The following is an 883,416-nucleotide window of genomic DNA, read 5'->3' on the forward strand; positions in this document are numbered from 1 at the left end:
ATCTTTCCAATAGGAAAAAAATATTTACCTTATTATGAGTTCCATATTAGACCTAAAATATATAGCAAACAGTGTATTCTTATTAGCAGGATATTGAAGTATTTCTCCCCTATTTCAGCCTACTGAGAGATGTTTGCAGAAAATTACATGGGTCTATAAAGGTCTTAGAGGCTCTAACTTTAGGGTTGGCTTGTAGAGTAGAATAGAGTTGGTAGGGGGAGGGTCAGTGTTCAGTGGAAACTTATCTTCTGAGGTGGCAGAACAGTCTACATCTAAAAGTAGCAAAAGATGATATCCAAGATGGCTACACACTACTATTCCACACACCTATTCCCAGAGCCAAACTGGATATACAGGTAAATTAAAGAGAAATCAACCTGAATGACCAAAGTGAAGGTCAGCTGAACAGGAGTATTATGCTTAATGATTTACAGAAGAAGCTACATAGAGACTGGTAAGAAGGGTCCCAAACAAGATGAACATAAAAAGACCAACACCAAGACACATCATAATTAAATTGGTAAACATGAACTACAAAGTAAGAATCTTAAAGGCTGCCAGAGAGAGAGAGAAAATTACCTCCAGAGGATCTCCTGTTAGAATATCAACTGATTTATCAATAGAAACACACCAGGACAGAAGGGAATGGAATGAAATATACAAAGTGATGCAAAGCAAGGGACTGAATCCAAGAATACTATATCCAGCAAGGCTATCATTCAAAATTGAAAGTGGAATCAGGAGCTTCACAGATAAAAAAAAAAAAAAAGTTAAGGGACTTTATTACCACCAACCAGAAATGCAAGAAATGCTAAAGGGAATGCTGTAAAAAGAAGAAACAGAAAGGCAAGAAGGAACGTGAACGTAAAGAATAATAATGGCAACAAACGAGTACTTAGCAATAATAACATTAAATGTAAATGGATTAAATGCTCCAATCAAAAAAAACACAGGGTAGCTGAATGGATAAGAAAATATGGCTCATATATTTGCTGTCTGCAAGAAACCCATTTCAGAACAAAGGATTCACAGAGGCTGATAGTGAAGGGATAGAAAAAAATTCTTTTAGGCAAATGGAAATGAGAAAAAAGCTGGGGTTGCAATATTTATATATGATAAAATAGACCTCACAGTAAAGGCCATAACAAGAGATAAGGAGGGCCAATTCATAATACTAAAGGGATCAATTCAACAAGAAGATATAACTCTGGTAAACATATATGCACCAAATACAGTAGCACCCAAATACATAAAAATTCTTCTGGAAGATATCAAGGGAGAGATCAATAGCAATACAGTCACAGTAGGGGACTTTAATACCCCACTGACACCACTGGATAAATCCTCTAAACAAAAAATCAGCAAAGAGACATCAATCCTAATGGATGGAATTAACTGACATCTTTAGAACATTTCACCCCAAAGCTACAGAATATACATTGTTCTCAAGTGCACATAGGACATTTTCAAATACAGACCACATTTTGGGACACAGGCAAAGTCTCTTCAAATTCAAGAAGATAGAAATCATATCAAGCATCTTCTTAGATCACAATGGCATAAAATTAGAAATCAACTGCAATAAAAACAATGGAATAAAAGCAAACACTTGGAGGCTAAATAGAATGATATTAAACAATTATTGGGTTACCAAAGAGATAAAAGAAGAAATAAAAAGCATCTGGAAACAAATGACAATGAAAGCACAATAATTCAAAATCTACGGGACACAATGAAAGCAGTCCTGAGAGGGAAGTTCATAGCTCTACAGGCCTACCTCAAAAAAATGCTAATAAATTTTATAACCTTTCAACTTAAAGAATTAGAAATAGAGCAACAAGAAAAGTCCACAGTATCCAGAAGAAAGGAAATAATAATAAAGATCAGAGCAGAAATAAATGACATAGAGACAAAAAAAAATACAAATGATCAATGAAACCAAGAGCTGGTTCTTTGAAAACAAACAAGATTGATGAACCTCTAGCCAGGCTCACCAAGAAACAAATAGAAAGGACCCAAATAAACAAAATCAGAAATGAAAGAGGTTAAGTAAAAACTGACCCCACAGATATACAAGGGATGGTAAAAATACTACAAACAACTCTACTCCAACAGACTGGACAACCTTGATTAAATGGACATTTTCCTAGAATAATACAAACTTCCAAAACTCAATCAGGAAGAATAAAAAGACTTGCATAGGCCAATAATTACTGATGAAATTGAAATAGTAATCAAAAAGTTTCCAGCAAACAAAAGCCCTGGACCAGATGGCTTTACAGTGGAGTTTTACCCAACTTTCAAAGAAGGACTAAAACTAATCCTTCTCAGACTATTCCAAAAAATTCAAAAGGAAGGCATACTTCCAAGCTCTTTCTATGAAGCCAACATTACCCTAATCCCAAAACGAGATAAGATACTGCAAAGAAAGAGAATTATAAGCCAATATCCCTGATGAGCATAGATGCTAAAATCCTCAACAAAATTTTAGCAAACTGGATCCAGCATTCCATAAGAAAGATCATACACTATGACCAAGTGGGATTCATTGCAGGGATGCAAGGCTGGTACAATATCCACAAATCAATAAACGTGATACATCACATAAACAAATTGAGAGATAAAAATCACATAGTCATATTAATTAATGCAGAAAAACCTACAGCCAACATCATACTCAATGGGAAAAAACTAAAACCATTTCCCCTAAGAACAGGAATAAAACAGGGATGCCCGATTTCGCCACTCCTGTTCAATATAGTACTGTAAGTGCTAGCCACAGTGATCAGACAAGGAGAAGAAGCAAAAGACATCCCAATTGGAAAAGAAGAAGTAAAATTGTCATTATTCACAGATGACATGATACTGTACATAGAAAACCCTAAAGACTCCATCAAAAAACTACTAGACTTAATAAATGTATTTGGCAATGTAGCAAGATACAAAATTAACACCGAAAAATCTATGGCATTTTTACACACCAATAGTGAATTTACAGAAATAGAGATTCAAAAGCAATCCCATTTACATATCAACCCTAACAGAAAGCTTTCTGATCTGTTTTCCCAAGCCAAGGTGGCCCCACCCTGCTGAGCCCAGTTATACAGGGGAGAGAGAACCCCACTGAGAGATGGGATCTTCTGAGAATGTCTAGGTCTCTGATGGTGCATCTGTGGAGCAAAGGAGAGGAGAAGAGCTTGCCCCCTCCCACAGGGTCACCTGGCACCACCCCCAACAGAAGACTGCCTTGATTTGTTTTCCCAAGACTCAGTGGATCCACTTTTCTGAGCTTAGCTCAGTGGGAGGAAGAGAATGCTGCTCAGAGCTGGGACTTCTAGAGTGGGTCTTCCTCAGAGGCTGCAGTATGGAGCTTGAATTGGCAGACTATGCAACTGAGGGGAGGTATAGAGAATCTAGCAGAGATTGGGTGGTATGACTCTAGAGTAGGGGCCATATTCACCCCACTGAGAGCATGACCTTGCTTTCTCCAATTATAAGACCCTATAGCTTCATCCTCTTGACATGGTTGCTCCACACTACCAAACTTGAGCTGAGAGGAAGGATCAATGGAGTATGGGTAGCTTGGACCCCACTCTATAGTACTTCCTCATAAGACTCTGGAGGAAGTCCATACAAACTCGGGGGTGGGGGGTGGAATAGCCAAAAGGTGGATTTTGACCTCAGGGAGATTTTGACCTCAGGGAGACTTGGACTTTTATTGATCTGCTCCGCAGATCAGAGCTGCAGGAAACTGATTCGTGTATACAATGTGGCCCATCCTCCACACACCCAGGCCCAGTAGACATAGCTACAAACAGTAAATAGTCTAGAGGCTCCATACCAGTATACCAAGGCTGATTACCCACAACATCTGACATTGACCTGAAGCAGAGCCTTAGCCAAGTGGGTCCAGAACCAACACAACCAGTGGGGGGATTCAAATCTCACCAGAACTTGACCCAACTACCCACACAAATGGTACAGCCAAAGGGGAACCAAAGCAGGAACCAGAAACTGCTGGGAACAACTCTGTCTTGGGGGTGGAGGGACAACCCCTGAACAGTGACTCATACACTGTGAACAAAGTCTGTTCTTATGGATAGCCAACCTGAGGGTTAACTCCAAACTCAAATGGGTCAATAACATTCAAGGCTCAACTACAAGTGGCAGTGGGCACATAATCCACAAAAGAAACATTCCTGGAGCACCTAGCTCAGATGATCAGAAGATTGAGCCACTGAGACCCACAATGCATCTACATCAGAAAGCCCTCAAAATGAGTTGAAAATCGTAGCAGATTTATCTAATTCACAGAGAAAAACACAAAAAGGTAGACAAGATGGAAAGACAAAGAAATATGTCTCAAATGAAAACAATGGAAATCCCCAGAAGAATAATTAAATGAAATGGAAGCAACCAAGATACCAGATGCAGAGTGTAAAATGATGACTATAAGGATATTCAAAGACGCGAGGAGAAGAATGGATAATCTTAGTGAGACGTTAAATAGAGATAGTAAGCATTAAAAGTGACATAGAAATGATAAAAATGCAACTCAGAAATAAAGAATACAATATCTGAAATGAAGAACACACTAGAAAGAATCAATAAGTTAGATAAAGTATATAATTTAAGCAGCAATTTAGAGGAAAAGATAAAAGTAAGCACCCAAGCAGTGCAACAAAAAGAAAAGCGAATAAAATAATGAAGAAAGTTTAAGGGACCTTTGGGACAAAATGTGAAATGACATTCACATTATAGGGGTGCCAGGAGATGAGAGTAAGCAAGAGATCCAGAACTTGTTTGAAGAAATAATTCCTGAAAACTTCCTTAATCTGGTGAAGGAAAAATTCACACAGGTTCAGGAAGCTCAGAGATTTTCAATCAGATTGTACCCAAATAAGCCCATACCAAATCATCATAATTCAAATGGCAAAGGTTAACGACAAAGAGAGAATCTTAACAGCAGCAAGAGGAAAACAGTAACTTACAAGGGTGTTCCAATAAGGCTATGGGCTGATTTCTCAACAGCAACATTTTAGGCCAGAAGGTATTGGCATAAAATATTCAAAGTGATGAAAAGCAAGGACCTGCAACTAAGACTACTCTATCCAGTAAGCCTATATTTAAACTTGAAGGTGAAATAAAGAACTTCTCAGACAAACAAAGTAGTTCATTACCAACAAAAAAATATTACAAGAAATGTTAAAGGTCCTGCTTTAAGAAGAAAAATCCCCCAAGAATTAGAAAGAGGGGAACCTGGTGTAAACAATAAGATGACAATAAATACATACCTATCAATAATAACCTTAACTGTAAATGAATTAAATGTTCCAATCAAAAGACATAGGATAGCTGAATGGATAAGGAAGCATGACCTATATATATGCTTCTATAAGAGACCCACCTCAGAATAAAATATACACAGACTGAAAATGAAGGAATGGGAAAAATATTCCATGAAAATGAAAATGGAAAAAATAACACCTGGGATAAAGATAATTTTATCAGACAAAATAGACTTTAAAATAAAGTCCATAATTAGAGACAAAGAAGGACATCACATAATACTAAAGGGATCAATTGAAAAAAGAGGATATAACTAACCTCTTTATATTATGGGGGAGACTGACAGTAACACAGTCATAGTAGGGGATTCTAATACCTCACTGTCTTCAATGAATATGTCTTCCAGAAAAAAATACCAATAAGGAAACAGTGACCTTAAATGATACACTAGAATGGATAGACTTAATAAATATTTATAGAACATTTTATTTCAAAGAAGCAGAAATTACTTTCTTTTTAAGTGCACATGGATCAGTCTCTAAGAGACCACATGTTAGAACATAAATCTTAATAAATTCAAGAAGATTAAAATTATATCAAGCATATTTTATAACCACAAGGGTATGAAACTAGAAATTATAGCAACAACAAAAACAATTGAAAAACACTTAGACAGATCAAGGAAATCAAGAAGGAAATTGATAGCTACCTGTAGAAAATGAACACATAACAAACTCAAACTGATGAGACACAGAAAAGAAGAAGTTTTGAAAGGGAATTTCATAGCATTACAGGCTTATCACAAGAAGAAGAAAAATCTCAAGTAAATAATATAATAATACATCTTAAAAACCTAGGAAAAGAACAATAAACAAAACCCAGAGTATGCAGAGGTAAGGTTATAATAAAGATTATAGTGAAAATAAATGGCATAGAAACTAAAAACCAATACGAAAGATCAATGAAACCAAGACCTGATTCTTTGAAAGATAAATAAGATTGAAAAACCTTTAATCTTACGCATCAAGAAAAAAAGAGAAGACCCAAATAAATAAAATCAGAAATGAAAAAGAAGAAGTAACAACTGACACCACAGAAATACAATGAATTTTAAGAAAATAATATGAACAACTATATGTCAAAAAATTGGACAACCTATTTGAAATGAATAAATTCCTAGAAACATGCAATCTTCAAAACTATATCAGGAAGAATCAGAAAATCTGAATAGACCAATTACAACTAATGAAATCAAAGCAGTAATAAAAAAATTGCCAACAAAAAAATTCCTGAACCAGATGGTTTCACAGGTGAATTTTACCACAGTCAAAGAAGAACTAATACATATCCTCTTCCAACTATTCCAAAAAATCCAAGAAGAGGGAAGACTCCTAAGCTCATTTTGTGAGTCCAGCATTATCCTAATTCCACAACCAAATGAAAATACCACAATAAAAGAATATTATAGGCCAATATCTCTGATGAATATCCATGCTAAAATCCACAACAAAATATTACCAAACCTAATTCAGCAATACATTGAAAGGATCATACACCATGATCAAATGGGATTCATTCAGAAGATGCAAAGTTGTTACAATAGTCACAAATCACATAATCAAAGTGAAGGATAAAAATCACATGATAATATCAATAGATGTAGAAAAAAGGATTTTATAAAATCTATCCCCATGTTTATAATAAAAACTCTCAGCAAAGTGGGTAGAAGAATCATACCTCTATATCATAAAGGCCATGTATGACCAGCCTACAGCCAAAATCATACTCAATGGGCAACAACTAAAACTTTTCCTTTCAGATCAGAAGCAAGACAATGAAGGCTGCTTTTACCACTCTTGTTCAACATAGGACTGAAAGTTCTAGCCACAGCATCTGACAAAAATAAGAAATGAAAGGCATCCAAATTGGAAAAGAGGAAGTAAAATTGTCATTACTCACAGATGGCATGGTACTGCACGTAGAAAACCCTAAAAGATTCCACCAAAAAGTATAAGAACTGAGAAATATATTGAATTTAGTAATGTAACAGGATGCAAAATTAATATTCATAGGTCATTGGCATTTTTATACATCAATAATGAATTATCAGAAAAAGCAATTGAGAAAACAATCCCATTTACTACTGCAACCACACAAAAAATGGTACCTTGGAATAAATTACACCAAGGTGGTAAGACCTGTACTCAAAAAAGTTATAGGATACTGAAGAATGTACCTGAGGAAGATACAAATAAGTGGAAGCATATTTTGAGCTCAAGGATAGAAAGAATTAACATCATTAAAATATCCATACTACCCAAAACATTATGTAGAAAATCTGAATTCAACATAATTCCTATTAAAATACCAATAGCATATTTCACAGATCTAGAACAAATATTCCAAAAATTTATATGGAACCACAAAAGATCTTGAATAGCCACAGCAAGCTTGATAAAGAAGAACAAAGTTAGAGATATCATGCTACCTGATATCAAACTATACTGCAAAGCCATTACTGGTATAATCAAACAGCCTGGTACTGGTATAAGAACAGGCATATAGATAAATGGCACAGAACAAAGAGCCCAGAAATAAACCCATGCCTTTATGGTCAATTAATATTTCACAAAGGAGGAAAGAATATACAATTAAGTAAAGACAGTCTCTTCAATAAATGTTGTTTGTAAAATTAGATAGATATATGCCCCCCTAAATGAAACTTGAACACCAACTTACATCATAACACAAGAATAAACTCAAAAGGGTAAGACTTAAATGTAAGTTGAGAAACCATAAAAAATCTTAGAGGAAAATATAGGCAGTGCAATATCAAACATCTCTCAAAACAATATTTTTGCCAATATATATCCATGGGCAAGGAAAAGACAGAACAAAATAAACAAATGGAACATCAAACTAAAAAGCTTTTTTAAAAATATATTTTTATTGATTTCAGAGAGGAAGGGAGAGGGAGAGACAGAAACACCAATGATGAGAGAGGCTCATTGATCAGCTGCCTCCTACATGCCCCCCATTGATCGAGCCTGCAAACTGGGCATGCGCCCTGGCTGGGAATCAAACTGTAATCTCTTGGTTCATAGGTCGATGCTCAATCACTGAGCCATGCTGGCCAGTCCAAACTAAAAAACTTTTGTACAGAAAAAGAAAACATCAATAAAATGAAAAGGGGGCCCACTGAATGGGAAAATATATTTTCCAATGATACATCTGGTAAGGGGTTAATTTCCAAAATGTATATAAATAACTTATTCAACTCAACACAAGGAAGACAAACAACCCGATTTTTTAAAGGGCAAATAACCTGAATAGGCACTTTTACAAAGAGGACATACAGATGGCCAATAGAAATATGAAAAATTGCTCAATATCATTAACCCTCAGAGAGATGCAAATGAAAAGTACAGTGAGATATAACCTCACACCTGCCAGAATGGCTATCATCAATACATCAACAAACAACAAGTGCTGGCAAGGATGTGGAAAAATGGGAACCCTCATATACTGTTGGTGGGACTACAGACTAGTGCTGCTACTGTGAAAAACAGTATGGAGTTTCCTCAAAAACTAAAACAGAACTTCCTTATGATACAGAGATCCCATTTCTGGGAATATATCCAAAGAAACCTGAAACACAATTTGAAAGAATGTATGCATCCCTATGTTCATTGCAATGTTGTTTACAATAGCCAAGATCTGGAAACAGCCCAAGTTCCCATCAGGAGATTAGTGGATAAAAAAAGCTGAGATACATTTACACAGTGGATACTACATGGCCCTAATAAAGAAGGAAATATTACTTATTTCACTTAGCATAATACATGGAGAGTATTATGCTAAGTGAAATAATCCAGTCAGAGAAAGACAAGTACCATAGGATTTCACTTATATGTTGAATTAATGAATAAAGTAAACTAACAAACAAAATAGAAACAGATTCATAGTGTTACTATAGGACATGTAACTGTCTCTCTCCGTACCACACTGCGCTTTGATTTATCTCTTAGATGTAGAAATATTGGATGGTGGGTTCCTGTTATACTTTCATTGCTTTTTATTCAAACTTTCCTATAATTTATTCCCATCTTAAGTTATCAAATCTTATCTCCCATTATATCAGGAAAATAATTTTTACTTCCTTATAGTGTTTTCTTTACTGTTCCAAGGACAGTAGACACTAATCTAATTTCTTACTCTTAGTGTGTTAGCTAGTGCTATCTTATTTTCACTTTTTAGTCCTAAGTTCCACTTGTTCTCTAGAGTAGTAGTCAAGTTAAACAATGCTGACCCATTATTTGTACATATAACATGTTCTCTGTCTTTTACCCTTTGCTCCATACATATTTGGACTTAATTATTTAGCATTTATAGTGACTTCTAATTGTTTATATCATAAACCTGTTGCTTCAACTGCATTGGAAGTTTCTTGGTATATAAAGAATTATTTTCAATGTTAGATATTGAGTTGTACCTAAATACTTGTTTTTAATTATCCCTTTTGACTAATTAAGATAGATTTTTTTGATATGTTCCTGTTGCTCTGGAATTTTAAAAATCTTCACATCCTATTAACTTCAAATGGCATAGCAATCCAAGAGCCAATATCTATCAGATTTTTTTTTGCTTAAAGTATTACAAAGGGTATTACATATGTGTCCTCCCCTCCCCCCCGCCCTTGACAGTCCCCTAGCCTCCCCTATCCCCCAGTGTCTTATGTCCATTGGTTATGCTTATATGCATGCATACAAGTCCTTTGGTTGATCTCTTACCCCCCTCCCTCCTGCCCCCCAACCCTCCCCGGCCTTCCCTCTGCAGTTTGACAATCTGTTTGGGGCAGCTCTGCCTCTGTATCTATTATTTTTCAAAAGTTTATACTGGTCTCTATTATCCATGAATGAGTGAGATCATGTGGTATTTTTCCTTCATTGACTATTTTACACAAAGTATTATGAGGTTGAACTTGGTTTTTAAAAAAGTCATCCAAAGGTGAAGAAATACTCCCTCAATCATAACATAATGGAATATCATGCCATGCCTGAAAAGTTTATTAGGTAACTTCAACTGCATTTGTGCTTACTGTAGTGTTTACTAATCACCACACTTCCTGATTCAATTAAATGAGGGAAGTTGTTGAGAATAGGGAAATTACAAAGATTTTAATAAATATGCTTGATAACTTAGGCAGCGTTACCATTGCTAAATCAGCACATTTGCCTTACTGGAATTTCTGCTTCCCTTACTTAGAATGTATCAGGACTTAAAACAGGGTCCCAGGTCTGTATTCTCAGTTCTTCTATCCTTTAGTTTAAAACTAGAAACTTTAGAGGATTGAAATGCAACTCAGATAAGGTATAAAAAAAAGGCAAACTTTTATATGGCCAGGATGAGGTTGATAAAGAGGACTTATTGTTTAAATCATTAAAGAATTCAAGTGAATTATTTTAAATGTTCAGATTTGATTTAGTAATTCATCAATAAATAAAAGCAGATGTATTTTGTGTGTATATACTGGGTTCATGACACATGTATGCATACGAGTGTTAATAGGGATAAAACTCTGCTGATTCATTTTACATTACCTGTGACATATGAAGGATTTCTATCATTTTAAATAAGGAGCTGCTTAGATGTGTGTGATTTGGGGTTTTCCTCCATCAAGTTTATGTTGAAGTGGCAAAACTTTGGTGGTTCAATATCAATTCTGACCTTTGTAATATTGAGAGCTATCTAGCAAAAGAAGTAGCCCCTTGTCATTATAATCATTAGAGTAGTAATTGTGTGTCAACCTTTGAGATATGAGACAACTGATGGTCTTCATAAACCCTCCTACTCAATCCATAATCTAAAATTCAATTATAAGTTATTTTTGGAATACCATTCTCAGAGACACTTTTCCCTGAGTAAGAAGGCACAACTTGAAGTTTGTTGGTAGAGTGGGGCCTTTATTGCCAAATCCCTTAAGATATATATTAGTTAGCTGAAAAGAGTGATAATTGAATCACCAAAATGGTTAGGTGCTTTGATTTAGTATGGGAAGACTTCCTTAAACTACAATTGTAATTACAGATGAAGATAATATGAGTATGTCTGAAGGTGGAAGCAGTTGTGTTCCACCACTACCTCATGAGCAGTGAACATAAGATTAGAGTCCCTGAAGTTTGTGTGAGGCTGATCTAGCCACAGTTTCAGGGTAAATATAAACTATATTATCCAAAGAGAATGCAGGGGAAATGGTATAACATTGGTCCTCCCAACCTTAAAAGAAGGTTTATACCTGAGAAAGAATTGATATACAGTGAAACCACTACTCTACAATGAATATATAGTATTTCTATCCTACCCAGACTATTTTCTTAAGGCTAAGATTATTATGTTGGAGGAGAGAGGAAGTGCTGAGGAGGAGGATATAGAAGTGTGGTCAAAGTGTTTCATTGAAATGGCAAGCAATCCTCTAGCAGGAAACATGGTAGTGCAGAGTGGGCTTCACTCCCAGTATTTTCCTTGCTGTTTCTCTAAATGGGCCAATGAACTGGGCTCCAAACAACTAGGAGATTCTTTTTTTAAATATATATATATATATATATATATATATATATATATATATATATATATTTTAAAATATATTTTATTGATTTTTTTTTTTTTACAGAGAGGAAGGGAGAGGGATAGAGAGTTAGAAACATCGATGAGAGAGAAACATTGATCAGCTGCCTCCTGCACATCCCCCAATGGGGATGTGCCCGCAACCCAGGTACATGCCCTTGACAGGAATCGAACCTGGGACCCCTCAGTCCGCAGGCCAACGCTCTATCCACTGAGCCAAACCGGTTTCGGCTTAAATATATTTTACTGATTTTTTACAGAGAGGAAGGGAGAAGGATAGAGAGTTAGAAACATCAATGAGAGACAAACATTGATCAGCTGCGTCCTGCACACTCCCAGGATGTGCCCGCAACCAAGGTACATGCCCTTGGCTGAAATTGAACCTGGGACCCTTCAGTCCACAGGCTGATGCTCTATCCACTGAGCCAAACCATTTAGGGCAACTAGGAGATTCTTATGGTCGCTTCCATGTCCCAAGGAGTCCTAGCCATCATTCGACCCAGAATCAAATCACCCCCATAAACGTTAATATAGTGTGGATAACTACACCAGATGAGGCTAAAACACAGACAGTATTGGGTACCTGAATCCCTGAGAATTTGGGGAACTAATGGCACAGGCTTCCTCTGGTTATTACATTAAACATTCAATAATGTAATATTACATATCATATGCTTGACTATTTGGTACCCTGCTTATTGTGCTGTTTGTGGAGGGCATACTACTAGAGCAGGCTTGCTTAGCCAACAACAATAGCTTGTAGCCTTCTCAGGACTCTTAAAATTTCCATAAATAAGGATGGTGAAGAAAGAAGTGGTGGTGTGGGAAACATCTGTGGAATTAAGCAACATGGTTCCAAACTAGAAGACTCAAAAGTTTTTGCCTGACTAGCTAGAAGCACTGTGAGATACAATATACTATTATCTTTCACAAGATAAGGTGAGGAGTGGAAATGCTACTGTGTAGAAAAAACTAAGAGGCTCCTTGGTGAACCAGAATTTGGGTGGACTTCAGAATTTTACTGGAAATGAACCAAAGAAGTGGTGCAGACAGATTAGGTAAATTGTAAGGCAAGGCTATGGCATTGGGCACTTAAAAAAAATATCTAGCCTTGATTTTCATTAGGTATAATGGATATTGTGAGGTACAGGGAGACCTAGAATTTCTTTGGGTCAGAGTAGATATATGATCCTTTCTGATTGTTTGTTTGTTTATTTATTTATTCATTTATTTATTTATTTATTTATTTATTTATTTATTTATTTATTTTCTCCACTGAAGTTGATTCGAGAAGAAACATTTTAGTAAAAAACAGAAGAATTTTCAGTCTTTTTTTAAAAAAATATATTTTATTGATTTCTTACAGAGAGAAAGGGAGAGAGAGAGAGAGACAGAGAGAGAGAGAGAGAGAGAGCTAGAAACATCTATGAGAAAGAAACATTGATCAGCTGCCTCCTGCACACCCCCCACTGGGGATGTGTGCAACCCAGGTACATGCCCTTGACCAGAATCGAACCCGGGACCCTTCAGTCCGCAGGCCGACGCTCTATCCACTGGGCCAAACCGGTTTCGGCAAGTTTTCAGTCTTGATTCACCACGTTTTTCCTGATTCCCCATATAAACCTTCCTCCTAGAAGCAGGTTCACTAAGCATACAACCAGAAATAGGAAATCTAGTGTGATTCAATAGAACAATTGAGGACAATACTATTGGCTTATTTAAACAGGTGAACTGAAAATAAGATGTAAGTTCATATTTGTTTGAAAGTAACCAAACCAGTGGAAGTTTTCCAAATGCTTTCATAGTTCTTATATTTTCATTTTGCTCTATGGCTCGTCTTCAATGACTGCAGTTGGCAACTTGAAAATAAAAACTCAATGACAGTCGACAAAGTCAAAATGCTTTTATTTATACTGAAGTTTAGCAAGTACATTTTTTAAACAAAGAAGTTGTACTTTAACTTAATATATCATAGAACAGAGAAACATACATATAAATTTCTAGTCTCTAACACAATACCACATTTTTTCTTTTAAAGACAAAAGGCCAAGCTGAAGTGAACATAGAAAAGCATCAAATATGGTCAGGTTACTTAAACCATGAGAATTTAGCTCATAGTCTTAAACTGGTCAATCTAATGCGAGGACAAGTTCACATCATTACTTTTAAAATGCACACACATTCCTTTTTTATAAATCAATTTAGACTGAATAGCTGTTTTAGTAAACAAAGCGTTGCTGATAAGTATAACTGAAATAACTCCATGCTGTGGAGTTTCAGAGATAAATTGTAATCACAAGCATCTTCATTTATGTAAAGCCAGCGAGGACCTTTCAGGCTGAATAAAACAGTTGTGACATTACTAAACAGTAACAGTTACCTCCTCGAAAGAAAGAAAGAAAGAAAGAAAGAAAGAAAGAAAGAAAGAAAGAAAGGAAGGAAGAAAGAAAGAAAGAAAACAAGTTAGTTCTTCTGAGTAATAATTCTGATACGTGCTTAAAAACCACTAACTTTCTACCTCCAGAAACCTAAATGATCTGATGTAGCTAGCTTGGTTTATTATTGGTAAAATTTTAAATTTCTTAACATTTCTATATGTTAATATGCCAGTTTTCAAAGATGTCTCAAGTTTCATGTTACAGCTTTTCTTTCCATAGCACTAGAGACATAGAAGACTGATGGTTCTTTTCATAAACTGTTGTCTCTAGCTATCTACATTACTTTGGCTTTTGTACATAATGGCATATTTGAGATCCCTAGGCTTTACCAAAACAGAGAGAAAGGAGTATCCATTCATGATGTAAGGTAATGACTTATTTGTACATTTAGAATTTCCTCTCCCCAGATTAACCCTGGAACTGTGTATATTGCATGAAGGGAGAATAGGTCTGATTATTATTTTAATCAGTGCTTAATCAAACCAGTATCTATTTAAATGTTGGTAATCAAAAGAATACATACCATTCTAGAGTTAGAAAATATTTGATGGTGTGGGTAAAACTATAATTGGAAAAATTTTCAAAAAATGATTCTACCTTTTTTTGTCTAACCTTGCACTCTTCCAGAGTCATGGGTTATGGCTTGAGTTTCTAGCCAGCAACCTCATAAAAATTGGTCACAAAAGAAAATCCAGAAAAGAAAGTGTGGATGATCAGTACAAATCCATCACCCATGCTTAAGAAACACTAAAAATTTATGTGTGTTAAATATATCATCTCACATATAAAGGAGATTTGAATTATCATTCTTGAACTGATATGTCTACTCTAAAATATTAGTTCAATCTCGTCAAAACAGCATTGTCAGGAGGAAAATATATCCCTTTTAAGCCTTGTGTATAATATATTTAAAATAGTTATTCTTTTGTGTAGAAGGTATTACGGGGTGTCAGGGGAATTTTGTGGAGAGTACCACTGAGTCAAAAATAAAGATGTGGTAAGGAATAGAAGAAAAAAGGAATTTGTGTTTATGTTGGTCAGATGGCCTGGAGGGTCAGGCTTCATTAGAGGGCAACCAGTCAAAGAGCCTATGGAATTCACCTGAACTTTCCCAGTGACCAGAAGAAAACAAAACCTAAATTTTTGGAAACTGTCTAGTCATCAGCCACAGCCGGAGAATTGTTCAGACTCCCGAGTGTCATCTGAGAATACTCATTTTGATAAAATTCACCAGATAGTTGCTCAGTTTTCCAGTCTACCTCATCTTCTGTATACAAAGCCTAAATGTCAAAGGAAAGTTCTTCAACATCAAATGGCAGACAGTTATTTTACCATGATTTAAGGTATACAATGTAGCTAAAGCTTAAATCATGCCATACAAATTGTGAACATTACAAACGTGAAAGCAATGAAAAAACAAAAATAAATCCTGTGAAAAAGGTACCTAAATATAGAACAAATGACAAAAAGCAATCATCATTTGTCATTTAGAAAAAATGAAATTTCTGAAAATCTCCCTCCTTTTTATTTTTAGTTATACTTCTTATTTAAAAAAAGACAAACATTTCTGTTCACAGCCTTCATTAAATGTGCCAGTTTATAAGGCCTATCAGGAACTCTTCCCACAGCAGCTCAAAAATCCAAAGAAAAACTAGGCCAGCAAAAAGAAGACAGTATCAATATGAATGATTTTTTCTACCCAGAATACAATTAAATTGAGATTTCATAGTAACAAAACTTTTTCTCTTAACTTAGAGAATAGTAGCAAAATAGACTTTTGTGTAGCATGCTGTATAATGTTGACACAGATTCTGTTATTGTTTTACATATACCAAAGCAGAGTGATCATAGGGAGGAGCCAATATTGACCTGCTAACTGACACTGAATCTTGGAGCAATCTCTTAAGTTTACCACATTTCAATTTCAAAATGCATTTCAGCTATAATATGAGTGATTCATCATTTAGTAGTAGCTGTCAAAGTAAACTCCTAGATAAAAACATCTGGAAACATAAACAGAGGAGAGCTGTAGCTGAATATTAATCCAAACCCGGCATGCTCATTTCATTAGGAATAGAAAACAGCTAATTAGTAGTTAAATGTTTCATGTTTTTATGAGGGTTTGTACTTGAGCTCTAAACAGAGATGATCTAATATGCATTTTCGATGTAAACAAGATTAAATATCAGGAGGAGCAAGGAACAAAGCCTCTCTGGAGGAATGTTAGGGAGCTTAGGAACTTATAAGGAGTGACACAGACATTTGTGGAGAACTGACAGAGTTTATTGCGTTAAAATTTATTAGATAAGTAAAAGGGGGAATTTGATACACACAAATGTGACCATTGTAAAAATAAAAATGAAAGCCCAAACAGTCCTTCCCTTAGGACAGTACTGCCTGACATAGGCAAACCCCATGACACAGGAGATGAGCCTCTGCTGATCACTTGAGTTATCTCCAAAGGGCCACATCTGACAGTACCAAATTTAAATAAGTGTGAGACTTGCCTTATGTGGTATATATCTGAAGCTAATGCAAAGGAAAACGCTAAAATCAGGTGTCATAAAGGCCAGAAGAAAACACGAGTATTTGTTATAGTTCAACCAAACTCAATTAACCATACCTATTTGTAAAAAGACAGTTTGTTTTTAAGTGATTTAGTTAATTTGAAAATGCTGTTCAATTTCCCCTATAGTTCAATATATGCTGTTTGCTTATCAAGTAATGAGATATTTATGGTTGTTATATTTTAAATCATTAATCTGTGTTATTCAGTTCAGATATTTGGTATTAATAAATTTTAAAAAATAAATTTAAAAAATTATTTGCCTCAGTCCTCCATGGCTTATTTCTAATTTGCATTATTACACTGACTTCAGTTAAAGCAGCCCACCTACTCTATACAAGTAGACCTTCTACAGTCTGTAGAGATCACCTGAAGCCAAATGCCTATGCCATAGGAGGAATTCCTTGAGATCATGGAACAACTGGGATGTCATATTGATATAAATTAATGTAATATTTAGAAGTGTGTAGGGTAGGTGGCCATCTCAGCAGAAACTGCATGTAGTGCTACAGAGAACTGATTATTGTAGAATGGTTAAAACCTCAGTTGGCCTTTCACATAAGATGAGTAGTGCTTCTGTTACAACAACTTAATTCTTAGGCAGATGTAGAAATAACAATGGATTACATTTCGCTTGTGTAAGGGTGGAACTCTAGGAGGGGCATTAAATCTTTTTGATCACTAGAGTAACATTTGACACATTGTAATACTGTTCTATTAGATTCTTAGGAAGCATAAAAATAATGAGGACAAGTATTAGCCATCAACCTTTTGGCCAAGTCTCCATTAAGTACTAGTAAACACTTAAACATATGTGAGGCCATTTCCTGGATAATTCAAGCCAAACAACCCATTTGGTTCTAATCACTGGAACATTTTAGGCATCTTGCCATATGTAGAGCAGAGGGTGAGCAATGGAAAATATCTATGATGCAACTGACCCATCATATCTGACTTTCTCCTTTCTTATGTCCATACATTTTTCAATTGTTTGCTTGATGATAGCTTAATACAGAGGAAGCAGAATTGAAGATGGGATGAGATCAGAAAAGAATTAAAGGGGCATTTTTAGTAGCTTGGGTATGTGGTTATATCATTGTCTTCTTTACAGATTAGGGATGTGCTAGTAGAAAGGGATTGGTTGAGTTGCTCCACCATCAACAGATTAAAGGAAGAACTAGGCATGGTAATAACTACAAACTAGAGCTCTCTATATTCTCTTTGAGAGCACTACAAGCAACGTGTATCTTTTAGAAAGGTGAGCGCTAAAGCAGTCATAACATATATTGATCATTTCCACAAATGAATTACCCCCTCACATAATTCCTGATAAATCCAAGGTCAGCCAGATTTAAAGCTATTTCATAGTAATCAGAGCTTGAAGTGGTTATGCCTACATTTTCATTTCTGTCATGTCATTTAGAAATAGCATTTTCTCTGTCTTAAAAATTATTTCACTTTCTTACCCACTAAGATGTTGTGTGGATTAACATGATAATCTTTTTGAAGCACTATGAATTCCATGGAAGAAAGGGATTATAGAAATGTAAAATATCAAAATTAATCATCATTATGATTATCTGCTAAAAATGTGTAAAGCCCATTCTCTAGTACATTTTTCCTGTACGTGCAAAGTTCTATTTACTGGTAATGAACAAACAGTAATTGGCGGTTCCATGTTTTAAGAATTTGAGTACGAATTCTTAAGAATTACACTAGATAAGCAGGTAACTGCTACAGCACCCTATTCGTGCCTATGATCAGTTGGAGTTCTGGCATCAGTGTTCAGGCTGTAAAGAAAAAAATAAAAAAGACTGTATCAAAATTTCATTCCAACAAAATCAAATCTAAAATCTACTCAATGAACTTCACTGTAAACCACAAACTGGCTTTATAGTATGTTGCTGTGCTATATATGTCCAAGATTTTAATAAATCTGTGTACAATAAAAGTATTATTTTATTAGGCTTATTGCTTAATCATATATTCATTGATGTGAGTCTCATTCAATTAAAAATGAAATTATACAAAGGCGAGCAAACTGTAGATTTACAGTAGTTTAAACTTAACCTTAATCTCTGGGGTGATATTGACAATATAAAAGCGGTATAAATGATATTCCCTCACTCTAAAATATGCTTATGAGCCCCTTGTGCATGTTCTACTGCTTTACAACCTGCAGTGAAATGCATAACTAGCTTAATAAGCAAGGCATCTGGAAAGTTGTTTTTTTGTGTGTGTTTTTTTTTTTTTTTTTTTTTTTTTTGCCCCTTCACAGACTGAAACATGAGTATAGATCCACACCATTTTCTCTGAGTCAAAATCTTTGTTAATGATTGCAATTTCCCCTGAGGATACAATTTCCTTCCCTGACAGAATGGTTATTTAAAAGTAACTTCTTACTATTTATTTTTTAAAACTACCAATAAATGTGTCTATAATGTTTTAGGAAGGTTTAAATTTATGGTTAGAAAAAATTATTTTCCCTATCCAGGACTATGTTTATTTGTTTTTTTTGCTCCCACTACCAAGTGCTTAATCACCTCTTATTCACTTTTATAAACAACATGATTTTCTTATCACAAGCATACTTTGGGCTATCAAACCTTTCTTTTGAGGTAGCTAACTTATTCATGAACAAATGGCAATATTTTATACATGATTTCTTTTTTTTCTGGTAATTTCTCAATCTTTCTCTCCAGAGAACAGCTTACAGATAACCCTGCTTCAACCAAATTTGGCCCCTCTCTTTGTAAAGACTCATAATCCCAGGAAAGATAATTCTATTGACCTAGCTCAGGTCAATCAAGCATCTTCACTATTTTTTAAAATACCACTCATCTTCTCTACCCGAATCCTGAATCAATTCAGAATAACACAAAGAAATAAGGCCAAAGAAGATGAAGTATCATATGTATTATGGAGAAGTCATATATATATATATATATATATATATATATATATATATATATATATATAATTTATTTAAATTGAATGTATTGAGGTGACATCCTATCTAATAATAGACAAACATGGTAATTGACCGTGCCTTCGCTATGCCTCCCATTGGCTAATCAGTGCAATATGCAAAGTAACTGCCAACAAAGATTGTGGCTAATTTGCATGCTGCAGGCAGGGAGGGTCAGCACCATTCCGCCTGCCCCGCCCTTATCCAGGCCTGCTCTCTGCGACCCCGGCGTCCCCTGTGCAACCGGACCCAGGGTGGCCGGGTGGTGCAGCAGCGATCGGCCGGCCCGCCCAGCTGCCATCCGGGCATCCCATGTGAGACCCAAACCAAGGTGGTGGGGTGGGACAGCATGGCTCCTCTGTCACCCCAATTTCCTCATCACAGCTCCCTTGGGGGCCTAAGCCTTTAGTGGACATCCCCTGAGGTCTCCCTGGCTGCCAGAAGGATGTCTGACTGCAAGCTTAGGCCTGATCCCCTGGGGAGTGGGCCTAAGTCGACAGGTGGACATCTCCCAAGGGGTCCTGGACTGCAAATGGGCTCAGGCCAGGCTGAGGGACCCCTCCCTCCACTGAGTGCACAAATTTTTGTGCACCAGGCCTCTAGTTTGTTAATAAAATTATACATATTTCAGGTGTACAATCCTATAATACAATGTCTGTATATTGTATTGTGTGTTTATCATCCTAAGTCAAGTATCCTTCCATCACCATTTATCCCCCTTTACCCTCTCCTATTTCCACCCATGCCCCCTTCCCTCTGGTAATCACCATACTGTTGTCTGTGTCTATGAGTTTTGTTTTTTAAATATTTTTATTAATTTTTAGAGTGAGAGGAAGGGAGAGAGATTGAAACATCAATGAGAGAGGAAGATCACTGATTGGTTGCCTCCTGCATGTCCCCTACTGGGGATTGAGTCTGCAACATGAGCACTGCCTTGACCAGGAATCCTACATAGTACTGGAGACCTCCTGGCTTCTGGCTGATGCTCTACAGCTAAACCACACCAGTGGGCTTTTTTTTTTTTTTTTTGCTTAATTTCTTTACATTTTTCACTCAGTTCCCCAGCCCTCTTCCTCTCTGACAACTGTCACTCTCTTCCGAATCTATGAGTTTGTTTCTGTTTTGTTTGTTATTTTTATTCATTAGATTCCAGGTATCAGTGAAAATAGGTCAGTGTTTTCCCTATAAAAGTTTAAGATATATGGTTTCTCTATTAGGTGTAGTGCCAGTGGAGGAAATGGTGAGTAACATGAATCAAATTCTCCCAGGATTCAAATTATGCAACAGTTGTAAAATGTGTACATTTGGCAGATGCATTTTGTGTGTTTTTTTTAAGTTGCTTAATTAGTGGTGTGTTTTAATTTTTAAGTGTATACTATATTATTTGGCATTAAACAAGAACACACTAGAAAAATCATGTTTTCTAACCTGAAAAAAAAAGAGATAAAACAATGTGATGATTAATGCTCTACTTCAATCTTAGTTTCAATTCAAATTAAACATGTAATTAATTGCATAAACTCTACTTCCATTGTGGAAACATTTTCAGAATGTGACATTCTCAGAACAAATGAACAACAGTAGTGAGATTAGTTTGAGGTAGTATTAATATGAAGCTACCAATCTGAGAATAGGAAAAGTAGAACATTGCAAGATAAGGGCAGATAAAATAAAATAGTATTTGATTTCTCTTTGTCTAGAGCAGTGGTCTACAAACTCATTAGTCAACAGAGCCAAATATCAACAGTACAACGATTGAAATTTCTTTTGAGAGCCAAATTTTTTAAACTTAAACTACATAGGTAAGTACATTGTTATTAACTTAATTAAGGTACTCCTAAGGCTTAGGAAGAGCCACCCTCAAGGGGCCAAAGAGCTGCCTGTGACTCACGAGCTGCAGTTTGAGAAAAGCATGGATTAAAGTCATTTTTCAGAAGGGTTGATTTCTTGCCCTAGTTGGTTTGCTCAGTGGATAGAACGTCAGCCTGCAGACTGAAGGATCCCAGGTTTGATTCCAGTCAAGGGCACATGCCTGGGTTGCGGGCTTGATCCTCAGAGGGGACCTGAAGGAGGCAGCCAATCAAGGATTCGCTCTCATCATTGATGTTTCTATCTCTCTTTCCCTCTCCCTTCCTCTCTGAAATCAATAAAGACATCTATCTATCTATCTATCTATCTATCTATCTATCTATCATCTATCTATCATCTATCTATATATATATATATATATATATATATATATATATTCTTAAAAAAACAAGGTTTCTTGAAAATAACCACTTGCCTTTTTATCCTTAAATTTTTCATACATATTTCAATCAAAACAAATAGTACAGTTCATCTGTTCTTTATTAATTCTATCATAATGAACTACCAACCTCTCTTACTTGCTTTTGAACACTTTGCTTTTGTGAATTAATTATTTAATATACCCTTTCCCATTATTTATTCTCTAGTTCTTGTAAGACCCACCCTGAAAACAGAGCATTGATACTCATATTCTCTAATATGTGGATAAAATATAATCTAAAGTGGCCTATACCAAGATACAGCATAATTAAAATGCCAAGGGTTAAAGCCAAAGAGAAGATCTTAAAAGCAGCAGGAGAAAAGCAGTTAGTTACCTACAAGGGAGTGCCCATATGACTGTCAGCTGATTTCTCAAGAGAAACTGCAGGCCAGAAGGGAGTGGCAAGAAATATTCTAAGTGATGAATAGAAAGGACCTACAACCAAGATTACTCTATCCAGTAAAGCTATAATTTAGAATTGAAGGTCAGATAAAGAGTTTCACAGACAAGAAAAAGCTAAAGGAATCCATCATCACCAAACCAGTATTATATGAAATAATGATGGGCATTTTTGAAGAAGAAGGAGGAGGAAGAGGAGGAGGAGGAAGAGGAGAAGAAGAAGAAGAAGAAGAAGAAGAAGAAGAAGAAGAAGAAGAAGAAGAAGAAGAAGAAGAAGAAGAAGAAGGAGAAGAAATAAGAAATAAAAATATGAACAATAAAATGGCAATATATAGATATCTATCAATAATTGAATGTAAACATTAAAATAAACAAGCAAGGAATCTAATGCACAAAATAATCTGAAGAATAAAATGAAACCAGAAGCATGGAAACATGGAACAGACTAACGAATCTCAAACAGAAGGGGGAGAGGGGGTGGGGAGAGATTAACCAAAGATCTTATATTTATATATGCAGTATCTGTGGTCAGAGACAATAGGGTGGTGAAGGCCTAGAGCAGAGTGGGAACCGGGTGGAGGGGGACAATGGGGAGGGGAAGGGGGCACATCTGTGATGCTCTCAACAATAAAGATTTAAAAAATTAATATATATATATATATATATATATTTACTATAACTATATACTGAAGACCATATGTTTTAGACAAAGTTTTATACATCAATTATATGCCAAATATATCACCCCTACTAAAATCTACACATGTAAGCATATGTTATGTCATATGTATTTTACAGGGCATAGTAATAATAATATATTTCATCTGTCACACTTATCAGAATATCAATCTAACTTATTGATGAGGAAGCTTAAGCAAATATTATTACTATTTTACTAAAATTAAGTCAGAGAGAGGTTTAATTTCTCAAGGTTAGTGATTGAGTTAGCCTGTTAGTAACTGAGAAACTGTGGCTAAAAGGCCAGTGCTTTTCCAACCACTTCATTGTGGTTCCCATAGACTAGTTATAAAATGACAATAAAAGTGCATGTGTCCAGTACACAGACCAGCAATATATATATATATATATATTCTTTATTGTTGAAAGTTTTACATATATCACCTTTCCCCCCCATTGACCTCTGCCTGCCACTCCCACCCCCCAGCACATGCCTCCACCCCCCTATTTTCTGTGTTCATTGGTCATGTTCATATACATGGATACAAGTCCTTTGGTTGATCTCTTACCCCACCCTTCACCCTCCTCTGCCTTCCCTCTGAGGTTTGATGGTCTGTTCGATGCTTTTATGTCTCTGGATCTGCTTTTATTTATCAGTTTATGTTGTTCATTATATTCCACAAATGAGTGAGATCATGTGATATTTGTCTTTCTCCAACTGGCTTATTTTACTTAGCATAATGCCATCCAGGTCCATCCGTGCTGTTGCAAATGGTAAGAGTTATTTCTTTTCTACAGCAGTGTAGCATTCTATTGTGTAGATGTACCACAGTTTTTTAATCTGCTCATTTGCTGATGGGCACTTAGGCTGTTTCCAAATCTTAGTTATTGTAAATTGTGCTGCTATGTGCAACTTTTGAACCTAGAAGTACCTGAATTCTACTTTCCAGTAGGGAAGATAAAGGCTGGAAATGAGAATTAATAAAAAAGAATATTTATAGAACACTGACTATGTTAGTAGGTACATGTAACTTAACCATTCTAAGCACTCATGCCACATGTGAAATGAATTCTTTCACTGCTTCTTGTTGATAATGTCATGGTGAAAAGTAGAAAGCTACTTGTATCTCTATGCCAAACCTCTAAAATAATCTAAGGTCATATCACACACCTTTCAGAAGTAAGTTGCAAATGTTTTGTAAAGGTCAAATTTATTTAGGTTTTATATAGCATGCATATTGAAAATATTTTTATGTAAGATTTAAAAGCACAAAAAGTCTCTTTATACATTTTTACTCCTTTTGAATATCAAACTGATAGAAAAAAACTAGAAATTCTTATTTCAAAAGATTCGAAACATGAAGGAAAATGAAAAACATTAAATGTGTACTTAAACAATATTAAAAATGCCCATATCCAACACAGTCATTGAAGTTTGAATGCAGTTACTGATACTGTTATAATTAACCCAGTTAATTAACTAGAGGCTGTTGCACGAATTCATGCACCAGTGGGGTCCCTCGGCCTGGCCTGTGAGATTGGGCTAAGACCGGCTCTCTGACATCCTCTGAGGGGTCCTGGATGGCGAGAGGATGCAGGCCAGGCCGAGGGACCCCACTGGTGCATGATCGGGACTGGGGAGGGATGCAGGAGGTTGGCCAGCTGGGGAGAGACTGTGGGAGCGCTCCAGGGCATGTCCAGCCGGTCTTGCTCAGTCCCAATCTGCCAGACCCCAGCAGTAAGCTAATCTACCAGTTGGAACATCTGCCCCCTGGTGGTCAGTGAACATCATAGTGAGCAGTTGAGCAGCCTTAGCATATTATTAGCATAGTACGCTTTGCTTGGTTGAACAGATGACTGGATGACCGGACACTTAACATATTAGGCTTTTATTATATAGGAAAACAAGAAAGGTGCAAAGGGAAGCTGCAATTTAGACACATGTTCCGTAAAGCCTAAATAACTTACAGAGGGTGGTTGTTTGTCAGTTACACCTGGGAGCAGGTCATTGGCCAGAATAGGCTTGGCTACTGCAAGTGAATGAAATCTCAGAAACATAAGCTCCAGAACAAAGGAGTTCCTTCAGTTCTCTCTTGCTGCTCTTGCCTGACTTGGGTGGCTGTCATACTCTGTACTCGCCAACATGGCCCACAGCTATGTGGACCCCACATAAAATGGACTGATGGACTAAAATTAGCCTGATGGGCTGGCTGGTGTTGCTTAGTAGTTGAGTGTCTACCTGTGAACCAGGAGGTCATGTTTTGATTCTCGATCAGGGCACATGCCTGGGATGTGGGCTCAATCCCCAGCAGGGTGGTGCAGGAGGAACCTGATCAATGATTCTCTCATCATTGATGTTTCTATCTTTCTCTCCCCCCTCCCTTCCTCTCTCTGAAATCAATAAAAACATATTTTTTAAAAAATAAAATAAAATTAGGTTGATGCTATGCCAGATTTAATTCCACCATAGAACAGAAACTTTGGACACAAACTTTGCTTCTAACTCTACTGAAGACCCAGCTATACCTTTTCCAGGACTGCTTTAAGGAAAATGAGGGATATAACTCCATAAAAATAAAGCTTTCTACCATATCTCTTCCTCCTATGGGGGCCTCCACAAATTCTCATCGCAGGAGTGTACCAAAAACCCCACTCTCACTAGTAACAGAGAAATTCCACCTGCAATTCTCCAATAAACATTACCAAGATATTGTAAATTTTGAATTGCAGATTTTTCCTCATTCATCTTAAATGGTTACTCACCAATGCTGAGATCAATAACATTCATTTGTATTGTTTTCAAGAAAATAAAAGCCCTCAAAAATTTACATAAGAATAGGGAAATAGAAAAGGAACACATAAAATATGCATTTATAGAAGATTTGGTAAAAATGTTAGTCAAATAATGATTTACATTACTAAGATAAAATAGATGCCATCTTAGGTATGTGGTTATTGCCAATGTTAATGTTCAAACATTAAACAAATAAATCATAAGACTGTTAATAGATTGGGGGATTTGAAAGAGGAAGGAAGTCTGTATAAAATTCTAAAGAATTTTTTTTCTTTCTTTTTTTTAAAATATATTTTATTGATTATTTTACAGAGAAGAAGGGAGAGGGATAGAGAGTCAGAAACATCGATGAGAGAGAAACATCGACCAGCTGCCTCCTGCACACTCCCCACTGGGGATGTGCCTGCAACCAAGGTACATGCCCTTGACCAGAATCGAACCTGGGACCCTTCAGTCCGCAGGCCGACGCTCTATCCACTGAGCCAAACAGGTTAGGGCAAGAATTTTTTTTCTTAAATCACTTTAATTTTTAAAATGGAATGTTATGTAGCTATTATGAGAAAGGGTTCCCTAGGATGAACAAATAAAAATTTATGTTAATGACTCACTGTATGAAATCCTAGCCAAAAATTATATAGCTGAGGATCTGTTGAGGTCTAGTTCTGATAGGGTGATATGAGTCTACAACACACAAATATAAAATGTCCTATTACTATTTCAACTTTTCTATGCAGTTTTAAATAGGAAAAAGAGATGCATGGTAGTAGTGTAATTTTTCTAAGTATCACCCCAATCTCTGCAAAGTCTTAAGGCATTGTTGATTATTAAATTACTAGAGTCCCAGTGCACGAGAATCGTGCACTGGTGGGGGGTATGGCCTGCAGGGATTGGCCCACTGTGGGAGTTCCACATCCCAGTCAGCCAAGTGGCTGTGGACCCACCCTCTGAGTGGCTGCTCCCTAGTCTGGCATCTGTGGAGCTGGAGCACTCGCCTCTCCAGGGGACCTGGTCTGGGCCAGGCCCAGGGACAATAGCACTGAGAGGTGGTGGAGTAGGCCTCAGTCCTGCAGCAGTCACGCACCTGCCTCCCAGCCTCCAGGGTTAGCTCTGTGAGCCCAGTAGTGCTGCTGCACAGCTTGTGGGAATCTGGAGGAAGTGGCAGCGAGTGAGGAGGAGGAGCCTGGGATAAGGAGGCAATGATGGCAGCCCAGGTTCCTGCTGCTCGGCCTGGTGTTTGAAGCAGGAGCAGCCATTCATCCCAGTCAGCTGAGAGGCACCTCCACTGTGGTAGTGCACTGACCACCAGGGGGAAGCTCCTGCATTGAGCATCTGCCCCCTGATGGTCAGTGTGTCTCACTGCGACTGGTTGACCGGTCATTCTGGTCATTCTGCCATTGGATCACTGGGCTTTTATTATATAGGATACTTGGTTTTAGATTGTTTTGGTTAATTAATTACAAACTAGAGAAGGCTTCCCCCACCCCAGCCCTGATGTGTTGTTTTGCATGGATAATATTGTATAGTCCAATTCAATTTACCCTGCTAACTGTGAGATATTTTTAAATGTATGGATTACAAGTAATATTATAAATATGGAATGATAGTGAGGACAATGGGAGAAGGAATTAAGATTCCTGTGTTTCAGAACCCACTGTCAATAGCAAGCCAACTAAGTTATTTCCCTACTTACAAAATAGGGGTTATGATATCTTTCTTAACTATCACATAGAAATAATCCTGCTACAGGATGTGTGTATTAAGAGTGGCACAAAGACAAGCTCCTCTTTCTGATGAAATTGTTACCAATGAGATAGCTAGCAATAAGACAGGGCTTGTCATATTTTGTGCAGTGGAATAAGAAAACTTAGCCAAAACTAAAAATAAATAAATAAATAAATAAATAAATAAAAATCAAAGTCGTCAAAAGGAAGAGAAACTGGAGAGTAATGAGAAGAGGCATCTTGAATGGATTTTTAATTATCTTATATTCAGGCATTATTGAATCTATATATGAAAGCTTCACTTAAGTGCCCTGAAAAGTTACCTTTTTAAAAGTACATCCTCCCAAAAGAAAAGAAAGGCACAAAGTTCACCAGGCTACCCCAATAAGAGGTATTATCTTACCCCCTACCCACTATTCCAATTTTAGACTATCAGTTCTTCATTCCAAACACAATGAGTAACTTAGCATAGAACTACCACACAGCAGCAATGTATATGTGGCAGCAACATAATAATTCTGTTTTTTAAAGTGGTGTGAAACAATGGCATATGATTACAGGCTTCTATGAAAATGCTGTCTGTTTTCTTAATTAAAATACAAGTGTGAAAGTGAATAAAAAGACTTAAAGACTTAAACTTTTAATCAGAAAAAGGATTTCTTTTTTTCATGTTTCTCATCAGATATATCTGGGATAGGGTAAATCCTATGCTTAAAAATTGTATCGCATATGTAAAGAGGATGAGGCCTAAAGTAACTGGTTAAGCAGTTATCAGAATTTAGGTAAACAACACTTTCTATGTAATAGAAAGACATTTTAATTAATAAATTCATTTTGTAGATTCCAAAATGCTGACTAGCAGAACAACATATTTTGGCTTTCAATCTTCCTATCTTGCTATTACTACAACTACAATTTCATCAATTATGTGAATGAGATATAACTAGAATTGTAAATCTTAGATCCGTAGATGAGATTTTATGCTATCATTACAATTAGTGTGACAGAATTTCAGTCATTGCAAATATTCTATTAACAATGTAGTGATAAGTTCTGCAAGAAACCCCATGACAATCAGGGCCCAAATTATCACATAATGTAAGCTTTTCACATTCTTCTAAGAAAGAAGTATGAGAATATTCTATGCTATAATCTGAAAGGTATTTCACAGGAAAAGATATGGTTAAGAGATAGCATCAATCAAGTTTAAAAACAAAACAAAACATGAGTAGGGGATGAAGAAAATGAGAGATAAATAGTTCCTGGGGAAGAAAGTGAAAAGAGGCTATCAAATGAACCTTACAAGGGAGAAAAATCTGCTGCTTTAGAGAAAAAATTCTTCTGTGTAAGGGGTATGTTGGAGCCTTTCCTACTCCATGATGGTGGTTGCAATAAAAGTTTTTCTGGACATTAAAAGGCTCCTACTCTTACAAGAAACATTTAGGAAGAAAAAGGACCCACTTCTCACAAATTCTCTAATGTCTGACATGCTATATAATTTACAAGAGAACATTTCCATTTTAAAATGGGAATATTAGAGTGCCTATATATGTCTTCCAACAAGGTAAGAGACACCAAAGGAGAGGGAAATTAATGATTAATGAGAGTAGGGCAAGAACTAGTTTGTGGGAGTTAGGAGAAATTCCTATAGAGAAATTCTACCTGCTCTCTTTTTAGTTTTTCCTGTCATATCACATACATGGAAGTAAATCACATGTAATTTATAATCTCCAGTCCCCTTACTTGCTCCTACCATTAATTTCATTGCTATTTTATCAAATTCTACAATGACAGTGTTAGCCCAATGGTATAGTTTGCAATAGGTTTTGGCATGGCATCTTAAGATTTTTTTGGAGGACTGCTGTTCTAGGTTTCCAAGAAAGCAGAAAAGAGAGAAGATAATAAGGATGCTGCAAATTAAGGAAGAGTATATGCTGTTCAGATTGATTTTGAGATAATAGATAAGAATATACATATTCATATAGATTTTATAGTATAAATATATGTTAAATATTATATATATAAAACCTTAATATGCAAATAGACTGAATGGTGGAACAACCGAACAACCGGTCGCTATGACATGGCAGTCGTTGGCAGCAGGTAACTGAGTGCGGAACATGGTAGGCATCTGCTGCAGCTGGATGGTAGAGCAGGTGAGCAGAGGCACCAGACCAAGGTAGGGCACCGGTTGCTATCATCAGGGCAAGCCTCTGGTGGTTACTGAAAATTCTTTGCTCCCACATGCCATGGTCCTGCCCGGCGCTCACACCTGCTGCCAGCACTGGCCCCGCTCGCACCCACAGCCAGCACCAGAGCCACTGCTCACACCTGCTGCCTATGCCTGGCACCAGTCCTGATCACTTGGCACTGTCAGCGGGTGCGAGCATTAGCTACTGGCCCCAATCGCCCCCGAGGGCTTCTCCACCTCCCCCTGCTCCTGAGGGGTGATCAGGGCAGCAGCTGCCACTTGCACCCACTGACGGCACCGGCCCTGCTCACACCCGCTGCTGGTGCTGGCCCCAATCCCTCCACACTGTCAGCAGGTGTGAGTGGGGCTGGCGTCATCAGTGCATGGGAGCAGCAATGGCGGGAGCAGGGCTGCCAGCAGAGAGGAGACCACAGGCCGCAGTGGGAGGTGCCAGATAGGAGTGCAGAGGATGGGCCGAGACTCGCCCCTGTGCCCACCACAGCCTCACAGCCCACAGTTCCTTTCAAGGTGCACAAATTCATGCACTGGGCCTCTAGTATATTATAAATATATGTACATTAAATTCTGCTTTAAAATATAATATGCGTGTTTTTAACATTGTGATGTTAAAATTGTGTCTGCTGCTTTTAGAGTCAAATATACTTTAGTCACTTTGGTTTGAATTCTTCCTTGACACCTTAACAAAGTTCTGAATAGATAAGATTATGCATTTTATATTTTGGATTGCTCAGTCTATAATTGCTGAATAAGCTCCCACATTTTTTTTAAACAAAAGTGATTCAAAGGGAAATTAAATAGGTTTATCTTTTACATCAAATTTTGGTTACTTTTGACATGTAGATTGGATTTAATATATACTTATGGAATGTTAGCAGCAAAAAAAGGAAAAAAAAATACTTAAGATTCTACCTTATTTATGGGAAAAGTAGAGGCCTGGTGCATAAAATTTGTGCGCAGAGGGGGGTTTCCCTCAGCCCAGCCTGCACCCACTCCAATTGGGGACCCCTCGGGGGGTGTCCTACCACCAGTTTAGGCCTGATCCCTGTGGTCAGACACCCCCTTCACAATCTGGGACCTCTGGCTCCTAACCACTCACCTGACTGCCTGCCTGCCTGATCGCGACTAACCCCTCTGCCTGCCTGATCACCCATAACTGCTCTCCCCTGCCTGCCTGATCTCACTCCAAACTGCCCTCCCCTGCAGACCTGATCTCGCCCCCAACTGTCCTCCACTGCTGGCCAATTTGGTTCTGATTGGTCAATTTCTTTGCCAGTCAGCATCAAAAGCTCTGCCTCCTAGGCAGCCATTGGCTTTTCACAGTAGACTCAGATTTGGTTCTGATTGGTCAGTTTCTATTCCAGTCAGTGTCAAAAGCTTCACCTCCTAGGCAGCCATTGGCTCCTTACATTCACCCAGATTTGATTCTGATTGGTAAGTTTCTATGCCAGTCAGAGACTCTGGGCCTATAAAGAGTGCCTGATCAGAAAGATGGGGCTGATCAGCAGCCCCAATGGAGGCCTGGAGAGAAATGGTGATGAGGCTTTTGGACAGGCCAAGAGAGAAAGAGAGGCAAGTTCTGATCAACAGCTGCTATAGAGGCTATGGATCAGACCCTGCCTCTCTCTCTGCAGGCCTCTCTCCGGGCCTGATCCGCAGCCTCCTAGGCAGTCAGTGATAGGTCAGGGCACCACAGCAACCCAGCACTGACTTCCAGTCTGGTCAAGTCTTCAGTAGTTACAACCCTGGCTCTTTATTATACAGACTAGAGGCCCGGTGCACAAAATTCGTGCACTCGGGTGATCCCTCAGCCCAGCTGGCACCCTCTCGCAGTCCAAGAGCCCTCAGGGGATGTCCAACTGATGGCTTAGGACCACTCCCCCTTCTCCCCCCGAGACTAAGCCATCAGTTGGACATCCTTAGTTCTGTTGGGGAGGTAGGAGATGCTCCTGCCACCACTACTGCACTTGCCAGCCTTGAGCTTGGCTTCTGTCTGAGCAACGCTCCCCCTGTGGGAGTACACTGACCACCAAGGGGGAGCTCCTTCATTGAGTGTCTGCCCCCTGGTGGTCAGTGTGCATCATAGCAACTGGTCATTCCACCATTCGGTCAATTTGCATATTAGCCTTTTATTATATAGTGTGTGTGTGTGTGTGTGTGTGTGTGTATTTCTGTTGGTAACACAGGTAGAGCAGGACCAGAAGTTGAACAACCATCTCTCTCTCACACACACACAACCAACAATAGCACCGGCTCCCCACTCCATGGACCCCATCTTAGGCTAACCAGCTCTGGGCCAGGTGTAGAAGCTAATGACTGTCTTATATCTCATGGTCACTTTTTCCTTGTAAATATCTTGTAGGCCCATCTAAGTCAGATTGCTGGGCCATTCTGGTCCTAGTGGAGGTGGAGGATGTGATAGTTTATTGCTGAGGTAAGATGTCCTTAGGACTTAATTCATATGCTAAGACTACTGGCGCTTCTTATACTAAACTAGAGGCCCAGTGCATAAAATTTGTGCACTTGGGGGGGGGTCCCTCAGCCTGGCCTGTGCCGTCTCGCAGTCCAGGAGCCCTGGGAGGAGGTCTGACTAATGGCTTACTGAGCCTAAGCCATCAGTCAGGCATCCTTAACATTGCCTCAGAGGCAGGAGAGGCTCCCACCACTGCTACTGTGCTTGCCAGCCATGAGCCTGCCTTCTGATTGAGTGGTGCTCCCACTGTGGGAGTGCACTGACCACCAGGGGCAGCTCCTGCATTGAGTATCTGTCCTCTGGTGGTCAGCATGCATCATAGTGACCGGTCATTTCACCATTTGGTCATTTGCATATTAGCCTTTTATTATGTAGGATATGCTGTAGATGAGGTCCCCTAGAACCATAAGAAATGCAAAAAATTCACTGTTAACTCATTCTTGAATTGTCCCTATTTACAATAAAATTGCCCCCCCCCATCCCCGTGGGGTGTGTGCTGCATCTTGGGAACCAGTGAGCTTGACACTTTTCCTCTCTGAGCTCATTTCTGAATACATACGCATATACCATGGGGATTATAATCTCTTCTCCGTCTACCTCACTGGGTTGTCATGAGGAGGTTCTGAGCTAATAAACCTAGAAATGTTTTATCAAGTAAGTGATGTTTAAAGGGGAAGGGGTTGTTATTTTTAAGCCCACGGGTACCCTCACAGATAGCAGGTGCTGATTAGGGGAGGAGGGCATGATTGTTTCCTGGGACTGTAGCTATAGAAGCTTTGCAGAGGGTTCCATAGGCCTCAGAGGGGCAGGCTCTGGCCAGCAGCCCTATAGCGGCGGTCTTCACTGGAAGTGCTGGCAGGGGGCAGGGCATTAAGGGGGTGCAAAGGGGACAGCAAGGCCAAAGGGGGAGTAACTGTCAAATCTTCCTGCTTGGAGCCATCCTTTAAATTGTACATGGCTGTTTCGCAGCTCTACCTGCTCAGAGTGGGGCTCCAATCTCCTGGAGTGAGGTGGGGGCCAGGCCAGGGTGGAGCCAGGTGGGCTAGAAGGGAGGGTTTAGCTGTGCCCCCAGCGAGGTTCAATGTGCTTCTTCTGCAGAGATGGTGCTGCTGCTATGGGGGAGGGGGAAAGGGTCTGTCTCTGGGAGGCCACTCAGGCCTACCTCCAGCTGGGGTCTGGAGCTGTAGAGAGGGGCCCCAGCAGTGGTGGGCCACGGGCCCTGGGGGCGCTGATGTGTGGTTGCCAGCATGCTATTGTTGTGGGCACCCCTGATGGGGGTGGCGGGAGAAGGGATGGAGAGTCAGAGGTGCGGGCTGCAGCTACCCCTGAGGCTGGCCCTTCTCCCCATCTGATCAGCCTCCCTGTCCCCTCGGGAGTGCGGGGGCTGGGGTAGGGTATCTGTACAGGGGGATTGGAAGAGCTCCCCATGACCATTTCTTTTTCCTTCTTTGCAGTCTGAGCTCCTGTCAGGCAGTCTCCTCAGACCCCCAGGAACTTGGCTCTGTCCGCCAGCCCCCTGCTGTGTGTGGATCAATATGCAAATTGGTTGTTATGGGGACACCGTTATGGAAAAATTAGCATGTTACCTCTTTATATGTATAGATGTCAGAGGAAATATATATTCCAGTGTTAAATGTATATTCTATGTCAAACATGTAAGCAAAACAGCAATTATAAAAAGTAATCAAAGAGATTGACATTACTCTTGACAAAGCAGTTCTTAGCTTTTTGTCTAGTTTTGTTTCCCCAACAAATGCAGTAGCAGAAACAAGAGCAATGTGTCACTGTGTCCTTGTGCTTTATGATGTTATCTCCCCTGAACTTTTATTTTATGTTATTACTAGGAAGTTTGTGAAGGCTGCTGTCTGTTTTCTAAAATTTACAAGCTCCATATACTGGGTTTGTTTTATCTATTATTATTAAAACAAAGATGTCAATTTTCAAAAATTTAATAAATATTTACTATCAACTGTACCAATAGCCCCTACTAATGAAATAGAATCATACAAAAGTTAACTAAGGTATAAACATGCAAAAGGGAAGTCTCCCTGTGATCATAAAATGATGTTATTTTCTGTTCAGCAATTCATGTTACTGCTGTTCATACTAATTAATTAAAGGAGCTGTTGGTGTAATGTGCAAACAGGGAATCTGAGAAACTGAGAGGGCTTTTAGGTCTCCAAGTGAAGGTAAGTCAATCTGGGCACGGGCAATCAAATGTAATGAAATCACTTGTCAGTGCTAAGCTTGCAAAAACTGTGAAGTTGGACTAGGGAGTAAAAGGATTATAATTAGATTTCCAATAGGATAATAACTAAATGGCAGAACACAGTAAAGAGAAAATATTACTTTGTTAGCTAATGGCACTGCTATTTAGTTTGAGATTTTTATCAGCGCATTTGTAGTTGTGTTAACTTAATTTGCTTTTATCAGCAAAAATGCACTGCTCAAATGGTACTTGAATGTCATTTACAAAAATCATTGATCTGAAGGTGCACCTACTGACACCTGGTATGTTTATTTTATGTGAAATGGAGATTGGTTGATAAGATGGTTGATGTGCTGTTTTGCAGGTCCCCAACCGAGTTATGGAAATCTAGGTGGGAGGATATTAGTATATATATTTCACAAAATTCTTCACCGCCAGCAATAGTGGACACGGCCATCAGAGTATGTATGTATTCATTGCTTGATCACCTTAAAATATTTAGGAAGCCCTAACCGGTTTGGCTCAGTGGATGGAGCGTCGGCCTGCAGACTGAAGGGTCCCAGGTTCGATTCCGGTCAAGGGCATGTACCTTGGTTGCGGGCACATTCCCAGTGGGAGGTGTGCAGGAGGCAGCTGATCGATGCTTCTAACTCTCTATCCTCTCTCTTCCTCTCTGTAAAAAAATCAATAAAATATGTTAAAAAATATTTAGGAAGAGTTGCTATCATAGACTGCTAAAATACAAAAGATATGGAAACCCTTTTATCAGATGGTGGTCTATGTACGATATCTTGTCTGTCAAACAACATCCAAAGAATAAAAAATATTAGATAACTAAGCTAATTCGATTTCAAATAGATGTATTAATACTAGTACATGGGCAGTTTACCTGTACTGAAATCCAAGTGGAAATTATAATAAACTGTATATAACTTTATTCCTTCTCAGGATGGTCAAGCAACATTCTTCCAAGTCCTTTTTAAACTCTGAAGGAGATGTCACAGTGATACTAATTGAATTTCAAAGGGAAAGCACTAGGTAAATGACAGATTTTTATCCAACAGAGCTATTGATAATAGGAAGAGAAAAGACATCACTGATGCTGGAATTGTTTGCTTGTGATGGAGAGGGGTTTTGGAAATGGCATTAGGCTAGCATACATAAGTAGTACTCATAAATAATACTAGGAAATTATCCTCCTGTTTAAAAAGTGGGTAAGTGAAAAAGATGAAAACAATATTAAAATAGGTTACAGAAGAAAAACACTATAATGCACAAGAGCAAAAATATTAGGAAAAATGGGAAAACCATGATTGACCTTACATTTTATGTTTTCCAAGCATTATAAATTTTCTGAAGTTCATACATACATATAAACATAGTCTTGAAATTCTGAGAATCTTAAATAATAAGTAATACTATTGATATTTTTCAGGTAAATTTTAAATTGATTAATTTTATGGATTATACTTAAAATAAGTTCTAATACTATTTTCAGAAACCAATATTCCTAGCTAATAGAATAAATATTTTGTTAAAATATTTTATATATTAAATTGTGACTCTACAGTCATATTAACACACTGCATTCATCCTATAAGTTGATTATAGGAACTTTATTATACTACTTAAATTCTGTCATAAGAGAGGTGAGAATATGTGCTTTTTCATTTTTATCATGTTTACAAGAACATTATTTAATATAACATAAAAGATAGATGTATAGGAAGGTAATTTTACCCACCATATATTTACAATATTAAGCACGAATAGCTGACAATTTGATTTGTCATTTGAAATAAAAAATAATAAAAGTTAATTCCTTAAGTCTAGACCAGCGATGGCAAACCTATGACACGCGTGTCAGAAGTGACACACGAACTCATTTTTTGGTTGATTTTTCTTTGTTAAATGGCATTTAAATATATAAATTAATATCAAAAATATAAATCTTTGTTTTACCATGGTTGAAAATATCAAAAAATTTCTATATGTGTCACGGCACCAGAGTTAAGTTAGGGTTTTTCAAAAGGCTGACAAGCCGAGCTGAAAAGGTTCACCAGCACTGGTCTAGAGTAGACAATAAGGTGGTGAAGGCCTGGGGTGGGAGTTGGGGTGGGCTAGAAGGGGTCAATGGGGGAAAAGGGAGGACATATGAAATATTTTCAACAATAAATATGTTTTAAAAATAAAATAAGTTCCATCTCAAGCCTTATAAAGATATATCTAATTATTTTATGCATAGCCAGCAAGTCTAACAGGGGTCCTCAAACTTTTTAAACAGGGGGCCAGTTCACTGTCCCTCAGACCGTTGGAGGGCCAGACTATAGTTTAAAAAAAAACTATGAAAAAATTCCTATGCACACTGCACATATCTTATTTTGAAGTAAAAAAAATAAAATGGGAACAAATACAATATTTGTATTTGCATGTGGCCCGCGGGCTGTAGTTTGAGGACCCCTGGTAGTAGAACGTATTCAAATTATACTTAGTGAAAACAATTATTAAATGTGGCCTTCCTTAATCACAAGTTAATATGCAGAAACCATTTTTATAGGCTCCATTAAAATTTTAAAAGTATTCCAAAAAGATAGTGAATGTACCTTTTGCTTATATCACATAACTGACCTCCCATGAATAAGATATCTGGTGTTTGGTGCATGGAAATGAAAACCTTTAGGACAGTTCAAAAGCTTGTATTTATCTCATAGTGGGGAAAGATGTTGACACTGTGTACTAAAACCATCATATAAATTAAACACATAGTGATGAATTGGGAATCTATAATAATAAATGTGTAATATGCTAATTAGACCAGACAGCCAAACCACCTTAGTTAATGCATTAGTTATGTTTAGGCAGCTACATTATCAGAAGATCCATGAGCTTTGACACTCTTGATTTTGTAAAGATGACATGCAAAACCACATTAATGAGGGTTTCTAAATTTTGTAAAGCTGCCCCATAAAACGGTGACTCTCAGATTAACCCAAATAGAACTTTTGGTCACATCCAGGATGTTGCTTTCACCAGACAGTGTAAAGCACTGATTACTCAAACCTACAACAAGCAATATATTCATAGTCATCTACCTTTTTGAACATTAGGAAGCCATTTTCTCATGGAGATGCCTTTTTTATTAAAGTGAGACTTTTTTTTCACAATAAATATGAAAATAAATATAAACAGCATACAAGGGGTTAGAAAACTTCATTAAATTCGCACTGGAAAAACTCCAGTGGTCAAAATGTTTTAGGTGCTTTTACACTTTAGTGAGACTCTATATTGATTTGTTTCATGTATTTTCTTACCACTAAATATTCGTATTTAAATGATTTAAGCATTTACTGGAATCTTGCAAATCATAAATAACAACTTGTGCTCTTTTTTTTCCATATTTAAGCAGTTTCTAAAATTATTGAAATTTAGCATCAAAATTTAAAGGTTGATAAAAATGTTGTCCAGAACAATTAAAATATCAATTGGTTATGATTATTGTACCCATGGCTTTTACAAACGTTAGTGAGATTTTTAAAAGCACATTATGATACTACTAAAAGTTAAATTGTATTCACATTTATGCATTTTTAGAATATGCCTAGCATATAAATGTACATCATTTTAATAGTTAAACATACAATGACTTTGCTCAGGTTATATATGTAAAATATTAGTTTATATACACACATGCATGATTATTTGTAAATAATCTTCCTCTCTCATTAAGTAAGAAGAATTAAGCTTATTCATTTTACTTAAATTAAGAGTATGAATATAGGAGCTTATCCCTGCCCCACCTCTAGGGGTCATGAATTAAGCAGTTATAGAAAGAAATGTGCCATTTACTGTACCTTGCATAGCAGTACTGTCATGAGGAGTCCCGTTGTTTTCTATTTCAATATCTTCAATCCCAGTATCTGAAAAAAGTGACATTCAGGATTAAGGTACAATTCTTTTTTCTTCTGATTCCTTTTAAAGAGAAGCCTATCAGTAAGCCAGTACTTTGGTCCTATACATAACACAAAAAACTTGGATGGAATGTTTGTTTTTGTTTTCTAGATGTATATTTGTTTTTATGTTAGGAAGGAGAGTTATAAACTGTAGCTGAATTCTACAATTGGGCATATATTTTCAGCTCTATAGTAAATACTTCTTTATGCATTTCATTCTCTAGAGATAAATCTCAGAAAATTAATTTATCCAAAAAATCACCTTAGACTATCAGGTAACATGTCTTGACTGTGGAATATCTAAAAGATGGATACAATTGCATAAGTGGAAGTGCTTCATCCTGATAGTATATTTTTCTTTTGTAAAATGTGATAGATGATGAGATTATCTCTATGCTAAGCACTCATGAACACCACAACACAGTTTACAGCTTGTGGTCTTGATTTAGTATAGGCTCTAATGGCAAAAGAATACATGAATTGCTTAAAAATAACCTGAAGAAAAGAAACAAGGAGTTGGGTTTTTATTTTCAATTTTAAATATAAAAAGTAATTATCTAAAATTATTCATATACATCAAGTAGAGCTTAATATGGGCATTTCTGCATATAGACATTTGCTCAGACACATTTTTGTAATGTTATAACAGATGCCAGTGTATCACCCATTGCCATAAGGGATGCACATGACAAGGAAATTATCTGAATACAAGGTACCCATCATACTTATAAGCAGCTGCTTTTCTTTTACAGTTAGGAAAACTGGAGCTAGAGTGGAGATCACTTATGTTTGGATTTCTAAAACGTTTAAAAAAAAAAGCCAAACTGCCTCAGAATTACAAGTTTAGGACCTCAAATAATAAGACTGCACAGAACATTTCTTCTATTGCTGGGCAGAAATTATTTTTAAGACTGAGTAAGCAAGGATGCTGGTTCCCGCTGTCTGAGATATCCCATTGTGTGAAATATTAATGTAGTATTATTATTTACATTCTCTCTTCTTTGTCTCAATGAGGCATGGTTGATATGAGCTAATAATCTAGCACTGTATATCTATTGATTGTGAGCAGAATGGTCTAAGAGAGTCATAGTAAAAAAAGGAATTGAACTTTTGGAAAGGAAAGAATACAATTAAACTGTTGCAAAACTCCATTATTCATTCTTAGCATAGGACAGTGAAGCACTTCCCTGTTAGTTAATGTGTATGTAATATGTCTGCAAGGAGTATGTGTAAATCCTATCTAATAAAAGAGAAACATGGTAATTAGCATACATCCGCTACCCTTCCCATTGGCTAATCAGGGCGATATGCAAATTAACTGCCAGCCAAGATGGCAGCCGGCAGCAAGGCAGCTGGAAGCGAACGTGAGGCTTGCTTGCTTCAGTGAGGGAGGACTCCAACGTTCCCCACCTGCCGCTGCCGGCCTCTGAGCTGCAACTCGTAGCAACTATGTAACAAATATAGAAGCTACACAAAACCCCAGAAACCTGCTTTAGTCCACCGGGCTTCAGCCAGCAGGATCGCAACATTGTAAGCAAAGGCCAGAAACCTACTTTCAGCAGTGGAGGCCTAAGAGCTGGAGCCAAGCCTCAAAGCTAAAGCTGGCCCAGAATAAAAAAAAGAAAAAAGAAAAAAAGGAGACGTTGGGAGCTTCAGTCACCCTCAGCCTGAAAACAGCCCTCAGCCCCTCACCCAGACTGGCCAGGCACACCAGTGGGGACCCCCACCCTGAAGGATGTGTGACCAGCTGCAAACAGCCATCATCCCCTAACCCAGGCTGGCCAGGCACCCCAGTGGGGACCCCCAACCTGATCCAGGACACCCTTCAGGGCAAACCAGCCAGCACCCACCCGTGCACCAGGCCACTACCCTATATAGTAAAAGGGTAATATGCTTCCCAGCACCGGGATCAGCGTGACAGGGGGCAGCGCTCAAACCCCCTGATGGCCCTGCGGCTCTGTGTGTGACAGGGGGCGGGGCCACAACCTCCCTATCCACCTGCTCTGTTCGTGACAGGGGAAGGCGCCCCAACCCCCTGATCAGCCCTGCTCTGTGCCTGATAAGGGGGAGCTCCCCAACCCCCTGATCGCCCTGTGGCTCTGTGTGTGACAGGGTGTGGCGCCCCAGTCCACCCCCCCCACGGGCCCTGCTCTGTGTGTGACAGGGTAGAGCCATAACCTCCCCATCGGCCCTGCCCTGAGTGTGAGAGTGGCGGCGCCCCAACCCCCTGATCGGCCCTGCTCTGTGGGTGATAGAGGGTGGCGCCCCAAACCCCTGATGGGCCCTGCTCTGTTCGTGACAGGGGGCAGTGCCCCAACCCCCTGACTGGCCCTGCTCTGTGCGTGACAGGGTACAGAGCCCCAACCCCCCTGATTGGCCCTGCTCTCTGCGTGACAGGGGGTGGCGCCACAAGCTCCCCATTGACTCTTCCTTGAGTGTGACAGGGGACGGTGCCCCAACCCCCCAATTGGCCCTACCCTGAGCGTGACTGAGGGTGGCATCACAACCTCCCAATCTCCCCTACTCTGTGCATGACAGGGGGCGGCGCCCCAACTCCCCAATCGGCCCTGCTCTGAGCCCAACCAGGGGCTGCAACTAGGGATTGGGCCTGACCTCTGCCACCCGGGAGTAGGCCTAAGCCAGCAGGTCATTATCTCTTGAGCGTTCCCAGACTGCGAGAGGGCACAGGCTGGGCTGAGGGACCCCCCTCCCCCCTGAGTGCACAAATTTTTGTGCACCGGGCCTCTAGTATGTACATAAAATCCTTAAGCTCATCCTTGTTATGAACACACTAGAGGCCCAGTGCACGAATTCACGCATGGGTGGGGTCCCTCTGGGTGGCCTGCAGGGATCGGGCCGAAACCCACAGTCCAATGCCACCTGTAGCTCCTACCTGCTGCTTCTGCTCATCCCATCCCCACTGTGCTTGCCACAGGCTCACACCCAATCATCCCAATCAGGAGAGGCTCATGCTGGCACAGTCGTGCTTACCAGCCATGAGCCCTGCATCTGATGTCCTCCCCATGGGAGTGGCATGCGGGATCGAGCTCAAACCTGCTCTCTGACATTCCCCAAGGGGTCCTGGATTGTGAGAGGGTGCAGGCCAGGCTAAGGTACCTCACTGGTGCATGATCAGTCCAGGGAGGGACCACAGGAGGACTCCAGGGCATGTCTGGCCCATCTCACTCAGTCCCAATTGACCAGACTCCAGCAGCAAGTTAATTTACTGGTCGGAGCATCTGCCTCCTGGTGATCAGTGCATGTCATAGCTACTGGTCAACCAGTTGACTGTCTGCCCCCTGGTGGTCAGTGCACATCATAGCGAGTGGTTGAGCAACCTTAGCATATCATTAGCATATTATGCTTTAATTGGTTGTTCAGTTGTTCTGCCGTTCTATTTGCATATTACCCTTTTATTATATAGGATATTAAATATAGGAGTGGTCAATGTGCTATGAGAGGAGAACCTGACTATTCTATGAGGTGAAATAATGTTGTTGAGTTTCATAATTAAAAATTGAAATAAACCTGGCTGCCATGGCTCAGTGGTTGAGCATTGACCTATGAACCAGGAGGTTATGGTTTGATTCCCAGTCAGGGAACATGCCTGGGTTACAGGCTTGATCTCCAGTGTAGAGCATGCAGGAGGCAGCCAATTAATTATTTTCTCTCATCATTGATGTTTCTCTCTCTCTCTCTCCCTCTCTCTTCCTCTCTGAAATCAACAAAAAAATATTTTAAAAACTAGAAACAAAGCACTGGCCAATGTTGCCAAGTAGTTGCCAGGGTTGCAGGTTTGATTCCCACTCAAGGGCCTGTACCTGGGTTGCAGCTTTGATCCTTGGCCCTGGTCGGGGCACTTGCTTGAGGCAACTAATTGATGTGTCTCTCATATCAATGTTTCTCTCTCTCTCTCTCTCTCTCTCTCTCTCTCTCTCTCTCTCTCTCTCTCTCTCTCTCCTCCCCTACCGCTATCTCTTCCACTCTGTCTAAAAGATCAATGGAAAAAATATCGTTGGGTGAGGACTAAAAAAAATGGAAACAGAAAAGTTTGGAATTAAGAAATTTCAGGCCAAACCGGTTTGGCTCAGTGGATAGAGCGTCTGCCTGCGGACTGAAGGGTCCCGGGTTCGATTCCGGTCAAGGGCACGTACCTTGGTTGCGGGCACATCCCCAGTGGGAGGTGTGCAGGAGGCGGCTGGTTGATGTTTCTCTCTCATCGATGTTTCTAACTCTCTATCTCTCTCCCTTCCTCTCTGTAAAAAATCAATAAAATATATTTTAAAAAAATTTCAGAACAAAAGCACCTCTTCTCAAAGGATCTCCTGGGATTTACTTGGAACATCCTTTTTCAACCAGAACCTCCTTAAACCCTCAATACTGATGCCATCTGCTTTAAAAGTACCAGCATTGTTTAGTTCATTAAAATAGAGTACACTAAATATCATCGTATTTTAACATTAATGGACCTGTAACACTTACATTTTAGGGACAGGGAAGTTATTAGTACTACTTTTTTTTTCTACTGCAAAAGCCAATAGATTTTCTTGTTATTCCTAAACTATTTATCTCCCAGAATACAGATTATTTTGACAGATTTAATTAATGACCTAAATCACTTGGCCTCACATTGATTTTTAATAATTCATGCACAAAGTCTTTTCCTTCTCTCTCTTTCTTTCTTTCTTTCTTTCTTTCTTTCTTTCTTTCTTTCTTTCTTTCTTTCTTTCTTTCCTTCTTTCTTTCTTTCTTTCTTTCCTTCTTTCTTTCTTTCTTTCTCTCTTTCGTCTTTCCTGTTTTTTAAATGGGGTTTTGCTTTGAGTAACTTGAATGTGTTTAAGTCCAAATCAGACATTACCTTTCAACATCCTCAGGCCACTGTCATTACTAGTGGTTTGTTTAAGGGCTTGTTCCACTTGCTCCCGGCGTTTTGATTCAAATTCCAAAGCTTCCTGCAGTTTTCTCTTGGATTTTTTCTCCTTCTTCAGGCGCTTTTGCATGGTCGCTAAAATGTGAAAAGCTAAACAGCTTACAAAGCCTTGGTCAGTGAAAGAGGGTTGTCAATTTTGATGGATAATAAACTACTGATAGAGAGAGATATATAAAAGTATCAGTCGAAATATGATTAGTTTCCTTTGATTCCAGTTTTCATTAGCTCAGCCAAGTAGTGCTTAATCATAGCACTGCCTTGTTTTTGCTTTTGTCTTTTTAATGTGTATGCTCTTTAATACACACACTTTTATATAGTGGTGGTAGTAGTGCTGGAAACTTGTTTTCTATTTTGACTAGCAACATGCTTCTAATAATAGCATTAAATATTTTAGAAAGCTCTTAAGAAAGACATTCTTATTATTTATCAGGCTATTGCTATTCATATTTTAAAATGTAAAACTGATATGTTTTTTTAAAATTTAAAGTTTCAAGTATATTTTTCTATCATCTATCTATCTAGCTAGCTATCATCTATCTATCTATCTATCTATCTATCTATCTATCTATCTATCATCTTTCTTTCTATCTATCCATTCATCCATTTTAAAGAGAACAATTTTTGGCAACCTTTAAAAGCACAACATTTTTTTGTAAGCAGAAAGAGTAATGAAAGCTAAAAAAAACAAAAAAAAAACAAACAAAAAAAACTATCTTAACTTGCAATGCTTTACATTTTGGAACTCAAGAAGGAAAAATCATTTTATGTGATCCCAAGAAGGAATTTATATGCTGAGATGGACTACCCATGATCAACCAATGACCCAAATTTTATGGATTATAAGAGCCTAACAGCATTTGCTGAGCTTGCTTCTGTAAAGGGGACAACTGGCTGCACCAAACCTGAACCTGCAGCTCGCTCCTCCTGTTTGAACTATACTTGAAAACACTGGCAGAGACTGAGAAATATGGCTCTGGAGTAAGTACCACTTTCTCCTCATTGAGTGTCTGGTCATGTGGCCCCCATGTATGGGACACAATAGCCACATCCTTCTGACCTCAGTCACACTACATTAACAAGCCCGCAACCTATTGAAGGGTCGGTGAGTTGTGGTAAGACTGGATCCAGTCTACATTGTTTCTTTGGAAGGCTCTGGGGGAGGATCATGTAACCTCAGGGTAAGGTGGAGTAGCTGACAAATGGAGGTGAACCTCAGGGAGCCTCAGACAATTTATATACTTGCTCCCAGCACTAAGCTGGTGGAAGCCAACACCTTTACACAAATTGGCCCCTCCCACACACACCCAGTCCCAGTAGATGCAGCCATAGTGAATAACATGATAGCTCCAGACTGGTAGCTCAAGGCTGATTACATACAATATTTGGCATTAACCTGTACCTGAACCCCACCCAAGTAAACCCAGAACTAATACAGCCTGTGTGGACTTCAGAACACACCAGAGCTGCACCCAACTAGCCACACAAGCAGCACACCAAAGAGGGATTCCAGCAGGCACCAGACCCTGCTGGGAATAACTCTGCTTTGGGATGCAATCACTTTAGAGTGTCTCCTATATGATGATCTAAATTTATCCTCATAGTCAACCAGCCTGAAGGGTTAACTCCACCCACAAAAGGCCAACAACACTCAAGTCGTGATTACTACAGGAGGGTACCCATAGCAGACAAAAAAAACCCAAAACATTCCTGGAGCATTAGGCTCAGGTGATCTGGAAGATTGTGGCAGTGAGTCCAACAAGATACCTTCATCATAAACCCATTATAAGAAGTTTAGGAGTCATAGCAGATATACCTAATATACAGACAGAATGGAGAGACAAAAAATATGTCCCAAATAAAATAACAAGAAAATTCTCCTGAAAAAAAAAATAAATGAAATGAAAGCAACAAAAATACCAGACACAGAGTTTAAAATAATGCTTATAAGAATGCTCAAGGACCATAGGGGCAGAATAGATAATCTCAGTGAGGAATTAAACATAGAGATATTAAGCATTAAAAAGGACATAGGAACTATAAAAAAAAAACAGTCAGAAATGAAGAATACAATATCTGAAATGAATATATTAGAAGGAATCAACATCAGGTTAGATGAAGCAGAGGATAAAATCAGCAATTTAGAGGACAAGGTAACAATAAGCAGATACACAGAGCATAAAAAAAAAGATAATTTAAAAAAAATGAGGGAAGTCTAAGAAACTTTTAGGACAACATCAAGTATAACAACAACTGCATCATAGGAGTACCAGGAGGAGAAGAGAGTGAGCAAAGGATAAGGAACCTGTTTGAAAAATAATGGCTGAAAACTTCCCTCACCTGGTGAAGGAAAAAGTCACACAAGTTCAGGAAGCACAGAGAGTCCCAATGAAGAGATCAACCAAAGGACTTGTATGCATGCATATAAGCATAAACAATGGATACAGGCACTAGGGGGGTGAGGGCATGTGCCAGGAGATGGGAGAGCCCTGGGGGAGGTCAATGGGGGAAAAAGGGGACATATGTACTACTATTTGTAATACTTTAAACAATAAAAATGATGAACCTAAAGAGGCCCACACTAAGACACATCATAAATCAAATGGCAAAGATTAAAGACAAAGAGAGAATCTTAAAAGCAACAATAGAAAAGCAGTTAGTTATCTATAAGGGAGCTCCCAAAAGACTGCCAGCTAATTTCTCAACAGAAGCTCTACAGGCCAGAAGGGATTGGCATGAAATATCCAAAGTGATGAAAAGCTAGGAGTTACAACCAAGACTAGTCTACCTAGCAAGGTTCTCATTTAAAATTGAAGGAAAACTAGCCCTAACCGGTTTGGCTCAGTGGATAGAGCATCGGCCTGTGGACTGAAGGGTCCCAGGTTCGATTCCGGTCAAGGGCATGTACCTGGGTTGCGGCCACATCCCCAGTAAGGGGTGTGCAGGAGGCAGCTGATCGATGTTTCTCTCTCATTGATGTTTCTAACTCTCTATCCCTCTCCCTTCCTCTCTGTAAAAAATCAATAAAATATATTAAAAAAATAAAATTGAAGGAAAAATAAAGAGCTTCCCAGACAAAAACAAAAACAAAAAACAAGCAAGCAAAAAAAAAAAAAAAAAAAAAAAAAACTAAAAAAAAACTAAAGGAGTTCATTATCACCAAACCAGTATTTCAAGAAATATTAATGATCCTGCTTTAAGAAAAAGAAAAAGAATATATACAGAGAAGAATATAGGTATAAAAAATAAATAAGTACCTATAAAAAAGAAAATTGAATGTAAATGATTTAAATGTTCTGATCAAAAGACACAGGTTAGTGAAATGGATAAGGAAACATGACCCATTTATATGCTTTCTACAAGAGACCCATATCAGAGCAAATGATACACAAAGACTGAATGTGAAGTGATGAGAAAAAAACTTTCATGCACATGGAAACAAACAAACAAAAAACCACCTGCAATAATAATACTCATATCTGACAATATAGACTTCAAAACAAAGGCCATAACAAGACACAAGGAAAGTAACTACCTAATACTAAAGGAATGTATCCTACAAGAGGATGTAACCCTTGTAAATATATGTGCACCTTAAGTATATAAAGAAAATTTTCTTGGACATTAAGGAAGTGATTGATAGAAATGCAGTCATAATACAAGATTCAACACCCCAATGACATCATTGAATAAGCTTTTCCAGACAAAAAGTCAACAAGGCAACAGCTACCTTAAACAAAACACTGGATCAGATGGATTTATTTGATATTTACAGGACAATTCATCCCAAAGCAATAGGATATACAATCTTCTCAAGTGCACATGGGATATTCTCAAAGATAGAGCACATGTTAGGACATAAATAAGTCAATATAAATTCAAGATGATTGAAACTATATGATATGAAAATAGTAGTAAATTACAATAAAAGAACTAAAAATCATTCAAACACATGGAGACTAAGTAACATGTTTTTAAACAGCAGGTGTTTTAAGAAAGAGATCAAAGAAGAAATAAAAAGTTACCCAGAAATATCCCAACTGGCATGGCTCAGTGGTTGAGCATTGACCTATGAAGCAGAAGGTTGAGTTTCAATTGCCAGTCAGGGCACATGCCCAGATCGTGGGCTTGATCCACATTGGGGGGCGTGCAGAAGGCAGCCAATCAATGATTCTCTCTCATCATTGATGTTTCTCTCTCTCTCTACCTCTCTCTTCCTCTCTGAAATCAATAAAAATATATTTTAAAAAAATATCCAAATGGCCCTTGGCAGCAAAAGGGTTCTTCCCCCCTGGTCTAGAATGTTAAAATAACTCAGGAACTCTCATGCCCTTTCGTAGCTTACTGAATCTTCAAGATACAGGTTCACATGTGAGCATCAGGAAGTTTTCCTCAACTATCTACCCACTCACCACCACCAAGGTATACTAACTAGCCTCTCTCTACATAACCATATATACTATACTTCATTGCTCCTGCCACTTTTTCTTGAAATTAACTGGTTGGTTGTGCTAGCCCTCTAAAATGTAAATCTCTCAAGAACAGGAACTGACTTTTATTTAACTTATAACCCCAGAATCTGAATTTGTTAGATTATCTACACACAGGTAGGTGTATTTTATAAAATTGTAGAGAAAACTAGGAATATTCATGGTTCCAAATCTGCAACTGGAATGAAATTCATATCTAATTCATTGTTTTTATTATGAAAAAATAGACTAAATATCTTACCTTGTAGATTACAAACAGTATTTGATTCCTAGCTTTCATTTGTTTTCAGCATTTCTAAGCTATCCCTAAAAATATTTATATTACTATTGAAAATATCACCAACACAGTATTCATTCCATAATTGATCTTGTTAAACTTACTTCTGCTTTGAAGCTCAACTGCGAGTTGTCTTTCAATGTTTTCTCTAATTTCTCTTTCTCTATAGAGCTCCATTCGCAGTTCCTTTTTTTCTTGTTGAATCTGCTTCTCCTGGATGCGAGCATTATCCAAAGCCACTTTCAGTAGACCCTGTCAAAGTACAGCAAATGGAATGCGGTTCATCTTATATGTTTTAGTTCTCAAATATGACATAATATATGTAGGTGCTAATGTCTTGTATTACATTTATTTTGTTTATAGAAATATTGTTGACCTGAATGTTGGTCAACAGAGTTTCCACAGAAGACAGACTATCAGCAAAAATGAATGGTCCAGGGAATCCAGGAGGCAATGCCTGCCCAGGAGTGAGTTGGATCTTGTCCAATGTTGACTTCATCATTGGGATTTGAACTGGTACCTCTTCTGAAAAATATAAAATTAACATCAGAAGATTCACAAATTAACAACTTAAAATGTTCAGTTTTATTCACTTTTAATAGCATCTATAAAGATTTTGATTCTAAAACTAAATAAAAACTCCTAATTGGAAGTTGTGCATATATAATCCCCAGCTCCCTCTGATTTCTCAAAATAAGTGTTTCAGAAAAGAATCATTGCAAATAAAACATTTACTGCTAAAGAGTAATGATATTTGGAGAAACACATTTAAGATATGTTTATTAATACCTACAAACTAAATAATCAGACAATTTCCTGGTAGACTTTAAACTGCTTTTTTTTAAAAAAAATATATATTTTATTGATTTTTTACAGAGAGGAAGGGAGAGGGATAGAGAGTTAGAAACATCGATGAGAGAGAAACATCGATCAGCTGCCCCCCGCACACCTCCCACTGGGGATGTGCCCGCAACCCAGGTACATGCCCTTGACCGGAATCGAACCTGGGACCCCTCAGTCCGCAGGCCTACGCTTTATCCACTGAGCCAAACCGGTTTCGGCTAAACTGCTTTTTAATTGTTTCTCTTCAAATCTATCTTTCATCTATGTATCTATCTATCTATCTATCTATCTATCTATCTATCTATCTATCTATCTTTTATCTATCTATCTATCTATCTATCTACCTCTATCATCTATCAACCTATATCATCATCTATCTCATTCATTTTAACATTGAGAAATATTTCATATACAATAAAATTCACCTATTTTAAATGTATGCTTCAATGACTTTTTAGTAAATTTACAGAGTTGTGAAACCATCACCACAAATCTATTTTAGAACATCTCAATCAACCCAAAATACCCTTCATGCTCATTTATAGTTCATCTCTCTTCCCACACCTGGCTCCTAGCAACCACTAATCTACTATAAGGGTTGCCTTATCTGGATATTTTCCATAAATAAAATCATATAATGCATGGTCTTTTGTGAATGGCTTCTTCCACTTAGCATGTTTTTGTGTGTGTGTGTGTGTGTCTGTGTGTGTTTAACAGTGAAAAAAGTGAAGGGATTGAGAAGTGCGGATTGGTAGTTACAAAAGAGTCAAAGGGATGTGAAGTACAGCATAATATTTAGAGGTTCATCCATGTTGTAGCATGAGTCATTGGTTTCTTCTTTATTGTTGAAAATGATTCAATTGCATGGATATATTGCTTTTAGTTTAATCATTCACTAGTTGATGGACATTTGGATAGATTCTAGTGTTACCTTTTGTTTCCAATAATATTTCTCATGAAAAAAATAATTTGTCTTGTAAAAAGAGATGTTGTATCATTTTCCCCTTTTAATTTTATTTTCTTCTCCCATATTCTCTTTATTTTAATAAGATTTTTTTCTAAATCTCAGATAAAGAGATAAAATAAGATGTTTCAAAATGATTTTGGATAGATATATCAAATTATAAAAGGAATCTCTTCTTACTTTGAGAAGCCAACTGTTTGTCTATCCACTTGAATTCTGGTTGAAAATATTTTATGTGAGATGTACGAACCAGATAGCAAAGTTTCCTCTGCAATTAGGAATTGGGATTTTTTGACATATGTAAAAGGAAACTGATTTAAAGAGGCATTCTTGCAATGTACTCAAACAAACCCTGGTATTCTTAAATAGCCTCAACAACATTGTATGATGGTGTGAATCATAGCAGCTCAAACAAAATTACTCTACTCACTACAGTCTCTTTATTTCAGTAACTGGACATAAGCAAAGTTTGGAAAATATGCTTGTCTCTAGTCAAAAGAATTTTCAGTAACTCCATATGTTATGAGACTAATACAAAACAAAACACACACCAAAAACTAGGCTTGTATCCAGACTAACCAATTTTCACAGGGTTTGAAAACACAAACCTAGCTATTGGTTCTGGTTCCTGTAGGGAATATAGATTTGTCATACAGTTAGACTTCATGTTTCAATTGTAAGCATTCTATATATGTAATGTGCAGAGTCTTGAACCCCATTTATTTCACAGTCAACATGGTTTTTATGGGAATTCTTATGTGGGAAGCTGTGGCATAGAATTGTGGGAACCTTCTGTGAGATGGGATAGCATTATCTCTGAATAAAATGCTTTTAATATAGATCACCTTTACAACTTTCAATGTTTTAAAATCTATAAGGATAAAAATGCTCAGCAACTATTTTTAGAGAATCAAAATTATTTTCACTAAAGCTTCATGTTATTTATATCCAAAATGTTATAAAGAGCATTTGTTTATCTGTCTTAATTCTATTAAATGCATAAATAAACCTATTAATTTTCTTTTAACAAAGGAAGCTACAATGAACATATTTTTGGAATGATTTATAGTAAATCTTAAAAATAAAATTCTGATGTATTAGATAATTGTATACCTAAAACCAATGTAAGTTTATTAACCAATGTCATACCAATAAATTCATTTTTAAAAGCTGATGTTTAAATATACAAATAATAATAAATTTTAATCATAAACATGTGATGAAAGTGTTTTCTATAACTCTCTTATAATATTAACTCTAACATTTTTTTAAATATATTTTAATCGATCAGCTGCCTCCTGCACATCTCCTACTGGGGATGTGCCCGCAACCCAGGTACATGCCCTTGACCAGAATTGAACCCGGGACCTTTCAGTCAGCAGGCCGACGCTCTATCCACTGAGCTAAACCAGTTTCGGCAACTCTAACATTTTATAGAACATTTCTTCCTTTCCTCTCTGTCCTTACTTCTCTTTCCCCCTTTCTTTTCTTTCCTCTTTTCTCTATCTTTTTCTCTCTCCCTCCCTCTCTGTCTTCGTTTCTATCTTTCTTTTTCTTCCTTCTTTTCTTCCTTTCTCCCTTCCTTTCTCCCTTCTTCCCTTTCTGTCCATGGCAGTTTTGTAAGAGGTGAAGAAATTCAGAGGAAATGAGCACATTATCACAAATTTTGTGATCTATTTCAACTACAAGATTTGAACACTTGAAATATCTCAAAAAACAGCAACAAAAACACCCTAAATCTTAAAATATGTCTTAGGCAACAGATCTAATGTTTTTAAAGTACATTTCTCAATAACTAACCAGGAGATATTATGCTTTATTTGTACTGTTTGAATTCTGTATTATCTAGTATTTTGTCTTTTGCACATGAGTGCATTAAATGGATAGAGTGACTTCATATGCTCTACCAAAATTAATAATAACAGAAGAGGTTCTATGCATTTTTATTGATGTTTATAAATCTTAAAGTAAAATTTTATGTAGCCTAGAAGGTCTATTTTTAAAAATGAACTGTTACAAACTTAGAACATTCACTTCCTGCTAATTTGGAGATTTTAATATTTCCCCTGAATAAATATTTTGTATTAGTGGCAGAATTCTTAAAATTAATGGATTTCTTGTTATGTATTGCTCTACACATACATTCAACTCAGTGGTAACAATCTGAGAAGTACTTTACAAATAAGATGCTTGAAAAAGAAGCAATACATTCAGTATGCATAAAACAAAATTATAACCACATTAAAATTGCCCAGAGTTTTCTATTTGGAGATGAAAGAAATGCCACTAAATTGGTTAAAAGGAAAATTACTATTGTCTATGAAGACAGGTTGTATGGTCTATGGTTTGTGTTGCTGTACAGGAGATTGAAGTTTCAAATAGTATTACTCTTCTTTAAAGAGATAGACATGGTTGAATTAGGTGTTACTGGCTGCAGTGAGGATCAAATGCAAAAAGAATCATATTTCATCAGACCTAGTCAACACCAGGAAAATAAATAGAAATATAAGAGGTATGCAGGCAATGATTCATTTTGATAATCTGGCCCAAGAGAGACACATAGAGACAGGCACACAGATCTAAGCTTCTACCAAAAGACAAATAGGACACGGAGGGTGGGAATTGCGATGACAGTGTAGCAGAGGTCACATTGATTTTCAGCAGCAGTTTTCACACAGATGAGATAACCCTGGACTCTATTTGGCCCATTGTTCATATCCTACCTGTCCCACAAGCAATAAATTTCCTAGTCCTAGAAAAGGGCTGTAAAGAAGAAGGATTCTACTAATGACTTCTTATGATTAAGTTTCTGTGCTAACCAAACATGTTTTCTCAGACCAAGGTCACACTGCATGTTAAGGTCCATAATAGCCCCAAACTAGTACAAGTGTATTATGTTTCAGTGTATATGAGTGGGAACTGTCAAGTTATTCATCTTTTTTTTTTAAATCACATGCTACAAAATGAATGATAAATGATTAGAAATCTGTTTTAATCTTGTAATAGGTCTTCACATCTGAATGACACCTACATTTTGCTCAGAGTTTGTGGGAATTTATTACATAGGCTTAAAAATACTAATTTGTAATGGAATTGAATATGGGGAAGTACAAGAAACACAGCTTGTCAGTTAAATAAGAGCATCCCTTTATAATCCATGGAGAAAGGGTTTTGAGTGTTTTTATTTTATTTTATCTTAAAGGCTGGTGTTTGAAATGTATATTTTAAAACATTTATCAACACATATGATGTAATAATATAAACTAAACACTAAAGATAGGATAACTGCTATCTAACTGAGGAGGTGAACAACTTCTTCATTTATTGAAGCAAAGTGGAGACTGCTTTTATTAAATTTCTTAAACCTACCATGCTTTGTAAAAGCATTTGGGAATCCATTTAGAAAACAAGCTCTTAATTTTAACTTCTTGCTTAGAGCCCAGATGACTATATATAAAGGTTAACAAGAACTTTGTAGAAAAAATGAGATAAACATATGGTAAATGCTCAGAATGGAAAAGTCCTTCTAAAAATTAAAGTCAAGGCTGCTAGAGACTTTCTATATGACTCTAGTGCTTACTTTCACATTTTTCTTGGGTTAATTCTTTCCTTTGGGCTTTGGTGATGGTGACATAGAAACTGAACCCAGCTGACTCACTCAGTAGTGGAAGAATACAGCCACCTACCTGGTCATTAGTTTTTATTTTTTAACAAACAAATTATACTTTATTATTTGATTTGAGAGTTTTGCCCTAAATACAGCTGGCTCAAGGGACTCTCCTTTGTTGGTGTCATTGAGATTACATTCAGCACAAGCAAGATTCCTGTTTTCCTCTTCCAAATTGAGGAGCAATAACAAAAACAAAATAACCAAGTGTTGTGTAATAACCTGACCTGCATGAATATAAGGAAGTGTCCATGCTCTGAGTGGAACAATGACTCGTGTTGCCATCATCAAATGTGGAAAAGAAACATTTTATTCAAAAATTCTTACATATCTTTAGGGAGACAGAACAATAAATGATGCTGATAAATGAAAATAGAAAGCTAATAACAAAGGAATGAACAGTCACCAGCCTGAGAATATGAGATAGAACACTTCAAAAACCAATTATGGCCCTGTTTTACTCTAGATCAGTGGTTCTCAACCTTGGTTGCACATTAGAATCACCTGGGAATCTTTTTAAAATCCTGATTTCTGGGCCTCATCCTCCGGAAATTCTGTTTCTTTGTTATGGGGTGGGGCCACAACATTAGCAACAAAGAAACAGAATTTCCGGAGGATGAGGCCCAGAAATCAGGATTTTAAAAAGATTTCCAGGTGATTCTAATATGCAGCCAAGGTTGAGAACCACTGCTCTAGATCCTTATATTAGCACTTTGACAAAACAAGTTCTTATAAATTATGAATTAGAATAAATCTTCTTTCAGATAAAATGTCATGCTGATAACAAATACTATATCCATGAGAATCTGGAAGATGTATGATACCCAGTCCCTGTCATTAAGGATATGTCACATTATTTTGGAAAAAAGTCAACAAGTTACAGAAGTGGAAAATTAAGTGTGAAATGATGTGGCATAGATTGTTAAGTGTCTTTAAGAATTAAAAGAAGGAGAGATCACTGTGGTCTGCAGTAAGCATTCAAACTAGCTAACCTGAAAAGTATTCACACTGGCATTAGAAGAAAATTCCATGAAACTTCCACAGGATATCAGGTGTGCCAAAAAGAAAATATTCCTTGTTCAAACTAGTGTTAAAAAAAAATGGGTTAAACACATTTAAACAGTTTTTCTTAAAGCAAAGTTTGGTGGAATAATTATAGGGTGCTCAGTGAAGATTGAATTTTAGATAAAAAGCAAATGATTTTTTAACAAAATATTCCACCGGACAACCTTATACTAAAAAATGATTATTTGTTTATCTGAAATTGAAATTTCACTGGGTATACTGTTTTCTATTCTTTTTTTTAATTTGCTAAATGTATTCAAGCAGAAAATCTCAGGGTCTTTAAAATGTTAATGCTAAATATTAACACACGCTACATATTAATTTAGGCAGCTGAGAGCATACTGATGAAGAGCAAAAAATGATGGAGCCTGACTGTTTAGGTTTGAAACCCTGCTCTATGATTTGCAAGCCCCTAGGTAAATTAACCTTTCTGTGACTCAATTTCCATATTTGTAAAGTGAGGATAATAATCTCTCTCTCTCTCTCTCTCTCTCTCTCTCTATATATATATATATATATATATATATATATATATATATATATATATATAGAACAAGGGTCCTTAACAACAGAGGGCTCACCAAACACTGGAAGTCAGTGCTGGGTTGCCATGGCGACCCAGCACTGACTGCTGAGGGGCTGTGGATCAGGCCTGGAGAGAGGCCTGCAGAGAGAAAGGCAGGGTCTGATCTGAAGCCTCTGTGGCAGCTGTTGATCAGCTGTTGCCTCTCTCTTTCTTTCTTGGCTTCCTCAGCAGCCCGGGACTCTGCAGGGGCTGCTAATCAGCCCTGCCTCTTTGATCAGGCCCAGAGATAAGCCAGGAGATGCTGAATAGCATAGAAACCAACCAATCAGTACTTAATCTGGGTGAAGTGCCAGGAGCCAATGGCTGCCTAGGAGGTGGAGCTTTTGATGCTGACTGGCATCGAAACTGACCAATCAGAACCTAATCTGGGTGAACTGTGAAGGCAGAACCTAAGGTGGAGGCTGAGGAGGGGTTTTAAGGGCAACAGCTGTTTGGTGTAAGTTGTAAGAAAGCGGTTCAATTTTTTAATGACCAGTTTGGCAGTATAGTGCATATGGCTGGCTATCAGTCCAGATATAGGGATTATGTGCTTTTGTCTGCCAAGAGCATTTTCTGCTGAAAAAGGCTTCCCCCCCATTTAAGCAATCCTATTCTATATAATATATCTATACAAATGAAAGGGTAATATGCTAATTAGACCGGGTCGACCGGCCATCTTCTGGATGTCCGACTTCCTTCAGGACAAAGCCATCTTGGTGGGGGCCGAGGCAGAGGCCATTAGGGGTGATCAGGCCGGCAGGGGAGGGCAGTTGGGGGTGAGATCAGGCCGGCAGGAGAGGGCAGTTGGAGGCAACCAGGGAGGCGGGGTAGGGCAGTTGGGGGCAAGATCATGCCAGCAGGGGAGGGCAGTTAGGGGTGACCAGGCTGGCAGGGAGGGGAGTTGGGGGCAATCGGGCTGGCAGGGGAGCAGTTAGGCATCAATCAAGTCAGCAGGGGAGTGGTTAGAGGGTGATCAGGCTGGCAGGCAGAAGCGGTTAGGGGCAATCAGGCAGGCAGGTGAGTGGTTGGGAACCAGCAGTCCCGGATTGTGAGAGGGATGTCTGACTGTCAGTTTAGGCCCGATCCTGCATGCAGTGGGACATCCCCCAAGGGGTCCCGGATTGGGGAGGATGCAGGCTGGGCTGAGAGACATGCCCCCAGTGCACAAATTTCATGCACCAGTCCTCTTGTATACTATACATGAGAGCAGGAACCTTTGTCTGTTTTTTATTTTACTACTGCTGTCTCCTTGTTATCAAGAATACTAACTATCTTGGTACCAAAACAATTATAATAACTTTAAATAGGTAGATTGTTATTCTTAAGGCTTGAGGTAAGATTTCTGATCATCAGATTGATCCCATTATTTCACTGTATTAAAAAAGAAAAGATTGTACATGAATATAAAATTTTAAAAGTTTTTACAATTATGTGGTGAGGTGAAGGAAGAAAGAGGGGATGGAGGTAGAGAGTTTCTGGTTAACTCTTAGCCTTTTCAATAATATCAATGACTAATATTGTCTACAGATATTATGACATACTGAAATTTTAAAATTTGAAAATAGTTGATATCATTGTCATAGCAGGCCTACTGTGTATTTATTGAACTTGTCTACATATCATAGTGCTATCAGAGAAATGTGTGGATTGTCTTTTTCTGTTTCTATTGGGAGTGGGCTCCTTACGGTATCTTTAGAAAAAGAATTATTTGAGACTTGCATGGGAGGATGAGTGACTTTTATCTGTGTGGAATTACATCCTTCAGTTTCTCGAATTTCTAATATAAACAGCCAAATAATACCAAAGGCATGTAAAAGTCTCTTCTCCAGAACACCAGCCTGCCTACCTCTGAAAAAGGTAGTAGAGAAGAGAGCATTATATGAGTGGAGAGTAATAATGTTACTGTCTTCAGAAATTGGGAAACAAGAGGCACAGAAGTAAAAGTGGGAAAGATGCTGATCATTAAAGAGATGTGTCTAGGAAAGATGGGAGGGGAGGGCACACATTTACATCAATTACCTGACCCTTCCAGGTGATAATGTTTTGTTACCCTGACTTATCTGTAAAATGTCCTCAGGGTGCCAATATAACCCTGCTTTTAAACTTCTTAGGGGTTTAGTCATTTTGCTGACTGGAGAGGCTGTAAAGCAGATTTTTCATTTTGCTTCCCTGCCAGGAAATGTGCAATCCATTTCATCAACCAGGGAAGAAACCTTTCTTCTTAATCTGGCTCAAATCAGGAAGAAAAAATTACTGCTCTAACTGGGAAATTCAGGTGCTAACTTTAAAATAACTGCTTCTTTGCTTAATTAACATATCTTAATAGAGAGGATCAATGTAAGGTACAAAGGAACAAGTTATTGATCCATCACCTTAACAGCAATGGTTCTTAATTTTGTTATGCATCAAATGTGATATAAGTCTTTCATAAAAAACTAGAGGCCTGGTGCACAACATTTGTGCACTGCAGGGGGGGTCCCCTCAGACCAGCCCGCACCCTCTCACAGTCCGGGACATCCCCTGAGGGGTCCTTAGCGCTGCTTCGGAGGAGGGAGAGGCTGCTGCCACCACTGCTGTACTTGCCAGCCTTGAGCCCGGCTTCTGGCTGAGCAGTGCTCCCCTGTGGGAGTGCACTGACCACCAGGGGGCAATCTCCTGGTGGTCAGTGCACGTCATAGTGACTGGTCACTCCACCATTTGGTCAATTTGCATATTAGAGTTTTATTATATAGGATGTTCTCAACTTCCAAAGTTTGTGTGATTCAATAGGACTAGGGTAGGACTTGGCGACTGGAATTTTTAAGTGCCAAATTGATGATTGATATTCTGGTGTGAGGACCACAGTTTGAGAAACCACTGAGCTATTACATAAAAGTCAAATTTTGCTCCATTTAAAGATGATTAATATTCATTCCTATAATAATATCTTTTTAACTAGTTGACTTAACAAATTCAAAACAAATTAAAATTATATCTAATTTTAAGTATATATCTTCACCACTTTAACAAATTGCATAACAGTAAAGAGACACATCAACTACCATGTTCTACATACCTAGAGATTCTGAAAATCAACTTACATTGCATAAGGAAAAAATGTGTAATGGAACCTATTTGTAACACAGAATTAGAAAACAAAATATTAAAACACTTGAGTTTATACAGGTAGTGATTTTCTCTAATACAGTGGTTCTCAACCTTCCTAATGCTGCGGCCCTTTAATACAGTTCCTCATGTGGTGGTGACCCCCCAACCATAAAATTATTTTTGTTGCTACTTCATAACTGTAATTTTGCTACTGTTATGAATCGTAAGGTAAATATCTGATATGCAGGATGTATTTTCATTGTTACAAATTGAACATAATTAAGCATAGTGATTAATCACAAAAACAATATGTAATTATACATGTGTTTTCTGATGGTCTTAGGTGACCCCTGTGAAAGGGTCATTTGACCCCAAAGGGGTCGTGACCCACAAGTTGAGAACCGCTGCTCTAATAGATTAGACAAATACAGTTTGCCTATATGACACAGGGAAACAATTTTAAAAAGTCTGTCAATTATAAAGTTCTCACAAATGTATCATTCAGTTCAACTTCAATAATCATTCAAGAGTTATCACCAGATACACCCATTTTCTTATTTCAATATTTTCTCCCTGAAGAGATGAGTCTGAACAGGACTGAATATCCCTGTGTCTTGGGATATTACATCTCTAAACTTCAGTGTCCCTATTTGAAGACTAGGAAAAATTACCTCAAAATGTTTGTGGCAGGTTTAAATGACAAAAATAAAGTTGAAGCTCATATCACTGTCCTTAGTAGACCCTCAATAAAAATTGGCTGAATCTGAAGTTATGCTAGCTTTCTAGGAATGCAGTGTTTTAGACAAAGAATTTCGTTGAATGTAAACTAATTTGAAGATTTTCCTATGAAATTTCTTTATTTTTAAATTTTAAATCATCATCCAAGGATATTTTTTCCATTGATTTCTAGAAAGAGTGGAAGGGAGGGAGGAGGGAGAAAGAGTGAGAGAGAGAAACATTGATGTGAGAGAGACACGTTAATTCTCTGTCTCCTTCATCCCCCTTACCCCCGTAGCTTGGTTAATGTAGCAAACATTAAGTAAGGTTTTTATAGTATTGTATTTTGTTTTCCTGATAATAAGACAAAAAAACAAAACAAACCTACAATTTTGTAACAAATCTCTCAGTTTATTTTCAAGGTAGTTAGAAGACTTTAGGCTTATGGTATATCAGTAACATTTTTCTCCTTAAATTGAATTTAGGTTAGATTTTTATTCCTATTGAGAACTGCACATTCAAGATAAGTGTGTTTTCTACTGAGATTAAAAAAAAAAAAAACAGGGAAAAATCTATCTCAAATTTGCTTATTTTATTAATGGTGAAATTCATTTACCTACTATTTGTTACAAATATTTATGGATCCATATGGAATGAAAAATGTTGAAGCAAAGGCACTGTAGATATTTTTCACTTTTACTAATAACTCTAGTTCTTGGGGATTTGTTTTTCATTTTCTATATCCTAAGAGCTTTAGTTGGAATAAAGAATCTAATGCAGTCACTAAACATTAAAGTAAGAATTATTCTCTCTCTCTCTCTCTCTCTCTCTCTCTCTCTCTCTCTCTCTCTATATATATATATATATATATATATATATATATATATATTTCATTTCAAAGCTTGAAACAAGAAAGAAAATATTATTTGGGTAGTTTAAATTACTCTAACTGCCCAAGCCTATCAGAACGGCACAGATACCTTCTCAGTTTTTAACTTTCAGTGATTAGTTATTTCTGATTTTCTCCCCTTTTCTTTCCCTGTCTGATCCTATCTTTATTTTAAAAAGTATATTTTATTGATTTTTTACAGAGAGGAAGGGAGAGGGATAGAGAGCCAAAAACATTGATCAGCTGCCTCCTGCACACCCCTTATTGGGGATGTGCCTGTAACCAAGGTATGTGCCCTTGATCGGAATCGAACCCAGGACCCTTGAGTCCGCAGGCCGACGCTCTATCCACTGAGCCAAACCAGTCAGGGGTGATTCTATCTTTATACATACTCATAATCAATGATATTTCTTTAGGGCAAAAAGTTTTTCAGATTTACTTTGAACAAAACCCAACAAAAATCAACACCTAATATTAAATGCAGTTGTCTAATGTTTTCTACTTCTTTGAATGGTTAAATATTATGAGGCAAGTCAGAGAAACATTGTACTGGGAAAAAATGGAAATAATGAAAAAATTAAGTACTATTATCTAGTATCTTGCAAGGCTGAAATCTTGTAATTGGATTTGACCAAAGTCCCCCAAACTTGCTGTCCTAGATTCTAATTCAATGAAATTGTTCTATTTTTATGATTCACTTACTTGGATAAAGTGTTTTAAGGATCAACATTATAACATTTGATTCCAATGAAGTTATATTCAGTTTAGTAGCATATGTTAGCCATTTCTGCATTTGCCTGTACCTGTCTTCATTTTTGCTTCAGATGATTGAAATAATATGCCTCCATCCCTTCAGCATCTGTATATAGCATTTCCCTTAGAGATTGTCATTTTCCTAATCTGAGTTGATCATTAGGGAAAATAACTTTGCTCACTGCCTCTCTGTCCATTGTCACCTCCCAGCCATTATTCAGTTGCCATGTGAAAGTATCATAATTTTTTTACACAATTGAAATTACTTCCTGTTCCTGGTTACTGACAATAGATTCTATCTTACCTTTAATTAAAAGATAGTGGACACTAGACAATACCATTCATGATTGTATGTTGCTTTATTGCCTCAGCTAAAATTTCCCAGAAGATACGTTCTTATCTGTATACTTATAATAAGTGCTATATCTTCTCCCATTCACCTAAATATGGACTCCGTGGTTAGTAAAAATTTATTAATGACACATCATAGCTTTGTAAGTTCTTCCAAAGCCTAAGGTATATAGAGGCTGCATTTTCAAGTCCCACATAATTTCTTATTTACTTTTCAATAGAATAAAACATGTTATAAGGAACATTTATGCTATTATGTCTTCCCCTGCTTTGATTTCATACGTATGCCCCATGTGACCCACTAAAGTGAAAAAGTGCAGACACAATAGTGGTATTTTTACACAGATATAAAAAAAAAACACTTAATGAAATAGAAATATAAAACAAAAACAAATTACTGAGGTCCACCTTAATAAAAGAGTGGCCTTAAACCTGTATTACACTTAAGATAATGACATTCCCATTGGCACATTCTGTATACCTTGTCAAAGCTGTATATACTGTTTGAAATGAATGGTATCTTTTTGCAATACTGTGTGTGCACAAGCAGATACAAGGTTTGTAGAAAATGCATCTAGGGAGCCATAAAATTGGTGGAAAAATATTTCTCCATGATATTTTAGTACTTTAAAAAATTCAATCACAGGGAAAAGTGTTTTGCTGTAAACATCTTAAAAGCCTTATAAAGGCAATGGCTTCCCAGAGCACTTATTTAAATAATTTTAACAGCTAGAATAGAATAGTTCTTGTATATCAAAGCTCATTTTTTATTTCCTTGATTTTTCATAGCAATTGTTTTTGTAATATAATTATATAATTTTATTAAGCAATGTCAACCCAATAAATTCAATAAAAATTAAAAAATAAAATAAAAATATAGTAATTTTTTTCTTATGATTTTATGTGCAATGTAATCTGTATGTTAGTGTGATCATGCATAATCTGGCTACCAATTGGCAATATTATTATGTTTACCAAAGTGAGGCCACTAAATGTATTTTCCCTTCAACATAAGTTTAACTCTTTCTGTATAGGGTATTGTTTGATGATGATAACTTAGCTAAGAAAAATAACATTTTACATGCTGAATGTTCTGTATATGTTAATGCAAGGTTCTAAAGAGCCAAAGTAGGGGAAAATGTCCTATGCATTCCTCATGGTAGAGTAAATTAGGGTTTAAATTAGAAGCCAAGAAAGTTGAATCCTAAATTCAGTATTTTTGAGTTGAAATTTGGTAACATATGCCTTTGTTTTTAGGCTTCTTTAATATTTTGAAAAATCTTAGGAATAAATACAAATTAAATTCCTCACTGTTATATGTTGTCTTCTATTCAGTCCTGGTAAATTTTTTTCCATATAAGTGTACAAGAAATGTGTGTATGCATGTGTGTGTTTTGTCTCTTACCATCCTATATAATAAAAGGGTAATACTAGTATGCAAATAGACCAAACAGTGGAATGACTGGTTGCTATGATGTGCACTGACCACCAGGGGCAGACGCTCAATGCAGGAGCTGCCCCCTGGTGGTCAGTGCACTCCCACAGGGGGAGCGCTGCTCAGCTAAAAGCCAGGTTGACAGCTGGTAAGGCTAGTGAGTGCAGTGGTGGTGGCAGGAGCTTCTCCCACCTCCCAGCACTAAGGATGTCCTACTGCCAGCTTAGGCCCGCTCCACGAAGGCTCCCAGACTGAAAAAGGGCATAAGCCGGGTTGAGGGACCCCCCTTCCCCAGTGCACGAATGTCATGCACTGGGCCTTTAGTTTAAGATAAAGTTAAAGGGTACCTTCTTTATCCTTGCTTAACCCAGAGTTTATTCTCTTAAATGCATTTCAACAATCAATTTTATTAACTTGCATCTTTCTTCAAAATTTACTAGAAGTACCTACTTGTTATTTTTTAAGTAATACAGGTATGATTATGAAATATAAAACCTGTAACAACTACTTCTTATCCAACTACCTTTATTTTTTCAATTTAGTGATCCCTCAATTTTGCAAACCTTGATTTAAAGGACTTCAGATTAAATGGCTTCTGGTCCATATGTCATGTGTTAAAATTAACACACTATTAATTTTAAAATTCTTTTAACCAAGATTTGATTATCATTAAATTAGCAGATTCATTTTTGTTATTAATTCACTGTTATTTTAACAAGTTTAATGAATAGGCCATACGTTGGAAAAAACACTAGTAATTTCTTTAACATAAATAAATATTACATATCTCAACTATAGTCTACATATTTAAATCTAAGAGTCACCACTTCTAAAGAATGTTCAGTGAATAATTAGCATGTGATCACACCACATGGCGCTCAGTAATTGGTTCTATTGTCCCACGGCATGATTTTCTGCAGCAGTTTGTTTGTTTTTTCAATCCTTGCCTAGTATATTTTTTTCCCATTGATTTTTAGACAGAGAGGAAGAGTGGGAGGAGAGAGAGAGAGAAAGAAACATTGATGTGAGAGACACATGGATTGGCTGCCTCTTACTCTTGCTTCAACCAGGGCCTGGGTTCAAACCTACAACTGAGGTATGCGCTCTGGACCAGGAATTGAACCTGAGACACTTTGGTCTGTGGGCCAACCCTGTAACCACTGAGAAAAACCTGCCAGGGCTCTGCAGCAGTTTTAACATGTGCCAGTCAGTGTTCCCACTTGCGCAAAGCCATACCCCAGCACTGTGCATTTGTTTACTTGCAGTGAGTGGTGAATACATGCATTTACTAGACGAATTGAGTATAAATTTAAAATCACAGTAATAAATACAGAAAACATTTCTGTGAAATTAAACTTTTTATACATACTTAATTTTAATTACACAAATGTGTCTACATAAGTAAAATAGGTAAACTAATTCGTCAATTTTTTAGCATATGCATTTGGAAAACCTACTTTATTATATAATGGACAACCCTTAACCTGAATTAGTCCATTATATTGAGGTTTTACTGTTATGTTAAATGTCTGTCAAAATGTTGGAACCTTGCCTAGCTGGGTGTAGCTAAGCGGTTGAGCGTCGACCTAGGAACCAAGAGGTCACTGGTTCAATTCTCGGTCAGGGCATATGCCCAGGTTGTGGGCTCGATTCCCATTTGGGGGCATGCAGGAGGCAGCCAATCAATGATTCTCTCTCATCATTGATGTTTCTATCTCTCTCTCTCCCTCTCCCTTCCTCTCTGAAATCAATAAAAATATTAAAAAAAATGTTGGAACTTTTTAAATTCTCATAAATATTAATCATTCCTTTCTATTAAAAATGTATACAATACTGAAGAAAGAAAAGGTATAGTAACATATTGTTTTTCTTTGAAAGAGAAAAAAATAAGTAAAGTCTACTGTAATCTATGATTTTAACAATTATATTTACTCTGAATTCCATTATTGCACTTTACACATCTATTGGATACTTTCACTGGGATATTCTATCATGGCATGAAACTATTGAGTAAGTAATATTATCATTTTATTAATGTCACTTGTAATCTAACCACAGGCCTCAACCAAATATTGTTTCATATTGTGATTCTTAGGTAATTTTCACCATCACTTATCAAGGCTTGACCCTCCTAATCACTTTTACTTTTCTCTCCATTTTTCTTCTCTTATATCTAATTTATAGACAGGTCCTCTTAATACTATCTTTAAAATATCTGCTGTTCCAACCACCTTGCCCTTGGATAGTTGGCTGGAGTCCATAACTTTAGTGTTGGAGGTTAAAAATAGCAGTGGAGTAAGTGAATGCTTCACGGACATGCTCCCAGAACCAAACTGGAATTACAACTAAAATACAGAAAAACTTCCTGAATAATCAACAAAAGACTCACTGGAGAGAACCCTGATAACCATGGACAGAAAATGGAGACCACATAGAGACTGGTAGGAATAGCAAAGGTGTGAAAGGGCTGGCCAGGCTCCCACAGACAGCAACTGAAATTCCGGAGTGATATTTCAGCTGTGGGGCATTGCCACTGAGAGCTGCTGGGCTCCCCAGCAGAGAGCATCAGAACTGAGAAGGGTACCCACATAAAATCTGGCTGTGAAAAGCAGCAGAGTTGTTGTCTGCCAGAAAGAGAAGGCTGAAAATTGAGGCACCCTCTAAAAGGGCCAACACATAAAATTTCCTGTGGAGCCACCACCTTGTGCTCCAGCAGAGGGAGGGCAGAGTGGACTGGAGCTGTGTGAGCAGAAGCCAGGATATGGGGCTCTAAGGTTAGAGCTCAGAAGGCAGACACTCCAGTTTCCTGTGCTGAGTCATTCCCTCACACTGTAGAGGTCATCTTTCTCATGCAGACATTTGCTATACAGGCAACCTTGCTGGAGAGGAAGACAGTTGACCCACCCTAGTAGACAACACCTTGCCCCATAGTGCAGTGTGGAGTTGCTCAGGCCCATTAAGAGACTGAGAATAACAATTAGCCTCCAGGCAGAAGCAATTGCCCCACCTGGTTGAACAAACAAACAAAACAAAACTCTTGCCACACCTGTGGACAATTGCCTGAGGGCAATTCAAGACAAAATTTTATCAGTCTATAGACCAGTGGTTCTCAACCTTCTGGCCCTTTCAATACAGTTCCTCACGCTGTGACCCAACCATACAATTATTTTCGTTGCTACTTCATAACTGTAATGTTGCTACTGTTATGAATTCTAATGTAAATATCTGATATGCAGGATGGTCTTAGGCGACCCCTGTGAAAGTGGCATTCAACCGCCAAAGGGGTTGCGGCCCACAGGTTGAGAACCTCTGCTGTAGACAGAGCCGGTCTCTGGAGGCTTTGAATTTTTGCCTGATCTAATTAGCCAGAAAAAGTGTTAGACACTGTCCTGCACTAGACATTGAGAGGCGTAGCAGATCTACCTAATACATAGTCACAAACCCAAACAGGCAGCTGAAATGAGGAGGCAAAGAAACAACTACCAAATGAAAGAACAAAAAAATTCTCCAGAAGAAGAGATAAATGAAATGGAGATAACAAATTTATCTGATACAGAGTTCAGAATAATGATGCTCAACATCGTAAGAAAAGATATAGTAACCATAACTTTAGTGTTTCCCTACACTATTACATTTTGGAGAAAATACTATATTAAATTGCCCCAAATTAATTTCATTCCCTATGAACAAACTAATAGGCCCTCAATAACCTCCATAGTTCTACCCCACCTTTCGTGCTTCATTCACAAATACTTTCCTACAAAAATTCAGCTGTAATCAACCTGTTTGACTGGCTATTAGCTACTATTCATAACGCTTTCTCATTTTTATAATTTTTCTTCAACACACATGTCTAGAATATTTTCTCATTCTGTGCACATTTCTAAATTCCATCCCCAATTAATGTCCTCCATTAAAGCTTTTCCTGACTATCTCAGACCATAATAACTTTCTACTTCTCTAATAAAGAGTTAATTTTTATACCAAGCATAAAGAAATTTGTACCATGTACTAAAATATGTCTCTCATAATGATATTTACTAAATATTTTATTAGTAATTAAATATTCACATGATAATGCCTTAAATCCCTAATTATACATTAAATTATTTAAGGAAGGATATTTCCTACTTATTGTCCTTTTTTCCCTCTCAGAGGCTGCCATTTTCCTATATACACTGTTTACATTCAATACATGTGTGTAGTTTGAGTTCTAAGTTGCATAGAATGGGAAATACGAAGAATGTTTGGGGTTAGGGCTATCTAAAGAGCACACAACTTAGCATAAAGATAAATAGATTCCTAGACTCTAAATCCTTGGAAAACCGTCTATGACCCCCAATTAAAAAAAATGCACTCAACATCTATTTTGTGGCTGAACTGGTATTGTTAAAAACTGCGGACATGTCTAGTGGTTCAAAAATCATAAATGAGAGTAGAATTTTGAGGTATTGATTCACCTGGGAACCAATCCCAATTTCCTGAATCTAAACCAAATAGGTTTTTATACATGGAAAAGAAAACAAATGATTTTTCTAGCATTACTTGAGAACATGTCTTTAAAGCAGCATTCTATGCTTGGTGGCGACTAGGTTCTGTTCTCTGACAGTTGATTCCTTGAGTATTTTCCATTCTTTTTATAACAACATACGAATGACAATTTAAATTATAGTTATTCTTCAATTCAACTTTTAACATTTTGAAAAAGTAAAATTTGAATTTGTGGATTTTCAGCTTTTATGTACTTGTTCTTTATTATTATATGCAAGTTAGAATGATTTAATTTTGAATGCTACACTTTCAAAAGAGGCTAACCATAGTTATATACAACTTGAGCTGTGGCTACATATAAAACTATTTTGATCCTTTTTGCTGGACCAGTTTGGTATAAAACATTTAGTAAATTCAGATAAAAAGAAACCAAAACAATTATATTACAGAGTTGACATGTTTTCAGATTAAATTGATTGTCTAATTAAATTTTAATGGCCAATTTCTTTGTGAACATGTGCATGAGTGAGAGAGTCAAATGCATATAAAACTTGAAGCCATCTTCATCATTTCTACCAAGAAGTATAGTACAAATGTGTTATATTTTTCCTATGAAAGAATTCCTGTAGCACTAAACTATTATTCTAAATTGAATTACAGCCCTAACCAGTTTGGCTCAGTGCATGGAGCATCAGCCTGCGGACTCAAGGGTCCCGGGTTCAATTCAGGTCAAGGGCATGTACCTTGGCTACGGGCACATCCCCAATAGGGGGTGTGCAGGAGGCAGCTGATCGATGTTTCTCTCTCATCGATGTTTCTAACTCTCTATCCCTCTCCTTTCCTTTCTGTAAAAAATCAATAAAATATATTAAATTGAATTACAACTGGAAAATTCAATTATTGTTTTATTTTTGTTTATTCCACTCTTCCACTTTTGTCAAATTGTACATCAGGTGGAAAATAAGTGACACATATTTCTGGTACCTTATGAAAATTATGAATCCTTTAGACATTGTACTGTATATGCAGAAAAAATTGTAATTCTATGCAGCAGTATCTCTGTATACAAACAAGGCATTTACATATAAATGTATTTACCTGCCTTTTGTCTCTTATCTATTTTCAGTGCTATGTGTATAGCAATATCTTAAAGCTTGCTCAAATTCATTTAGAAGTACCAGAATAGATCAAGTTGTATGCTGTTCTTTAAGGTTTTAATAGTTAGCCTGTTTTTTTTTCCTCTTAGACTTTTTGAATAAACACAGTGTTATTAACATTGTGTTGAAGATAAAAGGCAGAGATATGTTTTCCAAATTGTACATAACATTTTAAATTGGCTCAATCTATTATTTTTGCAATTAAAAGCATTATTGATACCAGATGTAACTATTTAGGCTTCAACAGTTTTCAAGAGGTTGTTACAATCTAAAAGTTAAGGGAAATTTATCTGTGTTAGCTATGCAAACAGAGTACAATCCAAATAGTCAGTTACTCTTTCAAGACCAAACCTAGTATCAAATACTTGAAGATGAAAAGCCATGCAGAAATATCCATCAGAGTCAAGGGTGATTCTCTCCTTTCATGAGGAAGATTAAATTACCTCACAGGAGCTACTGTCCTTTTCCATTATTAAAACCACAAAGATGCCTCTAAAACAGTGGTTCTCAAACTTCCTAATGCTGTGACCCTTTAATACAGTTCCTCATGTTGTGGTGACCCCCAACCATAAAATTATTTTTGTTGCTACTTCATAACTGTAATTTTGCTACTGTTATGAATCATAATGTAAATATCTGATATGCAGGATGTATTTTCATTGTTACAAATTGAACATAATTAAAGCATAGTGATTAATCACAAAAACAATATGTAATTACATATGTGTTCTCCGATGGTCTTAGGCGACCCCTGTGAAAGGGTCTTTCACCCCCAAAGGGGTCGCGACCCATAGGTTGAGAATCGCTGATCTAGAATGTAACCATTTGCAATAACAATAACAACTTGTTTCATGAATTATTAATCACAGTTTCACATATTTTTATTTGCATGGTAAAAAATTATCTAGAGTTACAGAAATTTGAAATAAAGATTCGGCCTAAAAACTTAAATATAAATCCCCAAATGTAAATATATGGAATTATTTTTCAAAAAGACATCTTGAAATTCTCATAAGTGGGAAAGCTAGCCCCACATGTAAGCATAAATCAGAAAGACAAAAGTGTAATTTGACATACTTTAGGAGTAGAGTCAGACTGTGCCAAAAAAATAGACACTTAGACACAGACAATAGTGTAGTGATAGCCAGAGGGAAAGAGGGGTGGAGGAGGTGGAAGTAGGCAAAAGGGGTATAAATGGGGACGGACAAATACTTTGCTTTGTGCAATGAGCACATGATGCATGTGCAGATGATGTGTTGTTGAGTTGTACAATTGAACCCAATAAATTCAATAAAAATGAATAACTCCTATATATTCTTAGAACCTCATTCAACTTTAATTAAATATTATGTTTTATCAGGAGGAAAAAAAAGTAAATTTTTGAGTTTCCAGTGACCTAAAGGTGCCTTCTGTGTTACATAAACATAAATAAATTTCCTTTTATTCTACTTGTTTCTGAATTATCATCTCACCTCACCTTTCCTTTAAATAAAAGTAAGAGACAGGAAAATCCTCATTAACTTAAAGTGTGGGCATTATCAACTAAATAAAGAAATCTGGGGTGGAGGTGGGCTAGTAGAGGTCAATGGGGGAAAATGGAACATATGTAATACGCTCATCAACAAATTTTTTTAAAAAATATATTTTATTGATTTTTTACAGAGAGGAAGGGAGGATAGAGAGTTAGAAACATCGATCAGAAAGAAACATCGATCAGCCGCCTCCTGCACACTCCCCACCGAGGATGTGCCCCCAACCAAGGTACATGCCCCTGACCAGAATCGAACCCGGGGCCCCTGAGTCTGCAGGCTGACACTCTATCCACTGAGCCAAACCAGTCAGGGCCAACAAAATTTTTTTAAAAAAGAAATCACCATGGAGATTATAACGATAAAAAAAGTAATATGATTACAAATTTTTGAATCATTGTAGTTTAACAATTGTGACAAGGCATGTATGTAAAAGCAAATTCAACTCCATTGAGTAGGGTCTCAAGTAATATGGTCCATGAGAGTTAGATGCTTAGGAGCAAAACATATTATTTGTTATGTGTCACATTCTAGCCAGTGTATCTCCATTTATTTTACTTAGTAAAATAAACTTTAACACTTCCTCTAGCCCCAGCAGAGTAAAATGAATCTTTTGCCCTAGCTGGTTCGGCTCATTGGATAGAGCATTGGCTTGTGGACTGAAGGGTCTCAGGTTCAATTCCAGCCAAGGGCATGCACCTTGGTTGCAGGCTCCTCCTCAGATGGAGCCTTAGTCAAGGGGCATGTAGAAGGCAACCAATCAATGTGTTTCTCTCACATGGATGTTTCCCTCTGTCTTTCCCTCTTCCACTTTCTCTAAAAGATCAACAGAAAAATATTATGGGGTGAGAATTATCAATAAATAAATAAATAAAATGAACTTTTGTTTATATAAGTTTCAGATATACAATTCTACAATACATCATCTGTATAATGTACTGTGTGTTCACCACCCCAAGTTAAGTCTCTTTCCATCACCATTTATCCTCCCTTTACCCACTTCTACCTCCCCCCACTTCCCTTTCCCTCTGGCAATGACCATACTCTTGCCTGTGTCCATGATCTTCCTTTTTCTTCCTTTGCTTAATCCCTTCAACCTTCTCATCAAGCCTCCAACCCCCTCTCCTCTGACAGCTGTCAGTCTGTTCTTTGTATCCATGAGTGTCTCCATTTTGGTAGTTTATTTGAATCTTTTAATTTTCATTTAAAAGTGTCAAAGCACACAAATATTTTTCCATTTAAACCTCCAGAGAAATGTTTCTATGTTGGCACTAGATTTTGGTGACAATGTCTGAAAAATTTTTTTCAAACCCTCATTAATGGCAGGGATCCCAAAAACAAATTATTTCTGGCCTGGTTGGCATGGCTCAGTGGTTGAGTGTCGACCTATATCGACCAGGAGGTTGGGATTCAATTCCTGGTCAGGGCCTGCAGGAGGCAGCTGATCAATGATGATTGTCTTTCATCATTGATGTCTCTATCTCTCTCTCCCTCTCCCTTTCTCTCTGAAATCAATACAAATATTTAAAACATTATTTCTGGAGGAAAATATTTAATGCATTAATCTTAAATTTGTCCTCAGCTCATGTTCACTAAATAAAAAGGGTTTCCCAATCCAATAGCCACCATGGTGTATCACAATTGGCACATGAGATACTAAAAAAAAAACGTTACTTACAAGTATTTATAAGCGGATTGTAAACACTTAACCAAGACTACTGCGAGCACTTGAGATGCTTTTACTTTTTCTTTTATCATAAAATCATTTAGAATTTTCATCAGACTAATTTGGACATGCTGTTTCCATCTACATCCTCATCCATCACTTAAAGTAATTAGCTTGGCTGCCTTTTTATCATGATGATAACCATGACACCAGCACTGACTGCTCGTGGCCTGGTCCCTGCAGGTTGCAGATGTATCAGCTGTGATATAATCATTACCAAGCACTCACAACCTAATGGGCAGCAGCTTGCTATTTAAGTCCATACGTGCATGTGCATCTCTACTCTCCTACTTACTATTCAAGGAACTCCTGGTATTGCTCTCTGTTCTCTAGTTTCGTGGAAGAGGAAAGGGAGACAAGATGCATATTTTATTTATTTCAATTTTATTTTATTTATTTCAATTCTGTAATTTAACTTACAAGTGATTAATTTATCTGCCTCTCTTTCCTTCTGCTTTCCTTTCTTCTATCCTTCCCCAAAAGCCCATAGCCCATTACCAAGTTTTATATGGTAGCATAATGTTAGAAAGTAGTTAGTGATCTGTATTTGGGATTATAGAAAGAAGGAGAGGAATTCCAATTTCTTGTCTTCATGGTTTCTCCTGTATATTACTATAAAGCCTCCTGTATATGCCTATAAAGTTTTGCTTCTTATGATATGACTATCTAATTCTAAGATATAAATAACTTACTCTTGTACATAGCCATCTATGGACCTAGCTATCTTAGCTTGTCCTTTTCTTGAAAATTATGAGAAGAAGATTCTCTGAATTGTTATTTGGAGAAATATACATGAAGTATACATGGTACATATGTGGCATAAATAAAGAAATGCCTTTAGGATTCTCAATTCTTCAAACTATAGCTCTCCACAATTTCAACTCTTGTCTCCTAGTATGAAGTGAGCTTCTAAAGTTTTCTCATCTTTGAAAGGACCTTTCATTAAACCATATCCCCCAATTATCCCACTACTTTTCTTAATTTCTGTAGAAAATATCATTGAAAGAGTTGTCTATGTTTGCTATCTTTGATTCTTTTGTGAACATACTTCATTTAAGCTTTTTCTCCTGCCCAGCTTGTATGGCTCAGTTGGTTGAGTGCATGCCCCCTACTGAGGATCAAACTCGCAACCCAAGCATGTGCTCTGACTGGGCATCGAACTGATGACCTCTTGGTTCATGAGTGATGCTCAACCACTTAGCCACACCATCTGGGCCACAATTATTATTTCTTGACAATGTTTTACTCCATTTTATTTTGTACAAGGTAATAATATAAGAATGATATCTCTAAATTTTACATACAAAACAGCCCTGTTTCATGAGCTTATACTCACCACACGCACATAAATGTATCATCATTTGTATGTACATATATACAAACACATACATACACACTTATAAATAACAATATCATGAATATAGTTTCTTTCTCAATAAAAAAGTAGAACTAAGCTAATAGTTCCATAAAATAGAACTAAGCTAATGCCTCCCACTTACCATTTCCACTGAAATCATAGTTTGTAGCTTGTTAGTGGGGAAGCACTATGTAAAGGATTTAAATCACTGTGTTCAGAAATGCCATTGATTGTCTTTATTACAGAAATAACAACCCCCCCAAAATATAATACCAAGTAATATGATCATTGCCCTTGGCAGCACCATTCAACTGAGCAGTGAACTATTTCAAATAGCTGTGAGTGTTAAACATTAGTTCAGACTTAAGTAGGTTGATTTTAACAGCCAAATGTGCACTGCAATCTATCTGAACATTAAAAGCACCTTTCAAACTTAATTTTACAGAAATGTTAATGACCAGAACAAACTATTGAAGGCAGAAAAGAAAAGTAATTATTTCAACAGATGAAAGGAAACAGTAAATGAAGGCTCATGTTTTAAAAGGGTGGCAGTAACATCTCTTTTTAAGGAAATGTCCTAAACTCAAAGCACCATGGAGATATTTAAGCTGTTATTTACATAGGAATAACTATCATTTGCAAATACAATTTGCAGGGGAAAAATTAACAGCTTCTCTAAATTTGAGTTACTTAGTGAACACCATAGGAATATTTCTTTTCAAAGTGGAACTTAATTAGATTTTAAATACCTAATTTAGGCACTTTCTAGGGTGATGAGAAATAGGAATAAATTACAAAGAAATAAATGGGCAGAATCAGAAAGGAAAAAACTACAAAATTTTATGCTAAAAAGCTCTGATATGTGGAGGTAGAGGTGCTGACAGTGAGATATAAAAGTCTAATGAGTTTACTGCCTCTTCCCAATACCACCAATAGGTGACTGAGAATGTGTTGAAATATTAAACAAATATCACTTTCTTAGAATTGTTCTCATTATTGCTATATTGATGTTTACAAGTGGATAGTTCAATATGTAAATTTAAATAACAAACATGTAAAAATAATCAAATCATGATATTAAAAATATTTTGAAAGAAACTGAAGACTTATTTGCCAATAAAATACTCCAGCTAAAATAATATTTGCAGTAAACCAAGTCTAAAGCTTTTGCATTATATATAAACAAAATAATTTTAGCACTTCATTCTATCAGATTTTTTCCTTCAGAAACAATGTATGTTTCACTAAAACCAATACCTTGAATTTCTATATAGAATTTGAAAATTTCTATATAGAATTTGAAACAGTGAAAACTAAGTCAATTACCTAGGTGTTCTTGCATCCTATGCATTCATATTTCTAGCCAAGATTCATAATTCTTCATTAAAAACAATGAGAAACTTTTTCAGGTCTTAATAAGTTTGAGTAAAACCTGGAATGTTTTTCAGAGTATTAAATGGGTTCTAGTGGCTTAAAAAATTAAAAATTAACCTGGCTGGAATGGCTTAGTTGTTTGAGTGTCATCCCAAGCACCAAAAGGTAGCTGGTTCAGTTCCTGTTCAGGGCATGTACCCAGGTTGTAGGTTTGATCCCCAGTTGGGGCACCTACAGAAGGCAGGCAACCAGTCTCTCTCTCTCTCTCTCTCTCTCTCTCTCTCTCTCTCTCTCTCTCTCTCTCTCCCTCTCTCCCTCTCTCTCCTCTATCCTCTCTTTCTCTCTCCCTCTCTCTAAGCATGTCCTTAGGTGAGGATTTTTTAAAAATTACAAATTATGTGAGCTGTTTACCCACATAGATTTGTCCTTTGCATTAAGAAGAAGCATTACCATAGTTAGAAATATTTTAAGGTTGGATTTCTAGAGGAAATTTTACTTATATTAGTTAGATTTTTCCATTCCTGGTAAGAAGGAGATAGACCTGTGTAGTTCTGGTACTCCACAGAAACATCAGATTAAAAATGTAATGTATGTGGGCTTATAGGATGATTTCTTTAAACAACAGTAACACAAATATATCTGTCTCATATAGTAAGCAAGAAAATCTATCCTTAGGAATTCTATCAACATATTTTACTGATGATGATGATGTGACTCCTTTAAGAAAATTCAGACCAGGATTTCTTTTCACATTGTGTATTTAGTGAAGCCATTTCAGAACAGTGATGCTGTGCGATGAGAGTAGAAATATACTCTGGTATTTCTGGCAATTAAAAAAGTAATAACAACTTTGACAATTTATTTTTTCCGTATGTCTCTCATCTTTCCAAATTCAGTTGACTCTTGAACAGCACAAAGATAAGGAGCGAGGACCCCCCCCCTGAGCTGTCAAAAATCCTCATATACCTTTTAAAATTATATTTTTAGTGATTTCAGAGAGGAAGGCAGAGGGAGAGAGAGAAACATCAATGATGAGAGAGAATCATTGATTGGTCAGAAGCCTCCTGAATGCCCCACACTGGGGATTGAGCCTACAACCCGAGCATGTGTCCTGACCAGGAAACTAACTGTGACCTCCTAGTTCATAGACTGATGCTTAACCACTGAGCCACATAGGCTGGGCCTCATATAACTTTTTACTCCCACAAAACTTAATTCCAATTAGTCTACTGTTGACCTGAAGTCTTACTGGTAATATAAAGTCAGTGAACACATATTTTGTAATGATATATGGATTATATGCTGTGTTTTTACAATAAAATAAGCTAGAGAAGAGAAAAAAATTAAGAAAATCATAAGGAAGAAAAAATACAACAAATATTGAAAAATACATATATAAGTGGAACCCACACAGTTCAAACCCATGTTGTTCAAGGGTCAACTGTACAGTATTCTATCACCATTATTTGCAGATATAGGGAAAACAAAACACTCATGCCTTATTTTTATAATGATTTAACAATCTCCATGTTTTCTCAATGTTGCCAAATATATATCATGAGGTTGAATGGGTACTTTGGGCTCTGTTTGTATAATTCTTTAAGGTTTATATTAGACAAAACAAAAAATAAACTAGGTTTTTAAACTCAGAAGAGGTAAGACTGACTTCTAGCTTCTTGTTAGCAGGAAAACTAAATGACTTAAGACAGATAGTTGTTTCCTCTACTAATTCAATATTTAAGCATTCTTTTTTTCTTTCTTTTTGGTGAGCACAATATCAGATTAAGCACGATAGTAATAGTAATAAGTGCTAAGTATCATGTGAATAATTTTACATTCATTATCTCATTTAATGCTCATAACAATAGCATAGGTTTGGTATTATTTATTTTCCCATTTTTTAGCTGAGGTAACAGGTTTTGAGAATTTAAAAGATGCTTACCAAAATCACAGAGCAAATCTCAGAAGTAAACTCAGTTCTGGCTCTAGAGTCTGACCTTTTAACAATTGTCTCTTAATTACAAAACATAATGCTTAGCTCATGGTACACTGCACTATTATATCAACATTTCACAAAACCATATATTTATATTCTGAAAAAGGACAGCTGCTGGGACAATCATGCTTTGGTTTTTGAGTTTTCCTTGTGTCAAAGATTCTCAGTCATGCTTGCTAATAGGGACATGCCTAAACTATATATTTAAATAGGTGAATAGAATTTAGGAAGCCAAGATACAAAAACCATCAGATTTAGCTGTATCTATCAATGTACATGTTTATTTAAAAACAATGTAAAATGCGATCTTCCACAAAGAAGCAGTGTCATGAGAAAACTTGGGTTTCAAGTTTTGTAAATGCTGCATTTTCAATATTACAGTGTCAGTCTTCATTCACTCTTTGACAAGGTTGTCAATCAAGTAGCAATCTAGTTTTGTGAGACTTTAAACAAAAATCAAAGCAATGATACTGCTGAGTTAACAATATCTTCCCCTTTAAACACTTTTATACTATAGCATCAATATTAACTTCAAACTATTCTTTCAAAGCAAACAAAATAGTATAAACTTTAGTATCTCTCTTGCCCACGGAAACCATAATTTTTAGGTCTACTTAAGATATTTGTGAAACAGTAGCTTGAATTTATATTTTTGAGAAATTATAATGTAGAAAAAAATGTTTTAAGCATTTACCTTCAAGGATTTTGTATATTTTGTTTGGCAATAAGAGATACTATAGTTAAACGTGAATATCATTTTCATTTCCACTTTAAATCAATCACACATGAAAGGCATAAAAATCAATTTAATAAGGAAATAAATTTATCAAACAAAAGCAGTAGTAATGCAATATCGGCAGCTTCATCACCAAGTTGACTTGCGAACAAAACTAAGCCTGGATTCTATGTCACTATGAGCCTCGGTTTTCAGCCAGCCATATTACATTTTCATGAGGCCGAGATTAAAAGACCGTGACTAATTTTGTTCTGCTTCTCAAAAGTGTCACCTGGTAAATGTGACTATAAACTCAGAAATCTACCACAACAATAAAATAGCTTATATGGGATGTAAGCATTCACCGATGTTATATATTAAGAGATCAATGATTGAGAATATTAGCCTTTTCCAGTGAACTATGCACTGAGCAATTTACAAATTTCTTTATACTTAACTAATATTTGGTAAGTATTGCCAAGGATATGGGGATATGTGGTGCTGTTTTGGGCATTGACACATTAACTGAAAATGAGGACCTGGTCCTCAAGGAATGCTTTGTATTTTAGTTGGTATTTAGGGACCCTAGAATATTCCAGAACTAAAACAATTTTGAATCTATTCTTTGGTTACAGTTAAATTATGCCCCCAAATGGCCACATTTGGGAGTTTGACCTTGCACCTGACTAAGGTGATAAAACCGTCATCTAAGATACAATCGCTAACCTGACCAATGCGTCTCAGTGGTTGAACATTGACCTATGAATAAGCAGGTCATGATTCAATTCCCAGTCAGAGCACATGCCCAGGTTGTGGGCTTGATCCCCAGTATGAGTCATGCAGGAGGCAGCCGATCAATGATTCTCTCTCATCATTGATATTTCTCTCTCACTCTCCCTTTCTCTCTGAAATAAATAAAAACATATTTTAAAAAAGAAAGATACAGTTTCTAACTATCGCTGAGTAAAGACATTGATAGATTTATATATTGTACATCATTTATCCTTAGGGTTAAGAGTTGAGGAGGAAGAAAAGGCAGAATTTTATTTTATGTTTACAATTGACCTCCGTGGTCGGCAAACTGCGGCTCACAAGCCACATGCAGCTCTTTGGCCCCTTGAGTGTGGCTCTTCCACAAAATACCAACTTCTGTGCATGGGCCATGAAGTTTCAATCGCACTGTACGTGCACGCCTGCATGTGGTACTTTGTGGAAGAGCCACACTCAAGGGGCCAAAGAGCCACATGTGGCTCGCAAGCTGCAATTTGCCGACCACTGGACCGAGTGATATAAGTTAATCTGATGCGAGGAAACCAAAGTGAATTTCTTACAACTACCTGAAGTCAAAAGCAGCCAAGTGTTCTTCACAGCTCTCCAAAAGATATTCTGAAGCTTTGGAAAAATTATATTTAAGAATTCTTTGATGCCTTGTTTTAGGATTCTTCTTTGGGCTCCACAGTTTTCTTAGAGCCATGGATGTTTCACAATAAAAAATTCGCTATAAAGATATAGCCACCCACATGAATATATGAGTATATTAGTGTTTGGATGAAAAATAAGTAGAAGTTAATATATAGTCACTGATGAATGTGTGTTGTTGAGTGTATGTGTGCTTTAAAATTCCTGGTGACTTCACTGAGCAGTCCCCACATAAAATGAGGTAGACTAAAGGGTCATTGTAATTACAATTTTCTGCTACTGGAATACCAAGGAATCTCACACACCTTATGGTATCATTTTGGGTGTCAAAATCAATAACAGCATCTTGGCATTAAAATAATAAATGTAATTCTTAAGGTGAAATGACTTTACCCCAACTTACTGTGAATTTAGAATTGAGAGAATGAAATTTGTCAAGCCTGGGAATGTCTGTCTTTGATTCCTATATGATGATATGATTATATGCCCAACTGATTATCAATATATGCTCCTAGAATTTTTTAAAATCACAAAATGATATTATAACAATCATTCTTTTTTCCAATTATATATGTATTTGGCAAAATGTGGAGAATATATATATATATATATTTTTTTTTTCCTGGCATTTTTCTAAAACTTAGTTTGAAAATAATTTTATTATATGATATATAGATTTATCATTTAAGTCCACTTTATCATAAGATTACTAAATCTTTTGCAAGATGAATTATTTTCAAATAATTTCAAGAAAACTTTTTCTAGATTCTGCTGTTTTTCCCCAAAATAGGAAATGATAATTAGAAAAACATGGATTATAATTTAAACACAAATGACAGTTTTCAGAGTTTTATCTAGAATGATTTTTAAAACTTGCAGCCTTAAATAGGAAATGCTATCTAATAATAGACAAACATGGTAATTGACCATACCTTCGCTACACCTCCCATTGGCTAATCAGCATGATATGCAAATTAAACACCAACAAAGATGGTGGCTAATTTGCATACTGCAGGCAGGGTGGGACAACACGAGCCGCCAGCATGCCGCCAGTGCGCTGCCATCCAGGGCAGGTCCACCCCTGCCTTGCCCCAGAAGCCCCAGAAGCCCCAGAAGCCGCCTGATACGGTAGTAACTCTACCAGTAAGCACTCTGAAAGTCAGTGGCATAAATGCACCAATTAAAAGACAGATTATGAGGGTGAATCAAAAACAAAACTCACTTTAAATATAAAGACACATATAGATTAAAAGTAAATGAATTAAGTTGCAGCCTGTTTTTCTCAGTGGATAGAGCATTAACCCATGGACTGAACAGTCCCAGGTTCGATTCCAGTCAAGGGCATGTACCTCAGTTGCTGGCTTGAGCCCCAGTCCCTATCAAAGCATGTGCAGGAGGCAACCAATCTATGTGTCTCTCCCTTTCCCTTCACTCTTTCTAAAATTCAATGGAAAAATATCCTTGAGTGAAGATTAACAAAAACAGAGTAAATGGATTAAGTAACATTAAAGAGATTATAAGAAAAATATATTCCAAATTTTGTTAGTTGTATAATGGTTATGTTTGAATTATTAACACCTAAGAAATTGGGTGAAGGGTATATATAATATGCTGTAGTATTTTATAGTTTTTTTTTACATGTATGAGATTATTTCAAATTAAAATATTAAAAAATTAAAAATTAATAAAATATTAATTGATATGTATCTGTATTACATGAAAAATCTCCTAATTGCTTCTAGCATAATTAAATTGTTAAAATTTACAAGGGTTCAATTAAAACATACCTTAATTCTAAATGATATAATAGAAAATATATAATAGTGCAGTTATAAGCACTTATCTGAAAATAAAAATTTGAAGAAGTGAATTTAAAGAAGGAATTAGCCAAGGAAAATATATGCACAACCCATGGACACAGACAACAGTATGGTGATGGCCAGGGAGAAGCAGGGGGCAAGAGCTGGGTAGAGGGGGCAAAAGGGGGGAAATAGGGACATCCTATATAATAATAATAAAAGGCTAATATGCACATTGACAAAAGGCAGAATGACCGGTTGCTGTGATGCACACTGGCCACCAGAGGGCAGATGCTCAATGCAGGAGCTGCCCCCTGGTGGTCAGTGCACTTCCATATGGGGAGTGCCACTCAGCCAGAAGCTGGTTCATGGCTGGCCAGTGCAGTGGTGGTGGCAGGAGCCTCTCCCACCTCCGTGGCAGCACTAAGAATGTCCAACTATCAGTTTAGACCCGATCCCTTGGTGGCCTAAGCCTTTAGTTGGACATCCCCCGAGAGCTCCCTGACTGCCAGAAGGATGTCTGACTGCAAGCTTAGGCCTGATCCCCGGGGAGTGGGCCTAAGTCGACAGGTGGACATCCCCCAAGGGGTTCTGGACTGTGAATGGGCTTAGGCCAGGCTGAGGGACACCCCCCCCCCCCCCCGAGTGCACAAATTTTTGTGCACCGGGCCTCTAGTATGGATATAATTACTTCTGAAAGATGACATTACTAGTCATGAAATTCTGCCATACCATCATTTTCTTTATTGTTTATATTGATAATTTATTGGTCTTACAAAAAATCCAGTAATTACTTTAGAAATATCAAATGTTATAATTCATGTTTAAGTTTGGCATGAAGCAGTGAATGATCTGTTACTTAGAAATGCTATTTTGTATACTACCTTATAGGGAATATATTTATCATGAGATAGTATAGCAATACTTAATTATCAGTACAAAGGGATGGTGCCAAAGAAAAATCCCATATGGAGAATAATTCAAAGCAGTGCATTCTGATTGTGAAGCTTATGATTTTAAGAGAATTTTCCTAATTGCTTGGCTTAAACTATAACATGCTCCAAAATCTCAATTTTCTGAGCAAACTCATCCTAGTTTTTCCTCTTTTAATCCATCTTTCAAATGACAAACAGATTTACCTTTCAAAAAGAGTTTGATCACACTGGAAGACCTGGAAGATAAAATATTAAACCCCTTAACCTGAAAATCCTGACATTCTACAGCTGGATCCCACGAACTTTTCCTGCCATTTCAACTACAAGTCTCTAATGAATAAACCTTTTTCCCTCCCTTCACATGAGAAAACAAAAAGCTAATTTCATATTCTAGTGTAACACTTAATAGCTATATTAGAGTAGCAAAATTGATGAATTTTTCTGTTCCAAAATTTTCTTACCTAGTTTTTTAAATAAAATATACCTATTGTGTTTTGTGTGTATTTCTTTTTTTTAATTAAATCTTTATTGTTCAGATTATTACATTTGTTCCTCTTTTTTTCCCCCATAACTCCCCTCCTCCCAGTTCCCACCCCACCCTCTGCTCTCACTCCCCACCCACTGTCCTCATCCATAGGTGGACAATTTTTGTCCAGTCTCTTCCCGCATCTCCCACACCCCTTTCCCTCCCAAGAATAGTCAGTCCATTCCCTTTCTATGTCCCTGATTCTATTACAATCACCAGTTCATTCTGTTCATCAGATTATTTATTCACTTAATTCTTAGATTCACTTGTTGATAGATGCGTATTTGTTGTTCATAATTTGTATCTTTACCTTTTTCTTCTTCTTCCTCTTCTTAAAGGATACCTTTTAGCATTTCATATAATACTGGTTTGGTGGTGATGAACTCCTTTAGCTTTTTCTTATCTGTGAAGCTCTTTATCTGACCTTCAATTCTGAATGATAGCTTTGCTGGATAAAGTAATCTTGGTTGTAGGTTCTTGCTATTCATCACTTTGAATATTTCTTGCCACTCCCTTCTGGCCTGCAAAGTTTCTGTTGAGAAATAAGCTGACAGTCCTATGGGTACTCCCTTGTAGGTAACTGAGTTTCTTTCTCTTGCTGCTCTTAAGAGTCTCTCTTTGGCTTTTGCTCTTGGCATTTTAATTATGATGTGTCTTGGTGTGGTCCTCTTTGGATTCCTTTTGTTTGGGGTTCTCCATGCTTCCTGGACTTGTAAGTCTATTTCTTTCACCAGGTAGGGGAAGTTTTCTGTCATTATTTCTTCAAATAGGTTTTCAATATCTTGCTCTCTCTCATCTTCTGGCACCCTTATAATTCAGATGTTGGTACGCTTGAAGCTGTCCCAGAGGCTCCTTACACTATCTTCGTATTTTCGGATTCTTTTTTTCATTTTGCTTTTCTGGTTGGGTGTTTTTTGCTTCTTTGCATTTCAAATCTTTGACTTGATTCTTGCCCTCCTCTGGTCTGTTGTTGGGAGTCTGTATAATATTCTTTATTTCAGTCAGTGCATGCTTAATTTCTAGTTGGTTCTTTATCACAACATCGAGGGTCTCATTAGATTTCTTGAGGATCTCACTATATTTATTGGCGGTCTCACCAGTCTTTTTGAGGGCCTTACTAAATTTATCAGAGGCTTCTAGACAGTTCTTGAGAGACCTTAAAAGTGTGGTTTTGAACTCTATATCCTCCATTTCTGTCATTTCTGCCCTGTTTCTTTGTCTCCACACTTTTTAAGCTTTCTTGGTACACCCCCTAGTGGTCTTTGTGTGCAGTCTTGTTGTAGTTAAGCCTTGATTGTTGTAGGTAATACTGGGGGGGATTTGACCTCCAGGCCAACTGGCTGTGAGAATCAGCTGTGTCTGCAGTGGGTGAACTTCTGTCCTCTGGGGAGGTGCTAATCTAGCTTTTGCCTGAAGCTATCCAGCAAATGCCTCTGTGCCAGGCTTGGGCAGGTCGGGTCACAGGGAATCAACAGGGTGGGTTGAGGGAGCAGTTATGGCTTCTCTCAGTCCTGTCCCCAGAGGCTCTGCCTCTTAGTGTCCCAGCAACCGCTGCAAACCTCGGAGAGAAAGCCGCCCTCGAGTTCTGACCAATTCCAGACAGTCCTGCTTCTCCCATTTGAGTCTGGGTCCCCAGAGACTCTCCCAGACCTGGAGCTCAGAACCTGAGACTCCCTCCCAATTGAAACAGACAACCGCGCCCTCAGCCGCCAGCCCGCTCTGTGCACACCTCCACACCTTTGTATTTTACTTCAGAACTGCACCTCCTCTGAGTCTCGGTATGCTTTTCTCTTTCCTTCTAGTTGTAGAATTTCCCCTCAGCCAGCCTTCCTGTGGTTCTTGGTGATGTCCATTCCATCTTTTAGTTGTATTTTTGAAGTGGTTGTGCGAGGCAGCTATCTCTGGTGTTCACCTATGCCGCTATCTTGGTTTCTCGTGTGTGTATTTCTTGATTGATTAATTTATTCATTGTAGATAAATATAGCCTAGACCACTTGAGTAGGATATGATTTAAATTTGTGAAAGAAAATTCACAGAATGGCAAAGAAAATGTCAAATTAAGAGCAGATACTGTGCATTATTATATAATTCACTTAATAGTACTGGGCGGGGGGAGAAATCTCTAAAAGTCTGAACTCTTATACATTATCAGAGTACCCATTCACCCACATTTTTGGCAGGTGCACTTTTTTCTGGATATGTTCTAGGGAAAAATGCAATGTCATTTGAATACTTAAGGGACATTTTTTTCTTTAATATATTTGCTTAAACTAAGCAAAGAAGGAAAGACATATGTTTAAATAATGCCACAAGTAAAATACAAATTAGCAGCATTAGAGGGAACAAATTTTGCTTCAGAGGTTGTGGTCAATGGATTAAACTCCTTTCATATCTGATTCATTCCCAAAGTAGATAAAGAAAAAGGGTTTTTTGGTATAAATTTTCCCACAAAAGCAAAATTTTATGGTCAATTAAATCCATAATGTTAAATTAATTACAAAAGACAATTGTTCACTGGAAAAAATTCATTGGATGTAGATCAAGTCTACACAAGATTAAACAAATTTTTTGGGGGCATATGGGTGATCTGTTTCAGGAAATCTTGGTTCTATTACTTTAAAGATGGGGAGCAAGATAATTTAAATGTACCACTAGAATATATCAAACAATATTGAACAGTTGCAAGTGATAGGTCAGGCTGCCTATCAGCTATCAGTTTGTTTCAACTGCAAGCATTAAAACTATAAGCAAGGCTCTGGGTTTAGTACTGCTCAGAAGAATAACAAATCACTGGACTCATTATATTTAGCATCTTTATGATATAGAAAGATAGGGAGGTTTGGAATTAGTAAAAATTAACTCAGAGCAACATAGCATCCAGTAAGGGAGAGACGATACCTTGAAAATCTTCAAGGAACTGGGCCTTGAAAAGCTCAGATGGAAGGCAGAGGAGGGTAGGTGGGTTGGAAAAGATAAACCAAAGAACTTGTATGCATCTATGCATAACCCATGGACACAGACAATAGGGTGGTGAAGGCCTGGGTTTAGGAGAAGGGGATGGGATAGAAGAGGTCAATGGTGGAAAAAGGGGTACATATGTAATACTTTCAACAATAAATATTTTTTAAAAAGAAAAGCTGATTATAATTTTAGTAGGAAAAGGTGGATTGTGAGACTTTTCCAAATTTACTCACTAGCATGAACAAAACAGTAATGCATAAAGCAAATAGGTAGAAATGTGTGGTTTATATTCAGCAAATAATTTTAGTCTGATTTGGTGAAGAAAGATAAGGCTAGAGATAAAATATAAAGACATGTGGTAAAGGCAGTGGTATATTGGAACCAGCTCACACCAATGCAAGACAGGTGACTATTAGCATCTCTTCTCCTGTCTGCATTAAGTGACAGCTGGTCACAGTAGGAGAATTTCTACCACAGAATTTGGTAAATGTTATAAATCAGGTTTATTCATTTATTAACTTTATTTGGAGCCAATTAATGAACACCTTTTATGATACTGCTGTGTTTAGAATTTGAATGCCAGGGTCAGGTAAATATTTATCTTAGGGCATAAGATTGTGTCATTGAATATTTCAGAAGATAAATGATAGGATTTGAGATTCATTTCCCTAGAGCAGGATTATCAAGAGGAAATTATTTAGAGAAAGAAAGTTTTGAGGAAAGAATGTTTTAGAACATCTAACCTTGGAGGAGGGAAAGATGCTTACCAATGAAATACTGAAAAAGAGAAGCCAGGAAGGAAAGAGGAAGAACAGTATAGAGCCAAGTTATAGAAGAAAGAAATGCTCCAAGAATGAACTGCTAGAGAGAGACCAGCAGGACAGCAGTGAGGGAGAGAGTGTGAGTGAATGATGGAGCAAAAGGGGAGTGTGTGGATGTGTGTGTGTGTGTGTGTGTGTGTGTGTGTGTGTGTGTGTGACTGAGGGACATTTAGATCCTTCAGGAGTCTCCAGGCTGGCAGACTGGGCTCTACTAGACAGGGAGTCCCTGCGACTACTGCAAGCACTCCCAAGGTGGCCAACTGTGGCAGAAAAACCACACCATCTTGGAGAGGAGAGCTGCTGTAATCAGGAACACAACCTCACCACCACCCAGATTGTTCTCAAACACCATACTGACTGTACAGCCACTTGGGCCAAAGACCTGCTACTTCATCTGCAGACCCACAGATTCCAGGACTCCAGCCTCCCCAGCCACAGGTTCCTGTGAGTCCCAGAGTGCAGACCCTCCTGTCTATCCTGCCACTTTAGCCACAGGTCCCACATGATTTGGCCCCTGGACCCTACTGTGAGAGCAAAAATGAAGAGACAAAGAAACATCACCCAAAGGGAAAAAAAGAGGCATTGCCAGAGAAAGAACTAAATGAAATGAAGGCATGCAATATTTCAGAAAAAGAATTCAGAGTAAGGGTCATACAATTTCTAAACCAGCTGGATGAGAAAATCAACAACATATGTAAGAATCAAGAGGATATCAAGAATGATATAACTATAACAAAAAACACAATGGAAGATTTCAACAGTAGACTACCAGAGCATGAGAACCGAATTAGTGAGTTAAAAGACAGGGCAGAAAAACAAACCCAAAATGAATAGCAATTGGAAAAAAAAAATTAGAAAGAAGGAGGAGAGCCTAAGGGAGCTTTGGAACAATAAGAAATGAAGTAATATCCATATAATAGGGGTGCCAAAAGGCCAAGAAGAGCAAGAATTAGAAAACTTATTTGACAAAATAATGACAGAAAATTTCCCTGATTTGGGGAAGAAAAAAAGCACATAGAGTCCCAAACAACATGAACCAAAAAAGACCCACACCAGGACACGTAGTAATTATGATAGCAAATGATAAAAACAAAGAGAGAATCTTTTTTTAAAAAATATATATTTTATTTATTTTTTACAGAGAGGAAGGGAAAGGAATAGAGAGTTAGAAACATCGATGAGAGAGAAACATCAATCAGCTGCCTCCTGCACACCCTCCTACTGGGGATGTGCCCACAACCAAGGTACATGCCCTTGACAGGAATCGAACTTGGGACCTTTCAGTCTGCAGGCCGATGCTCTATCCACTGAGCCAAACCAGTCAGGGCCAAAGAGAATCTTAAAGGTTGCAAGAGAGAGAGACAGAGAATTATCTACAAGGGATCTCCTATTACATTATCAAATGATTTCTCAACAGTAACACATCAGGCCAGAAGGGAATGGAAGGATGTATAAAAAGTGATGCAAAGCAATAGACTGAATCCAAGAAACTGTATCCAGCAAGGCTATCATTCCAAATTGAAGGGGAAATCAGGATCTTCTCAGACAAAAAAAAAAAAAAAAAAGGCTAAGGGAGTTTATCAATACCATGCCAGCATTGAAAGAAATGCTATAGGAACTGTTGTAAAAAGAAGAAATAGAAATTGAAGAAGGAACACAGGCATAAATAATAAAAATGGCTACAAACAAATACCTATCAATAATAACCTTAAATGTAAAGGGATTAAATGCTCCAATCAAAAGACATTGAGTGGCTGAATGGATAAGAAAACATGACCCATATATATGCTGTCTGCAAGAGACCCACCGCAGAATAAGGGACTCACAAAGGCTTAAGGTGAAGGGATGGAAAAAAATTTCTGGCAAATTACAATGAAAAAAAAAAAAGCTGGGGTAGCAATATTTCTATATGACAAAATAGACCTCAAAGTGAATGCCATAACAGGAGTTAAGGAAGGCCACTTCATATTACTAAAGGGATCGATACAACAGGATATAACCCTAGTAAACATATGGGCACCCAATGCTGTAGCACACAAATATGTAAAAAAAAACAAAAAACAAAAAAAAACTTCTGGAAGATATCACAGGAGAGATCGATAGCAATATTGTTATAGTAAGGGACTTTAATACCCATTGACATCACAGGATAAATTCTCTAGAAAAAAATCAACAAAGAAACAGCAATCCTAAATGACTCACTAGATCAGATGAACTTAATTGACATCTTCAGAACATTTCATCCAAAGCTATGGGATGTACATTCTTCTCAAGTGCACATATTGGGACCCAGGAAAAGTCTCTCCAAATTCAAGAACATTAAAATCATATCAAGCATCTTTTAAGATAACAATGGCATAATATTAGAAATCAACTATAATAAAAACAATAAAAAAATTCAAACTTTTGGAGACTAAATAGCATGTTATTCAACAACAGTTGGGTTACCAAAGAGATCAAATAAGAAATAATAAAAAAAAAATCCTGGTAACAAAGGACAAAGAAAACACAACAATCCAAAATCTATGGGATGAAGTGAAAACAGTCCTGAGGGGGAAGTTCATAGCATTACAGGCCTACCTCAAAAAAAAACAAAAACAAAAAAAAAACACCAAAACACAAAACAAAACAAAGAAACAAGAAAAACTGGTAATAAATTATCTAACTCTACAACTTAAAGAATTAGAAAGAAAGCAACAAGAAAAGCCCAGAGGGAACAGAAGGAAAGAAATAATGAAGGTCAGAGAGGAAATTAATGCCATAGAGACAAAAAAAAATCAATACAAAAGATCAATGAAACCAAGAGCTGGTTCTTTGAAAGGATAAACAAGATTGATGAACCTATAGCCAGGCTCACCAAGAAGCAAAGACAGAGGACCCAAATAAACAAAGTCAGAAATGAAAGAGGCAAAATAACAACAGACCACACAGAAATACAAAGATTGTAATAAAATAAAATAAAATAAAATAAAATAAAATAAAATAAAATAATAAAATAAAATAAAATACTATGAACAACTTTATTCCAACAAACTGGTCAACCTAGAATTAATAGACATATTCTTAGAAGAATATGACTTTTCAAAAATCAATCAGGAAGACTCAAATAATCTGAATAGGCCAATAACTATGGATGAAATTGAAGCAGTAATAAAAAAAAACTTCCAGGAAACAAAAGCCCCAGGCCAGACAACTTCACAGGGAAGTTTTATCAAACATTCAAAGAAGAACTAAAACATACCCTCCACACACTATTCTAAAACAATTCAAGAGGAAGAAACACTTCCAAGGTCTTTCTATGAAGGCAGCATTACCCAAATACAAAATCCTGATAAACACACAACAAAGAAAGAGAATTACATGCCAGTATCCCTGATGAATACAGATGCTAATATCCTCAACAAAATTCTGGAAAATTGGATGCAGAATTACATTAGAAAGGTCATACACCATGACCAAGTGGTATTTATTCTGAGGATGTGAGGATGGTCCAATATCTGTAAATCAATAAATGTGATACACCACATAAACTCATTGAGAGACAAAAATCACAAAATTATATCAATTGAGGCAGAAAAAAACATGTAACAAAATTCGACACACTTTATTGATAAAAACTTTCAGCAAAGTAGGAATAGAGGGATCATACCTCAACATAATAAAAGCCTTACATGACAAACCTACAGCCAACATCATAGTCAATGGGCAAAAACTAAAACCATTTCCCCTAAGAAAGGAAAACAAAACAAAACAAAACAAAACAAAACAAAACCAACAAACAAAAAAAAACAGGGATGTCCATTGTTACCACTCCTGTTCGGTACTGGAAGTACTAGCCATAGCAATCAGACAAAAAGAAGAAATAAAAAGCATCCAAATTGGAAAAGAAGTAAAACTGTCTTTATTCACAGATGACATGATATTTTACATAGAAAACCCTAAAGTCTCCATCAAAAAACGACTATACAATAAATGTATTTGGCAATGTAGCAGGATACAAAATTAACACCCAGAAATCTATGGTTTTATAATACACCAATAATGAACTCACAGAAAGAGAAACTTAAAAAATAATCCCACTTACCATTGCAACAGAAAAATTAAGATACCTAGGAATAAACTTAGCTTAGGAGGTAAAAGACCTGCATTTGGAAAACTATAGAATGTTGAAAAAAAGAGCTAGAGGAAGACATTAACAAATGGAAGAATATACTGTGTTCATGGACTGGTAGAATCAACATCATTAAAATTTTCATACTATCTAAAGAAATCTTTGAAATCTCCATTAACATACCAATGACATATTTCACAGACCTAGAACAAACTCTCCAAAAATTCATTTAGCCTTAAAAAAAGACTCCGAAGAGCTGCAGCAATCCTGAGAAAGAAGAACAAAGTTGAAGGGATCACAATATCAGATATCAAATTATATTACAAATCCACTGTTCTCAAAACTGCCTGGTACTGGTACAATAACAGACCTCTAGACCAATGGAACAGAACAGAGAACCCAGAAATCGACCCATGCCATTATGTTCAATTAATATTTTACAAAGGAGGCAAGAGCTTGCAAAGGAGTCAAGATAGCCTCTTCAATAAATGGTGTTGGGAACACTGGATAGATACATTCAAAAAAGTGAAATTAGACCACCAACTTACACCATACACAAAAATACACTCAAAATGGATAAAGGACTTAAATGTAAGTGGGGAACCATAAAAATCTGAGAAGAATCCACAGGCAGCAAAATATCAGACATATGTCATAGCAATATCTTTACTGATACAGCTCCTAGGACAATGGAAACTAAGAAGAAAATAAATGGGACTGCATCAAAATAAAAAGCTTCTGCACAGCAAAAGAAACCAGCAACAAAACAACAAGAAAGGCCACTGCATGGGAGAACATATTTGCCAGTGTTATATCTGATAACAGTCTAATCTCTAAAGTTTATAGGGAACTCATACGTCTTATCAAGAGGAAGATAAACAATCCAATCAAAAAAGTGGGCAAAGGACCTAAATAGAAACTTTCGAAAAAGGAAATACAGAAGGCCAAGAGACATATGAAAACATGCTCAAAGTCACTAATCATCCGAGAGATGCATATCAAAGCCAAAAATGAGGAACCATCTCACACCTGTCAGAATGGCTATCATCAACAAATCAACAAACAAGTGCTGGCAAGCATGTGGAGAAAAAGGAACACTTGTGCACTGCTGGTGGGAATGCAGACTGGTGCAGCCACTGTGGAAAACAGTATGGCGTTTCCTCAAAAAATTAAAAATGGAACTCCCATTTGACCCAGTAATACCACTTCTAAGAATATATCCCAAGAAAATAGAAACACCAATCAAAAAGGATATATACACTCCTATGTTCATAGCAGCAAAATTTTCAATAGCTAATATTTGGAAACAGCTTAAGTGCCCATTAGCAGATGAGTGGATTAAAAAACTGTGATACATCTATGCAATGGAAAACTAAGCTGCTGTAAAAATAGAAGGATTTTTTACTATTTGCAACATAGTTGATGAAATTGGAGAGCATTATGCTAAGGGAAATAAGCCAATCAGTGAAAGATATATATCACATGATCTCACTCATTTGTGGACTATTAAGAACATCATAAACTGATGAACAAAAATAGATACAGACACAAAGAAGCATCAAACAGATTGTCAAACTTCAGGGGGAAGGCAGGGGTGGGTTGGGGGGGATGGATACAAGATCAACCAAAGGACTTGTATGCATGCATATAAGCATAACCAGTGGACACAGACACTAGAGGGGTGAAGACATGTGCTGGATGGTGAAAATGGCCAGGGAGAGGTCAATGGGGGATAAAGGACACAAATGTAATACTTTCAACAACAAAGTATTAAAATAATCACTGAAGATATGAAGGGAAATGCTATGAATAATGAGAGTCAATAGAAAAAATAAGCTACAAAAAAGACCACCAAATAATTCAGATATTATATGACATAGAATATTTATTTTTAAAGATATAAAAGTAGTTATCAAAAGTATGTTGAAAGAAAAAGATACTATCAAAATCCATCCTGCACATTTCTAAGATAATTAGTTAAGAGAGGGGTAGAAACACTGAGAAAGTCCCTTTTCTCACGCACACAGAGCCTGTCTAATACCGAGGCTGGGGGAGGAGCAGAAAATAGCAACCCAGCTTCTACTAACCATGAACCTTACAGCAAATAACAACCAGCAGTAATCTGTCTACCCCTAGGTAAGATAGTGCCTGGGGCCCCGGTACGCAGCACTGCCTATACACTGAGAGTGGACCAGGAACATGAGAAAGCCCTCCTGCTGTCTTCTATCATTATAGCAGCAGTCCGCCATTGGAGTAATTGGAAGTCTCTGGTGTACTCATAGTAACTACACCAACAACAAAATTCAAATTCAGCTCAACTACTGACAATACTGACACAATTACCTGTAACCTGTATTTAGGGCCTGAAAGAAAAACAAAAGTGACTATTTATGGATTTTAATATTATTTACCTCAGTCTCTATTGTTATTTTATACTTGAGACCTGACATTCCATTTAAAAATTACTAGACACAAAAAGGAAAAAAGTCATTTCTAATAAATGATACAGTAAACAGAACCAGACTCCAAGGTAGCCCATTGGTAAAGAGCAGAGAGGACATTTAAAATAATTAAAAATATGATAAGGATCTGACTGAAAAAAATTATCAACACCTGCATTGGAAGGGAGGGGGATTTACCAGTGAGATGAGAAATATAAAAAGAGTCAACTGAAAATACATGAAACATAGAATAAAGCTACAGACTTGGAAAAAATATTTACACAACATACATCCAATAAAGGAACCTATATCCAGAACTCTATTTAACAGACAAATAAAAAATTAGCAAAATTTTAAACAGACTTAACAAAGGAAGCCTCATGAATGGCCACAGACACATGAACTGTTCAATAACACTGCTTATCAGAAAAATGTAAATAAATCCACAAAGAGAAGCTACTATGAATCCACTAGAAAGGTGACCATCAAAAAGATGGATAACATAAAATGCTGGAAATAATGTGAAATAAGTGCAACTCTCACACATTGCTGGTAGGAATCCAAAATTGTATATGTACTTTAAAAAACAATTTGTTAATTTCTTATAAAAATGAAACAAGTACTTAAACTATGAGCCAGTAATTCCACTCCAAGGCACTTATCCAAGAGAAATACAAATATATGCCTGCACAAAGACCAAGGATTGTATAGCACCTCCATATACTAGTATTAGAGCCATAAATGTAAACAACACAAATTCCCATCAATGGGTGAATGTACAACAGAAAGAGTAGTATATCCATTTATTCAACAGATTACTACTCAGAACCAAAGCAATAAACTACTGACAAACTAAGAATCTAAAATCTCAAAAGATTTATTTAAGTAGAAGACATAAAAGACTAAATACTATATGATTCTACTTAAATGACATTCTGCAAAAGGCAAAACTGTAGGACAAGAAACATATTGGTGGTTGTCAGGTACTACAGTGGAAAGAAAACTGTTTTTGTTTTGCTTTTTAAATAAAACATAAACTAACATTTCAAAACCAACTACAAATAAAAATATATTTAATTTAGTTATTCAACCAATACTTAGTTATGCCTATAATATGGCAGATAGTACTCTAGATACTGTACAAAAAATGTTTCTTTTAGTTGAGCAGTTTGAATTTTCAGAAAAGTAACTGAGAACAAATGCATAAAAACTCATGTAATACAAGTTTTCCACATGTGGACTGAAATGTTATCAATCAGATCTCAAGACTTTTTCCATCTACTCACCAGATTGTTACAAAATATCTTATTTTCTCATGAGAGTTTATTATATATTAGAGGCCTGATGCACAAAATTTGTGCAAGGAGCTTGGCCTTTGCAGCCCTGGCTGCCTTGGCCCTCATGGCCCTGGCTGCCTCACAGCCCCATCCACTTGTCATTCCAGAAGGGTGTTCTGCTGTTTGGTCTAATTAGTATATTAGCTCTTTATTATATAGGACTTACTAGAGGCCTGGTGCACAAAATTCATTTATGGAGCAGCGGAGGAGGGGTCTCCTCAGCCCAGCCTGCACCCTCTCCATTCTGGGACCCCTCAGCGGATGTCCCACTGCCAGGATCGGGCCTAAACTGGCAGTCAGACATCCCTCTCACAATCTGGGACCTCTGGCTCCTAACTGCTCACCTGCCTGCCTGTCTGATCAACCCTAACTGGTCCCCCTGCAGGCCTGGTTGCCCTCAACTGGCCCCCCACCAGCCTCATTGACGCCTAATAGCACCCCCCACTGGCCTGGTCACCCCTAACTGCCCCCCCACTGACCTGGTTGCCCCTATCTGCCCCCTTCTGCTGGCCTAGTCACCCCCAACTCCACCCCCCTGCCGGCCTGGTCACCCCTTACAGCCCCCCCTGCTGGCCTGGTCACCCCCAACTGGCATCCTCTGCTGGCCTGGTTGCCCCTAACAGCACCCCTCTGCTGTCCTGGTCTCCCTTCGCTGCACCCCCTACCGGCCTGGTCACCCCATGCAGACTGCTATTTAGTCATTTGGTCGTCCCTCACTAACCTCCCTATGGGCCTGGTCACCCCATGCAGACTGCTGTTTAGTCATTTGGTTGTCCCTCACTAACCCCCCTGCTGGCCTTGTTGCCCCACGTAGCCTGTTGTTTGGTCATCTGTCTAGTTGTTTCAGTTGTGATGGAGCCTGGCTTTTAATATATTAGGATCAGGGTGCATCATATGAAAATTCAGTGCAACCAATAAAATAGTTCTATGTTTCCATAGACAGGAACTCAAGTTAGAAAACTGTAAAAGTTATGAGTTTATGTCACACCTTCTCATTGTAATGCAAAATAATCAATGATTGAATTTCTAGTCAAAACACCTGACACTTTTTGTGAACTCTTTTTTTTTTTAAATGTTTATTTCAAGTACTTTCCCAACATCTGGAGTGAAATGTGTTATTCATCATATAAATAGAAATGATTACTATGGAGACCTAGCTGACCTCTGGCTTCATATTTCTAATATAATAACTAAAGGATAACACAATGCTTCCCCCCCAAAAAAAAAACAAAACAAAAAGAATGGACTGCTAGCAGTGAAAGAAATTAGCAATCATGTATCAATTAATTTAGTTTAAAAAAGGCCTTGGAGGAAAATAATAAGCAAAGGGACATGCTAGGGGTCCCATAGACTATTAGGTTTATGTATATTTACTACACAAGTATTATACCTTATACAAATACTTTACATATTGAGAAACCAAAGATCACTATGCATCAAGTGTAGAATGTGTTTCCCTAGACCAGCCGTGGGCAAACTACGGCCCGCGGGCCAGATCCAACCCGTTTGAAATGAATAAAACTATTGAAAAAAAAGACCGTACCCTTTTATGTAATGATGTTTACTTTGAATTTATATTAGTTCACACAAACACTCCATCCATGCTTTTGTTCCAGCCCTCTGGTCCAGTTTAAGAACCCATTGTGGCCAAAACCGGTTTGGCTCAGTGGATAGAGCGTCGGCCTGCGGACTGAAAGGTCCCAGGTTCGATTCCGGTCGAGGGCATGTACCTGGGTTGCGGGCATATGCCCAGTAGGAGATGTGCAGGAGGCGGCTGATCGATGTTTCTCTCTCATCGATGTTTCTAACTCTCTATCTCTCTCCCTTCCTCTCTGTAAAAAATCAATAAAATATATTTAAAAAAAAAAAAAAAAAAAAAGAACCCATTGTGGCCCTCGAGTCAAAAAGTTTGCCCACCCCTGTCCTAGATAGTGATTAAGGTCTAGAATAATTTCATTTTATTTTATTTTTTAAAATATACTTTTACTTATTTTAGAGAAGAAGGGAGAGGGAGAGAGATAGAAACATCAATGATGAGAGATAATCATTGATAGGCTGCCTCCCGCATGCCCCACACTGGGGATCATGTGCCCTGACCAAGAATCAAACCATGACCTCCTAGTTCATAGGTCAATGTTCAACTATTGAGCCATGCCAACTGGGCTAGAATAACCTCATTTTAAATAATAATCCTATATTTAAAAAGGCTAACATGCAAATAGACTGAACGGTGGAACAACCAAACAACCAGTCATTATGACATACACTGGCCACCAGGGGGCATGCATGGAACATGGTGGGCATCAACCACAGCAGAATGGTGGAGCAGGTGAGTGCGGGTGCTAGACCAATGCGGGGCACTGATCACTGTCATCAGGGTGATCCTCTGGTGGTTGCTGAAAATTATTTGCTGCTCACACCTGCTGCTGGTGCCCAGTCCCTGCCCTGATTGCTTGGCGCCATCAGCAGATATAAGCGGCAGCTGCTATCCCCAATCACCCCTCAGGGCTTCTCCACCTCCCCCTGCTCCTGAGGGGCAATCGGGGCTGGGGGCTGGCAACTGCCTCTTGCTTCCACTGCTGGCACCGGAGCCACTGCTTGCACCCACTGCTGGCGCTGGTCCTACTTGCCCCCGCAACCAGCTCTGGAGCTGCCACTCACACCCGCTGCTAGAACCTGGCGCCAGTTCTGAATGCTGGGCACTGTCAGCCAGTGCCAGTGATGGTTGCCATCCCCAATCGCCCCGAGGGCTTCTCCACCTCCCCCTGCTCCTGAAAGGCTGATTGTAGCAGTAGCCACTGCTCATACCCATGGACAGCACTGCCCCTGCTTGCACCCGCTGCTGGCACCGGCCCAGTCACTCTGCATCATCAGTGGGTGTGAGCAGGGCTGGTACTGTCAGTGCAAGGGAGCAGGGCTACCAGCAGACAGGGGACTGGGGGCTGTGGCATGAGGGGCTGGGTGGGGATGCCGAGGACGGGTCAAAACCCACCCCTGTGCCCACTGCAGCATCGCAGCCCACAGTTCCTTTCAATGTGCACAAATTTGTGCACTGGGCTTCTAGTGAAATCATATGGTTCTTGACTTTTCCTATCTGACTTATTTTTCTTAGCATGATTTTTTCATGATCCCCAGTGTCACAAATGGTAGTATTTTATCTTTTCTCATGGCTGAGTAGTATTCCACTGAGTAGTATGTACCACATCTTCTTTATCCAATCATTTATCAAGGGATAGTGGTTGTTTCCATGTCTTCGTCAATTTGAGTAATGCTGCAATGAAACCTAGTTCTTCTTGTGTGCAACTTTGGGTAAGAAGATTTACCTCTCTGAATCAAAAGAAGAAAAAAAAACAATTTTATCTCTCTGGGCTTCTGTTATCTCATGTATAGATGAAAAATGTAATATGAGGATTAAGTGAGATAGTCTGCCAGTATGAAAAGCACTTAAAACAATGCATGGCACATAGTTAGTACTATCTACTTTGATGACTGCATTGTGGAAGGCAAAGACCACTTGCTGACACTTGACATTGTTTTTATAGTATAGACCTTAGATATTTCTGGACTGATGGCAAGTACTGGAAAGTACTACCTGCAGTACTATTCATGCAGTCTCATGAATCCACTGAGGGTTTTGAAATACTAGTATGTTCTGCATGGATAAGGGTGAGACTACTGTACACTGACAAGACATTGGGGTATTTAACGGTACAGATGTAAGTCACATGAGAGATAGAAAGAAGACCTTAATAAGTATGAACCTCTTTGTATTGAGTTTTATATTAAAAATCTGATTTTAATGGTTTATTTTACTAATAATTATGAAAACAATTACTATGGCAAACAATATGGAGGCTTCTCAAGAAGAGAGTTACCATATGACCCAGCAACCCTTCTTCTGTGTATCTATCCCCAAATTTTAAAACCTGCATTCATATCTAGTCAATGTGGCTCAGTGGTTGAGTGTTGACCAAAGAACCAGGAAATCACAGTTTGATTCACAGTCAGGGCATATACCTGGGTTCCAGGCTTGATCCCCAGGGGAGGTGTGCAGGCGATAGCTGATCAATGATTTTCTCTCATTATCTATCTATCTATCTATCTATCTATCTATCTATCTATCATCTATCTATCTATCATCTATCTATTTATCTATCATCTATCTATTATCTATCTATCTATCTATCTATCTATCTATCTATCTATCTATCATCTACCTATCTATCACCTATCCTCTGTCTCCCTTCCTCTCTAAAATCAATAAAAATATATTTAAAAAACACATGTATTCCAAAAGGTATATATTATATACTAGTAGCCTGGTGCACAAAAATTTGTGCACTTGGGGAGATCCCTCAGTTATTAAACATTTATCAGCACAACAATGACCACATTGGTGGTGGTGGTGGTCTTGTCAGAATGTGTTATATTATGCAGATGAAAATCTATTTAAACAGATTTGATGTAGATATTTTCAAAGATGGAAGAATTGTCCCTGTCAACTATTTTAGTTGATTCATATCTTCAGTAATTGTCATCATTGCAAAGTTTTCAGTCCCCATATGGATTGCTGGATATAATAGGTCATGCGCTGTCCCTGTCCTTTGTATCCTTTGTTGCCTTAAGGTCTCGAGTTTTCCATTTATATGTTTAAGTACCAACCTTACCGGCTTAAAAAGGTAAGCTTTTAACACTGCTCTCTCTGTTCTGTATCCTTCCGATGAAAAGTGGAGTTGGGTTGCAGCACAGGAGAGAAATTCAGAAGCGGAATATTGAAGTAATGACTGCAGTAAGAGAAGAGGGAATCTATTTCCCTGGCCACAGGCGCTGGTGCCCTGGACCACAGGGTTGGCAGCTTCTCCAGGTGGCTGCAGCCTGGGACCTCGGGAAGGTGGCTTCTCCGTCTCCTGGGCTGCAGCCAGCCACAGGCGCTGGCACCTGGACCAAAGGTGGGCGGCTTCTTTTTCTGGCGGCTTCTTCTTCTTCTGTGCTTCCAGGAAGGGCAGTCAGTTATGTGTATATATGTGTGCATGCAAACATAGGCGTGTACACGTGTGTATTGGAAATCTGCTGGGCAAGTCAAAACCATAGAAGAGTTGCCCCCTATCTCTTGAATCTTTCAGAGATATCCCCCACTTTTTTATTCTATCACTACTGGAGAGTCAGTATTTGCAGCCAGCCAGCCAGTGACTCTCTCAGTGTCTATTTCTTCTTTCCCTGTCTGTCTTCCAACTCCTAATCATATTTCCACCTGGATGCATCATTTTTACTCCCAATATGCTGTATAGAGAAGGAGTCAGGATGCTGTTTTCCCATGAATAGTACTCAGTAACAAACCAATTGCATTTTAGTTGGGCAATGCCCCTACCCACCCTTCAAATCCCTTCCACCATGCAGTTCTGTTTCCCTTTTTGTTTGTTGGATTGTTCTGCTGCTCCTTCTCCTCACCCCACCACCCTTGGATCATAATGTAAAATTATTTTACCATGTCAAGAAATTATTAAAAATACAGGTACTTTGGAAAAAAAAAAATACAGGTACTTCTCTGAACACCGGCCGCAGCCGCTCTCCTCTTCCCTGGCCACCCTCCTGCTTCTCTGGTCACTGATCCCCAGCCAGGGGTGGGCAGGGAAGAGGCAAACGCTGGCACCCGCCTCTTCCCTGCCCCCTCCTGCTTCTCTGATCACCGGCTGGCGGGGGGCGGGGCAAAGGCGGCCCGGGTTTTCCTATCCAGGGCCAGGGGGCAAGGCAAAGGCGGCCCCCAGGGACACCTTTGCCCTTCCGCCCAGCTCTTGCCTGCCGCCTGGGTTTCCGATCACTGTCCTTCCCCTTTTGGCTCCCATCATTGTGCCTACATATGCAAATTAACTGCCATCTTTGTTGGTGGTTAACCGCCATCTTTGTTGGCAGTTAATTTGTATATCACCCTGATTAGCCAATGGAAGCATAGTGAAGGTATGGTCAATTACCATGTTTGTCTATTATTAGATTAGATCCCTATGTTCATTGCAGCATTATTCATGGTGGCCAAGATATGGAGACAATTGAATTTTCCTTAGATAGAGGATTGGATAAAGAAGATGTGGTAATATACACAATGGAATACTCCTCAGCCATAAGAAAAGATGAAATACTGCCATTTGCGACAACATGGATAGATCTTGAGAATATGGTAAGTGAAATAAATCAGTCAGAAAAAGCTAAGAAACATGATTTCACTCAAATGTGGGATATAAAAATGAAAACAACAAATGAGCAAACAAACAAAAATTCAGAGAGACAGACAATAGTAAGGTGGTTACCAGAGCGAAGAGGGGTGGGATGTAGTAAAGGGTAAAAGAGGTAAAATATATGATGGTGAAATTTGGGTGTTGGGCACACAATGCAATATACAGATGATGTATCATAGAATTGTGCACTTTAAACCTATATATTCTTAATAAACAATGTCACCTAATAAATTTAATTAAAATATAAAAATAAAATAAGTAAAAATAAAAGATGCTCAACATCACTAATCATCAGAGAAATGCAAATTAAAACATAATGATATATCACCTCACACCTGTCAGAATGGCTATCAGCAATAAATCGACAAGCAACAAGTGTTGTGGAGGATGTAGAAAAAATGGAACTCTTGGGCACTGTTGGTGGGAATGCAGATTGGTGCAGCCACTATGGTAAAGAGTATGGAGGTTCCTCAAACATTAAAAATTGAACTTCTTTTAGACCCAGTGATCCTAGTTCCTGGAATTTATCTGAAGAAATCCAAAACACTAATTAGAAAGAATATATGCACACCTATGTTTGTTCATTGCAGCATTGTTTACAATAACTAATATTTAGAAGCAGCCCAATGTCCATCAGAAGACAAGTGGATAGAAAAGCTGTGGTACTTTTACATAATGGAATAAGACTCAGCCATTAAAAAGAAGGAAATATTATCCTTTGTGACAGCATTGATGGACCTGGAGAGTACTATGCTAAGTGAAATAAGTCAGTCAGAGAAAGACAAATTCCATATGATTGTACTCATAAGTGGAATCTAATGAACAAAATGAACTATCCAGCAAAATAGAGATCCATAGACATAGAGCAGACTCACAACTCTCAAGGTGGAGAAGGATGGAAGGACTAAAAAAAAGAAAAACAAAATTAAAACATAGAATTAAAAGAACCCTAATAATAATTATGAAGAAATTCTATCTTTAACACTTTTATTTTTAAAGCAAAAATACTACCTTACATATAAATAACTACATTGACAATGTAAAAAACAGTCTCATATCAATCAATATGAAATCATTTTCAGAACTACACTTAGAAGCCACATATTATTCCCATTTTACAGATAAGGAAATTAAGGTTTAGAAAGTTTAATTTGTCCAATGTGTCATTAATTAACTCCTTACATAATTTATTCTACATTATCCAGGGTCAATTATATCTTAGATACAATAGGTAGTATGTGGAAAAGCTGTGACAAGGACTTATAAGTTTTAATTCCAAATGTAAGTTCCCACTATACTGTTTGCTTCTAATATTATATTTTAAGTGGAAGTTTGACTTTTTAACAATAATTATGCCTTTCTTTTTCTGAATTAGCAACATGTAGACAGATATCTAATCCTTTTAACCATTCTAGAGAATAAAAAATACTCAATTTTCCTAATTATCTAGGAGCTTTCTTCCCAAATCCAGGGACTAGCAAAACAACTTATAAATGGAAGGCCCTCAAGAAAGAATATAAAGGGGGAGAAATAAATTAACATTTTTCTCATTTCTACATCCACACAATAGCACAAGATGCATGAGAATTTATAAAAATATTTATTTTAAAATAACTGCTCTTAGATACTAATTTTGGGATATAAAATCTTTAGATCATTATTTTTCAAATGATCTAAGTAATGGCTTTAAGGTTATAGTTGTTTGGGGGGATCTTTTGCAGTGAATTCATGAGCGACTTAGTCACTTCTCACTTTTGATCCATTTGCAGTTAAATGATAGTTTAAACCCATGATGGTTGAAACTTTTGTTCGTTAATTTGTTTTTAGTTTAAAATGTGTTTGTTTGTTTTTTAGAAACAACTTTAAAATAATTTTGTTTGCTTCTCTTCTATGTAAAAAACTTTTTTTTCAAATGCCTTAGACATTATGACATTATGTCAAAAGATGAACAGCTACTTGCATTTATTTTTAATAAGTATTTCTTTTCTTTAGCTTGGAAGGCAGGATATTAGATAAATGTGTATAAATATAGATAGAATATTACACTTAAAACAGATTTATATATGTATGCAACAAAATGCATTTATATGAACATTGTTTTCTCATAACATTCTATATCTTCCAATAGAGTAACTTAATGGATTTTATGTTTAAAGGCTTTCATGTCTTTACTTTTCATTTATTAAACTGCCAATTTTTTTCCATGGGAAGAAATGTACTCTTTCAGACAGGAAACTGTGGTTAAAATTCACTATATGCCCAAAGAACAAAATAACTAAGCAAATTAATAATTTTAAAATGGTCTGCTGCATACAATTTTGATCAAAAATGGTGTTAGAGATGAAAAGTAGCATACAATGAAATAAAGACAGTCTCTTTAATAAATAGTGTTAGGAAAACTGGACAGGTGCATATAAAAAAGTGAAACTAGACCACCAACTTATACCATACACAAGAGCATATTCAAAATGGGTAAAAGACCTAGATGTAAGTGGCAAAACCATAAAAAGTCCTACAAGAAAATATAATATAGGCAGTAAAAATCTCAGACATCTCTCATAGTAATATTTTTGTCAATATATTACTTCCAGCAGTAGAAAGAAATAAACAAAAATATGAACAACTAGGACTATATCAAACTAAAAAACTTTTGCACAGCAAAAGAAAGCATCAAACCTCAGAGGGAAGGTTGGGGAGGGTTCGGGTAAGAGGGAGAGAGCAACAAAAGGACTTATATGCTGGCATATAGGCCTAACCAATGCACACAGACAACAAAGGGGTAAGGGCATGAGTTGGGGAAGAGATGGGGGGTAATGTGGGGATAAGGACACATTTGTAATAACTTAATCAATAAAGAAATTTTTTTAAAAAAAGAAAGCATCAATGAAAAAATGGTGGCAAAGTAAGTGAAAGGTACATTGACACTTTCCCAGGACCAAACTGGAAATACAACCAAAATACAGAAAAAACACCATGAAAATCAAATGAAGACTAGCTGGAGAGAAACCTGATAACTGAGGATGGAAAGTGGAAACTGCACAGAGACTGATAGGAAGTGCAGAGGTATGAAAGGGCTGGCTGGGCTCCCACAGACAGCAGCTAAAGCTCCAGAGGGATATCTCAGCTGTGGGGGTTCACACTGAGATTTATGAATATGACTATGAGACCATTAATGCAGAATTAGTAATAACAGGTAGGTTTATCTTATTTGAGTTCTCACATTTTAATTCAATACAATCTCAAATGTTGCTTTTAGAATTTAGCTCCCTTGAAAATGTGAGCAGACACACACATTCACAGTTCATTCATTATCTAAGAAAGGCTCTTGGCTGAATGAACAGAAATATACTCTGATTATGTCCAGTTTGTTTTACATGTTATTACTATTTTTAAGCTGTTGGTCTAAATATGAAAGATTGAAATTATAACAAATTTATACATCAGGTGCAAATAGTTTTTAAAAATTGAAAGCCTGTCATATTGATCAAAACAGGTCAGATAGTGTCAAAAGTGTTGCAGATGATACTGACAGATTTTAATACAAAAGGGAAAAAAGACCCAAAAAGTGGTTTCTAAAAGTTATAAACTAGTTACTTGATCTGTCTCATGAGAGATTGTCAAATTATTCCCAGAAGCAGCTTTCATGGTAACCACGTTTTATAAATAGCATCAGACTATGTTCTAACATGAATTTCAGATAAGGTAATATAAATTGAGATAAAGTTAAAGTTATTTCAAACTCCTTATCCTTTTAATATGCAATGTTAAATTATTTATATTAAAGGCTGTATTTTGTGATGACCTTACAAAATGGGAATTGGGTGCTTTAATCTGGAGATATAAATAGATTTAAAGATATATATATATATATATATATATATATTTACCAGCAAAAATATCATGGAGGACAAATATAAAAGCATGTTTTGAACTATTTATCTGAAAAATGGCATGAAAACAAAGTCTAGCTCACAGATCAAAACCATCCAAAATAAATAATAAGCCAAACATTTGCAGGTGTTGAAAATATCATTGTGTTTTTAAATCTTTCAGTTTAATGTGCATCTTGCTTTCTTAGCTAATTGCTTATGGCTTGTTCACCCCATCTGGATGCTTTTAGTTTAATTGTAAGAAAACTTCTGGAGAACTAATCCCCATGTCACATTTGTCTATTGCTGTTTCAGGTGTTGTGCACCTGTTTCATCTATCCTTCTTTCAACACCATAAAAAATTAATTCTCTGTTGTCAAAGTAATACCTCAAAGTGTACAATATACTTTAGCACTAATGATATCTGTGATCTTAAAATGAAGGTAGACAATACTTTCCAACTAATTCTATAAGGCCAGCATTTCAATTCATCCTATGAGGCAGTAATTCCCTGATGCCAAAACCAAACAAAGACATCAAAGAAAAGGGGGAGGATTTCAATTAGTAATATATATGCAAAAATGTTTAACAAATTATAAACAATTAAAATTCAGAAACACATAAAAATGATTATACAAATGACCAAGAGGGTTTTAACCAAGGACAAAAGATTAGTTCAACATACAAAACAAAACACAATAATATTATCTTTTTTCATATGACATAAACTAATATGTAGAACACTCTAAAAACTCCACATAAATACTATTAAAACTAATAAATAAATTCATTAAAGTTGTAGGATACAAAATTAGTGTATAAAACTAAGTGGTGTTTTTACACAAGATAATAGTATGGTATAGGCCAGGGGAAGGGGCAGGAACAGTTTAGAGGGGGTCAATGGGGGGGGCAAGGAGACATCTATAATAGTTTTGACAATAAAAATAAGTTTTAAAAATGACTATCAGAGAAAAATTAAGAAAACAACCCCAAGTATAATTGAATTAAAAATAATAAATTATCTAGGAATAAATGTAACCAAGGAGATGAAAGACTTGTGTACTGAAACTACAAAATGTTGATGAAAGGAATTTTAAAAGATACAAATAAATGGAAAGAAATCTCATGTTCAGGTAGTGGAAGACTTTACATAGCTAAACTGTACACATTTCACAAAGCAATCTACAAATTCAATGCAATCATTATTAAAATCACAATGACATTTTTTAAGTAACAAGAAAAAACAATCTTAAAATGCACAAGGAACCAAAAAAAAAAAAAAAGACCACATAATCATATTACAAAGCTACATTAATCAAAACAGAATGTCACTGACATAAAAACAGACATGTAGATCAATGGAACACAATAGAAATCTCATAAATAAAGCCATGCATATGCAGCCAACCAATCTTTGACAAAGATGTTAAAAATACACAATGGGCAAAAGATGGTTTTGGGAAAACTAGATATTCACATAAGGAGTAATGAAATTAGACCCTTATCTTATACTATAACAACAACAACAACAACAACAACAACAACAACAACAACAAAAGATTCAGAAAGGATTAAAAACTTGACCACAGGACCTGAGATTGTAAAACTCTTAAGATGTAAACAGAGAGGAAAACCTTGACAACTTTGGTCTTGGCCAAGCATGTCAAACTCAAAGGCTAACAAGAGCCAAAAAACAAGGTTTAAGTTTATGTGGGCCCCCAAAAAACAAAATCTTCAACTTTCATAGAAACGTAGGTTTATTTCAATAGAGACATGCTGAATACAAAGGGCTGAAACAAATGAGTCATCATTAACATAAAATAGAACATTTTAATAAAAATTAATATTTTTTCTTGAACATTAACTTACCAGACACTGAATAACTGCACAAATTAATAAGTGTAAAGCAAATAAACTAGTTTTTCTTGTTCTCCAAAATCAAAATATTTCCTGTTGCACACACCAGACAAGTCAGTACAAGATTAATGACATAGCAATCAGCTGCTAAAATATTCGCTGCTAGTATTAGTGAAGAGAAATGGTCCGACTGCATGTACCAGTAAGGCACGTAAGGGAAATGAATGCAACACGATTATAGTAATCAGTTATTAGCAAATGTTGTAATTAATTATTAATAATATTATATAATAAAGAGGTAATATGCAAATTGACCCTCACTCCATCCTGCCATCACAAGATAGCTGCGCCCACAGCGGAGGTGGGCTTCCCGTAACTAGCCGTAACGAGCGATCAGCAGGCACCTGAGCCTGCGTGGTACCAGGCCCGGGGACCTGAGGCTGTGCCCCCCACCAGGCACCTGGCTGGGGGGCCTGAGGCTGGGCATCCTACCCAGCGGGGCTTGATGGTGGACCTGAATATAATGAGGTGTGCCCATGCCCTTCAACTGCACATCCCCACCCCTCCCCCCCAAGAATGATATCATAGATGAAGGCTCATTGGAGATTAAAAACTTTATTCAGGGTTAGTAGCAATGAGGCCAACCCCATCACACCCATTGTCAATAGAGACTACCTGGAGAGCCTAGACCAGGGGTGGGCAACCCCTGGCACATGTGCCAAACATGGCACGCCAATCACTTTTGCTGGCATGTGAAACCCTCTTTTATAATCTTCCATTTACAATTTTTGTGAATATTTGAATGACTTAAATGTTAAATTACAAGGAACTGGCAAGACACTTGATGTTATGTTTGGTTACATAAAGGCCTTTGAAAAGAAACTGGAAGTCTTTAAGAGGGATGTGGATGGCGAGAGATTTAGATATTTCCCAAACCTCAGAGGCACATCAAAGACCTCGCAAAAGATGACAGAACAGACTGTCAAGGCCTTCAAGTCAACTATTGAGCAGTTCTTCTCAAGATTTGCGAAATTCAGAGAACTGGAAGAGATAGCAAAATTCATGAGGTTTCCAGACAGCATGAAACTGGAGGAACTAAACTTACAAATGTTTTCATGGATAGACATGGCTGACTTTGAAATGCAGTTGATTGAATTTCAGAGTAGCTCAATTTGGAAGCAGAAATTTATTGACCTTAGAGTTGACTTGGAAAACATTGAAAAAAAGCGATTAGGGACAGGAGTACCAGAGAGAAGTGTTGAAAACGAACTATTGAGGACTTGGAATGCCATTCCAGAAAATTTTTTTCTGTTTAAAAACTTTGCAACATCTTTACTCTCCATTTTTTTCATCCACATACACTTGTGAATCTTTGTTCTCAGTGATGAATTTTGTTAAGTCTCGTAATAGGAGTAGCCTGATGGATGAAAGTAGTAGTTCGTGCATATCTCTGAAGGTCACGAAATATAAACCTGATGTAAAATCTCTGTCATCAGCGATGCAGCAGCAAAAGTCCCACTGATAATATCAAACAGAGTCATAAAGTTTTCTGTCGGACTATCAGTGTACATGTATATATTAAAAAATAAATGTATTTTCCATCATCATATACTGTGTTTTTGTCGCTCGGATGAATTTTATTATTTCTTCAAGGGTCTTCACATTCGTACACCTTAAGAGATATCAAGTAGGTGTAACATGTTCTCAAAAAATTAGGGTTGGCACGCAGAAGAATTTTGAGTCAGAGATTTTGCTGGTTTGGGCACACACTCATAAAAAGGTTGTCCACTCATGGCCTAGACTAATACTGTCTATCCAGGACCCTTCATTTATACCTGAGGTAGTATCAGAGAAGAAGTACTGGAAAGTCAAGACTTTCACCACTGATCAGTGGGAATGAGACAACAACATAAGGGAAGGACACATGGGAGAATGGTAAACCATTCCAAACAGAGCAATAGCAACAGAAGGGGAAACCTTAACTTTTACCCCCACCCAGAAGTAATGCAGCACCCAGGATATCAATAGAAGAAGAGTGCAGAATCTAGATGCCCATCCACACTTGATAGAAATGAGATAGTGTTGCCTCCCTTAACCCACCACAGCTGTATGAGAAAAATCAAGTTTTATCCAGAGTCTCATAATACCTGAAATGTCCAGGTTTTAAATTTTTTTAAAAAGTTCACATGTCAAACCAAGAACCTGGAATATCTATATTAGAATTATGAAAGAAATGAAGAGTCACCAACACTAAGATTTCATAAATATAATTATCTTAAAAGGATTTTAAAGCAGTCATTATTAAAGCCCTCCAATGAACAGTTACAAAGATATGTAAAACAAATGAAAGCATAAAAAATACCAGCAAAGGATTGAAAAGTTATAGCAAAACAATATTGAAAATAAAAAGTTTAAGAAGATGAAAATTTTAGAACCAAAAACTATAATAACCAAAATTTTAAAATTCAATGAATATAGTAGAGAAGGCAGAGAAAAAATTCTGAAGTAAGAAAAATATAAATTACCTAATTTGAACAAGAAGGGTGAGAGAGAGAGAGAGAGAGAGAGAGAGAGAGAGAGAGAGCAACAAAGTTCTGTGGGACCATGAAACAAGATTTTTAAATTTAAAAACTTCCCAAAATTAAAATTCTGGAAATAAATGGTTTCATTTTATAATTTTACCAAGCATTTTAAAAAGAATTATCACTATTATGCATAATTTCTTCCAGAAAATGGGATAACACTGAACACTTTCTAATTCAATAAGACAAGTGTTACTCTGATACAAATCCATTACAAAAACCAGACCACAAGCCAACGCCTCCTGAACATAGATGCACAATTCCTAACAAAAAATTAGCAAAACAAATTAGCAATGTTTAAAATGCATTATAAACTATGATGAAGTGTGATTTATTTCAGGTGTGCAAAATTGGTTTAGCATTGAGAAATCACTGTGTTTATATCAACAGGCTGAAAATGAAAAATTATATTAAGAAAATGTATTTGACATAATCCAATACCATTCATGAAAAAACTCTCAACAAGATGGCAATAGAGATAAATTGCCTCAACTTCATAACGAGTATCTGCAAAGAAATCTACAGATAACATCATGAATAACATAGACAAGCTCAATGCTTTTCCTGCTAAAAAGAAGTCAAGAATGTCTGCTTTTACATTTAATATTCAATGTAGTACTGAAAGTCATAGTCATTACAATAAGGAAAAACAAAGAAAATAGAAGGCATAAAAATAAAAAAATGCAGAACTGAAACTGTCTTTATCTGCAGATGGCGTGGGCTGACTATGTATAAAATGCCAAAGATTAATACACACCAAAAAAACTTTAAGAGATAATAAGTAAGGTTAAGTAAAATTGCAGAAAATAGGAGCAACATAAAAATGGACAGTATCTCTATACACAATGAAAGAGACAGTGTGAAAATTGAATTTGAAAACATAAAACCATTTATAATTATTGAAATAATGGGATATGTAGGTATAAATGTAACACATCTTGCATATTACTTGTGTGCCAAAAGCAAAATTTTCTGCTAAAACAAATCAAAGTAAATAAAATTAATGGAAAGACATACTGGATTCGAAGACTCAAAATATTAAAGATGTACATTTTTTCCAAATTACTCTATAGTTTTAAGGCAATATCTATCAAAATCCCAGCAAGGATTTTTATGGACAAAGACTAGCTTTTATGAATGGTCATGACAATTTTGAAAAGAATAAAGTAGAAGGAATAATCCTATATGATATTATAGCTTCTTATGAAGTTTGAATAAATAAGACCATGGAACTGGCAGAAGAATAAATATATAAAGGACACAGTTAACAATGAACAAGTACAGATTGTTAAATTTTTTGGTGTTAATCCTCACCCGAGGATATTTTTCCACTGATTGTTAGTTAGGGAGAGTAGATAAGAGAAGGAAAGACATAGAGAAACATAGATATGAGAGAAACACATCGACTGGTTGCCTCCTGCATGAGCCCTGACCAGGGGCCGGGCCAGGGAGGAGCCAGCAACAAAGGTACATGCCCTTGACCAGAATCAAACCTGGGACCCTTCAGTCCACAGGCTGTTGCTCTGAGCCCTCTAACTTTAATATGTTGGCTATTGTAAATAATGCTGCAATGAACATACGGGTGCATACATATTTTCAAATTATTTCGGGTTTCATTGGATATATGTACACAGAAGTGGAATTGCTGATTCATAAGGCAGTAAACTAAGTGCCCATAAATAAGAAAGTGGATAAAAAAGTTGTGGAACAGCCATAGCTGGTTTGGCTCAGTGGATAGAGCATCAGCTTGTGAATTGAAGAGTCCTGGGCTTGATTCTGGTCTAGGGCATGCACCTTGTTTTCAGGCTCCTACCTGGCCTGGGCTCTGGTTGGAGCATAGGCAGGAGACAACCAACTGATTTGTTTTTTTTTCACATTGATATTTCTCTGTCTTTCCCTGTCTCTTCCACTCTTTCTAAAAATCAATGGAAAAATATCCTCATGTGAGGATTAACAAAAAGTCGTGGAACATCCACCAAAAAACTACTAGAACTGATAAAATGAATTCAGTAAAGTAGCAGGGTAAAAAATTAATATTCAGAAATTGATGGCCTTTTATATACCAATAATGAACTATCAGAAAGGGAAACTAAGAAAACGATATCACTTGCAATTGCATCAAAAATACCTATGAGTAAACAACCAGGAAAGTAAAAGACCTGTACTTGGAAAATTATAAGGTAGTGAAGAAATAAATTGAAAAAAAAGATACAAAAAAGTGAAAGCATATTCCATGTTCATGGATAAGAAGAATTAACATCATTAAAATGTCTATACTACCCAAAGCAATTCATGGATTCAATGCAATTCCTAACAACATACCAATAGCATATTTCTCAGAACTAAATCAAATATTCCAAAGTTTATATGGAACCACAAAAGACCCAACATTGCAGCAGAAATCTTGATAAAGGAAGAAAAATGTTGGAGGAATCATGCTACCTGATATCAAACTATACTATAAGGACATTGTAATTAAAACAGCATGGTTGTGCCATAAAAATAGACATATAAAACAATAGAACAGAATAAGGAACCCAGAAATAAACCCATGTCTATATGGTCCATTAATATTTTGCAAAGGAGGCAATAACATACAATGCGGTAAAGAGGGTCCATTCAATAAATGGTAAAATTGGACAGACACTTGCGAAAAATGAACATAGACCACCTTCTTACACCATATCCTATATAATAAAAGCCCAGCAACCGAATAGCGGAACAACCAGAATGACTGCTCAACCAGTCACTATGACACACACTGATCACCAGGGGCCAGACACTCAATGCAGGAGCTGGCCCTGGTGGTCAGAGTGCTCCCACAGCAGGCCAATCCTTGCAGGCCAAGGCCCCCACCAGTGCATAAATCTTGTTCACTGTGCCTCTAGTCCTATATAATAAAAGCCTAATATGAGAATTGACTGAACGGTGGAACGACCAGTTGCTATGACACACACTGACTACCAGGGGGCAGATGCTCAATGCAGGAGCTGCCCCCTGGTGGTCAGTGTGTTCCCACAAGGGGAGTGCCGCTCAGCCAGAAGCCCTGAGCCAGGACATCCCCCTAGGGCTCCAAGACTGCAAGAGAGCGCAAGTCTGGCTGAAGGACCTGCCCGCCCTGTCCCTGAGAGCACAAATTTCATGCACTGGGCCTCCAGTACATGAATAAACTTTTAAAGGGATTAAAGGTTTAAATGTAAAATATGAAGCTACAAAAATCCTAGAAGAAAACATAGGTAATAAAATCTCTGACATTTCTCTTATTAATAATTTTTTTCTGACATATCCATTCAGGCAAGGGAAACAAAAGAAAAAATAAACAAATTGGACAACATCAAACTAAAATGAATTTTCTCAGCAAAGGAAGTCACCAACAAAATGAAGAGGGACTCTAACATGGCAGCAGATAGTACCTGAGTGAGGATGAGAGTGAGGGAGAGAGGGAGAGTGTGAATGTGTATATTTGCCTGTGTGTGTGTGTGTGTGTGTGTGTGTGTGTGTGTGTGAGTGTGTATGCCATGAGGGTCAGTCATATCTCAGGCAGGAGTCTCATGGGAGGGTAGTTCAAGCTCTCCTGGCCCCAGAGCTCCTGCTACAGCCACAGACCTCCTCTGGTGCAGCTCCAACATTGAGACCACATCCTGAAATGTTTATATAAGGTCCTCCTGGGAAGGAGGCTATGTGTAGCAACAGTGGCTTAGCCCCCGGTCATGCCACCCTCTGGGACTCACCTCAGCTGGCCCTGAACCCATGCACAGACCACCCTAAAGCCTGAACACCCACCAGACCTGCAAGTCTGCCACAGACACTGCCCAGAATTGTGTGCCCATGTTAGACACCCCCTGGAAAGAAGACACCTCCAGGACACCTCCTGAATCCAAGCACCCTCCACTGACCTGGCAGGACTCTTGCCCATACTATGGACTTATGACTGCCATTGCTACTGTGCTTTCACCATCTCCTTAGAGCCCAGCTGCTCTGCTCCACTGCCAGGGCTCAGGGGCAGGAATTTCCTTGAAGGCTGAGAGGTGGATATAGTCTCCCATGACCTGGAACTACTGGAACTGAGGATCTGAGGGACTTAGGCTGCAGATCGATAGGAACTCATGCTGGTGAGCAGAAAGGGGACTGGGCAGTAGGACCAGGAAGGGGGATCAGCCCTGCCCCCTGAATGTAGGAGAGGTGCTCTCTTTCCCATCAGCAAAATAGTTGCTTATTTAGATAGATTATAGATAGATAGATATTTTATTGATTTCAGAAAGGGAGGAAGAGAGAAAGAGAGAGAGAGAGAGAGAGAGAGAGAGAGAGAGAGAGAGAGAGAGATCAATGATTAGAGAGAATCACTGATCAGCTGTCTCCCACACACCCTACACTGGGGATCGAACCTGCAACCAGGGCATGTGCCCTGATCAGGAATCAAACCATGACCTTCTGGTTCACAGGTTGATCACTGAGCCATGCTGGCCATGCCAAAACAACTGCTTCTGACCTGACCTGCAGTGACCTGAGGTAAGGGGAACAGTCTGGGGCAGAAAATCTGTGCCCCTGCAAGTGACAGCAAGGGGAAGCCAGCAAGCCAGGCAGGACTGTGGCATTGGAAGGAGATGAATAGCCCATCCCCTCTTCCTACACTGTATTGGCCCTATTCCAAACACTAGTCTGATCAAACCATCCCAGCCAAGACCAAGATACCCACACAGAACCCATGTATGTGGGAGAAGGGAGAACAGCTCAGAACAGGGACAATAAAGACTTGAGACTCAAGGCAGACCCAGCCTCTTGGCTAAGGAGGGCCCCCCTTCCCCTGATGAACTACTATGGGTTTCAATCTATTGGGCCTCAATCAGGTTGCCCAGGGCCAGAAAGTGACAGTGACTCACATCGGCCTGCATCAGAGAAGCTCCCTGGAGACCAAAGTAGACATACCAAGGGACCCAAATCAACACCAGAGCAAAATCCAGTGAGCCTTGCAAGTAGCAGACCCTAAGGTTTTTGAGTGGGTTAGTATGTGTGGTTTTGGGTGTTGTTGTTGTTGTTTTTTGTGTGTGTCGTGGGGGGGGGCAAGGGGCTGTATTTTGTTTTGTTTTTTGTTGTCTGTTTTCCCCCTTTTTTCTTTCTTTTCTTTTTTCTTGCATATCTGATGTCTCTCTTTCCTTTGATTCTATTCTCTTTTTGTCTCTTTTTGTTGTTATTATAAATTTTTCTGATTTTATTTTATTTTTCTACTCTTTCCTCTTTTATTTTTCCATTTAAATTTTCCTATCTATATCTTAATGTATCCATTGTTACAACATTTTAAATTCCTTATTATTAATTAATTTATTTTCTGTGTCCTTATTTTTCATTGCTATACTAGTTCTTTTAGCTTCCTTCTTTCTCTCATGTTGCCATTTTCTTCTTCTTCTTTATCCCTTTTTTCTTTATAGCCCATCTAAGTCTTTGATCTTATACCTTTTAGTATTCTTTTATTTTTTCTTTGCTTTGCTTTCTGTTATTTTTCCTTATTAGTCTTTCCTAATGGTGCTTTGTGCAGCTATATTTTCATGGTGTTTTTGGTTCAGTCCTAGTGTGTCTTGGTCTGTCCTATAACCACATGTATAATAGCTGGCTTGATGAGGATGGGGTTGAGCCTCACTGTCAGCAAGTCAGAATGGAGATCCATACCATGAATGGAACATAAATAATAAAGTTCCATGTACAGCAGGAGAGCCCAAACAATGCACACAAGGGGGGAATCCTAGAGAATCAGGCCCAGGAAATCAAAGAGAATGCACCAAAGATGCCTCAAGAAACTTTCTACAACAGGCCATCCCACAGAGACAGGGATAAATAACAGTTCTATCTAATACATAGAAACAAATACAAAGAGAAAGCTAAACTGGAGAAACAAAAAAACAACCCCCAAATAAAAGAAAAGGAGGAGTCTTTAGAAAAAGTACTAAATAAAATAAAGGCAAGCTACCTACCAGACCTAGAATTCAAAGCAATGGTAAAGATGCTTAAGGAACTTAGTGCAAATTACAACAACATGAAACAGAAAATAGAAATCATGAGCAAGAACCAAACAAATGAAGAATAACATATATGACATCAAGAACAAACTGGAAGGAATTAAATGTTGATTGGATCAAGCAAGAGGATCAAATCAGTGATTTAGAAGACCAGAAGAAATAAATACCCAATTAGAGGAGCAAATTGAAAAAAAAAATATTAAAAAGCAGGAAGATAGCTTAAGGGAGCTCTGGGACAAAACAAAATGTAACAACTGTCATATCATAGGAATAGCAGAAAGGGAAGACTGTGAGAAAGGAACAGAGAAACTGATTCAAGAAATAATGACAGAAAACTTCCCTAACCTGGTGAAGGAAATAGTCACACAATTTCTGGAGGCATAGAGAGTCCCAATCAAGATGAACCCAAACAGACCCACACCTAGACACATCATAATTAAACTAGAAAATGTTAAAAACAAATGAACAATTTTAAAGGCAGCAAGAGAGAGATAGAAAATTACCTACAAAGGAATGCCTATTTGAATGTCAGCTGACTTCAGGCCAGAAGGGAATGGTATGAAGTATTCAAAGTAATGAAAAGTGAGGGAATGATTCCAAGACTATGGTATACAGCAAGCCTATCATTTAAAATTGAAGGTGAAATAAAATGCTTTTCAGACAAAACAAAACAAAACAAAACAAAACAAAACAACAACAACAAAAAATGGTTAAAAGAGTATGTTACCAAGAAACCAGGAATGAAAGAAATGTTAAAGGGACTACTTTAAGAAGAAAAAGAGAGAGGATCATAGGTATAAAGAAAATAAAAATGGCAATAAATAAATACCTATCAATAAAAACTTTAAATGTAAAAGGATCAAGTGCTCCAATGAAAAGACATAGGGTGAATTAATGGATAAGAAAACATGACACACATATATGCTGTCTACAAGAGACCCACCTCAGAACAAAAGATACACACAGACTGAAAGTGAAAGGATGGAAAAATAATTTTCACACAAATGGAAAGGAAAAAAACTGGGGAAGTAATACTTATATCTGAAAAACAGACTTCAAAACAGAGGTCAAAACAAGAGACAAAGAAGTCCACTACAAAATATAACCCTTGTAAACATATATGCACCCGATACAGGAGTACCCAAATATATATTACAAAAACACACAAAACAAACAAACAAAAAAAACTTTTTATGGACTTTCAAAGAAAGATCCACAGCAATACAGTAATAGTAGGGGACTTTAACACCCCACTGAAATCACATAATATATCTTCCAGACATAAATTCAACAAGAAAATAGGTCTTAAATAACACACTAGATCAGATGGATCTAACTGGTATTTACAGATCATTTCACCCTAAAGCAACAGGATATACATTCTTCTAAAGTGCACATGGAACATTCTCAAAGATAGACCATATGTTAGGATACAAAACATCTATACAAATTCAAGAAGATTGATATAATACCAAGCATCTTCCTGGCTTACAATGGTATGAAGTTAGAAATCAAATACAATGAAAACCTCAAAAGACATGAAGGCTAAATAGGATGTTATCAAATAACTAGTGACCCAGTGCACAGATTCATGCACATTGAAAAGAAATTAATTAGAAGGTGGCGGCAGGGCGGGACTGGGTGAGATGGGCCAGACACGCCCTGGAGCCAACCTCCCATGGTTCCTATTGGCCAACCACACCTGGGGCAGAGCTGCTGCTTGAAGGGCATCTGTGGAGTGAGTGGGGTCCCTCCAGCAGGTGGGATCCCTAGGCCTGGACTGTGGGGATCAGGCCGAAACTGGCTTTCTGACATCCCCTGAGGGGTCCCGGAGTGTGAGAGGGCACTCTGCAAAGTTGCTGTAGTAGAGGGTGTGGAATGAAAATGCAAGTGTGCAGTAAACCAGATCCTGGATCAACAGTGCCCCATCAACAACATAACCCATGGCCAAAGGTGGAATCACTTGGCCCCTTGAGGATCAGGCTCCCTCCTCTCTGGTTCTGGAGTGCATCAACCAAGAACCACCACTGCCAAGTCAGCACAGGTCGGGAGCTCCTGCATTGAGCGTCTGCCCCCTGGTGGTCACTGCACATCATACCTACTGGCTGGTTGGATGGTCAGATGGTTGGAAGGTCGCTTCACCATATATATATATATATATATATATATATATATATATATATATATATATATATGAGAGAGATGATGATGATAGATGATAGATAGATGATAGATAGATAGATAGATAGATAGATAGATAGATAGATGATAGATAGATAGATAGATAGATAGATAGATAGATAGATAGATAGATATTAGATAGATATAGATGAGTGGAGTACCAATGAGCTTAAGCAAAAAATTAAAAACTTCCTGGAAACTAATGAAAATAAACGAACAACCACCCAAAACCTATAAGAAACAAAAGCAGTCCTGAGCGAGAAGTTCATAGCATTACAGGCCTACCTCAAGAAACAAGAAAAAGCACTAATAAACTATCTAACCCTACTCCTAAACAAGTTGAAAAGAGAATAGCAAGAAAAGCCCATTGTAAGTACAAGCAAGGAAATAATAAAGATCAAAGTGGAAATAAATGACATAGAAACGAACAAACAAACAAACAAAACAGTACAGAAGATCAGTGAAAATAAGAGCTGGTACTTTGGAAAGATAAACAAGATTGATCAAGCCTTAGCCAAACTCAACAAGAAACAAAGAGGAGGACCCAAATAAATAAATCAGATATGAAAGAAATGATATCACAATGGACACTGCATACATTCAAAGGATTGTTAGCAAATATGCTGAACAACTACATGATAACAAACTGGACAACATGGGCAAAATGGACAAATTCCCCCCCAAAAATACAATCTTCCAAAACTCAAACAGGAAGAATCAGAAAAGCTGAGTAGGCTAATAACAACTGATGAAATTGAAGCAGAAATTTTAAAAACTCCCAGCATACAAAATCCTGAACTGGATGGATTTACAGGAGAATTGTATCAAACATTCAGAGAAGAACTAACACCTGTTCTACTCTAACTCTTTCTAAAAATTCAAGAGGAAGGAATAATTACAAGCTATTTTTACGAAGCCAGCATTATCCTTATAACAAAACCAAAGGCACTGCAGAGAAATAAAATTACAGGCCAATATCCCTGATGCACACAGATGCTAAAATCCTCAACAAAATATTAGCAAATAGATCCAGGAATATATTAAAAAATCATACACTGTGATCAAGTGGGTTTTATTCCATGGATGCAAGACTGGTATAATATTCACAAATCGATAAATGTGATACACCACATAAACAAACTGAAAGACAAAAACCACATGATCATATCAATAGATGCAGAAAAAGCACTTGATAAAATCTGACAACTGTTTTTGATAAAAAAACAACAACCTCTCAGCAAAATGAGAATAGATTGATCACATCTAAACATAATAAAGGCCATATACGTCAAACGTACAGCCAACATCATACTCAATGGGAAAAAAACTAAAAGTGTTCCCATTAAGAACAGGGAAAAGACAAGGATGTCCCTTTAACCACTCTTTCAACATAGTACTGGAAGTCCTAGCCATGGCGTTCAGACAAGAAGAAGAGATAAAATATATCTAAATTGGAAAGGAGAAAGTAAAACACATTATTTGCAGATGACATTATATTGTACATAGAAAACCCTAAAGTCTCCATCAGGAAACTACTAGACTTAATAAATGAATTTGGCAAGGAAGCAGGATACAAAATCAACATCCAGATATTGATGGCATTTTTATACACCAATAATGAATCCACAGAAAGAGAAACTGAAAAAAACAATCCCTTTATCACTGCAACAACAACAAAAATAAGATACCTAGGAATAAACTTATCCAAGGAGGTAAAAGACCTGAACTTGGGAAACTATGGGACTTTGAAAAAAAGAAATAGAAGAAGATAAAAACAAATGGAACAGAATACCATGGGTTGGAAGAATTAGCATAATTAAAATTTCCATACTACCCAAAGTAATCTATAGTTTCAATGTAATCCCTATCAAAATACCAATGGTATACTTCACAGAACTAGAACAAATACTCCAAAAATTTATATGGCAACATAAAAGACCCCAAATAGCTGCAGCAATCATGAGAAAGAAGAACAAAGTTATTGGGATCACAATACCAGATATCAAACTATGCTACAAAGCCACTGTAATTAAAATACCCTGGTACTGACACAAGAACAGGCATATAGATCAATGAGACAGAACAGGGACCCTGAAATTGACCCACTCCCATATTTTAAACTAGTATTTGACAAAGGAGGCAATAACGTACAATGGAATGTAAACAGTCTCTTCAAATGGTGTTGAGAAAACTAACAGATATATGTACTAGTAAAAAGGTGAAACTAGACCACCAACTTACACCATACACAAGAATAAACTCAAATTAGATAAAAGTCTTAAATGTAGCCATGAAACCCTGACCATCCTAGAAAAAAATAGGCAGTAAAATCTCAGACATCTCATGTACCAGAACTTTTGCGGATATATCTCCTAGGGCAAGAGAAACAAAGGACAAAATAAACAAATGGCACTATATCAAAATAAAAATTTTTGCACAGCAAACGTAACTACCATCAAAATACAAAGGGAGCGCTAGCTGGTTTGGCTCAGTAAATAGAGCATCGGCCTGTGAACTGTAGGGTCCCATGTTCAATTCCAGCCAAAGGCACATACTCAGGTTGTGGGCTCGAGACCCAGTGCAGGGCATGCAGGATGCAGCCGATCAATGTGATGTTTCTATCTCTCTCTTCCTATCCCTTCCTCTCTGAATTCAATAAAAATATATTTGTATTAAAACTGCAAAGGGAGCCCACTGTATGGGGGCACATATTTGCTGATGATACATCTGATAAGTGATTAATCTCCAAAATATATAAATAACTCATACAACTCAACAAAAGGAAGACAAACAACACAATGAAGAAAAAAAATGGGCAAAGGACCTGAATAAACACTACTCCAAACCACAATGAGATAACATTTCACACCTGTCAGGATGGCTATCATTAATAAATCCACACACCAAAAAAAAAAAAAAATGCTGGAAAGGTTGATTCAGCGATCACACTTCTGGGAATATATACTAAAATCCCTGAAACACCAATCAATAAGTATATATGCATCCCTATGTCCATAGCAGCATTACGTATAATAACTAAGAGCTGGAAACAGTCCAAGTGCCCATCAGTAGATGAATGGATAAAAAACTGTGGGACATTTACACAATAGAATACTATACAGCTATAAAAAGATGGGTTTCTTACCCTTTGAGACAGCAGATATGAACCTGGAAACTATTATGCTAAGTAAAATAAGCCAATCTGAGAAAGACAAATATCACACGATTTCACTTATTTGTTGAATATAATGAACAAAACGAATTGACCAACAAATTAAGACCCAAAGCATGGATGAATGGACCAGTCTGACATCCCTCCAAGTGGAGGTGGGGGGACAAGCAGAAATAAACCAAAGATTTATATACATTTATTCATAGCCCATGGACATGAAGAATAGGGTGGTAAAGACCTGTGGGGTTGGACAGTGGCTTGGCAGAGGGAAGTAAAAGGGGCGGGGGTGGATGGCAGACATCTGTAATACTGCCAACAATAAAAGAAAATAAAAAAGAAAATGAAGATACAACTTACTAAATGGTAGAGAATATTCACCATTGATACATCTGATAAGGGGTTAATTCCCAAAATTTATAAAGAATTCATACTACTCAAAAGCTATAAAACATACAATCCTATTAAAAAATGGGCAGGAGACCTGAAGAGACATTTCTGCAAAGAGGGTATACAATAGGTCAATCCTATATAATAAAAGAGAAACATGCAAATTAACCATCCCTCTGCTATGCTTGCCAGCCAGTCAGAGTGAGTATGCAAATTAACCCAACAAAGACGGCGGTTAATTTGCATACACAGGTGTCAAGCGCCCCAGGAGGCAATGGTGGCCGTAGGCTCCTGGGACCATTGCTGGCCCGGGAGGTGAGGCCTGCTTTGCAAAGCCAGGCCCTCAAGCTCCCAGGACATTCACTGGCCCCTGGTGGCCAGGCCAGGTGCACCTAGCCACACCTGTGGGCTCCTGGGACCTTGTCAATGGAGAGCAGAGCAGTTGAGCAGGCGGAGAGTGGGAGGTTTGGAGGACTTGGCAGAGCAGGACATAGAGCAGAGCGAGAAAGAGGGCAGCTTGGAGGGTGCAGCTCCCTCTGTCACCCCAGCTTCCTCATCACAGCTGTGGAAACTGACAGCAGGGAGGAGGAAGTCCCACCCCCACAGAATCAGCCAGAATCAGCCTTTGGTCAGACAGCTCTCAGCAGCCTGACAGCCAGGACTTTCATTCACCTGCATCTCAGACCGTGACAGTACAGAGGTGGGACTATGTCTAAAGAACAACTGTTGATACAACGTAGCTCTGCAGCTGAGAGAAGCCAGCGTTATTGACAGAAAATATCTGCAGAGTAATGTGCATCTGATCTTGAAAGAAGGCGGCACTTGCAACAGGATGTATCTGAATACCAGCTCCTGGAAAAACGTCGCTCTGATGCCAAAAATCACCAGTGTTATCGACAGAAAATGTCTAAAGACAAAGGTGCCTTTGAAATTGAAAGAAGGCAGTGGCAACGACAGAATATGTCTAGAGAACAGTCATCAACAAGTACTACCAATACTGGTAGGAACTGCCTTCTCAGCAAAAACGGAGTACATGAGGATGCAATTCTCGAACATAGTTGTGGTGGAATGACTGTTCGATGTCAATTTTGCCTATCACTAAATTTCTCGGATGAAAAACCATCCAATTGGAAATTTATTTGATGTAGCAAAGGGAAAGTCTGTTCAAATGATATACATTTTCCAGATTACCTGGCATATTTTAAAAGATTAATGACAAATGAAGATTCTGAGAGTAAAAATTTCATGGAAAATATTCATTCCATAAATAGTTCCTGCATCGCCATCAGGATATGGGCCATACTGTTTCAGAATACATGGGCAAGTTTTTCAGCATACTGGAATTTTACATCCTTTGGATGGTGTTTCTAGGAAGTTTGCTCAACTCTATATTTTGGATACAGCCGAAGTTACAAGTCAGAAATTAGCAATGCCAGAAAACCAAGGCTGCTCAGAAAGACTCATGATCAACAACAACAACAACCTCATGCATCAAATAAATGAATTAACAAAATCGTACAAGATGCTACATGAGGTAGAAAAGGAAACCCAATCTGAAGTAGCAGCAAAAGGTATTGCTCCCACAGAAGTAACAATGGCGATTAAATACAATCGTAACAGTGACCCAGGTAAATATAATTCTTCCCATGTAACCAAGGTTGCTGTCATATTCAGAAACGAAGATGGAGAACCTCCTTTTGAAAGGGACTTGCTCATTCATTGTAAACCAGATCCCAAAATCCAAATGCCACTAAAATAAAACAAATCAATATCCTGTTTCCTACATTAGGTGCAATGACATATCCTATTCTTTTTCCACTTGGTGAACAAGGCTGGGGAACAGATATTGCATTAAGACTCAGAGACAACAGTGTAATTGACAATAATACTAGACAAATGTAAGGACACGAGTCACACAAACGAAGTATTATGGATTTCATCTCTCTGTGTCGGACACGTTCAATCCTATTTTAAATGCAGGAAAATTAACTCAACAGTTTACCATGGATTCATATTCAAAAATGGAGGCCAATAGGGTAAATTCATCAAAGCAAACCAATCTAAATTGAGAATTGAAAAATATAGTGGTTTGATGGATTATCTCAAATCTAGATCTGAAAATGACAATGTGCCAACTGGTAAAATGGTCATACTTCCATCATCTTTTGAGGGTAATTCCAGAAATATGCAGCAACGATATCAGGATGCTATGGCAATTGTAACGAAGTATGGCAAGCCCGATTTATTCATAACCGTGACATGCAACCCCAAATGGGCAGATATTGCAAACAATTTACTACGCTGGAAAAAAGTTGAAAACATACCTGACTTGGTAGACAGAGTGTTTAATATTAAGCTGAATGCTCTTTTAAATGCTATCTGTAAATTCCATTTATTTGGCAAAGTAATAGTTAAAATTCATGTCATTGAATTTCAGAAACATGGACTGCCTCAAGATCACATATTATTGATATTAGATAGTGAGTCCAAATTACATTCCTCTAATTAATTCCCTTTCAATGTGCATGAATTTCATGCACTGGGCTACTAGTAGACATATAGAAGGATGCTCAAGCTCACTAATTTTCAGAAAATGCACATTAATACCACAATTAGTTATAACTTTACACCTGTCAGAATGGCTGTCATAAATGTATCAACAAATGACAGGTGCTGATGAGGATGTGGAAAAAATGGGAACCCTTGTGCACTGTTGGTAGGCATGTAGATTGGTACAGTCACTATGGAAAACAGTATGGATTTTCACAAAAAATAAAAAGTAAAAATGGATCTGCCTTTTGATCCAGTGATTATACTTCTGGGGATTTTTACAAAGAAACCCAAAACAGTAATTTGAAAGAACATATGCACCTCTATGTTCATTGCAGCATTATTTAAAACACCCACACTATTTAAGCAACCAAATTGCCCATCAATAGATGAGTTGATAAAAAAAGCAGTGGTACATATTTACAATGGAATATTACTTGACCATAATAAAGAATGTAATCTTTCCATTTGTGATGGATTGATGGACCCAGAGTTTATTATGCTCAGTGAAATAATTTATTTAGAGAATTACAAATAGCACATTATTTCACTTATATGTGGAATCCAAAGAACAAAGTAGATGAACAATCAAAATTGAAACATATTCATAGACACAGAGAGTGAACTGGTGTTTGCCAGAGGGGAGAGGGTTTGGGAACTAGGTGAAATTTATGATTGGATTTAGAAGCACAAATTGGCAGTTACAAAATTATCATTGGGTATGTAAAAGTATAGGGAATATAGTCAATAATATTGCAATAACTATGTATAGTGAAAGTTGGGGTACTAGACTTATACAGGGAAACACTATGTTAAGTATATAATTGTCTAACCACTAAACAGTACACTGAAACAGTACACTAAAATTGGGAGAAAAAATGAAATGTAATGTTGCACACACATCAATAGAAAAGTACAATCTAATTAAAAAAAAAAACAGTAGTGGTACCTTTACACAATGGAATATTATTTGGTCATATAAAGAATGAACTCATCATTTATAACAGCATGGATGAATTTAGAGCATATTATGTTAAGTGAAATAAGTCAAAGACAAATGCCATATGATCTCATTTATATGTGGAATCTAAAGAACAAAATAAATGAACAAACAAAACAAAATCAGACTTATAGATGCAGAGAACAAACAAATGGTTGCTAGTGGGGATGGGGTTGGGAGAATGGGTGAAAGAAGTGAAGGGACTAAGAAGTAAAATTTGGTCATTACAAATTAGTCATGGGATGTAAATTTCAGCACAGGGAATATAGTTGATAATATGGTATTTGAATTATTGAGGGTTCACTTTGTAAATTATGTAATTGTCTAACCACTATGCTGTACACCTGAAACCAATATAAAGTAATATTGAATGTTAATTGTAATTGAAAAAAAAAATAAAATTTTAAACAAATAGTGCTGGAGCAGAGAAAATGATCCTTGACCTGATATCATGATCATAAATGTAAAAAATAAAATAAAACTTGTAGAAGAAAACATAGAAGAAAGCCTTCAGGACCTAGGGCTAGGCAAAGAGATTTCAGACTTGACACCAAAATTACCATAAAAGAAAAGAATGACTAATTTGATTTCATCATTTTTAAAATATTGCTCTGCATAATATCCTTTTAAGAGGATATATAAACAAGTTATAGAGTGATGAAAATATTTGCAAATCACATAGTTAACAGAGGACTTGTATCTAGAATATATTAAATTTTTCTCAAATTCAACAATATGAAAACAACAAAACCAATTAGATAATGGAGAAGAGACATGAAAAGACAATTCACAAAAAGAATATATATTGCCGAAACCGGTTTGGCTCAATGGATAGAGCGTCGGCCTGCGGACTGAAAGGTCCCCGGTTCGATTCCGGTCAAGGGCATGTACCTGGGTTGCGGGCATATCCCCAGTAGGAGATGTGCAGGAGGCAGCTGATCGATGTTTCTCTCTCATCGATGTTTCTAACTCTCTATCTCTCTCCCTTCCTCTCTGTAAAAAATCAATAAAATATATTTTAAAATAAAAGAATATACAGATAAGGGGTTCAGTATCACTAGCCATAGAGATATATAAATTAAAACCCCAATGAGATATCACTACAAACACCCATTAGAACAACTAAATTTTTTAAAGTACAACACAAAATACTAATAAGGTTGTGGACAACCTAAACCATTCATATATTGCAGATAGGAATATAGAAATGGTGCAGCCACTCTGGGAAATACTTTGGCAACTTATAATAAAACTATACATACTATTACCATATAACCCAGAAATTGCACTCTTTGGCATATATCCCAGAGAAATGAAAAGTTATACCTACATAAAAAAACCTGTACATAGATGTTCATAGAAGCTTTAATAATAATAAAGACTGGAAGTGAGATAACTAGAATGGATGAATGATTACACAAAATGTGGTACCTACATTTTGTGAAATAGTACTATGCAATAAAATGGGCAAAAACTATTGACATATACAAGAATTTGGATAATATCAAGGGAATTATGCTGTTTGAAAAAAGATAATCTCAAAAAAGTCAAATGCTGTATGATTTCATTAGAACATTCTTAGGATGATGGAATTATAGAGTTGGAGAACAGAATATTGGTTATCAGGAGGAGTCAGTAATCAAGGTGGAGAGGGGGCTAACACAGGAATAGCAGGAAATCCACCCCTGTGGTCATGGAACAGTCCTATATTTTTTTATTGAAGTATAATTGAGATACAACATTACACTAGTTTCAGGTGTACAATATAACAATTTGACATTTATATACACTACAAAGTGATTGCTACAGTAAGTAAAACCACCATCCATCACCACACAATATTGAAGTTTTTTCTGTAATGAGATCTAGTAATAATTGATCTCACTTATTTGTGGAATCTAATGAACAAAACAAATTGGCCAAGAAAATAAGACCCGAAGCATGGAGGCATGGAACAGACTGACGTACCTCCATGTGGATGTGGGGGGACAAAGAGAGATAAACCAAAAACTTATACACTTACTAGAGGTCCAGTGCACAAAATTTGTGCATGGGTAGTGTCCCTAGGCCTGGCCAGCAATCAGTGCCGATCAGATTCCCCGCCTTCCTGCCTCCTCCTTCCCTTTCTCCCTAGCACCCTGCCACCACAGCTGGTCACCCGAAATGTTCTGCACCGCCTCCTGGTGGTCAGCATACATCATAGCGAGTGATCAAACTCCCAAGGGGACACTTTTCATATTAGCCTTTCATATATATATACTGGAGGCCCAGTGCACTTGGTGTGGGTGGGGGGGGGGGGTCCCTCAGTCTGGCCTGTGCCCTCTCGCAGTCTGACATCCTTAGCATTGCCACGGAGGCGAGAAAGGCTCCCACCACTGCCACTGTGCTCACCAGCCATGAGCCCAACTTCTGGCTGAACAGCGCTCCCCCTATGGGAGCACACTGACCACCAGGGGGCAGCTCCTGTGTTGAGTGTCTGCCTGCTGGTGGTCAGCGTGCATCATAGGACCAGTCATTCCACCATTTGGTCATTTGCATATTAGCCTTTTATTATGTAGGATACACTGTAGATGAGGCCCCCTAGAACCATAAGAAATGCAAAAAATTCACTGTTAACTCTTTCTTGAATTGCTCCCACTTAAAATCAAATTGCCCCCCGCCCCTGTGGGGTGTGTGCTGCACCTTGGGAACCAGTGGGTTTGACACTTTTCCTCTCTGAGCTTCATTTCTGAATACATACACATATACCATGGGAATTGTAATGTCTTCTCCACCTACCTCACTGGATTGTCATGAGGAGGTTCTGAGCTAATAAACCTAGAAATGTTTTATCAAGTAAGTGATGTCTAAACAGGAAGGGATTGCTGTTTTTAAGCTTATGGGTACCCTCACAGATAGCAGGTGTTGATTAGGGGAGGAGGGCATGATTGTTTCCTGGGACTGTAGATATGGAAGCTTTGCAGAGGGTTCCACAGGCCTCAGAGGGGCAGGCTCTGTCCAGCAGCCCTGTACCGGTGATCATCCCTGGAGGTGTTGGCAGGGGGCAAGGAGTTAGGGGGGAACTAGAGGGGACAGCGAGGCTGAAGGGGAAGTATCTGTCAAACCTACCCACTTGGTGCCATTCTTTAAATTGTAAGTGGCTGTTTCACAGTTGTACCTACTCAGGGTGGGGTTCCAATATCCTGGAGCAGGGTGGGAGCCAGGCCAGGATGGAGCCAGGCAGGCAAGCAGGGTGGGTTTAGCCCTGCCCGCAGTGAGGTTCAGCGTGCTTCCTCTGCAGAGACAGCACTGCTGCTGTGGGGGGAAGAGGGGGTCGGGTCTGACCCTGGAGGGCTGCTCAGGCCTGACTCCACCTGGATCTGGAGCTGTAGGGAGGAAAGGCATGCCTGGCCCCAGTGGAGGCCCCAACAGGACCCCAACAGTGGCAGGCCACAGGCCTAGGTGCCACAGGGTGCTGAAGGGTGGTTGCCAGCATGCTATTGTTGTGGGTGCCCCTGGTGGGGGTGGTGGGGGAAGAGATTGGGAGTCAGAGGTGCGGGTTGCAGCTACTCCCGAGGCTGGGTCTTCTCTCCATCCTGTCAGCCTACCCATCCCTCTGGGGGTGCGGGGGTTGGGGTAGGGTGTCCGTACAGAGGGATTGGAAGAGCTCCCCGTGGCTGTTTCTTCTTCCTTCTTTGCAGTCCAGGCTCCTGTCAGGCACTGTCCCTGCCCCCAGGGAACTTGGCTCCCGTGCCCGCCCCCTGCTGTGAGCGCATAAATATGCAAACTGGTCATTATGCAGACAACTTCACTGACAAATTAGCATATTACCTATTTATATGTATAGATATAGATATGCATAGCCCATGGACACAGGCAATAGGGTATTGAAGACCTGGGGGCTGGGTAGGGCCTGGGAGGAGGGGGGGAAAGGAGGATGGGGATGGGAAACATCTGTAATATTATCAAAAATTAAATTAAAAAAATGAATGAATAAAAAATTAATCAATTATTTAAAAAAGGAACAAGCATGGTAGTATGTCATCTATTTGTACATGTTGTAACTGCTATGATAAAACTGGGTATAGTCAACAATTTAATGAAAATTTTGGAACATCAGTCATGGTTGTCCCACACAGGATCAATAAAAAAGATTTACTTTCTTAGCAATTTTCAAATGTTCAATTTAGTATTATTGACTATAATCACCGTCGAGTACATTACATCAACATGACTTATTTCTTTTATACATAGAAATTTGAAAGTCTTGATCTCCTTCACTCATTTCAGCTCACTTCCATTCCCCCTCACTTTTTGCAACCACCAATCTGCTCTCTGTATCTATGAGGTTGTTTTTTGTTTTGTCTATTTATTTATCCATCTACTAGAGGCCCAGTGTGCGAAATTGCCTGGCCCTGCCCACCTGCATGCACCCCGCCCACCCCCTGCCACACCACCTTGACACCCTAACCTCTCCACCCAGAGCTCGAGTATGCCTGGCCCTGCCCCCACCCCCCGCCCTCTCCAGCCTTCTCTGGCCACTTCCAGCCCTGCCCTTGGTCTTGCAAGTCATCTTGGACTGAGCCCGCCTCCTCTGGCGCCTCTCTACTTCCATCCTGTTCCTGGAGCAACTTGGCGGCTCTGCCCCGTCATGGCACCAGAGGAGAGCATGGAAGCCTCGTGCCTGCTGTAGAGTTTCAAGTCTGCTTCCTGGCAGCGCATGCACTGTGCTCCTTCCCCTGGCAGGTGGGTGGCGGGGCACTCTCAGTGTGAGTGGTGGGTGGTAAAGGACTGGTGAGGGGTATGCTACAGGCTCTCACCCCTGCCCTCCCCACTATGGAATGGTCCTGTCTCCTCGGGGAGCCTCCCCACTTCTGCCCTGTCTCCAGAGCAGCACAGGGGCTCCACTCTGCCATGCAAGCATCCTCCTGCTGAACGTTCCTTAAGGCATGAGGGCATCACAACCATTAGCATATTAGCTCTTTATTATATAGGATTTATAGATTCCACATATAAGTGAAATTATACAGTGTTTGTCTTTCTATGTCTCACTTATTTTACTTAGCATAATGTCCTCAAGGTTAATCTATGTTATGGCAAATGGCAAAATTTTATTCTTTTGTATGGCTGAGTAGCATTCCATTAAATATATATACCACATCTTCTTTATCCACTCATCTATCTAAATAAACAACTAGGTTGTTTCCATATCTTAGCTATTCTATCTAATAATAGACAAACATTGTAATTGACCATACCTTCGCTACACCTCCCATTGGCTAATCAGTGTGATATGCAAATTAACTGCCAACAAAGATGGCGGTTAATTTGCATACGTAGGCTCCAAGCCATAAGCGAAGTCTGATGGCTCCTGGCAGAGAAGCCTAAGGGAAGACCTGTGTGTTTATGTCTCCCATCAGGACGCAGCAGCCCCAAGCCCCACCACCTCGGTACTAGGGCTGCCGGGGGCTGGATTGGAGACACAAACATGCAGGGGAGCCCAGCACCCCGCAGCCCCAAGACACTCCAGCGGGCCTATCGTGGACCTGGCCAGGAGCGGTGGTCCGAGCAGCAAGGAACAACCCACCCACTCCTGTGGGCCGATTGCGGCAGTGTGGATTAGACCAGTGGAGGAACGCGGCACTGCTGGGTACCCCAATGCGGCGGTTTGGTGAAACTCCTGGCGCTGACTGGGCCTCACTGCAGCCTGCACACTTGAGAGGCCAGGACTCCTGCTTCTGCCTTAGCCCAAAAACAAGCCTGAGCCCGCCCCGCCCTACCCCCAGTTCTTGCCCCTCCCCCATGGGGGTGCACACCTGCCCGGTGAGTGCAAGCCTACCACCTGTTCCCCAGAAGAGGAGGCCATGGGGGGCGAGGAGGAAGGCATGACCTGCCCATTCCGGCAGGTCGATGCAGCCTTGCCTCTCTGCCGCTTCCACAGCTGCAGTGTTCGGACCCAGGCCCCCTGCCCTGGGATCCACTCAAGGAGGGGCTCCGGGCCTGGGGTCTACTAAATTTTACTGGAGCTGCTCCCCACGCCCCAGTCCCTGCCCCAGAACCACGCTGTCCGCAGCAAGGCACCCTGGCAGCATTCTGACAGGTGGGCGGCAGGAGAGCCTAGTAGAGCTGGGGCTCCAGGGAGCCACGGAAGGGTGGGGCCGTGGGAGCCAAGCTCTCGGGGGTCTGAGGAGAGAGCCTGAAAGTAGAGGAACCTTCAGCAAAGCGGCCGCCAGGAGCCACGGCCATGGGGTCTGTAGGCACGAGGACAGGCCTCTGCCTGATGGGCGGATCCTAGGCAAGCACCATGGCTTCGGTGAAGCGGCTGGCCAGGAGGCAGGCAGCCCAAGGGGTGCAGAGCGGTGCAAAGGTGGGGTGCACTGGAGGGGCCTCAGGCCTGGGCAGGGTGCTGGCAGGCGGGGATCTGCCTCACCCTCAGAGAGCGAGGTTCTGTTGTGGCCCCGATAGGCGGGAAACAAGAGGCGATGACTGCAGGCCTGGAAGGACGCCCAGGCAGAGGGGCGCAGACTTGCAGCCCTGAAGCAGGGGTGGAGCTGTGGCGCCACCTCAGTGGAGGAACACTGCACTGCTGGGTACCCCACTGAGGCGGTTTGGTGAAGCTCCTGGGGCTGACCAGGCCTCACTGCAGCCTGCACACTTGAGAGGCCAGGACTCCTGCTCCAGCCTTGGCCCAAAAGCCAGCCTGCCCCCAATTCTCGCCCTGCCCCGCCCCATGGGGGTGCACACCTGCCCATTGAGTGCAAGCCTACCACCTGTTACCCAGAAGTGGGGACAGTAAAGAATGGGGTGGGGGCGGAGGAGAGGAAAGAATGTGGAGCATCCATGATGAAGAGGTGCTTGAGAATGAGGCTTGGAAGCCTCAGGAAGAGGTTTGTTCTGTTTGCCCTGAGGCTGTCCCTTAGGAAACGTGGAGAGCATGGCTGTGAGGGCTCCTTGCGCGCAGAGTCCAGTTCCACAGCCAACTGGAATTGGCCTCAGTTTCCTGGTCTGTAAAATGGGTTAAGCGTGTCCCAGTGCCTTCACTGAGCTTTGAGGGCCAATTGAGATACTATAGAAAGAAAATGAGGGAAGACATGAGAAAGAAAAGGAAGGGCAGGCAACACACACACAAAAAAAGATTGGAAGGAACCTGTAAACCTATTGTCACTTAAATAGGGAATAGAGTCAATAGTGTTGTAATGACGGTATGAAGCCAGGTGGGTACTGGAAATATCAGGGAACACTTTGTAAAGTATATGATTGCCTAACAACTATTCTGTAACTAATATAAAACCTGAAACTAATACAAAATAATATTGAATGTAAATAAATGAAAATAGGAGTGAAATTTTTCTAAATTTCAAAGTTTAAATAAAGGATGTAAAGGAAGGAAGGGAGGGAATAAAAACAGTGTTTTTCATTTTACCACTTTATTGTCTTTTGAGTATATGAAAAAGACAGTTGTCTTTATATGGTGCTTTTATGCTTTTCTAAGTCATTATCTCATTTTATGTTCAGGGCAACTTAAAGACAAGATAGTTATTCCCTCCACTATTCAAAGAAAGGAAATCTTGGTGCCTGGCCCCAATGATTCAATCATCGGGCCTTATTGTAAAACATGGTTAGTGAAATTTTCTGTGAAGGATCATATCTATACTAATAAAAGCCTTGGGGGTGATCTGGCCAGGATCAAAGGCGTAGACGGAGTCAGCGAAGAAGGAATGACACAGAGACAACGTTCAGTTGATCAGCAGCCTAGCCAGGATCTCTAGCCAGGATCTCCAGCCAAGTTCTGGTCTGGATCTCCAGCGAAGTTCTGGTTAGGATCTCCAGCCAGGTTCTGTGTCCATGTTCTCTTGCTAGGTTCCCCAGGTTCTCCAGCCAGGTTCTGTAGCCATGTTCCCTCGCTAGGTTCTCCAGCCAGGTTTTGTGTCCATATTCTCTTGCTAGGTTCAGTCACCAGGTTCTAGTCAGGTTCTCTTGCCAATTTCTGTAGTCAGGTTCAGTCCAGGATCTTTTGCCATGTTCTCTCCAGCGAAGTTCTTCTGTCTCTAGGTTCTGTGTAGGTTCTGTCTTCTAAGTTCTGTGTTGTTACATCTGTATTTATACCAGTTGATTCCAATCCTATCAATCTCTATTCCAAAGGTTAGGGCATTTCTTATCTCCATTCCAGGGAGTAAAGATTATGTAGCTTAAGCATGATTGTTCATAGTTAAAGTGATTAATTACCCGCCTGGCACTTAGTTAAGAGGTTTTATTCCCTCCCTAACTTCAGGGGAAAATCCCTACCTGGGGAAACAACCTTTCTCAGAGACCTTGGTTAAAACACATAGTGCCAAGAAGGTGAGCAAACATATTAAGAACAGTATGCCATATATGCCAGGTCCCTTGAAACAGCAAGGATGGACTGGCTCCCGGCAGTTCCCCACCTGCCGCAGCCCAGCTCTGAGCCTGAAAGCAACAGAGTTTCAATTATAGAAGCTAAACAAACACCATATACCTGCTTTCAGCCGGCCACGGCCTCAGAGCTGGGAGCACCAGTGACGGCAACAATGTTTCAATTATAGAAGGTAAATAAATCCCAGAAAAAAAAATGAAAAGAAAAAAGGAGAGGCTGGGAGCTTCAGTCCCGGCCAGCCTGAAAACGGCCCTTAGCCCCTCACCCAGACTGTCCAGGCACCCCAGTGGGGACCCCCACCTTAAATAAAGGGGGTGTGGCCAGCCTGAAAACTGCCATCAGCCCCTCATCCAGGCTGGCCAGGCACCCCAGTGGGGACCCCCACCCTGAAGGAGGTGTGACCAGCTGCAAACAGCCATCAGCCCCTCAACCAGGTTGGCCAGGCACCAAGCGGGACCCCCACCCTGATCTGGGACACCCTTCAAGGCAAACCAGCTGCCCCCCACCCTTGCACCAGGCCTCTATCCTATATAGCAAAAGGGTAATATGCAAACTGACCCTAACAGCAGAAAGACTGGGAATGACTGGTCACTATGACACACACTGACCACCAGGGGGCAGACGCTCAATGCAAGAGCTGCCCTCTGGTGGTCAGTCACTCCCACACAGGGGAGCTCTGCTCAGCCACAAGCCAGGCTGATGGCTGCCAGTACAGAGGTGGTGGTGGGAGCCTCTCCTGCCTTCTCAGCAGTGCTAAGGATGTCTGACTGCAGCTTAGGTCTGCTCCCTGCTGGCAAGTGGACATCCCCCGAGGGCTCTCGGGCTGCCAGAGGGATGTCTGACTGCCATCTTAGGCCCAATCCCCTGGGGAGCAGGCCTAAGCCAGCAGGTGGTCATCCACCAAGGGGTCCCAGACTGCAAGAGGGCACAGGCCGGCCTGACGGACCCCCCCACCCCCGAGTGCACAAATTTTTGTGCACTGGGCCTCTAGTAATTACATAAGATATTGCCATTGGGAGAGACTGGTTGAATGGTACATGAGATCTCTCCATATTCTTTTCACAACTTATTGTGAATGTATACTTGATTATAAATAGAAAGTTTTATAAAAGAAAGTAATTCAAAGAAATTTTCAATTAAGATATGTTCCCTGTTTTTCTCATTTATATTTAGAATTATTGAATGATATAAAATGCAAAAAAATGTGTATTTTACTTTCCGTTATGTTTTTTTTATTTTTTATTTTTTCAATTCAGTATTATTCTGCATTAGTTTTAGATGTACAGCAAAGTTTTTAGAAAACCATGTACTTTTCATAGCAATTCCCCCAATGCTTTAAACACTCACCTGGTCCTATATATAATTATTATGATATTATTGGTTATATTCCCTATGCTATAATTTATATCTCTGTGACTAACAAATTATACTGCTTAATCCCTTCACCTTTTTCATCCAGTTCCCTAAAATCCCTCCCCTCTGACAATGGTCAATTTGTTCTCTGTATCTATGAGTCTGTTTCTCTTTTGTTTGTTTATTTTGTTCCTTAGATTCCACATATAAGTGAAATCACCATTATGTATTGTAACTTCATCGTAAAGTACATTTGCAATGATGTATATATTTTAATTGCACCAGTGCATCATTCTACCTTATTCAAAAAATAACATTCAAAATATATATTTCTCATTTTAATGATGGTCAATAATCATTTCCTAGCACCTGAATAGTGCCACTAGGTCTTAAAGATTCAGTGTAGCACTAAATTTTCTCAGGAACAGATAAAGAGAGGTATCTTATAAAATACAGAATATTTAGACTATTATAGTGTCAATATGTATCCCAAAACCTCCTCTAAATTAAAATTAGCCTATCTGCATATGAATAAATATAATACTTTTATTCAAGATGAGATATGCTTTAAATTCTTATTAAAAGGTGTTAAAACTGGTAAACTTTTCATCTGTAGTTTGTGTATTGATTTTAAATGTAATGTTTCAGAGGACTCAAGTTTTGGGCTAGATGATAAATTTATTACTCCACTATTTCTATAGTATTTAAGAATTGATCATCAGTGCTTCTTGCACATACATAGTTTTCAATAAATATATTCAATACAAAATGTAAAATATTAAAAGCCCCTATTCTTGCTAGTTGTTTGAGAGACCAAAGACTGTCAAGAGAAGAGGGTCTTGCTTTGTGTCTGCTTTTACATGGGTAAACTAAGGAGGATTCTCCCAACTATTCTAACTCTAAGAATACCAGAGCTGTTGAAAACCATGTAACATAATGTAACATGCAAATTGACTTGGTCAATTTGTTTGACAAAGTCTGTGGAAAGTAAAATCAAAGGCTTCACTTAACTGACCAGATGGTGTAGTCAAAATAAAGAACTTGAGTCAAACTAGAGTTTTGAGTCAAAATTCAATAGCTATTTTGGTAAGTCATTTTTGACGCAGTCTAAATGGATATTACTGCCAGGAAAGGCCAGATAATAAAAACTCGAATAGTACGCATATAAAAATTTAACACAAAATGAAAATTATCATTTGAGATATGTATCACACTGTCACCCAATTTTATAAGGTGCAGTAAGAGACAGACTACATGATATTTCTTCATTTTCTAAAAATTTCCACATAATAGCAAAGCTGGCACTTTATAATTTCCAAAGCTATAAATCATTTCTGGAATCATGATGATATTACTCAAAACAGATGTGAAAACATATGTTTGCCATAGTTGTATAAACTGCTTACTTGTCATACTTAATAAATGTTGAATCTTCTACTTTAACTACATTCCATTTTAATAACAAAATTTATTTGAGGAAAATATAGTTTGTCTTAATATCATAACTCTAAGTGGCAGTACTAGATATAGACCACTTCAATTAAAAGAAAGCTTTCCATTATAACCTGGATTCACTTTAGTATGCCACTCCTGTCTATTAATGTCTTCATCAGAATGTGTGATAAACCTCTTTGAATTGAGTAAAACTATGCCATTCTGTAGCAAGAGATTCAAAAGTGCCAGTAGATACCACTGTGTAATTTATGAAAATCAGTGACCTGTGCATCTATCTGTACAAGTGTTCCAGCTGATTTCTCATTAGACAGAAATATGTACTTGAGCACTAAAGCATTCAGGCCAGTCTTAAATGCCATTTTGAATTAAGGGGTTTGCAGTTCCAGTGCCATCAGGTACAGGTTGATATGTTTCGAGAAAAGCTGTCTTACTACCAAGTTGTTCTTTAAATAGTCATGATGTGGTTGGTGGGAAAGGTCTCAGGAATGAACTATTATTGGGTTATGAATGAAGGTTTATCTTTAACTAGAAGTTCATTACCAGTGTAAAAGTTTTGGGTAGCTTAATATGCTGAGCTTGACTTCTTCCTTTTGTAGTATTCTGAAAGCAATGATTTACATCTCAGAGCCCCAGAGGATATAGCCATTCAGTGCTTGGATGAAAAATACTACTAGTAAACATGTGGCAAGGAAACCAACCAGGGATCAATGAAATTAAAATAACACATTATTCCAAATTCTAACCAAAATACTCATCTAAGTTTTAGGAAGTTTAATCAAGAGAAGAAAGAAAAATGTATCCATTAACTCTTAGTTCATGAAGTCTTTTTTTCTATATCTTAAGAGCATCTTTAGTAGAGAGAGAAAAAATGCACCCTATTGTGAAGTACCAACAAATCATCTGTGATTGGATAGATTACATGTTAGTTTATGTTCTTTGGCTTACAGCTACTGTCTAACTCATGGTGACATTCATAACGCATAACTTACAAAATATGCTTATAACCATTTGAGGTTAATTGATATATTTCCAAAAATATTTTGAAATATGCTGATATATTTTACCTTTTTCTTACCTTTGCAGCCTTTTAAGCAAGGCTGTATGTACTCAGCTTTCATATGACATTGTTACTCTCCCTATATTTTTAAACAGATATCCTAAGAAAAAACTGCCTACTGTGCAGATGTGATTAATGCACTTCAGTTGCTCAAAAGCTAGAATGGTGTCATATCTACCAACATTCCAGGTAAATACTTTATTGGAGTACCTTGCTTAGTTTTCATTTGAAATGTCCAAATTAGCATACATACTTTTGTTAATTTAATATTTATTTATTTTTATATATCTTTATTGTTGAGAGTATTACAGATATCTTCCCCTTCTTTGTTATTTATTTATTTTTATTTGTATATATATTCATTATTGAGAGTATTACAGATGGTCTCCCTCCTTTCAATTAGTGTATACTTCATTCATCACCCGCCCCCCCCACCCCCGCCTTACTCTCCTCCAACTAGATCCCGACCCACTGCAGGGCTTCATCACTCTATTGTCTGTGTCTATGTGTAATGCAGGTATGCATATAAGTTCTTTGGTTAATCTCTTCCCACCCATCCTCCCCCCTTCCCTCTGAGATTTGTCAGTCAGTTCTATATGTCCACACCTCTGGTGCTATTTAATTCATCAATTTATTTTGCTCATCAGATTCCTTGATCATTTATTTTTAGATTCAATTGTTGATAGATACATATTTATTATTATTTTATTGTTCATATATTTATCTTTTGTCTTGCTTCTTCTTAAAGACCTTTCCACATTTCATGTAATACTGGTTTGCTGGTGATGAACTCCTTTAGCTTTTTCTTGCCTGTGAAGCTCTTTATCTGACCTTCAATTATAAATGATAGCTTTGCAGGGTAGAGTAATCTTGATCCTTACTTTTCATCACTTTGAATATTTCTTGCCATTTCCTTCTGGCCTGCAAAGTTTCTGTTGAGAGATCAGCTGACAGTCATATGGGCACTCCATTGTAGGTAACTAACTGCTTTTCTCTTGCAGCTTTTAAGACGTTTTCTTTGTATTTAAACTTTTCATTATGATGTGCCTTGGTGTGTGCTACTTTGGGTTCATCTCTTTGGGACTCTCTGCACTTCCTGGACTTGTAAGTCTATTTCTTTCACCATGTAGGGGAAGTTTCGTGTCATTATTTCTTCAAATAGGTTTTCAATTTTATAGTCCCTCTCTTCTCCTTCCAGCACCACCATGATGTGAATGCTGGTATGCATGAAGTTGTCCCAGAGGCTCCTTGTGCTATCTTCATATTTTTGGTAATACTTTCTTTTCTTTTCTTTCCTCTTCTTTTCTTTTCTTTTTTTCTTTTCTTTTTCTTTTTCTTTTTCTCTTCTGATTAGGTGTTTTGTTTGTTTGTTTTTCTTTGTGTTTTTGCTTCCTCATATTCCAATTTGTTGATTTGATTCTTGGCATCCTCTACTCTACTGTTGATTCCCTGTAAATTATTCTTCATTTCAGTTAGTGTATCCTTCATTTTTGACTGATCCTTTTTCATGTCTTTGATGTTCTCACTAATTCCCTTGAAAGTATCACTAAATTCCCTGACATTTTCACTGTTTCTTGAAGTTATCATTAAGTTCCTTGAGCATCTATATAACTATTGTTTTGAATTCTGTATCTAGTAGTATGCTTGCTTCCATTTAATTTAGTTCTATTTTTGGATATTTCTTCTGTTTTATCTTTTTTGACATGTTTCTTTGTCTCCACATTTTGGGTGCTTCCCTGTGTTTGCTTCTACATATTAGGTAGAGCTGCTTTGTCTCCTGGAATTGTTAGAGTCCCTTGTGTAATGGGTGTCCTATAAGTCCCAGTGGCTCAACCTCCCCAGTCATCTGAGCTGGACACTTTAGGTGCATGCCTGTGTGGGCTGTGTGCACTGTCCTGTTGTAGTTCAGCCTTGATATATGTGGGTGTCACTAAGAGAAATTGACTCCCAGGCCAATTGGCTGTGAGGACCTGCTGTGTCTACAGTGGAAGATCTGCTGTGAAGGACACACCTGTATGGAGCAGGACTTGTTTCAGTGGGGCTTTGGTGCTCTATGTGTCTGTCCCATGAGTGTATTGTTCATGCACATGGTAGAGGTAGAAGCTGGTATCATCTGAAGCTGTCCACCAGGTGCAGTGGCTCTAGGGCCTCTTCAGAGGTGCAAAGTCAGCCACTGCCTTTGCCCTGTCTGGGGGCCAGCCAGCATGAGCTCCAGAGCATTTGCAGATGGCTGCTATTGTTTTGGGTTTAGATATGTTCAGGAGAAGCTAAGCTGTGAACCTTGGCCAGCTGCTGCTAGTGTCAGCCTGTGGCAACGTACCAAGAAGTATGGGGCACACTGAGTACAGCTGCTGCTTATTTGAAAGATTTTAGGAAAGCCTAAATCCTGAGCCAGAATAGACCATTTGTATGGAAAAGACACTGCAAACAACTTGGGTATGGCTGCAAATTGGGTGGGGAAGAATCTCATGGAATCACCCGGTTGGGACAAATAGTGTGGGCCAGGTAGATGGAATCTCAGATATAGTACCTGCCAGTCAATTCTATAAGGGAAATTCCCAGCACTTTAATGGGGAGAAAGCTGCCCCTGAGTTCTTGTGCTGATGCCACACAGTTTAGTTCATCCCCTTATGTCCCTGCACTCTTCGAAGCTGCTGCCACAGTGCTGGGGCTCAGAGGAAATGAGTCCAGGTAAGTCGATGTGCAAGTCCTTTAAGAGAAACTGACTGGTACTCCTGCAGCCTCTGTGTCACTCCACCATAATCCCTGCTGGCTTTTACAGCCCAGAGATATGCAGATGCCTCTTCCTGGCTCTGAGATTCTGGGATAGGGGACTGGTGTGGAGCTGAGGCCCCTTGTTCCTCATGGGAAGCCTCCTCAGCCAAGATATCTCTTCTGATTAAAAACACACATATGTGGGTGTCAGACCACCTGTTCCATGCCTCTGCTCCCCCTGCCCAGTCTGTATGTGTTTTCTTCTTTAACTCTCTCAGTCAGATTTGTGGTGTTTCTGAATGATAGTTGTTCTGTATTTTAGTTGTAATTTTGATATGATTGTGGGAGGATGCAAGTACCACCATTTCCCTTCATTGCCATTTTGGTTCCTCAATTGAAATGATCTAGCAAACGTTCTTAAAATCACTTTTGAGAATTGATGGGAATATCTCTCTTTCATGACAGCAACTCAGTTTTTCAAACATAAGCCTCAAATGGTGACTCATTTAAAAATGTACAAAGTGCATGTAAAATTGTAAAAAAAAAGGTCAGATGTCTCTAATCAGGCATAATAAAAGGGCTTCAGGATTATGTTCCCAACCACAGACACAGACATATTTCAGGCTGATTATGTAATTTATAACATCAAATAAACAAACTTCAGGTAAGCACTATTTTTTACTATAAAAATAACTTATCTAAAGCCAATATGAATCTATTCTGGCTTGAGGAAATATATATGCAATATACACTACTGGGATGTTAATTGAATTAGTACCTGACCTTTATATGTACACCAAATAAGCAAAAATCATTTTACCTTTATTATCTCTTTGGAATTTTTTGATGGTTGGTCCATTTTCCTGATCAACAATAACTTCCTCTCTATTATTCGACATCATAACTGTAAATAGAGATATGACTGAGTGATTTTTTTGAAAATCACTCAAAAGAAAGGCAAAAAAGCATTATTTAAATGGCTATTTTATTTCAATAACAACTAACATTAATTTTATGTACTTCTTTTAAAACAATAAAAATTTGTGTTGATCTGATAATATAATTTACAAATCAATTAGCTGCTTAATTATGTGATTTTTAAAAATAAAATTAATGTATTAGATATATAACTGCCAACATAAATCCTTTTGTAAAAATATATTTTTATTGATTTCAGAGAGGAAGGAAGAGGGAGTGTGAGAGGTAGAAACATTAATGATGAGAGAGAATCATTTATTGGCTGCCTCCTGCATGCCCTCTACTGGGGATCAAGCCCACAACCTGGGTATGTGCCCTTAACCAGAATTGAACCCAGGACCCTTCAATCCACAGGCCGACTCTGTATCCACTGAGCCAAGGCAGCTAGGGCCAACATAAATAATTTTAAATATTTCTTTTTTTAAATGTGTATGAAAATTAGCTATTTACCTCTGTAATTAATATTTCCCAAAATGCTCCTGAATAGAATTTACCACTTAAGTTCATGAATTAATATAAGTATGCATTATGTCACTCTATAGAGTCTTGCACCTATATGCAGTAAAATTAATAGATAAAATAGAGCTTTCTGTTAATTATTATGTGTTTCTGCACAAAATTTTATATTTAAAGAGGGAAATCATGCCAATTTTCATAGGTTATCATTTAATTTTCTTTAATTATATTTTGTTAAAACATTACATAGTTCTATAAATAGTATATGGTCACTTTAAAATAAAAATCCTCAATCCTTCTTTTTCATGTATAGACAACCTCACTATTCTGCTTGGATGATTTGGGATGTGATTGAAAGACTACTGCCAGAGAAATAGAAATGTTTTATGTTGTCAGAATTTTTTAAGAATATTATATTGCTTTGGAAATACTTGATTTTACTTCTAAGTGTAAGATATAATTCTTTTATGATATATCCATCACAGAGTACATTTCCCTATGTGCTCTGCTTTTAGCCAGAACTCCATAAATAATTATCTACACACACACACACACACACACACACACACACAAATAAATAAATAAATAAATAAATAAATAAATAAATAAATAAATATCTCCCTTTCCTCTCTTCTCAGTTACTCATTAAAACAAAGAGTATCTCCATAGAAGAAAATATGACTTGTTTTTTTTATTCATCTGTGGTTATCCATTTGAATCTGATTGTCTTACACAGACTCCCTCCTACCAGTTGCACACAATGTCGTAACTAACGGTCTGGTTCCACAAAATAGTAAAGTTAGGAGATCGCTGTCAACTCTTCCAGGAATTAAACTTACTCCCTTAGGGACATTAGCCCCAAGTTCTAGCTTAGTGGTTCTTAACTCTGGCTGCACATTAAAATCTTCTAAGGTGATACTGAAAAGCAAAACAAAACACTGCGTCCAGGCTCTAGTCCAGCCCAGGTAAATCAAACTCTTAACATGTGGCCTGGGTCTTCAGATTTATAAGTGCTCCAAGGGTGATTATAATGAGGATCTAGATTTGAGACCCACTGTGCCCACTGTAAAGCTAAAAAAGCTATAAACAGCATGTAATGTTGACAGGCTACGCAAGACTTGGATAAATTTCCACAAGAGAGAAATCATATTCATTCTTCCCCAGAACAAAATCAGAACCTAACACCTTCCCTAATCCCTCAGTTCTTCTCTTCCCCACCTCACCCCATCCCTGGGGGGGGGGGGGAAGCATTATTTTGGAAAGGCTTGAAGAAATCATTATTGGGAAATCTAAAAATTTAGAGTTCAAATAAAGAATGCCCCTATAGTAAAACTAAAAGAAGCCCAGAATTCATTTTTCTCTGAAGGAAATAGATACTTAGGAAATTGGATTCTGTAGGTACAGAAGATTAACAAAGATTTTACCTAGCTCATAATTATATACTAAATGAGAATTTGTTACAATTGAATGAATGCACTTAGTAATGTCTGTATACCCCAGTAAGATCAGACAGAAGGACATGATAAACAAGGTAAAGGAACACATTAAAAAAAAATAGTGTTTATTCCTCACTTTTCCCTATCACTTTAAAATTGTTTTTCCACATATTATTTCATTTGACCTCACAAAAATCCACTCTATTAGACAGGACAGTAATTGTTTTCATATTAGATAAAGAAAGTGGTGGTGGTTAAGTGACATACTCAAGATTTCCTACCTATTTAGTGCCAGAACTATGGATAGATTGAAGTCTTTAATATGCCACATCATCAACAGTAACAGTATTCTGAAATTGTGTCTATGGTGTAAGGTGTCTAAGACAATTAAAAAATTGTAGGGAAAAGCATATCAAATATTTGTGATCCAAGATTTGAAATTGTAGCAAACTATATATTGATTGACTCTTTAATCGTTGAAACAATAAACTGCCTAAAGGACATTTTAACTTCAATTTTAGTTGTAAGACACCACTGCACTCGGACCAGCCTTTAACTTCAATTTTAAAAGATGTTGTGAATATAAGAAGATATTGTATCACACTAGCTGTTAAATACCAACATACTGAACTAACAAATACTCTATAAAATTACCATCATATTATTTCCATGAGATACAGTGATGCAGTAAATGAAAGCCCTACCAGAAAACAAACTTTCAATATTTTAAGTTTCATTTTGTTATTCATATTGCTTCAGCAATAAAAAAAATACCACTTCAAAAAGCCATTTATACTAAGGCAGCATCAGCCCCTCCAGCTTCCTTTCCCCCTCTGTATTACCTAATAAAGGATTTCTTGAAAGAATATATTTAAAATCATTTCTTCAGGTGAAATACTCACCCATTCTGTCTGAATGGTGATCCATCTGAGAGGGAGAGCTGGATATACTGCTGCTGGGGTGGGAGGAGGTCTGGCTCCCAGGGTGATGATTCTCTTCCAGAGAGGGAGCAGGAGAAGGACTCTCTGGGATCCTTTCCTGACACAAAAGAAAGCAAAAAAGGAAATTCCATAAGTGCACCAAGATTTTCATATTTGTTGAATCCATAACATTTGAAATTTTGATCTCTCACTTATCCTGAAAGCATGCTCATCCACAATACCTGGTCTTAAAAACATATCTTTAAATAAAAGCTTATATATTTTCTTATAAAATTAATGGAATATAATGAAAGTTCAATAAGAGAAGAAAGTAAAAGGACTCTGTGCTATGTCAGATATATAGTAGTGGCTCAATAAAAATTTGCTTCCGTTTGCTTTCCTAGAAAATTAAAAAAGATTATAAATCCGGGGGCATGGTGAATGTTTATTGTTATTGTAAGCACTTCCATTGACATAAAGTTCATGCCAAGGCCTGGAGAGTGATCCTACTGTCTAAGTAAGAAGGCGATATCTCAAAAGTAAACATTTGAGAACTCTGGAATGAAACTTGCAAATATGGCAATTAGTACATGTTTAGCATTCCTGCACAGACAAACAATATGGACTTAATATACCTGCAATATATCAGACCTTAAGAATTTATGTCAAATTCTGAAAACAAAATGGTTTGGTTGTCATATATGTAATTAATGTGACTGGGAGATAGATATGATGGGATGGAGAATCTTCTTTCTATAAAATATTTAATCCATTTATAATAAATTTCTTAAACGTTGTGTCTATAATTACAACATCAGTATTCTATTCATCATATTACAAGTTAATTTGTTAAATATGTGCTTGTATATTTTCACATTGATTTTGCATGAGTTGCCCAAAATTTATATAAATCCCGTAAAGAAAAACTGGTTGGGTGATATAAAGGAATTGTAGCATGTGAGATTCCCTTGGACTCTCCCTCTGAACTTTCAAACAATTTGAACAGCTAAAACTCAACAAAGGATTCCCTGCTCAACATACAGACACACTGAGAGATCCACATATTGAAACATCAAAAGGTGGGCAACTAAGATGAAACAGGTGAGACAAGAAGGGATGAGGGCTTAGAATAGCAATGGATGCAGCCCTGCAGTGAGGAGCTCAAAGCAATGCTCATCCCAGAGAAGGGGAGGAAGTCAGTTGTGGCTCATTCTTCCTTCAGCTGGGAGAAGCAGAGAGACTGGGTGGGAACTCTTGTGGGAGTGAGCAGTACAAGTTGCAACTGAGCCAAGAGACCTGGGAAAGGACAGAGCAAAGGGGTTCTGCCACAGCTTTTGGATGGTTGACACTCCAGACAAAGAAAGAAAGCCATAGAGCTTTTTATACCAAGTGGCTGAGCAAGTTATCTGTAAACCCGAGAACTGTTTCTACAGAATCACTATTTCTCCTCAGCAAAGTGTACACTCTGTGACTTATTCAAAGTTGGGGCACACTGGGCAGAGGTCCAAGGTCACCATTACCAAGAAAGCAAAACAAAGAAGGCAGCCAAATACCCCCAGACAACACCACACCCAAGTATGGCAGCCACACTGACAGCAGCCATGGGCATTAGCTATGGGTTTTCACAGAGCTAAAAAATTTGTGATTCAGCACCACCTACTGAAATATAATAGAAAGAACTCTTCATAGTTGACATAATTGATATCTAATTGTCACTCATATGTAGATGTCTAGACAGAGAAGGAACCCATCAAACACCATGAATAACCATGGTAGCAAGGAAGCTCAGAAAGAAAATAAAAAATCTCCAGTAAGCATGTTTGAACATATGGAAATATGTGATATAAATGACAGAGAATTCAAGATTGCATTTCTTAAAATACTTAATGAGATGTGAGAAAATACAGAGGCAATTTAATGCACTCAGAAAATAAATTAACAAGCAAAACAAGTACTTTACCAAATAGTTTGACATTTTTAAAAAGAACCAAACAGAAACCCTGGATATGAAGAATTCATAAAAGAGGTCAGAAATAAACTTGCAAGCATAAGAAATAGAGCCAACCAGATGGATGAAAGAATTACTGATATCGAAGATAGAATTCTAGAAATGACACAGAGGGAAGATGAGAGAGATGTGAGAAATCAATCAATCAATAAATATAACTCTATCAAACTAAATCACAAAAAGTGATAAAAGAATAATAGACATACCAGAAGAAGAAGAGAGGAAGAAGGGAAAGGAAACCTATTAGCCCAAAAAGTTAATGAGGACTCCCAGATCATATGGGAAAAAAAAACTAGATCCTTGAATTCAAGAAGCAAACAGAACACCTGGTTACTTCAATCCAAAGAGGCCATCTACAAGGCGCATTGTATTAAAAGTGTCAAAAGTTAATGACAAAGAAAAAATTATCAAGGCACCCAGGGAAAAGAAGGAAGTGCCCTATAAAGGAAAGCCCATCAGGTTATCATTGGACTTCTCAGCAGAAACTCTATAAGCCAGAATAGGGTAGGACCAAATATGCAAACTACTGGAGGAGACAAATTACTAGCCAAGAATAATGTATCCAGCAATGTTATCTTTTAAATATGAAGGAGAAATAAAATATTTCCCAGACATACAGAAGCTGAGGGAATTTATCACCAGAAGACCTCCATTGCAGGAAATACTCAAGGGGGTGATTCTACCTGAAACAAAAAAACAAAAGGTCACCACACTACTAGTAAGTTCACCAACAAACTTACAGCATAAACAGGGATAATCTGTGACAACAAAAACATAAAAAGGGAGGAGTAAAGGGTCTGGATTTGCTAGGAGGATGGTGATCAGATGCATTCAAAAGAAAAAGAAAAACCTATTGAGTAGGTCCTACTCTATATATTAAACTTTCTTTTTTTATAAACCTAAAGATAACCACAAAAAACCACTGAGACACATCGTTCAAAAAAAGATGAAACAGGAAAGAAGTATGGAATATCACCAAATAAAAACATCATTTAGAAACACAAAAGAAAAGAACCAATGGAGGCACAGAGCTATCAGAAAATAATAGATAAAATGGCAAAAGGAAATCTTCATACATCAATAATTGCCCTCAATGTAATGTCCTGAATTCACCAATAGAGGGTTCAAGAGTAGGAGATTGGATCAAAAAACAAAATCCAACCATATGATGTTTATAAGAGACACCTTTAAGCTGCAAAGACAAGGGTAGATTCAAAGTGAAAAGGTAGAAAATGATTCTCTAAGCAAATAACATCCACAGAAAGCCAGATGTAGCCATACTTATGTCTGACAAAAAGATCTTAAGATAACAAAAGTAGCAAGAAACAAAGATGGACATTCTATAATGATAAAGGGGACACTACATCAAGAAGACATGACACCCCTTAATATATATGTACCAAATCAGTGAGCACCAAAAATATAAAGTAACAACTAATAGAACTAAAGTGAGAAACTGACAAAAATAATCATATTAGGGGACCTAAATACTCCATTAACAGCTCTAGATAGATCATCCAAAAAGAAAATAAATAAAAAATATCGTCTTAAATGACACATTAGACCAAATGGACATAATTGATATTAACAGAGCCTTTCATTCCAGAGAATCAGACTATACATTCTTTTCCAGTGTATATGGAACATTCTCAAGGATAAACCATATGTTGGGTCACAAAACTAGCCTCAACAAATTTAAGAACATTAAAATCATACCAGGCATATTGTCTGACCACAATGCTTTGAAATTGGAAATCAACTGCAAAAAGGAAGTTTAAAAAAAAACCCCACACAGATATGTGGAGATTAAATAGCAGGCATATTGTCTGACCACAATGCTTTGAAATTGGAAATCAACTGCAAAAAGGAAGTTTAAAAAAAAACCCCACACAGATATGTGGAGATTAAATAGCATACTACTGTATGATGGGTCAAAAAAAAAGAAAAAGTGAAATCAGCAGCTATATAGAGACAAATAAGAATGACAATATGACATATCAAAACTTCTGGGATGCAGGGAAAGCAATAATAAGAGGAATATTTATCTCATTACAAGCCTATCTCAAGAAACAAGAGAAATCCCAACTAAACAGCCAAACAGTATGTTTTAAAGAACTAGAAAAAGATTAGAGGAACCAAGATGGCAGCAAAGGTAAATGCTGATACTTGTATCCTACTACAACCACACCAAAATTACAGCTAAAATACACACCAACCATCATTCAGAAACCACCTGAAATGTGACTAAATGGAAGTCCTACAACCAGAGAATTAAAGAAAAAAACACATTGAAACTGGTAGAAGGGTGGAGACACAGAACAGGCTGTTCTGACACCCAGGTGTGGTGTGTTTTTATTTATTTATTTATTTACTTACTTACTTATTTTTTCTTTTTCTTTTTCTTTTTATGTGTGGCGTGTTTTTAATCGGGAAGGATATCATGGCTGAAGAGGTCTCCCATGAAGAGCAAGTGATCCCAGCCCCACACCAGGCCCCCCAGCCCAGGGTTCCAGTGCTAGGAAGAGAAGTTCCTGTAACTTTGGGCTGTAAAAACCAGTGGGAATTGTGCCTGAGTTGTTACTGGTGAGAGGAGAAGCTGAGAAGCCCTTGGTTTTTGTCTTCAAAGGGAAAAATTTCAATCAAGAGACAAAATATAGAAAACCAAGCAAGAATTTATTGACCTCAGCAAAAATATATTTAGGAAAGTGAAACAAGTAAGGGCATAGAAGAAGCAACAGGAGAGTCTAGGCTGGGCTGCATAAGCTCTGGGCAGTTAGAGGATGGGGGGGGTGCTTTGCTCCCCTGGTTGCAAGTCTCATGGGATCCATTAGAGGTTAGGGGTTACATGGGGTAGGAGGAGAGGGGGAAGGGAATGGCACACGTATATTCCTGAAGGGAGAGCACGCTGGGACCTTCATTTTGAGGAGTTTTAAAGGCTCGGCATTTAGGAGATGTCTTAGGAGCAGATCAATAGAATATTTATCAGTTTTATGCTGATGTACCAAAATGAGATTTATTCTCTTAATATGTCTGTCCTTGGGTGTGGTTGGAAAATGACACTTAATTGGATTTCTGTTACCTGCCTCCCTGAGTAGGGTGATTTAAGCTATATACCCTCTGGTTGGGAAGGAGAAGTGCAAACCATTTACTCTGAAGTGTCCTTAGTTTAGGGAAGATAGGATATACTAGGTAGTTGCAAACTGGTGCTACATACACCACCTGTCTTAGTTTCCCTATTCCTCTTGTTGTGGAATTTTCTTAGATTCTAATATTCTATAACATTCCCCATTCTGAGACTTCCACCGCTAAAATATTTTAGCAATGATGAGGGAAGGTGGTCTGTCTTCAGTAATTGCTTTGTGTTGAAAATTGTCATAGTCCCTGTCAACATTAGCGTATGAAAGTCTCTCTACCTGTCTGATCTAAGGGCAACAATAAAATGGGATTTGAGACTGAAATAGAGAGGCCCTTGGTTGATTCTTCTAAAGTAGGGATGGACTAAAATTCCTGAAATATCATCATTTCTACATGGAGTCTCACTTCAGCAAATCTACAGATTCAACAAAAACCCTATTAAAATACCAACAGCATATTTCAAAAGTCTAGAACAAATGCTCCAAAAAAGTATATGGAATAAAAAAAATAAAATAAAAATAATAAAAAAACTCAAATAGCTGCAGCAATCATGAGAAAGAAGAACAAAGTTGGAGATGTCATAATACCAGATATCAGGTTGTACTATAAAGCCACTGTAATCAAAACTGCCTGGTACTGGCACAAGAACAGGCATATAGATCAATGGAACAGAGACTCCAGAAATCAACCCAAGCCATTAAGCTCAATTAACATTTGACAAAGAAGGCAAATGCATACAATGGAGTCAAGACAGTCTCTTCAATAAATGGTGTTGGTAAAACTGGACATATACATGCAAAAAAACCCAAAAAAAACTAGACCACCAACTTATACCATACACAAGAATAAACTCAAAATGAATAAAAAAATTAAAATGTTAGTTGTGAAACCATAAAAATCCTAGAATAAACCATAAGCAGAAAAATCTCAGACATCTCTGGTAGCAGTATGTTTACGGATATATCTCCTAGGGCAAAGGTAACTAAGGAAAAAATAAATGGGACTACATCAAAATAAAAATCTTCTGCATAGCAAAAGAAAATATCAACAACATGGAAAGGAAGCCCACAGTATGGGAGAACATATTTGCCAACGATACATCTGATAAAGGGTTAATATCCAAAATATATAAGGAACTCATATAATGTAACCAAAGGAAGACAGACAATCCAATTAAAACATGGGCAAAGGACCTAAATCGACACTTTTCCAAAACAGACATACAGATGTACAAGAGACATATGAAAAAATGCTCAAAGCCACTAATCACCAGAGAGATATGAATTAAAATGAAAACGAGGTAACACCTCACACCTGTCAGAATGGCTACCATCAACAAATCAACAAATGACAAGTTCTAGCAAGTATGTGGAGAAAAAGGGAACCCTAGTACACTGCTGGTGAGATTGCAGATTGGTGTAGCCAATATGGAAAACATTATGGAGTTTCCTAAGTAAATTAAATATAGAACTGCCATTTGACCCAGTGATCCCACTTCTAGGAATATATCCTAAGAAACATCAATCAGAAAGAATGTATGCATCCCTATGTTCATAGAAGCACATTTTACAATAACTAAGATCTGGAAACAGTCCAAGTGCCATCAGTAGATGAGTGGATAAAAAAGTTGTGATACATTTACACCTGGAATACTATGCAGCCGTAAAAAAGAAGGATCTCTTACCCTTTGAGATAGCATGGAGGTACCTGGAAAGTAATGGGCTAAGTATAATAAGCCAGTCAGAGAAAGACAGATATCACATAACCTCACTAATATATGGAATCTAATGAGTAAACTGATGAACAAAATTGATCCAGAGACATATTAGTACGGAACAGACTGAGGAAACTCAGAGAGAAGTCTGGGGAGGGTGGGTGGGAAGAGACCAAACAAAAAACTTGTATGCATATATGCATAACCCATGGACACAGGCAATAGTATGGTGAAGGCCTGGGGCAGGGGGTGGGGGAAGGTTAGAAGGAGTGAATGGATATAAAGGGAGGGGCATATGTAACATTTTGAACAATAAAGATCTAATTTTTAAAAAATAAGGAATATGCCTATGAAGACAGAATGAAAAACAAAGGTTAATGATCACAGCAAAATATAAGCCAGTTTGTACTTCTGTAAGAATGTCAGAAAAGAGAGATTAAGGTTTCTTTTGATAGAATCAAAATGAGCAATGACTATTTGATAGCATCAGATGCTCAGGTAAATTCTGTATGGTTGAAATTGTATCAGAAGGTCTTAATAATTCTAAGTCAAAGGGTAGGGGGGAAATTAAGCATTAGCTTGGAGGGTGAAGACAACTAGAAAAATTGAGTAATTACTTATTTATAGGTAAATATAAAAACTTAGAGACAACCTACTACACTAGAGTCAAATATCCACATTTGGGCATTGTGTTCTCCATTGAAACAGAATTTTTCTCCCTAATATCACCTTCATTTTTATCAAAGGGACTGCATTAGATCTAGTTTTAATTTGACCTGATTATTTGTATAAACACAATAAAAATAGCAACTAATTACATAGGCTTTTTAAAATCTGCTTTGCTGGCATTTCATTCACAAGAAATCTTCAGACTGTACTTTATTCAGCCCTTTGGGAGCACAGAAGCCAAGCCACGCATTTCCCATCCAGTTTTGCTTGCAATGTCTATAGATTTGGGTGGATTTCTCAAGTTCTTGGGATCCCCCAAAATGTCTAAGGTTCTTTCTTTGCCATCATCTCCAAGGAAAGCAAACTTCTTTCCTTACCTGGAAAAACTACCATGAACCATGTGAATAAGCAAGGTACCTGGCCATTTTCCCCAAAGGGCATTTACTGGCTTTAAAGTCAATCTCAATTCCTTGTCTTTCTGGTGACATCCAGAGTTCTGGTATCTCTCTCTCTCTCTTTCTTTCTCTCTCTCTCTCTCTCTTCTTTTTTTCTTTATTGATTAAGGTATTACATATGTGTCCTTACCCTCCCATTGCCCCCCCATGCCCTCAACCCCCTAGTGTCTGTGTCCATTGGCTATACTTATATGCATACATACAAGTCCTTTGGTTGATCTTTCCCCCTTGCCCCTACCCTCCCCTGCCTTCTCTCTGAGGTTTGAAGGTCTGATCAATGTATGTCTCTCTTGATCATTACGTTCTAGTCAAAGATTTGGTTAATAAAACTGTGAGGGTTAACTTGAAACACAGGCAGATAGGGCAGGGGTCCAGTGAAAAACAAAGGCAGGTGGGACATAGGCAGGGGCAGACATGGCAGTTTGAGCAGCCTAATCACAGGAACCAATCAAGCAGAAATTATAAAATGTTTCTGGACTCAAAGAGGGAGGCATGGGAAACCAAGGGAGGGCCTGCAACAATAAGGTGTACTGACACATAGAAACAGAAAGTTCAGCACAGGAACAGAGAAAGAACACATAAAAACAGGGAACGTTCAGTTTCGTTGCTGGGGAAGAATAATTGAAGGAATCAATCAGGTGATGACATGGATAGATATAGAAGCAGGCTTATAGTAAATATATACCCCTGGCATACAAGGCTGTATGGGGCAGCCAATTATTGGCCCACCCTCCCCATGTGGGGAGTCTAAATCTGCTTGTAATAAATTTTCCACACTTTTGCTCAAATCTTCTGGTCTGCGAGGCTCATTCTTCGGTGTTGCAAGATACGACCCTGGGGGAAAATATTAGCTAACTGTTTCAGTTATCAAAACCACAATTGGAACCTGGTTTTATGTGTCCTATTATAAAGAGAACAGATTTTTATTGGATTTAGGCAAACAAATATATTGACATGAAAATATTTACTTACTGAGAGTTGTCAAGTTCTGGAGGTATTAGGTAGAGAGAAAAACATAAAATGTCTCAATATTGCTTATGAGGGTATAGTTTATCAAAATGCTTATAGGGAAAACAAAACAAGCTTAACTAAAAAGTAAGAAACCAGCATTCCTTAGATTGGCATTAATGAACACATTTCATAAACTCAATTGGCAAACACACTCACTTTCAAGAAACTATCTCCAAAAAGCACAAGACATTCATCAGCTCCAAATCCAATTTACAGATTTTCTGTAATAAAAAAGCTAAAAGCAGGCAAACTTAAGACTTGTCTAGAACTCAATCTTTCAGTATTTCATGTTATTTAAAAATATCTAAATACTCAATAACTTCAATTAAAATCCACTTATTTAGAAAGGAATAGTTGAAATAAGTTAAAGTGGTTTGTTTAGGTGACAAAGGTTTTTTTTATATTTTGACTAGAAGCCCAATGCACGAAATTCTTGCAAGGAGGCAGGGAGGAGGTTGTCCCTCAGCCTGGCCTGTGCCCTCTCACAGTCTGGGAGCCCTCGCTCCTTACAGCCTGCCTGCTCTGTGCTCCTTACTGCTTGGCTGGCTGCTCCTTAGCACTGCCATGGAGGTGAGAGAGGCTCCCACCACCGCTGCTGTGCTCACCAGCCATGAGCCCAGCTTTTGGCTGAGTGGTGCTCCCCCTATGGGAGCGCACTGACCACCAGGGGCAGCTCCTGCATTGAGCGTCTGCCCCCTGGTGGTCAGTGCACATCATAGTGATCCATCATTCCGCTGGTTGTTCTGCCATTTGGTAGAGTTGCATATTAGGCTTTTATTATATAGGATAATATTTACATTCCAGAGCTTTGTATTAAAAAAAAAAATGACCCAGAGAGGAGTTTATGGTGAAGTCCAGGTATTTTCATTTCAAAGGTCCTGGGACTTTGGTTTTATAAATCGTATTATCTATAGGCCTCTTGAGATGGATAGGGGAGGTTTGGGGGAGGTAAAAGGATTTGGTGGGCTTTGAATTGTTTCTGGAGCCACACCTCTGGCCCTGTGAAGACTTCATTTGTAAAACAAAGACGGTGGTTTTTAATGTATCAAGAATTAGATTGCCACCCAAGTGTTGGCAATGGACTGACAAATTTAACTACCCATTTTTAGAATATTTCTTTCCATTTGGGTGTATTTTTCTAGTTACAGACATCACATAGCTTAGGGTAGCCTCCAAGCCATAAAGGCTTAGATACATGGAACCTCTGTCCATTTCCCTTGGGAAGAGCAAAAAATGTCCTAGCTGCAAGATAGTATTGTCCCATAACATTTCCTGCCTGGAAGGGGACAGGCTCTGATTTAAAGTCAGACATTGATTAAGTATTTTTTTGCCATTTGTATAGAGGCTTTACTTTGAAGGAAGAGGCAACTTAAGTTGGGTGTGGTTAGGAACAGATAAAGTAGCCCCAGTATTTTTAAAGGCCTTTGTGGCTTCCTTTTTTATTATAATTTTAACTTCTCCGAAACTGTTATGGAAAAAGGGAAATAACCTTGGAGCAAATCTATGCTTGCTTCTGATTTCTTTTCCCTTTCTAAGTCCCATTTCAGTTTTCTACAATTCTTTTTAAGGTGATCTGGTTTTATACAACACAAACAGACTCTTCTACAGTTTCCTAGCAGACCCTATTTAGCAGTTCTGTTTCCTTGCTCTCAGAAACCACTAGGTATATTAATTGGAATAGGTTATAATAATTAGGATTGCATGTTCTAACAATTAAATTTCTTTGGGAACCCATCAGAGTCCCTGAGAAAATTGGGTACAGTTGCTGGCTCCTATTTGGCTGAAACAAGCTTTTTCCAAAGGGAATTGTTAGAATTCCTATTCTCATTGTCCCTTAAATCAATAGGGAGTAGTAGTAAAGATACAAGGGGAAGGAAGAAGGGAGTGGAAGGGCAAGTCCAGACAAGGAATCTCAGAGCAAAGGATATAGTAGAGGAGCTATAGAAGGGAGAGGAATTGGTTATAGGCTCTTATTAGTTTCAAAAGAGTTCAGTATCTAACAAAGTGTGGACCAAGATGATTATTATATCCTTCCATGTTATTTCATAGGCCAAAGATATATGTTGGAAAGCATTGATATAGGTATGGGGTTATCAGAGTAACTCCCGAGATGAGCCTTAATTTGTTTTAATTTTACAAGTGAAAAGGGTTTATGGACAAGCTGTGGGCTGCATTAAGGGACATACCCTGGCAGGGAAAGGTACAGGCTGTTTTGGCCTTTCCAGTTCCTTTGACTGGGAGTTGTTTGTTTGTTTGTTTTGTAGGTATGGAAGCAGGGTCAGATAGAGAGAGAGTTTAGGCAATGGAATGGGGGTATAGCTAGGGGAATTCTGTGGGCCATTAGCACAGGGTTGTGAGATAGGGTCTTTGTTTAGCTGAAATACAGCCAAATGTGGATAAAAAGGGGCCACATGCTAACCTAAGTCCGGGAAGGACTGGGTGGTAGCCTTGCAAACTCAGAGACCTAAAGCAACCACACAGAATGATCTGAAATTAAAAATGTTTAACTAAAAAGCAGTTTATAGTGGATAGTCATGTCTAGGCTGGTATCTTTCCTGACAAAGATCAACTTTGATCTTAACTGAGCCTATTGTATTTTTGCATTTAGATAACATTCTTTTGGAATGTCAGAATAACTTGTTACTTTCCTTTTTCTGGACCCCCCCAATGCATCCAGGCACCAGGGCAGAGACCACAAATTCCCTCATTATTATTGTTATCCTGTTAATTGTTGACTATTAACTATCCTGTGTCCACCTATGTAAAGGAAGCATGAGTCTATCATTTTACTTTTTATCCAATCCCAGAGGTTTCCCTGCTTTGCTTTCTCTCACCTCCCTAATCTATCACCAATGGAGTTCATATAACCCACTTACATCTCCTCCTTTGATGGTAATTTATAAACATAGGTGAAAAACCACCATTCTCTGGAGCATTATCTCAATACATTGAGATTTTGCTTCTTGGCAATTGTCCTCAGTTTGGCTCAAATAAACTCACAAAAATTCTTTACATGTTTGAATGTTTCTTATGTTAATACAGAGTAGTCAATTTATATTTCTGGAGGAGATCCTTTTGTTCTCTTAATAGAAAAAATGTGTGGATATAAGGAATTTCTGACCATTTTCCCTGCCATTTGCAGAAAATACCTAATTGAAGCATGGTGTTATGATTAATGCTATTGTTTTGAGTCTATGACTACCTATACCCAAGTTTATATTATGGCCATACTGAATTACAGTAGAAAGTCTTTTCTTTTTTTAAGATCTGGGTGGCCGAATTGTGACCAATTAGCCAAAATACAGATCAGAGTACTCCTATCCTGCATAAAAGGTTGAATGTCCATTTGGAAGTTAGCAACTTGAGAGCCCAGCATTTTGGGGTCAATTCCAGAGCCTGGAGTCCCAACACTAGATGGCTATAGTCTGATCTCTAGGCCATTAAGAGGGGATGAGACATGAAGGGTGCCATGTGATCTCACCATAATCTTAGGTTAGGAATTAGAGAGCCTAGCATCCTGGGTTCAATTCTGGAGCCTGGCATCCCAGCCCTTGAGGGCTAGAGTCTCATGTCTCAGGATTCTAGCAGGGATGAGACCATGTAATCTCACCATATTCTCAGAGGATGGAAGGTCAAACTTTACCGAGTGATGGGCATCTCTGCAGACCTTGTTGGAATGGGATATATCTAGGAGTCCAGAAGCAGTCAAGTCTGCTCAACCAGGGAAAAGGAGCAGAAAAGAAAAATAGAGCTAGTGTATCCATAGGAGAAAACAGAGTAAAGGGATTTTATAGATGGGGGGGGGGTTGCTAAAAGGATAAAAAAAGGTAGTAACCTATAAATGGAATGACTAATAGTGAGGTACATTTAGGGTGCCATTTACCTCTTAGTTGAATTGTACATTGGACTTCTACATAATATCTTATGGTTTGTGTGTCTCCCATTCCTTTGATTATGTCTATGCCATTTCTTCTGAACCCCTCTAGGATCCACTATGATAGGGTGGGCCCCTACTCTGAGAATTCCAGATTGTGGGAATGCTGTGCCTGCCATAACCCATTATACTGTAGAAATTCTACCAGAGTACTTCCAGTGAAGTGCTGTAGAATCTTGGCCTAGTAAACCTGAGAGATTTTGTAGGTGATAGACAAAAAGATTTACCCAATAGGTCTGGCTGGAAGAGGACAGATAGATTTCCTAGATGCAGTAGTAGCTAAGAGGCAAGCTAGAGTTTAGGTCAAGCAGTCTGGTTGGGCAGGTGAGATGGTGTGTTAAATCAAAACAATGCATGGATGGCAGAATTATACCCTGAGAATGTGGGCATGGAGGGGTCATGACTGCAAGTGAATTCTTAGGAATCAATGTGCCAGTTCATCACCAGACACTCAGGGTTAATTTAATTTTCCATTCACAGGCAGTCATCTCCTATTAACTAGAATTACTGCCTTGTCCTCTTGATCCTGGACAAGAAGGAAAAGTAAAGCAGCCCTTTCTCTGGCCTTGTGGCCAGAGGACTTACGGTTTGTACAATCGAAGGGCTGCCATCAAAATGATGTTACTGATTGGGGTTAATGGCTGGGGTCTTGGTTCTTCTTATCAACACAAAATAGATTATAAGGTAAACAAAAATGAAGGTAATAAGCCAGTCAGAGAAAGATAAATATCACATGATATCATTCATTTGTGGAATATAATGAACAACATAAACTGATGAACAAAAACAGATCCAGAGACAGAGAAGCATCAATAAGACCATCAAACCTCAGAGGGAAGGTAGGAGAGGGTGGGAGTAAGGGGGCATGATCAATCAAAGGACTTGTATGCCCGCATATATGCATAACCAATGGATGCAGACATCAGGGGGGTGAGGGGGACAATGGGAGGATAAGGACACATGTGTAATACCTTAATCAATAAAGGAAAATAAAAACTTCATATAAGTGGAAAAGAAGTGTAGGTAAAACACAGTGGGATAGGCCAGCTGAGAAGAACAATAGCCCTGAACTCCTGGGTTATATGGTTTAAATGAGGGATTTTCTGGGTGGATGCTTTCATTTGCATTCAGAGTGACAAAGATGCAACCTGAGACCCAGGTAGTTACTCCTAAAGGGCCCAAGCATGAAATTACTTAAACTCACTCCCTTTGAGCTCCTGCAATGGGGCAGCAGCTTGAAAGAATTCACAGACAAACGGGAAGAAACTAAATTGTCTGTCATCAGGGCAAGAAGTCCTGGACATTTTTCTCCCAGAAAAAAAAAAAATTGCTGGGAACTCCCTTCCACACACACACAGAGAGTTAACTGGCAGGTACCATATCTGAGTCTCCATATACCTGGTCCACACTATTTGTCCCAACCTGGTGATTCCCTGACATCCCCATCCAATGTGCAGCCACAACCAAGCTGTTTGCAGTGTCTTTTGCATATGAGTGGCCTATTCTGGTTTAAGCTTTAGACTTCCCTAAACTCTATAAAACAAGAAGCTGCTGGATTCAGTGTGCCACATACATCTTGATAAATGGCCACAGGCCCAGCACTAACAGAAACTTGCCAAGGTTTACAGCTTTGCCTCTCCTGGGCACTTCTAAGCCCAACACAAGTAGCAGCCATCTGCAGATCCCCCTATAGCAAGACAAAGGCAGTGGCTGACTTTGCAGCTCCTGGGAGGCCCCAGAGCCAGTACACTTGGTGAACAGATTCAAACAACATCAGATTCCAATGCTACCACATCTGAGAGCAACACACTCAAGGGTCAGACTTGGAGAGCACAAAAGCCCCACTGAAGCAAGTTTTACTCCATAGGCGTGTCTCATGCACAGTAATTCTTCCCCTGTGGTCACAGTTGGTCCTCACAGCCAATTTCTCCCAGAGACATCAACAGTAATCAAGGCTCAATTACAACAGGACAGTGATCACTGCCCACAGAGGGGGACACCTAGAGTGTCCAGCTCAGGTGACTGGGGAAGCTGATCCACTGGGCCCTAAAGGACACCTACTAAGCTGGGTGAGTATACCAATTCCAGGAGATACTGCAGCTCTACCTAATACATAGAAACAAACACAGAGAAGCAGTTAATTGTGGAGATAAAACAAAACAAACAAACAAAACATGTCACAAAGGAAAGAACAGAAGAAATCTCCAGAAAAAGAACTAAATAAAATGATGCAAGCAAACTATTAGATACAGAGTTAAAAGCAATGGTTATAATGATGCTCAAGGAACTTTATAAGAGCTTCAAGGGATTTACTGAGAATGACAATGGACTTAGTGAGAATTTAAAAGAAATTAAAGAGAGCATCAAAGACATGAAAAAAGACCCGTTAAAAATTAAGGATATACTAACTGAAATGAAGAATAATTTACAGGGAATCAACAGTAGAGTAGAGAATGCTGAGAATCAAATCAACAATTTGGAATATGAGGAAGCAAAAACACCCAATCAGAAGAGAAAGAAAGAAAAAGGAATCCCAAACTATGAAGATAGTGAAAGGAGCCTCTGGGACAACTTCATAACTTCATAACTTTTGGTATGCACAACATGCATGTCACAGGGGTGCTGGAAGGAGAAGAGAGGGAGCATGAAATTGAAAACTTACTTGAAGAAATAATGACATGAAACTTCCCCTACCTGCTGAAAGAAATAGAAAAAAGTCCAGGAAGTGCAGAGAGTCCCAAACAAGATGAACCCAAAGAGTTCCACACCAAGACACATCATAATTAAAATGCCAAGGATTATAGACAAAGAAAGAATCTTAAAAGCAGCAAGAGAAAAGCATTTAGTTACCTATAAGGTAGTGAACATACGACTGTCAGCTGATCTCTCAACAGAAATGTTGCAGGCCAGAAAGGAGTGGCAAGAAATATTTAAAGTGATGAAAAGCAAGGAACTGCAACCAAGATTACTCTATCTGGCAAAACTATAATTTATAATTGAAGGTATTATAAAAAAGAGCTTCCCAGACAAGAAAAAGCTATGGTAGTTCATCAACACCAAACCAGTATTACATAAAATATTGCTTCTTTAAGAAGAGTCTTCTTTAAGAAGAAGAAAAGATAAAAAATATGAACAATAAAATGGCAATCTACACTAATAAAAGACAAAGATGCTAATTGACCATACCTTTGCTACGCCCAAGCAATGACCACCAGCCAATCAGAGCAACTATATGCAAATTAACCCAACCAAGATCGCGGCCGGCAGCCATGGAGCTGGAGTAAGCAGGAAGCTTGGTTGCCCCTGCAATGGAGGAAGCCAAGCTTCCTGGCTGGCTGTGGCATCTGTGAAAGGCAACACAGTTTCAATTATAGAAGACAAATAAATCCCAGATACCTGCTTCCAGGCAGCCTCCACTGGGAGCTTGGGTGGCTGGAGGTTGTGGCTAGCCTGCAAAAAGCCATCAGCCCCTCACCCAGGATGGCCACACCCTCATGGTGTGAGGGTTCCCACTGGGGGCCTTGGCCAACCTTCAAACAGCCATCAGCCCCTCACCCAGGCTGGCCAGGCACCCCAGCAGGGACCCCCACCATGAAGGGGGTGTGGCCAGCCTGAAAATGGCCCTCAGCCCCTCAACCAGGCTGTCCAGGCACCCCAGGGGGGACCCCCACCCTGAAGGGGCAGCTGCAAGTGTGCAAAGAGCCACCAGCCACTCACCCAGGCTGGCCAGGCACCCCAGTGGGGACCTCCACCCTGAAGGGGCTATGGCCAGTCTGAAAATGGCTATCAGCCCCTCACTCAGGCTGGCCAGGCACCCCAGGGGGACCCCCATCATGCTCCGGGACACCCTTCAGGGCAAACCAGCTGGCCCCCACCCATGCACCAGGCCTCTATCCTATATAGTAGAAGGGTAATATGCAAATTGACCCTAACATCAGAATGACTGGGAATCACTGGTCACTATGACACACACTGACCACCAGGGGGAAGATGCTCAATGCAGGAGCTGCCCTCTGGTGGTCAGTGTACTCCCACAGGGGGAGGTCTGCTCAGCCACAAGCCAGGCTGATGGCTGCCAGCACAGTGGTGGTGGTGGGAGCCTCTCCTGCCTCCTCAGCAGCACTAAGGATGTCCGACTGCAGCTAGGCCTGCTCCCTGCTGGCAAGTGGACATCCCCCAAAGGCTCCTGGGCTGCCAGAGGGATGTCTGACTGCCAGCTTAAGCCCATTCCCCCAGGGAGCGGGCCTAAGCCAGCAGGTGGTCATCCCCCGAGGGGTCCCAGACTGTGAGAGGGCACAGGCCGAGCTGAGGGACCCTCCCGAGTGCACAAATTTTTGTGCACTGGGCCTCTAGTAAATATATATCTATCATTAATTGAATCTAAAATAAAAATAATTGAACAAGGAGTCTAAAGAACAAAATTAACTGATGACTAAAATAGAACCAGAGGCATGGAAACATGAAAAAGATTGAGAAATCTCAGAAGGAAAGTAGTTGCTGGGGAGGGGTGGTTAAAAGTTTAATTAAAGAGTGTACTTGCATATATGCATTACACATGGACACAGAAAATAGGGTGGTGAAGGTCTGGGGTGAGGCAGGATCTGGGTGGAGAAGCACAGTGGTGGGGAAGGAAGGGATCTGTAATATTCTCAGCAATAAAGATAAAGAAAAGAACTAGAAAAAGAAGAACAGAACAACATAAAGTCAGTAGAAGACAGGAAATAATAAAAATTATTGCATAATTGTATGAAATAGAGAACAAAATGTCTATAAAAATTAATACAACAAATAGCTGTTTATTTAAAAAATTGATAAAACTGGCAAGACCCTAGCTAGACTCACTAAGGAAAACGGATAAAAGACCCATAGGAAAAAAAATCAGAAATAAAAAAGAAGTTACCACAGGCATCATAGATATATAAAAGATCATAATAGAATGCTGTGAAAGACTATATGCTATGAAATTTAATAACCTAGAAGAAAAGTATAAGTTCCTTTAGATGAATAACCTTTCTAGACTGAATCATGTCAAATTAGAAAATCTTAATAAATAGGCCAATCAGGAGTGAGGAAATTGAAACAACTTTCAAAAAAATCCCCCCCAAAATTCTAGGACCAGATAGTTCACTAATGAATTCTACCAAACATTCAAAGAAGATCTGAGACCTATCCTTCTCAATTTTTCAAAAAAATTAAAGAAGGGTCAAAACTTCCTAACACATTTTATGAGGCCAAGATAACCCTGATACCAAAACCTGGCAAGGATAACACACACACAAAAAAGGAAACTACAGACCAATGTCTCTGATGAATATGAATGCAAAAACTCTTAAACAAAATACTACCAAATAGATTACAATAGTACATCTAAAAGCAATACACTATGGCCCAGCTGGCATGGCTCAGTTGGTTGAACATCAATCTATGAACCAGGAGGTCATGGTTCAATTCCAGCTCAGGGCACACGCCCAGGTTGTGTGCTTGATCCCCAGTAGGGGAAATGCAGGAGACAGCCTATCAATGATTCTCTCTCATCATTGATGTTTCCAGTTCTTCCTCTCTTTCCCTGTCTGAAATCAATAAAAATATATTAAAAAAATAATACACTATAATCCAGTGTGGTTTATTCTAGAGGCACAATTGTACTTGAACATATGCCAATCAATCAATGTAATAATACATAACATTAACAAAAGAAAGGATAAAAGTCATATGATTGTATCAATAGATGGTGGAAAAGCATTTGTTAAGATAGCAACATCCATTTATGATTAAAACACTCATTAAACTAGGCATAGAAGGAAATTACCTAAACATAATAAAGGCCATGTATGAAAAACCCTCAGTCAATATCTTACTCAGTGGTGAAAAACTGAAAGCTTTTTCTCTAAATTCAGAAACAAGAAAAGAATGCCCACATTCACCACTCTTATTCAACATAGTTCTGGAAGTCCTAGGCAGAGTAATCAGGAAAAATAAATAAATAAATAAATAAATAAATAAATAAATAAATAAAAGGCATCCAAATTAGAAAGGAAGAAGTAAAAGTATCACTTTTTGCAGATGATATGATTCTGTATATAGAAAACCCTAAAGATGCCACCAAAAATTATTAGAAACAATAAACAAATACAATAAAGTTGCCGGATACAAAACTGATGTACAAAAATTAACTGCTTTCCTATATACTAACAACAAAACTTCAGAAAATTAAATGGAAAAAAACACAATTTATTTTGCAATTGCAAACAAAATAATAAAATACCTAGAAATAAACTTAAGAAAGGATGTGAAAGAACTATACATTGAAAACTACAAAGCATTATTAAAAGAGATTTAAAAAGACACAATGAAATGAAAAGATATTCAATGTTTATAGATTGGAAGAATCAACATGGTTAAAATGTCCCTATTACCCAAAGCATTATACAGATTTAATGCAATCCCCATAAAAATCCCAATGTCATTAAAAAAATAGAACAAACAGAAATCATCACATTTTCATGGAAACACACACACACACACACAACAAATAGCCAAAGCAATCCTGAGAAAAAAGAATAAAGCTGGAGATATCACACTACCTGACTTCAAATTATTCTACAGAGCCCTGGATGGTGTGGCTCAGTTGGTTGGAGCATCATCTGGTACACCAGGAGTTCATGAGTCTGACTCTGGGCCAGAGCACTTACCTAGGTTGAGTGTTCAATTCTTGCTCAGGGAGCATAGGCAAAATAACCAATCTATGTATCTCTCTCACATTGAAGTTTCTCTCTTTCTCTCTCTCTCTCTCTCTCTCTCTCTCTCTCTCTCTCTCTCTCTCTCTCTCTCTCCCTTTCTCCCTCTCTAAAATCAACAAAAAATAAATGAAGGCAGTCAGGGAAAGACAAATACCATATGATTTCATTCATATATATGGTATTTAATGAACAAGCAAAATAGAGACAGACTTATACATAGAGAGCAGGCAGAAAGTTCTGGTGTGGAGGGTGTTGTGGGGGATGGAGGGAGAGAGAGAGCGAGCGAGAGAGAGAGAGAGAGAGAGAGAGAGAGAGAGAGAATGAGAACTCATGGCTATGGAAAACAGTGTGGTGATTGGGGAGGTGTGTACGTGGAAGAGGGCAATAGAGGGGATAAATGATGATGGAAAATATATTTTAAGAATTATACTATAGAGCTATCATAATCAATACAGCATGGTATTGGCAGAAAAACAGACACACAAGTCAATGGAACAGAATTGAGAGCCCAGAAATAAAACCACATGTATATGGTAGGGAGAAAAGAAAGCCTCTTCAATAAATGGTGCTGGGAAAATTGGAAAACCACATTCAAAAGAATGAAACCAGATTAGTTTGTCCACATGTACAAAAATTAATTCAAAATGGATCAAAAATCTAAATATAATATCTGAAATAATAAATTACATAGAAGAAAACAAAGGTACAAAACTTAATGTACTTTGGCCATAGAGAACATTTTATGAATTTGACCCCAAAGGCAAGGGAAGTAAAAGGCAAAAATAAATGAATGGGACTATATTAAACTAAAAAGCTTCCGTACAACAAAAGAAACCACCAATGAAACAAAAAGGCAACCGACCAAATAGGGGATGCTATTTATAAACAACAGCTCTGACAAAAAGTTAATATCCAAAATATATAAAGACCACGTACAACTCAAAACCAAACATATAATCCAATTAAAAATGCGCAGAGAACCTACCAGACACCTCTCTCAAGAAGACCTGTATATGTCTTCCCCTATCTCTTTTTTCAACGTCCTGTAGTTTTCTGAGTAGAGGTCTTTTACCTCTTTAGTTATGTTTATTCCTAGGTAGCTTAATTTCTTTGGTGCGATGGTAAATGGGATTGTTTTTGTAATCTCTCTTTCTGAAAGTTCACTATTGGTGTATAGAAATGCCTCAGATTTCTTGGGGTTAATTTTGTATCCTGCTACATTGCCAAATTCATGTATTAAGTCTAGTAGCTTTTTGATGGAGTCTCTAGGGTTTTGTATGTATAATATCATGACGTCTGCAAATAAGGACAGTTTTACTTCCTCTTTTCCAATTTGGATGCCTTTTATTTCTTCCTCTTGCCTAATTGCAATGGCTAACACTTCCAGTACTATGTTGAACAGGAGTGGTGAGAGCGGGCATCCCTGTCTTGTTCCTGTTCTTAGGGGAAATGGTGTTAGTTTTTGTCCATTGAGTGTGATGTTGGCTGTGGGCCTGTCATATATGGCTTTTATTATGTTGAGGTATGATCCTTCTACTCCCACCTTGCTGAGAGCTTTTATCAAAAATGGGTGTTGAATTTTGTCAAATGCTTTTTCTGCATCAATTGATATGACCATGTGTTTTTTTTTCTTTCAATTTGTTTATGTGATGTATCACGTTTATTGATTTGCGGATATTGTACCATCCTTGCATCCCTGGGATGAATCCTACTTGGTCATGGTGTATGATCTTTCTGATGTACTGCTGGATCCGATTTGCTAAGATTTTGTTGAGGATTTTGGCATCTATGTTCATGAGGGATATTGGCCTGTAATTCTCTTTCATTGTGTTGTCTTTACCTGGTTTTGGTATTAGGGTGATGCTGGCTTCATAGAATGAGCTTGGAAGTGTTCCTTTCTCCTGAATTTTTTGTAGTATTCTGAGGAGGATAGGTTTTAGTTCTTCCTTGAATGTTTGGTAAAATTCCCCTGTGAAGCCGTCTGGTCCTGGGCTTTTGTTTGATGGAAGCTTTTTGATGACTGCTTCAATTTCTTCCATAGTTATTGGCCTATTGAGATTTTTAGATTCTTCCTGATTGAGTTTTGGAAAAGATATAGAGGAAGACATAAACAAATGCAGGAACATTCCGTGTTCATGGATTGGTAGGATCAACATCACTAAAATGTCCATACTACCCAAAGCAATCTATAAATTCAACGCACTTCCCATTAAAATACCAACGGCATACTTCACAGATCTAGAACGAACTCTCCAAAAAGTCATCTGGAATAAAAAAAGACCCCGAATAGCTGCAGCAATCCTGAGAAAGAACAAAGTAGGTGGGATCTCAATGCCAGATATCAAGCTGTATTACAAAGCCACTGTTCTCAAAACTGCCTGGTACTGGCACAAGAACAGACATATAGATCAATGGAATAGAATAGAGAACCCAGAAATTGGCCCGAACCAATATGCTCAGTTAATATTTGACAAAGGAGGCAAGAACATACAATGGAGCCAGAATAGTCTCTTCAATAAATGGGGTTGGGAAAATTGGACAGATACATGCAAGAAAATGAAACTAGACCACCGACTTACACCATACACAAAAATAAACTCAAAATGGATAAAGGACTTAAATGTACGACAGGAAACCATAAAAATTCTAGAAGAATCCAAAGGCAACAAAATCTCAGACATATGCTGAAGCAATTTCTTCACTGATACAGCTCCTAGGGCACTTGAAACTAAAGAGAAAATGAACAAATGGGACTACTTCAAAATAAAAAGCTTCTGCACAGCAAAAGAAACCATCAACAAAACAACAAGAAAACCCACTGTGTGGGAAAACATATTTGCCAATGTCATATCTGATAAGGGCCTAATCTCCAAAATTTATAGGGAACTCATACAACTTAACAAAAGGAAGATAAACAATCCAATCAAAAAATGGGCAAAGGACCTAAATAGACACCTTTCAAAAGAGGACATTCAGAAAGCCAAGAGACATATGAAAATATGCTCAAAGTCACTAATCATCCGAGAGATGCAAATCAAAACAACAATGAGGTATCATCATCTCACACCTGTCAGACTGGCTATCATCAACAAATCAACAAACGACAAGTGCTGGAGAGGATGTGGAGAAAAAGGAACACTTGTGCACTGCTGGTGGGAATGCAGACTGGTGCAGCCACTATGGAAGACAGTATGGAGTTTCCTCAAAAAACCAAAAATGGAACTCCCATTTGACCCTGTGATCCCACTTCTAGGAATATATCCCAGGAAACCAGAAACACCAATCAGAAAGGATATATGCACCCCTATGTTCATAGCAGCACAATTCACCATAGCTAAGATCTGGAAACAGCCTAAGTGCCCATCAGTAGATGAATGGATTAGAAAACGGTGGTACATCTACACGATGGAATACTATGCTGCTGTAAAAAAGAAGGAACTCCTACCATTTGCAACAGCATGGATGGAACTGGAGAGCATTATGCTAAGTGAAATAAGGCAGTCAATGAAGGGAAAATACCACATGATCTCACTCATTCATGGATAATAGAGACCATTATAAACTTTTGAACAGTAATAGATACAGAGGCAGAGCTGCCTCAAACAGATTGTCAAACTGCAGCGGGAAGGCCGGGGAAAGTTGAGGGCCAGGAGGGAGGGGTATAAGAGATCAACCGAAGGACTTGTATTCATGCATATATGCATAACCAATGGACATGGGACGCTGGGGGGTGGGGGAGGCCAGGGGATAGTCAAGGGCGTGGAAAAAAAATAAAAGACACATATGTAATACCCTTTGTAATACTTTAAGCAATTAAAAAAAAAAGAAGAAGACCTGTAAATGGCCAGCAGATATATCAAAAGGTGTTTGACTTTACTAACTATTAGGGAAATGCAAATCAAAACTACAATGAGATACTACCTCATACCTATTAGAATGGCTACTATCATCAAGAAAAGTAATGTGTTGGAGAGGTTATGGAGTAAAAGAAACCTCATTCACCACTGGTGGGATTGTAGACTGGTAAAGCCACAATGGAAAACAGTCTGATGGTTCCTCAAAAAAATTAATAATAGAGTTATCATATGACCCATCAATCACTCTCCTGGGTATATACCTGAAAACCTAAAAAAACGTATTCCCAAAGATATTTGCACCCCTATTTTCATTGCAGCATTATTCATGGTGGTCAAGACATGGAAATAACCACAGTGTCTATCATAAAGGATTGAATAGAAATGTGGTACATATATACAATAGAATACTGCTCAGCCATAAGAAAAGACAAAATACTGCCACTTGGGGCAACATAAGTGGACCTTGAGAATATTATCCTAAGTGAAATAAGTCACTCAGAAAAAGCTAAGAACCACATGAATTCATTCATATCTGGAATATGAAACTAAAACTCATGGATACACAAAACAGTGTGGTGGTTACCAGAGGGAAAAGAGCGGGGTGTGGAGGGGGCTTAATGTATAGTGACAGAAGATGGATTGACTTGGGTGGTGGGCACACAGTGCAATATACAGATCTTATATCATAGAAATGTACCCTTGAAGCCTATATGATCCTATTAACCAATGTCATCCCAACAAGTTTAATAAAAAACAGAAAAAAGAAAAACTGTTTAATGCAAAAGTAATGGCATGAGGGTTAAAAGTTATTTCATTAGGAGAAGTTAACATTTTTCAATGTCTGTCATTGTAACAGGCAGAATAATGCCTCCCCCCCCCCCAATGTCCAGTCTACATCCTAGTAGCTAGAACCGGTGAATATATTAGGTAACCCTAACCCTATAACTTGCATGGCAAAATGAACTTTTTAGATGCGATTGAAAACCTTGAGGTAGGGAAATTACTCTGAGTTATCTTGGAGGCAGAAAGTGAATGCAAGAGGTGATATGATTATGGACAAATGATCAGAGAGATGCAATGTTGCTGACTTTGAAGATGAAGGAAAGGAACCAGGAACCAAGAAATGTGATTGACCTCTAGAGAAGTTGGAAAAAACAAGGAAACAGATATTTTTCCTGGAAGCTCCAGAAAGAAATGCAACCCTGCCAGCAACCTGATTTTAGCTCAGTGATACAAGTATCAGAAATCTGAGCTACAGAGCTGTAAGATAATTAATGCATTGTTTTAAGCCACTAAATTTGGCATAACTTTTATAGCAGCAATAAAAAACTAATAGAGTCGTCAATGTAGTATGTTCATTTTTAAATGTTTTTGTATTATTGTTAAACATTTGATACTTTTAATGAAATGAGTAGTAGACTTTGAGTGTATTAGCTGCATATTATATACCAATTAAGTACTGATGCAGTAAACCCTCATTTTCCTTAATTTTACTTTCTGAGGTTTTAGTTACACATGGGCAACTGTGGTCCAAAACTATTAAATAAAAAAATTCTAGAAATAAACAATTCATACGTTTTACATTATGTGTCATTCTGAGTAGTATGATGACATCTCACTGTCTCACTCTGTCCTTCCTGAGAATTGAATCATACCTTTGTCCAGTGTGTACATATTGTATATGATACTCACCTGTTAGTCACTTAGCAGCTATCTAAGTTATCATATCAGCTGTCATGGTATCGCAGTGATTGTGTTCAAGAAACTTATTTTAGTTAATATGGCCACATTCACATAACTTTCATATAGTATCTATATATATATAAAAGCCTAAGTGACCGTCCAACTGGAAGTTATGGCACATAATGACCACCAGGGGGCAGATTCTCAATGCACAGGCATAGAAATGTGGAACAGACTGATGAATCTCAGAGGGAAGGGGGAAGAGGGAATAGTAGGAAAGATTAACCAAAGATCTTATATGCCTTCTAGAGGCCCAGTGGCGGAGTCTCTCTGCCTGGCCTGCGGGTCCCTCGGCCTGGCCTGTCAGGATAGGGACAAAACTGGCAGTCTTATATCCCCCAAGGGGTCTCAGATTGTGAGAGGGCACAGGCAGGCTAAAGGACCCCACCGGTGCACGAATCCATGCACCAGGCCTCTAGTCTTGTTATAATTGATCTATATTATAATTATTGTTATTAATATCTTAAAGTACCTAATTTATAAATTAACTTTATCATATGAATGTATGTATAGGAGAAAATGAAGTATATGTAGGGTCCAGTACTGTCTGAGATTTCAGGCATCCTCGGGGGGTCTTGGGGGAGAAACCCAGGAGCCCCATGGATAAGGGGGGACTACAGTAATTGTAAATGTATATTATCACACAATCTCACTCATATGTGGAATCTAATGAACAAAATAAACCAACGTGCCCTAGCTGGTTTGGCTCAGTAAATAAAACATTGGCCTGCGGACTGAAGGGTCCCAGGTTCGATTCTGGTCAAGGGCACATGCCTGCATTGCGGGTTCAATCCCCAGTAGGAGATGTGCAAGAGGCAACCAATCAATGATTCTCTCTCATTACTAATGTTTCTATCTCTCTCTCCCTCTCCCTTCTTCTCTGAAATTAATAAAAATATATTATAAATAAATAAATAAATAAATAAACCAATGAACAAAATGGATTCAGATACATAGAACCATGGAACAGACTGATGAATTTCAAAGGGAAAACGGGGGTGGGAGATTAACCTGGGAATATATATGCATATATGCTTAGCGCGTGGACACAGACAATAGTGTGGTGAAGGTTTGGGAGGGGCGGGTGCAGGGGCAGTGTGGAGGGGGTCAATGGAAAAAAAACAAAGGGGACATCTGTAATACAACCATAAAGATAAATTAAAAAAACTTTAAAGGCTCTATAACTTATCATGCTCTAAAATAGTGAATGTTGTACAATTTATACACATATTTTGGCATAAAATAATTGAAACTATACAAAAGCAAAAGGCAAAAAATATTTGATTTTATATATAAAATTACTTGCATGTATGTGTGTATGTTCATGTGTACCCATACTATTTAGAGAATATATTTTTAAGGTCAGAAAAATATACATTTCACTTATTCTTAGTATACAGATAAATATCTAATTGTAACACCATGTGTATAGGGTAAAAATCAAAAGAAACATATAAGCAAAGCAGAAGAAAAGAATTAAATTCTTTTTTAAATAATTATATTTGTATTTTGGAGGAATGATAGGGGATGAACAGCAAGATGTAGAAAGCCATTATTGCACTTCCTTTTACTTTTTGAAAAGACCAGTTCATCAGTTGTGAAATTCAACCTAAACTGTCATGATTAAAAATATATTCTCTAAAGTATGGGTACACATGAACATACACACATACATGAAAGTAATTTTATATATAAAATCAAATATTTTTTGCCTTTCACTTTTGTCTAGTTTCAATTATTTTATGCCAAAATATGTGTATAAATTGTACAGCATTCAACATTTGTCTTTGAATTATAACATTGGTAATTTGCTGAAAAAGTATGTAATTCTCTGAACTACGTTTATCTCTACTGAGCCTCTGAATGAATGGATAGGGACGGAGTATAGCAGTTACTGAGCAAAAATAGAACTGAACAAACAAAATCAATGTGTAATGGCAAACAGGAATCACACATGCAGTGATATATACTACCATAATAAAAATGGAAAACTTTTGAGTGTTTCATAGAGTTGAAAGTTTGGAAAATCAATATAATCCAGCTGACAGTGATACTCGCTCTTGCTCATTACGTGTAATTAAAAAATGAAAGTGCATTTTAAATGTTCAAAAAAATTGGAAGGCCTTGGCCAGTGTAGCTCAGTTGGTTTGGCATTGTACTTTTACCAAAAGGTTGCTGGTTCCATTCCCGGTCAGGGCACATTCCCAGGATTTGGGTTTGGTTCCTGGTGGGGGGCATGCAGGAGGCAGCCAATGGATGGATGTTGCACTCTCACATTGATGTTTCTCCCTCTCCCTTCCTCTCTAAAAATTAATATACTATTTTTAAATATTGGAAGAATATCTACACAAACAGAAAATTCTATGAATGAGAAAAATACAATGCTATAAAGACAGATCCCAAAAATATTTAAAATTATCATGTGATAAAATAATATGAACACAAATAAGCTCCTTATTTGACATTTTCAACAGCATATTAGGCAAAACAATAAACTGACTTTGAAAATATGATTTAGAGTGGCCATAACATTTTGCACGAAGTAATCTTTCTGCTTTAAGATTTTGTGGTCTACATTTTTCCAAATTCAATCAAGGTTCACTTCATTGTTATTGTTTCCTAAGGCATCACAAGGTCAGACCTTTTTTGTCATATAAGCCATATTAAATTATTCCAGTGCTTTATGTTGGTTATGAATTAGGTGGGTTTTGAAAATTCTATGTGGATCTGGTAATGTGTAATTTCTCCTAAAATAATAAATAGTTCTATGAACACTTTCTTCTTTGCAAGTAAACAGATCCATTTTTCAGCCCTGTAATCAGACTGCACCTATTTAGCTACTTAACTGCCATGTGCTTCGGTTCATTAGGTGGCTACTGTTGTGTCTCAGCCTAGTTAAAATTTCACAGCAAGTTAATCTGTTTTATTACAAATGAGAACACAAGTGATAATGTACTCGTCATTTGCAACAAATCAATAACAGCATTTGAAAGGGAATATTGCAAATATAAGGATGGACAAAAGTAAGCTTACAATTGTTCATATGAACATAGTACAATAATTAATAAATAATAATACAAGGAGAAACTTGTGTACTCACAACTGTAATCCTAACTTTGCCCATCCCTGTATAAAACCCTAATCATTTTTACTCATTGCTGACTTCATTTTATTTGGCATTTATGACTTTTACAACTTTGTTAATCTTCATGTATTTTATCCATACTCTATCAAAAACAGCTGTAGCTCTTCTGAAAAATAGCAGATGTCTTCTCCATATTCAAATTAGTGGAGGAGAGAGAGTTCCAAAATTAATACACATTTACTCAATGAAATCCCCATTTTCCCCTGAAATTAATAAAGTTATCTGCATATACTTATATAGCTCAAGGTTCATTCTTTAAAAGAAATATATTATAGAAATCATTACTAATTAGTACATGATATTCCATTTTCTGTCATACTGTTTCCTTTTGGGGGGATATCACAAGTGGTCAAAGGAAATGTTCATCCATATCAAATAATATGAAAATACATTTGGACCTTAATAAAGAGCAAGGTCAATGCTTACAAAATGTAGTTTTATCCCTAGCTGGTTTGGCTGGGTGGATAGAGCGTCTTTCAATAGCTACCATCACAATAATAAATTGTTGCCTCTGATATTTTATTATATTGATTTTTTAAGCATTCAGTAGGATTATGCAATATATAATTTGTCTTTTTATTTTTATTTAATTAGGATTCAACTCTCACAGTAATTACTCTTCCAAATGTTAACCTATTAATGAGTTCCTAAAGGATTTAATGACATTTCATTGCTGAGGAGTAGCTTTTGGAAGTTTATCTGAATGCTAGATATTTTATTCATGCATTTGTCTTGATAGTTCATATTTAATTGACGTGTTCCTTCTGTACTATCACCAGAGTTCTGCAGAAACAACACATTGCAACTTGACAGACTTTAATAATAAAACCAGAGACACAAAAACTAAAAGTTTATTTATTGTTCCTGCTAACTTGGTTTACTATTAAAGCTGAGGAAGAATTTGATGTCCAATTTCAGTACCTCTGAATACTATTGGAAGCATGATACTTTATAGATATTTCTGAATCAATTTAAGAATTAGTCTGTGTTCCACAGACCAATTTACAATTGTATTTAAGTTAACATAGATGGATATGGCAGTGTTTCCAGTAATTTAGAAGAAACAGGCAGATTAAGGATGCATCTGGAACATGTAACCATGAAAAAACCCAAAATTATAGGTGCACCCTATATGTGACCTATGGATATTTGGAGAAAGGACCTTCTCACCTCTGCAGGGTGATCAGCTTGTTCTGGAAGAGGATTGAAGGAAACAGGCAGAGTTTCTGCTCATAGCCTGTAAATGCCCTCAAATGGAAGAATGAATAGACGAATAGTTCATTGGGAAAATGCATGGCTTTCAAATTACATTGTGGACTTGGACCTCTGCCACCTACCCAAACACACACACACACACACACACACACACACACACACACACACAACCTTCTATTTTCATTCAGTGTATCTTCATCTCATGTTCTAAAAGATAAAAATAGTTTTGTCTTTCCAGAGAGCATTTAGAATAATACTCAACTAGTGATTTTTCAGTGAATTTAAATTATCATAAAAAACCCCTCTGCATTGACTAATTTTAATACCAGATGTTCACATGCTAATGCCACTGCCTTGTGACCATTTCCTATCAATTCATTAATTGCCAGCTGCTCGGGCAAACAAAAAACACAGCTAATCAGATGGTATTGGGAAAGAGCCAAATAACCACTTCCTACTTAAATTTCTTACCAGAGAAAAATATGGCACAATGATACTACAAAGTTTTCCACAAATACAGAAAAAAATGCTTTGTAAGATACTTAAATGTTGAATAAGAAATAGATTTCATACCAGTCAGGTATTTTAACTATTTTGCTCTCAGTATTGTCAAATTAATAATAATGCAATTTTCAATTCATGTTATAGCTATATTAGTTATTAGCTACAAATGCTAATAGCTGAGCCAACAATAGAGGGCTCTGAGCCAGGCCTAAAGACTATGTTCCTAAAGTAACAATATTCCCAACCTAGCTTCTGCCAAAAACCAAAAACAAAAACTAACAACAACAGTAACAAGAACAAAAACAAATGTGTTCACAACTTGTAATGTCTTTTCAAGTTTTTAAATTAAAGTCTGCATCACTAATGCTCATTTATGTTGGAAACACTCCCAAACGTTTAATATCCAATTAATCATTAGTTTTCATTCATTCATGCAACAGATACATATTGAATCCTTAATGTACCCATTGGAGATGACAGGAGAGCCTATCGTTATTTTCATATGGCATTTAGATTCTTATAGTTCAAACTAAAGACAAAATAATCCACATGTAAACATTCAAAGACAATTTAAAATAAAATTCAAAACAGATCAATTTTGATAATAGAATCATCACCCATTTTCAGTCTCCACCAGAACCCTAATCCTTTTTTAGAGGCGATGAGATCAAAGCAGCCATTACAGGTAAATGAACACTCTAGAGGGCTGGCTCAATACCTGTATAGCATATGCATCCAATGGCGGGGGAACTCTTGGTCCTGGTACTAAGAGGTTACACAGAGGAATGTGTATAAGGGGAATTATTCCTTTCTCAGGCTAACTTTTGACAATGATATTGATTTCTACTTATTACTATTTCTATGTGGATTCTTGAGTGTAAAACATAAAATAATATTAGTTAATATACACTGAGTATTTACTAGGTGCTAATTAGTGCTCTCATTTAATATCTTGTTAATACTATAAGGTAAGTACAATTATTATCCCCATTTCATTGGGAAATGAGGCAAACTGAATTACAGGTAGATTAAAAAAACTTGCCCAAAGTCACATAACAAAGAATGGTGAAATCAGGATCAAATGCAGGCAGACACCCTGACCTCAGAGCCCATGTTATTACCCATTATGCAATACTAGAGGCCTGGTGCATGAATGTTTGAATGTTTACATGTGGATTATTTTGTGCACGGGGGTCCCTCAGCCTGGCCTGCACCCTCTTGCAATCCAGGACCCCTCGGTGGGTGTCTGACTGCCAGAATTGGGCCTAAGCTGGCAGTCAGACATCCCTCTTGCAATCCAAGACCGCTGGCTCCTAACCACTCACCTGCCTGCCTGCCTGATCGCCCCTAACCACTCGCCTGCCTGCATCAATGCCCCTAAAGCCCTCTGCCTGCCTTCCTGATCACCTCTAACCCCTCTGCCTGACTGCCTCCTACACACTCCACACTGAGGATCGACCCCACAACTCGGGCACATGCCCTGACCAGGAATAGAACTGTGACCTCCTGATTCATAGTTTGATATCAACCACTGAGCCACACTGGCCAGCCCAGTTTTATGATGTATACTTAATTCAAATAAATGCAAACATAGAATAAAGTATAAAGAAAATGATATCAATTTTACAGAAAGTAAAATATCAAAACATTTGCTCCCAATTCCTTTGATGAGAAATGCTAAACACTGGAAATTAATTATGACTTATACAGTCAGTCATTCACTAATTTGATATCCTCTGTCATATAGTCCTAATATTTAAAGCACATACTGCAAGACCAGCTTCCAAAGGAATTGTGGTCACAGTCTTATGATCAGTGACAAAGCATAGGCATCAAACTATGCTAACGAAGAGTAGAAAGTGTTTAGATGGATTCTGAAATCTTGTTTCAGTATCAGAGTGTTTTGTTGTTTTTTATTTCTAGGGACTGTTTAAAATGATATGAAAAAGAGGAAAATTTTACTGGAAAGTTCAAAAATATTAAAGGGCCCAGCCAGTGTATCGACCTATGAACTAGAAGGTCACAGTTCGATTCCTCGTCAGAGCTCGATCCCCAGTGCGGGGCATGTAGGAGGCAGCCGATCAATGATTATTTCTCATTATTGGTGTTTCGATCTCTCTCTCCTTCTCCCTTTCTCTCTGAAATCATTAAAAATATATTTAAAAAATAAAAGGTATGCAAACAATAAGAATTTAATAAAGTTTGGTATCACCTTTGGTGACATTTCATAAATTTTAATAAAAGTAAAGACATATTTCTGGAATTTTTTGATAATGTGTCCTAATCTCTTACTGTGTATTTCAAATTTTTGATATAGATTTGTTTTTCTACAGCTGTGTTTTAAATTGAGGAAAGTAGGGATATATAATGGAAATATTAACAGCCCTTTCAATACAGAGATGTTGGCCTAGGTGACACTACAATCACATTGGATTGCATATGCAATGGACAGAATGTCCGTCTCCCCAAAATTTGTATGTTGAAACCCTGATACTTAATGTGATGGTATCTGGTGATGAGGCTTTTGAGTGGTAATTCCTCATGATGGTGGAGCCCTCATGACAGAATTAGTGTCTTTATAAGAAGAGGCAACAAAGCGATTTGTTCCTTCTCTTTTCTCTTTGCCATCTGAAGACATGGTGAGAAGAGCTTTCACCAGGAATGGCATTAGCAGGCACCTTGATCTTGGACTTCCCAGCCTCTAAAACTATGGTGGCTCAGGAGGATGTTAACAAAATATCATAACAAATACCACAAACTAGATGACTTAAACAAGAGAAATTCCCACAGTGAAATAAGGAAGAAATAAAATTTCATAGTTATGACATTTCCTTCTAAATATTAAATGGTAAACTTCTGAACATTCATATTTTGGAAGAAGAGTTTATCTCTAAATAGTAACTATAAAATATCCGGTGACTTCAATTAAAATATTTTGGTAAAACAGTGCCTGATACTAATTTAAATATGTTTTTTTATGCCAAACTGCTAGTATAAAAAAAAGTCTGTAAATGTAAATAGAATTAAAAAAAGTGTTTTTGTTTGAATGGTTCTTTTATGCTCCAGGTAGTAGTATATGACAAAGATTCAATACATAGCTTTGCCTACTGCCTGCGGGAGTCTAATAGATTGAACTTTGAAACTGTGATTCATGAATAAGCACACTGAAACAAATTTCTTTTGAAATATACATCAACAGAGGTGTGAAATTTCTGCCCTTACAGTTGGGTGTCATATAACTACTATCATGTTAACTGTTCTTGAAAGAAAGAGTGAAACTGTTAAACATATTGACACCCATTTGTCAATTAATTAGATTTTTATCATAGTATTTCCTGTGAATTATTATTTTAAAACTAATAATGTTACCATTATACAATAGTGCCCTAGCAAAAACAAACAAAACTTGGTAACTATGACACAAGCCTCTCACTATTCACTGAATAATTATTTTAAAAATATTTTTTCATTTTTTAAAAATATATTTTCATTGATTTCAGAGAGGAAGGGAGAGGGAGAGAGAGATTGAAGCATCAATGATGAGAAAGAATCATTGATCGGTATGCCCCACACTGGAGATAAAGCCTGCAACTAGGCATGGAACAGACTATCAAACTACAGCTGGAAGCCTGGGGAGGGTTGGGGGGCAGGAGGGGTGGGGAAGAGATCAACTGAAGGACTTGTATGCATGCATATAAGCATAACCAATGGACATAAGACACTGGGGGATAGGGGAAGCCGGGGGAATGTCAAGAAGGGGATAAAAAGGAGACATATATGATACTCTTTGTAATACTTTAAGCAATAAAACAAATTTTTTTAAAAAAAGAAAAATTTTGAAAGATAAAAAAAAGCCTGCAATTAGGGCATGTGTCCTGACCAGGAATGGAACAATGACCTGGTTCATAGGTCGATGCTCAACCACTGAACTATGCCGGCTGGGCTAAAATATTTTTTTCTTTACTTCCTTATCATCCTCTGATGAAAATCTACTTCTATAGATTTGAATATAAATTTTATCATCAAAGGGAATGCAAAATAAATATATTGTTTTCAACTGATTTTATTAAAAACTAGAGGCCCAGTGCATGAAATTTGTGCACAGGTGGGGTCCCTAGTCCTGTCCAGCAGTTAGGGCTGATTGAGGCCTTCAGGCTGCCTGCTGGGGCCTTCCTTCCCCAGCTACTGGCTGCTGGTGGTCAGCGCACATTATAGTGAGTGATCAAACTCCTGGTCGAACTCCTGAGAGGACACTGAATATTAGCTATATATATATATAAAATAAAATTCAATTTTCTTGAGCATGTGTGTAATTGCAGGACTTAAGCATGTGATCAAATGCCAACTTTTAAAAAGTAGCACCCAGTTTTATGTTTATAAGTGTTCTGTCTTTTTTTATAAAGTTTGCATTAAAATAGAAAAATCAGCAATAAACAAAAATATAGTTATACTGTTTTAGTACACTAATAATATTTGGATTATTTAAGGAGAAGACAATTGTGTTTTCCCTTTCCATCATCATCAGCACCAATGGTTATCTAAGTCATGAGTGGCAACCCCAAGTACCTCTTTGCATTAAGTTCTCAAAGCTTTCAAAAGTCCAAATATTCAACCAAAATGTAGCTGATTCAGTTTAAGTTAATAATCATTAAGAAAACTAATTGAATGTACTTTTGAAGAACCATAAACATGCCTCTACTGAGTGTATTTTGTCATCATTTCAAAACAGGTATGAAAATTCCATTAAACCATGCTTTGTTTTTCAATAGTTTCCCAGTTTTATGTGGGATCACATATACTTAGTAGACAGCTGGTTTCAAAATCATAGGAAACTTATTCCGTCTTTTAAATAATGTCCGTGGGGGATTTTTTCCCCTCAAAGACAACTCTGATTCCTGGTTTATGCACTGATCAAATATTCAAACAGCAAAGCTCTTATTAGTTAGGATAGACTGAGGGTAGGAATCACACTAATACTTAGCCATAGAAATATAGAGAGTGTGATACAAATTTATCAAATTTATTAATAATTTTTCTTTCCTATGAAGTTTATGCTATAAAATTTCTTCATTGTTTTAGAAGCTCCCAATACTGGAAGCTAATTTAAAATTGAACAAAAATCTCCAGAATCTCAAATTTCTTTTGCCTTCACTTCTCTCAACCCTATGTGCATCTATTACAACGTATCAATAATGCAAGGCCCAGTGCAAATCCATAAACTGTAATGCCTTTTGTGACTCCCTGCCCCTTCTCTTCTCCATACTAGGTATGTTCTTTCCCTCCTCCAAATTCCAATATACTTGTCTTTTTAGTGCAGTTTACATGAGTATTTGTTGTTGTCTCACATTTAGTTTGTGATTCCTGGAAGTTGGGTACTATGTCTTATTTTATCTATTTCCCATATTGCCCAATATGACATTTACAAATTTACAAGTTGAATAAATAATGTAATAAAGAATCAATGGGTTTCTCTGATTAACTATAACTTTGCTCTTATATATCCTTATGTTATCTCCTCACATAAAGAAAAAATGTATTTAAAAGGCTAGTTTACATGATACTTGGAGAGAGGGCATGTGCCAAATTAATAGGAGACAGAAAGAGAGGTTATGAGATGTGATTTGTTTCATTACCTGGTGGTTATGAAATTTTGAAAAACAGTATTATCATTGTGATGATGTGCTCTAAATTATCACAAATATTTGCTTAATGTTTCAGTTTTTAACATATGTATATATATATTTTTATTGATTTCAGAGATTAGGGAGAGAGACAGAAACATCAATGATGAGAGAGAAACATTGATTGGCACCTCTTGCATGCCCCACACTGGGGATTGAGCCCACAACCCAGGCATGTGCCCTAACTGGGAACCGAACCATGACCTCCTGGTTCATAGGTCTCCCCACAACCACTGAGCCAGGCTGGGTGGGCTTTAGCTTTTATTTTACTCATATTATCTCCAGACAGCCAATCACATAAGAAAAATAAATTAATACTATGACCTTTTCTTTTTTGCAGTTGAGGAAAATTTTCAGGCAGATTAAATGTCTATACAAGGTCATTCAGCTCTTAAGTGACAGAATCAGAATTGAAACTCCAGTTTGTCTGACTACAAGGCCTGCATGGTATGTACTACCACACAACTGCCTTTAAAATATCAAAAAAAAATATAGTGTGTACTTTATTTCACCCCATCAATGTGAATTGTTTTTGCATACTTTTCTCTCTGGTATTAGTCTGGCCAGGCCTCCCAAACACTGTGCTCATTATTGAAAGAAATGAATCCTGAATTAAAGGTGAGATTTGTGATCATGGAATGAAAACAAACAGCAACAATAAAACAACAAACAAACAAAAAACCAAACATCTCAGCAATCTTAATCATAAATCAAACCCATCAATACTATATGCTAAGCAATGAGTCAATGAGTTTATGTTTTTACTGAAGAATCAGTAGTATTGCTAGTATTTTATCAAAATGTATATGTAATTAATGCCTTTGTCCTCTTCTAAATCATCATTCTTACCTTTATAACAGAGGCCCCAGCTCTAGAGAGTGGGCTGTGAATCTGAGCTGCAGCAGCCATGTTGGCAATAGTATTTAGATGGTTCATCTGATTCATTGCCATGGCAACTGATGCAGGAGGTAAGCTGACTGGAAGTAGAGGATGAGGCATCATCATAAATGGCAGATCTAGCCCTAAAAGAGACAGTGCATGCTAAATTATTACATTTGTAAAATTATTTTGACAAGGTGAAATCACATCAAAATCACATGCAAAATTGATGCAAAGAAAAAAAATAAATTTATCTCATTGGATTTCTTAAAAATCAACTTTTATTATATTCTAGTATCTCTTTGAGTAAATAATATTACTTATGAGCTTTAATATTGTTTATAATTTTAAAATTGACCTATTTCACATACTACTATTTATTTTTTAAAATATATTTTTATTGATTTCAGAGAGGAAGGCAAAGTGAGAGAGATATAGAAACATCAATAATGAAAGAGAATAATTGATTGGCTGCCACCTGCAGCCCCCTACTGAGGATTGAGCCCACAACTTGGGCATGTGCCCTTGACTGGAATCGAACCTGGGACCCTTCAGTCTGCAGGCCAAAGTTCTATCCACTGAGCCAAACAGGCTAGGGCCATACATTTCTTGTCCTTACTCTCACTCCCAAAGTATTTATAAGATGCAATCTGTTTACACATAGACACAAACAAAAATCTTTAAGCCAAGCCTCATTCCTTATCTAGCTAAAAGAAACAACTACCTTTTTAAATCATTATAATATATTGATGTGTTCATAGTTTCTAGCTTAATACTTTCTTCACAAAACATAATAGTGGCACTGGTAAGACAGGATGTAGATTCTCTAGACTCAGAATTATTGAAGGAATTAAGACTTGGAATACGTTCTACCCTGTAGTTATAAATCTTTAACATGAATGCCTATAGCTCAAATTTGAAGCCTTTGTCAATAAGAAATTACTTCCCTATCAAATGTCAACCTGTTTTCCAGTTTAATATAAATTTCAAATATTTTGAGCAGTATCTAGAATTCTGTTTTTTCCTTATGCAAAGTGAAATAATTTCATACATTTTAAATTTTTAAAAGAATATTTTTCAAGTATGAGTCACATTTACACTAGTGGTAGCCACGATGTGTCATAATGAAAAACGTAACACATTTAAAGAGTTGTCTAGTTACAACTTATGTCTTTGAGATTTGTGAGGAATCACCTTTGACCAGAGGCTAGGGAAAGTTAGCTTAACATAATGCATGTTAACATGACTACAGTAAGGAAACCATAGGACTTTACAATGTATTTTAAACTATTGTCTTGACAGTAATCTTGCATTCTTTTGGACAGAAGCCCAGAAACCAGTAATCTTTAACAGATGTTCTAAAACATCCTTGCCTATAATTTTTCTAAACTATTACATATTATATAAATTCTATTATAGGTGATATTTATGTTGGTTTTACACACAATAATCAACTATTCATAACATCCCTTTTACCTCTTTGCTATCCCTTAAATTTTTTGCCTCCCATATCACAACAGCAAGTGAAGAACAATGAATCCATAGGAAATATATTCAGAGGCCCCCTAAATTTGATATCTCAATCAACAATAACAGTAATACAGACAAACATTGAAAACTCATATATTTGGGACAAAAAGGAGGCTAGAAGGGAGAAATAATGTTAATTGATTTGAGATACATCTCCTAGGTTAATCAATCATGGCTGAATTAAATCATGGCTGAACTAACAAAAATAACTCAAGGGCAGCACAATGAAAAAAAAAAGACACTTTCAGATATGACAGGTTTCATACAACACTAATGTGAGCATCTCAATAAATAAGAAAAGTCATCAATATTTCTGCTAGAGATAGCCACAAAATGCAGTTATCAGAATTACACAAAGATTAAAAAATAGCTAGAAACTTAATTTCTGCATGGAGTATAAGAGGGGAGCATACTCTGTACTCCCTATTGGTCCAAGTTCCCAAAGAATATTAAAAAAAGTATTTTAAATGTTTACCCTATCACTTAACTTATGACTATCTATAAAACTATAAATCTTTTTTTTTTTTCAGAGGCAATCTACCAAACCAAACTTTTCAATTAGGAAACATTTCTCCTGTGATTATTAATTTATTAGAGAAGCTTCAAAACTGTAAACACTGAATTCAAATTGTCCTTCTGCACCCCCTTTTAAAGTAGTTTATTTTAAGTTAGTCTTCCAAAATTACTTTGTATGCATTTTTTACCTTACCCATCATACAGCTTTGCTATAATAATTGCATATCCCATAACATACAATAAATTAATCACTGCCTATATTTCCCCTAAAACCTTCACTTCATGTTCATTAGCAACTATCAATGACCTAAATAGGTTTCTATATAAGGCTCCCATTCACCACAAACCTAAGATAATTATAAACTTAAATTCTTCATGTACTCAGTGTTTTAGTAGCAAATTGATCAAACTGTAGATGATAAGTAGCCAACTGTGCCTCCTTTTACCACTCAAATCTACCTATCTATAATCTATCTATCGATCTATCTATCTATCTACCTACCTATCATCTGTTTATCTATCTATCTATCTATCTATCTATCTATCTATCTATCTATCTATCTGTCTATAAAAGCCTAAGCAACCTTTATGGTAGAACAACCAGAACGACTGGTCACTGTGATGCGCACTGACCAACAGGGGGCAGACACTCAACACAGGAGCTGCCCCCTGGTGGTCAATGCGCACCCACAGAGGGAGCGCCACTCAGCCAGAAGCCGGGCCCACGGTTGGCTAGTGCAGCTGCCACAGCGGGAGCCTCTCCTGACTCTGTGGCAGCACTACCAAGACATGGCAACAGGCTCAGCAGATGGGATGAGTGCAAGTGGTGGGGTGCCTGGCCCCTATTTGGGTTCCTCCCTGGCTGCCTTCTGCTTGGCACACTGCTACATCCCCTGAGAGGTCCTGGACAGCAAGAGGGATGTCCGACTGCTGGCTTAGGCTCGATCCCAGTGCCATTCTCTGTAGAAGGCAGTCAGTCTGAACAACTCTGTGACTCAGGGAAGGGCAAGGAACTCAGGGTGAGCCTGCCTGCTTGCTTGACTCTCCCACTCGATGGTTTTCCCAGGACAGACTGTGGTGACCCAGCCTGTGCATGTGTAGCAGCTGCTGAAGCTCAAGCAGCAGGCTGTGCAGCAGCAGAAGGCCATCCAGCCACAAGCCAGCAGGTGAACATCCCCCAAGGGGTCCCAGACTGCGAGAGGGTGCAGGCAAGGCTGAGGGACCCCCCTCCAGTGCATGAATTTCATGCACCAGGCCTCTAGTGTTTAAATAAACCTTTGTTCAATTTATACTTTCCTTAACAGTGTAAAAATTTTTCCTTATTCTCTAAAGATTTTCAGCATCATCCAGACACCATCTGTCTGCATTAAAGCATAAGTATACTTAAAGTCCAATTGACAGGCAAACTAAATGCAAAGAACAAGCACAATATAACAGCCCATTGCCAGTTTTAAAATCTAATTCATCCAACAATTCAAATGATCATGAAAGACTTAAAGGTCACACTTTCAGATCATGACCTGCAATAACTAACCATCATTTGACTTTACTCCCCTATACTCTAAGCTAATATTTACATTATGGTACACTTGAGCAGTCACCCCACTTGAGTTACACATGCAAAACATATGCAAATATTGAGTTATGTAAGTCAACCTTTTTCCCAAAGATGAAAACATTAAATTGAGAGCCATCAATAGTATACAACATTCCAGAAATCTGGCTCATTCAGTCAAATGGGAGAAATATACATACTTTTTTTTTAATATGGTAATGAAAACAAATTCTTTTTAAAAATTACCAAAATATCTCATCTTTTTCCTGTCAACAACTCCTATAACTTTTATGTAAGTTCATCACATCACTTCCTCCTAACATAAAGACTAAAAACTTCAGTAATGTTCTAACCCTTCCTCTAACATACCACATTCATTCAATTTCCAAGTCATGTCGACCTCTGTAATATCTTGTCATTCCTACAGTCAGGCACCAATTCCATCATACCTGGTTGGTACTCTGTCTTCCTGGTTGGTTTCCCTATGCTGTTTCATTTGCTTTTCCAAGTCAATTTTTATACTTTCAGTGGCTACTTGGTGTCTCCAGAATAAAATGTAAGTTCTTTAGTTTCATGTTAAATTACTTTTCTAGCTTTGATATCTCAATTTATTTCTCTATGTATACTGCACTCTGGTTTCATTGTGTCCCATAGATTTTGTATTGTGTTTTCATTTTTTTCCAGAACATTTTTTTTATTACTTCTTTGGTAACCCATTCATTGTTTACTAGCATGCTATTTAACCTCAATGTGTTTGATTGTTTTGTTTTGTTTTGTTTTTTAATACAATTGTGATCTGAGAAGATGCTTGGTATGATTTCAACCATCTTGAATTTGGAGAGACTTTGCCTATGACCAAATATGTGGCCTATCTTTGAAAAAGTCCCATGTGCACTTGAGAAGAATGTATATTCTGTAGCTTTGGGGTGAAATGTTCTGAAGATGTCAGTTAATTCTATCTGATCTAGTGAATTATTTAGGATTGATGTTTCTTTGCTGATTTTTGGTCTAGAAGATTTATCTAGTGATGTCAATAGGGTATTAAAGTCCTCTACTATGATTGTATTGCTGTCAGTCTCTCCCTTGATATGTTCCAGAAGTTTGTGGGGTTTTTTTATGTATTTGTGTGCTCCTGTATAGGAGGCATATATGTTTACCAGGGTTATATCCTCTTGTTGAATCAATCCCTTTAGTATTATGAAGTGATCTTTATCTCTTGTTATGGCCTTCACTTTAAGGTCAATTTTGTCAGATATAAGTATCACTACCCCAACTTTTTTTTTTCATTTCCATTTTTCTGAAAACATTTTTTCCATCCCTTCACTTTCAGTCTGTGTGAGTCCTTTGTTCTGTGGTAGATCTCTTGGAGATAGCATATATATGGGTCTTGATTTCTACTCCATTCAGCTACTCTATGCCTTCTGATTGAAGCATTTAATCCATTTATGTTTAAGGTTATTATGGATTGGTACTTGTTTGTGTCCATTTTTATTCATCATGACTATGTTCCTACTTCCCTTCCTATTTCTTCTTTTTACAGCAATCCCTTTAGTCCTTACATTGCTGGCTTGGTGGTAATAAACTACCTTAGACTTTTTTTATATTTTTTTTGTCTGCAAAGCTCCTGAGTTCACCTTCAATTTTGAATAATAGCCTTGCTGGATAGAATATTCTTGTATTCAGTCCCTTGCTTTGCATCACTTTGTATACTTCATTCCATTCCCTTCTGGCCTGATGCGTTTCTTTTGAGAAATCAGTTGATAGTCTAATGGGAGACCCTTGTTAACTTTCTGTCTCTCTCTGGCAACCTTTAAGATTCTTACTTTGTCATTAACGTCTACCAATTTAATTACAATGTGTCTTGCTGTTGGTCTTTTGGGTTCATCTTGTTTGGGACTCTGTGTGCTTCTTGGACTTGTGTGACTTTTCTTCCCAAAGTTAGGGAAAAGTTCCTTTAGACTCCCCTCCTCCTTTTTTTTTAGTTTTTTTTTTTTGTGTATGTTTTTTGTCCAGTTGTTGCTTTGCTTGGGTGTTTTTTCTACCTTGTCTTCTAACTCATTGATTTGGTCCTCTGTTTCTTCTAGTCCACTGTTGAAACCTTCCATTGTGATTTTTTTATGACAGTTATATCATCCTTCATTTCCTCTTGATTCTTACACATGCAGGTGAACTGCTTATCCAGACATTTGAGCATCCTTATAACCATTACTCTGAATTCGTTCTCTAACAAATTGCTTGCCTCCATTTCATTTATTTCCTTTTCTGATGATTCCTCCTTTTGTTCAATATGGGGATTTTTTTTTCTCTCCTCATTTTCTGTTCCTTTGTGATTATTTCCATGTATTATATCAAATTGCTATGTCATCCACATTTTTGAATTTGTCTTATGCAGTAGATGTTTTGTGAGATCCAGTGGTTCAGTCTCTCAGGTCTTCTGGGTTGGGTATTCTAGGGATTCCCCCTTCTTGAGACATTTGAGTTCTCTTGATGTAGTTGGGTCTTGAATGTTATTGTCCCATTTGTGGATGGAGTCTCCTCTCAGGGTATCTGGTTCTATAGCTTGAAATCTACCACAGCGTGACAACTGTTGTGGAGGCACTTACTGAACAGCATAAAATACAACAAGACAAGACATGATACAGAAGGAACAGAACACAAATGTACACATGACACCTATAACCCCAGTAAAATTGACCATCAGAGAAAAGAGAATTAGGAGAGACAAAAGAAAGCAAAAATGATAGCAAAAAAAGAAAGAAAAAAGAATGAATGTGGGGAGAAAACAAATAAATAAACCAAAAATTGCAAATAAAAACACCCAGAAAAAGTGGGGTACAGAATCTGTAGAGGCAGAGGTTAAACACAGAAAATAAGTTTAAGGAATTGGATAAATAGGGGAAGGGACACAGTTTAGTGTAGAGGAGGGAGACCAAGAAGGAGTGGATAAGAAGAAAAAATTTAAATGTTTGAAAATTATTTATTTATTTATTTATTTATTTATCTATTAGAAAGGAGACTAGAGGAGAGAGCAGATAGGCTTGAATTTAGTAAGTGAAACTAATTAAAAATTAGGAGAAGAAAAGACCAAGAAAGGACAGGAAAAAGAGGAAAAAAATGAGTAGCAAAGAAAGAGAGAAAAGAAGGTAAATGGAGTAGGAACAGGGAAGAGGAAATTAGATATTTAAATAAGCCAACAGAGACTATCTGATATAATAAAAGCCTAATATGCTAAGTGTCTGGTCGTCTGTTCAACCAATCAAAGTGTAATATGCTAATGCTATGCTAAGGCTGCTCAACCGCTCCCTATGATGTGCACTGACCACTAGGGGCAGATGTTCCAACTGGTAGGTTAGCTTGCTGCTGGTGTCCAGCCAATTGGGACTGAGTGAGGAGCAGGGCTAAGCCATTAGTCAGACATCCCCTGAGGGCTCCTGGACTGTGAGAGGGCACAGGCCAGCCTGAGGGACCCCCTGCCCCTGAGTGCACAAATTTTGTGCAATGTGCCTCTAGTAATAATAATAACATCAATAAAGCATATAAGAATGATCAATTTTTTAAAAGGGGGTAAAAGGAAAGAAAAGAGGAAAAATAAAGTGGGGAAAGAAGAAAAACAGGATGAAAAAGGGAGAAGTGAGGAAGAACAACATGAAAAAAATGGAAAATTAAATATCAATAAAAATATAAAATAAAATAAAATAAAATAAAATAAAATAAAATAAAATAAAATAAAATAATACTAAACATTTTTCTTTTGTAAAAAATATTTTAAAAATGAAAAAGTGAAGTGTCGGTCACTACAGCTGTGTTTTCATGCCCATGTGGGCTGGTTTAGGAACCCACACTTCTGTTCTGTATGCCACTTCTGGACTTCCTGTTAGGTAGTTAGGTGCTGACCACTGCCAGGCACTGTCTTTTGCTTTTAGCACCCTGTTGAAACTCCAAACGATCCACTGCTCCTCTGTTTGTATCTTTCTCCATGGGCTGTGGCTGCAAGAAGTTGGGACCATTCTGCTAGCTTTTCCTATCTGCCAACTGCCAATCTTAATCACTCAAGCTTTAGGGCTTTAGGTGGGGGGTCATGCTGTTTCGCTTTCCAGGAATCAGATGAATGTTTTTTTTCCCCCTTTACCTGAATTATTTCTCCATGAGTGGCCCAAAATATTACTCTCACCTTGGTTGGTCAGAGATCCTTGTTGGAGACCAATGGTGTTGGCTGGCATCCTGGATGTTTTATCAGTCTGGTTGCCAAAATAGTGAGGTGGATTGGCCTCTCTTCCAACCCAGTCACTGAGGGCTTTTTGGGGGCTATTCTAACCCTTTGTTTCCCCTGGCTCCAAATGCTGGCAGGGTGTGGCAAGCTGTATTACCTTCCTTGAAGCTATTGGGAGGGGCTAGCTTTTCAGAGGAGAAATGGCCACTTAGGTTTGGAAGGTTATGAATGTCCCAATGCCTGAGTCCTGGTCACGTCTTCCTGCCCTGCTTCCCTCACCAGCCTCTACTCAGGCACCTCAAGTCTGTGCCTCTCTCTGCACACTGCAGCTTCCAGTGAGTGTTTGCAATTGAAAAGTCCCATGTTCTGGGTTTAGCGCATAAAAGCAAATGCAAAACAAAAGCAAAACAACCACAAAAATGCAGGTCCCCACCCCTGCTCCCAGCTACTTGGGCCATTTTTTCAGACTGCCTTTCAGGGCTCAGTTTTTTGTGGCTGTGGTCTTAGGTTGAGATTCCCAGCTGCCTGCAGCCCTGTGTCTTTTCCTTTTCTCTATTATGTTAAATGATTTTTTTGTATATTTTTTGCCAACACCACACTATCTTGACTACTGTAGGTTTATAGGAAATCTTGAAGTAGGGTAGGATCAGTTGACAGACTTCGTTTTCTTCAATGTTGTGTTGGATATTTTGGGTCTGTTGATTTCCATATGAACTTTAGAATCAGTTTGCTAATAACTATAAAATAACTTACCTGGATTTTGGTTAGGATTGCATTAAGTGCATAGGTCAAGCTAGGAAGAACTAACACCTTAATGATAATGCATTTTCTTATATATAAACATAGAGTATTCCTCATTTACATAGACACTATTTTACTATATTCATCAGAGTTTAATAATATTTTTAAAGATCATATACATATTATTTTGTCATGTTTACACCTAAGTATTTAGTTTTTTCTTGTTGCTAACTACAATGGCTTTGCATTTTTTATCTCAAAAAATATTTTTTCATTCCCAGTTTATAAGAAAGCAATTGACTTTCTATAAACAACCATGCCATAATCCTTTATTAGTTCCAGTAGATTTTTGTCAAAACTTTTGGATATTTTTACATAGACAATCATGTTATCTTTGAATAAAGACAATTCCTTTGGGATTTGTCATATTATATTAGCTATGACTTCCAGTACAATGATGAATAGGTGTGTTGAGAGGAGGCATTCTTGATGTTCCTGATCTTAGGGGAAAAGCACATAGTTTCTCACAATTAGGTGTGATATTAGCAGGAGAATTTTTTGGTTGACTTTGTTTATCATGTTGAGGAAGTTCCCCTTAATTTCTATATTTCTGAGAATTTTTATTAAGATAGGTTATTTTATTTTGCCACACCCTTTTCTGCATCTATTGTTAGAATCATATGATGTTTCTTATTTAGCCTGCTGATGTGACAGATTACATGAAGTGATTTCCATAGTTGAATCACCCTTGCATACCTAGAATAAATCCCACTTATTTATGGTTCATAATTCTTTTCCTACATTGTTAGATTTGATTTGTGAATATTTTGTTGAGGATTTTTACATGTATGCTCATGAGAAATATTGGTCTATGGTTTCTCTTACTTGTACTGTATTTTTTTAGTTTTGGTAATTGGGTAATGGTGCCATTATAGCATTCCTGGTATTTCTATTTTTTGGTAAAGATGTAGAAAATTGGTATATTTTCTTCCTTAAATGTTTGGTAGAGTTTACTAGTGAAGCCATCTCAATGTGATGCTTCCTATTTTATTGAGATAATTTCTTTAATAGATATAAGCCTATGCATGGTATCAAATTCTTATTGTATGAGTATGTATATATTAAATATTTCAAGTAATTGGTTCATTACATTGGGCTATCAAATTTGTGGATACAGAGTTGATTATCCTTTATTATCTTTTTAATACAATAGTATCAGCAGTGTTGGCCCCACTTTAATTTCAGATACTAGTATTAATACCTTTTTTCTTCTCTCTTTTTCTCAGTTTGCCTGGATAAAGTTTTATACATTTTTAAATACTTTCAAAGAACCAGTGTTTTCTTTCATTGATTTTCTCCTTTGACTTTCTATTTTAAACTTCATTGATTTCTGTGCTGGTTTGTATTAATTACTAGAGGCCTGGTGCACATCATTTGTGCACTGGAGGGAAGAGGGTCCCTCAGCCTGGCCTGTGCCCTTTCATAATCTGAGAACCCTCGGGGAATGTCTGACTGATGGCAGTCAGTTGGACATCCTTCGCGCTGACGAGGAGGCAGGCCGCTGCACTTGACAGCCGTCAGCCCAGCTTGTGGCTAAGCGGTGCTCCCCCTGTGGGAGCTCACTGACCACCAGGGGGCAACTTCTGCATTGAGCGTCTGCCACCTAGTGGTCAGTGCACATCATTTGGTTGATTTGCATATTACCCTTTTATTATATAGAATTTCCTTCTGCTTTGAATTTAATTTTCTTGTCTTTTTCTAGTTTCCTAAAATAGGAAATTGTGGATTTTATCTCTTTTTGTTTTACTCATCCATTCAATGCTATAAATTTCTAAGTACTGTTTTTGCTACATCCCCAAAATTTTGATATGACATATTTTTCATTTACTTTAAAATATTCTTGAGATTTCTGCTTTGACATATTTCACTTAGAAATTTGTTGTTTAATCCCCAAGTACTTTTTTTTATATTCCAGTTGTCTTCCTGTTATTAATTTTTAGTTTTATTCCATTATGACTGAGACTAGTTTGTATGATTTCTATTCATTTAAAATTGTTGAAGTATCTACACTAATAAAAGAGAAAGATGCAAATTAACCATCACTCCATCACTCTGCCACTCCGTCATACCCACAACCTACACCTACCAGCCAATCAGGAACGAGTATGCAAATTAACCCAACTAAGATAGCGGTGGCCACAGAGCTGGAGCGAGCAGGAGGCTTGTGTTGCCCCCGGCGATAGAGAAAGCCAAGCTTCCTGTCTGCCCTGGCAGGCCCTCAGCTCCGCTCAAGGCTACAAAGTTTCAATTACAGAAGATAAATAAATCCCAGATACCTGCTTCCAGCAGGCCATTGCCTCTGCTTAAGGAGGGACTGGGAGCCTGGGTTTCCAAGGGCAACCTAGGCTTCCAGCCAGACCTAGGCTGCACTCAAAGCTACAAAGTTTCAATTATAGAAGATAAATAAATCCCAGAAAAAAAGGAGAGGCCGGGAGTTTAGGTCACCAGGGGGCATGGCCAGCCTGAAAACGGCCATCAGCCCCTAACCCAAGCTGGCCAAGCACCCCAGTGGGACCCCCACCCTGATCCAGGGCAGCCTTCAGGGTAAACCAGCCGACCCCCACCCATGCACCAGACATCTATCCTATATAATAAAAGGGTAATACGCAAATTGACCCTAACAGCAGAACAACTGGAAATGACTGGTCACTATGACACACAGTGACCACCAGGGGGCAGACACTCAATGCAGGAGCTGCCCCTTGTGGTCAGTGCACTCCCACAGGGGGAGCTCTGCTCAGCCACAAGCCAGGCTGATGGCTGCCAGCACAGCGGTGGTGGTGGGAGTCTCTCCTGCCTCCTCAGCAATGCTAAGGATGTACGACTGCAGCTTAGGCTTGCTCCCCACTGGCAAGTGGACATCCCCCGAGGGCTCTCGGGCTGCCAGAGGGATGTCTGACTGCCAGCTTAGGCCCAATCCCCTGGGGAGTGGGCCTAAGCCAGCAGGTGGACATCCCCCGAGGGGTCCCAGACTGTGTGAGGGCACAGGCCAGGCTGAGGGACCCCCCAAGTGCACAAATTTTTGTGCACCAGGCCTCTAGTATTTTATAGACCAAAATGTGGTCTATCTTAGTGAATGCTCCATGTAAATTTAAGAAGAAAGTGTTTTTTTCCTATTGGCATGCTAGTCAGTTCAACTATACCCTTCCTAACTTTCTGCCTACTGGATATATCCATTTCCAATAGATGAGTATTGAAGTCTCCAAACTTTATACTGGATTCATCTATTTCTCCTGAAAGTTCTATAAGTTTTTGCACCATATAGTTTGACACTCTGTTAATAAGAGAAAATACAATAAGGCTTATACAATTGTCCTTTTTGTCATTATATAATGCCTCCCTTAACCCTAAGAATCTTCTTTGTTTTTGAAAACTCTTTTGTTTGAAATTAATATAGAGAGTCCTGCTTTATTTTATTAGTGTTAGAATAGTATATATTTCTTTAATTCTTTAATTTTAATCAATATGTGCTTTTATATTTATATTTTTTATTGATTTCAGAGAGGAAGGGAGAGGGAGAGAGAGATAGAAACATCAATGATGAGAGAGAATCATTGATCAGCTGCCTCCTGCACACCCCCTACCAGGGATCAAGCCTACAACCCAGGCATATGCCCTTGACTCAGAAGCCGACACTCCATCCACTAAGCCACAAAAGCCAGGGCTACACTTTTATATTTAAAGTGAGTTTCATATAGACAGCATAAAGTTCAGTGTTCCTTTGTTATCTACTCTAACATTCTCCATTATTATTGTTGTTGCAGGTTTGTATTGCTTTGTTTCTTGCTTAACACATGATTATATAAAACTAGAGGCCTGGTGCACAAATCTGTGCATGGGTGGTGTCTATTGGCCTGGCTGGCAATCAAGGCTTATCTGGTGGCCAGCTGGCAAGGGGGAGGGACCTCAGGTGGTTGGCAGTCTGGCCCCCTGATTGGGGCTGATTAAAGGACCAGCTGGCTGCAGGGAGGGGCCGCAAGAGGTTGGCTGGCTCGGGGAGGAAGGGGCCATAGGAGGTTGGCTGTGGGAGTGCACTAACCACCAGAGGGCAGCTACTGTTTTGAGTGTCTGCCCCCTGGTGGTCAATGAGTGTCATAGCAACCAGTCATTAGGTTGTTCAGTCATAAATGTCACTTAGGCCTTTATGTATGTACTAGGGGCCCAGTGCACAAATTCGTGCATGTTGAAAGGAGCTGTGGGCCACAAGGCTGTGGTGGCCACAGGAGCGGGTCTCGGCCCATCCTTTCCACCCCCGTCCAGCCCTTATCGCCACAGCACTCAATCTCCTATCTGTAGGAAGCCCTGTTCCCACTCCCATGCACTGATGGCTCTGGCCCTGCACGCATCCACTGATGGCGTAGAGTGACTGGGGCTGGTGCCAGCAGCGGGTGCGAGTGGGGCTGGCGCCTCCAGTGGGTGCAAGCAGCAACCACTGCCCGGATCACCCCTCAGGAGCAGGGGGAGATGGAGAAGCCCTCCGGGGTGATTGGGCTGGCAGTTGACATTCACACCTGCTGATGGTGCCGAGCAATCAGGACTGGTGCTGGGCACCAGCAGTGGGTGTGAGCAGCAGCTTCAGCCCAGACTTCGGGTGAGAGTGGGACCAGTGCCGGCAGCAGGGGTGGGTGGGCCTGGCACTAGCAGTAGGTGTGAGCGCAGGGTGGAACCATGGCATGTGGAAGCAAAGATTTTCAGTAACAACCAGAGGCTCACCCCAATGACAGCAAGTAGTGCCCCACTTTGTTCTGGCACCCTCGCTCACCTGCTCCACCATCCCGCCACAGCTGATGCCCACCATATTCTATGCTCTGCCACCTGCTGCCAACGCCTGCCATGTTCTGCATGCACCTCCTGGTGGTTAGCACATGTCATAACGAATGGTTGTTTGGTTGTTCCACAGTTTGGTCTATTTGCATATTAGCCTTTTATTATATAAAAAGATATATGTTGCATTTATTTATTTAATATTTTTTTTACTGATTTCAAAGAGAAAGGGAGAGAGAGAGATAGAAACATCAATGATGAGATAGGACCATTGATTGGCTACCCCCTGTATGCCCCACACTGGGGATTGAGCCAGCAACCAGGGCTCAAACCGTAACCTCCTGATTCACAGGTCAACGCTCAACCACTGAACCATGCTGGTGGGCCTTATGTTGCATTTAAATAATGGCAGAGACATCAACATCCCAGGTCACTTGAGGACATGGGACAATCTATGCTTTCAGTTGGTATATTTTGTACAATAATATTTAAAGTGATTACTTACAATTGTATAAGGATTTAACATAATTGTTATTGTTTCCTATTCATTTTTCTTCTTAAAAATATTGTCTTCCACACTTTTGTTATTTTCTCTGGTGTTATGTGAGCATTTTATATGATTCCTTTTTCTTTTTTCTCTTATATTAATTATACTTCTTTTAAAATATTTAAGTGGACTTTCAATACTATGTTGAATAGGAGTGGTAAGAGTGGACACCTTTGTCTTGTTTCTGATCTTAGAGAAAAATCTTTCCACTTTTCACCATTGAATATATTAGCTGTGGGTTTGTCATATGGTCTTCATTATGTTGAAATTTGTTCCTTCTATGCCTAATTTGTAAAGAGTTATAATCATGAATAGATGTTGAACTTTGTCAAATGACTTTTATGTGTCTATTGAAATGATAAAATGATTATTTTATTTCAATCAATTAATGTAAGGTATCATATTGATTTGCATATGCTTAACCATCCTTGCATTCCTTGGATAAATCCCACTTGAGCCTTTTAATGTGTTGCTGAGTTCAGTTTGCTGGTATTTTATTGAAAAAAATTATATGTATATTTTTCAGGAATATTGGTTTATTTTTTCCAGTAGTATCTTTTTCTGATATTAGTATCAGGATAATGCTTGCCTCATAAAATGAGTTTGGAAATGTTCCCTCCTTTCAACTTTTTGAAGAGTTTGAAAATTATTGGTGTTAATTATTTTTTAGAATATATGGTAAAATTCACCATTGATAGCATCTGTTCCTAGGCTTTTCTCATTTAAGATATTTTTTATTACTGATTCAATGTCTTTACCAGTAATTGGTTTATTTAGATTTTCTTTTTCTTTCTGGTTTAGACTTTTTGAGTTGTAGTTTTACTTTAATATATTCATTCAGTAACACTCTTCTTCTCTTTATGTAGATCCAAGTTTCTGACCTATATCATTTTCCTTCTCTCTGAAGACATTCTTTTAACATTTAGTACAAGGCAGATCAACTGGTACAGTTACACATTTCCTCAACTTTTGTTTGACTGAAAATGTCTTTATTTCTTATTTACTTTAAAAAATAAATTTCACTGGATACAGAATTATAGGTTGGTGGGTATTTTTTTTCTTTCAACACTAAATATTTCATATCACTCTATTCTTGCTTACCTGGTTTCTAAAGATAAGTACTGCTGGGAGCCGGTCCATGCTTGCTGTTTCAAGGGACCTGGCATATATGGCATACTGTTCTTAATATGTTTGCTCACCTTCTTGGCACTATGTGTTTTAACCAAGGTCTCTTAGAAAGATTAATCCCAGGTAGGGATTTTCCCCTGAAGTTAGGGAGGGAATAAAATCTCTTAACTAAGTGTCAGGTGGGTAATTAATCACTTTAACTACAAACGATCATGCTTAAGCTACATAATCTTTACTCCCTGGAATGGAGATAAGAAACGCCCTAACCTTTGTAATAGAGATTGATAGGATTGAATCAACTGGTATAAATACAGATGTAACAAGACAGCAAGACAGAGAGAGACAGAACCTAGGCACAGAACCTACACAGAACGTTCTCTAGAGACAGAAGAACTTTGCTGGAACTTTGCTGGAACTTGCCTCCTGCAAGTCCTCCACCAGGGATCAAGCCCGTAACTGGGGCATGTGCCCTGACAGGGAATCGCACTTGTAACCATTCTGTGCATGGGATGATGCCCATTGAATTGAGCCACATCAGCCAGGGTGAGTCATTGTTACTTTAAATAGTTTTTCTGTTACATACCCTCTTTCTTGTTCTTCTGGTATCCCCATTACATGTTGTATACTACACCTTTTGTAATTGCCACATAGTTCTTGAATATTCTGTTCTTTTTGTTTGTTTGTTTCCTTTTTTGTTTTTTGCTTGGTTTTTCAATTAGGACTTTTGATTGACATATCTATAAAGTTAAAAATTATTTCCTAAAGCATGTCCAGTGTACTGATGGGCACAGAAAAAGCATTGTTCATTTTTTTGGACATTTTTTCCAGAAATATTATATTTATTTTTTAACTATTTATTGTGAGAGTATTATAGATGTCCCTCCTTCCCTCCCCCATTGCCTCCTTCCACCCAGATCTCACCCTGCCATAGGCCTTCACCATTCTATTAATTGTGTGTGTGCATGGATAATGCATGTATGTATGTAAGTTTTTGGTTAATCTGTCCTCGTTCCTCCCCCTTCCCTCTGAGATTCATCAGTCTGTTCCCTGTCTGTGTCTCTACTTTATTCATTTTGTTCATTAGATGCCTTGTTCATTTATTTTTAGTTTTAGTTTCAATTGTTGATAAATATGTATTTATTGCCGTGTTATTATTTTATTATTAATATTTTTAAATCTTTTTTTCTTTTTAATCTTCTTCTTAAAGAAGACCCTTTAACATTGCGTATAATATTGGTTTGGTCATGAGAATTCTTTTAGCTTTTTCTTGTCTTTGAAGTTCTTTATCTGTCCTTCAATTTTAAATGATAGCTTTGATGGGTAATCTTGGTTGTAGGTCCATGCCTTCTATCTTTTGGAATATATATTTCCTGGTATTCCCTTCTGGTCTGCAAAATTTTTGTTGAGAAATCAGCTGATAGTTGTATGGGTGCTCTCTTATAGGTAACTAACTGATTTTTTCTTGCTACTTTTAAGATTCTCTCTTTGTCTTTAAACTTTGGTATTTTAATTATGATGTGTCTTGGTGTGGGCCTCTTTGGGTTCATCTTGTTTGGGATTCTCTGCACTTCCTGGACTTGTAGATCTATTTATTTTACCAGGTAAGAGAAGTTTGCTGTCATTATTTCTTCAAATAGGTTTTCAATTTCATGCTCCCTCTCTTCTCCTCCCAGCACCCCTATGATGCGCATGTTGGAACACGAAGTTTTCCCAGAGGCTCCTTACAGTATGTTATATTTTAGGATTTTTTTTCTCTCTCTCCTGATTGGGTGTTTTTTATTTCCTCATATTTCAAATTCTTGATGTCCTCTATTCTATTATTGAGTCCCTGTAAATTATTATTTTTTTCAATTAGTGTATGCTTCATTTCTGACTGGTCCCTTTTTATGTTATTGATATTCTCACTGAGTTCCTTGACATTCTCACTAAGTTCCTTGAAGCTATTGTTAGGTTCTTTGAGCATTATTATAACTATTGTTTTGAACTTTTTATCTGGTAGTTTTCTTGCTTCTATTCCATTTAATTCTTTTTTCTGGACATTTCTCCTTTCCTCTCATTTGTGACATATTTCTTTTTCTCAGCATTTTGGCTACTTCCCTGTGTTTGTTTCTACGTGTTATGTAGATTTGCTATGTCACCTAAACTTGATACAGTCACCTTGTGTAGTAGGTGTCCTGTAGGACTGGTGGCTCAGCCTCCTCAGTCACCTGAGCTGGGCACTCCAGTGTGTGCTGCATTGTGAGGTGTGTGTGCTGTCTTATTGTAGTTGAGCCTTGATTGAATTGCATTACTGGGAGGGTTGACACACAGGCCAATTGGTTGTAGGGATTGGGTATGACTACAGCAGAAGAGCTACTGTGCAGGAGCTGATCCTGTGGTGCAGAACTTGCTTCAGTGGGGCTTTGGTGCTCACTGAGTCTTCCCCTTGAGTGTACCACTGGTGGACTTGGTTCATTTATAATCTGGCAAATGAACTCAGGTTGAAGCTGACCACTGGGTGTACTGTCTCTGGGGCCTCCTGGGAGGTGCAAAGTCAGCCTCTGCTTGTTCCCTGACTGGGGCCACCCAGCATGAATTACAAAGCAATCTGCAATTGGCTGCTGCTTATATTGATCTTAGAAGTACCCAGGAGAGACCAACCTCTGAACCTCATTGTGCTGCCACCAGTGCCGGGCCTGGCGCAACTTTTTGTGATATAAGAAGCATGCTGACACCAACTGCTACTTTGTGTTTTCTTTTTTGTTTGTTTGTGTTTTTGTTTTTGTTTTTGTTTTTGAGACTTTAGGAAAGTCCCAAGCATGAGACAAGAGAGACCAGTTGTATGGAAAAGCCATTGGAAATGGCTTGGATGAGCCTACAATTAGGGAGGAGTGGGATCTCAGGATATCACCAGGATGGGTTGAAAAGTGTGAGCCAGGTTGATGGCAGCCTATGGGCTCTGTTGGGGGAAGGGCTCAGCAAAGGAACATTGGCCTTTGCTAGCACTTCTGTCTGGGAGATAGCTGCCCCTCCAGCTCTTTCCTTGATTCCAGGCAAGTTAGTTCTTCCCCAAATGTCCCAGGTTCCTTTCAAACTGTTGCCCAAGCATCAGAAACCAGAGAGAGTGGTTTTGTGTAAGATGAACTGCCTGGGACTCCTGCAGTCTCTGTGTCACTCAGCCACAATCCTCACTGTTTTTTAGAGACCAAAGCTGTGGGGAGTTCACATCCTGGCACAGGTAACCTGGGCTGGAGGTGGGGGGCCTGGTGTGGGGAATGGACCCCTTGCTCTTCACAGGAGGTCTCCACAGCTAAGATATCCCTCCTGATTTTAAACTGCCACACATGGGTGTGGGACCAGCCAGTTCGAAATTCTGTCCCACGTCTCCTTTCCTCCTATCAGTCTCCACATGCTTCTTCTTTAGTTCCCTAGTTGTAAGACTTCCGTTCAGCTAGATCTAGATTTTAGGTGGTTTTGAATGATTGTTATTCTATATTTTAGTTATAAGTTTTGATGTGGTTTTGTTAGGCAGTGAGTATCCAATGCTGCTATCTTGAGAAAGTTGTTGGACACTTTTTTATTGCCAAAATGCCTGGGTCCAACCCCAGCAGGTCCAGGGGTCCCCAAAGGTGTGGACGGAGTCGGCGAAGAAGGAATGACAAGGAGGCAGCTTTCAGTTGATCAGCAGCCTAGCCAGGATCTCTAGCCAAGTTCTGGTCAGGATCTCCAGTGAAGTTCTGGTTAGGATCTCTAGCCAGGTTCTGTGTCCATGTTGTCTTGCTAGATTCTCCAGCCAGGTTCTGTAGCCAAGTTCCCTCGCTAGGTTCTCTAGCCAGGTTCTGTCCAGGTTCTCCAGCCAGGTTCAGTCACCAGGTTCTAGTCAGGTTCTCTTGCCAATTTCTGTAGTCAGGTTCAGTCCAGGATCTTTTGCCATGTTCTCTCGCTAGGTTCTGTCTCTAGGCTCTGAGGCCAGTCTCTGTCCAGGATCCCTTGCCATGTTCTCTCCAGCGAAGTTCTTCTGTCCCCAGAGAATGCTCTGTGTAGGTTCTGTGCCTAGGTTCTGTCTCTCTCTCTGTCTCCTTACATCTGTGTCTTGCTGTCTTATTACATCTGTATTTATACCAGTTGATTCAATCCTATCAATCTCTATTACAAAGGTTAGGGCGTTTCTTATCTCCATTCCAGGGAGTAAAGATTATGTAGCTTAAGCATGATTGTTCGTAGTTAAAGTGATTAATTACCCACCTGGCACTTAGTTAAGAGATTTTATTCCCTCCCTAACTTCAGGGGAAAATCCCTACCTGGGGAAACAACCTTTCTCAGAGACCTTGGTTAAAACACATAGTGCCAAGAAGGTGAGCAAACATATTAAGAACAGTATGCCATATATGCCAGGTCCTTTGAAACAGCAAGGATGGACCAGCTCCCGGCACCAAAAGTTTCTTTTAACTCTTTGAATTTCCACCTTTAAATTTCCCATCTGTTTTTGTATATTTTCTAGTTTTTTTTTTCATTCTATTAATATATTAATTATTGTTAACTTAAATTCTAGGTTTAATAATTTGAAATATCTACTGTAATTTTGGTTTTAATGATTGCTTTATCTCTTCAGACTGTGATTTTTTTTTGCCTTTCCCATAACTTTTAATATTTTTTTGTTTACAGCCAATAATGATGTAGTGAGGAAAGGTAACTGCGGTATACAGGCCTTTAGTGTAAGGTTTTATGTTTATCTGGCTGAGAGATAGGCTGTGTTTCCTGTTTGCTATAGCTGTTGTATTAATAGTTGTAATATACTTCCCCACCACTGTTTTTCATTTCCCATAGAGAATCCATATTAAATAGAACCTGTTTTCCGTTTAATTCACTATTATTATACAGTCATATTGTGGAGATGGTAAAATATGTAGGGAGGATAAGCACTCTATAATTTTATTGTTAGTCTTAGTCTCTTAGAGAGCCTGTGTCCTTAACGCTGTAACTTTCACAAGTGCTACTCAACTTTTTTCCCTTTTAGGTGAGACAGGAAGGCTAGAGGGACCTAGAGTTGTGTGATTCTCTTTTCACATGCAGAAGGCTAGAGGTGTTGGGGCTGTGTAATTCCCTTCCTTCACATCAGTTGCTACAGGATTTTGGAGTTTACTATATCCATTTCCCTAGATCAGCAAGGCTCTGATAATACCAATTAGTCAGGATAAAATTATTTCCTTTGAGGGAAGGCATTTCTTAAGAAGAAGATAACACACTGGGAGTATTTTGATATGGTTACTTTTCCTCCCCTCCTCCCCCCACCCTGCTGCCAGAATCACAAGATCATAAGTAGGATTTTCTCATGTCTTCACTTGAAAAACCTGATGGGGCTCCTGGAGGTATAAATCATGAAAGTGTAGGGACTCCCTAAATACCTTTAAAGCTATTTTCACATTCAGTCTTCATCACTCAATTACTCTTTAAATGCTCCTAACATATCCAGCTGTTGCTATTATTCCCTATATGCTATCGTTCTCTGCATCTGCCTATATTTCCTATTTGGGGGATAGCTGGGCCCTAGGAATTCAACCTGAGATGGATTTAAGAGTTGTTGATTCTTGACCTACCAGTTTGGCTCAGTGGATAGAGCATCAGCCTGCGAACTCAAGGGTCCCAGGTTCAATTCTGGTTAAGGGCATGTGCCTTGGTTTGTGGGCACATCCCCAGTAGGGAGTGTGCAGGAAGCAGCTGATTGATGTTTCTCTCTCATGGATGTTTCTAACTCTCTATCCCTCTCCCTTCCTCTCTGTAAAAAAAATCAATAAAATATATTTTTTTTAAAAAGAAGAGTTGTTGATTCCACTTTTTTATTGTTATGAGGACAGGAGTGACAACTTCTAAGCTCTACATGTCAATCCATAAACCAGAAGTGTAGAGAGTGCCTGGGAAAGGCCCCTGAGCTGATTGTTGTCTGAATCCAGTGGCACCTGGCAGAGCCATGCCCTGGAAACATACCTTGCCAGAAGCAGGCGTGTTGTCAGTCTGACCTTTAGCTCAGGTGCCAGGGGGTGGATTTCATTATCTAAATCCGGCAGGCACCAGGAACAAACACAATTATCGGGGCCCACCCAGAAGTGATGATTACAAAGAAGCCACAAGAATGCACATATTTTCTTTATCTTAAACTTTAGTAAAACTTCCTGGTATCTTACTGTATAAAATAAATGCACTGTATTGGCTCTGGGTCACTGTCTCTCTATCAGAGGACAGCTGTCCCACCTGGTCCCAGCTTTCCCTACTGTTTTTGTGTCTGTCTCTTTCATTTTCTCAATCCCCCTTCGCCCTTACTCAGGACTCCTGTACACTCTCTAGCCGTGCTGGTTGTGGAAAAGAGAGAAATATTTATACAGAAGCCCTCTAAACTTCTCTCCTTTATGACATGCCTACCTTAGTCAGTCCTTTTTGACTTCTCATAACATATTTATAACTTTCCTGGCATTAATTTTATTTGCCTTTGCTTAATTAACGTTCAATTTTTATGGGAGATTTCAGTCTTGAGATTCTAACTTCTTTACAGTAAGACACCATAACTTATTTTTTATGCTTAATAATTTATGAATTTCATTAAAATTTGGTGCATATTAAAATATTTCATAATTACTTTGTCTTGATCCTAGGTTTTAGTGAGAGAACAAAAATCTTAGGGAAAAATAATGGACCCCTTCTCTCAAATTTTCTATTTGTAAAAAGAGTAAGATTTTAGTCAAGCAATGTACATAAGACCTGCTTTCCTACAGAAATAATTCTGTCTTTGACATTTCTAAAAACAGCATCTAAAACAGAATTTGTATACATAAGCATTAGTTTGATTACTGAGTAATAATAATAGTTATACAGTACTTTACTGCTGGCAGCACTTCCTTTATTATTGTTGGCCTCACAAGACCTTCTAATGAGTGGGTATATTTTTATTTCTACTTTGTAATTGTGGACAATTAGACTTGGAAAAGTTAGCTGACTTCTCCAAAATCAAAAAGTGATGTGAAATTCAAAATATGTGGACTATAAACCCAAGTTTACATGACTATAGATAACATTCTTAACTACTCTGCTACATGTAGCACATACTTTTACTCTGTTACATAACCTTTCAATCTATCTCAACTCTATAAACCCTGCACTTTCACTGGGTTGAGGATCCAGATTACTCACGTGGTACCACAAAAGCACTGCTAAACCTTACCCTTTTTCAAATAAATTTGTCTTTATCTACCCTTCTGACTTAAAATTTAAAACCCTTATTGAAGAGAAATAGACTAGCATTATTGGCCCAAGGTTTCCATTTTTTTCAATACACCAAGTTTTTGGAGGATAGTATACGTACTATTGGTCAGCAGGTGGTTCTGCTGCAGTGGATTGAGGGTAGGAGCACCCCCAAGGCCTGGCTGGCTAGCCAGGGCTCCATGAGTAATTCCATGTTGAGGTCCAGGAGCAGCAAGAGGAGACTGCATCTTATCCTTATCCCATGAGCATTCACTTCCACCTAAAAAAACATTCATATGAACATATTGTTATTTGACAACATTCCATGAAAAAGATGGTTAAAAATTCCTTTTTAGGATTATAATTATTAATATTACTTCTTAAAAATATTATTAAACATTGTAAATCATCATTGTTTTCAAAGCTTTCAATAGTCTTGGATTTAACCTGCTTCGGAAAAGACTAACAACTCTCACTAATAATATGGGGCCGCTTGTATTACAGGTAGTCTAAACAAATCTGGAATCATAATGAATAGCTTTTGAAAGCATTTATCTGTTGAAGGCCATTAACTGAACACTACTGGCTTCAACCCTATGAAAGACATGTGCTATATTTTAATGAAGAACAGTTGCTCTTCATTCAAAAAGAATACACTCATTTTTAAGAGTATGATAAAATTCAAAAATATTTAAGAGACTAAATGATCAGTTATTTTGTTCTCAGGTCCAGCCCTCAAAAGGCTAATCTCTTCATACACATCAGGCTTTTGAACAGAATAAGCTGGATAAAATATAAAACCATGGCCCCCAATTTAAAATTGTACTTTCCTTTTCTCATCCATGCTAGAGAGTGAAGTAATGTGTGCATAAATACAGACTACTATATTATGGCAGTGATCTAAAGTGGTATAGCTATTTCACTTGGCACTTGGCATACTATGGGGATGGAACCATTGCTTAAAACCATATAGGAAACAACCACAGAATTATTTCCTCTCACATACTTTTAAGGAAAAGTCTTTAAACAGAGGGGTACAGGGTTTAATTCCAGTCACTTCAGTTGCAGATAGTCTGGCTTTAGAAAACAGAATGGTTGTGTGGACAGTTCCATCTATATGCTTTATTTGGCTCATTCATCTAGGGGTCAGTGGTTCAGCTCTCATTCCCATGCTGGTATTGTGACATTAATATCTCTACCTGGTTGATTATTCCATATGCTGCCTGAAACATTGATGTTGTTTTGTGGTGGAGTTTTAGCCTGGGAATCTTGGGCACTCTGTAAAATATGTGCATTGACTGAAAAAAAAAAGGTAAAAAGAAATCATCATGCTCATATTCCTAACATTCAACATTGTACTTATTTTCTTTTTTATAAACTTTTTTTTTAAAATATATTTTATTGATTTTTTACAGAGAGGAAGGGAGAGAGATAGAGAGTCAGAAACATCGATGAGAGAGAAACATCGACCAGCCGCCTCCTGCACATCCCCCACCGGGGATGTGCCCGCAACCCAGGTACATGCCCTTGACCAGAATCGAACCTGGGACCTTTCAGTCCGCAGGCCGACGCTCTATCCACTGAACCAAACCGGTTTCGGCCATTGTACTTATTTTCACTTCCTTGAGTTCCCTTCCAGGCTTTGTTCATGGAGATACTCATTTTAACATTGTAAAAACTCTGTTATGTTGCTTCAGATATCATATTTACTAAGTGTAATGGCTACATAGTAATCTACTGAGTTTAATGTACTAAAATTTATTAAACATCAGACTTTGAGTTTGTTTCAATATTTTTACTATTATAAATTACACCATAACAACATTCATTTGAACTATTTCTTTAAAGTCAATTAATTTATGAGTCAAAAAGGTTGAATATTTTTATACTTTTTCTCTCAAGTGCCACATTTACACAGTTTCTAGAGTTGAACATTTTTAAGGGAGTATTTTCAGAGCCAATTGGTATTCTTCCTGAAGATTTAAAATTTATTTAAGAAAACTACCTACTAGAATCTCTGCCAGGCTTTTTTTTTAAAACAACAACAACAACAACACACACACACACACACACACACACACACACCTTTCTACCCATTCATTGACTCCTATGCCAGCTCTGGGAATCTACATCCTCCTAAGCACTATTTCAATACCCCTTGTGTAAAAGTCAATCACTAATCCAAAATGGGGGTCTTAGCAAGAACCAAGATGGTGGCATAGGTAAATGCTGGTACTCATTGCCTCCCACACTACATCAAAATTACAACCAAAACCCAAAGCAACCATCATCCAGAACTGCCTGATCTGGCTGAATGGAAGTTCTACAACTAGAGAAGTAAAGAAGAAAGTACATTGAGACTGGTAGGAGGGGCAGAGGTGCGGAATATTCTGGTATGGCACCCACTTGTGCTGTGTTTTTAATTGGTAGAGATATTTTGGCTTCAGAAGCCTCCCATGAGGAGCAAGGGGTCCCATCCCCATACCTGACCCCTAGCCCAGGGTTCCAGGGCTGAGAAGAGAAGTATCTGCAACTATGGCTGTAAAAAACCAGCGGGAATTGTGGTTGAGTGACATAAAGGCTGCTGGAGACCCAAGTAATTCCTCTTAAAGGACCCATGCACGGACTTACTTGGTCCTGCTTGCTCTATGCTCCAGCATTGGGTGGAGGCATTGGAGGAACCAAGGACATTCAGGGAGGAACTGGATTGTCTGGCATTGGGGCAGGATCTCAGGGGAAGCTTTCTTCTAGCCAGGGGTGCTCAAGGGGGTAATTGTTCCTATGTTAGGACCTTCCCCATCTCAGAGCTAACTGGCAGCCATATCTGAGTTCCCACCAGTGTGGCCCACACTGTTAGCTCCACTGTGGTGATTCTTGGAGACCATGCCCCATCCAACTTGAAGCTCCAACTAAGCTGTTTGCAGCAGCTTTTCCATATGAATGGCCTGTCCTGGCTCAGGCTTCAGCCTTTCTTAAAATCTCTTAAACAAGCAGCAGCTGGCATCAGCGTGCTCCACACCTATCAATAAGAGGCCCAAATTCTGGCACTAGCACCGGCCTGCCTTGCTTCACAGCTTGGCCTAGTCTGGGGACTTCCAACTCCAATACAAGTAGCAACCATCTGCAAATTGCTGGGTAGCTCCTGCTGGGTGGCCCAGTTAGTACCTGACTTTGCACATCCTGGGAGGCCCCAGAGTCAGTGCACCTGGTGGAGAGCTTCAGACCATACCAGATTATAACTACACATCCACAAGCAACACATTCAGGGGCAGACTCAGTAATCACCAAAGTCCCACTAAAGCAAGTCCTGCTCCATAGGGGTGTCTCCTGCACAGCAGTTCTTCCATTGTAGTCACAGCTGGTCCTCCTAGCCAACTGGCCTGGTGATCAATTCCTCCCAGTAAAGCCATCAGCAATCAAGGTTCAACTACAACAAGACTGTGCACACATCCCACACAGGGGTGCACCTGGAGCATCCAGCTTATGTAACAGGAGAGGTTGAGCCACTGGGATCTACAGGACACCTACTACACAAGGCCACTCTATCAAGTCCAGCATACCTAGCAGCTCTGTATAACATATAGAAAGAAACACAGAGAAGCCACCAAAATGCAAAGACAAAGAAACATGTCACAAATGAAAGAATTGAAGAAATCTACAGAATGAAAACTAAATGAAATGGAAGCAAGCAAACTACCAGATACAGAGTTCAAAACAATGGTTATAAGGTTGATTAAGGCCCTAGCCAGTTTGTCTCAGTGGATAGAACATCAGCCTTCAGACTGAAGGGTCCCAAATTTGATTCAGGTCAAGGGCACATACCTCAGTTGCAGGCTCAGTCCCCGGCCCTGGTCAGGACACATGCAGGAGGCAACCAATTTATGTGTCTCCCTCACATAGATGTTTCTCTCTCTGTCTCTCTCCTTTCTACTCTCTCTGAAAATCAATGGCAAAATGTCCTTAGATAGGAATTAACAATAACAACAAAAAGTATGGTTGCTCAAGGCTTTTAATGAGAGCTTCAAAAGACTCAAAGAGAGTTTCAAGGGACTAAGTGAGACTTTCATAGATCTTAGTGAGAATTTTAGACATGAAAAAGGAGCAGTCAGAAATTAAGCATACACTAACTGAAATATATAATAATGTACAAGGATTTAACAGTAGAGTAGAGGATTCTGAGAATCATATCAATAATCTGGAATACGAGGAAGCAAAGAACACCTAATCAGAACAGCAAAAAGAAAAAGGAATAATCCAAAAAATACCAATATACTGTAAGGAGCCTCTTGGACAACTTCAAGCATATCAACATTCACATCATGGGGTTGCTGGAAGGAGAAGAGAGGGAGCATGAAATTGAAAATCTATTTGAAGAAATAATGACAAGAAACTTCCCCTACCTGGTGAAAGAAACAGACTTACAAGTCCAGGAAGTGCAGAGAGTCCAAAGCAAGATGAACCCAAAGAGGCCCACGCCAAGACACATCATAATTAAAATCCCAAGGGTTAAAGACAAAGAGAGAATCTTAAAAGCAGCAAGAGAAAAGCAGTTAGTTACCTACAAGGGAGCTGATTTCTCAACAGAAACTGTGCAGGTCAGAAGGGAATGGCAAGAAATATTCAATGTGATGAAAAACAAGGACCTACAACCAATATTTCTCTCCTCAGCAGAGCTATCATTTAGAATTAAAGGTTAGATAAAGAGCTTCACAGACAAGAAAAAGCTAAAGAAGTGCATCATCACCCAACCAGTATTACATGAAACATTGAAGGGAATTTTTAAGAAGAGGAAGAAGAAGAGGAAGAGGAAGAGGAAGAGGAAGAAGAAGAAGAAGAAGAAGAAGAAGAAGAAGAAGAAGAAGAAGAAGAAGAAGAAGAATATGAATAATAAATGGCAATAAGTACATATCTATCAACAATTGAACCTAAAAATCAAAATAAATGAACAAAATTAACTTATGAATAAAATAAATAAAACCAGAGGCATGGAAACGTGAAACAAACTGACAAATCTCAGAAGGAGGAGGGTCGGGGGGGGGGCAGGGAGAGATTAATTAAAGATCTTATATGCATATATGCATTACCTATGGATACAGACAATAAGGTGGTGAAGGCCTGGGGTGGGGCAGGAACCGAGTGGAGGGGGGCAATGGGGAGAGAAAGGGAGACATCTATAACACTCTCAACAATAAATATTTTTCAAAAATGGAGGCATTTGCCAATCTCCAACCAGATGAGTTCCAGATAAGGAAAGACCAGATTTTGTAGCATCATATGTAAGGGCTGGGAAGTACCTGCTCCTGCCTGTATGGACAAAGATTTTCCAATCAAATAAAAAGTTATAAGTAGCTAAATGTTCAGTTCTTGCTATAAGCCATTCATATTCCATGCATGGAAGCTTAGAAGGTAGGAAATTTGGTTGAATTGGATATACTGGCTTAATGCACCAGAAATCTTTACCTTAATCATGCTGAGGTTTGGTGTGTTCATTCAAAACGGGCAACTCCCTATGATTACACTAATTGTTCTCTTTTTATATAGATGTCTGTTGTTGTATAGTTATTGGCTAAGAGCAGGGAGGCAATTTATGTTTGGTGCATTGACATAAATCAGCATTCACAAATTTGAAATTACAATTAAAATCAATAAGACATTGTTATGCTATAATGAGCAGGAATGGTGTAGGAAGGGGAATATTTTAATAAATGATGAAAGTAACCACATTGCAATGCTGAGAATTCTTTATAGTAACATTGGGCCAATAAACATGATTATTATCAGAACATACAAAGATTAAAAAAAAAAACACAATTGTTGAGAAAAATGGAACCACTCCATCATTTAGCACTATGTTCAAGATATAAATCGCCTTACCATTACACAATTGTAATTTGTAATATTATAAGTAAAATATCAACAAAGAAAGACATTTGGAAGATACTAAATTATATCACAAATATTAAAATGGTATTTCACCATCACAGCAGCAATGGCATACAGCAATACTCAGGCTGAGGCTACTTCCGTATTTATTTTATAAATTGAGAATCTTTTAGTCTACATTCAGTATTTAACAGTGGTTTCTGTATTAGTCTAATGTTTTATAATCATATATTCCAAATAATCTGGAATATAAATATTTTTTCAATCATGAAAGGATTCCAAGGTGTTTTTGTGTGTGCTTTGATGAAAGCTTTAGATTAATTTATCTGAATTCTCATCTCTTTAACCACTGTGTTAAAAATGATAAGAGGGTAGTTACAGGCTGTTCCCATTTCTACAGAGTATGGATATAAGAAATCATCCTATACTCTGAAGCCAACTGAAGAATGTGGGGCATCCTTGATATTTGCATCACAATGGCATAACATTTCTGGACATATTTTTGTCTTTTGAATTAAAATTATTACCAGTTTTCAGTTTATGCAAACTGATTTATGACTTAGTTTGGAAGTTTCTGTAGCCAAAAAATATGCATTGCCCTATGCCCCTTTATCAGTTTGTAATAACATGCATTGTTCTTAAATCTATCAAAATACTTCAAAAATATTTTACCAACTAGTGTCAATCCTTTTTTTTATCACTATGTGAAAGGTTTGGGTATCCACTGTCCTTTTCCTATCTAAGTATCTAGATATCTATTTATCTATCTATCTATCTATCTATCTATCATCTATCTATCATCTATCTATCTATCTATCATCTATCTATCTATCTATCTATCTATCTATCTATCTATCTATCTATCATCTATCTATCATCTATCTATCCATATATCATCTATCTATCATCTCTAGATGTATTAGTTTGCTCAGATTGCAATAACAAAATACTATAGACTAAATGTTTGTGTCCCCCCTCCCATTCATATGTTAAATCTTCATCCCTGATGTGATAGTATTCAGAGGTGGGTTATTTCAAGTTGATTGGGTCATGAATGGATAAATGCCTTTACAAAATAGGCACGAAGAGCTTTTGAGCCCCTTTTGCCATATGAGGAAACAGAAAAAACATGAATGTCTATGAACTAGGAGGGGGGTCCTCACTAGGCAATGAATCTGTCAGCATGTTGATCTTGAGTTTCTAGCCTCCAGAATGGTAAGAAATACATTTATGTTTTTTTATAAGCTACCTAGTGTGTGGTATTTTTGGCAGCCTAAATGGACTAGGACACCACAGACTGACTAGCTTAAATGGCAAAACTTTATTTTCTAGTTGTTCTAGAGGTTAGAAATCCAAGATCAAGGTGGCAACAGGTTGAGTTTCTCCTGAGACCATTTTTCTTGACTTGCAGATAGCCACCTTCTCCCTATGTACTTACATAGTCTTTCATCTGTGTGTGCAGATACCTGGTGTCCATTTGCATGTCCAAATTTCAACTTCTTACAAGGACACCAGTCAAACTGGATTAGGGTCCACTATTATGGCTTCATTTTAACTTAAATACCTATTGAAAGAATGTGTGATCACATTCTGAGGTGCTGAAGGTTAGGGCTTCAACAAATGAATTTTGGGAGGAAACAATTTAGCCCATACCACTAGAGTATACACCTTTTACTGAACCAGGTCATAGTAGCTTTGTGAGGGAATCCATCCAGTAAAGAGGATAAAACTTCATAGCATTTCAACAAGGCATAGTTAGGAAACCAAGTAAGCAGTGCGTTAGGGAAAATAGAGAAACCTCATCAAAATCTTCATCTTTACTTCAAGAAACTGTATTAGGTATAAATCTAACCCAATACAGTTATAAATAGAGAAAGATAATGTAAAAAGAGCAACAAATTCTGAAGAATTGAATTATTTCAGCTTTCCACATCAACTACTTATCACTATTTTTGCTCAATGTTTAGTAAAACTAAAGCTATGAAATAAATAGTATAGAGGCAGTCACTGCATTAATGCTATAGATAATTAATTAATTTAATCTTAACTTTTCCAATGAGAAAACTAGAGAGAACTACATTTTTATAAGCCCCTACCTAGTAGAAATGTATATTCCTAATTAGAATCAGTGTAAGAATAACAAAGTGATAAATTTAAGGGGAAATATTAATTTGACAATGCATTTGATAAAAGTCCATTGTCTTAGTTAAAATTCTTAACTTTGAAATTTTAATGTTTTTTCTTTAAAACCATTGTAAAATACTAAGTTCCTCATAGGATTGTTTATGTTTGCTGCTTTTTCTTTGTGGGAGATGTGGCCAGAGGGCAGAGACCTCTGAATCATAGGGTATTTACAATATACAGAATTTCAGAGATGGTAAGGACCTTTATGTCCATCTACTTAAAATAAGATTTTTAAAGCAGCAGGAGCATAAGATGAGTAGATGAGTAGCATCCAATGCAGTATTTTAATTTGCCAAAATTTTGCCTTCTTATTGCTCTTCCAACCCCCATTCTAGTAACAGAATGCTTACAGGGTCAGGTTTGTAAAAAGTACGGAAAATATTGTGTGTTTAAAAAATGATCATAAGCCTAACAGACCAAAACCTAAAGTATTTAAAATGGATATAAAATAAATCCATTAGTAAGACTCTACACACAAATACCAAACACCATGCTTAACCTTGATACTTTCATATTATCAGACTACTGGTCCTCACGTTCTTAATGTGCTTAGCTGTTAAGAATGAGTAAAGGAAGATGATAAAACATTGGTATCACAATGAAGGGTATCAGGATAATTTTATAATGAGTGTTCATCATCCTTCCTTATGGTTGGTAATCATATATAAAATTATAAACTACTCCTTCTGAGGGTTTGAGTTTCTAAGACTACTGAGTTTATTTTAAATATATTTTATTGATTTTTTACAGAGAGGAAGGAGAGGGATAGAGAGTTAGAAACATCAATGAGAGAGAAACATTAATTAGCTGCCTCCTGCACACTCCATACTGGGTATGTGCCCGCAACCAAGGTACATGCCCTTGACCAGAATCGAACCTGGGACCCTTGAGTCTGTAGGCCAACACTCTATCCACTGAGCAAAACTGGTTAGGGAAAAGACTACTGAGTTTAAATGAGTCATATACAAAAAAAAATAAGTGAGTCATATACAAGGATTTCATATTTTCACAAATCTGACCACAATAAGCATTCTGTTATTAGATCTCTGTCTTCTGATTCAAGTAGGGCATATCTTTTGATGTTTAAGAGGAACAATATAGAAGGAGTTGCTATTATAAATTGAAAAGCACAAATGCAAATGTTATCTATTATGAGAAAATGTAAGTTAATTATTAAATACAAAAAAACGGGCTTGGCTGTGGAAAGTATAAATGTCCATAACAGCTGTCTTTATTTTCTGCCTTCTGTAGCTACAACAAAACACATTACTCAGATTATTTGAAAATATGGACCTAAATTGATCATGTTCTCACTAATCTTATATACATAAGGCACAGAGCAAGCAGCCAAATGGGAAGCAATCAACTTCTATGTAACATATGGCCTAAGTCAAGCTTGTTTTCTCATTCATAGAATATTTTGTTTAACTAATGTCCTAGATAAATGCACATTGCTTGATGAAACTAAATAGCATGTAACCTTTGGTAGTAAAAAAAAAATTAAGTCATAATTAAACTGGTAAATGCTTCACTGCTTTCTCTAAATAATAATAATATAGTGTGTGTAGAGAGAGAAAGAGAGACAGACAGACAGAACAGAAAGAAACAGAGAGACAGAGAGAGGAAAACTAATTTACGGTTTAGAACATTCCAAAGTACTAATACATGAATAGAGAACTAAGAATATATGTTCAGATATGTTAAAATTACAAACATTGTCATATTATATTTTGAGTTGGTTTTCTTATATGCATTCACAAAATAGTATATTCAGCAATTTTCTAGATTGATGCAGATTGGTAATGAAAGCATGTACTGTAGCTGGAATTTAAACTGATATTTGTAGAAAATACATAGCAAGTATTCATCTAAAACTGTTGAAGAGGTCTTTTTTAAAAAAAAAAAAACCACACACACACAAAAAAAACCAGTTTGTCTTTTAACAAGTCCCATCCTAGTGCTATGTGGGCTAGGAGTTTCAAGTTTCTTCAGAGATAAAATAATGGTTCATTGCTGGGCCTCTACTGATGCACTCTCCAATACAGTAGCCACTTTGCACATGTGGCTATTTAAATTTAAATTTTCATAAATTAACATAGAATAAAATGAAAAATTCAGCTCCTCAGTTGCACTAGTCCCATTTCAAGTGTTCAAAACTCACATATGGATAGTAACTACCATACTGGGAAGTGCATATATTGATAATTTTCTTCATTGCAGAAAATTCTATTAGATAGTGCTATTCTAGATTATAAGGGGTCACTGGTTAGTTTTTAGTAAAACAATTTACTACAACATCTTCAGTTCAACATACCCAATAATAAAAAGACTATTAATCAATTAAAGAGATCTAGCTCTTTTATTCTCTATATCTGGAATTTGTAAAATTTGTTTAAATTGGAAAATTTTGAGTTCCTAATGTGTCAGGTGCTATTCTATCTAATAAGTATCACTGCCATCTCTTCACCTTTTTGTTCCCTGCTAAAATTGTGAAATTCCTGGAATGTATTTTGTATTGGTTTGATTTCCATTCACACTGCCACTGCCTTCATTTATACCCTCATTCCTCTTTCATTTGCACTATCTCAAGAGCCCCTTAACTGACTTTTTCTACTTCTATGCTCTTCTCTGAGTGACCCTTGTCACTATGGGAGAGGGTGGGTAGGTGGGAAGTAATTAACCAAGGATCCTGTATGCATATATGCATGGCCCAAAGACACAGACAATGGGGTGACGAGGACCTGGGGTGGGAGGCAAGAGTGGGCTGGAAAGGGCCAATGGGGGAAAAAAAGAGACATGTAATACTTTCAACAATAAAGAATTATTTAAAAAAAAAAAAAAAGAACAGAGGCTAGCTTTTGCTCATCTTTACATTCCTAGTGCTGGTAGTGTTACTAATGTGGAGTTATGTGTACATTAGTCAACTCAAATGTTTGCTGAATAAACTTAAAAATGGACAATAAAATAAAGAAGATCGATTATCAGAAAGGAAAATTGGAAAAATGGGTGAATAGGTGTGTATGGGGGGAGGGGGAGAGAGAAGGACTGAGCAGAGCAGTATCCAGAAAGCAGGAATATCTTGTTTCCATGCTCATAAAGTTTACATGCAATAAACACTAGTAGTGGAGAATGAATATAGGCCAGAATGTTCTACCACTGTTCTATTAAGGAATCAACATTACTCTAATTAAGAAAATAACCATCTCTACACTTTTATTATTACCACTAGAGGCCTGTTGCACAAAATCATTGCAAGAGTAAGCCTTCCTTCCCTGGCTGCTGGCACTGGCTTCCCTTTGGCACCCAGGACCCGGGCTTTCCTTACAGCCCTGGCTTTGTCTGAAAGGTCCTCCGGTTTAATTAGCATATTATGCTTTTATTATTATAGATGATCATTATGATCATCATCACCATCATCACTCTAAAGGATATAGAGTCAAGTCCAAAAGTTTTAAAATAGAATAGTTACTGTAAAAGTTTATAACTTGGATTTAATGGAAACTGTTGCTTAATAGTATACTTAAGAATAAAAAATTAAGTATTCACCACAGGCTTACCCAAATAAATTATACCTAACTCTTATAACCTTCTTAGAATTAGGCTGTCATGTTTCAGTAAAAAAATGTAATCCTGGCCAGTGTTGCTCAGTGGTTGAGTGTCAATCTATGAACTAGAAGGTCGTGGTTCGATTCCCAGTCAGGGTACATGAGCCAGTTGTGGGCTTGATTCTCAGTGTGGGGCATGCAGGAGGCAGCCAATCAATGATTCACTCTCATAATTGATGTGTATATTTCTCTCTCCCTCTCCCTTCCTCTCTGCAACCAATAAAAAACATATTAAAAAGAAAATGTAAAAGTCAAAGTCTCAGTATATTTGTTTCTAATAAAAATGCTACAAGATGTACATATTCCCTGCGTGACACTTTAAAGCACAGTGGATAAAACCTGAACGTTGCATTTTTGAGATTCAAAGATTAATTCAGCTACATAGGGAATTAAATCACATGTAATGAAGGCACAGTGCTCTCCTATATGATCTGCTGAGTGTGATGACAGGGTTGAGGAAATGCTTATAAACTGTTAGTTTTGCATAACTTGAAAAATATTCTGATTAAAACCAATTTTGCTGTAGACATTGGAAGAAAATGGTGCTCTTCCTGATATTATTTTGCAATTCCATATATTAACATCATCCCTACAAGTATTAATATTACCTGTCATAGTAGTCTTTACAAGTATAAAAAAAAATTCCTTGGGGGAACCATAAAGTGGTCTGTAGGCAATAGAATTCATTTTGTCCAAAACTTAAAATGAAGCCAGTATGATCTTTTGCAGCAAATGAGTAGAGGTAATTATTACTCATACAACTTTTCTTAGGATTTCAGCTTTCTGTATTCTATGAAGTAGTGACGTTAGAGTGATCTTATTTAGGAGACAATTGTCAATTGGCAAAGTTCTAAAAAAATAGTGACAGATAGAGACAGATGCAAAATAGAGAGAGAAAGACTGTATCCTCCCAAAATTATGATAGTATAGTAGAAATGAATTAGACAGACCTGGGGTTGAATCTTGGCTCTGTCAATTAATAGATCTATGTGTTGGAAAGGATATTAAAGCTCTTTGATTCTAAGTTTCCTGATATTTAATATGGATATTATAATATCTACCTACTTTGTGGTTGCTGTAAAGATTAATTGAGAAAGAACATGTAAAACATTTAGCACAAAATTGGGCTATGTTAAGCACTAAATGTCATTTAAGTTATTGGGAATATAAAAGACTAAATATTTTAGCTATTAACATCATTAACTTGTCTATAGAATACATTATTTTAATGATACTACCACAAGTGACCCCAGTAATTAAGTAAATAACCCACAATGGTAAAAATCCATTATTTTTGCAAGTAGTACATTTATTTGTATGGCCATATATATTTTAACATAATATCATTAAAATGTATAGTCAGGTATGTACTAAAAAGCAAAAATGCCAATTGTGACTTTACTGGGCTACTTCCAACAACGTATCAAGTGGTTCAGTAGATGTAATTACTGCCAAGCCTTGCCAAGAATTTGAAATATGCCCATTAATTCAGCAATTCCCAATCTGTACATCAGTCAGTCACACTTAAAAATATGCCTGTCACCATGTGGGCGATGAATTTATTGATAATTACACAATAAAATCTGAATATTTAAAGGTATACGCTAAACTTTTTTTTTCATAAAAAACCCCATCATATTAGCTAAATAAACTTTGTATCAGAATCACATATAAGAAGATACTGAAAATATCAGGTATTTCACAAATTTTATTATATATATATATATATATATATATATATATATATATATATAGTCACAAAACAACTGAGTGTATTAAGGAGGGGGAGTGACATATAAACAACTATGTACAGCCTGATCTTCTCTTGGGAAAGAGAGGCAGATGCTTCTTTTTATTCTGTGTGTGTGTGTGTGTGTGTGTGTGCGCAGAGGAGATAGAATTTGTCTGGCAAACAGTGAATAATAATCCTAGGATTTCTTGAAAGAAGAACCATAAGAGAAGCATATTGAATAACGTGGAATAAACACTAAAATTAAAAGAAGGCTGGTAGAAAGAATGCATTATACATTTTTTCAAAAGTTTTCATGTGACTCTAAAAAAAGTAGGCCTATTAAATACACTTGAAATTACATGGGAAGCTTTGCAAAATAAAATAATAATAACTCTGGTCTATATGTATACATATATTTTTATTAAAATGAATGATCTAGAAATTTTATTCTGCTCTAGGAAAGAACTTACAAAGATTCAGAGCCAAGTTCAAACAGGGAGCTCTCAGAGGTAGCGGGTGTCCTGTTGGTGACATTGAGCAAGCCAAGAGTGATGGTTCCCTGTGGGGGCAGTAGTATTCTGGGCATTTGTGGTTCACACATTGGGGCATTTATGACTCATTTCTAGTGTTCAATGCACACTCCCAATGAGCCATGTGCAGTATTTTAAAATCTTGCATATTATTTGTTCTTATATATTGAAATTGTGTATTAAATCTAAAAATTTGATTTTGCATTATTCTTTTTTTTGTTATTTTATAATAATTATTATTTACCAGGAAATTGTTATCTTGGAATGTTATATCTTACAGAAAAGCAACATTTTTTTTTATCAATTACACTATAATCGTGTCTATAACCATGTCATTTTGTTTTGTTCTTTATAGACAGTCATTGTTTTACTCTGATGCATTTGAAAAGATGTTACATCTTTGGAAAGGCTCGTGAAAAGGACTCTGACAATCTAAATTACAGGTTTCTAAACAGGTCAGCTTTTTGAAGTACATAATGATTTATGGAGCTCTAAGGAATAACTGGATTCATGGAAATATTTGTGAATAATCAAGACAAAAATTGGTTATATGAGTTGAATGAACTGATAAAAATTATTATTCTTATAACTTTGTTCAAAATATTGCTTATTTTTTAAAATATTTTTGTTTTCTAGATATAATGAAACTTTTTTCCCTAAAGCAATTTGGTAAATTATACCTTCACTAGAGGCCTGGTGCATGAAAATTAGTGCACTGGGGGGATACCTCAGCCCAGCCTGCCCCCTCTCACAGTCCGGGAGCCCTCAGAGGATGTCTTACTGATGGCTTATGCCCACTCCCCCCAGGGACTTAGGTCCAGGGAACAGGTCTAAGCTGCAGTCTGGCCTCCCACTGCGGGAGGCGACCAGCAGATGAGGGGAAGGCACCACCCCCATCACCCTGATGTTGCTGCCACTGCCAGTCACCACAGCTGCAAGGCCTGAGTCCCAGGCCTCTGCAAAAGGGGCCAGAGCACTGGACTGGCACGTGGCACCGGCCCACATTTCCTGTGTGGGCGCTGGCCTGCCTCTCTTGCGAGGGCACCGGCCACCCATGCTGCCAGTCTTTGGCCCTCACAGCTGCTGTGGTTTTGTCTGGATGGACATCTGGAAAACATACTAATTAGCATATTACCCTTTTATTAGTATAGACTAGAGGCCTGGTGCACAAAAATTTGTGCACTCAGGGGGGGAGGGAGGGTCCCTCAGCCCGACCTGTGCCCTCTCACAGTCTGGGACCCCTTGGGAGATAACGACCTGCTGGCTTAGGCCCACTCTCGGGTGGCAGAGGGCAAGCCCAATCCCTAGGTGGCTGCCCTGCAGTCCCTGGTTGGGCTCAGAGCAGGGCTGATTGGGGAGTTGGGGCACGGCCCCCTGTCATGCACAGAGAAGGGCGGATCAGGAGGTTGCGATGCTACCCTCAGTCACGCTCAGGGTAGGGCCAATTAAGGGGTTGGGGCGCCGCCCCCTGTCACACTCAAGGCAGGGTCGATGGGGAGGTTGCGGCGCCACCCCCTGTCACACACAGAGCAGGGCGGATCAGGGGGTTGTGGTGCCACCCCTGTCACATACAGAGCCGACAGATCAGGGGGTTGTGGCGCTGCCCCCTGTCATGCACAGAGTAGGGCCCATCAGGGGGATTGGGGCTCCGTACCCTGTCACACACAGAGCAGGGCTGATCAGGGGGTTGGGGAGCTCCCCCCTGTCATGCACAGAGCAGGGCCAATCAGGGGATTGGGGAGCTCCCCCCTGTCATGCACAGAGCAGGGTCGATCAGGAGGTTGTGATGCCACCCTCAGTCACACTCAGGGTAGGGCCAATTGGTGGGTTGGGATGCCGCCCCCTGTCACACTCAAGGCATGGTCAATGGGGAGGATGGGGCGCCACCTCGTCACACACAGAGAAGGGCCGATCAGGGGCTTGGGGCACTGCCCCCTGTCACACTCAGGGCCGGGCTCATGGGGAGGTTGTGGCTCCACCCTGTCACACACAGAGCAGGGCCGATCAGGGGTTTGGGGAGCTCCCCTCTATCAGGCACAGAGCAAAGCCAATCAGGGGGTTGGGGAGCTTCCCCCTATCAGGCACAGAGCAGGGCTGATCAGGGGGTTGGGGCGCCTTCCCCTGTCATGAACAGAGCAGGGTGGATAGGGAGGTTGTGGCCCTGCCACCTGTCACACACAGAGCCACAGGGTGATCAGGGGGTTTGGGCATTGCCCCCCGTCATGCTGATCCCGCTGCAGGGAGGCCTCGCGGCTCGCTGATCCCGGTGCTGGGAGGCATATTACCCTTTTACTATATAGGATAGAGGCCTGGTGCATGGGTGGGGGCTGGCTGGTTTGCCCTGAAGGGTGTCCTGGATCAGGGTGGCCGTCCCACTTGGGTGCCTGGCCAGTCTGGGTGAGGGGATGATGGCTGTTTGCATCTGGTCACACCCCCTTCAGGGTGGGGGTCCCCACTGGGGTGCCTGGCCAGTCTGGGTGAGGGGCTGAGGGCCGTTTTCAGGCTGGCGGGTGACTGAAGCTCCCAACCGCTCCTTTTTTCCTTTTTTTTTTTTTTTTATTCTTGGATTTATGGCTGTCACTGGAGCTGAGAGCCGGCTTTAGCTGTGAGACCTTGCTGCTGAAAGCAGGTTTCTGGCTTTGTTTACTTTCTGTATTTGAAACTTTATTGAGACTCCAGCTCTGAGATCCTGGCTGGCTGAAAGCAGGTTTCTGGGACTTTGTTTAGCTTCTATATTTGTAACAATGTTTCTAGCAGCTCAGAGGCCGGCAGCAGCAGGCGGGGAACGTTGTAGTCCTCCGTCACTGAAGCAAGCAAGCCTCCTGTTCGTGTCAGTAGCCTGGCTGCCGGCCTGCATCTTGGCTGGCAGTTAATTTGCATATCGCCCTGATTAGCCAATGGGAAGGGTAGCGGTCGTATGGCTAATTATCATGTTTCTCTTTTATTAGATAGGATAAGTAATACTGAAGCATTTATATTTTTCTCCTTATCTAATTGCTCCAGAATTAAGAACATAACTATATGTTTGTTTGCATAAATCTAGTAAGAATCTGTTCTCTTTATAATAGGACACATAAAACCAGTTTCCAATTGTGATCTTTGATTGGATTGTCATGGTCAAGAGAGAAATGCCTAACCTCTGAATGTTACCAGAAAACTTTAGGAAATAAAGATTGACCAAGAGGCCAATAAAAGCACCTTGGAAAAGTGGCCTGGTACCTTGTTTATTCATTCATAGTTCATGGCTGTCTCTCCAGTTTAGGAGTGAAGGTTACTTTCCTAGAAAATGACAAAGAATCTCAAGGCTTTTGGGGAACCTCAAGAACTTGAGGAATCCATCCAAACCTATAGTTAGTGTAAGCAAAGCCAGATGACCACTGTGTGGCTTGGCTTCTGTGCCCTGAGGAGCTGACTAAAGCTCAATCTGAAGATACCTTGTAAGTGAAATTCCAGAAAAGCATAATTTTTAAAAATTTATCTTTATTGTTAAAGGTATTACAGATGTATCTTTCCCTCTTCCCCAATTGATACCCTCTACCCTGCTCCCTTCCCTTCTGCATGCTTTCCCATGGGCTATGCATATTTTCATATAAATTCATTGGTTAATCTCTTCCCACTCACCTCCCTTCCCTCTGAAATAGATCAGACTGTTGAATGCTTCAATGTCTCTGGATCTTTTTATTTCATCAGTTTATTTTGTTTGTTAGATTCCACATATAAGAGAGATCATGTGATACTTATCTTTCTCTGACTGGCTTATTTCATTTAGCATAATACTCTTCAGTCCCTCCATGCTGTCTCAAAAGTTAAGAGATCCTTCTTTTATACAAGTGCTGACAAGGATATGGAGAAAAAGGAATCCTAGTACACTGTTGGTAGGAGTACACACTGATACAACCACTATGGAAAACAGTGTGGAGTTTCCTCAAACAGCAATCAGAAAGAATATACGCACCTCTATGTTCATAGCAGTGTTTTTACAATAGCTAAGATCTGGAAACAATCCCAGTGCCCATCAGTTGATGAATAGATTAAAATATGGTGGTACATTTACATAATGGAATATTATGCAGCCAGCAAAACAGATTTGAAAGAGCCTATATAACCAATTGTTATTTTGTTGTATTTATGCAAATAATCAGGCCAAATTAAAACCTGACATAATAAAGTCCCTTTAATGAAAATGATGGTAATTTTAGGGGAAAAAGCTGTGTTTCAATTAAAATCACAATGCTCAGTTGTGGATATTGGACTCTAATGCAGTCAATTGTCTTCGAAGTTTAAAGTTTTGTTCTTACCTGTGAACTGAACTAGTTCTTGAATTTTTCTAGTTGTCTTCAACCCTCCAAGCTAATGTTTCATTTTTTTTCTCCCATCTTTGGACTAAGAGTTATAGGGAACTAATTTTTTTTCCTAAGGCTATGTCTGTGTATACTATAGAGAATTTACTTAGCACCTGATGACATCATCAGGGATGCACAAACTACAGACAAAAAGGATCTATCAAATTGTCACTGCTTAATTTCATACGACCAAAAGCCTTCTAATCTAGAAGTCTCAACTGACAGACTTGTGATTTGCTGTGTTTATTAACCTTTGTGTTCTTCTTTCTGTTTTCATATGGTGTATACCTATGACTTTATTAATTACCTGATTGCTTGTTTATGCAATATAGGTCTCACTTTGGAAGCCCATCTGCATCACTGCCTCCTTAATTAAGACTCAACAATTTCACTGAACTGACTTATTTTCAGGACTAAATAATTGAGTCAATGAAATATGAGGCACCTGCCAACTTCACTTCTAGGATGATATAATTCCACTAGAGGCCCACTGCACAAAATTCAAGCACTCAGGGCAGGGGCCCTCAGCCTGCATTGTGAGAGGGCACAGGCCAGGCCAAGAGACCCCACTGGTGCATGATCAGGGCAGGGGAAGGATGCGGGAGGTTGGCCAGCTAGGGAAGGATTGTGGGAGGGCTCCAGGGTGTGTCTGGCCCGTCTCACTCAGTCTTGCTCGGCCAGACCCCAACAGCAAGCTAACCTACCAGTCAGAGCATCTGCCCCCTGGTCAGTGCACATCATAGTGAGTGGTTGAGCGGCCTTAACATATCATTAGCATATTATGCTTTGATCGGTTGAATGGCCAACTGGACGACTGGACACTTAGCATATTAGGCTTTTATAATATAGGATATCAAGATGGTTATGCTTTAGGGAATCTAGATTATCCCTACTTTGGAAAAATCAGCTAACAGCCTCTCTATTGCAGTCTCTGATCCCATTCCCTTGACCCCCTTAGATCAGGCAGTGAGAAAAATCCATACCCTATATAGGCGGGGACCATAGCCCTTGTCAGAATAAAGCTGTCACTAGAGACAGACCATCCTTCCTCATTGGCCTTAAAAGATTCCAAAGATTGAAGTCCCTGAGGGTTTAATGAAATAGGCCACTAAGCCATGGCAAGTGGAATAGAGAGACTGAGGCAGATAGATAAAGTTTGCAGCCATCTAGTAAAACCTATCTTCCCTAAACCAAGGACACTTGTGATTAAATGGTTTGCACTTCTCTCCCCAATCAGAGGGTAAATAGCTTAAATAACCCTACTCAGGGAGACAGATAGCAGAAATCCAATTAGTGCCATTTGCCAACCACATCATCAAAACCTATTTTAGATGGAAAAAGAGTGTAGAGGAACATAGGTTTTAAAAAATAAAAAGAAATAGAAAGAGGGAAATGAAGTAGGAAAAGGGAAATTAGTAATTATAAAATCAAATTAACAATAACAATACATAGCAATTATAAATTTAATAAGAAACATTTAGTAGTTCTGAGTTCTAATTTTCACTTCTATTATGGGAAGACTTCTGAGTTACCATTTATAGTATCAAAGAGGTTCATAAATGGACTTTATCATTATGTTGAGTAATTAAAACTACAACTAGCAGTTATGGCTACTACTTAGAAAAATTATAATATATAAGTTTAGTATCAATGGGAATGACATTCTTTGAACACTTACTATGTGCCAGAAAAAAATATTCAAAGGACATTGAACTCTTGATATGTGCCAGAAACTATTCATATAGTTCTCCTAACAACACTATATTGTAGATAGTATAGTAAGTCATATTTCATAGACATGGGTTCAAAATGGTTAAGTAATTTGCTCAAGTAAAGAATAAAATGTATGCATCCAGTGAAGAATTAAACCAAAACAGGCTTCAGAATTTACGCAATAAACCAATATCATCAACTCTTGCTTACACAAGGCATTTGATATAAATACTTTTAATGCCTGGCCTGCACCCTGTGGTCACCATGGCGATCGGAAGGAGAGATAGCCGCATCAGGATCGGAGAGCCGGGGCACAGGCGAGGTGGCACCCCAGCACCCCAGCACCTGACATGCAAAAGTCGGGGATGAAATGACTTTTCCCAACCACATCGGCAAATATCCTGGGGAAGGCATCTCTGAAGAGTTCACAACAACTCTCCTACATGCCCTTTACTGGGGATCAAGCCCACAACCCGGGCATGTGGCCTGACCTGGAATCAAACTGTGACTTCCTGGTTCACAGGTCGATGCTAAACCACTGAGTCACACCTGCTGGGGTCAATTCTTATTTATAAATTCATTCCAAGGACATATACAGCTTGAAAAGCTTTGGAAGTAGTTTCAAAAAAAAACTGTCTTGTAAGTAACAAGAAAACAGTTATAGAAGAAAGTTTAAATTAAAAGAAAAAAATTGTTTTAATTTATTCAAGAGTGGGAACATCCTCCATGAAAATGTGTACCTTGACTGTGGATGGCTGGGAGGCCTTATCACACCTTAGGAATTCAAATGCTTTTTACAATGACAAGAAAGAGAGTTTCATCTCATTTCTCTCCCAGGGTAGATGTCTGTCAATAGAAGGTGGACATCAATAAAAGGAGAGGCTTGCACAATCAATCCAGAAAGTCAGCAATCTATGAATAATCCAGAACCAAGTATTTATCTCCTCTGCCTCACACCCTCCCTCCCAGCCAGTGAGTAAGATGATTACTCTCAAGTCAAGCTAAGTGCCCCCCAGTCACAGTGGCCCAATGCTGACATACAAAGCATACAAATAATTCTCACTCTGGCATAAAAGTGACAACTTTCTTGGAAGAAAAGCAGATACTGTAAATTTTTCAAAGTCTTCCTGAAACATTTTTTAAAGTAATTTTTTCTTCTTTAGAAAAAAATGCATACATGGCAAACCATCTGTAATAAAAGGCCCATTCTATAAAATTTTACCTGGTCCTACTCATATCTGCAATCATAACCATATTTACAGACAAATATATCTATACTAATAAAAGAGTAATATGTTAATTAGACTGGGAGACCTTCCGGGAAACCTTCCAGATGTTCTTCTGGACAAAGCGGGGCCGAGGTAGAGGCAGTTAGAAGCCAAGAGGGGAGGGAAGTTGTGGGTGATCAGGCTGGTGGGGGGTGGGGCCGTTGGGGGTAAGCAGACCAGCAGGTGGTCCAGTTGGGGGCAAGCAGGCCATCAGTGGGGGACAGTTGGGGATGAGCAGGCCAGTGGGGAGGGAAGGTAGGGGCGAGCAGGCCAGCGGGGGGGGGGGGCAGTTTGAGGTGATCAGGCTGGCAGGGGGGCTTTTGGGGGCAAGCAGGCCGGCAGCGGGTGGGGGGGGGCAGTTGGGGGAGAGCATGCTGGCAGGCAGAGTGGTTAGAGGCAATCAGGCAGGCAGGCAGGCAGGTGAGCAGTTAGGAGCCAACAGTCTCAGATTGCGAGAGGGATGTCCAACTGCTGGTTTAGGCCCGATCCCTGTAAACTGGCAGTAGGACATCCTTCAAGGGGTCCCAAATTGGTGAGGGTGCAGGCCAGGCTGAGGAACTCACCCTCCCCCGTGCACGAATTTTGTGCACCAGGCCACTAGTTTAAAATAATTTTTTATTTTTAATTAGTTTACATACAAAATTATATTAGTTTCAGGTATACAACAGAGTGATTAAACATTTATTTTATATTTTTACTTATTTTTTTACAAATGCATTTCATTGTATTTTTTCCATCTGTAATATACCCCCCTCCATCCATGCACCCCCACCATCACTAAACTGTTGTCTGTGTCTATGAGTTATTTCTCTTTTTCTTTTTTGTTCAATCCTTCTATGCCGCCTAACATTCCCCCACCACCACAGAGCTTTCAGCCTGCTTTGTATCTCTGAGTCTGTCTTTATTTTGCTTGTTAGTTCAGTTTGTTCATTAGATTCCACATATGAGTGAAATCACATGGTACTAGTCTTTCTCTGACTGGCTTATTTCATTTAGCATAATGTTCTCCAGAACAATCCATGCTGTTGCAAAGAGTAAAATTTTCTTTTTTATGGCCAAGTAGTATTGCATTGTGTAAATGTACCATAGGTGCTTTATCCACTCATCTACTGATGGGCACTTGGGATGCTTCCAAATCTTGACTATTGTAAACAATGCTGCAATGAACATAAGGGTGCATATATTCTTTTAAATTAGTGTTTTGTGTTTCTTCATATAAATTCCCAGAAGTTGAATCACTGGGTCTTAAGGCAGTTCCATTTTTATTTTTGTGAGGTAACTCCAATGTTTATACATTTATATAACTAATAAAGTGATCACCCTGATAAGACTAGTACCCCATCTGGCACTGTACGTGGTTATTGCATTAATGACTAAATTTGCTGGGCTGTACTTTATACCCTGCAACTTTTTTTATAACTAGCAATTTGCACAGCATAAAGCCTTCCCCTTTTTCACCCATTCTCCAATCCCCATCCCATACGACAATCATCAAAATGTTCTTTACATCTATGAGTTTGTTTTTCTTCTGTTTCTATATTTATTTTGTTTTTTAGATTCCACATGTAAGTGAAATAATATGGTATTTGTCTTTCTCCATCTGACTTATATCCCTTAACATAATGCCCTCTGGTTGTAGCAAATGGCAAGATTTCATTCTTTTTTTGGCTGAGTAATAGTCCATTGTACCTACAGCCACATCTTTTTATCAATTCTTCTATCAATGGGCACTTGAGTTGCTTCCATGTCTTGGCTCCTGTAAATAGTGCTGTACCGAACATAGGAGTAAATAGGTCCTTTTGAATTAGAGTTTTGGATTTCTTTGGATAAAAACCCAGAAGGGGAATTGCTGTGTCTGACTTTGTCTTTTGTTATATACAAGTAGCCTTTGTTTTAATATAAATATTTTAACTGAAGTTTTTTATTGTGAATGTGCACACTGTTTTGACTATGATGAACAGAATGTGGCACTTCATGAAAAGAACTGAGAAAGTAGTCATTTCAAGGTCAGGCTTACTAAACTGGCCACGATTTGTAGTGAGTGACCTGTGTGGGTCATGAAGTAGAAAAGCCTTGAAAGAAAATGTTCCAATTGCAATTAGACAGGAAAGCCACCTTTGAATCTAGGTTCCTTTTTTAAAAGCAAGTCTTTTAAAAAATATAAATCATAGAGGCTAACTCTGGTAGGGTTTTCTTGAAAGTGAGGGTGAGACTGAAAAACAAAGGAAGAAAAAAAACAAATTGATGTCTGAAGAGAAAAAAGAGTGGAAAAATAATGTCCTATACAGTGGGGCCTTGATTTATGAGTGTCCTGACTAATGAGTTTTTAGAGATACGAGCCATCTCTCGGACGATTTTTTGCTTTGAGTTGCGAGGTAAAATTCGGGTTATGAGCCAGCTTCAGATACCCCACCGCTAGTTGGAGCAGTGAACGTCACAGTGAAAGCCACACAATCAGCCTGATTTAACATACGAATAATTTGAGTTACAAGCTCCGTCACGGAACGATTTAAACTCTTAAGTCAAGGCCCCACTGTATTTGAAATCAATCACTGAAAAGAGGAACAATATATAAGGCCTAATACCACAACTGAAAATAACAATTCTAGTGGAAAAGGCAGAATTATTGCATCCAATATGATTGTCAACACTTGTTTAATTTTCAGAAAAAAAAGATGCTAAAAGCAATGGGCTTATGGTAATGAAAATATACCTAATTCAAATACAAGGAAAATGCCACAATTAAATAGAACTTCCTAGGTCATTTTTTTACACCTCAATTTCCAACCTCTATTTAACCAGCTGGAACAATTTTTCTAGTACATTAGAAATAAAGCTCTTCTGTTTTCCTGAATAAAGAAAGGAACACATCCTTTTAGTAGCTCATTTTTTATATTAAATGTTTATTATATCATAAAAGAATAAATTCAAGAGAACCATATAAGGCATGACAGAATGGAGTCAGACATACAGAGAGATTTCTGAGTATGAAACACATGGTCTCAACTCTATGACTGGGTCCTAGATAAAGAAGTATCCAATTATAAAACCAAGGAAAAGGAGACATTGTGTATAAATAATTAAAATAAATTTACTGGTTGAAAAAGCTGCTATTTTTTTTTAACAAAGTATAGTTAAGTGTAGATGAGATATACACTAAATTTTCAAGTGATCAAGAAGCATTACTAATTAGCTTGCCAAATGGCCATTTAAAGCACCCTAGAAAGATAGTAAGAAAACAAACAAAAAATATTTGCTAGTTAGTTCTGACTACAGATCATTTTTTTGAATGTATTTTTCTTTTTTTTAAAAAAAATTATTTATTGGTTAGGGTATTACAAATGTGTCCTCATCCCGCCATTAACCCCCAACCTTCCCCCCACCTCCTGCCGCACTCATACTCTCATCCCCCTGTTATCCGTGTCCATTGGTTTGGCTTATATACATGCATATAAGTCTCTTGGTTGATCTCTTCCCCTTACCCCCACCCACCCCTACTTTCCCTCTGAGGATTGATAGTCTGTTGCTGTTTCTCTGTCTTTGGGTCTGTCCCTGTTTATCAGAGTATGTTGTTCTCTATATTCCACAAATGAGTGAGATCATGTGGTATTTATCTTTCTCCGACTGGCTTATTTCACTTAGCATAATGCTCTCCAGTTCCATCCATGCTGTTGCAAATGGCAAGATTTCCTTCTTTTTTACCACAGCTTAGTATTCCATTGTGTACATGTACTACAGTTTTTTAATCCACTAATCTGATGATGGGCACTTAGGCTGTTTCCAAATCTTAGCTATGGTGAATTGTGTTGCTATGAACATAGGGGTGCATATATCCTTTCTGATTGGTGTTTCTGGCTTCTTGGGATATATTCCTAGAAGTGGGATCACTGGGTCAAATGGGAGTTCCATTTTTAGTTTTTTGAGGAAACTCCATACTGTTCTCCACAGTGGCTGCACCAGTCTGCATTCCCACCAGCAGTGCATGAGGGTTCCTTTTTCTCCACATCCTCTCCAACATTTGTTGTTTGTTGATTTGTTGATGATAGCCATTCTGACAGGTGTGAGATGATACCGCATTGTTGTTTTTATTTGCATCTCTCATATAATTAGTGACTTTGAGCATGTTTTCATATGTCTTTTGGCATTCTGTATGTCCTTTTTCGAAAAGTGTCTATTTAAGTCCTTTGCCCATTTTTTAATTGGATTGTTTATCTTCTTTTTGTTAAGTTGCATGAGTTCCCTTTAAATGTTGGAGATTATGCCGAAACCAGTTTGGCTCAGTGGATAGAGCATCGGCCTGCGGACTGAAGGGTCCCGGGTTCTATTCCGGTCAAGGGCATGTACCTGGGTTGCGGGCACATCCCCAGTAGGAGATGTGCGGGAGGCGGCTGATCGATGTTTCTCTCCCATCGATGTTTCTAATTCTCTATCTCTCTCCCTTCCTCTCTGTATAAAATCAAAAAAATATATTTTTTTAAAAAAAACACAAAACGTTGGAGATTAAACCCTTATCGGTGATATCATTGGCAAATATGTTCTCCCATGCAGTGGGCTTTCTTGTTGTTTTGTTGATGGTTTATTTGCTGTGCAGAAGCTTTTTATTTTGATGTAGTCCAATTTGTTTATTTTCTCTTTAGTTTCAAAAGCCCTAGGAGCAGTATCAATGAAGAAAATGCTTCGGCATATGTCTGAGATTTTGTTGCCTTTGGATTCCTCTAGTATTTTTATGGCTTCCCATCATACATTTAAGTCCTTTATCCATTTTGAATTTATTTTTGTGTATGGTGTGAGTTGTTGGTCTAGTTTCATCTTTTTGCATGTATCTGTCCAATTTTCCCAACACCATTTATTGAAGAGACTGTCTTGACTCCATTGTATGCTCTTGTCTCCTTTGTCAAATATTAATTGGGCATAGTGGTTTGGGTCGATTTCTGGGTTCTCTATTAGATTCCATTGATCTATATGTCTGTTCTTGTGCCAGTACCAAGCTGTTTTAAGAACAGTGGCTTTGTAATACAGCTTGATAACTGGTATTGAGATCCCACCTACTTTGTTCTTCTTTCTCAGGATTGCTTCAGTTATTCGAGGTCTTTTTCTATTCCAAATGAATTTTTGAAATGTTCATTCTAGATCTGTGAAATATGCTGTTGGTAATTTAATGGGGATTGCATTGAATCTATAGATTGCTTTGGGTAGTATGGACATTTTGATTATGTTGATTCTACTAATCCATGAACATGGTATGTTCTTCCATCTGTTTATGCCTTCTTCTATCTCTTTTTTCAGTGTCCTGTAGTTTTTTGCATATAAATATTTGACCTCCTTAGTTAAGTTTATTCCTAGGTATCTTAATTCTTTTGGTGCGATGGTAAATGGGATTTCTTTTTTAGTCTCCCTTTCTGCAAGTTCACTATTGATGTAAAGAAATACCTTAGATTTCTTGGCATTAATTTTGTATCCTGCTACATTCCCGAATTCATTTAAGTCTAATAATTTTTGGATGGAGTCGTTAGGGTTTTCTATATACAGTATCATGTCATCTGCAAATAAGGACAGTTTTACTTCTTCTTTTCCAATTTGGATGCCATTTATTTCTTCTTCTTGTCTGATCGCAATGGCTAGTACTTCCAGTACTATGTTGAAGAGGAGTGGTGAGAGGGGGCATCCCTGTCCTGTTCCTGTTTTTAGGGGAAATGGTTTTAGTTTTTGCCCATTGATTATGATGTTGGCTGTGGGTTTGTCATATATGGCTGTTATTATGTTGAGGTATGATCCTTCTATTCTTACCTTGCTGAGAGTTTTTATCAAGAAAGGGTGTTGAATTTTGTCACATGCTTTTTCTGCATCAATTGATATGACTATGTGATTTTAATCTCTCAATTTGTTTATGTGATGTATCATGTTTATTGATTTGCGGATATTGTACCATCCTTGCATCCCCGGGATAAATCCTACTTGGTCATGGTGTATGATCTTTCTGATATATTGCTGGATCCAATTTGCTAAAAATTTGTTGAGTATTTTGGCATCTATGTTTATGAGGGATAATGGCTTATAATTGTCTTTCATTGTGTTGTCTCTATCTGGTTTTGGTATTAGGGTGATGCTGGCTTCATAGAATGAGCTGTGAAGTGTTCCTTCCTCTTGATTTTTTTGGAATGGTCTGAGGAGGATATGTTTTAGTTCTTCCTTAAATGTTTGGTAAAACTTCCCTGTGAAGCCATCTGGCATGGGCTTTGTTTGCTGAGAGCTTTTTGATGACTGCTTCAATTTCTTCCATAGTTATTGGCCTATTGAGATTTTTAGAATCTTCCAGATTGAGTTTTGGAAGATTGTATTTTTCTAGGAATATGTCAATTTCCTCCAGGTTGTCTATTTGTTAGAGTAGAGTTGTTCATAGTATTTTTTAACAATTCTTTGAATTTCTGAGGGGTCTGTTGTTATTTCACCTCTTTCATTTCTGATTTTGTTTATTTGAGTCCTCTTTCGTTGCTTCTTGGTGAGCCTGGATAGAGGCTCATCAATCTTGTTTATCCTTTCAAAGAACCAGCTCTTGGTTTCATTGATCTTTTGAATTGTTTGTTTGTTTGTTTGTTTTTGTTGTTGTTGTTGTTTTTTGTCTCTATGTCATTTATTTCTGCTCTGATCTTTATTATCTCCTTCCTTCTGCTCACTCTGGGCTTTTCTTTTTGTTCACTTTCTAATTCTTTGAGTTGCAGAGTTAGATGATTTACTATCATTTTTTCTTGTTTTCTGAGGTAGGCCTGTAGTGCTATAAACTTCCCTCTCAGGACTGCTTTCAGTGTGTCCTATAGATTTTGGATTGTTCTGCTGTTATTGTCATTAGTTTCCAGGGTGTTTTTAATTTCTTCTTTGATCTCACTGGTAACTCAATCATTATTTAGTAACATGCTATTCAGCTTCCAAGTGTTTGAGTTTTTTGGATTGTTTTTATTGTGGTTTATTTCTAATATTATGCCATCGTGGTCTGAGAAGATGCTTGGTATGATTTCTATCTTCTTGAATTTTGGGAGACTTTGCTTGTGATCCAATATGTGGTCTATTTTTTAAAATGTCCCATGTGCATTTGAGAAGAACGTACATTCCGTGGCTTTGGGGTGAAATATTCTGAAGATGTCAATTAAGTCCATCTGATCTAGTGAGTCATTTAGGATTGCTGTTTCTTTGCTGATTTTTTTTCTAGAGGATTTATCCATTGATGTCAGTGGTGTGTTTAAGTCCCCTATGATGATTGTGTTGTTGTTGATCTCTCCCTTGTTATTTTCCAGGAGGTTTTTTATGTATTTAGGTGCTCCTGCATTGGGTGTATATATGTTTAAAAGGGTTATATCCTCTTGTTGTATCGATCCCTTTAGTATTATGAAGTGGCCTTCCTTATCTCTTGTTCTGGCCTTCACTTTGAGGTCTATTTTGTCAGATATAAGTATTGCTACCCCAGCTTTTTTTCATTTCCATTTGCCTGAAAGATATTTTTCCATCCCTTCACTTTCAGTCTGTGTGAGTCCTTTGTTCTGAGGTGGGTCTCTTGTAGACAGCATATATATGGTTCATGTCTTTTTATCCATTCAGCCACTCGATGTCTTTTGATTGGAGCATTTAGTCTGTTTACATGTAAAGTTATTATTGAAAGGTACTTGCTTGTAGTCATTTCTATTCTTGTGCCTGTGTTCTTTCTTACCTCTATATTTCTTCTTTATACAGCATTCCCTTTAGCATTTCTTGCATTGTTGGCTTGGTAGTGATAAACTCCCTTAGCCTTTCTTTGTCTGCAAAGCTCCTGATTTCCCCTTCAACTTTGATTGATAGTCTTGCTGGATAGAGTATTCTTGAATTCAGTCCTTTGCTTTACAACACTTTGCATACCTCCTTCCATTCCCTTCTAGCTTGATGTGTTTCTGTTGAGAAATCATTTGATAACCTGATGGGGGATCCTTTGTAGGTAACTCTCTGTCTCTCTCTTGCATCCTTCAAGATTCTCTCTTTGTCTTGTACATTTGCCATCGTTATTATGATGTGTCTTGGTGTGGGTCTTTTGGGGTTCATCTTGCCTGGGACTCTCTGTACTTGTGTAACTTTTTTCTTCCCCGTATCTGGGAAGTTTTCTGTCATTATTTATTCAAATAGATTTTCTAATCCTTGCTGCTCCTATTGTCCTTCTGGTAGCCCTATTATGAGTATGTTACTTCGTTTCATGTTGTCCCGAAGCTCCCTTAGGCTCTCCTCCTGCTTTTTAAATTTTTTCTCCAGTTGCTGTTCAGATTGAGCTTGTTTCTCTACCTTATCTTCTAACTCAGTAATTCAGTCCTCTGCTTCTTCTAGTCTACTGTTGAAACCTTCCATGGTGTTTTTGATTGTAGCTATATCACTTTTCATTTCTTCCTGATTCTTTCATAGGTTGTTGATTTTTTCATCCATCCAGTGAATGAATTGTACAACCATTACTCTGAATTCTTTTTCTGTCATGTTGCGTGCTTCAGTTTCATTAATTTCCTTTCTTGGCGACTCCTCATTTTCTTTCCTTTGGGGTTTGTTGTCTCCCCGTTCTGATTATCTCCAGATGGTTCAAACGTCGAGTTGCATGGGCCTGGGCCGTGTGCAGTGGGAGCCTCACCCCACGTTAGTGTCACTGAAGAGCTCTGACAATAAGATGTGTGGTTGTGGTGGGTTGGTGAGAACCAGGCTCGCTCATAGTCCGTGTTACTAGCGTTCAATGTGGCCTCATGTGCGCCCTTAGAATCAGGGACCCTGCCTGCATCGTGCTGAAACAGAGACCCACCTGGCGTGTGTTGAAAATCAGAGCCCCCTAGCATGCACCAGGAGTCAGAGGTCCCCAAGAATCCAGTATCAGAGTTTCAGTTGCTTCGCGCAGCCTCGCATTGAGAATCAAGGTCCCTGTGTGCCCATGCACCAAGAATTTGAGTCACTGGCTCTTAATATGAATGCACAGGGAGTCAGGGATCTCAGGAGCAGGTGATAATAAAGACAGTCAAGTCACTGGTGCTTGGTGCTGCCTCCTGCCCAGAGAATCGGGGTCCCGGGGCCCGCACTATGCAGGACCAGTTCCCGGTGTTTGTGGACTTCCAGGCTAAAGTTCCTGTAGCAGCACTGAGGCCAGGGAAAGGGGTGGGTCTATCAGTTACTATGGCATTGCCCGTGAGTCCATGGGGAGGGGGATGGGCTCTGTTACGGATCTGCCTCCGGGATTTCTGGACTCTTGGTGTCCGTGGGTCTATAGCTGTGGTTGCAGGTCTCTTTCCCCAGTGGCTGCAGGTTCCTGGTTTGCATCTGAGACCAGACTGGGTGGTTCTGAGACCAGGATCCTAGTCTCAAGCAGCTTTGTTTCTCAATATGACGTGGTCTCTGTGCCTGTGCTGGCTGCCCAGAAGTGTCCACGCAGGAAGCGGGGTTCCGCCGTCTAAGACTGCCCGGTTTAGCAGCCCCTTAGAAGACCTGCAGAATCTAACTGTCCCTAGCTCATACATACACACACCACACACATCCACACACTCCTCTATCACTACCTTGTGCTCTCACACTCTCTCCCTCCCTACCTTCCTGCCGGTTGCCATCTTCCTTCTATCTGAATGTATTTTTCAAAGAAGGAAATAAAACATTGCATAAAAATACTCAAGACATTAAAAATTTAGCTGCAATTTTTATTACAGAGAGGAAGGGAGAGTTATAGAGAATCAGAAACATTGATGAGAGAAACATTGATCAGCTGCCTCCTGCACACCCCCTATTGGGGATGTGCCTGCAACCAAGGTACATGCCCTTGACCGGAATCGAACCTGGGACCCTTGTGTCTGCAGGCTGACGCTCTATCCACTGAGCCAAACTGGTTAAGCTTAGCTGCAATTTTTATAACAATATAACAGGCAGATGTTTTAAAATATAATGATATATTCTGCACTAATGGCTAAATATTCCTTAGTTATCTTTAATAAGTTTTAGTTTCTCAGGAACAGTGCAATAGTTAGAGAAGTTTTAGAATCATTCAGTTATGGTTCGATATTCATTTTCAAGGTTCAGACAGATTTGGAAAAACAAAATTGTCTTTAAAATATAAATACAATTTAATATGTTTGGGAATTTTAAACATAAAAAATTAGTTTATTAAATTATTTGAATGGACTCTCCATGGTATGTGTGGTATACTCAAAAAAGGCAGAGTAGAATTTAAACAAATGATTCTATTTTGCCTAAATATGTATTTTGAATGTTATGAATTATTAATAGACTACATATTCTTTGGCATACAAGCCCTGATTCAGTTGTACAATATAATTTAGTTTGAGACTCTCTATTTATTGTCTATTGGTTACTAAATCCAAACATGTAACCATCATTAAGCTTAGACTCATTAACGTAAGGGTGAAAGGATCAATATGCACTGGCACACCACACAGGATCAGCTAATTAGGGCTGTCAGTGCAGCAAAGGTAGCAGACTTATAGCCAAAGAATGTGTGGTGCTTTTGGCCAATTTACAGACTTTCATTTCCAAGGCTGAAAATCTGGCATGACGAATGCATTTGGAGGGTAGGGAACATCCTGGCATTAAAAGCAGAGTCATATTTAAAATTTTAAAACTAGCCTTTTGAAGTTTTATAAAATAATGTTAGCTTCAAAATTATTGACATTGTAAAACTATAGACACCATAAAAGTTTTAATTTGTTTACAATTTTTGGCAGTAAGTTGTTAATAGAAGTAATGTATAATTTTCCCACTTTTTAGAATAGAAAACAGTAGAGACCAGGATTCTAAATAAAAAGTGGAATTAACCCTTGATAGATCTGTATGGGGAATATCCTTATGCATATACACAAATTTCCTAGGCTTCCAACCTAGCACTGCACAATACAAGTGCCCTTGGAAATTGAGTTTCAAATCGAGGAGACTCAAGAGCAAGTTTGAAAAAGAGACTAGAGATTATGTTTCATGTTCAATTAGCAACTCAATTTATATACGTTCATTTCATGCAGTCTAGATAGTTCAGACATATTTTCAAAAGTATGAAAAATCTAAATTCTGTAGAAACTGAGATGAAAAGGAACATTTCTGGGGCATAACTTAGCTCGGACTCTGCAGGAAATAGAGAATAATTTCAGATAAAGTAGCCCAGGAGTCACCTAAGAAGAGGAAAAGGACATGGAGATCTGGAACCTGGAAAGTGATGGAGTAGATAGCTCCGTAGTTTTGTCCACTTTCCCCCTTCTCTGTCACTGACCAAAGGTATGTAATTTTCCCTCATTCAATTAAATTCAGCATTTAGTATGTAGGTAACAAATATGAAAGAGACACCCGTTCCTTAAGCTCTATTGTAGAAAAAGCCAAAGATAAATCTATTCAGCAATGGAAGAGAACAGAGACACCAGAAATCAACCCAAGCCATTATGCTCAATTAATATTTGACAACGGAGGCAAGAGCATACAATAGAATCAAGACAGTCTCTTCAATAAATGGTGGTGGGAAAAATTAGACAGGTACATGTAAAAAATGAAGCTACACCACCAACTTATACCTTACACAAGAATAAACTCAAAATGGATAAAGGACTTAAATGTAAGTTGTAAAACCATAAAAATCCTAGAAGAAAAAATAGGCAGCAAAATCTCAGACATCTCTCACAGCAATATGATTACTGATACATATCGTAAGGCAAGGGAAACTATGGAGAAAATTAAAAAATGCAACTACATCAAAATATAAAGCTTCTGCACAGCAAAAGGAACCATCCACAAATGAAATGGGAATCCACTACATGGAAGAATATATTTGCCAATGATATATCTGATAAGGGATTAATATCTAAAATATATAAGGAACTCATACAATTTAACAAAAGGATGACAAACAATAAAATTAAAAAATGGGCAAAGGATATAAATAGACACTTCTCCAAAGTAGACATACAGATGACCAAGAGACATAAGAAAAAATGCTTAAAGTCAGATAGATGCCAATTAAACAACAATAAGACATCACCTCACACCTGTCAGAAGGTCCATCACTAACAAATTAACAAATGACAAGTGCTGGTGAGGATGTGAAGAGAAAAGAACCCTAGTACACTGTTGGTGGAAATGAAGACTGGTGCAGTCATTACGGAAAACAGTGTGAAGTTTCCTAAAAAAAAATTAAAAATGGAACTACTTTTGACCCAGTGACCCCACTTCTAGGAATATATCCTAAAGAACCCGAAACACCAATCAGAAAGTATGTATGCACCTCTATTTTCATTGCAGCAGCTCAATTTATAGTAGGTAAGATCTGGAATCACCCCAAATGCCTATCAGTAGATGAGTGGATAAAAACGCTGTGGCACATTTATACCATAGAATACTATGTATCAGTTAAATAGAAGGGTATCTTACCCTTTGAGACAGTGTGAAGGGACCTGGAAATTATTATGCTAAGTGAAATAAGCCAGTCAGCAAAAGACAAGTATTACATGATCTCACTCATATGTGGAATAGAAAAAAAAAATAAACTGATGAACAAAATAGATCCAGAGACATAGAAACATGGAACAGACTGATGAATCTCAGAGGGGAGGCAGGTTGGGTGTGTGGGAAAAGATTAAGCAATGAACTTATATGCATATATAGTTAACCCATGGACACAGACAATAGTGTGGTGAAGGCCTGGGGTAGGGGGCAGGTGAGGGCTAGAAGGGGTCAATGGGGGAAAAAAGGGTACATCTGTATTACTTTCAACTATAAAGAAAAATTTTAAAAAAGATAAGTTCACTAAATCTTATAAAAATATCTTTGACCAGGTAATAAAATATACTAAGGTGGCCTATTTTGCTATTTTCCATTTCATTTCAGAGGTCACACTTACTTATTTATTTATTTAGCCTGCTACATCTATGTAAAAATGCCTGCAGATCATATGCTTCTGAAAGGTAAATTCATAAAAATATACTTGCTATGTAATTATTTCTGTAAAAAAACAAGTTTGTTGATCAAATGAAAATAAATTATTTACATTTCTACTACTGGTATTTTGTAAATAACACAAAAATTTATTATTCATACTTTTATCAAATAAAAAAAAATTAAATATTTCCAAATATTGTTTTCTTACTAATGTGTTTTCTTTTTAATGTTTAGTTTGTTTTCCAATTTTGAAGCATATTTTTAATTTGGCAGTAGACAAAATAAATATTGTACAGTCTGTTATTTGATTGGGAAGAAAAATAAATAGCATTTTGTCTTTGAATACAGAATGTGTGTACCTTGCTTCAAATGAAAATATGCCATTTATTGTCAAAATATCATGGACTAAAAGAATTTCAAGGCTATAGTGCTTGTTGGGAATATACCATCTAAAAATGTATTAATATTTTGATATGTGAACACCTCCAACTTTGTATTTTTTCTTTAAAATATGGGTTTCAGCCTAGCCAGTGTGGCTCAGAGGTTGCACATTGACCTATGAACCAGGAGGTTGTGGTTAAATTTCAGGTCAGGGCACATGCCCGGGTTGCAGGCTTGATCCCCAGTGTGGGGCATGCAGGAGGCAGCTGATCGTTGATTTTCTCTCATAACTGATATTTCTATCTCTCTCCCTTCCTCTCTGAAATCAATAGAATATATTTTAAAGATAAAATAAAATATGGGTTTCATTTTTAGCATGTGCCACCTTGATTATATATAAAAAAATATTAACAGCTTGCATACTCATATCAATGCCCAGTTACAAATTCCAAATGTTTTGTCACATTTCTTGTAAACAATGCCATCTGCCAGAGGTGGCATTTCATGGCTGTTTACCCTGACTCCCTCCAAGAATTCATTTGCCACTATCTAATGCTGCCTGAATAAAGGGGATTAAGACTCTGATGCAACAGAGACTATTGATAATTTGGTATAATTGGGAAGAAATGAAGATAAATGAGGTTGAGGATGGAGAGGCAATTAGTTGAGCCGCCTGTACAGCTGTGTTCTCAGCCCAGTTCCCCTGGCCTTTTCCTTCAGTAAGGTATGTTCAAATTAACCATAATGACAAACACACTCTTCCCAAAGCTCTTGTACTCTATAAAACTTGAGAATTCACTTTTTACTCCTGATAACTGAGTTAGTTGTTTGATAAAGTTATTTTAAGATGGTCTCCTAATGTCCTTATCACATAGGACTACTACACCTGGAATAATCAGGAATAATCCCCTCACACACACACACCATTTCCACATTTTCAGTTGATACTGGGCTACTATTTACAACCTAAGTATATCAAAAGCCTCTTTTACCTTAATTATGGCCCAGTGTTTAAGACAGTTTGGCCATGCTTTCAGTTTTGCTTGATTAGAAGCCAAGCGAACTCTTCACAATCAATGAAAATAAGCTTCTCTTTTAATTTTAGGAAAACAATCTGCAAATAGTATTCTTTTTGATAATTTTCCATGAAAAGGCAGGGCCGGCTTTGCAAACAAGTTGTAAGGAATCTGTAGACATTGGCAAAACCAGTATTTTCAAGGATAAAATTTACATATTTATGGAAGATCCTTATTGTCATCATAATTATGCTTTCTAAATGAAGATGGAAACTCAGTACAATGTTAACAACTAAAATGTTTAGGCACTGATTAATTTAATTCTCAGATGCCTTTTTCTACCACAGAATTGATTATGCCAGGTATTTAGTTAAGGATGCTATCACAGGAACTAAATATTTTAAGGTCTAGTATTTCTATAGGTAGCTTTGACTGTATTTGTAATTAAAATTACTATTATTATGCCTTGTGCTTAATGAAAATCATGTCATTGTGTGTCTCTCTGTTGTTACTCCTTATGGGAAAACAGAAAATCTACACTAATAAATTTAGAATATATTACTGAAATAATAAAGTGTGGAATGATAGATGTCTTTCTGCATTCTATAAAAATGATGTGTCAAGAAGATACAAACTTTTTTTCAGGATGTTTTTTTTCACTCACAAAATAAACTAAGCTAAAATTGGTTATTTTAAAACAAAAATAAACTAAGCTAAAATTGGTTATTTTAAAACAAACAGTATACTAATTACAAATGCTTATCAACTCAGGCAAAACGTGTCCAGTAGGATGACTCTTTATGGTCACATCCTTATTTCTTGAAAAGCAGCAAATTAAACTTTTATTATTTGTGTGAGCTGTCCAATAGTAGACATTAGAAACATGTTGCTATATAAATTATTTAAACAAATAAAATTAAAATACTCAAGCATAATAGCCATATTTCAAGTGATATGTGATCACATATGGCTAGAGGCTATCATATTGAATAGCATTGAAAAACATTTCCATAGTCACAAAAAGTTCTATTAGTCATTGCCAGTCCATATTTCAGACTTACTATCTTCCCATTAATACAAATTATTAAGGTTGAACTGTGGGCAAAACTATGAATTGAAGAACAAATAAACCAAATACCAAGTTTTCAATTTACAAGGGTTGATTCAGAATTCCTTTAATTTCCTGAGTAGGAGGGCAAGATGCTCCAGTTTAAATAGCCTCAGTTGATAAACAATTAGAAATACATCATGGTGTGTTTACAAAGCACCCATGTCTTTTTAAAACTTTACTACAGGTTATTCTTTAAGTAAATTAGTACCATTTTACCCAAATTTCCTTTTACACAAATCCGGTAGTTAAAATATGAAGTGTAAGAATGAGAAGCTATCAAAAAGAAATCTCAGGTTATCAATTATATAAGGAGATGACTGTGATAACAAAGAACTAATATGATACAATTTCTGGGGACTGTTTTGGAAGTTAATACTATACTTAGCTGGTCTAAAAATGCACACAGAATTGAACTTATCACATTAGCTGACTAGTTCCACCTACTAGTTTAATGTGTACAACAATATAATGATTAAAAAATCAAAGCGGATTAATATTTTCATCAGAAATAATTTTTCATTGAATTGTTTTTTTTAAAAGAATTTACTCCTCAGGTTTTTTTGTGTTTTTTTTTTTTAATACATCTTATTGATTTTTTACAGAGAGGAAGGGAGAGGGATAGAGAGAAACATCAATCAGCTGCCTCCTGCACTCCCCCTACTGGGGATGTGCCCGCAACCAAGGTACATGCCCTTGACCGGAATCGAACCTGGGACCTTTCAGTCTGAAGGCCGACACTCTATCCAATGAGCCAAACCGGTTCTGGTTACTCCTCAGTTTTAAAGTTTGTTACTTTATAATAGGGCTGATACTCTGGATTTATAATATAATTCAGAGACTAATATATAATACATATAATTTTGATCTATAAGCAACTTTTCTTTAAGTACTTTCATATATATATTTAATTTTTAGAAGGAGAAAAAAAGCATCATTTTATTTTGAAAGAAAATTATTAAGAAAAAATAGCAACTTGACATCCTAACATTTTTAAAGAAATCAAAAAGATCACATCTCTTGAGGAATGCAGTTTCAGGGCCTGGGCTTCTTGCTTAGCCTTCATTAATTCAACCCTTTACCATTACACTTAAAAGTACCTTGATTTATTTTTGTTCTTTTGAATTTTTAAGCTATAAATACCCTTAATTGGAGAAGTATAGCACTGAGTTTTATTAAGTGTTTTAATACCAATTATTATTATTGGAGTTATCAATAAATAAAGAGTAAATTCATAGAATTTTAGCATTTTTTCAAACTTCCAAGTGATTAAATTTACACTAAAAAGCTAGACATCCTCATTCTGTCTTCTATGAGTTTCAGTTTCTCTTATATAGATGAATGAGTTGAGCTAGATGATCTCAAAGGTGCACTCCAGCCTTGGCATTTAATGTTTCTGTAAATAAATGTTTACCTTAAAACAAGTAATGTAAAAATGCAATGAAAAGCAAAACACAAAAATTTGGTGAGTGGTTACCTTTTATGAGGAGGTAGAGGAACAGGAAAATGGATGCAAATTTTTAATTATGTTTCAGTTCTTGAGATGCATAGTGGGTTCACTGGCATTTATATTATTACTAGTAGCCTGGTACACGAAATTTGTGCACATTAAAAGGGAATTAATTGTCCTAACTGATGTTCAGTGGATAGAGCATCGGCCTGCGGACTCAAGGGTCCTGGTTTTGATTCCGGTCAAGGGCATGTACCTTGGTTCCGGGCACATCCCCAGCAGGGGGTGTGCAGGAGGCAGCTGATCAATGTTTCTCTCTCATCAATGTTTCTAATTTTCTATCCCTCTCTCTTCCTCTCTGTAAAAAATCAATAAAATATATATTTTTAAAAAAGTGAATTAATTAGCAGAGATATTTTAACATTGCTATTTGCCCTATCTCTATAATAGAAATGTGAGAGATGAAAGGAAATTAGTAAAAAGTATATGAAAATAATATATAAATTTATTAATAAATAAACAGTAACAAAAGGATATAACAACAACAGAGGCATGATATAAAAACGACAAAACATGATATGAAAACAACAAAAACATGATATAAAAACAACAGTGATGCAAACAATGACTGATAAAGTGATTAAACTTATTCTAATATCTCCCTGTACACCACATTAAGAGTGAAAACACTTTCAGAGTGCTTGACTAATTTCCCTTGTAATGAAGTACTTAGAACTTTAACTGTAACATTACATGCTCTTCAAACTCGAGAGAAAGCAACATATAACTGACCATGTGCAAAAACGGGTTCAGGTAGGAACATGCCACTCTGTCTAGAGTTTGTCCTTGTGATTTATTAACAGTCATCACAAATGCTGGCATCACGGGAAACCATCGTTGAAACAATTTAAATGGGAGGCCAGTGTCAGATGGGGACAAATTAATTCTTGGAATCAGAACAGCCTCTCCCTCTGCAGATCCTGTTAATACTTAAGCTTCGATAATATTAGGTCGTAATCTTTTGATAATAAATCTGGTACCATTACAAAGACCCCATTTACGATTGAGATTTCTCAATAGCACCCACTTTCAATTTTAATTTATGACACAGCATTCCCGAAGGAGTAATACTATTCAGAAATTCGATGGGGAAATTTTCCTTTGTTTCTTTGGTATGGGGTGGAGCCACAACATTAGTAACAAAGAAACAGAATTAAAACTTTATTGTGGGGAGCCGCTACAGTGTTTTGGACAGGTTCAAGCCTTGGACTGATGAGAGGGCACAGTCCTCTCATTGCCACGTGCAAGTCCCAGCTTGGAGGGCAGGGCCCTCCCAGCACAATTATAGCCAACAGCTGTAGTTGTAAGCTTGAGCCTATGGTCCGAACACGTGGCCCCACATGCCTGAGTGATGTGGGCTTGAGGGAGTTCAGGTGCATGTAGTTGAGTAGGATTGAAACTCAGGAGAACATTTGTAAACATCTTGGTCATGCTCCTACTTTGCCTTGTAGCATCTGCTATAAAATAAAGGCATGGCTGTGGGCGTTGTCGCTGTCTCTCAGAGAAGCAGCGTCCCACTGAGACCGGGCTTTCATTCTCTTGTCTGTCTTTTCTAAGCCTTTCAGCTGCCCCACACAGGTTCACCCTGTGCTGGTGAGGCACACTTTAGAAAGATCTGACTCCATGCTCCCAGGGCGGGTTCCTGCCTCAAACTCTGCCCTTACAAGAAACAGCTCCAGGAAACAGCTTGGGGGAAGGGGAGCAGCCATTGCAAGACAACCCCTGTAGGACTGACTTCCTTCCACTTGGTCAAGGCTGTTCGTCTGTATGTGACGAACACCACCCATGGTTTTTATATAAGTAGATACTTTAATTTTTACATATATGTTACCAATTTTTTTCAAATATTTAGAAACATATAATAAAGGGGAAATAACCACAATGACCTCTACTCTATTTGGCTCTAAGAATGAAATTATTTAATATTAGCATGTGCTACATGTGCGGGGCAAAACTTCTTTTAAGCGAATACTGATAGGAGAGGAGTAGTTGATGTGTCCAGATTGTCTAGAGTGCACAAAACTAGCTTGAAATACCTGTCATTCCCTTATGAGGTATAAATCTCATATTTTCATCAGTTTTCAAATAAGACAAACCAAAATGCAGAAGATAACTGATTTGTAATTTGTGCAATAAGTTATTCCCACGTCAGAAAGGATAAGCACTGGATACCCCCAAAATTTATATTCACAATGATGTTACTTATACATTTAAGTTCAACATCTTAATAAGCAGGCATTAATATATAGCAAACCAATCTAATCTGCTCTTTTGACCATTCAGCTGCAGAAGTTAAACCCAGCTCTAACTATACACCAATAAAATCAACTCAAGATAGAAAAAGCTCAACAGTGGAGCTTTTACAGTCTTCTTTTCTTTGACGACACTTGGACATTTACGGTTTGTAAATTTTCAATCACCACATATTTCCTGAGCCTAGAGGCTAGTAAAGTGCAATGAATTTTGACTTCCAAAGTTGTCTTGAAAGGTGACTTCTAAACAAGAGTAATAAATAATACCCTCTGAATGCACATGGAAAAATGAAACAATGATGAATTTGGCTCTGGATGACAGAACAAAGATAAGAGCAAAGGTCTGCAACAAGTCTTTAGAGTTCAAGGGAATTATATAGAGAACAAAAGCATCAAAAGAGTCTTCCTCTATAATATTTTGGTGTCAAAGTTAATGTGCTAAAACTAGTTTAACTGATATTACTAAATAATGCTTTTTTAATAGACAAGTTAATGCTGAATATAGCTGATCTTATTATCATTCACATATACATGTTTAGGATCACTGAGAACTGCACTACTAGAAAGTAATTTATTTCCAGCTTCATTTAATATGTTTTATTCTGATAGAGTAGATATTATTTACAGAGGTTTTTGTCACTGTATCAAATGAAATGCAATTGTTATGTCACTACAATCAAGGGAACAATTCAATGCAAGTGAATACACATTAAGAATTTGGACTATGAGGCCATTATTATTGACATCTATAATATATCTTTTTGAAAACACCCTATTTCCATTTATTTCTCTCACTAGTAATTCAATCTGCACCAAATGTCTACCTAGCACTGACTATTCAGAAAAAAATATCTGAGGCACATTAAGGGGTAAATTACGTGTTGCTTAGCTTGGTCATGATAACATTGTCCATATCCTATTCATTCATGTTATAGATAGAAAAGAAACAACGAATTTTTTTTTTATCCTCACCTGAGGATATTTTTCCATTGATATTTAGAGACATTGGAAGAGAGAAGGAAAGACAGAGAGAAATATCAATGTGAGAGAAACACATAGATTGGTTGCCTCCTGCATGAGCCTTGACCAGGGTCCAAGTCGGGGAGGATTCTGCAACCTAAGCATATGCCCTTGACTGGAATACAACTCAGGACCCTTCAATCCACGGGCCTAGGTCCACTGAGCCAAACTGGCTAGGGAAACAAATTCTTATTTATATTTATAGTAACAGTATATTTCAGCTGGAAAACCCTTTTAAAATGATCTATTTTAAGAATAAATAACCCACCAATTGACCCAAATCACTATGCCCAATTAATATTCGATAAAGGAGGCATGAATATACAATGGAGTCAAGACAGTCTCTTCAATAAATGGTGTTGGGAACATTGGACAGATACATGCAAAAAAATGAAACTAGACCACCAACTTACACCATACACAAAAATAAACTCAAAATGGATAAAGGACTTAAACATAAGATGGGAAACCATAAAAATACTAGAGGAATCCACAGGCAGCAAAATTTCAGACATATGCCGAAGCAATTTCTTCACTGATACTGCTCCTAAGACAATGGGAACTAAAGAGAAAATAAACAAATGGGATTACATCAAAATAAAAAGCTTCTGCACAGCAAAAGAAACCATCAACAAAACAATAAGAAAACCCACTGTGTGGGAGAACATATTTGCAAATGTTATCACCAATAAGGGTTTAATCTCCAACAATTACAAGGAATTCATACAACTTAACAAAAGGAAGATAAACAATCCAATCAAAAATGGGCAATGGACCTAAATAGATACTTTTTGAAAGAAGACAGAAGGAAGGCCAAGAGTCATATGAAAACATGCTCAAAGTCACTAATCGTCCAAGAGATGCAAACCAAAATGAAAATGAGGTACCATCTCACACCTGTCAGAATGGCTATCATCAACAAATCAACAAATGACAAGTGTTGGAGGGGATGGGGAAAAAAAGTAACCCTCGTGCACTGCTGGTGGGAATGCAGACTGTTGCAGCTACTGTGGAGAACAGTATGGAGTTTCCTCAAAAAACTAAAAATGGAACTCCCATTTGACCCAGTGATCCCACTTCTAGGAATATATCCCAAGAAGCCAGAAACACCGGTCAGAAAGGATATATAAACCCCTATGTTCATAGCAGCACAATTCACCATAGCTAAGATCTGGAAACAACCTAAGTCCCCATCAGCAGATGAGTGGATTAAAAAACTGTGGTACATCTACACAATGGAATTTTACGTTGCTGTAAAAAAGAAGGAATTCTTACCATTTGCAACAGCATGAATGGAACTAAAGAGCATTATGCTAAGTGAAATAAGCCAGTCAGAGAAAGATAAATATCACATGATCTCACTCATTTATGGAATATAATGAACATAAACTGATGAACAAAAACAGATCCAGAGACAGAGAAGCATCGTTCAGAACGTCCAAATTCAGAGGGAAGGTAGGGTAGGGTGGGGGTAAAGGGGAGAGATCAACCAAAGGACTTGTATGCAAGCATATAGGCCTAACCGATGGACACAGACAACAGGGAGGTGAGGGCATGAGTGGGGGGGATGGAGGAGTAATGGGGGGGATGAGGACACATATGTAATACCTTAATCAATAAAGAAGTTTTAAAAAAGAAAAATAAATAAAATGATCTATTTTAAATGGGGTAACTTGAGATGTAGGTGAAGATCATACTGCCACTATTTAATTTATTGCTAAAACTTGTTTTTATTAATCAGTCAAAAACGTAGAGTGGTGTGTGTGCACTAAAATAGGAGAGGGATCAAGCTTAGGCTGGGAACTGGGGTAGATTTCATAGGGGGTATGAAGGAGGCACCTGTCCTCTGGGAAGTAAAAATTTCCCCATTCTTAAAATAAGTAAATCCTACATTTATTTTACCATTAGAATTTACAAATTATATTTCACATCCATCATGTTATCTGATTTTCATAACATAAAACCATGATGGATATAAAACTGATTTAGAACAGAAAGTTCTATACAGCTATAATATGTTATTGCAATTATACATAAAATCATATTAACCACTTTTCCTCCTACATACTAGTATATTTCTCAGAATTAATTTAAAAGTAAGGAAAAATGTGGTCATGAGTCCTAGATCATTCAAATGAACTGTTTGTATACACTATCCAAGTTTATGAAATAATAATCACACATACTGGCAGTTTGCAATAAAAATGCTTGACATTAGTAAAGCATTTTTACTTTTGAAAGCCATTTTCAGATCCATTCTCTACAACAATTCTATGAGTATCTCTAAGGAATGGACTATGTCTTATTGTTCTCCAGATTAATGACACAATATAGGCAATCAATAAATATTTATTGAATTAACATGAATTAGGGAAAAGAAGAAGAAATTCATTGGGTAGATGTTTAAATGATAAAAACACAAATAGTTTATTGTTTTATTTTAGGGTATATTTTTGGCAATATATTTGTAATCCATCTCTCTAATTTATATTTATAATGATGTTTCATTATCTTTGTGTTTTTTGTCATTGTTCCACATATTTATGCATTCATAGATTACTTATTGTATGTGCCTTGACCAGAGATCAAACCCACAACCTTGGCATATGGGGTTGATGCCTTAACCAACAGAGCTACTTGGCCAGGGATCTGTAATGATGTTTTAGATGGCTAAGTGTATATAATCTTGTCCTTAATTTTTTCTTTTTATTTAATTGATTGGTCTGACATCGATCAATTAACAAAAATATGTAGGTTTCAGGGGTATCCTATCTAATAATAGAGAAACATGGAAATTAGCCGTACATCTGCTACCCTTCCCATTGGCTAGTCAGGGTGATATGCAAATTAACTTCCAGCCAAGATGGCGGCCGGCAGCCAGGCAGCTGGAAGCGATCATGAGGCTTGCTTGCTTCAGTGACGGAGAATTCCAACGTTCCCCACCTGCCGCTGCAGGCCTCTGAGCTGCAAACCTAAGCAACTATGTTACAAATATAGAAGCTAAACAAAACTCCAGAAACCTGCTTTGGTCGGCGGGCTTCAGCCAGCAGGATCGCAACATTGTTTCAAATACAGAAGGTAAACAAAGGCCAGAAACCTGCTTTCAGCAGTGGAGGCCTAAGAGCTAGAGCCAAGCCTCAGAGCTAAAGCTGGCCCAGAATTAAAAAAAAAAAGAAAAAGAAAAAGACGAGCGGTTGGGAGCTTCAGTTACCCACCAGCCTGAAAACAGCCCTCAGCCCCTAACCCAGACAGGCCAGGCACCCCAGTGGGGACCCCCACCCTGGTCCAGGACACCCTTCAGGGCAAACCAGCCGGCCCCCACCCATGCACCAGGCCTCTATCCTATATAGTAAAAGGGTAATATGCCTCCCAGCACTGGGACCAGTGCAGCTGCGAGGCCTCCCATCACCGGGATCAGCATGACAGGGGGCAGTGCCCAAATCCCCTGATCAGCCTTGCTCTGTGCCTGATAGGGGGAAGCTCCCCAACCCCCTGATCTCCCTGCAGCCCTGTGTGTGACAGGCTGTGGTGCCCCAACCCCCTGATCAGCCCTGCTCTGTGCCTGATATGGGGGAGCTCCCCAATCCCCTGATTGCCCTGCGGTTCTGTGTGTGACAGGGTGTGGTGCCCCTACCTCCCCCCACGGGCCCTGCTCTGTGTGTGACAGGGGGCAGTTCCCCAACTCCCCTATCGGCCCTACTCTTTGAGTGACGGGGGGAGCTCTCCAACCCCCTGATGGGCCCTGCTCTGTGCATGACAGGGGGTGGCTCCCCAACTCCCCAATCGGCCCTGCTCTGAGCCCAACCAGGGGCTGCACCTAGGGATTAGGCCTGCCCTCTGCCACCCGGGAGCAGGCCTAAGCCAGCAGGCCGTTATCTCCTGAGGGGTCCCAGACACCAAGAGGGCACAGGCCGGGCTGAGGGACCCCACCTTCCCCCTGAGTGCACAAATTTTTGTGCGCCGGGCCTCTAGTTTTATATAATAAAAGGCTAATATGCAAATCAACTGAACAGTGGAACAACTGGTCACTACAATGTGCATTGACCACCAGGGAGCAGATGCTCAACTCAGAAGCTGCTCCCTGGTGGTCAGTGCATTCCCACAGGGAGAGGGCTGCTCAGCCAGAAGCCGGGCTCATGGATAAAGGTCTTAAACATTGTGGGAGCCTTTCTCACCTCCACGACAGCACTAAGGATATCCCCTGAAGGCTCCCGGACTGTGAGAGGGTGCAGGCCAGGCTGAGGGACACCCCCAACCCGAGTATACAAATTTCATGCACTGAGCCTCTAATAATTCTATAATACATCATCTACACACTGTATTGTGTGTTCACCACCCCAAGTCATCCCCATGCATCACCATTTATCCCCCTTGTACTCTCATCCACCTCTCTTAATCTTCTGCTTCCCCTGGCCATTATTTTGCATGAGTATTGTCGTTTCAGGGCTATTTCCTTTCTGTTTTAAATTGCATTCCTATCTTTAGGAATACTCTTATTGTATAACTGAAATCAAGTCAGACATGATGAGATTCTCTGAGTGCTTTCACAAATAAGTGAAGAATGTAGATATGCTTATACTTGTTTTTGTATATTTTTCCTTTGTCTATTTTACTTACCATTCTAATAGCATTCCTAGAATTTATTTTATTTGAGCCTCTTTTATATTAAATATCATGTAAATATCATGACTTTTTACAGATTTCAATGATTCCATTTCAACCACTGACTTGCTTTTGAGATATCAAGGCTCCACTGGTTTGGTTTATGTCCTTCCAATTCCTTCTAAATTTATATCTATTGACCAATACCCACTAATACTCTCTTCAATTCACTCTGACACATGCTATCCAAACCATCAGCAGCTACATTATGCTAAGAGATAAATCAGACAGAGAAAGACAAATACTATATGATATCACTTATATGTGAAATTTAAGAAAGCCAAATTCCTAGAAATAGAGAGTAGACTGGTGGTTGCTGGGGGCTGAGGGGTGGGGGAAGCGGGGTGATATTGGTTAAAGAGTACAAACCTTCAGTTATAAGATGAATAATTTCTGGGGCCTAATGTACAATATGATGAATATAGTTAACAATACTGTGCTATATAGTTGAAAGATGTTAAGAGAATAGACCTTAAGTGTTCTCACCACACCAACAACAGGTAACTATGTGAGGTGATGGCCATGTTAGCCTTATTGTGGTGATCATTTGGTAATACATATGTGTATCAAATCATCATTTGTATACCTTAAATGTATACAATGTTATGTATCAATTATATCTCAATAAAGCTGGGGGGGGGGAATAAAAAATTATCTACAACACATCAAATTATCTTATACTCTATTATTCTTGTTAGTGTAGCTAGCTAGTTAGTATTAATAAAGGAAAGGAACAAAGGTAAGCAGATATTAAATAAAATAAACTAGGAAGCAGATTTGGAAAATAAGCCTGCTTCACCAGGAAATTGAATCAGTCATAGGCTCCCTAGGGGACCACTGCATCCTCCCCTCTTCGAACCTAATCCTAAAGAAGATAGTAATTAGCCAGGATTACTGAGGGTAGAATAAAAACAGCAGCAGAAATTCCTCTGCTTGGTACATGTCCAGTAGAAGCCAAGATGACAACGGTAAGGAGGAAGTATCTAGCCTGGAAAAAAGATCGGATTGGATAAGGGACACAGCCCTGGAAGGTCCAGGAAATGGACTGGTTAGGGCAAGGGATCAGCACAAGTTTAGGAAGAATTATGAAATTGATTGGTTAGTTTGAAAGAGAACTGGTCTCTCCCAAGCCCAGGGTAATATAATCAAAACTTAACAAAGCTCTCATTCTCTCTCTCTTGTTCTCTCTCTCACCCTGTAATATGGGTTTAATTGCCCAATCATTTGCATATTCTCTCTCCATAGCAACCATAGGGGGCTCAGCATTTGCATGGGGCCCAGGCAGGGCTTTAAGTTTGGATCTGGGAGCTGCACAGGCTCCACACATGGCACCAGCTTGGGTACTGGGTAGTGAAATGCAGCACCGGTCTGAGTGCAGCTGGGAAGAAAGAATTGGATTGAGCTTTGGCATGGACTGAACCAATAGTACAGAATTTCTGGACTCTAGTCCTGCTTCTGGGCTTGATAAAAATAAGGCTGAACTTTTTCCTCAGAAAGATGGATGGAGATGAGACATTGGGAACCTGGGGAAATCTTTCATATCTATTCCAATAAATCTTACCATTATATTAAATCCTTCTATTTGTGGGTCCCCAAAATGTTTTTCTTATGACTTTGTGGAAGGACCCAATTTCAAACAGAAACACTCTCAGTTATTTGAGTTTTCTCAAACATCTTTATGTTATCATTTTTGTGTTATCTGTTATGCCTGAAACCTGAATATCCTTTTACTAATTCTCCCATCAGGTAAGAAAAAGTTTATTTTTTTTTAAATTGGAAATAACCCAAAATAATCTATTTATAAGAATTGATGTGACTTTGTTTACAGTATTAAATTACAGCAAAAATCTAATATTTTCTTTTCAAGTTTCTAAGTAGAAACTTGTTACAGAATTTTTCATTATAATTACTTTACCTTTAAGTAACAGGGTAAAGTATAAACTATTTAGAAGAAAAAAAACACTAGTTATAAAATTTCAATTTATGTTTTTATTTTGTACTTCGCAGGAAAACACAATTCCTTATTTTTATTGACAAAATAATTATGAATAATGAGGACAGATGATTTTTTTTTCAGCAGGAACTTTGCAGAAGGGAAATTCACAATATATTCAAAGTGATAAAAAGAGAAAACCTACATATAAGAATATTCTACCCAGCAATATTATCATTCAGAATTAAAGGGGAGATAATTTCTCAGACAAGCAAAAGCTAAAAGAGTTCAACACCACTAAACCAAAACTACAAGAAATGTTAAAAAGATTTCTTTAAGGGAAAAAGAAAATGACAAAAATAAAAATTAAAAAATTGTAAGAAGTAAAAAAAAAATCATTGATAAAGGCAAATATTTAGTAAAAGAAGTAGATCAACCAATTACAAAATTAGTTTGAAAGTTAAAATACAAAAATGGTAAGAACATGTGAAACTACAATTTTAAATTAAGGGATGCGACACACCTAAAAGGTGTAAAATATGATGTCAAAAACATAAACATGGGAAATGAGTAAAGTTTGAAGTACTTTTAGAATATGTTCAAAATTAAGTGAACATCCACTTAAAATAAATTGCTATACACATTGTTATATATGAGTCTCATGGTAACCACAAACCAAAAACCTATAATAGATCACAAAACAATAAAGATAAGGGAATTCAAACAAATAACTAAAGCCTCAATATACAAGAGAAGACAGCAAGAGAAAAAGGAAATAAACAAAGAAAAACTACAAAAAATCCAGAAAACAATTAATAAAATGGAAATATTTCACACTTACCAAAAATTAGTTTAAATTTAAAGTACTAAATGTTTCAATCAAAAAACATAGGGTGGATGCATTGATTAAAAAAACAAGATCTTTGTATATGCTGCATACAAGGGACTCACTTCAGATTGAATGATACACACAGACTAAAAGTGAAATTATGGAAAAAGATATTTCAGGAAAATGGAAATGAAAAGAAACTTAAGGTAGTGACTATATCAGTCAAAATAGACTTTAAAACAAAGACTATCAAGAGATAAAGAAGGGCATTACATAATGATTAAAGGGATCAAGCTAACAAGAGTATATAACATGTAAACATCTATGCAGTAAATAAATAGGAACACCTAACTACATAAAGAAAATGTTTCTTAAAATATATTTTTATTGATTTCAGAGAGGAAAGGAGGAAGGGAGTGGGAGAGAGAGATAGAAACATCAATGATGAGAGAGAATCACTAATCGGTTGCCTCTTGCATGCTCCACACTGGAAATCAAGCTCCCAACCCAGGCATGTGCCCTAACTGGATATTGAACCTGACTTCCTGGTTCATAGGTTGATGCTCAACCACTGAGCCATGACCTGAGCCATAAAGAAAATATTGACAGACATAAAGGGAGAGATCAACAGTATTACAATAATAGGGGACTTCAACACTCCTCTTACATCAATGAATGGATTATCCAGACAGAAAACAAGCAGGGAAATAGTGGCCTTAAGTGACATATTAGTCCAGATGAACTTAATATATATTAACAGATTATTCAACCCCAAAACAGAGTACACATTCATTTCAAGCACACATGGAACATTTTCTAGGATAGACCAATATTTGACCACATAACAAGTCTCAATACATTTAAGAAGAGTGAAGTGCCATTATAATAACCTGCTTATTGTGTAACAGGAAAGGAGCAAAGGAGATGCTAGATAATATAGGCATGCCATTTATACAGCTTTCCCAGGAAGCAGCAATTAACATCTCCAAGTCTATTTCCCACAGATCAGTGTAGGAAGGGACAGGACAATAGACACATGCTCAGTAAGGTATGGGTGACTTGGGAAGATGCTTACCTATAAATCACACCTGGGAGTGAGTTAGTGTCCAGAATAGTCATGACCACTGCAAGGACACAAAATCTAAGATATTTAATTCTTAAAGAAAGGGAGTTCCCTCTTGCTCTCTCACTGCTCACACCTTACTCCTGGCCTAAAGAGCACACATGCTCTGTGAGCCATTGGGACCCACACAATGGATTAATGGACTGAATCTAACCTGATGCTACCAGTCCTTTATCCCAAGCCACCATCTGAGTTTCTACCAAAGTTTAGTCACCATCTGAGTTTCTACCGAAATCTTCCCCAGGAAACAGAGGGTCCCTTAAAGTCACTCCTGGGCATAACCAGCAGACACTTCCACAGGACCAGAATATGGAAGTATGGTCTCACCATCAATCATAATCCAGACTCCCCAGGCTGGTGCTGTAACAATAGGAGTGCTCTTCTCTGAGAGAATGTGGTCTGAGTCTCCCAGGAAGACTGAATCCACACTGATTTTCCCTGCCAGATGATACAGGGCTCCTCCTCTCATCTCTGTTGCTATAGGCTGGGAATCTGTGCATGGGGTTGAGATGGAAGGAGTTTTGTAGCTACAATATCCCTTGATCTTCTCAGCCACAGCCACAGCCACACCTGCATGTGGGAGGGATCCCTTTCTGCATCTCTGCCCTTCTTACCAGTCTCCCTGTGGCTTCTTCTGTAATCCTTGGTTATACTATTTCAGTTCAGTTAACCTTCAGTTGGTTGTTAAGATTGATTGTTCTGTAATTTAACTGTAAATCCAGTTTGGGGCCAGGAGCAGGTGGGTGCAGCTTCCACCTATTCTGTAGCCATCTTGGAATCCTCTCAGTTGCATTTTTATATACCAATAATGAATTATCAGAAAGAGAAACTAAGAAAACAATCTTACATACTAGTACAATTGCAACAACAACAAAAAACAAGGTATCTAGAAATAATTTTCTTAAAAATTTAACCAAGGAAGTAAAAGACCTGTACTCAGAAAATTATAGGATAATAAAGAAAGAAATTGAGGAAAATGCAGATAAGTGTAAGCACAGACCATGTTCATAGAAAGAATAAACATCATTAAGATGTCCATACTACCCAAAGTATGCCATAGATTCAATGCAATTCCAAAATCTGGAAACAGCCCAAGTGCCCATCAGCAGATGAGTGGTAATAAAGTAGTAGTACATTTACACCATGGAATACTATGCAGCTATAAAAAAGAATGATCTCTTGCCCTAGCCGGTTTGGCTCGCTGGATGGAGCCTCAGCCTGGGGACTGAAGGGTCCTGGGTTCGATTCCCATCAAGGGTGCATGCCTGGGTTGTGGGCTTGATCCCTGTGGGGGGTAGGGTATGCGAGGTAGCTGATCAGTGGTTCTCTCTCATTATTGATGTTTCTCTCTCTCCCTATCCCTTCTTCTCTGAAATAAATCCTATATAATAAAAGGCTAATATGCAAATAGACCAAACAAACAACCGATCGCTCACACCCACTGCCAGCACCTGGCACCGGTCCTGATCACTGGTGCTGTCAGTTGGTGCTAGCAGTGGCTACCAGCCCTGATTGCCCCTCAGGGCTTCTCCAACTCCCTCTGCTCCTGAGGAGCAATTGGGGCCTAGCAGCTGCCTCTCACACCTGCTGCCGGAGTCCAACACCGGTCCTGATTGCTCAGTGCCATCAGCAGGTACTAGCGGTGGCTGCCAGTCTGATCAGCCCTGAGGGCTTCTCCACCTCCCCCTGCTCCAGAGGGGCAATCGGGGCAGCAGCTGCCAGTTGCACCTGCTGATGGCACCGGCCCTGCTCACACCTGCTATTGGCTCCAGCCCCAATTGCTCCACATTGTCAGCAGCTGTGAGTGGGGCCAGCGCCATCAGCATGTGGGAGTGGTGGCAGGAGCAGGGCTGCCGGCAGACAGGGGACTGGGGGCTGTGGTGGAAGGGGGTGGGGAGGATGGGTCAAGGCCCACCCCTGTGCCCTCTGCAGCTTTGCGGCCCACAGTTCCTTTCAAAGTGCACAAATTTGTGCACTGGGCCCCTAGTAAAAATATATTTTTAAAAAAGAAGTATCTCTTACCCTTTGAGACAGCAAAAGGGACCTGGAGAGTATTATGCTGTGCCTAATAAGCCAGTCAGAGAAAGATAAGTATCACATGATATTACTCATATATGGAATCTAATGAACAAAATAAACTGATGAAAGAAGAGACATAGAAGCATGGAACAAATTGATGAATCTCAGAGGGGAGGTGTGAGTGGGTGGTGGGTGGGGAGAGATTAACTGGGTAACTTATATGCATATATGTGTAGCCCATGGATACAGACAATAATGTGGTGAAGGCCTGGGGGGGGGTGCAGGGTGGAGGATGGCAATGGGAAAATAAAAGAGTACATCTGTAATACTTTCAACAATAAAGATAAATTTTAAAAAACACAATGAGATATCCCTCCATGCCTGTCAGAATGGTGATCATCAATAAATCAGCAAACAACAAGTGTTGGATAGCACATGGAATAAAGGCAACCCTCTTGCACTGTTTGTGGGAATGAAAATTGGTTCAGCCATTGTGGAAAACAGTATGGAATTTTCTCAAAAAATAAAAATGGAAAATGGAACTACCTAATGATCCAGCAATTCCATTTCTGGGAATGTCTCCGAAGAAACCTGAAACACTAATTCTAAAGAACATATGCACCCTACACTCATTGCAGTGTTATTTATAAAAGCCAAGATTTGGAAGCAGCCCAAGTGCCCATCAGGAGTTGATTGGATAAAAAAAAAAAACAACTGTGGTACATTTACACAAATGAATACTACTCAAGGGTAAAGGGGAAAAAAGGGAAATCTTACCTTTTGTGACAACAAGGATGGACCTTGAGGGTATTATAAAGAAGGGAAATAAGCCAGAGAAAGACAAGTACCATATGATCTTACTTATATGTGGAATCTAATGAACAAAATAAACTAATGAAATAGAAACAGACTCATAGATAAATGGAACAGACTTAAAGCTGTCAGAATGGAGGGTTTTGTGGGGAGCTAGGTGAAAAAGTTGAAGATATTAGAAAAGAAACAGACCAGACGGAGTGGCTCAGTGGTTGAGTGTTGACCTATGAACCAGGAGGTCAGGATTAGATTTCTGGTGAGGACACATGCCAGGGTTGCAGGCTCAGCCCCCAGAGCAGGGTGTGCAAGAGGCAGCCGATCAAAGATTCTCTCTTATCATTGATGTTTCCATCTTTCTCTCCCTCTCTCTTCCTCTCTGAAATCAATAAAAATATATGTTTAAAAATAATAGAAACAGACACAGACAACAGTATGGTGATTATCAGATTGAAACCAATATGAAGATTCCTCAATCCTTTTAAAATAGAACTACTACATGACCCAGAATTTCCACTTCTGTGTATTTATCCAAAAAATAAAAAAGTGCAAATTCAAAAAGATATATGCCCCTCTATTTTCACTGCAACATTGTTGGCAATAGACAAGATATGGAAGCAACCTAAGTGTTCATTGATAATGGCTAAAGATGTGGCATACATATACAGGAGTTAGCAAAACTAGGTTTATAGCCATGAGCACATTAAACACAGTTTATTCTTGTATTATTTATTTATTATTGTATTATTTATTTTTATTTGTCCTATTATTATTGTTATTATATCATATACTTAATTATGATTTGTCTTTTAAGTAATGGTGGTCAATAATTTAATCTACTTTTGCCCACACCTGTACAATGGGATATTGCTCAGCCATAAAAAAAAAATTGAATTCTTGATATTTACAACAACATGGATTGACCTACAGCATATTATGCTAAGTGAAATTAGTTGGACAGCAAAAGACAAATACTGTATGATATCACTTATATGTTGAATCTGTAAAACAAAACAAACAAACAAGCAAAATGAAATAGAAACCCACATAGATAGAGAGAAAAAATTGATGGAGAGGTAGGTGATGGGGATCAGAAAATCTAAAGGAGATTAAGAAGTACACATTTTCAGATTGAAAATGTCTTAGGAATGTAATGTACAGCATAATAAATATCCTATCTAATAATAGACAAACATGGTAATTGACCATACCTTTGCTATGCCCCCATTGGCTAATCAGCATGATATGCAAATTAACCACCAACAAAGATGGCGGCTAATTTGCATACTGCAGGCTGGGCAAAACATCGCCATCCCGCCTTCCCCGCCGTCATCTGGGCCTGCTATTTGTGACCCAGGGTGGTGGGCATCAGTGTGCGACCCAAACTGTGGTGGCCCCCCAACCCCCGGATCGGCCCTGCCATGTGTGTGACACAGGGCAGTGCCCCCATCCCCCCGATTGGCCCTGCTGTGTGCGTGACCTGGAGAGGTGGGGCAGGCACCGAGGGATCGGTCCTGCCATCTGCCACCCGGGGAGCGGGCCTAAGCCAGCAGGTGGTTATCTCCCAAGGGGTCCCAGACTGTGAGAGGGCACAAATGGGGCTGAAGGAGATCCCCCACCCCCCTCCCTCGCCAGTGCACAAATTTTTGTGCACCGGGCCTCTAATAGTCAATAATATCACAATAACTATGTAACTATGTAAGATGATAGATAGTTACTGGACTAATTGTGGTGATCACTTTGTAAGGAACATACGTGTTGATTCACTATGTTGTAGACCTGAAACTAATATAATATTGTATGCCAACTATAATACCAATAACTAGTGGGTATTTAAGGCATATTATTGTTATTTCTGGCAATAACATGTGTCATGTTAAGAGACAGCTAAATTTTCCAACTACTATGTGAATTCTCTTTATTCAAGATATTTTGTGCTTCTCACATCTTTCAACATGGTAAGTGGCAAATATAAATGTAAATCAACATATGGGTAAAACAAACATACTTTAATCAATAAAGCAAATTTTTAATTTCTAAAAAAAATAAGACAGCTAGATTTACAGTATGTCCTACATTAGAATAATCCATAGGACTCTCAATGTAAAATATAGAATACAATGGCACTTTACATAATCAGCATTCAGTATATATTTATTGAGAACCTACTATGTGCCAGGAACATCTATTGAAGTTTATATAACTGATCTGTTTTTTATATATTTTTCATGCCAACTTTATGTAAGACAGTATTCTAGGCTAAGGAACATAAACAAGGAAACTAGACAATTAGCATGTTGCTGCATAATTTTAAGGAACTTTCTAGTATTTCATAATGAAGCAGCTAGAATCTCTCAGTTAACTGGTGCACTGGAGCTTACGCAAGTCATTTTATTCACCCATATAGCTAATGGATTATGTGTACAAATAACAAATACATTAATTTTAAAAAGTAGGGTCCTAATTGTTTTGCTCAGTGGATAGAGCATTGGCCTGCGGACTCAAGGGTCCCAGGTTCGATTCCGGTCAAGGGCATGTACCTTGGTTGTGGGCACATCCCCACAAGGGGGTGTGCAGGAGGCAGCTGATCAATGTTTCTCTCTCATCGATGTTTCTAACTCTCTATCCCTCTCCCCCCTCTCTTTAAAAAAAAATCAACAAAATATGTTTTTAAAAGTAGGGAAAGAAAATCTAATGAAAACCTGAAATACAAATATGGTGGTGTTTGCAATATATTGCAACAGGGTAGGTAAAGTGCACATGCCTTGTTTTTAATCTTAAGAAACAAGGATTTTATAATTGTTGCTTTGTCACCGATACGGTCTTTGATTTATTTTGCAAGAAATAAAGTGACAGTCCTACGTTTCATAAAAAAATATCCTAGTAAGCATAGTAAATAAATTATTCTGTTCACCGTCTCTGAATTGAAACCTACTCCATTGCTTTGCAATGTGACCAAGTCATGAACCCAGAGTTTGGGGAAATTTCCATTCTAATTACATTGTGTTATTACCCATTATGAAGTCACCAAAATTTATTAACCTGTAAATTGATGGAACCATATGCATTCTTTCTTTCTTTTTTTTTTTTTTTTTTTTTTTTTTTTTTTTTTTTTTTTTTTACAACATGAGATATTTTGCTATGGAAGAATGTTGGTTTTTGGAGTTAAAAGTAATATATTTGACCCATATACTATCTTTTTGAACTTTACCAAATCTCTGAGCCTCTTTAAGCTTTGGTTTCTTCAACTACCAGAAAGGGATAATGATAGTACCTGTGCTACTTAGTTTACAGGATTTTTTTGATAATCAAAGTCAATAAGTAGGTGTGAAACTGCTTTGCAAAATAAATTACTAAACAGGTTTGAGCTTACTAAGAAATTACCCACTTTTTTCTCTTTTGCCAAGTCTTAGATCTACTAAAAAGAGTAGAATATATGAATTAGGAAGCTAAGAATTATAGTAATACCTACATTTATCATCATGTACTATTAATCAAAATCTCCAAGGAAGTGTCCAAGCATTCTTACTATCATAAATGGCAATAATACATGAGTTTTGAAGGGAATATGAAACCTAGCCATAATACATTTAATTTCTTTGCAAGTCTCTGTGTGGCTCGTAGAGTCCATTAGCATTATATTTAAAATACCTATTACCTGTAAACACTACTAAACTTTAGTGACGAAAATGATGTGTGACTAGCATTTAATGACAATGAAGAATATAACGTACTGAACAGCTCTTGCTTTCAGTTTGTTCACCATTTAAATTAGTTGTTTGAACATAAAATTGTTCTTGAAACACAGTATTAATTATTTGGTATACTCAAACTAATGTATAATACAGGCTTCAATGATAGGATCTCCATCACTTAATTAAACTTCTCTACCCAAATTTTGCAATAACATTCAAAAATCATTATCATGAATAAATAAAAAATCTAAAACACTTGTTTCCTAAAATTAAAAACAAAGTGCATGCACTTTCTTTCCCTCACTGCAATATATTGACAGTAACACTAAAATATTGGAATTGGAAGTTTTTATTAGATATTATTTTTCTCCTTTTTAAAATTGATTTCTTTGTTCCTTGCACACATCTCCTGTCAATAAAATGAAAAATGATATAGATTTAGAAAGATAGTGGTCTCAGTGTAGCATCTTTCATATTATTATTCCAGTATCATCTGTTACAAAGTAAGACCAATTCCCACATCTAATTACAAACAGGATTTCAGAGTCATTAAACAAAATACATTTCCATTAGTGCTGCTGTAAGAAGATAGGGGGGAAATGAAGATTAGTTCATGTTGCATCTCTGTTTCTCAAGCTTTGAAGATTTAGACCTATGCACTTAGAGACTATAAATTTTAAAAGATCAGCAACATGATAGACATGTGAAAATGTCCCATTCTAAACAGCTTGTCTGTGCTGCTTACATTTTTGCCATTAGATTTGTTGCACTGTCTTTAATTCTTATAGTAAATATAGCACAAAACTGAAATGTCCCTTCCCTATTACTTGGCAGGTACCTGGAGGTATTTCCTTGTGCTCTAAAAAGACATGTTTTTTTAAAAAAATTTTATTGATTAAGTTATTACATATGTGTCCTTATACCCACATTACCCCCCATCCCCCCACTCATTCCCTCATCCCCCTGTTGTCTGTGTCCATTGGTTAGGCCTATATGCTTGCATATAAGTCCTTTGGTTGATCTCTCCCACTTAGCCCCACCCTCCCCTGCCTTCCCTCTGAGGTTTGATGTGTTCATAATACTTCAAAGTAAATTTGGTACAACAAAGCTTATATATGAAAATGAATTACTTGCAAGTAAGTAGGCAATTTTGATTAAACGAGACAAAATTATTTTGCTGTTATGAAAACACTGTACTAGTTCTTAGAATGCAAGGAGGATTACAGACTAGATAAATCAAGTAAAGTAGATCATGTAATATGCCTAAATAGCTGATATGCAAATTATGGGTGTATGTTTTCCTTCAATGATAAATTTCTGATTAATGCTAGTGCATCTAGGGAAGACTATACCCTGAAGCACTGTTGAATGGCTGAGGTATACAATATATTGCACTTTATTTAGTTACAACTTTTCTTATGGAAAGTCTGTTCAGCTAGACTGAAGAGAGCTTCAAAGTGTTTTTGTTCATAGTATACTGAGTCATGTAACTAATGGAAATTAGAGGTATCCTAAACTGAAGGTAGACAAATATAATTGACCTGGTCCTACAGACAAAATAGAAAGAAGGCTTCTCATTTGGATTTTACCTTTTTAAAGAACAATGATGAGCCCAATTCTTCTTCCAATATATATTAGATTATTACTTTTACCCTTTTATTGTGGGTAGAGGGTTTTGGACCAGGGCCACTTTCAGTGTGTACTGTTGAGATGCATTACATAGCAATTCAGTATTATCTAATACATCTAAGAAAGATGTATTCTAGTTACACTAGAAGCCTGATGCGAGGGGAGGGGGGTTGACAATAAAACCATATTTGGATTACTAGTTTCCTAAAATTCATTTACAGGCCATCTCCGAACTAAATAGCCACCCTTACCTATATGTGGAACACGTGTCTAGCCCCCTTCTAAAATTAGAGTGCTAGGACTAACTGCTTACCCTATGCACAAAGGTCAATTACCACAGTTGGAAATTTTCTTAAAAGTCATCTGATTCCACTTCTTATTTTTATACATCAAAAAGAGGTAGAAGAAGAGAACTGCTTAAGGTCTCACAGATAATTCTAGGCAGAGGTGGTTCTAGAAACTGGTTCTCCTAACATCTAACAATCAGCTAGCTTCCTCTGCAAGTTTCCCATTGAATCTCAAATACACCTTCTTACTAGTATTTTACCTCATTCCCAAACAATCTCGGCAGTTTTTGTTTTTGGTTTTTTGCTTGAGGACAGGGTTTCAGCCTTATCAGTTATCTGCAATCAACATAACTATTTCATAAAGTGCAGCATGTACCAAATCCATTTTCATAAGTAACTATAACAGATAATGATAGAATCCAAAATAGAAAAATAATTAGGAAGCCTGCCTAGGAGGGACATCTTTCTAACCCTCTTCTCTTCTCTTTTCTCTTCTCTTCTCTTCTCTTCTCTTCTCTTCTCTTCTCTTCTCTTCTCTTCTCTTCTCTTCTCTTCTCTTCTTTCTCTCTCTCTCTCTCTCTCTCTCTCTCTCTCTCTCTCTCTCTCTCTCTCTCTCATACACACACAGACCTCGAGAAACATTACTACAGTATATGAAATTCCCTTGTTAATATATCTGGCAGTTCACTAAAAAGGTAGACACAACTCAGATGTGGAATTAAAAAAAAAACTTTAGTAAAGAGGAAAAGGAGGGGATAGAATTGGAAAGTATCAAGGGACAAAGAGAGATGGGCAAAAGGGGAGGAAACAGAGACATGTGTAATAGTGTCAATAATAAAAATAGAGTTAAAAAAGAAATAATGAATAAAAATACAGAGGAGTTTGCCAAAAGTGATCATTTAGATCTCAGACAATGTCATAAGTAAACTGAAAATATTAATTTAGCTTTCTGAGTGTTTCACTTATTATGATTTTGTTAGTGGAAATAGGAGATAATGGTGATGATGATTTTTTTTCCTGAAAATAAAAAAGTGTAAGTTGGTGTTCCTAAGGGAATCTTGTATTGTTATGTAAAAACCACAAGAACTTATGAAAAGAACTTTTAACCATCTATATGCCAAAGTATGCACATCTCTCTTCATAAAAAAGTTAGAAACCTGGAAAACAGGAAGAAAACATCTTTTCTATACATTCCCCCTATTTATTATTGCCAGAAGGATTATAATTTTCTAATAAAGTAATGTGCAATTTTAAATTGGGACACTGCATTAGAAATACAACCCTACAAGTGATCTGTACAGACTTTTCTAGAATACAGATGACAACAAAAATCTTAATTTCCAATTCTAGGTCATCACTCCTCTTTAGTTAATTATGTGCTTTTTCCTTCATTGACTGTAAATTAGCTATTATGAAATAGAAGATATTCATTGTTTTCTGTCATAAAGACAATTAAACAGTCATAAATATATAGCTACATTTGTAGAAAAGTCGGGGTGTAACCGCAGCATAGAAAACACATTAGGCTCACTCAACTGAAAACATGAGGTTTTGTCTCTATGACCAGTAGCTTTCTCCTGTTGTAAGACTGTGTAACCTTAAGGAAAGTACTGGATATGTTTGTGGTGTTCTTTTCTATGATAACAGAAAGAATATTGGTTTATTACTTGCTTCACAGGAGTAATATAAGGGCATGCGGAGGTCAAGTACAATATTTTGACACTAAGATACTAGAGATGAAGCCATTGTGTATTTAATAGAATTATTTTAAATGCTGATATGTATAGTATCTGTATGCTCATTTTTATGTTAGTAAAAAATGAAACTTTCATGTTATAAGTAGTGTGATAAAAGCACTAAAAAAGTGTTTCCTCCTGTCTGTTGAAAGCAGAATGGGTCAGAAATACTTTATTCATGGGATAAATGTATAAATATAATACCTACCTTAACCTCAAAACACTCCTGGAAAACCTGCACAAGCACTCACAGAGAAGAAAAGCAGTCTTTCTTTGTTCTTGTCATCTTTATTCTAATACTAAAATTAAAACCTAGACATTTTGCTTTTTAAAATAAAATACCTACCTCTTTTGCCTTTTGCAGCACTTGAAAATTTAAAAGAGAAAAACTAAAAAATGCTGACCGGGTAATAGCTGACTATTCACGCTGGGTGTAGAACATGAAAGGTTACAATATGGATCTGTGCCTACGCGTTTCTTTTCAACTTGAGAAGCATCCTCCAGCTTCTGCTAACTCGGCAATCATACAGCTGACAGATTTCTGGTTTTCTAAATAATGCATGGGCTTTTCTTTTAACATGTCAGTGCAAAAGTATCAATTCAGCCCCACTGTTTTTCGTGATGCTGATTTGACTTGACAGCATTCCATTAAACCAATGAGTTTTTTCCCCTCCTGATGGTTCCTTAAATATTCCTCTGAGTGATGTATTTGTTGTGTTTTAAACAGATTGTGAAGGATGTTTGCATTTCTGAGAAAACTCCATGGCAGCTACAGTTAGAAAAAAAGCTACAATAAAACTTTACAACAGAACACTGTTTCCCATTTTCTTGATTCCTCAAACACTAACCTTTCCTCCCACCACACACACACACACACAAAGGTCTATACTCAAAACATTTGAACTTCCTAAGGAAATATCATTGACATATTTAGTATTCCTTGATATCTATCTTGGGAAAGCAAACCCCCTTTTTATTAAACCATGCATGTTAACTTCAGAAACTACACAAAGAAAACAAATGCTTTGTTCCATTGTCAGTTCTTTATGGAAGCAGGTACAGTCTCCAGCAAAATGCACTGATGTTCTATTGATTATGTCCCAGCAGGACAAAGCTGGCTAAAAGCCAGGAAGTTTGAAGAAAAGAACACTTGTGCTCTATTTTTATAATAACGCATATATTTTTCATAGAAGCTGCTGCCCCATAACATGCAAAAGTTGAGCATTTGGAGAAAAGGACATTTGCCTCCTGGTTAAAAATGATTTAGGTGCAAATAAGTCCTATAGGTTTCTTTACCAATTTCTGCCAGCTATTTAAGATAAATATCGGGATCTTATAATGATCACTTAGAGGAGGTACTTGTAAACATTCATGACCCAGCTAGAGAGGTTTGACAATTAGATTCATATAGAAAAAGAAATCTGGTCTAGGAATGCATTAGGATAAGTACACATGAACTCTATTTGCCTATTTGCATGTGGAGAATAATTCTTATGGAGTGACTTTAATTTTTTTTTCCTTTTGATAAGAGAAGTTAGGTGTCTTAAATAAAATTTATAAAAAACTTTCCTTGTGAAGTGTTGTGTATTCAGAAAAGAATGAGGTAAACTGTGAAACAGGCAGAGTGTTTGGACCCCTAATCTTCAGTTCCCTTTACTCCTGGTTGTACACAATCTTTATCCATTAAGCTTTGTCTGGAGAACACCTACTTCTCATCAGCACCAACTTTCAAACTTTCATTTACACTGAGATATAAACAACAGATAAGTGTGAAAATTATAATACCTTGGAGAGCTTTGAAATTAACTTTATACTTCAAATCATTCAGATACTAGGAGAGTTGGCAATGGCAGAAACACTGAATTCTCAGAGTCCATGAAATCATCTTATAATAAGGCCAGTTCTGATGAAATACCTTATATTACTTAATTAATTAAATCCAATTTTGTTAAATGAAACATGCCCATCGATAATCTATGCCCAATCAATGGCCCTTATGTAGTCAGAAGCTAAAACTCACACAAAGTGAAATAAATATTTCCTACACAGTGGATACCTACATTAAGTTACTATATAGAGTTTCTACCACAAGAGCCAGTGGCCTTAACTGAGATTTATAGAAAGTTTATCCAACTATATTCTTCTTTTATTGCTGGAGAGCTACTGATTTTCATTGTATATACTCAGATTTTGTTTGTTTGTTCCTTTGCTCTATATTTTACTGCTTAACTATTTGTTAATAAAAATTAAGTAGAAATATATTGAGCATATTTTGAAATTAGTCATCTTATATATAAGCATTATCCATTTATCATTAGCATGATATATCCTATCTAATAAAAGGGAAACATGGTAATTAGCCATACCTCTGCTACTCTTCCCATTGGCTAATCAGGATGATATGCAAATTAACTGCCAGCCAAGATGGCGGCCGGCAGCCAGGTAGCTTGAAGCGAACATGAGGCTTGCTTGCTTTAGTGATGGAGGACTCCAACGTTCCCCACCTGCCTTGCCAGCCTCTGAGCTTGCAGTTTGAAACATTGTTACAAATATAGAAGGTAAACAAAGCCCCAGAAACCTGCTTTCAGCCAGCCAGGATCTCAGAGCTGGAGTTGAAACAGTGTTTCGATTATAGAACCCAAACAAACCAGATACCTGCTTTCAGCAGCTGAGGCCTAAGAGCTGGAGCCAAGTCTCAGAGCTAAAGCTGGCCCAGAACAAAAAAAAAAGAAAAAAAGGAGCAGTTGGGAGCTTCAGTCACCTGCCAGCCTGAAAACAGCCCTGAGACCCTCACCCAGACTGGCCAGGCACCCCAGTGGGGACCCCCACCCTGAAGGGGATGTGACCAGCTGCAAACAGCCATCATCCCCTCATCCAGGCTGGCCAGGCACCCCAGTGGGGACCCCCACCCTGATTCAGGACACCCTTCAGGGAAAACCAGCCGGCACCCACCCATGCACCAGGCCTCTATCCTATATAGTAAAAGGGTAATATGCCTCCCAACACCGGGATCAGCGGAGCCGAGAGGCCTCCCGGCACCGGGATCAGCATGACAGGGGGCAGTGCCCAAACCCCCTGATTTCCCTGCGGCTCTGTGTGTGATGGCTTGTGGGGGGCACAACCTCCCTATCCGCCCTGCTCTGTTCGTGACAGGGGAAGGCACCGCACCCCCCTGATCAGCCCTGCTCTGTGCCTGATAGGGGGGAGGTCCCCAACCCCCTGATCGGCCCTGCTCTGTGTGTGACAGGGTGAGGCACCCCAACCCCCCCCCCCAAAGGCCCTGCTCTGTGTGTGACGGGGTAGAGCCATAACCTCCCCATCGGCCCTGCCCTGAGTGTGACAGGGTGTGGCACCCCAACCCCCTGATCTGCCCAGTTCTGAGTGTGAAAGGGGGCGCTGCCCCAACCCCCCTGATGGGCCCTGCTTTGTGAGTGACAGGGGGTGGCGCCGCAACCTCCCCATCGACCCTGCCTTGAGCGTGACAGGGGGTGGTGCCCCAACCCCAAAATCGGCCCTACCCTGAGCGTGACTGAGGGTGGCATCGCAACCTCCCAATCTGCCCTGCTCTGTGCATGACAGGGGGTGGCGCCCCAACTCCCCAATTGGCCCTGCTCTGAGCCCGACCAGGGGCTTCTCCTAGGGATTGGGCCTGCCCTCTGCCACCGGGGAGCAGGCCTAAGCCAGCAGGTCGTTATCTCTGGAGGGGTCCCAGACTGGAGAGGCCACCGGCCGGGCTGAGGGACCCCCCTTCCCCCGAGTGCACAATTTTTTTGCCCCAGGCCTCTAGTATATATATAATTATATACAGATAAATACTATATGTATGTGATACATAAATATAAATGTGTGTTTAGTTTTTGGTGTGATAATTCCCTTGAAAGAGCTCTTATTTAACTGTTATATTTTTTAATATTCAATCTTAACTCTCCATGGTAGGCCAGTAGAGAAAGGAAAAGTCCTAAAAGGATATAATAGCTCTTTTGAGAACATACCCCAATCCATGAATAATGAATATTAAGATATTGCACTCAGTGATAAACACTCCAATATATGATTTAGTCTCACCTGGTGTTCATGTTCATGTTATTTCGGCAGGAATGTTTTTCACAAACCTTCCCCCATCCCTCAAGTCAAATATGCAGGCCTACATTCCTGCTAACAACATTCTTCTCATTCTTATTAACCTTGTTATTTCTGAACAATTTTACCTCCATCTTTGACCAGTAGCCAAAGTTTAAAATGTCAGGCTAATTTTAAAAAGATTGCATCTACAAGAACATTGGTTCTAATGACAATACTGTTATGATGAGCCCTTTGTGGTACCATTTATTATTGGTATACCGTAAACTTTAGAGAAGTTATAGGTTAATTCTTCTCTCTCTACATCAACCAAACTATCATATTTCACTTCTTAAATTTATTTAAAATCACAATGTTTGCTCTTATTAACATTCTTGGAGCACTGGAGTTTTTGCTACTCAGCAAGATCAACTTGCCTCTGAAAAGGGGAATTCTAATATTGGAATGTCATGAAATATCTATAACAGAACCATAGAGTGCAGACTATCCAGGAAATGCATGAAAAATTAAAACCTAATTTTGTAATCCAATCTGTGAGATATGTAATTCACAAAGTTCATAGTGGAAATATAAAATGTTGCAGCCACTTTGTAAAACACAATTGCCAGTTAACCCAAAATTTCCACTTCCAAGTATGTATCCAAAAGAAATAAAAACATACCAACTTCATATCCAAAAGAAATAAAAACCAACAACTTGCACATTGAACACTGATAGCAGCATCCTATCTAATAATAGACAAACATGGTAATTAACCATACCTCTGCTACGCTTCCCATTGGCTAATCAGCAGGATATGGAAATTAACAGCCAACAAAGATGGAGGCCAGCAGCCACGCAGCTGAAGCAAACTTGAGGCTTGCTTGCTCCAGCGATGGAGGAAGCCAAGGTGCCACGCCTGCCGCAGCCGGCTCTGAGCTCCAGATACAACAACATTCCACTTACAGAAGCTAAACAAACCCCAGGTACCTGCTTTCAGCTGGCAGCGGGCTCAGAGCTTAGAGCACCAGTGATGGTAACAGAGTTTCAATTATAGAAGCTAAACAAACCCAGATACCTGCTTTCAGCCAGCCACGGCCTCAGAGCTGGAGCCGGCTCTCAGCTCCAATGACAGCTATTGAAGGTAAATAAATCCCAGAATTAAAAAAAAAAAAAAGAGGCTGGGAGCTTCAGTCACCCGCCAGCCTGAAAACAGCCCTCAGCCCCTCACCCAGACTGGCCAGGCACCCCAGTGGGGACTCCCACCCTGAAGGGGGTGTGACCAGCTGCAAACAGCCACCTGCCCATCATCCAGGCTGGCCAGGCACCCCAGTGGGGCCCCCCACCCTGAAGAAGGTGTGACCAGCTGCAAACAGCCATCATCCCATCATCTAGGCTGGCCAGGCACCCCAGTGGGAACCCCCACCCTGAAGGGGGTGTGACCAGCTGCAAACAGCCATCAGCCTGTCATCCAGGCTGGCCAGGCACCCAAGCGGGACCCCCACCCTGCTCCGGGACACCCTTCAGGGCAAACCAGCCGGCGCCCACCCATGCACCAGGCCTCTATCCTGTATAGTAAAAGGGTAATATGCAAACTGACCCTAACAGCAGAAGGACGGGGAATGACTGGTCACTATGACACACACTGACCACCAGGGGGCAGATGCTCAATGCAGGAGCTGCCCTCTGGTGGTCAGTACGCTCTCACACGGGGGATCTCTGCTCAGCCACAAGCCAGGATGATGGCTGCCAGTACAGTGGTGGTGGTGGGAGCTTCTCCTGCCTCCTCAGCAGCGCTAAGGATGTCTGACTGCAGCTTAGGTCTGCTCCCTGCTGGTAAGTGGACATCCCCCGAGGGCTGCCAGAGGGATGTATGATTGCCATCTTAGGCCCAATCCCCCAGGGAGCAGGCCTAAGCCAGCAAGTGGTCAACCCCAAGGGGTCCCAGACTGCGAGAGGGCACAGGCCGGGCTGAGGGACCCCCTTACCCCCGAAGTGCACAAATTTTTGTGCATTGGGCCTCTAGTTATTTATAATAGACAAAAAGTAGCAACAACCCAAATGTCTATCAACAGATGACTGGGGAAACAAAATGTAGTATATTCATATAGTATATTCATATGATGGAACATTATTTGGGCATTAAGAGGAAAAACGTACTGATGAATACTACAATATGTATGCACCTTGAAAACATGTCAAATTACAGAAGAAAGATGTAAAGGATCACATATAGTATAATTACATTCATATGGAACATCTAAAGTAAGTACATCCATAGAGACAACATAAAGCATTAGCAAATTAGTGGTTGCCAGGTGCTGGGGTGTTGGAAGGAAATGGGGAGTGACTCCTAATGGATAGAGTTTCTTCTGGGTGTAATGTAAAATTTATGAAATTAGATAATGGTGATAGTGGCACAAATATGTCAATATACTAAAAGCACTGAATTGTACACTTTAAATGCGTAAATTTTATATGTGAATTATACTTTAGTAAAACTTGTAACAAATAATTTTGTGCCCACATGGATGAAACTTGATGGCATTATGCTAAGTGAAGTAAAATGTAGATAAGACAAATACCATATGATCTCAATTTTATGTAGATTTTAAAAAACAGAAAACAAAACTCTTAGCTCATAAATACCAAGAACAGATTGGTGGTTTCCAGAGTCAGGGGAGAGATGAAAAATGGGTGAAAGGAGTCAAAAGGTACAAACATTCTTTATACAATAAATCAGTCATGAAGATGCAATGCACAACATGGTGATTATGGTTAGCTAGAGGCCCAGTGCATGAAATCATACATGGGTGTGGTCCAGCTGGGCTGCCTAGATCAGGGCCAATCAGGCTGGGCTGGCAGGGGGAGGGGTCACGGTAGGTTAGCTGGCTGGCCCTGCCCCTGATCAGGGTGGGGGGGTGATCAGGTGCAGGGTCAGCGGGGGGGGGGGGTGTCTGCAGGCAGTTGGCCGTCCAGCCCCACTCCCTCATCAAACTCCCTATAGAGGAGACAATTTGTATATTATCCTTTTATTATATAAGATAATATTGAATTGCATATTTGAAAGTTGCTAAGAAAATAAATCTGAAAACTTCTCATCATGCCTGGCTGGCATGGCTCACTGGTTGAACATACACCTATGAACCAGGAGGGTACAGTTTGATTTCTGGTCTTCGGGCTCAATTCTCAGTGGGGGAGGGGGCATACAGGAGGCAGCCAATCAATGATTCTCTCTCATCATTGATGTTTTTATCTCTCTATCCCTCTCCCTTCCTCTGTGAAATCAATCATATATATACTAGTAGCCCGTTGCACAAAATTCATGCACATTAAAAGGGAATTAATTGCCCAAACCGAGTGGTCGGCAAACCCATTAGTCAACAAAGCAAAATATCAACAGTACAACGATTGAAATTTCTTTTGAGAGCCAAATTTTTTAAACTAAACTATATAGGTAGGTACATTGTTATTATTTTAACTAGGGTACTCCTAAGGCTTAGGAAGAGCCACACTCAAGGGGCCAAAGTGCCACATGTGGCTCTCGAGCCGCAGTTTGCTGAGCACAGCCCTAACCAGTTTGGCTCGGTGGATAGAGCATCTGCATGCAGACTCAAGGGTCCCAGGTTCGATTCCGGTCAGGGGCATGTACCTTGGTTGGGGGCACATCCCCAATGGGGAGTGTGCAGGAGGCAGCTGATCAATGTTTCTCTCTCATCGATGTTTCTAACTCTCTATCCCTCTTCCTTCCTCTGTAAAAAAATCAATAAAATATATATTTTTTAAAAAGGGAATTAATTAGCAGAGATATTTTAATATTGCTATTTGCCCTTTCTCTATAATAGAAGTGTGAGAGATGAAAGGAAATCAGTAAAATGTATATGAAAATAATATATAAACTTATTAATAAATAAAAAGTAACAAAAGGATATAACGATAGAGGCATGATATAAAAACGACAAAAACGTGATATTAAAACAACAAAAACATGATATGAAAACAATGAAAACATGACATAAAAACAACAGTGTTGCAAACAATGACTGATAAAGTGATTAAACTTATTCTAATATCTCCATGTACACCACATGAAGAGTGAAAACACTTTCAGAGTGCTTGACTAATTTCCCTTGTGATGAAGTACTTAGAACTTTAACTGTAACATCACATGCTCTTCAAACTCGAGAGAAAGCAACATATAACTGACCATGTGCAAAAAAGGGTTCAGGTAGGAACATGCCTACTCTGTCTAGAGTTTGTCCTTGTGATTTATTAACAGTCATCACAAATGCTGGCATCACAGGAAACAGTCATCGAATCAATTTAAATGGGAAGCCAGTGTCAGATGGGGACAAATTAATTCTTGGAATCAGAACAGCCTCTCCCTCTGCAGATCTTGTTACTACTTCAGCTTCGATAATATTAGGTCATAATCTTTTGATATTAAATCTGGTACCATTACAAAGACCCCATTTACTATTGAGATTTCTCAATAGCATGATGATTACACCCACTTTCAATTTTAATTTATGACACGGCATTCCCAAAAGAGTAATACTATTAAGAAATTATATGGAGAAATTTTCCTTTTCAGCATCATCTGTGGGATCAATGGAATCATCACTCAAATATGTGTGAAAATCTCCATCGAGTATATCCAAATTTTCTTCATTTAAGTTTTGAACATGCTCATTTTTTCAACAAAGAAGTGCATGTTTAGATATATTTTTAATATTATCTATAGCAGTGGTTCTCAACCTTGGCTGCACATTAGAATCACCTGGGAATCTTTTTAAAGTCCTGATTCCTGGGCCTCATCCTCTGGAAATTGTTTCTTTGTTATGGGGTGGGGCCAAAACATTAGTAACAAAGAAACAGAATTAAAACTTTATTGTGGGGAGCCACTACAGTGTTTTGGACAGGTTCAAGCCTTGGACTGATGAGAGGACACAGTCCTCTCATTGCCATGTGCAAGTCCCAGCTTGAGGTCAGGGCCCTCCCAGCACAATTGTAGCCAACAGCTGTATGTGTAAGGTTGAACCTATGGTCCGAACACGTGGCCCCACATGCCTGAGTGATGTAGGCTTGATAGAGTTCAGGTGCATGTAGTTGAGTAGGATTGAAACCCAGGAGAATGTTGTAAACATCTTGGTCATGCTCCTGCTTTGCCTTGTAGCATCTGCTATAAAATAAAGGCATGGCTGTGGGCGTGGTCGCTGTCTCTCAGAGAAGCAGCATCCCACTGAGTCCTGGCTTTCATTCTCTTGTCTGTCTTTTCTAAGCCTTTCAGCCGCCCCACACAGGTTCACCCTTGGCTGTGCTGGTGTGGCACACTTTATAAAGAGATGCCGCCACGCTCCAAGGGCGGGTTCCTGCCTCAAACTCTGCCCTTACAAGAAACAGCTCCAGGAAACAGCTCAGGGGAAGGCGCAGCTGTTGCCAAGACAATCCCTGCAGGACTGACTTCCTTCCACTTGGTCGTGTTTCTGGTGGTCGTGATGAACACCACCCAGGGTTTTTATATAAGTAAGTAAATAAATATATATATATATATATATATATATATATATATATATATATATATATATGTATGTATATGTATGCACACACATACACACACACATATATATATATATATATATATATATATATATATATTTAAATTTCTCATCACAAGAAAACAATGTTGTAAGTATGTATGGTGATGAATATTAACTAGATTTATTGTGGTGATCATTTTGCAATACATAGAAATATTGAGCCACTATTTTATGCACTTGAAATTAATATAATGTTACATGTCAATTATATTTAAATTAAAAAGGTTAGATTATTCTGTTTTCTAATACAAAAGTGCACAAAAGAGTATTTGTGGGTGATAGACTAATACTAAGTTGATCTGCAAAGTGAAAGAAACCTTCTAATAATTGCTTTCACAATTGTGTCTGCATACTAAAAACTTTGCTTGAAAGACCAAAAATAAAAATAAGATAAAAGACCCAGAAAATCACTTTGGCCCAGCCAGCATAGCTCAGTGGTTGAGTGTCAACCTATGAACCAGGGGTTCATGGTTCCATTCCCAGCCAGGGCATATGCCTGGGTTGCTAGCTTGATTCCCAGTGTGGGGCATGCAAAAGGCAACCAATCAATGATTCTCTCTCATCATGGATGTTTTTCTCTCTCTATCCATCTCCCTTCCTCTCTGAAATCAATAAAAATATATATTTTTTAAAAATCAGTTTGGATTCTAGAAAACTTTAAAACTTCCCAATTAAGCTACATATATTTATTGAATTTGGGTTCAACACATGCAATAGGTTTACTCTATGCACTAGTCGTATTATTACTGCAATAATGTTAATATCCAATTGTCATAGAACCATAGAGAATTAGAGTTTAGAAAAAAATAGTGATTGTTTCCACTCCAATTCCCTTACACTAATATATCCACTAAATATGAAAATTCTTTAAATGTGAAAATGTTTAATATGCCCAACTCTATAGTAAACTGCCTTTTATAAGGGAAATAGAAACAATCATGATAGTGCATAATGAATATTACTTTAATTTTTAAATATACAAATACTCATAAGAGGCAGATATATGCTGTAAATCAGCTTTTGAAATCTGGACTTTAATTTTCTTAAATTACTTTTGAATTTTTGTCATGTTCCACTTAATTCACAAATTCCCTTTTCTAGAATGATAAAATATAGCAATAGTCAGCTATTATAAACTCTATTTGTGAATACAATCTCCCAAGTAACATGTATAACAACTCATTTGCGATAATTTCTCCAACAGTTTTATAGAATGGAAATAAATTCTATTTTTCTAGGTCCAGTTTAAGAACCTTTGCTCACATTTTCCTTTTCTATTATTTTTCACCTGTTTGCATTTAATCTCTAAAGAAAACATGTGTTTCCTAGAAGATATTACAAATCAATTTGCAAACACCTTGAAGAGAACACTATACTGGGTAAAACTCAACATGGCTTCCTAAAGATCAAGTCTTGTCAGACCAATCTAATCTCCTTCTGTGACAGAATGACAGCCTGAGAGATAGAGGGAAGCAACAGATGTAATTTATTTTGACTTTATCAAGGTTTTTGAGACCAGTCTAAACAATGGTTCATCAATAAACTGTGAAAATCCAGGCAATTATCTGGAGAGAGTTCTCTAGAGGCAGGAAAAAAAGTACCCAAAGAGTAGTCACCTATGGATAAATGTCTATGTACAAGAATCATAGAAATGAAGATAAGAATTCACAGACCCCTTCATTGTAACTAAAGTACAAAAAGAGGAGGCGACTTATTCAAAAATCACAGACTAAGACTGCACCAGAGGTAGTTATTTAGCATTAATATACAAAACACAGAAATACTTAAGGAGTGTAACATGTAGGGACTAAGACAGGTCCAATACTGGTTAGATACTTCCTTAGAAGTGGAGTTCTGCTGTTTGATCTAATGATAGTCTAGGTAGAGGCAGGAAGAAGGTGAAGGATTAAGAAAAAAGACAGAATTATTTTACATTGGCCATAAGAGCTATAAGGACCTATCACATCATTTCAAAATATTTATTGTGAAGAAAAAGAAGAGATAATGCTAGTATCAATTTGGAGGTGTTTTTATACAAATTGCTTTAACACTGATAAAACAAGAAATTCTTATTCTACCAGATGAGTTATTAAAAGTAGACCTAGTAAATAATTCCCCAATAGTGAGGTTTGCTCACTCTTGGAATAAGTTTTTAGAAGGTTCTTTAAAAGTACAATGGGTCTCCTGACTTACATTCCTTTTTAAAGGTCCATAGGCACGGAAGAAAGATGAAAGGAGTGCTAAAAAGTTTACAATTCTTGAGAAAAGCCATTTAAAAAGAGTTCTTGGTATCAGATTCTAATAAAAACAAGCATGCCTCATTTGATTCTCTAGAAACATCCTGCTCCATATCTAATGAGGTATTTGAATAGCATAAAGAAAGAAGGTAACATTGAGATTTTATAATTCAATTTTGCAAGGTAATAAACCGCATATACTTTGATCTTTTTCACTATGAATTATATTTTCTAAAAGGTAAAATACTCATAACATCTGCTCAGAATTTAAACTAACACTAAAGTCAGAACAGGCGGAAACTCTGAGGATAAAGATTTACATGGTTACCATCTTGGTTTCTTCAGAGGAAGTCACTATGGATAGCAATGCGATTTTTTAAAATACTGCTTATATTTCTACAAATAAAAAGACCACCCTCAAAGTCTTTGTTATAGTTAAAAAAAAAGGGGGGAGGGGCGCTGCTCTGTTGTATAACTGTATTTCTGATTTGACAGCTACAATTGTAATTGTTTAGGCATCTATTTCCCACAAACTTTCCACAGCCATAACCTTTAGTGATTAATTATAAAGCTCCAGGAGCAATGGTACACAAACTAATTTCCTAAAACAATAAAAGACAGAATTTCTCATTTGGAGCTAAATGAAACATGAACTGGTTGTTATTCATGCTGAAATCTTGATGCAGAGTCATGTTATAGCCATTATAGAAGCTATTAAACAAAACATCAAATAAAAGAAACTATAGGTCTGTCTTCAAAAAAGAAAATGCTGTTCTTGCTTAAGAATCTACTAACTTCTATGTTTGTGTTTCCTTTTAAGTCTAATGTTATTAATTATATTTTAATTCTTTCCTGCCTCTAGCGTTACAGTCATCAAAAAATATCAGTTTTAACCCAACTGGAGGATATATAAGAATTCATAGAAGGAAAATTTCTATTCATTGTCATTCAAACATCTCAAGTAAATACAAGCGTTCTATCTTGCTTATTCCAGGATATGTCAAAAGATTTAGAAATTATCTTCAGTCATATAATATACTAGTGACCCAGTGCATGGATTCGTGCACATTGAAAGGAAATTAATTAGAAGATGGCTGGCAGGGTGGGACTGGGCCAGAGGGGCTGAACGCGCCCTGGAACCAACCTCCTGCGGTCCCTCCCCAGCGTCTGCAGAGTGAGCAGGGTCCCTCTGGCAGGTGGGGTCCCTTGGCCTGGCCTGCAGGAGTCAGGCCAAAACTGGCTCTCCAGCATCCCCCGAGGCACCCTGGAGTGCAAGAGGGCACTCTGAAAAGTTGCTGTCATACAGGGTGTGGGACACAAACACAAGTGTGCAGTAAACCAGATTCAGCGCCAACAGTGCCCCAGCAACAACATAACCCAGGACCAAAGTTGGAATTGCGTGGCCCCATGAGGAATCGGGATCCCTCCTTTTGGTTTCGGGGTCTGTCACCCAAGAAGGGCCACTGCCAAGTCACTGCAGCTGGGCAGCTATTGTGTTGAGTGTCTGCCCCATAGTGGTCAGTGCACATTATAGCGACTGGTCAGATGGTCTGACACTTAGCATATTAGCCTTTTATATATATACTAGAGGCCCAGTGCACAACAATTTGTGCACTGGGGGGGGGGGTCCCTCAGCCCGGCCTGTGCCCTCTCGCAGTCTGGGAACCCTCGGGAGATAACGACCTGCTGACTTAGGCCTGCTCCCGGGTGGCAGAGGGCAGGCCCAATCCCTAGGTGCAGCCCCTGGTCAGGCTCAGAGCAGGGCTGATTGGGGAGATGGGGTGCCACCCCTTGTCATGCACAGAGCAGGGCGGATTGGAAGGTTGCGATGCCACCCTCAGTCACTCTCAGGGTAGGGCCGATAGGGGAGTTGGGGCACCGCCCCCTGTCACACACAGAGCATGGCCAATCAGGGGATTGGGGAGCTCCCCCCGTCACGCACAGAGTAGGGCCAATAGGGGAGTTGGGTCACCACTCCCTGTCACACACAGAGCAGGGCAGATCAGGGGGTTGGGGCGCCGCCCTCTATCACCCACAGAGCAGGGTCGATCAGGGGGTTGGGGCGCCGCCACTGTCACACTCAGGGCAGGGCCAATGGGGAGGTTATGGCTCTACCCCATGACACACAGAGCAGGGCCCGTGGGGGGGGTTGGGGCACCACCCTCTATCACACACAGAGCAGTGCCGATCAGGGGGTTGGGGTGCCGCCACTCTCAATCTCAGGGCAGGGCCGATGGGGAGGTTATGGCTCTACCCCGTCACACACAGAGCAGGGACCATGGGGTGGGGGGGTAGGGGCGCTGCACCCTGTCACACACAGAGCCACAGGGTGATCAGGGGGTTGGGGAGCTCCCCCCTATCAGGCACAGAGCAGGGCCGATCAGGGGGTTGGGGCGCCTTCCCCTGTCAGGAACAGAGCAGTGCAGATAGGGAGGTTGTGGCCCCGCCCCCTGTCACACACAGAGCTGCAGGGCGATCAGGGGGTTTGGGTGCTGCCCCCTGTCATGCTGATCCCGGTGCCGGGAGGCCTCGTGGCTCTGCAGATCCCGGTGCTGGGAGGCATATTACCCTTTTACTATATAGAATAGAGGCCTGGTGCATGGGTGGGAGCTGGCTGGTTTTCCCTGAAGGGTGTCCTGGATCAGGGTGGGGGTTCCCACTGGGGTGCCTGGCCAGCCTGGGTCAGGGGCTGAGGGCTGTTTTCAGGCTGGGACTGAAGCTCCCAACTGCTCCTTTTTTTCTTTTTTCTTTTTTTATTCTGGGCCAGCTTTAGCTCTGAGGCTCCAGCTCTTAGGCCTCCGCTCCTAAAAGCAGGTATCTGGCTTGTTTAGGTTCTATAATTGAAACTCTGTATCAACTCCAGCTCTGAGATCCCAGCTGGCTGAAAGCTGGTTTCTGAGGTTTTGTTTAGCTTCTATATTTGTAACTATGTTTCTTAAACTGCAAGCTCAGAGGTCTGCAAGGCAGGCGGGGAATGTTGGTTTCCTCCATCACTGAAGCAAGCAAGCCTCATGTTCAGTTTAAGCTGCCTGGCTGCCGGCCGCCATCTTGGCTGGCAGTTAATTTGCATATCACCCTGATTAGCCAATGGGAAGGGTAGCGGTCATATGCCAATTTCCATGTTTCTCTTTTATTAGATAGGATATATAAACACTCTGTGACTACTCTACTTGTTTTTTTAAGGAATAAAAATGTGCAGTAGCTGATCTCATACCCTCTAGGAAAATGTTAAATTTCTGCATATTTTCTTGTTGAATTTAAATATGGACAAGATGATGTTTCACTCCATATATAAATAAAGCCTATCATAAACAAAGTCTAGAACTTCCACAATTAAGTAAAAATAGTCAAGAGGATAATGGAAGATTGAAAGAAAAAGTTATGAGAAATGTTCATAGAAAATAAAATACGATTCTTTTTAAAATGGCAAGATAAAGATATTCAGACCAGCACAAAATTTTAACTCAATATTTGATATGTTTTTTAAGCTGCCCTACTTTGACCTCTGGGGATTTAGCAACTAATAACAATGATGAAATTGAATAACAATCCTGCCACAAAATGGCATTTAAAATAGAGCATGCTTCTTCTAAAATTAAAGAAAAAAACTCTTCTTTGAGTTTTCTGGTTATATAGCTCATTGTGAAATGGCTTATAATGGTCAAAAAAAAAATTCTCTAAGGTAAAATGGTCACATGGCCACGAATAAACAGAATAAAGAAATATCCATTTCTATTTATAATTTTCCTTTTAGAAACAAATGTTGCCCTTGAGGGAAAAAAAAGAAAAATTCACTCAGATTAATTTGTGACCTGGGATCAAAGTCATTGAGTTTATACTTAATGATGATGACAAATCCTAAATTCTTTTTCATCATTTGGAATATCTGTGGGGCTTGCATATTTTTAAGGTTTGATTAATTGGATCCAGTTTCAGAATTCCAACCATTTCTTTCCCATACCACACTTAATTTTGGGGAAGGAATAGGATATCAAGAAAAAGAAAAACCTATCAGAGATATAGTCATAATAGTAATGCTGACATTAGTTTCTGAGGCCTAGTTAAGTCTAACCTGATGTCTGATATCTATCTTGTAAACAGAACCTTGGACAGGCCAAATTAAGGGCAGTCTCACTATCAACTTCATCTCCATCTTTAAGTTTATTCATTGAGACTCAATAATAAGAAAATAAATTTCATTATGTACCTTAGATTATAGTGGAAAATCAATGCAAATATCAGAGGCATAATTTTATAGTAGAAAGATTAGTGTCAGCTCTTTTGTTACCTATCTGTGTGACCACAAATAAGAAAATTTCTCACCTTCCAAGCATCATCTGTAGTATGAAGGGTTCTACTTAATTATTTTAAGTTACTTAGACATCTAAATTTTAATTTTAGAAATACTTGTCAGCATGATTGTAAACAACAGAAGCTTTACATTTAGTTAACCAAAGAATACAATTAAGTTTTTTTAGTTATCAAACATAATATTTCTTCAAGCCAAATTCTCAACTCTTACCCAAATTTCAAGACATAGGCTGAAGGCTCTGAGAACCACTATTTGAAAATAACTGCCCTGGAAAATCAATTGCACAGTCTCCTTAACACATCATTCAATGCCATCCATATTTTCACTTTCACATTCTTCAAAGACTAGTTCCAATGTCACATCCTACACTTGAAATTCCTTCCTGGTTTTCTTATTCCAAAGAAATTCCCCCTTTCTCTATATTCTCACAGTACTTAGTTCCTCTCATTGCTTTTTATCACATTCCATGTAAGAGTATAATAATTTACACATTGATTGATTTTTAAGAAATTTCTTCTCTTACATCATAAGCATTTGAAAGCAAGTAATTTTTGTCTTTTTTCCCCATAGTGCCAACATATTGACTCTTCCACTGTTGGAATAGTGTACATTGTGGATACAAACTCAATTTAGTTGAGAATCATATTCAAGAATTACTCTAATCCCTTATGGAGTAACTTATTAATGATGACTAGCCACACTGCTGAGTTCATTCACATACTGGAGGTTTACAGAATCTCTATTATTTGCTACTCACTTCAACTCTACCATAGGAATTCTGTGTAAACAAAGCTGAAAATAACTACATTAGATCATAATATAATGCTCAGCCTCTAGATCACCACGCAAATTATATGAAACATTCAATATATTTTCCACATATGATACCTCATAACCCACTGGATAGAATATTATTACTGCATTCACTGATTTTCCTTTGGCTTATTGAATGTAACATGTATCTTATAAATAGAACCTGAGTGATTCTCCAATAACAAGCTTTCCTTTGGTTAGAATGTCTGATTTACCATTTCTACTTGAACCATAAACATTCAGGAAGACCATGCCAATAAACATTAATCAGACCATAAACATTGTTAACTGACATCTCCCTTGTCAATACCCACATGCTTTTTTTCTTTTCCTCTCTCTCTTCTTGGAAGGCACTAAAATAAATCAAAAGATTAAAGCCATGAACATTAAAAAAAGAGAGAAATCAATCAGTCTTTAATTTCAAACAAGACCATAAACAATTCAAATTCTGAAGTAGGATACCCAAAGGGGATCAAAGACATGCCAGTCCCTGGGTTATTAAAAATATATATTTAAAATTATTGATATGAATCTCTATTTGCAAGTGATCACTTGAGGAACTGTAGCTTAATTTCCAGTAAGCAGATAATCCATTTACCCAGACTTTTCCCCACATTTATTGAAGTATAATTGACAAATAAAAATTGTACATACTTAAGGTATAAATTTAATTATTTAATACTAGAGGCCTGATGCATGAAATTCATGCACGGGAGGAGGGTGTCCCTCAGCCCAGCCTGCACCCTCTCCAATCTGGGACCCCTCAAGGGATGTCCGACTGCTGGTTTAGGTCCAATCCCAGGGATCCAGCCTAAACTGGCAGTCAGACATCACTCTCACAATCCGGGACTGCTGGCTCCCAACCACTCACCTGCTTGCCTGTCTGATTGCCCCTAACCGCTTCTGCCTGACAGCTTGATCACCCCCTAACCACACCCCTGCCAGCCTGATTACCCTCTAACCACGCCCCTGCCAGCCTGATCAACACCTAACTGCTCCCCTGCCAGCCCATTCACCCCCAACTGCCCTCTCCTGCTGGCCTAGTCACCCTCAACTACCCTCCCCTGCTGGCCTGATCACCCACAACTGTCCTCCCCTGCTGGCCATTTTGTGACCACATGGGGGCAGCCATCTAGTGTGAGGGTGTGATGGCCAATTTGCATATTACCTCTTGATTATATAGGATAGGTATATTTTGTGAAATAATCACAATATCAAGTGAATTAACATATCCATCACCTCACATAGTTAGCATTTTTTTATTTTTTATGTTGAGAACACTTTAAATATTCAATACAGTGCTGTCAACTGTAACCACATTATCGTACATTAAATTTCCCAAACTTACTCACTTTGTATAACTGAAACTTTGTACACCTTGACCAACATCTCCCCATTTTCCCCACTCTCTAGGCCAGGCATGGGCAAACTACGGCCTGCGGGCCGGATCCGGCCCTTTTGAAATGAATAAAACTAAAAAAAAAAAAAAGACCGTACCCTTTTATGTAATGATGTTTACTTTGAATTTATATTAGTTCACACAAACACTCCATCCATGCTTTTGTTCCAGCCCTCCAGTCCAGTTTAAGAACCCAGTGTGGCCCTCGAGTCAAAAAGTTTGCCCACCCCTGCTAGGCCCTGGTAAGTACCATTCTACTCTCTGCTTTTTTATACCAAAGTGGTGGTTCTATTTTTAATATTTGGAAAAACCTCCATAATGTTTGAACAACTTACATTACTGCCAATACTGTACAAGGGTTCCCTCCTCTCCACATCCATGCCAATATTTATCTTTTTTGTCTTTCTCTTTTTTGTAAATATATTTTATTGATTTTTTACAGAGAGGAAGGGAGAGGGATAGAGAATTAGAAACATCGATAAGGGAGAAACATTAATCAGCTGCCTCCTGCACACCCCCTACTGGGGATGTGCCCACAAGGTATATGCCCTTGACCGGAATCGAACCTGGGACCCTTCAGTCCGTAGGCCGACACTCTATCCACTGAGCCAAACTGGTCAGGGCATGTCTTTCTTATAATAGCAATTTTAACAGGTGTCAGGTGATATCTCATGGTTTTAATTTGCATTTCCATAATAATTAGTGTAGTAGAGCACCATTTTAAATAGCTGTTGGTTATTTGTATATCTTAATTTGAGAAGTGGCTATTTAGGCCCACTGTCAATTAAAAAAAAAAAAAAAAACTTTTTTTTTTTTTTAATCTTCACCCAAGGATATTTTTCCATTGATTTTTAGAGAGAGTGGAAGGTCAGGAGAGAGTGACAGAGAGAGAGAAAATTGATGTGAGACACATAGAATGGTTGCCTCCCACATGCTACCAGGGCTGGGGATTGAGGCTGCAGCTGCAGTATGTGCCCTTGACCTGAATCTAACCCAGACCAGTTTGTGGGCCAATGCTCTATCCACTGAACAAAACCGGCTAAGTTGGTTGGCAAACTGCAGCTCGTGAGCCACATGAGGCTCTTTGGCCCCTTGAGGGTGGCTCTTCCTAAGCCTTAGGAGTACCCTAATTAAGTTAATAACAATGTACCTACCTATATAGTTTAAGTGTAAAAAATTTGGCTCTCAAAAGAAATTTCAATCGTTGTACTGTTGATATTTGGCTCTGTTGACTAATGAGTTTGCCGACCACTGGTACGGTTTTAAAAATATTTTATTTCTTTCTTTTACATAATTGCTCTGGTGAGAACCTTGAGTAGTATGTTGAACAGATGCAGAGGAGGGTGGGGGTATGGAGAGAGATCAACCAAAGGACTTGTATGCATGCATATAAGCATAGCCAATGGACACAGACACTAGGGGGTGAGGGCATGAGCGGTGGGGTGGGGAGACAATGGAGGAGTAAGGATACATATGTAATACCTTAATCAATAAAGAATAATTTAAATAAAAGAGTGGGCATCCTTGCTTTGTACCAGAAGGTAGATGGAAAGCTTTGCTTTCCCTGCATGGGTTATGATGTTGGCTATGGGCTTTTCATATATGGCCTTTATGTTGTGAGTTATGCTTCTTTTCTACCTAATTTGTTCAGACAATTAATTATAAATGGATGTTTATTTATTTAATTTTATGTTTCAATTACATTTTACATTCAATATTATTTTGTAATAGTTTCAGGTGTATAGCATAGTGATTAGACAATCATATATTTTACTTGGGGTGTCTGCCTTCTGAGCTCTAGCCCCAAAGTCCCCAGTCCTGGCTTCTGCTCTCACAGCTCCAGTTCACTTCACCCTCCCTCTGTCAGAGCACAGGGTGGGTGGCTCCACAGGGAATTTTGTGAGTTGGCCTTTTAAGAGGGTGCCTGAATTTTCAGCTGTTACTCTCTGGCAAACAGCACCCCACTGCTTTTCACAGCCAAATGTTATGTGGGTACCCTCCTTGGTTTTGGTGCTCTCTGCTGGGGGGTCCAGCTAGGGGATTAGATCCCTGAGTTCTCAGTGGCAACCCCCCCCCCCAGCTGAGATATCTCTCTTGGACTTGAACAGCTGTCTGTGGCCTGACTGGTAATGGAAATGGAAACCTTTTGGTGCATGGGACAAGGTTCAATCAACTGAGCCACACCAGCCACTCAGTGCATTTTCATTGGTGACTTTAATTTACGTATACTTAAAGGAACTAATGGTAAGTAAATATATATTGTTTCCATTTTGTGAATTGTTTTCTATTTTGAAGTTAATTTGCCCCTCTTTCCTTCTCTTGCTGTCTTCCTTTTTTATTGGTTTATTTTGGTACAAATTTGCTTTCCTTCTTCTTTTGTGTATCTATCATAGTTTTTTACTTTTTGTTTAATTCAAGACTTATACAAAACATATACTTTAAACCTTAATTTTAAGTTTATAACTTAACTTCTATTGCATACAAAAACGACACTTTTACTCTCACCTACTCATTTGTATGACTGTATTCAGAGTGTTCTTCTTTTCATACTTAGTATCAATTAATTAATAATCTTTTATCTCAACTTTTATATTAGGGTTGGTTAAAAGTAATTTATGCACAATGTTGCATTGCATTAATGTGTATTTGTCTATATATTTATATTTGCCAAAGAGATTTATGCATGCATCTGTTTGCTTCTGCCAATTCTTTAAATATATTGTTCCAGTCTCCCCTGTTCTGCAAATCTACTGCTGAGAAATCTGCTTATAGTCATATGATGGCTTCTTCATATGTAACAAAGCACTTTTATCTTGTTGTTTTCAAATTTCTCTCTGTAATTGACTTGACAATTTGATGATACAGTCATGTGCCACATAATGATATATCAGTCAATTATGGACTGCATATGCATATGACTATGGTCCCATAATTTATAAAAGAGCGGAAAAACTATCATCCAGTGACATCATAACCTTCGTAATGCCATAGGACAATGCATCACAAAACAGTAATATCTCAGCCTTCACATTCACTCATCACACACTCACTGACTCATCTAAAGCATCGCATCCTCTAGTCCCACAAGCTTCACTCATGGTAAGTGCCCTAAACAGGTGTACCATTTTTATTTGTTAAACTGTATTTTTGCTGTACATTTTCTATGTTTAGATATGTTCTGATACACAAATAAGTATCATTGCATAACAACTGTCTACAGTATTCTGTAAAGTAACATGCTGCACAGTATGTAACCTAGGTACAATAGGCTGTAGCATATAGCCTAGGTGTAGTAGGCTACACTATCTAGGTTTGCACTCTAAGTTATTTGCACAGTGAAAAAATCACCTAAAGATGCAAATCTCAAAACCTAGCTCTGTATTTAAACAATATATTACTGTAATGTTTCTCAGTGTGGTCTTATTTGGGTTGATTCTATTTGGACATTTTTGAACTTCATTAATGTGGATGTCAATTTTCCTCCCTAGATTTGGGAAACTTTCAACCATTATTTATTTAAATGAGCTTTTTATTCCTCCCTTTCTCTCTCTTTTCTCCTTCTGGGTTTCCCAAAATGCATGACTGTTTCTTTGCGGGTATCCTATATATCTTCAAGTGTTCTTTCTACTTTTCCATTCTTTCTCCTCTTTCTTCTCTGACTGGAATATTTCAAATGACCTATATTCAAGTTCATAGATTATTCCTTCTGATTAAATGAGTTGTTATTGAAGCTCTCTACTGTGCTTTTCATTTTTGTCACTATATACTTCAGCTCTAAAATTTATGCTTGGTTCTTTTTTTATGATTTATATCTTTTTGTGAAATTTCTCATTTTTTTCATGTACTATTTTGTGGGAAACCACCTATTGTCTTCACTAGCAAAGAGGTGTAGACAGAGAACCCGAAGGCTGGTGATCCTTCAAGCCCTTGCAAAGGTCAGGGCTGTGTACCCATTGTTAATCCAGACAATTGTAGCTGAAGCAACTTCCCCATTTATTATTATGTAAATCCTTGCTGATGGGCTAGTCTGCCCGTTACTGGAAATTGCCTGCCTAAGGACTATGGGTGTATCCCAAACCAATAAAATGTTGGCTGGCATGGCCCGAGCACCAGGGAAAGTCTTTCCTCTTGAGTTGGACTTACCCGCCTGCCCCCCCAATATTTCCAAATTATCTCTTGTCTCTTCTCCTTCATTTGTGTGCGGCTCCTCTTCCAGACCCTGAACCCTGAACCACGCGGGACGTGGAGGGAAACATTTGCCACACTATTTTCCTGATGTGACTGAATTATTTGTGTTCTCTTGTAGTTTTCTGAGTTTCCTTAAAACAATTATTTGAATTCTTTGTCAGGAAATTTATAGACTTCCTTTTATTTGGGGTCAATTATAGTGTTCATTTGGTGGTAATATTTTTCTTAACTTGTCATGTTTCCCTCTCAACAATGCCTTGCATTGTTGTCTGCACATTTGAAGCAGCAGGCAGCTATCTCGCCCTTTATTGACTTACATTAGTAGGGAAATATCTCCACGTGTGGGTAGATATTGGCTAGTGGGGTTCAGTGGCTCTGGTTCTAGTTGTTACAGTGGAAGCCCCATATCTGGGGCCTGGGAAAGAAACAGCATTGTTGTCTTTGTACTGAGCCATAAGCTGAAGTAACCATTGGCAAAGACTCTGAGGACATTTAACAGGCAAGAATCTAGGTATCCATGGAGGCCATGAAGGCTGCTGGAGTCCTCAGTGGCAAAAGCTGCTAAGGTCTACTTGCTCTCTTCTTCATTCACAACATATAATTATAGCTTAGAGAATTCCTCTTGGTAACAGGACCGGGTTTACAGGTGTGGTCATGGCAGCAGTGTTCATTGATAAACTATAAAAACCTCAAAGACTTCTTCATCTATTTATTATTAGTACTAATAGCCTGGTGCATGAAATTTGTGCACATTAAAAGGGAATTAATTGCCCTAACCAGTTTGGCTCAGTGGATAAAGCATGGGCATGCAGACTCAAGGGTCCCAGGTTCAATTCCGGTCGAGAGCATGTACCTTGGTTGCAGGCACATCCCCAGTGGGGAGTGTGCAGGAGGAAGCTGATTGATGTTTCCCTCTCATCAATGTTTCTAACTCTCTATCCCTCTCCCTTCCTCTCTGTAAAAAATCAATAAAATATATCTTTTTAAAAAGGGAATTAATTAGAAGAGATATTTTAATATTGCCATTTGCCCTGTCTCTATAATAGAAGTGTGAGAGATGGAAGGAAATTAGTAAAATATATATGAAAATAATATATACATTTATTAATAAAGAAACAGTAACAAAAGGATATAACAACAGAGGCATGATATAAAAACGATAAAAACATGATATGAAAACAACAAAAACACCTTGTAAAAACAACATTGATGCAAACAATGACTGATAAAGTGATTAAACTTATTCTAATATCTCCCTGTACACCACATTAAGAGTGAAAACACTTTCAGAGTGCTTGACTAATTTCCCTTGTGATGAAATATTTAGAACTTTAACTGTAACATCACATGCATATAACTGACCATGTGCAAAAACGGGTTCAGGTAGGAATATGCCTACTTTGCCTAGAGTTTGTCCTTGTGATTTATTAACAGTCATCACAAATGCTGGCATCACGGGAAACCGTCGTCGAATCAATTTAAATGGGAGGCCAGTGTCAGATGGGGACAAATTAATTCTTGGAATCAGAAAAGCCTATCCCTCTGCAGATCCTGTTAATACTTAAGCTTCGATAATATTAGGTCGTAATCTTTTGATAATAAATCTGGTACCATTACAAAGACCCCATTTACTATTGAGATTTCACAATAGCACCCACTTTCAATTTTAATTTATGACACAGCATTCCCGAAGGAGTAATACTATTCAGAAATTCGATGGAGAAATTTTCCTTTTCAGCATCATCTGTGGGATCAATGGAATCATCACTCAAATATGTGTGAAAATCTCCATCGAGTATATCCAAATTTTCTTCATTTAAGTTTTGAACATGCTCATTTTTTCGACAAAGAAGTGCACGTTTAGATATATTTTTTAATATTATCTATAGCAGTGGTTCTCAACCTTGGCTGCACATTAGAATCACATGGGAATCTTTTTAAAATCCTGATTCCTGGGCCTCATCCTCTGGAAATTGTTTCTTTGTTATGGGGTGGGGCCACAACATTAGTAACAAAGAAACAGAATTAAAACTTTATTATTGGGAGCCGCTACAGTGTTTTGGACAGGTTCAAGCCTTGGACTGATGAGAGGGCACAGTCCTCTCATTGCCATGTGCAAGTCCCAGCTTGGAGGGCAGGGCCCTCACAGCACAATTACAGCCAACAGCTGTAGTTGTAAGCTTGAACCTATGGTCCAAACATGTGACCCCACGTGCCTGAGTGATGTAGGCTTGATAGAGTTCAGGTGCATGTAGTTGAGTAGGATTGAAACCCAGGAGAATGTTGCAAACATCTCGGCCACGCCCTTCCTTTGCCTCATAGCTTCTGCTATAAAATAAAGGCATGGCTGTGGGCGTGGTCGCTGTCTCTCAGAGAAGCAGCGTCCCACCGAGACCCTGCTTTCATGCTCTTGGTCTGTTTTTTCTAAGCCTTTCAGCAGCCCCCACTCAGGTTCACCCCTGGCAGTGCTCTGAGGGCAGGTTCCTGCCTCAAACCCTGCCCTTACAGGAAACAGCTCAAGAAAACAGCTTTGGGGAGGGTGCAGCAGTTGCCAAGACAACTCCTGCAGGACTAACTTCCTTCCACTTGGTTGAGGTGGTTCTGGATGGATGTGATGAACACCACCCATGGTTTTTACATAAGTAGATATTGTTATTATCATTATCTTATATCTGCTTACCTTCATTACATCAAGACAAGGGTAAACTATTTTTTGCATGATCACAGTTACTACTCTAATTCCATTTCTATAACATCAAGTATAACATTATACACATATGGAAACCTAATACTTTCTTTTATCACAGTGATGGATATTTTGGGTTAAGCCAGATTATATGTAGCTAAGGAAATTAAATATTTGCTATGTTGGAAATTAGGTCACCAGTATACATCTCAAAATATTTAATACTGTCTTATTATAAAGTTACAACATTAAAATCTGTACAAAATCTTTTTCAGAAACTGGTATATCTGAGAAAATAATGACCTAGTTACTTCTTAAGCTCCCACTAATATTTATTGTTAAAAAATATTTTTTATTTACAAGAGAATTCCTGTCAACTGTTGGTTACTTCCAAGACACCAAGATTTGAACCTAGTATGAGTTAAGAGATGTTTAGTCGAGGAAACTGATCATCAGTTCATCACTGTATCGTCATCTTTTATTCAAGAGGGTTGATAAAATTAAAACCGTATTACAAAACAGTGCTGAAGAGAAGGAAGAACGTGGAAAAGGCAAATACTTTGCACTTAACCAGACATGGGATTTAAACAGCTCTGCTAATTACTAACTTTGTGTCTCTGTTTCCTGATTTACAAAATGGGATTATTGAAAATGCTTTCCCCACCTGGGAATATGGTAAGAATTAACTGAGTTAACACAGGAGTTAGAAGATGAACAAGTTCTCAATACCTAATGCATGGTATTATGATTGTAGTTAATAATACCTTTATTATATACTTAAAAGTGATTAAGAGACTATATCTTAAATGTTCAAAAAAAAAAGAAAAAATGATGTGAAATTGTGAAGATGTTGGATAATGCTATGGTAGTAATAATATTATATATTGCAATATATAAGTGTATCAAATCAACATATTGTGCACCTTAAACTTATACAATGTTATATGTCAATAATATCTACATTTTAAAAATTAAACTAATGGAAAAAATCATGGGAGATACTTAGTATATAGTAACTGGTAATTTCTTTCTATTATTATGTTTTGCTTAATGTTAATTTTAACTATGTCTTGCTTCTAGTTACATGAATCCACAAAAGTATGCATTTTTCCCTTATTACCTACTGTGAGTACTGATTAAATACTATTTCTCATAAATCACCATGAACTTTTCAATTTTAGATGAGGAGGATGAAGAGAGCTACACTGCATTAAATTCAGAGTAAGTTTATCATACTGATTTAATTCAAGAATTCCCCCCTTTGCTTTTTCCTCCAAGATAAGGACCACAATACTTGAACATCTAGGAGCCTAAAAGAAAAGAGAAGAGGCTGCTACCAATCTGCTTATCACATTATATTGAATTCACCTGAAGTGTTAGATTGGAAACCTATGGCCCCTCAGACCATCTTTTGCCACCCTTTATTACTCCCCACTAAAATTAAATGGTATTTATTTATTTAGTTATTTGTTTATTTATTTAGACATTCATAAATGTTGAGAGTTATAATCCCACCTAATTCAAAAAGAGATGTGAGGGGTGGTCTTATAATCAAAGATAAGGAAAAATTATCACAGGTAAAGAAGAGAAAACTAGTAGTAAAAAGGAAGGGGATATTTCAATCCACAGGCATCTTTCTCTTCCTTCCATCTTTTTTTCCTTGCTCTTTGTTCTTCCTCTTTTCTTTAGCCACTGCTAACAATACCACAAGTCTTCCAGCACCTTCACTTAGCTAAGGAGGTGGTACTCCAACTAAAGAGACTGCAGCCTGCCCAAGGTGGATTCTCAGAATTATCGTTCAGTGGTAAATTATTTAGAGAAAGTTGAAGTAAAAAGCTTGATATGAAGCTGAAGGGGGCAGCCTTTAGCAGGCAAAAGATGAAATAGCTAGCAAGATAAAAATTAGTATTTAATTCCTCTACAACAAAACAATGGACATAATTCAGTGTTTCCTCAAATGGGATTCTGACCTGTAATGGTTTTCTAGTTTCAATGTACAAGTTAGAGGTAGGATTAAGTATACTTCTTTAGTAACTGCTTAAAATTGAAGTATACGTATTATTTTCCTGCTCCCCTCAGCCCTCTTCTCTCCCATCACAGAATAAATCAATGAGTCACCTGCCTTGGATTTCTGAAGACACTTACCTGTATTACAATTAAGATCATCAGGCTCTGATTCCGTTCCATTTTGGCTTCCATTTCCCTGAAGAGTGTTCACAGCTATAAGCTTCATCTTCTGTAGCTTCATTGCCTCAGCCATGGCTGCAGCTGTTATACCTAAAACCAGAATTATCCCTTTTAAAATTAGGACAATGTAATGTAATTGAAAGCTTTATTTTTCTTTATCAGGCTTATGCTACACAGCATAAGCAAAAGTAAGTCCACCTCTAATTTATAAATAATATTCTTTAACAAAGTGAATTTCAATTCCCATAAATTACTTCATCTTGCAATGGACTCTTTGAAAATCTAAAAATGCATTGATATGGTTGGATCCCCAATTCAAAACACAGAAAAACACAAAGAGAGTAATATGAAGATTCTTTTAGAAATTCCAAAACTCTTACTAATGTGTTCTGGTGTCTGTTAAGATTTCTAGAGAGTTTTTTTGTTTTTGTTTTTAAGATAGAAATCACCTTATACTAAATTTCAACTGAAACAATATTATCAGAGGAAGCATACTGAAATGTTAGAAGGAACCACTTTCTAATGAATATACTGTTGGTGCCTATGAATGAAAGATTGGAGGGGGGAAGGTGGAAAAGAAGATTTCAAGTAGTCTTTCTCCCAGTTTGCCCTCCTCATCCTTATACACTGAGGGATAAAATAAATATAAACATATCATGCCACATATGAAAGTTTGCCAGCCCCTGTAGTATAAAGCAATTACATTGTTTTGTATTAATATAAGTAAACTAGAGGCCCAGTGCACAGATTCGTGCACCATTGGAAGTCTCTTGGCCTGGCCTACAGATTGCAAGAGGGCACAGGCCAGGCCAAGGAACCCCACTGGTGCACCATTGGGGCAGGTGAGGAACCGCGGAAGGGCTCCAGAGCATGGCCAGCTCATCTCACCCAGTCCCAATCAGCCCGACCCCAGGAGCAAGCTAACCTAGTGGTCAGAGCGTCTGCCCTCTGGTGGCCAGTGTGTGTCATAGCGACTGCTAGAACAGTCAAATGAATAGTCAGACACTTTGCATATTAAGCTTTTATTGTATAGGATTATTTTTAACTCTATATAATGGTATGAAGAGGTAAGAATAAAAAAACCAAAGAGAAAACATGAGTGCTGAAGTTTGAAATTTTGTCTCCTAGGAAGTTTATATTAGGCTAAAAATATCTAAGGCAACAGTTTCTAAAAATAGAATCAATATTTCAGCAATGCTCTCCAAAAAGTCTAGGGAATTAAACTTAATTATATGTAGACTAGAGGCGCGGTGCACAAAAATTTGTGCACTCAGGGGGAAGGGGGGGCGTCCCTCAGCCCGGCCTGTGCCCTCTCGCAGTCTGGGACCCCTCGGGAGATAACGACCTGCTGGCTTAGGCCTGCTCCCGGGTGGCAGAGGGCAGGCCCAATCCCTAGGTGCAGCCCCTGGTCGGGCTCAGAGCAGGGCCGATTGGGGAGTTGGGGCATCGCCCCCTGTCATGCACATAGCAGGGGGGATCGGGAGGTTGTGATGCCACTCTCAGTCACGCTCAGGGTAGGGCCGATTGGGGGGTTGGGGCACCGCCCCCTGTCACACTCAAGGCAGGGTCGAAGGGCAGGTTGCGGCGCCACCCCCTATCACGCACAGAGCAGGGCCCATCAGGGGGTTGGGGAGTTCCCCCCTGTCACTCACAGAGTAGGGCCGATAGGGGAGTTGGGGCAGCGCCCCCTGTCACACACAGAGCAGGGCAGATCAGGGGGTTGGGGAGCTCCCCCCATCAGGCACAGAGCAGGGGTGATCAGGGGGTTGGGGCGCCTTCCCCTGTCACGAACAGAGCAGGGCAGATCGGGAGGTTGTGGCCCCACCCCCTGTCACACACAGAGCCAAAGGGCGATCAGGGGGTTTGGGCGCTGCCCCATGTCACGCTGATCCCGGTGCTGGGAGGCCTCTCGACTCCACTGATCCCAGTGCTGGGAGGCATATTACCCTTTTACTGTATAGGATAGAGGCCTGGTGCACGGGTGGGGGCCGGCTGGTTTGCCCTGAAGGGTGTCCTGGATCAGGGTTGGGGTCCCCACTGGGGTCCCTGGCCAGCCTGGGTGAGGGGATGATGGCTGTTTGCAGCTGGTCACACACCCTTCAGGGTGGGGGTCTCCACTGGGGTGCCTGGCTAGTCTGGGTGAGGGGCTGAGGGCTGTTTTCAGGCTGGAGGTGACTGAAGCTCCCAACTGCTCCTTTTTTTCTTTTTTCTTTTTTTTTATTCTGGGCCAGCTTTAGCTTTGAGGCTTGGCTCCATCTCTGAGGCCTCCTTACATCAGTTCCTCTGACTAGCAATCCAGGACTGAATCTTGACTGTGATAATTATGAAATTACTAGTTGTTTCATGACTGGTAATGTAAATAGTGGATTTTTATGAGCAAAATATGGATTCTGACTTTATGAAAAATAAATCAACAAAATACTTTATAGACAAGATATTCCAAGTAAAACGTGTATCTCATACAATGACACTAAGAAAGTGAATGAGGAAGAGTCCTCTAAAAATGTTTTAATTCATTGAAAAGATTGTTTCAATATCTGTCCATTCTTTCAAGCAATTGCTATCTGCTTCCTTTTGAAGAAAAACTCAATGAAAAAAAATCAAAAAATAATTTTCAGATGATAAAAATAATAGTATTTAGGAGCCCTCAAAGATATTTAGGAGCCATCCAGTTCAATATCCTCATTTTGAATATGAAAAAAAATTCACAATAACCTGTCATAGGTCAGTTATTTTGGGAAAGATATGAAGCAAAACCCAAGTTTCCTCATGGAAGCTTGATGTATTAAAGTACTGAAGTAATTCAAACATGAGTTACTGAAAATGTCTAAAGGGCACTGGCTGCTGTGGCTCATTGGTTGGAGCATCAGCCTGTGCACAGAAGGATCTTGATTTTGAGTCCTGGTCAAGGGCACATGCTTGGGTTGCTGGGTTGTGATTCACTCCCTGTCCCCTGGTTGAGATGCATGCAGGAAGCAAGCGGTCAATGTGTCTTTCTCACATTGACGTTTCTTTCTCTCTCTCTCTCTCTCTCTCTCTCTCTCTCTCTCTCTCTCTCTCCCCTCTCTCTCTCTCTCTCTCTCTCTCTCTCTCTCTCTCTCTCTCTCTCTCTCCCTCCCTCCATCCCTTCCACTCTCTCTGAAAAGCAATGGAAAGGATATCCTCTGGTGAGGATTAACAAGAAAAATATCTAAAGGGATATGATTCTCTTATCAAACACAGTCTTATATTTTTAATTATTTTTCTATAGCTTCTTGCATTTGATTCAAAGTTTAGAGATTTAACCTCTAACTCATATTTTGTATTGCCTTATGGTCCATATTGTAGTGACTTTAAACTTAGGAAATTTTAAATCTTATTTGTTCAGTCTTCATTACAACACCAGAATATCTATGTCTTTAGGTAAAACCATAATCAAGCAAATGGAAAGCAGTAGAAAAGATGTTTGATTTGTTTGACCTTTCACTAGCAATTTATCCTTTTAGTCAACTATTTGGTTAAATTCTTAATGTCACAATGCTCCTCAGTGTAACACTGATGGATTTAAAACAATAAATCATCTCTTAGCACCACATTCCCAAAATGCAGCCCTGGAAGGGCATGCAGAAAAGAGCATTCTGAGGAGGAAAAATAGTGGCTGAATAGGCAGACATGACGTACACCTCGTCCTGGGGCCAGACTGGAAATACAACTAAATCAGAGAACATCCACCCAGAATTAACAAATTAGACACAGCTGAGGAGACAATTTACAAGGAAGGGCAGAGGATGCCTGGAGACTGATAGGAATGTGGATGTGGGCTTGAGAGGAGCAGCTGGCAAGCAGGCAGAGAGGGTGAGAAGGAACTTGCATTGCACCAAAGACAAGTCCTTTGGCGACAGGCATAACATCCAACTGTGAAAAAAAAGTCACAGGGATGCTGGCTTCTGGGGAATCTGGACCCAAGACCACAGCCACGAAAAGCTGCACTGCAAAAGGTGGCCCTAGCAGCACAATGTGTGAAAGTGGGGGAGGAACCTGCAGTTTCATGATTGTTTTGTCTTTGCTTTTATCCTCTAAACCCAGAACACAGAACTTTTTTACTTACACTCACAGGAGGCTTTGACACAGGGAGAGAGGCACAGAGTTGAGGTGTCTGAGGAGAGGCTGGGGAGGGAAGCAAGACGGGGAGACATGGCCAGGAATCCTGCATTTGGGCATTCTTAGGCTTCCAAACCTACACAGCCATTTCTCCCCAGAAGAGCCAGCCCCTCCCAATAGCCTCAAGGCAGATAATACAGCCTGCCACACCCTGAAGTTTGAGCGCTACAGAGGAAATAAAGGCAGAGGCCACACTTATGGTTCTGAATAGTCACAAGGGTCCCTCAGTGACTTCATAGGAAGAGGGGCCATCCATGCTGCTATTCTGGGAACCAGACTGATAAAAACTGCAGGTTGCCAGCCAACACCATTGGTCTCCATACAAGGATCTCTGACCAACCAAGGCAAGAGTAATATTGTGGGCCATTCGCAGAGAAGTCATTCTGGATCAGGAAAAAACACCCATCTTATTCCTTGAAAGCAAAACAGCACCTCCCCATCTAAAGCCAGGTCAGAAACAAATGTTTGAGTGATTAAGATTGAAAGCTGGCAGACAAGCAAAGAGGGAACTTTTCTCTGGTGGTAACTTTTATTGGGGTTATAGGTATCTTGTGTACATTTGTGTTCTGTTCCTTCTGTGTTGTGTCTTGTCATGTTGTGTTTACTTCTGTTTGGTCAGCACCTCCACAATGGTTGGCACGATGTGGGACAGAGTGAGCCACATAATCAGACACACTGATAATATACTCCATCCATGAAGAAGACAATAACATTCAAGACCCAAGTACATAAATAGAACCCAAATATCTCATGTACGTGGCCTCTCTAGAACACCCAGTACAGAAGACCTGAGAGAATGTACCGCTGGATCCCACAAAACATCTACTACATAAGACCAATTTAAAAAATCTGGGTGGCATAGCAGTGTGATGTAACATATAGAAACAATTACAAAGGAACAACAAAATGGGGAGACAAAGAAACATTCCCCAAATGAAAGAAAAAGGAGGAATCACCATAAAAGGAACTAAATAAAATGGAGGTAAGCAATGTATCAGATAAATAATTCACAGTAATGATTATAGGGATGCTCAAACCTCTGGATGAGAAATTTACCAGCTTATATTAAAATCAAGAAGAAATGAAGAATGACTTAGTTGCAATAAAGTACACAATGAAAGGTTTCAACAACAGACTAGAAGAAGCTGAGGACAGAATCAGTAAGATAGAAGACAAGGTAGGGGGAAAAAAACACCAGAGCAGAGCAGCAACTGGAATAAAAAAATTACAAGCAGGAGAAGAGTCTAAGGGAGCTCTGGAACAGCACGAAATGAAACAACACCTGCATAATAGGGATCAGAGGAGGACAGGAACCTGAGCAAGAAATAGAAAACATGTTTGAAGAAACAATAACAGAAAAATTCCCTGACTTTGGGAAGAAAAAGTCACACAAGTGCAAGAATCACAGAGAATCCCAAATAAGATGAACCCAAAAAGACAGACACCAAGACACATCATAAACAAATTGGCACATGTAAATGACAAAGTAAGAATCCTAAAGGCTGCCAGAGAGAGACAGAAATTTGCCTACAAGTGATCTTACATTAGCTTATCAACTGATTTCTCAACAGAAACATATAAGGCCAGAAGGGAATGGAATTACGTATACAAAGTGATGCAAAGCAAGTGACTGAATCAAAGAATACTCTGTCAGCAATGCTATCATTCAAAACTTGAAGGGGAAATTAGGAGTTTCACAGGCAAATAAAGGCTAAGAGGGTTTATTACCACCAAGCCAGCAATATAAGAAATGCTAAAGGGACTGTTGTAAAAAGAAGAAATAGAAAGGGAAGAAGGAACACAGGCATAAAGAAAAAAATAGCAACAAGTACCTATCAATAACAACCTTAAAAGTAAATGCAATAAATGCTACAATCAAAAGACATAGGGTAGGTCCAGGTCAAGGTGGCAGCAGGGAGGACAGCAGTGATGGAGAGAGTGTGAGTGAGTGAGGGAGCAAAAGGGAAGTGTGTGGACATGTGTGTGTTTGTGTGTGTGTGTGTGTGTGTGTGTGTGTGTGTGTGTGTGTGAATTAGATCCTGCAGGAGTCTGTGGGGCTGGCAGAGCAGGTTCTACTAGACAGGTCACTGCTACTGCTGAAAGCACTCCCGGGTTCGCCGGCTCAGCACAGAAACCACACCATTTTGAAGGGGAGAGCTGCTGTGACTAGGAGCCCAGCCTTACCACCACCCAGACTGGCCTCAGACACCATACCAGACTCTACAGCCACTACAGCCTAAAACCTGATACCTCATCTGCAGACCCACAGACACCAGGACTTGAATCTCCCCAGAGTGGGCTCACATCCCACCAAATCACTGCTTTAGCTACAGGCCCTGCATTACCCAGTGCCTAGGCTATCCAGTGAGTCTCCAAGTGCATGACCCTCAGGCCAATCCCACCACGTCAGCCACAGATCCCATGTGACCTGGCACTTGGGCCCTCCAGTGACTTTCAGAGTGTGCTACCCCCCCCCCACCACCAAGCCCACTGATTCAGCCACAGGCCCTACGCAACCCAGCATCTGGGCCCTGTGATGAGTCTTAGAGTGTGTGACCTTCCTGCCAAGCTTTCTCCTTCAGACACAGGCCTTATGCAACCCAGCACCTTGGCCATTGGTGAGAGCAAAAACGGGGAGACAAAAAAACAACCCTCAAAGAAAGAAAAGGAGACATCATCAGAAAAAGAATTAAGTGAAATGGAGGCTGCAATATGTCAGAAAAAGAATTCAGAGTAAGGGTCTTACAGTTCCTAAAACAGCTGGATGAGAAAATCAACAACTTATGTAAGAATCAAGAGGAAATTAAGAATGATATAACTACCAACAAAACACAATGGAAGGTTTCAACAGTAGACTAGAAGAAGCAGAGGACCAAATTAGCAAGTTAGAAGAAAGGGTAGAAAAACACAACCAATCTGAACAGCAATTGGAGAAAAAAAAATTAGAAAGCAGGAGGAGAACCTAAGGGAGCCTTGGAACAAAGTAACATCTGTATTATAGGGGTTCCAGAAGGAAAAGGAGTAGAGCATGGTTTAGGAAACCTAATTGAAGAAATAATGACAGAAAATTTCCCTGATCAGGGGAATAAAAAATTCATACAAGAAGAGAGAATCCCAAACAAGATGAATCCAAAAAGACCTCCACCAAGACATGTCATAATTACAATGGCAAACATTAACGACAAAGAGTGAATCTTAAAGGCTGCAAGAGAGAGACAGAGAGTTACCTACAAGGGATCCCCATTACATTATCAAATCATTTCTCAACAGAAATACATAAGGCCAGAAGGGAATGGAATGAAGTATACAAAGTGATTCAAAGCAAGGGGCTGAGTCCGAGAATACTGCATCCAGCAAGGCCATCATTCAAAATTGAAGGGGAAATCAGGAGCTTTTCAGACAAAAAAGGGCCAAGAGAATTTATCACTACTCAGCCAGTAGTGCAAGAAATGTTAAAAGGACTGTTATAAAAATAAGAAACAGAAAGGGAAGAAGGAACACAGGCATAAAGAATAAAAATGGCAACAACCAAGTACCTATCAATAATAACTTTAAATGTAAATGGATTAAATGCTCCAATCAAAAGACAAAAAAGTGGCTGAATGGATAAGAAAACATGACCCACGTATATGCTGTCTACAAAAGAACCCACCTCAGAAGAAGGGACTCATACAGACTGATAGTGAATGGGTAGAAAAACAAATTTTGAGGCAAATGGAAATTTAAAAAAAAAAAGCTGGGGTAGCAATACTTATATCTGACTAAACACCTCAAAGTGAAGGCCATAAGACATAAAGAAGGCCAGGTTGTAATCCTACAGGCATCAATACAACAAGAGGTTATAACTCTGGTAAACATATATGCACCAAATGCAGGAACATCTAAATATATAAAAAACTTCTGGAGGATATCAAAGGAGAGATCAACAGCAATACAACCATAGTATGAAAATTTAATGCCCCATTGACATCACTGGATAAATCTTCTAGACAAAAAAAATCAACAGGGAAACAGCAGTACTAAATGATACTTTAGAACAGATGGAACTATTGACATCGTCAGAACAGTCCAACCCACAGCTATAGAATATATATTCTGCTCAAGTGCACATGGGACATTTTCAAAGATAGACCATATGTTAGGACACAAGCTAAGTCTCTACAAATTCAAGAAGATTGAAATCACATCAAGCATTTTCTCAGACCACAATGGCATGAAATTAGAAGTCAGCTACAATAAAAACACTCAAAAACAATTAAATACACAGAGGCTAAACAGCATTACAAAAAAAAAATAAATAAATGGGTTACCAAATAGATCAAAGAAGAAATAAAAAAACATTATAAAAACAAATGAAAATAAACACACAACAATCCAAAATCAATGGGACACAGTGAAAGCAGTTCTGAGAGGGAATTTCATAGTACTACAGGCCTACTTCAAAAAACAAGAGAAACTGATAGCAAGTTATCTAACATTAAAACTTAAAGGATTAGAAAGAGAACAAGAAAAATCCAGAACAAGTAGAAGGAAAGAAATAATAAAGATCGTAGTGGAACTAAATGACATAGAGACCAATAATAATAATAATGATAATAATAATAATAATAATAATAATAATAATAATAATACATATGATCAATAAAACCAAGAGCTGGTCCTTTGAAAGGATAAACAAGATTGATGGACCTTTACCAAGGCTCACCAGGAAACAAAAAAGAGGATAGAAATAAACAAAATCAGAAATGAAAGAGGATATAACAATTAACCCCAAGGAAATACAAAGGATTGTAACAAAATACTATGAACTACTTTATTCCAACAAATGCGACAACCTGGATGAAATGGCCATATTCATAGAAAAATGCAACATTCCAATACTTTGTCAGGAAGAATCAGAAAACCTGAATAGGCTGGTAACTACTGATGAAATTGGAGCAGTAATAGAAAAATTCCCAGCAAACAAAATTCCTTTTCCAGATGGATTTACAGGAGAGTTTTACCAAATATTCAAAGAAGTAACACTTCTACTACTCAAACTATTTCAGAAAATCCAAGAAGAAAGAACACTTCCAAACTCTTTTTATGAGGCTGGCATTACCCTAATTCCAAAACCAGATAAAGAAAATACAAAGAAAGAGAATTACAGGCCAGAATCCCTGATGGACAAAGACGTTAAAATCCTCCACAAAATATTAGCAAATAAAATCCGATAATATATTAAAAAGATCATACACCATGATAAAGTTGGATTTATTCCAAGGATGCAAGGCTGGTAAAATATTCACAAATCAATAATCGTGATTCATCACATAAAGAAATTGAAAGACAAAAATCATATGGTCATATCAATAGGTGTAGAAAAAGTATTTGACAAAATCCAACACCCATTTTTGATAAAAACTCTCAGCAATGAGGAAATAGAGAGAGCATATCTCACCATGATAAAGGCCCTATATGACAAACCTACAGCCAACATCATACTCAATGGGCAAAAACTAAAACCATTTCCCCTAAGAACAGGAACAAGAGAGGGATGCCCTCTTTTACCACTCCTGTTCAACGTAGTTCTGGAAGTCTTGGCCATAGCGATTAGACAAGAAAAAGAAATAAGAAGCATCCAAATTGGAAAAGAGGAAGTAAAACTCTCACTATTCACAGATGACATGATACTGTACATAGGAAACCCCAAAGACACCATCAAAAACTACTAGATTTAATAAATGAATTTGAAAAATTAGGATACAAAAATTAACACCCCAAAATCCATAGTCATTTTATACACCAACTAGAGGCCCAGTGCATGAAATTCTGCACTGGTGGGGGTTGTTTCTGGCCTGCACCCTCTCACAGTCTAGGACCCCTCGCTCCTTACTGCCCACCTGCTCACTGCTCCTTATCACTCAGCTCGCTGCTCCTTAGCGCTGTCACAGAGGCGAGAGAGGCTCCTGCCACCATAGCTGTGCTCACCAGTTGTGAGCCTGGCTTCTGGCTGAGCGGCACTCTTCCGGTGGGAGTGCACTGACCACCAGGGGGCAGCTTCTTGCATCTGCCCCCAGTGGTCAGTGGGCATCATAGCGACTGGTTGTTCTGGTCGTTCTGCCATAAAAGTTGCTTGGGGAGAAACTAAGATGGTGGCATAGATAAACACAGGGAAATTGCCGCCTCCCACAACAATTGAAAAATACCGCAAAGGACAGAGCGGACATCATCCAGAACAACAGGAAGGCTGGCTGAGTGTAAATTCTACAACTAGAAGGAAAGAAAAGCACACTGAGAGTCAGAGGAGCTGCGGAGGTGAAGTGCAGAGGTACGGCGGCTCGCGTGCGCGCGGAAAGGGGGTGGCACCTGAGGACACGGCTGTCTTTTTGAATCACAAGCTCCCGACTGCTCTGAACTCCAGTTCCAGGAAGTCTCTGGGGATCCAGGACTCATACAGGGAGAAGCTGGAATGTCGGGCAGTGGGCGAACTTGAGGGCGGCTTTCCCTCAGAGGTGCTTGCAGCAGTTATTGGGTCACTGAGACCCGTGACTCCTTAGGGCTGGGCGGAGAATCAGCCATAGCTGCTTGCTCCTCCCTTTGACTCCCTGAGACCCTGCCCCACCCAGGCTGCGGCAGAGGCTTTTGCATGTGAATGTACCTAACTGCAGCCGAGCCAGGCAGACCCGGAACTTCCAAGAGAAGGCACAAGGCCCCGCAGCGGCTTGCATTGCTTCACAGCTGAGCCTCTTCGTGGCTCCTGCTGTGTGGCCTCAGGCAGAGGCTGAATTAGCACCACCATAGATCCAGGAGCCACTGTACCCAGTGGTCAGAGGGGGACCATCCAGATTGCAACTCCTCAGATCCATAAGGGACACACTCAGGGAGCAGACTCAGTGAGCACCAAAGCCCCACTGAAGCAAGTCTTGCCCCCGAAGGGTGTCTTCAGCACAGAAGTTCTCCCACTTCAGACACAGCTGATTCCCACAGCCAATTGGCCTGGAGGTCAATTCCTCCCAGTGATCCTACAACAACCAAGGCACCAAGAGTGCACCAAGAGTGTCCACCTCAGGTAACTGGGAAGGCTGAGCCACTGGGCCCTACAGGACACCTGACGCGCAGGGCCACTCTATCAACACAGGGAAGCAGCCAAAATGCGGAGACAGAGAAACAGGTCACAAATGGCAGAAATGGAGGAAAGCAAACAACTGGATATAGAGTTCAAGGCCACGTTTATAAGGTTTTTCAAGAATTTTATGGAAACCACCGATAAATTTAATGAATCCCTCAATGAGTATAGTGAGACCATGGAGGACATGAAAAAGGACCAACTAGAAATTAAGCATACACTGACTGAAATAAAGAATAATTTACAGAGATCCAACAGCAGACAAGAGGATCCCAAGAATCAAGTCAAAGATTTGAAATACAAAGAAACAAAAAATACCCAACAGAAAAAGAAAAAAGAAAAGAGATTCAAAAAATATGAAGATAGTGTAAGGAACCTCTGGGACAACTTCAAGCATACCAACATCAGAATTATAGGGGTACCAGAAGGATAGAGAGGGCAAGATATTGAAAAACTTTTTGAAGAAATAATGACAGAAAACTTCCCCTACCTGGTGAAACAAATGGACTTACAAGTCCAGGAAGCACAGAGAACCCCAAACAAAAGGAATCCAAAGAGGACCACACCAAGACACATCATAATTAAAATGCCAAGAGCAAAAGATAAAGAGAGAATCTTAAAAGCAGCAAGAGAAAGACAGTCAGTTACCTACAAGGGAGTACCCATACGACTGTCAGCTGATTTCTCAACAGAAACCATGCAGACCAGAGGAGAGTGGCAAGAAATATTCAAAGTGATGAATAGCAAGAACCTGCAACCAAGATTAATTTATCCAGCAAAGCTATCATTCAGAATAGAAGGTCAGATAAAGAGCTTCACGGATAAGAAAAAGCTAAAGGAGTTCATCACCACCAAACGAGCATTATATGAAATGCTGAAAGGTATTCTTTAAGAAGAGGAAGAAGAAAAAGGAACTCTTGCCATTTGCCACAGCATGGATGGAAATGGAGAGCAGATAAATACCACAGGATCTCACTCATTTGTGGAATATAATGAACAACATAAACTGATGAACAAGGACTGATCCAGAGACGGAGAGGCATTGATTGGACCGTCGGGCCTTGGAGGGAAGGTAGGGGAGGGTAGGGGTAAGGGGGAAAGATCAACCAAAGGACTTATATGCAAGCATATAGGCCTAACCAATGGACACGGACAACGGGGGGGTGAGGGCATGAGCGGGGGTGTGGGGGTAGAGGGTAACGTGGGGATAAGGACACATATGTAATATCTTAATCAATAAAAAAAAAGTTTCTTGGGCTTTTATTATACAGATAGTGAACTCTCAGAAAGAGAAACTAAAACAAACAAACAACAACAACAACAAAAAACCCCATTTACCATTGCAATAAAAAAATTACGGCACTTAGGAATAAACTTAACCAAGGAGGGAAAAGACCTGTACTCTGAAAACTACAGAATGTTGAAAAAAGAGATAGAGGAAGATATAAACAAGTGAAAGAAAATACCATGTTCATGGATTGGTAAATCAACATCATTAAAATGTCCATACTACCCAAAGCAATATATAAATTCAATGCAATCCCCATTAAAATACCATTGGCATATTTCACCGATCCTGTCAACCTCCATTCCCCCCACAGGCAGATCCAGCCTCAGCACTCGGCTGCCACTGGAGTGTCAGGTCCTGTCAGCCCTGAAGGGGGGAGTGAGTAGCAGGGGCCAAGCGATGAGGCTGGCTCCACCCCCTCAGGCTGATCCAGCCTCGCCACTCAGCCGCTGCTGGAGTGTCCCGTCCTGTCAGCCTGTCCAGGGGGCGGCTGGAGTTCCCAGTCCTTTTGGTTTCTGCAGCCTCTGGACTGGAAGCAGAAACCAAGAGCATGGAGAGCACCAGTAATTCTGAGAATCATAGTTCTGGTAGCAGCCCCTGGACCAGAAGCAGAAGCCCAGAGCATGGGGAGCACCAAGAATGCTAGGAATCGTAGTTCTGGTGGCAGATGCATTGGGCGATCTCCTAGACACTTGAGCAAAGTGAGCTTGGAGCAATTACTGTTGCGGGTGGGGAATGGAAGGAAAGCAAAGGTGAGAGACATAAGTAAAGTCAGAGTGTTGAGGAAAAATTAAAAGGAAGATATCCTGCAACTTCTAGGAAATCTCCACCAATGGAGCAAAGCAAAAACAAAGACCTATATGATTCTGAGAACACCAAACCAAACTTGGCTGGGGCCTCACACAATTTGCTCATATGATTGCAAAGACAGACAAACTTCACTCTTTTATGTACCCAGGCAGATACAACGCACAACATGCATGTTTTCATGGAAGAGGACTTAACAGCACCGTTTGCTATACACCCTTTGGTAAGTCACCTTTTTGGTGGCCATCTGTGTTAGTTAATTGCTATAATCAAGAGTAAAAATTATAACTTTTCTATCTCTATAATAAGCAGGTCCTTACAGTTTGGAGCAAGGCAACTATCTATAATAATAAAAGTGTAATATGCTAATTAAATTGTATAGCCAAAACCTTCCGGACATCAATCCAGATGTCCTTCCAGATGAAGCTGTGGTGGTGGGGCTGAGGCAGAGGTGGTTAGGGGTGATCAGGCCGATAGGGGAGCAGTTAGGGACGATCAGGCAGGCAGGTGAGCAGTTGGGGCAATCAGGCAGGCAGAGTGGTTAGAGGCAATCAGGAAGGCTGGCAGGCAAGAGTCCCGGATTGTGAGAGGGTGCAAGCAGGCCTGAAGAACTGCCTCCCCCCGCTGCACAAATTTCCTGCACCAGGCCTCTAGTCCTATATAATAAAAGGCTAATATGCAAATTTTCCCCTTGGGAGTTCAACCAACCAGGAGTTTGACCACCTGCTATGATGTGCGCTGACCACCAGGGGGTGGCACAGAACAAAGGAAGGCCCCAGCTGGCAGCTGGAAGACCCCGATTGGTCCTGATAGCTGGCCAGGACCCTACCCATGCATGGATTTCATGCACCTGGCATCTACTACATACAATAAAATATATAGCATCTAAACTATAACTTTATAGAAACAGATACCCACAGAAAAGAGTCACATTCTTAGAAGAAAGCTGAAAAAAAATACCAATTCATTAACTGAATTTACTTTTGATTTGAAAATCAATAGTAACAGTAATTGATCAAACTTAAGCCTATATTTGGATGATTTTGGCATTGCTCTGCAGCAGGTATCAACAATAAATAAAAAAGATAGAGAGAGTATATAAGCATTAACAGCATTAATAAGAGATAAAGACAGACAAACAGCTAAAATCAAATACATAAGAAAAAAATTAAGAGAGTTTCCAGATTGGAAAGGAAATTGAATTTACTAAAGTTATTTTGGAATATGCATTTTATAAAATCAAATATTTAGGAGGATATACTTCAAGACTTCTCACTAAGGATATTAATATTAAAAAGTGATTAATGATTTCTGTCTTCACTGTTTGTTCTGCTTACTGTCGCTATAAGACTTGTATTCCTTCTGTGTTTTGGAAAGCCGGTTCTAAGAAGCCTTTGTGGAAAACCAGCAACACATTTTGAAATTAGTTCAAATAAAATATATTTTGTTTAGAGGACAAATTCAAGAGGAAAACTTCCTTTCCGTTTTCTGTTAAAAATAGAATAAATAGGAAATTGGTCTCAAATTAAAAATCTATTTTGGTCTAAAATTAAGCTATAATTCTAACTGCTATGTAGCAGCTAATGAAAATTTAAATGAATGTTGTGCTTGTTCAAATGTATCAAACTGCACCTAAGAGAATATTAAATATTGATAATAAACCACCTTCCAGAAATGTAATTGGCTTCCTGAAGATCACTGACACTCATAGATTTGAAGTAGCTAGTCTTCCCTTGGATATGCCATGTAAGTGCCAGAGATTCAACTGTGCAATCAATTCTCCACTCTTCTGGATAGTAGCTTTCAAATGTTGCCATGTTTTGTTGCCCCAGAGAGCTCCTACAATGATTCTGTTTTTTTCATTAAACATTATGACATTTTGCATTCTAAATATTTATATACTACTTAAAAAGCAAAATTAAAAAATCCAACAAAACATATAAAAATGCTGATTGGTCAAAATTGCATTTTAAAATAATCTACATATTGAAGATGATAAAGGGTATAATATATAATATCAGGAAGGATCTCAGAAAATTTTAATGATAGTGCTTGTCTAGTCCAAATTGTATTGGAAAAATATTGCATGAGGAATCAGAAGGACTAGATATTACAAACTGATTTATTTATAGCTAGTTATATTCCTCATTGAATCACTTTATCCCCTCTCAGAATCAATTTCCTTTTCTTTAAAACGAGGTTAAAGGAAGCAATCAAGATATCCTTCAGTAGGTGAATAAATAAATAAACCATGGTACATCCAGACAATGGAATATTATTCAGCACTAAAAAGAAATGAGGCACCAGTGCAATATAACAGATCTTGTAACATAGAAATCCACACATGAAACCTATATGTTCATGGTGACCATTGTCACCACAATCAATGTAATAAATAAATAAATAAAGCCCTAGCTGTTTAGCTCAGTGAATACAGCATCAGCCTACAGACCAAAGGGTCCTGGGTTTGATTTTTGGTCAAGGCACATGCCTGGGTTGCAGGTTCCATCCCCAGAAAAGGGTGTGCAGGAGGCTGCCAATCCATGATTCTCCTCATCATTGATGTTTCTGTCTCTCTCTCCTTCTCCCTTCCTCTCTGAAGTCAATAAAAATTATATATTTTTAAAAAGAACATGAGGTAGCAAATCACAAAAAGACTGGAGGAACTTCTAATGCATATTATTAAGTTAAAGATGCCATGCTTTAATATGCTACATACTGTGTGATTCCAACTATATGACATTTTGAAAAAAGTAAAACTATAGCAACTATAAAAACATCACTGGTTGCCAGGGATAGGCAGGCAGGGAGACAAATAGGAAGAGCACAACATTTTTATGGCAGTGAAAATATTCTGTGATATTATAATTATAATTATAATTATATATACATTTTCTCAAACCCATAGACTGTACAACAAGAGTGAACCCTTAAGGTAAACTCTAGACTATGGGTGATAATGGTATGTCCATGTAGGTTCATCCTTGGTAACAAATTTATCATTCTCCTGAGTGGTATTGATAATGTAAGAGGCTGCACATGTGTGAAGGTAGGGGTTATACTGGAAATCTCTATAACAGTGGTTCTCAACCTTGGCTGCACATTAGAATCACCTGGGAATCTTTTTAAAATCCTGATTTCTGGGCCTCATCCTCCTGAAATTCTGTTTCTTTGTTACTAATGTGGCCCCACCCCATAACAAAGAAACAGAATTTCCGGAGGATGAGGCCCAGAAATCAGGATTTTAAAAAGATCCCCAGGTGATTCTAATGTGCAGCCAAGGTTGAGAATCACTGCTCTATAACTTCCTCTCAGTTTTATTGTGAACCTAAAACTGCTCTAAAAATACTGTCTTTAAAAGAATGAGATTCAACCCAATGTTAACTTTCAATGAGTCTACATGGATTACATTACTTCCAAGATAACCACTTATTGCCTTGTCATTTACTAATTTCATATATGAGTTATGTCTCCTTTACCTAAATTATGTATTACTCTTTTTTAATGTATAAGATTATTTATTGCAGATTTTTTAAGAAGGAAAAATTGGAAACAAGCAAAATATCCATTGCTAAGAAATTGATTATCAAAATGTGGTACATCCTATATACTCATTAAAAAATGAACACATTCTTTGTATACAAATTTGGAAGGATATCTAATATTTTTGTTAATATTAAAAGCAAAGTATGAGACATTGTTGATGGTCTAATTCATTTACATAAAAGCATATATGGCCCTAGCTGGTTTGGCTCAGTAAATAGAGTGTTGGCCTGTGGACCAAAGGGTCTCAGGTTCAATTCCCGTCAAGGGTTCGATTCTGGTCAAGGGCACGTACTTTGGTTGTAGGCTCCTCCCTGGCCTGGACCCTGGTCTGGGCATGTGCAGGAAGCAACCAATCAATGTGTTTCTCTCACATTGATGTTTCTGTCTTTTTTTTTCTTTATTGATTAAGGTATTACATAAATCTCAGAGGGAAGGCAGGGGAGGGTGGGGGGAAGGGGAAGAGATCAACTAAAGGACTCGTATGCTTGCATATAAGTATATCCAATAGACATAGACACTAGGGGGGGTGAGGGCAAGAGCGTGGGGTGAGGGGGACAATGGGGAAATAAAGACACATATGTATTACTCTTAAATTTTGCATTTGTTGGTGCCTGCCACAGTAGTGAGTGGTGGTGCCCAGGGAATGACTATAGAATAACCAAATGGATGCTATGAATAGATGCCACCAGGGTGAAGAAAAAGGGCTACCTCCCCAATACTAGTAATTGTGCATGACTTTCTAGTAGTAGGTTTTTTATGCATTATCTTCACAATCACATTCTGCCTTAACTTCCTGCCAAGATATAACAACAAATGTAAGAAGTGGGCAAAGACAGAGATGGTTCACTAAAACACTGATAGTACCAATATTTCTGTCTTTTTTATGCTCTTTCACTGTGTGATGGTGCCATTTTTTATCAACAGTTTATGCTTACCGTATACCTCAAGAATCTGTTTTAGAAAGCAAACCAATACGTTATATTGAACATAGTTATGTGAAAAATTTTGCAACAGAGCTTGTCTTTTCAGTTTAAGAAGCACATGAATTTAGCAGTACATGTATTGATGTGAAGGTAGGAATTAACGTATGGTCACTTATCAGACCCTTCCATTTGTTAATATTTAAGGAAATTTGACTGCTTATTCTATTAAATCTAAAACTTTTAAGAGATTAATTCTAAACTTTCAGAAAACAAGAGATAAGGTAGAAAATCTTAATTATGCCCACTATAATAATTATATTAAACTATATGCTATGAGATATGAATAGTGATAACTATGTCTCTGTTAGCTATCTGTATGTATAATCACTTAAAGATACCGGAAACAACCATCAACATGAGTATTTATTATATGCGTTATGGGGAGAGTAAATGAATATTATGAAAACACTAGAGGCCTGGTGCATGAAACTTGTGCATCGGGGAAGGGGGTCCCCTCAGCCCAGTCTGCACCCTCTAAAATCTGGGACCCCTAAGGGGATATCCGACTGCCAGTTTAGGCCTGATTCTGACAGTAGGACATCCCCCTCATAATCCAGGACCACTGGCTCCTAACTGCTCACCTTCCTGCCTGCCTGATCGCCCCTAACTGGCCCCCCAGCCAGCCTGATCAACCGTAACCACCTTTGCCTGCTGACCTGATAGCCCCCAACTGCCACCCTGCTGGCCTGGTTACCCCCAACTGCCACCTTGCTGGCCTGGTCTCCCCTCACTGCCCCTCCTGCCAGCCTGGTCGCCCCACACAGCCTGCTGCTTAGTCATTTGGTTGTCCCTCACTAACCACCCTACTAGCCTGCTTGCCCCATGCAGCCTGCTGCTCAGTCCTTTGGTCGACCCTCACTAACCACCCTGCCAGCCTGGTCGCCCCACATAGCCTGGTGTTCAGTTATTTGGTTGTCCCTCACTAACCCCCCTGCCGGCCTTGTCATCCCACTCAGCCTGTTCGGTCATCTGTTTGGTTGTTTCAGATGTGACAGCCCCTGGCTCTTTATATATATATAGATGGCTCTTATCTTTGAATCTTCAACATACACAAGGTATCAGCAAGAATATTTTTCAAAACTTAAATTACTTTCCTCATAAAATACAGTGTGATAACTCAACATTTTCATCATTTTTTAAACTCATCAGTCTATTGCATTTTTAATAACCAAATATAATAAAAGTTTGTTGGTGTTATTTTCATATTAAAAATACACCAAATTTCTAGGACCAGAAAAACCTTGCTGCCAAAGTGGCATGAATTACATAACATGTTGTTTTAGTTAAATAGTCTTTCTTCTGAGAGAAGTATCACTCCCAGGATGGGCAGGGTTTAGGGAATTATGACATATTGATATACAAAACTAAAAAAATAAAATCTAATGGGCATGATTTTCTCCTAAAATTGTGGTGAAAAATGTATCCTCAGTTAAGACACTGAGTTGACATGTTTGAACTATAGGCATCAAGTATTTTATTATGGCCTAGTAGGAAATAAAAGGAGAATTTTGACCTTATCCAGCATGCCCATGTTACTAACTGATATATACGAGTTAGTGCTTGAATAATATAATATAAAAATATTTCTTAAATAATTAGGCCAAGTTACTAATTGAGGAGATAAACACACACACAAACATGCACACACAATGAAAAGGATGCTGCATGGAGCTGGGGGCTAATGGATGTTTTATAAGATGGCATATTCGTTCTGGTTTCCTGAATTCTGTACAGTCCTATTAACAATAAATTCAGAAAGGGATGCATAACATTTTTTTCTACTTGCAACCAGTAGGTCGTGGTTGCTAAAGGGGTACACTAACTCAAATGGATCAAATGAAACAGAAGCCACAAAGACAATTATAGCTTGCCTAATCTTTTTTTCACTAAGAATTGCAAATATTTTGATCATAATATGTGTGATCACAAAACTGTCATAGCTAGAGATAAACAAACCCAAACAGCTGGGACATAGATGAGGATGGAATAATCCAGCACAATGTTAGGAACACTACACCATCTTAATGATGACTCAATGAAATAGATCTTTTGTGGCTTTGTGAATTTCAATGGCTATTGTTTATGTGAATAAGATAGTATGTACAAAACCAATAAAATGAGAACAGAAACATCATCTCAGATTCTAGTTCAACAAGCTATGTTCTGGTTATTCCTTTTCATTTCAACCATTTTTTTCCTTTCCCTTTGTTATTCTGCTAGGACTTTGATATTGCAGGAAGGCTGTGTTTTCACGAAGACTGTAGTAGTTGTACAAAAAAATAGGCATAAATCATGGGCTTTCCCAATTCAAGGGTATAATTTCAAGGAGATACATACCACCATTCCTCATGTTGGTTATACTGGTAGTAAAACTTTTTCAACTCTGTCAAATTCAACTTCCTCTTAACCAGTTATTACTCTATTTTTTAAAGAAAAGAACACTGGATCTTAGTTTAGCTATAGGTGCTATTTTTTAAAATAATTACCATGTATCTCAGGTAGGATTGATTCATTTAAAACAAATATTTGCTCTGGATGGTGGCATTTTAACTGGGAGCACAGGAACTTTAGAAAGTTCATGTGAATTTTTTTAAAAATTATCTTTATTGTTGAAAGTATTACAGATGCCCCTCTTTTTCCCATTGACCCCCACCCCCTTCATCCCTCACCCACCCCTCCCAGGCCTTCACCACACTATTGTCTGTGTCTATGGGCTATGTATATATGCATATAAATTCCCTGTTTAATCTATTCCCCCCTCCCCTCCACACACACACCCCTGCCTTCCCTCTGAGATTCCTCAATCTGTTCTATTCTTCTATGTCTCTGGACATATTTTATTTATTAAATAAAATACATAAAAGGGGGTAGCTTAACATAAAAAAGAAAATTCCATATGAAATAGTCAGATTATACATAAAGTGAATTTTAGTTTGAATTCCTCTACCAGTAATTTTGAATACAACAGAAATTTTCCATAGCAGATTTAAATAGTATTACTTCAGAGTCAAACATTATGAATCTAAAAGGGATATCTTGACTCTGTAAAATGAACTAAGAATTTCACAATCACTTTTTAAGAGGTTCTTCCTTCTCAGCTAGACTACTTGAAGAACTTCCCAAGTGATCATCCTGCCCCTAATTCTGTCCCTCTCCAGTTTATCCCATTCTCTCTTATCAGAGATATTTTGGTAAAAAGCAGTATTTTCACATTCCTTGCTCACACAAATATGGTTAGTGGTTCACTACTACCTGTAGAATAAAGTCCAGAACTCTAAATCTGCTATTTGCAAACTCCCACAATCTACACCCAACCCATCTTTAGAGGCAAAGCTCCTACTCTTTTCCATCATATACCTACTACTCTAACCAGACTGAATATTCTGTTACCCAGGCACACTCAGTACTAGCTCTTCTTCACACCTTTGCAGACTGTCCCTTTTGCCTGGAATGCGTCTATCCCTGTCTTGCCAATTGCAGCCTAACCAATCTTTAAAGCACACCTTATATGCCATCAACTCCAAAAGGCCTTCTTTAATTCTCACAACTGGAAATAATTCTCTTCTTTAAAATTTCCCCAATACGTCACTTAGATATGTTTATATGAATATATTTATCACTTTTCTGCATTTTTCCTAGGATTATGTCTTTAAGTAGGTCTCAATTTCCCACTTAAAATGAAGGCTCTGAAAGCTTCTGTAGAGCACCAACTATGCCTTATTCAGTTTTGTTCTCATAACAGGATCTAAAATGTCTTGCAGGTAGACAGTACTTAATACATGTGTATATACTGAATTTACCATTTTATAGAATAGAGATTTATAAAGTGTGATATAAAGATTGTCAATACTTAAAATATAGTCATATATTTGGGTAAACAGTAGTCACATACCTATACATACACTGATATCAAATACCATTTTCTTTCTAATTCAACTAATAATCATGTTTTGTCATGTTTCTTGTGTGTTTAATACATCATGAAAATTTCCCTATAATTTATTTAATATATAAGAAAGAATAAAAATGTATAATCCTTCCTAGTGGTTTCAGGATATTTTTAAAGCAAAGTTTTAAATTAAAAAAATATCAATGGAGTAAAACAGGTTTGTCCCTGAGTAATCATGGAATAGTTATGACTGGTGAAGAGAAAATTACATTACAAATGAGCAGCTACCTGTTATGAAATTACAAGGTATTTTCATCAAAGGACCTAAAAGGCAGCAGACTGACCAGTTAACATGTTTCCACTGACCTGGGAAGATTTTTTTTCCAGTTAATAGCTTCTGAAGAATGCTTCCTTTTGATGTTTGTCTCTGACACAAAAAATGATGGTCTCATTTAACCAGTCTTCTATCACATATATCAGAGAATCCTATTTACTCACACACTACTGGAACATTAAAACACAATAGAGTGATTGTGTCTAGAAGAAAAATTTAAGGATTGACTTTTTTTTTTACCCCAAAAGGGGGTTGAGATCAAAAGCTGACTTTAATAGATGTTTGACTAAGGTCATACTCCTAGGAAATGGAACGCTGAAGATGAAAGAAAAGAAATAGGTTTGGCTTTTGATCTCAGCCAAATCCATTTGGCATTGTTTAGCTTTTATATATAATACTTTAGTTTTAGGGGATATCATGACTTTAAATGAATTGGCTTTCTTCTTGAGGATCAAATAGCTCTGTATTACTTAGGTATTAAGGAAAGTTTGGTGAAACACATTCTTAATTTGTTAGCTGGTATTGCAATAGTAGTTGTAAACAGCTTTTCTTAATCTATAAGTATATCTAACATATAATGTCTATGGCATATTTTTTAAAATGTGAAAGGGAGGTCAAAAACCAAAATTTTCCTATAAAATGTTCTTCAAAGAAAGTCATCATTAAAATCATTACACATTTTTAAATAGCAAAGGGTCTTCTTAATTTTAAGCTACACTATTTTTAATGTACATTTCCCATGAACTACAACTACTTACTACTTTGTAGTACAGCATTGGACAAAGCTAATGTGAGAGGGGGGAAAAAGAACTATTATTGAATACCTACTAGTATATTTCAAGCACCATTCAGATAAGATAATGTTATGCACATTATATCATTTAATATATTATCTCAATCATCAAAACTACTTTATGAAAATGCAAGGACCATTATGCCAATTATACAGAGGAGGAAAGTGGGAGTGGAAGAGATTGATTAGCTCAGGCAAGATTACATAGTGAATAAATAAGAAGGAAGTGCTTTGAACCAGTCTTTATCTAATTTCAAAGTTCTATTCTTTCCATGCTGCTTTTGAATTATTAAAATGCTAGAACAAACAAAAGTTCTTTTATTTTAAGTTCTGTTAATTAAGTGATTCTCAAAACTATAGCACTAATTTAGATAGGCTTATGCATACAATATGGGTCATTGTTTGAGATGTTGGCAATGAACTCTACTACTGAATTTATTAAGCATTTATCTAGATAATAGGTGCCCTCCCTCAAATTAACTTTTGTAAATAGTTACAGATTATCACTGTGAAAGTTAGGGTATTATGTTTTTATTTCTTGAATTATCCTAATAATTGTCTCAATGTGCCACTTCTCTTAGCAGGTGTGAACGGTCTATAAGTCTGTACATCTTGAAATGTTTTGGAAAAAACATAACAAGAGCTTTCTAAGTGACAACCTCTTATCATCTATCAAAAGACATTACCGGTAGATTTTTTTTTTTTAAAGAAAATGGCCACTGTAAAAGTTCATTGATTCTAATGAGAAGCTTGAGTTTCCAAATTAACATATTAGCAAATCTTTTTAGAGAGAAAAAAATGGTCAGAAAACATCATATATAACAGCCTCTTCTTAACAGATCTTAAACATTTCAGCTTTATTAAAAGATAGATCCATTGTTCTTATGTCACACTAGCCTCTAAAAAGGGGATGTCAATCAAAAAGATTAAGTGTCCTCTGTACTGAAAACTGACAGCTACCCAGAATTGGAGATCTCCCTCAAATCGACTTGTCTTTGAAAAGCACGGGGCAGATTAGGATATCCTCTTTCTCTTAGTTATGTTATGTCATGTTATGTTTGCATGAATGCATGTATGTGTTTATTTATTTATTTATTTATTGCTTGCATGCCAAAAGATTGTGTAGTGCTATTTCTTCCCCTCTTGTATTGCTTCCACTCCTCTATCCGCCACCCTAGCTCTTTCATAGTTCATCTAAATCACAAACAGAAGCCACAGTGGATAAAATAGTAAAAGAACTTTGTAACTGTTCTCTGGAAGAAATCAAAATTTAAATGTCTGAGGAGAGAAGGCTCAAATTAAAACACATTTGAGACACAGAGTTTACAATATGTTTGGCATTTCAGTTTCAAAGAAAAAGTGTATATTTATGTATAAAATGTTAAGTGTATATTTTCTGTATTTTACAACTGCTGAACCACACTATCCAGGCCTGGAATCATTTTATTTTCATTGTCAAAGGGTGGAAGTGGAGGAAGGGAAATGGTAAATTTCAATCATTGAAGTCCTAAATAAAATTCAACCACTTTAATTTTATGGATACTTGCAAGAGAATAAGTTTGAAAAATCATCCTTCAAACAGACTTGGCTATGTTTCCCCTACTAATCAAAGTTGATTTAAAATTCACAACTTATATAATATGGTCAGTAAATAAAAAGAAAAATTTTAATTTTGCTGCATTTCCCCCATAAAATCTAGGCATTAGAAAGCTCGATAGCTATATATATATATATATATATATATATATATATATATATATATCTGACATAAGTACATTTTTGTTTAAAATATTTATTAATATTAAAATTGTGATGAAAATGTAACTAATAAAAACATTTTTTATCTTTTGCCCATTTTATTGGAACATTTTATATTTTAGCGCTAGAGTCTTAACAAATAGAATAAGATTTCTCCTCATATCTACCTTCCAACTGCATTGTCATTTATTTATTTTTTAAATATATCTCTTTATTATTTTTTAAATATATTTTATTGATTTTTTACAGAGAGGAGGGGAGAGGGATAGAGAGTTAGAAACATCAATGAGAGAGAGAAACATCGATCAGCTGCCTCCTGCACACCTCCAACTGGGGATGTGCCCGCAACCAAGGTACATGCCCTTGACCAGAATCGAACCTGGGACCCTTCAGTCTGCAGACCGACGCTCTATCCACTGAGCCAAACCAGTTAGGGCAAATATATTTCTTTATTGGTTTCAGAGGGGAAGGGGGAGGGAGAGAGAGAAACATCAATAATGAGAATCATTGATTGGCTGCCTCTTGCCCGCCCCCTACTGGGGATCAAGCCTGTAACCCTGGCATGTGCCCTTGGCCAGAATAGAACCTGAGACCCTTCAGTCCACAGGCTGACGCTCTAGCCACTGAGCCAAACCAGCTAGGGCTGTAATTTCTTTATTTATAATGAGTTGGTATTGTAAGTACTTAATGCATGCCTACATTAGCATACTCTAAACATTTTCATTTTTTAAATGTTATTGAACTATCAGAATGATTATAATGCAACAATTAGTGGTAGAATTACTAAGGCAACATATTGTATAATCAGCCCAGGGACAATTGATACTGTATCTTCCTGTTCATTCAGCAATTGGCTTGCACAGCTTTTTTAGAGAAAAGATGATAGGTGGGTATTATGCAGAATCTCAAATCCTAAGGACCACAGTTTATTTAATAACAATGTCAGCCAGGAATTATGGCTTGAATAAATCTCAAGAATTTATGGTTAATGCCACAGAAAGCATAGGATGATTTTCAAAATAGTTTATTTCTTATAGATAATCTTGAGATAAATAGGATTATGTATTTTACAGGTATTTAGGGCACTATGTTAAAAGCATTTCTCCCCATTTTGCCTTATTCTTGCTGACATTTGTTAAAAAAAAAAAACAAAAAAAAAAACAAAAAAACAAAAACAAAAAAAAAACTTACACAGAATAATATTTTCCTGGGGATGCTCTTCTGGTTTTCAGGAACATTTGGTTAAATGTAGAGAAGACAAAATATTACACAGGTCAATTACTCAAGTCTAAATCATAGATATTCAACTAAACAGGCGTGGGCTATATGAAGGAAATTTCCACGTAGGATTATTATGCATCTTTATGTGGTAGGGTTCCTAAAAGACTTATTCAAACAAGTATTTTAATATCTCATCTTTTCTTCTTTTACAGAAACATTTTTAAAGGTCTCAGTTATATCTGATTATCAAGTTTCTTTCCCAGTATTGACAAAAACATTTCCAGTTCAAATTAATTTTAAACTATCAAGTATATTTTCATAAAAATTGCAAATGATATGAATAGCTGGAGAATATGGGAGAAAATATATGACAAAGGATGATATTTTAAAAGCGAGAATTGCCGAAACCGGTTTGGCTCAGTGGATAGAGCGTCGGCCTGCGGACTGAAGGGTCCCGGGTTCGATTCCGGTCGGGGGCATGTACCTGGGTTGCGGGTATATCCCCAGTGGGAGATGTGCAGGAGGCGGCTGATCGATGTTTCTCTCTCATCGATGTTTCTAACTCTCTGTCTCTCTCCCTTCCTCTCTGTAAAAAATCAATAAAATATATTTTAAAAATAAAAAATATAAATAAATAAAAGCGAGAATTGAACCTAAGTCATCATGAGAGACAATAGTGTATACACTAAAAATTGAGCAAATAGATGTAAGTCAACTAAAAATCATGGCAGGTAAGCCAAGTCTACAGTGAAATTCCATGCAGTTTATAGAAATGTATAAATGAGCAAGTATAAATTCTTCTTCCTTTCCAAATAGCCAAAACTTTGCATTTATAGCACATATTTCCAAGTAACTGAAGTACAACTGAGATTTAGATGAAACATTAACCAGTTAGTTATAAGAAATCTAATGTAAAGGACAAAAAGATAAGACTACTTATATAAAATCTGAAATTCAAAACATTGCTATTTAACTTCTCATACTAATATGTAATATCTATTTAGTTATATAAAAGGTAAATATTGGTTTTTAATGGGTAGTTCAATTGGTTAGAGCTTCATCTTGATACTCCAAGAGCAATTGAATTGTCTGGCTTCAGATAGAAGGCTGGAGGAGCAGCTCTCCCTACCTAAATTCCTGACAGGCACTAGAGTTCCTTTGCTGAGCCTTCCCCACACCAAGCCTTCAAGCACAGGTGGGCCCCAAATTTGTATTCCCATTAACCTGGCTAACAGTTCTCTCACATCACCCTGGTGATTCTCTGAGACCCAGATCCACCCAGTTCACATTGAGTGTGAACTTCTTTAAGAAGGCTAACCACAGAAGCTGTTTGCCTGGGCCTGAACTGTATACTTTCCTAAAATCTCTTGAGAGTCTACAAACCCTAAACAAACACCAGCTGGTCTCAGTGAGTCCTGTACCTCTTTCAAATGACTCAAATCCTGGTAATAGTGGCAGCTGGCCTGAGTTCACAGCATAACAATGCCCAGGCACCTCCAAGTCCACTACAGGCAGCTATCAACCTCCAAGTCCAGTTCTGGCAGCTAGATCACTTTGTAGCTTCTACCAGGTGGCTCTGCACCAGGCACAGGAAGCTGCTGAATTAGGCCTGCACTAGAGTACCTCCAAAGAGACCCTGAACCAACATATATAGACCCTGCTTCAGACTGCACCAGAGCACCATCCACTTACTGCCAGACACAAAGAGTGGACATAGCAGGCATCAGAGCCCCATTAAAGTGATTGTACTCCATGGGTTCAGCCCCTCCGTAACAGCTTTGTCACAGCCATTCCTCATAGCCATCAGCCTGTGGATCAGTTCCACCCAGTGACATGCCAACAGCAGTCAAGGATCAACTATAACAGGTGAGCACACATAACTCACATAAGGGACACCCATAAAGCACACAACTCAGGTGAACAGGGGACTGTGCCACTAGGCTCAACAAAACACCTACATAGGGCCACTTTGCCAAGACTATAAGATATTGAAGATTTGCAATAAAAAAATACAGGGAGGCAGCCAAAATGGAAAGACAGAGAAACATGTCACAAATAAAAGAATAGAAGAAAAATCCAGGAAAAAAAAACTAAACAAAAAAGAGACAGAGTTAAAAATATAGGTTATAAGAATGCCCAATAAACTTAGGAGAAGAATAATTGAGAACTTCAGCAAAGAAATAGCAAATATGAAAAGGAGATAGAAAACATTAAAAGAACCAGTCAAAAATGAGGACTACAATAACTGAAATGAAGAAAACATTAGATGGAAGCAACAGCAGGTTAGGTAAAGGAGAGGATCAATTTGTAAGACAAGGTAGTGGAAAACACTCAACAGAACAGCAAAAAGAAAAAAACAAAGATAGTTTAAGGGACCTCTGTTACAACATCAAACACATGAACATTTGCATGATAGGGGTACCAGAAGGAGAAGAGAGAGAGCAAGGGATTAAAAACTTATTTGAAGAAATAATGACCGAAAACTTCCCTAACCTGTTGAAAGATATGCAAATCCAGGAAGTGTAGAGTCCCAAACAAGATGACCTCAAAGAGGCCCACACCAAGACACATCATAATTAAAATGCCAAAGGTTAAAGACAAAGAGAGAATCATAAAAGTAGCAAGAGAAAAGCAGTTAGTTACCTACAAGGGAACTTTGATTAAACTCTCAACAGAAACTTTGCAGGCCAGAAGGAATTGGCATGAAATATTCAATGTGATGAAAAGCAAAGACCTACAACCAAGATTATTCTACCCAGAAAAGCTATCATTTAGAATCAAAGGGCAAATAAAGACCTTCTGAGACAAGAAAAAGCAAAAGTAGTTCACCCCCACCAAACGGGTATTACAAGAAATAGTAAAAGGACTTCTGTAAGCAAAAGAAGGACAAAATATCAAAAATAAGAATAAGAAAATATCACAGAGAAAAAAAAATTCTCACTGAAAAAGGCAAACACATAATAAAAGCAGTAGGTCTACCAAGACTAAAGCTAGTATACAGCTTAAAAGACAAAAAAAGAAAGTCATTTGTAATTATAACAGTAAACAAAGGGATACACACAAGCACACACAGGCAAAAGGAGGAAAAATAATGACAAAATCATAAATGTGGAGGGGGTGAATTAATATAGTAGTGATTTTAGAATGTGTTCAGACTTAAGGGACCATCAACTTAAATAGCCTGATATTAACATAACTTGATGTATATGAAACACCTCGTCACCAAAACAAAAAATGTACAAAATATACACAAGAAATAAAGAAAAAGGAATCCAAACACAACACTATAGAAAGTCACCAATATACAATAGTAGAAAGAAAAAGAATAAAAAAGGAACAGAAAAAAAATACAAAAATAATAAAATGGCAATATCTGCATACTCATCAATAACTATCTTAAATGTAAATGGATTAAATGATCTACTCAAAAGATAAATGGATAAAGAAGAAGTGATACATATTACTGAGATATTACTTAGTCATAAAAAGAAAACAAAATCTTGCCCAGCCAGATGGAGAGGGTATTAGGCTAAGTAAAATAAGTCAGGCAGAGAAAGACAAATACCATATGGTTTCATTTGTATGTAGAATCTAAAAAAAAAAAATAGTCTGGCTGGTGTGGCACATGGATTGAGTGTCATCCATGGATTAAGAGATCCCAGGTTCAATTTCTGGTCAGGGCACATGCCCAGGTTGCAGGCTTGATCCCCACTGGGGGGGCATTCAGGACACAGCTGATCGATGTTTCTCTCTCATGAATGTTTTTATCTCTCCCCCTCCCTTCTTTTCTATCTAAAAACCAATAAAAGCATATTTAAAATAAACAAGCAAACACCAACCAAACAGAAACAAACTCATTGATACAAAGAACAAACTGGTGGATTGCCAGACACAAAGGGGTTTGGAGGCTGGCTGAAAAAGTAAAGGGATTAAAAAGTACAAATTTTTAGTTACAAAATAGTCACAGGGATTTAAAGTACAGCACAGGAAATATAGTCAATAATACTGTATTAACTATGTATGGTGTCAGGGGAGTACTATACTTATCGGGGGATCATTTCATAAGTTATATAAATATCTAATCACTATGTTGTACACCTGAAACTAATATATTGAATGTCAACTATAATTAATGTTTTAATTAAAACAAGAAACTGAAAATGGTTATCCCATTTTAAAGGTAAGAAAAGTGAAACAAAGGGAAGTTAAAATCTTGGCCCATTCACATAGCTAAATGATTGTGGAACCCAAATTCAATACATGGTTTTTATTATAAGCTAATATTTTAATACAACAGTCTACTCCAGGATGCACTGTTTAAATACTGAATTTTTTAATCTAAAAAATATTATGTTGAGAAATCATGATTTTATTTTTTTATTTGAGATACTTTTGATGTTAGAAAAATACTTCTAATCATATTTCACTACTTTATGTGTGCTTAACATGTACCATATGAGGTTTATATAAATGTTTACTAGTATTTGTAGAAAGTAAGCTATTATCAATGTTTGTAGAAAACAAACTTACTATGAACAAACTTTAGGCAGTAAAATGGCAGCTGTCCTTATATAAAGTCAATATGCTACAGAGGAAAAATTATATGCTCTGACCAAAGAAAAATTTGCATTCAAATACTGTTTTAGTTACTTCCTGGATATATGACCTTGTAGAAATTCTCAGTATTCTTATAATATAAAGAAAATAAAACTTTCTTTACAACTTGTGAATTTGCTGTGAGGCTTAAGATCCATTATGAAAATAAAACATCTATATACAGTGGGAAGTAAAAAATATATATATAACAGATTACAATTATTATCTATATCATAAAAGGCCTGTGGTTGTCACGCCATTACACTGAACGACCAAGGCTGGACTCACAAGGAGGCCTGGGTGGGTGTGTGTGTGGGGCTGCGAGTGTGGTTGGGCGGGGCTGTGAGTGGAGCTAGATGAAGGTGGGCAGATGGGCAGGGCGCATGCAGGTGGGTATGGTGGGGCGCTCACGGGTGGGCAGGGCTGCATGATTTCACATGCTGGATTTCTAGTTAGTCTATAAAATATGAAGTCCAGTTTCTACCACCACACCATAGTGATCTGGAGACATATAAATCTGGCTTCAAATTTCAGCTCTAACACTTTATTTTGGCCAATTCACTTTACCTGTCAGAACTCCAGTTTCCTCAGAGGTAAATAGGGGCAACAATATCCATCATTCACATATAAGTGAGATAATATGTTATTTCTTTCCCTATCTGACTCATTTCACTTAGCTTAATATTCTCAAGATCCATCCATGTCACAAATTTCAAGATTTCATTCATTTTTATTGCTAAGTAATATCCCAGTGTATATATATCACTTTTTTGTCAATGGTGTATAAAGGTTCCCTTTTCTCTACATCCTTGCCAGCATGGGTTATTTGTTGATTTATTTATGACTTGAGGACAGATGCATTAAATTCATGCAAGGGGCTCATGCAGCCATGGCGGCTACCTTGTCCTTTGAAGCTGCAGTGGCTTTCCTCAGCCCTTGCAGCCCCAGCTTTCTCTGGAAAGTCATACAGAAGGACACCTGGAAGGTCTTTCAGCTGTCCAGTCTAATTAGCATAATATGTTTTTATTATTATAGATGGACATGCTAACAGGTGTGAGGTGATATATAATTGTGGATTTCATTTGCATTTCCCTAGTGGTAAGTGATGTTGAACATCTTTTCATATATATCTTTGCATCTATATGCCCTTATAGGAGAAATGTCTATTCATATGCTCTGCCCACTTTTAATTTGATTTGGGGGTGGTGGTGTTAAGTTGTATGAATTCTTTATATATTTTGGATACTAAACTTTTTAAAAAATCTTTATCATTGAAAGTATTACCTATGTCCCATTTTTCCCACATTGACCTCCCCCACCTTGCTCCTGCCCCACACCCCAGGCCTCACCACCCTGTTATCTGTGTTCCTGGATTATGCATATATGCATACGAGTTCATTCATTGATCAATTCCCACCCACCCACCATCCCGTGCCTGACCTCTGAGACTTGACAGTCTGTTTGGTGCTTCTGTGTTTTGGGGTCTATTTTTGTTTATCAGTTTATGTTGTTTATTAGATTACATTGAACGACCCTTTCACAGGGGTCACCTAAGACCATCCTGCATATCAGATATTTACATTATGATTCATAACAGTAGCAACATTACAGTTATGAAGTAGCAACGAAAATAATTTTATGGTTGGGTCACAACATGAGGAACTGTATTTAAAGGGCCAGAAGGTTGAGAACCACGGACTTAGCATAATGCTCTCCAGGTCCATCCATGCTGTTGCAAATGGTAACAGTTATCATCAACAAATCAACAAATGACAAGTGTTGGCGAGGATGTGGAGAAAAGGGAACCCTTGTGCACTGCTGGTGGGAATGCAGACTGGTGCAGCCTCTGTTGAAAACAGTATAGTTTCCTCAAAAAATTAAAAATGGAACTCTCATTTTGACCCAATGATTCAACCCCTAGGAATATATTCTAAGAAACAGCAAACAGAAATAATATATGCACCCCTATGTTCATAGCAGCACAATTGACAATAGCTAAGATTTAGAAATAGCCTAAGTGCCCATCAGCAGATGAGTGGATTAAAAAATGGTGGTGCATATACACAATGGAATACTATGCAGCTGTAAAAAGAAATAATTATTACTATTTGGATACTAACCTTTTATCAGATGCATAATTTTTTTATTTATTAAATTGATTGTGGTGATACTGGTCAACATGAACATATAGGTTTCACATGTGGATTTGTGTTACCAGATATGTATTTTGTATCATGTGCCCACCACCCAAAGTCAAATCTTCTCCTGTAATCTTCAATTAGGACCCCCTTCTCCCCAAACCACCTTCCTTCTGGCAACCACCACTCTGCTGTTTGTGTTAATAAGTTTCAGTTTTATATCCCACATATGAGTGAAATCATGTGGTTCTTAGCTTTTTCTAACTGGCTTATTTCACTTAACATAATGTTCTCAAGGTCTATTCATTTTGTTGCAAATGGTGCTATTTCATCCTTTCTTATGGCCGAGTAGTATTCCATTGTGTATATGTACCACATCTTCTTTATCCAGAGGTATCATTTGTGAATATCTTCCATCATTCAGTAGGTTGGTTGTCTTTTTATTTTGTTGATGGTTTCCTTTGCTGTGCAAAAGTTTTTAGTTTGATGTAGTCCCATGTATTTATTTCCTTTTGATTGCCTTGCTTGAGCAATATCTTTTTAAAAAGATACTGTTAAGAGCAATGTCAGAGTTTACCACTTATGTTTTTTTCTAGAAGTTTTCTGGTTTCAGTTATAACATTTAAGTCTTTAATCTATTTTGAGTTTATTTTTGTATATGATAAAAGAAAGTGGTCCAGTTTTATTTTTTGCATGTATCTGCCCAATTTTGTCAACACTATTACAATAAAAGACTACCCCAAGCAAAAGGAGAGTGTGTGGATGTGCAGGGAGTGCATGTATTTGTGAGTGAGGAACAGCTATATCCCACAGGACTGTTGGGTACTAGCAGACCTGGCTCCCTGGCTGGGCAGCCTCTACTACTGCTGAAATCTCTCCTAGAGCAGCCGGGTCTGCCGCAGAGACTGCACCATTTTGAAGAGGAGAGCAGCTGTGATTGGAAGCCCAGCCTTACCTTCAACCAGGGAGAGCTCAGATACCTCCTGGGACCCTACAACAACAATACCCATGGACCAGCTGCCTCAGCTGTGAAAACATGAACAATGAGATTCCAGCCTCCCCATCCGCAGTCACCTAAAAAATTTGTCCAGGGGGAGACAAAGCAGTGCCCAATATGCCAATGGACCGTGCACCTTCTCACAGAGCAGATAGAAGGTACAGCTGAATTGAATAACATCCACCAGGAACTGGCAAATTAAACACAGCTGGTGAGGCAATCCATGGTCTGAATGGTCAGATATCACCTAGAGCAGTGGTTCTCAACTTTGGCTGCACATTAGAATCACCTGGGAATCTTTTTAAAATCCTGATTTCTGGCCCTCATCATCCAGAAATTCTGTTTCTTTGTTACTAATGTTGTGGCCCCACCCCATAACAAAGAAACAGAATTTCCAGAGAATGAGGCCCAGAAATCAGGATTTTAAAAAGATTCCCAGGTGATTCTAATGTGCAGCCAAGGTTGAGAACCACTGACCTAGAGAGAGCTCTGCCCCTTCAGATTCAGCTGGGTGTTTGTTGATTGCATTTTTTGGATTAGCTGTTGGTTTTTTGGAGTTTTCTCCCCATCTGCATATATTTCCCCCTTCTTTTTTCTTCTCTTTCTTTTCTCTCTTACATTTATTCCTTTTCTCAATATCATTTTTGCACTCTTTTCTCTCCCCTAATTCTCTTTCTCTGTTAGTCACCTTTGTTTGGGGTTATTGGTATTGTGAATACATTTGTGTTTGGTGCCCTGTGTGTTGTGTCTTGTCACATTATATTTTGTGCCTTTAAGTCAATGCAGGAGAGAGAGAGCACTACATAACCAGACACACTGAGAGGAGTGAACATGGGGAGACAAAGAAAAAGCCCCCATATGAAAGAAAATGAGGAATCACCAGAAAAGGAAGTAAATGAAATAGAGGCAAGCAATATGTCAGATAAATAATTCAGAGTAATGGATATAAGGATGCTGAAAAGGATGGAAGATAAATTCAACAATATGTGTAAGAACCAAGAGGAAATGAAGAATCAAGAATAAATGAAAAATTACATTGCTGCAATAAAGAACACAATAGAAAGCATCAACAGCAGACTAGAAGAAGTGGAGGACCACATCAGTGATCTAGAAGACAAGGTAGGAAAAAATACCTAAGCAGAACAGCAACTGGAAAAAAACCCAAAAACTAATAAAAACAGGAGAGCCTAAGGGAACTTTGGGAAAACACAAAACGAAACAACATCCACCTAATAGGAGTACCAAAAGGAGAAGAAACTGAGCAAAGAATAGAAAACCTGTTTGAAGAAATGATGACAGAAAACTTCCCTGATATTGGGAAGAAGAAAAAATTCACACAAGTCCAAGAAGCACACAGAGTTAAAAACAAGATGAATCCCAAAAGACCAACACCAAGACACATCATAATTAATTTGGCAAACATCAATGACAAAGTAAGAATCTTAAAGGCTGCCAGAGAGAGACAGAAAGTTACCTACAAGGGATATCCCATCAGACTATTGACTGATTTCCCAGCAGAAACACATCAGGCCAGAAAGGAATGGAATGAAATATACAAAGTCATGCAAAGCATGGGTCTGAATCCAAGAACACTGTACCCAGCAAGGCTATCAATCAAAATTGGAGGTGGAGTCAGGAGCTTCACAGACAAAAATGGCTAAGAGAATTTATTACCACCAACAAGCAATGCAATAAATGCTAAAAGGACTGCTGTAAAAAGAAGAAACAGAAAGGCAAGAAGGAACACAGGCATAAAGAATAAAAATTGCAACAAACAAGTACCTATCAATTACTTTACATGTAAATGGATTAAATGCCCCAATTAAAAGACATAGGGTAGCTGAGTGGATAAGAAAAACTGTCTACAGGAGACCCGCCTCAGAACAAAGGACTCACACAGACTAATGGTAAAGGGATGGAAAAAGCTTTTTCAGGTGAATGGAAATGAAAAAAACAAAAACAAAAAAACGCTGGGGTAGCAATACTTATATCTGACAAATTAGACCTCAAAGTGAAGACTGCCGGGAGCCAGTCCATGCTTGCTGTTTCAAGGGACCTGGCATATATGGCATACTGTTCTTAATATATTTGCTCATCTTCTTGGCACTATGTGTTTTAACCAAGGTCTCTGAGAAAGGTTGTTTCCCCAGGTAGGGATTTTCCCCTGAAGTTAGGGAGGGAATAAAACCCCTCAACTAAGTGCCAGGCGGGTAATTAATCACTTTAACTACGAACAATCATGCTTAAGCTACATAATCTTTACTCCCTGGAATGGAGATAAGAAACGCCCTAACCTTTGTAATAGAGATTGATAGGATTGAATCAACTGGTATAAATACAGATGTAACAAGACAGCAAGACTCAGAACTTAGAAGACAGAAGAGACAGAAAGAGAGACAGAACCTAGGCACAGAACCTACACAGAACGTTCTCTAGAGACAAAAGAACTTCGCTGGAGAGAACATGGCAAAAGATCTTGGACAGAAACTGGCCTCAGAACCTAAAGACAGAAACTAGCGAGAGAACATGGCAAAAGATCCTGGACTGAACCTGACTACAGAAATTGGCAAGAGAACCTGACTAGAACCTGGTGACTGAACCTGGCTGGAGAACCTGGACAGAACCTGGCTGGAGAACCTAGCGAGGGAACATGGCTACAGAACCTGGCTGGAGAATCTGGAGAACCTAGCAAGAGACCATGGACACAGAATCTGGCTGGAGATCCAAAGCAGAACCTCTCTGGAGATACTAACCAGAACTTCGCTGGAGATCCAGACCAGAACTTGGCTGGAGATCCTGGCTAGAGATCCTGGCTAGGCTGCTGATCAACTGAACGCTGTCTCCGTGTCATTCCTTCTTCGCCGACTCCGTCTACGCCTTTGGGGACCCCTGGACCCGCTGGGGTTGGACCCCAGCAGAAGACCATAGCAAGAGATAAGGAAAGAAATTTTATAATACTAAAGGGAGCAATTCAACAAGAGTATATAACTCTGGTAAATATATATGCACCCAATACAGGAGCACCCAAATACCAAAAAACAAAAAACAAAAACAAACAAACAAAAAACTTCTGGAATATATCAAGAGAGAGATTAACAACAATAAAGTTATAGTAGGCGGCTTTAATACTCGATTAACACCACTGGATAAATCCTCTAAACAAAAAAATCAGCAAAGAAACATCATTACTGAAGGACTCACTACATCAGATGGAATTGACATCTTCAGGACCTTTTACCCCAAAGCCACAGAATATATATTCTTCTGAAGTGCACTTGTGTCATTTTCAAAGATAGACCATATATTGAGTCACAGGCAAAGTATCTTCAAATAAAAGAAAATAGAAATCATATCAAGCATCTTCTCAGATCACAATGGCATAAAGGTAGAAATCAACTACAATAAAAACAATGAAAAAAATCAAAACATCTGGAGGCTAAATAGGATGCTAGTAAACAATGACTGGGTTACCAAAGAGATCAAAGAAGAAATTAAAAACATCCTGGAAACAAATGACAATGAAACCACAATAATCCAAAGTCTATGAAACATAGTGAAAGCAGTCCTGAGGGGGAAGTTCATAGCTCTACAGTCCTACCTCAAAAAACAAGAAAAAATGGTAATAAATTATCTAACCCTACAACTCAAGGGTTGGAAAAAGCGCAACAAGAAAAGCCTAGCATAGGAAGAAGGGAGGAAATAATAAAGATCAGAGTGGAAATAAACGACATAGAGACCAAAAAAACAATACAAAAGATCAATAAAACCAAGAGCTGGTTTTTTGAAAGGATAAACAAGATTGATTAACCTCTAGCCAGGCTCACCAAGAAGCAAAGAGAGAGAACCCAAATAAACAAAATCAGAAATGAAAGAGGTGAATTAACAATCGGCCCCACAGAAATACAAAGAATTATGAAAAAATACTATGAACAACTCTATTCTAACAAAATGTAAAACCTAGACGAAATGGACATATTCTTAGAAAAATACAAGCTCCCAAAACTCAATCAGGAAAAATTAAAAAAAAAACCTGAATAGGCCAATAACTACCAAAGTAATTGAGGCAGTGATCAAAAATCTTCCAGCAAACAAAAGCCCTGGTCTGGATGTCTTTACAGGGGAGTTCTACCAAGCATTCAAAGAACTAAAACCTATCTTCCTCAGACTATTCAAAAAAATTCAAGAGGAAGCAACACTTCCAAGCTCTTTCTATGAAGCCAGCATTAATTACCCTAATTCCAAAACCAGATAAAGACACCACAAAGAGAGATATCTATAAGCCAATATCCTTGATGAACATATTTATTTTGTCTGATGTAAGTATTGCTACTCAAGCCTTTTTTTCATTTCTATTTGCATGGAATATATTTTCCCATCTCTTTACATTTAGTCTGTATGTTTGCTTTAATTTGAAATCAATCTATTGCAGGCAGCATATACATTGAACATGTTTGCTTTTTTTTAAATACGTTTAACTACATTATGTCTTTTTAATGGAGCATTTTATCCATTTACCTTTTATTGATAAGTATATTCTTATTGCCATTTTTTGAATTGCTTTTAGATTGCTTTTAAAATTGTCCTCCGATATTTCTTCTCCTTTTGATGTGGTTTTTCTCTTATTCTTCACTATTGTGTTTGGCTATCTTTCTCATTGTTCTTTGTAGCTCTTTGGTAGGTTATTTATTTGTGGTTACCATGAGGGCTATGCATATTATTATTTATCTACAGCAGTCTATTTTAAACTGATAAGCATTAAAACTTGAGTGTATTTTATAAGAAGTACATTTTATTCCTTAACCCAGTCTTTGTTTTTGGTGTCAAAAATTAGATATTTTTGTGTTGAATATCTCTTAAATACTTATTGTCATTTCAGGTGAGTTTAATACTTTTTTCTTAACCTTCATAGTAGCTTTTTTCTTTTGTTTTTAATTTACTTTTTATTTAAGTACTAAAGGCCCAGTACACAAATTCATGCATGGTTGGGGTCCAACTGGCCCACCCAATAGGGGGCCGATTGGGCCAGGCTGGCGGTAGAGGAAGGGGATGCAGGAGGTTGGCCAGCCAGCCTGGCGCCCAATCAGGGTGTGAGGAGCCAATTGGAGACGGTACTGGTTGAGGGGAGGGGCTGCCCCCCCCCCATCAGGCTAGTTGGCCAACTGCAGTGCATGTCATAGCAACTGCTCATTCTGGTCATTCCAGTCGTTCCAGCATTCTAGTCGCTTGGCATATATATATAGCAATACTTATATATAAGTAGCAATACTTATATATAAGTAGTAATATATATATATATATATTAGTACTAGAGGCCCGGTGCACAAAAATTTGTGCACTTGGGGGGTAAGGGGATCCTTCAGCCCCGCCTGTGCCCTCTCGCAGTCTGGGACCCCTCGGGAGATAACGACTTGCTGTCTTAGGCCTGCTCCCAGGTGGCAGAGGGCAGGCCCAATCCCTAGGTGCAGCCCCTGGTCGGGCTCAGAGCAGGGCCATTTGGGGAGTTGGGGCGCCGCCCCCTGTCATGCACAGAGCAGGGCGGATTGGGAGGTTGCGATGCCACCCTCAGTCACGCTCAGGGTAGGGCCGATTGGGGGGTTGGGGCACCACCCCCTGTCACACTCAAGGCAGGGTCCATGGGGAGGTTGCAGCGCCACCCTCTGTCACGCACAGAGCAGGGCCAATCAGGGGGTTGGGGCATTGCCCCCTGTCACGCACAGAGCAGGGCAGATCAGGGGGTTGGGGCGCCACCACTGTCACACTCAGGGCAGGGCCGATGGGGAGGTTATGGCTCTACCCCATCACCCACAGTGCAGGGCCGATCAGGGGGTTGGGGCGCCGCACCCTGTCACACACAGAGCAGCAGGGCGATCAGGGGGTTGGGGAGCTCCCCCCCTATCAGGCACAGAGCAGGGCCAATCAGGGGGTGGGGGCTCCTTCCCCTGTCAGGAACAGAGCAGGGCCTATAGGGAGGTTGTGGCCCTGCCCCCTGTCACACACAGAGCCGCAGGGCGATCAGGGGGTTTGGGCGCTGCCCCCTGTCATGATGATCCTGGTGCCGGGAGACCTCGCAGCTCCGCTGATCCTGGTGCTGGGAGGCATATTACCCTTTTACTATATAGAATAGAGGCCTGGTACATGGGTGGGGGCTGGCTGGTTTGCCCTGACGGGTGTCCTGGATCAGGGTGGGGGTCCCCACTGGGGTGCCTGGCCAGCCTGGGTGAGGGGATGATGGCTGTTTGCAGCTGGTCACACACCCTTCAGGGTGGGGGTCCCCACTGGGGTGCCTGGCCAGTCTGGGTGAGGAGCTGAGGGCTGTTTTCAGGCTGGGACTGAAGCTCCCAACTACTCCTTTTTTTCTTTTTTTATTCTGAGCCAGCTTTAGATCTGAGGCTCCAGCTCTTAGGCCTCTGCTCCTGAAAGCAGGTATCTGGTTTGTTTCGGTTCTACAATCGTAACTCTGTATCAACTCCAGGTCTGAGTTCCCCGCTAGCTGAAAGCTGGTTTCTGGGGTTTTGTTTAGCTTCTATTTTTGTAACTATGTTTCAAACTGCCAGCTCAGAGGCCTGCAGCGGCAGGCGGGGAACGTTGGAGTCCTCCGTCACTGAAGCAAGCAAGCCTCATGTTAGTTTCAAGCTGCCTGGTTGCCGGCCGCCATCTTGGCTGGCAGTTAATTTGCATATCGCCCTGATTAGCCAATGGGAAGTGTAGCAGTCGTACTCCAATTACCATGTTTCTCTTTTATTAGATAGGATTGTCATTACTTCATTGAATATTCTTGTCTTCATTGTGAAGTATTAATTGGCCATAATGGTGTGGGATGATTTCTGGTGTTACTGTTCTGTTCTATTGATCTATATGCTTGCACTTGTACCAGTACCAATCCAATTTTATTACTATGACTTTGTAATATAATTTGATATTCAGTAATGTGATCCCTACAACTTTATTCTTCTTTCTCAAGATTTCTGTGGCTATTCAGGGTCTTTCTTGGTTCCATATAAAGTGTTGGAATATTTGTTTTAGATCTGTTAAAGATGTTGTTGGTATTTTAATAGGGATTGCATTGAATCTATTGCTGGCTTTCTGAAGTATGGATATTAAATTATGTTAATTCTTCCAATCCATGAACATGGTATATTCTTCTACTTGTCTGTATCTTCTATTATTCGTTTTTTTATTTTTAATATATATTTTTATTGATTTAAGAAAGAGGAAGGGAGAGGGACGGAGAGAGAGAAACATCAATAATGAGAGCAAATTATTGGCCAGCTGCCTTGTGCACGGCTCCCACAAGGAATCCTGCAAACCCAAGCATGTGCCCTGATCAGGAACCAAACCATTCACGGCTTCATAGGTCAATGCTCAATCACTGAGCAACTCTGGATGAACCACAATTTGTTTTTCAATGTCCTTTAGTTTTCCAAGTACAGGTCTTATACCTCCTTGGTTAAGTTTATGCCTCGGCGTGTTATTTATTTATTTATTTATTTATTTATTTGCAATGATAAATGGGATTGTTGTTTTAGTTCCTCTTTCTGAGAGTTCATTATGGTTGTATAAAAATGTATTCTTTTCAGATGTTAATATTGTATCCTGCTACCTTGCCAATTTCATTTATTAAATCTAGAAGTTTTTTTGTGGAATCTTTAAGGTTTTCTCAGTACAATATCTTGTCATCTGTGAATAATGACAGTTTTACTTCCTTCTTTCCAGTTTGTATGTCTTTTGTTTTTTCTTCTTTTCTGATTACTGTAGCTAGCACTTCTAGTACTATATTGAATTAGAGTGGTGAAAGAGGACATCCGTGTCTTGTTCCTGTTCTTAGGAGAAATGGTTTGTTTTGCCCACTGAGTATGATATTGGCTGGAACTTGGTCATATATGGTACTTATTATGTTGAGGTATGATCCCTCTATTCCCACTTTGCTGAGAGTTTTCATGAAAAATGGGTATTGGATTTTGTCAAATGCTTTTTCTGAAACTACTGATATGATTATGTGATTTTTGTCTTTCAGTTTGTTTATGTGATGTATCATATTTATTGATTTGTAAATATCGTACCAGCCTTGTATGCCAGCAATATATCTTACTAGGTGATGGTATATGATCATTTTAATATATTTTTGGATTCAATTTGCTAATATTTTGTTGAGAATTTTAGAATTTGTGTTCATCAGGGATATTGGCCTGTGATTCTCTTTCTTTGTAGTGCTTTTATCTGGTTTTGGAATTAGGATACTGTTGGCCTGATAAAAAGAGCTTGGAAATGTTCCTTCCTCTTAGATTTTTGGGATATTTTGAAGAGTATAGGTGTTAATTCTTCTTTTAATGTTTGGTAAAACTCCCTTGTGAAGCTATCCGGGCCAGGGCTTTTGTTTGCTGGGAGTTTTTGTTTTGATTTGTTTTATTACTCCTTCCATTTCATTAGTTGTTGCTGGCCTATTCATTTTTTCTAATTGTGCCTACGTTTTGGAAGATTGTATGTTTCTTATAATTTGTCAATTTTATCCAGGTTGTCCAGTTTGTTGGCATTTAGTTGCTCATAGTATTTTCTTACAATTACTTGTATTTCTGTGGTGTTAGTTGTTATGTTGCCTCTTTCATTTTTTATTTTATTTCTTTGGGTCCTCTCTCTTTGTTTCTTGTTTTTAACATTTTTAGTGATTTCAGAGAGAGGGAGAGAGAAAGAGAGAGAGAGAGAGAGAGAGAGAGAGAGAGAGAGAGAGAGAGAGAGAGAGAGAAAGAAAGAAAGAAAGAAAGAAAGAAAGAAAGAAAGAAAGAAAGAAAGAAAGAAAGAAAGAGAGAGAAACATCAATGATAAGAGAGAATCATTTACTGGCTGCCTCCTGCACTCCTTCTACTCGGGATCGAGCCCACAACCCAGGCATGCGCCCTGACTGTGAATTGAACCATGACCTTCTGGTTCATAGGTTGATGCTCAACAACTGAGCCATGCTGGCCAGGCTCCCTTTGTTTCTTGATAAGTCTGGCTAGAGGTTCATCAATCTTGTCTATCTTTTCAAAGGACCAGCTTTTGGTTTCATTGATGTTTTTTGTTACATACAATGGACTATTATGTAGCAATAGAGAATAATGAAATCTTTACTTTTTATCTGCACCTGAGGATATGTTTTTTATTCATTTTAGAGAGAGAAGGGGGGAGAGAGAGAGAGAGAGAGAGAGAGAGAGAGAGAGAGAAACATCAATCATTCCCTCATGCATGTACCCCAAACAGGGATCAAATCTGTAATCTAGGTATGTGCCCTGACCAGAAATAAAACCTGTGGCCCTTCAATGCATGGGATTCTGTTACAATAAAGCGAGCCACAAGGAGCAGTGCAATATATTGCTATTTGTGACTACATGGATGGATCTAGATCGGTGGTTCCCAACCTTTTTTTGGCCATGCCCCACCTAAGCATCTCTAAAATCCTGATGTCTCCCCTGTGATATATAATTCTTACTATTCAAAAAGTGAACTCCTATTTACATGGAGGAAGCCTAAAAGATCATTAACTTGGTCTAAACAAGCTTCCAAAGGACATGGATGGCATCCATGATAGAGAAAAATAAAAGAATAGTTGAGGTACTGAGGAAGAAATCACTAAGAAATTGTTTAAAAAATAATAATATGAAGTGATATGAAAAATAACAAATAAAGTTTTAAAGCATATACTAGATAACTGAAATGCATAAATATGTCACAATATATTTATATACTGTTTATGAGGCCCCTATAACCATAAAAATGCAAAAAAAATTCACTGTTGATAACTCATTTTTGAATTTACCCCTTTAAAATCAAATTGCCCCATGTTGGGGACCACTGATCTAGATGGTGATATGCTAAGTGAAATAAGTCAGCATAGAAAAGCAAATTCCGCAGTAGCTTTGTAAACGTCAGATTTTTAAATATCTATTGAGTTTCTGGCTTTATCTGTGATGTTTTTCTCTTTCTTCTATTTCATTATTTATGGTTATGGCCTTCTTTCTTCTACTTCAAGAACACCCTTTACGTTTCTTGTAAAGCTGGTTTAATGGTGATGAAGTCCTGTAATGTTTGCTTGTCCAGGAAACTCTATCTCTCCTTCATTTCTGAATAATAACTTTGCTAGCTAAATTATTCTAGATGGTAGGTTCCTGGATTTCAGCACTTTAGACATGGCCTGCCCCCTCCTTTTGGCCTGTACAGTTGCTCATGAGAAATCAGCTGTTAGTTAACCTCATAGGTATGTAACTCATTTTTCTCTTGCTTCCCTCAAGATTGTCTCATTATCTTCAACTTTTACCATTAAAACTACAGTATGCCTTCGTGTGGATCTCTTTGGGTTCCTCTTTGTTTAAACTCTGCTTCCTGTATCTGGATGTCTGTTTTCTTTCCAAGGTTAGGAACATTTTTAGTCATTATTTCTTTAAATAATATTTCTGTTCCTTTCTCTCTTCTTTTCCTTCTGGGATCCATAAATGCAAATATCTGAGTACTTGATGGTATCCCAGAGGTCCTTAAATTATCCTCATTTTTAAATTATTATTTTCTTTCTAATGTTCTGTTTCATTCATGTACACTATTCTGTATTCCAGATCATTGATACATTTTTCTGTGTTAGCTAACCTGCTGTTGATTCTTTCTAATGTAGTTTTCATTTTGGTTATTGTAATCATCTTGTGCGCGTGGATCTTTACTATACTTTATAACTCTTTCTTGAAATTCTCCCTAAGTCTCCATATTCCACTTTTAAGTTTGGTGACCATCCTTATGACCATTTCTTTGAATTCTTTACTAGAAAAATCATTTATTTTTGTTTCTTTAGTTTTGTTTTGTTTTGTTTTGTCCCGCCCCCCCCCCCGCCCCGGATATTTTACTTGTTCATTCATTTGAGAGATATTCTCCTGTCTTTTCATTTTGTTTGACTTCGTGGGTTTGTCTATATGAATTAGACAAAATAGTAGTCTCTTCCTTTCTTGAAAAAGTGGTGTTATGTAGAAGCAGGCTCTCTAGATTATATATAAGGTCATTTTGGTGGCTAGTAGGATTTAAGCAGGAGCTTGAAGTATCCAGGGCACTGGTCTACTGAGACAGAGCATCTTTGAGTGGAGAGACCAGATGCACATAGTAATAACCTGTTGATCCTGTTTGCTCCCTCTTTACAGGCTGAAATGGGTTCAAACAATGTGTCTGTGAACACATTACAGTGACCCTGCTGACAAGCCAGAGCACCTTGATAGAGTCCCTGACCACCCTATGGAGGTGGACAGGGACATAAACAATGACCCCTGAGAATCCCAGCAGTCTCCTGCGGCTCTCCAGTTTCCTTTATACAGTCTCTGTCCCATTTGTTGTATCAAAAGTATTGCCATGTAGATGAGACCTCTGTATAGCCTTTATGTGCCAGATTGTGTTGGGAAGCCACTTGGAGCACAGCAGGCACTGAGTCACTAGCCTGCCTAGGCCCTGAGCCACTCTTGGCAGGGAGGCAAGGTTGGTGTGGTGATATCTTGTTGTTATTGCTTGCTCCCTTTTTTGGGAGGGAAAAGGCTCCAGGCATTGTAGCTGTGAAAGCCTTGCTGTGATACTGCAGGTAGAAGAAAGCACCAGAATAGAGGTACAGCCCACCCCATAAAACTTGCTTGTTAGAGATACAGTTCAAGATTATCAGTCACTATAGAGTTACAATTAAGTTAATGAACCCTAACATAATTATAGCTCAATAGTGATGAATATTCATCTATTCATCTAAACCATACAGTTATTTGGTTAAGAATCCTTAAAAAAAAAACAATAATAGATTTTTTCCTCCAGCGTTAAGTTTCTCACTTGAAAAAGTAAACATGTTTCTTTAAGAAAATTACATTACTATATTGTAGTTTGTCTTTGGGTAGAATGCTGTACTGTGTAATACAGTTAGCTCATTTTAATGTTTGAATGCACATGTGCACAGTAATGTTTGTCATAAGACAATATTAATTTATACCCAAAAGTATATTCTGCACCTTTCCTTTATTAATTATATGAGAATTTGGGAGAAATAGGCTGAGCTACATTTTAGGAATTAGGTTTTAAGTATGAAAATAGAAGGATCTGCCCCAGATGGAACAGGCCATGTGACAGATTCATGCCATTGGTCTTAAATTATTGATACATATGCTTACATATTATATTTTATAAGAGCTATCAAGGGACCACACCATCTGGCAAAAAGGCATCAGTGATAATATCTTATTGTCAGTAAGCACTAGAATCCAGATAACTCAATAAGTAATCATTTTTTAAAATTATGAGGAACTGCCAAGGCAGATAAAACTAAAAACTGGAAGCAATTTATTTTACCTTCCCAAATCCAAGAAGTTACCCACTGAGCAATTGTTATACTCCACTGGGAAGTCATTGCCTATTGAGTTTACCAAACAAGATGATAGTCTATTCTTAGATGAAAAAAGTAATAATAGGTTTCATAGTAGGTAGTAATAGGATGATGATTTAAAGAGAAATAGTGTAAAGATGAGAGTATTTATGTACATTCAAGCACTGAAATACAAAGGTGGTAGAAGCAGTAGTGAGTACAGAATATATATGAGATACACAGTTGGAGAGAAAGCTGAGAGTAAGAGGAACACTAGCACTGACAAAAGCTGAAAAGTAGAAAAGACCTTCCTGAAGGCTTCCCACCTCAGTGACATAGATTTTTTTTTAATTACAAATAAAATACAGATTACTTAAAACAGAAAACTTCTAAAAGGATAAAGCTTATAATTTGCTGATAAATGACCATGAAATAGTTGTATTAAAAATTAAAGAGCTTGCAAGTTTAGAAGATTTTATATAACAAAATATATTGCACTACTTAGTCATGTGAACATATATTCAAATCCCAATACATAAACCTAGATGTTTAGTAAGGAAAACAACATTGAAAAAATGTATATCAGTTATAAAGTTGGATTTCCTGATGGTATTATGAATCTTTAAGAAATGAGTTCAAGTCCTAGAACAATGAGTAAAAATATGCCTATCTTTTAAAACTAACTGGGATAACATAAGCTCTAACACTGCTGCATAGAGATTGATAATACAGCAAGTTCCAAATAAATAGTTTCTTTGTTTCTTCTATTCTTCCTTCAAGGGAAAATATATTTCTTAGGGATAAGTTGGAGTATTTAAATAATATGTTAATTCTTCTATGTACCTATAGATCGTTTAATAGCGAATTATTTCCAAAAGAAAAACAGAATCAAAGAGCTTTGAGAAGTATCTGAGAAATAATATGCACTGGGAGAATTTGACTGGCCTTGACCTCTGAGGAAGTAATTTGTCATGTGATCATTAATTTGAAAATTAGGATTTTGTGAACTACTAACATTTTCCCAGCAATAACACATGGAACGGTATAGAAGAACATACATTTGCCTGCCAGTCAGAACACATGAATGCTAGTCCTGGCTTTGACACTGATGCTTTCTGTAAACTTAGTCAAGTCACAATTCCATATATGTGTCTTGTAGCCTGATCTGAAATATAAGAGGGTTAAACTAAACAGTTTCCAAAATGGCTTTCCAGCACCAAGACATTGCAGATAATACTATTTTACTTTTATTACTCTGTTATCACAAATAGCTGACAAGCAAATTCTGTCAACTTCAAATTTTTCCAATAAAATTGAGACCATGAGTAGTACACATTACAATTCAGGTGTCCATGAATATTCTACTTAAGGGGTTTAAATTGACTTTAAGCACAATTTGCATAAAATAATGCTTCTATAAATATTAATTTCTCAGTCCTTATATTACTATCTAATTGTCAAGGTAGTAAAATACTTATAATCAATGGTTCTATTATCAGAAATGATTTATTTTCAGATACTCTTATAGCCTTCAGAATAAACTACAAACCTCCCTGATTTTCAAAGCTATTAATCCTGCCTTCATGTTTTACCTCTATAATTCTTTTTAAAAATATATATTTTATTGATTTTTTTTAAAGAGAGGAAGGGAGAGGGATAGAGAGTTAGAAATATTGATGAGAGAGAACCATTGTTCAGCTGCCTCCTGCACACCTCCTACTGGGGATGTGCCTGCAACCAAGGTACATGCCCTAGACTGGAATCGAACCTGGGACCTTTCAGTCCACAGGCCAACGCTCTATCCACTGAGCCAAACCAGTTAGGGCACTTCTATAATTCTTAATCTACTGTCCAAATTCAGTTCTTATATTTCTTCTAATATTCCAGGCTCATTTCTGTATCTAAATTTTTACATTTTTTTTGAACTACATAAATCATACTCATCATTTAGTAACTGCTTCAGTCTTATCCCATGAAATTATTCCCAACAATTTCATCCTACATTCTTTTATGAATACTTTATGAACATTTTGCCCAAAATAGCACTATTTTTTTCATTACCTAAAATGCAGGGAGAAAGACATTATATTGTAAAGTTGGCTTTCCCACTATCTGGTTATTTGCCTGTCACTGCATCTCTGAATTTTTTACATCTTAGTTAATTAATCTGTCAGAAGAGGAGTTTAGATCAGTTTTCAGGTTTAGAATATATGTTTTATTTTACTAAATATGTAAAGTATTAAATTGCTTCAACTTATTCATAAACTTTTCTAAAAATATAACAATACTATTCTAATTATTTTGTGACCTTTAACATACCATTAAATGCACAATAACTAATTGAAGAAAATGGAAATTATTAAAACAGAAATGCATTAATTTTGTATTGCTACTATACCAAATTGCACAGATTTAGCATCCTAAAATGACACAAATTTATTATTTCCCAGTTCCTGTAGGTCAGAAGTCTGACACCAGACTTATAGGGCTGGAATAAAGATGTCAGAGGTTTGAATTTATTACTTAAGGCTCTGGGGAAGAATTAACTTCCAAGATCATTTAGGTTATTATTTAAATTAAGGTTTTGCAGTAATAAGACTGAGACCCCTCCCCTTTATTTTTGCCTTGCTGTCAGCCAATGGTTACCTTTAGCTCCCAAAGGCTTCTCTTCAGTCCTCACACAGGGTTCCCTATGCAGTGGGGCCTGGACTTACGAGTGTCCCAACTAACGAGTTTTTCAAGATATGAGCCATCTCTCAGCCAATTTTTTGCTTTGAGTTGCGAGCTAAAATTTGGGTTATGAGCCAGCTTCAGATACCCCACCGCTAGTTGGCGCAGCGAACGTCACAGTGAATGGCACAACATCAGCCCAGCATCACGTGTATCACTCGTCCACTTTTTGATTTGACATACGAGTAATTTGAGTTATGAGCTTCATCACGGAATGAATTAAACTCGTAAGTCAAGGCCCCACTGTATCTCAAAACCAGCAACAGTGTTTCCGATATTTCTCATGCTTGGGATATCTCCGACTATCCCTTCTGTGTTATCTCTTTTGAATTTCTCTTCCTCTACATCTCTCTGATAATTCTGCTTTCCTAATAAGATTTTAATGAATAATATGATTGCTTTAGGCTCATCAAGATAATCCAGAATAATCCCCCTATTTTAAACTCAGCTAATTAGTAACCTTACATCTTCAAATATTTTCAGGGCAGTACCTAAACTTGTGTTTGAACAACCAGGAGACAGGAATCTTGGGGACAAATATTTAGGTGCAACATTTTAAAAAATAACATATAAATTCAAACACTGCCTCCTCATGCTAAGAGGGTGCAGGTTGAGGGAGTGGGACCATTATCCAGGAATGAGGGATGGGATCACCAACCTTTGGGCCCAGAGGACAGAGGGTAGAGCCAAAAGGGATTATTCTCAAGCCTTAAAATCTAATTGAATTGCCCCTGCTACATTTCTGACTTGCTTGTGAACCACTGAACTCTTTCTTCCCTTGATTTCTCCCTTTTGGAATGGGAAAGAATGTCCATCCTATGCCTCTCCCACCCTTGTATTCAGAAGCAGATAACTTGCTTTCTGGTTTCATATGGTCATGGCTGGAGAGGAATTTTGATGCACAAGATGAATCATTCTCAGAGTCTCACCCATAGCCAATATAGATGTGATTTAGAGGATATATGGGAGTTAGAGTTTGGAGAAGTTGGGAGGGGAGTGAATGTGCTTTCCATGGGAGAAGGACATGAATTCAGGAAGAGGAGAAGGCAGAGTGTTATGTATTTAATTGTGCCTCTCCAATTCATGTGTTGAAGTCCAAATCTATAGTACCTTAAAATAATGAACTTGTTTGGAGAAGAGGTCTTTATAGAGGTAATTTAGTTAAAATAAGGTAATTTGAATGGCCTCTCATTCAATATGACTGGTATCCTATAAAAGGGGGGAAGTTGGACATGGAGACATGTACAGAGGTAAGACAATGTAAAGAGATATACAAAGAAGGATATCAACATAACAAGAAGACAAACATGAAATGATCTCATTCCCTCACAGCCTTCAAAAGGAATGAACTTTGTTCACACCTGGATTTGAGGCTTCCAACCTTCAGAACTGTCAAAACATTAAGTTCTGCTCTTGAAACAGCCTATTTGTGGTACTTTGTCATGATAGCCATAGCAAACTAATATAATAGACCTATAGTAAAACAAAACATTATAAAATATTTTAGAGCAACACATACAAAATCTTGTAACCCTGGATTAGGTAAAAATTTTTTAGATAAAATGAAAAACCATAATCCTTTACAAATTATAAATTGTGTTTCATCAAAATAAAAACTTGGATTCTTAGACATTGTTTTAAAAATGAAAAGGCAATTCAAAAACTGAGATAAAATATTCAAAAATAACTGTATTAGGCATATATTAACTTAATAATGAAAAAATTAACACAGTAAAAAATGACAAAGGATCTAAATAGTTTCCCAAATATACAAGGATGGCAAAAAAATACATAAAAAGATGCTCGGGGAGATCCAAGATGGCTGCCAACAGGACAGCAGTGAGGGAGAGAGTGTGAGTGAGAGAGCAAAAGGAGAGTGTGTGCATGTGCAGGGAGTGTCTGTGAGTGAGGGACAGTTATATTCCACAGAACTGTTGGGGGATGGCGGACCAGGCTCCCATGGCCAGGCAGCCTCTACTATCACTGCAATCTCTCTCAGGGCAGCTGGCTCTGCTGCAGAGACTGTGTCATCTTGAAGGGGAGAGACTGTGACTGGAAGTCCAGCCTCACCTCTAACCAGGGAAACCTTGGACACCACCCTGGACCCTACAGCCACACCAGCCAGGGACCAGTTGCATCAGCTGAGAACCCATGAACACTAAGACTCCAGACTCCCCGACTGTGAGCTCCTAAAAAGTTTGTCCTGGGGGAGACAAAATGGCCGCCAAATAGTCAGACGGGTCCTGTGCTGTCTCATGGAACAGATAGAAGAAACATCTGAGTTAAATAGAATCCACCTGGAATTGGTGAATTAAGCACAGCTTGTGAGACAATCCGTGGCCAGAAAGGCCAGCAATTGCCTAGAGAGGTGAGATCTGAGAACCAGGCTGGGGGGAGAAATATGCGCAGCAGGGTCACTAGAGGGTCAGAGGGAGACTGCGCTGCACCAACTCTGCATCCCTTGGGGACACATGTAGTGCTCAACTGTGGAAGAGGGTCCACAGGGCTGCTGATAGTGGGGGACTCTAGATCTAAGCCCACAGCCATGGGAGGCTGTGCCCAGAAAGGCAGCCAGAAGTTCTGCGCCTGCTGCACCGTACTGGGGGGAGAAAGAAACACAGCGGCACAGTTGCTCTGTCTATATTTTCCTTGCTTTTACTCCCTAAACCCAGTGTGTAGGATCTTTCAATTATAAACACTCACGTAGGCTGTGGTGCAGGGGAAGGTGGTTTAGTGTAAGTTGGGGAGCAAAATAGGAAGAGGAGATCAGGAAGTCAGCTCTGGGACAGTCCGATCCCTCCAATGATGAACAGAGATTTTTTTCTCCTGAAGACCAGGCACCTCCTAGCAGTGCAGCCGCACCCAGCCTTGAGCTCAGCAGGGAAACAAGGATTCGAAATACCCCCAGGGAGCCCTCAGGGATTGGGTTGAGGGGCCATTTGGTCCTGGAAAATAATACAGAAACACTGCCACCTAGAGGCCATATCACAAATACTGGTAGATGCTTGTGTAAATAACTGAAAGCAGGAAGAAAAAAAAGCAGGCAGGTTGACCCTGCCTGCTTGAAACCAAGGCTGTAGTGTCTGAAGCAGAAGAGTGGTGGATAGATGGGAACTTCAGCACAGTGCTGACTACCTAACAGGAAACTGAGACATGGAAGACAGAACAGAAGAGATTGGTCTTAAACTAGTCCCCCTTGAACATTAAAACTCAGCTGAAGTGAACAAACTTCACTACTCCACTTTTTTATTTTTTATGTTTACTTCAGAAACAGTTTTTTTTCTCTTTTCTTTATTTTAATTATTTTCATTTATTATATTTTATTTCTTTGGATTAATGTTCTACATTCTATTTATATTTTTATTTTTATCATTATTCTACTCAATCTCGTTTTTTTTTCCTTTATGCCAACACTTTCTTTCTCACTCCCCCCCCCTTTTCATCCTGTTTCCCTTCTCCTGTATCTGCTTTAGTTTTTCTCTCTCCTTTCTTTTTACTCCTTGTTAAAAATTGATCTTTATCTGCTTTATTGATGCATTACTATTATAGTAAACTCTGTTGGCTTACTCATATATCTACTTTCCTCTCCCCTTCTCCAAGTCCATACATCCTTCTATTTTCTCTTTCTTCACTAGCCAATTTTCTTTTCTAGTTGTTTGTTTGATCATTTGTTAGTTTGTATTTTTGTTTTTTATTTTATGCTTTTGTTTTTCCTCTCCTTGCTTCTTTCTTCTACTAATAGTTTAATTAGTTTCACTCACCAAACTCAGGCCTATCTGCTCTCTACTTTATTTTCCTTTTCCAAAAATAGATGAATATGTAGATAGATAGATTAAAGGGGAAATTTTTTTCATATATATATATGAAGAGATTCGTATAATAGGCCTTCCATCCCCTGGCTGCCGCCACCGGTTTTCCTCCAGCACCCAGGACCCAAGCCTTTGGTCAAGCCTCAGTGAGGCTTGGCTTCTCTGCTGCAGTCTTCAGTCTTCAGTCTTCAGTCTTCAGTCTTCAGTCTTCACTCCACACATGCATATGCAAATCAACTGCCATCTTTCTTAGGTTAATTTGCATAGTCACTCTAATTGGCTGGTGGGTGTAGCAGAGTGACACCAATTTGCATGTTTTTTTATTAGGGTAGATATAAATATATCCTATATAATAAAGAGGTAATATGCAATTTGACCATTACACCCTCACAAGATGGCTGCCTATTACCAGGATGTCAAGGGAATTAGTGAGGGATGACCAAACGACTGAACAAGTAGGTTGTGTGGGGTAACCAGGCCAGCATGGGGGGCCATTGGGGGTGACCAGACCAGCATGGGGGACAGTTGGGGGTGACTAGGCCAGCAGGGGTGGAGTTAGGGGTGACCAGGCCAGCAGAAGGGGGAAGTAAGGGATGACCAGGATGGCGAGGAGGGCAGTTAGGGGCAACCAGGGAGGCAGTCAGGTGAACGATTAGGAGGCAGCAGTCAAGGATTGTGAGAGGGATGTCCAACTGCCAGTTTAGGCCTGATCTTTAGGATCGGGCCTAAACTGGCAGTCAGACACCCCTAAGGGGTCCCGAATTAGAGAGTGTGCAGGCTGGGTTGAGGGGACCACCACTCCCATGCATGAATTTTGTGCACCAGGCCTCTAATATATATATATTTACTTATTATTACTTTTACTTATTACTACATTTAATTAATATTATTTCATTTTTATTGAGTATTTTGTTTTTTACTTTTCTTCTTATACACTCATTCTCTTTCTACCTCCTCTATAATGAATCGTGACCATTCCCCCATTCATTCAATTATTTTACCTTACCATCTGGAAATAAGCTCTACCTCTTCATATTCAGCTTCCCTCCTTGTTTTATTGGTGTTCATTGTTTGCATCTTTAGGTTAATTTGTTGGTTTTGTGGAGTTTTATCACCATATAAGTATATTTTTCCCCTTCTTTTTCTATTCTCTTACCTTTTACCTTTTCTCAATATCATGTTTGCACTTTAGTCTCCCCTAATTCTCTTTTCTCTGGTGTTCACCTTTATTTGGGGTTATCAGTGTCATGAAGACATTTGTGCTTTGTTCCCTCTGTGTCGTGTCTTGTTGAGTTGTATTTTGTACCTTTTGGTCAATGTGGTAAAGAGTGAGCCACATAACAAGAAATTCTGAGAGGAACAAAATGGGGAGACACAGAAAATACCCCCATACAAAAAAAAAAGAGGAATGACCAGAAAATGAAATAAATTAAATGGAGGCAAGCAATTTGTCAGAGAAAGAATTCTGAGCAATGGTCATAAGGACATTGAAAAGGATGGAAGACAAATTCAACAACATGTGTAAGAATCAAGAGGAAATGAAGAAGAACCAAGAAGAAATGAAGAATGACATAGCTCTAATAAAGAACACAATAGAAAGCATCAACAGTAGACTAGAAGAAGCTGAGGACCACATAAGTGAGCTAGAAGACAAGGTAGAAAAAAATACCTAAGGTAGGAAAAAATATCCTTGATGAACATAGATGCTAAAATCCTCAACAAAATTCCAGCAAATCAGATCCAGCAGTACATTAGATAGATCATACACCATGACCAAGTGGGATTTATTCTGGGGATGCAAGGATGGTACAATATCCACAAATCAATAAATGTGATATATCACATAGACAAATTGAGAGACAAAAATCATATATTCATATCAATCGATGCAGAAAAAAACATTTGACATAATCCAACATGCTTTCTTGATAAAAACTCTCAGCAAAGTGGGACTATAGGGATCATACCTCAATATAATAAAAGCTTTATATGACAAACCTACAGCCAATATCATACTCAATGGGCAAAAACTAAAAGCAACTCACCTAAGAACAGGAACAAGACAAGGATGCCCACTTTCACCACTACTCTTTGATATAGTATTTAAAGTGTTAGCCATAACTATCAGACAATAAGAAGAAATAAAAGGCATCCGAATAGGAAAAGAAGAAGTAAAACTACCATTATTCACAGATGATATGATACTGTACATATAAAACCCCAAAGACTCCGTCAAAACACTACTAGACTTAATAAATGAATTCGGCAGTGTAAAAGTATACAAAAATAACACCCAGAAATATATGGCTTTTTTACATCCCAATAATGAACTCACAGAAAGAGAAACTAAAAAAGCAATCCCATTTACCAGTGCAACAAAAATTTTAAGATACCCAGGAATAACCTTAACTAAGGTGGTAAAAGACCTGTACTCGGAAAACTACAGGACATTGTAATAAGAGATAGAGGAAGACATAAACAAATGGAAGACCCTACCATGTTCATGGATTGGTGGAATCAACATCATTAAAATGTCCATACTACCCAAAGCAATATATAGATTCAATGCAATCCACATTAAAACACCAATGGCAGGTTTCACAGACATAGAACAAACTCTCTAAAAATTCATCTGAAATTAAAAAAAAAAAACAAAAAAAAAAACCGACCCTGAATAGTCATAGCAATCCTAAGAAAGAAGAATAAAGAGGGATCACAATACCAGATATCAAGCTATATCTCAAAGCCACGGTTCTCAAAACTGCCTGGTACTGGCACAAGAACAGACATATAGACCCACAGAACATAACAGAGAATCCAGAAATTGATCCAAGCCATTATGCCCAATTAATATTTAACAAAGGAGGTAAGATCATACAACGGAGTCAAGAAAGTCTCTTCAATAAATGGTGCTGGGAAATTTGGTCAGATACATGCAAAAAAATGAAACTGGATCATCAACTTACACCATTCAATAAAACAAACTCAAAATGGTTAAATGACTTAAATGTAAGATGGGAAACCATAAAAAATATTAGAGGAATCCACAGGCAGCAAAATCTCATACATAGGTCATAGCAATATCTTCACCAATTCAGCTCCTAGGGCAATGGAGACTAAGGAGAAAATAAACAAATGGGACTACATCAAAATAAAAAGCTTCTGCACAGCAAGAAACAACAAAAAAGCCCACTGCATGGGAGATCATATTTGCCAATGCTATATCAGATAAGGATTTAATCTCCAAAATTTACAGGGAACTCATACAACATAACAAAAGGAAGATAAACAACCCAATCAAAAAATGGGCAAAGGACCTAAATAGACACTTTTTGAAAGAGGACATACAGAAGGCCAAGAGACATATGAAAACATGCTCAGAATCACTAATCTTCGGGAGAGATGCAAATCAAAACAAAAATGAGGTACCATCTTATACCTGTCAGAATGGTTATCATCAACAAATCAACAAATGACAAGTGTTAGCAAAGGTGTGGAGAAAAAGGAACCTTTGTGCAGTGCTGGTGGGAATTCAAACTTTGCAGCCACTGTGGAAAACGGTATGGGGTATCCTCAAAAAGTTAAAAATGTAACTCCTATTTGACCCAGTAATGCCACTTCTAGGAATATATCCCAAGAGACCAGAAACACCAATCAGAAAGGATATATACACCCCTATGTTCATAGCAGCACAATTTACAATAGCTAAGATTTGACAACAGCCTAAGTGCTCATCAGCAGATGAGTAGATTAAAAACCTGTGGTACATCTACACAATGGAATACTATGCTCCTATAAAAAGAAATGCCGGGAGCCAGTCCATCCTTGCTGTTTCAAGGGACCTGGCATATATGGCATACTGTTCTTAATATGTTTGCTCACCTTCTTGGCGCTGTGTTTTAACCAAGGTCACCTCTCCGAGAAAGGTTCAATCCCCAGGTAGGGATTTTCCCCTGAAGTTAGGGAGGGAATAAAACCTCTTAACTAAGTGCCAGGCGGGTAATTAATCATTTTAACTATGAACAATCATGCTTAAGCTACATAATCTTTACTCCCTGGAATGGAGATAAGAAACGCCCTAACCTTTGGAATAGAGATTGATAGGATTGGAATCAACTGGTATAAATACAGATGTAACAAGAAAGAACTTAGAACACAGAACCTACACACAGAACTTAGAAGACAGAACCTACACAGAACCTAGAGACAGAAGAACTTCGCTGGAGAGAACATGGCAAAAGATCCTGGACAGAAACTGGCAACAGAACCTAGAGACAGAACCTAGCGAGAGAACATGGCAAAAGATCCTGGACTGAACCTGACTATAGAACATGGCAAGAGAACCTGACTAGAACCTGGTGACTGAACCTGGCTGGAGAACCTGGACAGAACCTGGCTGGAGATCCAGACCAGAACTTCGCTGGAGATCCAGACCAGAACTTGGCTGGAGATCCTGGCTAGAGATCCTGGTTAGGCTGCTGATCAACTGAACACTGTCTCTGTGTCCTTCCTTCTTCGCCGACTCTGTACACACCTTTGGGGACCCCTGGACCTGCTGGGGTTGGACCCCAGCAAAGAAGTAATTTTTACCATTTACAACAGCATGGATGGAACAGTAGAGCATTATGCTAAGCGAAATAAGGCAGCCATAGAAAGATAAATATCGCATAATCTCACTCATATGTGGAATATAAAGATCAACATAAACTGAACAAAAATAGATCCAGAGACAAGATAGCTTTGAACAGACCACCCAACCTCAGAGAGAAGGCAGGGAAGGGGGGTAGAGATCAACCAAAGAGTTTTATGCATGCATATTAGCATAACCAATGGACACAGACACTGGGGCTGTGGGGGCTTGCCCTCACACATGGGAGTGGCCGGAGTGGTCAATGGGGGAAAAAGGAGTCATATGTAATACTTTAAACAATAAAAACAGTTGCTCAGCATCCTTAGTCATTCAGTAAATGTAAAATAATACTATAACTAGATATCAGAACATATCCATTAGAAAAAACAAACAAACAAAGCCCCCAAAACTGACAACACCAATTTCTGACAAGGATGTGAATCAATTGGAACTCTCATTCATTGACAGTGGAAAAGTGAAATGAAACAGCTACTGAGGAAAACAGTTTGACATTTTCTAATAAAATTAAACATGCATTTACCATATAACTCAGAATTCTACTGATGGATATTTATCTAAAGAGTACAAAGATCCTCACAAAAATACCTGTACATAGATGTTGATAAAAAATTTATGCATAATTGCTAATACCTGAGTATGAAGCCAAATTTTGTTATTCACTGAGTGTTTGTCTTTGCAAATTATTTTACTTCCCAGGCTTTTTCCCCCCACTGTAAACAGTATAATAAGAATGAGGTTGAAATAAATATAAATCCTATATAATAAAAGCCTAATATGCTAAGTGTCCAACTATTCTTTCGATCATTCGACCAGTCGCTATCATGAGCAATGACCATGAGGGGGCAGACCCTACAACTGGTTGGTTAGCTTGCTGCTGGGGTCAGGCAGAACAGGACTGGGTGAGATAGGCCGGACATGCTCTGGAGCCCTCCCACAGTCCCTCCCTGGCCCATATCCCTGCAGGCCAGGCCAAGGGACACCACTGGTACACAAATCCATGCACCGGACCTCTAGTATTATATAAATAAATATGAAATGTTAATTCAATAAATATTAACTCATTAGCAATTATATTTGTGTTTGCAACAATGCCTAGAATTGTACTATATAATATTATAGTCTCTAGCTCAGTTATACATGTCATGTTTCAAGTGCTCAATAGCTACATGTGAATAGTGCTAGTGTTTTGATCTGCATGTATATAAGACATCTCCATCATAAAAAAAATGTTCTAGGGTACAATGCTGGACTAGCAGAATATTTTTATAATACTTAGTGTTCTTGCTGAACACAATAAAAATTAAAATCAAGGCGATATTTTTTTTATTCTTATAACCAATAATACTTTTTAAAAAATCTGCTCCAAGAAACCATCAACAAAACAACAAGAAGGCCCACTGTATGGGAGAACATATTTGCCAATGTTAACACTTATATGGGTTTAATCTCCAACATTTACAGGGAACTCATACAACTTAACAAAAGGAAGATAAACAACCCAATCAAAAAATACACAACTGACTTAAATAGATACTTTTCTAAAGAGGACATACAGAAGGCCAAGAGACATATGAAAACATGCTCAAAGTCACTAATCATCTTAGAGATGCAAATCAAAATAACAGTGTGGTACCATCCTGTCAAAATGGCTATCATCAACAAATCAACAAATGACAAGGGCTGGAGAGGATGAGGAGAAAAAGGAACCCTTGTGCACTGACAATGGGAATGCAAACTGGTGCAACCACTGTGGAGAACATTATGGAGTTTCTTCAAAAACCTAAAAATGGAACTCCCATTTAACCCAGTGATCCCACTTCTAGGAATATATCCCAGGAAACTAGAAACACCAATCAGAAAGGATATATGCACTCCTATGTTCATAGCAGCACAATTCACCATAGCTAAGATTTGAAACTGCCTAAGTGCCCATCAGCAGATGAGTGGATTAAAAAACTGTGGTATTGCCGAAACCGGTTTGACTCAGTGGATAGAGCGTCGGCCTGCGGACTGAAAGGTCCCAGGTTCGATTACGGTCAAGGGCATGTACCTGGGTTGCGGGCACATCCCCAGTAGGAGATGTGCAGGAGGCAGCTGATCGATGTTTCTCTCATCATCGATGTTTCTAACTCTCTCTCTCTCCCTTCCTCTCTGTAAAAAATCAATAAAATATATTTAAAAAAAACAAACAAAGAAACAACAGCATCTACACAATTGAATACTACCCTGCTGTAAAAAAGAAGGAATTCTTACCATTTGCAACAGCATGGGTGGAACTGGAGAACATTATGCTAAGTGAAATAAACCAGTCAGAGAAAGATATCACATGATCTCACTCATTTATGGAATATAATGAACAAAATACACTGATGAACAAAAACAGATCCAAAGTCAGAGAAGCATCGATCAGACTGTCAAACCTCAGAGGGAAGTTAGGGGAGGGTTGGGGATAAGGGGGAGAGGTCAAAGGACTTGTATGCATTCATATAAACCTAACTAATGGATACAGATACCAGGGGGGTAAGGGCATGAGTGTGGGGGGTGGGAGGGAAATGGGGGGATAAGGACACATATATAATACGTTAATCAATAAAGAAAAAATAATAACTAATTGATATGCTAAGGACAGTAATAGAAAAATTAGGTGAATAATGTATGCAGAAAAATGAACACTCTAAGAAATATACAAAATGAAATGCTAGAAAAAAACGGTAACAAAAATATTGAATGCCTCTGATATGATCATTTGTTAATAGACATGGACTAAGAATCAATGAGCGAGCATGAAAAGAACACAATATGAACTTTGCAAACTTAAACTCAAAGATAAAAGTAATGAAAAGAATGCAACAGAATATCCAGGAACTCTGGGGAGATCACCTTAGGCACCAGATAAGCGTAATGGCAATATCAGAAGAAAAAGAAAGGCAGGAAGAGAAAAAATTATTTAAATAGTGAAATGCTTATTATAAATATCACACTACATTTATGAGAACTCAGAAAATAAGTAAGCAAGGTGACTATATTCATTTTTTTTCCTTTTTCCACCACAGCTTGGCATAATATATTCAAACTGCAGAAAATCAAAAAAGAAAAAGAAAACTATAAAAGGAGCAATCAGGTAGAAAACCATAGCTGTAGAGAAGCAAGGAAAATATTTACAATAATCAGTCTTCTCTAAAAAAAAACAAACAAACAACAACAACAACAAAATGCAAGGCAGAGTGGAGTGCATTTGACATGTTGAAAGTAAAAAAAAATAAATAAATAAACACCAGTCCAAAATTCTTACTCAGTGAAATTATTTTTCAAAGGTAAAAGAGAAATAAAAATTTTTGTCATACAAACAAAAATTTAGGAAAGAATTTTACCAGCAGACTAGCCAAACAAAAATATGTTAAAGTGAGTTATTCAGAAAGGAGTATTAGGAAATAGGTACGAAATTTGGATTTATATAAAGAAAGGAGTAGGATTAGAAAAGGAATAAATTAAGGTAAAATAAAATGTTTTATTTTCCTTATTCTTAACTGATGTAGAACTTAACAGTATATTCAGAATAGTAATTGCAACAGTAAATTTGGCAACTTAAAAAAAGAAGCAAAATAAATGACAGCAATATTATAAGGGTCAGCAGAGAGGAATTAGTAACACTGCTTTTAGTAACTGCACTAACCATAAGATATTGGACATAGCATTATTTGAAAAAGTAATTGGATTTGTCATAAATGTATGTTGCAAACTCTAGCACAGCCACAAAAACAGCAAAATAAGAAGTATAATTGTAATGCTAAAAGATAAGACCAAATGAAATTATATACAATGCTCAGTTAAAACCAGAGAGGTAGGAATGGGGGGGTGGGGTGGGAAAGAAAACAGATACCAAGTACAGGGGAATGAACAGAAAATAGTTACAAATATGATAGATATTAATCCAACTATTTAAATAATCACTCTAATGTCAATGGTCTAAATACATCTAAATTAAAAGACAAAAAAACTACCAGAGTGAATAAAAATACCCAATTATATCTAATTTATAAGAAACTAAATCTATATATATAAGAGCCTTAGCGACCATTACGACCAGTGAACCAAACAATTGAACAACTGGTCGACCAGTTGCTATGATTTACACTGACCACCAGGGGGCAGATGCTCAACACAGGAGCTGCCCCCTGGTGGTCAGTGCTCTCCTACACTCAACCTCCTGTGGCTGGCCAAACTCCCATGTTTCCTCCCCCTGGTTGGCCCCAATTGGCTCCCAATTGTGACTGGGCAAGATGGCCCAATTGGCCCTGATCACCAGCCAGGCCGAGGGACCCCACCTGTGCATGAATTCATACACCAGGCCTCTAGTTTAAATATAAAGAGAGATGGGTTAAAAGTAAAGGGATTGAAAAATACAGAGTATGCTAACACTAGCCAAAAGAAAACTGGAGTTGTATTGATTTCAGGCAAACCCAACTTCAGAGCAATAAAAATGATCAGGGATAAAGAATGTCATTATCTGTATATATAAAACCCTAATATGCAAATAAGCTGACTGGCAGAACACCCGAACAACTGAACAACCAAACACCCGGTTGCTATGACGTGCACTGACCACCAGGGGGTACACATGGAACATGACAGGCATCCGCAGCAGGCAGCAGAGTGTGGAACATGGCAGGCATACGCCCTGGCAGGATGGTGGAACAGGTAAGTGGGGGCACGAGACCAAGGCAGGGTGGCAGTTGCTGTCATCAGGGCAAGCCTCTGGTGGTTACTGAAAATTCTTTGCTCCCACAAGCCTCAGTCCCACCTGGCACTCACACCTGCTGCTGGCGCTGGCTCCACTTGCACCTGCTGCCAGTGCCCAGCACTGGCCCCGATTGCTTGGTGCTGTTAGCGGGTGTGAGCAGTAGCTGCTGGCTCCAATTGCCCCTCAGGGTTTCTTCATGTCCACCTGCTCCTGAGTGGCAACTGGGGCTAGCAGCCAGCTCTCACACCCACTGATGGCGCCAGCCCTGCTCACACCCGCAGCCAGCGCCGGTCCCAATTGCTCTGCACCATCAGCAGATGCAAGTGGGGCTGGTGCTGTCAGTGCATGGGAGTGGGGCTTCGGGCAGACAGGGGAACGGTGGCCATAGTGGGAGGGGCCAGGCGGGGGTGTGGAGGATGGGCCGAGACCTGCCCCTGTGCCCAGCGCAGCCTTGCAGCCCACAATTCCTTTCAAGGTGCACAAATTCGTGCACTGGGCCCCTAGTAAATAATAATAAAGGCATCAATTCTTCAAAAAGACATAGCATTCCCTCAGGTGAATGTGCTTAACAACAAAGCATCAACAGATGAGAGTCAAAAACTGATAGAACTACAGGCAGAGAAAAAAACTAATTCACTTTAGTAGTTGGAGACTTCAACACCCATCTATCAGTAATTGACAGATCCAGCAAGCAGAAAATGAGTAAGTACAGAGTTAAGCTGAATAGCACCATCAATCAACTAGTTCTAATTGACATTTATAAATTCTTTATCCAACAACAGCAGAATACACATTCTTCTCAAACTACTTTGATCATTCTCCAAGACTAAAAACATTCTGGGCAATAAAACATGGCTTTACAAATTTAAAAGAATAGAAATCATACAAAGTATGCTCTCAGATCCAAATAAAACTAAACTAGAAATCAATAACAGAAAGATACCTGAAAACCCACAATACATAGAGATTAAATAGCATACTTCTACAGAACACACAGGTCATAAAGAAGTGCTAGACAAATTCCAAGTATTTTAACCAAATGAAAATGAATATAACATTTATCAAAATTGGTAGAATGTGATTAATGAAGGGCTTAGAAGAAAGTCTATAGAATCGCATGTATATATTACAAAGAAGAATGATATCAAATGACTTATTGAAGACCAATAATATGTATGAATTTATAACCTGGCTAACCAAGAAAAAAGAGAGAAGACATAAATTACAATATTGGAAATGAAAGAGAAGTCATCACAACACATGTTATAAAAATTAAAAATTAATAAAGGAATATCAGAAATAATTTTACACGCAAATCTGATAACATAGGTGAATTGGAACAATTCCTAAAAAAAAAAAAATACTAAAACCCATACAAAAGCAACAAATAATCTTAATAGGCCTATATCTACTAAAGAAATCAATCAATATTAATAACCTCCCAAAACAGAAAACTGCAAGCCCTAATGGGTCTGCTGATGAATAATACCAAACTTTTAAGGAAGAAATTATACCAATTTTCTACAAGTAACTAAAGAAAATACAAGCAGAGGGAATTCTTCCTGATTCATTCTATGAAACTAGAATTATACTAATACTAAAACCAGGCAAAACATTTAAAAAATTAAAAAAAAAACTACAGATGCATATATCTCATAAAGATAGAGCAAAAGTCTTTAACAAAATATTAGCAAATGGAATCCACCAATGTATTAAATACATTATACACCACAATCAAGTAAGATTTATTCCAGATATTCAAGTTTGGCTCAACATATAAAAATCAGTTATTATAATCTGTCACATCAAGAGGATAAACAATAAAATTATATAATCCTATATCATAAAATGCTAATATGCAAATCAACCAAATGGCAGAATAACCAGTCACTATGATGAGCACTGACCACCAGTGCTCAACACAGGAGCTGCCCCCTGGTGGTCAGTATGCTCCCACAGGGGGTGTGCCACTCATCCAGAAGCCGGGCTCATGACTGGCAAGCGTAGCAGTGGTGGCGGGAGCCTCTTCCACCTCTGCGACAGAGCTAAGGATGTCCAATTGCCGTCAGTAAAACATCCCCCAAGGGCTCCCAGACTGCCAGAGGGTGCAGGCTGGGCTGAGGGACACCCCACTCCTGATGAGTGCAAGAATTTCGTGCACCAGGCCTCTAGTCATATAAATAAATGCAAGAGGCATTTGGCAAAATTCAAAACATATTTATAATAGTAATGCTCAATAATTTGAGATAGAAACTTGATAGAAACTTCCTCAACTAGATAAAGAACATCCATGAAAATCCTACAGCTAACATTATACTTAACTAGAGGCCTGGTGCATGAAATCCATGCACTGGGGGGTGTCCCTCAGCCCAGCCTGCACCCTCTCCAATCTGGACCCCTCGGGGGATGTCCAACTGCTGGTTTAGGGATCAGGCCTAAACCAGCAGTCGGACATCCCTCCCACAATCCAGGACTACTGAGTCCCAACTGCTTGCCTGCCTGCCTGATTGCCCCTAACCACTCCCCTGCCAGCCTGATCAATGCCTAACTGCTCCCCTGCTGGCCCAATCACCTCCAACAGCCCTCCCTTGCTGGCCTGGTTGCCCCTAACTGCCCTCCCCTGCCTGCTGGCCATCTTGTGACCACATGGTGGCAGCCATCTTGTGTGAGGGCATGATGGTCAATTTCATATTACCTCTTTATTATATAGGATGATGACAAATGCAATGTTTCTCTGCTGAAATCAAGACTAAGATAATGATGTCTCCTATTACCACTCCTGTTCAACATCATACTGGAAGTCCTAACTAATGCAAAAAGACAAAGAAAGGAAATACAAGGTATACATACTGGGAAGGAAGAAATAAAACTGTCTTTGCTTGTTGATAACATAGTTCTATGTGAAAAATCCCAAATTACCAATAGAAGAACACCTTGTACTAATAAGTGATATAGCAAGGTTGCAGAACACAAAGTTAATATACAAAAGTAAATTGCTTTCCTACATACCAGCAATGAACAATTTCAATTTGAAATTAAAAAAAAAAAATAAAACAACTAGCACCAAAAAATAAAATACTTAGTATAAATCTAACAAAGTATGTATAAGAAATATAGGAAAAAAACTATAAAGTCAAAGGACTGACACTATTTAAAGACTTAAATGGAGTATTAAATGGAAAAATCATAGTGTTTTCAACGAGTGGTATTGGAACAGTTGGACATCCACATGCAAAGTAAATTACTCTAGGTACAGACCTTACACCACTCACAAAAATATCACTAGAAATAGATAGTAGACTGAAGGGCAAAATATGAACTTATAAAATTCCTAGAAGGTAACATGGGAGAAAATCTAGGTTATCTCAGATTTGGTGGTGATATTTTAGACACAACCTACAAAAGAAAAAAATGATAATTTGTACTTCAAGTTAAAAACTTATTCTCTGAATAAGTCAATTTGGGGGATTTCTTTCAGATTTGGGGAGAAAATCTTGCAAAAGACTTGTTCCAAAATACACAAAGAATTCTTAAAATTCAACGAAAGGAAAACACACAAACCAATTAAAATTTAACAAAAGACCTGAGCAGACAATTAACCAAAGATGCACAGATGGCAAATAAGCATATGAAAACATGTTGAATGTTATATATTATTAAGGAACTGCAAATTAAAACAATAATTATATACCTGCAATATCTGTTAGAATGGCCAACATCTAAAACACAACACCAAACAGTGGCAAGGAACTCATATTCACTGCTGGTGGGAATCGAAATGGTACAGCCACTTTGGAAGACTGATTGGTAGTTGCTTATAAAACTAAACATACTGTTACTATATTATCCAACAATTATGTTTCTTGCATAAGAATATTTATAGCAGTTTCATTCCTAATTGTTAACATTTAAAGGCTATCAAGATGTCCTTCAATAATTATGGATAAAGAAACATCCATACAGTGGAATGTTATTCAATAAAAAGAAATTAACTATCAATCTATGAAAAGACATAAGGATATCTTACATGCATATTGCTAGGCTAAAAAATTCCAACCTTAAAACACTGCATACTACATTATTCCAGCTATATAACATTCTCAAATAGGCAAAACTATGGAGACAATACAAAGATCAGTGGTTGCCAAAGGTTTGGAGGAAATAAAGGAGGAATGAATAGGGGGAGCACAGAAGATTTTTAGGTCAGCAGAGTTATTCTGTGTGACACTGTAATAATGTATACATACTATACATTTGTGAAAAAAATCAAAGAACTGTAATTATAAAAAGAATGAACCTGGAATCCCAGCAACAACACAGCGCCGGTAACTAACTATTACGCAGCCAGCTCTGGGCAGTGAACTTCCACTGGACAGAGAGGCCCTATAGCCTCAGAGGCCAACCCCAGAACACTGCCACCCAGAGGCTGACCCACAAACTGACTCTTTGCTAAACACAAAATAAGGCAGTCTGGGAAACAAATGCGGCTTGCTTTAAAATAAGGACTGTGGTTTACAACACAGAGGAACAGTGTATCGCAGGGAAACCCAACACTCTCCTGAATACCTGGCAGGTCTAAGCAGATCGAAGCTACAGCAACCTCCAGAGCACCACACCCTCTGCTGAGGAACAGCAGGTGTATGTGAAGCCTTGCCCCACCAGCCAGAAGAGCCACCTCAGCTGTGAACAGCACCCACCAGAGGAGCTGCTGCCAACTGAAGAGCAGCTGCTACCGCAACCGCCCGAAGAGCAACCACAGACCAAGGAGTCACTGCCACCAAGGGAGCAACCATTGAACGACTCAACGTCTAGATATGTCAGTGAGATCAAACATGGGTAGACAAAGAAACCCCCAAAGGAAAGAGAAGGAGGACTCTCCAGAAAAGCAGCTAAGTAATACAGAGGCATACAACATGACAGACAAAGAATTCAGAATAAGGGTCCTAGAGTGCATAAACCGGATGGAGGAAAAAATCGACATCCTCTGCAAGAAGCAAGAAGAAACAGATGAAAAAATCGATAACATATGGAAGAAGCTAGAAGAAACAGATGAAAAAATCAACAACTTAAGTAAGACCCAAGAAGAAATGAAGAGTGATATAGCTGCAATGAAAAACTCCATTGAAAGTATCAACAGTAGACTAGGAGAAGCGGAGGACCGAATTAGTGAATTAGAAGACAAGGAAGCAAAACACACCCAAAATGTACTGCAATTGGAGAAAAAAAGTAAAAGACAGGAGGAGAGCCTAAGGGAGCTTTGGGACAACATGAAACGAAACAACATACGAATAATAGGGGTACCAGAAGAACAGAAAGATGAACAAGGATTAGAAAACTTATTAGAAGAAATAATATCAGAAAACTTCCCTGAGGTGGGGAAGAAAAAAGTCACACAAGCCCAGAGAGTCCCAAACAAGGTGAACCCGAAAAGACCCACACCAAGACACATCATAATTACCATGGCAAATGTTCAGGACAAAGAGAGAATCTTACAGGCTGCAAGAGAGAGACGGAAAGTTACATACAAGGGATCTCCCATTAGATTGTCAAATGATTTCTCAACAGAAACACATCAGGCCAGAAAAGAATGGACAGAAATTTACAAAGTGATGCAAAGCAAAGGACTGAATCCAAGAATACTCTATCCAGCAAGGCTATCATTCAAACTTGAAGGGGAAATAAGAAGCTTCACAGACAAAAAAAGGCTAAGGGAGTTTATCACCACCAAGCCAGCAATGCAAGGAATGCTAAAGGGACTGGTATAAAAATAATAAAAAGCTCAGAAAGAAAACAGCCACAGACACAAAAAAAGAAATGGCTACAAATAAGTACCTTTCAATAATAACTTTAAACGTAAACGGACTAAATGCTCCAAATAAAAGACATCGAGTGGCTGAATGGATAAAAAAACATGACCCATACATCTGCTGTCTACAAGAAACCCACATCATTAGAAGGGACTCACACAGACTGAAAGTGAAGCGATGGAAAAATATCTTTCAGGCAAATGGAAAGGAAAAGAAAGCTGGGGTAGCAATACTTATATCAGACAAAATAGACCTCAAAGTGAAGGCCATAACAAGAGATAAGGAAGGCCACTTCATAATACTAAAGGGATCAATTCAACAAGAAGATATAACCCTGGTAAACATATATGCACCCAATGCAGGAGCACCCAAATTCATAAAAAAACTCCTGGAAGATATCAAAGGAGAGATCAACAACAATACAATCATAGTAGGGGACTTTAATACACCACTGACAGCACTGGATAAGTCCTCTAGACAAACAATCAGCAAAGATACAGCAATCCTAAATGACTCACTAGACCAGATGGACTTAATAGACATCTTCAGAACACTTCACCCCATTGCCACGGAATATACATTCTACTCCAGTGCTCATGACACATATTCAAAAATAGACCATATATTGGGTCACAAGCAAAGTATCCCCAAATTCAAGAAGATTGAAATTATAAAAAGCATCTTCTCAGACCACGATGGCATAATATTAGAAATAAACTACAATAAAAACAACCCAAAATACTCAAACACCTGGAAGCTGAATAGCATGCTATTAAATATTGATTGGATTACCAATGAAATCAAAGAAGAAATTCAAAACATCCTGGAAACTAATGACAATGAAAACACAACAATCCAAAACCTATGGGACACAATGAAAGCAGTCCTGAGAGGGAAGTTTATAGCTCTACAGGCCTATCTCAAAAAACAAGAAAAAATGGTAGTAAATAAGCTAACTCTACAACTCAAAGAATTAGAAAGAGAGCAACAAGAAAACCCCAGAGTGAGCAGAAGGAAGGAGATAATAAAGATTAAAGCAGAAATAAATGACATAGAGACCAAAAAAAACAATACAGAAAATCAATGAAACCAAGAGCTGGTTCTTTGAAAGGATAAACAAGATTGACAAACCTCTAGCCAGACTCACCAAGAAGCAAAGAGAGAGGACCCAAATAAACAAAATCAGAAATGATAGAGGCGAAATAACAACAGACCCCACAGAAATACAAATGATTGTTAAAAAATACTATGGTCAGCTCTACTCCAACAAACTAGACAACCTGGAGGAAATGGACAAATTCCTAGAAAAATACAACATTCCAAAACACAATCAGGAAGAATCTAAAAATCTCAACAGGCCAATAACTATGGAAGAAATTGAAGCAGTCATCAAAAAGCTTCCATCAAACAAAAGCCCAGGACCAGACGGCTTCACAGGGGAGTTTTACCAAACATTCAAGGAAGAACTAAAACCTATCCTCCTCAGACTACTACAAAAAATTCAAGAGGAAGGAACACTTCCAAGCTCATTCTATGAAGCCAGCATCACCCTAATACCAAAACCAGGTAAAGACAACACAATGAAAGAGAATTACAGGCCAATATCCCTCATGAACATAGATGCCAAAATCCTCAACAAAATCTTGGCAAATCGGATCCAGCAGTACATCAGAAAGATCATACACCATGACCAAGTAGGATTTATCCCAGGGATGCAAGGATGGTACAATATCCGCAAATCAATAAACGTGATACATCACATAAACAAACTGAAAGAAAAAAACCACATGGTCATATCAATTGATGCAGAAAAAGCATTTGACAAAATTCAACACCCATTTTTGATAAAAACTCTCAGCAAGGTGGGAGTAGATGGATCATACCTCAACATAATAAAAGCCATATATGACAGGCCCACAGCCAACATCATACTCAATGGACAAAAACTAACACCATTTCCCCTAAGAACAGGAACAAGACAGGGATGCCCCCTCTCACCACTCCTGTTCAACATAGTACTGGAAGTGTTAGCCATTGCAATTAGACAAGAAGACGAAATAAAAGGCATCCAAATTGGAAAAGAGGAAGTAAAACTGTCCTTATTTGCAGACGACATGATATTATACATACAAAACCCTAGAGACTCCATCAAAAAGCTACTAGACTTAATACATGAATTTGGGAATGTAGCAGGATACAAAATTAACCCCAAGAAATCTGAGGCATTTCTATATACCAATAGTGAACTTTCAGAAAGAGAGATTATAAAAACAATCCCGTTTACCATCGCACCAAAAAAATTAAGCTACCTAGGAATAAACTTAACTAAAGAGGTAAAAGACCTCTACTCAGAAAACTACAGGACATTGAAAACAGATATAGAGGAAGACATAAACAGATGGAAGAACATACCGTGTTCATGGATTGGTAGAATCAACATCATTAAAATGTCCATACTACCCAAAGCAATCTATAAATTCAACGCACTTCCCATTAAAATACCACCGGCATACTTCAGAGATCTAGAACGAACTCTCCAAAAATTCATCTGGAATAAAAAAAGACCCCGAATAGCTGCAGCAATCCTGAAAAAGAACAAAGTAGGTGGGATCTCAATACCAGATATCAAGTTGTATTACAAAGCCACTGTTCTCAAAACAGCCTGGTACTGGCACAAGAATAGGCATATAGATCAATGGAATAGAATAGAGAACCCAGAAATCGGCCCGAACCAATATGCTCAATTAATATTTGACAAAGGAGGCAAGAACATTCAATGGAGCCAAGATAGTCTCTTCAATAAATGGTGTTGGGAAAATTGGACAGATATATGCAAGAAAATGAAACTAGACCACCAACTTACACCATACACAAAAATAAACTCAAAATGGATATAGGACTTAAATGTACGACAGGAAACCATAAAAATTCTAGAAGAATCCAAAGGCAACAAAATCTCAGACATATGCCGAAGCAATTTCTTCACTGATACAGCTCCTAGGGCACTTGAAACTAAAGAGAAAATGAACAAATGGGACTACATCAAAATAAAAAGCTTCTGCACAGCAAAAGAAACCATCAACAAAACAACGAGAAAACCCACTGTGTGGGAAAACATATTTGCCAATGTCATATCTGATAAGGGCCTAATCTCCAAAATTTATAGGGAACTCATACAACTTAACAAAAGGAAGATAAACAATCCAATCAAAGAATGGGCAAAGGACCTAAATAGACACCTTTCAAAAGAGGACATTCAGAAAGCCAAGAGACATATGAAAACATGCTCAAAGTCACTAATCATCCGAGAGATGCAAATCAAAACAACAATGAGGTACCATCTCACACCTGTCAGACTGGCTATCATCAACAAATCAACAAACGACAAGTTCTGGAGAGGATGTGGAGAAAAAGGAACACTTGTGCATTGCTGGTGGGAATGCAGACTGGTGCAGCCACTATGGAAGACAGTATGGCGTTTCCTTAAAAAACTGAAAATGGAACTCCCATTTGACCCTGTGATCCCACTTCTAGGAATATATCCCAAGAAACCAGAAACACCAGTCAGAAAGGATATATGCACCCCTATGTTCATAGCAGCACAATTCACCATAGCTAAGATCTGGAAACAGCCTAAGTGCCCATCAGTAGATGAATGGATTAGAAAACGGTGGTACATCTACACGATGGAATACTATGCTGCTCTAAAAAGGAAGGAACTCTTACCATTTGCAACCTCATGGATGGAACTGGAGAGCATTATGCTAAGTGAAATAAGCCAGTCAATGAAGGAAAAATACCACATGATCTCACTCATTCATGGATAATAGAGACCATTATAAACTTTTGAACAATAATAGATACAGAGGCAGAGCTGCCTCAAACAGATTGTCAAACTGCAGCGGGAAGGCTGGGGAGGGTTGGGGGGCAGGAGGTAGGGGGGTAAGAGATGAACCTAAGGACTTGTATGCATGCATATAAGCATAACCAATGGACATAAGACACTGGGGGATAGGGGAGGCTGGGGGACTGTCTAGGGCGGGGGGATAAAATGGACACATATGTAATACCCTTTGTAATACTTTAAGCAATAAAAAAAAATAAATAAAAAAAAATAAAAAAAAAATAAAATGCCCCCCCCCCCAAAAAAAAGAATGAACCTGAATGTAAACTATGGATTTTACTTAATAATGTGTGAATATTGAATTTGGCTAATCAAATATACTAAGTGTACTAAACTAATGCTAAATGTTTAGCATAAACTAATGCTAAATGCTTAGCATTAGGGAAACTGTGAGTGATGGGAAAGTGGAATCTGAGAACTCTTTATAGTTTTTTATTCAGTCTCTCTGTAAACTTAAAATTGGCCTAAAAAGAGTTAACAGATAAAAAAAAAAAAAGACAGTGAGACAACACCACCAGGATGGATATAATCAAAGCAAAGCAACAGTTAATTAATTAGTACATGAATGTTCATAGCATCTTTCTTCTTAATAACCAAAAAGTGAGAAAATAAAATAATGTCTATCAACTAATAAATGGATAGACAAAATTTACTGTATCAATAAAAACAGAATGTATTTTGGCAATAAAATAATGTAGTTATATTTGCTATAACAAGAGTAGTTGTTGAGAATTTTTTGCTAAGGAGATCGAGAAAATGGTGACCGAATACGAAGACCTTTCCTGCACCTCCTCCCCAGGCCAGACTGGAAATAAAACTAGAGTAGGGAACATACACCTGGAATTACCAACTGAGGTCCAACTGAGGAGGAGACATATCAAGGAAGGACAGAAGACACCTGACACCTGGTAGGAAGGGTGAGGTCCTGAAAGGAGCTGACCCAACTTCCAGGGGCAGCAGGGCAAGAGTGAGGAGGAAGCTCTGGGCTACAGCAAGATCTGTGCCCTCAGAAGATTGAAGCTCAGAAAGAAGGCTGGGCTCCACAGCCTGGAGCACCAGAGCTGAGACCAATGGCCCAGGTAACATCCAACCTTGAAAGGAGACAGGGCAGCTGGCCTTGGGGGAATCTGGAGCCCATAGACTGGAGCTGGTCTGAGAGAAAGCTTCAGTTTCTGTTTTGTTTTGTTTTTAATCTAGAGAACAGAAGTTTTGTTTGCAATTACTCACCCAAAGCTTTGGTGCCACGGGGGGGGGGGGGGGGCGGACTCCAGGTGCCTAAGGAGAGGCTTGGGTGGGAAGCGTTCTGGGGAAATGTGGAAAAGCATCAGCCAGGCATCCTGCATTCAGTCAGATCCCCCCAAAACGAAATGGTAATTTTTCCTGAGAGGAGTTAACTGCTCCCAGTAGCAAGAGCCCAGGAAAAGGGGTGGGGGAAACCACCCTAGGTGATAGAGCCCAACCTCAGGAGCCCTGCCTACCACACCCTACATTTTGACCTTTTCAGAGGAAACAAAAGCAAAGGCCAAGCCTATGTGTTTGAACAATCTCAGGGAGCTTCAGGACTGGATTGAAGGAAGGGCCATCTACCCCACTATCCTGAGAACCTGACAGGTACTTTCCCCACATGGGAGAACTGATAGAAACTCCAGGTTTCCAGCCAATCCCACTGGACTGCATAGAAGGATCTAAGCCCAGCCGAGGGAAGAGTAATATTTTGGGCCACTTGCAGAGGAATACCTCTGTGACAGGGAAACACATCCACCACATTCTCTGGAATCTGAACATCTCCCCCAACTATGGCCCTTTCAGAAACAGACTTTTGAGTGATTTAAGATTGACAGCTGGTTAGCAGGCCAAGGCTGACAGAGGCAGAGCATGAGGAAACTGGGGAATTTTGCCAATCCAGCTCTGGGCCCCATGCTGTTAAAAACCCTGCTTTAGAGGGCAGATTGGCCCCTCCTGCTTTCAGCCAAGTCCTGTGGAAACAGACACAAACTGTGGATCACTTGGAGTTTCAAGCAGGTTGCTGAAAACCAAAGAAGGACATTTTCTGACAGTGGTTAGCACCTAAGTACTTCTGGGGAAGCTCAGAATTGTTAGACAGAACAGTCAGCAACAATAATCAGAAGAATAGCATCCAAAGGGAGCTCCCATGAGGCACTAAACTCTGCTGAGACAAATGCAAATTCACTTTTTTTCCAGTTTTCTATTTTCTTCTTTTTCTCTCTTTTTTAAATTTTCTTTTATTCTTTTTCTCTTCTTTTTGTTTTCCTTTTAAAAGTCATCTTCTTTATCTATCTGCTTTATTGATTTGTTATTGTTTTAGTATCTATTGTTTCTTTCATAGAACTAATTTTCCTCTTTCTTTTCCCTTGGTTCTATCTGCTTTCTCTTCTATTTTTCTTCCCAACTTTTTTTTCTTCATCTTTTATTTTACAGTTTTCCTTCCCTTATTCCCCTAATACTTTATTCTTATTTTCTTTATTTCAGCTCTGCCCCATTATATTATATTATATTATATTATTATATTATATTATATTATATTATATTATATTATATTTATATTATTTTTCTCCCCCATCTTTTTTGTTTCTGTTCCTTTATTTCTTTGTTTGTTTTGTTTTTTCCCCTCTGGTCATATTTTTTTTTCTTTCTTTTCTTCTATCATTCTTGCTTTCTTTCCTCTTTCCTAATTCTCTCTTCTCTGATTGTTACTTTTGTTGTTGCTATAGGGGTCTTGTATATGTTTCTGTTTTGTTTCTTTTGTTTAGTGTTTTCTTGTATTATATTTTGTTCTGTTCTGTCAGCACCTCCACAAAATCTTGCAAAATATGGTCAGGAGTGAGCCTCACAGTAAGCCAGTCTGAGAGGAGATTCCATCCACCACCAGGACAACATTTAAGACCAAATTACAGAAGAACCCAAATAACACAAACAAAGGGCTTTCCTAGAGCACCCAGCTCAGGAGATTGAAAAAACTGCACCACTGAGTTCCACAAAACACTTACTACATAAGACTACCCTACAAAGTCTGGGAGTCATAATAGTTTGATATAATACAGAGAAAAAATTTTAAAAAACATCAAGAAAGGGAAGAAAAATAAACAACCCCCTGAATGTAAGAAAAGGAGATTATATATATACATATATACATATATACATATATACATATATATATATGAATTTAAGTTGCAATTAAATACAATTGGAGCTAATACCATATATATATATATATATATATATATATATATATATATATATATATAGCCCGATGCATGAAATTCATGCAAGGGGCTCAGCCCTCGCAGCTGCCGTGGCTTGCCTCAGCCCTCCCAGCATTGGTGTCATCTGGAAGCTCATTTGGCTGTCTGGTCTAATTAGCATAATATATATATATATATATATATATATATATATATATATATATATAATCTCCTGAATATTCAACTTAAGACTACCTGGTGAGAACCATGATTACCAATGGTGGATAGTTGAGCCAGCATAGAGACTGGTAGGAACTGTAGAGGGGTAAGAAGGTTAGCCTGGCTCCTACAGATAGCAGCTGAAGTTCCAGAGGGATATCTCAGCTGTGAGGAGTTCCCATAAAAAAGTCTGGGGTCTAAACCACAGTATGACACCCCTGCCCAGAGCACCAAAACTGAGAAAATTGTCCACATAATATCTGGTTGTGAAAAGTAGCAGGTTTGCTGTCTTCCAGGGAGAGATGGCTAGAAATGCAGGCACCTTTTTAAAGGGCAAATGCACAAAATTTCTTCTTCAGCCACTCACCTTGGGCTCATGCACAGGAAGGGCAGAGTGGACTAGAGCTGTGTGGAGAGAATCCAGGGTTGGGGGTTCTGGGGTTAGAGCTCTAAAGACAGCCATTCTTATTTTCTATGCTGTGTCATTCCCTCATAATGCAGAGGACTTCTTTCCCAAGCAGACCTCTCCCATCCAGGCAGCTTTTACAAGTGAAGGGAAGCAATTGCCCCACACTGATGGAAAACCTCTCCACCCATGCTGTGGGTTCTATGCCTTGCTGTGCTTGATAGCCAGAGGTTAATTAAGACTGATAATAACAACCAGCCGGCAGGCAGAGACAGATCTCTAGAAGTTTTGTCTTTGCCTGATCTCCTTCTGGAATGAGGGCTAGGAAAATCAGGCCTTGGTGCACATCCTGGTTATTTACAAAGGCACCTCCCCCTATCAGAGGAAGCCAAAAGCTGTGGTTGGCTGATAGCTCCAAACATATCACTCAGGGCCAGTCACCAACATATCTGACATTGTTATGCACTATAGACAGGGAGTTCTAGCAGATCTACCTAATACATACACACAAATCAAAACAGGGAGCCTAAATGGCAAGATAAAAAAATATGTAAAATAAATATCAAAAACATAAGTCTTTGTTTTACTATGGTTGCAAATATCAAAAAATTTCTATATGTGACACAGCACCAGAGCTAAGTTAGGGTTTTTCAAAATGCTGACACGCCAAGCTCAAAAGGTTTGCCATCACTGGTTTAAATAGTCATTTTTCCACAGAAGACATACAGATGCTTTACAGATATGTAAAAAGATGTTCAACAGCAATCAATATTAGGGAAATGATAATCAAAACCACAATGAAATATCACCTCACACCTGTTAAAATGGCTACTATCAAATGGACAAGAACAGGTGTTGGTAAGGATGTGGAGAAAAGGGAACTCTAGTGCACAGTTGGTGGGAATGTTAATTATTGCAACCACTATAGAAAATAGTATGGCAGTTTCTCAAAACATTAAAAATAAAATTACCAACTTATCCAGATACTTCACATCTTGGAATTTATTTGAAGAAAACAAAAACACTAATTCAAAAAATATATGTACCCCACCATTCATTGAAACATTATCTACAAAATCAAGACATGGAAGCATCTTGTATTCTATGGTGTACACAAATTTAGGAAAAACATTTATTTTAACAAATCCCAAAAGTATGTATGTTTTAAAATAGAATCCCTTTGTGAAGTTAGGGTAAAGTATGCTAATTCATATTAGGCAAAATTAGAAACCATTTTCTTACATCTAGCTTTATCCTTCATAATTCATGTCTTGATCTCCTTAAAAAAATACCACTCTTTCTGTTGCCACTCTCTCATAGTATTTATATTCAATATTGACTATGTGTGAATAACCCTAGACCCCTAAAATGTTAAGTTCTTTAAGGACAAACACTATTTTGTTCATCTGTTAGTGCACCATGTTCAGCACCATGCTTGGTCCATAAAAGGCATGAAATACTTGTTGAATAAATAAACAAGTGGATGAATAAATGAATAATTATAAGTTAATGGTATCATGTTTCTTTTGAGCATTACACTTCAAAGAGTAACACTGGCCATAACTGGTTTGCTCAATGGATAGAGCGTCAACCTGCGGACTGAAAGGTCCCAGGTTCGATTCCGGTCAAGGGCATGTACCTTGGTTGTGAGCACATCCCCAGTGGGAGGTGTGCGGGAGGCAGCTGATCAATGTTTCTCTCTCATCAATGTTTCTAACTCTCTATCCCTCTCCCTTCCTCTCTGTAAAAAATCAATAAAAAATATATTTAAAAAAAAAGTAACACTGTGCAGGTTCATTGTGCTTCTGTATGCACATATGTGAAAATAGTATGTGGTTTTCCACAGTAATGGAGATAGATTTTAATTGTTCCATTTATAGTTTATATAACCCATTTTTCTGTGACCATTACCAGATATTTGTAAAATAGCTAGTTGAAAGGGGATACAATCTATGAGCATGTAACTAACTGCCTTAAAAGTCTTACAACCTGGGCCATATTTTAATGGAGTGAAGCCTAGATGAACTGAATAGCCATACCCTAATGTCAAAGTACACAGGAATTTCTCTCTAATATTGCAATTCAATAAACAATTACTTATTGTGCATTATTTTTGTGAGTAGCCTTGTATTTCTAATGTGTTATAATGTGGTTTTCTTTTATTACCTCAACTAGAGGCCCGGGGGGAGGTGTCCCTCAGCCTGGCCTGTGCCCTCTTGCAGTCTGGGACCCCTTGGGGGATGTCCACCTGCTGGCTTAGGCCCGCTCCCCAGGGGATTGGGCCTAAGGTGGCAGTCAGACATCCTTCTGGCATCCTGAGAGTCCTCAGGGGATGTCCACTTGCCAGCGGGGAGCAGGCCTAAGCTGCAGTCAGACATCCTTAGTGCTGCTGAGGAGGCAGGAGAGGCTCCAACTACCACCGCTGTACTGGCAGCTGGCAGCCTGGCTTGTGGCTGAGCAGAGCTCCCCTCATGGGAGCGCCCTGACCACCAGGGGGCAGCTCCTGCATTGAGCGTCTGCCCCCTGGTGGTCAGTGTGTGTCATAGTGACCAGTCATTCCCAGTTGTTCTGCTGTTAGGGTCAATTTGCATATTACCCTTTTATTATATAGGATAATTACCCATCCCTTCCTAGGCATAAGAAAGATTCAGGATTTAGGAAATTCTGTTATGATGAAATAAAATATTATAGTGGAGTTTAAGAAAAGGCTAAGATCATCACATAAAATGCATTTGAAAATTAGGTAGAGTATTCCTCAAAATTATATCTCCATAGGCCACTCTGTTAAATGGCACGTGCAATCTAACTAAAATTCTGGATGAATCACTTGCCAACTTTCATTGGAATCATAGTCATTGTTTGTGGTTTTTAAGCACCCCCTACCCCCAAATTGCCAATGAACATAATTAACAATTTGTTCTAATTTGCTGTAACTCTAAAGAAAGCCAGATCAATTTTTTGGTCATTAAAATTTGTAAAGAAAAAATTACTCTCAAGCACCAAACCTATTATAGAAAAAGTTTAAAGTTGGCATCAGTATTCATAGATTATTTTTAAAGCTCACTAAAGTAATGTTTATAATGAAAGCACAGATCTTTACCAGCAAATGCCCAACATGGCACATAAGCAAACCAATGAATCACATTCAGATTAAAAAATTCCTTCCCTCAATTAAATAAATACATTTCTCACTTATTTCTCATATTAATTTAAGAAGAACTATTACATTTTAATCAAAATAATTATTAGGTATTAAATGTTTATGTGCTATTTGTGTTTTATCATGAGAGTGTTCTTTTAATTTGAGATTTATTGTTCTCCCATCAACTACTAACAAAGATATCTACACTAATAAAAGAGAAAAATGGTAATTGGTGTACGGCGATACCGTTTTCATTGGCTAATCAGGGCTATATGCACATTAACTGCCAACTAAGATTGGCAGTTAACTGCCAACTAAGATTGGCAGTTAACTGCCAACTAAGATTGGCAGTTAACTGCCAACAAGATGGCGGCTAATTTGCATATGTAGGCACAATGCAGGGAGGAGAAAGGGAAAGCAGGAAGAAGCCCCCTGCCACTGACAGTGATCAGAAACCGAGGGGGGACCTAAGAGCTGGGGGGCAGGGCAAAGGCGGCCCTGGGGCTGCCTTTGCCCTGCCCCCCAGCCATGATCATAGAATCAGGTGCCTTTGCCGCCCTGGCCAGTGATAGCAGGAAGTAGGGGTGGAGCCAGCGATGGGAGCTGGGCACGGTCGAAGCTGGCAGTCCCGGGAGCTAGGGGTCCCTTGCCTGGGCCTAAAGCGAAGCCCATGATTGCGGCGCCCCCTGCTGCCACTGCAGGTCCCCGCTGCCTGGGCCAGACGCCTAGGCCAGAGGCATTAGGGCTGGGCAGGGGCGGAGCCTGCAACCCCGAGGAGCTGGGGGGCCCCTGCCCAGGCCTGACACCTCTGCCGGAGGCCTCAGGCCTGGTCAAGGGGCCGATCCGGTGATTGGTGATCAGAGGGTGATGAGGGTCAACTCCTCTGGCTGAGGCATCAGGCCTGGGTGGGGGGCGGAGCTGGGGATTGGGGGGATATGATGGTCCCCTTGCCCAGGCCTGAAGCCTGGGTAAGAGGCATCAGGCTTGGGTGGGGGTTGTAGCAAGCGATCAGAGGGAGATGGGGGTCCCCTGCCCAGGCATGATTCCTGGGCCAGAGGCCTCAGGCCTGGGTGGGGGCCAGAGCCAGTGATCGGGGGGAGATGGGGGTCCCCTGTCCAAGCCTGACACCTCTGGCGGAGGCATCAGGCCTGGGCAAGGGGCAGATCAGGCGATCGGAGGGTGATGGGGGTCAACGCATGAGGGCTCCCAGTATGTGAGAGGGGGAAGGCTGGGCTGAGGGACACTCTCCCCCCACACACACACACACCCAGTGCACGAATTTCATGCACCGGGCCCCTAGTCCTATATAATAAAAGCCTACTATGTTAAGTGTCTAGTCATCCAGTCAGCCATTCAACCAATCAAAGCATAATATGCTAATGATATGCTGAGGCTGCTCAACTGCTCACTCTGATGTGCACTGACCACCAGGAGGCAGATGCTCTGACTGGTAGGTTAGATTGCTGCTGGGGTCTGGCCGATTTGGACTGAGTGAGATGGGCTGGATATGCCCTGGAGCCCTCCCATGGCTCCTCCCTGGCTGGCCAATCTCCTGTGTCCCTCTCCAGCCCTGATTGTGCACTGGTGTGGTTCCTCGGCCTGGCCTGTGCCCTCTTGCAATCCAGGCAGAGAGATCCCCCGCTCCTCCAGTGCAGAAATTTCGTGCACTGGGCCTCTAGTTTTAAATAAAGAAAAAATAATTAACTGAGTATAAAAGAAGGTTTCTGCTCAGCCTTTCTTGCCTCCTTTGTAACCTATCTTAATCATTCTTTAATATTTGAAAGTATAGGACATCTTTGGCAATGGTGGTATTGAATGTAGAAATGAAACATGTCAAAACTTATGTTTGGTAGTTTCATGAAGAAAAGAAGAAATACTTATCAGGTCCTGAAGGCCTGTAAATAAAATGACAGGGAATAGCAGTGTGTTTAAATATTTTATCATAATCTCACCCTTCAAACTTTTATGCTTTCAGGGCTTCACATAATAAAATGTGCAATTTTTAAAAATAAATAACAATTTACCTGCCTGTACCCCCCAAAAAATCATTTACTTTATTTTTTAATAATTTTTAAAATTTTTAAATTACAAATTGACATGGAATATTATATTAGGTTCGGTGTACATCCCAGTTAGTAGACATTACATAACTTGCTAAGTGATCATCCCAATAAATCTTGTACCCTTCTGACACTATATACCAGTAGAGTAATTATAATATTATTAGCTATATTCCCTATGCTGTACTTCACATCCCCGTGACTATTCTGTAACTACCAATTTGTACTTCTTAATCCCTTCACCTGTTTCACACATCCCTCCAATCCTTCTCTCATCTGGCAACCATCAAATGTTCTCTGTATCTATGAGTCTGTTCTGCTTCTTCAGTTATCATTATTTTTTAGATTCATTGATAGATATGTATTTATTGACATTTTATTATTAATATTGTTCTCTTTTTTTCCTTCCACTTCTTAAAGAAAATTTATGTGATATTGGTTTGGTGGTGTTGAACACCTTTAGCTTTTACTTGACTGGGAATCTATGTGCCCATTGATTCTAAATGATAGCTTTCTTGAGTAATCTTGGTGGTAGGACCTTGCTTTTCATCACTTTGAATATTTCTTGTCAATCCCTTCTGTTCTGCAAAGGTTCTGTTGAGAAATCATCTGGCAGTCTTATGAGACTTCCCTTGTAGGTAACTAACTACTTTTCTCTTGCTGCTTCTAACAGTTTCTCTTTGTCTCTAACCTTTGGTGTTTTAATTATCATGTGTGTCTTGGTGTGGGCCTCTTAGGGCTCATCTTATTTGGGACACTCTGCACTTCTTCACTTGCATGTTTATTTCTGTTACCAGCTTAGTGAAGTCTTCCATCTTTATTTTTTCACATAGGTTTTCAATTCCTTTCTCTCTCTTCTCTATTTGGCAACCCCATGATGCAAGTATTGGTATACTTGAAGTTTTCTCAGAGGCTCCTTATACAGTACTATCTTCATTTGGGGGTGTATTTTTGTTCTCTTCTTCACTGTTGATTCCCTGTAATGTTTTCTTCATTTCAATGAATGTATGCTTAACTTCTGACTGATTCTTCTTATGTCTTCAAGTTCCATCTTTATATCTCCTATCTCTTTGTTGAAGCTCTCACTAGGTTCATCTACTTTCCCCCTAAGTTCATTGAGCATCTTATAACCAGTGTTTTGAACTCTATGCTTGGTAGGTTACCTGTCTCCATTTTGTTTAGTATTTTTTCTGGAGCTTATTTCAGTTCTTTCATTTGGAACATATTTCTTTGTATCCTCATTTTGGCACCCTCCTTGTCTCTATGTATTAGGTAAAGCTACTATGTCTCCTGGGCTTGGTAGAGTGGCCTTATATAGTAGATATTTTGTAGGATCCAGTGGCACAGCTTCTATGATCACCAAATCTGGGCACTCCAAGTGCACCCCTCATGTGGGCTATGTGCACCTTCCTGTTGTAGTTGAGCCTTGATTTTTGTTGTTACATCAATAGGAGGGATTTACCTTCAGATCAATCAGTTGCAACGACTGGCTGCAGCCGCTGTGGATGACCAGCTCAGCAGGGGCTCACTGCACAGAGCAGGAATTATTTGAGCAGGTCTGTCATGAAGATTCACTTGTGGAAGTGGTTATGTGGTGCATCCACGTGGTCTGAAGCTATTCACTGGGTACACTGGCTCTAGAGCCTCCTGGGAGATGCAGGCAAATGTCAGCCATCACCTGTGTTCTACCCAGTGCCACCTGGCATGAGCTACACAAAATTTACAGATGGCTGCTACTTTTGCTGGGTTTGGAGGTACCCAAGAGAGGCCAAGTTGCCAACTCAGCCTGGCTTCCACTAGTGCCAGACCTGAGGCCACTTAATGAGACATATGGGGCAAGCCAAAGCTAGATGCTGCTTGCTTGAGAGATTTTTTTTGGAAAATGTGAACCATTATTCAAGACTGGCTATTCCTATGGAAAAGCTACTGGAAACAGATTGGGAGGACCTGAAGTTGGGTAGGGTGGGATATATGGAGTCTCAGATAATCACCAGGGTGGGGTAAACAGTATTAGCCTGGTTGATGGAGACTCACATATGGTTCCTGTCTGCTCGGTATGTGGAGGGAGTGCTCAGCAAAGTAACAATTGCCTCTGCCAGCACTTCTGGCTGGGAAAGCTGCCCTCCAACTCTCTTCCTGATGCCAGACATTTCATTTCCTACTCCTATTCCCCTTGTGCCTTTCAAGCTGTTGCCCCAGCACTGGAGCTCAGAGTGAGTCTGAGTATGTCCATGTGCAAATCCTTTAAGAGGAATGCCTGGGGTTCCAGAGCCCTCATATCATTCAGCCACAAATTCTGGCTTTTACAGTCAGAATTACAACCAGGCTAATACTGTTTACCCCACCCTGGTGATTATCTGAGACTCCATCTTTCCCACCCTACCCAACTTCAGGTCCTCCCAATCTGTTTCCAGTAGCTTTTCCATAGGAATAGCCAGTCTTGAATAATGGTTCACATTTTCCAAAAAAAATCTCTCAAACAAGCAGCATCTAGCTTTGGCTTGCCCCATATGTCTCATTAAGTGGCCTCAGGTCTGGCACTAGTGGAAGCCAGGCTGAGTTGGCAACTTGGCCTCTCTTGGGTACCTTTTACAGTCAGAATTTATGGAGATCTTTCTTCCTGTCACTGGAACCCTGGGTAGGGGATCTGGTGTGAGGCTGGGACATCTCAGTAGGGATCTTCAGAGCCAAGATAGCCCTCCTAATTTTTATCCACAACACTTGAGTATGGTATCAGCCCATTCCAAATCTCTGTCCCTCCTACCAGTCTCAGTGTGGCTTCTTTTATTCCCTAGTTGTAGGACTTCTATTCAGCTGGATTTCAGATTGTTCTAATTGATGGTTGTTCTTTAGTTTGGTTGTAATTTAGTGGGAGGATGTGAGTACCTCATTTACTTGTGATGCCATCTTGACCAGAAGCTCTCATTTTACCTATGGTCTGCTCTCCCAGGCACACACTTTTGCAGATGACCAACAGTTTGCACTAAATCATGCTACCATGGATCTTTATTATGTTCTCTGTCCTATGAGCTTCTATGTGCTCACAGGACATGATGCATTCCTGATAAGAAAGACTTTAGGTTTGGGGGGATTAAATCTAAAACCTTCTTTTTGTATTAAAACATTGCCATGGCATAAGCGCATACTAAAATAGATTTTCCAACTTTATTAAATATACATATTTGATACAAATGCAAAATTCCATATGTAACACTATGGTTTTTTTATTTTAATATTTAAAATACCCATTTCAAGCTTAAATGTGAAGTATATCTATGTACATCTCTCAATGCCTGCACATGCATATACAGATTGGCATGAAAAGACAGAAGGTAGACACTGAAAAATCTCAAAATAATATGTGTATCTATATGCTTGAGCACATGCCTTTATTAATATGAGGAATATTTGTAAGTGTATCTTTCAATTTGTAAATATAAGATCAATGTGTCATGATAATAATAGTAGTGGCTAAGGGAGGCCTCACCAATTAAATGCCATCACACTGAGCAATAGGAGTTCATATTTTAAAATCGGATGGTAAAAATTAGAGCAATTGTGAGAGATTTTTTTGTGGAGCTATTTAAGAAGACTTATTTGGTAACAGCTGCCTGAAATGTTCTTTGATATGTTTAGATTACTAGAGGGTTGTGGGGGTAATATAAATTTTGTGTATGACCCAATGTGAGGTGTCACTGTACTAGACTCTTTAGAATGAACTAAATCCCATCATGACACAATGTAGGATTATGTCCTAATTCAAGAGGTAGCATTGGAATAGGCACTAGGTCACACTTCCTAGACACATGGGTCATATGGACACATCCTACATATAAGAAAATGGAAAATCAGATTTTTCAAAATCAGTACTTTTGTCTTCCACTTTGCTTAGCAAATGCTGAATTTTGTTCTTAGAAGAGTAGGGGAAGAAGAGACATTACTAAAATCTCCTTTGAGGAAAACAAGGTGATTAAAGCATGCACCTATTGTATGGCTTTACTGAAAAGTGATAAAAGTATTTGTAACTCAAGTAGGGTTAATATGGTGTAAAGAAAAGTAGACTGAGAGCATAAATAAAGCTGGGCAGGAACATTTTGAATAGTAGCTTGGAGCTTCACATATAGCAGGCATATAGTATTTTCTGTATATTTGTAGATTCTGGCAACAGGGCTATTTTCTTAGAGCAATGAGTCCTATGAGGGAAAGACCTTCAGGGCTCTTCCTATATCCACACCGGTGGAGACTAGTGAATTCATAGATTCTGTTATTTTAGGAGTTGGCAAAACAAGCCTACACTGATTGTCATAACATGGGTTTAGGCCCGTGGTCGGCAAACTGCGGCTCACGAGCTACATGCGGCTCTTTGGCCCCTTGAGTATGGATCTTTCTAAGCCTTAGGAGTACCCTAATTAAGTTAATAACAATGTACCTACATATATAGTTTAAGTTTAAAAAATTTGGCTCTCAAAAGAAATTTCAATCGTTGTACTGTTGATATTTGGCTCTGTTGACTAATGAGTTTGCCGACCACTGGTAGGCCAAGCAAGTAATTATATTGCCTCTGGGAGTTACAACACTCATATCCAAAAAGCTAGTCCCATGAATCCCTTCAACCAATTCCATTTATAATTATTCCTAATACATGAGAGGGCCCCAAAGGATTAATGATAATGGAAGCTTTTTTCAAAGAATTATGCTTCCAGTTTCAGATATGAGTGTTTAGAAGTGAATCAGATCCAGGCATTTTCTAGGAGCAAACACTTTTCTGCTCACTTGTCTCCAGTTTAAAAACACTACTGAAAACATCTTTATCTGTTGTCATTCTTATTCTCTTCTTTTCCCCCTCCCTTATTTCCTTTTTTCTTCCTTCTTCATGCCTTCCTCATCTTCTTTTGTTCAAATGATAGTTGAACCCTTTCATGTGTTTGATGAAAAAAAAAAAAGACAGATAAAACTCAAGGTCTCTGACCTCAGTAAACTAATTCTAATAAGAAAAAAGGAAAAGGTAATTACCATATATAAGAAGGGCTACACATGGTACTCAGTGAGGATGAAGGCAGAACATTTAGGACAGCTGGCAGTGGGGCATGGAAAGGTGCATAGGAAAAGGAAACATCAAGTGAAATAATTAAAGCTTTCCCTGAAAGGGGAGCTTCCTGGAATGAGCACTAAATAATTTACAATTATCTATGCGAAGCTAAGCACACTATATTTCAAACAAAAAGATCAATTTGTGTAAAGTAAAGGAGGTTTGAAGCAGTATGGAATGATCAGGAGAACCACAAGCATCGAGTTGTGAAGAAGAAATGTGAAAAATGAGAATAAAAATCACATACACTGCTGGTGGGAATGCAGACTGGTGCAGCCACTGTGGAAAACAGTATGGAGTTTCTTCATAAAACTAAAAATGGAACTCCCATTTGACCCAGTGATCCCACTTCTAGGAATATATTCCAAGAAACTAGAAACACCAATCAGAAAGGATATATGCACCCCTATGTTCATAACAGCACAATTTACAATAGCTAAGATTTGGAAACAGCCTAAGTGCCCATCAGCAGATGAGTGGATTAAAAAACTGTGGTACATCTACACAATGTAATACTATACTGCTCTAAAAAAGAAGGAATTCTTACCATTTGCAACAGCATGGATGGATCTGAAGAATATTATGCTAAGAGTATAAGCCAGTCAGAGAAAGATAAGTATCACACGATCTCACTCATATGTGGAATCTAATGAGCAACATAAACTGATGAACAAAAACAGACCCAGAAACACAAAAGCACTGAACAAACTGTCAAACCTCAGAGAGAAGGTGAGGGGAGGGGGAGATCAACCAATGAACTCATATGCATATATGCATAACCCATGGACACAGACAATAGGGTGGTGAAGGCCTGGGGTGGGAGCCAGGGTCGGGTGGGAGAGGTCAATGGGGGCAGAGGGAAGAGGACATATATAATACTTTCAACAATGAAGATTTAAAAAAATAATCATGAAGAGCTCTCTTTCAGCACCAAGGTGCTGCATTTGAATCTCTTTGCCATTTCTTCCCACAAGATCAAGATGTTCCTGGCCAAGAAACAAAAGCAGAATCAGCCCATTCCCCAATGGATTTGAATGAAAACTGGTAATAAAATCAGGTACAATGAAAAGAGAAGACATTGGAGAAGAACTGAATTGGGTCTATGAGGAATCACACATGAGAGATGGTTCACATATTTATGCAGTATCCAGGTTGCCTGCACCTTTAAAGGATTGAAATGATCACAGTTGTCTTGATAGTTGGGCATTTTATTTGGAAAATTATTGGACTCATGATTTTGCTCTGTTGATTTTTTTTCTGCAGTAGTAGGTTGGTTCGGTAATAAATGTGTGATACCTCTTTTTAAAAAATCATGAAGTCAGACCCAGCTGGCTTTTTGCCTGTGGCCCTTTATTTCCACTTATCCTCACCCCCTCTTTCAAAAAAAAATCAAATTAAAATCATGAAGTCAGATCAAGAAGAACCTTAACTAACCTAAGAAGAAAGAGAAAGGCCCAGCTGGCATGGCTCAGGGGTTGAGCATCGATCCATGAACCAGGATGTCACGATTTGAATCCTGGTCATGGCACCCTCCTGGGTTGTGGGCTCAATCCCCAGTGGAGGGCATGCAAGAGGCAGCTGATCAATGATTCTGTCTCATCATTAATGTTTCTATCTTTCCCTCCCTCTCCATTCTTCTCACAAATCAATAAAAATATATTTAAAAAAGAAACAGGGTTATTGGTTAAAAAGAAAAAAAGAAAGAGAAAGCACAAATAACTATATGCTAAATAAGTTAAATTTGAATTTAAAACTTAATCAAAACGCCATGCCCAGGTAGCTTCACTGGTGAGTTAATTGTTTAAAAATAAATAATAGCTGAAACCCGTTTGGCTCAGTGGATAGAGTGTCGGCCTGCGGACTGAAAGGTCCCAGGTTCGATTCCAGTCAAGGGCATGTACCTGGGTTGCGGGCACATCCCCAGGGGGTGTGCAGGAGGCAGCTGATCAATGTTTCTCTCTCATCGATGTTTCTAACTCTATCTCTCTCCCTTCCTCTCTGTAAAAAATCAATAAAATATATTTAAAAAAATAAATAAATAATAACAATCCAGTAGAGAAACTGGAACTCCTATACTGCTGGTAGGAATGTAAATTATGTGAGCCACTTAGACAATTTGGCAGTTTTCTTCTAAAGTTACATATGCTTACCATATGACCCAACAATCTTACTCCTAGTTGTTTTTTTCCCCTCAAGAATAAAAACAACGTATGCCCAAAAGACTTGCAAGTATAGCAGCATAATCTCATAACACTATTATTAATAATAGAAAAAATAGTAGCAAGCCAATCATCAACTAATGAATGGATAAACACAATTTGGTATATCCATACAACAAAATTTGACGAATCACTGATGGAGGCAATGTCATGGATAAATCACAAAAGGATTATGCTGAGTAAAAGAAACTAGAGGCAAAAGACTACATATTGTGGTCCTGAATCCAGGATAAAAATTTAATAATTAAGAGCAAAATAGTGGTTCACTGGGGCTGAGATCAAGGGAGGGGACTGACTGCAAAAGGATAGGAAATGGTTTATATCTTAGTTGTGGTGATTATAACCACATACAATAGCCTAAACTCAACATGTGGTACATATCAAGTTAGCAAGATTTATTGTTTGTAAATTGTACTCCAATAAGGGGAGGGGGGTTATATAGGGAACAACTGAAATCCATTAAAAGGGCTTAAGTTGTTGCCTATGAAGATAATAAAGGGTATTTTTAGGGTATTGGTGGTATGAAAAGAGGGGAAGAAATAGAAACAAAAGGGTTAAAAGGTAAAATCTATAAGATAAGTTGACTGTTTACTTGAGTGAGAGGTTAATGATGACTTATAGATTTCTGGTTTGGTCAAGGTTGTGCCAAGGTTGTAGAACATGGAGGATGATAAAATATTGAAAGTGAATACAATGAACTTGGCTTTGAATGTGCTGATTTTAAGTGGCATTTTGGACATCTAGGTACCCAGTAAGGAAGTAAACATAGTCTGGAGCTCAGATGAGAGGTCTAGGTTGGCTTTCAGTTACTTCATACTACATTTTTAGTAATGGTAAACTTTCATTTCATTTCAGTTTGGTTAGTTTGTTTTTGGTAGTACAAATGATTAAGAACTTAAAGAGTAACCGAGATGACGGTACCTCAGATTATACTTTTGTCATAAGCCATGGATGGTTCCTAAGTTCAAAGCCTATAGATCTGTACATTAAAGTGAGCTGCTACAGTTCCCTAGTACAATTGTGGAGCTTATAAAAAATGAGAGTTACAGGCCTTAGTGTACTATCATCATAAACCAAACCTAGTATACTGTGGACAAAATGTGCATGGTGGAATGAATGCCAACCAGGAAGAGAAGATTTTGCCTGATTAAAGCTCTGAAGAATCAGCTCACAGTACCATTTGATAGTAATGTATCCAAAGACTGGGCTAAAATCTCTTTAGGACATTGGACTTAAAAACAAATGCATTTATGTAAAATGTTATGAGTTTTAAATCCGTTCAGGTATATAGGAGCTTGTGCACTGAAGACAGGGGAAAAGATCCAGAAGGTGAAATTGGGAGTGATTATGACTGACATAACTAACTTCTTCCCAAATCCATATCTCAATAATTTTGGATTTTTGGTATTTCATTTATTTATTTTTCTACCCACACATATCAACCTTTGTTAATGATAAAATCATCATATTCATTAAGTAGTAATCAGACAGTATCTAGACTATAGGTCTACACAGCAGCACTGAGCCATCAGGAACCTAGAACAAGGGCATCAAATAAGCATGAAACATGAGCACTGTGCAAAATATGACATTTTACACATCACATTTTCATCCATATAAACTATGGAATAGCTAGGAAGCTTCTCTAAAAGAAGGTAACTCAAACACTCAGTGTAACCTTCCAATCTAATCTTTCCATTCCTTGATTCATATATCAACTAAAACTAACCACTGAAGGTTTTAATAACAAATAAATTTTTAAAAATATTGAGCCACAAAATCCAAACTTAAAGTTAAAAAGGAATAAATGCCATTACAACCTCATCAACTTTAAATACCATGAACATTTCAAACAGATGCCCAGTTAAAAATATCTATCAGGTTCTTACAATAATGAATGCACTTTATTTGACAAGCTCTGTGGGAGATATGTAGAAATTTTTAAAACTGCACATAGGAATTACCAAGGATCTTATAAACAAGGCAGAGAGTCAGTATTCCACTTATGTATAGATGCGGAATGCATACATCATACCTTTCTAAAAATCCTCACCTGAGGGTATCTTTTTGTTGATTCTAGACAGACAGGAATCAAGGAGAGAGAGAGAGAGAGAGAGAGAGAGAGAGAGAGAGAGAGAGAGAGAGAGAAGAAGAAGAAGAAGAAGAAGAAGAAGAAGAAGAAGAAGAAGAAGAAAAGAAGAAGAAGGGAAGAGAAGAAGAGAAGAGAAGAGAAGAGAAGAGAAGAGAAGAGAAGAGAAGAGAAGAGAAGAGAAGAGAAAAGAAAAGAAAAGAAAAGAGAAGAGTAGAGAGAAACATCCATAAGTTGCCTCCCAAATTCGCCCTGACCAGGGATTAAAATGTAACATTTTGGTGTACAGGATGACACTCCAACCACCTGAGCTATGGGGCAAGACACTCACATCATTCTTTTTTATTGTCACTGCTGATATTCTAGCTCAGGCCTTACTTCCTCAAACTTGGATTATGTCAAACTCTAATTAGAGCACAAATTCCATACACTCCTCTGACCTAACTCTCTGCTCCAATATAACCACCTATTAGCTGACAGAAAAACCTGCTTAAAATTCCTAATCCAACATTATTTGCTCAAAAAATATTAATTGGCTTCCTACTGAGTAAAGTTCAAACTCCAGTACTCTCCAAAGTGAATTATTCATTCATTACACAGTCTTCAATATGCTTTGGCTTAAAACACATCTGTTTTTGTTATATTATCACTCCATCCTAGAGTTGTTTGCTTTTTAGTTAACAACTATCCAAATATTGCCATCCATCAATACATTGTTATACCCAAATATACCCAAGCATATTGTCTGGCAAACAGTAGATCATCCATACATGTTTAGTGAATGGAATTGAATCTGTTCAAATGTGGAAGAATTATAATAAAGTGGAATGAGCACTTGACCCACATTCAGGCAACCTGAATTATAATGATGGCTTTATCATCTCATTTATAATATATGGGTCTTGATTTCTTTATCTGTAAAATAAGAATAACATCTGCTTTGACTGCCTTACAAGGTAATGTGAGAATTATATAAGAAATATATATATATATATAGCCGAAACCGGTTTGGTTCAGTGGATAGAGCGTCGGCCTGCGGACTGAAAGGTCCCAGGTTCGATTCCGGTCAAGGGCATGTACCTGGGTTGTGGGCACATGCCCAGTAGGAGATGTGCGGGAGGCGGCTGATCGATGTTTCTCTCCCATCGATGTTTCTAACTATCTCCCTTTCTCTCTGTATAAAATCAATAAAATATATTTTTTAAAAAAAGAAATATATATATATATATATATATATATATATATATATATATATATAAAAGCCTAAGTGACCTTTGTGACCAGACGACCAGCTGGTAGCTATGATGCACACTGACCACCAGCAGGTAGATGCTCAATACAGGTGCTGCCCCCTGGTGAACAGTGCACTCCCACAGCCAACCTCCCGCGATCCATCCCCATAGCCGGCTGGCCCCAATTGGCCCAAGATTGGCCTGATTGGGCTGGCCAGCCAACCACCTGCAGACCTTCCCCCCCAGCTGGCCGAGTGGTCAGTGCACTCCACAGCCAACCTCCCATGGTCCCTCCACCTGGCTAGCCAGCCCTGGTGGGCTGGGCGGGGGGGACCTTACCCATGCACAAATTCGTGCACCAGGCCTCTAGTAGAATATAAAACTATTTTGAAACACATAAAGGTTTTATTATGACATTATGATAATTATTGCATACATATACAGAGTAGTCTATTTTTAAAATGTCCCCCATTAAAAGTCACAGTAAATGTAACCACATGGTATAGACATGAACATATATTCATATCCACAAAAATACATCGTATTGATTGTATACAAAAATTGCTAACACATTTTAATCTCACAAGTCTTATTTTATGCTTCTGAAAAGCACATACAGGAGTGGGCAAAAGTAAGCTTACAGTTGTGAGTACATGAAACACAGTTTATTCCTGTATTATCCTATATAATAAAAGAGAAAAATGGTAATTAACCATACTTCGCTACCCTTCCCATTGGCTAATCAGCGAGATATGCAAATTAACTGCCAACCAAGATGGCGGCCGGCAGCCAGGCAGCTGTAGCAAACAGGAGGCTTGCTTGCTCCAGTGACAGAGGAAGCCAAGGTTCCCTGCCTGCTTCTGCCAGCCTCTGAGCTTGCACTCTAAGCAACTCTGTTGCAAATATAGAAGCTAAACAATCCCCAGAAACCTGCTTTCAGCTGGCCCGCCTCGGAGCTGGAGCTGAGTCCGACCAGGGGCTGCACCTAGAGATTGGGCCTACCCTCTGCCACCTGGGACCGGGCCTAAGCCAGCGGGTCGTTATCTCCCGAGGGGTCCCAGACTGTGAGAGGGCACAAGTGGGGCTGAGGGACACCCCCCCACCCCGCCAGTGCACAAATTTTTGTGCACTGGGCCTCTAGTCTTATATAATAAAAGACTAATATGCAAATTGACCAAAGAGTGGAACAACCGGTCACTATGATACACACTAACCACCAGGGGACAGACACTCAATGCAGAAGCTGCCTCCTGGTGGTCAGTGCCCTCCCACAGGGGGAGCACCACTCAACCAGAAGCCCTTAGCTGGGTTCATGGCTGGCGAACACAGAGGTGGTGGCAGGAGCCTCTCCCGTCTCTGCGGCAGCAGAAGATGTCTGACTGCCAGCATATATGGGTCTAAGAAATCAGCCGGACATCCCCCAAGGGCTCCTGGACTGCAAGAGGGTGCAGGCCAGGCTTAGGGACCCTCCCCCCTGAGTGCACAGATTTTGTGCACTGAGCCTCTAGTTGCTTATAATAGTAAAGCTATTGTAATAATCATAACTTGCATGTATTTTTCCTTACAAACAACTATAAGCCTACTTTTGCTCACCTCTATACATTCTCTAGATGAAATAACAAAAAGGTTGCATTATAATTTGAGGAAAATTCCAAAATGGCAGTGCAGTAAGTGGGAGCTACAATGTCATGATCCTAGGACCAAACTGGAAAACAAAATACAGAAAAACCACCCTGAATAATCAACTGAAGACTAGCTGGAGAGAACCCTGATAACAAAAGACAGAAAGTGGAGACTGTATACTAGTAAACACTGATAGGAGGATCAGAGATGTGAAAGGACTGGTTGGGCTCCCACAGACAGCAGCTTAGATTCAAAAGGGATATCTCAGTTGGAGGTGTTCCCACTGAGAACTCTGAAGTCTAAACTCTAAACTGGGTTCCCCATCCCAGAGCACCAGACCTGAGATGGTTTACACAGAACATCTGGCTGTGAAAAGCAGGAGGGTTGATGTCTGCCAAGGAGAGATGGCTAGTAAAGCAGGAACCTTCATTAAAAGACAAGACTCAAAATTTCATGTGCAGCCACTCACCTTGAGCTCTGGCAGAGTGAGGGCAGAGTGGACTGGAGCTATTTGAGAAGAAGCCAGGGTTGGTGGCTCTGGGGTTAGAACTCCAAAGGCAAACACCCTGGGTTCCTGTGCTGAGTCATTCATTCATACAGCAGAGGATATATTTTTCCAGAAGACCTTTACCATCCAGGCAACTTTTCTACAGTGTGGAAAGCAATTGGCCCACCCTATTTGGAAAAACCCTTGCCCGCCCCCTGCCCTCATGGAGTTTCTGAGGCTCATTAAGACACTGAGAATAACAATCATCCTGCAGGCAGAAAGTATTGCGGAGCCATGTTGGAAAAACTATTGCTCAATCCTGTGATCTATAGTCTGATACTAATCAAGACTGAATAACAATCTGACTGCAGGAATAGGCAGGTCTCTTGAGGTTCTGAGTCTTTGCATGATCTAATTCTGGGCCCAAGGCTAGGAAAGGAAGACCTTGGTGCACATATTAGCACCCAGCCCCAGCAGAGGGAGTCACAAACTGTGGATTGCTGATAGCTCCAAACAGAGTACTGAGGGCCAGTCACAAATAGCATCTGACATTATCCTGCCCTAGAGACTGGGAGTTGTAGCAGATCAACATGATACATAAACACAAACAAACAGGCATCCAAAATGGAGAGACAAAAAAGCAAGCTCCAAATGAAAGAACAAGGGAATTATCCAGAAGAAGAGCTAAATGCAATGAAGATAAGAAATTTATCAGATATATAGTTCAGGATAATGATGGTAAGGATGCTCAACATCGTGAGAAAATATATAGTAATTATGAAAAAAGAAAGTCGGAAATAAAAGAATAATATAGCACCAATAAAGAACACATTGGAAGGAATAAATATCAGGTTAGGGGAAGCCGAGGATCGGATCAGTGAATTAGAAGACAGGGTAGGAAAAAAAAAATCACTCAACCAGAGAATAAAAAAAAACAACAATTAAAAAACAGGAGTACAGCTCAAGGGAGCTGTGGGACAACAAAAAATAATAATAATATTCGTATCTTTGGATATTCTACCAGAAGGGGAAGAAAGTGAGTAAGTGATATAGAACCTGTGTGAAGAAATAATAGCAGAAAACTTCCCTAACCTGGTGAAGTAAAAAGTCACACATGTTCAGGAGGCACAGAGAGTCCCTAGCAAGAAGAACCCAAACAGGCCCACACCCAGACACATCATAATTAAAATGCCAAAAATTGAAGACAAAGAGAGAATCTTAAGGGCAGAAATTTGTTACCTACACAGAAGCCCCCATAAGGATGTCAGCTGATGTCTCATCAGAAACTCTACAAGCCAGAAGGGAATGGCATGAAGTTTTTAAGGTAATGAAAAGCAAGGATCTGAAACCAAGATTATATCCAGCTAATCTATCATTCAAAATAGATGATGAAATAGAGTTTCCCAGACAAATAAAAAGACTAAAAGAGTTAATCATCACCAAACAAGCACTGTAAGAAATGCTAAATGGACTGCTGTAATGAGAAGAAATATATATATATAGAGAGAAACATAGGCATAAAGAATTAAAATGGCAAATTTAGTAAGATTCCAGCATGGCTGTCAGCAGGACTGGAGTGAAGGAGAGAGTGTGAGTGAGAGAGGGAAAGAGAGGGTGTGTGTGTGGACGTGTGTGTGCGTGTGTGTGTGCTTGTGTGTGTGTGTGTGTGTGTGTGTGTATAGCAAGCATGTCAAACTCAAAGGCTAACACGGACCAAATAAACAAGGTTTAAGTTTATGTGGGCTGCAAATAAACCCCCAAAGCTTCAATTTTCATGGAAACATAGTTTTATTTAGATAGAGACACGCTGAATACAAAGGGCTGAAATAAATGAGTAATCATTAACATAAAATAATAGAACATTTTAATAAAAATTAATATTTTTTCTTGAACATTAACTCACCAGACACTGAATAACTGCACAAATTAATAAGAATAATGCAAATAAACCTATTTTTCTTGTTCTCCGAAAGTGAAATATTTCCTGTTGTGCATACCAAACAAATCAGCATAAGACTAATGACTTGGCAATCAGCTGCTAAAATATTCACTGCTAGTATTAGTGGAGAGAAATGGTGTACCTGCACATAAGACGCTAAGGGAAATGAATGCAACAGGATTATAGTAATCAGTCATTAGCGAATATTGTAGTTTGTTAATAATTATGTATAACAGGGTATTGTAAAAATTAAGTTTCGAAATTTTTATTAAAACGTTTCCTACAGACAACTTCCAAAATGGCGACCAGAAGGAAGATAGGGAGGGAGAGTGTGAGAGTGCAAGGAAGTGATAGAGGAGTGTGTGGATGCGTGTGGTGTGTGTGTATGAGCTAGGGACAGTTAGATTCTGCAGGTCTTCTAAGGGGCTGCTAAACTGGGCAGTCTTAGGCGGTGGAGTCCCTCTCCCTGCGCAGACATTCCTGGGCGGCCAGCACAGGCACGGCGACCACGTCATCTTGGGAAACAGAGCTGCTTGAGACTAGGATCCTGGCCTCAGCACAACCAAGTCTGATCTCAGATGCATGCCGGGACCCTGCAGCCACTGGGGACAGAGACCTGTGACCACAGCTACAGACCTGCGGACACCAAAAGTTCAGAAATCCCCTTGGCAGATCCGTGAGTAACAGAGCCCATCCCCCCTTCCCACAGGCTTGCCAGCAGAATCAGAGTAACTAACTGATAGACCCACCCCTTGCCAGGGCCTCAGCGCTCCAGGAACTTGAGCCTGGAAGTGCTCCAGCACCTTGGAACCTATCCTATGCACACTGCCAGCTTCTGAGCCCTGGGCTGGAAGCAACTGCGCGAACCCCAGGAACTGAGCCTAGGTGCACTGCCGGCTTCTGAGCCCTGGGCTGGGAGCAATCGCTTGAACACCGGGAATTTGTCCCACATATCACAGGCCCAGGGACCCCGATTCTCTGGGCAGGTGGCAGCACCAAGCACCAGTGACTTGACTGTGTTTCTTTTCACCTGCGCCTGAGATCCTGATTTCCTGTGCATTCATACTAAGAGCCAGTGACTCCAATTCCTGGTGCAAGGGCACACAGGGACCCTGACTCTCAAGGCAAGGTCGCGCGAAGCAACAGAGACTCTGATACTGGATTCTTGGGGAACTCTGACTCCTGGCGCACGCTAGGGGGCTCTGGTTTTCAACACGCTTCAGGGCGGTCTCTGTTTCAGCATGGTGCAGGCAGGGTCCCTGATTCTAAGGGCCCGTACGAGGCCACATTGAGCTCTGACAATACTGACTCTGAGCGAGCCTGGTTTCCATCAACCCACAGCAACCACACATCTTAGTGTCAGAGCTCTTCAGTGACACTAGGGTGGTGGGAGGCTCCCACTGCACATGGCCCAGGCCCACGCAACTTGACGTTTGAACCATCAGGAGATAATCAGAATGAAGAGACGAAACAACACCCAGAGGAAAGACAATGAGGAGTCGCCAAGAAAGGACATTAATGAAGTTGAAGCATGCAACATGACAGAAAAAGAATTCAGAATAATGGTTGTACAATTCATTCACCGGATGGATGAGAAAATCAACAACCTATGCAAGAATCAGGAAGAAATGAAAAGTGATATAGCTACAATCAAAAGCACCATGGAAAGTTTCAACAGCAGACTAGAAGAAGCAGAGGACCGAATTAGTGAATTAGAAGATAAGGCAGAGAAACAAGCTCAATCTGAACAGCAACTGGAGAAAAAAATTAAAAAGCAGGAGGAGAGCCTAAGGGAGCTTCGGGACAACATGAAACGAAGTAACATACGCATAATAGGGCTGCAAGAAGGACAAGAAGAGCAGCAAGGATTAGAAAATCTATTTGAAGAAATAATGTCAGAAAACTTCCAAGATATGGGGAAGAAAAAAGTTACACAAGTACAGAGAGTCCCAGGCAAGATGAACCCCAAAACACCCACACCAAGACACGTCATAATAATGATGGCAAATGTAGAAAACAAAGAGAGAATCTTAAAGGCTGCAACAGAGAAACAGAGGGTTACCTACAAAGGATCCCCCATCAGATTATCAAATGATTTCTCAACAGAAACACATCAGGCCAGAAAAGAATGGACAGAAATTTACAAAGTGATGCAAAGCAAAGGACTGAATCCAAGAATACTCTATCCAGCAAGGCTATCATTCAAAATTGAAGGGGAAATAAGAAGCTTCACAGACAAAAAAAGGCTAAGGGAGTTTATCACCACCAAGCCAGCAATGCAAGAAATGCTAAAGGGACTGGTGTAAAAAGAAGAACTAAAAAGCCCAGAAAGAAAACAGCCACACACACAAAAAATAGAAATGGCTACAAACAAGTACCTTTCAATAATAACTTTAAACTTAAATGGACTAAATGGTCCAATCAAAAGATATCGAGTGGCTGAATGGATAAAAAAAAAACATGACCCATATATTTGCTGTCTACAAGAGACCCATCTCATTAGAAGGGACTCACACAGACTGAAAGTGAAGCGATGGAAAAATATCTTTCAGGCAAATGGAAATGAAAAAAAAAAGCTGGGGTAGCAATACTTATATCAGACAAAATAGACCTCAAAGTGAAGGCCATAACAAGAGATAAGAAAGGCCACTTCATAATACTAAAGGGATCAATACAACAAGAGGATATAACCCTATAAAAATATATGCACCCAATGGAGAAGCACCCACATACATAAGAAAACTCCTGGAAGATATCAAAGGAGAGATCAACAACAATACAAATATAGTAGGGGACTTTAATACACCACTGACATCACTGGATAAATCCGCTAGTCAAAAACTCAGCAAAGAAACAGCAATCCTAAATGACTCACTAGATCAGATGGACTTAATTGACATCTTCAGAACACTTCACCCCAAAGCCACAAAATATACGTTCATCTCAAGTGCTCATGGGACATCTTCAAAAATAGACCACATATTAGGTCACAAACAAAGTCTCTCCAAATTCAAGAAGATTGAAATCATACCAAGCATCTTCTCAGACCACAAGGCCATAATATTAGAAATAAACTACAACAAAAAGAACTCAAAATACTCAAATACTTGGAAGCTGAATAGCACGTTATTAAATATTGATTGGGTTACCAATGAGATCAAAGAAGAAATTAAACACATCCTGGAAACAAATGACAATGAAAACACAACAATCCAAAACCTTTGGGACACAATGAAAGCAGTCCTGAGAGGGAAGTTTATAGCTCCACAGGCTTATCTCAACAAACAAGAAAAAATGGTAGTAAATCATCTAAATCTACAGGTCAAAGAATTAGAAAGAGAGCAAGAAGAAAAGCCCAGAGTGAGCAGAAGGAAGGAGATAATAAAGGCTAGAGCAGAAATAAATGACATAGAGACCAAAAAAAACAATACAGAAAATCAATGAAACAAAGAGCTGGTTCTTTGAAAGGATAAACGAGATTGACAAACCTCTAGCCAGGCTCACCAAGAAGCAAAGAGAGAGGACCCAAATAAACAAAATCAGAAATGATAGAGGCGAAATAACAACAGACCCCACAGAAATACAAATGATTGTTAATAAATACTATGGACAACTCTACTCCAACAAACTAGACAACCTGGAGGAAATGGACAAATTCCTAGAAAAATACAACATTCCAAAACTTGATCAGGAAGAATCTAAAAATCTCAATAGGCCAATAACTATGGAAGAAATTGAAGCAGTCATCAAAAAGCTTCCAGCAAACAAAAGCCCAGGACCAGACGGCTTCACAGGGGTGTTTTACCAAACATTCAAGGAAGAACTAAAACCTATCCTCCTCAGACTACTACAAAAAAATCCAAGAGGAAGGAACACTTCCAAGCTCATTCTATGAAACCAGCATCACCCTAATACCAAAACCAGGTAAAGACAACACAATGAAAGAGAATTACAGGCCAATATCCCTCATGAACATAGGTGCCAAAATCCTCAACAAAATCTTAGCAAATCAGATCCAGCAGTACATCAGAAAGATCATACACCACGACCAAGTAGGATTTATCCCAGGGATGAAAGGATGGTACAATATCCGCAAATCAATAAACGCGATACATCACATAAACAAATTGAAAGAAAAAAAACCACATAGTCATATCAATTGATGCAGAAAAAGCGTTTGACAAAATTCAACACCCATTTTTGATAAAAACTCTCAGCAAAGTGGGAATTGAAGGATAATACCTCAACATAATAAAAGCCATATATGACAAACCCACAGCCAACATCATACTCAATGGACAAAAACTAACATCATTTCCCCTAAGAACAGGAACAAGACAGGGATGCCCACTCTCACCACTCCTGTTCGACATAGTACTGGAAGTATTAGCCATTGCAATTAGACAAGAAGAAGAAATAAAAGGAATCCAAATTGGAAAACAAGAAGCAAAACTGTCCTTATTTGCAGATGACATGATATTATACTTAAAAAACCCTAAAGACTCCATCAATAAACTATTAGACTTAATAAAAGAATGCGGCAATGTAGCAGGATACAAAATTAATGCCAAGAAATCTATGGCATTTCTATACACCAATAGTGAATGTGCAGAAAGAGAGACTAAAAAAGCAATCCCATTTACCATCTCACCAAAAAAATTAAGCTACCTAGGAATAAACTTAACTAAAGAGGTAAAAGACCTCTTCTCAGAAAACTACAGGATGTTGAAAAAAGAGATAGAGGAAGACATAAAGAGATGGAAAAACATACCATGTTCTTGGATTGGTAGAATCAACATCATTAAAATGTCCATACTGCCCAAAGCAATCTATAAATTCAACGCACTTCAAATTAAAATACCAATGGCATATTTCACAGACCTAGAACATACTCTCCAAAAATTCATCTGGAATAAAAAATGACCCCGAATAGCTGCAGCGATCCTGAGAAAGAACAAAGTAGGTGGGATCTCAATTCCAGATATCAAGCTGTATTACAAAGCCATTGTTCTCAAAACTGCCTGGTACTGGCACAAGAATAGGCATATAGATCAATGGAATAGAATAGAGAGCACAGAAATCAGCCCCAACCAATATGCTCAATTAATATTTGACAAAGGAGGCAAGAACATACAATGGAGTCAACATAGTCTCTTCAATAAATGGTGTTGGGAAAATTGGACAGATACATGCAAGAAAATGAAAGTAGACCACCAACTTACACCATACACAAAAATAAACTCAAAATGGATAAAGGACTTAAATATATGACGGGAAACCATAGAAATACTAGAAAAATCCAAAGGCAACAAAATCTCAGACATATGCCGAAGCAATTTCTTCACCGATACAGCTCCTAGGGCATTGGAAACTAAAGAGAAAATAAACAAATGGGACTACATCAAAATAAAAAGCTTCTGCACAGCAAAAGAAACCATCAACAAAACAACAAGAAAACCCACTGTGTGGGAAAACATATTTGCCAATGTCATATCTGATAAGGGCCTAATCTCCAAAATTTATAGGGAACTCATACAACTTAACAAAAGGAAGATAAACAATCCAATCAAAAAATGGGCAAAGGACCTAAATAGACACCTTTCAAAAGAGGACATTCAGAAAGCCAAGAGTCATATGAAAACATGCTCAAAGTCACTAATCATCCGAGAGATGCAAATCAAAACAACAATGAGGTACCATCTCACACCTGTCAGAATGGCTATCATCAACAAATCAACAAACGACAAGTGCTGGAGAGGATGTGGAGAAAAAGGAACACTTGTGCACTGCTGGTGGGAATGCAGACTGGTGCAGCCACTATGGAAGACAGTATGGAGTTTCCTCAAAAAGCTAAAAATGGAACTCCCATTTGACCCTGTGATCCCACTTCTAGGAATATATCCCAGGAAACCAGAAACACCAATCAGAAAGGATATATGCACCCCTATGTTCATAGCAGCACAATTCACAATAACTAAGATCTGTATACAGCCTAAGTGCCCATCTGTAGATGAATGGATTAGAAAACTGTGGTACATATACACGATGGAATACTATGCTGCTATAAAAAAGAAGGAACTCTTACCATTTGCAACAGCATGGATGGAACTGGAGAGCATTATGCTAAGTGAAATAAGCCAGTCAATGAAGGAAAAATACCACATGATGTCACTCATTTCTGGATAATAAAGATCATTATAAACTTATGAAGAAAAATAGATACAGAGGCCGAGCTGCCTCGAACAGACTGTCAAACTACAGCAGGAAGGCCGGGGAGGGTGGGAGGGCAGGAGGGGGGTGGGTAAGAGATCAACCAAAGGACTTGTATGCATGCATGTAAGCATAACCAATGGACATAAGACACTGGGGGATAGGGGAGGCCAGGGGATTGTCAAGGGCGGGGGAAAAAAAAAGGAGACATATGTAATAATTTTTTTTAATACTTTAAGCAAATAAATAAATAAATAAATAAATAAATAAATAAATAAATAAAAAATTAGAAAAAAAGGTAGAAAATAAATAAATAAATAAATAAATAAATAAATAAATAAAACGTTTCCTACATACTGTTATATTGGCTGGACCACAAAAATATTCGTTGTGGGCCGCATTAGGCCCGGGGCCATGAGTTTGAAATGCTTGGTGTACAGTCTGACCACACAGGGAATCTCAGGGGCTGATGGTTCAGGTTCTCCTGGCCATAGAGCCCTTACTACTGTCATAGCTACTTCCCAGGTGCTGCTCTGGCTCAGAGACCAAACCATCTTGACAGATTTACAAGGTCCTCCTTGGGAGGAGGCTGCAGGAAGCAGCAATGGCTAGACACCCAGCCTCACCACCACCTGGACTAGACCCAGATATGTCCTGAACCCAGGGGCACCCTACCATGGACTCCACCAAAGCAGGTGTATGCCTCAAGGACACAGCCCAGACATTGTGCGCACCCACTACAGACACTGCCTGGACCGCTGGGACTTGTGCACCTGCAGCCAACACCTGTGGGACTCCACGCTATTGCTATAAGGAGCTGTGGCTACAGCCCTAGCCACTCTCTGCACACAGCTACAGCCTGGAGGACACACTGTCTTTTGGGTTTATAAGGACCTCCTTGTGAGGAGGCTGTGGGGAAAGGCAGCAGCTAGGTGCCAAGCCTTACCACCACCCAAACTCACTGAAACTTGGGCCCCACACATCTGCAGAAGACACAGGCAAGACCTCCGTGAGCCTCGCAGACACTCAGCCTGATCCCGTGCACCTGACGGAGGACTTCACTAGGCCTCTGTGCCACCATTGTGGGACCACCACTAACCCAGCAAGACTCTTGCCCCTGCTGTGTACTCATCCACTGCCACTGCTACTGTGCTGCCACTGCCACCCTAGAGCGCAGCTGCTTGATTCCACTGCCAGGTCCAGTGGCCAGGAGGTGCGCTGAAAGTACAAACGTGAATGCAGCCTCCCCTGACATGGACCTATTAGAACCAAGGACCTGAGGAGACTGAAGAGGCTGCAGATGTGTAGGTGAGATGGGAGTGCCTGGGACTGAGAGAGGAGGTCCTAAGGGCACTGGCTGTGGAGATTGGGGAGTGGGTGCAGCAGTGGAAGCCTGGGGCTGGAGCCCCCAGATAGAGTAGCACTAGCACCCCACCATCATGCAGCCTGGGAAGCTCCCCCTGACCAGTGGGAAGGGCCACGTAACAGCTCAGGGCCAGCCTACACTGGAGGGGCCTGAAGGACATACCCAACATTGAATCTGGGGAGGCGGGCTGTATTTCTTAAAAGAACTTCTGCTGGTGAGCAGAAAGGGGGGTGGTCAGTAAGTGTAGGAAGGAGGATCAGCCCTGCCCACCTGAAACACAAGGGAGGTCCCTTCTTTCCCACTTGCATAACAGCTGCTTCTGACCCAACCTGTAGTGACCTGAGGCAAAAGAGAATAGCCCAGGGCAGGAAATCTGTGCCCCTACAGGTGACAGAGAGGAAGTGCCAGCAAACCAGGCAGAGCTGAGACATTAGAAGAGGAAGGGCCTGATGCCCTCTCATACATGCTACTGGCAACACTCCCAACACGAATCTGATCAAACCATCCGTGCCAAGACCAGGATACCCCTACAGAAGGCTAGAAGAGTCAATCAGGAGGGAAAAGGGACATATGTAATCCTATAAACAATAAAGATCTAAAAATAATAATTACTATATCATTTGAATTTGTCCTTTTTTTCTGATAGAGCTGCTCCCAAAATACATTCTATTTCTAAGATACATGTGCAAAGTCCATAAAGAGTTTATTCAGGTTGATTTATGTTATAAACAAATGTTATATATAATAATTGGGAGTAAAAAAAGCAACCATAGTTGATAACTAATGTAATGGGATAATAACATACACACATTATTTGTACAGATGAGATTCATGTACTTTTAAGAGAAAATGTACTTTTCAATGACTTCATTGTAGTTTGATAATGTCTATTATTTGTACTGGTCCTATTTATCTATACATTACTCATCTATATTCATGCATTAACAATATAATATAAATTATATAGAAGCTTAGCACTCACAGCCAAAATTCAAGGAACATACAATATCTGATTGCATGTAATGTTCAGGAATCAATGAAAGTTATGAGTTTAAATGAGTATTAATTTTAATATTTAAAAGAGTTATACTATCTTGACTGCATAAGATAGTCAAAGTTGTTATAACCTAAAACTTTACTTCCAAAGAGAAAATAAAACTATATTGACCTTTAGAGAATAATAGTAATTATACAAGCATACTTCTGTGGGATTTAACTTTTGTTGCACAGAAGGAATTGACATATTAATAATTTATGATCTTTGACTGTTTCACTATTTAATGTAAAGAAACTGCTCAATTGGGAAAACATATTTTGCATTTTAGTTGGATAAAGGGCAACTTGAAAGTTATGTGCATTTTCTCTAAGATTTGCTATTTTTGCATACCACTTATTCCATTTTCCTATAACTCTTTCATTCAAAAGTATAGCTTAGTACTTACTATGTGCTATGATGCCATGTGAAGATTTTTTTTAATTAGTAAGCTTTTGCCTATGCCTCAAGATGCTCACAATCTCTATGTTTCTCAAAGTTTACTGTCCATCTGAATAGTAACAGGACTTGTCAAAATACAAATTGCTGGGGCTCACCCCTGGAGTTTCTGATTCAGTAGATATGGTCAGAAGATTGAGAATTCACATTTCTAACAAGTCCACAGTTGATGCTGATACTGCTGGTCCACGCTTTGAAACTGATAGTAGATGGAGACAAACATGTGAACAAACATAAAAGGCAACACAATAAATGGAATGATTGAGGCATCTAAAGTGTACTATAATAGAAAAAAAAGGAGTAACTAAATTTTCATGGGCAGTGTCAAAGAGAACTTAACATAGGAGGTGGTAGTTAAGCAAGGAAAGGGTTGATAAATAAGAAAAAGGTACTACAGGCCACAGCAGAATTTGTCTTCTTCATTTATATTCCAAGTTGATAAAGTTTGAACAGTAGATTAGAGCCAGAACATGAAGGAGTTTTATGTCATGCGAGGGAGTTTCAACTTCATCTTGTGGACAATAGTTAGTAAATGAGGGTTTATTTCCAAGGAAGTTAAAAGATGAGATTTATACAGGTGGCTACATAGAGGATGGGCTATCGTGGGGGAGAGTAGAGAAACTATATCTATTTATGCTATTGTTCAAGTAAAAAGTGATGATAGGTTTAGTAAGTCAGTGGCAGTAGGATGGATTCATCACCTATCTTCCCTAAGCTTCCCTATATGAAGCCAATAAAATGTATGCTTTTCACACAGCACACCTGTTTTCTAGAACTAGGTGGAGCAATTAAATGCAGTTTAAATCTAAACTGCAACCCCTGCTTGTGTGGCAATAGACCTGGTTGCTGCTGCTGTAAGATTTCATATTACATCTTTAATTGTGGGCATTTAGCAGACAGGCTCTTATTATTAAGGTACTGCTGACTTTTATTGTCAGTGTGGCCACAAGACAAAGCTAATAATTACCAGCACTAGAAGCAGCTTGCAGTTTTATATTACATTGAGGTAAATTACACTGGAATTAGAGTGGATTACTTTTATCAAATGGGGAATAAGTTGTTAATTAACTCCCTGCTGTAGCAATCTTTTTCTGAGCTTGCAACTGTTATTAGGTCTAGATTAAACTGTTGAATTAATTTCCCACTTACTTACTATTTCAAGAGTTTTTAATTTACCTGGCAGCAGTTTTAATGGGAAATTGTATTAGTGAGCATAAATTGTTTTGGGGAAGGGTAAACAGTTTGTGATAATGTTTATTAAGTCGTTTTGTTTGAGCAAAAATATAATTGCAGTTTTAATTAGTGCAGGGTTGTTGGAGTATTAATTTTGAGATTACATTATGGCTTTCTGAGAAAACAATCACTTAGGTAATCCCAGCATTTATAACTGATGGCAAATAGAAAACCTATGTCAATATAGCATTGACTTGGATTTTGTACCATAGTTCAGGAAGGAAAATGGAAAATTATCTAAATGTTCTTCCTTCAATTATCTTAAGGTTTATTGACTGCTCCTGAATATTACTGTCTGCTGTAACCGGTATGTATAATGCAATACATGTGAAGCATTAACTGATAAAATTCTAAAACTAGGAGGTGCAGATTCCTTTAAGGTAAAACAAACATGTGAAAAAAATATTTACTTATATAATCAATATAATTTTCATAATTTGGTTTTGGTTATAATGCTGGTAATACCATTTGTCTTATAACACCAATAATAATCATGTATTATATTTGCATGGTGTTTTAAGAAGTGAACCAATGGAAAATGAACTTAGGAAAGACTTGAGACATAGCAGTGCATATTGCAAACTGAGTTCTAAAGAGAATAAAAGACTTGCCCAAGGACACGGAGCTAATGACTGAAATAGTACAAACCATGGGGCTGTTTACATGACCACATATGGTCTCTTGGTCCAAAATATCAATTTCACTTCTTTCCCAATTAGTGTTGACTCTTTATGTAAATCACATTTTATCGTATGTGGAATTTTATTCCCCCAAAAAGTCTGAAATATTTTTCTGTGATACTTGTAATTTTATACTTCCAAATTAATATTACACTTGTTATCAGTCATACAGTTTCCAGATTCACACACAACTGTTATTTGTATAGCCAAGCACTTTATTAGTGGAACTTTCAAGGTGACAATATGCACTGAAATGGTCAAGTCTGTAAAATTCATATAGTATTTTTCTAAAACATATATTTTTAATCCAGAAATAATCGTGATGCTATTTTTAAATTGGCACAGTGAGCATACATGAAATATTAAAATTTCCATAAAATTAGGTCACTGACTTAGGCTACATAAAAATGATCTAGTATTTTGCAGTGATTTAATGTGCAGTTAGTCTCTCCTAAATAAGGCTGGCATGGAACAATTCTAGATTTTTCTTATCTAGATGAAAATACCTAGATTATTCTAAAATTTTGTACAACAAAATATAGTCTTAAATTCCAAAGTTTGCATATGCCTTTCAAATTATTATTGGGCCATTTATAATTTCTATCTTTGAATATTTACAAATGAGAATACAATCATAATTTTGTTACTGAATTCTTTTTTTTTTCCTTTTTACTAAATTTATTGGGGTGATGCTGGTTAATGAAGTTAAACAGGTTTCATGTTCAAACTCTGCAACACATCTGTACACTGTATTGTATGTCCATCACTCCAAGTCAAGTCTCCTTCCATCACATTTTATCACACCTATACTAGACTCCAAAGCCCATCACCCTCCTCCCCCTGCAAACATCACACTGCTGTCAGTGCTCATTAGTTTTTTTCTCCTTCCTGTTCAATACCTCCACCCACTCCCACCTAGCCCCCCAATACCCCTATCCACAGCTGTCAGGCTGCTGTCTATCAATGAGTCTCTCTTCTTCGCTTGTTAGTTCATTTTGTTCATTAGATTCCACATATAAGTGAAATCATATGGTACTTGTCTTTCTCTGAATAGCTTATTTCACTTAGTAAATGCTCTCCAGGTACATCCATGCTGTCACAAAGGATAAGATTTTGTTTTGTTAAAGGCCAAGTAGTATTCTATTGTGTAAATGTGCCACCCTTTTTTATCCAATCATCTACTGATGGGTACTTCCAAATCTTTGCTATTGTAAATAATGCTGCAATGAACATAGGAGTGCATATATTATTTAGAATTAATGTTTTAGGTTTCTTTGAATAAATTCCCAGAAGTGGAATCTCTGGGTCATAAGAAAGTCCCATTTTTTATTTTGGGGTTAACTCCATGCTGCTTTCCACAAGGGCTGCACCAACAGTACACCAGTGTTCCCTTTTCTCCACATCCTTGCCAACACTTGGTGTTTGTTGATATATTGATGATAGCTGTTCTGACAGGTGTGAAGTGGTATCTCATTGTGGTTTTAATATGCATTTCTCTGTTGATTAGTTATGATGCATATCTTTTCATATGTCTATTGGCCCTTTGTATGCCCTCTTTGGAAAAGTGTCAATTCAGGTTCTTTGCCCATTTTTAAATTGAATTGATGTTTCTTTGGTGTTGAGATTTATAAGTTATTTTTAAATTGTGGATATTAACCTGTGAGATGTATTGGTGAATATGTTCTCCCATTCATAGGGTCGTCTTTTCATTTTGTTAGTGATTTCCTTTGCTGTGAAAAAACTTTTTAGTTTGAGATAGTCACATTTGTTTACTTTTTTCATGTTTCCCTTGCCAGAAAAAAATATTGCTATGGGAAATGTTCAAGATTTTACTGTCTATGTTTTATTCTAGAACTTTTATGGATTGGACTCTAACATGTAATTATTTAATCCATTTTGATGTTATTCTATTGTGTGGTGTAAGAAGGTAGTATAGTTTTAGTTTTTTACATGTATCTGTCCCACTTTCCATCACCATTTATTGAAGATGCCATCTTTATCCCATTGTATATTTTTACATTTTCTGTCATCTATTAATTGACCATATGGGTGTGTTTTATTCTGGGATCTCTAGTCTTTTCCATTGATCTATGTGTCTGTTTTTATACCAATACCATGCTGTTGTATTTACTATAGAATCACAGTATAGTTTGATACAGGTAGCATAATTGTTCTATGTTCTTTCTCAAGATTGCTGTAACTATTCAGGTCCTTTTGTGGTTCATATAAATCTTTGGCACGTTTTTTTCTAGTTCTGTGAAATATGCCATTGGTATCTTGATAGGAATTGTTTTTAATCTACAGATTGCTTTGGGTAGTATGGACATTTTAAAGGTGCTAATTCTTCCAATCAATAAACATACTATATGCTTCCATTTATTTGCAACTTCTTCAGTGACTTAGCATTTTTCCAAGTAAAGGTCTTTTATATCCTTGGTTAAATTTATTCCTAGGTATTTTATTATTTTTGAAGCAATTATGAATGAGAATGTTTTCTCAGTTTCCCTTTCTGATAGTTGATTATTGTTGTGTAAAAAGGCAACTGATTTCTGGATATTTATTTTGTATCATGCTACTTTACCGAGTTCATTTATCAGTGCTACTAGTTTTTGATGGAATGTTTAGAGCTCTCTGTGTACAGCATCATGTCATCTAAAAATAATGATAGTTTTATGTCCTCCTTTCCAATTTGGATGTCTTTTATTTCTTATTCTTATCTGATTGCTATAGCTAAGATTTCCAGTAGTATGTTGAATGAGAGTGGTAAAAGCAGACATTGCTGTCTTGTTTTCAATCTTAAGGAAAGTATTTGTAGCTTTTGCCCATTGACTATGATGTTGGTTGTGGGTTTGTCATATATGGCTTTTATTACATTGAAGTATGTTCTCTCTGTTCGCACTTTTCTGGTTGTTTTTATCATAAATGGGTACTGGATTTTATCAAATGCTTTTTCTGCAACTATTGATATGATTTTTTGATTTTTATCCTTCATTTTGATTATGTGGTATATCATATTAATTGTACCAACATTGCATCCCTGGAATAAATCCTGCTTGCTCATTGTGTAAGCTTTTGTTTTTTTTAAAATATATGTCTGGATCCAATTTGCTAGTATTTTGTTGAGAATTTTACCATCTATGTTCATAGGGTATTTTGGACTATAATTTCCTTTCTTTGCAGTGTCTTTACCTGGTTTTGGAATTAGGATAATGCTGGCCTTGTAAAAAATTTGGGAGTCTTTCCTCCTCCGGAATATTTTGGAATAGTTTGAGAAAGATACCTGTTAATTCTTTTTTGAATATTTGGTAAAATTCTCCCATACAGTTTTACAATCCAGGCCTTTGATTATTGGGAGTTTCTTTTTTTTTATTACTGCTTCAATTTTAATAATTGTAATCTGTCTATTCAGATTTTCTGATTCTTCCTGATTCAGCTTTAGAAGATTGTACATTTCTAAGAATTTATTCATTTATTTCAGATCACCCAATTTATTGATATATAGTTTTTCATAATATTTTCTTATAATCCTTTGTATTTATTTAGTGTTAGTTGTTACTTCTCTTTCATTTCTGATTTTATTTGTTTGGGTCCTCTCTTTTTTTCTTTATAAGTCTGGACAAGGTTTCTGAATCTTTTTTTTTTTTTATCTTTTCAGACTCAGCTCTTATTTTCATTCATCTTTTTTATTATTATTATTACTAGGGGCCCAGTGCATGAATTCATGCACCATGAAAGGAATTGTGGCCTGCAAGGCTGCTGTAGCTACAGGAGTGGGCCCATCTTCTGTGCCCCCACCTGGCCCCTCCCACCATAGCCCCCGGTCTGCTGGCAGCCCCTCTCCCACTGACACCACTCCCACACACTGATGGCACCGGCCCCACCCACACTCACTGACAGTGTGGAGCGAATGGGGCCAGTGCCAGTAGTAGGTGCAAGCGGCAGCTGCTGCCCTACTCACCCCTCAGGAGCCAGGGAAGGTAGAGAAGCTCTCAGGGGCAATCAGGGCCAGTAGCTGCCGCTTGCACCTGCTGATGGTGCGGAGTGATGGGGACCAGCATGGGACACAAGTAGCTGGTGCAAGCGGTGGCTCCAGCGCCACCTGCAGGTGCGAGCAGGGCCAGTACTGGCAGTGGGTGCAAGCACCAGGTGGGACCACGGCACGTGAGAGCAAAGAATTTTCAGTAACTACCAGAGGCTTGCCCCGATGACAGTGACCGGCGCCCGGCCTTGGTCTAGCACCCGTGCTCACCTGCTCCACCATCCCACTGTGGCCAATGCTTGCCATGTTCTGCACACGCCCTCTGGTGGACATAGCAACCGGTTGTTTAGTTGTACTGGTTGTTCCGCCATTATGTCTATTTGTATATTACTCTTTTATTATATAGGATTTTTTAAATTGTGTTTATTTCTTCTCTGACCTTTATTATTTCCTCTATTCTACTCAATTTGGGCTTTGTTGCTTTTTTTCGAGTTCCTTTAAGTGTAAAATTAGATTGTTTATTTGACCTTTTTCTTGAGATAAGTTTATAATGCTTTGAATTTCTGTCTTAGGATGCGTTCATTGGGTCCCATCGATTTTGGGTGGTTGTTTTCTCATTTTCATTTGTTTAAAGGTGTCTTTTTATTTCTTTCTTGATCTCATTGTTGACACATCCATTGTTTAGTAGCATATTATTTAGCCTCCATGTCTTTGTATGTTTTTCAGGGTTTTTTTTTCTTCTTGTGATTGATTTATAATTTCATGACATTACGGTCAGGGAAGATGCTTGATGTAATTTCAATCTTCTTATATTTATTAAGACTTGTTTTGTGTCCTAACATTTTCTATTCTAAAAAATGTTCCATGTACTCTTGAAAAGAATATACATTCTGCTGTTTTGTGGTGAAACCTTCTAAAGATATCAGTTAATCTGATCTCATGTGTCACCTGAGGCCATGTTTTTCATTGATTTTAGAAAGAGGAAGGAAGGGAGAGACAGAAAGAGAGAGAGAGAGAGAGAGAGGGAGAATATGAGAGAGAAACATCAATTAGTTGACTCTCATCTGCACACCGACCAGTGATTGAACCCACAACCTGAGTATGTGCCCTGACCAGGAATCGAACCACATCCCTTCTGTCTACAATGCTTCAATCCATCCAAGCCACACTGGCCAGGGCTGATCTAATGTGTAATTTAAAGTCAGTTTCCTTATTGATTTTCCATGAAGATCTATCCATTGATGTCAAAGGGATACTAAAATATCCTATTATGACTGTATGACTGTCATTCTCTCCCTTTGTGTCCATCAAGATTTGCTTTACATACTCAAGTACTCCTATGTTGGGAGCATAAATGTTCACAAAGGTTATATCTTCTTTTGGGATTGCTCCCTTTATCATTGTGTAGTGCCCTTATTTGTATCTTACTATAACCTTTATTTTAAAGTCTATTTTGCCAGAGATAAATATTGCTACCCCATTTTTTCTTTCCATTTTCATAAAATATCTTTTTCATTCCCTTAATTTTAGTTTGTGTGTATCTTTTGTTCTGAGGTGGGTTTCTTATAGACAGCATATATATGGGTCTTGTTTCTTATCCATTCAGGTACCTTATGGGTTTTTATCGGAACATATAAGCCATTTACATTTAAAACTATTATTGATCGATATATATTGCCATTTTATCCTTTTAACTATGTTTTTCTGGGTGTTTTTTTTTCCTCTTCTTGTTCTTTTCTTCTTAAAACATGCTCTTTAATATTTCTTGTAACACTGGTTTGGTGGTAACAACTACTTTAGCTTAGTCTTGTCTGAGAAGCTCTTTATGTCTCCATCAATTTTAAATGATAGCCTTGTTGGGTAAAGTAGTCCTAGTTTTAGGTCCTTGCTTTTCATCACTTTGAATATTTCATGCCAATCCTTTCTGGCTTGAGAAATCAACTGACAGTCTTATGGGAGATTCCTTATAGGTAACTGTCTATCTCTTGTGGTTTTTACTATTTCTTTCACTGTCTTTAAACTTTGCCATTTAATTAAGATGTGGCTTGGTGTGGGCCTCTTTGGGTTCATCTTGTTTGGGACATTCCGCACTTCCTGGACTTGTGTATCTTTTTCCTCATCAGGTTAGGAAAAATTTTGGCCATTATTTCTTCACATAAGTTCTCGATCCCTTGTGCTCTCTCTCTTCTTCTGGTACACCCATGATATGAATGTTGTTATGCTTCATGTTGTCCCAAAGAGCCCTTAAACTATTTTCATTCTCTTTTTATTTATTTATTTCAGAGAAAAAGGGAAAGAGAGAGATAGAAACATCAATGATGAGAGAGAATCATTGATTGACTGGCTCCCACACACCCCACAACAGAGATTGGGCCTGCAACTTGGGCATGTGCCCTGATCAGGAATAGAACCATGACCTCCTGGTTCATAGGTTGATGCTCAATGACTGAGCCACATCAACTGGGTGTATCTTCATTATTTTTAACTAAGGGCCCAGTGCACGAAATTCGTGCACTGGGTGTGTGTGTGGGGGGGGGGGGTGTCCCTCAGCCCAGCCTGCCCCCTCTCACATACTGGGAGCCCTCAGGTGTTGACCCCCATCACCCTACAATAGCAGGATCGGCCCCTTGCCCAGGCCTGACGCCTCTGACAGAGGTGTCAGGCCTGGGCAGGGGACCCTCATTTCCCCCCATCACTGGTTCTGCCCCCAGACCCCTCTGATTGCTGGCTCTGCCCCTTTCCCAGGCCTGACGCCTTGGCTAGAGGCGTAGACCCCCACACCCTCCGATCACCTAATCGGCCCCTTGCCCAGGCCTAACGCCTCTACCAGAGGTGTCAGGCTTGGACAGAGGACCCCCATCTCCCCCCGATCACTGGCTCTGGCCCCCGCCCAGGCCTGAGGCCTCTGGCCCAGGAATCATGCCTGGGCAGGGGACCCCCATCTCCCTCTGATCGCTTGCTCCACCCCCCGCCCAAGCCTGACGCCTCTGACCCAGGCTTCAGGCCTGGGCAAGGGGACCATCATATCCCCCAATCCCCGGATCCCCCCCACCTGATGCCTTGGCCAGAGGAGGTGACTCTCATCACCCTCTGATCACCAATCACCGGATCGGCCCCTTGACCAGGCCTGAGGCCTCCAGCAGAGGTGTCAGGCCTGGGCAGGGGCCCCCCCAGCTCCCCACGGTTGCAGGCTCCACCCCTGCCCAGGCCTAACACCTCTGGCCTAGGCGTCCAGCCCGGGCAGCGGGGACCCACAGCTGAAGCAGCCCTGTGATTGTGGGCTTCGCTTTAGGCCCAGGCAAGGGACCCCTAGCTCCTGGGGCTGCCAGCTTCGACCGTGCCCAGCTCCCATCGCTGGCTCCACCCCTACTTCCTGTTATCACTGGCCAGGGCGAGGCACCTGATTCTCTGATCATGGCTGGGGGGCAGGGCAAAGGCGGCCTCAGGGCCGCCTTTGCCCTGCCCCCCAGCTCTTAGGTACCCCCTGGGTTTCCGATCACTGTCAGTGGCAGGGGGCTTCTTCCTGCTTTCCCTTTCTCCTCCCTGCATTGTGCCTACATATGCAAATTAGCCGCCATCTTGTTGGCAGTTAACTGCCAATCTTAGTTGGCAGTTAATTTGCATATAGCCCTGATTAGCCAATGAAAACGGTATCTCCGTACGCCAATTACCATTTTTCTCTTTTATTAGTGTAGATTCTTATTTTTTCTTTTGGCTGCTCTGGGTGCTTTATTCAACCTTATCTTCCAAACCTCTGATTCAATCTTCTGTTTCATCCATCCTACTGTGTATTCCTCCCAGTGTATCCTTCATTACTGACTGTTCCTTTTTTTATGCTTTCTATGTTATTTTTCATGTTACTGAGTATTCTTATAATCATTACTTTAAAATCTATATCTGGAAAATTTCCAGCCTCCATTTCATTTCACATTTTTTCAGAAGATTTCTCTTCTTTCATTTGGAGAATATTTTTCTCCCAATATTGATTTCTCCTTTTTATTTGTTTCTGTGCAATAGATATATCTGCAATGACTCCCAGTCTTCATGGAGTGGCTTTATGCAGTGGGTATCCTGCAGGGTGCAGTGGTTCCATCTCCTTAATCACTTGAACTGGGTGCTCTAGGAATGTCCCTTGTGTGATTTATGTGGGTCCTATTTTAATTAAGTCTTGCTTGGTATAAACCTGATCCTGTGTGGGGTCAACCCTCAGGCTGATGGACTGTGAGGTTCAACCCTGACCATAGTGTGTGAGCTACTGTGCAAGTGCTAGTTAAACAATGTGAAATTTGCCTCAGCAGGGCTTGATGCCCTGCTGATATGATGTTTGTGAAGCTTATTGGATCCTGCTCTGATGTTGTCTGATGCTGGCCACTTGTGTTAGTCCCTTTGGGAGAGACTCTGATGCAGGCCAGTGTCAGATGCTGCCTATGACTGTGTACCTATTTGGAGCTACAAAATGATTCACAGTTGGTGGCTGCCTCTGCTGGGCCTGGTTGTGTGCAGGAAGGACCAAGCTTCATACCAAGTCTGGGTATTTCCAGCACCAGGGCCAGAGGCTGGTCAGCAAAAGTCCCAAGGCACCCTTAGTTTTATCTCAGCCTGTCAATTCCCTCTGGCTTCCTGTTAAGCTTGGTCACTGAAATTGACTCTGGTTGTACTCGAGTAGCATAAGGTAGGTTCTCAGTGAATCACCAGCTAGAGGCCAATGGTGTTCACCAGATTGATACAGATTCAAATTTGGTACCAGTACTGTGTCTGAGGCCACTCAGCAAAAGTACCCAGGTATATCAAGGCTAGCTGTCACCTATTGTGTGCTCACATATTCAGGGAGTTGTCAGGGTGAGGCCAGCAGAGTTTATCAGACCCAAACAGACCAAGATTTGGCCATGTGAAGGGAAGGCTTTTCAATGTTCAGGCATGCAAGGGCAAAATGGCCCTTGTCCTAGAGCCACACAACTCAGTCTGTCCATATTTCACCAGGAGAAACCGGAGCTTAATAGTTGGGAGGATGGATCTAGTGGATATCCTGTGATGGAGAGGTGCCAGTCAGGGTTTGGGTAAAGTGGAGGTGTGGCCCCCACCACACCACAATACCACACAACACAGTGTGCCTTAGATTTTGCCTAGCCCTCAGCAAGGCAGAGCCAGCAAGAGTCAGGCAGGTGGGTCTGCAGGGAGTCTAGAGAGTGGGTCCACTGGAAGCTTGGAGGATAGGGCTAGTGGATTTCACGTGAGGGGAAAACACCAATCAGGAGATTACAGGGAATGGCTCCCACCCCAAAACCAAACCACTCAGTTACTGACACACCCTGAGTCTGTCCAGACCTCTACACCCCAGCCAAGGCAACTGACTCCTCTGCAGATGTAAGCTCTGCAATGGTGGGGGAAGAGGGTGTACAGAAGGTGTGGCTATTGCTTTCTCTCAAGCTGATGCCTTATGAAGGGGAGTGCTTCACTCAAGAGAGATGTCCTCTCTGGTAAGGAGAATGACTCAGCACAGAGGACCTGGTGGCAGTCCCTTCAGCTCTCTCCTCAGACCAACAAACTCAGAATCTCCTCATGCAATTCTAGTCTTGACTGCTATTCCTCTGCTGGAGCCCAGGGAGAGACTGCAACTTAAATTTTGTGTATTGACCCTTTAAGAGGGCACCCCTGTCTCCTGAAGACTCATGTCTCTCTCTAATGGACAGAATCCCTGCTGATTTTAATAGCCAGATGTTATGTGGGCACCTCTTCCCAGCTCTAGTGCTCTGGGCTGGGGATCTGGGCTTAGGGTTGAGATCCCACCTTTCTCAAGGGGAACCTCCACAGCTTAGATTTCTTTCCAGAATCTCAGCTGCTGCCCATGAGAGGGGCCACCCTTTTGGCATCTCTGCCCTTTCTACCAGCATTAATGTGGCTTATAAAACTTAATGTTGGTTATAAAAATTCTGTTCAACTAGTCTAGTCTTCAGTTAGTTATTCAGGATGACTGTTATATAACTTATTTGTAATTCCAATTTGGTCCTGGGAGGAGTTGAGTGTAGCTCCAACTTACTCCACTACCATCTTAGATCTCTCTTAACAAATTTATGTACTTGCTTTCCCGATAAATATTGGGTTTTGAGTAAGAAAATTAAAAATGAGAAAAATGCATTAATGATGCAATACAGTATGATATCATAAAAATCCTGTAGTAACTAGGAATAATAGCTCATAAAAGAAATGTTCTGGAAGACCATGTGTTGTGTTTTTTTTTTTTTTAACTGCATATTAATGACCTTTGATCAAAGAAAAGCCTCTTAGCTCTTAGGCTACTGTTCAAACTTAGACTTGTGGATTAAATATTAGAAAACAAGTGACAGATGATATATATCATCAAATTAATACAATAGGCTTCCATATGCATGTGTATATATATATGGTTTGGTATAGATGTATATTATTATTTGCATTTTTAATTTTGACTAATCATATATGAAATAGAAGCCATTTATGTTAACAGGTTTCAGAAACATTGATATAATTAGATATGGTGTCTGGTTATAATGAGAAAAGGTAAAGTATTTCACTGTTTCAATCTTTCTAATCCTTCTTTTAAAGCTAATCAGCATTCATAAGATCCACATAACTAGGAAAAGCACGCTAAATTGTTTCAAACAAATTGAGATTGTACCATCCTTTCACAGTGAAACAGTTTCATTGTCACAGATAAATTAAGAGAAGAAAATAACCAAAACAACTCTTATGGTCAAAGAAATGTGTCTTCTTCTGGAAAACTTAAACATCAAGCGAGGAAGCAATATAATAGTTACTTTAAACACTTGGACCTCCCCAGTAACAGATAAATAATAAAATACCACATCACTTTTAAGTATTAAAAAATGAGAAAAATAAAAAGTATGTTCTTTTGGGAAGGCTTGCCTTCTGAATATAAATTCATTTATCTAGTGTCTTCAAAATATTTTTTTCAAAGTCTACTCACATCTATCACCTAATTTTGTTTTCCCAATGACCTATAGAAAGGGACTATAATCCCTATTTGATAGATGAGAAAATGAGGCACAATGATAGTAAGCTATTTTATCCCAATTCAAAATCTGGCTGTAGGTACAGCATTGACTATAGATAGTCCATGCTCTTTCTGCTATTTCAGTATTCCACACTGACTAGCAGATACCATACCTGGCTTGGGGTTGAGATCCCATTCCTGGACTTAGAACCTGAGAAAGATAACCCTACCCAATAGTTATGGACATGGTCTTGGAAAAGCCAGATATATTTGGTTTGATTCACTAACAAGTTGACATCTCTGAATCTCTGTTTCCTCATCTATAAAACAAAGAAATGCCCACCTTATAAAATTATTGTGCAAGTTAAATAAGATAATGGACATAAAGTAACCAGCATAATTCCTGACATAGATTGAGCACTTATAAAGCGGTTTCTATTATTAATAGATGACTGTTATGGACTGAATATTTGTACCCCACCTCCCACCAAATTTCATGTGCTGAAGCCCTAATGTGATAATATTTGGAGATGGGACCTTTGAGAGTTAATTATATCATGAGGGTGGAGCCATATGATGAGATTAATGTAATGTTAAGAATAGAAGAAGAGGAAAAGTTCCACCTCTTTCTTTCTCATTCTCATTTCTCTTTCTCTCTCTCTCTCTCTCTCTCTCTCTCTCTCTCTCTCTCTCTCTCTCTCTCTCCCATTTCTCCCTCTCTCCATCTTCCTCAACCATACAAGAACACAAGGAGAAAGCAGCTGTCTGTAAGCCATGAATAGTCCTCACCAATAACTGGATCTGCTGGAACTTTGATCTTTGACTTCCAGCCTCCAGAACTGTGAATAATAGATGCTTGTTGTTTAAGCCACCCAGTCTGTGATATTTTTGTTATAGCAATCCAAATAAGACAATGATAATGTTAATATATTTTAATTTAAAAAAATTGTACCTCGTCCCACTACTAAGCAGGCAAAAAAAATCTATTAGGCCATTTATGTGTGCTCTTTCCCCACCCTTACCTGCCCCTTGTAAAAAGAACAGGAGCACTTCCCTTATTGTGAGCGTCTATCCCCCCATCCTCCACGGATGGACTTTGACATTGTGTACCACACAAATGATTGCAAACTCTTGACTTCTACTATTCTGTAAGAGTTCTTTTTATTGAATAGAAGCATCCTTAGCATATAGAAATTATGCCTTAAATTGGCAAATGCCTCATTTTTACTTATTATCATTTAAGGTATTTTATTTGGGGATCTGTGGGATGAAATAGCTACTACACAAATAATAGTTTCTGGGTTGGTTGGGAAATCATGCTAGTCAAATCTAATGTAGATATCATAGTTGCTGGATTTAAAATGTATATTAATTTAGTAAACATGTTGTGTTTGAAAACTGAAAATAAGTGGTGCTTCACATGACATCAGAATTATTTTCCCTTGCACTGCATAAATTTTGGGATGGATGGACATGTTAGCCACTGTCACCAGCTCTGAATAGTTTGAAATGCACTTTTTAAAATGCATATAAAAGCACAAAAACATTTCATTGGAATTTATTTAATTGATTTGTTTTTAATTTATGAAGTTTTTATTATTTAAGCAAAGGAAAATGGGAATTAAAATGTGTTTGAGGACACAATGTGCTGACATCCAGCACAATTTTATAGCCTTTTCAGTATGAAAGTAATTTTTAAAATAATGGGGTTAAAATAGTAAAAAAATATTTTAAAAAGACTAATAGTTTTGTTAAATTGCACTTTTATGACATGGCTTCAATTAGTGTTGTTTTTTCTTCTCCAACATACAAATTATGCTTTAATTTTTATTGGGGTAAATTATAGGATGATAGAAATAAAAATAAGACTTTTTCCAAATGGTGGATGACTGCCCAGCATGCATATAGCACTTACAGTTTCAGAAATTATTTGCTGTTGTAAATATTGAAAACATTAACTCCTGAGAGCATATGTGAACTTCAAATATATTTCTCACATATGGAAAGGCATATCTTTCTACAAAACTCATTTCTTTTACATTTAATATAGTTAAACCCCAAAATTACAAATAATAAGATGTTTTCAGCATGAATGTGATTTTGGGTAGCTTTGAAGTCATTAGAAGTATGCTTTGGTATTACTTAAGGTATTAGGCTATAGCATGAGGGACCTGTTACACAGCAGGTGTGCAGAAAATTTACTCCATATGTTATTAGCCATCTGGGCTATAAACAGTAATTGAATAGTACATTTTTAGTAGTAATGAAATATTTTTCGTAGATCAGGGAAACATCATTCAGCTCATGAGTTAGTCTATATCCACAAAATAAAAATATTTTCCTTAAGGCTACAAGAATTCTATGCCCTAATTCCATTTTATAGCATACATTAATATTAAAACATTGACAAAAAATGAAGAAGACAAAAGTACAATAAAAACAGTCCCAAACACAGTATTTTGCATCATTTAAGTACTCTCATGTGCAATTTATGCATTCATTTGCACCTTAAAATAACCTAAGAAAGAAACGAGGCAAGCATGACCATCTACATATTACAGATGAGAAAAATATTTATTTGAGAAAATATGATGTACTAAAATGACACTTAATTGGTCATTAGCTAGGACCCAATCAAGTCTCATTCTGTAACATCAGATTGCCATAACAGAGTCAGAAGAAAACAAATATTATGAGACTCTATAAGTTATAATAGAAGCTACCATAACTATTTCTTCTTGTTCAGCTCCATCCCAATCTATAATTTATAAGTAAAATAATATTGGCCATAATTTCTTTTTTGTTTTGTTTTGTTTTTTAATCCTCATCTGAGGATATTTTTTCCATTGATTTTTAGAGAAAGTGGAAGGGAGAAACAGAGAGAAACATTGATATGAGAGAGACACATCAATCGGTTGCCTTCCGCATGCCCCTGACCTGGGCCGAGAGCCTGCAACTGAGGTATGTGCCCTTGACCAGAATCAAACCTGGGACCCTTCAGTCCACAGACTGACGCTCTATCCACTGAGCCAAATAGGCTAAGACTATGCCATAATTTCTATCATTAAAGGCATATTACTATAGGCCAGTGATGGAGAACCTTTTGAGCTCAGCGTGTCAGCATTTTGAAAAACCCTAACTTAACTCTGGTGCCATGTCACATATATAAATTTTTTTATATTTTCAATCATAGTAAAACAAAGATTTATATTTTTTATATTTATTTTATATATTTAAATGACATTTAACAAAGAAAAATCAACCAAAAAAATGAGTTTGCGTGTCACCTCTGACACGCGTGTCATAGGTCGTCATCACTGCTATAGGCTAATGCCTCAGTAAAGAAAATCTGTTCAGAAGTAAATCTATGTGATACAACTTTACTATCTTGAGTATATGCATGGCAAAATTTCAATAATAAAATAAATTGACAATATAAGATACTGAGAGTAGAGCAGAAATTATATTTCCAATAAGAAAGTGGCTGCAAGGCCTGGCTAGGTATCTCAGTTGGTTAGAGTGTCATCCCTATATGCCAAGGTTACAGGTTCCATCTCCGGTCAGGACACATATAAGAATCAATCAACCAATGAATGCACAAATAAGTGGAACAACAAATTGATGCCCCCCCTCTCTCTTTCTCTCCCTTCCTCTCTCTAAAACCAACAAATAAATGAAAAAATAAAATGACTGCACTTGTATAATATCCTATATAATAAAAGGCTAATATGCAAATAGACCAAACGGCAGAACAACTGAACAACTGGTCGCTATGACGCGTGCTGACCACCAGGGGCCCCATGCGGAGCATGGGGGGTGTTGGCAATGGCGGGTTGGTGGAGCAAATGAGTGGGGGCACCAGACTAAGGTGGGGTGCCAGTCACTGTCATTAGGGTGAGCCTCTGGTGGTTACTGAAAATTCTTTGCTCCCACACACAATGGTCCCTCCCAGCGCTCACACCTGCTGCTGGCACCCAGCACCAGCCCCTATTGCCCCTTAGGGCTTCTCCACCTCCCCCTGCTCCTGAGTGGTGATCGAGGCCAGCAGCTGCCTCTTGCACCCACTGCTGGAACCGGAGTTGCCACTCGCATCTGCTGCTGGCACCAGCCCCAATCACTCTGTGCTGTCAGTGGGTGCAAGTGGAGCTGGCGCCTTCAGCGGCAGTGGGAGCAGGGCTTCCAGCAGACAGGGGACTGGGGCCACAGAAGGAGGGGCAGAGACCCACCCCTGTGCCCACTGCAGCCTAGTGGCCCACAGTTCCTTTCAAGGTGCACGGATTCGTGCACTGGACCCCTAGTATTATTATAATTATTATCATCATTATCATTACTACACACAGACTACCTTTGGGTGATACTGTTACACCATTCTACTTGATACTTATGAAAACAATAATAAACCCAGCTAAGTTATAAAAAAATGCATTAACTTCTCATTAAGCCTTCTTATAAAAATTTTGATATAAAAATCATAAAATGCTTCTAAATTCGCTGCATTAGAGAAATCAAATATTATAACACAGACACAGTCCCCACCCCCACATACACACATGAAACCTGTGTCAACTAACCTTTTTAAACAAACAAAAACAATTGTCCTGAGTTGTCACTGAATGAAGTATTCTAGCCTCATTACTCAGACATGTGTTGTTTCTTTGTCTGTTATCCATGAGTCATTTATACTTGGCAAATATGATTAGAAGAGTTTCTTAAGTATGTTTTTATTGATTTTTTAGAGAGAGAGAAGAAGGGAGAAGAATAGAGAGAAACATCAATGAGAGAGAAACATCCATCAGCTGCCTCCTGCATGCCCCTTACTGAGGATCAAGCCCCTAACCCTGGGCAACTGAACTTGTGACCTCTAGTTCATGGGTCAACACTCAACTACTGAGCCACTCTGGTGGGCTAGAAGTCTTTTTAAACTGATTGTCAAAAAGGCTATTTGCCACTAGGGAGATGTAAGCAACTTGAAATTAAGAATCAGTGGTTCATTGTGTTTGGGCTTTACAATGGATTGTGTGAAAGAAATCATTTGAAATTCATTTGACTTTTAAACTTACCTACCTATCTATTATATTTTCCTATCTATCTACTAAATGCCTATATTCACCTACTTATTTATAATTGCTATATATATATTTTTTTTCTCTCTCTCTCTTTGAAGTAAACTCTTTTCCCTAAATGTTTCTATTGCTTGGTCCCTGGTTATATACTATACAGTCTATCATGTGATGCATATTTAGTTGTTAAAATGTACTAAATAAATCACAATAAACATCATTATTTTAGGAACATTTTGTTTTTCTAATGGACTTTCAATGCTGTCAAACTGCTACTATATACTGGATATAGAAGCCAGGAAAGTTTATTATGTATAAAAAGAATTAACAACCATTGGGTTAGATTAGATTCACATTAGCTTTAGATTTTGTGTGTTAACAAATCTTGCTATAAAATTAATGAAGGCATTTCTCGATGAAATTATAGTACATTTTACTACATCTGTAGCTAGAATCAAGCTTACCATGAATTTTCATAGCATGAATTGCATTGTTACTTGTAATTTTTTAAATGTTCAAAATTTCTGACTAAAGCAATTCAAAGTTGCTTTGCATTTTAATCTTTCCTAAGAAGAGACCCATCCTTAGATCCCTCATTAGTTGTGCTGCCTGGGGTGTTTTGCAATAATGCCAATGCCTAATACAGTGAATAGGAACATATCATTAAATCGTCTTAGTGTTTCACATTATGATACAGAGAAAAATTGGGTCACTTAAAGTGCTAGTTTACAACTAGTTTGCCATGGAAAGGGTGAAGATCAATGGTGGGAACAACAATTTTAAACTTTTTAAACCCAGTTTAGCATTCCAATTGTCTCTATACAAGAGTATTTGAAATGAGATAGTCTGTTATGCATGATATGCCTCTTTATTTTCTTCTAGTCAAAGAATGTTAATTGAGAGATTTTTGGCTCTGGAAGGGAAAGTAACACCAAATAATGTTCGAATTCGTTTCTATACATGTAAAACTCCAACAAACATTAAAATAAACTTACATAAAGATTAGATGCTTTAGTAACTAAGACAAGTATATAATTTATCATTCAAACAAAGACACTTTGAGAGTGAGAAAATGCTAAACTGGGGAGGGCACCAGAATAAGCATTGACCAATAATATTCCAGGGAAATGAATTAATTTTAACCCATAGATATCAGATATCCTATTAAAATTAAATTGAAAGGGAATCACAAGCACTTGAAACCAGGCCTGCAAAAGTTGAAAGCCTTAAGATTTTGCAATCTGGAAAAACACACACAATCACATTTTCTACTAAGCACTTAGCTAAGCCATTTTCAAAAGATAAGAAATAACAAATAGATTGAATTTGTTTTATCAGGGGGGAAACAAAACTTGTATATTGATGTATGGAGGAATATCATCAGGAAACACAAGTTACTTATTTGCTGAAATAATAAGTTTGTTCTGCTACAGAAAAAAAAAAAGAATTTAGAATTGCCTTTAAGGAGGCTTGGCATCTACTATCACGTCTTTCTAATGTAGCTCATAAGAGTGAAAGGAAATTTTAATGTAGTTAGATAAAAATTATTGACAAACTCCCTGGTGACATTAAGTAATGCTAGAAATCCTCAAGCGACAGAGCCGTCTCTTTTATGCCTTGCTTTAAAATTATCTATCAACTGAATTGATGATTTGTAATCAGTTTCCTAAGTTAGTCAGAGAGTGATATTTGAGATCATGGGGCAACAAGCTGTGGATATAACTCAGAATCAGCAATATTCTGTGTAGTCAGGTATGCTGTAACATTTCAATGATGCCTTTAAATTCTAATGGGTTCAAGCTGCTCCAAACTCCTGTAGCAATCAAAAATAATCTGTCATGGGACCAAGGGCTATGAACATCATGTCATAGCCACTCAGCTATTAGATTTATTGGAGGGTAAAGGATGTCATTTATGCATCAACTCACAGGAGAAAAAAGCAATCCCTATGAAGTTAATCTAATAATAGACTGGAAAGCAATGATTACCGTTTCATGTACACTGGCTATTTGTAGCAGTGGTTGGCCTAATTCTGCAGGCCTCACTTGTCAAAGCTTTGGGATTAACAAGTGTTCAGCTCAAAATCTATTGGGAAACATCAAGAAATGTTTTAATGAGGGACAAATCATTCATTTGTTGCCACTGAGAGGATGTTGAAAGTATACTTCCACCTCCCAATTTACCCCTTCACTTTTCGAAAGCTTGTAGCAAGAGTCCTATTTTCCTTTTAAAACAAACCTCTGGAAATTAATTTTTTCAGGTACACAATTTTTCCCAACCTAGTACTCAATAGCTTTCACAACAGTGGTCTACGTTTTAATCAGTCGTTGAGTGGCAAAACCCAAACACTTTATGGGAGTATTCACCATTGACTTCCTCATGGTGTACTTTCTTCTTGTAATTTTGATAAAGTGAAAGGAAAGAGCATTGTCCACAGCCTGCTTTATACCCATAAAAATCTCTGCATCAAGGATTTCTTTTCCCTCCCAAAAGGCCATCATCAGGCTGTTGGAACCTGAGAATGGCACAGGAACATCACAATGTGGCTCCGGTTTGAAGAAGAAAAATGATGGACTTCTAATTGTTTTCCTTTGCACTCAATCAAGGTTTTCATTGCTAAGTTACACTGTGAAATAATTACCAACATGCTACGGAATACTTTACTTCATCTATCTAATAGGTTACTACTAAAAGACTTTATTCTACATTTAAGCTACACAAATATTTCCCCCTCCTTGCCATGGAGGAAAAAAAACATATTCATTTGAAATAAAATTATTCCATAGATTAAATTCAATTTTCTTTTACAAAATATTAAAAAATTTCAAAAATTTAGCTTCAAATTATTCAAACAGGTGTAAGGTGACATCTCATTGTGGTTCTGATTTGCATTTCACTGATGATTAGTGATGTTGAGCATCTTATAATGTGTCTGTTAGCTGTTCGTATATCTTCTTTGAAAAAAAAAAAGCCTATTCATGTCCTCTGCCTATTTTTTATTCAGATTGTTCTTTTTATGTTGACTTGTCTGAGTTTCTATATATTTTGGATATTAACCACTTATCATATATGATATATATCATTTGTGAATATTTTCACCCATTTAGTAGTTGCCTTTTAAGTTTATTGATGGTTTTCTTCTCAATGCCAAAACTTTTTAGTTTGAGGTAGTACTATTTGTTTGCTTTTTGCTTTTATTGTCTTTGTCTTAGAAGGCATATCCAAAATAATACTGCTAAGACCAATGTCAAAGAGTTTATTGCCTGTTTTCTTCTAGGAGTTTTATTGTTTCAGGCTTACATTTTACTCTAGTCCATTTTGGGTTTATTTTTATATATGGTATAAGAAAGTGGTGGTTTCATTATTTTGCATGTATCTGTCCAGTTTTCTAAACATCAACATTTTCAGAGAATGTATTTACCCCATTGTATATTCTTGACTGATTTGTCATAGATTTATTGACCATACAAACATGGGTTTATTTCTGGGCTTACTATTCTGTTCTTTTGACCTATATGTCTGTTTTTTTTTTCCCAGTATCCTACTGGTTTCATTACCATCCTGGCTGTATTGTTTTAAAGCAGTGAACTTCATACCTCCAACTGTGTTCTGTCAAAATGATTATTGTAAAAAAGAAAACAAAGAATAGAGTTGGCGAGGATGTGGTGAAAAAGGAACCCTCAGGTACTCTTGATGAGAATGTAAATTAGTGCAGCCACTGTAGAAAACAATTATTGGAGGCACCTCAAAAAATTAAAAATAGAACTACCAAATGATCCATCAATTCCACTTCTGGGTATTTATACAAAGACAATGAAAACACTAATTCAAAAATATGTGTGTAACCTTACATTCACTTAGCATTATTTACAATAGCTAAGATATAGAAACAACCTAAATATCCATTGATGGAAGAAGGATAAAGAAAATGTGGTGTATGTATACAATGGAATACCATTAAGCTGTAAAGAGAAAAGAAATATTGCCCTTTGCATCAACATGTATGGACCTTGAGGATATTATGTTAAGTAAAATAAGTCAGACAGAATAAGACCAATATCATTCAATTTCTCTTATACATAGAATCTAAAATAATAATAATAATGATAATAAATGAACAAAACAAAACTCACAGATTCAGAAAACAGACTGGTGGTTGCCAGAGGGGAGAGGATGGGGGATGGGTGAAAAGGTGAAGGGAATTAAGAAGTAAAAATGGCCAGTTATAAAATTAGTCACAAGGTTGTAACATACAGTATAGAGAACATAGTCAATAATATCATAATTATGTGTGGTGGCAGATGGGTACTAGACTTATTGTGGTGATCACTTCATAATTTTTATAAATGTCTAGTCATTATTTTGTACACCTGAAATTAACATAATGTTTTATGTCAACTATAATTTTAAAAATAAAAATAAATTTAAAATAGATAAATAATCCTTCTTAGGCCTCTCTCCTTTACACACACACACACACACACACACACACACACACACAAACTAATTAATCCAAAATTATATTTTCTATAGTGCTTTGAATTATTTTCAGTAGTCTTCATATGGTTCATTTAAGTTTAAAAAGATCCAGATACATATTTTAATATGAGTTTCTCATTATCATTAAGAAATTCGCAACACTCAAGTTCTAATCTCATAAAGGTATATAATTTTGTACTCAAAAGTGACCTGATTTTGACACCAGAGATTTCAAGTTTCAATATAAAGATTATTGTAATTTTTCATAGATATACACTTTTATGAGTCAAAAAATAAGACTTAACTTTTATTGATGTTATAATTTTTAAAGAAACTGATGATTGAGGACTATTTATATTGTCAGTAAAAATCTAGTCACTTACTAAAGGTAAATGCTGACTGATTAAAAAGTAATTTTAAATAATGTAATCCTTAACTTCAAAAGTTTTTCATGGAAATTAAGTTGAAACATAAAAAGTGACATTAATAATATAACAGTTGAACATCAGACAACACAGAGGTTCGTGGCATTGAACCTCCGTGCAGTCAAAATTCCAAGTATAACTTCTGACTCCCAAAAAATTTAACTACTAATAGCCTACTGTTAACAGGAAGCCTTACTGATAACATTAACAGTTGATTTATACATATTTTATGCTATATTTATTATTTATTATATTTTTACAATGAAATAGGTTAAAGAAAAGAAAATGCTAAAAAATCATAAGAAAGAGAATACATTTACAGTATTTATTGGAAAAAATCATCATATAAATGGACCCACAAAATTCAAACTTGTTCAAGGGCCAAGTATAATATACAAATATATTTTACTCCAACTGACTGTTCTTAAGAATATACCAATAATGTCAGATTTAAATTTAATAAAACATAAGTGGTAGTTCTGAATATACTTTTAGGATTTTCTAAGTTAAAAAAGCCTTCACAACCCCAAAATTGTTCTGAAGAAAAATTTAGTGTTTTCAACTTAATCCTGAAAGAATATAAAGGATAAAAAAAGCCTTTTAACTTGACTTCTGATTTTTTTACATACAAATAAAATTTTAATTCATTCACTGGAAATCTAAAGAAGTCAATTAAAAATTTAAGTGATTTTTAAATCAGGACATACTGTAAACAGTATTCATACATTTTAAATGGGATTCCAAATATTCCTCTTGCTATTATTAGAATTACTTAAAACTATACTTCTAATTTGTGGGAAACACTATCAAAGATGCCACAGACTATTTCTTAGTAACAGCCTTGCAGAAATTTAAAAAAATTTTTACCAGGAACAATATATACATTATGGATATTAACTGTACTATCTTAAAGAAAACAATAAGATAATTATTATTATAAAAATATCATGTATAATTTGGATACACTTGTTCCAAGAGAAAAGACGCATAACTACTATATATATCTCAAAGCACACAAATACCTCTTGAGATGTCAAAAAAATATGTAGAACATGGGATTCTGGTTCCCAGCTGTCAACCTAAATAAATCCATATGTGTGACATCTGACATGTGACATCTAATATCCTACATTATAGCTCATTCACTTCTGTAAATACAATCTAATCTCATTAGATGAGTAAGTGTAGGCAGAAAATCCTCAACAGTTCAAGTGCCATTTACCAACAACATTTTAGGAGAACAAATCTTTAGAATTTACCAGGTCACTAAAAAATACTTTGAGTCATAGAAATATATGCAAATAGAGTACTGGCTATTCTTTAAAATGTTGGTCTCATGTTCAGGTTTTTGATTGCTAGAAAAAAAATAATACATTTTACTATTATGTACAAGTAATCAAAAATGGACAGAAAACTGTGTGTTACACAAATTTTTTGTTAAATATTTTAAGATGGTACAAATATTTTGTCCCATTCTAATGACAAATTGAAGAAGTTGATGTCCATATAATGAATCTATTGTGCACTTTAATTTTCTGCAAATATCCACAATGATAAGTGATTCTGTTAATAACAGTTAAATCTGATCCAGAAATTCACAAGTGTGTAAACAACTGCATGAAGTTTTGCTTCAGAGATGGGATAAAATGGACTATTTGTTTAACCAAGAGTAAATCATCTCTTATTTAAGAATCTATATTTAACCAAAAGTAGGTGCCTTTTTCTAAAACTCAAGTATCTGTACTTCTATTTAAAAATTATAGTAGGAGTGAAGTTTCATTAAAGCTCATTTTATTTAATCTTTTCTTCCCATTGTGTCTCATTTTTTATATCATAAGCATTGCTTTTTATCTGCTAACTATATGAATAATAATAAATGTTGAATGTTTCCTAAATGGCTTACAACTCTAAAATATTTCAGCACCACTAGATCAGGAGGTGGCATATCTAAACCTGCCCAAGCACACTGGCTGATTCACAGTCACTAAGTGAGTTAGCTTAAATAAGCATAATAAATGACAGAGAATAAAATAAAAAAACAATTTCACACTAAGTGAAGGCTTGACTTATAGAAAGTGGCAGCTCTGATGGCCCAAGGCATAGAATTAGTTTTGCCATTTGATAATTTGACTGATTCACTTGAGTGGCCAGAAGAGGATATTTTCTGCCCGATTTCAGTGTAATCAAGTCATCTGCACAGCGATTGTTGGGGCTGGATCAATTGCACTCCACTGAGCACAGAGTGTATGTAAGGTGTAACAAGAACAGCTTTCTACATATATGTCAGAACTATTGAGCCTTCTTGATAGTGGGAATTAACTGTTCCTAATGCATTATTGTGCTCTTCTCTCCATGTAATACATAATGTGAAAAGTAGTTAGCCACCTCACTTCCTCAAGGAATGACCCATTCTAATCAGTGCTAATGGTATATTCATTCTTTTACTAATACATTTTAAAATACACATTTAAAATCAATCATAAAAAGGTATAAAGGAACACATGGAAAGTGACACCATCTAATCCTTGAAACCAAATCATGTCAATAACGTGTTTTACTGTAGGCAGCTGGTGTGTGTGTGTGTGTGTGTGTGTGTGTGTGTTGTGCAGCACTTTCCATTTCATTTATTCTAATAGATGGCCTTAGCCAGTTTGGCTCACTGGATAGAGTGTTGGCCTTTGGTCTGAAGGGTCCCAGATTCCATTCTGGACAAGGGCACATGCCTGGGTGGCAGGCTCGATCCCTAGTAGGGGGAGTGAAGAAAGCAGCCAATCAATGATTCTCTCTCATCATTGATGTTTCTATCTCTCTCTCCCTCTCCCTTCCTCTCTGAAATTAATAAAGATGTATATTTAAAAAAAGATGACTGAGGCAGCACCATCCCAACATACAGCAAAACAATACATCAAATGAGAGAATTGAAATGATCTTAGAAATAAATAAGAAAATAACTACTTATACTAGTAAATACAAACTCTGACACATAACTGGTGACCTTTCCATTTATTACAAACTAGAGGCCCGATGCATGAAATTCATGCAAGAGTAGGCCTTCCTTCCCCCAGCTGCCAGCACCAGCTTCCCTCTGGCACCCAGGACCCGGACTTCCCTTGCAGCCCCGCCTTAGTCCGGAAGGTCATCCAGAAGGATGTCCAGTCTAATTATCATATTAGGCTTTTCTTATTATAGACTAGAGGCCCCATACATGAAATTCATGCACGGGGGTGGGGGGGTGGGGGGGAGTGTCCCTCAGCCTGACCTGCACCCTCTCTAATCTGGGACCCCTTGAGGCTCCTAACTGCTCACCTACCTGCCTGCCTGATTGCACCAAACCACTCTACCTGCTGGCCTTCTTGCCCCTCCTTGCCAGTCTGATCCCCCCCAACTGCCACCCCCGCCGGCCTGCTTGCCCCAACTGCCCCCCTGCCAGCCTGATTGCCCCCAACTGCACTCCCCCGCCAGCCTGATTGCCCCTAACTACCTCTGCCTCCACTCCGCCACCATGGCTTTATCTGAAAGGATGTCCAGAAGGTCTCCTGGAAGGTCTCCCAGTCTAATTAGCATATTACCCATTTATTAGTATAGATAGAGGCCTGGTTTACCTGTGAGGGCCTGCTGGTCTGCCCTGAAGGAGGTTCCAGATCAGAGTGGGGGTCCCCACTGGGGGTGCGTGGCCAGCCTGGGTGAGGGGCTGAGGGTCATTATCAGGCTGGCCATGCCCCCTTCAGGGTGGGGGGTTCCTGCTGAGGGGCATGGCCAGCCTGGATGAGGGGTTGAGGGCCATTTGGGGACAGTTTGCAGGCCGGCCAAGTCCCCGGCTTTGTCTGGAAGGTCTCCAGAAGGTCTCCTGGTCTAATTAGTATATTACTCTTTTATTAGTATAGATGGATAATAGACAGCCCTAATGACTAATGAAATTACAAATACCATCTAAGGAAACTCCCATGGTTCATTTTAATTACATGCACATACTAGCTGTTCAATAAAGTTTTATTGAATGCATACACATTTACTTCCACAAGTTAACCTCTTTCTTTTGCATAAAGGAAATTCTCTCTGGCATGTCAATGGAGCATCAGGCAAAGCAACTAAATTGAGGCATTGGAGGATTTTACATTTCTTTCACCCCTTTACCAAAACAGATGCATCTAATCCACAGGCACATTGCCTCAATTTTTCTATACTTTATAAATCAATGTCCAGTTAAAGGGGCTTCAAGAGTGAGGTTGAAACAATCAGGGCAAAGGAGCACAAGGCCAAGTCACACAGTGCTAATCTTAATGAAAGCAAAAGTAGACACAGTTCAATTGGTTTATAAATGTTGTGCCCAGATTTCATGATTCCCAAGAACCCACAGGGAGCCAGCGAGTCCGATGCAAAAGCAAAAAGTCATTCATTTCAAACCTAGGTTTGGCTCCCCTGCCACACTCACCAATGCAACGGTAAGCTCCAGTGGCCGAGAGAGAGAGAACTCTGTGTGGAGAGAGGTTTTATAGGGGGTTAGGGTAAGGGGAGGAGAAAGGACTGTGGGCCCTGCCGATTGGCCAGGCACGAGTTGGTGTCTCATTACACAGGATGTGGTCATAGTGATGGCGTGCACTTCCCTTGACTATCTTCCGGGAAGAAGCTTGCTGAGCACATGGCCAAGGTAAGATGGAGGGCATAGCCCTTACCCTGGGGCAAGGTGGAGGGCGTAGTCCTCGCCCTTTCAATAAACTGCAAAAAAAGTAGCCGAGTAGATATTGGCAAACAATAACCCAGAGGCATCAGATTCCATAATCCACAGTTTGAAAGGGAGATGTTACGGAGGTTTCAGGTGCAAGAGAAACTCACCAAGCCAAACGTTGAATTTTGACTGTCTTACTTTGAATCCACCTACTGGTGGAATTTTGGAAATAGTGCATTTGAAAGGCATAGCCATACTCTTGTCTGTGTAAATGAGATTTTTTTTCTTCTTCCCCGAACACTTGAAACCTATATAATTTTTAAGTAATGTCACTCCAATAAATTCAATCAAAAATTTAAAAAGGCATAGCCAATCAATCTGAACATGAATTATTTCCCTCATTAACTGAGCCATTCAATGAAAAACCCTGCTACAAAAATAATTGAAAAATAAAAAATACTATTAAATTCCATCTAAATTATTACTATTTTAGCCATGTTTTATTTTATATTCTGTGATATGTTTCAACCATTTGATCCATAAGGTTGAACATAACCTTACAAACAATCTGTATTAGTAAAATCAAAAGGTGACCTTGCCTGATTTTAAAAGAAAGTGTATAAATACTCTTTTATTTTTGTTTTGTTTTTTATTCTTTATTATCAAGAGTAATATATACATATATATATATATATATATATATATATATATATAGCCTTTCTCCCCCCATTGATCTCTTATAGCTTGCCTGACTCACACCCCAGGCCTTCACCACCCTATCATCTGAGTCCATGGGTTATTCCTTTATGTATACAAGTTTTTTGTTTAATTTTTTCCCACCCAACCACCCACCAACCATCCTCCGCCCCTTCCCGCTGAGATTCCTCAGTCTGTTCCATGCTTCTTTGTCTCTGGATCTTTTTTGTTCATCAGTCTACTTTGTTCATTAGATTCCACAATATAAATGAAATCATGTCATACTTGTCTTTCTCTGACTGGCACATTTTGCCTAGCATAAGATTCTCCAGTTCCCTCCATGCTGCCTCAAATGGTAAGAGCGCCTTTGTTTTTATATCTGCATGGTCTTTCATGATGTAAATGTACCACAGCTTTTTTATCTTGGGCACTTGGGCTATTTCCAGATCTTAGCTACTGTAAATTGCACTGCTTTGAACGTAGGGGTGCATACATTCTTTCTGATTGGTATTTCAGTTTTCTTAGGATATATTCCTAGAAGTGGGATCACCGGGTCAAAAGGCAGTTCCATTTTTCAATTTCTGAGGAAACTCCATACTGTTTTCCAAAATGGTTGCACCAGTCTGCATTCCCACCAACAGTGTAATAGGATGTCCTTTTCTCCACATCCTCATCACTACTTGTCATTTGTTGATGGTAGCCATTCTTATAGGTATGAGGTGGTACCTCATTGCCATTTTGATTTGTGTCTCTCTGATGATCAGTCACTTTGAGCATTTTTCCATATATCTCTTGGCCATCTGTATGTCCAGTTTGGAGAAGTATCTATTTAGGTCATTTGTACCTTTGTTAATTAGATTGTTTGTCTTCCTTTTGTTAAGTTGTATGAGTTCCTTGTATATTTTGGATATTAACCCTTTATCAGATGTATCAATGGCAAATATGTTCTCCCATACAGTGGACTCCCTTTTTCATTTTGTTGATGGCTTCCTTTGCTGTGCAGAAGCTTTTTATTTTGATGTAGTCCCATTTATTCATTTTCTCTTTAGTTTTTCTTGCCCTAAGAGGTGTATCCAGAAACATATTGCTATGAGAGATGTCTGAGATTTTCTGCCTATGGTTTCTTCTAGGACTTTTATGTTTTCATGACTTACATTTAAGTCTTTTATCCATTTTGAGTTTTTTGTGTGTGTGTGTGTGTATGGTGTAAGTTGGTGGTCTAGTTTCACTTTTTTGAATTTACCTCTCTAATTTTCCCAACACCATTTATTGAAGATACTGTCTTGATTCCAATGTATGCTCTTGCCTGGTTTGTCAAATATTAATTGAGCATAATGGCTTGTGTAGAAATACTCTTTTAAAATGCTAAGACTTGTAATAGATGATTATCTTTCATTTCTTGAGATTATTCTTTCCTTTAGAGCTCACTTTTTAATCTCCCCATATTTCTCAGTTACAAAAATATTATATGATGTAATCTGCTCTTAATAGTTTCTTCCTAATAAATGAATCATTTCTAATTTAAATTAAGGTATACAAATAACAGTAACATTGAGTATCTATCTTCCAGAATAGACTGACAGTTGGAAGAAAATTTTCATGTTTACAAAAACAACCATGGGCTCTAGATCACTTAAAATCTTCACCCTTAGTTATTTGTTATTTTTTAGGACTGAAGGGATTATATTAAATTCTAGGTTATCTGTGCTACTGAGTGGAAGGGTGATTGAAATGCCAAGATAAATCTGACACCTTATTTTTGCTCCAGGGGATTTCGCTTTCTTTTACTGTCCTTAGCTGTCTGGTGGATAACCAAACAAGCAGAAAAATAGACAAAGAACTGTTAAATAAGAGGGAAAATACAGCAACAGGATGGTCTACATTTTTTCATCACTGTCTCTTCAAACAAACAAATTGTTCAAAGTGAAATAATGGATCAAGTGTTAGTTGGAAATGGGGATTTTATCCTAAAGTGTAAATATTTCCAAATTCTTCAGTTTTTAATTGTCCCTTAATGCTCATTTAAAAAATCAACCATTTATGAATTAAGAAATACAAGCTCTGGATCAGGACACTTGGGCCAAAATCATATGGCCAACATTTATGGGAGGTTGATTCTTGGAAAAGTCATGTCACCCCTACCCCAGTCCCATGGCACAATTTCTTTATAACATCGGACTAATAAGGGTTCCTATCACATATAGTTGTTGTTAAGATTAAATGAGATAATATGTCTGTAACACACCTCTGAACATATAGAGTATTCAATAAATATTATCCATTACTTGTTTCTCTTAAATATAAGAGCAAATATGTTTAATATTATTGATCTCTTAGTGCTACTTTTTAATAGCTCAAACTAAAATGAGATATTTTCCTTTTTCCATTTATCAAACTGAGGTGTACAAATGTTAATCAAAAAGGTCTGGGTTCTCTTTCTATCAGGGACAAAGAGTAACAAAGTTTTCTCTTTGTTTTAGTTTGGCCTATTGAATCACTTATCTTTATATGTTAAGTTGTTAGATTTCAATTTAACAAACACATATTCAGCACCTATTAAAGGTAATATACAGTGCTACATGTGAAGGGAAGGGGGTATTTGGAGGGACTAAAACATATTCCAAACAAAATGAGCCTATAAGAGGAAAGCAAACATTATTCAGCATACATATAAAAAAAAGCACTATCATCAAGGACACAACTATGTGATATGGAGCACATATTGTAATGCCATCAATTATTTTAGATTTTGCAAATTCAATTCAATAGAAATGAGAACCTGATATGACTTCAGTCAAAACTTAATTTTAAAGCAAGAAAGGAAGTCTATTTTGCACACCAAAGTGTTTCTGATTTATAGGTTTAACCAAACACCGTTATCATTATGTTAGCACCCACATTCTTGCAATACATGGTTTTCACAGGTAAGCATTTGCTCATAAATATTTCAGTCTTTTGGCTCCTAAGTACTAAAGAGAGATGATGTTCATTATTGGATGGAAACTTTGTTTTGTCCTAACATTCCTGGATGCCAAGCAGGCATCCCATTAGCATTCATAAACATATGGACTATTATTTCTCAAGCACAGTAGTTTCCATTACTTTATTGTATTTTTATGTAGTGAAGACACACATCTTTTTCACAGCCTGTCAGAACAGCAAAAAAAATAGCAATCATAGTTAAAAATCACAACATAAAAGCAAATATTTAGCTAATTATAAGTTTGTAATTTCGAGACTGAGTAAATCAGCTCTATGATAAATAAATAAATAAATAACGTTCCTAGGTTTCAACTGAGGAGCAGCTATCAGTCTAGCAATTTAATTTATTTAATTTCCAAGTCAGAAGCCACAATTTGGATATTCCTCAAAATATGTGACGCTACTGAATGTGCCAGCAGAAAAGATCATGACACATGTTGTCCTTTTTTTTCCCACATGTTGTCATTCTTCATTTGTGACAATGACTCTCCTGATTAGGCTACTACTTATGCATGCAAATGCAGTTACAAAAATGGATTTGAAGCTGGTAATGTATCTCACATGGGGATGAATATTTTCATTGCATCATAGTTCTAGCTTTGGTCCTTAGGGTCTTTCATATTTCACATCCAGTTTCTAAGTTTGTGATGCTATGACATTTTATTTTATTTTATTATTTTTACTAGGGGCCCGGTGCACGAAATTTGTGCACTGGGTGGGGGGGGGGAGAGTGTCCCTCAGCCCAGCCTGCCCCTTCTCACATACTGGGAGTCCTCAGGCGTTGACCCCCATCACCCTCCGATCGCCTGATCGGCCCCTTGCCCAGGCCTGACGCCTCCGCCAGAGGTGTCAGGCTTGGACAGGGGACCCCCATCTCCCCCCGATCACTGGCTCTGGCCCCCGCCCAGGCCTGAGGCCTCTGGCCCAGGAATCATGCCTGGGCAGGGGACCCCCATCTCCCTCTGATCGCTTGCTCCACCCCCCGCCCAAGCCTGACGCCTCTGACCCAGGCTTCAGGCCTGGGCAAGGGGACCATCATATCCCCCCAATCCCCGGCTCGGCCCCCCACCCACGCCTGATGCCTCGGCCAGAGGAGTTGACCCTCATCACCCTCCGATCACCAATCACCAGATCGGCCCCTTGACCAGGCCTGAGGCCTCCGGCAGAGGTGTCAGGCCTGGGCAGGGGCCCCCCAGCTCCCCGCGGTTGCAGGCTCCGCCCCTGCCCAGGCCTAACGCCTCTGGCCTAGGCGTCTGGCCCGGGCAGCGGGGACCTGCAGTGGCAGCGGGGGGCGCCACGATCATGGGCTTCGCTTTAGGCCCAGGCAAGGGAACCCTAGCTCCTGGGACTGCCAGCTTCGACCGTGCCCAGCTCCCATCGCTGGCTCCACCCCTACTTCCTGCTATCACTGGCCAGGGCGGCAAAGACGCCTGATTCTCTGATCATGGCTGGGGGGCAGGGCAAAGGCAGCCCCAGGGCCGCCTTTGCCCTGCCCCCCAGCTCTTAGCTCCCCCCTGGGTTTCCGATCACTGTCAGTGGCAGGGGGCTTCTTCCTGCTTTCCCTTTCGCCTCCCTGCATTGTGCCTACATATGCAAATTAGCCGCCATCTTGTTGGCAGTTAACTGCCAATCTTAGTTGGCAGTTAATTTGCATATAGCCCTGATTAGCCAATGAAAACAGTATCGCCGTACGCCAATTACCATTTTTCTCTTTTATTAGTATAGATTGTTGATAATATTACAGATGTCTTCTGTCCTCCTCCCTTTACCCCCTTATTCCCAACCCCTACCCACCCCCAGGTCTTCACCACCCTATTGCCCATGTCCATGGGCTATGCATATAAATATATAAGTTCCTTGGTTTATGTCTTCTCATCTCCCCAACCCCACATCAATGTATGGCATTTTATTTTACATAGTACGCCTTATTCAGGCTGCTGAATATTGACATGTGATGCCTGTTCTTGATTTTTAGCAAATTCATAAAGACACAATTCAGAGGTTTCTAAGACTGTCTAAAAATTAGCAGGTAGCAGAAAAATGATGAACCAAACACATTCTCTAAAATGTTCAGATTTTTAAAAATCAATGTTATGTTCAAACATAGATTTTTAAAAAATGTATTGAGTTCATCAAAGCTAACCATAACATTCTTTTATAACTTATTCTAGGTTGAGAAATAAAAAGACTGTTTTATGACCATAATATTACAATCAAACACTTTTTAAAATAAATAATTTCACTGATTTTTAAACCTCTTAATTCAACTGGTAGATGGAAAGTTCCCCTTTCAGATGGGTCAAATGTAATATAGTATCTTAATGTTATAGCTATGTGATTTTAAGTCGTATATCCCCCTAAAATAATGAATTATTTATTTTATTTGTGATATTAGATAGTAATAGTTGACCATTATTGAATGCTTATCATGCAAAACACCACACTAAGTTATTTAGATGAATAATGTAATTTAACCTTTACAATACTTATATGCACAACACTATTATTATCTTTATTTTTCACATGAAGAAAGTCAGGCACACATATATAACAAACCCACAGCTAACATCATACTGAATGAAGGAGACCTAAAAGCATTTTCTTTAAGATCAAGGAACAAGACAAGATGTCCATATTCACTGCTTTTATTCAACATAGTACTGTAAGTTCTAGCCAGAGCAATCAGACAAAAAAAAAGGCATCCAAATTGGAAAGGACAAAGTAAAACTGTCATTATTTGCAGATGATATATATTATAGAGAGAAGCCTAAAGATTCCACAAAAAATAACCCTACTAGAGCTAATAAATAAATTCAAGAAAGAAGCAGGATAAAAAATAAATACTCAGAAGTCAGTCGCACTTTATACACCAATAATGAACTCTCAGAAAGGGAAACTAAGAAAACAGTTTCATTTACAATATAATAAAAAGTAAAATACTAGGATAAATTAACCAAAGATATAAAAGAACTGTACTCAGAAAATTGCAAGACAATAAAGAAAGAAATAGAGGAGGATACAAACAAGTGGAAACATATACCCTGTTAATGGATAGGAAGAATTAACATCATTAAAATGTGCATACTACCCAAACCAATCTATAGATTAAATGCAATACCTTTCAAAATTCCAATGGCATATTTCACAGAACTAGAACAAATAATTCAAAAATGTGTATGAAACCACAAAAGACCCCAGATACCCACAGCATTCTTAAGAAAGAAGAATCAACTTTAAGGTGCCATGGTACCTGCTACTAAACTATAATATAAGGCTGTAGTAATCAAAACAGTATGATGCTGGCATAAAAACAGACACATAGATCAATGGAATAGAATATAGAACCCAGAAGTAAACTCATACCTATATAATTAATCATTATATGAGGCAAGAAACACCCAATGAGGTAAAAATAGTCTATTCAATAGTGTTGGGGAAATGGAACTGATACATGCAAAAAAAAAAAAAAAAAGAAGAAGAAAAAGAAAGAAACAAGGCCATATACAAGAATGAACACAAAATGGATTAAAAACTAAAATGTAAGTCCTGAAACCATAAAACTTCAAGAAGAAAACAGGCAGTTAACTCTCTCACATTACATTTAGCAATATGTTTTGTAACATTATCTCCTCAGACAAGGGAAACAAATAAAAAAATAAACAAATGAGACTACATGAAACTAAATTTTTAAAAAATGTATATTTTTATTGACCTCAGAGAGAAAGGTAGAGGGAGTGATAGAAACATCATTGATGAGAGAGAATAGTTGACCGGCTGCCTCCTGCATGCCCCCTACTGGGGATCAAGCCCACAACCTGGGCATGTGCCCTTGACTGGAATTGAACCCAGGACCCTTCAGTCCACAGGTTGCCTCTCTAACCACTGAGAAAACCAGCTAGGGCAAACTAAAAATATTTTTCACAGCAAATGAAACCATCAAAAACACAACCTACTAAATGGAAGAAGATATTTGCCAATGATACATCCAATAAGGGGTCAATATACAAAATTTATAAAGAACTCATTCAATTCAACACCAAAAATAAAGACAAAAAACACAATCAAATTTAAAAAGGAGCAAAGGACCTGAGTAAGCACTTCTCCAAAAAAGGACCTACAGATGACCAATAGACATAGGAAAAAATGCTCTAAGTCACCATCATTGGGAAAATTAAAATTAAAACCACAATGACCAATCAGGGACCACGGGCATGGACTTCTGTCTATTTAAGCCAGCTCCTCTGAGTACAAGTTTTCTTTCTACCCAAGAATGAAGACTGTATTTCCCCAGCTAGAGATGCAACACTGAAAACCTCTCCAGGGAGCAAAGGAGCAGAGTGAGGCAGACCTGCGCAGAGTGGAGCAAAATGGAGCAGGTGAAGTAGATGAGAGCTGCAAAACTGAAGAAAGGCTCCCAGGACTTCCTCCCTCTGGGACATCCTTGCTCTAGATCCTCTTCACAGCTATGCTGCTTCACAGCCATGCTGCTTCATAATTGAGCCATAATAATATTGAGCTGTTCCAAGCTGTGGCGTATCACAATTGAACTCTTTTGCACTGAATAAACTTTCCTTCACTTCTTCACCCCCCCACAAAAAAAAACACACAACAAAACCCACAATAAGATATCACCTCAACCTGTCAAAATTGCTATCATCAATAAATCAGCAAATAAATGCTGGCGAGGACGTGCAGAAAAAAAGAACCCTCCTGTACTGTTGGTGGGAATGCAGACTGGTGCAGTTACTGTGGAAACAGTATGGAGTTTTCTCAAAAAATTAAACATGGAACTGCCTTTTGACCCAGTGATTCTATTTCTGGGAATATATCCTAAGAATCCCAAAACATCAATCAGAAAGAATATATGCACGCCTATGTTCATAGCAGCATTATCCTATACTAGAGGCCCGGTGCACAAAATCCATGCACTAGGGGGGGGGGGCGTCCCTCAGCCCACCATGCCCCCTCTCACAGTCTGGGAGCCCTCAGGGGATGTCCTACTGACGGCTTAGGCCCGCTCCCCGTGGATCTAACCCAGCCGTGGGCAAACTATGGCCCGCGGGCCGGATCCGGCCGTTTGAAATGAATAAAACTATTGAAAAAAAAGACCGTACCCTTTTATGTAATGATGTTTACTTTGAATTTATATTAGTTCACACAAACACTCCATCCATGCTTTTGTTCTGGCCCTCCGGTCCAGTTTAAGAACCCATTGTGGCCCTCGAGTCAAAAAGTTTGCCCACCCCTGATCTAACCCCATGGTCAGCAAACTGCAGCTCACGAGCCACATGCGGCTCTTTGGCCCCTTGAGTGTGGCTCTTTCACAAAATACCATACAGTGTGATTGAAACTTCGTGGCCCATGCACAGAAGTTGGTTTTCGGCCTGGGTGAGTCTATTTTGAAGAAGTACTGTTGATATTTGGCTCTGTTGACTAATGAGTTTGCCGACCACTGGCCAAAGCCATCAGTAGGCATCTCTCTGCAGGAGGCAAGCTGGCTGATCAGGGGAAGGCACCACCCCCATCACCTCACTGATGCTGCCACTGCTGGCCATCGCAGCCACCAAGGTGTTTTCATCAACACAGACTCCAGTCCCTTCAACACAAAAATGACAACTTTCTTTAGGCATTTTCAAGAAGTCTCTTTCATAAGATATGATATTTCTTTTTTTTTTTTTATCCTCACCTGAGGATATTTTTCCATTGATTTTTAGGGAGCATGGAAGAGAGAGGGAAAGACAGAGAGAAACATCAATGTGAGAGGGACACTTCAATTGGTTGTCTCCTGCATGAACCCTGACCTGGGCCCAGGCCAGGGAGGAGCCTGCAACCTAGGTTCATGCCCTTGACCAGAATCAAACCTGGAACCTGTGGTCGGCAGGCCGAGGCTCTATCCACTGAGCCAACTGGCTAGGGCAGGATATGACATTTCTTAGCCCCTCCAGCAGTGGACCTTCCTTTTTTCCTCCAGGAGTGAGGTGGAAAAACCTTAGATCATCTTCTTGGATTCTTACTAGGCAAGTTACCAAGAACACTGTGAGTGGCGTATGGGGAGCTTAGCCAATGAGCAGTCAGAAAAGGTGTTTCCTCTGCAGCTCACATGCAGAGATGGGACTGCTGGCGAAGGCCTTCCCTCAACTGTGAGCGGGCCCTCTCCCTCTCCCTCTCCCTCTCCCTCTCCCTCTCCCTCTCCCTCTCCCTCTCCCTCTCCCTCTCCCTCTCCCTCTCCTTCTCCCTCTTGTGGTCCACTCTCTCTAAAAAGCAGTGAAAAAATATCCTCTGGTGAGTATTAAAAAACAAAACAAAACACAGAAAAACAGGTCTCCTCCTTGGAGATGCTGAATATGTAGGCCTGAAAGAGAGAATTTTTGGCTCTGTGAAGATCCTTACATGGATTTTATTAAAAATATTTTGAAAATTAGCCTAAGCCACACCAATGATTCAAGTTTGTGCTTTTCTGTGTTCCAGGGAAGAATCAAATGATCTTTTGTTTTATTGTGTCAAAACAAAATTTTGCATGTGTTAAATACATAAATCTTATTCAAATACATAATAGCAGATGCAAAAGTTCTGTTTAACTCAGTGAAGAGACTGGCAGGATGATAATGCTGTTCAAAGGAGATTGCCAAGGATGAAAGCCTGAAGTAGAACTGCTAAATGAGATACAATCTGGCTAATGTCCTATAGGACAATAAAACCATCACGTTTTGAATTGGTTTGTCTTCTAGACAGAATTAGTTACATCTTTAAAAGCCTAAAAATTCTTTCATCTTCTCACTTTGCTGATCATTATATGTAACTTTCCAGAGCTGTCAAATGTCAAAATATAAGGAACTTATTTAATTGTAAATAGTGTGTCAGAGTTATGTGTTTCATAGAAAAGGAAATGATCATTCTGTGGGCCTCTAATGCCCCAATGATACTGAAAGGACTTGCTGTCAGTGTTTTACTCCAGGCCTGTGTTTGGCCACAGAGGCTGTGGGCAGGCCTGCCCTTTCCTCCCTGGGCCTGCGCTCGGCCGCAGAGGCTGCCGGCCGGTCCCCCTGTCCCTGTTCATTTCTGCTGGCTCTGGGGGGTTGGCCCCCCCTGCCCCTGTCCATATCCACTCTGGCTCCGGGGGGCCGGCCCAAGCCACTGCACAGTGGCTCAGGCAGGACCCCCTGTCTCTGTCTCCATCTCTGCTCCAGGCCTCACCTGTGTGTGTAACCACCTCCTGTCCGGTCGTGACCCGTTACAGCATCCTGGCCTAATTTGCATATTATGTCTCTCTCTCTCTCTCTCTCTCTCTCTCTCTCTCTCTCTCTATATATATATATATATATATATATATATGAATAAAAGCATAATATGCTAATTGTCCAACCAATCGGTTGACTATTTGGTCAACCCCTTGACCAGTTGCTATGATGTGCACTGACCACCAGGGGGCAGACACTCTAACGAGTAGGTCCTGCTGGGGTCCTGCCGATCAGGACTGGACTGGGCAAGAGGGCCGGACATGCCCTGAAGCCTCCTGCAGTCCCTCTCCAGCCAGCCAACCTCCCGCAGTCCCTCCCCAGCCAGCTGGCCCCCATCAGCCCCGATTGAGACTGGGTGAGACGGCCCTGATAGGCTCTCATCATCTGCCAGGCCGAGGGACCCCACCTGTGCACAAATTTGTGCACTGGACCTCTAGTTTATAATAGTCACGATCTGGAAACAGCCCAAGTGCCCATCAGTAGAGGGAATACTATGTGGCTGTTAAAAGGAAGGAACTCTTACCATTTGCAACAGCGTGGATGGACCTGGAGATTATTATACTAAGTGAAATAAGCCAGTCAGAAAAAGACAAATACCATATGATATCATTATATATGGAATCTAAGGAACAAATTAAATGAACAACAGAAACAGACTCATAGACACAGAGAATAAATTGATGGTTGCTAGAGGGGAAGGGCATAAGGGATGGGTAAAAATGGTGAAGGGCTTAAGAAGCACAAATTGATAGTTATAAAATAGTTATGGGGATTCCTGGTTGGTGTTGCTCAGTATTAGAGTGTTTGTCTGTGCTCCCAAGGGTCTTAGGTTTGATTTCCAGTCAAGGGCACTTACCTGGGTTGCAAGTTCCTTTCCAGGCCCTAGTCAGAACAAGTGCGGGAGGCAACTAATCTATGTGCTTCTCTCACATCGATGTTCCTCACAATCTCTCTTTCCCCCTTCCCCCTTCCACTCTAATAATCAATGGAAAAAATATCTTTGGGTGAGGATTAACATAAAATAGTCATGAGGATATAAATAAAGTACAGCATAGAAAATATAGTCAATAATATTTAAACAACTATGTATTGTGCCAGGTGGGTACTGGAAATATTGGGGGAACACTTTGTAAAGTATATGAATATCTAACCACTATGATGTACATCTGAAACCAATACAAAATATTATGGAAGTTAAAAAAAGAAATTATAATGGAAAATATTGAGTGACACTGTAATTAAAAATAAAATTTTAAAAATGTTACTCTATAAATATACATGCTTGGCAATACATTAAGTATAATTTTAAAATACAGTGTCTTTTGTAAAAAATAAGAATTAAGATGGAAACATTTTTAGAGGGGATTTAAAAGAGTGAACTTATGCCTTAGCGGGTTTGGTTCAGTGGATAGATCATCAGCCTGCGGACTAAAGGGTCCTGAGTTCAATTCTAGTCATGGGCACATGCCTGGGTTTCAGGCTCAAACCCCAGTAGGGGGCATGCAGGAGGCAGCCAATCAATGATTCCCTCTCATCATTGATGTTTCTATCTCTCTCCCTCTCCCTTCCTCTCTGAAATCAATTAAAAAATAAAAATAAAAATAAATAAAAGAGTGAACTTATTAAAACTAATATATAAAAACAAAACAAAACATCAGGCACACAAAGAAGAGTAATGTGCTCAGTGTCATACATCTTATTATATAACATCTTTGTGTATCTCCCATATAAATGTACTCACTCAGTTCTCAATATAGCGGTTTTCATTTTTTTTCTATTTTTTTGGAGTTTGCTTTTTATTCTTTAATCTATTTAAGACAGATTTAAAGAACCCAATTATCGATACAAATATCAGTCTTTTTAAAGATACTTGGGATATTTTGTAATTATAAATGTTCTCCTAGGAAATTGATTAAATTATCTACAAAGTAAAATGAATATGTACAGATATTTTTATTAGTACTTAAAATTATTAAGATCTATTTCTCTTTCAGAAAACGATTAAAAAATTCCTTAAGGGTTTAAAATATTTTCTGTTATGAAAATTTCTCACTTAATTTATTACAAGTCAATTAAAGTAAACTATTAAAATTATAAACAGTTATGCAGACTCGCAACTATTAATATATATTTTTCTCTTGCTATATTTAGGTGAATTTTTCCCACCTTAATTGAGAGTAATATTTTTTTTCTATTCTTAAGAAATCAATTAACTTCTCTAATACTCAGTTTCTTTACTAGCAAAAATGTTAAGAAAAAGAGTCTGTCTATCTTGAAGAATGTAGTGTAGTAATAGCAACCAAAGTTCTTTAAAAACTGTAAAATACTATGCACACTTAAGAGAATAATCATCAAAAAAGAGTTTTACTCTAGCCTTTAGGGCTCAGTTGGTTGGGTGTCATCCATGTGCACCAATGGGTTGTGAGATGATTCCTGGTCAGGGTGTATGCTCTGGTTGGTTGCTTGAGAAGGGGCATGCATGAGGCAGCCAATATATGTTTCTCTTTTCTCTCTCTCTCTCTCTCTCTCTCTCTCTCTCTCTCTCTCTCTCTCAATAAAAATATTGAAAAAAAAATATTGAATTTATTATAAAATAAATGAGGCGATATCATCAAGTTGTTCTTTCTGTATCTATCCTAAGAAGAGCCTACTCCTATGATGAACACCGAAATCTGAAGTCTATTTTTTCAAAAGTATGTCATCACTCTCTCTATTTTGTGCTCATAATATTTATACTCACAGAAATATGCCCCACCATAATTGTTATAGTAAACTCCTTTTTCTCTCCACACATTCAAAGATTTCTACCACATAAGTATTTCTATCATCTGAAACATTCTCAGTCTCTCTTTTATGGGGTCCTCTTTTTCATCTACAAAGACACTTACATAAAAATTTTCTCATAACTTACTTATTGGGACACTCTGCCAATCTGGAGAGTGAGCTCTTTGAAGGCAGGGTTCATGTCATATTATATTAAACTTTGAATCCACATTTCTAAGTATATACCAGTAACAGACATTGAGAAAATGCTAAATGAATGAATTGAATAAGCAAGACATTACAAGGTTGAATTTAATGCTTCCATCTCATTAAATAATTTTGTTGAAAGTAATTGCTACTTATAATAAATTCACAAAAATGGTCACTGTATTGAAGTATTTTGTTTTCATTTTAAAGATAATAAAATAATCGTATATAATTAATATCCTGATATATTAATTCATGCGTTCCCATGCCAAAAGAGATTCTGCATCGATAATAAGCTTTGGCTCACCTTCATAAATAGAGAAAGGCAGATGGAAGAGCATATACAAAGCTATGGATATGTGAAAGAGCATGGGGTATCTGAAGAATAGAGAGAAGATGATTGAGGTTATATAGTACATGACATGAGGAAGGAGTTTTCAGAGTTGATAACAGAAATTTGAGCTGAGGCAGGATCATACTCTTTTTCAATGTTAACAAAATTTGAACTTTATTTTGCTGTCAATGAAAAGGTATAGAAGAGTTTCAAGCAATGGATAACAGGAAATACTCTAGTTTTGAAAGTTCAGAAGTGTTAGAGGAGGGCTAATCTGTTGACCACAAATAGGACTAATGTTAAAGTAACGTTTCTTTTGGATTTTAAGAAGGACACATTTATGGAAGTATGTGTTTTATCTTCAGTTAATATTTATGTTTAATTTCTAGAAAAAAATACAAATATCAGTAGAAGCTATCTGAAATTTTTAGTTAATATTTGTTACAAATTACTAATATAAAATTAATATACAATACATGTGAATAATGTAAGTCATTAAAGGACTAATTACTGGTCAAAAATGCCCATTTTATTTTGTTTTATTTCTTTTTAATTTATTTTTTATTTTTTAAAGTATTATGGATGTCCCCTTTTTTCCTCTTTAAAACTCCCCAGCCCACCCTCACCCTCCACCACCAGGCCTTCACAACAGTATCATCTGTGTCCATTATTGAATTTATTGGAGTGACATTGTTCACAAAATCATACAGGTTTCAAGTCCACAACTCAACAAAACATCATCTGCACACTGCATTGTGCACCCACCACCCCAAGCAAAGTCAATTTCCGTCTGAATTTCCCCTGCCTTTGCCCACTCCACCTAGCCCCCACACCTTTCCCTATGGCTACCACCACACTGTTGTCTGTGTATATGTGATTATGCTTAATCCCATGACCTTTCATTGAGCTGCTTAAACTGCTCCCTTTGACAGCTGTAAACCTCTTTCATGCATCCATGCCTCTGTTTCTATTTTGTTCACCAGTTTATTTTGTTCATTAAATTCCATATATTAGTGAGATCATATAGCATCTGTCTTTCTCTAACTGGCCAGTTTCACTCAGCATTATAATCTCTAGGTTCATCTATGCTGTAGCAAAATGTAAGATTAGCCTTCTTTTTTACAGCTGCATAGTATTCCATGTTGTAAATGTACACACTTACTTACTGATGGGCACTTGTGCTGTTTCCAGACTTTGGCTATTGTAAATAATGCTGCTCATTTTCTCAGGATATATTCCTAGAAGTGGGATCACTGGATCAAAAGACGGTTTCATTTTTAATTTTTTGAGGAAACTCAGGAAACTCCATACTGTTCTCCCCAGAGGCTGCACCAGTCTACATTCTGACCAACAGTGCACAAAGGTTCTGTTTTTTTCACATCCTCTCACTTGTTGATTTATTGATGATAGCCATTCTGATAGGCATGAGGTGATATCTCATTGTAACTTTAATTTGCACCTCTCTGGTGATTAGTGATGCTGAGCATTTTATTCATATGTCTATTGGCCATCTTTGGAGAAGTCTCTATTCATGTCCTTTGCCCATTTATTTTTTTTTTCATTTTGTTAAAGATAGCATTTACAGAAAAATAACTAAGTCAAAGTTTAACTGACTGTTTTTAAAGTCAGGATTTTAATTTTTTTCCTAGTATGCATATAAGAAGTATATCATGATTTACTCACCCAGATTTATTTGTTTAATATTTTGTTAAATTTTGGAGAGAGTGGAATGGAGAGGGAGAGAGAAGAACATCTATGTGAGAGGGAAACATATAAGCTGCCTCCTGCACACCCCCTACCAAGATGCAACCCCGGACATGTGCCCTTACCCAGAATTGAACTGACAACCTTTCTGTGCACAGGACAATGCCCTACCAACTGAGCCAGCTGCACCAGTCAGGGTCCAAAATTTATTTTACAGAAATATTTAAAAAAACACCTCTCACCTGCCATTTTCAGGTGTACATTAAGAAGATTAAATGAGATCCCTCAGAGAGGAAAAACATAAATTAATAACATTCTTAAACTCTATATTTTGGCACTATCTACATTGACTCAGGTATGTGTATAAGTGTACTATTAAAATTCTGTCATCTTGAGAACTCTCAGGATTTTCCTACATTAAATATAAACAAAATTAATGTAAAACATGATCCCAAATTTATACACTGATAAAATGAGAGCAAAGAAGTCACTCAATATATTTCACCGCCAACAATGCGGTAAACAATCCCTACCCCTAACTTTTTGTTGATTAAAATGGCAGGATATCTTACTGTCTACAGATTTTTTAAAAGGTGAGAACTATGCATTAAGGCTACTTTTTGTTACTCATTTTGATCACAACATGAAGGTAATATCTGTAGATGCTAAGTCTTATTACTCTTTAACTTTTTGATAGAAAATGTTAGGAAACTTATTTTGCCCTCTAAGATTTCTTGAATGATTGACACTCACTGTATTTTTAAATCACTATACAGAAAACTTTTTGATTAACCTAACTACATGCTTTAATATAATGTGCTATTTAAATAAAGCCACCCACTTCCTCCAAAAGAATAGTGACTAGGCAGCTCATCATCCCTCAGGCATACTGTACAATGAAATGTTTTATTGTACTGTTTAAATGTACTGCTTCTCCCCTGGGTAAAGCAAGTCAGTATAAATAGTACAAGCTGAATGAGTGACACATGTAGTGGTGAAGAGGTGTGCATTTCATGGTGTGTATAATGGGGGAAACAGGGTTGGGGGATGGGCCTGGGAGATTCAAAAGTGTCTTTCTATAATCCACTAGAGTTGGCTTGAGAGTCTGTGATTTTTATGAGATCTCTCATTTGGGGATGGTTTGAGGATTGACCAGATGGAAATCAGGGCACTGTGGGATATATCATTTATCACAATGTCAGTGTGTAGTCATCAGTGATCCTCTCAACACAGGAGGAAGTGAGAACTGTAAATGTGGAGCAGTATTACAGCCGGACTAGTGGAGTTTGGCAACATTTTATTTCTCATTAACTTAATCATATTAATTCATTAGTCACATATATCAAAGTAATTCACTCAAGACTTGGCACTGTTACCTCTCTCTACAGGAAAAGTAAGATTCAATCACTCAGAAGATTGTTTTAAAACTTCTTAGAAAAATTATAGCCACATCTAACTATACTAGCTGTCACATACTGGAAACTCTCTAAGAATGATCAAAAAAGGAAAGGAAAAGTTCAAAGTTTAATTTTCTGAAGTTGTTATCACTAACAGTCAACTACATGGATTACTTCAAGAATTTCCTATTTCTGAAACACCAGACATGTTATCTCTCATATGTAACTTAAGCATATGCTCCTGAAGATTTATAGCCCACATTCTCAATACTAAGTTTTTGCATGAAAAGTGTAGTACAGAGTATTTTCGAAAATATAGTATTGATGAACAAGAGACCTGAGTTTGGAAATTCTGTCTCCACCCTTTACTATCTCTGAGATTTGCTGTTACTCATTTAACTTCTTGAAAACTCACTTTCTTCATCCGTTAATCAGAAATATTAATGCTAAACTGACACCATTACTGAGAGTGTAAAATGAGAAAACATTTGAAAATCATTCTTTTTAAACTTAAATCTAATGCATATCCTTAGATGCACATTGTATATGTGGAAATGCTTTATAAAGCACTATAGAAATTATCAGCATCACCATTATCAACCTGTGAGGTTTGCTTAAATTCCAAACTTCCCCCTTCACCTATATTGGAAATAAGCAATGGTTTCTGCTCTACAAGTGACTCATGCAAGACAAAAATGATTGGCAGGAATCTAAAAATTGGTTGGAGACGTTTTTAGGTTGAAATAATTATTATACATATTTAAAACTCACTGACAGACATTATCACAGAAATCAGCATTGTGAAACCCAGACTCAGTTAATATAAGGAACGGAGTTCTTGTTAATAAACTGATATAGTAAAGCTTTTTATTTAATAGACAAACTGTAACCACATGTTAGTCTAACTCCACTCTATGTTAGAAAATATTAGTAATTTAACTTCTGGGTCCTGTTAGGCCAATACTTCTTCCTGAACACAAAAGAAATAAATTAAAGAAAATGTAATGACATGAAAGTAGTTTCCATTTGCATAACATGAAGCATGTTTTACAACATTGCTCATTAAAAAACCCAAAGGTAGTCATAGAGAGAGAAATGTTTTAAGTCAACCATCAAAAAGGTTTGGTTTTCTTTATCTAGGTTGATATCTCCTTTTTAGAATCATGCAAGAATGGCCTGGGACCTATCTGTCCTCCTTTTGACCACTTCTTAGCAGCAAAACTCATTGAGTGAGAAAATGAAATGCATCATACAAAGAAGGGGACACTGATTTCAATGATGCTATCAGGATAATTGGCATTGTATCTTATCATGAAGTTGATATCATGCTGCCAAGACTTGGCAGGACTCTACTTACGGCTCTACCATTACTGAGTTGAGTGTTGTACCTACTGTTACTGGATTGGATCTTTACGGGTTCATTTACTCAGGAACTTGGATAAGAGCTGAAATTCCTAAAAAATATTTTGCCACAATAGAGCTCAAAGGAAAAAAATACCTAAAGAAACTGCTACCTTTTAAGGAATGAACACTAGAGGAATTTCACCTGAAGGACTTTATTACTTCCTTGTAAACTGTCAGTTTAAATCTATCTCAGGCCAAATTGCACATCTGTATATTTGCAATGCTTCGTAAGCTGAGGAATGGGGAGCAGCCATTTTGGAGAAATTCAAAGACACACATGACTAATCCATCCTTTCTGCGTGATCCAGGAATATTACCACTTCTGCAGAGCTGCAAAGAAAGATGGGGAAGATATTCCCTCTTTTTTCTACCTCTATAGCCCAAAAGATTTTACAGAAAATACTATGTAATGGGATTATTATGTATTAATGTACAGAATTAAGATATTGATTGTACAACAGGAACAGATAAAAACATGAGATGAGAAAATAAGTACTTCAATATATGGAGGCAAAACACAGTCAAACTTCATCATTTTGTAATAACCAGGGAAAAGCCTGAATAGAATTTGGGAAAACTCTGACTCAAAAAATAAATTTTATTTTAATGTGTTGCAAATTTTTCTCATGTATTAGGTGCAGAATAGATGTTCAGAAACATGTTAATTTTGATGTAGTCCCATTTGTTTATTTTCTCTTTAGTTTTCAATGCCCTAGGAGCTGTATCGGTGAAGAAATTGCTTCGGCATATGTCTCAGATTTTGTTGCCTTTGGATTCCTCTAGTATTTTTATGGTTTCCCGTCTTATATTTAAGTCCTTTATCCATTTTGAGTTTATTTTTGTGTATGGTGTAAGTTGGTGATCTAGTTTCATTTTTCTGCATGTATCCGTCCAATTTTCCCAACACCATTTACTGAAGAGACTGTCTTGACTCCATTGTATGTTCTTGCCTCCTTTGTCAAATATTAATTGAGCATATTGGTTCAGATCAATTTCTGGGCTCTCTATTCTATTCCATTGATCTATATGTCTGTTCTTGTGCTAATACCAGGCAGTTTTGAGAACAGTGGCTTTGTAATACAGCTTGATATCTGGTATTGAGATCCCACCTACTTTGTTCTTCTTTCTCAGGATCGCTGTAGTTATTCTGGGTCTTTTTTTTAAATTCATGTTGAAATTTTGGAGAGTTCGTTCTAGGCCTGTGAAATATGCCATTGGTATTTTGTTGGGAAGTGCATTGAATTTATAGATTGCTTTGGGTAGTATGGACATTTTAATGATATTGATTCTACCAATCCAAGAACATGGTATGTTCTTCCATCTGTTTATGTGTTCCTCTATCTCTAAACCATCAACAAAACAACAAGAAAGCCCACTGCATGGGAGAACATATTTCCCCATGTTATCACCGATAAGAGTTTAATCACCAACATTTATAAGGAATTCTTACAACTTAACAAAAGGAAGATAAACAATCCAATCAAAAAATGGGCAAAGGACCTAAATAGACACTTTTCAAAAGAGGGCATTCAGAAAGCCAAGAGACATATGAAAACATGCTCAAAGTCACTAATTATCCAAGAGATGCAAATCAAAACAAAAATGAGGTATCATCTCACACCTGTCAGAATGGCTATCATCAAGAAATCAACAAACGACAAGTGCTGGAGAGGATACGGAGAAAAGGGAACACTCATGCACTGCTGGTGGGAATGAAGTCTGGTGCAGCTACTATGGAAGACAGTATGGAGTTTCCTCAAAAAGTTAAAAATGGAACTCCCATTTGATCCAGTGATCCCACTTCTAGGAATATATCCCAAGAAGCCAGAAACACCAATCAGAAAGGATAAATGCATCCCTATGTTCATAGCAGCACAATTCACCATAGCTAAGATTTGTAAACAGCCTAAATGCCCATCAGCAGATGAATGGATTAGAAAACTGTGGTACATCTACACAATGGAATACTATGCTGCTGTAAAAAAAAAGAAGGAATTCATACCATTTGCAACAGCATTGATGGAACTGGAAAGCATTACGCTAACTGAAATAAGCCAGTCAATGAAAGAAAAATACCACATGATCTCACTCATTTATGGATAATAAAGACCATTATAAACTGATGAACAAAAATAGATACAGAGGCAGAGCAACATTGAACAGACTGTCAAACTAGAGTGAGAAGCCTGGGGAGGGTTGCGGGGGGGAGGGGGGTAAGAGATCAACCGAATTCTTGTATGCATGCATATAAGCATAACCAATGGACATAAGACACTGGGGGGGGGGGGGTAGGGGAGGCCAGGGGAATGTCAAGGGGGGGAAAAAGGAGACATATGTAATACTCTTTGTAATACTTTAAGCAATAAAACAAAATTTAAAAAAATATGTTAAATGGAAAGAATGAATGCACACATATCTTTATGGATATATATAGATTTTATAGTTACATAGATATAATATTTAAATCAATATCAAACAATATTTTCAAGAATAGATTCTATGCCCTAACTGGTTTGGATCAGTGGATAGAGTGTTAGCCTGTGGACTGAAAGGTCCCGGGTTCGATTCCGGTCTAGGGCATGTACCTAGGTTGCGTGCACATCCCCAGTGAGAAGGGGTGCGGGAGGCAGCTGGTGGATGTTTCTCTCTCATCGATGTTTCTGATTCTCTATCCCTCTCCCTTCCTCTCTGTAAAAAATCAATAAAATATATTTTTAAAAAAGAATAGATTCTATGAGTTTTGTCTTAGTGAACAAAGATCTATCATCAGTAATTAGTATGCTGATTAGTCATATAGAAATAGATCTTTTTAAAACAAGCTGTAGACAACTAAATATATTTAAAATATATTTTATTGATTTTTTTTACAGAGAGGAAGGGAGAGGGATAGAGAGTTAGAAACATCAATGAGAGAGAAACACCAATCAGCTGCCTTCTGCACACTCCCCACTGGGGATGTGCCCACCACCAAGGTACATGCCCTTGACCAGAATCGAACCTGGGACCCTTGAGTCTGCAGGCCGACTCTATCCACTGAGGCATACCGGTTAAGGCTACACCTAAGTACATTTAAACCAACCAAGTGTTTTAATGTCTCTACCCCAGCCGTGGGCAAACTACGGCCCGCGGGTCGGATCCTGCCCGTTCGGCTGTTCTATCTTGCTCTCCCCTCCGCTCCTTCACCAGCAGCAGTGTTAACATGGCAACCTCGGGAAACACAGCCGCAGCTCCTTCTTCTGAGTCCAGTTTAAGAACCCATTGTGGCCCTTGAGTCAAAAAGTTTGCCCACCCCTGCTAACCCCATGCAAACATTAAAACACACACACACACACACACACACACACACACACACACACACACGGTGGGGGGGGGGGATTTCTTGTTTGTCATTTTAATTTGCTAAAATATGTTTTTATTAATATTAGAAATCTTAGCATAGCTGTTGTCTGAATCATCTCAAATTCTGAATAAGTGAAGTTTGAATTAATTAGGTTTCATTATATATGGGAATATAACCATGAAGAAAATAAACATTTTTTGAAATAAAAAAATACAAATCAAAAAAAGAAAGTAAAATAATATAAAATAGAAATTAAAATAAACCTTTATGCTAAGCAGATAAAACAATATAGCATACCAGAAAATATTCTGAATTTAAAAGATTGACATGACAACTATGTGAATAAACTGAAAAATATTCTTAAATAAATACAAGAATGTTAGTGTAATAATATCTAAATCTTTTCACTTGCATTTTTTTTGGCTCTAATTGCTGGGGATAAACAATTTAAAGGCCAATATAATGTACAAAAAACATCACAATATTTTAAAAGAGACCGTGATCATTTTATTTTGTAACCTTTAGACCCTATTTTTAAGTTATAAATGGAAAGAAATAATATAAACACATGTAGAACAAGTTCCACTATGTAGGCAATCTTAGCAGGGTTCAAAGGGGTTTCTTCACACATATAAAATTGTAAAAGAAGACAGCTGACTCTTTAAAATAATTGATTTGCCAGTTTTATGTAAAATTATACACAGCTATATAACATTATCTCCTTCTTTACAAAAAATATTTGAAATGTAGGGACCTACAACCAGAAATTATTGTAAAACATGTAAATAATGATTTGGGGGGAAAATCATAATTCCCAACCTACAACAAACCATATTAAAAATGTGAACTGAGCCTTAGCCAGTTTTTCTCAGTGGTTAGAGCATCAGCCCACTGATTGTTGGGTCTTGGGTTTGATTCATGTCAAGGGCACATATCTCAGTTGCAGGCTAGATCCCTGGCACCTGTCGGGGCACATGCAGGAGGCAAACAATCAATGTGTCTCTCTTACATTAATGGTTCTCTCACTGTCTCCCCCACTCCCTTTCACTCTCTCTATAAACATCAATGAAAAAATATCCTAGGGTGATGATTAACAACTTAACAACAACAACAAAAAATCAACTGAATTTTTCAAAAATATTTTAAATAAAATTAAAGTAAGTTAAGTTTGTAATGCATAGTAAATATCATGTCAAATATGAAATGTGCTAATAGCTAAATGGAGAATTTATTTTATCTCTAACTTTGCTAATTAAGGGGTTAAATAGTATGTCTAATCCAAAATAATGTGTAATCCCAGAATTATTTCTACTTGGTATTACAGAGCATTTTTCTCACTATATTTAAGTAGGATAGTCTTTGGCTCATAAAATAAATTCCAGTAAGCTAAGAAGAGGAATTACTGTAGAGCTGGGCAAACTCCTCCTCTTACCCCTGATTAATGTTGTTTTTTTTTTCTACCTTCTCCCATTTAAACAAAGGTGTTCATGTATTTACCCATTCAATCCGTTGCCTATCTTTATTTTTTTGAAGTATTAAAAACATAGTATTTGGGGATTCCAAAATGGCAGGGGAATAAGCTACACTGACGTGATTCCAAGATCAAACTGGAATTATAACTAAAATAAAGAAAAATAATCCTGAATAATCAACTGAAGACTAGCTGAAGAGAACCCTGATAAACAAGGATGGAAAGTGAAGACCGCATAGAGACTGGTAGGAAGTGCGGAGGCACAAGAGTGTTGTCCAGGCTCCCACAGACAGCAGCTGAAGTTTCAGAGGGATATCTCAGCTGTGGGGGGTTTCCACTGAGAACTCTGGGGTCTAAACCTAAGCTGTATTCCCCAAACCAGAGAGCCAAAACTGAGAAAGGTGCTCACAGAACATCTGGCTGTAAAAAGTAGTGGGTTGCAGTCTGCCAGAGAGAGATGGCTGGAAATGCAGGCACCCTCTTAAGGGGACAACACACATAATTTCATGTGCAGCCATTCACCTTGGGCTCTGGCATAGGAAGGGCAGAGTGGACTGGAGCTGTGTGAGGAGGGTTGGTGGCTCTGGGGTTAGAACTGGAAGGCAGACACCCGGGTTTCCTGTGCTGAGTCATTCATTCATACTGCAGAGCACATCTTTCTCCAGCAGACCTTTATCATCTAGGCAGATTTTGCCTGGGGTGGGGGTGGGGGAGCAATTGCCCCACCCTATTGGAAAATCCCTAGCCCCAACCTGTGGAGTTTCTGAAGCCAATTCAGAGACTGAGAATAACAATCAGCCTGCAGACAGAAGCAATTGCTTCACCCTGTTGAGAAACTTCTGCCCCCCCATGTGACTGATAGTCTGAGGCTAATCAAGACTAAGCAACAATCAGACTTCAGGAAGAGGCGGGTCTCTTGAGGCTTTAATACTCTGTCTGATCCAATTCTGGGCCCAGGGCTAGGAAAAGCACCTTGGTGCACATGTTGGTCCTTTCCAAAGGCACCCAGCACCAGTACAGGTAGCCACAAACTGTGGACCACTGGTAGCTCCAAACAGGGTACTCAGGGCCAGTTACAAACATCATCTGATATTGTCCTGCACTAGAGATTTGGAGTCATAGCAGATCTACCTAATACATAGACACAAACACAAACAGGCAGCCAAAATAGGAGACAAAAAACCAAGACAAAACAAAACAAATGAAAGAACAAGATAATTCTCCATAAATAAAGCTAAATGAAATGGAAAAAAAGAAATTTATCAGATATATAGTTCAGAATAATGATAGCAAGGATGCTCAACAGCATAAGAAAATATATAGTAATTATGAGAAAGGCCCCATCAGAAATAAAGAATGACATAGCACCAATAATGAATACATTGAAGAGAAAACACAGCAGATTAGAGGAAGCCAACGATTGAATTAATGATTTAGAAGACAGGATAGAAAAAAAACACTCAATCAGAGAACCAAAAAGAAAAAAAACACACACACACACACACACAACAATTAGAAAACGGGAAGAAAGTTTAAGGGAACAATGCGACAACATGAAATAAAATATTCACATCATAAAATAACAAGAAGAAGAAAGTGAGCAAGGGATAGAGAACCTGTGAGAAGAAATAACGGCAAAAAACTTCCCTAAACTAGTGAAGGAAAATGTCACACAATTTCAGGAGGCACAGAGAGTTCCAAGCTAGAAAAATTCAAACAGGCCCATGCCTAGACACATCATAATTAAAATGCCAAAAATTAAAGACAAAGGGAGAACCTTAAAGGCAGCAAGAGGAAAGCAATATGTTACCTATAAAGAAGCTCCCATAAAGCTGTCAGTTAATTTCTGATCTGAAACTCTACAGGCCAGAAGGTAATAGCATGAAGTATTCAAGGTAGTAAAAAGGAAGGATCTGAAACCAATATTACTATATCCAGCAAGTCTATCATTCAAAATAGATAATGAAATAAAGAGCTTCCCAGAAAATAAAAGGATATAGGAGTTAATCACCACCAAACCAGCACAACAAGAAATGCTAAAGGGATTGTTGTAAGAAGAAGAAATGGAGGAGAGAGAGAGAGAGAGAGAGAGAGAGAGAGAGAGAGAGAGAGAGACATAGATGTAAAGAATTAAAATGGTGATAAATTAGTACCCATCAAGAATAACCTTAAATGTAAATATAAGATTAAATACTCCAATAAAAACCACAGAGTGGCTGAATGGATACAAAAACATGACCCAAATGTATGCTGTCTAGAAGAGACCCACCTCAGAACAAAAGACCCACATAGGATGAGAGTGAAGGGATGGAAAATATTTTCCATGCATATTTAAATGAACAAAAAGCTGCCATAGCAATACAAATATCTGACAAAATAGACTTCAAAATGAAGGCCATCACAAGAGACAATAAAGTTCACTAAATAATACTAAAGGGATTTATACAACAAGAGGATATAACGATGGTAAACATATATAAACTCAATATAGAGGTACCTAAATACATACAAATTCTGGCTAATTTCAAGGGCAAGATCAACAGCAATACAGTCATAGTATACAACAGCAATACAGTCATAGTATGGAACTTTAATACCCCACTGACTTCACTGGATAGATCTTCCAGATAAAAAATTAACAAGGAAACATTGACTATAAATGACACACTGGATCAGATAGATTTCATTCACATTTACAAAACATTTCACTCCCAAAACTTCTAAATATACATTCTTCTCAATTGCACATGTGTAGTTCTCAAAGATAGACCACATGTTAGGAGACAAAAATCTCTACAAGTTCAAGAAGATTGAAGTCATATAAAACATCTCCTTGTATCACATTGGCATGGAATTAGAAATCAACTACAGTAAAAACACTCAAAAACATTCAAACACATGGAGGCTAAATATCATGTTAGTATACATTAAATTGGTTACAAATGAGATCAAGAAAAAAATTTAAAAATCCTGAAAACAAATGAAAATGAACACACAACAACCCAAATTCTCTGGGAGACAGCCATAGCAGTCCTGTGAAGGAAGTTCATAGCACTATATGCCTACCTCAAAAAACAAGAACAATTAATAATAAGCTATTTAACCCTACAACTTAAAGAATAAGAAAAACAACAACAACAACAAAAAGCCCAGAGTAAGTAGAAGAAACAACATAATAAAGATAAGAGCAGAAATAAATGACATAGAGACTAAAAACAACCACAATAGCAAATGTCAATAAAATTAAGAAATGGTTCTTTGAAAATACAAACAAGGCTGATGAACTTTTAGTCACACTCGTAAGGAAACAAAGAAAGAGGATGCAAATAAATAAAATAAGAAATGAAAGCAGTGAAGTAACAACTGACACCACAGAAATACAAAGTATTATAACAAAATACCAGTAACAACTACCTGCCAACAAGCTTGACAATGTGGATGAAATGGACAAATTCCTAGAAAAAAAATGATCTTCCAAAATTGCATCAGGAAGAATCAGAAAACCTGAAAAGTCAATAACAACTGATGAAATTGAAATGTAATAATAATATTATTATTAATAGTAATAATAATAATAACCTCCCAGCAAACAAAAGCCCTGGTCCGGAAGGTTTCACGGGGGCTTTTTATGAAACATTCAAAGAATTAGCACATATTCTCAAGCTATTCCAAAAAATCTAAGAGAAAGAAACACTTTCAACCTATTACCCTAATCCAAAGCCATGTAGAGACACTACAAAGAAAGACAATTACAGGTCAATAACCCTGATGGACATAGATGCTAAATCCTTAACAAAATAGTAGCATATTGGATCCAGTAATACCTGAGAAAGATCATACAGCATGACCAAGTGGGACTTATTCCAGGGATGCAAGGCTGGTACAATATTCACAAATCAATAGACGTGATACATACCATAAACAAATTGAAAGACAGAAACCAAATGATCATATAAATAGATGCTGAAAAGCATTCAACAAAATTCAACACCATTTTTAAGAAAAAAGCTCACCAAAGTGGCAATGGAGGGATCATACCTCAACATAATAAAGACCATATATCACAAACTTACAGCTCACATCATACTTAAGCACCAAAAACTAAAATCATTTCCCCTAAGAACAGGAACAAGACAGTGATGTCTGCTTTCGCCACTCTTATTCCACATAGTCCTGGAAGTGCTAGCCACTGCTGTTGGCAAGAAGAAAATATAAAAAAGCATCTAAATTGGAAAGGAGGATGTAAAACTCTCATTACTTGCAGATGACATGATACTGCACATAGATAACCTTAAAGACTCCATCAAAAAACTGCTAGATTTAATAAATGAATTCAGCAATGTAGCAGGATACAAAATTAACACCCAGAAATCATGGCATTTTTATACACCAATAATTAATTATCAGAAAGAGAAGCTAAAACATTCCCATTTTACCATTGCAACAAAAATATAAGATACTTAGGAATAAACTTAACCAAGGAAGTAAAAGATATACCTATAAGAGGTTGAAAAAAGAGATAGACGGAGATATAAAGAAGTGGGAAAATGTACCATGTTCAAGGATTGGTAGAATGAACATCATTAAAATGTGCATACTACCCAAAGCTATCTATAGATTCAATGCTATTAAATTACCAATGGCACATGTCACAGAATTAGAAAATACTCCAAAAATTATATGGAACCAAAAAAGACCCCAAATAGTTGCAGCAATTTTGAGAAAGAAGAACAAAGTTAGAAGGATCACAATACCAGATACTAAGTTATACCACAACACCATTGTAATCAAAACAGCCTGGTACTGGCAAAAGAACAGGCATATACAACAATGGAACAGAACACAGACCCCAAAAATCTACCCAAGCCATTATGCTCATTAATATTTGACTAAGGAGATAAAAGCATACAATGGAATCAAGACAGTCTCTTCAATAAATGGTGTTGGGAACATTGCAAAGATACATGCAAAAAAAAAAACCCAAACAAACCCACAAATGAAACTGGACCACCAACTGACACCATGCACAAGAATAAACTCAAACTGGGTAAAAGATTTAAATATTAAATTGTGAAACCATAGAAATCCTAGAAGGAAATATAGGCAGCAAAAACTTAGATATCTCTCATAGCAATATGTTTGTGGATACATCTCCTAAGGAAAGGGAAACTAAGCAGAAAATAAATAAATGGGACTACATCAAAATATAAAGCTTCTGCACAGCAAAATAAACCAACAAAATAAAAAGGGAGCCCACTGTATGGGAGAACATATTTGCCAATGATACATCTGATAAAGGGCTAATAGCCAAAATATACAAGGAACTTATACAACTTAACAAAAGGAAGACGAACAATCCAATTAAAAAATGAGCAAAGGACCTAAATAGACACTTTTCCAAATTGGACATACAGAAGGCCAAGAGACATATTGAAAAATGCTCAAACTCACTGATCATTAGAGAGATACATATTAAAAAGATAATGAAATATCACCTTGCACTTTTCAGAATGGCTACCTTCAACAAATCAACAAATGGTAAGTGCTGGTGAGGATGTGGAGAAAAGAGAATCCTAGTACACTGATAATGGGAATACAGACTGGTGCAGCCATAATAAAAAACAGTATGGAGTTTTCTCAAAAAATTAAAAATGGAACTGCCATTTGATCCAGTGATACCACACTAGGGATATATCCTAAAAAAAACAGAAACATCAATCAGAAAGAATATATGCACCTTTATGTTCATAGCAGCTCATTTTACAATAGCTAAGATCTGGAAACAGCCCAACTGCCCATGATTAGATGACTGGATAAAAAAGCTGTGGTGTGATTCCAATATGGAATACTATGCAGCTATAAAAGAGAATGATGTCTTACCCTTTGAGACAGCATGGGGGGACTTAGAGAGTATTATGCTAAGTGAAATAAGCTCATCATAGAAATACAAGTATCACACGATTTCTTTCATATGAGGAACCTAATGGACAAAATCAACTGATGAACAAAATAGATCCAGAGACATTCAAGCATGCAACAGACTTTTGAATCTCAGACCGAAGGCAGATTGGGTGGGTGTTGGGAAGTGATCAACCAAAGTACCTGTATGCATATATGCATAATCCATGGACCCTGACAGTAGGGTGATGGTGATGGCCTAGGGCAGGCTAGAAGTGGTCAATGGAGGGGGGGGGAGGGTGACTTATGTAATACTTTCAACAATAAAGGTGTTTGTTCTTTAAAATCAAGATTAGAAAAAAACATAAAAGAACGGAAATAAAAATATGACATTTACTTACACCTTTTACTACTGCTAAATAGATATTTTACAACTCTGGTTTAAATTTGTTTACAGCCCTTGGTCATTATTATCATTACTAGAAGCCCGGTGCACAAAAATTTGTGCACTTGGGGGGAGGGGGGGTCCCTCAGCCTGGCCTGTGCCCTCTCGCAGTCTGGGACCCCTCGGGAGATAACGACCTGCTGGCTTAGGCCTGCTCCTGGGTGGCAGAGGGCAGGCCTAATCCCTAGGTGCAGCCCCTGATCCCGCTCAGAGCAGGGCTGATTAGGGAGTTGGGGCGCCACCCCCTTTCATGCACAGAGCAGGGAGGATTGGTAGGTTGCGATGCCACCCTCAGTCATGCTCAGGGTAGGGCCGATTGGGGGCTTGGGGAACCGCCCCATGTCACACTCAAGGCAGGGTCGATGGGGAGGTTGCGGAGCCACCCACTGTCATGCACAGAGCAGGGCCCATCAGGGGGTAGGGGTGCTGCCCCCTGTCACACACAGAGCAGGACCCATCAGGGGGTTGGGCGCTGCCCCCTGTCATGCACAGAGCAGGGCCCATCAGGGTGTTGAGGAGCTCCCCCCTGTCACGCACAGAGTAGGGCCGATAGGGGAGTTGGGGAACCGACCCCTGTCACACACAGAGCAGGGCGGATCAGGGGGTTGGGGTGCCGCCCTCTATCACCCACAGAGCAGGGCTGATCAGAGGGTTGGGGAGCTGCCACTGTCACACTCAGGGCAGGGCCGATGGGGAGGTTATGGCTCTACCCCATCACACACAGAACAGGGCCCGTGGGGGGTGCGGGCGCCACCCTCTATCACCCACAGAGCAGGGCCGATCAGAGGGTTGGGGTGCCGCCACTCTCACACTCAGGGCAGGGCCGATGGGGAGGTTATGGCTCTACGCCGTCACACACAGAGCAGGGCCTGTGGGTTGGGGGGATTTGGGAGCCACACCCTGTCACACACAGAGCCGCAGGGTGATCAGGGGGTTGGGGACCTCCCCCCTATTAGGCACAGAGCAGGGCCTATGAGGGGGTTGGAGCGCCTTCCCCTGTCAGGAACAGAGCAGGGCTGATAGGGAGGTTGTGGCCCCGCCCCCTGTCACACACAGAGCTACAGGGTGATCAGGGGGTTTGGGCGTTGCCCCCTGTCACGCTGATCCCAGTGCCAGGAAGCCTTGCGGCTCCGCTGATCCCGGTGCTGGGAGGCATATTACCCTTTTACTATATAGAATAGAGGCCTGGTGCATGGGTGGGGGCTGGCTGGTTTGCCCTGAAGGGTGTCCTGGATCAGGGTGGGGGTCCCCACTGGGTTCCTGGCCAGCCTGGGTGAGGGGCTGATGGCTGTTTGCAGCTGGTCACACACCCTTCATGGTGGGGGTCCCCACTGGGGTGCCTGGCCAGTTTGAGTGAGGGGCTGAGGGCTGTTTTCAGGCTGGGACTGAAGCTCCCAACTGCTCCTTTTTTCTTTTCTTTTTTTTTTTTTTTATTCTGGGCCAGCTTTAGCTCTGAGGCACCAGGTCTTAGGCATCCGCTGCTGAAAACAGGTATCCCGTTTGTTTAGGTTCTATAATCAAAACTTTGTATCAATTCCAGCTCTGAAATCCTGGCTCGCTGAAAGCAGGATTCTGGGGTTTTGTTTAGCTTCTATATTTGTTACAATGTTTTTTAAACTGCAGACTCAGAGGCTAGCAAGGCAGGTGGGGGAACGTTGGTTTCCTCCGTCACTGAAGCAAGCAAGCCTCATGTTAGTTTCAAGCTGCCTGGCTGTTGGCCGCCATCTTGGCTGGCAGTTAATTTGCATATCTCGCTGATTAGCCAATGGGAAGGATAGCGGTCGTATGCCAATTACCATGTTTCTCTTTTATTAGATAGGTTTTCTGACACTTTTATTTCTATCTGAGAGAAATTTCAACACATTTCAGTGTGTTTTCTTTTTTTTTAACAGTTAAATTTATTCTCAAACAATAAGATATTTTGAAACCTTAATGTTATTTTTGTAATACTTCATTAAAATCATGAAATATATTCACAAATGAGAATTTGCATAGGATAAGAAAATACTTTATAGTAATTTCAAATGAATGTCCTTTTCTCTCACAATCAATTACATATCTCATTGCCGGGAGCCGGTCCATGCTTGCTGTTTCAAGGGACCTGGCATATATGGCATACTGTTCTTAAAATGTTTGCTCACTTTCTTGGCACTATGTGTTTTAACTAAGGTCTCTGAGAAAGGTTGTTTCCCCAGGTAGGGATTTTCCCCTGAAGTTAGGGAGGGAATAAAACCTCTTAACTAAGTGCCAGGTGGGTAATTAATCACTTTAACTACGAACAATCATGCTTAAGCTACATAATCTTTACTCCCTGGAATGGAGATAAGAAACGCCCTAACCTTTGGAATAGAGATTGATAGGATTGGAATCAACTGGTATAAATACAGATGTAACAACACAGAACTTAGAACACAGAATTTAGAAGACAGAACCAAGAAGACAGAACCTACACAGAACCTAGAGACAGAAGAGCTTCGCTGGAGAGAACATGGCAAAAGATCCTGGACTGAACCTGACTATAGAACATGGCAAGAGAACCTGACTAGAACCTGGTGACTGAACCTGGCTGGAGAACCTAGTGAGGGAACATGGACACAGAACCCGGCTGGAGATCCTAAGCAGAACCTCTCTGGAGATCCAGACCAGAACGTGGCTGGAGATCCTGGCTAGGCTGCTGATCAACTGAACACTGTCTCCGTGTCATTCCTTCTTCGCCAACTCCGTCCACACCTTTGGGGACGCCTGGACCTGCTGGGGTTGGACCCCAGCATCTGGCGCCCGAACAGGGACCCCTAGGTAAGCCCCACTCTCGAGATGGATAGGACTCCACCATAGGAAGAGGGTGGATAGTCTTCGCCGACTCCGTCCACACCTTTGGGAACCCCTGGAACAGGATTCCCCTAGGTAAGCCCCCCCCCCCACTGAGAACCCCCACACTCGGGACGGATAGGACTCCACCAGGGTGCTACAGACCCCCCTATAGAGGATAAGTAGGGTTAGAAGGTGGATAGTACAGAACTTAGATTGAGAAGATGTGCCATACTGAGTCCAAAGAAAGAAGACTCTGTATGATTCTTAGATTGAGAAGATGTGCCATACTGAGTCCAAAGAAAGAAGACTCTGTATTGATTCTTAGATTGAGAAGATGTGCCATACTGAGTCTAAAGAAATAAGACTCTGTATTGATCTTTTAACACATATGCTTGCTAGCAGAGGAATTAAGGTTACTCCCAGTCAGACAGAACGTTTTATATAAGAAGTATGTCCATGCTTTTCTGAGGAAGGAAAGGTAAATGTAAAGGCATGGGAGGAGGTAGGCCCAAGGAGCCTTATCCTTAACCCCACTGCAGCCTTTCCACCCGGGAAAGTGCAGGATTGGCAAGTTCTCCCTGGGGTGATAGATCAGGACTCAGGTAATAGCAGAAAGCGCCAATCCTACTCTTAAAATGGATACAAGAGAGCATTTGGGGTTTTTCTTTTTAATGCCTGCTTTTAAAAAATAAAAAAGGGGGAATTTGCCGGGAGCCGGTCCATCCTTGCTGTTTCAAAGGACCTGGCATATATGGCATACTGTTCTTAAAATGTTTGCTCACCTTCTTGGCACTATGTGTTTTAACCAAGGTCTCCTCTCTGAGAAAGGTTGTTTCCCTAGGTAGGGATTTTCCCCTGAAGTTAGGGAGGGAATAAAACCCCTCAACTAAGTGCCAGGCGGGTAATTAATCACTTTAACTACGAACAATCATGCTTAAGCTACATAATCTTTACTCCCTGGAATGGAGATAAGAAACGCCCTAACCTTTGGAACAGAGATTGATAGGATTGGAATCAACTAGTATAAATACAGATGTAACAACACAGAACTTAGAACACAGAATTTAGAAGACAGAACCAAGAAGACAGAACCTACACAGAACCTAGAGACAGAAGAACTTCGCTGGAGAGAACATGGCAAAAGATCCTGGACTGAACCTGACTATAGAACATGGCAAGAGAACCTGACTAGAACCTGGTGACTGAACCTGGCTGGAGAACCTGGACAGAACCTGGCTGGAGAACCTCGTGAGGGAACATGGACACAGAACCTGGCTGGAGATCCTAAGCAGAACCTCTCTGGAGATCCAGACCAGAACTTGGCTGGAGATCCTGGCTAGGCTGCTGATCAACTGAACACTGTCTCCGTGTCATTCCTTCTTCGCCAACTCCGTCCACATCTTTGGGGACCCCTGGACCTGCTGGGGTTGGACCCCAGCATCTCATCTTCTATCACATTGTTTTCATTTCAATAAAATATTTACACACATGAATGAAAGTAGAATAATTTGACCTGTCATGTGGATTTTGATACTTAGATATGCCTGAATTCATTTTCATTTTTTTAAATTTATCTTTATTGTTGAAAGTATTACAGATGTCCCCTTTTTTCCCATTGACTTGCTCCATCCTGCACCTGCATCCACCAGGCACTCACTGCACTATTGTCTGTATCCATGGATTATGTATGTATGCATATAAATTCTTTGATTAATCTCTTCTCACCCCCTTACCCCACATTATCATTATCATTTCACTAGAGGCCTGATGCACAAAATTCATGCACTGGGGGTGGGGGGTTCCTCAGCCCCGCCTGCACCCTCTTGCAGTCTGGAACCCTTCACTCCTTACCGCCCGCCTGCTCACTGCTTCTTACTGCTCAGCTCACTGCTCCTTAGCACTGCCAAAGAGGCAGAAGAGGCTCCCACCACCACCGCTGCATTCACCAGCTGTGAGCCTGTTTTCTGACTGAGTGGTGCTCCCCCTGTGGAAGTGCACTGACGACCAGGGGACAGCTCCTGCATTGAGCATCTGCCCCTGGTGGTCAGTGCACATCATAGTGACTGGTCGTTCTGGTCATTCCACTGTAATGGTTGCTTAGACTTTTATTATATAGACTAGTGGCCCGATGCACAAAATTCTAACACAAGGCGGTGTCCCTCAGCCTGGCCTGCACCCTTCCCAATCTGGGACTCCTCAGAGGGATGTATGACTGCCGGGATCAGGCCTAAACTGGCAGTCAGACATCCCTCTCACAATCCTGGGCTGCTGGCTCCTAACCGCTCACCTGCCTGCCTGCCTGCCTGCCTGATCACCCCTAACCACTCTGCCTGCCAGCCTGATCACCCCCAACTGCCCCCCACTGCCAGCCTGATTGCCCCAATTGCCTCCCCACTTGCCTGATCACCCCCAACTGCCCACAGGCACCCTTGCAGGTAGCAGGTGCTGATTAGGGAAGGAGGGCATGATTGTTTTCCTACAAAGTTATGGAAGCTTTGCAGAGGGTCCCGCAGGCCTCAGAGGGCCAGGCTCTGGCCAGAAGCCCTGTAGAGGTGGTCATCCCTGGAGGCACTGGTGGGGGGCAAGGAGTTAGGGGGGCACTAAGGGGGTAGTGAGGCTGAAGGGGGAGTAACTGTCAAACCTTCCTGCTTGGCACCATTCTTTAAATTGTATGTGGCTGTTTCACAGCTGTACCTGCTCAGGGCAGGGCTCCAATCTCCTGAAGTGGGGTGGGGGTCCAGCCAGGGTAGAGCCAGGCAGGCTAGGAGGGCTGGTTTAGCCATGCCCCCAGTGAGGTTCAGCGAGCTTCCTCTGCAGAGACAGCGCTGCTGCTGGGGCGGGGGGTGGGGTGGGGGGGGGATAGTCTGACACTGGGGGGCCACTCAGGCCTGACTCCACCCAGGTCTGGAGTTGTAGGGAGGAGAGGCATGCCTGACCCCAGTGGAGGGGGCCTGGCAGCTGCGGGCCGCAGGCCCCAGGTGCCTCGGGAGTGCTGCTGGTTGGTTGCTGGCGTGCTATTGCTGTGGGCACCCAGGCGGGGGTGGTGGGGGAAGAGATCGGGAGTTTGAGGTGTGGGCTGCAGCTACCCTCGAGGCTGGCTCTTCTCCCCATCCTGTCAGCCTCCCGTCCCCCTGGGGTATGGGGGTTGGGGTAGGGTGTTCATCCATCCCGCCGGGGGTGCGGGGGCTGGGGTAGAGTGTCTATGCAGGGGGATTGGAAGAGCTCCCCATGGCTGTTTCCTCTTTCTTCTTCGAGTCCAGGCTCCTGTCAGATGCTTTCCTCAGAACCCCGGGAATTTGGCTCCGGCCGCCCACCCCTTGCTGCGCGCACATCAATATGCATATAGGTCCTTATGAAGACACCATCATGGACAAAATTAGCGTATTACCTCTTTATATGTGTAGATTCTGGGTGCAAGCATAATTTAAAAATTAAAGAGTTTTGTTTCAATGGGTCTCTTTTTGGTAAATCCAAATTGTAGGAGGGAAAGCTATAATCTAAGGAAGAAGGCTCCACTATCTGAAGCATATATGGCCAAGTAAAGTAAGAAGAGATGAAAGCCTCACACTGGATTTTTACATGCTCTATAAGCTATCATGATGATGACAAAATAGTATTGGCTCTGTAGTTAAAAGACCTGGGTTTGAAACTCAGTTCTGCCACTCAACTGTTTTGTGATCATAAACAATTAAATTCTCTGAGCCATACATTTTTACTTGAATAATAAAGATACTATTCACAAGGCTATTATGAGATTCCATAAAATACACATAAAACACTTAGCACCCATGCCTGGTACATAATAGGAACTCAATATAACTTAACAGGTTTTCCTCAATAGATAGGGTACTAAAGTTACTCAATAATATTTTAGCTTCAAGGCAATTTTTAAATTCTTTTTTTCTTTCATGTATGTACTCCCTCAAAATCTGGACACAGATATGATTATTTGCAGGCTACTATTTCTAGGCTCTTTCAAGAAATAGATGATCAGATATTGAACACCAAGATACATTTTTGGCACATTATTCCCTCTGGAATAATGTGTACTTATATACACTTTATAAAGTGTACTTATATACACTTTCTTCTTGTATTAGACTTTGTTTATAAGTACTTAAAGAATAAAAAAGTCATTATCTAACCCCCATTGCCTGAGTCTCTTCCTAAATTCTCTATCTTAGCTAACGTCACCATTATCCAGCTTTCCACCCAAACTAGACATGAATCATCCTATATTTCATCTTCTCACCCTATATTTTAATCAAGTATCAAGTGTGATGTAATTAATACTAATTACTAAACCAGCCTGAAACGTTTTTCCATTAAATTGAATTATCTTTAGTTCAGGTCTTCAGTATTTCTGCCTTTAACTATAGCAACTGATCCCCTTCCCATTATTGCCTTCATTGCAATTAACCCTCTATACCAGTGGTTCTCAACCTTCTGGCCCTTTAAATACAGTTCCTCATGTTGTGACCCAACCATAAAATTATTTTCATTGCTACTTCATAACTGTAATGTTGTACTGTTATGAATCGTAATGTAAATATCTGATATGCAGGATGGTCTTAGGTGACCCCTGTGAAAGAGTCCTTCGACCTCCAAAGGGATCGCGACCCACAGGTTGAGAACCGCTGCTCTATACTAATTGTTTTTAGAATATTTACTCATTTACTTTAGCAGTGGTTCCTTTTACTTAGAGCAACTTTTTTATTTACTTAAAGGAAATCCTATATGAATTAGAACATGCAAAATTTTAATTGAGGCAGAAATGGGGAACCTGAAAAAAGAGTACTTCACCAATTTCATGTCAGCCAGTAAGGAAAGTCCTTGAAAGACACTTTAGAAACCAGTGGTCTATAGGAAAACTCTTAGAAGGCTAAACATAATAAATAAAAGGCTAACTACACAAGTTGTCTTTTCCAACCCCTTCTATTCTAAACATATCACCTATGAGTCTCTAACCTCAAATCTCTGCTCCTGTATCTTCAAATTAATTGTCATTTCCCCTAGCAAACCAAGCTATTTCTCATCAATTTATATCTGTCTATATTCTCTCCACTTAGAATGTTTCCCCCATGATTCTCCACTTGTCTAAAACTCATTCTATAAGACATAGATCCAAAGTTCCTATCCCTCTGCGTATTACCCAATTTACCAAATTGATTTAGTTGCTCCCTTTTCTGTGATCTTATAGTACCTTGTATATACTTGCATTATAGTCCCTACCACACTTTAAAGAAATTATTAGTTTAAATGTCCTTCTCCCTAATTCTATTATGACAAAGAATGTTACTCATAATTGTGCATTATCTAGGACCTAATACCCAAAATACAGTAAGTGCTTTGTAAATATTTGTATCATTTAATTTATAAAGATCTCATTGTTATTAAATTCAGTTTCTACCACATATCTCTAATGATTTTAAAGTTTTAATTAAATAAATATTAAGCTTAAGTGTTTTGTATACTTTTAGGTTATTATTTAGAAAATCAAAAAAGTTCAATGCTAATTTATGAGATATTTTTATGGGAGCACTGTTTTTCAGTGTTCAATGAAAAACACTGAATTATGACTTAAGACAATGACAACTTGCACTTTCTTTTTTTCTAATCATAAGGTTTCTATACCAGAAGTGCATCTTCTTTCTACTTTTTAGCCTGGAGTAATATCTTGCACAAGATTCACAGATGCTCAGAACCCTTGAAAAACAAGCAAACAAAAAATTTTACTGAAACATATAAGTAAGCACGTGTACTGCATCAAATCCTAGAAGGATTTGAGACAATGCTAGTTTGGCCAGTGTACCTTGCCTAAACCCCTTTCCCAACACACATAATCATACATACATACATACATACATACACAAAATAAAGTTTTAAAAGTGATTTTCTGCAAGAAAATAATTAGTTTTTTAAGTCATATCCATTTGATTTGAGTCACTAGAATAACAAAACCGTCTACGTGAATACTCAAAAAATTCAATAACATAACCTCTAGTAAATCTTGAAAAGCTCTGAAGGACAAAGCAGTTAGATCAATATTAGTTTATTTCAAATGCTGAGCAGCATAAAGAGACAAGGCAGATCATGGGATGGATTTTATTACCTGTGGGAGTGATAAGTCCTGGTGATAAGAGGCCTGGAACTGAATGTGGCAGAAGGCGCGCATTGTCCTGCAACACTCCCAAGGAACGTTTAGGAGGCCTGCCAGGCCTTGAACTGTTGAAAAACAGAACAACAAAGATCAGGTTAAAAATGTACACTTTTTGCAAATACAATTGCTTACTACATTTGCCTCCTAAATCTTAATTGGCAAGATTGATAGAATTTTATATTAAAGACTATGTTCATTGATTACTAAAAGACCAGTATTTTCCTTCTCACTAAATTTCCCAACATATGGCAAACAATATAACTATAAAAGATCAATTTCTATTTTAGAATCCATTTATAAGCTAGCACTTTGCAATACAGTTTACCTGTTATGAGAAACCCACTTACTCCCTGCTGTTAAAGCTACACTTGATCCCTGGTATTAATACATGCTACTGAGATCTGAGATAGTAACTCACAGAGTTAAAATTGTATGGACTGTGAAGTGATTCTCTGTCCAGCATGCCAGAGGTAAGGGGTAAAGAGTTGAGAGATATAGAGTAAGAACTGATATTTATTAGCATTTCCACAATTGCCAAAGCACACAAGGAACAAAAGACCCCCACTCTCAGTAGGATATTTTTCCAACTTTTTAAAACCAGGCTGTATAACTAGCAGTGCTCTCTCTTGGAGTGGCTGTACTAGAAAAAGCTACCACCTTTGCAATCTAGGCTGTCTTCTTTCACAAGTTGATTGGTGATTTTAACTGATGAGTTGAGGCTAAACTTATAACATTAACCTAACCTAGTCCACTTGCACATTCTTCACCCTAGTGTGAACAGTTCAGGAATTGCAGTAGCAAATGTTAATCCATAAAATAATGAAATAGGAAATCAGTACCTGACCTTCATCTTGTACCCTAATACAGTCAGTATACTGAATACATCATTTGGAAGCTGTCACTACAATGAAGAGATACATAAGTCTCTTTATAGCATCAAGTCATTCTCAAGTCACCCAATATATTTCAAATATTACTTTTGAATGTTGCCTAATATATTGCTGTTGCTTTTTAGTAGAAATGCAGTTTGCAAAATTGAATAAGAGGTCTTTTGATAAAATACTGCAAAAAATACTACATTAAAAAACCCAAGTCACAAAAATGTATGAGGTTCAGATAGAGAACACTTCCAAAAATGACTTTTGGTTCATAAAGAAATTTAAGTTGAATCTTACTCTATCAATTTTGCAGTAGCAAAGCGCTCCATCAATGTAAGAGAAACTCTGATGTTAAATGAAGACAACTTCTAGCAACCTTACACAGAGGTACCATTACCCAGTTCATTTTTCATATACTGCTGGTGTTATTTTCTTTCATTGTGCATCAATATTGTATATCAGTCTAGCACAAAAGAGTCTGTTTTTCTCATTTAATGTTTCAATTTTATAAACTGACTCTCCTCTCCCTCTTTCTACTTGATTCTGGGCCATAATTTATTTTATTTAATTCAGTGTTGTTATCTTGTTTGCCCTTGCTCTGTTTTATGGCTCCCTAACTATTTTAAAGGCCAGTCATGAGAGAAATATGCTATTTACTTCAAGTGCCCTAAAGTTCCAAAATCACTGAAAAATATTAATCAGGGAACATCCAGTCATTCGAAGAAGGCATGTTAGCTTTTTAAATAATCTTCACCAAATCTGTACTTTATAAGTGCTTCTTTGGGTCTTTCTACTTGTCAGATCGAGCCTACTAACTTTATTCAAGTCCACCTGATTTCTCTTTGTAATTTTCCATTGTAAACACTTCAGTGATGTCTTCATGGTTATGATCACTTTCAGATGGGCTATATCCAGAAGTAAGCAGCCTGGTTCTCCCTCTACTTCCATATTATGAGCCAGCCATTGACAGTACACTTTGAAAGCTATATGGTTTATATCATTCTCGTCCAAATTTCTTGGTCCATCTCACTGTTTGACATAGCTCTTTTCCATTAAGCTGACAGGCTTGGGAGGCATTGGAGGCCTCTTACTCTGGTGGTTCTATCTTACATATCAATATTTGAAAGAATTGGTCAAACTTCCCACCATCAGATCTATATTGGAAAATCAATGGCTTAGATCACAAATGGCTTCATTGTATTTACTGCATATGCCATAAACCTTATTCTCCATCCTAACATTCTTTTTAGTGTATAACTTTTTTATGTTGGTATGATTGTGAGCCTTCCCACCTAGAATGTAAGTCCCATGGAGGCAGCACATATTTCTGGTTTTGTCACTGAATCCTAAGCAATTTTCATAGTGTCTCGCACACAGTAGGATTCAGTAAATGCTTAATTAAATCAGTTCATTAATAATGACAGGAAATATTATCTCATTGTTGCTACAACTTCCAAATATTCCTTACATTGTTCTACTCTCCATGACCACATGAATCTCAAGGTAGTTGCATTATATAGTCCATCAAATAACTGCTTTTAAGTCTTGGATTCTACAGCCATTATAGAACCTTCAAAATATGATTCATTCAAATCTGACTATATACAAGGTTAAAGGGTAGATGCCACTATCTCATGTGTGAGAGGTTCTACAAACTTCAACACCTGCTTAAGGACTAAAAAGCTCTGGAGTTATACATATACAGTGACAATATTACTAATTCAATCATCGAGTAAAGGAATATGTACTAGGTGCCCATTCAGTATGAATCTGGTGTTAGAACTAGGTATGAGAGTCACAAAGGTTAAAATGTAAGCTTGACAAGGTTAAGGATTTTGGTCTATTGTTTGATATATTGTAAGGACGTAGAACAGCTTCTGCCTTTGAGGAGCTTATGGTCTAGTGATAAAGATTTGTGTTTGACCTGTTCTTTAAAATTTATGATTAACTCTTTAGTGAGTATGATTATGTGATATCCACTTCCAAACTTGTTTAGATTTATCGGTGAGCAAAATTCACATTCGGATGCCTTCATTTTTACAAGAAGACTTGGGACCCTAGAATAAGTTAATTAGAATCAAGTTTGTGAAAGAGTTCCATACTAATGTAAGATGGTTTCATTTTTACTTTTAGACCTAATGATCCTCTGTAGTAAGATATTCCTAGCACTAAATTTCTTGCATTTCCTTTCAAAGAACACAAGCCTGACAGCATGATGAAAGACTATAGAGCTCCATAGAATGTTGGTAAAAATCTTCTTGATAGATAATCCTGCCATACTTCTGATCTTTAAGAGCTCTATTAACATTAGGCATATATTTACATATTAATCAAGACAAATAAACATGTGGTGATTTAACCAGAAAACTGCTTTTTAGATGACAATTTAATTAGCATGGGTTGAAAGCTCCATCATTGCAGCATCCTGTTTCTGCTAAAATATTGATTGCATTACTGATTTCAGTAATGCTTTATTTTATAGAGTATAAATAGCCATGTAATTACACTTTAATTAAATGGTAATTGCTTGTTGGCAATTATTTGTTTTCAGTTTAATTACAAGGTTATTTGTACTCTGTAAAATAAAATAGGCCTCTTTTTAAAATTTGCCACCCAAATGGCTCAGTGGATGTATCGCCCATAACACCACAAACAAATGTTGCTAAAGTACAAGAAAAACAACCCCATGAAATAGCAAAATTTTAATTAAATAATTCAGCTAAATCTTTGAGACATTCAGCTTTATAGAATCAATATTGTGTGTAACATAAAGAATCATTATTTTCTCTGAGTCCAGGTTATCTTTTAACCAAATTTACCTTGGTATGTATTTTACCCTTCTTTCTGCAAACTTCTTTAGAAGAAATGAAATAATAGCTGAGCTTCCTGAGATTAAAGAATAATCCAACTTGAAATATAGTATATCCACAGCATTTCATATTTCCGCAGTTGAAGTGAATTATAAAGTGCTACCTTGCCATTTATACACTTTGTAGAGTTGGCAGTTCCCTAAGAGGGAAATTCAGTAGGTCTTCTGTTGTCAACAGGATATTATACATTCTATGATATATTTATTTGAAGTTGCAATAGCTGATATTTTGCTCATTAAGATTATGACATTTCACTGTTGCAATTTTATTTCATGTCATCAGTCATTTATATATGAATCAAGGAGTAACTTAGGTGAGTGATTTTGTTTCAAATAAAAATATTTTGTTAGTAAATTCATTAATGATGTCATGAGCCTTCAAGATAGTTAATATAAACCATATGGTCACACATGATTTAGTGAGGAATCACAAGTCATGTCATCCTCTTTAATGAAAGGTTGGCTTAAAATTCTTTAAAGAAACACTTGCAACATTCTAGGACAAACTAAACAAATTGCTGAAGATAGAGTGGCAGTTAAAGCGGGTATTAACAACAACTTGTAAAGACCACTGCAGTTGGATTCCTGAAGTGGGCTGTTAATAATGACCTGGGGTTTACTTTTCAGAGCTATCACTGATATTTAAAATCCCTTGGAATGGTCCCTGAATGTGTCATTTTTTTTGGATTACATTAGAAGCCATGAAAACAACAAATAACACTCACTTTGAAGGAATTGTTTACTTGACTGTAAAAATGCTATTCTTTAAATATGCTGTTGAATAAAATGAATCTTTTTTGAAAGAATGGAAAGTCTTTTAATTGCATCATGGATTAATAATAACCTCTTAGCTCTGGCATTTATTACGACATTTCAAGGATGCCAATGGTAGTTAAACTCTACTTGACCTTTTAGTGTTTATGAAGAGAAACAAACTCTGACCTCACAGCAGCCTGAATCCATCTTCTCTCAGTGTTGGCAAACTGATCACTTTTCTAACTATTGCACTGGATTGTATTCCCAACCAGATCAAAGCCAGTAGCAACCAATTCAGCAAGCCAGAAGTCATCCATGCAAAATGGGCAATTAACATTAATCATATATGAAATTGTTCAAGCTGATAACTGGAACCTTGTCACTATGGTAACTCTCATAAAATGGTGCTTATGTTAAACTGGGCGTCAATCAGCCCTTGGTTCATGGGAACTTAAAATGTGGTTTATCATGTCTCTAGTAGCTATCAATACAAGGAACAAAAAATGCACTGGAGGCAAGGTCATTTATATTCCATTACTATTTACTCCATACTTTAGTCCCTATATGCACATCCAAAACTTAAATTTGGATATATTAAAAGTACCGACACCAGCATTCACTTACAGCCAGGGAAGATAAGGAAAGTACCTTTAACGTAGGGTGTTCAGAGGATGAAGGAAATTCTCTACTTATTAATGAGTCACATATTACAATGTCAAGGATCATGTAGAACAATTCAGATTTATGCATTAATATTATAATTGTAATGAATTGGATTATTTATAGCTTTTATTTTGGTTTTTAATATTCTTATTCTATTAGTTTTATTTTATTTATTATCATCTAGTGAACACATATTTAACAGAGTTACATCTCTTTGGAAAATTGAAACTTTGCAGTAACATGCTAACTGACAATTTTAATATTTTCTTAATGTGTATTTTATCACATATAAAAATAGTAGAGCTATTATTTTAAATTGTCATGTTTAATTTCCTTGCTAACACTGAATTTCTGTTTTTCCTTCAATAAAAAAAGAAATCTGATATAATAAACAATTTAAAGGTTGACTACTCACTTGATAGAAAGTATAACTGTGAAGCTATTTTATACTTCATTTACTTGACTCTGCTCCCTATTTAAATTAAATGTGCTCTAGGCTCATGCCAGGACCTTTAAACAAGATCTCTCTTTGTCATAAATTGAATTCTAATACAATTCTTAGTATAATTAACAAAGATTATATAAAAGACATGCTGATGAATGACTGGGATTCTTAGCAGCCTCTTTTTGCTCTGCTTGTGTAATTCATACTAGCATCAGTGGAATTAATGCACCTTGTAAATCTTACAATACATCAAATTAAATAAATATTTGTCATTCTAAGGCGTATCATATCAATGTCAGACACATGTTTTAAAATAACGGCATTCTTTTTTTTTTTTTTTAATAACGGCATTCTTTAATTCAAAGAGTATATCACCATGTAAAACTTCTAATATTAAGGGAATGGATAAGAAGATATCCATTCTTTTGGATATATCCTACATATGCCTCTCCAAATCCCACTCTCCATACCTCCCTTCTCTTGCTTTGCTAGCGATAAAGGCATGCTTTCAGTTACCAAAACTATAAACTTAAGGATAATTTTGATTCTCCCTCATTCTCTCCTTTCATCTTCAATCTTTAATATTTTTGTTCCAGTGCGATATACGTTGTAAATTTCCATCTTTATCTATTCTTATGTATAGCAACATAATTCAGGCCCTCGTCACTTCATGTCCAAGTTATTTTAAACAGGTGGCTTCATTGTTCCAATTCATTCTATATAAACTGTGCTATGAATTTTGGAGAAACATCTCTTTCATTATATAATATTTTACTGATTCTAGAACATTCAATATATCCTGACTGCATATTATAAAATAAAATCTAAATGCCTTAGTCTAGATATCTGCCTTAATACATTTCTTCCCTTTTCTCCAATTATTTCTTAAATGAGTCTTCTACTCCAGCTAGGTAAGTCAATTCACTATCTGCTATGCATAATATTTGACCCTAGACCATTTTCTTTATGAAATATCTTTAAGGTATTAGGGTTCCTGGGAAAACATCTTGCTAATTTTCACTGCCTTAGGAAGGCTTCAGTATAACCTGCTGAAACTGCTGCTATTTTTCTGTAAGGTCACTGCCTTTTGCTTTGTATCATAGCAAAAGCTTTCTTTAGCACAAAGGGCATTTTAGTACTAGCATTAGGGAGCTTGTTATGACAAGCCTAAATATTGTTTTTCATGTATGGCAAATGAAGTCCCATTGATAATTGTCAGTCTGTGTATAGTCCCATGGTGATCTCTATAGTTAAAATTTCAAGTTTGAATGTCAATCAGAAAATGCAAGAGCAGGGTATTAATATCACAACTCAAGAGAGCTTAGAAGTTAAGCAAGAAATTTAGGAAGTCGATCACTATTAACCTCTGTGTTTAGGGATACAGTCTGAGAGCATACATTCAATTAGTGATATGAAGGTCTGGGTGGAGGTGCAAAGGGAGGTTTAATTGGGGATTTGTGTAATACAGTCAACAGTGAAATATAAATTAAAAAAAAGAAATACAGAAGACAGTTTCCACGCTGATTTATGATCTTTTTTTTAAAAAGTTCTGCTCTACATGGATAAATAGTAGCAACTCATCTACACTAATAAAAGAGAAATATGCAAATTGACCATCACTTTGTGACACCCACCAGCCAATCAGGAGTATGAAAATTAGTGGGACAAAGATGGCGGCAGCCACAGAGCCAGCAAAGCAGGCAGGAGGCTTGGGTCACCCCCAGCAATGGAGGAAGCCAAGCTTTCCGCCTGCCTGGGCCAGCCACCAAAGGAGGGGCCTGTGGGTGGCAGACACAGAGCAGGTCAGAGTGTTCTAGAGGCTTGGGTCACCAGGGGCAACCCAAGCTTCCTGCCTGCCCTGGCCAGCCACTGAAAGAGGGGCCTGTGGACGGCCGGCATGGAGCCGACCTGAGCACAGGAGGCTTGGGTTGTTCAGGCCAGCTACTGAGGAAGGGGCCTGTAAACAGCCCTCAGCCTCTCACCCAGGCTGGCCAGGCACCCCAGCAGGGACTCTCACCCTGAAGGGGGTGTGGCCAGCCTGAAAACAGCCCTCAGACCCTCACTCAGCTAGCCACGACCCCCAGTGGGGACCCTCACCCCATGGGGGCTTGGCTGGCCTGCAAACTGCCCCAGCCCCTCACCCAGGCCAGCACCATCCCCAGTGGGGACTCCCACCCCAATGGGGGTGTGCCAGCTTGCAAACCACCACAGACCCCTTGCCCAGGCTGCCCGACCCCCAAGGGAACCTCCACCCTGTTCCAGGACACCCTTCAGGGAAAATCAGCTAGCCCCCACCCATTCACTAGGCCTCTATTTATACTAATAAAAGGGTAATACACTAATTAGACTGGGAGACCTTCCAGGAGACCTTCTGGACATTCTTCTGGACAAAGCCATGGTGTCAGGGCCGAGGTAAAGATGGTTAGGAGCCAAGAGGGGAGGACAGTTGTGGGTGCTCAGGCCTGGGGGGGGGGTCATTGGGGGTGATCAGGCTGGTGGGGATGGGGAAGTTGGGGGTTGGGCCTAAACTGGCAGTCGGACATCTCTCTTGCAATTTGGGACTGCTGGCTCCTAACCACTCACCTGCCTGTCTGCCTGATATCCCCTAACTGCCTCTGTCTACCTGCCTGATTGCCCCTAACCCCTCTGCCTGCCTGCATGATCGCCCACAACTGCCCTCCCCTGCCAGCCTGATCTTGCCCCAACTACTTTCCCCTGCCAGCCTGATCTCACCCTCAACTGCCTCTGCCTGCCTGATCTCATCTCCAGCTGTCCTCCCCTGCTGGCCTGATCTCACCCCCAACTGCCCTTCCCTGATGGCCTGGTTGCCCCTAATTGGCCTCCCCTGCCAGCCTGATCTCGCCCCCAACTGCCCTCCTCTGCTAGCCAATTTGGTTCTGATTGGTCAGTTTCTATGCCAATCTGCATCTCTGGGCCTATCACCGGGGCCTGATCAGAAAGGCAGGGCTGATTAGCAGCCCCAGTGGAGGCTTACAGAGAAATAGAGGCACAGCTGCTGGCCAGACTGGGAGAGAAAGAGAGAGGCAAGTGCTGATCAAAAGCTACCACAAAGGTAATGGATCAGTCCCTGCTTCTCTCTTCAGGCCTCTCTCTGGCCCTGATTCGCAGGCCCCTCAGCAGTCAGTGCTGGAGCTGATTCCAGTTGGTTGAGCCTTGGTTGTTACTGGTTGTTATGACCCATGGTTTTTATATATTAGGATATAAAACAGGATATTGTAAAAAATCGTTACAAAATTTTTATTAAGATGTTTCTTATATATCCTTATATTGGCTGGGCCACAAAAAATATTCATTGTGGGCCACATATGGCCTACAGGCTGCTAGTTTGACATGCTTGAACTGGAGCATTGATACATTATTAGCATGCTTTTCTAAAAAGTTATTTTTCTTCTTAAATTATGGTTTCCACAAGGCCACACAATTCAAAAGTCCAGCAAGGGACTGTGAACTCAGAAGCTCTGAATTTATTTGTATCATTGATTTCATTTGTGATGTGAAACTCAACCTCTCTATGCTTCAGTTTCATCATCTGCTAAATGAGTACCAACGTTATTTGATTCAAGGAATTATGAGAAATTGTAAACTCATCTTTCTAAAATCCTCCATAATAAAGTAATGTACAAGAAGGAGAATGAAACAACCAATGTGTAAGCATCTTTGAGCAGAATTTTCCAATTTTAAATAGATTTTCAATTTGTATAGTAATGGTGTGTTGCATCATACCATTTCTTTGATGATGTTTCTTTACAGAGGTGTCCCTAAAGCTTTTTTATTTCCCATTTTTAGCTGTTCTAAATAAAAAACACTATTACTTCCAGCATTCAATTCATCAAAAACATCCTTCTACTTTACTGTATTTAAGTAAACAAACAATAAATCCAACATCTGGCAAAGATTACTTTCCTATTTTCCTCTATCTTCCCCTCACCCAATGTGAATAAACTCTTCCTATAAAAAAAAAAAAGAGTATTTTCCTAAACCAATGGCACATTCCCCCATAACTATAACATATATTTTCTTTAATGGTAAAAATAAAGTCAATGTAATTTGCATATCTCCTTTTTGAGATAAAATAATATTTAGCGAGGTCAAAATGTCAGAGGACTTGAAGTTCTTAAACACTTTTGGCAATTTAACCCCATCAGTGGAGTGTACTGAGAGCAATGAAAAATCAACCTCATGAAAGAATTGGGGATGACCCTACTCTACCCCTCCTTCCAGCTTCAGAGCAACAAGGCATTTTCTACATGTGTACAGCACTTTCATCTTTTCAGGTATTGTAAAAATGTAAATGAAATCCATCTCAGCACCATGGTAAAGGAAGCAGTTTGCCCTATTCTTCCTATTGCAAAAATTAAATGTAAATAGAATATAGCTATATGTCTAGCTCTAGACTCTCAGTTTCTTGATGGCAGGGACTATATATCTTATTTATTGTGACTAACATAGTTCTTGGTACAAACAAAACATGAAGGAAGGAAGGGAGGGAGAAAGAGGGAAAAAGAGAAGGGGAAAAGGGAGGGAGGGGTAAGATAATTATTTTGAACATTTTGCCAGGATACTTCATAAGGTGCATTTTTGTGAGATTCCTTTCACATTTTAGAGGTAGAAATAAGACCCAAATATATTGATTTTCTCCTGAAGTCTCCCAGAACTTGTTTAAAATACCAAAATTAACAGGTGATAGGGTTATCAATTAGTGCAGCAGGAAGGAAGCACACTGAATATTTTTGAAATCTAAATTTAGAAATGAAACTTTTTTTTGAAAATTAGAAAGATAAAAAAACGGAAAAATATTTTCCTTTAGTTTCTTATTTAATGAAAGGATTGATTCTAATTGAAATGCACTTGGTTAGGAAAGCTATCCACAAGTTTAGCGTGAAACCTGGGAAAGCGAGACCAGCAAGGTAACACAGTTTCTATTTAATTCTCAATTTACATTAAACCACAGGAAAATTAATCATTCTAAATAAGCTTCAAAGTAACTGAGGAAGGAAGGGGTTTTGTATTTTCCTAAGCCCTTGCTGAGAGGCTATTGTATCCTTTCTCTTCCTGTCTTCCAGAAAGTTACTGGTTGCATTTAACTTAAACTATTCATTTACCCTTCAGATAAAACATATTATGAGATGCTTTTCAATGAATATTAGCCTCTAAAGAGTACAAACTCTCTGACAGTTTACTTTAAATTATGTGGATACACGAGTACTTTGCAAACCCATTTTCCCAACTGCATACATTATAATTTATACATTTAATACAATAGGGTTTCACCTTAGGCATCCTGCCAAGAATAATCATATTAAGTCTTTTTATACTTTAGTAAAATGATAATTATAAATGTGAAAGTAGAAGCAAAGGTGTTAAAAAGAATTTTGAATAATCTCCTCCAGTTGAACACAGGAAGGCTGATGAAGGACAGAAATTGTTGATGGTAAGGGACAAATCATTTTGGGGAGGAGGTGAGAGCTAACATGCCAAGTGCAAAGCATGACATATTAAACTGAAGGTGGGCTAGATCTGTCTAATCATCCCAAGCACAAACAAGCCTGCCTTTGTGCTGAAAGGACAGGAAAACTCACACATTCCCCATTGGAATTCATTGGTTAAAAGCCAGCAATGAAATTTACATGCAAAAGATTACTTACTGCTTGTACTTCCCAGGAGTTGGGGCTATCTAACAACTTAGCAACTATATTTTCCCTGAAGATAAATAGTATGTTCATTTAATTTGTCTTTTGTTACAACCTGAATGTGTATAATCTAATCTTGGAGTCTCTTCCTCCACACTACAGGTGCTTCCCTTTTGCTAATTAAACATTAACTTTGTACAATTGTTGCTGCTCTAAAATTGGTTGTTAATCACCTCTGACTAGGAAGATTGCAGAAAGTCTAAGTTGTGTTCCAGAAAAAATTTCAATAAATACAAGATGTTTCCGTCCTCTAAAATATTACACTGGAAGTTTATAGTTTATTTTTCAAGATTTCTACTTTAAATGGCATTGTTTTGCTACAACTTTATTCCTTGAAGGAGTGAGTAGGAGTGTGATATATGAATAAAGGATGTCCCTAAAAGAAATATGTCATATTATTTAGGACCTCAAGTCAAATTAAAGGCAGGGGATTTTACCCAAATTTTACACATCTTGTCAGAAAATTCCTTTTATTTTTCTCCTGAAATGTACTGGTTAATGTTAAGGTTTACATGCTCCTATGAGCAACATCCATAACTCCAAGTAGTACTTTTAATATATGTACAAAAGGATATGGGTTTAAAGAGAATACAGACAAAAACATGAAATTCAGGAGTCAAATGTAGGTATGAGTGTGTGTACAAGAACATAAAATGAAAATCAGGACCCAAGTGAGATAAAAATATCCTGAATTGGATCCCTAGTCTATAATTTGGGATCTGAAAGCAGTGATGTGCTTGAACGAACTTGTACCAGCTTCTAAGCAGGAACTGTTTGTGTCAATTCCTAACTTCACATTGAGGATCTCAGGTTGGCAGCTTGAAACAGGCCATGGTGGGAGTGTGTACACTATGGAAATCAGCAAAATCTACAGATCAGAGATCCACTCCCAGCCTAAGGCCCAGACAGTTAATTATTTACCAGCACACAACTGTCTGAAAAGAAAGCATTGTGGGCATGATTTCTAAATCAAATAATTCTTCATTTGACCTTGCCATTTTAACTGCTTATATAATTTAAAATAAAATCATTATGTCTGCAATGAAAAATCATGAAGGCCCTGGCTGGTAACTCAGTTGGTTAGAGCCTTGTCCTGCTATTCCAAGGTTGTGTGTTCAATCCCGTCAGGGCACATACAAGAGTCAACCAATGAATGAAGAAATAAGTGAAACAACAAAATTTGATGTTTCTCTCTCTATAAAATCAATCAATAAATATTTTTAAAGCATGAATAAAGACATTGTAAAGTTTCTGATATTAACAAATCTTAAGTATTGGAAACATATATGTGTTCCAAAACATGGAAAACTCCTTTTCTAAATATTTAGTAGTAAAGAAAAAGAGCATCATTAGAGGCATGAAAGCATTACAGCAGATGTGGAACTGCCATTATTATCTCTAGGGTCTTGGGCAAGTCACCTAAACCCTCTGGACTCCATCATATATATAAAAGCCTAAGCGACCGTTACTACCGAAAGACCAGAATGACTGGAAAACTGGAACAACCGGTCGACTATTCGCTATGATGCGCACTGACCACCAGGGGGCAGACACTCAATGCGGGAGCTGCCCCCTGGTGGTCAATGCACTACCACAGAGGGAGCGCCACTCAGCCAAAAGCCGGTTTCATGGCTGAGAAGTGCAGCTGTGGTGGCGGGATCCTCTCCTGCCTCTGTGGCAGCACTACTGGGAGACAGCAGTGGTGGCGGCAGGCACAGTGGGGCCGGAATAAGCAGCAGTGGAGCTGTTCCCTGCCACAGTTGGGACTGCTCCCTAGCCTCCTGCTGCTTTGGCAATGCTACATCCCTCAGGCCGAAGGCAGTCCAACATCCCCCCGAGGGGTCCTGGATTGAAAGAGGGTGCAGGCCAGGCTGAGGGACCCCACCCATGCATGAATCTATGCATTGAGCTTCTAGTTCCTCTATATTTGTACACACTGAAAATGTTAGCTTGAATGACTTCTTCTAGTCTTTATATTTGATATTATAGAAACTTTATGATAATACTATGGTAACTTCAATTTTCCCTTTTAATGGGAGGAAATAACAGTAAGGATGGCTTATATGGAATTTACTTATATATATAATTTTCATAATCTACAAAATCTATTACCACATTGTAGATACAACATAATTAGACATTTACATGCAATAAACATTAATATTTCAAGAAAAATAATATAATATAACCCAAAATGTACTAATATAGTATAATATCACAAAAATAATAGGAAATATTAAAAATCTGCTAATAACAGGATTGCTTCTATTATATTCTAAAATACTTTTTCCTCTCGCTCTATTTTTGTTCATCAGTTTATGTTGTTTATTATATTCCATAAATGTGATATTTATATTTCGCTGATTAGCTTTTTCACTTAGCATAATGCTCTCCAGGTTCATCCATGCTGTTGCGAATAGTAGGAGTTCCTTCTTTTTTACAGCAGTGTAGTATTCCATTGGGTAGATGTACCACAGTTTTTTTTTAATCCACTCATCTGCTGATGGGCACTTAGGCTGTTTCCAAATTTAAGCTATTGTAAACTGTGCTGCTATGAACATAGGGGTGCATATATCCTTTCTGACTGGCATTTCTGATTTCTTGGGATCTCAATACCAGATCTCAAGCTATATTACAAAGCCACTGTTCTCAAAACAGCCTGGTACTGGCACAATAACAGACACATTGACGAATGGAAGAGGACAGAGAACCCAGAAATCTACCCAAACCATTATGCTCATTAATATTTGACTAAGGAGACTATAGCATACAATGGAGTCAAGACAGTCTCTTCAATAAATGGTGTTGGGAAAATTGGACAAATACATGCAAAAAAATGAAACTGGACCACCAACTTACACCATACACAAAAATAAACTCAAAATGGATAAAGGTCTTAAATGTAAGATGGGAAACCATAAAAATCTTAGAAGAAGCTATAGGCAGCAAATATAGCAAGATCTTTACTGATACAACTCCTAAAGCAATGGAAACTAAGGAGAAAATAAACAAATGGGATTACATCAAAATAAAATGTTTCTGCACAGCAAAAGAAACCATCAACAAAACAAGAAAGCCCACTGCATGGGAGAAAATATTTGCAAATGTTACCTCCGATAAGGGTTTAATCTCCAAGATTTACAGGAAACTCATACAATTTAACAAAAGATAAGCAATCCAATAAAAAAAAATGGGCAAAGGACCTAAATAGACAATTTTTGAAAGAGAACATACAGAAGGCCAACAGACATATGAAAACATGCACAAAGTCACTAATCATCCGAGAGATGCAAATCAAAACGACAATTAGGTACCATCTCACACCTGTCAGACTGGCTATCATCAACAAATCAACAAACGACAAGTGCTGGCGAGGATGCGGAGAAAAAGGAACCCTAGTGCACTTGTGGTGGGAATGCAGACTGGTGCAGCCACTGTGTGAAAGAAAGTATGGATTTTACCCCCAAAATTAAAAATGGAACTCCCGTTTGACCCAGTAATCCCACTTCCAGCCTTATTTTGAATTTAATATCAACTCCCACCCCTTAGAAGTCTCAGTTTCCTCATTTGATCTTACTACATTATCAAGAATCATCTTTTTTTTTTTTTAATATGTGGAGAGTGGCTCCACCATTTGGACAGGTTCAAGCCTCAGACTAAAGAGAGGGTACAGTCCTCTCATGGAGAAGCCACGTGTAAGTCCCAGCTTGGAGGGCAAAGCCCTCCCAGCACAAATATAGCCAAAGGCTATAGTTGTAAGCTTGACATTATGGTCCGAACCAGTGGTCCCAGGTGGCTAAGTCATATAGGCTGCAGGAGGTGCAGCAAGTGCTAGCAAAACAAAGCTTGATAGAGTTCAGGTGCATGTAATTGAGTAGATTTGAAACTCGTGAGAACATTGTACACATCTTGACCATGCCCTTACTTGCCTTGTGGAATCTGGCTATAAAATAAAGACTCAGCTTGCAGGCTGTGGCACTGTCTTTCCATCCTAGAACAGTGTCCCATCTAGCCCCATATTTATTCTCTTGTCTATCTTCTTTAATAATTCACTGCCCACCCCTGGCCGTGCTGAGCATGGCACATTTATATATTAACTATCCACAATGGACAGCATACCAAACCAATTATATTCTGACCAACAATGTCCTTAACTTAGTTAGAATGAGCTATTTCAAATTTGAAATAGTTTTTTATAATTTAAGTTGGATATTTCAAAATAAATAAATAGCCTATCACACACTAATGCATAAAACTTCTAGATAAGATTTTTATAAGATGCAAACATTTAAAATGTTGACCAAATTTTAAAGCTCTCTAAGTATATATTATTAAAGAAATACAGCCCTAACCAGTTTGGCTCAGTGAATAGAGCGTCGGCCTGCGGACTGAAAGGTCCCAGGTTCGTTTCCGGTCAAGGGCATGTACCTGGGTTGCGGGCATATCCCCAGTAGGAGATGTGCAGGAGGCAGCTGAACGATGTTTCTCTCTCATCGATGTTTCTAACTCTCTATCTCTCTCCCTTCCTCTCTGTAAAAAATCAATAAAATATATTTTTAAAAAAAAGAAAGAAAAAGAAATACAAAGCAAGTAAGTTATCAGACTCAATACCCAAAAACAAATATTTAAAAGTAATCTACACTAATAAAAGACAAAGATGCTAATTGACTGTGACTTTGGTATGCCAATCAGAGGGACTATATGCAAATTAGCCCAACCAAGATGGCAGCTGGCATCTGCGGAGCTGGAGCAAGCAGGAGGCTTGGTTGCCCTGGCGATGGAGGAATACAAGCTTCCTGCCTGCTCTGGCTGGCTGTGGCCTCTGCAAAAGGCAACAAAGTTTCAATTATAGAAGCTAAATAAATCCCAGATACCTGCTTTCAGCCAGCCTCCACGGGAAGCTTGGGTGGCTGGGGGGCTTGGCCAGCCTGCAAACAGCCATCAGCCCCTCACCCAGACTGGCCAGGCAACCCAGCATGGACCTCCACTCTGAAGAGGCTGTGGCCAGCCTGAAAACAGCCATCGGGCCCTCACCCAGTCTAGCCAGGCACCCCAGTGGGGACCCCCACACTGAAGGGTCTGTGGCCAGCCTGCAAACAGCCATCAGCCCCTCCCCCAGGCTGGCCAAGCACCCCAGCAGGGACCCCCACCCTGAAGGGGGTGTGGCAAGTCTGAAAACAGCCCTCATCCCCTCACCCAGGCTGGCCAGGCACCCCAGCGGGATACCCACCCTGATCCGGGACACCCTTCAGGGCAAGCCAGTCGGCCCCCTCCCATGCACCAGGCCTCTCTCCTATATAATAAAAGGATAATATGCAAATTGACCCTAACAGCAGAGTGACTGGTCACTATAACATACACTGACCACCAGGGGGCAGATGCTCAATGCAGGAGCTGCCCTCTGGTGGTCAGTGTGCTCCCATAGCAGGAGCTCTGCTCAGCCACAGCCAGGCTGAAGGCTGCCAGTACAGTCGTAGTGGTGGGAGCTACTCCCACCTCCTCAGCAGCACTAAGGATGTCCGACTGCAGCTAGACCTGCTCCCCACTGGCATGTGGACATCCCCTGAGGGCTCCCGGGCTGCCAGAGGGATGTCTGACTGCTAGCTTAGGCCCAATCCCCCGGGGAACAGGCCTAAGCCAGCAGGTGGTCATTCCCTGAGGGGTCCCAGACTGTGAGAGGGCACAGGCTGGCCTGAGGGACCCTACCGAGTGCACAAATTTTTGTGTACTGGGCCTCTAGTCTATATATATATAAACCCAGCGACCGTTACAGCAGAATGACCAGAATGACCCAAACAACCAGTTGCTATGAAGCGCACTGACCACCAGGGTGCAGACGCTCAATGCAGGAGCTGCCCCCTGGTGGTCAGTGCACTCCCGCTGAGTTGGGCTCACAGGCTGGTGAGTGCAGCCATGGTAGTGGGAGCCTTTCCTACCTCCACGGCAGTGCTAAGGAGCGGCAAGCCAAAAGGTAAGGAGTGAGCAGGTCGGCAGTAAGGAGCAAGCAGGTGGGCAGTAAGGAACAAGCAGGCAGATTGCGAGTGGGCACAGGCCAGCCTGAGGGACCCTCTTCCCCCTCCCCGTGCATGAATTTCATGCATTGGGCCTCTAGTATATAAATAAAAACTGACTAGATTTGGAGTGACAAAAACAAGAATTAATTGATTTAAATATTTCAACGTGTGAGATCATATAGTTGTAAGAAAAATGCTATTCAACAGGCATGCAAAAATTAAACATACAGTGCTAAAGGAAAATATTTGCATATTAATAAATTTGTTTAGGCCATTTCTATAATTTGTTACAATTCATTAAAATTTATGGCAATTCATAACTATAAAACATAAATTAAAAATCTAAAGTAAAACATGAAGTCAAAGATGACTGCTAAGTAACTGCCAGTTTCCTAAGCAAGGACAATTCTGAGAAATGATTTACAGTATGCTTATTCCAACATTGGAAAATACAGATAATGTGATGTGCAGAAATAAAAAGCATTTCCAAAACATGAACATGCTAATACCAAGCCTATGCCAAGAACTTAGCTATTAATACTATTTTTAAAATATATTTTTATTGTTTTCTGATAGGAAGGAAGAGGGAGAGAGAGATAGAACATCAATAATGAGAGAGAATCATTGATCAGCTGCCTCCTGCACATCCTCTACTGGGAATTGAGCCCACAACATGGACAAGTGACCTTACCAGGAATCGAACCAGTTCATGATGCTCAACCACTGAGCAACACTAACTGGGCATTATATTATTGTAAATCAACTACCTGTGATGCAAATATATTTGCAGTATCATTGTTCAGCCATATGCCAATATTGTCATCACTCACTTTTTCTGGATAGATTTAGGTATTAATGAAATAGTTTATCATATTTCTAACTTTGATAAGAATTCCACTTATTTCATTGAAACTTTACTTTTATTACAATGATAGTTATAACTGAAATATAGAAGTTTATTTATACATAAAAATATGTCATATCTTATATAGCAGTCTGATATTCTTAAGTAAATATCAGATTTACAATTTAATGAATGTTTTATATTCCTATATGGAGGATGCCTGCATCTTTATATTTACTTGCATACATCAATGATACTAAAAAACCATATTGAGCTTTTAGTAGGCCTTCATTAACTATTTCTGAGTTTTAAAAGTTGACCCAGAAAGGAAAACTTATAATTTAGAAGCAATTACAAATCAAAAGTAATCCATAAAAATTTTTTCACTCTTTTATACCTTTTTTTTTAATTTTCTAAAGCCTTGTTCCATGTATGCAAAATGTCACAGCTCTATCTTCCTGTAACTTTGTTATACTATTTTCTCACATTCAGTCATAAGGGTTTCACTGCCATTCAGAACTAGACAGCAATCAACATCCATGGTCAGGCTAGAGCAGGGCCAGTACTCTTTCCATTTAGGCCATACTAATAGGCTGAGAGAATCTTGTGGCCTTCTAAGTCAAAAGGCATGAAAAAGACCTCCAAGAATTATGACCACAGTTTGACTTTGTGGCCTTGCTCTGGAAAGATCATTTGTCAGGGCAATCAAGATTGCTTCTATCTTATTCGCATTCTAACATCCAAGTGAAAAGTTCTCTAGGAATTGATGAAAGTGTCCAGCTCATACCCTTCACCTATCTATTACTTGCTGTAGTTGTGTGACACAGAAACGTAAACATTTTGAATTATTTTAATACCAAATAGACCATTTTGAGCCTATTGCCAGTGTACCTAGGCAAGCCATTTGATATTAGGCAAGTCATCTAACTTCTATATCTTAGAACAGTGGTTATCAACCTGTGGGTCGCGACCCCTTTGGGGGGGTCAAACGACCCTTTCACAGGGGTTGCCTAAGACCATTGGAAAACACATATATAATTACATATTGTTTTTGTGATTAACCACTATGCTTTAATTATGTTCAATTTGTAACAATGAAAATACATCTTGCATATCAGATATTTACATTACGATCCATAACAGTAGCAAAATTACAGTTATGAAGTAGTAACAAAAATAATATTATGGTTAAGGGTCACCACAACATGAGGAACTGTATTAAAGGGTCATAGCATTAGGAAGGTTGAGAACCACCTTTTTAGAATCTTAATCTGAAAATTGAAATTATTAACACCTACCTCTCAGAGTTGTAGTAAAGATACATACATATACACACACTAGAAGGATATGCCTGTAGAGCAATGCCTGGTACATAGCCATGAATAATAGTGCTAAATAATTTGACAGCTATTATGGGTAGTAGTGATTACTTAAGATTCTTAGAACTGTTAAGTCAATATAATTTATTTAATTGGTCTAATATTTTGCTCTCACTAAAGCATAGTATATAGTTTGCTGGGAGTTTTTTTATTACTGCTTCAAGTTCATTAGTTTTATTGGCCTTTCAGGTTTTTTTATTCTTCCTGATTCAATTTTGGAAGATTGTATTTTTCTAGGAATTTTTCCATTTAATCCACATTGTACAGCTTGCTGGCATATAGTTGTTCATGGTATGTTCTTATAATGCCTTGTATTTCTGTGGTGTCAGTTGTTAATTCACCACTTTCATTTCAGATTTTATTTATTTTATTGATTTGGGTCCTCTCTCTCTGTTTCTTGATGAGTAAGGCTAAAGTTTCATCCATCTTGTTATCTTTTCTAAGTACCAGCCCTTGGTTTCATTGATGTTTGTTATTGTTTTTTTGTTTGTTTGTCTCTGTATATTTTATTTCTGCTCGGATCTTTATTATTTCATTCCTTCAACTTACTCTGGGCTTTTTCGTTGTTCTCTTTCTTATTCTTTAAGTTTTAGGATTAAATAGTTTATTATTATTAATTTTTCTTGTTTTTTTTTTTTTTTTTTTGAGGTATGCCTGTAGTGCTATGAACTCCCCTCTCAGGACTGCTTTTGCTGTGTCCCAGAGACTTTTGGTTTCTGTGTGCTCATTTTCATTTGTTTCCAGGAAGGATTTGATTTATTTATTTCTTGATCTCATTGTTAATCCATTCATCTGTATAATGAAAGTATAATATGCTAATTAGACTGGATGACCTTCCGGATGGCCTTCCATAAAGCCATGGTGGTGGGGACCCAGGCAGAGGCAGCCACCATGGCTGAGGGGGCCAAGCCCCTTGCACAATTTTGTGCATCGAGCTTCTAATTGTTAATAACATTCTATTTAGCCTTGATGTGTTTGAATGTTTTTGAGTGCTTTTACTATTGTTGCTTTCTAATTTCATGCCATTGTGATCTGAGAAGATGCTTTGTATTATTTCAATCTTCTTAAACTTGGGTACATATATTGGGTACATATAAGTTTGCCATGGTTATATCCTCTTGTTGCATCAATCCCTTTAGCATTATTTAGTGAACTTTATTATCCCTTGTGTTGGCCTGCATTTTGAAGTCTACATTATCAGATATGAGTGTTGCTACTCCAGCTTTTTTGTTTGTTTGTTTCCTTTTGCATGGAAATTTGTTTTCATCCCTTCACCCTCATCCTGTGTGGGTCTTTTGTTCTGAGGTGGGTCTCTTATGGAAAGCATATATTTGGGTCATGTTTTTGAATCCATTCAGTCCTCTTATTTATTTTTTATTTTTTATTAGAGCATTTAATCCATTTATATTTAAGATTACTCTTGAAAGGTACTCATTTATTGCCATTTTAATTGTTTTTGCTACATTTCTCTCTCTCATTTCTTCTTGTCATTAAAGAAGTTCCTTTAGCATTTCTTGTAATTCTGGTTTGGTAGTAATACAGTCTTTAACCTTTTTTTTTTTTTTTTTTGGTCTAACATGGTCTTTCTATTTTGAATGATAGCCTTGTTGGATTCAGATTCTTGCTTTTCATTACCTGAATTCTTCATGCCATTCGCTTCTGGCCTGTAGAGTTTCTGATGAAAAATCAGCTGACAACATTATAGGAGCTCTTTTGTAGCTAACAAATTGCTTTTCTTTTGTGCCTTTAAGGTTCTCTCTTTGTCTTTAATGTTTGGCATTTTAATTATGATGAGTCTAGGTGTGAACCTGTTTAGGAATCTCTGTGCCTCCTGAACTTGTGTGACTTTTTCTTTAATCAGGTGAGGTTAATTTTCTGCATTATTTCTTCACCTAGGTTTTCTATCCCTTGCTCACTTTCTTCATGTTCTGGCACTCCTATGATACTAATATTGTTATGTTTCTTGTTGTCCCACTGATCCCTTAAGCTATCCTGCTGTTTTCTGTTTTTTGCTTTGTTTTGTGTGGTTTTTTTTTGTTTGTTTGTTTGTTTTGTTTTTTTTTTTTTGGTTCTCTGATTGACTTTTTTAATACCCTGTCTACTAATTCACTGATCCTTGGCTTCTCCTAATTTGCTGTGTAATCCTTCCATTGTGTTCTTTATTTGTACTATGTCATTCTCCACTTCTGACTGATCTTTTTTCATAGTTTCTATCTTTTCTCCTGCTCTAGACTATCCTTGAATTAATTACTCTGAACTCTATATCTGATAAATTTCTTATCTCCATTTCATTTATCTCTTGTTCTGGAGAAATCTCTTATTCTTTCATTTAGGGCTTGTTTTTTATCTTTCCATTTTGGCTGTCTGTTTGGGTTTGTGTGTATATATTAGGTTCATCTGCTATGACTCCCAGCCTCTAGGCCAGGAGGACAATATCAGATGCTATTTGTAACTGGCCCTGAGTACCATTTGGAGCTATCAGCAATCTACAGCTTGTGGTTCCCTCTGCTGGGGCTGGATGCCTTTGGGAAGGACCAAGATATGTGCCAAGGTCTGCTTTTCCTAGCCCTTGGTCCAGAAGGAGATCAGGAAAAGACTCAAAGCCTCCAGATATCTTCCTCTACCTTCAGCCTGATTATATTCTCATTCTTAATTATCCTTAGGCTATGGACCACAGCTAGACTTAGACTCCAAAGGGTTGGAAGAGAGGTTTTCCAATAGGATGGGGCTGTTGCTTCCCCTATGCAAAGCTACCTGAATGGTAAAGGTCTGCTTGAGAATGATGTCCTCTGCAATATGACGGAATAACTCAGCACAGAAAGTTGGGTTGGCTGTTTTTAGTGCTCTCACCCCGGGCTCCTGACCCTGGATTCTCCTCACACAACTCTAGTCCACTCTGCCCTCCCTCTAGCAGAGCTCAAGTTGAGTGGATGCACACAAAATTTTGTGCATTGGACCTCTAAGAGTGTACCTTCATTTCCAATAGTCTCTTCCTGGTAGACAGCAGCCCTTCTGCTTTTCACAGCCAGATGTTCTGTGGGCAACTTTCTCAGTTCTGGTGCTCTTGGCAGGGCTGTCATGCTGGGAGTTTAGACCCCAGACTTAGTGGAAACCACCAACAGCTGAGATACTACTGCAGAAATTCAGCTGCTGTCTGTGGGAGCCTGGCCAGCCCTTTTGTGTCTCTCCACTTCCTACCAGTCTCTATGTGGTTTCCGCTTTCAGACAGTCTCAGTGTAGCTTCCACGTACTCTGCTGCCATTTTAGAACTTGAGGAAATCATTTAAACTGATTTTAGAGACAATTTCATTGTACAGATAAAATTCTAATTAATTCATAACTGCTAGGAATTCAGTACACTTTGCTGGTAATAGTTAATTCAGGTTTTAGAATACTGTGTTTGTTTCATTTATGTATTTTTTATTTCTTTAAATAAAACACAAAGATAAGAGAATTTACCATTAGAAAAAAATATTATACAGGTCATTCTTATTTAAAAATATGGAGGATACTTTGATGGTTGAAGGCACATGTAGTCAAGATATTTTATTGCAATGTGAAAGATAGATTAAATGGCATTTAGTAAAACTCCCTCATCTTGCTAAATAATAAATTGAAAATCAAGAGAGATAAGGTGATCAGTTAAGGTCACCTGGCAAGTAAGGTACAGGGTAAAAGCTAGGGCCTTGTTCTATCGCTTCTGGTGTCTTTCAACTGTACCACACTGACAGTGATTTTTGCTTAATCTTTCTTAAACTTTGAAAGCATCCTATTAACACTTATAAAGACAACATTTTCAAAATGTTTTCACGATCTAAATACATTTTCAAAATTTTCCATAGGATGATGGGTGAGAAGAAGAGAGACTCTCTCTGTGAAAATAAAGGGTGGAAACATTTTGAAAATGGTATGAAAACATTTGGTTGCCTTAACAGCCTTAAAGAAAACATTTATTTTGGCCACCTTGACTAAAACATTTTCTTCCTTTGGAAATGTTTTCTGCCAAATAAAGGTTTGTTTATTTTTCTATATATAAGCAAACATTTTGTTGAATAAATTACTTTTGTGCTATAAATTGTTAATTGAATATTGATTATGGTCACTTAGTGATATCATGCATACAGACTGTTTTGTAAAAAAAAAAAAATATTAGGGATCCTTATATTTTCAAACTCCCCTTTCTATACAGATTTAACATTCTAAGGTGGCAGTTGTATTTTAACAGATGACCTAAACGAGTAATGAAAAATTCCATCACCCTATTAAGAGAAGGTTGTCCTGTCCAATATAATATCTATCCAATTGAAACACCTAAGTTAGAAGGAATTGTGTACACCCAAAGACCCGAAGACAGACTGAATGACTGAACTTCTCACATTTTAGGCTATAGTTTTATTTTCTTGTGGAATTATTCTAACGATTTCTATCTACTGAGTGAATAATACACACTACAGAACTCAATTTTTGTCTACCTGGAGTTTATTTCTAAGAACTAGGCTGGTTTTAATGTAGTTTATGTTGCCATTTTGGTTAATGGTCCTCAACTCCAATCATCCAAATCCAGTCACATAAAATTAAACTCATGAATCCACACGTGCATGATTGAAAAGACCTTCTAATGTCTACAATACATGGGCTACAACCCTCTACCTAAAAAAATTCACCAATGCTATGACTCTAATATTTATAGCATACCATTTTTCACTAAATTTATAGTCTTGCTGGGAAAGCAATTCATCCTGAAGGAAATGGAAAAAGGAGACAATTTTTATCATAGAAAAGAGTAACCTGCTGATTCTCAATTTTAGCAACACGTGAGAATTACCTGTGGGGCTTTTAATAATTACAATTGTCAAAGCTTATTCCAGACCTACTGAATAAAGAAAGGTGGATTTTATCCCACAGGATATCACTGTAGGATGTAACTAGCACATAGCCACCTTGAATTTAGACAACTCAAAGGAACTGAAGTCTCTGGGTTTGATGGGATTTTACTAGAAATAAGCAAACTTGACCAAAGTCAACTACTGGTTGCCAGCATTACATTTCTAGGCATTATTGTTGAGATATAGTCAGACCAGTGGTTCTCAACCTTCCTAATGCCGCAACCCTTTAGTACAGTTCCTCATGTTGTGAACCCTAATTTCATTGTTACAAATTGAACATAATTAAAGCATAGTGGCCGAAACCGGTTTGGTTCAGTGGATGGAGCGTTGGCCTGCGGACTGAAGGGTCCCAGGTTCGATTCCGGTCAAGGGCATGTACCTGGGTTGCGGGCATATCCCCAGTAGGAGATGTGCAGGAGGCAGCTGATCGATGTTTCTCTCTCATCGATGTTTCTAACTCTCTATCTCTCTCCCTTCCTGTCTGTAAAAAATCAATAAAATATATTAAAAAAAATAAAGCATAGTGATTAATCACAACAACAATATGTAATTATATATGTTTTCCGATGGTCTTAGGTGACCCCTGTGAAAGGGTCGTTCGACCCCCAAAGGTGTCGCGACCCACAGGTTGAGAACCGCTGAGTAGACTATCATAATACTTCTATTTATGAGTACTATAATGATGGCACATAGCTCTAAAATCTACAACTGCCCCCAACACAGAGGTCAGTAATTGAAGTTTACCATTTTTCCTTCTTTATGATATTCTGCAATATTAGCCTGAGTTTAGTTTCTTTTTGTAATGAGACATACAGTTTGGAGCAAAAGCAGGTTTGTAGTTGTTCAAATGGAAAGTAATACAATAGTTAATAAACAATAATACCAGAATAAACACTATGTTCTGCACAGCTACAACTGTAAACCCACTTTGTCCCTCCCTGTACAATATTTTACTTGCAATTAGTTGGATATTGACCCAAGACAGAAGGAAGATGTATGTACTTGTTACATTTTATATTTAGGTAATAGGGGTGAAAATAACTTGTATCCATTTTACTATGTACATAATATGGGTATTGTGAAATTAAAACAAATTGCAAAATGAACAAGAGGATACATGGATGTACTCTACCACTATGTTCAAATGGTGGCAGGCAAAACAAGTGCAAGATTCTTCTAAAGTATACTGTGACTTCCTGGGATGGATTACATGTTGTTGTTTTTTAAGTAAACATTAATTATATATAAATATCCTTTTTGTTCAAGGAGGTTATTCTTTTAGTAATTTTCTAATATATTTTCTTTAAGGCCTCATGCAAACCATACTAAGTAGACATTCCATAAATAATTATAAAGAGTATATTTTACTAGTAAAATACTTTCAAGTTCCATCAACAGAAGAATTTTCTTTTTCTAACAAGAAAATATTTTCCCAACTTTGTTGTACAACAATGAGCATCTTACATCTAGGAAGATAATATATAAGGATATATTACTTTGGGGGGAGAAATCAGTAAAAAACATGACAGTGAAGCAGGTTAGACTAAAATGTAATTTATGAAGTGAGGTCATAGATAATCTTTATCATCCATACTGTCCAATATCATTATTTGCTCATTACGATTCATGCTGCATTTTCCCATAAATATGTATCTAGAGTCTTATTAAACTTAAAAATGAGAAATTTGGAGAGAATTTTTTTTTAATGCAGCTACTCTGGGAAGAATTAAAATCTGTATCATTAATCAACTATTTATGAGCATCTACTAGAGGCAAAGTCCAATGTCAGGTGATCTGAATGAAGTACTATAAGATGTATAAGACATGAATTCTGTCCTCTGCAACTCTCAGTAATGATAATATGTAATTTCTAGTGAATACTTGCTGTGTACTAGGAATTTTTCTAAGTTGTTTATTTATGTTGACTCTAATATTTTTAATAATGTTATTAAGTGTGTACTATTAATTACATTATCATTTTAAAGAGCACAAAAATAGCTCAAAAGACAGGAGTGGCTTTCCAAAGTCATACAGCTATGACTTTTTGGGGGGAGACTGAGATTAGAGCCCAGGCAGTGAAAATCTAGGTCCAGCACATGGAATCACTATGGTGGGCTATCTCCAGAATCACAGAACCTAAAATCCTAGGAAGTTAAAGTTATAAGGAACCTTAGAGTACAATTAATGCAAAATTTCCTCTGTATACACAGGATAACTAAAGCCCAAAGAGGTGATGTGGCTTGCCTATTTATGATCACATAAATAGTTGTGTACAAGCAAAAGTAAACGAAGACACTGAGGTATAAGGTGTGATAAATAAAGTGTGATAGATGACGGAGGGATGGATAGAGATATAGATAAGATATATGTATATATAACATATATAATACCTACCAAAATGCTGCAAGTAATATTATTCTTCTGAATATACAAATAGTAATATGAAGTTCATGAAGATTAGACAAGTAGCCTGAAGTCACACAGAAAGTAACAAAATTCCAAATCATGTCTGCTAGGCTCTACACTCCTATGTTATTTATACTACCAAAGTAAAGGTTACAATTTAAAAAAAAAATTATAACTTTTACTTCAAGGAGAAATATTTTTGTGCTTTTTTAACAAAGATAATAATTTAATTTTTAAATTTGTATGTGGTTGGTGAGAAATGTTATAGTTAAGAATTAATTTATCATTGAACATTTTATTATTTTTCAAAATTATTTTTTCACTAAAATGTAGTTCTGATACAAGAGAGAAACTGTTAAACCTAAACCGTCATCGAGTATTTTACAATATAGGTCTGTTAATTTATTAAGAGTTTAGCTTGCTCCAGGCTCAGCGAACACACATGAACAATCTAGCCTGACTCAGCAACCCAAGGCTCTGCATTCGTGAATGAACACCCAAGCCTTATTCAGCATCCCCGGGCTCCTTGCCCGCATTCGAACAGCCAAGACTTAGGCAGCAACCCTGGGCACCCTGTCCACGCATGAACAGCCAAGCCTTACAAAGAAAACCTGGATGCTGAGAGCATGCTAAATGCCACCAATCATCACACAGCAACCCTGGGTACCTCACGCAGCAACCCCAGAGTTAGCAGCTGCCAAGCTCGACACAGCACCTGCAGGCACTACAACCAAGCGTGAGCAGACAAGCATTATGCAGCAACACTGGTGCTTCATGCAGCAACCCTGGATACCATGACCGCGAAAATCGCCACCAAGCACAATGCATCAACCCTGGGCCTGGTGACCTTGTGACCTGCCACCAAGTTCTCGGCTGCAGTCATAGGCCCAGTGCAACTCAATGCCTAGATCCTTCGATGAGAGCAAAATGGGGAGACAAAGAAACAACACCCAAATGAACGAAAAGGAGGAATTGCCAGAAAAAGAACTAAGTGAAACGGAGACATGCAATTTGTCAAAAAAAAAAAAAAAAGAATTAAGAATAAGGGTCATACAGTTCATAAACCAGATGGATGAGAAAATCAAGAACTTATGTAAGAATCAAGAGGAAACAAAGAGTAATATTGCTACTATAAAAAAAAAAACGCAATAGAAGCTTTCAAAAGTAGACTAAAAGAGACGGAGGACCGAATAAGTGAATTAGAAGACAGGGCAGCAAAACACATCCAATCTGAACTGCAATTGGAGAAAAAAATTAAAAGGCAGGAGGAGAGCCTAAGGGAGCTTTGGGGCAACATGAAATGAACCAACGTATGTATAATAGTGGTGACAGAATGACAAGAAGAGCACAGGTTAGAAAACCTACTTGAAGAAATAATGTCAGAAAACGTCCCTTATTTGGGGAAGAAGAAAGTCACACAAGCACAGAGTCTTAAACAAGATGAACCCAAAAAGACCCACAACAAGACACATTGTAATTATAATAGCAAATGTTCAGGAAAAAGAATCTTAAAGGCTGCAAGAGAAAGACAGTTATGTACAAGGGCTCTCCCATTAGACAATCAAATGATTTCTCAATATAAACACATCAGGGCAGAAAGGAATGAAATGAAGTATACAAAGTGATGCAGGGCAGGGGACTGAGTCCAAGAATACTCTATCCAAAAAGGCTATAATTCAAAATTTAAGGGGAAATCAGGAGCATCACAGACAAAAAAAAGGCTAAGAGAGTTTATCACTACCAAGCTAGCAATGCAAGAAATGCTAAAGGGATTGTTGTAAAAAGAAGAAATTAAAAGGTAAGAAGAAACACAGGCACAAAAATAAAAAAAATGGCTATAAACAAGTACCTATCAATAATAACCTTGAGCCCTAGCCAGTTTTGCTCAGTGGATAGAGCATTGGCCTGTGGACTGAAGGGTTGCAGTTTCAATTCTGGCCAAGGGCATATGCCTGGGTTGTGGGCTTGATCCCCAGTAGGGGGGCATGCAGGAGGCAGCCAATCAATGATTCTCTCTCATCATTGATGTTTCTATCTCTCTATCCCTCTATCTTCTTCTCTAAAATCAATAAAAATATATTTAAAAAAATAATAACCTTGAATGTAAATGGACTAAATGCTACAATCAAATATATCAAGTGGTTGAATAGATACGCAAACATGACCCATATATATGTTGTCTGCAGGAGACCCACCTCAGAACAAGGGATGCACACAAACTGAGAGAGAAGGGTTGGAAAAATATCTTTCAGGCAAAAGTAAATGAAAAAAATGCTGGGGTAGCAATACTTATATTGTACAAAATAGACCTCAAAGTGAAAGTCATAACAAGAGATAAAGAAGGCCACTTCATGATACTAAAGGGATCAAACCAACAAGAAGATATAACTCTAATAAACATATATGCACCCATTACAGGAGCACCTAAATACATTAAAAATAAAACACTTCTGAAAGAAATCAAGGGAGAAATAAACAAAAATACAATCATAGTAGGGGACTTTAATACACCACTGACATCACTGAATAAATCCTTTAGACAAAAAATCAGCAAAGAAACAGCAATCCTAAATGACTCACTATATAAGATGGACTTAATTGACATCTTCAGAACACTGTACCCCAAAGCTATGGAATATACATTCTTCTCAAGTGTACATGGGACATTTTCAAAGATAGACCACATATTGGGTCACAAGCAAAGTCTCTCCAAATTCAAGAAGGTTGAAATCATACTGAGCATCTTCTCAGATCACAATGGCATAGTATTAGAAATCAACTACAATAAAAACAACAAAAAATTCAAACACTGGGAGGCTGAATAGCATGCTAATAAGCAATGATTAAGTTACCAAAGAAAGCAAATAAGAAATAAAAAGCATTGTGGTGACAAACGACAATTAAAACACAACAATCCAAAATCTATGGGACACAGTGAAAGCAGCCCCGAGAGATAAGTTCACAGCTCTACAGGCCTACCTCAAAAAAAAAGGAGGGGCGGTAATAAATTATCTAACCCTGAAACTTAAAGAATTAGAATGAGAGCAATAAGAAAAACCCAGAGTAAGCAGAAGGAAGGAAATAATAAAGATTAGAGCGGAAATAAATGACATAAAGACAAATACAAACAAAACAAAGAAAACAATTCAAAAGATCAATGAAATAGAGTTGGTTCTTTGAAAGGAAAACAAGATTGATGAACCTCTAACCAGGCTCACCAAGAAACAAAGACAGAGAATCCAAATAAACAAAATCAAAAATGAAAGAGGTGAAGTAGCATCTGACCCCACAGACATACAAAGGATTGGAAAAAATGCTATGAACAACTCTACTCCAACAAACTGGAAAACCTTGACAAAATGGTCATATTCCTAGAAAAATAAAATCTTCCAAAACTCAATCGGGAAAAATCAAAAAACCTGAATAGGCCAATAACTACTGATGAAATTGAAACAGTAATCAAAAAACTTCCAGAAAGCAAAAGGCATGGACCAGATGGCTTCAGAGGGGAGTTTTACCAAAGATTCAAAGAAGAACTAAAACCTATCCTCCTTAGACTATTCCAAAATATTCAAGAGGAAGACACATTTCTAAGCTCTTTCTATGAAGCCAGCATTACCCTAATCCCAAAACCAGATAAACTCATTACAAAGAAAGATAATTCCAGGCCAACATCCTTGATGAACATAGATGCCAAAATACTCAACAAAATTCTAGCAAATTGGATCCACCATTACATTAGAAAGATCATACACCATGACCAAGTGGGACTGATTCCAGGGATGCAAAGCTAGTATAATATCTGCCAATCAATAACCGTGATACATCACATAAACAAATTGAGAGATAAAAATCACATAATCATATCAATTGTTAGAGAAAAAGCATTTGACAAAATCCAACACCCTTTCCTGATAAAAACTCTCAGCAAAATGGGAATAGAGGGGTCATACCTCAAAATAATAAAAGCCTTATATGACAAACCTACAGCCAATATCACACTCAATGGGAAAAAAGTAAGACAATTTTCCTTATGAACAGGAACAAGACAAGGATGTCCACTTTCACCATTCCTGTTCACCATAGTACTGGAAGTGCTAACCATAGCAATCAGACAAGAAGAAGAAAAAAAGGCATACAAATTGGAAAGAAGTAAAATTGTCATTATTAGCAAATGACATGATATTGTACATAGAAAACACTACAGACTCCATTAAAAAACTACTAGAATTAATACATGAATTCGGCACTGTAGCAGGATACAAAATTAACACGTAGAAATCGATGGCTTTTTCATACACTGACAATGAACTTACAGAAAGAGAAAGTAAAAAAAAAAATCCCTTTTACCATTGCAATAATAAAATTAAGATACATAGGAATACATTTAACCAAGGAGGTAAAGAACCTGTACTCAGAAAACTATAGAACTCTAAAAAATGAGATAGACAAGTGGAAGAATATACCATGTTTATGGATTGGTAGAATTAACATCATTAAAATATTTATACTACCCATAGCAATCTATAATTTCAATGCAATCCCCATTAAAATACCAATGGCATATTTCAAAGACCTAGAACAAACTCTCCAAAAATTCATCTGGAATAAAAAAAAGACCCTGAATAGCTATAGCAATCTTGAGAAAGAAATGTTGGAGGGATCACAATACCAGATATCAAGCTATATGACAAAGCCACTATTCTCGAAACTGCCTTGTACTGGCAAAAGAACAGTCATATAGACCAATGGAACAGAACAGAGAACCCAGAAATCAACCCAAGCCATTATGCTCATTTAATATTTGACAAAGGAGGCAAGACCATAAAATGGAGTCAAGACATTCTCTTCACTAAATGTTTTTGGGACAATTGGACAGATACATGCAAAAAAGTGAAACTAGACCACCAACTCACACCATACACAAAATTAAACTCAAAATGAATAAAGAATTTAAATGTAAGGCTAGAAACCATAAAAATCTTAGAAGAAGCCATCAGCAGCAAAATAGCAGACATTTTTCATAGCAATATCTTCACTGATACAGCTCCTAGGACAATGGAAGCTAAGGAAAAAGTAAACAAATGGGACTACATCAAAACAAAAACCTTCTGCACAGCAAAAGAAACCATCAACAAAACAACAAGAAAGCCCACTTCAAGGGAGAACATATTTGCCAATGTTATCTACGATAAGGGTTTAATCTCCAAAATTTATAGGGAACTCATACAACTTAACAAAAGGAAGATAAACAATCCAATCAAAAAATGGGCAAAGGATCTAAATAGACACTTTTTGCCATAGGACATACTGAAGGCCAGGAGACATTTGAAAACATGCTCAAAGTCACTAATCATGGGAGAGATGCAAATCAAAACGACAATGAGGTACCATCTCACACCTGTCAGCATGGCTATCATCAACATATCAACAAATGACAAGTGCTGGCGAGGATGAAGAGAAAAAGGAACCCTCTTGCACTGCTGGTGGGAATTCAGGCTGGTGCAGCCATTGTGGAAAACAATATGGCGTTTCCACAAAAAATTAAAATTTGAACTTCCATTTGACCCAGTAATCCCACTTCTAGGAATATGTCCAAAGAAACTAGAAACACCAGTTAGAAAGGGTATATGCACCCCTATTTTAATAGCAGCACAATTTACAATAGCTAATATTTGGAAACAGCCTAAATGCCCATCAGCCGATGAGTGGATTAGAAAACTGTGGTACATCTACACAGTAGAATACTATGCTGCTATAAATAAGAAGGGATTCTTATCATTTGCAACAGCATGGATGGAACTGGAAAGCATTATGCTAAGCGAAATAAGCCAGTCAGAGAAAGATAAATATCACATGATCTCACTCATTTGTGAAATATAATGAACAACATAAACTGATGAACAAAAACTGAACCAGAGTCATAAAAGCATTGAACAGAATGTCCAACCGATGAAGGAACACAGTGGGCGAGGGGGTCAGAGATCAACCAAAGAATTTGTATGCCTGCATATAAGCATAACCAATGGACACAGACAGTAAGGGGGTGGTGAGGGCATGTGCTGGGGGTTAGGACTGGCGGGGTCAGGGAGAGGTCAATGGGGAAAAAAAGATACTTATGTAATACTTTAAACAATAAAGACTTAAAAAAAGTTTAGCTTTAAAATGAATGCAAATAGTGTTACATGTATGCTCTGTGAAAGAGCTGTATTCTATAGGAATTGAAAAATCAAATTAAATAGATATTTAGTGAGAACCTACCTGTTCAAAGTGCTCTGCAAGCTCTCCTTACTACATTAGGTCCATATGGCCTGTTCTGTGTCGGACTTACCTTATTCCTCCTTGAGCCCACCACAGTTCCTCACATAGCCCTTCATCTCAAATGTAGGTTGAGTTAGGTTATAGGAAAAGTTAGCCCCAGTTCACAAAGTCAAACAGGAAAGTGTATATAATATGCTATTGCTAGAGTTGCTGGCGTTGAAATGGCTATAGTCAGAACAATTACATTTAAAGTGAATCGAAATCCAATGAGCCCACAGTGGAACAGTTTGTCTTCTGTGAAAGCTGCAAAACCTTCAGTGTTTAGGCTTAGCTAATTTCCATGATTCACCAAAGTTGGATAAAGGCAAATCAGTTAAAGGGTGCTACAACTTCACACTAGGAGTAAATTTTAAGCTACATGGCAGAAAGCAAATAAGTGGACTGTGAGTTTCACAACAGTAAGCCTGGTGCACACAAAAGAAATAAGGAATGATTGAACAAATGATTTAAAGGTTGTAATAGAAAAAAATAAGGAAAAATAGAGCTGGTCCATAGGAAGGAGTTAGTGAAGAATTTATGGAGGAAAAGAGCCCTTAGCCAGGTTGCAAGGTCGGATGGGACCTGGGTAGGAAGACTATGCATGGTAGACACATTCCAGACTAAATCATGGATATGGGAGTGAAGCTGTGTTGTGGCCAGAGAGGAGACATGTCTATCAGGTAAAAATGAGGGAATGATGGCAACAGTGGAAATAAGTAACAACAATGAATTGCATAGGGTTTGTCAAGTGCTAAGCACACTTCTAAGTGATTTTATATTGTCACCTCATTTTGGCAAAATCTCTGAAATTTAGGCATAGTAAATTATCTGCCCAAGGTCAAACAAGTAGGGACAGAGCTGGGATTTAGAACCTATAAAGTACCATTCCAGCGTTTGTGCAATTAACAGCTACAATGTTACATTACAGGAAACACATATTCAAGTGAAGAGGTAATAAAAAAAATAAGCTTTTCAATGAAAATTAAAAGAAAGCAAATATGTAGGTAAAAAAAACCCAACAACAAATAAAAACTAAGAATAACCTCTAACTGGTCAAGATTTTAAAAATATTTATTACTTATGGGGAATGTGATATACTATAAACTATAAATAAATTGAATATATTTTAAAAGAATTAATAGCATTTACAACACACTTAAAGTGGATCTATTAAATGTGTATCCTTTTAATTTCCAATGAAATCTCATAGATAAATGAAATAAGTGTTCAAAAAGTTCAAAGATTTTAATTAGCCTCTTCTTAATCTTAATCTGCACGTTACATAAGTTCAAATTACTATTATCAAAGAGAAGTTAAAACTATACAGTGGGAAAGGGTTGTAGAGTAAAGGGTGAAGGGGTCAAATATATGGTAAAGGAAGGAGATTTGATTTGGGGCAGTAAACACACAATGCAATATATACAAATGATATATTATAGAATTGTATACTTGAAACCTATATACTTGTATTAACCAATTTCACCACAAAAAACTTAATTTAAAAAACTATACACACACAGGTATATCTGTGTACACTACATATTTAAGAGCAAAGGGGAGTAGACTGCTCTATCTCCATCAACTGCTTATTTTTGCTATTTTAAAGATACTAGTAATAATATATAGAAACTAATATGTAGTATTAATATTCCAGAAACCTATGCTCAGAAATGTCATCTGCATTTACCATTGTTCAATTGGGCATACTAAAATATATGGTAGAATTTGAAGTGTGTTCCAAAATTATGTTTGAAGTTTAAGACATTAACTTTCAAACCACATATATATTTTCTATATCTATCTGTTATATATGACAAACTGCACCCATTGTAACATGACATCGTTTTTATAACTGAAGATAAATGCCTTTCTTCTTTGAATACTTTGAATTTTCTATGAAACAATGACCACTTAGTAGAAAAATGTGGATAATATGTGTAAATTATGATTTAAACCTTCCCTCACTTCTATCTAAAGATAGCAGCCAAAAAACTGAATAAGTCAGGGTGCCTTTGAAGATGTTTAATTAAAATCTAATCCCACATTCTTAAAAGCTCACACAAATTAAGCTGTCATTCAGGAGATTTATGCATTCACATTTGCATATTACATACAATTCATCAATTACTCATGTTTGAAAGCAATGCCTTTCCCAGGGTGCTGAACTGCCAGCAGTGCCAAAAGGCACATGCTACCCATAAAACCAGATCCACTGGTACCTTGGAGAAAGCCACTTCCATATGGTCCTTCGTTTGTACTACCGCAGAGCTCTAAGCACGCTTAGAAAACCATGACAATAGTTTGGTGGATTTTACTCAGATGAATTAGTTTGACAAAAATGAACATTTTACTTTATGTTGGTGCAAATGTATAGTAGTAGCAATTTAACAGCCCTTCTTCTATTCATGGCAAGTTTTAAAATCATAGTAAAGATACAGAATCATTGCTGAGCTTCAGCATAGCCGGACAAAGCAGCTAAGTAAAAAAAATCTCTTCAAGTTGATAGAAGTCAACTATTTGTTTATTATGGCATATTTGAGTAAGGTGGAAAAAAAAGGAAAAAGGTACCTGTATATACTTACATAATACATACACACAAATATATATACATACACACATGCAAAATATGTATACAAAGGAAAAGAGAGGTAAAAATATCATAGTGTTCACTGGCTCATTTTGAACAGATGGAAAACTTTAGATGTGGCAAATACATAAGATGCCCATAACTTCCAGACTGCATTTTTACTTTGTTGTTGTTAATACTCATTCGAGGAAATTTTTTTCCATTGATATTTATTTATTTATTTACTTACTTCTTATTTATTTATTGTCTAAAGTTTTACATATGTCTCCTTTTTCCCCGACTGACTGCCTCCCCCACAGCCATTCCCACCCCGGGCAAGTCCCCACCGCCCCAGTGTCTGTGTCCATTGGTTATGCTAATATCCACTGATTTTTAGAGAGAGTGGGAGGGGAAAATGGAGGGAGGGAGGGAGAAAGAAAGAGAAACATCGATGAAAGAGACACATCGATTGGTTACCTCCCACATGCAATTCTCTGAAGACTATTTTTTGGTGGGGAGGAAAGGCAAGTTTTTAATAGCAGCATGTGTACAAGCAAGCAGATGCAAAGACACATTTTCTCCATGAGCTATAAGCTCTCACAAGTTACCTTTAATCTTTTATGCACACTGAGAAGACAGGTCACTGCAGTCATCCCAAAGGGGGAATGGTATGCTTATAAAGCACCACATATAACAAAAAGAAACGATCCACATGACATAATGGGGTAAGCTATTTCCAACATATATCAACAACTGGCACAATATTTTTCATGAGTCTCTATATTAATTTTCAATATATTTGTTTTAGAATTAAAAACAATCACTCGCTATAAAAAGCAATGCTTGAAATAAGAACATTTCTCCTCACATATCCCTTCCCTTATATTTCTAAAATTTGTCACCAATTATTTTATCATTTGGACATCCAGAAAATGCAAAATACTTAGAGCAACTGGGAAATTTAAATTATCTTCTCTCATCTATTGTATATAAGTTACAAGCCTATGTATTTTTGTGAGTGTATACTGCAGCTAATGTTTAGCAATGACTCATAGAAATTCAACTCCATATGGAATTTTTCAGTTCCCACTATGTACAAGACATTGTGTTCAGTGTTGTAGGGAAGATAAAGATTCATTATACATGGCCAGAGCTCACAATCTAATGAGAAATATGTAAATGTATACTAATGACTAAAATACTGACATAAACAATGCATATAGGGCACAAAAGAGAGAAATATTCAGCCTGCGAAGATCAAAGGAGGTGGCATTTGATCTAGTTTTTAAGGATGAGTAGGATAAATATAAAAACTGTGCATGCCTTGTATAGGAGCCATGCTAATTTTTCTCTGCATCATTCCAGTTTTAGTACATGTGTTGCTGTTAAAAACACATAGATACAACTTGAGAATTGGTTCAAAGCAAAATAATGTTCAAAGCAGAAAAAAAACCTATAAGAATATGTGAGATAAACATTGTATTTTCTAGATGCTTTTTGTTTCCCATGGTAAATACAGATGATTTAGCATAAACTGCGCTTTGACATATATCAAATATTGACCATTAGCTGATCTTAAAGTCTACTGCCATTGGGTCATTGCTTGTTTCTGAACATTAGCTGGAATATAAAAATAGCACTAATAGTGGATTTATTATATCAGAAAAAAATATGTGCCTTTTATTCCTACCATGCTCTTCAATTTTCAAAATTCTGATTTTGAAAGACAATAGTAAGATGCATGCATTCCTTTTGTCATAGAGATGTAATGTAAAACATTCTTATAAGAAGCAGTATTTTTACTATCTGGAATGGGGGTGAATGGCAGTGTAGAACAAAATATAAGTGTGTGTATATATTATCATTCTCCTTTGTTATCATTTAACCCTGGGAAAAAATGTTTGAGTTTGGTTGTGAACAAAAGAATATCTCACAGGATATCAGATTAGTTAACAAAATTAACAATTGATATTCAATGTATCCTATGCTCCAGCATTCAGCAGTAGTTTTTGAAGCTTCCTTCACATCCTACACCTTTAAAGTCTATTTAACCTACATGGGTTTTAATTATGATCAAGAAGCTAATTGTAGTTGCATTGCAGTCAGAAAAATATCTCTATGGACAGATTTTTAGAGTAATTATTCATTATAACAATTCAACTAATTAAATAATGTCTAAAGTAGTTTATTTTAGATAATGCATATACCAGGGATATGTACAATGTAAGATTGTTATATCTGAGCAGTCAGGATCATTTATCACTACCATGTTTTTGTCTTACAGGAAATAGGTCTTTACTTAAATCATGACTGCTATTTATAATTAAACATGGCTTTATTACAATACCTCCCCCTAAATGAAGAGTAACATATCATACCTGCCAACTGTCTCTTCAAGAAAGACATTTCCCCCTCTTTTAGGAAAACAAAGTTAAAAAGTTAAACACTACACTCATCCCATGACTTTTTTCCCCTAGAAGCACACAGCCCTAATATTGAACAATGAATGATTAGAAAATAGATCTTCACTTTCTATGCTTACTGTGGTAAATTTATAATTTCATAAAGGAAGGAGGATGTTCCTAGATGAAAAATCATAGCAGAATACAAACCAAAAGGAATTCAAGTTCTAATAAATAAGACTGATGTAAATCCAAATAAGAAGACTGACATTTTACCAGGTATAGACCAATTTATTCTGTTACTCACTATCTTAAACATTAATTAAAATTAACTAGTGAATTAAAAGCTTATGTAAGCCAGAAGTACAAAGGGAAAAAAGTCTCTTAAACATTTACTATAAATAAAATACAAGGTGGGTAAAAGTAGGTTTACAGTTATGAGTACATGAGAGTTTATTCTTGTATTATTATTTATTAATTACTGTATTATTTTCCATATGAACAACTATAAACCTACTTTCTCTTACCCCTGTATTAAGGTGATAAAATTCACAACATTTGCTGTGTTCCAAGTTTATTTTTAAACATATCTTAAGGACAGGGATAGTATTAAAATAGTTTCTCCTAGAAATCAGTGAACTGAACAGTTTAGAGAATATTTTGACCTACTGTTTTTGTTCTAGTTCAATAGTTATGGAAAAATCTATAAATTAAACTCCATTTATAACTGCATCGTTGGATTAGAAATCTTTAAACCTAAGCTTGTGGTTTAGTAAAAATAATAATGATAATAATTTGAAAAGTTGGATTCTACAAATTAGTAAGGTTTTCTGAATTTTTAGAAGGGATTAAGCAAAAAAAATCTCATATGCACAGACAACTATATGGTGATTACCAGAGAGAAAGGGGGGCTGGGGCAGGTGGAAGAGGACAAATGGGGTTATAAATGGTAATGAAAGGAGACTAGACTTTGGATGGCGAGGTCACAATAGGATGTGCAGATGATGTATCATAGAATTGTGTCCCTGAAACCTATATAATTTTATTGACCAATGTAACCACAACCAATTCAATAAAAAAGAAAACTAATTTGATTTAGTTCAAATCCTTATTCTAGATAATAACAAAGGATTACACTAATCTATATATATAAAATCCAAGTGACCAGAATGACCAGTCGCTATAATGCACACTGAGGCTGGCCAACCAGCCTGATTGGGGGCAGGGCCAGCCGGCCAACCTCCCATGGTCCCTCCCCCCAGCCAGCCCAACCCCAATCGGCCCCAATTGGGGTGGGCTGGCCGGAACCCACCTGTGCATGAATTCATGCACTGGGCCTCTAGTGACAAAATAATAGCACTGTGCAAAATATCTTTTGATCTGTAATGTATATTTTAAATTAAACATAACAGCATCCTTCCACACTGTGTTAATTTTCATTTTATTTCCTCTTTATATGTTATGTCTAACAAAATTAACACATGCAATAATGTTACATGATATTTGTCTTCAAGAATCTGATGACATTATTATATGACATGTAACTGGCTATACAACTTATGTGTTGAAAAAGGAAACACTGGGGAACTGGATGAAAAAGGTGAAAGGATTAAGCCAAACAACCACACCAACAACAACTCATAGACACAGACAACAGTATGGTGTTTACCAGAGGAAAACGGGGGTGGAGAAAGTTAGAAAAGGGTAAAGTTAAGGATAAATGGTGACAGAAGGAGACTTGTCTTTGGGTGGAGAACACACAATACAGCATACAGATGATGTACTGTAGAATTGTGCATCTGAAATCTATGTAATATTATTAACCAATGTCACCCTAATAAATTCAATAAAAAGGCAACATTTAACAAAAAAGATAAATGCTCTGTCCATTGTGAAATTCTATTCTGTGTTGTTAAGGCAAGAAAATCATTGAAAATGACAAGAGATATGTCAATCAAAATATAGACATTAAATGTGCTTAAATGCATATATTAATAATCCATAGCGTTCTAAAATAAGCACAGTAAGCCAAGTATTTTCTTAATTATAACTTTAAAGAAAGTTATAATTCTTGACCCAGGCATACCATATATGAAGTCTTTTTACCACCTTTTTGCAACAGTCTCACAACAGTCTTACCATAAAAACACATCAATTTTGCTGTCCAGAACCTTGTTTCAATCAAAATAAGATTAACATTACCACAGTAGAATATCAATGAAAACTCTAACTTACTGAGAAGATATGTCAGGAAAGAAAGAGACAGAGTTTAGGAAGGAAACATTAAGTTCCCATTCTCATGTTGGATATTAAGGCAATAACAATCTCAATTCATTCAGTTTGATATGGCAAATACTTATTGCATTATTAACATCTGATGTTGATTAGCATTAATTATAGATCTAGTAAATTTGGAACCTTTACACACACACTCAATACATGCAAATAACATATATGCATGCCACATGGTAAACTCTTAATGACTGTTTATTGAATGATTTAATGATTTATTCCACTTTAATTTTCCACAGGTAATGCCCTAAAATTTATTATCATATCCCCTCTACCAATAATGTTATCTTTGTAAGACTCATCAGGGACTGGGGTTAAAATGAAGTACACTAAAATATGTCTTCTTCTAACTGCCAGGCCTTATCATTTTGTTCCCACCCTTCTCTTCTTAAATCACATATGCTAAATAAAGAGGCAAGTCTTTAATTTCTAATACATTAGACAACATCACATTATAACTGCTTTTGGGGTTTTGTTGACTTTGAATATAAAATTTTCACATGCTGAGAAGATACAGTCCCTTACCTTGCTTGGTGGGTGCTTTAACTTTCTGAGAGTAACAAGCTTTGGATTGGTATATACTAGTAGAATGATATTTTACAGATGTTTTCACTGGAAATGAGATGACTTATATCTTTAGCAAAAATCTCAAAAAAAGAATTGAGAATATGCCCACTAGCTTTCAACTGACATAAAGATGGACAGAGTCCTTAACACCTTAAAAATAGTTGAAGTTAGAAGTTATCCCTGACCAGTGTAGCTCAGTTGGATGGAGCGTGGTCCCATATACCAATGGGTCATGGGTTTCATTCCCACATACATGGGTTGCAGTTTCCTTCCATCCCTAGGTGGGACACGTAACGGTAGGCAACAGATCTCTCCCTCTCTCTAAACATATCTAAACATATCCTTGGGTGATTTTTTTTTTTAAGTTTAAGCTAAATAAGTAGAAACATGCTCAGTTAAAAATGGAATAAGGACAAATGGTAGATGATACACCAAGAAAGAATAACAAGAAAAGAATAAAGCAATTTAAATAACACTTACAAAGTCACAATGATAGCCAAATAAAGTGGAGAGCCCCCTAAATGATTACTGTAGTCAGTAATAGTCCAATGCCAAAATTTAAATCAGCCTCTTAATATATTTCATGGTATTTTGCTTATACATTATTCTATTTCATTATCCAAGCATTAATGAACTTGAACCATAACCATTTGACTGTTACTATGCATTTCTAGATTGAAGATATTGTCCAAGGAAGAATGCAGTAACCAAGGGTGGCTCTTGTAATTTTTTCACAATTTTCGTTCTTAAGCAGAATTGGCATTTTCTAATCACTTCTAGTTGCTGAAAATATGAAACAATAAGATACTTAGAAAAAAAGAAAAGAGAGTAGCGCATCATTTCACAGTCAACGTGATTTTACCCTGAGACCATTTTCTAAATTACAAAATTAAGTGTTTAAAGCCAGTTCCCCCAACATAAGACAACAGCTATATGAGCTTGAAGAAGGCTCACCAACTATATTCTATCATTGTAAAGTACCTATCCCACTTCTACCATCCAACAATTCATCCATGTAGCCTACTATTTTCATCTGCAATGTTAGATTTGCATTTATATTGTGCAGCTTTGGGGAACCACATACTATAGTATTGCACTCCTCCAAACTTCTTCCCAAAATTGGCCAAATAAAATGAGTCTCTCAGGTTTTTATAGCTACTTACAAGGGTCATGGCATAGGAAATAAATGATATATAGGCAAAACGAATGCATTATTCCATATTTGTATTTTATTACACAGAGAGCCCCAAATGCAAAGCTCTTCAGGTCAGCCACTGTGAAAAAGCATTGAAAAAGAATATCTTAATTCACACCTTCCCATTCTAATTCTAGAATTAGTGGAGTGATCACATTGTAAAGAATATAAATATTGAAACACTATATCATACACCTGAAACTAATATAACCAATATAAGATTGTATACCAACTACACTTAAATAAAAAATAAATTTTAAAAAGCACACCGTCTATTGAGATTAAAAATAGGAAACTAGCCCAGCAGGCATGGCTCAGTGGTTGAGCATCGACCTATGAACCAGGAGGCCTTGATTTGATTCCCAGTCAGGGCACATGCCCAGGTTGTGGGCTTGATCACCAGTGTAGGGTATACAAGAGGCAGCCGATCAATTAGTCTCTCTCATCATTGATGCCTCTCTCTCTCTCTCTCTCTCTCTCTCTCTCTTTCTCTCTCTCTACTCTCTCGTTCTCTCTCCATCCTTCCATCCCTTCTTCTCTGAAATAAATAAAAATATATTTATAAAATAAGAAACTCTTTTTGAGGTCATAACTAAGACAAACCATCTTTAACAGCTAGTAGAAGTCAAATCAGGGCATGAAAAGCTGAGGCATCAACATGATATCCCACAGTATTGTGTACACATCTCTTCCAAGTTGTCAAAATTTTGTCCATTTTTGTTGGAACTGGTGCTCCTTACTTCATAGGGCCTATATCAGTGATGGCGAACCTATGACACCCGTGTCAGAGGTGACACACGAACTCATTTTTTTGGTTGATTTTTCTTTGTTAAATGACATTTAAATATATAAAATAAATATCAAAAATATAAATCTTTGTTTTACTATGGTTGCAAATATCAAAAAATTTCTATACGTGACATGGCACCAGAGTTAAGTTAGGGTTTTTCAAAATGCTGACATGCCGAGCTCAAAAGGTTCACCATCACTGGCCTATAGTTATCTGTGATAAGTTATGATATCTGAATGTAAACTGCAATATTTAGGAATGTCACAAGTTCAAAGTATAATTTGGTTGCTCTAAGCATCTAATGACCTAATGGACATACGGGCTCCTTTCAAAACTGAGCTTCTGGGAACATGCAAGTATTCCGGACACTATCAAGACAGAAAGTTTGAAAAGTCAGCAAATGCAGATCACCTCTTTTTTGAACTTGAGCACCCATACAAATCTCTGTTCCTATTACTTTTCTTGAAAGGATAGAATAGTTCCAAGTATACAAAAAATACCTATTTGTGAATTCTGATTTAGTGAAATGCTATTTCTTTATCAATTACTTTGGTATTTATATCTTGCTCTGAATTTAAAACTAAACTATATTTCAAGTTTTATATTTTCATTACAGTAAAAAAATAAAAAATATTTTCATGGAAAACCCCTGAGAAAACTATATTTTTTCTTGCAGAAAAAAACAGCAATGAATGTATAAACATTATTCACTTTTGAATTACAACTTGACTTTCAGTCATTTTTATTCACTGTAAGCCTTCCTATTCTCAGCAGCTAAGAGCTATTCACCCTACAATGACTTCTCTACCTGTTACCCCTGATCTTTTTCTATACTTGTCTCAAGGCATTTACACTTCTTAACTTTTATTTAAGTAATTAATGCAAATATAACCTGAATTATATCTCCAAGTAGATTCATTGAGGGGTAGGCAGGTACTAATTCTAGAACTACATGTACCCCTATAATATTCAGTACAGTTATTTCATTTTATAATATACATTATCCTATCTAATAATAACCAAACATGGTAATTGACCATACCTTCGCTATGCCTCCCATTAGCTAATCAGCGAGATATTCAAATTAACTGCCAACAAAGATGGTGGCTAATTTGCATACTGCAGGCAGGCTGGCCCCAGAAGCCCCAGGAGCCACCAGATATGGCAGTGACTCTATCAGTAAGCACTCTGAAAGACAGTGGCATAAATGCACCAATTAAAAGACAGATTATGAGGGTGAATCAAAAACAAAACCCACTTTAAATATAAAGACACATATAGATTAAAAGTGAAGGAATGAAGCTGAAGCCTGTTTTGCTCAGTGGATAGAGCATTAGTCCTTGGACTGAAGGGTCCAAGGTTAGATTCCAGTCAAGGGCATGTACCTCAGTTGCTGGCTTGATCCCCAGTCCCTATCAGAGCATGTGCAGGAGGCAACCAATCAATGTGTCTCTCCCTTTCCCTTCATTCTCTCTAAAATTCAATGGAAAACTATCCTTGGGTGAAGATTAACAAAAACAAAATAAATGGATTAAGTAACATTAAAGAGATTATAAGAAAAATATATTCCAAATTTTGTTAGTTGTATAATGGTTATGTTTAAATTATTAACACCTAAGAAATTGGGTGAAGGGTACATATAATATGCTGTAGTATTTTATAGTTTTTTACATGTATCAGATTATTTCAAATTAAAATATTAAAAAATTAAAAATTAATAAAATATTAATTGAAATGTATCTGCATTACATGAAAAATCTCCTAATTGCTTCTAGCATAATTTACTAAATTGTGCTAAAATTTACAAGGGTTCAACTAAAAAATATCTTAATTCTAAATGATATAATAGAAAATATATAATAGTGCAGCTATAAGCACTTATCTGAAAATAAAAATTTAAAGAAGTGAATTTAAAGAAGGGATTAGCCAAAGAAAATATATGCGCAACCCATGGACACAGACAACAGGATGGTGATGGCCAGAGAGAAGTGGGGGGCAAGAGCTGGGTAGAGGGAGCAAAAGGGGGGAAATAGGTACATACTATATAATAATAATAAAAGGCTAATATGCAAATTGACTGAACAGCAGAATGGCCGGTTGCTATGATGCACACTGGCCACCAGGGTCCAGACGCTCAATGCAGGAGCTGCCCCTTGGTGGTCAGTGCACTTCCATATGGAGAGTGCCACTCAGCCAGAAGCTGGCTCATGGCTGGCCAGCGCAGAGGTGGTGGCAGGAGCCTCTCCCACCTCCGTGGCAGCACTAAGAATGTCCAACTAACGGTTTAGGCCCATCCCGTGAGAGCCTAAGACTTTAGTTGGACATTCCCCAAGGGCTCTCTGGCTGCCAGAAGGATGTCTGACTGCAAGCTTAGGCCTGATCCCCCGGGGAGTGGGCCTAAGTCAACAGGTGGACATCCCCCAAGGGGTCCTGTACTGCAAATGGGCACAGGCCGGGCTGAGGGGCCCCCTCCCCCCGAGTACACCAATTTTTGTGCACCAGGCCTCTAGTGAAATATATAATCATACATATATTACAGGCTGAAAAATTGTTAACATGTTTTTCAAAATACAGTCATTAATAGTTATTGCTCAGGGAATAGGATATTATGGTTTGGGTCTATCATAGAGCTTTACCATCACTATGTACTAAAAAATTACAATTCAAATTATTCTTATAGTGTTGCTATAGCTTAGGATCATCACTGTGAACATAACTCACCATTATGATATACTAGAAATGCAGAGATCAAATAAATTTGAAATGTTTACAGATCTCCAGATACTGCTTGAATTGTCTTATTTTCCATGTCTTCCTCAAAGCTAAGTACAATTCCCCAGAAAAATTTGCTTACTTGAGAATTTAAACTACTTGTGCCCTGACCAGTGTGTCTCAATTGGGAGCATCATCCCATGCACTGAAAAGTTGCTGGTTTGATTCCCCGTCAGAGCACATGCCCAGGTTCTGGGTTCAATCCCCAGTAGGAGGCAGCTGATGGATGTTTCATTCTCACATCATTTCTCTCTCTCTCTCTCTCTCTCTCTCTCTCTCTCTCTCTCTCTCTCTCTCTCAAAATCAATTTTTAAAATCTTTAAAAAATAAAAAATAGTCATTTTTCAGTTAATCTTGGTTTGGCTACCAGTATATCATAACTAAGCATTTCCTATAACCTCCACAGAAGGAGGAAGACAAATGCCATGTCTACTGTGATCAGAAACAGCTTGTAATGATGGATAGGCACTCTACAATTCATGGTAATTGTGAACTTGTGAATTTATTTGCAAAATGGAATAAAGAATGTATTAATTAAGTGAATGATCATGGGTAATCCCCCTCCTGCAAAAATGTTATTTCAATGGGAAAATCTCACAATTTTCAAATTTCAGTTTTGTAGTCTCTATTATATATTTTCCATTCATCGTGTGTATTGGTTTTGCTCTATTTGTTCTGATTTTGTGTCAATGCAATGCAAAAATGTAACAACCAAAACAGCTCTATTCTAAGGATAATATTTGTTTTATACATGAATACATCAAAGAGAAAAATAAACTAGTGAGCTACTGAGGTACTCTTCTTGTATGTTTATAGTTTAATTTGTTTTTTCTTCCTCTTTATTTTTTATCTTATTAAATTACATTTCTATGTTGATTGATTCCTATAATTTGTACATAATGCTTTATTCGTTTCTGCTAATACTTTCCAAAGCAATTATCTTTTTTCCCAAGAAGATCTGAGTCTATATTATTTTTCCATAGATGAAAGAAAAATTTACCCAATAAATAAGAAACCAAAGCTTTGAAAGGGTAAGTGTCAAAAGCAAATTAGACCTCTGATGACATGAACTCCAAGAAAAATCAAATATAATACTTCTTCTATGAATTTGTAATTGCATGCCAGAAAGCAAAGTATAAGATAAACATTTTTCTGTTTGTTTTTCACTTTCATAGAAACTCCATCCTTATATACTTTTAGATGGTCACATTTTGCTGACATTTACAAACATTTCATGTTGGTCTTACATGGGTCACATCAATCATCTATACAGTTTCAATGACACTTTGTTAAATAAACTGTCATGAAAGATTTATAGAGAATTTGATAAAAGTAAAGAAGATGTAGTTTAGCTTTTAAAGATGCATTACCCCTTTTCTGAAGTGTAATATCACTTCTAAAACACCATTAAGCTTTACTAGCAATAAGTAAAGGAGGAAAAATCCCTTGCTTCCACACTTGTATTTGCATAACATTCTCCTCCTGCAAACATAGGAGGTAAGCATGGAAAGGAGAACTCCCCGAGCCACTACCACCACCAATCCTTGGATTTAATGGTTGTGCATTGATCCCATTTTAAGAATCATTACATGTAAGTCAACAGCATTCAGAGTTTATTCACTAGAATAATTAAATAACTGAGTCCTAAATCCATTCATGCAAACAAGTGCTTCCCACAAACACTTGAGTCTTTGTGTTCTGAATAGGGTAGTATATGATGACAAAGATGACACAATTATTCCTCACACATTGTTGAGGCATTCAAGTGGAAGAGGGTTACTAAAAAGCTACAGTGGAATTCATAGATTTTTCTAAAACGTGGGTAATTATAATATGAGACTATTTAAATTCAATCTTAAGCTAGCAGCTGCCATAAGCACCTGGGTAGTTATTTATGTTATTTGTTTTTCCATGAAATTAAAAATAGGTGTTAATTTGAAGTAGGTTTGTAAAGAATCACTCACTCTCTAGCAATTTGTGCAAGGCAAGCAATAATGAGGTCATATTACAATCATGTTCACAATTACATACCTTGTTGTGGGAGAGTAGGCAATAAGATTTTTATAATATCATGGATCTCATTTTTTTTTTTCAGTTTACACGTAGCTTTGTTGAAAAGTACTAAATTGGAATATAATTTTCCAAATTGTGGCACCATTATAGTCCCCCTTGTAAAGTTTCCTTGCTTAGTGCTCTACTTGCTGAAAGATCTAGGCTATTTCCTTTGCTAGGAGTTTTCAAGAAAATTTTAAAATCTTTCAGATCAGTGAGTTATGTTGCTTGTTTTACAAGGATACATTCTGGTAGTTAATAGTTTATTATCTAAAAAATTGTGACTCATATTTAAAAGAGCAAACTATATATGTTAGATCCTAAGAATATAAGTACATAGTACAGTACGGTATCTTGCATAAGTTAAGTGCATACGACTTATTCAATATAAGGAAGTCATTGGTTATATTTCTAAAGACCTAATTTGACCTGTAGTAAAATAAAATACATGTTTTAAAAATGAGCTCTGATATAATAAAATTTAATTCCACAAATGGATAAAGTACACAAAGCATTCTTTATAAAAGAAAGCCCAGAGAAAACTTATATTTTAAACCTAGCATTCATAATTCATTCACACATAACAATTTGAAAGGTAGTACTCTTATAGTGATAAAATCATATTCTATATAGAGATAATTGTGGAAATATTTTTCTATTTCAAAGGCCAAATTTCTCCTTTGATAATATTTATAAAGTATTCTTACATGTTTTAATATCAAAATACATTTTTCTTATTTTTTTTTAAGAAACCACAGTGATCTCTATCACCTTGTTTTTCAAGTGATAGCAAGCTGAGATTTTAAACTTATGATTCTCTTATTTTTAAATAACCAACTCTTCATTTCTTATGAAATCATAGTGCATTTGTAAAGGTTGTTTTTAAATAACTGAAAGGATACTCTCAAAAAGTATTTTAAAGAAACAGTTAAAATTCTTGCAAAAGCATAATTAACTCTTTTATAAATTGTATTAAAAAAGCATCCAAATGCATTCTAATGGTCTTTAAAAGTTTATACAACTTCTATAAAAGCTCTTCCAATCTGCAAGTTTACTTTCATATAGAAACCAGTTTCACATGGGTAGAATATGTGTTAGAAAACAATTGGAAGAACAAAATTGCATGTTATTTTCATGTTTGAGTTGAAAATGTTTTTCTTAGGAATATTTACATGATTTGAAACCAATTGTTTATGATTAAAATCATCCCTCTTGTTTCTTCTATTTTAAAATAGTTTAAGCCCTGGGAAGGTGGGGGTGGGTTGGTGGGAAGAGAATAACCAAAGAATTTATATGCATATATGCATAACCCATGGACATATACAATAATGTGGTGAAGGTCTGGTGTGTGGCATGGATACAGGCTATAAGAGGTCAATGGGGGGTGGAGGATGAAGATAAATTTTTAAAAATCAGACAAAAAAAACCCAAAATAAAATAGTTCAAACACTTACATCATAAGTAATGCCTCTATATGGTAAATTTTGCCTTACATGCTTAACCCTTTTTCTTCAAATAAATCTGCATAATTTTTTCAATTATACTATATCTGGCTCTTTTTGTTGTAAATTCTTTGGTACGCACTCAAGTACAAAACTAATTACAAATATCCTTATTAACACAAAGTGAATATTTATTGAAAACAAAAATGCTATATTATTTCATGACCACAATTTTCACTGTCAGCAGCCCTAAGATGACCTACTATTAGTTTCCTCTTAAGAATAAAACTGTATTATTTAGCATGCATTCAAAAAATGTCACAAACAAGACAGTGAACTCTGTGGCTATATTTCTCCAGTCCATTATCTCCTTCATTAATCACATTCTATTAGGCACTGACACTGGGTGAGCAGCTTTATTTCCAGATTGTGTGTTATCATTTCACATTTCTCACAGGGTCTTAATCTAGTCTTATTGAAAGACCTAAATTTCCTATCATGAATGTCAAATTGAAGAATCATTTTTGACTTGGAGCTTTGCCCAATATTTAGCATTTTAATGAAAATTTCATTATGTAAAGTATGATGCAAAAAGAGCACAAACTGTAAAATATGCCTGAAAGTAAGAAGAGATTGGGTGGTTCAATTATAAATTTAGACACAGAGATGGTGAAAAAAGCAATGATCAAGAAAGAGGTTCAAAAGCAAAATTTGTCTTACGTGTAATTTGCCAAATTTTCAAGAGCAATCTAGAAAACATAGTGCTACATTAAGTGAAGTGTTTTGTTTAAATTTGACCAATGTGCTGTTTAATATTTCATAAATATTTGGGTAAGTATTGTCAGAGGCAATTTAATTTGGGGATCTGCCAACCTCAAAACGAATAACAATGGGTAGAAAACTTTCACCCTTCTCTCTCCAGATCAGTCCTTAAAGTGTTAGCTTTAGGATCTTTGCATTTTCTGCTCTCTTTGCCTTAGACATTCTTACCCAATATTTAGGTTTTATACCTATCATTTCACATAGGCTCCAATGCCACCTAACCATAAAAAACTTCCCTGACCACCCTAACTGAAAGAATATTCCAAAGTCATTTTCATTTGTTTCTCTGCCTTATTTTTCCCAATCTTATATAAATTACTAGTAGCCCAGTACATGAAATATGTGCACATTAAAAGGGAATTAATTGCCTTAACCGGTTTGGCTCACTGGATAGAGCATCGGCCTGCGGACTCAAGGGTCCCAGGTTCGATTCTGGTCAAGGGTATGTACCTTGGTTGTGGGCACATCCCCAGTGGGGAGTGTGCAGGAGGCAGCTGATAGATGTGTCTCTCTCTCATCGATGTTTCTAACTCTCTATCCCTCTCCCTTCCTCTCTGTAAAATATATTTTTTTAAAAAAGGGAATTAATTAGCAGAGATATTTTAATATTGCTATTTGCCCTTGGTAATAGAAGTGTGAGAGATGAAAGGAAATTAGTAAAATGTATATGAAAATAATATATATATATATTAATAAATAAACAGTAACAAAAGGATATAACAACAGAGGCATGATACAAAAACAACAAAAACATGATGCAAAAACATAATATGAAAACAAAAAGCATGATATAAAACAACAGTGATGCAAACAATGACTGATAAAGTGATTAAACTTATTCTATTATCTCCCTGTACACCACATTAAAAGTGAAAACACTTTCAGAGTGCTTGACTAATTTCCCTTGTGATGAAGTACTTAGGACTTTAACTGTAGCATCACATGCTCTTTAAACTCGAGAGAAAGCAACATATAACTGACCATGTACAAAAACGGGTTCAGGTAGGAATATGCCTACTTTGTCTAGAGTTTGTCCTTGTGATTTATCAATAGTCATCACACTTGCTGGCATCCCGGGAAACCGTCGTCAAATCAATTTAAATGGGAGGCCAGTGTCAGATGGGGACAAGTTAATTCTTGGAATCAGAACAGCCTCTCCCTCTGCAGGTCCTGTTAAAACTTCAGCTTCGATAATGTTAGCTCATAATCTTTTGATAATAAATCTGGTACCATTACAAAGACCCCATTTACTATTGAGATTTCTCAATAGCATGATGATTGCACCCACTTTCAATTTTAAGTTATGACATGGAATTCCGGAAGGAGTAATACTATTTAGAAATTTGGTGGGGAAATTTTCCTTTTCAGCATCATCTGTGGAATCAATGGAATCATCACTCATATATGTGTGAAAATCTCCGTTGAGTATATCCAAATTTTCTTCATTTAATTTTTGAAAATGCTCATTTTTTGGACAAAGAATTGCACGTTTAGATATTTTTTAATATTATCTATAGCAATGGTTCTCAACCTTGGCTGCACATTAGAATCACATGGGAATCTTTTTAAAATCCTGATTCCTGGGCCTCATCCTCCGGAAATTGTTTTTGTTATGGGGTGGGGCCACAACATTAGTAACAAAGAAACAGAATTAAAACTTTATTGTGGGGAGCTGCTACAGTGTTTTGGACAGGTTCAAGCCTTGGACTGATGAGAGGGCACAGTCCTCTCATTGCCACATGCAAGTCCCAGCTTGGAAGGCAGGGCCCTCCCAGCACAATTATAGCCAACAGCTATAGTTGTAAGCTTGAACCTATGGTCCGAACACGTGGCCCCACGTGCCTGAGTGATGTGGGCTTGATAGAGTTCAGGTGCATGTAGTTGAGTAGGATTGAAACCCAGGAGAATGTTGTAAACATCTTGGTCATGCTCCTACTTTGCCTCATAGCATCTGCTATAAACTAAAGGCATGGCTGTGGGCGTGGTCGCTGTCTCTCAGAGAAGCAGTGTCCCACCGAGACCTGGCTTTCATTCTCTTGTCTGTCTTTTCTAAGCCTTTCAGCCTCCCCACTCAGGTTCACCCTGTGCTGGCGTGGCACACTTTAGAAAGATCTGCCTCCATGCTCCCAGGGTGGGTTCCTGCCTCAAACTCCACCCTTACAGGAAACAGCTTCAGGAAACAGCTTGGGGGGCGCGGAGCAGCCGTTGCCAAGACAACCCCTGCAGGACTGACTTCCTTCCGCTTGGTCGTAGTGGTTGTTGTCATGATGAACACCACCCATGGTTTTTATATAAGTAGATCATATGGACCTAATCAGGCAAGGCTTTTCTAGATACTACTACAGGAAAGAATAACCTATAACCTCATGGATATGGGCCGAAATAATTTCTTTCCCCAATTTTATATATCTTCTTGTGTACCAGGCACTATTATAAGAAATTTTAAAATGACTCATCTAATTTTTAAAATTGCCTTAGTGATACTGAACATTTTCCATATGTTTACTGGCCACCTATATTTCTTGTTTGGAGAAGTGTCTATTAAGATCCTTTGTCCATTTCTTAATAGGGGTTGTTTGTCTTCTTGGTCTTAAGCTGTATAAGTACTTTATATATTTTAGAAATTAACCCCTTATTGGATGTATCATTGTCAAATATGTTCTCCTATTCATTAGGTTCCCTTTTCATTTTTTCATGGCTTTTTTTTTTGCAATGTAAAGGTTTTTTTAATTTGATGTAGTCCCATTTCTTTATTCTTTCCTTTGTTTCCCTTGCCCGAGAAGATATATCTATAAAGATATTGCTATAAAAAATGTCTGAAATATTACTGCCTATGTTTTCTTCTAGAAGTTTTCTTCTGTGAGTTTGCAACTTACATTTAGGTCTTTAATCTATTTTGAGTTTATTCTTATCTCTGGTGTAAGTTGGTGGTCTAGTTTCATTTTATTGCATGTATTTGTTCAATTTTCCCAGCACCATTTATTGAAAAGACAGTCTTTACCCCATTGTATGTTCTAGCTTCCTTTGTGAAATATTAACTGACCATAAAGATGTGGGTTTATTTCTGTGGTATTTGTTTTGTTCCTTTGATCCACATGTCTGTTCTTGTGACAATACCATTCTGTTTTGATTACTATGGCCTTGTAATATAGTTTGATATCTGGTAGTGTGATACCTCCAACTTTGTTTTTCTTTCTCAAGATTGCTGAGGTTATTTGGAGGGGGGTCCATATACATTTTTTGGAATATCTGTTCTACACCTCTGACATACACTATTAGTATTTTAATAGATATTGCATTGAATCTGTAGATTACTTTGCACATATGGACATTTTAATGATATTAAGTTTTCCTATCCATGAACACAGTTTATGCTTTCATTTAGTTGTATCTTCCTCATTATTTTCTTCAGTACCTTATAAAGTTCTGAGTACAGCTCTTTTACATCCTTGTTTAAATTTATTCCTAGCTACCTTTTTTTGTTGGAATAGTAAATGGGATTGTTTTCTTTTTTAAAAAAATATGTATTTTATTGATTTTTTACAGAGAAGAAGGGAGAGGGATAGAGAGTTAGAAACATCTATGAGAGAGAAACATCGATCAGCTGCCTCCTGCACACTCCCCACTGGGGATGTGCCTGAAAACAAGGTACATGCCCTTGCCTGGAATCGAACCTGGGACCCTTCAGTCCGCAAGCCGACGCTCCATCCACTGAGCCAAACGGGTTAGGGCTGGGATTGTTTTCTTAATTTCTCTTTCTGACAGTTCATTATTGGTGTATAAAAATGCCACCAATTTCTGAATAGTAATTCTGTATACTGCTACTTTGTAGAATCCATTTACTAGATATAGTAGTTTTTTTGAGGAATCTTTAGTGTTTTCTATATACAGTGTCATGTGATCTACAAATAGTGACAGTTTTACTTCGTCCTTTCCGATTTTCATGTCTTTTACTTTTTCTTATAATCTGATTGCTGTGGTGGAGGATTTCCAGTACTATGTTGAAAGAGAGTGGTGAAAGCTAACATCCCTGTTTTATCCTGTTTTTAGGAGAAATGGTTTTAGTTTTTCCCATTGGCTATAATGTTATCATATACGACCTTTATTATGTTGAGGTATGATCCCTCCATCCCCACTTTTCTAAGAGTTTTTATCATAAATGCATGCTGGATTTTATAAAATGCTTTTTCTGCATCTATTGATATGGTCATGTGATTTTTATCCTCCCTTTTGTTTATGTGGTATATTACGTTTACATGATTATTGATTTGGGAGCATTAGCAATGTTGCATCCCCAGAATAAATCCCATTTGAACATGATGTATGATTTTTTAATGCATTGTTGAATCCAGCTTTTTAATATTTTGTTGATGATTTTAACATCTATGTTCATTAGGGATATTGACCTATAATCGTCATTCTTTGTATTGTCTTTATCTGGTTTTGGAATTACCATATTGCCCACCTTGTAAAAACAGCTTGGAAGTCTTCCCTCTTCTTGAATTTTGATAAGGTTAGATGCTAGTTCCTCCTTATATATTTGGTAAAATTTGCCTGAGAAGATCCAGTCCAGGACTTTAGTTTAGTAAAAGTTTATTATTATTATTATTATTATTATTATTATTACATCTTTCATTTCATTAGTTGTAATTGGTCTATTAAGATTTTTTAATTCTTTCTGACTCTGTTTTGGAAAATTTTGTGTTTCTAGGTATTTACCCATTTCACCCAGGTGGTCCAATTTCTTGGCATATTTTTGTTCACTAGGGACCCAGTGCACAAATTTGTGCACCTTGAAAGACACTGTGGGCTGTGAGGCTGTGGTGGGCACAGGAGTGGGTCTCGGACCATCCTCCACATCCATGCCCAAGCCCTCCTGCCACAGCCCCCAGTCCCCTGTCTGTGGGCAGCCCCGCTCCCACTGCCTCTGCTCCCACATGCTAATTGCAACAGCCCAGCTCACACCCGCTGATGGCGCAGAGCGATTGGGGCTGGTGCAAGCAGTGGGTATGAGCAGGGTCAGCACCAGCAGCAGGTGAGAGTTCTTGGCAGGACCACAACTTGTGGGAGCAAAGAATTTTCAGTAACCACCAGAGGCTTGCCCAGATGACAGGGACCAGTGCCCCGCCTTAGTCTGGCACCCCCACTCACCTGCTCCACCATCCCGCTTGCTACCAACACCCACCATGTTCCGTGCATGCCCCCTGGTGGTCATCACACATCATAGGGGCTGGTTGTTCAGTTGTCTGGTTTTTCTGCTGTTCAGTCTATTTGCATATTAGGGTTAATATATATGTGTGTGTGTGTGTGTGTGTGTGTGTAATAGTATTTTCTTATACTCCTTTGTAATTCTGTGGTGTAAGTTGTTACTTCTCTCCTTCATTTATGATTTTATTTATTTATTTAGGTCTTCTTTCTGTATTTCTTGATGAGTCTACATAAATATTTTCCAATATTGGTTATCTTTTCAAAGAACCCGCTTTTGTTTGTTTGCTTTTAATCTTTTGTATTGTTTTCCACTCTATGTCGTTTAATTTTGCTATAATCTTTATTATATATATTTGGCTGAATCCTTTCACATTTTTTTCACCCAACCCCCAAAACCCATTTCTTCTGACAGCTGTCAGTCTGTTCTATGTATTTATGCTTCTGTTTCTATTTTTGTTCATTCAATTCCACATGTGAGTAAGATCATATGGCATTTATCTTTCTCTGACTGACTTATTTCACTTAGCATAATATTTGTTCGAAGTTTTCCTTAGCATAATAATCTCCAGGTCCACCCATGCTTTTGGAAAAGGTAATATTTCCTTCTTTTTTATGGCTGAGTAGTATTTCATTGTGTAAATATACCACAGCATTTTTTATCCACTCACCCACTAATTGGAACTTGATCTGTTTTGAGATCTTGGCTATTGTAAATAATGCTGCAATGAACACAGGGGTACATATATTCTTTCAACCAGAAGTTCTGGTATTCTTAGGATATATTCCCAGAAGTGGGATCACTGGGTCAACAGGCAGTTTCATTTGTAAATTTTGAGGAAACTTCACAGTAGGTGCACTAGTCTGCATTACCACCAACAGTGCATGAGTGTTCTCTTTTCTCCATATCTTCACCAGCACTTGTTTGTTGATTTGTTCATGATAGCCATTCAGACAGGTGTGAGGTGATATTGTGGTTTTAATTTGAATCTCTCTGACAATCAGTAATACTGAGCATCTTTCATATATCTATTGGCAACCTGTATGCTCTTTGGAGAAGTGTCTAAGATCCTTTGCTCTTATATTAATTGGGTTTCATGTTTTCTTGGTGTTGAGTTATTTACATATTTTAGAAATTAACCCCTTGTCAGATGTATCATTGGTGAATATGTTTTCCCATGAAGTGGGTTGCCTTCTCATTTTGTTGACGGTCTCTTTTGCTGTACAAAAGCTTTTTAGGTTCCAGGAAATTATATATATATATATATATATATATATATATATATATATATCTACACTAATAAAAGAGAAAAATGGTAATTGGCGTACGACGATACCCTTTTCATTGGCTAATCAGGGCTATATGCAAATTAACTGCCAACTATGATTGGCAGTTAACTGCCAACTAAGATTGGCAGTTAACTGCCAACAAGATGGCGGCTAATTTGCATATGTAGGCACAATGCATGGAGGCAAAAGGGAAAGCAGGAAGAAGCCCCCTGCCACTGACAGTGATCTGAAACCCAGGGGGGAGCTAAGAGCTGGGGGGCAGGGCAAAGGCGGCCCTGGGCAGGGGCGGAGCCTGCAACTGCGGGGAGCTGGGGGTCCCCTGCCCAGGCCTGACACCTCTGCAGGAGGCCTCAGGCCTGGACAAGGGGCCGATCTGGTGATTGGTGATCGGAGGGTGATGAGGGTCAACTCCTCTGGCCGAGGCATCAGGCCTGGGTGGGGGGCAGAGCCGGGGATTGGGGGGATATGATGGTCCCCTTGCCCAGGCCTGAAGCCTGGGTCAGAGGTGTCAGGCTTGGGCGGGGGGTGGAGCAAGTGATCAGAGGGAAATGGGGGTCCCCTGCCCAGGCATGATTCCTGGGCCAGAGGCCTCAGGCCTGGGCGGGGGCCAGAGCCAGTGATCAGGGGGAGATGGGGGTCCCCTGTCCAAGCCTGACACCTCTGGCGGAGGCGTCAGGCCTGGGCCAGGGGCCGATCAGGCGATTGGAGGGTGATGGGGGTCAACGCCTGAGGGCTCCCAGTATGTGAGAGGGAGCAGGCTGGGCTGAGGGACACTCTCCCCCCCACACACCCAGTGCACGAATTTCGTGCACCGGGCCCCTTGTATATATATATATATATGCCTAAGCAACTGTTCAACCATTGGGCCAGTAGCTATTACACACACTGATCACCTGGAGGCAGACGCTCCAACTGGTAGGTTAAGTTGCTGGCTGTGGGTTAGGTTGCTGCTGAGGCTCTGTCAGCCCCAAATCTGGTTCACCCGCACCTTGGACCCAGAGAGGAGGGATGAGGGAGCCCAATTCCTAGCAAAATTGGCTGTGGGTTAGCTTGCTGCAATACTAAAATAATTCTTCTAATTAATTTCCTTTCAATGTGCACGAATCTGTGCACTGGGCCACTAGTATATCATAAAAAATATTGCTAGAAGAGATGTCTGAGGTTTTTCCACCTATGCTTTCTTCTAGGAATTTTATGGTTTTGTGACTTACATTTCAGTCTTTTAAGCATTTTGAGTTTGTTCTTGTGTGTGGTGTAAGTTGATGATCTAGTTTCATTTTTTGCATGTATCGGTCCAATTTTCCCAACACCATTTATTGAAGAGATTGCCTTTACTCCATCGTATGTTCTTGCCTCCTTTTCCACATATTAATTGACCATAATGGCATGGGTTTCTTTCTGGGCTATCTATTCTGTTTCATTGATCTATATGTCTGTTCTTATGCCAGTACCAGGCTGTTTTGATTATAATGGTCTTGCAGTACTGTTTGATATCAGGTAGTGTGATACCTCCAACGTTTTTCTTCTTTCTCAAGATTGCAGTAGCTACTAAAGGTCTTTGTGGTTCCACATAAATTCTTCTAGATCTATGAAATATGTAATTTTTATTTTAATAGGTATCATATTGAACCCATAGATTGCTTTGGCTGGTATGGACTTTTAATTATGTGAACTCTTCCTATCCATGAACACAGTGTATGCTTCCAGTTATTTCATGTTTCTCAGTTTTTTTCTTTAATATCCTATAATTTTCCAAGTTTCAATATGATTTTAGAAAATTTATCACAACTAGAATAATTAATGATACCATTACAAGTTTAACTTTATGAGCTGTTTAAACAAGAGTATAAAGTCAAATGCACGACTAGTGCAAAATTCAAAACAGCCACTTTATCCTGGTGGGACAAATTATACAAGAAGTCTTGAGCAAATAATCTAATCATTCAGAGCCTTTAATTTGGAGAGACTGTACAAATGACCACTGGTGTTATTCTCATTGCACTGTTATTATGTTTTTTTAATCATTATTGTTTTGAATCTATTGTGAAGTAATTGTATTATAACAGAGGAAGTGAGTCACTATGTATGGCATTCACAGTGACTTAATGCATTTAAATAATTCTATCATTTCTATCACTATACCGCTTATGCCAATCATCATATTCACATTCTATAACTGACCTTACATGTTCTCAGATTCATTATTCTTCCATATAATTTCCAACTAGGTATTATTAAAAATATGGTAATTGAATCAATTTGAACAAAATCTTATAAATGAGACACCATTTATTTCATTTTTCTTATTTGTCTCTTGTCTTCAATTTGTTTTAAAAAATATTCTGAGCATTACATAACCCATTACTTCATCCTTAAATAATTTTATAAAACAAATTTGGCTAAATAATAATGACCCCAATTTTCCCAGGCAAACCAAATTCATATAAGGCTGGCAACATAATTGTAACTCATAAGAACCATCATGAAAAGAAGGTAATGTTGCTTTCTGCAGCTTCTGGTCTTTCCTTGGAGAAACTATGAACCTATAAAAATCATTATGTATATTATTGCTATGCTTTCATTCTCAAGCCTAAAGAGTACAGGAAATTTTCTAAACAAAATTAATAGATAAAATTTAAACAAATTCAAGGCAGAAAACAATAGGGTTTACTCACAACAGATTTAACATAGAGAATGGGACAGGCACACTGGCTTCTACTTTAAGAAGGATCACAAGCTAAGGCTTCTAGGTAACAGAAAGTATTGCATAGTTTCACCAATTTTATGAGAGTTAAGCCTCATATAAAGTGACTCTTGCTTTGTCTATTATCACTTTATTCATTAAAATATAAGGAAAGGTTTTGAGTTACATGGATATGTTGTATATTGTGTAGAAATGGAGCTGAAAGATCAGCAGTACCAAGAGAAGAATGCTTTTTTCTTCTTTTGGTACTTTACCTTCCATGTTTCATTGTCAGGGAATATAAACCAGGAAACATTAACCTCTCAACTAAATGTTACCAGTACAATAATAGGTATTTTCAGTTGGCTATAGGAAATGCACTATGGAATAGAACTTATGCTCAGTTGTCTTCTAAAAAGCCAGTACCTAACTACCAATCATAGGGCAATTGCCAGATTCAGATCAAATTTAATTAAGAGTTTTGAAATTCACTGTAAAAGGAAAGAAATGTTAAATTTTCTATTATCCACATTTTAAAAAGAACAAACAAATAAAATTAATTTTGGTAATCATTAATTAACCCAGTATTTAAAAAATACTATGATTCTAATGTAGAATCAATATTAAAAATATCAATGAGATTTCTTGTGTACTTTTTTCATGCTAAGTCTTCAAACCTCAGTATGTATTTCATACAACATATCTCAATTTGGTTGGCCACACTTCAATTGCTCAAGAGCCACATGGGGCTAATTACTACCTACCACATGTGACAGTACAGGTTTAGAGACTCATAATACAAAACTATCATGAACACTATAAAATATAAACTACAGAAAATATAATGGAAGCTATAAAAAGAAGTTTCAGTACACCAGATAAGTTAACCTATACTTACTCAAACTTTGCCACAATATTGCATAAATTGAAAGGAATCCGTCACTAGAATGAATTGAAATGAAATGGATGCTTGAAAATGTTTTTGCATTCTGTTGCAGTACTGACACAATAAAAGTTCGCATATTCATCTCTAAAGATTATTTTTGTCTGATTTATTTTTATGAAATTCTAAAATTTCTGTATTTCAGAAAAGAAACAGCATCAATTTACAAATCTAGTTCAAAACAGCCATTTTATTTACAACAATGTGAAGACCATATAGGAGCATCCTCTTTATATTTCAATTATATTATTAAAAAATAGAACTTCAATCCTCCAAAACACCTGTAGGTTACATTTGAAATCAATCTTTATTACGATTCCCCAAGTGTGTTTTTTTCCCAAGTCAAGGGAAGATTTTGAGTACTTGAACCTTAGTGTACATAATTTATAGAAAGTATGGGGGAAATGCAATGGGTACAATAAAAAAATCATAGAACCAAGTGAAAATGAATTCCAAGAGAGAGGTTCTCCATATAGCTTTGTTAATATCCCAACTTTTGTGTTCATCATAAAATAGTATAAATGTCTTCTCTACTTTTTCCCAAATCCACATGCACATTTTTATAAAGAAAAGATTTAGAGAACATCTAAGCTGACCTTTATTTATATAGTCAACATCTTTTATTTTTTTAATATATTTTATTGATTTTTCACAGAGAGGAAGGGAGAGAGATAGAGTTAGAAACATCGATGAGAGAGAAACATCGATCAGCTGCCTCCTGCACATCCCCCACCGGGGATGTGCCCGCAACCCAGGTACATGCCCTTCACCGGAATCAAACCCGGGACCTCTCAGTCCGCAGGCCGACGCTCTATCCACTGAGCCAAACCGGTTTCAGCAATATAGTCAACATCTTTTATATGAAATGTACTATGCCAGGTGATAAAGATATAATTAAAAGCAAGGTAGATCTGGCCCTGAATTTATCGAGTTGTAGCTACATACTTGGCTTTTAAGTCTCCATCCTACCCTTCATTTTTATAAAAGGGGAGTATTAGGACTCAATATTATCTGAAAATTATCCTATCTAATAAAAGAGAAACATGGTAATTGGCGTACGACCGCTACCCTTCCCATTGGCTAATCAGCAAGATATGCAAATTAACTGCCAGCCAAGATGGCGGCTGGCAGCCAGGCAGCTTGAAACTAACATGAAGCTTGCTTGCTTCAGTGACGGAGGAAACCAACATTCCCTGCCTGCTTTGCCGGCCTCTGAGCCTGCAGTTTAAGAAACATTGTAACAAATACAGAAGCTAAACAAAACCCCAGAAACCTGCTTTCAGCGAGGCCGGGATCTCAGAGCTGGAGTTATACAGTGTTTCGATTATAGAACCGAAACAAACTAGACACCTTCTTTCAGCAGCAGAAGCCTCAGAGCTGGAGCCAGAGCTAAAGCTGGCCCAGAATTAAAAAAAAGAAAGAAAAAAAGGAGCAGTTGGGAGCTTCAGTCAGCCTGAAGACAGCCCTCAGCCCCTCACCCAGACTGACCAGGCACCCCAGTGGGGACCCCCACCCTGAAGGGTGTGTGACCAGCTGCAAACAGCCATCATCCCCTCACCCAGGCTGGCCAGGCACCCCAGTGGGGACCCCCACCCTGATCCAGGACACCCTTCAGGGCAAACCAGCCGGCCCCCACACATGCACCAGGCCTCTATCCTATATAGTAAAAGGGTAATATGCCTCCCAGCACCAGGATCAGCGGAGCCAAGAGGCTTACCTGCACTGGGATCAGCGTGACAGGGGGAAGCGCCCAAACCCCCTGATCGCCCTGCAGCTTTGTGTGTGACAGGGGGAGGGACCACAACCTCCCTATCCGCCCTGCTCTGTTCGTGACAGGGGAAGGCACCCCAACCCCCTGATCAGCCCTGCTCTGTGCCAGATAGGGGGGAGCTCCCCAAACCCCTGATCGCCCTGCGGCTCTGTGTGTGACAGGGTGCGGCGCCTCAACCCCCTGATCAGCCCTGCTCTTTGTGTGACGGGGTAAAGCCATAACCTTTCCATTGGCCCTGCCCAGAGTGTGAGAGTGGCAGTGCCCCAACCACCTGATCGGCCCTGCTCTGAGGGTGATAGAGGGCGGCACCCCAACCCCCCCCATGGGCCCTGCTCTGTGTGTGATGGGGTACAGCCATAACATCCCAATAGGCCCTGCCCTGCGTGTGACAGCGGCGGCGCCCCAACCCCCTGATCAGCCTTGCTCTGTGGGTGATAGAGGGTGGCCCTCCAACCCCCTGATCTGCCCTGCTCTGAGTGTGACAGGGGGAGGTGCCCCAACTCCCCTATCGGCCCTACTCTGTGAGTGACAGGGGGGAGCTCCTCAACCCCCTGATTGGCCCTGCTCTGTGCATGACAGGGGGGAGCTCCCCAAACCCTTGATTGACCCTGCTCTGTGCGTGACAGGGTACGGAGCCCCAACCCCCCTGATGGGCCCTGCTCTGTGCGTGACAGTGGATGGCGCCACAACCTCCCCATCAACCCTGCCTTGAGTGTGATGGGGCATTGCCCCAACCCCCCTATCGACCCTACCCTGAGTGTGACTGAGGGTGGCATCGCAACCTCCCAATCTGCCCTGCTCTGTGCATGACAGGGGAAGGCGCCCCAACTCCCCAATCGGCCCTGCTCTGAGCCCGACCAGGGGCTGCACCTAGAGATTGGGCCTGCCCTCTGCCACCCAGGAGCAGGCCTAAGCCAGCAGGTCGTTATCTCCCGAGGGGTCCCAGACTGCGAGAGGGCACAGGCTGGGCTGAGGGAACCCCCCTCCCCCCTGAGTGCACAATTTTTTGTGCACCGGGCCTCTAGTTCTATATAATAAAAACCTAATATGCTAAGTGTCTTTTCATCTGGTCATCCGTTCAACCAATCAAAGCATAATATGCTAATGATATGCATATGCTAAGGGAGCTCAACTGCTTGCTATGATGTGCAATGACCACCAGGGGGAAGACTCTCTGGCTGGTAGGTTAGCTTGCTTCTAGGGTCCAGACAATTGGGCCTAAGTAAGACAGGCCAGACATGCCCTGGACCCTTCCCATAGTCCCTCCCCAGGTGGCCAACCTCCTGTGTCCCTCTCCGGCCCCAATTATGCACTGGTGGGGTCCCTCGACCTGGCCTGGGCCCTCTTGCAATCTGGAACCCCTCAGGGGATGTCGGATGGCCGGTTTTGGCCCAATCCCACAGGTCAGGCACCCCACTGGTGCATGAATTCGTGCCCTGGGCCTCTAATAAAATACATTAAAAAATAACACTTTTAGGGACCAGCTCCCGTAATATTGATACATGAATGTCTCGGATTATTAAAGATTTTACATATATATATATATATATATATATATATATATATATATATATTTTCCAAAAAGGTAAATAAGCAAGTTAAAAATAGAAATTAAATGAATATGTTGTATATTCTTGTTTGGTATGACAATTCTATATTAATTAAATTAGATGTTTTAAAAAAGTTTTTTTTAATAGCTAGAGAGGATAGTGCTTAAATAGCCTTTACTGTAGGCCACTCATTTGACTATTTTCCAGTTTAATAACAGACATTTTCAGTTGACTGCAGAAATTATATTTTCAGAATTAGAACATCTCACAAAGTCATAATGTCATCAATAATAGTCATTCATCTCAAGCAGGCCAACCATCAAATAAGCATTAGCAGTGGTGGCTTTTGTAAAAATAAAAAAACAAATGAAACACCTGAATTCAGTAACATTATGAAAATATGCAATTAAAATTATCATAAATATAATAATATGTATTTAGGTTCATTCTTTTATTTGAATTTTGTACAGACATTTCTTGAAGAGACTATGCATGATATCAACTTCAGTGGCAATTATTTAATGCTAAATTTTCTACATTTATTTGGGATTTGATACAGCATGTATACATTATATTTAAGCTACTATCATATTAACTTGTAACTTGTATAATATATTATCTAACAGTTCTATTTTATTTCTCTTGCTAAATCTTTGGAATCTTCTGAATTTAAAAGTCGCTCACTGCAGTAGGTATACATTTCATCAGAGTTTTGAAATAAACAAGTAGTCTTTTAATTTTTAAATAATGTACAAACATATTTAGGTGAATTAGGATTTGAAGAACCCTCCAAATATTTTCATCACTACACCTAAAAAGCTTTTAAGGTCAGTTTCTGAAATTAAAGAAACACCTCAATCTTCTGCTTTCTAACATAAACCTCCAACCATTATCTTTTCCAGCAGTAGTATAAGAAAACTTAATCCAAACATATACATAAAAATGTCCTCTATAATATCAACTAAGTAATTTAATTCAGATTTCTCTAGGCTTTATTGCTTTTATTTCCATTTCATGATCCAAGTTAGTAAATATTTAATGGTATTTCCTTCTTACAGATTAAATATCTAAGACTTTTCATTTATTTGAAAGATTTTCGGTTATTTTGTGACAGCCATGGTTAGAAGAACACTTCTTTTTATAAACAAATTGTCCTTAGGCATTTAGAATCAACTTTAGTTTCTGCAAAGAAAAACCTAAAGCTTAGAGCATTTCCAAGTAACAAGCCAGCCAGTCACTGAACCTGTTAAAGTAACTTCCAAGAGACAAGAACAACTGATGTTGCTAGCATTTCTAGTCCCAGAATGGACTTGTTTTCCACAGACAACCCATCACATAAGGAAACCAAATTTACTGCACATAAATAAATCACTGATGAGAAAAAATAGCAAAAAATATTTCCCTAGAGTGGGAAAACCAATCCTCAACTGTTCTGTTTTGTTGTTGTTGTTGTTGTTGTTTTACTGATCAGAACCCCAAGTCCTGAATTTACAAAGAAATTTGACCAATTTCTGGCATTATTTCTGGAAAAAATCTAAAACCTACATCTCGCCCTCAAACATACTTTGGGAACCAATTAAAAGGTATAATCCATGTTCAATATATAACCAACCATAGATTTCAATCTGCAGTACAGCTTATCTTTGAAGATAAAGGGCAGACTCATTAAGATAACAGCAAATTGCTCTTGTAAGTTATTAAATGTAACAAAGAGCTCCTATTATGTGGATTGAATTCATTTTACTGATATAAGTGGAATCAGGATAAAGAAATAAAAGAAAACTGACAAAAAGGAAGGAATTCTAAATATTTTAGTGTTGCTTCTGCATTTTGGTTGGTGGGCATTCTGTAAATGAAATCTATAAAAATAAAATACATCAGCTATTCTAGAGGGTCTAAATTGGATTTAATTTGTGTTAAAAGTTTTTCTAGTTTCTTATTTACATATTTCTGCTTATTTTTCATTTGTTTTTATCCTATTTTATAAATAAAGGCAAATGAAATTATCCAAAGTACATAAATACCTTGGGAAGATGTTGTAGCTTGCTTCCTTGAGGTTAGTCTAAGGAATGAGGGCTAGACCGAGAATGCCAGTTCTCCAAGCCAGCATTCTGGTAAGCATATTGAAATATTTTAACCATGATAATAAGAAATGATCCTTTCACTGTTGAAAGAGAAAGCTGGAGGCAGACAGAGATGCGAAGGCACAGTTTAATTCTGCAAATAAGCATCTAGAAATAGGTGGGTTATATAACTATAAATTTAACAATGTTGTTGAAGGTTAGAAATACATTTCAAAGTTATCTTATGAATCCTCTACAAAAAGCTTTTCTTTAGTAATTATGGCTTTAAAATATTCTTTCTGATTATTAACAAAACAAGCTTATGGAGAAAACCCCTAAATGGCATAACCAAATCAATCCTCAGAACTGGTGCGACTTGTTCTTCTTTAAAATAACTTTTATTAACATATAATTGGCATACAATATTATATTAGTTTTAGGTGTATAACATAGTGATTTGACATTTACCTACCTTCCAATGTGATCACCATGATAAGTCTAATAACTATCTATCACCATTCAAATTTATTACAGTATTATTGGCTATATTCTCTGTGGTTTACATAACATTCCCATGCCTTATTTGTTTTATAACTGGAAGTTTTAACTCTTATTCCTCTTCGCTTTCTTTTTTTTGGTGTGACTTGTACTTATTTGAAAAGAGAAAGCAAGTCAGAGTTTAAGGGAATAACTAGCTAACAAACATAGGAGAAAGAGGGCATACATGAAGTAGGGGAGGAAACTGCTAGGTGCATGTTACATTCACACACACACACAAATGCACACAAACATCCCATATACATATGTAAATAATGCCACCTCTATCAACAGATGGAAACTGCATTGCTGGGGTCCAACCCCAGCAGGTCCAGGGGTCCCCAAAGGTGTGGACAGAGTCGGCGAAGAAGGAACAACACAGAGGCAGCGTTCAGTTGATCAGCAGCCTAGCCAGGATCTCCAGCCAAGTTCTGGTCTGGATCTCCAGCCAGGTACTGTGTCCATGTTCTCTTTCTAGGTTCTCCAGCCAGGTTCTGTAGCCATGTTCCCTCACTAGGTTCTCCAGCCAGGTTCTCTTGCCATGTTCTATCCAGGTTCTGTAGCCAGGTTCTGTCTCTAGGTTCTGTTGCCAGTTTCTGTCCAGTATCTTTTGCCATGTTCTCTCCAGCGAAGTTCTTCTGTCTCTAGGTTCTGTGTAGGTTCTGTCTTCTAAGTTCAGTCTCTCGCTGTCTTGTTACATCTGTATTTATACCAGTTGATTCAATCCTATCAATCTCTATTACAAAGGTTAGGGCGTTTCTTATCTCCATTCCAGGGAGTAAAGATTATGTAGCTTAAGCATGATTGTTCGTAGTTAAAGTGATTAATTACCGGCCTGGCACTTAGTTGAGGGGTTTTATTCCCTCTCTAACTTCAGGGGAAAATTCCTACCTGGGGAAACAACCTTTCTCAGAGAGGAGACCTTGGTTAAAACACATAGTGCCAAGAAGGTGAGCAAACATATTAAGAACAGTATGCCATATATGCCAGGTCCTTTGAAACAGCAAGGATGGACTGGCTCCCGGCAAATTCCCCCTTTTTTATTTTTTAAAAGCAGGCATTAAAAGGAAAAGCCCCAGATGCTCTCTTGTATCCAATTTAAGAGTAGGATTGGCTCTTTCCGCTATTACCTGAGTCCTGATCTATCACCCCAGGGAGAGCTTGCCAATCCTGCACTTTCCCAGGGTGGAAAGGCTGCAGTGGGGTTAAGGATAAGGCTCCTTGGGCCTACCTTCTCCCATGCCTTTACATTTACCTTTCCGGCACCTTTCCTTCCTCAGAAAAGCATGGACATACTTCTTGTATAAAACATTCTGTCTGACTGGGCGTAACCTTAACTCCTCTGCTAGCAAGCATATGTGTTAAAATATCAATACAGAGTCTTTTTTCTTTAGACTCAGTATGGCACATCTTCTTAATCTAAAGATCAATACAGAGTCTTCTTTGGACTCAGTATGGCACATCTTCTCAATCTAAGTTCTGTACTATCCACCTTCTTACCCTACTTATTCTTTATAGGGGGGTCTGTAGCACCCTGGTGGAGTCCTATCCATCCCGAATGTGGGGGTTTTCAATGGGGGGGGTTACCTATGGGAATCCTGTTCCAGGGGTTCCCAAAGGTGTGGACGGAGTCAGCGAAGACTATCCACCCTCTTCCTACGGTGGAGTCCTATCCATCCCGAGTGCGGGGCGCTTACCTAGGGGTCCCTGTTCGGGCGCCAGATACCGGGGTCCAACCCCAGCAGGTCCAGGGGTCCCCAAAGGTGTGGACAGAGTCGGCGAAGAAGGAACGACAAGGAGGCAGCGTTCAGTTGATCAGCAGCCTAGCCAGGATCTCTAGCCAGGATCTCTAGCCAGGATCTCCAGCCAAGTTCTGGTCTGGATCTCCAGCGAAGCTCTGGTTAGGATCTCCAGCCAGGTTCTGTGTCCATGTTCTCTTGCTAGGTTCTCCAGGTTCTCCAGCCAGGTTCTGTAGCCATGTTCCCTCGCTAGGTTCTCCAGCCAGGTTCTGTCCAGGTTCTCCAGCCAGGTTCAGTCACCAGGTTCTTGTCAGGTTCTCTTGCCAATTTCTGTAGTCAGGTTCAGTCCAGGATCTCTTGCCATGTTCTCTCACTAGGTTCTGTCTCTAGGTTCTGTTGCCAGTTTCTGTCCAGGATCTTTTGCCATGTTCTCTCCAGCGAAGTTCTTCTGTCTCTAGGTTCTGTGTAGGTTCTGTCTTCTAAGTTCTGTGTGTAGGTTCTGTCTTCTAAGTTCTGTGCGTAGGTTCTGTCTTCTAAGTTCTATCTTGTTACATCTGTATTTATACCAGTTGATTCCAATCCTATCAATCTCTATTCCAAAGGTTAGGGCGTTTCTTATCTCCATTCCAGGGAGTAAAGATTATGTAGCTTAAGCATGATTGTTTGTAGTTAAAATGATTAATTACCCGCCTGGCACTTAGTTAAGAGGTTTTATTCCCTCCCTAACTTCAGGGGAAAATCCCTACCTGGGGAAACAACCTTTCTCAGAGAGGAGACCTTGGTTAAAACAGATAGTGCCAAGAAGGTGAGCAAACATATTAAGAACAGTATGCCGTATATGCCAGGTCCCTTGAAACAGCAAGCATGGACCAGCTCCCGGCACTGCAGCAATATATGCTTTTGCTTAACTAACTTTATGCACACAAATCCATATGGAAAAGAGGAAAGAGTAGCCTCATATTTATCATTCAATTCCATGATGAAAATGTTTGCTACTTAAAAATCACAGTGTTATTACATAACTAGAGGCCCAGTGCATGAATTCGTGCACATTGGAAGGAAATTAACTAGAAGAAATATTTTAGAGGCTGGGGAGGGACCGTGGGAGGTTGGCTGGCTGGCTAGGGACTGCGGGAGGGCTCCAGGGTGTGTCCAGCCTGTCACCCTATCAGCTGGACCCCAGCAGCTAGCTAATCTATAGGTCAGAGTGCCTCTCCCTGGTCGTCAGTGCACATCATAGTGACTGGTTGAACGGTTGAATGAACGGTTGGACACTTAATATATTAGGCTTTTATTATATAAGCTTGTTCCAATATATCCATCTGATAAGCATGTACTTTTGGTTGTACAAGCATTCCATTATATCAATTTACTTTTTGATCTTAAACCAGTCCAACAACTGCTGATACCAGTTCTTATAATTTCCAACTTGCTCTTGCAACCTGTAATACCACTAAGCATAGTTATTTGCTGCTGTCATCCTAGGCCATCATCTGATTCATACCGCACTGTAAAGCTAACCTCACCCTAGTTTATCACTTCACTTAATAATTTGTGCTTCATATAACTCTTTAGATTAAGTAAAGCTGATTTTTTAGTCCTACATACCTAAATATAACTTAGGTCAATTATGACAAATTCCTTTCCTCTCTTTCAAGGGTTGCACCCAAACTGCACAAGAAAAAGCTCCTCCTAGTAGTATTCCAAAGATTGCCAAAACATTTCATTGTTATTCTTACTAATAACCAAAATATTTCCTCTTTCTTGAAACCTTTTAGAACAATCAAAAAAGGAGAGATAATTTTCCTGTATACAGATACAATCAACACATGGAACTGTCAAAACTAATTGTACAGTAACCCCCCCCCCCTTGTTTGTGATTTATCTTTCAATGTTTTCAGTTACCCATGGTCAACCATGGCCTGAAATTATTAAATAGAAAATTTGAGAAATAAATAATTCATAAGTTTTAAATTTCATGCTATTCTAAGTAGCATGATAAAATTCCCGCCTTCCCCTCTCAGTCCCACCCAGGTTGTGAATCATCCATTTGTCCAGGGTGTCCACGATGTATATGCTACCTACCCACTATTCACTTAGTAATTGTTTTGGCTATCAGATCCACTGTGGCAATATTACAAAGCTTGTGTTCAAGTAACCTTTATTTTACTTGTTCCCAAAGCACAAGGATAATGATGTTGGCAATTTTGATATGCCAAAGAGAAGCCTGATATGTCTTCCTTTAAGTGGAAAGGTGAAAGTTGAGTACTATCTGTGCTTTTAAGCATCCACTGGGGATCTTGGAACATATTCCCTACACATAAGAGAGGACAACTGTACCTCTTTATATTCCCCAAAATAATTTATCTGCTGTCATCACACCTAAGATATATTTAGCCTTCCCATGTATGCCATGTAAATATATTTTACCTATTTGCATATTTCTTCAATGTTTTCATCCTGCAATATATCCTTTAGGTGTTGATATGCATCAGACTTGTCTTCAATTTTAAAGTCCTTCAGGAAGGCATTGTTATATTCACATCATCTGCATAACTCCTATCTTGCATGGAATGGATGGCAAATACATGCTTTTTGGATGGTATTTGATATGATAAAGATGATGGACCTGATCATTATAATTGTTTTCTATTACACACTATTCTTAGAGTATGAAATTATTTCTGAAGTTTGCATGAACTCTCTGTGGCTGGTAGGGCAGTATAAGTAACTACTCAAGTATAATAATGGTTGGCTGATGATTTAAAAATGTTATTTCCAATTTATCATTTGACTCATCATGAATACAGACCAGTTAGAATGCTGAGCTAAGCCAAAGCAAAGGTTTTGATCCCTGTGTGGGCCAATAATCACAGACTGTCTCCTAATGCTGGTCAGCTTCCTACAAAGGCACACTGTTGAAAACAAATGGGTGCATAGATGAGATAACATAAACTGAGCTAAAACGAAACAGAATAATATATTTTTTAAAATTGAAAGTATAACTCAAAGGGTAATTTTCATGTCTGAGGGACAATCAATTATAGAGTGGCCTTCCTCCATGAATATCATAAAAGTTTCTAAATACAATGATACTATTCTCACTGTCAACTTCCTCTAGAAAAGGAAGGAAAACTATAGCTAAAGAAGGTAAATAATGGATTCAAAATATAAAACAAACCAAGGACAAAATAATCTTTTAAAACTCCTGTCAGCTGATACATGGAAAAGACAAAGAAAAAGATCAAATAAAAACAGAGATCTGTAACTTCCTCCTCTCCCCCACCATAGAATATTTGACTCATTTCACCATGCATTCTGTGTGTCAGTTCCTTTCTGCTTTTCACTGTTAAGAAAAAGTGTCTTAATTATAAGGCTGCCATATTCTTCAGTACTAACAAACAATTAACTAGATTTACATAGTTTTTCCCTCTAATTTTCTTTTCTATTCAATTTCTACTATAGTTTCTACATGCACATTATTGGCATTAATTTACAATATTCAGCTTTATTCTGGCCTATTGCCTCAACTCTCCTCAGGGTGTTTCTTTCATTTTTTTCCATGAAATTACAATACTATTTACATAGCTGTAATTTCAATGGTGTATGAATTAAAGTATTATAAATGATATCTTAAATGACTAGGAAGGTTGTTTCCAGTATAATCAGCTGGAATAAGCAAATTTTAACTAATTATTCCATATATCTAAGAATGCTTCCATTTCCAGCTAAAAGTTAAGTAGCATTCCAAAAATATGATTATGTTTATAATAGAAGTTGATTTAACAAAGAAAGGTGATACTAATACATTCTTACTACAAAAGGTTTTATTCATTAACTCAGAAATTAGTTGTATGAATCAATACTCAATGAAAAATGGCCACTAGCCAGATCTAATTTATGTGCTGGGAATTTATATTTATCTTTAGAGTTTATAGAGGCAAAGAAAATTATTTTTTTCATGTCCTCACTCAATAACTTTTAACTTATTTCTCTTTCTACCCAAACAGAATTGTTCTAAATTTCCTAGACACAAACTATACTTTCTCACCACTTCACTCTTGCTTGAGCAATCCTCTCCACCTGCAATTTCCTTAATCCTAATCTACACCCATTTAAATCAATCATCCTTAAGGTATCACTCAAATACCATAGCTTAAAATATCCTTTCAGCCATTAATAATCCTGGCATCCTTGATCTAAAGGGAATAGAGTTACCATATGACCCAATGATCCCTCTTCTATGCATCTACTCAAAAAATTTTAAAACATTTATTCACAAAGATATATGTACACTTATGTTCATTGTAGCATTATTCATGGTGGTCAAGACATGAAAACAACTTAAGTTCCTTGGCTAGATGATTGGATAAAGAAGATGTGGTACATATGTACTATAGAATGCTATCCATCCATAAGAAAAGATGAAATATTGCCATTTTCAACAACATGGATGGACCTTGAGAACATTATGTTCAGTGAAATAAGTCAGTTAGAAAAAGCTAAGAACCATATAATTTCTCTCATATGGGGAATATAAAACTGAAGCTCATAGACACTGACAACAGTATGATGTTTACCAAAGGGAAGGGGGTAGGGGATAGTAAAGGGCAAAGAGAGCCAAATGTGTGGTGACATGGGATTATTGCCTTTGGATGGTGGGCACACAATGCAATATACAGATGATGTATCATAGAAATGTACACTTTAAACCTATATGATATTATTAACAAACTAGAGGCCCGGCGTATAAAATTCATGCACAGGTAGGGTCACTAGGCCTGCCCTATGATCAGGGCCAATCTTCCCCAGCTGCTGGCAGCCAACCCTACCCACCAACGCCAGTCACCTTCTGTATATGGGGCAGCCAGTGGGACAATCAGGGCCCTGCTCGCTTGCACCTGCCTTGGTCTGGTGCCACTTACATCTGCCGCCACCCACCCCCGGTTCCCCGTTCTCCATTGAAACCTATATAATATTATTAACAACTGTCACCCCAATAAATTTAATTTAAAAAATTTTAAAATTCTTAATGACAAAAATTTAAAAATAAACAATAAACTCTTTACTCAACATCACCTAGCTCTTGGGGCAGTTTTAAGGATCTATGAGATAACATGTGTTAAGCCACTTACTAAATGATGAAGCACTATACTAGTACAAGGACTCTGAACATACCGAGTGGATACATGAATGAAAGAATCTGCTTATAACCATTAAATATATCTGTAATCTTCATATAAGGATGTGCCATAAATTTTACATTCATAAATTACAATTTACTTATACTGATAATCTGTGTGCAAGAGTACATTATGAAGTATTCTGTTCATTGGTGCATGATGAATGAAGAGGAAGGAAAAGTTTAGGAGATAAGTACATTTTATGCTTGTATAAGTGGATGAAATTAGCTTCCATCATCAGTTTCTAAAAATTTCTACATAGTATACAATTATTTACATTTTTCTTTGGGTTTTATTCATTACATAAAAAGTAATTAAATTTTTATGGGAAGCATATAATATACTAGCCTTCATTAAATCTGTTCAAAATGTTTTTGGTTAAAAATAAATACATGATCAAAATTACTGAAATCTACGAGACAGAATTCATAGACTCAAATCCTTTATTAATTTATGTCTAATAAAGCAAATAAATGTAAACATTTACAATTTCTTATATTTTCCCAAGTTTATATAAATGTAAATGAGTAATATTATTATTAACTTCTGACATTAAGCAATACACTTTAGGTGCATGTGAATATGATTAAGGATTAGACAGAGGGTAAATTTTCTGTAATGCAATTATAGCATAAAAAATAAGCTGCTGGGAAAATATGACAGGTTCTGTTTTTTGTTCATGTAAATGTGTTCTATTACAAAAAGAAAAATGCTTGGGCACAAATTCATGTACAGTACTTGTGATTTTATTAGACAAGGCATAAACTCTATGGAATATTTTAAGGAAACCCTCTCTAAACATGCTAATTTATAATCCTATAAAGAAAAGAAAGTGTGCATGTCTGCGTCTGTCACAAAAATTTATTAACAGTCTGCCTCCTCATTTATGCATCACAAGACAATAAACTCATCAGTGATATTTATTTCTGGTCAAAAGAAAAATATCTTATTCAGAGAACTAGATCATAATAAAATATAGACAACACAGAAAGTGCAGTTTCGTATTTAACAGGCGTATGGCACTGGCATCGTGCATTTACTGGCACACACACCTTCCTATCACTGAGGTAAATATAACTGATTAGCTGCTTTGCTTTATTGCTTAACTGTTTTTGTTCTCTATGGGGAACTGAAACTAACAGGAAAGCTGAATAACTAGGAATGCTCATTACAGGTGAAACCGCCACTGATATGTGTTAGATCTCATTAAATTTCCACAAAATAACCCTTCAAGATCCACATTATTTTCATTTTGCAGCTGAGGACACTGAACTGAAAGTTGAGAACCTTGCCCCGGGTCATAATAGCTAGAAGAAATGCATGGATGTGGGCTAAGATTTCTCTGATGCCAAAGTCTATGCACTTTCCATTACTCCACGCAGCTTCCTGAAACTGGGCATCACCTGTATGATTTTATAGCTGCCTAATCTTAATCCAAGAATCAGATCACCTACAAAAGCAACTACTTAGTGGTGTTGCCATTCCACATAATTTTCTAAGACCCCCCACAACAGCTATACTTTCACTAAATTCCCATTCCACATTGCATAAGTTAAATTGTTTAAAGACAGTTGCCTTTTAAACAATTAAGTAAATCTAGAGCTCTTCATTCCCACATTCCAGATTAAGAAATATTGCTGCATCTTTTTGCTACTATAAGTTGAAATGCAATTTTTAATTTTAAAAGACTCAAGGCTCTGTTAAGTAACAGTTCTTTTATAATAAATGCATACACACATGTACAACCCTTGGACAGTATTTTATTTTTTAAAATATCATATATAAATAGCAATGAGGAAACATAGAAATATATATAATAAATCCAATTAAGGCATCTGAGTTACTATAACCAGAAGTAAGTGACTTGAATCCATTCACTATTAAATTCAATTATCTGAACTCCTCCTACCCTACCAGTCAATCACTCCAGAACTTAAACTGACAACTCATTTCGTCAAATAAATACAAGGTCAAATTTATCTTCATCCTTCTGTGGAATTTCATTTCAGGTTTAAAAAGAGTTTTCTGTATATACAGTCTTGTTACATTTCAAAACCTATGTACTTCAAAATCCCCACATTTTGTTGATTTTTCTCTCTATTTCCAAGTTATTACCCTCATTTTGGTCCACCTACTTCTCAATAAGGGCCAGAAAACTTGTTGGACTGCAAACCAGAGATATAAGCAGAGAGGGATCCATAATATTACTCTAAAATGGGAATAAAACTAATGAGCTCATTTTCTTACTTCCCCTCAGAAACCTGATGGAATCTCCTTATAAATACAAAATATTTTAGCAGACTTTTTCAGTGCATCAGATGGATAACTTTCCCAGACATCCTCTGACTGACAATTTCCTCCTGGTTAGAGAAAATATTGTAATTTCCCTCTCACTGGAAATTCTGGACTAGATCCAATATATAGTGGGAGTCATGCATTTTCTCAAGATGAAGTTTTGTGATGAGTACAAATCACTCCTTTGATATTTTTATTTTATTTTTTATAAATTTGATAGAAATCATCTTAAATGTTTTTATATGGTGCAGAAAATTGAATGTCAATACCAAGATTGGAGGAGGAGACATCAAATTAAACAGCAAATAAGGAAGCACTTTAAGAAAAGCTACACTTGGCCAAACTCAAAGGCAAAATGATCTCCTAAACCAAAATTTTTAAAAAATTATTCATTTTGTTAAGTTTTATTAGTTCCTTATATATTTTGTATAGTAAACCTTTATCAGATGTATCATTGCTAAATATGCTCTCCCATACAGTGGGCTCCCTTTTCATTTTGTTGATGGTTTATTTGCTGTGCAGAAGCTTTTTATTTTGATGTAGTCCCATTTGTTTCATTTTTTCCTTAGTTTTCTTTGCCCTAAGAGATGTATCCATAAACATATTGCTATGAGAGATATCTGAGATTGTGCTGCCTATGGTTTCTTCTAGAATTTTTATGGTTTCATGTCTTACATTTAAGTCTTTTATATATTTTGAGTTTATTTCTCTGTATGGTGTAAGTTGGTGGTCTAGTTTCATTTTTTTTTTTGCATGTACCTATTCAAGTTTCCCAACAACATTTATTGCAGAGACTGTCTTTGCTCATTTGAAACCCAAAACACTAATCAGAAAGAATGTATGCACCCCTATGTTCATAGGTGCACAATTTAGAATAGCTAAGATCTGGAAACAGCCCAAGTGCCCATCAGTAGATGAGTGGATACAAAAGCTGTGGTACATCTACACAGTGGAATACTATGCTGCAGTAAAAAGAAGGAGCTCTCACACTTTGAGACAGCATGGAGGCACCTGGAGAGTATTGGGCTAAGTGTAATAAGCCCATCAGAGAAAGGGAAATATAATATGATCTCACTCATATGTGGAATCTAATGAACAAAATAAACTGATGAACAAAATAGATCCAGAGACATAGAAGCATGGAACAGACTGTGGAATCTCAGAGGGAAGGTGGGGGAAGGTGGGTGGGTGGGAAGAGATCAACCAAAGAACTTGTATGCATATATGCATAAAATGGGAATAAAACTAAAGAGTTCATTTTCATAGACAATGGGGTGGTGAAAGCCTGGGGTGGGGGTTAGGTGTGGGCTAGAAGAGGTCAATGGCAGGGAAAAGGGGACATATGTAATAGTTTCAACAAAGAATTTTTAAAAATTCATCATGGTATCCTACCATTAAAATGTTGTAGAAATAGAATAAAAATAGACAGAGAAACCATTATTCTCTTTTTCTTATTGCAGAAAAAAATAAAGGAAAATATATAGAATTAAGCAAAATGAAAACAAATGTGACTAGTTTGCTTTCAGTAGAGCTCTGTTCCCCAGTGTCAATGAGCACCACAAAGAGCAATGAAGAAACGACATGACCTTGACTTGGCACTTTTAACCATTTTCTCCATAAATGGAGCATAAGTTGAAATAAAAGGGATCCCAGCTGTGATAACCTCAATCTGCTTTAAGTCTCATTTTTTTTTCTTTCAATGCTGTTCTATTTAACAGGACACAGGCAGAGAACATATTTGAAATATGTCTAAACAAGGAGAACATCATTTTCCTGTAGACTAACTCTTGATACACTTGCCAAAGCTTTATAGCTCATGAAACCATTCACAATTCCTAAGCATAACTTTGACAATAAACTCTATGGTTAATATGAATGGACAGACACCGCAGTGCAGCAGAAAGACAGGCTGTATCATCAATTAAAGATTCTCAGAAAGGGGACACAACAAGGACACTCTGTATGTCAGGATAATGAGATGTTCTTCAATGAAAATAGGCTAAATTATAACATTATTGGGAAAGGAAAAGGTAAGAAAAATAAGCACAATCAGGATCTGCATCAAACACATGGGGTTTGGGATTTGAAGCAACTAATTTTAAATCGACATCAGGAATTAATCTAATATCAGGTGACTGATATCAGGTCAATGGCAGGAAGTCTATCAAGCAAAAAAACCAAACTGTTGGGAGAGAAAATGGCGGAGGTTTAGACAGACGTGTCGGTGCCTTGTCCCGGAGCAGATAAGGGCGGGCAGCTGAAACGGGTAGCATACAGCCCGAATAAGCAGAGGAGATTCAGCTGAGACAGTCTGCAGCCAGGAAAGACAGAGAAATCCTAGATAAAGGGAACGGTTAGAGGCTGAGGCTGAAACCTCTCCAGGTGCGCCGGCACAGCCGCGGAGACCGTGCCATCTTGGGTGACTGTCGCCGGCATCCAGAGACCAGCTACTAACCCGGCAACAACGGCTCTCAAGCAGCGCGACTACGTGAACTCAGAGGAACTCGGCTTCTCCCCACAGAAAGCAGATCCAAGCAACAGCGGCCTCCTGATCTCCACACGCTCTGTCTGAGGAACAGCTGCTGTGGGTGAAGCCTCCCTCCACCAGCCAGAAGAGCCACAACAGCTGTGAACAGCACCCATCAGAAGACCCGATAACAACAGAGGAGCAGCTGCTACCACAACCGCCCAAGGAGCAACCACAGCCCGAGGAGCCACTGCCACCTAGGGAGCAGCCACTGAATGACTCAATATCTATATACGTCAGTGAGATCAAACATGGGTAGACAAAGAAATCCCCAAAGGAAAGAAAAGGAGGACTCACCAGAAAAGCAGCTAAGTGATACAGAGGCATACAACATGACAGAAAAAGAATTCAGAATAAGGGTCCTAGAGTGCATACACCGGATGGAGGAAAAAATCGACAACTTATCCAAGAAGCAAGAAGAAACAGATGAAAAAATCGACAACTTAACTAAGACCCAAGAAGAAATGAAGTGCGATATAGCTGCAATAAAGAACACCATTGAAAGTATCAACAGTAGACTAGGAGAAGCGGAAGACCGAATTAGTGAATTAGAAGACAGGGAAGCAAAACACACCCAAACTGTACTTCAGTTGGAGAAAAAAATTAAAAGACAGGAGGAGAGCCTAAGGGAGCTTTGGGACAACATGAAACGAAACAACATACGAATAATAGGGGTGCCAGAACAACAGAAAGAGGAACAAGGATTAGAAAACCTATTGGAAGAAATAATATCAGAAAACTTCCCTGAGGTGGGGAAGAAAAAAGTCACACAAGCCCAGAGAGTCCCAAGCAAGGTGAACCCGAAAAGACCCACACCAAGACACATCATAATTACCATGGCAAATGTTCAGGACAAAGAGAGAATCTTACAGGCTGCAAGAGAGAGACGGAAAGTTACATACAAGGGATCTCCCATTAGATTATCAAATGATTTCTCAACAGAAACACATCAGGCCAGAAAAGAATGGACGGAAATTTACAAAGTGATGCAAAGCAAAGGACTGAATCCAAGAATACTCTATCCAGCAAGGCTATCATTCAAAATTGAAGGGGAAATAAGAAGCTTCACAGACAAAAAAAGGCTAAGGGAGTTTATCACCACCAAGCCAGCAATGCAAGAAATGCTAAAGGGACTGGTGTAAAAAGAAGAAATAAAAATCCCAGAAAGAAAACAGCCACACACACAAAAAAAGAAATGGCTACAAACAAGTACCTTTCAATAATAACTTTAAATGTAAACGGGCTAAATGCTCCAACCAAAAGATATCAAGTGGCTGAATGGATAAAAAATCATGACCCATACATTTGCTGTCTACAAGAGACCCACCTCATTAGAAAGGACTCACACAGACTGAAAGTGAAGGGATGGAAAACTATCTTTCAGGCTAATGGAAAAGAAAAGAAAGCTGGGGTAGCAATACTTATATCGGACAAAATAGACCTCAAAGTGAAGGCCATAACAAGAGATACGGAAGGCCACTTCATAATACTAAAAGGATCAATACAACAAGAAGATATAACCCTGATAAACATATATGCACCCAATGCAGGAGCACCCAAATACATAAAAAATCTTCTGGAAGATATCAAAGGAGAGATCGACAACAATACAATCATAGTAGGGGACTTTAATACACCACTGTCATCACTGGATAAGTCCTCTAGACAAACAATCAGCAAAGATACAGCAATACTAAATGACTCACTAGATCAGATGGACTTAATAGACATCTTCAGAACACTTCACCCCAGTGCCACGGAATATACATTCTACTCAAGTGCTCATGACACATATTCAAAAATAGACCATATATTGGGTCACAAGCAAAGTATCCCCAAATTCAAGAAGATTGAAATCATAAAAAGCGTCTTCGCAGACCACGATGGCATAATATTAGAAATAAACTGCAATAAAAACAACCCAAAATACTCAAACACCTGGAAGCTGAATAGCATGCTATTAAATATTGATTGGGTTACCAATGAAATCAAAGAAGAAATTCAAAACATCCTGGAAACTAATGACAATGAAAACACAACAATCCAAAACCTATGGGACACAATGAAAGCAGTCCTAAGAGGGAAGTTTATAGCTCTACAGGCCTATCTCAAAAAACAAGAAAAAATGGTAGTAAATCAGGTAACTCTACAACTCAAAGAATTAGAAAGAGAGCAACAAGAAAACCCCAGAGTGAGCAGAAGGAAGGAGATAATAAGGATTAGAGCAGCAATAAATAACATAGAGACCAAAAAAATAATACAGAAAATCAATGAAACCAAGAGCTGGTTCTTCGAAAGGATAAACAAGATTGACAAACCTCTAGCCAGACTCACCAAGAAGCAAAGAGAGAGGACCCAAATAAACAAAATCAGAAATGAAAGAGGTGAAATAACAACAGACCCCACAGAAATACAAATGATTGTTAAAAAATACTATGGACAGCTCTACTCCAACAAACTAGACAACCTGGAGGAAATGGACAAATTCCTAGAAAAATACAACATTCCAAAACTCAATCAGGAAGAATCTAAAAATCTCAACAGGCCAATAACTATGGAAGAAATTGAAGCAGTCATCAAAAAGCTTCCAGCAAACAAAAGCCCAGGACCAGACGGCTTCACAGGGGAGTTTTACCAAACATTCAAGGAAGAACTAAAACCTATCCTCCTCAGACTACTACAAAAAATTCAAGAGGAAGGAACACTTCCAAGCTCATTCTATGAAGCCAGCATCACCCTAATACCAAAACCAGGTAAAGACAACACAATGAAAGAGAATTACAGGCCAATATCCCTCATGAACATAGATGCCAAAATCCTCAACAAAATCTTAGCAAATCGGATCCAGCAGTACATCAGAAAGATCATACACCATGACCAAGTAGGATTTATCCCAGGGATGCAAGGATGGTACAATATCCGCAAATCAATAAACGTGATACATCACATAAACAAATTGAAAGAAAAAAACCACATGGTCATATCAATTGATGCAGAAAAAGCATTTGACAAAATTCAACACCCATTTTTGATAAAAACTCTCAGCAAGGTGGGAGTAGGAGGATCATACCTCAACATAATAAAAGCCATATATGACAGGCCCACAGCCAACATCATTCTCAATGGACAAAAACTTACACCATTTCCCCTAAGAACAGGAACAAGACAGGGATGCCCCCTCTCACCACTCCTGTTCAACATAGTACTGGAAGTGTTAGCCATTGCAATTCGGCAAGAAGAAGAAATAAAAGGCATCCAAATTGGAAAAGAGGAAGTAAAACTGTCCTTATTTGCAGACGACATGATATTATACATACAAAACCCTAGAGACTCCATCAAAAAGCTACTAGACTTAATACATGAATTTGGCAATGTAGCAGGATACAAAATTAACCCCAAGAAATCTGAGGCATTTCTATACACCAATAGTGAACTTTCAGAAAGAGAGATTATAAAAACAATCCCGTTTACCATCGCACCAAAAAAACTAAGCTACCTAGGAATAATCTTAACTAAAGAGGTAAAAGACCTCTACTCAGAAAACTACAGGACGTTGAAAAAAGATATAGAGGAAGACATAAACAGATGGAAGAACATACCGTGTTCATGGATTGGTAGAATCAACATCATTAAAATGTCCATACTACCCAAAGCAATCTATAAATTCAACGCACTTCCCATTGAAATACCAACGGCATACTTCAGAGATCTAGAACGAACTCTCCAAAAATTCATCTGGAATAAAAAAAGACCCCGAATAGCTGCAGCAATCCTGAAAAAGAACAAAGTAGGTGGGATCTCAATACCAGATATCAAGTTGTATTACAAAGCCACTGTTCTCAAAACTGCCTGGTACTGGCACAAGAATAGGCATATAGATCAATGGAATAGAATAGAGAGCCCAGAAATCGGCCCGAACCAGTATGCTCAATTAATATTTGACAAAGGAGGCAAGAACATTCAATGGAGCCAAGATAGTCTCTTCAATAAATGGTGTTGGGAAAATTGGACAGATATATGCAAGAAAATGAAACTAGACCACCAACTTACACCATACACAAAAATAAACTCAAAATGGATAAAGGACTTAAATGTACGACAGGAAACCATAAAAATTCTAGAAGAATCCAAAGGCTACAAAATCTCAGACATATGCCGAAGCAATTTCTTCACTGATACAGCTCCTAGGGCACTTGAAACTAAAGAGAAAATGAACAAATGGGACTACATCAAAATAAAAAGCTTCTGCACAGCAAAAGAAACCATCAACAAAACAACGAGAAAACCCACTGTGTGGGAAAACATATTTGCCAATGTCATATCTGATAAGGGCCTAATCTCCAAAATCTATAGGGAACTCATACAACTTAACAAAAGGAAGATAAACAATCCAATCAAAAAATGGGCAAAGGACCTAAATAGACACCTTTCAAAAGAGGACATTCAGAAAGCCAAGAGACATATGAAAACATGCTCAAAGTCACTAATCATCCGAGAGATGCAAATCAAAACAACAATGAGGTACCATCTCACACCTGTCAGACTGGCTATCATCAACAAATCAGCAAACGACAAGTGCTGGAGAGGATGTGGAGAAAAAGGAACACTTGTGCACTGCTGGTGGGAATGCAGACTGGTGCAGCCACTATGGAAGACAGTATGGAGTTTCCTTAAAAAACTGAAAATGGAACTCCCATTTGACCCTGTGATCCCACTTCTAGGAATATATCCCAAGAAACCAGAAACACCAATCAGAAAAGATATATGCACCCCTATGTTCATAGCAGCACAATTCACCATAGCTAAGATTTGGAAACAGCCTAAGTGCCCATCAGTAGATGAATGGATTAGAAAACTGTGGTACATCTACACGATGGAATACTATGCTGCTCTAAAAAGGAAGGAACTCTTACCATTTGCAACGTCATGGATGGAACTGGAGAGCATTATGCTAAGTGAAATAAGCCAGTCAATGAAGGAAAAATACCACATGATCTCACTCATTCATGGATAATAGAGACCATTATAAACTTTTGAACAATAATAGATTCAGAGGCAGAGCTGCCTCAAACAGATTGTCAAACTGCAGTGGGAAGGCCGGGGAGGGTTGGGGGGCAGGAGGTAGGGGGGTAAGAGATCAACTAAAGGACTTGTATGCATGCGTATAAGCATAACCAATGGACATAAGACACTGGGGGATAGGGGAGGCTGGGGGACTGTCTAGGGCGGGGGGATAAAATGGACACATATGTAATACCCTTTGTAATACTTTAAGCAATAAAAAAATTAAAAAAAAAACCAAACTGTTGAAAAAGTGTCACTAGATTATTTTTGTAATCTCAGACACAATAGTATGAAACTGACTTAGTTTCCTATGTATTTGTGGAGGCTTGTCTATCCACTGAGTACTAAACTACTAGAAGTCAGTTCCAAGTAGGAACAGCTGTTATTTTCTAATTAAAATTCACAAGACCAAAATACTAATTTATTAGGCAACAATGCTTAATTTAAACAACCAGAGCAACATTTTCTAGCAAAGCATTATTTTTATAAGGAAGTTGTCATGATGATTTTACATAAATAATTTAATATGACAAAACAGTTTATTGTCTGCTATTGATATGCAAACAAATTTACCCCATATTGAGAAGTAGCTACTTAATATGAATCCAAATGTAAAGGACTATTCCTCAGTAAAAACTGAACTTCACTTACAGCTTTGCAAATATTTCACTTAGTTAAGTACTGCTCCTTTAGACAGTGGCAAGATTATCTTTTGCTATCAAAGAAGCAAGTTAATAAATCGACAATAACAAAGTGATGTATCTGTCAAAGTTTATAGATAAGGATGTCGAGCTATAGGTTATCAGCCTACAGCATTGACACTGTTCATATATCATAGCTCCCCAACACACTCTGTCAGCATTGTTTATTTCCAGTCTAATGTTAAATAATGACCATGTACTAAGAATGCCTTTGGGGAACTGCTTTGTCTTACATACTGCTTACCTGGTTACTTCAGAGCAAACTTTGGTTTAGTCTTCTGTTTAGATGGATGACATTTATCAATTTGAAATAAGTGTTAGAACAATTATGTGAAAAATATGTTTTTATTACTTTTCTCATATTTGCTATATTACTCTTTGTATATTAATATTAAGTGCCACTCTGCCCAGTTACTACTCTAAGTGCTTCAGTCATCATTGGTAGCTTAATTATGAATACTCTTGTTTTATTTTAAATTATTTTTACTATTTTTTTACTCCTCACCTGAGAATGTTTTTGTCTTTATTGAGTTTTTTAGAGAGGAAGGGAGAGAGAGAGAATAACACATTGATGTGAGAGAGAAACACCAATCAGTTGCTTCCTATATGCACCCTAACCTCGGATAAAATGGGAATTGAACCCGCAGCCTGGGTATGTGCCCTAATCAGAAATCGAACCTGCAAAACTTAGATGCACAGGTTGATGCTTCAACCAGCTGAGTCACACCGACCGGGGCATGAATAGTCTTTTAAATAATTGCCTCACACATTAAGTTACCTGGGAAGAATAATAGGATATGTAGTGGCCTGTACAAATAACTACAAATTGTTCAGCTTTGTATTAGTAACTTGAAAAGCCATTAACAAGAAAGAGATAAATATATAATTAGCTAAATATTTCTTTCCCTTTATTATCCTCAAAAAAAATGTATTGGCATGGAGTATCCTGGAAGGATAAAAAAGGTAGAATTTTGGGGACTTGGGATAAAGGTTTAATGTACTTCTATTTAATTTAATATCACTTTCTGGCTTAGTTCAACCATTCCTTTTACTCAATTCATATTTATTTGAGGATTCACCTATTTATTTAGTTTTATATTGAGTATCTACTAATATGTACCATATTGGATCTAGGCTATCAAAACAATTTTTTGACAACTGTACTCCAGAAGTTTAAGATGTAGTTGGGGGGAGGGAGGGCATATGTTGTGTATGTAACTATAGTAGTTCCATGGTTGTCTTGTGTCCAGGTCCTAATAGAAAGAGCTATGAAGTGCACATCCCAGAAGAGCTCTTCCCAGATATTTTCTTTCTACTCCACTTCAATGAAACTCCTATTTCTCAAATCCCAAGATCCTCACACAAATGGAGCTGGCTTACTCGTGGTTAGTATAACTAATTTCTAATGGAAGCATCTAATATGACATTTTTTGTCTAAAAGAAAGTATTTTTATAAGGACAATAATTTCAGAGAATCATCAGTGTTATTTACTTCATCTTTGAGAGTTTTGTTCTAACTTTAAAGCAGGGAGAGTAATCCTTTCATATGTTCTCATAGAACTTGAATTACACCACCAGTATGACATTTAACATACTTATAAAAATACTAGAGGCCCAGTGAGCGAAATTTGTGCACTCGGGCAGGGTCCCTCAGCCCAGCCTGTGCCCTCTCACAATCCAGGAATCCTCAGGGGATGTCTGACTGACGGCTTAGGCCGCTCAAGCCATCAGTAGACATCCTTAGCGCTGCCACAGAGGCTGGAGAAGCTCCTGCCACTGCCGCTACACTGGCCAGCTGTGAGCCTGGCTTCGTACGCACTGACCACCAGGGGGCAGCTCCTGCGTTGAGCATCTGCCCCTGGGTGGTCAGTGAGGGTCATAGCGACTGGTCATTCTGCTGTTCGGTCGATTTGCATATTAGCCTTTTATTATATAAGATTTCTCAGAACTTCCCACCCTTTCAGCTATTTAAACCCAACATCCAAAACACACTGACCTACTTGAGAGTAGAGAGCAAGTTTCATTCAGTTTTGTATCCCTTATGTTGAATACAATCTCTGGCATATCATAAATGCTTATTAAATCATTGTCACACATTGTGAAATCTGATTATAGTGTATTCAAATACTATCATAGACTAGACTTTACAGTTCCTAACTGGTGCAATTGAGAATCCATCACTATTTAACTGTGAATAGCCCTAATAGAATTATTTTGCTTTGAACCTGTGACTTTGAGCAGCACTCCATCTATGCAATACAGTGAAAGGGGTACTGTGTTTTAGTCAAATGACATATCACTTACTAATTATAGAACCCACAATGTTTGCTTCCTCACCTAAAAAAAGAGAAAAATAATATCTATCATTGCCTTTTTCACATGGATGGCCTGAGAAACAAATGAAATGAGAGTATCAGAAAGCTTTCTAAAGTAGAAAATTAAGTCAAATAATCATCATTTTCAATTGTTCAACCGATTCTGAAGAACTGTTTGATTCTGCTGCAAAATCTTCATCTATCCTTGAGATTGAATATTCTGCCTATTCTTTTCATATGTAATACCTATACTCTTAGACTTTTGGGCCTCAAGGCCCTAGAAAAATTGCCTAAACTTACATATTAAAATTTGTTTCCTTTCTTCCTCTGCATCTTTGGGTATGGTGTACCCTTATGTAGAAGCTCTTCTCCATCCATTAGCAATTGAATGCAATCCAACATTCTACAAAGCTGAATGCCATTCTCTTATTCATGGAATCACAAAGTATTCATGCCAAGTTTGTAATCACAATTGATTGAAATTTAAAAATTTTGTGTTATAATCTATATATTTAAAAGCCAAGCAACCTGAACAACAGAACGACTGGAATGACTGGTTGCTATGATGTGTGCACTGTAGCAGCCAACCAGCCCGATTAGGGCCCCATTCACCCCCCCCCCCAAACCTCCTGCAGCCCCTCCTCCTGGCTGTCCTGGCCCCTGGTCAGACCCCCCACCCAGATCGGGGGTGGGACTGCTGGCCAATGGCCCGCAGCCCCTCCTTCCTGCCGGCCAAGCCCTAATCAGCCCCCATCGGGACAGGCCAGCTAGCACCCACCCATGCATAAATTCTTGCACTGGGCCTCTAGTAACAATAATAATAATAATAAACCACCCTTTGCTGGATGATAGGTATTTTATATGCATTGTATCTTCTTATAACAAAGTAATATCTGATTATAGTGTGCTCAATTCTCCACATTAGAGATTATTATTGTCCTTTTCTATAAATAAGAACATAGAGGTTCAACAAGATTATATCATTGGCAAAAGGTCATAAAGTAAGTGGCAGAGCTAGGGATATGAGTTCAGGTCTATCATGCTCATTCAATTATGCTATGTTGTTTTCTCAACTAGATTTCCAAACTTTCAAGATTTATTTCTTGCACTTAGAATAGCAGTATTGGTTCTCAATACTGTCACTGAACCCACTGTTTTATTTGCTTATCACATTATATATGAAGTGAAACTTTTCAGGCTAAATCATGTTAATTCAAGTCTCAGTGTTAAAGTAACTTTGCTCTAAGTGGCCAGAAAAGAAATTAATACAGTTTGACACGAATTCTAATTTTTTTAATGAGTTGATTCACATGCTTCCCCTCATCTATATTTTCTTTTGGGGTCTTTACAATTATTTTTTTAAATACATTTTTTATTTATTTCAGAGAGGAAGGGCGAGGGGAGAGAGAGAGAAAGATCAGTGATGAGAGAGAATCATTGATCAGCTGCCTCCTGCATGCTCCCTACTGGGAATTGACCCGAAACCTGGGCATGTGCCCTTAATGGGAATTGAACCCAGAAACTTTCAATCTGCAGGTCACACTCTATCCACTGAGCCAGACTGGCTAGGGCATCTTTAAAATTCTTAAGATAGGAAGTTTTCAGTTAAAATATTAGAGTAATTAATTTTAATGTTTTTTTTCTTTTAATATGGATCTAAAACTATTCTTTAGACAATGGATCAGACACATTCTAATCTCTGCATAAACTGTGCAAATGGAGATGTTAGAATACATATAGCTGGCCAAGAGACATATGACAAAATGCTCAACGTCACTAATCATCAGAGAGATGCAAATCAAAACAACAATGAGGTACCATCTCACACCTGTCAGAAGGATCATCGCCAACAAATGACAAGTGCTGGTAAGGATGTGGAAAAAAGGGAACCCTAGAACACTGATGTTGGGAATGCAGAATGGTGTAGCCACTGTGGAAAACAGTATGGAGTTTCTTCCTAAAATTAAATATGGAATTGCCACTTGACCCAGTGATCCCACTTCTAGGACTATATCCTAAGAAACCTGAAACACCAATCACAAAGAATGTATCACCCTTATGTCCATAGCAGCGCAATTTACAATAGCTTAGACCTGGAAACAGCCCACATGGTACATTTATACCATGAAATCCTATGCAGCTATAAAAAAGAAGGATATCTTACCCTTTGAGACAGTATAAAGAGACCTGAAGAGTACTATGCTATGCATATATGCATAACCAATGGACATGGGACGCTGGGGGTTGGGGGAGGCCAGGGGATAGTCAAGGGCAGGGGAAAAAAAGACACATATGTAATACCCTTTGTAATACTTCAAGCAATAAAAAAATAAAAAAATAAATTAAAAAAAGAGTACTATGCTAAGCGAAATAAGCCAGACAAATATCACATGATCTCACTCATATGTGGAATCTAATGAACAAAATAAACTGCTGAACAAAATAGATCCAGAGACGGAGAAACATGGAACAAACTAATGAATTTCAGAGGGAAGGTAAGGGTGGCTGGGAAGAGATTAACCAAAGAACTTAATATGCATATATGGGTAACCCATGGACACAGACAATAGTGTGGTGAAGGCCTGGGGCAGGGGGAGGGGCATGCTAGAAGGGGTTAATGGGGATAAAAAGGGTATATCTGCATTACTTTCAACAATAAAGATAATTTTTTTAAAAAAAGAATACAGTGAAAATCTAGAATATCTTTTTCCCAGCATTTGACTCAAAGTTTATTATAGGGATTTGTTATTCTCTCATATAATCTGGCAATATTTTAGCATTTCTAAGCTAACATGAGTCTTGTCTATGTCTTAAGTCATATTAATATAAGCTAAAACCATATCAATTTCATTACCAATACCTCTATCAGACTTCTTAATTGAATTTATAATACTGCTGATACCATATTTTAGTTTCAGTGTTATTTTTCATAATGACTATTTTTGAAGTTTTGTTTTTCTGTACCAAGTGCTTGCTCTTGTCACCAGGGTTTTACAAATACAATAAGGCAAATACATACATAATCTGGAGAATTCTGCATTCCCACATTCTCATTCAGTCTTACTCATAAGTCTTGCCATTTAGTTGAGTGAATAATACCTACATAGACTACAGTTAAATGCATTATTACATGGTTAAAATATATAAGTCCACTTAAGTGTTGGCTCTTTGCTCTCCCATACCCATCATACTACTGGGCTAGAAGTGAAGTAAATGTCTTTCATGCTCCTCATTATTGCTACCAGATCTTTTTTACCCTCTCCATAAAACACTCAGATTTGGATCCCATGTTACCAAAATGTATCATCAAATGTGCCTCCTTTTAAGAGTCATCCACTTATTTGCAGGTCATTTTTTCTAACTCCTTGAAAATTTTTGTCACCTAGATTATTCTCTGATTTATAACTAATCTTGTTATAATCTGTGGTTTAATATAATTCATGGTTAAAAACCCTCCAATGGCTTCTCATTTGTTTAAAAGTAAAAACAATACTTACATATTCTGGTCCCTTGTCACCTCTTTTATCTTATATTTTACCACTCATTTACTCTGCTCAACACTGGCCTTCTTGCTGGTCTTTGAAGAAGTCATTCAAAGCTCTTACTACTCCTTATGTGCTTCAGGTCTTTCCTTAAAATCACCTCAGTAAAAGCTTCCCTGAAAACCTTATTCAAAATTTTAATTCATCCCCCATCATCAAATTTCAAATCTCCCTTTCCACCTGTATTTTTCTCTTTAGGACTTATTTAATATACTATATATTTTATTAGTTTATCTTGTCTGTTGCCCATCTCCACCTACTAAAGCATAAGTTCCTTTTGACCAGGTTTTTTTGTTTCCTGTCTGAGCTATATGTTGAGTACCTAGAACAGTACCTGTTATATGTAGATACACAATAAATATTTTTAATAAAATAAAGAATAAATCTAAGGGATGCACAACAAAAAGTATAAGGGGAGTTCGGGAAAGAGGAAATATTTTTTAGTGTTCCCTTCCCTTCAAGGATGGGTACATGGAGAACTTGACATAATCCAAGCCTTAAAATATGGGGGGTGGGGTGGTAAACGATATTGCAAAAAAAGGTACTTTCCCTTTATAATCCAAGAAGTTGAATTTAACTATGTTTAAATATCACTTGAGTTGCTTAAATAAAAAGTTCAATAATAAGATGTTTTCCAGTGTATATTTTTATGTTTTTACAAAATTGCATCTATTTTTAGTCCTTTTCTTTAATCTGTTCTGAGAAGTCAAACAGATATTGATAGATATTTATAGAATAATACTACCTCACTAGTTTATCTCTTTCAGTTACCCTTTGGCCAGCCTGTTGATGCATATTCATGAATGGTGCAATAAATATTGATATTTTCTCATGAAATTTTCCTCTATTCATGCAGTAGCCAGGTAACTACACCCATTCTCTCTTTGAAGTAGCTGTAAACTTCATGCACATAATGTACATATGACTATTAGCTAAACTAATCACATCAAAAATTTATCTCAAATGTCAAAAATAAATTGATTAATTATGTATACCTTAACTAAGGCTACTGAACACTTGGAAAAGTTCTGCTTTTATAAGATTAGAGTGAAATTGCTTAGGAGAAAATACTGTACTATATTAAAAATTATGTCTTCCAAATGGGGTTTCACCTAGTGATTTGATGTTAGAGCTGGTCATTATAAATCAGAGAGTATGCTCAAGTTACCTTACAGTTAAGATTCATTTATTACACTGCCTTGCTTACACAGCAGACTAAAGGCAAAGTCTGTCCTTAAGATGTGCACTTGAAGTCCCAGTTGACTTCAATGGCAGTTGCACTTGCATCTATAGTTTAAAAAAGGCTGGTCCAACTAGGGACCATGCCTATGTATAATAAATGAATTACAAATATAAAACACTTCCCTAAGCACAGAGCAGTTTATTGAATCACTGAACCTAAGACAACTCTTTGCAAAAGACATGAAAGAACATCTCATGCTGAAGTTCTTAAGTTACATACTGTAACTACAAAAGTTTCCAGACATCCGAGAGCTGTATTTTCTGAATTTAGTTCTGAACACTTACCTACATATTTTATATCTTACATCTCGAGGGAAGTCACAAGGTATGTGTCTGTTTGGAAATTGATAGATGTTGATTATTTCAGTTTTTACCATCACCAATGTCTTTTATGAGGCCTTTCAATACATTTATTTCTTTAACATTGTGGCATTGAAAGCAAAAATATCTTTCATACCTTATAAACAAAAGACCTTTCACTATTAATAAATTGAAAATATCTATTTTTAAAAATGCTCTTTAATGAACTATTATTAGTATAATACTATAATAAAACTTAACTAACATCAATTAAATACATCTTAAGTTATTCAAATTAATTACCACTTACATAATTTTAAATGTTATTTTATTTAAAAAAACAATTGATATTCTCTGAAAATATTAGGAGCATTAATACTCAATATAAATGGGAGAACACATTAATTCTAAGAGTCCACTATCACAACATTGTGGATGATTGCCCAATGATAATTATTATAATTACCAGAGGCCTGGTGCACAAAAATGTGTGCACATGGGAGGGGTCCCCTCAGCCCAGCCTGTGCCCTCTCACAGTCTGGGACCCCTCGAGGGATGACCACCTGCTGGCTTAGGCCCGCTCCCTGGGGTAGTGGGCCTAAGCTGGCAGTCAGACATCCCTCTGGCAGCTGAGCCCTCAGGGGATGTCCACTTGCCAGTGGGGAGCAGGCCTAAGCAGCAGTCGGACATCCTTAGCGCTGCTGAGGAGGCGGGAGAGGCTCCCACCACCACCGCTGTACTGGCAGTTGTCAGCATGGCTTGAGGCTGAGCAGAGCTCCCCCTGTGGGAGCGCACTGACCACTACGGGGCGGCTCCTGAATTGAGCATCTGCCCCCTGGTGGTCAGTGTGTCATAGTGACCAGTCATTCCCAGTAGTTCTGCTGTTAGGTCAATTTGCATATTACCCTTTTATTATATAGGAGTGCCTGGCCAGCCTGGGTGAGGGGCTGATGGCTGTTTGAAGGCTGGCCACAGCCCCTTCAGTGTGGGGATCCCCACTGGGGTGCCTGGCCATCCTGGGTGAGGGGCTGAGGGCCACTTGCAGGCTGGCCACAGCCCCTTCAGGGTGGGGGGTACTGCTGGGGACCTGGCTGGTCTGGGTGAGGAGCTGAGGGCAATTTTCAGGAAGGCTAAGCCCCCCATGAGGGTTTGGACAGCCTGGGTGAGTGGCTGATGGCTATTTGCAGGCTGGCCACAGCCTCTTCAGGGTGGGGATCCCCACTGGGGTGCCTGGACAGCCTGGGTGAGAGGCTGATGGCTGTTTGCAGGCTGGCCATAGCCCCTTCAGTGTGGGGGTTTCTGCTGGGGTACCTGGCCAGTCTGGGTGTGGGGCTGAGGGCCATTTTCAGGCTGGCTAAGCTCCCCAGCGGGGACCCTCACCCCATGAGGGTGTGACCATCCTGGGTGAAGGCTGATGGCTGTTTGCAGGCTGGCCACAACCCCCAGCTACCCAAGCTCCCAGAGGAGGCTGGCTGGAAGCAGGTATCTGGGATTAATTTAACTTCTATAATTGAAACTTTGTTGCCATGAGCAGAGGCCACAGCCAGCTCAGGGCTGGCGGGAAGCTTGGCTTACTCCATCACCCAGGCAACCAAACCTGCTTGCTCCAGCTCCGTGGCTGCCGGCTGCCATCTTGGTTGGGCTAATTTGCATATAGTTGCTCTGAGTGGCTGGTGGGCGTGGCTTAGGTCATAGCAAAGGTACGGTCAATTAGAAACTTTGTCTTTTATTAGTGTAGATAATACCTAATTATCATAATCTATATTTATTTATCATTTTACATTATCCAAGAAAAGATGAGTAAGTCACAGTCCTACCTCAAGGAACTTACAGGGTAAATGCATATGCAGTTGAAGGACTGGGTAGTATGGTAAAAGTTCATAAAAAAGTGGCTAAAGTAAAGTGTTAAAGAGTTTACAGGAGGAAAATGATCCTCTTTCCTTTGAGTTATCATGAAAGATTTCATGGAAAAAGGTGGTAGATGTACCTCTCTAAGGTTTAATTTTAAAATGAAGAAACCAAAAAAAATAAAGAAAGAAAGAAGGAAAAGACATATGTATCAATGGAGATAATAATAATATCTCACATTTATTAAGTGTTAATTATATGTCTAATACTGGGATAATTGCTTTACATGTACTAACTCATTTTATCCTTACAACCCCTTATCAGGTAGGTTCCATACTTTCTGCATTTTACAGATAAAGCAACTGAGGTTAAATGCTCACAGAACTAGTAAGTTCACCCATTCTGAAGTCTATTTCCAGCTGCTTATAAGCATTACTAAGTCAGTAAAAATAGATTCTCATCTGACTCAAGATTAAGCTTCATTGCTAACTCCCCCATTTCTTTCCCCATTCCTCCAGTATACCTGCTTTGGAGAAATCATTGACTCTTCTGTCACAATCCATATAGAATCACTTATCAATCTGTGGGAATTCTCCTTTTGCAGTCTCTCTTAAATTTACTTCTTCCTCTTCATTCCCATAGCCATTATAGATAATAGTCCAAATCCTTAGTGTCTTATTTTTAGGTTAGTATCAAAACCTTACACCAATCTACGTATTTCTTTAACAAGCATTTATTGTCTCTCCAAAAACATGCTGAGCAATTGGAGATACAAGATGAATAAAACATGCTTCCTGCACTCAAAGAATCAAATTGATAGACATACAGGATGAGTAAAAGTAATTTTACACTTGTGAGTACACAAAACACAGTTTATTGCTGTATTATTATTTCTTTTTTAAAAAAATATATTTTATTGATTTTTTACAGAGAGGAAGGGAGAGAGATAGAGAGTTAGAAACATCGATGAGAGAGAAACATCGATCAGCTGCCTCCTGCACATCTCCTACTGGGGATATGCCCGCAACCCAGGTACATGCCCTTGACCGGAATTGAACCTGGGACCTTTCAGTCCGCAGGCCGACGCTCTATCCACTGAGCCAAACCAGTTTCGGCTATTATTTCTTAATTATTGTATTATTTATGCATATTATCTGTCTTCTTATTATTATTACTATTGTTACTATTTCATATCCTTACTTATAATTTATCTTTTAGGTAATAATGGTATGTAATTTAACCTACTTTTGCTCTTGTACATAAAAATTAAGTAAGTATAGCAGGATTAAGGGTTGAGGTATGAGGAGAAGGGGAACAAACAAGTGTTCCAGGTAGTCAGCTGTAGAGACTGTGCCATCTTGAGTGGCTGTTACTGGAAGAGTATACACTTAAAGACCCTGCATTCAGAGATCGGCTGCTAACCCGGAAACACCAGATCTGGGACAGTGCGACTACGTGGAGCCCTGCTTCTTCTCATGGAAAGGTCAGACTTTGCCTGAAGGTACTGTTTGCAATTCAGGTTGGGGAAAGGAACGTGCGCAGGGAGGTCTGTGCCCCACAAAGTCCACAGCCTTTGGGGCTAGCGTGATCCAAGAGTGTGGAAGGGCTCCCACAGGGCTGCTGGCAGAAGGGAACACTAAAAATAAGCCCATAGCTGGACTGGATGCAAAAAGGCAGACTCGGATTTTGCCAGTGTGCTGGCTGCTTGGTGCCAGGGGAGAGAGGGCATGCGAAGGAGACTTCTCTACAGAGCTGGAAGGTGGAGGGTTGCGAATTCCCGCAACTTCGCAAGCTCTTGTTTTTCTCTCCTCCCTGTAAATCTTTGCCTTTGATTATTAAACACAGTGCATGGGATTGCCCAGTTGGGGACACTCACAGAGACTGCAGGGGAAAGTTGCTTTTGTGAAAGCTGGGAAACAGAGCAGGGAGTAAAGATTAAAGAACCAGCTCTGGGCAGTGGACTTTCCCAAACCAGTTTTAAGTACAATACAGAGAAAATAAACCCTAACTACTGGATAGAGAGGACTGGTAGCCTTGGAGGTCAATCCAGACACACTGCCACCCAGAGGCAGAGCCACGAACTGACTCTTCTGTAAATACAAATAAAGGCAATCTGGGAAACAAATATGGCCTACTTTAAAATCAGGACTGTGGTTTACAACACGGAGGAACAGTGTATCGCAGGGAAATTCAACACTCTCCTGAATACCTGGCAGGACTAAGACGTGCCAGACAGAAGAGTAGAAGAACTGAAGGACCTTCACTAGTGCACATTTTTATTTTTATTTTTTGATTATTCCTTTTTTACCTTTTAATTAAGAAAACATTTTCTTTTAACATTTTAATTACTACACTTTTATTTTTAACCAGTATTATTACTACTACCATTTTACCATTTTCTAAAGTGTCATTTTATTTTTTCTTTATTTTATTTTGGAATTAGTGTTCTACATTCTATTTTCATCGTTCCTTTAGCATCATTTTTCTCTACCTCAATGTTACCTTTATGCCAAAACTCTCTTCCTCACTTTTCCCCTTTTGTTGTCCTGTTTCTCTTTCCCCATTCCTGCTTTAGATTTTCTCTATTCCTTCTTTTTACCCCCTGTCAAAATTTCACCCTACTTATATATCCAATTTCCAATCCCCTGCTCTAAATCCATGTACATCTCTCCCTTATCTTTTTTCACTATCCAATTTTTTTTTCTCTCTTGTTATTTTGTTGTTGTTTGCTTGATTGTTGAGTATATTGGGGGGTTTTATACTTGTTTGTGAGGTTGTTTTGCTTTTTCTTTTTTATATTTCTGTTGGTTGTTTTTTTTCCCCCTCTTTTCTCTCTCTCTCTCTTTTTTTCTTTTTTCCTTTTCCGGTTATTTTTGTGCCTCTGTTTTCACTTGCCTTGCTTGATATTAGTAGTTGTTTGTAGTTTGCACTCATGTCCAGGGATCTGTTGTTGGTATTTGTTGGGATTAGTAGCAGTTCTATCGGAGTTTTTCTCCCCATATAAATAGTCTCCTCCCCTCTTAAATTTCATTCTCTTTCTTTACTTTCATACTCCCCCCGCCCCTTTCCCAATTTCATTTTTGCACTCCTTTTTTTTCCTTTTTATCTTTTATCTTTTTCTCTTCTTTCTTCCTTATCCCCTAATTCTCTTTGCTGGGGTAGTCACCTTTATTTGGGGTTATTAATATCGTGAATACATTTGTGTTCAGTGCCTTGTACGTTGTGCCTTGTTGTGTTGTATTTTGAGCCTTTAAATCAAAGCAGCAGAGAGAGAACTACATAACCAAATACCTGGAGAAGAGAGATCATGGGGAGACCAAGAACCAGCCTGCATATGAAAGAAAAACAGGCATCACCAGAAAATGAAGTAACCTAAATGGAGGCAACAGAGGCAAGAAACCTGTCAGAGAAAGAATTCAGAGAAATTGTCATAAGGTGGTTGAAAAGAATGAAAACCAAATTCGACAATATGTGTAAGAACCAAGAGGAAATGAAAAATGACATCACTGCTATAAAGAACACAATAGAAAGCATCAACAGTAGAGTAGAAGAAACAGAGGACCACATCAGTGAGCTAGAAGACAAGGTAGGAAAAAAATACCCAAGCAGAGCAGCTTCAACAAAAAAAAAAAAATTAAAAAGCAGAAGGAGAGCCTGAGAGAACAACATCTGCATAATAGGGATACAAGAAGGAGAGGAAACTGAGCAAGGAATAGAAAACTTATTTGAAAAAATAATGACAGAAAACTTCCCTGATATAGGGAAGAAAAAACTCACACAAATCCATGAAGCTCACAGAATCCCAAACAAAATGAACCCCAAAAGACCGACGCCAAGGCACATTATAATTAAATTGGCAAACACCAACAACAAAGCAAGAATCTTAAAAGCAGCCAGAGAAAGACAGAAAGTCACCTGCAAAGGAGCCCCCATCAGACTAGTGACTGAATTCTCAACAGAAACACATAAGGGAAGAAGGGAATGGAATGAAATATATAAAGTCATGCAAAGGAAGGGTCTGAATCCAAGAATACTGTACCCAGAAATGCTATCGATCAATTTGAGGGTGAAACCGATCAATCTGAGGGTGAAACCAGGTGCTTCAGAGACAAAAAAAGGACTTTGGGAGTTTATTACCACCAAACCAGCAATGCAATAAATGTTAAAGGGTCTGCTGTTAAAAGAAAAAATAGGAAACAAAGAAAGAACACAGTGGTAAAGAATAAAAATGGCGGCTAACAAGTATCTATCAATAATAACTTTAAATGTAAATGGATTAAATGCCCCAATCAAAAGACATAGGGTAACTGAGTAGATAAGAAAACATAACCCATATATCTGCTGTCTACAGGAAACCCACCTCAGAAAAAAAAAGGCACACACAGACTGATGGTGAAGGGATGGAAAAAGGTTTTTCAGGCGAATGGAAATGAAAAAAAAAGCTGGGGTAGCAATACTTATATCTGACAAATTAGATCTCAAATTGAAGGACATAAAAAGAGATAAAGAAGGCCATTTCATAATACTAAAGGGAGCAATCCAACAAGAAGAAATAACTCTGGTAAACATATACGCACCCAATATAGGAGCACCCAAATACATAAGAAATCTTCTGGAGGAGATCAAGGGAGAGATTGACAACAATACAATCATAGTAGGGGACTTTAACACCCCACTATCACCACTGGACAAATCCTCTAAACAAAAAATCAGCAAAGAAACATCAATCCTAAATGACTCACTAGATGAGATGAAATTAATTGACCTCTTCAGAACATTTCATCCCAAAGCCACAGAATATACATTCTTCTCAAGTGCACATGGGTCATTTTCAAAGATAGACCATATATTGGGTCACAGACAAAGTCTATTCAAATTCAAGAAAATTGAAATCATATCAAGCATCTTCTCAGATCACGATGGCATAAAACTGGAAATCAACTACAATAAAAACAATCCAAAAAAATCAAACACATAGAGACTAAATAGCATGCTATTAAACAATGACTGGATTACCAAAGAGATCAAAGAAGAAATAAAAAAACATCATGGCAACAAACAACAATGAAAACACAACAATCCAAAACTTATGGGACACAGCGAAAGCAGTCCTGAGAAGGAAGTTCATAGCTCTACATGCTTACAGCAAGAAACAATGAGAATTAATCACCTAACCCTACAACTCAAAGAGTTAGATAGAGAGCAACAAGAAAAGCCCAGTGTAAGCAGAAGGAAGGAAATAATCAAGATCAGAGCAGAGATAAATGACATAGAAACAAACAAACAAAAAAGAAAAAAACATTACAAAAGATCAACAAAACCAAGAGCTGGTTCTTTGAAAGGATAAACAAGATTGATGAACCTCTAGCCAGGCTCACCAAGAAACAGAGAGAGAGGACCCAAATAAACAAAATCAGAAGTGAAAGAGGAGAAATAACAACAGACCCCACAGAAAAACAAAGGATTGTTAGAAATTATTATGAACAACTCTACTCCAACAAACTAGACAACCTGGAGGAAATGGACATATTCCTAGAAAAATACAACCTTTCAAAACTTAATCAAGAAGAATATAAAAATCTCAATAGGCCAATAACTATGGAAGAAATTGAAGCAGTCATCAAAAAGCTCCCAGCAAACAAAAGCCCAGGGCCAGACAGCTTCACAGGGGAGTTTTACCAAACATTCAAGGAAGAACTAAAACTTATCCTCCTCAGACTATTCCAAAAAATTTAAGAGGAAGGATCACTTCTAAGCTCGCTCTATGAAGCCAGCATCACCCTAATACCAAAACCAAACAAAGACAACACAATGAAAGAGAATTACAGGCCAATATCCCTCATGCCAAAATCCTCAACAAAATCCTAGCAAATTGGATCCAGCAGTACATCAGAAAGATCATACACCATGACCAAGTTGGATTTATCCCAGGGATGCAAGGATGGTACAATATTCGCAAGTCAATAAACACAATACATCACATAAAAAAATTGAGAGATAAAAACCACACAGTCATATCAATTGATGCAGAAAAAGCATTTGACAAAATCCAACACCCTTTCTTGATAAAAACTCTCAGCAAGATAGGAATAGAAGGATCATACCTCAACATAATAAAAACCATATATGACAAACCCACAGCCAACATCATAATCAATGGGCAAAAACTTACACCATTTCCCCTAAGAACAGGAACAAGACACGGATGCCCCCTCTCACCACTCCTGTTCAACATAGTACTGGAAGTACTAGCCGTTGCAATCCAACAAGAAGAAGAAATAAAAGGCATCCAAATTCAAAAAGAAGAAGTAAAACTGTCCTTATTTACAGAAGACATAATAATGTACATAGAGAACCCTAAAGACTCTATCAAAAAATTATTAGACTTAATAAATGAATTTGGCAATGTAGCAGGATACAAAATTAATACCAAGAGATCTATGGCATTTATTTACACCAATAGTGAACTTACAGAAATTGAGACTAAAAAACAATCCTATTTACCATTGCATCAAAAGAAATTAAGATACCTAGGAATAAACTTAACTAAGGAGGTAAAAGACTTATACGTGAAAAACTACAGGACACTGAAAAAAGAGACAGAGGAAGACTTAAACAGATGGAAGAACATACCATATTCATGGATTGGTAGAATCAACATCATCAAAATGTCCATACTGCCCCTGGGCACTTCCAAGAACAAGTAGCAGCCATCTGCAGATCACTTTGTAGGTCATGCCATGTAGCCCCAGAACCAGCACACCCAGTGGACAGCTTCAGACCACATCTAATTATCACCTAACCAACTCCTCCACAAGTGACTCACTGATAGGGTGGGCTCAGCGGACACCAGAGCCCTACTGAAGTAAGTCCTGCTCCATGAGGTGGACCCCTGCACAGCTGGTACTTCAGGGTGGTAGAAACAAGTTCTTGCAGTTAATCAACCTGTGGGTAAATCCCTCCCCTTGATCTACCAATAGCAATCAAGGCTTAACTGTAACAGGAGGCTGTACACAGGCCACATGAGGGATGGATCTGGAGTGCCCATCTCAGGTGAATTGGGAAGGCTGTGCCACTGAATCCTATAGTACACCTGCTGCATTAGGCCATTCTACCAAGACATAGACATGAAGCAGCTCTTCCTAATACCTAGAAACAAACACAAAGAGGCTGCCAAAATGAGGAGACAAAGAAATATGTCTGAAATGAAAGAAAACAAAACTCCAGAAAGATAACTAAGCAAAATGGAGACAAACAATCTCCTAGATGCAGAGTTCAAAACACTGGTTATAATGATATTCAATGAACTTAGGGATGGAGTAGATGGACTTAGAGAGAACTTCATCAGCATAAAAAGGACATGCAAACAATAAAAAAAGACCCAGACAGAAATGAAGGATATACTAACTGAAATGAAGAATGATGTACAGGGAATCAACAGTTGAGAAGATGAAGCTGAGAATCAAAATGGCGACTTGAAATATAAAGAAGCAAAAAACACCCAATCAGAACAGCAAAAAAAAAAAAATTATAAATGATGATAGTGTAAGGAGGCTCTGGGACAACTTTAAATGTACCAACATTTGCATCAAGGGGTGCTAAAAGGAGAAAAGAGAAAGGAAGAAATTGAAATCCTATATGAAAAAATAATGACAGAAAATGCCCCTAACCTGGTGAAGGAAATAAGCATATAAGTCCAGGAAGTGTAAATAGTCCTGAATAAGGTGAACCCAAAGTCACCCACACCAAGACACATCATAATTAAAATGCAAAAGATTAAAGACAATATTCAGATCTTGTAACATAGAAACTAGAAACCCACACCTGAAACCTATATGTTCATGTTGACCAATGTCACCTAAATAAATAAATAAATAAATAAATAAATAAATAAATAAAAGATTAAAGACAATATTCAGATCTTGTAACATAGAAACTAGAAACCCACACCTGAAACCTATATGTTCATGTTGACCAATGTCACATAAATAAATAAATAAATAAATAAATAAATAAATAAATAAATAAAAGATTAAAGACAAAGAGGGGATCTTAAAAGCATCAAAAAAAAAAGAGAAAAAAAAAGCATCAAGAGAAAAGGATTTAGGTACCTACATGGGAGTGTCCATAAGACTGGCAGCTGATTTCTCAACAGAAATTTTGCAGGCTAGAAGGGAGTGGCAAGAAATATTCAAAGTGATGAAAAGCAAGGACCTTTAGCCAAGATTGCTCTAATAAAAGGACAGATGAAGAACTTCTCAGACAAGAAAAAGATAAAAGAGTTCATCACCACCAAACAAGTATTACATGAAATGTTAAAGGGTCTTCTTTAAGAAGAAGAGGAATAAAAAGATTAAAAAAATATGAACAGTAAAATGGCAATAAATACAAATCTATCAACAATTGAGTTTAAAAAAATAAATGCACATGCAGAACATAAACAGACTCGTGTTTACAGAGAACAGTTTTTATAAATTGACAATCAAAAAGGCAGGAGGTTTACATTTTCAATATTTTAAGTAATTTAGGGCAAAAGATTTATTATTTCCTCTAAGTAATGATAAAATGTTATTCCACAGACTACTCACAATATAAAAATCATTCTAGAATATCCAATTATACATTTATTCCATTCTTATAAAGACTTCAACGTTAAAATAAAATAGAAAAAGAAATCTTTGCTCTGTGTTCAAAGCAAGTCAATATACTCCCATTCTCCTCATCCCACTTTCCTATATAAGAATATTATCAGACACCATAACTTTAAACAACCTAACAGCTTGCACTCAAACTTGAGAGAGAGATTATGGGTTTTCTTTGAAAGGTTAAGTGACAGAAAGAAATCTGTCCATTTTCAGCTCCTGAACATGCTTACTAGTTTAACAGAGTTTTTTGGTGTTTTTTTTTTTTTACTAAAGACATTACTAGCTTTCACTTTGCCAGATGATTTGAAAATCTCTGCAACACTTCCAACCTGCATTAAATGAGATCTAATGGATTAAGATACAAGTAGTCTTTCTTGTATGTCATGTTGAAAACCTTTCACAAGCATTGGAAAACCCCTGATATAAAAGTAACCAAGGGGTGCCAATGATGAAAGGCTTTGTTGCCATGGTGTCATCTCATAAATCATCAATTATTGTCTGTTATTATGAATGTGACAACCACATACTGTCATAAAGGGATTTGCATTTTCGTCTAGTTTTAAGATTTTTTTCCAGACATCAATTGCTTTGTAAAAGAAATGTCATGACAACGTTGGAACATTTTAAGCTTGTTATGGAGTTTTCAAGCATTCATTTGGACTTTGTCAGTTCGGCATTTTGGCATCTCAACCTCCTTTGCATTATTAAATAGTTTATTTTTATAGTTCACAAACATAAGTATATAGCATAATAGGCTCAACCCAATAGAAGCAATGGAACTCTTTTGGTTGGTATGACAACCTAAACGGAACAATTCCCTGTCACTGTTTTAAAAGAGGCACTCTCATGTGGCCCTAAATACTAATTACAAACACAAGCCGTTTGCTAACATGTTCGGTTTGCAGATTAAAGCACTTCATGCCTAATTTATCATTTAACACGTCCTCCTACATGTGTAGTGTGGCACAGAATGAATAATAACTTCACTTGCTTACAAAATTTTCCAACATAATTTCACTAATTATTTTCGCAGTTGCTGGAATTTTGCTGCACTGCAACAAATTCAGTAAACTCAAAGGATATGCAAAGTGCAAGGAAAGATACCTAAATGTAATTTCTGGATTAGGTTTGTAATGTTTGCTTAAATTTCTTTCCTATAAATGCCTATTTTAAAGATGATTATATGTTACCTAGGAAAGTTGCAAAATTTTCCACAACATATGTGGAATAATGTCTTGTCTCACAATCTATTCATTTCAATTAAATAAAGAAGTAATATATTTGGTTAAAACATGCAATAAATAATTTAGTAAAGGTACCAGTTGATACTCTAAATGGGAAATCTATTTTTTCAAAGCAGAAGACTCAGGGGGAAATAGTAAATCCATCAGGCAATACAGACATAGTACTATTGTATACTCTAACATTAAGCTTTTCCTTTCCCTTCTCCATACACACACACATTTTATACAAGCCTTAAAGGCTAGACTTCGTCTTTTGAGGGGGAAGAGAACATGGAGGTGGGGAGAATTTCTAACTATCCCAGAGTGTGAGCAAGAGCTACAAATTGTTAAAATCTTCGAAGAATGTGTACCTCTAACCAACACCTGCGAAAATGTTAGGATACCATTATCACATACAGAGGTTATTGTTTTTGTGTGTGTGTTTAATTAAAGCACTTCTATTTTCCAGGTTAATGAAATACATGATGGGAAAGCTTCACTAGTGGGTATCGTTATGATTTAAATATTAAGAAAGGAAAGACCCCTAAACTGACCTTGCCTATTTTCTCACCAACTAACCCACAAGCCTAAAATTTGACATACATATATTTACAATTTCCAAAGCTAAATGGTTTCTTCCTAGACTTCAAATAATCACATAGCATTTTTAGGGAGGTTGTCAATTTATCAAAATCAAATATTATAAACATGCTTCAGTTGATTTTCTAAAAAGAGAAGCTGGAACATAGAAAGTTTACCTCTGGGAATGCCTGCAGAATGCATTTTTTTATAGGGGATTAAGCAAAATGGATGATGTGAGGTCTCTGTTCCTGTTACTATTCCGACACTACTATTCCCACCAAAATAAATTGCTTAACAGGGCCTGCCCAACCACCATCATCACAGCTCTACAAATTATAAGTTCAAAGAAAGTAAAAATTCTGTAGTTCTGGTCTCTTGTGGTTGCACAAGAAGGAATGACAAAGTGCTCCCAACTGCTTCTCAATCCAGCAGCAGTAGCCTTAACACTCTAAAGGCCCCATAGGCCTTCTGACAGCCTGTATTCACAGGTGTCCCTCTCTTTCAAGCACCAACTCAGTGACTCTGCAGCAGGAATTTTACCTCACCACAGTGTCATAGTGAAAGCTCCAGTGCCCTTATTTCAAAAGGAAATCTGGTCAGTTTGAAGCAATATAATCTAATCTGAATGCAGCCAGTCATTGGCTGGGAGCACTTGCTCCTAAATTCAAAAACAATTTATAAAATGTCGTAAGCTGCTATATAGCACTTGGAGAGAAATAAAACATAATGTAAGTATTAGTAATATAATTCAATTGCTCAATAAATATTTATTGAATACTAAATGTCAGTAATATATGCTAGATACAATAGACATCAGTGGTCAGCAAAATAAAGGCATGGTGCCCCACCTACATTATGCTTATTAAATTACCGCAGCATTTTGGCATTTCCAAAAAATTCTTATATACATTTGCTCATTTTTTTTTGTTATTCAAACAACCTTGTGAGAGACATTCATAATTCCATTTTATGAATAAAAAACAGAGACTTATAGATGTGAAGTAATCTACACTAATAAAAGAGAAACATGCAAATTGGTGTCACTCCACTACCCTTCCCATTGGCTAGTCAGGGAGATATGCAAATTAACTGCCAGCCAAGATGGAGGCCGGCAGCCAAGCAGCTGATGCGAATAGGGAGGCTTGCTTGCTTCAGTGACGGAGGACTCCAACATTCCCTGCCTGACTTGCCGGCCTCTCAGCTGCAACTCTAAGCAACTATGTTGCACATATAGAAGCTAAACAAAACCCCAGAAACCTCCTTTACTCAGCCGGGCTTCAGCCAGCCGGACCGCAACATTGTATCAAATACAGTCGGTAAACAAAGGCCAGAAACCTGTTTTCAGCAGCCGAGGTCTCAGAGCTAAAGCTGGCTCAGAATAAAAAAAAAGAAAAAAAGAAAAAAAAGGAGCGTTTGGGAGCTTCAGTCACCTGTCAGCCTGAAAACAACCCTCAGCCCCTCAGCCAGACTGGCTGGGCAACCCAGTGGGGACTCCCACCCTGATCCAGGACACCCTTCAGGGCAAACCAGCCAGCCCCCACCCATGCACCAGGCCTCTATTCTATATAGTAAAAGGGTAATATGCCTCCTGGCACCTGGATCAGCGGTGCTGCGAGACCTCCCGGCACCGGGATCAGCATGACAGGGGGCAGCACCCAAACCCCCTGATCGCCCTGCGGCTCTGTGTGTGACAGGGTGCAGCGCCCTAACCCCCTGATCGGCCCTGCTCTGTGTGTGACAGGGTGCAGTGCCCTAACCCCCTGATCGGCCCTGCTCTGTGGGTGATAGATGGCGGCGCCCCAACCCCCCCTCCCCCCACGGGCCCTGCTCTGTGTGTGACGGGGTAGAGCCATAGCCTCCCCATCGGCCCTGCCCTGAGTGTGACAGTGGCGGCGCCCCAACCCTCTGATTGGCCCTGCTCTGTGGGTGATAGAGGGCGGCGCCACAACCTCCTGATCTGCCCTGCTCTGTGTGTGACGGGGGGCGGTGCCCCAACCCCCCTGATGGGAACTCATCTGTGAGTGACAGTGGGGAGCTCCTCAACCCCCTGATCGGCCCTGCTCTGTGTGTGACAGGGTACGGAGCCCCAACCCCCTGATGGGCCCTGCTCTGTGCATGACAGGGGGGAGCTCCCCAACCCCCTGGTCGACCCTGCTCTGTGTGTGACAGGGTACGGAGCCCCAACCCCCCTGATGGGCCCTGATCTGTGAGTGACAGGAGGCAGCGCCCCAACCCCCTGATCCGCCTTGCTCTGTGCATGACAGGGGGTGGCGTTGCAACCTCCCCATCGACCCTGCCTTGAGTGTGACAGGGGGAGGTGCCCTAACCCCCCATAAGCCCTACCCTGAGCATGACTGAGGGTGGCATCACAACCTCCCGATCCACCCTGCTCTGTGCATGACAGGGGCGGCGCCCCAACTCCCCAATCGGCCCTGCTCTGAGCCCAACCAGGGGCTGCACCTAGGGATTGGGCCTGCTCTCTGCCACCTGGGAGCAGGCCTTAGCCAGCAGGTCGTTATCTCCCAAGGGGTCCCAGACTGCGAGAGGGCACAGGTCAGGCTGAGGGAAACCCCCTTCCCCCCGAGTACACAAATTTTTGTGCATTGGGCCTCTAGTTTATTTGTAATCCTAGAGCTATTTGTTGCTTCACTGAGGGATTAAACACAAGATTTCTGACTACAGATTCAGAACTCTTACCACCATAGTAGCATTTCCAAAAGTATGTTGCATGGACTACCAGTTCTCTGAACAAAATATTCCTTTTAATCAAAAAAGACAGAGAAATCTCTTCTCTTATAGATTCATAGAGCAAATTTAAACTTTATAGGCTATAAGACAAATTTGTTTAAATTTGATGGACAATTTTTTTTTATTTTTTTGTTTTGTTTTTTTAAAAATATATATATTTTATTGATTTTTTACAGAGAGTAAGTGTTGGGGTCCAACCCCAGCAGGTCCAGGGGTTCCCAAAGGTGTGGACAGAGTCGGCGAAGGAGGAATGACACAGAGACAGCGTTCAGTTGATCAGCAGTCTAGCCAGGTTCTCCAATTTTTTTATTAACCTTGTTTCTCAACACTATTCTACCCCAAAACATCTCTTTGGGTGGAAAAATGAATACAGGGTGGTTCAGGAACTTGTGACAAACTAGTATAATGGATGCACAGTAGGGAGTGTGGAGGCTACAGAAAGGATATATGTTAGAGAGTTGCATAGTACATTTCTAAATCTATGCATGACCATGAAGGTGTGTGTCTATAGTAGACCAAGAGGCTTTTTATTCTCTTCTCGCTAGATGTTATTAAATGGGCAGATATGTTTGGAGAGAATAAGGTCAATGTACATTATCAGAATGATGAAAAATTTAGGATGCCAGCAAACAAATGGAACTGAGAGAATTCCTTTGACCCCCTTTCTCAGCCACCTCTAACACTTGCTCAGCATTGAGAAGATCAAATCTTCCTCTAACCAAAACTTCACTTAATGGCTGATTCTAGGACTAGGGTAGAAATTACACAAGATAAGCCTGGAGCATCTTATAGTGCTAAAAAGTAAGAAAGTGCTTTAAAAAATACACAATCATGGAGTCATGTAAAAGTATACAGGGGCCAACTGAAAGATTTCCTAATAGCCAAAGCTGGGAAAATGTAAGCAGTAAAATAAATATTGTAATACTGGATTATAACTCAAAGTATAAAACAAATACTTATGAGTTCATACTGAAATAAATGATTAAATATATAGATAAGCAAATGGAGAAGAGATAAATCTACAGTGTAGAAAAATTCAAAATGATTTCTGAAGATACTCTGCCCTTAAGAATATGAAGCATAACTCTCCACCACTTAATTGTGGGGCGCACATAGTGACTTCCTTCCAAAAACTTCCAAAAAGCATATTATAGATAGAAGGGAGGAGTCACTTCATAGTGGAGAAAACTGACAAACACTACAGGACACACGTGATCAAGGTCAACATCAAGAATGATAAGTCATGATAAGGTGTATCCTTAATATGATTTGATGAAAATGGCACTTTACCTCTGTGGTTTTCCTCCAAAAAACAAATCTACACTAATAAAAGAGAAAAATGGTAATTGGCGTACGGCGATACCGTTTTCATTGGCTAATCAGGGCTATATGCAAATTAACTGCCAACTAAGATTGGCAGTTAACTGACAACTAAGATTGGCAGTTAACTGCCAACAAGATGGTGGCTAATTTGCATATGTAGGCACAATGCAGGGAGGCGAAAGGGAAAGCAGGAAGAAGCCCCCTGCCACTGACAGTGATCTGAAACCCAGGGGGGAGCTAAGAGGTGGGGGGCAGGGCAAAGGCGTAACCATGATCTGAGAATCAGGCGCCTTTGCCGCCCTGGCCAGTGATAGCAGGAAGTAGGGGTGGAGCCAGCGATGGGAGCCGGGCAAGGTCAAAGCTGGCAGTCCCAGGAGCTAGGGGTCCCTTGCCTGGGCCTAAAGCGAAGCCCACGATCGCGGTGCCCCCCGGTGCCACTGCAGGTCCCCGCTGCCCGGGCCGGACACCTAGGCCAGAGGCGTTAGGCCTGGGCAGGGGCAGAGCCTGCAACCGCGGGGAGCTGGGGGTCCCCTGCCCAGGCCTGACACCTCTGCCGGAGGCCTCAGGCCTGGTCAAGGGGCTGATCCGGTGATTGGTGATCGGAGGGTGATGAGGGTCAACTCCTCTGGCTGAGGCATCAGGCCTGGGTGGGGGGCGGAGCCGGGGATTGGGGGGATATGATGGTCCCCTTGCCCAGGCCTGAAGCCTGGGTCAAAGGCGTCAGGCTTGGGCGGGGGGTGGAGCAAGTGATCAGAGGGAGATGGGGGTCCCCTGCCCAGGCATGATTCCTGGGCCAGAGGCCTCAGGCCTGGGCGGGGGCCAGAGCCAGTGATCGGGGGGAGATGGGGGTCCCCTGTCCAAGCCTGACACCTCTGGCGGAGGCATCAGGCCTGGGCAAGGGGCCGATCAGGCGATCGGAGGGTGATGGGGGTCAATGCCTGAGGGCTCCCAGTATGTGAGAGGGAGCAGGCTGGGCTGAGGGACACTCTCCCCCCCCCCAGTGCACAAATTTTTTCATGCACCGGGCCCCTAGTTTAATAATAATAAAAACACCAGACAAATCCCAGTTGAGGGCCATTCTACAAATACCTGACCTATACTCCTCAAAATTGTCAAGATCATTCAAAACAAGGAAAATCTTAAAAACTGCCATAGTGAAAAGGAGTCTAAGGAGACATGGTGACTATATGTAAGGTGGCATCCTACATCCTGGAACAATAAAAAAGGGCAAAGTATAAACTTTAGTTAATAGCAGTATATCAATATTGTGTCATTAATTGTGACAAATTGATTCATTAATTGTATGTTAACAACGGGAAGTGGATACAGTGTACATGGGAAGTTTCTGTAATACTTGTGCATTTTTTGTCTGTAAAGCTAAAGCTTTTTCTAAAATAAGTTCACTAGTCAAAACCACTGCCTCTAATAATCTTTGTGCCAAGCCCAATTTTATAAAAACTGATTTATCTCTATATGAATTGGAGTGCAACTTAGTTACAAAAATCGCAAGCAATGACTTTTGAAAAGGAAGGGTTAGACAAAATAAGGAAAGCACAATTTTTAATGCAACAGAATAGTAAAATGTGTATATACAATTTTGAAATGGGCTGCCTCAACCAGATGTTCCAATCCCTTCATGTAATGTTTTTAATACAGTGGGTGCTTTATTGCCAAGTGTAAATCATTATTAAAAAATAAAACCACAGGGAGTCGCTCAAGATGGTAGTGTAGATAAATGTCATACTCAAATCCTCCCACAAACACATCAAAATTACAACTAAACTAAAGAACAACCATCACTCAGAACTGTCTGAAATCTAGCTGAACATAAGCCTTCAAATTAAGGATATAAATAAAAAGCTACATTGAGACAGGTAGAAGGGGCAGAAACATAGAACAAGCTGGTCCTATCAGTGATGGTGAACCCTTTGAGCTCGGGGTGTCATCATTTTGAAAAACCCTAACTTAACTCTGGTGCTGTGTCACATATAGAATTTTTTTTGATATGTGCAACCATAGTAAAACAAAGACTTATATTTTTGATATTTATTTTATATATTTAAATGCCATTTAACAAAGAAAAATCAACCAAAAAAATGAGTTCACGTGTCACCTATGACATGCGTGTCATAGGTTCGCCATCACTGTGACCTATACCCATTGAAAGAGATACCTTGGCTGTGGAGGACCCCATGAGGAGTGAGGGGTCTTAAACCCACACCAGGTTACCCATCCCAGAGTTCCAGTGCCAAGAAGAGAAGTCCCCATAACTCCTGACCATAAAAATCAGCATGGATTAAGGCTGAGTGAGATAGAGGGCTGCTGGAGTCCCAGGCAGTCTTCTTAAAGGGTTAGCACATGTAGTTACTCTGACTCACTCACTCTGAGCTCCGTTGCTGGACTGGCAGCTTAAAAGACACTAGGGACATATGGGGAAAACTGAATTGTCTGGCTTCAAGTAGAAGGCTGGAAGTGCAGCTTTCTCCCAGACAGAAGTGCTGGGAGAGTCCATTGTCCCTTTTCTGAGCCCTCCCTCCACAGAGGCAGCAGGCAGACACCCTATGTGGGTCTCCATAAACCTGGCTAAAGGAGTTCATTGCCACCAAACCAGTATTCCATGAAATCTTAAGCGTCTTGAAGAAGAAGGAGGAGGAGGAGGAGGAGAGGAGGAGGAGGAGGAGGGGGGGAAGAAGAAGAAGAAGAAGAAGAAGAAGAAGAAGAAGAAGAAGAAGAAGAAGAAGAAGAAGAAGAAGAAGAAGAAGGAGGAGGAGGAGGAGGAGGAGGAGGAGGAGGAGGAGGAGGAGGAGGAGGAGGAGGAGGAGGAGAAGAAGAAGAAGAAGAAGAAGAAGAGATAAAAATGTGAATAATAAAATGGCAATAACTACATATCTACCAATAATTACTTTAAATACAAATGGATAAAATGCTCCAATCAAAAGACATATGGAGGTTGAATGGATAACAAAACAAGAGACCTACATAATATACTGTCTACAAGAGAAGCACTTCAGATTGAAAGACACACACAGACTGAAGTAAAGAGACAGAAAAAGATATTTCATGAAAATTTAAACAAGCAAACAAAGGAAAATCTGGGGTACCAATACTTATACTGAACCTAATAGACTTTAAAATAAAGGCTATATACAAGACAAAAAAGGAACAAGAAATTACACTCTGGGTCTTTATCCAAAGAAATGCAAAACACTAAATCTAAAAGAAATATGCATCCATATGTTCACTGCAGTGCTATTTACAATAGAAAATATATGGAAGAAACCTAAGTGACCATCAGTAGATAAATAATAAAGAATTGGTGCATATATATAGTGGAATATGACTCAACCATAAAAAAAGAATGAAATCTTACTATCTGCAACATGATGGATAGATAGGGTATTGTGCTGAGTGAAATAAGTGAGATAATGGAAGACAAATGGTATATGATTTCACATATGTGGAATTTAAAGAACAATATAAATGAACAAACAGAAACAGACTCATAGATACAGAGAACAGATTGATAGCTGCCAGATGAAAGGGGGGTTGGGGGACTGGGTGAAAAAGGTGAAAGGTTAAGAAGTACAAATTAGTAATTACAGAATAGTCATGGGGATGTAAAATACAACATAGGGAATATAGTCAATAGTATTATAATAACTATGTATGCTATCAGATGGGTACTAGATTTATCAGGTGACCACTTAGTAAGTTATATAATGTCTGATCACTGAGCTGCACACCTGAAACTTATATAATGTTGAATTTCAATGGTAATTGAAAAATAAAATTTAAAGTAAAAAAAAAAATAAAAATAATGAAATACTGTCCTTTGTGACAGCATAGATAAATCTGGAGGTCATTATACTAAGTGTAAAAAAATGAAACCACTATCTTTTTTTGCATTTTCTTTTTAAAAAATATATCTTTACTGTTGAAAGTAATACAGATGTCCCCCATTGAGCCCTCCTCCATGCCCCAGGCCCCCCAGGCCTTCACCACACTATTGTCTGTATTGGTGGGTTACATATATAACTTCTCTGGTTAATCTTTCCCCATTCACTCACCCCCACCTTCCCTCTAAGATTCCTCAGTCTGTTCCATGCTTCTATGTCTCTAGATCAGTGTTTCTCAACCTGTGGGTCGTGACCTTTGGGGGTTGAACGACTCTTTCACAGGGATCGCCTACATACATCCTGATTATCAGATATTTACATTACGATTCATAACAGTAGCAAAATTACAGTTATGAAGTAGCAACAAAAATAATTTTATGGTTGGAGGTCACCACAACATGAGGAATTGTATTAAAGGGTCGCAGCATTAGGACAGTTGAGAATCACTAGAGTCTATTCAGCCGTGGGCAAACTACGGCCCGCGGGCCGGATCCGGCCCGTTTGAAATGAATAAAACTATTGAAAAAAAAGACCGTACCCTTTTATGTAATGATGTTTACTTTGAATTTATATTAGTTCACACAAACACTCCATCCATGCTTTTGTTCCGGCCTTCCGGTCCAGTTTAAGAACCCATTGTGGCCCTCGAGTCAAAAAGTTTGCCCACCCCTGGATCTATATTATTGATCTGTTTATTTTGTTCATTAGATTCTACATATTAGTGAGATCATGTGAAACTTGAAAAAATGCTCAAAGTTACTAATCATCAAAGAGATGCAAACTAAAAGAACAATGAGGTATCACTTCACACCTTTCAGAATGGTTACCATCAACAAATGACAAGTTCTGGTGAGGATGTGGAGAAAAGGGAACCCTAGTACACTACTGGTGGGAATGCATACTGGTACAGCCACTATGGAAAATAATATGGAGTTTCCTAAAAAAAATTAAAAATGGATATGCCATTTGATCCAGTGATCTCACTTCTAAGAGTATATCCTAAGAATCCTGAAGTACCAATCAGAAAGAACATATGCACACCTATGTTAATAGCCATGCTATTTACTATAGCTAACATCTGGAAACAGCCCAAGTGCACATCAGTAGATGAGTGGATAAAAAAGCTGTTCTACATTTACAGAATGGAATACTATGCAGCTATAAAAAGGAAGACTCTCTTACTCTTTGAGAGAGCAGAGAGGGACCTGGAGAGTATTATGCTAAGCAAAATAAGCCAGTCAGAGAAAGACAAGTAACACTATCTTTTTTATACGTAACATTTTAGATATATCAATTTGTGATTTAATGGGTATTTGTAAAACTCTTACAGTACGAAGAATATGAAATAGCTCTTTTTGTTATTTAGGCTAATTTTATTTCATGCAGCATAACCATACAGATCTGTTGACCAACTATATTACAGTAATATGGCTAGAACTAGCAATTTTTAATAAAAATGTGCAAATCATTTGATTTTATCAAATAAAAATCAAATAATAATGTATTTATTTATGTATTTATTTATTTAAATAGAATATTGTCTATCAGTAGAATACTTTGTAATGATAAATCATTACAAAATGCTTTAAATTCTCCTTATTGCAACAAATCAAAACATGGTTGCTGTTATGACCAGGCTTCAGTACCTTATATGTTTTAGCAGCTTTTACATTACACATTTAAAGAAATCTGGATCACTGTATATATCAGATGATCTAGCACTTTCTATCATAAATTATGAATAAGATATCACTTATATAAATCTATTGATTCAGGTAATTTTTTACATCTGTTTTCTAATGGATTTATTTTTAAACATTTTTTAAGTTTTATAGCAAGACTATTTTTATACTTGCCCCCTTTTGAGTATTAGAATCTATAATAATAAAAGCATAATATGCTAATTAGACTGGACAACCTTCTGGATGAAGCCAGGGCTGCGAGGGAAGCCCGGGTCCTGGGTGCCAGAGGGAAGCTGGTGCCGGCAGCCGGGGGAAGGAAGGCTTGCTCTTGCACAAATTTTGTGTATCGGGACTCTAGTTAGAAAATAAAAATGACAATCTAAAGTAAGCACATCTTTGGAGTCCTAATATGCTGGGAGGAGGAGAACAGTTTGAGCAAGTGTATTTTTTGTATTGAATACTTGGTGTTATCAAAAACAGAAGCAGGACATGTCTTTAGAGCACTTCACATATATCTGCAGGATTTTAGAGCATGTTGCCATGGAACATAATTCCTTTAAGAATTACAAATCAAAGAAAGGCCATTTGGCATAATAATTCCATTTCTTAACATCATTTTGTTGCATTCATCAAGATGTATTACAAACCCTAACAATTTAGGGACAATCCACTGCCTTTTCAAATGCATTCATACTGGATCTTCAAATCAACTCCATTTTAGCAACTAATTAGTTACACTGATAAACTTTTAAGAATAGGGCTATGCAATTTTAGAAAATGTCACCATTCCCTTTGTAAATTAATGATATGTTCCCCATTGCACAATAATAGGTGGTTATCAGTCTTTCCTCTTCATCCTGTCTCAGCCATTTAACTAAATCTGCACTGAGTCCTCCAGAGAATTTCATGGTCTGTCACCCTACTCACTGGTATCTAGATGTACAAATGTTTTAGCAGTCCCTTAATTTTTACATCACTAGGCAACTGTTCTAAGTTTAAAAGAAAGAACAGGTTTTACCTGAACATTCAGACAAGTACCCTACTACAAAAGTAAGTTTTTTTCATTTATATTAAAGAAACACACAACCTGAGACCTAATGTATTGCACCTTCACATCATTAAATGTAACATGCGGAACCTCACATTACTATGCTACACATGGCCAATAAATTTTAGTATTCACAGGATTATGGTAATTAAGTCTTCCTTTTCTTTGGGTGATGTGACACTTGCTTAACTGTAATGTCACTCCACTTAAAGTCTGTGTAAACAACATTATCTTAGTCACTCTGCATTACATTTCCAACTGTGAGCAAAATTACTATGCCAGAGTGGACAATAATGTAAGTAATCCCAAGGAAACATAATGTAAATTATTTGTTCAAGGTTCAAATTGGATTTTCAATAAACAAAAAGAAATACTTTCTGTGCACATATAATATTAATGCATGTTGGGCATCCATGGCAAAGCACATGGGTATACTTGGAGGCAGTGATAATGACACAATGTCCATTATTTTGATGTTTTGTGGATAAAAGATAAATGTTTGCTAAGGCTTCATTCAGGCTAACAAAAGTACAGATACTCAATAAGGAGTAGTACATAGAACAACTGCAAATGGTTTTGTAAATAAAGATTCATTAATATCTCAAATGCAAATGATGATTTTTAGAAATGCAGATGATAAAGGCAATGCAACAATCCTTATTTTCCTCCTTTCCTTTTTTTTTGTACTCAGCAACCATAATATCTTTTAAGTAGAATATTAATTTCTCAATAGTCTTGTCAGCCACTTAGTGTATTATGTCCAAGAAGTGCTTTCTTGAAAATTTTCTGACCTATAAAAACTACCTTAAAGGCTTTGAGATATCTTGCATTTTAAGTGATTCATAGTGCTTGTTCATAATGTTAAAAAACCTGAAATCTCCATACAGGATGAGTAAAATCTGGCCAAAAATAATCTAGATTAACTGCGCACAAGTTCTTCTTCACTGAATTAGTGAAGTGATACAAAAAGCAAAATAGTGACTTTTAGAGTTATGATTATACTGTAAAACAGAGTGCCAATTAACAAAAACAGCAATGGAACTTCTTAAATATGTGACTCACGGTCAGTTCACAAATAGATCAAAGTGCATAAAAACCCTCAAAGGCACTTATGTGGGATTTTCTAGGCCTATTGTCACATTTGGATAAATGAGGTGTACATATGTGAAATGTATTAATCTGGAGATCATCTGAACAAAGTGTGTGAACCACAATTTTCTTGTATTTTCTGATGTTGAAACTCTGTTGAAGGTCAATTCACTTTCTAGAAGTGCCATAGTCAAAAAGTTTTTCCAGGGCTACTTATAAAAAGACAAAGCCCTGCTTGGCCAGTGTGTCTCAGTGGTTGAGCATCAACCCATGAACCAAGAGTTCACTGGTTGGATTCCAGGTCAGGGCACATGCCCAGATTATGGGCCTAATCCTCAGTAGGGCGTGTGCAGGAGGCAGTTGATCAATGATTCTCTCTTATCATTTATGTTTCTATTTCTCCCTCTCCCTTCCTCTCTTAAATAAATAAAAACATTTTTTAAAAAAAGAGAAGCCCCTAAAAATGTCTTAATCACAAGAGATTAACTGATTTCTATTTTGTTTGCTAGAATTGTCACCTTCCATAGTAGAGGCTTTACTAAAAATATAACTTTGTTCAATATCCTCATAGAATAAGCAATGTTCTTTTTTACGGTAAAGTCATTTAAAATAATAGGTACTCTGTACTAGAGATAGGATATACTTGTGTGTGCAAATGTGTGAGTTTATGTGAGTGTGTTTGTGTCATATGTTTGCAATTATGGGAGTTTAAATAAAAATCAGTTTCAACTGACTCAGTATTATACTCTAATTTCTTATAATATTGGACAGGTTTCTAATTGAATGTTTTTTCCAGTGCACATAGAATCTAACAAAACCTGCAAGCTCTTTGTTAAACCTCAGGGCAAAGATCCAGATCTTTCTAATCAAAAATATCTGCAAACACAATATCCAATTACTTTGCCCCATTGTCCAAAAAGAAATACAAAAATATACAGAAAAGTCAACCTGAGTCCTCCCTCCTTTTTAAGTAACTAAATGCAGCACCATAAAAGCACTGCTGGAATCAAATCTTAAGTGAGCTGAAAATACTGAATAGTCTCTTCTCTGAATCTGAAATGTGCATTAAAAGATCTTGAAAAACACACACACATAGCTATAACAAATAGTGGTTGAGTTTTCACTGTATTTCAGCATTTGTGATGTGATACTTCAGAGTGGGAATCATTGAGGATGAATTCAAAACGGTGTGTTGCCATTGCCTAGTTCTTCTAATGCTGAGATCCTGCTCCCATCTTCTATCCTACCTCCCACCCTCAATTGTCCTTGAATTATGGGAAACACAAAGATAAATAATAAAATTTATTATCTTAACTAAGCTAGAAGGTGATATAACAGTATTCACAAGTTGATAAAATTCAATTTTGTCTTTATATTTTATGCACAATAAGTAAATTATAGATTCAAGGTAAAGTGAAGATATGTATCACAGATCAAAGGTTATAGCATGCTTTTAAGAGATTGCTTAGTCCAAAATCTTAATTTTATAGATGCAAAAACTGAGGTCTCAACCCATAGTTATTTACAGCACTGTTTTAAGTCATGGACTTCTGACTTTTTTCCAAAACTTTTCCTGTCCCACTATCTCATATCAAATGAGGCTTTATGAAAAAGTGCCTTATAACCAAGGAAAATACAAATTTTAAGTAGTATCCTTATGCTTATCTAAACTAGATATGTTTTTATTTTTTTTAATTTGATTTTATTGTTTAAAGAATTACAGATAGTAGTACATATATCTCTTTTTTTTCTCCCATTGACCTTCCCCTGGCCTCCTCTACCCCCGGACACATGCCCTCACCCCCCCCCCCCCCCGTGTGTTGTGTCACTAGATACGTTTTTAAATGAATGATGACACAAATAGTATCAGTATTAAGTGATGAGAACCAATCTTTAAATGTATGTATAATCATGAAAAATGATAAATTAAAAGAAGTATATTTTATTAAAAGGAATTATTTGTTAAAAAATAACTACTATGCTGGAAATAATGTGTGGAAATTGGAGTGTTTGTAAATGCTAGTAAGAGTATAAATCAGAAGCTATTTAGAGAACAATTTGGTAATAACTATTAAAGTTGAAGATGTGTATAGCCCAGAATTTGACAATTTCACTTCTAGGTTTATATCCTAGAGAAGCTCTTCCACATGGGCACAAGGAAATATGGTGTCCATTACAACACTGCAAGTAACAACAAAAAATTGAAAACAACCTAAATGTCAATCACTATAGTAAAGAATTATCAAACTGTATACTCATACACTGAAATAATACAGTGGACAATTAAAAAAATAAATGAACTAGATTTACATGTATCCACCTAGATATATCTCCAAAATGTAATGTGAAAATAATTACAAAAACATATAGCTTCAAACCATTTTAGGTACACTTTTACAAATATAAAAGTTAATACTGAATATTTACACATATGATAAAGGAAACATACAGCAACACTACACATCAATTTTAAGATAGTGGTTACCTCTAGTGGAGGGTGAGTTGAAAGTAGATTAGTGTTAGTCATATCATTAATGCTTTATAGATAAATCTTTTCTTTTTAAATTGATTCATGAATCAAATGTAGCAAAATATAGACATAGTTATTGGTCAACAGCTATCATTATTTTCTACTCTTTCTACTTGACCTTCATTATAATTAATCTTGCTAATTTATTACATGTTATAAATGATGTAACCAAATTGATTTCAGAATAGAAATTCCATTTGCAGTCATATATATACTTAAATATGAGGTTTTGGTAATAAGTACAATTCCATTTGTCAGAGTATTAAAATGTATTGATCCAAAGTATATGAGCTTTGAAATCAGACTGCCTTGATTCAGATGCTGGCTCTGGTATCTGTAGGCTGTATGGCCATAATAAGTAACTTAACCTTCTCTGTATCTCAGTATCATCTGTAAAACAAGGATCACAATAATAGCACCTAGCTTGTAGGGTTGTTATGATGATGTAATGAACTAATACATGGAAAATCACCTGGTATATCATGTTTGAAAAATGTTAGATATTATAATGTTCTGACAAAATATAGTACTAACTATTCATCAAAGTTTATCCTTAATTACCTTATTTATATGTCTACACTGGTCAAATGCATCAAATAATCACTCGTTTTTTAATTCTTTCCTTTGAGGACTAACCAACTAATAATCTCCAATTGTTAGAGTTTTTAGGGAACAGTTAATTTATTAGTACATTTAAATATAGCTCATCCCTATCACATAACAGATTACTTATGACCAGATCTATCTGATGATCTAAGGGCAGCCCTGTCTGTCCAATTTTTTTTACCCAAATTTCATTCAAGTAGACATCAATTGTTTTGCACACTGTCATATGTATTGACAAGTTGTCCAACAATTTATCATCTTTCATATGTCTGAGTTAAATCTGCAGCTAGAATAATGAGAGGGGGGATGTGGAAGAGGAAATAGAGGGGATAAATGGTGATGGAAAAAATAAAACAGATATGGGTGGGCATTTTTAAAGTTAATTTAGGATTTGAGATTGTGCATTCTTTCCTTTCTCTTTCTTTTTCAGTTTTCTCTTTTGTAAGAAGTCTTTGATAAGTTTCTCAGCAGAAATGACAATGTTAACTTACCATCCTGACTAAGGATTTATGGTGTGGATCCTACAGGTCATTAAAGCACTTTTAGCAGTGGGGTGTTTTTCTTTTCTTTCTTTTTCCTAGACAGATTGAAATTTAATTGTTTCCTTGCTAGACAAATATGCTTTTGGATTGCCAGTAATGAAAAGGGCATACATATGTCAAAAGCATTGTAGCACAGTGGGATTATGTTCTAGGGTCCAGGGCAGGACAGACAAACAAGCAAAGCCCTAGATCAGTCAGTTACCTCTTAATAAAATCTCAGATGACCAAATTTTGTTTTACCTTTGCCAATGCCTATCAAAAGTTCAAATGAAGTTTTGTTGTGTTAACTACTTACATTTCTCTTATTTCTTATTTTAACCATTTGTAAAAATAAAGGAATTTCACTAGATAAAATTAGAAATGCATTTAAAGGCAAGCCAATCTAAAAAAAAAATGCATGCTATATGCATGGCTTTCTTCCGATTAAAGCACCATTAATTGGGCATTAAATAGAAGCCTTAATTATGTTATGTGAAAAAAATCCTATACTTAAATATTCTCTTTTGGACATGGCAGTAATTAGTTTTCATGCTGCATTTTATTGATAAATATGAAAGCCCCAAATTCATAATTTTGTCTTAATTTTCAAACCACATTAAGGGGAAATTGTCTTGGTTATTTCCATGCAGTAATAAAAAATCACAAACTGCATAATCATTATTTTGAGTACCAGGAGAATTATTTACAAGCACTCCACTTATAAGTTATTTACTTTACATGAATTTTCCGTCATCAAGATCTTCAGGTGTATGCCTAACATACTGAGGTTTTTTTAATTGCAGTATGTAGAGGATATACAATTTAAAGCAGAGGTAACAAACTGACAGCCCTTGAGTTAGATCCAGACCACAAATGGTTTGTTTGCGTGTTGTTGGGCTGTTTTGGGTTTTGTTTTTGTTTTTTTGTTTTTGCCTGCATAATGTAGCCTTTTTTTGCTTTTTATTGAATTAACTACCAACAGTAAAGAATTAGGTAAATTTCACATAAAAATCTGATGCCCTGTCTTCTCTTAAAAAGTCAGATCTTAACACTGGGCCTGCATTCCAATCAGCTGAGCCTAGTAATAGCTGCCACCTTTGGAAAGAATATATACTCTCTAATTCAGCAGAGTCTCCCCTCTACTCCCTAATGCTTATGTTCTTTCTTTTAACTTCTGAGCCTTGACTCAGTAGGCATTAGAGTTTGTGACACTCCTGTTTCTCTGTAGTTTCTGGGAATTAATAGGTACATATACTTTCAAAAACATTTCATGGTTTTCCTCAGATTACAGTAAATGTAAAAACTCATGTATATATGCACACAAGTAATGTGTGTTATGATTAATCTAGAAATAAATATACACAGTTTTAAACTATTGTGTACTTAATTTAAAGTGAAGGTTAACATTAATTTGCATAGCATTTCAGTCAGAAAATAAAAATAAAATGTACGTTTTTTTCAATGCCTAAATTCAATTTCATTCATATACAATAAAAAACACTTACTTTCAATATCCCAAATGTAAAACTCAAAACTCAATCCATTTAAAGTTTCTTAGTTAAAAAACATTCATTAATAAAATTTAATGGGTTTCAGTCCCTTCAGCAATGAAATCACAGTCTAACAAAAAAGTTTGACACTTAAGGAGGCACATCCACTGCTTCAGGTCACTAGGGTATTATTTAGTGTGCATGATATTCAAGAGTAATATTTAAAACTAGAGGCCCAGCACACGGATTCGTGCACTGGTGTGGGGAATGGCCTTCAGGGATCAGCCCACTGTGGGAGCACCACTCATTCTGGTCAGCCAAGCGTCTGCTCGCACTGTGGGAGTGCACTGACCACCAGGGGGCAGCTCATGCATTGAGCGTCTGCCCGTCTGCCCCCTGGTTGTCAGTGCACATCATAATTACTGGTCCATGGTTGTTCTGCCTTTCGGTTGCTGGGCTTTTATAGATATAGATATAGATATAGATATAGATAGACATAGACATAGACATAGACATAGACATAGACATAGACATAGACATAGACATAGTAACAGATATAGATGATAGAGATGAGATAGATGAGATAGAGATAGAGATAGAGATAGAGATAGAGATATATAGATATAGATAGATAGATAGATGATAGATAGATAGATAGATAGATAGATAGATAGATAGATGATAGATAGATGATAGAATATATCCTAGATATTAGAAACACCGCCATAGCGATTTTCATTTTCCATGTTGAAAACTCAGGATAAATCACTTAGAGTGGACCCAATCTCCCCTACAGACTAGAAGGAAAGGGAAAAGTCAACAAAGGGTGATTTAATCTGAGATGGTTGTTTGGAAGAGAAGAGGGAGCACTATTGCATGCAATAGCAAAACCTACTTTAGTATCATGGGTTGCTCTCCTTCTCTTTTGCCTGTCTGAGTAACTGCCAGTTTTTCCCCATAACAACCTAAAAGATATAAAGCCTAAAGCAACATGTTATCTCTGATTTCAATTTAACTATACTTGTCATAGACATTTTAGGAAGTTTCAAGCATGAATCTTCTTAGATTTCCAAATACTTAAAGAATGCATTTTCACAAGAACAAAAATTTTAGAACTACTGACATGCCTACAAAATATATCTATGTCTGATGCTTAGAATGCCAAAAGATTAGAATTGTGGGTTTCCCCCCCAAATTATTGCTGTAGCACACTTAATAACCTTTGCTGCCCTGCAAAAGTGAATGTACCTTCCTAAGCATTCAGAGTCATGGGGCAGGGTGGATGAATTATTTTCCCATTATTTTACATAGGTGTTAGAGACCCTCACTCAAACTCCATTGACTTTACAGCCTTTCTCTAACTTCTTCAATTCCAAGGGAAGTTACTTCTTGTGGCTGGAAGTCATCTCCCCACTACAAGGTTCCGGTATCTACTCCCAGTTAACAGATATGAATGGTCACTAAATAACACTAGTGAAATCATGGGGACCCCAATTAACTAGAACCCTCAAATGTGCAGACTGGTTCTAATTAGCTATTTGGATTTCTTGCTTTATTATTAACAAATGGTTAAGCAAAATTCAGTGTTTGCTGCTGAAATTTTTAAATGGCTCTACTTTCCTACCTTAGTAAGTATAGTACAGGTAACAAAATTATTGAAGTTGGGCTGAATCTGTACAGGTTCCAGGACATTCCCAGGAAGTTGATTTTTAAAAAAATAAATACATAAATACCTGTTAACAGCTTGTTTTCTTGTCATTTGCCTCTTCCTTCTAAAAGGAGAGTGTAGCAAAAAATAAATAAATAAAACTGGTTAATTGAGAGTTCTGGTTAATTAGCTTCCAATTAATCAAGGCTTTATTATATTTTACCAAAAAATCTTCTTAAAATCTGCAGAAATTTTAGATAAGTTACACACAATGAAACAGCAGCAGGGAAGAGCACAAGAAGGTAGGAAAGCCTGAATTGCTATTAGATAGTATTTTAGATATGTGGATAATGTTATTAAACTTCTGGTCTAATCCCAATTGAGTAAAGAATAATGTGAAATGTGATGTGGTTTAGGGCTTTTCCATATATTAAGGCAAGGAAATAAAGTTATAGATTTCTGTTGAAGAAAATGGCCTCGGGTCATAACAATTCCAAAAAGGCTTCAGTAATATTGTGTCTTTTCCCTTTCTCTCAAGAGCTTTCTTCCCATCCCATTGGGTATTCCAATACTTTTCAGGGAAAAATCCCCTTCCAGTTTTTTTACATTTTTTATTTGCCAGCAGGATGATGAAAATAAGCCAATATAAATGCTATGCCTTAATTTCCTAAACATGGAGCCATTAATCACTCAGCTCATTCTATAGTTATTTCTGTAGAAACATGTAACTATCTTACATCTTCCCCCAAAGGGTTACACATGCACATGTGCACACACACTAGCACACACGCACAAACATACAGTCATACACACATCCATGCAAAATAAGTTAAACACATACAAAAGAAAACAATAAAAAACATAATTAGCTTAGTTAACAATATAACTATTCTTTCCAGTAGTATGTTTCCCAGCATTCCCATGTCTTTTAATGAAGAACAAAAAAATCTAAAATGCCATGCTAATAAAAAAAGCACTATAAGACTGTAACTTGGCTTTTTTGAGATTTAGTGCACTTATTAGTACAGAAACAGGAACCTCTCTATAATACCAGTACAAATATATATGAGTGGTTCATCACCCCTTTATAATCTTTTCTTATAATAGCCTGTTTTGTTAAAAGTTTCCTTTCAGGTATTTTGTTTGTTTGTTTTTGAAAGGCAACTGCTTTCCTGCTTAAAGGTCTGTAGAAAGATTTCTAAATAAACCACAAATGCAAGCATATAGGGCTGCTGGGGAAAGATTATTTAAGTTTAGGACTTTAAAATGACCAAGTATTGAAACATTCTTGCTAATAGTATCCAATAAATATGCGTTCGTGAGTTAACTATTATTTAATTAAGGATTTAAAACTTTCTCAGGAGCTTACCTTGACTTTTGACATTTTTTCATTTGTTTTATCAAATGTAAGATGTATTTTATAATACTGTTTATAACTCTAACTCTAGAACTTCAGGGACTACATGTTAAATACACATAGTTTATTTTTGACATTCAAATATAATATGACTTCTATACTTCTGAATTTGTTCCTTCTGTGATGTCAACTAATTTATTTTAGATTTTTTTACACTTTGCCAAATAATTAACATTTTGGTAATTTTTACTGGACAAGCAGATGCTACAATTAATATCAGCTCAGTATAGAGCAGCTCTCATCTGAATTTCCTGGAGTTGGCCTAGAATGTTTTGTACCCCCTCTTTTAAATTCCTCTTTGTCTCCTGAAGTTACATTTTGCTGCTTCTCCCCACTTCTGAGTATGGATATGAAATTAAAGTGATGAACATAGGGCCTGAAATTTACTAAAATTTATTTTTTGTGGCTGAAATATACCTATTACCACCTTCTTACAAAGCGAATCACAAAAAGGGTTACATATATTCAAGAACAGTGGATCAAATACTATTCTCAAAATACCATGACAACCAATAGATCTATTACCAACAGAAACCCTACAACAAATTGGGGTAAGTAGTTAGGGTCTCTACTCAGCCCACCCGCTCCAATAATCATTGCTGCACTACATTAGGATACTGGTCATCCTTATAATACTTCCCCCCAACATACAGGATATACCTGGAAGGTAATTTGGCTGTGGCTGAGACACAAGGACTCAACCAGAGCAGGCTGTATTTTAATTCTTCAAGATCATTTTAATTTTGTACCACTTATAAATGAATTTTCATACTTAGATTCTTTTAACTTGTAATGTGTGAATGCAAGGCCACAAAGTTAATGGCAATGGTTGTTACCCAGCATTCCCTTCTCTGATTGGAAGAAATTCAGCGGAAGAATCAGAGATATGGAATTTTTATATTTGAAACCTAAACTTAGGCCATAAAATCACATTTAACAATAAATAGCATTCAGACCACATGCCAAGAGAAAACAAAATATCACAGAGTAAGGAGTCCAGTTAAGAACTCACAGACTCATTGGATTCAAGTATTTTAGTCCTTTTGAAGATAAATTAAAAATTCACTATCAAATATCACATAGTAAGTCATATCTCTGAACTAAAGGTAACTAGAATGCTACTTTCATTAATTCTTCATGCAGGAGAGTTGACTCAAAGCAGAGCATTTCAAAGCTATAGTCAACCTTTGAGATGGATTTCAAACTGTACTCTAAAAAACTTCAAGAAAGTGCTGATGGGTGGTAGAAGAAAAGACAAGGAGAGAAACCAAGATGGCAGCATAGGTAAACACCGGAGATTGCTGCCTCACACAACCACTTCAAAAATACAACTAAAAGACGGAGCAGACATCATCCAGAACCACAGGAAGGCTGGCTGAGTGGAAATTCTACAACTAGAAGGAAAGAGAAAAGCATACCGAGACTCAGAGGAGGTGCGGTGTGGAAGTAAAATACAGAGGTACAGAGGCGCATGCGGAGAGGGTTGGCAGCTGAGGACACGGTTGTCTTTTTCAATCGGGAGGGAGTCTCAAGCTCTGAGATCCAGTTCTGGGCGAGTCTCTGGGGACCCAGACTCATACGGGAGAAACTGGGCTGTCTGTCATTGGTCAGAACTCAAAGGCAGCTTTCTCCCGGGGTGCTTGCCGGGACACTGAGAAGCAGGGCCTCTGAGGGCAGGACTGAGAGCAGCCATAACTACTCGCTCCACCCTGCTGTTCCCCTAGAACCCCGCCCCGCCCAAGCCACAAAGCTTTTGCATATGAAAGGCCTGGCCCTTTGCAATCTGATAATTACCTAACAAACTGCAGCTGCCCAAGGCCCCAGGGCAACTTGCATTGCGTCACAGCTGGCTCCTGCTGGATAGCCTCAGGCAGAGGCTAGATTAGCACCTCATTAGAGATCCAGCAGCCAGTGTGCTGGTGATTGGAGTGAGACCATCACTGAAGCTCCTCAGATTCATAAAGGACACGCTCAGGGGGCAGACTCAGTGAGCACCAAAGCCCCATTGAAGCAAGTCTTACCCCAGAGGGGTGTCTCCAGCACAGAAGTTCTCCCACTGCAGACATAGCTGATTCTCACAGCCAATTGGCCTAGAGGTCAATCCCTCCCAGTGTTACCTACCACAATCAAGGCTTAACTACAATAAGACTGTGCACAAAGCCCACACCAGGGGTTCACCAAGAGTGTCTACCTCAGGTAATTGGGGAGACTGAGCCACTGGGCCCCATAGGACACCTAGCACAGAAAGCCACTCTATTGACACAGGGAAGCATAAAAAATTGCAGAGACAAAGAAACAGGACACAAATGACAGAAATGGAGGAAAGCAAACTACTGGATATAGAGTTCAAAATCACACTTTTAAGGTTTTTCAAGAATTTTCTAGAAATCTAATGAGACCCTCGAGGTTGTGATAAAGGACCAACTAGAAATTAAGCATACACTGACTGAAATAAAGTATATTATACAGACCCCCAACAGCAGACTAGAGGATCACAAGAATCAAGTCAAAGATTTGAAATACGAAGAAGGAAACAACACCCAACAGGAAAAACAAAATGAAAAAAAAATCCAAAAATGTGAAGATAGTGTAAGGAGCCTCTGGGACAACTTCAAGCGTACCAACATCTGAATTATGGGGGTGTCAGAAGAAGAGAGAGAGCAAGATATTGAAAACCTATTTGAAGAAATAATGACAGAAAACTTCCCCTACCTGGTGAAAGAAATAGACTTACAAGTCCAGGAAGTGCAGAGAACCCCAAACAAAAGGAATCCAAAGAGGACCACACCAAGACACATCATAATTAAAATGCCAAGAGCAAAAGACAAAGAGAGAATCTTAAAAGCAGCAAGAGAAAGACACTCAGTTACCTACAAGAGAGTACCCATACGACTGTCAGCTGATTTCTCAACAGAAACTTTGCTGGCCAGAAGGGAGTGGCAAGAAACATTCAAAGTATGAATAGCAAGAACCTACAACCAAGATTACTTTATCCAGCAAAGCTATCATTCAGAATTGTAGGTCAGATAAAGAGCTTCACAGACAAGAAAAAGCTAAAGGAGTTCATCACCACTAAACCAGTATTAAATGAAATGCTGAAATGTATCCTTTAAGATGAGGAAGAAGAAGAAAATGGTAAAGATACAAACTATGAACAACAAATACACATCTATCAACAAGTGAATCTGAAAATCAAGTGAATAACCTGATGAACAGAATGAACTGGTGATTATAATAGAATCAGGGGCATAGAAAGGGAGTGGACTGACTATTCTTGTGGGGGAAAGTGGTGTGGGGAGTGCAGGAAGAGACTGAACAAAAAATCGTGCACCTATGGATGGGGACAGTGGGGGGGAGTGAGGGCGGAGGGTGTGGGAAATGGGTGGAGGGGAGCTATGGGGGGAAAAAGAGGAACAACTGTAATAATCTGAACAATAAAGATTTAATTAAAAAGAAAAGACAAGAATGAGCCATTCTTTTTCATCCCTTTAATTAGTGAAGCTGTTCTTTTTCCTATGTGATGTATTGTCAGAACTGCTCTAGTTTACAACCCACCATCACCGTTTCTCAGATGAGAAAAGTAGCCCCTCATATGTTCAAATGTTTGGCCAAGTTTAGTGTTCAGAAGTCTCCTTATACCTAATTTATGCTGCTGCCCCTGAATTTGTTCCCCTGCTTTTTCTACTGCATATTAGGGACCACTTTTTGAACCACCCTCCAAAGATTATCATATTTGCTTTATCTTCATGGAAACATAATACGGTCAATAGGCATGGTACACATTTAGAAAGTAGAAGAGACAAGACAAGATCCATGGCTATCTTGATCTCTAGGCCATTGCTCTTTCTACATAACACTGCTTTCATTTATTTCAATTTTAGTAAAATATAGTTGGCATAAAATAGTATATTAGTTTCAGGTGCACAACATAGTAATTCAACATTTAAATGCTTGTGATGTGACCTTTTGAAACAGAGGTTACAAACTGGCAAATAAGGCCTGCTAAATATAGCTCGGTCTGCCCAGAACTTTGAAAATCTGAAAATTTTACATAAAATCTGAATTTCTAAAAGAAAAAGAATATCTGAAAATACAGGTACCACATATTTACTGGCTCAGCACAACTAGAGGAAGTAGAGGAGCAATGTTTACCCATAGACAGAATATACACTCTTCTGTTTCCTACAGATCCCATAATTTACTCTGATCTTATGCCTGACCCTCTAAATGAATTTATGTTATCGCCTTGGGTCTAGTAGGAATTTGAGTTTTATGACCATTATTTTAAAGTTTATGGGTATAATTTACTCAAATATTAGTCAATTTACCTGAAGAAACTTAAGCTGTAAGTGCTAGATTGTTTACCTGAAAGGTCATATGCATTTTCTTTAATAGGAAAGACAAGCCTTGGATCCTTGAAGTAGATGCCACTTTACTATTATTATTATTATTTTTTTACCTACAGAAAAGCATCTAAAGAAAATTGTGTGCTAAAACCGGTTAGGCTCAGTGGATAGAGCGTCGGCCTGCGGACTGAGGGGTCCCGGGTTCGATTCCGGTGAAGGGCATGTACCTGGGTTGAGGGCACTTCCCCAGTGGGGGATGTGCAGGAGGCAGCTGATCGATGTTTCTCTCTCATCGATGTTTCTAGCTCTCTATCTCTCTCTCTTCCTCTCTGTAAAAAGATCAATAAAATATATTTTAAAAAAAAGAAAATTGTGTTAGACTAAAACAGATTCAATACAAAATGAACTCTGATTACACTCAGAGAAACATTGTTATTCAATCAGGGTAGTAGCAATAAATTTAAGATACAAAAAGATTGAGCCCTAACTGGTTTGGCTCAGTGGCTAGAGTGTCAGCCTGCAGACTGAAGGTCTTAGGTTTGATTCCAGTCAAGGGCACATGCCCAGGTTGCAGGCTCAATCCCCAGTAGGGGGCATGCAGGAGGCAGCTGATCAATGATTCTCTCATCACTGATGTTTCTCTCTCTTTCTCTCCTTCTCTCTTCCTCTCTGAAATCAATAAAAACATATTTTTTCAAACGTTTAAAAAATTGATAAAATGTTTCCTATGCTTTGATATATGTAAAAATTGTCAAGTGATTGTACACTTTAAATATATACAACTGGTATTTGTCAAATATACCTCCATAAATGTGGAAAAAATGTTTCCTATGCTTTGAAATTAGAGTCAGCTTTTAACCTGACATATACTGGCATATTTCAGGGACTACTAAGTTGGGCTTTAGTTGTTCCTTACACAAACTCTTCTTTTTAATAGTGTAATTTGTGTCTGTGGTCCAATATAATAAAGTGTTCATTTTTGGAACAAATATCTAATAAATATATAAGACATAAGTCAAACAATGTCCTGCCCTCCCCCAACTTTACATGTAAAGGATAAATGGCCAGTAAACAGGTGTTAGTAAAACTGGGCTTAGGTTCTCCTTGGAGGCTTTAGTAAATCATGCTAACTGTGGCATTTCCACTATTGGAGCTTTTAGGAAGCTTTCCCTACTCTTCGCTAATAATTGTTTTCATTTTATATGTCACCTCTTGTCCCACAGCATGTTAGGAATCCTGGAATTTCTTTGATAAGCTCAGTATGCCAAAAGGAAATTAAAATACATTTCATTATAAAACTATAAAAATAAAGGCCAGTATATTTTAGGTCTATTTAAGTTTTCAGAGGGCATCCAAACAAACTATTGATCACTTAAGTCTTCAAAAGCATGATCTTTGGATTCAAGGCTCAAACAATTAAAACTATCATTTTCTTTCTTTTGGAAATTTATTTTTCCTAGAATTATTTGGGAATAACAAAAATTTTGGCTATATTAAATATTTTCTTCTTCTGAAAGACATTTGTGCGTAAGTTTGATTATTTAAAAAGTCAGGGATATTTAAAGTCAGAGTCCAGAAAGAAATGTAACGGAAAATTAAAAATGGCATGGGGTGATAATAAAGATAAAGAATTCTATGGCAATTTTTACACTTATTTTTAAAAGATGGATATATATATATATATATATATATATATATATATATATATATAGGCTGCCAATATAACTTAAAGAATGCAAGACTCTATGACAATTATCTCTGATAGATGACCCTCTATACAAACAGTACTTTGTCAGTCCAGTCTGAGGAACCTCAGTGGTTCAATGATATTTCTCATATGTCCTACAATAACAAAATATCTCAGAGATAGGATTATGGTTCACAGCATCAAATGTATTTTTCAAGACAATGATCATAAAGAATTAGAATAACTTGTTCTCACAACACAACAATAATTATTTCAGTATGTACAATATGAATATAACTTTCAACAAGGATGAGGCCAATTAAATAGTCATATTATAAATCTATCTCAAATAGTTTTTTAATGATATCCTTCTACATATTCAAACTCAGGAAATATCAGACACATAAGTAAACTCTGATTATTAGATAACCTACATGAAATCATTTATATTCTTTAAAGCTTTAAACATTAAAATCTCACAAAACCTTCATAAAAGTTAAATCACTTAATGCTGTGGGAATCTTTGGCCATAATATTTCTGTTGGAAATGTGTCTCTGTAACAGTTCTTCTATCCTCTTAGGTTTGGCCAAAGACACATGAGTTACCCTTTGACTCTTATCCTTTGATCTCTATGGGGGTGAGGAGTCTAGCCAGCCTTTTATAAGGGAATTTTTAAAACACTTATTACACTCCTTATATTTCAAGTCTTCCCATTGATGATCATGTCTTCCTGATATTTGCTCAGAATGACTCACAGAAACCACTAAGAAAATGTGCCAGATCAAATGAGTCATTTATGGTAGATATACATTAAAGCCCTTGAGGCAATGGGCACAATTGCTGCTTTATCAGCTTTTAGTTAGCTTTGGGTTTGATGGTTTGATATCACACTCAAATGATAGGAAATTGGCCTACTTCCTAAATAGTATGCTGCTTATGTAGACAACTTAGTGGCAGCTTCCAATTCTGAATGGCTGATTAAAACAGTGTTTCCTTCATAACATTTAAAACAATTTGTGAATATTTTATCTATTTACTTGTTTTAGATCTTTCGCCCCTCTAAAAATTCAATCTCCGTGAAAGAATAGGTTTAGATTTCTTGTTCACTGTTTCAATCCAAAACAGAGATGGCACAGAGTGGGTACTCAGTGAATATCTGTCAGATGAACTGACCATTAAATATGTGAAGGTACACTTCACTCGTTCATATGCATCACTATTGAGTCTTCAAGTGCACTTACATATAACATATTTTCAGAATGTGTTTCTACTATGCAACACTGTTTTACATCATTGATGATGGTGCTTAGTTTATATAAAGACATCCATGGTGTTTTGGAATCTGAGTAAACTTTCACTGGGTAGCTAAAGTTGATTAGAAACAGTATAAGCCCAAACTTAGTTGATGGCATCAAATAAACTGAATTTCTGATGGATATGAAAATGTAGATCCATTATAAAATTATTCACGGAGAGAAAGAATATTCTAAAATTAATTTTAGATGGAGAACCAAGATGGTGGCATAGGTAAGCACCTATACTTCCTGCCTCTCACAACCACATCAAAATTAAAACTAAAAGGCACAACAACTATCAAACAGAACTGCGGGAAAGCTGGCTGAGTGGAAGTTCCACAACTAGAGAGGTAAAGAAAGTGCATTGAGACTGGTAGGAGGTGTGGAGGCGCATAAAGTGCTGGCACCTGGGTGTGCTGCTTTTTTAACCGGGAGGGAGATATAAGCTCCAGCTTGCTCTGAACTCCAGTTCCAAGTGACACTCTTGGGGACATCAACACATACGAGGAGAAACTGGACTATCTGGCATCAGGACAGGAATGAGAGGGTGTTTGCTTTCTTTCAGAGGTGTTTGCAGTGATCATTGTTCCTGTATGGGGATGTGGGGACATAGGGGGACCTCTCCAGCTGAGGGCTGACTGGCAGCCATTTTTGTTTGCTCCTCCCTGTTGATTCCCTGAGACCCCACCCCACCCAATTTACAACCCCACCCAAGCTGTGTGCAGAGGCTTTTACATATAAATGGCCTGTCCTTTCTCAGCCTAAAACCTGTTAAACAGGCAGCAGCAGCAGCAACCTGCCTTGCTACACAACTGGGCCTAGACTGGGCATTTCCAAACCCCATACAAGGAGGAGGAATCTGCAGATCTCTCTGTACCTCCTGCTGGTTGGCACCAGGCAGTGGCTAACTTTGCACCACTTTGGAGATCCAAAAGCCAGTGTACCCAGTGGTCAGAGTGAGACCATACCAGATTACAACTCTTCACATCCATAAGAGACACACTCAAGGGGAAGAATCAGTGAGCACCAAAGCCCCATTGAAACAAGTCCTGCCCCATAAGGGTGTCTTCTGCACAGCAGTTCTTCCAGTGTAGATACAGCTGGTCCTCACAACCAATTGGCCTGGAAGTCAATTCCTCCCACTGATACCAATAGCAATCAAGGCTTAATTATAGCAAGACTGTGCACACAGCCCACTAAGGGGTGCACCAAGAGTGTCCACCTCAGGTTACTGGGGAGGCTGAGCCACTGGGCCCTATAGGACACCTACAACACAAGGCCACTCTATCAAGTCAAGGAGACTTAGCAGCTACCCAATACATAGAAACAAACACAGGAAATTAGCCAAAGTGCGGAGACAAAGAAACATGTCACAAATGAAAGACATGGAGCAAAATAATGGATATAGAGTTCAAAACCACAGTTATAAGGTTACTCAAGAATCTTCCAGAAACCTCTGAGGAACTTAGTGAGACCGTCAAGGATCTTAGTGAGAATGCCAAAAAAATGGAAAAGGACCAGTCATAAATTAAGCATACACTGACTGAAATAAAGAATAATATACAGCCAAAACCAGTTTGGCTCAGTAGATAGAGTGTCGGCCTGTGGACTGAAAGGTCCCAGGTTCGATTCCAGTCAGGGGCATGTACCTTGGTTGTGGGCACATTCCCAGTGGGAGATGTGCAGGAGGCAGCTGATCGATGTTTCTCTCTCATCAATGTTTCTAACTCTCTATCTCTCTCCCTTTCTCTCTGTAAAAAATCAATAAAATAGCCGAAACCGGTTTGGCTCAGTGGATAGAACATTGGCCTGCGGACTGAAAGATCCCAGGTTCGATTCCGGTCAAGGCATGTACCTGGGTTGCGGGCACATCCCCTGCAGGAGGCGGCTGATCGATCTTTCTCTCTCATAGATGTTTCTAACTCTCTAACCCTCTCCTTTCCTCTCTGTAAAAAATCAATAAAATATATTTTTTAAAAATCAATAAAATATATTTTAAAAAAGAATAATATACAGAGATTCAACAGCAGATTAGAGGATCCCAAGAATCAAGTCAAAGATATGAAATATGAGGAAGCAAAAAACACCCAACTGGAAAAGCAAAAAAAAAAAAGAACCCAAAAATATGAAGATAGTGTAAGGAGCCTCTGGGACAACTTCAAGCGTACCAACATCTGAATTATGGGGGTGCCAGAAGAAGAGAGAGAGCAAGATATTGAAAACCTATTTGAAGAAATAATGACAGAAAACTTCCCCTACCTGATGAAAGAAATAGACTTACAAGTCCAGAAAGTGCAGAGAACCCCAAACAAAAGGAATCCAAAGAGGACCACACCAAGACACATCATAATTCAAATGCCAAGAGCAAAAGACAGAGAATCTTAAAAGCAGCAAGAGAGGAACAGTCAGTTACCTACAAGGGAGTATCCATATGACTATCAGCTGATTTCTCAACAGAAACTTTGCAGGCCACAAGAGAGTGGCAAGAAACATTCAAAGTGATGAATAGCAAGAACCTACAACCAAGATTACTTTATCCAGCAAGCTATCATTCAGAATTGAAAGTCAGATAAAGAGCTTCACAGACAAGAAAAAGCTAAAGGAGTTTATCAACACCAAACCATTATTATATGAAATGCTGAAAGGTATCCTTTAAGAAGAGGAAGAAGAAAAAGGTAAAGATAAAAATTATGAACAACAAATACATATGTATCAACAAGTGAATCTAAAACTCAAGTGAATAAAAAATCTGATGAACAGAATAAACTGCTGAATATAATAGAATCAGGAACATGGAAAGGGAGTGGACTGACAATCCTCGGAGGGAAAAGGTTGTGGGGGGTGCTGGAAGAGATTGGACAAAGAGCTTACAACTATGGATGAGGACAGTGGGGGTCGGGGGGGAGGCGAGAGCCTGGGGTTGGGTGAGAAGCAGGTGGAGGAGAGCTATGGCGGGGAAAACAGAGGAACATCTGTAATAATCTGAACAATAAAGATTAAAAAAAAAACTTTACCAAAAAAAATAATAAAAAATAATGTATTTTAATTATACCTTCCCTTTTTCTAACATTGGGTTTATTTGTTCAGTGAAGTTGGATGAGTAACACAGACATGTAAGCACAATTCAGCTAAGCTGTTTCTAAGAAAATGAGTTCATTTGGCAATTGATCATTCTGGTAATCCTATCTGGTTTAGTCTAGCTGCATATGAAGACAATTAAGCAAGGTCAGAGCAAAGGAATCCTGGGATGGACACACTCTCAATGTATTACTAAGAGGCAGGAGTGAAAATGAAGAGGATTATTTATTTGAAAGTCTGTTAAATCCCTATGCTCATCCCTTGAGTTAATCCCTGACAAGGACTACTCTATTATTATAAATAAAATAGCATGTTTTTCAGCGATTACGATACCAAAGGCAGATACTTGAAATTACAAATGATTACCTTTTGAAACACTACATATAATGCATTTACATGTCCAAAATCTCATGTTAAATGATAACGCCTTACTGTTACAGTTTTATACTAAACAGGGCATTTTTCTTTGTTAACTAATAAAGCACAACTATTTTGTGTACAAAAGTAGGTTTGAAACACTGTACCATTTTATAGACAGACTTGGACTAAAACATTTTTAATCTGCTTCAGTGTTCTTCCACTTCTTGTTGCTTACAATATTTATCTATCCAAATATGTCTGAATACCCATTTTCTTTGATGCCTTTTTTTCCGTGATCATCTTGTCATTTTTATGACATGTAAAAAAACAACTTCTTTAAGAGTTAAAGGAAGCTCTTCAGACATCTATATATATAAAAGGCTAAGTGACCATCCAACCAGTTGGTAGGTATGATGCACACTGACCACCAGGAGGCAAACACTCAAAACAGGAGCTGCTGAGCTGAGGTGACTTGGCAGCAGTGGATCTCGGGTGACACACCCTGGAACCAGAGAGGTGGGAGCCCGATTCCTCCTGGGACCATACAATTCCACCTTTGGTCGTGGGTTATGTTGTTGCTGGGGCATTATCAGCCCTGGATCCGGTTTACTGCACACTTGCATTTGCATTCCACACCCTGTACAACAGCAACTTTGCAGAGTGCCCTCTTGCACTCTGGGACCCCTTGGGGGATGTTGGTTTTGGCCCAACCCCTGCAGACAAGGCCGAAGGACCCCACCTGCTGAAGGGATCCCGCTCACTCCCCACATGCTCTTTCAACTGTGACACCACCCCAGGTGTTGCAGGCCTGGGAGGGACCACAGGAAGTTGGCTCAAGGGCTGTCTCTTCCAGTCCCGCCCCACCAGCCACTTTCTAATTAATTTCCTTTCAATGTGCATGAATCCATGCACCAGGCCACTAGTATATATAATTGATATTAGCAGTTTCTATACTGATCCCATAGAGACATTTTTCTCCTCATCCTATCATAGCAGCATATTAATTCAACATTTATTCTACAAATACAGATCTTCAACTATGTACAAAAGGTTCTTTGCTATGAACCATGGAGAATACAAAGATCTTCAGGCATGGCCCCTGATATCAGAATATTACTATCCCTAAAAAGAAAAATATTATTGTTGCACATTGTTACATTGAAAGACTTTGAATGATAAACTCCACACATTTCCTGGCATAGTGGTGGCACTCAAAAATATCTGATAAATGAATGTTGAATGCATGGGTAATATAAATGAACTGTTATAAGAATTTAGATAAATTTATCACTTTTACCTACAGTGGACAGTAAAGTCTTTATGAAAGAGATGAAATTTTGAGTCTTGAAGGATAGATAGGTTTTGAGGAACAAAGACAGAAAGAAGACAACAATGATTGAGAAACTCACAGGATGGAGAGAATGAATTGCTACAAGAAAGTTTGTAGGTAGGAAATTACTGCAATATCCTCAGCATAATATCACCAGATTTATAGAGATGAGGATCAAAAGGAAGGAATATGTGCAACAGAAAGTATAAAGCTAGAATTAGTATAAATTAAAGCTTAAATGGACATGGAAACAAAGTATAGCATGGAGCAAAGGAGAACGCCGAGCTTACAACTTTGTCCATGAAATGTTATTTTCCAAGTTCCATGAAACCAAGTTATAAATGAATTTTCCAAGCAGTAACCTCTTCAGAAAAAGAAAAGAAAAAAAAAAACACCTGAATAAGGCATAAGGGGACTTGGGTATTAGTCCCGAACTACACAACTAATTAACTGTGTGACCATGAGCAAATGACTTCACCTCTCTAGAACCCAGTATACTCATTTGTAAAACAAGGATTGGATAAACTGATCTCTTCAATCCATGATAACTCAAATATCATATGGTTCTCTGGTTCCTAAATTGCCAACTACCTAGCAAAAAATACAGGTAGATTAAATTGAAATTCCTTTTGATAAATTAGTGGTTAGTGCAGCTTAGTTGCCATTCCTGAGGCATACTCTTTTTCCATTGGTTTATAAATACTTATAGCAATGTCTGTCAGTGGTATTCAGCTAAGGGGCATATCCTTCCTATGTTTCAGAAAAGAACTTACCAAAAATTCTTCAGACATTTTACTTCACAGAGAAAACAGTAGGGCATTATTCTGTTTGCATGCTACAGAAAGATAAACTTAGAGTGCAGATGTTTGTTCCAGCAAGTTTCACTTCCATTGAAATTTATACCTCTTTTACAACAATCTCTATTATAATAACAACAAATTTGACATTATCTATCTATATGTATATTGAAATGAGTTTATTTTCAATTAAATCTTCTTTAACCTTGCTCTTTAAAGGTTACAGAAATTCACAATTCTATCCTGTCTTCACAACTCGTACTTTGTAGTCCTAAGGTCAATCTAATTCCCCTTTTCAAATGCTACATCCTTTTTAAAAATATGGTAACTAGAACTAAACACAATATTCTAAGTGGGGTTATAGGAATGTTGTGGTCTCATCATATATCCAATAGATTTTTAGATCTTTCTTATAACATGTATGCAGGTAAAAATAAGCTGTCATTTGTCAAGAAAGTCACTGTAACTTTCATTTCTCCTTTGTGCAGTTAGTTTTATTTGGGGCTTTTTGATTGGAAAATTCCTATACATAGAGAAAATGAATTACATAGTGTGCCTAAGAGTTGCACAGAGAAAAACATGTCACTCCTTCTGACCGATGTGTAACATCCACTTTATCCGCCGTAGATAAAACTGAAAGGACATGAATGTCCATTAGTTAGTTATCATTTAACATGCAAACATGATAATGCTGGTCTCATAAAATGTGTTTAAAAGTTTTTCTTCCTCTTCAATTTTTTGGAAGTGTTTGAGAAAGATTGGTATTAAAATTCACCAGTGAAGCCTTCTAGTCCTGGACCTTTATTTTTTGGGAGGTTTGTTATTACTGATTCAATCTCCTTACTAGTAATCACTCTATTCAAAATTTCTATTTCTTCATGATTCAGTCTTGGAATATTGTATATTTCTAGAAATTAAACAACTGGAAGTAAGAATCATAACTAATGGGTATCTCTTTGAAGTGTCTAGCAAAAGACAAGGTACAAAAAAGCACGTATTTACAAAAGGCTACAATGAACATTTAAAAGGGCGGTGAAGCTCTGCTGGCAGCAAAATCTCAGACATCTCTCATAGCAATATGTTTATTGATACATCTCCAGGGCAAAGGAAACTGAGAAGATAAACAAATGCTACTACATCAAAATAAAAAGCTTCAGCACAACAAAAGAAACCATCAATGAGATGAAAAGAGAGCCCACTGCATGGAAGAACATACTTGCCAGTGATACATCCCATAAGGAGGGTTAATTTCCAAACTATACAAGGAAATCATACAGCTTAACAAAAGGAAGACAAACAATCCAATTGAAAGTGTGCAAAGGACCTAAATAGGCATTTCTCCAAAGGGGACATACAGATGGTCAAGAGACATGGAAAAATGCTCAGTCACTGATCATCAGAGAGATGCAAATTAAAAGCATAATGAGGTATCAACTTGCACTTGTCAGAATGGCTATGATCAACAAATAACAAATGACAAGTGCTGGTGAAGAGGTGGAGAAAAAGAGAACCCTAGTACACTGTTGGTGGGAATGTAGACTGGTGTGCAGCAACTGTGGAAAACAGTATCAAGTTTCCTCAAAAAATTAAAAATGGAACTTCCATTTGACCCAGTGATCTCACTTCTAGAATATATCCTAAGAAACCAGAAACACCAATCAGAAAAAATGTATGCACCCCTATGTTCATAGCAGAGCCAATTACAATACTAAGATTTGGAAAAAACCCAAGTGCTCATCAGCAGATGAATGAATAAAAAAGTTATGGTACATTTACACCATGGAATACTATGCAGCTGTAAAAAAGAAAGAACTCTTACCATTTGCAACAACATGGGTGGACTTGGAAAGTATTATGCTAAGTGAAAGATAAGTATCATATGATCTCACTCATATGTGGAATCTAATGAACAAAATAGATGCAGAGACATAGAAGCATGGAACAGACTGACGAATCTCAGAAGGAAGAAGGGGGCAATGGGGTGGGTGGAGAGTGATTTACTGAGGAACTTACATGTATATATACATACCCTGTGGACATAGACAATAGAGTGGTGAAGGTCTGGGAGGGGCAGGTGTGGGGTGGGGGGGGTCAATTGGAAAAAAACAAACAAAGGGGACACCTGTAATACTTTCAACAATAAAGATATTTTTTCTAAAAAAAGAACATTTCCTCCTCCAACTGAAATTTCCTTCCCGATGGATTATTGGGGTATTCCTTCTATAGTTTATATAGTTATTTGTTGTCTCAAAAGTGTTCAATATCATCCCACTTCAGGGTTTTTTCTCCAAGTTTTGGCCTTTGTCTCTTGATCCCAATCAAATAAAAGATAAATTCCCATTGGTGAAAATCAACATACTGACATTGTCTTAGATTTTAGGTGTCAATTTTAACATTTTAGCAAAACCAAACAGGCCCACCAACAAGTCTCTAAATAAAATTTCCAATGCATGGGTATCCAGGTGACTTATTAAAATTTAAATCTCTTAGCTAAGTTCACATCAAGAGTTATGATTAGCATTAAATGAGTGTCCATGAAGGCTGTTAGCTATTTCATGACCTAATATATTTATTTGCTATTCTGTTTCTTTAAGTGTTTAGTGTGTTGTTGTTGTTTTCTTCTTTTCAGGAGCTCTCCATATTATTCCTTTTGCATATTTACCCTTTTCACTTTATCAATTACTAAAGGTTACTCCCATAACTGTCTTCTCAAATAATGCATAAGCATTTCCTTTATTCAAACATAGCTATATGTATCATCCATTTGTTAGAAAATATGCCCCCTTAAGTCTAAAACTTTACCAGGCATGCATTTTTTCCTAAAGGTTCTTCAACAATCCTGCCCCAGGTTTTTGGATGAAACTCTTCCTATCACTTTTTCCCGAGTAAAACAAAATTTAAAAGATTAAAAATAAGAAAAATAACTATACTTTCCTCTTATGTGAATATGAATCATCACTAATAGAAATGATTCAATACTCCCCAGGATGTGTAGATCTTTCTTACCCATCACATCATGCATCTCCCATTTCCTCTATAGTCATCTCTGGATTAGGACTCCTTATCATTACATTCGTTCTCTTCCAAGCTGTAGAAACTGTCTTTACACTGAAAATTTAGAGATTTCAGACTGTTTCTTTATCTCTCCAGAGCTATTGGACTTCCTTTTTCTCCCTTCATACTACTGTAGCAATCTTCCTATGTGAGATCTTTAGACCTTTACGATGCTTGCTTGTAAAGCTCTTGGTCTTATAGTAATCACATCTTGAAGAATGTCTTTGTATCAGTGAATGCTTCCCCCTAAAAATCACATCAAGTGGCAATAAAAGACCACCCCTTTATTATTCCTGAAGGTGCCTTCATAGTAGGAAACAATACAGTTTTGCCATACTCACAAATACCATGTCCATATTACCTCACCCTAATCATTTACCTATTACACTATTCAGGAAACTAAACTGAAAGAAAGCAATAGCATGTCACACAAAATAGGCAGACAGGTCTAAATGTTTTATATACAAACTAGAGGCCCGGTGCACAAAAATTTGTGCACTCGGGGGGAGGCGGGGGTCCCTCAGCCCGGCCTGTGCCCTCTCGCAGTCTGGGACCCCTCGGGAGATAACAACCTGCTGGCTTAGGCCTGCTCCCGGGTGGCAGAGGGCAGGCCCAATCCCTAGGTGCAGCCCCTGGTTGGGCTCAGAGCAGGGCCGATTGGGGAGTTGGGGCACCGCCCCCTGTCATGCACAAAGCAGGGAGGATCAGGAGGTTGCAATGCCACCCTCAGTCACGCTCAGGGTAGGGCCGATTGGGGGGTTGGGGCACCGCCCCCTGTCACACTCAAGGCAGGGTCGATGGGGAGGTTGCGGCACCACTCCCTGTCATGCACAGAGCAGGGCCAATCAGGGGGTTGGGGCGCTGCCCCCTGTCACTCACAGAGCAGGGCCCATCAGGGGGGTTGGAGCACCGCCCCTTGTCACACACAGAGCAGGGCGGATCAAGGGGTTGGAGCACCGCACCCTGTCACACTCAGGGCAGGGCTGATGGGGAGGTTATGGCTCTACCCCGTCACACACAGAGAAGGGCCCGTGGGGGAGGGGCGGTTGGGGTGCCGCACCCTGTCACACACAGAGCAGGGCCAATCAGGGGGTTGGGGAGCTACCCCCTATCAGGAACAGAGCAGGGCTGATTAGGGGGTGGGGTGCCTTCCCCTGTCTCGAACAGAGCAGTGCGTATAGGGAGGTTGTGGCCCCATCTCCTGTCACACACAGAGCCACAGGGCGATCAGGGGGTTTGGGCGCTGCTCCCTATCATGCTGATCCCGGTGCTGGGAGGCATATTACCCTTTTACTACATAGGATAGAGGCCTGGTGCACGGGTGGGGGCCGGCTAGTTTGCCCTGAAGGGTGTCCTGGATCAGGGTGGGGGTCCCCACTGGGGTGCCTGGCCAGCCTGGGTGAGGGGATGATGGCTGTTTGCAGCTGGTCACACACCCTTCAGGGTGGGGGTCCCCATGGGGTGCCTGGTCAGTCTGGGTGTGGGGCTGAGGGCTGTTTTCAGGCTAGCAGGTGACTGAAGGTCCCAACTGCTCCTTTTTTTCTTTTTTTTTAATTCTGGGCCAGCTTTAGCTCTGAGGCTTGGCTCCAGCTCTTAGGCCTCCGCTGCAGAAAGCAGGTATCTGGTTTGTTTGGGTTCTATAATCAAAACACTATTTCAACTCCAGCTCTGAGATCCCAGCTGGCTGAAAGCAGGTTTCTGGGGTTTTGTTTAGCTTCTATATTTGTAACAATATTTCAAACTGCAAGCTCAGAGGCCAGCAAGGCAGGCGGGGAACGTTGGAGTCCTCCGTCACTGAAGCAAGCGAGCCTCTTGTTCTCTTCAAGCTGCCCGGCTGCCGGCCGCCATCTTGGCTGGCAGTTAATTTGTATATCGCCCTGATTAGCAATGGGAAGGGTAGTGAATGTACAGTAATTACCATGTTTCTCTTTTATTAGATAGGATTACTGAGCATTTTAGGCGTGGAGGGAAACTCAGAGATCATCAAAGTCTTGATTCTTTTAAAAGCATCATTTTATTTAAATGGTTTTAATAGGAAAGAAGCTAATGTCCTACTTCAATAATCTTTGAGTGCCAAAATAAAAATAATAAAAACCATGCATAACAAAAGGATGTGTCTTAATTGTAGAAAATCATATTCATTTATAAACTTTAAAAGCCTGCTAATCAGTTTCTTTTTTTAAATTTCTTTATTGATTAAGGTATTACATATCTGTCCTTATCCCCCCATTGCCCCCTCACCTCCCCACTCATGCCCTCACCCCCCCTCCCCCCGTGTCTCTGTCTACTGGTTAGGCTTATATGCATGCACACAAGTTCTTTGGTCTATCTCTCTCCCTTACCCCGACACTTCTCTACCTTCCCTATAAGGTTTGACAGTCAGATCAATGCTACTCTGTCTCTGAATCTATTTTTGTTCATCAGTTTATGTTGTTCATTATATTCCATAAATGAGTGAGATCAAGTGATATTTATCTTTCTCTGACTGGCTTATTTTCACTTAGCATAATGCTCTCTAGTTCAAGCCATGCTGTTGCAAATGGTAAGAATACCTTTTTTACCACAGTGTAGTATTCCATTGGGTAGATGTACCACAGTTTTTTAATCCCCTCATATGCTGATGGGCACTTTGGCTGTTTCCAAATTTTAGCTATGGTGAATTGTGCCACTATGAACATAGGGGTGCATATATCCTCTCTGATTGGTGTTTCCAGTTTTTTGGGACATATTCCTACAAGTGGGATCACTGGGTCAAATGGAAGTTCCATTTTTAGTATTTTGAGGAAACTCCATACTGTTCTCCACAGTGGCTGCAGCAGTCTGCATTCCCACCAGGAGTGCAAGAGGGTTCCTTTTTTTTCCACATCCTCTCCAGCACTTGTCCTTTGTTGATTTGTTGATGATAGCCATTCTGACAGGTTTGAGATGGTATGACATTGTTGTTGTGATTTTCATCTCTCAGATAATTCGTGACATTGAGCATGTTTTCATATGTTTCTTGACCTTCCTTCTGTCTTCTTTTGAAAAGTACCTATTTAGGTAGGTTGCCCATTTTTTGATTGGATTGTTTATCTTCCTTTTGTTAAGTTGTATCAGTTCTCTGTAAATGTTGGAGATTAAACCCTTATCAGAGACAACATTAGCAAATATGTTCTCCCATGCAGTGGGCTTTCTTGTTGTTTTGTTGATGGTTTCTTTTGCTCTGCATAAGCTTTTTATTTTGATGTAGTACCATTTGTTTATTTTCTCTTTAGTTTCCATTGCCCTAGGAGCTGTATTGGTGAAGAAATTGCTTTAGCATATGTCTGAGATTTTGCTGCCTTTGGATTACTCTAATATTTTTATGGTTTCCAATCTTATGTTTAAGTCCTTTATCCATGGTCAGTTTATTTTTGTGTATTGTATAAGTTGGTGATACTTTTCAAAAGAAGACCTAAGGAAGGCCAAGAGACATATGAAAACATGCTCAAAGTCACTAATCATCTAAGAGATGCAAATCAAAATGACAAGGAGGTACCATCTCACACCTGTCAGATGGTTATCATCAACAAATCAACAAAGGACAAGTGCTGTCAAGGGAGCAGAGTAAAAGGAACCCTCATGCACTGCTGGTGGGAATGCAGACTGGTGCAGCCCTGTGAAGAACAGTATGGAGTTTCCTCAAAAATGGAACTCCCATTAGACCCACTGATCCCACTTCTAAGATATATCTCAGGAAACTAGAAACACCAATCACAAAGGTTATATTCACCCCTATGTTCATAGCAGCACAACTTACCATAGCTAAGATTTGGAAACAGCCTAAGTGCCCATCAGCAGATGAGTGGATTAAAAAACAGTGGTACATCTACACAATTGAATGCTATACTGCCATAAAAATAGGAATTCTTACCATTTGCAACAGCATGGACGAACCTGGAGAGCATTATGCTAAGTGAAATAAGCCAGTCAGAGAAAGATAAATATCACATGATCTTACACATTTGTGGAATATAATGAACAACATAAACTGATGAACAAAAACAAATCCAGAGACAGAGAACAAAAACAGATCAAGAGATAGAGAAGCATCGATCGTAGTTTGCGTGGGCAAACTACGGCCCGCAGGCCGGATCCGGCCCGTTTGAAATGAATAAAACTATTCAAAAAAAAAGACCGTACCCTTTTATGTAATTATGTTTACTTTGAATTTATATTAGTTCACACAAACACTCCATCCATGCTTTTGTTCCGGCCCTCCGGTCCAGTTTAAGAACCCATTGTGGCCCTCAAGTAAAAAAGTTTGCCCACCCCTGGATCAGACCATCAAACCTCAGAGGGAAGGTAGGGAAGTGTGGGGGTAGCGGTGAGAGATCAACCAAAAGACTTGTATGCATGCATATAAGCCTAACCAATAGACACAGACACCAGGGCGGGGAGAAGGGTATGAGTGGGGGGGGGGTAGGGGGCAATGGAGGGAAGGACACATATGTAATATATTAATCAATAAAGAAAAAATTGTAAAAAAAAAAAAAAAAAGTCTACCGAAATGAATAATTTTTTTGTCAATGCCTGTTTTCAAGCTCTTGACCATTTGGTCCAAACGCTGCTGATAGTGTGAAGTAATAGATTTGCACACATCAAGAATCATTTCATTCAGTATTTGTGCACCCTCAATTTGTCAACTGTTGTGCTTTTGTACCATAAACTTTAACTTTTATGTATCCCCATAAAAAAATTTAGTGGATAATTTCTTTTTGTTCAAAGTTTAGTCTGGCTGAAAATCCTATATAATGAAAACCTAATATGGAAATCGACTGAAAGGCAGAATGCAGGAGCTTCCCGCTGGTGGTAGTGTGCTCCCACAAGAGGAGTGCTGCTCAGCCAGAAGCCATGCTCACAGCTGGAGAGCCCAACAGCAGTGGTGGGAGCCTCTCCTGCCACAGCTTCAGGTGGGCCGTAAGGAGCAAGGGGTCCCAGACTGCAAGAGCCCCAGACTGCAAGAGGGGGATCAGGCCTAAGCTGGCAGGTGGACATCCCTTGAGGGGTCTTGAACTGCGAGAGGGTGCAGGCCGGGCTGAGGGACCCCCCCCCTCGTGCATAAAACTCGTGCACCAAGCCTCTAATAAAGAAACATCAATTGAACTATCAGCTGTTAAAGTGTGTATGCATGTTTTGGGGACATCCTCTATTGGTCATATATTTGAGTTCAAATATTTTGTTTAGAAAATCATTTATAATTTGCTTGTGAAAAATTTTCATTACCAAAAAGATAAAGAGAGATTCAATCTGTTCTCAGGAAAGGATGGGAGATGCATTTTAATAAAAAAGCAATGTATAGAGCTTTAGAGCTCAAAACAGTGGTCATGGCTTGAGAAGAACTTCAACTCACTGCCTCCCATGGATGCAACAATTCTACAATTACATCTTATCTAATAAAAGAGTAATATGCAAATTAGCCATCACTCCATCACAAAGATGGCAGCGGCCATGGAGCTGGAGTGAACAGGAGGCTTGAGTTGCCCCAGTGCTGGAAGAAGCCAAGCTTCCCACCTGCCCTGCCGGCCCTGAGCTCTGCTCAAGGTGACAAAGTTTCAATTATAGAAGATAAATAAACCCCAGATACCTGCTTTCAGCTGGCTTGGCCTCTGATCAAGGAGGGGCTGGGAACCCAGGCTTTGAGCTGGACAAAGGCAACAAAGTTTCAATTATAGAAGTTAAATAAATCCCAGATGCCTGCTTCCAGCCTGCAGGCATGGCCAGCCTGAAAACAGCCTTCAGCCCTTCACCCAGGCTGGCCAGGCACCCCAGTAGGGCCCCCCACTCTGAAGGGGCTGTGGCCAGCCTGAAAACAGCCATCAGCCCCTCACCCAGGCTGCCCAGGCACCCCAGTGGGGACCTCTACCCTGAATGGGGTGTGGCCAGCCTGAAAACGGCCCTCAGCCCCTCACCCAGGCTGGCCAGGCACACCAGCAGGACCCCTCCACCCAGAAGGGGCTGTGGCCAGCCTGCAAACAGCCATCACCCCCTCACCCAGGCTGGCCAGGCACCCCAGTGGGGACCCCCACCCTGAAGGGGGTGTGGCCATCTTGAAAACAGCCATCAGCCCCTCACCCAGGATGGCCACACCCCCATGGGGTGAGAGTCCCCACTTGGAGGTTTGACCAGTCTGCAAACAGCCATCAGCCCCTCACCCAGGATGGCCAGGCACCCCAGCGGGACCCCCACCCTGATCCGGGACACACTTCAGGGCAAACCAGCTGGCCTCCACCCATGCACTAGGCCTTTATCCTATATAATAAAAAGGTAATATGCAAATTGACTCTAACAGCAAAACAACTGGGAATGACTGGTCACTATGACACACACTGACCACCAGGGGGCAGACGCTCAATGCAGGAGATGCCCCGTGGTGGTCAGTCAGCTCCCACAGGGGGAGCTCTGCTCAGTCACAAACCAGGCTGATGGCTGCCATCACAGTGGTAGTGGCAGGAGCCTCTCCCGCCTCCTCAGCAGCACTAAGGATGTCTGACTACAGCTTAGGCCGGCTCCCCACTGGCAAGTAGACATCGCCTAAGGGCTCCCGGGCTGCCAGAGGGATGTCTGACTGCCAGCTTAGGCCTGATCCCCCGGGAAGCGGGCCTAACCCAGCAGGTGGACATCCCCCGAGGGGTCCCAGACTGTGAGAGGGCATAGGCCGGGCTGAGGAACCCCCTGCCCCCTGAGTGCACAAATTTTTGCACTGGGCCTCTAGTATGGAATAATTCCTATTAAAAATACCTGGGAACTGAATGAAGAGAACCTTCACAACAAGGAAAAACATCAAGAAGGGTAGAAGGGGCAGAGATAAAGACCCCTTAAAGAAAAAAAAAAAACGCACTCCAACCAGTGTTCCATGATACAGATAGTATTTACCCTTAGTATACTCAAAGGCACAGAACTTTTTTCCCTGAAGATCAAGAAATTTGAGCTCCACATCAGGGATGCTGACCCTTGGAAACCTGTACAGGAAAGAGGAACCCCACAAAACATTTGGCTTTGAAAACCAAAGGGGAATACATCAAGTAAAATTATAGAAAACCAAGGAAAGGAAAATCTGATATTAAAGGTCTCATGTACTTTCTCAAGTGTCCATCAGTAGATGAGTGTATAAAAGGTTGCAGTACATTTACACAATGGAATACCACTTGGCCATAAAAAGAAGGAAATCTTACCCTTTGCAACAGCATGGATGGACCTGGAGAGTATTATGCCAAGTGAAATAAACCATCCATAGAAAGACAAGTACCATATGCTTTCACTCATATGTGGAATCTAATGAACAAAATGAACTATCAAGCAAAATAGACACAAATTCATAAACAGGGAGCAAGCTGACAGCTGTTGGGTTGGGACATTTGGGAGTGGGGAAGGAGGGGCTGAGCAAAAGATAAAACTCATGAAAACGGACAACAGTGTGGTGGTTGCCAGGGTGAGATGGGGTAGGAGAGGTGGTAGAGTGTACGGGGGGGGGAGGGGAGGGTAAATTATAATGGAAGGAGCCTTGACTTGGGGTGGTGAACACACAATATGTGTACAGATGATGTGTTGTAGAATTGTACACCTGAAACCTGTATAATTTTGTTAACCAGTGTTACCTCAATAAATTCAATAAAAATATATTGAATTTTTAAAAAGACAATGAGATATCACCTCATACATGTCAGAATGGCTATTATCAAAAAGAGAAGAAATAACAGGTGATGTGGAGAAAGGGAACCCTCATGCACTGTTGGTGGGATGTAAATTGGTACAGTCGTGATGAAAACAGTATTGAAGGATCCTAAAAAACAATTTGAAAAGAACTACCATATGATACAGTAATTTCACTTCTGGGTTGATCTACAAAGAAAACAAAAGCAGTAATTTCAAAAGATATATGTGTTCCTATCTTCATTGCAGCATTATTCACAACTAAAGGCTCAGTACACAAAATTCATGCACTGGTAGGTTCTCTAGTGGCTGCCAGCTGCCAGCTGCCAGCTGGGTTCTCCCTCCCTTCTCCTGGTCGCCTGCCTCCACTGTCACCAGCCAGGGCCTCCCTCCCTTCCCTCAACTGCCTGCTGCCACCGCTGCTGTCCAGGGCCTCCCTCCCTTCCTCTGGCCAGCCCTGTCCCCTGGTCGAAATCCTGGACAACTCCTGGTCCAGGGGACAATTTGCATACTACACTTTTATTATATAGGATAGTCAAAGTATGAAAGTAACATAAGTGTCCATTTACAGATGAGTGTATAATGAAGTTTTGGTATATATATTGTGGGAATACACAGGGACTCAGTTCCCCTGCTAGGAACTGGACCTTCATGGACTTCGGGTATTAGACAGAGAATACAGGAGAAGTCATAGGTGTATAGGAGAGAGTCCTTATTGCAGACTAAGTAGTCATTGGTAACAAGGAGCCATCAGACAAAACAGTTCTTCAAAGTAGCATTACAAAGTAGCCGCTCACTAGCTCAGCAAAGTAGCACACAAAGCAGGCCTTGCTAATACAGTAGCAAACACAGTAGCCATACCAAGCAGCCGTGCACCAGCTGGTTAACAACACATCTTTATTCCAACTTAAAAAAAAAAAGATGCTTCTTGCCAAATAGTGACATCAGTACTTGGGCTATAGAAAGGTACACCTGCACATTATGTACAGTACAATTGCTGTGTCCTTGTTTTTGCACCTGCTTATGGCAAATTGGCTTTGAGCATCCAGTGTAATCTGAACAGGGCCCCTCTACTCCAATTGGCCTTAAACATCTGGTGTACTCTGCACAGGGTTCCCACATATACACAATAGAATACTACTCTGCCATAAACACATTTTTTTTTCCATTTGCAACATGGATGGACCAGAAGGGAATTATGTTAAGTGAAATAAGTCAGACGGAGAAAGACAAATACCATAAGAATTAACTTATGTGTAAAATCTAAAATCAAAAGAAACAAACAAATCAAACAGGCTCATAGATACAAAGAATAAAATGATGGTTCCCAAAGGAGATGGGCAAAGTAGAAGTGGATTAAGGGATACAAACTCCAATTATAAAATAAATATGATGTAAAGTACAACATAGGGAATCCTATCTAATAAAGAGGGAATATGCAATTTGACAATCACGCCATCACAAAGATGGCCGCACCCACAGTGGAGGCTGAGTTCCCTTAACAAGCCTTAACGAACAATCAGCAAGGTCCTGAGACTGCGCCTCCCAACCGGTGTGGCTTGACTGGGAACTTCAGGCCGCACTCCCTGCCCCATCACCAGGCTGAGGGACCTGAGGCCACGCCCCCTACCTGGCAGGGTTTGATGGGGGACCTCAAGGTGTCCCCCCCGCTCTGGTGCTGGGCTAGGGGACCTCAGACCATGCCCCCTAACCAGCGGGGCTTGACAGAGGACCTGAGGCCATCCCCCTGCCTGGCGGGGCTTGACAGGGGACCTCAAAGTGTGCTCTCCGCCCTGGTCAATGTCAGGGTACCTCAGGCCGCACCCCCCACCCTGGTGCTGGGACGAGGGACCTGAGGGTACCCCGGGGAACCTGAGGCTGTGCCCCTCAATTGGCGGGGCTTGATGGGGGACCTGAGGCTGCATACCCCACCTGGCACCAGGCCAGGGGACCTGAAGCTGCGCCCTCCACCTGACAGGGTTTGAGGGGGGTGGGGCCAACAGGGTCTGGATCTCACCCAATGTGGGTGGGGCTGGCAGGGTCTGGGTCTCACATGGTTTCTTTCTTTCTTTCTTTCTTCCTTTTTCTTTCTTTCTTTCTTTCTTTCTTTCTTTCTTTCTTTCTTTTTTAAAAATATATCTTTATTGATTTCAGAGAGGATGGGAGAGGGAAAGACAGATAGAAGCATCAATGATGTGAGAGAATCATTGATTGGCTGCCTTCTGCACATCCCCTACTGGAGATCAAGCCTGCAACCCAGGCATGTGCCCTTAACCAGAATCGAACCTGGGACCCTTCAGTCTGTAGGCCAACACTCTTTCCACTGAGCTAAACCAGCTAGGGCCTCATGCGATTTTGAGGCATGCCTGGGTGGGCGGGGACTTGACTCTGGGTCCCACAGCATGCCCCAGACTTTGACAGGAGGAATATTTTCATATACATTTTACTAATTTTCTTTCATCTCTGACATTTCTATTATAGAGAAAGGGCAAATAGCAATATTAAAATATGTCTTCTAATTAATTCCCTTTTAATGTGCATGAATTTCCTGCACCAGGCCAGTAGTAAAGGCAATAATATTGTAATAACCTTTTATGGTGATATATGTTTACTAGACATCATGGTTATCATTTCATAAGGTATATAAAATGCCAAATCTATGTTTTTTCATCTGAAAATAATATAATACTGTATGTTAACTATACTTGAATAAAAATCCTATATAATAAAAGCCCAGCAACCGAATGGCAGAACAACCAGTTGACCAGTTGCTATGCTGCACACTGACCACCAGGGGGCAGTAGCTCAATGCAGGAGCTGCCCCCTGGTGGTCAATGCACTCCCACAATGGGAGCACTGCTTGGCTGACCGGCATGAGCAGTGCTCCCAATCAGGCCAATCTCGCAGGCCACGCCTCCCACCAGTGCATGAATCTTATGGACCGGGCCTCTAGTAAATAAATAAAAGTAATGCCCAAGTGATGCTAAAAAAAGAAAAAAGTATCCACTAATTGCAGGCCTTTAGAAGAATGACATACAATCACGTAAGCAAGAACACTGAACTATTAATGATAGGCTAAAAGCATTCATTTTGTTGATACTATAAAATGTAAAGGGGTTCTTTTTCCTTAAACCTCTATAGGTTCCTCAAATACTGAAAAATGTGTTCATCTTATTTTCTTGGAAAAGAAAAACATCAGAAGAAAAAATATTAGTAAGAAATGTCTATTTTAATCCATTTGCTTGGATGTGTGCTTGTGTGTGTGTGTGTGTGTGTGTGTGTGTGTGTGTGTTTCACCCTTATGCTCTATCTATCAGTCCTCTGGCATTTTATAGAAAGATGCCAATAGAATAGAAGTGTATAGACGAGGAGCATCCTTGGGAAAGAGATCATTCTTCAGGTTGGCAATGATCATGATATTAAACTATCTGATTCTTTATTATCTTATTAATGCGTATTGCGCCTATAGCAGCAGAATACATATAGATGTATAACACATTGAACACCATTACATGGATACTATGTCAACAATGAATGTTTAATTAGAGAAAACCAATTTTAGAGAAACCACAAATCTAAAATGAACACATGCATTAAATAATGCTCATTCAACAGGCAAAAGGGAGAGGGATAGAGAGTTAGAAACATCGATGAGAGAGAAACATCGATCAGCTGCCTCCTGCACACCTCCCACTGGGGATGTGTCCGCAACCAAGGTACATGCCCTTGACTGGAATTGAAGCTGGAACCTTTCAGTCCGCAGGCCAATGCTCTATCCACTGAGATAAACTGGTTAGGGCTACATCTCATTTTTAATGATGATAATTGTATTGATATTCACAAATAAAATCAGTGTAGATTAAGTATAATAAAATTACCCATAAGAAATGAAAGTTATTGTTTTTAGGTAAGCACACACAAGACAAATGTATTGGACCTGTTTCTTCCTTTCTCTGATGGCACATTCTTTATCCACATGTATGTACATTAACATGTCTCACTTTCTCCTGGCTATGCAACTATGCTCTGTGACACCAGCTCAACATTTTCAAATCTTATCTGAAAAATTTTAAACTTAACACTTCAATGATATTCTGCAGTCCTAGCTTCTAATCCAAGGAGTTCAAGGTTCTTTCCAACCTTCATTAATCTGATTGCTACTAGCACATAACAGATATAAACCAATTAAAAGTGGCCTTCTACAGAAAGTGCATTAAGCTTCAGTCTTAACAGTACTTTCATAGCATACCTTTACCAGTCATTTGCAAAACTGAAACTATAATTATTTTCTTTTTTTCAACCAAGAATAATCAAAAGTGAACTGAAAGGAAGAAAGAACTAAGAGGAACTTATTGCTACCAAACACCTAGGCATTCCTTCGGACTGAGACTCCCATAGTAAGTCTATTCAGTAGAATTTTCAGGAAGCCTAATGATAAGAGGGTAGAAAAAAGATTACCATTTATAAGGATAGGAGGGGCCTTTCCACAACTCCATAATTGCTACCCAGATCTGGTGTGTGTGTGTGTGTGTGTGTGTGTGTGTGTGTGTGTGTGTATTTGGGGAGGGGCTCAGAGGGGAAAATTTGAACAACACATTTCTGTCTCAACTAAATCATCTCTGACTGGAACTCTAAAAAAGCCCAACTGATCAGCGGAGAAAGTAACTGGAATAAACAACAGATAGAGAAACCTGGCTAGTAATATGGATTTTCTAAGGTGAATTTCTTCATCTCTTACAACTTGTTTGGAAGATAGAATTATTTCCAATGATATATTTTATATATAGAAATATTGATGTTAGGCAAATATTAACTTGAGTTTACTTAAATTATAATTTCACAAAACTCTGTAAGTGTAAAACAGAGGGTTGGAGTAGGGGGGAATTGATAGGGATGTTGAGGAAAAATAAAATAAGCTGTGTGAGGAGCAGAAGAAGAGCAATCCATTAGCCAAGTGTCCTCACTGCTTCTAATCCCCTCACCACACACACACACACACACACACACACACACACACACACACACACACCTAGTCTGCCCAGAAAACTCCTAATCATCTTTAAAATCTCATCTCAAGTATCACCTCCTCTGTACCTACAGGACTGACCTAAACCCTTTGTTTTGTACTGAAAGAAAAGAAGATTGCTATCAATACTTTTGCCTGAAAGGTATGCAGAAAAAATACATAGCAATACATAAACAGGATCTCTATTGTTATCCTTTCATCAATTCACTTGTTCAATCAAGCACACATTTGTGTAGCAATTCAATTTCACCCTTTGTTTGCAGGTGAAACCAGGAATGAGTTAAAAAACATGGATGTAATACTAAAGCATTATCTTATTAAGACTTTGTGTTTGGGAAAGCCATAAAAAAGGCTTAGTTAAAATGGTATTAGTCTGTTCTAATTTATGTAAATATATAAAGACTGTCACATAATACAATTTCACTCAAAGGATAAGAGCATTACTTTTGACATGACCCTACAAGTTATACTGGCTTCTATATGGAGAACAGTTACCTATATATTTCCTTAGAGAGAGCTAAGATTATTTCACATGTTTAAACATTTTGTGTCCAGTTTAAAGCTGTAAAGGGCAGGGAGCATTTTTTTTTTGGTCTATGCCCTAAAAGTAAAACAAAGAACCAAATGCCAAATGATTTGTAATCCTGTTTGAACATAATAAAAATAATAAATTTGGGGTTTTAATAAATATGGATTTATTTATTAAACATAATCAAACAAGTTAATATAATTAAGAAAAAACATAGAGGAAATCAACAAAGAGGACCACTCTTCAGCTTAGTTTCCATAGTTCATTATACTTTGATTATGTTTCTATAAATAATTATGGGGCATGAGATGCATGAGAACCATGATGAGAAGATTCACAGGAAAACAAAGATTACTGTAAAAATTCGTCCCATTCAAACTTAATACCTTAATCTGAATAAAATCAATTTAATGCATAAGAATATTTAACTAGGGATTTCGGGAAAGTCAACTGGCTCTTTTCCATTTTAAGAATTAAGAGGACCAGACTTCAAAGCTAACTATAACAGAGCTGTGTCTATAATGACAAAAATATCAAACATGGAATTGCTTTTTATAATAACAAAGTCCAAATTCGCAGGTTCACAGAAACTAATATATCTTATGGTCACCTTATTAAGGAAGCATTTCTTTTATTCCATTTTGAAGAAGGTGGTTTTATTTGATTTCACAAAATGAAAATGTTGCCTCCACCTCAAAAATATAAAATGTACTACAATTTTTCTTCTACCAAATTTAACAAACATAGATATTTATCAAATATGAATTTTGCAGCAGTAATGTATAGAGCTGCACAAATGATTCTATAAAAACATTAAACGCATTGATAATAGTACAGAAGTGGCATAAAAATGAAATACACTTTTGACTCTATTCCTATATATTAAAAGGCTAATGTGCAAATTGACCAAAGGGCAGAACGACTGGTCGCTATGATGCACACTGATCACCAGGGGGCAGACACTCAATTCAGGAGCTGCCCCCGCTGGTCAGTGTGCTCCCACAGGGGGAGCGCCGCTCAGCCAGAAGCCGGGCTCACTGCTGGCGAGCACAGTGGCAGTATGGGAGTCTCTCCCGCCTCTGCGGCAGCGCTAAGGATGTCCAACTGATGGAGAGCGTGCCTAAGCCATCAGTCGGACATCCCCCAAGGGCTCCCAGACTGCTGAGGAACCGCCCCCCTCCCCCCCGCCTGCCAAGTGCATGGATTTTGTGCAATGGGCCTCTAGTTACACTACCATTTTACAGGCAGGTCCAAGATACACTGCAAACAAAGGGTACATCTTTTTATAAACAAAAGGTCTCAAAAGAACATTTTAAGCAATTCAAATATCTTAGGATATTTAGCCTTAAGGAAAAATTCAAGCTGAGGATGCATACATCTTCATATATGCATTAAACTCTAATGATGCTATTCAAAATAATGGTTTGACATTGGGGGGATAAGGACACATTTGTAATATCTTAATCAATAAAAGGGAAAAAAACAAAATAATGGTTTGATGTATTTTTATTAATACCCAATAAATGCACTTCTAATACTCAAGACTAAAAGCCTTCACATCTTTAATTAATTAATTAATTAATTTTAAAAATCTTTATTGAAAGCATTCCATACGTCCCCTTTATTCCCCCACTGACCCCTTCCAGTCCGCCCCCACCTCCCATCCCAGGCCTTCACCACCCTATTATCTGTGACTATGGCTTAAGCATATATGCATGCAAGTTCTTTGGTTGATCTCTTCCTGCCCACCCCCATCTTCCCTCTGAGAGTCATCAGTCTGTTCCCTGCTTCTATGTCTCTGGATCTATTTTGTTCATCAGTTTATTTTGTTCATTAGATTCCACATATGAGTGAGATCATGTGATACTTGTCGTTCTCTAACTAGCTTATTTTGCTTAGCTTAATACTCTCCAGATCTTCCCATGTTGTCTCAAAGGTTAAGAGATCCTTTTTTTTACAGCTGCATAGTATTCCATAGTGTAAATGTCCCACAGCTTTTTTATCCACTCATCTGTTGATGGGCACTTGGACTGTTTCCAGATCTTAGCTACTGTAAATTATGCTGCTATGAACATAGGGGTGCATACATTCTTTCTGATTGGTGTTTCTGGTTTCTTAGGCTGTATTCCTAGAAATGGGATCACTGGGCCAAATGGAAGTTCCATATTTAAATTTTTGAGGAAAATTCATACTGTTTTCTTCAGTGGCTGTACCAGTCTGCATTCCCACCAGCAGTGTACTAGGGTTCCCTTCTCTCCACATCCTCACCAAGACTTGCCATTTGTTGATTTCTTTATGCTGGCCATTCTGACAAGTGTAAAGTGATACCTCATTGTGGTTTTACTTTGCATCTCTCTGATAATCAGTGACTGAGCATGTTTTCATGTCTCTGGGCCATCTGTATGTTCCCTTTGGAGAAGTGCCTATTTAGATCCTTTGTCCATTTTTTAATTGGACTACTTGTCTTCTTTTGTTCAGTTGTATGAGTTCCATATATATTTTGAACATTAACCCCTTTATCAGATGTATCATTGCCAAATACGTTCTCCCATGCAGTGGGTTCCCTTTCATTTTGTTGAAGTTTTCTTCTGCTGTTGTGCAAGAGCTTATAGATATATAGATATAGATAGATATAGATATGGATATAGATTAGATATAGATATAGATATAGATATAGATATAGATATAGATATAGATGATATAGATATAGATATAGATATATCTCCTATATAATGAAAGCCTAATATGCAAATCAACCAAACAGTGGAACAGCCTATGGAATGACTGGTTGCTATGATGCACACTGACCACCAGGGGGCAGGCACTCAATGCAGGAGCTGCCCCAGCCCGCAGGCCCCAGGCCAACCAAGGTGGGTGCAAGTGGGGGGCCCCCGCAGTGGGAGGGACCAACAGTGGCTCCGGGGGCGTGGGGCCTGGCGAGTGGGCGGCACCAGATCAGCCAAGGTGGGTGCCAGTGGGCTCCCCCCTCCGATCGCCCCGCCAGTGCCTCTACACATCAGTTCTGATCACCAGACATGCCTAGGGACCCTACCCATGCACGAATTTCGTTTATATATTCCCATTTGCTTATTTTCTCTTTACTTTCCTTTGCCCTAGGAGATGTATCCACAAACATTGCTACAAGAGATATCTGAGATTTTGCTGCCTATGGTTTCTTCTAGGACTTTTATGTTTTCATGGCTTACATTTAAGTATTTTATCCATTTTGAGTTTATTCTTAGGTATGGTGTAAGTTGGTGGTCTAGTTTCTGTCTTTCTTTTTTTTATTTTTTTTATTTTTTTGCATGTATCTGTCCAATTTTCCCAACACCATTTATTGAAGAGACTGTCTTGACTCCATTGTATGTTCTTGCCTCCTTTGTCAAATATTAATTGAGCGTAATGGCTTGAGTCAATTTCTGCAGCTGTTCTGGGTCTTTTTTTGTTTCATATAAATGTTTGGAGTATAAATTCTGGATCTGTGAAATGTGCCATTGGTAATTTAATAGGCATTGCATTGAATCTATAGATTGCTTTAGGTAGAATGTACATTTTAATGATGTTAATTCTACCAATCCCTGAACACAGCAAATTCTTCCACTTGTTTATGTCTTCCTCTCTCTTTTTTCAATGTTTTGTAGGGTTTTTTTGTACAAGTATTTTACCTCCTTGAAAAACCTTCACATCTTAAATCAGTATCACAAAGTGTGGATCTACCATGTTAAGTAAATAATAATAATAATAATAATATCACTCATTAAGAAAGCATGTCAATTTTAACATTTCAAAATGATAAAGGGTCTAAGTAGGTTTGTTCCTAGATTCTGCCTATACATGAAATAGTCTTCAACTAAGTAAAAGACAGATGTTGGCACCCTGACTTTTAAACAGTGCTTCCACATTCGATGCCATGAACTTGATTATCTGTGGAAATATATTCGCATTCATTATAATAGGTGGTCTTATATGTGCATCTGCCTGGAGTGCCTTCCTAAATATATGTTCAAAAACTACCCGTGTATTCATAAAAATGATAATTCAACAGGCTTATGTATTAATCCTTAACATTTGGAAGAGAAAAATGAGGAGGAAAATAAGGAAACCATAAACAGAAAGCTCAAATTGTAAATTTTTCCCTTAGAATAAACTATGTGATAGCAGGCAGGTGCAAGGGGTGGGAGAAGCATGCAGTACTAGTCTCTCAAAGTGTCTGATACTGATTCATAGAAAGAAACTTGTCTGTGTATTTGAATCAAAATGTTTATATCTCAGCTGCAAGAGCAATATTTAAGTTTCTTTAAAGATTATGGCAAGTCTTTACTTATTAAACTAATAGTATTTAGCAGATGGTCTAAGAAAAGTACTTTGAAAAAGGTTCCCAGAGGGTTATAAAAATGAACACTCTAAAACAGCTGGCAGCTGGTGCATGAAATCAATAATAAGAAAATGAGTTCTACTGTATCTTTGTTTTCGTTGTCTAGTTGAAGACTGCAAAGACAAGAGAAAGAGCCAGAGGGAATCAAATTGTGAGCTTTACAAATGGGATGAATGGATTCTGTGTATCTAATTAGGAAGAGACAAACCTCCCAGAATGAGTGAATCATAAAACTAAAGAAATAGTATGTGTGTGCCCTTGTCTATATGTGTTTGCAAGGGTACCCACATGCTGAGTGGAGAAGAATAGGGAGATGAAGTTGTCTTTTCTGAATACTTCAACTACAATTTTGTGGGTGATTCATTGCTTATTTTATGGCCTCAGAAATTATAAATTATGCTTAATCACAGTAAAATACTTCAATGGGCATAATAATCAATGCTAATGGAATAATGATTATTTGAATATTGATAATTTTCCCACAGTTGTTATTATTTTAAGCAATTTCAATAGTTAGAATTTCTTAAATTAAAAAATTACCAGTGAGCATAATAAAATCCTTCAGAGACTGACTAGCAATTACTTCTACCAAAACAATAACTATCCAAAATTTTCTATTATTATTTTCACAGTGATAATTCTTTATTATTTAAAGAAAATGGCAAATGCAGCTCTGTGTTTGAAATTATGAACAAGTTCTCCCTGAAAACATTATGTCTGAAGACATTAAAATGTGAAATAAAATAAAAGTATATTCATTTTGCCCTACTGGTGTGGCTTCATGGTTGAACATTGACCTATGAACCAGGAGGTCACAGCTTGATTCCTGATCAGGGCACATGCCAAGAATGCTGGCTCAATCCCCAGTAGGGGGCGTGCAGGGGGCAGCCAATCAATGATTCTCTCTCATCATTGATGTTTTTGTCTTTCTCTTTTTCCCTTCCTCTCTGAAATCAATAAAAATGTTTTTTAAAAATATGTATTCATTTATATAACTCTATGTTATACTGAAAAACTAATGATTATTTGTAAGGCACATATACTATCCTGAATTGTAAAATGGAATAGTCTACATCCCCAGTAATTATATACAGTCAAATTTCTCCCATAACTTTTCAGAGCTGAAACCAGCACAAAAAATATTCAATAGGGAATCTAAAAGCTAATTAACTTTCACCAAGGGAAATATGTTATTTGAAAGGGGAAAAGAGAACACTGTAAAGACATTACAAACTAAGGTTTCAGATATGGAGAAAAATAAGAGGTCTGTAGTATAAAGATAGCACACCCTGTTCCAGCTCAAATAAGCTGTTTTATTTTATTGGGTTTTATCTTAAGTTGAAAGAAGTACATACCACTCCAACCTATGATGACTGCTTTATTTTATAGAATTTCATCTTTAAAAGCCAATAATAGTCTCAGCTGTAATTTATGTCATTTTTAGATGACATGTAATGGATAGTTTTCTATGAACAGAGAGACTCTAAATTTGTCCTCAGATATGGAACTGACACTTCCAGTGGGTATCAGGGGTAGAACAATGCCATTAAAATTAGATTTTTTGTTTTGGGCCAAGGAATGTTTACATTGTAAATAAAATTCTGGCCTTCAGTCTCCGCAAGAAGGGAACAGGATGAATTTGTGCTGTGACTAGAGGTTGGGCAGATTTTTGTGCACTGCATACTAGTACTCAAATAAATATGTTTTACCGTTACAGTAATTTTGACATATATTATATTAAAATAATGAGGAGTGTCTTCTTTGATGTTACTGGGTATTTAAGTTTCAAAGGTATCACAGTCTGGTGTGCATTTTTTAAAAATATAAACAATTTTTTCATATGTATATTGGCCATCTGAATGTCTTCCATGGACAAGTGTCTATTCAGGTCCATTTTCCATTTTTTAATTGGGTTGTTTGTTTTCTTAATGTTGACTTATATACGTTTTTTATATATTTTGGAAATTAACTCCTTATAAGATCTATCATTGGCAAATATTTCCTCCCATTAAGTTGGTTCTCTTTTTTTGTTGTTGTTGCTTTCCTTTGCTGTGCAGCAGCTTTCCTGAAACACCAATCAGAAAGAATATATGCACCCCTATGTTCATTGCAACGTTATTTACAATAGCCAAGATCTGGAAACAGCCCAAGATGAGTGGATAAAAAAGCTGTGGTATATTTACACAATGGAATACTATGAGGCCGTAAAAAAGAAGGAACCTTTAACCTTTAAAACAGCATGGATAAACCTGTAAAGTATTACGCTAAGTGAAATAGGCCAATCGGAGAAAGACAAATACCACATGATCTCACTTACATGTGCAACCTAATGAACAAAATAAACTGACCAACAAAATAGAAACAGAGGCATGGCTATATGGGGCAGACTGACCACTGTCAGAGGGGAGGTGGCTTGATGAAACAAGTTGAAGGGATTAGCTAAAGTACATATTCATATTCCATGGACAGGGACAATAGTGCTGTGATGGCCATAGGGAAGGGAGTGGGGGCTGGGTGGAGGTGGACAAAGACATAAAAAATAGGGACATCTGTAATAGTATCAACAATACATTAAAAATAAAAATAGTAAGTACTCATGACATACATGTGCTATCTGAATAGTATATATAAAAACAAGATTTTTTCAGCAGCTCAATTTATCTTCTGTTGTTCACATGGGTACTACATAATAAAACAGAAGTATCATTTAAAAAATATTTTTCTGTTATCCAGAAATATTTTATTTCAATCATGTAATGTATGAAATTGTCAGCACTGAGCCTTATTTTTTCCTGTTCATTAAATAGGACTCTTGAAATAAGCTTCTGTAATGTTGTTTATAGCAAAACTGTAAACTAAAATTCACTAGAATAATAGTTATGACTGTCTCATTTCATAAGAGAAATGTCTTCATTCTTGGGTAAACAGGAAACTTGTATAAATCCAACTTTGCCTTGTCAGGAAGTCAGTGTAACTTGAGGTTACATGGTCCATTACATTTTTCTCAGAAACTTGATTAATTTCTTAAATAATACTGAATATAACTTGAATAATATAAAAAAAATTGCCTTTACCTCCAGAAAGTGACAACTTTGATCCAAAATAATTTAATTTCTTCCTTCTGTTACTTAAATTATTGTTTTTCTATTTTCCTTCTTTCTTTCCTTTATTCCTTGTTCCCTCCTTTCCTATATTTTTTTCTTTCCATTATTTCCTTCCTTTCCTCTTTATTTTTTTCTTCTGCAACAATTTTAAAAACACAATCTAATCCTTGTCAGGAAATCTATCTATACACTTTAAAAGCTTACAATGTTACCTTCATGATTTTGTGTGTGACATAACAAACTCACAGAGCTATTAAAATATAGTTTATTGGCTATGGAAAAAAGGTGTTACACAGCAACAATTCCCGTGTTCTAAACCAGTAAGGATAAAGAAACCACAGCTGACACATCAACTTCATTGGGATAAGGACATTGATCCTCAGCAACCCTGACTGGTTAAAGTTAAATTTAGCCTCTGAATTATTATGTTTTCAAAGAGAGGGAAGGGGAACTTTATAGGAAAATAGGGAATAGCTTGAAAGGCTTAATGATTTAAGATGAAAGGAAAAGTAATGTAATATTGCTCACTCATATAAGTCACTGGAATTCTGCTCAATAATTACTCTAGAGCAGTGGTTCTCAACCTTGGCTGCACATTAGAATCACCTGGGAATCTTTTTAAAATCCTGATTTCTGGGCCTCATCCTTTGGAAATTCTGTTTCTTTGTTATGGGGTGGGGCCACAATGGCAGCAGCAGGCAAGCAAGCTACCAAGGACAGGGGTGTAAGAGTGAGCACCTCCTGCCAACCCAGAACCTCTTGGGTGGGGCCACAGCATTAGTAACAAAGAACAAGAATTTCCGAAGGATGAGGCCCAGAAATCAGGATTTTAAAAAGATTCCCAAGTGATTTTAATGTGCAGCCAAGGTTGAGAACTACTGATCTAGAGGATATTATTTTAAGAGAAATAAGTCATACATAGAAGGAAAATACCATATGATGTCATTTATATGTGGAATCTAAAACAAAACAAAACAAAGGCACACTCAAAAACAGAGACCAAAGGGATGGTTACTAAAAGGTAGGGGTGGTGAGATGGGTGAAAAGGGGAAGGGGAATATAGTCAACAATATTGTGGTAAGTTTTCACAGTGACAGATGATTACTATAATTAGTGGGATGGTCACATAAAAATGTCGAATTACTATATTATACACACAAAACTAACCTAACCAATATAATATTATATGCCAATTATACTTAAATAAAAGTTAAATTTAAAAAGATTCCCCTAAAACATATTGAAGAAAAAAAGTTGGCAGACCTTGTCGATTTTTACTGCTTGAGAATAAATACAGGAGAGTAAAGATACTATTTCAACCTACAAAACAAAAAAATTAATAATGTAGGGAAAACGGGAAAGGGGACCAAAGATAATCTCAATTTTCAATATGATGCAGATTTTAGTATACATATATACTTCTGATTATCTTTTGAATGGGTTTATATCATTAAGACCTTGCTGTTTGTTGTTTCTTCCCAATATGTTCTTCCAATTCTAGAATTTTAAATAATAGTTATGAGTTTCCACTACCTATCTTCTACATAATAGATTACAGAACTTTTTAAAAATTATATCTTCAGAGGACATCAATATAATGAACAATATTTCACAAATAATTTCACTTGTTAATCTTTGTGATGTACTCTCAATCTACAGCTAAATCTTTAAAGCCCATACCTATATTCTTGAAGTCTTTAACTCCAAACTATAATGCCTAACATGCCAAGGGTGCTATTGTCACCTTAGTTGTTTTACTTGACCTTTACTTGGACTACATTCTCTCTTTTCCTGTAGATGATAGGTGACTACAGCAAAATACTGCCTTTTAAAAAATGGGTACTTCTTCCATTGGATATGATTAAGAGCTTCTATGGTTGGAATTTACAAGGCTCTAAGTCACCCTGCAGTTCCGGGCACAGATGATACAAATTGGAATTGAGGCTATAAACATACTCACACCAGCAGCTGCTAGGACTAAGTCTCCTATTTCCAGGTCAACTACTCTTTTTAGAAACTTACTATCTGATGTACAAGAAAAAATGTCAAACAACTCCCCCCACAACTACTTTCAGTTAGTTATAAATTAAATAACCTTTCCAACAGAAGCAGACTTATTTTCCATTCAATATTGGATACTAGATTGATATTTACTTTCCTGGATAAAGAATAAGCCAGCAACCAAATCCAACAGTAGTCTAACGCATCCTAGGACTATCACCCAAGCCAAAAATGTTTGCTGGGTAAAAGGTAAATAAATATAAAAAAACAACACAAAAACAGTGTTTTTACTGATTTCTATAAACTGTGCAGTTGATAAGGTCACAAAAATATATCAAATTCGTTTTTAAAGGATTTTTAAAAGGTTACAAAATTTGTTAAAGCACTTTACATAACTAACAAGTTTTTTATTTAGCTTGCAGAAGTCCCTGTGGAAAAAAATTGTAATGTTGCACTATCAGGGCATTTCATTTCCTATTTTCTAGAGTTTCATTTAACCTCATGAAGGAAAGGAAAGCAGGTACACATAGTAGATCTGCATCATATTAGCATTTTTATAGAATCTTTCAGAAAAAATTTTAAAACTATTGCAGATCTTCAGACTATTTCCTTCCCTTTTTCTTATTTCCTGGCAAACTTGTACCAAACCTAAGAGCACAGAATTTGAAGCCAGAATTAGGAACTGCATTCAGAAAATTCTACTACTTAATAGGCAGCAATTTGAGCAAGTAATTCACCCTTCTTGTGTCTCAGTTTCCTCAACTGTAAAATAGAAATAATGATCGCATTTATTTCATAAGGTTGTTCCTTCATCCAATGAGTTCAAAATAGATTCACATCCTCAGGTTAATGCTTAGCAAATAATTTGCTAAGGGATGTAAGTGTCTGCTGTAATTGTTCAGATAAACCAAGTCTCATTACAATAAGATTAAAGGGGATTTGTTTTATTTGCTATATGAGAATAAAAAGTCTATGAAATCTACTTTATTTACTAAATGAAACTTCAAAGTTTAAAAATCTGGGCCAGTGAATTCCCTTGCTCTGATTTCTTGTAAAACAATGTTATAAGGAGTAACTTCTTATTCCACCAGTCATTGTAATTGTTCTTTGAGAAATAGTACCAGACTTAAAAATATGTGTTGTTTCATATTATGCTAGTTAATAAAATTCATATTTATATTTATTTCAATTTAATTTTAAAATAATTATCAAAGGGCAATTTTCTATTGATATTAACCTTACAGAATTGTATATCTCATTATTTTCTCCCAAATAACTATTGCACTTTGATCAGTATCAAGAAAAGAGTGGTACATAAAGGAATGTCAGGCTTCTTTGATTTAAGTCATAAAGGGTATTTTTTGTCTATGTTTAGAGTTGTCCACTAGTTACTAATTCTCATTGTTAGCTTTCAGGCTCTCTTCACTACCACTCTGCTTCCAGTTCAGACTAAATGGCCACCCTTGCTACTGTTAAGAGTGTGAGAAGGTCAGGAAGGTCATTCCTTCCCATAGACTCACTGGAGAATTCACACAATGATGGGGAGTAAGCCTCCATTGCATTTTGCCTTCAATAAAATGCAGGCTTTCCATGACACAACCTTTTGAAATTATCCAGCAAGCTCACTGTTTTCTTAAGTGCACATGATTTTAAAATATGTAATTACTTCATCTTTTTAGTTTTATTTCATTTGAAGATTCAGGAAATGAGATTAAATAGTCATTGCTAAATATAAGTACTTCAAAAATTAGAGATAAAAAATACAAGAAGAAAAATTAAAAATATTAGAAATCTATAACTGAGTCATTAAATCATAGAGTGGTTTATCTCTGGATTTTGACTATTCTAAATCATGTTACTTTCTGTATGTCTTCTTTCTGTTGCAAAAATGTTGATATAATATTAATTTATAAAGTACTAGTCATAACAACACATCAATGAAAAACTAATAAGCATAAATTACTTAAAGTTTGTTTAAAATGATACCATTAAACAAAATATAACACATGCATCAGCACATACATGCTTTTCTTAATCTTAATGTATTTTTTCCTGTAATATAATCTTATAAACTTGATGGGATAAAACAAATAGGTTATATATGGCATGTTTCATTGATGGAATTATCTAAGTTGTCATTATGGAATTTTAGTCTTCTACTCCTAAACACAAAAGACAAAAAACTATACAGAATTCAGGTCTATATATTTTTTAAAAATCATTCAATTCAGCATAATTGTTACTATCATAGCTAAACCTCTGACGATAACAGTTTTGTTAGGTACTTACATTTAGAGATGTTGGTGCTAGGTGTCAATGTTAACATTTCCTTATAGAACTTAAAACTGATTTTAATCAATTACCTTAATACACATATGCAAAATAGTTGCCAAAGACATATACAATAATCATTAATTTTCAGACTGACTAACTCTCATTTAGAAATGGAGTTCATTAGTAAAGTTGCAATTGAAATAAAAATTTGCCTCATTTTACTGTTTAGAGGTTAAAGCACTGAAATGCACTGCTAAATACTAGATCTAATCATACACAAATAAAATACCTGGTAGTCTGAGGCCATACCAACAATTTTGATCTTTAGATGCAATTTATATTCTGGAAAGTATTTATTAACTGGACATCATTAATCTTGAAGAATCAAAGCATTTTCCAAATAAAACCACTTTATTTGTATAAAAACAATGGTGAGGAATAAATAGATCAGAGTACTAAGATCAGAGTACATATACCAAAATACAAATATTTTACCTACCACTTGTATGGTTTTCTAGTTATCAAATCCAGTTATTACATAGGCATACATTTAAAATAATTTATCAACATTTTACATTGAAATCTTGGTTGCCTTATTTTTCAGGCAAATGTAAGCTTTCGCTTAAGCTTAATTTTCAGGTTAAATAAGTGTTAAACAGAAAAATATATATACATACTACATAAACACAGACAACAGTATGGTGATAGCCTAAGCCTGCAGTGGTCGGCAAACTCATTAGTCAACAGAGCCAAATATCAACAGTACAACGATTGAAATTTCTTTTGAGAGCCAATTTTTTTAAACTTAAACTATATAGGTAGGTACATTGTTATTAACTTAATTAGGGTACTCCTAAGGCTTAGGAAGAGCCACACTGAAGGGGCCAAAGAGCCACATGTGGCTTGCGAGACGCAGTTTGCTGCCCATGGGCTAAGGGAAAGGGAGGGTGGGGGATATGGAGGAGCAGCAAAGTGGAGGGAATGAGGATGAAAAGAGACTTCGCTTGCAGCAATGGAAACATGATATAGTGTGCTAATAATGTTTTATTGAGTTGTACACTTGAAACGTACTGTTTTGAGAACCAATGTTGCTTAAATAAATTCAAGTTTTTTTTTCAAAGGGAGTCTTTATAAGCTCAGAATGGAAATGTGTTTCAAAACTTCTTTTTTCCTGGTGGCTCAGGACCTACCGGTGCTTTGGAGAGCTCGTTCTGCACCTGTATCATCACTAATACAAGCACCTTCATGAATGAAAGGATTACATCCTGGAATTGTGTTATGTCTCTACTCCTCCTTCTACAAATCACACCCATCACACACATGGCAATTTGAAAGATTTGACACCTACTATAGTAAGATTTGAATATTAATCTATGATTTTTAACTGTGAGGGGAAGTAGACATTTGATAGTACAAAATTATGTACAATCAATAGAACTGTTGATAGTCGCCATAATAATACCCTAATTGCACATTCTCCTGCCATTTATCCCTCATGTAAAAGTAGAGTGCAGATAAAAGCTACTATATGGCCCTAGCCGGTTTGGTTCAGTGGATAGAGCGTCGGCCTGTGGACCGAGAGGTCCCAGGTTCGATTCCGGTCAAGGGCATGTACCTTGGTTGCGGGCACATCCCCAGTAGGAGGTGTGCAGGAGGCAGCTGATCGATGTTTCTCTCACATCAATGTTTCTAACTCTCTATCCCTCTCCCTTCCTCTCTGTAAAAAATCAATAAAATATATTTTTTAAAAAAAGCTACTATATAATAACAATGTCAACCTTGAAGACAGGCATCAGTCAGTGATAATTACACTGCAGACTGACTTGTTCCTGGTTTTTTTATATATATTTTATTGATTTCAGAGAGGAAGGGAGAGGGAGAGAGAGATAGAAACATCAATGGTGAGAGAGAATCATGGATTGGCTACATCCTGCACACCCCCTACTGGGGATCGAGCCTGCAATCTGGGCATGTGTCCTTGACCGGAATTAAACCCAGGGTCCTTCAGTCCTCAGGCTGAGCTCTGGCCACTGAGACAAACCAGCTAGGGCCGTTTCTGGTTTTGTTTTGTATTTTTTTGTGTGTTTTTTTTCCTTCAGGGATTTACATTGTAATTTAAATTATGTAATATTCTTAAGCTAGAGATAATATAAAGGTTCTCTAAAAGGGCTCTTGTCTGCAACGTTATGCAAGTGACCTTGCTGTAATTTTAAAACCTAGCTGCCATCAAGCAGTACAATTAACTGCATTTGGTTAGTTTTTGTTGATGAACCTTACATTTACTGGCAGCAACAGCCTTGCCTCGTGTAACTATCCCTTGCCTCTTATTACTTGCTAAACCATTCATCCAATGATGTATGACAGCAGAAACTGTTTGCATTGATTTGTGCAAACTCCATGGTGAACAGGCAGGCTTTGAAAGGAGATTTCCAAGTTCAGATACAATCCTGCTGTTTTATTTTGCAAAATACGACCAATTGAATCATAATTCTAGAGTGAAAAATACACTTACCCTCAGAGTAACCATGAAATCATGGTTTTGTAAGTAAAAAATCATGAGTAAATAGTATTCTAAATTTGAATGATCTCTGTACATTTGAAATCATGTTCTTCATAGATGTTCCAATCATGAACTAAAAATTAAATCCACATGGTCATGGTCTAATCAATCTAAATTATTCACCTCCAGCCACTAAAATAACACTTTCACCTCAAGGGAGGGGTGCTTTCTGCTTGGGTATTTCTTAAGCTCCCATATGTTTATTGTCTAAAAGTATTGTAACAAGTCTGCTTACTTCACCAAAACATGTAAAGATATCCTTTATCCTTGATCAACTGCCATCCAGAGAAAACCCATATTAAACATCTTCATTGTCTAAAATTCAATTAGTTAAAATAATTAACACCATTTATTTAGTTACCAGAGGCCTGGTGAATGACATTCGTGCACTGGGAAGGGGGGTCCCTCAGTCCTGCCTGCACTCTCTCGCAGTCCAGGACCCCTCGGAGTCCTTAGCACTGCCACAGAAGCGAGAGAGGCTCCTGCCACTGCAGCTGCGCTCCTCAGCCATGAGTCCAGCTTCTGGCTGAGCAGTGCTCCCTCTGTGGGAGCGCACTGACCACCAGGGTGCCTCCTGGTGGTCAGTGCGTGTCATAGCGACCGATTGTTCTGCCATTTGGTTGATTTGTATATTAGCCTTTTATTATATAGGATATCCTGCCACTAAGAGAAAAATATGTTTAAATTATTAAGAAGTGTTATGGCAAAATTATTGTTTTGTAAAACATCACTAACTTTCAACCATATTCCAAGACACAGTAAGAGCACTCTATAGCTTTATCTGTATTGCTGTACAATAAAAATTGGTGAGTAGAATGATGATTCTGAGGCCTTAAGAGTTCAATCACCCAAATTATGTTATATTTATGTTTACTGTATCATGTTAGCTAAAACAAGCAATAAAATAGGCCAATATTATTTTTTAAAAGTTCAACAAGGATTTACAGTAGAGATATTTTAGTAACTTCACATAACTGGAAACTCCTTACCTGATCTTTCTAGTTAATAAAGAATTTTGATGTAAGCAAGTCCACATTCCACAAAAGAATTCTTATTTGCAAATATTAGATATTGATTATCTAAAATCAGTCGTATACTCTGATAAGTCAATTCTTATGAGGGAAATAGCTAATCTAAATTGTATCAAGTTTGTTCTCTTTCTTAAAACAGATTAATAATAAGAATATTGAAGCAAATATTCTCCTTAATACAATGGCACAAGCATGCTTATCAAAGTTCCATTTTTTTTGCTCTTATCTGAGTAACCAATGACCACTATTTGAGTTGTGCTCTCACCAAACATGTACTTTTCTCTATTTTCCAAGAAAATCACTTCCAATCAGCTTTCAAACACTAGTCTCTAATAAAATCATCCCAAGAGTGTTCCAGAACAGAGGAATCCCACACCAACTACAACGCTATAAATATCCTGTAAACACTCAGATCAATGTCAACAGTGATTTGCAATAAATGAGTCCTAGTGAATTCTAATGGAGCTCCAAATCCCACTGGCTATTCATAGGCTATCATCAAATGAAAGTCCTTTAACATGTTCTAAGATAATGTTATAGTTTCATTCTCCTTGAAGACAGCCTCTTTTTCTATTCTTTTTCTATACACAGTATTTACACAGACTTACACAGCCCCTTCCCTACTCAACCACAACCAAGTCCAAATCTCACTAATATTCATATATAGCAAAGTCAGAATTATTTTAACTAAGAAAAAAAATTTCTTTGATTAATGTTGAGAGCTGCACCATGTTTAGACAGGGTCATGACCCCAGGCATCCATTTAATCAAATTTCTCTCCTGCCTGTCCCAGTGGAGCCATCACAAGAAGAAACTCTCTCAATGAAAAAGGGGGCAGAGGAGAAGGGGGGAGCGTTCTTCACATCTCACATTGTTTACATGCTGTTAAGTAATTATTTCACTCGTCCACTCCCACTGGCCATCAACAGACAAGTCACCTCCTTGGAGACCCTGAAAATCCTATTCAGCTGTATATAGCTCATTTTTTTACCCCTTTCATAGTGTAGCTAACTTCTTAGTTTAAAGACTTCTTTGTGGATATTAAAATATACCTTGTCCATGCTAATGATCTCACTAATTATAAGTGTATTTATCATATAGATGTTCTTGGTGTTTCTTTATGAATACCACTGTTTCTCAACTATGCTAAAGCAATAATTTCTGTATAATTTCTCCACCCCCATCACACCACTTCAATACTTCAAGATGAATACCCCTCCCCATCCATCCATACACAATAGACCTGTTTTTCTAAGGAATTGTGTCATTGTTTGAGTGGCCAAACAAGTTATTATTTTTCAGGAGTTTTCAATAACACTCTGATTTTTAATGCAGCTATTCTCAGGGCAAAGAGCAGAAATGAGGTAAGCAGATAATAAAGAATTACAGTTTGCCTTTATTTAATAGCTCTATCAGTCAGAGTAATAGAAATGGAGAAAATGGTAACCTATTCACCGAACCCGTCCTAATTGCTGTTCTAAAAAGCAAGAAAGGAAGTGGCAGCAAGGGAAAAAAAGTTTATATCTAATTGCAGTTCAAGAATTAAAGGCAAATGACTTGAAAGCTAAGTATAAGTAAACTCCTCCTGAAATTAAATGGAAACAGACTACAAAAAACACTATGTTTAGAGACTGAAGAGATAGCTGAGCAGCAAAGACCTCAAAATCAAAAGCCATTTTCCTTTCTGAATTTCTTTTTTATTCCCAACTTCAACTGGAATAGACACATTCCGACAGTTTTGTTTACCTTGGGAGATAAAGAGAAAAAAGGTAAAATATTTTTTCTGATTTAAAAAGACAAAGGTACATGTGAGTTACTTTAATAGATTTCTTATAATTACTTGAAAATTTTATTTTAACTGAGAATTTTTACTTATTTTACCTCCAATTTTCACTTTCTGGTTAATGGTCACCTATGAAAGTGAAATTATTCAAGGGAATGACTCCCAATGAGATAGTCTTAATAACATATTCTATTAATAATAATCTCACAAGCGCAATACATGCTTCTCTCAAAAGAAGCTTAATGTACAGGATATAACTGGACCAGGATTTCTACCCTTCAGTCCTTGTAAAACATCCATTCCCAAAAGGAAAATACTACTCCATGCAGAGACAGATTAAAATGACAAAGTTAATATATCTGGACATGAATGAAATTATTTTTGTTTTAATGTGTAGCTATTGTAAATATTTTCAATGTGAAAAGAAAAAAAAAGAAAACCTACTGAGAAATAAAGTCATGAAGGAGGAAGGAAGGAAGGAAAAAGTATTGTAAGAATGGAGAAAGGCAGTATATTATAAGGAAGATTGGAAAATAAGAAAATGTAGAAAGGAAAGTAAAAAATACTGAAATGATCCTTAAATGTGATTTGAAAAGAAAGATTTATGCCAGTTATCCCTTATAGTCATGAAGATAAATGAATAAAAAAGAAAACTGAAGAGAATAGGCTTGATGCATCAGAAAGAATACTGAGCTAAGTTTCAAAAATCTAGGTTCTATTACTAAATATCTGAGCTACCAAAGGCAAGTCATTTCATTTTTCTAGATTTTGTTTCCTCATCTGTAAAATGAAATGTCAAACTAAATGATCTATGATGTCCCTTCTGTCTCTTAAATAGTAAATATTCTGAGATAACCAAAACCAGATAAGCTTTAATATTTGCATTACTGGTTTTTTTCCTATCTTGTTTTTATACTCATGATAGTTTTATTCTTTAACAGCAGCAGAGTAAAAATTAATTCATTCTTGACAACTTCACTACTATTTGATATTGTCATTTAGTAAATAACATTGATTCACCAAAAATTACGAATCAGTTGAAAATTAAATAGGAATATCAATCTAACATTTATTTTTCTCTCAAAGCATAGGGTGAAAAACTGGTTGAAATGATATATGTGTCTTGGTGAAAAAGAAAACCAGAGGTGGGGAAATCACAAGAATCTGCAAGTGATTAGAAATAGGGTATTTATACTTAACATTTCCTTTACTTTTAAGTTTCACCATCCATGTTTAAAATGTTCAATATTTTCAAGAAACTAAGATGGCAACATAGGTAAACACCGGGAAATTGCTGCCACCCACAACAACTTCAAAAATACAATGAAAAGACAAAACGGACATCATCCAGAACTACCGGAAGGCTGGCTGAGAGGAAATTCTACAACTAGAAGAAAAGAGAAAAGCACACTGAGACTCAGAGGAGCTGCCGAAGTAAAGTGCAAAGGTACGGAGGCTCGAGCACTCGCAGAAAGGGGCTGGTACCTGAGGACACCGCTGTCTTTTTTAATCAGGAGGGAGTCACAAGCTCCTGACTGCTCTGAACTCCGGTTCCGGGAAGTCTCTGGGGATCCAGGACTCATATGGGGAGAAACTGGTCTGTCTGGCAGCAGGCAGAACTCTGAACTTGAGGGTAGCTTTCCCTCAGAGGTGCTTGCAGAAATTATTGGAACACTGAGACGCACGGCCCCTTTAGGGCAGGGCTGAGGACCAGCCATAGCTGCTTGCTCCGCCCTTTGATTCCCTGAGACCCCGCCCCACCCAGGCTGAGGCAGAGGCTTTTGCATATGAATGCTCTGGCCCTTTGCAACCTGAAAATTACCTAACAAATTGCAGCTGGGCCAGACAGACCCAGAACTTCCAAGAGAAGGCCCAAGGCCCCACAGCAGCTTGCATTGATTCACAGCTGGGCCTCATCGGGGCACCTCCAAACCCCAAAAAGGAAGGGAAAGCTGCAGATATCTTCGTAGCTCCTGCTGGGTAACCTCAGGAAGAGGCTAAATTAGCACGTCCTTAGATCCAAGAGCCAGTGTACCCAGTGGTCAGAGGGGGACCATCCAGATTACAACTCCTCAGATCCATAAGGGACACACTCAGGGCACATACTCAGTGAGCACCAAAGCCCCACTGAAGCAGGTCTTGCCCCAGAAGGGTGTCTTCAGCACAGAAGTTCTCCTACTGCAGACACAGCTGATTCTCACTGCCAATTGGCCTGGAGGTCAATTCCTCCCAGTGATCCTAAAACAATCAAGGCATAACTACAACAAGACCTTGCACAAAACCCACAGGGGGGTGCAAAAAGAGTGTCCAACTCAGGTAACTGGGGAGGCTAAGCCACTGGGCCCTACAGGACACCTAGCACACAAAACCACTCTACCAACACAGGGAAGCATAAAAAATGCGGAGACAAAGAAACAGGTCACAAATGACAGAAATAGAGGAAAGCAAACGACTGGATATAGAGTTCAAAACCACGTTTATAAGGTTTTTCAAGAATTTTATGGAAACCGCCAATAAATTTAGTGAGACCCTAGAGGATATGAAAAAAGACCAACTAGAAATTAAGCATACACTGACTGAAATAAAGAATAATATACAGAGATCCAACAGCAGACAAGAGGATCCCAAGAATCAAGTCAAAGATTTGAAATACGAAGAAACAAAAAATACCCAACTGAAAAAGGAAAAAGAAAAAAGATTCCAAAAATATGAAGATCATGTAAGGAGCCTCTGGGACAACTTCAAGCGTACCAACATCCGAATTATAGGGGTGCCAGAAGAAGAGAGAGAGCAAAATATTGAAAACCTATTTGAAGAAATAATGACAGAAAACTTCCCCTACCTGGTGAAAGAAAAAGACAAGTCCAGGAAGTGCAGAGAACCCCAAACAAAGGGAATCCAAAGAGGACCACACCAAGACACATCATAATTAAAATGCCAAGAGCAAAAGACAAAGAGAGAATCTTAAAAGCAGCAAGAGAGAAACAGTCAGTTACCTACAAGGGAGTATCCATATGACTATCAGCTGATTTCTCACCAGAAACTTTGCAGGCCAGAAGGGAGTGGCAAGAAACATTCAAAGTGATGAATAGCAAGAACTTACAACCAAGATTACTTTATCCAGCAAGCTATCATTCAGAATTGAAGGTCAGATAAAGAGCTTCACAGACAAGAAAAAGCTAAAGGAGTGTATCAACACCAAACCATTATTATATGAAATGCTGAAAGGTATTCTTTAAGAAGAGGAAGAAGAAAAAGGAACTCTTACCATTTGCCACAGCATGGATGGAACTGGAGAGCGGATAAATACCACATGATCTCACTCATTTGTGGAATATAAAGAACAACATAAACTGATGAACAAGGACTGATCCAGCGACGGAGAGGCATTGATTGGACTGTTGGGCTTTGGAGGGAAGGTAGGGGAGGGTGGGGGTAAGGGGGAAAGATCAACCATAGGACTTATATGCAAGCATATAGGCCTAACCAATGGACACGGACAACGTGGGGGTGAGGGCATGAGCGGGGGGGGGGGGTAGGGGGCAACGTGGGGATAAGGACACATATGTAATATCTTAATAAAAAATATATTAAAAAATAAAATAAAATGTTCAATATTTCTTAGTGACAACTAAAGGAATATTGGGCAGATGTCCTGACTGAAGGGACAAAACAAAGATTCCCAGGTCTCTTACCCAGTTTGTATCTAATTGCAGAGAGCCCTAATTTTTAAAAGGCAATTGCTTAATTTTATCCCTCAGAGTGTTTATTTAAGTTCAAATACTTATTTTATTTTCATGCACTTACACTGATTTGAGTGTCTATCATGGTACCTGGCACACAGCCAACTCTTGAAAAATATATGTTAAATGAATGAATGATAGATGGATTGATCATTGTTTCCTTCACTTGGCTTCTTCACTATTCACAAAAGCAGTGCTACTGGAATTTCTCTGAATACATTCAACCTGAAATTTACCTCTTTATTATCTAGAAAGTAAAAGTCCCTAAGAAATACAATTTTAAATCTAAACAAGTGCCAAAGAGTGCATAATTCCAGGGAGTGCCATTCACATTGCATTTTGCATAAAGTAATCCCTGGAGAAGTTCAAGAGAGCAGTCTGACAAGGTGGGTAATTCAAATAATTCAAAAATAACCATCCACATACAAGCACTAAATATATATTTTACATTTATTATTTAGTGAAATTCTCCAACTCTATAAGGCAGGTATTCTTAATACAAATAAAAAATTGAGACAGAATAAAAATAATTTATCCAAAATCACAGTGAGTGAATTTCTAAGCAAGGTTTAGATCCAAATCTATCTACTTCAAAGCTTCCATTTTCCCACTATCCTATAATTGTCTTTCTATAAGGCAAAAAATTCTGATCACCTGTTTCAATTAAATAATTTACTTAAACACAACAATATTTTATTTATTTAAACCTAGGATTTTACCCAATCAGTTCAAAATAAGGACAATTCCACTGAGTTGAAAATGTTGTGTGAAAGATTTTACTTCTAGCTTCTAGTTGCAAATGACAAAATATTGATGAGTACTAAGTGACATCATTAAAATGGCACCAAGGTGATTGCATAACAACATTACAGTACCAAACGGCAACAATGAAAATTAAAATAATAAAAAATCAACAGTTATAAAAGATAACTTCAGAAACAGCCTAAGTGCCCATCAGCAGATGAGTGGATTAGAAAACCGTTGTACATCTACACAATGGAATACTATGCTGCAGTTAAAAAAAAGGAACTCTTGCCTTTTGCAACAGCGTGGATGGAAATGGAGAGCATTATGCTAAGTGAAATAAGCCAGTCAGAGAAAGATAAATACCACATGATCTCACTCATTTGTGGATTATAGAGAACAACATAGACTGATGAAAAGGGACAGATCCAAAGACTGAGAAACAGCGATCAGGCTATCAATCCCCAGAAGGAAAGTAGGGGAGGGCGGGGGTAAGGGGAAGAGATCAACCGAAGGACTTGTATACACGTATATAAGCCAAACCAATGGACATGGACAACAGGGGGATGGGATCGTGAGTTTGCGGGGCTGGGGGGGGCGGTTGGGGGTTAAGGGGGGGAAGATAACTTCATTAAAAATGAATTCAAAATTATTGTCCATGTAACTAAAATTTAATTTAATCTTCAATAAAAGCTGAGCTCCCAACATTAAACCACAATTCACTAAGAGGATTTTCAAGGACAGTCAGATAATACTTTACAGGTACACTTTTGAGTCATTCAACTTGACATTAAAATGGCATTGAAAGAATCTAGTTAATACATCCTCCTTTCTCTCTCTCTAAGTCTCTATCTATCATCTATCTATCTATTTATCTTCTCTCTTTGTTTCACCCATTTCTCTTCAAATTTTGGTGGAAGCTGTAGAATACTCAATTAAGCATGAGCTCTCTGGTCAGTGCCTAGAGTGCAGATAGCTAGCTAGTGTATATTGACATGAAAGCCATATGATTTAAATACTAGATATTCATTTAGCAATATTGCTATTATAAGAGCCCTTCATATACCATCAATCTTCCACCACATTTTTAAGTCAACATTGGAATATGTTAAAAAATAAAGCACACAACATCAAGTTGTACACCTTAAATATATGCAATTCCTATTTTTTAATTATACCTCAATAAAGCTTAAAAATAAAACACAAAGAAAAAATATATATAAAATAACAGCTAAAAGACCCACATCTAATTCTAACAACAATCCTAGAGGGCAGGTATCTTATTACTCCATTTACAAATGAGGATACTGATATTTGAAAAGGTTAAATTACCTCCCAAATATCACAGATAGTAATGGTAGAATCTTTATTCAAATGTTGACAATGTTTTCTCCAGAGCTACATCCCAACGCCCAGGGCCCAAATAAGGGGCTAAGAGCCCCGGCCCTTGGCCCAAGGGCAGCCATCAGGTACTTACAGCCACTTAGTTGTTTATAATTGAGGCATGAGAAAGTAATTTTCGAAGGAATACAACTTACCTCAGCCCCATTCTTTATGTAGTTTCCTCTAATTATAATATGCTCTATTCCAAAATATCTGCTTAGTAGATATCTGAAGCTTCCTGTGTGATGGTATATTAAGCTAAAATAAATGTTTTTAATCATTATAACCATGTCTCTTTTTAAAATAAGTAAAATTACCTCTTACAACTAGGACATCTATAAGCTTTTAAAATAGATGAAATATATGCAAGGTTCATACTATAAGTTGGGTTCTTAAAGAAAAATATATACACTATATTCACATCAGCATATATATGTGCTTAAATATAGTTGTAGATGGTTACTTTTGTTAAATAAATGAGTGAGACGTTGGAGGCATTTGTAGAATCACAAAATCTCAGGGTGAAAGGGAACATTAAAAGTTGAAAGCAGCCCTGGCTGGTTTGACTCACTCGATAGAGCATTGGCCTGGGGGCTGAAGGGTCCCAGGTTCGATTCTGGTCAAGGGCATGTATCTTGGTTGCAGGCACATCCCCAGTGGGGGGGGGGGGGGTGTGCAGGAGGCAGCTGTTTGATGCTTCTCTCTCATTGATGTTTCTAGCTCTCTATCCCTCTCCTCTCCCTTCCTCTCTGTAAAAAACCAATAAAATATATTTTTTTAAAAGTTGAAAGCAAAAAATTAACAAACAAGAAAAGCAAAAAAACAACAACTCATAGACACAGACAACAGTATGGTGGTTACCAGAAGGAAGGGATCTGGAGGGGTAGTAAAAGGTAAAGGGGACCAAATATATAATGAGGAAAAAGATTTGACTTTGGATGTTGGGCACACAATGCAATATACAGATGATGTATCATAGAATTGTACATTTGAAACCTATATAATCTTATTAACCAATGTAATCTCAATAAATTTAATAAACATAAATAAAACTCTTTAAAAATGTCAGCATATACATATATTTAATCATGTTATACACCTTTAAAATATCACGTTGTGCAACCTAAATATATGCAATTTTTATTTGTCAATCATACCTCAGTATAGCTGGGGAAGTAAGTCATCCAGCCTATTTTCTGCACAATTGATACCTTAGTGGTCTCTTAAGCACCTTAACAAGCAGTCATCTAATCTCTGTTTGAACATCTTCACTGATGGTACTTGCACTATATGCTTAAATTAGCTTATTCTACCTTTGGGCAACTCAGACTATTAAATCCTATTTTACAGGTGAACCTAAATCTCTTTTCCTTCAGTGGTTCTCAACCTTCCTAATGCCGCGACCCTTTAATACAGTTCCTCATGTTGTGGTGACCCCCAACCATAAAATTATTTTCGTTGCTACTTCATAACTGTAATTTTGCTACTGTTATGAATCGTAATGTAAATATCTGATATGCAGGATGTATTTTCATTGTTCACGACCCACAGGTTGAGAACCCTAAGATAACCCTCTATAGTCAACATAACAAATGTAATACATTGAAACAGAAAGTTTGGTGGGCAAGGAGTGAATACCAAAAAGAATTAGTCTCCTTTTGTAGGTCTCATAACCTAGATTAGTTAACCTTGAACTTCTCCAATTCTCACGTGAGGAAACTTTGGATCAATGAATAACTGTGCAAGATAATGGGACTACTTAGTATCAATAAAATAAGACTAGTATCCAGGTCTTCTAATTCCCATTCAATTGCTCTTTATAGTATACTGCCCTGTGATATCCTTAGTGGTTTAAGAACATAGACGCTGAAGTCAGCCTGTCTGGGTTTAAATTTCACCTTTACAACACACTAGTGTGTAACATGAGGCAAGTTACTTAGCCTCTCTGTGCCTCCGTCTTCATCTACAAAATGGAGGTAATTGTAGTACCTCCCTCATATGATTTTGGGTGGACTAAATGTGTTTGTGTATGTGATGTTCTTAAATCAGTGCCAGGAACATAGCAAACTTTACTCAGTAAATATTGGTGGTTATTTTTATGCTTAGTATCCTTTTCAAACTTGTAAAACACTGTCAATTCACAGCCATAATACCAATGAGTTCCTACAACTTTTTAGTCTCCCCTAAAACAGATTTGGCTCTAGATCATTCCTTCTCTCCACTGAGGAAAAAAAACGAAACAAAACAAAACAACAAACAATATAAGCTTCCTGTTTAATATATATAGCTATTGTGTACTATAAGCATGTCAAACTCAAAGGCTAACACGGGCCAAATAAACAAGGTATAAGTTTACGTGGGCCGCAAAAAAATAAAGGCTTCAATTTTCATAGAAACATAGGTTTATTTCGATAGAAACATGCTGAATACAAAAGGCTGAAATAATGAGTAATCGTTAATATAAAATAATAGAACATTTTAATGAAAATTAATATTTTTCTTAAACATTAACTTACCAGACACTGAATAACTGCACAAATTAATAAGTGTAATGCAAATAAACCTATTTTTCTTGTTCTCCGAAAGTGAAGTATTTCCTGTTGCACACACCAAACAAGTCAGTACAAGACTAATGATGTGGCAATCAGCTGCTAAAATATTCACTGCTAGTATTAGGGGAGAGAAATGGTGAGCCTGCACATAAGGCTTGTAAGGGAAATGAATGCAACACAATTATAGTAATCAGTCATTAGCGAAGGTTGTAGTTTGTTATTAATAACTATGTATAACAGGATATTGTAAAAATGAAGTTACAAAATTTTTATTGAGATTTTTCTTACATACCATTATATTGGCTGGGTTGCAAAAATATTCATTGTAGGCCACATGCAGCCTGTGGACCATGAGTTTGACATGCTTGGTATATTACTTTCAAACTTGTCTTAAAGAAATCAGATATTTAATAGTTTATTAATCTTATGGCCCAGTCAGTGACTTGTGTAAACATTGTGACTTTGGGTATTAAAGATAAAAACTTTCTCCCTTGCATACTCAGAACTTTTTCAGCATACCCAAGACAAATATAAAGAAAGAGTTGCAAGAAAATCTAAAAAAAAAAAGGTTAAATCACCATTACAAAAGGTCCTTTCCAATCCCAAGAGAAAGTTTGTCAAAGCATACTATTAATTCTCTGTAATTTGGGTCAATGGAACAGTAGTCATCTAAACATGTGACAGACTTTCTATATAAACTAGAGACCAGGTGCACAAATTTGTGCACAGGTGGGGGGGCTGGCCAGCCCATCCAGATCAGAGTGCTGGGAGGGGGTGGGCGGTCAGAGGTGGGGCTGTCCAGGGGGAGGGGCTGCAGGCAGTTGGCTGGCTGGCCCTGGTGAAACTCCTGGTTTCACTCCCAGTGGAACCCCAGGTCGAGGGGACAATTTGCATATTAGTCTTTTATTATATAAGATAAATAGCAACCACCAAGTGCAAACTCATGGTCAGATCATTCCACAAATAAGATGATTTTAATCTACATATAAAGATGTCTATCCTTCATTAACTTAGATTAGCTAGAAGATTTGGCAGCAGAAATAAGACGGATAGTAAATCTATTTTCTAGATTTACGCAAAGTTAGGAAATCAAAGGTTGTGTCCACAGCTATTTAATCTAAATACCAAAATTGTATTTTTGGCTATTTAAAAGTAATTACTGACATTATCATTCATTTTAACATAAAAAATTGATGTATTCTTAAAAAATTGTGCAAAATGTTTCACTAAACATAATGTGTTCTCCCAGAATGTGAAGAGGGTTATAGAATAAAAGGAAAGAGAAAAAAATGTAAAACCAGGTTCTTTTTCCTGTATTAATCTGAATGAATTAAGCAGAAGATATTTAAGCCATAAAAAACTTAAGACAAAAGACAAAACTTGGTGAAGTAATAAGGATGTGAACTACATAGTAACACTTGGGGAGGTGGTAATGACTAAGCCTCTATTTATTTTAAGGTTTTATAAAACAGCAGAGGATAAAGAGGAGGGAAGAAAAATAAGTGGGACCACTTATTCTAAAACTAGCCTCACATAAGTACAGACATGGCTTTTGAAAAATTTCAGACTCTTTCTTCTAGGCCGTATTGGGAACAATTAACATAGTGCAGGTATACTGATAAAATAAAAATTCCAACCATGTAACAAAAATGCAGTTGACAACTTGTATATTATGCAATTATGACTGTCATTTATTACTGTTATTAATTTATTAGGATAATTGCAATTTTTTCAATGTTATAATGTGATAATAAAGGACTTGTCATTACTGAGTTAACCTCTGAACATCTCTGACCTCAGGGAAAATAGTTGCAAGCTTTCAATACAAAATAGGCTGTCAGTTACCACAAAGACATTTTGATGACTATATTATCTTGTAATTAAATGTCTCAACAAACTTCTGCTTTTGATTGACAGGTAGTTAAGACTATCATTGACCACAGGGCAGTTTCTTTATATTTCGAGAATAATTTCTTTATAGTTCAAGAATATATTTTTAGCACAGAAGCAAGAAGATGAGGTTTTAAAAATTAAAATGCCTTCAATAACATATTTATTAATCTATATTTGTCACTGGTAAAAACAAAGAAAATTATGCTGCTATGTTTCCTGTTGCCCAATTCATTGTGTTGCAGTAGAAATGTTAAGAAATGTATATGATTTTTTGTTAACATTATGGGACATATCAAATAATTTCAGTGCTCTTCTATCCCATGTCCACATTTTCCGTGACTGAATTCATTAAGAGCCACCAGTAATGGATGCTTGCATGTGTTTTATGATCATTTTTCCTATTTAAATCTTGAATCTAATGTTAGGTCAACATTTTAAGAACAGGATATATCATATATAACGTATACATTGTATTATTTCTCCTTCTTCCTGTTACCTTCCTTAATATATGGATCACTAAAGGAATCCATTTCATATCACATTGCTCACAATATTGTCACTAACATTTCCATTGTTTCAAATCGAAATAAAACTTTTCTTGGATGAGGCTAAATATTTATTCCATTTTAATAATTTTTAAATCATAAGAACTGAATGAGCAACAAGACTAGCAAAGAAGAATGTTCATATACCATATCCTAAGATTATAAATTATACAGACAAATATTCAAGTATAAAATCATTGAGAAGTTAAATTAAGATGAGCCATTTGGATTTATTTTGATTATTTTTATTATACTGATAAAAATTTTAGTTTTAAAAACCCAGGATATTCATAAAGGAAACTTTTTAAAAAATAAGAATCTTTCATGATTAAAATAAAAGTAACATAAAATGAGAAATTCTACCAGTAATGCAAAATACCATTAAAACCCAACATTATCAGTACAGAATTAGAAATACCCTTTTCTTAATCACCATAATGCAATTTTCTTTTACAAAGGAAAAGTTTATTTTACTATAGGAATTAAATTTAGCTCCTTTAAGTTTATTCATTACGTGTTCTATCTGGGATGAATGTATATTAAAATATACAGAATGAAAATATCATTTTATGGAAAGGCTGCTCGCATGCAAATACTTCCTTTCTCAAAATGCTGGAGGAAGGCAAATGGGAAGAGGTGCTACAAATGAGCTCTAGATGGATGCATATTATTTGGGGGGAAATTTGTTTCTTTATTTGAACAAGCAATGACATCTATTTCAACTTATGAAAAAACCTGATTTCTCAGAATGTGAAACAAATTTTTTAGAGGTCGTCACCCTTTTCCCCCACTATATGTAAAACCTAACCTAAAGGGACCATCATAATTCCCAGCTTTCCTGAATATTCCTTAGGTGATCGTATCTCAACGTAGAAATCGTTGTGGGTTACAAAAATAAATTTTATGCCCAAATATATTCAACAAAGAAGGACTAACCATCTACTTTGTGCTGAGCATTTTCATAGTCACAGCATAGCTGAACATAATCATTATATGCACATGTCACTGGAAAATTTTTATAAAGCAGAAATAGAACAAAAATCTCCATATGTATGGTGGGGTGAGGTAGAGAGAGGTGAACTCCATTGCTATGTAACATAAGACTCATAATAAAACTGCTTCTTATTTATTATGGAAAGGTTGATTCGGAGCAACTTAATTATAAAATTCAAACAGCATTGCCTATTCTCCTTAAAAAAAATAGACTGCATATTCAGGAAAAACAGTTGTGTAGCTTACAAAAAGTAAAGCTTAAGGCTACTAAAATACAAAGTGAGAAATTATTTTAAAAGAATGAAAGTTGTTGATACAGTAACTTTCTAAACTCAATGTATCTCAGTTCTAAAGATACAAATGAAGAATAATGCAACTTGACAATGGACTAAACTAAGAGAATACATTGATGATTGCATTTCCTCTCAGCCAATTAAGAGGGTGGAGTGTACTTATCTTTCAACAGCACAGTTACACAGTCACAAAACTATTTTAAACTGAACTGTGTTTTTCCTGAAAATATTATGAAAATTAAGTAAATCTAGTTTAGATATCAAAGGTGCAGAAGCAAATATGAATTAACCCAGCAGCTCACCAGGTAAAATAATTGTTGCCATCATTTTGCAAGTTGCACCTGAAATTTGAAACCTTTTTCTATGACAATAATTCAGAGACACTGAAGCAATTGATCAAATAAGGCCTTTTCTAAATTGGAAAAATGTTCTTTACAACAGCATTTTCAATAAGATTTAGAGACTTGTGGATGAATGTATCATCTGCAAAGAACTTGGTTTGTGGTTCTGTTTGATAACACCGTTCCACATAGCTATACTGTCTTTCAGCTAAAAACCTAAGTAAGCTGCGTAAAATGCACTCACATGGCTTATTTTATTATAAAACCTCATAAAGACATCAACAAAATCACTTGGTCATTCACCTAAGAGGCCACAGTAAGATAGCATCATAGCAAACAAGAGAATCATGAGTGTTTTTCTCAAGTCTCTCTCTCTCTCTCTCTCTCTCTCTCTCTCTCTCTCTCTCTCTGTTAATTTTCAACCCCAATTTTTTCCATTAATTTTTACAGAGTGGAAGAAAAGGATAGAGAGGGACAGGGGATGGAGAGAGAGAGAGAGAGAGAGAGAGAGAGAGAGAGAGAGAGAGAGAGAGAGAGAGAGAAGGGAGGCACATTGATTAGTTTCCTCCCACACAGGCCCTGGCCAGGGCCAGGGGTGGAACCTGCAATCCAGGTATGTGCCCTTGAACCCGAGACCATTCAGTGCATGGGCCGACACTCTAACCACCTTGCAACACCAGCCAGCCAGGGTTTTCAAGCCTCTCTTTTAACTACAATATTCATATTAGTCAGATATTCTGAAAAAATAAGGTTCAAAGGGAAAACAAATAAAATATGCTGTTTTGTTAGACTGCAAATCAGCCTCAAACAAAAATTCTATGAAAGAGATATAAACTGGAAGTAGACCAAAAAGGTCAAAATAATGGTGGAAATTATGAAATCATATTTTTTAGACAGCCATTGCACCAGGCATTTCTATTTAATGATGCTGCAACACCCTACCACATTCAAACTTTTTTAGAGCTCAGAAGAAAAATTCACACACACAATATGCACATGAGCCATATGTTATCCTCATGTTATAAAATGGATTAGCTATTATTTGAAAATCATTCATTTATGCAAACATCATTTCAGTGATAGGCAGATGACAATAAGTTTCACTAGAGGCTCAGTCCTGGATCACCTGTAAAACTATCTTGTAAAGTTTATAACTCATTCTTAGGGTACCTGTGCATTCCACAGTCATTTTTGGTTTATGCCAGTAGTTCCAATGTAATAATTTTCAATAGTTCCCCCTTCCACCCTCAAACTTGTTCTGATTTGGAAGATAAATTATAAATCTCCCTATTAATATACCATTGATCTATATAAATACATAGAATTATATACTAGAGGAAATATCTTCACTTTCTTCCTTTGACCAGAGATTGATCTCTGACAGCAGAGCATGAAACATTTTCCAAGCCAATGAAATATGGTGTGACCACTGAGTATTATCACTCACAATTCAGCTACCACCAATTTCCCACACTTAGCCCCTGATTCACTTGTAGTAATTTAACAGCCTCATACAATCTGACTGAATTCTAATAAATTCTCCTTTTGTCATTACTCTTGTCAGAAAGAGATTTCATTTGGAAGGCTTCAGAAAAGTTCTACATAAAATGAAAGCATGCAATCATAGGACCACCTATTCCTAGTACAACTAACCTCCTATGATAGAGTTGCTATTTGTGTCAGTGTTCAGGCAGCTGCTCACAGACCAATACAACTGACAAGTTAATATTTTACACCACAAAGCAGAAAGGCACTTGCTTTCACTGGGCGGTGATATAGGTTGTATGAAATCATATTGGGAGCCAGATGTGACCCATGGTCTGAACTGTGTCTTGTTTGTCCCTAGGTTAAAACTTTTTTTCTTTAACCCAATAATATTCTGGAAATTGAGCTATTGATCACCTTATTATAAGGTTAGCAGATTGAAGCCTCGTGTGAGTAGAATTGTAGGGTTTTCACTGCCTTAACAACTCAGATTATGTTTCTGCATATGACTTTGAAGCCAGAGAAAGTATGTTTGTAAATGGGTATGTATACACATGTGCTGCATCCCTGTTTCCTGGGTCATTATCTTCCAACAAGATACTGACAGTAACACCTATTATTTTATCTTCTGTGTGCACTCTCACAACCTAAATTCTTAAGAATAATCCAGTATAATGAAATTACTAACCTCAGTAAAATGTAATAACTCCAGTATACCGTATATGTAACCTATTTCACCAGATCCCCTTTTTAATCAGTGACATATTTGTAAATCTCAAAATCCCCTTTTGAAATCAAAATGATTCCATTTTTTATTCAGTTTCTAGACAAACCAAAAAATGTATCCCAAAGAGGATCTAATAACAAAAAGGTTAATAATAAAAGAGGCAGATTATTCTTCTGATAAATGCACAGAAAACACTGCCATTATTTTTACATGTTATGGGTGAACTTGAACACATATGATGTACTAATAGTAAAAATTAAAATTAACATATAATTTAGGTAATACATTTGTCACAAATTATGTCAAATTTATCATGTATTAGGACATTTCACATATAACTCACAATGAATTTTTGTTTTAAAAATTATCTTGAATTATTATTCCATCCAACATTTTAATTAAAGGATTTTACATTAGTTTTAAACTATAATTAAAATTTAAGTCATTAAATATGAAATCATTCTTGCAAGGACAATATCAAAACATTGTCATGATATTAATGATCTGTAACAGAAAGTTAACTGAATTACAAAGAAGTTTTAAGTCACACAATAAAGTTTGTGGTATAAACCCTTTGTGGTATATCACTTCATTATATGTAAACCAGGAGGAAAAAATTTAGCAGATGCCATGCATTCTTCCTTATTCTGTCTGTTTAGTTCTTTAACCCTGACATGCAGGGAATACAGTCTCTAAAATATTCCAGTAGAAATGTACAAAGTCAACTCATTGGTTTTACAATGTTCTGCTTTTAATACTCTGTACTACATGATTACCTCAAGTCTCAATTTTATAGTCATTAAAGATGATTTTCATAATTATCTTCTTTTGAGATGCCCTTTATTGTTTTTAATTCTTCTCTCAACACCCCCAGACTTTTCAACACTATATGTCTTCAGGACCTACATTGTTTAAAATGTTAACATGATTGAAAACTTAATGTGTCACTCATTCTAAATGAATCCTAAGACAATGTTACAAGTCAAGTTTGAAGAAAAAAATGGTGCCCCTAAATCTTTTTTGGCCAGTATATTCAGCCTGAGTGGTCAATTTTACAATCATTTCCATAAAGTTCTGGAACAGAGCCTGGATTGATATTGCTTCCCATCTTGTTCAAAATTACATCAGATAAAAGACAGAATACAGTGGACTGCTTCTTTGTATAATATAGGTTTCTTCCATTTAGAAAAGTGCAATGATTCATCAGTAATTTAACCTATAGACATTTGAAGGTTGGAGAGTATCTCTAAGGGGCTGTTGACCTTCAGCAAGTGAAAGAACTGGAACTCCAGCCTCATTCAATAGATATTTATCTTTCTGTTGGGACTATTACAACTGTGGAAGTAATGCTGACCTTGAGACTTCTAGCTCTGGATGCACACGAATAATGTTCCCTAAAGAAAAGAATATAAAAATACTGAAATAGGATACCTAGAACTAAAATACACATTCTGTAAAGATCAAAAGAAAGTACTCTGAACATTAAAATCAATTCTGAAAGCAATAAGCATAATATTTCTATGACCCACTGGGTTTCTCTTCAATATGAATCTGGTATAATCAATCCCATTAGACCAGATTCATATAATTTGGAAATGCTAAGTATTTCTGATACTCCCAAAGGTAACTGATATCAAGAGCCTGGATTGTTTCCAGGTGAACTAATCTTATTTTATTTCCCAGAATGCCATAGATCTCTAAAAAAATCATCACATCCTTTATTGACTAAATTTATATAAAAACATGCTTTTATTTTTAATCTGGAGAAAACCCAAATAGTGATGTGCTAAAATTCTTTTTTAGTAATTCTCCATTTTACCTGACGAATGTTTGTTTTGAAAGAGACTTTTTGCCCCATATTAGCCATACTTTTCATTCTCATTAGGGACCAACAAGAATATGTGTATTCGTTCAGAACACTAACTAAAACATCACTTAATATATAGCAATTTAAGTGTACTAAATAAAGGCTGAAAAAATAAATCAAAATGTAACCAATAACCAATAAGTAATGAACATCCTAAGAATATTGGATGGGCATCCTATTCAAATAAAGTAGGAGATTTCAAAAAAAAAAAAAAAGCACACAAAACTTGTCATTCTTTTATAAACACATAGGGAATTAATGTATAGGGCTCACTGAAAGTAAAAGTAGAGTAAGATCTTCTGAAAGACTGACATATCTATATATTGTTGTAAAAACCATAAATAACTTTTTATTTCTACAGTTTTGCTTTCCTAATATACCCATATAGAAAACTGGAGCACTATGAAAAGATCTATGAATGGTAACAGAGACATGAATGCATTGTTTAAAAAAAATAAACCTCTCTATTATCAAATAATTGGTTTGTCTGTTGAGTGACATGAGGTCATCAGCATGCCCCCCATTTGAATATCATCTTTGTTACAGAGGGAGACAACCACTTAGAGAGAGGAAAGCTCTTTTCTAGTCCTGTCAGCATTAATAAACTTTAGTCCTCTCCACCCAAAAAAAAAAAAAAATGATTGCACCAAAATCAACAGGTACATGAAACCAAGAGAGCCATAGACTTGCTGATATATTGATGATAACCACATTATCCAGTAAGATTCTTTCAGTTTTTATAATGTTAGGAAAATATTCTATTTATTCAATAAAAGATTTCAACTAATCTTATGATATGGAATCATCAAGTAAATCTTTGTGGGGACTTTTATGTGATGTACTAGAGGCCTGGTCACAAAAATTTGTGCAGTGGTTGGGGTGGGGGGGTGAGGAGGTGTCCCTCAGCCCCACTTGTGCCCTCTCACAGTCTGGGACCCCTCAGGAGATAACCACCTGCTGGCTTAGGCCCGCTCCCCGGGTGGCAGATGGCAGACCCGATCCCTTGGTGCCTGCTCTGCCTCCCTGGGTCGCACACATGGCAGGGCCAATCCGGGGGTTGGGGTGCTGCCTGGGGTCGGGTCGCACATGGGACGCCTGGGCAGGCTGGCCAATCGCTGCTGCCCTGCCTGGCTGCCTCGGGTCGGGTTGCACACGGGATGCCCGGGCAGGTTGGCACTGTCCCGCCCTGCCTGCAGTATGCAAATTAGCTGCCATCTTTGTTGGCGGTTAATTTGCATGTTGTGCTGATTAGCCAATGTTAGGTGTAGCGAAGGTACTGTCAATTACCATGTTTGTCTATTATTAGATAGGATACCACTTCACTTGAGTTGACTTCTGAATTAATTCATACATACAATTCAACTCAACAACAATCTAAACCTAGTTGTTCTTCAGTGGTTCTGATTTATACCATTTCACACTACATGAGAAATACCTAAAGACCTCTCCAACCTTTTGAATCGTGTCCAATCTATTACAATCCAAATTGTCTTAGTAATGTTCACACAAAACTGTTTTCCTTATTTTTACTTTCAGAGAGTGACCTCTACAGCAAGTTAATAACATTCTTACCATTTACTCTTCAGTTCTCTCTGAATCCGAGTTAAATGTTATCTTGTATTTTTTTCCCATTTTTTCCAAAATTCCCTATTTTTAAAAACAATATATTTACATAGTAAGTGTTATTTTAAGAAGGATAATTGGAAACAGACCAAACCTTTTTATAAAACTATTTTAACAAAAGCATGATAAAATGTAAGGTAGCAGAATAAAATCTTGCATTAATATATACTGCTTCTGGGGAATATAATGAAAAGTTTAAAAATGTCTTGATTACATTAAAATCAAAGTGTATATTTTAGACTGCACATTTCTTACTGCTTCTAACATTGCCAAATTTATTTGGACTCCCATACATCTTTCCGCCTAACCTATCGCTATTCATCTCTTATGGCTCGGCTTCTATACAATTCTAATTGTTAATAACAATTTCACTGAATAAACATATTTGAGGTTTTATTATGAGCAAAGCACTGTGATAGGCACTAGAGGCAAATAAAATAATAGAAATATTGTGTTATGATATTCTGTGAACAGAAAAGGGAAAAAACAAATCTAACCAGTGACTCATGGAAAGAGTAGCATTTGAATTAGGCTTAAAATCTTACAAGTAGAAATTTGAAAAGGTGGTGGGGCAGAGAACATTGTGGAGCTGAATTATAAAGCTGAAAGAACAGAATTAATATAAAGAGTCAAAGAAGTTACTTTTTGAAATGTCTTTATAGAATTATCTTATGTCAGTCTCTCCCTGACCTCCTATAACTCTGGTTCTATATGGTATACAATTTTTCACTTCCTTATTGTAGAGCTCTCATTTATTCTTTTTTGTATGCCTGGACTCCAACAGGAGAATGTAAGCTATATAAGCGCAAAAATATTGTATACTAGAAGCCCAATGCATGAAATACGTGCAAGAGTAGGCCTTCCTTCCCCTGGCTGCTAGCACTGGCTTCCCTCTGGCACCCAGGACCCGGGCATCCCTCACAGCCCTGGCTATATCAGGAAGGACATCTGGAAGGACGTCTGGTCTAATTAGCATATTATGCTTTTATTATTATAGATTATTATAGTTTTCTTGTAAATTTCCCCTACAATATTTATTATGGAGTGGACACAATACATAACCAAGAAATACTTCATTGATTGGTTGATTCATATAGAATGTTTTATAAACATTTGCTTACATATTAATTTAATTTGATGCTTTTAAAAGAAATAGGACCTACTTATGTTGTTCCTTATAATCCACAAATGAGTGAGATCATGTGATATTTATCTTTTTCTGACTGACTTTTTTTCACTTAGCATAATGCTCTCAAGTTTCATCCATGCTGTCGCAAATGGTAGGAGTTCCTTCCTTTTTACCACAGCATAGTATTCCATTGTATAAATGTGCCAAAGTTTTTTAATCCACTCATCTGCTGATGGGCACTTAGGTTGTTTCTAAATCTTAGCTATGGTAAATTGTGCTTCTATGAACATAGGGTGCATATATCCTTTCTGATTGGTGTTTCTGGTTTCTTGGGATATATTCCTAGAAGTGGAGTCATTGGGTCAAATGGAAGATTCATTTTTAGTTTTTTGAAGAAACTACATACTGTTCTTCACAGTGGTTGCACCAGCCTGCATTCCCACCAACAGTGCACGAGGGTTCCTTTTTCTACACATCCTCGCCAGGACTTGTCATTTGTTGATGATAGCCATTCTGACAGGTGTGAGATGGTATCTCATTGTTTTGATTAAGGGGGGGGGAGATCAACCAAAGGACATTTATGCATGCATATAAACATAAGCAATGGACGCAGACAACAGGAGGTGAGGGTGAAGGCAGGATTGGGGGATGAGGGGACAATGGGGGGGATAAGGACACATTTGTAATACCTTAATCAATAAAGGGACTTGGGGGTGCACCAAGGAAGCATAACAAAATGCGGAGACAAAGAAACAGGACAAAATTGTCAATGGAAGATATAGAGTTCAGAACCACACTTTTAAGGTCTCTCAAGAACTGTTTAGAAGCCGCCGATAAACTTAATGAGATCTACAAGAAAACTAATGAGACCCTCGATGTTATATTGGGGAACCAACTAGAAATTAAGCATACACAGGCTGAAATAACGAATATTATACAGACTCCCGACAGCAGACCAGAGGAGCGCAAGAATCAAGTCAATGATTTGAAATGCGAGGAAGCAAAAAACACCCAACCAGAAAAGCAAAATGAAAAAAGAATCCAAAAATGCGAGGATAGTGTAAGGAGCCTCTGGGACAGCTTCAAGCGTACCAACATCAGAATTATAGGGGTGCCAGAAGATGAGAGAGAGCAAGATATTGAAAACCTATTTGAAGAAATAATGACAGAAAACTTCCCCCACCTGGTGAAAGAAATGGACTTACAGGTCCAAGAAGCACGGAGAACCCCAAACAAAAGGAATCCAAAGAGGACCACACCAAGATACATCATAATTAAAATGCCAAGAGCAAAAGATAAAGAGAGAATCTTAAAAACAGCAAGAGAAAGAAACTCAGTTACCTACAAGGGAATACCCATACGACTGTCAGCTGATTTCTCAACAGAAACTTTGCAGGCCAGAAGGGAGTGGCAAGAAATATTCAAAGTGATGAATACCAAGAACCTACAACCAAGACTACTTTATCCAGCAAAGCTATCATTCAGAATTGAAGGTCAGATAAAGAGCTTCACAGATAAGGAAAAGCTAAAGGAGTTCATCACCACCAAACCAGGATTATATGAAATGCTGAAAGGTATCCTTTAAGAAGAGGAAGAGGAAGAAAAAGGTAAAGATACAAATTATGAACAACAAATATGCATCTATCAACAAGTGAATCTAAGAATCAAGTGAATAAATAATCTGATGAACAACAACAACAAAAAATCAATAAAGGAAAAAAAAAGAAAAAAAATAGGACCTATCTCCCTTTTTGGGGGACCTATATGCAACCAAAAAGGATATCTGTATGATTTACACATTAAAAGTGAATCACAGTCGAAACCGGTTTGGGTCAGCGGATAGAGCATCAGCCTGTGGGCTGAGGGGTCCCAGGTTCAATTCCAGTCAAGGGCATGTACCTGGGTTGCGGGCACATCCCCAGTGGGAGATGTGCAGGAGGCAGCTGATCAATGTTTCTCTCCCATCGATGTTTCTAACTCTCTATCTCTCTCCCTTCCTCTCTGTGAAAAATCAATAAAATATATTTTTTTAAAAAAAGTGAATCACAGATAAAGTCTGCACACTAGCAAATCAAATGGAAAACTGTATTTCAAATACTGTTGAGTCCACACCTTATTTTCCTATCATTAAAATATAATAATACATTTGGCAAGAGTGACAATCAATGAATTAGAAGACAGTTTGCAAGAGAGGGAAAATGGCAGACTAATAGGCAGACCTGCCTTCTTCCTCCGGCTCCTCCTAGGACCACATTTAAAATACAACTAAAGTGGAGAAAATTCACCTAGAAATAATAACTGAAGTCAAGCTAAGGAGGAGACTTATATCAAGGAAGGACAGAAAACACCTTGAGATCAGTAGGAATGGCATGGTCTCAATAGGACCTGACGCAGGTGAAATAACAACTGACCCCACAGAAATACAGAGAATCATTAAAAAATCCTATGAGCAGCCCAGAGCCCATTTTGCTCAATGGATAGAGCATCAACCTGAAGATTGAAGGGTACCGGGTGTGATTCTGGTCAAGGGCATATGCTCAGGTTGCGATCACTGGTAGGGGTCATGCATGAGGCAGCAATCAATGATTCCCTCTCATCATTGATGTTTCTATCTCTTTCTCTCCCCCTCTCTTCCTCTCTGAAATCAATAAAAATATATTTTTAAAAAATACTATGAACAACTATATCCAACAAGATGGACAACCTGGATGAAATGGACATAGTCCTAGAAAAATACAATCTTCCAAAACTCAATCAGGAAGAAGCAGGAAACATAAATAGAACAATAACTACTGATGAAATTGAAGCAGTAATAATAATAATAATAATAATAATAATCTAATAAAAGACAAACATGTAAATTGACTGCACCTTCACTATGCCTTAAGCCATGCCCACTAGCCAATCAGAGCAACTATATGCAAATTAACACAAACAAGATGGCAACCAGTAGCCATGGAGCTGAAGCGAGCAGGAGGCTTGTTTGCTCCACTGATGGAGGAAGCCAAGGTTCCCAGACGGCTCTGAGCTCCACTGAAGGCAACAAAGTTTCAATTATAGAAATCAAATGAATCCCATAATAAAAAAAAAGAAAAAAAGGAGAGGGTTGGGGCTTCCATTGCCAGGGGGGCTTGGCCAGCCTGAAAATGGCCCTCGGCCCCTCACCCAGACTGGCCAGGAACCCCAGTGGGGACACCCACACTGAAAGGGATGTGGTCATCCTGAAAACAGCCATCAGACCCTCACACAGGCTGGCCAGGCACCCCAGAGGGACCCCCACCCTGATCCAGGACACCCTTCAGGGCAAACCAGCTGGCCCCCACCTGTGCACCAGGCTTCTATCCTATATAATAAAAGGGTAATATGCAAACTGACCCTAGCAGCAGAAAGACTGGGAATGACTTCTCACTATGACACACACTGACTACCAGGGGGAAGACGCTCAATGCAGGAGCTGCCCCCTGGTGGTCAGTGTGCTCCCACAGGGGGATCTCTGCTCAGCCACAAGCCAGGCTGATGGCTGCCAGTACAGCGGTGATGGTAGGAGCCTCTCCCGCCTCCTCAGCAGCGCTAAGGATGTCCAACTGCAGCTTAGTTCTGCTCCCCGCTGGCAAGTGGACATCCCCTGAGGGCTCCCGGGCTGCCAGAATGATGTCTGACTGCCAGCTTAGGCCCAATTCCCCAGAGAGCGGGCCTAAACCAGCAGGTGGTCATCCCCCAAGGGGTCCCAGACTGCGAGAGGGCACAAGCCAGGCTGAAAGACACCGCCCCCCCGTGTGCACAAATTTTTGTGCACCGGGCCTCTAGTAATAATAATAAACATCCAGCAAACAGAAGCCCTGGTCTAGAGGGCTTACATCAGAGTTTTACCAAACAGTCTGAAAACAAATAGCACCTATCTTCCTCAAACTATTTCAAAAAAGCAAGAGGAAGGAATACTTCCAAGCTCTTTTTACAAGGCTAGTGTTAGCCTAATTCCAAAACCAGAAAAAGACACTACAAAGAAAGAGGCAAATATCTTTGATGATATAGATGCTAAAATCCTCAACAAAATATTAGCAAATCAGATCCAGCAATACATTTAAAAGGTCATACACAATGACTAAATGGGATATATTATGGGGATGCAATGCTGGTACAATATTTGCAAATCAATAAGTGTGATACATCACATAAACAGATTGCAAGACAAAAACCACATGATCATAGCAATTAATGAAGAAAAAGCATTTGACAAAATCCAAAAACCTTTCCTGATAAAAACTATCAGCAAAGTGGGAATAGAGGCATCATACCTCAACATAATAAGGGCCTTATATGACAAACATACTGGCAAAAATTAAACTCAATGAGCAAAATTTAAAGCCAGCCCAGCCAGCATGGCTCAGTGGTTAAGCATCAACCTATAAACCAGGAGGTCACTGTTTGATTCCTTGTCAGGGCACATGCCCGGATTGTGGACTCAATCTCCAGTGTGGACCTTGCAGGAGGCAGCCAATCAATGTTTCTCTCTAATCACTGATGTTTCTATCTCTCTTTCCCTCTTCCTTCCTCTCTGACATCAATAAAATATACTTAAAAATACTAAAACCATTTTCCCTAAGAACAAGAACAACACAGGAATGTCTGCTTTCACTACTATTATTTAACACTAGAAACCCAGTGCACAAAATTTGTGCACTGGGGGGGAGGGGTTCCTTCAGCCTAGCCTGTGCCCTCTCACAGTTTGGGAGCCCTTGGGTGATGTCCAACTGCTGCTGCTGTGCTGACCAACTGTGAGCCTGGCTACTGGCTGATTGGCACTCCCCCTGTTGGAGCGCACTAACCACCAGGGGGAAACTCCTGCTTTCAGCGGGATTGGCCTGAAACTGGCTCTGACATCCCCCAAGGTATCTTGGATTGTGAGAGAAAGCAGGCCAGGCCAAGGGACCCTACCAGTGCACAATTGGGGCTGGGGAGGAACACGGGAGGTTGGCCAGCTGGATAGGGGCCACGGGAGGGCTCCAGGGCATGTCCAGCCAGTCTTGCTCAGTCCCAATTGTCTGGACCCCAGCAGCAAGCTAACCTACCAGTCAGAGTGTCTGCCCCCTGGTGATCAGTGCACGTCATAGTGAGCATTTGAGCGGCCTTACTATATCATTAGCATATTACGTTTTGATTGGTTGAACTGACAACTGGACGATTGGACACTTAGTACATTAGGCTTTTATTATATAGCATAGTACTGGAAGTCCTAGCCACAATGATCAGACTTGAAGAAAAAATAAATGACATCTAAATTAGAAAGGATGAACTAAAAATATCATTATTTGCATATGACATGATATTGTACATAGAAAACCCTAAAGACTCCACCAAAAAACTACTAGACTTAATAAATGAATTTGGCAATGTAACAGGATACAAAATTAACAACCAGAAATCTCTGGCATTTTTATCAACCAATAATGAATTCTCAGAAAGAGAAGCTATAAAAAACATTCACATTTATCATAGTAACAAAAATATTAAGATACTTAGGAATAAACTTAACCAGAAAACTACAGGATGTTGAAAAAAGAAACAGAGAAAGATATGCACAAGTGGAAGAATATACCATATTCATGGATTAGTAGAATCAACATCATTAAAATGTCCATACTACCCAAATCAATCTATAGATTCAATGCAATCCCTATTAAAATACCAATGGCATAGTTCAAAGATCTATAACAAACAATTCAAATATTTATATGGAAACAAAAAAGACCCCAAATAACCACAGAAATCTTGAGAAAAAATAAAAAAGTTGGAGGAATCAGAATACCAGATATCAAACTATACTACAAAGATACTGTACACAAAACAGACCGGTACTGCCACAAGAATAGGGATATAGACCAATGGAACAGAACCAAGAACCCAGAGCCATTTTACATTTACCCAGAGCCAATTGACCCAAGCCATTATACTCAATTAATATTTGACAAAGGAGGCAAGATCATACAATGGAGTCAAAACAGTCTCTTCAATAAATGGGACTATCCAAAATAAAGAAACTAGACCACCAATTTACACCATACACAAGAATAAAATCAAAATGGATAAAAGATCTAAATGTAAGTCATGAAACCATAAAAATCTTAGAAGAAACCATAGCAGCAAAATACCAGACACCTCTCATAGCAATATGTTTGCAGATACATCTCCTAGGGAAAATGTAAAGGAAACTAAGGAGAAAATTAACATATGGGACTATGTCAAAATAAAAAGCTTCTGCACAGCAAAGGAAATCATCAGCAAAGTGAAAAGACAGTTCACTGCATGGGAGAACATATTTGCCAATTATACATCATGTAAAAGGTTAATATCTAAAATATATAAGGAATTTACACAACTTAACAAAAGGAGGACAAACAATCTACACTAATAAAAGAGAAACATGCAAATTAACCATCACTCTGCCCCTCCACTACACCCACCACCCAATCAGGAGTGAGTATGCAAATCAACTCAACTAAGATGGTGGCAGCCATGAAGCTGGAGCAAGCAGGAGGCTTGGGTTGCCCCCGGTGATAGAGGAAGCCAAGCTTCCCATCTTCCCTGGCCGTCCCTGGTCTCTGTTCAAGGCTACAAAGTTTCAATTATAGAAGATAAATAAATTCCAGATACCTCCTTCCATCCCACCCTGGCCTCTACTCAAGGAGGTGCTGGGAAAAAAAAAGAAAAGAAAAAAAGAAGAGGCTGGGAGCTTGGGTCACCAGGTGGCGTGGCCAGCCTGAAAACGGCCATCAGCTCCTCACCCGGCTGGCCAGGCACCCCAGCGTGACCACCCCACCCTGAAGGGATTGTGGGCAGCCTAAAAATGGCCCACAGCCCCTCACCTGGCTGGCCACACCCCCATGGGGTGAGGGTCCCTGCTGGAGAGCTTGGCTAGCCTGAAAATGGCCCTCAGCCCCTCACCCAGGCTGGCCAGGCACCCCTGCAGAACCCCACCCTGATCCAGGATACCCTTCAGGGCAAACCAGCTGACCCCCACCCATGCACCAGGCCTCTATCTATACTAATAAAAGGGTAATATGCTAATTAGCCTGGGAGACCTTCAAGGAGACCTTCCAGATGTTCTTCTGGACAAAGCCAAGGTGGCGGGGCTGAGGTAGAGGCGGTTAGAGGCCAAGAGGGGAGGGCAGTTGTGGGTGATCAGGCCAGGATGGGATGGCAGTTGTGGGTGATCAGGTTGATGAGGGGCAGGGCTGTTGGGGTAAGCAGACCAGCAGGGGGGACAGTTGGGAGTGAGCAGGCCGTCAGTGGGGGTCAGTGACCAGGCCAGCAGGGGGTCAGTTGGGGGTGAGCAGGCCATCACAGGGGGCAGTTGGGGGTGAGAGCACACTGGCACAGTGGGCAGTTGGGGGTGATCAGGCTGGCAGAGGGGCATTTGGGGGCAAGCAGGCCGGCGGTAGGGAGCAGTTGGGGGCAAGCAGGCTGGCAGGCAGAGTGGTTAGGGACAATCAGGCAGGCAGGCAGGCAGATGAGTGGTTAGGAGCCAGTAGTCCTGGATTGTGAGAGGGATGTCCGACTGCCGGTTTAGGCCCGATCCCTGTAAATAGTCAGTAGGACATCCTTTGAGGGGTCCCAGATTGGAGAGGGTGCAGGCCGGGCTGAGGGACATCCCACCCCCCAGTGCATGAATTTGGTGCACTGGGCCACTAGTCCAATTATAAAATGGGCAAAGGACCTAAATAGACACTTCTCCAAAGTGGACATACAGAAGGCCCAGAGACATATAATAAAATGTTCAAAGTCACTAATCATCCAAGAGATGCAAATTAAAATAACAATGATGTATCACCTCACACTTGTCTGAATGGCTATCATGAACAAATCAACAAAGAACAAGTATTAGAGAGGATGTGGAGAAAAGGGAACCCTAGTACCATGCTGGTAGGAATGCAGACTGTGGAAAACAGTATGGAGTTTCCTCAAAAAATTAAGAATGGAACTGCCATTTGTCCCAGCGATCCCACTTCTAGGAATATATCCTAAGAAGTCAGAAACACCAATCAGAAAGAATCCAGTATATGCACCTCTATGTTCATAGCAGCACAGTTTACAATAGCTAAGATTTAGAAACAGCAGATGAGTAGATAAAAAAAAAAAAGCAGTGGTACATCTACACAATGGAATACTACGCTGCTGTAAAAAAAGAAGGAACTCTTACCATTTGCAACAGCATGGATGAACTTGGAGAGTATTATGCTAAGCGAAATAAGCCAGTCAGAGAAAGACAAGTTTCACATGATCTCACTCATATGGGAAATCTGATGAACAAAATAAACTGATGAACAAAGTAGATCCACAGACATAGAAGCATACAACAGACTGAGGGATTTCAGAGGGAAAGCAGGGGTGGGAGAGTGGCTGGAGAGTGATTTACTGGGGAACTTATGTGCTTATATGCATAGTCCATGGGCACAGGCAATAAAGAAGTAAAGGCCTGGGAGGGGCAGGTGCTGGGTTGAGGGGGTCAATGGGAAAAACAAACAAACAAACAAACAAACAAACAAAGTGGACATCTGTAATACTTTCAACAATAAAGAAAAAAAGAGTATAATTAAAAAGAAATAAATGCTCATGAGTTAGAACTACAGGGGATTTAATCTTGCAGTTTCACAGATAAAATGCTATATATTGTTGTACTATCAGACAAAATTGGGGTTTTAAACAACTCATTAAAGATGCAAATAAAATAATAGGTGAGCTTATTTAACTCATCTGAGAAAACAAGATACAGAACATTCCCACACCAAATGTATGCAAATATCTATTCGTTAAAATATTCTGTGATAACTTCCAGAAATGAGAAATTCAAGTTACTGAATGTACAGGGGGGAAAAGCCTTTGTTTTGTTTGTTTCACTATTCTATGGATTTTATTTTTGGATATTTAGCATGAAAAAATATTCCAATAAAATAACTAATAATCAGTGTCTACAAAACTATTATCACTTCAGATGAAACTTTTAAAAACACATTTGACATTATTACCAATATTTTTGGAATGTAGTTTTTAGTCAAACTTACTAATGTTGAGCAGCTAGCATTAAAATCTTCAAGCTATTTTTTCCTCAACAGAAATAGAACTAATTTTATTTGCTATTGTGCCTTTGAGAAAAATCATATCCAAAATTTCTTTGATTTCCTTCTTTTTTTGGATGAGTATATTCCATTGTGTAAATGTACCACCCTTTTTTATCCACTCATCTACTGAGTGGATAAGTTTGGAGATTGTATATATATATATATATATATATATATATATATATATATATATATACTTTTCCTCCTATAAGCTTGGGCTGCTTTCAAATCGTAGTTATTGTAAATAATGCTGCAAGGAACATAGGGGTGCATATATTATTTCGAATTACTGTTTCGGGTTTCTTTAGACAAGTTCCCAGAAGTGGGAGTTCCATTTTTAATTTTTTGAGGAAACTCCATACTGTTTCACAGTGGTTTCACCAGTCTACATTCCCACAACAGTGCAGGAGGGTTCCCTTTTGTCCACATCGTCACCAATACTTGTTGTTTGTTAATTTATTAATGATAGTCATTCTGACAGTAATATCTCATTGTGGCTTTAATTTGCATTTCTCTGATGATTAGTAACATTGAGCATCTTGTCATATAAGGCTACACACTGAATGGGAGAACATATTCGTACATGGTATGTCTGATAAGGAGATAATATTCAAAATTTATAAAGAACTTATACAACTCAACACACACAAAAAACAACAACAACAACAACAATCCAATTAAAAAATGGTCAAAGGACCTAAACAGACACTTCTCCAAAGAGGACATACAGGTAACCCAAACATACTTTTGTTGTTGTTGTTGTTAATACTCACCTGAGGATATTTTTTCCATTTATTTTATTTTATTTATAGAGAGTGGAAGAGGGGAGGGATGTAGGGAGGGAGGAAAAGAAAGAGAGAAAGAGGAGAGAGAGAGAGAGAGAGAGAGAGAGAGAGAGAGAGAGAGAGAGAAGCATCGATATGAGAGAGACATATTAATTGGTTGCCTCCCCACATGCTCTGATCAGGGCTGCTTATGGAACCACTGAACTACACCTGCCAGGGCCCAAAATATTGATTTCAGAGAGGAAGTGAGAGGGAGGGAGAGATAGAAATATAAATTATGAGAGAGAATCATTGTTTGGCTGCCTCCTGCACACCCCCTACTGGGAATTGAGCTGGCAACCCAGGCATTTGCCCTTGACTGGAATTGAGCCCAGGACCCTTCAGTCCACAGGCCAACGCTCTATCTACTGACCCATCCCAGCTAGGGCCCAAAATATACTTTTAATCTTAACTAGTTACAAATCTTTTCATAAAATATAAAAATATATTTATTTTTTGAGAATTTTTGGCCTTGTCATTTGTTTATAGAGATAAAAAGTTTCTTTGAAAATATCAAAATGTTCATCATCACAAATGAATATGGTGAATTGACTAATATTATCTATATATATAGTCTCAAGTTGCAATAGATTTACATATGATTGCTTGTTTCTGTTTGAAACACATGATTTCTTTTTTTCTCCCAGCTTTATTGATATACAAAAAATTGCACATAATTAATGTACACAATTTGCTAAGTTTGGACATATATATAAGCTTGTGCTCCTATAACTACATTCAAGGGAATAAACACATCAACCCATAACCTCCAAAAATCTCCTATGTCCTTTTGTTGTTGTTTTTCAATAATTGCAATTTTAAGAAATGTCCTGTGAATTAAACTTTCATTAATTTAAAATGTCCTCTCCCAGGTGCAAAACAGTACATCAGATTTTATCTTTTTTTTTTCTACAAACTTGGTAGTTTGTGGGGGGGTTTTAAAATCCTCACATGAGGAGATGGTTGTTGTATTTTTATTGATTTTAGAGGAACAGGAAGAGAGAGGGAGAGAGAGAGAGAGAGGAGAAACATCAATCAGTTGCCTCCCATACAACCATAAAAAGGCATTGAACTCGCAATCTAGGTATATGCTCTGCCTTGGAATCAAACCCACAACCTTTTTTTGTATGGGATGACACTACAACCAACTGAACCACAGAGCCAGGGCTGACAAACTTGCTAGCTTTACTCAAATGTGTGTGCATCTCTCTAGAACAGTTGTTCTCAACCTTGGCTGCACATTAGAATGACCTGGGAATCTTTTTAAAATCCAGATTTCTGGGCCTCACCCTCCGGAAATTCTGTTTCTTTTGTTACTAATGTTGTGGCCCCACCACATAACAAAGAAACAGAATTTCTGGAGTATGAGGCCCAGAAATCAAGATTTTAAAAAGATTCCCATGTGATTCTAATGTGCAGCCAAGGTTGAGAACCACTGCTCTAGAAGAACCCAGTTTTTCAAGTTGCTTACAACATATAAATAAGAGAAATATTTTAAACACACACACACACACACACACACATATACATATATATCTGTATATATACTAATATATATATATATATATATATATATATATATATATTCAGAAAATAGTTTTGTTTCCGTGTGACTGAAATGCAAGAGAGAAGAAAATTATTTTGCTTTTTAAAATATCATTCAACCACTTAGGACATAAAATTACTCTGTGCCTTGTGTGTAACAAGCAATTGCCTCCTGAATTTTATATCCAAAATATGTGAGGAGATGGAAGTTTGGGGACAATGAGAGAAGAGAATAAAGCTTCCTTTATGCAAACCAAAAGAGCTGTACCTAATTGTTTTTCACATCCTTAAAAAGGTCCTAGCCTGGGTTTCTACCTGATGGAAGCTTAATTTGGGCCTAGTGAGTAGTCATGGGTAGTAAGCTCTTAGATTCACACAGAGAATGAACAGCAAGGACAATGACATCCTGCTGGCAGCCTGGAAGGAAGCTAAACATTCTTATTCAATGACATACCCAAAGTCATGACACCATTTTTAGTAGCTTGAACAATCACACAAAAGGGATTTTTCTTTTACTCAGCTTCATTCTGACCTTTTACTTTTAAAAAAAGAAAAAAGGAAAACCTTAATTTTAACTTAGTAAAATGTAAGAAAAACATATCAAGTTCCTAGAAATGATTTTCCTGTTGTTAGTCTACTTTGTGGCTGCTATCTGAATACACAGACACGCTGTATTCAATCCAAATTATCCCAAGATTAAAATAATTAAGACAGAATGCTCCAACAATGCATATTCTTCTAACATCATTCTTTAAAGCTATTTTAGATAAGTGAGATAAAGCCCATTTTAAATGCATTGCTACTTAAGTGTTAAACATACCGTAAGCCCTTAAATGCAGCTTTCTAAATTGGCCCATTTATTATATTTAATCATCTTTCTGTAATCAGGAGCACTGAAGTACACAATCATAGTTGGTATTCTTTGATATGGTTCTTTTATTACTGTCCTTTTTTCACATAATGTCCCTCAGCAGCTGGCCTATTATGATGATGCTTTTTTGCCTTGTTCTATAGTGATCTCTCTAGAAAATAATTAAAATGTACTTACCTTCCATTGCTTTGGCAGAAACTAAGGGTGTATATCTCTGTGAGGGGGTTGGGGGACAGTGCTAACGTGGAGGGGAGTTGGGGTTGCTTGTTTCTTTTATTTCTAAACAGTGACATATTGATGTTTTAGATAATAAATCATTCCAATTTGTCCATCCCTGCAAGCAATGGTTTTAATCTTCATTTACAACTTGCAAAGTCGTTTTGTTAGAAGCATTTGATAAAATACTCAATTACCAGTTTTTTACACTGTAGTTCAACTGCTGTGCTGATAAAAGTCTCCATTTCAGAGAATAAACTACAAATAATTCCTGAAGAAGAAATGTCAGAGGCAGTATACAATGAATGGACTTTTTTGAGAAAATTATTCCCTCACCAAAGTGACAGGGTTGTTCAATATTTATTTTATTGAGAATATCAATGGGGGGCATAAAGACACATTTGTAATACCTTAATCAATTAAAAATTAAAAATAAATAAATAAATATTGTTTGACACCTGCTCCCTATAGTCAGCTACTCATCACATTACAATTTTAAGTTATTTAAAAGTGATATTTAACTCTATGTCTAGTAAGAAAAAAGAAACTCGTCTATAAACCAATAAGAGAGTACACTGCTGAGTATGTAAATTATTTAAATAAATGGCAATGCAATGGATTCAGTTTTGTGGGTTTATATGAAAGAACATTTAAGCCTTGGCACCCTTCTTGCCCTTAGCTTTCAAATGTTTATTTTTTAGATCATATTTGAAATCTTGCCAAGAAAGCTGTCTGTTCATTCATTAAAGTGACTTTTTTGGCATTCTATTGTTGAAAATGACCACTTCACTTACTCTACTTCTTAAATTTTCCTCCATATGAATGCTCTAGGTGGTATTGCTCATTGGCTGAGAAGAAACAGCTAGCAGAACATAAGGCTATAATAAACAAACTTATCGTAATGAAAAGGGAATTATTTTATTCACTTCCATTTTCTCAAGTTGAGAAGTTCTTAGTAAGTCCTCAGGAAATGGGAATAGTTGTCATTTCAAGTATGGGTAACAGAATGCAATACACTTCATTAAACATTTTCCTCCAGAAATTCCTCTCCATCTTTCACTCCCATCAATTAGTTTTGATAATTTTATTCAGCATTATTGGCTGTGAAGTTTAAGTAGTCAGAGGTGTCTTCAGTTGAAATAAAATCTTAATCCCTACCTCAATCGTTGGAAAGCATCAAGACTATAGAAAATGGTGCAAAAGAAAAGAAATAAGAACCATTAGCCAAGTAATAATACTCCGTTGTATATATGTACCAGCACTTTAAAAAAGAATGAAATCTTAGCATTTGTGACAGTATAGATAGACCTAGAGGGTACTATACTAAGTGAAATAAGTCAGTCAGAGAAAAACAAACACCATATGATTTTACTTATTTGTGAAATTCAAAGAAAATAAACAAACAAAATTGAAAGAGACTGATGATAGCCAGAGGGGAGAGGAGTTGGGGAATCGGGTAGAAAAGGTGAAGTACAGATTGGTATTTACATAATAGTCATAGGAATATAAAGTATGACATAGGAACTATATAGTCAATAATATTGTAATAATTATGTATAGTGCCAGGTGATTACTAGAAATATTGGGGAGAATATTTTGTAAACTATATGATTATCTAACCACTATGATGTACACCTGAAACTAATACAAAATAATATTGAATAGAAACTGCAATTTTAAAAAAAGGAAGAAAGAAACATTGCGGAAAAGGAACCAAATAATTCTTTTGTGAAATTTTCTGTTTCCTTTACCACCAATTGTTTTGATGCTATGGCTTTATTTTACACTAAATCCCCCTGTATTGTCGTTGGATTACCCCAGAGACTGAACACATGCCACGGATCTGTATGTTACCTCTCTAAAGAAAACAAGATTTCTTTTGAGTGAAATCACAAGAAACTTCTGCAAGCAAGAAAAACACTGAGACATTACTGAGTAAAAAAAGTGATAGCATTTAGCTATTTGACCCTTAGAACTTTTCTGAAGTATATGGGAAGTACAAACAAGAAAAATAGCTGGAATTGAACCAACAAAGGGCAATGCAGAAAACAGAAGTAGCCATTTTTGTCTACTAAGTAAACCAGCTAAAATTATTGGAATCATCATAGACACTTTAGATTGGGCAACATTAAGTAAGGGTGCAACCAATGTTACTAAGAGTAAAGAATGAACACCCTAGGTTAGATCTTCCATTTTTACTTCTTGGGATTATTTTGGTACCTTTGCAAACACATTAACTCCATTCCTTAACAAGAAACAGCATGATGTGAAAATAAAAAGTAAGTCTTCAGGGCCCACATTTGGATTTGAATACTCATAATTAGCCATGGAGCAAGCCACATAATCTATCAGAGGCTCATCTTTTTAATCTGCAAACCTGAATTAATAATACCTTATTGAGACATATGTCAAGATTAAATGAGATCTTTTGAGTATGCATATTGAATAGATTATTCTATTAAATTAAATGCTGCCTGGTTTTGTTATTTTTTAAGCCACTTGAATTTCATTTCAAAAATTCTAAATCTTGCACAAAATGTTAACACTGGTGGTTTGAAAAAGTACATGTGTAATGCTAAGATTTCCAAAGTAGTTTACTTATTGGGAGAATAACTCAGTGACTGTGAAAGCATTCCACAGTTCTTGCTGAGCAATAATGGGTTTTACATCTGTACCTTCACATGGGAGAGGGTCTTGAGAATATCATATTTGTAGGGCATGATGTCCTTTTCAAGAACAAAACAAGGTCAATCTTGAGCATTAAGTGAAGCATTCTCCACAATAATACAGCTCCAATTTAAAAGGAGCAAAATAAGGTCAGTTTGAAGATCACAAGCTACTCCAGGAATATCATCATAACATTTTTATCTGGTTTAAACTGTATAATCATAAGGTTTAGTATTAAAAAAAAGAGATATATACAGAATGTTTCAATCTTAAATAGATATTTATTGAAATATGTTGAAAAATTTAAGTAGATCAGTTTAAAACTGACCTATGTCCACTACAAAATTAAGGTAGGTTTTTTTTCTTCATAATGTGACATAATCTATTTCAACCCTTCAGATATTTCGATATTTCAAATTTAAATAATCAAAAAATCTCTTTTTACTGTAATCTATATTTAACTTTGCATCAATATGACCAAGAATATGAAATACATGGATGGGTAAGAAGAGTCCCAAGCAGTTCCTCTTAAAGGGCCCATGCACTGACTAACACAGACTCACTCCTTCTAAGTTCCAGTGCAGGTGCAGCAGATTGAAAGGCACAAGAGGCATATGAAGAGGGACTGAATTATCCAGGATTAGGGCCAGAGTTGAGGAGGGGGGCAGCTTTTTCCCAGACAGAAGTGCTGGAAGAGACCATTGTTCCCTTAATGAGCCTTTCCCCAACAGATCCCAAGCCAGGCACCATATATGAGGCTCTAACAACCTGACTCACACTGTTTGCCCCACCTTGGAGATATCCCTGAGGCTCTGCCCCACCCAACTTCCAGGTCCTCTAAAACTGTTTCCAGTGGCTTTTGCATACAAATAGCCTGTCTTGGCGCATGCTTCCTTCAAATTTTCCTAAAATCTCTCAAACAAGCAACATCTGGCCTCAACAAGCTCTGTACTATCACTAGGTGGTATCAGGCCTAGCACTAGCTGCAGACAGCATTGGTTCCCAGCATGGCCTCACCTTAGCCCTTCCAAGCCCAGCACAAGTACCAGCCATAGGCAGGTCACTTTGTAACTCATGCTGGGTAGCTCCTGGCAGAATATAGGCAGTGGCTAAATTGGCCTGCACCTCCTTGGAGTCCTCAGAGACAGTGCACCCAGTGGACAACTTCAGACCACATTGAAGCACTATCCAACCATATCCACAAGTGACACACTCAAGAGGCAGATTCAGGGGGCACCAGAACCCTGCTGAAATAAGTACTGCTATGTTGGGTGACCCTCTGAACAGCTGATCCTACACAGTGGTCAGAGGTCAGTGGTCAGTGATTGCAACCAGTCCTTGTAACTGATTGGCTGGGGCAACTCTATCCCATTGATGTGCCAAAGCAATCAAGGCTCAACTACAACAGGAGGGTGTACACAGCCCATACGGGGGTGTACCTTGAGTGCCCAGCATGTGTGATTGAGTGTACCACTGGACCTCAGAAGATATCTACTGCATTAGACCACTCTATCAAGTTTGAAGATGTAGCATCTCTACCTAATACATAGTAGAAACAAACACAGGAAAGCTGCTAAAATTAAGAGGCAAAGAAGCATGTCCCAAATGAAAGAACAGAACAAAACTCCAGAAAAAGAACTAAACAAAATGGAGACAAGCAACCTACTAGATGCAGAGTTCAAAACACTGGTTATAAGGATGTTCAATGAACTTAATAAGAACCTCAACAGCATAAAAAAGGAGGAGTCAGAAATGAAAGATACACTAACTGAAATAAATAATAATTTATAGGTAATCAACAGTAGAGTAGATGAAGCTGAGAATCAAATCAGTGATTTGGAAATAAGGAAGCAAAAAACACCAAATCATAATAGCCAAAAGAAAAAAGAATTTTAAAAATTATGATAGTGTAAGGAGCTTCTGGGACAATTTCAAGTATACAAACATTTACATAATGGGTGTGCCAGGAGAAGAGAAAGAACAAAAAATTGATATTTATTTGAAAAAAATCATGACAAAATATTTCCTTAACTTGGTAAAGGAAATAGACATACAAGTCAAAGAAGTCCAGAGTCTCAAATAAGGTGAACCCAAGAGGATATGTCAACAGAAACTTTGTAGACCATAAGGGATTGGCAAGAAATATTTAAGATGATGAAAAACAAGGACCTACAACCAAAATTACTCTACCCAGCAAAGCCAAAAAGAATCAAAGAACATAAAATAAGCTTCCCACATTCCAAGATGGTGTCCAGGAGGATGGCAGTGAGGGACAGAGTATGAGTGAGTGAGGGAGCAAAAGGGGTGTGTATGGAGACTCTGTGTGTGTGTGTGTGTGTGTGTGTGTGTGTGTCTGAGTGAGAAAAAGCTAGATCTTGCAGGATCTTTGGGGGCTAGAGGACCCGGCTTGCCTACTACCAGGCTTTACTACCACAGTAATCTCTCACAGAACACCAGCTCTGCCACAGAGGCTGTGCAATCTTGAAGGAAGAGCTTCTGTGATTAGGAGCCCATCCTCACCTGCACGCAGGGTGCCCTCAGACACCACCTGGGACACTACAGCCACACCAGCCAAGGACCTGCTGCCTTGGCTGCAAGCACACGAACACCGAGACTCTAGCCACCCTGGCTGAGGGCTACTGTGAGTACCAGAGCATGCTCCCCTCCTGCCAGCCAGACACTTTAGCCCCAGGCACCATAACCATGCCTGCAGCAACATGAGCAGCCGCCACCCAGAACCAAGTGAAGAGCAAGCAGCCACTGACCAGGACTGTGTGAGGAATAAGGAGCCAATGCTTGTGAACACCCAAGGAGCAGCCTAAGCCCTGTGACCACAAGAGATGCAGCCACTACACCCTACCATGTGACCCGCCACGAGGCCCTCCACTGCAGTCACAGTCCCTCATGATTTGACACCTAGATACTTCAGTGAGAGCAAATATGGGGAGACAGAAGAACAACCCACAAAGGAAAGAAAAGGAGAAAGCTCAAAAAAAGTTGCTAAATGAAGCAGAGGTATGCAATATGTCAGAAAAAGAATTCAGCATAAGGGTCATACAGTTCATAAACTGGATAGATGAGAAAATCAACAATCTATGTAAGAATCAAAAAGAAATAAAGATTGATATAGCTACAATAAAAAACACTAAGGAAGCTTTCAACAGTAGACTAGGAGAAGCGGAGGACCGAATTAGTGAATTAGAAGACAGGGGAGCAAAACACACACAATCTGAACTGCAATTGGAGGGAAAAAAATCAATAAACAGGAGGAAAGCCTGAGGGAGCTTAAGGACAACATAAAACGAAGCAACATACATATAATAGGGATGCCAGAACAACAAGAAGAGGAACAAGGGTTAGAAAACCTATTTGAAGACATAATGCCAGAAAACTTCCCTGATATGGGCAAGAAAATGTCATACAAGCACAGGGAGTGCCAAACAAAATAAACAAAAAAAGGCCCACACCAAGACACATCATAATTACAATGGAAAGCATTAATGACAAAGAGAGAATCTTAAAGCCTTTAAGAGAAAGACAGAAAGTTACCTACAAGGGATCCTTCATTAGATTATTAAATGATTTCTCAACAGAAACACATCAGGCCACAAAGGAATGGAAGGAAGTATACAAAGTGATACAAAGCAAGAGACTGAATCCAAGGATACTCTATCCAGCAAGGCTAACATTGAAAATTTAAGGGGAAATCAGAGCTTCACAAAGAAAGGATAAGGGAGTTTATCACTACCAAGCCAGCAATGCAAGAAATGCTAAAGGGACGGTTCTAAAAAGAAGAAGAAGAAAGGGAGGAAGAAGGAACAGGAACAAAAAAATAAAAATGGCTACAAACAAGTACCTATCAATAATAACTTTAAACATAAATGGACTAAATGCTCCAATCAAAAGACATCAAGCGGCTGAATGGATAGGAAAAAATGAGCCATATATATGCTGTCTACAAGAGACCCACCTCAGAACAAGAGACTCACACAGATTGAAAATGAAGGGATGGAAAAATATCTTTCAGACAAATAGAAATGGGAAAAAAAAAGCTGGGGCAGCAATACTTATATCTGACAAAATAGAACTCAGAGCAAGAGATAAGGAAGGCCACTTCATAATACTAAAGGGATCAATACAAGAGGGTATAACTCTGGTAAACATATATGCACCCAATGCAGGAGGACCCAAATATATATATATATATATATATATATATATATATATATATATATATATATTTCTGGAAGATATCAAGGGAGAGATTGACAGCAATACAATCATAGTATGGGACTTTAATACACCAGTGACATCACTGTATAAATCCTCTAGACAAAAAATCAGCAAAGAAGCAGCAATACTAAAAGACTCACTAGATCAGATGGACTTAATTGAAATCTCAGAACATTTTGCACCAAAGTTACAGAATATACAACCTTCTCATGCACATGGGAAATTTTCAAAGATAGACCATCTAATGTGTCACAGGCAAAATCTCTCCAAATACAAGAAGATTGAAATCATATCAAGCATGTTCTCAGACCACAATGGCATAATATTAGAAATCAACTACAATAAAAACAATAAAAAAAATTCAAACACTTGGAGGCTAAATGGCATGCTACTAAATAATTATTGGGTTACCAAAGAGATCAAAGAAGAAATTAAAAACATCCTGGAAACAAACTATAATCCAAAATCTTTGAGACATAGTGAAAGCAGTCCTGAGAGGGAAGTTCATAGCATTATCATCCTACCTCAAACACACACACACACACACACACACACACACACACGAAAAAATGGTAGTAAATCATCCAACTCTACAACTTAAAGATTTATTAAGAGAGCAACAAGAAAATCCCAGAGTGATCAGAAAGAAGGAGATAATAAAGATCAGAGCACAAATAAATTACATAGAGACAAAAAAATACAAAAGATCAATGAAACCAAGACCTGGTTCTTGGTTCTTTGAAAGGATAAACAAGATTGATGAACCTCTAGCCAGGCTCACCAAGAAGCAAAGAGAGAAGACCCAAATAAACAAAATCAGAAAGGAAAAAGGTGAAATAACAACAGACCCTACAGAAATACAAAGGATTGTAAAGAAAAAATACTACGAACAACTCTATTCTAAAAACCTAGAGGAAATGGACATATTCCGAGAAAATACAACCTTCCAAAACTCAACCAAGAAGAATAAAAAAAATCTCAACAGACTGATAACTAAGGAGGAAATTGAAGCAGTCATCAAACAACTTCCAGCAAAGATAAGCCCGAGGCCAGATGACTTCAAAGAGGAGTTTCACCAAACATTCAAAGAAGAACTAAAACTTATCCTTCTCAGACAATTCCAAAAAATTAAAGAGGCAGGCACACTTCTTAGCTCTTTCTATGAAGCCAGCATTACCCTAATCCCAAAACCATATAAGGACACTACAAATAAAGAGAATTATAGGCCAATATCCCTGATGAACATAGATGCTAAAATCCAAGCATATCATATCAGCATTACATTAGAAAGATCATACACCATGACCAAGTGGGATTTATTCCAGGGATGCAAGGCTGGTACAATATCCACAAAACAATAAACGTGATACACCACCTAAACCAATTGAATGCAAAAAATCACATAATCATAGCAACTGATGCAGAAAAGGCATTTGACAAAATCAAACACCCTTTCCTGATAAAAATGCTTAGCAAAGTGAGACTAGAGGGAGAAAACCTCAACATAATGAAAGCCTTATAGGACAAACCTACAGTCAACATGATACTCAATAGGCAAAAACAAAAACCATTTCACCTAAGAACAGGAATGAGACAGGGATGCCCACTTTCACCACTCTTGTTTGACATAGTACTAGAAGTGCTAGCCATAGCAATCAGACAAGAAGAAGAAATAAAAGGCATCCAAATTGGAAAAGAAGTAAAATTATCATTATTTGCAGATGGCATGATATTGTACTTAGAAAACCCTTTTAGGGCTTACAGTCCATCAAAAACTACTAGACTAAATAAATGAATTTGTCAATGTAACAGGATACAAAACTAACACCCAAAAATCTGTGGCTTTTTTATACTCCAATAATGAACTCACAGAAAGAGAAACTAAAGAAGCAATCTCATTTACCATTCCAACAACAACAAAAATAAAATACCTAGCAATAAACTTAACCGAGATGGTAAAGGACCTGTACTCAGAAAATTACAAGACACTGAAAAAAAAGATAGAGGAAGATATAAACAAATGGAAGAATATACCATGTTCATGGATTGGTAAAATCAACATCATTAAAATGTCCATGCTACCCAAAGCAATCTATAACTTCAATGCAATCCCCATTAAAATACCAATGGCATACTTCAAAGACTTAGAACAAACTCTCCAAAAATTCATCTGGAATTTTAAAAAAGATCATGAATAGCTGCAGCAATCTTGAGAAAGAAGAATAATTCTGGAGGGATCACAATACCAGGTATCAAGCTATATTACAAAGCCACTGTTCTCAAAACTGCCTGATACTGGGACAAGAACAGACATATAGACCAATGTAACAAAAGAGAGAACTCAGAAATTGACCCAAACCACTATGTTAAATTAATATTTGACAAAGGAGGCAAGAGCATACAATGGAGTCAAGACAGTCTCTTCAATAAATGGTGTTGGGAAAATTGAACAGATACATGCAAAAAAAAATGAAACTAGACCACCATACACAAAAATAAACTCAAAATGGATAAAGGACTCAAACATAAGGCAGGAAACCATAACAATCTTAGAAGAAGCCATTGGCAGCAAAATAGCAGACATTTGTAGTAGCAATATCTTTACCGATACAGCGCCTAGGGCAATCGAAACTAAGGAGAAAATAAGCAGATGGGATTACATCAAAATAAAAACTTCTGCCTAGCAAAAGACAACATCAACAAAACAACAAGAAAGCCCACTCCATGGGAGAACATATTTGCCAATGTTATCTCCAATAAGGTTTAATCTCCAACATTTACAGGGAACTCATACAACTTAACAAAAGGAAGATAAACAATTTAATTTTTAAAAAAATGGGCAAAGGACCTAAATAGGCACTTTTGAAAGAGGACATACAGAAAGCCAATAGACATATGATAACATGCTGAAAGTCACTAATCATCTGAGAGATGCAAATCAAAACAATGAGGTACCATCTCACACATGTCAAAATGACTATCATCAACAAACCAACAACCAGTGCTTGTGAGGATGTGGAGAAAAAGGAACCCTCTTTCACTGCTGGTGGGAATTCAGACTGGTGCAGCCACTGTGGAAGACAGTATGGAGTTTCCTCAAAAAACTAAAAATGGAACTCCCATTTAACCCAGTGATCCCACTTCCAGGAATATATCCCAAGAAACTAGAAACACCAATAAGAAAGGATATATGCACCCTTATGTTCATAGCAGCATAATATATAATAGCTAAGATTTGGAAACAGCCTAAGTGCCCATCAGAAGATGAATGGATTGGAAAACTGTGATACATCTACACAATGGAATACTATTCTGCTGTAAAAAAGAAGGGATTCTTACCATTTGTGACAGTATGGATGGGACTGGAGAGCATTATGCTAAGTGAAATAAGACAGTCAATGAAAGATAAATATCATATGATCTCACTCATTTGTGGAATATAATGAACAACATAAACTGAAGAACAAAAATAGAACCAGAGTCATAGAAGCATTGAACAGAATGTCCAACCTATGAGGGAAGGTGGGGGATGAGGGGGTAAGAGATCAGCCAAAGGACTGATAAGCATGTATATGAGCATAACCAATTGACACAGACCGGGGATGGGGGCTTGGGGCATGTACTGGGGGTTGGGGGCAACTGTGGAGAGGTCAATGAGGGGAAAAGGAGACTTATGTAATACATTAAACAATAAAGAATTTAATTTAAAAAAAAGCTTCCTAGACAACATAATGTAAAGGAGTTCACCACCTCCAAACCACTATTATATGAAATGTTAAAGGGTCTTCTTTAAGAAGAGAAAAAAGATTAAAAATATGAACAATAAAATGGCAATAAATATGTATCTATGAACAATTGAATCTAAAAATCAATAAATAAATGAACAAGCAGAACAGAAACAAACTCATAGATATAGAGAACATTTTACAGTTTCCAGATGGAGAGGTGTTTGGGAAACGGGTGAAAACGGTGAAGGGATTAAGAAGTACAAATTGATATTTACAGAATACTAGTGGGGATGTAAAGTACAGCATAAGGAATATACCAGTAGTTTATAATATTCTAAAAATTATGTATGGTGTCAGGTGGGTAAGAGATTTATTGGGATCATCATATAATGAATTATGCCATGTCCAATCACTGGGTTGTACACCTGAAACTAATATAATAATGTATGTCATTTATAATTGAAAATAAATAATGATAAATAAATAAATGTTTTTTAAAATATGGTGATGATTGTCATGAGAATACAAGTTTAATTAATAGAAGTTGATTAAAAGTAATTCCTTAAAACTTCCCAAAGTTTAACTTAAGTTTTATCCAAACTTAAAAATATATTATGATGTTCAACTTTAAGTCATTTGAACTTAACAAATCTTGCAGTTCTAACTATGTGCAAGGCACTGTGCTAGCCTGTTAAATTCTCTCATCCCTCTCTCTTTGTATTGTCAGATGTGGTCCTTTTAAAAATCCATTATTTGCCTGCACTTGCCTCTGAGAGAGTATTAAAGATAATGAATCATTGTTCCAGAATGTTTCTTATTTTCCTCTCAACTTCCTGTAGAGTTCAATACAGACATCATTAGTTCTCTGCTAGAATAGTGATTCTGTTCGTCATGCCTGAAACAACTACAGCAAAGAGATTAAATACAATCTATAGCCACATAAATCATTGAATAAATGAATCATGAAATTAATATGTAAATTGTGTATTTAACCTCTATTTATACAGCACTGTCTGTCACCATGTTGTAAATCTAAAACTAATTGCAAATTCACAACTCTGCAAAAAGAACACCATGGTAAAAGCTTGACATATTTATTAACTAAATGTTGAACTACATTGAGTAAGTAATTAACAGTCATGCCAGAACAGGGAGAGAAAATTATATTTAAGCACAGATGTCACCTATATGAAATGGCGAACCCATTTTAGATTAGATTTTTATACTAGTCAAAGAGCACTGCTATTTAATTTTTGACAGATGAATCTGTTTCCACTAATTCATAATTGCATTGAACATTTCATTTTTGCATGTGCATGTCACAATCATCCATAGAAATAAAAGTTCCTTTTAATGTCTCCTTAAAGAAAAAATTATCAAAGGTGAGATGACAATAAATTCATTCAAAGATTAGCAAAAACCTCCTCAATTCAGCACATTAATAACATTTTATGTATATACAGATGAACAACCTAAAATAAATTATTTCTACATGTATTTTAATGATTTACTGAATAACACTATTTAAATATTTAATGGGTCTTGTCACAATCAACATGGGTGCCTTCTGAAAAATTCTTTTGTTCTTTAAATAACAAGTTATTTGAAGAATGCAAATTTGAAATAAAATATGGCACATAAATATGTACACAGGAAAATGTATTAGACTAAGTATTCTTGTCTCTTCATCTATTTATATTGTCACTGCTAGTTGCTGTACTTACAACCTGAGTTTCTATTAAAAGGCTAGATTTTAAAGGCATATATGCATAAACTTTAGGATATGGCATTTAAAATATTTATAATAGATCATCTTTTTTAAAATCATTACCAAAGATATGCTTGGGAGAGAGAGAGAGAGAGAGAGAGAGAGAGAGAGAGAGAGAGAGAGAGAGACTTGTGGCCTTTTCTACATGCCCTGACCTGGAATCAAACCAGCAATGTTTAGATGCACAGGATGATTCTCAACCAAATGAATCCCTCCAGTTGGGCACAGATAATGTTTTTGTAATGAAAAATAATCACTTATTTCAATTGGTGTTACACATGCAGATGAGAGGCAAAATCTGATTTAAACCCTGACTTTCTTATCTAATTAATCAAACATACTGGTTACATTTACAAATGGCAGAATAGAACAAATTTTAAATTCTGCTAAAGATAACTATTTCCCATAGTTTTACATTTCAATATACACATACATTCATTTACCTCGTGTCCAGACCATTTAGAATGTGCCTCAATAGTTTCAAAACATCTCATATACAAAGCCAAACTTAAAAAAATATACATCAATCAGACCATCAAACCTCAGAGGGAAGGTAGGGGAGGGTGGGGGTAAGGGGGCAAGATCAACCAAAGGACTTGTATGCATGCATATAAGCCTAACCAATGGACACAGACAACAGGGGGGTGAGGGCAAGAGTGGAGGGGAGCAATGGGGGGATAAGGACACATATGCAATACCTTAATCAATAAAGAAAACATTTAAAAAATATAAGCAACATTCTGATAAAATAATTTAATTGGAGCGATACAAAAATGATGCAATCAATACTCATAATTCCTCCATGGGAATCTAATATTGGAAAATATTTTTGTTTAATATGCAAGAAATATCATTAATACTTTACCATCCTGATGGGTATTTATCCAAGTTCTCCTGCCTGATGTCCTCATAACCAGTAGCAAGCATTAATAACATAGTCGACTGGAATTACACTGCAATATGGAGTACACTGCATATCTGTGAGGTATAATTTCTCTGAGTTTAAAGCTACCTAGTCCATATCAGATCTGGACCCATATCTGTGGCATTTCTATCCAAAATAACTAGAGCAAATTCCCCCACCCCAAGCATCTTTAACATACAAATAAGAGAGATCTTAGCTAATCACATCAAACAGAAGAAAAAAAGAACCACAATCACAATATTTTTATGTAGTGTTCATTAGAAGAAATTAGATTGCAATAATTAGACACTGTTTTCCTTTGGTTTTTATATATTAAATGCAAGTGATGGTCCAATATATCTTATTGCTTTTAGGTTATGATCTTGTCAACTAAATCCCATGATAGAAAGAATTAAAGTGATGAAAGAAAGAAAAAGACTATGTCAGAGAAAATAGCTATATACTCCAAAAGTAGGTTAAATGTGTTAAGGCATGCTAAGAGTTTAGCACAGTGCCTAGAACATAAATAGAACCCAATAATGTTAGATATAATGACAAGAGTGATGATGATAATTAAGATGCAAATAACTGTCTAAAAATAGAATATAATCTATATTCCCTTTAATAGAATGCTTAAAATTAAATATAAGGAATCATTACACAATCATTAAATAGCATGTTTCTGAAGAATATGAACTGGAACACATCACTTAGGCCTTAGATTGTTGGTACTTTCTTTCAAAATTAAAAACAACATTCCACTGATGTAAATTTTATTGTTTTAAAAACTCTTAAGGATGCTTCTAGATCTGTCAACATTTAAGTATTTCTCTTACCCCTGTTCCTTTCCTCTATTTTTCCTCCAGCTTAATGGTTTAATGTAATTTTACCAAAAAAAATTACTTTTATTTATAATTTAAAAGAACATTGCAAAAATTGATTATATAAAGCTAAATAAAAGAATAAGGGTGGTATATATTTTTATCTCAATTTTGTTTAAATAAATATGTAGACATATGCATAGAAAAAAATTATGCAGTGCATCTCTATGGATGGAATATAGGGGGTTAATATTTATGTTTATATAAATTCCAAAATATTCTCTAACACATATTTTACTTTCTCTTTCTCTCCTCTCTCTCTTTCTCTCTCTCTCTCTCTCTCTCTCTCTCTCTCTCTCTCTCTCTCCATATATATATATATATATATATATATATATATATATATATATGTATATATATATATATATATATATGATCTAATGTCTAAACACAAATAAAAATCCTTATATTTTAATTCAGTAGTTTTCAAAGATTTTGGTCTCAAGATTCCATTCCAATTTATTTAATTCATTAAAATAGTAATAAAACCACTATATAGTAACAAAAATCTCTCCTTTTGTGAAAAAAATAATAACTATTTTCAAAAACAAAAACAAAGAAAGCATTTAGTGAGAAGACTGGCATTATTTCACATTTTTATAAATCTGGAAAACAGTTGGATTCTCTTATCTACTTCTGCATTCATTCTAATGCACTATGTTGTTTAGGTTGAAGTACAGGGAAAAAATCCAGCCTTACACACATGTGTAATTGGAAAAGGAGAAGACCTTGCAGACCTCTTGGGAGTATCTTAGAGGCCCCGAGGAATATCTCTTAGACCATACTTTGAAAACTGCTGCCTATAATTCAACATCCTATTTTGTGAAAATTGTTTCTATTCTCTAATTCTCATCTTGGAGATCGTGGTATCTCTCTCTTTGGGAAGAATCTTACTATTTTGGTTAAATTAGAGTAGGTAATGGAATAACATGATGCTTTACAAGGATTTAAAATTTGGCATTTTACTGCTGACAAGTATGATGATTATTTAGAATGTAGATCAGTTAGTGTCTTCACTGATGCTCTTACAGTTTCCTTAAAAGAGGTATCTGAGTCTGGATGCTTTTTTACCTCTAGTTTTGTTTTTTCCTAGTCATTTTTTAAAAAAGTGAATCTAGCTTGCCCCATGATAAATTATATTAACCAAAAGCCATAATGTAGGATGGAAAGAAAGAAGATGTGATGCTCATTTCCATCTCTGCTAATCATCCTCTGTGAGGTTTAAGGCAGGTGACTTAACCAAACTGTGGCTAAAATGATGGTGATAAAATTATCACCTTTCCCATTTTAAGAATTTACCCTAGATACTTTTTTGGAATTTTTGTGTGTAAATTAGGTGTGTTTATTCTTATTTTGTTTATTAAAATTAAATCAGTTTTGGTAACTTAGGTGAATATATATATATATATATATATATATATATATATATATATATACACTAGAGGCCCGGTGCACAAAAATTTGTGCACTCGGGGGCGGGGGGGGTCCCTCAGCCGGGCCTGTGCCCTCTCACAGTCTGGGACCCCTTGGGAGATAACAACCTGCTGGCTTACGCCTGCTCCCGGGTGGCAAAGGGCAGGCCCAATCCCTAGGTGCAGCCCCTGGTCGGGCTCAGAGCAGGGCCGATTGGGGATTGGGGCACCGCACCCTGTCATGCACAGAGCAGGGCGGATTGGGAGGTTGCAATGCCACCCTCAGTCACACTCAGGGTAGGGCCGATTGGGGGTTTTAGGCACCGCCCCCTGTCACACTCAAGGCAGGGTCGATGGGGAGGTTGTGGCGCCACCCCCTGTCATGCATAGAGCAGGGCCAATCAGGGGGGTTGGGGCTCCGTACCCTGTCATGCACAGAGCAGGGCCGATCAGGGGGTTGAGGAGATCCCCCCCGCCCCGTCACTCACAGAGTAGGGCCGATAGGGGAGTTGGGGCACCGCACCCTGTCACACACAGAGCAGGGCGGATCAGGGGGTTGGGGCGTCGCCCTCTATCACCCACAGAGCAGGGCCTGTCAGGGGGGTGGGGCGCCGCCACTCTCACACTCAGGGCAGGGCTGATGGGGAGGTTATGGCTCTACCCCATCACACACTGAACAGGGCTGATCAGGGCGTTGGGGCACTGCCCCCTGTCACACACAGAGCAGGGCCAATCAGGGGGTTGGGGCACCGCACCCTGTCACACACAGAGCCGCAGGGCGATCAGGGGTTTGGGGAGCTCCCCCTATCAGGCACAGATCAGGGCTGATCAGGGGGTTGGGGTACCTTCCCCTGTCATGAACAGAGCAGGGCGGATAGGGAGGTTGTGGCCCCGCCCCCTGTCAAACACAGAGCTGCAGGGCGATCAGGGGGTTTGTGCCGGGAGCCAGTCCATGCTTGCTGTTTCAAGGGACCTGGCATATATGGCATACTGTTCTTAATATGTTTGCTCACCTTCTTGGCACTATGTGTTTTAACCAAGGTCTCTGAGAAAGGTTGTTTCCCCAGGTAGGGATTTTCCCCTGATGTTAGGGAGGGAATAAAACCTCTTAACTAAGTGCCAGGTGGGTAATTAATCACTTTAACTACGAACAATCATGCTTAAGCTACATAATCTTTACTCCCTGGAATGGAGATAAGAAACGCCCTAACCTTTGAAATAGAGATTGATAGGATTGGAATCAACTGGTATAAATACAGATGTAAGAAGACAGAATGAAGAGAGACAGAAATTGGCACAGAACCTACACAGAACGTTCTCTAGAGACAGAAGAACTTCGCTGGAGAAAACATGGCAAAAGATCCTGGACAGAAACTGGCCTCAGAACTTAGAGACAGAACCTAGCGAGAGAACATGGCAAAAGATCCTGGACTGAACCTGACTACAGAAATTGGCAAGAGAATCTGACTAGAACCTGGTGACTGAACCTGGCTGGAGAACCTGGACAGAACCTGGCTGGAGAACCTAGTGAGGGAACGTGGCTACAGAACCTGGCTGGAGAACCTAGCAAGAGAACATGGACACAGAACCTGGCTGGAGATCCTGGCTGGAGATCCTGGCTAGGCTGCTGATCAACTGAACACTGTCTCCGTGTCCTTCCTTCTTCGCCGACTCCGTCCACGCCTTTAGGAACCCCTGGACCTGCTGGGGTTGGACCCCGGCATATGGCGCCCAACGTGGGTAAGAATACAGAACGAAGAGAGACAGAACCTAGGCACAGAACCTACACAGAACGTTCTCTAGAGACAGAAGAACTTCGCTGGAGATCCTAACCAGAACCTCTCTGGAGATCCAGACCAGAACTTGGCTGGAGATCCTGGCTGGAGATCCTGGCTAGGCTGCTGATCAACTGAACCCTGTCTCCGTGTCCTTCCTTCTTCGCCGACTCCGTCTACACCTTTGGGGACCCCTGGACCTGCTGGGGTTGGACCCCAGCAGGTTTGGGCACTGCTCCCTGTCACACTGATCCCAGTGTCGGGAGGCCTCTCGGCTCTGCTGATCCCAGTGCTGGGAGGCATATTACCCTTTTACTAAATAGGATAGAGGCCTGGTGCATGTGTAGGGGTCGGCTGGTTTGCCCTGAGGGGTGTCCTGAATCAGGGTGGGGGTCCCCACTGGGGTGCCTGGCCAGTCTGCGTGAGGGGATGATGGCTGTTTGCAGCTGGTCACACACCCTTCAGGGTGGGGGTCCCCACTGGAGTGCCTGGCCAGTCTGGGTGAGGGGCTGAGGGCTGTTTTCAGGCTGGTGGGTGACTGAAGCTCCCAACAGCTCCTATTTTTCTTTTTTTCTTTTTAATTCTGGGCCAGCTTTAGCTCTGAGGCTTGGCTCCAGCTCTTAGGCCTCCGCTGCCGAAAGCAGGTTTCTCGCCTTTGTTTACCTTCTGTATTTGAAACAATGTTGCGATCCTGCTGGCTGAAGCCTGGCAGACTAAAGCAGGTTTCTGGGGTTTTGTTTAGCTTCTATATTTGTAACATAGTTGCTTAGAGTTGCAGCTCAGAGGCTGGCAGCGGCAGGCAGGGAACATTGGAGTCCTCTGTCACTGAAGCAAGCAAGCTTCATGTTCACTTTAAGCTGCCTGGCTGCTGGCCGCCATCTTGGCTGGCAGTTAATTTGCATATTGCCTTGATTAGCCAATGGGAAGGGTAGCGGTCGTACACTAATTACCATGTTTCTCTTTTATTAGATAGGATATATATATACATGTATATATATCCTCATTGATACTATCATCCTGATGACAGTGATATTTTTAAATAAGCAAGAAAAATAGATTTTGTTCCCATTTAATAATTTCTAAGAAAAGGCAAATGTTGCCTATGTAAGTCAATAGACTGATGGGAAAGAAAAGAAACTAACATTTTTCAAGTATTTATTGTGCACAAGGCACTGTGTTAATTTCTTTTCATATATCATCCCATATCTTTTGCTAGTAACTTATGAGATCAATATTATTTTTCACAATTTACTGTAGAGAAGGCCTACACTCAAAGAGGTAAAAATCTTGCTTAAAATCACAGTTACAAAGAACTGCAGTTGTTCAGAAATCAAGACATATTTTACTATATACTATATCTTCTAACTGAATATCATCCCAGCTCAATATATTTGCTTTCAGGCTAACACAAAAGTGTGAATCCACTTTAAAAACAATTTTTAGAATTAAAAACCAAGTTACATCAAGCCAAGGGGGGATCGTTATCATAATCTACCTGTGACACATGCTAGCCTGAGAAGGAATTGCTCAAAGGGGTCATTTTCTTCACCTCACATTTAAACTGGAGATTGGCATTACACTGACTTTCTGTCCCTCCTGGAGATTTATGTTAAAGAGATAAAACTTTCTACTTTTTTGTTTTCATCTCTTCCTTGTCTCTGTCAGACATTTCATTCTGGAAAGGAGAAAGAGCTGCTCATCTCAGTGGCAGGAAAGAACAATCTTCGATTTATAACATGCTAGGAACTCATCACTGTGATAGAGCAATCTTTCCCTCCGACATCTCTCCATTACTGAAGCTGATACCTCCCTGCCCTGATGCCACCTCAGTACTGATCTGTCAGTACTAACAGCAGGGCTAATGGCACCACCTACCCCTATGTACATTTTTCATTTTTATCTCGGAAAAACTTCTTTTGCGGGTTCTTTTTAAAACAAAATGAAAATATACTTTCCACAATTTTTGTTTTACAAACCTCCTTCCTCACATATATATATGAATGACATACCACATACTTGGCAGTATATCTTAAATTGTACAGGGTTTTCTTCCCTTCCCCTTTTTATGAGTGCTTCTTTAGTTCTTATGAAAACAAAAAGTAGGTAGGAAAGATTTGTTTACAGACTATTGCAGAAATGGTGATCAAAAATGATTTGATTACTACTGGGAGCTCACTGAAATAGATGCGTGGATCTTTGTTAAAAGCCTCCTTGCTAGGTCTGAATTTTATTTTTAGCTGTCTTTTTTTCCCCCTCACCCAAGGATATGTTTTTAATGAGAGAGAGGGAGAGAGAGAGAGAGAGAGAGAGAGAGAGAGAGAGAGAGAGAGAGAGAAGAAACATGGATCGGTTGCCTCCCGTACTTGTCCTGACTGGGGATCAAACCCACAAAATAAGTGGTTTTGGCTTCACAGAAAAGTTAAGAGCAAACAAAAGAGGGGGAGGAAGAATCATATGATATTTTCAAGTTTCCAGAAGGTAATGAATAAGAGAAATAGAAGGAAGATTCATAAATAGTATTCTGTGTTTAGGCAGCCAGCACCAATTCTGAACATTATATTTTCTTTGCACTGCAGTGGGTAGAAGAATATTAAAGTGACACTGTTACACATCTTTAATACATTCTGAAATTAATTTAAACATATTAGAAAGTATTAGCCAATTTTCACCTCACAATTTGATGTCCACTTATATGCAGAGATTGTTCTTGCAACTAATTCTTTTCAATTTGGTATTCCCTCATTTATAGTATTCATGGAGAGCATTTTACAATCTAATAAATTATACAAAATATTTATTATGATTCAATATAATCCTCTGTAAATATGAAAAACATATTAACTAGAGTGTCAAAAGTACAGATAACATAATCTGAAAATATCTGTCATCTCCTTTCTGGTATCATCTCCTTAATACAATAAACATGAAGAGTCCAACCAGATCTCTCATGCCTTATATGGCATCTATGCATTTAGTCTTTCTTCATCTTTTTGTCTATTCCCAAGCTTCCTGTTTCTCAAAACCCATATGCTTCTTTAAAGACAAATGAAAATAGAAGGTAGAGCCAACAATTTTGTAGACAAGTACTATATTACTCTGAGTCACATGTGCATACTAAGTCCCCTCATAATTCTTAAAACTAAAGACATAAAAGTCTATTATTTACCTCCTGTGTTAAAATTTGTTTAGAACTCTATTTCCAGAAGTATTTAGATGTTAAATTTGAATCTGATTAGTCTTCTTTGAAAGTTTTTAAAGGAATTACTGAATTTGCATATCAACTTGTGAAAAGTCAATGCATGTTCATCATTTGGGCAATGACAAGATAATACAAGGAAATTTAGAAAGTAGCCATTAAAAAGGAAATAAGTTCATGAATGACTGAGAAGTTTCAAATAGGCTAGAGTGTTTCTTCATTTAATGAAACTTAGATGAAATTTGTTCCTTTTACATTTTGATATTTCCATGTGACTGTGAAGACAGACCATCTCCAAGGGTCATTTAATGTATATGTCTATTTTTAATGGACAACTTTGCTTTACAAATATTTTAAGAACATATTATTGAATATTCAGAGAAGATGGGAATACATTGTATTACTAGAAAGACAAGGAAAGCAAGCATTTGAGGCCCAGAGCACCTATAAAAGTTAGAAGTAGGAAAAAGAAGAAAGTAATCTATAAAGGAAAGCCATTAGATTATCATCAGGCTTCTCAGAAGAAAAAAAAAATGTTAGAAGTCAAAACTCCTACAGGGAAACGTGCTTTGTTGAGACTGACTGAAAACTCCCTGTGCAGCCTCAGTAAATTAATCTCTTGATTTAAAGGTAGGCTGCCCTTTATTTTATCTTAGAAGTAAACCAACAGAGTGAGGCTTTTACAATGACACTGTTATGATCAATGCTCTAGTCACAGTTGTTAATGCTTCATTTACCTTTAAAAGCAGATGTAATAACCCAGAAAGATCAATATTATAATCTCTTTATTTGGTGTTAAATTACTGTGGACTCATTGAATTATTATATAGCAGAGGGTTTTCAGTGACATTAACTTAAAAATCAAATAAATGTTATTTAAAATGGTGTATCCTAATTTCCCTACCCTTGTAACTTTGTAGTTACTTACAAAGGCAGTGTATAATAAGAATGCATTGAACTTAAATAACATTTTCAGAATTTATAATGACAACATGAAAAAGATGAGTAATCATATAAAAAGTACTTTGGAATAGTACAAACTGTCATTACATATGTAGTATTATTGATACATTTTTATAACTCATATATTATATGCATCCATAAAACAAGATGGACCAATTGCCCAAGAAAAAAGCAATACTATGATTGAGCTAGAAATATCCAAGGGATAGGCAAGTATTTTATATTCTTCCTAAACTCTCAGTTTTCAAATATACTCAGCCAATACATATACATGATCCAACCCACTGATGACATTTTAATTAGCTTTTCTTTGATAATCTTGACTTTGCACATTTACTTTAAGTTCTCTGACATGGGTAGGAAGAATGTGTGGTAAAGAATTCACAGTGAGTTTTTTCAATGTTTCCTCAAAGTAAGACAGTTATACCAATATCTTTGCTTTATTAGTTTTATTAATGATATCTATATTATTTTCTATAATATTATTTTTCTTATAACCCTGCCTTAAATCCTTTATCAGACTATATCTTACTGATAGTACAAAACCCTATTCAATAATTAAGATTGTGTAATATATATAACATAAGGTGTTAATGTATTTTTCTATTTTATGTTCAATATTTCACCAGTTAATATACATAATGTGTACTTGATAGAAACCAAGTTTTCCTTTTTTCCTATAATAACTTTTAGTGGCAAGCTCTCTATCCTAGATTTGTAAAATCCTACTACTAGTGTACTATGCTTACAGAGTGCTTTAAATTTGCAAGTCGTTTCAGTGCTTATGATGAATATATAAAGTGGTAATGAATATGTCTCCTCATTTTACAGATGAAGAATCTAAGATAAAGAAAAGTTGCTTGCATAATATTACAGATAGCAACTGGCCTCACAAACCAAATACTAGACATTTTCTGTCACTTATTACCTTCTGTACTACACACTGTCTCAACCTCAATCTAATAAAATAATTTTTCTTGATCCATCCATAAATTAGCTGTAACTGTACCCTTCCAATATATTTATTCAGTATTAAAAATTATATTAGCTTATCAAAGTGATCAGTTCATTAGGTATATAAATGGCAAAGCATTAAGCTGTATGTCTGAAAACTAATATAAAATTGTATATCAACTGTAATTTAAAACAATTTTTAAAAATTAAAATATGAAATAATGAAAATGTGCAAAATAATTAGACTAAATAGATTTCATAATCAAAATATTTAGTGCAGTAAAATATTAAAGACAAGCTAAAAATTTAAATAAGAGGAGGTTAGTTAAATAAATCAAGTGAATGTGTACAGTGGACTGTTATGAAGTTTTATAATTTGTGCTGTAAAAGAGTATTTCATGTCTTGGAAAGTTTTTCAAGCATTATTCTTAACTTAAAAAAATAGATTGTGAAACAGACTAATACTAGTCTAGTAAGAAAAATAAATGCCATATATGTATGAGAGAGTGGGGAAAGAAAGTTGTATTAGTAGTATTAGGATAATCAATTGACTCAGAAGGCTTCTGTCTTCTTTATTATTTATTAGTGGACCTGCAATAAACCCAGATTGATTTAACCAATATTCTTGAGTGGCTTTACAATGTGGCCTCTCTTAGAACCCAATAACAGATTAAACCCCTTTAACAATAACCCCCACCTCATAATAAAAGATAATCAATTCTTAAAATGTATTAAAGTGTAGGCCTGATCTATAAACATTGCTCTGTGAATATAGAACGCCCATTAAATTTCTCAGAGAATCAGATATTGGCATATAGTAACATAAAAATGAATTATTCTAAACTGCCATTGCAACAATTTTAATAAATATTAAAGTTAACTATAATGCTACAAAAATACTGCCAGTGGTCTAATGTTAGGATGATAGGGTTGAAATGTAAATAATATGGTGGTTTCAAATAGAAAAATCTAAATGGATTCCATGACTCTGAAAATAATGCCACCTCAGATTTAATTTATGACCTGAATGAATATTCTACTATAAATTAGCCTTCATAACCAATGATCAAGTATCTTTCAAATATCTCCTCTCTCTATGTTATACTTACAGACTTATTCTGATTAACTGACAAAGATAACCAGAGACTGTGGAGACCACACCTTTCTTGGGCAGAACCCTGAATGGTGACACCAAAGAAAATATTGTCTGTTTTTGTGTAAATCTGCTTTCTTTGAATAGTAGGCAACTTATCACATGGAGATAATCTGTTTAAAACAGATAAAAATAATCTTTCTTAAAGAGGTAATAATCATGAACTGGTTGGCAGAGTATCTCTTCACTGTCATAAAGATTGAAAAACCACTTTGGAAAGAATGAGGAACAAAAAATAACATAATAATATTCTGAAAGAGCAGCCATAGTGATGAATGTGTTCTCTCTTTATATTCAATTGTGAATACCTATAGCCCAAAGAACTTAAGTTTGAGAATCCAACTTTACCATTTTTAAAAAGTTTCATGAATCCCAGCAACAACACAGAGCGGGTAACTATTAGGGAACCAGCTCTGGATAGTTGACCTCTCCAAATCAGTTTTAAATGCGATAGAGAAGCCATATAGCCTCAGAGGCCAACCCCAGAACACTGCCACCCAGAGGCTGAGCCACAAACTGACGCTTTGCTAAACACAAAATAAGGCAGTCTGGGAAAAAAATACGACCTGCTTTAAAATAAGGACTGTGGTTTACAACACAGAACAGAGTATCGCAGGGAAATTCAACACTCTCCTGAATACCTGGCAGGACTAAAGGTGAGCCAGACTGAAGAATAGAAGAACCGAAGGACCTTCACTACTGCAATTTTTTTTTTCTTTTTTCACCTTTTAACTAAGAAACCAATTATTTTTCTTTTTTTTCTTTTTTTTTCTTTTTTTCTTTTTTTTCTTCTTTTTCCATCACCTGATTTTACCCTTTTAATTACTACCTTCTTATTTTTAACCAGTATTATTACTGCTACCATTTTACCATTTTTTAAAGTGCCATTTAATTTTTTCTTTACTTTATTTTGGGATTAGTGTCCTCCATTCTATTTTCATCGTTATATTATTAGTTGTTTCTAGTTTGCATCCATCTCCAGCGAGCTGTTGCTGGAATTTGTTGGGATTAGTGGCGGTTCTATAGGAGTATTCTCCGCATATAAAAAGGCTCTTCCCCTCTTCCACTTCATTCTCTCTTTTTGCTCTTTTCTTTTCTTTTCTTTTCTCGCTTTTATTCCCCCCCCCTCCTTTTTCCCAATTTCATTTTTGCACTCCTTTTTTTCGTCCCTACTTTTCTTTTCTTTTTTCTCTTTTACCTTTTTCTCTTCCTTCTTCCTTATCCCCTAATTCTCTTAATTCGGGTGGTCACCTTTATTTGGGGTTATTAATATAGTGAATATATTTGTGTTTAGTGCCTGGTATGTGGTGCCTTGTTGTGTTGTATTTTGTGCCTTTAAATCAACGCAGCATATCCAAACAACAGCAGCCTCCTGAGCACCACACCCTCTGCTGAGGAACAGCAGCTGTATGTAACCTCCCCCCACAAGACAGAAGAGCCACCAAAGCTGTGAACAGCACCCACCAGAGGAGCTGCTGCCAACTGAGGAGTAGCTGCTACCGCAACCACCTGAAGAACAACCACAGACCAAGGAGTCACTGCCACCCAGGGAGCAGCCACTGAACGACTCAATATCTAGATATGTCAGTGAGATCAAACATGGGTAGACAAAGAAACCCCCAAAAGAAAGAGAAGGAGGACTCTCCAGAAAAGCAGCTAAGTAATACAGAGGCATGCAGAGGAATTCAGAATAAGGGTACTAGAGTGCATAAACTGGATGGAGGAAAAAATCAACAACTTCTACAAGAAGCAAGAAGAAACAGATGAAAAAGTCAACTACCTATGCAAGAAGCAAGAAGAAACAGATGAAAAAATCAATAACATATGGAAGAAGCTAGAAGAAACAGATGAAAAAATCAACAACTTAAGTAAGACCCAAGAAGAAATGAAGAGTGATATAGCTGCAATAAAAAACACCATTGAAAGTATCAACAGTAGACTAGGAGAAGCGGAGAACCGAATTAGTGAATTAGAAGACAAGGAAGCAAAACACACCCAAAATGTAATGCAATTGGAGAAAAAAATTAAAAGACAGGAGGAGAGCCTAAGGGAGCTTTGGGACAACATGAAACGAAACAACATACGAATAATAGGGGTGCCAGAAGAACAGAAAGATGAACAAGGATTAGAAAACCTATTCGAAGAAATAATATCAGAAAACTTCCCTGAGGTGAGGAAGAAAAAAGTCACACAAGCCCAAAGAGTCCCAAACAAGGTGAACCCGAAAAGACCCACACCAAGACACATCATAATTACCATGGCAAATGTTCAGGACAAAGACAGAATCTTACAGGCTGCAAGAGAGAGACGGAAAGTTACGTACAAGGGATCTCCGATTAGATTGTCAAATGATTTCTCAACAGAAACACATCAGGCCAGAAAAGAATGGACGGAAATTTACAAAGTGATGCAAAGCAAAGGACTGAATCCAAGAATACTCTATCCAGCAAGGCTATCATTCAAACTTGAAGGCGAAATAAGAAGCTTCACAGACAAAAAAAAGCTAAGGGAGTTTATCACCAACAAGCCAGCAATGCAAGGAATGCTAAAGGGACTTGTATAAAAAGAAGAAATAAAAAGCTCAGAAAGAAAACAGCCACACACAAAAAGAAATGGCTACAAACAAGTACCTTTCAATAATAACTTTAAACGTAAACGGACTAAATGTTCCAACCAAAAGACATCAAGTGGCTGAATGGATAAAAAAAAAAAATGACCCATACATCTGCTGTCTACAAGAAACCGACGTCATTAGGAGGGACTCACACGGACTGAAAGTGAAAGGATGGAAAAATACCTTTCAGGCAAATGGAAAGGAAAAGAAAGCTGGGGTAGCAATACTTATATCAGACAAAATAGACTTCAAAGTGAAGGCCATAACAAGAGATAAGGGAGGCCACTTCATAATACTAAAGGGATCAATACAACAAGAAGATATAACCTTGGTAAACATATATGCACCCAATGCAGGAGCACCCAAATTCATAAAAAAAAAACTCCTGGAAGATATCAAAGGAGAGATCGACAACAATACAATCATAGTAGGGGACTTTAATACACCACTGACAGCACTGGATAAGCCCTCTAGACAATCAGCAAAGATACAGCAATCCTAAATGACTCACTAGATCAGATGGACTTAATAGACATCTTCAGAACACTTCACCCCAAAGCCAGGGAATATACATTCTACTCATGTGCTCATAAGACATATTCAAAAATAGACCATATATTGGGTCACAAGCAAAGTATCCCCAAATTCAAGAAGACTGAAATCATAAAAAGCATCTTCGCAGACCACGATGGCATAATATTAGAAATAAACTACAATAAAAACAACCAAAAATACTCAAACACCTGGAAGCTGAATAGCATGCTATTAAATATTTATTGGGTTACCAATGAGATCAAAGAAGAAATTCAAAACATCCTGGAAACTAATGACAATGAAAACAAAACAATCCAAAACCTATGGGACACAATGAAAGCAGTCCTGAGAGGGAAGTTTATAATTCTACAGGCCTATCTCAAAAAAAACAAGAAAAAATGGTAGTAAATCATCTAACTCTACAACTCAAAGAATTAGAAAGAGAGCAACAAGTAAACCCCAGAGTGAGCAGAAGGAAGGAGATAATAAAGATTAGAGCAGAAATAAATGCCATAGAGACCAAAAAAACAATACAGAAAATCAATGAAACCAAGAGCTGGTTCTTTGAAAGGATAAACAAGATTGACAAACCTCAGCCAGACTCACCAAGAAGCAAAGAGAGAGGACCCAAATAAAAAAAATCAGAAATGATAGAGGCGAAATAACAACAGACCCCCAGAAATACAAATAATTGTTAAAAAAATACTAAAGACAGCTCTACTCCAAAAAACTAGACAACCTGGAGGAAATGGACAAATTCCTAGAAAAATACAACATTCCAAAACTCAATCAGGAAGAATCTAAAAATCTCAACAGGCCAATAACTATGGAAGAAATTGAAGCAGTCATCAAAAAGCTTCCATCAAACAAAAGCCCAAGACCAGACGGCTTCACAGGGGAGTTTTACCAAACATTCAAGGAAGAACTAAAACCTATCCTCCTCAGACTACTACAAAAAATTCAAGAGGAGGGAACACTTCCAAGCTCATTCTATGAAACCAGCATCACCCTAATACCAAAACCAGGTAAAGACAACACAATGAAAGAGAATTACAGGCCTATATCCCTCATGAACATTGATGCCAAAATCCTCAAAAAAAATTTCGCAAATCGGATCCAGCAGTACATCAGAAAGATCATACACCATGACCAAGTAGGATTTATCCCAGGAATGCAAGGATAGTACAATATCCGCAAATCAATAAACGTGATACATCACATAAACAAATTGAAAGAAAAAAACCACATGGTCATATCAATTGATGCAGAAAAAGCATTTGACAAAATTCAACACCCATTTTTGATTAAAACTCTCAGTAAGGCGGGAGTAGAAGGATCATACCTCAACATAATAAAAGCCATATATGACAGGCCCACAGCCAACATCATACTAAATGGACAAAAACTAACACCATTTCCCCTAAGAACAGGAACAAGACAGGGATGCCCACTCTCACCACTCCTGTTCAACATAGTACTGGAAGTGTTAGCCATTGCAATTAGGCAAGAAGAAGAAATAAAAAGCATCCAAATTGGAAAAGAGGAAGTAAAACTGTCCTTATTTGCAGAAGACATGATATTATACATACAAAACCCTAGAGACTCCATCAAAAAGCTACTAGACTTAATACATGAATTTGGCAATGTAGCAGGATACAAAATTAACCCCAAGAAATCTGAGGCATTTCTATACACCAATAGTGAACTTTCAGAAAGAGAGATTACAAAAACAATCCCGTTTACCATCGCACCAAAAAAATTAAGCTACGTAGGAATAAACCTAACTAAAGAGGTAAAAGACCTGTACTCAGAAAACTACAGGACGTTGAAAAAAGATATAGAGGAAGACATAAACAGATGGAAGAACATACCGTGTTCATGTATTGGTAGAATCAACAACATTAAAATGTCCATACTACCCAAAGCAATCTATAAATTCAACGCACTTCCCATTAAAATACCAACAGCATACTTCATAGATCTAGAACGAACTCTCCAAAAATTCATCTGGAATAAAAAAATCACGAATAGCTGCAGCAATCCTGACAAAGAACAAAGTAGGTGGGATCTCAATTCCAGATATCAAGATGTATTACAAAGCCAGTGTTCTCAAAACTGCCTGGTACTGGCACAAGAATAGGCATATAGATCAATGGAATAGAATAGAGAGCCCAGAAATCGGCCCGAACCAATATGCTCAATTAATATTTGACAAAGGAGGCAAGAACATACAATGGAGCCAAGATAGACTCTTCAATAAATGGTATTGGGAAAATTGGACGGATATATGCAAGAAAATGAAACTAGACCACCAACTTACACCATACACAAAAATAAACTCAAAATGGATAAAGGACTTAAATGTACGACAGGAAACCATAAAAATTCTACAAGAATCCAAAGGCAACAAAATCTCAGAGATATGCCGAAGCAATTTCTTCACTGATATAGCTCCTAGGGCACTTGAAACTAAAGAGAAAATGAACAAATGGGACTACATCAAAATAAAAAGCTTCTGCACAGCAAAAGAAACCATCAACAAAACAACGAGAAAGCCCACTGTGTGGGAAAACATATTTGCCAATGTCATATCTGATAAGGGCCTAATCTCCAAAATTTATAGGGAACTCATACAACTTAACAAAAGGAAGATAAACAATCCAATCAAAAAATGGGCAAAGGATCTAAATAGACACCTTTCAAAAGAGGACATTCAGAAAGCCAAGAGACATATGAAAACATGCTCAAAGTCACTAATCATCCAAGAGATGCAAATCAAAACAACAATGAGGTACCATCTCACACCTGTCAGAATGGCTATCATCAACAAATCAACAGACGACAAGTGCTGGAGAGGATGCAGAGAAAAAAGAACACTTGTGCACTGCTGGTGGGAATGCAGTCTGGTGCAGCCACTATGGAAGACAGTATGGAGTTTCCTCAAAAAACTGAAAATGGAACTCCCATTTGACCCTGTGATCCCTCTTCTAGGAATATATCCCAAGAAACCAGAAACACCAATCAGAAAGGATATATGCACCCCTATGTTCATAGCAGCACAATTCACCATAGCTAAGATCTGGAAACAGCCTAAGTGCCCATCAGTAGATGAATGGATTAGAAAACTGTGGTACATCTACACGATGGAATACTATGCTGCTCTAAAAAGGAAGGAACTCTTACCATTTGCAACGTCATGGATGGAACTGGAGAGCATTATGCTAAGTGAAATAAGCCAGTCAATGAAGGAAAAATACCACATGATCTCACTAATTCATGGATAACAGAGACCATTATAAACTTATGAACAATAATAGATACAGAGGCAGAGCTGCCTCAAACAGATTGTCAAACTGCAGCGGGAAGGCCAGGGAGGGTTGGGGGACAGGAGGTATGGGGGTAAGAGATCAACCAAAGGACTTGTATGCATGCATATAAGCATAACCAATGGACACTGGGGATAGGGCAGGCTAGGGGACTGTCTGGGGGGAGGCGGTAATGGACACATATGAAGAAAAAAAATGGAGAATTCCTATGGTATGCAAATTATATCTCAATAAAGACATCAAAAATAAAAAAAATAAAAAGTTTCATAGACATCCAAAATTTATAGCCTGCTTGTGGATCATCAAAATCAACAAAACTGTCTGGTATACTGAGTGTATATTTGAAATCCAGAATTGTGTTTAATCAGGTTAATCTTTCATGACTATTAGAGATTACATTTCCAGGACTCATGGTAACTTTCAGTGCTAGTTTAAATAGAATCAGTGTTTAAAAAAATTGCTTTCTTTGGCTGTATTTGGTGAGATGAAAAGATTGAAATGAAGTACATGACATTTAACTACTCCATGGAGAAATGACACTGGCTTGTCCCAGCCAAGACACTCTATGGTCAATATTAGGCTATCACTTAGAGATGTTCATTAAATCAATTTTCTATATTCAAAAACCCCTATGCAGACACATGCTTCTCTCTTATAATAATTTTAACAGACTTCATTACACATCCAAAAGAATGTCTCAAATGAAAAAAATATGGATAATATGGAGTGTTAATAATAAAGTGGAGAAACTGGAACTCTGATACTCTGTTTGCTGGTGAGAGTATAAAGCTATTTGGCAGCATCTATAAACTTTAAAGTAAGAATTTACCATGATACAGCAATGATAAATCAAGAATAAGTGAATATGTCCACCAAAAGTCACAAACACACACATAAATGATCACCAAATCACTATTCATAATAGCCCCCAAATAGAAACAATCCAAAACCCATTAACAGTAGAATGAATGTTTTTTACACAGTTGTACAATATAGACTGCTATGTAGTGATTTAAAAAATAGCTATTGTTACACATAAAAACATGGATGGAACTCACAGACATAATAGTGAATAAAAGGAGCCAGATACAAAATTCTACATAAAAAATGATTTTACTCAGATGAAGCTCAGTAATAAACAAAAGTGTGATGATAAATATCAGAATACAGCTTACCTCTTGGCAGAATGACAGTATCTAAAATGGGGTGAAATGGGCTTTTGGGGTTCAGATGATGTTCTACTATTTTTTATTTATCCTCACCCAAGGATATGTTTTTATTGATTTTAGAGAGAGAGGAAGGGAGAGAAAGAAAGAGAGAAAGAGACATTGGTATGTTGCCTCCCATATGCACCCCAACCTGAGATCGAACTTTCAACCTAGGTATGTGTCCTAACCTAAAATGGAGCCTGCAACCTTTTGGTATACCAGACAACACTCCAACCACTGAGCACTGGGCCAAGGCTCATGTTCTACCACTTGAGCTGGGTGCTAGCTTTATAAGCACAGATGTGCTTTCCTTGTGAAAATTAATCAGGTTGACAGCAATGCAAGAAATGCTAAAGGGACTGGTGTAAAAAGAAGAAATAAAAAGGTAAGAAAGAACACAGGCACAAAAAATAAAAATGGCAGCCCTAACCGGTTTGGCTCAGTGGATAGAGTGTCGGCCTGTGGACTGAAGGGTCCCAGGTTTGATTCCAGTCAAGGGCATGTACCTTGGTTGCAGGCACATACCCAGTAGGGAGTGTGCAGGAGGCAGCTGATCGATGTTTCTAACTCTCTATCCCTCTCCCTTCTTCTCTGTAAAAAATCAATAAAATATATATTTTTAAAAAATAAAATAAAAATAAAAATGGCTAGAAACAAGTACTTTTCAATACTAACTTTAAACATAAATGGACTAAATGCTCCAATCAAAAGACATCGAGTGGCTGAAGGGATAAAAAAAACATGACCCATATATATGCTGACTACAAGAAACCCACCTCAGGACAAGGGACTCACACAGACTGAAAGTGAAGGGATAGAAAACTATCTTTCAGGCAAATGGAAATGAAAAAAAAGCTGGGGTAGCAATACTTATATCGGACAAAATACACCTCAAAATGAAGGCCATAACAAGAGATAATAAAGGCCACTTCATAATACTAAAGGGATCAATACAACAAGAGGATATAACCCTAATAAACATATATGCATCCAATGCAGGAGCACCCAAATACATAAAAAAACTCCTGGAAGATATCAAGGGAGAGATCGACAACAATACAATCATAGTAGGGGACTTTAATATACCACTGACATCACTGGATAAATTCTATATACAAAGAATCAGCAAAGAAACGGCAATCCTAAATGACTCACTAGATCAGATGGACTTAATTGACAGCTTCAGAATATTTCACCCCAAAGCCGCCGAATACACGTTCTTCTCAAGTGCACATGGGGCATTTTCAAAAATAGACCACATATTGGGTCACAAGCAAATTCAAGAAGATTGAAATCATACCAAGCATCTTCTCAGACCACAATGGCATAATAGTAGAAATCAACTACAATAAAAACAATCCAAAACACTCAAACACTTGGAAGCTGAATAGCATGTTATTAAATATTGATTGAGTCACCAGTGAGATCAAAGAAGAAATTAAAAACATCCTGGAAACTAATGACAATGAAAACACAACAATCCAAAACCTATGGGACACAATGAAAGCAGTCCTGAGAGGGAAGTATATAGCTCTACAGGCCTACCTCAAAAAACAGGAAAAAATGGTAGTAAATAATCTAACTCTACACCTCAAAGAATTAGAAAGAGCAACAAGAAAACCCAGCGTGAGGAGAAGGAAGGAGATAATAAAGATCAGAGCATAAATAAATGACATAGAGACAAAAAAAAACAATACAAAAGATCAATGAAACCAAGAGCTGGTTCTTTGAAAGGATAAACAAGATTGATGAACCTCTAGCCAGACTCACCAAGAAGCAAAGAGAGAGGACTCAAATAAACAAAATCAGAAATGATAGAGGCAAAATAACAACAGACCCCATAGAAATACAAATGATTGTTAAAAAATACTATGAACAACTGTACCCCAACAAACTAGACAACCTGAAGGAAATGTACATATTCCTAGAAAAATACAACCTTCCAAAACTCAATCAGGAAGAATCTAAAAATCTCAATAGGCCAATAACTATGGAAGAATCTAAAAATCTCAATAGGCCAATAACTATGGAAGAATCTAAAAATCTCAATAGGCCAATAACTATGGAAGCAGTAATCAAAAAGCTCCCGGCAAACAAAAGCCCGGAACCCGATGGCTTCACAGGGGAGTTTTACCAAACATTCAAGGAAGAACTAAAACCTATTCTCCTCAGATTATTCTAAAACATTCAAGAGGAAGAAACACTCCCAAGCTCCTTCTATGAAGCCAGCATCACCCTCATACCAAAACCAGATAAAGATAACACAATGAAAGAGAATTACAGGGCAATATTTCTCATGAACATAGGTGCCAAATCCTCAACGAAATCCTAACAAATCAAATCCAGCAGTACATCAGAAAGATCATACACCATGACCAAGTAGGATTTATTCCAGGGATGCAAGGATGGTATAATATCCGCAAATCAATAAACATGATACATCACATAAACAAATTGAGAGAAAAAAAAACACATAATCATATCAATTGATGCAGAAAAAGCATTTGACAAAAAGCAATACCCTTTCTTGATACAAACTCTAAGAAAGGTGGGAATAGAAGGATCGTACCTTAACATAATAAAAGCCATATATGACAAACCCACAGCCAACATCATAGTCAATGGACAAAAACTAAAACCATTTCCCCTAAGAACAGAAACAAGACAGGGATGCCCACTCTCACCACTCCTGTTCGTCATAGTACTGAAAGTATTAGCCATTGCAATTAGACAAGAAGAAGAAATAAAAGGCATCCAAATTCGAAAAGAAGAAGTAAAACTGTCCTTATTCGCCGATGACATGATATTGTACATAAAAAACCCTAAAGACTCCATCAAAAAACCATTTGACTTAATAAATGAATTCGGCAATGTAGCAGAATACAAAATTAACACCAAGAAATCTATGCCATTTCTATACACCAATAGTGAGTTTACTGAAAGATAGACTAAAAAAGCAATTCCATTTACCATCTCACCAAAAAAATTAAGATACCGAGGAATAAACTTAACTAAAGAGATAAAAGACCTCTACTCAGAAAACTACAGGACATTGAAAAAAGATATAGAGGAAGACATAAACAGATGGAAGAACATACCATGTTCATGGATTGGTAGAATCAACATCATTAAAATGTCCATACTACCCAAAGCAATCTATAAATTCAATGCACTCCCCATTAAATTACCAACGGCATATTTCACAGACCTAGAATGAACTCTCCAAAAATTCATCAGGAATAAAAAAAAAACAAAAAACTAAAACAAATAGCTGCAGCGATCCTGAGAAAGAAGAACAAAGTAGATGGGATCTCAATACCAGATATCAAGTTGTATTACAAAGCCACTGTTCTCAAAACTTCCTGGTATTGGAACAAGAACAGACATATAGATCAATTGAATAGAATAGAAAACCCAGAAATCGACACGAGCCAATATGCTCAATTAATATTTGACAAAGGAGGCAAGAACATACAATGGAGTCAAGACAGTCTCTTCAATAAATGGTTTTGGGAAAATTGGACAGATACATGCAAAAAACTGAAACTAGACCACCAACTTACACCATACACAAAAATAAACTCAAAATGGATAAAGGACTTAAATGTAAGATGGGAAACCATAAAAATACTAGAGGAATCCAAAGGCAACAAAATCTCAGACATATGCCGAAGCAATTTCTTCACTGATACAGCTCCTAGGGCATTGGAAACTAAAGAGAAGATAAACAAATAAATAAAACAAAATAAAAATCCTCTGCACATCAAAAGAAACCATCAACAAAACAACAAGAAAGCCCACTGCGTGGGAGAACATATTTGCCAATGTTATCATCGATAAGGGCCTAATCTCCAAAATTTATAGGGAACTCATAAAACTTAACAAAAGGAAGATAAACAATCCAATAAAAAAAAATGGGCAAAGGAGCTCAAAGTCACTAATTATCCGAGAAATGCAAATCAAAACAACAATGAGGTACCATCTCAAACCTGCCAGAATGGCTATCATCAACAAATCAACAGACGACAAGTGCTGGAGAGGATGCAGAGAAAAAAGAACACTTGTGCACTGCTGGTGGGAATGCAGTCTGGTGCAGCCACTATAGAAGACAGTATGGAGTTTCCTCAAAAAGCTAAAAATGGTACTCCCATTTGACCTATTCATCCCACTTCTAGGAATATATCCCAAGAAACCAGAAACACCAATCAGAAAGCATATATGCACCCCTATGTTCATAGCAGCACAATTCACCATAGCTAAGATCTGGAAACAGCCTAAGTGCCCATCAGTAGATGAATGGATTAGAAAACTGTGGTACACCTACACGATGGAATACTATGCTGCTGTAAAAAAGAAGGAATTCTTACCATTTGCAACAGCATGGATGGAACTGAAGAGCATTATGCTAAGTGAAATAAGCTAGTCAAAGAAAGAAAAATACCACGTGATCTCACTCATTTACGGATAATTAAGACCATTATAAGCTGATGAACAAAAATAAATACAGAGGCAGAGCAACATCGAACATACTGTCAAACTACAGTGGGAAGGCCTGGGAGGGTTGGGGAGGGGTGGGTAAGAGATCAACCGAAGGACTTGTATGCATGCATATAAGCATGACCAATGGACACAAGACACTGGGGGGTATGGGAGGCCAGGGGAAGGCCAAGGGGAGAAAAACAAATGGGAGACATATATAATATTCTTTGTAATACTTTAAGCAATAAAACAAAATTTTAAAAAAAATTATCAGGTTCAATACTTATGATTTGGGCACGCCCCTATATGTATATTTCATTAAAAGTGGAAAAAGAAACTAACAATCTAAATTAGTTGCTTCAAAGTTCACACCAGTAACCATGACTATTTTGTCCCACACTCTTATGTAAAACTAGAGGCCTGTTGCATGAAATTCGTGCACAGGGGATGGTGTCCCTCAGCCCGGCCTGCATCCTCTCCAATCTGGGACACTTCCTGGGATGTCTAAACTGGTAGTCTGACATCCCTCTCACAATCTGGGACTGCTGGCTCCTAACCACTCACCTGTCTGCCTGAATGATCTCCCCTAACTGCCTCTGCTGGCCTGATGGCCCCCTAACTGCTCCCCTGCTGGCCTGCTGGCCTCCAACTGCCTTCCCCTGCCAGCCTGATAGCCCCCAACTGCCCTCCCCTGCCAGCCTTGTTGCCCCTAACTGCCTCTGCCTCGAACCCCACCACCATGGCTTTGCCTGGATGCAAGTTGGACATCTGGAACATGGCTGGTCACCCAGCCTAATTAGCATATTACCCTTTTATGAGTATAGACTAGAGGCCTGGTGCACAAAAATTTGAGCACTCGGCGGGGAGAGGGGGTCCCTCAGCCCAGCCTGTGCCCTCTCACAGTCTGGGACCCCTCAGGAGATAACGACCTGCTGGCTTAGGCCTCCTCTCGGGTGGCAGAGGGCAGGCCCAATCTCTAGGTGCAGCCCCTGGTCGGGCTCAGAGCAGGGCTGATTGGGGAGTTGGGGCACCGCCCCCTGTCATGCACAGAGCAGGGCAGATCGAGAGGTTGCGATGCCACCCCCAGTCACGCTCAGGGTAGGGCCGATTGGGGGGTTGGGGCACTGGCCCCTGTCACACTCAAGGCAGGGTTGATGGGGAGGTTATGGTGCCACCCCCTGTCACACACAGAGCAGGGCCAATCAGGGGGTTGGGGCACTGTCCCTTGTCACTCACAGAGCAGGGCCGATCAGGGGGTTGAGGAGCTCTCCCCTGTCTCTCACAGGGTAGGGCCAATGGGGGAGTTGGGGCACCACCCCCTGTCACACACAGAGCAGGACTGATCAGGGGGTTGGGGCGCCACACCCTGTCACACTAAGGGTAGGGCCGATGGGGAGATTAGGGCTCTACCCCGTCACACACAGAGCAGGGCCTGTGGGGGCGGTTTGGTGTGCCGCCCTCTATCACCCACAGAGCAGGGTTGGTCAGGGGGTTGGGGCACCGCCACTGTCACACTCAGGGCAGGACCGATGGGGAGCTTATGGCTCTACCCCGTCACACACAGAGCAGGGCCTGTGGGGGGAGGGGTGGTTGGGGCACCGCACCCTGTCACACACACAGCAGGGCGGATCAGGGGGTTGGGGCGCCACACCCTGTCACACACAGAGCCGCAGGGCAATCAGGGGGTTGGGGAGCTCCCCCCTATCAGGCACAGAGCAGAGCTGATCAGGGGGTTGGCATGCCTTCCCCTGTCATGAACAGAGCAGGGCGGATAGGGAGGTTGTGACTCCGCCCGCTGTCACACACAGAGATGCAGGGCGATCAGGGGGTTTGGGCGCTGCCCCCTGTCACACTGATCCCAGTGCCCGGAGGACTCTCAGCTCTCCTGATCCCGGTGCTGGGAGGCATATTGCCCTTTTACTAAATAGGATAGAGGCCTGGTGCATGTGTGGGGGCAGGCTGGTTTGCCCTGAAGGGTATCCTGGATCAGGGTGGGGGTCCCCACTGGGGTGCCTGACAAGCCTGGGTGAGGGGATGATGGCTGTTTGCAGCTGGTCACACACCCTTCAGGGTGGGGGTCCCCACTGGGGTGCCTGGTCAGTCTGGGTGAGGGGCTGAGGGCTGTTTTCAGGCTGACGGGTGACTGAAGCTCCCAACTGCTCCTTTTTTTCTTTTTAATTCTGGGCCATCTTTAGCTCTGAGGCTTGGCTCCAGCTCTTAGGCCTCCACTGCTGAAAGCAGGTATCTGGTTTGTTTGGGTTCTATAATCAAAACACTGTTTCAACTCCAGCTCTGAGATCCCGGCTGGCTGAAAGCAGGTTTCTGGGGTTTTTTTTAGCTTCTATATTTGTAACAATGTTTCAGACTTTAAGCTCAGAGGCTGGCAGTGGCAGGCGGGGAACGTTAGCTTCCTCCGTCACTGAAGCAAGCAAACCTCATGTTCACTTCAAGCTGCCTGGCTGCTGGCTTCCATCTTGGCTGGCAGTTAATTTGCATATCTCCCTGATTAGCCAATGGGAAGGGTAGTGGAAATACAGCTAATTACCATGTTTCTCTTTTATTAGATAGGATAATATTGCATTAATTATGATATAAACTAGGATGGATAAGATTTGGTGACCTTACTGTTTTTTTTTGTTTGTTTTTATCAGCAGATAATTGGCTCATTTTCAACAAAAATGCAAATCCTAAAAATTCCTCTTTGCATGCCTTTGCTTTTTAGTAATTCTCACTTTCTAACAGTCACACCATTAATATATATATATTAAAGCCATCCTGCCATAGCTGAATTATCTTATCATGATTTACATTTGCTTGTTTTATTTAAAGAACAATGTTAATATGTTTGAATGAAAACCCTCTTTATTGAATTTTAATATAAAATTCAGTTATCCTACTAATCAACTAAATTCATGACAAAAATACCCAATATTGAATATTTTGAAAATATCCTTATGTTTTGATTAATTTCTTGTTCTTCAATTATGTACTTATAGGGATATATACACATTCATTATGCCATGCAAACTATTCTTATATCTGAATTGCTCTTTTATCCAAGTACAGATATAATCAGAGAGAAGCAGTGAGCAATTTTATTAAAGTAATCACTATCCAAATGTTGAGTTTTCATTATGTAAACACAGTATTGTTGTAGAGTTTAATAAATGGGCAATGACTTTTGCTGAAGCATTATATTTTTACCAACATATACATCATTTCCAAAGTTTAAGAATAGGTCTCATAACCATAAAAAACTGCTAGTTCGGCATTTGCTTCTTTGCTATGAAGGACTTGATTATTTCCTTACAAGAATATATCACATGTGTCTAGTGCTACCAGATAGCCATGAAAATAAAGTTTTTCAAAGGATGGGAAAAAAGCTATTTTTTAAGTTGGTCAGCAGAGCTAAATGTTAAATCAAGTCTAATGTCCCTTCCCATCTTTTTTCCCTAACCTGGATTGCCAGAAACATATTATGAATGTTTTCCATATCATTAGGGGAAACTTGATCCCATTTGTGAAGGAAAACCTGCCAAATTGCATCTAAAGATACTGTCACAAAAATGAGGCCAATGAGTTAAAAAGAATGCTTGAGGACAAATCATTGGAATTAAAAACTATTTATTATTGTAAATATTACCCTGCTAAAATCTATCAAGTAAAAATATAATAAAACCTCAACTAAGCAGAATGATCAGAAAATGGATTCTTTTGATTTAGGAAAATCTGAGTACCTCAGGGTTAAGGTAAAAACTGATTTTGTTTCAAAACTTAAACAAAATTAATCTAAAATGATTATAAAAATCTCACAAGAAAAAAATATCAATTCAAAAATATCAATAGTCACATCAAATATAGAAAAAAAAGAGGACAAAATATGTACTACCAAAGGATAGTCCATCAAAGGTATTTGTTCTAACTTTCCATCAAATATCTGAAATATATTTTTCTCCTTTTAACTAGTCTTCCTTTTAATAATGGATTATATGGGGAAATAATTATATGAGACATATAATATATGGGCTTACATTAATAACTGTTTTCAACTTCATAGTTCTTTCACTCATTCCTGCGTTCATGTATTTATTTATTACGTGTCCAAAAATTATGAGACACTGTTTGCTGGTTGAGAATACCAACTCAAATAAAACATGGTTCTTATTCTGGACTTAAATCCAGTGGGAAAGTCAAACAAGTAAAAACAGTTGCAAAACACTTGATAAGTGCCATATATGAATATGGTTAGTGTTATTTGAGCAGAGAAGAGGTTCATCTAAATTTGACTGAGCAGAGGCATTCCAGGAAAGGCAGTACTTCTGAAAAATATAAATGAATGACCTAGATGAAGGTGGGAAAGTAAACATAGTGAATAGCATGTCTGAAGAGGTGAAACAGCATGAAATACATGTAGTTCAATATGGTTTCAGTGATGGGCTAGTGACAGAAAATGGTGGAAAACAAAACAAGATATGAAGTCAAACCAATGACTTAAATCTATTCCTAAAAGGTCAATGTTAACAGTTATAAGTCATGTTGATAATACGTGTCCTTGAAAATGGAACTTGACCTCTGTGGTATTCTTCCCATTAACTAATAATCCTGGCTTATCATGAAAAAAACATCAGGCAAATCTCACTAAGGACATTCTACAAAACACATGGCCAATATTCCTCAAAGCTATCAAGGTCATTAAAAACAAGGCAATTCTGAGAAACTATCACAAACAAGGAGAATCTAAAAAGACCTGACAAGTAAATGTGAAGTAGCATCCTAGAGGGATCATACAACAGAAAAAGTACATTAGGTTAAAAACCATGGAGTTCTGAATAAAGTGTGGACTTTAGTTTAAATAATCCTATATATTTAAAAAAAAAAGCCTAATATGCAAATAGACCGAACTGCAGAACTACCGGTGGAACGACTGGTCACTATGATGCGCATTGACCATCAGGAGACAGATGCTCAATTCAGGACCTTACCCCAGCCCACAGGCCCCAGGTCAGCCAAGGCAGGTGCCAGCGGGCCCCCCCCCCCAATTGCTCTGCCTGTTGCCCCACAGATCAGTCCTGATTGCCGGCCAGGCCTAGGGACCTTACCTGTGCATGAATTTTGTGCACCAGGCCTCTAGTGTATAAATATTGGTCCATTAATTGTATCAAATGTACTGTACTAGTATAATAGGTTAACACTAGGGGAAGTGAGGTACAGTGTATATGAGAACTCTCTGTACCATCATCTTAATGTTTCTGTAAATATAAAACTGTTCTAAACAGTAAAGTTTATTTTTAAAAAGGGGTAGGTTACCAAAGTAAAAATTTGGTAGAAGGCTGTATGTATCCAGGACATGTTAAGTACTTCAAATTAATTTGTAGGCAGAATTCATGTTGTGAAATAACAGTAACTGGAAATATAGAAGAAATCCCAACTGTGTTGGACCAGCTTGAAATTTCTCAAAACATATTAAATTATACTCAATCTTCCTGAGCAGGTCACACCACTTATTTTATATGCACATGTCACTGTCCACAGGTTTCAAATTATACTATTTCTACCATCTTTTAAAAATGTTCTGAAAGTGTATGTCCCCTAAGTTCATCTTCCTAAAAAATACGTACCTAGGTAAGTCAAATGCAGAGATGTTAATCTACTCTCCTGAATCACAAATACCTACAATGAAGAAGTGTTCACTATCATTTTCCTATAAAGTGTTTCCTCTACAAAGTGTTTCTTTATCTTACCTTAAAAGTTTTCCCAGAGACACAACTCTCCATCCTTTATGCCCGTAGGTTTATCCTCACTACTATCACTCACCATAGAGCAGATGTAATTTACTCTTGACAGAACCTGGGCTTTCAAGTTCTAACCTAGAAACTGGTCTAACTGGATGGTTCAAAGAATTTGCATTCTTGATAACTCAAAAAAAAAAGAGTTCAAAATTCCATCTCATTACATCACTGGTTGATGGTAATGAGTAAGCAAATTAATTGAGACAGATTTATCTTTAGCATCTTTCAAGATCATCAATTTGATTTTCTCAATTTGTCTGTCCTGTACTGGTCATTCATGGTTAACATGCTCAGAGTTGCATACCACATCCAGGTCTACCCTGAAGAATCTACCAGTATTTTAACAGTGGTATTAATGCCTAGATCTTGACTCAGGACTAACAGTGAGAATTTCGGGAATGAAACTAGATCATAGGGGGAAATATGTTTTACTAAATGAGGACTTTTTGGTGCTCTTTGAAGTCTAGCACAGAGGGTAGGGCTGAGATAATTCTTAATTCAAACAGAGATGATAAAAAATGTATTCTATATAATGACTAATGAGATAAAGAAACCCAAACCAAAAAAAAAAAAAAAAGAAGAGTAAACACACTAAAAGCTATAGAGAAAAACTCTCATGACTCTCATGATAGAAGTAGGAAGCTAAGTTCTTGTACTGGTAAATCAATGTGGTACTTTCCTTAAACCCAAACACTATGTGGTATAAAAAACAAGCAAACATATGTATCATAATATCAAAAAAATATTGAAGATAATCCCACTCAATTCATCATGAAATCCATTTCATATGATTGAGCTTGGACTTATAATATTGGTATTGGGCTCATAATACATGCTTAATAAATACAAACAATGTTTTAAATATCTAGTTTCATCTATTAAATTACCTTAATAGTGACATATATTTGAAATAATGCTGATATTCGCATTTGAAAGAGTGGGTAGAATAGTTTTTCTCACAGACTAAATGACAAAATTTATCTCTATAACCAAAAGACAAGGGCCAATATTCTCAAAAAATAAGATCATTTTATATTTTATAGCAAGATCTGTACCTAGTTAACATTAAAACTTTATTTTTGGCCATTTGTATGTCCTATTTGAAGAAGTGTCTATTTAGTGACTAGGAGAGTATTATGCTAAGTGAAATCAGTCAGAGAAAGACAAGTATTACATGATCTCACTTATATGTGGAATCTAATGAACAAAATAAACTGGCAAACAAAATAGATCCAGAGACATGGAAGCATGCAACAGACTGAGGATCCTCAGAGGGAAGGGCTGGGGAGGGAAGAGATCAAGCAAAGAACTTATATGCAAACTAGAGGCCTGGTGCACAAAATTTGTGCACTCAGGGTGGTGGGGGGCCTCAGCCAGGCCTGTGCCCTCTCACAGTCCTGGGACCCCTCGGGGGATGTCTGGCTTAGGCCCACTCCCTAGAGTATCAGGCCTATGCTGGCAGTCAGACATCCTTTTGGCAGCCCAGGAGCCCTCAGGGGATGTCTAACTAATGGCTTAGGCCGGCTCCTGCGGGGAGCCCGTTAGTGGGACATCCTTAGCGCAGCCGTGGAGGTGCGGTAGAGGCTTCCGCCACCACCTCTGCTCTGGCCAGCCATGAGCCAGCTTCTGGCTGAGCGGAGCTCCCCCTGTGGAAGTGCACTGACCACCAGGGGACAGCTCCTGTGTTGAGTGTCTGCCCCCTGGTGGTCAGTGAGCATCATAGCAACCTGTCGTTCCAGGTCTATTACCCTTTTATTATATAGGATATGCATAACCCATGGACACAGACAATAGTGGGGTAAAACCTTGGGGAGGGGATGAAAATGGGAAGGAGGAGGGTCAATAGGAGGGGGCAGGACATCTGTAATACTTTCAACAATAAAGATAATTTTTTAAAGTGTCTATTTAACCTTAACAGGTTTGGCTCAGTGGATACAGTGTCAGCCTGTAGACTGAAGGGTCCCAGGTTCCATCCAGTCAAGAGCACATGCCCGGGTTGTGGCCTCGATGCCTGGGTTGTTGGTTTGATGCCTGGGTTGTTGGCTCAATCCCCAGTGTGGGGCCTGCAGGAGGCAGCCAATCAGTGATTCTCTCTCATCATTGATGTTTCTATTTCTCTCTTCCTCTCTGAAATCAATAAAAATACATAGTTTTAAAAAGTGTCTATTTAGGTCCCTTGACCATTTTTTTAAATTGGATTGTTTGTTCTTTTGGTGCTGAGTTGTACAAATTATTTATAAATTTTGGCTTATTATCCCCTTATCACATGTATCATGAGAGAATGTGTTCTCCCATTCAGTGGGTTGTTTTACATGACAAGATGCTCAGTGTCACAATCATCAGAGAAATGCAAATTAAAGCCACAATGAGAGATTACCTCACACTTGTCAGAATGGCTATCCCCAATAAATCAACAAACAAGTGTTGGAAAAGATGTGAAGAAAAGGAAACCCTCATGCACTGTTGGCAGATTGGTGCAGCCACTGTTGAAAACTATGAAGTTTGCTTAAAAAAATAAAAATGGAACTGCATTATAATGCAGTGATTCCACTTCTGGGACTATACTTGAAGAAACCCAAAACACTAATATTAACTAATATATGCACTCTTCTGCTCATTGCAGCTATTTACAACAGCCAAGATTTGGAAGCAGCCTAAGTGCCCATCAGTAGATGAGAGGATAAAAAGTTGTGGTACATTTACACAATGGAATACTACTTGTCTATAAAAAATAAGGAAATCTTACCTTTTGCAGCATCACGGATAGACTGGAGAGTATTTTGCTACGTGAAATAAGCCAGTCAGAGAAAGACAAATACCATGTGATTTCACTTATATGTAGACTCTAATGAGCAAAATAAACAAACAAACAAAATAGAAACCGACTGATAGACACAGAGAGCAGACTGACAGCTTTCAGAGGGGGGACTGGGTGAAAAAGGTAAAGGAATTAACACCAAAAATACCTCATAGACACAGGAAACAATTTGGTGATTACCAAAGGGAAAGGGAGGTATAGACAGGTTGAAGAGAGTAAAGGAGGATGAATAGTGACAGAAGGAGGCTTGACTTTGGGTGGTGAACACAATACAATATACAGGCTATGTATTATAGAATTGTGACACTTGAAACTTAATTTTATTAATCAATGTCACCCCAATAAATTCAATACAATTTTAAGGTATATTTTAATGAAAGATTAGTATAATTTGCCAATGGCAATTTATATTATCACTAATGTATATATTCCATTATTTTTAAGTGAATATAAGTAAGCTATTTTTTCACATTGAACTTGTGATAACTATAGACATGTTAGAAACACATAATATGCATACAAACAACTTCTTGACTCAGAATACTTGAATTTTCATTTCTTCTAAGTTCCTTTGTCATAACACCAAAGAAAGAAAGAAAAATGAGAATCCCAAATGGACTTGATTTTGTAAATAAATTTGGACATTTTTACCCGCATTTTTCCCTTGCAAAAATTTCCTTACATGAAAAATGTATAAAAGTAATGCAACTCCAGACTACACTTTAATCTCTAGTCACTTCCCTAAGAGACGGGTAGATCAGAGAATATAATTTCCCTTATCATACAGCTCATCTCCTGTGTTGACAAAAGATATCCTCCCGTTCATTTTTCTTAGATAAGTATGACCCCAACCTGATATGACACTTTATTTTCTCAGCTGTGTAACAACACCATAAAAGCAAGTGCTTTTTAAGCTGCATTATACCAATTCATGAAACTTTTGTATTGATAGCAGCAAGTTAACAGGCATTTAAAAGCCCAATTTTTTCTCATTGATAGATCCAAGTCACCTAACTGATTAATTCTTAATTGAATTATAAATAATATATCATTGATTATTTTATACATTCAAAACTACCTTCATCTTTAAAAAGTTCCAGGAAAATTTTTGAACAGTTCTGAAAGAAATACCAGTTCTGACTTTGCCAAGGCTTTGTCTTCTTGTGTCCATATTCAATGTGTATATTTTTAAGCCAGGCATTAGTTCTTTCACTTCTAGTATATGTTTCTTAGAGAGAGGGAAGAATTATGCTGGCTCCTTTCTTCAACTATGAATACTCATCAGTTAAAACAATCTGAGGACTGGAGTCTTTGGCATCCTGTTTTAGTACCCACTAGTTGTAGAATTTTGCACCATAGTTCTAGATTTATAGCTCTCATTTACCCATCATGATATTCAAAACCCTGGCTTTAAATATCCTCCACATAGATATGAGTAACAAAAAGGGACAGAGCATAGCTATTGTGCCTTCAAAGAAAAGCAATAAACCATTCTGCTTGCTTTCCTTCATGTTCTTTAATTCATTTCATTTCATTTTAACTACCCAGAACAATTTCACCAGCCATTAGCCTGGAATGAAACCTTACAAAGGCTGATTTTTGCTATCAAGATAGGCCCAACACTCCCTCCCCCTTCCTTTTCATAAGTTTTGGGACAAATAAGCCACTTTACAGCTCCAGACTTGTTTTTTCAAAGGACAAACCTTGTGAGGCAAAGGATAGACCAAGTTCAGATTCAGAAACTTCAAATAATAGCCACTGAGAAGAATTTTGTATCACATTTTATAAATTAAGACTCTCTTTATGCACAAAAGAAAAAACAGGGGAAAAACGTATTTGGTAAATTTTAAAACTAGGTAACTCCGTGTACGTATCAGAAATAAATTCACCCCAAGTCACCAATCATGAAAATAAGCTAGTTCAAAAAAAGATTTTAAGAACACTAGTCTCCTAATATGGCAATAAGGGAGAATTATTATTTTCAATATTGAATTGAAACAAAATTGCAATAAAATTATTTGTTGGCACTTAAATCCGGAATGATATATCTATATCTAAATTCACTACACTTCTGAATGCAGGTGATCAGCATACATATTTGGAAATACAACTTAGCTTTTATTTTGGAGTATCCATGGATTTTTTAAGAGTGCATGTGAAATTCATAATTTTATTAGAGAAACATTAAGGCTGGAGCTCACCATGAAATGACAAGCAAGTGATCTCTGACTTTGTTAACAAAAAGTATCTCCATTCCCTGTCAGTACTGTTATCTCTAGCCCATCATTTAGAACCTCACTGAAGGCTACGTACCACATGCAGGAACTGACTCTCCAAATATAAGGTGGGGAGGAGGCGATGGAGTAGGGGTTAAAAACAACAAAGCATTAAAAACAACAAAGCAGTTTTTTTTTAGTAAAGCACCTTATTTTTTATGCCAATAACAGGGGGACTCTTTAGGTTTTATTGAAGACTGCATTTTTCTATTTTTAAACTAAAAAAGTGGTTGCATATTAAATCATTTCAAGAGTATGATTATCAGAATGCAGAACTAATTGAAACCCAGTTGTTCTCAGCATTTGAGAAAATTGTGTCCTCTTATAAATCTTTCATTACTTAACGTAGGAAGAAAAACCCTAATTTAAAAATACTTGTCATGAGCCACCTCACTTTTTAAGTTATTAACAACCATTTCAAATAGAAAAATAAGTATGATTATGAACCTCATTCAGAAATTTCTGGGTAATTTTGGGTCATCTATTAGTATTTGTACAAATTAGTGTGGAAGATGCTGGTTTGTGATTAGGTTACAGAATGCGAATGCAGCAGTGTTAAGCATCAGATATGTGTGGAGTATGTTTCTCAGATGAGAGATAGTGATCACACCAGCAAATACAGGTACAAGAATCAAATAAATTCCATGATACTTCTCAATATTTTTGCTTTTTAAAAAATAAATGAACAAAATTTCACAAAAATGTACATGTTCTTAAATAACATAATAGAAGTACACTCAAATTATATATATATATATATATATATATATATATATATATATATATAACTCTGCCATTTTCAATTCCCAAGTGGGGGGAAAAAACACCATAAACTTACATTATTTCTAAATGACAGCTTTCCTTCCTCCGGGAAAGGGCAAAGACCAGATCAATAACCCCATGACAAAACAGACACAATATTCCAAACAGAGAAAAGACTGATGGAGAAAGCTATGAAACTAGAATTACAAAGAGAACCCTCTTTGATAAATGAAGAAACACCTTTCCATGTCATTAACACACACAAGCCACACAGTGATACACCAAGGACCTACTTCTCAAGAGATAGTTAGCATCTGGAGATGGGAACATTAGTCCAGCATTCAATGCTTTAGAATGTGTGCACAGTGAAAGATAAATAACTACAACACTAACAGTCAAATGAACAGCAAAAGGCTATTTCTCCTTATAGCTCAGGTCTATCTTTCCCTTTGGCAGGGAGACAAACTGTGATGTCCCTTTCTGCTTGGACCTTCTTACAGAAACAGAAGCTGTCAGGATGATCCATGAGCTGATAGTAAGGTCGTCATTATAGAGACATCTCACAATTCTATTTTCTGGTATAAGAAAGTTTTTTGTTTTACCTGGCACCAAACAAATGATGGAAAGAAGAAAAAGATGTCCTTTACTTTACATACATAAAAAAATATACATTTTATTTACATAATATACATAATTATGTAAGGTTAATTATAGGAATCAAAATGTAGGGTATAGCTGAGCTCAAGGGGGGGAAGTTGGAACATTAGCTAATGTAGGAGATTTAACAAAAAGGGTATCAGGCTAAAATTTTAAAAGGTATTAACAGAAACCAAAATTTAGAGGTAAAAAAAAAAAGAAAATCTATCATTGAGGGATGATGTAAAGGGAAGCTAAGATTTCTAATAAGGGCATTACATTGTATATGATAAAATATGAAGCTCAACAATGTGATTATAGTTCCATTTCTTATTATGGACAGGATAAATGGCTATAGTGCAAAGCCTATGACTGAATGTCAGTTAGGTCTCATTGAATTCTTATTGTTTACAAAGCAATGAATTACTATTTCATCCAGAGTTACACTGTGACGATTTAATAACATGCTGTCTTTGGGAATATCCCCTACTTTATATGCAGGAGCTGTAGGTATTTTGTTGGTGTTTTTGTGGCAAGTTCACATTGCATCATAACACAAAGTTTGTAACCTCTTTTCTAGACATTAAACTTTTCTCCCTGCTCCCACTCATATCACTTTTTTATTGTGCATTCTGGTGCATTTTCTTCTCCTGTTTGTCATTTACAACTTTGGCCCTTATTAATTGGACTACCTTCATACAGGACCCATATAATTTCCCTCCTGTCTTTCATGTCATATTCTCAGATTTTTCTCTCCTTTCCAAAGCTCTCCTGGTTCATAGCCATTTTCCTTGATTCATCTCTCTTGGTTAAGTAGTTTGCTTGTGTCCCATTCATAATGCTGCATTCTCTTCATTAGACTTCCTTTTAGCAATCTTGTGTAAACTTGTGAAATTAAATCAGCCTTTTGAGAATATTCAACTACCATTTTATTGTCAGAGTTTCCATCCCAGTACCAGTTCCAGTGTCTTTCTCTTATCCCTGACTGCCTAAACCCTCCCACCCAATAATGGAACCCATGACCCAGAACTCTCTTCAACATCTAGTGTCAATATGGTTATTTTGTAACCAATTCCCAAAGGAATCTACTCATTGCTGATATCAACCTTGAGTCCCTTCTTGTACCATTGGCTCTTAGGTCATTTATTCATTTGCTGTTGGTACAGTAGATCTTGCCCATCCTGTACTTCCAGTATTATATTCTCAATATATGTGCAGATCCTTACTTTTATGCTTCATAACACAAAGAATAACCCCATTACTCCAGCTTGTTATGATATGAAGTAATTTATTGAGATTTCTTTCATATTTTAACCCAATTTAATGCATAATTTTCATGTACAGCAAATTCTGTCTTAAATAGGAAGAGGAGTTTACTTGATGTTATGAACTAAATGTGGCCCTTAAAATTCATATATTGAAGCTCTAACCCCCAATGTAATTATATTTGTAGATAGAGCCTTTAAACATGTAATTAAAGTTAAATGAAATCATAAAGGAGAGAGTCTAATCCAATATAACTTGTGTAAATATAAAAAGATAAAAAAATACCAGAGGTCTCTCTTTTTACTAGTACATATACAAAGAAGAAACTCCATGAGAGAACACTGAGAGAAAGTAAACATCTGCAAGCCAAGGAAAGAGGTCTTAAAAAAACTTCCCAACACCTTGATCTTGGACGTCCAGCCTTCAGAATTGTGAGAAAAGTAATTTCTGTTGATGCTACACAGTGTGTGGTATTTTATTATGGTAGCCTAGGTAGATAAATACACCTGACTTTATGCATCTTAGTATTGCTCCAGTTTGCTATTTATATTAAAATATGAATATAAATACACCAACCATTGAATAGCAGTGATCATAAATTCAGTTTTCCCCATGAAACAATAACTACAACTAGGTACAATGCTATACTCTCATTTAACTTTTTATTTTAATTTAATGATAGTCTATAACTTTACTTGGTCCACAAATTCCATTATATAAGATTTAATGTTGTGTTAAAATAGTCATTTCCACTGTTCATGTTACAACTTAACAAATATTTTTTTTTATTTAAAAGTAGTTCGGTTATAATCTCTTTTCCCTAAACAACATAATATAACAAATAATTTTATAGAAAGTTCCCTAGGGATCATAAACTCTCTTTGTGGCAATTGTTACCAGGGGAATTTACATGAAGTGTCCTCCCTGAAAAATAATGCATAAACCCAGAGCATACATTTTAAATACATCATCTCACATTCTGATTTTATACAGATGTTTCATTAGAAAACTAATATTAAGTATCATATTTTCAGTAACTACAATCCAGGGATAAGGATTGAGGCTTTGTGGTACTACGGAATGATTTCCCTTCAAGCACATATTTATATAAAATGGAATTTTAAATCATATTACATGGACTACAGATAATATTAAAGTAATTGTCCTTACAAAATCTCTGAATTTATATAATGTGTAGATCCTAATGGGAAATCACCAAAGGAATAAAAGGGGAGAGATGGTGGAGACCTTTACAAACTTTAGTTTCCCAAGTAAACTGTAGCTTATAAGTCACAGAAATGTGCTTTATTCTTATTTAGAATTCAGGTAATTATACACTCCAGTTTTACTATCAGCCATCAAACTTTAATACAAGAATAATCAGAAAACATTAGCCATGCAATAAATGTGATAGTGCTGAGAACCATTATTTAAAAGTTAACCAATGCAGTAGAATTTCACTAATCCTCATGAATGGCAAGAAAACTTGTCGTTGATGACTGGTTTTAGAAAATCAGCAAATGGATAAATATTTTAAACAATTGAGATGGAATTAATAGGTAATTTAACAGTTATTTTAAGGAAACCATTTGTATAATAATTGCTAAAGATAATACAATATAACGAAATAAATATTAATAACCTTTTTTCTATAAAATTAGCAAAATTTAAATCAGGTGACTTTTAAGATTTAAATGTTTTTGAGGTACAATGAATTATATATTCTTCTTCGATTTTTATATACAACCTATCCTAGCTGTAATATATAGCATGATGTTCATAGCTTCTCACACTAACTGTGAAAACTTGAGCAATCATCCAGAGCAAGAGTGGAAGACAGGGGCAGGCAGAGAGAATTTGAGAAAATACACCATTATGTCTTTTTTATAAACAATCTACCTGGAAGTCCAACATCTAGTAGAACTGCTCTAATCGATGCCCCTTTAAAAACACCAGATCCTACCCTGCTTAATGGCCCTGAGGCAAATCTATATGATCTTGGAATTTGAAGAATCACAGTTGGAAAAACTTTGGATCTATCCACCTATGGATATGTAACTTGAAAGTTTTCATAACATTATATTTATTGCCTATATTCACTCTGATTAAAATTTCTAACCATTTTGTTTCTTTTGCTTTCTATATGATATTTCCTTCTTCATCTACCTGATTTCTTCTATAATGTTATTAATATTAAAGTCTTTGGTACTTTTTCTAAACACTAGTACTTCTTACTTCTTTTTATTTTTTAATTCTTTATTGTTGAAAGTATTACATATGTACCCTTTTACCCCCATTGTCATCTCCCAGTCTGCACCCACTCTCTATTCCCAGTGTACACCACCCAACACGCATTATCTGTATCCATTGGTTATGCTTATATGCATACAAGTCCTTTGGCTGATCTCTTACCTCTCCACCCCCTAGCCTACCATCCCCTGCCTTCCCTCTGAGGTTTGAAGGTAGTATTTCTTTTTTAAATTAGTTTTATGTGTGATAAACTATGAAGATGGTGGCCAGGAATATTGCAGTGAAGGAGAGAGTATGAGTGAATGAGGGAGCAAAAGGGGAGTGTGTGGATGTGTGGTGTGTGTGTGTGTGTGTCTGAGTGAGGGACAGCCAGATCTCACAGGACCTTCTGGGGCTGGTGGATTGGACTCGCCTAGCCAGGAAGCCTCTGCTACTGCAGTAATCTCTCCTGAAGCACTAACTCTGCCACAAAGCCTGCCCCATCTTGAAGGATAGAGCTGTGGTGACTGGAAACCCAGCCTCACCTCAACCCAGGGGCCCCTCAGACACCACCAAGGACCCTACAGCCACACCAGCCAGGAAACTGCTGCCTCGGGTGTGAAGTCACGAACACCCAGACTCAAGCCTCCCTGGCTGAGGACTACTATGAATTCTGGAGTGAGCTCCCCTCACACCAGCCAGATGCTTTAGTCCTAGGCACCATGACAACACCAGCAGTCACGCGAAAAGCTGCCACCTGCGAATGCCTGTGGAGCAAGCAGCTACCACCCAGGACTACATTAGGAGCAAGCAGCCAGGGGAACAAGCAGCCGCCACCTGTGACCTCACTGAGAACAAGCAGCAGCCACCTGTCACCGGCCTCCAGGGTACAGCCAATACCAGCAACCACGTGGGGAGCAGCTGCCCCACAAACACCTGAGAAGCAGCTGTCACCCGTGAAAACTGGAGGAGCAGCCACCACCTGCGACCCTCAAGGAGCAGTCACCACCTTGTGAACACAAGAGGAACAGCTGCCTCCTACGACCATGTTACCCGCCACCAGGCCCTCCACTGCAGCCACAGGCCCGGCACAATTCAAAACCTAGACACTTCAGTGAGAGCAAAAATGGGGAGACAGAAAAACAACCCCCCAAAAAAGAAAAGGAGGAATCTCCAGAAAAGAAACTACATGAAACAAAGGCATGCAATATGTCAGAAAAATAATTCAGAATAAGGGTCATACAGTTCATAAACTGGATGGATGAGAAAATCAACAACCTATGTAAGAATCAAGAAGAAATAAAAAGTGATATAGCTACAATAAAAAACACTATGGAAGCTTTCAACAGTAGACTAAAAGTAGAAGACCTAATTAGCAAATTAGAAGACAGGGAAGCAAAACACACACAATCTGACCTGCAATTGGAGAAAAAAAATAAAAAAACAGGAGAGCCTGAGGGAGCTTTGGGACAACATAAAATGAAGCAACATAGGTATAATAGGGGTGCCAGAATGACAAGAAGAGGAACAAGGGTTGGAAAACCTATTTGAAGACATAATGCCAGAAAACTTCCCTGATATGGGAAAGAAAACGTCACACAAGCACAGGGAGGCCAAACAAGATAAATCCAAAAAGACCCACACCAAGACACATCATAATTACAAATTCAAGCATTAACAACAAAGAGAGAATCTTAAAGGCTGCAAGAGAGAGAGAGAAAGTTATGTACAAGGGGATCTCCCATTAGACAATCAAATGATTTCTCAATATAAACACATCAGGGAAGAAAGCAATGAAATTAAGTATACAAAGTGATGCAGGGAAGGGGACTGAGTCCAAGAATACTCTATCCAGCAAGGCTATCATTCAATATTGAAGGGGAAATCAGGAGCTTCACAGACAAAAAAAGGATAAGGGAATTTGTCACTATCAAACCATCAATGCAAGAAATGCTAAAGGGACTGTTATTAGAAAAGAAGAAAAATAAAGGGGGAAGAAGAAACACAGGCAAAAAAATAAAATAAAAATGGCTACAAACAAGTACCTATCAATAATAACTAAATGTAAATGGGCTAAATGCTCTAATCAAAGGACATCAAGTGGCTGAATGGATAAAAAAACATGACCCAAATATTTTTTGTCTACAAGAGATCCACCTCAGAACAAGAGACTCACAGACAGAAAGTGAAGGGATGGAAAAGTATCTTTCAGGCAAATGGAAGTGAAAAAAAAAAAAAAGCTGGGGTAGCAATACTTATATCTGACAAAATAGACCTCAGAGTGAAGGCCATAAGAAGGGATAAGGAAGGCCTCTTCATAATACTAAAGGGATAAATACAACAAGATGATAAAACTCTGGTAAATATATATGCACCCAAATCAGAAGCACCCAAATACATAAAAAAGCTTCTGGAAGATATCAAGGGAGAGATTGACAACAATATGATCATAGTATGGGACTTTATTTTTATTTTATTTTATTAATTAAATCTTTATTGTTCAGATTATTACATTTGTTCCTCTTTTTTTCCCCCATAACTCCCCTCCACCCAGTTCCCACTCCACCCTCCTCCCTCACTCCCACTGTTCTCCTCCATAGGTGCACGATTTTTGTCCAGTCTCTTCCCGCATCCCCCTCACCCCTTTCCCCCCCAAGAATAGCCAGTCCACTCCCTTTCTATGCCCCTGATTCTATTATAATCACCAGTTCATTCTGTTCATCAGATTATTCACTTGATTTTCAGATTCACTTGTTGATAGATGTGTATTTATTGTTCATAATTTGTATCTTTACCTTTTTCTTCTTCTTCCTCTTCTTAAAGGATACCTTTCAGCAGTTCATATAATACTGGTTTGGTGGTGATGAACTCATTTAGCTTTTTCTTATCTGTGAAGCTCTTTATCTGACCTTCTATTCTGAATGATAGCTTTGCTGGATAAAGAAATCTTGGTTGTAGGTTCTTGGCATTCATCACTTTGAATATTGCTTGCCACTCCCTTCTGGCCAGCAAAGTTTCTGTTGAGAAATCAGCTGACAGTAATATGGGCACTCCCTTGTAGGTAACAGACTGTCTTTCTCTTGCTGCTTTTAAGATTCTCTCTTTGTCTTTTGCTCTTGGCATTTTAATTATGATGTGTCTTGGTGTGGTCCTCTTTGGATTCATTTTGTTTGGGGTTCTCTGTGCTTCCTGGACTTGTAAGTCTATTTCTTTCATCAGGTGGGGGAAGTTTTCTGTCATTATTTCTTCAAATAGGTTTTCAATATCTTGCTCTCTCTCTTCTTCTGGCACCTCTATAATTCGGATGTTGGTACGCTTGAAGCTGTCCCAGAGGCTCCTTACACTATCTTCGTATTTTTGGATTCTTTTTTCATTTTGCTTTTCCGGTTGGGTGTTTTTTGCTTCTTCGTATTTCCAATCTTTGACTTGATTCTTGCAATCCTCTAGTCTGCTGTTGGGAGTCTGTATAATATTCTTTATTTCAGTCAGTGTATGCTTAATTTCTAGTTGGTCCTTTATCACAACCTCGAGGGTCTCATTAGATTTCTTGTAGATCTCATTAAGTTTATCAGCAGTTTCTAGAAAATTCTTGAAAAACCTTAAAAGTGTGGTGTTGAACTCTATATCCAGTAGTTTGCTTTCCTCCATTTCTGTCATTTGTGTCCTTTTTCTTTGTCTCCACATTTTTTATGCTTCCCTGTGTTAATAAAGTGGTTTTCTGTGCTGAGTATCCTCTAGGGCACAGTGGTTCAGCCTCCCCAGTTACCTGAGGAGGACACTCTTGGTGCACCTCTTTGTGGGCTTTGTGAACAGTCTTATTGTAGTTAAGCCTTGATTGTTTAAGTTATCACTGGGAGGAATTGGACTCCAGGCCAATTGGCTGTGAGAATCAGCTGTGTCTGCAGTGGGAGAACTTCTGTGCTGGAGACACCCCTCTGGGGCAAGACTTGCTTCAATGAGGCTTTGGTGCTCACTGAGTCTGCCCCCTGAGTGTGTCCTTTATGGTTCCACGGAGCTGCAAACTGGATGGTCCCACTCTGACCTCTGGGTTTCCTGGCTCCCAGTAATTGCTGCAAGCCCCTTGAAGAGAAAGCTGCCCTTGAGTTCCGACCGCTGCCAGACAGTCCCACTTCTCCCGTATGAGTCTGGGTCCCTAGAGACTCACCTGGAACTGGAGCTCAGAGCCTGAGACTCCCTCCCGATTGAAAACAACAACCGCGCCCTCAGCCGCCAACCCGCTCCGCATGCACCTCCGCACCTGAGCATTTTACTTCCGCACTGTGCCTCCTCTGAGTCTCGGTATGCTTTTCTCTTTCCTTCTACTAGTAGAATTTCCACACAGCCAGCCTTCCTGTGGTTCTGGATGATGTCCGTTCTGTCTCTTAGTTTTATTTTTGAAGTGGTTGTTCGAGGCAGCAAACCCTGGTGTTTACCTATGCTGCCATCTTGGTTTCTCTCAGTATGGGACTTTAATACCCCACACACATCACTGAATAAATCCTCTGGAAAAAAAAATCAGCAAAGAAACAGCTACCCTAAATAACTTACTAGATCAGATGGACTTAATTGACATCTTCAGATCATTTCACCCCAAAGCTACAGAATATTTATTCTCACCAAATGCACATGGGACATTTTCAAAGATGGATCACATATTGGGTCACAGGCAAAGTCTATCCAAATTCAAGAAGATTGAAATCATATCAAGCATCTACTCAGACCACAATGGCATAATATTAGAAATAGATGACAATAAAAATAATCAAAATTCAAACCATTGGAAGCTGAATAGCATGCTATTAAACAATTATTGGGTTACTAAAGAGATCAAAGAAGAAAGCAAAAATATCCTGGAAATGAATGACAATGAAAACACAACAATCCAAAACCTATGGGACACAATGAAAGCACTCCTGAGAGAGAACTTGATAGCATTACAGACCTACTTCAAAAAACAAGAAAAAAATGGCAATAAATTATCAAACTCTACAACTTAAAGAATCAGAAAGAGAGTAACAAGAAAATCCCAGAGTGAGCATAAAGAAGGAGATAATAAAGATCAGAGGAGAAATAAATGACATAGAGAACAAAAATACAAAAGATCAATGAAACCAAGACCTGGTTCTTTGAAAAGATAAACAAGATTGATGAATCTCTAGCCAGGATCACCAAGAGGCAAAGAGAGAGGACCCAAATAAAAATATCAGAAAGGAAAGAGGTGAAATAACAACAGACCCTACGGAAATACAAAGGATTATAAAGAAAAAATACTATGAACAACTCTATTCCAACAAACTAAACAATCTAGAGGAAATGGACATATTCCTAGAAAAATATGACCTTCTAAAATTCAATCAAGAAGAATAAAAAAATGTCAACAGGCTGATAACTAAGGAGAAAATTGAAGCAGTCATCAAAAAACTTCCAGCAGACAAAAGCCCGGGGCCAGATGGCTTCACAGGGGAGTTTTACCAAACATTCAAAGAATAACTAAAACCTACTCTTCTCAGACAATTCCAAAAAATTCAAGAGGATGGCACACTTCCTAGCTCTAATCCCAAAAGCAGATAAAGACACTAAAAGGAAAGAGAATTATAGGCAATATCCCCAATGAACATAGATGCTAAAATCTTCAACAAATTCTAGAAAGCCAGATCCAGCATTACATAAGAAATATACACCATGACCAAATGGGATTTATTCCAGGTGTACAAGGCTGGTACAATATAAGCAAATCAATAAATGTGATGCATCACATAAACAAACTGAGAGACAAAAATCACATAATTATATAAATTGATGCAGAAAAGGCAGTTGAGGAGATCCAACACCCTTTCCTGATAAAAACTCTCAGCAAAGTGGGAATAGAGAGATCAAACCTCAACATAATAAAAGCCTTATATAACAAACCTACAGCCAACATCATACTCAATGGGCAAAATCTAAAACCGTTTCACCTAAGAACAGGAATGAGACAGGGATGCCCACTTTCACCACTCTAGTTTGACATAGTACTGGAAGTGCTAGCCAATAGCAATCAGACAAGAAGAAGAAATAAAAGTCATCCAAATTGGGAAAGAAGAAGTAAAATTGACATTATTTGCAGATGGTATGATATTGTACTTATAAAACCCTAAAGACTCCATCAAAAACTACTAGTCTTAATAAATGAATTTGTCAATATAGCAGGATGTAAAATTAACACCCAGAAATCTATGGCTTTACACAATTATTTCATTTACCATTGCACCACAAAAATTAAGGTATCCTGGAATAAATTTAGCCAAGGAGGTAAAGGACCTGTATGAAAAAATTACAGGACACTGAAAAAAGTGATAGAGCAAGACATAAACAAATAGAAGAATATACAGTGCTCATGGATTAGTTGAATCAACATTATTAAAATGTCCATTTACCCAAAACAATATATAATTTCAATACAATCCCCACTAAAATACCAAGGGCATATTTCACAGACCTAGAAAGAACTCTCCAAAAATTCATCTGGATTTAAAAAGACCCTGAATATCTGCACCAATCTTGAGAAAGAAGAACAAGTTGGAGGGATCACAATTCCAGATATCAAGCTATATTACAAAGCCATTGTTCTTAAAACTGCCTGGTACTGGCTCAAGAACAGACATATAGACCAATGGAACAGAACAGAGAACCCAAAAAATTGACCCAAGCCTTTATGTTCAACTAATATTTATCAAAGGAGGTAAGAGCATACTATGGAGTCAAGACAGTCTCTTCAATAAATGGTGTTGAGAAAATTGGACAGATAGATGCAAAAAAATAAAACTATACCACCAACTTACACCATACACAAAAATAAACTCAAAATGGATAAAAGGACTTAAATGTAAGGCAGAAACCATAAAAATCTTAGAAGAAGCCATCGTCAGCAAAATAGCAGACATTTGTCATAGCAATATCTTCACTGATATAGCTCCTAGGGCAATGGAAACTAAGGAGAAAATAAACAAATAGGACTACATAACCAATGGACACAAGACACCGGGGGGGGGTAGGGGCCAGGGGAATGTCAAGGGGGGTGGGGGGAAGGAGACATATGTAATACTCTTTGTAATAGTTTAAGGAATAAAAATTATAAAAAAAGAAACCAACAACCTTCTGCACAGTAAAAGAAACCATCAACAAAACAACAAGAAAGCCCACTGCGTGGGAGAAAATATCTGCCAATGCTCTTTCAGATAAGGTTTTAATCTCCAAAATTTATGGGGAACTTCTACAACTTAAAAAAAAAGGAAGTTAAACAATCCAATCAGAAAATGGGCAAGGACCTAAATAGACATCTTTCGAAAGAAGACATAAGGAAGGCCAAGAGACATATGAAAACATGCTCAAAGTCACTAATCATCCAAGAGATGCATATCAAAATGACAATGAGGTACCATCTCACACCTGTCAGAATGGCTATCATCAACAAGTCAACAAACAACAAGTGCTGGCCAGGATGCAGAGAAAAAGGAACACTCTTGCATTGCTTGTGGGAATGCAGACTGGTGCAGCCACTGTGGAGAACAGTATGGTGCTACCTCAAAAAATTAAAAATGGAACTTCCATTTGATCCAGTAACCCCATTTCCAGGAATATATCCCAAGAAAACAGAAACACCAATAAGAAAGGATATATGCACCCCTATGTTCATAGCAGCACAATTTACAATAGCTAAGATTTGGAAACAGCCTAAGTGCCCATCAGCAGATGAGTGGATTAAAAAACTGTGGTACATCTACACAATGGAATTCCATGCTGCTGTAAAAAAGAAGGAATTCTTACCATTTGCAACAGCATGGATCGAACTGGAGAACACTATGCTAAGCGAAATAAGCCAGTCAGAGAAAGATAAATATCACATGATCTCACTCTTTTGTTGAATACAATGAACAACATAAACTGATGAACAAAAATAGAACCAGAGACAAAGAGGCATGGAACAGACTGTACAACCTGTGAAGGAAGGTGGAGAGTGTGGGAGGGAGTAAGAGGTCAACCAAAGGACTTGTATGCATGCTTATGCAAAGGACATAAGCAATGGACAAAGACAGTAGGGTGGGTGAGGGCTTGTTCTTGGGGTTGTGGGTGGCCAGGGAGAGGTCAATGGGGGGAAAAGGAGATTCGTGTAATACTTTAAACAATAATTTAAATTAAAATAATAATAATAACAAATTAGTTTTATGTGTAATAACAGTCTCAATATTTCTATTTTTGTAGTTTTGACATTATCCACCATTCTCAAATCCAGTCCCATGGTTCACTGTCAGATTTGATTATTGACTTAACTAATATTTTGTTCATTTTGCATGTGTTGATATGTTCCATGAAATAGTAGTATACTATTCAAATAAACTGAGATTTCATTCTCTAAATATTTATTAATATCTCATTGCCATTGTAAATATTTATGTGTGATGGGATGACATTTTCTGTGGTTTATCATTAGTAATGAATTTAAAACTTATATATTAATTTCCCAAAAGCACATTTTTAAATTTCAGAATAGAACTTCTAATGCATAATTGTGCTGTTGTTAGGTTAAGAGTACAAGATCAGAATGGGGGATGTGGTTTGCAAATCAATCTATTTTTTTTTTCAAATAGGGTATATATGACAGATGCTATGACATTTTAGTTACTCTGTTACTAGTCTATTTCATTCTTATCTTCCCCATTCCTTCTATTCCTTTTATGTTACTTTTAGTATTGCATTATTCATAGGTAAAATGTTGTATTTCAACGCCATACTGAATAAAGAAGTCCTTGTATAATTATTACAGTCCTGTTACTTCTCAATATTTATAACTTTTGCTGCTCATGTGTGTTATATCCCTCTCTTTTCAACTGTATTAATTTTTCTAAATCCCTCTATAAAAGTCCCTGGAGCAGTATTTGTTGAATTGAGCATTCAATCCAATCTCCCTTATCACAAATAAAATAATTCCAAACAGGTATCCAAAAAATATTTATCTCCAGAAGTATATTTTGTTTATATTTATATTTCTTAAAGCAATGATATCTCCAAGGCAAATTGTTGGTCACAATCTGTCCATATATGCCCCATCAAATATTGCATAAATTTTGAAATCAATATTTAAAGGTGGTTGTTATAATGCACATGAAATCATCATATTGCTGAACATTAATATATTTAATTTAGAGTTTGATAAGCATATACAGATTTGCTCATTTAGGAATGCAGGAAATACTCATTGGATACAGTAATTTTTTTAAATGCAGGCCTATGTAGTCATATCTGAGAACTGCAAACAAAGTTGTCAAGAAGTATTGCTTTAGTGGGGGTTGGGGGGCAATGAGAGGATAAGGACACATATGTAATACCTTAATCAATAAAGAAAATTTTTTTAAAAAACTACAGAAAAAAAAGAAAAAAAGAAGTAGTATTGCTTTAATACTCAGATAAGGCTCATTTAAAATTATCATAATAAAAACTTTTGAGTCTATCTAGCATATGTCAACCTGACTTCTTTTTGGAGAAATTTGGGTCATGATCTAACTTTACTCCTGTCCAGTTACTGCAAAAAGCAGAACTTCCCTCTCTAGCTACCAAGAACACAAGAACCTAGCACTTGTGCCTGCATCCTCACCAACCTCTTTCAGGTAATTAGCAAGGGTTAGGTGCTCAGAACTGAAGTGGCACAACCTCATACAAATGTAAACCCAAACAAAGGGAACTGGGTGACTGGCAGACAAGGCTCCATGGAAGGAAGACTTTCTTTGTATGTCGTACTCTTTCGTAATTTTTCTTAACACATGCATTCATTACCTATTCAAAAAGAACCTCAATTTCATAAAGTCTATGTATATTCTTCAACATAAGATAGTACATCCATTGCTTGTATATGACTAGATGACGGAGACACTTGAAAATTGCCTAGTAGCCATGGCCAGGTAGCTCTGTAGTTCAGTTGGTTAGAGCATTGTCCCAATATGACAAGGTTCCAGGTTCAATCCCTGGTCAGGGCACATATAATAAATAACCAATGAATGCATAATAAGTGAAACAACAAATCAATGTCTCTCTCTCTCTCTCATCAATAATATTTTAAAATAAGAAAATTGCCTTGCATAGCTTTAAAAGTAATACACATTCAATCTTAGCATTATTGTTTTTGATTAGAAAACTCTTCCCAAAGAGAATACTAAAGAAACTTCAGTACATTCTGGATAATATAGTGTCAAGAATTTCTAAATGGTAGAATTCCTGAGATTTAACTCTTTCTTTTCCTTAGATCCAGGTATTCTAGAAATGTGCATCCATTTTGAGAACTGTGTGTCTTTCAAAGAGTAACTTATTTCCAAAAAAAATGTGGAGAGAAAAAAGGTATGAAGAGAAATACCCCCAATAAAAAAATAGTTAATGTAATTATGGGCACACTGGGAAGGAATATAACCAAGAATAAGACAGAGAGAGTGGAAAGAGAAAGAAAACTCTCTCACCCTCTATACCTTGTACCATACCCTGATATCACAAATGCTTTACCCATAATTTAATGTCAACCATGTTTTTTAGAATGTTAATGACTTAAATTAAATAAAACTTTGCATTCAACACAATACATAATACAAGTGCTAAATGACTGTATTTCCCTCTACTCTAAACAACTAAATAGACACAAGAACATTCAGTTAAGCCACAAAGTCCTCACTGTGAACCCAAATGATTCTATGAAAACCTATAAATCTTCTAATTTTTTTTGTTATTTAGAATCTTACACAGGAAAGTTGTAAAATTCCATATATATTTCTGAATTCTATAAATCTTACTATGACACTGTAAGAAGAATGGCACCGCCAAAATAATATTAGAATAAGTAAAGATCTGCTTTCAAATATATGCCATGTACACATTGTTTTGTTTTGTTTTCTAAAAACAGAGCTAGAAGATAGGAGGAAAGTCAAGAACATTATTTCAGAAAAGTGAAACTAGGAATGCTCAGAAGTCATTAAATGCCCAATTCTACTAGGAGAAAATAAGAACTATTTTGAGAGTTAACTGTTTTCTATTTGGTAAAAAAAAAAAAAAAAAAAAAAAGTATCAGGATGAAAAATAGTAGCACAGTGTGCGTTGCTTGCATGAAGAAGATACTTTTGTAATAAACAAAGGGGTTGTAAAATTAATATAGAAAACTCTCTGTATTTCATCCTGGGAAATAAAGATAACTAATCTTAAATGGCCATATATAGAGAAAACACTTTAAGACAGCATTTTAATTCTATCAACACTTAAGTGTCTTCTCCATGCACTGTAGAGTTCTCTTACTTGCTCAACCTTACTTGACTAGAGGCAAAGCCAAGTGACACGACTGACAGTTTCATTCTTCTTCTACAACATCAAACTGAATATATTAATTCGTGAACCACACACCCATGAGTAGTCATTGAAGCTGTCAGAATGAAAACTCTGAAAACCAGATAGGGTTTTAGAGGTAATCAATTGATGGAAAAGTCTGAAAGTTCAGGAGTTCAAATTTAATTCTGAAGGCAATTAAAAAGCCACTAAGAAATTCACTAGGCCGAACCAGTTTGGCTCAGTGGATAGAGCGTCGGCCTGCAGACTCAGGGGTCCCGGGTTCAATTCCGGTCAAGGGCATGTGCCTTGGTTGTGGGCACATCCCCACTGGGGGGCGTGCAGGAGGCAGCTGATCGATGTTTCTCTCTCATCGATGTTTCTAACTCTCTATCTCTCTCCCTTCTTCTCTGTAAAAAATCAATAAAATATATTTTAAAAAAAAGAAATTCACTAGATTCTTAAGGAAAATAACAACATGCCATACAATTTTTAAATTATTATCCTAAAAATAATATGAAGAATAAACCAGAAGAAGAAGTGACTGAAAAGGTCAGGAGGCTATTTCTACATTATAGTTATTGTTAGGGTTGACTGGAAATGGAAATTAAGGAAGGTGAAGAAAGTCAGGAAAGTGTGAATGAGAATCATAAGCTTGTTAAATAGAATCATAGAGATGCCATACACAATTATGAATAATATATATAATTAATATTAATATAGATAATTATGAAAGATGATTTAGAAATACAAATTATAAATTCAGTTGGGGCTATATGAAATAGGACGTGACTCATGACAGCTAGAATTTTAAGATAGGAAAGAAGAGATGCTATTTTTTCTGGAGTTTGAAAATCATTTTTGAAGAGTAACTTCTTCATTTAAGTCATGAACTCAGAACAGAAATCCAAAAACAGAAATTTGTAATCCATTAGGTATGGGGGCACACTTGGATCAGCAAATGATGAATAGTGACCAAAGAGGGGGAAAATTAAAGACACAGAAAATTATGCTGTCACAGAAGTCAAAGAAGAAAGAATTTCAGTTTTTTCCAAGGTTGAAGAAGGGTCAAGGGAAGTGAGGCAGAAAAAGATTATTTGAGTTTTCCAGTTTTTCAATAAAATGCACATGTTATGATGTTATAATGAAAAATATTTCATCTTAAAGGATAAGGACTGCCATCACTGACTATCTAGAATAAAAGACATATATGAGTAGAATCTAATTCCAAAATAGGTGATTCAAAAATGTTATGAACTGAAGTGGTATTATTGAGAAATATTTATATCTAAATAACTGGTTTGGATACATAAAGTTGGATGTGTTTATTAATTATCACATTGTGGGCTCAATTCTCAGTTAAGTGCCTACTCCACCTTTATACCTTTGTTAGCAGTAGCCTCTTAATTATGCTCATTCCATAACTGGCCCAACTTTCTAAAAGCATTTTATTTTGCTTCCTTAGTTTTATCACAGTAAATGGAATTTATGCTATTTGCTTCTATTTTCTTTGGAGATCAGCAATGGAGACTAATAGAATGCTGTCAGGAGATTGCACTGAAAAGTTTAAAGAGCATATGTAAAGGCATATTTGTAAATGGCCTAAGAAAGTAAGTCACATACTTTGTTGTATGGAAGTTAGTCACATACTTTGAAGTAGGTACTGACTTTGTGTTTCCTAGGTAAAAGTTTGTGATAAGAGAATCCTATCTAATAAAAGAGAAACATGGTAATTAGCCGTATGGCCACTACCCTTCCCATTGGCTAATCAGGGTGATATGCAAATTAACTGCCAGCCAAGATGGCAGCCGGCAGCCAGGCAGCTTGAAGCTAACATGAGGCTTGCTTGCGTCAGTGACGGAGGACTCCAACGTTCCCCGCCTGCCTTGCCGGCCTCTGAGCTTGCAGTTTGAAACATTGTTACAAATATAGAAGCTAAACAAAACCCCAGAAAACTGCTTTCAGCCAGCCAGGATCTCAGAGCTGGAGTTGATACAGTGTTTCGATTGTAGAACCCAAACAAACCAGATACCTGCTTTCAGCAGCCGAGGCCTAAAAGCTGGAGCCAAGCCTCAGAACTAAAGCTAGCCCAGAATTAAAAAAAAAGAAAAAAAGGACCAGTTGGGAGTTTCAGTCACCCACCAGCCTGAAAACAGCCCTCAGCCCCTCACCCAGACTGGCCAGGCACCCCAGTGGGGACCCCCACCCTGAAGGGTGTGTGACCAGCTGCAAACAGCCATCATCCCCTCACCCAGGCTGGCCAGGCGCCCCAGTGGGGACCCCCACCCTGATCCAGGACACCCTTCAGGGCAAACCAGCCGGCCCCCACCCATGCACCAGGCCTCTATCCTATATAGTAAAAGGGTAATATGCCTCCCAGCACCGGGATCAGCAGAGCCGCGAGGCCTCCCAGCACTGGGATCAGCAGAGCTGAGAGGCCTCCCGGCACCGCTGCGGCTCTGTGTGTGACAGGGTGTGGGGCCACAACCTCCCTATCCACCCTGCTCTGTTCGTGACAGGGGAAAGCCCCCCAACCCCCTGATCAGCCCTGCTCTGTGCCTGATAGGGGGGAGCTCCCCAACCCCCTGATTGCCCTGCGGTTCTGTGTGTGACAGGGTGCGGCGCCCCAGCGCCCTGATTGGCCCTGTTCTGTGTGTGACAGGGTGGGGTGCCCCAACCCCCCGCCTTGGGCCCTGCTCTGTGTGTGATGGGATAGAGCCATAACCTCCCCATGGGCCCTGCCCTGAGTGTGACAGTGGCGGTGCACCAACCCCCTGATCGGCCCTGCTCTGTGGGTGATAGAGGGCGGTGCCCCAACCCCCTGATCCACCCTGCTCTGTGCATGACAGGGGGGGATCCCCAACCCTCTGATCGACCCTGCTCTGTGCGTGACAGGGTATGGAGCCCCAACCCACGTGATGGGCTCTGCTCTGTGAGTGACAGGGGGCAGCACCCCAACCCCCTGATTGGCCCTGCTCTGTTCATGACGGGGGGTGGCGCTGCAACCTCCCCATCGACCCTGCCTTGAGTGTGACAGGGGGTGGTGACCCAACCCCCAATCGGCCCTACTCTGTGAGTGACAGGGGGGAGCTCCTCAACCCCCTGATCTGCCCTGCTCTGTGCCTGATCGTCGGGAGCTCCCCAACCCCCTGATTGGCCCTGCTCTGTGCATGACAGGGGGTGGCACCACAACCTCCCCATCGACCCTGCCTTGAGTGTGACAGGGTATGGAGCCCCAACCCACGTGATGGGCTCTGCTCTGTGAGTGACACGGGGCAGTGCCCCAACCCCCTGATTGGCCCTGCTCTGTGCATGACGGGGGTGGCGCTGCAACCTCCCCATCGACCCTGCCTTGAGTGTGACAGGGGGTGGTGACCCAACCCCCAATCGGCCCTACTCTGTGAGTGACAGGGGGGAGCTCCTCAACCCCCTGATCTGCCCTGCTCTGTGCCTGATCGTCGGGAGCTCCCCAACCCCCTGATTGGCCCTGCTCTGTGCATGACAGGGGGTGGCACCACAACCTCCCCATCGACCCTGCCTTGAGTGTGACGGGGGCGGTGCCCCAACCCCCCAATCAGCCCTACCCTGAGCGTGACTGAGGGTGGCATCACAACCTCTCAATCTTCCCTGCACTGTGCATGACAGGGGAAGGCGCCCCAACTCCCCAATCGTCCCTGCTCTGAGCCCAACCAGGGGCTGCACCTAGGGATTGGGCCTGCCCTCTGCCACCTGGGAGCAGGCCTAAGCCAGCAGGTCGTTATCTCCCGAGGGGTCCCAGACTGCGAGAGGGCACAGGCCGGGCAGAGGGGCCCCCCTACCCCCGAGTGCACAAATTTTTGTGCACCGGGCCTCTAGTCTATAATAATAAAAGTGTAATATGCTAATTAGACTAGACAGCCAAACAACCTTCTGGACATCCTTCCCGATGAAGCTGCCATGGTGGGGGGCGAGGCAGAAGGGGTTAGGGGTGATCAGGCAGGTACGTAGGTGAGCAATTAGGGGAGATCAGGCAGGCAGGCAAGTGGTTAGGGGCCATCAAGCAGGCAGGCAGGCGAGCAGTTAGGATCCTGTGGTCCTGGATTGCAAGAGGGATGTCCAACTGCCAGTTTAGGCCTGATCCCACAGTCAGACATCCCCCGAGGGGTCCCGGATTGCAAGAGGGTGCAAGCCGGGCTGAGGGAACCCCCTCCTCCAGTAAATGAATTTTGTGCACCTGGCCTCTAGTTGTATATAACTATTTGACCCTTTAGTTAATGTACTTGAGCTTCCCTAAATACAGATCTTACTACGATGAGAGCATTTATTTGAAAACATACACTTGACATTTTTTTAGTGGAATTTAACCTATCTAAAAATTAACAAGATGACAAGTGAATCTTTTAGTTACTGTGGGACAATATAAAAATTTATATATACTTTATAAGTGTAAATCCACAACAGAAAAACACAAGAAGGAAAAACAATGATTTCCCCATAAATAGAAAAGCACAAAACAAACAAAAAGATAAATAAATCATTCTTTAATTATTATTTGATCTCTACTAACCTCCAACTTAAAAAAAAATTCAAGTCAACCTGTTTTGATAAATAAAACATATCATTTTTGGGAATACATACATTAGGTATATATTATAACAACAAAATATGAGGTGCTATTTAAATCATAAATGCATTCCAAAATAGTCTTATTTGTATTTAACTATAAATTCAACCATCCAAAACATTCAGGAGATTGGTTAATAAATTCCACTATAAATAAAATAGTTTAATTGAGCCCTAACCAGTTTCGCTCAGTGGAGAGAGCGGTGGCCTGCAGACTGAAGGGTCCCGGGTTCGATTCCAGTCAAGGGCATGTACCTTGGTTGCAAGCACATCCTCAGTAGGGAGTGTGCAGGAGGCAGCTGATCGATGTTTCTCTCCCATCGATGTTTCTAACTCTCTATCCCTCTCCCTTCCTCTCTGTAAAAAAAAAAATCAATAAAAACATATTTAAAAAAAATAATAGGCTGGTCATATAACCAGGAAGAATCCATTAAAATAATTTAATTGGTTGTTAACCTATAAAATCATGCAAATAAAGACATATAAACCTCAGCCTATTTATATATGCAAAGATTTTCAACATTCTGGATTGTATATTTTTTACACAAATCATTACAATCCTCACAAGTTGTAGTACCTATTAACTTTTCAAAAATAAGCGCAAAATGACAAAGAAATACAATAATAATAAGATATAAAGTTTGAAAGAAAATAGTTGACTCGACTTTCAAACCAAGAACAGTTTTAAAGGTATAAATACCATTCGATGAAAATCTTCTAGGAAATTTTGCAGTCCAGTTGTTTTCCTGCTTTAGTCACTTTTTAAATACCCTGTAAACAATTGACTGTATCTATAAACTGGACAGGGTCAGTGTTTTTTGGCAAAAAAATTCTAACAGGTATTATTTGCCACACAATCACTACAGAATCACTTTGGTAAACTGCTGGGTTTTTGTTGTTGTTGTTGTTATTGTTATTGTTAAGGATAATCTCCTTTTTTATTTATGTTGATTGTTGAAAGTATTACACATGACCCCTTTGCTTGTTTGTTTTTTCCCCATTGGCCTCCCTCCACCCCACACCTGCCCCTCCCAGACCTTTACCACTCTATTGTCTGTGTCCATGGGCTATGCATATATGCATATAAGTTACTGGGTTAATCACTCCAGGTAAGTTATTGTAGCTATAAAATGTAATTTAGATAAAAGCCTAAAAGTTCTACATTTTTATTTTAAAAACTACATAGAATTGCCATACTCAACCCTGCTTTACCAAGATGAAAGATATACAAATAACACTATAAATATTCAAAATTTGGCATTTAGTTTCCTTGAGGAAAATTCTGTAACTTTAAGGAGAGGGGGGGTGATACAATTGATACAAATGATCCACTGTTCTTTTGACCTACCTTTCTTTAACTTTAATATTCTGTATCGTTCATAAAAACAAGAAACTGCCCTGGCTGGTTTTCTTAGTGGGTAGCGCGTCGGCCTGCGGACTGAAGGGTCCCAGGTTCGATTCCAGTCAAGGGCACATGCCTGAGTTGCAAGCTCGATCCCCTGTGGGGGGCATGCAAGAGGCAGCCGATCAATGATTCTGTCTCATCATTGGTGTTTCTATCTCTCTCTCCCTGTCCCTTCCTCTCTGAAATCAATAAAAAATATTAAAAACAAAAACAAAAAAACAAGAAACTGTAGGTCACCATCAGAACTATGTCAGACTCATAAACACCCTGCTAATTCCCAATACATAGTACACAAATTAACTATCATTTAATGAAGTAGTATCGAGGCATCCCAGGATTCCATCCAAATCTGCCTCAATAGTGTATACTAAAGACATAAGCACATTAATGAATGCCAACTTCTAGTTACAAAATTAAGGCTTACTTAAAAGGAAAACATAAAGATATACTTGAGTAAAAATCAACAGTAATTTATAAGCAGCAAATAACCAGAACAGCACTTTTTGTGTAGCAAGAATGTAGCTTCCACCCCAATTATCTCAAATGACTTCATTATGTTCTAAATACAGATAAAATACTTTTTGTTTGATATTTCTCTTAAAAGCTCCTTTTTTAGATTCATCAGAAGAGAAAAGCCCCAAGGTCACCTGTCAATAACGGAACAAACCCTCAGTAAATTACTGTGCTTCACAAATAAATTCCGCATCAGTAATTAAAACCAGGCCTCTCTGGTCCTGTGTTATCAGCTCATCAAATTCATTGCTCATCTAGAATAACAGATCCACATCTGCAGTCATTACAGCACGCCAGATAAATCAATCCTCTCAATGATGCTTTGAGCCATCTCTGCTCCCTTTTAACCAGCCCGATATTTATTTCCCCCTGACACTTCTGACATTCTATTTACTGTAGGCAAATGGAACTCATACGGCACCTTGTAATGGCTTTACCAAATCCCATTGTGGGGCATATCTTAGAAGACTGATGGTTGCAATAAACAAGGTTTTATGGTGTAAGTGTGAGCTTCCAACTTTTTTCCCCTAGATTTGACTTCTGCTGTGAAGGTTTATTACACTTGATTGCAGGTGGAAGACTAGTAACCATTCAGAGTTTTGTTAACTAAAAGTCAGCGAGAAAACTTTTGAGCTGATGTCAGTGTTTCTTGTCTTTCTTTTATTTTTATTAATTTAATTCTCTATCAAAGGAGTCTTGAACAGAAGGTGGCAACTCCAAAGTCCATAGAATATCAACAGTAAAACTATTACTAATTAATTCCTTTGATTTTTTGAGATTTAAAAAGAAGAAACCATCACAAGGTTAAAAAGAGGTTTTAAAATTATTATTCTTAAAAGGATATGAGCACACTGAGAAAAATTATATACAACCTAAATGCAAAAGTTCATGCATTTTCATACAAAAAGCTTTTGTGAAATGGTATAATAAGCAATTTGAGGAAAATATGGATAGTAATCATGCTTTTGAACAAAATTGGCCTTTTTAAGGAGCCCCTTTTTTTATCTTCACAAATGAGCCAATACTCTGAAGAAAAATAAAATTAGAAATTGTAACAGTTGTGTTATTCCAGCTGACAAATTTTGGGTGGCTCTGCACAAACCATTTTTTCACTGAACTACACTAACTTTTGTGGCAGCAATTATGCAGGGCTCAGAGAGACTCACATTAAATTAATGTCACAATATTAGTGGATCTCACTCTTGGCATATAGTAAACATTTCTTTATGACACATACTTGAAAAAAGCACTGTCAACTTTTTGTCTGTTTCTTTTTTTTTCTTGACAAGCACAAAGCTAAAGCACATAGTAGGTTGTGAATGCTGAGATCACTTTCTGGACTTTGATTTAAAATAGTAGGATATACTCTTTTCCTTTATGAAAACTCCATATTTATCAGTCTTATGTTCTGATTATACTCTTCTCAGAGGCCAAAGTTTGAATATATTTTGTTTTGAAATAATCACCTAAAGCCTCCCTCCTCCCTAAGCCTGTCCTGAGAGTTTGTGTTTATGATGGCCTAGAATCAACATGCTCATCACTTCCCTTTAAACATACCAAGAAAGGTCTTATTTATTCAAGGGCTGATAGGAGGTCTTTCATCCCAGACACTGTTTTCCAATTATCATTGGCTATTGAGGCCAAGCAAAAGAAACAAACTTCATTGTCTTTATAACCTCCCATGTTACTTATAGCTGAAAGACAGAAGCCACAGAAATGCAGAACTAAATGAGGTCTTAGAGATTACAGATGAGAAAACAAGAGATGATAACAAGCTGAGCTTAAGTGCCCAAGGTCACACAGTTAGATAATGGATGAATGGTGGAATTCAAGAGCCCAGACCTCTGAGCTTCACTCCTATTTAAATAATAGCCATGGTTATTAATAGTTTCAGCCAGCATGCCTTCTTTTTTTTAATTTCTTTATTGGTTAAGGTATTGCAAATGTGTCCTCATTTCCCATTAACCCCCAACCTCCCGCCCGCCCCCCGCCCCTCATGCTCTCATCCCCCTGTTGTCCATGTCCATTGGTTTGGCTTATATGCATGCATACAAGTCCTTTGGTTGGTCTCTCCCCCTAACACCCACCATCCCCTCCTTTCCCTCTGGGGATTGATAGTCTGATCGCTGTTTCTCTGTCTTTGGATCTGTCCCTGTTCATTAGTCTATGTTGTTCTCTATATTCCACAAATGAGTGAGAGTATGTGGTATTTACCTTTCTCTGACTGGCTTATTTCACTTAGCATAATGCTCTCCAGTTCCATCCATGCTGTTGCAAATGGCAATAAGCCCTGTTAGTATCTTGCTTTTTTTGTGCTGTCCCTGAAGTAACAGCAGGTCTCAGCTGAAGAAACCTGTGATCTATACTTGTAAGCCTTCCAAAAACAGGGATAGAGAAGTACCATTTTTTAACTCCCAGCTCAAATCCCAATTCCTGACACACAGTAATTGTTCAACAGATACTTGTTTAGTGAGTGAAGTCAGGCAAATTCAAGATCCCTCCTTCAAGTTCATGAATGGGAAGAAGGAATATAGGAGAAAGATACATCAAAATTATTTAATTACATACTAGTGAGAAGGATATTTTACCTCTCCAATTTTCATACATGCTATGCTAAGACAGTCCACAAAGATGCCAGACAGAACAAAGTAGTGCGAATAATTTTTATGGTCTTTTATATTTGACAATCTCAAAAAAGGAAAGTCAAGCTTCATAACATCCTGTACGATGTAGTTAAATACTATTATCCACATTTTACAGAAGGTAAATTCAGGAGCAAAATGTGTGAAGTTGGATGTTCACACTCAAATGGGAAGTTTATGACAACATTGACAATGTAATCTATGAACCCTGATTTTCAATGCTTAACACAACCAGTTGTATCAGTTATAATGCCCGTGTGATGATAATAAAAGCTATTTTTTATAACACTTTCCCTGGTAGGAGTTCAAAGTCCTCTACAAATATACTGTCTGCCCAGTAGTTTTGTAAATAACAATCTACAGATGACAAAGAAAAGTAACCCTAATCCCAAAACCCCACTGAGGTGTTCTAAATTTCAAAAAGTAATTATTTTTAATCAGGAAATTTTGGTGATATTTTTGGACCTTGTATTAGGAACTATAGAATTTTCTAATTACAAATTATATTAATTTTGAATAACAAGATATCATTACCACACTTGAAAAGTGTGATGGACAGGCTGAAATGCTTAACCCACTAGAATGTTTCCTTTCTCTGTTTGTTTTCACTAACCCAAATCAAATATACCAAGTTACAGGGCTTCTAATGTGTAATGAAAATTAAAATTATTAAAAACTAAAATAGAATTGAATAAAGGAAACTAAAATAAGTATTATAGTATATGAAATGGTTAGGTCCAAATATGTACCTCAAAGCTACTTATAACATGAATTGGTAATTTTGTTTCTTTTTAGGTTGTATAAGCATATGATATGAACAAAATTCATTACAAATATTTTAAATCAAACTTCAGCCCCAATACTCATTACCTGTCTCTTTACTAAGAAAAACCAAGTCATATTCTTTCTCAATCTTTTTATAGATCCATAAAAAATAGTTTTATTTTGAACAACAGAAGTTTGCTGTTGGCCTAAGGTTTCCAGATTTGTTACTGTCTCCTATTAGAATCACAATGAGCAAAAACAATATTAAAATTTTATTTTTAATGGTAAAATTTTAGCTTATACCTTGTCAAATCTGTAGCTACATTAGATTTATTAATTTAAAAATTGAAAACTCATGCATGAAATATATCCACTAAAAAGGTCCTGGCAAAGCAATACGATGTACAGAACTACACAAAGACTGATTGGATTATAAAGTCTATGGAACCAGAATACAATGGATCTGTGTTCTAAGACATATGAGAATGGAATCCAATCTACCTCTCTTCTTCTTGGCAATAGAGACAGAAGTGTGCCTGGAACATTAACTAGTAGACTCAAAACTGGAATCATGTATCTGTGACTAACTAATCTTCACATTTTGCTCAATCATTTTACATTAATTCCTTGTTCCTTGATGTCTTCATGATTTATTTGATGCTTGTAACCGTGATTCTCCCACCCTAAACCACTGAATATTTAGATGAGATCTGAAAATGTATATGTTTAACACACTCCCCTGCAGACTACAATGCTCCCCAAAGCTTAAGAATCACTGGTTTATAATGTTACTGAGTGACATTGTCAGTTAAAAAGGTTATTATAATCCTATATAATAAAAGGCTAATATGCAAATCAACTGAATGGCAAAACGACCGGTCATTATGATGCGCACTGACCACCAGGGGACAGACACTCAAAGCAGGAGCTGCCCTCTGGTGGTCAGTGTGCTCCCACAGAGAGAGCGTCGCTCAGCCAGAAGCCCTGAGCCGGGCTCATGGCTAGAGAGCTCAGCGGAGGTGGCAGGAGCCTCTCCCACCTCTGCAGCAGCGCTAAGGATGTCCAACTGATGGCTTAGGCAAGGAGTGGGACTAAGCCGGCAGTCACACATCCCCCAAGGGCTCCCAGACTACGAGAGGGCACAGGCCAGGCTGAGGGACACTCCCCCCTGCACCGGGTCTCTAGTAAAGAGTATAAGGGGTTTACTCAATATTGTACCTAGTTTTCTCTCCAGTAGTATAGAAGTAAACATCCCATGTTGTAAAGATCATTAACCTTTCAGGCCACTGAAGTTCATTTACTGTGTGGGTAGTGCTCTAGGTTAGAAAACTCACTTAGGTGGGTCCCGGGATGTACTCTCTGAGAGTAAACTGTGAGAGAAACAGGACAGTTTACAACCAATGAGACAAACAAGATGGTTATTATTATCTCCACTTTACAAATAAGGAAAGAGACTCAACAAGGCCAAATGATTTTGCCATGGCTACATGTTTGTAAATTCTGGAATCATGACTTCAACTTGGGTCTTCTGACTCTTGTCCAGTTTCTGGTGTCTTTCAATTTTATTATGACACCTTCCTGGTAAGTAGAATGCATATATTTGAATTTAATGTTTCAAAAGACCAGTGTGCAATTATTTTACATTTTACGAAAGCAGTATATACTTTACCAACAATATTCATTTAAGCAGGCAATGCAAGGATGCAATATACTAACCAGACTCAGACACAACTGTTATCTGGTGCCAAAGATCATCAGTGAAGTGCATTCTTCAGCATGTGCCAACACACTAAGTAGGAGAGGATTTGAAAAATAATTAAGCCTTGGTTTTTTTTCCTTTTGTAATATCCCCTAAAGAAAATAACTTTTGAACAAGTTGAATGTGTACACCAATGAGTGGAAATTCATATGTAACACTGTCTGAACAGAATGGTAAAGTGGGTGTGGTTCAACAGGGGCAGCTACCTAACAAGGGCTTTCTACACATATAGGATGAACTACACTAGTTCTTTTATCATTTATTAGCAGTAAAACTCCATGCAAGTCATTTTCTCTCCCCATAAAATGGCAGAAAAGACTACCTAACTCACAAAGTTTTATGAAGATGCAGTGAGAAATTAAATGTAAAAGCACTTTGTAAAGCATGAAAGCTATTGATTTGGAGTAGGTTAGTAGGTAAGAGTTTATAACTCCATTACAAATTTTGAAGATAAAAAGCCACATCTTAGTTATCTTTAACATTTCCATAATGTCTTGTTCAGATAGAACATTATACACAGCTGGCATTTACTCATTTATGTATTTTTTCATTCACTCAGCAAACCTGTTTATTGAATAGAGTTGTTAAATTCAATTAAATAAAATATAAAAAGAAAATCCATTCTCAATTCCCCAGGGTTACCATTCTACTACTTTTAAAATCATTTTCAAATTATTTTTAATGTATCTAAGAGCTAGAATATAGAGTCCACTTTCATAAATGAAAGCATAAATCACTTATGGACTGTATTTCTTATTAATGAGGAAAAGAAAAACTATGTTATAATATGTGTCTTATCCTTATGCAAAAGCCTTGTTTCTTTAGCAAGGTCAGCTACATAGGGCTTCCATTCAAGTACTGTATATGAAATAGGCAGGTGTTTATGTAATATAATTTGAGAGGTATTTAGGATATACCTCTTGCCCCAGATGCTTTCCTCAGCTTCTTGGTTTTGTTAAAAACTCTTGCATCAAGGAACTTTTTTATTTTCCTTTTGGATCCTGAAGACTTCAATATTCAAAATTCCTATAAAAATACAAGTCAAATAACTCTAGGAGAAGTTATAACTTGAACTACCATGACAATGCTTTTCTTTAGTTTGACAGGCCTCTGAGAAAAAAGCCATGAAACAGCATTCCTCACCCTAGCTGGTTTAGCTCAGTGAATAAAGCATTGGACTGTGGACCAAAGGGTCCTGGGTTTGATTCTCGTCAAGGACACATACCTTGGTTGCAGGCTCCTCCCTGGCTCGGGACATGATCAGGTTTCCTGCAGGAGGCAACCAATCAATGTGCTTCTCTCACTTCTATGTTTCTCTCTGTCTTTCCCTCTCTCTTCCACTCTCCCTAAAAAAAATCAATGGAAAAATATCCTTGGGTGAGGATTAACAACAACAACAACAAAAAAAAAATGAAAGAAAAGAAACAGCATTTCCCAAAGTAAGTATGAGAAACACCAATATCAGGACAGGTTCTGTGAAAACACAGGTGTTCTATAATTAGAAAAATTTAGAAAATTCTGACTATTATATTTTTCCACTTATATTTGCATAAATGTGATCAACATTAGCATTTTATAGGCTAGAGGTTGTAAGTGCTATCATTAAGAAACCTATTTAGGAGAGACAAAATGACAGTCAAATCGGCAGACATGTCCTGTGCCTTGTCCCGGAGCAGATAGAAGGAACAACTAAATCGAATAACATCCACCCAGAATTGGTGAAGTAGACATAGCTGGTGAGACAATTTTCAGCCAGGAAGGGCAGAAGACACCTGAAGAACATTAAGGATTGGGGATCTGCGCTGGAGAGAGTTGCAAGACCTTCGAGCCAAGAGAGTCAGAAGGAAGTTCGTGTCCCTTGGGGACAGGCATAAAAGCTAACTGTGGAAAGGAAGTCCACAGGGCTTCTGGTGGCAAGGGATTCTAGATCTAAGTCCACAGCCACGAGTAGCTGAGCCCAGAGGGGGAAGCCTGAAGAACTGCCCAAGCTACATGGTGTGGGGGGAGGGGGGGAGAAACTTGCAGTGGCATGGTTGTTTCCCCTCTTTTTGGTTGTTGCTTTTATTTGCTAAACCCAGTTCATAGAATCTTTCAAATACAAACTCTCACCTGTGGCGAAGGTGCAGGTGTAGGTGCAGACTTGTGGAGTCTGGGGAGAGGCTATGGAGGAGAGCAGGTCAGGGAGAGATGACTGGGAGTCCAGTACTGGGACATTCCTGACCCTCCAGAACTAAGCAGCCATTTTTCTTGTGAAGAGCTAGCCCCTCCCAGCAGTCTCCAGACAACCAATACAGCCACACCCAGACTATACCCTGAGTGGTACAAGGAACACAAACAAACTGAATAGTCCTAAAGAGCCCTCAGGGACTGGGTTGAAAAGAAGCCATTGAGGCACAGAAAATGCTATAGCAACCTACCTAACTATAGCCCTGTAAGAAACAGCAGCTTGAGATATTAAGATTGACATCAGGCAGACAGGCAGAGTGGGCAGATTGGTCCTGCCGGATGGCTGGCAAGGCTGTGGAGATAGACAAAAACAGAGGAGCAGTGGATCGCCTGGAACTTCAACATGGTGCTGACTGCCTAACAGGAAACTGAGATGTGGCAGACAGAAAAAAAAAGAATGGGATCGTAAACCAGCCCCCATGGGGCCTTAAAACTCAGCTGAAATGAATGACACTTAACTTTTTTATTTTTATTTTATTTATTTATTTATTTTTCTTTAATTTAATTTTTTCTTTATTTTCTTTGTTTATTTTTTCGCATTATTTTTTTCTTCATTTGATTTATAGTTTTTATTTTTATTTTATCTTATTTTTTATTTTTTCTTTCTCTTTTTTTTCTTCTTATCCACTCATCCTCTTTCTACCTCCTGTATACTGAACCAAGGTCCTCCCCATAATTCAAGTCCATAACCTTACTTTCTGTATATAAGTTCTGCCTCTACAGATTCTGCCCCCACTCTTCTGGGTGTTTTTTGTTTGCATTTTTATGTTTATCTGTTTATTCTGTGGTGTTTTCTCCCCATATACACATTTTTTCTTTTCTGTCCTTGTTCTTCTTTTTCTTTTCTCTCACCATTTTTTCTTCCCTCAATATCAGTTTTTCTCTCTTTTCTATCCCCTAAATTTATTTTCTCTGGTGGTCACTTATATTGGGATTATTGGTATGGTAAGTACCATTTGTGTTGTGTCTTGTCAAGTTGTATTTTGAGCTGTTTGGTCAATGTAGTAGAGAGCGAGCCACATAACCAGACACCACCCTGAGAGGAGACTCCATCCACAAATGGGACAATAACACTCAAGACCCAACTACACCAAGAGAACCCAAATATCCCAAGTAGGAGGCATATTTAGATTGCCCAGCCCAGAAGACCAGCGAGATTGCACCACTGGGTCCCACAAAACATCTACTATATAAGAAACTCAAAAAATCTGGGTGACATAGCAGTTTGATCTGATATGTAGAAACAATCATAAAGGAAAAGCAAAAATGGGGTGACAAAGAAACAACCACCATTCAAAAGAAAGGGAGGAATGAGCAGAAAAGGAAATAAACAAAATTGAAACAAGCAATTTGTAAGAGAAAGAATTCAGAGCAATGGTTTTAAGGACACTGAAAAGGGTGGAAGAAAAATTAAACATGTGTAATTATCTGTAAGAAATGAAGCAGAATCAAAAGAAAATAATAATTACATAGCCACAATAAAGAACACAATGGACAGTTTCAACAGTAGACTAAAAGAAGTTGAGGACCACATCAGTGAGTTAGAAGACAAGGTAGAAAAACCTCCCAAGCAGAGCAGCAACTGGAAAGAAAACAGCAGGAGGAGAGCCTAAGGGACTTAAACAGCAGGAGGAGAGCCTAAGGGACCTATGGGACAACATGAAACAAAACAACATCCACATAATAGGGGTTCCAGAGGAAGAGGAAGCTGGGCAAAGAATAAAAACTTGTTGAAGAAATAAAGACAAAAAACTTCCCTGACTTTGGGAAGAAAAAAAGTCACACAAGTCCAAGAAGCACATAAAGTCCCAAATAAGATGAATCCCAAAACACCCACACCAAGACACATCATAATTAAATTGGCAAACATCAGTGACAAAGTAAGAACCTTAAAGGCTGCCAGAGAGAGACAGAAAGTTACCTACAACACATCTCTGATTAGAATATCAACTGATTTCCCAATGGAAACACATCAGGCCAGAAGGGAATGGAATGAAATATACAAAGTGATGCAAAGCAAGGGACTGATTCCAAGAATACTATACCCATCAAGGCTACCATTCAAAATTGAAGGTGGAATCAGGAGCTTCACAGACAAAAAAAGGGCTAAGGGAGTTTATTACCACCAAGCCAGCAATGCAATAAATGCTAAATGAACTGCTCTAAAAAGGACAAATAGAAAGGGAAGGAGGAATACAGGCATAAGAATAAGAGTGATGACAAACAAGTTCCTATCCTATCTAATAAAAAGGGAATATGCAAATTGACCATAACACCATCACAAAGATGGTGGTGACCACAGTGGAGGCAGGGTTTCTGTAACATAAGATGGCTGTGCCCTCAGCAGAGGCAGGGTTTCTGTAACACAAGATGGCTGCACCCACAGCAGAGGCAGAGTTCCCATAATAAGCCTTAAAGAGCAATCAGCAGGGAGCTGAGGCTGCATGGTGCTGGGCTGGGGCAGGAGACCTGAAGCAGTGCCCCCCACCCAGTGGGGCTTGACAGGGGACCTCAGGTCCTGCCCCCCACATGGTAGGGCTTGAAAGGGTACCTCAGGCCATGCTCCCTGACCCAGCACCGGGACTTGACAGGTGACCTCAAGCCACACAACCCCACCCCAGGACTAGGCCAGGGGATCTCAGGCTGCTCCCCCAACCCTAGGCCAGGAGACCTGAGGCTGTGCCCCCCTCCTGGCAACAGGCCGGGGGACCTGAGGTTGCGCCTCCCTCCCAGCAGGGCTTTATGGGGGATCTCAGGCCACATCACCTGCCTGGTGGGGCTTGACAGGGGACCTCAGGCCAAGCCCCCTACCCGGTGGGGCTTGATGGGGGAATCTCAGATTGTGTCCCCCACCCAGCAGGGCTTGACAGGGTACCTCAAGGCATGCCTCCTGCCCCAGAACAGACTGGGGAACCTCAGGTCATGCCTCCTGCCCCAGCACCAGGCCAGGGGACCTCAGCCCTCCCCCCCCCCACCCAGCAGGGATTTACAGGGGACCTCAGGCCACACCACCCACCCTGGTGCCAGGCCAAAGGACCTCAAGCCATGCCCCCAACCCCAGCACTGGGCCAGGGGACCTGAGAGTGCACTGAGAGACCTGAAGCTGTGCCCCACACCTAGTGGGGCTTGACGGGGGACCCCAGGCCACACCACCTGCCCTGGCGTGGGGCCAAAGGATCTCAGGCCATGCTCCCGAACCCAGCACTGGGACAGGGGACCTGAGAGTGTGCTGGGGGACTTGAAGCTGCACCCCCCACCCAGTGGGGCTTGATGAGGAACCTGAGGCTGCAGCCCCCACACGGTGCCAAGCCAGGAGACCTGAGGCTGCGCCCCCTGCCTGGTGGGGCTTGGCAAGGGTGGGGCCGGTCGGGTCTGGGTCTCACGTGATTTTGAGGTGCCACGGGTGGGCTGGGACTTGACTCTGGGTCCCATGGTGTGCCCCAGACTCTTATAGAAGGAATATTTTTGTATACATTTAACTAATTTTCTTTCATCTCTGACACTTCTATTATAGAGAAAGGGCAAATAGCAATATTAAAATACTTCTTCTAATTAATACCCTTTTAACATGCACGAACTTCGTGCACCAGGCCACTAGTCAATAATAACCTTAAACGTAAGTGGATTAAATGTTCCAATCAAAAGACATAGGGTAGCTGAATGGATAAGATACTATGACCCATATCTTTGCTGTCTACAAGAGATCCACATCAGAAATAGGAGTCACACAGACTGATAGTGAAGGGATGGAAAAAAAGTTTTCAGGAAAATAAAAATGAGAAAAAAGCTTGGGTAGCAATACTTATATCTCACAAAATAGACCTCAAAGTGAAGGCCATAGTAGGAGATAAGGGCCACTTCATAATACTAAAGAGAGCAATCCAACAGGAGAATATAACTCTGGTAAACATATATGCACCCAATACAGGAGCACCCAAAAACATGAAAAATTTCTGGAAGATATCAAGGGAGAGATTGACAGCAATACATACAATCATAGTAGGGAACTTTAATACCCCATTGACACCACTGGAGAAATCCTCTAAACAAAAAAAAAAAAAATGAGCATAGAAACATCAATCCTAAATGACTCACTAGATCAGATAGACTTAATTGACATCTTCACAACATTTCACCCCAAAGCTATAGAATATACTATATACATTCTTCTCAAGTGCACACAGGACATGTGCAAAGAGAGATTACATATTAGGACACAGGCAAATTATCTTCAAAATCAAGAATATAGAAATCATATCTAGCATCTTCTCAGATAACAATGGCATAAAATTAGAAATCAACTACAATAAAAACAATAAAAAAATCAAACACTTGGAGACTAAATGGCATGCTATTAAACAATGATTGGGTTACCAAAGAGATCAAAGAAGAAATAAAAAGCATCCTGGAAACAAATGACAATGGAAACACAACAATTCAAAATCTATGGGACACAGTGAAAACACTCCTCAGTGGTAAGTTCAGAGCTCTACAGGCCTACCTCAAAAAACAAGAAAAATAGTAATAAGTAATCTAACCCTACAACTTAAAGAATTAGAAAGAGAGCAACAAGAAAAGCCCAGAGTAAGCAGAAGAAAGGAAATAATAAAGATCAGAGTGGAAATAAATGACATAGAGACAAAAAAAATTACTAAAAAATATCAATAAAACCAAGAGCTTGTTCTTCGAAAGGATAAACAAGATTGATGAACGTATTGCCAGGCTCACCAAGAAACAAAGAAAGAGGACCCAAATAAACAAAATAAGAAAGGAAAGGGGTGAAATAACAACAGACCCCACACACATGCAAAGGATTGTAAAGAAAAAATAGTATGACCAATTCTACCCAACAAAATGGACAACCTTGACAAAATGGACATATTCCTAGAAAAATACGACCTTCCAAAACTCAATCAAGAAGAATCAAAAAATCCCAATAGGCAGATGAAATTAAAAGAGTAATAAAAAAAAAAAAAACTTCTAGAAAACAAAAGCCCTGAACTAGAGGGCTTCACAGGGAGTTTTACCGAACATTCAAAGAACAACTAAAACCTCTTTCTCAGACAATTCCAAAAAATTCAATAGGATGGCACACTTCTTAGCTCATTCTTTGAAGCCAGCATTACCATAATCCCAAAAGCAGATAAAAACAATATAAAGGAAGAGAATTACAGGCCAATATCCCTGATAAACATGGATGCTTAAATCTTCAACAAAATTCTAGCAAATTCGATCCAGCATTACATTATAAAAATCATACCCCATTACCAAGTGGAATTTATTCCAGGGATGCAAGGCTGGTACAATATCCACAAATCAATAAACGTGATACATCACATAAACAAATTGAGAGACAAAAATCACACAATCATATCAATTTATACAGAAAAACATTTGACAAAATCCAAAACCTTTTCCTGATAAAAACTCTCAGTAAGGTGGGAATAGAGAGATCATACCCCAATATAATAAAAGCCTTATATGACAAACCTATAGCCAACATCATACTCAATAGACAAAATTTAAAACCATTTCCCTTAAGAACAAGAACAATACAGGGATGCACACTTTCACCACTTCTGTTCGACAAAGTACTGGTAGTGTTAGCCATAGCAATCAGGCAAGAAGAAGAAACAAATTGCATCAAAATAGGAAAAGAAGAAGTAAAATTGTCATTATTCACAGATGACATGATATTGTACATAGAAAACCCTAAAGAATCCATCAAAGTACTACTAGAATTAATAAATAAATTTGACAATGTATCAGGATATAAAATTAGCACCCAGAAACCTATGTTTTTTTTTTAATACACCAATAATGAACTCACAGAAAGAGAAACTAAAGAAACAATCCCATTTACAATTGCAACAAAACAAAATTAAGATACCTAGGAATAAACTTAACCAAGGAGGTAAAGTACCTGTACTCAGAAAATTATAGGACACTGAAAAAAGAGATAGTGGAAGACATAAAAAAAATTAGAAGAATATACTGTATTCTTGAATTGGTAGAATCACATCATTAAAATATCCGTAGTACCCAAAGCAATCCATACATTCAATGCAATTCTCATTAAAATACCAATGGCATATTTCACAGACCTAGAACAAACTCTCCAAAAATTCACCTGGAATAAAAAAAGACCCTGAATAGCTGGAGCAATCCAGAGAAAAAAAAAAAACAAAGTAGGTGGGATCTCGATACCAGATATCAAGCTGTATTACAAAGCCACCCTCCTCAAAAGAGCCTGGTACTGGCACAAGAACAGACATATAGACCAATGGAACAGAACAGAAAACCCAGAAATCAACCCAAACCACTATGTTCAATCAATATTTGAGAAAGGAGATAAGAACATACAATGGAGTCAAGACAGTTGCTTCAATAAATGGTGTTGGGAAAATTGGATAGATACATGCAAAAAAAAAAATGAAATTAGACCACCAATTCACACCATACTCAAAAATAAACTCAAAATGGATAAAAGACTTAAACGTAAGGTGGGAAACCATAAAAGTCTTAGAAGAATCCACATATGCTGGAGCAATATCTTCACCAATACAGCTCCTAGGGCAATGGAAACTAAAGAGAAAATAAACAAATGGAACTACATCAAAATAAAAAGCTTCTGCACAGCAAAATAAACCATCAACAAAACAACAAGAAAGCTCACTGCATGGGAGAACATATTTGCCAATGTTATCACTGATAAGGGTTTAATCTCCAACATTAACAGGGAACTCATACAACCTAACAAAAGGAAGATAAACACAGTCCAATGAAAAAATGTGCAACGGACCTAAGTAGATACTTTTCAAAAGAGGACATACAGAAGGCCAAGAGACATATGAAAACATGCTCAAAGTCACTAATCGTCTGAGAGATGCAAATCAAAATGACAATGAGGTACCACCTCACATTTGTCAGAGTGTCTAGAATAAACAAATCAAATAACGACAAGTGTTGGCAAGGTTGTGGAGAAAAGGGAACTCTCATACACTGCTGGTAGGAATGCAGAATAGTGCAGCCTCTGTGGAAAACAGTATGGATTTTCCTTAAGAAATTAAAAATGGAACTCCCATTTGCCCCAGTGATCCCACTTCTAGGAATATATCCCACGAAACCAGAAACACTAGCCAGAAAGAAAATAAAGAACCTCTATGTTCATAACAGCACAATTTACCATACCTAAGATTTGGAAACAGCCTAAGTGCCTATCAGCAGATGAGTGGATTAAAAAACTATAGTACATCTACACAATGGAATACTACACTGCGGTAAAAAGAAGAAATTCTTACCATTTGCAACAGCATGGATGGTACTGGAGAGCATTGTGCTAAGTGAAATAAGCCAGTCAAATAAAGGTAAATACCACACGATCTCACTCGTTTATGGAATATAATGAACAACATAAACTGATGAACAAAAACAGATCTGGAGACAGAGAAGCATTGGTCAGACCGTTAAACCTCAGAGGGAAGGTAGGGGTGGGTGGGGGCAAAGGGGAGAGATCAACCAAGGGACTTGTATGCATCCATATAAGCCTAACCAATGGACCCAGAAAACAGGGAGGTGAGGGCACAAGAAGGGAGGTTTGGGGGCAATAGGGGGAAAAGGACAAAAATGTAATATCTTAATCAATAAAGAAAAAAAATCGCCCTAACTGGTTTGGCTCATTGGATAGAGCATCGGCCTGAAGACTCAAGGGTCCCATGTTCGAGTCTGGTCAGGGGTATGTACCTTGGTTCCGGGCACATCTCCAGTAGGGAGTGTGCAGGAGGCAGCTGATCGATGTTTCTCTCTCATCGATGTTTCTAACTCTCTATCCCTCTCCCTTCTTCTCTGTAAAAAAAAAAACAAAAAAAATCACAAACAAACAAAAAATAAATAAAATATATTTAAAAAAATAAAAATCATCATTCTCCCCTTTAAAACAAATAAAATAAAAAATAAAGAAAAAAATAAAAAAACAACTCTCAGCAAAGTTGGAAAGGAGGGATCAGAACTCAATATAATAAAAGTCATACATGAAAAGCCTACAGCCAACATCATACTCAATGGGAAAATCTAAAACAATTTCCCCTAAGAACAGGAACAAAACAGGGATGCCCACTTTCACCACTCTTATTCAACATGGTGCTGGAATTCCTAGCCATAGTGATCAGAAAATAAGAAAAAATAAAAGGCATTCAATGTGGAAAGGATGAAGTAAAATGGTCTTTTTCACAGATGACATGATATTGTACATAGAAAACTCTAAAGAGTCCATCAAAAAACTACTAGATTTAATAAATGAATTTGACAACATAACAAAATTAATAACTAAAAATTGATGGCATTTTCTACAACAAAAATGAACTCTCAGAATGAGAAACTAAAACACAATCCCATTTAGCATTGAAAAAAAGTTAAGATACTTAGGAATAAACTTATTCAAGGAGGTAAAAGACCTGTACCTGGGAAAATACAGGACATTGAAAAAGAGATAGAGGAAGATATAAACAAATGGAAGAATATACCGTGTTCATGGATTGGTATAATCAACATCATTAAAATGCCCATACTACCCAAAGCAATCTATAGATTCTATGCAATCTCTATTAAAATACTAAGAGCATATTTCACAGATCTAGAAAAAGCACTTCAAAAATTTATATGGTACCAAAAGAGACCTGGAATAGCCACAACAATCCTGAGAAAGAAAAACAAAGTTGGAGGAATCACAATATCTGATATCAAGTTATATTACAAATCCACTGTATTCAAAACAGCCTGGTACTGGCACAAGAACAAGCATATAGATCAATGGAACAGAACAGATAACCGAGAAATTGACCCAAGCCATTATGCTCAATTAATATTTGAAAAAGGAGGCAAGAGCATACAATGGAGTCAAGACAGTCTCTTCAATAAATGGTGTTGGAAAAATTGGACAGGTACAGGCACAAAAGTGAAACTAGACCACCAATTTACACTAAACACAAGAATAAACTCAAGCCCTACCCAGTTTGGTTCAGTGGATAGAGCATCAGCCTGTGGACTGAAGGGTCCCAGGTTTGATTCTGGTCAAGGGCACATCCTGGGTTGCGGGCTTGGTCCCCTGTGTGGGGAGTGCAAGAAGCAGCCAATCAATGATTTTTTTCTCATCATTGATGTTCCTATCTCTCTCTCTCCCTCCCTTTCTTAAATCAATAAAGATATATTTTTTAAAAAAATAATAAACTCAAAATGGATAAAAGACAAGTGTAAGTCATGAAAGCATAACAATCTTAGAAGAAAGCATAGGCAGCAAAATATCAGGCATCTCTTGTACCAAATTGTTTATCAATACATCTTCTAGGGCAATAGAAACACAGGGGAAAATAAACAAATGGGAATAATTTAAAATAAAAACTTCACAACAAAAGAAATCATCAACAAAGTGAAAAGAGAGCCCACTGCATGGGAGAACATATTTGCCTATAATACATCCAATAAAGAGTTAATCTCCAAAATATATAGGGAACTTATACAACTTCACAAAAGAAAGAAAAACAATCCAATTAAAAAAATGGGCAAAGTACATTAATAGACACTTCTCCAAGGTGGACATACAGAAGGCCAAAAGGCATATGAAAAATTGCTCAAAGTCACTATCTGAGAGATGCAAATCAAAACGACAATGAGATATCACCACATACCTGTCAGAATGGCTATCAAGAAATCAACAAATGTCAAGAGTTGGTGAGAATATGAAAAAAAGGGAATCATAGTGCACTTCTGATGGGAATGCAGACTGGTGCAGCCACTGTGGAAAACAGTATGGAGTTTCCTCAAAAAATTAAAAATTGAGCTCACATTTGACCTAGTGATCCCACTTCTAGAAATATAACCTAACAGATCAGAAAGAATATATGCACCCCTATGTTCAAAGCAGCACAATTTAAAATAGCTAAAATCTGGAATCACCCAGTGCCCATCAGCAGATGAGTGGTTTAAAAGCTGAGGGACATTTACAGAATGGAATACTACATAGCTATAAAAAAGAAAGAACTCTTACTACTTGCGACAGCATGGATAGAACTGGAGAGCATTATGCTAAACAAAAAAAGTCAGTCAGAGAAAGATAAGTATCACATGGTCTCACTCATATGTGGAATCTAATGAACCAAACAAACTGAGGAGCAAAAATAGAGCCAGAAACATAGAAGCATGAATAGACTGTTGAATCTCAGATGGAAAGCTGGGAAGGGTGGATGGGAAGGACAGGAGCATATATCATAACCCGTGGACACAATGGGTTGGTGAGGGCCTTGGGGTGGGAAGGACAGGAGCAGGCTGGAAGAGGCTAATGTGGGATAAAGGAGGACCTATGCAATACATTCAATAATAAAGATTTAAAAATAAATAAATAATAAATTTCTGACAGTATATATATATATATATGCCCAGGGACTGTTACAGTGGAACAACCAGAAAGATCAGAACAACCGGTCGCTATGAAGCGCACTGACCACCAGGGGGCAGATGCTCAACGCAGGAGCTGGCCCCTGGTGGTTAGTGCACTCCCACAGTGGGAGCGCCACTCAGCCAGAAGCAGAGCTCATGGCTGGCAAGCGCAGCAGCAGTGGCAGGAGCCTCTGCAGCCTCTTCGGCAGTGCTAAGGAGCAGAAAGCCAAGCAGTAAGGAGCGAGCAGGCGGGTGGTTAGGAGCGAGGGGTTCCGGATTGTGAGAGGGATGTTCGACTGCCAGTTGATCAGGCCTAAACCAGCAGTCAGACATCCCCCAAGTGGTCCCGGATTGCAAGAGGGTGCAGGCCAGGCTGAGGGAGGGACACCCCCCAAGCCCCTCCCCTCTCCCCTATGCATGAGTTTTGTGCACCGGGCCTCTAGTAAATAAATAAAAACATACTTTTAAAAAATAGAGCTAGCATACTATTCAGCAATCCCACTATTCAATATGACTCTGAAGGAAATGAAATCTGTATCTCTCATTCCTGCACTCCCATTTTCATTGCAGCATTATTCACAATTGTCAAGATATGAAATCAACCTTAGTGTCTGTCAACAGATGAATAGATAAAGAAAATGTGATTATATACACAGAGAGGCAAACAAACACCAACACTGGAATATTAATCAGTCTTCAAAAAGAAAGAATTCCTGCCATTTGAAACAAAATGAGAATATGCATGGAGGACATTATGGTAAGTGAAATAAACCAAAGAAAGCAAGTGTTTCATATTATTTATACTAGTGGCCTGGTGCACGAAATTCGTGCATGGGGGTGGGTATGTTCCTCAGCCTGGCCTGCATCCTTTCCAATTTGGGACCCCTCGAAGGATGGCTTACTGCCAGTTTACAGGGATCAGGCCTAAACTGGCAGTCGGACATCCATCTCGCAATCCAGGACTGCTGGCTCCTAACCACTCACCTGCCTGCCTGCCTGCCTGATTGCCTCTAACCACTCTGTCTGCCGGCCTGCTTGCCCCCAAATGACTCCCCGCCAGCCTGATTACCCCAAACTGCCCCCCCTGCTGGCCTGCTCACCCCTACTTTCCCTCCCCACTGGCCTGCTCATCCCCAACTGTCCCCCTGCTGGCCTGCTCACTCCAAACTGCCCCCCCCACAGTCCTGATCACCTCCAACTGACCCCCACTGATGGCCTGCTTGTCCCCAACTGGCCCCCCTGCTGGTCTGCTTACCCCCAATGGCCCTGCCCCCCCACCAGCCTGATCATCCACAACTTCCTTCCCCTCTTGGTCTCTAACTGCCTCTACCTCGGCCCCGCCACCATGGCTTTGTCCAGAAGAACATCTGAAAGGTCTCCCAGGCTAATTAGCATATTACCCTTTTATTAGTATAGATGAATTACTTTATAGAATGGGCATTTTATTACAGCTGGTTTCCCATGGCATTTTTTCTAAAGAAGTAAAAATTACTTTAAAAAATGTTTCAGGAAGACTTTGAGAAATTTACAGTATCTGCTTTTCTTCCAAGAAAGTTGTCACTTTTATGCCAGAGTGAGAATTATTTGTATGCTTTGTATGTCAGCATTGGGCCACTGTGACTGGGGGTCACTTAACTTGACTTGAGAGTAATTATCTTGCTCACTGGCTGGGAGGGAGGGTGTGTGGCAGAGGAGATAAATACTCGGTTCTGGATTATTCATAGATTGCTGACTTTCTGGACTGTTTGTGCAAGCACCTCCTTTTATTGATGTCCACCTTCTATTGACAGACATCTACCCTGGTAGAGAAATGAGATGAAACTCTCTTTCTTTTCGTTGTAAAAAGCATTTGAATTCCGAAGGTGTGATAAGGCCTACCAGCCATCCACAGTCAAGGTACACATTTTCATGGAGGATGTTCCCACTCTTGAATAAAAGCAATTTTTTCTTTTAATTTAAACTTTCTTCTATAACTGTTTTCTTGTTACTTAAAGGCTAGTTTTTTAAAAAAACTACTTCCAAAGCTTTTCAAGCTATGTATGTCCTTGGAATGAATTTATAAATTAGAATTGAGCCTGGCCAGTGTGACTCAGTGGTTTAGCATCGACCTATGAACCAAGAAGTCACAGTTTGATTCCAGGTCAGGCCACATGCCCGGATTGTGGGCTTGATCTCCAGTATGGGGCGTATAAGAGGCAGCTGATCAATGGTTCTCTCTCATCATTGATGTTTCTTTCTTCTTTTTTTAAATATATTTTATTGTTATTTTACAGGGAGGAAGGGAGAGGGATAGAGAGTTAGAAACATCGATGAGAGAGAAATATCAATCAGCTGCCTCCTGCACACCTCCTACAGGGGATGTGCCCGCAACCAAGGTACATGCCCTTGACTGGAATCGAACCTGGGACCCTTCAGTCCACAGGCTGACGCTCCATCCACTGAGCCAAACTGGCCAGGGCTCATCATTGATGTTTCTATCTCTCTCCCTCTCCCTACTTCTCTGAATCAGTAAGAATATGAGAGAGAGAGAGAGAGAGAGAGAGAGAGAGAGAGAGAGAGAGAGGAGTGTATATGTTTGTAAATAACAAAACATGTATATGATGCTCTTAGAAAGTCTTATTTTCTTTCATTAAAACTTGTGCAGTATAGGGAACTCCATAGATTCTCTTAACTTGAAGAAAGTTAGAGGGAAAGGTACTAATTCAGAGTTCCTTGGGAAAATGTGTCACATATATTTTTTTTATGTTTATTTTTTTAAATCAAAAACTGAAATATTTTCTACTCAGAAAATATATTTAGATCTAAATATCTTCTATAATTTAAAACCTAAAATATCAATTTAAATATTTTAAAAATGGTTGGGATGTTTTGTTTTTTAAATAAGTTAGGCTACTAAAGTTCTACATGCTACTGGATTACCTGGGGTAATTTTCTGATTGGAAAATTAAGAATTACAGTCAGAGGGGAGGACATGAGAATTTTTAAAGAAGATATTCAATTTACTTTAGAAGCCGAACCTCTCTTATCATGTGACTTGTTTTGTATGTCTGTTAAACTATATTATCACATAAGCATTGCTGCTATTGGAACAAACAGTGACAGTTGATTTGGGTCATTTGAATGTCCACTGTCTGTTTTAATTTGTATGTTCATTTTGACTCTGTCATATACTCAAACTTCAGCGGAAGTCATGAGAACCTATTATTGTTGCCTGCTCCCTCCTTTACTTTGTAAATATTCTTTTTTACTCAGAGGGACCTTAACTTTGATGTAAGGGATTGTTTCTGTTGCCAACTGTTTTCTTCCTTGCCAAGTAAGACAGTTGTTGTGAACTCTTCGTGATGCCTTCACCAGGATATTTGCAGATGTGGTTGGGAAAAGTCATTTCATCCCCAACCACTGCATCTCAGGTGCTGAGGTGCTGGGGGTGCCATGGCCATCACAGGGAAGCAAGCCAGCCAGCAACCCCGGCTCCAGGGGTCCGGGGGTGCCGGCTGGCCTGCACCCAGGCTCTCTCTGCCTCCAATCCAGAATGCAATCACTGATCACCGGCCGCCTTTGCCCGCCCCCCACTTCTTGCCTGCCACTTGGGTTTCCGATCCCTTTCACCTCCTAGGATTGCACCTATGTATGCAAATTAACCGCCATCTTTGATGGCAGTTAACCGCCATTTTGGTTGGCAGTTAATTTGCATATCACCCTGATTAGCTAATGGGAAGCATGTTGGAGGTACGGTTAATTACCAAGTTTGTCTATTATTAGATAGGATGTGGAATAAATAAAAAATTTAAATTATATGATACTTGTCTTTCTCTGACTGGCTTATTTCACTTAGCAAAATGCTCTCCAGGTACACCCATGCTGTCGCAAAGAGTAAGTTTTCCTTATTTTTAATACCAAGTAGTATTCTGTTGTGTAAATGTACTGTTAACCAGTGTCACAATAAATTAAATAAAAATTAATAAATGAATAAATAAAGTTATCTATGTGAGGTGAATGGATGCTGATTAACTTGATTGTGGTAATCATTTCACACTGTAAACATATATAAAATCATGGTGTGCACATTAAATATATTCAATTTTATTTGTCAACTAGAGGCCTAGTGCACGAAATTCATGCACTTGGGGGAGGGTCTCTCAGCCCAGATTGTGAGAGGATGCAGGCCAGGCCTAAGGACCCACCAGTGCATGTCATAGTGACTGGTCAACTGGTCGACTGTCTGCTCCTTGGTGGTCAGTACACGTCATAGCAAGCAGTTGAGCAGCCTTAGTGTATCATTAGCATATTACTCTTTGATTGGCTGAATGGCTGACCAGACAACTGGACACTTAGCATATTAGGCTTTTATTATATAGTATTACCCCTCAATAAAACTGAAAAAATGATAAATTGGGAGTGAATCAAATTGGAACCTCAGTCAGTTGACTCAGTAAAAACACTTCTAGTCTGAAGAAGTTAAAATCATAGCAATCACTTGACCAATTTGTATGCATTTAGACTGAATTTAATATGGATCACAGTAAAAGTACTCTCTCAGACTACCCAAATAAAGTATACCTTAATCTAGTAAAAAAAAATACTACTGAATAAGTTATATATCTTATTTATTAATAAGTCAGTAATTTTTCATTTTTACCTTATAAATTTTATGTTAAATATTTAATAAATTTTCCATTGAAGAGTCATTGAAGAAACCACAATAACATGGTAAGTATTTTAGAATGAACAACCAACTGAAATAAATAACTTTAAGCACATAAAATGATTATTTGTCAATTTTTTCCACTTTACTATATCTTGAAAGGAGACTACATTTTAGTGAGTTTCTAAGTTTGTTCATAAAGAATATTCAGGGTTTTTCCCAAGATGCACTAAATTCCCCTACATAAGATGGGTGGGTGTTCACTTTAACCAACACCTCCATGGCTTTGTTATTTTTACAAAAAACAACTCAATGCTAATTAGTCGCCCTCAGTCAAATTAACTGAATTGGCTGTGTGGTTTCTTTCTATGTCACACAGAATTTTAAACAATTCCATCAATCTGGCAGTTTCAAGTGATATACACAGAGGTTACTAGAGGGGCAGGAATATCACATACAATGACATGAACAGCAAAGCTGACATGAATAATTAGCATAATTCACAGTATATTCTCTTTGACCTATGTCCACTTAAAAATACAAAAATATATGAATATCTTAATGACACAAATGCCATACACAAGTCTCTAAAAAAAGCAACAAAGTCATTCACAAATGGTAGATGGAACCTACACTTAGTTGTCTTTTGACTAACAGCACATACCTCTTAGTATATAGACTGTCTAAGAAAATTCTTATTACCTAGAAAAAATAATTGGTAAGTACAATTATGGTTCTTTAAAGATATTCACTCTTTTCTTGTCTTTTCTACTCTTTTCTTTTCTGTTTTCTTTTCTTTTCTTTTTTGTTGAAGTTTAGTTTACTACTTTAGAAAAGTCAAGAATTGGGCTGAGGTCATAAACAACCGATATTGAAAATTCTTAAAATACGTATGTCTAAAAGACCCACTAATCCTGACTTGCTATATTGTTACAAACCAGTTTAAACACATGAGAGCTTCCAGTTATGTACATAAAAAGGTACATTCTACCTCCTTAAGCAAACATGTCTTTTAAAAAGTTAAGAAAATTCACAGTTCAAATAAGAGGAAAAAATAATGCAACTCAGGTATGACCTGTGATATTTGAGCTTCTGGATCAAATGTTTTCCCCTGTAGAATAATACCATTCTTGACTCTGTTGTATTATATTAAATTATTAGTATTAGTACAATCTCTTTATCTTTAAGAAATGCAAAAGTGGGACCTGGCTGAGTAGCTCAGTTGGTTAGAATGTTGTCCAGATATATCAAGGTTGCAGGTTTGATCCCAGGTCAGGGCATATACAAGCATCAACCAATGAGTGCATAAATGAGTGGAACAACAAATCAATGTTTCTCACTCTCTCTTTCCCCCTACTCTTCTCTCTCTAAAATCAATAAAGAAAAAAAATTAAAAAGTAATGCAAAAGTAATAACTGGCAGCACTTCTAATAAATGCAGAAAGTCTAACCTAGTTTTCACATAGGAGGGAAATGGAGAAAAAGGCCAAGTTTTGTTGTACTGAGTAAAAGAAATCTACATGGGCTTAAGTTACAATAATTTGAAGTTATAAATCAGAATATTATCTTCCTTTTATTCTACATGTCATTATTTTCTAGAAACTGTTGAGCAAATAGAATGTACTTTCCAGTAATGTTTCACAGAGTAAATAATTTTATGACAAACTCAGTGGAATAGAATGCTTATGCTGGAGTGAACATTCACCAGAGGGCACTGTACTGCATAAAAACAGATAAGCCAAATTCTTCCAGTGTATAGTTTAAATGTGTAAAGATAAGGATGCTGATTTTCCACACCATCCCAAAATAAATGGAAAACAAACTTACTTTTTTTAAAGTACGAAAAACATCCAGACTCTTTCCTTTTCTAAACGTCTATGGAAGCTAAAGATTCTATAATGCATGTATTGACAATACATTATATTATTTTGTTATTTCATGTGTGCACATATTGTTTACCCAGTATGAACAGATAGATCATTTACTTCATGGAATCCACCACATCTGCCCTAGTGCTGAAAATATTAGAACACTACTTAAATTTATTTTAGAGTGTTACATAGAGTTAACCATGATAACAACTTAGAACAACAATCCATCAAATCTCTATTTCATATCCCATAATGGAAGACTGGTTCTTTTTCAAATATTAATCTTGTTAATTAGCATTAACTGAGCATTCACTGTGTGACATACCCTGTGCTAAGCCATATAACACACACAAACACACACACTTTATAAAAATCCTGTGTTTTTTTTACTATATCACCTGATTTGGACAAAATTTCTCACTGTTAAAGTCATGCAAACAGATTAAATAGTAAAACTAGAAGCAGCTATTTGGGTCTTTTAAACTTTAATAAAATATTTATTATGTTTCAGTTAAACACTTCCAATTTATAAGGCTCTTCTTTGTGGAAAATTGAAATACTCAAGTCTTGTTACTGATTTCAAGGAGAAAACCTAGAAAGCAGCAATTAAATGAATAACATGCTCTCTTCTTCAGCTACAGTTAGGTTTTTTTGGAGATTTTTCCCAAACACAATTGTTCATTTCAACACTATTCATATTATTGGGAAGATGGAGTGATCTTTTTGAATATTCTTCTATGAAAATGTGCTTGTGTATAAATCTGAAACTGCATTGAAGTACACTGAACAGACATTAAACACATCTGGGATATTGATAGAGGCAAGGTGAGCACCTAGTGATAAGTGCGTCATAGTGAATATGGGCCAACCTTGCCTCCCCTACAAAGAACAGGTCAGGGAGCCATTAAATGTTGAAAACCAAAGTAAAAATAAAGAATCAAAACTGAGTAAGACTAATTAAGAGAGATTGTTTTGAAACGTAAGTTTTTAAGTTGTTTTGAAAGGGGAAGAGACATGTATTAGTGGAAAAGACTGGGAAGGGCTCTCTAGAAATGAGTGTGTCTTGAGTGAGGAAAATTGAAGCAGATTAATATGTCTGCAGAAGACACTTCATCATAGAGAATAATGAGTAATGAAATTGGTCAAATAAATATGCAGTGGATGAAAAAAAGGAGTTAATATAGTAGCTTATGGTAGTATTGATACCATTCTAATTAGTTAATAGGAAAGGACCAAAAGGGAGGCCAGACATTATAGGCATGTCATTTGGGCAGCTTCACCAGGAAGCTGCAATTTCACATTCCCCAGGGAACCACCAGCCCATTCCCCACAGGTCACTGGGGGAACTGGTCCAGAAAAGGGGAAGATGGGCACATATGTAATAAATCAGGATGACACTATGAAAATGCCTGTAAGTCAAGCCTGGGGAACCATGGATTGGCTAGAGTAGGCAGAGGGCCATTGCAAACCCATGAAAATTTGAGAATACATAATCCCCCAAACAAAGGAGTTCTCTTTCTGGGCTAGTGGGACTCTCTTGTTCCTGCTTCTTTGTATTTACCCATGTTTCCTTCATGTCCGTGTGGCCATCCGGATCCCACACCCAGTGGACTAATGAACTACAGCTGGAAACAAAAAGTAAGTTAGCCTAATGCTGGATTATATTGTGTCCTAACATGGAATGGAAACTAGACACTGGCTCTGATTCTGGCTCTGCTGAAGCCACGGCTAGACTTCTGTCTTGGGGGAGCAAAGGGAAATGGGATGTTGGAAAATCAGAAGTTTGATTCCACAGAAATAAAGCTTTCTACAATATTTCCAGTGGGGGCCTCCAGAAAATCATATTCCAACAGTACCCCAAGACCCCGCTTCTACCAATAACATTATGAAAATAATGAAATGAGAGATTTGCATAAGAGTCCAGAGAAAAGATGGTCTCAGAAATATTGAGAAGAAAGAATCAAGAGGATTTGGTACTTTGAATGTGAAAGACAAAAAATGTGAATATTTTTAAAAAATTATAAGATTAACAGTATAGGGTATTCAGTGACACTATTAATAAGATGAAAAAATAGAAAGAGTGACTATCTGATAATGAGAAAATGATAAATTCATTTTATGATGTTTCAATGCTATCAGGGCATTTAAAATAAATACAAAAAATGAATATTTTATGTAAATATTTTGTGTATTCTTTATCCAGCTATAACCTAAATAACACTTTTACTAAGAAGTTTGGTACCATAGCCTAAGAAAAGTCTTCTCTATATTCTTTTGGTTTGCTGCTTAATGACTAACACACCCTACTTGAAGGCCTTCAGACTGAATTAGCAAACATAACACTTTATATAACTCATTATGAGGCTGTTATAGAGCCATAGAGGCTATTGTTATTTTAAACATGCCTGTTTATGAGGTGTTCTTGTTTGTTATTTGAATCGATCAATATGATGGAGTCTTAATACGCCATTAAATAAATGACATTTGGTTATTGTCATGGTTTATGAAGGTGAATGCAACCAGTCTCCCAAGCACCCCAAATTATCTTTCTTCTTACTTAATATAATTAAATTTTAATTCCAGTGATAAAAATAGCAATAGGAATGGTCTATCGCACTCAGACATTTCTGCTAGAGTTAATGATAAAAAAAAATCAAAATTTCAAATTACTTCTAACTTCTTGTACTTTATAAAGATTTGTGTATGACTATGGAGACCTATAGTATTTTCCATAGAATTTAGTTACATTAATTTTTAATATTCTCAGGACCAATTCCAGCTTTTTATAGAAATGTTGAAAATTTTCTAAATTATTTTCAGCAACTGACCACTGGTCATATAAAGATTCTCAGAGTTATTTCTAGTTAATCTTTTCTTATTTTTTCTGGTAAAATAATCAAGCAAAAAATGTTCGCTGTCTACCATGTACTCAGTCATGTGATAAATACTTTGAGGGAGACAAAAGAGCTTAAGGCATGTTTTAGTTCCCTACTGTTGCTATAATAAATTACCACAAACTTGGTGCTTTAAAATATCACAGACATATTTTCTTATGGTTCTGGAGGGCAGAAGTCTAAACTAAAAATATCAGCAAATCGGGTTCCTTCCAAGAAGAATCCATTTCCTTGCCTTTTTTCAGTTTCTAGAGGCTACCTGCCTTCTTTGGCTCATGGCTACTTCCTCACATCACTCCAGCCTCTTGCTTCTATTGTTACAACCCCTACTACTGTCTGTGACCTTCCTACTTCGGTTTTATAAGGCCCCTTGTGATCACATCAAGTCTACTCAGATAACTTAGGATATCATCTGAAGGTTCTTAACTTTAATCAAATCAGCAAAATTCCTTTACCATGAAAGTAACATTCACTGGTTCCAGGGATTACAATGTGGACATCTTTGGGGAGCAATTATTCAACCTACAACAGGGCACAACATATTGAAAAGATAGAAACTGATGTCAAATATCTCATCTGGTAAGATGAGAGGTGTAGCCAGACATAAATACTCAATCAGAGAGGAGAACCAAGATGGAGACATAGGTAAATACCTCTACTTGCTGCCTCTCACAACCACAAAAATTACAACTGAAAGACGGAACAACTCTCATCCAGAACCACAGGAAAACTGGCTGAGTGGAAGTACTACAACCAGAGAGGTAAAGAAGAAAGTGCACTGAGACTGGTAGGAGGTGTGGAGGGATGGAACGGGCTGGCACCCAGGTGCACTGCTTTTTTAATCAGGAAGGAGATACAAGCTCCCACTTGCTCTGAACTCCAGTTCCGGGCGAGACTCTGGGGGACCCAGACACATACAGGGAGAAACTGGACTGTCTGGTATCAGGGCAGGAACACGAGGGTGGCTTTCTTTCAGATGGAGGTGCTCACAGTGGTCATTGTTCCTATGCTGGGACCTCTCCAGTGCAGGGCTGACTGGCAGCCATTGCTGTTTGCTCCGCCCGGTTGATTCCCTGAGATCCCACCCCACCCAATTTACAATGCCACCCAAGCTGTGCACAGTGCTTTTGCATATGAATGGCCTGTCCTTTCTCAGCCTAAAACCTGTCAAACAGGAAGCAGTTGGGTCAGGGAGCCCCAAAGCTATCAAGAAGGCCCAAGTCCAGAGAAGCAGCCTGCCTTGCTTCATAGCTGGGCCTCTTCTGGACACTTCCAAACCTGATACAAAGAGGAGGATTCTGCAGATCTCTCTGTAGCTTCTGCTGGGTGGCCTCAAGCAGTGGCTGACTTTGCACCTCCTTGGAGATCCAAGAGCCAGAGTACCCACTGGTCATTGTGAGACCATACCAGATTAAAACTATTAAAATCCATAAGTGACACACTCAAGGGGCAGACTCAGTGAGCACCAAAGCCCCACTGAAGCAAGTCCTGTCCCATAAGGGTGTCTCCTGCACAGCAGCTCTCCCAGTGAAGACATACCTGGTCCTCACAGCCAATTGGCCAGGAAGTCAATTCCTCTCAGTGATACCAAAAGCAATCAAAGCCTAACTACAACAAGACTGTGCACACAACCCACAAAGGGGTGCACCAAGAGCATCCAACTCAGGTGATGAAGGAGGCTGAGCCACTAGGCCCTATAGGACACTTACCACACAAGGCCACTCTATCAACTCAAGAAGACTTAGCAGCTACCCAATACATACAAACAAACACAGGGAAGTGGCCAAAATGCTAAGAAAAAGAAACATGTCACAAATAAAAGAAATGAATGAAAGCAAAATATTGGATAAAGAGTTCAAAACCACAGTTATAAAGTTACTCAAGAATCTTCTATAAACCTCTGAGGAACTTAGTGAGACCTTCAAGGATCTTAGTGAGAATGCCAAAAAATGGTAAAGGACCAGTCAGAAATTAAGCATGCACTGACTGAAATAAAGAATAATATACAGAGATTCAACAGAAGACTAGAGGATCCCAAGAATCAAGTCAAAGATTTGAAGTATGAAGAAGCAAAAAACACCCAACTGGAAGAGCAAAAAGAAAAAAGAATCCAAAAATATGCAGATAGTGTAAGGAGCCTCTGAGACAACTTCAAGCATACCAACATCCAAATTATGGGGGTGTGAGAAGAAGAGAGATACAAGATATTGAAAACCTATTTGAAGAAATAGTGACAGAAAACTTCCTCTACCTGGTGAAAGGAATAGACTTACAAGTCCAGGAAGCACAGAGAACCCAAAACAAGAGGAATCCAAAGAGGACCGGACCACACTAAGACACATCATAATTAAAATGCCAAGGGCAAAAGACAAAGAGAGAATCTTAAAAGCAGCAAGAGAAAAAGAGTTAGTTACCTACAATGGAGTACCCATACGACTGTCAGCTGATTTCTCAACAGAAACTATGCAGGCCAGAAGGGAGTGGCAAGAAATATACAAATTGATGACTAGCAAGAACCTACAACCAAGACTACTCTACCCAGCAAAGCTATCATTCAGAATTAAAGGTCAGATAGCTTCACAGACAAGAAAAACCTAAAGGAGTTCATCACCACCAAACCAGCGTTATATGAAATACTGAAGGGTATTCTTTAAGAAGAGGAAGGAGACAAAAAAGGTAAAGATAAAAAACTATGAACAACAAAGTGACAACAAATACATATCTATCAACAAGTGAATCTAAAATTCAAGTGAATAAAAAATCTGATGAACAGAATAAACTAGTGAATGTAATAGAATCAGGGGCATGGAAAGAGCGGACTGACAATTCTCAGGGGGAAGGGGTTGTGGTGGTGCAGGAAGAGATTGGACAAAGATCTTACACCTATTGACAAAGACAGTGGGGGAGGGGGCAAGGGCCTGGTGTGGGGTGGGAACTGCGTGGAGGGAAGCTATGGGGGGGGAGGGGAAAATCTGTAATAATCTGAACAAACAAATTTTAAAAAAATACTCTATCATAGGCATTATCAAAAAACCTGCAAACCTGCAAGATATTTTCATGGGACTCGACAATTCAAGCCAGTTACACACATAGCAGAAATTGGTTTGTCTGGAGTTATTACTGAGGATACTTTTTTTTCTTTATTGATTAAGGTATTACATATGTGTCCTTATCCCCCCCCCCCCCAGTGCCCCCACCGTCCCACTCATGCTCTCACCCCCTGGTGTCTGTGTCTATTGGTTAGGTTTATATGCATGCATACAAGTCCTTTGGTTTATCTCTCCCCCTTACCCCCACCCTCCCCTACTTTCTCTCTGAGGTTTGATGGTCTGATTGATGCTTCTCTGTCTCTGGATCTGTTCTTGTTCATCAGTTTATGTTGTTCATTACATTCCACAAATGAGTGAAATCATGTGATATTTATCTTTCTCTGACTGGCTTATTTCGCTTATCATAATGCTCTCCTGGAACTGGAGGATACCTTTTATTTTATCAACTAGAGTCCCATTGCACGAAGAGATTCATACAATAGGCCTTCCTTCCCCTGGTTGCAGGTACCGGTTTTCCTCCGGCACCCAGGACCCAGGCCTTTGCTCTGGCTGCAGCAGAGAAGCCAAGCCGCTTCAGTCTTCAGTCATCTTCAGTTGTCTTTAGACTTCAGACTTCTCTTGGTGCCTGCATATGCAAATTAACCTCCATCTTTGTTGGATTAATTTGCATACTCATCCTTATTGGCTGGTGGGCATAGCGGAGTGACACCAATTTGCATGTTTCTCTTTTATTAGTGTAGATTGTACAGATAAAAATACCTAAAATATACCAGGCCACATAAAATTTATAAGTTATCATTCTCTTGGGTTAAACAGGCTATCTAACCAGGAAAGTAACCTCTTTAACTACCAGCACAGCATTTTCTTATTAGCAGTCACTGGATGACAGGTCAGTAGTTGTCTGCAAACCATAGTACAAGTATTTGACAATATATCATACCTAAGAGCCCATTATTATTTAGTTTATCCCATCTTCTTGATATATCTTTCCTCTAACCGTATTACCACCCTTTTGACATTCTATGTCCTAGAGTTTCCTTCTTTCTCATAATGTAATTTCATTCTGGGACCATCTTAGTTTCAAATTATAAGGCTTTTCTAAAACTATTTTTCATAAAAACCACCTAAGTCAGATAGCAAGTTACCTTATTCATTACAATTGAATAAGAATTACGTGCCAATTCAGTAATGGAGTGCTCTGAGCCAATTAACATTGGAATGGAATGTGGGTGTTTTTGTTTTGTTTGTTTGTTTTGCTTTTGTTGCTGCTTATTATTATTAAATTTTCATTTTTTACTGTAAAAAAAAGAATTACATGCCAATGAAAATATCTTGCAGGTTCTCCTTTATGTGGCAAGATTGACAGTTGGAACCAAAACTAAACCTTTTTAAAATACTCTTATAGTTGTTTATGCCTTGCCAAAAATTGAGGAGAAATTTTCCTCTGATGGCATCAATAATAATTTCCAGGTAGTTGACACCTCTGACCATATTTTCACAATATCCAGTCAAACTTATCCCTCTGCTCATGAAATGTGTGTGTTATGTGCCGTTGAACTGGCTCCAACTCCTGGTTACCCTATGAATGAGTGATGTTCAGTGTCCTGTCCTCGGTAGCCCTGCTCACCTCCTGTAGACTCATGTCTATGGCTTCTTTTTTTAAAAAAAATCCTCACCTGAGAATATATCTTTATTGATTTTAGAGAGAAAGAGGGATGAGAGAGAGAGAGAGAGAGAGAGAGAGAGAGAGAGAGAGAGAATCATAAATGTGAGAGAGAAAAATCAATAGGTTGCCTCCCGTATGTGTTCCGACTAAGGACTGAACCACAGCCTAGGTATGTGCCCTGACTGGGAATCAAACCTGCAACCTATGAATGTATGGGAGGATGATCCAATCAACTGAGCCACCCAGCCAGAACTATGGCTTCTTTTATGGAGTCAATCCATCTAATATTTGATCCTACTCTTTTTTCTGCTGCTTGAAGATTTTCCCAACACTATCGCCTTTTCCAAAAAACCCTGCCTTCTCATTATGGGCCTGAAGTAGGACAGCTTCAGTTTTGTCATTTTGCCCCAGTGATATTTCAGGCTTAATTTGCTCTAGGACCCATTTTTTTGTTTTTTCTGGTGGTATAGGGTATTCATAGAGCTCTCCTCCAACACCATATATCAAATGAATCATTTATTTTTCCTATCAGTCTTATTCACTGTCCAAATTTCACATTCATACATAGTAATTGGTAATATGAGGGTATGGACAATTTTAGCTTCAGTCTCTAATGACACATCTTTGCTCTGGGTGATCTTTCCTAATTCTCCATCGATGCCCTTCTGAGGCCTAGCCCTCTCATGATTTGTTTAATACCTTTCATGAAATTTTACTGTAATTCTATATTACCACAATATTTCTTTAACTACTGTTAATAAGCTATTTCAAGATCCCTAAGTAAATTTAGTTATACGGCAATGAAAATGGTATTGTAGGAAACACTGTCCACTGACCAGAGGATTCAAAGTAAGTACATTGCCATTTCTTTTCCACCATTGTCAGAATGGCTTTGATAATACACCTACTCCTTCTGGGACTTGGTTCTTTCATTCACAAAATGAGGTAGTACCAACTTGGAAAAGGAGTCATGAAAATATATGTATGAAAAAGGAAGTCCACCTATGCCCCACAATTTAGATCACTACTATTATTAGGAAAATGTTAAATGACTTACATATTCTATACCCCTGCCTGACATCTGGACCTCTGTATCTATGGATTCTCATTATTTCTTTCACCAATATGCTTCTTTTGCATTATTGTATGAAATGTGGTCTCTCATTGCCCTTGAAGTCACAGTAAATTGCATAATTAAATCCTTGCAGTAGAGATGTAAGACTTTTCCACTTTACAGCTCCCTATAAACATCCTACTTAATATTCAACAGCCTGCCTGAATTATTTTTAAAGGATTGTTACTACCTGTCTTCAAAACACCATTTTATCATTTAAAGGCAATAGACAAGAGAAACAGAACAACGGTAGGTTAAATTATTCTATTTTCCCCTGAAATATATCCTTTATTATTGGAATGTTTATTGAGTTCAATGAATGAGTGAAGTGAAAAAATAGATATTCATTATACACATTACAATATCTAGCCCATTTATAATCAGGGCTTGATGGAAGTATATTTGAATAAAACTAGCATTTTTGAAACCAGCCAGTGTTGCTTAGTGATTGAGCATCAACCCATGAAGGAGAAGTCATGGTTCAATTCCAATCAGGGCACATGGCCAGATTGTGGGCTCGATCCCCTGTGGGGAACATGCAGAAGGCAGCCGATCAACGATTCTCTCTTATCATTGATGTTACTGTCTCTCTCTCCTTCTCTTCTCTGAAATTAAAAAAAAAAACAAATTTTTTAAAATTAGCATTTTCCAATAATATTAGCCCTCATAAATGCACTAGTATATACCAATGATCAAGATAAGTTCTTCATGGAATTAATTGACATTTTCAGAACTTTTCAGCCCAAAGCTACAGACTATACATTCTTATCAAGAGCACATGGGACATTTCCAAAGATAGGCCACATGTTAGGACACACACTAAGTCTCTAAAAGTTCAAGAAGATTGAAATTATATCAAGCATCTTCACAGATCAAAATGGCATGAGATTAGAAATCAAATACAATAAAAACAATCAAAAACATTCAAACACATGGAAGCTAAATAGCATGCTATTAACAATGAATGGGTTACCAAAGAGATCAAAGAAGAAATAAAAAACATTCTGGAAAACAAAGATGTAGCCATAGGTAAACACCGGAGTTTGCTGCCTTGAGCAACCACTTCAAAAATACAACTAAAAGACGGAACGGACATCATCCAGAACCACAGGAAGGCTGGCTGAGTGGAAATTCTACAACTAGAAGGAAAGTGAAAAGCATACCAAGACTCAGAGGAGGCACAGTGCGGAAGTAAAATACTAAGGTACAGAGGCGCACACGGAGTGGGCTGGCGGCTGAAGGTGCGGTTGTCGTTTTCAATCGGGAGGGAGTCTCAGGCTCTGACCTCCAGTTCCGGGTGAGTCTCTGGGGACCCACACTCATAAGGGAGAAGCGGGACTGTCTGGCATTGGTCAGAACTCAAGGGCAGCTTTCTCTCAGAAGGGCTTGCAGCAATTGCTGAGACACTGAGAAGCGGGGCCTGTGAGAGCAGCCATAACAGCTAGCCCCGCCCTGTTGATCCTGTGGAACCCACCCAGCCCAAGCCCTGCAGGGAGGCTGTTGCTAGATAGCCTAAGGCAGAGGCTAGATTAGCACCTCCCTAGACCCAGAAGCCAGTGTACCCAGAGGCCAGAGTGGGACCATCCAGATTGCAGCTCCATGGAACCATAAAGGACACACTTAGGGGGAAGACTCAGTGGGCACCAAAGCCCCATTGAAGCAAGTCTTGCCCCGGAGGGGTGTCTCCAGCACAGAAGTTCTCCCACTGCAGACACAGCTGATTCTCACAGCCAATTGGCCTGGAGGTCAAACCCTCCCAGTGATAACTACAATAATCAAGGCTTAACTACAACAAGACTGTGCACAAAGACCACAAGGGGGTACACCAAGAGTGTCCTCCTCAGGTAATTGGGGAGGCTGAACCACTGGGCCCTAGAGGACACTTAGCACAGAAAACCAATTTATCAACAGAGGGAAGCAAAAAAAAAATGTGGAGACAAAGAAAAAGGACACAAATGACAGAAATGGAGGAAAGCAAACTACTGGATATAGAGTTCAAAACCACACTTCTAAGGTTTTTCAAGAATTTTCTAGAAACTGCCGATAAATTTAATGTGACCTACAAGAAATCTAATGAGACCCTCAAGGTTGTGATAAAGGACCAAGTAGAAATTAAGCATACACTGACTGAAATAAAGAATATTATACAGACTCCCAACAACAGACTAGAGGATTGCAAGAATCAAGTCAACGATTGGAAATACGAAGAAGCAAAAAACACCCAACCAGAAAAGCAAAATGAAAAAAGAATCCAAAAATACGAAGATAGTGTAAGGAGCCTCTGGGACAGCTTCAAGCGTACCAACATCTGAATTATAAGGGTGCCAGAAGAAGAGAGCGAGCAAGGTATTGAAAACCTATTTGAAGAAATAATGACAGAAAACTTCCCCTATCTGGTGAAAGAAATAGACTTACAAGTCCAGGAAACACAGAGAACCCCAAACAAAAGGAATCCAAAGAGGACCACACCAAGACACATCATAATTCAAATGCCAAGAGCAAAAGACAAAGAGAGAATCTTAAAAGCAGCAAGAGAAAGAAAGTCAGTTACCTACAAGGGAATACCCATAAGATTGTCAGCTGATTTCTCAACAGAAACTTTGCAGGCCAGAAGGGAGTGGCAAGCAATATTCAAAGTGATGAATGCCAAGAACCTACAACCAAGATTACTTTACCCAGCAAAGCTATCATTCAGAATTGAAGGTCAGATAAAGAACTTCACAGATAAGAAAAAGCTAAAGGAGTTCATCACCACCTAACCAGTATTATATGAACTGCTGAAAGGTATCCTTTAAGAAGAGGAAGAAGAAGAAAAAGGTAAAGATACAAATTATGAACAACAAATACACATCTATCAACAAGTGAATCTGAAAATCAAGTGAATAATCTGATGAACAGAATGAACTGGTGATTATAATAGAATCAGGGGCATAGAAAGAGAGTGGACTGACTATTCTTGGGTGGAAAGGGGTGAGGGGGATGCGGGAAGAGACTGGACAAAAATCGTGCACCTGAGAGAGAACCAAGATGGCGGCATAGGTTAACGCCGGAGTTTGCTGCCTTGAACAATTACTTCAAAAATGAAACTAAAAAACGGAACGGACATCACCCAGAACCACAGGAACGCTGGCTGAGTGGAAGTCCTACAACTAGGAGGAAAGAGAAACGCATACGGACACTCAGAGGAGGCGCAGTGCTGAAGTCAAATTCTCAGGTGCAGAGTGCGCGGAGCAGGCTGGCGGCAGAGGGCGCGGTTGGCGGTTGGCATTTTCAATCGGGAGGGAGTCGCAGACTCTGAGCTCCAGATACAGGCGAGTCTTTAGGGACCCAGACTCAAACGGGAGAAGCGGGACTCTCTGGCTTCGGTCAGAGCGAGTGCAGCTTTCTCTCCGAGGTTTGCCGCTGTTGCTGGGACTCAGAGAGGCAGAGCCCCTGGGGACAGGACTGAGAGCGGCCATAACTGCTCTCTCCAGCCCACCCTGTTGATCCTGTGCGACCCGCCCCGCCCAAGCCCTGCACAGAGGCATTTGCTGGATAGCCTCAGGCACAGGCTAGATTAGCACCTCCCTAGAGGACAGAAGTTCTCTCACTGCAGACACAGCTGATTCTCATAGCCACCTGGCCTGGAGGTCAAACCCTCCCTGGTATTAGCTACAACAATCAAGGTTTAACTATAAGACCGCGCACAAAGACCACTAGGGGGTGCACCAAGGAAGCATAACAAAATGCGGAGACAAAGAAACAGGACAAAATTGTCAATGGAAGATATAGAGTTCAGAACCACACTTTTAAGGTCTCTCAAGGACTGTTTAGAAGCCGCCGATAAACTTAATGAGATCTACAAGAAAACTAATGAGACCCTCGATGTTATACTGGGGAACCAACTGGAAATTAAGTATACTCGGACTGAAATAACGAATATTATACAGACTCCCAACAGCAGACCAGAGGAGCGCAAGAATCAAGTCAATGATTTGAAATGCGAGGAAGCAAAAAACACCCAACCGGAAAAGCAAAATGAAAAAAGAATCCAAAAATGCAAGGATAGTGTAAGGAGCCTCTGGGACAGCTTCAAGCGTACCAACATCAGAATTATAGGGGTGCCAGAAGATGAGAGAGAGCAAGATATTGAAAACCTATTTGAAGAAATCATGACAGAAAACTTCCCCCACCTGGTGAAAGAAATGAACTTACAGGTCCAAGAAGCGTGGAGAACCCCAAACAAAAGGAATCCAAAGAGGACCACACCAAGACACATCATAATTCAAATGCCAAGAGCAAAAGATAAAGAGAGAATCTTAAAAACAGCAAGAGAAAGAAACTCAGTTACCTACAAGGGAATACCCATACGACTGTCAGCTGATTTCTCAACAGAAACTTTGCAGGCCAGAAGGGAGTGGCAAGAAATATTCAAAGTGATGAATACCAAGAACCTACAACCAAGATTACTTTATCCAGAAAAGCTATCATTCAGAATTGAAGGTCAGATCAAGAGCTTCACAGATAAGGAAAAGCTAAAGGAGTTCATCACCACCAAACCAGGATTATATGAAATGCTGAAAGGTATCCTTTAAGAAGAGGAAGAGGAAGAAAAAGGTAAAGATACAAATTATGAACAACAAATATGCATCTATCAACAAGTGAATCTAAGAATCAAGTGAATAAATAATCTGATGAGCAGAATGAACTGGTGATTATAATAGAATCAGGGACATAGAAAGGGAATGGACTGACTATTCTTGGGGGGGAAAGTGGTGTGGGAGATGCGGGAAGAGACTGGACAAAAATCGTGCACCTATGGATGAGGACAGAGTGGGTGGGGAGTGAGGGTGGAGGGTGGGGTGGGAACTGGGTGGAGGGGAGTTGTGGGGGGGAAAAAGAGGAACAAATGTAATAATCTGAACAATAAAGATTTAATTAATCAAAAAAAAATAAAACACCTAGCTGAGAACCAAAAAAAAAAAAAAACAACAAAAAACCATTCTGTAAACAAATGAGAATGAACACACAACAACCCAAAATCTATGGAAAACACTGAGAGGGAAGTTCATAGCACTACAGGCCTACCTCAAAAATCAAGAAAAACTTTTCATAAGTTAGCTAACTCTACAACTTAAGGAATTAGAAATAGAAAAACAAGAAAAACCCAGAGTAAGTAGAAGGAAGAAAATAATCAAGATTGGAGCAGATATAAATGATATAGAGATTAATAATAATAATAATGATAATAATAAAGATTAATAAAACCAAGAGCTGGTTCTTTGAAAAGATAAACAAGATTGATGAACCTCTACCCAGACTCATCAAGAAACAAAAAGAGCCCAACTGGCATGGCTCAGTGGTTGAGCTTTGACTTATGAACCAGAAGGTCGTGGTTCAATTCCCATGCCTGGGTTTCAGGCTCCACCCCAGTGTGGGGCATGCAAGAAGCAGCTGATCAATGATTCTCTCTTATCATTGATGTTTCTCTCCCTCTCTCCCTCTCTATTCCTCTCTGAATTCAATAAAAATATTTTTAAAAGAAACAAAGATAGAAGACCCAAATAAATAAAATCAGAGATGAAAGAGGTGAAGTAATAATTGACAGCACAGAAATACAAAGGATTGTAATATATGTATGTATATATATATATATAGATAGATAGAGAGAGAGAGAGAGAACAACTATATTCCAACAAACTGTACAACCTGTATAAAATGAACATATGCCTGGAAAAATACATCTTTGCAAAAGTCAGAAAAAAAATGAAAACCTAAATAGACTGATAACTACTGAGGAAATTAAAGCAGTAATAAAAAATAAAATAAAAACTTGCACCAAACAAAAGCTCTGGTCCAAATGGCTTCACAGGGGAGTTTTACCAAACATTAAAGAAGAACTAACACCTATCCTCCTCAGACTATTCCAAAAAATTCAAGGGGAAAAAACACTTCCAAGTTTCTTCTTTGAGGCCAGAATTATCCTTTTCAAAACCAGATAAAAGCACTACAAATAAAGAGAATTACAGGCCAATACTCCTAATGAATATAGATGCTAAGATCCTCAACAAAATATTAGCAAATCAGATCCATCAATACATTAAAAAGATCAGACACCATGACCAAGTGGGATTTATTCCAGGGATACAAGGCTGGTACAATATTCACAAATCAATAAATGTGATACATCACATAAACGGATTGCAAGACAAAAATCACATGATCATAGCAATTGATGCAGAAAAAGCATTTGACAAAATCCAACACCCTTTTTGATAAAAAAAAAAAAAAAAAAAAAAAAACCTCTTAGCAAAGTGGCAATAGAGGGGATCATACCTAAACATAATAAAAACCATATAAGAAAAACCTACAGCCAAAATAATACTCAATGGGCAAAAATTAAAACCATTTCCCCTAAGAACAGGAACAAAACAGGGATGCCTAATTTTACCATTCTGGTACAACATAATGCTGGAAGTCCTAGCCATAGCGATCAAACAAGAAGAAATAAAAGGCGTCCAAATTGAAAAAGAGGAAGTAAGACTGTTAAGACAGTTATTATTTGCAGATGACATGATAGTGTACATAGAAAACCCTAAAGACTCCATCAAACAACTACTAGATTTAATTAATAAATTCAGCAACATAGCAGAATACAAAATTGACACCCAGAAATCCATGGCATTTTTATATACCAATAATGAACTCTCAGAAAGAGAAACAAAAAATAAAATAAAATAAAAAATCCCATTTACCATTGCAACAAAAAAATTAAAATACTTAGGAATAAACTTATTCAAGGAGATAAAAGATCTGTACTTGGAAAACTATAGGATGTTGAAAAAATGATAGAGGAAGATATAAACCAGTGGAAGAACATACTGTGTTCGTGGATTGGCAGAATCAACATCATTAAAATGTCCATACTACCCAAAGCAATCTATAGATTCAATGCAATCCCTATTCAAATACCAATGGTATATTTCACAGATCCATAACTGACACTACAAAAATTTATATGAAACTAAAAAAGATACCAAATATCCACAGCAATCTTGAGAAAGAAGAACAAAGTTGGAGGAATCACAATACCTGATATCAAATTATACTACAAAGCCACTGTACTCAGAACAGCCTGGTACTGACACAAGAATAAGCATATAGATCAATGGAACAAAACAGAGAACCCAGAGATTGACCCAAGCCATTATGCTTAATTAATATTTGACAAAGAAGGCAAGAGCATACAATGGTGTCAACACAGTCTCTTCAATAAATGGTGCTGGGAAAATTGGACAGATACATGCAAAAAAATGAAAGTAGACCACCAACTTACACCATAAACAAAAATAAACTAAAAATGGATAAAAGACTTAAATGTAAGAGGTGAAACCATAAAAATCTAAGAAGAAACCATAGGCAGCAAAATCTCAGACATGTCTTGTAGTAACATGTTTACTGACACATCTTTGAGGCAGATGTATTATTTTTCTAAAAAGAAAATAAACAAATGGGACTACATCAAAATAAAAGGCTTCTGCACAGCAAAAGAAACCAGCAACAAAGTGAAAAGAGAGCCCACTGCATGGGAGAACATATTTGCCAATGACATATCTGATAAGGGGGTAATTTCCAAAATATGCAGGAAACTCATACATCTTAACAAAAGGAAGACAAATAATCCAATTAAATGATGGGTAGAAGACCTAAAAGACACTTCTTCATAGTGGACATACAGAGGCCAAGAGATATATGTAAAAATGCTCAAAGTCACTAATCATCCAATAGATGATAATCAAAAAGACAATGAGGTACCATCTCACACCTGTCAGAATGGCTATCATCAACAAATCAACAAAGGACAGTGTTGGTGAGGATGTGGAGTAAAGGGATCCCTAGTATACTGCTGGTGGGAATGCAGACTGGTGCAGCCACTGTGGAAGACAGTATGGAGTTTCCTCAAAAAACTAAAAATGGATCTTCCATTTGACCCAGTGATCCCACTTCTAGGACTATATCCCAAGAAACCAGAAACACCAATCAGAAAGGATATATGCACCCCTATGTTCATAGCAGCACAATTTACAATAGCTAAGATTTGGAAACAGCCTAAGTGCCCATCAGCAGATGAGTGAATTAAAAAACTTTGGCACATCTACACAATGGAATATTACGCAGCTTTATAAACGAAATAACTCTTACCATTTGCAACAGCATTGATGGATGTGGAAATAAGCCAGTCAGAAAAAGATAAGTATCACATGATATCACTCATATATGGAATCTAATGAACAAAATAAACTGATGAACAAAATAGAACCAGAGACATAGAAACACAGAACAGACTGTCAAACCTCAGAGGGAAGGTGGGGGTGGGTGGGAAGAGATCAACCAAAGAACTTGTATGCATGTATGCATAACCCATGGACACAGACAATAGGGTGTAAAGACCTAGGGCGGGGAATGTGGTTGAGCTAGGAAAAGTCATTGGGGGAAAATGGGTACATATGTAATACTTTCAACAATAAAGATTAAAACAAAAATAAAAAGATGTGTTATTTATTTTAAGCAACAAAAAATATCATTTCAATTTTGTGTTTTTATTTTAAATATCCTTTTCTCAAGCTTGACGCAGGTGGTGCCTTCATTTATAAATGTTTAATTAATGTATTATTTTAGTTAGTACAGTATTGTGTAGTCAAAAGAGCGTGGACTGGTGTCAGGGAATTCCTGGCTCTACATTGAATAGCTCTTTATCTAATTGCCCTTAGGTTCAGTTTTCTCAACTGCAAAAAGAGACCAGCAATAGCAAACTCATAAGGTGTGAGGATTAAGTTGATTAATGAGTGGAAAATTCCAAGCACAGTGTCTAGCTCACAGATGATGGTCAATAATTGGATATTATTATAACTTCAAACCTTCTAAAAAGATAACAGGCTTCCTTTTTCCTAGAAACTTTAATTGATGAATATTCATTTAATTACAGTGTAGCAGCTATGTCTATGTTTATGTATAGATACATGCATGGTATTGGATGCCATTTAATAAATCAGGCTTTTAAACTAGATATTATTATGAGAAGTTAGAAAGTTACTCAAAATATATTAAGTAACCACTATACTGGTATATAGAATATATATGAAAGAAGGCTATATAATGCTATGTATCTGACAAATGTCACTCTGGATAGTTTATTAGAGCTATGGAAATGAGCAAACTTCAAAAGCCCGTACCAAAAAAAAAGACAAAAATTAATCAATACTACCAAACTGGTATCAACTAAGGGCAAGATTCTTGAGAACTGAACATGCCAGAAGGGTAAGCATGCTTTGGAGAAGGAATCAGGCCCTTTAGCAAACCAAAAGACGTGTTCTTCCCCTGCCACAGCCTCTTAAACTAATTACCTAGAAATTATAGCCTGGGGTTAGACCCTGTCCCATCTCATTAAGATTCCCTACCACTACACAGAATAAAGGATTGCAGAAAAGAAAAAGTCACATTAATGAGAGAAGCACTGAGAAAAAATATTTTTATTCAATTTATTGGGGTGACATTGGTTAATAAAACCATGCATGTTTCAAGTGTACAGCTTAATAAAAACATCATCTACACACTGCATTGTGTGCCCATCACCCAATGTAAAGTCTCTCTCCATTCCCATTTATCCCCCCTTTGCCCACTTCCACCTACCTCCACCGCTCCTTTCCTTCTGGCTAGCACTATACCTAGTACTGTTGTCTGTGGTCTACGTATGACATACATATATGGTTTTGGGGAGGGGGAGAGGTTGTTTTTGGTTTTTTGCTTAATCCCTTCACTTTTTTTTCAACCCAGCTCCTCAATACCTCTCCCCTCTGACAGGTACCAGTCTGTTCTTTGTGTCTATGCTTCTGTTTCTATTTTGTTTGTTAGTTTATTTTGTTCATTAGACTGTGCTTCCCTATATTCTTAGGAAGCTGAGAAGTTTGTCTCTTATAAGTGGGGTTCATTAGAGTCATATATTCTTTCCCACCAAATTACTTACTAACATTTCTCATATAAAAAGTTGCCATACATGAAAAACATGCCAATCAGGTTTTTCAAATGATCACTCACCATTCCCAGTTATTGAATAGGAGAAAGAAAACAGTAGCACATTTCGGGGGGGGGGGGGCGTCAATACTTCCTATGCTTCTGAGTTCTTCTGAAGTATATTATAAGCCCAGCTGTGTAGTTTGGAATTTTAAAGAAGTGTTCCCATAATTCTGGCTATAATGCAATAGCAGATGATTAATTTCTCTGAGGTCCCCCCCCCCCAATTCTCAGAGAAGATAAGCTGCCTATGTAAAGGGTACTTAATCTCCCATTAGGTGGATAATCAGCTTGCTTTATGTATCCCTTATTCTAGCCCTTAAATGAAAAAAAAAATAGTGGAGTTACATGTTCAAATTATTTTCTTTCTTGATAATACCTAAAAAGCACTTAATTGCTCCATACTATGTTTTAAAATCTGTTTCTAATAAGTCTATAATTCTATTAGAGGTGCTTTAAGAATCCAGGAGGTGCCGTGGTCGGCAAACTGCAGCTCGTGAGCCACATGCGGCTCTTTGGCCCCTTGAGTGTGGCTCTTCCTAAGCCTTAGAAGTACCCTAATTAAGTTAATAACAATGTACCTACCTATATTGTTTAAGTTTAAAAAATTTGGCTCTCAAAAGAAATTTCAATTGTTGTACTGTTGATATTTGGCTCTGTTGACTAATGAGTTTACCGACCACTGCCCTAGCTGGTTTGACTCAGTGGATAGAGAGGTGACCTGGGGCCTGAAGGGTTCGATTCTGGTCAAGGGCACATGCCAGGGTTGCCGGCTCAATCCCCACTAGGTGGCGTGCAGGAGGTAGCCAATCAATGATTCTCTCTCATCACTGATATTTCTATCTCTCTCTCCCTCTCCCTTCCTCTCTGAAATCAATAAAAATATATTAAAAAAAAAACATGTCTCATACATGTTTAAAAAAAAAAGAGTCCAGGAGGTATGGGTAGCACTTCATGTTGTGACTGAGTGAGTGAAGATGTGGGAATTCTCTCAATCAACTAAAGCAGATCTCTTGTTAATGTATGTAAAAAATAAAATGATTAATTATAAAATATTTATTTTATTAAAACAAAATAAAAATTAGTTTAAGTATTACCTGTTTAGTGTCATGTACAAATGAAGTATTGTGAAAAACTAAAAGCCACAGATTATAAAATCTATTACTACTGTTCCCAAATATTCCAACCATTCTTCTCCAGCTCCTTTAAAACCAAAGAAATATTTGTTCAATGTATTTAGACTTATCGGGAAACTACAGTAATGACTTTGAAGATTAATCCAATCTCAAAAAAAGAATGTATTAACAAGGGACTATACAGTTTTTTTTTTATCGTATGATATGGTAAATAACCACATTTGGGAGGGGGTGTAATAATCCTGTTGATTTCTAAAGAGGAATGAGAAATAAAGCTTCATGGGATGACAATGGAATAAGTTTTAAAGGATTCACCCTTCACTTCCACAAGCTTACTTGGCCCTTCAGAATTTGACGCAATCCTGGAGGCAGTGGTCTATTCACTGTAAAAACCTATGAATGGATGTCTTCCACAGGAATGAATGTGAAATCTCCAGAACAAAATTTTAAAAAGTCAACCTTGGAAAGTCTAATAAGTTAGACTCATTGGCTTCAACTGTCCAAATAAATAGCTTAAACATTTTCCCAATGAAACTAAACTACAGGCAAAGACATTAAATAAATGCCTATATCTATTTGGCATCAATACAGTAAGGACCTGTCACATTCCAACAGACAATAGCAACTGCTGGTGACCAGTGGATCTTCTCAGTGATCTGAACCAGCACATGCAGCAGAATAAGCTCAGTGAGAAATCATAACATAATGAAAACACTAATCTCAAGAATTTGAGAAAATTAATCTGGCATAATCCACAAATGTTTATGTTCTATTGAGATTATGTTCTTAAGATTTTATTCTCAAGTGCAGTAGGAAATGTTTTATACTACTAGTATACAAGGAAAATATCACTGTAATAGTTAAAACAGAATTCAAATTAATAAAAAACTAAGGACATAAACATTATAATTTCTGACTCCCAAAAATGTATCTATAAGAAAGAATGTTAGGCGACTCTAAAATAACCACAGCAGACTTATTTTATTTCTATGACCTTATTTATTACGTTTTGTTTTATATTATTATAAAACAACTATAATAATGCAAGAAGTTTGACGTAAGTATTATTGATAAAGAAGTATGTCTATATTGTATAGAATAATTATGGTGACAATTAGTAGGAGTATTGTGCTAGAAACTCTTCACAATCAATGTCTGGAAAGAGAAACACAAAACCAAAGTAAGATCTTGCAAATACATATCTGGAACGTTGCTTAAAATTTAAACTGGGGAGGAGAAACCAAGATGGCAGCATAGGTAATCACCTATACTTGCTGCCTCTCACAACCACATCAAAATTACAACTAAACTGCAGAACAACGACCACCCAGAACTGCAAGAAAGCTGGCTGAGTGGAAATTCTACAACTAGAAAGGTGAAGAAAGCACATTGAGGCAGGTAAGAGGTGTGGAGGCTCAGAAAGTGCTGGCACCTGGATGTGCTGTTCTTTAAACCGGGAGGGAGATACAAGCTCTCACTTGCTCTGAATTCCAGTTACCGGTGAAACTCTGGGAACTCAGACACATACGGGGAGAAACTGGACTGTCTGGCATTGGGACAGGAATGTGAGGGTGGCTTACCCTTAGAGGTGCTCACAGCATTCATTGTTCCTGCATGGAGGCGGAGGATGAGGAGAACCAGGGACTTCTCTGGTTCAGGGAAGCCATTGCTGTTTGCTCCACCCTGGTGACTCCCAGAGACCCCGCCCCATCCAATTTACAATCCCACCCAAGCTGTGTGCATCAGCTTTTGCATGGGAATGGCCTGTCCTTTCGCCTAAAACAAACTGCAGCCGGGTCAGAGAGCTGCAGAGATTCCAAAAGAAGGTCCACTACCTGGCAGCAGCAGCAGCCTTGATTCAAAACTGGGCCTTGTCTGGGCACTTCCAAACCCCATACAAAGAGGAGGAATCTGCAGGTGTCTCTGTAGCTCCTGCTGGGTGGCCCCAGACAGTGGCTGCCTTGCACCTCCTTGGAGATGATAATGGATTACAACTCTTCACATCCATAAGAGACACACTCAAGGGGCAGACTCAGTGAGCACCAAAGCCCTACTGAAGCAAGTCTTGCCCCATAAGGGTGTCTCTTGAGCAACAGATCTTCCAGTGTAGACACAGCTGGTCACCACAGCCAATTGGCCTGGAGGTCAATTCCTCCTAGTGATACTAACAGCAATCAAGGCTTAACTACAACAAGTCTCTGCAAACATCCCACAAAGGGGTGCACCAAGAGCATCCCCCTCAGATGACTGGGGAGGCTGAGCCACTGGGCCCTATAGGACACCAACCACAAAAGGCTACTCTATCAACTCAAGGAAACTTAGCAGCTACCCAATACATAGAAACAAACACAGGGAAGCAGCCAAAATGTGGATACAAAGAAACAAGTCACAAATGAAAGAAATGGATGAAAGCAAAATACTTGATATAGGTTTCAAAACCATGGTTATAAGGTTACTCAAGAATCTTCTAGAAACCTCTGAGAAATTTAGTGAGACCCTCAAGGATATGAAAAAGGACCAATCAGAAATTAAGCATACACTGACTGAAATAAAGAATAATATACAGAGATCCAACAGCAGACTAGAGGATCCCAAGAATCAAGTCAAAGATTTGAAATACAAAGAAGCAAAAAACACCTAACCAGAAAAGCAAAAAGAAAAAAGAATCCAAAAATGTGCAGATAGTGTAAGGAGCCTCTGGGACAACTTCAAGCGTATCAACATCCGAATTATGGGGGTGCCAGAAGAAGAGAGAGAGCAAGAAATTGAAAACATATTTGAAGAAATAATGACAGAAAACTTCCCCTACCTGGTGAAAGGAATAGACTTACAAGTCCAGGAAGCACAGAGAACCCAAAACAAGAGGAATCCAAAGAGGACCACACCAAGACACATCATAATTAAAATGCCAAGGGCAAAAGACAAAGAGAGACTCTTAAAAGCAGCAAGAGAAAAACAGTTAGTTACCTACAAAGAAGTACCCATATGATTGTCAGCTGATTTCTCAACAGAAACTATACAGGCCAGAAGGGAGTGGCAAGAAATATTCAAAGTGATGACTAGCAAGAACCTACAACCAAGATTACTTTACCCAGCAAAGCTATCATTCAGAATTGAAGGTTAGATAGAGCTTCACAGATAAGAAAAAGCTAAAGGAGTTCATCACCACCAAACCAGTAATATATGAAATGCTGAAGGGTATTCTCTAAGAAGAGGAAGAAAAAGGTAAAGATAAAAATTATAAACAACAAAGTGACAACAAATACATATCTATCAACAAGTGAATCTAAAAATCAAGTGATTAAAAAATCTGAAAAACAGAATAAACTGGTGAATATAATGGAATCAGGGGCATAGAAAGGGAGTGGACTGACAATTCTCTGGGTTATGGGGGTGTGGGGGTACAGGAAGAGATTGGACAAAAATCTTACACCTATGGACGAGGACAATTAATTGGTGTGGGGTAAGGGCATGGGGTGGGGTGGAAACCGGGTTAAGGGGAGCTATGGAGGGGTGGAAAGAGGAACAACTGTAATAATCTGAACAATAAAAATTTATTTAAAAAATTTAAACTGGAGTTTCTCAGTAGGAGGACTAGATTTTTTCTGGGTTATCATGTCCTGACTTTAATTTTTTTTAGAGAAGAGGGGACTGCTTTTGTTTAAAAGATAGTCTGGAAAACCTAATGTATATTCATGATCAAGGTACAGCCCTACTCCTTTGCTGTGGATCATCTTTCATGGATTAAGAGGAAGCCAATTCCTTCACTGGGTGAGATAAAAAAAAAAACCCTAGGTCCCTTTAGTGTTCAAAAATTATTGTCAGAGGTTAAGGGGGGTTGGAGGGAGGTAGAAGAAAGTCAGAGTTGGATAAATGGTGATGGATGGAGACTTGACTTGGGATGGTAAACACACAATACAATATGTAGATGATGTATTATAGAATTATATACCTGAAACCTGTATAATTTGATTAACCAATGTCAGTTCAATAAATTCAATTTAAAAATTACAAATTTTCACTTATGAAACTAGTCACAGAGATGTAAAGTACAACATAAGTAATATAGTCAATAATATTATAACAATTATGTATGAAGGCAGATGTTTACTAGACTTATCATGGTGATCACTCATGAGGTATATAAATCTCAAATCAATGTTGTTGAAAAAAAAAAGAATACAGGAAACTTAACAATTGCCTTACTAAGAACTTGAAGTTAATCTAAAGAAATAAGATACCTGGAAATAAATTTAACCAAGGAGATAAAAAAAAAAAAAACACCTGTACTTGGAAAATTATAAGATACTGAAGAAAGAAAGTGAGAAAGATAAAAATAAGTGGGAACATATATCATGTTCATGGATAGGAAAAAATAGCATAATTAAAATGTCCATACCACCCAAAGCAATGTACAGATTCAGCACAATTCCTACTAAAATACCAATGGCATACCTCACAGATCAAGAACAAATATTCTAAAAATTTATATGGAACCAAAAAGGACCCCAAAGAGCCTCGGCAATCTTGAGAAAGAAAAACAAAGTTAGAAGTATTATACTACCTGGTACCAAACAAGGCCATAGTAATCAAAATAGCATGGTATTGGCACAATAACAGGCATATTGATCAATGGAACAGAAAAGAGAGCACAGAAATAGACCCATGTCTTTATAGTCAATTAATATTTGACAAAGGAAACAAGACCATACAATGGAGTAAAGACAGTCTCTTCAATAAATGGTGCTGGGAAAACTGAACAGACACATGTAAAACATGAAACTAAACCACCAACTTACACCATACAAAAGAATGAACTCAAAATATATTAAAGATTTAAATATAATTTGTGAAACTATGTAAATCCTAGATGAAAACATAGGTAGTAAAATTTCAGACATTTCTCATAGCAATATTTTTGCCGATATATCTCCTTGGGCAAGGGAAACAAAGGAAAAAAATAAACAGTGGGACTACATCAAACTAAAAAAGCTTTTGCATAGCAAAAGAAACTATTAACAAAATGAAAAGGGAACCCACTAAATGTGAGAACATGTTTGCCAATGATACAGCTGATAAATGGTTAATTTCCAAAATATATAAAGAACTTATACTACTCAACATCAAGAAGACAAACAACCCAATTAAAAATATGGACTAAGGACCTGAACAGACACTTCTCCAAAGAGGACATACAGATGGCCAATAGACATGTGAAAAGATATTCCACATAATCCTTAATAATAACAGAGAAATGCAAATTGAAACCACAATGTGATATCACCTCACACCTGTCAGAATTACTATCAATAAATTAACAAAGAACAAGTGCTGGTGAAGATATGGAGAGGAATGAAAATGAATGAACCCTTGTGCACTATTGGTGGGAATGCAGATTGTTGCAACCACTGTGGAAAACTGTATGGTGTTTCCTCAAAAAATGAAAATGGTACTGTCTTAGGACCCAGGGATTCCACTTCTGGGAATATATCTGAAGAAATCTAAAACACTAATTCAAAAAGAATACATGCACCCCTCTGTTCATTGCAGCTTTATTTACAATGACCATGATTTGGAAATAGCCCAAATGCCCATCAGTAGATAAGTGGATAAAAAAGCTATGGTACATTTACACAATGGAACACAACCTGGCCGTTAAAAAAAGGAAATCTTACCTTTTGCAATAACTCGAATGGACCTGGAGATTATTATGCTAAGTGAAATAAGACAGTCAGAGAAAGACAAATACCAAGTGATTTCACTTATATGTGGAATCTAATAAACAAAATAAACTGAAAAAAACAAAACAGAAACAGAGGTATGGATAAATGGAACAGACTGACAGCTGTTTGAAGGAAAAGGGGTTTGGGAGCTGGATAAAAGAAGGTGATAGGATTAAGCAAAAAAAAACCCAACAGTGTGTTCATAGCCAGAGGTAAAGGGGGGTTGGGCATGTGGAAGAGGTCAAACGGGGAAATAGAGATGGAAAGAGATCTTGTTTTGGGCAAAGGGTACACAGTGCAGTGTGCAGATGATGTTTTGTTGAGTTTTACACTTGAAACCTGTATGGTTTTGTGAACCAATGTCACCTCAATAAATTTAATTTTTTAAAAAAATGTTTAATGTAACTCAAAAAAATAAAAGAAAAATATATCCTCAGAGATAAGAAATTATATTTCTTGCCAAAATATGACACATGTTAGGTCTATAGATAATGTATATGAGCCATCCTATCTCTTTTTGTAGCAAATACATAGATGCATCTAGTAAACATTATTGTACCTTCAGTGGTTTCATTGTCAGTTCCCATTTTCTGCTTCCTGCATTTGTCTCTCTCCTGATTCAAAACCATCCCTTTAACACATCATTCCTAATTAGATGATTAGTGCTTGGAAGGGCAGGAGATAAGTCATTTGCATAATATAATCATGAAATGAAGTTAAAGATACAGATTTTGTTGTTCGTTTGCACAATTATCTTCTTCAGCCTGGGGGGCTGAGATATTAATGTGATTAAACAGTATTTCTGCAAACAGGCAACTGTGTGTCCTCTATTAAAGCAAGGCTGGAGGCAAATGAAAAATTAATTTTAGAAGACAATCAATTTTATTCTACATGACTGTAATAAATAACAGCCCATCTGCAGACAACTCATTAAGCCTTGGGAGGGCACATGTGTCACAAACTCTAACTGACACACAATGCTGAATTTTCCACCAAAATAGAACTAGTAATAAATGGCCTACCAGCTGCCTTATCAACCTAGAAAATCAATGTATAGGAATTTCCTAGAAAAGTGCATATAGCCGAAACCAGTTTAGCTCAGTGGATAGAGCGTCGGCCTGCGGACTGAAGGGTCCCAGGTTCGATTCCGGTCAAGGGCATGTACCTGGGTTGCGGGCATATCCCCAGTGGGAGATGTGCAGGAGGCAGCTGATCGATGTTTCTCTCTCACCGATGTTTCTAACTCTCTATCTCTCTCCCTTCCTCTCTGTAAAAAATCAATAAAATATATTTAAAAAAAGAAAAGTGCATATAGTGTCCCTTATAATCAACCAGTTAATTTAAAAATGATTATAAAAAATTTCAAAAACCGGTTTATTTTGTTTTTAGATTTGTTCTCTTACGTACCGAATGTATGCATACATGTGTGTTCACACATGTTAGTGTGATACCACTTTTAGGAGTGATAAGAGCTAACATTTACTGAGTTCCTATTATGTGCTAAACTCATTATGTACATGATCTCAATCTTCTTTAACAATCCCATGAGTTATGTAACTAATATTATTCCCATTTTCAGATGAAAAAAGATGAGGCTTAAATGGTCTAAAAAGCTTTGGACTCAGGAAAAATGTAGCTTTCTGAGACAGAATAGTAATTCTCTAGGATTCTGTTGTTCAAGAAGAGCTGTCAATCAAAACAGAACAATACACCAATTATGTATTGAAATAAATTTCCTTAAAATATGAACATTTGCAAAGTAAATGCATTAAATTGTAATAATTGATGCTTACACTGTCAAACCAACAAACTGAAAATATTTTGAGTACTTGCCTTCATATACTATAGTTGGCACTATGAATGATAAAACAACACATCAGAATGTTCCTGAAGTTAATTCACAAGCTAGTTTGGGGTGTGATAATTTAAAACTTAACATTTACAAAAAAGAAAATGGAAGAGGGCAGGAGAAGAAGAAAGAGGAGAAGAAGAAAAAAAAAAAAGGAGGAGGCGGAGGACCAAGAGAAGAAAAAGAAGAGGAAGATGAAAGAGAAATGTTATCTGTAGATATATGTTCAGAGAATCAAGAGGTCACTGCAGGTGATGAGGTAAGTACTCACTGAGGATGTAAAAATTTAGCTATATCTTTAGAAATGAAACTTGTTTTCAACAAGATTTTAGTAGAGGAAATTCTTCCAGGGAAGAATTCTCATCATTTTCTGATATCAGTTTTCTATGCAGTTTACATTACATCAGTACACTTCCATTCAGTTTTAACAAACTTGCTGATGATTCCTGCTTGAATAAAAACTTCATTTGAAGTTCTAATCTCATCAAATAAATACTGTGTAATAGATACTAGGGTTATAGTGCCTGAAGTAGTCTTTCTACAACACTTTGGACATTGGACAGCATAGCCTGTTTGAGATAACCCAGTGTCTGGTGTATGCATATGTCTCTTTTCAGTGCTATATAAAGAAGTAAAACAAGATTTTTTACAACAAACCCAGCAGAGCTAAAATAAAATTTTAACAATGCAACTGACTTTTCCCAATCTAAATAAAGGGTCTTAATAGCAGATGTTACTACATTTGGCTTCTGTTGCTATTCTCCAGCTGCAGAAATTAAAACTCATTTTTTATAAGTGATTGAACCTAATGGTTGTTTGCAAATGTTGACCAAATCCTTCTTTCCAACCATTTTACTAAGATGTCAGGTGAATGGCTGGGCAACACCCAACAGAAAAACTTCATTTCTTAGGTAATTAGCAAGGACTTAAGATCGAAACCACCAGCTTCTTAGCTTTGCTCTGCAATGATTTCACCTGAGAACCTATTTAAAGCTTTAACTATTTCTTCATCACCAAACCTCCAAGGTCACAGAAATCCCAAGAGTAGTCAAAGAGTAGCTATGAGATGTGATGACTACAGCAGGAGTTGTTTAAGTAGCTGCCATGTGAGGTTAATAATGCATGAATCAGAAAAGCAGGTGTTAAAATATATATATCGATTGGGTTTTTCCCACTTGGAATGCATTATGAACCACCTATAGGTAAAAACTGTGACTATTTCTTAGTTCTGCACTGTGCCTAGCATATCTGCAGTACTCTGTCTATAAAATACCAATGTGTTGACATGAAAATAGGAAATTAGTTTATTCTTCATGGATATATTATGTATTGATAAGATCAACAAACGCACATCCTGAGACAGATAATGTTCCTGGTATAAGATCAGTTCATAATAAAATGAAGCACATCATCTATTGTAAAATAATGTTAATAATAGATTAAATAAACCAAACATTATTCCAATTATTTAGAAAAAGTTATTTTTCATCATATACTTCAAAACAGCTTAACAGACGCACAGCATGTCTATGGCAAAACAGGGATTGTTAGAGTAAATTTTCAAACCTTCATAATGTAATAAATAGATTATGTGTGTTTTTTAATTGATTATCTAATTGGCTTTATTAAACAATTCATGAATCAGGCAGCATCCCATCTAGCAGCTAGAAGGGTGCTCCCTGGATTACTTTTTAAACAATACCTTTGGTCAAGTTTACTTCCCTGAGATCTTAATTCTAGTAACTGTAAAATCTTTAGAAATTAAGTTAACAGTTTTTTTTGTTTTGTTTTTTTAAAGAGGTGTTCTTGACATTCCCCTGGCCTCCCCTCAAGGCGGGGGAGGGGGGCGGGAAAAAGGAGACATATGTAATACTCTTTGTAATACTTTAAGCAATAAAACAATTTTTTTAAAAAAAAATAGAGGTGTTCTTTTTTTATTTTTATTTTATTTTATTGATTTTTTTTTTTTACAGAGAGGAAGGGAGAGGGATAGAGAGTTAGAAACATCGATGAGAGAGAAACATCGATCAGCTGCCTCCTGCCCACCTCCTACTGGGGATGTGCCTGCAACCAAGGTACATACTCTTGACCAGAATTGAACCTGGGACCTTTCAGTCCGCAGGCCAACACTCTATCCACTGAGCCAAACTGGTTAGGGCAAGTTAACAGTTTTTTAACAACTGAAACTGATAGCATTACAATATGTACTACAAAATTTGAAATATGCTGCATTAAGACTCCTCCTTTTTCCTTTTTTTTTTTAAATTTATCTTTATTGTTGAAAGTATTACAGATGCCCCCTTATTTTCCCCATTGACCCTATCGACCCTGCACCTGCCCCTCCCCACCCCAGGCCTTTGCCACACTATTGCTTGTTTCCATAGGTTATGCACATCTATAATAATGAAAGAGTAATATGCTAATTAGACCAGACATCCTTCTGGACAACCTTTTGGACAAAGTTGGGGCTGCAAGGGAAGCCTGAGTCTCAGGTGCCAGAGGGAAGCCAGTGCTGGCAGCCAGGGTAAGGAAGGCCTACTCTTGCAGGAATTTTGTACATCAGGCCTCTAGTGTGTATATAAGTTCTTTGGTTAATCTTACCCTGCCCCCACCCCCCACCTTCTCTCTGAGATTCATCAGTCTGTTCCATGCTTCTGTGTATCTGGATCTATTCTGTTCACCAGCTGATTTTGTTCATTAGATTCCACATATGAGTGAGATCATGTGATACGTGTCTTAATCTGACTGGCTTATTTCATTTAGCGTAATACTCTCCAAGTCCCTCCATACTATCCCAAAGGGTAAGAGAAGGACTCCTCTCTTAATCCTTAGCAATTTCAACAAGCAATTGAAGCATAGTAACCTCCATCTTGGGTAAAAACTGCTGTTTAAAATTTTAACTCTGCTATTCTGGCTTCTGTAAATGTTTGCTTGCTTAAATAATAGGGAAAAATAAGACTACTCCTATTCCAGATAGGCCATGAGCTATGTCCCAGACAGAGTTGTCAGTGCTGGTGGCAGGCCAGGCCTTGAGATGTGGTCTCACGGCCCCTTCCCAGCACACAGGACCTCTTTCTCAGAAGGTCTGGAAGTCTCATTCCAAAATTGGAAGACAAAGGACTGGAAAAAGTATAAATAGGAAAGACTTCCTCTATTTGGGGCCCAGAATTTGACAGAGACACACTGCTCTGAGCCCGCTAGTACTAGCATAATAATGAAAGACTCCAAATTAATTTGGCTTATTGATTAAGGCATCTTCTGAATTATAATATAACACAATGTACACATAGATGATAGACCAACACCCTTTCTATAGTTTCCTGAACTCCTCTCCCCCACAAATCTGGTCCTTTTGATTTCAGTCACTCACACACATGGTCATACCTTAAACCTTACAATTACCCATAACTGCAACTCTTCCATACTCTTAATTTTGTGCATCCTACCCTCTAACGCTACTACTTCTGGTTTACTCCTTCTAGTTCTCCAACTTCACCAATCTGTTGACCTCTTCTTAGAAACTTCAATTCATTGATAGTACCATCCTTCACTGTCTCTCACATCTTTGATATTTTTTTTTCCTTACCAGTTTAAAACACATTGTCATTCATTGTAATCACTTTTTACATAAACCTTCAACTCTCTTGCCCCTATGTCTTTTATATTCATAATAATTCTCATTAAATCCAATTATTTGACTACTTAGCACCTGTACCAATGCAGCTCTACATGATGGAATTAAAAAAACACAACCACACTGATCATTTTGAATGTATTATCATAAAACCCAATGGGTATTTAATGTTACCTGGCAATCATACTAAACTTTTAAAAATAGTTTACTCTTCTACTCATCTAGGTGGCTATTTTACATTTTCTCTTTCTCTTCAAAATTACACCACCTGTTTTCCAATCTTCACTCTCATCTAATGACTTGTTTTCCACTTTTCTGGAAAATTGAAACAGCCAGAAGAGGACTTCCATGGAGTCCTGATACCAGATCAACCAGAATCTCCACCTTCATACTCAGGTTTCCCATCTATTAACTTACTCCTACCTGATGCCTCTACTTGTTGCACTGGATCCTATCCATTCTCTCCTATTCAAGAATATCTCTTCAGCCATACTTGTCTCTCTTTCCTACATCAATTTAAAAAAAAAATAATGGATTATTTTAAACAAAACATTCTGTTATTTCTTCCATCTTAATAAAGTATAATAACCTCATAATCCATTTTCCTTGCTCTCAAGCTACTACCTCCCACTTCATTGTTTGCTACATTTGCAGCCAGTCCATCAAAAGTGTCATGTATATACTGTCTCCAATTCCTTTCCTCTCTTAAATATATGCCATTCAAACTTTTCATTCCTATTCTTCCACCAAAACTGCTCTCATCAAGGTCACCAGTGACTTCAATTGCCACATCCAATGGCTAATTCCTAGTCCTCATGTTTTTATGCTTATTCGCAGCATTTTATACAGTTGATCTCTCCCTTCTTTTTGATACATGTTCTTTGCTTAGCTTTCAGGACACCATTCTCTCTTGGTTTTCCCCCTACATTATTAAATATTCCTTCTCAGAATTTTGCTGATTCCTCCACTTCTCCCTAATTTCTTCATGTTGGTGTGAACCAGGACTCAGTCCTTAAAACTCTCCTTATATATATTTGCAGTCACCCCTGTCCAAAATTTTGTATCCTGTCCAGATGCCTCTCCTAAACACCTGACTTGTATATCCAATGACTACTCTACATTTCTGATGAAAAGGCTACTGGTAAAAGATACCTGAAAACTAATACATATAAAACAGAACTCCGAAACTTTTTCCCCAAACCTGTTCCACCTACATCCTTCCTCTTCTCAAATGATAGAAAATTCATCCTCCCAGTTGCTCATACAAAAATCTTGGACTTGTCCATTACTCTTTTCTTTCTCTCACAGGTAGTGTCTAATCCAGGGGTGGGCAAACTTTTTGACTCAAGGGCCACAATGGGTTCTTAAACTGGACCGGAGGGCCGGAACAAAAGCATGGATGGAGTGTTTGTGCGAACTAATATAAATTCAAAGTAAACATCATTACATAAAAGGGTACGGTCTTTTTTTTCAATAGTTTTATTCATTTCAAACGGGCCGGATCCGGCCTGCGGGCCGTAGTTTGCCCACGGCTGGCAATCCATCAGGAAGTCCTACTGGTTTTATCATCAAACATATTCCGAATCTGACCAATTCTTACCACTTCTACTCTACTAGTGTGGTCTAAACCACCTCCATTGCTCTCTGAGTTTACCACAATAGCAAGCATCCTAACTGCTTTTACCCTTGCCCCACTTGAAGGCTATTATACTAGCAATCAGAGTGATTCTTTAAAAAACTAAGTCAAGCTCTGGACAGTGTGGCTCAGTTGGTTGGAATGTCATCCCGTTCCCTGGAAGGTCTTGGGTTTAATTCCTGGTTGAGGCCCATACCTAGGTTTCAGGTTCCATCCCCAGTTGGGGTGCATATGGGAAGCAGTTGATATATAGATAGATGATAGATTAGATAGATATATCCCTTCCTCCCTCTCTAAAATCAATTTTAAAAAAACCTAAGTCAAATCCTATTATAGCCTTGTTCAAAACACTGAAATGACTCCCCATTTCATTCATCTAAAACTCAAAGTCCTCAAAATGGCCCAGAAGGCCCTATAATCCCCCCAATATTACCATTATGATCTCATTCCTATTATTCTTCCCTCACTCATACTAGACTTCTCAATGTTGTACATGCCTGTTAGGCATGCTCCTGCTTTAGGGCTTTTGGTCAAATTATTTCCTCTGCCTGAAGCACTCTTTCCCCAGATTTGGCTTGGCTGACTCCTCCCTTTCAAGTTTGTAAACAAAGCTCACATTCTCAATAAGGCCTATAATACCCATTCTATTTAAAATGGCAACCAACTGCAATTCCCCCATATAATTACCTTGACTACTTACTCTATTTTTCCCCATAGCACTTACCACATTCTATTATACAATATAGTCAACTTCTTTATTATATATATTGTTTATTGTCCTCCTCTATTCACACTTCCTCCATCCTCTGGAATATAACTCTCTTTTCAAGAGCAGGAATCTTTGTCTGTTTATTTTTAACATATGTATCTCAAGCACCTAGAAGAGTGCCTGACATAGAGTAGACATCTAATAACTATTTGCTGAATAAATGAATGACTGGTAATATTTTTTTTATGTGTGCATGCCTTGTCTCTACAGTGAGATTTAAAGCTCTTCGGTGGTACCTACATATCCTAGCATAGTATTTTGGACAGAAGAGATAATTCATATTTTTTAGTAAATAGGTCCCAGTTTCATAAATTCTTTCAATATTACCCTTTGATGAACTATTGCCATCTCTATACACTTGCTTGAGTTATTATTTTTTCACTATTCCATTCAAGTTGTGAAGTTCTTGTTGATTCCCCAAACCTATCTGCACATGCATATGGAACTGAGTCTCCAACAAGGGAGTTTAGTTACTAAATTTCTGAAAACATCATCATTATAAAGCAATATTTTCTATCAGGGCATGTATCTTGGAGACGTTCTAGAGAAGCTCCTTCCTGTGTATTGCTTATCTCTCCTACTAGTTTATCTCTATTTCCCACCACTAGGTTTTCCAAACCTTCCTGAATACTTGGAACATTCCACTAACTAAACTTGTTTGCCCATCTAGTTATCAAGACTTATTACTTCAGAGACAGCATAGAGAGCATAGTGTACCCAAGAAGGTTTATATTCAAGAACTGGTTTTGCCTGTACTAGATTGTATGGTCTGAAGCAATTCATTTATTTGCCTACCTTTCAATTCTCTCCCTTAAAATTCCTGGGCAGGTGACCTCCTCTTAGAGTTGCTATGAGATACTGTGTGAATAAGCTTTTCAGCCTGTGAACTTCTGCATGAACATAAGGTACTATTATTCTCTAGAAGCATTCTAAGTTTCATTATAATTATGGATGATGCTCCTTTAGCAATGAGTAAAAATAATCTAAATGAGATTAAGTGATCCCCAGAAGAAACATGTTGTAAAGTGGCCAGCCATCTGCTTATAAAAATTTAGAAATTTTACAACAAAATTAAAACATTCTATTTAAAAAAAAAATAAAAACATACCTTTCTAAGTATCAGATTAAATTAGCTAATATATGTGGAAGAACTATATAAATATAAAGCAGTATATACATGTAAAGTTTTTACTATTACACCTAGCTAGTAATTTTAAATTTCCAGATATATTTTCAGGTAGTAGGCATGAAGGAAATATTTAAACTTTACTGTACTTATTAAATACAAAAATGACAAAAATGCCACTTTGATGTTCTTTAATTCAAATTTTAATGTTCGTTAAATAATCTTGAAGGCAGTGGTTCAAATCACTCCATAAAATGCAAACTTAGTTATTATTGAATACAATAAAAACTTCACACACATAGCCAAAGGCAAAATACAACCCTTTTTGAAAAAATTCATATTCAACATGAGTTTTAAAAATGTGCTATGGCAAGCTAGAATCAGGCTAACAGCCCAATAATAGTAAGAAAATTTACAGAAGAAATGTAAGTGACACCATATAAAATATTTTGAAAATTGAAGTTAACATTTACTACTATAATAAAGAAGTATTATTTTACTGACAACACATATTCAAATGTGTTATTATAGTTTCAAGTGCTACCAGCTCATCTCAAATGACATAACATTTCCACATTTTGCCATTTATGTGTTTTTATTTACAGCTAATAATTTTATGCTTTCTGTTCCTGTTAATTAATCTTCTTAAATTAACCACTAAAATAAAATAAATTCCATTAAAGGAAATAATTCATTCAAGAGCTCCGTGGAAAGCCCTTCATCAGCCCACAGGATACTGTCTACCTCTCATCTATCAGCTAGTTTCTGGTCCATTCAATATTTCCGTGAGAACTATTTTCTCAAGTGTTCTCCACCCTTATTTAGCTTTATTCCTTTGTCCATGCCCAAATGGAACTACATCAATGCTAACATGACCCAAATTACAGTCCTTCTGTCTTTAAAATAAAAATACTGTCAACAGTAAAAAATATTAAAAAATAATTTTTTAAAAGAGCCTTCAAATTGGACAGAAAAGTAAATTATTGAGCTCCACTGCCCCTTCTTTGATGGAACATGAATCTATGTGGAAAAATACTATTACATTTTTCCCCACTAATACAAAAAAAGATCTAAAAGAGGTATTTCTTTGGTTGTCTATACATTTAAGAACTGAAACGCCCCTTGAAAAACAGTGATACTCAGAAGAGCAAAATTCAAATCAATGGGACAATGGGACTAAACTGCAAAGAACTTTAGACTGGCAGAATGGGGATTATGTAAACATCATACAACCTCATGAAAAAGAACACGCCCTTAAAATAGCAAAAACCTGTCAGTCTTCTAGTATGACAAGGACCAAGCCAAGACAAATGCAAATATAAGAAAGTGGCTATACCAAATGTACGAGTATCAATTAAGCTCTTGGGCAGTTACTACCCATTTCAGAGCTTACAATGTACATGTTCCCATCATCAAAATGGCCACTCTTGCAGTACATGATTTGCTCAAGAATATAATGTTCCATTTTTTAACTGCAAGCTGAAAATCCATTAAATATTACCATTATAGAGTAGAAATACTACACAAAAATCTCATCTACTGCTATACTCATCAATGTGTTTTAATCCTAAAGCCACGATTCCTCTGGTATCAACAAATGTTTAACTTATGGAAGATGGCTATTTAGAGGTCCTAAGCATAAGAAAGTGTAATGATGTCAACAACTGGGATCTTGCAATTTGCCAGGTTTTGATCTGCTAACAGCTTTAATGAGTACTGTATCCATTAAGTACATATATCTTTTCATAGACAACATAAAAATAAATTTAAGCAAAATCCTCATTAGTTAATCACTAACTAACATCATCCAATACACTGTTATTAACTATATCTTAAAAGCTCTATGCCTGCTTATGCTTTGTTCGCTTCAGATATTTTCTACATGAAGCATTTAATTTCAGATTTAATTCAATCTTAGCATTTTTCTGGGCTATCTCTCCTTCCCACCAGTGAATACTCATAAAATGTAAACACAATTTCATAGTAGAATAAGCAAAATAAATTTAGACAGGTAAGTATGCTGTAAACATTTTATAATGCACTGCAAAGCCTAATTAATGTTATTTTAATTTTCCACGATTTTGAACTGTATACAGCACTTGCTGTTTTTTGCATTAATGTAGATTAACTGAGAGTTAACCATGTTAACAATTACCTAGGTAATCTGGAAATGAGAAAAATAAGAATTTGGATAGTTATTAAGGTCACTACTTTACCCTTGTACAGGCTTATAGTAGGTACTTATTAAATACTACAGGCCCAGTACACAGATTCATGCACCTGTGAGGTCCCTCGGCCTGGCCTGCCTACCTCTCGCAATCCAGGTTCCCTCAGGGGATGTCAGACTGCAGGTTTAGGCCCAATCCCCACAGGCCAGGCCAAGGGACCCCATGGGTGCAAGGAGTGCACTGGGCCTCTAGTATGCATATAAGATCTTTGGTTAATCTCTTCCCACCCTCCCCCCTTCCCCCTTCCCTTTGAGATTCATCAGTCTGTTCCATGTTTCCATGCTTGTGATTTGAGCATCTGCCCCCTGGTGGTCAGTGCACATCATAACTACCAGTGGAATAGTCGAACAGTCGAATGGTCGCTTGGGCTTTTATATATAGAGACTAGAGGCCAGGTGCATGAATTCATGCACAAGTGGGGTCCCACGGCCTGACCAGTGATCAGGGGCCATCAGAGCCACGGGAGGTTGGCCAGTCAGGGGAAGGAGCTGCAGGAGGTTGGCTGGCCACCCCAGTCGGGGCCAATGGGACCAGCCGGGGGGAAAGACCGAGGGAGATTCGGCCAGCCGGGGGCAGGGACCGCAGGAGGTTGGCTGTGGGAGCACACTGACTACCAGGGGCAGTTCCTGCATTGAGCGTCTGCCCCCTGTGGTCAGTGCGCATCATAGCAACCAGTCAACCAGTCATTCAGTCACTTAGGCTGATATAGATATAGATATAGATATAAATGATTAGATATAGATGATATAGATATAGATATAGATATAGATATAGATATAGATACAGATACAGATATAGATATAGATATAGATATATAGATAGATTTGTTGAAATGAAGTGACAGATACGTGTGTGTGTGTGTGTGTGTGTGTGAGTGTGTGAGTGTGTGTGTAGTATTCAAGCTGAATATCCTACTTGGATCATAAAATGAGACCTGAAACTTATGTGCTATGTATGAAATGTACTATTCAGTAATTTTTTTCTATGAATAAACTTCTCTTTTTTCTTCCTCAAATAAATACCTAGAGGGTACCCATAAATCTTTTCACAAAATAAATTTAGAAGTTTAACAGATTACAGACTATTTTCAAAGCAGCAAGCTTAACATTAACATTAACCATTTAATTATACATGTCTGCAAATAATCTTGTTTTCCAAAGTTATTTAAGGTTTAAATATAATACATGTAAGGGTCAATGTATTCTGAACAAATAAAAACAAGCAATTCTTCCTCATGTCTGTTTTAATTTTTGCCATACAATATTATATAGGACTACACGCAAAGCAAATCAAACTCTAAGCTTGAGGACCTATTTAAAACTCTAACACGAATGAAAGCAACATTTTCATGGGAAAAAAACACACTTTTTAAATCCATAGTTGCACATTTTATTATGTATTATAGAATGACTAATTTTATAAATTTTTGAGGACTCATATCCCTTGCAACAAATATATGTCACAGAAAAGATACTGAAATCAATTAACTACCGCTATCCTGAAGTGGAAATACCTGTTTTACTCCAATATCTTCTTAATGTGTATTTTATTTATGACATGAGTAATTCCTTACATTTATAAAACTAAAATACTTTATATCTCAATAACTAACTTTTTAAAAGATTTTTTACTGATTTTGAGAGAGGGAGGAAAGGAGAGGGAGAGAGAAACATCAATATGAGAGCCAAACATTGATTGGCTGCTGCTTGCATGCCCCCTACAGGTGATGCAACCTGTGATGGAGCTTGCAACCAGGAACTGAACTGGCAACCTTTCGGTGCACAGGATGACACCCAACCAATTGAGCCACACGGCCTCTGACCTTTTTTAGTTGAACTTTTCTGGTATAATTTTTAGTTGAACTTTTCTGGTATAAAAAATCCAGTATTTACTGATATAACACATGAAGCAGATATGAGAAAGGAAATGTAAAGTTTATTCAAAAATGAATATGCCAAAAATTGTGATCTCAAAGATTTCACAATTTAACAAATATTATAGGGGAGATATATGGTTTATATACAATAAGCTAAAGTCAGCATGGTTCTAGAATGTAATCTCTATTCACAACACCTGGCATCACATAGTACACACTCTACAAACACACACACACACACACACACACACACACACACACACACACAATCAACAAATCTAATCATGAGATAAAAATTATTGTAAAGAGGTTTTTATTTTATTTAAATTTCAATAACTAAGTGAATCAGTTGAGTTCTCCAAATATCTACAGATTAAAGACAATACTGCAAAGAAGACACTCACTGGGGTATAACTTACATCCTTTGTAAGAACTGTTTTTGGTGAGGTCCTTTTGAGTCTTTGTAATTAAACTTTTTGGATTGAATTCAAGAGCAGAACCATATCATAAAGCTTCCCAAGCTACTGCCTATAGTATTATTAAAGCAAATCTTTAGTGTCTGTATGTTCATTATCTTTTCAGAAGGATCAAGGCCTAACATACATATCTAATAAATTTTTATGGTCATATTAAAGTTTTCATATCATTTCTGTGAATTTGGTGTACCTTAATATGGCATTAAACTTAACATTCTTAAAATAGGTACTGAGTTAATTGCACCTATGTACCTTAGTACCTTAGAGACAGTATGATCTTACATAACTATGTTTTTGTTAATGTTTTACTTCAATACAGCATGGTATCTCACATGTGATACATAATGGAGATAATGAATTAAAAATATAATGGTAAAATTATTTTATATAAATATTGCTTGTGATGATATTATAATACTTTTTAGAGACACAAATGAGAGACAGACTTCTTCCAAATAACTGAAAGCTCAGAATCTAACATATTGCTGTAAGCTATAATCGTTATAACTGTTAATCCAATACACCTTTTATACAAACCCATAAACACATGAGTGGAAAAATAGCACAGATGTTCATCTCTAATGCAATTTCCATTCAATTTCCTAAGTGCGGTCCCTGTGTGCAAACTAGCTTAACGTTATGTTTAGCTTGCAAATTCTTTTAATAAATAATGAATGCAATAAAACTAGGAGATCAATGGCAAGCTGAGAAATCATAAAAAAAAAAAAACCTTTTGTGTTCAGGCTGTTGCCCATTTCAAACTTTAATCCGGAGACAGATCAATATTACTTTTTTCTTTTTAACCCATCACATAAATAGAAGATAGGCTAAATGTAGCCTAAATGCTGTTACCAGCTAGCACTTGCCAGCAACCTGACAAGATTATTGGACACACTTGCGATCGAATGTTTTATACCCTAATATACACACTACATTACACATGATTAAAGAGTCAACTTGTTTAAAAATGAAAAGGTTATATAGCAATAAAAATACCGTGGTTCATTATTTTTTAAACTTTCCTGTACTATATATTTTTCCAGTAGTGTAATTACAAAGTTTTCACCACAATTTGTTCTAATAAACTAAATAATTGTAATGGATCAAAATAGTACATACATGTGAGTAGTTTCAACCTCAGGGGTCCGAGATGAAAGTTAATTTTACTTTTCAAAGTTAATTACAATCAAAACCTAAGTTAGTCCTTTAAATGGGTGGCGATAATAATTCATGCAAATTTATGGTGCAGTTGGATGGGTCTTGATATTATCCAGGAAAATAGTAAATAATTAAACTTAAGTATTTGTGTTTCTATTCACAGGCTATAGATAAAGGGAGGAAAACCCTTTTCTAACCAACACATTTTGGATAAATATGCATTTACTGTTTGAATGATAATCAAAAGTTGACTGTCACCAGGGTTAATGCTGATATCTAGTAGTATCAACCTAAATAACTGAGTATCATTTTATGGTAGTAGGCTTGTTTTATTAAATCTGCTTAGTCATAATATTGGAATATAAATTAGAATATTAGAAGTTAAAAATTTATCCTTATAAATTATTATTACAATCTGAGGTTTTGATTTATGTAACAAATTTGGTTCTCTTTTAATGATATTATTTTAGGTAGTGATAAATATATCGATTTGTTCTTTAGGTATATTAAATTCAATTTTGCATAAAAATGTGGATTACACTTTATATTCACATTCTCAGTATAATAATTTCACCAATTGTAATGTATAAATTTAGTTGTAAAGAAGGCTGTGGCAAGATAGCCCATATTTTAAGCAAAATGTGAAAAAAAAATTTTACTCCTCCATAACTTTATTGAACTTCACTATAAACTTCCCTTTAAACTATACTGTAGATCATAGCATGTACCCTAAGCTTCCAAGATTAGCCTAACACTAGAGATTAAAAATGTCCTGAAGAATTTGAGACCTCAACAGTATCCGTTAACAGTGATTCCTGTTTTCCTATTCCAATAAAGGTAACAATAAAATCATGATGAAAAAATACTGTAAAGGCCTACCTCTAAAAACTGATACTTTTAAAAAATATATATCCCTCAGAAAGCTGAACAAGAGAAAAATTGAATCTCCTTTTTAAAATTTGTGTTTTCTAATATCAGAGTTTAACTAAAAAAAATATAATACCTACAACATTAAATTCAAAATATTTCACAATTGACAGAATCTTTTCGGCTCTAAAACCAACATACTGAAATCGAGGGTGAAATGAAGTATGGTACTTGTGCAGGTAGTTAATTGATTTCACTAGTTATCACAAAGTTCCTTCTGGTGTGTATATGTTTTTCTATAGTCTAAGAAATTAAACTATAAAAGCAGCATTCATTGTTACTAAATTATTTTTGATTTACCAATAATTACCCAAAATATAAACAACTGAAATATACTAAAATAAAATAAACTTTTCCAAGATTTTCAGCATTATAAAGTGAGGAAATGATGACTACACAATGGACAGGCTGTCCCTTACCTGCTAAAAAGAAATATTAAATCCTGTAGGAGTTCTAAATCCCTTAGTAAGAGTATATTGCAGCTGCATTAAGCCAACAAGAAGTTTATTAGTAAGGATTTAAAAACTAACACCCTTCTATAATCAATTTGGATACAGCATTACTCTATTTATAGTGATACTTTCAATGTGTCCCAATCATATATTACTTATTCTCATTTTTTACTACTATGATTAAATATTAATGTGTAGACACTATGAAGCACTACACTATATTTAGGTTTTGCTATATTGATTTTCACCATTTTAGAATAGTTAATATAGCATGAAAATTAAGAGTCTTGCCCATGAATAAACTTATGATGGGTTTGATATTTTTCTCTGATTTCTTGTTCTAGCAGAAAATGGAAAAAGGGATGCCGCCACTTTAAAAGCTTCAATCTCTTTGACATTGCTGGCAGTGTATGGGAACATTAATGCATCTGTCATGATAACAAGCTAAGAATAACATCTAGACATCAAACCGAGCAGAGAATCCATCTGAAGTGATTCATTCAGATCTGTCTCATTGATTTATTAAACACAGGGCAACATCTGCAGCCTCACAGAGCCGCTTGGTGAAATTAATGCAAGATCAATTCAAATGGAAAAAAGTGTAAAAGAGATAAATCAAAACACAATTTGCATGCAGTTCCACAATCAGGCTTATTGGGTGCAAATGCTCAATTTCCCTTCCAAAGCAAATGTGTTTAAATGTTGTTTTATCTTTTTAGAATTGTGTGATCTGAAGTGACAGTGAAGAGTTTTGCAGGTTGAGATGGTGAAAGGGAAGAAAAGAAGGGAAAAATGCTACCAAAGACCTTTTGAATATGCAACAAGAATATCATTAATGCTGAATTGTTTTTCTTTTGGGGAAAGGTTTGATGCCCTTTCTTTGAAAACAGAGTATTTACAATTTGGGTCAATTAGGACAGTTTTTATACATATTTGAAATATATAGAGTGGATAAACCTACATCACTTGTATCTTTAAATGCACCACATAAAGTGCCACTGGAGATCTAGATTGCCAACTGAAATATAATATATTATGATTAGGGTTTCTCACAATTATATTTGCCTGTTAGAAGCACTTTTAAAACATCTAGGGATTAGGCAATCATCAAATAATTCAGACTTGATGTTTTCTGCAGGTATTAGGGATTTGCTGTGTGAAACCATATAAAACATTAATGTCTGAAGACTATCACTTCCTAATTTTTTATTGGCATACATGGAGGGTAATATCATACATAAATATCCAAGGATATTCTCCATCATGTCATGCATCATTTCTTTAATGTAATATCCACCACCTAATAAATGAGCATTGGGACAAATATAAAATCCAGGTAAAATATTTAGATAAATACAAAAATGTTGATTATTCAGAAGTGTACATTTAAAATAGATGTACATGTGGAAGTTCTATGCACTGGTATATGACTAAATTGTTTTAATTATAATCCTGACATAACCCTTCTAATAAAAGACACAACATTGTTGAATATGTGACTGCTTTTAGTAGACAATATCACTACCCCTCATTACTCTATGAAATAAAAATGTCTGTATTTATATCCTAGATTAATTTTTGAGATCTTTTTATCATTTCTGAAAATAAAAATATAAGTCATACAAAATATTAGCCAAGATAAGTGATGCAAGTTCTTTAAATTTTGCTTTTGCTTAACTTCACTATGAATAAAAACAATTTTCAAAGTAAATTATGTTATTCTGTGTGGATTGTGAAATATATTTATCAAGTGTGAATGCAAAGCCAAACTCATTGAGTGCTTACAATAATTGTATTTCTAGTATTTGAAAGTAGTTTTAAATTGTTGTAAAAGTCTTGATAATTCACATAAAGTTTTTCTATCATGGAAGCCCATTTATGTTCCGTTAACACAGTCAAAATAACAATAAACTACAATTAAACCACTTAAAACTTTAATTTAAAAAACTGAATTTTATTCATTTGAATATATGTGGAATCATGTCTCCAAATGAGTTAAAATGTTTTCTTAATCATACATTCTTGTTACTTCAAGCATCCATTTAACTATATGTAAATGACCAAGTAACATTTAATCAGTTGTTCCTCAAATGAAATTAAATGCCGATCATGGAATCTAACAATGGTACTTTTTTTTTACTTTTAGACATTTTTATTTTTTAATTTATCTTTATTGTTGAAAGTATTACAGATTTCCCCCTCCCCCTAATGACAATGAGATAAAAAGATTAAAAGAGATAACACTAAAATGTGTTGGCTGATTTTGCACTGAATAACAATTTTTAATTTAATATTTTACTACTACATTAAACTTTGAAGAATTTAGTAAGGACAATCCACTATTTAAGAGTGAGATTTTAGAATTTGCTTTCTGAATTTGCCCCCTCTCTTTCTCATATGAAAAACTCCAACTTCTCTTATACAAGAAATAAAAAATAATCACAGCTCTTTATCTGCAAAAACAAAGATCCAAGACAAGATAACATCTTTCCCATTTGTTTTGGGTCTTTTTATCATCATTTTCTTAATAATCCTCAAAATAATTTCTCTGCAATTAGTTTCTAAAAAGGGCATCAAGGAAAAATATTGTATAGCCCTTTGGAATTGAAATGATGTAAAACTTGTCTCATTTAATAAACCAATGAATAGTCAAAGAGTTTTAGTCTTACTATTCTCTAGTGCCTGAGGAGAGTATTATTTTCCAAGTTCTTTCTGGAAAGACATCTTTGAATATCTTGATAATTATCAAATAAAATAGTTACTATAAGACACTGATAGAGTTCTTGTGACTTTTAGTACTGTCAAAAAAACCAATCATGTATGTATTTTACTTACTCACTTTTCTTCAATAGACATTAATGAAATGTGCTCTGAGCCAAATAAAAATGACACTTAATGCCAATATGTTAAAGGCTTTGAAAATTATCAAATTGGAAACAGTCCATTTTTATGTGTTTTTGGAATAGTGTATGAAGCTTTTCAAATTAAAATACCCTAAAAGACAGGACTTATACTTTTCCTCAGTTATCTGACAGAGAGGGGAAGTAATGTTTATTATGTATGAAAATAAAATTACAAATGACACCATTACAAATAGACCTTCAAATACATTATGGAAATGTATCTATCAGGAGATGAAGATGAATATCTTTTTTCAAGTAAGAATAGTACGTAAGACTTTCCACTCACTGAATATATACTTTTTCTTTGCACTTTCCCCACCTTTTACCTAGAAATGCTAAGAAATTATGAGTCCTGAATGACAATCCTCTTTAGCCAATTCTCCATTGGTACATCAAGTCACTCATCTGTTTTGGGCATCTCTATAAGCTCTTCTGATACATCTTTCACTCACTGTCTTGGCATCATTCTGCTACATCCTACATCCTACATCTGTCTTCTCTTACTGGCTTCAGGTCTCATCTACCTTATTTTATTTTCCTTGGGCTATATTTGTTTATATCCCATCCTTCACCTTTCTTTTCTTTTTGTTGAATAGAAAAGTCTTAGAAATTATGTTGATCTAAATACTAATTTCACAGTTTCATTAAATCACTCAGATGTTGGGAATGGTTTAAGGTACACATTTCTGTAAATAATGTTACTTAAAGTCATAAAGCATCCATTATAAACACTATCATATTTTGTAGTTTTTAACAACATGGTTATGAGAGCATTTGCATCAATAAAATTTGGTAATGTTACTTTACTATTAATTATATTTTTCCAGAAAGTGTGAGTTTTTAAAAAAATTTATCTAGAAATTGCAATATAGCTGTGTTTCTAGTTTTCCTCATCTTCATTCATGGACTGAATTTCATAATTTTTTACAATTAAATATTATAACACTTATAACACAATTATATAAAATGCATGTAATAAATAAAATACCCATAAAGAAAAAATTCAATAAGAGGCACATGAAGCATAACTCAGATGTATTTCTTTTTACATTTTTAACATTTCTCTTCACCTTTATGCATATACACAAAAACAATTTAAGCCAAAAAAAAGTTAGATTGTAGATGCTGTGATAAGGAGTAAATAAAACTTAACTGAATTAAAATAATAACTTAAAAACACATCATATAACAAGGCCCCAAAATAGTATATGAACACCTGCCACTGGATGCAGAGTAATTTATCACTTTTCCCTTCTAAGTAGCTCTAATAAAAATTAATTAAAGAAAAGTTTCTATTTACAGAAGAAAGCATCAAGTCACATTAAAATACTAAAATATTTGTTTTTTAAATGAAAATAATAGATTTTGCTCAAGGATGTAAAAATTAGTTATTAAGGAAAGAAGAATTTCCTATGTGTAATGCATGTTCTACTTTAGATATGAGTGTTTGTAAGAGAGAGAAGAGGGACAGAGGAGAAGAGGGAGAGGAGCAAAGAGAGATGGGGAGAGAGAAAGCTAGAAGATGGGTTTTCATATGTGCAATTGTTTAAATGCCAATCTTTTTCAAATGGCAACAAAGGAATTAGAAGGCACTCATGTGAAGTCCTTGGTAACCCTCTGAATTTGTGTATTAGTAAAATGCTTTGTGACCAAAATAAAATGTCCTTTCTACTCTTATAACCTATAATTACTTATTTTATTGAGGGAGCAGTTATCCTTTGTGTTTTTAGGCCCCCTATCTTCCTTAAGAAAATCCAATATAATAAACCAGGTTTGGAAGCCCCAGATATGAATCAGGAAGGAGTTCTCATATGAACAGGTTTCCATTTAATTGCCAGAACACAGGAGAACAGTGCTCAAAGGAAAAAGAAAAAGAAAAGGTTCCTTTGTAAGTTCCGTAGCATTATCTTATTGGAGAAGTCAGCAACAGTTTGTCTGCAAGGTGTCAGTGTGCTTCAACTATACATAGCAATTTGGATTTTACGACAGATGTGACAACTGAATTAGTTTTAGTTCATAAACCCAGAGATCTTATGATTTAAAGTTGTGTTGTGAGAAAGTCTACCTCTGCAGAAGTTTTCTGCAAAATGATCAACAGTAGTGCTGCTTTACAACAAAATGCTTTGCTCCCTTTAACCTGGTGATGATGATTTCTTGGTTTGTATGCTAATCACATCTGCCAAATATGTACTTTCCTAACAGATATTAGTAAACTACAGATGGAATAAACACTAAAACAACCAAATCTTTAAATGGTCAAATAACCTTGAATATAGTTTACTTTTCTTTTTTTAACTCAGAAATATTGAATACAGTTTGTTTTATGCACATACACAAATAGACATTTGTTCTATAATGTACTTCTAAGCTGTGATGTGAAGGAGGTACACTTACAACCGGAGAAGCTGGCCAGCATAATTCAAGGAATCCTCTTTTTGGGGAAATGGGATCCTCCCAGCTGTTTGCCAGCGGGGGAGAGCTAAAAGCATCCTCTCTAGAAAACCTGCAAACTTCTACCCCACCCCCTAAACTGGGTCCCAGCCCCAGCTTTTTATGACCACATTGCCGTTTACAGATGACCCAAAAGAGACAATCCCAGGAAAGTGAAATCTGTCGTGTTTGTTTTGTTTTGTTTTAAGTAGGATCCGTAGACTTTCTTGCATCCTGTACAGGGAGCTTTGCTTAGTTGGCATGAGATTCTCTCTCTCTCTCTCTCTCTCTCTCTCTCTCTCTCTCTCTCTCTCTCTCTCCACACACACACACACACACGCACACACACACACACACCACCACCACCACCACCACCACCACCACCACCACCACACACCCTAGGCACTCTCACAGCAAACACACAGGATGGGAAACGAATCACCCTCTGGGATGGATTCTAGACTTCTGACCCTCTACATCCCCCAAATGCTGTGTTTTGGATTGCCAGCTTAGAAGCCCAGTGTACAGCTCAGCCAGCCTTCTATCCCAGAAAGCCCATTGTGCCCCTGTTCAGGATAAAACTTCTCTGACCCGTCTGGCCACAAAAGAGCAGGAAAGAAAACCAAATAGAGGAATTAACAAATAGCCACAAGCAGCCAAAAAGCCATGCAAGATATGGGCGGAAGGCTGGAAAGTTTCAGTAGAGAATCGCAAACTAAAGTTTGTGCGGGACTTTCTTAGACCGAAGCCCTACCACTGAGCACAGACGAGAAGGAACGGACAATTAATTAAAGTCCTTCTAGTCCTCCTTTCCCAAAGACTTACAGCGTGAAAAGTGGAGGAAAGCTAGTTAAGACTCACTCTCTACTAAGTCCGATGAGGGTGATCAGACATGCAAAAGAGGGCAAAAGGGGAAGAGCGAGCAGAGAAACGAGAATCTCACCTGGCATTGGTGCAATCAGTGAACAAAGTTTCGAAGTCTTTCCTGGTGATGAGTTTACAGCGGTTCACCCCGGGCTGGATGGCCCCCAGCCCACGGAGGATCCGGACCTGTTCCACAGTACACACCACGGGAGATATGTCCAGTCTCTTCAGCTTGGTGTACACTGTATGCAACCCTCCCACCAGGTGCTTCAGGAAGAGATCAAAGACTTGTGGGAGGCAGATCAGTTCCTGGCCGTCCATTAGGAACGAAGCCACCTTCACCCCATGCATGTCGACCATCCTGCACTCGGTGTTGCCACTGCCTCCACTGGCGCTACAGACTCCGCCACCCCCTGCGCTGCCACTGTAGTTATTGGCCACAAAACTGTTGATCATATTGGGGGTGAGACGAGGAGGCTCTCCAGGAGTCGAATACATTGGCTCAGCCCGAAAAAGGCCCCCCGGGACGCCAGCGCCACTGGAAGTTGCAGAGATCACCGGAGGTGCGGAGACAGCCATGGTCATTCAGTCTCAAACTGTAGGTCCTCAGGCCCTCGTTTTCTCGCCCTGTCTCCTCTAGGTCCGTCCCCTCGCACTCGCTCTTTCACTCTCGTTCTCTCTCGGGCGCGCTATAGCTCGCTCAGAACTGTTCGCAAGTCTACAGTAGCAGGGCTCACGCTCACGCTCAAACTCACCCACCACTCAGCCGGCAGTGAACCACCCCTACCCACAGCGGCACGAGACCCCACCCCTGCCACACCCCCTCCCAAGACTGGCAGCGTCCCCCAGCCAATGTGCTGCAGCCCCTCGGCTTCCGAGCGCGCCGAGTGGCTGTCGCCCTCGAGGAGGTGGAGACTCCCGGGTCGGCCTCCTAGCTACCTGAGGCCCTTGAGGGTTGGTGGGGAATGGGGATGCAACCTTAGAAGGGGGCGGTGTGGTGCCTCTGCTTCTTGCCCAGCAGTCTGACCAGAGAATACAGTTTTCACATAGAACTCGCAAAGTGGCCTAGGCTACCAGCCCTTCCCCTCCGCGCCCCACTAGTGTCTTGACGTGGGAACACAAAGCAGCCCTTTAGAACGTGCCTCCCAACCACCCCGCACCACCCTGCACCCTGGTTCAATCGCGGAAAGGGAAATGGGAGCTTCAGCTCCATTTACACTTAATTCTCAAACGCGGGAATTTACGAGATGGTTTAGCCCAGCTTCCAGGAGAAAGATTCCAGTGACTTCAGAAGTAATCAGTTCAGCCCATCTAGAGCGCTTGGCGTTCAATTCTCCCATTCCAGGCGCACAGAGGAACCAGCATCCAAGATCGCATCAGTGTTGCGGGTTGCTAATTCGGTCCTACGCACTGACATTCAGCTGATGCAGTGAGCCTGTGAACAGGGTGGAAAGCAGGCAGAGAGACTTGGTTTGTGGTGACAGACACCTCATTGTACAGCACTTCCGCCACTGTCCTGCACAGAGTTGGCTTTCTGTGTCACCGTCCCTTAATTTCAGCATTGCCCTGCCCGAACTAAAATTGATAGGAAAAGTTCCCTTATAACGTAAGACTCTCCCTAGAGAAAAGAGAAAGAATTTGCGCTCTTTAATATTGAGTTTTCTTCTCTAGACTATGGGCTTTCGTGGTGATTATAAATCGTCGTCCTGAGCTCAAGATTCCTCTCACTTGTCAAGTGCCTGAAAGCACTACAAGAGATGATAATAAGCAAAATGTCTAGGAAAGGTACATTCCAGGGAAAAGGCATGGACTTTTTCACATGGCATATGGTGGTTAGATCACTGTAGCAAATTTGTTTTAATACTCCTTGCCCAACTTTGATTCTCTGCAATAAAGTTGTTTCCTTTCCGGTCCTTCATTCCTCTAGAAGCTGTTACTCAGAAAGTGAAATCCATGCTTCATTTCTTTACAAAACATTACCAGCGATAGAGATAAAGCAATTTCTCCAATATCTTTCTGGAATGTAAATAATTTTAGAAAAATTATTAAATTTTATTCAACTCTTCTTGTACTTAGTAGTATCAAAGAGGAATGAGGAGGGTTTTTTTTCTCCCTTAATAAGACATCAATATTAAAATTGGATTTTTCTGCCTCTCTCGCCAACATATTTCCACCTTTTGCCATTTCATTAACCAAATAGTAAGAACTACCCTTTAAGACCCTTCATACTGTTTCAATTCTTAGTTGTGTGGAGTCGAATACAAAGCAATTGTAATGATGGTTGCTTTTGGAACAGAATGGTAAGAAACTCCAACATAACTGACTGCAATGCATACAGCCAGGAACAAAAAAAATCTTTTGAAAGGTATTAAATCGTCTTTACTTACTAGTTTGCTACTATTGTGGGAAGAGAATAAAAAGGAGCAAAAAAGGCACAATTGAGAAGAGATAGCAGAGGCAGGAAAAACTTCAACAAAAAGTAGAGGTTTTCAAAAGAGAATAGAAAAGCTCTGACAGCAATGTTTGTATTTACCAGTTTTTTAAAGATAAATCCCAAATTGTGTTCAACAGTTGTTTTGCAGTAATGGATATCAGGCTGTGTGTTGAGGCAACTTACCTCTGATAATTTATTATTATTGTAATTTCCAGGTGAATAAGTTTGACTTTAAAGGAAAAAGGTTGTTGTTTTTTCTTGAAATTAATTGCATTAAAAAAAACAGTATATTGTTGTGCTCACATTATCACATCCTTTTTATTTGCAGAGGGATTTGGAGTTTTCAGAAATAGGACATTAAACAGATGTTTTGATGTTTCAAATTTAAGAAATTCTGAAATATAAAAAGGAAAGGTAGAATATTTCTGGCTGCAATCATTATTTGTTTTACTGAGAAACAAATGTACTTTGACAACTTTAGAAAAGGCTAGGATTAGATGTCTTATATATTTAACATGATCTATCAGAGATGTAGTAATATTTTAATTAACACTAGAGATTAAAGTTCAAATTCTAGTAGAAATATGAGAGACTAAAGTTAGCAATTGGTCATTGAATGTTAAAGCTCACGCATTCAGCACACAAAAGACCCTTGGTTTCATTATTTGAATTCCCTCCCATTTGCAGTCTTCTACAAAATAGACTTGGTAATTGTCTGAAGGTATACTTGTAATTTAAAGATGTAGTCATTTAGATCTAAGAGGCTGAGTGTTGCCTCCTTGGGTTTTCTTCATATTTTGATTGTTATTTCTATTACTGCTATTTCTACTTTTATTTGTATATATGCTCTGAGATTGAGACAATCATATTACACATGGAGAATTTGTTTATATCTCTTCTAACTTCAATATTGTCCATAAGCCAAACATATTTCTAAATAAGAGTGGGTTTCTACAAGGTCAGCGGAAGCCTTGTGTATCAACACTCTGTAAGTTAGAATTGCATGAAGCAATATAAAAAATAAGTGGAGAGAGGCACTTCGCTAGAACTTGAAGGTTTGTGAATTATTTCCAGATAAGAGCAAAGCACCCCAGCAAATAAGAACAAACTTAGTACAAGTTGATATCATGTCTCATCAAAACAAGAAATTCTAGATGCCACAATTCCAGCAGAGTGATTTGGGGCCTAAGTGTAGCTTCTCATACACTGAAATATTGTAATCTTCCGGGATTTAATTAGCAATTGACATTTTCTCCTAATTCATACTCAATTTGGATGGAGAGTTGTGCTCATTTGTGACTTTTGGCAAAATATTCCACTGTTTGGCATTGTCAATTAAATACAGATACTCTTCTACTTAAAAATAAATACATTCGCAATCTTTTGTGGGATTACAAAACATCCAGAACCATTTGAAGGAGCTTGTTTTCAGAATGGGCATTCGAGCAAAACCCAAGGTAATTAATAGAATTATTTGAAACCAGCAGCCAACTGAGGTTAAAACCTGTAATATGGCCTCTAATCAGTACTTCTTAGGAGCCAGCCCTCTTAGGTTCATTTTTAGATAAACAATAAAGGGAAATTAATTGGGCAAGGCAATAAACGTGAAATATAAGCATTCACATAATCAAGAATTTAACTGGCTAAAACCTATAGATATACCCCACTGAATGGAATATATGGTATAGGGGTGTGTGTTTTTTGTTTTGGTTTTCAGGAAACTGTATAAAATGACCTTCTACCAAATAAATTCTCTTTTGCATTCAATCCGATGTGGGACCACTGGAGCGAGAAAAAACTGTCAAAACCCAAGGAGTGGCGTTAAAGTCAGATTCTTAAATGAACAATGAACTTTTACTAATTAAATATTTAAAAAAGAAACACTCAAAATGCCTCATAAAATATAAGCACGTGCCAACTCTTAACATATCATACCCTTATATACACAGTTCTAGGGGAAAAGGAGATATGTAGATTTTAAATTCCATCTATGTCTTTCAATGTATTGTTCCCTTTTAAATCTTAGGCTTTTAACTGTTCAAATTCAAGCCATTCTAACTTTAGCTGGACTCCCACTGCTATCCTTTCATTCATTTTGCTCACTCCCCATTGAATTCCCTGCAGCAGCTACTCTAACTCTTTTCTCCTCTTTGCAAGTCACCCTGCCCCTCACTCTCATCAGCTATTGCCTCTCACTTCTCTGATTTTACCACAGTTATTCAACGGGAGCTCCCTCATCCTCCCCTCTCTCCTCCTACAAAAACCTATTCCATATCCTCTCTCATCCTCTCCTACTTCCCTTCATTGATGCTCTTGACACCTCTCACTTCCTGCAAGGCAGTAATCTAGCAGTTTTATTCCTACCACTGTCTTTGGCATCTCAAATCTCTCCCTCTCTACTTGCTCTTTCCTCTTTTATTATTGAAACTGTTCAAGGCTAGGAATTCTTGAGACAAAAAAACTTTCCTCAACCCTAACCGGTGGCTATCAAAGTGTGGGCCACCAATATCACCATTGCCTGATTATTTGATATAAATAATATTGTGGGGCCCCATCCCAAAACCTACTGAACTGGAAATTCTAGGAGTGAGGCCCAGCAATCTGCATTTTAACAAGCCCTGGTGATTCTGATGTGAGTGAAATTTTCAGACCCAGTTAACAACTTTTCACACACTCTTTGAAAATCTACAATTGTTTCTCTTTTTCCTTACTAAACAAACTTTCGTACCTTAACTTTTTTCAGTTGGGTTTTTAAGTTGAATACTTGGCTGAAACTACTTTAACAAAGAGGTAATCATTGATCTCTTAAATGCCAAATCCAAAGCCTTTTTCTAAATCCTCATCCTTTGCTGTTCTGCAGCTTTTTACACTACCAGCATCATTCTTGAACACCTATCCTTTGGCCTTTATGACTCCCTAACAATATTTCTCCTCTTTCCTACACATTTTCCTTTTCATATCCTTGCTCTTGAAACTAAATATTAAAATTCCTAATGTCTATACTCTTACTTGTGGCAATTTCATCAACTTTCTACAGCTTCAACAACCACCACTTTACAGATTACCCAAAATCTTATTTCTAACTTTCTTAAAGCTATCCTGGAGAATTATCCATTTCCACTTGCATGTCCCATGGTCACCTCAAACTCAGCATGCCCAAAACTGATTACCTTACTCCCTTCAAATCTGTTCTCTGTTATTTCATTTTTGATATGTCATAATTCTTTCTTCATGCATCTAGTCACCTGATATAGAAACTTGGGAGACACCTTTTTATTTCTCTGTACATATTATACCCTCAACCAATTAGTAAATTTTGTGAAATCACTCTCAGCAATATTTTTCTCTTCCATTCTTTTCCATTCTCAATGTTGCTACCTTAGTTTTGTCGATTATTCGCTGTTTGTATTATTACCACAATTACATCTTAATATATCTAAGACATTTTCTTCTCCAATCTAGCTAGTATGTCAGGTTATTTTTTTAAAGTTTCACTCTACTATTTAAAAATCTTTATATTACTACTCCTCTGGCTAGGAAATAAATGCCAAACTCTTTAGAGTGACACTTACTCCTTCTATTATTTACCTATCATCCTTTCCTGCAATAGTCTGACATGTTGTCTGTGTACTAGCAAATGAGTATTACTTTCCACTACTCTCAAACCTCTTACCGTATATCTTCTCACCCTGATGCTAATACTTCTGTCATTCTTTCCACATTGAATATGTTACTGCACTCCTAGTCATCTCCACCCATCCAATTCCTAACCTTCCTAAGATTATACTGCAATTTACTTCCACAAAGATCTCCCTCATTCTCTTTTTCCCAGCCAGGAATGGATTATTTATCTTCTGAACTCTCATAGCATTTTGTGCCTCTTTTAATGCAATAAAAACATGTGCCTCATGTTATAGTCTTTGGTCCTCTTCTAAAATAAATTCAGTAAGGTCAGAGATCACCTGCATCTTAATCAATATGTTATTTCAAGTGCCAACAATGGTGCCTAGCTCACACATGTTTTTTAAATGAATGGCTATATAATAGTCATCTATAAGCTATTAGGATATATAAATGTTCATTATTACCAAATCTGATGCAGAATCTAAGGGGTTGATATTCATGAAATGAATATTTTTTTGTTAAAAGAATAATGATTTTACCCTGGCCAGTGTGGCACAGTTGTTTAAAGTGTCTTCTTTTGCACCAAAAGGTCTCAGATTCAATTCCAGGTCAGGGCACATATCTACCTAAGTTTTGTGTTCAGTCCCTGGTTGGGTTGTAGGCAAGAGGCAACTGATTGAAGTTTCTCTCTCTCTCTCCCTTCCTCTCTCTAAAATCAATGAGCATGCCCTTGGCTAAGGATTAAAATTTTAAAAAAAAGAATGATGGTTTTGCTCATTAGTAGTTTTTGGATCTTTTTAGTGATGGCTGGTTTCTCTGATTAGTTAAGAATTATTCTTTAATTTTTTATTGTTTAAAGTATTACACATGGGTACATCTACACAATGGAATACTATGCTGAGGTAAAAAAGAAGGAATTCTTATCATTTGCAATAGCATGGATGGAACTGGAGAGCATTATGCTAAGTGAAATAAGCCAGTCAGAGAAAGATAAATATCACATGATCTCACTCATGTATGGAATATAATGAACAACATAATCTGATGAACAAAAACAGATCCAGAGACAGAGAAGCATTGATCAGACTGTCAAACGTCAGAGAGAAGGAAGGGGAGGGTGGGGGTAAGGGGGAGAGATCAACCAAAGGACTTATATGCAAGCATATAGGCCTAACCAATGGACACAGACATCAGGAGGGTGAAGGCATGAGAGGGGAGTTTGGGGGGGCGGTAATATGGGGATAAGGACACATATTTAATAACTTGATCAATAAAGAAATTTAAAAAAATAATAATAAAGTATTACACATGTCTCCTTTTTCCCCAATTGACCCCCCCACTCCCACCCCTGAGGGTAAGCCCCCATTGCCCCAGTGTCTGTGTCCATTAGTTATGTTAATATGCATGTATACAAGTCCTTTGGTTGCTCTCTAACCCCCTCCCCCTTTCCCTACCTTCTCTCTGGGGTTGGAGGGTCTGTTCATTGTTCCCTTGTCTCTGGATCTATTTTTGTTAATCAGTTTATGTTGTTCATTATATCCCACATATGAATGAGATCATGTGATATTTATCTTTCTCCAATTGGCTTATTTTACTTAGCATGATGCTCTCCAGTTCCATCCATGCTGTTGCAAATGGTAAAAGTTCCTTCTTTTTTATAGCAGCATAGAATTCCATTGTTTAGATGTACCACAGTTTTTTAACCCACTCATCTGCTGATGGGCACTTAGGTTGTTCCAAATCTTAGCATTTATAAATTGTGCTGCTATGAACATAGGAGTACATATGTCCTTTCTGATTGGTGTTTCTAGTTTCTTGGAATATATTCCTAGAAGTGGGATTACTGGGTCAAGTGGGAGTCCCATTTTTAACTTTTTGAGGAAACTCTATACCAAAAGCTTCTTTTAGGTGTGATAAATTTATACTGTTTGATGTTTGCTTCTATGAACACTAAGGAATTTATTGGCAATACATTTGTAATGAATGTATTATGAAATTATAATGAAAATTTAAATCTGTTTGAAACCTTATTAAATTTTTTTATTCTACATATTTTGTTTTATGTAAGAGTACCTTAACTGAGTGAGCATGTCACTGAGATCACTATTACAAATCATTGCTGAGATATATGAAAACTATACAGAGTTAATGAGTACATTTACAAAATATGCAAAAATAACAAGTGCTGACTTGAGAGAAAAGAGAGAAGATACCCCTCTTCACCTTGGATAATAGAGAAATAGATATCTTTTGCTAATGTGGGGAAAATATAAACTTGAGTGTATTTATACTCCCAGTAGCCTCAGAACACTGACAGTTACTGCCTTCTGTCATTGTTATTTTTCTTCTGTAAAGAATAAGAAAGCAACGTGTGGGGTGGAGGGGGTCAAGGGGGGAAAAGAAGGGATGTCTGTAATACCTTCAACAATAAAGATAAATTTAAAAAGAAGAAAGCAAGAATTCTAAGTGCTCTGTTATTGAAAACAGAGTTAAGACCTTTCCTGCATTTTGCTGAAACAAACCATACAAAAGTAACTGAGCCATGTTTGACTGAATTCATATAGATAAGCAGCTCCAGGCACTTTCTCACCAAGCCAATCTAAAAGTTCACAATCAACTCCCAGTAACTGAGGGTTGGGTGAGTTGTATAAACTGTAAAATATTCATAATAAAGTTATTAACATTTATTGAATGCTTACTTTATGAAAGCACTGTGCTAAAAAGTATCTGTACATCATCTTATCTAATCATTGTGACAGCTCTGTGAAGTAGAGCCTATTATTATGCCCATTTCTCAGATGAGGAAACCCATGCTTACAATGATTAACTTGTCCGAAGTTACACAAACATGAAGTGTCTGAGCTGGAAATAAAATTCAGGTATTATCCTAGAAAACCAAATCTTAACTATTGCACTGTTCTTAGACTTTTTCTTTAAAAATTATTGCTCTACACTAAATTTAAAATACAATTTAAAGTTCAGATGTTTTAAATATAAGTTGCATCTTTGATAAACAAGATAGGAAAATATTTTAAAAAGTGGGGGAAGGGTTGTAGTATTAGAAAAAGTATCTCATCTGAGTCTTTGACAAGGCTTTTATCTAAGATTTTAAGCCATTCTCCATATGGTGGTACAAACCATAAACTGCAGGTTTAAGTTTCTTTGAAATGTTAATGTAAGAACTTTCACAGTTTACATTTAAAATCTTTAAGTTCTGAGGTGAGACAAAAGGGCATAAAATATATTTTCATATTCCAAACTATTGAGAAACTTTCGACATTTACAATTCTTGCCTTACATTCAACCAATGAAGAGGAATATTTTATAAAAAATGAACATAAGCCCAAGACATCCCATTGCCACAGGAGGAGTACTGATATTTGTTACTTTACAATTCACTGCTTTATTCATTGATTGATGCCTAGTTAGCATTCAACTGTACAGTAATTCCTCCACAACCATTAGGTCTGTTCAGGCCAAAATTCAGTTATTCCTCTCGGAAAAAGGAGTCTAGCAGAGTGGCTAAGGGAGTGCAATCTGCAGCCAGAATGGCTGGGTCCAAATTCTGGTTCCGCAATTTAGTCAGCTGGGTGACGTTAGGCAAATTACTTAACCTTTCCACACCTCAGTTTCCTGATCTTTAAAATAATATTGTTAATAATAATAATAATAATAATAATAACAGTACTTCCTCATAGGTTTTTGTGAAATTGCAAGAGTTAATATATACAACATAGGTAAAGTGCTTAGAATGGTGACTGTCACAGAGTAAGTGCTATTCTTGTTAACTATTATCATTTATCTTTTAACTATTTTTTCTCCAAAATTTCAGTTTCAGCATATACAAACTTGACTCCCCTAACTGGGAATAATTAGAGAAATTGGGGAAAGGGGGATGCTGAATAGAAAAGGGAAAATAGGAGACAAAGTAAAAGTGCAGTAAGCCTTCCAAATCCACGGGTTCTGCATCCATACAAATGTATCCACAAATTCAATCAACTACTGAGGAAACATATTCAGAAAAAAAGTTACATTGTTGCTGATGTGTATTGTGTAGTTAGGCCTACCATGGTTATGTCTGCACTAAACAGGTACAGACTTTTTTCTTCTAATTATTCCCTAAACAATACAGTAAAACAACTACTTACATAGCATTTATATCTATAATAATAAAAGCATAATATGCTAATTAAACTGGCCGTCCTTCCAGATGACCTTCCAGATGAAGCTGGGGCTGCAAGGGCCGAGCCCCTTGCACAAATTTCGTGAATCGGGCCTCTAGTTGTATTACAAGTAACCAGGAATTATAGGTAACTAGAGATAATTTAAACTATATGGGAGAATTTATGTAGGCTATATGCAAATACTATGCCATTTTAGCTAAGGGTATCCAAGGATTTGGGTATCTTCAGGGGGTCCTGGAACCAGTCCCCTGTAGTTACCAAGGGACAAATACAACTGTATGCATTTCTGAAGTGCAAGCTAGAGAAGATACAAAAAGCAGAGGGAAAGTAACCAAGATTTAGAACTGTATTCAGGTATCTGAGGAAGGAGGGAATTGAGATACGAGCAAGAGGATCTGACAGCATATTTTATGGTAAGAACAATTGAAACATACTAACTCAGCTAAATGGGATCATTTGAAAATTCCCATAAAGATTTTTTTCATCTCAAATTTCCAGGGGCCTCTGCTTCTCTGGGTTCTGCAACTTGAAAAAACAACACTGAGCCCTAACACCTAGAAAGCCTTGAGCATTTGGATGGTGGACTAGACACAGAGGAACACTGTTACCATCTACTAATGTGCATACAACCATCATTAAAATGAAACAAGCTGATAAATTTCTCCTTGAAACCACAAGAGGGGACAGGAGAAAGAAGGGAATCCTGGGCAGTTTCTAAGGAGCAAAGTATGACAAGTGACCACTAATTTCCCAGTCTTCAGTATTGGTCATTTACAATGTGCACAAGCCCTTGTAACTCTGTCTCTTAATGTGCCAGACTCATCGTCTCAGTTTAGTGCAGCTAAAATCTATTTATAAGGGCTTTTAGGGACACTCATGGGGTCAATCTTTCTAAATCTGGGGGTTTAAAATTTTAAGTTTTTCAAATATGACTTCTCTTATTATAGAGATTTTGAGAAGACTTCCCCTCATGGTTGGGGAAGAACCTACCTGTTACACTTCTTGCCTACTTTAATTAATTATTGGTGATTTCCACCGATGTCAGAAGAGATGATGGTAGTATTACATATCTATTCAGGGAAAACTACAAAGTTGCTTGATTTTAAGTTATGGTAAAGAATTTAAATAATATATTTTCTAGGAATACATTATATCAGAAAACATATGTATCCAGAATTTGGTTGTTGACTGGGCTCCATTTGATTATTGACTGGGCTTCATCTTGTCTGTTTGCTGTTCAACTACTTAGTTTTAAAGGGCCCTATCCATCAAAATAAAGAGGAAGCCTTACCTGGTGCTGTATTCCTCCATACTGTCTAGATACCAAAATTGTGCTGATTTCATATCAATAATAGAATGATCAATTTTGTCTATGAAGCACTATTCACACATTAGTTTTCACCAGCTCCTATTTCCACTATTTCTACTTGCAGACATACTTAACCCACTCTCGAGACACCCAGGAGGCTGACAGAGGAGATAGGAGATATATTTGTCAGTGAGAGCTTTTAACTATTTCACTGCTTCTCCTTAACACAGTTCTAATATTGCATTCATCTCCATCAACCTGTTTGTAGAAACAAGCAAGCCACATATATGCCCAGACCATTGAAAACCTCAATTTAAATGTAGCACAGGAAATATTGTTTAACATCTCAACTTGCCCAAGCTCTAAAGTAGAACTGATAATATTGACAGTGGACTGGAAAACCAAGGAGAGTCCCTAAGGTATATGCATTACATTATCCATTAGAATTTTCTATAGATTCATACATTTTCTGCACTTCCATGGATAATAATTTATATAGATTATAAGACACATAGAAAACTAACAGGAAATAGGCTTCCAGAAAGATGGTTCAAATAATAGAAACCTGAACAATACAACTTTACAATTAAGTGTGATACATCCAAAAGTAGTGGGAAAATATAGGGAAGAGAGGCTGTAATTTTCTTCCCTTCTTTTGCCAACTAGAATGCTGATTCCTTCTTTGTTTACATTCAGAGCCATCCATTTTCTTTTTCTTAAAATAATTTCCTCTCATAATTAAAAAATGAAACTATGGCTTGTGGTGTAGGATTCAGGTAATGATATTGGGAACAGTGTCACTATGGTTTTGGCTTTGCTAATGTTAGTGAAATCAAACTCAGTTTAATGGAAACAAAGGTAGGAGAAATAGTCTTACATTGTAAGAAAAAAAAAATAAGCCTCCTGCCATCTCTAATAGCCTACACCAAATAGAATGATTTGCTCTTAAAAATGCATTTATATAGCCCAACCAGCGTGGCTCAATGACTGAGCATCGACCTATGAACCAGGAGGTCACTGTTCAATTCCCAGTCGGGGCACTTTCTTGAGTTGCAGCTAGATCCCCAGTGGGGGGCATATGGGAAGCAGCTAATCAATGATTCTCTCTCATCATTGATGTTTCTATCTGTCTCTCTCTCCCTTCCTCTCTGAAATCAATAAAAATATATTAAAAATGCATTTATATATAAAATACTAGGTTGAGCTAGATACCAAAGCAAGAGACTGTTTTGGGGCCTATGGGAACGTAAGAAGAGAAAATATCTAGGGAAATGATGCTAAGTAATGGAACTTGAATCCACTATGAACTCCTATCTTCTAGACACCCAGCTTAGTCCATCCTGCTTCCCAGTCTTGCCCCAGTGAATCATTATACTTTTTTCTTACTACTTTCCTTCAATCCATACTGTTAGTCAATATCCTCTAAACCTGCATTACTCTTCTATGTCTCCAAGCCTTGGTGTATGCCATTCCTCTGCCTAAAATATTATATCTCAGTTTATGAAAATCTATTTCCCAAGTATTTAGCCTATCTTAAAGTCTTCCTTGACTGCCACAGGCAGAAGTGGCACTACTTTTTCCAGAAACCTGTAGAATACATTTCCATTATAAATTTTTAAAATTTTCTTCAAGATAAGCATTTAGACAACAGATATTTGTTGCATTCCTACTATGCACAAGACAGCCCTTTAGGCATTGTGCAGGATATGTGTTTCAATGCTGAAAGCTGTGAAGTTCTAGAAAATGAAGAATCATTGGACACCTCCAAGATACATAAGTGAGCAACATATTAAAATTAATGCAATCTTGCTCAAAAGTGCATATTTCTTAGACATTCTTTAAAAGGAGACTTAATATCAGTTTGCTATTAATATCCCAAGTGCATTCTTATTGCAGTTTGGATCGACTCCTATTATTTAAACTTAGTTTTTTTGTTTTTTTAAATAAAACTAATGAATTCAAATGTCTGCATATCAACAGAAAAACGATCCCCTCTTCTGTGTAATTAAGTGCATTGTATTAATGTGTGCATAATGTAAAATCAATAAATAATGAATTACCACTGATTGTAATTGAATGTTTTCATAATTTTATTGTCAGCCATGATCCATAGTACATTTATACTCCATTAAATTAATTAGTGTGTCATTTCTATTACATACATCAGCAGTGAAGTAATGCAGTAACATCTGTTTTTAATGTTTTAAAGATGGGATATCCCTTATAAAGTAAAAGAAGGAGTTACTAGAGATATTTTCAGTGATGAGCATTTATGGTGGTATCTTTAAGGAGATCTAAGAAATGCATTTCTATTTCTTATGATAACTATATTTTAATACACTATCTATTGAGTGACAATACTCAGACTTAAACCCTTTCTTTCTATGGAAATGAATTGAGAAACTCTCCTTTTGTTACATTGCTCTATCTCACTGAAAGTTTATCAATTAGCAATGGTAAGCTGTTCCTCCACCACATTTAGAAGTTACAGAGTAGAGATATAAACATAGTATAATCAGGGGGGAAAAAAGAAAGAAAGAAAGAAAGAAAGAAAGAAAGAAAGAAAGAAAGAAAGAAAGAAAGAAAGAAAGAAAGAAAGGAAGGAAGGAAGGAAGGAAGGAAGGAAGGAAGGAAGGAAGGAAGGAAGGAAGGAAGGAAGGAGAAAGAAAGAAAGAAAGAAAGAAAGAAAGAAAGAAAGAAAGAAAGAAAGAAAGAAAGAAAGAAAGAAAGAATTTTGTGCTGAAGGCCAATTTGTAATATTTTGTAATCAGTCCTTTCACAAAAAAACATATTCATGTATTCTGTTAGTATACAAAGCAAACAGTGATGAAGAAATTCTCATTTGGAATTATTTGATAAGGTCAATGAAACATAGCATTTTGAAAGTGATTAAAAAGCTTTTAACTAAAGTATGGCTGCCAGATTTAGCAAGTGAAAATACAATATGCAATATTTGGGACATAGTTAAACAAAAAAAAAAGTTCATCGCTGATCTGAAATTCAAATTTAATTGTTTCCTGTATCTTTATTTGATAATCTAATAACTCCTACATAGGAGGAATCAGAGAAGGCTTCCAGGGTGAGGTGGTCCTTGAACCATGGTGAAGGATCACTTGAAGTTAGCTAGGTGAGAATGTGTAGGAGGGTTGGACAAGGCATTTGAGGAAGAGGCATGAATAAAATAGTTGGAGGACCAGTATGGCTGGAGGGTAGGAGTGTGAGAGAGTCAGAGAGAGTGATGAAAAATAGGGGTGAGCCGTTCAGTTTATCTAGAAAATTAGCTTCTAACTTCACAATGATGACAGATAAAAGGGACATTATTTTACTTGAATCTCCAACCCTTTTCTCCGAGTTCACAGAGAAGTCTGACAGGTGTAAACACAGCAGCAGCTGTATAAAACAGTTGCATAAAAGAAAACAAAATTCTGCTCTGTCCAAAATTCTTTGTCCTTCAGAAACTTCAACAGGTTTCACCTTGCTCTGTGAGAGCTAATCAGCTTTTGATTTTCTTCAGTAAGAAATCTGATCACTTCTCTTTTCTTTGAAAATGTCACATTACACATTCTATGCAACTGTTTCCACCTGTCTGGATGGCAGCTCTCAATATAATTTTAGGGCTGGAGTAGGAAATCTGAGTGCTCCAAAAGAAAAATTTTCACCAATAACTGATGGTTGATGGTAGAACCATATGTCCTTTAATATAAACTGATGTTTGTATGCTGTTTGGATACTGACTTCTGAAAAGTTTTGTTCTAGGCATAAACTGCTGTTTATCATGTTACTCACTAGAATCTCTCAATATGAGGCTTTTACTGTGGCAAATCATATTTATTCCTATTGCCCTGAAGGGTTAGTCATACAAAGTATAAATTCCTATAGATATTACTCATCACAAGGAGTCCCAAAAAATCATTTCAAAATGAATGTCATGCATTTTAAAATAATTTATCTAAATTCCACTTAAAATATAGACCTAAATAGATACAATTTGAGCCCTAAATGTCTGAAAAGAAAAAAAAGTTTAAGGAGAAGATGAGGCCTGCTTTTTTAAAAAACTATATTTTATTGATTTTTTTACAGAGAGGAAGGGAGAGGGACAGAGAGTCAGAAACATCGATGAGAGAGAAACATCGATCAGCTGCCTCCTGCACACCCCCCAACTGGGGATGTGCCCGCAACCAAGGTACATGCCCTTGACTGGAATCGAACCTGGGACCCTTCAGTCCGCAGGCCAACGCTCTATCCACTGAGCCAAACCGGTCAGGGTGAGACCTGTTTTTATATAAAAATTAGTGCTACTATTATCATTAACAATGACTTGTAAATCATTCTGTTTTGGAATACAAATGCCAAGCCTCTGTACATAAGGGAAATGTTTGAAAATAAAAATGTTCTGTGTTTCATGATATGACATTTTTATCTTTTTCTAATTCCTTCTTTGCTTTTCCTTTCATACATATGCAAAAAGGGATCTAAAATAGTTTCAGTTCTCTTGTAAGTCATGAACAATGTCTTCAACACAGATAAAAATATTTGCTCATACACACACACCTCCATACTCCCTTCCCCTACAAACACACAATCATTCTACCACTACCACAAAAATATCAATCATTAATTACTACTATCTTTATCTTTGGTGCAAGCAAACAAAAATTTCCATTTTACTGCTCTATTGCTAGAGACCCATCCAGGAGTTACCACCATCTAGTGGCATGTAGGGGTATTTAATCCTTTTACTTTTCAAAAGTAAATTGCATTTTTTTTAAAGTAAAATAAAGTGGAAATAAACAAGAAAATAAAGAACTCTTCAGTATATAATATATCTGCTACAACGTTGTTTGATTGTGAATCAAGGTAATTATTTTTGTTTCCAAATAAAGGTTTTTTAGCATGTTAACACTTTTCTTTGTGATAAAAATGTGAACTATACAATTATGTATTTTTTTGCATAATTCCACCTTAAATTTAGTGAAACTCCATGCTGAAAAATATTTTGTCATTGACTTGCCGATTATTTTCAATAATAATTTGCTATTTTTATTTGCTTACAATTGTAGCTCTTATCTTAAGAAGTTTCTCTGTGTGCAGATTCCTGGGATGTTGTCACAAATGATTTCCTTGTATTCATGACTACATAAATATTGCCTTGAAGGAAAAAAGTGTTAACATTTTGTCCAAATATTTTAGGATTCTTTTAGAAATAGGGTATTAAATAACATGCTAAATATATCTATAAAAATCCCTCCATGTAGGAGTTACAAAGATTTTTTATTAAATAGTGATCTCCTATCATTTTTTAGGGTCATGCACATAGCAAACTCAAGGTGGTACGTGACTTTGTGTTTAAAGTAGAAAACACAGAAATACTGCAGAATTTTAGTTCAGTCCTAAGAATCAAACGCAGCACTATTGACTACAAATGGCAACTTCCACGTAAATGGCCAAATTTTATAAATAACTAGTAATTAGTGCCAAATAGTGCTTATTTAAAAAATCTGCCTTGAGTTTTAAAAGTATAAGAATTACATTTAATATTTTTTAGTTAATTCACTTTTCCCTGCGGAACAGAAAAAAATAGGTAGTGACTATTCCAAATGGGCAATTTGATCACTTTATTCCATTGAAGAACTGCTGAGGTGCTTAGGACAGTTCTTTTGTCTCTGCCAGTAAGGAAATCCTTAAATATGAATGGGTAGATTCTGAGTCTCTAGGTTAGCAACCACTTTCATTTCCCAGAGACACTGAAACCAAGTCTCATTAATCTGTGTCTTGTAAAAAGTTATAAATGTCATATTAAAATGTGTGTGTTATAATGGTTTCTCCATCTGAGATAGAAAACAAAAATAACAATAGATTTCTGAGGCTTAGTTCTCCCATAATTTAATATCAGATTTTAATTCATGTCATAGTGGTATTACTGAGTCATAATATTAGGAATGTAATGACTTAAAAAATCAGCTGGTGCCTTAGAAATAGACATCTACTAATTGATCAGAATATTTGGTTGCAGTATGTTTTAAATTATTTTGAAAAAAAAATACATACAGTTCTAATTCAATTATGTTTTTATTTGAGAATTATAAAAATTTGTATTTATTTAAAAGGCAATCTAGTCTTTGTTCCTGTCATCTTTCTCTGTTCTCATAGAGATTTTACCCCAAAAGTGGAATCTAAGTCGAGAAATAATTAATGAGTGCCCTTGTTGTAGCCTGGATATTATATAATACTGCTTTAATGTGTGCAAATAAATTATGTGATAGAAATTGTGATGTTTTAGCAGTAGGAAAATCCAAATTCTTTTATACTTAATGTGAAAATAAATGGGGCATTACAATTAAATTGAATAAGCACAGATACTTCAAACATCAGAAGTACATTTTCTCAGCTAGATTTCTTAAGTGGCTATTATTTCATCTGCATTATGGAAATCTTAAATTTTAAAGAAGAATAACATTTCCTAAAATTTTAATACAGCAAGAAGAATAACTAGAAGCAATATTTTGCTTTAGTTAGACACAAAACATTTTTTTCACGTTATCCAGAAGCCATCAGTGAGAATATTTTAGTAGAAATTTAAAGGACAATAGTTAAATAAAATATTTCTTTCTCAAAATATGCATGTTAGCTCCTTCAGTTCTAAGCTATTTGGCTTCCAAATTAAAATGCATGTTTTTAATTTATTCAACATTTCTTATTTAAAATCAGTGTGTAGATTAGGGGTTAGGCTACAGTAATTTATCAGATGGAAACCTTCCATGTGTACACTCTGAAGTGGGAAATTTGGTTGTAGCATTCTGGAAAAGCAGTGAAACCCTATATATTATTATATAATAACCCTATATATTAGCATCATAAGGCAAGAATTACACTAAAAGGTAATTCTTACATTTAAGACAGACAAAAATTTTATATCAGGCAACTCTGATTATCTAAGTAACTTGAGGCATTTAAGTTCAGAGAAAATGGTCTGAACCCATTCACTAAGATGGTGATAGAGACACTATATTAAGAGAGTGAGAAGTGCTCAAAAATAAAAACTCTTATTGTACAGCTAAAAATAACCTCCAAGTGCCCTGGTCAGTGTGGCTCAATGGTAAGAGCCGGCCAGTGCACTGAAGGATCACAGATTCAAGTGCAGCATCTGGGTTGCAGATTCGATCCCAGTGGGTCACGTGTGGGAGTCAACCAATCAATGTTTCTCTCTCACATTGATGATTTTCTCTCTCTCCTCTCTCTGCCCCCTCTCCCTTCCCTTCCATTCTCTCTGAACATCAATGGAAAAATTATCCTCAGGTGAGGATTAACAACAACATAAAGTAATCATCATCATCATCATCATCATCCCCATGAATGTTGTACATCTGATACTAATACAGCATGTCAACTCTAAATTCAAAAACTAAAAAGTAATATAAAGTAAAAGAAAAAGAAAGAAAAGGGGGAGTGAATATAAAGAAGATGATATGACCTTTCAGATAAGCTTAGATTATACAAGGAGGCACACAAAAGATAGAAAAATACACACATTAAAGAATAAATATTTTTAAGTGGCACATATATGCCTATTTACACACTATCAGTCAAGAAGGTTGAAGCCATGGAAGGGATGAGAACTGTGAAATTAGTAGAAAAATTTAAAACCACAGAAAAAGCACTTTAATAAAGATATTGTAGTAAGAACAACAACAACAAAAAAGGATGCAATGATGTGTTTCTCAGAGTTGTGATGTTTATTTAAAATGCATATTCCTACCCCTGTACAAAATGAATCCAAATATCTGGAAATGGGCCCAGGGATCTGCACTTGATTAAATGCCCAGGTGAATTTGTTTAATTTTTTCAAAGTAGAAAGTAAATATAATTTTAAAAGTCAAATAATGCTAAAAGACACACAATAAGTAATAGTTCCATTGGCCAATCCATTCCCAAACCTTCAAAATTCCTCCTCAAAGGGAACAACTTTCAAATGTTTAGGTAATCTCTACTGGCATTTACCTCCACATTTCTTCTTTTCTTCCTCCCTTCCTCCTTTCTTTTTCTTTTTCTTTCTTTCTTTCTTTCTTTCTTTCTTTCTTTCTTTCTTTCTTTCTTTCTTTCTTTCCTTTCTCTTTTCTTTCCTTCTTTCTTTTTAATGGATGAAAACAACAATGATTTATTTCTCATGATTCTGGGGGTCAGGCATTTAGTTGGGCCTTGACTAGAAGTTCTGCATCATCTGGTAGTTACTCAGCTGGATTCAGCCAGCATCTGAACTGAACCAGAAGGATCAAACAGGCTTTGTTCATCAATTTGGAGATTTGGAGTCTCTGAGCTCTCCTTTTCCTTGGGACAAGCTTTGGCTTCCTCCCAGCATGGCAGTTTCAAAGTAGTTAGACTTAAAAGGCAGCTGGCTTCCAAGAGCGATGAAACAGAAACTGCCAGTCCTCTGAAGGCCTGGCTTAGAAGGCCCATATCTGCTATATTATTACACAGTCAAACCTAGTCACAAGGCCCATCCAGATTAAAGGGGAAGAGGAATAGACTCCACATCTTTTTTCTTTTTAAAATAATTTTAATTATAGTTGACATACAATATTATATTAGTTTCATGTGCAAAACATAGTGATTAAACATTTATATAACTTACTGAGTGATCACCTGATAAATCTAGTGCCCATCAGACACCATACATAGTTATTACAACATTATTGACTGTATTCCCTATCCTACTTTTTACATGCCCATTACTATTTCGTAACTACCAATCTGTATGTCTTAATCCATTCCCCCTTTTCAAGCATTTATTTTTTTAAACATATTTTTATTGAGTTCAGATAGTAAGGGAGAGGAGAGAAAGAGATAGAAACATCAGTGATGAGAGAGAACCATTGATCAGCTGCCTCCTGCACGCTCCCTACTGGGGACTAAGCCCACAACCTGGGCATGTGCCCTTGACTGGAATCGAAACGGGACCCTTCAGTCTTCAGGCTGATGCTCTATTCACTGAGCCAAACCAGCTAGGACTCAACCATTTATTTTAATGTCCCTCCCATCTGGAAATCATCAAAATGTTCTCTATATTTATGAGTTTGTTTCTGTTTTGTTTGTTGATTATGTCTTAGGTGTTTTGGTTTTTGCTCCACATACAGTATAATTGACATTATATGACGTTTGTTTTTTGAAGTTTTTAATTTCACTCAGCACAATGCCCTCTAAGTCCATCCATGTTGTTACAAATGGCAAGATTTCATTCATTTTTCTTTACTGGGTCATATTTCACTCTATACTAGAGGTCTGGTGCACAAAATTCATGCAAGGGTAGGGTCCTTAGGCATGGCTGGTGATCAGGGCCAATCGGGGCCTTCCAGCTGCAGGCCAGGACCTTCCTTCATTCTGTAACGCCCCCTGGTGGTCAGTGCATGTCTTAGTGAGTAGTCGAACTCCAGGTCGGTGGAACTCCCAAGGGGACAATTTGCATATTAGCTTTTTATTACATAGAGTGTGCACCACATCTTTTTTAATTGAATTTATGTGGTGAAATTGGTTAATAAAATTATATAGGTTCCAGGGGTAAAATTATATAATACATCACTCTATATTGTAATGTGTGTTCACCACCAAAAGTCAAGTCTCCTTCCATTTCCCCCTTTAACCTCTCCTACCCTCCTGCATCCTCCTTTCCCACTGGTAATCACCATACTGTTGTCTGCCTATGACAGTGATGGCGAACCTATGACACGCGTGTCAGAGATGACATGTGAACTCATTTTTTTGGTTGATTTTTCTTTGTTAAATGGCATTTAAATATATAAAATAAATATCAAAAATATGTTTTTGTTTTACTATGGTTGCAAATATCAAAAAATTTCTATATGTGACACGGCACCAGAGTTAAGTTAGGGTTTTTCAAAATGCTGACATGCCAAGCTCAAAAGGTTCACCATCACTGGCCTATGAAGTTGTTTGGGGGTGTTTTTTTATTTTATTTTTTTGCTTCATCACTTCACCTTTTTCACCCAGTCACCCACCCCCTCCCCTCAAACAACTGTCAATCTGTTCTCTGTATCTAAGAGTCTGTTTCTATTTTGGTTGTTAGTTTACTTTATTGAGTGAAATCATATGGTACTTGTCTTTCTCTGACTGGCTTATATCACTTACCATAATGCTCTCAAGGTTTATCTAGGTCAGCGGTTCTCAACCTGTGGGTCTCGACCCCTTTGGCAGTTGAACGACCCTTTCACAAGGGTCACCTAAGACCATCCTGCATATCAGATATTTACATTATGATTCAACAGTAGAAACATTACAGTTATAAAGTAGCTACGAAAATAATTTTATGGTTGAGTCACAACATGAGGAACTGTATTTAAAGGGCCAGAAGGTTGAGAACCACTGGTGGTCACAAAAGATAAGATTTTCTTCCTTTAATGTCTGAGTAATAGTCCATTAAGGGGTGGGGAACCTTTTTCTGCCAAGGGCCATTTGGATATTTATAACATCATTCGTGGGCCTTACAAAATTACCCACTTAAAAATAAGCCTGCTATATTTGGTCAAACATTTAATTAATTCACCTCTAATGCCTTGGCAGGACCAGACCAAATGATTTTATGGGCCTTATACGGCCTGCAGGCCAGATGTTCCCCACCCCTGGATGTGCCATAGCTTTCTTATCCACTCATCTACTGATGGGTACTCGAACTGTTTCCAGATCATGTCTATTTATGTAATGTGGCAATGAACATAGGAGTGCATACATTCTTACAATTTAGTGTTTTGGGATTCTTCCGATATATTCCCAGAAGTGGAACTGCAGGGTCATAAGACAATTAAACTTTTCATTTTTTGAGGAAACTCCATACGGCTTTCCACAGTGGCTGCACCAGTCTGCATTCCCACCAAAAGTGCACAGGGGTTCCCTTTTTTTCATCAACACTTGTCAATTGTAGATTTGTTGATGGTAGCCATTCTGGCAGGTGTGAGGTGATATCACATTGTGGTTTTAATTTGCATGATGATTAGTGATGTTGAACAATTTTTCATGTGTCTATTGTCCATCTGTATGTCCTCTTTGCAGAAGTTCATACAGTATTCAGGTCCTTTACCCATTTTCTAAATTGGATTGGGGTGTTGTTGTTTTTTGTTTTGTTTTTTTGGTGTTGATTTTTGTAAGTTCTTTATAAATTTTGGACATTAACCCCTTATCAGATGTATCATTGGCAAATATGTTCTCCCATTCAGTGGGTTGTTCTTTCATTTTGTTGGTTTCATTTGCTGTGCATAAATATTTTAGTTTGATGTAGTCCCATTTGTTTATTTTTTATTTTTACTTTTATTTTTTTGCACAAGGCTAACTTAGCAGAAAAAAACAATGCTAAAAGAAATATCCTAGATTTTACTACCTATGGTTTTTTTAGGATATTTATGGTTTTCAGCCTAATATTTAAATCTTTACCCATTTTGAGTTTATTATTGTGTATGGTATAAGAAGGTGGTCTAGTTTCATTTTTTTTGGACATACTGTATCTGTCCAATTTCCCTAATGCAATATTGAATAAACTATCCCCACTCCATTGTATGTTCTTACTTCCTTTGTCAAATATTAATTTACCATAAAGGTGTGGGTTTATTTCTGGGCTCTCTATTCTGTTCCATTGATCTATATGTCTATTTTTATGCGAGTACCTTGCTCTTTTGATTACTATGGCCTGTAGTATAGTTTGATATCACCTAGCCTGGTTCCTCCAACTTTGTTCATCCTTTTCAAGATTGCTGAGGCTATTTGTGGTCTTTTGTAGTTCCATATAAATTTTTGGCATATTTGTTCTATTTCTGTCAAATATGCCATTGATATCTTTTAAATATTCTTTTTTAAAAAAAATTATGAAAGAGAGAGAGAGAGAGAGAGAGAGAGAGAGAGAGAGAGAGAGAGAGAGAGAGAAAGAAAGAAAGAAAGAAAGAAAGGAAGGAAGAAAGAAAGAAAGAAAGAAGAAAGAAAGAGAAAAAGAAAGAAAGAAAGAAAGAAAGAAAGAAAGAAAGAAAGAAAGAAAGAAAGAAAGAAAGAAAGAAATGTGACAGAGAAACATCTATTTGTTCCCTCCCACACATGTCCCAACCGGTGATCAAACCAGCAACATAGATATGTGCCCTGACCGGGAATTGAACCAGCCAACTTTTGGTGTATGAGACAATGCTCGAGCCAACCAAGCCACACCTGCCAGGGTAACTATTGGTACCATGACTGGAATCATGTTGAAACTATAGATTGCTTTAGGTAGTATGGATATTTTGATGATGTTAATTCTTCCTATCCATGAGCATGGTATATGCTTCCACTTATTTGTATCTTCTTCAGTTTCTTTCTTACTGTCCTATAATTTTCTAAGCATAGGTATTTTTAAATACTTGGTTAAATTTATTCTTAGGTATTTTATTTTTTTATTTTTTGGTATTTTATTTTTTGATACAATTGTAAATGCTGGAGGGAGTCAGGGGGAAGGGGACATATGTAATACTTTCAACAATAAAGATTTTTTTAAAATTGTAAATGGGATTGGTTTTTTAGTTTCACTTTCTGATAGTTCTTATGGGTGTATAGAAGTGCAACTGATTTCTGGATATTTATTTTGCATCCTTGAACTTTATTGAATTCACTTATCAGTTCTGGTAGTTTTTTGGTGGAATATTTAGAGTTCTCTATGTATAGTAGCATGCCATCTGAAAATAATGATGCTTTTACTTCATTTATAATTTGCATGCCTTTTATTTCTTCTTTTTGTCTGACTGCTGTGGCTAAGAATCCAGTACTATGTTGAATTAGAGTGGTGAAAGTTGATAACCCTGTCTTGTTCCCAATGTTAATGAAAATGCTTTTAGTTTTTGTCCATTGAGTATGATGTTGGCTGTGGATTTCTCTATATGGCCTATATTATATTGACATATGTTCCATCTCTTTCCACTCTTCTGAGAGTTTTTATCATAAATGAATACTAAATTTTATCAAATGCTTTTACTGCATCTATTGATATAATCATATAATTTTCATCCTTCAATTTTTTAATATGGTGTATAGCATTAATTGATTTGTGGATATAGTCCCAACTGTGCATCACAGGAATAAATCCCACTTGATCATGGTGTATATTTTCAATATATTGCTGGATTTGGGTGGCTAATATTTTGTAGAGGATTTTAGCATCTATATTCATTGGGAATGATGACCTATATATTTTTTCTTTGTAGTATTTTTTTCTGATTTTTGAATTAGAATAATGCTGGCCTCATAAATAGAGTTTGGGAGTTTTCCCTCCTCTTGAATATTTTGTAATAGTTTAAGATGGAAAGGTATTAGTCCTCCTCTGAATGTTTGGTAAAATTCACCTGTGAAGACATCTGGTCCAGTACTTTTTTTGAGGGGAGCTTTTTTTTTTTTTTTTTTCCTTCAATTTCACTAGTTGTAATCTATTCAGATTCTCTGATTCTTCCTGATCAAGTTTTGGAAGATTGTATCTTTCTATAAATTTATCCATTTCATCCAAATTGTCCAATTTATTGGTGCATAGTTGTTTGCACTATTTTCTTACAATCCCTTGTATTTCTGTAGAGTCAGTTGTTACTTCTCTTTCATTTTTTTATTTTATTTATTTGGGTCCTCTCAGGTATTTTTTGTATGTTTTTTCTTCATGAGTCTTGTTAAAGACTTGTTAAATTAGTTAAATCTTCTTTATAATTTCAAGAACTAGTTCTTGGTTTCATTGAACTTTTGAATTTTTTAAGTCTCAATATCATTTATTTTCACTTTAATCTTTATTATTTACCTCCTTCTACTGACTCTGATTTTTGCTGTTCTTTTTTAGTTCTTTTAGGTGTAAGGTCAGGTTGTTTATTTAAACTTTATTTAAGACTAGAGGCCCGGTGCACAAAAATTTGTGCACTGGCAGGAGAGGGGGGGGTAAGGAGGGGTGTCCCTCAGCCCCACTTATGCCCTCTCACAGTCTGGGGCCCCTCGGGAGATAACCACCTGCTGGCTTAGGCCCGCTCCCAGGTGGCAGATGGCAAGCCCGATTCCTTGGTGCCTGCCCTGCCTCCCCGGGTCGTGCACACGACAGGGCCGATCTAGGAGTTGGAACACCACCTAGGGTCACGCACACAGCAGGGCTGATCTAGGGGTTGGGGTGCTGCCCTGGATCGGGTCTCACACGGGACGCCCAGGCAGGCCGGCCGATCACTGCTGCCCCGCCCAGCCACCCCAGGTCAGGTCGCACACGGACTCCCACCGCCCTGGGTCGCAGATAGCAGGCCTGGATGGCAGCAGGGCAGGCTGGATGGCGCTGTCCCACCCTGCCTACAGTATGCAAATTAGCCGCCATCTTTGTTGGCGGTTAATTTGCATATCGTGCTGATTAGCCAATGGGAGGCATAGCAAAGGTACAGTCAATTACCATGTTTGTCTATTATTAGATAGGATTATTCTTGCCCCTTTAGATAGGCCTGTACTGCTATGAATTTCCCTCTTCTGACTTCTTTTGATGTGTCCCATAGATTTTGGGTTGTTGTTTGTTCATTTTCACTTGTCTAAAGTTAACTTTTGATTTCTTCCTTGATATCATTGTTGACCTATTTATTGTTTATTAACATGTTATTTAGCTGTCATGTATTTGTGTGTTTTTCATTTCTTGTCTTATAATTGAATTATAGTCTCAAACCATTGTGGTCAGAGAAGATGCTTGATATGATTTCCATCTTCTTGAATTTATTAAGGCCTTATTTATTTTTTGTGCACTTAAAAAGAAAGAATATTCTGCTGCTTTTGGGTGAAATGCTCTGACGATATCAATTAAATCCACCTGATATAGTGTGTCATTTAAGCCTGCCTTTTCCTTGTTGATTTTTTTGTCTGGCAGATCTTTACATTTATGTTAATGGGATGTTAAAATTCTCTTCTATGGCTGTATTACTGTCCAAACTTCCCTTTACGTCCATCAACACTTGCTTTATATATGTAGGTGCTCCTATGTTGGGTGCATGAAGGTTTACAAGGGTTATATTCTCGTGTCAGATTGCCCCTTTTATCATTATGTAGTGTTCTCCTTTGTCTCTTACTATAGTCTTGGTTTAATAATCTGTTTTGTCAGATATAAGTATTGCTACTCCACCTTTTTTTCATTTCCAATTGCATGGAATATGTTTTTTCATCTCTATACGTATAGTCTGTGTGTAGCTTTCTTTTTTATTTTTTAAATCCTTACCTGAGGATATGTTTATTGATTTTAGAGAGAGAGGAAGATCAATGTGGGAGAGAAACATTGATCAGATTGCCTCTTGTACACACCCTGACCAGGTATTGAACCCACAACTTAGGCATGTGTCCTTACTGGGAATCAAACCCACAACCTTTTTAGTATATGGGATGATGCTCCAAATAACCAAGCCACCTCACCAGGTCTGTGTATTTCTTGTTCTGACATGGGACTCTTGTAGACAATAGATATACAGAGCTTGTGTTTATTTGTTTTTTAATCTATTTGGCTATACTCTGTCTTTCTATTAGAGCATTTAAGCCATTTACATTTAAAGTGTTATTGATAGGTATGCATTTATTGCTATTTTATTTTTAATGATGTTCCTATCCTTCTTCTTCTTCTTGCTCCTTCCTCTTCTTCGTATTCTTCTTCTTCCTCTTCTCCTTCTTTTTCTTAAAGATACTTTAACATTTCTTATAATACTGTTTTGTTGTTAAGGAACTATTTAAGCCTTTTCTTTGCTGGGAAGCTCTTTATTTGTCCATCAGTTTTAAATGATAGTCTTGCTGGGTAACATAGGCTTCATTGTAGGTACTCGCTTTTCATCACTCTGAATATTTTATGCCAATACTTTCTGGCCTGAAATATTTCTGTTGAGAAGTCAACTGACAGTCTTATGGAGCTCTCTTGCCGGTGACTAACTCTCTTTCTCTTGATGTTTTTAAAATTATCTCTTTGTCTTTTATCTTTGCCATTTTAATAATTATGTGTCTTGGTATGGGCCCTTTTGGGTTCATCTTGTTTGAGACTCTGTGATTCCTGGACTTGTGTCTTTTTACATCACCAGTTTAAAGAAGTTTCAGTCATTATTTCTTCAAATAGGTTCTCAATCCCTTGTTCTCCCTCTTCTCCTTCTGGTACTTCTATGATGTGGATGTTGTTATGCTTTATGTTGTCCAAAAGGTCCCTTAAACTATTCTCATTTTTTTTATTGCTATGATTGGGTGTTTTCTTCTACATTGTATTCCAAATTGCTGATTCAATCCTTTGCTTCATCCAACCTACTTTTTATTCCTTCTAGTGAATTATTCATTTCAGATATTGTATTCTTCATTTCTGACTGGTTCTTTTTTATGGTGTCTATGTCCCTTTTTATGCTTATTATTTCTTTGTTTAAGTTCTCATTGATTTCTTCCATTCTTTCTCTAAGTTCCTTGTGCATCTTTATGACCATTGTTTTGAACTCTATATCTGGAAAATTGCTTACCTCCATTTCATTTAGCTCTCTTCTCTAGATTTCTCTTGTTCATTCCTTGTGAGTATTGTTCTTTGTATCCCCATTTTGGCTGCCTTTCTGTGTTTGTTTCTATGTATTAGATAGATCTTCTAAGACTCCCAGGTTTGATAGGGTGGCTTTATGTAGTAAAAGTTCTCTGGAACCCTGTGCCACAGTTTCCTTGATCATCTGTGCTGAGTGATCCAGAAATATCCTTTTGTGTGGGTTTTGTGGGCTCTCTTATTGTAATTGAGTCTTGATTGCTACTGGTCTATCCATGTGTGGATTCAACCCTCAGTCTGGCTGATTATGAGGATCAACCCTGATCACAATGTACAAGCTGCTGTGTGGGTGCTGACCACAGAAAGCAATAGTTTCCTCAGCAGGATTTGGTGCCTGCTGAAATATCCCTTTGGATATGCCACTTGTGAAGCTAATTGGATCCTGCTATGATGTTGTTTGAACCTGGCCACTGAGTGTGTTGGTTCTGGGCCTCTAGTGCAGGCCAATGTCATATGCTGCCTGTGACTGACACTGGGCAACCTGTTTGGAGCTACAAAGGGATCCAAAATTTGTGGCTGACTCTGCTGGGCCTGAGTTTGTGTGGGATGGGTAAAGCTGTGATCCAAGGCTGGCTTTTTATCAGCTCAGGATCCAGGGAAAGTTCCCCAAAAGTGCCTAGGAACCCTGAGGTCTGCCTTTGCCTGCCTCTGTGTGCCAGCTGCCTATTAGGCTAAGTGACTGAAAGAACCTCTGGTAGAACTCATGTTGCATGTGACACATTCTTAGTGAGTCAGCAGGTAGGAGAAAGAGGTGTTCACCAGATCTAAACAGGTTTAAACTGTGTCAGTGCTGGGTCTGAGGTCACTCAGCAAATGTTCCAGGGTATGCCATGTCTAGCCACCACTGGATGGATTCTCATACACATTTGTGGTGAGGTGGGGACTCTGGGATTCATCAGGGTGAGGCCAACAGTTTATCAGGCCCAAAAAGACCAAGATTTGGCTATGTGAAGGGAAGGCTCTGCACCTGTCAGAGGTATAAGGAAAAAATTTCCCCCACTGAGAGCCATACCACAGAGATGGTCCCAGATTCTGCCAGAAGCCCAATCTCAGTATCTCTGGTAGTTGGGAATGAGGAAGGTGATGGTCAGGTTTGGGGGAATCTAAGTGTGTGGTACCCCATCCAGAGGCACACAACTTAATCTGTGCTGGATTCTGCTCAGATTTCATCAGGGTGGAGACACAAAGAGTCAAAAGTGTGGGGCTACTTGAGACAGGAGAGTGGGGCTAGAGGATCTCCCATGTGGGAGCTGCACCAGTCAGTTTCACAAGAAAGTAGGGGTATGGCCCCCATGCTTAAACTTCACAACTCAGTCACTGACACCCCCTGACTCAGCCTAGACTTCTATATCCCAGCCCAAGCAATTGACTCCTTAGTAGGGTGGAAGCTCCACAGGGTGGGGCTATTGCTTTCCCCTAGGCTGATGCTCTATGGAGTTGTGTGCTCCACCCAAGAAAGATAGCATCTGAAGTGAGTTAGAGTGACTCAGCACAGGGGGTCCCAACAATTCTCTTCTCAATTTTCTTCACAAATCCACAAACCTCAAACTCTCCATGTACAACTCTAGCCTGGTTCACTCTCCCACTGACAGAGCCCAAGGTGAGCAGCTGTGCACAAAATTTTGTTCATTGTCCCTTTAAGATGGCCCCTGTGTCTCCAGCAGACTTTTATTTCTTCCTGACAGACAGTATCCCAGCTGATTTTCATAGCCAGATGTTACATGGAGGCTTCTTCCCAGTTCTGGTGTGCTGGGCTGAGGAGCCTGGCTTGGAGTTGAGACTCCATGCCTCCCAGCGGAATCCCTCACAGCTGAGATATCCCTCCAGAATTTCACTTGCCTTTGTGGGAGTGGGGCCAGCCCATTTGGCATCTCAGCACTTCCTACCTGTCTCAAGGTGGCTTCTTCTGAAAATACTTGGTTATAAGAATTCTCTTCAGCTAGTCTTCAGTTGGTTATTCAGGTTAACTTCCCTATATTTTAGTTGTAATTCCAGATAGGTGCTAGGTAGGAGGAGATGAATGTAGCTTCCAGCTACTCTACCACAACATTGGATCTCTGTGCATCACTATTTATCTATTCATATCTTGATAAAGATTTCTTATAACATTTTTTTAATTATAGTTTGCATTCAATACTGTTCTGTATTAGTGTCAGATATACAGGATACTAGTTAGACAATCATATACTTTATAGAGTAGTCTGCTTGATAGTCTGCTTGATATGGTCCTATAAATAATTATCACTATATTATTGACTATAGTCCCTATGCTGTAATTTACTTTTCTGTGACTATTCTGTAGCTACCAATTTGTACTTCTTGATCCCTTAAACTTTTCATTCAGTTCCCCAAACACCTTACCCTTTGTCAACTATCAGTCTGTTGTTTATATCTATGAATCTGTTTAGATTTTTTGTTTTTTAGATTCTACATATAAGTGAAATCATATGGTATTTACCTTTCTCTGATTTATTTCTTTTTAAAATTTCTCTTCATTGTTGAAAGCATTAGAGATATCCCCTTTGTTTGTTTGTTTGTTTTACCATTGACCCCCTCCACCTCGCAATCGCCCTTCCAAGGCCTTCAACACACTATTGTCTGTGTCCATGGGCTATGCATATATTCATATCAGTTCCCCGGTTATTCACTCCCCACCCCCCACCCACCCCCACATTCCCTCTGAAATTATTCAATCTGTTCCAAGTTTCTATGTTTCTGGATCTATTTTGTTCATCAGTTTATTTTATTCATTAGATTCCACATATGAGTGAGATCATGTGATACTTATCTTTCTCTGACTGGCTTATTTCACTTAGCATAATACTCTCCAGGTCCATCTGTGCTGTTGCAAATGGTAAGAGTACTTTCCTTTTTATAGCCACATAGTTTTCCATTGTGTAAACATACCACAGCCTTTATATTCACTCATCTACAGATGGGCACGTTGACTGTTTCCAATTCTTAGCTTTGTAAATTGCGCTGCTATGAACGTAGGGGTACATATATTCTTTCTGATTGGTGTTTTGGGTTTCTAAGGATATATTCCTAGAAGTGGGAGTACTGGGTCAAATGGGAGATCCATTTTTAATTTTTTGAGGAAACTCCATGTGGGGAGCGGCCTCGGTTTGACAAGGTCCCGAGGAGACAGTCTTTCACAAGGTGGGCTGTCACACGCTCTATCCCACTAAAGTTTAAGTTACTGATTTAGCTTGCTAAATGCCACATAAGCAGGAAAATTGTGCTGCAGCAGCTTAGCTTGTGAGAATAAGGAAGTAGTCTAGCAGAGCTTAGATCATGAAAGCGGGTCTCAGCCGCCGACTGAGACAAAGGATCGGGAAAAGGGAAGTTGGCCTAGACGGTTAGAGGAGAGGCTTGCACTGATCGAATCGAAAGTTGCTTAAGTTCTGCTGAATGTATATGTAACCAGTGAGTGTATAAAAAGACTGTGTGAAATAAACTCGGGGCTGCAGTCTTGAACTGTCAGTCCTCCCGATCCCATATTTGTGTCTGTCTCTTTTCTCAATCCTCACCCCCCTTTCGGGTACTGTTCGACTGTAGTGCCGGCAGGCTCCGGCAACCCCATACTTTTTTCCACAGTTGCTGCACCAATCTTCATCCCCACCAGCAGTGTAGTAGTGTTCCCTTTTCTCCACATACTCACCAACACTTGCCATTTGTTGATTTGTTGATGATAGCCATTCGGACAGATGTGAGGTGAAACATCATTGTAATTTTAATTTGCATCTCTAGGATAATTAGTGACTTTGAGCATTCTCATATATCTCTTGGCCTTCTATATGTCCACTTTAGAAAAGTATCTATTTAGGTCATTTGCCCATTTTTAAATTGGATTGTCTTCTTTTTGTTAAGTTATGTGAGTTACTTATATATTTTGGAAATAAACCCCTTATCAGTTGTATCATAGGCAAATATGTTCTCCCATGCAGTGGGCTCTCCTTCCATTTTATTGATGGTTTCTTTTACTGTGTAAAGGCTTTTTATTTTGTTACTAGTGTCCCGGTGCATGAAATTCATGCATGGGGGGAGGTGTCCCTCAGCCCAGCCTGCACCCTCTCCAATCTGGGACCACTCGGGGTATGTCCAACTGTGGATCAGGCCTAAACCAGCAGTCAGACATCCCTCTCACAATCCGGGACTGGTGGCTCCTAACTGCTCACCTGCCTGCCCACTTGATTGCCCCTAACCACTCTGCCTGCCAGCCTGCTTGCCCCCAACTGCCTGCCCCACCGGCCTGATCACCCACAACTGCCCTCCCCTCTTTGGCCCTAACCACCTCCACCTTGGCCCTGCCACCATGGCTTTGTCCAGAAGAACATCCAAAAGGTCTCCTGGAAGGTCTCCCAATCTATTAGCATATTACCCTTTAATTAGTATAGATAGAGGCCTGGTGCACAGGTGGGGGCCAGCTGATTTTCCCTGAAAGGTGTCCCAGATCAGGGTGGGGGTTCCCTTGGGGGCTGGGGCAGCCTGGGCAAGGGGCCTGTGGTGCTTTGCAGGCTGGCCATGCCCCCACTGAGGTGGGGGTCGCCACTGGGAATGGTACCATCCTGGGCAAGGAGGTGGGGCAGTTTGCAGGCCAGCCGTGCCCCCATGGGGTGAGGGTCCATGCTGGGGGTGTGTGGCCAGCCTGGGTATGGGGCTGAGGGCTGTTTACAGGCTGGCCATGCCCCCCAGTGGGGACCCTCACCCCATGGGGGAGTGGACAACCTGGATAAGGGGCTGAGGGGTGTTTTCAGGCTGGCCACATCCCCTTCAAGGTAGGGGTCCCTGCTGGGATGCCTGGCCAGTCTGGTAAGGGGCTGAGGGCCATTTTAAGGCTGTCCACCCCCCCCCCAGTGGGGACCCTCACCCCAATAGTGGCATGGCCAGCCTAGGTGAAAGGCTGATGGCCATTTGCAGGCCCCTCCCTCAGTGGCTGGCCTGCACAACCCAAGCCTCCCATGCGCTAAGGCCGGCTCCGTGGCTGTCACCCACAGGCCCTTCCTTTGGCGGCCAACTAGGGCAGGCAAGAAGCTTGACTTCCTCCATTGCCAGGGGCGACCCAAGCTTCCCACCCGCTCTGGCTGGCTCTATGGCCACCACCATGTTTATCCCACTAAATTGCATATTCCCTCCTGATTGGCTGTGGGGCATCACAGAGGTATAATCAATTTACATATTTGTCTATTGTAAGTATAAATAGTCCTATTTGTTAATTTTCTCCTTAGTTTCCCTTGCCCTAGGACCGTGGTCAGCAAACTGCGGCTCACGAGCCACATGAGGCTCTTTGGCCCCTTGAGTGTGGCTCTTCCTAAGCCTTAGGAGTACCCTAATTAAGTTAATAACAATGTACCTACCTATATAGTTTAAGTTTAAAAATTTGGCTCTCTAAAGAAATTTCAATCATTGTACTGTTGATATTTGGCTCTGTTGACTAATGAGTTTACCAATCACTGCCCTAGGAGATGTATCTACAAATATATTGCTATAAGTAATGTCTGAGATTTTGCTGTCTATGGTTTCTTCTAAGATTTTTATGGTTTTACAACCTATATTTAAAGCTTTTATCAATTTTGAGTTTATTCTTGTGTATGGTGTAAGATGGTGGTCTAGTTTCTTTCTTTCTTCTTCTTCTTTTTTTTTTTTTGCATGTATCTTCCCAGTATTCCCAATACCATTTACTGAAGGACTGCCTTTACTTCATTGTATGCCTATGCCTTCATTGCCAAATATTAATTGAGCATAATGGCTTGGGTCAATTTCTGGGTTGTCTGTTCTGTTCCATTGATCTATATGCCTGCTTTTGTACCAGTACCAGGATATTTTGAGTATGGTGGCTATGTAGTATAACTTGATATCTGGTGTTGTGGTTCCTTCAACTTTGTTCCTCTTTCTCAAGATTGCTGCAACTATTTGGGGTCTTTATTCGTTCCATATACATTTTTGTAGTGTTTGTTCTAGAATTGTGAAATATTCCTTTGGTATTTTAATAGGGATTGCATTGAATCCATAGACTGCTTTGGGTAGCATGAACATTTTTTTATTCTCATTTTTTTTTCTTTAAAGTTGCTATAAACACTGAATTAGCAAATACTGAACCATTCCCAAGTTAAGTTGTTGCCTGCCTAGGGTCACAACATTCTCATCAACAGATCAATATATAACTCGGTTTTATGTGTTTATGCTTAAGGAGACCTCATTTAATATACATTGTTGATTCATTAATATTGAACTCATGGTCAAAGGTGATGTATCATGCATGAATGAAACTCTAACACATGTATTTTCTCCATAAGACACATCTTATCTTTCTGGCACTTAGATACTACTTAGGTAGACCTCACTTCAGCATTGTGCTTGGAGACCATTTTAAACAGTGTAATCAATAAAAAGCTAAAAATGTAACACTAAATAGAGTGTGACAAGGGTCCTGTTTACAGTATGAGGTGAAACACAAATGCTCAGCTGTACGCATCGGGTGACTCGAATTCATTTTTGCCACTCTGCATGTCTGCAAATGACCACAAACAAACAAACTCCATAAGTATTGATTCTGGGACTAAAAATAAATTGTAGCAAGTTGGAAAATTTGCAAATACAGAATCATTGAATAATGAGGATAGGCTTCAATGATAGAAGAAAACTGTCCATGAGTTGAAGAAACAGCTGAGGGTACTATTTAAAGGGCTCATTAAATCCTAGTTTAGATTGATGAGAAAAGGCACATATGTGAGCCTATCCTAATAAAGTTCTTAAATTATAATGATCAAGAGGGAAATTTAAAAGCTTTCTGGAAAAGAACATTACCCATTGCGGGAATTTAACTTGCCTTGGCCTTCTCACCTGCTACCCAATAAGCTGGAAGATTGCTGCTGAAATTGTAGCGCACCACTGGCAACAGTTTTATCACTGGGAGCTTCTCAGAAAAGCAAAATCTCAGGCCACACTCAAGTCCTACATCATGTGATATTTTTCCTTCATTGACTGGCTTATTTCACTTAGTATAATGCTCTCCAGTTGCATCCGTGCTGCTGCAAATGGTAAGAATTCCTTCTTTTTTATATCAGCTTAGTATTCCATTGTGTAGATGTACCATAGTTTTCTAATCAACTCATCTGCTGATGGGCATTTAGGCTGTTTCCAATTCTTAGCTATTTTAAATTGTGCTGCTATGAACATAGAGATGCATATATCCTTTGTGAGTGGTGTTTCTGTTTTCTTGGGATATATTCCTAGAAGTCGGATCACTGGGTCAAATGAGAGTTCCATTTGTAAATTTTTGAGAAAACGCCATACTGTTTTCCACAATGGCTGCACCAGTCTGCATTCCCACCAGCAGTGAAGGAGGGTTCCTTTTTCTCCGAATCTTCTCCAGCACTTGTCATTTGTTAATTTCTTGATGATAGCCATTCTGACATGTGTGAGATGGTACCTCATTGTTGTTTGATTTGCATCTCTCAGGTGATTAGTGGCTTTGTGCATATTTTCATATGTCTCTTGGCTTTCTGAATGTCCTCTTTCGAAAAGTGTCTATTAGGTCCTCTGCCCATTTTTTGATTGGATTGTTTATCTTCCTTTTGTTAAGTTGTATGAGTTCCCTGTAAATGTTGGAGATTAAACCCTTATCAGAGATAACATTAGCAAATATGTTCTCCCATGCAGTGGGCTTTTTTGTTGTTTTGTTGATGGTTTCTTTTGCTGTGCAGAAGCTTTTTATTTTAATGTAGTCCCATTTGTCTATTTTCTCTTTAGTTTCCATTGCCCAAGGAGCTGTATCATTAAATATATTTCTACCACAAATGTCTGCTACTTTGCTGCCTATGGCTTCTTCTAAGATTTTTATGGTTTCACATCTTATGTTTATGTCCTTTATCCATTTTGAGGTTATTTCTGTGTGTGGTGTAAGTTGGTGATCTAGTTTCATTTTTTTTTAAATATCTGTCCAGTTTTCCCAACACCATTTATTGAAGAGACTGTCTTGACTCCATTGTATGGTCTTGCCTCCTTTGTCAAATGTTAATTGAGCATAATGGCTTGTGTCGATTTCTGGGTTCTCTGTTCTGTTCCACTGGTCTATATATCTGTTCTTGTGTCAGTACCAGGCAGTTTTTAGAACAATGGCTTTGTAGTATAGCTTGATATCTGGTATTGTGATCCACAAAGAAAAGCTTTGTTCTTCTTTCTCAGTATTGCTGCAGCTATTCTGGGTCTTTTTTTATTCCAGATAAATTTTTGGAGAATTTGTTCTCGATCTTTCAAATATGCCATTTGTATTTTAATGGGGATTGCATTGAATTTATAGATTGCTTTGGGTAGTATGGACAATTTAATTATGTTGGTTCTACCAATCTATGAACTCGTATATTCTTCCATTTGTTCATGTCTTCCTCTATGTCTTTTTTCAGCGTCCTGAAATTTTCTGAATACAGGCCTTTTATCTCCTAGGTTAAGTTTATTCCTAGGTATCTTAATTTTTTGTTGCAATGGTAAATGGGATTGCTTTTTTAATTTATCTTTCTGTGAGTTCATTATTGGTGTATAGAAAAGCCACAGACTTCTTGGAATTAATTTTGTATTCTGCTACATTGCTGAATTCATTTATTAAGTCTACTAGTTTTTTGATGGAGTCTTTGGGGTTTTCTATGTTCAATATCATGTCATCTGTGAATAAGTACAGTTTTACTTCTTCTTTTCCAATTTGGATGCCATTTATTTCTTCTTCTTGTCTGATTGCAATGGCTAGTACTTCCAGAACTATGTCAAACAGGAATGGTGATAGTGGGCATTCATGTCTTGTTCCTGTTCTTAGGGAAATTGGTTTTAGTTTTTGCCCATTGAGTATGATGTTGGCTGTAGGTTTGTCGTATATGGCTTTTATTATGTTGAGGTATGATCCTTCTATAACCACCTTGCTGAGAGTTTTTATCAAGAAATGGTGCTGGATTTTGTCAATGCTTTTTTGCATCAATTGATATGACTATGTGATTTCTATCTCTCAATTTGTTTATGTGATGCATTATATTTATTGATTTGTGGATATTTTACCATTCTTGCATCCCTGGAATAAATCCCACTTGGTCATGGTGTATTATCTTTCTAATGTAATGCTGGATTTGATTTGCTAGAATTTTGTTGAGAAACTTGACGACTATGTTCATGAGGGATACTGGCCTGTAATTCTCTTTCTTTGTATTGTCTTTATCTGGTTTTGGGATTAGGGTAATGCTGGCTTCATAGAAAGAGCTTGGAAGTGCTCCTCCCTCTAGAATTTTTTAGAATAGTCTGAGGAACATAGGTTTTATTTCTTCCTTGAAAGTTTGATAAAACTCCCCTGTGAAGCTGTCTGGTCCTGGGCTTTTGTTTGTTGGAAGTTTTTTGATTACTGCTTCAATTTCCTCCATAGTTATCAGCCTATTCAGATTTTTTTTAATCCTCCTGGTTGAGTTTTGGGAGGTCGTATTTTCAGGGAATATGTCCATTTCTTCTAGGTTGACCAGTTTGTTGGAGCAGAGTTGGTCATAGTATTTTTTCTTTACAATACTTTGTATTTCTGTGGGGTCTGTTGTTATTTCAGCTCTTTCATTTCTGATTTTCTTTATTTGGGTCCTTTCTCTTTGCTTCTTGGTGAGCCTGGCTAGAGGTTCATCAATCTTGTTATTCTTTCAAAGAACCAGTTCTTGGTTTCATTCATCTTTTGTATTATTTTTTTGTTCTATGTCTCTATGTCATTTATTTCTGCTGTGATCTTTATTATCTCCTTCCTTCTACTCACTCTGGGGTTTTCTTGTTGCTCTCTTTCTAATTCTTCAAGTTGAAGAGTTAGATGGTTTATTGCCGGGAGCCGGTCCATCCTTGCTGTTTCAAAGGACCTGGCATATATGGCATACTGTTCTTAAAATGTTTGCTCACCTTCTTGGCACTATGTGTTTTAACCAAGGTCTCCTCTCTGAGAAAGGTTGTTTCCCCAGGTAGGGATTTTTCCCTGAAGTTAGGGAGGGGATGAAACTCCTTAACTAAGTGCCAGGCGGGTAGTTAATCACTTTAACTACAAACAATCATGCTTAAGCTACATAATCTTTACTCCCTGGAATGGAGATAAGAAACGCCCTAACCTTTGTAATAGAGATTGATAGGATTGAATCAACTGGTATGAATACAGTTGTAACAAGACAACAAGAGACAGAACTTAGGAGACAGAGAGAGAGAGACAGAAATTGGCACAGAACCTACACAGAACCTACAGACAGAAAAACTTCGCTGGAGAGAACATGGCAAAAGGTCCTGGACTGAACCTGACTACAGAAATTGGCAAGAGAACCTGACTAGAACCTGGTGACTGAACCTGGCTAGAGAACCTGGACAGAACCTGGCTGGAGAACCTAGCAAGAGAACATGGGCACAGAACCTGGCTGGAGATTCTAACCAGAACCTCTCTGGAGATCCAGACCAGAACTTGGCTGGAGATCCTGGCTGGAGATCCTGGCTAGGCTGCTGATCAACTGAACGCTGTCACCATGTCATTCCTTCTTCGCCGACTCCGTCCACACCTTTGGGGACCCCTGGACCCGCTGGGGTTGGACCCCGGCAGTTTATTACCATATTTTCTTATTTTTTCAGGTAGGCCTGTAATGCTATGAACTTCCCTCTCAGAAATGCTCTCATTGTGTCCCAAAGATTTTGGATTGTTGTGTTTTCATTGTCCTTTGTTTCCAGGATTTTTAAAATTTCTTCTTTGATCACTTTCGTAACCCACTCATTGTTTAATAGTATGCTAATCAACCTCCAAGTGTTTGAATTTTTGTAATTGTTTTTACTGTAGTTGATTTCTAATTTTATGCCATTGTGATCTGAGAAGATGCTTGATATTATTTCAATCCTCTTGAATTTGAAGAGACTTTGCCTGTGTCCCAATATATGGTCTATCTTTGAAAATGCCCCATGTGCACTTGAGAAGAATGTATCAATATTCTGAAGATGTCAATTAAGTCCATCTGATCTAGTGAGTCATTTAGGATTGAAGTTTCTTTGCTAATTTTTGGTCTAAAGGATTTACCCAGTGATGTTAATGGGGTATTAAAGTCTCCTACTATGATTGTGTTGCTGTCAATCTCTTTCCTGATATCTTCCAGAATTTTTTTTTAAATGTATTTGGGTGCTCCTGCATTGGGCACATAAATGTTTGCCAGAGTTATATCCTCTTGTTATATCAATTCCTTTCATAATTATGAAGTGGCCTTCCTTGTCTCTTGTTATGATCTTCACTTTGAGGTCTATTTTGTCAGGTATAAGTATTGCTACCCCCACTTTTTTTTCATTTCCATTTGCCTGATAGATATTTTTTTCATCCCTTCACCTTCAGTCTGTGTGAGTCCCTTGTTCTGAGGTGAGTCTCCTGTGGACAGCATGTATATGGGTCAAGTTTTCTTATCCATTCAGTCACTTGATGTCTTTTGATTGGAGCATTTAATTCATTTACATTTAATCTCATTATTGATAGGTGCTTCTTTGTGGCTATTTATGTACTTTATGCCTGTGTTCCTTCTTCCCTTTCTATTTCTTCTTTTTACAGTATTCCCTTTAGCATTTCTTGCAGTGCTGGCTTGGTAGTGATAAACTCCCTTAGCCTTTCTTTGTCTGTGAAGCTCCTGATTTACCCTTCAATTTTGATTGCTAGTCTAATCCAAGAATAGAGTATTCTTGGATTCAGTCCTTTGCTTTGCATCACTTTGTAAACTTCATTCCATTCTTTTCTACCTTGATGTGTTTCTGTGCGAAATCATTTGATAATCTGATGGGGGATCCTTTGTAACTAACTCTTTGTCTCTCTTGCAGCATTTAAGATTCTTTCTTTGTCATTAACATTTGCCATTGTAATTATGACATGTCTTGGTGTGGGTCTTTTGGGATTCATCTTGCTTGGGACTCTCTGTACTTGTGTAATTTTTTTCTTCTTCATATCAGGGAAGTTTTCTGTCATTATTTCTTCAAATAGATTCTCTAAATTTTGCTGCTCTTCTTGTCCTGGCAGCCCTATTATATGTATGTTACTTTGTTTCACATTGTCCCAAAGCTCCCTTAGGCTCTCATCCTGCTTTTTAATTTTTTTCTCCAGTTGCTGTTCAGATTGGGCTTGTTTCTGTACCTTACCTTCTAACTCACTAATTCGGTTCTCTGCTTCTTCTAGTCTACTGTTGATTCCTTCCATTGCATTTTTTATTGTAGCTATATTACTTTTGATTTCTTCCTGATTTTTGCATAGGTTGTTGACTTTCTCATCCATCTGGTTATGAACTGTACAGCCATTACTCTGAATTCTTTTTCTGTCATGTGGCATGCCTCACTTTCACTTATTTCCTTTCTTGGTGATGCCTCTTTTTCTTTCCTCTGGGGATTTTTTTGTTATCTTTCTATTCTAATTATCACCAGAAGATCCAATTACTGAGTTGTGGTGGCCTGGGCCATGTGCTGTGGGAGCTTCTTGTCACCTAGTGTCACTACGAGCTCTGACACCCAGACGTGTGGCTGTCGCGGGTCTGTGGGAGCCCCGCTCACCCAGAATCAGAGTCACCGGTGCTCAGTGCGGCCTCGTGTGTACACCTAGAATCAGGGACCCTGCCTGCACTATGCTGAAAAAGCAACCCCGCTGTTGTGTGCCAAAAAACAGAGTCCTCTAGTGTGCACCAGGAGTCAGTGTCCCCCTGTGCCAGCACTAAGAATCGAGTATTTGAGTCTCGGTCGTTTGGTGCAGCCTCATGCTGAGAATCAGGCCCCTGTGTGCGTATGTGTCGAGTATTGGAGTCACTGGGTCTTAGTGTGTGTGTGTTTTTGGAATCAGGGATCCCATGCATGGGAGATGAGAAACAGAGTCAAGTCATTGGTGCTCAGTGCTGCCTCTTGCATGGAGAATGAGGGTCACATGTCTGCTTGGGGGACCAGGTTGCACAGCCACCCTGTGCTGTGCGTGACAAACTTCCGTGTGCCCTCACCCGGAATCAAAGTCAGATGGCACAGCTGCCCCGAGTAGACCTGGGGTCTGATTGTAGGAGTGCACACTGTGGGGAAACAAACTCCCCATGTCTGTGCGCCCTGGCTCAAACCTAGCACAGCCTCCCTTTGTGGGCATGGGGTCTGTTCAGGGGAGTGTGATCTGCAGGAAGCAAATTCCCCATTGTTGTGTACCCAAGCTCTAATTCAGCCTCCCTGTGTGGGCAGGAGGCCTGCCTACATGGAGAGGATCTATCAGTTCCTATGCTGCTACAGTGGTCGGGCGGGTAGGTTGATGAGCTCTGTGACTCACAGAAATCTGCAGCTGGGGTGCCTGGAGTCTTGGTGTCCCTGGGTCTGCAGCTGTGGTCATGGGTCTTTTACCCGAGTGGCTGTAGGGTCCCGGTTTGCGTCTGAGACCAGATTGGGTGGTGGCGAGGTTAGGCTCCTAGTCTCAAGCAGCTCTGTTCTTCAAGATGGCATGGTTTCAGTGCCAGTGGTGTCCTCCCTGGAGTGTTGTAGTGGCAGCAGGGTTTCGCCTTCCAAGAATGCCAGTTTGGCATGCCCCTGCAAGACATGCAGGATCTTACTATCCCCATGACCATTTTAATGATGTTGATTCTACCAGTCCATGAGCATGGTATATTCTTACACTCATTTGTATCTTCTTCTATCAATTTTTCCGAATTTCTGTAATTTTCTGAGTATAGGTCTTTTACCTCCTTGTTTAAGGTTATTCCTAAATATCTCAATATTTTTGTTCCAATGGTAAATGGGATTGTCTTTTAGTTTCTCTTTCTGTGAGTTTATTATTGGTGTATAAAAATGCCCTGGATTTCTGGGTGTTAATATAGCATCTGGCTACATTACCAGATTGATGTATTAAATCTCATAGTTTGTCTTATGGAGATTTTGAAGTTTTCTGTGTACAATATCATGACATTTGTGAATAATGACAATTTTACTTCTGTCTTTCCAATTTGGATGGCTTTTATTGTTTCTTCTTGTCTGATAGCTATGGCTAGGACTTCCAGTACTATCTTGAATAAGAGTGGTGAAAGCAGACATACCTATCTTGTTCCTGTTCTTAGGGGAAAATGGTTTTAGCATTTCCCCTTTGAGTATGATGTTGGCTGCAGGTTTGTCATATATAACCTTTATTATGTTGAGATATGATCCCTCTACTTCCACTTTGCTGAGAGTTTTTATCAAACTAGGGTGTTGGATTTTGACTAATGCTTTTTATGCATCAATTATAAGAGCATGTGATTTTTGTCTTCTCATGTGTTTATGTGATGTATCAGATTTATTTTTTATGAATATTGTACCAGACTTGCACCCCAGAATAAATCCCACTTGGCCATGGTGTATGATCTTTTTAATGCATTGCTGGATCAACTTGCTAATGTTTTGTTGAGGATTTTAGCATCTACGTTCATCAGGGATATTAGCCTGTAATTCTCTTGCTTTGTAGTGTCATTATCTGGTTTTGGAATTAGGGTAATGCTGGCATCATAAAAAGAGCTTGGAAGTGTTCCTTCTTCTTGAATTTTTTTTTAATAGTTTGGGGAGGATAGGTATTAGTTCTCTTTTGAAAGTTTCTTAAAACTCCCCTGTTAAGCCACTAGGACCAGGCCTTTTGTCTGCTGGGAATGTTTTTTTTTATTACTGCTTCAATTTCTTCAGTTGCTATCATCCTATTCAGGTTTTCTTATTCTTCCTGATTGAGTTTTGGAAGATTGTATTTATCTATGAATATGCCCATTTTGTCCAGGTTGTCCAGTTTTTTGGAATATAGTCATTCATAGTACTTTTTATGATTCTTTATATTTCTGTGGGATCAGTTGTTACTTCACATTTTCCATTTCTGATTTTGTTTATTTGGGTCCTCTCTCTTTGTTTCTTGATGAGTCTGGCAAAAGGTTCATCAACTTATTTATCTTTTTAAAGAATGAGCTCTTGGTTTTATGGATCTTTTATATATTACTTAGAATCTATGTCATTCATTTCTTCTCTAATCTATTATTTCCTCCCTTCTACTTACTTTGGGCTTTTCTTGTTATTCTATTTCAAATTCTATAAGAGAATTAGATAGCCTATTATAAGTTTTTCTTGTTTTGAGGTAGGCCTGTAGTGCTATGAACTTCCCTCTAAGGACTTCTTTCATTGTGTCCCATAGATTTGGGGTTGTTATGTGTTCATTTTCGTATTTTCAGAATATATTTTTTTATTTCTTCCTTGAAATCTTTGGTAACCCATTCATTGTTGAATACATGTGTTTGAATGTTTTTGAGTGTCTTTATTGTAGTTGATTTGTAATTTTATGGCATTTTGATCTGAGAAGATTCTAGATATGATTTCAATCTTTTTGAACTTGTAGAAAGTTAGCTTGTGTCCTAAAATGTGATCTATCTTTGAAAATGTCCATGTTCACTTGAGAAGAATGAATATTCTGCAGCTTTGGGGCAACATATTCTGAAATGTCAATTCATTCCATCCGATCTAGTATGTCATTTAGGATTGCTGTTTTCATGTTGATTTTTTTGTCTGGAAAATTTATCTAGTGATGTCAGTGGGGTGATAAACTCCCTAATAAGATTGTATTTCTGTTTATCTCTTCCTTAAAATCCTCCAGAGGTTATTTTTATATTTGAATGTTCCTGTATTGGGGACATATATGTTTACCAGAGTTATATCCTCTTGTTGTATCGATCACATTAGTATTATGAAATGGCCTTCATTATCTCTCATTATGGCCTTCATTTTGAAGTTTATTTTGTTCAATATGAGTGTTCCCACTCTGGTTTTTTGTTTTGTTTTGTTTTTTTCATTTCAACTTCCAGGAATATTTTTTTCATCCCTTCACTCTCATTCTGTGTGAGTCTTTTGTTCTGAAGTGGGTCTCTTGTAGACAGAATATATATGGGTAATGTTTTCTTATCCATTCAGCTACCCTATGTCTTTTGATTGGAGCACTTAAGTGATTTACATTTAAGGTTATTATTGACTAGAGGCCTGGTGCACAAATTCGTGCACTGGTGGCATCCCTTGGCCTGACCTGCAGGGATCGGGCCAAAACTGGCTCTCTGACATCCCCTGAGGGGTCCCGGATTGCAAGAGGGCAGTTCTTGGGTGATGCACCTCAGAATTGGGCTCCTTCCTTTCTGATTCCAGGTGTGTCACCCGAGAACCGCAACTGCCAAGTCACGGCAGCTCGGCAGCTCCTGCATTGAGTGTCTGCCCCCTCATGGTCAGTGACCAGTCATTCTGCCAGTCATTCAACTGTTCAGTCGATTTGCATATTAGGGTTTTATTATATAGGATATGTTTCCTCTATTTCCACTTTGATGAGAGTTTTAATCATAAATGGGCACTGTATTTTGTCAAATGTTTTTCTTCATCTATTAATATGATATTTTTTTCTTTTAAAATAGTCTTTATTGTTGAAATTACATATGTTCCCTTTTTTCCCCACATTGACCCCATCTAGGTTGTCCCCACCCTGCCCCAGGCCTTCATCACACTATTGTCTGTGTCCATGGGATATATATATATATATATATATATATATATATATATATATATATTATTTGGTTGATCTTTCCCCACCCACCCACCACCACCTTTCCTCTAAGATTCAACAATATCAGTTTTATCCTTCATTTTGTTTATGTGGTGTATCACATTTATTGATTTGTGGATATTTGTACTAACCTTGCATCTCAGTAATAAATCATACTAGATCTTGCTGTATGATCTTTTTAATGTATTGCTGGATTTGGTTTACTAATATTTTGTTAAGGATTTTAGCATCTATGTTCATCAGACATATTGACCTATAGTTTTCTTTTCTGTAGTGTCTTTATCTGGTTTTTGAATTTATCAATGAACATTTAGGTTGCTTCCATATCTTGGCTATTGTAAATAATGATGCAGTGAATAAATGGATACATTTGTCTTTTCAAATTAGTGTTTTGGGTTTCTTCAGCTCTATTGGATCCTTCTTTGTCTTTTGTATTGGCCTTTGTTTTAAAGTCTATTTTATCTGGTATAATTGTTGCTACCCCAACTTTAAAAAAAATAATTGCCTTTTAATGAAATATATTTTTCCCTCCCTTTAAAGTCTGTGTCTGTCTTTCAATTTGAAGACTCACTTAAAGTGAGTCTCTTGTTTACAGTACCTGTAAGGATCTTGTGTTTTTACAGCTGTCAGAGGGTGTGTTGGGCATGTGGCATTTAGCAAAAACAAAACAAAACAAAAATAAAACAAATTTATGGACATGGACAACAGTGTGGTGATTGCAAGGGGAATGGGTGAAGGGGGGTCAAGGAGAGTATATGGGGGATAAATGGTGATAGAATGTTAAAGTCCCATTAACATTTTTTTAACCCTTACTGGGATTATACTTTTCTTCTCTAATATTTTTTTTTGTTTTTCAAGGTATTAATGATATATGCCTCATCTATACTCAGATTTTTTAAAATATATTTTTTATTGATTTCAGAGAAGAAGGGAGAGAAATAGAAACATCAATGATGACAGAGAATCATTAATTGGCTGCTTTCTGCATGCCCCCCACTGGGGATTGAGCCTGTCACCCAGACATGTGCTCTAACTGGGAATCAAACTGTGACCTCCTGGTTCATAGGTCAACATTCAACTACTGAGCCACACCAGCTGGGCTATACTTAGATTTTATGTATTTACTAGAGGCCTGGTGCATGAAATTCGTGCACTCGTGTGTGTGTGTGGGGGGGGGGTCCCTCAGCCCAGCCTGTGCCCTCTCACAGTCCAGGAGCCCTTGGGGGATGTCCGACTGATGGCGGGGAGCAGGCCTAAGCTGGCAGTCAGACATGCCTCTTGCAGGCCGGGACCCCTCGCTCCTTACCGCTCGCCTGCTCGCTACTCCTTACCACTTGGCTCGCTGCTCCTTAGTGCTGCCTTGGAGGCGGGAGAGGCTCCCACCAATGCTACTGCACTTGCCAGCTGTGAGCCCAGCTTCTGGCTGAGCAGACTTCCCCCTGTGGGAGTGCACTGACCACCAGGGGTAGCTCCTGCTTTGAGCATCTGCTTCCTGGTGGTCAGTGTGAGTCATAGTGACCAGTCGTTCCACCGTTTGGTCAATTTTCATATTAGCCTTTTATTATATAGGATTGCTGTTTCATCCAAAAACGCCATCATTGTCTCAATAGTGTTTTCTACATAAACAAACAAATTAGATAATTCCTCAATTCCTATTTTCTCAGAAGTCTTTCCTCCTGGAGCCCTTCACTTTTTCTTCTCTGCTTTGGGTTAGTTTCTCTCCAAGACAGCCACATGCCCTTTGTCATCATCCTATGTTGGATCCGCTGTTCCTTTAAGCTTCTTTCCTCATTTACTCCTTTCTTTTGGTAGACCATATCCTACAGTAATTTCTGAGTGCTGCAATGAAGATACTTTTTGAGTCCTGGAATATCTGAAGATATCTTTATAACTACAATAAGCTTTATAGTGTTTTATTTTAATATGAATGGAAAGCCAAATATCACCAGATATTTAAGGAAGGCTCTTGATTTAAAAAAAATACACAAAAAAACAGAGCCTTTGTCAGTGTTTCTCAGTGGTTAGAGTGTCAGCCCATGCACTGAAGGGTCAGGTATTCAATTCCCAGTCAAGGGCACATACCAAGGTTGCAGGTTCAATCCCTGGACCCGGTTAAGGCATGAGTTGGAAGCAACCAATCAATGCATCTCTCTCACCTCTCTCTCTCTCTCTCTCTCTCTCTCTCTCTCTCTCTCTCTCTCTCCCTCCCTTCCACTCTCCCTAAAAGTCATTGGGAAGAAAATATCCTAAAGTGAAGATTAACAAAAAAAAACAAAACAAGAACAAACAAAGAAAACTTGAGAGAGGCGAGAGGGAGGGAGGGAGGAAAAGAGAGAGAGAGAGAGAGAGAGAGAGAGAGAGAGAGAGAGAGAGAGAGAGAGAGAGGAAGGCCTGGGACCTGAATAAAATTTAAAAATAAATAAGTAAAATGCTCAGACATGTGAGAGATGTTACGGCTAGAGGGAAGGAAAAACAAGATAGTATAAAAATGTAAGTCAGTGCTTAGATCCTGAAAATTTAACATATGGCATAAAAAGAGAATCAGCCCCATAATCTCTCTGGTTGATTGATATTACATTGTTGGATATAGCACCTGGCACTGCTGGAGCAGGTTAGAGGGTGGCACCAGGCCAAGGTGTGGTGCCAGCAGGGCTGCAAGACTGCAAAGCTGGGGGCACAAGCTGGGACCCTAGCTCTGCAGGCCATCTCTGGGGAAAATTCATTCACTGGGCCTCTATTGTTGAATATAAGTGATGATAACAGGTATTCTTTCTAACTGACAATCTTACAACAAAAGTTTTCAGTATTTCAACCCTGAACATGGTCTTTGCTGTAAGGTTTTATTTTATACTAGAGGCCTGGTGCACAAATACATGCATGGGTGGGGTCCAGCTGGCCCTCCCCGATGGGGGCCCATCGGGCCTGGCTGGCAGGGGGAGGGGCCACGGGAAGTTGGCCAGCTGGCCCTGCCCCCAATCCAGGTGTTGGGGGCCGATCAGGGGCGGGGCTGGTGGGGAGAGGGGGGCGATCAGGGCCTGGATCAGGCTGGTTGGCTGCCGTAGTTCATGTCATAGCCACCAGTTGTTCTGGTTATTCTGGTCATTCTGTCATTCCAGTCACTGGGTTTTTAAGTATATATATTTTAGAAGCCCATTGCATGAAGATTCAATGGGCCTTCCTTCCCCTGACTGCTGGCACCAGTTTTCCTCTGGCACCTGGGACCCAGGCCTTTGGTCCAGCAGCAGTGGAGAAGCCAAGCCTCTTCAGTCTTCAGTCTTCAGTCTTCAGTCTTCAGTCTTCACTCTGGCCGGAGCCTTCAATCTTTGCTCTGTGGTGCCTGTGTATGCAAATTAACTTCCATCTTTGTTGGGTTAGTTTGCATATTCACACTGATTGGCTGGTGGGTGTAGCAGAGTGACACCAATTTGCATGTTTCTCTTTTATTAGTGTAGATTATTCATTACATTAAGTAAATGTGGCTTGTTTTGTTTTATTGTTGTTATTGTTGTTGCTAATCCTCACTTGAGGATATTTTTCCATTGATATTTAGAGAGAGTGGAAGGGAGAGGGAGAGACACAGAGAGAGAAACATCAATGTGAGAGAGATACATCAGTTGGTTGCCTCCCACATGTACCTTGACCAGAGCCAGGGATTGAGCCTGCAATCAAGGTACATGCCCTTAACTGGAATTAAATCCAGGACACTTCAGTCCATGGGCTGACGCTCCGTGCACTGAGCCAAACCGGTTATGGCCAGGAAGTGTTATTTTTATTCCTGGTTTGCTAAAAGCTTATGAGTTTTTAAAATCATAACTTTAACTCTAACCTTTCTACTGAGATTATCATAGGCTTTTTCTAACTTCTCCTTCTTTTCTTATTTCTCCTCAATTGATATTTATTTATTTAATTAATTTATAATAAATTTAATGATTTTTCTTTACATTAACTTAATATTCATTATTAGCAAGGATTCAATAGTCAATCAACTCATAATAAAGTATTTTTAAAAATGTTAACTACACCATAGGAATATAGAGTGCTCAAAATTAGTGCTATCAAAATTTTGAAATATTAATTAAAATCTTTTTGAATGTCATTTAACCTTTGAATTCTTGGACATGAATGCAACTTGGCTATGATAAATATCTATTTCATACATCACTGGATTCAACTTTATAATACTTTAAGATAATTTTCATTTATGTGCATCAGAGAGATTTATCTTTAAATTTTCTTATTGTATTCTTGTCATATTTTGTTATATTATTCTGATCACATAGAGTGAATTAGGAAACATTTCCTTGTTTTCTATTCTATGGAAGAACTTGTATAAGATTCGTGCTACTTCTTCCTTAAATACTTTGGAGAATTTACTGACATCTGGAGCTGGAGTTTCTCTTTTTTTGTAAGAAAGTTTTTATTTACAAATTCAATTTCTTTAATAGATGTAATATTATTCAAATGTCCTATTTCTTTTTTTAATTGTTTTATTGCTTAAAGTATTACAAAGAGTATTACATATGTCTCCTTTGTTTTCCCGCCCTTAACAATCCCCCGGCCTCCCCTACCCCCAAGTGTCTTATGTCCATTGGTTGTGCTTATATGCATACATACAAGTCCTTCGGTTGATCTCTTAGCCTCCCCCTCCCGCCCCTCAACCCTCCCCGGCTTTCCCACTGTAGTTTGACAGTCTGTTCAAGGCAGCTCTGCCTCTGTATCTATTTTTGTTCATAAGTTTATAATGGTCTTTATTATCCATGAGTGAGTGAGATCATGTGGCGTTTTTCCTTCATTGACTGGCTTATTTCACTTAGCATAATGCTCTCCAGTTCCATCCATGCCATTGCAAATGGTAAGAGTTCCTTCTTTTTTTACAGCAGCATAGTATTCCATCGTGTAGATGTACCACAGTTTTCTAATCCATTCATCTACTGATGGGCACTTAGGCTGTTTCCAGATCTTAGCTATGGTGAATTGTGCTGCTATGAACATATGGGTGCATATATCCTTTCTGATTGGTGTTTCTGGTTTCTTGGGATATATTCCTAGAAGTGAGATCACAGGGTCAAATGGGAGTTCCATTTTTAGTTTTTTGAGGAAACTCCATACTGCCTTCCATAGTAGCTGCACCAGTCTGCATTCCCACCAGCAGTGCACAAGTGTTCCTCTTTCTCCACATCCTCTCCAGCACTTTTCGTTTGTTGATTTGTTGATGATAGCCATTCTGACAGGTGTGAGATGGTACCTCATTGTTGTTCTGATTTGCATCTCTCTGATGATTAGTGACTTTGAGCAAGTTTTCATATGTCTCTTGGCTTTCTGAATGTCCTCTTTTGAAAGGGGTCTATTTAGGTCCTTTGCCCATTTTTTGATTGGATTGTTTATCTTCCTTTTGTTAAGTTGTATGAGTTCCCTATAAATTTTTGAGATTAGGCCCTTATCAGATATGACGTTGGCAAATATGTTTTCCCAAGCAGTGGGCTTTCTTGGTTTTTGTTTTTGTTTTTGTTTTTAATATATTTTATTGATTTTTTACAGAGAGAAAGGGAGAGAGATAGAGAGTCAGAAACATCAATGAGAGAGAAACATCAATCATCTGCCTCTTGCACATTTCCCACTGGGGATGTGCCCACAACCCAGGCACATGCCCTTGACCGGAATTGAACCTGGGACCTTTGAGTCCGCAGGCCGATGCTCTATCCATTGAGCCAAACTGGTTTCGGCTGTTGTTTTGTTGATGGTTTCTTTAGTTGTGCAGAAGCTTTTTATTTTGATGTAGTCCCATTTGTTTATTTTCTCTTTAGTTTCCAATGCCCTAGGAGCTGTATCAGTGAAGAAATTGCTTTGGCATATGTCTGAGATTTTGTTGCCTTTGGATTTTTCTAGTATTTTTATGGTTTCCTGTCGTACATTTAAGTCCTTTATCCATTTTGAGTTCATTTTTGTGTATGGTATAACTTGGTGGTCTAGTTTCATTTTCTTGCATGTATCTGTCCAATTTTCCCAACACCATTTATTGAAGAGGCTATCTTGACTCCACTGTATGTTCTTGCCTCCTTTGTTAAATATTAATTGAACATATTGGTTCGGGCCGATTTCTGGGCTCTCTATTCTATTCCATTGATCTATATGTCTGTTCTTGTGACAATACCAGGCAGTTTTGAGAACAGTGGCTTTGTAATACAGCTTGATATCTGGTATTGAGATCCTACCTACTTTGTTCTTTCTCAGGATCGCTGCAGCTATTCAGGGTCCTTTTTTATTCCAGATGAATTTTTGGAGAGTTTGTTCTAGGCCTAAGAAATATGCCGTTGGTGTTTTAATCGGAAGTGCGTTGAATTTATAGATTGCTTTGGGTAGTATGGACATTTTAATGATGTTGATTCTACCAATCCAAGAACATGGTATGTTCGTCCATCTGTTTATGTCTTCTTCTATCTCTTTTTTCAACATCCTGTAGTTTTCTGATTAGAGGTCTTTTACCTCCTTAGTTAAGTTTATTCCCAGGTAGCTTAATTTTTTTGGTGCGATGGTAAATGGGATTGTTTTTTTAGTCTCTCTTTCTGTAAGTTCACTATTGGTGTATAGAAATGCCATAGATTTCTTGGCTTTAATTTTGTATCCTGCTACATTGCCGAATTCATTTATTAAGTCTAATAGTTTTTTGATGGCGTCTTTAGGATTTTTTATGTATAATATCATGTCATCTTTTCTCCCTGATATTCGTTATTTGTGACATCTTTTAATTTTCTTTTTTTGTCTTGAACAATTTTGCAAGGAGTTTTTCAATTTTATTAGTCTTCACGAAAAAAGTAACTTTGACCTATTGTATTTACTCTATTATATGATATTCTATTTAATTAAATTTTGCTTTTGTCTTTATTATTTTCCATGTACTTTCACTGAGTTTAATTTGCTTTTCTTTACCTAATTTCTTGAGATATATACATAGATAATTAGATCCTTCCTCCTTCCAAACTCTTACCATTGTTTCATATTGGTGAACATAGAAGTCAGCCAACATATGAGCCTGGCGGAGCGGGGTGGGGGCTGGGGGGACTCACAAGGTAGGACCATTGTGATACAGGGTAGACCAAAGGAAGGAGAAGGAATGGATACAACAGCCCACATAGGCACATGTCTAAGACAGACATTGAAGTATGAAGAAAAAAGATGAGCAGGAAATGATTACACACTTTAACTTCTTAAAGGGTTGTTATATGGGAGAGGTCTGAATAGGTTATGTATGAATCCAGAGGTCAGTACCAGAACTAGTGGGGGAAATTATATTACAGCTCAATATAAGAAAATAACTTTTAACAATTAGAGCCACACAAAAAAAGAGGAGCTAAAATATAGGGAATCAGGCACTCTCATAAATTTTTAATTGAAAAGCATTTTGACAGCCCTGACTGGTTTGGCTCAGTGGATAGAACATCAGCCTGCGGACTCAAGGGTCCTGGGTTCGATTCTGGTCAAGGGCATGTACCTTGGTTGCGGGCACATCCCCAATAGGGGGTGTGCAGGAGGCAGCTGATTGATGCTTCTCTCTCATCGATGTTTCTAACTCTATATCCCCCTCCCTTCCTCTCTGTAAAAAATCAATAAAATATATTTTTAAAAAAAGAAAAAGAAAAGCATTTTGACAAAATGTATTAGAATTTAAAATACACTCGCTCAACAAATTTAGTTTTCCAGAGAAGGGAGAAGATGGCGGCTGAATAGCCAGACCTTTCTTACACCTCCTCCCTGGGCCAGACTGGAAATAAAACTAAATTGGGGAACATTCACCCAGAATTACCAACTTACCTCCAGCTGAGGAGGAAATATATATCAAGGAAGGGCAAAAAAACACCTGGAAACTGGTAGGAAGGGCGAAGTTGTGAGAGGGACTGACCCAACTTTTAAGGGTGGCAGATTGAGAGTGAACTCTCAGCTGTGGGAGGGTTATTTCCCTGCGAAGATCAAGGCCCAGAACCCAGGCTGTGCTCCACAGCCTAGAGCACCAGAGCCAAGAAAAGCGGCGCACATAACATCAAGTCATAAATGGTGGCAGTGCTTCTCACTGCCAGGTAGTGTGGAGCCAGTCAGAGTTATAGCCACACCTTTGTTTTGTTTTGTTTTGTTTTGTTTTGTTTTGTTATTTAAAACCCAGAGAAGATCCTTTGGAGGGATTCAGTGGATGCTTCAGTGGAAGGAGGACAGTACAGACTGTGGTGCCAAAGGAGAGGCAGGGGTAGGAAGCATTGAGGGGAGATGTATAAAAGAGGCAGCTGGGGGACCTGCATTAGGTGGTACCCCCCAAACCGAAACAGCCATTTTTCCTGAGAGGCACTGGCCCTGTCCAGAAGCCAGAGCTCAGGAAAAGGGAAAAAAAACACCCAAGGTCAATGGTCGACAAACTGCCGCTGGTGAGCCACATGCGGCTCTTTGGCCCCTTGAGTGTGGCTCTTCCACAAAATACCCTGTGTGGGAACGCATGTACAGTGTGATGGAAACTTCGTGGCCCATGCGCAGAAGTCGGTATTTTGTGGAAGAGCCACACTCAAGGGGCCAAAGAGCCGCATGTGGCTCGCCAGCCGCAGTTTGCCGACCACTGCTAGGTGATACAGCCCACCACACCATCAGGAACCCTGCCTGCCACACTCTGCATCTTGACTTTTGCAGAGGAGACAGCAACAGAAGCCAAGCCTAGAGATTTGAATAGTCCCCGGAAGCGTCAGTCACTGGTGTGGGGGTGGTAGGTTAAGGCAGGTGGAGGCGGAGATAGGGTAACCTGGGGAAGTTTGCTGACCGATCACTGGGCCCCATGCTGCCAGCAAACCAGCCTTATAGTGTAGCTTGGCTCCAGGTTGCTGAGAGCCAAAGGAGGACAGTTTCTGACAGTGGTTAGCACCTAAATATCTCACAGGAAGCCCAGAATTAGCAGACAAAACAGTCAGCCTCAGTCATCAGAAGAGCAGAATCCAAAGGGAGCTCCCCAGAGGCACTAAACTCTACTGAGATGAATGCCACTTTACTTTTATTCCTTTATCTATCTTCTTTATTGATTTTCTAATTTTAGTCTCTCTTTTTTCTTTCTTAGATGTAATTCTCCCTTCCTTTTTCTTACCCTGTTGTTTTCTTCTTTCTCCTGCTTCTTATTTGTTTTTCCTTTTCTTATTTTTGGTCTGTCTGCTTTCTCCTCTTTCTTACTTTTCATAAGTCTTTCAGACTTTTGAGTGATTAAGATTGACAGCTGGCTGGTAGGTTAAGGCAGGTGGAGGCGGAGATAGGGTAACCTGGGGAAGTTTGCTGACCGATCACTGGGCCCCATGCTGCCAGCAAACCAGCCTTATAGTGTAGCTTGGCTCCAGGTTGCTGAGAGCCAAAGGAGGGCAGTTTCTGACAGTGGTTAGCACCTAAATATCTCACAGGAAGCCCAGAATTAGCAGACAAAACAGTCAGCCTCAGTCATCAGAAGAGCAGAATCCAAAGGGAGCTCCCCAGAGGCACTAAACTCTACTGAGATGAATGCCACTTTACTTTTATTCCTTTATCTATCTTCTTTATTGATTTTCTAATTTTAGTCTCTCTTTTTTCTTTCTTAGATGTAATTCTCCCTTCCTTTTTCTTACCCTGTTGTTTTCTTCTTTCTCCTGCTTCTTATTTGTTTTTCCTTTTCTTATTTTTGGTCTGTCTGCTTTCTCCTCTTTCTTACTTTTCATAATTATTTCTTCCTTTTTTCTTTTATACCATGTCCTTCCCCTATTCTTTATTCTTATTTTCTTTCTTTCATCTCTTTCCTTTCATATTCCCTTCTCTTCCCTTTTTTTCCTCCTCATATTTTCTTTTCTTCTATTACTTTCCTCTTTTCTCCTTCCTAATTCTCTCTTCTTTTGTGGTTGCTTTTGTTGTTGTTGTAGAGGTCTTGTGTATGTTTTTGGTTTTTTGTTCTTACAGCACTTGCACAACAGCTTGCATGACATGGTCGGGAGTGACCTTCACAGTCACCAAGCCTGAGAGTGAATTCCTCCCATGAATGAGACAACAACATTAAAGACCCAATTACTATAGGATAGCCCAAATAACTCACACAAGTGTAATTTATAGAACACCCAGCTCAGAAATCTGAGACTGCACCACTGAGTCCCACAAAACACTACAGACAGTGACTCCATGAAGACAGGGTGGCATAGCAATTTGCTCTAATGCATAGAAACAAATACAAAGGAATAGAAAAAATGGGGAGATAAGAAGCAACCTGCAAATGAAAGAAAAGGAGGAAATTCCATAAAGAGTGCTAAGTGAAATAAAGGCTAGCAAATGATCAGATATAGAGGTCAAAGTAATGGCTATAAGGATGCTCAAGGAATTTAGTGAAAATTTCAAGAAATTTAGTGGAAATTATAACAGCATAAAACAAGAAATGAAAACCATAAATAAGAATCAGTTAGAAATGAAGAATAATATATCTGGCATCAAAAATACACTGGAAGTAGATTAAATGAGGCAGAAGATCAAATCAGCAACTTGGAAGATACGGTGGAAAAAGCATCCAATTAGAGCAGCAAAAAGAAAAAAGAAGTACAAAGCAGGAGGTTAGTTTAAGGGAACTTTGGGACAACATGAAATGTAACAACAACCTCGTCATTGGGGTGTCAGAAAGAGAAGAAAGTGAACAAGGACTAGAAAACCTGTTTAAAGAAATAATGACAGAAAATTTCCCTAACCTGGTGAATGAAAAAGTCACAGTTCAGGAAGCACAGAGAGTTCAAATCCAGATGGACCCAAAGAGATGTACTCGAAGACAAACATTAAAAAGAGAGAAAGAATCTTAAAGACAGCAAGAGAGAGATAGAAAGTTACCTACAAAGGAGTACCCTTTGTAATGTCAGCTGATTTCTCTATAGAAACACTGGAGGCCAGAACGATTGGCATGAAGTATTCAAAGTAATGAAAAACAAGGACCTGAACACAATATTACTCTATCCAGCAATGCTATCATTTAAAATTGAAGAGGAAATAAAGCTCTTCCCAGACAAAAAAAAAAACACAAACACACACAAAAAAAAACTAAAGAAGTGCATTACCACAAAATAAGACTTGCAGAAAATGTTATAGGAATGCTGTAAGAAGAAGAAAAAATTGAGAGAAAGGAACATAGGTATAAAGGTAAAGATGGCAGTAAATATGTACCTATTAATAATAACCTTAAATGTAAATGGGTTAAATGCTTCAGTCAAAAGACAAAGGGTGACTGAATGGATAAGAAAATATGAACCATATACATGCTGTCTACAAGAGACCCACTTCAGAACAAAAGATTGAAAGTCACACAGACTGAAAGCAAACGGTGGGAAAAATTTTCCATGCAAATGAAAATGAAAAAAAAAGCAGGAGTAGCAATACTTATATTTGCCAAAATAGACTTCAAGATGAAGCCCATAAAAAGAGACAAAGAAGGTCACTACATAATAATAAAGGGATTGATACAATAAGAAGATGTAACGTTGGAAAATATATATGCACCCAATATATGAGTATATATATATATATATATATATATATATATATATACGCTCTTGGGGAATGGTAAGGAAGAGCAACAGCAATATAGTTATAGTAGGGGGCTTCAGCACCCCACCAACATCACTGTATAGATCTTCCAGACAAAAATTCAACAAGAAAACAGAGACCTTAAATAACACACTAGATCAGATGGATTTAATTGACATTGACAGAACATTCCACTCCAAAGCTGCAGAATATACATTCTTTTTAAGTGCACATGGGACATTCTCAAAGAAAAGCCATATGTTAAGACACAAAATAAGTTTCTACAAGTTCAAGAGGATTCAAATCATATCAAGAATCTTCTCAGATCACAATGGCATGAAAGTAGAAATCAATTATAATAAAAACACTCAAAAACATTCAAACACATGGAGGCTAAATAGCATGCTATTAAACAATGAATGGGTTACCAATGAAATCAAGGTAGTAATAACAACAACAACAATAATAATAATAATAATAATAAAACTTCCTGGAAACAAATGAAAATAGACATACAACAACCAAAAAACTATGGGGCACAGCAAAAGCAGTCCTGAGAGGGAAGTTCAGAGCATTATAGATATACCTCAAGAAACAAGAACAATCTCTAATAAACTAATACTACAACTAAAAGAATTAGAGAACAAAAGGAAAAGCCCAGAGTAAGTAGAAGGAAGGAAATAATAAAGACCAGGTTGGAAGTAAATGACATAGAGTCTAAAAAAGCAATACAAATGATCAAGGAATCCAAGAGCTGGTTCTTTGAAAAGATAAACAAGATTGACGAACCTTTAGCCAGACTCATCAAAAAACAAAGAGAGAAGACCAATGTAAATAAAATCAGAATCTAAAGAGGCAAAGTAACAACTGACATCACAGAAATTCAAAGGATTTTAAACAAATACTATGAACAACTATATGCCAACAAGCTGGACAATGTGGATAAAATGGACAAATTCCTAGAAAAATATAATCTTCCAAAACTGAATCAAGAAGAAGCAGAAAACCTGAATAGGCCAAGAGCAACTGATGAAATTGAAGCAGCAATCAAAAAATTCCTACCAAACAAATCCCTGGTCCTGAGGGCTTCACAGGGGCGTTTTAACATTCAAAAGAGAACTCACACCTATACTCCTCAAACTATTCTAAAAAAATCCAAGAGGAAGGAACAATTCCACACTCTTTTTAAGATGTCAGCATTATCCTAATTCCAAAGCCAGATAAAGGAGAATTACAGACCAATACCCCTGATGATCATAGATGCTAAAATTCTTTACAAAATATTAGCAAATCGGATCCAGCATTATAGTAAAAAGATCATATACCATGATCAAGTTTGATTTATTTCAAAGATGTAATCCTGGTACAATATTTGCAAATCAATAAATGTGATACATCAAATACACAAATTGAAAGATAAAAATCACAGGATCATATCAATAGACACAGAAAAAGCATTTGACAAAATCCAGCACACATTTTTTATAAAAGCTTTCAGCAAAGTGGGAATAGAGGGATTATATCTCAACATAATAAAGACCATATATGACAAACATACAGCCAACATAATACTCAATGGGCCAAATCTAAAGTATTTTCCTTATGATCAGGAACAAGACAGGGATGTCCATTTTTACCACTCTTATTCAATATAGTACTGGGAGTCTTATCCATAGAGATTAGATAAGAAGAAAAATTAAAAGGCATCCAAATTAGAAAGGAGGAAATAAAACTGTCATTATTTGCAGATGACATGTTATTGTACTTACAAAACCCTAAGGACTCCGCCAAAGAAACTTCAATGTAGCAGGATATAAAATTAACACACAAAAATTGATGGAATTTTTATATACCAATAATGATCTCATAGAAAGAGACACTGAAAAATCAATCCCATTACTACTGCAACAAAAAAATTAAGTTACCTAGGAATAAACTTAACCAAGGAGGTAAAAGACTTCTACTTGGAAAACTACAAGTTCACGAAAAAAAGAGATAGAAAAAGATGTAAACAAATGGAAGAAAATACTGTGCTCATGAATTAGTAGAAATTGCATCATTAAAATGTCCATACTACCTAAAACAATCTATAGATTCGTTGCAATCCTTATTAAAATACCAATGAAATATTCCACAGATCTAGTACAAATACTTCAAAAATGTATATGGAACCAAAAAAGACCTGGAATAGCCCCAGCAATCTTGAGAAAGAAGAACAAAGTTGGAGGAATCACAATACCAGATATCAAGTTATGCTACAAAGCCACTGTAATCAGAAAAGCCTGTTAGAGGCACAATAGCAGGCAGATAGATGAATGGAACATAAGGGAGAACTCAGCAATTGACCCAAACTATTATGCTCAATTAATATTTGACATTGGAGGAAAGAACATATATTGGCGTAAAAACAGTGTCTTCAATAAATTGTGCTGGGGAAATTAGGCAGATACATGCAAAAAGAGGGAACTAGATCACCAACTTACACCATACACAAGAATAAACTCAAAATAGATTAAAAATTTAAATGTAACTCGTGGAACAATAAAAATCCTAGAAGAAAATGTAGGCAGCAAAATATCAGACATTTCTTGTAGTAGAATTTTCACAGATACATCACCCAGGGCAAGAGAAACAAATAAAAAAATGGGACTACATCAAAATAAAAAGCTTTTTCACAACAAAATGAAAACCAGCATCAAAATGAAAAGAGGCCCCACTGTGTGGGAGAACATATTTGGCAATGATACATCTGATAAGGAGTTAATTTCCAAACTATATAATGTACTCATACAACTCAACAAATGAAAGACAAGCAATGGGCAGGGGGCAGGAGCGGGGTGGAGAGGGTTAATGAGGGGGGATGAGGACATCTGTAATACTTCCAACAATAAAGATAAATTTTTAAAAAACAATTTTAGTTTTCCTCTTTTCTATAGGTATTATTGTAAATGTGCACCAAGAAATATGTGCAGGTATAGCTGCTGAAGATTCTTACAATAACAAAAGATTGGAAACCACCTAAATGTCCACGAGTAGGGATTAAATAATGCTACATACATACAATTACAATTACAATACAATATAGCCATTTGAAAATACAGCAGATCTAGATTTACAAGAGAAAATGTCCAATATATATTATGTGAAAAAAGGAACATGTAAAGCAGTTTCATAGTATGCTACCAATTACATAGTATGCTACTGTTTGTGTAAAGGAAAGGAATGCAAATTTACACATATGCTTTATGTGTCCAGTAAAGCTCTGGATGGATACACAGGAAATTACCAAGTGGTTAAAAAAAGAAATCCTGAAGGCATAAATTACCTGGAATTTTATAGTCAAATGAATTAGAAAACTTTCACATTTGTTGTTACATTTTTATAGATAAAATAAAGAAATATTAGCTAAATATTTGGGGGAAATTAGTAGAGCACTATCAACCACAGGAAAATTTTCTATATTTCGCTACAGAGCCCTGTACTCCATTCTGCTCAGCATGGATAGGAATGACTTGGATGAGAACATTGATTACAAACTCATCAATTTTCATCCTATCTGAAAACTCAGAAATAACAAAGAGCTTGGATTGTTGGCCAGTGTTCTTTGTTCTTGTCAGACAAAGTTAGCTGCATTCCTTAAATAACCATTTGGGTAGAAATGGAACAGATAAGAGAAATTGCTATTGTGGGGAAGCATGGGACTTGGTTGGAATGTCTATAAGGAGGATTCTCTGAAAGGTCAGGGGCTCAGGGGGACCTTGTTGACGGTGGCAACTCCTACCTTGACTTTTCCAAACAAGTCTGAACCCCCAGGTGTTTACTTAGACATGTCCTTGTATAAAGAATTCATGTGTTTTCTCAAGGATGCTTACCCTGCTGATAGTATCTAATAGTTAATTTTAGTTCAAGCGGTTGTTACAATAAAAGCCAAAGGAGGCAGGCGAACAGGGCTACTTGGTGGTGATAGCCAAGTAGTCCCTTAGCCTCTCTTTCACAGAAACATGTAGAGTAATCATTCATCTTTTGTTCAGGGTCTGCCAGTCAGCCCCGGAAAGTGGTGCCCTGTGTAAGGAGGAACCAGGAATGCAATGAAATGTGACGGAACCCTCGAAAACTAAGAGTAAGAAAAGATCATCTCCACAGAGACAATCTCCCTCCCAATTAAAAAGCAGCATACATGGGTGTCAGACCAGCCTGTTCAGCACCTCTGCCCCTCCTACCATTTTCAATGTACTGTCTTCTTTACTTCTCTAGTTGTGGGACTTCATTCAGCCAGCTTTTGAGCAGTTCTGGATGATGTTTGTTCTGTATTTTACTTGTAATATTGATGTGGTTGTGGGAGGCAGCAAGTACAGGTATTTACCTATGCCACCATCTTAGTTCTCCTCCAAAACTTATCTTTACAAAGATGGATTTAACTAGATGGATAAAATCCCTGGGCAATTTTGTCTATACTCACATGGTGAGTGATTATGTCAATTCTTCATGACTCTGAACAAAGAATGCTGTCATCACTCCATGGAAAGTCTGAGGTAGAATGTTTTCCTGTACCAGGCCTTGCTTAGCCTTGGAGCAGCTGCAATTGTAGCTATTCCCAACACATCTAAAAGATAGCTGCATCAACTTTTTTATTTCTCCACTGCCTTTGAATAAACTCCTTTTTCCCATGAGAAATAGAAAAAAGAGTTAATTATGCTGTTAAATGCTTATAATGTATTCATTTGTATAATCTAGCTCAAAAAAGATGGACTATGTGAACTCACAAGGTTAATTCTATTTTTTTATTGTCTAAAGTTTTAAATATGTCTCCTTTTTCCCCAATTGACCACCCCCACCCCGGACATTCCCACCCTGGGCAAGTCCCCACCACCCCAGTGTCTGTGTTCATTGGTTATGCTAACATGCATGCATACAAGTCCTTTAGTTGCTTTGTAACTCCCTCCCCTACCATTTGTCTATAGATCGATCTATTCTTGTTCATCAAATTATGTTGATCATTATATCCCACATATGAGAGAGATCATGTGTTATTTATCTTTCTCTGACTGGTTTATTTCGCTTAGCATAATGCTTTCCAGTTCCATCCATGTTGTTGCAAATGGTAAAAGTTCCTTCTTTTTTATAGTGGCATAGTATTCCATTGTGTAGATGTACCACAGTTTTTTAATCCACTCATCACTGCTGGGCACTTAGGCTATTTCCAAATCTTAGCTATTGTAAATTGTGCTGCTATGAACATAGGGGTGCATATATCTTTTCTGATTGATGTTTCTGAAAGCTTCTGCACAGCAAAAGAAACCATCAACAAAACAACAAGAAAGCCCACTTCAGAGGAGAACGTATTTGCCAATGTTATCTCCGATAAGGGTTTAATCTCCAAAATCTACAGAGAACTCATACAACTTAACAAAAGGAAGATAAATGATCCAATCAAAAAATGGGCAAAGGATCTAAATATATACTTTTCAAAAGAGGACATACAGAAGGCCCAGAGACATATGAAAACATGCTCAAAGTCACTAATCATCCAAGAGATGCAAATCAAAATAACAATGAGGTACCATCTCACACCTGTCAGAATGGCTATCATCAACAAATCAACAAACAAATGCTGGCGAGGATGTGGAGAAAAAGGAACCCTCCTTCACTGCTGGTGGGAGTGCAGACTGGTACAGCCACTGTGGAAGACAGTATCGAGTTTCCTCAGAAAAGTTAATTCTCTTTACACTATAGTCTGTTTTCCCCAAACACCTGCAGCAGCCAGCATGCAGAGTGACCGCTGGGCCTCTCATCCCCCCACCCCTGTGGGGCCTTAGGAACTGCGGCGGCAGGTGCACAGAGCAGCTGGCCCTGCCCCCACTGTGTGCACCACCATCTTGTGATGGTGTTATGGTGTGAGGGTTAATTTGCATATTACCTCTTTATTGTATAGGATATGCATAGCCCATGGACATGGACAGTAGGCTAATGGAGACCTGGTGGGTAGTTAGGGGCTGGGATGAGGAGGGTAAAATGGGGGTAAATGAGAGATATCTGTAATACTATCAATAATATATCTTACCTAATAATAGACAAACATGTAAATTGACCAAACCTTTGCTACGCTAACCAGCCAATCAGGAGAGTATGCAAATTAACCCAACAAAGATGGCAAATGGTTAATTTGCATACATAGGCTCCAAGCCACAGAGCAAGCCTGAAGGCTCCCGGGCTGGAGCAGAGAAGCCTAACGGAAGCCCTGTGTGTTTATGTCTCCCATCAGGCCCCAGCAACCCTAAGCCACACCGCCTTGGTGCTGGGGCTGCTGGGGCTGCTGGGTTCCAGATTGGAGACACAAACACTCAGGGGAGCCCAGTACCCAGCAGCCCCAAGCCAGTCCAGTGGGACTATCGCAGACCCTGCCGGGAGCTGCGGGGCCAAGCAGCGAGGCACAACCCACCCACTTCTGTGGGCTGATTGCGGCATTGTCCAGGCCTATGGACTGGGCCAGGCTGCAGGGGGTGAGCAGGAAGGCATGCCCTGCCCACTCTGGCAGACCATGCAGCCTCGCCTCTCTTCCGCCACCGCCTCCATCGCTGCAGTGTTCAGACCCAGGCCCCCAGCCTGCCCTGTGCTCTGCTCAAGGAGGGGCTGGGGGCCTGGGGTTTACTAAACTTTACTGGAACTGCTCCCCACACCCCCAGCCCCTGCTCCAGAACCACGCTGCCCGCAGCAAGGCACCTCGGCAGCGTCCTGACAGGTGGGCGGTGGGAGAGCCGAGTATAGCGGGGGCTGCAGGGAGCCACGGAAGGGCAGGGCCGCCAGAGCCAAGCTCCCAGGGGTCTGAGGAGAGAGCCTGAAGGAAGAGGAAGCTTCGGCAAAGTGGCTGGCCAGGAGCTGCGGCCATGGGGTCTGCAAGTGCTGGACAGGCCTCCGCCTGAGGGGCGGCTCCTGGGCAAGCGCCATGGCTTCAGCGAAGCAGCTGGCCAGGAGGCAGGTGGCCCAAGGGGCACAGAGCAGCGCCAAGGTAGGGTGCACTGGAGGGGGCTCAGGCCTGGGCAGGGTGCTAGGGGGCAGGGATCTGCCTCGCCCATGGAAAGCGAGGTTCTGCAGTGGCCCCAAGATGCGGGAAACTGGAGGGAATGACTGCTGGCGTGGAAGGACGCCCGGGCGGAGGGGCTCGGACTCGAAGCCCTGAGGCAGGGTGGAGGGGTGGCACCACCTCAGTGGAGGAGCGCTGCACTGCTGGGTACCCCACTGCGGAGGTTTGGTGAAGCTCCCAGGCTAACTGGGCCTCGCTGTGGCCTGTGCACTTGAGAGGCCAGGACTCCTGCTCCCGCCTTGGCCCAAAAGCCAGCCTGCGCCCACCCTGCATCCAGTTCCTGCCCTGCCCCGCCCCCAGTTCCCGCCCAACCCCACCCCCAGTTCTCATCCTGCCCCACCCCCAGTTCCCGCCCCACCCTGCCCCCAGTTCCCGCCCCACCCCATGGGGGTGCACACCTGCACGGTGAGTGCAAGCCTACCACCTGCTCCCGAGAAGGGGGGGGCAGTAAAGAATGGGAGTGGGGGTGAGGGAGAGGAAAGAATGTGGAGAATCCATGATGAAGCGGTGCTTGAGAATGAGGCTTGGAAGCCTCATGGGGAGGTTTGTTCTGTTTGCCCTGCGGGTGTCCCTTAGGAAAGGTGGAGAGCATGACTGTGAGGGCTCCCTGTGCTTGGAGTCCAATTCCATAGCCAACTGGAATTGGCCTCAGTTTCCTGGTCTGTAAAATGGATTAAGCGTGTCCAAGTGCCTTCACTGAGCTTTGAGGGCCAATTGAGATACTATATAAAGAAAATGAGGGAAGACGTGAGAAAGAAAAGGAAGGGCGAGCAACACAAAAGAAAGATTGGAAGGAACCTGTAAACCTATTGTCACTTAAATAGGGAATATAGTCAATAGTGTTGTAATGACGGTATGAAGCCAGGTGGGGACTGGAAATATCAGGGAACACTTTGTAAAGTATATGATTGTCTAATACAAAATAATATTGAATGGAAATAAATGAAAACAAGAGTGAAATTTTTCTAAATTTCAAAGTTTAAATAAAGGCTGTAAAGGAAGGAAGGAAGGAAGAGAATAAAAATAGTGTTTTTCATTTTACTACTTTATTGTCTTTTCAGTACATGAAAAAGACAGTTGTCTTTATATGGTGCTTTTATACTTTTCTAAGTCATTATCTCATTTGATGTTCAGGGCAACTTAAAGGCAAGATGATTATTCCTTCCACTATTCAAAGAAAGGAAATCTTGGTGCCTGGCCCCAATGATTCAATCGTCAAGCCCTTATTGTAAAGCAGGGTTAGTGAAATTTTCTATGAAGGATCATATCTATACTAATAAAAGCCTTGGGGGTGATCTGGCCAGCAGGGGAGGGCAGTTGAGGATGATCAGGCCAGGAGAGGAGTAGTTAGGCATCAATCAGGCTGGCAGGGGAGCTGTTAGGGGGCGATCAGGCTGGCAAGCAGGCAAGCGGTTAGGAGACAGTGGTCCAGGATTGTGAGAGGGATGTCCAACTGCCAGTTTAGGCCCAATCCCGGCAGTCGGACATCATGGGATCAGGCCTGCTAGACATCCAGGGACATCCTGGGATCAGACCTGTCAGACATCCTGGGATCAGGCCTGTTGGACATCCTGGGATCAGGCCTAAACCAGCAGTCAACATCCCCCAAAGGGTCCGAGATTGGAGAGGGTGCAGGCTGGGTTGAGGGACAATCCTCCCTTCTTTGCATGAATTTCGTCCACCGGGCCACTAGTATAAATATAAATAAACAAATAAATAAATAGGGAAGTGTTGCCTGGCTGGTGGTTTGATCCTCAGTCAGGGCACATGCTTGGCTTTCGGGCTCGATCCCCAGTGTAGGGCATGCTGGAGACAGCTGACCAGTGATTCTCTCTCATCATTGATGTTTTCTTTTTCTCTCTCTCCGTCTCCCTTCTTCTCTGAAAGCAATAAATATATTTTTTTAAAAGGCAGAATCCTGCAATAGTTATAGAGGAAGTGTCAGAAAATTTTAGTTTTGTTGCTCTTCTAATGACAGGACCTTTTCCCTTCATGCTGAAAAGTCTAGAAAATCCAAGTTCAAAGTTCAGTTTTGTATTCAAACTAAAAATTGAAAGCTACACATAGACACACACACTATTGTGAATTCTAAGAAGGTCCAGTTCACGAAGTATAATCCTTGCTTTACAGTGACTATTTTAACCCTTAGAAAGAGACTATAAAATAAATTTCAACCAATATTTCAATGATATAAAATTGTTTTTATAGTGCTTGTGCCAATATCTATATAGAAACTCATTTATCCTCCTCTTGATTTCAGCATCTGATTTGTATCTAGTTCAGCTACTATTCAAAATAGTCTTTTATAAGTTTAGTGATGAGATCTGGTCACACAGAACAATACATGTATTAACATTTTCTAATGTCTCATTTTGTGTACTAGTAGTAATCCTATGTACTATGGAATCAACTAATATCTCTATAAATATGTTTGTTGTATATAATAAGGTTGACACTTTTTCTCCCAACAAACATGGCAAAATATATTTTAGCACAAAATAGCTGTCCCAGTTGTTATATATTTTTTAACAGTGAATAATGGAGGCCTATGAATTGAAAAGGATGATAATAGCATCTTTGAATAGTTCAGAGGTTAAAGAAAGCAAATTTTAAAAAGGAAAATATGATGGTAAAGAATTAAGGTGACATGTGAAATATACTAACATTCTATTCCAAATCAGTCACTTAGGCTCACAAATATAAAGATGATGGTTATGATGACATAATTATATTCAACTAAAATATCAATTTTAATTCATCCATTTTCTTTTGCAAACAAAAAATCATATGTCTTTATCTTCCTTAATAGAAATGTGATGAGTTATAAATAGGTCTTCTTGCCAATGTCTTTCTAATAATCTGATTTAGAATAAAGAACAGAACAGTTATTCTTTCAGTTTCAAATTTTTCACTGGATGCTTTGACTTCTATGGAATACTGAGTATACTGGATGCATGAAATGCTGTTCTTCAAACCACTGGAGTTAGGCTTATTGTGTATTTGAATATATATTTTAGATATGGCCTGGCAAGATTATTTCCCTTACTTTACTAAGGTCCTTAACTACCATAATAATTTGTCCTTTTTTTAACGGACACTTTTCATTATTAAAGGATAGAGTATGAAAAAAGCTGAACTCTTGAAAAACAGTGTATTTCAAACAAAATTCTGGCAGCTTGGGACTCCTGTAGATTGTGTCAACCTAGACACACAACAAATGTTGTTCCCAATCTGATTATGGAGATCAGACTTAGTACCTGAAACAATAAGTAATGCAAAGAAGAACTACTGTATAATAAAATGCTAAATTATGTGAGAGGTGGAAAAAGTACAACTTATGAGAATGTCTCCTTACCAACTCAGATGATATTAAGATATCCAAAGAAATGGAAAAAAACTAAATCATAAAATGATTATTAAGGGAAATTGTAGTGTTCTCTTAAAGAGTTAACTTTTAAAGGGCACTCCTCCAAATCATGAAATAAAAATCTTGTTTTCATAGCTAAATTGGATATATTGGGAGAGAGTCCAGAATGGTCAGCTTTGTCTAGCTTTTTGTTATGGAAAGCAGACACACAAATGCTTGGCATGAAAGAAAAACTTGTTTCTGTCAAATACATTCTGTTCAGGAAGAGCGCATCCGTGTGAAAATATAACCCCTATAACGCTGCCAAGTTTAACAAAATCTAAGATGAGCCATTGAGGAAGTGCTAAAAGCAACATTAACTTGCACACCCAGTTTTTAAAGGCTTTCAAAAACAATCTCAAAAAGAGCACTTATAACACACTCTTTTGGTAATTCCCGTCTTTTTCTGACTTCCTTTGTCACAATTAGACACTAGATCAATATATTGTTCCTGAAAGAACTGGAAATATGATGTTTAACCTGTAACTTACATTTCTCAACATTCTGGTTTGCATGTGGCAGGTATTGAGGTTTCATATTTGTTTCTATCCCTGTGAGTTTAAAATAAGTATCTTCTTCAACAAATCTGAGTTTGCAATAACTCGTTTTAGATGACATCTTTATAACTTCTTGTTTATGGTCTCTCTTTCATAAGTTCAAGATAAGATATTGCATATGGGAGACATCAATGCTTTAGCTTTATGAACCATCTTAAACTCTTTCAATCTTGTGATGAAATGTTTGATAAAATGCCTAAAGGAATTTAACCAGTTTCAAAACATTAGAAATTATAAAAATGGGGGGGTCATATATAATTTTATTTCTTAGGGTTGTAGAAGTATATATATTTTTAAATTTCCCTAATTTTCTCATTTCTTAAAAAGCACAAACAATATAACCTTCAAATTAGACACCTAATTTTCAGCATTCTAAATGTAAATGTATGTGGTTTGGGTAAATGTGAGTTGACTACTCAGGGTGAGTGCAACACTTATGATCAGAGTTTTGGTGTACCTGCTATCATGGGTTGGAGAATATATATAGCAACAGTTAGAAATGCATATGTTTACAGGGATCTGACGGGTAATAAAAATGAGTAAAACTGTCTGGCGTAAGAAAACTAGCAAAGGTTCCCGACTTTCAATAATTCAACTTACAATATTTCGGCTTTACAATGGTATGAAAGTTATACACATTCAGTAGGAACTGTACTTTGAATTTTTATCTTTTCCCAGGCTAGCAATATGTGATACCACACTCTCTCATGATGCTGGACAGTGGCAGTGAGCTGCAGCTCCCAGTCAGCCATGCAATCATGAGGATAAACAGCCAATACTCTACAGTGTACTGTGTTGCCAGCATTTTGTGGATATTGCATTTTATATTTTAGCATTCCATCATGACTACAAAATGCCCATTTGTGTCCTGCTTCTGGTGAGAAAAAGAAGAAGGAAATTGCTCTTAATATGAAACTCAAGTTAATTGCCTAATGTAAGTGTCCTGAGCACTTTTAAGGTATGCTAGGCTAAGCTAGGATGTTTGGTAGGTTAGGCATATTAAATGCATTTTCAACTCATTATATTTTCAACATATGATGGGTTTATCTAGATGTAACTCCGTCATAAATTGAGGAGCACCTTTGTCTTGAAACAGGAAGCAATCATGGTCTTCCTTTTTCCTACTTTTTTTTTTCTTTTTTTCTTTTTTTTTTTTTTAGAGGAGATGGGGAGGAGAGGGGGAGGAGATCCTTTTTCCTACTTTTGATTGAGATATAGCTAACGGCTTCTTTGTTGGTTTTCCTTTGAATTACTTTAGGAATGCAAGCAAAACAAGGAATAACAACTAACAATTGGATTCAAATGTGTCAATGTTCAAGATTTGGCAATGTGTTTTCAATTTGTGACTTCTAGTTTAGAGTGAAATATAAAAATTGTTAAGCTATTCAAACACTGTCATATCAGGCACACAGCAACATTTGTGAAGTACTCTTGCCTAGAAGTTGACCCTGAACCTAATTCTATTTCTAAAGTTTACTTTCATTTACAGAGATATAAAGGATAGAGGAACAAATTAAATAACACCTCATGGAAGGAGACAGACACATGTAGACCGGTGATATTCCATATGAACAACTGATGTAGTTTCTCCAACAAGTCAAAGGCAGGAAAATGAAGCTATAGAGAAGATACTGCTCTAGATTCAAAGAAACCAAACAGACATGTTGATCAAATGCAGTTATGGATATGATTTGGACCTTAATCCAAAAACACTTTTAAACAATCAAGAACATATGTTTATGAACTAAATATCAAATAATAAAAATATTATTAATATTTTGGCATGATAATGGCATCGGGGTTATGTAAGAGAGTATCCATGGTTCTTAGAGATGCATACAGAAATATATAAAGGTGAAATAGAAAAGAATAGAGAAAACAATTTTAATGCAGAAATATTTTTAAAAGTTAACCCCTTATTCTATTTTTTTATTTATTTGTTTTTTGTTAATCTTCACCCAAGGCTATTTTTCCATTGATTTTTAGAGAGAGTGAAGGAAGGGAAGGAGAAAAGGAGATAGAGAGAGAGAGAGAGAGAGAGAGAGAGAGAGAGAGATGCGAAAGAGACACAATGATCGATTGCCTCCCACACAGGCCCCAACCGGGGCCAGGGATCAAACCTGCAACCTTTCTGTGTGCAGGCCAACACTCTAATCACTGAGCAACACGGGCCAGGGCAACCTCTTACTTTATATCCAGCTAAAATGTTCTTCATAAATGAAGGGGAAATAAAGACATTTTCAGTAAAATAAAGCTAAGGTAATTCCATCACTAGTATATTTGCATTACAACGTGAACTTCTTTACATTGAAGGGAAATAATACCAGATAGAAAAATGAGACCATTACAGAAAGATAAAGAGCATCAGAAATGACAAGTATCTGGGTAAATGTAAGGTCTACTTTTTGGGCCTTTTTCTTCTCAATTGCTTTATAAACCATGTAATTGTTTAATGCAAAAATTATATCATTGTCTTGAGGGTCTATGAATGTATAGATATAATACATGTACCAACTTGGCAGAAAGGACATTATTAATGGTAAATGAACTGTAGAATTTAAGGATTTAATAATGTAAACACTAAGGAAATCATGAAGAAAAAAGTGCAAAGAATTATAGGTAAGCATTTATCAGGAAATAATAATTTAATTCTAAAAATTAAATTAAAGGCCAGAAAGGAGGGGAAAAGAAATGAAAAACAAAGAAGGAAAGTTGAAAATAAAACAAAAAACAATGGTAAAATCAAACACATGTCAATAGTTACATTAAAAATTACTGAATTAAATACACTAAGTAAAGGTAGAAATGGTAAAAAATGGACAAAAAAATAACAAGACCCACCTATATTTTGTCTAAAAGAGATATACTTTCAATAAATAGACATAGGTTGAAAGTAAATGGATGTAAAAAGATATATTTTACAAATAGTAAACCTAAGAAGATCAGAATGACCACATTGATCAGATGAAATAGATTTCAGGATGAAATATATTATGAGAGATAAAGAAGGACATTTCATAGTGTTAAAAGGTCAGTTCATCAGAAAGCTGTAACAATTATAAATGCATGTGTCCCATGAGAGAACTTCATGAGGCAATAAGTGACAAAAGTAAATGGCAAAATAGATCATTCCACAACCCTAGTTGGAAATTTAATAGTCTGTATTAGTTATCTATTGCTATGTAACAAATTACCTCAAAACTTATTGGCTTAAAGCAACAAACATCTATTTCACAGTTTCTGTGGGTTAAGACTACCTTCTGTGGGACTCTCACAAGGTTGGAGTCAAGGTGTTAGTTGAGACTGCAGGCATCTCAAAGCTTCACAGGTGGATGCACTTCTAAACTCACTCTCATGATGGCTAACAGGCCTCAGAAGATCTCCTTCAAAGTTCACTCATGTGGCTGTTGGCAGGTGTTTGGTCCTCACTGGCTGTTAGCCAGAGACATTGGTTCCTTGCCACATGAGCCCCTCTGTGAAATACTCATAATATGTTAGTCTGCTTACTCAAGAGCAAGGGCAGAGAAAGGGATTGGGGAGGGTTTCTGGGCACTTCTCTGTATGCTGTACTGTGAACAAATTCTTCCATTTGACTGTATTTAAACTTTCCAAATTTCTGTCTTTCCATATTGTAAATTCCTCAATAGAAACCATGCATTTTCCTTTATGACACCTGTCCCCTGTTCTACCCTCCAGTGCCAATGTTTCTATAGTGTCAAACAAATTTATAGTAGAGTCAACATATTAATGTTACTCATGGCCTCAGGAACAGCACACAGGCATGCACAAAGCTGTCTAAATAGAACAAACAAAGTAAAATTAAAAACTGTAACCTGCATCTAAACTACCAATTATATGATCAATTTATGAAATTAGAATTTGGGTGATGACAGCCTAACTATCTTAGGATACATTTCTCAGTATAACAAAGTAAGTGGTACTTGAAGTAATTGCCCCAGGTATTTTTACTTCTTATTGCTGTATAATTGTGCTATGAATAGGAGCTAATGGTACCTAGCAATGAAAAAGGAGATAATGAATTCTCATACAGATCTACTCATTGGAAGTTACAGGATGGCAACACAAGAACCACCTGAGTCTCAATTGCTCAGGGAAAATGAAAACACAATCTCTGTAGCAAATGTTCATACATTAATGGGTTCTCGGTAACAGAGTTTTCAACCTGTAACTATTTTCAACCAGATAATTTTTGTTGGAGAGTGTAGGACCCCTAATCAGAGCATGCTGGATGTTCAAGGCCAATACGAGCAAGGGCACAGCAATCTTACTGTATACACTGTGCAGGTGTATCTTTCTATAATCCAAATATTGATGTCACTATTTGGCAAGAAGACTCTTTTGTCTAAGTTGGTGTAAAGATGTGTTGTTGAGCAGCTGATGCGCAGCTATTTGGTCGAGCTACTTTGTTAGCAATGGCTGCAATGTTTGCAAGGGCTCCTGTGTCTACTACTGTATTAGCAAGGGCTTCTATGTTAGTGGCTGCCTTTGTAATGCTGCTTTGAAGAACTGTTTTGTCTGATGGCTCTTTGTTAGCAATGGCTACTTGGTCTACAACAAAGACTCTCTTATATGCCTGCAACTTCTCCTGTCTTCTCCGTCTAATACTCGGCATCCATGAAGGTCCATTTCCTAGCAGAGGAGGATCTGTGCTCCAACAGAGAGGAAGGCCAGAGACTTCCCTGTGCTCTGTAGGAGGTTTAACAACATCTGTGGACTCTACCCACTAATGCTTATAGCTACCAGCCCCCCAATTGTGAGAACCAAGTGTTTCCAGACATTGTCAAATGTCCCTTTGGGGGGCAGGGGGAGAGACAAAATCACTGGCCTTTGAGAACCACTTCCCTAAAGAGTACTTTTCAAACTGAGAGGTACATCCTTTACTGGGTATTGAAATCAAATTTTCGAGTACCAAGCAGCATGTTTTTAATGAAATCAAGTTGAATAGAAAATATCAGAGCACTTAGACCATAGTACACATATCACATCATGCATGTATTTTGCTGCTATGTAAAATCTATTTCGTTTTTCTCAACCTTAATCTCTTTCTACAAAAATACAAATCTGCTTATATGCCTAGGTAATATGAAGTGCATAAATTGTTTCATTTTACTATTCAGAAAAAAAAGTAGTAATTTGGGTTTGAAAGCTCTGAAAGATTGTAGAAACTCTTAGATATTAGATAGGACATCAATACCCAGACTGACTCTGACTGGTTTTCTCTCATTATTTCAGAATTAAAGAATTCCTCCAGACCCTTGTCATTATACTATTCTTGCTCCTCTCCTGCTGGTCCCTTCTCTTCCTGATGATGCTCCTTAGCTTTTCTATATAGTTTGAATAGAAACTTACGGTGTATTGCTGCCAAAAAAATGTTTGAAGGCAGCTATGCCCAAAGAACAGCTGAGAGCATTCAACTTGAATGGCTGTTTTAAGGTCATAGACTTTATCTTAGCTTATCTAATAGTCTATGAACCTCCACCCAAGTTTGACCAGATCTCACTGTGACCTCCATAAATATGCTCACACTTTCCTGTCTTTATGCCTTTTATCCTTCAGTTCTTCTTGAACTCATATATTTATTGATACTATCCATCTTTCAAGATTTCTCCAAGTTCTCTGTGATGTAATACCTCACATTCCAGTACAAATAATTCCTCCCTTCTCTGAACATCTTTTGTGCTTTTTGTTCATACAATAGAAGCCCTCTTAAATGATGTGATTGCCAACTATACTTTGGAGTTTACTACTTAAAAAATTAGTGGACATATCCTAAACATTTGGTTGAAACATAAATAATGCAAATTTACATTAATTTGACAATCTTTTCACATAGACATCATGGCTTTTTCTTTGAGAACATGTCTGTATGCTCAGTTGCTATTTCAATCTGTTTACTTAAAATAAAAAGAAAATAAAGGCTTTTGGAAATAAATCTAAGTGCAGAATTCTTCAGATTTTTCTCATTCTGTGGCCGTTTTCCCCCAATTCAACCAATGTTTTAAAGCAACTAAACTTTATTCAGTCCTTCTGAAGCATTTGACTTGCCAAGTATACAGCAAGTAGAGCATCAGTCAGTAGGTAGTGGGAATCATGGCATGAGAATGACAAGCATAAACTGACTCTTGCCAAGTATACAGCAAGTAGAGCATCAGTCAGTAGGTAGTGGGAATCATGGCATGAGAATGACAAGCATTTGTAGTGATTACTATTCTCACCTTTTCTAGACTAACCATCCTACTATTGCTCCAAAGGAGAAGTAGCTAGAGAAGAAGCACAGTAAGTGGTTGCTCATCATTGAGATCTGTCTCCCAAAGTAGCATCTTATCAACATTTTAAAGGTAATAACTGCATATTCCCTAAAAAATTTTTTTTAAATATATTTTATTGATTTTTACAGAGAAGAAGGGAGAAGGATAGAGAGCCAGAAACATTGATGAGAGAGAAACATCAATCAGCTGCCTCCTGCACACTCCCCACTGGGGATGTGCCCTCAACCAGGGTACATGCCCCTGACAGGAATCGAACCTGGGACCCTTGAGTCCACAGGCTGACGCTCTATCCACTGAGCCAAACCCGTCCGGGCCCCTAAAAATTTCTTAAACCAGTGACTTTCAAAGCAGCTGTTGTGAAGTAACTTAAAAAATTTCAATCAATTGCAGACTAATAACTTGTAAAATACAATTAGAGCGATTACTAGAATAAATAAAAAGAAAAAAGAAAGTATAAACACTACCTGTTATTATTATATTGATTATATAAAAAATTACTCTGTTCATTTACTATGAAAGTTTCTAAATGTTTACTTTCAATTACTGTACTTACCTGAGGCCAGTAACAGTTCAGGGACAGCTACTGATGGGTCAAAGGACCTCCCTTTGAGGTGTCTTAGCATATAATGACAAGACCTTAGATGAGGAACTAATGTGAATCATACAATTGAAAAATTAGTAGTGAGGTCCTGAAATGAGTATTTTTTAATGTCCTTACTCACCCACCAACCAACAAGTGTAGGCTCGTACTTATTCCCACACCCTTGTTGAGACCTGGCAAGTTCTAGAAGTTCAAAGCATAGAGATAGAGAGGTGCCTTGGGTATAGCCTGGAGGCAACATTGATGTTCAGGTCAGGGCTTCCTTAAAAATCCCATTCCTATCCTCTTCTTCATTACCTACTTCATAAATTGCTCTATTATGCTTGATGTCTTAAATAATTACTTCTTTAAAATTAGCCACTCTATGTATGAGAAACCAGGAGAATTGATAAAACTAAGCCATGTTAAATTTTTTAAAAAACCTTTCTCCTGGAAATTAACATGTATTTACTTTTTGAACAACAATGCATACATTTTAAGCACCTTTAAGCCTTTTTCTTTCAACTCTGTTTTCTCCCAGATGGCACAAGTTTTGTTTTGTTTTTTCTTTTTAAAAAATATTCACACACAGAGAGAAGCCAATGAACTCTTTGTCTAGAAATGAGGGGACATTTACCTAAGAAGCAGAAAGTACCCACACAGTTTCTAAATTTGAACATATTTGGTATTAGAGAGAGCCAGATAGACAATTATTATATCTACACTAAATACTTACAGTAAACATATTAAATAAGTAGAAACATCATCAGATATAAATAAATAATTTCATAATTATAATATTCCACCATGCTCCAGGGCTTGTAAAGATAATTATTAGGAATTTTCTTCATTATTTAGAGTTATATCAACAGCTCATGCTCTTTCCTGCTAATATACTTTCAGCAGTTCTTAAAAAAAGAATTAAGTTAAATCACTCATATTACCATTATTTCTTTAACACATTTTATTGATTTCAGAGAGGAAGGGAGAGAGAGATAGAAGCATCAATGATGAAAGAGAATCATTGATCGGCTGCCTCCTGCACGCCCCCTACTGGGGATTGAGCCTGCAACCCGGGCATGTGCCCTTGACTGGAATCGAACCTGGGACCCTTCAGTCCACAGGCCAACACTCTATCCTATCCGCTGAGCCAAACCAGCTAGGGCCCATCATTTCTTTTTTAAAAATTTTGTAAGCTCCAGGATGGTAAGAACTGTGTTTTTCTGGTTAATTGCTGTAGCCCCAGCATCTGTCACAGTTCTTTACACATAACAAGTGTTCAATAAATGCTTGTTGAATAAATAATACCACACAATTTTAATGGGACAACTATAATTGTTTATTTGTATTGAGAAGATAAGTCCTTAAAAGCAGAGTTTGTGGGTTTTAAGGTCTGTAAATTAACCTTATGCACATGGCAACTTTCGGTATAATTTGTAGATAGCGGTATGATTTTAAATACAGCACCCCTGCCCAGGAGATGTCAGTCCCAGCTTATTCTGCCTGGTCAAGCTCTAGGTACTGAGAACTTCAAACTATAGATTTAATATCCTCCCTTCCTAAAACAATCCTCACCAAGCCTGGCATTTTACCAGGAACTCTACTTCCATCAGAAGGTGGGAGTCTATAATTAGTCTTGTTACCATAATCCAGTAGTTTTCAAAATGAAGGCCCAAGGGCAGCAGCATCAGTATTACATGGGAACTTTCTACAAAATTCTTAAGCAAATTATTAGTCCCTAACTCCAGATTTATCTATCCAATCAGGAACTCTGGGAATGAGTGAAGGAATAGGTGTTTTAAGGCCTCCAGGTGATTCTGATATTTAATTTGAGAATCACTGCCCTAATCCAATATTCAGTAGGCTCAAGGCAATGTACACAGGCACCTGCATTTCCACTCGGCAGCAATCTTTCTCTCTGTAATTTCCAAATGCAAATTTAGTCAGTTTGACTCACTTTCTCCCCTTTTAATGAGTCTTAGTATGTTTCTGAAGGGCCTAAACTACAAATAGAACCCTTGAAAATTTGATACAGATGTGATCTCAAACGGAACCAGTTACCAATACCCAAGAAAACAATGTTAGTCTTCCTAGCCCAGTTGCAACTTTCTCCAGTAGCCTTCTAGTAAGCTTCCATCCTAGACTCCACAGATTTTGGCTCTAGGCTTAAATATCTGGAAAACTTAAGTGACAAACATGATAGTATTTTGTTGTTGTTGTCTACCTTTTCTCACAAACACTCTAAAAAAGATGATTGAAGTATGATTTTAGTTTTGAGAGCCTCTAAAACACAATGTATGCCTAAAAAGTATGCCCTAAGGCAGCTGTAGAAAGATTAAAAGATAATTAAGCCATATTTCCAATGATGACTTATTAGTTGTCATATTATTTAATCACTAATTCCTGGGACTTATTCCTAGAAAAGGCAGTTCTCAGGGGCTTCTTCCTTTATTCTGTCCATGTCTATCACAGAAGTATAGGATATATGCTAACAGGATGTATGAATATAAAGGACTAAGAAAAATAGAAAGTAAATGTTATATTTTAAATCACCAGAAACTACAAACAATAATCTATGTACTGGTATATGAAAGCCTAAGCGACCGAATGACCGAATGACTGGTTGACTGGTCACTATGATGTAAACTGACCAGTAGGGGCCAGACGCTCAATGCAGGAGCTGCCCCCTGATACTCAGTGCGCTCCCACGGCAGAAGTGCTGCTCAGCTGATGGACCTGACCCGATGGCCCACCAGCCTAGCATCAGCCACTTACTCCCTCAGAAGTCCTGCAGGCCCAATCTCCGGAGAACGGGCCAGGCACCAATGGACAGGCGCTGTCAGCAAGATCCTGACAGCACTACCTGCCTCCTGGAAGTTGGCCTCAGGCACTGCAGCCACTTCCCCTCCCTCTCCACAAGGAAGAAATGATATAAAAGCAGCCGCCAGGTGGCTCCCAACAACTGGCACGAATGTCAGCAGGATGGATCCGGATCCTGGGCCAGCAAGGGAATCCTACTGCCCACCCAGAGGGCTGATCACATCTTGGCCACCCTCAGCCCCCTTGGGACCGGTGCCAGACGCAGGGTTTATGGCTGGCAAGCACTGCTATGGTGGCATGAACCTCTCCTGATCAGGACTGACTGGACATGAGCCCGCAGCAGGTGCAGCAGAGCCAGGATGAGTGAGAGCAGCAGGCAGGAGTAGTAGGTGTTGGACTGCCGGTTTCAGCCCAATCCCTGCAGGCCACACTGAGGGACCCCACCCATGCACATATTCGTGCACCAGGCCTCTAGTATAAATGAGTAAAAGCCTTGAATTTTGAGATGTAAGAGACATTATCAGGTCTTAAAAAAACTGAATTGTATATAAGTTTAAAATGTCAATACAAATACATAGAAAATGTAATCCACTATTAAGATGCAGTAGTGGACATGTATTACTTTTGCTTTAGATGAATCATTCACTACTTGGTTAGTGACAAAACGTACCATAATTTTCCTTGGGAAGCTGTCTCTCTTCTACTTTGCTTTTGTGCTTAGGGTGGAGTTGAGTTCATCCCAAGCTCTGTGGGAAGCCACTTACGTCATTTAATCCTTGCCATTGAGAACTTCACATTTCCAGTTATTGGTTCAGAGATGGGTACATGGCCTAATTGGAGCTAGTAGGAATTTCACTAGGTTGATTGAAAGAAAAGCAAATGATCTTCCCTATTGCAAATGTTTATTTAAGAGGATCAAGTTGTAGTCATCTTGCCACTGGAAGGAGTGAGTCTAGAGCAGTGGTTCTCAACCTTCCTAATGCCACGACCCTTTAATACAGTTCCTCATGTTGTGGTAACCCCCAACCATAAAATTATTTTCATTGCTACTTAATAACTGTAATTTTGCTATTGTTATGAATCATAATGTAAATATCTGATATGCAGGATGTATTTTCATTGTTACAAATTGAACATAATTAAAGCATAGTGGTTAATCACAAAAACAATATGTAATTATATATGTGTTTTCCAATGGTCTTAGGCAACCCCTGTGAAAGGGTCATTCGACCCCCAAAGGGGTTGTGACCCACAGGTTGAGAACCGCTGGTCTAGAGTCACTGGAGAACACCATAGTCTGAAAAAGTGACACACAGCAGAAGACTGAGTTAAAAACGGAGTGAAGTGGAGCTTTAGTGACATTGTATGAACCATACTCCTTAATATTTAGTTATACAAGTCAATAATATCTTCAAATTTCAGGCAGTTTGAATTATATTTTGTATCTGATAGATGTATAGCATCATGAAGTCAGTGAGGAGTAGTAAACTGTGAGCTTACCTTTCCCCCTTCACATAATATTCTGCAGGAAGAGTTCAGAAAACTTCAAGGGCACTCAATAAAATATGTAGAGCAACATAAGATGCCTCCACAAAACAAGCTGAACAAATAAAGCTGACAGATTTAGGAGCTGGAAGAAAATGGGAGCAGGTAAAAAACAACTCTTCAGAGGAAAATTGTCGGGGGAGGGATGAGTGCACATTCTGTTCTCTTTCTTGAAGAATTTAGAAAGCTAACAAATTGGGGAAGGAATCAAATGATTAAGAAGTCCCTCTGGTAAATAATGGAAAATAATTTTGCGAATTTTTAAAACCTTACATAGGAAGCTTATTTTTACTTTTTTGAAAATAAGTTTTATACCTCAAAAATTTTTAAATAATAAATAAAAAAATGGATAAAATGTACATTTCCTAATGGGTCACTTGTTTCATTTTGTTAAATAGTAAATGACTCAACATAAATTTAGTGTGTGTGCACACTTGCATGCGTATGTGTGTTAAATGAATTAATAACTTTAAGAAAGGATCACAAACTCAAATATCTAGAGATTCAGCAGATAATATAAATGAAGTGAGTATTTGAGACAAAGGATCAGTGGGAACTGTGGTGAACTGGAAGGAAAACAGGGTAGTCAATTCAGTTGCCCTGTGGGAACATGGATCCAGTATTTCCATATCCCCCAAGTTTTCAAGTAAGCCTCAAAATCTGTATTTTCATATGAAATTCTCCAATTTTTATATATTGACAACTATTATGTTGTTGTTGCCAATGCTGTGAGTGCCAAACAAAATAAAATCCAGGTTATTAGCTAGCAATTTAAATTCCAGCATTCATTCATGCAAGAAATATTTATTGAGTTACTACTGTTATATTCCAGACCATATTCTAATCACCAAGGAAAAAAACAGTGAACAAAACAGACAACATATCTGCCCTCATGGAGCTTACTGTCCTAGAAGCACCCAGAGGGCAACACAATTTATGGTAGTGCTTCTCATGTATTTGTTCATAAAAGTTGACAAAAACAGAGGGTTTCAAAGGGACACCTATAGAAGTGTACATATTTCCACATATGCAATTTTTCTTCCTCTTCTCCAGTAAATGAGTATTAACTCAATTGTCTCAATATTATTGTTATATTTAACAATAAAGATAAATTAATATATATATTATTGTTATGTTCTTATGTAACAGGAATAATTATTATTTTTTTCAAATTTTCCACTGTTTTCTAGGGAGTGCATACACTAGTAAATTAAGGGACTTTTATTTGTTGAGCTCCTGCAAGTATGTATGTGAAATATTGTGAGCTCATATTTTTTATATATATAATTTTTTTCTTTATTGATTAAGATATTGCATACGTGTCCTTAACCCCCATTGCCCTGCCACTCATGCCCTCATCCCCCGGGTGTCTGTGTACATTGGTTATGCTTATATGCATGCATACAAGTCCTTTGGTTGATCTCTCCCCCTCACTCCCACCCTCCCCTACATTCCCTCTGAGGTTTGATGGTGTGATCATTGCTTCTCTGTCTCTGGATCTGGTTTTTTTTTTTATAAGTTTATGCTGTTAATTATATTCCATTAATTAATAAGATCATGTGATACTTATCTTTCTCTGACTGGCTTGTTTTGCTTAGCATAATGCTCTCCAGTTCCATCCATGCTGTTGCAAATGGTAGGTAAGAATTCCTTCTTTTTACCACAGCATAGTATTCCATTGTGTAGATGTACCACCGTTTTCTAATCCACTCATTTGCTGATGGGCACTTAGGCTGTTGTCAAATCTTAGCTATGGTAAATTGTGCTTCTATGAACTTAGGGGTGCATATATCCTTTCTGATTGGTGTTTCTTGTTTCTTGGAATATATTCCTAGAAGTGGGATCACTGGGTTAAATGGGAGTTCCATTTTTAGTTTTTTGAGGAAACTCCATACTGTTCTCCAAAGTGACTACACCAGTCTGCATTCCCACCAGGAGTGCAGGAGGGTTCCTTTTTCTCCGCATCCTCACCAGCACTTGTTGTTTGTTGATTTGTTGCTGATAGCCATTCTGACAGGTGTGAGATGGTACCTCATTATCGTTTTGATTTGCATCTCTCAGATGATTAGTGACTTTGAGCATGTTTTCATATGTCTCCTGGCCTTCCTTATGTTTTCTTTCAAAAAGTATCTATTTAGGTCCATTGCCCATTTATTGATTGGTTTGTTTATCTTCCTTTTGTTAAGTTGTATGAGTTCCCTGTAAATGTTGGAGATTAAACCCTTATCAGAGATAACATTGGCAAATATGTTCTGCCATGCAGTGGGCTTTCTTGTTGTTTTGTTGATGGTTTCTTTTGCTGTGTAGAAGCTTTTTATTTTGATGTAGTCCCATCTGTTTATTTTCTCTTTAGTTTCCATTGCCCTAGGAACTGTATTGGTAAAGAAATTGCTTTGGCATATGTCTGAGATTTTGCTGCCTGTGGATTCCTCTAGTATTTTTATGGTTTCCAGTCTTATGTTTA

At 38.1% G+C, this 883,416-nt stretch overlaps 1 protein-coding gene across 2 annotated transcripts; it reads right to left on the reverse strand.

Annotated features, from left to right (window-relative positions):
* Positions 1-14,000: 14,000 nt before the first annotated feature.
* On the reverse strand, positions 14,001-803,041 carry DACH2 (dachshund family transcription factor 2; the record flags this gene model as incomplete). 2 transcript variants are annotated; one of them, XM_081115454.1, is made up of 13 exons in its annotated part: positions 14,001-14,296; positions 38,510-38,575; positions 43,467-43,613; positions 48,407-48,554; positions 48,679-48,827; positions 138,947-139,030; positions 141,899-142,034; positions 178,577-178,749; positions 200,991-201,149; positions 288,483-288,614; positions 459,196-459,308; positions 581,209-581,247; positions 802,536-803,041. In XM_081115454.1, 13 exons carry the CDS (start codon positions 803,039-803,041, stop codon positions 14,247-14,249), a joined length of 1,902 nt encoding a protein of 633 aa, XP_080971580.1. In that variant the 3' UTR covers positions 14,001-14,246. The 2 variants fall into 2 exon arrangements, with proteins under 2 accessions (XP_080971580.1, XP_080971579.1); XM_081115453.1 differs by having other exon boundaries at positions 48,649-48,827.
* Between the last annotated feature and the right edge of the window lie 80,375 nt (positions 803,042-883,416).

The sequence above is a fragment of the Myotis nattereri genome (genome assembly GCF_964212035.1).
Source record: "Myotis nattereri genome assembly, chromosome: X".
NCBI lineage: Eukaryota > Metazoa > Chordata > Mammalia > Chiroptera > Vespertilionidae > Myotis > Myotis nattereri.